Below are 1,118,084 nucleotides of genomic sequence, written 5' to 3'. Positions count from 1 at the left end.
TTAAATATTTTCAAATAGACATTGGACTATACTTACCTGTTCCATTTGCTCTTGATTTATCTATAATTACAAATTTATATTTAAATTATAAGACTTTAAACATAAACTTATAAATGAAATATTTAAAAAATGAAATTTTAAGATAAATGTACATTCACAAGAGGTTGTAAGGGATAATGCAGAAAGATCCTGTATATCCTTCATTCACTTTAATGGCAATACCTTGTAAAACTGTATTATAATGTTGCAACCAAGAGATTGAGATTGTTACAATCACTGATCTTATTCAGATTTTATAAATTCTTTCATGAACTCATTGTGTGTATATGTGTATAGTTGACCATTGAACAGCATAGGGGTTAGAGGAAGCAACCCTCTGCTTCATCAAAAATCAAAGTATAACTTATAGTTGGCCCTCAGAATCCTTAGTTCCTCATTCACAGTTCAACCAACCTCAGATGGTATGGTACTGTAGTGCTTACTATTACAAAAAATTCAAGAATAAACGGACTTGGGCTGTTTAAACCCACATTGTTCAAGGGTCACGTATATATAGTTCTGTGCACTCACATGACGTGTGTAGATGCATGTGGAGACAACCACAGTGAAGGCACAGATTGGCTCCATCATCCCTCATGCTGCCCTTTTATGGAAACAGCTGCCTCTTTTCCTTCTTCCTTAACCCCTGAAAACCACTAATCTGTCCTCCCTGTTACCAGTTTGTCATTTCCAGAATGTTGTATCAGTGGAATCATACAATAAGTTACCTTCTGGAATTGACTTTTTCTCATTAAGCATATTTCTTTTGATACAAGTTGTTGGATGTATTAATAACCTGTTCCCTTTTTTGGTTGATAAATATTCTAAGGTATATATATATATAACATAGTTTAACTATTCACTCTTTAATAGACATTTAGGTTGGTTCTAGTTTGGGGCTATTATGAATAAAGCTGCTATAATTATCTCTGTAAGGTTCTGATGTGAACATAAGTTCCTCTCTAACTTGTACCATAATTTCACCTATTAATGAGACATTGCCAATAGTAAATAATATTTCTATATTCTCCTCTCAAACGTCCTCTTTAAAATCTCCAAGTCCCTCTAGCTCTTGGCTCATTTCTCTGTTCCTCTATCATATGGGAAATTACCTGGAGGCAATGGTAGCTTCCAAGGACACCACTAGGCAAGATCTCCCAGAGGTCATAGAAGTGAAATGCTCAAAGGCCAACTTAAAATGCTTTAAGCATTTGGTTTATTAAATTAATATAAAATACACTGTGAGAACCAAAAGAAAGCTTTGGGATAAGCTAAAAAATTCAGGATAAAATACAAACAGGGTAGAAGACACATACCCTCTGACTCTTGGGTTACACGATGGTCCTATCTCCCTTGTCTCTCTTTTGCCTATCTCATTAAAATACAACCCACTGAAAGGGGGAGGGTGGAGTTCAGTGGCAGAACCCTGCTCAGCATGCACAAAGTCCTGGGTTTAATCCCCAGCACTGCCATCAGAAATCAATAAGCCTAATTACCTCCTCCTCCCCCCCAAAAAAAGACAAAAAAGGAATTTTTAAAATGTGCAAAATCTATAAGACAGCTCAAAAAAAGTTAAAATACAACAATCTGGAAGCTACCCTTAATCTCTCTCACCACCCACATCCAAGCTTGTAGTATCTACAATCAGAATGAATCCTGACTGTGAACACTCCTCATCTCTCCTTCTGCCACTCCATTTGATGCCTCAATGCCACAGCCAACTTTCTCTTTCAAGGCTTGTGTGGTGTTAGCTTGAAATATTTCATAGGAATTGGTTTCTCCATAAATCTTGCAGAGCTATCTTTGAACAATGAAACTTCTTAAAATCTTCTGTTAGCTTCCAGGCATAGGTGAAGCCTTCACAGTCTGGACCCTTCTTGCCTGTTGGACTTTTTTAAGTGTCTTTTCTGACCATTCCTCAAAGGGTTCCACTGTATCCCAGGGACAGTTCCCTCACTCTCCCAGTCCTCCGACTGGAAAGCTCTTCTACTTGTTAGTCCCAAGGGTTCTCACCTCGCTTACGTGTGAGCGTAAGTCTCGCTTCCACAAAGACTGTTTTCCTGGCCCCCTTGTTGAAAAGAGCCAGATTTCTCCTCAACACATATCATTCCCTATCCTCTTTTCTACCATGTTTTCTTTATAAAACTCAGAATTTCCTAAACTTTCAGAAATATGAACATACACACGTTTATATACACACATTATATACACCTATTTTATATACACGTTGTACATATACGTGTTAATGTGTGTTATGTATCTACATACATCTTTTTTTCCTCTCTGAAAACTGATTTTATTCTTTCCTTTAACAATTCAATTCTTAAACAGGAGCAGCTAGATTAGTGACTGACATAAAACGGACATTGACTAACTATGGGTAAAATGTATGAACGAGTGTGAACAGCAAAGCTAGGATAACCTTGGCCTTTCATAGTTCAGTCTTCTCTTGCCTTTTTTTTTTAGATTAGCCCATAAATTGTGTCCTTTGTAAAGTATAACTTGTACCAAAGTGCACACAGAGCTCTTGATGTTCCTGAAGTTTTTCAAATACTGTGAAAGCTCAGGTAAAAGACACCAAAGCAATGAGGAGCACATTTATGCCGTGGAATCTGATACCTGTCACAGGGCTTCCAAATCTCTCCTCCATGCCTGTTAATTCTATTGAATTGTATTGCAGATACTACGATGTTTTTTGGTTCATTATCTTAATCTCCAAAATAATCCTTTGCAATAAGAAATATGTTTTTTTATATCCTTTCTTATAAACAGATTTGGGGAGATTAAGTGAGCTACTCAACAATGTATAATTAGTCAGGGAACTAGGAGTTGAATTCCAAATTCTGTAGTCATTCAAATGTACTACATCATCGTGTCAAAATATGCTAACATGTAGGAAATAAAATTTTTGGTGTTTCAACTCATTAACACTATAAAATTTTTAAAAATAATAGCAGAATTTCCTCCTTGTTTACAGATTAATAATATTCCATTATGTGGAATACACACACACACCACATCTTTGTCCATATACCCATTGATAATCACATAGTTTGATTCCATATCCTGGCTATTGTGCATAATGTTGCAGTGAACATGGGATTGCAGATACCTTTTCAATATCCCATTTTCATTTACTTTGTATACAAAGAAGTGGGCTTGCTGGATCGTATGGTAGTTCTGTTTTAATTATTAAGGAATTTCCATACTGTTTTCCATAGTTGCTGTACTGATTTACATTCCCACCAACAATGCCCAGGGATTCCTTTTTCTCCATGTCCTTACTAACACTTGTCTCTTTTTGATTTTTGCTATTTTAATAGGTGATATCTCATTGTGCTTTTTTTTTTTTTTTTTTTATGATTAATGAGGTTGAATACTTTTTCTTTTTTTTTTTTTTGAATACTTTTTCATATGCTGTTGGCCATTTATATGTCTTTCTTGGAAAGATGTCTATTCAGTTCCTCTGCCAATTCTTTAATTGGATTTTTTATTATTGAGTTGTTTGAATTAAAAAATATTTTGAATATTAGTCCTCTATTAGATATGTTTTGCAGATATTTTCTCCCATCTTGGAGGTTGGCTTTTCACTTTGTTGTTTGTTTCCTTTGTGGAGTAAAAGACTTTTAGTTTGACGTAGGTCCACTGGTTGATTTTTGCTTTTGTTGCCTGTACTTTTGGTGTCATATCCAGAAAAATTGTTGCCAAGATCAGTGTCAGGTAGTGTTGTCCTCTGTTTTCTTCTGGGAGTTTTATGGTTTTAATTACAGTGTTTAAGTCTTTAATCCACATTGAGTTAATTTTTGTGTGTTGTGTGATAGGGGTCTGATTTCATTTTTCTGCATGTAGCCATTCAGTTTTCTGAGCACCATTTACCGAAGAGACTGTCCTTTCTTCATTGAGTATTTTGCCTCCCTGTTCAAATATTAGTTGGACACATATGCCAGTTTATTTTTATTATCTTCTGTGTGCCTGTGCCTCTTTTTATGCCAGTGCCATCCTATTTTTTTATTGAGTTATAGTCATTTTACAATGTTGTGTCAAATTCCAGTGTAGCACACAATTATTCAGTTATATATGAACATACATATATTCATTGTCACCTTCTCTCTGTGAGCTATGGCAAGATCTTGTATCTATTTCCCTGTGCTGGCCATTCTGTTTTGATTACTATAACTTTGTAGTTTAATTTCAAATGATACCTCCAGCCTTGTTCTTTTCTCTCAGGATGACTTTGATTGTTCATGGTCTTTGCATTTCAATGCCAATTTTAGGATTTTTTTTCTTTTTCTGTAAATGGAATTTTGATAGGAATTGTATTGAATTTATAGATCACTTTGATTAGTACAGACATTTTAACAATATTAATGCTTCTGACTCATGAACATGGAAAACTTTCAATTTGTTTGTGGCCTCTTCAATTTTTTTTTTATCAGAGTCTTCTACTTTTCAGCATACAGATCTTTCATCTCCTTGGTTAGATTTATTCCTAAGAATTTAATTCTTTTCACTGCCATTGTGAATGAGATTGTTTCAAATTTTTTCCAGATATTTCATTGTTATTGTACAGAAACACAACTAATATGAATGTTGACTTTGTATCCAGCAACTTTACTAAACTTGTTGATTAATTCTAACAGTAATTGTGGTGCAGTCTCTTAAGAGTTATTATGTATTAAGATCATATAGTCTGAAAAATGGCGATTTTACTTGTTCCATCCATTGGGGATAGCTTTTCTTTTTTCTTCCTTCCCTCCCTCCCTGCCTGCTTCCTCCCTCCCTTCCTTTCTTCCTTCCTATCTATGCACTTTTCATACACAGCTGCTATTATGTTGATGTTCATTCCTTTTATACCTAATTTTTTGAGAATTTTCATCATGAAAAGGTGTTGAATTTTGTCATAAGTTTTTTCTGGTTTTGAGTTTATCATGTGAGTTCATTTTTCATTATGTTAATGTGGCATATCTCATTTATTGATTTACATATGTTAAAGCAGTCTTACCTACTGGGAATAAATCCAGTTTGGCCATGATTATGATTCTTTTAGTATGCTGTTAAATTTGATTTGCTAATATTTTCTTGAGAATTTTTACATCTCAATTCATAAGGAATATTGACCTAATGTTTCATCATCCTGTCTAGTCATGTAGGGTACAAGTGTATAGGCCTGTGGTGACATCGGGTCCAGGGAAGCATTACGTCTTCTGGCTCAGGTCACTGGGCTCCATGGCACTGACAACTGTGTGGGTCTTGGAGAGCGTCTGGGCATCCATACTGACTGCAAAGGCTGTTGGTTTCCACAGCGGCACTTCCAGGTCCAGTGGCTAGGGACCAGGGCACAGAACGGTGGTGGCCGGAGCCACCGCTGTGCACGTGCCCTGCTGCAGAAGCCAGCTGCAGGTCCCTGTGTAGTAGCAGGGGCTGGTTACAGACATACACACACGTAGTGGCAGGGGCAGGGCAGGCAGCAAGGGCTGGAGCAAACTGCAGGCACGCTGGCAGTGAACACAAATATCTGCGGGGCTAAAGCTGGTAAAATGTGCAGGATCCAGAGACACTGTGCTGGCCTTTGGTTTATTCGGTGGTGAAAGCTGCTGTGTTTGTCTGCAGAACAGGTCACTGTGAACTGTAGCTGCTCCTGCCATGGGGCCACCATGGGTAGCCCCTGCTTCTCTTCCTTTTTTCTAGCCCCCTCAGCTTTGCCTCTCCGGGTGAAGTGAAACTGAAGCAGGACTTTCTTACGATGCCCCAGATGGCGGAGAAGGCTGCTTGCTCACCTCGCTCTTCCTTTCCTAGTGAGGGGCGCTCTTCCTCGCTGGGGCGTTCCCTCCGCACAGCAGTGCCGGCTTGGGGGTTGGAGCGAGGCAGGCACAATGAAGCTGTCTTGCGTGTTATGCAGTTATTCTCAGGTTTTTTAGTTCCACTGTGTTGCCGAAATTTCTCAAGTATTCCAGAGCTCTCCCAGAGCTATTTTTGTTTGTGGATAGCTGCCTAATTGTTGCTCTCTTGGGAGGACAGACAGGGTGTTGTACACTGCCATTTGAGTGATGTCACTCTCCTATCATTATCTACTTTTATTTTTTCATTCCAGCTCCTGTACTATTTCCAGGGAGAGTTTTAATAAATTAAACAGTTAAAACTGATGTCTCTTTATCTGTAATACTTGCCAATTTCTTTCTTATTCTATTCCTCCTCCCTCCCTTCCTTCTTTCTTCCTTTATTCCAATGCAGTGAGAGCAGTGATCTCTTCTGTATTCTTCAGTGCTCCATTCTAGACACTTAGTACATAACTAGATTCTTAACAATATTTGTTGACATAATAGGTAAATATTATTCATTTTCTGTATATCCCACAAGTACATATCTTTCAAGTCTCTAATGATGCTCATAAATTCTTAACTCTCTGAGGATGATTTGACTTCAGTATTGTAAATTCATTGCCCTATGTCATCTTCCAGGAATGTTATGGTTCAAGATTTAATGTTTAGGTCTGTGATGTGCCCTTAACGTTTATATGGAGTGACTGGTTGAGGTTCTTTTTCCTTCTCATTTAAATTTCATTATTTTGTAATACGAAAATACTTTACCCACTGAATTAACTTGCCACCTTAGTTGAAAATTACACATGCACGTGTGAATCAATATGTGACCACTCATCTGTTGAATTATTCAGTTTTTAGACCCATATGGCACTGTCTTGATGACTGTAGCTTTACAGTATGTCTCGAAATCAGGCAGTTCAAGTTCTCTAACATTGCTCCTGTTTATCAAGACGACTTAGGCAACTTTAATTTTTGTATGCCTCTAATACAAAATCAGCGTGTTGATTTCCATACTATAGTCTGCTGTGATTTTGAGCAAAACTACATTGAATCTAGTATAGGTCAATCTGGGGAGAATGGATATCTTAATATTAGTCTTCCAACACATTAACATGTCTTATCTTTTTCTTAAGCCTTCTTTAAGGTCTCATATCAAGGTTTGTATTTTGGTATTTTGCAATAATTTTTGTTAGATTTATTCTTAGATATTTGATGTTATTTGATAATTTTATACGTGATATTGCTCTATTTCATTTCTACTTGTCTCATCTAATATATAGAAAAACAATTGAGTTTTTGCATATTGACCTTATTATTTCTAGCATATGTTTTGTAGTTTGAATAGCCTTTTCTTTTACACAATGTCATTTGCACATAGGCATAGTTTGACTTTTCCTTTTAATCTCTATGCCTTTCAGTTAATTATCTTGTAGTCCAGTGTTAAATAGGGGTAAGTAACTGATATCCTTGGCTTGATTTTGATCTTTGGGAAAGTGTTCAGTGTTTCACCAGTAAGTATATATTACTTGTTGCTGTTTTGTTACTGATATTTACCAGACTGGGGAGATTCTCTTATATCTTAGTTTTCTGAGAATATTTTCTTTAAAACCATCAATGCGCATTGAATTTGTCAAATGCTTTTTATGTATCTGTTGAGGTGAGCATATGGTTTTTATCCCTTTACTCTGTTAATGCCATGAATTCCTTTGCTTGCTTTTCAAATGCTAAACTAACCTTGTATTCTGGAGAGGAGATCCAACTGGTCATGATGTAACATAATTTTATATTGTTTGGTTAAATTTATTAATATTTTATTAATTTTTTTTATGATTATACTCTCAAGGAATATTAGCCTCTAATTTTTGCTTTTAGTACATTCATAATGTTTTGGTGAGAGGCTTATACTTGCCTCGCAGAATAGATTGAAGAGTGTTCTCTATTTCCTGAAAATATTTGACTGGTATTATTTTTTATTTAATGTTTGAATTAAACTTCTTCAAAGTTAATACCTAATACCATCTAATATATCTTTTTATCCTTCTACCAGCTCAAACGGAATCTTTACTCTGGGCCCTTGTGAAAAATGTCTGTTGTTGACTTGTACCATTCCATTTACTTTAACTTAGTTTGTAAATAACCATATGGGGTATATCTTTACCTCAGTTTTGGTTTTAATGAACCCAAGTAATCTTAGTAGCCCCTTCCACCGTAGGATCCAAGTTTATGTCTTATATATTCCCTTTCCTCTCCCTCTTTGATCTAGCACCTGGTACATGATCCAGACATAGTGAATGGGATTCATATGTCCTGTACTTTACTTCTTGAGGGGGTGAAACAAAGGTCAGACTCAGATTGTGATTTTGTCTGTGGTTTTACCTGAGTGGATAGTCTACATGTGCCTTTAAAAGTACTGAGAGTACATAGTGTCTACACTGGTTCCAGAGATGACCAGTGATGGACATGGTGTCGTCAGGGGCAGCACCTTGAGATTGCTCCTGGGCAGCAGACTGATGGAGACTAGCACTTTTTGGATCCTGACACAGGTTGATTTTGTAGATTTTCTCTGAATTCTGTAATCTACCAGAGTCCTTTACAACTGATTTCTCTTGGGCCTATTCAGAATCAATGTCTGCTCTTTGCAACCTCAGTCCTCTGGTGATATTCTTACAGGGCCATGGAGAATGATCTCTTTTATATAGCAACATCATGTGTTTATTACAGTTTCCAAAGAAAACTGAGTAACCAGTTTGCTCCAATTGTGCATGGGTATTAAGCATTTGTTTGTGTTCTAATGTTATTCTTCAAGTCTAATGCAGTTTGTTTTTGCCTGAAATAAGAGTTATGCTTATGAATGATATTAGCTAAGGGAGAGCTGCCATGTTGTTCTTTGTTTTAAAAACTCTAAATGCATAACTTTTACCCAATTTTCTTTTGTAAATGGAATTATAGTGGAATTAATTCTCATAGATTTCGAGGATGTTTGTAGTGAGGTGATTTTCCACTGAAAGAAAATGATAAATGGTGTTGCATCCAACTCTTAGGACAGTGAATTCCTCAATGAAATTTTACATTGATAGAGCACCTCGGGGGGTCAACTTTCAAAGGTAAAATGTAGGGTCAGAAATTGATCCTTAGGGAAGCCAATCTTTAAAGTTTCATAAAGGTCAAAGCATTTCACCTCAAGGTTGTTTCTTAATGGCTGTTCTGGATGGATCATTGTATAGTCAATTTGATTGATTGTGCCATTTGAGACACCCGAAAAAAATCTGGCAAAAGCAGCCAATATGTTGGTTTTTTGTAGGTACAGCCTAGGGAAGCAAAATGTCCTTTTTCATGTAAAATTTTGTTTTGTAGTGGAAAATATTGGGGATCTGTAGTAATCATCTAAAAATATTGTAAATATTAATACAGTCAGCACATAAATAAGCGGGCATATATACCTACACAGGCACACAAAATTTGCTATTTTTCTTTCCAGTGCCTATTTTTGCATATCTACATTTTTGCCTTAATAATTTGATATTTATAATAATGACAGGTTAAGCATATTATTGTCTAACAGCCAGTGAAATATTAGGTTTAAGGCCATGATAACAATAGCCCAACATCAGAGTATGTTTCTCCTTTTGCCTCTCTGGTTTTAGGATGACATAAAATCAGCTGAATGAAAGCAAAGTTGAACTGCAGAAAACAATCCTATCTGAAAGCCAGTCAATGGTTGGCTTTCTTACTTCAACTTTTATCCCTAACTATTGAGAAATGTAAGTTGTATCCTTACTTATAGCTAACTACTTAGTAACTATGAAAACCTCAACATATTGTCTAGTCTCTCAGAAATTCAGACTCTTCAGTTTAGCTGGTCACTCCGTTTATAAGGCTGGGTTACTAACTACACCCACTAGGATGGCTGTGAAACTTAAATGGGATGATCTAAGTAAAGCAGTTAGCACAGTGCTGGTCATATATTTGTGCTGGAAGAATTTTGTAACAACGATGACTCTCTGCCGTCAGCAATCCTCTGAACACAGTGGGAAGCTTTGTAGATAAGCCAACACACAGTTGTATCAGACTCAGACCAGTCAGAGTGCTTCCCTAGGTGGAAGGGGAGAGTGTGTATTTCAGTAAGTCCAGGGAAGCCAAGTTTTTCTCCAGTGTTGGAGAAAACTGTTTTATTTCAGAAACACCAAATGAAGTGGTTGACTTACACTTAAGGGCCCTGCAGTATGAAAAAATAAGCCCCAGACATTAAAATCACATTCAGAGGAGCTGGCTGCCAACAGGAAAACTGACACAAAGACACTGAGACCTAATGGAAAGAAAAATGGATTCATATCTCTCATTTCAGACTCATTCCAGGCCATAACTGGGAAATAACAGGCAGAACTCCCCACTCTGTTATTTCACTCTCTCTCCTCTCCCCATCTTTCTCCCTGTCTTTTGTTTTTCTTTTTCATTTGGAGGAAGCAGAAGTGTGTAGAATCAAATGTCCTGCACTTCACACATGTTAAAAGCAGATTCTGTTGTCAAGAGGGAAACTTTTGCTATAAGACACAGAAAGCCCAAATGGAAATGACTTAAATGAAAAGTCTCAAAGATCGATGGATCAAAAATTAGGCAATTAAATGCTGGAACAAGTCATAAAGTTGCAGAGTTGTCCCTCCATATTTTCCTCTGCTGTCATCAGTGTATTTCCTCAGCTATACTTGGTGTATTGCATGAGAATATTCCTCATCATGAAATGGAACCTTAAATATCATATCCTTCTACACCAAAGTGCAGAGACAAGAATGGAAAAGCAGTTTTTTAGTGTGTTTATAGCATAAAGGAACCTATCTTGGAAGCCCTCTGGAAGGTCCCGTGGTTTTCTGTGATTCAGTCACTGGGAAAGGAACTGAAACACAGGCTTAGGCAAATCAGTATTTATCCAGGTCACATTGGAGAGATACAGAAAATTTTAGGATTTAGACAGCACAGAAGATTTCATAAACCCTTGAGGATAAGCATCCAATTATATCTACTATGGTTACATTCTCACATGTGGAAAGCTACTCTTTATCAATGAATATAAGGAACTTCCTCAATAATTCATCATTCATATTAAATTACAGTTTTCCATATGGATGGTACAAACCTTAGCAACTAGTAGTTGTCAAATGATTAACAAAAAGGCTGCATTTTTAAAGATATTTTCAATTTATCTACTAACGTGTTAGTGGTCAATTTCTAATACATATCTGCAAATACATAGTTTTTAAATTTACCATTACCCATTTTTGGAGCATTAAGAAACAGTTCTGTTTGAATCTTCCAAAAATGCAAAAATAGTCGTTACTCTGTCATTTCTGAATCACTTTCTAATAGCTGGTTGTTTAGGGAATGTGTTCTTTCAGAACAAATTTTCTGTTCTATTACCAATGTAAAAAAAAAAAAAAGGGCTTATTGTAGTATAGTTTCCTAAAATTGAAAAAAAAAAATAAAAAGCAATGGAATTTAGAAAGTCCTGGACATTAGAAAATAATTTGATGTAATTAAAAATATAGTTTATTCATTTAAAAACACAGTGTATTTTCATTAATATATAATGCGTATGTACACACACACAAAGGCATGGAATAGGTCACTTTAAATAAATTTAATCAGAAAGATTTAATAAAAATGGGTGCTTTAGAGTTGAATTCCTTGGTAACTGGGAAGGATTTCTAATAGGCATTGATAAAAGTCAGGACATTCAGAGTAGAAAGAACAGCATTAATAAAAGGGCATGGAGATGGGAAGGAACTTTTGGAGCAGGTTAGCTACAAAGACAAATTTGATTATATCAACAATGAAGTAAAATATTAGTAGTACGACTTTTTGGATAGATTATGGAGAGTCACGGATAGCAGGCTATGAATTCATTCTGTGGTGCACTTTATTCTGTAGGTAACAGAAGTAACTGGAAATGGTGCAGCAAAGACAAGGTGAGTTTAAAATGGTCTTAAGGAAATAGAAATCTTAAAGTAAGGTTATAATAAAGTGGGGAGGATCCATATGCAGTTAGGATCAGTGGTAGCATGTTATAAGCCATAAAGCATACTCTTAATTAGATAGACATTCAGATTTCAGCTCTGATATTACCAGTTTTAAAACTGTAGAAACTTAACCCTTCAGTGTCTGGCTTATTTCACTTAGCATAATGTTATCCAGGTCCATCCAGGTACAGATTACAAGATTTCCCTCTTTTTATGGCTGAACATTATTCCATTTTATGTATATACCACATTTTCTTTATCCATGCCTTGGATATTTCCACAGCAGTTACACCAATGGTGTCACTTACATGAGGAATCTAAAACAGTCAAACTCATGGAAACAAAGTAGATTTGTGGTTTTCAGGAATTGGGGAGGAGGATATGGGAAAGTATTAGTCAAAATGTGTAAAGTTTCAATTATATCAGAAGAATAAATGCTAGAGGTCTACTGTATGGCATAGTGCCTTAGAGTTAACAATACTGTATTGTACAATTAAAATTTTGCTAAGATGGTAAGTCTTATGTTGTATTCTTTTTTTTTTTCTTTCCAAAGTTTATTTGATCACTTGGGTACATGATAGGATGTTGGGTCCACAGACCACAAATTTTTTTTTTTTTCCTATAAGAAGATTCCTAACATTAAATGCTGGATTCCAGAATCAAATTTGTCCAAAGTCTTTATGCCTTCCCCCAAACATTCTTCCTTTTTACATATGGTCCCCTGGTTATTACAAGTTATGTGATAATAGCTATTGGCATGCTTGGATTCAAGATACAGAAAAGTAGGAGTAACCCTAAAACTTTCCACCCACAAAAGAACATTCTAGCCCTCCAGCAAAATATCCTCTATTATGAATGGGTTGAGGGGAAGGGATTTTTCTTTCCTTTTTTTTTTTTAATATTTTGACTGCACATACACATTATATTGCATGTAAATACATATATACAGTATACTACACTTATTTTACATTACTTATATGTACTAATTATTGTTTCTAAGAACAGATTAGATCTTTAGCTTTTTAAACTTACATAGTTATCAAAGGAATAAAGCCAACTACAAAATAAGAATCAACAGAATGTGGTAATCCAACCCATAAAGACAGTCAAATGTGCTTACATATTTTCAAGAAATTAAAATATTAATTAGTTCATTTGTGTCTTTAAGTTATTGTTTTTTAGATTCCTCATATAAATGATATCATATGGCATTTTTCTTTCTCTTTCCAGCCCACTTCATTTAGAATAAGAATGTTCAGGTCCATCCATATTGCTGCAAATGACATTATTTTATTCTTTTTTACGGCTGAGTAGTGCTCCATTGTATATATGTACCACATCTTCTTTATCCCGTCATCTGTTGATGGACATTTGGGTTGTTTCCATGTCCTGGCTACATAAATAGTGCTGTTATGAACAGAGATGGTCGATAAGTTTATGACATAAACTGTGGTGTTGGTTTCACAGGTTCATATTTAGCTCCAAACTCATCAAGTTGTGTACATTAAATATGTACTGCTTTCTGTATGTCAATCACACCTTAATAAAGTAGTTTAAAAACCACACCAATTATTTAACTTTTCTCTGTGTTTATGTGTATTTTTTCCACCTCAGTCAAAAACAATTAGCTAATCCTGTTGAGTCTGCTGCACACATAATTTTTAAATCTATTGGACGTCATAGCTCTATGCCTGCTGATTTCATTCAGCAATTCATTGCAGTCTAGTCTCTTGCTTCCTTTACAGCCATAATGTTCCAGCATTGATCTAGCCCCATACATACTGCCTTTAATTGTGGCTACTTAAATTTGTCTTTTAAAATTTGACAAGCCCTTACTTTTGAATGCCTTTCTTTCTTATCACCTAGCTGACATTTTCTTTGTCTTTCAAATTATCAAACCAAAGTGGTGTTTCCTCTGGGACCCTCTTCCACCTCTCTCTCTCCACCTGATGAGAAAATGAGATGTTTTGTCCTTTTGCTGCTTATGGCCACATGTGTACTCCTGTACGGAAGTGCTTCTCATGCTGTGTATAACCCTTTACATCAGTGTCTCTTAAACTCTTAAATAGAACTTTACATTTATGTTGTTTGGCACACAGTAGACTTTGAGTACATGTTGATTGGATAAAGAAATATTGATTGATCCCATCACAGAGTTGGGATTATATAATATGGCTCCAACATGAAATAATTTAAAATCATCTTGACATTTGTTTCATCAACAGAGTTGGATTTGAGTCTTATATGAGTGCAACGATCAACCTAGCTTTGCAATTTTGATAATTGATTTTTATGAAATATTTGAATACATCAGAAAGCATAGCCAAAGTACTTAAAGGGCTAATAGCTAGATTATTATGAGGAAAGAGAAAATGAGTTTGTATGGATCAGTTTAGAGATGAGAATGGTGTTAACCCTCTGCAGCTATCTCTAAAGGTGATGATTAGTTTTTTTCCTTCTTGAGGAGACAGGATAGGAAAAACCTTAAATTATAGTAAGAGTTTGGGTAGGCATTCAGAAGTGACCATTATCTATGTATGGTTAAAAGGATAATAAGAATGTTTCATCTATGCCTGACTTTAAAGATGAAAAACCTAAAATTAAGGTAGTTGTCTGGATGGCTTTGAAACCATTCCTGACTCTAAAAATAAACATAATACAGAAGATAAGAATTAAAGGATATGTTAATATATACATTTTTTTCTTGTAGTCAATTATAAAGAGATTATTTTGTACATATGACCCAGATCAATAAACAATGGGCATATTATGCCCAAATTAAAGGTACTATTCTCAGTTTAATTACTTACATATATAATAGATGGCTGTTAATTCTAAAAGCTGTTACTACAGATGAGTTTGTAAAAATCAGTACTTTTAGAAACCAGAATGTAAACCCAATTGTCATATAGTACTTTTGAACTTAATTTCTTTATTGTTTGCACAAGTGTACATGCATTGAAAAATAATTGAATGCTGAGAAGACAGCAATGAAATTGTTTTCTTCCCACTGCTGTTCAGTTCTGGTCCCCTATAGTATACCTGTAGAATCAAGTACAATCTCCTTATGGGAGCATACAAGGGTTTTTATATTCTTGTGTCTACTAACTTTCCCAGCTCATCCTCTTTTAATCTGTAATCTGTTTTCTCTTTAAGTGTATATACACACATACAAACATGCAGACAGACACACACACATTTAAACAGACATTTCCTGCACCTTGCTTTTTGACTTGATAAAATACTTGATATAATTGTACATATAGATATTATGTAGTCTTTTTTTAAAAGAAAATGAGTTATAAGCATAGATACACAGAACAATGGAACCAAATAGAGAGCCCAGATAAACTCTTGTATATATGGTCAACTAATATTTAACAAGGGAAGCAAGAATATTCAGTGGGGAAAGGATGGTCTCTTTAAGAAATTATGGGATAACTAAATGACCACACGCAGAAAAATGAAATTAGTTTCCTATCTTACAGTACTCATTAAAATTAGCTCAAAGTGGATTAAAACTTAATTTAAACATTGGAACTGAACCCATAAGACTCCCCAAAAAAAAATGTAGAAAAACACCTTTGACATTAGTCTTGGCAACAATATTTTTGGATATGACACCAAAAGCACATGCATCAAAAGCAAATATGAACCGTTGGGACTAAATCAAACTAAAAAGCTTACACAGAGGAAAAAACAACAATTAAACTGAAAAGGCAATCTATTGATTTTTAATCAATCTGTTTAAAAATGGACAGAGGAACTGAACAGACATTTTTCCAAAGAACACATACAAATGGCTAATAGTTAAATGAGAAGGATGCTCAGCATCACTAATCATCAAGAAAATGCAAATCAAAATCACAGTATCACCTCACACCTGTTAGAATGACTCTGATAAATAAGACGAGAGAAGACCAATGTTGGTTAGGATGTGGAGAACAGGGAACGTTTGTGCACTGCTGGTGGAAATATAAACTGGTACAGCCACTGTGGAAAACAGATGGAGGTTCCTCAAAAAATTTAAAAATAGAACTACCATATAATCTATCAATCCCACTTCTGGGGACACATCCAAATGACATGAAAAGAGGATCTCAAAAAGATACCTGCACTTTTAAGTTCATTGCAGCATTATTCACAGTAGTTAAGATATGACAAACTCTCAACAGTTGAATTGGTAAAGATGTGATATATAGAATGGAATATTATTCTATATTGAGAAAGAAGGAAATACTGCCATTTGGGAAAACATGGATGGATCTTGAGGGCATTATGCTAAACAAGGTGAGTCAGATAGAGGAAGACTAACATTGTATGGTATCAATTATATGTAGAATCTAAGAAAGCCAAAAGTTGTAGCAATAGAGAATAGGATGGTGATTATGAAGGGGCTGGATGGTGGGACAGTAAGAGAGATGTTGGTTAAAGGATACAAACTAGAAGATGAATAAGTTCTGGAGACCTAATACATGGCATTGTGATTACAACCAATGATATGGTATTACATACTTTGAAGTTGCTAATAGACTAGATTTTTAAAATATATGTTTTTTTTTAATTGAAGTATAGTCAGTTTGCAGTGTTGTGTCAGTTTCTGGTGTACAGCATAATGCTTCAGCCATACATGAACATACATAAATTCATTTCCATATTCTTTTTCACTGTAAGTTACTACAAGATATTGAATACAGTTCCCTGTGCCGTACAGTATGAACTTGTTGTTTATCTATTTTATATATATTAGTACCTGCAAATCTCAAAGTCCCAATTTATCCCTTCCCACTCCCTTTCCCCCTGGTAATCAAAAGTTTGTTTTCTATGTCTATGACTGTTTTTTTCTGTTTCAATAATGTTCATTTGTCTCTTTGTTAGATGCCACATATAAGTGATATGATACAGTATTTTTCTTTCTCTTTTTGGCTTACTTACCTTAGAATGACAATCTCCAGATCCAACTGCATTGCTGCAAATGACATTATTCTATTCTTTTTTTATGGCTGAGAAGTAATCCATTGTATAAATACACCACAGCTTCTTTATCCAGTCTTCTGTCAATGGACATTTAGGTTGCTTCCATGTCTTGGCTATTGTAAATAGGGCCACTATGAACATTGGGGTGCATGTATCTTTTTGAATTAAGTTTCCCTTTGGATATATGCCCAAGAGTGGGATTGCTGGATCATATGACAAGTCTATTTTTAGTCTTTTGAGGAATATCCATACTGTTTTCCATAATGGCTGCACCAAATTATATTCCCACCAACAGTGTAGGAGGGTTCCCTTTTCTCCACACCTTCTCCAGCATTTATTGTTTGTGAACTTTTGAGTGATGACCATTCAGACTGGTGAGAGGTGATACTTCATTGTAGTTTTGATTTGCATTTCTCTGATTATTAGCGATATTGAGCATTTTTTCACATGCCTATTGGCTATTAGTATGTCTTCATTGGAGAATTGCTTGTTTAGGACTTCTGCCCATTTTTGAATTGGGTTGTTTGTTTTTTTTATTATTAAGTTGTATGAGCTGTTTATATATTCTGGAAATTAAGCCCTTTTCAGTCTCATCTTTTGCAAATATTTTCTCCCATTCCATAAGTTGTCTTTTTGCTTATGGTTTCCTTTGCTGTGCAAAAGCTTACAAGTTTAGTTAGGCCCCATTTGTTTATTTTTGCTTTTATTTCTATTGTCTGGGTAGACTGCCCTAGGAGAACATTGCTGAGATTTATGTTGGATAATGTTTTGCCTATATTTTCTTCTAAGAGTTTTATAGTGTCTTGTCTTATGCTTAATTCTCTGAGGCATTTTGAGTTTATTTTTGTGTATGGGGTGAGGGAGTATTCTAACTTCAGTGATTTACATGCAGCTGTCCAGTTATCCCAACACCATTTGCTGAAGAGACTGTCTTTGCTCCATTGTATGTACTCGTCTCCTTTGTCAAAGATTAATTGACCAAAAGTTTGTGGATTTATTTGTGCTCTCTTTTATGTTCCATTGATCATATGTCTGTTTTTGTACCAGTATCATGCAGTTTTGATTACAGTAGCTCTGTAGTATTGTCTGAAATCTGGGAGGGTTATTCCTCCAGCTTAATTCTTTTTCTTCAGTATTGCTTTGGCAATTCTGGTTCTTTTTTGATTCCATATAAATTTTAGGATTATTTTTTCTAGTTCTGTGAAAAATGTCCTGGGTAATTTGATAGTGTTTGTATAAAATTTGTACATTGCTTTGGGTAGTATGGCCATTAAAACAATATTATTTCTTGCAATCCAAGAACATGGGGTATCTTCCCATTTATTTATGTCATCTTTAATTTCCTTAGTCAATGTTTTGTAGTTCTCTGCATATAATTCTTTCACTTCCTTCATCAGATTTATTCCTAAATATTTTCATCAGTTAGATGCAATTTTAAATGGGATTGTTTCTTTAGTTTCCTTTTGTTATATTTCATTGTTAGTATAAAAAATTCAATTGATTTCTTTGTGTTAATCTTTTATCCTGCTACCTTACTGAATTCTTGTATCAGTTCTAGTAGTTTTTGTGTGGAGAATTTAGGGCTTTCTATTGTAAAATAGAGTAACATGGACTCATTTTTTTTTAACATTTGTGATTGATTCACAATCATTTTACAATGTTGTGTCAAATTCCAGTGTAGACCACAGTTTTTTAGTTATACGTGAACATATATATATTCATTGTCACATTTTTTCCTCTGTGAGCTACCATAAGATCTTGTGTATATTTCCCTTTGCTATACAGTATAATCTTTTTTATCTATTCTACAATTTTGAAATCCCATCTATCCCTTCCCACCCTCTGCCCCCTTGGCAACAAGTTTGTATTCTATATCTATGAGTCTATTTCTGTTCTGTATTTATACTTTTTTTTTTTTTTTTTTTTAGATTCCACATGTGAGTGATCTCATATGGTATTTTTCTTTCTCTTTCTGGCTTACTTCACTTAGAATGACATTCTCCAGGAGCATCCATGTGGCTGCAAATGGCGTTATGTTGTCAGTTTTTATGGCTGAGTAGTATTCAATTGTATAAATATACTACATCTTCTTTATCCAGTAATCTGTTTATGGACATAAAATGCTCAGTATCACTAATCATCAGAGAAATGCAAATCAAAACTACAATGAGGTATCATTGCACACCAGTCAGAATGGCCATCATTCAAAAATCCACAAGTGACAAATGCTGGAGAGGCTGTGGAGAAAAGGGAACCCTCCTACACTGCTGGTGGGAATGCAGATTGGTGCAGCCACTGTGGAAAACAGTATGGAGATTCCTCAAAAGACTAGGAATAGACTTACCATATGACCCAGGAATCCCACTCCTGGGCATCTATCCAGAAGGAACCCTACTTCAGGATGACACCTGTGTTCATAGCAGCACTATTTACAATAGCCAAGACATGGAAACATGGAGTCATTTTTAAATTTTATTTTTCTTATGTTTTTATGAAGATACAATTGACGTAACATTGTCTAAGTTTAAGGTGTACAATGTGTTGATTTAACATTTGAATTAATATTTATTACAGGATGATACTACTGTAGCATCAGCTAACACCTCCATCACATCATGTAATTATAATTTCTTTTTTTGTGGTGGCAACATTTAATATCTAGATTAGATTAGATTAGATTAAATGTTGCCACCACAAAAAGGAAATGATAATTATATATGATGGAGGTGTTAGCTGATTCTATATTAGTATCATCTTGTAATACATAAATGTGTTAAATCAACACATTGTACACCTTAAACTTAGACAATGTTATCTCAATTGTATCTTCATAAAAATAAAAACATAGGAAAAATAAAATTCCAGAAATGACTCCATGTAATTCTACTTTACAATTGTTCAATAATTTATATAACTGGTCATCTCTTACAGCCTAAGATTTTCCCAGACAGAGATGTAAAAAAAATGGAGCTTCTCCATTTATATTAGCATAATCTGGTGAACAAGAGGCCATATGAATACAGGCCACTTACTTAGGACACATAACCAATTCTGAATATTTATTGTTCAGTAAGGGACACAAGGAAAGCATACAGAAGCTCTCCACCAGTGATTATGGTTTGGGCACATACCAGATTACCCTTAAGTAATGGATATGTCTGAGTAGAGTTCAGCCTAAATTCTCCCCTATGCTATGAAATATTCAGAATCTTCCCTCTGTGGGATTCTTGAAAGAGGCTTGCAAAGTGAAGGTATAACAGGATGCTGGAAGGATGCTGAGCATACTCAGGGCTTGTATAGAGAGAAGCAGTAGTGGAAGTCTGAAGTTTCCTGGAAGGAGGGAGAAAGTGACAGAGGTTAGTTTCCTGTCTGTCCCTTGCCCCCCAATCCATGTCAGTATCAGAGAGAGCCGGAAGAAAAGCACTTTCATAAATGACATTGCCTTTCAGGGGTCAATGGAAAGCTGTCCTTGAGGGTCCATAATGTGGTCCATGGTTGCTGTCTAGGGCATTACGGGAGGTTCTCCAATGTCAGGAACAACCATTCTCTGTCTAGGCTCTAAAATCTCTATTCTTTTAACTTTGCAAGCTCTGTATTTTGCTTTACTTGTTTTGTAAATGCCACTGTAAATGTGTTTGATGAAATGTAACTATTGGCTGCAAGTGTAAAAGTAGCCATCAGTAGTGGCATTGTATGTGGCCAGGACATAAAGCAAGCAGGGAGGAGACATCTGAAGAGAGGCCAGAGTGAGTGCTGTTTTTCCATGGCTCTGGTTCACAACAGACTGACAGGTTTTCTAGAGCTTCCTTCTCTTCCTTCCTAGATTTGTTTCCCCAAACCAGTCTTTTACACTCAGTCATATGGCCCCATCCATTATTTAGTTCACTTCTACTGCTGTGGGAAGGATATATTTAGCAGGAAAGGCAGTGAAGGTGAAGAGACCCATTGTTTACAAATACCAACCATCTTTGACCTCAGAAGTAGGGAAATGTGAATAGATTCTGAAAACCTAGAAATCCATAGACAGCACCTGGGTAACATACACAAGTGTCACAAAAAGAGGCTGCTTATTTGAATTCCCATGTCTGTATGGTGAGGGTTAGGAGCCAGTTTTGTATACAGATAATCAGGACACTGCAAAGCACCTCCATCTGCTGATGGTGGAGGATGTTTATCCTTGATGCCCGTGTCCCAGGCGTCACATACATGGTGTTCCCGCAGACCTCACCGAAGAACAGAGGACAGATTTTGAGTGTAAGAAAGGCCCATTTTCTGAGTTGAAAACATTTTTGAATCTACTGTGGTTCCTCACAGAATGTTTAGAATTTGTTCTTTAGGGAAAGAAATGAAGAGCAATGTGTATGGGATGGAGAGAGACTCATGACAGGTAATTTGCAAGTCACAGAACAAGCCCAGTGAGTGTAAATGAAGGTGAGGCAGAGTTTTAGCTGTTTAGGCCAACTTTTTAGGCTTTGAAGATTGAATAATGCCATGACAATCAAGGCAGTGTGCATGCCTATAGAGAGAGAAACTGGTAAGTCCTGTAGCTTAAGGGATGATCCAAGAAGAAATTAAGAGAATAATATGTTGAGTGATGATGCATGTAAAAATCTGCATTCTAGTGTCTGAGGGTGGAGCTACATAAGAGGATTTAGTTAAAGGGATGGTCTGTTCGGTCAGCAGTTTTGACAGGGTACTGGGTTTTCTGGAGATGGGCAGAAAGCATATCATCAAAATGAGCATGATCTAGGGTAGGAGCTCTGAGTCAGTACCAGAGACAGAAAACTGTTCCATTTCCCAGAGCAGACTCTAATATGTAGGGCTACAGTCCTCTGATCCGAGATGAAAGGAAGCAGAGAGTGAGATGGGCAGTGACACCTGGCTCAGAATATGGGTCCTGGCTGAGGCCCATAAGGATGAGGCATGTTCCCATACAAATGTCACAAACACGGGCACTGGAAAGATAAAATGGACTTTTCCAAGTCTCTGAAGTCTTTGAATTGAGTAATTTGAAGATTATGGAGACTTGACATTTAGAAATAGATAATGAAAACAAATTAGAAGAAAACTAGGGGGAGAAGGAGCCAGTGAGACAGGAAGGTGCTGCAGTGGGACCTTTTCAGGCTGGAAGCAGAGAGATCTTTGGGGGACTTGGCCAAGGGGGGTGGGCTGTGAAGAAACTGACTTCAGCCCTTCTTTCATAGATGCTTCTGTTGGTTTGAAGCAGAGACAGGAATTCCCGAAACAAGTTACAGCTTAGACAGCGCCCAGTGGGGTGTCATGTGGAAACGCTGACTAGAATACATGGAACTGTAAATGGAGGCCTTTGGTTCACGCGCTTGACTGCTCTTCTTCTGAGGTTCAGGATGTTCACTTTTTCTCTCTTCCCTCCCTCCCTCACCCTGTCCCCTCTATGCCCTATTTCTGATTTTCTTGCCTTAATATGTGTAACATTTTTCTCTGTTGAGTACAAATGAAGTAGGAAATTCCCAAGGTTGGTCACAGTTGGGTTAGATCCTATTGGTGAGGAAGCAAAACCCCGTGGGACTGGAAATTAGGGTGTGGAGTGTGGCTGTGGACACAGCTCCTCTGGTGCCTGGGCTTTGGTGCCTCACACAACCTATCCTCCAGCACCAGTATGTTCTACCCATAGGGTGTTTGACGGGTCTCTTCTTCTGCTGTATGCTGGGTGCCCTTTTTTGTGGGGGAGTTGATGTGTATCTTTTATGTGAAGTTCCAGGGAGCTGAGGATACTGAATTGAAATGGATGCCTAAAGTTGAATTCTAAGATCTGATGGAAGGAAAACAAAGCTGTGAGTTTTTATGAATTTGAGAAAAATCAGAGATTTGAGAAATGTTTGACACAGTCAGCAGAGACAATAGTTTCAAAAGAACTCCCAAGCTCAGAAGGAATACTTTTGAGAAATCCTAGTTCAAGGGCTGTCTGAGGCTGGCATGCCGTCGAAGACAATGAGTCCCAGGAACCTGTGGGAGAACTCTGTGGGAGGTAATGAATCCAATCCATAAAAAGCTCTCATGGTCCAGTTTGAGTCAAGGGTTAGCTTGCCTGGACGACACTGATAGGAAGAAGAGTTTTGAAATGACTGAAGAAGCACCTGTCAAGGAAAATAAAGCTATCAGAAAATAGATCAGAGGATAAACGTGGGATCTGCAACATGGACAGTTCTGAGGGAATCCCTTTCCAAATTCTCCACTTTCATTACACTGTTTTTTAATAAAACTCCCTTAGAACTTGCTTGCATTCACACCAGCCCTTTTTGTACCTTTAACCATAAAGGCGCCACCCCCACCCCACCTCACTTATCTCAGAGCTTACACTGTTGCACTGCCTGGGGGGTAGAATCCTCTTAGTGACGAGGGGATAACGTGTAAGCAATGATTTGGGGGAAGCCTCCTTTGATGACTTTTCAAGCCTCTCTAAACTATGCAGCTTACTGATTGTGCCTGTTTATATGTTTTTTTTTTTTTCCTCTAAGGGTGAAGCTTGTATCTTATTGCAATACTGATATTGAATTCTGAACAACAGCAGTGGTAGGGATACTGATTCTTGCCCATTTAACCCAGTTATTCCTGATGGGGAGGGCAGTCCTTGCTCCCCTGGGAACGTTTGTCAGTATCTGGAGATATTTTTCTTGTCATAAATGTGGACATGAACGCTACTGGCATCTAGGAGGGGAGGTCAGGGATGCTGCTAAGCCTCTTACTAGTGTATGGGCCCCACTTCCACCCCACAAGGCCCACAAATGTCAACTGTGTAGAATGTGAAAGTCATTGTTTAAATGTGAGTAGAATACATTTTGTTATACCATATTTTTCAAAGTCAAATGGATAAAATCCTCAGATAAGTAAAGTTATTGTTATTCCAGTAATAGTTGTCTCTCATTATATGTTATAAAAATTTAACATATTCCATCGTGTACTTCAAAAACAAATTTACTTAAACTTATAAAAAGCATAGGTATCGAGTTAAAGGTCTGAGGCAAAAGAATCTCGTCCTCTCTGCCTGGAATCTGCTTTTCCATAGGTACCCTCATGACTCACTCTCATTTCTCCATCAGTAATTTCTTAAAATGTTTGCTTTTTAATAATAAGGTCTTCCCCAGCCACACTATTTAAAATTACAATGTATTCCTGCACCCATGCACTTCTGTCCCCCTTGTCTGTTTTATTTTTCCCTATCACTTATCACTGTCTACTAGGATGGATATTTTACTTTATTATCTTATTATCCCAAGTCTCCTCTTACTCCTTGAAACATCAGCCCCTATGAGGATGGTGATATGCTTCTCTTTTGTTCAAGGCTGCCTTCTCCACAACTAAAGATAAACTGGGAGTTTGAGATTTGCAGATACTGACTGGTATATATAAAACAGATAAACAAGTTTATACTGTATAGCACATGGAAATATATTTAATATCTTGAAGTAGCTCATGGTGAAAAAGAATATGAAAATGAATATATGTATATTCATGTATGACTGAAGAATTGTGCTGTACACCAAAAATTGACACATTATAAACTGACTATACCTCAATAAAAAAAAAGAATACTTGGCACAAAGTAAATACTTAACATTTGTAGAATAAATGAAAAATTACATTGTGGTGAGGAGAAAGCACCAAAAGTCTTCTGGAGAGCCACTGGAGAGTAGTAGGCACAATGACTAGGTTAGAGACATGGGAAGGATACAGGGAGAGTCCGTGGACTTTTTATTCAGGATAGCCAGGGAACATGGCTGAGCTTGGTAACCGGGAGATGCCACTGAGAATCCTAGATTATCCAGAGAAATTTGAACTGCCTAGGCTGAGCAGGGAGTAACTAACAATCTAGCACATATGAACCTGCCTAACAGAAAAGGCAAACTCCAAAATGAAGAGACATATTGATGATAATGTGAGGGAGAGCTTTGGTGAGAATCACTGAGGTTTTTGTATTAGCCAGTAGGTCACCTGGCTTGAATTGACACTTGAAATGAAAATATATACAAACTTATGCATTTATCATGCACTGCTTGGTATAGTATGAAGGAAACACCCAGTCTCCAGTTGAAACATCTGTGATTGACAGCCCAGAATGTATACTAACAAGCTTATTGATAACCAGGCTGCTTCAGCAAAAGAGCCAGCTCTGTGGCCAGTATTCCAGGACTGATTGACAAGGGGAGCAGTTGCAGGACACACCAGGGGATGAGGACAGGCCATTAGTAATGAAGTAAGAGCTTTTCAAAATTGGAAGTATTTACCAGTGTGTGATGGCCCATTTGGAGTAATTTGTGCAACCTGCTTTCTAGGGGGGAAAACCTATTTGCATACAGCTTCCTGCTGTGAAATTTTTACATGGCCAAGCTGGTAAAGAGAAACTACTTTGTTGTGGAGCCATTGATGTGACTGGAGAGGATGCTCAGGTCACTCTTTCTGGGAGACTCATTGTTTGATTGATTGGTGGAGCCATTCATTCAAGCAACAGACATTAATTGGCAACCTGCTCTGGGCCTATCAGGAGTGTGTCATGCTTAAGATCCTCAATTTTAAAGTCTGACAAAGCTGGCTTCAAATCATGACTCTTACACTTAGTTCATCTTCAGAAAACTCGGACCAGTTAACTCCTGCATCTCAGTTTCAACATCCATAAAAAGGAGTGAATCATAGCTGTCACATATCATGTTGAGGGGCTTAGGGGACACATTGTATATCAGCTGAGAAAGGTTTCTGGCACAAAGTGAGCTCAGAATATGTAGCAGTATTTTCTGTCACCACTAACAGAGTAGGGATGTTCGGGGGAGACCAGAGGAGTACTCTTGGAGTAGCCATAGTTGGGGCTCAAAAATATCTCCAAAGACTATTGCATCCAGTGAGAGTTAAGCCTAAATCTTCAAGTTGAATGTGAACTATTAAACCATGCAAGGTGAAAAGAACACATATTCAATATAAAGGGTTATGTGAATATGTCATGTAGAAGTTAAATCAACATGGAGAAGAAAAAGTGGGTGTTTTGGAAGTCTGTGCAGTTAAGGGAAATCTTGGCTGGATAAGCTGTGTGGTCACATTGGATAGCACGAACTGAAACCTTTCTCTTGAAAGTCACCGCAGGGAAGGGCGAGGAAGGGATCATTCATGCATGGAGTCACGTATTATCTGGTCACCACAGCAAGACTCTGAATCAGCAAAAAGCGTGTTTCTCTTGTGCCAGGTGGCCATTCCTGCTCTGGGCTGTGCATTCTCTGTGGCTGTCTGCCTGTCTGTCTCTAGCTCTCACTCTCTGTCTCCCTCTTTATTTTTTTATTACTACTGATTTGGTGGCCAATTCTACAGACAGGTGAATTTTTGGAATATTAATTGAGTCAAGGATAAATATTTGAAAAAAAAAAAGGATAACTTATGGGTGGAATTCAAGGTATTAGAGATTAGGCTGATTCCCACACCTAAAAACAAAACAAAAAGGCAAACCCCATGAAGTCAGAGTCCTGCAATCTTGCCAAAATGCCTTTAATTGGCATTTAGATTTCTAACATAGCTCTACTTAATTCCCTTTAGGGCCATACTAGAGGAGAGCTTACCCATCACAGCTTGGTTTGAATGTGGTTAGCTGTCCAGTCCTCAATTATGGAGGCCCACTGGCCACAGTATTGAAAGAAAAGATTATGTATCGCTAGGGGCCACGTTTGCTGCACATTTTTTAAACAACTTAGATGAAAACAACAAAGAACAAGGCAGAGGTCAATAGTAATAATATCTGCTCTTCAACACTGGAAGTCTGTTACAAGGCATGTGTCATCTAGGGTGACTGCGAATAGGGACGTCACAGGTCAAGGTCACAAACCTCACTGTTGTGAATATTCTTAATGTATCTCATAAGAGTAAAAGATTTGGGGTAACAGAAATTACTGTGGCAAAATTTTTAAAATGTCAAAAATAACACTGTTGACTCTAAGGCTATGAAATTATTCTCCAGTCTCATTCTACCTCTGTTTATTTCTATTAAACTATTTCTTGTGTGCTTATTCTCTGGAAGTTGCTTTTGGTGTGTTTGGAGTGTTTTTTAAATCTAATTGTCTAGAGCTACTCCGTGGAATATCTCAGTTGGTGTGAGAGAATGTAGCCAAGAACGGATAGTCATGTTTTCAGACTGTCCATCTTTGAATACATGAATATGGATAGAGACGCTCTTAGAAATCTGCTACCCCTAGTCCTGACATGTCTCTAGGTACTCCCCATTGCCCCTGTTTTTTCTTCTCTTTCTGCTCATGACCACTGGTTCTTTTTCTCTTTATTTTGCTGCCCATGTGTTTGGTGTAACATGTGGGATTGTCCAAGAAGGCTCACGTCTGAAATAGGAATGCAGGGAGTTCGAAGCAGCTAGGGAGCTCACAGGTGTCATCCCCAATCTGTCTGAGTGCTTAGTAATAAGTGAACAATAGTTCCTCTTCAACAGGACTCTGGAGGAACACTGATGATCAGGAAATCTCCAAACTCAAACCATGACGAGTTTGTACTTAGCAATCTAGTTATAAGAAGGACTATTGATATCTTGGAGAAGTGCATAGTGTGAGTAGAGGTGTCTCTGCCAACAAGTGCTAAACATGATGAAATGCATTCCAGGCCACAGGACTGGGACAAGGGGCATAGGGAGTGAGTTAAAGGCACTCTTTAAATTTGGAGGTAGTCAACATCCCAGTTGAAATTATTTAAAAAAAAATACTCTTCTAATAAAAAAACCCAAGGAATGGTCTTAGGTTATTAAATGAAATGTTCAGAGCACAAAAAATGCAAATCAAGAGAAAAAGCCTATGGTTTGTAAATACCCATCGAGTGCCTGTGTCATTTAGTGGTTGTTTAGTGGTGAAAGGCTCTTAACATGACCGTTATTAAGATTTAACTTGAGGCTGTCTATCTCTCTGTGACTTTTCTACCTCATTCTTCTCATTGTTTGCGTTTTCCATTCAGCCATGCATATCAGACACATGCTCATCCCACCGTTAGCGTATGTAAGCTGAGCCTGAGCATGGATGCCACCAGTAAGAATTGACCTGAGAGAATATTCATGGAGTAAGGGTGAGGGCAGCAAGATGGTGTCTGTGAAAGATTTAGAAAAGTCAACCATGACCTTAGGGACTGGATTGCTGTCTTCAGTGGACAGGGGACTCCATGAATACCCTTACTGCACAAATACTCTCACACCAGGAAATTATTTTACCATCAGATAGCCTTATTCAGACTAATATCTTTGTCCTGTGTATGGAATACTTGAACCATAGAAGAGAGGCTATTCTCTGAATAACTGCAATCCAGAAAGAAAATCCAAAAAAAGAAATCTATCAAGATTTAATTGAGTGTCTATTAAATTCTAGAATTTCTAAGTTCATATGAATAGAGGTTGAGGACCTTATTAATTCAAGGAAACCCAGGGAATTGGAGATATGCTCAAGACCGATTAGAATATATCAAATAATGTTTTACATTAATGATGATAAAAATGTGAAGTTTTTTGTAGAGCTTGAAACATTGTCATCAAATCTGTTTATTATAATTCTATATTCGTTCCATGGCAGGTATTTTTGAGCATCAGAAAGCTCTGATGCTAAAATCAATGAGGAAGCTAAAATTGATGGAATGACTATGAAACAGTGAGAAATGCTTAAAATAAATTTTGAAAGGATGTGGACAGAGAACTTCTGTTTTAGTTTAGTGTGTTATAAAAATTCACAATATTCTCATTCCCTTGGTAAAAGCAAGAAAAAAAACTGGAAAAAAATGATGATTTTTCTATAGGGCTAATGAAGAACAGTGATGCCAAGGAAGCCTTGATGAACTGAATTCTGGAGAAAAGCAGAACCCTTCATAGGGCAGCAGAGTTGCAGTGCAGTTTCTAGAAATGAGCAGAGGGAGACATGGGCTTGCCACAGAAGGACAGAACTGAGAGGGACAAGACAGTATAAGCTGAGTATTGAATGACTTGTGATTTAGATGCATAATTTTGAAATTCTGAAGATCCCCAAATGTAAAAGTAACTCACGGGGCTTAATAATTCTCAGGGCACGTTCACTTCTGACTTTTGTACAGAGAGCAGCAGTGAAGAGACTGGAGAATGGAAAGAAATAATGTGATCTTGAGATTTCTCATGGTACTTAGATTACAGGGCTGTGCCTGAGTTAAATCTAAGCATGATCTCAAATTATACAAATTGTCAGCCCCATCCCCTCCAAGTTCAAATAATGACAAGATCAATGAAAAGCACAGTCACAGGAGATTTTGGCTTGAGCTAATAACAGGTGAATTCAGCCTAATTTAAAACTGGTCCAAATGTCACTCAACTTGATGGAAGGAACAACCTCAGTGGGACATGGGTTGTCTTGTAATAAATGGCATAACAAAATGTTATACTTCTATCTCTAGAATTTTACAATAATATCTACACTAATCTAAACAGTGTAGATAAACAGAAAAGTATGACCCCCCAGATCAACAGAAAATCCAGTTATTAGAAGGCTCCCCAGGTATAATCAATTATTGGATCCAACATACAAGGGCCTTTAAAACAAACATTTTAACTATGTTAAAAAGTTACAGGGAAATATTAAGTAAAAATGAGGAATATCATGCAAGTATAAAAGAAGGAACAGATATAACTACAATTATATTTGGAGATTTTAACATTCCTACCCAGTAATTGAAAGAATAGCAAAAATAGTAGTAAGAGCATGAAAGGTTTGAGTAACACTGTCAACCAACATGATCTGTTAGACATTGTGGGGCTCTAAACCCAACAAAGTTAGAATCATACTATTTTCAAATGCAAATGGAATATTAAGATAGACACTATGCTGAGCCATAAAATGGCAAAGGACTGAAATCACGGAGTATGCTTTATGACCACAATGAAATGAATTTAAAAATTAGTAACATTCAGATATTCTGAAAAATCCCCAAATGTTTGGAAAGGAGACAACATATCCGAAATAACCACTATGTCAATGAAGTGACAAGGAGGTTTAGAGTGTGTTTCAAATTAATGATGATTTTTAAAAACATGACATTTGTGGGATACTGCTAAGCAAGAGAAATGCATGGCTTAAAATCTGTATATTGGAAAAGAAGACAGCTTTCAAATTCGATGCTATGTTTCCATCCAAAGAAGCTAGAAAATAAAGAGCAAAATGTTGTGATGCTAGCAAATAGTTGAAGAAGATGACACTATACTTATTTAAGTGTGCATAGGCTGAGCAGAGAGGGCTTGAGTTGACACTCAACCAACATAATCTCCCTCCCTCCCTCTCCCTCTCTCCCCCTCTTTCTCCCTCCACTATCCCTACCCCCACCACCCTGCCCTGCTTCCCCAACATAGCACACATAGCCACACATATTTTCTCTCTGGAGAAGCCTCGTGGGTAAGGCAGCTAGGAGTCATAAACCCTCACGCCAACCTGAGTGTGCTTTAGCATCATGATGTTCAGAGACCTGCCTTCTTCATGGAATTTAGTCAGCTGCAGTGACTCTATTCTATATGAGGCCCAGAAATATTAGATCTGGTAACCTGGCATGAAATGCCAGAAAAGAGGAAGTGGCTTTTCAAAATGATACAAAATCCTTATGAACTATTAATGGGGTATATTCCAGTAGCAATAATCAGTGGAGTCTATTCTGCAAAGCAAGAGATCCCTGGACGAGGCTATGTTGGCAACAGCTCCTGAGAACAGCAGCGCTAACTTGTTTACTTGTCTCTGTTAATCTCTCCATTGTTTTCTAATTATGTTGATTTTGAAAATAGTGTGTTTGAGTATCCTGGCTTCCTACTTAGATTTTCCATTGTCTAAGAGTCACCAGGAATTATTCTGAAAGAATGCTCTGTGGGTTAGGAGTGTGGGAAGGAAGCTTAGTAACTGCTTTTCAGCCTCAGCGGGGAGTATCCTCTAGAGACCTGTGTGCAAGAATTTTTCTCTTATGTACAGATAATCTCTCCACTGTCCTCTGTAGATGTTTTGTTCTATTGTTTTCTACATATGAGTATTGGACCCCTCTTCTGGTCTTAAGCTCTGCATTGTGAATTTGAGCATTAAGAGGTATTTTATTAATAAGCCTTATTCCGGAGCAAAAAAGATGTTTAAGTTTTGTTGGAGAGAACAATACATTTCTGAGATTTCAAACTTCAGTCTTTCTAAGCAAATATTAATAGCAATTTTGAACTCTGTACATTTGAGGGATATCGTGGAAAGAAGACAAATACTTGTTAAGTATGGAAACTGGGAAACCCATCTACAGCTCATCATACAGATACGCAGACTCATTTGTTAAAGAGACAGAGGAATGCAGCCTAGCCTCCTGCTAGAGCTGTATGTCTTGGCCCTGGCAGAAAACTTTAACTTATAATACAGGCCAGAGAAAGTGGAGCACAGAAAGGAGAGTTGATGTGTGACTATTTTTTCCATCCCACTCTATTGTGTCATATTATTTTGAATGATGGGCACAAACTTTTCCATTGTGTTATAAAATATTAATAGACTTATAGTCATGGATTTTCATTATAGGCATCTTCTAAGAGAAAACATACCTAGTAAGAAATGGCAAGATGTTGCAGAAAGATCTGAGATGCATAGAAGCCTTATTGGGGGGTGGGTAGGAGGTGTCCACAGGAATATATTTTCTGGTGGTAAACAGAAGGTGCTTGTCTCGATGCAACTGAGCCATGTTTTACACCCCGACATGTTTCTTCCTGAAAGGAACAGGGAAGAATATATTTCAGAAATTAGATCACTGTTCTGCTGTTTTTCTTTTTCTGTTTAGGACAAGAACTGCTTTCAGTATTAATCATTTGTGTATTCTTTATATTTTTCGCTCTTGCTCTTACATTTTTCCATATTTGTGATAACTGTCCTTGTTCAATTTATGGTAGTTGCATGATAACTCCAAATGACTGTATAATTATGATTAAAGTGTGTTTGGTAGAGTTATTATTGGGATTAATCAGGAATTTCAGGATTTGACATAGGGAGAGAACAGAAAGAAAGGGACTGGGAAACAGGCAGATTCCAATCCGTCTGTGGGTTGGGCAACCAGAGATGACCCTGTACTGGAAGGGAGGTCTCCTCTGTCCTCTGACCTGCTCTTATTTCCACATTGATGGAAATAGATGGCCCTGTCCGTTGCCTGTACCAATCCTTGGTGCTGTGTGCTGTGGCCATTAGTGATTTTGAGTTTTGAAGATGGGGACATCCATTTAGGGGACAAGATTTCAAGTGAAATCCTCAAGATGTGGACATGATAAATGTGCATAGGCACTTTACTACACTTTAGAATTTCTTAGCTCACAGAAGAACAAAAGTAGCCTAATATGAGTTAGACCAGATACTTGGGGAATATGTTTAAGGTTAGGTGAACTTTTTGACATCTTCTAAAGAAAGGAAAGACAAATTTAGGGAAATGGCTTTTAGGAGTAAGTTTATGAATTAAAAAAATAAATGGAGAATTAAGAAAAAACGTAGGAAACTCTGAAAAGTTATAGCTTTGTAACTTTTTTTAACCTGGGTTTTGGTTTTGCAATCTCTGAAATGTAATGACCTATCTCCTTCATTAAGTTACTTTGCAGGTTGAAAGAGATGGTGCTTGTAAACTACTTAGAGTACCTGTGACTCAGCATGGGCTCAATAGATGTAGCTGTAGTCATTTTTTATTCTACTCCATAAAGAGAGCAGAGATCCTGGGGAGATGCAGAGGAGTTCCTCATGAGTGAGTGAAATATGAAACTCATAAACTTTTTCCAAGAATAAGATCCTTTCCATTGAAAATTAAGTTCCCCTGTCAGAAGTGAAATATGAAGAAAATTACGCTGTGCCATATTTAGTACACATGATTCCTAAAATGATGTGCTAGAAAAAAATACAATAAATACTGTGTTGACATTGAGCCAATTAGGCAAGTAGAAACCGGTCATTATATTTCAAGTCCGTGTGAAAGGGCAGTACTTTCTCATAGTAAGTGGATTGTAGTTTATTCTGGGAATATTGAGCTGGTAATCTTCCCCTTCGCTCCCAGCGTGCACAGAAATGTGGCTATTGAGAGAAAGAGAGAGGGATGAAACTTAAGTTAAGTTGCAGGTGTACTGTCACCAATATGAGGCTCCTGGGCCAAATGCACCGTGATGGATATCACGGCACCACTGTCTCTGGAGCATCAAAAGGGAGAGTGGGTCTCTTCCTAGATCAGACTGGTTATTTACTGCTCCAGCTCTGCAGTTTTTTTCATCGTTGTAACTGAATGTCTCTACATGTCCTTTATCTTTCTCTTAGCTCTTTCTCTTTCTCCCCCTCCTACTTTCTTTTTCTCTGATTAATCTTTTTCTGTGTGTTTTTAAAAATAAGTTTATGTTTTTCATTCATCCCCAGCTTGTATTCTTTTAATGATGAAAATTAAGTGATGGCAGGTGGTATATGAAGGAGAATTTAATAAAGTCTCCAGAATGCCTGTGGAGAGAAATAGACATATTGGTGACTAAGGAATACTACAGCATTAAAGTCAACTTCTGGTCCTTTACGTGGAATGTGCCAGAAAGGAAAAAGGCTGATCTAGAATGAGCTGTGTCACAGGGGCAAATAGGTGGGGTCCTTTACATGGAATTTGCCAGAAAGGAAAAAGGCTGATCTAGAATGAGCTGTGTCACAGGGGCAAATAGGTGGGGCCACCAGTGTGGTCTTGCAGGACATGTCAGAGAATCAGTAAAAAGAATAAACCTGTGGTATGAATATTTTCATGCATCAACCATGAATGAGACTCCAAATGCCACCTGTCAAGATTGCATTAGAAAGAAAGAAAATTATCAGTCAGGGACTAAATCTGGTAACTGAAAATTATCCTAAGGTTTTTATTGAGATAGAATTTTGGACTAAGGAAGTAACATTTCTATTTTCAAATGTTCATAAAACCACGAGTATCACTATTGAATCTGCAGCTCTGAAATCTTTTCCTCTTTTATTTAGAGTTTTCTACTTGTGAAAATTACTCTCTATGGGGCTTAATATCTAAGTTGGGCTTATATGGGGTGCTTGTGAGTTCAATGGGAAGAAAATATCTTGAAATGGGAAGGATGACAAAAATGGAATGACCAATGAGTGGCAAGAATGGTGCTCTTTAACTGTATTGGAAAGTCTGTCTCTCCATTTCCCCTTTAAGGCTTCCAGCTGTCCTGTAATATTTTATATACAGGTTAGGAATCCAGGTTTGGAAGAGTAAAAGTAAATTTGTAGGTTCTTGGATTCTACTATTTCTGAATAATCATACAAAGGCAAAATAATGACTCATTTGAGAAAGACCAGCAATATGGAGGATATATTTGAGGCCACATGGAATATAAAGGGAATCAGGAATCCCTGGAGCCCTGTGTAGTGGGTCTTGATAAACAGTGAGGCAAAGCAAGGCCTTTTGCTTCATCTGTTGTGTGTACATTTGGCCCTTGAAGCAAACATCCCAGACACAGCAGACACAGAGATCTTTCAGAAAATGTTGATGATTGAGAAATGGTGCTTAGGAAAAGGAGAGGGAAGCATCCTTTAATACTAGAATCACGCAACTTGGAAGATATCTTCTCCACCAAGAAAATAGTCCCAAAGCAGTACTTGGGGAACCCAGAATAACTCAGAATACAAAACCACTAGTTAAGCTACTGGAACTGATGTTTTAAGATATCTTATGAGTTTCAAAAGGCACAGATGTCTGAATTTGGTGACCTTTCTGCTGTCAAACTTTGATGAAATACAAGGCAAACAAGATGGTTAGAAGATGATGAACTAATAATCACTCAAATCTCATTAAAAAAAACTATTAGAGGAGTATGTTCATGCAGGTAAATATCTAAGTTTTCTCCATCCACTTACTAGGTTCAACTAGACAGGTGGCAGGTCCAGAAAACACATGATTAAAGATGACTCCAGTGAACTGCACATAGGTGAATTAAAAGCCAGAGATAACAAGGCTAAGTGTCCACAGCATCACAAGGAAGTGCAGTATCTGAAAGGGTTGAATCTGGGTTTTATTGGAGAGAAAATTATTATCACAGAATATTCCATGAAACTTCCCTATGACCTGGAATTGATTCGGGGAACCTTAAACTGATGACAAAAACATTTCAAACTTTTCAACCTCCTTATATCCTAAAGGAAGTACAGAATAATTGGGGTCCAACATCTTCCTAAGACTTCGTCAGTCATGGTTCAATGAGTTCTACTACTCAAGCTGTCCACCCCTTTCCTCTGTTCCATTTATGTAACACCACTACAGGAAGGGTAGATATTTCAAAGAACTCTGAAGTCCTATGCAAAAGCCTAGAAGAGAATGACACAGCTTATGCAGCCCTTTCCTGCCGAGTAACAGGTGCGTGTCCCTAAGCCACAATCTGAGTGAATGTGGTTCAAAGAGAATAATTTGTGAGACGAGGGATGTCTGGAGAGAAGAAGATTCTGGGATTTCATTTCCCTTTTGGAAGTGTTCTTATGAAATGATTTGCTGATACGATATTGGTGCCTTTTTGAGTAGATCAGTAAGGTAATTGGAAAAGGAGGACAGTGTGGAGAAAGGGCTGGGGGAGGAAAGAGAGCAGCCAGGTAGCAGTCAGCCTCCCACCCTCATGGTGTAGCAGGGATGTGTGGGGGTTTGTGGGTCTCTCAGACACTTGGAAGGAGGTGGGCTTGAACTGCCCTGTAGGGACCCCACTCAAGAAGGTTGCTTTCTGTGTGAATAGTTCTGCTAACAGAGGCTCAAGCTGTGCAAAGAGTGGAAAGTAATTAAATTGAGACTAGATCTCCCTTCCCACCACAGGTAGGAGTGTGGGGTGTCTCTGATGAAGTCCTTCAAGGAGCCCACCAGTACCTAATCCACATTTGTAACACAGAGAACATTGAGCTATAGTCAATATTTAGTCAAAGAAAGGGCAACACTAAAAAGGGGCTCCAAAAGCATCCTAAGAATAGAGGTCCAACCCCTCACTCTTCCAGTTTCTCTGGCAGACATCTGGGGGAAGGGAAGAGAGAAACATTAAATACCATATACATTGGGAGTTAGAGATTTGCAGATACTAACTACTGTATATAAAATAGATAAACAACATGTTTATACTGTATAGCACAGGGAACTCTATTCAATATCTTGTAGTAACCTATACTGAAAAAGAATATGACAATGAATATATGTATGTATATTTATGACAACTATTACGCTGTACACAAGAAATTGACACAACATTGTAAACTGACTATGCTTCAAAAAAAAAAAAAAAGAATAGATTTCAGAGCACAGGACCTGGGATTCTGGATCCAATATGTTCCCTGCAGTTGAAAGTCTACAAGAAATACTCTGAGGCCAATTTTGTAGTTCAGAGGAAGTAAAGGAGTTTGTCAGAACATGGGTGAAGGAAGTGTCGGGAAAAAAACTGCAGCTTGAGCCACACAAGTTCTGTCTGGCCAATAAAGTAATTATATCATCCAGAGGTTGTTGAGTATCTTGGGAGAACAGCAGAGGCAAATAAATCCAAATCTTGGGCATGACTGAGGCAGTTTTGTACTGGTCAGGTAGCCCAGGGGCAGTCGTGACCTAGACATAGGGAGAACGGAGAACACTGGAGCCTTTCACATGACCGGAATGCTAGAACCATCAATTTTAAAATGTTCTCAAAGAAATAATTTTGTTGCTGTTATGTAGTTATTGTTTATTTATGTATTTACCTTGCTTCATGTATTATTTTATCCTGTTTTATCTTATTTTTTCCTGAGGGTTACTGATTCTGTTAAAGAGACATTATGAACCAAATACAGTTGGGATAAAAACTTACAAAACTGCTCCTTAAAAAAACAAACTTTTATTGTGGACATGATCGTGGTTTTCAAAAGCAGGTAGAATAGGACGATAGACCTGGTATATCAATCACTATCTTCCACAATTTTCAACATACTTTTTTTTTATCAACATCCTTTCTCCATTTCACTCTCTGTAAATTATTTCGAAGCACAACTGAGACATCCTGTAATTTCACTGTAGCAAAGCCTGCCAGGTGCTCTTGTAAAATGGGAGGCAGCCTTCTCTAAAGTGGTAGGTGGGCTTCTTTAAGTCTCTACATGAAAGTCTAGGATTTACAGTCTGTTTCATGCTCACTCAAAATGCTTAGGAAGGTGGTACAAATGGTTGGCCCTGCTGAAGTTTGATATGGTTTTGAATAATTAACTGATTCCAAGGACATTTATTAATTGGATACTTTACGGGAAGGAATTTTAAATACTGATTAATAAAAGTTTAAACATGACATGGATTTAGTCCAAATCCCATCTCTAGTATTTTCTACCTAAACATACAAAGCAGTTATCCACTCACCTTTTGAGTCTTCATCTGTACAATAAAACAAATATTATTTGCCTGTTAAGTTGGTTGTCAGCATTGAATAAGTTGTGTTAATGACGTATTTTGAGAAACAAGTGTCACTACACATGGTAGCTGATGACATTGGTTGTACTGCAATGCAGTGGATTAACGATGTGAGATGCTGGGGAGAGAATAGAGGAACTCCTCATGAGAAATTGATCAGGTTGAAATGAGATTTTCCTAGAATAATGGAGTGATGCCAGAGTTATATTCCCTGGCAGTTTAGGTGGCAATAAAGTCTCTGCAGTGCTCAGAAGCTTCTGAGTTTCCCTTCCCAAATTTCTTTCTCCAAATAATATTTTCTGCTTACTGGAGCTGATCCCCATCGGTGATCCAGTCTATGATATTTACGATGTCAGCAGGTTATCTCAAGTTTCATAGAGAACATATAAAGGAATGTTCAGCTATCAAATCCAAGCTGAAATTGATAAGCTGATTCAAAAATTCATATGGAAATACACAGAATGTGGAATAGCCAAACCATCTTGAAAAAGAATAAAGTTGGAGGATTTATACCCCAGACATACTTATGGACAAATGAAATAGAATTTAGTGTCCAGAAATAACCTTTACATTTCAGATCAATGTATTATGAAAAAGAGTACCAAGATAATTTGATCGAGAAGTAGTCTTTTCCACAAATGGTGCTGTCACAAATAGATATCCATATATAAAAGAATCAATTTGGAACTTTAACTCACACCATACACAAAAGTTACCTCAAAATAGATCGAATACCTAAATATGAGTTGAAAATATTAAACTCAACACAGGAATATATTGGATACCTTGTAATAATCTAAAAAGAGTATGAAAAAGAATCAAAGTAACTGAATCACTATGCTGTACACCAGAAATTAACACAGCATTGTAAATGGACTATACTTCAATAAAAAATATTAAACATTTAAAAGAGAATATAGAAGTGAATCTTCACCACCTTGGGTGAGGCAGTGATTCCTTAGACATGATACTGAAGCACAAACAACCAAAGAAAAATAGATAAATTGACATTATCAAAATTTAAAGATTTAAACATAAGACAAGATATAATAAACCACCTAGAAGAAAATATAGGCTAAACATTATCTCACATACATCTCAAAAATGTTCTCCTAGTGCAGTCTACCCAAGTAATAGAAATAAAAGCAAGAATAAACAAATGGGACCTAATGAAACTTATAAGCTTTTACACAGCAAAAGAAACCATAAGCAAAACAAAAAGACAACTTATGGAATGGGAGAAAATTTTTGCAAAAGATGAAATTGACAAAAGCTTGATCTCCAGAATACATAAGCAGCTCATACAACTTAATAAGGAAAAAACAAACAACCCAATCCAAAAATGGGCAGAAGACCTAAACTAGCATTTCTCCAAGGAAGAAATACAAATGATCAATAGGCACTTGAAAAAATGTTCAATATCACTAATTATCAGAGAAGTGCAAATCAAAACTACAATGAGGTATCACCTCACACCAGTCAGAATGGCCATCATTCAAAAATCCACAAGTGACAAATGCTGGAGGGGCTGTGGAGAAAAGGGAACCCTTCTACACTGCTGGTGGGAATGCAGTTTAGTGCAGCCACTGTGGAAAATAGTATGGAAATTCCTCAAAAGACTAGGAATAGACATACCATATGACCCAGGAATCCTGCTCTTGGGCTTACATCCAGAAGGAACCCTACTTCAAAAAGACACCTGCACTCCATTGTTCATAGAATCACTATTTACAATAGCCAAGGCATGGAAACAGCCTAAATGTCCATCAACAGATGACTGGATAAAGAAGAAGTGGTATATTTATACAATATAATACTATTCAGCCATGAAAATGACAACATAACACCATTTTCAGCAACATGGGTGTCCCTCGAGAATGTCATTCTAAGTGAAGTAAGCCAGAAAGAGAAAAAATATCACGTGAGAATGCACATATGTGGGATCTAACAACAACAAATACAAAAGAACATAAATACAAAACAGAAACAGACTCATAGACATAGAATACAAACTTGTGGTTCCCAAGGGAGAGAGGGGTGGGAAGGCACAGACTGGGAGTTAGAAATTTGTAGATACTGACAGGCATATGTAGAAAAGATAAACAAGACTATACTGTATAGCACAGGGAAATATATACAAGATCTTGTGGTAGCTCACAGCAAAAAAATGTGACAATGAATATATGTATGTTCATGTCTAACTGAAATATTGTGCTCTGCACTGGAAATTGACACAACATTGTAAAATGACTATAACTCAATAAAAAAAATATTAAAAAAATTTAAAGCTTTGTACCCTCAGAGGACGATACCATCAAGAAAGTGGAAAGACAATTAATGAAATGAAAGAAAATATTTGTAAATCATATATCTGGTGATGGATTTGTATCATAAGAAAAGAACCCTTATAACCCCGTAATAAGATAACTCAACTAAAAATAGGCAAATGACCTCAATAGATATTTCTCTAGAGAAGAAATACAAATGCTCAGTAAGCACAGAACGAACATAGTCAGCACCATTTATCATTAGAAATAAAAATCCAAAGCACAACGGAGTGCCGCTTTACATCAGTAAAAGGCTGAAGTGGGAAAGACAGTGAGTGTTGGCGAGGGTGTGGAGAACCTGGAACTTTCCTGCGTTGCTAATGTGAATGCAAAACGGTGTAGTGGCCTTGGAAACCAGTTTGGCTGTTCCTCAAAATGTTAATTATAATATTACTGGATGACCTAGCAATTCTCCTTCTGGGTATAGTCACAAGAAAACTGAAAATTTATGTGCACATAAAAGCTTGATATATGGATGTTCATTGCATCCTTATTTATAAGGGGAAACAACCCAAATGCCCACTAACTGAAGGATGGATTTAAAAATGTAGAAATCCCTACAATGAAACATTTTCTCAGCCATCCATAAAAAGGAAAGAAGTACAGTGCATGCAACAACATGGATGAATGACGAAAATATTATGTTAAGTGAACAAATCTAGTCATGAAAGACCTCAATTGTGTGATTACCGTAATATGAAAGCTCCAGATTAGGCCATCATTAGAGACAGAGAGTAGACTGGTGTTTGCCTAGGGCTTAGGGTGGTGTGAGGTGTTTGGGAGCAACTGCTAATGGGTGTAGCGTTTCTTTTCGGGGGTGGTGAGAATGTTGTAAAATTAGATTGCAATGATGTACAGATCTGGGAATGTGCTAAACATCATTGAATTGTTAGTTTAAATGAGTAAATTTTTTTGGCCTGTGAATTTTCTCTCAGTAAACCTGTTTTGAGAAGCATAATGTTTAAAGTATGTCAGAGAAATCTGAACGAGGACATGATATCTTGGTATTTCTAAGTGATACGAAATACGAGAAAACCAGAGATCTAAAGGATTTGAGGATACATAGTAGACTGATTGATGTTATTATTTGAGATTCCTTTAATAAGACTGTCTTATTAGAATGTGAGTAGTTCCTGCTCATGGCAACTGGTTAGATTCCAGAGGTCAAAAAACACAAGTTAGCTGGATCTCTGGAGAGATCTGTGAGCAGAGAAAGCTATGTCAGCCTGGGCAGTGAGAAGTACCATGTTGTCTGGAAATCAATATGATGAGGAAAAAGATGTAAAATTCTTCAGAAAGCCTCTAGGCCAGGGATCATAGACCTTTTATTTAAAGGGCCAGATAGTAAGTATTTCAGGTTTGCAGACCATGTGGTCACTGTCACAACCATTCAACTCTCCTTTTATTTTGAAAGCAGCTGCAGACAGTACATATGTGAATGGGAGTGATCATGTTCAGATTTTTCTTTTTTGGTGAAACAAGGTGATGGCTGGATTTGGCCTATAGACCACAGAGCTTGCCACCCTGCTCTAGAGGAAAGATGGTGGACAGAGGAGATGTGGAGTGGACAACTGTCCAGATCCATTTCTCAGATCTTCTATTTGAGGGTGAAGAGAAAGATGGAAAGTTGGATAGGACTGCTAATGTAACAACACATTTGACTCCTTATGAAGTTACTGTGTTCCCCGGGGGCCTTGGAGTTTCTGGACCAGTCCAGTGTGTGAGAAGAGGGCTGAGGAAGCAGCTCAGCCTGTTACTTTAAGTGCCTTCTGAGGAGAGATGCAATAGTTGCATAAAAGCTAGCTTTGTTTTTTATTATTTTAATTATAATGCTTTAGTAGAAAGATAATAAGGGGTCCTAATCAGTTAGAACATTTCCTCAAGATGGACTATTTCTTACCTGACAACAGATGCCCCAGTATAATGAACAACTTTATGGAAAGTTAAGCCTAAATTTGCATGGGGATTATGAAATATTAAAAAAAAAAACTTATTCTAAAAAAAAAAAAACCATGAAAACTTATCCTATGAGATCTTTGCTTGTTTTCTGGGAACAAATGCAAGTAATCAAATAATAGTAAGACACTAAGGAGACATTGAGACTATTCAGACATTGTCAACCAGATAAAAATTGTATGGGAAAATTTATAGCAAGATTAACAGCAACAGAGCTTAGATTTCTTCTCAAGAGTGTTTCTCTGTAGGCACGGGGGCAGGAAGAACATTTAGGAACCAAGGGTTCTAGGGGGCTGTTATTGGAGCTACACTACTGCTGATTCATCCTAATGACTCCAGAGAATTAATTCTACTTTGTCATCTCTCCCTCCCTCCCCCTTACATTTTTCTCCTGTTTATTAATGAATTACTGATATTAGAGTGGAGGTTTCATTTATAAAGTTTCACGTTCCAGGTAACTTGTGTCATATGGGGTCTTTATCAGTGCTCAGTCGTGAAAGCCAGAACATGAGCAGAGTGAGGGCAGGATGAAGAAGTTGCCTGGGACCATGCTTGGGATTCTTGGTGGCCTTGGTGAGAGAACTCTGTGTGTGTTGGTGGGAGGCCCCCAAGTTTCCCATCCCAGACCCGCTTTTAACATCACCATTTTTCCTTTCAGATAATTCTATCCCATTATAAACTGAATCTAACATTTTTATCCTGTGAGCAACAAGAGGTAAAAAGCTGAGGTTACCCATTGAAAGTGGGTAACTAGCTTTGGAATCAAGCTGTTGAGAATGAAAATTGTGAATTTGTCCTTAATTACACAACATATTATTTTAAAGTGTAAGTAACAACCATAGACTTTATGTGAGAGACAGGGATTTGGAAAAGGGCTGAGGTTGATCCTTAGAATTCCTAATATATACAAATATTAACTGAATGGGGAGTACCATGGCTTTGGTTAAAAGACAGAAAGCAAAATGAAAAAGTCACTAGGCCTAATCAGTGACATCCTTTCTTTGTTCAGTTAGTGTGTCTGTCAGTATGTTTAGTACTTTCCTAACATGTACCCAAGACCTATCTGATGTCTGAAGAGGAGGAGAGGAGACTTGGTGTCCAACAGAGTCTAGGCTGGGTTCATCACATGATTCATGAGTCAGAACCATACGTTCTTCTCTTTAGATGACCTCTTCCAAAAGATCACCAAAAGTGAAGTATATCTGGGGATCATCTTTTTAAATTTGAAATTTTTTTTAAGTTTAGTGTATATGTGTATATAAGATAGTACTTAGTGAATACTTAAAAATGTATAAATTGTTCATCCACACCTGTGTGTGAGCTGTATTCACAGCAACAGAGCTCAGTTAAATGCAGCTGTATTTTTTTAAATTGAAGTATAGTCAGTTTACAATGTTGTGTCAGTTTCTGGTGTACAGCACAGCGCTTCAGTCATACGTGAATATACATATATTCATTTTCATATTCTTTTTCACCATAAGTTCTTACAAGGTATTGAATATAGTTCCCTGGGCTATACAGGAGAAAGCTGTTATTATTTTATATGTATTAGTATCTGCAAATCTCGAACTCCCAGTTTATCCCTTCCCACCCCATTTCTCCCTCTGGTAACCATAAGTTTGTTTTCTATGTCTGTGAGTCTGTTTCTCTTTTGTAAATAAGTTCATTTGTCTTCTTTTTTAGATTACACATATAGGTGATATCATATGGTATTTTTCTTTCTATTTTTGGCTTACTTCACTTAGATAATGCTAATTTGATTTACAAAATGGTACTACAACTTGAGAAGTGTGACGCTGTTCACTTCAGAATAATAATTTTTATTTCTCTTAATTCTCAAAATGATTTTTAAAGCCTAGTGGATGCTAGCACTCATTCCAGGTGTTAATTTAATATCCCTAAGAGAATTAAAAGGCTCTGTTCATATTTACTTTTGATGGGCTTGTTCATATAAGAAATTTTCAGCATTCTACAAAAATAAAATTGCTAGAATTAGTTAAGTGAATTTAGCCAAGTTAAAGGATTCCTCATCAATACACACAAAAAAACAAAACAAAATAGACAAATAAAAAGTTATATATCCCTTTAACCTACAGAATTTGTTTTATCATTTCTTTTAGTGCAGATTGACAAGATGAATTATTTTACTTTTCTCCTATCTAAAAAGTATTCATTTTACCTTTACCATTTAATACTTTCTTTTTTCTGCTCTTACAATATAGCATAATTTGTATAAACAAAATTCACCCTATTCATTACGTAGTTCTGTATTTTTGACAAATGCTTACAGTTCTATAACCACCACCACCACATTCAAGATACAGAACCATTTCATCACCCTGCAAAATTACCCTGTGCCCAATTGTGGTCACCTGTCCTGCCCCCCACAGTCACTGGTAACCACTTTTTCTGTTCTATTGCTTTGCCTTTTTAAGAATGTCGAATACATTGAATCATGCAGTATGTGGCTTTTTAAGTCTGGCTTGTGTCACTTAGCATAATGCATTTCAGATTTATTAACATTGTTACCATATCAATTCTTGGTTCCTCTTTAATGCAGAGGAATATGCCATTATACGCCTGTACTGCAGTTTATCCATTACCCAGTTGAGGGACATACTGGTTGTTCCCAGTTTTTATGGGTCTTCATCTGTACCTCTGGGGAAATAGAGGTAATTTTATTTTATTTCATTTTACTTTATATATTCCCCCCAGGACCTTAAGCCTTTTATTTTCTGGAGAGATGGAGAGACAGATTCAGGTGAGGTGTTGTGTCTTTCCAGCTGTAGTTGCTGTTCCTGGCCCAGAATCCTGCCCCACGAGGGGGGCTTTCTCGGATCTCTCATCCTGGCTCTGATCTTCCTTTTGAGTGTTGGGTGAGGTCTGTGAAGAAGATTCTGCAAATGACTGAGAATATCCCTTGTGTCTGTGGGTCCTAGGGGTTCTCTTTCCTTATTAGCTCATACTCAGCCTTTAGCAATTTAGTAAACATTTACTTGAATTCTTAGAAGTTTGTATGCACTCTGTCATCTGCCCCAGAGACACAACCACGTAGGTCTCACCTCTCCTTGGCTGTACTTGTCTCCCTTAGATTTTGGGGTAGTTGGCTGTACTGCAACCGCAACTCTGATGGGCTCAAGAAAAGCTGTGACTTTGCAGATAATGCATTAAGTTTCTGTGTTGTTGCTGTTAGATACGTGGGAGTAATGCTCTTTCCAGCTTTCTAACATCCTAAACAGAAGACAGAAAGGACCTCACCTTTATTTTTAAAGGATGCTTTGACCAAGTGTACCTTGTCTTTCAACACTTCAAAATATGCCATTCAGTTGACTCTGACTCCCATTCTTTTTCAAAGAAAGTAAGATGTACTTATTATTAGTATTTACCTGTATGTTATGTTTCTTGTTTCACTAGTTGCCTCCAGGATTCTTGTTTAATTTTTGATTTTTAGCACATTGACTAACATGTACCTATGTTTTGTTTTACTTTGTTTTATTCTGCTTGGGGTTTTTCTTTTTATTTGTTTTGTGTGGGGTTCTCTGTGAACTTCTAGGATATGTGGATTTGTGTTGGTCAGTCATTTTTAAGAAAAATTATTGCCATTACCAATTTAAGCATACTTCTTATCCATTCTTTTTCCTCTTCATCAGAAATTCAGCTTGCAGGCATATTGTTTCATATTGTCCCATAGATGTCAGATATTTACTCAGTTTTTTCACTATTTCCAATATTATTTGGTGAATTTCTATTGGAGTGCCTTCTGTTTATCTGATCCTTTCCCTGGCTGAGTTTGTTTTGATGTCTTTTAAAAGCCTTATCTCATTTTTTTTTCCTATTATTTCTTTTAGGCTCTTTTTATAGTTCATTTCTCTGTTGAGATTGTCCATCTGTTCATCATGTTACCTATATTTAATATTATAACCATACAACATCCCTATCTGATCATTTTAAAGTCCTCATCTGATAATTCCAGTATCTCTGCCACATCTGAATTTTTTCTGATGACTTGTTTATCTTTTGGTAATGTATGATGTTTACCTGATGGTTTCTGCACTTTATAATTTTTATTGAAAGTCAGAAATTTTTCACAAAACACCAGAGACTAGAGTAAATAGTATTTATGCCCAGAAATGTGAGATTTGATAAATGGTGCAAACTCTCATTGTATCTGGGCTCCCTGGGATTCTAAATTGGCCTAGTAGCCCATTTGGAGTTGAAGAATTCATTTTAATTTCAGCTGTTTTCTTCTTATCTACTTTTGTGGCGATGACCTAGTTTACCTACTGTTTTGCAGTAAGTGAAATAATTTATATTCCTGTCTCTCTTTGGAGAGAATTTGAACCCTTTGGATTTCAGTTTGCCAGGTACTTTGCAATGTCAATTCTTTGATAACCTAAAAAAATTACGATTTTGTATACTCCAGGACTTGATCTCATCATTATGGTGGAACTGATATGTTTCTGAAATTTTCTACATCTTAAGCAGAAGTGGAAGTCTAATTAATTGTGTTTTTAAATAATAATAACTGATCATTGGAAAATGAAAATTAATAAACAGTCATCAATAGTAGTCTCACAATATGATCTGTGGGGGATAGATTTAACAAAATATATACTAGCTTTACAATGAAAACAAAATATTGCTGAGAGAAATTAAAGAATACACAAACAGATTGCTAGATATACCATCTTTCTTTTTTGAAAGCTCAATATTTGTAGAATTTCCACTCTGCAAAGTGATCCAAATGCAATCCCAAACCAAATTCTAAAGTTTTTTTTTAATTGAAGTATAGTCAGTTACAATGTGTCAACTTCTGGTGTACAGCTAATGTCGCAGTCCTGCATATATATAATACATATATTCATTTTCATATTCTTTTCCATTAAAGGTTATTACAAGATATTAAATACAGTTTTCTGTGCTATACAGAAGAAATTTGTTTTTTTTATCTATTTTTATATATAGTGGTTAACCTTTGCAAATCTCAAACTCCCAGATTTATCCCTTCCCACCCCCTTTCCCCCAGTAACCACAAAATTGTTTACTATGTCTGCTAGTCTGTTTCAAAGATGTGGTAAGAATTGAAAATCTGATTCTAAAATTTATGCAGAAATGCAAAATCTGGAAATCACTAAGGCATTCTAAAAGAACAAAAGTTGAGGGATTTATATTACTTGATTTCAAGACTTATTTTAAAGCTCTAGTAATCAAGTGAATGTGGTGTTGGTGAAAGGGTAATCAAATAGAATAATGCATCAGAATAGAGTCTGCAAAAAGACTAGCTTTATTTATCAAGTCTCAAATTGAAGTCACTTTCTCACTAAAATCTTCTGTCTCCTGAGATAACAGATTCCTCTACTAAACCCTCTCACTATCCTGTGTCTTTTCATCTACTTCATAGTATTCATAGTATTCATTCATTCAGCAATATTAAATAATCATTTCTATAATTATTTATTTATTGTTAGTGTTCCCCATGAGACTATGTATTTATAGCAAGAAGTATTCTCCTTTGTTCATGGGTATGTTAAGACTTAATACAGTGATTGGCATATATTAGTTGTATAATAAATCCAAATGAATAAGATTTCAGAGTTCCATGAAGGGTAATAATTTGAGATTATACTGGTATACAGCCGATGGTATTTGTAGACGTTCTCTAAAGGCATGTACAGGAGACCACTGTTTTGCTGACTGGTTTTCTTTGTTGCTTCTTTTTATAGTCACATCTGGTCTTTAGTTGTTTTCTCTAGATTGCTGTATCAGTTGGTATCCTTAATTTCAAGCAATCAGAAAAAACGTGCTTCTTTGTTAGTGATAATGTTCAGTAAATTGTCTTTTAAGAGTGAACTCTTTAGAATGAAGCATTGGATTTCTTAATGTTTCATGAGATTGCAGTCCACCTGGTTGTTTTTGTTTTTTGTTTTTTTTTACTTTTTATTATGAGATTATTTGAGAATTATAAAGTTGCCCACAATAGTACAATAAATTCTCTTAAACTTTTACCCAAATTCCCTAAACGTTAATATATTTTACATACAATTTTTATTCTTCCCTTCCTTTCTTTGTTTCTCTCTGGAAACATATTTAAACACACACACACACACATACTGAAACCATAGGAGTACATATTGTCTATATATTTTTCTTTCAAAAGTTTGAAGTAAATTTGCAGATATACAAATTTGACATAAATTTATGTTTACTTATATATAGCAGAAAAAAAAAGTAAATTAGAAGTAAATTTACCCCTACATACTTCAGAGTATATTGCCTAAAAATAAGGATATTTACTTACATAAACAAAGTAAGATTATCAAAATTGGGGAATTAATGCTAATGATTATTATTAAAACTTCAGAATTTATGCAAATTTTTCCTATTGTCTCATTAATTGTTTATTTTCACACACATAAAAAATTCTTTTCCGGGATCCAATCCAGGGTTACATGATGAACTTAGTTCTTTAAATTCTTTGTTTTCTATGATACTAACATTTTTGAAGAGTTCTGGCTATTCATTTTCTAAACTATTCCTTAATCTGTGTTTGCCCAATTTTTATCATGATTAGAATCTAGGTGTGCATTTTAGTAGAAATCATTATAGGAGGCACTTGATGTCAACTTTTCCCATTAATTGTGATCATATTTTGATCACTACATTGTAATGTTGTTGGCCAGGTTTCTCTACTGTATTTCCCATGGTAATCCTTAAGTGTCTGATGGAGATATTTTATAAACATTTTGCTTCTCATCATATTTTTGCCTACTAATTTTAGTTTATAGTTATTCTTCCCTGAAATAATAAGATGGGTGCCAAATGGTGGTATTCTAATTCCATCATTTCCCTTTTTGCTTTACTTTGGAATCTGTGGTAAGAAAGAAGTTTCCCTTCTCAACCACTTATATCTGTTTGGACTCATGAATTCTTGTTTTGTTCTAAGACCTATAATATATTCTTCTCATTATGTCTTTTGTTACCCAAATGCCTCATTGGTTTTGAAAGCTGTGTCTCCCCATCTTCAGTAGACATATGTCTGATCAAGACATCTAGAGTATTTAGCCTTCAGACTTCTTAGCATGAGGTCATCAATCTAGAAGACTAGCATAATGTTCCTTGGATAGTAAGACAGTCAGGGCCCCTTAGTCTACAGTATGGCACAAAGATAGAGAACCGACATAGCCTAGAAGCAAGATGGTAAATATCTTTTCACATCATCTGCTCAATTAAATGAAACAGCCTCTGGTGTTTTCTGTTGGAATAGGTGAAAAACATTCCCCAGATCAATAGCTACATACGATGTTTTCAGTCTCCAATAAGATGGTGGGTAGAATGGGAAATGGTAGATAACATTACAGCACTTTTCCATGTACATTTCAAGTCTTTGGTCATGGCATTAATTTCTTAAATTCTCTCCTAGTTATGGGTTAGCTTTTGATGTACTAGGGAAGGGTTAGGGAAGAGGAGAGCCAAAGATTTCTACATGGCCTTTCCTACCATAGTAAACCACTGTTCCAAGTATTAGAAGCCAATGTGATGATGTTCTCAGCTGCTAATGATTGCTATTATAGTATATACTGCAAATATCAATAAATGGTTGATATTTTGGATGTTCCACTACAGGCATGGTGAAGTAGATTCATGTCAAGTTTCTGTTGATCACCTGATCTACTTAAATTTTATTACACACCAGTGAATAATAGGGAATGTAGGTGCCCAGGTCATAATGTTTACTTTGGCAAGCATCTGATAATCTAATGTGTAAGTACCTTAAAAGATGGCTGCAAATATCTTTGGTAAAGACTAGGATAAAAATACACATAATATGGATGATATGTGTTTTTCCTTAAGTATATCAAACTTCTGCTTTGTTCAAGGGGGCTATAGATTTATATACATGTGTATGTATATATAATCACTATAGAATTGACTCAGGTCTGGGAATTGGAATACAGAACATCAATGAGATACATACATAGTTAGTCTTGGGTGTCCCTTGAACAAATAATACTCAGTAAAGAGGTTATTTCTCAAGACTCATATCACGCTGTGCAATGTGCTTGTCCCTGCACCCTGTTGTGTCAGCCAAGCCGGCCTTGCTCTTATTTCTGTAACTTAAGGAGCATTACTTGTTTAGGTCCACCTATTATACGCCCACCCTGACTTCACTTGCAGTGTCTCCTGACAACAGCATGACTTGCCCTAAAGTGAACGGCCTCAGAGGAACTTTCCAGAAATACTAATGTACCTCTCCCCTCTGTGTTTCAAAGACTTGTTGAAGGACAGATAATCTCAGCTGTCTTGTGGTTTGTAGTCAGAGACATGCCTGAATTTCCATCTCTTGAAATATTTAAAGCATTTGTATGAAAATTTTGACATCTTAGTTTCAAAAAGAAGACCCACCAGCCATTATAGTTTTTTTTTTTTTAAAAAATAACTATGTGATTAAAACTGACCTTAGCTGCTTGAGGTAGCACATTATATCCAGAATATGTGAATGAACATTGATATGTTGATGATTGACATATTCAGCCTGACCTAATATTAGGTTTTTGTTTTTAAAAAAATCACTCTCAAATCCACAGCCACATACCTTCCACGGGTTTATGCTTGTTATGTTGATATGATTTTCAAAGTTGTGTTTTTTTAAAAAAAAATTTAAGCCTCTCTTCCCAGGCTTTACTTTATAATTTATCTGTGGCACAAGGTAGAATATTCATTTATTATGATTCTGTTATTGGGCAGTTGAGTATGAATGAATTGGCTTTATCTTAAAAGGTAAGTACTTCACTTGAGTGTGCTGTGAACATTAAAGAGAAGGAAAAAAGAAACAGCAAATAGATGAAGAAGAGGCCACTTCAGTTGGCAGGGGAAGCTCAGGGAGGGCTGAGATTTGAAGGGAACTGTGAGTTTTGAAATTCCCCATATACCTGTGTTTCACTCTGCAGAGCCCTTACTCATACAATCCACCTGCTGACTTTCACATAAGGGACCTGGAGAGTCAATGAATTAAATTGTCACTGCAGTTTGGCAACCTATAAAATAAACTTTTGTGTTAATTATCAGCTGCCCTATCACTGATGTTGCTGAAAATAACAGATTTTTTTTTAAAGGAATGTAGTGTCCCTTGTTTCAAGAAATGAAATAAAAACAATTTTAAGGATTTGACTGTATCATTCTTTTCCTTTAAATTATCTACTGCCCTTAGAAAAAGTTCCCCTGTGCTGCATTTCTTGAATTACTTTTGCCCATCATGTGATTGGAAGAGCAAGGATCTCCCAAACTTGCTTACAATCAGCTCTGTAATCATGGTTATCATAGGGAACAATTTAATTTGTTAATACATAACTATTGTGGGCCAACCAGATGTCCATCCATTAATGATAATGGGATTTTCATTGCAGTTAGCAGTAGAAGCAGATAATCAAACACATATTTTAATTCATTTTAATCCAACTCTCCTGTCTACAATATTCCAAAGGCTGAAACAGACAGGTTCATATTGGAAATCAGGAGAAATCATCTCAGTTGCAAGCAGTAGAGAAAACTGGGAGGCTATCTGGACAATAAGGCTTGAAAAGTGAACATAAACCAATAGTAGATCAAGAAGATGTGTCCAGAGTACCATCAACAGTACTGTAACACACACCACTAAAATTAGGAAGGATATAGATGGTTCATACAACACAGCTAACAAGTGTGATGTAAGTAGCAAATATAGAACCTCATAACCAACAGGGAGAAAATATCCATTCATCACAAAAATGTGCAATGTTTGCAGAGCTGTGGCTGCCTCTCTTAATTCTTAGAGTCATTTCCAGGTACTCCTTTCCTTGTAAATACCAAATGGAATAACAGATGTCAAAAAATTCCTAGTACTCCATGGGTATACATTACATTAGACTAATAGTTATGTAAGTATCAATAGTATATAGATAGATATAATTGTACTTTATATGTAATCAGTGTATATTGTGGTAGTTACCATATTTCTTGGAAAAAATGAGGGCATGACCGTCGTCCCAATGATTAGTAAGTTTCAATGATCAGTCTCTGAGATAAATCATGACAGAAACAAGTCACTTTAACTGTCTCTCTGGAACTAAGATTCAACTACAGTAAAAATTTGCTAACATAATTTTGCAGAATCTATACAGATCAGTAATTATTGGTAATCTTACCCCTACCCCAAATAATTATTATAAAATTGAGTCATAAGAATATTATAAATAATTTCTAGTTTGGAACAAGTCCTCTATTTGTCATCCATTTACTATATAAAATATTTTGATATTGTGCCACAATCATAATTACACTCTATGGTGTTTTTTGGTATCACAGGATACCAGTTTAAATGTTATGAGGAAGGCCTTTATTCTTCATTTTTGAAATTTCCTCTTTTAGTTTCAAGCATGGCCAAACTTCTCTGCAGTATCTTATGCAGTGAGTAATTACATCCTACTTAATTTTTTGAACATGAGCTAATATTTAATGAGTATCCAGTGGCCACATGACAGTGCAATAAACATTCTTTTGTTTAAATGTCTATTTATTCACTGCAGTGTCTTTTTAAGATGCTGAGAATCTTAAAAGTTTCACAATATGAAAAAGCATAATAGTCCCCTTATGAAGAATTATCACTCTTGAAAATATCCCAAAAACCAAAGAGAAAGAAACATCATGTCTCTGAATATTAATAACTTCCAGAGTTGTAAGTTCTTACAGAAGAACTATTTTTTTCAGATATTGAACAGCATTCCGAATAGTTGCAGCATATCAATAAGAAAAAAAAAATGAGTAATGTAAAGATAAACTCTGTATCTAATATTGACAAAATTAATTAAGTACTAAAAGGAATTGAATGTCATTTACTATGAATCTAGGAGTGAAGCTTTCTGGGGTAATTGGTATCAGTGATATAAATAAATGTGTACAATAACCAAGCAGAAATACAAGTCTTATCCTAAAACATGTATCTGAAATCTAAAAATATTTCTGACAATATAAAGCAGAGAAACCTGAGTTAGAATGAGGGCTCCGAGTTCCTTCCTTATTGGTGGACAGGTAGGGGTGGGTGAGTATTGAGGCCAGGGGCTATTAGTAAATCTAGGAACCCTCTTGATACAGTCTGAAAGGTAGGGGCTATGGTATTATATGAAAGATTGATATTGAGACTGGATAATAAAATATAATGCCTTGGCTTTGTTTACCTAAAATTATCAGAAACTTCTACCAGGCAGTTATGGACTAGAAGATTACCAGGTGTCCCTGATAGCAGGGAGGTCTGCAGACTATCACCCACTCCACAGCTAAGGAGGACTGAGCCTAGGGGTGATCACTGGGAACATCTGGGGTATAGCTGGATCAGGCAAAGAATTCACAACTTTTTGTGGTTCACTTGATCTGCTCCAATTCTGTTGACATATCAAGGTGGTGAAGAGACCTATACAGAATGGATTTATTTGTTAGGCATCCTGACTGCTTCTGTTTGGTAAAAGAGATGTAAAAGCTTTTTTAGCATTGGTTGGGGAAAAACCATGTGAAAACTGCATGTTCCAACAGTTACTGGGCTATCTGGAAGGCAAGAAGAGAAATTTGCCAAAACAAAACCAAAAAGCCCATGATATGAAAGCTGTTAGTCTTTGCTGTCATCCTGATTTCCACTGTGAGAAATAGTGGAAAGTACCTTTTTAATGAGAGGAGTCGTAGACCTGGAATGGAGTCATCTATAGTAGCTTTGATCAGATAACAGGTTGTAAAGAGTACATGGTATTTTGAAACACTAGGCAAAGAGTGTGTTATTTAATCTGCATGCTAAAAACGATTTGAGTCAGGTCTGTAAAGAGTAGTTATTAGACATCAGATAACAAAAACAAGGGTGCATTCTGCACCTTTCATTTAAAAAAATGCAGCGATGTTCTTGAGTGAATTAGATGTATGCCCTTTTACCTGAAACCAGATTTTCAGTACTCTCCAGTATGACATATGGCTTTATTGTCATAAACCTAAATGTGGGTCTACAAGGGTTCAATGTATGCATTTGCCAGAGCTTTATCTGTGATAAAAAATAGTTATGATCAATAAGTGCTGTTTGTCAGGCATTTTTCTCAGCAATTTATATAATTTACCTTAGTTTAGTCTTTTCAATAACCCTAAGAATGAAAAGCAGTCATTATCTCCATCATTATAGATGAAGAATTTGCAACTCAGGGTGATTATCTTATCCAAATAATCAGAGATGGAGCTAGGGCTGGTACCCAGGCCTGGCTCACTACAGGTCCTTGCTCTTCGTTAATCTGTACTGCTACCAAGGCAAGTTGTATTTGACTCTGTTGATGGGCAGAAAGATGTTCTATAGAGGAAGGTGCATTTATTTACTTATATATATGTTGGTTATAATTTTTCATCATGTGATAAGTACTTTTAGGATTTAGTCTCTTGGCAACATACAAATACAAAATGAGCTCAGTGTTAACTATAGTCATCATGTTGTACATTGTATCCCTAGTATTTATTTATCTTATAATTAGAAGTTTTTACCTTTTGACTACCTTCATCCAATTCCCTCACACTCTATCCCCTGCCTTTGGTAACCACAAATAGGATCTTTTGTTCTATGAGTTTGTTTCTTTTTTTAGATTTTCCATATGTGACAACATGTAGTATTTGTCTTTCTCTGACTTATTTAACTTAGCATAATGCCCTCAAAGTTCATCCATGTTATAGCAAAGGGGAGTATTTCCTTCTTTATGGCTGAATAGTATCCTCTGAAGGCTAATAATATAGAATATCTTTTCAGGTGCCTTTTTGCCATCTACATACATTCTTCAGTGGACTTTCTCTTCATGTCTCTGTCCATTTTCTAATTGGATTGTTTTTAATTGTTGAGCTTTGAAAGCCCTTTATACATTCTAGATACAAGGATCTGACATATTGACTTTGTGTCCTGCTAACTTGTTGAACTTGTTTATTCTAATAGTTGTGTGTGCACATTTCTTAGGATTTTCTATGTGCAAGATAATGTAATTTACCATTAGAGAAAATTATACCCCTTTATTTCCAATCTAGATGCCTTTTAATTTTCTTGCCAACTGCTTTGACTAGAACCTCCAGTAAAATGTTGTGTAGAACCAGCAGTAGCAGACATCCTTGTCTTGCTCTTACTTTAAGGTTAAATATATAGTCTTTTACAGCTAAGTGAGTTTTCATAGATGCCCTTTATAAGGTTGAAGAGATTCTCTTTTATTCTCATTTTTTGATATTTTTTTTGTTTTAAATCATAAAGTAGTCTTGAATTATCTAAAACATCTTTTCTTTATCTATTGACATGATTATGGTTTTTTATCCTTTAATCTACTGCTGTTATGCATTACATTTACTGACTTCTGGCTGTTAAACCAACTTTGTATTCCTTGGATAAGTCCTACTTTATCGTGTTACATACTTCTTTTTATATAATTATATTTCTGCATTTGTATTGTGGGTATTTTGTTACTGGAACTGTTCTTACGAAAGTATTTAGTGACCTTCTGAGAATCAAACTGCTAAGTCCTGTAGCATTTCTTTATTGACATAGCATCTGCAATAATTTTACATCCTTCCATAATATTTTTCTTTTATCACATGAGAAACCATCAGTCTTTCAGGTCCTCCCCCTGGCTTTACCATAACCTGATGTCTCTCTTCATATCTATTATAGCTAGCACGTATTTTTATGTCTCCTTGTGATCACATTATTCTCAAAATTAGGGATTTGCTTTTCCTCACTTTTGATAGTGCCTGTTTCTTTGAATACTTTCAAATTCTTCCTTTTCTTCCTCCTCCTCCTCCTCTTTTTTCTCTTTCCTACTCTCTCCACTTCTCTCCCTTTCCTTTTCTCCTCTTCCTTCTCCTCCTTGTCTTCCTCCTCCTTCTGTCCTTTTCCCTTTTTCTGACTAAATGAATAAATAAATATAGAAAACTTAATGCACAGGAAAGTGTTTCCTACTTTACCCTAACTGTAAGCTATTAAATCAGATGTGTGTTGGAAAAAGAATAGAAAAGGTGAGAAAAAAGGATAAAGTTGTAGTGAGTTCAGACATTGAAATGTCAGAGTAGAATTAGAGAGGACAAAAGAAGAGTCAGAACAAGTTCCTTGTATAAATTAAACTAAACATTTGTAGCTTGCTATGTCAGTGTTTCCCAGAGTATTCTTTATGTGTTTTGCATTAAACCAAGTATATAGTCATTTATGTTTAGAAATTTATGGTAAAACAAAACTAAGTGACTCCTTAGAGATTCTGGAAGAATGAGCTATATTGCTAATATGAAGCGATCATAGTAGCTAGCATTTCTCAATCATATGTAACCAGGAATCAATTGAAAAACCCTACAGCAGTCACCCAAGGACTGAGGCATGCTGTTGTTGGGGAAAATCCAGTTTCCTTCTCATTCAGAGGTGATGTGTTGGTGGATGGGTATGACTCAATATTCTAGATTTTAAAATATTATCATTCAGGTCTATTTATTAAGTTTTTGCTCACATGTTATAAAATTAGACCATTAGTAGTTTAGGTAAATATAAACATGTGATGTTTATAGAAAATGTCTTATCTGAAACCAATTCCTCAGCTTGTTTAAGCTTGTTTCTTGGCTTCTGATTTCTTGGTACAAAAGAATAGTGTGAACTAGTATTTTAAAGTATCAGCATAACAACAAAAAATTCAAAAAAGGAAATGCAATTCCAGACTGAACTCTTAAAAACAAACTATATATTTATTCATGTTGTTACCATATAGCAAATTCAGTAAAATAGGGAATTATGTAGTGATAAAAAAAAACTAGATGCTTAAAATCCTACAATAAAAGTAATATTTTTAAAGAAAATTTTATGTTTATGTTTTGATACTACAAAAGAGACAGTTATTTCAGTATTAAATCTGACTTATCTGAAAAATGTACTTCTAGCAAAGAATAAAAAATAGAACTAAAAATTACCTTTATATTTTCAGGGAAACATGTTAACTCTAAGTCTAAGACTTAACAAATAGCTTGTAAAAGCAACATAAGTTTCATAATGAATCAAAGGAAGAGTCAATAACATAAAGTATGAGTTATTTGAAAAGATAAATAGTAATTTTCCTTTGTCCACACTAGTTAAGGAAGGTGCTTTTTTCATAAGTTAACCAATTTGATCAACTGAAAGTTCTCTGGGAAATTTCCTCAATAATCCCCCTTTTAACACTAAAACTGTTAATTTTAACACTTTACTGTATCTTGAACCCTCCTTTTGATTTTACTTCTACTGTCAGTCACATAATTTAGGCCCTATTCCCTGACAAGTCAACCACTTGTGTGACTTTTAATTTGTCCAACTGCTTTAAATTTCCTCTGATGACTGCTGAAATGTGTTTCTGAGACTCTTGATCATGTCCCTTTCTTCTTGAAATTCATTGAGCTTCATTACTCATAGTATAAAGTAAAATCCCATTATCATAGCAAGAATGAGCCATCATGATCTATTCCTTGTCCTTTACTTCTTTCAAATTTGGAAATTAGTTTATGCCAAAAGTTGTACTCAAAAGTACCCAATGGTTTTGAACCTGATGTATTCCCAAAATATCTTCTTCTTCTCTTTATATTTGGCTATTTGTAAATCATTTTTAAGCTTTAAAAATCAGTTATAATGATTGCTTCATTCATAGTGTAAAAATCTCTACTTGGATTTAGTGAGTCCTTTCTGTGTGCTGTGTAACTAAATTTATACACCAGTAGGTACCTGTCTCTTTGTATGTCATTCTTTTCCAACCAACTTTAGCATAGGACAATTTCACTGATCTTCACAACTTCATTGTTAGCAAATGCCTAAAATGTATCTATTAGATATTCAGTAATTTAGTAGCATATGGTAGCTTTTTGCTAAGTCATTTTCTACTTCTTCCTGGGCCAGGTAAATTTTCCCAGTTTTTTCAGATTTTCTTGCAGTTAGGTAGGGTCATATAACCATATTTTACTCAATGGAAAGTGAAATGAAGTTGTCTGCTTTCAGGCCTTCACACTCTTTTTTTACTTCCAACAATCTTAGAGACTGGCAAAGCCATAAAATGTAGGGATGCTGAGTCCATGGGTATTTCCGAGGAAGAGAGTCACCTACCGGTCATGAATACTCTGAATTTTTCTGAGCAAGAAATAAATTTCCAAAGCTCAGGACTTAAGAAAATAGTTTATCTGTTCCTTTAGCTATCTTATATTAAATAATACATTTTTTAATATATTTGAACATGTTTTAGCATATTTTGAATATGTTTAACTGAATTTTGTTTATCCATTAAAATTAGTATACAATACAATATTAAATATAAAAGTAAAATTTATTAATAATAGAGTGTTCTGTGCCAAATATTTTATGTTAATTGTCTCTAATTTGTTATTCTGGTTTTATAAATGTAAAACTGAGATTTAGAAGGATGAACAATTATACCAGGATATAGAGCCAGTGGTGTGGTCTCAACTCAAACAATCAACTGAAGACTTATATTCATCCTTCTGCACTGCAGCATCCTAAAATAATTCTAGACTGCTGTGATGATTCAGAAGGATCTTTGAGAGCAAGTGTACTGATGTGAACATTGGTCATCACTCTGGGTGTGAGTCAGCATATGTCTATCTTTAGATTAGTGTGCAAATTTTCTAAGAAATCAATAATATGGCCTTAACATTATCTTATGGATCTACACCTGAATCAATTGTATCTGTCAATCTTTTAAAGGGTTTGAGTTTTCTGATTATATGAATTTTGAATGATGGAGTTTTTACTCACATTGCTCATTATATACAAATTCAAGTATGGGAGGAAGGATAATAAATACTATATCTTATTCAAATTTGCAGCAAACAGATTTTGGCTAGGTTCTCATATAAGACAGAAATCACTTAACCATCATTAAAGCATTTGGTTTCTACTTTGTTGATTAGTAATGACAATTATAGCTGCATTGTTTTAATTAGCTGTTAACTATCACAAACTTGGTTCAGATATGACAGAAGTCATTTAACCATCATTAAAGCATTCAATTGCCACTCTGTTGACTAGTGATGACAACTATAGCTGCCTTGTTTTAATTAGCTAAAAACTTATGACAAACTTAAATAAGTAGGGTTTCCATAATGGAATAATCCAACACACAATACAAATGGAATATTTATTTGGTGTGGGGTGAAATAATAAAATTTTAAAACTTTATTATTAGTAATGATGTTATAAATCATAGAATGCATTTTTATAAATTAAACATAATCTTGATTTATTAAAATAAATTATGAAAAACATCAAATATTCCACTTTTTTTTCATTTTTGGATATGGCCCTGAAACTGTAGGGTATCTCTGCTGCACTGTTCAATTTGAAATGTCCCCACATGTGCATTAATTAGTATCACATCATCTTTTACCTTTCACCTAAAGGCAGACTATTGCTTTTACATAATTTTCTTAGCATTCATAACAGTGATTCTGAGAACATCTTCCATTTCTACTCTTACCTTTTAAAGCTCTTGCCCAATTACTCACTTACCTAAATACATTATAGTATTTCCAGATCCTTGTCAGCTGGGAGGGAAGGGGCATCATGGGGTTCCAGGCTCTCACACCACCCCTTTCACACCTTTCAGTTACTTTTTAATTTTCTAAATAGTTGCCTATCTTGTTTCACAAAATGAGATGAGTTTTAACAGATTTGAAGATATCCTAAAGCAAAGGTGAAAGTCATTAATATGAAGAAAAAAACTCTGATAAGGAGAAAACTCCAGCTGAGACGGTAATTTGGATGGTCGAGACTCTAACTGAGCCCATAGTTTTCCCTTAGACAAAGCAATGAGGTGAATATAATTATTGAGAAAATATTTTTGAAGCATGTGGTTAAAAAATAATTTTCTCATGTGATATTGTTCACAAAGATAGTGATAGGAGAATGTCAGTCATAGATTGGAAGCAAATATTTTGAAAAAGTATACTGATTATTTTTATATAATTCTTTCTTGTAGATTCTGTACTTGATAACCCAGAAGACACCATCATTGTGCAATTAAACAAACAAAAAATAATTTACACATAGTTAAGCATGTAGATCCAGAACCATTTTTTTTAAAAAAGAATTTAAAGTGTCCACATTATAGTATTATAGTTCTCTGTTAAAATACCTGTTTTTCACAATACTAAAAGACAGCCTATATTTTAAACTTTTTTAATATCCAGTTACAGAAACAAGGGCAATATCAGATACATAATAAGTATTAAATTTTAATATTTTCTGGTTGAGTAAATGAGTGAAACATTTGCTCATCACTGGTCAGTACACATAATAACTAATGTTATTACTTACTTTAAGGAAAACAGGTCATTTTTGATTTGCACAACACACACACATATACTGAGCTTTACTTTTACTCTTTTCAACAATTGATGCAGTTGGTTAACTTATATGACATTTTCCTCTTCTCCACTTGTTAATTTGGGTTTTTGGAGAAGCAGTGCCTATTTATATGCATTTGATACATTGTGTCCTGGAGTAACAGTCTGTCCCCATCTACTGCTATCTTTCTTAAGCTATTCATTTCTCATTGTTATCTTTTGTTTGATCAACTTTATTCTGCAGGTTTTCTCATTTAAATTCTCAGACTTGGGACACTGAAATGTTAACATCTCAACCTTGACTAAAATTTTCCTTTGTTCAACTCCAATGGAGTTGTGCTTTGGTGAGGCAAGGTTAAATCTGGGTTGGCTACAACTTTGCTCTTCTACACTTTTCACAGTTAAAAAGCACCGTAGGTTGTACTTTTATACCACACAGAGTTAATGACAGAATATGGTGTGTAGTGCTATAAAAATTCCAATGCATAATTGGCGTCCTGAACACAGTTTATAACACTTCTAGCCAGAAAGTTGTGTGGAATTCAACATTTTACTGTACCTATTGAAATTCTAGGAGATGTGAAAGAATAATGGAATGAAATAAGAACTTTGTTCCTAACTACTTCAGTAAGTTAATTATGAAATGAATTATTGAGTTAATGTGCACTTTACTTACATGCAGAACAATTTTCATTTAGTATTTCTCAGTGATTCAAAAAACTTGAAAAGGGCAGATTTCAATGTTAGCATTTTTACTAATATGTTCTATTTTTCAAGCACTGGTTTTATCTAATTGTAGATAGTGAGGCTTTTCATCTAAAATAGTTCTTAAATCAAAATCTCAGGTGTGAATTCCCATTATTAAGCTATCTCCCTCTGCTCCACAGATCTCTATTGCATTCACAAACTTCATCATGGTAATACATTCATTTGTTCATTTTTCACTAGATCTTTAAATTAAGTAATAAAATACTAGAGTATTGAGAGCTTTCCTTCATGATGTTTATATGCTAAAGCTGTGTGACCTTTTCAGTATTCTTCAGTTCATTTTGCTGGCAATTCTTTGTTATACACAGAATGGTTTTGAAAGAAACTTGTAGCTTCAGGTTTTGAGTTATACACACATGGTTTTATTGAGGCAGGAGAGAAATTTAAAGAGTAAGTCTAGTTCCTAAATGATAAAGATAAAAAATTGTTCAAGATAAGAAGTAGTATGTTGTTTAGTCTCCATGCAGTCATTTTTTTTTTCTCATTTGTTTTTCTGTGGTTGGTTTCTACTTCATGCCATTGTGGTCAGGAAAGATGCTTGAAGTAATTTCTATCCTCTTAAATTTGTTGAGGCTTCTTCTGTGCCTGAATACATGGTCTATCCTAGAGAATGTTCCATGAGCACTTGAAAAGAATGCATATTCTGTTTGGGGGATGTAATGTCCTAAAAATATCAGTCAAGTCCAACTGTTCTTATAGTGTCATTTAGTATCTCCATTGCCTTAATGATTTTCTGTCTGGAAGACCTGTCCAGTGATCTTAGTGGGGTGTTAAAGTCTCACGATTATTGTATTCCCATCAATTTCTCCCTTTATGTCTGTTAGTATTTGTTTTATATATTTAGATGCACCTGTATTGGGTACATATGTGTTAAAGAGTGTAATATCCTCATCTTGTATTGCTCCTTTGATCGTTATATAGTGTCCTTCTTTATCTTTCTTTATGGCCTTTGTCTTAAATTCAATCTTGTCTGAGTATTGCTACTCCTGCTTTCTTGTCATTTCTATTTGCATGGAATATGTTTATCTATCCTCTCACTTTCAGTCTGTGTGTGTCCTTCACCTATTGTCATTCTAAGTGAAGTAAGCCAGAAAGAGAAAGAAAAATACCATATGATATCATTTATATGTGGAATCTAAAAAAAAAGACCAAGGAACTTATTTACAAAACAGAAACAGACTTGCAAACATTACCAGGGGTGGAAGGGCATGGGAGGGGATAAATCAGAAATTTGAGATTTACAGGTACTAACTAGTGTATATAAAATAGAAAAACAGTAAGTTTCTGCTGTATAGTGCAGGGAACTATATTCAGTATCTTGTAACCTGTGATGAAAAAGAATAAGAAAACAAATAAATGTATGTATATGTATGACTAAAACATTATGCTGCACACCAGAAATTGACACAATATTGTAAACTGACTATGCTTCAATAAAAAAAGAAAAGAAGTAAAAAGAAAAAGAATAGACTATAAAAATAAGCTAAAACTTACAAGTAGTATCACGGATCTTCATTTTAGTCCTTGAGCCTTTGTTATTTTATTCATTCCCTCAACCATAGAAAGCTTTCTGAGGCAAACTCAAGATAAAGATTTCTGGGACTTAAACATAAATTCCACTCACTCCAGATTTCCAGAAATCAATAACCTGATAGGTGGATAAAATATACAGAGATGTTTGCAATATTAGATAATGATAGCAATTAAACACTACAGATTTTAGAAAATGAAAAAAATCCTTTGGGTAAACAAACAAAAAAGCCTTCTAGAGAAGATGGTGTATGAGTTAGGCCTGTAAAAATTAGGAGAATGTCAATAAATGTGGGTAGAAGAAGGCATTCTAGGCAGAGGCTAGCTAGAGGTTAAATATAGTTGGAGAGTCACAGTGTTTGGTTTTGCTTTAATTTGCTTTTTTTCTATAGAATATTTTTAAACACAAGGAACATTATGGTTACCTAAATTAAGCTTTATGGCAGATAAAGAACACTGTGCCTAAATCTCTGAGTTCCTTTTCACATTTTCAAGTGCACCTAGAAAATTTCCAAACATGAACAATATGCTGGGGCATAAAGTAAATCTGAAGATGTTTCAGAGGTTGGAATCATATGAGTATGTTCTCCAACTACAGTGTAAAAATAAGCTGGAGGCTAAATTCCAGGAAGATAAGTAGAAAATGCCTGTATGTTTAAATGTTAGAAAGCATAATTTTAAGTAACTTATGGGTCAATAGGAGTTCACATTGTAAATTTTAGAGTATTTGGGACTGAATTATTACTAAATTGTGACATATCACAGCTTGTAAAGTAAAGCTAACTTTCTGCTTGGGAGAAATGATACACATATATGTGTTTAAAGAATGACCTGAAAGTTAATAATGTAGACACCCAGCCCAAAAAGTTATTTAAAAAGGAAAAAATAGAACTCAAAAAAGTGAATGAAATCATGAAGACTTAACTGTAAAAGTTAATAAAATAGAGAACATACACAACATAGAGGATTACTGAGGTAGAAGCTTTGCCTTGAAAAGGCTAATAAAATTGATAAGCCTCTGTGCAAACTTTTAAGAAGGAAAAAAAGACTATCACTGCAGAACTTGAAGGCAAGAAAAATCAGAAGTAAATATAAAAAGTACCAGTAAGTTAAACATTTGGAAGAAACAGACAAATCTGGCTGTATTTTTAAATATCAACAGCAAACTGTTACAATTTATTTAAAAAAATACAATTTAAAAAAGCTTTAAAACATTAAAAAAAAAAAGGAATAGATGTAAAAAAACAATGTTCCAGAAGTCTGTGCCATATAAGACACAATTGGAGGAAGTTAGAGATGACTTAAATAAACTGAAGGGATAAGCCACATTCATGTAAGATGCAGTACTGTGATAAGGTCAGTTTGCCCATATTGCTTTAGAGATTCAAAGTAATTTCAATAAAAATAATAACAGGATTTTTTTAGTGGAATTTAAAAAGCAAAACCCACATTTTACATGTAAATCTAGAGGAACAAAAATATCCCAGACACTATTAAAAAAGAACAAGATGGAAATATCTACACTATCAAATAGAATTGTGTATTTAAAGATACAGTAATTAAGAAAATATGATATTGGTGTAATGATAGACAAAGAGAACAACAACAACAAAAAGGAATAGAATGCCCAGAACACCGGTCAAATATATACAAGCATTTGATTTATGACAAAGGTGATACTTCAGAAATTAGGACAATAATATTTTCAGTGGATACTGGGTTAATTGGATGTCCATATAGTAATAGTAGAAATTTGACTCCTACATTACAATATATACAAAAATTATCAAAAGAAGATTCCTAAACGTGTACACAAGGCAGAAAAATGTCTACATGTACATCAAGAGGCATGTATGAGGATGTTTAGAATAGCATTATTCCCAATAGACCAAACTTGAAATAACCCTCAAATCCTTCAACTATTGATGAGATAAATCACAGACTATAAATTATATGAATTTTAAGTTGTGTTGTATATCTTGCCCATTTTGATAATTAATTTGGCTTTACACTTATATATTGTACATACATGTTTTGCCTCACAATTTAAAGTGAAGGAAAACCCCTTAGAGTTAATGTTACATGCAAATACCAGTGTATTTAGAGCTGATATTCTATATTGAAAATTTGCAGATAAAGCTATATAGAACTTTGAAGTAAGTACACAATGGTAAATAGATTGTTTTAAAAATAAAATCAACTAAGGGAAAAAACAGAATAAATTACTAAAATAATAAATGAGAACCCATCATTACTGATTATTTAAACATTAAATAACAATAAATAACATTATAAAATCTCTGCCCATGAATTTGATAACTTAGATGAAATAGACCAATTTCTTGAAAGACACATCTGCCCAATCTCACACATGAAAAAACAGTCTGAATAGGTCATTATCTATTACAGAAATTAATTGAAAAATTTTTAACGTTTAAAATTGAAGTATAGTTGATTTACAATATTGTATTAGTTTCAGGCATACAGCATAGTGATTCAATAACTAATAACCTTCTGAAGCAGAAAGCACCAGGCCAAGATGGTTTCACTCATGAACCATTTAAGGAATATATGACACCAATTCACTATAAACTCTTCCAGAAAATAAAAGCAGAGAGAATATTTTCTAATTCATTCTGTGAGGCCAGTGTTATGCTAATACAAAATCTGAACAAAGACATTACAAGAAGGGAAACTATAGTCTAATATTCATCATAATAGATGAAAATCCTCAACAGAATATTTATAAAATCAAATCCAGTAATGTATAAAAGCATTTATATAATCACCGTCAGTAGGATATAAATTCCCAGTCTGGTTCAACATTCAAAAATCAATTGATGTAGTTGGGAGGGTATAACTCAACTGATAGAGTGCATATTTAGCATGCACAAAGTCCTGACTTCAATCCCCAGTACCTCCTCTAAAGAAAATAAATAAATATGTAAACCTAATTGCCTCCCCCCCCAAAAGAATCAGTTGATGTCATCCTTTTCATCAGTAGGCTGAAGAAGTCAAATGATACCAATAGACACATAAAGAGCATTTGACAAAATCTAATACCCATTTACAGTAAAACTTCCTGCAAACGAAGAATACAGGGGAACTTTCTCAACTTGATTAAGACTGTCTTTGAAAAACCTGTAGAGAATACTGAATGGTGAGAAATGAAATGCTTTCTTCCTAGATTGGAAACAAGGAAAAAAATGTACCCTCTCACCACTCCTTTTCAACAACAGCATACTGGAAATCCTAGTTAATATAATGACTAAAATAGGAAATAAAGGTATACCATGGGAAAGGGAAAAAAAAGAAACTGTTTGTTAGCAGGTGACATGATTTTCCCAAAGAATCTAGAACAACAAAAAGTCTTCTGAAACTAATAAGTGATCAGAGTAAATTTACAGGATACAGGGTGATTTTAAAGTCAATTGATTTCCTCTGTACCAGCAATAAACAATTAGGACTGTAAATTAAAAGCACAGCATCATTTACATTAGCACCCAAGAGAACAAAAGAAATACTTAACTATAAATCTAACAAAATATGTATAAGATCTATATGAGAAATACTACACAGCTGTGGTGAGGGGAGAGCTAAATAAATTGGGGAAATATTCCATGTTCACAATCAGAAGATTCACTGTTGTTAAGATGCCAGTTCTTCCCAACTTGATTTATAGATTCAGTGCAGTTTGAACTAAATTTGGGGGGATATGGAAACACTAATTCTGAAGTTCACATGGAAAGGCAAAAGACCCACAATAGCTAACACAATACTTAAGGGAAAAAAGAAGACTGATAACTACCTGATTTCAAGACATACTGTAAGGGTGGGAGGGTATAGCTCAAGTGGTAGAGTGCATGCTTAGCAAACAGGAGGTCCTGGGTTCAGTCCCCAGTCCCTCCTCTAAAAATAAATAAATAAACCTAATCCCTACCCCCCAAAAAAAAACTAAAAAAGGAAAAAAAACTTTCCAGAAAGACATACTATAAAACTACATTTATCAAGACAATGTGGTATTTGTGAAAGAACAGACAAATAAATGGAACAGCACAGAGAGTCCAGAAACAGACCAACACAGATAGTCAACTACTTCCTGACAAAGGAGCAAAGGCGGCAGGGAAAAAGATGAGTCTTTCCAACAGGTGGTGTTGAAACAATTGGACCTCCACATGTGTGGAGGTGAATCTAGATACATGACAAGTTTTTAAAAAATTAACTCAAAATCATTGATAGACCTAAATGTCAAGTGTAAAACTGTCAAACTAAACTTCTAGATTACTTAGGACAAAATCTCAGTGATCTTGGATTTAGTAATGAGTTTTTATATATAATTTCAGAAACATCATCCATGAAAGAAGAAGAAAAATAAGTGGAACATCACTAAAATTAAAAACTGGCATCTTCAAAAGACACTGGTAAGAGAATGAAAAGACAAGCCACCGACTGGGATAAAATGTTTGCAAAGCAAATATCTGACACAGGCTTTATGAACTCTACACTAAGAAAACAAAACAACCCAAATATTATGGTTTGTTGCAAAGCAAATGACAAACAATGCAGTGTTTGACTCAGAAATTCCACTTTTTTACCATATAAAAATCATAGACATTCTTAAAGAAAATGTTACAAAATTTATAACAGCATTTTTGTTGTCATGGAATCCTGAAATCAACATAAATATGTACCAATGAAAAATAAAGGATGCCGTATCTGTACTTTGAAATGTTCTTGCTAAAATGCAGGAACAGGAGCTTCAGCAGTAACATGAATAAATTCTAAAGGCAAAATCTTCACAATAACAAAAAACCGTTTCAGAATGAACCTACTGTATGAGACATATCAAGTGTGTAAACAGGAAGAATAATTTTATAGATGTGTATTTATTTAAATATTTACACATATAATAGAAGGACAAAAACCTGCATTGACAATTGAATAGCAAATTTGGAGAGTGGGTACCTCTGTGGAAGAGACTGGGACCTCAGAGATATTCACAAGTGATCTCAGCAGTAAATAAATTTTACTTCTCAAAACAAATGAAACAAGAATTGCAAAATAGGAGGCTAGAATGGAGTTGAGGGAGGCATACAACATTTTTTAAGTTAATTCACAGTTATTTTTTTCAATAGTGTGATTATATGTAGCAGTGAAAAAAATAGGGAAGTTCTCAGTGTATGGACATGGGAAAAATTTTAATGACTACCCATCAGCCAAAAAAACAAAAAAGCCAATTGTAGAGTGATACTTAATTTGTGATACCATCTTTACAGAAGAAAACTCACATGTTATTTATATATTTATACTATATATGCTTATAAACATACCAGATGCATAATAGTGTTCCAGTAGTGTTTATCCTAGGGGAGGGAATAGGGTTGTGTCAAGAAATCCTTTGTTTCATCTGAACTTTTTATTGTTTTTCTTTTTTCCCATGGAGTGTATAACATGGGTAAATAAAAATAAATGATGTTTTATTTAAATAGGAGATACATTTGATTTTGTGAGAAAAAAAATGAAGCAGAGAGTGATCTTAGCTAAGTAGCAACAAAACTAGACTTATGGGTCCCTGTTAAGATCTCCGGGCCTCAAATTTCATTTTATTTTATAAATAAGATGATAAGTAAGCAATAAAGACCTTTGAAGATCTCAAAAATTCCTTCAAAGCAAACTGCTTCAGAAATGACTACTTGCCCAAATCCAGAAGGCCCTTCTCTGATACGTTACTAAAAACCTGTAGCCCACAAAGCGGTTCATTTCCAGGCACTGCTGTCCTCCTTTCTAGCCATTTCTGTTCGGTCTTCTGTGTAGCTGAGGGCTCTTTCCTTGGCCTTCTGTCCCTATTCTATTCATTTTCCTGGATCTCCTTAGAGAATCTGCTCCCACGCATAAGTTGATAACACATTAACCTCTTTCTTCAAATATGTGGTGAGTACCAACTCATTGATATAACTACCTAGAAAAAGTTTCCATTTAGAGGGTGTTCAGGTAGCTCCTTTTCCTTTAAATATCTCTATCCAAGTGATACCTCTATACCCGGTGTTACCTAATATTACGACCACCCACTTAGTTTCCTAAGCGAGTGGTAATGTTCCTCGATGCTGGTCTCCATTCTTTGATATTGAGTTACTCACCCAGGCCTGTTGCTTATGCTTTCTTGCGAATGTGCCCACATTTCCCCCTTATGTCAGATTCTCATTATTTCTAACTTTGATGTCGCTACACTTTCCTCACTGCGTTTCATAGGCCAAGCCTTGTTCATTCTCCATATCACTGAAAGAGCTTCCTACAACACAAACCTGATCATGCTATTTATTACCCTTTAATTTTTAAGTATCTCCTATAGCATTCAGAATTTTTAAAAGATAGTACCTCGGCATTAAAAATCTATCTCTGACCTGTCCCTCCAGCCTCATATTCGACCATTTCAGTGCTTTCTTCCTCCCGATGATATTTCCTGACATGAAATAACACAAAACACTTTTAAAAATTAAAAATGATATCTCTAAAGAGGTATAGTTTACATAGCATAAGATTCAACCAGTGTATCTGTCCAATTTGATAATTTTAGTAAAATTGTACCATCATCACCACAATCCAGCTTTTGAGTATGTCCATCACTTTGAAAAAAATTCTCTTGAGCACATTTGTAATTAGCTCCTAATTCTCCCCTAGCCTCAGGCTGTTCTGATCTGCTTTCCAGTCTTTGTAAATAATATAATATAAACAATCTGCCTTTTCTCATGTTCTATATAATTGGAATCATACAATATAAAATATTTTGCATCTAGCATATTTTTGATGCTCATACATATTTAGCATATATTACTCAGTGCTTCATCCTTTTTATTGCTGAAGAGTATCCTGTCGTATATCATACAACAGTTGGTTTTTGCATTCATCAACTGATAGACATTTGGATTTTTTCCAAATTTGGGCTATCATGAATGATGCTGCTGAGAATATTTACATACAAGTCTTGTGTGGACAGATGTTTTCACTTCTCTTGGATAGAATCCTAGGAGTGGAATTGCTGGATCATATGGTAGCTTTATGTTTAACTTTTTGAGTAACAGACAAAACGTTTTCCAAAATAACTAAACAGTCTTATTTTCCTCCCTGCAATGTAAAAAGTCTCCGATTTCTTCACATTCTTGCCAGTACTTGGTATGGATGGTCTTTTGATTACAAACATTCTATTATCACATTGTGGTTTAATTTGTATTTCCCTACTGAAAAATAATATAGAGCACTTTTCTTCATATGCTTATCAGCTATTTATATGTGTTCTTTGGTGAAATGCCTATTCATGTCTTTTGTCCATTTTCTTTTTTGAGTTGTTTGTCTTATTCTTTAAATATTTTGATATATTATTTGCAAACGTGATCATCTAGCCTGTGGACTGTAGTTTTAGGTTAAATGGTGTATTTTGAAATAAAAGGTTTATAATTCTAGGAAAGTCCAAATTTCCATTTTTAAAATGAGTAATGCTTTAGTAGTTCTGTAAGAGAATTCTTTGCCTAACTCAAGGTAATGAAGACTTTCACTTTTAGTTGTTGTTCAGAAGTTTTATAGTTTTAGTTCTTACATTTATGTTTATGACCTATTTTGGGTACATTTTGTGTGTGGTATGAATAAAGAGCCTGTTATTCTTGTTTTAATTTGGCTGTTCGGTTGTCTTGGAACTATTTAGCGAAAGGACTATCCTTTACCTATGAAATACCTTGGTATTTTTGTTGAAAACCAAATGACCAAAAATGTAAGGTTTAATTTCTGAACTATCAGGTTTTTTTTTCCATTGATCTTTATGCCTGTCCTTATGCTATTCCATAATGTCTTGACTACTGTAATTTTAAAGTGAGTTTTGAAATCAGATATTTTTAAGTCCTCCAACTTTGTTCTTTTTTTTAAAGTTGGAGAAACTTTAATGGTCATACTTTGCCAGGGGATGAGGAGGGATGTTCAACAATATAAGCACCAGAGCTAATAGTGTGGCATAAAATCTAGCAATTGTGAGACATTTACCCCAGAGAAGTGAAACCTTAGTATCATCCAGAAACTTAAACACATATTCAGAGCCGTTTTATTTGTAATAGCATTAAACTGGTAGTTATTCATCTGTCCTTCAGTGGCGAAAAAAACTGTGGTGTATCCACAAACACTACTCAACAATACAAGAGTATGAACTGTTGATAACATGCAACGACTTGGATGAACATTGAAGAAATTGAGTGAAAAATGTTAGTCTCAAAGGTATATATACTGTATTTGTCAAATAGTGTAAGTGTATAAATGGATACTGATGAGTAATTGCCAAGTGATGGGGACAGGGGGGTTGTGTGGTTGTAAAAGAGTATCGTGAATTGTGGTGGTGGTACAGTTACGTATCTTATTAGTGGTTGTAATTATGCAAAATCCAATGTGATAAAATTGCATAGAGCTACACACACACAGAAAGATGAGTACATATAATAATTTCAAGAGATAAAGTTGAAAAAATGTGAAATGAACAAAGTTCAGGGTTTCCTGAGAATGTGCTTCAATTCTGAAAAATAATATTAAAGAAAAATAATAAATATGGCTTATTAAAAACTTTTAAAAAGTCACATAAGAACATTGTAGAGAATTAAGAAAACAAACAAACTCCCCAAAGATACAAAAAGTATGATAAATTCTCACATAGGGTTAGCTGCTCTTAATATCTAGTACACATTTTTCTTTCTTTTCGTGAATGTAATAAATACTGTTTTGTAATATGCTTTTAAAAATATTACATTGTGAGCATTTTACCATATCATTAAATAGACTTCCACAATGTCCTTTAAAATGTTTATGTAAAAGGAAAATATGTGGAAACTTCATAACTTCTAAATAAATTATTGTTGGATATTTAATTAGGTTTCTATTTTTAATATGACAAGCAGAGGTGTAATAAGCATTCAGAATTTTCTTTACATAAACCCATATTATTTACTAGGATACACTTCAAGACATAGAAATTCTGGGTAAAAACTTGGGCATATTTCTAATGTTTTTTGGAAGTACCTTGCAAAATTGCTCTCAAGTCTTTGTACCAATTTATAGTCCCACCAGGAATATATAAATTGTCGCACATACATACTCAGATATTCAAAAACACTGGACATTATGAGTGTTAAGATGTATATTTTTTGATAAAAGTTATATTCTATATATACACAATGATACATAGATATTTATTTCATTAACTTAATAGGCAAAATGAATCTCACTACTGTCTTACTTTGAATTATCATTTTTTCATGTGCTTATTGGCCATTTGCATTTTCCTTTGCTGATTTGCCCATTAGTTCAATTACTTATTTTCTTTTAGAAGATTTAAAATTGTCTCTAAACAACTGTAATCAGTTTACAATGATACCCTATTTTCAGATTTAAAAGAGATCTACATCATTTTTAACTGATACAGGTGTAGGACATATGCTTTTTCAAAGTGTGGAATTCTATGAAATTCCTCTCTTACAATTATCTTTGGCAAATGTTCAACAAACCAAACACTGTGTACTGTATTTTACCAATTTGGAACATGCTAAGGGAAACCAATATCATTCTCTTCCTATTAGAACCAAAAAAAAAAAAAAATACTGTGATTTTTCTGTAATATCTTCAGTAGTCAATATGTAGAAATGATTTTAATATTTATTTATAAAGTAGTTATTTTATTGTGTTTATGGTCAGTAGATGTGATATTAACCCTATTCCCCAAGTTCTCTCCCAGGCATAAAATAGTACCTCAAGTTATGCCACAAAGAAATGAAAAAAAAGCAAATCGTTTTTGGCTTGTATGGCTACTTTTCAGAGTGTGAGCAGTTAGTATATACACAAATTAGAATTTTTTTCTACTTTTGCAATTTACAGACTCCTTCCAAAACTCTTTTAACATCTCAGTAATATGGCTAAACTCTCTGTGAAATGTGTGTTGTAGAGATACTGAATGATCTGAAGCTTAATTAATGTTTTAAATGTCCTTTGAAATCTTGAATTAAAAGGAATTTAATATTGCAAAATCCAAGAAATGGTAATTGGATTATTTTATTTCTAATTTATTGAGCATTTTGGGTATAGAAACCAAAAATAAATAGATAAAGGCCAAAAGTCAATTTTTGGAAGCTTGGTTACATTTTTCATCCACATGTAATTGGAAACAAATATATTAAACTTCAAAAAAAGGAGACAAAGGCAAGGTCATGTCTTAGAACATGGTTTGTATCACCAATTGGTTTCTAACTTGAAAATGTCATGTTTTATCAACAATTTTGAGAATTCAGCTAATGTACCTCATTTGCTCTAAAGCTCTTTTATTGTTATCCTGTGGGTTTTCCTTATGGTCATTATGCAAGAAGTCACCTTAAGATAATGACTCTTACAGGCTTTGACTTTAGTTTCTTGGGATAAATTTATCAGAATGTATCTGCTTGTGTGTGTGTGTGAGAAAGGAGCAGAGAGGTGCTATGGAGAAAGGGTGTGGTCTTTCTTTATTGAAGTGTCAGAAGAATTTATTAGAGACTTACATGAGGCATCCCCACCACCATTGTAATTTTTGAACTATATTTTCAATGTATACTTTTTTCTTTGACTTGGCCCTCTTTTCAGCCCCTCCAAATGTTTTGTTGCCTTCCAAGTTACGATACAATTCTTTTGGTTTCTGTACATCTAAGTTGGCCTAATAGGAATAATTTAATATTTTATTAGCTAAGAGACCTATTCTAAAACTAAGGTGCATTCTCCAATCAGAAAAGCTTGAATCCTTTTGATACGTGATCTAACTTTTACTTAATCCTGTTTCCACTTTGACATACTGCAGGTTGATAGGAATCATAGATGTTTTCTATACATTAAAACATTTAAATCCATGAGATCTTCCTATATAAAGACTATGTCAGAAATGCACATCTTACTACATTATTCTCTTGTGATGGTCTTCCATGGCTTAGTTCTGTGACACATGAAGTTGATCACATGGCTGTACAGTTCTCTATGATCAGATCACAGTGCCTGCCTCTTTCAGTCTCTTTTTTCCCCAACCTTCTCAGTTCTACCTTTGCTAGAGACCCCCCACCTCACTACCAATTCTTAGGAAACCCTGGTTTCTTTTTACTCCAGGGCTTTGCACAGTTTCCTGTGAAACAAGACTGTCTCCAATTCCAATTTTGTCTTTCAAAGGCTAATGCTATCCAGCTTGTAGACTGCCTTCCTGGAATGCCATCTTCTAAACCTGGTTTAGTGCATTGCAGCATTATAATAATTTAATAAATGTATACACTTAACAAATTAAGTTATGATTTTATAACTTAGTGCCATATGAGACATGGAACCAACCAGTTTGGCTCATCATTTCAACCCCCATTGTCCTGCCCGGTGCCTGGCATGCAGGAGACCCCCGATAAGTATCTATTGATCCAATTGATGATATATGTTTCAGATATAAGTGCATGTTAGACATACAGCAGGAGAAAAGTTTAGAGGTAGTCTACTGTCATTTACAACCTATTATCTAACTTCTGCTTGCCTATCTGTACAGATAGGGCCCTCCTGCATCATCAGCAGTTCATTTTACTTTCACACAACACAGACTGTTAAAATGCCAAGTATTTTTCAATCAAAAATTTTCTCTCTATCATTACTTTTCTAAACATAGGTCATATTAGATGATTAGCACTTGATTATGTTTCATTGCTTATGGTCATATATAACCAAGGTGGTACGAATGAATATAATAAGGATCAATGGATGAGATACTGAGGCTATCATCAGTTTGAAATATAACTTGTTCTACCCTGATTAGAGGGAGCTTTTAAACCATGGCCTCCATGACTTTCTTCCATAGCATCCATTATATACAATAATGATAGTGGCTAATACTTACTGAGAATCTCTTCTTTGTTCTAAGTGTTGTAAGTATAGTAACTAATTTACAAAAATAACTCTGCAAGGTAATTTAGTACTATCTTAACTATACGTCAATATATACACAAAATTATTTACTTTTTAGTAGGTTTGTGAGAGTAGTAATTAATAATGCTGTCACCTATTAGTAATTTAATAAGAATTAGATTAAGTACCAAAGATAGTTGAGTATTTTGCCAAGTACAGAATAATCTCAGGGAAGATGGGAATTCCTGGCCAACACAGGACTGGGAGCAGTGCTGCTGGGAGCAGGGGATTGAATTATGTCTCAGATACAGAAGGGCTTCCACATGGAGGATGAGGGAACCAGAAATGAGAGATTGATAACACAGGAAAACAAACATCCCTTTTTCATGAGTCTAGAACCATTTCAACTGCCCTCACAATTTAGTTTTAATTACAAGTTAATTTCAAGCCCGAATGTGTCAAGATGTGACCTTCAACAGATCCAGAGTCAGCATCCCCCTTGATTTCAGAGATGATTCTCACTCGCTAGGAAGGTTTTCATAGAGCAAATATTTTGGTTTCTCACTTGTCAAAAGAGAACTATGTTTTCTATTTACTGTGTAACTTATGTAAGTAAGTGTCAGCATTAAAAACTAACTGGAAATTTCATTGTCTTCTCCAGAATTCACACCGTTTTCAAAAACAGAGTTCAATTTAAGGTGCAAATTATAATGTGTATTTTGAACTATAACCAAATCATAATGTATTGAGGTTTTAAATAATGAAATAAATGACTGTTACTTGTTCACATGATAACATTGAAAATAAATTTAATCCTTATTTCTCTGGAAAGGAGATAAAAAGTGTTCTTCAATGTAATATTGATGTTTAAATTCTCCTCCCTAAATATTAGGGGACCCTTATAGAGAATTGTGCACCATTATAAACAATGTAATGCTGGCAAACTCCCAGTATGCATGTTGCTTTCTTTGGCAGGTACTGAATGTTTTGAGGAATAGAGTTTGTGTATTATTTTTGTCATGCTGAGCCATTCTGTTCTTTTCCTCAGCAAAACTAAGTTCAACAAACATAGCAACTGAGAACTTCTGAGAGATTTTTTTTGTAAGTAATATCAATTGCAAACCTTTCCAGATGATCATATATTTATTTTTGCACCCCAAATATATGTCTTAAAAAGCAAGTAAAATATTTCCATATTCTATGATATATAGTATAAGTAAAACATACTTGCTCTTTTTATTCCTGCATTTATGGAATAGTTTATGCCAAGTCTTATGCTGGGGTTCCCAACCTGCAGGCCACAGATGGGTTCCAAAGGGCTCATGACTGCTTAAATTACATGACAGTTTTTGTGTGAATCTACTTATAAATATAATTTCTATTATTTTCCTGTTTCCTGGGAAAGGATTCCTAGAGTTTGTCAGCTTAGCAGAGGGCATTTTATAGCAAACAAGAAATTAAGAATCAGTGCTTCTCAAGAGGTTTTAAGGGCAATGAAATAGTTCTGTATGATACAACAGTGGTGACTACATGTCATTATGCATTTGTCAAAACCCATAGAATATGCGACATCAAGACTGAACCCTAATGTAAACTATGGACACTGGTTGATAACAATGTTCCATGTTGGTTCATCAGTTGTACCAATTACGCCACACTGATGGGGGATGTTGAGGGTAGGGGAGTATATATGTGTGAGTGGGGAGGACTATGTGTGAACTCTCTGTATTTTCTGCTCAGTTCTGCTGTGAACCTGAAACTTCTCTAAAAAAAAGTCTGTTAATAAAAAAAAGAAAAAATCAATGCTTCTGTCTGCAATCAGCATTATCTTTCAGACGGCTAATAATAAGAGTTGACATTTATTGGGCACTTAATTTGTACTAAATACTGGTTTAAGTTCTCTATGTATGATAACAGATTTAATAGTCTCAACAGTCTTAGAAAATAGGCTCTAATTTTATTTCCACTTTATGGATGAGAGAATTGAGTCACAGAGGCTTAGTAATGTGCCAGGTACCATGCAGCCAGTAAATGACAGAGCAAGGATTTGAACCTGGGCCACCAGTTTCCAGAGTCTGTGCTATAATATTATATTATTATATTAATATAATATAATATTAAATGAATTTCATTAAAAATGTACATGGTTAAGTTCTGGCATCAGACATTTATTTAATTATTTTACACATGTTATTTTATGTGATCACCACAGTAACATTATGGATTCAATATAGTTTATTGTTTATGTTTTATAATCGAGAAGACTAAAGTATGAATTTTTTAATATATGAATGAAATAATGTCTATGCCATGGACTTCTAGAGATTGTCCAGTGAATGAAAATTTCCCATTTTTTTCTCTTCCTGAAGGCATTATATGTAAAAGAGATATAAAGATTTGAAAAAAGAAAACATATTCTCTGACTACAGTGTTTCTGTACCACACAGGAAAGCTTAGGAAAGCAATGAAGTTGAAGTAGAGATAGAACTCCAACATTAGCATTCCTATTCAGGAAATATTTTCATTCAAAAGATCAGTATGGACAGCCAGAAAGGGATATTTTGGATTCATTTGATGCCTACTTTCATTTAGGTCCATAACCAGCTGTGATTTTTCTCCAGGTAAGAAACAGGTCAGTTCCATTTCACTTGCTCTTCTGCTGGGTACCTATGTTATGGATACCAAGATTATTTCAAAGTTTTTTTATCCTTAGAGCTATCTCCTTGAATTTATTGACTTCATTTCATCTTGCATGAAAACGATTTAGCTTGGTAGCATCCACTTAAAGCCAACTTTCTTTTGAAGTACCATGGAATTCCTGAACTGTTGAGATGTTTGCCAGCCTCACAAGTCTTAAAGAAATTCTGCGGTTGACAGTCTTGCCTGTGCTCATCATTTGCTCTCCTGTACTTTCCAGCTCTTTGCCTTAGCTGAATCCTGACCTTCTCCCAGAGGCCACCTCTGCCCCCTGGGCTGGCGGAAGCTGTCTGCTCCAGGCTTTCAGATGCTGTTTCTGAGAGAGCTTCACTGCCATCCTCCAGTTACCCACCAGCGTCCCCATCTCCCATCTGCCCATTCTCTCCAAAACTCTCTTTCCAGCTCTATACACTTTCTCCCCTTACATGTCTGTATTTTACTTTGTTTTCTTCAGCCTGTCACCATTTTTACTTTCTGGTTTTATAATCTCTTCTGGCAACCTATCTAAACATGGATTACAGTTGCATTGCTCACAATATTCAGTACACATCAGTCACCTCCCAGCATCTCTCTAAAACCTGGGAATGGACTATGAAAGGCATTGTAATGTTGTAGAAGGAACACAGGTGTTAGAAATGGACCAGGCTGTGGCATTTCCTAGCTGGGCAGCTTTATTCAGTTGGTGCATTGAAGTCTATTATTATGTCTGCTATTAGAAATAATAAGTGTTTCTCAAAAAGTTAGTTTGAAATTGTACATGTGATTTTGTTAACTATAGCTAGCTAGGCAAATTATAAAACTGACTAAAAGAGGGCTGTTCTCAGATCAATGATGATAATGGTAAAGGCAAATATTATGAATAATCCAGTTCTCCAGAGGTGAGGTCTATTAAAACAATTTAAAAATTGCAGTATTATGAAAGTGCCAATTCTTAGTTCTTAGTTTATTCAATACATTTTGTTCTCTATCTTCTATGTGCGAGACTCCATGTTTGTAACTATATTGGATTCAAAATTTTGTAAGAATAATCTCTATCAGCATTTTGTTTTAAATCCTTAAAATATTTATAATTATCTCTACCGACATATCTATAAATGCTATTTTTATGAAGATGACTCAAATTATACTTTCTAAAAATTTAAATGAAAATCAGCAATTCCAGTCCATTTCTCACACCCATCTTGCCTCAGTTCAGCAGTAGGATTCATTCATTCATGATACAGTGTGCTAAAGGAAGTCAGTAAATAGGCTAAGATCAAGAAATTTCTAAACTAGTAGAGGAAATAGATATTCTTTCATGATCATATCTAAGATAGAATGTCCTCCCCTGTCTTCTCTTTCCTCTAATTTTGATTCAGTTTCTTTATTGTACTTATTTATTCCCTATCAAATGTGTGTATTTCCTACCTGTCACATTACAATGTGAGCCCCTTGAGAACAGGATATCGTGTCTCTTGTTCATTACTGCATCCCCAGAATTTACACTTAGTAACCAGGACTTAGAAGCCACCCCTTGCAGAGTTAAGGCACACTGATGAATCTGTGTGATTATCTGATCTTTCTGTCTCACTCTCTGTCTCTCTGTGCTTCAAACTCCATGAGGACAAGGGTCATGTGTATTCGGCTCATCATTGCCCCAGGGTGACCTCCAAAATACTTGGTATATTGTGTATGACCAATAAATAGGACAAACCATTATCAAATAAAGAGGAAATCAGATACTGTCTTTTCATTTCTTTTGAAAAATCTATGATATAAATTTACTTTTCCAGAGTAACTTATATTAGCCTAGTTAAAACCTTATGGCTTTAATCCTTTATTGGGTGGTGTGCTCTTAATGTGCATATGTCTTACTTTTCCATCTAGATTACACTGCTATTATATTCTTTATTAGAGCCAAAAGATTATTGCTTATAAAGTGCTACATAAATAAACCTTTAGACCAGGCACACATTTTATTTCCTCTCTATTTGGCCGTGTCCTCTGTGGGTCATTGTCCTGTTTTATCTTGCTTAGGACTTTGTATAGCTTTCTTCATACTATACTGTTACTTGTTTATTTTGGAATGTAAGTGGATATATTTATTTCTAACTTTCCTTTTTCTCAAAATGTCTTTACTCTGGCTTACAAGAAATAAGACAACATTTTAAAAAATTAAGAATGAAGACACAAAGTGAAAACAAATGGATACAAGAATAGAATCAGTACACAAATTCCCGTTATGAAATACCAAGTATATCCTGTGAGAGTGAGCAGTGAATTTGCCTCCTAGTGGGAGTTACTACAAACAGAGCAAAATGGTCTTTCATGTTACTTACTAATTCATGTGATAGAAATTAACAGTTTATTTCTAAGGAGTCACACTATGGCTCATAATAAGACTAGGAAGAGTTTTTCCCTGTTGTCCTCAGGAAGAATATCCAACTTTAATCAATGAACAACATCCCCAACAATAGCCATCCTATTGGCAATATTCCTTATCTTATTCCTCACACCCCACAGCACAGTTACATGACTGCGGTTCCATCAGGGACCAATGCTTGGTGGTCCAGCCTATGTCTTTCGGCTGACTGGGTTTAATCTGAGAAATTTAGACTGTGTTCCTTTAGGAAACCCTGTGCTTTTGATGAACAGTTAAGTAATAGTTTCCAGAATTACTTCCTTGCCTCTGCTTGGAGTGTTGTTACATTCATATAATCAGACAAACTTTTGTAATTTGGGGGAAACCAGGTCTCTGGGGCAGACCTGGTTTCCCTGGACATTCAGTCTGTACTTTGAAATGTACTGTGCATTTTCATCTCTGAAGGCATCCTTCCAGGAAACCCCAGGACACAGCCAGAAACAAACAAACAAACAAAAGAAAAAAACAAACAACCCCCCCAAACTTAAAACTAAAAAGAGACCAGTAATCCAGGATTTACAAAGATGGGTGAAATTTGATCAAATATCCTAGTAGAGGTTGTGTGAGTGAATCTGAATGTGGCCTCGGCCAATGTCTCATGGAGTTCTTATTACTGAGCAAACAAAGTATTAATTTCTGCTCCTTGAAGAAAATTTATGGCTGAGGCAGGAGTCTGCGGAGCAACTAGGTAGGAGACAAAGCACAGGAATGAGGGATTTAGCCCCAGGCACATGAGCAGTCATATCCTTCTGAGAGAGTGCAGTTTGTCTTTATTGCCTTTGATCACTCCCTCTATTTAAAGATAATATTACTCCCATTTTGGTGATCCCCTGTAAGGAATGGAATATCAAGTATGTATAAGTAAATATTTCAAGAAAGTGACAAGAGTAATTAAAATTTAAAAAAAAAGATTGAAAAAAAAATAGAAGCATCCTCAAACCTAGAAACCTGTGTTAAGTTAGTGAATCGTAAATGCTAATATCTTGCTGGAAAATTCCCCAGTTCTTCATCATTCCAGCGCTGCAGTGGGAATCAAAGCCCGTAACCATACACAGAACTCAGATCCTAGTGGCCGTGGAACTCCCTTGACTTGATGCTACACTGGGTGGTGTGTTGGTTCTCCCTTAAAGAATCCCCTGAAAACCGGGGAGGAGCAGGGAGAAAGTTGTCCTTCCAGACTCGCTTCGCAGAGCAGCCACACTGGCGCCTTCAGAAGACAGCAGCTGTGGTGTGTTCGAAGCTCACGTGGCATTCATCTGAGGTCTGCTCTCACAGATATTCTGGAATAAGTAGGATTGCTCCTGCCAGCCACCCTGACCCCCTTCCCTGTCTTCCTGCCCAGCTGGAATACCCACCTTTCCTCTCCAGACACCCACCCACCAGCACACACCCAATTGCACACCCACTTTCAAGACCATAAGAATTCCCAAAGGCAGTGGAGCTAGATTACACTTTCCGTTAACCTGAAAAGGTGGGGCATTCAGACATGTGGGTCTAACCTATACCCTAATCGTAAATCTAGACATTTGTTATTAAAGTTACACTGGAAAATGTAAATTCACAGAGAACAAGTGTGTCAGGGCCATCCTCCAGAGATGGAAAAGGAGAGATGGAAAATAAACCTTTTCATGGTTTTAATTCATTTTATTCCTCTGGTTCACCAAATGTAATCATATTGGTGGAAAAGTGTCAGTGCAGGTCAACAACTCATATTTCCCAACTTTTACATGTGTGTCTAGACAAACAGCATTGTGCTAACTGGGAACCATATTTTTGTTATTTCTTTAATGCGCCTTTGTGCCATAATACTCAACATACTGCTTCATACCTCAGAGTGAAGTAAGGGTTTACAGAAACTAAAAACAGTTTTCCATCTTTGAAAATAAATGTCTAGATACTTGCTAAAAATTTATAGAATTCATTGGCACTCAATAAATATGAATGTCATTTATTTTATATGATGTTATTAATAATGATAATAAAAACCTACATTTTGCAGAATGCTCTGTAATCTAAAATGTGCTTTCATATTTCTTCAGTTCCTTATTTGTACATCAGTTTTTTTTTATTCCTGAGGAGAGGAAAGCATCTATTTTTAATTATACCCTTTGATGAAATAATGTACAAACATTTCTACTTTCAGTTACACAAGGATAGAAGGACTCATTTCTGTTTTCACAGGAGTCCCACTACATTTTCAGTTCTTTGCACATCAGGCTAAACGGCAACTGGCCCTTTATTTAGAGAATCTTCATTCTCAGCTGTTGGCACTGCCATCCTTTCAGCTGCTCTTAGCCTCTAGAGCCCGCACATGATAAATAATACAATCTGCTGGAAGCCTCTAACGGCTTTAAATGTTGCTGCTAATGCGCCTGTGGCATTTTAGAACAGACTTTTAAAACTTCCCTAAAATCTAGAAATTACAAAACATTTGTGGGTTTAAAAGGGCATAAATTAATGAATGGCTTGATTTTTCTTTTAGATGAGACATTTCCAGCTCAGTCACTGAGTACTTATTGCTGTCTGAGATCCAAACGGCCGTGGCAGTTAATCACCTATTATAAAGGACCAAACTCTTTACCATATCTGCATTAAGACTGATCTACTGAATTGAACTATTAGTTTGGGAGCCAATATATTCGAGCTGAAAACCCCAAATGGGTCAGCTCTTTTTGCATTCTGGAAAGAGACAAGCCTTTTGTTGTGTATTCACATCTACAAGGGCTGCCTCCTCAGTCTTTCAAGTTCTGTTCCCCATGGCAGGTTCCTGATAGGTAGGAGGGAAGACGTTAAGGCTTCCATAGCATTTCATAAGTGAGGCACAGATAGGAGAGAAGATAATGAAAACAAGGTGTGCCCTATATTTTCATCTCAGATTATTCTCCGAGAAAGTCCTAATGGGCAAGGAGGGAAGTTTACTATGACTGGGGATGAATACTGTTTTAAGAATGCTTTCAAGCCTCCAGAAATAAAGCCAGTTTCTCCCTAAGAGCCAAAGAAAGAGCTTTTTTGCAAAGGGGATTGTTGTATTTGCTCTTCTTGTGCTTATAATGCAAATCTTTCCATTTCTGAGGTTTTACTCATGGATATAAAGCAAGAAGCTAGACTTTTGTTCAAAATGTTAAAATCATTTTCCCTATAGAATGTAATAATAATACTAAACAGCTCAGTTTAACAGTTTAAGAATGGCATTGTTGATCAACAATCTACATTTCCATCCCAAATGGAAAGGAATAGCTCTTCCAAATTGTGGATGAACTTGGTCATTCATAATTTAAAGTTCTATTAACTCTGATTGCTTTGCTGTGATTTGAGAGAAGGCTAAAATGGGGCAGATGGCATCATTATATCAAAATAGTTTGTTAAACATAATGAACTCACTTAAAAGAACAGTTGAACTTATAAAGGGAAGAACAGCTCGAATAAGTGTCATGAAGTTTCAAAGTTACAAGCACGGCGGCTGTAAGTAAATGCCTTTTTCTTTGTCTTCTGTGACACCCTCCTGGCCTGACCTTCCTTGCACCCCTCTCTTTTGGTATTTTGGCCTCAGTATTTAACATTTATTAAGGACCTGAAATCACTACTCTATCTTGGAAAGCATAGCCCTTCTCACAGATTTGATAATGCATTCATTGATCCAGGAATCTTTACTATTAATCATGCTTTTTCTACCAAGTTCCATCCAATTTATTCAACGAACTTGTTCATTATTTCCTTTTTGCTTCCCTGCTATATATCATGAATCAAAATACACCTAGAAATGAAGTTTTATTGAAATCTAATTTATCTAATGACATTTATGTGCAAGTGATTATAATAGATCTAGTCATTCATATTTTCCCCTTAGGCACATATGCTACTTAATGCGTATGTTAACTCTTCAATTCAGTTAGCACTTTTGAATGTGTTCTGAATGTGATTCTGTGTGTCAAGAAACTCAGTGACAAATTCTATGAATCAGCAATGACTAAACATTTTAATACAGGTGCTATAAAATAACACGCTTCTGACTAAATTGTCACAAAATTTATTTGAATTACATATATGGATGTTCAAGTGGCTAGAGGACTTTTCTAAGAGACGAAAAAGTAAAAGCATAATAAAGAGAAAACGGCTACTTCAGAACGAACATGTGAGGCATAAACAGAAAGAAAATTTGGGTTGTCCTAGGTAGAAACACCAGTGTCAGGCCGAGAATTAAAAGACTGAGCTTTGTATCAACTGTAAGGTAGGAGAAGGAACATAAAATTCTGAAATTTAGCCAAAATATTAAAAGGGGTAAATAGTGCCCTCCAGCCCCTTTTGGAGAGCAAACTAAATTATCTCTGTAGGAACAATCCACAATTTCGACTCTCAAGATTTCAACATATTAGGATCAACAGAATAGCACAATGAATGAGCAACACAAGACTAAAAATGAGTAGGGATATTTTAAACATAATAATACGGAACTTTTCAAAACACAAGTTTGGAAATGAGAATCGAAATTAAATAGGAAATGTGTATGCTTCTGGTTCAAAGTAGAAAGTTGTACAAGAATGTTGCTCTTATCCTAACAACAAAAGCAAGCCAGATCAACCACATACTCAACTTGTTATTATCTTCTCCCCATCATAGAGGATATAAGTAAATATAAGTTGAACTAAATGAACTCCAGAGCATGAAGAATGAAAGGATCCCTGGATGTTCTCGTCTGTGACTGAAACAGAGAAGATAGGATATTTGCAATAAATCAGGATAAGGAAAATCAGCCTAATTTTCAAAAAAGCTTTTATTTTTCATGTGTTAGCTGACATGACAGATTAGGGTCAGAGGATCCCCTGACACAGAGCAAAACTGCGCTACTTTAAAGCTATTTCCCACCAGCCTCTACAGAGTGCTGGGGGTTGTACCATAAAATCAGAAACAGGGAAGAAAAAGTGAGAGAAACTCTCCAGGGATTCCAGGCTCTCTAATGAGGCAGTGACAGGAATAGGAGTGTACCTATTTCTGGAGATAAATATAACTCAATTCAGACTCTATTGGGCTTTTATAGAAATGCATGGCACAAAATAAAAACCCATGAAAAATCAAGAACTTGTGAAGCCTCTGAGAAAGTAAGTAGTCAGTAGAAGTAAACACAAAGCAATTCTAGATGTCAGCGTTATCAGTCATAGACTTAAAAACACCCAGGGTGAAATGTTAAGAAATCTAGTGCACTGCATCAGCAATGTGGATTAAAGAGAGTGTATTCAAGTAGACATATAGATGAAGACAAATATCCTAAAGAAATTGCTCAATATTATAATACAATAGTGAAAATAATGGGCTTAATAGAAGGCTAAATGCAGGTCAATAGAAAATGATAAAATTGAAGTACAAGGAGAGAAATTGGTTTTAAAAATAACAAAGCATCAGAAGTCTTTTGGAGAATACAAAGTGACTTAATACACTTATCATTAAACTCCAAGGAGAATAGAGAAAGAAAATGGGGTATATAAAATATTTGATAATACGGTGGCAGAGAGGTTTCCAGTGGATGAATGGCATCAACCAACAGATCACTAGGCACAAAGTATTTTACATTTTAAAAAATCTAGTTATAATCAAATAGATAGAAATGGGCAGAACTTAAAAGCATCCAGAGGGAAAAAAAGACACCTTACACACAGGGGAACTTATATGACTATTAATATTTTTCTAGAAACAAAAACAGATGGGAGAAAAAAATCTGGAAGAAAAAGCAGGCTGTTCTGGTTCTCAGTCCTTTAAGTGGCAGATCTCTGTAATTTGCAGCTTGTATAATCACATGAGTCAATTCCTTCTTCAATAGATAGGTAGAGAGATATCCTGGCTAGCAGAGATTTTGGTATTGAGAGTGTTTGTAGAGGAACAGAATAATGATGAGCTTTCTGAATTGGTTCTGGATTTTCTGGAATTGAATCTCTAATTTGATTAAAGATGATAATGACTCTATTTCCAGCAGAGGCAAGAACAGTGATAGTTCATGGTGTGATCTGGCAATAGGGATACATAAAATATCACAATTGTATATTCCTCATCAACCAATTCAGAGAAGTATGGAGCTGGGTGACTGTGTATATGTCTTTCATACATTTTTGGAAAACTAACAAATATAATGAGATTGGCTCATTGCTCCTAATGTCTCTGGACATGGTGGTACAAAGATGTGCTCAGTGATTCAAATTCCCAGCTCAGGAATGACATGAATAACCTCAGAGTTTTCCACTGTATCCTGAAGGGGGCCCTGTATCTCCGGTAGCCCCAGGGCTGACAGTGCTGAATACTATATGCAGAATCTTATTCCGTGGCTAGCTGAATTACAATGCAAGTTGAAACTCTAATCCTCCCATGGCGTCTACTGTTAAAGTGAGGGCGTCTATTGGGAAAGAATGGGATCTTGTAAGTGAAATAATTTCACGTGGGAAAATGCTGGTGAGGCTGGAGATATTGAGCCGCCAACGTCTGATGAGTCAGCTTTGCCGGTGGAAGAGGTCTTCCCACCCCAAGCACCTCATTCCCAGGGGCCGTGGCTTCCCCGCTTCCATCCTCTCCACCTCCATCTAAGCAGTTTAACTCTCGTTGCCTGAGAACACTGTAATGGCCTCCCCCAAGACAGTTGCCATGAACACAATGCTGATTCTCCTCAGGACCCACACATACCACCGTTCTTTGCTTCTAGAATTATAACCGGGTTCAAGTCACAGCAGGTCCCTAAAGGTGAGGTACAAAGTGTGATCCATGAGGAATCCTGTTACATTCCAAAAAGAACTACTTGAATTTTCTAATTTATCCAAACAGAAATGTAGGGGAATATGTGTGAAGATAGCTCTTAAGAGCATGGGTTAATGATGGAAGGAACATAAAGCTGGATTAGGTCAATTTTGTTGATATGGGCTCAGTTAGCAGAAATGCTGGATTCACTGTCATAGCTTGGGGACTTCGGAAAGGCTTTAACAGTTTGATTAGTTGGTTAACTGAAACACGGAGCAAAAGGTGGCCCACAGTGTGGTAACTGGAAATACTGGATCTGCCTTGGTTAGATGTAGAAACAATGGTTTGAGTGCTTTGGAGGCTGGAAAGTCACAGTGGGTTTTCCATATTGAAAGGGTCCAGAAGACATCCTTTTAACCACTACTGTGAAAAATAAATTTGTGAATGGAGCTCTAGCATCCTTGAAGAACTCTGTGATTGTTCTTTTCTGTAGGCTAGACCTTATAGTGGGAACCACAGTCACTGAACTGGAAAATCTAAATACAATGAGAGTAATTTGAGCTCAGGGTGGCAGGGGCCAAGTGGCTATACTCAACTGCCAAGAGCAAGGTGGGTATGGTTTCCACAACAGACAACAGAGTCAAGGCAACAATTGGAACAGTCTAACTCACGCAGACCTATGATGTTGGCTAGTTGATTATGGTGTTCCTAGAAGTGAAATAAATTGAAATTGTCAAAGTCTGGACCACTGTGACAGGATACCTTAGACCAGGTGACTTAAATAACAAACTTTATTTCTCACATTTCTGAAAGCTGGGAAGTCCAAGATTAAGAGGCCTGCAGATTCCATGTCTGCTGAGATCCCCCTTCCAGTGAGGCATAAAATGTCTAATATTCTTACAGGAAAAATAAAATAAGTTATTATTTCAGTTATTTAAATTTTGCTAGAAAATTATGAGGAAATACTAAAGAGAAACTTTACAAATAAGTGATTGATCTTTGCCACCAAATTGTTATGCATAGAATACAAGTCCTTTGTAAAAAGAGCTAAAAGTGAAAAGATTCAAAATGAAAAAGTAGATACTTTCTATAGCTTTCCATGAACTAGGTAATGTAATAGACACTGTGAACCATCCTTATGAGGAAATTTTTCATCAAAGGACTTCCAACACAGAAGGAATTGTTGTCACTTTACAGTCTAAAGAATTAAATTAGCTTTTACACTTTCGCTTCTGTTCAATAGAATTTGAGCTAGATATGAGAGGGTTAGTTTTATCTTGACAAATGTTGCTACAGCCATATTAGGTCAAAAAATAGAAACAATTATTAGACTGTTAATAAAAGGGACTTACATGTTTTTCTTATTTATTCCGCTGTTTCATACATAATGAAAATACTCCTGCTTGGTTTCTGAAGCAGGCTACTAAAATTGTCATGGATACTGTTGTGAAAACTGTTCAGTCTGTATGACACATGCTATGAATCATTAACTCTTTATGGAGTTTGCAGAAGAAATAGAAGACAATGAGTTGAATTATCTTGTGTTTGTGCCAATTTACTCTGGTTCAACCGGGAAGAGTATTTCTTTTTTTTTTTTTTAAAGATTTATTGTACTGTTAATTCCAATTGCAGATTTTCTTGAAACAGAGGAATGTCTGCCAAAAATTTAATAATCAAAGACAAAAAAATGGCAGTGTGATTTATGTTTTCTCACAGAATATCACACTGCATATAAATAAGATCAATTTGAAGCTCAAGGAAAGAAAGAAGCTTATTTGTTATCTAAATAGACAGATATGGAATGTATGTTGGTATTTAAACTTTTCAAAATGAGAATGAATCATAATTTTCTAATATGAATCAACATACTGATGATTTTAGTTGCAATTTACAGTGTTAACCACACATGTGCATATGGTGCAAAATCTACAAAATGAAGAAATTTTGGTCATGATAGATTCAGACTTTTTTAATATATGCCAATACTTCTTTAAATATGATAGCAATACCGAGTTGACATGAAAATTAATGAATTTATTTAGCTTGTACAGTCATATTTTCAAGCTCCTGTGCTCTTCTACAAAGTCAAGTCAATTCTTATAAAATTAGATAAACTAGTTTTACGTATATGGATGTGGGTATTAAAGGAAAATACTTTTTGTATTCAGTTCAGTTATTCAAGAATCTTTACATGTATTTAGAAAAGCTTGGTTCTGTTCAGCTACATTTCAACTGAAAATGTTATGAAATAGAAATACAAACCGTGCATTTGCAATTACATTTCAGCGTTCAAATAGAGATGTGCCATAGGGGTAAAATTGACACCACATTTCAATGACTTAGAATGAAAATTATGAAAATCTTATTAATGATTTTATATGGATTGAAGTGATTTAAAAGTGTTTAAATGATTTGAAAAGATATCTTGACTGAGTTACATAAAATATATTATTAAAATTAATTTCACATCTTTCTTTTTATTATTTTTAGTGTAAATATCAGAGTATTAAAAATTGTCTATCAGGATCCATTTTATTTCCATTGGACAGAACTTCATTACAGCAACACTAAAAAAAAAAAAATCAGTGTTTGACTGAATAAGGTAATAGTGGACATAAAATTCAGCCATTACAATAGTCAAATAATACAAAATAAATAGGAAAAGAAAGAAAAAGAGACTAATAGAGACTAACAGACTATCAACTAAAGTCTTTCAATAAGGAAATTTCAAAAGCTTGACATTTGGTGGACTTCTGTTTCTGGCACACATGAAAAAGTAACAGGGACTAAATTTATCCTTCCAAGTCAAGAAAAAGACAAGGAGTGGGGGAGAAATAAACAGGACAAAATATATACAACTACAGTTCAGAAAACATTGTACATCAAACAGTGGAGGACAATGATCTCTGAGAAAAGGGAAACAAATCATTTGAGCCTACTGTTATCCCACTGAGTGCCTACTGAGAGGTGCCATGGTCTGGTACAAGGATGCGGGACCCAGGAAATGAAGTAGATTGAGGGTAAAGGTATTAGAGTCAAGAGATCCTAAAGCAGGTAGAGTTGAGCTCTACATTCTTAAGTAAATTTTAAAAAGAATAGTTTCAATAAAAGTAATAATGTAGTGTGTGATTACTAACATATGTAAACCTAAAATCATTGACCATACAGGACAAAGTTCAAGAGGAAAGAAACCTAAGTGTGATGATTTAAAGTGCTTATGGTCTATGTGGAGTGGCTTGAATGTGACTGTGATAAGCTAGTTATATTATAAATGAAATGAAATCTTCAAGTAAACACACAAAGAGAGGAGATAATTATTGGTTGTATTTCTTTAATAGATACAGCCCTATTCAGATCATTTATTTCTTCTCCTGTGTGTTTTGGCAGCTTGTGTCTTCTAAGGAATTGGTCCATTTATCTAGGCAGTCAATTCCTCCAGTACCTAATTGCCACAAGACATGCAAGACATTGTTTATTAGGGGAGCTCATTAGAGATTAATTGACCACGGTTTTTTACTGGGGGCTAGTCATGTAGGCAACTTCTGCTTAACATGTACCAAACTCCAGACTGCCAGAAGGAGTGCAAGTATTCCGCATAAGCTATAACATTTGTGTAAATCATGTAGGCATGTTAAGACACCCTTATCATTTCGGGAATTCTGAGAATCATCCAGAAATCCCTTCCCAGACACCAGTCAAGGGTCCATCTTGCATGCATGCCTTTCTAATGATAGCAGCCTCCGGCCGGCTGTGTTAATATTTTTCTGTACAGTATCCATTTTGAGTTCATTTTGGGGCATGGTGTGAGGTAGGGGTCTAAATTAATCTTGTTGCATATGGATATCCAACTGTTTCAGAAACATTTGTTGAAGATACACTCCTTCCCTATAAATTGCCTTGGCACCTTTGGCAAAATAAATTGACCATAGATTTGTTTATTTCCGGAATCCAATTCTGTAGCATTAATATGCATTTATACTAGTGCCAGCATTATACTTGATTATTGCAATGTATACATTTTTGAAATTGGATAGTATAATTTTCCAGATTTATTCTTTATCTAGATTGTGTTTGCTATTTGGGATCCTTTGGAATTTTGTATGAATTTCAGAGCAGCTTTGGGATTTTGGTAGGAATTGTGCTGAATCAATAGATAAATTTGTGGAGTCGTTATCTCACCTCGAATATTGCATCCTCCAATCCATGAACATATTTCTTTGTTTATTTAGCATTTCATAATTTCAGCAATGCTTTATAGACATTTATGTTTAACTCTTAAACTTCTTTGTTAAGTTTATTCCTAGTTGCTTCTTTCTTTTAATACTATTGTTATGGAAATCATTTCAGTTGTGTTTTGTTCATTGTTCGTATATAGAACCACATTTTAAAAATTGATATTGTGCTCTGAGACACTGTGGCCTTGTAAATTCTGTAAACATTTTTATATACAAAATCATACTGTCAATAAAAGTTTACTTCTTCTTTTATAAACACAATGCATTTTAATTCATTTTCTTACTTTATTAAATTGCCAGGACCTCCAGGATAAAGTTGAAGAGCATTGGTGAGAGTGGACATCCTTGATTTGTTCCTGATCTTGAGATAGGAGGACCATTCTGTCTTTCAACATTAAAAATGGTGGTGGTCATAGGTTTTTTGTTATTGTTGCAGAAGTTTCTTTCATTTCTAGTTTATCAGTAGTCTTTGTCATGAATAAGTGTTGTTATTTGTCAAATGCTTTCATAGAGTCTTTTGAGATGATCATGTGGTTTTTGTCTTTTATTCTCTTGTATTGCACTAATTGATTTTCAGCTATTCCCAACTTATTTTTGGGTAAAGAACAAAATTCTCTAGCTGGCCTTCAGTGCTCTGCCTGATCTGGTCTCCACAGGCTTGTCCTGTCATAAGTTCTTCCTCTCGCCTCATTATTCTCTCTTCTTTAGCCATGTTGGCCCTCCTTCCATAGCCCAAGATTGCCTTTAACTCACCTCTGTAGGGTCATTTTTATATGTTTTTCCTTCTGGCCAGGAGATACCTGCTGTTGCGCCACCACATCTTTTAGTGAACTTACGTTCATCCTGCAGATTTTTTCTTAGTCATTTCTCATTGAGGGAAGTAGTTTCTCTCTTCAAAGCTCCCAATGTTTCATGTCGCTTTATCGTAGGCTTTGCCTCAACACATACATTTGTAATCATACAATCTGGAATAGTTAATTGAAGCAAAGTTTTGGTCTGTTATCATGTTGTATTTTATCCCACAATATCTAGCAAGGGACCTAGAACATATCGGATGTGTAATAAACATTGTTGGATGTAAAAGTCGTGCATGAGAATGAGAAAGGGCCTTTTAGGAGTGTTTTTGAGGAATCTTTTAAGCTACATGTAGCTGATATGATGGCGTATTCTGACCTGCAAATGGTTCGCTGTGACTGAGCCAGTAAGTTCATGCTGGGCAGTGAGCAGAAATGAATCTATAGACAAGCCTGTCATGATGAGCTCACTATGTCATAGTAAATAATTATATTTTATCCTGGTTATTTCAGTAATTCAAGCTTGAATATTTGAGTTATTACTATCCTTTCTCCCTCACATCTCACACAATTATTTAGCAGTATCTCAAACTTATTCTTTCCTTTACAGTGCCATTTCTATCACTGTTGTTTATATTTGCCTTTTTATAAGTCTTCTGCTGTCACTTCAAAATTCATTAAAAAAAATTTTTTAATACATTTGTACACCAATCCCTGTGACATTTGTAAAAACAGAGAGAGAGAAAGGGTAAAACACTCTGTGTTAAATAAGAATTTAGCCTGGCTGGATTTAAGGATAAGTGGGATGCAGTGGGATGTGGGAGGTTTTACAGAGACACAGGTCCCCAAACTTGACCTTGTCCTGCTAAGTTTTTTCTTTTTTTTCTTTTTTTTTTGATAGAGGTACTGGGGATTGAACCCAGAACCCTGTGCATGGTATACGCACTCTCTACCACTGAGCTATACCTACCCCTGCTAGGTTCTTAGGCATCATACACACAACGGGGAAAAATTTGACAAATTTTAGGCAAGAGAGTTGCAGTAGAGATATTTAACTTTTAGGAAAAGGTATATTACTCTGAAGTATTTATTTAAAATAATACAAATTATAGGCAGAGAAGGGAGAAGGGAACATACTGCATTCTGAGTTTCTGGTTAGTTACGTAAATATCTATAGTTTGGCTGACAGCAAATGAAGGCAAGGAGGTCTGAAGAAAGCCAGTGTAATTATCATCCTTACTGTTGGGTGTGTTAGAAGGAATAGCTGAATGGGTCATTTTTACTTTCCATCTTTCTGCATATGGGACGTATTCTGTGGTGATTACCACCGATAATTTTCTTTCTCAATTTTTTCCTACCAGTTTATGTGCTGTTGTCTTTAAAATAACAGAAGTACCTAATTATAGGCAAACACTGAGTATTCTGATAAAAAATAACAAAGTACAACTTTTAATTTTCTATGCACCATGCTAAATATTTATCTCTATCATTCTCAAGGAAACGAGTAAAGTAGGTACTATTATTACTGACCCATTTTATAGATGAGGAAAGGAATTTAAGTGGTGATATTACTTCCCCAATGTCAACCATTTAGTGTGTAGAGCCATGACCCTGAGCTCGGGTCTGTGTGACTATGCTGTGAACCACTGCATTTTACAGCTCTGTCCTGGCACCTAAAGAAGGTTAAATCATCTTGGAGTACACAGTTTATTTCTTCTTCAGAATACTTAATCTTGAAAAACATATAAACTAATTTAATATATTTTGGTGGTTTGAAAACTAGTTATCCTTTAACTTCACCTAGTAATAAAAATGACATCTAATGTGGAATTTAATTCAGTGGATCTAATGTTTAAGCATTTATAAAGTGTTTTAAACATTTTACAAAGCCAAATGTATCAGAGCGCACTAGGAAACAGAGCCCTCGTGGCAGTGAAGAATGCATGCTAATCATCCTTTGCTGTCTTTCTCACAGATGGTATCACATTATGAGTCAAATTAATCTCATGGTTGTGTTTTTATTTTTAATTATGTACCCAAACTATATCTTAAGCAGTGCAGTTACTTCCTTTTTGTTATGCTTTGTTATTTTTCCTTCTCATTCATAATACCTGGAATACATAGATGATCATGTTTAATATAAAAATTCCAAGTTTAGCACCATAAAATCAAAATATTCATGAAACACATCAGCAGGAATATACTTCAGAAGCATTGCTACAGTTTAGGTTTCAGAAAAAGGATTTTAGATGATGTCTCTGAGCACAGAGTGATTTGAGTAAAAAGGCAATGAACATAGTTACTGATTTCTGAAAAGTGAATGTAAGTAGATGCTGATACATTTACTAATACCAATGATTCATTCTAGGGAGGAAAAGAAAGTGGAGAGTTAACAGATTTATAATTTTTCCATCCGTGAAATGAGGTCATTCTAATTCAATATATAATATGAGACATCTGCTAGCTTTTATATAATTATGAAATAGTACATTTTGTATTCCCAGAAGAATAGCTTTGTGTTCCCGAAATAGTAAGTTCATAAGACTATTGAGATACTGGTCTATAGCCCTTTTAGTGTGTTTCATACAATCCCTCTGTCTTCACTCGCCAACATCTAAGAGGCATTAACTTCATGACAATTTTTTTCAATGATCAGCTGATTAATTACTTTTAATATATTTAATTGTCTCCATTCAAAAACAAACAGAGAAACCCTAAGAATGGTCAAATTTGTTTACCACAGTTGCAGTTGTAATCTCACCTATCTTAATGGAAGTTCCCAGTTGAGTTGTGCATTACAGCTATCTCCATATTTTGCTCTAAACTCAGCATATCGTTTAAGTCAGATTTCCAATCCCTGCTCTCTTTCAAAAGTAGATCAACAGTGACTCCGTATTGCTAAATCCAGAAGGCATGATGCACTTCTTAGGCCGTATCTGAGATCTAATCAGCGGTCAATACTTTTGACTATTCTCTTTCATCGAATTACTGTCTCTCCTTGAAGTCAAGCTTAAATTAAGCTCCTCATTTTCCTTTGCAGTAGGTATGTCTGCACAAATAATTCTGTCGTGTATTCTCTAATACTTGAATGATGAAGTTCTTAGGGCTCTGTAATTCCTCAATGATCTCATTCACTCTTATGTCTTCATTTACCATTTGTAATTCCCTAAACCACATTTCTTGTCCAGATCTGCCACCTCAGCTGCAAATCTTCATGTCCAAATAGTTACTTGTCATGTGTACTTTGTTTTATAAAAGTCTCAGTCTTAAAATTTCAAATATAACATTTTATTGAGCTCTAAGAGTTTTTAATATATTTTAGAGATTAGGCTTTTTTGAGATACATGATTTGAAAATATGTTCTCCCATTCTATGGGTAGTTTTTATTTTTTTACCCTTTTTATAGTGTCCTTTGAGATACAAAATTTTAATTTTGATGAAGTCCATTTTGTTTTATATTTGTTGCTCTTGCATTTGCTGTCATTTCTAGTAAACCACTATCAAATGAAAGACTATAAAAAATGTCCATATGTTTTCACCGAAGAGTTTCATAAGTTTAGTTCTTATATTTAGATATTTGATTTATTTTGAGTTCATTTTTGTAAATAGTGTGAGCTGAGGGTCCAAATTTATCCTTTTGCATGTGGATATCTATTTGTCCAAACATTATTTGTTGAAGATGACATTCTTTCCCTATTGAACAGCCTTGGTACCTTTGTTGAAAATCAGTAGACCATAGATGTATAGTTTATTTCTGGAATCTCAATTTCATTCCGCTAGTCTCTTTGTTCATACTTAGGACAGCACCACACAGTTTTGATCATGATAACTTTCTAGTAAGTTTTAAAACAGTTAAATACCAAAATAGGTCATTGGGGTTTTGATAAGAGTTGCATTGAATCTTTACAGTGCTTTGGGGGAGTATTGAAGTCTTAACAATTTTAAGCCATCCAATGCATGAACACGTGATGTCTTACCATTTACTTAGACCTTCTTTAATTTCTTTCTGCAATGGTTTGTAGTTTTCAGCATAAAAGTCCTACACTTTCTTAGCTGAACATATTTCTAAGTGCTTTTATTTTTGATGCTACTGTAAATGGAATTATTTCTTAATTTCCTTAGTCAATTTTTATTTTATGAAGCCTTAAATTTTTAGAGCAGTTTTAGGTCCACAAAAAAATTGAGGAAAAGGTACAGAGATTTCCTATAAATGTCCTTGCCACACAAATGTGTAGCCTCTACCATTATCAGCTTCCCCCAACAGAATGAGTAATTTGTTAATTACTCATTATTTTATGGCTCAGAATGTGGTACTATTTTATGGCTCAGAATGTGGCCTATATTGGTGAATGTTCCAAATGAGTTTGAGGAGAATGTATATTCTGCTATTGTCGAAGAAGCAGTCCATAGGTGTCAATTAAATCTAGCAGATTGATGATGTTATTGAGTTCTACTGTGTTCTTACTGATTTTCCATCTGTTGGATCTGTCCACTTAATATCCTCTTCAAATTGTTTACTGTTAATGTAGAGAAACATAACTGCTTTTTGTGTATTTTTACTATATCTTGCAAATTTGAAGAAATCTTTATTAGGTCTATTCTTTTTATGTGTGTGCATTCTTTAGGATTTTCTACACTTGATCTTAGCCAAAAGGCCAAGAAATATTTATATAAGATCTATATAAGATTGTACTACCTAACATCTAAGAATAGACAAAGTTTTACTTTTTCCCTACCAATTTGTATTAACTTTTATATCTTATTTTGTGTAATTCCTCTGGCTGAGACTTCAAATGTGTAATAGCAGTGGCAAAAGGCGTCATGTCTTACTAGTTATTTTAGGCTGAAAGCCTCCAGTCTTTAACCATTGAGTATGATGTTAGCTGTGCATTTTTTTAAGCCCTTAATCAAGATGACATGATTCCCTTGTATTTCTAAAATATTTATTTTTAAATCAGGAAACAGTTTTAAATTTTGTCAGATAATTTCTGTACCACTTGAAATAATCAGCTATTACTAGCTGATTAATAATTAATATTAATAATTAGCTATTTTTCTATACATGTGGTATGTGCCCTTGATTTTCATATGTTGAACCATTCTTGCATTTTTGTATAAATTTCATTTCATTATGATTTATAAATATTGTTATATGTTGCTAGATTTGTTTTAGTAGTATTTTGTTGAGAATTTTTGCATCTATACACATAAGGTAGTGGATCTATAGTTTTCCTGTGATATCATTGTCTGGCTATGGTATCAGGGTATTTCTAGCATTATAGAATGAGTTAGAAAGGGTGCCATTTTCTACTTTTAAAAAAGGGTTTGGGAAAAACTGGTTTAATTTTCTTTAAATGTTTTATAGAATTTACCAGTTAAGCCATTTGGTCCTGGAATTTTCTTGTTGGAAGTGTTTTTATTATGGATCTATTCTCTTTACTTGTTTTAAGTCTCTTCATATATTTTAATTTCTTTTTGATTCAAAGCTTAGGTACTTTGTATGTTTCTCAGAATTTGTTCATTTCTCTAGGTTATCAATTTTGTTGATGTATAATTGTTCAAAATATTCCCTTAATTCTTTTTTGTGTGCATATTTGGTAGCAATATACATATATTTATTTATAATTTTAGTAATTTGAGTCTTCTCTCCTTTTTTCTTAGTCAATGTAGATGAAGAATTGTCCGTACATTCACCTCTTTCAAAGAATCAACTTTTGGTTTTATTGGCATTCTCTATTGTATTTATATTCTCTGTTACATTTGGTTCCACTCTAATCTTGATAATTTACAGTGGATTCTTCAACACTAGTTTGAACTGCATCGGCCCACTGATATGTGGGTTTCTTTCTCTAAATACATACTGCAGTATTACATGATGCATGGTTGGTTAAATCTGCAGATGTGAAGGGCTGACTGTACAGTTATATGCAGAATTTGGACTGCACCGAGTGAGTGCCCTAACTCTCATGTTGTTTGGGAGTCAAATGTTCTTTCTTCCTCTAGCTTTGGGTATAGTTTGCTCTTCATTTTCTAGCTCGTTAATATGCAATGTATGTTATTGATTTGACTTCTTTTTTTAATGTAGGCATATGTAACTATAAATTTCCCTCTGAGAATGGTTTTCATGCTAACCTGTACATTTTGGCATATTATTTATTACTGTTCATTCATTTCAAAATATTTTCTAATATCTCTTGTAATTTCTTCTGTGACCCATTTATTATTTAAGAGTGTTGCTTAATTTCTGCATTTTGGAAATTTCCAGTGTTTCTAGTTTCATTTCACTCTAGTCAGAAAAGATACTTTGTATGATTTTTATCTATTTAATTTTATTGAGACTTACATGTCTTAACATATGGTCCATCCTGGGGAAAGCTCCACATGCACTTGATGAGAACATGTATTCTTCTGTGTTTGGGTGGAGTGTTCTGTATCTGTTAGTTCTAATTGGCTTATAGTGTTGTGCAAATCTTCATTTCCTTATTATTCTTCCCTCTAGTTGTTCTGTCAGTTATTGAAAATGGGCTATTGAAGTCTCCAACCATTATTGTTGAACTGTCTGTTTCTTCCTTCAATTCTATCCACTTTTGCTTAGGCAAAATGGATTGTGTGTTAGGCTGGTATACATTCATAGTTGTTATATATTTGGAATGGATTGACTTTTTTGCAATTACAATGTGCTTCTTTGACTTTGAGCAATAATCAACCTAAATTCTCATAGACTTGATATTAATATAGTCATCTAAGCTTTCTTTTGGTTACTATTTTCATGGAATACCTTTTTCATCCTTCACTGCCAGAGTTTTTGTGTCTCTGAGTAAAACATGAGTCTCTTGACAAACATGTGTATATGGATCCTATAATTTTTCTATTCTGCCAAGCTGTGTATTTTAATGAGAGATTTTAGTACATTTATATTTAAAGTAATTACAAATAAGAAATAATTTACTTCTGCCATTTTACTATTTGTTTTTGTATGTTGCATATCTTTTTAGTTCCTCAATTCTTTCACTACTGACTCTGTGTTCAATTGATTTTTGATAGTGTACACTTTTAATTCCCTTATCATTTTCTTTTCTGTACATTTAAAATTTATTTTCTTCTTGATTATCTTGCAGGCTACAATTCACCTCATAAATTTACAATAATGTATTTTGTATTGATACCAACCTCACTTCAAAAACAGAGAAAAAATCTACTCCTTTACATCTTTATTCCTCTTTGTCCCTTTGAAAAGACCGTATTTTCTTGTTTCTTGAATAGTTCATAATTTTTTGTTGAAATTGGATATTTTTGATAGTATGATGTGGTATCTATGGAAATCAGACTCTCCCTACACCCAGGTGCTATTATTTGTCCTGAGTTGTTTTTGTTTTCTAAACTACTTTTGTAACAACCATATTACTTGTTGTGTGATTGCAGAAGTTATGGTCAACTTAGCTAGTGGTCACAGTTTTAGTGCATGTTTAACAGATTTTCTTAAGCTTCTGGACCCAAGAAACAAAAATGTGTCTTTGCTAACTGGCTCTATTTGGGGACACTGCTCCAATGCTAAGCCAGGTCATTTGTAACTCTGCCTCAGCCTTTTTACTTCCTGCTTGTGCTAAAACTAAATTTCAGTTGAAACATTACAATCTTTCACGTCTTTGTCGAACATACATTCTACTCTTTGAATGTGTGTGGCTCCCCAAATTTCCTGGTATATCCAGGAACTTTGCAGAGCTCTTATTCTGCAAAGTATTTTACTCCTCAGTATTTCCCCCAAAGCTTTCAGCCTTCCTATTATTTGTTCCAACTTTTATCTCTTTCCCCAGGTGGCAGAGGCTTGCCTTTGAATTGTTTTGAAGAACTTCCTCCCTAAAGTTACTTTTCCACCCTAAAAGAGTTCCCTTTTAGGCAAAACAAAGTCAAGCTCCTTGTCGTCAATCTTTCAGGGAGTCCCCAGGCAGATCAGAGCAGACAAACACAATTACTGTGGCATAAGGTCTACTTTGCTTCCCCCAGAACCAAGAACCCACACCAGAGATTCAGACCACTGTCTTCAGGACTGCCATGTACCTGGGAGGGGTGTGTGATAAGGGTAAACTGAAACTACACAAAGCTCTGCAACTGAGTTTCAGCGGTTTCTCGTCAGGGCCACCCACTTTAAACTAGAGGACTCTTACCTCTTCCCAGGAGACAGCCATGTTCCCTTTATAGGTCATCTCGTATGCATATTTGGCTCCGGTCAATGCATTCTCCACCAGGAGAGTCTAAAGACTAAAACCTACAAACTTGATTCTTTAATTGTTATGCTTAGAACACGTTAGAGTTTCACACAGGCCCTTATACTAAAGACCAAATTCAGCCCAATAGATTACAAGACCCTTCATGGTTGAGTTCCTGTCTGCTGCAACTTGTTAAATCTCTTTCTTTAGGTCTCTATATTCCATGTGCAATTGCCTCATTTTACTTTCTTACATCAGGCTTTCTTACTCCTCCCTACTTCTCTCTTTAGTGGTTTCTTCTTACTTTTTCTTTCCCTTGCCTCTTTTACCTCAGAGTCCTCAGGTTTGTTAAATCTCTCTGCTTCTCATTACTACACTATTCACCTAGTTACTTTCTTAGCTTCCCATCCACTCAAGGTTTACTTTAGTAACAATGACTGTTATACTCCTTATCCCTTATATGCAAAGCATTGTCATTGGATTGGCAGCAGCTGCATTACTGATAAGCTTGATAGAAATGCAAATTCTTAGACAGTAACCTAGATGTGCTGAATCACAAGGTCTGGGAGTGTGGGGGATGGGGCTGAAGCATGTAAATCTGTGCTTTAATAAGCTCTCTGGGTGGCTAGTAGATATGATCAAATTTCAGAATCACTTCTCTAGTGCAGTTTTATAACTTTCATAGCTTGCTGTATTTTCTCTTTTGAAACATTTATTTATTTTTTTCTTCAAGTTCTGTGTACCCCATTTTTTGAAAGTTCAGTAAGAGTATGACTATAAACGTTTGTAATCAGCATAAATAAGAACTGAAATATATTTGAAAGGATAAATTAATAAAATGAATAATTGATTTTAAAACCTTGTGTTACAAAGAATGGATTACCTACTGATGATTTCTGAGGTTTCTTCCCAGAATCTGGAATCCAGATTCTTATTTCTCACATTGTTGTGCAAAATTGCATGGGGAGTCTTGTTAAAATACAGATTCTAATGGGAGAGATTTAATTGTGATACCTGAGATTCTGCATTTTAACAAGGTCCCTTAGTGAGGATAATATATTCCTTGCATTTTTTGGTATATCCTGTCTTTGACTTGAAGCACCAAATACATTTTCATTCTTACTGACTGGTGTTTTAAGAAAACTACCATGCTTCTTCCTGTGATTGAGGTGAAGATTTTTTTAGAAGTTTATGTCTAAGTGACATATTCACCAAGTATATTATATACTCCAGGGATCTTTGGTTTTCTGTGCATGAAAAAATAGATTTAACCACTGTTTCCTAATAGTCTTACATGCACTGAGCTTTTCCCCTCTGTTCTTTTTTAGTGCAATAAAAACTACCTATTGAAACAACCTGTTGACAGTAAACAACAGTTTAAGAAGAACTGATTTGCCAAGAGTGGTACTTGTCAAAGTAGCAAAGTTGATACTTGTCAGTCAAAACACTGAAAAAATCCTCTTAGGAAAGAAATCCAGATTCACTTTATTTGATCAGTTTCTGAAGGGCAAGTACATCTTGAGAAGAGTCTGGGTAGTCAAGCGAGGAGAGCTTTAAGTCAGAATTGACGGGAATGGGTCACCGAAGTCCAATGGGAAAGCTACAAAAGTTATCTTAAAAAATATACATTTAAATAATAAAAAGGTAAAAACTGCTTTAGGAAAGAATTAGATAATAGAAAGGCAAAGAGAAAGGGCCAGAAAGTGTCAAGTTTAATCATTTTGTTAGTTGTGGGTCATTGAGAAAATTCTTAAACCACTCTAGGCTTCATCATTAAATGGGATTGATAATTCCTACTCATTTCACAGGATTGTTTTATGAATCAAACCAGTTAATATATAATAGAACCCTTTGTAATACTCCACACAAATGTAAATGATTATCATTCATTCACATACCAATTCCTAAACATGTGGCTCCTAATATGTGCTAGGTGCAGCACCATTATCCTGGTCATCACCATTATGTGGGATCTTTGCCAACTGACATGTCAAAACAATCTCTTTGGAAAGTAAGTACTTGACTATCTATGATTACTAGGCCTGTGCTAACACTCCAGCATGACTTCAAAGAAGGACCAAAACAGAGGAAACACCTTAAAAATTGAGTAAATTAGGAAATGTGAGCCAGAGCATACCTGAATTTCATACTGCTTTTCTGACGTTGGACTTGGGGGAAGCTTTATTAGGATTTCATGGGTTATTTTAGAAATAGACTTAGACTCTGGGTAGCCTGTATAACTTAATGTAGTGATATTTTATATTTGTATACAGAAAGGATATGTGATCCCTCCCCCTTTCCCTTAAATTATATGTGAGAAGTCTAGCCTTGCCACCAGATGGTTTTGCAAAATAAATTAGTATGTCAAGGCCCCATTTTGTGCCCATGCTAGGAAAATCCTGATAAGAATGGTTTAGTCTAGAAACAGACTCATTTGTATCACAAAGTGATCATCTCCAGTGCCCCCCAACCAAAAAAAAAAAAAAAGAGTGAGTAAAAGTAAGTGATAGAAAGTGAGCTCTTGGAAAAGATTGATACTTGTGAGAATGGGACATTGTCAGCATCACTAGCGCCAGTGTCACTGAACTCAAAATTGAATACTAGAGCAAGAAGTTGTTAATGAAAGGACAAATAGAAGCTAGATAAATGCTTCTCTACAACAATCCTCAGACACTGAGTGCAAGGCACATTGGGAATATTACTGGGGTTATTGGAAAAGGCACTGGCAAGTATGGTATCGAGATGAGCAATGATGGATGCAGTGATTACAGTGGTAGTTGGCAATGTTAGGTATACCAGCTGTGCCCCCCTGATTGTGTTCAGTGTTAGGCACTGGGACCAGAGATTAACACTCTCTGGTCATTGCTTCTGGGGTGTTAGTGGTGCTCTCAGTAGGTGGCAACTTTGGCCACACGGTTCACTATTTTGGATGTAGTGTTGATTAGAGACACCTCTGAAATAGCAGAGAAGAAAAATAGACACCATCTGATATCCAAGACAATTAGTTAGTCCTTGGACATCTCATGAAGCATCTGTCTGTGATTTCTAGAACAATTTAGGAAAAACATGTAGCAGAACAGACTCTGGTTAGAAATGTTGGGAGAGTGTCAGTGAAATGGTATTTTATTTTTCAACTATCATGATCTGAGATTCAGTGGTCACATGTATTTTGTTATGATTTGGGTAAGCAAAAACATAATGAAAAGAGTATTTCATTTTACCAAAAACAATACACATTTAACACTTACTGCAATAATATTTATCCATTCTGATAACAAGATTGAGAGCTATCATACATTGAGCATCTGGTATATTCTAGCTAATGCACTTACATCTAATCTTTATTACCAAAGGGCTTCATTCTTTGGTTACTTCAACTCTATGGCATCAGTAATCTCTCTGCTTCATTCACACCACTCCAAATCACAAGCCATTATATCTTTCATTTAAACAAGGATGTTTTCCTCCTTCTAACTAATGAAGCTGTTCAGGTTAAGACCATTGATAACTTCATTCTGTCAGATCAATAAGAGACATGTTGTGTTATCTGAGTGATATTCATCAACACTGGACATAATTGACTATTCTCTAAACTCTCCTCCTACTACTTCTTTCTGTTAGATTTCCTTCTTATTTTTCTGAACACTTGTACTAAATCTTCACTATAACTCCTCCATATCTCACTAACGTCTATATGGTGTAGTAGTGTAGTTTTGGGTTTAGGTCTCCTTCCTTCTTTTTCTGTATTTTATTCCTAGGCAAACTCCCTCCTATACTTTGATGATGTCAAATAACATTAGTATGGATCTTTGTGTTTTATATATATATGGCGGAGATCTCTCTTACCAGCTTTGTTTGTGCATTCAAGAAACTACTTGACATCTTCACTTAAATATCTTACAAACATATAAACCTGAACTTTTAATTTTATTTCCGCCCATTTTTTTCTTCTAATCTTCCACATTGACTGAATGGTGCTACCATCTTATCATATCCTTTATGTCTTCTTTCCTTTTCAACCCACCCTGTTAGTCAACCCATAAACTTTGGATTTTTAATCCTCACTCTGCCATTATCTTTCTGCAGGCATACGTTTTTAGCATCTTGAATTGAAAATAATAATATTGCTCTTACATATTCCATTCATTCAGTCAAAACATATGGACTAATTATTTAAAATAAATATAACACTAATCAAGGACCTAGTTGAGATGACCAAGCAAGTAGAAGTTGTTACCTTCATAAAGTTTGTAAGTTCCTAATCATGAGAGTTTGACACGAGAAGATTGTATTATGGGTGTTTTAAGTACAAAAAACATACAATAGGAAGAAAGTGAATGGCTTTACATCGAGAAGTGACATGATCAGAATTAGATCTTATGTTTATTGCTCTGGCTGCTTTGCAGAGAGTTAGTTTAAAAATGTAGTGACTGGATGGATGTGGAGGGAGAAGCCTGAAAAAGATTCATAGACAAGTTGTCAGGCTATTATAGGAAATAGCTGTTGGTAATTTTACCTAGAGTAGTCATAGTAGGAATGGAAATAAGTGGATGGACTTGATATACATTTTGCTAATAAAAATATATATAAATATATATGTATTACTGATTGAGGATAATATTGCATTTCAAAATGGCGCTGTATAGTATCTGCTGAAATAGTTTAATCATTTCTGTCTTTGGCATTGAGATGCATTTCTGTAGGACCTGGAAATAACAGGCATTTAACAAATGTTGAATAGATTGATGGATAGATGAATGGATGGATGAATGAATAAATGGATAAATGGATAGATGAGTACATGCATGCATGACTCAGTGAGTTAGACTAATTAAACTAGTGAGAACCTGTACAGTGTTGACATTAAATAATCTGTTGCTTTTTAGCATGAATAGCACTAGATATACATGTACATTTATTTGCTATATGTGTTGTCAGATACTCCTTTTCAAACTTTTGTGAGGGAATTTTAAAGCGGATTTCTCTGTTCTCACATAAAGGCCCCTGGGAAGCCTTGTACATTTGGAAAGAAGCAGTCACCTGCAAAAAAGTATCCATGTTTACCCACTAAATAAATGCAGCTTAATTCTCTTTAGAGAAATAGGCAAGCTATTCAGTTCCTTCAGACTGATTTTCACCTTTATATGCATTATACTTATGGCCACCCCTTTTCTCAAAAACCAACATGAAGAACCTTATAAAGTCATTTGTACCTAAAATAAACTAGGAAGCTATTATTACTGTTCCTCCCCTTTTCCCCTAGAGACAATGTGCTTTCTTCACTATGACTTTTGCTTTAATATTTGTGAAAATTAAGAGGGTGATGCATTTTAAATTGACAGCTTTGATTTGCATAAAATACAAGTTCTCCCAAGCTCTTGAAAGCACTTCAGAGAGTACTTAAAGGCTCAGTGTATCTCCCTGCTCATTATACATGCAGTGCTCAACTGCATCTGCTGATATATATTTTATTAACAGTGTTTCCCCATCTCCTTGCCAAAGTCTGTTAAATTACTCATGGCTTCCTTTTACCTCTACTATGACTCCATTGCTTCCACGTCAATCTTTTTCCTCCCTATTTCTGTTTGGATGGAACACTATTGTGTGTGCAGGGAGGGGTGGAGACAGGAGAGAAAAAGGGGAAGAGTTTTGAGTCAATATATTGGACCTGCTCCAAGATGGGACTTGGTGTGCTTTTTGGAATGAGGGGAGAGAGGAAGTGAGAGAAAGAGAGCTAGGGGTGTGTGTGTGTGTGTGTGTGTGTGTGTGTGTGTGTGTGTGTATGTGTGTGAGAGAGAGAGAGAATAGGCAAATATAAGGAAAGACAATATACCACTTGCCGAGTTCTAAGTGGCCTGGATATGTAGACAGTGTTTTGAGCTCAAATACTATCAACTGAGGTCCTATATTTTGGGGAAACACCCTTATTTTCAATGAATACAGCTTAATCCAGCTTGTTTTCTTCTCTATCATGTTGCTTTTTTATTGATTTACTTATTCCTTGCTTCCTTCCTTCCATTTTCTGTTTTTCTGTCTTTCCTTTCCTTCCTCTCTTCTTTGCTCCCTTCCATCCTTCTTTATTTATTAACTCACTTTTCCCCCCACTGTTCTTAATGTAAGCAGTGCATCCTTGGTTTTACATTTGAGAAAAATCAAAAAGAAATGCTGATATTTTATTACACATTATATGCTTGTATTTTATTGGACTCAAATGTTACCTCATCAGAACAGGGTTTAGCATAGCTCTCAGAAATTGTGATGTGGCGAGTGTGTTTGCCAGTCCAATGCTGATTCTCATTAATGCTTACCCAGACTATTTTGAAGATACGTAACTGGAATTCCAAACTCCAATCTTTCCTTGTCATATTGTTTTTGAATTCACCTGACATTTATTTAAATGTCATACATACACACTACACATATACATATGCACACATACATACATACATATTTAGTTAAAAGATAAACTGAGGCACATTAAAACTTTCAAGAGAACATTAAAAATGTTCCACCAATAAGAGCTAGGGGAGAAGGTTTTTTATAGAGAAGACTTGGAAGTAAAGCAAGGATGTTATTTTATCGGCTATCGCTTAAGCACTTGCCTTATTTGAGAAAGCTTAGTTGGCTGTTTGTGATCGGCTGTTCTTAAGTCTCATTTTCTTGGATTGGAGACATTAATTCTGGCTTAGGTTTTGGTTTGATTACTAGGCTACCAAGGTCGGAGAGCCACCTTTAACATGTATAAGGACAGGATTCTGGTGCTTTTTGATTAAAACTTTGATGGTCCCATGATACTTGTATACTGAGTGAATTACTGCAGATTTCATTAGAATGCAGATTCCCAAAACCTATCTATGAAATTCGATTTATTTGTTCTTGAATGGCCCCAGGAATCTGCATTTAAAAAATTACTCTGATGTTGAAGTCTAATCACATTAAACATCTCAACATTCCCATAGATAGTACTTATTTCCCACGGTCTCTGTAGGTCCTTCATCTAGAATGCTGTGAATCACTCTTGCACAAAATCACATGTCAAAAGACTCCTCCGTGTCACTGACCAGAATTAAATAACCCTGTCTCATCAGTGCTACGCTGCATCTAACCCTGCCCCCAACAGTCTTCTGTGATATTGTGTTAAGTGAGTTCAGAGGTCTTGTTTCACAGGGAGAGTGTGAGTTTGGTCTTGTGAGCTCTTATTACTGTTTATATGTATATGTTGGTGCAGTGACTGCCACTTAATTGTGACACAGAAAACAATTTATTTTAGGAATTATCATATACTTTCGTTTTGTTTCAGAATATTAGGTATGTAGATATGCATGAAAACATGAATTAATTTGGCTACATGTAATTTCCTCAGTTTTATTTTCAATTATAAAATTAATATGGTATAAAATAAAATATAAATAAGCACAAATGAATAAGTACTAATGTCACCCAAAAGCCTACAGCTCAGAGAAAATACATTTGCTGACATTTCTTGTAGAATTTTCATTTTCTTATGTACAAAATATACTTTTTTTCTCACTAAAAACAGTATGATTGTATTGTAAAATTTGTTTTTATTTAGTTTTTAATTAATCAACTCACTTCTTAGAGCAGCATTAAGTTTGCACAAAGTACGGGTCCTCATCCCTGCCCCTCAGCCCACTCCCATGTTTCATCCACCGTGTCTTTGTCTATTATTAACATCTTTCACTGGTTTAGTACATTTATTAAAATTAATAAACCAATATTGATAGATTATTATTAACTGAAGTCCACAGTTTTTATCAGGGGTCATTCTTGGTGTATTACATTTCTTTGGGTTTGACAAATATATAGTGTAATGTATCCACAATTATATTATCAGACAGAATAATTTCACTGCTTTAAAATTCTGTGCTCCAACCCCTGGCCACTGCTGATCTTTTTCCTGTCTCTCTAGTCCTGCCTTTTTCAGCTGTCATATAATTGGAATCATATGGTATGCAGCCTTTTCAGACTTGCTTCTTTCACTTATTAATATACATGTAAGATTCCTCCATTGTCTTCTGTGACTTGCTAGCTCATTTCTTTTTATTGCTGAATATTATTACACTCTCTGGATGAGCCACAGTTTGTATGTCCGTTAACTTATTGCGGGACATCTTTGGTTGCTTCGAAGTTTTGGTAATTATAAATAAAGCTCCTCCAAATATCCACATGCAGGATTTTACACGTTCATAGTTTTCAACTTCTTTTGGCAAATGCCTATGAGCATGATTGCTGCTGGGTCAAATCGTGGTGTCTTCCAAAGTGGATGTACTATTTTGTATTCCTGTCAACATGAATAAGACTCAGTCTTACTCCTCATCTCATTTGGTTTTGGTGTTGTCAGTATTTTAGATTTTAGCCAGTCTAACAGATGCGTAGTAGTATCTCGATTTAATTTGAAATCCTTTAATGACGTCTGATTTCAAGCACCTTTGCATATACTTAATCATCATCTGTACATCTCCTTTGGTGAGATGTCACTTCAGATCTTTTGTCTTGCTTTTCTTTTCACTTATTTTGAAATTCCCAAATCATAAGTTTTTAATCACTACATAGTATGAATGTGAATTCCTTTTTTTTTTTTTTTTACAAATATCTATTTTTGACTGTATATAAAAAAGTAATGTAACTTAGGAAAATTCTTTGTTGATGTGGTCCCTTTTCTCCCCCAATATTCTCTTATCAATATTTCATAGTTAAACTAAAGTGATCCCATAAGTTAGGCTAAGTATTGTTATAAATTAGGAATAAATGACTGAAATTATTGAGTCTTATTCAGTAAAAAACATAGACAGGCATTGACAAGACTTATCTTCTAATGTAGAACCATAGAAGATGTCACTCAAGTTGGTTCCTATAATGTGAGTTGTATAGAAAAGAGCTATTAAATAGAAAAGTCTAAGTGTGAAATTCTGATAGCTATATATATATATATATGAAATCTCCCTTCAAAAAAATATATACCATTATTTGATATAGGCATCATTATAGATAATTGATTTTAAATCTGCATTATTAAGAGCAAATTATAGTTTTATTACTGTGACAAAACAATAATTTTTATCAACACGATCAGATTGATTTAAAAACAGTTGTCATTTTTGCCTCAGGACTTTTAAAATTTCAAGCCAAGAGACAGTGTAATCAGAAGAGAATAATATATATAGTGATAGAATTTCTCTGTGAGTGAGAAAGAATCCTAGTGAGAAAAAATTACTAGGGAGGATTTTGATAAACACATAAAGGCTCATATTTTAAAATGTTAACATTTACTCCACACTGCAGTTCCCACTGATTCCTTGTTCATGAATGGTCTGAACACTCCATTTCCATATTCAGGATTACAGTGTCCACACCATGAGCCACATGAAGGGAAACAAAACTACTAATGTAATTTACATAGAAATATGCTTTATCTCCTTCCTTAGTCCCCATGTGAATATGCTTCAGTAATATATAGCCTATAGATTCTGAGAAATTCAAGAGAAAATATTCTGTGACATGGTTACAGAGCTATATTTAAAACAACAAAGGATAAAGAAACTTCAGAAAGCAGAAAGCTTCAAAAGAGGTGTGTTTTTGTATTGTTACACAGATGCCCTAATTCAGTAAAATACAGTGAATATAGCCACTTATTCATAGACACGCCTGCTGTATATTTTCTTATGTGTTGTGTGCTTTCAGGATGTTTTTTCTATTTTTTTAACAATGTATATTATAGGCACTTAAAAAAATCCTTGTGACTTGTTTAAAACTACAGTCATTTGCTAGACTACCCTAGGAATGCAGTGAATAATTAGAATAGGAGGCATTGGATTTGGTAATACATTCTCCCCTGTGCTAGGTGCCATGGAAAATTAAAAATAAACATGCCCTGGTCCCTTTATAAGCAACACGCAATCTAGTGATTAGGTGCTGCAGTAGATAATCAATCACTGTTATGGATCATCATATATTAAAATACTCACTTGAAATTCTAATAGTCATCTCAAAATTGATATTTTCAAATCTGCACTCCTCCTATTGACATTACCCTGCTAACCTCAACATGCTCCATCCACCACCTTCTCCATCTCAGTTAAAGACAATTCCATCCTTCTGGTTGTCAGGCTGCATCACCTGGACTTGACCTTCATTCTTCTCTCTCTCACACTCATCACCCATGCCTTCAGGAAATTATGGTTACTTTATTTTAAAAATATGTTGCCAACCTGAATTTTCACTATTTACTGCTGCCAGATCAGAGCTACCATCAACTTTCTTCTAAACTATTGCAAAAACCTCATAGGTAGTTTTCTTGTTCTTAACCTTCGCCCTCTATTTACTTTGAAATTCTATTCTCTGCTATCGTTACATAGGAGCAGCTAGAGAAAATATTTTAAGACATAATTTAGACCATGCCACTCAAATCTGATCAAAACACCATATTCAGTGGCTCTCCATTTCATTCACAGTAAAGCCAGAATCCTTACATCATCAAGAAGGAATTGCATGGCCTTCTCTCATTACCTCTAGGCATCATCTTCCACCCTTTACCATGTTCACTTAACTCTGATGGTGGAGGATTCTCTAACACTCCAAGTACACTCTTGCCCCAGTGACGTTGCTTCAGGCTTGTGTCTGTAGTCCCTTTTCCCCAGATATGTTCTTGGCTGAATCTCTATCTTCAAGCTTTGCTCAGTTCTCACCTTCTCAGATAGATTTTCCTTAACTCCTCTAATTAATTGTGTAACCCATGCCCTCTACCTCTGTTTCACCGCCTCATGGCTATCCTTTCTGATCCCTTTTACTGTGATCTATTCTTTTTCTTTATGTTTGCTTTAGTCTTCTTAAAGACCAATCAATTTCTTCTTTAATTCATCTCTCTTGTACCATACGCTATCATAGGCAGCTAACAGTTGAAAATCTCTAAGTGAAATCTCATTAGCCAAAACAACAAGGTTCATTAATTACTCTGTTTATCTCCTAAATGGCTACAGTTTACAATTGGGAGTGAGACCTTCTGATCACCCACCGTTCTGCCTGGTTAAGGGAAGAGCAAATCAAGCAAAGCATCGTGGTCTCACTGAAGTGAAGAGAGAGAGAATGGCTGAAGAGGCTGGGATTTGTGGAGCAGAAAGGAGGGAGCTGCAGAAAGGGAGAGTTGTAAAAAATGCTAAAAATAATCACAAGGAGATATAAGAGCCCAAAATACGGTAAACCTTGGCTTTTCCTTGACCAAAAAAATTCCTACCTTCTTCTAACTCTGAAAGAACGATCTCCATTCAGAATCATCACAGTTACTTTGTATTGTAGCTACCTGCTGATGCTTTGTGTTTACCTTCTCTGTATTCCATCAAGTTTTTGAAGGCAGTGGTCATGCAGAGTTTTGTATTTCCAGCAGCAACCAATCAGTATTTGTTGAAAAAAAAAAAAGGTAAAGAAAAGTGTCTAGCTTTTGGATATAGAAGTTGCTCAAGTTGTGTTTAAAAGGAAATGGTATCAGTTAGACTTGGATATTATGAATATACATCCATTCTTTTAAGCTAACTATGCTATAACTTCCAGTAAGATAATTGATTTACATGTGTGTCTCTTTAAAAATTCTTAACATATAATATACATTTAAATCTAATTAGTTGCCATTTTCAACAGTGAAAAAGCTGATACTAGAAACTTTATACCTAATTTTAAAATAAAACTGCCTTTGAGAAATGTGTTTTTTAAAGGAAAAAAAAATCTAGTTTCTGGTTCTAAACCTCATAAGGGTCTAAGAGTATGGATTTTATCCAATTCTAAATATATGATACAGAAAAAAATTGCTAACAAAGTGAGCTTTTAAATAAAACCTATCCAAAGTAGCTAATTTCTAGCAGCTTTTCCTTTACCATGTAACTATAAAATATAGTGATTACATAGGCAGGCTATAACCCTCATCCATTACCTTCCCTTAGTATTCACTAGAAATGGAAAATGATGACTCCAACAGGCCTATAAAATATGATACAAAGAAACCTTAGTGAGTTTTAAGATGTAAAACCCCACATTATATTCTAAAATGGTACATAATATTTCTGACTATTTTACTTTATAAAAATCTAAAATTAAAAAATAGGAATAGTATTTCCCCTGAGGTGAACATTATAGCCTACGGGCTACTTGAAAATCTCCTTTAAATGGATTGGGGATATTGCCGGTATTTAGGTATGATGCTCCATCCAGATTCAAGGTTGCAGTATATTCTCAGTCTAATCCACACTGAGTAATTTTTATACTAAAGCTTTTACTAAAAAACAAAAAAAGCAGTGTTGCTATATTTTTAGCTGAAGACTGGATTGATGTAATTTTAATTATTTACAGATTGTTGGGCTGAATTGTTAAAACAAAATTATATGTAACAGAATTTTCCTGATAAACTTCTAATTCTCAATTTGAAATTAATAACGCTTATTTTCAGAGTGAAGATTTTGCATGTGATGTTATTAATTAGATAAAATTCTACATTTATCATTGAACAAAGTGGGGGAAAGTTTTTAATCACTTTTATTCCTTAAAATAATTCATTCAAATGAAAACAAGACGTACTATTTTCTTTTTAGGTATTTGATTAGTTCAATTTTGGAGCTAAAATATCATTCATTTTACCTGAATCCATTTGTCTCCTTTACTACAACTTGTTTTTATCAATGTGAACATTAAAAAAGAGGTTGTGCTAGGCTGAATAATAACTCCCCAAGGGATGTTCATGTCCTAATTTCTGTAACCCATGAATATTTAACTTATATGGTAAAAGATGCAATTGAATGAAGGATCTTGAGATGGGAAGATTACTTTAATTTATCCAGATGGACCCTAATTGCAATCACAAGTATCTTTATAAGAGGGGACACAGTGATTTGACACAGACAGAAGTCATCGTGACCAAGGAGAGCTGGAAGAGGTGAGGAAGGCATTCTCCCCTAGAGCTTCCAGAGGGAGTATGAGTTGGTCAAATCTTGACTTTGGTCCAGTGAAATTGAATTTAGACATCTGGCCTCCATAACATGAGAGAATAAATTTATGTTTGTGGTAATTTATTACAAAAGCTTCCATAAAATGATACAACATTATTGATAATTATTCAGTCTTTAACAGCAGGAAAAAATAAGATTTGTTTAGAATAAGATGGTGGAATGAATCTGTAATTTTTTGCGTGTTTAGGAAAATAATAAATATTTGGAGTAAATTTTTTTTTTTTTTGTCCCCTGTTGTGGAACCTGTATTCTGTTTTTAGAAAAAAATGTAGTAATAGGCATTGATTAGGTTCAGAATTCCCGGGGTGTTTCATTTCCCCTTTTTGAAAACTCAACTGCTTTATTTCTCCTGAGGAGAACAATGAATCTGGGCTCTGTTAGCCTCCATTCTCCTATATTCTCTTTCCACAGTCTTTTACAGTTTTTTTTCCTTTTTTTTTTTTTCCAAATTTTCATTGAGATGCGAAGCTTGTGGAAGGATAAGCAAAAGAGAAGTAAAATTGATTCCATTCCAACAAGCAGCTTATGTTCTGGTTAAAAATACCTAAGAGCACAAGAAGAGCTGCTAGGAAAAGAACTTCCCTGAAAGAAAATGGGGCTTATGGAGAAGTGTTTTGGACAGGTCTGTATTTTCTCAGACTTGGCAAAATAGATGTAAACTTGCGAAAATAAGAAAAGCATATTCCTGAACTCTCTCCTGCTCTCCTATGCTATATGTCAATTCCCATCCTCCAAAATCTAGTAATTAGATTTTTCTTAGGCCCTTTCAAGTTGCAAGGAAAGAGAAATCAGTCAGGAAACCAAAGATGAAAGGGACTTAATAAGTACGTATAAGAAGAAAGGAAATCCAGAAAGCTCTCTAAGTAGCGGAACCAAGTCTGTACTTCAGTAATTTCCCTTTCCACTTAGAGCAGCCAGAATTCAAGACCACTCCTAGGAGCTGTAATTAATGTTGGTATGCTTTTGATGGGGAGAATAAAATGTAACCAAAGTCTATTGGACTTAAAACAGGTTTGGGTATAAAGGAAAAATTTCTGGAAATGTTTGATAATCCGTCTTCTTGGAGTGTATCTGGTATTTATGGTAAATGGTGCTCCAAACATTTCTGTTTTCTTACTTGCTTGACTCAGTTACTACCACTGGTTGGCCGGTGTTTCTGCCACTCAATCAATGATAGAACTTGATAGACTTTTTCAGTAAAAACCAGTTTGGATTTTTAGACTCTGTTGGTTTTTTGGGCATCTCTCTTCTGGTCTTGTACATTTTGACTTAGCTTCTGCTCTACTGTAACCATTTTCACTCAAGCTTGAGTCTTATGCACTAAATAGTTGGCAAGTTCCAATCTGTATTGTACTTGAACCCAGGTACAGGAAATAAAAGGGGGCATTGTCTGTATAGATACAACGACAATAGAATTAACTAGTAGTCAATTTGCCTTTTTTTAAATGACCATACACCAATAATTCTAAACAGTATTAGTGATACAACATTCCTTCTTGATGGAGCACATGGCTGCCACTGCTGCCTTGATGCGTCATCTACCGATAGTCTCCGTCTTTTCCAAGCATTGTTACGAATGATATCCTAGGAGAGCTTTTTACCTATTAACCTTATTTTTTATTGAGAAATTATTTACATGTGATAAAATGCACACTTAAGCATTCAACTTGACGTGTTCTAACAATTGATCCCTTGCGACCACCATGCTAATAAACACATAGAATATATTTGTTACCCAGAAATATCACACTAGTTCACTTCCAGTTAATTCAAAGCCATCCCCAAACCCCACCAAGAAAAACAATCCTTTCTGTTTTTATCACTCTCAATTATTTTCATATTCTCAAATGCCTTTTAAATGGAATGTGTCGAGCTACATTTGCTCATTGATCTGTTTCTGTTTTTAGGCCAGTACCTTACTGTTTTGGTAACTGTAGATTTGTAGTATAGTATGAAGTCATGGAGTGTGACACCTCCAGCTTTTTTTTTTTTTTTTTTCCTTCAGATGGCTTTAGCTATTCAATATTTTTTGTGTGTGGGTTCATATAAAATTTAGGATTATTTGTTCTAGTTTTGTGAAAAATGTCATGAATATTCTTATAATGAGGATTGAATTAAATCTATACATTGCTTTGGGTAGTAGGGTCATTTAAAAATATTAATTCTACCAATCCATGAACACAGGGTATCTTTCCATTTGTTTGTATCTTCTTCAATTTCCTTTATCAGTGTTTTATAGATTTCTGAGGACAGGTGTCTCACCCCCTTGGTTAAGTTTGTTCCTAGGTATTTTATTCTTTTAGATGCAACTTTAAACAGGATTGTTCTCTTGCTTTCTGTTTCTGATAGTTCATTATTAGTGTGTAGAAAAGCAACAGAATTCTACATATTAATATTCTATCCTGCAACTTTACTGAATTAATTTATTAATTGTAATAGTTTTGATTGAAACTTTAGGGTTTTTTTTTTTAATATATAGTTAGCATCTCATCCATAAACAGTGACAGCTTTACCTCTTCACTTCAAACTTGGTTGCCTTTTATTTGTTTTCCTTGTCTGCCTTTTGTTTTCCTTGTCTGATAGCTGTGACTGGAACTTCCACTACTATATTAAATAGCAGAGATAAGAGTGGGCATCCTTGTCTTGTTCCTGATTTTAGAGAAAAAATGGTTAGCTTTTCACTGTTAAGTATGATAGCTGTTGGTTTATCATAAATGCCCTTAATTATGTTAAGCTATATTCCCTCTATACACACTTTGATGAGAATTTTTATTGTGAATAAACATGGAATTGTGTCAAATGCTCTTATTGCATCTATTGAGATGATTGTATGGTTTTTGTCTTTCTTTTCATTAAGTGATTGTATCTCATTGACTGATTTGCATATGTTGAATCATCTTTGTGACCCTAGAATAAATCAAACGTGATCATAGTGTATGATCCTTTTTATACATTATTGGATTCAGTTCACCAATATTTTGTTGAGGATTTTTGCATCTTTATTCATCAAGGATATTGGCCTGTATTTTCTTTCTTTTGTAGCACCTTTGTCTGGTTTTGGTGTCAGGGTAATGATGACTTTGTAGAAAGAATTTGGGAGTATTCTGTCCTCTTCAGCTTTTTAGAATAGATTAAGAAAGATAGATATAAGTTATTTTATGTTTCAGAGAATTTCTCTGTGACGCCTTCTGATCCTGGATTTTTGTTTGCTGGGAATTTTTTAAAAATTGTTTTAGTACAGATTCAGTGTCACTACTAGGGATAAGTCTATTCCAATTATGTATCCTTCCTGATTCTATCCTTCTTCCTGAGTCAGTCACGGAAGATTGTAGGTTTCTGTTTTACTATATGTGTTGCCAAAGCGAGCACAAGACTGTAGGTTTCTAGGAATTTATCCATTTATTCTAGGTGGTCAAATATGTTAGTGTACCTGTTTATAGTATTCTTTTATGGTTTTTTATATGTCTGTGTTATTGGTTGTAATTTCTCTTCTTTTCTTATTTTATTTGGGTCCTCTCTCTTTTTTCATGATGTGCCTAGCTAAAGGCTTGTCAATTTGGTTAATCCTTTTAAAAAACCAGCTCTTGGTTTTACAGATCTTTTCTATTTTTTCTTTTTTTTTTGCCTGCATTTTATTTATTTCTTCTCTGATCTTTATTATTTCCTTTCTTCTGCTGACTTTGGGCTTTGTTTATTCCTTTCCTTAATCCTTTAGGTAATAGATTGTTTGAGCTTTCTCTGATTTTCTGACTTAGTTCTGTATTACTATAAACTTCTCTCATAGAACTCCTTTTGCTATATCTTACAGATTTTAAAGAGCTGTGTTTTAATTTTCATTTGTCTCAAGGTATTTTCTGGTTTCCTTTTTGATTTCTCCATTGACCCTTTGTTTTTTCAGTAGCATGTGGTTTTTTCCCCCATTTTTCTAAATGTAATTGATTTCTAGTTTCATAACGTTGTGATCAGATAAAAATGCTTGATATAATTTTTATCCTCTTAAATTTGTTGAGACTTGTTGTATGGCCTAGCATGTGATCTGTCCTGGAGAATTTTTCATGTACACTTGAAAAGAATGTACATGCTGCTGCTTTAGAGTGGAATGTCCTGTAGGTATCTATTAAGGAGAACTGGTCTAATGTGTGATTTAAGATTACTGTAAAGAGTAAAGATATTCATTTTCTTTCTGGATGATGTGCCCATTGATGTAAGTGGGGTGTTAAAATCCCCTTCTATCATTTTATATTGTTGTCAATTTCTCCCTTTATGTCTGTTAATGTTTGCTTTATATATTTAACTAAATATATAAAACTCATGTATGAGGTGCAAATATATTAACTAATGTTGTATCCTATTCTTGTACTGATCACTTTATCATTATATAATGCCTGTCTTTGTCTTTTGTTATAGAACTTTATTTTAAAGCCTATTTTGTCTGATATGATTATCACTACCCTCACTTTTTTGTTGTTTCTATTTGCATGAAATATCTTTTTTCCATCTCCTCACTTTCAGTCTGTGTGTGTGTCTATAGTTCTGAGGTAAGTCTCTTGTAAACAGCCCATAGATGGGTATTTTTTTTAATCCAATCAGCCACCCTATGTCTTTTGACTGGAAGACTTAGTCAATTAACATTTAAAGTAATTATAAATTGGTATGTGCTTACTGGCAATTTTGTTACTTCTGTTTTGTTTTATTTTATTTTTGTTTTTATAGTTCTTTGTTCTTTTCTCCTTTTAGTTTCTTCTCTTACGGTTTTATGATTTCCTTTAGTGGTATCTTGTGTTTCTGTCCCTAGCTTTTGTGTAGATTTTTCATTTGTAGTTAGCATGATGTTCATAATTTGACTTATAACTATATCTACTTGTTTTAAACTGGTAGTCATTTAGGCTCAAACACCTTCTAAAAGATCTATATTTTCTTAATCTATGTTATGTATTTATAGTGTCTTATTTTACATCTTTGTCTATCCCTTAACTGTTTATTGTAGTTATAGTAGATTTTACAATTTTTGTCTCTCAGGCATAATAGTAGCTTATTTAAGTAGCTGATCCACAGCTTTTACTATATATTTGCCTTTAGTAGTGGGGCTTTTCCTTTCCAATAGCTTCTTTCTTCTTGTTATAGGTATTTGTTTTCCACTTAGCCAAGACCTTTCAATTTTTCTTTTAGGGTCAGATTAGAAATGATGAACTCTTTTTTTTTTTTTTTTTTTTTTTTGCTTGTCTGAGAAGTTCTTTTTCTCTGCTTCAATTCTGAATGATAATCCTCCTGAGTTTGTAGGTTGTTCCCTTTTAGGACTTTTAAATAGCATGCCACTTTCTTATGGCCTGCAAAGTTTTGGCAGAAAAATGAGCTCATAACTCTGAGGAGGTTGCCTTGTATATGATTCTTTGTTTTTGTCTTGCTGCATTTAGAATTCTTTCTAATTTTGCCATTTTTGATTATGATATGTCTTGGTGTGGGTCTCTTTGATTGGCTTCTCTAGAAATCTTTTGTGCTTTCTGTACCTGGATATCTGTTCCCTTCTTCAGGTTCAAGAGTTTTTCAGCTATAATTTTATCAAATATATGTTCAACCCTTTTCTCTCCCTCTTCTCCTTCTGCAACCCCTATAATGTGAATGTTAGTACACTTGGTATTATCTTAGAGCCTCTTAAACTGTTCTCATTTTTTAAAATTTGTTTTCCTTTTTGCTTTTCTGATTGGGTGGTTTCCATTTTACTTTCTGATCACTTATGGATTCTTCTGTATCACCTAGTCTGTTATTAATTTTTTCTAGTGTGTTTTTCATTTCAGTTATTGCAATCACCAGTTCTGCTTGGTTCTTCTTAGATTTTTTAGTTTCTTGCTAAAAATTTCACTCTGTTCATTATTCTTTTCCCTAGTTAAGTTAGCATTCTTATTATTCTTATTACTAAGCTTTGAACTTCTTTAGCTGGTAAATTGTCTCTGTTTCATTAGAATTTTTTCAGAGTTTTTTTCTTTTTCTTTCATTTGAAAAAAAGCCTCTGTCTTCTCATTTTGCTTAACTTTCTCTCTCTCTATGAAATTAGTTGAAACAGTTATGTATCCTAGTTTTGAAGAGTTATCTTTGTGTGGAAACATCCCTATACAGTGTGCATGTGCCCAGTGGCCTTGGTGAGAAAGCTGGATCTGACACGAGCATGAGTCACATCTTTTCTCAGGGTGTGCTGGCAGCTGTCAACTTGGTTGGAGTTGGGGCTGGTGATGGATTGGCTAGAGGCTGAGTCAGGTGTGAGCCAGTGCCTTTTCCCTGCTCGGTGGCCGATACCACCCTATCAGAGGTGGGAGTGTGTCCCAAGTTGCTGGAGCAGAAGCCCTGAAGTTTGGGTCTGAGCTGGTTCAGTTCCCTCTAAGTGTGTGTTCAGCCCAGATGGGAATAGTGCTGGAGCAAGAGGAGCTGAAGCAGGCCTCCTGTGTGGGCTGGGGTGCTGGCTGGGGTGGTCCTGGGACAGCAGTCAGAGTTCTGGACTGCTTCTGCTCTGCCACCTCTGTGAGCACCAGTGATGGCTGCTCTTGCTCTCTTCAGATGCTTTGCCACATCTGATCCTGCTCTGATCCCCAACTGTGCACTCTCCTTGGTCATGGCATTCTTTGACCTAGAATAGAGCTGCCCTGCTGAGCAAGACAGGTAAGAGTGGGTGCTTGGCTCAGGCTGCTGTGTTCATGGGAAACTGGCCAGAATCCCAGGCAGTGTCAATCTTCTTTCTCCACCTTTTTTCAGGAGTAAGCAAGCATGTGTGCACTCCTCATGAGTGAAGTCTAGGTGTCTTACAGCCCCACTGTCAGTCCCACTGATTTTCAAGCCAGCTAAGAGGACCCATCCTCCTGGTGTCGAACCACAGTGCTGGGGTGCCCAATATGTGATTCAAGCTGCTCACTCCCCAGGGAGAGTCACCAAACCCATGTAATCCCTCTCCTCTTCTGTGTCCCCTCCTAGAGGCACAGGTCCTGACCTGACTTCTCTTCCCTTCCTACTTGATCTTGTTTGTATATTTATTACAGCCTTGGCTGTAGACGAGTCTTTCTGACAGGGTCCAGTTTGTTTCTAGTGAGGAATGCTCCACACATGGATGTGTTTTTAATGTGTTCACAGGTAGAGGTGAGCTCTATATCCTCCTACTCTGCCATCTTGATCTCTCCTCACTATTCAGACAGTTTAGTCCACCATCATTTTCATTGAACTAGTCCTTTTAGAGCTTATAGGCTGACAATATTACATATTTCAAACAATGCTTGCTCTTTCCCTTATGTTTCACTTTTTGTAAATTTTTCCTGCATGATTTAGGATTTTAGAATAAAAAATGAAAATTTGAGCTCTTCATTGACAAATACATTTATATATATGCAACATTAATAGGATCAGTCAACAAGTATACTGTATAATTCATTATACTAGTGCCTCAGGTTTTAATTTTTAATTTTATTTCTTTCCCATAGCACTTGTACAGAATGTATAAGCTAAATAAAAAATATAAATAAAAACTCACACAAATCTGAGATATATTTGCTGCATGTGCATTGCCTCTCTTATAAAATGAAATGATTACTTGCAAGATCATCAGTGTCATAATCTACCTTTGTTAGTTCATGTATACTTAGTTTTTTTTATGTTTGCTTTTGTTTTAATTCTGTTCCTTAATCAGATTGATAAAAAATTTTCATCAATATCATTTATAAAACATTTCTATTCCAAGCCTAAGTATCAGAATTTTAAAAGAACATTACAGGATGGTATTTATTAAAATACAGTTTGATTTTTTTCTATGCATTTTGGATACATGTAAGCATATCACAAAAGGCTGAAATGTAGTTTTCAAACTCCTTAGAAAGCTTTGTCAGTAAAGAAAAATTTTAAAAAATCATACTTTAAAAAATTAATATCTTTAGCAAATTGTTGAATGTTGTTTAACTTGTTTTTCCCATCACTATATTTTTAAATGTTTTTCCTCTGCAGGATGTTATTAGTGTTCTCCCAAAGGAAAAGGAAAACTGTGTGTCAAATTATTTTTTTATTACGAGGATTATTAGTCAGGATTTCCAGAGAAATGAAACCAATAGGATCTCTGTCTCTCTTTGTCTCTCACTCTAGAGAGAAAGATTTATTATATGGAATTGGTGATTAGGGAGGTTTATAAGTCCCCAGAGCTGCAGTTGGCAGGCTGCAGACCCAGGAGAGTCATAGTGTTGCTCCATTTGGAAGCCTGGTGGCCTCAAGACCCAGGAGGACCTGATGTTTCAGGGCAAATCTGAAGGCAGGAAACACTGGCGCCTTTACTCAAGGCAGTCGGGCAGGAGGAGTTTCTTCACACTTACTGGCGGGTCAGCTTTGTTGTTTCTCGCAGGCCTTCCACCAGCTGCATGGGAGCCACTCACTGTTCTGAGGGAAATCAGCTTTACTCGGTCTACCTATTCAGATGTTAATGTCATCATGTCATCCAGAACACTGGTACATACACATCCAGATTAACCTTTGACCCAAGTCCTGGGCACCCTGTCAGCTGAAACATGGAATCATTCATCACATTAGACAATGGTTGAGTTACCAGTTTGAAGATTTCCCCACTGTAGAACAACTCAGTCTTCAGTATGTTAATATACATTGCTAGTTTGCATAGCATGGATAATTCCAAAATATTTTTGGTCTTTTTTTTTTTAAGGAACAACACAATAATGTTTCCAGTAAGTGTGCTGCAAAGAGCAGTTTGGAATATACAGTCAACCTTTGAACAATGCTAGTGGTTTGAGACACTGAGCTTCTGCTCAAACAAAACTCTGCATATATGTGTACAACTTTCCTGTTGGTCCTCGGTATCTGTGGTTCTACATCTATGGATTTAACCAGCCACAGGCCTTGTAATACTATAGATCACATTTACTGAAAAAAATTTAAGTATAAGTGGACCCCCTCAGTTCAAACCCATGTTGTTCAAGGTTCAACTGTACTTACTTAACTCTCAGAATAATGATCAGACAATGACAACAAAATACTGTTAGTCACAAGTTATCTAGTTGTTCCCATTGTTGAAATTCTAGAGATTTTACATCTGGAATTATAGTAAATCACTCACTTTAATCTCTTTCTCCAACTGTTCTTTGTCATGTTCAGCCAAATATATTAATAAATCTTTCCAAAATTCAGGGTTATTTATTGATCTTGCAACCAATATGGAAGTGGAGATGACAGTAAACTGATTTCCACTCAAATAATGAGTCCTACATTTACAGGCTCTTTTTAGATGGCCTTTTTTACATAGTGAATGCTTTTGTATTTTAGTGTTTTCTGTTAAACCCAATTATCTGAAATTTTGATATTCTGTTTAAATTCCATGGGCCCCATAGGTGTGCCATGAATGACTCTGCATTAGAAAGAGCCAAATGGAAATTTGGCATTATCTGGTAGTAATTTGGTAATATTATAGGTAAATTTTCTATGAACAAATGCTTTCTTTTTTTTTTTTTTCTTCTGATTTCATCAGTGGGGCATATTGAAATTGAAATATTATAGTTTAATATAATTCAACTATTTGTTCTCTGAGAATTCTTTTTCCCCCCTGTGGGTTCTTTAATAGGTAGTTGTTACATAAGTATAACCATTAATTTTTTACTAATGTATTCATTGAGATAACCACAACTGATTTGTTGTTTTGGTAGTCTGGTTATGTAAGCGTATGCTATTGACAGTCTTAGGCAACTGTTCAGTAATCTAATTAGGTCATATATTTAAAACCCTAAATTGAATATATTTTTGACACTGCAAAATAAATCACAAGCTTTCTTTGGAAGATTTAATGTAATTACCAAGCGTATCTGTGGTGATGATCAATATACTAAATTGACATAAATAAAACAAATAAATCCTTATATTTAATAATTTGAATTGCCAAGCAAGTAATCATTTCCATGTTGATTAAATTATTGAATATCACTTTTCTCTCATGACAGTAGCTCGTCCTCAGAAGAATATTGTCAGAATTTGCCATCTGTGTCTCTATGTCTTAACTCCAAATCTCCTTATATAATTTAATTGTTTCTAAAAGTGGTCTGGAACTCAAATCTATGTTTCTGATTTTCTTGTCATTACTCTTCTAGACACACGCCTTAGCATATTAAAATAGACTTTTTGGTGTTTCCTTCAGAGCTGTTATGTTCATTTCGCTTGGTGATCACCTTGATGGGTCGAGCTCTGATGAGGAGGAGGTTGAATGAGATAACTTATAAGTTACCTTACTAAAACGTGGGGGGAGATGAACAAAAGAAGTACACAAAGCACATTAGACAGATGGGGAAGGACCATCAAAGAAGTCAAGAGAGGGAGATAAGTTTAGGTGGTCACCAGTGTCAACTTTTGCAGAGTGTGTCATGATTGTGGTTACCATGTTCAGTGTTAATCCCCCAGGATAATTTCTGAAAGATACACTTTTCACAACTCTTTTGCTTCCACTTCTGTCACGGTGGCCTCTTTCATATTACTGGGATTACAGGCATATTTTGGAGATGCTGCAAGTTCAGTTCAGGACCACTGCAATACAGTGAATATCACACTAAATGGAGTCACATGGAATTTTTGGCTTCCTAGTACATGTAAAAGTTACGTGCACATTATGCTGTAGTCTACTAAGTGTGCTGTAGCATTATGTCTAAAGGGTAATGTGCATATCTTAATTAAAAAGTGCTTTATTACTAAAAAAAAAAATCTAAGCAAAATCTGAGCCTTTGGTAAGTTGTAACATCTTTGCAACAGTAACAGGAAAAAATCACTGATTACAGAGCAGCATAAGAAGTATAATAATATTGGAGAAGTTTGAAATGCCACAAAAATTAGCAAAATGTGACACAGAGAGATGAAGTGAGCAAATGCTGTTGGAAAAATGGTGCCATTAGACTTGCTTCATGTAGGGTTGCAAGAAACCTTCGATTTGTACAAAATGCAGTATCTGCAAAGCACAGTAAATGAGGTATGCCTGCATACATACCAGATGAAACTCCAGTAGCTTGTCACAGATCCTGTAGCTAGCAGTATGGTGGCAGAATCCAATGCTTTGGCCTTCAAATTAAGAGAGCTTTCTATCTAGAACCCCAAAGCATCATTCTCATTTACTCTTTTCTTCTGTGTTTTCCCAGTTTTGCCTTAGGAGGTCTTCACAGTAAGTGTAGTGTTTCTTGATGGTGGACAGAGTAAGATGCTTTTTCTAAGCAAATAATTGGGCAAGTGAAAATACTGGCAGCTGCAACATTTTATTACTGTAAGAACCAGGCTTTTGGGTGTGTTGAGGTAACAGTATCTTGGAACAATGTGTGCTTTCGTGTAGTCAGGCTTATTATATAAATAGTAGCTCCCCCTTATCTGCAGGGGGCATGCTCAGGATCCCCGTGAATGCTTGAAAGTGTAGATGGTATCGATCCGTACGTGTACTAGGTTTTCTCCTATACATACATACCTGTGATGAAGTTTAATTTATAAATCAGACAGTAAGAGAGTATCTAAATTGCCAACACCACTACCCTTGCACTTTGGGGCCATCGTTAAGTAAAATGAAGGTCCTTTGAACACAAGGATTCTAATACCTTGACAGTCGATCTGATGACAGAGAGGGCTACGCTAAGTGAGTAACGAGTAGGATATGCTGAGCAAAGGGACGGTTCGCGTTCCGAAAGGGACAGAGCAGGACCGCGTGAAATTTCACCATGCTACTCAGAATGGCGCCCAATGTAAAACTTAGGCATTGTTGAATTCTAGAATTTTCCACTTACTGTTTTTGGACTGTGGTTGGCCACAGGTAATTGAAACCACAGAAAGTGAAACCACGGATAAGGGGGGACTGCTATAGTTAAAAATCACAGAGTCCGAAAAGGAAGGAAGATTCCATTTCCTTGACCATTCTTTTGTTCCCTCAAGGAAGGCCCTCAGTGCAAAAGGCATTTATATCTTATTATTGTGCTAATAAAGGAAATGCCAGAGCATGTATTCTATCTGCTGTTCAAACTGAGAGCTATAAAGCATTTATCTCAGGCTCAGCATTAGAGAGAGATTTGTTCCATCAATTTTATTAGACATCAGCAGAAAGAAGACAACTGGGGAAGCCCTTGAGTAGAAACCATAAATGCTGTGTATTTGCTAAGAGGGAACCATTCACTTCTCTTACAATCCTGGGGATCGTAGGCCTCAAACAAAGCAAAAGTTCTTAGGAAGAACTGTCCTTTAAAAATACTTTTCATGGCTTTAAAAATATTATTCTTGTTTAACTTGTTCTCTATAATTCTTACAATTGGTGAAGACAATATGTGACATGGTATTTTTCTCTCATCAAAACATAATGTACAACAATACCTCAAGCAACTTTGATAGCAATAACTAAATGTCTTTCTTTTTCTCTGTCTATCTATCTATCTGTCTTTCTAGCTATCACTCATTTTGTGCCATACACAGCTCTATGAATGTGTGCTATTATTAGCTCCATTAAGTGATGAAGAAAGGGAAGCGTTGAGAGGTTAAATAACTTGTATAGAGTCACACAGATAAATTCACTATGGCAGGCTAATCAATTATATATGAGCTTGTTAAATTTTCCTTCCTTTTATCTAAACTCCCCGAAAGATAATCATGTATATAATTTATCTTCTGAGACAAGATATATATTTAATTTTTGATATGAAACAATCAATTACACCTTCTTAATGGCAACTCCTTTACAATCTATGGGAAGCTTTTAATGCTTCTAAAATAAATTTTAATTCAAATCTCTATTAAAATGTATCATTACAAATAAAAGCTAATAAAAAGGCTATACTATGTTTTGTTCTATTCTGTCATTAAATTTAATAGAAAAATTTGAAACATAAATGTTTCTTATTATAGAACTATTTAAGTGAATTATGATACATCTGTATGTAGAATATTACATAGCTATGAATGCAGTCATCTTCAAGAAATGCTCATATCATAAAGCAAATAACATGATACAAAACTGAGTGAAATTCTGATCTATAGTGATTATAATATGAGTAAAATCAGTTTTACCTGCAACATGATCTTCATTATAAAGGTATAGATATGTATATACATGCAGAAAAAAAAACAATGGAAAGAAATACTCCCAAGAGGCTGTGAGTGGTTATCTCTGGAGGGTGGGCCCTTGAGAAATTTCTGTGTATGTTGTGTCTTTATACTCTTCTTTATTTTTCTAATTTCATGCTGTGTACATAAACAACAAAACTTACCAAAGACACTTTTATTCCTTGCCTCAAATATTCTTAGTAGGTTATTATTTCTGAATCAGTTAAGGTAGTAGACGCAGTAAAGCTTAATGAAAAGTGTACTGATCTTATACTCAGGAGACACACTGCCTGATTCCTAGCCCTCATCTAAAAATAGATCATAGAAATAATATTTAGGATTATTTCTAGATTTAATATTTAGATAAAATTAATGTGTTATCATCAACTAAATAAGTACAATTAGGATCTAAGAAATTATGGAAAATTCATGCAAATGTTATAAATTTTTATCTGATATAGAATATTTAAAATAAAAGAAATATGTGAACATTATATGGTATTTGATTGATTATAAAATTTATATACAATAAAAATATTCTTTCACTTTGGAAAAAATAGGGAAGTCATGCAACAGCACACTACTATAGGGAATTTAAGGTATGTTAGGCATGCCCTAGGGAACAACCGGGAATTTTCGCTCCTTCACTCTTGTCTATTACACTGCCTGAAACTGACTTTCTCTAGAATGAGAGCTAGCGGGGAGAATGATGCTTCTAAAGGCAGTCACCACACAGAGTTATGCAGGTAGTATGAAAATACATTTCAAATATGAATACATTCCAAAATGCAGACAAGTACTGGTGACTCTTATATTTTAGAAAGATTTTCTGCATTTATTTTTAAAGTGTTTTTTTTTTTTTTTTGTGTAACTTAGTTAACAAATGCATGTTCTTCTCCAGATAGTCATATTAAAGTGAACATTCATTTCCTGGAACATTCAAGCTAGATGAGATTTTCCCACCCTCACATAAAGTGCTTGACTTTAAAAATAACCTAGGTAGAAAACATTTTAATACTCATTTATCCTTTTTTTTTTTTTTTTTTGCTAGCTTTCCTAGTAAAATGGGTCAGACATACAGAATGAAGAGATCTGAATAGGTTGAAAATGTCTAAGCACAAATACCATAGCAAAAGGACCCACAAGGTATTTTAAGTTAATTTTAAATGTAGGTAAAATACACCTTGTGTTGTGAAGATTTCAAAAGTGGCTTGATTTATTCATCTCCTCTGACTTTTAAAATTGTACAGCAGTTACTACTCACTAACTAAAACCATAAGTATCATCACTAGATTATGGTATATTATACTGTTAATGTGATGTTAAATTTGATATCTAATAGTTTGTTGAGATTTTTCCATCCATGTTTATCAGGCATCACGGATACTGATCGGTAGTTCTCTTGCAGGTTCCTTATTTGGCTTTGGTATTAGGGTAATGCTGGCCTCATACAAAGAGCTTTGCCATATTCCCACCTCCCAATTTTTTAAGGGCTAGCATTAATTCCTCTTAAAGTTTCTTAGAATTCACCAGTGAAACCATCCGGTCCTGAGCTTTTCTGGTTGGGAGGTTTTTGATGACAGTTTCAATCTCTTTATTCACTATTGATCTATTCAGATTTTCTGGTTTTTTTTTCATGGTTCAGTCTTAATAAGTTCTATGTTTCTAGGGATTTGTCAATTTTTCTAAGTTATCCAATTTAGTGGCATAGAGTAGTTCATTGTAGCCTGTATATTTCTGTGGTATCAGTTATAATGTTTTCTCTTTTATTTCTGATTTCAAGTTTTTGCATCTTTTCCTTTTTTCTTAGTTTAGCTAAAGGGTTGTTAATTTAATCTTTTCAAAATTCTGAGTTTTATTGACTATTTCCATTTTTTTGGTCTCTATTTCTGTTCTAATTTTTTTTATTTCCTTCCTTCTACTAGCTATGGGTTTAGTTTGTTCATTTTTTCCTAGGTCTTTGAGGTATAAAGTTAGGTTGTTTTTTAGATCTTTCTTTTTTTCCTCATGTAATTATCACTACAAACTTTTCCCTTAGAACTATTTTTGCATCACTCCATCGATTTGGATACATTGTGCTTCCATTTTTATTACGTATCTTTATCTCACTTTTGATTCACTGCTTATTCAAGAGCATGTTGGTTGATTTTCACATATTTGTGAGTTTTCCAGCTTTCTTTCTGTAAATGATTTCTAGTTTCATACCATCGCGATTGGAGATTATATGTTTTATGATTTTGTGAAGCCCTGTTTTGTGACCTGTCATATGATCTATCCTGGAGAATATTTTGTGTGCACTTGAAAGAATGTGTATTCTGTTGCTGTCGAATGGAATGCTCTGTTTTTGTGTTAGGTCCGTTTGATCTAAAGTGTGTTGATTTCTTGTTTGGATGATCTCTTCACTGTTGGAAGTAGGGTATTGAAGTTTCCTACTACTGTTTTATTGTCTGCTTCTCCCTTTAGATGTTAGTATTTGCCTAACATACTTAGGTGCTCCAATATTGGGTGCATATATGTTTATGAGTATTGTTCTTCTTGATAGATTGACCTTCACATCATTTTATAATAGCTTTCTTTGTCTCCTGTTACATTTTTTAGGTTTACAGTCCAATTTTTTCTTGATAGAAATTTGGTTCCTACTTTCACGGTGTATCTTTGTTCCATCTCTTCACTTTGCACCAACATGTATCCTTAAAGCTTAAGTGAATCTGTTGTAGACAGTATATAGTTGGTTCATTTTTTTTTAACGTATCTAACCACTGTATATCTTTTGATTAGATAATTCAATCTGCATACCCTTGGAGTAATTACTAGTTGGTAAGGACTTATGACTGCCATATTATGACCTGTGTCCTGGCTTTAGAGTTCCTTTGTTCCTTCCTTTTTCTCTTGATGCCTTCCTTTGTGGATTGATTTTTTTTGTTATGATTTGCTTTGATTGCCTCCTCTTCATCTTTTGTGAATCTCCTCTTTTACTTCCTCCCTTTTATATTTTTGGTGTCACAATTCACATCTTTTAATATTGTGTAGCCCTTAACAAATTACTGTAGCTATAGCTATATGTTATACATTTCTGTAACATTTGTACTGAGGTAGTTAACACAAGCCTGCATCACAGTATTAGTGTATTGTGAATCTGACTGTATGCTTACCTTTACCAGTGTATGGGGTCTTTTCATATGTTTTCATGTACTTATTATCTTCTGCGGTCATTTCCCCTTGACACACTCCTTTCAGAATTTCTTATAAGGTACATTTAGTGGTGGTGAACTCCCTTGGCTGTTGTTTGTTAGGCAATAATGGATAGCTTTGCTGGGTATTCTTGAGTTTCGTAGGGGGATAGAGGCTGGGTTCTCCTATGTCCCTGTTTTGATGGAGATGGCAGGCTGTTAATGGTCAAGAATTCATCACTGAGTAAATGAATATAAATATTTAAACATATTTATATTTGCAGAGATATTTTCCTTTATTGTAGCCTCAAATTGTAATTATTGAAAATGTGAAATAATGTGATTGGACAAATCTGTAACATCATGAATTCTGTTTTGGGCTGCTTAGCCTTGATCCAAACCAAGTTCCAACAAAGTCTTTTGTGATAGTCTTGTATTTATAATATAATATACTCTCATTCTTGGTCTCTGAGGTCAGAATCATGGAAAATAAGGGGAAATATAGTGAAGAATAAAATAAAGCACTATTGAAAACTATAGGAAATGATGAAAAACCTTAAAACCTCAAAAAATCTAGATATATTTTTTCTCAATGTAAAGAATATTATGTGAATCCAACTAGATAGATTTTCTGTCCAATGCAATGTCATAATTACACAATATAGCTTTCAAAATTATAGTAACAAATGCGTAGTCTTTTAAGGTGAAAATTAGGAAGAATGTCTGGTAATATGCAGGATAACCACAAATGGGAGTGGTGAGTCAGACTTTCATTTAGTTTGCATCTTTATGAAGAAAGAAAAAATAATATTGAAGCAGTTATCTAGATAATTTATTAAAAATAAAAAAGACAAATCTTCCAATTATAGAAATGTAGGGTTGGCTGCTTTTTTAAAGAACTAGGTTTATTTCTGATGAGTAGTCTGGGTAACTTTGGATGTGTTCCATCTTCTAAGCACTCTTAATTATGTATTATAGACACAGACTTAAATGGTTCATACTAGGACTGACTTTAGGTTTCAGTGTAGTCAAAGAATAATGAAGTGTATCAATGAGGACTTTAACTGCATCCTACTGTACTTATGTCTGCAAACAGGCAAGAATCATTATGAAATGGCCGTAACATGCAGGAGGCTGAGCAACATGCTTTATTCTGCTGAAGCAAAAATACCTTGATTGGCTAAATGCTTAATCCTGAACTTTGTTGTCTATTGTAGTTATCTTGATGGGAATGACTTGAATTTGATCTCCTCATGGAGATCAAAGGAATTCAAGTCACAAATTATACAAAGGTATAGGCAGAGGAGAGGTGAAGAGACCAGAGGAATATGGAAATGTAAAACTGACAATTCACCAAGGCTAGGCTGGTTCTTTGCAATAGATTGTGGAAAGTCAGTGGTTGGTACACTGAAATACTCAAAAGTGTAAAGTACTATGTTCTTCTTAAATATTTATATGACTGAGAAAATTATTTAAATGCTCTTTTCTTTAGGTTTCGTATACTTGAGACGTGGATATTGATCATTCTCTAACTTGATTGTCAGATAAAGTTGATAAAAATGAAAATAAGAGTGTACCTAGTTCTTGGTACAGATTAGGCACTTACTAAACATTTGTTGGTTTTTACTCTTATAAGGGTGTGTGATGATGTTGTGGAATAATGTGTTACATTTCAGTGCTATAGCTCATTTGAAGGAATTTTGGCTTTTCATGCCTAATTTTAGGAAAAGCTGTGTAATATCTACTTTAAGAGTTGAAAACAAAAAAGGGGAAAAAACCTGATTATGTTTACCCCTACCACTTTACCAGGTGTGGAGAAGGGTTTAAGTATCTGGACAAATGTTACTGAACTAGTGATTGTTAGAAGTATAATTTAAACCCCGCCTTCTGATTGCAAGTTCATATTCTTTGCACTGGACAATGCCATCATGTTCATTGGTGAATCCACTGCCTCACGTAAGATATGTGGGTGGCCCCTTCTTCCTAACTCCTCCATGTGTCAGTCATGCTTGTTGCTACTGTGTGAGAAAAGGCAGAATCAACACATTAGTCGTGCCAACCGTTCTGCTGACAAATTTTCACCCAAGGGAAAGGAATGTAACAGAATTTGTAGATTTTCACATTAAGAAAGTCATTACTACATGAGAAGGAAAATGTTATGCCATCTCCCAAAAAGGACTCGCTTAAAGAGAAAACAAACAAATAAATACCTGTCAAATATGTAGGTCAAGCCTTGCCTTAGGTAGTGACCTCACTATTTATTTATACCTCTGTGGTCTCTCCAACAGGAAATGATTTTTACCTGTATTTTAAGTAAAAAGACGTCAGGCATATTTGCCATTTGGTTCCTTTCATGACCGGTCCCAGTCAGCTCAGATATCATGGTTGCTATCACACATCACATTCTGATACCTCCATACAAGGTGGATACTGTTTCTTTTTCTTTATTTCTCTAAACTTGGTAACCAAAGGGAGCTGTAGGTTTGATCTCTGAAGTGAGTCGTAATCGTAGACATTCTATTTGATATCTGAAATACATGGTTCATCCGTGTATCAGATAGAACCATGTTTCCTAAGTGGCAGTTTAGTATTTAAATATAGACTTTACCCAAGAGTATGAGGAGCAGTCACTGAAAACCCACTACCCTATGAGACAATACATAACTCCCCGACACCACTTTGCTATTTCTGTTGTCAGAATGTTCTGTACAGAGTTGGAAACGAGGAGCTAGTGAGATTCCCAGTGTGGTCACATGTGTCCCGCCCAGGAAGCACATAACGTGGCATAAATGAGGGTTGCAAGGTGCCTTGAAATGATTTTAAGGCCACTCAATTGCAAAAGGCATCCACTGATGACTATAGTTCCAGCTCAGACACCATCTAGTAATTTATAAGAGGCATGAAAACAGGCATGGCTGCTGGGCTGGTAGATATTAGACCAAGGATGGGGCAAAAAAGAATCCACTAAAGAAGTAACAAAGTAAGGACAGGAAGGAGAGGAGAGAAGAGAGAAAGAGAGAGAGAAAGGAAAGAAAGAAAGAAACAAAGAAAGAAAAAAAGAGAAAGAAAAAGAAAGAAAGAAAGAGAGAAAGAAAGAGAAAGAAACAGAAAGAAAGAAAGAAAGAAAGAAAGAAAGAAAAAGAAAGAAAGAAAGAAAGAAAGAAAAAGAAAGAAAGAAAGAAAGAAAGAAAGAAAGAAAGAAAGAAAGAGAAAGAAAAAGAAAGAAAGAAAGAAAGAGAAAGAAAAAGAAAGAAAGAAAGAAAGAAAGAAAGAAAAAGAAAGAAAGAAAGAAAGAAAGAAAGAAAGAGAAAGAAAAAGAAAGAAAGAAAGAAAGAAAGAAAGAAAGAAAGAGAAAGAAAAAGAAAGAAAGAAAGAAAGAAAGAAAGAAAGAGAAAGAAAAAGAAAGAAAGAAAGAAAGAAAGAGAAAGAAAAAGAAAGAAAGAAAGAAAGAAAGAAAAAGAAAGAAAGAAAGAAAGAAAAAGAAACAAAGAAAGAAAGAAAGAAAGAGAAAGAAAAAGAAAGAAAGAAAGAAAGAAAGAAAGAAAGAAAGAGAAAGAAAAAGAAAGAAAGAAAGAAAGAAAGAAAGAAAGAAAGAAAAAGAAAGAAAGAAAGAAAGAAAGAAAGAAAGAGAAAGAAAAAGAAAGAAAGAAAGAAAGAAAGAAAGAGAAAGAAAGAAAGAAAGAAAGAAAGAAACAGAAAGAAAGAAAGAAAAGACAGAAAGAAAGAAAGAAAGAAAGAAAGAAAGAGAAAGAAAAAGAAAGAAAGAAAGAAAGAAAGAAAGAGAAAGAAAAAGAAAGAAAGAAAGAAAAAGAAAGAAAGAAAGAAAGAAAGAAAGAAAGAAAGAAAGAGAAAGAAAAAGAAAGAAAGAAAGAAAGAAAGAAAGAAAGAAAGAGAAAGAAAAAGAAAGAAAGAAAGAAAGAAAGAAAGAAAGAGAAAGAAAAAGAAAGAAAGAAAGAAAGAAAGAAAGAGAAAGAAAAAGAAAGAAAGAAAGAAAGAAAGAAAAAGAAAGAAAGAAAGAAAGAAAGAAAGAAAGAAAAAGAAAGAAAGAAAGAAAGAAAGAAAGAAAGAAAGAAAGAGAAAGAAAAAGAAAGAAAGAAAGAAAGAAAGAAAGAAAGAAAGAAACAGAAAGAAAGAAAGAAAAGACAGAAAGAAAGAAAGAAAGAAAGAAAGAAAGAAAGAAAGAAAGAAAGAAAGAAAGAAAGAAAAGACAGAAATAAAGAAAGAACCCTACTCTCTCCTACTCTCTCCTACTCTCTCCTACTCTCTCCTACTCTCTCCTACTCTCTCCTACTCTCTCCTACTCTCTCCTACTCTCTCCTACTCTCTCCTACTCTCTCCTACTCTCTCCTACTCTCTCCTACTCTCTCCTACTCTCTCCTACTCTCTCCTACTCTCTCCTACTCTCTCCTACTCTCTCCTACTCTCTCCTACTCTCTCCTACTCTCTCCTACTCTCTCCTACTCTCTCCTACTCTCTCCTACTCTCTCCTACTCTCTCCTACTCTCTCCTACTCTCTCCTACTCTCTCCTACTCTCTCCTACTCTCTCCTACTCTCTCCTACTCTCTCCTACTCTCTCCTACTCTCTCCTACTCTCTCCTACTCTCTCCTACTCTCTCCTACTCTCTCCTACTCTCTCCTACTCTCTCCTACTCTCTCCTACTCTCTCCTACTCTCTCCTACTCTCTCCTACTCTCTCCTACTCTCTCCTACTCTCTCCTACTCTCTCCTACTCTCTCCTACTCTCTCCTACTCTCTCCTACTCTCTCCTACTCTCTCCTACTCTCTCCTACTCTCTCCTACTCTCTCCTACTCTCTCCTACTCTCTCCTACTCTCTCCTACTCTCTCCTACTCTCTCCTACTCTCTCCTACTCTCTCCTACTCTCTCCTACTCTCTCCTACTCTCTCCTACTCTCTCCTACTCTCTCCTACTCTCTCCTACTCTCTCCTACTCTCTCCTACTCTCTCCTACTCTCTCCTACTCTCTCCTACTCTCTCCTACTCTCTCCTACTCTCTCCTACTCTCTCCTACTCTCTCCTACTCTCTCCTACTCTCTCCTACTCTCTCCTACTCTCTCCTACTCTCTCCTACTCTCTCCTACTCTCTCCTACTCTCTCCTACTCTCTCCTACTCTCTCCCTGCCTGGAATCGAACCTACAACCTCCTGCCTGCTAGCTCTATGCTCTACCACTACCCTACAGCCTCTCTCTAGCTACCTGACTTACCTCCATACTCACCTTTATCTCTTCAATGCAGCCAGTATGCTGGGTTCCAGGTTCCTCCAAAAAAAAAAAAATCAAATTTAGTGCTAATATCCTTAGATGCCTGCATACATTTCTGTGTCGTTTGCTACCTATGCTACTGAAATTTCCCAAACTGTCTGATTTAGGACTATCATTTCCTCAACAGGTTTCTTTGAACTGGATACACTCATCCTTTGGATTTGTTCCATTTATCAGAAATGGTAGGCCACAGAGTCAACAGACCCTTGTTATCATCAGCACATGGAAGCAGAGGTATGACTGATGCTGACTTGACTTCTTCCTTCTTGACTATTAAGGGTTGTCCCTAGCATAAGTTTAATTATTTCAAGTCTGGCACAAAACCTCTTCACATGCCCCCTGTACTTCCCTTCTCCATCTAAATGCTCACCAGTTGCTTTTTAGATTCTGTCTTTGCATCCATGTCTTGTTTACTCGAGCATATATTGTGATTGGCAAAAACAGACATAGAAGACAATGGACTAATTGCCACAAGGCCCTGAGGAAACAACTTACACTGCAAATTTTTGGGTCCTGCTAAACTATCTAACAATGACTGCAAGAACAAGCCCCAAATCCACAAATAAGATGTATTAGAAAAAAAAGAAAAAAAACCCCACTAGCTAAGATACCTTGAACCGTATCATAGCTATATATGTGATATATATAGGATATATATATATATGATATATATATTCTATATATACTTAGGAAAATAAATTCCTTTATTCATTTATTTAATTTTCTATATTTTCATTAAATATACTCAGTTTACAAACTTGTGACAATTTCTGGTCAGCAACACACAGCTTCAGGCATCTCAAAGCATACATATTCATTTTCATAATTTTTTCATCATAATTTAATTCTAGCTATTGGATATAGACTTACCTGTGGTATACAGTATAAACTTGCTTTTTATCTCCTTTACAATGACATGAGTTGGTATCTATCCACATATCTCAAACTGCCAATCTATCCCTTCCTAACCCCTGCCCACCCTACCCTGGGTCGAGTAACCATAAGTTTGTTTCCTGTGTCTATGTGTCTCTTTCTGGTTTGGAAACAACTTGGTGTCTTGTTTTTCTTTTTTTGTTCCACATATAAGTGATTTCATATGGTATTTTCCTTCCCGTTCTGGCTTATTTGCCTTAAATTACATTCTCCAGGTCCATCCATGTCGCTGCAAGCAAATGGCATTATTTCATTATTTTTTATGGCTGCATTGTATTCTGTTCTCTAAATGTACCATAGCTTCTTTAAACAGTCCTCTGTCAATTCGTGGGTGAAGTTATTTCCATGTCTTGTCTCCTGGAAACAGTGCCACTGTGAACACTTGGGTGCATGTGTCTTTTTTAATTAAAGTTCCATCTGGATACATGACCAGGAGTGGGACTGCTGGATCACAGTATGAGTAAGTCCACGATTAGACTTCTGAGGAACTGTCCTGCTGTTTTCCATAACGGGTGCACCTAAATACATTCCAACCAAGAGTGCAGGAGGGTTCCCTTTCCTTCACACCCTCTCCAGCACTGATCCTTTGTGGACGTCTGATTGACGGCCATTCTGAGGAGCATGAGGTGACATCTCATTGTACTTCTTATTTTCATTTGTCTGACAATTAGTTATATTGAGCAGTTCTTCATGGCCGTATCGGCCATGTGTATGTCATCGTTGGAGAATAGCTTGCTTAGGTCTACTGCCCATTTCTGCATTGCGTTGTTTGCCTTTATCTTCTTTGGAAAATTAATTTTAGAATAAAGGCAAAATACAGACATTTTCAAAGAAACACACAGAATTTGCCACCTGTAGACTGAATAAAGACTGTACTCCACTCACAAAGTCATGAAACATTCTTCTCGACATAAAACAATCTCAGATTTACTAATAATCTCTAAACATAAAAAGAAGGCAACTTGGTCTGCTCTTCTGTGCCCCAACAGTAGACAGGAATTTCCCTGCACAGACTTCAGGCAAGAAATAAGAGGAATCCACTTTCCATCTGAGACATGAAAATGGTGTCTATTGACAGAATTCAAAGTATGTTTGCTTGTATGTGAAACTATTACTAATCAAATAATATTATTTGCTCTGCTCTGCAAATGCTGCAAAGTTATGGTACAGAAGAATCTTTCATGAAAATTCATTTTGTTTTCACACATATATATATAATCAAATCTCTGTCAATGAATTAATGAAAGCCATTGCAGTTCCACTAACATCAACATTACTCCCCAGGAACATATGACAGCAAGATGCAATAATTTTTATGGAGGTAAAGCTTATTGTATGACTCAACTGAATAGAAAATAAATTCCTTTTTAAATGCTATGTCAATACTGTGTCAGAAGTGGAATGATTTAATAAACAAGTGCACGTAGTGCCCAAGCCCCAACAAGTTCCCACTCCTCCCCACAAAAACTGGAGAGACACTTTGGAAAGATTATAATCATGAGCCATTTTATTTGATGCAGATGATGACTTGGTGTGGTTACAATAGTGCCATATTTAGAAATTCACTTTTCCATAATTTTCCAACAAAACCGTAGATAACATTACAAATGAATGCTGAATAGTTGCACAATAAATACACAAACATCAATTGCATTTTTAACACTGCAGATGAACATCAACAACAATCAACAGTGACAGAAAGAAGAAAGCGAGAAAGAGACAGAAGGAAAGAAATAAACAAGAAATACAGAAGGAAAAAAAAGCCATCCTATGTACAATTACAGGCAAAGTAAAAAATTAGGAAGGAATCTGTATACACAGGAGAGTGGAACACATGCACACTGAAATCTTGCACATCTAGATAATCCATTGAAAAGGACAAAAACATAGATGCAAATTTCATGTCCTCATGGCATCAAAGAATGACAATGGTTAAAACATTCATTCTGCCCAAACACTGTAACTTAGTCCCTACCTGAACTGCAATACATTAATCACAGGTAAAGAGCCAGTTGACCTAGGTTTTGTGTGGAACGAAACCACAGTGTATCTAGATGGCTCAACTCAGTCAAAGATGGGGGAATCAGGCCTTCCCTGTCCTTGGAATAATTTCGTATGGTTTCTCTGTATCTTCCCTGTCCAGCTGTCCATTCACACTTAAGCCTATTTGGAATTAAAAGAGTTGATAATACCTGTCTCAAAAATTAATCTCAAAAAATATAAACAATATAAATTCCATTTTCCTGATTCCAAATCAGAAACATCTGAATGGTCACCTGGGCAAAGAAGATACATTGATTCCATACAAACTTATGCCAAGGAAGTGTAGGGCCATGAAAACAATGGTCTAGAACAACTCCTGAAATCCTGTGCAACTCTGATCTAGTTCACTATGTAAAAAAAACACCCTAAAAATCAACAGAAAACATCATACTCAGTGTAAAACACTTTCAGCTTTCCTTATGGTTCCTACATAGAAAAAGAAGGCGGCAGTGGCTTTCCCGACTGCGTTTCTCAGTGCACTGGACGTCTTCATCAGGCTGGAAAAGCCAAGTCCATTTGAAATTTCCCTAGTTACCCACGAGGATGTCTCTTCAGGGAGAGCTCCACTCTGAGGCGGCATTTCAGGGAATGGAACCCAAATTGTCTAGGACAGAGAGAATACAGAGGAAAATTCTAGATGAAAGTGGAAGGGAAAAGAAAGCCAGTCAATCTCCAAAATCAAGGTAGATGCCATATTTTTCCACAAAGCACAAAAACAACAGAAAGGGGAGCTTTCTAAAGTTACACAGGCTACTATAAAATGTACTTTCTTGTAAAAGTAAATTCCATTCATGTAAAAATGGGCAACACAGAAACTATTAAGGCAAGATACCCATATAAGTTAGAAGAAAATTTTTAAAAAATGGACTAAAAAGCAGAGTTTTCTTTCAGAAACAGTATGCATGCCAGAAAACAAGAAGGTACATTTCAAAGTAAGCTCAGTATATTAGATACTTCTGCAAGGCACGAAATAGCATCGTAAATAAAAATGCAAAAATGGGATGACAGAAGTTAAGAATTATACATTTTTTAAAAAGTCTTAATATTTTAGAAGTTGTACAGCAACAAATAAATATGCAAATAATACCATAATAGCAGCTGATGATACAAACTGAGGAAATTTTATACATTAAAAAAGACAGAAAACATTGGGGAAAGTAGCAGTTATTGAGGACATCTGATCCAGGAGATGGAATACATTAATAATAATGTGAACACCGTAATTCAAAGAACTACAGTAAGAAATTTCCCAATGTCCTTTTAAAAACAGAAAACAAAATACCTAACACTTTTAATCCAGAATGACAACACGTTCTAGTAAAATGGTTGAACTTAAGAAAAAAGTTTAGCCATTCATGCCAAAGAGTATGAGATTTATGTAAGAAAGCAAATAGATTATCAGGAGCTGCTTAACTGCTACACCTTCAGCTACAGTAAAATGAGGTAACATTTCAGGTACCCAAGGATAGAAAGGTAACATTTCAGGTACCCAAGGATAGAAAATGTGAGCCAAGGATTTCCTGCTCAGCAAAATTGAGCTTTATTTCTACAGACTATCAATTGTTATTAATTTATCAATATTAATAAGATTGTTCCCATGAGACTTTACTCAGTTTTCTCCCGGTGAAAACGGTTCAGGCAATCAAAGACTAGAAATATAGTGACTTAATGACTGCTGATAGCAGTCATACACATACTTACCTATGAAACTAAATTGAGATCTAAAACTTATAGCATGTAACGGCTGTGTTATCTGCCATTGTAGACTAGTGTAAACATGAAAGTTTGGAGAGGGTGTGGAGAAATTGTATGCAAAAAAAAAATAATAATTAAACTCTTTTCAGTCACCAGAATTGATTTGGACACTATTCCCATTGTGTTATTCTGGTTCTGTTCGTGTGTGCTATGCTATATAGCAAACTGAGTAACCATGGACTAGTGTAATCGTACCACCTTCTGTGTTCTTTAGAACCAAGATCTTCATGAGGAAGGAAGAAGGTATCTACAGAGACAATGCAAATATAATATAGACTAGATTAAATGAAAGCCCCGTAGAACTACTTACACATTAGAACCAGGAGTATTAGCAGCTTTAACAAGGAAGGACAGACCTCAGTCCATCTTAGATCTGCGCCTGCAGCTCTAACACTGTGCTGTTTCCTATTCTCAGTCAAGCTGGTTCTGCATGTTTTGTAAACGAATGTTGCCCACAGCCTGAAATGCACAAGTTAGCCCATTCTCAAGGCTCTGACCTTTACAGTTGTAACCACTTTCCCATTCATGTAAAGATAAACGTTGCAGAACAGAGAGTAACATTTGTCTTGTCAGGGGTTTACAGGAACATCGTGCTCTGACCTAAGCGAACAGTTGCGAGAACAAAGGATTCTGACACCAAGAAGTTTGCAACAACCAACCGCACCCTGTCCCCTTCTTACTATAAAAGAACCTGAATTCTCACTTGAGGAAGATGGTGATTAGTTCCCCATCTTCTCAGTCTTCTGGCTCTCCGAATATCCATGCTTTTCCTCATGCCAGTACCTCGTTTCTTGATTTATCATCCTGTTGTATGGCAAGCACGATGAATTTGGACTCCATAACATGGTTTGAGTAGGCGCTCATGAAGTTTCCTGTTCCTTTCACCTACATGTTTACACCTTTTTATGGTCCGCTTCTCCCTGTCTTTTCCTCTCCTCCACATATAGGCGATACATATCACATTTTCTGATGACTGTGTATACATATATATTCTCTATAGATATATATTCTATAAACTATCTTTAAACATAGTAGCAATGAGCATCCATATTGTTTTCTTCAATTACCATTCCTCTTTGAAGGAATCCAGGGCTCATACAGAATGGGCTGATTCCTTGTGTAAGATGAGCCCAGATCAACTTGTCATACCAAGTTGTAAGTTACCTATCAACATATATTAACACCATGTCCAAAGAACCAAAAGGACACAGGAAGCGATTTGGGAAACCTACCACTGTCCAAAGAGGGGACATGTTACACTTCATGAATGATAAGAATGGCCATGGATGGCACCCCATAAAGTGTTTACATCTCTTTGTAACTGTACTTAAAAATCATAATTGGTCATCTTTTGAGGATGGCAGAAATTAATTTTTACATACAGCAGGTACACAGGATGTAAAAATCAAACATTTTTATGTGGCTTTTTTACATCTGGTGGATACTCAAATTATAATTGAGGAAGAATATCACTGTATTCAAAGCATTATAGTGAATCATTACAAAATAACAGGATGAAACTAGAGCCATCTTGAAAACTCCCTGAGTTAGTGGGTCTAGGCATTGAGCCCCTATGTATTTTAACATCAAAAGAGACTGAAAACCTAAACATATGCCTCCTCCTAAGGCAGGAACACACGTGAATCTATACCATTGCCAAAGGGACTGTGCCTGTTTCCGATCGTGCCTTGGCATCCAGAGGCCAATTTGCAGTAAGTACACAGGAGGGACTAAATTGCTGCCATGCACCATGACTATACAATGAGCAAAATCCAGACTCTGAGAAATTCTAGAATAAATGGCCTAATATCTTAAACAGATAAACATCATAAGGAAAATGAAGGACTGGAATGGAAATTTTAGATTAAGATTTCATCCATATACCTGTTACAGACAGGTACACAAACATACACAGGTACCTATGTATCCTTACTTCAGCATCTGCCTACAGTATCATATTCAAAATATACATAATAAAATATAAATAAAATATAAATAAAATATAAATAAAAATTCTGAATCCCATCCTTCAACAGTTAACTGTAAGATGCATTTAAAAAAATTCACTTATTAAAATAAACTTTAACACTGTGGCATGACATCACTAAAATGGTAGCAAGCCATTCCCAACTGCTCTCCCCCTCACAAGAAGGCCTACTAACAACTATTCATCTGCAAGACACCATTGTGAAAATCTAAAAACACAGGGGTGAAGGGAAACACCTCCTGCATCAAGGAATCTGCCCGATGTAGATCCATCACCCCATATAGTTACAAAAAAGGGCTTTTTTTTTTTTCTGTGAAGAGAACTTTTAGGTGTCTGCAAGTCCCCAGAGTGCTAACCACTCTGGCCATGTAGGGAAGCTCATCTGTATCCCTGCCCACTCCTGAGTGCGGCCTTCAGCCACCCAATCAATGAACCTAACCAGAGCATGTTGGCAGGTGCGCAGACCAGCCTATAGCCCCACTTACAGTGGCATTTGACCAGACGACACATCAAAACCAGGGGTCCCCTTCTGGCCAGAGGATTCAGTGCACAGTCTTGTGTGAATCAGGACCCTAAGCCATGAGCCGTGCTGGCCACCCTGGGGAACATTCTGTAGCCCTGCTAGGACAGGGAAGCTAATTCATAGCTTCCTCTTCTGGTGAGGACAGTACCCAGTCTTGACCATTTAGGAAAGCTGACCAGAGAATCCAGGCAACTGTGGAGCCTAGCCTGCAGCCTTGCTTGGGCAATGAACTAGTCCAGGAGAGAAATGAATGGTATATTCAAATTACTGAAAGAAACAAAAATGTCAACCAGAAATACTATACCCAGCCAAGCTGTTCTTCAGAAATGAAGGAAAGATAAGACTTTCCCGAACAAACAAAAGCTGAGTGAGGCTATCAACACTAGATCTGTCTTGCAGAAAATGCTAAAGGGAGTTATTCAAGTGGAGCTAAGAGGAGGTCAGTTAACATTATAAAAACCTATGTAGATAGAATAAAACTCACTGGTAATGAAATAAATTAAGGTTTCTAATACAGTAATGGTGATGCATAATACACATAACTCTGGGTTAAGAGTTGAAAAAAACAAGCATATTGCAATAATTATAACTGCAATAATGTATTATTGTATACATAATGTAAAAATATGTAAACTATAATAATAATGTGAAATACCCTGATACAAATGCCAAATAAGACATCACAAGAAAAGAAAACTAAGGCCAATATTCTTAATAAAGATAGATGCAAACTTTTCTACAGAATATTAGCATACTGAATTCAGCAGCACATGAAAGGAATCATACACAGGAAAGGAATCATTCAAGTGGGATTCAACCTTGGGATGCAAGGATGATTCAACAGAAGCAAGTCAATGAATGTGATACAACATACTGACAGAAAGAAATATAACATTCATATGTTCATCTCAATGTATACAAAATATTTCATAAAATTCAATACCCATTCATAATAAAAACTCTCAACCAATTAGATACAGAAGAAAGGTACCTCAACATAAAAATGGCCATAAAATTCAAGCCCACAGCTAACATCCTACTCAGTGGGAAAAGTTTGAAATTCTTTAAGATCAAGAACAAGATAAATGTGTCTACTCTTTTTTTTTTTTTTTTTTAGTCAGTTATAGTCAGATTACAATGTTGTGTCAATTTCTGGTGTTAAAAGTGTCTACTCTTACCACTCTGATTCAATTCAGTATGGAAGTCATAGAAAAATCAGGCAAGAAAAAGGAAATAGAAGACTTTAGAATTTGAGACAAGGAAGTAAAAATGTCTCTATCTGCAGATGACATGATTTTATATATGGACACTTCTAAAGGCTCCACCACAAATTAAAAAAAGAAACTGCTGGAACTACTAAACAAATTTAGTACAGTTGCAGCACATAAAAGCAACATACAAAAATCAATAGCATTTCTATACACAAACACAAATTATCTCTACAAGAAGTAAAGAAAAGTACCTCATTTACAACAGCATCAAGAGAATAGTTAGAAGTAAATTCAACCAAGGAAATGAAAGACCTCTACACTGAAAACTATGACGTTGATAAAAGACACTGAAGAACACAAAAATGGAAAGATATCGTGTAGTCATAGATTGGGAGAGTTAATATTGTTAAAGGGCCTGTATCACCTAAAGCCAACCATAAATTTGCTATAATCTGTATCAAAATTCCAGTGGCATTTTTTTTACACAAGTAGAAATAAAACAATCCTAAAAGTCACATGAAATCATAAAACACTACAAATAGCCAAAGTAACCCTGAAAAAGAAGAATCAAGCAGTATTAGACTTCCTGATTTCAAATTATATTACAATGTTGTAACAATCTAAACAATATAGTGTTGCATAAAAATAAAGACACCTACCTCAATGAAGCAGAATCAAGAGCCCAGAAATAAACCCATGCACTTACAGTCAACTAACATTTGACAAGGGAGCCAAGAATACCAATGAGAAGTGACAATGTCCTCTATAAATTGTGCTGGTAAACCTGGATATTCACTTGTAAAAAATGAAACTAGATTGCTATCTTTCCTCACTCATAAAAATTAACTCAAAATGGATTAAAGATTTAAATGTAAGACCGAACCATAAGACTCCTAGAAGAAAATATAGAGGAAAAGTTCCTTGACAGATTTCTTGGCAACAATTTTTTAATATAACTCCTAAAACCCAAGCAGCAAAATCTAAAATCAACAAATGGGGATATATCAAACTAAAATGATTCTGCCCAGCAAAAGAAAAGAAACAACACAATGGAAAAGGAGCTTATGAAATCAGAGAAAATATGTACAAATCATACCTGGTAGTGGATTGATATCCAGACTATATTATAAGACTCATAAAAATGAATGGCAAAAAAATAATAATCAAAAAATGAGCAAAGGACCTAAATAGATATTTTTCCAAAGAAGACATAAAAATGGCCAACAGGAACATGAAAAAGGTACTCAACATCACTGATCATTAATAACATACAAATGAAAAACATAATGAGACATTAGTTCATGCCTGTTAGAATGGCTGTCAGTAAGACACAAGAGATTACAAATGCTGGTGAGGATGTAGACAAAAGGGAATTCTTGGGCACTGTTGGTGAGAAAGTTAGTTGGTACAACCATTATGGAAAACAGTATGGAGGTTCCTCAAGAAATTAAAAATGGAACTACCATATGATCCAGCAATTCCACTTCTGGATATATGGTCAAAGAAATTGAAATCAGTATGTCATAGAGACATCTGCATTTCCATGCTCATTGCAGCATTGATCACAATAGCCAAGACATGGAAGCACCCTAAGTGTCTACGGACAGATGGAAGGAGAAGAAAATTGTATATATAGAAAATTGTGTGTGTGTGTGTGTGTGTGTGTGTGTCTATCTATATATACACAAAATTGATTACCATTAAGCCATAAAAAAACAGGGAAATCATGTTACTTGTGACAACATGGGTGGACCTTCAGGGCATTATGTAAGGAAGGCAAATACGGTATGATCTCACTTAGATGTGGAATCTAAAGAAATCTAACTCATAGAAAAAAAGTTCAGATTTCATTTCCTGAGTTGATCAATGGATGAGGAGTCAGGGAATTGGGTGAAGGTGGTCAAAGGCACAAACTTCCTGTTATAAGGGAACTAAGTACTAGGGGATGTAATGTATGACATGATGATGGTTAACACTGCTCTGTGCTACATTCAAAAGTGGGTAAGAAAGTAGATCCTAAAAGTTCTCTTCAGAGGAAAAAAGGCCCTTTTTTGTAACTATATGAGGTGATGGATGTCAACTACACTTATTGTGGTAATCCTTTCACAATACATATGTGACGCCACTATGCTCTATACCACAAACTTACACAGTTTTGAATGTCCATTATATCTCAATAAAACTGGAGGAAATAAAAAAGAATTCTACTCATAGAATGAGGTACTTAGTCATCATTAGGTGGCCATGCGGTTTTCTCACCTTTTTCCTTTATACTGTTGAGTGCCCGTAAAATATTACGATATTCCATGTTGATAATCATAAAAACTTGGGTTTTTTAACCAAACACTAAAATCTGTTGTATCTCAAATACATCTAAGGCAAAGACTGCAAAGTATCTTCACTCTGTGTTTCTATCCAAGTTGGAAATGCTGAAGCATAGCTGTTATTACAATATTTTGTCATTTTAGTTTTTGTTCCAAAGCCATGTCAGATGGAGAAATAGTTTTCTCATTTTCACCCATTTCAAGCAGTAAGAACTCTAGAAGCTTCTTTATTAGACAAGGCCATGAGGCTACACTGTATTACTTGTGTAGCACGGTGACCGTGTAGCATATTTTAGGGTAATTTATTAGCTTGTACTTCAGACAAGCCCCCCAATTCTACAACCATAAGCCAAATGGATCCGAATTCAGCTACTTTGCTGTGAGGGAGACAGTCAGCCTCCTCTATGTCCTCTTACGTTCATTTTTAACCTTTCAATTCAATTTAATGTATTGTTCTTGTGTTTTCTACATGTCATTGTACTAGGCACAAAAATAAGTAGTGTGAATAGAAAACTCTGGTTCCTAACCTCAAAAATATTTTAAAACTACCCAGAAAAAAAAGACCACTGCACAAGTACTTAAAGTATGGTAAATGTTATAAGAAAAGGAAACCTCGTGCTTTTATGATGATTACTCTTTGGTCTTATTCCAGTCCTGGATACTAAATTCATCACTTGGAAATAATAGTATACTGAACCACTATGGCAGTTAATTCAAAGAAAACCCGGTTATCACCTACATGATCTCTTGTGAAATTCTGCTTGAGAAAAGTAGAAAAAAGGAACACTACAACCCTTTAATTTTTTTGATTAATATGTCGCTTTTGATGGTTCCTTTTCTAATCTTTGTTGAAAATGGAACTCAAGGACACAAAGAGGTATAGTCAGTTAATTATAAAAGGTTAATCTATAACCTGGCAATCTTTAATAAAAAGTAGATCCTACATTCTTTTTCCTCATTGTATTCCTTAGATTGACTTCCCAGATAAGCTATTGGGCGGGAGGGACTCCAGCCTCCAGTTTTTAATTGTATATTAGTACATTAATTTCTAGAAATACATATTTTTGAATTCTTGATATTACTAAAGCTGGTACTGGTGAGGCAAAGTTCATAATGATGTAGGAATTCATGTCTGAATATTTATCTATTCTATTTAATTCTGCTGTATTATTTCATTATATTGTACAATTTTCCTAACAACCCCAAGTTTTGATATTTTCCCTGTTTCTCATTACAAAACTCATCCTGTATTATTTAGGTTAAAATAGAATAAATAAAATAAAATAATGAAATGAAATGAAATGAAATACCAGAGAAAGTTAATAAAAACTTTTCTGGCATAGGAAGTTTTTTTTTTGTTTTTGTTTTTGTTTTTTTTTACACAAGTGATAGAACTCTTGTATTTAATCCCAGGTCTGTTTGATGTCAAATGTTCTTGGTAAGCTACATGGCACCAGCAGCTTTCTGGTTTCATGAAATAAAGATACATGCTTTGAAATTTGAACAGTCTATACTACTGCCAATCAGTCTTTCCTGGTGAAGTCCTATAATCATTTGCAACTGTATGGTTGCTTGGATGTACATATTTGTTATAATTTTATATCAGCTCCTTTACATTTCTCCTTCACACATAGGTAAAAGTGAAGGGGTGTCCCTTGTGGCTGACTGACTTGTCTGAGGACAGAATCCATCTGATGTATTCAGAACTAACAAGAAAAAAACAATTTAGTAAGACAAGTGTAAATTGGAAAGCGCACCCTTTCTTTCTTGCTTTTGAGGATGAAGTGATCTTTGGAAACTCTGTTAAATCTGTCATCTTCCAGGCAGGAATCTGAGAGGAGTAGATATTTGGGGGGATATTATTCCTTTACAGGTAGATCAGGTATATCTAGACATGATTCACTCATTCATTCATGTTGTCAATGTGAAGTCGTTGACCCCTTTTACCAAGTCCTCCTAATTGTTACATGTAATCATTCTGATCACTCAGCTCTAAATGTTTACAAATTAGGCAAATAACCTGATGACATATTCTCATATTTTTACCTAAACTTCTCTATGAAACTTAGTAATATTCCAACAACTTCAGTGATCCTTAATGTCTGTATTCTGTCTCTCTGAAAGAACCGTATACTAGCATAACGTCCTGAAAACTAAGATTCCCATGTCACAGTTCAATTCATAGGCTTCATCCCCCTAAATTCTTAGTGACCGCTTTATAACATGCTGGGGAGGGGTCTACAGATGCTTTTATGCCTCTTGTTTCAGTAGTTCCTTCATTCTGTCTTCCGGGTTCCCACGTTTTAATGCCTACACTAATAGCAGCTTTGACATAGTAAAGGCACAATTCAATAAACGAAAGCTAAATGAATGCGCAGCCTAGGACCGTTACCTTCTGGGTGTGGGTAACGGTCCTGGGCAGTCCTCGGAAACCAGGATCGAATATTCTCATATTGGCAACGATTTTAGAATGCCTAAGCATTCAGAGAAACAGCTTCATGGAGATTTTCGAATCTGAAGTGTACCGAAAAGAAAATGTATCACCTTTCTCTCCAGGTGGCCATTGCTCCAGCAGGAATTAGAAGAGGCCTTTCAGGGAAGTAGGAACTGATAGATTAGGTTCATCTGAAATAATTTGTGGCTGTGAAAGATGCTGCTTTAATAATCAGGATGTTAGCCCCAGTGTTCTGGAGACATTCCAGCTGTCATTATCTCTGCCCACCTACTTTCCTCCCTGAAGTTTCAATGGAATTGTTTTTCTTCCCAGAAACTTAAAAAGCTAATAAGGCCATGTCGAGTTAAAGTAACACTACAATATTTTACTCTTAAATATTGGAATTTTAAGAATAAAATGACTATACATTTTCTTATGAAAGATTTAATTACATGCTTCAAATATTTACTCATATAAAGATAGTTACAGAGTCCAATCAACAGCATACTTGTGGGAAGTGAAAATTTTCAGAATTATTCTCTTTACAATATAATTTTGGGAAAAAAATCAGAAGACAACACAATTACACCTTTATTTGCTTCAGATAGCAAGGCTTTATTCTAAGTGTGAATATGTTTTGCGGGCGACTCATAAGTCTGAGGTCTCTGGATGATTTAGGTTTACCTGTGTCTTTAAAAGTCTCCTTGATGCTAGTCACAAAGTTGTAACAGCATAAGCGTGAAAAACATATTTTAAGAATTGCTGCAATATGGGCAATCCATTTTGTGCTTCAATATGTAAAGAATTCTAAAATTTTGAAGAAAGCTATGTTATTGCCCTGGCTTATTCGTCTGAGGAATTGAGAACTTTTTAAAATAGCCTAATTAATTATAAAGACAGTTAAAAAAAAAGTTGCTCAGAAATATAAATTTTTTTTTTTTTACATTTTGAGCTATTATCCACTTACAAGTTGGAAAGCCATTGTTCAGCAATTAAATCTATCATATATATTATTTTTATTAACTTCTTATGTGACATCAATGAAAACATAGAATTTTATCACAATGTTTTGCAAACAGTGAACTCTTCCTCATGTTAATAGAAACATGACCATCTAGAGACGGAAGCATTGCTATTCTGTTACCATTTTAGTCTTACTGAGCTTCCTACTCAGAACAATATACTTCTTGCTACCAAATTTCTCAGGAATGTGACAAATGCCCCCTAGATATCATAAATTAGAGAATAAATTGGGAAGTGCTGTAACAGGACTCCTGAAGGTCATTTGAAGGGCTTTAGGAGGAACGCTCATAGATAACAGGAGAGTAGCTTTGGACCAGAGACAATGTCTATCACTACTGAGTTAATGATTAAGGATGCTTGGAGGTTGAAGTGAATGTCATTAACCTTCTCCTGCCAATGTTAGTAGCATAGTCAGATAGTATAAAGTGGATGCTTACTTTTTAAAGTATCATTTTCATAGGACACTTGAAATATTCTTTAAAGAAGCAACGGCCTTCTATGAAGATTAATAAATACAAATGAATGAAAAATGGAGTCTACAGTTCGTTAACAAACCACTGGTGAATGAGAATGAGGTCTTAATCTCAGAGCAAGTGTACTTTAATCAGTCCTTTCTGTGGTTGATTGCTTGCATCCTAGGTTGGGAATTTTGTTTCTAATTCAGAAAAGTCTCAATAGCAATATCTCTATTATTCTCTGGCATGTAGAACTTGAAACAGGAATTACAGGTACTTCAGGGGTAAGTGCTATTCTCACTCATCTTGATAACAGCCACTCTTCCATTTGCACAGCCATTCCTGAATTATTTCTGAGCCAGAGTTTCTGTGTCTTCAGTATATCTATTTGTTAACATGCTGACTGACCCTACACATCCATTGCTTTCAAATATCCAACAGATACTACAGTTTAACAGCTGGGGGGGTCCTCATATGTACCTTCATATCTAAAGCTGTCATTTTTAGATAGGGAAATTAAGATATCCTTACTAAAATCATTTGGGAACATTCACAGACTTGGACAGAGTCTAGCAAGGGACATTGAGAAAAATCTATCAGAATTTTAAGGTAAAATTAAGTTCATTAAGATGATGTGGATGATAAAGAAATATGCACATTATCAAAGAAGATAAAGCACACTGGCTTTCCATTATATAGTAACAGCAAAGATATGGATATATTTACACTGCATAAAGTAAACTATACCAGTAGTGATAGCTTGTTTATTTCCTTAGAAATGAAGATTGATCTGTCTACCTACCTACCTGTGAGTTTGTTTACTGACGATGATAGCCCAGCAAACAGAGTCTCAGTAGCTCTGAGAGGACCGCTCCCAGGAGTCCAGCCAATATTACTAAGTGAAGTTTGAAGACAGAGATGAGTATAATGTAGAACATACTGGCCAGGGCCCACCTGCTATGAATCTTAACTTCGCCTATTATAAATGGTAGTGTTTTAATCTTCTACAAACTCTTGCCTTCTGTGAGCCCCAGGAGACAGTTGAACTAGATCATTCTTCCAAGGTCTGAGATGTTACAACTCTCTAGAAGGGAAAATCTTCATTTTAGATTAGATTAATTAAAGTACATGTACATTTTAGATACAAGGAGCCAATTTAATGTTTACTGTATCAACTTACCAGCTGTAACTAATTTGAAATATTTTAATCAAGTCAAAGAAAAGGCATAAGTTAGATGATCCCCTATGTTTACATTTTATTTTTTACTTAGAATGTTCCTAGGTAATTAGATGAATATTATGCATAGTTCATCTTCACTCATTATTAATTTAAAAATTAATCATATTTTTTTTACATTTTTGTTATTTTACAATGTGTCAAATTCTACTGTAGAGAACAATTTTTCACTCATACGTGAACATGTATATGTTCATTGTCACATTTTTTTTCGCTATGAGCTACCACAAGATCTTGTTTATATTTCCCTGTGCTATACAATATAGTCTTGTTTATCTATTCTGCATTTTAAAATCCCTGTCTGTCCCTTCCCACCCCCTGCCCCCTTGGCAACCACAAGTTTGTATTCTATGTCTATGAGTTTGTTTCTGTTTTGTATTTATGTTTGTTTGTTTAGATTTAGATAAGTGATCTCATATGGTATTTTTCTTTCTCTTTCTGGCTTACTTCACTTAGAATGACATTCTCCAGGGACATCCATGTTGCTGCAAATGGCGTTATGTTGTTGGTTTTTGTGGCTGAATAGTGTTCCATTGTATAAATATACCACAGCTTCTTTGGTCAGTCATCTGTTGATGGACATCTAGTCTGCTTCCATGTCTTGTCTATTGTAAATAGTGCTGCTATGAATATTGGGGTGCAGGTGTCATTTTGAAGTAGGGTTCCTTCTGGATAGATGCCCAGAAGCACGATTCCTGGGTCACATGGTAAGTCTATTCCTAGTCTTTTGAGGACTATCCATGCTGTTTTCCACAGTGGCTTTCCTTGCTTCCCTCTCCCACTCTTAATGATTTAGATGTCTTCTTTTACAAATTTGTGTTTATTCTTTTTGTAATTCATGGCAGTTATCTCCTCTCCAGTTATGAGTTTCTCATTTTTGTAGCATCCTGCTTCTTTTCTATTTAGAGTAGACCTGTGAATATTTCTTTTAGCATGGATTAGTGTTGCTAAACTCTTTTAGATTTTGCTTGTCTATCAAGTTCTTTATCTCTCCCTCTATTCTAAAGGATAACCTTGCTGGATAGCGTATCCTTGGCTGCATCCTTTTTTCATTCAGGACTTTGCATATATCTTGCCCACTCCCTTCTGGCCTGTAGTGTTCGTGTAGAGAAATCAGCTGAGAGCCTTATGGGGGTTCTCTTGTAACTCACTCTTTGCTTTTCTCTTGCTGCCTTTAGAATCATTTCTTTATCCTTGACTCTGGCCATCTTGACTATGATATGTCTTAGTGTGGGTCTGTCTGGATTTTTCCTGTTTGGGACCCTCTGAGCCTCCTTACTTGGATATCTGATTCCTTTAGGTTTGGGAATTTTTCAGTCATGATTTCTTCAAATACATTTTCAATCCCCTTTGTTTTTTCTTCCCCTTCTGGAACCCATAATATGCGTAGATTGGCATGCTTTATATTATCCCATAGGTCCCTAATATTGTTTTTGTTGTTTTTTATTTGTTTTTCTCTCAGCTCTTCTGATTGGGTGCTTTCTGTTGCCCTGTCTTCTAGGTCACTAATTCGTTCCTCTGCATTATCTAGCCTGCTTTGTACAGTATTTAGGTCAGCTCTCATCTCAGCAAATGAGTTTACTAATTCTACTTGGTTCTTCTTTAGACCTTCTATTTCATTTTTGACATATTTTATATCTCTAAACACTATTTCTTTTAGTTCCTTCAGTACTTTCACTCCTTCTTTGAAATCTTGATCTAGTAGGCCATCAGTGTGTATTATTTCCTTGATTGTGCTTTCAGGGGATTTCTCTTGATCTTTTAATTGGGAGTGGTTCCTCTGCTTCTTCATATTGCTCATATCTCTTTGGCACAGTGGCTTAAGGAGTATCAGTTATCTAGTTCTCCTGGAGATGGTGTGCTCTTAATGATTTTATCGAGAGGTCTTTGTGTCTTCACCCTGTTTTGTGAACTCAGCTTGTTGTTTCCAGAGGCCCTCTGTTGTTGCCCTCATCTGTGCTGCTCCCAGTGGCTGTCGGCTAGCGGAATGCGCCCCCTCCCAACACTGGGTCAGGTGCTGAGCTTTTACTCAGTGGGCAGGCGGATCACTCCCCTTCCAGATGCTGCACTCAGCTGCTGCTGTAGGGCGAGGGAGGTGGGTGGATCGTGCCCCCTCCCAGCGCTGTGGTCAGGTGCTGCATTCCTGCCAGGAAGAGTAGTAGCCGCCCGCCCTCTCCCAGCACCGGTCGCTCCGCTGCTCTGTGCAGCTGCCCACTCCACCTCGGGTCAGCGCTCTGAAGGTGGGCTTGGGGAAGACCGCAGAATGGCTGCCCCTGCTCCATGCCAAATCTCAGCTCCTTATTTGTCTTGGTGGCACGAGTAATCTGAGGTGCCAGGGCAGAAAGATCCTATCTGCTTCGGGCTGTAGACAAGTCTCAGTCCTGCCTATGAGGTTGTGGAGCCCCGGGGTGTGGAGTCAGGTCTCGGCCCCTCCCCAACCCGGGCGCTGCGCACAGGAGGAGATGGTGGCTGTGGCTGCGCCCCGCCTCTCTTCTCGCGAGGAGAAGCGTCAGTAATGGCAGTGCAGGTCTGAGGAGACAAAGGCTACGGCGCCCCTCCCCCCAGGGCACACCAGCTGTGTTGCTTTGCTTTTTTCACAATTTATAGGGGACTGAGGTTGTTCTGCTCTGTCCACCTTCCCAGCCATGGCGCGCAACCACCTGCAGTCCCCTGGGGCTGCCTCAGTGCAGCCGCCCCAGTTCTCCGCCCGACTCAGGAGGCCTGTCCCAGCCCCAGCTGCTGGCTTGCGTCTCAGGCTGGGTGTCACGGGGACTCTTTGTGCCCATTTAACTCAGTTCTGTCGGTCAAGGGGTGCTCAGGGCAGATCTAAACCTCGGAGGCTCCCCTTCTGTCCCACTGGCCTCTCCGTTGGAGGGGGGGACCCAGCAAATGAGCACCAGTCCTCCTTTGCCACTCCCTCCCTGTGGGATTGGTCCCGCACTGTTTTGCTTTTTCTTCTTTCTTTTTTCCTTTTCTCCTACCAGATTTTTGGCACCTTTGTCTTTTGAAGGCGGCGATGTTCTGTCAGAGTTCAGCAGGTGCTCTGGGTGGCTGAGTGGGTCCATAGATGTGAGTTTTGGTGCCTATGTGGGAGACGGTGAGCTACAAGCGTCCTTCTACTCCACCATCTTGCTTCTCTTTCCCAGTCATATACTTAGAGATGTAAAGAACCTAGAATAGCCAAAACATTTTGTCAAAGATGAACAAAACTACCTGATTTCAATAATTATTATAATGGTGCAGTAATCAAGGCTGTGTATAATTGACATGCAGACCAAAAACAATAGATCAGCGTAATGAAAAAGAACATGGGCAACTCATTTTTAACAAAAAGGGGAAAATAGCACTTCAGTAGGTGGAACAATTGATAACCTTATGCAAAACAAACAAAATAAACCCCTTAGATTCATACAATGTACAACAATTAACTCAAATGTAACACTTACAGTGATAAAATTCAATTAAAATTCATAGGAAAAATGCATATGACCTTGTGTTTATACAAGCACATTTTAAGATTTGATACCAAAAACAAAGCCCATAAAAGAACAAACCAATATATTGGACTTCATTAAAATTAAAAGCTTCTTTCCTTTGAAAGTCAATGTAAAAAGAATCAATAAACCAGTTACAGACTGGAAGAAAATATATATAAACCATATTTCTGATAAAGGACTTGTACCTAGAACTCTCAAAATTACCCAGTTTAAAACAAATGGGCAAAATTTATGAAAAAATCCTTTACCAAAGATGATGAGTCATTAAACATATGAAAAGATACTCAACATGAATAATCATTAGAAAATGAAAAGTGTAACCACAATGAGATTCCATTTCACATATATTAGAATGGCAAGAATTAAAGAGATTGACTATTAAAATTTTGGCAAGGATAAGGTGGAACTGTACTTCTCATACACTGATGGCAAGAATGTAAAATTATACAGTCACTTTGGGAAAGATGTGGCCGTTTCTTTTAAAGTTAACTGGACACCTTCTGCATGATCTAGACTTCCCACTCCTAAGACTTACTCAAGATAAATGGGAGCACACACATGCATATATTAAGACCTGTACGTAAGTGCTCATAACAACTTTCATTGTAATGGCTGGATGTTGGATGCAACCCAAATATTAATCAATGAATAAACTTGTAAACAAATATGTTATATCTATAAAGTTGAATACTATTTAACAACAACAATGAAGAAACTATTGGTAATTATCCCTACATCGGTGAATTTTAAAATAATTATGGTTAAGTGGATTAAGTGTACAATTTATGATTTCATTTATATAAAGTAGTAGAGTTAGAAAATGCAAATGAATCTATGGAAAGATTGTAGACAACTCATCTATGGTTTCTCTGGGGATGGGGAAGGAAGTTAATTGGTCATAAAGGGGAGGGAGAGAGAGAGATTACAAAGGAACATGTACACATTTTTAATAATGATAAATACGTTTATAAAGATTTTGGCAAAAGCATCTTGGGCACATGCATGTATCAAAACCTATAAAATTATATGCATTAAATGTGTGCAACCTATGTCAAAACTATTTAAAAATGATACTTAAGAAAGATTATTCAGACCTAATCTTGGCATGCAAGGTCCTAGTAATGTAATTAGTGTTAAATATACATTGGTGAAAAACTAGAGAACATGATAGTTTTCTATCAGAATAAACACACACACACACACACACACACACACGGAAGTAAATAATCCAAAGGAATTGAAAATTTTTGGATCAATCTTTAAAAGGACTATGTAAATGTAGGGCAAAATGAAAACAGAATGGGAAAGACAGAAAGAAGTAGAAATAAACATTTTAATTAGCACTATGTTTTGTTGTGAATTTAAAAGAAGCAAAGCAATTTCATTAACCTCTTATTTGTTTTATTGTAATTTGGTTGGTTAATATTATAACTATAGCCCACACAAGGTCAAATATTGCTCCTGGTTCCTAGAGTTTGAGCAGTTTTAATTGCACACTGGAAAACCAGTATGTTTATGGTTTGCAGTGTGTATAGTGTTTCAACAAAGGAAAAGGAAATATCTTGAGTGTCATAAAATGAAAAACATAAGTACAAAAAATTAATTGTGAGTTTTCATCATAAGGCTGAATGACTTTCAAAAGCACAGGGGCTCTGTGCTTATCTGGACACTGACATTGCGATGTTTTAGATACATCACAGCATCGCTCTGACTTAACAACTTGGTTTCTTTAAAAAAGATATTGTATTATGAAAAACAATATTGAGAAAGAAAGAAAGACATGTCTGGAGACCAGTTTATAAACCTCCGTTTCCTTCTGCCAATAAATATTTTATTCTAGTTGTAGCAATGAAGTGTTGAAGGTGAAAATTGTTTATAGGTTACTTCTTATTATATTGTATTATGTTATATCATATCCAGTTATAGCTTCTCCACCTAGAATATTCTTTCCGAAGCTTCCATTTCTGGGCTTTGTTCCCCTAGCCCGCTTTGCCTGTTTAAGTCCTATTCGTCAGTACCCAGCGTAAGTATCAGCTCTTCTATAAACAGTCCCAAACTCTTTGTGTTTGTGACATATGTTATCTCAAGTTTACCGCTTCGATGGCACTCAGTCCACTACGTTATCTGTTATCTCTTCTGTCTCCTCCGCTGGGCCAACCTGGCCCATGAACCCTTTACTTGTATTCATGTACATGCAAAGAAACCATTCAAAACCCAACACGTATTTGACATAAGTGATTGAAAGGATTGGGTGCAATGCAATGCATGAATTGTCATGAGAAGATACACTACAAAGATGAAATTTAAATAAATATATAGCTTCTCAAATAACTAGAAAAGTCAACCAGTTACATTGAAGGATTATGGAAATTAAGGAGCTCTTTTGTTCAAATCAACAACACAACTAAATACAGCCAGAGGAATTAGCAAGCAGACACAGCAGAACTACGGAAGAAATGTGTCACAGTTGCCCTGGGCAACTCCTACAAGCCATTGGCTGGAATCTGCTCTATCGTGTCCTAAAGGATAAGTCACTGGCCAGTCCTCTCCCATCCATACCAAAACAGTAGTATCTGTGGTTTGTTCGTAGGTTCAATATAGTTAGAAAGACCAGCTCTCCAAGCAAAATGTAGAATCAGTGTATGTACTTCCCTAGAAAGTATGGTAGGGCTACCAAGATACCCAAGACAGTATTTGGGGTCACTTTAGTCTTTCCCACATGGTGTATACAGTTCACAGACTGAGGAAAACCTTACCCTTTTATCACAGTGAGGGCTTTTCCATTCACACCTGCATTTCCTGCTACAGAACAGTGATCTCTATAAGGAAACTCATTAGTTTTGAATATTGATCATTTACTACCACTCATTATTACTGATCCCTATGCTTTATATGAATGGACAATGAATTCTCAGTAGACATGTGAGGACAATGAAGACAGGGAAACTAGAGAAAACAGTCAAATAAACAAAGAAACCAACTTCCAAGAAAATAGAAAATGGAAAAAACGTATCTAGCTTATATTGTCAAAAATTCAAGAAAAGTTCACATTCATAAAACAAAAATAGGCTAATCTGAATAAAAGAACATTCGTTCTTCCTTTCCGTCTGTGTTATCTTCAGTAGATCTCGTGACTTCTTCTATGCCTGTAACAGTGCATTTAGTAAGTTTTTCTCCCCATCTGTGCTCTTTTGTTGCAAGGTAGTTAAAAGCTTCAAGAAATATCACACTAACTTCTTCCATTGATAAAAACTGGTGAGACCTAAGCATTTATTATTCAACAAAGTAATCCATTCATCAAATATTGATGAAGCAGCAATGTGTGTCAAATACTTTTACAGGTTCTAAGAATGCATCCATGGGAGAAAAAAAGAGATAACCGACTCCCTTCATGGAACTTACATTTTAGGGAGATGAAACTGAAATGATCAGATGTGGTAAGTTTGAAGAAGAAAAACAAGGTAGGTAATGAGAAGAGAGAATGATACTTTATTTTGATTGTCTTCTTGGGGAAGACTCTTCTGATAAAACTGTATTTAGCATTGACATGAAAACAGAGTTTGTGAACCCTGAGTAAAGAAATTTGCAGGCAGAAGTAACAGCAAATGTAAATCCTGTGCCAAGTATTATATTCTTGTCGTGTTCATAGGATAATGAGCCTCAGTGGCAGCGGGGAGGGAAGTAAAAGCTGAGTCAGCGAGGCCCCCAATGAACGGGTGTGAAGACCTCCCAGCTGCTGGCTTCGCGCGCCCATGGCAGTGGGACAGGGGCGGGGGGGTGGACAACAGTCAGAAGGTCATCGCAATAACCCTACTGAACCAGGATGCTCAGGTTCTGGATGTATTCTGAAAGGGGAGCTGACAGAATTGGATGTAAAATGTGAAAGAAAGCAGGTAAGATTAAATGTTATTCTCCTTCTTTGGGGTACACATCTGCATACTGCACCGCTGGAACCGCCCTGGAAGGAGGAGGAAAGAGGTAGGGGCAAGGAAAGAACAATTAGGATAGCTAACATTAATTGAACATGTACTTTGTGCTGGCAAACTTCTCAGTGCTTTCCATGAATAATATCATTAGATATTCACGATAATTCTCTGAGATAGGTGCTGTTAATAACCACAGTTTCAGAAAAGGAAACTTACCCTTAATGATGCTATATTCCAAACCCTAAGTTAGTACACCTAGTAATTAGAGAAGATGATGATATCAAGCCATCTGACTTCAAGTCCAAAATAGTATCTGTAGGCCACCCGCTTTGGCATGAAGGACTTCCTGTCAAGGACTTTGCAGAGGTGCTCCTGTTTAATCATCACTATCAAGTAACTGTGTGAAAATCTTTACTTAACAAGGATGTTAAACTTACTAAAAATCACAGATGCTTCAAACATTAATGATTACATTTCTAGTTTTAAGTAATATGTATACGATATTAATTGAGCTATTACCAAACATAGAGGGAGATTTTATAATCAAATATTTCCAGATTTGCTGAATTAATTAGTTATATTGATTGCAGAAGTTTTTAGAATCTTTGAAAATTATTATTACTCAGAAGGAGTTTTAGCATGCAACACGTTTCAGGCTTTTATTTGACCAGGCTCTTATTTTTGGAGTTCCTGGTTTAAAGTATTTTCTGCCATACGTTTTGTTGCATGTACCATGAGAATGATGACTGTTCCTAGCAACCAGATGAACCACATTCCTTGGGAATTTTGTTACCTCTTGGAAGAGAATTCATGGAGTTGTGAACGGCTTCACAAGGATCCTTCAGAATAACTTCAGCCACATTATTTTCCTTAGAAAAATTAGAAAAGTGGAGTGTTTGGAGTAGTAGATGAATAGTGAAGAGGGGAAAAAAACTTGCTATAATTCCACCAGCTGTGGCCAGGACAGGGCACGATCAAATGCGCCACATTCCCATCCTGTATGTGGTCAAATCTGGATATGTCCACACTCATATCTTGTTATTCAGCAAATGGGTCACTCACTACAAATATTTATCTTCATTACTTGCATGGACTCAGATACTCCTAAAGAGTTATCTCAAGCCCTGAAAGACTCACCTTTGATAAAAACTGGGCCACTGATATCCTTAACCAACAGTGGTTTTGATTGTCTATGCCACAACATACAAAAAAAGTTATAATTATTTTTTGGTTGGTGTCTGTGTTTCTGAGAAAGGACGAATTCCACAGACTGACACGTCAGAGCTAGGAATGTTCAGCTGCTAAAACTGATGCCGATTTATGTCTAAGACTGCCTGCTGGTAAAAACTGCCACACGCTGCATCAGGCTTGGCTGTTTAATTGCCATATGACATCGGACAGGTGACTAATAATCACAGTGCTGACCTTCTAGGGCTGTTATGCAGATGCTTGATGATGATGATGATGAAGAAGAAGAGAAGGGAGAGGAAGGGGAGGAAGGAGAGGAAGAAGAAGAACTACTACTACTTAGAATGGACCATGATATATTGCAAGAGGTAGGATTGCAAACTCATAGTGAGTGAACATGCCACAGTAATAATAGAGACAAAGTATGCATATTTAAAGTTGCTGTATTCGGATATACTTTTTTTTAAATCTATAAACCTCTAAAAGGTGGAGCAAACATTAACATGGCATCAATCCCTCACAACTGAGATAAATATAATCTATTAAGTAACTTTTCTAGTAACAGTTTACAGGGGGCAAAACACAAGTGGATGCTCTGAGAGAAATGGGTAACTCTGAGTGACGGTTCTGCTTGGAACTTGCCCCTACAAAGTCATTAATTACTGAGCTTTTTAAATGGTCATTCCAGAACTGATAAAACTCTCTACATTTGGAATATTTATGTAATTATTGATCTGAATTATATATCCATTGATGTGCTAGCCCTTTCTAAGTGTGCATATTAATTTAGAAAAAAATACATTGTACATTTCTGCTTAAAATAGAACACGGTGTTAGAACACAGAAGTAACACAGTTGAGCCTTAGTTAACGTGCTGCTTACACCTGGAGTCTAACGGAGAGGAAGACACGTGAAAGGTGAGTGGTATTAGCCTTGTTTTGAATCTTATGGCTTGAGATTTAATTATGACACTAGCAGTGCCCCTGCACTGGGTTATATAAAGTCACTTCCCAAGGACCCATATCTGCAACCTCTTTCAGGTGTGAGCTAGAAATGCCATCAGCAGTTCTGTGACACACAGATGTCCTGATGCCCGGCAGCAAGAGGAATGCTGACTCTGCCTCTTACACACCTTTCATTCCTTCTGTTATGAAGCAAGGGAATGAAACTGCTGTGTTTTGAAACATAAAATTAAGAAACTACTGGTACAAATAAATTGGTTTTAATTCATACATGTCTTTTAATTCTTTCTAAGCCTGAGAAGATAATTTAAGCCCTCAAAATAAATATATGCTAACAGAATAGCTCAGCAACTGAACTCAGATGACCTTCTACTTCAGAAATATGTATCCCTTGGGTTTTTTTAATACACCATATCCCAAAATGCTTTCAGAAATTTCTCAAACTTGGTAAATATAATTCTCTCCATATAGATAGACAGACAGACATGTCAATGGACTGTCTGATTGACTTCTGTTTAATGGTGATGGTTTCTACTTTTCCCCCATGTTTTTTAGGAATCATAAACTGAACACAACCAAGATCTATCTAATTCTTTCTTTCACAGAAGCTTCTGGATGTATTTTTACCTAAACCTCCAAGCATTACTTTTTAATATGGAATCCTAGGAGCCTTACAGCAGTATTTTTCAAACTGTGACTTGACCTACTTACGGATTATGATGGAATAGTGGGTCATGAGAGCAAGTTAGGGGTGAGGCAACAATTTTTTAAATAAAATAGGATAGGATAGAACAAAACAGTAAAAATCAGAGTGCAGAACTAAAAGTAGATATATAGTGTAAGATGTTGTCTCATGAACGTTTTATTCCCTTTGGCACACAAGAGTGTGCATGTCCAAAGTTGTTAAACCGTATTTATACTATGGACGGGTATGTAAAATTTTGATAGCTGCAGTATGATAATTTATGTTTCTACTTCCCTTGTTTCACGTGCCCTAAAAATGGTCTTCCAAATTCTCTCTATGCACATTTTCTTGGGAAACGTATTTTGGCGTTCATCTGTTTATGAAAATATGTTTTTCAAAATGCTCCAGAGACAAACGTATCCTAGAAAAAAATTTAATTATTATAGACATAGCTTTAGAACAGGTACACTTTGAAATTTGAAATTAACAAATAAGATTATATATCTCTCTATTCCACAAATAGATATACCAAAAATAATTGCTTCTGTGTTCCCAACTTAAATTTAAGTTCTAATCAGGTTACATACAAAATTTATTTATGTTCCTAAAAATGAAAGTATATTTACACTTATAAAGGTGTGAATAAAGCTTATTCTACATTTCAGTTTGCCTAAAAGAGTTTACATCTTCATAAAACAACAGCATGTCATGAATTCAATTTATCTAAATACTATATTTCTAGGCTTGTGATAATAGACATACAATATACTAAGTACATAATGAGGATGGTGGCCTGTGGAAAGTTGCAGGTGAGGGGAAGAGATGAAAGGTTATTTTATTAAAGATCTAAAAATCAGCTAAAAGAAGAAGCAAATGCATTCTGAACAATAATTTACACCACCTACCATGCTAGAGGTTTTATATCAGTATGTTCAGCACATAGGCAACACTCTGATGTGGATAATATTATTTAAAATTTGCAAATGAGGAAACCAAGGATCAATGTAGTGAAGGTTTTTGTTTTTGTTTTTGTTTGCCGTAGGTCACAAAGCCAGTAAGTGGTGGGTCTTGAAGTTTATCACAGCTCTGACTCCAAGTCCACCCGTGTCACACTGCACAGAATACTGAAGGAGGGAGCAGGAATTCTCAATTCTAGTTCTCATCTGCAGGTAACTTAGGTAAAAGAGAAGCCAGTATTTTACACCTTCACACTATCCAATTCTATAGACTAAACTGGAAGTTAAATTATTGTGGAAAACAACCAGCCGTGCAAAAGGGATATTACATTCTTTAGTTCCACCCAATTTATTCTAGTACACTGGGGCCTCAAATGAGAAAGGAATGATTTAGCAGCAGGAGGAACTGAATGGAGTTGGAAAAGGTATATATAAACAAACAGGCAAATGTTCAGTTTTTATGCCAGTTTTGGGTGATGGCAGAATGTGTGCCTTGGGCAGACACCATCAACAGAGAAACAGATAACACACATATTTTAGCAAAGATCAGATCTAAGTTAAGAAATCAGAATCTGCAGGAGTAGCGGATGCTGTGATGTGCTTTCCAGATGCCCCTTCAAGACTGAAGAGCTGCTTCCCCATCTGCTGTGGCTGTTGCTGGCTGATGGCTCTCAACTGCCAGCCCTCCCTGGAAGCTGTCCTGGGTTGGAGGGACTGCCTTACATCTCTCTCTGTGGGCAGCCTATGTTCGTTGGCTGGTAGCTTCCATAGCATAAAGACCTGGTTCTCTCACTGTAACACGGACTAATCTAAGGGGTCCATCTGGCCTCAGAAATTCCTTCCTTAATGTCTGGTCACCTGAGGTGTTCTTTGAGACAACCTTGCATCCAGAGCTTTCCCTCTGCCCAACCCTGCTGCTTTGTCCTTCCTCTTCTACAGTGATGATGATCTCCAAAGTCCTCTCTTACCAAGTCCCTAAAATATATGCTCCACCTCACACTCTGTTTTCTGGGGAACCCAAGCTTCAAGGAGGCCTACAATAATCTGAGTCCACATCGACTGTCAGACACCAAGGGCTCCTTGAGCAAGCAACACTGATCAAATGATGAGGCAAATGGTCACACTCATTCAAAAGGTTAAAAACACACAGATGTGGGACAGAAAGTACTCAAAGAAGGGAAAAGGAAAGGGGATACACTGGACAGTGGCTGAGTCTGTTTGGATGAGGCCAAGTAGGAAGAAAAATGGCTCCCAAAGTTGTCCGCATCATAATCTCCACAGCCAATGAGTACGTTATCTTACATGACAAAAGGGACTTTGCCAGTGTGATTAATGTTAAGGATCTTGAAATGGGGAGACCGTGCTGGATACCCAGGGAGCCCAGTCTAATCATAGACATCCTTAAATGCAGAAAGCCTTTCCTAACTGTCATCAGAAAAGGAGTTGTGAGAATGGTGAAAGTGATGCAGTATCACTGGATTGAACGTAAAGGAACAGGGGCAAAAGCCAAGAAATATGGTTACCATTAAAAGCTGGGAAAGGCAAGGAAACATTCTGCCCTAGAGACTCCACACAAAATGACGACAACAAAACACACACAAAAAAACCCCCAAAATATAAAGACAGACTATTGGTATCTTAATTTTAGCCCAATAAGGCTTTTTTTTTCTTCAATTCAAACTTACAGATCTATAAGATAATATATTTGCATTGTTTAAAATACTTCTTTGGACTATTTCTTACAGCACCAATAGTAAACTAATCTATATTTGGTATCAGGGGTGACGTGCTGCTATAACAAATATCTAAAAATGTATAAATGGCTTTGGAATTGGGCAACAGGCAGAGACAGGAAGAATTTTGTAGATCATGCTAAAAAAAAAAAGAAACAACTAGATGTCTTTGGGGAAATTGTTAGTCGAAATATTGATGGGAACTATTCTTCATAAGGACTCAGAAAGAAGTGTGGAGCAGGACTGAGAAAACATAAATCATCTCACAGAATCCAATATCACTGTGAACAGACTGTTAGGAAAATATGGACTTTAAAAGAACAGCTGGTAAAAGCTGAGAAGGAAATGAAGAACACGTTATTGGAAATGAGAGGAAATAACATCGTTGCTGCATAGCGGTGGAATGCGCAGCAGAACCGTGTCCTTCAGTTACGTGGACAGCAGAACTGGTGAAGGACAAAGCTGTACATTTCCTGGGGAGACGTCTAAGCAGAGTGTTGAAGGTGCAGCCTGGTTTCTTCTTGCTGCTTATAGTAAAATGTTAGAGGAAGGAGATTAACAATGGAAGAACTGTTAAAACAACACAAAAGTGAGTTAAAAAAAAAAAAAAAGCAAAAAACACCCCAGTACTGCATGATTTTGCAAGTTGTCAGCCTATTCAGATTGTGGGGGAAAAAAATCACTATAATGGAGAGGTTCACCACCTGGAAATCATGATCTAGAGGAAAAGTCAAGTATGAGGCTACACTCCTTTTTGCTAATACCTCAGAAGAATCAAAAGATCATAATGTTCCTTTGCACATATGGCTCTTGGAGGAGATTAAATTCTAACAGGTCACTTTAATCTAACTGGCATCTTGGGAAACCATACGGCATGAGCTCTCAGCCATCCCAACAAAAACCAAACACAGAAACTGGGTACTCTAGGAAAGATCTTGTCCAATGGAGGGGACACCATGACATACACGGGAGAGCCCCAAGAGTCTCCAGAATTCCAGACAACAGAAACACTGCTAGCTGGGAATGAAAGGGGTAGGGAGAGTAAAAAATTAACGAAGGCTGGTGGAACCACCCATTTCTACAGGCAGGAAACAGGCCGCTACAACTATCTAGCTGCAAAGCATGCACCACCATTTATTAAAAATGGAGGCTGCTGACCAGGGCGGAGCTACGAGCCCAGATAACTGAGCCCCTTAGGGTTACTCCCAGCGCTTAAAACAGAACTTCCCTGCCTAGACTTTGAATTTGCCTGGGACCCGTAACTTGTCCTCCTTCCATCTTTGACTACCTTGAGCCCGAATTCTGGGAACTGTTATCCTGTGCCTGTCTCACCATAGTGCTTTAGGAACAGGTAACTTGTTTCTCAAGTTCCATGTGTCCATAGATGGAGAGGATGCCCAGCAGGGATTGTTACCAGGGAAGCTCCCATGTCTCATTTAGATGATTTAGACGATGAGATTTTAGGCTTTTGGGCTAATGAGATTTAGATGAGACAAAGTCTTGAGACTTTTTATACTGTTGTGATGGGTTGAATATACTTTTTATATGGGAATATAAACATGTAATGTAAACAGAATAATGACCCCCTACATAAGTCCACATTCTTATCACTGGAATGTGTTATCATGTTATCTCACATGGATAAATGGATTCTGCAGATATAATTAAGGTTAAGGATCTTGAGATGGGAGAGTATCCTAGATTAGATTATCTAAAGAGGTCCAATCTAATCATATCAGTCCATAAAAGAAACTTTGCTGGCTGAGGTCAGGCTCAGAGAGAGAGTCGATGTCAAAAGAATGGTAGAGAGATGCAAGGCCAGGAAGGAAATGGGCACAGAGCCAGGGAATGTATGTGGCCACTGGAAGCTAAGAAAGAGAAGAAAATGGATTCTTTGCTAGTGCCTCTAGGAAGAAACACAGCCTTCCTCCCACACTGATTTTTTTTTAAATTTTTTATTTTTTTTTAAATTTTGTCTCCCACACTGATTTTAGCCCACTGACACCCATGTAGAATTTCTCACCTACAGAACTGTAGGATAATAAATTCGCATTTTTTAAACCATGAATTTTGTATAATTTTTATAGCAACGAGAAAGATAATACAACATTTATAACTATCACCCAGTATAGTATTTGGGACAACAATGAGAGGAATTAAAGGCTTAAGTATGGCAATTGAAATGTGCTAATGAAGATTTAGGAGTCAATATGGTGTCTCCTTTGAAATATCTTCTCTATAATAGTTGTTGGAATCCAAAAAAAATCAAGATTTATGAAATTGTAAATTAATGTTTATATATATATAATCCTAAATTGAAACCTGACATATATATGTTACAAATGTTCCTTTTCACTTTTGATCTAAATTATTCCCATGAAATTTGGGGTGCTTCTTTGTACGACAAGGAATTTTTATTCACTTTCATTATTTTATATTTTTCTTTTTATATGGAGCATGGATGGCTTTAGCTTTTACTTTTCATAATAACAGGTACTTTATTGACTGTAATTATATTTTTTTTCTTTTCACTGAATTCAAAAGAAACCACTTCTTTAATCTCATCTGATTTGACTGAAAAACACTTACACTGTGAAAATGCTGACAGATCTGTTCTCCAGAAAGAACAATGTCACATTTTAGGGGGTGTTGGGGAGAATGCTTATGGAGGGTAGGGTTTCACTGTTGCAAACTTAATTGTTCTGAAGTAACTAAACAGGCAGAATTAACAAGTAAATTTGAAACAGTTACAGAATTTATACATAATCCAGATTGCTGGCAATGTTTCATACAGACATCGAGTTTATAAGACAGTTTTAACGCATCATGTAAATAGAAATGCAGAATAAGCAGTGTGCTTTTATCTTTAGAAAAGTAAGTAAACATATGCTGTTTGAAGGATAATTTTCTAATCTTTAAGGTGAAATGAAATTTCCTGTAATCCCTTCCATGATTTATTGCTGTCTCATGAGCCAGACTCAACTCTAATTTTTTCCTGTAATATTTCAGGTCAACCTTTTTCTTTCTTTTGCTTTTCCAGTTGTTCACCATATGATCTTCTGCAATTTTTTCAAATACAGACAATATGTATGGATTCACTTATCTGAGCACACATGTGTGCCTGTGTATATACAATTTCTGATTGTTGGTTTGGCTAGATATAGAATTCTCAGAATGAATTAATTTTCTCAGAATTTTAATGGAAATTTAACATTATTTTGTATCGTCTTATATTACTGATAGAAGTTATGCCAATGGCTTGCATTCATTTGTAGGTAACCAATTTCATCTTCCTGAAGGTAATATCATCATCAATGGAGTTGTGAAATATATAGGTACCTATTATTTAACATTCCTTCTGTTTATAATGAAGCAAACTCGTTTTCATTTTGAAAGCCTAAAATTACTAAGATGTTTTAGATCAGAAAAATTCTCCTCTAGCATAATGTTTTAAAATTTTTTAAAATTTCTTTTATATATTTTTATTGATTTATTTTTACTGGTGGGGGACGTAGTTAGATTTGTTTATTCATTTTTAGAGGAGGTTCTGGGATTGAACCCAGGACCTTTTGTAAACTAAATTGTGCTCTACCACTTGAGTTATACCCGCCCCTCATCACATTAATAAATGCTTCATTCTCTCCTTTCAGCCCTCCCAGTATGTGGATTAATACTCCACGTCTCTTAATGTTTTCCTATTTTCCATTGTCTTCTTATCTTGGATTCAGGATTTCCTCCTCCCCCCCAAAAAAATCTGTGATTACTAAATAGGTAGATACCTGCATCCATCCTATTGTTTACCTATCCTAATAAAGTTGTATTTTGTAATTTTATTTTACATTCTCAATACATTTTTGTTGTGCTTCTTTACTACTTATTTCCTAGAGATAATGACTATTCACATCTTTCTAAGAATATGACTAGAGTTTTTTTTAAATTTTTATTTTATGTCCCCTGGGTCTGTTTCTCTATTTGCATATTTAGCTCTTTTATCCAAATAGTTTTTTTTTTTTCTTTCCCTAAATTGCAGGTGGTTGGGATGGCTTGTCGTGTTTTTAAGTGGGAAATCAGGCTGCTTAATAGATACCTGGTAGGTGTTTTCTCTGCGGGTATGTAGGCCTGTTTCCCCAATATTTCCCTCCCCTGGAGGAGCATAAACAGCAGACTTTATTAAACTGGTTTGTGTTAAGTTTGCCATACATGCCGACTGACAGGTTTTGCTCTAGCATGTTATGTAGCAGAAAAACTAGGCACCCACCAATCTCCAAAATAAGAAGGTAAAATCATTTCATGTGTAGAACCATTTTGTTCTCTTTTTCATTATTTAGAAAGCCCAGCTATGCTTACTTTTCCCTCAAATCCTAATACCTACACATGGGCCCTTCTTCTGGTCAGAACTGAGGCTCGCTTTAGAAAGACAATGTTCATGGGATAGTAAATTAGATGGAGCTTTTAGGAAAAAGGGTATTTTTTACTTAGAACTTGGTATGTCTGAAAATTTCTTTTCTTCTTGCTGACATGTGCTCCACCTTGTGTTGTATGTGTGGGGGCTCTGATTCTTTTACTCTGCTTTCTATCTAATCTCATTTGCCTTCTATATCCCAGGAATTCTTTAATTTTTTGGCTCACTAGTGGCACCTCTTCATATTATGGAGATGTGTTCTATCATAGGAGTGGAAATTCAGGATGCCATTCATCAGTTAATCTGCACAGCAACTCTATAAGGAAATTTTAAAAAATCAGCCAAGAAACTAAATGTCTCTATGTCATAGTTTCTGAGTGACAGAGCTATAATTTAACCTTCAGATTCTCTATCTTCATATCCAGATCTCTCATTCTTAACCAGAGATAATCTTGAATTCCCTTCCATTTCAATCAATTCCATTGAATTCAGCAAAATGTACTCTGAATGTCTATAATGTGAGAGTACTATTAAAGCAATGAAAATACAGAAATGGCTAAGACAAAGATCCTATTTTCAACGGATTCACACTTTTGTATGCAGAATTTAGTAAAGAAGGAAAATCAGTGAAAGCAAAGACTAAATTTACTTGCCATTCCGTTTTGCCTAAGATTGTACTGGTATAGGTAAACTGACAAACATGTAAATTAGCAGAAGAACCGAATAGCCATTTTTCCAAAGAGGAAAGGCAGATGGCCAACAGACACACGAAAAGATGCTCAACATTGCTAATGATCATGGAAATGCAAATCCAAACCACAATGAGATACCAGTTCACACTGTCTGAATGTCTATCATCAGAAAGAACACAAATAACAAATGTTGGTGAGGACATGAAGAAAAGGGAACCCTTGTACACCGTTGGTGGGAATGTAGTGTGGTGCAGCCACTGTGGAAAACAGTATGGAGATTTCTCAAAACACTAAAAATAGACTTACCATATGATCCAGCAATCCCACTCCTGGATATATATCTGAAAAAAACACAAATTCAAAAAGATACATGCACCCCAATGTTCACAGCCATGTTATTTACAATTGCCAAGGTATGAAAGCAACCTAAGTGTCCATCAACAGATAAATGGTTAAAGAAGGTGTGATACACACACAGTGGAATACTACTCAGCCATAAAAAGAATGAAATTTTGCCATCTGCAAAATTAGAGGTTTAGAGGGCCTTATGCTAAATGAAACAAGTCAGAGAAAGACAAATACTGTATGATATCACTTACATGTGGAATCGAAAAAGTTTTAATTTTATTTTGGTGAGTAAAACAAAACAAAACAAAACAAAAAACTGATTCACAGATATAGAAAACAAATTAGTGGTTACCAGTGTGGAGAGGGAATGGGGAAGGGGCAACATAGGAGTAAGAGGATAAAAAAATAGGGATTATTATGGGATTATATGAAATCATGTGTGTGAAACTCTTGAAAATTGTAAAGCACTGTAGAATTTAAACACTCTTTCATTCAATTTTTAAAAACTGTAAAAAATAATAAAAAAACAAAACCCTTAACTTCTAGCAATTAAAGTTGAAAAACATTCATTATGAATACTCTATATATAAGAGAAAATAATGAACATGTTTCTTTTCATGTCTTGATATAATCTATAAAATACTGCATATTTCAATAATATACAAATGATAGAAATAAACCTATTCATATATACACTATAAGGATTAATGTTTTTAAACTATGTCTTACTTGTCAGAGTTAATTTGCAACAAGGAGGCAAGTGGAATAACAAGTAGCATTATTCATAAATAAAATACATAAAAGTATATTCAGGAAAACCATGCTGTTACTTAACTGTCTAATTTACACTCTGCCTATTCAGTTTGAGTAAATAGTATTTTAAATTTTCCATGAAATGTGAGATCTTAGCACTTGTCTGTCTTTAGTTTCAGAGAAACTGAAATCAAAGGAAGACTTGTCCTTGGACACATATACACATACAGGCACAACCAAGCCTGCTTCTTAAGTCACTTCTCTGAGTCCCTTGTGTGAATGGAATGGGAAGATGGGAGATCTTCGAGTCACTTAATTTTCCACATTTTCCTTGAGGGAAACTTTTCCTTTAGTTTTATGGAAATATGATATGTCAGTCTATTATATGATTCCTTTGAAAAACAACTTAGGCTCAGAAGGGCTAGACAATACTGAAACAAATGGAACCTGAAGAGATATTTTCTTACATGTCATCAAATCTGTTTCATTAAAGGCACAAACTAGGGGATACCTAATAAAGTCAATGAGGTTTCTTTGGTTGTTGACATCTTTCATATTGAAAGGAATACTGCCAACGTTTTCCCCTATCATTGGAATTTATGCAGGAAGTAGACTCATATCATCATACGGTACAGTGGAATCTTATTTTTCACTCTTTCTACTCTAGTTCCAAAGTAAATTAGGTGACTGAGAACAATGACACACCATTATTAACTGAAGGTAAGTAGAATTTTCCATGGAATCCAGTACTGATTAAGGGAAAAGACAATATTAAGAGATATATTTTCACATCCTCCAGGTTATATTGAGGATCTGAGGAAGGAAAAAACTTGTTTCTTGTGCCATGTATGTGCTCTTTACTTGCTACAGATTCCAATTACACTTCAGTAGAAAACCAGCAGTAAGCAAACACCACAGACATTATTGTTCTAGACAAGGCCCACCAGAGGTTACTGAGTAGCAGGTGAAACTTTCAGAAGAAACAAGATATTATCATACTTTCAAAATATCTACCCCAAGATATTTATTAACTATAAATGGAAAGATAGTAACACAGCAAACACTATTTAACCAAGTAATCACAGTTAGCATCAGCGGTAAAATATATTGACATTGTTTTTGATACCAAGTGTTGAAGAAGGACATATTCTTAACCTTAGACCAATCATGAGGAAACATCAGAAAAATTCAAATTGAAGGACATTCTGGAATATAATTAATCAATTATACTATTCAGAAGTGTCAAGATCATAAAAAAAAAAAAATAAGGAAAGACTAAAGAACTGTTGCAAATTGAAAGAGACTTAGGGAAAAAAAAGTGCAATGTCAGATCCAGAACTGGATCCTGAAACAAAAAGAGGACATTAGTGGAAAAACTGGTGAAATCTGAATATGGTCTGCAGTTTAATAAATAATATTATAACAATGTTGGTTTGCTAGTATTGACAATTTTACCATGCTATGTCAGATACTTACCTTTGCAGAAGCTGATGGGATAGCTACAGGAATCTCTGCCGCTTGTAAGTCTAACATTTCAAAATCAAAAAAAATTTTTAATCATTTGAGAAGAAAAGGCAGAGTCTGAGGGAATACACCTTCTCCATCGAACTTTTAAAATTTCACTGACAGAAAAAGACTAGATTTGGAGGCTGCTCTTTAATTCTATCAGGAAATACACATGTTTCCATGAGAAAGAAAATGAGGCCTACAAGGAGAGTGGGTGAGGAAAAAAATGGGAAGGTTTGAGGGTTTTTCATTCAAGGGTATGTCTACTTATCATTCTTCCTCAGAAATGGAAGGTGGGGTTCCTAGCAGCAGTAGTCATACAGAACATGAGGCGTTTAGACTTGCTCACTGCCAAAAAGGGGGGACTCTGTCTCTTCCTAAATGAAGAATGCTGTTTCTATGTAAATCAATCAGGAATTGTCAGAAATACGGTCCAAAAATTATGAGATCAAGCTGAACGCAAAAACCAGGAATTAGCAAACTCCTGGGCACAATGGAATAACCTCTGGAGTTGGGCCTTCTGGCTCCTCCCCCTAGCAGGCCCCCTCCTTGTGATCCTTCAAGCACTGCTGTTTGGTCCCTGCATCCTTAATCTCATTACCCATTTCATTAGCTCACGAATAGAGTCACTGAGACTACAGCTAGTAATTACTCAGTACAGGCCCCTGGACCAGGAAGAAACAATGATGAATAAGGGACACCACTCTAAGGTTGATGCTCCCTACAGATGTTAAAGAGAGCATTAAAAGAGGAGAATGAGGTGGGAAGCCCCATAAAAAGAGCAGCAGGACCCCCTAGGCAGGGTTGCTGCTCTCCTCCCAGCAACGACTGGTTCCCTGGCCCAGAGGCTCTATCTCACTTTTTGCCTCTATAGTGGCTAACTTACATCTAGACTTCTATTGGTTCCCTGAGCTCACTTCTGATTGGTTATTTCCTTCACTCCTGATTGGTTATTACTCTCGCTTCTGATTGGTTATTTTTCTCACTTCTGATTGGTCCATTTGTAGTACTTCATTTGCATGGAGCTCACTCCTGATTGGTCTATTTCTACAAAGCTTGTTCCTGGTTGGTCAACTTCTGTTGTACTTTATTTGCATATGATGTTGCAAAGTGTAAGACTGGCAGCCTATAAAATGCTTGTGTAAACCTACAGATGGGGTCCAGAGCTTGAAGTGTTAACTCCTCTGGCCCACTGGCGTAATAAACCTGAGTTCTCCAACTCTCTAAGTGCTACTTGGTCTCTCGCCCGGATCCAGGTTGCTGTCACAACTGAGTTGTAACACGTTTTTCCACAACAATTACACGGATTCAGCATGGGTTCAAACACAGAGAGAGCATACGTTAAAGACCGTAAGTTTCAGAGGCAGACCAATCATCTGTCAAGTCCTGAATATTCTACCTGGTAACTGTGTGACCAGTTTAACCATAAGTTACGACTACCACCATGGCCAGTACTACTACTACCACAACTACCATGGCTACTATGACTACTGTCACCACTACCAGTACTAATATTACCACTACCACTACTACTATTACTACCATTACTACCACTGCTATCACTACTACCATCACTACTATCACTACCAGTACTACTACCATCACTACTACATTACTTCCACTACCACTATCACTACCATTACTACCTCTACCACTACTACTACCACTACTACCATTACTACCACTACCACCACCACCACCATTATCACTACTACCGCTAATTCTCCTCCTCCTTTTTTAGTGGCAATAATACTTACCTTGTAGATTTCTCAAGATATTACTGAAGTCATGTAAACACTACAAATAAGAGCTATTAATCTCATGTCTCTTTAAAGCCATAGATTTCTTATCATTGTATCATTACATAAAGTTTAAAAGAAGAGAAAAATCACATCCATTTTAATGTACCAAAACGTATGTGTTATCATTTTAAGTTTTATGGTTATATATTTTAACATGGTTGTGATCTTAGTGTATCATTTTTATTTTCCATTTTCGCACATTACTGTTTATGGCTTTTTCATGTTGGTACAATATACTTAAAATGATAATTACCTCTCCTCATTGGAGCATTTTAGTTTATTCCCTTTTTTTTTAACTATTGTAAGCCATGTGTGTTGCATTGTTTGCATTGCTTTTTTCCTTAACTTAGATTATTCCTTTTATAAAGAATTCTGTATCAATGTCTGTAGTTTTTTTTTGTAAACTCAATAGTTAAAAATTGACCCTCTTTCTAGATTTTTATTATTTTTACCTGCTACTTTTTAGATATCTGAATACATGTATCTTAAAGCACTTGATTTTCTTGATGTTATTATCAGAAGTACTCTCTCGTCAGTGCCAGACAAAGCAAGGTTATTGGCATGATCCTTCCTTCCAGTACAGGATTACAACCCTGGTGCAGACCATGTACAACCACCACTGTTTAGTTATATGAAGCATGACAAGTGCTATGTAAATGTTACTTCTCATTATTAGTTATTCATTCTGGCATGATACTATAGGGAAAAAGTAACTTTGCCAGAGATTTTACTATCATTCTATTAGCCTCCTTTAGTGTAGGTTGCCACTGGTGATGGTGCGTAAGAATACAGAGCAGATGAGATCTTTTACGTTATGTGGAAAAGCCTATCACAGTGTCCCTCATTTTCCAGGGTTAGCACAGTGCAAATTTTCTATGAGTTCTTTGGAATTTGACCAGCGACTGCTTTGCCCGGGCCATTCATCTTGATCTTGAGGCTGTGCAGATTTCTGGCTTTTGAGTATCCACACAGACCTCTCACTATACTCTAAACTGCAATTTTATGTTCCCTGAACTTTGCTTACTTTTGTGATCTCAGGTTCATTGTGACCCCATTAGTGTCCTTCCTTTGTAGCCTGCTCTCATGTCTTATTTTCTTGTTCAGCTATTATAACATGTTGCCATCCTTGATCCAGGAGGGAAAATTTAGTCTACGGGTATAAGAATTAGATATGTTGCTTGTATTGGAGAATAACATAGTTATCAATTTCTTAGAAAGAGAAAAGAAGAAAGGTTAAGAAAATAGAGGAGATGCTATGGGCTTTCTCTGCAATTTCCCCAAGCTGGGAAGGAAGAGTGAAGCACAACCTCTAAGTTAGAACACATGCTGCTAGTTTTGAAACAGAAAAAAACAAACTAATTCCACAGTGTTATTGTGATCATGTCAAAATATACATGACATGAAAGTTGCAATTTAAAATATTTAAGGGTACACTTCAGTGGCACTAAATACATTCATTATCATGCAAATGTTGTCACCATCTATCTCCAGGACTGTTGATTTTCCCAAATTGTAACTCTATCCATTAAACAATACCTCCCAGCCTTCCCTGCTCCCAGCCTCTGGCACCCATCATTATATTTTCTATTAATTTGATTAATCTAGGTGCCTAGAATAATACAATATTTTTCTTTTGATTATTGGCTTATCTCCCTTAGCATGTTTTCAAAATTCATTCATGGTACAGCATGTGTCAGAACTACCTTCCTTTTTAAAGCTAAATATTTAATTGAATGTATACCACATTTTGTTTATCTGTTCACCCATATAGGGACACTTGAGTTGCTTCTACCTTTTAGCTAATGTGAATAATGCTGCTATGAACATGTGTGTACAGATATCGCAGACCCTGCTTTTATTTCTTTTGGATATATAATTTTGCCAATATCTAACACTCGTTATTTTCTGCGTGTTTCTTGCCAATATCCCACAATTGTTATTTTCTGTTCATTTGTTTTAACACTAGCCATCCTTGTAGGTGTGAGACAGTATCTCACTGTGGTTTTGATTTGCATGCCCCTAATTATTAGTGATGCTGAGTAACTTTTCATGTGGTTATCAGCCACTTGCATATCTTCTTTGGAAAAGTATCTGCTCAATCAAGATACTTTGCCCATTCTAATTAGGATTTCCCCCCTTTACAATAGTTTTAATAATGGAGGATTTAAACTTTGAATTAAAATATGAAGCTGGAGAAGGGACAGAAGAGATGTGAGAAAGGACTCTGGCCTCAATCCAATACACTTGGCTATTCCTAGATATTTTACATGTGTTAATGGAAATGATCATGTAAACACTGTTACTCCTTAAAGAGTCCTGTATCATAGTTGAAATAGTGGGTTACAAAGACCCCACAGGTGATAGGGAAATGGCAACATCTGGAAGCCCCCCACCCACATCGGAGCAGATGGCTCTTCCCCAAGGGATATAATAGTAACTACTTCCCTTAAAGAAGCCATCTGTCTGAATCATTATTTTCACCAATTAATGAAGAAGGCATTTGAAAGGCTGAGAAACTGGTTAATTCTAAAAACAGGAAGGAGGAAAGAACTATGATTTGCCCAATTATAAACTGACACCATTTCTAGACATCTCTGTTGAATACGAAATAGTATCTACTTCTGTTGCCCTTTCTGCATCATTCAGTGGAACTAGCTGAATTGGTAAAAAGCAAATCAATAGATGAAAGTAGTCTGTGATGACAAATTTGACTTGCTTGACAGCAGTGTATATTATTATTGATCACCAAGATCAAATCAGGCAGAACAAGCAAGTCACAAAGTCTTATGATACAATAAAGCTCCAACTCATAGTATTAATCTGATGGTGAATTCAGCAGGGCAGGTAATAGTATTTTATCTTGATGTTGTTCAACTATTATAATATTGGTTAAACCCTTACCTACCACTCACTGACTATTTCTTCACTCCTTAAACCCCAGCCATATAGAAAAATTAACAGTTCCCTTATCCACTAACAAGCCCATATAGCTGCTAATGTCAGCCCCAGATGATAACAAATTGGCAAACCTTTCTTATTCTGATTCCAGCTCAAGCATCTTCTATGTGAAGAACTGTTCTATCATGTAAGAAAGCTGATAATGCCACCTTAGCCTCCTCATGGTTTGTAATATGAATTGATACTGCAGCATTTTCTCACTCAGCTAATTCACTGTAAAATGCTGACTTCCATAGTAGACTGTTATCATGTGAGGAAATATAATGCATCCCCCTCACCTATGTAGCACTAGTCCCCAGAAATAAAACTTAAAAAAAAGAAACTGGTAATTAAAGAAAAAAAAAAGGTTTGGAAATGCTATTGACAAGATGAGAACTTGCTTTAAAAAATCATAACATGATAATTTTATGAAGGCTTTCATTCCTTTTTGCTTACAATAAAAAGCTATACATAAAACTGTTATTCTCAACTTTTAAGCACACAGCAAAAATAAACTTCAGTTAAAAAAACAACTATCTGGAAACAGAGATGCTGAGATTACAAATCTGATTTTTTGGGTTTAGGGTTGGTGTTTATTAAATAGGGCTTGCCAAAATCAGTCACTGAACTTTGAACCTGGAAATTTATGGGTTCTTAAATAATGGTTCCTTATCCATGCCTATAGCTTTGTGTTTGACAGCAGGGCAAAAATGCTTCCTGGTGTTCAAAGGGGCTAATCTAATGTCTTACCTAGTTTCATTAATTATTCTCAATCAAACAAAATATTAAAAAAAACAACCTTATAATCACTTCTGCTGGCCTGTTTGTAGTGCAGCTGCTACAGGCTCATGATATTTCTGTCTCTGCCCTACTCAGATTTCCTCGAGCCAGACACACTGGGTGGACCGACACTCTAGAAGCAAAGCTTGCACACCATGCTGAAAGTAACAATGCTACATGGCAAACTCACACCTGACTTTACCAAACAAAGAAACCAGCTCTTGATGAGGTGATCTGTCAGTAAGCACAAGCGTGGAGAGATTTATAACAGACGGCTCATTCCAATGGGGATGTGATTTTATTAGTTTCCTCTCTCTTGTTCTCTCAGCCTGTCTCTCTCTCTCCCTTACCTCTTAAATATAATTACAAATATAAATATTGTATTTTGATGCCCACCTTTGCCAAAACAGTGCAAAGTGACTCACTTTTCATTGTATTTTTTCTTAAACATTGACTCATCAGGCTTTTTATAGCTCCTCAACCTGTTTTTTTTTTTTTCCTCCTAAGTAACTTTCTGATTAGTGAGCCTTTTGCTCATGGCAGCACTTAATGATGTCGCTTAAGGGAGAAGTGCTTGGGATGAATTTATGTCTGCTTGCTTTATCCAAGAAGAAAAGTACTTTGCATCCTTTTCCTTGCCTGGTCCCCTTAGAGCTGCATTCTAGCCCAGCTGATGGATCGCTTCCTGTCTACAAAGACTAACCACAGTGTCTTTCAGTCTGGGAGTGTGCACGTTAACGCACGCTGTCTCATTGTCCTGTCCTCTTAATTTAAATGCTTGTCTCCTTGCTTCTCAGTCTAATAGCTCATTCCTTCTCCCCTATTACCCAGTACTGTTTCTCCAGCCTATCACTTGCAATTTCCAGGATGACATATTTTAATTCAGATCATAGCTCATTTAGTCCTTTCTCCTGATATGCTAATAGCACCTCAAGCTAATCATTAATTTCTACCCTGTGGTTTCAATAATTCTTTCCATGCTAAATCTTGCAAAGGAATATTGTTTTAGGCTTAGCACCTTAACTTAGTCTAAGGCAAAAATGTGCCAGAAGATGCCAAGTCACTGCAAACCCCCACCCGTGCCCCACCAATGGGGGCATCATTGCTCACCTAAAGGCTTGCTTTCTCAACAAGTGAAGACTAAAAGGCACAGAAATGACTGTACACCTGCTGCTTTATGTGGGTTTAATTAATGTCTTTTGGAAACAAAAAGGAAGTGTTTTGCAAAATTACTGTTTATGTGTCCCTGCAAGTAAATATATTAATAGGAAAAAGAGATCAAAAGAGAGAAAAAAAAATTTAATGTTAGTGCTTGAAAGATCTTCAGAGATCAAGTTCAAGCTCTTCCTTTTTACTAATGAAACAACTGAGGTCCATGGAGTTTCAAAGATTTGCTGTGGGTCACACATCCTGTTACATGAGGTTGTTAAAGGGGCAAAGCAAGCCCATGGGTCATAAAAGCAGGCAGGCAAGTTCTAAAAGGGGAGAACTTGGGCTGGCTCATTTGGAGAGCTTCTGTGCATGTGTGTGTGTGTGTGTGTGTGTGTGTGTGTGTTATTTATTTAAATATCATATGTTTATACACACTGATAACATTCCTCTGTCTCCATAGACAGACATACGTATATACACACACTCTCTTTTCTCTTGGAGTTCCTTTTTCCTCTAATTATTTTTTACTCTCTTTCATGTTGTTGGATACTCTCAAATCTGCCCTCCTTCACTACAACACTCATACACACACACACACACACATATCTGATATTTTATGTTATCATTCATGTTTAAGTTCGGGACAATCAAATACTGATAGATGCTCTATGTTGGGTGGAGGAAGAAAACTGTCAACTACTGATTTTCCTAATAGAAATACCAGATGGACAGGCTGGGCAACCATATATTTAGCAGTCAGACTCCAAAGTATCAGTATCTAAAAATCTGTTCTGTTGGTTTATTCAGTGTCTCTGTAGGAGGATTTGCTCAGCTCATACCTGGAGTGTGTAGATCTGGCTATCAGCATTCTAAGAAGTTTAATTATCTATCAGAGGACAGGAAGTCCCACCACTCCATGTGCTGGTTTTCCCTTAACACTTCTGGTTTTTGGAAGGCAGCTCTCTGTCAGTCTACAGTGACCCATGTCCCTGAGTCTGATGCTTCTCTAGTACCATTTTGCAGTGTTGGGGACAAGCAGTCACTAGGATGCATGGAATAATAAAGTTACATGGGGCAGGTACCTGTTCCATATTGTGCTTTTTAAAGATTTCCCTGATCTTAGCCCCACATGTAATACACAGGCCTCACTCCCACTCGTCATCTCACCCAATAACATCAGTGCCTCTGATTCTCAGGTCTACTCAGGGCTCTGCAGGATGAATCACTGGGCTTTCCATTGGCAATGTCTTCTGCCAGGAACTGACAACAACCTTCTGAATCTGCTAATGCTTCATCCACATCCCTTCATTAAAAATTTGTTAACATCTTTTACTCACTGTAGTCCCCACTCCTGTTCTCTTTGTAATCATAGTGTACAACTAATGTCTTTTGTTTTTTCTTAAAGTTTCAGAAGGCAGCAGAGAATGAGTCTGGATTTAGCTGTTGCCCCTTGGATAGTGTGACGAGAGGAGGATTTGTTATTTATCATTCATTATTATGCTTCTCACAAAATCACTGAAGAGGCCAGATAAGCATCTCTTGAAAAATTCCCTGAACAACACAGCTGAACTAGACCACTAAGGCAGCCACTGACTCTGTGATGTTTGGGATGCTACAGAATTAAGAAACGACCATCATTATTGCTGACTCCAGAGCCATGCTATGTCTGCCATGAACTGGGCCAAAAGATCTTTGCCCCATGTCTCTCCATAGCCAGGAAACTAAGCTCCTGACTTTGGATTTCTGATGCAGCTCACACTCATACACACACACACACACACCCCAAATATCATTATAATCATGCTTGCCAGAGGAATTACATATCTGCTTGATATTTTCTTTGCCTTTACTATCAAATGTTGCTGCCTTGGCTTGGTTTAATGTAGATAACTTGCAGAATCTGAACTGTAATGAGTCTTGGAAATACGGGTTTTAGGTTTCCATGCACTAACATGCAGTAAGGAACATTAAAAGGGAATTGGGCTGGAGTTGAGTGAGCTTTTATAAAATATCTTTCATGTTTGTGTTTAACTGAAATTCCCTTAAGATCCCTTTTCTATGGATTCATATGTGTATATTCATATGTGTAATTCTCCTCAACTGGGGGTAATTTTGCCCCTTGGGGACATTTGGACACACATCATCTTTGACTGTCTCTCTGGGGGTTCAGAACTGATACCTAGGCAGCAGAGGCAAAGCATGCTGTTAAATATCTTACAATGCACAGTACAGCCTCCAACAACAGATATCAATAGTGATGGAATTAAGAAATCCTAGTATATGTGAATACATGAAAGATGAGTAGTTCATAACTATAATTATCTCTGGGGATGAGAGAAAAGGACTTGATTTAAGAATGATGATTAATGACAGTGGCATTTCTTTACACAAACAATGAAATATCAGGAAAGAAAAGCAAAGAAAAACATACCTTTTAAAATTGCATCCAAAAAAATAAAATACTTAGCAATAAATCTAACCAAGGAAGTGAAAGACTTATATGCAGAGAACTACAAAGCACTGACTAAGGAAATTAAAGATGACATAAAGAAATGGAAAGATAACCCATGTTCTTGGATTGGAAGAATTAATATTATTAAAATGACCATACTACCCAAAGCAATCTACAGAATTAACGTGATCTCTATCAAATTAACCAGGATGTTTTTCACAGAATTAGAACAAATAATCCTAAATTTTATATGGATTCACAGAAGACCGAGAATTGCCAAAGCATTACTGAAGAAAAAGAATGAAGCTGGAGGAATAACCCTCCAGACTTCAGACAATACTACAGAGCTACAGTAATCAAAACAGCTTGCTATTGGTACAAAAACAGACATGTGGATCCATGGAGCAGAATAGAGTCCAGAAATAAACCCACAGACTTTTGGTTAGTTAATCTTTGACAAAGGAGTCAAGAACATAAAATGGAGTAAAGACCAAGTCTCTTTAGCAAATGGCATTGGGAAAACTGGACAGCAGCATGTAAATCAGTGAAGTTAGAATGCTCACACTATGCATAAAAAAATATTCAAAATGGCTGAAAGACTGAAACATAATACAAGACACTATAAACCTCTTAGAAGAAAACAGGCAAAACATTACCCAACATAAATCTCAGCAATATTGTCTTAGGGCTATCTACCCAGGCAATAGAAATAAAAGCAAAAATAAACAAGTAGATAAACAAGATTATACTGTATAACACAGGGAAATATATATATATATTTCTATATAGCTCACAGTGAAAAAAATGTGACAATGAATATATGTATGTTCATTATAACTGAAAAATTGTGCTCTACACTGGAATTTGACACAACTTTGTAAAATAACTCAATAAAAATGCAAAAAAATTAAAAATATACATAAGACCTAATTAAACTTATAAGCTTTTGCACAGGAAAGGAAACCATAAACAAAACAAAAAGACAACCTGCAGAATGGGAGAAAATATTTGCAAAACATGAGACTGACAAGGGCTTAATCTCCAGAATATATAAACAGCTCATATAACTTAAAAAGAAAAAAACAACGAACCCAATCCAACAATGGGCAGAATACCTAAACCAACAATTCTCCGATGAAGACATACTAATGGCCAATAGGCACATGTAAATATGTTCATTATCACTAACTATCAGAGAAATGAAAATCAAAACTACAATGAGGTATCACCTCACACCACTCAGAATGGCCATCATTCAAAAGTCCACAAAGAATAAATGTTGGAGAGTCTATGGAGAAAAGAGGATCCTCCTACACTGTTGGTGGGAATGTAGCTTGGTGCAACCATTATGGAAAACAGTATGGAGATTCCTCAAAAAACTAAAAATAGACTTACCATATGATCCAGCAATCCCACTCCTGGGCATATATCTGGAGGGAATCTTAATTCAAAAAGATACATGTACTCCAATGTTCATAGCAGCACTATAATACAATAGCCAAGACATGGAAACAACCTAAATGTCCATCAACAAATGACTGGATAAAGAAGTTGTGGTATATTTATACAATGGAATACTACTCAGCCATAAAAAAGAACAGAATAATGCCATTTGCAGCAATGTGGTTGGACCTGGAGATTGTCATTCTAAGGTAAGTAAGCCAGAAAGAGAAAGAAAAATACCATATGATATCAGTTCTATGGGGAATCAAAAAGAAAAAAAAAGGAAAGAAAAACTTATCTACAAAATAGAGTCACAGACATAGAAAACAAATTTATGGTTACCAGGGAGTGGGAAGGGATAAACTGGGAGATTGCGATTTGCATATACTAACTACTACATATAAAATTGACAACAAGTTCATACTGTATAGCACAGGAAACTATATTCAATATCTTTTAGTAACTTATGGTTAAAAAGAATATGAAAATGAATGTATGTATGTTCATGTATGACTGAAGCATTAAGCTGTACACCAGAAATTGACACACTGTAAACTGACTATACTTCAATAAAAATATATATACAACAAATGATTAAAGGGACTTTAGCCATTATTTAATTTTACTTTTTTAACAAAGAGTCTGTGTGTATTGGTGTCATTAAAAATTAGCACAAATAATAAAGTATAATGAACAGCAACCAAAATGTGGAGTAGGGATATTCAGAACAGAGTATCTGCCTTATCTCTAAAGGCCCTTTGTTTTCATATATATTCCCAGTGATATAACAGTCCACACTATCATTTTAGCAATAAATCTAAGTGTCTTCCTTAACTCCTTTCTTCTTCATCCTCCACATCTAATCTAGGATTAATTCAAACCCATTCTAATAGTGAGTAAACTCTCTGAACCATCATTCCCTCTTCATCTCCACTGATCATTTTAATTTATGCTTTTTTAGGTTTTCCCTATGGCAACAGACTCATTACTAGTTCCCTGCTATCTGCCTTCAAAACTCTCTTTCCAAGTAATTTTCCACATCACTGACAATTTCATTCATATGTGCCATTATTCACAGTTTCCCCTAACAAAGACCTCAGTTGTTTTCTTCTTGGATGAAGGATGATGAAGACAGTCTCAGTATCATTCTCAGTCCCCAGGACTGAGGCAAGTACCACTGGTATCACTGATTAATCTCAGTAGTCTTTTGGGCTGATACTAACTCTTACTTCAGACTCCCTCCTAACATGATCCATGCAGCCACCACAAGTAGTCTGGAGTCTGTACGAAGATGACACCGAGCATGCTTTCTTTCAACACTGAACTGCTACATATCTAACAGCTGTTTTTCTCTGTCAGTGGGTATTTCCATATTGAGGAATAAAAGTGATGAGGGGTTACTGATGACTTAAAGAATGGAGCAAGAGATTCAGGAATATCCTGTAACTGAGTGTTCTTTTCAGATACTTTACTCTGATTTTGAAGATCTAACAACCTTAGTCACAATACTTGACCAGTAACTGACCATGTTCTAGAACTGACCCTATAGTCTATTATATTAGTTTCCCAAAATAGAGTTTGGTGGAAGCTGACATCCAATTGTACCAGATTTGAAACTACAACTCTTACTAAAGCTTATGCTTTCACCTACTTGTAAACAGACGTCATCTCAATGGGAAAGAGAAAAATAAAGAGAAACAGTCCCAGGAAATAGCAGTCCAGAGAACAATTAGGGAGCAGTCAAAAAGAATCGGAAAAGGGGGGTAAAAACAAGAACCTATGATTCTGAACAAGTTTAAATAAAGCAGTGTCAAGGCAATAAGAATGAGATCACTTCAGAATAAGCAAAATTACCATAGAAAATAGATGGTGGTTCACCGTGACATAGACAAACTGGGGATTTATCTTGAGTGTGGAAATGTCACCAAAAAGATGTCAAATAAAATGGGCAGGAGTAAAGAATACAAAGATATGAAAGAAAAGAATTATAAGTTTGAGTCAATTCTTAATAGGAACCTAATTCCTAAACTCATGAAAAAAGGAAAAAATGAGTGAGAAATATGAAGAGTTGAGTAGACCTCAGAGGGGATGAGTATGAAGAATCCGATATCAGACAGAATGAAAAGAGAAGATGTGACATGTCAAGAAAATTATTTAACATCTTCCTCAGGAGAAGGATGATTTTTAAAAGAGGAATTTTTTCAGCAGCACATTTTAAACTGATTTCACGTGCCTTCTATAGAGGCTGAGGGAATCATTACTGATTTCAATAATCATTTTAGAAAAAAAAATTCTTCATACTTTATTTTTTATAATTTCACCTCTTCATAGGACCAAACAAGGAGTCAAGTGTAAATATAACTTTTGAACCTAAATGAAATGTCATGCATCGATGTCACCACCAGATGTGGACGGAGCACCCAACACGGCAGCAGTACCTTCTGGATGAACCCCACGCTCACCTTTCCCAATAGTCACGGCTCCAGCCTCACAGGGTCCTTGAGGTACCCTGTGTTTGCACTTCATTCAGTTGGCACAGTTTTATTTCTTTCAATGCCTCATTACAGAAACAGACAGAATAATAGCTGGGATGAAAAGCTGGATGGTTTGAACTTTTCATCTTAGAAATAAAAACTGAGGTGCTTTTATGGAGCACATATAACTTTAAAGGTTTGGTGTTTTCCATACAATCACATAATGATGACATTGTCGGAGGAAATCAGAGTAAGCACAAAACCAATAGGGTTAGCAAGGTTGGAGCCTACCAATATTGAGATTGATTTTCTACACAGAATGATTAAACTACCACTGCTCCCTTACGTACTAAATCTTTAAAATCCAACTCACCACTTCACTTTTCCCAAAAGTTGAAAACCAAAAGAAAAAAGAGAAAAACTTATATGAAGAAAAGTCATTACTTCCCCAAAGTACAATAGCATATTGACTTTGAAAACAGTAACTTCTGAGAGATGGGAGCCCAAAAGCTAGGGTTCAATTAACTCAATGAAGGCTCCATGTTCCTTCCCATCAAGTCAGAGGCAATTACGTCTATACGCAAGTACAGACGTATGAATCAGTCTTTCCGTTCCAACTCTTCCCACTGTGTGTATGTATGTTTCTATTTTTATTTGTTTATGGAACATTCCAGGAAGAGATACCAGATAAAAACAAGAGGGATTACTCAGCATTTCTGAATTCTGTCATAAGATAGTCTAAAACTTACACATGTGCTACAATTATAGGCAGTTCTTGACATAAGTCATCAAATAAAAAGGAATAGAAAATGGTGACATAGAAGTCTCCCAAGCTCCCCTGCTCCCATGGGCACAATGAATCTATGGCTGCACATGGAACAATTCCCTCTGAAAAAGAACTCAGAAAGTAGCTCAGTGATGCCTGCACAACGGAACGATAAGAAAATCGCCACATCGTAAAGTGTAGTAGAGGGTGAGACACAATCTTGTCGTCACTACACCCCCGGCATGGTAACACACCATCAGGAGGGAACTCACAACTCCAGATTCTCCCTGAGGAGCAGAAGGTTTGGACTCCACATCTGACAACCCAACTTTTAAGACTTTCACCTGACAGATGGGTCCCCAAAACATCTAGCTCTGAAGGCCAGTGGGAATTGCCTCCATGAGACTCACAAGGGTATAGCAGACTGAGAAAGTCTCAAGGGGCATGTGAGGACTCACTGGGGCTATCCCCACAAGCCCAGTACAGAGGCAGCAGACAAACCTGCCCAGTAGTTCCATGAAAGAGACCTATTTGCTTAACTTAAAAACTGTACACAGAGGGTCAGACTTCCAATTTAACACACAATTAGGATCCAACTGCATTCTCTCCAAAAACCAGGCAGGCCAGTGGGTGCTGCCTTTGTGCTCTTTCTCTGCCCTGCACCCGGTCACTGGTACAAGATGCTTGTATACGCATCCCATACCAAGGACACATCCCTTGACAGCCTGGCTCCATTGCTAGAAGGGCTTGTGTTCACAGGATTAAGAGGACAGAGGCAACAAAACAGTTCTTCTCCCCTCCTCCTATTATTTTTTATTTTTTTGTTAATGGAGGTACTGGGGATTGAACCCAAGGCCTCTTGCATGCTAAGCATGTGCTCTGCCACTGAGCTAATCCCTCACCCAGAAATAGTTCTTAACTGGCTAAGTACAGAGGGATCAGACAGAAACACCCAGAAAGAGGTATATTTACACACTTTAAACCTGCTACCTGAGGGTCCAGCTTCCAATCAGCCTCCATCTAGGGGCTGACAGAGATCCTGCTGTTTGGCACACTGAGTGGTCTTGGCACATCCTCAACTACTGGGTACCACTAAGGACAGAGAAGGCTGCTTGGACATTCACAAAAGTTTGAGAGACGAGCAAGAGCTAGGGCAGGGCTGGATGGTAAGTTTCATCTCCTATCCAAGACCACTCCCTTCAAGCCTAGAAGTGGTGTTTTATCTATAGAAAACAAACACAGCAAGGATCAAAGGAAATGAAGGAAGAGAGGAATATGTTTCCAACTAAAAAATAAAATAAAATCACAGAAAAAGACCTTAAGGAAATGGGGATAAGTGATTTACCTGAAAAAATGTTCAAAATATGGTCATAAAAATGCCCACAAATTCTTACTTTCTCCTGAGAACAATGTACAAACAAAGTAAGAATTTCAACAAAGGGACAGAAAATATAAGAAAGTACCAAACAAAAATCAAAAAGATCAAAAATGGAGTAACAAAACTGAAAAATTCAATAAGAGTTCAACAGAAGATGAGGTGAAGTAGAAGAAAGGATCCAAAGTTCAAAGATAGGACAGTGGAATTCATACAGAAGAGCAAAAAGAAAAAAAAAAAAGATTAAAAGAAGGTAAAGACAGCTTAAGGGACTTATGGGACATAAACATATGGAAGATATTCCCATTGTGGGAATTCTGGAAGACGAAGAGTGGGAGAAAGAGGTAGAGAACTTATTAAAAGAAATAATGTCTGAAAACTTTCTGAACCTGGGAAAAGAAACAGAATTCCAAAACCAGGAAGCCCCTAGATTCCAAAGAAGGTAAAACCAATGAGACTCAGAGTAAAACACATGATCATTAAAGTGTCAAAAGTTAAAGACAAGGAGAGAATCTTAAAAGCAGAAAGACAAAAACTAACTGTTATATACATGTAAACCCCCAGACGGCTACCTGCAGGTTTTTCTAGCAGGCCAGAAAGAAGTGGCATAGTATATTCAAAGTCCTGGGGTGAGGGTGGGAAGGAAGGAAGGAAGGGAGGAAGGAAGAAGGGAACCAACCCCAAACCCTGCCAGCTAAGAGTACTTTACCCAGCAAAGCTGCCCTTCAGCACTGAAGGAGAGATCAGAGTTTTCCAGACAAGTAAAAGCTCAAGTAATTCATCATTAGATCAGCCATACAAAAAAATGTTAAAGGGACTTCTTTTCATTGAAAAGAAAGGGTGCTAATTAGTAATAGCAAAACAGTATAAGTATCAGTAGAAAATGTAAATATACAGTTGACCTATGAACATGGGTTTGAACTCTGTACACTGACTTATACATTCATTTTAAAAAACATATGTGCTACAGTACTGCATGATCTGTGGTTGGCCGAATCCATGTACACCAAACTGCAGAGATGGAGGTCTAGCTATAAAATTTTATACAGATTTTAGACTGTGAGGAGGGTAAAGCCCCCAGCCCTTGTGTTGTTCAAAAGTCAAGTGTACTGTTAAACTCAGAATGATCTACTATTATAATGGTGATGGATGACTCATTTATAAATCTAGTATAAAAGTTAAAAGACAAAAGTAGTAAAATGACTATAATACAAAAACTTTTTAATGAATACACAAAATAAAAAGATGTAAATTGTGACATCTAAAACATAAAACATGAAGAGGGACTAAAATTATAGAGCTTTAGAATGCATACACACTTAAGTTTTTAACAGCTTAAAACAGACTGTTACAGCTCTGTTTTATGCAAGCCTCATGAAATCACAAAGCAAAAACATATTTTAGATATATTAAAGATAAAGAGAAAGGAATCTAAAGATATTACGTTAAAAGTTACCAAATCACAGTGAAAGAGAACAGGAATAAGAAGGAAACAAAAGAATTAGAAAAATAGCCAGAAAACAATGTTTTTAAAATGGCAGAAAGTCCCTACCTACCAATGATTACTTCAAATTTAAATGAACTAAGTTCTCCAATCAAAAGATAGAGAGTGGCTCAATAAATTTTTTAAACATTCAAGATCTAAGTATATGCTGCCTACAAGAGACTCACTTCAGCTCTAAGGATGCACACAGACTGACAGGGAGGGGGTAGAAACAGACATTGCATGTAAATAGAAGCCAAAATGAATCCGGGTAGCTATGCAGGAAAAAAGTAGGGTTTAAGCCCAAGACTGTAACAAGAAACAAAATTATGTCTGTAAATAAGGATAAAGGAGTCTATACAAGAAGAGACTGTACACTGCACACGTTTATGCACCCAACAAAGGATCACCTAAATTTATAAAGTTGATATTAACAGACCAAAGGGGAAAAATAGATGTCAATGTGATAACGGTGGGGGAATCCAATACCATAATTTCATCAATAGATAGATCATCCAGACAGAAATCAATAAGGAAACATTGTCTTAAATTACATGTTAGAACAGATGAAATTAACAGTTATTTATAGAAAATTCCATCCTAAAACAGCAGACTACACATTCTTCTCAAGCATACATAACATTCCCTAGGATAGATCATATGTTAAGCCACAAAGGAAGTCTTAATAAACTTAAACTGAAATCATATCAATCCTCTTTCCCAACCACAATGGTGAGAAACTAGAAACCAAGTACAAGAAGAAAAGTGGAAAATTCACAAATACATAAAAATTATACAACATGCTACTGAACGACCAATGTGCCAAATGAGAACTCAAAAGAGTAATAAAAAATTATCAAGAGACAAATGAAAATGGAAACACATAATATCAAAACTTATGGGATGCAGCCAAAGTAGTTCTAAGAAGGAAGTCCACAGCCATAAAAGCCAACATTAAGAAAAAGAAATATCTCAGGCAACCTAAATTTAAACCTTAAAGAACTGAAAAAAAAAATTAAGCTCAAAACCAGTAGATGGAAAGAAATAAATATCAGAGAAGAAATAAGTAAAATAGGGATAGAAATATGGTCAAACAAACAAACAAACCACCACCACCAATGAAAGTAAGAGCTGGTGTTTTGACAAGATAAACAAAATAAACAAAACTTTAGATCATCAAGAAAAGAGAGAGAAATCAAATAAATAAGATTAGAAATGAAAGAAAAGATATTAAAGCCAATACCCCAGATATGCAAGGCATCATAAAATACTATAAAAAATATAAACCATATTGGACAATTAGAAGAAGTGGATCATTTGCCAGAAAAAAACAACTTATCAAAACTGAATCATAAAGAAATACAAAACTATCTGAAAAGATCTATGACTAGTAAGGAGACTGAAAGTCCAGGACCAGATGGCTTTACTGGTGAATTCTGCCAAACATTTAAAGAAGAACTAATACCAATTCTTCTCAAATTCCTCCAACAAATAAAAGGAGAGGTAACACTTCAGGACACATTTTAGAAGGTCACAAATATCTGATACCAAAACCAGACAAGTGTGCCACAAGAAAGGGAATTACACACCAGTATCCCTGAAGAACACAGATGCAAAGATCTTTCACAAAATATTAGCAAGTTGAATTCAAAACTGCACTTAAAAAATCATACACCATAATGAAGTGGGATTTATTTCAGGGATGCAAAGTGGTTCAACATTCTCAAATCAATCAGGGAGATACAGGCACTCATTTTTTTGGTTTGTTTTTGGATTTGACCGAAATCAAAGACAATAAAAACAAAAATAAACAAGTGGAACTATATCAAATAAAAAGTTTCTGTCCGGTGAAGCAAACCTCAAGAAAATGAAAATGAAACCTAAAGAATGGGAGACAACAGTTACAAATCATTTATCTGATTTGGTCATGAAAAGGTGCTAAACATCACTAATGATCAGGGAAACAAATCAAAACCACAATGAGATATAACCTCACACCTGTTAGAATGGCTATTATTCAGAAGACAAGAAATAACATGTATTGGGCAGGAGATGAAGGAAAGAGAACCCTCACGCACTGTTGGTGGGAATGCAAATTAGTTGTGCCTACTATGGAAAGCAGTATGGAGGGCCCTCAAAAAATTAAAAGTATAACTATCATATGATCCAGCAATTCCATTTCCAGGTATTTATCTGAAGGAAACAAAATCACTATGTTGAAGCAGTGTCTTGCATCCCTTTGTTCACTGTGGCATTATTTAGAAAAGTCAAGACATAGAAATCTAAGTGTCCATCAGCAGAGAATGAAGAAAAGTGTCATATATATACAATGGGATATTAATCAGCTATAAAAAGAAGAAAATTCTGTCATTTGCAAGGACATGGGTCAGTCTTGAGGATATCATGCTTTATGAAATAAGGCAGAGAAACACAAATACTGTATGATCTAACTCATATATCAACTCTTTTAAAAATGCCAAAATCATAGATGCAGATAACACACTGTGGTTGCCAGAACAGAGGCCAGGAATGGAGGAAGGTGGCCAAAAGTTATAAACTTCCTCATAAGATAAATAAGTCCTAGGGATGTAATGGACAGCACAGTGGTTATAGTTAATAACATATTGCAAATATGAAAGTCCCTCAGAGAGTAGATCTAAACGTTCTCATCACAAGAAAAAAGAATTATAACTGTGTGGTAATGGATGTTAACTTATTCTGGTAATCATTTTGCAGTGTTTACACATATCAAGTCATTATGACACATCTAAAACTAATAAAATTTTATGTTGATGTTTCCTTAATATTAAAATATTGTCAATATATTTTTATGACATAAATAAATTTTAAAAAGAAACAGATTGCATTTCAAATACCTCTTATATACATGTAGATACTATCTGACTAAAATTAGTAACGGGACTCCAATATAATTCCATATATTTTATATCTCTATAAGCTCTATAGGAGAAATTTTGCATATTGGAATGAGAAAAAAAATAAATAATAAGTAGTCTAAGAGGGAAATAATTATTTTCAACGACTAAAAGGGTCTGATTAAGGATCACAAATGTTGGTACTTAAAGCACGAAATAACTGGGCTTCCAGAACTCTCTCCTCAATAATTAATTCTATTTGATATTAACGGCCAACATGGCCAAACTTGTTCTTATAACTGAAAAGGGTAACATGGAGTCTCACCTCTTACTTATCTTCTAAACACTGAAATGTGTTTCAGTTGCTGTTGTACTGATCTTATTAATCAGAGAGATTTCTTAGAGTAGAAACAAAAGCCTCTAACATCTTTCTGACACATGTCTGCTCAAACCAGAACCTTTGTTTATTTATCCCTTTTATTTGCTTTTCACATATGTATCGCTGCTCTACAGAGAGTAGTATCGGAAGCAAAGATTAACTACTTTTTTATTATTTCAGCGTGGTTAAGATTCCCATCTTGGGAAAAGACCCAGGAAGGCGAAACTACATCACACTCCACTCTGCTACAAGTTTTTTTAGCACTCAAGGGACTTTTTTCCTCTTACGGTTTTAGAAATAAGATGTGAAGTTTTTATTTTTCTGATTACAGTGAGAACATATGAATCTTTTAGAAAACGTAACGAGTAAAGGACAAAATTTAAATAACTCTTTTTCCCACCTTTAAGGGGTCCTCACTATTGTTTTCACTGTAAACTGCATGCTGATAAAGTCAAGGAAGTAACAAGGACAGATGAATACACGGCACAGATGAGGTGATACGATAGAGTGGTGGGCGATCATTTTGTTTCACATTCAGTTAGTGTTGTCAGAGTGCACTTCAAAAAACAATTTCTCCATCTACAGGCGGTTCAGTTATCACTCGGTGTTCCTATAAATTAACCAACTTGCTTAGAGTAAACCGCTGACATGCCGTTTGTCATTCTTCCAGATGCAGCAGTTGCCACTTTCACCACGAAGCCGTATTAATAATCATGTCGCTTCCTTGCGGTTATGATTGGTGATTCAGTCATTCAGTTATTTTCAAATATTATGTTATTGTGTTTTTAAAAAATATTTACTTTATTGGTTGCAAATGTGCTTCATGCTTCTTTAGTCTTAAAATCGTATCAATTACCCACTGCAGCATATAACTCGTATTTTTGAAGCTGGAGAGAAATTCGACTCACAACAATTATGTCTTTGCTATAGTAGGCACCTTCATGTATTCCTTTGTTTTTGTTGGTTTTATGTTACTTTAAAAAATTTGTCTATTTTCACTTTGCTCTTGGTTTTAAGACCATAGCTAGACAAATTTCATAGTATCTAAGAAATGTTCTGAGTCATTCAAAATTAGTTAAAATTGAAGTTATTAGCCACGTAATCCTAGAAAGTTAAGAAACTTAGAAATATGAAAATGAATATTCCAAGAAAACTGATTCTAAAATTTATTATTTATGCAAAAGGTGAAAAAGATTAATGGAGTGATACTTCATTGGTACAATTGAAATAGCAACTATATTACCCTAAACATTTGCTTGGGGTTTTTGATACTAATTATGAAGCAATATTCTGTTTTCACCATGTCCCAGGGGTTCAAATTTTTCTTGATGCAAAGGACATGAGATTTGATATTTGGAAGCCAGACTATTAAATTTCTATCAGTGATGAAATGCTGGTACCCATTTATTCTCTTTGGGAAAATCTCTGCTAATTTTAATAGGTTTATCATTGTTAATATCAAAATTATCAGATAATTTTAAGTTTTTTCACTGTCAATATTCTATACATACTGCATATTTTATTTTGGAAACAGATTTTTTTCTAAATTCTTGTAATATTTCCATATAATTGCATTCAATTATAATTTTGATTAACAGTTACTATTATTTCACAATACCATAATAAATAATAGAGAAATAATGTGCTGTTCCTTGTGTTTAAAATGACTGCTGTCTGAAATGAATCCTTCCAACATCTATGTGAGAGTAAATAATACTCATTTGATATTTTTTGGAAAAATTATATATATATACCCCAGCGAGTTTAAATGTTTGATGAATGCAATTGGTCAACCTTTCAATTGTATTTATCAATTAGACTATTAAAAATAATCAAACATCCGGGGAATCAGGGAAGTTAAGTAAATATCTGGTTAACAAATCTGTAAGTATATTAGAGCCCCAGTTCCAAAATAGATCATTGAAACATTAGCACTTTCAAAGCCAGTTTAGAACTTTAGAGCACTTAATTATTTTTAATATAGTCAGTTTTAAAAACTTTGACATGGCTTTGACTTAAGACAAGTGAGTCAAAATGTCCCTTGAAACATTATTTACTGAATAGATTAGTGATAAGAGAACAGTGAGAACAATGGCCAAGCTCATCTCTGCGGTAACATGCATGCTTTCCATATCTTTTTTAAAACCTTATTTCATATGAGAGTAAAAACATCTTCATGAATAACAAGAATCAAAGAAAATAAAATGACAGACACATATTCATTTTTCCCTTTTAAATAAATATTTAAAATTTTAGTCTTCTTAAATCTAGGCACCACAAGGATGAATTTGAATTTGTGCTCGCCATAATACTATTTGAGAATTAGGTATAAGTATTATGGTTGTCTTTGCTAAAATGTGACCTAGCCTTGTTTCTACCACTGATCTCAAACTATTTATCCATGCATGAATAAGGATTCTTTTATAAGGTATTGTTATGATGTTTCACTTTTGACAATTTCAATATGCAAATTAATCAAGACATCGTGCAAGTTATGGAGTAGGTGCAAGGTAAGAACCTTCCTTGCAAATGAGAATTCTAAAAAGACAGCTAATATTCAGACTATATAACTTCTTTCCTTTCCTGTGAAAAGCAGTAAGATCTTGGCTTGGCCTCATTTTCCACCGAGAGTACTATGGAAATGAAGTTCTTTACTAACATATATTTTATTTGTTCTACTTCCCTTCACTCTCTTATTTAAGTCATATCACCTCAGCTCAATGTTTAATCCTGAGCAGTCTGATTAAATTAAAAGGCCTTAAAATATGACATGAATTCTTGCCCCCCACCCCTGCTCCCCCACCACACACACACAAAAAAAGGAGCACAGCTTCTTTCAGCTCTCCTCATTTTTCTAGGGGTAAAGTGCTTAGTAAATGGAATTTCATTTTGCATCCGCAATGGTATGAATTTTAGAGTTAGAAAATCCAGGGCTCCCATTTCTGACTACTATTTACTTGTTTGATGACCTTAGAGTATCTGCTTGATCTCTTAAAGCCTCAGTTTTCTCATCTATAAAATTTAATTTTATCGGATTGTTGTAAATATAAATTAGAGAATATATGTAACAGGACAAGGGAAGATACAGACTGGCTAGCTGCAAATTAATGCATTTCTTTTACTTAGGTGTGGACATGTAATTAAGATTTTGAAGGAATTGGATGTGCTTGGGAAATGTACACTCTCCTAAATTCATCTCATTAAACAAAATTTCTGGCATAATTCTCTACTTTTTCCTCTCCTTTCAACTGGTGCAGTGAAACCTTGTTGAAAGTGGCAAATCTCTTGTCAGGTTAGGTGCCTGAATGATTGCCTTCATCAGAGTCAAAAATGGAACCTTTACTGGGGGAGAAATAAACTTCAATTTCTTTGTAAAGCACTGCTTTCAAAGTTTATCTGTTACATTATTAGCTTTAGCTTAACTGATAAGGATCTGATTAATAAATGTTACTGATTGTTCCAGTTGGAAAGGAAGAGAAAAAACTTAGTTTAGCCATATGGACAGCTTATACAAAGGCATAGACTAGGCATTCACTGTAAAGAGGAACGTATTCACTGTGTTGCTTCTTTCTGCACAAATATCAGCAAAACATAATTCAGAAGAAAATATTACCCGCTGATTTACATTATACATGCCAAAGCTCAGTGCCCTGGAGCATTACATTTATGTGACACTTCCCCCCTGATTATAGGATCAAAGTCTCGCTGCTAAAATTTTAACTTCAGAAGACCTTTGGGTAACCAAAGGCATGGGAGTGTCAGGAGCAGTGAATATTTAGCCACTGAGCAGATACATGAAAGAGAGAGATGACTGAAACACAGAAGTTTTCATTTGATTGATATTTTATGTTTTTAAATAGCCCATATTGTCAGAAATTTATTGATTTAACTCCCCCAATTAAATGCAATTATGATACATGTTAAAAGAATCATAGTTACCAAACTAAGTATCAAATAATCATAAAGAAATATGTGTATATTTATATGTACTATTGTGATGTAATACACAAAACATAAAACTTACTTTCTGAACCATTTTTAAGTGTAGAGTTCAGTGGTATTGAGGATGTTTGCATTGTTGTGCAACTATTAACCAGGATCACCACCATCCTTCTTCAGAACTATATTCATCTTGCAAAACAGTAACTCTGAACCAATAAATAAATTTCCATGACTCCCTTCTCCCAGCCCTGGCAAACACCATTCTATTTTCTTTCTTTTATTTTTAAAAATCTCTTCTTTTCTTGTGTGCTCAAGCCTCTGGTAACCACTATTCTGCTCTGTTACTATGAGTTTGGCTTTACTGTACTTAATTTTTTAATATTCCACACATCTGTATGATTATGCAATCTTCGTCTTTCTGTGTCTGGCTTATTTCACTTAGCATAACGTCCTCCAGTTCATCCATGTTGTCGGAAATGGCAGGATTTGCATCTTTTTAAAGGTTGAATAATATTCCATTATATATATATACATATATATATATATACACACACACACATACATATATACATATACCATTTTGTTTATCCATTCATTCATCAAGGGACATTAGGATGTTACTATACCTTGGCTACTGTGAATAAGGCTGCAAAGAACGTGGAGGTACAGATGTATCTTCAAGTCAGCATTTTCACTTCCTTTGGATAAACACCAAAAAATGAACCTGCTGGATCTTATGGTAATTCTATTTTTAGTTTCTTGAGAAACCTCCATACTCTTTTCCATAATGGTTGTACCAACTTACATTCCTGTTAATAGTACATCAGGATTCCACTTGATCCATACACTTATCAACATTTATTATCTCTTGCCTGTTGATAATAGCCATCTTAACACGTATGAGGAGATTCCCCATTTTGCTTTTGATTTACATTTCCCTGATGATTAATGATGTTGAACATCTCTTCATAAAACTGTTGGAAATTTTGTGAAGGTTTTGAAAAAAAAATCACTGTTCAAAAAGAGCCTATTTGTTTTCTGTGGTCCTTAGGGATTCACAAATGCCAACCTCCAATGGGTCTTCAGGATGAGGCATTCAGGAGCCAGTCCCTTGTGTGGCAGTCTTCCAAGTCAGGGGCTAGATGTGTCAGAGATGCTGAGGGTTAGAGATTTCCTCCTAATTGTCAGGCACAGCCCTATGCATGGGGTTTAGAGCCTGAGTGTGTCTAAGCCTTTCCTACCCATTTTGATGTGAGAATTTTCTCAGTTTCCCTCTGTTTAGGATTCACAAAACTAGTTTCTGGCTTTCTCACAGAGGTACTGATCTATGAGTAGCTGTATATTTGGTGTGTCCATGGAGCAGGGAAAGTCAGTAGCTTCTCATTCTACCATCTTACTGATGTTTCTAGTATGGGTTTTTATAAAAATATTTTTCTCTTAATTAGGAGGGAAAATGATGATTCAGTAACACCAACATGTACCCATCTCTCAGTGGCTCAAGCCACTGAGTAGTGATATTCTGGGGGTTCAATCTCCTGACCTAGAATCTCATGGAAGAGAGAGATTCAGCTGGTTGGATCATGTCAGGGTATTAACATTTGTATGCTTCACAAATTACTTAAAATAATGACCCTTCACCTTTCTTTCCCATTTGAGTTATAGGGAGAATTTTTATACATCCCAATGTTCAGGCAATGACTCAAAACTATAAAGCAGAATATTCAGAGGTATTATCAAGATATTAGCAATGCTTTAAGATTTTCACATAATTCTAACTTGTCCCCAAGGTGAGAAGTGCTACTTTAAAAAGACAGGAAGGTTTTTTTTTTTTTTTTAATGGGACTGATGTTCATCAGAGCTGGAAAGTAAAAATAAAATGATGGACTACCACTTCCAGGAAGATGACATAGACATTTTTTCCTATTATGGACATAATATATAAGACAAACATAAGATGTCTCTGAAAGCTGGAGAAAAGAAGATTGGCTTGGGTCAACAGGTTCCAGGAAATAAAATAATAATGAGTTCCTTAGGTTCTGTTTTTGCCACATATAACTTAGACTTGGACCTGAGGAAGCTGACAACTTGGAAGTGCCAACAAATAAATGAGTAACTGAGAAATAAACCAACCCACCATTACAGCCAGAGACTCTATAACACTTCTCTCTCAGCAACTGACAGACCAAGTAGACAGAGAATCAGTACAAATACGAAAGAACTCAACAGAACCCACTTATCAACCAATGGAACTGAGTTAACATTTTTACATTATCCCATCCAAAGACAGCAAAATACATACTCTTTTCAAGTGTTTATAGAACAAATACCAAGAGAAATCATATCATAGATCATAAAACAAATCTAAACAAATTAAAATAGCTGAAATCATATGCAATGTTTTCTCCACAGTTTAATCAAACTAGAAATCAGTAACAGAAAGATAAAAGGAGAAACTTCCAAATGCTTGGAAACTGTATATAACACTTCTAAATAATCCATGAGTCAAAGAAAATCAAGGAAAAAATTTAAATATAATGAAATAAGTGGCAGTTAATATGCAATATATCAAAATTTGTGTGACTTAGCTAAAGCAATACTGTGAGGGAAATTTATAGCAATAAATAGATGTACACCTTAGAAAAGAGAAAAAGTGTTAAGTCTATAGCTTCCACATTGAGAATTTAGGAAATGAAGAGCAAAAGGACCTCCACACAGTAGAGGAAAGGAAATAATGGAGGTAAGAGCAGAAGTCAGCAACATTGAAAACAAAAAAGCAACAGAGAAAACAATTGCGACAACAACAACAACAACAAAACGCTCTTTGAAAAAGATCAATACAATTGACAAAGCTCTGGCAAGACTAACAAAAAGAGAAAAAAAGTGACACAAATCATCAATGTTAGGAATGAAACATGAGCTATTACCCTGCATTTTGTAGACATCTTAAAAGTAAAAAGAAAGTATTATGAACAACTCTAAATGCGTCAATTTGAAAATTTACATGAAAAAGACCTATTCCTCAAGAAACACCAACTACCACAACTCATGGAGTACAAAATGGATAATTTGAATTGTTTTATAACTTATAACAATTAAGGGCATTGAATTCATGCTTTTAAAATGCCCAGTGAAGAAATCTGAAGGTCCACATGGTTTTGCTGTAGAATTCTGCCAAACATACAGAAGAATTAACACCAGTTCTACACAATCTCTTCTGAAAAATGAGATACAGGAACAACTCCCAATTTATTGTCCAAAATTAATTATTTCCCCATACAAACTCTCTAGCACTTGCAAAAAAATAAAATTATAGACCAATGCCCCTAATGAGTATAGAAGCAACATTTCTTAATAAAATATTATCAAATAGAATTCAGCAATACATAAAAATAATTAGACACTATGGCCAAGTGGGGATGAATTCCAGGGAAGTAAGTTTCATTTGATATTTTAAAATCAAAAAATGGAATCCAATATATATATCTTTAGCATGCTGAAGAGCAAAACTCACATGATTGCATAAAACAATGCAGAAAAAGCATGTGATAAAATTCAATACCAACTCATGATAAAAAAACTCTTGGTAGTATCACCATATTCCTATTTCTCCCTTCTCAAGTCCATTTACATTTAAATTAATTTTTGATAGGTAAGGACTTACTATTGCCATTATGTTCATTGTTATGTGTTTGTTTTGTAGTTCTCTAACTGCTGTTTGTTGTTTGATTTATTTTGTAGGTATGAGTTTTGATTTCTCGCTTTTTTTGTGTGTGTTTACTTTATTTGTTTTTGTAGTTATCAGGGATTTACACTGAACACTTCATAGTTATTGCAACCTCTTTTAAACTGATAACTTTGGTAATACAGGGCAGACTCTATACTTTGCACCTCCCTGTACATATTTTATGTAACTGATGACAGATTTTACTTCTATATTGTGTTTCCATCAACAAATTCTGTGGTTATAGTTATTCTTACTGCTTCTGTCTTTTAACTTATATGCTAGTGTTAAAAGTGATTTTATGCCACTATTATGAATGATAATATTCTGTCTTTATACTGTATTTACATTAGCAGTGGATTTATACTTTTCATAAGCTTCCGTGCTTCTGTATACTGTCTTTTTTTTCAACTTGAAGAGCTCCTTTTAGCACTTCTTATAAGGCAGGTTTATTGGCCAGGAAATCCCTCAATTTTTTGTCTGGTTAAGTCTTTATCTCTCATTTGTGAAATACCCTGGAGTCTTTGTCCATGAATGACTGCCAAGCCATTGCTTTTGTAGGGGTTTAAGGCCTGGAGACATCTTATTCCACCAACTTGCAGACATCCCTCAGGTTCTGTTAAATGCAAATTTCTAGCTGTTTATTACAGATATTAAAAATACCAAGTGATTTTTCAGCATGTGTAAACTATATTATTAGTTATAAAGTGCTTTTCTTGATCCTGTTTTTCTACATAGATGAATTATATGATTTGCAAATGTTGCCAGCTCTGCTCTTCCTTTGATTGGCTAACAAGTGATGTGCTTGTGTTTTGTTGATCCTGTTTTCCACAGAACTTACGTTTTTGCTTCCAAAAGTTAGTTATTTTAACACTTTCAGCATTTTTTCTCATCTGCTCATATCTTTCTTTCCACTTATTTGTTAATTTTTATATTTTTCTGAAATGAATGCTTAGTTTGTATCTTTTAAATTCTAACTATAAGTATTTAAATGTGTGTGCATATTTTTCTGATTATGGTTAGACCGCACTTTTCCAAGTGACTTACTCTTATCATCACAACTTGATGATAATTTTAACTAGAATGTTGGCCAAAGATAAAATCTATCACTGGTTGTAATAGTAGATTAAATTGAGATCATCCACAGATGGAGATAGCTTGTGGATAATCCACATTTTTGTTTAGAATGGTTGTAAACTCTGAGAGAACTTGCTTCAAAATTCTAGAGCTTTGCAGGTATGGTTGAGTGAATAAGAGTTAGAATGTGCCTGACAGATAAGCCAGACATTGTATTTGGCCTGTGATGTTCCCAAAATCTTGTGAAATAAAGTATCATTATTATCTGTTTGCCAGTGAGTAATGATGAGGGATTTGCTTGCAGACAAAATAAGCAGAGGATACAATATTCAAATTAAGATTATGCTTTTTGCACTTGAACTTGGTATCATCCGTCCATCCCTTGTAAAGGATTACTCCTATGAAGAATTTCCTTTATGGGAATACTTGTTTTGCACATTTCTCTCTCAAACATGGAAAGCATGTATATAGGTTAAGGATTTTATCCACGTCATGGCTAAGTGTTGAGAATTTACTATAGGCTAGACTTATGATTTCTGGAGGCCAGAAACTGAATAAAACTAACACTTAACTGCTTTTTATGAACTGGATCATCTACTGGAGAAAACTGGAGAGAGATAATATTAAAGTGTGATGAATGTTACCGAAGAAAATATTATGGTGTGATATAGCTTTATCTGTTGTATTTCCTTCTTCTCATGTATACTAGAAATTGTAAAAGTTTGATGTGTCCATATATTAAACATGGCTCAAATGTCTTATAAATCTTCATGTGCAATTAGGGCTGTTTTATAGTTCAAACTGCATCATGGCAAGAGACATGGTTGTTTGGCTGACCATTTGTTAATGATGCTGAGTCAGGTCATTGTATTGTAATTATGACATTCTAATCCCTTCATTAGTTTTATTTTGTAATTTATGACTGAAAAGAATTTCTACAATTTATATAGCATTATTTTGGTATCATGTGAACGTCTCTTTCCTTTAACCATCTGTCTAATGCTCTTAACACCACCTGGTAACCTTTGCCTGAATAAGTCCAACCAACTGGTGGCAAAAAAAAGGAATGTTCTATTTGAATTGATTATTTTAGAGTAAACTTGGATCACTTTCTTCTGTCAGAAAAAGCTCGGTATGTCTTTGTCTTTCAAATTTCAAAAAGTAATGGGTTCAATTGAGCCCCACCCCAGTGCTTACAAAGAATTTTCTTCTGGCTTTCTTTCTTAGATAAATATACTTCATACTCCTTTATTTTCATTGATTACATGGGTTTAAATTACTGAAATTATTATTTCTTTTCCACTGTTGATATTGTCATAATTTCAGTTAGTAGGCATGAATTCAAGCTGATAGCTGTGACTTTTTTTCATGATCCTATTACTTTTTAGTGCTTCCCTCTTTCTGCTATTCAGGCTTGTATCAGGATCTGGAATCAAATCAGGCATTTCTAAGAAATCCAGCTTCCATTTAGAGGATAACTCTCATAAAGACTTAAGTATGGTATCGCTAGCAGTGTTTACTGTCACTGAGCAGACATTCCTGTAAGAGTATATATGTTTAGTACACAGAGTTCAATATTTCATAATGTTTTCAGTTTAATTTTAACATTATGGTATATTCACTTAATCTACTTGATTTTATAATTGCATCTCTTTTACATTGAATCTACTTATTCATAACATAATTAAGATAATTGCTTTATTCTCCCTCATAAAAACAGTTTTAAAATAAAAATGCTGACATCATTACAAAGAACAAAAGTACCAAGTTAAGTTTAAAATTTCTCTATGTTCTTTTATGTTCTAGAATCTTTTCCACTCATTCAAATTCCAAGGGCAGTGTGGTAGAAGTAGTCAAATCTGGGTGTAGGCAATAAAGGGATGCTCTTTTGAGGATTTTAAATCAACAACAACATTTACTTTACTAACACTTAGTCTACCTTTTATTATCATGAGGTGCCAGCAATTTCAGTATTGCTAGCAAGAATTTAATTATCCTATATCTTTTCTTTTTCTAACTTTCTAAACAATTACCGTATTGTTTTCACTGCACACAGATAAATATGCTTCACAGCAGCTAATATATTACTCATCTTTAGTAAAAGTTTTATACTTGGAAGTTACTCTGTTATACAGCTAGCCTGGAAATGTGCAGGCTCAGCTACATGCGATCCTTTCGAGAGTAACCCTGTAATATTTCAAAATCATTCCACTGTCCTCTGATTCAGTCTGTGTCTCTAATCTCGGTGGTACCACATACCCTTTTCTGTAAACAACAAACCGAGGTGAGCAATGAGTGCAGCGATCGTGAAGCCAAAGATGCACAACATGAGATACTCCAGTTCTGTTCTGCAGTGTGAGCGTGTTGTGGACGACTGGTGTCAAAGGAAAAAGACTTCCCCATAAAAGCTCATGTGTTGCTCACTGTCAAGCTGTGAATGCAGTAAAGAGAAATCTGGGGAAGTTCATCTCAACCTCTGAAGTCCTGCGTTACCCAGAAGAATATATGGATACGAAAGAATCTGCTCCAATTTTTCTATTTGCTATATGTCATTTTGCTTTTCTGAGTTACTATTTTCTCCTGGGATAGAGTTTTATAACATTTGCAAGGAGTCAAATGAGTCTTTTAAAGTAAAATGTCAAGTTTTAAAGTTGCTCCTTGAAGACTGAAAAGCAGAAATTGTGTAGAAGACCATTAATTTTTCAATAACAATAACCACATCACAGAGAAAGTGACATTTACATATACAAAGTAAGAGTCAAATTTCCAATGATACCAGAGAATCTAGGAAAGAAGCTTGTCGTAAACTTCCAGAACTAGATATTCATTTTAAAGCAACAAATCAAGTGATCTCAACAATTACTATCATTTAGTCATTCCCTCTGGCCTTTTTTTTCCCAGAAAAAGAACAGTTTCAAAAAAAATTTTTTTAATCTTTGAGATATTACAATAGAAAATGTTGGACTATGAGGATATATAAAAACCAAGAGAATCAATCCAGAAGAAGCAAAGACAGCAACTGAGACCAAGACATGACTATTGCTAGCAATTTCTAGAATTTATTATTAAATAGAAATTTAAATGATTTCTACCAAACTCATTTATATATTATTTCCTATTTACTCACATATCTGTTCCTTTACATCAAAAATTCAATAGTAAAAATTATTTCAAATTGTTCTTTGATAAACTATGAGTGAAGATGGAATAACATGTAAACTATATTTTCTAATAAACATGAATATGTGAAGATCATTGAAAAATTTACAGAAGTTAAGTCCTGAAAACAGGAATTATGTCACGATACTGTGACAGATCAAAATATATGTTTTTTACTTTTTAATCAAGATAAATTCATTACTGTATTTTAGAACTAATTCATTACTTTTAATATTTTATATTTTTATTTTTTACTAGCATGATCATGTGAACTTCAAAAAATTCTGCTTGAATTTCTTTTCTGAGCATTATTTTTATTACTATTTACTGAAAATACCTTTGTCACATAAACAAAGAGTATGTTAAAAAATGGACATTCTGGGTGTCTGAGTTCTTCTCTGAATTCCTTTGTGTTAGTTTCCTGTTATTCTTTCACAGTTTCAATGCATACATATTTAAATTAAACTTGGTATGTTATTTTTCTCTGCTTTGGTTTGGCTCTTTTCTGGTGGTTTTTTTTTCTACTTGCTGAAACTCTCCAAATTTATTTTTAATCTTTAAAAAATATCCTTCTGTGATAATGGATGTGTTTTAAATCTGTATTCATATTTAAATAATTCAATTGACATGTTTGGGACTTTCCCAGACCCTCTGGAGGAGAAGGGGAGAAGTTTAAACAGATCAAGAACTTCTTCTGTTGCTCACATGACATGCAGTTTCTTTAACACAATGTTCTCACATGTTTTTCTGCACCTTATCACACTTCTTCCCTTTAGCCATTTTCAGGAACTCCTTTGCTACTTGCTGGCCTCAGAGATGATTACATCAGCTTCTCCTGGGGATGGGTTGGGGGGCTCCTAACCTGAGGGGGTTGGAGTCCTAGCCATGCTGGGCTCTCTAGGAATACTTGAGCCCTGCCAGGCCCCTCGTGGTACCTGCCACACCACCACAGCTACTGGCAGATTTCTCAGAGGTTTGGAGGGCCCTCTCTTCCTGGTCACTTACATCTTAACTGGGAATTTTCTGGAAATCCCTGCCTCCATCTTACTCATGGAATAAATCACTGGGGACTTGTTTTTGTTCCCACGGTTTAGGTGAGGGAGTAGACAGTCAGCTCAAGGATGCTGCCTTGTCCCTGTGAAAAGTGGATACTTTAAGAATATCGTCACACACGAAAATTATAGTCCAAAGAATGGCTCAAAAGAATAACTATTAGAATCGTGATGAAAGAGAGATGACTGAAGTACAAAGCAGTAAAAGTTAACTTCTTTTGAATTAGGAAGAAAACAGTTAATGTCTAAGATTTCAAAATATTTAGCAACATGGAAGGAAGCATCATAGGACCTGAAAGTCCAAATTGATCAAAGTTAGTTGCTCAAAGGAAGAAGGTATGGTGGTGGAGAAATGGTGGTATGGGGGATTTGAAATGTCCTTCATACGCTCTTCTTCACTATGTATGTTAGAAGATGTGCTCTTGTTGCTATATTCTCTGTCTGTCTCTCTTTTTCTCTCTCTCTTTATTTCAGGTCATCTATGTTCCAAGCAGTTTGGAGCATTCAGGTCCTGAAGTAAGAAAATGGAGAGACTGGTCTCACATGTAACTAATTAGGAGACTTTATGGCTGTCATGGCACTCTGCTGAACACCTTGTGAGTCAAGGCCATAGATGATTATTCATCTGAATTTCAATAGCAGATTTTTACTTCAAAGATACTATGAATTACTTTAAAAAGATCTTAAACACCTTTTCTTGTGATTTCTAATAATTCAGGGACTGCTGGGGATTTTCAGTTCAGATAATCTTGTGATCATTTCTGAGAATTTTCTCTAAACACATTTAGTTACCATGTGTATACCCAAATCAATGTATATTGTATCTGTGGGTATGTGATTTAAACACTTAATTATTGACTAAACTCATTGATCTCCTTAGTGGTCAATCACTTTAAAGGTAGATTCATATATTTCGATGTAGCTGTGTCATTACAGGCAAACTTAACTTTTCTCAGATGATGTTTGGACCGTGGCCATTTAGGGTTTACTGTGAGTGAGTGAACCAGAGCACTCATTTTTAGAGAACTACTCTGGACCGGTTTTCCTCACTTGTAGTAAAAGACTTGGTAAGTTCTATAAAATGTCAATTACTAGCATTTGCAAACATTCAAAATCTGTGATAGCCTGTCTGTTAGGTTTGAAGATTAAGTCCAGTTCAAGACATATGTTAGCATTTATAAGACATATAATCAAGTCATTTATATGGACTGTTAAAATATTGGATAACTGAAGAGACTTTTGTCTTTCTTACAATAGGAAAAGTAAGATGGTGCTGATTATCAGAATAAAGCTCTACTTTAGTCGGAGGCTGGTTGTGAAGGTCATACTGGGATTTCTCTCTTTGCAAGAATATAGGGGCACTATGGTTTATTGCACTTAAAGTCATACTTATAATTTAATAAACAAATACAGATTTTTCATCAAATCTGTAAGTCACTGAGAGATATTTCCAGTTCAGTGTTTGGCATCATCAATTCCCATTTTCACTTTTTCCCACTGTCAACTTTACTTTAGTCTTAGAGGGACATGCAACTGACATGTCTTCATCCATCCTCCAGTTTCCCCCATGACTGTCCTCTTAGAATTGTTCCTAGCCTGTCACATAGAGCCACTGACTTCTTAAATTCTACTAAAGATGCCAAATGCTTCTATGTGCTCTTCCTCTAGTTCCTGCAAAGGATGATTTTTGGTGACACTCTTTCCTACATTTTCAGGATTTTTTCTTTTCTCTCTTTTTTTTTTTTTTTTGTAGTACTTTCAAATATACCAACTCAACCATGTGCTCTAAAGACTTGGTGTTTTCCAAGAGATCAATAAATAAATGTCTTTGATTTTTGTTTTTACAATTTACGTGAGTGATAGCTGGGTTTAAATATCTCATCTGTAAGTCAGAAGCATTAATAAACACGGTTTCCAATGAAAAATATTTTATTCCTCAAATCTGTCCCCTTTCTGTATTCTCAAATTCATTCATATAAGTTCTTTAACACATTGCATCTGGCCATCATCAGAAGCCTGCCTAGACCATGACCTTGCCTTCCCACAACAAGTCTTGTCTCATTGAGCCTATTCTTCATTATAGTACCTATGATCAACCCCACCCATGTCCCCAGATTCAGGTTACACACTGTTATTTTGTGTCCAATTTATCTTTCAATCCTTCAAATAGGCCATGCGTTCTCTAGGCCGAGCGTTTTACCTCGCATGCAATCTTTTTTGCCCTCCTTCCCTCACTTATCACGAGCACACTGCCTGTGCAATTCACATCCACCTCTAGTAAATCATTTTAGCAGAGTTATTTATGTGATTTTCTTGCATTATTATAATAGGTTAGAATAGAAACATAAGTACATTGATAAATAAATATATCACTGCCCTTGTAATTAAATCTCTACTTGTTTAAAATCGGCTTTCCCCATTTAATTTTATATGAGTAATTATGCATAACTTATCCATAGTAATTCAAGGAAATAACCAATATTACAGATAAATGTACTTCAATGTAAGCTCCTTAAAAATAGATACTTTTTCTCATATTCATCTCTGCACCCATATCTAGATGTAATTTAGTATCTAATAACAAAAACATATTCTTTCAATAAGAAAATGTCTTCTTACAAATCTCCTACTAAAATCTAACTCTTTGCAATCAAAATAGCTCAAATATGTCTGCTATCATTTTAAGAAATTTTCCTGACTCAGATCTTAGACCTACTTTCAAATTGAAATATTTTTGAAGTATGCATTTAATTTGAGTATCTGTCCATTATCTGGTGATTAAAATATATTAGTAACAATTATCTCACCAGTCTAGGTTTCATAAAGGCATGGAAATCTATCTTGTAAAAGCTGCTTTTCCTAGTATTTATGAATGTAGCTCTCCATGCAGTTCATCTACTCATCTGTAGTAAAATAATGATTAGTATCTGCAGTGCTAACTCAAGACTCTACAAGATTCTGAGGTAACTTCTGAGAATCAAAGACAGGCTTAAATTGTGTTTATCAGAGTTCTAGTGGCCATAATAATAATAGCTCCTATGTGTGGTTCACAAGTCAGGTTCATACCATTTTATCTCACCTTTAACACAACCCTTATGTACAGACATTAGCATCCCCCTTTTACATACTAAGACATCCCCAGTATCACACAGGGGGGAAGTGACAAGACTCAAAATCAAACCCAGGTTGGTCTGATTTACAAAGTCTGTGCTCTTAAGAACTACTTGCAAGTCTCTGGCATCAGAGTCATGTGAGCTGAAGTAGCTGCATTGATTCTCTCTGGGAATCTATGCCTTATTCGGTCCAAGAAGATCTGGGTTTCAGCTTTTCAGGACTAGGAAAAATGTGGATCAAGTCAGCTCCCTCAGGGATGATTTGATAAAATAAAACTCACAAGAAACTTGGTTATAGAACAGAATGACTATTTATGATTTCATCCTGAGAAATATTACTGTCAAGCTGGTTTCAATACTCTGTTTGTTTGTGTATATTTTTTATGACAAATTCTATGGTAGGCTATAAAGTCTGAATCCTTTGAGAACTGTTTGTTAACTTAAGTGACTAGAAGACACTGGTAAACAGATAGTTGCACCGCAAATGCTTTTTTGAGATGGTGTTGATAACTGATATTTCCTAAGAAGTATTTCTTATTTTTATGTGATTCTTAGCTAATTGTTGAGAACACTGCCTTTCTATTACTCCTTCCCTTCAAACTGAAAAACAGATTTTTTCTCTGAAATGAAATACTTGTCATTCTGTCTTACAGGTTTAAAAATAAAATTCCCTTAGTTCCTTGAAAGCAGCTCCACCCTGCAGGGCCAAATAACCGTTAACCAACTCAGAGGACTGACGTATGATTCAGAATACTATGTGCATTTTAAAATGCAAATACATCTATAGGAATAGCATGCATTTAGTATGCACAAACTAGTACATTCCTCTCCTATACACAGGATAACAAACACAAATCAGAACCATAAAGCTGTTGGATGAGCATATAATAAGGATAAAAGGTTTTATGCGGTGTATTAAACGTTTAGTGGCACCAGAATAAGGGTAGCCTCTTTTGACCTAAACATTTGGAATGACCTTAACAATGGGGCTACATTTTAAAATACTCTGAACAAGCAGGAGTGGACACTGTGATCATTTCCTTTATTTAACTTCCTTTTCTTTTCTCCTAGGTAGAGTACACATCCTACTTTAGATTTTTTTTTTTTTTTTGGTATTTTTAAAAGATTGTTTATATTAGTTTCCAGTTAAAATCAGAACATTGTATCTGGTCATTTAAAATGTTCCAAACTCTTTTTCTGACTCACTTGGTGATGATTTAAAGTTTAACTCTCAGAATGTCATTTATTTATTTCATTTCTAAGGTCTTTCTGAGCAATTTATGCCATCTCCATGCACTGATACATGCACTGTTGCGTAGCATTCAGGTTCACACACACACACTACCTCACACTGCCTGGTTTCTAAACCTTATGACATCATTTATTAAGTAAACTTGGGATGTGGATCTTTCTGCGCTTATGTTTTCTTATCTGTAAAATGGGGGCAATATATTATAGCAGCTAGAAACAGAAGATTCAGCTAAAGTGACATTAGCAAAGGGGCTATTTGCAGAGGTATATTTAGGGTTAAAAGAAAAACACAAAAATGAGATTGTGAGGCACAAAATAACAACCACAAAGCAAAGCTGTTACCATCACTATGACTGAAGGGACAAGGGAGACAAATGATATAGTTAGAGACCAGTGAAAATGGAATGATAAATTTGGGTCATGAAGCAGAAGCTGATTTTAAGGAATGATGCATCTAAGAGATAACAATGGCTAAGCAGGAATGGACTTGGAAAAAAAAAATGTATCCTGACTGCTACCTTTTTCCCCTGAACCAAGCTCTTGCTATTGCTTCCCTTTGGCTTCCAGAACACAAAGAGAGGTCAAGAATGGATCAGAGGAAGGAAGAATAGAGAAGAGCCAACATATCCTGTATTCAGAGCAACTTAAGAGATTAATATGAGGAACAAATGGGTTAATGTCTATGAAATAGTTCATAAACTCTTATAGCTGGGGAGAGGAAGCAATCAGAACGTCTGGGCGAGGATGGCATAACAGAACTTGTAACATATGCAAGAAATTGGGGAAGAGGAATTTCTGATCCTTGGCAGCCCCTCAACTATTGGGGCTCTGTTCCATCATGGCGCATGCCTCCAGCATCAATCCCTCTACATCTTGCATGTTGCCTCCTACTATGATAGACTTTTTAGAAGGAATGCTGTGAATTTATGAAAACCATCATATTTCCATGGCAGTAACACCATGATTTTTGTATTAGTAGAGGACAAATTGGCTGCCTGTGAACAAGACAGTAAGATCTAAAAGAGCGAAGTGAGCCTTCCGAGTCTGGATGGCTCCGTCCCTCACATCATTTAGGCTTTGGGTTCCTTGCATCTGACTTCTCTGTCAACCCCTGAGGAATCATACTTGTCTGCGTGACTGAAGCTGTATCCTGGGCATCTCTATGTATCAGCTTCTGGGAGTGGGATGAGCCAGAAAAGGGTGTTCACTGTTTAAAGTGCTGACAGAGAAATGGTACTTAGTGCTTCTGTTCATATTCCACCTCCCAAACCTTTATCACTTAACCTTTTTGCCACACCTGATGACAAAGGAGGCTAGGAACATACTTGGGCATGTACCTAACTATTTTTTAAGGAAGAATAAGTGAACAAATGATGATGTTTGACAGCCATATGCCAGATACTACTTTTCTTCCTTGATACTCTGACAAAATAATGAATGCTGTCTGAGATACGCATTTACACACTTCAGTTTACTTAAAGAATGCATTTCACAAATGTCTTAGATATGCGTTATTTGGCTCTGGGCAATTAAACTAAGTGGGCAATATGGGAGGGGTATGTTGAAGGCATATAGGAGAGTGTATTGAATGTACGTATAAGGATTGCACAGAACACTTCCCCCAAACAGTAATCCCTCCCTTTCCCCCTCTCTTCCTCTTGATGGCAGTTTTAATTTTTTTCTTTTGTTATTTTTGTATGTCATTTCATTCTTTTCCTCTCAAGATTACTTTATGTGGTCCACTTGAATGTACGGATTCCTGATTGGCTCACTTGGAACTATCTTCTACCTCAGTCCTTCCTCATTGCTTGTGTCAGAGCCTAGTGCCATGTGGTCCACTACCTATTCATTAGTGATCATGGGACAAAATCATATGAGAAGATGATATACTAGAGTTGGCCAATAACACGTTTCATATGATAAATTATTATTTTAGGCCTAACTGGAGTCATGTCTGTAAGGGTTAACTATTTAGAAGAAAAAGGCATGGCTATATCTTGTAAGAGTTAAATGAAGGGGCTCAAATAAGTGCTATTAATTTAGAAAACAGATACACCACTATGGGTTTCCATGGACTTCGATGGCTTTGTGCAGGAGTATATACTGAGGTACACTTTTGCCAACAGGTTGAGATTGAAATAGGTAAAGAAAGGAGGAGAAGTTACTCAAAGGGTAGTGAACGGGACATGTGTAGACACGTAGATGAAAGAATTCTTATGCAAAGAAAAACCAGATCCTGTTACAGCAGAGCAGTTCACATAAGTAAACAGAAAATGAATGACAGAAACACTGAATTAAATACTTAATTCAATTTCACATTAAATGCCTTTTGCCTTATGATATTCTGATGCTTTCATAGATGTTTTAAAATATCACCTTATTTAATTCTCTAAACAGCCCTTGTCATCGGTTTCAAATTGCTCGTCTGTTTTGGATGGTGAAAGAGCAGTTCAGAGAGGTTAACGTAACTACCCAGCGTCCAGCAGCTAGTGAGTGACAAAGCCAGAATTTGAATCCCATATATTTTGACTTATTTCAGTGGATGCTAGCATTTACTTAACATCAGTAACTCTGTTATTCTTGGTTGTTTGTTTTCTATTATTTTTTCTGACTTGGATTTCTTCAACCACACATGTCTAAACATTCTAGGAAAACTAAATGGAACTTAGAGGAATGTATTACATTCCAAGAGGCTTCTTCATGGTACTGCTTGGTTGTGTGGGCTACAGCAAGACCTTTCATTACAGGTCCTTGCCTAAATAGTCAAAGAAGAAATCATCATTATGTTCAATACTACATGCATATTTATGGAAATGGTTGATCTACAAATGAAGCTTTCCATTTTTAACTGTGTATTGTTTTGAATTTTCTATACTATTGCTGAGCTTCTTTTGGTAAGAAAAATTTTAGATAAGGATGAATCTCCCCTTTTTAAGACTCCACACTCTGACGTAGGGGTAATCAATAATGATAATAATAATAATAAATATAACAAAAACAATAAAAACACCTTAAAAACCTATAAAATTTAAATTTTCATCAGAACTTAGAAAAAATGGAAAGCATTATGTAAACAGACTCAGAATTTTAAAAACATTACATTTATTTAATGCATCTGCTCTTCTATTTGGGTTATTTTTCATATTGGTAAGACACTGGTATCTGAAAGTTAAAATGTTTTTTTAAAAAATTAAAGAGAAAATCCATATTTATAAGAGCATTAAAATGAACTGTGCCCTGTACCTTGCTTTTAATGGTTTATTAATAAACACTTCAAAGAGAAGATACAACAAAGCATGAATTGCTCTTCTTCCGTGTTTATTATTTTTATTCTTTAACATATATTAGGCATACCTATGAGTGCAGAGTGCTATACAGAATGAATAAAAGCTAGTGTGATGATTAGGCTATATTCTGGTGAGGAATTCACAGTAGGTACTCAATAATTTAGTATGACTTAGCCTCTACTTTTTATGCTAAAGGTTAAAGAGAAGTCAGTAATATTTGAGCTGGAATTTGGAAGGAAACTCTAGGTTGGTTCATTGTGGAAAAAATCCTGTATTATGATTCACAGATAATATGATATAAATCTTCCTCATTGTTAAAGCATTGAAAAAATGTGTAACAGACTTTAAATTCACATCTCCAAGTCACTTCATAAAAGTTTGATTCTGGTTCCTTTCCTCATATAAGCAAGAACCAGCTAGCTGACATGAAACATAGAGAGAGCTTCTTCTGTGGGTCAAAATGGAAGACCACATTCTTTTACAACATTGAATTGCACATGGCCTAGGAGGTGGTAGAATCATGACTGGTCTTGTAATCAACCACTTGCCAACTCTGGACTATTTTTTTGACCCTCTTATTTGACCATGAAATCAGCTTTCCATTTGCTTTAAAGAGTGATATAATAACTAATTCTTAGAGTACAAGAATTAAATGAGATTATGAGTGGGGTAGGGTCTCCTACAGTACACATTTAATAAATATTTGCTCAGTATTAAAAAAACATTTTATAATGAAGAATTTAGTTTTCAGAGAAAGAAAATTCTCAGATGACTGACTTTATGAGAACTTCCTCACTTCTGATGAAAAGAAACCATTTTTATTCTCACTTTACTATTTCTCCACATATTTTATATAGTATATGCTTCAGTTTTTAAGAAGTTGCCAAGTGCCTTTCCTAAGTGGTCCTGATGTTACACAATTCCACTAGCAATTCATGAGAGATCCAGTTGCTACACATCCTTATACTTGGTATGGTTCAGTATTTTAAATGTATGTGAAGTGACACCTTGTGGCTTAAATTTGACCACCCTAATGATTAATGATGTTATGCAACTTTTCATATGCTTATTGGCCATTTAAATAACTTAATTAGTATATTTTTGTTCTAAGTATTTGTCTTATTTTAATGGATTATTTGTCATTTATTATGGAGTTAGAAGAGTTATTATTAATACATGATACAAATTCTTTGTAGATTGCATTTTCTTAATTGTTTCTTTTGAGATTATAATTTAAAAGACATATAATGGCCAACAGGTATATTAAAAGGTTCTCACCATTACTAACCATCAGGGAAATGCAAACCAAAACCACAATGGACTATCACCTCCCATCTAATGGCTATTATCAAAAAGATAACAGAAAGTTGGTAAGGATGGTAAGGATGTGGAGAAAGGGAATTCTTTTTTTTTCTTTTTTTAAAATTTTTTATTGATTTATAATCATTTTACAATGTTGTGCCAAATTCCAGTGTAGAGCACGATTTTTCAGCTATACATGAACATAAATATATATTCATTGTCACATTTATTTTCCACTATGAGCTACCACAAGATCTTATATATATTTCCCTGTGGTATACAGTATAATCTTGTTTATCTATTGTGCATTTTAAAATCCCAGTCTGTCCCTTCCCACCCCCCACCCCCTTGGCAACCACAAGTTTGTATTCTATGTCTATGAGTCTGTTTCTGTTTTGTATTCATGTTTTTTTTTTTTTTTTTTTTAGATTCCTCATATGAGCGATCTCATATGGTATTTTTCTTTCTCTTTCTGGCTTACTTCACTTAGAATGACATTCTCTAGGAGCATCCATGTTGCTGCAAATGGCATTATGTTGCTGGTTTTTATGGCTGAGTAGTATTCCATTGTGTAAATATACCACTTCTTCTTTATCCAGTCATCCGTTGATGGACATTTAGGCTGTCTCCATGCCTTGGCTATTGTAAATAGTGCTGCTATGAACATTGCGGTGCAGGTGTCATCCTGAAGTAGGGTTCCTTCTGGATATATGCCCAGGAGTGGGATTCCTAGGTCATACAGTAAGTCTATACATAGTCTTTTGAGGAATCTCCATACTGTTTCCTATGGTGGCTGCACCAAAGTGCATTCCCCCCAGCAGTGTGGGAGGGTTTCCCTTTCTCCACAGCCTCTCCAGCATTTGTCATTTGTGGATTTTTGAATGATGTCCATTCTGACTGATGTGAAATGATATCTCATTGTAGTTTTGATTTGCACTTCTCTGATAATTAGTGATACTGAGCATTTTTTCATGTGCCTATTGATCATTTGTATGTCTTCCTTGGAGAATTGCTTGTTTAGGTCTTTTGCCCATTTTTGAATTGGGTTCTTTGTTTGTTTCTTATGAAAAGGGAATTCTTGTACACTGCCAATGGGAATGTAAATTGGTGCAAACACTAAGGAAAAAATCACATGGAGGATCTTTACAAAATAGATTAAAAATAGAACTACCATATGTTACAACAATTCTACTTCTGAGATTTTATCCAAAGGAAACAGAAACTCTAACTCAAAGAGACATCTGCACCCCAGTGTTCACTGCAGCATTATTTGCAATAGCCAACACATGAAAACAATCTGTGTCCATGGATAAATGAATGGACAAAAAAAATATAGTGTGTATATATATGTATATATTTATTTACATCTGTATATATATAATATATATATGTGTGTGTGTATATATACACATACATACACAAACACAATGAAATATTATTTATTTCATTCTATATTCATTTAATTTTATTCAAAGAAGAAAATTCTGCCATTTGCAACAACATAGATGGATGGGGAATGCATTATGCTAAATGAGATAAGACAACAAGAGAAATACAAATACTGTATAATCTCACTTATAAGTGAAATCTAAAACACACACACAATTAACTTACAGATACAGAGAATAGACAGAAGGGGGAAAACTGAATGAAGGTCACAAGGCACAAATTTCCAGTTATAAACTTAAATCCTGGAGATATAATGTACTGAATGGTGCCTGTAGTTAATAATAACATTATGTACATTTGAATGTTGCTAAGAGTAGATCTTAAAAGTTCTACCACCAGGACAAAAATTTGTAACTATGCGTGGTGATGGGTTTTAACTAGACTTACTGTGGTGATCATTTCTCAGTAAATGCATATATCAATTCATTATGTTGTACATCTAAAACTAGTAATGTATGTCAAGATATTTTAATTAAAAAAAGATTTCAATTTATCATCATATCATTGTTGTATGTTTCCTATCTAGTCACAAATAACTTTCCTATGTTTTATTTCAGAAGTTTTATAGATCTTACATTTAAAATTATGATTAATGTCTAAAATAAGTTAGTATTCATGTACCTTGTGAGATATGGTTTGTGGTACATTTGTTCACTATAAATTATCCAGCTATTCCAATATAATTTGTTAAAAAAAGTTTTTGCCTACTGAATTTCTTAGAAACAGATTCAAACAATAAAAATTAATTGACTATGCAAGTGTAGACCTATACTGGACTGGTTCCATTGATTTCTGTTTTTTTAAAATGAAGTGTAATAACAATGTGTAAGCTTAAGGTGTACAGCATGCTGATTTATACATTTACATACTGCAATACGATTACCACTATACTTTAAGCTAACACCTCTGTCACATAATCATCATTTCTTTTTTGTGGTAGGAAAAATTAAGACATAGTTTCTTAGCAACTTTGAAGTTTGTAATACAGGATCCAAATCAGAAAGAAGTAAAACTGCCATTATTTGCAAATGATATGATGTTATATATAGAAAATCCTGAAGACTCAACAACAACAACAAAAAAAACCTGCTGGAATTAATCAATGAATTCAATAACATTGCAGGATATAAAATCAACATCAGAAATCAGTGGCATTTCTATACACTAAAATGAAACACTGGAAGAAAATAGAACTATCACATTCACAATAACATCAAAACACAAAATACTTAGGAATAAATTTAACCAAGGAAGTAAAAGATGCATACAATGAAAACTACAAGACTATAATGAAATAAATTGAAGAAGACACCAACAAATGGAAAGTTAATCCTGTTCAAGGTTCTGAAGAATTAGTATTGTTAAAATGTCCAAACTACCCAAAGCCATCTATAGATTTAATACAATCTCTATAAAAATTCCAACAGCATTTCTCACAGAAATAGAAAAACAATCTAACACTTGTATAGGACCACAAAAGACTCTGAAGAGCCAAAGCAATCCAGAGGAAGATGAACAAAGCCAGAGAGATCACACTTCCTAATTTCGAACTACAGCTGACCTTTGAACAACATGGGGGTTAGTGACAACAACTCCACCAGGTAGTCAAAAAACCACATACAACTATATAATTCGCCCTCTGTACCCATGGCTCTACATCTGCAGGGTCAAACAACTGTGGATCATGTAATACTGTAATATATATTTATTGGAAAAAATCCACATATATGTGGGCCTACACAGTTCAAACTCATGTTGTTCAATAGTCAACAGTATACTACAAAGCCATAGTAATTAAAACAGTATGTTATTGGTAAAAACAGATAAATTTACCAATGGAACAAAATAGAAAGCTTTGAAAATGGACATATAATATACCAAAATTTATGGGATTCAGCAAAGGTAGTTTGTCATACATTGATAAATGCCTAAAGGAAAAATAGAAAGATCTAAGCAACCTAATTTCACACTTCAAGGAACTATAAAAAGAATAACAGATTAAGCCCAAAATGAGGAGAAGAAAGGAAATAAAAAGAGGAGAAATAGAGACTAAAAAGACAATAGAAAAAATCAGTGAGAGGTATTTTTTTTAAGAAGATAAACAAAAAACCCTTAGATGAACAAAATATAACTTTAAAAAAAAAGTTCTCAAAATTATAATTGACAGAGAAGACATTACAACTGATACCACACCAAAATAAAGGATCTTAAGATACTACATTAAAAAAATTATACACCAACAAATTGTACAATCTGGTAGAAATGGATAAATTTCTAGAAACTCACAATCTACAAAGAATAAATCATGAAACAGAAAATGTGAACATACATACTAATAGTAGGGATACTGAATAAGTAATCAACCCCCCACCAAAGAAAAGTCTACAGATGGCTTCAATGATGAATTCTAGAAAAAATTTAAAGAACAATTAATCCTAATAATTCACAAAGCTCTTCCAAAATTAGTTAAGAATAATTCCAAATTCATTGTACAAGGCCAACATACCTGATTCCAAAATCAGACAATGTCACTGCATGAAAATTACAGCCCAACATATTTGATGAATACAGATGCAAAAGTCCTCAAAGTATTAGCAAACAAATTGAACAATATATTCAAAGAAACATATACCATGATTAAGTACAATTAATACCAGTGACAAAGGGATGTATCAACATTCTGAAGTCAGTCAATGTGATACACCACATCAACAAAATGAAAGAAAAAGCAGTATGATTATCTCGATGCAGAACAAGCACTTGACAAAATTCAATATCCATTCTTGATAATAACTCCTAAAATATTAGGTATAGAAGGAACATAATAAACACCAGATATAACAAGCCCACAGCTTACATTATACTGAAAGGTGATAAGCTGAAAACATTTCATCTAAAATCAGGAACAGGACAAGGATGCCTATTCTCACCAATTTTATTCAACATAATACTGGAAGTGCTAGCTGACAGTTATGCAAGAAAAAAGGCATGCAAATCATAAAGGAAGATGCAAAGCTCTATTTGCAAATGGCATGATAATATATATAGAAAACCCTAAAGACTCCACTCAAAACTGTTAGAACTAATAAATAAAATCAGCAATGTTGCAAGACACAAAAATCAATCTACAAAAATCAGTTGCATTTTTATACACTAACAAGGAACTATCACAAAATTAAATAATACTCCCATATGTAGTTGCATCAAAAAAGTAAAATATTAGGAATGAATTTAGTGAAGGAGGAAGGAAAGATCTGTACACAAAAAAACCCTAAGGCATTTGATTAAATAAATTATGGAAGATACAAATAAATAGATATATAAGCCATGCTCATGAAATCAAAGAATTAATATTGTTGTTAAAATGTCCATATTACCAGAAGCTATCTATCTACAGATACAATGCTATCCCTATCAAATTTCAATGGCATTTTTTAACAGAAATAGAAAAACAATTCTAAGTTTTGTATGGCACCAAAATGTTGCCAAATAATCCTGAGGAAGAATAACAAAGCCGGAGTCATCACACTTCCTGATTTCCAATTATATAACAAAGCTATAGTAATTAAAACAGGATGGTACTAGCACAAAAGACACACAATGATCATTGGAGCAGAACAGACTGTCCAGAAATAAATCTATGCATATCTGGTCAATTAATTTTTAACCAAAGAGTCAAGAAAATACAACAGAGAAAGGATAGTCTCTTCATAAATGTTGATGCAAAAGTCACATGCAAGAGAATGAAATTGGTCTACTATCTAACACCACTGACAAAAATAACATGAAATATATTGAAGACTCAAATGGAAGATGTAAAAGTGTAAAATTCTTAGAAGAAAATATAGGGAAGAAGCTCCTTAACATCAGTGTTTGAAGTGAGTTTTTTCATAAGACACCAAAAGCACAAGCAAGAAAAGCAAAGATCTACAAGTGACATTAGATCAAATTTAAAAGCTTTCATTAAATGAAACAAACAAATAGGCAACCTACAGAATGGAAGGAAAATATTTGCCAACTTTATACTGTTTAAAAGATTCATATCCCAATTAAAACTATAACTCAACAAAAATAATCTAATTTTATGGCAGAGAACCTGAATATACATTTTTACAAAGAAGACATACAAATGACCAAGAAGTATATGAAAAGATGCCCAATATCACTAATCATCAGAGAAATGCAAATCAAAATTTCAATGAGATATCACTACATACCCAGTAGAATACCCATCATCAAGAAGACAAGAGATAACAAGTGTTGGCAAAGATGTGGAAAAAAGGAAACCTCTGTGCACTGCTGGTGGAAATGTAAACTGGTTCAGCCCCTATATAATGAGATTCTTCAAAAAGTTACTATCATATGATACAGAAATCACATTTCTGGATATATATCCAAAGGAAATAAAAACAGGGTATTAGAAAGATATCTGCCTTTCTTCCTTCCCAATTATTCTCATATTCTCTATGACTTTTACTTCCCACTGTCACCACCATACCTTACTGTTTCACATCCTGTTTACTGTGCTTGTCTTTCTGTCTGCAGTCTATCTTTCTTCTAAACCCCACACTGTAACCCAGCTTTGCTGGGTTGGGTTTTGTGATAAACTATAGGTACTACCTGACTAGTAGACAGTATTTTTAAAAGAGATCCCTATGTGATTTTTTTTCTGTTGTAATTAAAACCTTACATTTGTACAATCAACTTAAAAGTGTAAATATTGTGTATGATAAAATGTATGTCAATCTTCACGCAAACTTCAAAAAAGATATCTCCACTCCCATGTTTACTGTGGCACTATTTACAATAGCCAAGGTATGTGTATAACCTAAATGAGAATGAATACAAGGATAAAGATGACATGGTATATATTTTATACACACACATACACACATGCACACACACACAGGAATGTTATGCAGCCAACAGAAAAAGGAAATCTTACCATCTGCAACAGCACGGATGGAGCCCGAGGGTATTATGCTAAGTGAAATAAGTCAGACAGTGAAAGGTAAATACTATATGATATGACTTATACATGGAATCTGAAAAAAATAATGTAATACATATAAACTGTAGAAAAGTTGTTGTCAGGGGTTGGAGGTGGGGAAAATAGGGAGAGTCACCTAAAGGGCACAAACTTTCAGATATAAGATGAATTAAGAACTGAGGATCTAATGTATAACATGGTGACTATGGTTGATAACACTGTATTTTATAATTAAAATTTGCTAGAAGAGTAGAGCTTACATGTTCTCACTCCCCCAAATTTTATATATACACAAACACAAAATATATATATACACACACACACGTATGTATATATGAGATGGTTGGATTAACTAGATAGAAAAAGCCTTCCATAATGTATATCAAAATATTGATGTATATTTTAATATTCTACAGTTTCTCAATTATATGTCAATAAAGCTTAAAAAACAACAAAAATCAAACAAAAAAACTCAATGAAATGAAAACGACTTAGAATTTCAATTTCTTTTAGCAAAGTTTTATCATTTTCAGAGTTCAGGTGTTTACATTAGAAAATAAAATGATTTAAAAACAAATTTATCATTTTTAAATAGAATTGTATCCTTAATTTCAGTTTGGGATTGTCACTGCTCATATATAGAAACAATTTTGTATATTGATCTTAAATCCTGTGACCTTGTTCTCCTGTTTATTTATTCTAATACTTGTTTGTTTAGGTATGTGTATGTGTGTATTCATTAGAATTTTCTCTATATAATATTTTGTTATCTGTTCATTCTGACAAGTTTACTTCTTTCTATACAATTTGATAAACTAATTTTTCTTGCTTAATTGGTTGGGCTAGTTAGTTTTGATAATATGAAACATCTTGGGATTTGGCCATTTCATCTAAGTTACTTAAATTTTTGGCAAAATATTTTGCTTATTGTTTTCTTATCATATGTGTATTACTTATAATACTTAGAACTGAGTGGTCAGTCTCATTGATTTTTTCTACCATTTTTCTATTTTCTGTTACAGAAATTCCCACTCAAATCTTTATCATTCCCTTCTTTCTGCTCCCTTCAATTTGATGGCCCCTATTCTTCTAGATCCTAAAGGTAAATTCTTATATTTGAGATTTTACTTCTTTTCTCACAAAAGCTTTCCAACCTATAAATTCCCTCTAAGCATCAGTTAAGCTGCATCACATAAAATCTGTTACAGTTTTATTTTCTTCCAAATCTTATTTTTTAATTTCCCTTGTACATTTTTGACTCATGGCTTTGGACTTGTTTAAATTTCTAAACAATAAATTTTGTTTATAATATTTTTGTTTTCAAGCATTTGTGCATTTCTAAAGTGTTGTTCTGTTGATTTCTACTAACTCCTTTTCTGTCAAAGAACAGGTATTCTATGTTTTTACTACTATTAAATTTATGAATATTTGCTTTATGGCCTAGCATGTGGTACATTTGTAGAATATTCCATAATAACAGAATAGAATTATGTACTTACTGGCCTCTGGAACCAAAAGAGTCTCAAGATCGCTCACTAGGACCATTTTACTCTGTAAACTCAGACTACTGTGAGGATTATCAAGACTATTAAAAATTACTTCATGGTAGCTCATCATTTAGAGTTTACTGATATAATATTTATGAGTCAAAACAAAACTATTAAAGCATTACTGTTTTTATATTAGCACCATGGCACCTGTTTGAAGGCACCTGTTAGAAGGATTTCCTTGTTGAAAGGATATTAGATTTTCTTATAAATTGAATTAAATAATATCTAATTATATCATATACATGCTAAGTAAATTTTATGTATTCAATGGGCTAAAATAATTTTCCAGGGAATAAAATTTTATCACTAAATGTCTGTGAATTAAATTGACATACTGTCTATAAATATGGCCCTTACTTAATATACAGACAAAAATATGGTCTGATAAATAAAAAACAAAACATTTTCATAACCTAGAAAAAGCAAAATAATTTCAGGCAATATTGTGTACAGATTAAGTATTTGGCTTTGTAGTACTGCCTGTGTTTAAAATAAATCTTCACCTCTAACAAGATAGTTGATGGTAATTTAGATAAGTAACTTATTAGCATTTATATTCTCCTCAATCAAATGGGAATTATAATAGAATTTACCACATAAGACTTCAATGAAGGTGAATACAGATGTTCTAAACAGTGTAAATTCTCCCCAGATTAAATGGTTCCATTATTATTGTGATATTATACTATTTCAGTATTATTATTGTGATGTTATTGTACCATTTCTGACACTAGCAATAAAGGAATTCATAAATGATATTTTCAGACCCAAAATCATAAGATTAAAAATTATGTAAGAGAAGTAACCATCTTCGAAGAGAATTTCAGTCACTTCTTTTACAATGAATTATAGAATACATCACAGCTAATCCCAGTGGGAATGTGTCTTCTTCATTATGTTGTCACTGTGACAGATTTAAAGAGTGCTATTCACTGGCCATCAATATAGATAAAAAAATAACTCTAGTTGTAGAATCTCCATAATAAATGAGTAATCTTCTCTCTCAATATCTTCAACTTTGAAACATATTTATATCTTTCAAGTTTATTGTGATCAGGCAGTTAAAATGTTGGAAAACTAGCATTTGAAAAACCAACAATGGGATTGAGATACAACATTGATGTTGATCCTGTTATTTTATTACTGATTTGACTCTAACACATTGATTTTACTTTATATACTTCTTAACAAATAAACAAATGAAGCAAATTCTTATAGAAGTCATTGAGGCTTGAATATTTAGAGTAGAAATATTACTTTGAAAGTGATATTTTCATTGCTTTTTTTGTCTTTAGCAATTTGGGTTGTGCCAAGGATATGAGAAAATGCCTTACAACAGAAGGAATACACACATAGCTTCAAAATGTCAAAGCACTTCAAGTACTTCTTAAGTATTTGAAGGTATGCTAATTGCAGGAAATACATTAATGAAAAACAATGGGGAAGATTGACAGGTATTTACAGCACAGTGTGATGGACTCAGAATGTGGTAGGCTCAACAATGCCCCCCTCACAAGATACCTATGTCCTAATCATCAGAACCAGTGAATATTACATTATTTGGCAGAATATATTTTGAAGATGTGACTAAGGATCTTGAAATGGGGAGACTTTCCTGTATTAGCCATGTGAGTTCAAAAAAATCACAAGGGTTCTTTTAGGGAGGAGAAAAATTTTCTTCTACCCCTCTAAGTTCTTCTTGCTAGGTCTAAATTAAACTGAAAAGAATTAAATTGATGTAAAACAGTTTAACAGGGAAAAATCAAGCAATTTAATAATAAAACTATATGAGATAAACCCAGAAAAACTGAGTAACTTGTCAAAATGACTGAAACCCTCACCTTAAATATCATCGTTAGCTAAAGATAAAAGAGGATGTTGGAGGCTTGAGACTTTGAAGGGGAGGAAGGCAATTAATGTGGAGGTGGAAAAGCAAATGTTTGGCAAACAAAGGTTTGCTGGGCCTTGTAGAGATAATGGGACACAGAATGGACTCCCTTGTTCTGTCGAGTTTCTCCCCAGGTTCTGCCAAGTCTGCCCCAACTTCTTTGTAGGTATCTTGGGTGGTAGCTTTATCCAGGAACAGGCCCTCTATCTAAAATCTTTTAGGCAGCAGGGGGAAATGTTGCAGGCTTTTTCTGAGTATTTTAGGCCTTTATTATTTTCTGCTCAAAATAATCTGCATGCAGAAGAGACATTCTGAGGTGGCAAATTTTGTACCTCTACAGTCCTAAAAACAGGCAGGTAGAAGGAGAGCTGGTACAGAAGACAGTACAACTATTGAAGCAAGAAGCTATACTGCTGGCTTTCAACATTGGAGAGAGGGGACATGAGTTAAGGAACGTAAGGTATATGAAGCTGTGTTTTTTATACAATGGAATACTACTCAGCCATTAAAAATAATAAAATGATGCAATTTGCAGCAACATGGATAAATCTGGAAGTTGTTACTGTAAGTGAAATAAGCCAGAAAGAGAAAGAAAAATACTGTATGATATCACTTATATGTGGAAACTAAAAAAAGAAAAAAGAAAGACATTAAAGAACTCATCCACAAAACAGACTCACAGACATAGTAAACAGTGTAATGGTTACCAGGGGGAAATGGGGAGGGAAGAAGTAAGTTCAGGAGTTTGAGATTTGCAAATATTAACTACTGTATATAAAATAGATTAAAAAATGTCTTCTGTAAGGCACAGGGAATTATATTCAGTATCTTGTAATAAAAATAATATAAAATAAAATAATATTTTTTAATGAAAATTCTTTTTTGAATTAAATGATTGTTTTAACTTAATATTTGCTGTATATAGAAATTAAAGAATCTAGTTGCATCTTTATATACTTTCTGTAAGTATTAGCTTTTGCAGGTAATACATTCAATAATTTCTTTCAATGCTGATTACAGATGAAGCTGCAGTGGGTACAGTGTGCCCACAAAAACTTAATCAGTTGATCTAAGAAAGATGTGGAGATTTTCATTCAAGCCAAATTTGAGTATTCTAACCCAGAAAGATCATCTCAGAAAGCTCTGAGAACTGCTGCCTGTTAGAAGTCAAGGCTCAGTTATGTATGTTTTTGAGACAGAAGACTATACATTAAAAGATGTATTATTAGCAGTTTAAACAAACCAGATTTAAATAACATAATGGCCTTTTACAAGATCAAGAAGGAATGTTATCTTTTAAGGATTTGCCTTGTTGATGCTAGCAGGATGTTGCTCTTAATGGTTGAGCAGGTTTTCTGCCGACTGGGGAGATATGGTTGATGCATAATGCAGTTACACGATGCACAGTATTTGGGTATTTAAAATTTTATCAGTAATGAATAGATGATTTAGTGGCCAAAGGTACACATGAATGAGTGGGGAGACACAGGCCACAAAAGAAAAATAGATACAATGGACTATATCAAACTTGAAAACTCCTGTATAACAAAGGACATAAGTAACAGAGTGAAAAGGCAAAATACAGAATGAGAGAAAATATTTGCAGTTCACATGTCTGATAAGGGACTAATATCCAGAATATAGAATTGCGACAACTCAACTATAACCAAACAGCCTGATAAAAAATTAGGCAAAGAGCTTGAATAGACATTTCTCCAAAAACATATACAAATGGCCAACAAGCACATAAAATGCTCAACATCAATTGTCAGGAAAATGCAAGCCACAACTGCAGTCAGATTCCACCAGTAGAAAATATGAAGTATTGGTGAGGATATGGAGAAATTAGAACTCCTATGCACTGTTGATGGCGATGTAAAATAATATGGCTGCTCTGGAAAGCAGTATGGTGGTTACTCAAAAAATTAGTGATAGCATTCCCATATGATTAAGCAATTCCACATCTGGGTACATATGAGACAGGAGGGAAGGGGGCAGGGCAGAACCATTAAAAAAACAACACAACAAGTGGTACCAAGATGGCAGGAGATTCAACTTGCAGTAGACCTTGAGGCCCAAGATGGCAGAAGACTTAACTTCCAGTAGACCTTAACTTCCAGTAGACCTTGCACTTCATTATATACTCACTGTAATACATTAGCATGGTAAATGGCACCCCCACAAGTGCCATGACAATTATGAGGCTCTGATCATAAAAGTCAAACAGTGGGCAGTGGCCCAAATCCTGGGACTCCTTGCTCCCTCCCCAAAGTAATTGGAATAATCCCCCCACTTGTCTGCATATGCAATTACTAAACCCATAAAAACTAACCACCCTGCATCTCATGGTTGCTCTCTGCTGCCTTCTGAGACAGCCAGCACTCTGGCTCTGGAGTGTGTATCTACTTTTACCTTAACCACCCCCGTGCCTCTTGGCCTCTCTGTCCCTCTGAGACAGTCTCGCCTGGCACCTGGGATGTGGCCATCCCCACAAGCCCCATTTCCCTGCATCAACTATATACCTAAACAAATTGAAAGCTGAGTCTTGAAGAGCCACCTACACCTACGATCACAGCAGCATTATTCACGAGCGCCCAAAGGTGGCAGCAAACCAAGTATTCACTTACAATGCTAGTGTTTCGCCCAGGGAGTTTCAAGACTCAGTTTCCTATTAACATATCCCAAAATGTGTCATAATTTTGGGCAAGTCTATTTTTGCTTTATTAGAATTAGAATATATAAGAACATGGGAGGGTGTAACAACTGAGCCTGGGTCATCGCTATGAAAATGTGAGCATTAAGATATTTTAAGTGCTCTTATCTCTGATTTTTATGTTCTTTGATATTTTGCACATTGCATCAAACACTTTTCTTCCAGGAATTTAGAGTCCTTGTTTCATTTTTTTCTTACTTCTACTTTTCCCTTTTCCTTGTATATATTATCAAATATAGTAGCATCTCTTAACAGTCATGTATGTATAAAGTCAGTGTACTGATCGTTCCAGTGGCTTTTAACCACTAACTGTAATATAAATATCCATCTTCATAAAAATATCTACAGTCATGCATGTGCACATAACAGATTTTTTTTGTACCAGCACTATTACGGGCTAAACTCTTTCCCTCACCTCTTAAATGTGTATGTTTAAGTTCCAACCCCCTGTACCTCACTATGATTATATTTGGTGATGATCTTTACATGAGATCATTAGGGTGGGCCCAAATCTACTATCACTGGTGACCTGTATCAGCTAAAAACTGGCTCTTGCCATCTGCCTCTATAAGGATTAAGTCACTTGCCACTGTGGTCACTGACATTCAACACATCCTGAAGGGAGTTCAGGGTGAAGATCTCGAATGAGGCACCCTGTGCTCTGGGAAAACTCACAGAATTGGCCCTCAGGTATTTTCAGGAGAAAATTTTATGAGCCCCAATTCTTGCATCTCCTCATATACAGAAAAACACTAAAATCACTAATGGAGGCTTCTGCTCCTCCTGAGTAGCAGCAACCTTCTCGTGACTAGCAGCAAACCTCTGCCAAAATGTGTGCTTGACTGTCCCTCTCCCACTTCATTAAAACCATACGTAATACTGACCTTCCCTCCTGCCTCTTGGGTGAGATGCTGTCTCCTGGAGTACAGTCCTCACCTTGCCCCACCTTAACTCACAACTCTCACATTGTGAAATTTTCTTTTTTCAACTGACACTTGTAAGAAGACAATGGGAAGAACAAGGATAAGGCAGCCAACTAAAAGCTGAGGACAAAAGTCTTGCACGGCAGACTAGCAAACAAAAACACCCATTTCAATATTCCTAAAAACACATCACTGCCTAATATGTCCATAAGTAAAGCCGAAACTCTCCAGGGAGGCAAACATTGCAGTCTCCTCTTCTTGTGCTTGTAAAACCCCATGGAATAAAATTCAACAAATATATATTTATTTAGTGCCTACTGTGTATAACATTTTGAGCCATATCATGGAAGATAAAGTCCCTCCTCTTAAGAAACAAACCCAAAGGGGAAAAACAAACTCACAAATCATTCATATATTCTTAAATATGTGCAATTTCAGAACTATGTTGATAGCAACAAATTTACTGCAAGGTAGATCAAAGCTACCTTACAAATGCAGTTATTGTAAAAGAATTGGGGGAAAGATTATGCCCAACTGGATATATTGGGATATGCTTTCTAGAAGGAATGTCTAAATTTAAACTTAGAAACAATTTTCCACTTCCCAAGATGAGTGGAAGGGTGGGATAGATGAGTGGCATGTGATAAACTGTAGATATTAGATTAAGCAGAGCATGTTGAAGAAACAAAATAAGGATAGTCATAAGGGGAACACTGGAGAAAAAGGAATAAAAAGTAAAATCAACTTAGGCTAATTAAAATTAAACCTATTAGGGATAAGTCAAAGTATAAAACAGTGAATAACACACTAGAGAGATGAAATACTATGTGATACTAAGTACTAAACAGTATTTTTAATCAACAATGTTTTTTAATCTCATATAGGTTGTTTATAAAAGCAGGTGTCTACCTTTCATATATAAAATAAAATCCATGTTAAAAAACATCTACTTGCTTTACAATGGTGCATTGAAACTGTGCCCCCTGGGGTTAAAGGAAGTGGTAACTAACACAAACTCTTGAGCTTGTCTTACAGAATGTCAGGTAAGAAAGGAGCTTTTTGAAATCTCTGCTTGTTACATGACAAATTTGACTGAAACTTGTTGGAATCAATCTATCTGATTTGAGTCTGCATGGAATAAATTTGCTTGTCCAATGGGTGACCCTTTGATATCACAGTCTGAATTTGCACACCTTGTTACATATGGACCCCTGCTCCCAATTTGCATAGGACCCTTGAAGAGACATGAAGACGAAAGGCACCTGAGCAGGGAACTCTCAAAACTTACACATTTCTGATCATTCCTGAGCACCGCCCCCTGCCATTCCCTTGCTTAACTCCTTGCTTCCACGATTAATATCCTACTCAACAGCAGATAGTAGCTTTGCCTCCTGTTCCTTGTCTTGTCTGCCCTTCAGTAAAGCCTTTTTCCTCCGCAAAAGACTGTTGCCTCAGAATCTGGTCTTGGGAAGTTGGCAATGAATTTCTCCCACAGAGAAATTTTTTTTTTAATTTTTAATTTTTAAATTTTAATTTAATTTTTCCTTAAGTACATTGTCCTTTTTTTTAACATTTTTTATTGATTTATAACCATTTTACAATGTTGTGTCAAATTCCAGTGTTCAGCACAATTTTTCAGTTATTCATGGACATATACACACTCACTGTCACATTTTTTTCTCTGTGACTTATCATAATATTTTGTGTATATTTCCCTGTGATATACAGTGTAATCTTGTTTATCTATTCTATAATTTTGAAATCCCAGTCTATCCCTTCCCACCCTCCACCCCCCTTGTAACCAGAAGTCTGTATTATCTGTCTGTGAGTCTATTTCTGTCCTGTATTTATGCTTTGTTTTTGTTTGTTTGTTTTGTTTTTGTTTTTTAGATTCCACATATGAGCAATCTCATATGGTATTTTTCTTTCTCTTTCTGGCTTACTTCACTTAGAATGACATTCTCCAGGAGCATCCATGTTGCTGCAAATGGCATTATGTTGTCAGTTTTTATGGCTGAGTAGTATTCCATTGTATAAATATACCACTTCTTCTTTATCCAGTCACCTGTTGATGGACATTTAGGCTGTTTCCATGTTTTGGCTATTGTAAATAGTGCTGCTATGAATATTGGGGTGCATGTGTCATCCTGAAGTAGGGTTCCTTCTGGATACAAGCCCAGGAGTGGTATTCCTGGGTCATATGGTAAGTCTATTCCTAGTCTTTTGAGGAAACTCCACTCTGTTTTCCATAGTGGCTGCACCAAACTGCATTCCCACCAGCAGTGTAGGAGGGTTCCCCTTTCTCCACAGCCTCTCCAGCATTTGTCATTTGTGGACTTTTGAATGACGGCCATTCTGACTGGTGTGAGGTGATACCTCATTGTAGTTTTGATTTGCATTTCTCTGATAATTAGTGATATTGAGCATTTTTTCATGTGCTTTTTGATCATTTGTATGTCTTCCTTGGAGAATTGCTTCTTTAGGTCTTCTGCCCATTTTTGGATTGGGTTGTTTATTTTTTTCTTATTGAGTCATAAGAGCTGCTTATATATTCTGGAGATCAAGCCTTTGTCGGTTTCACTTGCAAAAATTTTCTCCCATTCTGTAGGTTTTCTTCTTGTTTTACTTCTGGTTTCCTTTGCTGTGCAGAAGCTTGTAAGTTTCATTAGGTCCCATTTGTTTATTCTTGCTTTTATTTCTTCTAGGAGAAACTCACAGAGAAATTTTGATTCTGCTATCACAAAAAAAGTGTTTGGGGGTAAAATTAGCTTATGTAAGTAATGGTAATATTGCTTGTAGAAAAGTTTTGTCTTTATGATCTTTTTGTATATTCTCTCATTGTAGCTTCAGTAACTTTATACAGTCTGAATTGTATTCATTCCAAAATTTACATAATAGGGATAAACCTAATTTGAGTAGAGGCTTTCATTTTTTTGTTGTGTAAATTTCCTTAGTATCTCCAGGGTTTGTGATGGAAAAAAAACACATTCAGTTAAGGCAAGGCATGACCAAGGATAGTTTAGTCAACATATGCTTGGCTAAGTGATGTTAATTAGAATCTATTTATTCAGACTTGGTAATTACTAAATCTTCAAATGCTTAGATTGGACTTCTCATAACCAAACCTTAAAAAAAATAATGTGGCAATACAACAATATCATGAGAGGAAAAGACAGGCTAAATAATTCTGGAATGGAGGAAGAATAAAGGACATTATTGGAACAATTGACTAAATTGGAACATGAATGATAGTTGAGAGAATCTTATCAATGTTAACTTGTTGAATTCAGTAGTTGTAGTGAGGCTGCAGATGAGAATATCCTGATTCCTGGGATTGCCATTCTCATGCATTGTGTGTGAAAAAGAGGTAACACGTACAATGTACACTCAAACACGAGGTGGTGGGGATTGGAGGGCGGGGAACGGGGAGAGAATCAAGCAAAATATTAAAAGCTGATAAACCTGGATAAAGGGTATCTGGGAGTTATTATTCTGACAAAATTTCTCTAAGTTTAGAATTCTTTCAAAAATAAAAGCATAATCATGATACGGCATTATCCACAATTTGATGAAGAAAAAATGCTGCTTTTACTTCTCCCACTTTTGTGACTCTGTTCCTTTTTATCCAAAGTTGCATGATGTTTTGACGATTTTAAACCTATCGACTGACAGTTTTAAGTACAAAAGCAAGTAAAAGAAAAAGAAAATCTCCATGCTTCTCAATTATTGTATGAAAAAGCAAAGCGTTTGCAATTTCTCTATTTTGGTGGCTCAGTCCAATGCCTTTTCTCAAACATATTGATTAAACTTGTTTTCAACCAAAGACTCAGATTAAGTCTTTATTGGAGGAAGTATAAAATACTTGCTGTTTCGGAAAATCTATTTGGAATTGTATAACGTGATTTTTTAAAAAGCAAAAAAAAAAAAAAAAACAACACAACAAAACAAAGACAATTACTCTGGACTCTTACAATATTTACTTCGTGTTTGTTATTTTAAAACATTTTGCATTTGGAAGTCTTGGAAAATGAGACCAATTTTGAGTTGTCTTGCATTTAGTATTCAAACTGAAAACTGGCTGTCATTATAAAATATATTTTGCCCTGAAGATTATGATTCTGTTAGTGGGTACATTGGAGCTGGAGCTCAGAGGAAGGGGGAAAAAAGTAGTTTACGTGAATTCTGATGTTTTCAGCCTATCTGTAATACAGACCTCTTCCACATCTTTAAAATATAGACTGGACTCATTCTTGACCTAGTGAACCTGATACATTAAATTTCTTTTTCATTATGGAATAATTTCTCAAAAAATTGAGGGTAAATGGAATGACTTATTTCCTACTTTATTTTAAAAAATGGTACAAAGTTGAAGTGGTTTATAATTGGAAAGAGGAAAACCTCCATCAATTTGATTAGAGTCATTTCCATACTCTCTCATTTTCTTTTAATACAAGTATTTGTCATAGTAAGTGCTTAATAGAAATGTAAATGTCAATAAGGAAATAAAACCACAGACAAAAAGATAATGGAGAAATGTGTCTCCAGGCTGGAAAATGATCCCTGGGTCAAAAAATGTGCAATGTTTCCCCTCCAATAATAATATGAAGTTTCAAGCCTTTTCATGAACAGATGCAGATACTCATGTAAGCATGCTTGGCCTGTGTTTTTAGAGTGCTATGATCTCAGAAATGAGGTTCAAAAATTTATACCTAGATCAATTTACAACACGATAGTACACCAGCTGTACACCAGCTTCCCAGTGAAGTGACAATATTTTTTAAGGAAAGTGACTCAAAGTCTCTAGAAATGATTCTAAAGAAAAGAGAAAAATGAAGAAACATCTATTCAAGAAAGTTTATAAAAATTCAGCAAAAAATTGAAGAATCTATAGTATTTAAACCAAGACTGCTCCCTCCTGCCACCTCCCAGCTCAGCAAGATGAAATGAAAGCTCCAGACTCCAGACCAGTATATCCAGGAACACAGGGCTTCCTCCCCTGCCAGCTCCCAATGAAGCACTTTATTCCTGGGAAGACTCAGACATCAAAATTTCTCATTCTGCGCTGTTACCTATTGGTGAGGTCAGTTCTGGTTTCGTATAGTTGAAAGATGGGGCTCTCTCCTTCTGTCAAGCTTCCACTTACAAAATAGAAACTCTACCTTACTCATAGCACCATGAGAAAGCTGGAACCCTAAGTAGCTTTGCCCTGGATTATAAGGCTGGTTCCATAGCAAAAACCAAAAAACCCCCTCCAAAATTAACAAACAAAAACATACAAAAGCACCAAGAAGACCTTAAGCTATTGTCCAGACTCCTCTCCCCACTGAAAGATTAAAATTTAAAGAGGCATTATTACTCAGAGAAAAGTGCACCATTGTTTCCAGATCCCTGGCTTTGGCTCTGAGATTTCACCTGGGGTGAGAAACAGGATATAAAACAGATACTAATCTCTTCCCCAAAGCAACCAACTTAATAGCCAACAGGACCTGGAGAAGTTCAAGAATAAGGATACGCAGAAAACACTGGAGGTTGAGGTGAAAGGCAACTGGGAGGAGATTCTTAGGCTTGCTGAGGATACTGGATAAACTCTGGGCTGAGTAATTTCCAAGAAAGAACTGCCAGAAGGCACTTGGGAAGAGCCTTCATGGGGTCAGATGAAACACCTAACACCTTGTGGAAGAATGACTTAATGAACTTGAAGATAGATCCATAGGTGTTATGCAATTTGAAGAACAGAGAGAAAGCATAATGAAGAAAAATCAACACAGATTTAGAGAAATATAGGGCACTATTAAATGCACCAACATATACACAGTAGGAGTACCAGAGGACAGTAGAGAAAGATGGGAGCACAAAAAATATTTGAATAAATAAAGCTGGAAACTTTTCAAAATACATTGAACAATCTACACATCCAAAAAGCTTAATGAACTCTAAGTAGGAAAAATGCAGAGATCCACAGACATCTCATAATAAATACACTGAAAGTCAAAGACAAGGAGAAATTCTTGAAAGCAGCTAGTGATGAAAGGCTTATCACTAACAAGGGGAACTGTAAATAAAAATAACAGCTGATTTCTCAGAAACAATGTAGATCAGAGGGCGTAGGATAACCTATTCAAAAAGGTCAAAGAAAAAACTGTCAGCTAGCAAAAACATCTTTTCAAAGGTGAAGGCCAAATTAACATATATCCAAGTAAACAAAAACAGAGAATTGGCTAGTATATCTAATTTACAAGCAATATTAAAAAAAGTCCTTCAGGCTAAGAGCAAGTAACTCAAGACATTAATTTGAATCCACACAAATATATGAAGAGCACTAGTGAAATTAATTACATAATTATAAAATACAGCATAAATGCAAACTCTTTACCTAAGTTAAAAATCAACTGTGTAAAAATATGTATATCATGTATCATTGGATCTGTAACATACAGAACTGTAATGTATTTTAATATATTTACCAATGACACCACAAAGGATGTAGATGGGAGCAAAGTTAAAGAAATGACTACAAATGGTATGGTAATAATTATAAGAATGTATTGTTGGGCTTGTAATATTAACAGACATAATATATATAACAAAACACCATAAAAGAAGGATAAAGTAACAGAATTACATTTTTTATTGCACTGAAATTAAGCTAATATAAATCTGATACCAAAGATAGATATGAATTAAAATATATATGGTAAGCCCTAAATCAGCCACTAAAAATGACTAAAAATGGTGAAAAAATTATTATTATTAAGGTAAAATATTTTATGGAAAAATATTCACAGTGTAAATAAAGCAGTAAGAGAAGGATAGAGGAACAAAACAAAAATGTGACACATAGAAAATAAAAAGTAAAATAGAATACATAAAATTAGTGGTATCAATGTTACTAACTATAAATGGATGAAAATCTAGTCAAAAGACAGGGATCACAAGATCAGATAAAATTAAAAAATCCTACTGTATGCTTTCTATTGAAAATAAAAGAATGGATAAAGATATATTGTAAAAATAGCAATCACAAGAAATGTGAAGTGGCTACACAAATGTGATGCAAACAGATGTTAAAACAAAGTATGATACTAGAGATTAAAAGAGGCATTTTATAATGATAAAAGGGTAAATAGAGGAAATCCACCAAAAAAAGGTAATAATTGTCTCTGTCTCTCTCTATATATACATATACATATATATGACTACCCTATAATACAATACAGCATCAATTTTCATGAATAAAATTGATAGAAATCAAGGGAGAAATTGAAAACTCAAAAATAATAGTTGCACACTTCAGTGTTCTACATTCAAAGATGAATAGAACAACTAGGCAAAAATATCAACATATGAAATATACGATTTAAGCAACACTATAAACCAAACAGACCTGACAGGCATCTAACTACAGAACAGTCTAGTGAACAACTACAAAATGTATATTCTTCTCAAGTGCACAGAGAGCATTCTCCAGGATTGACCACATCTTTGGTCATAAAACAAATGTCAATAACATTAAAAACAAAGTATGATCTCAGATCACAATGGCATGAAATTAGGAGTCAGTAAGACAATTATGGTCAATTAATCTATGACAAAGGAGGCAAGAATGTACAAAGAGGAAAAGACAGTAATGTGATGCTGGAAAAATAAAGAATTAAATTAAAAAAATTAAATTAGAATATTTTCTCACACTGTTTACAAAAATAAACTTAAAATGGATGAGAGACCTAAATATAAGACTGGAAAACTTAAATCTCCAAGAAAAACTTAAAATATTCTTTGACATAAGTTGTAGCAATAACTTTTGGGGTGTGTTCTAAGGCGAAACAAACAAAAGCAAAAATAAACAAATGGGATATAATTAAAAGCTCTTCCTAGCAAAGGAAACCATCCTCAAAAAGAAGACAACCTACTGTATAGGAGAAAATGTTTACAAACAATATGACCTATACGAGGGTAATATACAAATATATAAACAGCTCATACAACTCAGTATCAAAAAATAAACAACCCATGGGACCCATGTCTCTCATACTTAACCTTGTACTTAACCACCATGAAAAGATGATTTGAAGGCATTTTTTAACTGTATATGTGGCTATAATCAATATCAAATCTCATAAGAATATTTTGTTTTGGAAAATTAGGCATATAACTGTAGTATACTCAAAATTTTTACATTTCAGAAAAATAACAAAATTTAAGGGTCTAAAATTTTTAACATTGAAAGTACAAGTCGAGGGGTACATTACACCTATCTACAAGTATAAAAAATAGACATACACATAAAAAAATAAGCAACCCAATTAAACATGGAAACAAATATTTCAATAAACATTAGGTTGCAGGTATCTTTGAGTTAGTATTGATTTGCTTCCCCCTAATGAACACTGGTTTGATCACCATTTCACGTAGCTGCTCGTCATTTGTATATCTCCTCTGCTCATTTCTTAATCAAATTCTTTTTATGTTATTGAGTTTAAAAAATTTAATTAATAATCTAATCTTCCAGTTAAGGACATTGGGAAAATAAGAAACCTAAATGTAAAGCATAAGGAAGGAAATAATGAAGATGGGCAAAAGTATTAAGAAGAGAATAGAAGAACAATAAAGAAAAATCAGAGACCAAAATCTTATTTTTTGAAAAGATTAAAAAAATTGAAAACCTTTCATGTAGATTGATCAAGAAGAAAAGAGAAGACTCAAACGACTATAATTAGTAATGAGAGAACATTACCTCCGAACATATAGAAATAAAAGATTAGGAGGAGATATTATAAACAATTGTATACCAATAAATCAGGTAATTTACATGGAGTGGATCATGTTTTTAACAAAGACACCAACCACCAGAAATTTTTCCAAAAGCCATAAACTAAAAAAGCATATAACAAGTGAAGATATTTAATTATTATTATTATTATTATTATTACTACTACTACTAATAAAACTACCCACAAAGAAAAGCCCAAATGCAGAAGGCTTCACTGCTGTAATCTACCAAACATGAAAGAATAATTTATACCAATTATTAACAAATTCTTCCAAAAAATAGAAGAGGAGGCAACAATTCCCAACTCAATCTTTAGGTGTTACCCTGATACCAAAACCATAAAAAGGTATCACGAGAAATGAAAACTACAAACCATTATCTTATGAATATGGTCACAAATCCTTAACAAAGTACTAGCAAAGTGAATCTAGCAACTTATAAAAAATAATTATACAAATATTATTTATTCTTGGAATACAGGTTGGTTTAACATCTGAAAAATTAATGTAACATAGCACGTCAATAGAACAAATTATATGATCCTCTCAATAGACACAGCAGGGAAAAACCTCAAAGAAAATGACTAATGAAAGATTTCTGATATGTCAGTTTCCTGTTGCTGCTATAATAAATTAAAATAAACTTGGTGACTTGCAACACATTATCTAAGAGCTCTGGAGAACATGAATCCAACATGACTAAAGGGCTAAAATGGAGGTGTCAACAGGCTCCTTCAAGATGCTCTAAAGAAGAATTTGTTTCCTTGTCTTTTTCATATTCTAGAGACTTCCCATATTCCCTGTGATCCCACTTCAATGTGACCTCTCTATTCACATCATGTTCTCTTCCCTGCCTCCATTACCATGCTGCCATATCTCTTCCTCCTTTAGTTTCTTCTGGTATTACATTCTCAAGAACATTGTCTGCGGATATCCTGGGATTCAGTTCACTTAATAAGAGACTCTCTACAGACCTTTTATGGGTAATCCAATCCCTAACCCTGGGCTTTGCTGAGATGCTGGAGGGGACCCAACAGTTATGCTCAGTCTCTTCAAAAAGCTCCTGTGGCCCTGATTATTTGATTCTTCCAAAGCACTAATAAAAACTACACCTGTGGCTTTCTTTTAAGACGGTATTTTCTGTCAGCAAATCTCCTAATTACATTATCTTTTGCAACCTACATAGACTGAAAGCTTCCCTAATTATCAAGGTCTGATTCCTTTCGGCTTAACATTCCTTCCCTTGATTTTTTTCTTTCCTCTTGCATTTTACTGTAAGAAGCAAGACCACTCCAGGCCACACTTTGAACACTTTACTCAGAAATCTCCTGAGCTAAATAACCAAGTTTATTGCTTTCAAGTTTTGATCCCCTCACAACTACAAGACACAATTCAACTAAGCCATCTATCACTATACAGCAAGGATACCCTTTCCTCCAGCTTCAGTAACATGTTCCTCATTTCCTTCTGAATCCAGCAGAATCTTTATCATTTGTATTTAACAGTTTGCTTAAGGCAACCTAGGCTTTTTCTACTACACTTCTCAAAAATCCTTCAGCCTCTGCCAATTGCTCCATTGCAAAACCACTTACACATTTTCAGGCATTTGTTATAGCAGCATTAATCTCCAGGTACTGAAATCTGATCAGTCAGGACTCAACTAGAGAAACAGAACCAACGGTGATACATGTTAAAATATTTCCCATAAATATTGGCACACACAACTGTGGGGATGCCGTGGCAAGGCTGAAATTCATAGGTCAGGCTGCCATCAAAGGCAGGATGGACTCCCAGGGACGATCGAGGCTACTGCCTTAGGCTGTTTGGGCTGCTACAACAAAATGCCTCAGAATGGGTAGCTGATAAACAACAAAAATTTATTTCTCACTGTTCTGGAGGCTGAGATCAGGATACACATGGTCAGGTAAAAGTCATCTTCTGGGATGCAGACTTCTTTTTTTACACTCACATGGTGGAAGCAGGCCAGGGAGGTTTACCACGCTTCTCTCACAGGCACAGTAATCCCACTGGTCAGGGTACCACCCTCATGATGTAATCATCTCCTAAAGGCCCCCCACCTCCTAATACCACCCTTGCCTTGGGGGCTAACACTCCTTCAATATATGCATTTAAGGGAAATACATTCAGACCATGACATGCAGCCCCCAGTTACTCAATCGAATTTTTTTCTAGCTATTGCTATAGAGGTATTTTATAGATGAAATTCAAGTCCATAATCAGCTGACTTAAATAAGGAAGATTATCCTAGTTAATCTTGATGGTCATCCCATCAGCTGGAAGGCCTTAAAAGCAGAGCTGATGCTTCCCCCCAAAGAATAAATTCCATCTGTGGAATACAGTTTCAGCCCACATTCGAAAGATCTAGCCTGCCAGTCCTGGGATCTGCCCCTATGGATTTCAGGCTTACCTAGCCAGCCCTCACAAATTCTCAAGCCAATTTCTTGCAATAACTTATGTTACCTTCTATTGGCCACCTCTCTGAACTCTGATACACCTACATCTTGATTATACAAGTTTGTTTTCATAAACTAGCATAAAATCAGTTTAAAGAGGTGTCATATGTTCCCAATAACCAGCATCTTACCTGAATTTGACTTAGAGCACTTCAGTTTTGAAGACATAAAATAGCCTACTTGTAATAATTGCCAAGTCAGAGTTAATATTAAATACAAAGTGATATAACCAGCTTCAAGTAGTTTTGTTTTATCATGAAAAGCAGTCGTTAAAAAAACCTATGAATGTTGGTGAATGTTGGCAAAGTGTCTGTATTTGTATCTTACATGGATTTATTTTATCTAAACTGATGTAACTAGTCACACAAAAAAATCAAAGCAACTCTTCAAAATAAGTAATCTAGAGGCCCCTTAAAAATGATCTTCTAAAGATCACCTTGGATTGATTATTTTCAAGTGAGGAATCATTTAGATCCAATTTGGGTTCATGGGTCATTTCAAAGAAAATGAAATGACCTATTCCAACTATTAACATTTTCCACTGCATGAAGCAGTAAAGACGTCTTGATGGACTGTGACTAAAAGCAGCAAAAAACATTTTATTTTTTCTTATAGAAAAAATTTTATTCTATTTTTGTAATGAATCAAATTGAGACAACATTATGTCTCCAAATATAAACATTTAAACTGTGATCCTATTCTTTAGCTTCTATTCTTTTCATAAACATTTAAATAATATATTGTTGAAACAATATAGAAAAACAGGAGTAATGTCTAGCCAGTTTAGTCAAAAAATGTAAGCTATTATGGATGGAGGTTATTTGCTGGAGAATTCTGATGCCAAGACAGTTTTATAGAGCAAAGGCATACAAGGTGTTATTCTCTAACATCACTATGTAATTTTAGCTAGAAAAATCTCCAGAAGTCTTCTCCTTCAGTTATGACATAGTAACTGGTACCAGGTTTGTTTTTCCAAAAAACCAAACAAACAACTATAATGCTAGACAACATATTTGAGGCAACTGCCTTTAGGCAATGAACAGCAGGCAGCAGAGGACTATGGTTCTTGCAAAAGGAAGAACACAAGAGGTGAGCCTCACATGCATCCTGTTAACCTCCTGCATGAGCTGCTTTTCTGAGATGAGTTAAGGAGTAAACTGACTGAGCTAAGTAGGCAGAAATTAGAGCCCCATCCTACTAATATGATAGGATTCCAGGGAAAGGTAAAACAGTGCGTGGTAGCAGCAGACAGGATTTGCATGGAAATTTACCACAATTACCTCAGTGAAGGCTGTGTTTCTCTAATGCCAGCAAAGACTCCAGGAGACCCACAGAAACTTACTGATGATGCCAGAGGTTATGCATCACTGAGGAACGGAATTGGAATTCTGGCCCTGTAGAAGTGGAATCCTCGCTGATCACCCAGGACATTCAGATTAAGCCCTCAAATCAAGGCATGCCTAATCGTGCGGAGTACACCCTAGAGTGAGGATCACTTCCTAGGACTAAGACTCAAATCACTGCACACTTGCTCTAACAAAGAATCAGATCCATCTGAGAGGAGCAAAAGGATCTCCTGGCAATTTAATGACCAGCGAGAATACATCTTGACACACCTCAAAGCAAGAAGACTTAATCCAGGCACCTTGAAATGGATACCGTATAGCAGCAGTTTATAGAAAAGATGAAGAGTTTCCTCAGATCTGTAAATTAGGAGGCACTGAATTTGAATCACCTGATAAATGTCTTCAGAAATGTAGGAGAAAAGTTGATCATAATTAGTAAGCATAGTGGAATTCAAATGGAGAAATTAAAATGAAACAAAACAAAAATCTAGAACTGAACTGAAAATTTCATTTACTAGACCTAACAGCAATGAAGATGGCAAAAGAAACTTTTAGTGAACTTGAAGACATACCAGTATAAAGTCCTCCAGTCTGAAGAACAGAGAGTAAGAAGGTTAAAAAAATACAAAGAGACTCAGTGACTTGTGGTATAGTCAAAACAATTATATGAATAATTTGACTTCAAGTGGAAATGATAAAGAGGGAAAAATTACTGAGACTACATTTCAGCAATGCATTTAAAAGGTTGTTTTCATTTACCTAACATCTGGGTGTTTTGCACTAGAAAGACTATTCAAAATGTCTAGCCTACTATACTGCCCCACGTTGAAGTTCAATACATTAATTTTTGAATTGATGTGAATTCCTTTCAATATTTTCTATATCTGCCCACTTCTACCCTCCAGAAAATGATAGACAGTATAGAGACATGAAAGAATTAGTGAACTTTCCTAACACACCAACAGGAGCTAAAATGGATGCTTGATGAGTCAGATCTCTTTGGACAGAGAGTGAGTGATGCTCTCATCTCAGTATTTTTTGCTAATGGCATAATAAGGCCATCAGCTGTGCAGTGTTCCACACTGTGCATGTCTCATGTACAATAATAATACTTATGACTCATGGTTAAGGGAAACCTACTTGAACTGCTTTCCCAGTAAGAATCAAAATAAATTTGGTGATATGTCAAACAAATTTTTGTAAAGGTTGTAAATACTGTTTACATCACCTTCTGTCTTTATCATGTAATGTAGGCAGGAATGCAGTGTGTTTCCAGATGTTTCCCCGTTTTTTAAAATGCCATATTATTATTAAAAATATACCATACGTGACTCCATTCATTTCTGCCTATCAAACTATCACTTGCAAACAGTAAGCAAAATCATGAGGCTTGAAGCCTATTTTGGGTCTAGTCATTTTCAACACAATTATTTTTTTCTTTCTGCCCACAGTGCCTAAGACAGTGAGTCTCAGATTGTAGTCCTAACATGTGTTCTTGGTGGCATCCTAGGAGGACTGGATACCAAAACAATAAACGTGTACACTGTCCCATTCTCCTTGAGAAGATAAAATAACTGAAACAGTTCATCTTGTTCATCTTAATGATATCTAATATGGCATGACGATGCAAAATTCATTTGCATTTTCTAAAATAAAACATAGTGTTCAAAGTTCTTTATTGAAGCAGAAGCTTTAAACTACACCTTTACATGGTCCGAGTAGGCACTTCCTTTGCTTACAGAGGTACATCAATAGAAAGATTTTAAAAGTCCTGGGTTAAGGGACAACATTTCGTTTTGTTATTGAAACGTTCTTTTTAAAAAGAGTATTCAGGTGGCTTATTATAAAAATACTGTGCAAATGACTATAAACAGAGAACTACAAACTTTTAAGGGATGATTTCAGTAAAGCGAACAGAAGTATCAGGGAAAGAACAATGGATTTCCTTCTAGACCTGATCATCTGCAATAGAAGTGGTTTCCTTTAGGGTATGTGTACAGTTCAGGTCTTAGAAATGCCCAGCAGACACCATCACCCAGAAGCAAGATAGGTAGTTTTTTGCATCAACATAATTTTTCTATTTAGGTAGCTTCATTTGGGGACTTGAAAGTGGTCATCACCTTTACATCAAAGTGAAAATATTTACATTAAGAGCAAATAAGTGTCCTGTGGTTATTTGTAGATACCTGCTATCCCCTTACAAGAAAACTCAGCTGAGCAAGAAAAGAAAGAAGAGTTGATATATATCATGTTTCCTAAAGGACTGTTGGTTGCTCTTTAATTCAGCCCTGAGAATAGATTTCTAGCTGATAATCAATTCTTTGTGTTTTCTCTGAGTTAATGCAGTCTCAAGAAGAGGCCCACAGATGCTGCCCTAAATATATCGGTAGCAAGAAAAAGTAAAAGCAGCAAATAGAATTTATCATAAAAGGTCAGAGATGATATCCATCAACTTGTCTAGTGCCAGAAAGTTAAAGTAGATTTTTATTTTAATAATAATATTATGTAAAAGCCATTCCATATTTTAAAAGTTAAGTCATAGTAAATGCAACATTCTGTGTTGTAGGAAAAAGCCACGTGCTATTTTAAAAGGTCCTTCAGTTTTACAAGTCATGATTTGATAAGTTATTCTGACTTCGTGAATTTCTCTAGTAACCAGTCTTCAAGCTAATCAATTACAGCAGTAGTTTCATCATAGACATTCACTTTTGCTAATATCTGATTGATTGTTCTCAGTGGAATTAAAACTGAAACTTGTTCAACCATACACTTATATGGAAATATAGAAAAACAGATCCTCCTCTTGAATACATGCACCTGCCACTGGTATCAGTGAGAAATATACACACTATGAAAAGTAAGTATAGAAGAAATGTTACCTTTAGTTTGAGATACTCTATACTCAAATTTAAATTTTAAATTGGTCCATGCTTTTCCTGACTTGCTCAAATGTAACAAAACCCCATAATATTTGGCTTGTTCCTGTTCCATAATAATTTCTTGCTCTAAACCATTTCCAAAACTCTTCTTAGTTTCACTTTGGGGCCAAGAAAATGAAGGAGGCTCTACAAGGGGTTATCTCAGCCATTGCTAATCTCCTCCTCTGATTTCCGGACTTTACTCATGGGTAACCATTCCTTCCTTCTCGGTAAATTTTCTGCTTTAGCCTAGGATTGTCACAAATAGCAGTAATCAAAAAGGATTCATGTACTTATCGGTATCAGAAAAGGGATTAATAGAAGCACAACTGGCCTGTGACCAATCCAATTTCAATGGAATTGAGCAATATAAAGGTGCAGTTGATTTTTGTGCACGTGTCCATGATGGTGGGGGGAAAGGCAAAAGCAATAGGAATTTCTAATTTTTTTTAACTCATGAAGTGCAATTAATCATTACATCTACATGAATATTTTCTCTCCAACTGAAGCTAGAGTCAGTGTCAGCACAGGGCACAGTATAAGCTGACAACTTCCAGCATATGGAATAAATCCCATCTTTCCCAAACCAAAATCTAAGTCATCAGCTCTACAGTCACAAACCTTAGAATCAGCCAACTCCAACACATCTGTCCCTTTATTATCCTTGTGTAATAAATATAAGTCAAAGTCTTGACTGTTATTTATGCATGCAACTGGAATGCTTTTTAAAATTATTTGTAACATATTTACTTTACTCATTATTTTTGGTTAAGTGAATATCACAACTTGCTTACATATAAAAAAGGATCATTCTCTGCACAGAATAGAATGCTTTACAAATGTGGCTCATGATTATTATAAATAATAAGCACAGATCAAATTGTTCTGTATAGTCCGGAGCAACTGATCAAAACTGCTCAGTAAAACTCATATATAAGGCAAACACACAATCAGAAACTGACTGCAACATCATTTCTCAATTTTCTTCATTTGGTGAGCAAGCTTTTAGCCTGTCAGGTAGAGGCCCATGAGTTTTCCAGGAGCTCTCACATCATGCTAGTCATTTCTGTATCTTGGGTACACCTTCGTGTTGTGCATATGTATAATTCATAAATTTTAAAATGCACATTTTAAATAATTTAACATCTCTAAAATGAGAATGTGCCTTAACAATCATTGGCATGTCATAATTTATTATTATGTTTTTTAACTTCATAGTGGAACACACATATTGGTGTCCCTTATCATCAATGATGCTTTTGATTCAGTTGACTATATGGTATTGACTAAAAGTGTTTTGAACTTGAAAAGCAGCATATATGTTGGAAAAATAAGATGTTCTAGGATCCAGGTTAAAGATATATTGCAATTCTTGGACTGATGCAATGGAGTTAGTAAAGAGGCTGGATTTGAGGCCAACAGTAGGTGATTTTAACAAATGGAATAAGCTACTAGAAAATGAGATTGGATAGAGACAAAGACAAAGTAAACATTTTGCCTTTGGATAAAAGGAGTGGGATATCTTCCTTACATACAGAATAGAGGTTGGAGAAGTGAAGACAAAATTTGGGGGGAGGGGCAGGGTGATTAGGAAACAGAAATCATTATTAGTTATTTTAGTGAAGTAATAAACAAGGTGATAACCTGAGGACCAGGCCAGCTCTCCACATGAAGCTGGGAAAGGCTGGTTATTAATTTGATTCTTCTGGTATAGCAAGATTCCTAATAATGTTTGATAGGGCTCTGGTCAGAATTCCCTTCAGAAGGGGTGCAGTCCTTTTGGGGAAGGAGTTGAGAAGGAGGCCTCTGGGGGACCCTCCATTTGCAACCTGCACAATTCATACCCCACTCAATAAAATAAAAGCCCCGAGACTGAGAGTAACAATGAAAAATTTAAAAATTGACCTCATATTTTTTTAGACAAATTGACATGTACAAATTAATCTAATTCAATTATGTCTGTACCCAAACAAAAACTTTATTACCAACTGCCACTAACAAGAGAAAATGAGAAGGAAAGACTTAGCTTTTATATGAAAAGAAGTTAAGGAAAATTAGGAAGGAAGAAAGACCTAATATCACTTAAACAAGCTTAAACCATCCCAAGGGGAAGTCTAGCTGTGGACTTAGACTGGGTAAGACAAATAAAAAAAAATTTACAAAGGTAGAATTTAAATTTCTCTCTATAAATATAAATCCAAATTATTATATGTCAGAATTCTTATATATTGCAATCTATCACTTCTCATGGTCAGGTTAACAAAGTATTTAGTTTTGTGTTCACACAGCAACATTTCACCTATTAATTTGTTTAGCATCACTTCTTAAAAGGAAACCCAGCATCATAAACTGGAAAAAGCCTGACAATGGCATTCTTGATCTCGGAAAGATTCTTGGAAAAAGACAACTTGCTACTTTTCATCATTTTCTGTGTTTTGCCACAGCCTAGGAGGGTTGGATCCACTTTTGGGGAGAAGTGGAAGCAACAGCCTACATTAAACAACTGCACTATCTATGAAAACAATTCAGTTTATATTCTGGGGGGTCTCAGGTCCATCATAAGATAATGAGAGAAATCCATCCAAAAACACATATGACATTCTCTGAGACTTACGGTAATTCTTCCTTTTTATTTATTTTTTTAATTTAATCACGTTTAGGATCCCATGAAGGATTGAGTTGTGCTTTTGCACTCTGTATCCACTGGTACCTTTGGGAACTGCATGTTTTGTTTGTCCTTTATTCTGCCTTTAGAAGCAGCCAAAGTGAAGAAGTAGAAGACATGATTGACCCTGGGCAGGGAATTGGAAAACCAGTTGTGAGAATGAGGGAGCCCATCCCTGGAGCTAGCAAATGCACCACTGATGTGACTTGTTAGAAATTAAGTGAGAAACACCATGGTCTCCTTTTGAGAACATAAGGTAGGCAGGGAGGGAAAAGAGGTTGGGACCCAAGAAAGCAGTTATGTATAGGCTGAGAAGAGATTACTGGCCATTGGTTGGTTGTGGAAAAATCACGTAGGGGGAAAAAAAGGTAAAAAAGAATTTCAGTAGGGTGGCCTGAAGAGGCACTAAGGTTCTTGCCCCAAATCAAGCAAGGCTGATAAAGTAGCTTTCCCCTCTAGCACAGTTTAAAGAGAAGCATGGACATCACATATTGTATCCACCTATCCCCCTGAGTGGTCCTGACAGAATTCACATCGGAGCCATAGGTTTTCCATTCCAATCCCGATCCCCCAGAAGTCACTGATTTTTTTTCAGAATAGCAACAATAATTTCAGACCTCACAGCAACCCATTCATTATATGGAAATTCCGTTAACAATTTGAGCTGCCCTTTTAAGACAAATTGAAGCAAAAATTTTGTCACTGTGTTGGCTATTCTTTAAATGAGTATTTCGCTTGTTTGTTTTCACTAATTCACCAGTAAACTTACTTGAAATGATCAAGCCAGCTCTATAATTATGCAAAGCTAATGGGTTTCTTGGACTAAATCATTAGATGATTATATTAGTTAATGTTCTTTTGGTTGCAAGTGATGAAAGCTGATTCTCTTAGCTTGAACAAAAGAGGAGGCTTAATGGCAAGACATTGAAATAGTTTATGTCATCAAAGGAACATTTGGGCCAACAAGACTTAAAAAGGGATTGAAACAGGACAGATTTAAATAATCATGGTTCTCACCTCTAGGTAAACATTTTTTTTTTCCTTTTTTTTTCCACAAAGAGCCAGATAGAAAACAATTCAGCTTTCTGGGCTACTCAGCCCCTGTTACACGACTCAGAACTACCACTGCAGTGTGAAAGCAGCTGTATGCAGTGCAGAGATGAATGAGCATGGTGTGCTCAAATAAAACTTTATTTATATACTCTGGAATGTGAATGCCATAGAATTTTCACATGCCAGGAAATAGCATTCTTCTTTTGACTTTTCCCCACAACGGTTTAAAAACACATGCAAAAACCATCCTTGCCTGCTGATCACACAAAAACCAGCAGCAGGCTGGGTTGACCTGTGATCCTTACTCCGTCCACTTTTGCTCTAGAAGGCTGCCTAGAATGCTCCAGGACTTTTGGTCTCTCTTTGTTCAAAGTTTAAAATGCTGGGGAAGATAATCCTGTTGCCCTCAATCACATGTTCTCCGCCACACGGGAAGGCCCACACAAGGCAGACATGGGCTCTGGAAACCTGCCCTGGGGAGTGAGTCATTATTGACAATATTTGGAATTACATTTGAACCACCTAAAATAAGACATGTCATTTTGTTCCCTGCCTACAGACTTCAAGTTTAACATAACTATAGGTAAATGGCCTTAATTTTTATAGCCTATTGTAGGAGGCAAAATTCTAAAATGACCTCTAAGATTTCCATCTCCTGATACACACATACATATATCATTCATCCCTTTAAGTGTGAGCTCAACCTGTGAATAAAAAGAATTATCACTTGCATGATTACGTTACATGGATAAATAAATTCTTTAGATGTAGTTAAGATCCCTAACTAGGTGACTCTAATTTAATAAAAGTGATATTATCCTAGGCAGGCCTGACCTAGTCAGGAGTGCCCTTAAACAGGGAGAGATTTCAGAGAAGTGCTCTTATGCTGGCCTTGAAGCAATGAATGGAGAAAGTAATTATGAGATATCTATCTATCTATATATATCTTCCTTGTTGTATAGAGCAGCTAACTACATTCTTTCACCAGGAAAAAGATCTAGAAACAGCCATTTCTGATTTTATTATACAATTGTCCTCTATTAGTTTTCCTCAGTATTTTGAAATCACTATATATACATACACACACACACACACACACAAACACACACACAATGGAATATCATCCAGCCATAAAAAAGAGGGAAATCCTGCCATTTGTGAAAACATGGATAAAATGGGAAGATATTATGCTAATTGAAATAAGCCAAAAAGGTAAAGATAAATACTGTTTGATCCTACTCATATGTGGAGTTTGAAAAAAAATAAAAAGGTCAAACTCATTGAAATAGAGAGTAGAATAGTGGTTACTGGAATCTAGGGGTTGTGGGGGTGGAAAGGGAAGATACTGGTCAAGGGTACAACCAGTCAGTTATAAAATAAATATGTTCTAGGGATCTAATGTATAGCATGGAGACCACAGTTAATAATACTGTATTATACACTTGAAATTTGCTAAGAGAGTACATCTTCAGTCTTCTCATCACTCAAACACACACACACACACACACACACACACAAGTAACTATGTGAGGTGACAGATGTGTTAACTTGATTGTGGTAATTGTTTCACAACATACATGTATATTAAATCAACATAGTGTACACTTTAAATACATACAATTTATTTCCAATTTCACCTCAGTAAAGCTGGGGGGAAAAGATGGGAGATGAAGCAAATCTCCATTTTTTAAGAGGCTTATGAATGGGACCAGGTTGAAGAAAACAGATGGAGAAAAATTGTGCCCAAGGAGCTAGCACACTGAAAGATTACACCCAGGAGCTACAACTCCTTCTGATTTAGATTTAGATGGTGATGAGATTGGACTTTCATGACATTTAGCTTAGATTTTGGACTTTGAGTTGAAATTATGAGAATTAGATTTAGATGACAAGATTTTGGATTTTAAGCCAATGGCATGATAGAATGAGAGTCAGGAATTTTGATAGACAGTGGATATATTTTGCATTTGGGAAGTAAGTGAATCCTTGAGGGCCAGGGGAGCAGACTGTGGTAGACAAAATTCTACATAGCTCTCAAGATTCCTGTCACCTGAGATAGATAGACAGATGGACAGATAGACAGATAGATAGATACACACTATATATATAGTTTTACCCCCTTCCTGAGTGTAGACAGAATCTGTGGACCTGCTGAACTACTGCTCTCATGATTAGGTTACTTGGCAAAGTAAAGGGATTTTCACATGGAATTAAGGTCTGTAATTAGTTGACTTTGAAGGAGGTGGTCCTTGTGGAGTTGACCTAATCAGATGAGTTTTTAAAAGAAGAACTCTTTTACTGGTCTAAAAGAAAGGAAATAACAATGTCGTGAACTGCCTATGGAGAGGACTGTGTGGCTGGGTTCTGAGGGATGGATGGCTCTATGAGCTGGACTGGTACCTAGCTGACAGCTTCAAAGAAAAAGGGAACATCAGACCTAAAGGTGCAAGGAACTGAATTCTACCAATAACCACGTGAGTTTGGAAGGGAAGCCTAACCTCCAAAAAGGAATGGAACCTGAGCTACCACCTTGACTTCAGCCTAGTGAAATCTGAGCAAAAGCTTTAGCTCACCAGGACCTGAACTTCTGACCTGCTGCAACTGTGAGATAATAAATGGAAGTTGTATGAAACACTTACAGATGTGATAATTTGTTACATGGCAATAGAAAACTAATACAACTGTGTTATAACTATGGGTCTCAGTTCCCAGATGCCAGCCTAGTGGGATTGTTGACGGTATTTTATAACCTGTATCTAATTGTAAGTCTTACAAAGACAATTGAGTGCATATTTGCATAATTCCCTCACTAGTAAATTAAGTACATTGTTTCTCTTATTCTTTCCTTTATAGGAAAGTGCAAGTCTTTCCATATTCATTGTCTATTCATTGTTTCTAACCTGGCATTGAAATTAGTATTATTTTTCATTGTTTGTTGGTCTCCTTTTCTTCAGTTTGATAAATGTTTATGCTTGCTTAACTGTTAATCCGAAAACACATTATTAGAACTTTCATTTGTATATGAGACTATTTTATGTCCCTGTTGTACAGAGCGACTAAAACCTTCCCTCGGCAGGAAAAAAGACCCAGAAACACAGCCAATTCTGATATCATTATACACTGTCCTCTATTAGTTTTCTTCAGCGTCTTGAAATCACTAACTGTGCCTGAGTTCATTTCACCAATTATTGCTTCAGCCAAGAGGTGGGAGCTAATATCCCTCAAGTTCCTATTCTTTTTAGGAATCATTTTTATACCAAACATCTCAAAATTCAAATGTATAAAAGAACACGTATTATACAATGAATCACAAAAAATGAATATGTAAAGAAGAATTAACTATACTGTAGTTATAAACCACCTCTTCTGAAAATTTAAGTAAAGCTATTCCTAAAAATATCCATAGAACAATTTAAGTATATAAAGGGCATTTTAAAAAGAATTGTACATGATTTTCAAGAGAACATGTAATTTGAATTTCCTTAAACATTAATAATGGATACTGAAGTAGTTATGGTAAGAAAAAAAAAAAGTAATGACTGAAAGTGTTTAAGATTGAAAATATCTCCATAAAAGTAGAGGGGACAGAGCTGGGAATGGTAATCAACAAGGTTGGTAAAACCTGCAGTTTTGTAGGGTTTGGGATGTTTGTTTTTAAAGTGGCATGGATAGTGAGCAGAAGGCGAAGAGCTCCAAGCACTATCTGACACATATATGTAAGACTGTGATGAAGCACTAAGGAGATGTTACTAAGGGGCATAATTCTTCCACGTCAAAGGAGGATGGTGGTGAGCGCCGCCAGTACTGGCAGCCTCGCTTCCAAAGCCAGTCACATGAGAGCTGCCTCATCCTCCCCTCCATGTACTAAGCTTTTGTGTCCAATTACACTAACTTTAACTTTCATCCTGCGTTTTAAGTCCCATTTTCAAACACAGGATCTAGTCTCCTACTCCCAACCCAAGCAGCATGGCACTGAGTAAAGTGATGGAAGGCACCAAGATAACACTGGATGTGAATTTCTGTCTCATCCTTTGGATGCTGAAGGCAGCCTGACTGGGTCTCAAGTCTAAATCTGAGCTGTTCCCCCAGCAGCCTGCTTTCCTGCCCACTTCTTATTCTTTGCTCTTGGCTTCCATGATGCTGATGTCTCTCTGTATTACTCATCCCACACACATCTTCCTTCATGTTCTCTATGTACCACTCACACAAGCCACTGCGTACAGAATATTTGGATGAAATACATGGGGAATTTGGAGAAATTTTAAATAGTGAAAAAAATATCAGAACCAAATTCTAAGCTTCTTCCCGGCCTTAGGTCAATTTTCCTTGCAAGATTTCTCCCTTATGATTTTCCTCTTCTAGGTAAGATTTCACATCCTTTTTTTTTTTTTTTTTTAATGCTAAACAAATAACTTTTTCAGCCTCTCTTCCACATCCTAGTCTCAATCCACTTAATTGATTTCATAATATACTAATGAGTTTTGGCGTTCAGTGTGTAAAACAACTTTCAGATCATGCTCCCCCAAGCCTTCACATCTCACAACAAAAAATATCAATCATTTTCTTCCAAAATATCAAAGTCATCTATCTCTGACATGAGCCCAGTTGCTGTATCTAGAATATGGAAACAGTAGATATTATACTATTGAAATAGTATTTTTTCCCTTTCTCTTTGATTACTACTATCATCACCGTGGGACCCGCTGTCTCTGTTATTGCTCGTGTTGCTACTGTATCATGAGTACCCCCCCAGCTCCTATCATTACAACTGATATTTAGCAGGTATCATTAGACCTGATTCTACATCAAAACTTACAGCTTTTATTGTTTTGTTGTTCTTAGAAATCTATCATCCTCAACTGTGGTAGGCACCCTCAAAAATGGCCCCTTGTGTCTCCTGCTTTCTGGTATGTATGACCTTGCATAGTCCCTCCCCTTCTGTGTGAGTTTAGAAGAGAGTGTGACTCACTTTCTAAACATTAGAATAGGGCAAGAGAGAATGGATGTCACTTCCAAGATTAGGTTACAAAAGACTCTGGCTTCCGTCTCACTGGTCCTCTCCTGCTCTCTTACTTGTTGACTTTGATGGAATGCAGTCAACATGTTATAACTTGACCTGTGGAGACAGACCCAGGTGGGAAGGGACTCAGGCAAGCCTCCAGCCATCAGCCACAAGGGCCTGAGGCTCTCAGACCAACAGCATGCAAAGAGTGGATTCCTGCCACTGACCCTGTGATTGAGCTTGGATGTGAATCCTCCCCCAGCTGAACCTTGGGAAGATTATAACCTTTGCTTACACCTCTTACAACCATGGGAGAAATTCTGTCTCAGAGGATCCAGCTACACACTGTGTACATTTTGGAAGCTCTGTTGTTTCATCTACTATGATTTGGGATATTTTGCTATGTAGCAATATATAACCAACAAAGCACTTTCCATAAATGAGTTGTTTTTTTTTTTTTGGTCTCTTTTACAGCTCTGTAACTCCCTATATTATCCCATCAATAGTACTATTCAGATACTATAGTAATTGCTTATTTATTTCTCTGCCTAACCTACAAGACACTAAGCAAAACAGGAACTGCCCCTTGCTCTTCCCTGCCTCTCCTGGGCTCAGCACTCTTCTCTATTCTCTCCCTCTCCCCTGAGAACCTTACCAAGTACGACTTCATCCATTCACAGGCACCAGTGAATATTATAAAAAGGATGAAGTCCTCCAACGTGTATCAGCTATAACAACAGTGGTTTATTGACTCAGAAATGGGACAATGTGAAAAGAAAGACTATCCTGTTATCAATTTTAAAGACTCAGGAGAAAGACAAAAATAGTTAAAGAGAATGTTTTAACATGTGAGAGATGGAGAAACATTGAGTAGACAGATGTGATAAAATAAAAGAGGGAGTGTATAGTTTATGAAACCATAAAAGGGAAAAAGCAAATTGGATTCGATGAGTGTCACTGATAGTCATACCTCTTAGGTGTTTTTTAAGACCGTTATGTTGGTTGAAGCTCCCAGATTGAGTTATGTACTTGCTAAATATTTGGCCTGTGACATTCCCGATGTGCTGGTCAGGTTATGGCTGTTTTCTTCAAAGCCCTGTCCTTTCAGTCATTCTCACATTAAATTTTAGGAGTGGTTTACAATGACACAGAAAGAAAAAAGGACTTTTAAATGATACTGTTTTCCCAGATTGGCACTGCATCTGCTTCTAGTGGTACCCTGGTCAGTGGAGGATTTGAAAGTCTGGCAGCTTCTTCTTCTAATGAAAACTCCTAGGAATACAGACCATTGACTCTGCTCAAAGCAGCAGCTTCCAGCTGCTTCTTTGGTAACTTCCATTTCTTCCTCAATTCCTGATACTTTCACATCAGTTTCTTCTATCCTAGCACATCTCATTGTTTCTTTTTAAGCACCATTCAACAGTTGCCCCTATGGGTTAGATCTAAGATTAGCAAACTTCTCTGCTACATATTCTGATATTGTAGGATCTGTATCTCTGGCAAGTATCTAAGGTGATTCTTACCGGCAAGGAAGTTTTGAAATCACAGGACAACTCAAAACTAGGCCCAAGCTGAAACTATCTAGAAATAACAATGGTGCTGTATCATCATCTCAAGTAACATCCAAGCCGTTTGAACTTTGAAGCTCTTTAATTCCACACAACAAAGAAATATAGCTTTCCCTTAAAAAAAAAAAAAGTCATTTTAAGTCTTAACTAAACTAAATTAACATAACTTAAAGGTGAAAATTGAGACAAAATCCATCAAAAAAAGGAAAATTAGAAGTACTAAGAATCTCATGCCATGGTATATGATCCAAAATACGTGTCAGCATGGTAACTGTATCTTGGTTTCTTAAATTTAAGGCAAAAAAACCTCCCCCCAAAACCAAAAAAAAAAAAAACCACATCATATACAGTTCATAGAAGGAGGGGGAAACTAAGGTCCTATGGAGCTGATCTTTATTTCACCCTGGGCACTGCAAGGAATTAAATTCATAATTTTTTTTTTATATTGAGAATATTAAATGGCATATGTAGTGTTTATAAATATAAAACAGGGTCGTCCTGATGGTTTTGACATTTACCCAGGAAAAAAATCTCACGGGGAGGATGAACAGTGGCTGGGAGGGAGGGGATGGTAAAGAGACAGTTAACTACTGAAGAGCGGGATCTGTTTTAAAGATGCTTACAAGCGTGTGTAGCTCAGCAAGTAGACATGCTTATTACCTGCTAATGAGCTTGTCAATAATGGAAGTTGATACGAGCAGAAGATCAAAGGCTTCCCTTTGTGTCTGACCCTGAATCCTAAAAAGCAACTTTGACCACACATTTTGCCAATTGACATATAATTATGATCATTATACCATTAGGTATGTCACTGTCCCTATTTAAAATTTAGGGAAGATGGATGAATTTTTGTGTGTTATTCTCTGAGCATATCAATAAAATGCCCACTGACTTCTCAGATGTAGCTGTGCCCTTTAGTGTCATCACAAAGAGGCTTCATTTCAGAACCAAATGAAGATTCAGTGGTGATTCTCTACCCACGGTTTATGAAACCTAAATCCTGCAGTCACAGAGGTACAGTATTCCCATAGAGTACTTTGTGTAAAATGGATTGCAATCTGCGCTGGTCTTACATCTCCTTGACAGTCAATTTTGTGCCTTATTCGCAAATGTAGCGCTTCGTGTGAAGCAGTCCGCCACCGAGGTTACAAATCCTAATGAAGTGCTTTACCTCCTGCCAGATTTCAGTGGGGAAGGTTTTCAAATGCGTTTCCATTTATATATGTCTGCTTTTTTACTCTCAGTGCACAATGAAATCCTACTGAATGATGTGCTTAATTTTCTATTTCCTTTCCTTGAAAGTGCATGTGGAAAGACAGAAAGTAGATTGGTGCTATAAATGCAAAGAGAACAATTAAGTCACAAAAAATTGGGTAGGCTTTGCCTAATGTGGATGTATTGTTATAAATAAGACACGTTTAGAAGTCTGTTGACTTTGGGATTTTCTTCTCCATGCCTGTGGTTTCAGTTTTCTATCGATGGTGAGAAGGCAAGGATTCTAGTCTCTCTCTCTTTTTTTTTTTTTTTTTTGCTAGACCCCAAAACAATACATACAAGCTTGTAGTTTCAGAGATTTAGAGATCTGTCTGCATTTTTCATCTTTCTGGATCAGTGCCATTAACAGCAGGCAAGTTCAGGCACCAGAGGAAATCTGTTAAATACGATAAATTATTTTAATAGATAAATTATGCCAAATAAATAAATAAAAGTTAGAAAAATAACAGAAAAAAATCAAATAAACCCGCTTGTTTTGCTTTCAGACTACTCAGCACGGTTTGTTATAACTGTAAATTTAAATCTAATCACATTGGGAGGTGAGCTTTGGTGAACAGACAACAAAGGCTCTGACAATTATATACTTGACTCCTGTCTTTCAGTCTTTTCAAAGTAAAACAAGATATCGTGATTGATCATGCACACAGTGATGATTTAAACTACTAACTGAGTCACTAGATTTGTAATTGTTTTATCACCCAATGATAGGAAAGTTTAACACTATGCTATTAACCACAGGTTTTAGCATTTATTCATATATATAATTTCTCTAGCTCTCTCAAATCTGTACCTGAGATCTGTTACTAAGATTTTTGCAACTAAGGCAGGAAGGAATAAAAAAATCTGTGCTATACAAATCGGAAAAAACCTATAGACTGGGAGCTTCTCAAGCACTATTAGGCTTATTGGACTGCCTTTGTAGCAATGATGAATGAGTGAAAAAATTATTTTTAATAAAGCACTGGGTCAGCAACTCATGGTAATCCCCTACCAACTTCCCCTTAAAATATTTGTGCAGGCACAAAAAATGTGAGAACACAAAGCAAACATTTTTTAAAAAATTAGATAAGTAGGCCATTTATTTCCATAACCTGTGAGAAATTTTATCAGCTACAGAAAATGCAGCTGAACACACATGGGCTTCCTATCACAGGATGGGTGTAGAAAAGGGGAAGGGGGAGATATAATGTGCACAAGGATAATGTGCTGTGGATTCTCAATCATTTACTCTGGGTTATTTCATCATTAGACATCATCAGCACAGTGTTGACTCCCCTGAGATTTCAAGGGCCTATAAAATCACCATAAAATAGCTGAAAACAGAAGAGAGTGTCAATTACAAAATAGCAAAATAAAGACAGTAAAAGTGCAAAAGTTCAAAAAATACACAACTAAAATATTCGTGTAATATTGCACCAAAAAACTAATTGCCATTTAACGGAACTTGTAATTTGTACCCGTACAACAAGTGCACGAGTTATGTACGTGCATGGTCAGCAGGAAGAGCCCCATAGAGGCCGAAGGAGCCCCGGGAACGTCCTCCCATTGAAGAAACCATCTCAGCACCTGACTCTGCCATTCCCAGTTCCTCACATTCAATCCTACTGAACTCCTATCCTGCAGACTCAGTATCACTGATTCCCAGGCCAAACAGGATTCACAAAAGCAAAAAATGAAGGCAACGTCAGCCTCCTCAAAAGTTGAGAGGAACATTAAACTATGCTGACTTGGGGTGGGAGTGGTGTAATGGTGCAGGGATCTGCTGGGTTTTACTCTGGTCCCCAGATTCAAAATTCCTTTTTTTATTCCTTACCCTTGGCTGCATCCTTACACCTAGTACTTAGCATTGGATTTCAACCATCAGTCCCAAGTGAATTTCTCTTTTACTGATGAGTCCTCAATCATGCAGATTCTCTGGAAAGTGTGGTGCTAATATACTGTGAACTTTGAGCCCCAAGTTCCACAGTGTCCAAATCTGTAGTCAGGACTAAACCTCTCTGGCGATCCCTTTCTGAGCTACTATTTGAGAGGTTTACCCACTGCCACAATATCCTTCCTGTCACCTGACCTATTTTACCTCCTAAAGTTTCAGAATATTGCTCCTGAATCTCAGTTACACCTGGGCTCCAGGGATCACTCTAAATTTCAGCTGTTGCTTTTTGGATGTTGGGCAATCTCCACTCATCTCACCCACAATGGGAGGGATGTTGCCCGTGTCCAGCTGAATCTCGGGTCAGTCAGGTTTAAATGCATTCCTTGGATAACAGCAGGTCTCCAGCTTGTCCTATTGCTGGACATAACTTACCACAAATAAAAAGCCGAATCCCCTGACACTTCCCAAGATTATATGAACTGATATAATGTTCATGTTCTCTTCTATGTTTCATGCATGCTTTCTGCCTATTTTCTTCCCCCTCACATTTGGGAGCACATTAATCATTCTGCTCTTTGAAATGAAAGACATTCTTTGACTTTTAATTAATTTCTTGAGAACAAATTTGGAACACTTGTATATAAGTTTTCTTTTTTTAAAAAAAATGGGTAGTATGGCATTGTATAAAGTAATTTTTTAAAGTCCATTACAGTTGATCAGGCTTGGAATTCTAGAATGACTTCCTGGATCAATGCATAGCAATTTAAAAGAAGAAGGAGAAAGAGAAGGAGATGCAGGAAGAGGAGAGAAGAAAGAAGAGGAAGAAAAAGGTTTTAAAACCCCTGAAGCTCTGAGTTACCCCAGTTGCAGAGAGGAGAATGAATACTGCGGTAAAGATATTTCAAAAAAAAAAACAACTTATTAGCTCACAGCAGGTGGGAAGCACAGGCCTTGGAGAGGGAAGATACATCTTATATACCTTCTGAACAGCATTCCCTGCCCTTTTTCATTCCTTACATGTGGTCACTAGGTAACACACCCCTTTTACCACAGCGATCAGCTGAAGGCAGCTGACAGGGCTGTGCTTATAAATAGCAAATGTTCGAAGAGTCTCAGAAAAACTGGGTCCTTCATCATTCAGCTATCCATTTTGGCTTAGGATACAAGTCAAAGAGAATAGGTAATTAAATACTGGCTAGAGTGTCCACGCACTGCAGACTGTGGCTAGTTTGGGGTGCAGATGAAAGCACAGGTATAAGAACATTGACCCGAGGGCCTATTTTCCACCTCCTTGTGTTCTTTTTAGGGTGTCTTTAAAGTACAAAATGTTATCAGTGGATATTGATATGAGGTATGCTGGCCTCTGGTATTTTCCATCTAAGCAGAGGATGTCACTGAGATGTTCACTGTTGCAACAAGTATGTCCTACTAAAATGCATCTAGACTATCTTACACATCTTTTCATGTTCCCAGAGAACTGGGTCATTCTTACGAGGTTTTTAATCATGTATGTGTGTGTCTGTGTTATATAAACTCCAAGGCCACTGCAAAAATCTGTAAGTACACCTACATATTTTTTCCAAGGCAGTATTATTTTTAAAAATTAAAAAAAAAAACTTTCCTTATAAATACACTTACAGTAGGAAGATTTCCTTTGCGCAGTTCTGAGACCAAAAATTCACACGAGTTCAGAAGAAAGAGAAGCAGCTGATCAGAAGAGAAATAAATAAATAAACAATTAAACAAATAAATACAACCACAGTTGTGTTTTCTCTGTGCATTAACATCATGTGGTAACTTAAGCATTACATACAAGAAGAGCAGTGTTTATTAATTGTAATAAACATTGGCAGTTTCTTTCTTTACAGGGACAAGGCCTTATTGCAAATATTTTCTTTGCTGATACCATAGAAAATAAAGATTGCAGGAACAAAAAAGAAAAAGAAAAAGGGAAATATTTCATGTGCATTAGAAGTTTAGGAGATGCTTCATATTTATCTTTAAGAGGGTTTTTGTAAAGCAACATTTGAAGCACATTTTCAAATATATTTTTGAGTAATTGTGTACCACTTTAAGGTTTTGCTATAATTTTAAAACAGCTTCTAAAAGTTTGTAAGTCTAAGAACAATTTAAAACAGCACCTATTATTAGCCACAATTTAGAAACAAAGCATTTAATTAGATTTTTATGCCAAGGAGTAGAATTGTGAGCAAAGTCAGTTATTCTAACCTTTCTTCATTTTAAAAATAATCAACTGCCTTTCCTTCTAGTTTATCTTTCTTCTTTTCTTAACACTTTAAATTCATTTATAATCATTTTACAATGTTGTCTCAAATTACAGTGTAAGTTTATCTTTCTTTTTAACTTCTTTTCCATTTTTTTATTACACAAGATTGGCAGAAAATGTAGTGAAGGAAGAGACAAACACCCTTTGAAACAAAATTGGCCATAACAACTACCAAACAAACTTTCCATAACTGGCTAAAGTTGATAATTAAGCAAAACCTCTCAACTCAAAAGGAATTTAGAAGGCATATACATTATGAGAGGAGACAGATTTCATTATTTTGGATGTTAAAATTCTTGAATAGGAAGATTATTTTTTCATTCTCTTTTTGAAGTTTGCGCATGAGAGCTACTGCTGATACCCAGGTCATATCCCCAATGATTTTTCCCTGGACTAATATGGGACTTAGTGACACCCACAGTACTTACTAACTGACAGGACTGATGCTGTATTCTCTAATGAACTGAATAAATAAATGATATTTTAGGTATGCAGCAAGCAAATGTTGGGGAAGAGGGGAATTATACTATGAAGAGAGAAAAGCAGAGTAATTGACTTGACAATGAATACTGGGAAAGAAGTTAGAGACAGTAATGACAGAGAAAAAATATAGAAACAGGACAAACAATATTAAGGGAGTGAGCCATGGCCAGGATAAAAAGAATGCAAAGGATCTTGGGTTTGTTTTTTTTATATATATATTCAATAGCTCACAGAAGGGAGGTGGTGTTCTCATTGCTCAAATCCTCTGTAAGACAGTACAGTCAGCCTTTGAACAATAGGAGGATAGGGGCACTGACACATCGCACAGTCAAAAATTTACATATAATTTATATTCAGCCCTCCATGTACGGCGGCTCCATATCCTGATATTCAACCAACCACAGACTCATCCAAACACGAATCATGCAATACTGCAGTATTTACTACTGAAAAAAACCCATGTGTAAGTGGTCCTGCACAGTGGGCCAAGGGTCAATTGTAATTCCTATTTTGAGAAACTCTCTGCTGTAATATACTCTTGGCCTATGAAAATTCCAAAGAATTTGTGGGTATGTGTATGTATGTGTGTGCTTAGGTGTGTGTATGAAAATAAAGTTTAATTTTGCTTATCTAAGTATAGCAACAACATCATTATATGGTAACTGTTTCAGAACTCCTGCTAATTTTAATTTTGCATCACCAAAAAATCCAATTTGATCCCTTAGAGGAAACTTCCAAGGAGTCAGTTTGAAGTTAAAAGCAAGTATGTTAAGAACCCAGCTATATTTGTGTACAAATGTATGTCAAATATTTAGAAGAGAATGTGGAAGATAGCAGCAAAAAAACAAACAAACAAAAAAAAAAACCCAAGAAATTCTAGTTCTGTATTATGTTTACAAAGAAGGCAGACAACTCCATACATTTCTATACAACCCGTAGGTCTATCATTATTTTAAAATTGATTTAAAAAGGCAGGGTAGATTCATATCTTCTTCATGCCCAATGTGACTTGACAGAAGAGAACTCGCCAACAATGTATGCCAAGTTCATGGTGCTTATGACAGATATTGATACAAGAACAGTTCAAGTCATCACGTCTGCCGTGTAGACCAGAAGGCTCCAACTTTTGCTGAGAAACCACAGTCAAGCTACTCAGGAGAACTTCTGCTGATTTGAAAAAGGATGCAGCTCAAAGAGAAAAACTATGCCCGCGAGTCTGAAAAGTTTTGGAAAACTCATTAAGGGCTTTGCATCAAGGTGAGGAATGTGAACTTAATACTAGGAAATTCTCCCTCCATTCAATGAAATGATGATAATTCAAGTAAAAAATATTCAGATAAAGTGTGATACTATAAAGTAAAACACAGCCCCAACAAAAATAAAGTTTCCCATGGACTATAAATGCACAGAAGTAAACTAAAGATGGAGCGGCGGGGCACTTGGGTAGCAGTGGTTGAAAAACTTAAGAGTGGAAGACGTGTGACTCCAGACTGCTTGACCCAAGGAGGCTGAAAATAAGTGCAGAATGTGCTGCCCAGGGCTGGAGCTGATAGCAATCAGTGTTCTTGTGGTTGCAGGAGAAGTCGCTGCAGAAGGAGCTTGAGTCAAGTCAGCCTCTGGTCTCTGGTCCAATAACTAGACCTAGAGTAGCAACAATAAGACTGTGAGCCAGACTATGAGCCACTGAGAGGACACCTGACTTTGGACTAGGAGCCCGCTGAGAATGCTCACAAAATCTACAGAGAGGAGAAGATTCAGTAAAAAGATGGAGGGGAACAGTGCACAAGAAAATCTTCCCAAAGAATTAGACCTCACCAAATGAATCTCCAAACCTCCTGAGAAAACTAGGAAGGGCACCAACATTTTAGAGCCATTGGGATACATCAGACTCACAGAATAACCTCAACATGATTTTAAAATGAATTAGCTCTGAAAACTATAAAACAAGAGAATAATGGTCCTGAGAACAGAAGACATTAACAGCAGATACATATAAATTAGAAATGCAAAGACATAGGCTTACAATGATTAGACAGAGACTATACATTGTTTACTAGTACATCAGGCTTTACATTTTAATGACCGTATAGTTACCTATATTGGCTGATTCCATTTTACTTGCTGCACATCAGTAGGTCAGGATAATCATTCCACACACTACACTTAGGTGGTTCTATAACTGGTTAATGGTTAAAACCCAGAGAATTTTCAGTGTAAAATGATGGCCTGAAGAATTTAATAAGAGTTATTTCAAAAGAAAAAGCCTCAAGCCTATTGTAAAAATTTCTCAGTGGATCTAGATAAAAATACAATTTGTGCTATCTGCAAATTAATCCAACACTGAAGGATATAACATAGATCACCACATTGTTAATATGGCAGGTACTGGCCACGTATGGCTATTTAAACTTAAATTTAAAATTAATAAAATTTAACACAATTAAAATTCAGTTCCTCAGTTGCACCAGCTGTATTTCTAATGCTCAGTAGCTACACGTGGTTAGTGGTTACCGTTTTAGGTAGCAAAGACCTAGAACATTTCCATCATTGCAAAACTTTCTACTAGACAGGACAGTTATAGAAGATTCATAGTAAACTCAGTCACATCTAGAAGCTCATAAAAGAACCAATAGAACAAAAAACTTGCTGACTTGGTCAATAAAATACATCTGACTTTGGGTGTTGCATAGTACAGTTTTGAATATATTTAGTTTGAGTACGTTTGGTACATAACCATGTGGAGATGTTTAGTAAATGAGTGAAAAAAAAATGTGGCACTCAAATGTCTGATGTCAAAGACAGAAATAAATAGTTGGTGGTTTTTAACTTCCAGGTTTCAGCTGAAATTGTGAAAAGGTTTGACTTAGGACTGGAGCATAGAAGAAAAAGCATAGCTCTTGGGTAACCTTTGATGGACTCTGTGTCAGTCACTAATGTTTGTTGCTAATAGAAAGCACTGTAGCTAGCTTAAGCAGAAAAGAAATTAAAGGCAAGAGGTAGCTCAAAGAAAATGAAGATTTTTAGAGACTCAAGCTGAGAGACTATGCAGCCGAAAGGTTCCTGACTACGTCATGGGAATGAACCAGAAAAAACCCGATACTGCAACTGGCATTACTGGCACCTGCCATGGATGAGGAGACCCTCGTCTTGTGCTTGGGAGCTAGATGCTCCCATCTGTATCCTCATCCTTCCTAGTTAAAGTCTCACACTGACGCACTTGATTGGCAGAGTCCAATTTCCAAGCTTACCCATTTTTAGCTTCAAGGAAAGCCAAGACTAAGTTTTCTGCCTCTTTGCTTAGGGATACATAACTCATACTGTAAGAAATGTACCAAAACATGGAATGTATTTTTTTTAAACAGCCAGAAAATTCAACTAAAGTTCATGATACTATGGAGACATATGTGCATATCCTTGGTAAAGGAAAAATAAACACTTGATACATCAAAAAACTGTAAGAATCCCATGTGAAAGCCCAGGGACAATGGGTTTTCAGAAATGAAGGGTGAACCACAGTGTCAAATTCAGTAGGACAATTGAAGAAACAACTATTTTAAATTTAATTCTGTAAAGTTGATGTTAAGGGATGCACTTCATGGGAGAAAATGACAATACTAAAAGAGAAATAACAAAATGGCTGCACTTAGGCTAACTAATTCCTGGCCTTATACTTGCCATTTGCTTTTACAACGGTCAGCACATCTGACTGACAAGACACTGCCCCCAGCCCCAGGCCCACTGTTACAATTAGGGTTAGAGTCAGAGCTAGTAATGTCTCTGTCCGTTTCACCTTACTCTGGCAATTGACATTTACAATCATGTTTGGATTCTGAGTCATTCCCCTAGGAATGGAGTCACCGGACGACAACCTCAGGAGAATGACCAGACCCACCGAAGTCCCTCCTGGCACCTAACGAGTCTGATCAGATAAAGAAGGTCACGGGCTGATGACCCTCCAGACCACTGGATGGTCCCATGATGCCGGACAGACCTGCCAAGATTCAGGAGGAAGCTTCACCAGAGACTCTTGTTGATCGATATCCCCTTTTACTCTCCAGTTTGTTCACTATATAATCACAAAGCCCCAACCCTAAGACGGGTTCCCAGTTGTGAAGGCACTAGTCTGCCAGCAGTCCCCTTTGCCTGGCAAAAGAATAAAGCTGCCTCTCTTCTTCTAACCTCCAAACCCAGTCTCTGGATTCTTTGGCTCATCAGGGATGGGGGCTGATCTTCCAGCAACAATACCATATAAAAATTAATTCTGGCAAGAGACCCATTGCACTTGCTTGTTGGGTTACCGCATTAGCCAGCCACCTAATTTGTGGTGGTGGCACGTTACATGAGTTGTCTAGTTGCATCTTCACTTCAAGTTACACAAAGTCCCTTTGCTTGGAGAAAGCAAACTGAAGCTCAGAGCCATTAAATCATTTGCCCAAGGTAACAGAGCTGGCAGGTACTAAAACACAGACTCCAATGCTCAGTATCACTCCACTTTGTTGTGCTGCCTACTATTATTAGACTTTGACCGCAGCAGGCTCTATGACAGACATAAAAACATCTGTTAGAGCAAAAAGGGAAAAATACGGACTGGATGGTGAAATAAATGGATTGACAGTTAGATGAACAATCAATTCTCAGAGAGGATTAATCAAGTGATATCAATTAATAAGAGATGGCTCAAGATAAACTCTTTGGCCCTCTGCATACATTGCTGTGTTTTTCCAATAACAGAACTGAAAATGTGGGAGATGGCATGCTTAATATTGCTATTGGTGTTTTTATTTTTATTTCTCATACACGTCTAATTAGCCATTCTCCTTTATTTTACTTTGTTTCTGCTGTGTTGACTTAAACCATGACTTTGGTTTAATTTCTAGTTTAGTCATTCAAGTATAAGTTCATTGACAGTCTGTTGATTCAGTCAATGAATAATTATTCACCAAGGAGCCACCATGTGTCAGGCCTTTTGCTCGGTTCTGGAACAGACTTAATGAGCAAGCTAGTTATGGATTCTGGCCTCATGAAGCTTGGGTTTCTAAACTAATGTTTTCTCATCTGTAAGGTGGAACTTGTAGTCCACACCTAAAATTGTGCTGTCAATGAGTGAGCAGATGCATCTGAAAAGATCAGCACAGTGGTGATTGCCTTTTTTAATTCATTAACTCACTTACAAATTTATTTACCCCTTTACAACCATCACTTCTGTGCACTTATATTTTATCTGGGTCATTTTACCTGAATAAGCAGCTCTAAGTACAAGGAATTCTGTTCTTGAATCCCGGATTGTCCTAACTCTTGTGACTGTCCCTGACAACCTGCTGGTCCAGCACGCTGGTTACGGTGTTCCTGGGTTGTCCCAGCAACTACGTCTACCTTATCCGATGCAGTTGCCCTTTATCCCTTGATGAACTTTTTTGAAGGACTAGTATGTCTTCCTCTGACCTAATAAATTCTTCTGATTCCTTTCATCTTCTGCCTCCCCAAATGCTCCATTTTTTTCCTGCTGGATCCGCTCCAGAGGTTCACAAATTTTAGGGTACACCATATATACCTAGGGAACTAGCTCAATTGCATTTTTTAACCACCACCTTCAATTGCTAGATTCTGATTGTTGGACCACATTCTTACTAAAGAACAAGACTTAACCTGAGATATTCAAGACTTAGATGATCTATAGCTTAAGAGGAAGTGCATACAGTAAGTTTTGTTGAATGTCTACCATGTGTAAGAGACATTTTAGTTGATATATTATATGTTTTAGTTTATTTAATGCACAGGAAAACTCTGAGTTTGAATATTATTATTGCAATTATGTAGATATGGTTATTATGGGAGGAAATGTGCCCCCTAAAACACCTATGTTGAGGCTCTAGCCCACAATACTTCTGAATTTAAGTATACTTAAAGATGGGGCCTTTAAAGAAGTGATTAACTTAAAATGAGGCTATTAGGAGGAGCCCTAATCCAATCTGACTGTTGTCTTTATAATCAGAGGAAACTTGAACATCAGGATGCACATGAAGAGAGAAGAATACAGAATAAGAAGACGGCTATCTGCAAGCCGAGAGAGGCCTCAGAAGAAACCAAACCTGGTAACACCTTAATCTTGGACCTCCAGTCCCTACAGTGGAAAAAAGGATTGTTCAAGCCAGATTGCTTACAAAGTCCTAACAAACCAATACCTATGGTAAATAAAGCTCAGAGGGCATGTAGTTTGCCCAAGGTCTACCAATGCAAAAAGAAGTGAGAATATGAACCAAACATAGATAGGTTAATCTAAGTAAATTTTTTTTGCATTACGCCATGTTGGCTCCCATAGCAGCAGCAGTAATATCATCATGTTATTATAAGTAAGACTCTGCTAACAGTGAGATTTTTAAAATATTCTCAAGGGAGATCATGACATTTCAAATACAGAGTTGTGCATGTGCATTTTGAGTAAGGATGAAAGGACTGACGAAGCAGCCCACCATTCAGAGTTCATTCCTATATTGCTCGTGTATGGTTAAACGTTCCCCTCTAACGTCTGTTGTCATACAGATTTCGGCCTTACGTTTTCCAGCCTATGGGGTTACTTGTTGGTGAATAAAGCAAGATGCTGATTTTCAACTTTTATTATTTCTTGTCTTTATTTCATTAGAATGCAGAGGGCAGAACCAGCACCTTCACTTTGATCTGTGCTGTAACTTTCAACTGCCAGTTTTCAATCACTATGAGCAATCAGTCCAGAGTCTAAGTTGAAAACTGATTACCAACAGGCAATTTTGTATTATCGTTCATCTAACCTTTATTATGTAAGAAAAACTCTACTCTGATTTCACATTTTTTTCCTAATGTGTTTTGTTCTTGTAGCAAAGTCCTTGAGCCTTGTCTATTTTTGTGGGGGTCAGCATTTTCAGAGACATGATTCACAGAGGATAGAATTACTTCCAAGAAGTGTGAATTTCTGAGTCCACAGTCTCATAATGCAAAGGTGAAGAAAAGGAAGCAGGGCAAATCTCTTGTATCTGTCATGAATTGCAAAAGGCAAATTAAAAATAACTCAGAATTTCACCCAGTTATTACATAAGCTTACATTTTGCTATTCAAATATGCAATCAAAACAATGAAGGTGAAACCTTCTATTAAAAACTAATACATCCTTCAGAGGGAGACACTGAACTTCACCCAGCTGCAAAAATAAAATGTTCTAATGAAGCTAAAGTTGTGAGATTAATTGCTCCCATATATTCCTTTTTAATGAATAGTAACAATTGACTTGACAGGCTAATTATTATAACATCCTGGGTCCACAGTATGTAATAAGAGTTATAATGTACCAGTCAATCAAAATCTTTCACTTCTCTTATTGTGCCTGAGATCCTCAACTTTCTTTGTTGTCATATTAACTAGGTGACATATGGAAATTACTAGAGGTGTTATCCTCAAGAGAGAACAGAAGCCTAAGATATTCTGCTCATATTTTAATTTCAGTTGACGTGAAATGGCTTTGGGTACATTGAGCATAAATTCTTTCCAATTTTATAAGAATTATTATATTACCATAGGGCATGCTGAAATGGAAATTTTGGTAAGATGTGCTAAAGCTTAGTGTATCCTATTGGTAGACAATATAGGTTCTTAGACAATGGAGAGAAATTAAATAAATTATCATACCAACCCCTAATGAAAGGTATGTTGGAAGATACCACCTGTAGAAGTTTTTGCTCATGTTGTTAGACACTTTTAATATATATTTTTAGTAGCTCCACACATATTTTTCTGGAAAATTTAATTTTTTAAGATCTTATATTTAAAATTTACTACTTGAATGCATGTGATTCTTCCTTCTACTGGAATTCAACCTTTCTGATGCACTTGCCCAATCATGTTTATATGGTACCTCACATTTATACTGAGAGCTCCTGCATCAAAACAGAGAAAACTACAATGAAAAGGAGGAATGTAAAGCAGTTGGGCCAGGAGTCAAGCACACAAGAGAATGGAGATTGAAAATCCTGTTGAGCAATGCAGTGTGAATGAGAATTCAAGGAAGATTCTCAAGATGTCATTTAGATACTGCTATATTATAAAACAGCTGATGTACTTATAAGAGATGTCTCTGCATCATACCTAATGCAAAGAAGTAGAATTTTGTGTATCATCTTATCTAAGATGCCATCAATTGTAAGAGTCATCATCACCAAACTGACTGACTCAACACATTCTTACCACTTGGAAATTTCATTTTATAATTATTAGAAAAACTTTTTATACATAGTCTAATAAAGGTATTTATCAAATATACATCTTGGTGAGGTATATGTAAGAATAAAAGAAAAAATAATTGATCAGATGATTCCTAAAACTTATTCCCAATCCAAGTTTTCTGAACTATTCCATGACTTGATGTAAAAAAGTCTATATTTTCATCATAGTATTGTCTCCTTGGACACCAAGAGAATTGGTAATGCAGCTTTTTCAAAGAAGGCTGACTCTTGTCTTTGTTATTTTCTCCTAAGTTGCTAGAAATTATTTATATGTTGATGCTGCTTTGTTTTCTTCACTAAGAGATGCCAATAGGTTATCAAAGAGAAAGCAAAACTCCCATAGCTTCCACAACTTTTTTTTTTCTTTTTGGACTGAAACATGGAGTGGTTGCATTTGTCTGATTGGATGATGAGGAACAGTATCCAGGCTTATGCACGCACAGAGCACAACTGCATCCCAGTGTCACCAGACCAACAGTGACTACAGTATGCCAAATAGTGAGATGCAGCTTGATTTTAGACATTAAAACTTGAAAAACAATGTCACTTACAGTTAAAGAATGTAACAGGCTCTAACAGGGCCATTCCATTCCTCTAAACACTTCTAAGACATACCCTTATTCTGGAACCAACTAAATAATGGAATTCCTGGTAATCATTCAATATTTCTTGCTCAAAATAAAGAAATGAGAAAAGATGTTCTTTGTCGTGGGGCACCACATAAGATGCCATTAACTGTAGTTCACAATGTTCCACTCAGTCTCCTACATGAAAATGATTCAATTAGTCTTCCTCAAAATAGGGTTCTTTTCACTAGAAATTCAGATCTGATACATTGAAACTGATCAAATAATACACCTGAAATCAATCAAATTGTATTATTGGATGGTTGTACATGCATATCTACTAAATAAGTAAAGCACACTCTTCCAATAAGAACACGGATAAAAGGACTGATTTGATTCTGATTACATACCCTGAATCTTTTCTCACCAGGCTTCTGTTAAAAATACATTAGCTATGAATAAACAAATAAAAATCTTAGGCCTAATGTTGGACCTCAGTGTTTTCAAATTTTGCCTAACTGGTTTTCTTTTATGTTTTTCAGGAGATAACAGACACACGCTGCAATGTACAGTCCTTTTGCAAGGTCTGCTATCTGCGACATTAAATACAAAACACATTGCTCAGCTCCAATTCTTGATTCCGTGGTTTCTTCTGATCTCGGGGCACCATTAACTCTATTTTCCACTTCTCTCTCTTATCATGTTTCATTTCTTCCTCTTGGTTTAATTTTTTCTCTAAAAGCTACATCTGTCTGCACCAGTCTATCTTCTTTGGCCACTTCTTCCTCCATAACTGGTCTCAGTCTCCTCAATCCTCCAAGCCAATGATTTCCAGTTTTTGGAAAGTACTTTTCTATCAGTAAAATAACTGCATATATGAGTATCATCTGTGCATGTGTATATGTGTGTAACACTCCACTAATTTTTGCTAATTCTTTTTTAGCCCAACTTCTCATATCGGATTGGATCATAATTGACAAACATTTTAGTTCATTATACTCATGATAGCATAGTTGGAGACATAAGTAAACCTGTCAGTTCCACTCTTGTATTATTATTTGTTTATATCTGTATTAGTTTAGTTTTCTATCTATTCTATAGGTCTTTCAATGAATAATTTAAAACCATTTTTGTGAGGGTAAATATAGTTGAAATTAAGTAACATTAACTGTAAGTCTTCTTAACGTAGGATATATAAATTGCAGTGTCCTGATAAACTGAAAGAACTAAAGACTATGAGCCTCTGAGCCCTGAGTTGTTGATTTCTCTTTCTTTACTCAGACTGCCTCCCATGTGTTGACATATTTGACACAGGGCCACCTGACAAAGCCACAGAGTCAACTGTTCCATTAATTATAAATGGAACTTAACTTCTTTAATACTTATAGATATAGTATACAGAAATTACCACTGTATATTCTTTCTTCATTTCAATGGATGACCTCCCAAAGCCCCTAGAATGTACTGATTCCTAATGCTGGAGACCACTGCTCTGAAATGGCCCTCTTGACCTCCTTGTCACAAGGTCATGACTCCAATGTCTGCATCTTTCTTCTATTCTTCTGATTGTGCTAACCCTTCTGCCTTCACAAACTTAACTGGTTGGAAAAAAATCTAGCTTCCTGCAAACAGCAAATCAAAGAACAATAAAAGAAATTTTGTCTCCATGTAGCATTCTCATCTCTGATTTTGAAAATGCTCCCCCTACGGTATACAGCAAGAGAAAAATGAACATACATCAAAATACGCCAACTTGCTTTGAAATCTAGCAATAGGAGATGAAAAGTAATTCATCTTTAGCTCTTTCTTATCTACTATGAATAAATTACATAGGCAAATTTATCTTTTTTCTCCATTTTTCTTTCTTGCTAGGAGATGAAAAATATTGATGAATAGAGGTTAAATCATTCTTTTCCCTCCTTTTCTGCCTTCTTTGGTTGCTATGCAATTTTTATAAACTTCTGTACAACTACATATTTATAAAATAATTCTGGCTTCCCATTTTGATGAGAAATAGGTCAATTCTCAATATTTGGCTAAATACACAGTTATTGACAATTTCCTCTGTGTGACACATATGTTAAGAACTAGAAATTTAAAAATGTATATATATATATATATGCTCATAAAGTCCTTGGGGACTCTAAGTCCAGTGAGCAAGACAAATGTGCACATATACAATTCTAATAAAATCTTACATGCATATTCTGCATATAAGAATACAAGCAAGGGAATAATGAATTCTGCTTAGAAAAAAGAGAAGGCAGTTTGGCCTTAAATGATGAATGGCCATTTGGAACTTTATTGGAAGAAGGAAAGCTACAGAAAAAAATACATAAATTATAAAAATGCTTAAAAAAATGCTTGGTTCCATGTTATGTTTAATTAGTCAGAAAGGAAAAGAAAACGACTACACTCATAGCTCAGTTTAGTTAGAATTGCTTTGTCCAAAAGGAAAAAATCTCAAATTCATCCAAATTGAGATGCTTTATAAACTTTATTTCATGAATAAGTCATTTATTTTTATAATCTGGGAAGTTGTAATGCATGTATAAGCTAGAGCTATTTTTCTTTTCAACAACAGAAAAATATTTCTGGCTAAATTCAACATAAATTTATTTGAAGGCAGATAAGTAGCTGAGCAAATTATAATTAAAATCTTAGAAGAGGCAGAAAACTGAGGAGACTGATGATTTTTGTAAAAGTATTCACAACTACTTTCTTCATTCTGTCTCCTTAGCTAGTCTTTGGAATGGCTTTCAAATATTTTATAGCATTGTATATTTCTCATAAAGATAAACTTTTGCAAGAGAAAGAGTCTAATTTGATTAACTTGAGTCATGGGGCTTGGAAGAGTGATGAGGAGCCCCACATAGAATGGGGAGGGCAGTTTACTAAGAGGCATTGTGATGGAAGGGGCATGGGATAAAATGTGTGCTTTCAAAAAGAACACTTACTCATCCATTGCATTCCTTGGTTTCTCATTAGAAACACATCATTTTATTTCATACTAAAAGTTCAATATATTCACACAGTATTCTTTACTATCATATATATCAGACATATAATAAATGCATAATATATATTTACTATATAACATCTGTCTCCTCAAAAGAGAGGCAATTCTAACCCATTAACTGCAGCAGCTTCATGATCTCGGAATGACTTGTATTTTCTCTTCATCCTGGCTTTTTTCTTTCTAGGTATCTTATAATGTATGCCAAGTATGATCATAATCACTGCACCCTTTAAATAGTATGAATAAAGAAGAGGAAAATATGATTTTTTTAGTGTAACCTAATAAGCAAACTTCGTAATATTTGCTTCTGTAATTGTCTAAATCTGTAACTTACATTTATGGTGTTTCTGCTCCTATTTTCCCCTTTTTTCACTTAACCAACTTAGCTAATTGGAATACTTGGTCAAAATCTTAATTTTAACAAATCTGATTTTCTGGTGATCCTTCCTAGGGAACACTTTAATAGTCTTCTTTTAAAATTTACAATTGCCATATTCATTTAAATAATGCCCCCCAACAAAGATCTTACATTCTTCACTTCCTTTGTCTAACAGAAAACCTACTTGCCAATGATCTGAATTATTCTTTGCCTATAGAGACAGTGGCATAAAATGCCTGAAAGTTAGTAAGACCTTATCAACTTCCAAAGCTAAGTAACCATTTTTGTATGCCCTGATAGAAGATGAACCTAGAATGGCAAAAATGAGATTTATTTTCGAGATGATCAAATAATATACTTTATTGAGTCACCACTCCCATATTTGCTTCTTGATTCCTGGGCTTAGGTATTGTAGCTCTAAGAGAAACAGCACTATATAGACAAATGGTTTACAGAATATAGCACATCCTCCGTGACAGCACTCTTATGCAAATGGTATTGGCAGTGTCTTGTCACATGGTCATTTACTACATTTTTATCAGAGCCTGGTAGTATGCCAAGAGTTGCTTTTCTGAAGTTGACTTACCAAAAGGATCATGATTTTTCTCCCTCACCTCAGGATCCTACTCTCCAATTATGAGCATAATGCTTGTCAAAGGCTCCATCCATCTGTAATAGGCACCTTGGGAAGTACTGCATCTTCAAATTAGTTGAAAGACCCACCAGCAATATAGGCTGGTATTGCTCTGTCTTGCTCTGGGATTCACACAAATTTCACATTTCACCTGAAAATTGGGCCACAGAAAGACACCTAAATGTTTCCAAAGTTCTTTGTAGGGTAGCCATCCAAATGTTCTTTGCCCTTCCTAATGGTAGCAGGACGAAAATGAGCCGTATTTAATTTACTTTAGAGGTAATATCCTGATAGGCCTCCAGGCTATACAAATCCGAGAAGCTTTCCTGAAGTATAGATAAAATCTATTTTGTTGTACTAACATTCTATGATACGATTGTTTAAACATCTATAAACAGCACAAACTTACTCTCCAGACATTAACATCAAAATATTCTCCTTGTCATACAACAGTCACTGTGACAGTGAGTTAACTATTAGCATGAGTTAAATTGTGACACAAAGCAAGAATACAAGAGTGTGGTAGGCTGAGTAATGGCCCCTAGTATGTCCACATCCCAGTCCCCAGCACCTGGGAATGTATTTCTGTACATGGCCAAAAGTCTTTGCAGGTGTGATTAAATCAATGAATTTTAGATGGGAAATTATCCAGTTGGGCCCAATGGAATCACAAGGGTCCCTATAAGAAAGACACAGGAAAGTCAAGCTCAGACAGGGAAGTATGATGAGAGAAACAGAGGTGGAGCAAATTCGTGGCATTAGCCAAGGAACTCAAGCCATCTCTGGAAGGTGCAAAGGCAAGGAAACAGATTCTCCCCAGAAAGGAACACAGTCCTGCTTACACATTGTAGACTTCAGATAACATATTTTTGTTGCTTTCAGGCACTAAAGGACTAAAAGAAAATATATTTTTGATGTTTTAAGCCACTAACTTTGCAGCAATCCATTACAGCAGTAGAGAACTAATAGAAATAGTAAAAAGGTACTATTGATTTTACCGGGAAAAAAAAAAAAGAAAACTACTTCAATAGCTGATAACAAGAGCCAAGAGCTGCATTACTTTATCCCAGTAAGGCTTCAACATTAAGGACAGCATACACCGTTGGAGGTTTTTTTTTTGTTTTTTGTTTTTTTAATTAAGCTTCAATAATCTCATAAATTTCTGAGAATTATCAGGAAATTTCACAGGTCAAATGAAAGATTTGAAGGAGAATGGCATGGAAATTCCCACCCCTGGTTTTTAACTGTTTCTAATTTTTAGGTCTTTGATGGTGACTAGTTATCTTTGGGTTTCTCAAGGATATCATTACTTTTGGAGGAAGAAGAGCCTCCAACAGCTTTCTCTTGACCATTCGTTCAGCAATGACCCTTACAATATAGTCAGTGGAGGATGCTTTCATTTTCCAAGAATATCTATTCAGATTCTTACTCTCAGTATATGTGAAAATAAAAACAAAATAACAGGATGGGTTTGAGGTCAAAATCAGGCCTCTTCTATCCCATGAACCCTACGAGCCCCCTCTCTTTCCAGCAGGTTACAGTAGTAATCAACATTTTATACCCAATGCTTTCCAAAATTTTCACCTCTTTCTTATCATCCAGTATAAAGTTGTTGTGAATAATAATCCAGATCTCTTTGTAGAGAGCTATGAAAGATAGTATCTATCTGTGGATGTACAACATGTATACAGTTTCCTCTTTGAGACCCCACAGCAACTGGGTTCATTCCTAGGAGCCCCCTGGCTTCCTGTCGGATGTACACACAGACCATGACTTGCCACGTGATCTAGTTACCTTTCAGTCCACTGTGCTCAGTGTGATAATCATGAGTGAATGGATGCACATAAAATGTCCAGTCCTGCTTTCCAATATCTCAAAGTCTGTGACAGTATTTCTTCTAGATATGGACAGGGCTTTTAGTCTTTCAATGTCATCGAGCAAATTGGATTCAGGTTTGCTCTGACTAAACCAGGCAGCAGCTGTCTACTTAGGCTAGCTCAGTAACGTAGGATCTCTGTTGAGAGTAACTATTCTGATGAGTCCAGCCTGATCCAAACTTATGTTCCCCAGCCCCCTCCTTGGCTAAGTGTTCTCAAAATCCAATATTACAAAGTTTTTAGGCTTTGACTATGCATATTAGCAAATTCCTGTAAATCCTCCTGGGACTAACTTTTAGCTTCACTATTCTAATTTAGTGTTTCAATCTCTGTATATATTCATGTTATGGCCAGTAGTCTCTCAACAATACAGGGACTGTTTTCTCTTGCATGAGAAACATGGATTCTTTCCATAAAAGGATGTTTTACAAGGATTTGAGGGATCTAGGTTCTCCAGCTAGTCTTATTCTCCCATATACTACCCTCTAATTGTTCCCGATTATTGGGGATATATTAGTTCTAGAGCAGTGCTTGAACTTACAAAGGAAAACAGAAAAGGTTGTGAATTCAACAGATTTATAATAGAGCAAATTACAGAATTAATGTCTAAGATTATTTTGGTGATCTCAGCTCTGTGGCAGAAGAGAGAAGTGATTTTTTTCAGTGCAGTCACAAAAAGGCCCCGAATTCAGCCCATGCCTTGGAGCAAGAATCTGAAGATTTGAGCTTGTCATTCTTTTGCTTTTAAAATAGCAAATATTGTCAGAAACAACTATCCTTCCCTGTGCTTGCAGAATTATTTGACCTTTCTGGGCTGTACTGTGACAGTAGTTAGTCACCCAAAGCCTTGTGCTTGTTGAACACATGGTTCCAGGTGATCAAAGGGAGACACTTAATTAGCTGCCACACCGCTGATTACCTTGGGGTAGTTATTTTCCAGTTCTGGAATGTTAATGGGAACCGCAATGCCATTTCCGGCATTTCAATGTCATAACCCATTATAAACACCCCACATTGTATATACATGTCAGTGCGTATAACATGGGGGAGTAGACTGTGCTGCCCCCAAATATGCAACTTTCGCAGGTGAGTTATTATGAGCTGAAGATAATCAAAGTGCAATGAACTCAAGAAGGCTGTCTACCTTCCTCTTAACTGCCTAAAGAATTTCGACAGAGGGCCTGGACCAGGAACAGAGCTAATACCAAAGATAATTTTTTCTGTCAGAAAGACTTATCTGCATGGCATGACAAATATTTGTTTATCAAACATCTGTTCTTCTCTTTCTCCTGTAAGTTATCTTCTTCCCTGGTGAAGCCCCAAATCCCTACCCGCTTCTGCTCAGCTCAGGATGGACTGTCAGCCTCACCTGCCTGAAAGTCTTTGGGTCTCGTGTCTTTGGGGCTCTCAAATGTACAAAATTTGTTTTTCTCCCTTTAATCTATCTTATGTCAATGTAATTATAGGACCAGCCAAAGAACCTAGAAAAGAAGAAGGGAAAAGTTTTCCACCTCTATAAATGCAATAATTAAGAGGGTGAGTTAGCAAGTCAGACTCAATGGAATCAAACTGTGTTCCCACTACTTGCTAGCTCGGGAGAATTTCTCTCTAAACTTCAGTCCCTTCATCTCTAAAGTGTTAATTATGATACTGCACATGGTAGTTACAAGGATTAAATAAGCTAATGCAGCACATAGGATCTACTCCAAATTATGTTTAAAACTTGATTAAAATTAATAAAAAATTATACATTAATTTGTGTTTATATGTGAATATATATATAAATATATATGTGCATATGTATATATAAAACTAGGTGTGTGTTTTAGACCATCATTCTAACACATGTTACCCTCTAGTCCAGATCTATTTAACCCATGAAACAGCATGAGAGGACTTGTTAATATGAGAAAAATCAAATCTCTTTTTAAGTTTCTTATGACTTCACAAGTAACTAGGGGTGAAAAGGAGCAGCTAATACGCTCAGCAATTCTCAGTGGTGCAGGGGATTTTTGAGTAATTTTTTTTCTTTCTTCTTAAGTAGCTTCTCTCTCATTACACTGTGAACAGATGCATACATGGGTACTGACTCAGATCTTTAAAGCATAAGCAGAATTTACTGTCTACCATCCAGCGTTTTTTTTGTAATGCAGATTAACAATGGGTCTCATTTCTTTTTTCCCAAGGAAAAGAACCAGAGGACCAATAGGAGTTAAGGAAATACTTTGCTTTTAAAAGTCAGCACAATAGAGATGAAGTGCATAAAGAAAAGGTATTCAGATTAAAACAACAAAACTTTTCATGTACCCATGACAAGGCTGTTTCCACATGCATGTTGAATTTTCTGACAAAATAATTTTTAAAAGGCTATCTTTCTGAAAAAAGAATGAAATAGTAAAAACCTGAGTTTGAAAATAGATGAGGTCTAATTCACCAAAAGGACTAAGATGATTACATTTGGATTCCAACCTCAAACTCCTAAGTACAAGATTAGCTACAACAAGAAGATGCATGATAGGTTCTCTGAGTAATTCATTTACCACTTGAGTCATATTGGGTGCTTTTCAGTAGCTAGTAATCGAAAATCACACTAAAATTGAATCAAACCATAAGGACTTTTATGACTCAGAACACTGGCAGGCAGGTGGTCCAAAGTTTTGTTCAATGGCTTGAGAAGACCAGGATGGGCCCAATATTCTCTGATCCTTTTGCTAAATCACATTCAGTCTGATGGCAGTATCTCTGTAAATATCCTATTATGTCACCAGGGTGATGGAACAAATCAGGAACAAAGAGGAAGTTGGAGACAGTAGCCGAAGATCTGTCTTCCCCAACCCCAAGTGATTTATTTCTCTTTATATTTCATTGGCCACAACTAGGCCATGTACCTGCTCTTAGGTGAGAAGAGATAGGGAAAGCTGGCATTTTTCCCCCCTATACTGGTTATAAACTAGGAGGTGTCTTTTCGATTACATGAGATAACTGGAGTAACAACAGTTAGTTGAAGACAAAATATATTGATATATCACATGCTTCATTGGCAAGAAAGACAGACTCTTAATTGTTTCAAGTTTGCTACATCATTTACTGGGTTCTCCTCAGAGTCTTATGATCCTGTCAAGCTGTAGTATATTTAAATCTCAAAAAAAATTTTGATACAGCCAAGGAAATTTAAAAGCATTTCAGTGCCCACCTGGTCTCCCATTCACATAATCTGCTCATCTGCTTTGTCATCATGTTTTCATTTCAGCATATTTCATCCAATGATAGCAAGATTCCAAATAAGGAGTCTCTTCAAGAGTAAGCAAAAGAAAAAACAAACTCTGTCTTCCTGCCTCTAAAGGTAAAGTCTGATTAAAAGAGAACATTTTTTTCTTCTGCTTTCACGTCTCGTTTTTCCAGTCCGTTACTAAGTAATATAAGGCATATAAATGGTGCACGTGCAGATACAGGGAACCAAGTGAAATGATCCTTTCTATCCCACTGCCCTGTCAAATCCTTAAGCCAGAAGAACAAAAAACACCCCAGGATTGAAGTCTTTGTTATCTGCCTCCCACCCTCCTGCCCTCCACTTTCTTTCCTTTTCCAATTTTCCCATAAATCAGGAAGCTTGATGATACAAACAAATGATCAAGTTGAAAGGGACATTGCTATGGGATTATGGGTGGAAATGTTATTTTATTTTTTAGCAGAAACCTTTGTAATATAACTTTGAATTAAAGCCTAAGTTCCTTCCATTTGAATTTTAAAATGCTTTTTTATGACTTGAAAGAAAAGTAATATGATACAGAGATTCTTTCAATTACACTATTAAGAACATATTTTCTCAACTATCATATATTACGTATGTCGCTACTTGGCAGCTAGTTAAAGTTTCCAACAAGAATATGTGAAATTCTTAATAGAAAGTCTAGCATCACAGGGATCATTTAACAACATGGGTAAATTCCAAAGAAAATAAATATTTCATATTTGAACAAAACTTTTGTAGCTTAGAATGGTTTCCTGATTTATGTAGGTGCCTCCTTTCTGCCCCATCTTCTTTAAATAAAGATTGAGGCCACTGGTCCACCCACTGAAATCTATCTTTTTGCAGACAGCCTTGCTTCTGGATTTCAGGTACATGGAGTTCTCCCATCTTGTTAAATCCTACCCCAAGGGGGAAACATTTGAAGTGCCCCAAAATGTATTATTAATTTCTCTTTCAATGATATAGTTGAGGAAAATATAAAGTGCCACATGTTCTTCTAGAATCTAGGCCTAATACAGTATTTTCTTTTATTCTCCCTAAGATTTCTAGGTTTATAACTACTGAGGTGGGTGTAGCAAAAACAAAAAAAAAAGGTGTTAGCATCTGCATTTCAACAGTGGGCAAGTGTCACATTTATCCTGAGCACTGTAAGTCTTTTCCTACCTCTAGCTTCAGGGCCCATCCTCACTGCTTTGATACTTCCACAAATGCAGCATTGACAGGGGCCAGACCACACATCTCAGGTGTAAAATACTGTGAGATGTAACCATTATCTCCAACTTAGAAAACAGTACAAACTCCAAGCTTGTTAGGGTTTTTAAAACCTGAAGGGATGGGTTTACAAGAGGTCACAGAAATCCCACTTGTGACTGTCCTTGCTAAACTTCTACACCAGAATCAGATTCTAGATGGGGCAAATTCCAGACCAAGACCAGGCAGGACTTTGGGGAGTTCCCTTCTGATGGGGATTAACAATGCACTTCTTTGGTTTAACTACTGTAACCTGTATATTTCTGCACCTCTGCATGCATATGGTCCCAGTGGATACTCAAACATGGAGTCATGTTTCTGGAAGGAAAAATGAATGAATGGATGAAAGAATGAAGATTAAAAGCTAACTCACCCTTTCTGTCCTAAGCACTATACCGTGACTCCAGGAAATCTCCTTCTAAGGCTTACGTGTCTGTCTGTTTTTGTTCAGGTAGTCTCAAAGGTGTCTTAAAGTGAGTATATCCCAAAGTAACCTTTTATTCTTTTTAAAAATCTGTTTTCATTCTTTGGTTCCTGTCTTGGTACATCATGACAACATCTATGCAATCATTCAAAACAGAAATTCCGATGACTTTACTTTTTCAATTCATTCAGTAACTAAGTGCCTAGATTGTGGCTTTGTCAGCATGTTCGTATTTATACCCTCTCCCCAGCCTATCTGTTCCCGCTGTAGTTAGGGACACATCGCATTTGACCTGGTCAAGTTAAATAGTATCTTAAAAAGTTGGTTGCTCTCCAGCCTCATAGCTCCCCCAAACTTCCCTTTAACGTCTAAACAGAAGGAAATAAAATGTGATTCTTATCCCATCTCTCCCTGACTTAAACCTCTTTAGATCACACTGCAAAGGAAATAAAACCTAAACTTGCTGGTATCATGAATAGTTACCTGTTTTTCAAAAATGTTGTCAAATCCTAACTTTATTATGAATACATTTTCTATCACCTCTGATTCACAAATAAGTCTGACACTATTTTTCTCAGAGTAAAACTCTTCCAACCCAATAACTGACTAACAAATAAATAAGTGTAAAGATACAGCCGATATTAAACTGAAATCTACTTCCTTACAACTTAGTTTCATTAATCTTAGACATTACCTTGTGACCTTCAAAGTCTAATCTAATTATTTATTTTAATTTGTTTTATTTAATATTTGGTCCATGACAACTATCCAAATAATTTAAAGATATCCCTCTGTAGATCTGTCAACATTAGCTGAGAATCACCTCTTTTCTATGCTGATCTTCCCAATTCTTTATTCTCTTCTTGAATTATATCTTTTATCTTCTCAATTTTATTAATTACAGTACTATTCAAACACATGGAAAAGAAAAGAGAATAACGGATTGACGCCCAAGCAGCTAGCTTCAAGAATTAATAAAGCATGAAATAAGTTGTTTCATCAATATCATGGCCACCAACTCCAAACAACTTTGATTTTTTTATGAAGCAAATTCCAGACATAATATCATTGTATCAGTCAATATTTTGGCATGTATTTCCAAAAAGTAAATTTCTGAACAGTTTCATGACCAACTCATCATTCTGGTCAATGTCCTCTGAATGTGTTTTTGTCTCCTTGTCTCCCTCTGTGTGTGATAGCCTGAGTTACCAGAACGAGATGATCAGCAGAAAATGAGTATCACCAGAAACTCTGCAAACACACTTCTAAATAATTACATTTTTATTTGCTGCATAAGAAATAAACTATCTGTTCCTTTAGTAGCTATTTTTATTTTTGTCTTTAATTTTATTTTTATTGAGTTATAGTAGCTATTTTTCAATGCTCATTTATTTTAATTTACCAAATGTGATACTTTCCTCAAGTTCTACAATATTCTCTCAGCCTGCGCATGTAAATTTGTATAAACACTCTTAGAAGCCTCAAGGAGCACAGTTCAGCTTTCATTATCTTGGGGGAATTTCTAAGAAAATCACCTAAAAGTGTAAATGCCTCTGGCATCTTAAACAGCTTAGAAAGTACTCTAAAGAGAAGGTAAAAGAGGATGACTCTGAGGAAGGAGGAGAGACTAAGTGGGGAGAAGCAGTAGAAAGGGGACAATTAGTACCCTCAAGAATCTTAAACACTTAAGAGATATTGAAACCACTGACACAAATTATGATTTGACTTTAAAGCTGATACAATTTCAGTGGTACAGGGTCGAATAATCCATTCTAAAAGCACTCCTCTATCCAAAGGGACAACATGAGCACTAAGTTCCTAGGGTCGGGGTTATCAGTGTCCTGCCTCTTAGCTCCAGGCTCACCTTCCATATATGCTCTGCCTTAATGGACTGCAGTCCTTTAAGAGTCTCTGTTTCACAGTGAGCATGGTGGTCAGCTTTCTCAAGATGGCACACTGCAGGGACATGGCAGGAGGAAGGGCTCCTGCTGGACACTGGGTCTGTGGGGTGGTGTGAGGCATCTAGTGGAACACTGACCCCTGTTTCATGCCCAGACCTCTGCCTGGCCTCACAGTCACCTTCCCATAGCTCTCTTGACTTTGAGACCAGCATCCTAAAGTCCTTTCTCTGCCGGCCCACGTGGATGGTTCCTTCTGAGCCTTCACTCTCTGAACACCCAAGCCACCAGTTCTTGTATCCTATGTGACTTTCAGATGGCTGCTTTCTGCTTACTTGTGACAGCAAGCCAGCTCTAACTGGGGCAAACCAGCAAATGTCCGTGCTATCCAAGGGGGTGAGCTATACCTTCTGCAGGGAGACCGGAACCCTCGTCTTGAGACGGGATCCTTTGGAGTTTGTCCTTCCTTTCTCTGGTACTCTCCCTAAGTACTAGGCTAACACATAGACTACCTTTGTGTCTTACAGTCACTCCTTTATCAGAGTTCAGTTGTCCTTTATGTGAAATTTCTCCAGGTTAAAAACAAAAAGCAAAGTCACTTGTCAGAAATTAAATCCTATATATGTGGAGTATCTCAATTCTGGCAACAATTCTATAAACTGGAAAATTTATCCCAATCTAACATACAATTAAACTGAGTCTCATGAAATAAAACAGGTGTCCACAGTTATTTATTCAACTTGTTGATGAACCCAGTTTTCAATCTAGGTCATCATTACTCTAAAGCCATGCTTTATCTCTCTGGCTGAGCCATGGAGGACTCCTTTGGTCAAGGTGAACGTATGTGATGAACAACAAACATAGTATTTAATATACTCCCTTTTATCTGTTCCCATCACACTATCTCTAGAGAAATTACATATGCAAATTCCCTCCCAGGTAGTCAATCTAACTCTCTTTCTCAGAGTTGCGGTGATGCAATGTCAAATCTGTAATATTAATCATTTGACAATTCTCTGATAACATACAATGTCTTCACTCCACTAAAATGAATGACCTGCCATATAACAAATCATTTAGTACTCAAATTTTCTGTCAGTAGGACCAAATATTCATAGCAGCCACACTTGTATTTTTAGTCTTGCTCTTGTAAAGTGAAGATGAGACAGGTCTTTTAATGTTTTTAAATATGAGTGTTATTCAGTATATAGAAATAAATGCTTTAAAAATCACAGAAATTCCTAAACTATTATCAGTTAATATAATTACTTGAGCACCCAGGTTGCTAATGCAATTATAGACCAGTACCTACCCCATGTGGGAAAGGAAAATGAAAAACTGTAGAGGCCAAGGGATAAATTTTAAAAGCTATGAATAATAATTTGAATGGAATAGTGCAATCTATTGAGTGGGTTAATTTAGCAGCAAAATCACCAGTAAGAAAGAAAAATCACTGAAAATATACCTAATAGATTTGCTCAAGATTAGCTCACTTGAGAGGAAAATAGGTGTTTTTACAAAAGGACATCTTAGGCAGTATCATTAACAGATAGATAAGAGAGGGGAATAAAAAGGACATGCACAGCTTGTCATACACTGAATCATAGACTTAAACTCCCGGGAAAATTGCATTTTTTAGATTAAGGCTCTGTTATATTTGTATGTATCAATAGAATATCTCAAATATCTTTCTTCAGGCAAGTATACACAGTTAATCAGTTTTCCCAGTTACAGGTTGATTACTGAAAAATGTTATGAGATTTAGAAAATAACATTATCTCATGATCGCAGCCATAATATCTGGTATACAGCTTATGTCTATTAGAAGGGAAAAAAAAAGCCAAAATGTCCTATAAAGATATATTAACTAGAAATATTTAATTCAAATAATTTATTTTTCTAAGTGAAATATACTATAGAGGTAAGAATCAGTAAAACAAATCTTAATTTTTTTTCTTCACACTAATTCAGAATCATTGTGTAGGGTTACTTAGGGTAACTTAATTTCTCTGGGCCTGAAATCCTTTATCTTTAAAATAAGAGGTAAGTGTTTATATGGGATGCATTTTCAAAAAACTCTATTGGTATATGTTTTATGTCAGGCAACCACATACTGTGTTCTGTGTTAATGCGTTAAACAAAACCACCACCAAAAAAAAAAAAAAAAAAAAAAAAAAAAAAAAAAAACACCTGTTTCTGCCATAAATTTCTGCCTTAAATCTGTCTTAAACAGAGTTTTTGATTGTTTAAGTTACTTGATAGATCAGTAAGAAAGTTCTATACTAACACTGCTCATATCAAAACAAAAAAGAAAACTGTCTTTTCTATAGATGTTCCTCAAATACTGTGACCCAATAACAGAAAATAATGCCACCCTAGAGCAGTTTTAAGGACTTAAACTATGCGTCCCAATATAAGCTCATTATATTCATGATGATAAAATATATTTAACATTGTGCACGTATTTAGAGAGACTATAAAATGTCTAAAATTATTTCTCTAAGATTCTAAAATGTTATAATTATGCCTTGAAAGGAAAAAAACACTAGCATTATCATATAGGCTTAAAAATGATAAAAGATATATGAGACTCTACCCTGAGAACTTAGGGCAGACATACAGAAAAACATCACAGGTTTAACTTATTTACGTGTTAGTATAATGAAGATTGATGACGACTCATTCTCACTGTCCTTGAAACACTTCAGCATTATGGTAAACCCTGAAAAAATTCCAATTTGTTTCTCATATTTTCTTGCTCTATGCATTTTTGCCTTTCTCTTCAATGCCCACATTTAAAATGAGCCCTTTATTGAAAGCTAAAATCTTCCTCATTGAATGATTTATGACTATGGGGTAAGTTTTCATAGATCCTCATTTTCCTCTTTTAGCAGCTGAAATTAGATTGAACATGATTTACTTAGATGAATTTGCTGACTTTGCTTCATTCTGCACTGTAAATCTTGGGGCAGCCAGATAAATTCAAAATGAACTACTGGGGACATTCAAAGGTCCAATAAATTAGAACATAAAAAAATTTAACCTAAGATAGCATCCCTACCTAAAGGAGAGGGACAGCCTATGCCTCCATTCAGTCTTCCCGTTGGGACACCCACATGGCATAGGTTATCTCCACTTACCACCTCGGAGAGAGCGGCTGCCTACCGGCGTTCCTTTGGCAGGTGTCAAGATATTGACTCCAAATGCCAGGTTTTTTTTTTTTCTCTCCCTGATTTGGAACCTTCTTTTTAAATAATATTCCAAAACTAATTTGCTAGAGATTTTATGAAGAGTAACAAATATAGAAGTATTCACTTACTATGACTTTAAATAGATTAGCATATAAGCCAATACATAATTAACATAAACACAAATATCCTGGAACTCTATGTTTGAATTTGTAGAACTGTGTGTTATCAGCAAGTATCTTATTTTTTGAGCACCCAAATTATTCAGCCACATGAAAACATAGAATTTCTGTGCCATGGTTGGTTGCTTGTTATCAAAGAGAGGGTAAAAATATAAAATAGAAAATACAACCCATGCAGAACCAGGCTGCATGGAAACGACAGCTTGCAAATGTGTGACACATCTGCTGCCACTTCTTCCTTCCTGTATCTGCTGTAAACGTTACTAACAAATCATCCTTTATCTCTGAGCCTAAAGCTTAGAAGAATTTTAAGGCAGTAAACCATATGGCTGCTACCAGTCAGGTGTAACATATGATATGAAACCTATTTTCTCTTACCCATCCAAAGAAATCACCTAAGATGAAACATAGGAAATAAGACAAAGTACAGTGCAATGAAGATTGCTGGGATCACGCGGGAAGAGCAGGTTCAGCTACCCAGTGCTACGCAGACTGATAACATACATTGTAAGTAGGTAAGGTAGAAGCAGAAAAGAGCTTTCTGGCCCTGGCATCAGTATCAATGATTCTTATCTCACCCAAAGGCTTAGTCCAAGAGTATTTCTAAACTTAGTTTGCCATTAAGAGGGGATTTCCTACTACACTTGGTTCCAATTAATTCTGAAATGATGAATAGATGAATGTCATGGGAAACTTAAGATGAGACTCAAGTTTGGCAAAAACTGAGAAGAAAGATGAAATTTAACCAGTAGGGCCAAGGAAAATGACACAACTTGGTTTGACAAATCAGCTTGGAGAATGACATGATTTATGGTAACAAAGGTTTCTTCATTTACAGATGATGATATCTATCCCTGAAAAACACCTTCATGCTTAGTTATTAGGAGAAATTCCTATTCGAACATCAGACTCTAGCTCAACTGCTAAGCCTTATCCAATCTTTCACGTGATATCAGGTAGGCATTCCCTTCCACTAGAACACACTGCATTGCATTATTTCCCGGTTTGTTTATACAAACAACATAGCCATTTGATGTTAAACACATTGAAACAATAGGTTGTATGATTTTTAAAAATATTTCCCTTGTGTAACATGAGAGCTGTTAAAGAAAATATATTTGGTATATGTTTGTATGTGTATATAAATGAATGAGTAGTAAAATACACTAAGTAGGTGACACTTCTTCAAGATTACAGGCACACCACAGAGATATGGTGCATTCAGTTCCAGATCACAATGAGAAAGTGAATATTGCAAAGTCACAAAATTTTTGCTTTCCCAGTGCATATATAAAGTATGTTTATACCATACTGTAGTCTGCTAAGTGTGCAATAGCATTATGTCTAAAAATCAATGTACATACCTTAATTAAAAGTACTGTATTGCTAACCTATGCTAAGCACCATCTGATCCTTCAGCGAGTAGAGGGTCTTGCCTTAATGTTGATGGCTTCTGACTGACCAGGGTGGTGGTTACTGACAGCTGTGGTGACCGGCCATTTCTTAAAATAGACAACAATGAAGTTTGCTTCACTGACTTGACTCTTCCTTCCATGAGGATTTCAATGTAGCCTGCAATGCAGTTTGCTAGCATTTTTCCCACAACAGAAATTATTTTAAACTTGGAGTCAGTCCTCTCAAACTCTGCTACTGCTCTATCAACCAAGCTTCTGTGATGTTCTAAATCCTTTCTTGTTGTTTCAACAATTTGCACAACATCTTCACCAGGAGTAGTTTCCAACTCAAGAAATCACCTTCCTGGCTCATCCATAAGAAGCAACTCCTCCTTTGTTAAAAGTTTTATCATGAGACTGCAGCAATTCAGTCCCATTTCAGACTCTACTTCTAATTCTAGTTCTCTGGCTATTTCATCCACATCTGCAGTGACTTCCTCCACTGAAGTCTTAGATCCCTCAAGGTCATCCAGTTGGGCTAGCATCGACTTCTTCTTAACTCTTGTTAACATTGATAATTTGACCTCGTCCATGACTCACAGATGTTCTTAATGACATCTAAAATGGTGAATTCTTTCTAGAGACTTTTCAACTGCCTCAGTCCAGGTCCATCAGAGGAATCACTATTTATGGCAGTTACAGCATTACAAAATGTGTTTCTTAGATAATAAAACTAGAAAGTCAAAAATCACTCTTTAATCCACAGGCTGCAGAATGGACTTTGTGTTAGCAGATATGAGAACATGCATCTCACTGTCCATCTCCATCAGAGCCCCTGGGTGACCAAGTGCACTGTCAATGAGCAGTAATACTTCGAAAGGAATTACTTTTTTCCCCCTGAGCAATTGCTCTCAACAGTGGACTTAAAATATCCAAAAAATCATGTTGTAAACAGATGTACTGTCTTCCAAGCTTTATTGTTCCATTTGTAGAGCACAGGCAGAGTAGAATTAGCATAATCCTTAAGAGCCCTGGTGTTTTCAGGATGGTAAATGAGCACTGGCTTCAACTTCAAGTCACTGCATTAGCCCCTAAAAGGAGAGTCAGCCTGTCCCTTTGAACATTAAAGCCAGTGGTTGGCTTCTCCTCTTTAGCTCTGAGAGTCCAAGATCACATCTTCTTCCAATCTATTTTGCCTACAGTGAAAATCTGCTGTTAAGCGGAGCCACCTTCATTAATGATCTGAGCCAGATCTTCTGGATACCTTGCTGCAGCTTCTACATCAGAATTGCTGTTTCATCTTGCCTTTTTATGTCATGGAGATGGTTTCCTTCCTTAAACCTCATGAACCTAACCTCTGTTAGCTTCAAACCTTTCTTCCACATCTTCCTTACCTCTCTGAGCCTTCAGAGAATTGAAGGGAGTGAGGGTCTGGCTCTAGATTAGGCTTTGGTTTAAGAGAACATTGTAGCTATTTTGAACTTCTATCCAGACCACTAAAATTTTCTCCATATCAGCAATAAGACTGTTTCACTTTCTTATCATTCCTGTGTTCATCAGAGTGGCACTTTTAATTTCTTTCAAGAACTTTTCTTTTGCATTCACAATTTGGCTATTTGGGGCAAGAGGCTTAGCTTTCATCCTATGCTGGTTTTTGACATGCCTTTCTCAGTAATCTTAATCTTTTCTTGCTTTTGATTTGAAGTGAGAGATACGTGACTCTTTCTTTCACTTGAATACTTAGTAGCCATTGTGGAGTTGTCAATAGGTCTAATGTCACTACTGTTTTGTTCCAGGGGATAGGGAGACCCAAAGAGAGGGGGAGAAACAAGGGAACTACCATCGGTGGATCAGTCAGTACACACACAAAATTTATCAATTATGTTCATTATCTTATAGGGTGCAGTTAGTGGTGCCCTAAAACAGCTACAATAGTAACATCAAAAGTCACTGATCAACATCATTCAAAAGCCCACAAATGACAAATTCTGGAGAGGCTGTGGAGAAAGGGGAAACCTCCTACACTGCTGGTGGGAATGCAGTTTGGTGTAGCCACCGTGGAAAACAGTATGGAGATTCCTCAAAAGACTAGGAAAAGACATTGCATGACCCAGGAATCCCACTCCTGGACATCTATCCAGAAGGAACCCTACTTCAGGATGACACCTGCACCCCAATGTTCATAGCAGCACTATTTACAATAGCCAAGACATGGAAACAGCCTAAATGTCCATCAACAGGTGACTGGATAAAGAATAGGTGGTATATTTATACAATGGAATACTATTCAGCCATAAAAACCAAGAATATAATGCCATTTGTAGCAACATGGTTGTTCCTGGACAATGCCATTCTAAGCGAAGTAAGCCAGAAAGAGAAAGAAAAATACCATATGAGATTGTTCATATGTGGAATATTAAAAAAAAAAATGTAAATACAAAACAGAAACAGACTCATAGACATAGAATACAAACTTGTGGTTGTCAAGGGCAGGGTGTGGGAAGGGACAGACTGGGAGTTCAAAATTTATAGATACTGACAGGCATATGTAGAAAAGGTAAACAAGATTATACTGTAAAGCACAGGGAAATATATACAAGAACTTGTGGTAGCTCACAGCGAAAAAAATGTGACAATGAATATACGTATGTTCATGTATAAGTGAAAAATTGTGCTGTACACTGGAATTTGACACAAGATTCTAAAATGACAATAACTCAATAAAAAAAAGTTTAAAAAAACCTCAGTGATCACTATAACAAATATAATATTGAGAAAGTTTAAAATATTTTGAGAATGACTAAAACATAATAAAGTGAGCTAATACTGTTGGGAAAACTTGCTCAATGCAGGATAGCAACAAACTTTCAATCTGTAACAAAACACAGTACCTGCTAACTGCAATCAAATGGGTTATGCCTGTACTTCTATAAGCTGATTATGAGTTTATGAGTTATATTAAGTTATTGATTTTATGTAACTTTTAGAAAATCTATTTGTAATGACAAACTACTGCCTGTGAGCCAAATCTGCTCTGCTGCCTATTTTGGTAAATAAAGTTTTATTGGAACACAGCCATTCCCGTTCACGTACAAATTGTTTACTGCTGCTTTCATGCTACAACAGCAGAGCTGAGTATTTGCAACAGAGAACACATGGCTCCTAGAGCTGAAAATATTTCCTATTTGACCCCATAGAGGAAAAAAAAAAAATCCACTGACCCTCTTCCAAGAAGTCGTGTCATAGAGGCATAATACATTTGGAAATGAGTGGAATAGGACATTTGTCAAGACAACAAGTTTGCAGAGCAAGTCACAGCTCTTGGCTCACCTAAGGTTCCATTTTGATTTGGGATGCCTTGTGGGATGTTTTACAGTGTTCCTGGCCTTTCTCCCAAGCCATAGATTTATGATCCACTGCCTAAAAATTACATAACTTGAAGTTATATAAAGGCCCCTATATTTCTGGGTTCTATATCTTTCCGTGAGCTGTGCTATCAGCATCATCATTAGTAAAGCAGTTCTCTTTGGATCTCACTTTTTCATCAGCAAAGTGAGAAGGTTAGATGGCAATGTCCTGTGCTCTCTTCCAGAAAGGCTGACTTCACGGGCATGTGACCTGTGTAGTCACACAGTTTCATGCAAACATTCCCCTGTACAATTCACTAACATGGTCTCCCAGGCTGGAGCAATTCTGCTCTATACCCAGGATCCCTGAAGCATCACAGCATTGGAAAGTCTCTGAAGCAAGTGCTTCTTGGGGATTGTCTTTCCCCCACTGCACTTCCTCCTCCTGTCAACGCTTCCCTTCCAGGTCATCCATGGCCTAGGTTCCCAAAGGTCTGATATTTTCTGACATTCCACCAGCCATGGGCAAGAGGTGGCTTAGTGTTCTTTCTATCCCAGGAATACTGGTATTCAAAACAATCTTGGAAATTAAAAAAAAAATTAAAAGCCAAAGAGACAGGACATTATCTAGAGACCTAGTTCTCTCATTCTACAGATGAAGAAACCCAGAGCCAACAAAGTTCTGGGATTTTCCCAAGATAAAAGCAAAGTCCAGAACAGAACACATGATCCAACTGTCTCCCATCTGCTTATTTTAGCATTTCAAGGGAGGGGCAAGGCATTTCCAGATTTTCTTACAAAGTACTGCAAACAGTGAAGGTACATCCTCTGTTATTTCAAAAATTTAAGAGAGTGCCAGGCTTTTCAAAGTTTTTCAACAAAACCCTCTAAGTTGCAGCCTGATGTACAATTTGCACTTCAGTCCCACTGCAAATGCTTCAGTTTAAATCACCACCACCATCATCACCATCATCACGATGATAAGTCATAGTAATGAACTACGTTGTAGTTTGTAACTGCTATGTTTCAAGCACAGTGTTAATCCCTTTACATGTATTACCCATTCGCTCCTGTACTAGAGAAGCTCTGAGACTTTGCATAAGTGACTTAACCTCACATTGCCTCATGTGCAAATTAGTAAGCCCAGGTGGTACATAAAGTGAAAACAAATGTTATATACAAAGCATGGTGGAAAGTTCAAGATATACCACATTATTATATTGTTATATATTTATATAAATACATTTATTTGTAAAATATAATGTAACCTAATTATTTATATAATTAGATTTTATATATTTTATACAATTATATATTTAATTTTATATATTAAACTTCATAAAAATATATGTAACATTATTAACCTGCTTTGAACAAAATATGTTTACAACTAACTGGGTATGAAAATCATTAAAGATTCTATTCCCTTGAGTTGCTTCTACACTAGTTTTGTGAAAGGGACTGTAAAAATAATTAAAGAAATACACAGAATGTATAAGCAGGTGATATAGGTAATCATTTCTCAGTGGAGAGAAAGGATGTTGTGGTCAAATATGTGAGAAGGGCTTAATAGCCCTGGGGAAACACATCTGAAATGTGCAGAAGAAATTTCCTAGACCTCCATACGTCATGTTTCTCTCCTTTCATGTGGGGAAGCCCTGCATTAGCTTGTGATCTAGGGGAGATGTTCTTTAAAAGAGACACCTCTTCTGTGATGCAGCCAAGGCTTATAAACTTCTTATCTGGGAGGTTTCTGCAACCTTTCCAAGCAACATACTACCCAACACAGCCCTAGCTTTTGTTTGGCAGTTGTTGGAGATATTTTGAAGACAAAGGCCAGTTTGCCTAGCTGAGTGTTCCATTTGCCTTGTGACACAGGTTTTCAAGTCCAGCACAAAGAAATAACAACATAGCAAACCTTCCATTTTACAAAGTCAATCTCACCACCACAATAAACTTGAAGCTCATAAGCAGTTATGGTAATCAGCAACCCATTTCAATGCGCTACCAAATATATGTAACCTACTGACCTAGAGGATATCTGCAAGTTTCCTGTTTCCCTAAGTGTATGGATATTCATATCATCACTGAGCTGATGATCTTTGTTCATGTATTTGGTGGTGCACTTTCCTCTCCAAATCCTGGGAGTTCTCTCTACTCTTCTCTTTCAGTTCAAATATCTGCTATATTCTCCCTCAATCATACAGTCTCACATTTTATTTTACTTGAAATTTTAAACATTTTTTGGAATTTTGTTTAGGCTATGTCCTACGATGAGAAGACGTGGGGAGCCCCACCATGCCCTGGAGCAGAAACACAGCTAATCAGCTGCCTACATATACCAAGAGGGAGAAATACTTGTCGAGGGAATCTGCTCCAATTTCTTTCCTAGTGCAAAGATGACTTAATAAATTGACTACGCTTTTTGCCACATGAATGTAACTTGAACAGATAATTGATAAGCAGATATATGAAAGAAGTTTGTCTTTCTTCATTGTCCTAAATGGGGAAGGGGGATTGGGTACAGAATTAATTTCATTTTTTTATGCCAGTTGCATTATTATTTCCATAAAGCAGCTTTAGAATAAGCTCATCAAGTTAATAAGCTCTAACTTGGACCATATGAACAACTGTAAAGTTACTAAAAGGAAAATTATGCCTCATGTGCTCTAATGGGATTTTCGTGTTTTCTGAATTAACTGATATCTCAGATACTGTATTTTTCAGTTCTAGAATTTCTATTTTTAATAATTTTTTGTTGCTCTGATGAGATTTCCTATATTTTCATGTTACAAGCATATTTCCCTTTACAACACTGAGCATAGTTATAGCAGCTGCTTGAAAATCCTTGTCAACTTATTCTAACGTCTAGGTGACTGAAAAGTTGGTCTCTACTGTCTTTTCTCTTGAGAATGGGCCACGGTCCCAGATTTTTTCCCCTATATTTTGAGTAGTTTTGAATAGTAGCTTGGATATTAGAAATGATACACTGGAGACAATTTAGACTATATCACAGTCTTTCCAAGAATATTCATTTTTAAAGCAGGCTGATTTCAGACTACAAAGCTCTTCTCCTCTGTGATGGGTGGCAGCTCCAGTTTCAACTGAGTTCTGTTTTTCTGGGCTGTGATGTTAATTTCACTTACACGTGGTCCAGCGATAAGTCGGACATCCAGGCAGCGACTGTGAACAGGACGTGTTGCTCTCGCTCTCTGGCATTCATGTTTCTGAGATTTCCCCTTAATTTTCTTATCGCTGTAGTTGCTCTAAAACTCCCTCCCCTGGTTCTTCATGCCAGTGTGACTATGGACTGGCCACCAGAGTGCCCCGAATGGTGCAGACTTGGGCCTGATTCCAGGTAACAGGCATAAAACAATGAAAAATAAGTTTTCCCAGTACCCAGTGCCATTCTCTTCTTTCAGAAATTAACTCCCTTCTAGTTTTTTCTTTTTTCTCTTTTGACTCTCTTGATGCTTTCAAGGAGGTCCCCCGTCACCAAATTTTCAGTTGCTATCTTTGGAAAGGTTGTTCTGATAGGAGCCACTCAGTGAAACCAGAAGCAAAATTTTCAGATAATATTTGAAATTCAAATGAAGGTTTGTTATCTACAATTAATATCTATAATTGAATTAAAAGCTTATTTTTAATTATATGGAATATATTAGTCTTCATATTCCAATCCTCCCACACTCTACTGATAGATTTTAAGAGATTATTTTTCAAAAAAAATATTCTTTATAAACTAATTTCTAGAACATTAATTAAAAGATAATGTTCAGAGTTGTAATTTAAGTGATTTTTGATCTGCTTCATTTGTAATCTACTCTGTATAAAATATTTAAAAGGCTTCAAAGTATTCTTTCAATTGAATAGGAGTGGGATTTGAATTCTTCTGAGGCACCTCTTGATATGGCCCATTCTTACAAGGGATTACATTTTAAAATTACTTAAAAATAATAGTGAATAAAGCTACATATACTAGAAGAAAGAAAAGAGGAAAAGAAGCACATTTTAAAAGAAATTTTTATTGATTAGCAAATGTTATGTAAGTTACACATATGAGTCTACCACCATCCCTCACAAAATAAATTCTGATTATTTTATATTAGGTTATTTCTGGTTTTCATGGTGAGGGAAACTTGATATAACAATAAAAGTTTTGGGGGGGTGGGACATAGCTCAGTGGCAGAGCATGTGCTGAGCATTCATGAGGTCCTGGATTCATTCCCCAGTGCCTCCAGTAAAAAAAAATAAAAAAATAAACAGTAAGTTAAAACAATTCAAAAAGAATGAATGTTTTATGTTTCATTATTGGATACAAATGATCAGAACAGAAGAAGGATTTAATTCTAAACTTAAATTCTGAAGAACATAGCTCCTCTGCTTCTCCTCCAGATTAATAAAGCCTTTGCATAAACCAAGCATATTCTGGTGAGTCAATATGACAAATAAATTGAATTCATGCCCAAACTAATAAATTGCACACATTTGCCAACAGTGCATGTACTGTTTCATTCCCCTTGATACACAATCACTATAAATACAGGCTATTTGCAATACAAAGCATAAGTTACTAAGAAAACCATTACTTATTCACGCTGATATCATTTATATGAAAAATATCCTGTACAGTTTGAACAGATCAATTTATTCTTATATACAGAACAGCTAGTCATAAATCCTATCTGTTTTTCTGTTTTTGCTTTCATGTTGAATATTATATTTCCTGTACTCCCTAATTTAAATCGTTTCATTCACAAAAATCATTTTGTGGCATATATCATTATCTTATTTACTATTCTGGGGATATGAAATAAAACATTATTATCTCCTTGAAGCAGCAAACATCACATAAAACCAATGTGAAAAACAATCACCAACAATACTTAAATTCTTTTTCATTTCTGAGATCTTCTATGTCAAATTTACAAAAAATTATGTTGTATATAGTTTCTGTGTATGTGTATTTTTTAATATGTTTAGGTTTCAAGTCAAATAGGAGAAAGCCGTGGTTAGTCTGCTTAAAGTAAGCAAATTTTATTCCTAAAATATTTTTGTTTCCATGTTTCTTAAAGAATCTATATTTACCTTAACACAGAATTGTTGACCAATGTAAACTATTATAGTGACAAATATTTTGATTTTGTGTTAGCAAGTCAAAGAGATGTTGAAAACTAGAGGACCATACCTAGCCATTCATTTATTCACTGCAAATATAGTTTTTATGACAAACTGTATATAAAATAACTACATAGATAACTCAGAAGTTTAAATAAATACTTGAGAATTTTGTGGTAATTACTGACAAGTTAGAAATATTAGCTAAGAAGTCAAAGAATATTCCTTTTATGTTTTGAAAGGCTTATGTAGTAACTTATTGCATATATTTCCATTTTACACTCTAATCAGCTTTATGCTGTGGGGTTTAACAAGGTTCTCAGGACTGCATTTTCAAACAAAGCTACAATTAACCCTCACTTATTTTTACATTTTTGGAAAAAAAATATATATATATATTATTGTTGTTTGTAAAAGAAGAGTCAATATGAAAATACTTTCTACTCACACAATTAAGAACAATTCTGGACAAAGTAGTTTAATCATTAAGTGCTATAGTTGCCATTTTCCCATTTTATCTTGGCTAAAATAACCTGTGTTTATTGTATTTGTTTAAGGTGAGGACAGGTAAATTTCTAGCATCCTCCTCCTGAACTCCAGGAAAGGGCATGTGTCCCAGATTTGATAATTAAAACATAATAGGAAGTCTAACAATGAGACATTTCTTTACTTTAAAACAGGAATTCTTAAAACACATAGTAAGAATTTCTTCTTTGAAGTGAGAGAAACTCACATAGAGAAGAGATCTGTCTGGATTCTGCTTTATTGAAATAAGCCATTGGTAGATAGTTTACTACATTCTATTGAAAAGTGTCCCTAACTAATATATAAAACATACATGTGAAACAATGCTTTTTGGATATCTCAGAATTTTCATAACAATCATAATAAAACCAAAATACAGTTGGGAGATGGTGAATCCTGTGATTGCCAGAGCTTACTGGTTGAAGACAGTTTTCAGACCACAGCAGAAGGAGGGGAAATCCAATGAGAAACCAAGGATCTCACTGAGTTGAAAATGAAAAGTTAGAATTTCTGGGGGTCAAAATGGCTAGAATTTTGGGGGTGGAATATTAGACTATGATGGGTCCTTAGCCTTGTAAGTTGCATCTGGCCTCCCTTTTAATTTTCACTCACTGGGAATGGCACTCAAGATCGGCATTATAGAGTTCAAGGGCCATGTGCATTCAGTCAAGAAGATATCAATGGATGCTATGAAAGGATGGCTACAGAATGTCTTTTCCTATTTTGGGGAATCAGTATAAATAGCATTTTGTCAGACATTATGGAGAGTGAACCTTTACAGCACCCCCTATCACTCCTTTAAAGACTAAAATTGAATTTCCAGCCAGCCTGCTTTGACAGAAGCGAAGAGATTTATTGAATTCCAAAACAATAGTATAAAGAAATGTAAATTTCTCAAAAATGTTTCTTTTCAAGAAAGACATCACAGTTCTTAATTTGGGCAATTGTGAATTGCACACAATAATTGTTAATTGTGACAGCAATGAATAGGGAAATAAAGGAAATGTGGGAGGTGGAAAGAGAGAAAAATGAATAGAGGTCTGGAGGAAATACCTGATGAAGGAAATTAAGGAGGAGCAAGCAGGTAGATTAAAGCAGCTGGACTAGGAAGTTAAGACTGCAAAAAAGCAGAGAACAAACTTGAAAATTAGGTAAAGCTTAGGTCATGAAGATTAAGAAATGTGCTCTGTCATGAGTGAACAGTTGGGAGCCACTGAAGCTTTTACATATAGAGAGTAAATAGCATCATGAAAATAAAATTTTATTTTAAAGATTCATCTCTGTGGGAATATGGTGAAAATTATCTTGGGGAGAAATTAGAGATGAGGAGTTAGGACACACTATCTGTGGTTATCAGAGCCCAAGTTGGCATAAATATATGAAAGAAAGAACTGAGAAATATTTAGGACACATTGTGACAAAATAATTGACAGAATTTAGTGAATTTATTGACTTAAGCAATGAGAAGGGGTAGACAGTAACATGGTCAGATGTTCTGAGCCCAGAATATTAAGAAATTGTTAGGAGTCACTAACAAAAGTAAATTAATTGCCAGAAATTAAGTTAATATGGAAGCTGTAACTAAAAGATAGGTTTTGATCACATCAATATTTCTTAAATAAACGAAAATAAGTCATACTTAGGAAAATGTGTGTAAGTGAGCCTATTACAAAGAGACAGACATTTCATGATACTGGGAGGATAAATATTTAAAATCTCACATAGAATTATATATAATATGTGTGTGTGTATGTATATGTATATATGTGTGTGTGTATATATATAACTGAGCAAGCAATTTGTTGTTGTTGTTACATTAGGGCTAGAAAGGACCTGGACATGTATATTTTGATAGAAGAAAAACCTAGAGGAGTTTAATGCATAGCAATGATTCAAGATCTGTTTCCTAAATTCTCTTAATATTCTAAAAAAGATAAATCAGAGGAAAATATAAATAGTAATATTGCCACTTGCCTAGAATTTTCTTTAAATATATATATTTTTGATAATAAAGATGAACATCAACTTCTATGCAGAATCATAAGATCACTTGTGAATTCTCAAACTGATCCTGACACCGAGTGAAAGACAGTCCATTAGTTGCTTCACAAGCCAGCTCCAGACTGTATGTAACACGTTTTATTGTGACTTCATCTACTGATTTTATTTTTGAAACAGTGACCCTCTGCAGATAGATTCACTTTGAGACTGGAGAACAGATTATGTGAGGCAATTATTTATAATGATTAATAATACACTATTATTTTAGAGTATCCTAATTCCATATGATTGATAACATATGATTCAGTTGGATCCAGCTCTTAGAAAACTGCTGAGATACAATTAACTGTGAAAAATAAAACTGGAGATCGGCATATGTGAATTACAAGAAGGAAAAAACAAAAGGGCCTATGATGTTACAAAATACTGGTGAGAATTTCAGTTTTCTCAGATCAAAAGAAGTTGCTTTCAAATTAACAATGACAGAAGGTGGGACAAATGGCTGAGAATAAACATGATCACTTCCAAGTACTAAGAGTTACAGGGACTACAGAGCAACAGTGAAAGAGAAGGACACAATTTAGCATTTGGTAAAAACAAAAAGCCAAAAAGTTTGACTTTACCAAAAGCAACTGAAATAAGGAGAAGTAAAGCAAGAGTTTCTAATGCTTTCATTTAACTATCAATTGCATATCCTTATATTAGAAAAAAAAAAAAAAAAAAAAGGCCAAACAACTGGTCTGTTATAAAAGTATTTCCAAAGAGATAAATAGATATTCCTTTATCGCATAACTTGGAAATTTTTTGTATTTACAATTTTTGTGATTTTCTTTTTTTAAAAAGAAAAAAATTTAATTTTTTAAAAAATCCACCTTTATTCAACATTTCCCAAAAGCTCTCTTGTGAAAGCATGGATGATGCTCAGATATATACAATACCTGCTCAAGGACTCACACACACTTGGGAAAAATCATATAAGCCAACAGGCAGAAAACACATCATGGTAAACCCTAGATATAGGCACCTACAATGAACAGATCTAGAGTGAGGAATATGGTATTTTTTCACTGTTAATTAGCAACACTGTTCACACTGGAGACACTCAAGGCATAACAGGCAGTCAGTGACTATTAGGTGAAATAATTAAAGAGGGAAAAGAGTGAAGTGGGATTAATAGGGAAGCTATGTTGCTTTAATGCAGATTTTTTTAAAAGCATCAGAAATAATGGATTAACAAATAATTATACATAGAGAATAGGTTATTTGCTCACACTTGATTTGTACTGTATCTTCAGACCTACCCAGTGCAATAAAGCATGATAAAAGAATAAATAGTAAAATATTAGAAACGAAGAAACAAATGCCTTATTTGAAGATGAAATGGCTGCTTATGTAGAAAATCTTAAGTATCTATATAAAAACCCTACTACAGATATTGAGTTTCTCAAAGTGGTAAAATAAAAGTTCATTATACTGAAATCAAGTGTAAATTGGAAAATGACATTTAAAGAATACCTTTCACAATAGCTTTATAAAATATTTAAGGGTAAACTCAAAGAAAAATGTGCGAGAATTCTGTTCCAAAAACTTCAAAGGATTAGAGGGAAACATTTGTAAAGATACCAAGATATGTGCAGATATATACTACTGTCATGGATATGAAGTCCCAACATTAAGATGTTAATTGTCCCCTTTATTGATTTATTCATTAAAGGCAAAGCCAATTAAAATCCCAGAAAACAAGATAATTTTACAATGCATACAGAAAGGCAAGGGACTTAGAATAACCAACACAGTATTTTAAAAACAATGTATTAAGAGGACTTAAAGTATCTGATTTCAAAACTATTAGGCAACAAAAATTAAGGCAATATGGTAGTGATACAGAGATAGACATCCAGAACAGAATAGAAAGTTCGCAAGTAGATCTAACATACATGGTTAATAAATTTTCTAACAAGGCCACCAAGATCACTTAAGGAAAGAATTATCTTTCAAGCAACTGAAAAGAAACAATTAGATAATTGAGTGAAAAAAAAAGCTGTATCCCAACCTGCATCTCCTGCAACACAAAAATATTTTGCTTAGATGAATCACTGACCTACATGTGAAAACTCAAGTAATAACAGCTTCAGGAAACATGTGAGACTTGCGTCACACTTCAAAAAATTCTTAAGACTTCTGTTTATTACAAATAAAAGTGATTTATAAAAATCTTAGAAAAGGCTTTATTGTTGCTACATTTTATACAGTTTCGTGCACCAACAGATGGATGTAATCCAGGACAATCTTTGAAATACACACAACCTCATGGAAGACAGAGGAAACATTACTAAATGATCTACTCAACTATCAGTGGACTTTCATGTTTTAGATTGGCTTAGATATTTATTACAGGGATGTTGTAAAATATCTGAGCTGGGAAATGTAGTATTTATAAAATGACTACAATAAGTGGACAATGGAGACAGTAGTTAAGAATGTAGTTGGCATCCTCTTCATGAAGATGCTGGGGCTGAGGGATACTTCTGGCATACACTTAAAGCAAGTGAGTTAATCCTATATATCACAAGGGTCCAACGTCTTATAAGAAGTGAGCAGGATCACCAGAGGGGACCCTGAGGGCGAACAAACATAGCAATAGCAGATTTCTCTCCCTTTTAATAATAACCCTACAATCTCTTATGAGTTCATACTGTTACATTGAACAAATCTCTTTTGAGATAAAAAAATCAGCTAATACTATTTTCATTATTTATTAAGCCATTTCATTTTATTTCAAATTGCAGGATGGAAGTGAAAATATGCACCCATAGAACAATGATAATATGAACAAGAAAAGGTAGGAAGGGAAGAAGAACAACACTGCATGAAGACAATTCTTTTCCTTATGGGCAGTGTCACAGCGCCTCATTTAAAAAAATTACTCAGGTGTGATTCTGTATATATATGGAAGCAGTTCATTCTGAATCATTTAGGGTCTAGGAATAGCAAAACAGATTTGACATGTTTGAATAATATATTGTAGCAGAAATGAAGGGGTTTCAATCCTGCCCCACTGTCTGCCAGAACCTCCTATCAGAGAAGGAGTGTTTAAGAAGCCTCACAATTGAATCAGTAAGTGCTCTGTCTTCATTAGAAATACCACGCAAAATTGATGACAAGATTTCTGACTAAGATCTATTTTGGGCTAGGTGTTGTCATAACACCCTGTGACCTCACATGTGATGCTTCCTTGATCTGTATTACAGACATCTGAAGTTAGAGATGAAACCTTAACGACTGTGCTATACACACGGGGTGTCTCTTTATCCAAAGGCAGTGCACTTAGCTACCGGTAACTCCAAGAAAAATATGGATTTCTCTTTGAAAAGCAACTCTGAAAAACATAACCTCAATGGGTATAGCTCATTATTTACCTACAACTTATTTTATTTAGCCCTTTCCTTCCCACATTCCTGATTCTGATCAGAAATATATTAATTATAGTCAAAAGAATACTGACAATTGAAAAAGTGAAGACCTAGTCTTAAATTTTTCCCCCCATTTTACCACCCATAATAGGATGTGAAATTCATATTTATTATCTCATTTTAATTGGAGAATGGATTTTATTTGAATGCTTTTGTCTTTCATTACTTCAGTAAGAAAAAATATGTGATTCACAAAATTCACAGAAAAAGTATTAGTATTGCTACATTTTATGCAACTTGGTACAGAGACAGATATATGCCATCCAGGACAATCCTTGAATTTATACAATCTCATGCAAGACCGATGAAACATTACTAATTGACCTACTCAATTGTCAAAGTACTTTTATGTTTTAGATTGACTCAGATACTCAAAATGACCTAAAACTAGGTTAATATGCAATCATTCAATAAAAATTGACTCATCTGTTTTTAGATTTATTTTCTTTAAGCACTTTTATGTTCATCTCCTCATATACAATCAGGATGCTAACAAAAGTGAGTGAAAAATACTTTAAAATTACAGATAATCTTTATAATATTATGGCCACAAATGGAAAATAGAATCCTTCTTTCTTTTAGAATCTGGACATTATGGAACTTAACAATAATGATCCTTATTTTACTTGTCTTTGCTTTTTTTTTTTTTTAATCACTGATACTCTCATCTTCTTTGGGTCTATTATAATCAAAAAAGTATTCCTGGTTTTCCCCCTGACTTGGACTTTGGTTCAGTTTCTTTCAAGATCTTCAGCGTCCTGACATTTGAGTGTTTCCCAGAGATTTAATCTCTTTTTCTTCTTATGTTTGTATACTTTTTACTACTTATGCTCCCTGGCCAACTTCATCCCATCCATTATTTAACTTCCTTTATACTCCTTTGAGTTCTAAATCTATATTGCAACATCCTATTAGCCTTTCCAAAACAATGTTTCATCAGTGTTCTCTCCTGGCTGGTTAACACCGCCAACCATACAGTTTCTCAATCCATAAACATGGACCTATTTGTTGTTTCTTTTCACTAAATTTCTACATCTAGCAAGTTGGTAATTAACTAGGAAGACATAGTCATTTAATATTGCCAGAGAATTATTTTTTAATATCACAATTCATCAGAATCCCAATTCATAAAAATATGTTAAAATCTATTTCACTTTAGCTATTTTAAATAATGTTTATTTGAAGACTAATCTATTATTTTGTTATAGAAAGATGAAGATAAGACAACCAACATATATGGAACTACGGTAATTTATAGCATATGGATTGAATTAAATTTAAGAAAGTACTTGGAAATAGCAATGGGAAGAAATGTCTAAATAACCTTCTCATCACACATGGAAAGCCCATTTTTTGTTGATACTCCACTTAATGGGAATTCTTTGTTACCAAAGAGCATTGAACTCAATTGTTTTTCCTTCCTTCATGACTTTGTAGCTTACATGTCTACTGATAGAATGATGGCTTAAACATGTGAGCAGCTAAGACATAATTATTTCTAAGTAATAATAAATACACCTTGTGCAGGTGTTCCCTGGGGCCATTTATAGAACTTCTGGTTAAGTCTCTTTCCCCATTTTCCACCCTGGATATATTCAGATGTATTCTCCCAGCAAAACAGAAAGCCCTTTGCAATAGAGAAGACTCTGTCTACTCCTACCTTCCAGTACTACCAGGATATTTTCTCAACTGCCTTAGTGAGAACGTTCTTACAAATGCATAATAGGAAGTAAGTTAGTATGCCATAAAAGCAGAATGGCTATAAAATGTTTTTAAGAAGGGTTAAAAAGACACCAATCAGGTGTTCACAATGGCCTATTTCTTATCTTCTGTTCTGTCTTCACTAAACCTAAGTCAGGCCTTTTCACTGGACAACAGTTCAGTGAAGCCTGCTTTCCCTGCAAGCCCTGGGCAAGCACTGAAAACAGAATATGCCCCCTTATCAACTTAAACTGGGTGACTAACCAGAGGGAGACACTTTCCCTCTCAGGTCCTGCTGATCATTTTCCCTTGCTTATACAACTCTCCTTAAAGTTTCTGCTGAAGTACTGCCTACCTCTTCATACCTATTCAAAAAAAAAGCCTTTCTGGTTTGATTTTGAGACACTTGCATATTTCTGATAGAGCATTCTCCCTATTGTAATAGTCTTACACTTAAGCAAATTCTCTCCTCATCTAAGTCCAGATTTGTTTTTATTTAACAACATGAAATTTTAAAAATGGAGTGGAAAATGTATAAAGTATATGTAAAATCTGAACAATTTTATAACACCAGATTGTAACTCTTGTTACATATAATACAAGTTTAGATAATTCAGCATAATCCTCCTGCTGAAAACATTGACAAAAGCTTGAAAAAATTTAAATCCTTAAAATACCTCAAATTTTCAATGAGGAATGAGGTAGTGAATATTATTTCAAGAACAGAAAGATACCCCATTTTCATATTCAGAAGACTTAATGTAAAGTTGTCAATTTCCCCCCTCAATTAAGATCTCAAAATGCTGTATGTGAAAATATACATATGCTAATTCTAAAATTTATATTGAAATGTAAGATGTCAAAAGAGCCAAAGACAATGTACAAAATGTAAAAAAAAATAAAATAAAATAAAAAAGACATAATACATTGGCCAAATTGTCAATAAATTAATCAGTGGAACAGAAAATAGTTTCCAGAAACAAATCCACTTTGTCATCCATGCATGATACTTGACCTATCATAATGCTTGATACTGCATAAACATGAAGAGCAGAGTCTTTTCATGATTGAACTGGTAACTTTTTTTCCACATCCAAAATATCTTGACCATGTCTATAACGGATAAATTATTTCTATACAAATTGCTATTCTAATATAAAAGGTAAAACAAAAAGTTTCTAGATAAAAATATAAGAGATTAACTTTATGAAGTATAGGAACATTTATCTTTAAAAAATCCACAAAAAGCACAAAATAAAAAATAAATAAATTTGACTATATTGAAATTAGAACTTCTGTTCAACTAAAGATAGTGGTAAATTCATCTTCAGTATTGGCAAATACATTTGGAACACATAAAACTTACAAAGAATTTATGGCCAGCATATACAAATCATATAATATATAATCCATAGATAAAGCTTATGAATCAATTTTTAAAAAGATATGAACCCTGGAAGAATTATGGCCAAAGACTTGAGCAATGTTCTACAGAAGATGAAAGAAAATAACCAAAGAGACATTAAATATATGTAAAGGTATACAATTTCATTAGTAAAAGGAAAGCAAGAGGGAGATCAAGATGACAGAGTAAGAGGATGTAGAGTTCACCTCCCCAACAAACATATCAAAAATACATTTACATGTCGAACAATTCTCACAGAAAACTAACTGGAAACTAGCAGAACTCCTATACAATCAAAGCTGTAGGATAGATTTCCATCTAACTGGGTAGAATGGGAAAAAAAGCAAAAGAAAAAGCCCATCAGGTTTTCATTCAGGATCTGTGCCACTGTGAGGGGTCTAAGAAAGAATACTGCATGAGCAGACACTCACCCTGGGGAATGAATAGGTCAAGCCACAGACTGGGTGTCCCAGTCCTGGGGTCCTACTCAGAGGAGACAAGCCCCCTAGGTTGCTGGGAGAATCACTGGGACAGATAGAAGTGCTGAAGAAGCCTAGGCTCCACCCACAAGAAGTACGTGGGTGCTGGTGAGCCAACAGACAGGATGGAGAAGATTTTGCATGAGAGGCAGCTGCCTCACCACATTCCTTAATTCAAGCTGGGGAAACACCTTGGCCCCACTCATTCCATGTCAGAGTTTGGTGTAAAATCTAGGGCAGCTGGATCCTGGAAAAAGACTCACTCTAGGAAAGCAGGGGTGGCTAAGGGGCCTGAGGTATGGCTTTGGTGGGGTCACAGTGGCCATTGCTGGCAATAACTCAAAAAACACCACAAAGGCAGCAACGACCTCTGATGGTAACACAGCCAATGGAGCTCCCATGACCAACAAGCCATGAACCATACTCCCAGCAGAGTGAACACTCTGACTCTGCCCACTCCGTGCCACAACCTTGCACTGGATATGGGATGACCACAGCAGGGGAAAGGATGTGAACTTGGGCTGTGTCTGAGTGGAGCTACAGCTGCCTTCACAGGCGGGGCTCTAGACTTCTGTGAGCACACAAGTCTCACTTACTTCAGCACTGCCTTCCTTTGGGTCAAAGTGTGAGGAGAAGAAAAAACACACACTTAAAGAAAATAGAGTCTACTCAAGTCCAACATAGAGGAATTACACTCCAGTAACTGGGGGGTAGACCCTCACTGACAGGGAAGCAACAGTCATGGAGCAGATGGGAAGCTGTGTCTCATGCAGACTTCTGCAGTTCCAGCATCAACCACACTCCCCATCATTGTGACATACTAAGTCACAAAGCAAGCCTCAACAAATCTAAGAGGATGGAAACTATTTGAGGCATCTTTTCTGACCATCATGGTATGAAACTAGAAATCAACCACAGAAATGAAAAATGGGAAAAAATAAACACTTGGAGACTAAACACGCTACTAAAAAAAACAATGGGTCAATGATGAAATCAAAAAAGAAATTAGAAAATATCTCAAGACAAACTGAAAATAAAAACAGCGACTTAAAAAATCTATGGGAAGCAGCAAAAGCAGTTCTAAGCAGCAAGTTTAGAGAAGTCTTCCTCAAGAAATAAGAAAAATCTCAAGTAAACAACCTAAGCAAACAGCTGAAAGAATTAGAAAAAGAAGAACAAACAAAACCTAAAGTCAGCAGAAGGAGATAATGAAGAACAGGGAGAATATAGATAAAACAGAGATTAAAAAAATAGAAAAGCTCTATGAAACCAATAGCTGGTGTTTTTGGAAAGTTTAAACAAAACTGATAAACATTTAGCCAGGCTCACCAAGAATAAAAGAGAGAGGATGCAAATAAAATAAAAAATGAAAGAGGAGAAATAACAACCAATATGAAAGAGATATAAAAAATCTTAAGATAATACTATTAACAGTTTTATGCCAAAAAATTGGAGAATGTAGAAGAAATGGACATATTTCTAGAAAAATACAGTCTGCCAGGACTGAGTCAAGAAGAAACAAACAAACTGAACAGGTGAACCATCATAAATGAAATAGTACCTGTAACAGAAAAACCCTCTGCAGACAGAAGGCCAGAGCTGGACAGCTTCAATGGGGCATTCTACCAAATGTATAAAAAACTACATCAATTTTTCTCAAACTATTCCAAGAAATTGAAGAGGAGGGAACACTCCCAAATTCATTTTATAAGGCCACCATTATCCCAATTGGAAAATCAAACAAAGACAGCACAAAAGAAGAGAGAAAATACAGACTAGTATCTGATGACTATAGATACAAACATCCTCAACAAAACATTAGCAAACTGAATCCAACAATACATAAAAAGGATCATACACCATGATCAAGTTGGATTTATTCCAGGGTCCCAAGAAGGGTTCAACATATACAAATCAATGCGATACACCACATTAATAAAAAGAAAGACAAAAACCACATGATCACATGATCATGTCAGTAGAAGCTAAAAAAGTATTTGACAAAATTTAACATTTATTCATGACAAAAACATTTCATCAAAGTGGGTATAGAGAGAACATAGCTCAACATGTAGAGGTCACTTAACACAAACCCACAACCCATGTAACACTCAGCAATGAGAAGCTGCAAGCCTTCCTGCTGAACTCAGCAACAAGACAAGGATGACGGCCTGCAACGCTTCTATGTAACATAGTATCGGACGTCCCAGCCACAGGAATTCGACAAGAAAAAGAAATAAAGAGTATCCAAATTCAAAGGGAAGGTATAAAACTGTCAATATTTGTAGATAACATGATTCTTTATATAGAGAACCCCAAAGCATCTACCCCCAAACTAGTAGAATAAAAGAATTCAGCAGGATACAATATAATATATATATATCTGTTATGTTTATATACACTAAGAGTGAAATATCAGAAACAGAAAGAAAAAAATCACATTTAAATTTAGATCAAAAAACTTACATACCTAGGAATAAACTCAACAAAGGGGGTGAAAGAACTATATGCTGAAAACCATAAAATATTGATGAAGGAAACTGAAGATGATTAAAAGCAATGGAAAGATAATCCATGCTCTTGAATTAAAAGAATTAATGTTATTAAAATGGACATACTACCCAAAGGAATCTACAGATTTAATGCAATCCCTATAAAAAATACCTAGGACATTTTTCACAAAACTATAGGGAATTATGCTAAAATTTATATGGAACCACCAAAGACCCTGCATTGTCAAAGCAATTTTGTAAAAACAAAAAAAGAACAAAGCTGGGGTTATAACCCTCCCAGACTTCAGACTATACTACAAAACCACGGCAATTGAAACAGCATAGTATTGGCAAAGAAACAGACACACAGATCAATGGAACAGAATAGGGAGCCCAGAAATCAACCCATGCATCTACAATTAATCTACAACAAAAAGACACAAGAATATACAAGGATGAAAATACAGTTAACAAGTGGTGCTGGGAAAACTGGACAGTCACATGTCAAACAATGAAACTTGAAACTTCCCTCACACCATAAATATAAATAAATTAAAAGTGGTTTAAAGACCTAAATGTAAGGTATAAAATCATAACTCCTACAAGAGGACTTAAGCAAAGCACTCTTTCACATAAATTGTAGCAATCATATTTTCTTGGATCAGTCCCCCAGACTAAAAAAAAAATAAAAATAAGCAAACCTAATTAAACTTAAAAGCTTTTTGCACAGCAAAGGAAACCATCTATAAAACAAATAAAACATACAGAATGGGAGAATATATTTGCAAATGATGTAATCAACACAGGATTAATATCCAAAATATACAAACAGCTCATATAACTAAATACCATAAAAACAAACAATCCAATCAAAAAATTGGCAGAAGACTTGAATATACAGTTTTCCAAAAAGATATAGAGATGGCTAAAACCTATATGAAAAGATGTTTAGCACCGCTAATAATTAGAGAAATACAAATTAAAACCACAGTGAAGTGTCACCTCACACCTCTTCAAATGGCTATCATCAAAAAGTCTATAATTAAAAAATATTGCAGAGGATGTGGAGAAAAGGTAACCCTTTGTAAAATGTTGGTAGGAATGTTAATTGGTGCAGCCACTATAGAAAACACTATGGGGGTGCCTTAAAAAAACTAAAAATAGAACAACCGTATGATCCAGCAATCTCATTCCTGGGTATGTATCTGGAAAAATAAAAAACACTAATCTGAAAAGATATACGCACCCCAATGTTCATTGCAGCACTATTTACAATAGCTAAGACATGGAAGCAACCTAAATGTCCATCAAGGGGCAAATGGATAAAGAAGATACACACACACACACACACACACACACACATATGATGAAATGTTACTCAGCCATAAAAAAGAATGAAATACTGCCATTTGCAGCAACATAGATGGACCTAGAGAATATTATGCTTAGTGAAATAAGTCAGAGAAAGACAAATACTATATATCACTTATATGCAGAGTCTAAAAAAAAAAATACAAATTAACCTATATACAAGACAGAAGCAGACTCACAAACAGAAAACACACTTGTGGTTACCAACGGTGAAAGGGAAGGAAGAAGGGACAAACTGGTGTGTGGGATTAACAAACTAGTATATATAAAATAGATAAGCAACAAGGATTTGCTGTATAGCACAGGGAACCATGCACACTATCTTGTGTTAACCTATAATGGAATGTAAACTGCAAAAATACTGAATCACTATGCTATACACCTGAAACTAACACAACACTGTAAATCAACTCTACTTCAATAAAGAAACAAATTAAGGAAAAAAAGAAAGAGAACATAATGTAATCAACCAGCATAAAAAAGAGGTAAAATTCTGAGGATTGAGAACAAATAAATAAACACTGAAGAGAGCACAAGGGAGGTAAAGAAAAGATAGGAGATCAAGAGAGAAAAGACTCAGCTTCCCTAAGCCTGGTGTAAAATGTCACTGGCATAAATAGAGGGAGGGAAATTTCTGATGAGAACCAGAAGTTTTAGTTAACAAGGTCAGTATGACCCACAGTGAGATGTATGCAAGAGTTAAAAAGCAAATACAGTCTCCAGCTGTGTGAACAGAAGTAAAATTATGTGCAATAAATAAGGCAAGAACAATAACAACAAAATAAAACCACAATTGATATCTCTAGGAATAAAGAGGTGCAATTTTAAGAAAATTAAAGAAAAGAAAAGAACAAGTTTTGGTATATGAAGGGATAGGGACTCATAAAAACCTCATGACAGGGTGCTTTGGTTAATTAATTTCAATAACAATTTGATATTATTTACAAAATAAATGTTAAATAATGAAAAAAATTAGTCCTTGTTCTGAGTTCCTGGCATAGCTTCTAAAATCCTGGAAAATTTCCAAATGATAGGAGTGACTCTATTATTCATGAACTCCCTTGGACCATATCTGAGCTTATGATAATCAGACAATTCAGGATGGGGCTAGTGACCAGAAAAACCAACTATATATTTAGAGGGTTGAGGCTTTGAGCCAGACCAACCTTCAGCAAGAGGAGGAGGGGAGGAGAATGAGTTCAGTCATGTGGCCAATGATTTAATCAATGATGTCCATGTAAAGCCCAAGACAAAATCTCTGAACACTGAGGTTTAGTGGAACTTCCTATTTGGTGAACCCATCTGTGTGCTGGGAGGGTGATGCAATCTGATTCTATGGGGAGAAGGCACAGCAGCTCTGTATTTGAGAAACCCCATGTCTTGTCCTATATATCTTTTCATTTGATTCTGATTTGTATCCATTACTACAAGCTGCAACTCTAAGTATACCACTTCCCTGAGTTCTGTGTGTTGTTTAGCAAATTTTCAAACCTCAGTGAGGTTATGGAAACTCTTCTGGAATTGTAGCCAGTTGGTCAGGAATGTGGGAAGCCTTGGGAACCCTGAACATGTGGCTGACACTCTAATTGAGTTCCACGCCCTTAGCAAATAAGGTTTGCACTAACTTCAGTTGTTAGAATCAAAACTGTATTGCCATACAGTAAGCATATACCATGATCTAGCAGTTATATGCTTAGGTATATTCCCTAGAGAAATGCATCTGTGTATGGATCAGAAGACATGTATTCTTAGAAGCATTATTCGTGAAGTAAAAATCTGTGTAAACCCCACTGCTTATTGGCATGACAAACTGTAAAATGCTTTATATTCATTAAAGGAATACAGGCAATGAAAATTAATGAATTACAATTACATGCAAAAATGTGGTTGAGTCTTGAAAACATAATTTTGAATGACAGAAGCCTATAACAAAGTAATACACACAATATTGCAATTCTCTTTATGTCTAATACAAATACAGTCTGCTGAAAAGTAATAAACAGAAATCTCAAAAAACAGAGTCAGGAGACCAAAAAGGGGAGCGCTCACACCTCATGACCACAGCAGAGCACAACAGAAAGAAGAAAGGCTCCTCTTCCTTCCTCACAGGACTCAGCAAATGAAAAGCCATGGGCTCATTATCATAGCCCTCCCAACTTCCTTTTCTCCTCTATAAAAGCGTTCTCCTTCCCTTGCTATGTGGGGACTTGCACATGCCTCGTCATGGATGTAGACCCTAAATCCTAACTCTTTGCTGATACCAAATGTGAGCTGGCCTTGAGATGAGTTAAGGCCGTGGACCCAAGGCCATGATCAGAGCATGTTTGTAGTATTCAGTAAATGATGACTGTATGCATGCATCAATTATATAAGATTCAGAACAAAGAACATAGAAGGACACATTTGCTAGAGACATCCTGTAAGCCTACGAACAAAGGAATTCACATTGCACACGTGCTGGCAGAGAACAGAAACGAGCAGGACAGGCACATCACAGGTGCGCGCACCGCCCTGTGGCAATGGAATAAAATGCTGTTAACCCCGTGGTGTTTCCTGCTGCAGTCTGTCCAGCGGTATGCCAACTCCTTGTGTATTTTTTCATTTGGGCCTCTCACCTTCTAGAACCCCATGTCTGCCCCCCTCAGCTGACACCAAATAAACCCATCTTTACTAGAGAAATACCTGGCAGTCTATTGGTTTTAGGACAATGCTTTGGTGGCCCATATGGGGACCATAAATGACCTTGAAATGTTCCAGGGCTGGTGAACAAATAGGTGCAGTATCCGCAAAATAAACCCTCCGCTTTTCCCATGGACGCTGGAGTTTGAAGGTATGTGTTTCTCCTGGATCTGAACACGTCCCTCTTTGCAGCCGAACATCTCTAGGCTTTACTCAGAATCTACCCTAAAGTTCCTTTCTGGTTAAAGCCTTGTTCTGTGTGCAAGTACTCCTTAGGCACTCTGGTCTGATTTCAAGATTAGACTGTTTCAACTGCAAATGGCTGAGAAGCTGCTGGCCCATTCCTTCAGGAACAGGGACTACTTCACTGAAACTGCCAGTTTTTCAGTCATTGGCTCATTCCTTTGAAGTAGGGGCTGTTCTATTGAATTTGGCTGAAAAGCCTTTGGCTTAATTTCTCCAGGATCGAGCTATTTCCATAGCATTAGCTGTTACTAGCTTGCAAGCAGTTTGAACTGAGCTGTTTGCACTCTTTTTTACTCTGTAGTGATAAACATCTAAGAAATGGGATCCCAGTTATTGCACTATTTTGACGGTGCCCCACCTACAGGTACTTTAGCTGATTTTATGTTCCTTCCTCATGTGCACTTTTAACCAAATGGACTGATGTGACCAAAGGCAATTTAGAATATCAATGGCTATTATGGGGAAATTTTTAAATCCCTGAAATTAGTTTCTTTAAAATTGAATTGGACTACAATAACTCAAAAACTTACAGAACAGTGTGCAATGCTTATTTTGACTGATATTTTGAGGTTTCCCAGTATTATCAGGAGTCTAAATTGCCTCAATGCAAAATAATCATTTAAGATTAACTGAGGGAAACAAATGGTTAAAGAAAGATAAAATGGCTTCTGAAGCCTTAGACTTTCTTCCTTGGCTTATCTCAGGCTCTGGCTCTGGCTCCACCCTGTCTCTCTTCCTCATAGCCAGACTCCTCCTCCAGCACCATTGTCCCCCTTCCCTTCTAGGCTGCCTCTGCCTTCTCTATGCCCTCAATCACCCCAAACTATTTCTGTTACCAAACTTCCCTTTGTCTCTGGAAGTCTCACCACTCTCTTCTCTTCTCAACTTACCAGAGCCTATCTCTTTACAAGTAAGTCCTCTGACAATGCAAAGGTTAAACCTTTAATTTCTTACATTCTCTGAACTAAAGCTGAATTGTAAGCCATAGTCAAAGATTTTCCCAGAGCAGCTGAAGATCCTCACAGACTTAAAGCGGAATTTAATAAAACCATTCAAACTTATCAACCTGGTTTCTCTGACTTTTATCAGGTAGTTCACACACCTGCTGGTGAAGGTCACGCTCATCATCAGACAAAAACCACGAACTGGGAAAATCCTGAACTTTCACTAGAATTACAACCAGGAGATCAACCTGGTAACTTATCATAAAATCAGGATTGGAAAATCACTAGGCAACTTCATCAAGCAATTCCCAGGGATCATCCAAAACCTGTTGATTGGAACAAAATTTAGGTTTCCACACAAAGCCAAATGAGCCTGCTCATGACAGTTACAAATGATTTCAGATAATTTTTAAAGGAAATTTTGGTTTTCCTCCAGATGTTGATTTCACCTGGGTAGCTTTTAACTCTACATTTATTAATGGGCTAACCTGGGACCTTCCCCTTCTAGTAAAATGGACAAGGATGGCATGAGAAATTATGTCCATTCCAGATTTAGTTCACCTGGCAAACCAGACCTGTCACACTACAGATGAGTACTTCCAAGAAGACCACCACGATTTTTAATCTTCAACTCCAGCAAATGAAGGCCCCTAAACAAAAACAGAACCCTCCTGGTTTCTGCTATTATTGCAAACATTCAGAATGCTGAAAAAGAGATTACTCAGAGGTATTTTTGTTACCTATGAGAATACATAATTGCTGGAGAAATGTCTAGTAGTCTATTTGTTTTAGGTCAATAAGCCAAAAGTAAACCATATTGTTTATCAAAATATCTATAGATTATTAAAATATATATATATATACACACACACACACACATATATATATATATATAAAGAAGTGGTTACTTAATGACAGAATAGTGATTACCTTTAAAGAGGAGTGTTATTACTAGGCTGGGGCAATTGTACAAAATAAGATACTGACAAATGTTTCACTTATTGTCCCAGGTGGCAGTTACCTGAGTCCTTGTTTTGTGGAACAATTTTGCTGTTTGTTTTATGAACATTCCTATGTGTAGGTTATATTTAACTATACAAAAAAACTCAGAAGAATTTCATAGGAATGAAAACTTGTGACCAAGCTTTACCAGATTCCTTTGACTTGCTTTGATCAATAATGACAATGAATGTATCATGTTTATCACATAAATGTTTGCTTCTAAAATTGGTAAGTCTGATTATTATCTAAGGGAGATTTTGTGTCACAATATTCTTTTCATGAAATATTCAATAATGGCATCAGAAATTCACTAGCAAAGTTCAGTGAGGCTTTAGCCAAGCCTCATACAAAATGTAAATGAAACATTAGAGACAAGTCCAAACAAATGAGATTTTAGAAATGCAAAATTTTCTCTTGTCATAAGACTATGACCTAGTCACTTAAGCCAGGGTCTGGGAAATTAACTAGTGTTATAGAAATCAAACTTGAAACTGCCCAATTAATGCATAATGTAAAAATCTATGATATTTGAAATTAGAGCAAATCAAAGCTTTGCCAAGTAAAATGGAATATTTTTTAATAATCCAAATATCACTTTTGACTCAGATATATATTACTGTTCATTCCTCGATATTTATTCAAATTTTTGAATGATATACTTAAAGCAGTCCAGTCCATAAGTTTTGAGGTTCACTTGATTTCATTCATCCCAACCTCCCCAACATTTACTTTAAAAATATACCGCTTTTTTGTAATATGGTAATAATATATCATGACAAAGCTTTTGTAATTGTTTTCATTTATTTTATAATCCTATTCTTCAAATTGTAAAATAAATGCATCAAAAAAATTTTTTTGTATTTCTAAAAACAGCAGGAAGTCATAGTCTATAGCAGCTATTCAAAAGGCTGTTTGCACACAGTAATTATTTCAAAATGAGAGTTCTAATTTAGTAGACTTGGAGTATGGTCCAAGTACTTGTGATTTTAGAAAGCTCTAACAAAAAATTCAATGTACAATACATTTTGAGAAGAGATTCTATGAAAATGCTTATTTATTACCAGAGTTCCTTCTTTTCAGAAGTGTTTGTAACTATTTCTAGGATGAAACAGTTCAATTCTTATGATGTATGATTTCCTCCTAATTCTTAATTTTTAGGGTTACTGTAACTTCTTACAGAATATAGAAATTAGGATGTATATTTTTCTGTTTTATTCAAGGGTAATGATTGATAGAAAGTATTTCTCTCCTTTCCACATACTCTTTATCTGTCTAGGACAAACTGAAAATTATGGCTGGCTGTCCTAAAAGAGTTCTACAATTTTATTAAAATATGAACTACCATTTGAATATATGCATCCCCAATTGATTTTCAAGTCTTGATCCTCTGAACAATTTGAATCAGTTACCCTTCCCATCATACACAAAGAGGATAAAATGTTATATTTATGAATGTGAGTTTCAGTATCATTGTGTAGGTAAAAACAGGTGGGATTCTCTACAAAGGCTTTAAGGAATGAGGGATTTGGGACATAACATACCTGGAAAAAAAGCTAACTCTATTCCTTTACTTTTCCATTCACAATGGAGTTAGAATAGCAGTGCCTTTCATAGTCATATACTGACAGCCTTAGCAATGTTGAAACAAACTTACAAGTACACTTGACCTCTCCCAAGTCACATTTTTCTCATCCTTAAATAGGAATAAGTGTGCCTTTTACTTTTAAAGCGCTGATCATGGGAAGAATCTGTTGTCTAAGAGCAAAGGGAAGGCATCAAGAGTAGACAGAAGAAATAGATTTGGTTAAATTAGCAAATTCATGAAAGACTGGATGATGTCAAGATCTGGGGAAAGAAAGCCTAATTTTGAGAAGATAGTATTTTCTTTTAAAAGACCAAAACCCCAGGAAGCACCATAAATGGTCCTCATTCCCTTAACCCAAGTAATAAGGAAAGCCAAGATCATAGCAGAAATCTAACTGGGTAGATTCTAAGACCACTGTCAAAGCTGCTCTGCAAATTCTTAACTTCAGGTGCCCATGGTACTTCGTCTTACAGTAAGAACATTATATTTAGAGAAAAATATTTAAATAGAATAAATGGTTTTTTGGGGAGTAACAAATGTCTGCCTAGTTCCATCCTGGGGTGCCATTCAGGGAAGATTTTGGCTAATGTCTAGGCAACAAAGAATACTGAATATATTGTAGTATCTGATACTCACTTAACACTTACTCTATGTTAGGTGCAGTTCTAAGTACTTTCCATGTGTGGACTCACGTAATTCTCATAGAAATTCTATGAGATTAGAGTAAGTGTAATCATAATCTCCTTTTTGCATTTGAGGAATCTGAGACCCAGAGAGCTTAAGTAAATTGTTCAAGGTCACACAGTAATATTTATAATTATAGAAGATAAAAGAAAACTTTTTCATTGTAAAATTTTCTATAATGTCTTAGCCATCTTCTTTTGCTTCCCATAGGAAAAAAAATTACAATCACTAAAGATTATCTCTGTATGAAATTGGAGCTCTCTTTTACAGAAAATATATTTTTGATTATTGAATTTCTGATAGTTACAGTGTGAAGATAAATTCTTCATGCACTGAGAAAATAGATTTTTTAATCCACTTTAATACAAATGACATAAATTGGTGGAAAAATTTTATTTTTTAAAACCAAAAGTCAACATCATTTTGCCATCTAAATAAACTAAACATTGCAGCTGATTTTTTTCCTCCAAATAGAAGACACTCTGACCTTGTTGACACTAAGTGCTTTGAAGTATCTGACTTTTTTTCCATTTCCCTTCCCTTTCTTTTTCTTCTTAACTTCATAGACTAACCTGTGGTAGAAATCATGGTAAAAATGTTGATATTGCTCTCAGAAAAGACCATAGAAGTGAATAGACATGCTTTTTCTTTTACCAATTAGCTGAGGTTTTTAAGATTTTCAAATAGTTAAAATGTGTAAAAGGGGAACTTAATTGCAGAACTTTGTATTTATAGTTTTTATGTATCAGCATATAATAGAACATCACTACACAGACACAGACACCCTGCAGATGGGGCTCCATCTGTTCAGCCTGATTCTGCTACATGCTTATGAATGAAGCCCAGTCATCGACACTGTAAACTGCTGCTGCCTTAAACACTCACTGCGTTTCTATACCATTAACTCTGAATGTTTTCCTGGCTTGACTATTGTTTTCTTTCTCTTGCAAAAGAGTTGTTTTGCTGGAAGATTTGTCTCCACATACAATGTGTCACTGCAGGCAAGTACTGCCAGTTATATCTTTTGTATGAATTCTAAATGTAAATTTATTCATTACAATGCCTCCTGTTTGGGCTAAAATTTCAAAACAAAATAATATGGTTTAAATCAACACAATGAGTACCTAAATGCTGTCTTAATAATTCTTTTGTTACTTTAATTGAAAGTATTTTTTCTACTAGAGTCTTTTAGTACTGACTTAAGTCAAGAAGGCATTGCGTTGAAAGTGCAATGGCCAAAGAGTAGCTTACATTTCCGGTACACTCAGCACAAACGTATGTAAGCACATTGAGTTGCCCTCAACTGTCCTGAGAAGGAGAATCTTAAGTCAGGATGAATGAGCACCCCGCCTCTGTCTGCGATCTTTTTCATCTTCTTTTCTGAGTGAGTGACAACAACAAACATAAAACCAAACAGAAACAACAAGGAGATGAAATTAAGTCTATGCTATGTTCACCTTTAGTGGAAGCCTTAGAGTTTTGGGGAGCGGACTTGGGACTTCACAAATGAAGGCTTCTAATCGCACACGCCCCTCATCAGTAGTAAATCTATGGCAATACAGTATTTTTTGGTGAAATAAAATATGTTCTGTTGGAGGAGAGTATACAAGTAGGCAACTGCTTGACACAGATTAAATAGTGTTAAACGTTTCCAGATCAGAGCTGTCTTGCTTTGTGATTAATAGCGCTACACATTCGCTTCTGCCCATCCGACAGTAGCCTGTTCTAACGTACTCTTTACCTGAACAGACGAGAATTGTTCATTTCTTTAAAAGTTTATCTCCTTCTTTCTGCCTCATTCTCTTTTAACCTCGACTGTTCCCCCTGGGAATTTATACCGAGATTCCTTTGTGGCCCCTTGTTCTGCCAAAGAAAAAACAGTTTTGTTTTTTTTTAATATTCCTAACTGTGGAAAGACTATCACCTCCCATCACACACACACACACACACACACACACACACACACACACACACACACGCTCCTTTTTGAATTTTTGAGCTACCACCTGGCAGGAATTTAAGTGTGATTAAATTCCCTTCCTTTTTCTCCAGCCAAGTATACTTAGAAATGAGAGCTTAACGACCTCAGTCCGGGAGGATGTAATTCTTGGATAAGGAGGCGATCACCAAGAAGCTGAAAAGAAGCAGCTTTACGAGCGGCGATCTTCACACCTCAGAACTTCCGGGTGATCCCGGTCACTGTCCCAGGCAGGTAAAGATCTACAGGAGCCACTCCACAATTAGCGCCAAACAGAACAGGGTGATGGAAACAGAATAAAGTCTGAGACCACAGAATCCTGTCGAGAATCTGGATTTGCCAAATATTTGTTCTGTTTTCTAAGCTTTCTTCTAACACATGTAGATCCCATTTTGGCACCTGTGAAAGTGACTTTCCCTGGTATCTGCCCTCCCATTCACCCTCACACCTTTATTTTCAGTTCCAGAGCTCTTATTCTCATGTAGTTAGGATAATTTTAGTACATGAACAAACTCATGAGATTTCAAGCAAAGACAAAATTATCATCTTACCCCATTTAGTCAATTTTTACAGTGTTTTCTCTTCCTTTGTCCTTTTTCTTCTATGCTTGGCTCCCACATTCAGGGTTCCAGTTTTTTGTTTTGGGTTTTTTTTGGGGGGGCAGCATAATAATTAAACACTACACAGTTTCTTAAAAACCTAAATGAACAAATTTGTAATGTATTAATTTCTGGTAGATGATGGTACTATCTCTAAATCCGCTATTAAGTTGTGTTGATATAGCTATTCTTTTATCAATAAGATGATACTTTTGGAAGCACATCACAGATTAATGAGGAATAACAAATACAATTTAATATCAAACATATCATCCCACTTATCACTGAAATATTTATTACTTTATAATAATATAAATATATTTTATCATGATATATAATTGCACCAAAAAAGGAAATCACTGGTAAAAATTAAGGAGACTCAAAGAGCTTAATGTACAAACATAACCTGCCTATAAAGATCTTTGACAGACCAAACTGATACCTGCAAATAAGGATGTTTTTAATTCTGCTTTGAATGTAGTAAGTTGCAAAAGAATTTTTCTTACACCCTAGTAAGAAGAACCAGGCAGATAACCCCTAAAATTATAGACTTATTTAAATCTATAAGAGCTCTGAAAATCTAAGCAAACTGAAATGAATTAAAAATCCAGGCATGACCCTCTTGTAGTAGAAAAGAGACCCATGGTTGCTTTTTTTCTTGGCAGAAGAGTGGAAAGGAGGAAGCTGACACCCTTAGGAACTGGGAGAAAGCAGCTGAATGTTTTCACAATTGTATAAAGTTAAGAGTAGACTAGGATGAGTGTGTAGATTCTAGAGGAATCTGAAGCTGAAAAGGGTTTGCATTCACCCATCATCACTTTCCCTCAGGCCTTCATAAAGTGCTCACTTAGAAAATAAGGGTTCAGCAGGTTGAACAAGAAAGACCCATTTGAGCACTTCAGGTCCTCGAATAGTAGGGAAGGTTCACCTAGGCCAGGAGGGAAGGCTATCATTTATATAATTCATATAAATCTATCTATTCATCCATCAATCAGTTTATCTATCTATCCATCTATCTACCCATGTATGTATTAGTGTGTGCTTGTGTGTGTGTGTGTGTGTGTGTGTGTGTGTGTGTGTGTGTGTGTGTGTGTATGGAGAAAATGAGAAAGTAAAACTGTTTCTAATCAAAGGCAATCTGATTGTCTAGCATAAAATCCTAAGGGATCTACAAAAAGTATCTGAATTCTTGTAGTATTAATTAGTATTAGTAGTATTCTGGTAGTAAACTAACAAGGAATTAAGCAAAGTGGCAAGATAAAAAATCAACACCTAAAGTCAAGTGTACTTCTATATACTGGTCACAAGCAAATGGAGAATGAAAAAATTAAAAAGCTAGTTACAGGTAGCATGTATAAATTATATATTTCATTTATTTCTATTCATTTGAAGGCCAGGGTAAGAGGAAATTCAGCAGGAGATGACCTTTTGATTCCAGCTACCATGTAGACACAAACACAAACACGCACACACACACACTTATGCATATTAATATATATATATATAGATACAAACTTTAACACATAAATAAGTAAATTAGACACAAAAATGTGCAAATTCTGGCCTTCAAAGGTTGAATTTCTGTATTAATTTCATGCAATCTCAATCAAAACATAAACAGCCATTCCTGAAGGAAATAAAAAATGACTGTAAAATATATTTGGATATGCAAATGCTTGCAAATACACAAAGCAATTTTTAATAAGATGACTGCAGTTTTAAAGTAGAAAGAATTTTTCACAATATATTCTTGCTACACTAATTCACTGATGTATTTCACAATAAAGCTTAGCACTCAAACCAGCATGGGATAGCATCTACTGTAACTCCCTTTTATTAAAACTTTGAAAAATCTCAATGCACATTAACACTGCATAGAGGAATAAAGCAATAAAGGAGTTATAGTTTTTAGTCAGTGTTTCCCAAACTTATTTGACTACAGAACCTCTTTCCACTTGATTCCTATTAACACCTTTTCAATGTAGATGTTAATGGAATATTCTGTGAGGAACCCTGCTATATACCTCCAAGACTAGGAAACAACAGAATTAGTAGGGGAACTGAATGTTAAAATAGTTTATAATGCTTAAATAAACACCAAAGACTATAACATGGTTTTCTCCAATGCTATAATCACAATATTTTGACTTTTGTGTCTAATCAGCATTTTATTAAATTTGATGAAGTCAGGATTGGCCAAATATCCACTTTTGACTTAATGATGACACAGCTAGACCAAAAATATTGCTGAGTCACGATTCTTGACCCTCCAGGATTATCTTCATAAAAGAATTGGTTCTGAAATTTCTGCATCCCAGGAGAGAAATACCATTAAAAAACTATGGTCAGTATGTTTCTTGCTGTCCACTGAGTGAGCTTAATTAACAGAACTCTTTATGTTCCATACAAAGGCCACTGGTGATAGTTAATTTAACGTGCTAACATGGCTACACAACGGTCTCAGACACATGGTCAAACATGTGTGGATGCTGCTGTGGACGTGTGTTTTAGATGAGATTAGCATTTAAATCAGCAGATTATGAGTAAATCAGGTCAACCTCCCATCATGTGGGTGGACCTTAAGAACCTTAAGAAAAAGACTGACCTCCCTGAGGAAGGAAGAATTCAGCCAGCAGATGGCCTCTGGACTGAAACTGCAGCTTCTTCCTGGGTCTCCAGCCTGTCAGCCTACCCTGCAGATTTTGGACCCACTAGACCTTATAATCACATGAGCCAACTCCTTAATATTTCCATAATATTTATTTTTATATTTATCTCACACACTTCTGTTTCTCTAGAGAACCCTGGCTGCCACACAGGATTCCTTCTATTTCACACATCTATCCTTCCCCTTAAGTCCCTAAGATGTAAAACTCCTTTCAGTGTATTATGTAAAGAAATGCTATTCATCCTTCCACTGAAGTCACTTTGTGCATCTGTCTGAAACCCAAGATCATACACTTCTTGGCACCAATGTAGAAACAGGATTGGATAATGATGTATTAAATACTCTTCTAAATGTGACCACTCATAAAAGCTGATCTTTCTGATACTAAACAATGAATATTTCAGAAAGCGATTGTATTTTGAAACGCATGTGGTTTGCACAACAACTTCTCTCTCACCATGAAAGAGAAAGCAGGAGCACTTCTTAAAGGGCTCTTCTGAGATAAAGTGGCCCTGCAGCCTTTGAGTAAATGTCTTTGAAGAATGAGTTACTGGACATCGTGTTGTATGCATGTGTCTATGCACCTGGTCGTTACTTTTTGACTCATTACAGTTGATCAGGAACCCAAACCTGGGTACCCATTCACTTGGCTAACCATTCTAACTCACAAGAGAAGGTTTTGAAGAGGAAAGGATGAACACAACCAGCTGGTATGTAAGTTCTAAACTCTCTGAACTTCCAATGCAACATTTTTCTCCCCTCCTCTACGACCCAAGGAAAGGGTGAACTGTTTTTAGCAAAATTTAAAAATTTGTCTGGTAACATTTTTTTTTTTTGACCAAAATAATGATTCTTGCTTGATATACCCATAAGAGGAAGACCCCTCATTTTTTCCATCCCCAGAGTCAGCTTTATTTTCCTGTCTAATAATTCAGAAAGAATACTACCTTACTACTTAAAAATAAAAATAGAAAGGTAAAATGCCTAAAGATGAGAGAATTCATAAATTTTTAAAGTAATTCACACTTACTGGGGAGCTCCAAACTTCAATTTCAGTAGAGACGTAGCAACAGTAAGAAATGGTACTTTACTGGCCCTACTCACAAAGTGATAAGAACATATTCATTCTCACATTATTTTTCATTAAAGGCTATACTAAGGTATTGAATATAGCTCCCTGTGCTATATAGAAAAAACTTGATTTTTAATCTATTTTTATATATAGTGTCTAACATTTGCAAATCTAAAACACCCAAATTTATCCCTTCCCACTCTCTTTGTAACTGACTGTACTTCAGTTAAAAAAAAAAAAAAGAGTATTTTCTCTGAAATCCTTCTTGATTCTTTTAGAAAGTCATAGAAAGGGGAGTCCTCCCACCTCAATCTCTCTGCTAGATTTCTATACAATAATCCTTACAAATCCCTGCAAAGTGCCCTTCTGTGCTATTTTTTCTATTCCCAGAATGGAAGACTCTCTCAAATTGGTGCTTTAACATTTCTCATTAGTGCAAAACAGGCTGCATGGTTCAAGATCTAAAATCATCTCCAGTGCCTTATACTGACCATATGAATATAGTCTGCTTCTTCCTGCACATGCAACCCACATATAATCCTATATCCTCATCTAATTCTTGGTTTCCATGTCCTCCCACTGGCATATCAGAGTACAAGGATATCCTCCCTCCATTTTTGAAATTATTTCTATTTAATTGGGCTCTGAAAATCAGGAGAAAAGTGAGAATATTTAAATCACATACCACGATGCACTCAAACTAATCCCCTCATATTTTCTGACACTTTGACTCTCTTTTACTTTAAGAAGAGCTCTTTCTCCTGAAGAAACTCAAAGCAGCAAAAAACAAAAAATGTCCAAAGATGAATCATCCTATACACTGAGTTAGTCCTGGCAAGCCCTTGCTGGGTCAGTATTTATAATGAGTACACAGCTCTGCAGAATCAAGTGCTCAACTGTTTTCTACTTCCCCACTGCCTAAATAAAATGAGTGGGCCAGGACTGGTCTACCTGAAGCCAATGGCCGAATTTTCGGAAATATATTATAAGAGACAGTATTCTTTCCAATATGAGAAGAATACATCTTGGAGGGAGAAGGAAAGGAAGAAGTTTACTTCACTATAAGAAACGCCTGTTAAATATTAGAGTATGTTTTAACACAGACACTGTGTGATATCACCCTTATCAATTCTGTTTCTGGATGGATACAGGGTTTTAGAAATTTGAGATGTTGAAACTACTCCAAGGGCAGAAATTGCAGGTAGCCCTACTTTGTGTGTCAATGAAATAGTTATAATTACATCTTGGTCCATTTCCAAGTCAGAAAACCAGAGTAAGTTACTTTTTATGAGCATCTTTTATGGGCTAGGCTTAGAGTATGCACATTATTAAATATTCTGAAGATATAAGAGTTCATACTATTTATTCTGTGCCAAATGCCAAGTCCTGAGTTAGGTAGTGTTATTATTTCCAGTTTTTGGGTGAGGAAACTGAAGTACAGAAAGTGAAGTGGTTTACTAGCTCATGTCCGGGCTGGTAGCAAAGGCCAAAGTTAAAATAATATTCTTGGTAGCAATGCTTTTGAAAATATTTTAAAGCAAAAACATCATGTGCTCAATAAATACTGAACTAAACTGAGTTAATTGCACTATGTTCACAATTTTAAAATGGGGTTTTGACCAAGTTACATATATTTTAGTTTGAAACAAAGAGAAAAATGAATTGGCAATGTAAAGTGCCTTATCCAGCAGTCTTTCAAAGTCAAATCTCTGAAGGTCACAATTAAAAAGCCTTTCTGAGAATTCAGTGATGAAAAACAAAACACACATACCCTATTATTAAGGCTACACATGCAATTATTTAAAAATACATTAAAGAACTATGAAGTTTTTTTATTTGATATTTTTAAGAAAATAACTTCCCACATGCCCAGTAATTTATCATAATTCATTTTTATGTGATATTTTATCAACTACTTAAAATATGAAAGCATATAATTTCCTTCATCCAAAATCTAACATTTAAGTAATCCATGACATCTGGTTCTAATGCTGAGGCTGACGACATGATACATGCCCAGGTGGGTACAAATAGAATCTTTTTTCATATACTAATTTTTCAATTTGTATTTACTTTTTATTTTCTTCTTTTTTTCTATTGAGGGGTATTTTCAATTTTTAATTAATTCACATGAACTCTTTATGGATGAAGGTAATTAAAACTTGGTATTTTGTGCTGCAAATATTTTTCTCAACCTCTTTTCTTGGTTTTCTGCCTTTGTGTTAGCCACAGAAATGACTGGGTGTATGTAGTCAAATCTATCAGCTTTTTCATTTATGAACTCTGACTTGAATTTATATATCTAGGCCTGTCTTCCCAAGTTTGTGTATCTAAAGGACCTCCACACTACCACTGAGGCGTAAGCCAACGTGGTCTCAGTGTGCACAAACACCAAATGTGAACATGTGGAACAGTTACTGTCCTCAAGGTGAATCTGATGAGAACTGGGGAGCTGATTGATAAATCCCCTTTCCTTTCCTCCTCCTGGACTTCCTGTCTCTGGTGCTTTACTTTATATGACCTGCTGGAAATCCTGTGCAACTGAGCTATTTTTTGTGCTCCATCCAGTAAGCAGCCACCTCAGCTGTGCGCCTGATACTTGCTCTTGTTCCTTCCTGTCTTTCTCTTCCCCTCATATTTGCTTCTCAATCATCATACTCCCTAAAAACATGTTCACAGGCAAAAGTCTGCTGCAGGCTCTGATTTTTGAGTATCCCACACTAAGACATATGTGTAATAAAGAACTAGTTAATATGCCAAAAGAAAAAGAGGAACTATTGATTTCCTAAAAACCACTGCCTGGATTGTTTCCCTGTCTCAGTAAATGGAAACTCCGTTTTAAGGGCTTCAAGCTCACCAATTTTAAGTAATCCTTTTCCTCTCTCCTCTTCTCATATTCTACATCTAATCCATTAGCAAATCCTGCTGTCTGTACCTTCAAAACACATCTAGAAAATGATCCCCTCTGTGCTACACCACAGGTGCTCCTGCCCGAGCTGCCGTTACCATTCACCGGGATTTTTCAGTATCCTTCCTTCAACGTGGTACCCAGGTGTCTAGACTTGACACCTATGATCTATGTTTCATGTAGCAGAAGAAAGATTCTTTTTCAAATGTGCATCATGTCATGTCACTACTCTTCACATAACCCTTCAAAGATTTTACAGTTGCTTAGAGCGAAGGGAAGAATTTACAATGGCCCATAATGCCCTCCTTGTTTTAAGCCCTTGTTTTTTCTCTACCTTAATTTTCCCGCTACACATCTAATCTCTCCTCGTGACAGACCTCCTTGCTGGATATCACACATGCCGCACATCCTCCTCCATTATGACTCTTTCCATTTGCTATATTTTATTAGCTTTTCCAAAGGATTTAAATAGATAATCTAGTAAATCTGGAACACAGTTCCTGATAAGATCATAATAATTATCACTTGTTATGACATTTTAAAATAGAAGCTGCAATTATTCTCAGTGCCTCAGTCTTGTCAGTAAATATGTGCAATGACTGTAACACCAATGTTAAATGTGAGAATATTTCTGAGTTTACGCGAGGAATATGAGTGGTTAGCATGAGACAGTGGTCCATAACCTGGAGAGCACTATACAAATGCTGGCAGTTATTAAATATTTAATGTATTCACTGTACTAACCATCACTTTTTTAAAAATCCTTTTCATCATGTGTTTGGATGACTGAGTGTGTCATGGTTATAGATTTTACGATATATTATTCTAACATGTCACCGCACTCTTCCCTTCTCCTCCCCCTCCATTCCTTTTCCATTATCTAGTTGATGTACATAATCAATTATTAATTGATCAATAAATGATGTACGTACATCAATACACGTATCTGGTCCTATCTGATTCCTCCTTCCTTCTAGCAGTTATTCTATTGATTTTTTGAATCCCTATCACCATTCTTTTCCAGGTTCACTTTTCTCTTTCCTAGATTTTCTTCCATTTTCTATTTTTTCTAACATGATTTTGAGAGTTTCTCAGCCAGTGTTTGATGTCAGGGCTTGGAGTTGTCTGTTGCCATGGATACTGCTTCAGCTACTTGCCCACAGGAGGGAGCCCTCTACCTGTGAAAAGGTAGGCTGGCAGCAGCAATTTTGTTGTTCTACAAGAGGATGGTGGAGGAGTCAATTACCAATAGAGGCATAAGATGGCTTATTTTCTCATTGTGTGCAACTCTTACTGGTGCAAGTATGGCGTTTGGTTTATTCTCTGGACAGAAATAAGAGGCACACTAGACAGTTACACAAATAGTAAGAAAGGCATCTAATGTCTCACTGAACAAATATATCTTCTCATTTTCTCTTACCAGCCTGATCTCTTTGCACTGAAATTTCCATATGAAATACCAAGCAAGAGTCCCATGCAGCTAGACATCAGCCAGGACTGTCCTCACAGGAGAGGAACAAATCCAAATGACTGCTTCTGAAAGGAAGTGAGGTTTCAATGGGGCAAAGTGATGGAGTTCCTCAGATAACTGGGGCATCCTGTGAGACTTGCTGAGAAGTATACGAGTCCTCAAAACTAAGGACGTTTCAAAACCATCTCTCCACATTCACAATGTTCTTTTGGGACGATTATGCCAAGCTAAAAATAATTTCATTCAAGGCTCAAGAGTGTTTTGTAACCAAGGAGGCCTGAAAATATCCCTTTATAGCTCCAGCACTATGAGTCCCACAGAGCCACCATCCTTGCTCTGAGACCTGGAGGTTCCAGCAGAAAGAAGAGATGCACTGGCCTCCTTGGGCAGGAATTTGTGCTCACTCATCCATCCCTAGTGACTATGACTGGGCTGATTGTGGGCCTGGGACCTAGAATTTTTTTCCCTGGCTACCCACCTTCAACTACCAATAATTATAATTTATGCTAAAGATGATGTTTTAGGTCAAATAGGAAGAACAGAGCACTGAGCAGTCAAAGCTGGTGGGCCAAGGAGCATGGGTCTTCTAAGAAACATGAAGCCTAATGTTCTATATTTCTTAAGGGAAAAAAAATTATCTGTCCAAATTAATTGGGGATAAACTGGCATGAAAATAGGATAGCAACTGAAATTACAACTTACATTAAGTTTTTTAGCTAATTTATCATTTATCAAATGCTTTTATCATAAAGAATATTCATTAAAATCAAAAGATTATTCTCACATAAATAAAATCTAAGCTTCATTATTGGAAAAGAAACCATAGGTTTTCAGAGGACAGAGATTTCAGATGACACATGTCTTTAGCAGTCCTATACTGAGTGCCAAATTTAACTATAGAACATTACACCAAGTGTAAGAAAAAGGGACCCTAATGTTTAATTTTAAATATAAATATAAATATAAATATAAATATAAATATAAATGAAGCAAACAAAGTAACTTTATTTTCATTCATTCTTTTCCCCTTCAGTAGGGTACTCAGCCTTCACATGTCATGTCTAGGGTCCAACTTCAAAATACTTCAGTTTTGTCAATGCTGATGCTGGAAATCTTTTGAGTATCTCAAAGTAATTTAAGAGCCAGAAACTAATGATAGAGGCTGAATTCCTCAAAGAAGATTTTAAAGAGAAGAGACTCACAAAAAGAAAAAAAAAAAAAAAAAGATAAATAGAAAGGAAGGAAGGAAGGAAGGTCATTTATTTTCTATTATACTAGCAGGGCTAAGGGAAGAATTTCTTCATAAAAGCAGAATCATTGCAGCTTTTACCACTACTTCCCAGATTTAAAGCCTTTATTGCTTCTAAAACTCAATAAAGGAGTCACAGGTTGATGATTTTTACATCTCTTTTGGTGCTGTCAGTCAGAGAAAAGCAGAAATTTTTTAAATAACCATAATTACAGCATGAAGTTAAATAACAACATTAATTTTGTACAAAGTAATCCAACAAAAGAATTATGTAGCTAAGGTCTGCATGGAGTTATCAACAAAAGGTCCCATTTATAGCTAAGTTGTTTTGTGGGGGAAGGATGAGGTATGAGGGCTTCATTAAAACCTCCTAACAATAAAAACAAAAGAAAATCAAACCGCAGATAGATGGCTCCTAAAACACTTCATTCCAAATGCTATGCATAAGCCATCAAAGTAGGAAAACAAAAATACCCTCAAATCACATTATCTGAAGGGAAACAGCCACTGTGTAACTCACCTACATTTCTGCCTAAAAGAGCAAATATCACACCAGTGCAGTGACAACACACACAAACATTTGGAGATTAAATGAGGAAAACTGTGTCCAATTTTTGCTCAAGTGTTACAGTTTTATGTGAGCCAATGACCGACCAGTCCACTGCGAAGAGGTGACTGAACTGCCTGCACCAGCACAGAATATCTGTGAACCCAGCCTTGTTTTGGGGTGAAAAAAAAGTGTATGTGTAACATATAAATATATACATGCATACATATATCTGCCTTTTGTTTAATCTGTAACTCTTCAATCTTATTTTTATTAGAATCTACTTACATGACTTAGATTTGCTAGGTAATTCTGTGACTTTAAACTTCTTAAAACTGCTTTAGATCTATTTGTTTAACATTAGAGTAAAAGGTAAATGTTATAAAATTTTTGCTTGATAGTTTATCCAAAATGTCAAAACTATTTTTAAGCCTGAAACAAATTAAACAGTCATTTCCAAAGTCTGGGCTCCAGACGCAGAGTTATGGACTCGGTCTTTCTGTCCTTTCCCACAGGAATCATCAGTTACACATGTGGCTTCTGAAAAGCAAGGTGGGAATCTAAATTACAGCAGGTTTTCTCATTGACCTCTTACTCTGCTCGCCAGCTTTGGAAAGATAATTACTCATTTACATAAAAATCCTTTTGCTAGGTTATTTGAAAACTGAGATGTTTACTTCTCTTAGCAGGGGAAATGATTCAGACTTGTTAGCATAATACATAAAAATGCTAAATGAAAAAAGTCCTGGCGGTCTCTCTGCACTCTTCCCAACCCATCTGGGATAATCCAAAAGGCCTGTTTAATTGAAAGGGGCATGATATGAAATATAATGACATTTCACTGTAGGACGGTCCAAAGTTTCCATTTATTAAAAAAAAAGGATCTGGGATCTTTATCAGAGGCATGACTGACACCCACCTGCTTATGGGAGGTTTATGGTGGAAATAATTTTCCGTAAGTACATGGTTGCTGCCCCTCCACATGCTTACCCTCTTTCCACTTTAGTAGTATTTCAAGGGCATGTGCATGGCACAGGGTTGGGGGTGGGGGTCCATGCTCTGAACCTTGGTATTTGTTCTTACTCATCAACCCTTCACTTGCATACTCCTCCTTTCTCACCACCTTTGCTTTGGGATATGGGAAGTCTCTGAAGTTCTCTTTGTCCCTGATCGTTCTCACACAAGTCTTGGAGTCAAGTCCTCTTTGCTGCTTGTGCCACCCCATCCCACGCTGGGGGCTGACTGCTGACACTAAAATCTGTAAGTTATCCCAACTCCATCTCCTGGCCACGCTGTGAAGTTGTGCGCTATGAACGCTAACTGCCATTTTCAAGTACAACTCAGATTCAGCAGGTTTCTAATTGTGGCCCGTTTAATCTTTGTCTGCTGGAAGATACGTCATTTATTCTGAGAGCTCTTTTAGACCTAATGAACCCTCCTTCATCAATCTACTGAACCCCGTGTGTATTTCAAGCACAGCTGCTCTTCTCACGTTAGTCTATGGATTTGTTTGCATTTGTGTTTCTCGCTGCTCTAGACTGTAAGCTCTTTGAGAACTTATGTGTATTTGCTTTTATATGCCCACTAGCTAGACCTGTACTAGGCATATAATAGACTCTTAATAAATATGTATTGAATAAACAAATCCTCACAACAAGCCAGTAGTGTAAATATCTTCAGCACAATTTAAATTAAGAAACTCACATATGGAAGATGTTAAGTAACTTTTTCCAGTTCTCCATATAGATAAAAATGGACATTTAAACTTCAGGTAAGTCTGACCCTAATACTTGCACTTTTTTGCATCCTGTTATACACCTTGTGTGACCTCAGACTGTGTTTTCACTATGTACAGAATTGAGTTTTTAACGTCAGTGTTTTCATTATTGCTCATTTTAATTTTTATTCCACGTGAAAATTCAAAATAAAAAAACATGATCTTTTAATTAAATAAGAGAAATTTATCCAAATGAGAATAATTTGCTTTGAATTCTCTGAATGAGCAGGATTATTATTTGGATGAGACCAAATTAGACAAATGATAGCAAATACTGAGAATGATAAATTGCAAGTGAGGTGTGCAACACTGTACTTAAAATCAAGAGTTCGTGAACCTGATCACACTACTATTGAAAAGAGATCAAAAGGAATGTTGCAATTAGCAGTGGCCAGGAGTATTTTTCCCAGGAGAAATATTCCTAAGGCAGTTACTGTGACTCTGAATCTGTTGTGTTGTTTTGTGTTGATCGCTGCTCCTTCTCCCCACCCTTCGAAATATGGCTACAGGGAAATGTTGTTACAACTTATTCGGCTTAGCTGTGCTTCATTAAAGGCTAATCGGCCCATGGAATCTATTTTATATGTTTCTGTACCATTTGCTGAATTGGATCTTCTCAAAATAACATTTTAAATATCTGTATCAATAATAACGACAAGTAAACTTCTGAACTTAATAAAAATGTTCAGTGTTCATGTCCCCAAGCATTCATGAAAATCAGCGGAAACAACTTCCCAGGGAACACCATATCAAAAGGAATTTTGTCCGTGTTTTGTGGATCATGGGAAGGGGGGCAAGCTAGTTGGAAAGAAAATAAACAGGATGCTGATCCACGACATATATTTTTGGAAGTGCTCTCCAGTTGAAGCCTTCCTCTTTATATGTGCAGAAAGCCTCCTTCACTGAAGACATTCTCCCATAACTCTGCCTTATATGGACCCAGCATTGTAAAGAACATTGTTATCCTAGAAACAATACCCACAAATGCTTAGTGGTAAAGATGCTGAGAGCAGATGAATTTTTGACTCCAATTACAGAAAGCTGTATTGAAATAAGGATTTAGCACCATGATATAATCACTGAGCTCTAGTCAAACAAACCTCTCTCTTTCTCCTTCCCTCCCCTTTTCCTCACTTGGCCTTCTCTCTGCCTCCCCAGAGATATTAAGCAGCTACTCTATACAGGTAAAATTCACAAAATGAACACACAACCTTTATATGTGTTGTTAAAATCACTAAGCCAAGAAGGAAAAAAAAAATGCAGGCCCTTCAATGTGTATATGGAAATAAAATAGGTGGAGGAAGAAAGTGAAAAGCAACTGGGAGAGACAAGAAATGCAATTATATTAAAAAGAAAACAAAATTGGGGCAGATATAGGTTAAAAATGCTAGTTTCCTTTAATGTTGATTATACTGGAAATCCATCCCTTCTAAACACTGCTTTCCTAATATTCAGCAAATTTCTGATGCTGTACAATTTTCACACTGAAAATGCTTTTCAGATTCATTAAAACTATTTTATCTCCATGTTCTAATATTGTGATAGACTTTCACCTTAAAATAAATATATATCTGTTTAGCTATCTCCTAATTTTCAATTGTTGAGGAATACATTCTGCTTTTTACTTAAAAAGAAAAAAAAGACCTATGGACTCAAATAAGAGAATTTTGAATTTCCTTTCATTGTGCTCTAGAGTGATGTTTCCTTGCATGAAAAATTTAGAGTCCATCAATAGATTCTTTATTATTTTCCTGCTTTCTCAACTGTTTTGCAGGCATGGAGTCATCAGCTTTCCCTACTTGCAAAAAAATGATATTTGTAATTTATGATCTATTTATGGTCACCTTTCAGTTTTTTAAATAACATTAGAAAAAACACATTTAAATCTACATTTGAATCTAAATCAGATGTCATCGCAAAGGAAACTATATGTGGAATTGATTATACATATGAAGCTATTTTAGCAGAAACCAACCAGATCTGTACTGTGCTGTGGTACTGTGAATGCAGCTGTCCAACTCTGTGTTAGCATGCATGGTCTGTCTGAGTGCAAATACAAGTATAAGTGAAGAGCTTGAGATCAGCTCAAAAAATAAAGTGAAATTAAAGGAGTGATTTGCAGAAGAAGTATTTGAACATAATGTTTTAGGACCAATCTCATTTTTAATAAGGTGAAGAAAATTTAAAAAAAAAAAACTAGAGAAAGAAAATGTTTTTGCCATGTGATCTCAACACCCAATTCCCTCCATATAAACAAGCTGTGGCAAGGGTGATTGGCCCTAGTATTCTCAGCATGATGCACTTGAGATAAAAACTGTCCTGTAACTGGAGGCTGGTTGCAATACAGAGTCCCCCAACTCTCAGATATACTCATCTGGAATTTAGCCTCCTCTGGAGAGATGAGAAGTACGGGCAGACTGCCCCTCCTGGGGAGATACTGTAGCCCTTGACTATGAGGAGAGGGAGCTCTGTGTTCTTGGCTGCTCCTGTCTGGATTGGATTTTCTGTCACACTGTGTGCAAGGTGGGGAAAGTTGGGGGGAGAGAGAGAGAAATTTGCAATTCAAATGCTACTGTCTCTTGCAATTCATACTGAGGTGTAGTAGAATTTCCTGAGTAAATGCTTCTTCATTTGCTGTATGTCCTGGGGACAATTTCCAAATAATTTTTTACTTTTTAAAATACTTCTCACTCATTATACTTGATTTGCTGGAGAGTGGGCCACAGAGATCTTCATGCCCAATTCCAGAAGTGGAACTCTACAGCTCATGTAATTTAAGTGTTCAAAATAAAAGGTAGCCTGCAAATTATTTAATCACTGTATGTCACTGATAGTAGATCAGCTGCCCTAGGAATTTAACAATTGACAAAATTTTAAACCAGTGAAGAAGCAAAAACTATAATCTGGTTCTCAATTCTTTGAAGTTATACAAAACAGAAAATCATGCCCCTTAAAAACTGTAAGTTTGTAAGGAAGATTTTTGTATTGTTAACTGAAATAAACAGTCTTTATTTAGAGAATGACAGAGGGAGAGTCCAATATAGACTAAATATTTAGTCTAAAGATTAACAGGGACATAATCTGATTATTGAGTATACTAATCCCCTACGTGATATTCGCTCTCGCTCACATTACTATTTTATAATTGCTGTTAATGTTTTTTTTAGTAAGAGAATAATTCTAATTTTGTTTTTTCCAAAGAGAGTTGTTTCTGAAATACAGCAATTTATGAAATGGATTGTTACAAAGAAACACTATGCAACTTGTTTTCAATCATCTCCAAAAAGTCTTCAAATAGAACGAACAAAAATTTCTGAAAGACAATAAATCTTTCATCAAGAGAAAGATAACACTAACAGCAGTAAAAGTCATTACAGTTGTAAACTCCTGGCTGTGTAAATGGACTAGGCACATGGTAGATAAATAGAGACGTTGATGTAACTCTATGTACAGATTAGTGATTCTCAACTTAGGGTGACTTTATCTCCTGGGAGATGTTTTTCAGTTAGGTAGAGTTCAGGAAGGCTACTATATATTCTGCAAATCACAGAGCATCCCCTCACAACACAAAACAATTGTGACATGGTTGAGAAATCTTGCTATTGATAATTATAAGTACAAAGCAGAGGTCCCATTATAACACTGCTATACATTTATTCAACTCACATTTATTTCATATGTAGATGGATCAAGCACTGTCCTAGGCTTTTGGAAATTCAGTGGTGAATAAGAATCTGTCATGAAAATTCTCATTAAATTCACAATTTCGTAGAGAAAACCCTGTAGAAAAGCACCTGTGGGGAATCTGAGTAAGAATCGGAGAGAGCAGAACAAAGACTTTAAAGCTCTTCAGTGACTTCTACTGGAACTTCGATTCAGTTTTATGATCACCTCAGGTCAAGAACTATGGGCTTAAATTTCAATCTTCCATGTCACAAGATATTAAAGAAGAGAAAGCAGTCTCGTTTTGAGCCAAAGTTTTGTTCACTGAACAATGCAAAATTTTTAATCTAGATAGACGATCAGAAGATCAAGCACAGAGAACTTAGTTTCTACATTTAACAAGTAATTTTATTTTCACAATGAATAGAGAAGCATCTTAAGGAGATTTAATGGAGGAAGGGGAATCACATACAGATTTTGGTTCAACAATGTGTTAGAAGTGAAGTATGATTCTGACAGAGCAAAGGGTTTTCAATTTCTCTTAGACCTCTGACCTCATCCTTAGGGATGTATTTAGAAACAGGGATGAAATAAGAGTTAGTAAGAACAATACAAGCTATTTCTCTGTAATGCCTGGGGACTACTTGGTGGCAGTGGCAGTAGTCTCAGAAATGGGTCTAAGACATTCAGTAGCAGTACAGGTAAGAGCAGCGATTGTACTCAGGTGTAAGTTGTGACAACAGCATGGTTTTAAATTTTTGCCTCTACAACTGATAAAGATACACCTCTGGCAGGTTAGAGAAGGAGATAAGAAAGCCATCGGATGATCTGCAGTAGATGAGGAATTCTGTAATGACTCCAGGATTCAGAGGAGAAATGGAATTTCTACGGAAGAGCTAAGGTAAACAACCAAAATACTCTTTTCCAACTATTATTGTAGTCTTGTTTTACTTCCTGACTCAAGCAGTGTGAGAAACATTTAAAAAAGTTTTTTTCCTCCTCCAGTGTATCCCCTTTCAAAAGAACAAACACCCATTTAAAAAAAAAACAAAAAACTGAGCTTATGACATGAGTGCGTTTTGGCACAATTAAATCAGTAATAAAAATTTTCTCCTACAAAGAAAAGGGAAGTCCATTGACTCCTATATTATATCCATTATAACACCAAGAGTGAAAATAGGATAAAAGTAAAAGAATAGCATTTGCCTGCCTGGAGATCATACTCTGTAGATGAGCAAAGATATTACTGTTCCTTTCTTAGAGTTTTTTGCTTTTCAGTCTTGCCAACGTAGGATTGATATTTTCATTAAAAATTACAAGCTTCCTCCCAAATGCACATCAAAAGCAACATTCAGTATCGTTATCATGGATTCTATCGCTATGGGCAGCCATTCTGTATTCCCTAAACATGCAAGGAACCTGAATCTAGGGTCAGTAGATAAAAGAAAGTATGACAGACCATGTTGTTTTAGATTTTATATTTTCCCTAACAATCTAATAAAATAGAAGATGAATAGGAGAAATTACTAAATGGGTAGCAGAAAAAGAAAATGGTAGCGGTAAATCTCTATCACTTTATCAACTGATTTAAACGAAGGGCTTTTAAGAGACTATCTAAAATTTAGATGTGAAATTACAATAATGTGCAAAATGGGGAGGAGAGAGGGAACATACTTGTTGATTTTTATAAAAAATGAAATTTCAACTGGGGAAGTCCAAATTCATTATATCCTTGGAGAATTGTGTTTTCTTAATATAAATGTGAGGGAAGGAAGCAAAGAAACACTCTTCAAATCTTATGTTTTGCTGATGTGATGGAGGAATAAAACTGAACACATTTTTGTTCTGATCCCAACTAGCTATTATTCCAATAATTGTTTAATGTGACATTAAAAATACATCATTAAAGTAAAGAAAACACTTCCGCACTGTGAGTAGAAAGCACTTACACTGAACACTTAATACTGAAAAAATTACCACTAAGAATAAAATTTACTTCTGGCTGCCTAACTGGAAATATAAAAAGAGAAAGAAAGTCTACTAAAATTTCATTCATGAATGAAAAGTTGCTTATTAGTTTATGAAGATAGTTCTTCAAATTTTTATTCACACTCAATTCTTAGCTAATTTATCTGGGAGAAGTTTTTATAAGGACTATTGGATAATATGAAGGATAATCTTTCATAACCATTTTAAAAAAGACGAAGACTTATTTATTTTCTAATTTTTTGTATGAATCACAAAGATAAAGTTAGTCATGTCAACTCATGGTTTATGGAAGCTATTTCTAAGTTGTACAAAAATGTATCTGAGGCAAGAACTTTCTGGTTTTCCATTCCCAAGGTAAATGGAGAATGAATTCAGGATAAATAATGGATCTGACATAAAATTCAGTTACGTAGGACTGCGAATGATTAACATGTCTTTCAGCACTAATATTCCTTACATCAATTGCCTTAGTCAAATTTTTTAGGGTTAAGTTATGACAAAATTTTGAAACTGACATGTTTGCTAATGACCTGAAGTAGAGATTCCTTATTAATTGGTTGGAAACAAAGTCACATGGTGCAGGTGATACCACCAATTTTTTTTTTTTTTTTGAAGAATCTAAATGTTTGGCTCCTAATTTGCAGGGAGTGCCAAGCCTTTTCTAACAGCTGTAATTCTGTTTCAGTACGCATGCAAGTTGAGCTCACGAAATTGTGAATTACATAGCAGAGATGAGATGAACTTATTTGCAAAGATTTTGAGACATAGCCTCTGGACTGATTCTTAAAACTGCCACTGAATGATTAGTTTTTATTGTATTGAACAACTAGAGTGAGTATCTTAGCTTGGAATCCCTTAAAATGGACCCAGAAACAAGTACTCAGGTACAGTTTTAAGAAAACATGACATGAGAAAGAAGGAAGGAGTAAAAGCTCATACAAGGGTGCATTATCAAGTTCATTGCTGTAGGCTTTAACTCTAAATTCCCTCTGGACATTTGAAGAGTCAGAACACCTCTCAGAATGTTCCATTTAAAATTAGAGATGCTGAAATTCTTATGCAAAGCCCCTGTTACCCATTGTTTGAGGACTGCCTCCCAGGGGCATCTTCACCTCTGTATTTCTAGGCAACTCGTATGGCCAAATCCAGCCAGTTTTTGCAAGGGTAGCCTGCTGGAAGATGCAGGGTGCTTAAATTTGCACAACAGCAGTTCAAGATGAGCAGATTAAAAACAGAGATGGGTAGAGTAATGTGATGCAGGCAAGAGAGGCATGTTCACAGTGAGTTTTGGAGATAACATATATAAGCTAGCTTTTTTTTTTCCAATCATCCCAACTGGATGCTAATCAGTACCTGCTGAACAGGAAGGCTTGTGGGTATTTGTCTGCTTTGATACTATTCCTTTTAATAGTTGCAAATGTTTTTGAAGGTCCTGAAATGTGATACTAAGATGAAGTCACCAGTGTGAACAAAAAACATTGCCAGTCATATCAGTAAACAAAGAATGCTGTGGCCATCAAATCATCAGCTGCTACTTCCACGCCCTCCCCCCGCCCTCCCAGTGAGCAGAGGGAATTGAGGATGCAGAAAGGCGGGCCGTCCAGCCTCTGCTGCCACCCACAACGGTGCCCCCCCAGAGGGAACTCAGGATGGGAAAGAGCAGGAAGCTGGCTCTAGATGGCTAAGGTGCACATGAAAGGGATGCTTTCAGTGAGCCCAGAGCTTTGCACCTTCCTGTACGTAGAAAAGCACTAAATTCCTTAACTTGAGATACCTGGTTTATGTTAATTAACAGTTATCTTTCGATGTTCCAACTACCTGGTCTTTGTTGCAAAAACTCGTATATCTTGGTTTCTCCCTTGCCACTTTGGAGCAGTCCCTCAGAAAGCTCTGAGAAGCCGTCAGCCCAGGCATAAATCCTCAGAAATGTTGACTAAAGAAAACATAACTTACATATGTGTATATTATAGACATGTATATGTGTGCATATATACACAATGACATAACTATTCTCTTAGAAGTATTTATATGTCATCCTGTTACCTAAATATGGGTTTGCAATACAAAGTTACCAAATTAATCCCTGTCCTAGATTTAGCAATGGGTCACAACATCATGCAAACAGCTCCTCTGGGACTTTGTCACCTAAAGCATGCAAAATATATTAAATTGATTAGATGAAAAGAAAAGTTGCCATGGCCACTCACGTGGGTAGCAGGTCAGGAAAACTGGATTCGGAGAACAGAGACCAAGCAGTAGAAGGTAATCTATTACGTGGGTTCCACTGACAGCTAAGTGTCTGCGGGTGTGCTTCTCAGCCCTTGGACTCTTCTGCTGGAAATGGACTCCCTCAAACCTGTTTTGTTCTCTGTAGAGCAGGCACTACTGGTCTCTTTCCACATTGCAACTTTTCAATGTATCTTGGGTCTGGGCTGAGCAGTCACGTGAAATTCATGAACTCAACCTTTATGGAATCATCTAATGCTGCAATTGGAAGGAATTTTAGAGGTCAGCAAATCTAGTCCTTGTAAGATGTGATGCATCATTTACTATTTATTGACTGTTTGCCTGCAAGCAAATACCCTAAGGATGTTCTCTCTGGCCGTCTTTCTGGGATCCAAGAAACAGTTTCCAATCTGAGGGCCATAATAAGACTATGTGAAAAGAAAACTTGATGGCCATATTGCTGATGTTTAAATCCTGGCTCTGAATTGATGTCTCTGTGATTTTGGACTAGTTAATTGAGTCATGGAGATGCAGATAGAGATTAAAGGTTTTTTACAGTGTTTCTTGGCACTCTGTAATGCTCAATGAATTTAAATTACTATTTTCATCAAACTCTGCCCAACTTAATACTTCCTCTTTCTCACAGCTGTCTCTCCTAGCAAGCACTCAGTATTCTTTTATATCATCTCACCCAGGAAAAAAGAGGATATTAATAAATGCTTGTTCTCCTTTGCCTACTGTTTAGGAAAAATATAAAAGGTATCTTATCAGTTAAAGCTGGCTTGCTGGAAGTCGTATATGACCATAGAACAACTTTATCTGTGAACCCCAGAGATCAGTATGTTGTAACACAGCACACCTCAGAGGCACTCCACGTTATCATTATCGAAAACTTTAAATAATTTTATCATCACTTCCAATTTTTATATGTTCTACAACACTGCAAATTTGTGTAAATGGTGAAATTCTAACATAGAATCAATGAACCTGACATTATACAATTGCACACCACTTTAAATGGAGCTGTTTTAGTTAAAATAGGAAGCCAGCAGGAGCAGGTACCATCTATATTTCATTCATTGCTATGTAAAGCGTAGAGTATTTGTGCACGGTAGGTTCTAAATAAATATAGTTGATTGAGTGATCTATTTAGTTATTAAGAGATAAAACATAACATTTGTAATAATTAAACATTAATAGAATCAGTAAATGTACATTTTACTAAAGCAAGAGAACTGACACAAGCAGGATAAATTGCTACTGCCACCAGAATGCAGATACTATGAAAGCCGATGCATTCCTAAAAATAACCATATTAAAGTTTTAGTGGGAAAATCATGCTTAATACTCGCTACACATGGTGTTTGCTAAATAATGTGCATGTTTTAATTTCTAACTAGTTTATGTCTTCTTAGTGAGTACCCACATGCTGTGTATTTTCTAAGCTATACATTTTTAACAATGGCTATATGAACATCAACATATCTTCAGCTAACAGCAAATGGAATATTTTTTCAATATTCTCATCTTAATGACAGCTTCCAGTATACATACTTATTTGATCATGTGAATTTTGTCCTTTCTTTGGTGGATATGATGTATCACATTGATTGATTTGCATATGTTGAAACATCCTTGTGTCCCTGGGATGAATCCAACTTCATCATCGTGTATGATCTTTTACACGTGTTGTTGGATTTTGTTTACTAATATTTTGTTGAGAAGTTTTGCATCTATGTTCATCACGATATTGGCCTGTAATTTTCTTTTTTGGCAGTATCTTTGGATTTGGTGTCAAGTAATGGTGGATTCAGAGAATGAGTTTGGGAGAGTTCCCTCTTCTTCAGTCTTTTGGTAGAGTTTGAGAAAGATCGGTATGAGTTCTTTCTATTTGAAACTTAACCAAGAGACAGATTCTATTTGTCTATCATACAAAGTTGAGTAAATTATTTTAACTTTTTTGAACAGCTCAATTTTCTCCTCAATGTCTTAAACTCAAAACTGGCCTGGTTAGAAGTTTTTACAGTGAGTTACTTATAGAGACATAGCAACTTTTATTCTCTATAAATGATTAACTGACAGATTTCTTTATCCATGCTTCTTTTAAAATTTTACTCTTTTATTATACTTACATAGTTCAGTGTGCTAAAGTATCCTTGCATAATTCAAGAACTTACCATAATATGAGAGACCATAAATCAGGATTACACACCTTTATGCTGTTTATAAATATAAAATTCTTGGTTGTTTTCACATTAATATATTTAGACATTCACTATTCTATTTGATTGTGATAAACATTATACAGTGAAAGAGATATAGATACATATTTAATCTGTACAAATATATACATGCAAAACCCACAGATGCGATTTCTTTCTTAGAACCAAAGAAGACAACATTTACGAAAACCTTGAATTCTGTTTCTTTTAAATAAAATAGACCTGAATTGTTATTGCTTTCTCTGAGTCTACATTTTCCTAGATGCATTTTACTCCTCTGGTTCATTCTGACCTAATAACTACTTTACGAGCCCCCAGTAATTCTGCCACTTCACATGGTCTGTATCCACAGGGTCATAATTCTTCTATCACATTCTTACTCTGTCCTCTTCTATCTTAATTTCTCTTCATATTTCTTTGAGTTTTAATTGGAATACTCAATCTCATTACTTGGAGGTATAAGAAAAATATCATATTTGTATATTCTCTAATTTATACTGTGAGTTTTTCAAGAACAGCCTCTTTCATAGACTTCTTTGTACTCAGCCTTGTCATCATATCAAAGCCCAGGAACTGTAATGTAGGTGGTGCAGAAATTCTATGTGAGAGACGATGGCATCCTGTATACAATTCTACTGGGATTATTCTGACCTTTCAAAACTATGTTTCTATTCTTTGTTTTTGAAGGATGAAAATAATACATATTATAATCATTGTAATTTTTAACATAAAACCTATATAAAGGAGAAAGTAAAATTCATCAATAGTCCCCTTCAAGCTCCTCACTTCCCAAGACAGTTAAGTTTAATAGTTTGAAATAAAATTCTTCCAGATATTTTTTTCCCACCTAAAATAATTTTATACAGAAATTTGTTTTACACAGTGTGTGAGCCTGGGTTGGGGTGAAGGATCCTTGGGTGATCAGTTTAGCTGTCTGCTCTTTCCTGCAGTAAGAACTATGCTCTTGGCTACTGTGTCCTCCCTGCCTCCCTGAGCCCAAGCCGGGATGCCAGATACAAAGGGCTGGCACGGAGAAAGGCTTAGATGCTATCCTAAGCTGAACACAGGTGAGGAGTGTTGCATAATCAAAGCCTAAGTAAATATAGGTAATAAGACACTTGCATTGACTAAATCTTGCAAGAAAAAGTATTTACATTTCTCTTTGGTATTTTAGTTTCTCAGAAAGGAAATGCACAATGATTAGTTTTGCTAGAGCAGGCAGATAGCTAGATATGAGTAGAGAATGGGGGACACAGACCAAATGGCAGGAATTGGGCAGAAAGGAGGGGCACAGGCCAAATGCAGGAAACCACACATCATGTGAGCAGCAGGGGTCCTTGGGCAGAGAAAGAAAAGCAGGAACCTTGGGGCTGGTAAGGGATCATGCCTTTTGGGATGACAAGTGGCCTGGAGAAGAACAAAGGTGAGAAAAGGCAAGAATTTCTAGTGTCCTAATGTAACCTTTTGTTCATTATGCCCTCATTTCAATAAAATTAGCCTTGCAGATCAGAAGTACCCATCATGCACTGTTGCCATGACACTTTCAATCCAGACTAAATAAGGACAAAAATCCCTCCTCCCTATGGGAAGGTGGAGTTGGGATGATAATCAGGGAATACTACCCTCAAACCCGTTCCTCCCCTATGAATATTCCGCCCATTCATTTTTACACCCTATGTAACTAACTTGCTAAAGAAACTCGGGGCAGCCGCTCACCTGAGCCTGCCCGCTCTCCCCTGAGAGTGTACTATCCATCCTTTAATAAATCCTCACTTTACCTTTTTTAACCTCTAAGTCTTGTCTCTGAATTCTTTCTGGGATGGGATAAGAACCTGGAACACCAGTTGCATCTATTGGCAACATCTTAAAATAAGAGTTTCCTATCCTGAGAGAATATCAAATTGTCCTTATATGTAGACCATTAAGAGTATTTTATTTGTCACATACATATATTTTTTTCATGATTTTTCCCTATCAAGACCTCTTCAACAAAGTCTTGATTTTAATATAATAATAGTACATACACTGAATACCATGTAGATTTTTAAATATACTGCTCTAGTTTCAAAATCAATTACTGGTTTTATTAAAGTAATTTCAGTTAATTATACGGCAACTGTGCTGATCATTTAAAGTCTTTATAGCTCAAATATTAGCAATCATTAACTTCTTTACACAGACTAGCTGTCCAATTTTATATAATTTACATGCATATTTGACTCTCTAACATCTTTGCAATATTGAAGTTGATTTTTAATATAAAATGGAAAAAGTCATTAAATTTTTAAAAGCCTATAACATTTTCAAGAAATGCTTAAACCATTACTTAAAGAGAAGAAAGCTATTTACTCTATACCTCTAATTTCCATAGTAAATAATTTTAAATGTGAAATTTATTATCTGAATACAAGATGTTCCCTGAATATGTGCTGAAATACAACATGTATTTTGTACTTTGGTTTCCCTGATATTAAATATTTGTGTTTTAACTGTGCTGCTTTGTTGAATACTATTTATATCCTAGTGCATGGCAGATATTAGAAAGAAGTCTTTGAAATGACTTTAGGAATAACCTTTAGAACAATGCACAAAAGAGAAAAATATTTAAATAAATTTTGGAATGAAAAATCCTCATTTTTCTAGTATAATTTTACTTGAATATATTCACAATGACAATTGTGTCTGCTAAAAACATTTTGTAATTTATAAAGAGAAAGTAATATACTTTTACCAAAAAGCACATTAAATGTCTCCTTAAAAAAATTTCATTAAAAACTCATATATTAAAACTCTTTACTCAAGATACATTCCTATACTAATAATTAAAAAGATTTGATCATGCAACATCTAAAATCTAATATTTCCTGGTTATTCTCAAAACCTATTTGCGGAAGTTCTAGGGTCTAAGAATTCAGTATTAACATTTTCCTCTGCAGCCCTCGCATTTTCCAGCCTTTCTCTTTATCCCTACCTAGACATATCTAATAAGACAAAGTTAACTTCCTGCACCATCTACCCAAACAGATTGGTTTCATTCAGGAAGTCCCATTAACGTATAGAGCAGGAAACCCACATAGTATAACTCATGAAATACTGAGCTTCACTGAATTCCTACAAAGGTCTTCTTTGGAAACACGTATCAAGAATCGTAGTTACTCATATTATTTCAAGAAAATAAAACAAAAAGTAAAATATTTGTCAAACTGCTTGATGTGTACTACCTTGTCTTTACCATGAGGGTTAAAGCCACAATACAGATTAAGAATTAACTCAGTTTTAAAGAAAAACAAAACAAAACAAACAAAAAAATTTCTGAATCCAACAAGTGTAAAATGACTTAGTGAAAACCACATGATACTTTAAAGCAGAGAATGAAATCAAATCCTAGTTCTGCTTTATCCTAAAGCTTACATTCTTTTTGAGATGCTATAGTACTTTCCAAAAATAGGCTAAAAATCATTTAGCCTAAAGACGATTCATCACATACATTTTACAGATGACCACATTTATGATGTTTGTTGACTTCTTTTTAACCCTTAGTCTTTTTTCCCTTTGGTCCCACTCTGGACAAGCTGATGCAAGAGCCAGCACACACCTTCTCCTTTGGAGCAGGTGGGAAATTTAAATCTCACACACCTCCTGACTGGGTGTCAGAACATTCCCCTGGTTACACCTTTTACTAGCTATAAACCCATCCCCTCTGCTTTGCCCAAGCCACCTCTTACCTGTTTGCACAAACTGATTTCCCCAGGTGTCCCTGGTATGAGGACCTTCTGTCAGATTCTCTTGGTGGGTGATGTGTCATCAGCTTCAACATCTGAATGCAGATTGGGGTTGGGGGGAGGTCCATGCTGCAAAATAACAAAATATTTATAACTCTATAAAGGAGTTTACAGGTCAGTTCTCAACCAAAGTAACAATATTACTCACAGATTCTAAGGAAAATATCCAATACATAACTGGTTTGTTACAGATAGCTGAGATATATCAATATAAACCAAAGGTAAAAGTTTAGAAACTAATCATTTGATCCTTGACCCATTTTCCTATTTTATAACCTCACTGGACACTTCTGTGAATGAGATAATTGGTAGTAATCAAATACTATTCATTTTAAAATACTCTTTGTATCTAATATGTAACAAGCATCTAATAAATGCTATTTGAATAATAAATTAACAGACACTATTGATTATTCTGCTTACATTTATTCTTAATAAAATTGATATACATTGTAGAGGCCTATTTATGTAAGAATCATCAAATCAGACTGACCATGTTCATACTGTTTCAGATTTTCATGATATAAAAAATAACACTTTCTAAAAAGAGTAGAATAAATGCTGTATATATTCACAGTCTAAAAAATCTGCATCCATGTGGAATTACCATTTAAAATAAGGGCAAAATTTAACAAAGAATGTCAGAGTTTATGTCAATAGAACTTTGATAATGATTTTTATGCTCCAAAATTAACATGGACCCACCAGTTAAAATAATTAGATACCTTAATTAGTTATACTATTAATGAATTCTGATCCTCTACTAAGAAATTGATTGAGAGTAACAGCATTTTCTTTAAATTCTAACTCTAAAACAAACAAACAAATGCACAAACTGGAAGAATTAATCATTTTCTGTCAATGTTTTCTAATTTTCCATTGATGAAAATGAAATAAAGGAATGTGTTATAACACAGCTTATATACAGATCTCTTTGGAGTTTCATGCATTGGCACAGACTTTCTGTCTTCAGGGAACATTGCATTTTTTAAAACTATCTCTGAACAACCTAAATGTCCTTGACAGATGACTGGATAAAGAAGTTGTGGTATATTTATACAATGGAATACTACTCAGCCATAAAAAATGATAAAATAATGCCATTTGCAGCAACATGGATGGACCTGGAGATTGTCATTCTAAGACAAACAAGCCAGAAAGAGAAAGAAAAATACCATATGATATCACTTACACTTGGGATCTTTAAAGAAAAAAAAAAAAAGACAAACTTATTCACAAAACAGAAACAGACTCACAGACATAGAAAACAAACTTATGGTTACCAGTGGGGTAATGGGGTGGGAAGGGAAAAATTGGGAGTTCGAGATTTGCAGGTACTAATACACATAAAATAGATAAACAACAAGTTCCTACTGTATAGCACAGGGAAAGATATTCAATATATTATAGTAACTTATGTTGAAAAATATGAAGATGAAAATATATATGTTCATGTATGACTGAAGCATTATGCTGTACACTGGAAATTGACACAACACTGTAAACTGACTATACTACAATAAAAAAAATTAAAAAAATAAAACTCTCTCTGCTGCAAATATTAATCGGTATAATGCCCCTGTTAAATCACTCTGCAGTAAGATTAAACTTACACATGTTTTCAAGTTAATCCACTGTTACTGAGATAACCAAAACTCTTTAAAAATCATAATTTTCTGTTCTTTTCATATCTCCTGTTCAAGACACATATTGTCTGCCCAAAGAAATGGAGAGGATGGAAATCCCTTGTGATCTATTTAATATATAGCTCTTAGGAAGCTAATATAGAAATTAAAGTTCTCATGCAAAAAATATATTAGAAATATGTGGAGAAACAAAAAATAAAGTGTTACTTCTTAACATATTTATGTGATCCCAAAAACAGTATGAAAGAGACTTTCTAGTTTGAAGGTGTATTTGCTAATATGGAAGGAGTGAAACTCACAAAAGTCCATTAAGTCATACCCTTTTGTCTGAATGTTGCAACATGTAAACAACTCAAGATAAAATGAATTTGAAATTAATAGAGAGGGAAAACAGAATTATGGAAAAAAAGAGAGAATGGGTTTTTTATTTGTTTAAGGTGTGGCAATCATTGGCTTCTGACATTTGCATGGTGCTGGTCCTAGAATATTTAACATTATGCTACTTGATTCAAGATTCTTTGTTATCAGGTTCTCTTGCCAGCACTGAAGTTCTGGAAGTACAAACATAATATCTTTTTAACCAAGATTCATGGGCCCAGGAGTCAATACTTTTTAGCAAGAGACATGAACTTAAGTGTCAGTTCCTCAGATTTTTAGTGCAGAGTTTGTGTTAACAGGATCTGATGAGGCTCTTTCCAGTAAGATAAAAAAAGGAGTCTTAAATCAGTTACTTCCAATTTTTAGCTAAAGGTCACACAAGGAGTCCATACTTTATCCTTGAGAAAAACTTTTTGTACTTGTTAGTAATAAATCTGGCTTCAGTGACTTAAGACTTTATAATAATACATTAGATGATTGTGAAAGCTTTGAAGTGTCTTTGTTCTCTCAGTTTTCATTGCTGATGATGGATGATAAGGACAAAGATGTTTGTAGATGGTGAGCAGCATCGGATAAAGCATTGACACTGATAGTTATTTATGTTATTCTGAAAGCAAACATAAGGGTTCCAGATTAGAATCAGACTATTATTAATTACAGCAATGACCACATCAGTTTTCCATACCCCACTCTCAGAAAGATGCAATGAGAGGCCGATGGTTAGCCACCCATACAAAAAAGTGGTTTTCTTATACTACAGGAGAGGAATCTGAAATTCTGAGTTTACAAAGTGACTGATATACAGTTACACTCCTCTCCCACTTGAGAGACAGAGAAACTGTACCTCCTTAATGAAAACAAATCTCCGAGGCAAGAAGAAGAAGGTCCCTAGTTTACAACCATTTTGAATGTGAATGTAAAGGAACAGCCCAGGGATCCAGCCCCTGTGAAATGCAAACCCACACCTCTGTGCAAAGTGCACTGAAAATGTGAAAGAGCAAATGCTTCCAGAGGACAAAAGGACACAGTGTCTATTTTTAGCATGTCAATTTCCATTGTTCAGGAGGCCAGAACCCTGCAGGAACACTGAAAAATCCAAGGAGGACTACTTTCCCAGTGTCTTGCAAAGCTTTTTATAAAATGTAAAATCATACAGTGAATGCCTTTGTTAGCAGATAGAGAGATTCCCAAATTAGAGAGCCCACCAAAAGTGTGGGTCCTTGCCCACCAGTTGAGGAGGAATTCTCAGCAGAAGCAGAAAGACAAAGTGAAAGACACCTTTATTGCTCAAAAGAGAAAAGGGAAAGAAAGTGTTTGAGTGGGGGAAAAGAGAAGAGAAGTGCTCCAGTGGGGAACTGTTAGCCCAGGTAGCTAACAGGATGAGAGAGCTACATCTCCAGGGAGGGGCACCGGGGCTTTTCCTGGAGACTTCTCCCCTCATGTCCTCCTTCCAGGTGTGTTGGAGTCAATCACTTTTTCCAGTCCTTATGCAGGATATTCTGGCTGTTGTCATGGCAACTGTCAACTGTCCTGGTGCTGGTGGGTGTGTCATTTAGTATGCTAATGAATTATAATGAGGCTCAAGGTCTACTGGAAGTCAAATCCTCTGCCATATTGGGCCTAGTTGGTTCTCACCAGTTTCTGTTTTTTTCTTTTTTGCAGCTTTCTCCTGTGACTTAGATAGGAGTAATTTGTTTCTATTCAAGGGAGGGACAGGGGTATGATCCTGGAGGCAACAGCCTTGAATTTCTAACAGAGAAATTCAAGAGATTACTGAAGGGGAGGCTAAGGAAGAGATCTGGTCATCACACAGTTTACCTTTTTCCCTCTGGTAGCAAGTATAGTGTCTGTAAAACATCTCAGGAATGTGCATCTGATAATGAATCTGTGACTTTATTGTCCTAATCATCAACTGCTTGAGCCTGCTCTTTTATGACTCAGAGAGGCCTGGGAAATTTCATCTTTTCTAAAAACAAGAGGCAGAGGTTTGGGGGGGAGGGGGTGTGTGCCCTGCAGGGTCCTGCTAGGTCTCCCCATTGGTATTGGATATTTAAATTAGATAACCCAAATTGGACACACAGTATTAAAATTGTGAGTTTGTGTTTTTTTAAGTTATGTTTAGATAGTCATCTTTTTGTTGAGCAAAGCTGCTAGCCATCCAGAAAACGGACAAACAATAATAAGAATGTGTACCTGTTCATTTAAATGGCACAACTATACAAATTCCATTTGCTGGTGTTCAAACACCTATGTCCCATTTTCATAGATATTTGCCAGAATTATGAGGTCAGCAGACAGGACATGTACTAGAGACAGTTTCAGGAATTTTGGCCAAAATTGTCCAACAAATACTGATTTAAGATTGCAGCCAAATTTCTGTTATGGGGAAAACTGAACAGTTTGGGCCAATTAATTATGTTGGCTGATTTGATCACACTGGAAGCAGGTATAAGAGAGTTTATTTAACACTGCTATGGCCCAGTTTTGAGGTCCTGGCTCAGTTTCCCTTTCTGAACAGCTAATTAAGTTCACATTCCCCAATGATTCACCTTACTGGGTCTCATACTTCAGGCCACAGTATACCTTCCTTGGATTAGATACCATAAAATGAATGATAGTCAATTTGCCCGAGAGCCATCCAAATTATTTAATGAGCCAATCCCCAGGGAACTCATGAAATCTAGCTAATGTCACCCTACTTGGCCAATATAAGCTGTCCCCTGAATTCCAACTTGCTGTTATCTTATCCCCAGGTTGACCTTTGTAAGGCCCTCAGTGAAGGCCTTCTCTCACTCAGCCTTTCATCTCTCTTGAGTGTCAGTATGTTGTGCCCACCATCAAAAGAATCTTCAAATTTTACGAAACTGAAGGTAGAATCCTCATTTTAGGAATGACATTCAATTAATTTATAAGAATGTAAATGATTATTCCTGAATGAAAAAATACACAAAGAAAATTGTAAAAAATCTCCAAGGCTTTTGATTAATAATATAAATCAATCAAATGATATGGCATATATTATAAATTGATATATCGTGAATTATACTGGACTGACAGGTGTCCTAAAATCTGTAAACAAGTATTAATTGGCAAATAGTACCTAGTCTTTGGGTTTCAGCATAAATCCTAACATGAGAAGGCTACTTATGCATATAAATTATGACAATGGAACTTTATAGGTTTGGAAAACAAATAATTCTCACAATTATGAGTTGATTAAATTTTGGAGAATTTCATACAAGCTTCATTCCTCATATGAATAATTTTTAATCTTTCTTTTTATAAGGAGATAGAATACAATTTGTGTTAACTGGGTCATTCCAGCAAAGTTCACATTCATATAATTATTATTATAGATAATGTTATGTTATGTTAACTTTCATCTTAACCCACTCATTTATGTTAACTTTCATCTTAACCCAAGTAACTAACTTTTGCTTCCTACAAACACATACACAGTGAAAACTAATCACAGATCCATAAACTCTTCATCTTTATGAGCAGATATTTTTATATAACCTTCAGAAATTCTACTGTCAAAAAAAAAAGGCACCAAAACATAACAGTATACAGAAGCATTTTCACATTCTATATGGAAAAAAAAAAAGGTAAATTAAAATTATGTTTAATGATCAAAGCTTCTATTTTTGCTTGCTTTGAAATTACCCAGGAAACCAAAGATTATTTATTAACACATTTTAATATTAGCCTAAGGTCTAAAATTTACTTTGGAACTTGGAAATTGTAATTAAAGTCAATATATTAATCCCTCATTATTCCTAGAATTATTAGAATTTATGGGTTTTAACGTTTTGAGATAACCTAATAATTACAAACTAACTTAAGTGCCATTTATATATTTGAAATCTGAAACTTTTGTGGGAACAGTGATAGCTTCTTTGACTCATAAACCAATGTTTATTTCTAAAAGTTTAAATCATGAGATGCTTAGAAATAATCTTGCATAGAGTATTTTCTTGGCATTAATTTACAAAGTAATACTTGGAAGAAGACATATGCATTAGTTAACTTGTGTTATTCACACACTTAATAGGACTACTACGTGTTCTTATTTTAATACAATTTATAAGCTTATGTTTTTATAAAACTGAATTTTAAAGACTTCTTAAATCATATTTATGCTTTCTTCTTCATTTCGTGGAACTAAAGCTCATCTTTTCCCTTTTATGTTGAGCAAGGCCATTACTCAACTACTTTCCCAAGTTGCAGGTTTTATTTTTCTTTTTTGTATATATAAGCTCATATATCTTAAGCAAAATAAATTCAGTTTAGTAATTTTTCTTTAGTTTCTTTTTATAGATGGCAATTGCTGTGTATTAGACTAGATATTTTTATAGTGAACATATAATAATAATTTTCTTCATCAACTCATTTCCAAAAGTTCCCAATAGAGGGGATAAAGCAAAAGAGAAAAAAATAAAATAAAAAGGAGAATTTGAAGAAGCCAGTTTAATCGATGTGGGAAATTATTATTGTCAAAAGCTATGTATCGGCCTTCTGCATGAAGGAAAGAAATATTAGATGCAGAAAAGTCTTCTGAGACACACGTACACGAGCTTTTATAAATCATTTAAATAAAGTGAACTTTCATAAATGTTCTATCTTTCGGATGAAGAATCTAGACTCTCTCTTCCTTTTTGTGCTAAATTGTCTCCAAAGTGAAAAATTTTATTTATGTCAAAAGTTCCTCAAAGTGATCATTGTAATTCCAGATTGTCCTTTATGAAATCCTTTCAAAAATTAATTTTTTTGTGCTTTGGCACCCATACAAATGGGCAGATGGAAACTGGCTTCATGGCAAACTTATCAAATGATGGTTGCCCTTTGCTTTTTTATTGGTGAAAAACAAACATCACTCATTAAGAGTCCTCCCAAAATCAAAGCCAACGCTGAACTCTTATGTACCTCATAGAAAGTCTTAGAAATTTTAAAACTGAAATATAGAAATTGTATAGAATTACTCTCTAATTATACCACATTAAAAACTATAAAGAAATTGCAAAGGTAGAAATGAAAAAATCTAACAATGTGGCAGTTTACTCAATTAACTAAGCAATACCTTGATAAAAGAAGTAATCAAAATTCAATTGCCAAATAATAAAATCTATGAGATATGACAAGTGTACAGAGAGGAAATTAACCACCTTAAAACTCACCATTACTCACAAAAGCAAAGAATGAAAATAATAAAGGCGATATTCAATTTGATGACATACAGAACAAAAAAAAATTTAAAAAGCTACAAAGATTAGAATTCATTAGAAATAGAAATTTTTCAATGAAAAATAAAAGTACACGAGAACTCTGATACATCTACGGAGAGATTCTTGAAAAAGTATAACCTAACAGTGGTATAAAAACAGAAATTTGAAAAAGATTCTGTCAACGTGAAAACTGCACTGGCTATAGTTGAACCATCTAGAGTGACCTAATCCAAGGCTGTTCAAATGAGGAAGAGAATGGGTTCCAGACTCAGTTCTGCTGTTAAGAGATGAAGTGGAGAGGATTTTAGGCTGCCTCTGTGTGTCAGCTGCATCTTAGCAGGAAAAGTAAATATTCCCTGATCTTTGTGATTGGAGGCAGTTTTGTAACTTGGAATCAGGCCCTTACTCTTCCACAGGGACTGTGAGACAGGCTGCTTTCATCCTTGTTGATGATGTTTCACTGGGATGGGTCCTGGCCCTTGAGAATCACAATCCTGGGTTTTAAAACTGGCAACAGACTTTTAAATGAATTATAGCTCAAGGAGCAGGGTATGAACTTGCAGTTACAAACTTCCTAATGTAAGTGGTCTAAGAAAAGGGAGGTCAGGTGGCTAGAGTAAGAAGGATCCTATCTAAGTCTAGTTAAACTAAGCAGAATATTAAGGGTCAGTTGGTCAGTACTCCAGGACCCCATGTTTCCACAAGTCATTATTTTTGAAATTGAACGTAACACAACACATACTAATAATGTTATCACATGATAACTAAATTGTTCCATAGCACAGAAAAAGGAAGAACACGTCCAACTTTTTAACTGCAGCATAACCCTCATACCTAAACATTACAAAGTAAGTACCAAATGAAAATTACCAGCCAGTCTGGTTTCTGAGTATTTACACACAAATACACACACACACACACACACACACAAAAACTAAATTTAACATGAATGGATTCATTCCAGCTGACATTTAAAAAAAAAATATTGAAAGAGCTGGGCTGTGTATCGGCAGGGGTTGTACCAGGAAAGAGAGGATACACTTAAAATGGATTAATTGAAAACAGTTAAGTGAAGGCACTGTTTACAAAGGTTTGAGCAGAGTTAAGAGATTAATACAGATAGTGCAACTCCTAGGGAATGAACAACAGTGGCAAAGGGGTAGGCGATCTCACAGAGATACAAGGAAATATATTACATGTAATCTCGAAGGGACAAGGGAGGTGGGATCCCGATTTAACGGAGTCTGGTAAAAACTAGGGCCATGGACCACTAGATAAACCTTAGGACCAGAAAGAAATGCACGCTTCGCCAGGTCTGCAGCCACGTTTAAAAGGAGATGCGGGAATTACCGTCTCCAGTTCTCCTCACCTCCCGCTCGAAGTCCTTCTGAGTGTGCGTCCCACTGGTCAAACACAACAGGAAGCCAGAGGGCAAAGGAGCCTTCCAGAGTAGACAGCAGGGCAGAGAGGGCTGGTGTACTGAGATCGGGGAGGGGGAGAGCAAAGATTGTATCCCAATTTCAAATGAGCTCCAAGATCAGGAGACGTGCTACATGTTATTGAACCTAAGACTAAACTGTTTGGAAGATGCCATTAAGTGGCACTAACAAGTAAGAAATGCTGGCAACTGAATTAGAATACTTCCTAATCTGACTTTTTAAAAATTGTACTGATTTAAAATATTTTAGATTAGATAAAAATGTTATATCACTCTTGGCAACAAAAACATGCAAAGCTAGCCGAGATATTCTGAAACTGCCACTTATTCACTCTGATTATTTGAAATCACTTGACTCAGCTTCCCTATGCCCTGCCACCTGTACCGTCAAGAACATTAATGAGGTGACCTTTCTTAAAAGAATGCCTGACCACCATCCTCAGGAGGCTCCTCCAAGCCACAGACACTCATTTTACAAATTTTGATGCTGGTACTTGAACCATTGTACCAAAAGGTACCAATGGAAAGTTTCCAGACACCTTTCCAGATTCATTTTCTTTCTTCAAATGACCCATGGGTAGAGTTTGAGAGAAAAGAAATAAAAATCTTCTCTCCTTGTGAAATTAGTATTATTTTGAATCACTGTCACATACAAATGAACCTGTATTATACTACACCAAGACATCATGTTAAATAAGGTGGGCCACATTAAGAGGATTATATAGGATTCCAAGGGAAAAAAAAGTATTTAAAAATGTACTAAGGATATAATAGAAATTACAAAAAAATTGAGACATCTGTTACTTCAATAAGTAAACTTGAAGAAAAGCACTATGTATATTTTTAAATCCACATTTTTTTTCCTGTATGTAATGAGGTTTATTATGTATGTTTTATGGAGAAGAAATTATGATGCCTGACTACCGAGTCCAGGAAACCTGCAGAGGTCACCAAAAAGACAATCATGCTGCACATTTCTACAGCTCTGAGAGTGAAGAGAGTGAGGGCAGAGCAGCTGTGGGATTCCCTGCCAAGAGGCAAAAATCAGGCAGAACCCCAGCATGTCACTCTGACACGGTTTTTCTCTCGCTTACTTTTTTTTTTCTCCCAGGCTGGAAAACTGCTAGGAAGTCAGAGGGAATGCTCAGAGTGTTAATTAGGGGCAGGAAAATGCTCTTCAATGGCTTCTCTTTGGTAGTTTCTAAATATGAAATTAAAAGCCTCCCCCCCTAGAGGAAGGAGTTGCTGCACAAAAACAGCCTGCCAAAGGGCTCTGGATCCCAGACACGGTGAATCTAGGATCAAATGTTCACTTTGTGGGCTTTTCCTTACAGCAGAGCGCTCCGGCTGAGTTAAATGTTTGTCTGCCTCCTACTGGAGTCTGGGGAGAATAATGAGACAATGTATGTATGTGCCTAAATTAATTTTATAGCAGCCTTTCTCCCATTGATTGATTAGTTAAAGTCAACAAGGAAATAGGAAATACTCAAGTGAATTGAGGTGCTGTTTACTTCCATTTCTTGCTCTGCACTATACTGGCATCTAAAATATGTCATGTTAATGTTAGGCAATGCTTCAAGATTGAGTTTTATCAAGGAAGACTGTTTCTGTGGGAGGCAGGTCTTACCTGAGTGTCAAAGAAGAATAGAGATTCATGTTTGTTTGTTTTTTAATTAACTCATCCTTAGAATTCTTAGCTACTTCAGTTTAAAACCCACTTACAATATATGTGCATAGATAAATAGATGCAGATATACAACTTTGTATTTAATGCATCTCATGCAACAAGCTTTTGCTAAGGGGACAAGCAGGATAAACTGCAGTCTCATCCACTATGGTAAATAGTAGACATTGTGACAAAAAGCAGGACCCTGCAGGGCCCTCCCAAGTACCAAAGTTCCTATGCGCCCTCCATTTCTTTTTTCTAATAAAAGGCTTTAGTCTTCTAGAACTTTCCTGAATTCCAAAGAGCAGACTTGGGCAGTTACTAATTAGGGAAATGAGGGACTGCAGAAACAAAGGAAAAGCAAACAAGAAAAAAAAAATAACAAGAATTCAGCAATAAAACAGAGTCCTAGTTCCTCCTCAAGGGATGCACAGAACAGTCTGACAGGTGTCTTTGAGTTGTTTTTCAGGAATTCAGATCCTCCCCCTACAAAGACACTGCCACCCCCAACATACACACACACACACAGTGGAGAATGGTGATTATGTGCTGAGCACAAACACTAGACCCTAGGCTGGTTGGAAGCAGAAGATTAATGATTGAGAGTCCTGAAACATCACTGTCTTCCCTCACCGTCAACTAATCAGAAGAAAGCCATGCACCCTGCAGCCCCTAACCCCCAAATGCTACCTTTAAAAGCACCTCTCTGAAAGCCATCTGGGAGTTTGGGTCTCTTGAGCATGAGCTGCCCATACTCCTTTCTGGGCACCCTGCAAATAAAAGCTGTACTTTTCCTTCACCACAACCTGATGTCAGTAAACTGGATTTGCAATGCTGTAGGTGAGCAGATCCAAGTTTGGTTCAGTAACAGTAGTGACTAGGAAAGCAGCTCCTCCCTGTGTGGCTAGACTTTAGCAGCACTGAACACAACAGAACACCGAGAATGGGAAAGGTAGCCTAAACATTATGCTTTCCTAGGCTCCCTTCCACGTTTGGCCTGCTTCTGCTCACACGGAAGTACTTCCAGACATTTTTTTTTTTATATTTATACTTTCTAATTGTTTTTGCCAAGAGGATTAGCTCAGCACTGGTTAACTCAAAATTATCAGAAATGGAAATTTTGTATTTTTAATCTCCCCAGGTGTTTCTAATGTATACTGAGAACTTTGATCTAGCCAAAGATGACCTATTAGCTTCTAATTATACTCTGTTAATTTGATTATGAGTTGAGTTTTCATTGATAGCTACCATTAGCATAATAAATGATAGTAAAATACCTCTCTAGCATTTGTCCAAATTTTCTATCCAACTGGTAATGTCTATTAAACAAGAGACTTTTCTTGGTATGTGACTTCTTGGTATGTTACTTTTGGCCTGTAAACAACTGCAACTCTCAACATTCTGTGGCTGCTTGTGAAATCTGGGCCAGTTTTACTCACAGGAGCTTATTCACCTTCGTGTCTTTCATAAGGAAGTGGCATAATGCAGTATGTCAGTGCATCACCTCGGGAAGGCAGAAATCACTTCTGAGATCTTAACCTGCAATCTTTGTTCACAAAAGCAGGTATTAATTCCCAGTTCATTACACAACTGGATGAACCAGCAGGCATTACATGTCCCTCAACATTTAAATAAAATGCTGTTCATCTCTGATTGGATTACACATTATAATTTCCCTAACAATTCTTCTATTTCATGATTGTTTCATGGACCTATGAAAATTAGAGACTATATGACCTGACTTTTCTTATTCTTTCAATCAATAATTCATCCTCAATATTTTTACATACCAGGTATAAAATATATTCACATTTTATGGCAAGACAGGAAAAATTCAAACATAAAAAATGTTATCTGCACCTTGGACTCCTCCCTCCCCTCTGCTGTGCACTGTGTACCTACATGACGCACTGAACAACTTCCTCGTGGGCAAAATACCTGCTCAAACATAAAGAGGAGCATTTTCCCATCACCAGTAAGACAACTACTTAAGAGATAAGATTCCTTCTTAATCTTGTAAGGGACCCCAGTGATCCATGACCCACTGCTTTGTGCCAGATTGTGTAAACTGTCAATAACACATCATTTAATGTATAGCCCTCTGTCTCAACAACCTATGTAACTATGCTTTGACTTCTAACTGGCAGAACAGATCTTGGAGTTTTCTGATATGCTGTTTCTGGGTAACAATAGTCCATTTGGCCCAAATAAAATTTTCCATTTCTTTCTTACTTTGATTGATTAATTTTTTGTCAACATAGGCCAGGAATTTTAAAAAGGGGGCTTCAGAATGTTCTTGTCTGCATGTGTCTGTCTGTCTTTCTTTCCTTTTCTTTTTTTTTCTTTCTTAACTGGGACTCTGATGCTCCAATTGGAGCAGTACTTCTTGCTTGGATTGCAACCTTCTGAAATTTTTCTTTACTAAGTTAGAAGACAACAGCATTGGTGGTTAATTGGTTCTTTGCTCCTGAAATAGGAATAATTGAAGTACAGTGATTCATATGCAACCAATGCATACCATCAATGCTTAAGCAATTACTTTTACATTTTAAAAACCCTGTAACAAAGACAATACTGCAAAGAGCAGAGTTCTCCATCCTTAGCAGAAAGGAAACTTCAAATAAACCCTCTTTCAAGCATATCAAAGAGCCTTTAATGGGAAAATTACATTGTAATCTCTAAAAGGACCAGTTTAGCTGCAAAATGAGTTTCTAATTAGTGGGCCCTATTATTTTGCTATTTGATAACAATTTAGCTTCTTAGTGAAGCATATTAACTCTAAAACTTTTGAGGAAAATTTATAAACCTTGCTGCCAAGAGCACCACAATTGATGGGCATTAAATATTTAGAATCTATTAAACTAAATGTGTTCCTAAGTGTCTTAAGGGTGAATGATGAGTTACAGCCTACAGGACAAGGGGCTTCATTGCCTTCTTATTCTTAAGGCTCAAGCAATTCAGTTCAGAAGGGGTCATCTGTTTGTGCTTGTAAGGCAGTGAAATTTTGAGTCAAGTTCTATATATCTATGTCCTCTCCTATCTAGTCCTTGAAAATAACATAAATAGAAATAACACTGTAATCAAGTAGCAGGTTTTGCTGGTCATTTGGCCCTAAAGAGTTTATTTTAGACACTTTGTTAGGGTCTGAATATAACACTGTAAATGAGATAAGAAACCCAAGATCAAATCCTTGTCTCTGATCAAAATAACACTGTTTGGGTCAATCATGATATAAAAACATAGTGATATTTCACATTTCTATTAGTGAAAGAAAATACATTTTGTTTAGTCTCTTTTTTATCACATTAAATGTTTGCAAGATTAATGTTTTTCAAAAAAATGGACTTTCTTTTTGCTTATTTTCCTCAGACTTCACATGATAAGTAACAAAAATGAAATGGTAAATTATAATTACATCTTATGAAGAAGCTGTTTGAAAAGTACATTAGCAAAGCATCTGTTGTTTGGACCAGGTATGGCGATGGTGATTAGGTAACTGGAAACTAAACTTTACTAATATTCACAGAAAAGACTGAGAGAAGGTAATGAATAAACTGTAATGTGTTTCTGAGGATGTGAATTGGGTTATATTTATCTGACTGAGGGGGAAAAAAAAAGAATAGAATGTCTTGCAAGCTACCAGTGAGACAGGAAGGGGGCAGGGCACAGCCATTCAAGGAATGTACAGCCATTAACATCAAAATGGTGAAGATTCAACCCTCAGGAGGCCTTGAGGCTCAAGATGGTGGGAGATTTGACTTCTAGCAGATCTTCAGCTTCATTATATGCTCATTGTAATATATTAACATGGTGAATAACATGCCCACAGGCCCATGGCAGTCCCAAGGCTAGCCACAAATGGTCAAAGAATGGGAAATGGCCAATTTCCTGGGAATTGCAGCCCCTTCCCCAGGCTACTTAGACCAGTCCTTCCAATTATTAGCATATGAAGCTACCAAAGCCCATAAAAAAATGGCAACATGGAGCCTTGTAGCTGCTGCCTCTCTCTCTCCATTCAGAGACAGCCCGCACTCTGTCTATGGAGTGTGTACCTGCTTTTAATCTGAGCACCCAACCCCCACAACTCGTGGCCTTTCTCTTGCCTTTCAATGTATCCCTCTGAATAAATCTACCTTTACTCAACTTGAATTCTCTCCTGTGCGAAGCCAAGGACCCACACTTGGTGGGGCACGTCCCAGGGGCTCAACCGAAACCTGGGACACAGCCCTTCTCATGCCCCACATCTGTTTTTCCTGCATCACTAGGACCAAGTTCTAAATATGTTTTATCTCTGCAGACAAAAAATTGTTACCTGCCTTTCCAGTAAACAAAGAATGTTGCCCTCCATCAAGCCATCAGCCACTACAGCTTCCATCTCTGGTACACCCTGAGGGAAACTGGGGATGGAGGAGAACAGGCTAGGTCTTACTTTTCTTACCTATGTGAACGAAAATATTGCGATGTGAATGAAGATACTGCAACCATATCAGTAAACAAAGAATGCTGAAATCAAGTCATCAGCGGCTGCTGCCACCCCCCAGTGAGGACAGGCCTGCATCCACTCACAATGGTGCACTCTGAGCAGACTCAGAATAAGAAAGGGCAGGATACTGGCCCTAGTCAGGTGCTTGTCAAAGGAATGAGTTCAGTGAGCCCAAATGTTTGCTTCCTCTCATACATAGAAAATCACTTAATTCTTTAACTTGAGATGTCTGGTTGTCTTTAGATAACAAACAATATTTTATTGTTCCAACTACCTGGTCTTTGTTGTAAAGCTCCTATATATCCTGGATCCTCCCCCACCTCTTTGGAGCAGTTCCTCAGAGCAATCTGAGAGGCTGTCACCCCGGCTCAAGTCCTCCCGCCAAATAAAATGTAACTCTTAACTTTTAGGCTGTGCGTTTATTTCAGTCGACACCTATTACAAAAATTAAAAACCAAATTCTGTCTACAAAGCAGCGTATGATGTATCTTACGAATAATCTTACCCATAAGACTCATGTAATGTGAGAATTTCAAGTAGAAATTCATGAAAAATTGTAGAACACATGTTCTTTTTTGGCATTACTTGTTTTCAGTTTTTAATTATTTTATAGTCTTTCTTAGCTTAAATGGTAGATTTGGGGAGAGTTTTGTATTGTTATTTCCAAATTGCAAAAATTTCAATTTTGTTGCTGTTGAAAATATTTGTTCTCATTTTTCTAAGAAACTTATGTAACACTGTTTTAAAAATGCAACACATTTTTCAGTCTGAAACGAAATAAAATGCATTGGTTAGTATAACTTACTCTGTTCTCATTTTTTTTTCCTACTTCTCTTTCATATATTTATTAGTGAATTTAATAATCTGAGTATAGATTTTTATAAACCAACTACATTTTCAAGGTTCCAAACATGAAAATTAAGAATTTTGGCCTTTGCCTTTGGTGAACAATAGCCTAAGAATGTTGATTAAAATAGATACAAATTCTGCTCTATCATGAATTCTATCATGAGAACATCCACTTAAAGTACATGTTATTAATAGTAGCCAAGCTCCATCATGTGCCAGATCATGTGATAAGCGCTTTTGTACAAATTATGTAGCCATCATAACAAAGCCAGGAGTCTCAGCTTCCTCATTTGTAAAATGGGGGTTAAATACTCCTCACGTTCCTTATCATTAAAATATATCACAACTTACTGGCAAAGAGTTACTGCTAGCTACTTATCTTGGTACAGACAAGCATTATTCATCTTCTAATAAATTCACATATTAAAAGTAATTAACCAAAAAAGTTCTAGCTGAATTCTAACTTTTAATTAATTATTCAGTGCTGCTGAAGGTAAAGTCAGATTTAGGTCTTATATTAAAATGATGAGATTAAACAGAAAATATTCAACAGAAACCTTACCACTGCCATAAAATGTTCACCTGAAAGAATCTGAGAATGTAAGAATTGTGTTGATGGTGTTACAAAACAAACACAAGCTGGAGGCAGAAAACCTGAATTCAAATTTATACCTTTTAATAGTTCTATAATGTAGGGCAAGTAACTTAGTTTCTCTGAGCTTCATTCATTTGTTAATGCTCAAAAAATCAAGCATGGAGACAGCCGACTAATTGGCTCCACTTTCTTCATCTTTACAATACAGGTAACGACCATCACAGAAGTTGTTATAGACTCCAAAGATGTCTAAGTTAGTAGGTTACATTGCAGACCATTCAGCCCTACAAAGCTGTAATAAATTATTATTCAGATAAGTGACCAGCTCTACCCAAATAAGAATAGGATGGTTTTGATTTATCCATTTTACCACCAAAGAGCTAAATGTCTTAGAAGATTTGAGGATTTGTTTTGGTTATAATAGTTTTCTCAAGTCTCATCAGCTCTATCATTCTATGAAATTTATCATTGCATTGATTCACTCATTCATTTAATTTCCACATGTATTCATTCGTATGTTCTTTCTTCTTGAAGGAGAATTGATTTACAGTATTATATTAATTCCAGGTAGATAGTATATTGATTCAGTATTTATACAGATTATACTTCAATAAAAGTTATTATAAGAAAATGGCTATACATAGTAACGTGTTATACAGTACATCCTTGTTGCTTATTCATTTTATCCATAGTAGTGTGTCTCTCTTAGTCCCATACCACTAATTAGCCCTCTTCCCTTCCCTCTCCTCTTTGGTAACCATAACTTTGTTTTCTGTATCTGTGAGTCTGTTCCTGTTTTGCATATACATTTCTTCATTTTTTTTTTTTTTTTTTTTAGATTCCACATGTAAGTGGTATTATGCAGTATTTGTCTTTCTCTGACTTATTCACTAAGCATAATATCCTCTAGGCCCATCCACATTGCTGCAAATGGCAGAATTTCATTCTTTTTAATGACTAATAAATATTTCATTGTATATATACACATCTATATCTTACATTTCTTTATCTGTTCACCTGTTAATGAGCATTTGTGTTGCTTCCACAACTTGGCTATTGATAACAGGGCTGCTAAGAACACTGGGTGCATGTATCTTTTTCAATTAGTGTTTTCATTTTTTTCCAGATATATACCCAAGAGTGGACTTGCTGGATCATATGGTACTTCTATTTTTAGTTTTTTGAGGCAGCTCCATATTGTTTTCATAGTGGCAATTGACATTCCCCCCACCAGTGTGCAGGGTTCCCTGTTCTCCACTAACATGTTATTTGTAGATTTTTGATGATAGCCGTGCTGACAGGTGTGAAGTGATATCTACTTGTTTTGATTTGCATTTCTCTAACAATGAGCAGTGTTGCCCATCTTCCCATATATCTTTCAGCCATCTTTATGTCTTCTTTGGGAAAGTGCCTATTCAGGTCTTCTGCTCACTTTTTGATAGGGTTGATTGCTTTTCAACATTTAGTATGAGCTGTGGATATATTTTAGATATTAATCCCGTATAGATCATATTGTTTGCAAATATTTTCTCCCATTCAGTAGGTTGTCTTTCAGTTTTGTTGACAGTTTTGGTTTCCACAGGTGTGCAAAAGATTTAAAATTTATTTAAGTTCCTGTTGTTTATTTTTACTTTTATTTCTCTTGCCTTAGGAGACAGATCTGAAAAAAAATATTGCTACAATTTCTGTCAGTGTTCTGCCTATGTTTTCTACTAGGAGTTCTATGGTTTCCAGCCTTATATTTAGGTCTTTAATCCATTTTGAGTTTACTTTTTGTATACGATGTGAGGTAATATTCTAGTTTTATTATTTGACACATAGCTGTCCAGTTTTCCCAGAACCACTTACTGAAGAGACTGTCTTCTCTCCATTGTATATTCTTGTCTCCTTTATCACAGCTTAATTGAATATAGTTGCATGGGTTTATTTCTGCGATCTTTTGTGTTTCCAGATACATTTTAGGATTATTAGTTATAGTTCCGTGAAAAATGTCCTCGGTATATTTATAGGGATTGCATTAAATTGCTTTGGGCAGTATGGTCATTTTAACAACATTAATTCTTCTAATTCAAGGGCATAGGATATGTTACCATTTCTTCATATCACCATCAATTATCTTCAGTGCTTTAATTTTCAGTTGTCAGAGGGTAAGTCTTTCACTTTCTTGGTTAAATTTACTCATAAGTATTTTATTCTATTGGATGCAATTTTAAACAGGATTGCTTTTTTTCTCTTTCTGGTCTTAAACTATTAGTGTATAGAAATGAAACAGATTTCTGTATATTGACTTTTTACCCTGCAACTTTGCTGAATTCATTTATTAGATCTAATGGTTTTTTGGTGGAGGCTTTAGAGTTTTCTGTACAAAGTGTCATGTCATCTGCAAATACTTTTTCCTCTTCCCTTCCAGTTTGGTTGCTTTTGTTTCTTTTCATTGATGGCTGTGGCCAGGACTTTCAGCTCTGTGTTCAAGTCAAGTGGTGAGAGGAGGCATCCTTGTGCTCATGCCTTTACAGGGAAGGCTTTCAGGTTTTCACTGTTGAGTGTGATGTTAGCTTCGAGTTTGTCAGAAATGGCCTTTATTATGTTTAGATGTGTTCCCTCTGTACCCAAATTGTGACTTTTTTTTTTTTTTTTTTTTTTTTACCATGAATGGATGTTGAATTCAGTCAAATGTTTTTTTTGTGTGTGTGTCTGTGCTCTGGTGGAGATGTTCTGGTGATGTTTACCCTTTCTTCCGTTAATGTGGTATATCACGTGGATTGATTTACATAAGTTGAACATCCTTGTGAGCCTGGAATAAACCCAACTGGGTCATGGTTTCTGACACTTTTTACATATTGTTGGATTTGGCTTGCTATTCGGTGGAGCATATTTTCATCTATATTCATCAAAAATCCTGGCCTAGAATTTTCTTTCTTGGTAGTGCCTTGATTTTGGTACAAGGGTGACAGTGGCCACATAGAATAAATTTGGGGGTTTTCCATCCTCTTAAATTTCTGCAACAGTTTGAGCAGTACAGCTATTAGTTCCCTACATGTTTAGTAGAATTCCCCTGGGATGCTGTCTGGTCTTGGTATTTGGTTGCTGGGAGTTATTTTTTGTTTGTTTCTTTGTTTTTACAAATTCAGTTTCACCACTAGTGATTGGTCTGTTCAACTGATATTTTTCTTCTTGACTCAGTTTTGGCAGGTTTTATATTTCTAGAGATTTGTCTACTTATTCTAGGTTGTGCAATTTCTTAGCATTCAACTGTTCATAATCTCATAATTTTTTATACCTCTGTGACATTGACTGTTATTTCTCCTCTTTCATTTCTAATTTTATTTGATTCCTGTCCTTTTCTTCTTGGTAAATCTGGCTAATAGTGTTTTTTTTTTAATCAATTTTGTTTATTTTTTCCCCCAAACCAGCTCTTGGTTTCACTGTTCTTTTCTATTTTTATCTCTCTTCTCTTTATTTCTCCTCTGATCTTTATTAGTTCCTTCCTTCTGCTGACTTCAAGCTTTGCATGTTTTCTTTTTCTAACTCTTTTTGTTGGTAGGTTAGGTTACTTGAGATTTTTCTTTCCCATGAGTGGGATGCCCAATCTGTGGCTCAGCTTACGCCTTTCTCCAGGACAGGCGTCTGCCAAAGCAATCTCCCTTTCCCTCTGAGCCCCCTCCCAGGGACACAGGTCCTAACTGGATTGTTTTTCTACCTTCCCTATCTGATTACATGTGTGTATTTCTTACAGTCTTGGTTGTACATGAGTTCTTCTGTCAGTTTTCAGTTAGTGTCAGTAAGAAGTATTTCAAATGTAGATGTATTTTGGATGGGTTCATGGTAGGGGAAGTGAGCTTCACATCCTCTTACTCTACCATCTTGATCTCCTCCTCCATTGGTAAATTCTTAAGAGAGAACAAAATCTGTGGCTTTGTTTCAGCTAATAAATGTTCTTAACATCTGGAAGACACTTTTGTATGAATTTTACACCTATGAGGTAAAAAACTGTGCTAGATTAAAGGTTATCTCTTTCCTGTGGATTGTTATAAGCTCAATTATGAGAAAAAGATACTTTGAGGATAGTATTTGCTTTGTTTTAACCCCTTTCTGCATCATATGCTGCAACATCATATTGTCATTATAAGATCACCAGACAGGTGTGGGGTCGGTGTAGGCAAAGACAAGGAAGATGGAGCCTGAGGATAGAAAGGCCATGCAGGATGGTCCTCCTCTCTCACCTCAAGTTCACTACCCACATTAACCTACATTGAGGGAAACTAATTCAGACTTAGGGGATGTTAAATTTAAGAATAAACATCCTACCACTGGTATATTGTCAGGCTCAACAGGGCTTGAAATTTACTGGGTGATTAGAATTAATGAGGAATAAAATATAGCCATCACAAGATTAATAGGCTGACTACAAGGTTTTAGAGGCACACATATATGTGTCTGTGACTTAAGGGGACATCAAAAATAATATATATATTTTTTATATAAACTAAAAGCAGCCTCTGCTGCAACCTAGCTTTTCAAAAAAAAGGTTTATTCTTAATTATTTTCATTGAGGTGAAATTTACATAACATAAAATTAAGCCATTTAAGTTGTGCAATTCACTGGTACATTCATAATACTGTCACAACCCCTTCTGTCTAATTCCAAAACATTTTCAGCACCTGAAAAGAAATCCCTGTACCCATTAGACAGTCACCTGCCATTTCACTCTTCTACCAAACCCTGGCAGCAATCAGTCAGCTTCCCACCTTTATATGTTACCTGCTCTGGATATTTAGTATCAACAGAATCCGTTCTTAACTGTAGGTCTTTATGTGCCCAGACACTTGCACATCTCAGAGCACAGTGATGCTCTCTCGTGCCTCACAGCATACTGTTGCTAATGTCACTGCAGCAGGTCTAGTGAGAACTTGACTCACACTTTCACAGTTACTTTAGTTTTTATTGCCTTCATGTTTCAGTTAGTAATCTTTAATGATCCTCTTCACAGTAAAGGCAAATCTCATCTGTGATGGATCCAGGTGAGTGCCAAGTAAACTATCCTTATAAAAACACAGGAGTGATGTCTTAGGCTTCATCAAAATCATGTTCCACTCTTCTGAAATAATACTTTCTTACTATTTCATCAGGAATGTGTGTGTGTGTGTGTGTGTGTGTGTGTGTGTGTGTGTTGAGGTGATACTACTTTCTAAGAGATATAGTAAATGTTGCCACAAAATGTGCAATAAGATAGTTATCCCTTCTCTAGATCAGTGGACTTCAAAGATATGCTCTCTTGGTTCTAAGGACTACTAGAGATAGTGCAATATTGGCTTGAATTATGTTGTATTTCCAAATTACCTAAAGGATTTTATAGCCATCTCTGCTTTTTTTCCCCCTAGTCCTGTCTTTTAGGTGTCTGGCTGGATACCTTGTCCAGAGGAATCCTAATAATGGTGACCCTAATATGGTCTTTTCAGGTGCTCACCTGAACCCTAAGATGAGTTTGTGGGCTTTCTTTTCTGTGGATCTACAGACAGAAATTACATTTTTTATTTTGACTTATAAAGAAATAGAAGAGTGAAATGTGGCTTCTAGATCTTTAGTTCCAAGTTATAAATCTCTGCTTTTGAGGTATGAAATGTTTGCACAGTTATGCATGTGGCCCTTTTATCCATGCTTCTTGCTTACTTTGTGTACCATTCTTCAGAGAAAACCAGAGGTGATTAACTGGACAGGAAGCTGGCGTTTGTTTCCCACTGAATGAATAAATGAAATAAGGAATAAATACATAAGCATCAATCCCTAGCTTTTATCATCTAAGCAGTTGTCTGCTTACTGGTCTGCCTCTCCTGCCTACACTGAGGACTCTAAGGTCAGGTAAAGTGAATTCTGATATATTCAATTCCACACTGAGTATAGCAACAGGTACACAGTAGAGATACAATAATCTCCTGATACACAGTAAATTTAAGGTAATATTTTAAAACACGTATTGTGGTACAACTTCATATGCAACACTTTTTGTTCCAGGTAAGAAAGCAGTATGTATATATGTGTATATATATGTATATGTATATGTATATTTATATGTATATGTATATGTATATGTATATGTATACGTATACGTATATGCATGTATGTATTTATGTATCGGGGTGTGTGTGTGTGTGTGTGTGTGTGTGTATGTGTATATAGCAAAATATTTGATTTTCAACTGGTTTTACATTTCAGATCAAGAACCAGTGACAGCAGTGATGTAGGCAAAAATGGTAGAGGAGGGGTCTCTAATGGCTTGCCCTGCCCCAGAAACACTGAAAAACCTGACAACAAAGATCAGAATCAACCTCATAAGAACAAATAAATACAAAGACATTCTGTCATTCTGTGTTTACTAATTGGAAGACTAAATATTTTTAAGATGGCAATACTACCCAAATTGATCTATGAATTCAGAGCAATTTGTACCAAATCCCAGTGGTGTTTTTTTTTTCCCAGAAATAGAAAAGCCAATTCTGAAATTCATATGGAATATAAGGAATCCTGAATCCAGAATAATCCTAAAAATGAAGGACAAATTAGAAGGATGCACATTTCTCAAATGTGATCTCAAAACTTAACTACAAAGCGACAGTAATAAAAATGCAATATTAGCCTAAGATAGACATACAGATCAAAGAGAATCGACCATCCAGGAACACATACTCATATTTAAGGTCAGTTTATTTTTGACAAAGAAGACAAGAAATTTCAATAGGGAAAGAAAAAGTTTTTCAACAAGTGGTGCTGGATCAACTTAGCACGTGCACCCACATGAACACGCACACACACATGCCTTGTTTACAAGTTGACCCCTAACATATCACACAACGTAGATAAATTCAACATAGATCAAAGACCTAAATGTAAGAGCAAAAGCTATAAAACTTTTTGAACAAAGTATGAGTAAAAGTACATGGTTTTGAATTTGGTAATTGTTTCTTAATTATGATATGAAAAACACAAGCAACAAAGACAACTACAAATGTTAGACTTTCTCCAAACTAAAAACTTTTGTCATTCAAAGTTTGGGCATCAAATACTATCAACAGAGTGAAAAGAAAACCCACAGGATGGAAGAAACTATTTTCAAATCATGCATCTTATAAGTATCTAATATCCATGAAATATAAAGAACACTTACAACTTCACAATGAAAAGACAAGCAATTCAGTTAAAAAACTGGCACAGGATCTGAACAGACATATCTCAAAATAGATAGAAAAATGTCTGATAAGCACGTGAAATGATGATCAAAGTCATTAGTCATTAGGCAAACGTAAATCCAAACCACAAAGAGCTATCACTGCACATCCGCCAGGAGGGCATAACCAAAAAACAGATTACAAACAACTGTTGATGAGAATGTGGAGAAATTGGAACCCTCATAAAATTAAAATGGGACCATCACTTTGGCAAACAGTTTGGCAATTGCCAGTAAGTCAAATATCAAATTACCATTTTACCTAGCAGTATATACTCCAAAGGACTGAAAATGGATACTCAAACAAATACTTGTACATGAATGTTCATAGCAGCATGGTTTACAATAATCAAAGGGTGAAATGCACAGAGAAACAAAATATGCTATAGCTATGTAACAGAATATTATTCAGTCATAAAAAGGAAAGAAGTACTGATATATGCTACAACGTTTACGAACTTTGAAAACATTATATTAAATTAAAGAAGCCAGACACAAAAGGCCACATATTGTTTAATTCCATTTATACGAACTATCTAGAACAGACAAATGCAGAAAGACAGAACAGATCTTTGGCTGCCAGGGGCCAAGGGGAGAGTGCTGCTTGGTGGATACTAGGTTTCCTTGAGGGTGAAAGAAAAAGCTCTGGAACTAGTTAGTGGTGATAATTACTCAACCTTGTGACTGCTCTTAAGGCCACTGAACTGCACACTCAACATGAATAAATAGTAGGTTTCAGGTCACCTATTTTTAAAATAATCAAAATAATGTAAAAATAAAATAAAAACCTATTTTTCTCATTTATATCTAAAAACTATATAAGAAAGAGTCCTGTAATTAATATCTGCCATTAACTGAAATCTAAATCATGATCTCTATCTAAAAGTAAAACAAACAATTTCTGAGACTCACACTGTGACCTATTTCAGGAACCATTGGAGAATGGGACAAATTTGAATGGTGACTCTGAATTTTTCAAATGATGTCCAATGTAGCTGCATACCACTCCTAAGACAGACGGAGTGGATATTGACTTATTTTTTTCCAAAACCACTTGTAAAAAAAAGTATATTTTTAGTAAATAAAGTAACATCTGTGATTTATGAAATAAAAAAGATAATAATTTAGTCAGGATTTATGGTCTTATTATCTCAGTTCAGTAAAAAATATTTATATTTTTTAAAATGTTGAGAATATCCATAGTTGATATCCTTGGGAAAGATTCTGAAATTATTACAACAAAAATTGCATTGTTTGATTCCCAATATCACCGAGCACCTACTCCTTGGTGCAGTGCCCGTAATCTTATGCTGCCTCATTATAAACTGGGCTCCTAAGGTCAAAAATGTGTTTATCTTAGTTTAAGTCTTTAAATTTTATACATTATGTTCCAGACTTCCTAGAAAAGTGAAATACATAAAGTGACAGAACATTTGGACTAGAAAAATCCTTAGTGATTCATGGAGGTTACTAATCATTTTAGAAAACTGATTCCCAGAGATTTTTTTGTTTTAATTTTTTGCACTTTTTAATACACTTTTATTTTATTTTAAGCATTTTATTTTTATGCACTTTTATTTTAAGTGCAATAAAATGATGTGGGAGATTTTAAGAAAGGACATTATATCTCTGATTAAAATTTTAAAAGATTAATACATAGATGGCTGTTCTATTGAATACAGAGCACCATTGAACAGGATTACAGCAGTGGAGGTACATGGGGGAAAATTATCCAGTTCTGGGTACATTTTGGAGCTAGCACAAAGAAGACCTTATTGAAAGACTGGATATAGATTTTGAAAGAGATGAGTAAATTCTGAGTCTTTGATTTGTAGACTAAAAGTCTATGTGGGTATTGACAAAGATTTGGAGTGGGAAATCAATTCCTGTGTTTTGGCCATGTGAAATTGAAGTTATCAATCATGCATCTCAGGGAGATGTGGAGTAATCAGCTAGACACATAATCCTCACACTCAGGAGTGGTGACTGAGAGGAGGCATACATTTGGATGCTATAAATTGGTTTCTGTAAACTTTGCAATTAAGTTATATCACTTCAGGGAAAAGGTGAATGGACAATATCAACAGGGACTGCTCTCTAGGATATTCCAACATTTAGAAGTACGCAACAAAACAGAACCCAAGAAAGGAAACTGTAAATTCCCATTAGGACAGTGAAAGCCTCCTTCAGAGACACTTTCAGAGATCTCTGAGAAAGGCTTCAGTCAAGAAGGGAGCAGAAAACTATGTCAAGGGCTGCTCAGAAATCACAGAGGATGAAGACAGAGAATGGACCACTGGGTTTGCCAAGAAGTGGATTACAAGGGCATTAAGAGTCGGGTGGCTGGATTAAAAGCCCAAATGTGACACATGAAGTAAGTGGATCAAATGAGGAAGTAGAATTTTTTTTGAAATGTTTGGTTGTGCATGGGACAGGAAAATGGAGTACTTACTGGTGTAAGAAATATATGAACAAAGGCATATGAAGCATGCAATTTATTGGCATGGACAGTTCCTCACAAAATTCTGCAAAGTATACTATCTTTTTTTTTGCACAGTTTACAAATGAAGAAGCTGGCTCAGTGACTTTGCTGAATCCCTACTAACTGTTAGAGGGACTCTACTTCTGAAACCTGAATTTCCAAGTATCATTTCTCCAAAAGTCACTATTTTTGGTGTATAATCTAAGGAAATCAAGCTGGTAAAATATATTTTTAGGAGGTGCTTTTGTCAACCTAAGTGCCCATCACCATGTGAATTGACAAAAAAGATATTTATACACACACACACACACACACACACATATATATATATATAGTAGAATATTACTTAGACATAAAAAGAGTGAAATACATGGATGGACCTAGAGATTATCATACTGAGTGAAATAAGTCTGACAGAGAAAAACAAGTATTTTATGATATCACTTACATGTGGCATCTAAAAGATAACTGGAATTAATTTATTTATAATACAGAAATAGACTCACAGTCATAGAAAACAAAGGTTACCAAAGGGGAAATCAGGGATAAATTAGGAGTATGGGATTAACAGATACACATTACTACATATAAAATAGATAACAAAGATTTACTGTATAGCACAGGGAAATATATTCGCTATCTTGTAATAACCTATAATGGAAACGAATCTGAAAAAATAAGTAACTGAATCACTTTGCTGTACACCTGAAACTATAAATCAACTATACTTCAGTTAAAAAGGTGCTTTTGTTCTATGAATTTTGAGAGCCCAAATTCTGTACTGTGTGCATGTTCCTCACAAAAGACTTGAACAGCCTTTGAATGTATGTTTTCTTCACCTGTCAATGGAGGACTAAAGCATAATTGCTTAGCACAAGCGTACTTAAGTGTGTGCCGAGTCGTTGAGATGACTGACGGCAGGTATACAGCCATTCATATGAGAGATGACCAGATGCCCATCAGAATTTTGTGAGTTCCTACCACAGAGGAGAGATATCCTCAGCAGTGACATGCTGGTCTCTGTTGCACCTCTTTCTGCATCCAGGTAATATCACACAAATAGCCCTTACTAGTGCATTGCGAACAGATGAGATGTGTATCAGTTCCAGATCACAGTGATTAAGGAGTGGATAACGTTCACCATGGTTTCCCATTTCCAATGTACCTGGTACATGCAGAGAAATCTGATGCCCTAGAAATAGGCATTCCGTGTTAATGGGAGAAAGTCCAGATCCCTGAATGTCCCTGTAGAAAGCCACTTACAGATAAGGATCACCAGTATTCAACTTCATATAAACAGAAAGTGAACATCTACTATATTAAAATGCTGAAATTTAGAGATTCAGGTATTAAACAAATTAGTTACCTTGATTAATACACTCAGCTTATGCTGAATTCCTGTAACTAATTCTTTAGAAACTGAGAATCATAAATAGTTTGGGGATATTTGGACACCACAGTGGTGGTACTGTGTTCAACAGCAAAAGATGTCCTGTTGCTGAGAAGATGGAAGCTTTTATATACTCTGTATGTGATTTTGCGACATTCTGGGTGTCATGGAGCCAAACTATTGGATTACAGTGAAGAAACCGATGAAGTAAAACCTACTCTAGCTAGTAACCGCACTGTTACCAGTAGGTGCCAGGAAATTTTTCTTACTGACTTTGAAAAAGCAAGTTAAATGAAGAAAATGCTATAGAAATAGAAATTGATAAAATTAAATTTGTTTTTAAAAAATCTCTTTACTCTGTGACGTCATTTCTTTTGTGCACATTAATCTTGATCAATTGGAAAGAATGGTACACAGTGTCATTTTTAAAATGTTAAAATACAGAGGTGGTAGATTTTTTACAAGGATTAACAGATGTACCAACATTATTAGAAACACATGTGTGTAGAAAGATGACTATATGTATGTATGTAACCATTACATTAAATATATATACATATATATTCTATTTCTATTTTTATCAAGGAATTCTCTATTGATGATTTCATCTTAGACCTTCATGTTGAAGTGAAGAAAATTCAGTTTTGGCGGTTAAAGATGAAGAAAATAAGATAACATTGGTTAACTTAGTCTAACAGATGCAGAGAAGTTTTCAAAGCAGAAAGACAAGGGCAGGACATAGGCTTAAGAAGGTAATTCTGTGAACATCAGAACAGTTCTCCTGTTTCAGATGCAGATTCTTTGTGAGAAAAACAAAGTAGTAGAGGAAGATACTCCTCTCCTCTACTAATCGTTCCGTGTTTTCACATAAAAGCAGTACTTTCATTTCTAGATTTTGAATACCTCTTAGACGTAAGGGCATTCGTTCAAAGTGACACCATATATTGTAGGTGTTAGCGTGTACATTTTTCAATCTTGCTGTAAAATTTAGGGAGTCAATTATTGAAAAGTACTCGTTTAAACACCATGCGGTTCATTAATTTTACTTAGGGAGTCCTAAACAGAGAAACATGTAGTAAGTCCCACAACTAAGTACAAAATAAAAGCACCATTTAGGGGCCATTTTTAGATAAAAACATTACTTATAGAGGCAGCCATGGACTAGGCAGGGGAGTATTTTTCCAAATACTATGATTTGAATGATGACAAAAGAAATCCACCAGCAATCCTATCTCAATATATTCCTTCCTGTTTCCAATGCCTTGGAGGACAGTCATCTTTCTGCCTTCAAGAGAGATTGGTTCTCTCTTGAAATCTGAGGATGCTCAAGTCCCTTATATGAAATGATGCAGTATTTTCACACAACCAACACGCATTCTCCCATATGCTTTAAATCACCTCCATATTCCCAGTAATACCTGATCCAGGTAGCTCTCGAACAACACAGTTTTGAACTGCGTGGGTGCACTTATAGGAGGCATGTTGTCCCTAAATACATACTACGGTACAACACGACTGGCAGTTGGATGAATATCCGGATGTGGAACTATGGGTACGGAGGGCTGACTGCAAAGTTTTACTTGGCTTTTCAACATCATGGGGTCAGTGCCCCTGACTACCTTTTAGTGCAAGTGTCAAATGTACAAAGTAAGTGCGATGTAAATAGTTACCAGCATATGGCCAATTCAAGTTTTACTTTTTGAACTTTCTGGAATTTTAAAAAAAAAATTCAATTAGTGGTTGGTTGAATCTGTGGATGAAGAACCCGTGGATATGGAGGACCAACAGAGGTACAATATTTCTCTTAAATTAAGCACACATAGTTCTTTGTTCTTGCGTTCAACAATACTGGGACCATAAGCACTTCCCTGAACCTGTCTTAAACAACACAGGATCCAGATATATATTCCTCTCCCTATATGAAATAGTGAGATAAGCCCAAATGCCTCAGCTGCTTTCTCTGAGAAGTATCTGCTCCCAGAAGATAAGACTATGGGAGTCAGCTCAGAGCTGCTCTATGCCCAAGCAGCTTTCATGTCAAGAGTCATTTCAGAACATGCTCATCTTCCTTTGCAAAACCAGTTATTATGTCATACAGTCTGTCCAGACAGAGCTAGTTTTCTGTTGAGTAGAACCCATTTTAAAGTTATCTAACCCAGTTCTTAAAATCTCAAGAATATCCTACACTTAATTTCCAGTTTTGAGACACTAAGTATGGCAATGTGAATTGGCCTTCTTTTGGAAATCAAAATCTAGATTTTTTTTTTCCTGGTGGCCTTTTTTGGAGTTTGCAGTAGTCACTTGTGTTAGAAAATGAGTCTTTTTCTCATCCCAAGGATGGCTCTGAGAATTATACCCCATCCAGGAAATGGGCCATGAAGCCATGTTTTTATTATTTTTGCTTTTGTTCTTGTTTTTTATTAACCGTATTCTGGCGTTAGATCTGATTGGACCAAAATGAACACTAAGCAAAAAAAATCTTCTCTATTAGTTGGTCTTAAGTCTATAGGCACTTAAACTTCTGGCTGTATAAAGCTACCATGTCCCCCTTCCACCTTGTTCCCAAAGAAGCACAAAATGTGGGGTCTGAAGAAAGAAAGCAGTGGAGCAGGTACATTTTAAGAAACAACACTGGTTACTGATGGCTTCCCAAGTTGTGGCTCCCTGTGCGAATTGTCCCTTAGTATGTGACTTGAGTCTTCTGTCTTAAGCACTTGGAACAGCTCACAGCTCCTTGTAATCGATGGGATGCTCATGGAGGCAGCTCTTTAAAAGTTTTGTCATAAAGTTGAGTTTTCTTTGCCAAAACTAATCACTACCACAATAAACGCAAACACATTTCTGGTAAGAACCAGGGTACTGGTGAGGATATTTAGCACTGCACACCAGCTACACTTCAAAAACAGGGAAGAAGCACAACCAAAGAGCAATTTCCTTTACCCTGTAATTTCCACATAGTTCATGCTTGGCACAGCACTTCACAGATAGGAAGGATTTAATGAATTAAGAATTTGATTGTCACCAGATACTACTGATTTCAGAATTTTCTCTCTTATCCCAACAGAATAATATAACTCTCTATAATTTGGAGAACCATTTGGATGAATTAATAGTAAATTTTTAAAATCTCAAATTTCTAGATGGAGAAATAAAGGATTGATAGGAAAGTTACATGTAGCGATGGTAAAGTAACAAAATACTGTATGATCAAAACTGACAAAATCATTTTAATGTTGTCTGACATGTTAATTGCATTAGTAAGTGATATAACAGGATTTTTTTATTGTTAGAAAATACTATGAAAGCACAGTGCTGAGTTATTTCAAGGATAAGTATCCTTGAAATGAATAAAACAAAACATAAAACTACAGTAATATATAAAATATATTAAACTTCAGTAAAGTGTCCATGAAGAGAACATTATATTGACTATCAATTAACTGCAAATATTTGGCCAATTACCTACTAAACACTAATCCTCATTTACTCTCTCTGACAGGTAAATTGGCAGGATTTGGCTAAAATGATTCCGGGATCTGTCAGTCTACAATGATTAGTAATTCCAAAGCAAATTTAATTTCATCCTTTGTGGTGTATAAACCATTTTCTCATCAGTTCCTTATTACTCTTATACAAATTTTCAGTAGATAAATTAAAACATTCATTTCAGTACTGAAAATACACTGAATCTGAGAAACTATCATTGCTTAAGATCAAGAACCTCCCAGTTGTTGGGATAGAGTTCTAATCCAAAACTTTTAAATTCAGAATTTTTATTAAATGACATCAGTTTTTCTGAACACTTAAGATTCCTACAGTGAAAGGAATATATCTTTTACAAGCCCACTAGATTCCTGAAAGCAACTGATAAAGCATCATTACTGTAGTAAGATTTCAATGCTGAGAATGTTTGCAAAGATAATTCCTTTGAAGTTCATTTAATTCAAAGCTGTTTTCAAGCTTCAAGTTAGTATTCACTAAATGAGTACAGGTGACGTGAAGAAAAAAGAAAAAGAAATCTGATTCAATAATCTGAAATATTTTTTCTTTTGCCCAGCCATCAGAACAAATTTTACTGAATCACTAATTCAACAGAGCAAGTAACTTATAAATTTAAAGCCAGAAGAGCATGTAATGGGAAGGCATCACTTGTGTAATTAGCTTCTCTAGGCTTGCCTGCTTTCATTGCTGAATGAGGCTAATATGAAGAACTAATTATACAAATTTTACCATGTGCCTTGCACTGTCCTCAACTGAAAAGGATTAACTTACTGTAAGACAACAATTCTAAAAATTCTCATTTTACAAATGAATGAGCTAAGACAAAGACACATTAAGTAATTTGGTCCAGGTTCCACAGCGGGGAAATGTCAGAGCCGTGATTCAAAATCAGATAGTCTAACTCCAAATTCCACATTTTAACCATTACTCTCAGTATTCCATATACTCTGAGGATTTGCTGAAAGAATTCATGGAAAGAATTTACAGAGCCAGCCATAGAATAATCTCCAATTAATATTCATTCTTGTTAATATTATCAACCTATAACATTTACACACTATAAAGAAATACAATAATATGCTAGTAAAAATAATAAGTTATTAATATGATAACTAGTATCCTACAAGAAAAGGACATAAATTAGGATATATTGTATACTACTCTGGTTTAAATTTAAATAAGCATAAAATCGAAGGGGTTCAGGGCAGTTTGCCCAAAATATGTCAACTGACATGCAGATTACTTTAAGCTGAAGATAATTAAGGTCTAAAAGGCTAAAGAGTCCCCCTTAACTGTCTAAAATAATTTAGATAGGGAGCCTACAGGAGGAAGAGAGCTATAATCAACTATAACTTTTCTAGCATAGGACTTCTCCACGTGGCACTGAAAACACTTGTCTATCAGGCAGTATCCTCCTGTGAACTGTCTCCCTCTCCTTTTAAGCCCCAGATACTTACCCCTGCCCCTTAGCTCAGAATGGCATATAAACCCCAGCTGCCTGCCTGTCAGGGGGCCTCTCATGTCTTTGGGGATCCTATACACACATAATTAAATTTGTTTTTCTCCCATTAATCTGTCTTCCATTAATCCATTAATTTAATTATTAAGTTCACCAAAAAATCTAGAAGAGAAGGTCAAAGTTTTTCTCACCTATGAAACAAACAAGCAAGCATCTACCCTCATCACAAAAGCCATTCATGTGAAAACAAAAATTTAGAGTTAAAAATAGAGACTGAAGAGAAGTCTGTATACACCTACATCGTCCCCTGATATTTAAAATATGAATACTTCCTAATGAAAAACAACGTTTCTGTCAAGATTTCTTTAAATTTCTGGTGGGGTATTTGTTTATTTCTTGTTGTGACTCACTGCTTTCTCTGAAAACTTGATCCTGCTCTTATCTCAGCTTCTATGTGACTAGCAGACTTTTTCTTTTATTCTCTCAAAATATTAGTATGTACAGCCAGGTGAAGCAAGATTGGAAATAATGCAATAAGTCAATATAAAATAAAACTGAATATTAGACACTCTTGTCTTCCAAAGCCTGTTAGCCCAATCAATAGCCTGAGATTTTCTCAGAGTTCTAATCTCCTGCCCTATTATTGTTCCTTTGAGTCCATCCAAACTCAGCTCATCTTGCCTTACATTTTCCCCCATCTTTATGCACATACGTTTAGTTACTTATCCTCTCCAGCTGAAGATTTACTTTGGTCTACAAAGGGCATCTTCTGTGGATCCCCCTTGGGTGCCCCATACAGCATCCTAACGGTAATTTCAGAGATTTTCTTTTTCTCTTCTATCGAAGGGGTGCCATCCAGTGACCTAATTCCTCCTTGATATCAATAATAATATGCCTTATTAATGGCACATCCATTGTGAGTCAGTTTTGATCTTTCTTATCTCAATGTGAATCTGGCCATAGAATTTGTGGGGACTAGTGCAAAATAAAAATGTTCAAAAAGTGGGGGAGAAAGCCAGACACAAAAGTCCACATATTATATGATTCCATTCATATGAAATAAACAGAAGAGGCAAAACCATGCGACAGAAGGCAGATTAGTGGTTGCCCAGGGGCGGGGGGAGGAGGCAATGGGGAGTAACTGCTTGAGTTAGTGGACCTTCTGATTCCCAGATGTCCTCTGGAGACAAACTGTGAAGGAAGCTCCTTGTCATTTAAGGTTAAATTCCCAAGGAACAAATGCATCTGTTAAAGAGAAGCTGTTGATTCATTCACTCATTCATTCATTCACTCTGTATTTTTTAGTTGCATATGTTTTTCTTTTCTCCTTATGGCCTAATACGATAGTTTCATATACCTTGTATACTTATTTTCTATGTTGTTTTGATTAATCCTTAATTGTGCTTATCATCCCATGGTGATATATTTCAATAAACTCCTGTCTCTTTGTCTCTATTTAAAAAAAAAAAATTCCTTCTAGTTTTATTGAGATATGATTGGCATATAGCACTGTATTTTTTGGGGGGGAGGTAATTAGGTTGGTTTGTTTGGTTATTTAATATAGTTACTGGGGATTAAACACAGCACCTTGCATTTGCTAGGCAGGCACCCTGCCACTGAGCTATACCCTCCACGCTCTTTGCCTCTACTAAATTCAATGTAAAATCCGTCCTGTTTTTGTTAGGCAGTTAGATAGAAATGAGCACTGGGCAAGGGGAGAGGGCAACGCAGAGTAACAGTACACCTGTGCTCATGATTAGGGGCTCCAAAAATGTTTGCTTTCTTTAAATGAAAGCTAGCAAAGAAGCAGGCTAGAATTGCACACTGCAGCTGCACAGCAGAGAGAAGGACCCGCTTAACTTGATCTAATGCTTATTGTAATGTAATTAACATTGCAGTGCAAGACCCCTCTCATAGGTTTCTCTGTGTGCATCATGCGTAGGAACATGTGTAAAAGGGATGGGAGCGCCTGAGCACAAGGAATCTGAGATGTCAATCAGTCAATCATAAAAACACCCCCTAAGCCAGGATATGAAAAAACTGAAAAAATAAAGGAGTGGCGCCATGTTTTCCTCTCTTGTGTTGGCCTCCCCCTAATTCTCAGGGCTGTATTATATAAAATCTTCTGTTTATATCACGCTCTCTCTGTCTCATTAAAAATTCATTTTCCTCAGGGGACGAAGAAACAAAGTGACTTTTTCCCACTTCTCCCAGTAACATTTCTAAAGGAATTAGTTAACTATATAGTAAATATTAAATATATATATATTTAAATATTAAATATATAATATATATATATATATCAATCCTGCCTTTTCACTGGTGTGTTTAAAACACTATGTAAAGTACCCAGTTGAATCTGATTTTACGTACCAGGCAATAAGGGTTTAAATCAAATTTTTCAGAAATGATATATATATATATTTTATATATATATTATTTCTGTCACTTTCCTTCTCAGAATTTGATTTAGACTCTTACTGCCTAGTGTATAAATTCAGATTCAACTATGATACTTTACCTAGCATTTTTTAAACACATTAGTGAAAAGGCAGCATTGATCAAAGGGAGATTCAAGGATATTCAGTCTCTACAGAGTCTCATAGACTACAGGAAGACATGCAGTTGAAGCATAGTCAGGATTTCAGTTAAAAAGTCAGGAGAAGTGATTATAAAGAATTTGTGGAAAAATAAATGGGACAAAAAAAAAGGAACAAGAAGAGACAAATTATCTTCATTCTTGATCACCGTAAACATGAGGATCACCAAGGATGGGAAGTTTTAACTAAGAAGGCATAAGTAATCAATGAAGACTGCAGGCATGTACTCCTCCCTCCTCCAGTTGAGCTGGCTACAGCCCTCCTGCTCTACAGGATCATCTCCTTAGGGTGTGGGGGAAAAAATCATAAAGAAATTACGTAAACCATAAAAAGTATCAAAGCTAAATATGATCCATCATCCACTACTTGGAGAAAGATCTGCACAGAACTTTGAAAGAAAACTATGTCTCAAATAAGTGCTATAAAAAAATAATGTTAGTTTTGTAGGAAGAGGTTAATTTGAATCATCCACCTCACAATATTTTGAAGCTCCCATAGGTAATGGCTTCTCCTACTGCATTTATTTAAGTCCATGCAGGGAATAGGTTGTGTAGATGCATATATTATGATGAACCACCTGTTCCATTTAGCAACATTGCTGCCTGGAGGAAACCTCAGGGAATCCAAGGACTAATGCTGAGCAGCTTATTCTGCAGGATGCCTTTGTCATTTGTGATTAGATTGGAGTAGCTGGACTCTAACAGCTTCTTCCTTAAACACAAACTTCCAAAAATGTTGAAACTTCTTGGTGCATGATAGGGACAGAACAGGAGGTGAAAACAAACCAGACTTCTAACATTTTTAAGAGAGTTTCCTCCAATAGGAAAGCTCTTTTCAATCATTTTTCTCCTAGGTTTTATTATCTGGGAAGGTCCACTGCATCCTTTAAGATCAATATAAGGTCATATCCACTGTGAAGTCTTATTGAAACCTCCTGTCAGAAGTAATTACCTCCTTTACTACTGTATAATATTCTATATGCACTGATGAAATGAAAATATCTGTAAGGCATGACAAGAAAAATGTAACAGAAAATTTTCTCTGCTGTTTGAGCCACCGCTCCCTCCCCTTTAGTGTGCATTGTGCATCTGCATTATACATTAACTAGAGTTACTCGAGCCAACCTGAGGATTATGACCACAAAGACAGTCTTTCAGAAAGCTCTGAGGAGTATTCAGCCTAATAAAGGTCAAAGCACAGTCGTATTGAGCTTTTGAGACAAATGATTATATATCCAAATAACATACTGACAATTTACATACTTCAACGAGGTGAGTAATGGGTCATTGTGACCCCTTACAGGATTAAGAAAGGAATGTTCCTTCCTAATGAATCATCTTCCTGAAGCCAGGTGAATTTTTTTTTTTTTTTTGGTAAGTAGGAATTCCTGTGTCTACAATAGTCAAGATACAGAAGGAAACTAAGTGTCCATCAACAGATTAAAGGATAAAGAATATGTGGTATATAGCTATAGATAGACAGACAGACAGACACATACATATACATACAATGAAATACTACTCAGTCATAAAAAGAATGAAATAATGCCATTTGCAGCAACATGGATGGACCCAGAGATTATCATACTAAGTGAAGTAATTCAAAGACAATATTATATGATATCATTTATATGTGGCATCTAAAAAAATGATACAAATGAACTTATTTATAAAACATAACAGACTCACAGATACAGAAAACAAACATGGTTACCAAAGGGGAAAGGGTTGGGAGAGGGATAAATTAGGAGTTTGGGATTAACACACACAAACTACTACATATGAAACAGATAAACAACAAGTTCCTACTGTATAGCACAGGGAACTATATTCAATACTTTGTAATAATCTATAATGAAAAAATATGAAAAATACATACACACACACACAAAGACATATAAGCCTAATCACTGTGGTGTACACCAGAAACTAACACAACATTGTGAATCAACTATACTTCAATTAAAAAAAAACAGAAATGAGTATGGGACATAGTCAAGGAAGGAAATTACACAAAATGGGAAGATAACTCATATATTTGCACACATACAAAATAGTAATCTGTCACAAACTGGTATCACTTAAGCTGTGAGAAATCAATAAAATACAAGCTTCAGCATTTTGACAGAAGTTTCATTCAGCCAGTATTTGTTGACCTCTGGTAGCCATTCGGGAAATGGGGATTCAATAGAGAACAATTAATTCTGTAGAAGCTAAGCATCCAGAGGAGAAAATACACATTAATTTGCATGGACAACCATGCAAATCTATCCAGAACTGTAAACTCTGAGAAGTATTGGAAGAGAGATACATGGTATCACAGGAGAAAAGGGAACAACACCGTTGTTGCCTATTCAAAAGCCATGGTCCCTCCTCCCTCTTTAGCATAACCACAATTTTACATCGTTAAAGTTTTTGCTACAGCCCTCTTCTTTTCTGCTGGGATGTTCAAGACTAAGGGTGTGAAGCTTGGTGCTTCAGCACATACTTTACCAAGGTGACCAAGCTGAGGAACTGGAGATGCAACGAAGAAGCTCTATTTCTTGACATTGTTGAGCCAATGGGTTTACCTCCTAGGTGAAACTGATCCCATTAATACAACTATTTGGGTAATTACTCTGTTACTGAAGCTAAACACATTCTACTGAGAGTTAAGGAAACATTATTCCAACCAATGTTTCAGGACAGGTATCACAAAGTTTGATTTCCTTTCTCTGAGATGTTCTTCCACTTTGTAATATTAGTTATGATGTACTGAATACTTACACTTATCCATAATCACAAATATTATTTTTAATCCTTATAAAATTGGAAAAGAAAGATATTACCCTTTTTCCCAGATAGGAAAACTGAAATACAGACAAATTAAGTAAGGTTTTTTTTCAGATTATACAGCTAGTGAAAGGAGGAGCCAGACTTCTAATCCATGTCTCCCTGACTGCAAAGCTGAGGATCTTCCCAGTATATCATGGCAAGTATCTCATCACTCTGACATTTAAATGATTCCAATATTAACTTATTAGGAAAACAGACTCAATTAATTTTAGCCATAGAATTAATGAGTAGAGAGCCTCAGATCATATGCTGTTGAGGTATAGAGATACTCACTATTGCCATGTTGGCTTACAATTGGTACAGCTTTCAAGTAAATTTTAGGATAAATCCAGATATAACTGATCAGTAGATCTTATGAAATCAGGAATAGTGTAATAATAATTTCAAATATACTCTGTAACTTAAGAATTTTTTTTGGTCATAAGTAGATTAGAATTCACTATAAATTCATTTCTCTTCTATGAGGTCATAGGAGGTGTAATAAAATAAAATGCACACATTTAGATCTTAAAAGTTCTCATCACAAGAAAAAAAATTTTAAAATGAAGTCATTTATGCATACATGTGTATGTGTATATATATAAACACACACATAAAATCATCAGAAGTAGCTGTTAATTACCTCCTTATGATTGTTCTCATTTTATATCACGTTGTCTAATTTGAAATGGATATTTCATTCAAAGTGTTAGGGTGTCTACTAACACTTTTGTGTTAGTATTTGAGAATTAAGCTTTTGAGAATTAAGGTTGACAGTATTGCTGTCTCTTGTATGTCAGAGGAGAATTTACTTTTTATTATTTCTATCATCACCCAAAGAAATTTAGGCTATTGCATTCTAAAAGTTTTAAAAACAATCTTTAATGACAATCTGATTTCTCTGCCTCATTAATACACCTGTTAAAGTCAATAAATCCTTTTAGAACTGTTTAGGAGAAAGTGAACTCAAGGGAACAATGTTTCCCAGGGAAATGATAATGGGATACACAGCCTTTCATTTCTGGGTCACTGGTTTGAAAGCAGCTCTGGTTGTAAGTGATGGGAAGTCATTAATGTTCAATGGCCTATGTGAAATTAGCTGGTGGTTTCAGTCCAGTTCCTAGTGAATAGGTGTCCACATTCCAACTAGCGTTGACATGCATGTTGACAGTTTTATCATGAGGACCAGGGGCTACAGACATCAAAAGCCTGATTTTTGGCACACATGAGAAATTATAGTCAGCACGGCTGGGGAAAGGTATGTTTCTAAGAACGTAGCCATGGAAAGAAAGAGTTTGAAGATTGTTTCTCCATGGGGACCCCTTTCTTTGGTACTAAGAATGTTCAAATGACAGAGATATATTTATAACACTGATCTAGTGTAACTCTAGCATTTTTCCATGTTCTCAGGATTTTTTTTTAAATCCCAAATTATTGGAAACATTTATCAGCAAAACCAGTATTTATTTGGAATCTAACCAAAAATGAGCTCTTAATTTTCTTAGACCAATGAAGTAATCATCTCTTGACAAGATCCAGGAAATCAGTATTACTTGTTTTTTGTTTTTTTCTTTTTTGAGATGATGCTGATGGCACTCAACCAACTTTGGAAGCGAAACAGAATGTACCTTACAGAGGACCAGCAGAATTCTTGGACTCAAATAGTACTAAAATAGATTATTTTAATACTGATCTTTCTTCATTTCTTGGCAGGTATACTATCAGAGCTGAAAAGCCAATTATATCAGAATCTCAGGTATTCCAACACACACATGGGCACCAACAAAAGAGAATGCTTACCAGATGTTTCATATGGTAAAAGTTGCACAGCGATGTCCACAAAAGATAATTATCTAAATGGGGCTATCAGCCTCCTGTTCTCTGACTCTGTCTCCGCCTCTGTCCCTCTCACACACACATACACACGCCAATTCAAAAACAAGCCATCAGCAACCATTTATTATCTATTATTTTACTGTTTTCCAGGAATTTTAAGCTTCTTCAAATAGCTCATTTAATACTGACAAAGTATGTGGGGGTTGTCATTATTATTTCAATTTCATAAATGAGGAAAAAGTCTTAGGGAAATAAAAGATTCCATGCATGTTTCATTGGCTAAATAATAGGGTGAAGGTTCCCATTCCATGTTATCTTGACTTCTAAATCTGTGTTTATTCCACTATGCTAATATAGGAACCTTATGTCAAAACACAATGTAGAAGTCCATAAGCAAGACATGTCTACTGTTTTTCATTTCTTATATGCAAATAAGAGAGTGGAACTAGGTGCATTCCAAATCCCTGTTAATTCAACTGTCATAAGATTCTGAAAATGTTTTCATTGGATGATGCAGACAATAATTGGAATCATTAAATAACATGTTCTATCTATGGTACCTCTTAATATTACCACGTATGAAGTTCAAAAATCATTCTTGGTTGGGATTTGTTGCTACTGTTTCCCACTAAAAGGCTCTGGGCTAGTAATCCCAAGATTCAATGCACTTGTTTCCCTTCATGTAACAATGAAGAAAGACTCCATTGTCAAGTTTACATTTAGGGGTGGTATCATGAATGTGGTAGAAATGGAGCTGGGTCTCAAAGCACAGCAGAAGCCACCTAAGACACACAAAATAGCTTTGAGTGCTCCTGGACTGGTCACTCTGGTTTCAGATGTACTGACATTCCTGGTGAAAAATGTCTTTGCTTTCTTTATTAAATTGTACAGGGTACAAACCAATGCTAGGAAATGGAAGAAATGAACTGTTAAAATTGGCTACATAGAATGAGTAGACATTTTTCACATGGCCAATCTGATTAGTCAAATTAAAGCCTGTTTACAACCCAAGACCTGTGACCCAACTTTCTACTAAATGTGTGGAAAATTAAAACACTATTAATTTTCTCCACTTCAGTTTATTCATCTGTAAGTAGATAGCAAAACAATATTGAATTTAGCTGAAAACTTTTAAATTCTTCTGCTAAAATTGCCTAGAGTCCATTGAACATTTCTTAAAAATTATATAACTGATAGAAAATTTTTATCCACTGTGGATGGGTTTGGTTTGTGCAAACAGTAAGACCCAGTTTAGCACCAAGTATGATAAATTAAGTAAAATATTCAAGGTGGAAAATACTGTTCATTTTTGTATGTTTTACAGGTTACTTTTACACAAAGTCTTATTATACAGTCTAGAAAGCAAATATAGCAAACCCAAAATTAGACATAATAAGATCCATGTTAATCATATGCAACAAATCAGAAGGACTGCTTTAGAAAAGTCAGTGATTGAGTAACCTAAATTAGTACAACACAGGAGTGGGGAAAATAAATCCACTAGACTGGACCATCAAACCATGATTCCTTTCCTTGCTCAGAGCCCTAAGCAAGATGATACCATCTTTAAATTTCTAATTAACATCTTTAATTTTTGTAACAGCAATCCTCAGGCTTATTCTGAGGTTAAAGTTAAATATTGCATGTGAAATTTTTATCATATGCAAATGCTATATGAAAATTAATATGTAGTTATTATCTCATTGTTATTTTTGGTGCTGTATCAGGTAGCATGCTTTATTCAACCAGTACCAGGTAACCCATTTTAAAAAGGCTTAAATAGTAAATAAATTTCTTGTCTCATGTAACATTAAACCCAAGGTGTTCTAGCTTTGAGAATGATTAATTGAGTGATTCAGTGAGGTTGTCAGCAACCCACCCTACTGCTTTTTTCAACTTATCATCCTTATAGTGGCCTTACTGCTCTTTGCAATCTGGCTAAAACATTTCCAAGCATCAAGTCCAACATAGCAATGGTCAGAGAGATCGAAAGTATATTTCTTCTGTGGAAGAATAAGGCTCTATTTTTCAGACTTTCTCTACTCTAAGGTAAATCTCCATTAAGTCTTATTAGACATAGCTGGGTTACGTGGCAAGACTAAACTAGAAACTGACAGAAGAAATAGAATTATTATGGGACCTTAGACTAATCAGAATTTTCTCAAAGCTGGGAAAGGGTCAAATTCTCAGAGAGGTGACTATCTAAACTAAATCATGGCTCTTTTTTAAAGGTAGTCTACAAAACCTGTCACATATATCTATGGGTTCAGGGGTTTGTGGTTGTTACTGGAGTGTTCTGGTTCCTTACCCTTAATTCCCAGCATTGGTGACCCAGTAATTGTGCAAATTTATAAATCTAGTAGTCATAAAAATGTTCCTACAGCTTTGTAGAGGCAAGTGTCCCCTACCTTCCTATCCCAACACCACCAAAGAGCTGACTTCAAACTCACACATTTTTACATAATCTGAGTCTACTATCTATATTGGATTGACCAAGCCAATTCTTTCTCATGAATTTTCAGAATAAATGTTAAGCATACACTATGTTAACTTTTAACAAAGTTGAGTAACTACCACATGATCAATACCATGTGATCATGATACAGAACATTTTTATCTAAATTATCCTCGTGTTGCTTTTTAGTCACTCCCCTCTCTCGCCCCAAAGCTTTGACAATCACTGATCTGCTTTCTGCCATTTTATTTATGTCTTCTTTAGAATTACAGTTTTCTTTTGTATCTGACTTCTTTTATATTCCATAATATTTATGTAATTCATCCATAAACCATTTGCCCATTTTATTGGGCTGTTTTATTATTGAGTTGTAACTGTTCTTTAAATATACAGGAAGCAAGTCTTTTATTACATTAATATACTTTGAACATTTCTTATAGTCTGTGGTTACCAGTGTCTTTTAGAGAATAAAAACTGTCATTTTTTTTTTCTTTTATGGATCATGGTGTTTTTTGTATCCCATCTGAAGAAACTTTCCTAACAAGTGGCACAAATATTTTTTCCTATGACATATACAATCAGTTTTATAGTTTTAGCTCTTACATTTAGGACTATGATGCATTTCTAGTTACTACTGGTTTATGGGGCAAAAGTTTCATTTTTTATGTATCAATGTTCAACTTTTCCAGCACCATATCTGAAAATAGTAACATTTATTGAATTTCCTTCACATCTTTGTTAAAAAATTGACTGAATCAACATGTGGGGGGCTATTTCTAGACCCTGTTTTTTCCATCCTTTTACCCACACCACAGTGTCTTGATTAAAGTAGATTTATTTAAATCTTGAAGCTGAATAGATATCTTCAAGTTTGTCTGCTTTTCAGAATTGTCTAGGCTTTTTTCATTTCTATATAAATTTCAGAATTGTCTTGTTAATTTTAACAAAAATGCCAGCTAGGATTTGGTGAGGGTTGTATTGAGTCCATACATTAACTTGTGGAGGATTGACATCTGAACAACATTAAGTCTTCTGGTTCATAAAAATATCTCTTTAAGTGTTTTAAATGTGTCTCAGCATTGTATTACAGTTTTCAGTGTACAGATCTTGCACATACGCTGTTAAATATTTTCCTAAATATTTCATATATTTGATGATATTATATATATGGTACTGGTTTTTTAAATTTCAATCCCCAATTTTTCTTTAAAAGGACAATTAAATTCTTAATTTGCCTGTATCTTGAAACCTTGCTAAACCAATTTATTGCTTGGAGTAGCTTTTTAAATTCCTTAGGATTATGTATATAGGAAAAACTGCTATCTTGCAAATAAACACTTCTTTATTTCCAATATCTATGCCTTTTAAATTATGTCTTTGCCTGACTGAGGTCTAGGATGTCTGGTACAATGCTGAAAGAAAGTGTTGATAGTGGAAATCCTTGCTTTTTTGAGATTGTGCTTAAAATGTTCAGTATCCCACCATTATCCCACCATAATTTTAGTAGTAAGTATTTTGCAGCTGTCCTTTATCTGGTTAGGCTATCTCTTTTAATCCTAGTTTGCTGCAAGTGTTCAATGAAGTAAGGAGACTGAATTTTGTCAAGACTTTTTCTTTATATATTGAGATAATAATACAATGATTTTGTTTTTATAGAATGAAGAATACAGTTAATAACATTAATTTTTATAGGTTAACCTTACATCTCTGAGATAAATCCAACTATTTCATAGAGTAGTAGGCTTTTTCTATATTGTTGGATTCAATTTGCTAAAATTTTGTTTAAGATATTTTGCCTGAGTTCCTAAGGAATATTGATCTGTATGGTTTCTTTTCCTATTTCCTTTTTTCCCCCAAGTATTTGCTGTTCATAAAAATTCTATGTAAGTTTTAAATTAACAACTGAGCTTCAAAACAATTGATGCAAAAACTGATATGTAAAGAAGAAATGGGAAAATCAGCACTTACAGAGTTATATTTTAAAAAGCCTATTTCAGTAACAGAGAATGGAAATAAGAGTATAGAAGACTTGAAATTATTAATAATCTTGACCTGATATTTTACAACACTTTACAAACAATAACAGGATATATATTATTTTCAAATGCTCACAGAACTGTGGAAAAAGAGACCATATTCTGGGCCATGGTATCAGTTTCAATAAATTTAAAAGATTGAAATAACACTTATAATTTGACTATATGAAATTAAATTGGAAATATCTGTAACAGAAAGATATCTGAAAATCCCTGTATATTTGGAAATTAAACAGCATACTGTGAAGAAGATATTAATCAAAGAAGAAATCATGAAGAGAAATCACAAGTTATATGAGAAATTATATCTAACTAAACAGAATGAAAATACAGCATATCAATATTTATGGCATGGGGCTTAAATAGTTATTAGAAGGAAATTATCCTATTAAACACTTAGAAGGTAAGTCTCAAATGAATAAGTTTCTGCCTAAACAAACAAAAAGATAAACAAAACAAAAACTAAATTAAATCCACATCTAGTAGAAAGATAGATATAAGACAAGATTAAAAATAAATGAAATTGAAAACAGAACCACAATAAAGAAAATGAAGGAAATGAAAAACTAGTATTTTGAAAAGGTCAAGAAAGTAAGATAGAAGACACAAATTACAAGTATTCACAAAAAATGATGGGACATTGCAACAGTTTCCCTAGGTGTTAAAAGTATATCAAGAGAGTACGAGGATGTACTTCATGCCAGTATGTTTTACAGCTTACATGAAATGGACAAATTCCCTGAAAGACAGCAGCTGCCAAACTCATTCAAGGAGATAATTCACCTGAATAGCCCCACATTTAAGTTATTCATTTTAAGATTTCCTGTGAATTTCCCTGTTGCACATATTTCATAATAAATATTAGTTGTCATCACTTATTAACTTTTCATTCAATTATTCCATAAATATTTACGTAGTATACTTGAATTCAGAGACAACTCACAGACAACTAGGCTCTACCTAACCAGTCAATATTTTTTTTAAGGCTATCATGATTTTATCAAATATCTTCCCTACCATTGTCGGCTCAAAGAAAGTAACTGTAATTCTTATTCATTTAATATGCTTCAGATCATATTAACCTCAATCATTTGCAATATTACAGCTCCATTTTATACCATATCCTTATCTCCTCATAATTCTAAATATGGTCTTGCCTTTTTTTTTTTCAGTGACATGATTTTTTGTCTCATTTAATGTACTATATACCATTGGGCAAAATAATGCACTTCTCTGAAAATTACATATCTATACATGTCACTTGGCATCACTTTTACTTCCCAGAATTCCTTCTTTTTCACTATTATTTAAAAATTACATGAATAAATTCTTTGTACTGTTAGAGAATGAATCTGGAATGTAAACTTGACAAAAGTGTGGGAACTTGTTCAAAATATTGCTATATTTCTATCAGCATATTAGATGGCGTAATGCAATAACAAATCTGGAAAAGACGTGTTTAAACTTTGCTAAGCCATGTTTTTGAAAGGAAACAAATCTGCCTTTAAATTTGATTGAGAATGCCTAACTACTCAAATTCTTCAACTACCTTTGTTTACATATAATTTGGTTTCACTGCTTTGTGACTGTACATTTACATTTAAATAGATTCATCTTCAAATGATGTGCAGCATACAATAAAAACGTGGGATTGTGAGGGCATTTTTTTTAGAAATTTTTACTGACCTGACAGTCCAAAAAGCTATAGAGCTCTCTGTGACATTTTAAAAGTTGCACAAATGAATTTTATCACATCTGTAACTCACAATGATATTACAATTTGGAATGATTTTTCAATGTGTCTTGAACATGACTCTTTCCTTCATTCTGCACCTCATTCTAATGCAGATTGTTGAAACTGAGTGTCTCAGCCATTTCCTTTAAGTTCAAATCTGGGTCAAGGACTATACAATTTAAGATAATTCAAAGGACATTATATACTTTTCCCGAGTTTTCCTTCTGAGTAGCAGTGTCCACTTGACTTCTAATATTGGCAAGCAAAATTATTTCACACTAAATATGATGGAGATGTTAAAAGTACACCCAATAAAGTCCTAATAATATTGCAGAAGTGAAGCACAGATAACAATATAATCCTAGAATACACACTTGTAGTTAGCTTAACAGAGCTACTATACAATACATTATATGAAGTCTCCTAGAATGTTCTTGGTGTTGAGATGGTCAGTACTGTTTCATTTTTCCCTCTGGTTCTCATCTTAATTGCCACCCCTGTAACATCACTTTGTTTAATGCTTTGCTTAATGTTTCTTTGTTTCTAGTTTTGTTACTTTTTTTTTATCACTTGAAACCCTCACCAGAGTAGAAACTACATGAATATAATTATTATATTCAATGTAGTTGAGTTTATTCATTTGGAAACTGCCTTTTTCTAAAAGGTCTGTCTTTTGATGGAAACTGATTTCTACTACACCGAAAGGCAGGCAATAGGACACAGACATCATTTAATCAGCAGAATCCCACCCTCATGGCCAGAGCAATTCATTCACTTGAACTAAATGAATTCAAACTTGAGTGAAGCCCAAGAAATAATCACCGTAAAGAGTTTCCCCTTTCCTTTGGAAATACATAAATATGAACTGTTTGATAATCACCTTTAGACAAAAAGGAGACACCCTAACTGACAAAAGAGCCAATATCCAGAAAACTGATAAAGGAAATGAACAAAGGCAACACACAACCCACACATACCAAAGGAATGCTATATCGAACAGTACCTCAAGATGGGCTCTGGAAATGTGTATCAACATGTTGTAAGAAACTTGTTCTCTGCTTAAGCAACATGTGGCTGGTGTTGCCCTCTGCATGATGATAATTTCATAATTCACATGTGTTCTCAAATGAGACTATACAGCACTATACTGGTATATGTATTTCACAGCCAGATCTCCAAAATTACGTCTTGATTTGTAATGTTTGCTGATACCCTCATGCGGCCACTGAACCTGAAGCTAGAAATAGAGTCAACAAAATCAGCTGTCACAAAGCAGTGTGAGCAACTCCGGCCCTACCCTGAGGCTAAGCTGTAGCTGGTCATGAACAATCTCCTTAATTTTCACAATTTAGTGGGGGATTCTTGTCTGGATTGTGACAAAATTTGAAAAAAAAAATAATTGAAATATAGTTTTAAAGGCTCTGTCTGCTGTGCTTCATTGTTATTTGAATTGTGGGAATAAAGAGAAGTTTACCTACGCAGGATGTCGTGGATGATGGGTGGAGCACAGATTAGAAGAGAAGAGGGAGAGGCAGATACATAATGAAGTGAATTAAACTTATGTTTCTGGATTCTTGTTCCCATAGGACTCTTTCTAGACGCGGACTATGGCACACTTGTACATGTGATCATGCGCTTATAAAAAATTGTCAATACCAAAATATTTAACCAGTGTCATTTAAAAACACTGTCTTTTCCAACTCCAATTTTCCTATACTTTCTGTGGTGTAGGCTGAATGGCCAGAGATGTTTAGAGGTCCAGCTGGTGTCCAAGTAGATCGGGGGCAATGGACACTTAAATAAGGACATAGCAGGGTGATGGGAGCGGCTATGTGAGGATCAGAGACACATAAATGTTTCCTGAAACCATGGAAGAGCCTGACACTCCCCAAAATATGTGTAAGTTAAAAGAAAAGTGGCTAAAATTTAAATAGTGGAAATAGCATCACTGAAGGAGTATGGAGAAGCAAACCAGGGAAGAAAGAGACAGGAAGGGAAACAGAACTGTGCAGTGGTGTGGAGGTTCCTGGAGTCCAGTTTCACAAGGGCACTTGATGGATGATTCCACAAGAGATGAGAACTGAAATTAGGCAATCCAATCTAGTCAATGAGAAATTAATATATATAACCAATTCAATAGAGTTCTAGGGAAAGAAGCCAGATGACCATGAGACAAGGAAGTAATGTAAGTGCTATTATGAAGACAAGTGGGCAACCTTTTCAACGTACTTAGTTGAAATATAGAAATACAAGAGCACCAGAGTGATCTCCAAGGTTTAATCCTGGATTTGAATATTCTACACACATACACAACTCAAGAATTAATCTATACCTTGTATAACATGTGTATATAAAATTAATATAATGTAAATAGTTACTTTGCCTCTAGGTAAAAATCAAAGCAATACTAATTTGAACATTGCCTTAAAAACTTAAAGGAATAAATGTTTCAAGATAAATTATATAAGCACTAATGTAATGTGTGAGGTTTTGTTTACTCTGTTTAGCTTTTTACAAAATGTGATTTTTATGTAGTACATTTATATGCTTGAAGGAGATGAAAAATAAATGTAGGGGAATAATTTTAATTGCCACTATTTTCAAGCCTATTGAAATCTGTGTGGGACATATAGTTTTAGAAAACTCTCTTCAGAGCTAAATTGACCTAAAGTCCCCTGAAGTACTTGGCCTAGGAACAATTTTTATTCTAAAACTTAACATACAAAAAAGAATTACTTGATGCTAATTTATTAGTACCTATTTCTCCATCATGGTCTAAGAAATCTAATCCCCATTCAAGGTTTTTTTTTTTTTTTTTTTTTATTCCTTATTTCTCTACATCTGAAAAAAAAATTAGATACATTTGGGGCATATTTACAAAAAACAGAATAAAAAGACTGTTTTGAAGTTGTGAGCATTTTTCTTCATCAAGGATGTGACAAGAAGCAGTTTTATTCGGCCTCATCTCCCGCTGATACAGTGCCAGCACATTTGGAAATGGTGCATTTATTATTTCCATTATAGCCACTGTCAGTTTGGGAAATATTAATTTTGTCTAAATACACAGCTTGCAGATTTTGAATCATCGTTCATGGAAATTTCAAAGCACACAGTATCAGGCTTAATGTGAGGTTGCATTTTACCTGAAAATGGAGCACTCTTGCAACTGAATTCTCTTGGTTCAGAACTTTTTTATGTTTAGTTTTTTAAAAATGCTTTTCAGTCTCAGTCCCTTTCTTAAGTAGAGACATTTTCATCACTTAGTTCTTTAAATTTGTTAACTATTATGTATTTCATAATAAATTTAATTTGCATGTTAGGGATTCTTTGCCTAGATTATGAAAAGTATCCAAAATATAAATATAAGTTATATTATTTGAACCTCAAATAGAAAGCTGAATTTGAACTCAATGTACTAGGCAAATCCCATAAACGCCTTCCCTCCACATATCATTTCCAACTAAATCTAACAGCTTGAACCTCATGCATCTTAGCCTTTATACAAACTGTCATTTAGCATCCAAACAGAAAATTTCTGGTATTAGTAGGGTCACACCAGACTAACAAAAGGGTATAATTTACTCTCATTTCTTTCCCACTAGGCGAATTTTGTTGTGGACAGTATAATACATTTCAGAAAACTCTCAAGCAAAGGCAAAATATTACAGATGATTTATTTCCTTGTCCACCTCCAGCATCCCCATCTGACTTTGTTACCTCCTACCTAAATGTCTGCACATTCTCCTCAGTCCTCACTGAAAGAGTGTGAGGAAGACGATCAGTTCACAACTGAAATTTAGAAAACTTCTCGTTACTTACCTAGACTCTCTACAAGTTCAAAAATATTTATCTAACTCAGTGTTGGCTATATTTGTCTCCTTGATTTTTCAACAGTATCCAGCTTCCACTGGGATGCAAACTGACCTACCTACTGTGTACAACATGTGTTGACAACTTGCTAGTCCCAAAGATGAATGTTTTCAAAATGAAAATGTCCAATACTATATCCCTCTCCTCCCTGAAATATATACTGCATGTACTTTATGTGGAATATTATATTAAATGAGTGACGTCTGTCCTTGGCAGCCTCTCCTTCCTCCAATTTCATGACTTCTCATCCTTTTTGACAACTCCACAGTACCCACCCATTCCCTGCTCCCTAAATTCTGTCAGGTTTACATTTAATCTATTAGCAGAACATAGTTAATCCCTCTCAATGTCATTTGTGAAGTGAAGAATACTTGCATACTCTATTGAATCAAGAACTAAATGGAACTACCTAACTGGGATTTCAGAAAATGTGAACTGGAGTAGGGAAGCTATTTGGAGACCTTCTATTAGATAAAACGTCCATCTCCTTTTTATGACTAAATCCTCCACTATGAAAAGTACAGATATAATCTACATCACGAGACTGTATAATGTAATAACCTGAACTCACTCACTATAGAAAAGCTAGGTTCAATTCCCAATTAATCCATTTAACTGGGTAGCCTTAAGTATGTCATATTCTTCTCTAGACCTTAGTTTTCTTCTTTGTAAAATCAGTGGAAGATACAATGAGATACAGGAGACTATATGCTTAGAATTGTGATGCAAGAATAAATGACCAAACTGGAGGGAACTCTAATTTGAAAATGTACATGCACCTCAATGTTCATAGCAGCACTATCTACAATAGTCAAGACCTGAAAGCAACCAAATGTCCACTGACAGATGACTGGATAATGAAGTTGTGGTATATTTATACAATGGAATACTACTTAGCCACAAAAAAGAATAAAATAATGCCATTTTCAGCAACATGGATGGACCTGGATATTGTCATTCTAAGTGATGTAAGCCAGAAAGAGAAAAATACCATATGATATCACTCATATGTAGAATCTAAAAAAAAAAAAAAAAAAAGAAAAAAGAAAAAAAGAGGACACTAATGAACTTATCTACAAAAGAAACAGATATAGTAAACAATCTTATGGTTATCCGGGGAATGGGGGTGGGGAGGGATAAATCTGGGAGTTTGAAATTTGTAAATGTTAGCCACTATATATAAAAATAGATAAAAACCAAATTTCTTCTGTATAGCACAGGGTACTATACTCAGTATCTTGGAATAACCCTTAATGAAAAAGAGTATGGAAACAAATATATGTGTATATATGCATGACTGGGACATTATGCTGTACACCAGAAATTGACAGATTGTAACTGACTACACTTTAATTAAAAAGCAAAAAGAATAAATAATCAGTAGATAATCACTACTTCAAAGATAATAATAGAAATAATGATGTGACGATTATGATGATAATTATCATACAATTTTTCTTTTGATCACTTCCTATTACCCTATGTAGCAACTATGCCTTCACACATAGGTAAAGCAGATGTTTCATTAATCAATTCAATACTTTTTTTAATATTTGTTATTGAACATTGAGTAGTACTAGGTATTTGTCAGGCTCAAAACTGCAAATCACTGAAAACCTGTATATAACAATTCCCTTTGTCTTCATTCCCACAAACCTAAATTTTGAAATAGACTAGTATTAAGATATGGGGTATATTATACACTGCTATACAACCTTATGGTTGGAATATCTTAGAACTACTTCAATCACTGTTCTACCTAAAACAAGAATCTTCCCTAGAAAATTACCACCACAGACATATCCAGGCTTTCCTCCAAGAAAAGTATAGAAGTTCTCTACCTCAAAAACCAGTCCACAGTTTTATTGCTCTGATTATAGAAATATACTTCCTCTTACTAGGTGTAGAATCTGCTTCCTTGACCTAGCAGTGTGAGGTGTTAGTCCTGCTCGCTAGCGTTCCCTAGTACAAGTGTAAGCTGTCCTCCACGCGACAGCCCTGCACACACTGGAAGTCAGCTCGCACTGCCCCTCTCTGCTCTTCATCTGTGTATTCCTGGGGTTCAACTGTATTTCTGTCAAGTCCAACTTCCTTTGTGGTTGAGTCATTAAAAATGTTGAAAAAAATCAATGGTAACCTCCCAGTGCTTTCGTTATCAGTTGCTATGCTACTAACAGTTCAACCTCCATCCTACAACACTGACTTCATTAAGTTTATGAATTCTGTGAGTGGGAAATTCAGATCGGCCATAATTGAGGTGGTTCCTCTCTGCTCCATGATGTGTGAAGCCTCAACTGGGAGAACAAAACTTAGCAAATTCAACTCATTTCTTAGATACAGATTTCATTTTCCATGTTATCACAAGTGATGGTACCTCCAAACTTTGTGCTACTACATAAGGTAACCAGGATAAATTATGAAAGGTGAAGATAAGACTGAGGGAAACAACTATTATCTTGATTTGTGTCATAGGGAACATTCAGTCTGTGAATGAAAAATACTGCAAGCCACATCAATAAACAAAGAATGCTGAAGCCACCAAGTCATCAGCCGCTGCCACCACTCCCCACAGTCAACTCACGGTGCAGACAAGCCCGTAACCCGGCCTGTGCAGCACCCACATTTGTGTACTCTGAGGGGACTCAGAATAAGAAAGGACAGGATATACTGGCTTTACATAGCCAGGTGCTTGTCAAAGGAATTATTTCAGTGAGCCCGGACTTCTGCACACCTTCCTATACATAGAAAAGCACTAAATTCTTTAACTTGAGATGTCTGGTTTTCTTTAACGGTAATCTTTAATGTGCCAACTACCTGGCTTTCTTGTAAAATTTCTATATATCCTGGCTCCTCCCCTACCTCTTCAGAGCAGTCCCTCAGAGCAATCTGGAAGGCTGTCTCAAAGGGGTTCAAGTCTTCTGAAATGTCCGCTGAATAAAATGTAACTCTCCACATCAAGGCTGTGCATTTTATTTCAGTCTACAAGTCTCATGGTGCAAAGCATACTTTCATATAACCAGCCCCAACATATGTTCACTTCCCTAACGTGGCCAGAACACCCATTTGACCAAGACATCTGTGGGATCCAAAGAGCCCTAAGTTGTTCAGAACACCATGTGACCAGAACCCAGTCACGTAACCACTCATCTTCCAGTTCATCTACCATAACACTCCTGTTAAAACATTTCTTAAAATGGCTGTAGCTCTAATCCATCTACTGTCATCCACCACAGTGCTCATTTCTTACCAGCACAGCTACTATTCAAAAGGTCTTCATTACATCAGTGCCTTTACACTCCCTTAGTCTTCATGATTTCCCCCCTCCTGTTACACTAGCCTGAGAATACCTTGATTATGGTGAAAAAACAACTATCTTCCAACTCTGTGTCAGCCGCTGACTGGTTTAATATTGCTGCAGAAAAACAGATCATTTGTGAAATAAAATTGTGTATCCTGGGTAGATTTAATTTGGACTTGATTAAAAATCATGGCTGTAACTTAAAGCCAAAGATGTCAATCTTTGGTTAATGAAAAAAACCTAGAGGGAAACTTTAAGTAAATAAAGTGGTGGTGTAAGTGCTTTGATAACGTTGACCTCTAGGCTGGCTATTAGCCTTTGTTTAGAAAGATAAGGAAGGAAATGAGTGCATGTACACCTGTCTATTACCACACATTTTTAGTTAAACTTCACATGTTCTGCAACTTGTCGCAATGAAGTTCAGGTTCTGCCTGAGTCTGAATATCAAAGGAGGCAAAGAACTTTCTTCCTACAAATTTAAACATTTTAAAACATTGTTAGAACTGTTGACTTCTGATCTATGTTTAGAACAGGAATACCTGTCCCAGTGTTTCAAAAAAACGTGTTCCAAGTTTTAAGCTATATTTGGCACAGGGGGCTGGCTTTCCTGATAATAGTAATTGTCCATTAAGTATGACTTGGCTGACCTTTGCTAGAGTTCGTATTTCTAAACATGTTGGGATCATATGTAAAGACAATCTTCCTTGACAAAAAAAAAAGACAGCTTGCATTTAAAATAATAAATCTCACAGTTGTCTTAATCTACTTCTCGGCAGAATTCAAAGCCTAACAGATCCCCCCCATTGAAATGATATTTCAGCTCTGATATGACTACATTTTACTATTTGTCAGTTTTTTTTTAATGGCTTACGTCATTATATCCTATCAACATATTTCACCCCAGGCCATCAACATAGTTTCTGTATCTTGAGAAGATTAAAATTTACACACCTACTATTAAATGAACTAGGGTGTGGTTTGTTAAAGGATCCAGACTTAGTGAGTTCACACAAAAAGCAGTTTCACCCGCTGTCATCTTACACCTTCAAACTGCTATGTTGTTCTTCCCCATCCTTGTATAAAACATTGAGTAAATCCCAAGGCTTTTATAATCACATTGTAGTATTTACAAATCCTGTATGGTCTAATGACAAAACTTTATTCTCTCATTTGAATCAAAGCTATTCCCCTTCTAGGCAGCTTTGACCTGAACTAGCAAATAAGCCTTCATGTAATTCAAGTTCTGCTTCTCTCTCCTGCTGGCTTTACCTCTTTCTTCTATAAGCTACTTGATGTTTGAATCTATTCCCAGACTTAGAGGAAGGGTAACAGGTTCTAGAAAATACACATGTTCTGCGGCCAGGATAACTGCAGTTTAACATCTGGACAACGTGTGTGTCGAATGCCGAAATCATAGTAGTTGTGTTTACCAAAGGGTAGTTTCAGGTTTCTTTCCACATAACCATCATTAGAGACCACTTTTCTGGTATTTCCCTGATGAAGATGAGGTTTCTTTCAATTAGGCTTTTAAGACTTGCTCTGTCAGCATCTAACTTCCAGCTGTCTCTCCACACAGCCCTCTCTCTTGGCCCACGCTCCCTTCCACAAGGCCCAATTCTGGCCCATAGCAAACTGCTTTATGGCATTTAAGGTCTGTCCACTGTCCAAGCAGTTTGCTTCCCTCTGCTGCCACAGGCCATTCAAACCCGTAGAGCCAGGTGGCACTTTCTGGAGTCATGAAACCCCCACTCTTGGGTTCTCTGTGTGCCTGGAGACACTGACATCTTAACCCCGACTCCCCAAGGCAGCACCACTCCACTTACCTGCATTTCTGCAGAATTAAAAAAAAAAATCTCTTGATGTGTGTTTACCCTAACAAAACCCATTACCCCAGGAGATAACCAGTCTCAATACCCCAGGCAGACAGGCCTCACATCCTGCCTTTATCAATGTCATAAATCCTATAGTTCAGAGAAGTCCCTGCCTTCTTACAACCAATCACATCCCTGTTCAAGAACTGATCACGCAGCCTCCTCCTCCTCATGTGCACAGCTCCTCCCCCCAAAAAAGACCCCGCTCTTGGCCTCTGCACCCTCTTGCCTGTGTGGCCAGCTGTTGCCTACAGCAGTGTCCCTGTTAAACTTCCCTCAACTCTCCTAGGTCTCTGGAAATTTTTCTACCAACCCACATTACCAGCCTGCTGCTTTTGTGCCCACAACAAAACTTAGTCTTTTTTTTTGGCTTGAAATCAGAAAATGCTTCTCATATCCTTAAAAATAAAAACAAACAAAAGTGAAAAAAGCCCTAACATCTTAAAGTGGGTCTCTGATCATCCCTTCACATGTCTTGCTGGCAGGAAGGAGAATGAGCAATTATCTCCCCAAATAAATTCCCAATCTGTAGTTCTTTTTACTATCACTCTCTTCTTCCTTCATTTAGGTAAGAGTTGGACAAATAACTAGTTTTGCAGAACCTTACCATGTTCTGTTTATGATCTAGCACCTAGCTGGTCTTCTTGCTCACTGCCAGCCCCAAGGCACAGGAACTCCAACACAATAGGAAAAGTTACACTTGACCTTGTGTTACCAAGAGACAATTCTTAAAGAGGCACTGAAACTTAATTCTAATTCTACACGTCTAAAGAGGTTATGGAAAAACTAAAGAAAAGTAAGATCAATGTCCAATTTTCATTACTTCAATGATAATTTTTATCTATTTTATCTTTGGTGAAGTACTTTTTTTTTTTTTAGCAATCATGTCTAAATTATTTCTTAAGTTACTTAGAGCATGTATTACTGAGAAAGGAAACTAGACATTTATATTTAAATATCTGGTGATATGTTTGTACCAGTTTAAAATTATTAAAGTAGGTTCATTTAAACATATTAAAATAAGGTGAATTAAAAGTTCAAGTTTATATTCCTGAACTGTTTAAGAGGCTTGCTAATTAGAGAAGTCACCCGCACAGTGTGAACATCATACTGGACTCTGTCTTTCCTAAGAATACTCAGTAACTCCCCTTTGCTTATGACATTAAACGAAAACTCCCTTACTCAATGTTGCAGGTGCTCTTTTTCTATATGCTTCCTGTTTTCTTCACCAAACTTACCTCTCACTATTCCCCCACTCAGTTCTTCCACTCAGCTATGCACTCTTCTTGACATAGAAACTTATCACAAAGGTCCCCCAGATAGCTTCTTCCCTGAGTCCCTCCAGCTAATTTTACTCATTTATTTCCACTCAAGATCAATGCCAATAATTGCACCAACTTATTTAGAATTTGCTTAGGCTAATTTCAAATATGTATCTGCAGGTTTACGTCAGCTAGATTTTTAAATTACTTAACCTTAAATTTTTTTTTGTTTTTTTCAATCTTCAATGCCAAGAGTAGGACTCTGTATACACAGAGCAGTCTGGCTACACATTACATTGGTGACAATTTATTACACAACTGAATAAAAAACACTACCATATCATGGAGCTCTTAAATCTCACCAATGGCAAACAGCGATGTGACTTGTTAATATAAGTTATGCAGTAACACACCATACCTTGATTTATTTTTCTCCATTTATACATACATATATTTAATTTCTGATATGTCTATAAAGATCAACTGCTTTTTCTATTGTCCTGGAAGGGCACCTGTTTATATTTTACTTATAACTCATGCATATTTATGAATAAGTAAATATGTACATTATATATGCATATATATGAATGAATGAAGGAATGAATGAACACATATATTCATTAATTTAAATATGCTGAGTGAGTGTGATATATGTATATATGAGATCTATATGTGTGCATGGATGTATGAGTGCATATAGAGTGTGGTAGGTTGTAAAATCAGACACAATGCTTCGCCTTCTTTCAAGTAGACCCTTTTGCCACTCACTTGGATCAGGGCTATTAAGATTCACTTAGGCCAACAGCGAAAGTAACAAGCACGATGCAAGCAGAATCTTGAAGCACTTTCACGCTAAGATTCCTTCTTGTACTGGGAATCTTTCTACCATCCTATGAAGAAGCCTGAGCTAGCCTGCTGGAGGATAAGAACACATGGAACGGAAACAAGCCTCACCACCTCGGGCCCCAGGGACCAACCAGACTCAGTGTAACTGAGGACATCCTCGACAACCGAGCCCCTGCCGCTCACCAGCTGACTGTGCTGATCAGCCAGGCCAGCTCAGAACAGAAGGGCTTCCCAGTGAACCAATAAACTGGTGACTATTTTTATATTAAGTATATTAATGGCTACTTATCAGGTCCTATTCTACATGCTTTAAATATACAGCATTAGCTACTGAAACAGAGAAAAGTCTCATGATCGCTAGACAGTCACCAGTAGAGAAATGACTCAAACCCCAGCAATCTGTTCTCCTCATACTGATACCTAACTTTCTCTTCCCTGCATGATGGACTGAGCTGGGAATTATTTATCAAGGAGCAAATAGCAGGTGAGCTCAAGCAATAATTACTTGATACATGACATTGACAGTTAAGAGCAATGGAGTCTGATACACATTTCAGTCTCCCATCACTTTGATCTCTGAAAATTTGAATAAAGCTAGCCAGAAGTTAGATATTTACCCAAAGTTAGACATTCTTCTGACTCATTTCCAGTTTTTGAGGCAGAAGGCAGTGGCTAAATCATCCCCTACATCTACAGTGAGTAAAACCATGGATGCTCCCATTTTACAGATAAGGAAATCAAGACTTAGAGGGGATGAACAATTTGCTACACATCACCTGTTCATAGGTAAATTTCTTTTTTCTTCCTCCAATTGCTTTATTCCTTCTCTTACATCATATGTCTATCATCTGAGTATATGAACCAATTCAAGCACTCCTGTAATGTTGGATCACCCAGCAAGACCCTAACTCCCCACCCCTTCTCTTTATTATTTCTTGAGTTTGGAGGCATGGATATCTGATTCATGTTTTCATGATTATCTGTAACCTCAGGAAAAAATACAAGGTATGGCATTCTTGTAGAATATTGTTAAGCACATTTATGTGGATTTAAATTTCTCTTCATTCTTCACAGATTAAGCTGCTTGCCTCCAAGGAATATTACTTCTAATTATACTAACAAGAGTGATCAAATTAAATTCTGAGATATTAGCACTGTAAATTGACTTTTCTTGTTGGCAATCACAGAAAACCATATAACTTATTTGGTACTAATTCTCTGGGGTTCCTTGAAAATGACCTCTAGTTCTTGGTATAAATTAATTTTGTAAAATGCTTTCCCACTTGGAGAACAGTGTTGAGACCTCTAGGTCAAGGAAAAAAGAACATTAAACTTTTGACATTTCAAATTTTGTTTTCTTTCTGTAGTTATTTCAACTTATATAATAAATGGACTTTCTGTGAATAAAATATACATGGTATTTTGTTTTAATATCATTTACTTTAAAAATGGCTTAAGTAGGGAACATAAAAGAAATATATGAAGGATGAATTAAAATGGGTTTCAAGTGATGAAGCAGAGTGGTACTTTATAATGAAGTAGAAATAGCTGCAGTTTTATGTGTATGAGTCTACAGTTTAACCAATAGAGATGTACTGAGAACACACCTCTTAAAAACATATAGGAAACTTATCATATGATCCAGCAATCCCACTCCTGGTCATATATGCAGAGTGAATTCTAATTCAAAAAGATACATGTTCATACACCACTGTTTACTATAGCCAAGACATGGAAGCAACCTATAGGTCCACAGACAGATGCCTGGATAAGGAAGATGTGTTATACTTATACAATGGAATACTACTCAGTCATAAAAAATAATAAAAGTGCCATTTTTAGCAATACAGATGGACTTGGAGATTGTCATTCTAAGTGAAGTAAGTCAGAAAGAGAAAGAAAAAATACCATATATCACCCATATGTGGAATCTTAAAAAAAAAAAGAAAAGAAAAAGGAAAAAGGAGGACATTAATGAACTTACCTACAAATGAAACAGACTTGCAGACATAGTAAACAATCTTATAGTTACCAGGGAAAGGGGATGGAAAGGGATAAATTTGGGAGTTTGAGATTTGCAAATGTTAGCCACTATATATAAAAATAGATAAAAACCCTAAACAACAACAAAAAACAAATGAAAATATATACAGAAACAGTCATATTGTAAGGTCGTACTTGAAAAGTGACACATGAGGTATAAAACAAGTGAAACAGGAAAGACATGAACTAACTGAAAATGGGAAGACAGAGATAAGAAATATATATATTTATATATATATATATATTTATATATATATATATATATTTTTTTTTTTTTTTTGGTGAAGGATGAGAGAACGTAAGAATTCATTGAAGGAGAATTTAAGTTAGCTGAAGAATGGATTGGATGGCATGGAAAGAAAACTTAATTTAGGTAAAGTGGAGAGCATCATTGGAGCACACATGCAACAAAGTTTTTGGTAGAATGAGACAGTGTTTGTGGGGGTGATACCTGGATTGTGATTTCTAAACAAACATTTCCTTCAAATATCTGCCATATCTGGCAAATGGAATTGCCATCAGAGCGTGTGTGTGTGTGTGTGTGTGTGTCTACTTCACAAAGAAATCATAACTGACCTCTTAAACTTTCTTCAGCCATAAAAAAAATATCTGAAGACAGGAAACATCACCACTCTCTCCTGATTATGAAATTTGGAACCGTGTTAGAGTTAAACCTCTTTTAGGCTGAATGTGAGCATTTACACACCTGACACTTAGCAGAAAACTTTTTCTGTCTATTTATATACTTTGAGTAAAGTCTAAGAAAAACTGAAGTTAACCCTTAAACTAATTTTAAAGATGAATTCTAAGGAAACACCAAGATTAGAACAGAAACATAGGGTCAGTGAGGCTATGTTTAAATCATCTTATAGGAAATATCATATAATCATTTAGTCAAAAGGCTAATGTGATAATTGCCAGCAACTTTACCCATTCATTAAAGCGTCATTTCTAATGACAAACTTGTAAACACCTCATTTGCCAAAGTTACAAATACATTCTTAATTTTGCAATTTTATGACTCCAATAATGAATATCTTCACTTTGTTTTCCTCACGTTGTCTCAGTAATGGAGGCTTTTTAATGTGTTCTACTTTATCATTGTTGTGATAGCAGGTTTTTGAATAGTGGTACAGGAAAACATCTTTTCCACCTCTCTTTTCAATTTTAATGATGCTGTGACATAATAGGAATACTTACAGGACAAAATAGTCTACAATTTTTATTGCATTCATACTGTATATGACAATTGTAGTTGCAAATGAGTGCATGAGAGGCACGCTAACATCACCTTAGTAACTAGGGAACCTCGATACCCCGCCTGCACGGCAGTAGTAACAGTGCTTGATGCCTCTCCTGAGCATTTACTATGTACAAAGCCAAGCTAAGCACACTAGCTATATAATCTCAATAAATGCTCAGATTCCTGGCATTATTTCTATTTTATAAACATGGAAATTGGTGATTAGATGCATTATGTTAATTCCCCAAGATCCCACAATTAGTAAGCGGCAAACTGCTGAGAATGCGTCCTGCCTGGATCTATATTCCTAGGTGTGGGCTCGGAGTTGGATCCTGTTTATATAATTTCTGAGTAACCAGAACTCTATGGGGAGCCAAGCTCTATAATCCTCAGCTCTGATTAGTATAGAAAATTACTCATTATTGCCACTCTTACACATTTTAATTCCTCCCTTGCACTTTTAAAAATTATTCTCCACTGATGGATAAAGTACATGTAGTGAAGTGTACAGATACTGCCTGCAAGTCTAAAACACACACACAAAATATACCCACACTTCTGTCAAGACAGAGTATTTCCATCAACCAAGAAATATTCCTTATGACACGCCCCAGACCGTTCCTTCCTATCCTCCATTGCCAAGTCTGTGAGTCAACCACTGTTATTTTATCTTTCCCTGTAGATAATTTTTCCTGTTCAGGAGCCTGATTTAAATGACATAAAAAATGTGTACTATTTTTGTCTAGTTTCTCTTGCTTAAAACTATGTTTTAGAGGATCATCCATGTTGTTTGTACCTATAGGATGTTTTTTATTACTGAATAATAGTCTACTGTATGAATAAATTACAGTATTTTAATCCATATTGTGGTTGACAGACCTTTCAGTTGTTTCCAGTACGTGGTTATTATGAATAAAGCATCTATGAGTGTTTATGTATGTCTTTTTATAGACATACGTGTTCATATCTCTTGGGCAATATTAAAAAATAAAATGGCTGGTTCACAGGATAGGTGTATTCTGAATTCCTACTGAAATTGTCAAACAAATTCCTGATACAGTATTTAGATTTCTGTGTCTTTGTCAATACTTGGTATCATCACTCTTTTTGATTTTAACCACTCTATTAGGTGTGTATTAGTATCTCATTATAATTTTAGTTTTAATTTCCTTGATGAGTGATGATAATAAGTATTCATGAAATTATTAGCCATTTGTGTATTCTCCTGTGTGAAATGTCTATTCAATTGTTTTGCCCACCTTTGTGTAATTTGTCTCATTAATATTCCTTTTTAAGAGTTGTGTATATAATACACATAGAACTAGTCACATATATTATGAGTATTTTCTCCCATTCATTGCTTGTGTATTCATTTCACTAAAGAGGTATTCTTCAACAGATTCCTAGAGCTTTTTGAATCAGAAAAATTGCTCAGAAAGAGTTTCCATATAGCCACATTCCCACACACACATTTTCCCTACTATTAATGTTACATGGATTATAATTGATGAACTGATTCTGATGCATTATTATTAACTGAAGTCTAGTTCCCATCAGGGTTCACTCCTCATATGGTATAGTTCAATGGTTTTCAACAGTGTAATGCCATATCCCACCACTACATTATAATATAGAACCGTTTCACAATCCTAACATGCCCTGAGCTCAACCTGTTCAGCTCCCCAAAACAAAATCATGGCAACCACTGGTATTTTTGAATGTTTCTATAGCTTTACCTTTAGAAAAGTTTGTTCCTCTCCAAAAAGTGAACCATCAGGATTTTGTGTGGAATTGAGTGTGACCTAGATAAAGTTGGGAAGAACTGACATCTTAACAATATTGAACCCTTATGTCCATAACCATGGATTCCTTTCCATTTATTTCGATTTTCTTTGATTTCTTTCATCAGAGTTTTATAGCTTTCCTCATATAGATCCTGTCCATATTTTGTTGTCTTCACATCTAAGAATTTATTTTTTTCTTGGTGATAGTGTAAATGGTGGTATGTCTTGAGCCCTCTATTGAAGGTCAAAGTGATCACAGCAAACTAATTCTTTATAAAGCTGAAATGTTTAAAATAACAATTTATATATAGAAGACATTTCTAAATATTGTATTAGAAAAGAGTTAAAATTCTAAAATCTACAAAAATGTAGTGTAAATAGCATCATGGCTGAAAAGACAGTAACTTGAATTTACTATTATTAAAAAAAAGAATTTCAATATATTCAAGCCATGAAAAGACTGCACTATTTTGAACCCAACATAAACTAGAAGGTTATTTAAGTGCTCTTCTTTATAGCTTCTGTTCTTGAATTTTACTAGTCAAATCTTCATAAAAATTACCCTAACAGAAATAAGGCAATGTTGATATAACAGCAAGCTATATGAATAATCACAAATGGAAGATGAGTAAGATGCTAAGTTTCAAGGATGTTAAAGGGTACTGCAATATAAATATCAAAAAATGCTTGCTTCAATAATTGAGTTTCCTGAGGCTACTTTTGAAAAGCTGCAGTCCTGTCTTTTTATTGTTTCAAGGACAAAACCAAGATGGCACTGATAATTCAATGTGGAAAATAGCAGAGATGAGAGCCACATAGACTGTTCATTCAAGATTTTCACTAAATCATATAATGATAAAGCTGCACTTTCCTCTCATTTTACTTTTATTTCAAATGTGTTTATTTCACTTTAATTTAAACTTTATCATTTTCTCCTTGGCATTTTGCCTTCAGTGTACATTTGTCTTTATATTTAGTCACAAGCACAGCTCTACGTTGTTGAGCTTACACAAAAGACACACAGCCCTTACTCAAAAGTGGTCCAAAAACCTGCAGAGGGAGAAACACTTTCAAATGCATTCTATGAAGCCATCATCACCCTAATAGTAGAACCAGACAAAGGTATCACACAAAAAGACAGCTGCAGGCCAACAGCACTACCTAACATAGATGCAAAAATCCTCAACAAAATACCAGCAAAAATGACTCCAGAAGTACATTAAAAGGATCATACACCATGATCAAGTGGGATTTACCCCAGGAATGTCAGGATATTTCACTATCCGTAAATCAATGAATGTGATACACCACGTTAACACAATGAAGAACAAAAAACACATGATCATCCCAAAAGATGCAGAAAAAGCTTCTGATAAAATTCAACATCCATTTATGATAAAAATTCTCCAGAAAGTGGGCATAGAAGGAACATACCTCAACATAATAAAGTCCATAAAAGCAAACTGACAGCTAACATTGTACTTGACAGTGACAAGCAGAAACCATTTCCTCTCAGATTAGGAACAAGAAAGGGATGCACACTCTCACTTTCATTCAACATAGCTCTGGAAGTCCTGTTCACAGCCATCAGGGAAGAAAAAAAGTAAAAGGGATCCAAACTGGAAAGAAGTAAAATTGTCACTGTAGACAACATGATACTGCACACAGAAAATCCTAAAGACAGTACCAGGAAACTGCTAGAGCTCATCAATGAACATGATATAAAACAATGCTAAGAATAAAATAAGAATCAAGTCCAGTCAACACCTTGATTCCAGCCTACTGAGGTCTTGAGCAGAAGCTGAGTCACTCTCCGCCTGAACTTGTGATAACACAGAATTGTAAGAAGATAATGAAAAAGAATATGAAAGGAATATGTGTATGTAAATTATGACTGAAATATTATGCTGTACACTAGAAATTGACACAACACTATAAACTGACTATACTTCACACACACACACACAAAAGAAAAACAACACTTGTTAAATCCAAGATGGAAAAAAATGGGTATTTTTTAAAGGTAATGTGTTTGTTGACAGTATACTATAAAAGCAATAGAAAATGAATACATCTGGTAAAATCATTCTATTACATAAGGAAAATTAATGGACTTAGAAAATTTACCATCAGCTTACAATGTAACTGTCAGTTGGTTAGTATCACCAAAATCAAAAATTATTTAGGCTAAAATTATTTGCATCATAGTATTTATATCCTTGTAAAACTATATTTATTAGAACATACCTAGATTATATTCATAAAGCGAATTTTGGCCATGTTTACAGATAATTCCTCAACCCCTTTCCAAGAAGACTTATGGTGGATCTCTAGGTACTTAATCCTTCACTTTGAGGAAAAAAAAAATTCACTAAAGGGAAGAGCAGAATCAATACAACCTCAGATATTCCATAATTATTTCCTCTGCTATCTTATTCATCAAAAAGCAATGCTTCAGTATATTTCATTGGAAGTAAAAGTTTGTAATCATTTATCCTGATAGTCTTAGGTTATTTACTAACAACCAGAAGAAAATGTAAATATTTATTTTGGTCATTTACAGAAAATAATTTGATAAGGGACAATTTTTAAAAAATTTGCTATCACTTCATCTCAAAGTGATGAAAGCATTTCATCATTAAGAGTATTTATGGAAAAATCTTTCTCAGGAATCAGCAGAAAGGAGACCTGTATTTACCTCACCTGAATACTTTTTTCTTAAACCTGGAGACTCTGTAAATAAAGTAACAGATAACATGTTTTATCTTAGTGATGCTCACAATTTTGTACCCACTTCTATCACATGACTAGGATAAGGCATGTATTTTTATGTAGAAAAAAAAAACTTATCCTGAATCTTTTGCTAGTTGATTTGTTATATAGTCTTACATTTTCTTTAATCTGATTTTATTATTCATTATTTATTTCTGGTTGACATTTGGGAAAGCTGCTCAAATAAACTGTCCTCTATCCCCCAAGTTTAACTCTGAATTTCACAGTTTACTAGATTAAGGGAACGGCATTTAAAAAATTCCCATGGACAGGGTCTGGCCAAATACATTTTATCATAAAACTTATAAAATTTATTATCCTATTTCAGTGATCTCTTACAAAAACAGGTTTAACATTGCAGGAGATTCTTCAAGTCTATTTGATCAGCTTGATATGAAATCTCCTGCAGTTTAACTTTCCCTTAGGGCTTAATACTTTGATTTCTGGTACCTTACCTCTTTAGTCATAGCTTTAAAATGCAGCCAAAATGTATATTTAAGTAATTCTCCTGGGGCCCATCACAAGGCCGTGATAAACAGTGTTCAAGAGTACATTAAATTCCAAGCCTTATTAAATGGACAATTCAGCATCATGATGACATTACAAAATAATAGCACTCAGTTAATGCATTTATACAAAAAATATACATAGTCTAGTGCAGCTATTGGTATGGGGAAGTTTATTCAAAGATAACCCAGTATAAATTGTAAGGAGATAAAATACTCATTTCCCCCAAACTTAGGGGAGTCATTGACCAAAATTATCTTAAAGGAAAAAGCCAATACTGAAATTCTATTACTCTGTTTAATCTAAGTGGCTCTGCTTTAATCAATGTTCATCAATATGGATCTGATAAATACTGCAAGGAAAAAATATAATACATAAAAAAAATTTCAAAATCTAACAAAAACAGTAAAAAAAAGAAAAAACTATTTTGATAGACCTAAGGCTTTGCTCCTTGCTTTCAATTATTAAATAGATGCAGTGTGTCCAGAATAAAAAATAAATAATCTGAGAAGTTTTTACTTAAAAAAAATGGTAATGTGAAAAACTGTTGTAGCAGTGGGAGAAGTCAAAGAGAGACACTTTGAAACATCAGCACAGATGTGAATTTATGAAAAATAAAAGCAGCAGCTAAGTCTATAGGTAAAATAGCAAAGCTGAGTTGCATCTGGCAATTAAGCTGAATACCTTGGGAAAATCAAACTCAACACTACATAAAAATATTTTCATTGATAGAGGCATTATATTTCTAGTATCTTCTCTGCAAGCTGTATAGTTCATAATTGTGCCTTCATGGTTGTGGTCAATATGATCTGCTTGAAGGACTGGTAGGTCCAACAGTCTGTGGGGCAGGGCCACAGGTTTGTAAAAATCAATGCCACTGGCATTCAGGTCAAGTTGGAGCATGGAATTCATGCTTTGATCACCCCCTCTGTTCTAAACATGTACTAATTCATGATAAAATATTAAAGAATAAAACTTAACAGGCACTTCCAGACTCAGATACCAAATTAAAAAAAAAAATCTCTCTGTGCCAGAAATAGAGTAAAAACATGCAAAAACGAGCCAGGGAGCAGCTGCAGGCTTACTGAGCTCGAAATGCAAAGAAGGTATGCAGGCAGGAGTTCAGCTTCTCCAGGGTAAATGGTACTACAGGCGCTTCATGTAAAGTGGTGACTCTGAATTATATTGACTACACAAAACCAGACAATGAAATGTGGTCCCCTATACCAAAAACTTTAGTAAACGGAGACAAAAAAAAAAGTCTAGTAAGTCGAAACTCAGCAAAAAGTGTATCTTACGAATGAAGAATTAAGAATCCGATGAACAAAAATCAATCAGATACCATCAACTGATGCACAATAAAGAAAATCTAAGAATGTACTTCAGTCAAAAAGAAAAACTCTCCAATGGAAAATTACAGAGGGGATGAAGGAATTTGTGGGGTATGTGTGTGTGTGTATTTCTTTAAAAATTAACTGTATACATATAATGTTTTGTGGTCTCAAATATACAGACAGATATAGTCACATGTATTTATCTGTATACCAATATATTACTAGTATCATACAATTTGAGAAGTTGAAAATGAAATCAATGTGTTCTAGGTTCTTTTATTGTTTTCTGATATTTACTAATTTTAGCTAACTTAAAGATGCATGTTGTAATTGGGAAGGTAAGTATTGCAAAAATAGTAATAATTGGATATGTTGAGTTGGTCAAGACAAATATGGGTTGATGAAAAATAGACTATAACTAAAGAAGAGACATGAGGAAAAATATAAAACAGAAACAATATGTATAAAGCACAAAATAACATGTTAAACTTGAACTCAGTATTTTTTTTAATGGAGGTACTGGGGATTAGAACCCAGGACCTTGTGCACGATAAGCACATACTCTTCCGTTGAGCTACACGCACTCCCATCTCAAATATGTTAGTATTAAAGCGACTGTAAGTAGCTTAAATGCTTTCTACTATTTTTTGTATGAGATAAAATTTATTATTTAAGTACACATAAAGAATGAAAATTAAGAAATGGTAGACATCCTTTATGTGTACTTAAATATTAAAATTTTTAAGTATTATATAATGCAATTTATCTAAATTTTAATAACCAGAAAACAACATCCATTTAATATTTAGAGGCACATAAATAGGTGGTAAATATACATGGAAAAAACTGCTACTAATGGAAAAGAAACATGAATCCAGGGAAGGCTTACATGTTCTGTTTTTTTATGCATTCTTTACCCTCTCATTTAAATAAGTTTTAAAAATTGTGGCTTAATGTTAAAAAATGTTAATAACATTTTATTTAAGACTATTATAAATAAAGACAGATATAGATAAGTAAATATAAAGAATGACATAATTTATAGGAGAATTCATATTATTTACATTTATAAGGTTGTTCCATACTATATCAATTTGGGACATCCATTCAGCATAGTTCTTACATTTGCTGATGAGATGAAACTGTTTACATGAAAAAGGTAGTTAAAACGTGTTAATTAATGTTAGCTATATTAAATGTTCCTTAAATTTCTAAGAACACTTAACTTTCATTCTTCACTAAACTAACTGACTTAATGACTCTTCCTCCAATTATCCACCAAGAATCTATGTCTGTCTCTCACAAACTTTGATATTGTATCATTTTAATTGAAATCAATTGGCCATTTTGGTACTAAACATGGAAGCCCACTGTATGATTACTTTGAAGATGACATTTATGAAGTCAAAATTTCTAATTGTTTATTAATAAATAATTAATTGCTTTTGCTTACTATGTACTAGAATCATTGCCAGTAGGTGGGAAGAAAGAAATAAGCCATGTCAGTGCTCTTCTCTGTACACGGAACTAGTGACTTGTCAGAAATAAAGAGCCTATTGTCAAATCTAATGAAAGTATAATATTTCATATCCTGCTGAGTCTTCACTGAGTTTTGGCACTGAGGACGGTAGCTATAAAGAAGTCGAGTAAAACTATTATTTAACACACTATTAAATATAAGTGAAATAAAGATTTCTTGTTCCAATTAAAGTATGATGCACATACTGGCTAAATAATGTCAACTGATGTTCATCAAATTAGTCACAAGAGAATGATTGTGTGTTCATGGGGCAACTGACTTCACCTTTGTGTTCAGAAGTGTTTCATTATCTCTATGGGAAGGACAATGCTAATTATACAAGTGGGGACCTTGGGATGAGTTGAATTAACCTGCAATACAAATAAGTTAGAATACAAATCTAGTGACTATTAGCATGATAACACTGAGTATCTAGGAAAAGGGGGCAAAATGATGTCATTGTCTTTCTGCAGGTGTTCCTGTGTGGTGGGGAAGCCCCAGCAGCAGACAGTAGGAAGCAGAGCTTGGTCCTGGCCCCCATCCCTTCATGAGTTGTATCTTATTGACCTGTGTGATGGACCTTCAACTCCACCTCTCGTGAAAATCATTTGTGTCTGGGTAAATCTCCAGGTAATTTACCTGATGAGTAAGAATATAAAGAAAAGTCTGTAGCAAAGATTACATTAATTTAAAATTATTGATATATATTCAATACTACATAACTTACAGAAAAAACTTATTTCCTTCTAAATATATAGAAATGAATGAAAGAATGCTAATTGCTTTCCAGGAAAAAAGTATTTTAAGTTTTGATGGCACCCAAGGATTATTTTGAAGAGCCCTAAGTATAATTTTTGGGTTATGATGCTGTGTTCTATAATCTTTTTGATTTTATATTTGATCCTTTTTTTTTAATTTTTGTTGAAAAGTAGAACCAAAGTTGAAGATCTTATCAAAGAGAAACTTAAAAAAAAGTTTACAAGAACATGTTAAACATAATAACAAATATCCAAATAATTATTTGGAAATAGTCAAATTATTGGGGTTGATGAAGGAAAATAATATTAATAGCAGTGGTGAAACCAATAAACTTCATTATAGATTCATTTGTATTTCTTAATATTTATATACGTTTATGTTGATATAACTTTTAAGACTATAGTAAGTCAGAAATTTACACTGCCTCTGAGAAAGGTGGCAGAGGTTCATTAGTTTTAAGGTTTTTATGACTTTTAAAAGGAAAGTAATTTCATTTTATCTAAACAAATATAAAAATGTAATACCTGGCTGATAAAAATGTCACAGTTCTCAAGCAAGTAATTTGGTTCATTTTCTTTTTATTGCTCTTATTTTGAATAGTTTCTGTGAATAAAAAAATATATTTTTTCCCATCAATGTGAATGGGGACCATCATTTAAGAAGGCTTAACTCTGTAGAGTTTATATTCCTTTCATATAAGATATCCTCTTACAGAGTTTTTAGGAACAAATATTTCCTTGATAAGAAGTAGATTTCTTCCATGACAAATTACCTTTGTAGAGTGTTAGATAGGCCACCTTTTCCTCATGGCTGATTTCAATCAAGAGAGGTTTTTTCTATGAACCCCCAGGGCTTTTTCCAACATGCTCTGCTCCTGAGAAGGAGCTTATCTCAGAGAAATCCTTAATCACCTTAGCATGGACTGGTGTCTCTCCTGCTCCTCCAGGGGGCGCTCTGCTTTACCAGTGGAGTGTGGGAAGGTGCTGCCTTGGTCCTGCACTGCCCAGGCTGGGCATTTCAGTTAACCTCATGTTGGGCTTCACTTAGCGGGTACAGTGAATATTACGATACACTGCATCTTCCAACCTTGCCTTTTTCTCTGGTAAAGGTAATAAGCTAACCATCATCATCTATTCCTTGTTTTGTATCTCAGTGTATTCAGAATTATGCTGGAGAAAAAAAACACTATTCACTTTAAAGGTCATTTTAAAGAGTCCAACATGAATGACAGTTAAAAACATGGAAAGCAAAGCTGTGGAGGTTTGTGTTTGAATCTCATCTTCATGTCTTACGTGTTGTGTTATCTTGGGCAAGGCACTTTCTCTGAACTTCAATTTTCTTATCTTTAAATGAGACAAAGATATATTGATTATTATAAGGATTTAGTGAACTATGATTTTGTATGTATACTCACTTTCTAAGTACAATTGTATGAAATATAACTATATGTAACCATATATAATAATCCTTATAACAATAGTGTATAAATAAAGTGATCTATTTTTACATAGACAAATATTTAACAGAAAGTATATGGGAGGTAGTTAAGGTTACTGTATTTATACGATACCCACAGAAGCCATAAAAACTTAGTACAATACTTTATGCATAAAAGAGTTCCATAGAATACTGAGTATTCATCACTGGAAAAAATAGTGAGGAAAAATAGGTTTCTGGATAGAAGAGAAAAAGAAGTTCCTTAAAACTGCAAGCCTTACTTTTTGTGAAACATATTCCTTGAGTATTCCAATTGTCAGTAAAGAACAAAACAAGCAAGCAAGCAGGGAAGGTGGGGCATAATTCTCTTTTCACTCGGAATACCACTTTCTCTTAGTGTTCCTTACAGCTGCCATTGCATGTTTTTCTTTTTTCCTTTTTTAGGAGGCAATGCTTCATATTGCAGCCTCTTGTCTATTTGGGTCCATTGCTATAGATTAATTTTCCATTCACTGTAGTATAATCATGAGCTATACATACCAGGATAATTGGTATAATAATAATCTACACATAATCTTTTATTTATCCAAAATGAGATGGAACTTCTATCTACAGGCAATCTTGAAAAATTAGCATCTTTTTTTTTCCAGGGAATTAAAGGATTAGTGGAGACATATCCTGTCTCAATTTCAGAAGTAGGTAAAAAACCAGGTTAAAGATACAGTTGCAATTGCAGCAGGAGAAACCAAGATGGAACCCAAGACAGTTTAGAAACATCAAGTCTATTTAAAGGTATGAATTCTGTCATATTGCCCGGGTAACAGATGACATAAATAAAATAATGGCCAGCATTTCATGAATTGCAGAACAGTTGAATACCATGTGAATGTGAACATGTCCTAGTCAGTGAGTAGCAAATTAGTATGTGCTGGCTGTCACCTATGTCTTTTTTGATTCACTGATGCAATACACTTCCTGAAGGCTGTTCATCTTAGACAGAAAGAGATGCAATGATCGGTCATTACCACATTCAACACTCTCCCTATTCTCTATCCAATCACTACATTTATTTTTTCTCTGTGCTTAGCTTGTACCATAGCACAGTCCAGTGGTAGGGCTTTAACAAGCAAAAAACAAGTTTTTGGTAAGAGACGTGACAAAGATACAATGTAACATACGTGAAAAAATATGTTATAAAATATAGCCTACCAAACATGTAGGTTTTTCAGTTAATTATACATACTACCACATGCAATAAGGAACTCTCTGATCATCAGAATGAATAGAACAAAACATAATTAAATACACAAGCTCAAAATGTCAAAGAAGTAAAATATAAAAATCATAAAAACATAATCCAGAAGGCACCCTACTTCAAGATGACACCTGCACCCCAATGTTCATAGCAGCACTATTTACAATAGCCAAGACATGTAAACAGCCTAAATGTCCATCAACAGATTACTGGATAAAGAAGTTGTGGTATATTTATACAATGGAATACTGCTCAGCCATAAAAACTGACAACATAATGCCATTTGCAGCAACATGGAAGCTCCTGGAGAGTGTCATTCTAAGTGAAGTAAGCCAGAGAGAAAGAAAAATACCATATGAGATTGCTCATATATGGAATCTAAACAAACAAACAAAGCATAAATACAAAACAGAAATAGACTCATGGACGTAGAACACAAATTTGTGGTTGCCAAGTGGGTGGAGGAAAGGAAGGGATAGAATGGGATTTCAAAATTGTAGAATAGATAAACAAGATTATACTGTATAGCACAGGGAAATATACACAAGATCTTATGGTAGCTCACAGAGAAAAAAATTTGACAATGAATATATATATGTTCATGTATAACTGAAAAATTGTGCTCTACACTGGAATTTGACACACTGTAAAATGATTACAAATCAATAAAAAATATTTAAAAATATCATAAAAACATAATAATCAAGTTGTGCTTCCCAAGACTGGGTAGTCGATTAAATCACAAGGAAAACTCACACCTGGAATGGTTTTCAAATATGACAAAGCTATGTCTCAAGTACACTTTATGAATATGGTACATCAGTTTTAAAATATAAATTCTTGAAGGTAAAAAGAAAAACTTAAAATATCTTATTTGAAGTTTGGCTATGCAATATGTATATTTTATGAAGCCTCCAAGATGGCTTAATTCTTTCTTGAATCATGAAAGGTATAAATTATATATATATGTTTGTATGTGTGTGGACACACATATCTCTATTCAGATGCAGTAAGGAAGTGTATAAATGCATGTGTGTATGCGTATATGCATAGATCAAGATAGAGAAATGCTCTATTTATCTCACATCTGATAAGGACGTGATATAAAAAAATAAGGATGTATATATATTACACACACACATACACACAGAAAGAGAAAAAAATGTGATTACAAGAAATTACCCTGAGAACATTCTTCTGCTGTAGTCATTTTTGTCATTTTACAGTAGTTAATTTATTTCAAATTATATCTGTTTTTCATAAATACAAGACAGAGATCTAAGTCCAACATACCCTTTCTTATTAGGGTAAACAACAGCTAATTGTGATAGGATGTTAATTCAGTTTGACAGAAGGCATGTAATGAAATAAAACTTTCAGATCCTATTAGCGTAGGGGTACTATGCTTCATGGTCATTTTCAACAGCATTGCAGTTGGTGGTTAATGACACGCACGTCCTGGAGAGAGAGCGTATTTTGTTTGATCAGGTAGGTTAAGAGCTGACAGAACAGTGCAGTTGTGAGGCTCTTGATTGCCACGCACACTCTTGTTACTTGCCAGTTATTTAAGGAGAACCTCACTGATTCCTTTTAAGAGACTAACTGGAAATGAATGAGCTCTCAAAGTTTATCAATGTAAGCAGCAGCATAGAGCATCCTAGCCCATGCACGCTTCACAGTGCCCATGGGTGGTAGCATGGGGGCGGAATTCACCTGAGTCATGTCATCATCACAGCCAGACACGTCACGTTGTGATGATGTCTAATGTTAAGAGTAGGAAAAGGTTGTTTAGATTTGAATCTGCACAATATCTGCAGGTCAGTCTTTAAAAAATAGTATCACAGAAATATTTTATTGCTATGAGATGCTGTTTGTAATATTGGTGGGTAAAGCATGAACCCATTTAAAAAAAAAAGCATGAACCCATTTTTTTGCTGAAAAAATGACACACACACACACACACACACACACACACACACACACACACATACACATGCAGGTGTGGAAAGCTGAAGATATACACCTCAATATTAATAGTGTTATTTCTGAATAGTAAAATGTTCGGTGATTTATTTATGAAATTTATTTTCATCTTTTGGCTCAACTATACTTTCTACTTTAGTATAATGAGCAAGAAACAACTGCGTAATTATTAAAAAGATGCCCTTTATACACTGGAATCTCTAGTATAACAAAATATGTCTTTATAGTACAATGGTTTTCATCTACATCTCTTTTCACTTTACAGAACTCTTTCATAAACATTGTTGTAGTTGATCAACACAGCAACACAGGAATAAGTCAAGTTCTTGTGCCCCATTTTATAGACGAGAAAAGAGAGGCTCAGGGAGTTCTCATGCCTACCCAAGGTCACCCAATTTATGGATGGGGGAGCTAAGGGTAAGCCAGGATCTCTGACACCTGGTTTAGAATTTGCCACAGCTTCACACTCCCTCCGGGGACAACTGTCACCAGCCCAGGCCTTGAGCTTCTGGACTCCAGCTGCTAGCTCTCAGCCACATTCCCATTGGAAAAAAAAAAACCACAAAAAAACAGCTTTCTAACTTCTCCAAAATAGTCAGGGGCCCTAAGAGCACACCTCTAACCATTTCACTGCCCTGCTTAGAGCCTTCAGGCTCCTCATGGCTGAAGGCCAAGGACTCTCAACTTTGGGCATCCTGCACTGGGAAGCTCTCTGTGGTGAGGGGCTGTCTCTTGCAGTGTAGACCTACTGGCAGCACCTCTGGCCTTTCAGCAGGTACCAGGAGCACACTGCCCCTCCTCATCCTCCCACATCCAGTTTCCTCAACTAAAAATGCCTGTAGACATTCTATTCCCTTTGGGAACAAATGAAACCCCCAGGACCCTTACTGTGGCCTCTGATTTCTTCTGCTGCATCTCCTTTCCCCGAGTCCTGTCTCACATGTTGACCTCAGCAATGGTATCCTCCTTCACCTGTACCTTCTTCTGAGAAAATATGTGTGTACATATATACACATGTATATCTGAATTAATTTGCTGCATACCTGAAACTAATATGACATTGTAAATCAACTGTACTTCAGTAAGTTCCTCTCCCCTCCCCAAATCTGACCTCTAACATCTGTAGAAGCCTACTGAGCAGTCATGAAAAATGGACTATTGGACTGCACATCTCCCCTGAGTGCTTCCAAAAAGGAGCTGAGGGGACAGCCCTTCTTGGAGGCTGCTTTCCCTTGACACGCACCTTCTAGTACCTCTGAAGCGTTCTGCCATTTTCTGCCTGTTCTCTCCCTGGATTACTGTTTGGTCCATTCAGGGCTTTCCCCCAGGTGCCTGGGTCCTTCCCATCCCTGGGCAGGGCCGGCTGACTCAGGCCATTCTTCCTGATTCACTATCCTGGCTCACGCCAGATTTTGCACCCGACCCTCAGAAACTGCTCACTGTCTCATCGTCAGCTCCGGGTTCCCTCTCTCGTCAAGTGACGGCTTATCTTCCTGCCCTTCACTTTCCTGCATCTCCCTGCTGCACCAGTGGACAGACTATTGTTTCTCAGGTTACACTCACTCTCCTATGCTCTGCAAGGACTCTGTCAACCACGTGTCAGCACTGCTAGCCGGATCCCTGTTCGCTTCTGCCACTGGAGGCATGGGAAGGAGACAGAAAGTCAGAGGAGGGAGAAAGGTTTTAGATCTTTTTGTTGTGCTTCCAGCTTCAGGCTTGTTTTCGGTTCCTGTCAGCATCACCATGGCAGTGCATTTGCTCTGGGCGGCAGCAATTCTCTTGACAATAGCAATTGATCTCAGTGTCTAGGTTTTTCAACACTCCCAGAACCACCCTCATCGTGACCCCTTAGAAATATCAAAACCATCCCCTGGCAGCCTCCAAGGTCTGAGTCCCTGCTCCACACAGTCCTTCCTCTGAGGTCCTGGGATGTCTTTATCATGTGTGCAGAACCCCGCCTGCCAAGTCAGAGTTTCAGCTCCGTAAAGCCCTTTCCCCAACTGGGCTTTTAAACTTTTATCTTAATTTCAACATCTTCCCTGTTAGTTCAGCCTAAGGGGTGTTAATTATACTCACTACCACCATAATGCTTTAATGTTGCTCTGTTTGCCCTAAAAGTTCTCTCACAATGTTAACAGCTGTTCTTACTAAAATACCTTGTTAAAATAACTGGAGTTGTACCTGTCTCCTGCCTGGACCCCTGATTAGCAGACCCCTCCTGTAAGACCTGTCTCCTTCCTCACATCCATGCTTAACTAGGACATGTATCAATGTAAAGGATTTATTTTGTGTATGTTTTATTCCAAAGGAGGCTGAGATTCTCCAAGGCAGGATACTTTTATTTCTTCACTCTAGGAACTGAGCACCATATTTATTTGTTCAATGAACTGAAGAATGAATGACAACACTGAATTTTCCCAGCTCATTATTTCTGGCAAGTGGTGATGGAACATTCTGGAAGTGTGGCTTTGTAAACTACGTGTCAGAGCAGAACAGGAAGTTGTCTAGCTGCAGGCTGTGAGGAACACCAGCTTCCTGATCAATGACTCACCATGTACCCAGGTTTTTATCACTGTCTAGGAAAGGACAGAATGATCATTTTCTCTTCTGAGAGTCTGTGCTACGTGCTTTTCTCTGAGGAAGAGAGCTTGCATTATTGTCTCTCAGAAATCTCTATATATTAAATTTCTAAACTCTCTCCTCTGACTTAAAAATAAGTTGAAAAGTGCTACAATGCTATCCCAATGCTAGAAATTATACAGAATTGATATTCTTTAGTAAGTATGGATTGTGTAACAAAATGAATGTTGCTATGTGTCATTGTAATTAATATTTGCTATACTTGACACACGGTCAACTCTCAGAGGGTTTTCTCAGATAACATGAAAACCGAGGGCACACTCTCTTCATTCAACAATGAATTGATTCAGCTTTCTCCCCTCTCAAGGGATAACGGCTTATGTAGCTCATCCTCTGTTTTTTTTAATGGTCCAACACTACCTCTGTAGGAGGAAGGTCCAGATTAATGTTCTGGCCCTAAGAGTTCAGATGTCTTTTCCCTGGAAGCAACTGACTACAGTTAAATACAACCTGTTCTCTCCTCTCCACTGCTGAGACCGCCTTCAGACAACTAGGCATCATGCAGTGAGACTGAGCTTATCTGGGAGTCCACAGGATCATGACTTAATTCAAGAATAAGGCATAAAACACACATTGAGATTCTAGAGAGGTGGAGAGTATAAAAAGGAAAGACACTACAGAACTTTTACAAATCAATTGTACTTTTTTTTTTTCAAATCAGTATAAGGCAGCGTGGTGGCTGGCAAAATGGCATTCTTCCCCAGGGGTTGCTAAGTGGAGCACACCGAGCGCAAACTTTCTAGCCAACAGTTAGTCTGCCATGCGATGCCTTCAGCAGAAAATGGAATTACCAAGAGCCACCCTGATCCAAAAGCCTTATATGCTGTTAATGAGTTGTCTATATCTTTTCTTTCTTATCACCTTTACAAATTTAAGAGGCACCTAGGTTCAATTATATGAAATAGGAAGGAAGCATTGCCTTTACTTAGAGTAGGGAAGAAAAGTCAGTTGATTGTGGATATGTTGCTGAAGTGTTCTAACAGCTGTTGAAACTCTTCTTATTTTTTCTTATCCATTCAGTTCACAAGAAAATACCTCAGAAATTTAAAAGTAAGATGCATTTCTGAAAGCTAAGAGTTAAGTGTCTGAGGTACCATTATGTGCCAATCACATCTAAAGCGCATCTTTCTACTTTGCAAGCAAGGATAGCCCAAATCACAGGTGGAAAAGGGAGAAATATGTCCCTTTTCTTCCTTTTATGTTTTCTTTATTTTACAGATTAGTGTCGTAATGCTGCCCGAAGAAAAATGAGCTGGGAGGGGGAAAGTGAATTCATTCACACTACAATATCAATAGGTAATAATGCATGGTTATATCATGATCTTCCATTTTTCTATGTTTTGTGTGCACTGTTCCACTGTTTATGAATGTATTCACCCTTGTCTTATGAACTCGGAAAAAATAAATGCATCCTTCATGTCTCAGCTCCAGGGTCAAACTTCTTTGTGGCCCATGTCCCTGATTCAAGCACAGAGAGGTGCTTCTAACTATGTTTGGCACTTTGAATATACAGTGCTTTTGACATTAATGTAGCAGCATAAAATTATATCATAAGAATTAGCCTTGAACTTAGTCTTTAAAAATGTAATTGTTAATAACTGTGTGACAGATACCATAAGTTACTTAACTCTTCCTATAGTATTAGTTAAAAAAAAAATACATGATGTTAAAGCCTGTGCATTTTCAAATATATATATACATATTTGAATTATATATGTATATATATATAAATGTTTGTTAGTTAAAAAATATAAAGACATTGAATAGTATTTACACGACCAAAATTTTAGCTGCCAGTTCCACAGATCCTCCAGCCTTCTGGAGTTCCCTCACCCATACTATTTAAAAATGGCTTAAACCAAGATGCCAGGTATTGTTAACACTCAGACTTCCTCCCACTCACTGGAAATTCTTGGGGCTTATACACTTCCCCTACTCACCTCAGCTACGTACTTATTTTTTCTTGAGTGATTTCTCTCTCATCTTTTTCTCTCTATCCTGGGCTTTTTAGGTATGGAGCAAGAGCCCCTTTTCTGTAATTTTTTTCTAAGAAAAAGACCACATGTACCAATTTTGTATGTAGTCACATTTTTTTGTGAAGGCACTGATACATGATTGTAGAATAACATATGCCAATTTTATAATATGTAGAATAACATACAGAACAATCTAAAATATAATTTGGATATTAGACACATGTTGAGATGACCAAGGCCATATCTTGCTCTCAGAAATTCCCAGTGGTCATTTTTCCTTTGAGGGTCAGTACCCACCACTTTCCTTAGGCCATTTTCTCTAAAACCTATGTCTATTCCTGCCACTTTATCTGGATTATTGGGTCAGTGTTTCTGGTTGGGTCAGTTTTTCTCCATGAACTTTTAATCGGCAAAAAGATTTTTTTATTCTGTTGAGAAATTTACATTTTCTTCACTTCTTATATTTTCCATGCTCTAAATGTCATGACAACAGTGACACAAAACTTCTGTAAAAATCACCTCTTTTTAAAGAAAATTCTGTCAGCTCTTACATTAAGATTTTTTTTTCCAACACACACATAAGCATATGGCCATCAACCAATCAGAAAAGATACTGGCAATAAACAACCAAAATGCCTGGAAGGGAAGGTGCTGCCTGAATCTCAGGTCTCAGCTCTGTGTTCTATGATCGTCTAAGTGATTTCAAGCACCGTCTCCATTAATCCTCTGAACACTTCATGGGTAGGTTTCATTGTATCATCATTTTAGAGATGATAAAATTAAAGCAGGGAAAGCATGTAATCAAGTCCAAGTCATATGTAATTCAATGCCAATTAAACCCCGGCAGCTAGACTTCAAGCATTTCCTCCAAACCTTATAAATGTGCTAACATTCACATCTGTGATGTTTGGTTTAAAACTCAAAATTTCCTAGGAGGTGTGTAGTATTATTCTCCCTTTTTTGGGGGGTGAAGAGATAAAAATCAGAAAATTTATGTAAGTTAGGTAATTTTGTTTAGTGAGATACGGAGGGTATGATTCATGATTCAGTTCCAGGGGACTGACCTATGCAAAGGTGAAATTGTCTAGAAAACTGAATGGAACAGTATGTGCTTAGAGAAAAATCCATAGACACTTCTGGACTTTGTACTTTTTTTATGTTCCCTGACAGGGCATGATGCATAGTCTGGCTTATTCATGTCGTAACTATAAAAAAAATGAAAAAAATAAGGAAGCATCATTCACATTATATATGACAGTGTTCAGTTAAAATTAAATTATACTTAGATAACATTTGAGAACGCATATATGAAGGTCCTGATTTTTTTTAAAAAGTGGCCAAAGAGTTTTTTTTTTTTTTTTTACAAGGTAGACAGTTTTAAAATAAGGCATGAATTACAGAACTATCACTTTTTAAATATGAATCTTCATAAACATTTATCTATTTAGGGCCATGATATGTGATATGTGACATGTTCCATGTCAGACTGAGGAATTAGGTTAAGATGAAAATTAAAATCAGTTCTAATTTTTTACAGCTGCCTTTTGGTCAGCTTTAAGCTGTAGCATGTAGATTTTAGCCCAAATAATTTGGTCCATATTTCAGAAAGAAAGTTTTTTTTGCTCATGTCTTAAATTAAAATGTCAAATATATTATCAAAAATATTTAAACAGTCACAATAGTATTGTCTTTGCAAGTTTCTTTTAATTCTACATAATTACACTCATTTCAATAATCTTTGATCTTTTCACTGTGCCATCAGCTATGGACTAAAAAGGTCCTGAAAATCCTGACTCAGTTCAGTTAAATATTCTGAAGGAGTCTGTTTCTGACACTGAGATTGGCTTTCACTGGGAATGATCCACTCATGAATTCTATTTCTTGCATTAACAATGGTCAGGAGGAAGTAAAATCCTTCACTGAAATTACTGTTCTTTTACTTCTTCTTTCCTCTATCCTGTAGCTTTTAGAAGAGAGCTTCCGACTAGCCAGGGGAAAAAGAGAAGCCCCTTTTTGATAAGACTGGGTGGCTCTAAATAATTTATTGCAGCAGTCAGTGTCAGGATGGAGGAAAAGGGAATCCTCTTTTTGATATATGACATGTAACTATTTCACAAGGATTAAGTAAAGATTATCCTTAGGCAATAACCCATTATGGACAGTGAATAGACACTGACAAAACTCTAGGCTCTTTCATTTACACAGCGAAGTATGTGTTAACTGCCCAAAATGACAAGGATAGCCTAATCTAGGAATACAACTTTTTAAATACTGACTTATTGAAAATTAGTAAATTACACAATACCATGAGTCTGCTTCTGTCTCTAATGAAACACGTAGACAGAAGCATTCTTCTGAAACCTACTAACATCAGTAACATTTCATTTGCACACAACTCAGCTTGGAGAGATTTGGCTTCTGTTTTTAAAACTGGCAGCTCTTGTGAGCTTGTTAAACAGGGTAATTTTTACAAAAACATTAGTTAATTAATATCTGAAGAACACCCACGCATGCTTATTTCTACTGATTCTCCTTTTATAAGGGAGTGAATAATCCTTGGAGCTATTTTGTGGCCGTCTGGGAAACACTAAACATGGTTTTCACATAAAAGCCAACTCAACAGTTTTATTATTGAATGTGGAGCCTAAATGTAATAAGGGTAGTAAGTTGTGAAAGGATACTGTTCATTACATAAATATGTACCTATGAAATTAGATTTGGTTATTTTTAAATTTTCTTCCTAATTATAATCTCTATAGAAATTGTATAGGTAACTGAAGACTTCAGGCAACTAAAATGACTCACTTATTGTCTCTACGCAGTTTTAGCCTAAAGTTCTAAAATCATTTGGGACTTATAATTACAGGGCATTATAATCACAGTAAAACTTACCTGTGAGATGCCATAAACATTTTGAGATAGTTTATATAGAATAACTTCGTCTACATGCAGCATTGCCTCAGATTTACAAGTGGTAAATCTTTTACAAAGTCACATTAATTAAAATATGTTTGCATTTTCATGATCTTATATAAAACTGAATGTTACACTTCCATTATATTTCACACTATGAAAAGATCAGAGAGAAAATATGTAGCTATTTTTAAGCTATCAAGCAATTTTAATGTGTTCAAAACTTACCTTTACCAGGACTACTACATAAACACTAGATTCTTAATTCTCTGTATTTATATGCCCAATATTCAACATGTTTCAGAAATTTCTCTGACAATTTTATTATGGTTGGACTAATAGTCATTTGCATTAGTTTGTTTTTTTCATCTAACAATTGGGTATTGTTATCTAAATTCATGGTTTTGAACTCAAGCATTGCAGTTTAAATTCTCCCCCCGTTAGAATTCTCCAGAACTTCAGAACTTTCATCTGAGATTTAAATAAGTGCTTAACAGTATCTATTATCCTATTACAAAAAGAACCTCCTCACATTTGGAATATTTCATCAATTAATTAATCCTTCCTTGAAACAAGACACCATGTTTCCTTAGAAGATACTCCACACTTACATGATGAAAGAATCTTATCCAACTTGCAGAAAAATCCGTGAAGTTTGAGGTTGCCTTTCTCTGTATGACACAAGCCATTCCCTTGGTGGGGAGATTAGAGATCTTAGCGCAGGTGCAGAATTGTAATGTAGTGAACACTAACAAAGAATGTGTGGTCAGATAGTGGGCTGAACTAGAGGATTAACTCAACTTTTAGTGCCTTGTTAACTGACACACGAAGCTTCACTTCAAATCTTGACTGAGCTCATTTGTATATGAGGCTTTCCCACTACTTACAAGAGAGAAAGATAAAAAGCCATGACCTCAGATTTAAGTAATGTGAGGTGATGAGATGCCAGGCAAGCCAGACACAGATAGGCATGTCCCTTCCAGCACCTAAAGCCCAATATTTTCATCACACGTTCAAGCTCATTCCCACAGACATCACAGAAGCCAGCTAATGTGGAGAAAACAGAATTCTTTGATCTCGACAACATGCACAACTATCTTCCACTTAAATACCTGCCCATTTTCCCTCTTTGATGGTAAAACTGTCCGTATGACTCAGCTAGTCCCAAAGCAGAAGCAAACACAGGTAAATCTCCAACAGTGTCTCCAATACACCATCCTTAATACTTACAGTCACCATTATAAAAAGATAATTGTAATTGGCTATTTTGCTTCAGGAAGGAATAAAGGCTTTCTTGTTTAAAATTATGCACTCTCAGGGATTCTGCAGCTCCAGTTCTTTATCTTAAGTGGTGGGTTAAAAGCAAATGTGTATTTTAACAACTGCACGGTAGACATACACAGACAAAACAATCTGCAGAATCTTTCTGCAGCCAAATGAAAATACGGTCTGTTTTGTAGGATGTGATATGCAACAACGTTTTGGTCTGGAGTCTTAGTAACGTTCACAAATAAACCACAATGCAGAAAGTCACGAGTTCATAAAAATTAACTTCCCAGAAAAAAGAGGGAAGATTGTTCTTAACTCAAATTGACATAGACGGTCAATAATTCTGATTAAGTTTGGGACAGTTTTGAATTAAAAACACAGAAGCTCCTATCTCTGACAACAGATAGCTTCTCAGCCTATCAAAGAATATGAAACTTTTAGGATGACTCTGTAATCCATTCTACCCACCTTAGAAAGCAAAGCCATTAGAAACGTAAACCTTTGCTGTGCCTTAATAGTCTTATGCATCATTTCACATAACTGGCTGGACCAAGCTGAGCATTAATGCCCTACGTTTAATATTTCATTAACCAAATCCTCACGAGGACCATTATTGTGTAATAGCCACTGATTTAATAGAAGAGTTACACAATCACACAGACTTGTAATTCCAAGTTTACATTCTTTAAAGAATTCTTCTTATACTTTTTTTTTTAATCCACAACCTCAAAATGCAAGCATTTTTTCTCCACAAACTCCAGCTGGATAAAAATTTTCAGTGTTTTAATAAATTCCATCATGAATGCATTTTCCTTTCTTTTTGTTGGAATAGAACTTGCAGGACAAGAAAAATCTTGATTTCTTCTGATATATTAGGAAACATTTTGAGTACAAGTCAAATTTCAAGTGTGTTTATGTTCAATTTTGTCCCAAGAAACCCAAAAGGGACACAGTGTCCTGTGCTTAACTGACCCAAGCTGGGTGGGAATACACAAACTCTACTCATTTAGGATATCTGTCCACTTTTAAAATTAACTTTACCTGTTATGTGTGACACCTATGCACATTTGATGTTACACACCTCCATCCAATTTCAGATAGCCCTCTCTCCACCCATTCACAGTAATTCACAATCTCTTAGAGAAAAAATACGCATCACTCCTTTAGATTTGTAAATTACCATCACAGTTGATTTTACTATTAACAAAGAGAAATCGCTTTTCCCTAGAACTCAGAAACAGGGGTACATATGTTGTGCCAGTTCCAGCAAGGATTAGCCTTTTTAAAAACACAACTACCACTAAGTAACCCTTTTTCATTAAGTTCCAAGAGACCGACTTGTGCCTCACTGTTTGGGCGTCCCTGAATTTGGCGACCACGTCCAAAGAGGTACGTCAAATGACTAAGCTACCCTGACTCCTAACAACATTACAATGCTTTTATTAATAGGACAGAATCACCATTATCAATGCTTTCAAAGAGACCTTTTGAAAAATCCAGGTTTTGGATGAAAGCCAAGGGACTATGATTTTGAAATGTATATGTACATTTTAAAGACCATTATTATTATTATTATTTTTGAAAATGAGTCTGAGTCTTTTCTACCTTGACAGGGCAAAGGAACCTCTCGAGATTAATCCTGAAGATCACAGATCAAGGTTTAGTGTTCAGCCTGAGCAGCACTTTATCTAAAGTTCATGTAACTTGATCTCTGGTTTTTCAGATGAGAAATTTTTGGCTTAAGTAGAGAAGAGGAATAAAAATATTTTTATTTCTGACTATTGGAAAATCCCAGTTTTCAGTGTGTGAAATGGGGAAGTTCAGCGAAACTTCTCTAACACATGCCGTGATTTTTACTGTGTCAATCTCACTTAATCCTCACAGCCACCATTATGCGTGATGCATTACAGCTTTCTTTTACATGAAGAAACTGAGGCTTTGAGGGTTTTTTAACTCACCTTTTTAGTACTTGTGCCAAAGCTAAGGCCTATGTTACCTACTGCTGACCAGTATACCTCCCTCAGAACTTTCTAGCACTATGAAAGATGGGAAAAATACTTTGTCATTAACTTATAAGTTGTAGAAATCTGAAAGTTTCTAGGAATATCATCAGCCAAAGAAGTAGGATGAAGACCTTCTTTTAGGCTTGGAGAGGTGATTTAACTATTTAGTAATAAGTACAGAACTTGGGTATTAATTAAAGAAAGGCAGTGGCTTTAGCAAAATATTAGCCAATCTGATAACTTATATCACTGTTTCATATTTAATTCGATTTTAATTTTTATCTCTTCACTGTGTATGAATGTAATTATGCTTAATATGAAGGTAGTTGAAAGGCGGCAAGAATTAAGTCTCTGAATTAAACAAGTGTATGAATCAATAGCTTTACACTTAATAGCAACAGTCTGAAATTACTTCAGTGACTAATTTACTATGTTTATATAATACAGTCAAAATTTAAAAATACAGAGAAAAGTTTAAAATATTGTGAATAACTGTCCTAAAAAAGGATCAGATTGGACTCAAAACCCCTCTCATTTTCCAAGTCCAATTTCCACATTAATTATGTAATATTTTTCAAGTCACTTAACCACTATAACACTTTCTTTTTTATTATAAGGACAGCATCTGCCTGTTGCAGTATTTTGAAAGAAGAAAATGTACTTTAAAGGCTTCTATTAAGCCCTATATAATGGAAAGTGTTACTGCTACTTTAAATAAAACACCAGACATTGTGTTGGTACACACAGATTTCCTCATGTAAACATAAGAAGTATGAAATTATTATTTGTGGAAATCCAAACATACAGTTGTTTACTCATGGATTTTAATAGCTATATTTAAAACATTAAATGATAATTGTTAGTTGTTAATGAACATGAGAATTTTCAAACAATATTCACTACTATCAGTACACATTAATAAATGTGTTGGTTACAGTGGATTATATTTTGAACACTGGCAGTCTCTGCTTGATTATTTTGAGAGGTTTACCATCTTACACAAATATGAATGGCATTTAACAGTGTTTTTCTCTAAATATTTAGAGGAAATATTATTTCTTTGTTTTTCAACTATTTTTTTTTTTCGCTTTGCCTCTCCTAGCATCTAAGGTGCAATGTGCCGAGGATAGGGATTTGGCTGTGGACCTTGAAGGGAAAGGAAAGATGGTTACTTAAGTATTCTCCTAGCCTTGACTAAAAGGCCAACTTTAAATCATCTAATATTCATTTAGGATGGCTGAGCCAAGAGAGAAACCCAGCTATTTCCTGCTCCAAAGCTGTTCTACACCATTGGGTTTCATAACTTCCTAAAAGGATTCACTGGTAGATTGTCCAAGAAATTTAACTTCACTAACTATAAAGTATTAATATTTTGATATAGTACACTATCCTAATAATTTATTGATTCAGTTCAGCGAGGAAAAAATAAGGCAACAATAAGTAATATACATAAAATACAGTAAAAATTGAAAATTTGATTACAGTGTGCAAAATGAAAAATAGTCTTCTTTATGAATCTTTGCTTCATGCTAGTCTTCTCAGTTCTTATGTTAAAAATTAAGCCTACAAGGTTTTCTTCTTTAAAAATAATTTCTTTTCTTAAAGCTGGCACAGATGACAGATTATTCAAGTAATCCATTTGCACCCATGTCTAAATTTCTGGAAAAGTTAAAAAAAAATTTTCAGAATCGTTTTTAGCTAAGCAGACACTGCAAAGCATAACAGAAAAATTTACTTTTAAACTATCAGGAGATCAATCTACAAGGGTTATTCTCTTGATAAGAGCCTCTGTGAATTAAACTAAAGAGTTATTTAAAATCTTAACCATGAAAATTGTTTTCAAAGATATAGAGTCTATTAACTTTTTAAAGTTGTTCTAACATAATAAAAAAGCAACAATATGCTTCAGTTAGAATGTGTACATGGTTTATCAAAAACAAATTCCATTAAATTGATTTTAAAATTGGTTACTGCATGTGTGACCTATACATACTCATTATTTATAAATGTGTATACTTATACAGATTTATTTATTCAGAAATGGAATTTTTGAAAATAAACAGTATTATCATATCCATTTGTTAAATACAAATGCGAGGAATGCAAAGAATGGTGCAGTTCATTGGGTCATAGTTTCTCAGTAGCAATGCAAGTGAAATATACGTGATCCTTGCTCTTCGGCTGAACACACCTGTGCTCTTTAAATGTTGCTCATTCTGACAGTCCCTTATCCTCACTGAGAAGCACAAGATAAACCCTGGAGTTCTTGATCCTAGCTTCTCCCAAAACCTGGGCAGCACCGATATATTAAGTACCCTTGAAGGCCAGTCTAGAACAGCAAAGAGGCCTTTGGGGGATTCAAAGGTCACAGAAGATCAGAAATGCACCTTCTGTCTTTTCCTCTCACTGCTCTGCTCAATCCGACAGGTAACATTCCCACACAAAGATGCACAAAATTAGGATTTAACACAGAGATTCTGGATGTAAGACAGGCTCTCTTCACACCACCATGACTATTTGACTATACTGGATCCTACAAGTCTTCCACAGTGAAGCCATAAACGGCAGGATTTGCAAGGAAGTGAAACAGGCCTTCTTATCACTGTATCATAATATTTTATTTCTCCATCCCCTTATATATAAACCATGTCTTATTTTGTGTTTGGTATTTTCTTAGTTTTTTTTTTTTCATATTTGTTTCACACTTCTTTAAGATTTTTTAGCCTTTTATATCATTGTCCAGAACACATGTATGTTGTATAGGATTTTCTGAGGCATTAGCATATAACGACTAATCTGTATTTGCATTCTCAGTGCACACAGATATCTGCAAGACTTTACTGTTCTAACTTAAATGGAAAATACCAATGTAGGCCACAACTATTAAATTGATCCTGAGGCAAAGCAGGCAAAATTCAGCTATATAAATTTATATATCACAAACATTTAGTTAGCCTCTGATATTTTAACTCTACTGGGCCACTACCTAACAGGTGTTTCTTTTCCAACATTTTCCTTAATCATGAATGAAAATAAATTACCTTTCTAATTTTCATAAGCACACATCTGTTATTCTCATACACTCGTATATGTACAAATACAAATATATACAAGTCTCTATACATAATTGTACCATGTGGGTTACATTAAAAAAGGAAGGGGAAAAAAGCTTTGCACTGAGAAAAAAATCAAATAATCAAATAATATCCAGCACAGTGGGCCTCCATATCCATGGGCTCCACACCCACAGGTTCTGCATTCACAGATTCAACCAACCAGATCAAAAATATGCAGGAAAAAATTCCAGAAAGTTCCAAAATGCAAAACTTGAATTTCCTATAAGCTGGCATCTATTTACATAGCATTATTTTGTTGACATTATAGTATTATAATATTACATATTATAAGTAATCTAGAGATGATTTAAAGTACATGGGAGACAATGTTCACAGCAACATTATTTACAATAACCAAGACATGGAAACAACGTATGTTCATCAACAGATGACTGGATAAAGAAGCTGTGGTATATTTATACAATGGAATACTACTCAGCCAAAAAAAAGAATAAAACAATGCAATTTGTAGCAACATAGATGGTCCCAAAGAGTGTCATACAAAGTAAAGTAAGCCAGAAAGAGAAAGAAGAATACCATGTTATCAGTTATATGTGGAGTCTAAAAGAAAAAAAAAAGACACAAATAAACTTATTTAAAAAGCAAAGGCAGATTCACAGACATAGAAAATAAATGTATGGTTACCAGTGGAGAAAGGGGGTGGAGAGGGAAACATTGGGAATTCAGGATTTGCAGATACTGACTACTATATACAAAACAGATAAACAAGGTCCTACTGTATAATACTGGTAACTACATTCAATATCTTGCAGTAACATACGATGAAAAAGAATATAAAAAGGAATGTGTATATATATATATATGTTTTTATAGCTCAAACATTGTGCTACGCACAAAAAATTAACAGAACATTGTCAATTTCCTATACTTCAATAGGGAGGAAGGGAGGCAAGGAAGGAGGCTTGAAGGGAGGAAGGAAACAGGGAAGGAAACAGGGGAGAATCTACTGGAGCTCAGTCCAGATGGCAGAGTAGGAAGACTGAGATTGATAAGCAATCTGCCTGAGAAAGAGTTCAGCATGGTGATGGTAAAGATGATCAAAGAACTCAGGAGAGGAATGGATGCACAGAAAGAGAAGTTGGATGATTTTAACAGAGTTAGAAAATATAAAGAACCACCAGAGATGAAGAATGAAATAATTGAAATGAAAAATACACTAGAAGGAACCAATAGTAGACTAAATGATACAGAAGAATGAACAGATCAGTGAGCTGGAAGACAAAGCAGTGGAAGGCACAAATAGATGGAAGGATATATGATCTTGTATTAGAGGAATCAATATTGTTAAAATGGCCATAGTACCAAGGCAATTTACAGAGTCTAAGCAATCCCTATTAAAATACCAGCAGCATTTCTCACATAACTCTAACAAATGATTTTTAAAAGTTTTATATAAACAAAAAAGATCCCAAATAGCCAAAACAATCTTGAGAAAGAAGAACAGAACTGTAAGACTCATGCTTCCTGACTTCAGAAGATATGACAAAGCTATAGCAGTCAAAACAACATGGTACAAACAAACAAACAAACAAACAGATCAATGGAGCAGAAGAGAGAGCCCAGAAATAAACCTACACTCTTAAGGTCAATTAGTCTATGATAAAGGAGGCAGAATACATAATGGAGAAAAGAAAGTCTCTTGAACAAGTGGTGCTGGGAAAACCGGATGCCTACATGTGAAAGAATGAAATTAGAACATTCACCAACATCATATACAAAAATCAACTAAAAATGGAATAAGGACCTAAATTTAAGAACAGAAACCATAAAACTCCTCAAGAAAAACAGGCAGAACAACCTTTGACTTAAATTGTAGCAGTATTTTTAAAAATCTGTTTCCTAAAGCAAATGAAATAAAAGCAAAAATCAACAAATCAGACATAATTAAACTTAAAACCACCTGCAGGATAAAAGTAACCATCAACAAGATGAAAAGACAACCTACAGAATGGAAGAAAATACTTGCAAATTATATGACCAATAAGGGGTTAAAATCCAAAATACATAAAAAACACATAAAACAACCTCAAAAGCAAACAAACTGATTAAAAAATGGGCAGAACCCCTGAAAAGACATTTTTCCGAAGAAGTCATACAGATGGCCAACAGGCACATGAAGAGATGTTCAACACTGCTAATCATCAGGGAAATGTAAATCAAGACCACAATGAGACACTATCTCACACCTGTCAGGATGGCCATCGTCAAGAAGAACAGAAATAACAAATGTTGGTGAATGTGTGAAGAAAAAGGAACTCTCATACATTGTTGGTGATAATGAAAGTGGGTGCAGCCGCTATGGAAAACAGTATGGAGTTTTCTCAAAGAATTAAACATAGAGCTACCACATGGCAGCAATTCCACTCCTGGGTATATATCCAGAAGTAATGAAGTCACTAATTCAGAAAGCTACGTGCACTCCAATGTTCACAGCTGCATTATTTACAGTTGCCAAGATATGGAAGCAAACTAAGTTTCCATCAACAGATGAAATGATAGAGAAAATATGGTGTGTATTTATATACACACATACACACACACAATGGAATACTACTCAGTCATAAAGAATAAAACTCTGACATTTGCTACAACATGGATGGACATGGAGTATATTATAGTAAGTGAAATAAGTCAGACAGAGAAACAAATACTGCATGGTATCACTTAGATTTGGAATGTCAAAAATAAAATAAACTAGTGAATATAACAAAAAAGAAACAGATTCACAGATAATAGAGAACAAATGTGGTTACAGGGGAGATGGAATTGGGGAGCAATATGGGGTAATGGATTAAGAGTTGAATACAAATTACTGTGTATAAAATTAGCTACGAAGATATTGTTCAAGGGAATACAGTCACTATTCTATAATAATTATAAATGGAGCATAACTGTCAAAGATTTTGAATCACTGTTTGTAAACCTATAACTTGAACAATATTTTACACCACCTGTACCTCAACTTAAAAAATAACATATTAGCTACACTGGATATAAGAAGACAAGTCAAGTATAGTTCCTTCTTCTGAGAATCACACAAAATACTTTTGTAGGTTGCAGATACCAGAATAAGAGAAATGTCCAAAAGTGAGTATTTCAGTTGCCACATTGGGTATCAAGGGGGCTTAAAGAAAGCTGCCAATGAAGAGAAGTTTTATAGAAAAGATGACAGTTGAACTATGACTGTGTCCTGTAGATAAGAAAGGCTGGAATAACATCATAGCTAGAAAATTAATACACACGGGGCATTTACTGTTATGTTAAAACTTCTGTTTTAATCTCCATGTAAGTGACACTACATTGCGATCATGTTCCAAAGATATTTTATATGCTTTGTTCAAAAAATATACAGACTAAAGGATTGATACCAAAGTGGTCTCTCATAGACAAAACTCTCATAGTGACTCCAAGGACTTCTGAATTCCACTAATTATCTATGAAAAATTGAAATTGTGGATCTGATAGCCTATTTTCACATCCCCAGGATTTTAACAGAAGGCTAAACAAAATGTGTTAGTATTTCCATAAATTGCAGAATATATTTTGTGAAGACCAATAGTCAGCTTTGAGGCTATGCCTTCATCTTCCAGATGCTTCTAGTGAGTAAACTGCAATGATGATTTAATCATAAATGCAAATTCTAGAGCTAGCCTGCTACTCGCAAACCTGCTAATAGGTAGTTTTTAAGTTGGTCTCCTTTCTTTAAATTACTTTTCTTTCCCATAGACTAGTTCACTAATGTAATCAAAATTACATTTTATATAATAATCTTAGGAAGGACAATTAAGGGAATGGAAATGAAAAAAAAAATCCAAAAATAAGACTTCTCAAGAGAATGATTTCGGTGATCTATTTAACAGAATCAAAGTGTTTTCCCCTCTTACTGAAATTACTTTTTTTCTTTTTTGGCCTCCCATAAATGCTTTTAAGACTCTCTTTGGAAAACCAGTCATTTTCAAAGTACCCTTAAGAGCACATAATCCATATGTAATTTGAAAAAAATGGCACTTTTCTGAAATAGCAATTTTCTAGATAACTAGTTTATACAATACGGAAATGCCTCAGACTTGCTTCGAAAAGGGGAGTGTATGACAGATGGACACCTCGTGCCATACTTTGGATGGAGTATATTACTTACAAATACAGAAATACACAGATTAATGTGTAGCAGATGGTAATCTATACCTTTTTTCAGGGAAAATATGCAGCTCAGGAAACAACTGGGGATTTTGGGGAAGCAGAGGGTAGTGTTATAAACCCATAATTCTTGGAGCCTTGTAAGAATAAAATAAGAGCCATTTGGGAGTAATGTAGGTACCTGGTAATTTTAAAGGTTACTTTCTACTTTGAGGGGAGCCACAGAACAGAAAGATAGAAGGCAGGTTGATTCTGACTTACCTTGGCAAATCATATCTCTCCTATTTGCAATGCAATTCTGAGGTTTTCTTATGTTATATGAATTAGGGAAGGAAAGAAAAATAGAGCAAGTAAGAAAATGAATGAACTCTTCAACAAAGGGGATTAAAAATCTACTTCTCTAAAATAAAGTTACGGTAATCTCTTCCATCTTTCAAAAAAGAAATAAAAAAATTCTGTTATCAAATGCACCATTGCAGGATGATCTTATTAAATGGTCTATAATTACCCTTTACCAAGCCGTGACCAATCAGACCTTCAGTCATCCTTAGATTATCTAGCCTAAAAGACGATGAGATGTTTCTACAATGGAAATCTTCCTATAAGGGGAATAAATCTTTGGTTACATTATCACCTTTATACATATATAGATGGTTAAACATTCTTTTTGAACCAGTTCCCTGGGAACCAAACAGTCAAAGAGAAGAGCTAAGTAACAGATCTCTTACATAAAGGCAGATTGTGGTGTTTGCCAAACCTTGAAAATATATCACTGTCATTCATAGTCACAGTTAAAACTGATAGAAGCACTGAACATAAACTCTTTCCTCTGGGTTATATATTGCAAAATACTTTGGAATGGAAAAATGGTCATTATTAGGGGTTGAGGATTACTAGACACACATTATTATACATAAAGTAAACAACAAGGACCTACTGTATAGCACAGTGAAGTGTATTCAATTTCTTGTAACATAAAATGGAAAAGAATTTGAAAAAAAATTATGCTTCATTATTCACCAAAAAAGAAAGAAAGATAGTCATTATTCTTGGAAAAGGATCTTGAAATACTAGTTCAGTTATAATATTCTCATGCAAACCTGAGGCTCACGCTTGTGTTGGAAAACTCAACAAAAAGAATTTAGTTTCTAAGTGGGTCGCACATTAAAACAGATGAAATGTGTGTGTGTGTGTGTGTGTGTGTGTATAATAAGTTATCCTAAGCATTAAGAAGATAAGGATATCAGAATAACGTACTATTTGTTTTTAATTTTTAATTTTTTTTTTTGGCAGGGAAGGTAATTGGGTTTACTTATTTATTTTTAGAAGAGGTACTGGGGATTGAACTCAGGACCTTACGTTTGCTAAGAATAATGCACTCTACCACTTGAGCTATACCTTCCCTCTGATGTATCATTCTTGACTCCAAATAAAGGTACTTTTAAAACATGAACATCTTGTACATATCAGAGCTGTGAAGAGCATAATTCAAGGAGACTTCTGTTTATGTAATTTATACTAAAATAATTTAAATAACACATTTGCTCTAGGCAAATAATATTTTAATAAGACAACTATCTAAATAATAATAATGTCTTAGCTAACTAAAATATAAAAAGTGATGTCATTTGATCAAAATAATCTTGTGCTATATGACTTTGGGGCTAGAGCTGAAAGCGATAAGAAGCATTAAACATGGCAGGTTATGTAGGTACAATAGAATTTTCACTACAAAGAATTATCAAACTATTACATTTTTAAGGTGAAGGATACATGAAGACTATTAGTTCCTTCTAATTTTCTTGCAAATAGCAACAGCATGCACTTAACTTAGCAGTAGCTTACAATGTTTCCCTCAGCTGAACCTAGTATTTGAGGACATTAAATATTTGGTACTGTTGTGAGTATGGTACAAACATTTTCCCTCTGAATTCTAATCAGTATTCTATGAGGCGGGCATCATGGGTAGAATGGAATTATTTTTTCCACACTGATTAGTTTGCAATTAGGTGAAAATTCCATGAAGTCAAATTTCTCTACAAAATGCATTAGAGGTGCCGTGTCAGAGATTAATACAAAATTTCTCCACAAATCCTTACAGCTGGGTTTTGCTCTGGTAGTAGGCAGACTGTCATCTCTGGAGTGTCAGCGAAAGTATCTTACTTATTTGATGTGAATAACAGATTGTAAACACTACTTTGTATGGATAACATCTTATATTAACTATATATTCTACTGTTGTGATTGAGCAGTTATTAAAACTCTTTGTAAAGAATGATAAGTCACACCTATAGAGTCACTTTCTTGAAAACAAATTCAAAACCTGAGAAAAGAAGCATGATGTTCACTGTTTATCATAACTCAAGATTTTACTAAGTGAGAAAGTTTGCTATTTATAATAGTACTTATAATTTCAATGTGCTTATTTCTTTCTTGTGCACAATTGAGTTGTATAGTAAGCAGCATAGTATTTTTCTTTTTTTTTTTTGAGGTAGAAAGAACTGAATTCTAATTTGATTTCATTTGGCTTCAGCATTTTTTTTTTAACATTTTAGTTTTAGTATGTGGCAAATGTGGATAATAATTTTAAACTCCTAAGGTTTTTGGTATATAGGATTGAGGTGATAACCTATATGGAGCACCTTAGGGTGCCTTTAGTAAATAATAGATGCTCCCAAATTATTAATTTCACTCATATTATTTCTAAATTCTTCTAGAAAAAATTATTGAAATAGATTGGGAAATGATGCTATAATGTGAATTTGCACTATTTCCATCATCCCTTGAGACACGACTTTGATCAACTTCTATAAGCTCTCCATGCTGCAACTCCATTATGCATACAGGGGTATTTTGTTCTCTCATCTCTATCTTATTTATTCCTGCCGTAGATAGCGATGTCTGCTACTTAGGACATGGAAAGACTTGGAGATCTGAGGTGGAAAAAAAAGAAATTAAAAAAATCTAAGCGATTTTTATTCAGCTCTTTTACCTCTTACAGCAGGGGCTGCAATTCCAAAACACACAGGTATGTTCTGCAAAGCATCCAATGCAGATTTCCTTAGGATGAGACGATATCTATTTTTACATCACTGTTTCTCCCATCCTAACAAAAAGGTTGATTTATGTAATTCACTTAGTGAGTATTGGTGAGATGAACAAATAGATATTTTCAATACACAGAGGATGTTTTCATAACTCCATCACTGATAGTCTGCTTTTCACACATACCACACATGCTCATTGCATTTCTTTCTATCACCTATTGATTATTTCTTAAACAAAACCTTGTGTTGTCTACTTATCAGAAAAATTAGATTGATTAGAGTGTAGGTTGGCAAACTATGGTCCAGGGACCATGCTGCCTGTTTTTGTAAATAAAGTTTTATTGGGACATAGTTATACCTGTTTGTTTACTCATTGTCTAGATGTGCTTTCTGGGTACCACGGAGAGTTCAGTAGTTGCTATAGAAACAATATGGCCTGAAGAAGCTAAATATTTACTTTCTGGCTCTTTACAGAAAAAGTGTGCTGACCCTTAGAGGATAAAATAGAGAATTTAGCAGCAGTGATTAGGAATCTCTGCACTATTTAGAAAACTTCCTGGGGGAAAATTCATGTGTATCATACTCAGCTTGGTATAGAAAATACAAATTTAAAGTGATGCAACAGATTTTGTAAAAAGTATTGAGGAAGTTATGCATCTAACTGAGTGCTGTCTCTTGTGGCATGCCTATTTATATCTTCTCAGTGGTGAGAAGACATTTGCCCTTTAATGGTGGATTTAAATTTTGGAAACAGCTCAAGTCTTTTTCAGAGGTAAAGTGTCTGCATAATGAGTCTGACAATCAGCAATATAGTTGTGGTTTAAAAATTTGAAGCAATGATAGTTATTTCCTTATGTGGCCTGTAATCTGACTCTGAAGACAACTACAAAAGGAGTGTTAAAAAGGTTTTACACAAAAGAAGCATCAAGGGATTGAATTTCTGTTTCTAAGATTAAAAAATCTCTAAGTTGCAACATCCAAGAATTTAGTCACATCTAGAATGAACAAGGCATGTAAACATGGAGTTCATGCTGTCATCTGCAATATTCTATCACTTTGTATATTAACTTTCATCTTGGTTCTATTTTTTACTGATGAATATTTGAATCAAATAGAAAAAAAACATAGCAATAAAAAAAGATACACTTTGAATGGTTAAATCAATTAACTGATATTCAGTTTTGTTCAAAGTAACAGAGTATCAGATAACATTCTTTATGTTCAGCAAAACCGACAATAGATGCTCATTCTGTTCAGGCAGTGTGACATTACACATTTTAACTGCACTGCTTGTGAAAACATGTGTCAGCCTGAACATAATTTCTTCAGAATGTGAGGATATTAAATGTTGTGGTACAGATGCTCACAAAATATGTACCCATTTTTGCCATGTGGGAGAGACAAATGAAAGTCTTCAAGGATCAACAAGAGAAAAACAAACCACATGCAGATGAAACTAAGTGGCACCCTGGGATAATATCCTCTTTGAAGTGTCAGGAATGATAAGAGAGCTTTAAAAATGATCTATGGATATACAATGGCACAAACAACAGAAAACCTCCTATTCTTATTTTGAAATAAATGGATAGACAATCTATGTTTATGCTTAAAAAATATTGCGTGGTGATGCAAGAGATAATATGATAAATGTCTATGTCTCTTGTTTTTCAAGCAGAATGTAGAAACAAAACACCCAAATATTCCAGTATATTTTTTCCAATATAAGTAACTGTAAGATATCCAAAGAGAGAACTCAACACCCAGTCCTCTGCAAATGACTGTGCAATACTTCAGAGTAGCTAACTTTTAGTTTTTAATCAGTATCTTTCTTCCCCTTAATTGATGTCCTTTCCTATATTTAATATCTTAATAATTGGCACTACCATGAACTAAGTTGGCCCGTTAAAGCCTTCAGAATCGTCCCTTCTCACTTTGGACAACTGGTCAACAAATCCTATCAGTGGTACCCGCTAACTGCACCCCCTGGCCTTCCCCTCAGCTCCATTCCTACTGCTTCTGTTTCAGTGAAGGAGATCAGTGCAGCTAACACAATCTACTTATCATGAATACAAATCCCTGCATAAGTTTCCTCTTTCACTGGACTCAGTTCTACACAATTACATGAATAATAATCCTCTTTTTTAAGGCACACTCTTATTGTTTTTTACATATGAAAAATACTGCTATAAAAATATCTGTATTTGTCTACCAGGGCATATGTACAAGAATTTTTGTATTTTTAGTGGAGTGTATGTAACTAAAATTAGAATTACTGGGTTACAGTGTCTGAGTATGTTAAATTACAAAGTAATTTCCATCTTCTGTAATGGCTGCACAATTTACATCCCTACCAGCAATCTATAAACAAATACTCTTGATTCACATTTCCTGCCATACTTGATATTGTCAAACTCTTGAATCTTTGCCCAACTAAATGGATGAAAAATACTATTTTTACTATAATCTTTATTATTTTACTAATCATGAATGAGATGGAACATCTCATATTATTAGCTCCAGCTCTGCCCCATCCCCACCCTTGATGTAACCATAAAATGCGCTCATGCAAACTCACACACCCTTCACTTATACAGTTTTTACTCATCTTGTGTCACAGTATAAAAAAATCACCATTTTTGGAAGGTTTTGTTCCTCCCATTCCTTCTGTATCATGTTTAGTTACATATCTGTGCACTTTCTACAGCGTATTCTATTTCCTCCATCATAGCACTGAACTATTGCATATCGCAGACTTTTTCCAAGTTTGAATTTCCAAACAGGATCTCATGAAAGCAGTGACTGTTTATCTCATATATTAGTGTATCCTCAATGTGTAATGGGTTGAATACTAAAGTTTCTTAAAATAAATCCTGCTACTGGGCATATATCCAGAGGGAACCTTAATTCAAAAAGACACCTGCACCCCAATGTTCATAGCAGCAGTATTAACAATAGCGAAGACATGGAAACAATCTAAATGTCCATCAACAGATGACTGGATAAAGAAGTTGTGGTATATTTATACAATGGAATACTACTTAGCCATAAACAATTAATACAATAATGCTATTTGCAGTGACATGGATGAACCTGGAGTATGTCATTCTAAGTGAAGTAAGTCACAAAAAGGGAAAAATAAATACCATATATCAGTTATATGTGGAATCTAAAAAAAAAAAAAGACATATGCAGCCCAGCTAGCTCAGTTGGTAGAGCATGAGACTCTTTAAAAAAGGACAAATGAACTTATTTAACAAAACAGAAACAGACTCACAGACAGAAAACAAACTTATAGTTACTGGGGGAAGGGAGTGGGAAAGGATAAATTGGGAGTTCTAGCTTTATAGATACTAACTAATATACATAAAGTGGATAAACAAGAAGTTTGTATTATATAGCCAAGGGAACTATATTCAATATCTTATAGTAACCTATGGTGAAAAAGAATATGAAAACAAATATATGTACGCTCCTATATGACTGAAGCACTGTGCTGTACACCAGAGATTGACACAACATTGTAAACTGACTATACTTCAATAAAAAAAATAAAGTGTAGGGAAATTAGGGAAAAAATAAATTAGCGCTGGTTCTAGTAGTTTGAAGTGCTTTTCCACATATGATATCAATTACTTCGGGGATTAATATTCCTTATTTTTTCTTAGCTTTCATTAAATTAAATTATGCATATGTGTGTCTATGAGAGAGAAATTCAAATAATATAGATTTATACATTTAAGTACATACTTTATGACATACATTCGAATTCAATTGTATGTATGAGACATTATCAGCATGATTACCGGGACACAAAACATTCTGTCAACCCCAAATACTCTTAATGATTTCTAATAGCTTCAAAATGGGTGTCCCAGAAAAATTCCCAAGCTAGTCTACCCACTGACTTATTTGACACTACCGCCCCATTTATCCTCTTTCGATCCAGCTCCCGATTATTTCTTCAATTATTCCACAAATACTTATGAGCCCTTGAATACTCCGATTATCTTTCTAGCCTGAAGATTCAGCTGTGATCAATCCAGTCCTCAAAGAACTTCTACCTAAGTAAAAGAAAACTCTACAATAAAAGCCAACAAATGAACACAGATTTTAATTTCAGAGAGAGATAAGAGCTGTGAAGAAATTTAATTGGAATACTCTGCCAGACTAACTGGGCAAGGGTTGCAAGTTCCAAAAGAGCAAACAATAAAGTCCTCTCTGATGAAGGCATATTTGAGCTCAGATCTTAATGATGAAAATTGGGCTGGTGTTTATTTCTTTTAGGTCCTTGATAGTATTGCTGAGGACGCCGCCTCCAGACACTTTCAAATGCCACCACACTGTCCAACTTGACACCGTGCTGCTGGATTCTGTGCACAGGAGAGAAAAGCCTTGTCCCCTTCCCCTGCTGCATGTACCCGCCAAACGCAGCAAGGCTTCACAAAAGATGCCATTTACTTCACCTGTTCTCCTCTGCTTACCGTCTCTTGCAGCCACTTTCCAAAAATTTAACAACAAACATACATTCTCTCCACAAGAAAAGTGTCTATGTAATTCAGATTCCCCATTTACAAACCTGGGAAACTAACAATTCCAAGGATGACCACCCCCTACCCCCACTCCGCACCGCTTCTCTGCCAAATAGCCTTCAATGTAAAGTTCTGCCACAGTGAAGAAAGTACAGACTCTGAAATTAGGAAAATCTGGATACAAAACCTTTTCTCGTTTCCTTCATTTCTGTGACGTTTAAAATTAGAGATGCAATTTAATAGTACACTATGGTTTGAATCACCCATTAAACATCATTGAAATATACTAAGTGTAACAAACTCCAGCCTTCAAAAGCCATCTGCAAGCGAGCTGTAAAGGAAGGGAGCCGACGCCCCGCAACAAGCCATAAGAGATTCTGTTGATACAGGCTTCAGGAAACTCAAACAAGTCCACGAAATCACGGTGCACTCCCTGATGTTTGAGAACTCCTGTTCTCTGGGACAGCGAAAACAAGGGTGGCACTCCAGCTGATTCAAGACATAAATGAATACTGTACGGTTTTTAGGGCTGGGGTTAAAAATTACTACAAACCCAGGGAAAAAGTACAGAAAACGTACCTTCTCACCGTTCTGGAGTTTTGAAATCCAAACTCCCGGCGTGGTTCCTTTTGAGGGCTCTGAGGGAGAACCTGCTGCAAGCCTCTCTCCGAGCTTCTGGAGGAAGCCAGCAAGCCGTGGCGTTTGTTGGCTTCTGAGCACAGCACTTCAATCTCTGCCTCTTGCCTTCACCTGGCATTCTCCCCAGGTCCCTCCCGTGCCTCTTACAAGAATCAGGTGTACTGGTTTAAGGGCTCATCCTACTCCAATATTACCTCATTTTAACTAATTACATCCATAACTGCCCTACTTCTAATTGAAGTCACATTCTCAGGTCCTGGGAATTAAACATATTTGGGGGTGCGGGAAACACAATTCAACCCATAACAAATAACAACTACATGTTCAGCCAAGTGCTATTTCATGAGTTCACATGAATCAGAATCTTCTGAGTAAGATATCAATGCAGACACCCAGCCACATCCCAGGACGCCTCACTCAGGATTTTCAAGGCAGCTGAACTCACATTCAGGATTTTTAAGCGACTTGCACGAAGTTGTTTTAAAATCACTTCTGTAAACAGATGACTAATGTTTCCATGGTAATGGTTTGTGCTATTTGTAATAGAGTAGGACACCTTTTTGACACTGAAATTTGTGGTGTAACAGGCTACAGAATTTTATGTTATCCACGCAATACTAAGTATTGCTGGTACGAGGTTGCTACAATACAAAAGGAAATGAATCGTTTGAAATTGATTCCATCTGAAAATGAAGCCTCTTAATGGATTTGTTTCTATCATATTTTTCCACATAATTCTTTATTCCTGTTTTGTGTTAATCTTTTTATTCTCTTTTCTTTATATGTTTACATTTCGTTTCTGCTTTCTTTGTAGTAGCAAGAATGCTTTTATAAGTGTATTTCTAGTTTAAGGCATTTATAGTGATACTTATGTACTTGACTTTGTGCTAAAAGCTGAGGAAATAATGTCCTCTAAGACTCAGTCTCAGTTCAGGAGACATTCTTTGTTTTTTTTAACAAAAGAGAGACAGACAGATCTTTAAAAAAAAAAAAAAAAGCTACTGTGAAATGTGAAAAGAAATATTTCTCAAACTTTAATGTGCATAAGCATCAACTTGGGATCTTGCTAATAATCAATTCTGATTCAGTAACTTTGGGGTGGGGACTGAGATTCTCATTTCTAACAAGCCCTCAGGTTATGATGCTTCTACTTTGTGATCTGTGCTCTGAGTAGGAAGTTGATAAGAAATAAGATGGACAGACACACAAAATGCTAATGGAACACAACTGGGGATACTGGTATTATCTGATAGAAGCCCCAGACATCAGCCGTAGAAGTAGCCCCACACTGAGCCACTTTGGGTCCCTGACTTTAGATGATGTTGGTACACTGATGACTTTTAAATGTTTTCAAAATTTTCTGACAATATAAGCATTCCCTTCATCATAAATTCTGCTTGCCATGGAGCTTAAATTAAGGTAAACCAAAGGTAATAAAGGCTGCTTTAGAAGCAACGCCTCTCTGTGTCTGCACTCTCTCTCACTCTCTAACTGCTGAATTGGGAAAAAAAAAAAGAAGACAGAGAATAAAACTGAGCTTCTGGATTCAATAAGACTCCCCATGCATCCTATTCACCTTTTTATATTAGAGGAGGAGATGTTTATATCCTACTGGCTTACACAGTGAAATTACTTACAGCTAACATTACTTGTTGGTTTTATGATAATTTTAATGAAATGTTCTCCAGTCCCTCCAAATATAAAGGACGTTTAAAGTGTACGCTAATGCTCGACAATTCAGAGGCTATAACCAACAGGGGAGAAGTGATGTGGCAATAACCCAGCTGAATTGCGGGAATGCGCCTGTTCTCTTCCAACAGCCTTATTCACTTCTTTTATTGCTCTGGATAAACTATCTTATATAGCAGTGAATAAGTAACAATGGGTCATATCCCAGCTGTGAGCGGTTTGGTGGTTAGTAAAATAGGGAGAAACCAGAGATTTCTAATCTCAAATAATACTGCGTATGACAGCTGAAACTTCAGTAATTTGTGGTGACTAATTCTATACCAGAACAGGAAATGACAGCTACTTGCCTCAATTCTTTACATATCACTGGATATGTGTTTAAAACTTGAGACTTAGGAATTTAACAAATGAGGGAATTCATCCTATTTGCCCCACTTAGGATGCTGCGCAAGTTGTTTAACTTCCCCACACCTTGGTTATTCCCATGTGTAAAATAGGAAATCAAATGAGATTTCTTTTGTGGAAATCACATAGAACATAGTGGTAGATAAAATCTGGTTACAGCCTATTCCAAAAGTACTAGTTCCTTCTCCTCCTCCCCTGGTCTGGGCTTTGGGAAGCCCCAGGATTCAGCTGCAGGGTTTTCCTCTTTCTTATCTTCACTTCCTTCCTAGAAAAGCTCATTTCCAACCTAGACATGTCTCTTCCTTGAACTCTGGCTTTGCTGATAAAACAGTGGCAGCTCCTCTGAGATGTCTGATGAGCATTTCTGACATCACATATTCAAAACTGAGATCCAATTTACCTGCTCCCCAAACCATCTGCTGTTTCCCCAAGTTACTGTACATCAGCAAATAAGCCAAACCATATTCTCTTCAACTCATGTGCAATCCATTAACAAATGCTGCCACTTCAACTTTCAAAACATCCTTGAACCTCACACATGTGCACGGCCTTTACTGTTTTCATCATGGTTCAAACAGCCGCTATCTTTCACCTGAATCAGGGCAGTGTTTCCTAATTCAACTTCTTATTTTTATCCTTGTCCAGCTAAAGTCTATTCTCTCTTTAGCACAAGAGTAATTATCTTAAAATGTAATTCAGATGATCCCCCTTAGTGGCTTCAATTATATTAAAAAAATTTTAAGTGAAATATAGTCAGTTTACAGTGTGTTAATTTCTGGTGAGCAGCATAGTGTTTCAGTTATACATACATGCATATGTTCCTTTTCATATTCTTTTTCATCATAGGCTATTACGAGATACTGAATATAGTTCCCTGTGCTACAGAGTAGGGCCTCTTTGTTTATGTATTTTATACATAGTAGTTAGTATCCACAAACCCCAAGCTCCCAATTTATCCCTTCCCACCTCCTTCCCCCCGGTTTACATAAATTTGTTTTCTCTGTTTGTGAGTCTGTTTCAGTTTTGTAAATAAGTTAATTTGCCTTGCTTTTAAATTCCATATATAAGTAATATCATATGGTACATGTTTTTTTTTTTTTTCTGGCTTACTTCTCTTAGAATGACAATCCCCAAGTCCACCCATGCTGTAGCAAGTGGCATTATTTCATTCTTTTCTTATAGGTGAGCACTATTCCATGATGAACACACACACACACACACACATACACACACCACATCTTTATCCACTCATCTGTTGATGGGCATTTAGTTTGCTTCCATATCTTGGCTATTGCAAATAGTGCTGCTAATGAACACTGGGGTGCATGTATCTTTTCAAGTTAGAGTTCCTTCTAGATACACACCCAGGAGTGGGATTGCTGGATCATAGGGTAAGTCTATTGTCAGTTTTTTAAGGAATCTCCATACTGTTTTCCATAATGGCTGCATCAAACTACATTCCCACCAAGGGTGCAGGAGGGTTCACTTTTCTCCACAGCCTCTCCTCCAGCATTTATCATTTGTGGACTTTTAAATGATGGCCATTCTGACTGGTGTGAGGTGATAACCTCATTGTAGTTTTGATTTGCATTTTTCTGATAATTACCGATGTTGAGCATTTTTTCATGTGCCTTTTGACCATTTGTATGTCTTCATCAGATAATTGCTTGTTTAGATCTTCTGTCCTTTTTTGAGGGGCTATTTTATCTTTTAAAGCATAATCCAAGTACACACCATGACTTCTCTTGCCCTGCTATTCATGTGACCTCATTTGCTGCTTCTTATTCTTTCCTTATTCAGTTCCATCCAAATAGTTCAAACTTCACAAGATCCCATCTCAGGGCTTTTGGGATTTCTGAGCTTTTTCATGAATTTGGGGCATCACTGTTATGGCTGGCAGGGCTGGGACATCTGGGATAGCTGACACCTCTCTCCTTTTGTATCCTTTTATCCTTAAGGGGGCTAGCTTGGCACTTTCCACAGGGTGGCAGAAAGTTATCCAGCAGCAAGGGGTACAAGTCTTAATATATCATATACAAGCTTCTGGTTCTAATATGTTTGTTAATGTATCATTGACCAAAGTAAACTCCGTAGTCAAGCCTATTAATGATGTGGAAGGGCATTATAAAAGGGCATGGATTCATGCATGCAAAATTTAATGTTAGCATTACTGTAACTATTTTATTAGTTTCCTATTGTGTAATAACTTAAAACAAACTTAGTGGATTTAAAACAACACAAAAATTATACATCTCTAGACATCCAAAATGAGTTTTAGAGGGCTCCAATCAACGGGTCAGAGGCCTGCATTCCTTCTGGAGGAAGAATCCATTCCCAGGGAAGACTGTGTCTTTGCCTCTTGCAGCTTCTAGGGGCTGCCTGCAGTCACTGGCTTACAACTCCTTCCATCACTCCAGCCTCTAACTCCTAGCATCACATCTTGCCTTCTGACTTTCACCCTCCTTCTGCTCTTATGAGCATCCTTTTAATCACATTGTGTCCATCCAGATAATTCAGAACATTCTCCTCACCATAAGATCTTTAATTTAATCACATATGCAAACCATATAAAGTAACATGCTCACAAATTCCAGACATTAAAGAATGGATATTTTTGGCGTCCACTATTTGACGTAACACACTTTTCATGTAATGTATTCCCCAGGCTTAGAAAGAAATTCTGGCATAGAACGAGTCCTTAGATGTTTTTTAAGTGAATGAAGAAGGTTTCAGACTTAACTTATTTGAAGACCCTTTTTATTTTAAATGATACCATAAAGAAACATTTTTTCTTTTTTCTTATTTTAGTGAAAAAGATTTTTAGATTTTTTTTTTGAGGAGGGCCTGTATTGCTATGAACTTCTGTCTAAAAATTGCTTTTGCTACACCCCATAAATTTGGTATGGTTGTGTTTTGTCATTTGTCTCAAGGAATTTTTAAAAATTCCTTAAATAGACATTGCATATGCAAGATAATTCTTCAAATATACTAATCAAATATTATGTATAAAAGCAAGTCATTTTAAGTATTAAAGACCAAAAGAAAAAAGACAATATCCACATTTTAATTCACTAATTTAATTGTGTTTGCAGGCATATGTATTGTGTGCAGGCATATGTGTGTATTATGGAACACAGGAGAAATTGGGTGGCTGATAAATCAAATGATGTAAGAAAAGTTTTGAGGTTTATGAAAGGATAACATAAAAATATTTTAAAACATTATGTATTACAAAAATGCAATGTGTTAGTCTAAGTATTTGGCTTGTATTAACTCATTTGATTTTTGCAACAATGTAATGAGGTAGATACTATTCATATCAATCACTTACTAACGAACATAATGAAAAATAAACTTCTTAATAACTTTCCCAATGTGTCATAGCTTCTAACTAAAGGTGGCATGAATGAAACCCAGGCAGCTGGTTTCAGATTCAGCTACCTCAATCATTAAAGAATAGTACCTTAATGAAGATGGAAGGTTTTCTGGAAAATACAGGAAAGGAATAAAAGCACATTTCATTGGGATTATTAAAAAGGCTTCTTTGGGTTGGTGTCACTTACATTCAGACACATTTTCCAGGGAAGAAGTATTCCAAACAGAGAGAACAGCTTGGGAGGCTCCACAGAGGCAGGGAGATGTGGCTGCTCCATGAGAAATGCTGTACATTCTTGTTTGCCTGAGCACCTGGGTTATGTCTCCCTGTATGAGATATTAGGCTAAGAAGGTAATTGAGGGCATGTTATGGGAGGGGAGACACTGCCTTAAATTTGGTAAGCAATCGGAAGCCCACCTAGAGGAGCGATCTGACTAGACTGACTTCTCACAGTTTGCTCTCATGGTGATATACAGGACAGCCTAGAGTACTTCAGAGTCTGCAGAGAGAAAAGTGAAGCATTTTGCACAACTCCACATAAGTCACCATTTGTATGAATTAATGAGAAGAAGCAGAGAAGAAAAGGAATAGATGAAAGAAACCTGAACAATTTGGATGCAATATGATCTGTTAGATTTCAGTTTTCTATCAGGAGTGAAGGAAAATCTAAAGATGCCTGATTTTTTTTTAAGGTTGCATCATTTGGAGAAGTGGTTTTTAAATTTGTTCAATCATTTGAAAATATTTATTAAGCACCTACTGTGTATCACACTGTTCCAGCTATTAAAGATCTATTGATGAAAATACAAAAGTCTTGAAGTGACCAAGGGGATACATTTAAATAAATAATTTTGGTGTTATTAAAATATAATTATGGTTATATTCTTAATATAAGAGTTAAGAAAAATAGCTAGCTTTTCAAGAAACATGAGTTATCATTTAATGTTCAGAACCAATAAAACAAGATGTTAAGGATAACCAGAAAAAAAAGAAAAAAAGAAAAGGAAAAAAACACCTGGAAATATGTATCCATAAGAGAGAAAAGAGATGATTTTAATGCTGTAACTCTCAAAGGCTGATCTATCACTAAGCCTATCTCTACTCTTATCTCTTCTGTCGTTTGGCTATTTGCTTCAGAACATTCTCCATTTTCACTCGATCTAGTTCAAATGGGAGTTCTGCCTCTCAATTTGAAGGTTAACACGCTTCTACATTTTCATATCAGAATTTTGAGAATAACTTCCATTTTGAAATTTTTCTTAAAAGGTAAAGGAAGCTAGGAAAGAAGGACAACTAGTGGAAATTAAACGCTTGAAAGAAAACCTGTGAACATGCGGAGATGTTCACATGTATCTGAAAAGTATGGAAGAATGGCAGCCTCCCATGGATGGTCCATTCTCTTATATTTCAAACAAAGTCCATCTTTGCTTTGTTGTGTTTTATTTAGGTATTTCCTTCCTTTTGCATTGAAGTGCTTATCTTTTCAATATGCCTATGGTAACTGTCACATTACTTCATGTCATTACATTATAACATTACATTACAATCTTGATATATATCTAAGACAACTGTTTAGAGGAAGCCCTTCTTACAGCTTTTGGAAACTCACTTGGTTACTTCCAGATACCATCTTGCACTAACGTATATATAGTCAAATACTTAATTTACCAATTAGTTTTGAAATTATGGTGTTCTGCAATGGTGATCGTACTCTTTAAAAAATAGTTAATTGTCAACAAGTTGTCTTTCACTAGTGTTCTAAAACGTAACAATATAATAATTTTCTTTTCAAATTAGCAATTTTTGTTCATAAAGAAAAAAGCCATAATATTTTAATGAGATACTCTATACATTTGAAGGAAATTATACACATTGGAAATGTAATTATATTGTTAGGCAATTGGCCCAAATTTCTAGAAAGCATTTTGTGAATATTCCCTAAGAATTGGAAAGATTTAAGAAGTTTTGACCCCAAAAAATCTCTTATAGATTCTGTATAGGAACATAATTCAAAATAGTGGAACAAGGCAGAAAAATGGTTAATGTATAAAAAATGCATTGTAAAAGGGTTCATGTAAAAATTTTTGAATATTCTATATAAGGGAATTGGCTTAAAACATGCTATGCTTCATAAAACAAATATTATTTAACAGTCAAATGATATTTAGAAGTTTTTATAGTGCAAATATGTAAAATTCCAAATACAAAAATTTTCATTAAAATAAGCAATTATAATACTGTTATGTTAAAACATACATTAATAAGATAATTAAAAGAAGCAGGCTGAAGTGTACTTTGACTTTTCTTCCTAAAATTAAGTATTTCTTAGGCATATTGAAGTCAACATATAAAGTAATCAATTGGCCTTATATCTGCCAGATTCTTGCAGTGGTTCAGAGAGCAATATTGGATGAAATTGGAGAATCACTTGGGAAACAACCACAACAAAAATCTATCAGTTAATACAGTTATTTCCCCAGTTGATGATACAGAAGTGAAATGAACTTTCCAGCCTCACCATAGTTGAATAAACTGAACACCACAGAAATTCAGGAATGGAAAGAGCCCTGGAGATGGCACTCATTCTGTCTCCTGCATCTATAAACTGCCCCCAGGAAAATAAGAATGTATTCCATTTTTTATTATAATTCTCTAAAAAAGCACTGCAGTAACTTCCTACTTTAAACAAGCTTATTCAATATTTCAAAGTTCTCTTAAGGAAAAATTCTTTCTTAAAAACCCAAAGCAAACCTATAAATAACTTTCTTGTTAGAGATTTAATTTTCCTAATCATCATTTTGCATTTTTACATTCTTATTGATTACTATTTAGTCATTGTCTAGTTTTCTACTTTAGTTAAGACAGTTTTACATCCTTCAGCTTTCCCCAATATATGTTCATTTTCAGTCCATTAATTACCACTGAGCTCTTTTCTGAATACTTTCCAGTTTCCCTGCATGCCAATTAATTTGTGTAGCAGAGAAATAGTCAGATCCTAATGTCTTACTTTATAAATTCTAGTAAATCATTTTAATGTTTACTGTACTGATCAAACTAAAATATTTTAATTTAAAATAATTAAAAATTCAAACTGTAACTATGGCTAATATTTTATAATTTAAAAGTTTACTGTTAAGGACAATAATACTAGCATTCAGTGAATACCATGATATCTGTCACCCAAATTTTGGTTATTATTTCAGAGTAAGGCATAATTTTGATTTCATTCCTTCATCTTTTACTTGGATTGCTAAAATAGCATGCCAACCTTCTAGAGGAACACTTACTTGTATGTTCTTACTCATGATCAAATTTACAAAAGTACATTCTTTAAAATAAACATGTAATTTTATCATACTCTTTTGAAACATTTATAATCATGGCTGTCTTTTAGATGATTTCTGTGTGTTTGATATGAACACTGAATGTGAGACCTACTCTATTAAATATTTATATACACAGAACAGTATTAACCACAGGCACAATACTGTACAGAAGATCTCTAGAGCTTACTCATTTGCATAACAAATCATATACCTGTTGAACTCCAAGCTCTCCATTTCCCTTTCCCTGTGGCCACTAGCAACTGCCACTCTACTGTCTTTCTATGAGTTTGCTTATTTTAGGTATCTTTTTAAATGGGATCATGCACATTTGTCTTTCTGTGGTTTATTTTACTTAGCATAACATTGGCCAGGTTCATCTAGTTTGTCAGATATGGCAGGGTTTCATCCTTTGCTAAGGCTGAATAATATTCCATTATATGTAGATACATGTTCTTTATCCATTTGCCCATCTAGGGATGTTTAGGAATCACTGATCTTCTATGAATGTTTATTCATTAAAACTGAGATTTTGGCATTATAAAGATATTTTCCTTGAGAAAACTAGTTGAGATTATGTAAGAGTAAAAACTGATATATAATTAGCCTACTGAAGTTTAGATAAGAATACACCTGTTACTCAGTTGGAAATCAACTTGCAAAGAAAAATTATCTGGACACAGACCTTACCACCTTCACAGAAATAAATATAAATGGATCACAGATATAACTGAAAAATTAAAAGCATAAACTTTTTATAAGGTTATATAGAAGAAAACCTAGACAACCTTGGGTGTGGCAACGTTTTTAGATACAGCATTAAAAGCATAATCCACATATTGGCACAAAAACAGAAATGGATCAATGGAACTGATTAGAGCCCAGAAATAGACTCATACACCTACGGTCAATTAATCTTTGGCAAAGGAGGCTAGAATATACAATGGAGAAAAGACAGTCTTTTCGGCAAGTGGTGCTGGGAAAGCACGGATAGCCGCATATAAATCAAGATAGCCGCATATAAATCAATAAAGTAAGAGCACTGCCCCACACCATACACAAAAATAAAATCACTTAAAGACTTAAATATATGACATGACACCATAAAACTAGAAGAAAACACAGGCAAGTATCCTTTGATATAAATTATAGCAATGTTTTCTTAGGGCATTCTCCCAAGGGAATAGAAATAAAAGCAAAAATAAACAAATGGAACCTAATCGAACTTAAAAGCTTTTGTACAGTAAAGGGAAACATAAACAAAACAAAAAAGGAAACTTGCAGAATGGAATAAAATGTTTGCATATGATTAAAATGTTTGCACAAATATTAATTTCCAAAATATACAAGCAGTTCATACAGCTCAATATCAAAAAAAAGAAAAAAAAAAAAAAGAAACCACCCAATAAAAAAAAAAAATGAGCAGAAGACCAAAGTAGACATTTCTCCAAAGAGGACATCCAGAAGGCCAATTTGCACATGAAAAGATGCTCAACATCACTAATTATTAGAGAAATATAAATCAAAACTACAATAAGGTATCACCTCACACTGGTCAGAATGGCCATCATCAAAATGTCTACAAACAATAAATGCTGGAGAGGACGTGAAGAAAAAGGAACCCTCCTACACTGCTGGTGGGAATGTACATTGGTGCAGACACTATGGAGAACATAGTTCCTTAAAAAACTGAAATAAGTTACCATATGAACCAGTAATTTCACTCCTGGGCATATATCTGGAGAAAACTTTAATTAGAAAAATACATGCACTCAAATGCTCACAGCAGCACTATTTACAATAGCCAAGACATGGAAGCAACCTAAGTGTCCATCAACAGAGGAATGAATAAAGGACATGTGGTATACATATGGGATGCAATACTACTCAGTCATAAAAATAATGAAATAATGCCATTTGTAGCAACATGGTTGGACCTAGAGATTATCATACTAAGTGAAGTAAGTCAGCAGAGAGAGACAAATATCATATGATATCAATTGTATGTGGATTCTAAAAGAAATGCTACAAATTAACCTATTTACAAAACAGAAACAGACAGACACAGAAAACAAACTTATGATTACTAAGGGGGGGAAGGGAGAGATAATCAGGAGTTGGGGATTAGCAGATACAAATTACTATATATAAAACAGATAAACAACAAGGTCCTACTGTAGAGCACAGGGAATGACATTTCATATCTTGTAATAAATTATCATGGAAGAGAATCGGAAAAAACATATATAGATATATGTGTGTGTGTATATATATATGTATAAATGTATGTATATAACTGAATCACTTTGCTGTACACCAGAAACTAATGGAAAAATGTACATCAACTATACTTCAATAAAAAAGCACAGTCCACAAGAGAAATAATTGATAAGCTGAATGTTAAAATTAAAAACTCTGCCCTATGTAAAACAGCAGAGAGTAAATAAGCCATAGACTGGGATAAAATAATTGCAAAAGAAACATATAATAAAGGACAGTTATCCAAAATACAGAACTCTTAAAACTCAACAACAAGGAAACAATGGGTCAAAGACCTTAAGAGACACCTCACTAAAGAAGATCAACCGATGGCAAGTAAGCATATGAAACGATGACCCACATCATATATCATTAGGGAAGTGCAAAGTGAAACATCAGTGAGGTGCAATTACCCACCTATTAGAATGGCCAACATCCAGAACAGTGACACCGCCAATTGCTGCAAGCACTCATTTCTATGGAAATTCAAAGTGATGCAGTCATTTGAGGGGCAGTTTGGTGGTTTCTTGCAAATCTGCATCTTCATACCACAGGATCCAGCAATCAGACACTGTAGTATTTACCCAAGTAGTTGAAAACGTGCATCCACACAAAAACCTATGCATGGATGTTTACAGTGGCTCTTTTATAATTACCAACATTTGGAAACAACCAAGATGTCCTCCAGTAGGTGAATGGAAAATAAACTGTGGTCCATTCAGACAATGAAAAAGTATTCAGGGCTAAAAATAATTGAGCTATCAAGTCATGAAAAGACATGGAGGAAAATTAAAAGCATATTACTAAGTGAAAGGAGGCTGTTTGAAAATGCTACACACTGTGACACCAATTATATATCATTCTAGAAAAGGAAAAATGATAGAAATAGTAAAAAGGTCTGTGGTTTCCAGGCAGAGGGATGGGGTAAAAGATGAATAGAGCACATAAGTTTTAGAGTGATAAAAATATTTGGTATGATACCAACTGATGTCATCATACATCTGTTAAAACTCATAAAATGTACAACCTCAAGAGTGAACCATAATGTACATGATGGACTTTGGGTGATTAAGATGTGTCCATGAAGGGTTATCAGTTGCAACAAATGTTCCACTCTGGTAGGGAATCTTGATAACTGAGGAAGTTCTGAATGTGTGGGGGCTGGGGTTATATGGGAAACCTCTATATCCCCTCAAATTTTCTGTGAATTTTAAACAGCTCCAAAAAAAATTAATAAAGTCAATAAAAATGTTTTAAAATAAATATAACATCTGACTTGGAAATATGTTTCCTTCAGAAGGGAGATGAATTGTTTTTATTTTAGTTCAACCCAGTTAAAACTGAGAATTTCTATAGGTTCACTGTGAATTTCCACATCTAAGAAGGAACTGATAATGGTTTGCTTTATCCCTCTGGTTCCGTTTCCACTGCTGCTTCCCTTGCAAAGAATTTATTTGTTCACACTTTGCAACTAAATTATTCTAGCTGCCTGCCTCTTTTTCTTTCAACTGGTTCTGAACATTACTTGTTTTATAACACCTCTTTAATTTCATCACTTCTGCTTTCAAAACCTACCTGCCTGCAGCAGGGAGACTTTTAGTTCCCTGTCACGATAAAACTTCCGTAACTCTCCTAGTTGTAGACCAACTTTGGCAAAACCGTCAGTCACATTGTTCTGCTTTTGACCTTTACCTATTTATACCTCCATACATCTGCCCTTGTCAATCCCTATTTTGCTTTTATAGCCACCTTATCCCAAGTTCCACCTTCAAATTCTGCATGTTTTTTATAGGCTGGCTCATATTTAAACACCGGCATCTTCTCTCTCTCTCTTTTTTTCCCCTTAGAATTATTTGAATTTATATCATTTCTTCTTGTGCCATAAATTCCTTCAGGATAGAGAATGTGTTTTGAGTTCCTTAAAGACTGCTTACAGGTTGAAACTAAGGATTCCACATCTACAATGGTGGCTTGAATGTAATTACTATATACTTACTCAAGGAACATTTCTAAAATTATGATTTATCAAATATTGTTGCTTAGTAACAATTCAATTCATATTTATGGGAGTCTTATTTAGACCCGAGACCCAAACAAGGCAGAAAAACAACAGAAGTGATTTTAAGAGGCCATATGCTTTCAAAGAGTTCATTCTGACAGGAGAGTCAAATCAAAATTAAACTAACAATTCCAATAAAATAAGATGCCGATTGGTATTGATAAATTGTGTGTGCACAGACAAAAAGGGCTTTTACTAAGTCTTGGGATCACAGGTGTTGATACCTGCCTTGAGTCAAAAGTTGAAGATAATCAGGAAAATATAACATATAAAACATTCCAAGGAAGGAAGGAAGTAAAGAGACTGGCGATTACATGGTTACCAATGAAGCACATCGATGTGCACAGAGCTAGAAATGAGACATCTGGAGAATGAGTAGTAGGATCAGAATTATAGAATCTAGTCCAAAATTTCTGGATTTGAAAGGCAGAGTCCTGGGTATTGGCCCCCTGAGCCAAGGTTAGTGCAGAGGTAGGTCCTTGTGCCGAATGTTAGAAGTCATGATTTTTCCTCTATCTCTTGCATGTTTCCTCAATCACATTTCCCATTGACTGGAAGAAATATGATCATATTACTTTGTTAATATCAAAGCTTCAAGTCGATATCTTTTTCAAGTGCTCAAACACAGTCATAGTATTCTTACATAAACTTAGTATTTATTCATCAATAAAGCAAGCTGGGAAAGTACAAGAGTCTTAGAACTGGAAATTTCAAGAAGAATTAAGAATATGTATGATAGGATAAGGTGTGGCTTGACTAAGAACAAGTCAGATATTAGGTGAAGGACCATATTTCATGGAAGGACACTTTTCTCCCTTACAATTTTATAGAATTTTCCCATAAAAACTATATGTAAAAATTATGCCAGAACAATGATAAGAACTGCATAAAAATTAGTCGTGGAAATTGGTACAGTGAAGGCTAAAGCCCCCAGGATTAAGAAGACATGATTTTTTTCAGCTTGATTCAGTTTAATTAATAAAACGGTAAGATATTATAGGCATACAACATGATAATTTGATATACACATATTCTGTGAAAAGGTTCCACCCAGTTAATTAAGTGACACATTAATCACATCACATATCTACCTTTTTTCCCCCTTTAGTGAAAACACAGAAGTTCTACTTTCTTAGCAAATTTCAACTGTTAAGAACTATAGTCTTCAGGTTATATGTTGGATCCTAAAACCTTACTCATCTTCTAACTGACAGTTTGTACCCTTTTACCACTCTGTCGCTACTTCCCCAATTCCCAGTCCCTGGAAACAGCTTTTCCACTCTTTGTTTCCACGAGTCTGACTTGTAAAAAATGATTCCACATATAAGCGATAACATGAAGTGTTTGTCTTTGACTGGCTTATTTTATTTGGCATAATGTCCTCCAGGTTCAACTGTGTTGTCTCAAGTGGTAGGATTTCCCTCTTTCTCAAGGCTGAATAGTAGTCCATTGTGTGTGTGTGTGTTTGTGTGTGTGTGTCTGTGTGTGTGTGTGTGTGTGTATCTCATTTTGTTTATCCATTCATCCACTGACAGATACTTAGGTTGTTTCCATATCTCAGCCGTAGTGAATAATGCGGCAGTTAATATGGGAAAACATATATCTCTTCAAGGGAATGACTTTGTTTCCTTTGGATGTGTACCCAGAAGAGGGATTGTTGGATCATACGGTTGTTTTATTATTATTTATTATTATTATTATTATTATTATTATTATTATTATTATTATTATTATTATTATTATTATTATTATTATTATTTTATTTCTTGAGGGACCTCCACACTGTTTTCCATACTGGCCCTCATGGGCCACGGCAAAAGCTGGGGTGCCAGACAGATGAAAAGCTCTCTCCAGGGAGATACTGGTGACTTGCTAGAATGGATCCGAAGGAGAAGGCAGCGGGAGTACCCACCAGCTTTCTTGGTCTCTGGGAAGTATCACAGGCAGCTCCTAGCTATGTGCTAAAATTAGAAGCTGGACCTTCCGGCAGCAGCTTTGAGCATACGCAGCTAGGACACTTGCAAGGAGAGAATGGGAGATGGGCATTTTTGCCTGTTCCCTCTGCGGTGAGCTCTTGTGGGGAACAGCCATGGTGCGTGCTCTTGGGCCATCAGGAATTACTTGTTTCTACAGCTGGAGGCTTTCAGAGCTGTATCTTTTGGCGGGTCATCACTTGGGTGGGAGTCTTAATAGCTGGAGCACCAGATTGGAGTCTAAACCCCTTGCTCTTCAGGGAAAAAGTGGGAAACTGGGGGTTCTCTTTTTATTGTAGGGCACTGCTGTGGGGTGGGGTTTAAGGTGAGAGTATCTCAGCCTTTCCTACCTTTTTAATATGTGTTTTTTTTTTTTTTTAATTTACCCAGTATGCAGCAGTTGGCCATCTAGTCTCTGGATTTCCCTGAGGGAATTGCTCCAAGTGCAGCTGTACTTGTGGTGCTCTCCTGGGAGGAGCGACATTCCAGAGCCTCATCTGTTGCCATTTCGGTTGATTCTCCCACCCCTACTCAGTCTTCAACCTAAACAGGTATGATTTTAAATTTCAATTGTTTCATAGACTCTAAGGTTAGTAGTCAAACTTTCTAACGTTTAGTTTCTTTATCTGCAATCATAGGAAAAAATGTCCTCATCAAAAAAACTCATGGGATTATCTGGAGACTAAAGGAGACAGTGTAAAGGACAAGAGACGTTTCTGACACTTACGTGTTAAATAGATGTTGATTATAATGATGATTTTAATGTACTCTTTATTTGCAAATGCAGATATTCTGAGTTACACCTTAGAATATTCTCTTTCAAATTTTAACAGAAAATACTTATTTTTTTCCTTAACTTTTTTCTGATACTTTCTTCTTCTTCCTCTTCTTCCTCCTCCGACTCCTCCTTCTCCTCCTTTTTCTACTTCTTCTTATTACTATTGTTTAGGGGGAGGTAATTAGGTTTATTTATTGACTTATTTTAATACAGGTACTGAGGTTTGAGCCCAGGACCTTGTGCTTGCTAGGCACCCACTCTACCACTGAGCTATACCCTCCCCCTTTCTCATTATTTTTACATAATATCTCTTATATCTTTTTCAATTCCCTCTACTTATATTTCATCACTGTCAAATTTCTCAAGTTGACATTTCTACAGCTGTAGTAAATATTTGCTCTTAAACTCTTCCTCTAACAAAAATTAGTTCTATTTATAAGGAATACAAGAAAAAGGAGAAACTGGTCATACTATATATTACATTCATTTCTTTTCTAGGTTGACTTGAGATAACTAAATGTGATCCTTCAGATGTCTCACCTTCTTAAGCCTTGAAAAATATCACTTAAAATTAGTTGAAAATACTACTATAGTATTTTTGTTTTAAAAAACATAAAATTAGGCAAGCCAAAAAAAAAAAAAAACGTTTGTGTTCTATATTTTCTTGTAATTTTATTTTAATCTTGTATGATCACTGTGATTATGTTTATTTGGCCACTGCTTTCCAGCCTACACAATGTTAAGAAGGGGAACAAAGGAAGTCTGCCATCATTCCCGTTCACTTGAGAATAATTAGAGGTGACTAACTGGCAGCCCTGAGCATACAGTCTCAGGTCTCAATCTAAGAGATAAAAACGTTTCCTTATATTTCATATTTTGTAACCAATGAAAGGTCTTCCTCGATTTTTTCTTCTATTTTGGTAATGCCAATTCTCTACTAATCATATTTTTGCATGCCTTCCTCTCCCTAACCCTAACCCTAGCTCTTCTGATTTTCTAGGACCTGAGATCTATAAATGTTTTAATTGTATTTTGAGACTTTACTATCTGTATTTTTTGTTATTAATTTGTTGTTAATTGGATAAAAAAAAGGAAGATTGGATTAAGGCAACTGAAATAATTGAAGAATTTTAGGTAAACAGCCTATTTTATTCACCTAAATATATTCTCTGTGATAAATATACTAGGCAATCTGTCCACAGAACTACATGATTTCAACACAGTTTGGTGAAAAGTCTTTATAATTCTTTGTATCCATGAATATTCATTCAGAAAATCAATTTCTAGCAGCCAAAAAATAACATGTTGCAGCCAATCAACCTATCCCAGCAGAAACCCAGATGAAGAAACACACTACATGGCAAATGGCACCACAACTGATGAATAATGATGACAAATTAAAAGGCTTAATGAGAACTGAGTATTGAATCCCCTCAAACCCCTAAAACCACAATCATAAGCTAAGAAATTAATTAGAATGCATTGGTTATTATATGATGGAAACTACATGTGGCGAGTTGAAATTTACACTATGTGTCTTTCCTACAGAGCTCAGGAAGTGTCAATGAGTGACCACAGAATGATGGACAATGAAATATGCTAACATCACAGAAAAGCAGAAGAGGGCAATCAAATCTCTGACGTTCATTCTGAGACTTAAGTAGGTATATATCCTACATGAAGCAAGTATATAATACTATAATTTACACACATATTTCACATAATAAAGTTGATGAGGGACTATATAATAGAGAAGAAGGAAGGTAGGAAAAGAAAGACAGGAAGTTGAAAACATTTCACATTCAAGTAAACACTGTCTGTAAGAAATAGATTTGAAATAATCAATGAAAACTCTTTACTTTATAAATAATATTTTCTATTTCTCAAACTAAAGTGTCCCAATAAGTAGAGGTACCCACTGCTGCAATCTTGTATTCATCTACAATGCCCCAGTGCTAACCTTATTCTCACTAAAGCAAGACAGGGTTCTTAGGAGCTGTGTGTGTCTTGAGCCAGGGGAAATAGAGAGGACAAGAAAACTGAGTTGTTGCCAGACAGTTAAGAACATTTTCATGGGTGAAAAGGAGTCAGCATAAAGGAGCTTCCCTAAACAAGCTAAGAATTAAATAAGAAAATAATAGTTCTTTGAGAAACCATGAATCTATGATGATAGTCAAAAATACATGAAAGAGTAGGCATATAAAAATGCCTTTCAAGTGTTTACAGACATTGCTGAATATGAGCATATCCAAGATATGTGCTTATGTCATTGTAGTCAGCAAGTTAACTCATCATACTTACTCGACAGTAAGTGATTAGGTCTCACATCTAGATGGGGTAGCAGAAGTCTAGGTAGGTGAAATCAGTCAACAAAAATATTGAGGATATGTAAAGATTTACACTGAATTTGTTAAACCCATGGAAATACGTTTCTCCAATTACTGGTTCCACATTAGAAAACTGACATCTTTAAGGTTTAAATTTTACTTGATGAACTTTTTTCCACTTGTATAATTCTGAATTAGACTAGATAAATGTTGGTTCAAGTACACACTCTATAGACACACACAGTGAACTTCTATCTCTCACATACACACATACACACACACACACACACACATTTAGCAAGAGACAAGGGGAAAATTTAAGATACAATAAGGAAATATGAGATTATACAGTCTGAAAGAAAACTCACTCCTTGGAAAGTTGCACTATGTGAGAAAGAATAAAATCAAGTCTAGGTGAATCTTCTCGGAAGCTACACTGAAATCCAGAAGATAACCCAAGGCTGTTAGCTGCAGCACACGACCAAAGCTGTCACAGCAAGTACGAGATGGCCACTAGGTTTCCTTTCATTAAGGTAATGCATTTGTGACCCTGGGAAGAAGACATGAGTGTATTACTGGAAATTTTATTTACTTTATGCTAGTAAAATAAGTACAGTAATGGATTTTTGGAGTCATTTCACTGTGTACATATACTTGTTTAAATTTTACTTGAATGGTTAAATTAATCTGTTATGAAATTTATAATACTGGCTTACTACACTTAGGTGATTTACACTTAAAAGCATTGCCTAAGTTCCCAGGAATATTTTGCTCATAAAATTCATATATTTGCCTTTTTAGATGTTCAAAGTGATTAAGATAATCAGATAAATTTTTGACTGTAGCTTAATGTCTAAGGGAATCTATTTAATTAAGTATGTAAATAGAGGTAAATGTTTAAACAGATTTTTAACCTTGCAAATGTATGAGTTAGCTGAATATAAACTGAAACCAAGTAAATGACTAATTTTATTTATAGATAATTATCAAATTTAAAAAATCTTAGAGTTTCAAAAACTAATTTAAAAATTTTAACTACAATAATTGGCATATTAATTAAAACAAAAGTAATAGAAACTATTCCTTACTGTGGAAAAACGCCCTCCTTAGACATTAAAAAAAAAAAATAGCGCTAACAGACTTAAGTTACATATCTATTTGCTATAATATTTATTTTAGAATTTAAATTATATATTTTATTTATTTTATTTTGATAAGAGTAGCATTATGGAGGTACAAAAATTTTTTTTAAAACCTCAGGTTTCTAATTGTGAAATTTTTTCAACCAAAATCTTCATATTCATAATCTATGACTAAGAACATACTTAGGTAGGCATGAGATAAAGATGACCAATCTTCCCTCTGAACCAAGTGAAGTGAGAAGTGAAACAGGAAGGACAGATAAACTAAATTAAATATAATTAGTTGTATTTATGCTATGCTTAAAGTTATATATTTATTTAAATAGATGAAGTAAAATCGAGTATTTCATGGCTACTTCAAGAAAGAAAAAATAAATTACAGAGCATATTAAAATGAGGTATCACTTCACATCAGTCAGAATGGCTATCATCGAAAAGTTCACAAATGATAAATGCTGGAAAGGGTGTGGAGGAAAGGGAACCTTCCTACACTGCTGGTGGGAATGTAGTTTGGTGCAGCCATTATGGAAAACAGTGTGGAGATTCCTCAAAAAAACTAAAAATAGACTTACTATATGATCTAGCAATCCCACTCCTGGGTGTATACCCAGAGGAAACTCTAATTTGAAAAGATACATGCGCCCCAGTGTTCACAGCAGCACTATTTATGATAGCCAAGACATGGAAATGACTTAAATATCCATCAACAGGTGACTGGATAAACAAGTTATGTTATATTTATACAATGGAATACTACTCAGCCATAAAGAAGAATAATTTGTAGCAATATGGATGGACCAGGAGATTGTCATTTTAAGTGAAGCCAGAAAAAGGAAGAAAAATACAATATGATACCACTCATATATGGAATCCGAAAAAAAAAGAAAAAGTACACTAATGAACTCATTTACAAAACAGAAGCTGACTCACAGACATAGTAAACAATTTTATGGTTATCCTGGGAAAGAGGGTGGGAAGGGATAAATTTGGGAGTTTGAGATTTGCAAATGAAAACCACTATATATAAACATAGATACAAAACAAATTTCTTCTATATAGCACAGGGAACTGTGTTCAATATCTCGTAAGAACCTTTAATGAAAAATAATATGAAAACAAATATGTATACATATGCATGACAGGGACATTATGCTCTACACCAGAAATTCACACATTGTAACTGACTATTAATTTAAAAAAAGAGCATATTATCTCATTTTACATACTTTAGATATCTTAAGCATCACAGCTTTTATGTTCTAGTGATTTCAAGATTAATAAAACCATTTCTACACCATCCTAAGAGGACTATACTGTCCTTCTGTCCTCTCTACCTCCCTCCCTCTATCCTTTTCTTTCTCTTTCCTTCTTTCCCTCTTTGCTTTTCTCATTTCCTTCACTCCCATCTTTCCTTCTTTCCAATGACTATCACACTGTCTAAATATCCAAGATTTGGGGGGTTAAGATTTATATTGGAAGTGTCAGGCATAAAAAGGATATTATTTCTCTAAACACTGGTTCCACACTGGGAAGAATCACATCTTTTAAATTTGGAATGCTTTAACTGAGGGAAACATTTTTCCTTGTATAACTTAGAAAGAAAAAGTCAGCTAAAAATTGGTTGAATAAATTATTTTATTGAACTCCCTGAACATACACACACACCCAAAATTAGAAGGAAAAATACATAATTTTTACTGATACTAGACAAATGCAAAAATCTATGAAGTACAGTTGCCAAATACTGTAAAGCCTAAACAGAAAGGAGTGAGGTAAACTGACCGAACCACTTCAGATTCTAAGTAATGTTGGGGTTTTCTACACATCAACTGATTTATTTCAAAAAGCAAATCCAATGGTACTCTGACTGTTGCCATGATGCCTGAATCATGCCATGATGCCATGATGCCAGACCACTGGAAAGTCAGGACACAGCATTTCAGACACTTAATTCACCAGTTTGGAATGACATTATATGCTGTCTGACATGAGGCCTCCTAACTAAAAGAGAGTTTCAAGAAGACCCTTTATAATGGAAAATCAAAAAAGTTAAGCATATCAATATATCATTATATATTCTTTGAATATCTTCCCTGCACCTGCCCAGGGTACAGCAAACTGATATAAGAAGGATGTTTTTAATATAATATCATATATATGAATATAATATATTTAATATATCAGTGTATTGTATTCAGAGAAGGATGTGGCAGAATCTACAGACTGACCCCCTTGAGTCCACCTTCCCTTTCCTCTCAAACTGTGTATTAATAGATTATAAGGGAACCTACATGAACTAATCCATAAAAACTTAAAAAACTAAAATTTTAACAATGGGGGAGAATCAAGGTATTGTTTCTTTTTTTAACGTTTTTTATTGATTTATAATCATTTTACAATATTGTGTCAAATTCCAGTGTTCAGCACAATTTTTCAGTTATTCATGGACATATACACACTCATTGTCACATTTTTTTCTCTGTGAGTTATCATAACATTTTGTGTATATTTCCCTGTGCTATACAGTGTAGTCTATTCTACAATTTTGAAATCCCAGTCTATCATTTCTTAAGTTCAAACCCACATTTTTTTCATTGTGCTCTGTAAGTAGAGAAGACAACTCTGCAAAAACACGCTTCATGGCCAGCTAACGTTTTATAGCCTCTACCAGTAGGGGGCAGGAGAGGAATAGTGACGTTGGGGGTAGGGGGCGTGGGACAGACTTTTCCTGTTTGCTGCCTGTTATGTTTTAGCTCCCAGTTTCTCCTTATGATTCCTGTTCCATCAGAGTCACCGCAGCAAAGCTTCCTGGTGTCCAATGTGAACATTTGTCCACTTGCAATTTTTCCAGGATTCACAGAACTGGACCAACACACACTGCCAGGCCCCTGGGAGCCTCCTCCAATCTCAAAGACATCAGTACGAAGGGGGCAGCTTCTCCTTCTCATAGGACCAAGTTCCAGTTTTCTGGTTCCCCTTCTAAAAACATTCTAAATTTTAATAATTCCCATCTCTTCTGTTTGTCCCTGCAGTCCTAAGGGAATAGCTAATTTCTGCACTTGTTACTGTTGTAATGCCTTAGTGTATAATTTTTACCTTTAAAGATCTTTAACAGCCCATTAACAATTTTTTATAGTTAATTATCTCTGTATTATAATAACTGATATCATTATGTCTCTTGACCAGACTTTGGCTAATATACAACCTAATTAAAAGTTTGTTCCCTCAAATTCTCATACTCCCTTTATCTGCCCTAATACATTTTTCTTCAAAACACTAGATGACAGTGTATTTTCTCCTTCATACTTTTTCTTATGTCTCCTACTACCAGCTTACAAGCTTCATAGAGACAGAAATTTTTTCATGCTATGTTCACTACTCTATCCATAGTGATCATCACATTAACAAATAGTAAATAATAAGCATGTGTCGTGTAAATAAATAAAAGCATATACTGTAAAATTTAATCAATACAGAAAACTATGGAGAAATAAGTAGAAAAGAGTTGTCTTAAATCTCTCACTGGGAAAATTTTCATAACTAACCTTTAGAAAGTATCTTTTTTAGATACCTATGTATAAAAACAATTGTTAAAAAATCCATTTAGATAGAAAGCAGTTAGGAAAATGAAACAAAACTCTTAAGATTAACTTTATAAAATATTAAATTAATTTTAATGTAACTGAAGAAACACAAACTAAAGTAAAGAGGATGGGATTACTGAATATGAGATAAATGTCTGCCATGTGGAACACAATTTCTTAAGAGAGTTTGAAAACTGGCAAGCAGATTGCCTGAAAAATTTCTTCTACTGACCTTTTTATGTGTATAGTGTTATAAATTTTTAAAATGTCTATAATAAGCATATGGACTCCAGCCCCTCAAAGCTCTACCTGCTCCCAATTGCCTTAAATCCAATTATTTCATTCCTTTTATTATGTGCTTGGCATCTGGAAGCATTTGCTTTTGTGACCCCCGCTTAAAGGTCTCTATAAAATTAATGAAAAATAGTTTTGGGGACACTTGAAGTAGCTGAGTCATTATTATTTGATAAATGTCTCAGGAACAAAATTGAAACTGTATTGCTGTTTTAAAAAATTAAACCTGTAAGACTTGTCTCTAATACTATCAGTACAAAATACAGCTGGTTTGCTGCATGACCCAGAAAAGGGATTTATTTCCTCAAATTTCTTAAGCAGAGGCATGCCTTTATTTGGGGCTACAATAAAAGAAAAATTTATCTTTTAAAAGTATATTTCAAGTTACTTCCCATGAGTCCACAGTATAATGATTTACACAAACCTGTTACTTATGATTGAATTTTAATTATGTGTCAGTCTCTGTACTAGGAACAGAAAATGCAAAATAGGATATAAATATGTCTTGGTCCTCAAAGAACTTACTGAAATGTATGCTTTGAGATCTTTTATATTTACAAAGCAATCTAAAATAGACACATAATCAGAGACTCCCTTGAAAAGACCATGTAATAATTCTTCCCTTTAATATAGAGTGGACAGAATAAACAATCTAGGATTATCTTTTTCCCCCAAAAAATCTACAGCTACGTCTGTCTGGCAACTAGCTTGTTTGCCATCTATATGTCTATCTATCAATCTATCCATTCAATCCATCCATCTATCCATCTAAAGAGAAAAAGAGAAAAGGTAAATGGTGAAATTGAGACCACTTGATTAGGAAGAACTTTATTTGTCAAGCCACTAATTATATTGAAATATGTTCAAATTGGATATCAAGGGATCTTCAATTTGTAAGCCAAGAAAAACTGAAAGAAAAAAAAAGGAGGGTGAGGAATTGCTCAGACTTCCTTTTATCCCCTCTCCCAGTCACTAGGGCATGCTTGGAGAGGACTGGTATTAAGTTGGAAGCTGTCTACTTTTTGTGTTCTCCATGGATGAAGGCATCTTTTAAAAACCATCTCAGAGATCAGAAGAGGGCACAGTATAATGCTGGTAATGCCTGCCTCTGTAGCAGAGATAAAGGAATAGGGAAGTGTGACCTATTTGAATGGGGTCTCTTGATTTCATTTGTTTTTATTGTCATTTACTCATTCATTCATTCAATCATTCATTCATTTATATTGGCATATAGTCAGTTACAATGTGTCAGTTTTTGGTGTACAGCACAATGTCCCAGTCGTATATATATACACATACATATACTCATTTTCATATTCTTTTTCATTGAAGGTTCTTGCAAGATGAATATAGTTCCCTGTGCTATACAAAAGAAATTCGGTTTTCATCTATTTTTGTATGAAAACATTTATTAACCAAGTATGGTAACTCTATGATTATTATTCCTGAATTAGAAGGGCCTCTGACATCAAGACACTGGTACATGTTATTTTTATTTAAAAGCAATCTGAAAATTTATAGGCAAGAATATGGAATCAAGTTAAGTACTAAATATTTGCAGATAGTTAAGAAAGAAAAAAGAACTAATATTTATAGAGGAACTATTCAATGGTCAGTGCTAAACTAGGTTCTTTGCATGTTTTGCTTTGACTGATTCCAATAACCCTGCAAGGCATGTTATTTTCACTACAAATTTACAGCTGAAGAAACAAAAATGTGAAGGATTTAACTAATTTTCCCAAGTACTCATGTAATAGAGCTGGGACTAAACCAAGGTCAGACTAGAAATCCAGTCCATGAACTTCCCATTCTTGTTTGCCCAGTCATAAAATTAGGAAAAACATCTCTTGAGTTTTTCCAGTTCTGTAACACTGATTCCTATTTAAATAATATCTCAGATAAGTATTAGGAAGATTCCTTATATCCTTTCCCATTCTTAGCAAGTTGATTTATTCATATTTTCAAATATAGACTTAGAAGAGTAGATCATGGATTGTACTAGAAAGGACACGTGTTTCTTACACATTCCCCTTTGGGTTCCTGGCCCTGTTCTACACTGTACTGAGCAAAGGACTGGGGCAGTAGACAGAGCTTTAACTCAGTTTGTCTCTATCATCTCATTTAGCTGAAGGACTCTATGCTACTAACAGTCTAAACATTCACATAAATGCATGGAGGGCTAGGCAACAAAGGAAGTCCTCAACAGCTAGAGACCTAACACCATCATTTCTTCTTCATCTCCTTCTTCTATCTATTTCACCCATGTATGTGTGTGTCTGATTTTCCCACATACAAAATAAGCTGGAGGACTCTTATGAAAGCTATGTCTTGTGTCTTCCCTGCACTTCTTTACTGCTTTGCATTTCCTCTTAATCAAAAGTTATTCTTGGTGTCAGACACACCTTGTGTAGAGTTCATACCATTACATCATCATCATTCATATTTGGTATTGGTCTCCAGAGTTTGTGGCACCAGAAAATCTTAAGGCGTGCACACACACACACACACACACACACACACACACACATACACACACATAGAGGTTTAGCCTGAGGGGATTTTTGTTTATCAGGTTTCTGGTGTACAATTAAAATGAAAATAACATGCTAAAACAAGTGCACATTGCTGATTTCAATCTGCCTCAACAGCAACCATCTGTTAAGGTAAAACACACACTGCTGCTCACAGCAGTACAAGTCCTTACCTAATGTCTGTTACAACAGAAGGGAAACCTAAATTCAGAAAGTAATTTTGAGTGGGAAATGGTGAAACGTCCTTCAAACGGGTCAACCATGATTTCTATAGTCTCCCAGCCTGAGAAGAAACGTATAACAGGTGATGGTACTATTTAAGACACGACACTGAGAAAAGTTCTTACTGATTTAGAATTCAAGTGGCCATGATTTCCCTAGAAGACTGAGAAAAAATTCCTAGGTAATCATATGTTCTTTATGTGTCTCCTAGTATGTTTCCCTTCTTGCATTGCTCTATGAGGATATAATGGATGAGAAATTTGAAGTTATTTTAAAGGTCCCTAATAGCCCTTGGAAAAACATATTTATCACTATTTTGTCCATCTCACTTTTTGGATATTTCTGGCAGTCCCATACCTCTATTAATACTTTACTTCCTTGTGTTTTGCAACACTGGAAAGTTCTAGGTCTCTTCTGACCACTTGTAAATTCCTTTTTGTGGGAATGCTTTTTTGCTTCTTGTTAAATAAATATAGGCATTATCTATTGCTTCTTTTTTTTAATTGCATGTTCACTTTAAATACTACCTTAAAGATATTTTGATCCCTAGACTTACCTGTAAGACTACAGAACTCAAATTTCTGGTATTAACCCTGGCTTACATTCTGCATTTCAGCATCTCCAAGTAACAGATATTTCTACCTTATGACAGAATTGATATTCTACTGAAACCTGAATTTAACAATTCATATCACATTTTTCTTTATAAAGTTACATGTATAATAATTCCAAAGATGGACTGAGCTCCAGAATCATTTAAATTGGTTATGCAGTGAAGTCTACACCTTCACTCAGCATACCTTGGCAATGGCCTTGTCTTTAGGATGGTAGAGAGAGCGCTTCAGTAGTTCTGGGCAACACACCCAGACATGGAGTTGTTCAAAGTAATGGGATGAAATAGCTCCTCCTATCATTTTTTATTAGAAGGAAGTAATACTCAAAAACAGCTCGACTCCACCCCATCAGTAGATTTCCCTTTCCTTGAATCTGGCCATAACTGAGACTAACTCTCTTTTCCAATCCATTTATTAACAAGGGAGATTGAAGACAATAGACTAATCATCCTGTACTGAATGGATGAGAGGGAGGCATAAAAACAGCCACCACATTATCTCCTGTCCAGCCCCACCTGCCAAAATCCTACCAGTCCTTCAAAATGCACGTCTTCTATTGAACTTTTTTATGTCAAGCACTGATAAAACCCCCATTATGATTTTTTCCAGGCTACCTATATAACTTTTACCATGTACTGATTTATAGACTAATATTTCTATATGTCTCAGCTAACTTAAATATTCCCTTTGCCCTATTAATCTGTAGAAGCCAGCTTTAAATTGAGATTTAGACATGAGGTCCGCTGGCCCCACAGTCCCGCAGCCCTCACTCCAGGCTGAGGTCTAGTGTACACTCGAGCATCTCCATTCAAGTCCCAGTGGGGACTCTCATTCAGTCTTTGGAGCTGCCACTATCTGAACCTCTGCCTAAGCTATGCTCTTGCTGTTAACAGTGTCTGACTGACCGACTCATCACAGGTGAGTCACAGTGGATTCTCCTGCACAGAGAAATTGACAGCCTTACCTTAACAACAAATCTCAAATGATACTAAATAAATCACTTTGACATAAAGAAATTAAATCGATAAAATACCAATATCTAGAATTCATGGGAAATATACAGGGAAAGAATCAATGTACAATAAGTGTTTAAAGATAAATGCTATATGATATTTTAAAACCACAAAACATCAACAAATATTTACCTGTTTCATAAATTATTTAGCCCATTTTGGCATAGATGTAAGATAGAATATATGTATATTATGTGGGATCAGTTATAATTCTTGGGATATTTCTAGCCTTTAGATCCAGATAACTCATATTTTTACTAGAATGAATTAATATTTATTTTCAGTTTTTAATATTTAACTAAAAAATTCTAGGTTGTCTAGGTGAGAGCTCATTTAATTTGTATAAGAAAAAACCACTTGGAAGTAAAGCTCTGTAAACCTATGTGATTGTACATACAAAGTTGTCTGATTTTATGATGGGATAGAAAGCAGTCCTTTCACATGCCCATCACATGGAGTTCACATTATTTTAACTTCCTTCTGAAAACCTCTGAGAAACATACTCATTTGCCATCTGCAGATGAAAATTAAGTATCTGTCAGAATGTCAGCTAAATAGACATTCATGCAAAGAAAAGACGATCTATGTTTCAGTAAATTTTTCTGTTCTTTTCCTGATAATGCAAGTGTCTCTGGGAAATTTTATCTGTTCAGAATTAAAGACATCTTTTTAGCCTTCAATCTTGGATGAGAAAAATGAGAAGACAATGAGCAATCCATCTAGGTTTGTGGTTTCACAGCTATCACTGGGCACAATACAAACACAAGTGATCCTCTGACTTCTTACAGCTTTTCCTGACATGAAATATGTTGCTTTATAGATGGAAGAAAATTAAATTCGATTTACCTCTTGGAAGCCATAGTTTTACTATTTAGGCTCCATTATCATCTTTTTGTCACCACTGAAATTTCTCTGGCAACTTGGAAGTTTGACTACATGAGACAAGGAGATGGGATTTGAGCATGGGACATTTGAGCAAAATAAACAGTTAAAAATCACGTGCTTCTCTTTAAGAAACAGGAAGCATAAAGAAGTCATTTGGGAGAAAATATGAATGGCCCACCTATGAAGGCAGAGAATAAAAAAATAAATTGTTCAGATAAATGATCTGAAGCTTGATGAAATGGCTTATGCTCAATATCACAGAACTGAATTGATTTTTCTTAGATAAAGGGGGAGCCTGGCAAGACACTATGAGCAAGGGAGGGTGCCCTTAATAATCCATACATGGGAAAACTATAGAATTAAGACTTATACAACGATTCTAGGAACTAACCAAACCACAACAATGAATGAAGCAAACCAAAACAAAAAGACAAACAAACCACAAACATAAACAAACATTTAACAGAAGATTTAAGTACTGTAAGTAATACTACAATAAACATGGGAGTTCAGACATCTTTTTGATACTGTGATTGTGCCTTTCTTGACATATAAGTAGAAGTGAGACTGCTGCATCAGTCAGGATATGGAAACACCTAAGTGTCCAACAGATAAATCGGTAAAGAGGAGGTGGGATATGCATACGATGGAGTATTATTCAGCCATTGAGAAGGAAGGAAATTCTGCCATTGGTGACTACACAGATGGACCTTGAGGTCATCAAGCTAAGTGAAACTCATATAGAAAAGAACAAATAACTCATAAATGAGCTGAACTTACGGTGTTTGGAGTGGTGATTGCTAGGAGCTTGGAGGTTAAGGCACTGGGGAGACGTTGGTCAGGAGGAACAAACTTCCAGTTAGAAGGTGAGACAGTTCTGGAGACCTCATTCATGGCACTGTGGCCATAATTAAAGAATGGTACTGTATACTTGGAAACTACTAAGAGAGTAGCTCTTAAATGTTCTTCACACAAAAAAAGAAATGTTAATTATGTTATGTGATGGGCGTGTTAGGTAATGCAACAGTAGTAATCATACTGCACTACATGTGTATTGAATTAACATGGTTTGTAATTTAAACTTACATGCTGCTATATGTCAATCATATCTCAATAAAATGGGGGGCAAGCTGTGAGAAGCTTCTTTGTGAGCTATACAGGCTTACAGTCCATGAGGTGAGTTAGTAGCTTTAGCCTGGGGAAGACAGTAGCCAAAGGGAAGCAGTGAGCCTTTGAAAAACACTTTTTAGATCTTATTATTGCCTTCTATTCAGGGCCCTGAGACAATCATCACCTTTCTCACAGTAGTTGACCACCAGGACCACCTTTGTATGCAGTGCTGATATCAGCATACAAAGGATGAGCATAAGACAGGCTAAGGTAAAGTATTAAAAATAAGGACTGAAAACAAAGGTACATTGGGACATTCAATACGTCACTGTTTCCCATTACAGAGTGATGGCATCCTTTCTGTAATGTTATAAATTAGCAACGGATATATGTATATGTATATATGTATACATATATACATATAAAATATGTAGAACTAGATAGGTGTGTATATAAATACATATTTATATATTCACACTGACAAGCATAAATCATGGCAATATTGAAAAAATATACTAAGATAGATACTCATATTAGTAATCAAAATAAACCTTAGCATTAGCAAAATATAACTAGCATGTTTTTATCAAGACAGAAAGGAAGACAAATAACTAAGTCAACCTTAAAAATAGAATATAAAATGAAAGTAGGTAGTAGGATAGCAGTTGGCTTGCTCACGGGTATCAAGATACGATGTAAAGCCGTAGGAACAGAAATAATGCTGAAATGGGACAAGCACAGTAAAACAGACATATGGAACAGGGTAAAACTTTAGAAGCAGATTTACATGTGCATGAAAATTTAATAAAAATGAACTTGACATTATAAATTAACAGGAAAATGATGGGTTCTTTAGTAGATAATAATGGGATATTGAATCATTATAGGAAAATAGTATGAAACAGGATCTCATATGCAAACGTGGACTATAATAACATGAACTGTAAGTGAAAAGTAAAATTAAAAAGTTTAATAGTAAGCAATATAGGAACTTATAGCAATAACCAAGAATAAGAAATAACTTTGGCCACATCTATAGTGAGGAACACCATGGGTAAAATTAAGGAGATTACAGAAATGGAGAAAGTATTTACAGGGTATAAAGCCACCAAGGGACCCATTACTATCTACAGTGTGCAAGCAACTTACACAAATCACCAATAAGATAGCAGCCTCAAAAGAGAGATGAATAATTAGCTTATGAAGAAGGAATCCCAAAAACTTAAAAAAGAGATGATCAAAATTCTTTATTAATGAGAGAAATGGAAACTGAAAGAAAAATTAACTGTCAGGCAACACCCTCTAGATCATTACAACTTAGAAGATACACAGCAGCAACCACTGATGGTGATGGATAGACACCCACACACCCTGTGGGTGGCAGCTACTCTGGAAAAGAAGCCAACACCACTTAGTTAATCAACTGAAGTATATTAATGTGCTACAAACCAACAATCCCACACTTGGGTACACAGCACAAATAAGTTTTTCATTGTTCCAGAAGCAAGAATGCATAAACCCATTCATGGTACAGTATTTTTCATGGCAGCAGGAAGAAGGAGGCAAACAGTCAGCCATTACTGGGGGTGCATAGAGTCATATCTTGGAGAACAATGAGGCAGCTAAGTGCAACAGATACATGCAATATTGTCAAACAACCCATAGATTACAAGACAGAATATAAAACAGGCCAAAAAGTAAGGCAAAATCAAGAGTATGATTATAGCAAAAAAATTCATGGTGTGAAATCCTTTTTACTGACTATTGGTGGAAGACATATTAATTAGCCTACTAGCATAAAAAAGAAAAAAGCTTTCAACTTCCAATTCTGCATCCATACACTAAAAGTAAAAGCAATCACTCCTGAGAACTGAGATTTATTCTGGAAATAAGGCAGAGAGCTATTTCATACACTTATCCTCATAGAGAAAATATTGTAATGTGGTAAACAGCATTGTGTACATATAGCGATGAGTTTCAGAGGGCCATAATTTATAAGAAACTCACGTCTCAGGCAATAAGCTGACACCAAAAAACAATTCACAGTAGAACAGATCAACTTACTAAAAGGACAATAATAGATTCAAACCAAGAGTTGCTATAAGTTTATTACAGGTAAATTTTCAGCACTCAGAGGAATGGTTAGAACAGTCTTAGAAAATCTCTACAAATGTGTACATATATATGTGTATATACACCCCCCACATATATATATGTATATATCTTCCCTAGATATTTAATAGATATTAAATTCCAGTGAGATCAAAAGTTGGAAAGGAATTAACTCAAAAGTGACCCTCATGACCACCACCTCCACTGCTGCCTAGGAACCTGCCTCTGCTGCCGTCCCTTCTTCCTCCTCCTCCTCTGCCTCCATCTAACCCAGGCATGCTGACCCTGAGAGGAAGCCCTATTCAGTCTCCTTTGTGCACCAGGGGTACAGCCATGGCAGACAATGTCAGGGGTGATGGGTGTGCCAAGGCCAGAGGGAGCAGGGGCTCCATGAATCTGGCCTCACTGCCTTCCGGCAGCCCACAGCTCATTGCTTTCATCCAGAGCATCTCAAGAACTGAGGCTTGTTTGACAGCTTCCCCTGCGACCACCTGGCCAATGTGGACACCAAACCAGCTTACCAAAACTTGAGGTAGAAAGTGGATAAATTTGTGTCAACACATCTGGACAAGCAGGAAGGGAATCCCATGATGAACAAAAGCCAAACTGTGAAATGCTGTGAGGCAGAGTGTGGTTCAGTCAGGGATGTTGGAAACTGAAGTGGACAGAATTATTTTTCAGGTGGATCCCAAAGTAAACCACATCTTCAGGTCACAGATAGAATGAGCAATCCATGAGTTCCTGGTGGCCCAGAAAAACGAAGCTGTGCCAGCGCCCCATCAGAGCCCAAAAGCCAGGACCCTTCTGCTCCATCCAATAATGCTTCCTAAGACTGTGCCTGACATTTTGTAAGCTCACTGAACTAACGCTGGTTACATAAGAACACAGTTTCAGAATGAAGACGGGCCAAGGTCATCACTGATTTCAAGACTCAACCTTGATTCTGTGTGTGTGTGTGGGGGGTGTCCAGATAGAACAGGGAGCAATTGTGGCAGTAGGAAAGTTGACCATGTGCCATGCACCCCCAATGTGCTGCAAACTGGCTAGCCTGCCCAAGGGGATGACACCTGGTAGACACTACAGATACATTAAGAAACACTACATCAACTTGGGGGTGTCCTAAAACCTTTATACTTGAACATGGAGACTGCATATGGATTTTAGGGTTTGTGCTTGGGGATGAGCAAAAGCCACAATGAAAAAATAGAATCAGTACCAAAGATGCAATGTCAAAGAATGACAATAAAGTTTGGCCAGAAGTAAATATTTGGCAATGGTTATTTAATATTATTTATCAGAGTTGCAAACTAGAGGGTACATGCCATTAGCATCAAGTAGCTTTAAGGTGCTTGTGACTCTCCTATACAGGACTATTGTAGCTTCAGTTTCCTTTACCCTGTAAAGGGTGTCAAAACATGGGAGCCTGGAATACATGAAGAAATGTAAGTTTAGGTAAAGGGAAAAAAAATTGCATGTTCTCTGTCCAGGGTTTCTTCCTATCTTGCAAGGGCTAATGAATCCTTGGTGCGTTTGTTGCATTCTCACATTTGTGTTTTTTGAGAAAGTGAATAATCAGTAAGTGGCTTACTTTTTGTAATAAAGTCATTTGAGATTCTTAAAAAAAAAGTAGCCCTCATAATTTAATACCAGCCAACAAAGGGGTAGACTTGATATGATCGTTTGGATCCTGAAAGGCCAGAAATGTTTCATCCCCAGTGGAGCATATCACTGTTCACTAATGACTCTCCAAAAGATCACCAGAAAAACATGCTGAAATATCAAAGACAGTGCCATTTTTGCTACCACTGTCAGAAATAACACATCTTGATAGAGTTTTCATAGTGTCTAAGAAGGGGGAACACAGGAGAGGTTGTTTATAGGATTTTTAGGAGCTGAGCTGATTCAGTTTAAGACGGGTGCTGTAGGAAGGAGATTAGGTTGAGATTGTGCAGAATTGATCACATAACGCCTTGTACCGAAGGGAACAAAAAGGTGAGGGTCTAGTAGTGAGTTTTGATGAGTAATAAGTTCATTTTCAAAAAAATAGCTAGTATAGTTAATTCATAGTCTAATCTTTGGGAATAAGTATGTCCTGGAAAAAGACCTAATATGCTTTCTCAGGGTTACTGAGCACAGAAACAGAAATGTACGTCCAGTCCTGAGACAGTCTAAAATAAGGACAAGTAATTATATTGGTTTTTGTTCCAATCACTTTGCTCCAAAATTTGTCATTGGAGTACAAAGGGAAAACATCCAGAATCATTTCAGGAAGTAAATTTGTTTTATATTTTAATGCATTAAAAGGTGATTATGAAAGCATAGACAATGAAGTACCACTACATACCTATTAGAATGACTAAATTAAAAAAACTGATAATAAGCCATTCCCAGAGTGGATATAGAACACAAAGAACTCTCATTTATGCTGCTGGCATGCACGATGGTATAGTTCTTCGGAAGATGGTTTGGAAGCTTCTTACAAAACTGAACATGGTTTTACCATGTTTCTTAATAGTCTTACCATGTAACCCAACAATTACACGCCTATGTAGGTGTGCAACTGATTTAAAAATGTATGTATGTGCTGAAACCTGCATGTGATATTAATAGAAGCTTGATTCATCATCACCAAAAACTAGAAATAACCAAGATATCCTTCAACAGATGAATACATAAGCAAACTAGTGTGCCTACTTACAATGGAATATTGTTCTGCAATCAAAGAAAAATAGACTTCCAGTTTCCGGTTCTGTATGTAGGGAGCTTCGAATTTGCCACTATGTACTTTAAGCAAGTATAAAGCTGATAAAACTGAAAAATCAACACCTCTTTTTGGATCCCAAAAGAGCAAGGGCACAGGGCACACCACTGCCCCCAAGATAGGACAGACACACAGGCAAATGCAAGGAGGCACTGTTTACCCCAGAAAGAGACTCAGAAGCAGAAACTGCCACAGAATCCAGCGCTGGAGTCAGGAAATCTGAACCATGGTTGATGAATTTCTGGGAGCTCAATGTGAAAACCTCTGAGAGTTAAGAACTGCAGGGGGACCCAGCCACAGGTGGCCTCCCGTAATTTTGTGAGATTTATCTCCAGGAACTCTACCAAGTTCTCACAATAAATATTAGAGAAGTCTCTTGTGCTTCCAGCAGGGAAAAGGGAAAATGAACCATGTTGAAATACGAAGCCTACTCTGTTCTTAACAAGTCAGCCAAAGCCTGACCTGCTGAGGTATTATCAGAATCTAACTGATCTGGGAGAAGGCAAACAGAACCCCCAGCCCACTCTAGCCATCCCATCCCATCTAAGCGAGGAGAAAATTGCTGATAAACTCTTGTGAAGTTCAGAGTCCAGAAACATAAGCTCACTGCAAGACTGAGACCTAATCATAGGATTATATAGCACTTCCTGTGCCCACATTCCTGACCATTATGTTAATAAAGTCCTATTCACAGCTTTTCCTTTTACCCTGTACATCATGCCCATTACCAACAACAACAACACAATCCCAAGGCATGCAGAAAGGCAAAAGCATAACATGAAGGGAACAAGCAAGCATCAGAACCAGATATGCTAGAAATGCTGGAATCATCAGACTGGGAATTTAAAATAACTATGATTAATATTCTAAGAACTGCAATGGATAAAGTCAACAGCATTCAAGAACAGAGAATTACTGTAAGCAAAGAGATATAAATGCTAAGAAAGAAACACTCAAGATAAAAATCACTGAAATGTAAATGAATAGTGCCTTTGGTAAGCTTATTAGTAGACTGGACATGGCTGAGGAAAGGACCCCGTAGGTAGAGAATATATTAATATACATCTCCAAATCTGAAAAACAAAGAGTACAAAGACTGAAAAAACAACAACACAGAACAGAACAGTAACCAAGGACTGTGGGGCAACTACGAGAGATACAATATACATGTAATGGAAATATCAGGAGAAGAAAACAGAAAGAAACAGAAGAAATATTCGAAGCAATAATGATTGAGAATTTCCCCAATTAATATCAGATCAGGAAGCACAGGGAACACCAAGTAGGAAAAATATCAAAAAAAAAAAAAAATATTCCTAGGAGTACCATTTTCAAATAATAGAAAAATCACTCATAGGAAAGTACCTTGAAAGAAGCCAGAGGGGAAAACACATCTTACCTGCAGAAAAACAATGATAAGAAATACACCTGACTTCTCATAGGAAAGTGTGCAAGTAAGAAAAGAGTGAATTAACATTTTTAAAGAGTTGAGAGAAAAAAATAAAAAACAGAATTCTTTAGCCTGGAAAATTATCCTTCAAAAGTGAAGGAGAAGTAAAGGAAAATAAGAAACAAGAGAATTTACTGCCAGTAGACGTACATAAAGAAAGGAAGAGCACTGAAGAAGAAATAAGTGAATATTAAACAAAAACTTTCATTTTTCTCATTCATAATTGATCTAATAGACAACAGTTTATTCAATCTATTAATACCAATGATTTATCTGAATGTGTATGCCTATATAATATATATATAACATATATACATAAAATATATGTGTATATAGGTGTAAACACATACATACATATGTCTATGTATGGATATTTTAAGTAAAACAAATGCCAGTGATAATACAAAAGGTGGGAGGGAGGAATTGGGATTATTTTGTTCTTTAAAGGTTCTCAGCTACCTGTGAAATGGTACACTGTTATCTGAAAGTGGACCTGGATTAACTAAATGTATATTGAAAAGTCTAGGACAACTACTAAGAAAAGTTCTTTTTTCTTTTTTTTTTTTTTCTGTTGGGAGGAAATTAGGTTTATTTATTTACTTCTTTTCCTTTTTTTAACATTTTTTATTGAGTTATATTCATTTTATAATGTTGTGTCAATTTCCAGTGTAGAGCACAATTTTCCAGTTATACATGAACATACATATATTCATTGTCACATTTTTTTCACTGTGAGCTACCACAAGATCTTGTATATATTTCCCTGTGCTATACAGTATAATCTTGTTTATCTATTCTACCTATGCCTGTCAGTACTTACGAATGTCTAACTTCCAGTCTGTCCCTTCCTGTCCCACCATCTTTGGCAAACACAAGTTTATATCCTATGTCTATGAGTCTGTTTCTGTTTTCTATTTATGTTCTTCTTTTTAGATTCCACATATGAGCAATCTTATGTGGTATTTTTCTTTCTCTTTCTGGCTTACTTCACTTAGAATGACATTCTACAGGGACATTCATGTTGCTGAAAATGGTGTTATGTTGTCACTTTTTATGGCTGAATAGTATTCTGTTGTATAAATATACCATCTTTTCTCTATCCAGTCATCTGTTGATGGACATTTAGGCTGTTTCCATGACTTGGCTATTGTAAATAGTGCTGCTATGAACATTGGGGTGCAGGTGTCATTTTTAAGTAGGGTTCCTTCTGGATATATGCCCAGGAGTGGGATTCCTGGGTCATACGGTAAGTCTATTCCTAGTCTTTTGAGGAATTTCCATACTGTTTTCCACAGTGGCTGCACCAAACTGCATTCCCACCAGCAGTATAGGAGGGTTCCCCTTTCTCCAGTCTCTCCAGCATTTGTCATTTGTGGACTTTTGAATGATGGCCACTCCGACTGGTGTGAGGGGATACCTCATTGTAGTTTTGATTTGCATTTCTCTGATGATTAGTGATATTGAGCATTTTTTCATGTGCCTATTGGCCATTTGTATTTCTTCCTTGGAGAATTGCTTGTTTAGGTCTTCTGCCCATTTTTGGATTGGGTTGTTTGTCTATTTCTTATTAAGTCATGTGAGATGATTATTTATTTTGGAGATAAAGCCTTTGCCGGTTCATCTGCAAAAATTTTCTCCCATTCTGTAGGTTGTTGTTTTGTTTTGCATATGGTTTCCTTTGCTATGCAGAAGCTTGTAAGTTTAATTATGTCCCATTTGTTTATTCTTGCTTTTATTTCTATTGCTTGGGTAGACTGTTCTAGGAGAACATTTTTGAGATGTATTTGAGATAATGTTTTGCTTTTATTTTCTTCTAGGAGGTTTATTGTATCTTGTCTTATGTTTACTTATTTTCTTAATAGAGGTATTAGGGGTTGAACCCAGGACCTTGAGAATGCTAGGCATGCACTCCACCACTGAGCTATATCCTACCCCCTAGTTTTTTTTTCCCTAAAGTAAGAGAACTAATATACTTTAAAAAAGAGAGAAAATAGAATCACATAAAATGTTCAATTAAAACCACAAAAAGCAAAGCATGGAAGACAAACATAGGAACAAAGGAGACAGGCAAAAGATAGAAAACAGTAAAAAAAATTACAGCTATTAAACCAACAATATCAATAATTTTTGAATATAAGTAGTTTAAAATTACCAATTAAAAGAGAATATTGGATTCAATAAAGAAAAAGAAAGACCCAACACTATGTTGTTTACAAAAACCCACTTTAAATATGAAGCCACACATAGATTAAAAGTAAATGGATCAAGAAAAATATATGGTGATAATATCATTCAAAAGAAAGTGGAAAGAGCTATGTTCATTTTACTCAGAGCCAACTTTAAAGCAAGAAAAGTTAACAGTGTTAAATAAGAGCATTACAATCTGATAAAGGGGCCAATTTTCAAGACAAAATAACAATTTTAATGTGAATGTATTTAATAACAGAGTATAAAACTATGTGATGCAAAAACTAATAGAATTGCAAAGAGCAATAGATTAACCCACTGTCAATAGTGCATCACCTTTCTATCAGAAAAGGTCAGACCCAACAGGCAGAAAATCAGTAAGGACACAGTGGAACTTAACACCATCAGTCAACTGTTTATAATTAATACCTATAGACTACTTCACCCAACAAAGCAGAAGCCATGTATTTCTCAAGCTCACGTGGCGCATTCACCAAGACAGACCAGAGTCTGGGTCATAACACACAAGTTAACACATTTAAAATTAGAGAAATCATGCAAAACCTGTGCTTATACCACAATGGAATGAAACAGAAATCAGTCACAGAAAGATGACTGGAAAATACCTCCAAAATGTGGAGATTAAATAACACACTTGTAAATAACAGATGGGCCAAAGTAGAAATCCCAAGATAAATTTAAAAATATTTTGAACGAAATAGAAATGGAAATACAACTTATGAAAATGTATGGGATTCAGAGAAAACTGTTTAGAAAGAAATTTATAGCACTGAATGCACAGATTAGAAAAAATACAATGTCAAGAGAATAAGAGGATAAGCCAAAGACTAGGAAGAATATTTTCAAGACCCATTTGATAAAAGACAGTTATCAAGATATACAAAGAACTGTTAAACTCAGCAAGGAAATGAACTGATTAAAAAATATGCCATGGATCCTAATATATACTTCATCAAAGACTTCCAGGTGGCAAATAAACATACAAAAAGAAAATCCATATTATCTGTCAAGGAAATGAATATTAAAACATCAATGAGATATTGCTACATACATACTGCACTGGCCAAAACCTAGAACACTACTAACGCCAAGTGCCATCATGGATGTGGAGCAAGAGGAACTCTCATTCATTGCTGGTGGGAATGAAAAACATACAGTCACTTTGGGAGGCAGCTGGAAGTTTCTTAAAAACTCAACATCTCTTATCATACAATGTAGGAATCACACTCTGGAATTTACCCAAAGGAACTGAAAGTTATGCCCACATGAAACCTGCACAAAGATGTTGATAGCAGCTTTATTCATAATTATCAAAACTTGGAAGCATCCAAGCTGTCCTCCAGTAGGAGACTGGATACATAAACTATAGTATATCCAGACAATGGTATATTACTCAGTGTTGAAAAGAAATGAGCTATCAATCCATAGAAAGGCACGGAGGAACTTTAAATGCATATTCCTAAGCGAAAGAAGCCAATATGAAAAGGGTACATACTATGTGACTCCAACTATATAACATCCTAGAAAAACCAAAACTAAGAAAATAAAAAAAAAAAACCCAAAAACAGTGGTTGCCAGAGGTTGGGGATGTGGGAGGGGTGAACAGGTGGAGCACAGAGGATTTTTATGGCAGTGAAAAAACTGTATGACATTGTAAAGATGGATATATGTCACAACAGGTTTGTCTAAACCTATAGAATACACCACAAGAACAGAAAAGGAACCTCAATGTATGCAAATTAAACCTGGAAAAACCCTAAAATGGAATGTATAATGTGACAGGACAATCTGTATTATGAATCCATGACAGAACGTCACTGTAGAAAGCAGGGGAAAAGGTACCGACATAAGTAACTTTTTAAATGAGTGGAATGTATAAAACTAAAAGAAATATAACAGTACATAAGCATTATACTCTGGTATGCTTTTTTCCCACCTGTGGATACAGAATAAAAATTCAAATACACTCTGGAATTGAAAAATCAAAGAACCAAAGAAATGAATGATCAAAGCTAAATGTCTTACCAGTGGCATGGAAGATTACAGAAGAACAAGGAGAAGATAGAATGATTCATGTGGTAATCGATCAGAGTTGAAGAAATCAGTGTGAGCTCATGTTTAGCTTAAAATTAACACACAGAAATAAATATAAATGTAAGTATATATACAGGTTAGTATACTCAAATATATTTCCACGCTCTGTCATTGAGAAGACCTGGAGGCAAAATCATCCCAGGAGAAGTTAGCACATCCAGCACTGAGATCTCGGTTTCTAGTATCATAATCCTACAAAATAAACCATTAATTCATGGAGCAATGGCCAGTTCTAATGGGGGACAGGAATTATACAAATAGGCCTGAAACATTTTGAACTGCCAGAAAATAAGGAAATTCTTAAAACAAAAACAAAAACAAAAAAATTTTCCAATAATGAACAACCTCAGCCTTCTACAGAATTAAAAAAAAATACAAAAAATCATACGGAACTACAAAAAACCATAAACAGCTAAAACAAACTTTAAGAAGAGGATAAAAGCGGGAAGTATCTTACTGTCTAAATTCAAAATATGTTACAAAGCTACAGTAATTAAAACAAATGATACTGACATAAAGTCAGACAGATCGACCAATAGACAGCCACCCGGAAATAAATCTACACATTTCTGGATAACTGATCTTTGATGAGGCTGTCAGTAACAAACAATGCAGAGAGAATAGTCTCCTCAACAAATGATGCTGAAGAAAATGGACATCCAAATACAAAAGAATCTCACTTCTGGTTACTGATGCAAAAGGCTTGAAATCAGAATCTTGAAGAGATATCAGTACTCCAAAGTTCACTGCAACACTTTTCACGATAACCAAGATATGAAAACAATCTAAGTCTTTATTGGCAGACAAATATTAAAGAAAATATTTTATAGACATGCAACTGAATATTATTCAACCTCAAAAAAGAAGGAATCCTGCAATATGCAACAACATGGATGGATCTTGAATATATTATGCTCAGTGAAATAAGCCAGTCAAGGTAGGAAAAACAATGCATGATTCTACTTACATGAGGTATTTGAAATAGCCGAACTCATAAAATCAGAAGTGGTGGTGTTTGCCAGGGGCTGAGGCTGGAGGAAACGGTGAGTTACTAACTAATGGGCATGAAGTCTTAATTATGCAAAGTGAATACATTCTACATATCTACTGTGCAGCATTGTCCCTATTGTTAATAATACCATATTATATATTTAAAAATTTGTTATCATGTTGTCTTCTTATTAGAATGAATTTTTACAAAAACTAACTAGGGTTTCTAATACATAGATCAAAGTAGGTTGCCTTATTTGAAACATGATTTAGGGAGCTTTAAGCACAGGATAACATGATGTTGCTACATATAAAGTAAGTCATTATCAATAAAATATTAAATTAATAAAGATTAAAAATCAACAATGAAAAAATGTCCCCAATGATTGAGGTATAGCAAAGGAACTTTGGAGCAAATTGAAAGAACACTCAATGGCCCAAACTAAAACAACTATAGTGATAAAATATAGCTTTATCTAACTAGAACTCAAAGTATGAAGTAAATTTTCATTATTTCTACTTTGGTAATAAATGATTGCATAAACAGATGAATAATAGAGAAAAGATAAATCCTCTGTTTGGAAACAGACAATTTCTAAATAATAATCATCAGAAAAGCATTAAATATGTCCCTGTGAAAGGACATTCTGCAAAATATCTGACCAGTGCTCTACTCAAAACCGTCAAGGTCACCAAAAACAAGTCAAGTTCAAGAATCTGTCAAAGCCTAGAGTAGCCTAAGGAGACAAGACTACTTAAATGTGACTGTCTCATGGTTTCATATACCTACAGACAAAAATTCAGATTGTTAGAGGTCCCTGAAGCTCCTGTTAGCTTTGCTGCTACCATGACTTGAAACCATTTCACCAGGCAAATCATTATTTGCTTAGATAGAAATTCCTAGTTAAACAGCTTCCTACCTTTAATGCTCTTTTAATTCACTTCTTAAAAGGGTCATTGCTCATGATGTCACTATGAAACTAAAATGAAGAGGCCATCCTAAAAACAGAAACTAACTCACACAGTGTATGGTTAACTGTAAGCATGCTCTACATTTGTAAAAGTCCACTGATCACCGTAACTCACTAACATTTATTATCTCCTGGAAGACATGTGCCAGGAGAGTTAGGTAGAGTGCCTGAATAGCATTTAAAATATTCCAGACATGTTTTCCTGATCCATTTAAAACTTGTCTGTGTCATGTTGTGACAAAGTTAATAGCTGAACTCGTTTCACATGTACCTTTTAGTGCAGACTAACTGATGGTCTGAGAATTGTCTGTTCACACTGCTGCCTTCTCGCAAATAGCTTGTGGGGAGTCTTAAGAATAGAAAATGCCATATTGCAACAGAAACTACAAAATGATATCCTCTTCGTTTTGCCATTTGTCCACAGGTAAGGACATACATGCATTGCTGACACGATATAGCAAATACAAAGAAATGGTGAAGAGAGTTAAAACTGAACACATGACCAAGGATTCTGTGCCACTACTTTATTGGAAAAACAGGATAATCCACATCTATCTGATTGGAGATGTAGGTCATTCCGTTTTTCCTATAAATAATTGGCAATTGGCATGGAAATTCTCAGTCATGTATGTTTTCTCTTCATTTTAATCTTTTAAAATTTTTCTGAACTCAAACATTATCTTAATTTTAAGTTTTACTATCTAATAAAAATACGATTCTAGCAGCATAAGAAAAAGTATTTCAATATCTGGTAGACAATCTCACAGAAAAAATTTTTTTAGAAAAACAAAAAGAACATTTCTTGGAATAAATGATGCTGTGATGATGGCATGAATTATGAGTTGCTAGAGAAATACATATACAGATATGTGTGTATATGTATTTACTTAAATTAATAAGAATTTAGGGTTACATGGGGATAAAAAATGAAGGAGAAGAAAAAGCAAGGCCATCAAATTTCATTTCTCAAGGGAGAAAGAAGAGAGGGAGGGTAGCTGAAGAACACAGCTGAATTCCCAAAGAAAATCTAAAAGCATGAGTATCTAATAATATTAATAGGTTTCTTGTAAGGTTTTAATATAACCAACAATTCCTCTTATAAGCTTTGCTTTAAGTAAAAGCTTTAAGCAAATTCTGTTACTCAAACAAAATCCTTGTGTGTGTGTTTTGAAAGTTTTCTCTTTTTTTGCTTGTATTATAAATTAAGACTGTGGGTTGTTTTCCATGTTTTTATTTATCTCAGAGGAAAAGGAATCTCCTCAAAAACAGAACAGGAAAATGCATCCAGAACAGGCAGGCAGAAGCCAATGAAGAAACTTGGGGCAGAAATGAATGGGTCCATCTGCCCATCTGCCATTGGGTTTTCACTCAACCTTACCCATGTATTAAGTGTCAAAGAGATGGAAACACTGGGTTTACAAAGCACTTGTTACATCTGTTTAGATACTGCCCATCATGATACATCTTAATCCTGTATATATCATAACATGATGTATTTAACACTATCACTTATCAAGAAAACTGCTTTTCTTTAAGTCTCCATAGGTATTCACCTTTGCTCTTCTAAGAAACATTCCAAACTTGAAGACTTCAAACTATCCTTAAAGAGCTTGCTTAAAAATGTGTCTTGTGATGACGTTAATCCTTTATCTTCAAGTTCTATTTCCAAGCATATTGTTGATTCCCGATGTTGGAAGCCTTGTCTTGTGAATCTACTTAGAACTGATTTTTTTTTAAGTACACCTACCTTTTACTGTAAACTGTGTGCTTAAGCCTCTAGATGAATTTCTAGTGCAGTGAAAAATTACCATATTTACATAGGTAGAAGAGCATAAAATTACTGTGTCCAGGGGTACGTAATGACTACGTATTATTTTTAATACGATAAATATTATAATAACTTTGAAAACTCAAGTAATACAAACTTTGAAGAAACAGATTTTAAAAAGTTTTGGAACAACATAATGATGAAGCATTTGTTTTTCTGGCTAATTTTTACACCGAACAAAATTGCAGACAGCATTCTATGGCATAAGAAAAAGTCACTATTTTACTATATTCTGAGACAGAAATCTACAATAGAAAAATGTTCTTCCTTCGAGAAACCCGGTGAGTGGGGAGACTGTGAACTAGATGACCTTCAGCATTTCTTGAACTGAACACCCTGTACTGACTAGTCTCAGTTATGGATGTTAATTCCAGAATAGAACTAACAAGCTCAGATAAAAGGGAGCATTTGTATATGTGGCTCCCCCTCCCACTCATGACAAAGGATCACTGGAAGGCAGGATGAAATTAACATCATCATTTGTCAACATAACAGATTTGACCTCAGTTAAAACAAAATATTCTTTACAGTCTGAACAAAGTAGAAGTCCTTTGTAAATAGGACTATTGCTGGGAAAACCGAGTAATATGTGTTTTCTGATATTTTCTTCATAAAACCTAAAGTTTAGATTTTTAAAGGCATGATCTAGCATCCCATGATAATCTGAAAGGACAATATTAAATCAGAGACCCCACATATCAATGTGTGAAGGTAGAACCTATAGGCTAGTTATCCAGAACAAAAATTCTTTACATGGCTAGTCCCTCCTTCTACCTAGATGAATAGGTTGAATTTTCTAATTCATTGGAGAACATGAGATTTAAAAAAAATTGACACTAATTCAATATATGCGAAAATCTCACTCTGGGTCAGACTTAGCCTGAGATGCGATTTGTTGCATGATGTGGAAATACAAATTGATTCAACCATTCAACCACTCAAATAAAACATACACCTACACAAGGTGTAGCAACTGCCCTCCTAAACATATACCCAAGAGGAATGAATGACAATGTCCACCAACAGACATGTATGAGAGGGTTCCTAAGAGTTTCATTGAGAATTGCCAAAACAAAAAAATTTAAAATTCTGTCAATATGAAAATAGAAAAAAAAAAAAACCTGATGTATATCTGTACAATGAAATATTACTCAACTATAAAAAAGGAAAACCATGGTTTTATACAACACAGATGATCTTATACGTGTAATGATAAATGAAGGAATGCAAATATAATTCCATCTATATGAGGTTCAAAAAAGGGCAAAAAGTAATGGATACTCATAGGAGATAAAGTAGTGAGTACTTCTGGGTGGAGGGAAAAGGCACATCAAAGTCCTTGCAGTTGTCGGGATCATTTTATGTCTTGATCTAGGAGGTGTTCACACACACACACAAACATAAGCTCACCCACAAACTTGAAAGTTAAAGCCCACATTAGCGTCCTGTTTTATAAGTGAGGAAACTGAGGCTTTAAGAGCTTATGTAAACACTGTGGACTGTCAGCAAGCACATGGCAGAACAGAATCAATCAACGTATAATATTAAGAAATGTTTGAACATGTCATTTTAAAAATCAGAGTTTTTAATGATTCAATACAAGTTATTTTTCATGCTCTATCTCAGGCATAAAACTAAATCTGAATTTTATCTAAAGTTGTGATACAGTAACAGTGTCAGCTTGCATTGCCAGCTTGTTAAAGACATAAGCAATTTCAAGAAATTTGCCAAATTAAATTATATTGGAGAGATATTTAACAAGTGGAGTTTCTTTAACAGATATATTTGTATCAGCTCAGGACCATTTGCTGTCAAAAGTAAAATTCTATATTCTCTAGGTGTAGCATTTCAAATAACTGAATCCTGAATATATAAAGATTATATCTCTGACTATTTGAATTTATTTATACAACACCTTTACACATTTTTTTTCTTACTTTACATTAATACTGTCAGGAACACATTCTACTTTAATTTGTCAATCTGTAGGGTAGTGTATTTTTTTTAATGGACTAAACACATCTCTTTTGTTTCCTGTTTATGTAGCAAGTGTTTTATTAAGAAAACAATTTTATGTTCCATATTTACAACTGCCTTGTGAAAAATATGAAGTAGAGAACCTCAAGATTCACATAGTTGAACAGAAAAGATACGTTATCTTGATATTTGAACCAACTCACCATTGGATGGATAATATGTCAGCTCAGGCTCTAACTTCAGGAACCTCATTAAACATGGTTGTCTTTGTCTGCTCAGGCTGCCCTATCAAAGGAGCTTTGACTCAGCAGCTTCAATAGCATAAATGCATTTTTCTCACAGTTCAATTAGCCAGAAGCCCAGGATCAAGATGCCACCATGTTTGGCTTCTGGTGAGGGTTTTCTTCCTGGGTTTGTAGATTGCTGCCTTTTCACAGTGTCCTCATGTTATGAGGAAAGAGAAAAAGATGGCAAATGCTCTGATATCTGATATCTTTAAAAGGGCACTAATTCCACCATGAGGATGCCATCCTATCATCTCACCTAAACCTAATTATCTTCAAAGACCCCTTTTGCAAGTGTCATCATATTGAAAATTAGGGCTTCAATGTATGAATTTGGGCAGGAGGGGGACACACAGTTCACTCCCTAGAGATGGTTAGTACAGAATTTGTGGCCCAGGGCTTGATAGACTTCTGCAGCTCTTCCATTATACCTCATGTAGTCACTTTCTTTAAGTAATACTTTGAGTGCTTTTTTCATTATCAGCCTTCAGATATTTGCTATACCTCTAAAATATGCCAAAGTTCTACAGAAAACAATTTGATACTCACTACATAAATTATAAGGAATTTTTAATTCATATTCTCATTTTAATTGGAATGATTGTACCAGCATATACAAAATATTAATAAATTGCAATGTGTTGATCAATAAATCAAATACTCCATACACACCAATATGGTCACTACTATGCATGTAATTATGAACAAGATACTCAACAGTGTTTATGTTTTAAACTGAACTCAATTCTCCATTATTATAAATGCTTGGACTTCCTGAAAACAGGCTAATAAATTTCTAAATGTATCCAAGAAAGATAAAAGTATAGAATGCAAAGGGAAAGGAAATTCCTTAAACATGCTTTTATTTTAACTTGCTGATCTAGAGTTCAGTTTTGTAATTTGATGTTAATCACACAGTAAAATTTTCTGAGTTTATTGAACATGGGAAGCTCTTTTTATATTTTGTTCAAAGTTAGCACAAAGACATACACGTGTACTTACACTGAAGATTTTGGGAAAACACTATTTGGCAACTAAAACCATTAATGTGATAATCAGATGAGTTAAAAATGGGTTCAAGGAACCCTGCTTCAAGATGACACCTGCACCCCAATGTTCATAGCAGCATTATTTACAATAGCCAAGACATGGAAACAGCCTAAATGTCCATCAATGGATGACTGGATAAAGAAGATATGGTATATTTATACAATGGAATACTACTCAGCCATAAAAACCGAAAAAATAATGCCATTTGCAGCAACATGGATGCTCCTGGAGAATGTCATTCTAAGTTACAGAAGTAAGCCAGAAAGAGAAAGAAAAATACCATATGAGATCGCTCATATGTGGAATCTAAAAAAACAAAAAAATAACCAAAGCATAAATACAAAACAGAAATAGACTCACAGACATAGAATACAAACTTGTGGTTGCCAAGGGGGCAGGAGATGGGAAGAGATAGACTGGGATTTCAAAATTGTAGAATAGATAAACAAGATTATACTATACAGCACAGGGAAATATACACAAGATCTTATGGTAGCTCACAGAGAAAAAAAGTGACAATGAATATATATACATTCATGTATAACTGGAAAATTGTGCTCTACACTGGACTTTGACACAACATTGTAAAATGATTATAAATCAATAATAAATTAAAAAAAATGGGTTAAGGAACTGGTATACAGTGATGTTGCTAAAGTTCACTTGATTTCTACAAAAATCAGCAATGAAAGAGAGAAGTATCTCCCCAAGATAGTATAATCCAAAGTGTGGAGTCAAAATGGCAGAATAAGAACATTCTATATATCAGCATGGCCTTTAGCTAACCTTTAGATATCTATATTTTTAAGTATATTTTTTCTGCTCTTTTCAAGTTAAGCATTATTAAACACTGCAGCATAGACAAAAAAGTATGTTTTTCATTCATGAGACTTCCATAACTTCTTTGAAAATAAGACTTTAAAGAAAAATATTTGCCAAGTGGAAGTGTTAAATAAATTTCTGGATTGTTTTATATTTAAATATTATTTAAGTACATAGCAATTCTCAAAGCAATTAAAAGTGAATGTTATGCAACTAGAAATATAATTTTTATCTCATATTCCTTTGTAACATCTTTGAGGCAATTTCTACACTCTCCCAAATTCACTATGGGCTTTTTAACCTTTGCTCTTTTGCACATGTTGTTGTTTCTTTCTGGAACACTCCTCTGCTCTTGTCTGCCCAATAATGATTTGAATTTCATTAAGAGTGAAGTCTCTATTTGATTAACTTTGGATCTGTGTCAGGTACTGTTTAGAGGCATGAAAGGTGGGCACCCTTGCCTCAATGGAGAAAAACTCTGAAGCAGTCTGTGTTAAACTTCACCTGAGAACACAATTTTGTCCTAGTCTTTTCCTTTTGCTATTCTGCTGTAATTCCTCAACAGATCAACAGCACCTAAATTTTTATCTCAGGTTCTTTTTTCTCATTAGTAGACTTTATTCTTTTAGAGCAGTTTCAGGTTCACAGTAGAATTGAGCAGAAAATACAGAGAGTTCCCACATAGCCCTCCCTACCCCCACATATATACTCCCCTATCCGCAACATCCCTCATCAGTGTGCCATATTTGGTACAACTGATGAACCAACACAGACACATTATTGTCAATTTTTATTTACTAGGGAGCCTGACCTGTTATAGGTTTAACCTATTCTGAACAAGAATTAAATGCCCTTTCTGTTTTCTAGCTCTTTACTTCCTATCCTCAACCTCAGATGCCAGGTTCTTACTATTTACAAGCATTCTGAGATACAAATTAAGCTCCTTCTTTGTTTTCCCCTCTGCCAGATACAGATTTTGTTTATGAATCCTCTTAGTCCATCTGCTTTGTAGTTTCCATAATGCCACTGTCATCAATTTTCTTGTTCTCAAAGTCTTAGCGGTGTAATGCATTAAAAAAAAAATGCCACCCCATTATCATGTTGGAGTTTCAGGATGCAAAAAAAGTGAATGTGTGTTCCATTTTGCATTTTTATCTTGTTTCTTCTTTTTAAACATAAGAACACTGTATTTAATTTTGCTATGTATCCATAATGTGGATGCATACATTTGAGGTTAATTAGGGAATGCAAAGTTTCCACAGGAAATTCAGTTTTATCTTAAGTCTAAGTTTCCATTAATTATTATAGGATTGGAAATAACTTTATATGCCCTGAAATTTAAGTAATAATTAAACTCACTGTAGAATTTGGGTTGATAGTTTCCTGAGAAGTTTCCTGCAGCCAAGTTGTCATTGCTTGCAGGCTGGCTGTGTGGTTTTGCTGGGGGAACAGAAGTGGGTATGTATCACAAGTACAGTGGAAGATTTTTATCTTTTTAGTTAATTATGGCAGATAGGATGGTCCCCAAAATTGCTAACACAAATTCTACCAGTTATTCAATCAAATACAAACCTAGGTATTGATGTAAAGGCATTTTTACAGATGTAATTAAGGCTGCAATTCAGTTGACCTTAAAATAGGAAAATTATCTAGGTGTGCCTTACTCAATGCCACAAACCACTGAAATGTGCCTTTGTTGACTTGAAGATAGAGAGAACATACAGCAAAGAATTCAGGTAGTCTTTGGAGTCTACGAGCAGCGCTTGGCTGACAGTCAGCCAGGAAACAGATCTTGGTCCTACAGCCCCAAAGAGCACAAATCTGTCAATAAAGAGCTTGGAAACAAACTTTTCCACAGAGCCTCCAGATAAGAATTCCACCCAGCTACCATCTTGACTTTGGACCTGTGGTCCCCTGACAGGAGAACTCAGCCACTTCAAGTGGACTTATGACTTAGAGAAATGCAAGCCAACAAATGTGTGCTGTTTCAAGCTGCTAATTTTATGGTAATTTGTTACAAAACAATACAAAACAAACACACTGATATCATGTACTTTTACTGTTCTGTTTCTATTGTGACTTCATTATATTTATCCTTATTCCTTCATGTGGACTTTTTGATGGCCCATGTCTTTCTGTAGTGAGTGACAGGTAGTAGCTAGAATTTTCTAAAACAAGGAAATAAAACATCATAACAAACACACAACTCATTCAATAATGATTTGCCCTTAAGGAAAGGAAAATAAGTGGGCAAACTTCAAAGATTCTAAAATATGATTAAAAAAACATTATCAGTGATAAAAAATAATATCATCAAGAAAGCAAAAATAAGTTACAAATATAACTGTCAGATATGAACAAAGAACAAATGAAGGAGGAAAATGAACTAAATAGACATATCTAACATTAAATATATAAAAGAGAATTCATAGAGGACAAATGCTAGATTAAACTCAAATGACAAGACACTACTATAAAATGCATCTGGTTTCTAGCACAATATAAAGATATAGATATATAAATAAATCAAAAGTAATTTATATCTAAAAAGGATTCCTAAGATTAGAAAACAGAGGAACAAGCAGATGACCACCATATTGGGCTGTCTTCTCCTGAGATCTTCACATGCTCTTCCTTCTGTGAGCTTCTGTGGCATCATCCAAACAGAAACGTGCAGTTATATCTTGGTCCCACTCTGCTAGCTAACCCATTCTCTTCTTGTATTTCTGAACTGTGTCTTCTGGAAATCCAAGTTCACTGTCTAGGGATGTGCCCACCTCTTCTGACCCACCAGATGATGCATGATGCTCCTTCCTGACAGAACAGGAACCAGGCTTTCCCATGGGGCTATTATTTCCCTGTGGCCCACAAGGATCAGTGATACCTTCCATCCCACCTCCTTTCTCAGAAATCAGATTTTGTACTGGGTGTGTGACTCTCAAGGTTTCTGTTTCTACATCACCACTTCCAGGTGGTCAAGTTCTGGAAACCCAGCATTTGCCTTTTTCGATTATTTTTGTAACTGGCCTCCTGATTCCTCATGGGTATCCTTATCTCTACCTTTTCTCCCTTCTATCCAGGCACATGCTCAATCTCTTCCTTATTAAAGTAATGATTATAATGATAATAACACAGTTGACCCTTGAACAACATCAGGGGTTAATCCACATATAACTTATAGTCCACCCTCCAAATCTGAGGTGTGATCTCTTTATCCACAGATTCAACTAACCACAGCCCTTGTAGTACTGTAGCATTTACTACTGAAAATAATATCCATGTGTAAGTGAACCCACCATTTCAAACTCAGTGTTCAAGGGGCAACTTTAATAATGATTCTTATTGGATTCAACAACTCCTTTTAACTACCATCCTCTTTCTTCTTTCCCATCAATGACCCTATTTGCCTTTTTCTTGCCCCAGGCTAATTTGGGGGCCACTCCTTGGCTGCTTTATAATCCAGTGCAAATTTTAATCTTTTACTTCCCTGAACTGCCAACATCACCTTAAATGGTAGCGGATCTGCAATACTCTTCTGCAGCAGGAACACACGTAATTCCTCAACATCACTGATCCTGTTGGCAAGTGTGAGCTGCTCTGTCTTATAAATACCACTCTCATAGAAGCTGAAATTTTTATTTCCCTAATGTGTTCTGGTGCCGATTAAATGGCTAGCACTTTTCTTGGACCATTTTAAATGTCAATTTTTAATTTTGTCAAGACACAATGTTGGAAGCCTTCACTAGGAAGTCTATACATAAATCCATGCCCCAAATTACCATCTTACAAAGTTTAAAAAAAAATCTACATTGAGACAGAGTTTTAAATTTTATATCATGATAACCCAAGTATTTGTGTATTCATTTATAATTCACCATTTCCTTTGATATACAGCATAACATTGTATCCTATCAACAGACCTGTGAAGGTACTAAGTTAGATGTTATTTCCAATTGATTGGTGAGGATACTGAACCTTAGAGAGGTTCATGATTTGTATAAGGTATTACCTAAAATATAAATATGGGAGCTTGGATTCTAGAATAATATACATTTTCCTAAACTGCAGAGCTATAATTTAATTAAAGAGAATTTTATATAACTATTGATAAGATATCTAATCAGCAATCTCATAAGTTCATAAATACTGTATGTGAGAGGAGAGACTATGCTTGGAGAGCAAGTTGTCAACATACCACATTCACTGCATGCAATTATCAATGTGCAAGGAATCAACAGTTTTACTGAACATGAAATAAAAGGATCATAGCATATGGACTTATGAATCTGCTTAATATTAGATATCCACAAAAAGCCAAGAAAAGTTCACCACTGTTTTCAGATTCAGATTCCACAAATACATATTTAGTGCTTTCTGTAAACTAGTTTACTCAAATATTCAGTGTCACATTCAGTCTCTAAGTCAAAATGATGCATTAGATGTTGCTATCTCAATTTTACAGATGAAGGAACTAAAACTTGATAAAAGTAAAAAAAAAAAATCTCGATTGCAAATATGAAAATCAAATGTACATATTCCGACTATTCTTTTATATACCATAAAATGTCATACAAATCCAAGCTAATTCCTGAGTTCTGTGAGGCCATGGACCAAAAGCATTTTAATTCAATAAGTAGTTTTTTTCCACTTTTTCCCTGTGGCAGGACTACTGAATCTGATGTTCCATTGTGCTATATTAAAACAACCTAAACTTTTCTATGATACTTTTAAAGAGGACTCAGTTTCATTTACTTTGGAAAGAATTTAGCTTTCTTCTTTTTTGATGAAGTTAAAATTAGTAGAAATGAAATCTGCTATATCATCAATGTACAATATATTGGATTTAAGATAACAGAGATCCTTTTTCTTTAATAGAAGAATCAATCTTATTCCTCTTCCCTGTTAAAGAGCTGCCTGTGATAGTCTTTGGACAGTGCCAGACTTAAGAATGTCAGTTTTCTTACCAGACTTTTTCAAACCAGGGTCTTAAACTGCTGAGAAGCAATTTTGGTAAATATGGAATTGTAATGCTGCATTCCTTGTTGGTTCAACACAGGGAAGTCACAGATTGAAACAATCAATAGAAAGCAGCAACTCAGTCAACAGTTAATACTCACCCTCTTATAAGCCCCAGTAAAAGCTAACAGCAAAGAAATTCATGACAACTGAAAGATCAAAAAATAAAATGGCAATCTTCTGCTCTTAGAGTATTTAAAGGCATAATGGTCTGGGTAAATCTCTCCAGACTCCACATAATTCTGGATTATTGCTCTCAAGTTTAGGGGACTATGTTCCATTTTATCCACTGAACTGACATCTACTTATACTGACAGACAACTTCTAATCTTGACTCCACTGCATACTGTCTTCTAGTACTTTTCAAAACAGTCTAAAAATATCCAAGTATCAATTGCTAAGATAAAACCTGATGGGTGAGCTCGAGTCTAGGAACCAGACTTAGTGCTCACATTCAGGAAGAAAATAACCATCTTTACTGCCATGGATAAAAGACATTGTGTTCATTATTACATTCCACGTATTATATAACCATAGTATTATTTTTGCAAACATTATTGCAATGATAATGAAATACAATCTTTTTTGTTATTTTCTTTTTAAAATTTTTCATTGGAGATTCAGTGGTTGTAATCTCTCTGTGAAGATACACTATATTGGTCATTGAAGAAGTATTATTTTTAGCCTGTTACATTAAGGGCTTTGGGAATGGAAGAAGAAAGACAATAAACAGATTATTTGGCATTAACTTGTAGCAGGTAATGTTCTTGACACTTTAATTATGCCACCTAAGTAATCCTCACAGCTTCCATAAATGCTAAGGGTTAATATTATTCCCAGTTTACAGATGAGGAAATAAAGTCTGGATGACTAAGCACACTGATCAGTTTATCCAAGGACAAGTCATACTTGTAGTTCCTTTGGACTTTTGTTTGTTCATCTGGGTAAATTTAACTAGATTGCTGCTAAAGATTTCTTTATTTTAAATCACTCTCTTGTGTGAAGAGAAAAGATACACTTGTAAGGATCTAGAGAAATCATTGAATATATCAAGGTATGTTTTGTGTCATTGGTTACATGAGCTTAACAATAATCTTATCTACCTGAAGGCTCATTAAGGAAAAATCTAATCCAATGACTTGTGGTCTCCTCTGACTAGAATAAAAGTTAAAGGAAGTAGGAGATTATATCTTCTGGTTTTAAAGTTGCATATTATTTTTAAATTTCACCATATAAAATTACATTATATAATTTACTATAACAATGAAATTACTGTATTACACTAAACATGAGTTCATACTATATCTACATCTTCCAATGTGATTTGGTTTATTCTAGGCTTTCCATCTTGTTTACCACTTACTTCCTGATCCAATGGTGAGAAACCTGGCTTCTGCCATCTGTGAGCAATTTTTGTAATAGTTCCATCCCACTATACATATACAATAATTTCAGAATTTTTAGCTCATACCTTCATGAGAAAAAGCATTACAAAGTACAGGAAAGGGCACTGGTACAGCTTATTTAGATTTACAGTTTTCATTTATTTCAAAGATACTTAGGTTAACACTCCCCACCCCCACAATCCCTTCAGTGAGGTTCTGTGAAATAACAGATATAAGTATTGGTCTGTGCCCCCAGTTCTTGGCACAGAGCTTCTACATCCATTGGGATTTCCTGGGTGTGTCTTCTGATCTAATGAGGTGAGCTTTCTATATGGGTGAGCACTCCAATATAGCCTCATGATGGGGGCTGGTCACCAGAAAGACCAGCCATTCTTAGTAGTGTGGGACTTTCTACCCATCCCACCACCTCTGGAAAGGGGAGAGAGACGGAAGACTGAGTTGATGATCAATTACACCTACATGATGATGTTCCCATAAAATTGCAGAAGTGCAGACTTCAGAAGGCTTCTGGGCTGCTGAACACATGGAGGTACTGAAACGGTGTTATATCTGGCAAAGGCAGGGAGGTTCTGCACCCCTTCCTTCACACCTGACATCCTCACACCTATGCACCTCTTCCATCTGTGTGTCCATTTCATACCTTCAAATATACCCTTTCATAATAAACTGGTAAACTTAAGTGTTTCCCTGAGTTCTAGGAGCCTATCTGGCAAATAAGAAACCAAGGAAGGGGCCATGAGAACCCCATGTATAGCTGGTCAGCCAGCAATTTAGGAGGCAACTGGATTTATGATTGACCTCTGAGTTGTGTGTGTGTATGGGAGGTGGGCATTCTCGTGATACTGAGCACTTAACCTGCAGCAGCTGATATTATTTCCAGGTAGATATTGTCAGAATTGAGTTGAGAGAAGGATACCTTGCTGGTCTTGCACAAAACTGTTTGGAAAATACCCACACATTTTGGCATCTGAAGTATTATGAATGTGTGAATAAAGGAGAAACACACAGGAGTGAAATTTTTTTCTAATCTTAAAATCTATTGCTAGATCTCCAATTCTCTGTTCCTTGCAGTGTTTCTCAGTGTGCCTCTGCTTACCACAGAGGCTTGGACTGCTAGGATTTGGTGTTATTTTATTTACTTTCAAGTATTTTTTATATTTGAGCCTCATATGACATTAAGTTATACTGAGTTAATTCAAATTTACTTGTTTGATTGTTCTGTAGTTTTTGAAGGAAATAACAAGAGCTACCAGGAAGACTTGAATATTATTTTTTTTTAAATTATGTTAATTAAATCTTTCTTTATATATGTTCTGACCATATATCTTTATCCTCTTACTATATATGTCTATCTTTTCTCTTTGCACACTTTGATGGGGATTGTTTTATCCTTTTGCTCCTATGTCTAGTTCCCAAATCAGGCTTCCTCTTCACTAAGTATCTGGAATGCTTTTATTGCCTCCGGGAGAATCTTGAGTTCAGTAGTATTTTTCTCTTCATACAAATTATCTTGATATTTGCCATCATGTCTCTACTTCTGTAAGTCTAATGTACTCTTGATTAAATTGAACATTTGAATCTGTAATTCTAAATAGAAGTTTTTTTCTTTCTTTCTTTTTTTTCACAATGCATATGTTTCTGAAAAGGTAATGATTTCCCCTTATTCTTTGGTGGTGGTGTTTCTATTTACCTGTAATGTTTGAGAGCTTTCCTGATTTTTAACTCTTTCTTCATTTCAGAGAAAGTTCCTCCATGCTGATGTTCTGTTTCTTATACCTGATGACTCTGGGGCAAAGCACTGCTGTGCTCTTCCTGTATATTCTAATTTCTGCAATGGAAGGAAACCTGGGAGTCACTTACACAAAGGAAATTTTTCCCTAAATTTTGTTCCAGTGCTCAATGGTGATGGCCCATTCTCTTACTCAGATTACAATTATGGAATGAGGAAGAGAGTCATTTAGCAGCATTATTCAAGTGGATGCCCCTAGTGTTTGGTTGGGTTCAGAGGGTTTTATGTCCTAATATCCTTGATGCCACAGAATTAGCCATCACTTCTCATGTTCAAAGACAATTCTAAGAGTAATTCAACTCTGAAAGGACCCAGAACCATCAGGACCAAGAACTTCCATTTCCTTTTCTTCCTTGTAACAAAAAGTTGCCATCCAAAAGGAAGTAAGATCTTTTGAAACTATTATCAGTACACAGAACAATGAGAAAAACTCTCCAGAAGCAACTTTAAAAGAACAAGGAAGTTCTGCATCAAGGTAATTTTTTTCATGACTCTATTGTGAAATAATAGGCAACTTCTATGCTAAAGATGAAAAAATATATACAAATTTGATTTATGGGTGGTACCATTTTAACAATCAGGGTTCAAAATTATGTAATCAGAGTGCCACACCTTCAAACAAAACTTTATTTTATGGTTTTGAATAATTTCAGAATAACAATTATCTCCATCCATAAAAAATGAAAAAGAAATTTTAAAAATACAGAAAACGTCAACATGTTTTGGAGACAACTTCTGAGGGTTCTGAGATCCTCCCCCTAAAATTATGGTATGAAGAAAATTGTTCTGTAAATGTATTTACAAATGTTTGCTTACTAAATGAGCATGGCTTATGGCAGCGACATTAAAATAAAATGAATCACTTTTATGTAATTTTCTATTTCTTTTCTATAGCATTTAAAATGTAAAGTATAAAATAGTGTAAAGACTTTTAAATACAGCTATGCATGTCCATGGAAGGCTTTCAAAGGTGTGTGTTAATACAAGGTTGACAACCCCTTTACCATCTATGGGCTTCAGTTCTCTTAGAGAAGCAGATGTATCCTGAAGAGAACAGTTGAAAATGTCACAACTTCAACCAGAAAAACAAAAAGATATCATATGTAAGAATCCCATTATCTTCTCTGCATCCCAGCAGCTGGCAAAGGCAGATGGTTTCCTTTTCTTTTTCTTTCTTTCTTTTGTTTTTTTGATTGAAAAGAACAATACAAAGGCTGAAGCTCAATTGAAAACCTGTGCTTTCTTTTATTTGTTTAACTGCAGGCAGAGGTAAGGAATTAAAATCTTAAATTTACAACAAAAATCAAAATACCAGATGGTTTTAAAATTGGATATTTTTTTTTCTCCCAGAGCAAACCAGACTTTCTAAAAGATGAAGATATGGGCTAAAAATATGTGTGCATGTAATATCCAATCTTTGTACTAAGCAGAAAAAAAAAAGAAATTTATTATTGAGAGTTCTGGAGATTGTGGCCAAATTAAATCTCACAGCAACTTATATTAGTACGAGACATTGTGTATTGATTTATACCCAGCTATTTTTGAGTATTTTATACAACGTAGTAAATCATACTTTTTGAAATGAAATATATATTTAAATTAATCTTGAAGAGTTTTATGTTCCATTTGAGGCAAAGTCAGTAATAAAGTTATAAATTTTAGTTGAGGTATTTTCACAAATAACACAAGATTAAAAATATTCTATCAAATTAAATTAATCATCATCTCTGCTATAGGCAAGGTTAAATAAGAACATAATTACAAGTATGTTTTGTTGAGGTTATCAAGTTTTTCTTTTGGGATGTTTGTCCCAAAGATGGCTAGATCCTGGAGCCTGTTAATGTTACCTTGTATGGGAAAAGGAAGTTTGCAGATGTGATTAATTTAAGGAATTTGTTATGGGAAGATTATCCTGGATTATCTGGGTGGGTTCTAAAAACATTCACAAAATTTATACAGAGAAGAAATATCTAAGTTTTATGTATTGAAATAAAATTTCATTTTACTTGCCATACTAAATGTAGTTAAATAAAAATGAGTCCATGTATATTTTTTCAGTCTTTGACGGAATATTCTTTTACTGTTACCAGAAAAGGATGGTATAAACACAAAGCAGCAATATTAATTAGTCATTTTTAAAGAATTGTTTCATAATGAAACCTTGTGATTAACAAAAAAATATTATATATCTAATTGGAATTTTAAATGATAAAGCTCTATGCTATATTATAAAACTTCAAATAATTTATGTTGCATAAAACTTTTATGCTTTTGTGAAGTGCACTAGATAACCATTTTGCATGTATAAAACCCTGAAAGTTTCTTAAACTGAATGAATTCATGCTTCTACACAAGTTCATTTTTCCGAGTTACTGAATAACAATGCTAAACTATGTATATATTACAAGGAATGTAGGAACAAACACTTTTGATTGATTATATTATTGCATAGAATCATCAGAGAATTGCGAAGTTTGCCCTATTATGTTGCTACCAGGAGGCATGCAGCGTAACTACTGTAAATGCCTAGCTCATTCAAGGTAGCCGCTCAGCCATTTGGAGAAACGTTCACTTGACAATAACTTTGAAACTTTATATATTGATCTGACTAATTTCAACCAGAGGCTTTTCTCAACATTCCTTGCAACCGACTGTTACCAAAGTTGGCATTTCCTGAACCCCTGCTGTAATTTCCAGAGAACTAGTTGGACCATCACTTTCATGTTGTCACCTAACATTTTTGCCTCATTGATAGAGACCGTGCTTTCATGAAGATGGTCATTGCAGATCAAGTTGGCAAAATGTCAGACTAACCGTTAGCAGGTGAATGGCTCCCAAAAAGACACTGCACATCCTTCAAGACATGGACTGAGTGATTGATTCATCTATTATTTCAACAAAGATTGAGTAAGTATGCATTTATTATACAACAATGAATAAATTATTATAACATCTGTCTATCTGGAGCTTAAGTTCTATTGAGTAGAGACACAACTAAATAGTACTAACAACATATAGGTATATTATATATTATACTAGAACATAAGCACTATAGAAAAACTACATTGGGGTAAGAATAGTAAAAAAATGTTGGGGGGAATTCTTTGAATTTCCTTATAAATGCTTATTCTCACTTAAGAAGTAACATTTGTGTAGAGAAGTAAGTTTTATTTTGAAAGGATTTCTCTAGCTGCTGTGTTGAGGATACACAAGGTTTTCTTAGAGAGAGTGGGAAGGGAGAGAGAGTTTGAAGTTTGTCATCTGTGAGTCTAGTTAGGAAAGCAGTGCTAAAACTATGTTGGAAATGTTTGCAGTTGGACCAGGCTTGTAGCAGTGAAGGTGATGAGTCAGGCTTTATTCAGATGGAGGAGAACCCAGGGAATTTTCTTACAGAAAAATGTGGAATATGAGAGAAAAATAAAGCATCAAGCATGATTAAAATATATTTGTTTTGAACAAGCAGAAGAATAAAATTACCATTAACTAAGAAAGGGAAAAAGTTTTCCCTTGGATCAAGTGTTTGAGGAAGGTCTAGATGTTAAGTTTGAGATATCTATTTGAATTCAAGTAAAGATGTGAGTGAGCATTTAGATATCCAAGTCTATTGTTTATCTAAAAGAGAAACCTGGGCTTAAAATATAATTTCTGTATTTTTAAGCTTATCTGAGGTATTTACAGTCAAGAGACTAGCAGAGATGATCAATGGAGTTGACTGAGTATACGCAGAGATCCAAAGATTGAGTTTTGGATTCTACAAGGTTAGGAGAATGGAGAAAAGAGAAGAGTAAGAAAAGGAAAGGAAAGGGGCCAGCTTGGTAGCAGTATAACCATAAGATTTTGGTATCTTGGACATCAAATAAAGAGAATACATTGAGGAAGAGGGACTAATCAGTTGTATGAAATGGTAAATGCAAAGTTAAAGATGATTGGTGGACCTGACAAAAGGAGTCACATGAATGAAGTCCATTTATCTCTTCCACAAGTTTTTTTCTCATACCTGTAATCACCTTTGTAGTCCCTTCTGAACCATTTGCCAACTGGTAAAAAAAAAAAAAAAAAAAAAAAAAAAAAAAAAAAAAAAAAAAAGATTACTGAGTAAATTAGCTAGTCTAAAACATATCCTTTTAGTATTTAATTTTTGATACAAAGTGATTAGGCAATTGACCAATTACTCATCTACTGAAAAAGCCATAATAAATGCTGATTCATGAGGCTTTCTGAAGATCATGTCTTAGACACCCTTTCAGTCTATACTCACTCTTTCATTACATCCTCCAATTGCCTGTCTTTAAATTACCTCACAGAAGATGGAAACTACTCAATTTACATTTTCAGCCCAGTTTTCTTCCCTAAATGCCAGAAATGCATATCCAAATACCCACATAATACTTTATCTGAGCTTTAAATACATATCCACTTATGACTATACCTACCCATGGTAATTCTTTATTTTAGAAATTTATGATGATAATTCAAACGATTTATTGAGAAAGTTCAAATAAACATGATAGAATAGTAGCTATATGTGCTTACTAAATAGTCAGCATGCACAATTTTACATATAAATCTACAGATAATAGGCGGTAAAAGCTTATTTTATAAGCTTCCAGTTCTTCTGTTCTAGAAATAGTACGGCCTCCAGCTAGGAGTGAATAAGGAATTGCATCCTTTCTGGTCAGATTAGGATTTGTCTTCCACTCATTTCCTCATCTGTACGATGTGAACTATGTTTCTTGTATGAAGGCTTTTATAACTAATTTGCAGAAACTCTTTTTCAATATGCACTTGTTCAAAATATACATAACATAAAATGTGGGTAGTATTTCTAAGCAGGCCTTATTTTTATACAAATTTCCTGCTTCTCACTGCCCGTGACAGTTTGGCTTGGTCAGTATTTAGCCTTAGATCTTTTCATAATTGTTGTTTTCTAATTTTTTTCCCTGTGTTTTGCTACCAACGTTCTTCCTCAGTGAGGTACGAGAGCATGGGGAATGGAGACAGAGGCTCATAATGTCAGCTAAAGCCTATAAGAGAAATTAAAATGGAATTCAAAGGAGTAAAAGATCCTCTTTTATGATTAAAAACAAAACAAATGGAAGAAGCAGAAAAATGTGGTTACTAGAAATTATTTTCTACATAATGTTAATAACCACCCTACTTAGTTGCAGTATTTTACAATCATGTCTACCACTGGATATAGTGTTAGGACCTCCCCAAATTCTACTAGTTAAAAATCAAAGCGCATCCTATCTTGTAACAAATGAGACAGGCTGAAATGAATCAAGATGGTCATAAGAGTGGAAACTGACTTAGGTTGGGCTGGGGAGGTATATGGGAAGTCTCTGTTATTTCCACTTAATTTTCTGTAAACCTAAAACTGCTCTAAAAGAGAAAGTCCATTAATTTAAATGCTAGAAAAGAATGCAAAGTATCTTCTGTACAAACAACCCACAAAATCAGTGTCTTTAAGATGTTCTAAAATGAGATAAATCCATTTAATTTAATATTAATGATCACTATACAACTAATGGCTATTTCATTAGCTTATATTGTTCTTAGATTTTAAAAGGTATTTCATAGCATTTTATTAAAAATCATCCAAAACTTTGATGTTGCCTCTTCTCATTTGAGAGTTCACAAATTAGAGAAAGCTGTTCTCCGCTACAACTTTCCTTATATAAGACAGTGGCACTCAGCACATCTAAAAGTGCACAATGTAACAGAATTACCTGAAATGCTGCTCAGTTACAGCACAAGTAGATTTACTAAGAATGTGAACTAAGGCATCTTTCCTTGATGGCAGGCCCAGAGGACTAGGTATGGGTACATCTCTTTCCCTGGAAACAGTCATCTCTAGCTGTTTGATTTTGTTTTTGCCTACTCTTCCTCATCTAATGGATGTCAAAATAGCACAAAGTTTTCTTAAAGTTGTTTTAGGGATGTTTGGTTGATTCTATAAATAGAAATGAAAGAAATGATGGTTACTAACCTAATTTATAAATCATGTGTACTCTATCCTCAACAATCTTCAGTAACTGCTTTCTAAAACTGTAATCTAAAATTACACTTGATGTGACAGCTGCCATTCTAATCAGTCCAAATATTGAAATTTCAGCCTCTCAGTTATAAGGAAACAGGCAAGTTCAGGTTAATCAACATATGTATTGAACAGAAATGGACACAACTGGAATTCCTACGTCAAAATATTTCATTTTTAATAAAGGCTTATCTGGCATAGCTTTGGTGGCACTAAAAAAAATCAATTATTCTTGTCACTCAAATAATCACATTTTATAATAAATCTTCACACTGAATGTTGATCTGAAGCAATTTCAATTGATAAGGTTTTCTATTTTCATTTTTCTTTCCCACTTTCCTAAAGAGATGTAACTGTCAACTCCCAGCAGTTCTCAACAGCTAGTGTTTCCATCTGTGGGCACTGAGAAGATCTGGCTTTCACTCTTTTTACCATGTGCACGTTCAAACTGGTTGAAAAGCTGTTGGACGTCATTGTTCTCACAGATATTAAAATGCTACTAGGTTGTATTTCCCCTTTTTTGTTTTTCTCAAATACAACAAATGTGGCACCCCCAGATGTCTAGATGCCTGTAAGAAATAATTTCTGGAAAGAATTTGCTGGCTTTAACACACTTCAGGACCAATGGAATTGAAAACAAGTAAAGGGGAAGAGATCAGGAAGAAAGTGGCAAAAGAAATGAGAATCAGTTAGCAGTACAGTATAACGCCTCATTCCATTTAATTACATTGATATTTATTGACCTCCAATTACACACACAGTGCCTGGCGCAGTGGGTGATCCAAAGATCAATCAGACATAACTGTATTGTCCAGAACTCAATCTACTGAGACAAGAAAGGCATGTAAAACAAGGCCAGTGTTAGTAAGTGATGTAATTGAGCTACAGACAAGAGCAACTTAAACAAAGGGATGTGAGATTTCATGTGATTGAATAATCTGGGAATCATTTACAGAGGATAGACCAAGAAAGATGGATGGAAATTGTAAAGGTAGGGAAGGCAGCTGAAGTAGCAGGGGCACTGTGAGCAAACTATGTAGACAAGAAAAGTCCATGTTTATTAAATTAATCTAAAAGAGTTCCTTATAGCTAAAGGTTATTACTAACACATTCCTTTCCACCATATAGGTCACCAAAAGCACCTATAGCCATACATCTTTGAGAACTGAATGAGTTTGCATTCAGACTTATAGTCACATTGTTATTAAATGATTAACCCATTCCTTGAACAAATGCATTGAGTTTTGATGCCTGCCCAGTAGTCCCCCAAACATAGTAAATGTTATAAATTTGAATAAAATTGAACTTAATGTGTTCCCTACACAGAAAATATGAAAGGGCAATAACACATATAACTTATAATGGATAAATACATTTACTAACAGTTGTTAAGTAAATATTTGAGATTTTACCTCAATTTCAAGATACTATGATAGCCTGCTACAATTTTATTGTTGTTGGCAGATGGCACAAAAATCCTGAGTCAGAGATAAAGGACAGTTTACCACTCATCATAGTAACAGTAGCTAGAATATCCACATTTTCTTTTTTTATTGAAGTATAGTTGACTTACAAAGTTATACTGGTTTCTGGTATACAGTAAAGTGATGCAAATATATGTGTATGTGTGTGTGTGTGTGTGTGTGTGTGTACGTGTGTAAATAAATAAATAAATAAATAAATAAATAAATAAATAAATAAATAAATAACTGGGCTCCCTTTTTTGTTCCATTGATCTACATGTCTGTTTTTGTGCCAATACCATGCTGTTTTGATTATTGTAGCTTTGTAGTATTATATGAAGTCAGACAGGGTTAAGCCTCCAGTTTTGCTCTTTTTCCTCAGGTCTACTTTGGCAATTCTGTTTTTTTTTTTTTTTTTTTTTTGTGCTTCCATATATACTTTAGGATTATTTATTTCAGTTCTGTGAAAAATGTACTGGGTAATTTGAAAGGGATTGAATTAAATCTGTAGATTGCCTTGGGCAGTATGGTCATTTGAGCAATGTTAATTCATTCATTCCAAGAGCAGAAGATATCTATTTCTCTGAATCATCTTTAATTTCCATTATCAGTGTTTTACAATTCTCAGCACATAGGTCCTTCACTGCCTTGGTCAGGTTTATTCCTAAGTATTTTATTTTTTTTTTTGATGAGTTTTTAAAGGAATTTTTTTTTTTTTTTGCTTTCCTTTTCTGATATCTCATTGTCAGTGTAAGGACATATAACAGATCCCTGTAGGTTAATTTTGTATTCTGCTACCTTTCTGTATTCATTTATCACTTCTAGTAGTTTTTGTGTGGAATCTCCAGGGTTTTCTATATATAGTATCATGTCATCTATAGATAGTGATGGTTTTACCACTTTCCTCCCAATTTGGATACATTTTATTCCTTTTTCTTCTCTGATTGCTGTGGTTGGGACTTCCACCACTTGAATAGAAGCAGTGAGAGTGGGCATCCTTGTCTTGTTCCAGGTTTTAGCAGGCAGGCTGTCAGCTTTTCATTGTTGAGTGTGATGTTGGCTGTGGGTTTTTCATAAATAAATTTATGTTGATGCGTTCCCTCTATACTCACTTTGGTAAGAATTTTTATGATGAATGGGTGTTAAATTTTATCAACATTCACTGCACCCATTGATTTGCAAGGGTTTTCTCCCACTCCTTAGGTTACTGTTTCATTTTGTTGATTGCTTCTTTGGCCGTACAGAAGATGTTTAGTTTGGACTCACATTTATTAGTTTTTGTTTTTATTGCCTGTGCTTGTGGTATCATATCCACAAACACTGACTGCCAAGACCAATGTTAAGGAACTTTTCCCTATGTTTTCTTCTAGGAGTTCTATGGTTTCAAGTCTTACTATTTAAGTATTTGATCCATTTCAAAAAACTTCTTTACTTTTTATACCAGTCCTATTAGGGATACACTATTAAGTTCCTTTAATATCTGAGAAAATAGAGCCTCAAAAAAGTTAAGTGACTAAGCCAAAGTCACATGACTGGTAAGTGGCAGGATATGAAAACCAGGCAGTACTCAAGCCCACTGTCAACTGCTGCAACACTGAGTAGCAGTGAGAAGAAAAGCCAAACCATAAAGAACGAAGATGGAGAAACCTATCAGGATATGTCTTCAAGTTTTAGTTACTACACAGTTATAAAAACAAAGCAAAATCGCATTTCCCACTTTTAAGAAAAGCAGCTTTGCTGTTTTGCTATTTTTACTATTTGTTGTAACTTAGATATTTTTACAATTTCAGTTGAAGATAATAAGACATTCAAGCAATAGTTTTAGAGGCACCAACATAGCATTCTACTAAGCTAGGGAAACTCCCAATGGGCTCAATTGTTCCTACGAATCATATGGATTTAGAATGTGAAAGAATGATTCAAAGAGGGAGCAAAAGACAGATACAACCCAGATAGCATGATAACCTGAATGTTCTGCTGCAGTCCTTAACCAGCTGTATTTCACAAACTGTTCCCTTTGCCTCTGCTTCCCTTTCTTTCCCATATTAATGCTGCTGCTTAAGCTCATTTTGATATGTGCTTATGTTTGATGGCTCCTTTGTAAGTTCTATTACAATGTCATTTATAGTTTTATTTGAAAAACATATCTATTTATGTGTTGGTTTCAGTAGAGTGAAATAGTCATGTTTTTCAACTTATATCCATTGCCTTTTAATGCTTCCCTTAGCAAATCTAATACATTCACTTTATATGGTGTTCCACAATTTTGCAGTTCAAACGCAAGGCCTTCTGTTACTTTCTTGAGAGTAAACACTCTCAAGACATTTAATATCTATGATTTAGACAGTGTTGTCATTATTATAGTGATACAATAGGAACCAATGAAAATATCAGAATACTTGAAAAGTAATTTTCTATACATAATATCACTGAAATGAGATCATGTGGAAATAGCCTAAAATATTAAACTAATCTCCAGTATGGCAAGGCTAATATTTTCTATCCCATATCTTGCTGGATGAAACGAGTCATTTATCATATACAATGGCTTTTGAAATACTTCAGAACCATAGAAAACTCTAATAATAGTGAGTTTACACAGCTATAAAGGGAAAATGGAAACAACTCTACACCTTAAAAATAATAGTTTATTACAAAAATGTATGACTCAATCTGGGAACTGGACCAGAAAATTTTAAAAATATATTATATATTTTAATTTTACATACAAAAATAGATATGTTTTTTAGTAAAATCAGATTGCTGAGTAAAAGCAATACAAATATATGGCCACTTTAACATGCCAGTTTCAGTCTCTTACCAAGAAGCAGGACTGGGGTTTGCACCCAGAAGGCATCCTTGAACCTATCTAAACAGGGCACTTTCTACTCTTTCCTCATATAATATATATTCCTTAAATTCCCCAATACTCACTCTATCTCTCTTTCCAGGGATTATACAAAGAAAGAGTTGATAACTTTTTTTTTAAACTCCCAACAAAGCAGTAGTCCCCTATGAGCCAAGTAGCTTCCCTGACTGTCAGACAAGCCACACTAACCATGATGCAAAGGATGAGTTCCATTTCAGTAAACGTGTGTACATGTGTTTTTTCCAAGAACCATCATATGAATTAGCACATGGTCTGTAATAACTCGAGCATAAGGCCAGTCTGTAGTAACTCTATAAAGCACAGCAGAGCCTATCAGAGAAGTCGGTCTATATGTGCTTAATCAAACTGATATGACAACAGCCTGATTAACAGGAGCAAGTGTGAGAAGGGCTTCACCACTTGGTTCATTTATTCCTTCTCCCACTTCACACGTGTTTATGGAGGGAATCTTACATTCTTTGCACTATGTTAGACACTAGGGGTACGATGAAAACAAAGACTGACATGTTCTCTGTCTCTTGGAGCTTATAAACTACAGGTAATTTCTGCATCTGATTATTACACTGCATCTTTGGGGAGGAATGTAAGGAAAAAAAGAAGAAGCAATAGATAAAAAGGTAGATAGATATTAAGACTCTTTCTTCAATCACCAAGAAGTCAATGTCTTAACTGCTTCCCATTGACTCCACCCTTTTACACGAAATGATCCTATTTATACCCAAGTCACTTTTTATACCCAAATAGTAGAATCACTATTTAAAAACTTATATAAGAAAACCATTTCTCTATAGAGAATGCCTAAATATTTCTTTAAAACTTTCAGGAGAATTCAGCAACTATCACTTGAGCACCTACTGTGTGCCAGGGATAGGAGAAAGATACAAGTGTCCTTTCCTGGTACTGCAGAATGTTCCTTTACTATGAACAGGAAACAGTGGAGAGCAGTGTGGAGGGGATTGGCAGAGGATGAAAAAAGACAGAGAGGAGGTGGGACCACAGTTGACTTTTCTCAGGCACTGCTACCTTTTCTCAGTATTTTGAGGGATGGTAAATATGTTTTTTAAACCACTAGTATGTTAAAAGGTTTAAGTTGGCCTGGATGGTAACAGTACAAAGACAATGAGTAATTTGTCAATATTTAAAAATCAGAGTATTTTATGTAACTACATATTTCTAGCTTATCTTGAAAATGTGAAGGTAGCTGGCATGACACCATGCAGCCAAGGCGTCCTCTCAGACCCTCACATGCCTCCCTCACCCTGCTTCACCCACTTAAGTCACCTACTTAGTCTCTATCAGCTATGGGTTCCCAAAATTGCCAGGTCAGAAAAACCATCGAAACTCTTGACTGAAAATATAGATCCCAGCTCACCCTCGAGAGATGCTCACTCAACAGATCTAGAATAAAAGCGGACTGTGAACTGTTACAGGCATCCTACATGACTCTTTGTAAACAAAGTAGTGGGGGAAATGCTGTTGTAGGTATTTCAGTTTTCAGCTCCAAAACGATTAAGAACATGCTCGTACGCTCACAGTAAGAGTCGGTGATCTCAACCCAGTATTGATTAGCGGGAGTTTCATAAGTGTGCAAGTAGAAATCAATAACCTCATACATTTTATTATGTGTGGAGATAGATAAAAAATATAAATATAAACAAGATTATACTGTATAGCACAGGGAAATATATACAAGATCTTGTGGTAGCTCACAGAGAAAAAAATGTGACAATGAATATATGTGTGTTCATGTATAACTGAAAAATTGTGCTCTACACTGGAACTTGATACATTGTAAAATGAGTATAACTCAATAAAAAATGTCTTAAAAATATAAATATAGATATATCCATGTGAAAAGTATTATTGATGTGCTTAATCTCAGTGCCCTAGATTGATGCAACATAGTGTTTAATGCATAATTACAGCATCTCCTGTGGGAATCAGTTGGAGTTTTTCTGAATTAGGTCAGTACCAACCATGGCTCCACAATGATACAAAACTGGCTGAGGTACTCACTACAAAACAAAAGAAGATTAAAAAAATACAGATAACCCTCATACGTGAACTTGGCCAAGAGTCACCAAGATGGGTATGGAGCCTTGGTTTCACATCAATATGGATATTAATCAGAGATTAATGGTTAATTAATGGCTAATAAATGGTTCACAAACTCCTCTCAGGCATAGGAGGAGACCCTAATTTGTGGGATTCTGTCAATTTCTATGATGTAACTAGCCCTGCCATGGCTAATTTCAAGCCAACAGGATGATGTCACTGAACAAGAAGCTGAGGATGAGAAGAGATGTGCTCAGTCACCTATGATAATGGCACAAGATGAATCTAGCACATCACATGATTTAATAATTACCTACAATTGAAGTGTTGAGGACAAAAAAAAAAGATCCTTGCTTTCAAGTCTTTTATCATGTGACTGCAATTTTGTCATATACACACAAAAATATGAAGAAATATAGCCTTCTTTGGTATCAAAGGAGGCAGTAATGATAAATACTATCATTCTCTGAACATTTACTCTCTCCTGACCATTATGTTAATAGTTAATTACATACAAAGATACTACATTTATAAACACATATACAATATCTAGTTAACTGAATCCTCACTATGTTCTGGACCGTATTCCTAGCACTTTACTCTATTATTTCAATGATGTCAGCCATATTTTTCTCTTTCAGAAAAGGGAAGCAAAGTCCAGAAAAAATATACAACTTTTATGATACCCTGCAACTGGTGAATATGAATATTGAATCTGAATCCAAGTAATCTGACTTCAGAGCTAACACCTCTAACCACTAATCCCATCACACAGACAATAAATGCTATCAGATGTCAGCACAAGGAATGAACACCCAGGCATAGTGGTTCAAGGTGGATTCATACTTGTGTGACCTGTGAACCCTTGCTCTCTTCAGATTTATAATCAGGAGTTAATATTGCCAGTATCACTGTAAAATCAGGATAAGTAATCATATTACAGAGTCTGTCGCCTGAAAATCGGTAAGAAATACATTAACACGACAAAACAGAGAGTAAACCAAATTTATATGGCAAATGTGATTTGATATTTTGCATAAATTCACAAAATACCGTCCCCTGAAAGCTTTATTATAATAAAGTTAATTTTTTCCAATTTAAAGTAGAAAATATTTCCACTGTTTTCAAACATGTAAGACAGCTGATCTCATTGCCAAATTATCGTTATTATCCTCAAAACTAAATATAACTTTCTCTATTTCGTCCAGTATTTAGTATTGCAAGGATGCCTAGGAGAGGCCTTCTTTTTCTCTCCCTACTGTTAACCCCTCTCGCTCAACTTCTCTCTCTTTTCCCCTCTCTGTCTGGTGGCAGGGAACTTTCTTATACTCTAACTTGAAAATATATCTCTAGAGTCTAGACTCTAACAAGATGTGGATCACTTCTGATTTTTTTTTCCTTGACTATATTCTGCATGTTAAATCTGCACACTAAATGGTTTCCCTTGGTTCATTTCTGGTGGTCTCAGTAACAGAATAGATCTAGAAGGAAAGGAAATAATAGGATGAGAAATGATGGGCAGCAGTTTGCTCCTCCACCAAATTAAGCAGCCCCATGGTAAGAGCACCTGCTACTCACTGCATTTCTGAAACAAAGAAAGAGGACTTTGGGGTGGGAGCCAAGCGACTTTCTTGTCCTTCTCTGTTGACTCTCCCACTCTGTTCTGGTAATGCCTGTACAACGGTTGCTCTTTGTAAAGACATTCTATCAGTTTTATAGCTAGAGAATATTTTATCCAGATTCTGGGATTTCTGTTAGCATTCCTCTATTTTTCTCTGATTTCACACTCTTACATATGGCTCTATAATTATTTTAGTGACAAGTTGAGAAAGTCTATGCCAATTGTTTTGAGACAAATATAATTAAAAAACCTGTCCTAGGAGCTCTTACCCATTTGGTTCTTTGGATTATTTCTAAGATACAAGTTCTATTGTGAGGTTGATGTCACTCTTCAAATGCTCCAGGATTGTTTATTTAGTGTGAACCAGGTCCAGATGTGCCTAAGAATATCTGCTCTCGTCCTCTGAGCAGCCAGAGCCCAGGGGTCCCGGTTAGTCCACCAAAAGGGATAAAAAGAAATGCAGAAACAATGAGTAACTACAAAGCCCATACCTAGTACTCTTCTAATGAGCACACCTAAACCATTTTATTTAATCTTCATAACAATCCTAACAGCAAGGAAGTATAATTATCTCTGTTTTAAAGAAGCAAATGCAGTGACTTTTGGACTTTATATAAACTGCCCAGTAACAAACTATGTGACACAAAGTCTAATTTTGAACTCAATTTTTGTCTAACGTCAAGAGCTCAACTCTAATTTACATATGTAAGTGATGACATTGTACTAATATTGAACACTGATACAACAAAAGACACACAGTGAGGAGAATGCTTTTAAATTATTGTGGCTAATCAGAAAATGCACAGTCTAGAAAGCTCCATAATAGTTAATTCTATCAATAACAAAATAGTAATTCTTTGGGGGAAATGTAAAGTGTTTTGAGAACACAGGGGAAGTTTTTAGTTTTTATCTAAGACTCATCTACACATTTTTTATTAGGCATATAATTCATAAAGTGTTGTCAGAGGAAAGGAATTTTAGAACTCAAATCTTACTAAAAACATCTAAATTCCCAAAATTTCAACTTCAGTTTGTACACAACTTTTTGCATATTATGATCAGAGAAATTATTCAGGGGAGATAGAAATATACCATGATAACACAGTTTTGGATTTTCTTTTCCTTTACAGATCAGACTTACAACAGCTCTCATTGCTCATGTTGGAAAAAATCTAATTTCACAGCCAGTTCCAAAATCCTGCTGTTTTGCTGTTTCAGCAGAGCTTACAGATATGGGAATGAGTAGAGTCAGCCCTTATTGTAGAGAGCTATGAAATTTGTGATTTCAATATCCTTCATACATAACTTTTATTGCTAATGTTATATTTCTTTAAATGAATGGGATTTCTATGGTACTGGGCCCCCTAAAGCTAGTAAGATGCTGTAATTGATCTACATATCTGCAAAGCCAAATGCCTCATAAGCAACTCAATTAAAATATCGAGAAGGTACGTATTCATATTGGTAGAATGAACATAAGGTGGAGGAGGTAGGTGTAAGCTAAAGTATACTAACATTTTATTTAAGAACACTGGAAATTGAAATTATAACCTTTTATATTTAAAAATTGGGAGTTTAAAACTTTCTCCTAAATTTCTTCATTCTGAACACAGCAAAATTTTGCAGTAATTGGAGCCATTTCCTTAAATTCACTAGGAACAACTGTCCTCTGATTTCTATAAAATATAAAAATTAAAAAATATAGATCCTAAACAGATGAGTTTGAAGAGTCAGATTTCATTTTTATCTGTTAGGGGGAGGGTATAACTCAGTGGTGAAGTGCATGCCTCACATGCATGAGGTCCTGGGTTCAATCCCCAGTACCTGCATTAAAAAATAAATTAATGAAGAAACCTAATTACCTCCACCCACCCCAAATTCTCATGTTTATCATTTTTGCCTACTGACTTCAAAATACTGTTAATTTACATTCCCAATGGACATGGCTTAAAGATTGGTGATGTCAGAAAAAAAAACAACACAATATAAGAGCAGATAATATCCGTAGGTTTATCAATCCTCAAACTAATAAATATTTAAATCATACAAGCATAAACTCTATTCTCTAAATATTTATCTCTAACAAAGCTGAGATAAAAAAGCTACTCTTTAAAATTTGAGACTTAAAAAGTATTTATATTGCTAAATATCTATAAAATCTGATTTTAAATATTTTTTGCTAGTACTAATCATATTCTCCATTCATTTATCAGTAAATACATAAATAAATGGTAAAGTCTTGTTACCATCATCTTTAAGCTTATCTTAGGAAAGAGGTGTCCCTAATGTGACTCAACTAAAATTATTTTCATCAAAACTCTAACAATTGTATTTACAGTAAATGTTTCTAGGATCTGTAGGCTATATACATAAAGTAGAACATGTGAAAGAAGAGCAAATTATATCTCATACTGATATTTCTACATATAGCCAAAGATAATTAAAACAGGGCAAACAACATCAATCAAATGTGGTCTGTGATCACTGAAGAGGAAGTGCCACCAATTTTCAACATTTGTGTTTGTTCCCACTACTTCCACCAGCATCTTCCGTACAAAGTTCAATATATGTTTGTTAAGTACTTACCGAACATTTACTTTCTTTTCAGAACTATGAACAAGTTATTCTATTATACACCCCACTTACACACACCACTACATTCCATTAGCTTATAGGCTTATGCTGTAAAGGTTTGCAATTCACCTGCTAAGTGCCACTGGAGCATCTATTCACTATCACTCAACAGTACTTTCAGTCAATTAATCCCCCGTTTTAGCATTTTGTATATTCACCAACCCAGAATAGGGCAGAGATCGCAAAACCACTACTGCACACTCATACAGGCTGGGATCTCTGAGAAAGATGAAAGCTACAGACTTTCTTCCTAGAAAAATGCAAGTTTAAATGTACCCATTATTTCATCCAAATTTATAAATGCATCTTGAGGCTAATGGACTTCACATTGGGGAAAAAAAAAAAAACAAAACCCTTATTGTGAGAGGAGTGATGAGGCAGGCTTACTGACCCTGGCTGGTTAACGAGGGAAGGGAAATGCCAGGCTGCTAAAAAACAGATTGTCTCTCTCATCCCTCAGCTGGCTCCTTGGTTCCAAGGACACAGACATACGAGACATTTTGCATCCCACAAGTGCAGCACTGATTCCCACGGACACGCCCCAATATCTTTTTCTTTGTTCCCTTTCTCCAGCCGAAGTTTCTGTTTCAGGGCTGAATTTCATGGGAGGAAAGAGCCAGTAACAGAAGACTGGCACCACTGGAATGAAGGTAAGGATGGCAGAGGCGTCCAATTAAGGGACACCCCAGCCTGACAGGGGCTGAAGCCATCCTGATCTGCTCCCTGGCTGAACACTTCCCTCTTGAGTGTTTTCTTTTTGCTTTTTTTAAAACTTCCTCTCTCTGAGCAGTAAAGCAGCTCCTTTTTTCACTTTGTCTCTCTGCCTCCACTGAGAATTCTTTCTCAGCTAGGGGGCAAGGACCCACACATTTAAGGAGAGGATCTTGCCCACACATTTGGAGGGCTTTCCAATTAGGGGTCGCTCTATCCACTAACAGTTACAGAAAACTTCAAACATGACAGAGTATCAGGCACCTGACTTGTCCTCCTAACATAAACAGTTAGTAATGTGACAAAATATGTAAGAACTGTTTTTCAGATATTTGACGACAGGCATGGCAGTATTATGATCTTTGAGAGAGAGGAAATAATAAAGATGAGACTACAATTCTCTGGTTTTCTGCCTAAAAAGGTAAGACCTGCCTTTTAAATTTCATATATTTATTTATTTTTTAATTTTAAAACCAATTTTGTTTTTTGGGGGGAGGTATTTAGGTTTATTTATTTATTTATTTAATGGAGATACTGGGGACTGAACCCAGGACCTCATGCATGCTAAGCACCCATTCGACTACTGAGCTATACCCTCCCCCACCAAAAAAAAAAGCTGCCTTGTTTGATTATGACACAGGTAGTAGACACCCAAGCAGAACAACACAGCAGCCTTGCTGAACTGAGGAGATAGATACTGAAGTTTGGAGAGATCAAACTAGATGGAATTTTAGGAGCAAAGTAATGGAAAAAAATCTATGTAACTAACACTCCAGAAATATGCACAGGGGTCCCTCATGTATTTGGATACATCTTAAGGGGCACACAGATAGGATTTAACTCCACTTGACCAGGCCAAAAAAAAAGTTTCTTGAGATTTGTATATCTAAATAATTTCTGAAACTCATGCAAACCAGACAGATGTTGGGTTCCAATCAGCAGAGTCGAGCGACCTTGTTGCACAGTTGAGGCATCCAACAGAGAATCAAGCAAAGTCAAGCCCTGGTTGTAGGGATAAAGGAGCTCTAAGAGTCAAACTACTATGAACCCATCCTTACAAAGTATAAAAAGCTTTTAAAGAATGCAGTATCTAAACTGCCGTTCAAGTATTGTGTAGAGGGAGAGAAAAACTTCCAGACCCACATCAACAGAGAATTTCAAATGTCCAAGGATACAATATGTTAAAAAAATTCCAAAAAATAATTGACATTTATTAAAATAGTAATCTGTATGTCCAAGAAGCTCAACAAAACTAAGCAGAATAAAGAAAACTGCACCAAGGCACAACCTAAATAGAAATTATTAAAAAAAAAATAAATACACAAATTCTGAAAACTAGCCAGGAAAAAAAAAGTCACATTGTGTATATAGGAATAAAGAATGTGTATATAGGAATAAGGAATGACAATCCATTTATCTTCAGAAACTATGCAAGGCATCTTAGAAATTTCAAAAGAAAAAGAAGTCTTTTTTTTTTTTTTAACATTAGAGCTTCACTACCACTAAAAATGCTAAAGGAAAGCATCCTGATGTCATGTGAGGTATCATAGTGGTAACAAGAGGAGATACCGGTGTCCATAATTAACACAGTTACTAACTCAAAAGACATTTTACTTATGGTTTTATAATTTGTTATATAAACTTTTCCAATATTTAAAAAAACATCTTGCAGTTTTTATCACTTCATAACTGATAATTTTTCCTGAAGAGATCTTTTCTTTCCCCGGTACACATTAGATGAACGATTGTATTAGAAAGGGTAGGCTAGGCTGTAATAACAATGACAGTTTGTTTTTTTGATTATTTAACTAAGTTAGGTGTTTCTCATTGGCAGGTGGCTCTTCTCTATATAGTAATGTATTTACCGAGGCTTCTTTCTTCATATGGCTTTACCATCCTTCACAGATTTATAATCATCTGATTCTGAGACTAGGAACTGTAGTCTCTGCCCACGGTCAGGAAGAAGATATATGGTTTTGTGATGAACAGCAGCCTTCACCACAATGGTAAAGGTAAACAGCTCACAGACTGCTAAGTGTAGTTTGGGAACATGACGTGGAACTTTTATACACACAAAATCCTAAACAATGTATGTTCAAACTTACATTAAGTTCTGGAATAATTATGAGTTCAGAGATGCCCTGGATAAAAGGAGCATCTATACATGATATTTTTCATTATTTGCTTCATATTGAGGAGTATGTTTTATAATTAAAAAGTGATGATATTCTGATTACAAAAGTAATATGCATTCATTTTAGAAACATGGGTATTACAGAAAGGAATTTTTTAAGTTAGCCTTCATTTTACGATATGATACAGTCATTGCTAATGCTCATACTATTACCTTCCCATTTTTATGCATATCATATACACTGTTTATGTTTTACAGTATAAGAATTGACATAGTAAAAGATATCAGGCTGAATCATAAGAAAATGTTGATATTCAGCAGTTTTGAATTATAAAAATGGTAACTGCCTATGACTTACAGTAACAAAGAGGAAAAAAATTATAAAATACATTTTATCAGTCAGAAAATTAAACTATTCATGGTTGACTCCATAATGTCATTCTAAAACATGTGGGGCAGAAATAATTAAATTGGCCTTCTAATTCATATTCTTTTATAACAAGGTTTCTGAGAACATTCTGTAAGTTTTCAATAACCATACTTGATGAAGGAACTAACTGGTGAATGTAATTCTATAAATCTCAATTAGTTCACATAAAGAAAAATAAATATTTATTGTTAAGATGCTTGGAACACAATAATTAGATGGGAAATAAGTTTTACATATATATAGATATATATAGATATAGATATATATATATATCAAAGCTATCTAAAACAAAAAATAGCATTTTAACTGAAACTTGGTGAATAAGCCTTTAAAAAAAAAAACCCTGCTGTTTTATGGGTAATGATATTTCAGTGTAATGAACATGTTCAAATGTCAAGTGTATGACAGATGAGCTAAGGTCTATGACATTAAAATTGTAGTTTCACCCAAAAGTTAATGATCTTTAAACTTAACAAAGGTAGGTATTTCATTAAGCACCTAATGTTTCCCTAATTTCATGAGATATGGTAGAACCATGAGATAAGTTATATTCTATTCTGAGCAAAACATGAAGCAATTTATTAACTTAAGCAACTCTAATGTAGTAATTCACTTTAAGTTACAGAACTGGAAGACTGGATTCACTGAATTAATTCTATTTCACTTGACAAGACTGATGATGCTTCAACCAGAAATACACTTTATTAAATTTTAGTTAGCCTCCTAAGTTTCTGTTTGTTTAGATTATTGAAGTGAAATTTTTACATCTTAACGTGGTTGTTTCTGCAAAGTCTTTATTCAATCATTTCCTGTTCTGAAAAATTACTTTTAAGATGACAGCAATGAAATATAACACACACATCTGTCAAAATATGAAGTTGTGTCTTTCTTTCATAAGAGTTTGTGTATTTCAGCCCATAAAGAAAAATACATTAGAGTGCATGCCTATATGACGACTTGATAAATGAGGAAAACACTATCCATTTGCTAACTATGAAAACAATTTTGAAATATATTTTTGAGGTTTTAGAGCCCTAATAAAGTTCAATCTTTCATTTAACAGATGAAAATACTATGTATCATAGACTTTCAGTGACCTGATCTGTTTCTTTGTTACTGGTTTTCCTCATCATTTCCTGGCTTCGGACCTCAAGGATTTTGCTGACAGGTTTCTTTGTGATTTCAGCTCTCGGATGGGTACAGGTTTTAAAATTACTATTTTGTGGCTTATCCAGTTTGTGCTTGTTGTTAGTTTAGGAGTGAAGGTCCCTTGTGTCTTTCTACAACCTATTCAGACGTGGAAACCACAGTCAGATTGTAATTTTGTTTTCTTCAAAATGGTTGATCTGATACCAATCATCTTACCATAATCAGAAATAAAAGTCCTTGTTTAGGACCTAGATCATAACATAGAGAACTCTATTCAATTTGTTATAATAACATATAATGGAAAATAATCTGAAAAGAAAAAAAATCTATATATGTATGTATATGTATAACTGAATCACTTTGCTGTACACCTGAAACTAACATTGTAAATCAACTACACTTCAATAAAAAAATTAAAAACAAACAAACAAGTATATATTCTAGGAATGTAGTATAATTTTTTAAATGTTTTTTTGAGTAATAGTCATTTTACAATGTTGTGTCAAATTCCAGCGTACAGCACAATTTTTCAGTTATACATGAACATATATACATTCATTGTCACATTTTGTACTATAATTAATTTAGCAAAAAATTAGAATAAAAATGTTTTTTCATCATCATCTAAAAAAAGTCCTGTTTAATTTTAATAGAAAATATACAACTACTCAGTGAGAAAGTATAAACACTAAAATGAGGCATCAATTACAAGTGTTATTTCTTTAAATTCTGGAATTTCATGTCGTTATTGAGCTATCTGAAGCAACCTTCATTCTTTATCAATGTAAAGATTAAAAAAAAAAATCCCTCTACACAAGTATATCTTTACCTTTGAAGTTTCATAACTAAATGACAACTTGTTATTCATCATTAATTATTATTCATTATCAATTTCTTCTGCACAATGGTGCTTTAAAATCTGCAGGATTTGTTATTCTCTTATTAATTAATTAAATGGATTTTTTCTTCCAATATAAATTTTGGTTATATTCTCAATACTATATATTAATTTACCTCTTTATGAACACCATTTATAGCTACTGGATAATCTTCATCCTTCATAGAGTCTTGCCTGATTATTTTAACTGTCCTTTTACTTGGATTCCACTGTATCTTAAAATATGCTTGCATGTACAATTTAGTTTTCAGTCTTCCATTTGATTCCATGCTATTCCAGAAGGATGTTTTAGTTGTGTAATGATATTTTTTTTGCCTATGTCAATTATCTGAGCTCTCATAATCTTGATTTAACATCTTTGTTACTTTGATAAATTATTATCTACAATTCCTTCCTCTTTCCCAAGCCCTTTGTCTTATATGACTTTGTTGTGTATCTCACAGACATACACCTCTGAACATCTTAATATTTTTGATCATATGACTTGATTCTTCAAATGGTATGTTACTAGGTGTGATGCCAGGAAAGGGTTAGAGATCTGCTTGCACACTTGAGCTTGCTCTCTTTTATTCCTGTCACTGCCATGAAACAAGCAGACCCTGGCTCACCTGCTAGGTCAGGGAGTAGAAAAGACGTTGGGAGCGGATCTGAACTTAACTTAGAATGATCTAACCAATGACAATTTGTATCAGCAAAGACACTGCACATGATCTACAAACAGATAAGAAATATAAGATTACTGTTTTTAGCCACTGAATATATGCCCTAGTGTGTATGTATGGTTGGTAGTAAACACTGATTGATACACTCTGATTATACACACATGCTCAATGAATTCATGTTCTTATTATTTTCAACTTCAGCCTTGGGGTAGCCCTATGTAAATTTCCTATTGTGATAATTTAATTCAACAGTTGATTCTCACTGTTTGTACTTCGGTTTCCCTCTCTTATTTTTCTTTCCTTTTTTACACAGAATATATCTTTCAGTGTTGTTGCATTTCTTCTTTATTTTCTTCTGCCTCCATTTTGCTCAAGAAGGGAATTCTGTCAAGTATTGCCTCATTTTGGGTGACTTTCTTTGACTTTGGGTGACTTTCCCACTACTGTGAGAGCTGTTTATCTTCATAGAACTGCAGCTTAAATGCTGAAGAGTATATACCGTATTTATTGCTAGGTCGCCTGAAGGGAACGCAAACTCAGGTAAAGCAATGATCAATCTTGGTTGGTAGACTTGCTATGTATTCTTTAAGGTCATATTTTATTCAATGGGGGTCTAGGGTTTACTCACCCTAACAGAAGTACGTTTTATTCTTCTAGGGAAGCCCATACACTTTGGAGACCGGGAACATGTCAGCTTCAGCAACTGTTTCCTGAACTTTAAATACCTTTTGTACATCAGCAGTCATTCTCACTCAAACTCAAAACAAGAACATGAAATTAGTAACTGGAGTTTTGAGTCTCTGACTTTGTTTATCATTGAAGGAGGAGGGAGATTTCAATGTCCTTTTTTTCTCTAAATTCCTACTTCCTTTTAAGACATTCTCCCATTTTCTCTCCTTGGGTCATGTTGCCTAGGTTTTCTTTATTGCTATAATAGTGTGAATTTCTTGTCAGTTTTCCTTGCACTTTTAATTGGTCCAAATGGCATTAACATGAATAGATTCTAAACTAGATGAGAGACAGCTACTCTTTGGATTTTTATTATTTTCATACTGTTCTACTTTCTTATCTCTCATTCTGTTTCTCTACAAATAGAAATATATTCCCATTAATTTTCAGGATTTTGCCACTTAAGGAATATATCCATTTTGGGGGACACATGGAGGATGGTGGGGACAGGATTAGAAGCTGACTCAAGCAGCAGATTTCCTTTCCTTCTAGTTTTAGAAAATTATTATTTAAGATTGTGCCTCTTTGTCATCTTTGGTTGTTGAAGATTTCGCTGGGCTTTTAATTATTTGTTTGCATTTAATTGCATTACTGTAAAACAATACTGTTGTTATTTGACTATTTTACCTGGAAATTGTGCATATTACTTTGGGCTTTCAATTACTTTTGTGATTAAAACTGAAATTAATACTTTCAATCATATATTTATTCCTATTTTCCTTAAAAATGATTTATATGTTTACTTAGCAACATTTTGAATTATAGCTCTATGATTAAATTTGGAATATGAGTCTTTCAACTACTGAGTTACTTGACAGCCATTAATGCATTTCTCAGTTTTCATTAGTCTTTTATCCCACACGATGTTTCTTTCTGTGTTTCCTTTTACTTACTATGTTAATGGGTATTCCTATCTTAGTAAGGATGCTTTGCTAAAGTCATCGTTAGTGACGACTTCATACGTGCTTCAATTTCTTTCCTGTGGTTGCAGGTCAAATTAGGACCACACATATTTGTGTTTCATTTTCTATAACTCTTTAGTTATGTGTCTTTTACAATGTAAACTATATGTCATTCTCTCTCTTTATGATTGTTTCTTTAATTTGTAATAGCATGCATTCTCTGCTGAGTTCTAGTTAAAACAGGTGTTTCATTTTTGAGACTGACGGTCTCAAATCTCCAGAACAGTGCATTAGAAACCTTCAGAAGCATAGTTAATTGAATAATTGAACCAGCTCTACTAATTGCTAAACCCCAGTATTTGCATCAGTTGAAAATTCTCACAAGTGCACATTGAGAGGTAATGCAGGCTCTACATAGATACAAAAGGAATCCCCAGTCCCAGATGTACTGTTGATTCCCTACAGCAAGAACATGATTGAATTTGAAAATAATCATCTTAAATTAATTGATTCATTAATAAACAAATACTGTTCTCTTCCCAACAAAGTTTAAACATGAATGATGTACTGGGAATCACCAACAGACCAGAATATAATTCTTTAATCACAAACACTTTGGGCTTTTCTTACCTATTAAAATAGTCAATGGATTTTATACCAGATGTGAAGGTTATGTGCCAAAATGTAGATATTCACAAAATGAAACATCTAAAATAATTATAAAGAGAAAATAATGCCAAGTGGGGGTAAATGATATAAAAAAATTAACACTGGCAACTCAATATTCTGTCCTAGAAAGATTTGATTTATATTATGAAGGGAGAAATAAGAAATGTGATGCATTTGTAATATTTGTATTTAAGATCAATAACCTTTTTAACGTTTGTATTAATTTAAAACCATAACCCAGTTGATCAATAAAAAATGACTTATGACAGGAGATGTGTAAAAAGAGAATATATTTATAATGTTTCTAGGGTTCCATGGATAGAGTAAAGCTTCAGATTTTCCAAAGACAACATGATGAATTGCTCCAGATATTTAATGAGATCACACTAATACTGTTCTGTCTCCAGAAATGTACAGGCTAATGTAATGGTGAGGAAAATAAAATAATATTTTGTTTAAAAATTGCATACAATTGAGTTGATGAACTATTTGCTCAGTTCCAAACCACCTTCTTATACTTTGGTCATTGTGGCTGGACTAGGAAAACATTTCTGCTTGGTTAACTGGCATCCTGTTAGGTAAGTTATTAAATACAGCACTCCTATTATAATGTAATAATAAACAGCTTAAAAATAGACTATTTCATGTTTTACCAGGAAGACTACTGTGGTCCCTCTGTGGGTCAGGCTCTTGTCTAACTTGGGGACAACAGAAGAAAGAGGATGTGACATGTAAACTGTGTAAGAAGCTTAAAAACACATTATGGGCTCAAAGGAAGTAAGGGAATGAAACTGTTTTGTGATGTTATCTTCATCTCATTCCTCCCATTCCCCTTTGACATCACCCATCCTCACAAGGAGGTCCTGGCTCTTATATGTCTAGGGCTGATTAAGAAGCATGGACAGCATCTTGAGCAATCATTAGAATTCTTTTTTTTTCCTTCTGCAGGAAGGTTAGGATTTTATTGCAGGGTATCAAGCAAGGGAATGGGGAATGAGTCTCTGATCCACTCCACCAGGTATTTATTGAGAAGCCTTTTTATATCAGATGCCATGTGAGGTTGCCCTGTCAAAATAAATTAGACATAACTCTATCTGGTAACTCACAATTTAGATGAAGTCATCTCTGTTAGCAGACAAATACAATACAGTCATGTTTTTGCTATGTTAAAGACATTTAATGATGAAAGAGTAAAGAAAGTTCAGAACTTGAGGTAAAATTCTTCCAAACTGTTACCAAAAAAGCTATCTGATGAACATTAATTGAGTAATTTAAGATGATTAAGTATTTAAAGTGGTTTAGATGAATAGAGGATCTATGTTAAATCTTCCTAGGCTAGAATTCTGCTTTGCCATTCTGCAAGATACTGAACACACCACTTATCATCTTTAAGCATATTTCTCTGGCTGTGAATTCAAAGTGATAATGCAACCAAATATTTAGTACTTTTATAAAACATCAACTCCTTGCCACAATTTGAAACTGAAAGCTGATAGCACAGCTTTTTACCTCCCCAATAATATGCCTCATTAGAGTTCAACAAGTCACCTATAATCATTACTATAGTATTTCTTGACATTTTTAAAGCTGTAATTCTGCAATTTGCTTTCTTCCACTAAAATCTCCCTCTGTACTAGAAACCCCATAATGGCAAACAGAATAGTCTGTTTATATCAGTAACACAAAGATCCAACACTGTGACTGGAATTTAGTATTATCAAAGAGCTAACCTTTTGCATTATTAAATTACTGCATTTGCCATATTCTGGGCTTTCCATGGTTAAAACTGGGTGGGAGGACAGATATTCTATTTTTTGGGAGTGAGAGCAAAAAATGAGGAATGTCTCTTACCCTCATTCTTTAATAAAATATCTGTGAAAATTATCATGGAATAAAAATAACATATCTAAAAGACTTTCTTGCAAAAGAAGAGATTTGCACTCCCACTTTGGAGTATGATGAAACTGGGTCTCTCTCCTGTTTCTGGATCAGAATAAATTTTGATTTTTTAAAAAAAACTTCTACTGAAGAAAACAAACAGTGATATAGCAAGAGAATGAGATTAATCAACTTTTCACTCTTCCTTATTCCATCTCACTCTTTCTTTTGGTTGAGGTGGGAACCTCTGAACATTTTGGATTTGGCACAGTTTACTCAATGATGAGGGCACAGAAAACATCTTAGCTGTTATTTGGAACAAGGTGACATCAGACATTATTGTAAGGGACCAGGGCTGGAGGCTATCTCAGGGGCTGATTGCTAACATGTTTTATTCTCCCCTCAGGTTGGAAATTAAAGGCATACACACACACACACACACACACACACACACACACACATTTATTTATATTTTTCAGGTGTTTATCTGCAGATTTTTCCTTAATTTACCATCAAAAAGAAAGTTAGTAAAATTTTCTAGGAGAAACTTGGAACAAAGAGCTTTTTTTGACCTGACAATAGTTACACAAAAATACTCTTCATTTCAGACTGAGATATTGACCATTCATACTACCCACAGGAAAGAGGGAAACCTTTTAGCTAGAGCTCAGAGACCACACCACACTTGAACTAAAAAGAAGAGCGACAATCAAGTGGTCTTATTTGGTTCCCAGGAGAGATAACAACAGAATGTGGTGGTACTCCAAAGAGCAGATGCCATACAGACTCATTTCCAAACACACGTAACTCATTCCATCACACCCTGAACAATCTAAAATAGAAAAACAAATGTAACTTTCAATTACCCAACCTCTGCTGCAAAGAGCAAGTATTTTTCTTTCTCTTATTCAAAAAGTATTTACTTACCAGTTACTGTTGCCAGACACCACAATAGTTTTGGGGGAAGAAATAAACAACAAGAAAATCATGGCCCTGAAATCATGAAGTTAATAGAATATTTTAGAGTTAACAGACGAAGCAGTAATTACATTACGGTGCACTGCATGCTGAGGTGGAGGGTCAACAGAGAACTAGGCTAATGCATGGCGGGTAGAGCCTGTAAAAGGAAGGGACATGGCTTTTTCAACAAGAGTAACTTACAAGTAATGGGACAGACTTGAAAGAAAGTGGGATGCATTTAGAGATCTAAAGAACATTTAGTATGATTCCATTTGTAAAGGAGATAGTTATGAGAGGTAAACTGAAAAGATACGTATACAGAAAACCTTACAAACGATCATCAGAATTTGTGCTTTTTACCTTAGCACAGTGGGGAGTCATTTCAATAGTTTCCTGGAGCAGAGTGACATGGTTACATTTGCATTTACAAAGATGATTCTGATCTCAGTGTGAAGTGTGCATTAGAGGGAAGAAAAACCAGAGATAGTGGGATTATTTAGAATGTTGTTGAATTAATGCAGGGGCCTAAATGAGTATCCTATGTTTTCAGAAAAAATATATGGGAGATGAGAAAGCGGGGCCTTGTGACTTGCTGGTATGAGTGGTGAGGGAAAAACCTGGTGTGAATGGAAGTGACAGAAAGAAGGTACTTAATGATAGGAGCACCTTTGCAAAGGGAAACTTCATTTTTGTAATCATGATTCACAGTTTGTATAACCCACACCTGCACCTGGCAGTGAGCTGCTACATTTGTGTGTCTGAACATCTAGCTGATACTTACAGTCTGATCTGAAGTCATCAGAGTACAGATAATTACTGCAGCCACCATGACAAGGAATGATTGCACCCAGATCACGTAAGATGCAACTAAACCTTGCAAAGAACACTAAAGATACTTAACACAGATGTTTGGGAAATGGAGTCTGTAAAAGTTCACTGAAAGAGAAGAAACCAAAACCACAAACTGACAGCCAGAATTACAGAATCAGTTCTGCCTGTGAAAAGGACATTTTTGATGAAAAAATGGTAAGTGGTATTTGAAGCTAGACAGATCAGATCAGAGAAATAGTGAGAAAAGTTTCTTGGATGTACTAGTCAAGAGGGCACTGACGGTCTTAGAGCAATTTGAGTTAAGTACCACCGATCCAGTTCTAACAGCTGCAGAGGAAAGTGAGAGGTGAAGACTTAGCGACAGCAAATACCGTCAGTATGAAAGCATGCTGGCTGTGAGGAAGAGGCGCTAGCCAGTGCAGCAGCTGTGAACAGGAGGGTGTTTAAAGAAGTCCTTCAAGGTTGAGAGAGGGCTGAGTATGTTTAAATGACCACATGAGAGATTTATTTTAGAGAGAGAAAGATGAGTACTACACAGGAGGGAGGCTGAGGCTCCAGAGAAGAATCTAGCCTAGAGGTTGAGTGGACAACACACGTGGACGAAGCTGCTTTGAGCAGGTGTGAGAACCTCCACTCCACCATAAACGAGGGGAGAGAGAAAATAGTAAGTAGAAGTGCAGACACTGTTACAGATGGAGGACAGAGCTGAGGAGGTTCCCGTCCAGCGATCTTGTTATAGTGTAAAGTTGGAGGAGAGATAGTCTCATGAAAGTTGTGTTTGTATCTAGGTCTTAACCTGAATGTTCCTTCTGAAATATAAACACAACTTATTAGACACTCTAGGTTACAGCTCTTTCTGTTTCTCCATTACTTTCTATCTCTCAATCTATTTTTTGGTTTAAGTCCATTTTTAAACTTAGAAGTCTAATGCATCATAATCGTTAATTTAAAACAGATGCAACTTCACAACTATGGTGGTAACATACACCGTGTACAACCCTGATTAGCTGCTTATTTCCACGTGAGGGACTCCATCTTACAGGAGTTAATACGAATTATCTACTGAGGTTTTAAAGCACACTCAATGTTAAATAAAACAGAAAAAAGGCAGAGTTTTCCCTCAGGTTTCATTACATAAAATATTATTGAAAAACACCACAAAAATAAGGGCAAACACTGCAAGAATCATGCCATTTCTCATATTGATTGCAATAGGGACAATGGAAAAGTCAAACTGCTGGGAAGAGCTAAGCTCTCTCACTGTAGCCAAGATGTGTGAGACAGAATTCAAAGAAAACTATTTCTTCTGTTGTGCATATTTACCAATGACTACGGATATCAAGATATATGTTCCTGAAATTGAGAGGGAAAGAAAAGGACTCTCAAAAGTAAAAGATCAAGATTGACATATGAAAAGTGCAAAATTAATTTATTTCAACTCATCATTAGAGGAAAAAATTTTTTCCATTCATTCAATACCTTAGAAGTGAGAAAGACTATACAGTGTGCACTCAGGAAAAAAAAATGGAATAGAAAAATAGGATAAAAAAGATACCCTTTTTTCCCTTTAATGTCAAAGGGTCTGAAAGCTAGGACATTATTGTTTCAAAATATGCTTCTTAGCAGTGTTTTACTAGGAAATATCATAGTTGGTCACAGTTAAAGTCCTAGATTAGTGAGAATCCCATATCGGCTGGGTGACAAATCCTCTCGGTAGTGAAATTCTCACTTGATATTTCTGTTCAAATAATACTGAGCATTGACTCTAGATGTATGTGTTCCAGACAATATGTTTCTGAAGACAGAAAATGAAACAAGTAGATGAGCAGAGAGAAGAAGTCTCAACTTCAGCAGCGCTGTTAATTTGTATCTGTTTTACACAATGAGATGGTCTGGTGCACTTCAGCTGTAATACACAAGTACGTTTCCTCCAGTGCTTTAATCCGGGTCCTATACACATGGTTTCAGTTAAGTCAGAAGTGACGATCACAATGTAAATGCCAATGTGGATGGAGTTAGGAAGAAAGAACAGGTTAACTTGAAAGACAATAGGGAAGAAATATCAAGACTTTTATATGCCTGTCCCGGCTCCAGCCTGCTCACCCCCACTGCCTGAGCAGAGGTCAGCCTCTCCCATCCGGAGGTTACCCCTCCCCCAGCTGCTCCAAAATTTTCCTTGAAATAGTTCCATTTCAGATGGTTTGGAGAGAAAGAAAGACATTCTCCTAACTTACAGCAAATGGATAGACAAGAGAAATTCAGTTCTTTGTCTTTCCATTATATTGATAACTTATGATACTAAAGGTTCCTTCTCCTTCCTCTGGTTGTATAGACAAGGGTCTTGTTGGGCTGGGAGACAGAGGACACTGTTGGAGCAATGGCTTGTGTTACACAGCCATTCGAAATGCTTCCTCAGCAATCCCCCAAAAGCTGATTCTTTACAGCTTTCTCTCACCTCAGTTCTTTAATCTACACAGAAGGACTCAGAGCTCAACCTCTCCCACAAATATATCAAAAATGCATCTACATGTAGAACAATTGTCACAGAACACCTACTGAACTCTGGCAGAAGATCTTATACAAGTGAACCTACAAGAGGAATCTCCATGTAACCAGGTAGGAAAAGAAAGAAAAGAAAGAAAACAAAAGAAAGAAAAGAAAGGAAGAAGGAAGGAAGGAAGGAAGGAAGGAAGGAAGGAAGGAAGGAAGGAAGGAAGAAAAAGAAAGAGAAAGGAAGAGAAAGAAAGAACTGTATGGGTTCTTGAGTTCTCAATATATTATATTTTATATAAGAAGCAGGCATTCGCAGAAATCAAATGCTACTAATTTCATGTTAAAGATGAGAAGCACTTTAATTCCTATTAAACATTCAAATTCCTGTAGTATGTAATTATAGATTCTTGGGAGAAAACAGTTTGTCATTAATATTCTAGGAAATATTTCACTTTATCAATCATAGTATTGAGAAATCATTTCATAGTTTAGTACACTTGCAACTCAATTACAAAAAAAAAAATTAGCAATCAAATAACATGCACCAGGTTTTGGTTAAGCAATTTTTTCTTCCTTTCTGTCTCCATTCTCTGTCTATATTATATATGTGCATATTCATAACCTTAACTAAATTCAAAACACTGTTTTGTATTTAGGGTGGCATTTTCTTCTTAATTTGTAAAGCGGACTACAAATAATGGACACTGTATTATTTTTAAAACATGGTAAGATGAAAACCAGCTTTCATTCTTCCAAAAGATAATAATTTTAAACATTTACTAGAAAGCTATTTACTTACTGTAAATTACATTCTTAATTTTTGACAGAAAAATGGATGAGCATATGAAACAAATATATTCTATTAAGGAAAAATGTTAAAAAAAATAAATACAAGGACGATGTTTACATTCCTAAATTAGTCATAGGAAACTGGAACTAATTTATAATACCATATGCACTCAAACACATAAATATATACTTGTAATTTTTGAAAATAATGTTTTACATTTAATCTTAACATGAAAACAAGTTGCCAAGAGACAGATTCCCACTGCTATTCTCAGTTTTGTGGATTTGCTCACTTTCAGAAGGGCTCTCTCAGCAGTTGTAACATACTCCTTTTGAGGAATGCTCTGGACAGGTTGCCTCGGGAAGTACTTAAGTTTTATTGAATAATACGTCAGTGCCAGATGTCTCTTATAAGAAACTTGATTTCTCTAGGAAAGGTGTTCATTGGTGTGGCTTTTAGATAAATCAGTTTAGAGAATGGTCAGGAGGCATTTCAGCTCTTTTCCATTGTTTTGCTAAAAGCAGTAAGAGCACTGTCACAATGACACTGGGGACTCTCAATGAATCAGACAGTTGTGAAGGTTTCTGAAAATATGCCTAAACCCCTTAAGTTAAACACTGAAAACCTATGAAATATTCAGAAAAATGTAAAATAATAAACTAAATTCTAAAATGAATTCATCTAAAAGGGGAGCAACAAGAATAAATATGTAGGCTTTGCATATTTAAAAAGTGCTTAAAGAATTCAGAAAACATATTTGCGAAACATCTAACCTCAACTACATCCTCCCCAGCAGCATCAGAAACAAATATTCAACCACTTCTGCCTGGGAGCAGAGTAAGAGGACAGGAGATTTTATGTACAATTAATAGAACACCCAGAACGATCTCAGATGAAACTATGGGGAAAAAAATTCAATGAAATTAGATGAGTATCAGTATAAAAAGTTTAGCAAAACTAACCATAAGGCAATAATGAATTATTAATAATGCACAAAATATAGATATCACTGATATGTAAATATCTGGCTTACAGTTTTATCAAAGGTAAAAATTAGAAGAAAGGGAAAAACTGCAATAATACAAAAGATTATGACTTAGGAAAATTAATCTATAGATAATAGAAAGATTTAATTAACAGACGATCAATCAAGAAATTAAGAGTGGATACTAAATAGAGAACTCCTTTTATGCATAAGAATAAAATGTAGATGTCAAAATAAAAAACTAAATATGCTCAAGTTTTAAATATACTAGAAATAATATGTAATTTATCACACTAGGAAACTAGAATATATTTTCTCTCTCTCTTTTTTTTTGGAAATGCCTAAGAGAAAAAAGAGATCATGCTTACAAGGGAATTTCTCAGGGAATTAAAGCAGCCATTTTCCCTCATTTCTTTTTTTTTATTTAATTCACAAAAATACTAATTTAGGAAACATATAATAAGGTATAAAAGACAAAATGCCCTCGAAAATTAAGGAAATGATTTCATTCAGGTATGAACATCCAGTTTTAAGATAAGTTCTGGAGGTATTCAGCATGGTAAACTATAGTAATCAGTATTATCACCTGTAAAGTAACTAAGAGAATGGATTAAAACGTTCTCATCATACCAAAAAAATGTAGTTATGTGAGGTGATGAATGGATTAACTAACCTTTACATTACTGTTATAATTGTTTCACAATATATATGCATATCAAATCATCACTCTATATCTCTCAACTAAATAAGAAAACAAACAACTTGAATAAAAATATGCCAAATACCTTACCAGACACCTTACTAAGAAGATAAATGCAAGTTGGCAAATATGTATATTAAAGAATATGCCTAAGCATATATTATCAGGAAATGCAAATTAAATCAATGAAATATGACACATATCTATTAAAACAGCAAAAATCTGGAACACTGACATACCAAATTCTGGGGAGGATTTGGAGCAACATGAACTCTTATAAGTTGCCGATGGGAATTCAAAATGGTACAGCCTCTCTGAAAGAGTCTGACAGGTTCTTAAAAACTGAACATACTCTTAAGTCTGTCTCTTCAGCAAATGGTGCTGGGAAAACTGGTTAGCACCATGTAAATCTCTGAAGTTAGAACACTCCCTTACACCATACACAAAAATAAACTCAAAATGGCTTAATGACTTAAATATAAGAGAAAATATAATAAACCTCCTAGAAGAAAACATAGGCAAAACATTTTCTGACAAAAATCTTAACAATGTTCTCTTAGGGCAATCTACTCAGGCAATAGAAATAGAAGCAAAAATAAACAAATGGGACCTAATTAAACTTATAAGCTTTTGCACAGCAAAAGAAACCGTAAGGAAAACAAAATGACAACCTACGGAGTGGGAGAATATATTTGCAACTGACATGACTGACAAGGGCTTAATTTCTAGAATATATAAACAGCTCATATAACGTAATAACAAAAAACAAATAACCCAATCAAAAAATGGGCAAAAGATCTAAACAAGCAATTCTCTAATGAAGACATACAAATGGTCAATAGGCACATGAAAAAAAGCAAAATATCGCTAATTATCAGAGAAATGCAAATCAAAACTGCAATGAGGTATCACCTCACACCATGCAGAATGCCAATCATTCAAAAATCCACAAATAATAATTGCTGGAGAAGATGTGGACAAAAGGGAATCCTCCTACACTGCTGGTAGGAATATAGTTTGGTGCAGCCACTATGGAAAACAGTATGGAGATTCCTCAAAAATCTAAAAATAGAGTTACAATTTGATCCAGCAATCCCACTCCTGTGCATATATTCAGAGGGAACTCTAATTCAAAAAGTTATATGCACCCCAATGTTCATAGAAACACTATATAACAATAGCCAAGACATGGAAGCAAACTTAATATCCATCAGCTGATGACTGGATAAAGAATTTGTGGTATACACACACATGCACATGCACACACACACACACACACAAATGCAATAATACTCTGCCATAAAAAGAATAAAATAAAGCCATTTGCAGCAACATGGATGGACCCAGAGATCATCATTCTAAGTGAAATAAGCCGGAAAGAAAGAAAAATACCATATGATATCACTCATATGTTGAATCTAAAAAAAAAAAAAAAAAAAAGACACTAATGAACTCATCTACAAAACAGAAAAACAGAAAGAGACTCACAGCCATAGTAAATAATCTTATGGTTAACGTGGAAATGGGGTGGGAAGGGATAAATTTGGGAGTTTGAGATTTGCAAATATTAGCCACTATATATAAAAATAGATTTTTAAAAAGTTTCTTCTGTATAGCACAGGGAACTATGTTCAATATCTTGTTATAACCTTTAATGAAAAAGAATATAAAAATGAATATATGTATGCATATGCATGACTGGGACATTGTGCTAGAAATTGACACATGATAACTGACTGTACTTCAATAAAAAATTAAAAGTAAAAAAAAGAAAACAAAAAAAAAACCCTGAACATACTCTTAACAAGCAATCCAGCAATTGTACACCTATTTATCCAAAGGAATCAAAAACTTACACACAAAAAACCTACACATGGGTCTTTACAGTTACTTTATTTATAACTGTCAAAACATGAAAGCAACCAAGATGTCCTTCAGTAGATCAATGAATAAATAAACTGGTACATCCAGAGAATGAAATATTATTCATCTCTAAAAATACAAAGAACCATCAACCCATGAAAAGAACAGGGACATCTTCAATGAATAATACCAAGTGAAGAAGCCAATCTGAAAAGGCTGCCACCGTGTGATTCCAGGTAGGAGAGGTATGCATTCTGGGAAAGGTCATGTCACTATGGTGACAGTGAAAAGATCAGTGGTCATCAGTGGCTAGAGGGACAAGAGGAGGGTGAACAGGCAGAGCACACAAGCTTTCTAGAGCAGTGAGACTACTAGAAGTAGTCACAGAGTGCAAATAGTCCCTGTAAGATATCAGAATGATGGATACATGTCACTATACATTTTCCCAAACTTAGACAATGTACAACGTCAATAATGAACGCTAATGTAAGCTGTATGCTTTGGGTGACTAGGATTTGACAATGTTGGTCCATCGACTGTAGCAAATGTACCACTCTGGTGGGGGATGTTAACAGTGGGGAAGAAAGTGGAAGAACGGAACGGGAAATCCCAGGACCTTCACCTCTATTTTGCTGTGAATCTAAAACTGCTTTAAAAAAATCAAGTCAACAAAATCCCCCACAAAACCCAAATTAGATACACACGTTATTAGATACAAAGGTAATTAGTCCTATTATCAGTTTGTATCAATCACAGAAAGTAAAAAATATAATATTTACTTAAATTATGCCATTTATGAGAAACTTAACAGTTTGTGAAGTTGGATAAATTAAGGTAATGGAGAATACTCTTCTTAATAACATTGCTCTCCATGTATATCATCTTTGTAGCCTTACCAGTGATTTCAAAAAGAATGAGAACTCCCATTACTTGATATTAATTCTTTGCCAGGCACACAGGTATATTTTACATATGTCCTTAAATTGTTACAGCAAGTGACAAAATACATATCATTTTTCCATTTTTTATAGTAACTTCAGTAAGCCTCCAAGCTAGCTAGAGGCAGAAACAGAGAACCTGGTGTAACCAACTCCATATCCCAAACTACTCATCATCACTCTCTTGTTCCGTAGCATCAGAAGGTTTTATTTCTGAATTAAACACAGTAACATACCAATTAGTGCACAAAGGAATTTGAAAATGGTCTACTACGTAAGAGCCAGCTCCTCAGTAATCAGAGAATACAGTACAATCCAAATCCTTAAATCCAAATGACCAAAAGCGTCATTGAAAGGAAAATGTATTGACATCTATGTTCTATTAATAAGAAAGGAAAAGATACTTTTGTACAAAAAGTACATCTAAACGTATATAAAAATAAAAGATAAAAACTTAAAAATGGTAAATTATAAAAAATATTACTGGAAAATGAAAAAAGTGATCATTACAACTGACTAAAATATCTGGTAAATTCTCCCATATATCTTAAAGAAAAACACAAGAAATAATAATTTAGCAGGAGAATTGATAAAGTAAACATGATACTGGCAATATATGAAAGAATATCATATTCCATTATTTGGAAATATATTTGTTCTTAAAGAAAAAATAAAAGTGATTAATCTAGAGCTGTTGAACAGGAGAGGGGTTCATTTCAACACACAAGAACATAAAATATCATTTTAAAAACCATCTGTTCTGTCATTTCACAAAATTTCTGTTATATAAGATTAGTATTTAAATATTGAATAATATTTAGAGATTTATCTTTTTAGACAATTTCCACATATATACCCTGGAAAAATTGATCAGGAGTAAATATCAATTTAAATCCAGCTATTAAACAGTTCTCAAATAGATGGTGTGCATTAACTTAAAAGATACTAACAAATTAAAATTGATTAATTCTCTGTTCTTTTAGGAAGGAAGTCAGAAATTTTCAAAATTTGGAACTACATCTTGCTTTTGTGTCGATGTGTTAGATGTGGGCACTAAAGGAAAAGTCTATCTTTCTGATGTCTACCACACAATAAGCCATTGATACAACTTTCATAGGAATGGTTAAGTGACAGTAGTACAGGGGTTGGTATGTTCTGAGTGGGTAAAATCCTTCATAGATGTTGGTGAAGCATCAGTTGTGTTAGTTCCCCGGTTTAATGTCAGAAGAATGCCTACTAACAAAGAGAAAACAAGAAATCAAGTGCAAATTAATTTAATCTGATCTTTAAACAAAGTGGAGGACCTTAGAGGTCAGCAGTGTAAAGCAAATTATGTCAATAATAAAGCATGAAGTTGAATAGATGGACACCTTGTCCTTATCCTTTTGAAGTTTGTCTCAGAACAGTACCCTTTTATGCTGGGGAAGGTGATAATTGCATCTAATAATTGTTAGAGACTAGCTTTCTGCACTAATAGGTATGAAAAGGAAAGATCAGGTTTTGAAGAACCAGGGGTTCTTCAGTTCAAAACAAATGCCTCACACTTAGCTGGATGAACTCCAAAGATTAACAACTATGCTATAAATCACAGAATCAAAGAATTATGGGATGGGTAGAGAGCATGCAGTAATCAAGACTAAGCTGGTTGTTTTTTATGTTCTTTATGTTTTTTAATAAGGATATAGGATGTGGCTTAATTTTGCTTTTGTCACAGATCCATTAGTTACCAGCAATTTAAATAAATATGTATCAGAAAACAGTAATGAGAAACTACACTGAGAAGGTTCTTGCTTAGTCCAAGTGAAATTAATCTTCATTCCCAAATCTGATCCCATTGGAAATATATATTCAAACAACATTAATCAATGTGGGTGACTTTAATTAAGTTATTATTCCTTAAGGATCAAAATTTATCACTCTTCTTTTGAAGTAAATAAAGCAATGTGCTAAGAAATGTTGGGAGTTCAAACATTAGTAAGATACAATAGACAATGACTGGACTCTGAGTTGGAAGATAATGTCCTAGTCTTGGGATGTGTGACTATAGCAAAATAGCTTCCATGCTGCTTTGAGAGACTGCACATCACCTATTTCAATATTCCCTGCTGCTTTCATTTGTTTCAATATTAAGAAGAGTAAGATTTTGTGACAGTGAATATTCATGTACAATTCTATTTGTGATTGGTATCCAGATTCCTGAATTTCTGGCCAGCTAGTTTTGCAGCTAGAGTAAGCTTGGTGATTCCAATAGCCTCAAAATAGTAAGACTTCTTATTTTATATAGTAACATTTTAATTTTACATCTTACTGTTTTGGTTATTTACTGCTGCAAACCACCACCAAAGCTGTGTATTGAAACAACAAATCTTTTATTATCCTTATGGTTTTGTATATCGACTGGTCTTAGCTAAGTTGGCTATTTTGTTTGAGGTCTCTTAACTGGTTGTAGTCAGATGGCTTCTGGGGCTCAAGTCACCTGGAAGCTGGTAAAGGAAGCTTCAGTGTCCATGCCTCAGTCTCTCTTGGTCTCCCTCCAAGTAGGTGAAGGGCCTCTATCTCTGAATGATGTTATACGTGGTGTCTGCCTATGATCATCCCCATCACACAGTAAGACTCCATACATGGCCAATCAGGTATCTCCAAAGAGAGATTGCCAGTAAGCAGAAACTGACAACTCTCTAAAGTCTAGTTTGCAATGCTTTATGGCATCTAATTGCTAGCAACCCAACTACTTTAGTAAACTCAGGAAGGAAAGATATTTTCAACCCTGCTTCCTTTTCATCTTGGTCACCAGCTAGACCGTTTCTCCCAGCTTCTTTGCTTCTGTATTGATCTATGTGACAAAATGTTGCCATGCAGTAAGAATAGAAATGAAGTATCATTTCCAGGGTAAAATGATCAAAGACAGACATCTTTTCCATTGTCTCATGGCTTATTTACTGACTGTATAATTCTAGGTTAACCTTGAAATTGCAGGTCGAAGTTTGAGAGAACATGGGGCCCTGAATTAATGTTTGCAGGAGATGCCCTTAACACCTACAACATATATGCTGTCCCATTTTGGATGGTCAGTAAAAGGACTAAAGAATGATGCTTTGTTGGGTTTTGCCACTGCAATTTGAGTGTTTGTTGCAGCAGCTAACATTGTATACCTTAAATAATATAGAAATTGGTAAAGTAATTGGAATTCTGGTGTAACAAAAAATCAAGTGTAGGGATTTGGGACTATTGGGGAGCAAGAAACTTGAGTTTAGAGGCTATAATGTTGATGATACATGTCTTTGAGTTGCAAATATTTGGAAAAATCATTGCCTGTGACAACTTAGGAAGTAAGCCTCAAGACTGTAGATTTGGCATCTTCTGGCAAAGTAGTCAGGATGAAGTTTTAATGTGCATGGGCGATTTTTAGCCTTTTGACAGGGTTGTAAAATAAACAGATGAGCTCAGGAGAAGAATGACTAGTTTCAAAGCCACTATGAAAATACATTCATAGAGTCTAGGAATTTGAAGACTTAAGGGTTAGAAAACCCTGAAAAGTAAGAAGTAAAAGATTGAAAACATTGTTTATTAAGAGAAATTTGCAGAGGTGGGAACAGGAGGTGGTGAATTATTGCCATTACACTTTGTGGAAGGGGTAGCATGATGTTAATACTGAGCAGAACTAAATGTCAGATGCTGTGAGTTGAGCCCTTAACCCTGGGCTGTGGGATTAACAAGATAAATGATTTGGGAAACATCATTCCTTTCCCCAGTGTGATTGCAAGCTGGCTTCCAAGACTACTTCTATGGTTCTGCTGTAAGGTGGTCCCAGTCTTGTCCTACACCCTTGCATCTCCTCTTTAGCATTAATGTTTGGTGGAACATCAGTCTCTCTCCTAGCTTGGGCTGGGGTCAAAACTTTCCAATACTAGCCCTATGACTTGTCAAACTAGTGATGATCATCTCTGATTCGCCAGTTCAGCATTCACCAAAGATTATTCTTTCAAGCACTCATCTCTAGCCCACTTCCATGAAGCCAAGGTTTAGTTCTCAAATGATCTTGTTCTTCAAATACTCTCCTTCCCATTTGGAGGCTAGTGTTCAGGGCATCAATTTTGGACATGTTAATGCTTTTTTTTTTCATTTTTCATTTTTCTCATCAAAGGAAAGCAAACTATAATGTTAACAAAATCCATACAGTATCATTAAGAGGAAATTTGAGTTTATAGTGATGGCTTCTAGTCATTGGGTGATATGGAATTCATTTTTATTGACAAATTAGTGAAATATATAGTATTCCAAGGAGTATGAAAGGCCTGGTTCAAATTCTGACTGGAAATGATAAATGCTGGAGAGGGTGTGGACAAAAGGGAACTCTCCTACACTGTTGGTGGGAATGCAATTTAATGCAGCCACCATGGAAAACAGTATGGAGATTTCTCAGAAAACTAAAAATAAACCTACCATATGATCCAGCAATCCCACTTCTGGGCATATATCCAGAGGGAACTCTAATTCGAAAAGACACATGTACCCCAATGTTCACAGCAGTACTATTTATAGTAGTCAAGACATGGAAACAGCCTAATATCCACTGGCAGTTGATAGGATAAAGATACAATGGAATAGTACTCTGCCATAAGAAAGAATAAAATAATGCCATTTGCAGCAACATGCAAGGACCTGGGTTCACCATTCTAAGTGAAGTAAGTCAGAAAGAGAAGAAAAAAATACCATATGGTATCAACTCACATGTGGAATCTAAAAAAAAGGAAACAAAAAACAAAACAAAACAAAACAAAACAGCACAGATGAAATTATTTACAAAACAGAAACAGACTCAAAGACACAGAAAACAAACATGATTATGGAGGATGGGAAAGAAGAGGGAAGGAGTAAATTGGGAGTTAAGATTTGCAGATACCACTATATATGAAATAGATAAACAACAAGTTTCTTCTGTATAGCACAGGGAACTGTATTCAATACCTTGTAGTAACCTATAATGAAGAAAAATATGAAAAGGAACATATGTATGTATATGTATGACTGAAACATCATGCTGTGCACCAGAAATTAACACAACATTGTAAACTGACTATACTTCAATAAAAAAGTAAGTTTAAACAATTCTGATTGGCATTTGATTTAACTTTTCAATCTCTGAAAACCACATTTGGATATGTCATGTTATTTTAGATTTATGCTTTTAATTTAATGAAAGTCATTCAATTCTCAAACTATAAAGTTAGTATTTCTATAAGCCTTGCTTATATAAATTGAAATTTGAAGATGAAAATTTCTTTACTCCCCAAATAAACATTTGTTAGTTTTCTCCCTTTTAATCTTTTTCAGCATGGCTATGAAGGAGAATTAATAAAATGGCTACACTTAGGCTTACAGATTGCTTATTCTTATGCTTGCCCTTAGAACGGTCAACAAACCTGACCAACTGGTTACGACTCACAGCTCCCGGCCCATCGTTAAAACTAAAGCTATTGATTTTACTGTTTCTGCTTTATTCCAGTAGTCAAAAGCAACAATCATGCTCGGTCTCTGAGTCGTTCTCTGCGGAGAAGGTCACGGGACTGTAACCTTACAAAATAGCCTAAATTACCAAGATGACCACACCTTGGGCACTTAAAAGATAAAGAGATCGAAAGAGGGACATCCACTAGCCTCTATAGACTTCGTCACCTGGAGACACCATGACGCCATGCTGAGTCTTCTGATGAGAAAATACTTCTATTGATTGTTATCCATGCTTTATTGTTTGAGCTCTGGCTATATAACCACCCCACCCCATCCCCAAGATGAGTCCAAAGTTTTGAAGGCACTAGACTTCTGCGAGACCCCTTTGCCCGGCAAAGCAATAAAGCCACCTCTTTTCTTCTAAGCTCCAAGACCTTGTCTCTGGGTTATTTGGCTCATCAGGGATGGGGGCTGATCTTCTGGCAACAGCTATCATATTGGTTGCTAGTTTTTCATTTCACCCCATGCTTCACCAACACCAACATTGTGCACTCTTACACTCCTCTTTGTTCCAAATTTGAACCAAGTCATCATGTATATCTTAGTTTGATGTCTTCCTCCCCAACTTCAGCCACACACCATGCCCTTCTTCCAGCAAAAGCTAAATGCAGAGGACAGGACCCAGTCCTGTGTGAAGAGATTTAGAAGACTTCGAAGTCATTGTGAATGCTTGGAAGTGGGATAAAATTAAGACCCATTGAAACAGAATAAATTCTACCTTTCAGTATTTTTTCTCAGCCAAAACCCTTGCTTTCAACTTTTTCAAATACTGATTCTTTAAAATTCACACTACCTTTTGCCAACCCACACCACACGCAGTCACATTTTTGACCTTCTGGTTTTAGAAAACAATTCTGCTCTAGCCTCTTACTTTCCTTATCATGTGTACATACTGGATTCAAGGTATTCTGGTTAAGATTATACACTAGTTTTCCACAAAATTTCAATCTAGTTTACATTTCACTCACTTTATTAGAAACAGAAACCATCTGATTAACAACAACATCGCTTTTAAAAAATTCACATAGTAACTAGTGCATACTTTTTTAACCACTGGCTTTCAAAATGACTAAAGCTATCAGCTGTTCAAAAAATTTCCAGCTGTTTTCTACTTTAACAGTTTTCCTGGTAACATATTTTATACTGTACCAGTTTAGAATTACAACAGTAGACTATAACCTTTTAATCAATCAACTGACATTAACTAAATACCTCTTCTGGTCCATTCTGAAGTTAACAATACTTAATGTTAATCTACTTGTATACGTTCCTCATTTAAAAAGACAATGTTGGCTTGCTTTGTTCCCTTAATTCCTACAACATGTCTTTGGAAAATGTCGTAAAAACTGTGTCCTTACAGATGCAAACATGAAATCTCAATTGGATATACTACACTGTTTTATAAACTCCAGTAAGATTTAACACTTGAGACGTAAAGCATTTCTCTTCACCTTTCATTACATCTTCTGTTTCATGAATAATAATGGAAAACATAGTCAAAAGAATATTTCATTCATTCTTCTCTTTAAAATCCAGTTGACAATGTGACTATTAAGAATATAGATAAATCTAAGGCAGTAGAACTTTGTAAGTGGTTTATCATCGCTAAGCTCAACTTCAACCTGCCCAGCCTCCAATATTTATAGCTAATGGTCATTTTTTTGTTTGATATGAATCTGCCATGACAGCTAAGTCAACTAGGAATGTGCATATTTCCCAAGGGCAGCTCAACCAAATCTCATGGGAATCAATTTGGGCTGGTGAGTAAATAGCTGAAGTGGAAGAGCCAGGATCCTTAATGAGCCAGGCAGGAGTGTTTGCAGTTTTTTTTTAATTAAAATGCCTAAGTAGAGCATTGAATAATGCCATTATCACTTATTCAAAATAACGCATAATTTAAAACTATTTGCATCATGAAGAAAATTAAAACTTTAGAAAATGTTGGAATGTTTAATTCACTAAGTAGAGTTCAAATACTTTTGGATTCTTTTAAATTTGATACTAAATATTTATACTACACACTTATAAAATACCTGTGCAGTAACAGAGACATAAACTATCACATATAAGTTGGTACTGTGTGTGTATATATATATGTATCATTAGTAGTTTGAAAAGAAAAGCTGTGTATGAAATGTATCTATTATAACACTATATTTTTTAAACATTTTTATTGAGTTATAGTCATTTTACAATGTTGTGTCAAATTCCAGTGTAAACTGCAATTTTTCAGTTATACATGAACAGACATATAACACTATAGACCTACACTTTAAAGTCTTTTCAACCAATGGTTTCTAACTAGCACACCAGTTTTGCCTGTTCTGGAAAGATAATTGTCTTTCCATCTACAATAGTGCTTCTTATTTTATTTAAGCGATCCAGTTCCCCATTTTTTTCTTTTCTTTCAGGTTTCATTTTTAATAGGTAGATAGTGTATGTAGTATAACAATCTTTTCCTTAGTCAAAGCAAGAAGATTATGAGATAAATATATAGCATACAGTCTTACAGTCTTTCTCTTCTCATGTCCTAAATCATATATACTATGTCATGATGCTGATAGTTAGCTGGAAAATTTGAAAGCAAGAAGACCAAACAGTTGAGAATTGTTGAAGTATGTCTGTAAGCCAGAATTCTAGCAGATGTGAGAATTTTTGTACTGGAGGAAACAAGTGTGTTGAGATATGACTGAAATGTCAGGTTGACAATACAGAGATAAGATGATCGGTATTGTTAGAGGTGTAATAGGTTGAATGAAACAAAATGTTCTTGGTGTTCTGCATTGTATTTTCATTTTTTCCAAAATGCATCATGCATATGAAAAAGGCTTTGTTGTTTTGACTGCACAGTGACAAACCATAATTTATGTAAGCAACCCTCTACTGATGGACATTTAGATGTGGCTCATCTAAATTCACATATTACAATGAACTACTGTGTGTGTGTGTGTGTGTGTGTGTGTGTGTGTGAGTGAGATAGACATGTGTCTATGTCAGCATCTATGCCTAAGCCTGAATCTCTATCAATGTCTGTACTTATGTGCACATCACTGCAGGACAGTGTACATGATCCACATTCTATTTGTTCAAATGTTCTTTTTGCACTTTACTTTCCGTATTGAAATTCAGGGCTTCGTAAGTCTAGTTCTTTCTCTAAGTGATCCTTTTCCAATACTTAGTCTTAAAATTGCAAGGCCTTCTACTATATGGTTGAGAAGTATTAGCAAGAGAAGAAGTTGAAAAAATTCTCTATTTCATGATAGTGCTGAAAAGTAGGTACTGTTCTTCAGAATAAAATTGTTCTTAGAAAAAAAAAACTGATGAACAGGGAGTATTATAAGACATTAGCCTGAAGAAATGATTATGTTCTATCAAAATAAACTTTAATCTCCAAAAGTCTGTAATTCCCACTAATGTGTTGCCATGGTAGTAATATTTAAATTGGCATCTCTGTTTACTGAACTTATCCTTAGTTGCAAATTTTCTTTGTTAAGCCAGAAGAAGATTATGGATATTTCTCTCTTTTTCACATGCATGACATCTGCTAAGAATGAGCTCTGGAAACTAGTAATGGACACCTAGAAGACATGCAGCTTAGTAAGAAAAGAAAATGCACTTACAATCAGATAGACTGAAAAAATATCCATAGAACAGCTTAAACCTCCTATACTCCTACTAATAGCACAAGAAAGGGCACCACTTCCACACTGATGACAACTTCAGATATTATCAATATTTTCACAGAGAAAGGTGAAAATTAATAATTCATTGTAATAGTTTTGCTCTGCTTTTTAGCTGACTAGCAGGTGTGGAACACTGACATTTGTTTTTCTATATGTACCTACTGATATCTTTATATATAACTGTTTTGTTATGTTAAATTTATATCAATTTTCTGTTTTTAAATTTATATTGCATTGAGTAATTTAATAAGATTTATATATGTTGCAAATGTAATTATATATTATAAAAGTTATTATTAAAGCTGATGACTACGTAAATGTGTAAAATATATCAACACTTTTTTCTCTTTACCTTTTGACTCCCTTCATCCATTTCTCTTATATTTCTGTTAAATTTCACTTAACACTTAAAACTATACAAAGTTTGTCTCCATAAATATAATTATCTAGATCTAAACTAAGGTACTAGTTCGAAGTATAAAAAAATGCAGAATTTTCATTGAAACATAATAAAGTAGTAATATGTAACAGTGTAGGAATTATTGACTATATACAGACCATTCATTTCAAAATGAAAGTTTTGCAGAAACTAATATACATGAAATAGATAAACAAGTTTATACTGTCTAGCACAGGGAACTATACTCAGTAACTAGTAGTAACCAATGGTGAAAAAGAATATGAAAACAAATATATGTATATTCCCATATGACTAAAGTACTGTACACCAGAAATTGACACAACATTGTAAATTGACTATACTTCAATAAAAATATGTTAAAAAATGAAAGTTTTACTTGATAATTCAGTAATTTCACAAGTACTGCCTTATATGGTTGCCTAATGAAATAAAGCCTTTCATTAATATCTAAGGAGGTATTTGAACTTGAACAACTCTTCTTGGCAATATATAATAAGAGATTGGGAAATAGTCAGTATCACCTTATAGAACAGTCATCATACAGTTGACCCTTCAACAATGCAGGGGTTAGATGCTCCAACCCTAAGCAGAGCAGAAAAATCTGTGTATAAATTATACTGTACCCTCCACATTCAAGGTTACTTTGTATGCAGTTATACATCCAAGGATTCAACCAACTGCAGATTGTGTGGTGCTATATTATTTACTATTGAAAAACAAACAAACCAACCATGTGTAAGTCGACCCATGCAGTTAAAACCCATATGGTTAAAGGGTCGAGTTTAAGTACATACTTATGTATTTCTGTAATTACGCATGCAGCTTATATACTAGATACATGCAGCTTCACTCAATTAAGAATTAACCTGTTATTTTTCATTACCCAGAATGTATCCAAATAACTAATCTTACAATAACAGGAGAGAATAAGGAATACTCTCCATGGGGAAATGAAGGAAGGGTTCTGTGGAAAGCTTGCATATATTCCTTTTTTTGTAGAAGGTTTTAAAAATTGATATTTTATCAGTAATAAAGATGTGATCAGAAGTAAATCAGTAAAACGTGATAGACATCAGGAGAGGAGAAATTATAAGCAACAAAATGTATTTGATAATTCAGTGGGAGAGATATGGAGAAATCTGTACTGAATTTAGGAATTTTTAGGCTGTTCATGAATTTCAAAAAGGGTGACATCTCTATTCTGACAAGCTAGATATTAGACTGAAAGAGATTAAGGACAAATTTAAAAGCTGGACACATATATGTATGAAAATTTTTGTTGAAGCATAACTTACATACAGAACACTACAAACGTTATAAGCGTGCAGCTTAGTAAGTTATCCGAAAGTGAACACATACATAAATCAATTACCCAGTTAAAGAATTATAATGTCACCAGTAAAAAGAGAGAGCTCCTCTTGTATCCACTCCTTATCATTACCAGTCATTTTTTTTTTCCCTCAAGCTTTAACCACTCTCTGGACCTTCACTGCCAGGATTTGTTTTGCCCATTTTTGAACTTCATATAAATTAAAAAGAAGCAAGTATACTATTTGACGTTTAGCTTCTATTGCTCAATATTACATTTGTGAGATTCATCGATATTTTTTGCAGGTAGCATAGATAATTTTCACTTCTGTAGAGTTTTCCACTATACAAATGTTTCATAATTTATTTCTCAGTTTGTTATTGATGGACATTTAAGCTGTTGAACAGTATATACCTACTCTACTTCCCCTCAGGCCACCTAAATTTGCCTGTGTCTGTCAAGAGTCTCTGGTTTGCATAAGGCTCCTTAGCTTGAGCACCAAAATCTGTATTACTTCTTTACCAGAGGGCTTTCTGTGCCACTGAGGGGCCCTGCACAGCTATGTGCAGACACAACCCCAGAAGGATGGCAATTTACACTGCTGGGGCAACTTTCAGCCCCTGGGGAATAGAAGCTATCAGGTAAATGCCCCAGTTTTCTTGTCTTCCTGAAGGACAATTCTGAGCTGTGACACATATACTCAGAGGTTGTAAATTTTATTCGTTTTGCTTTCTTCCTTCTCTCATTTTCACCTTTGTGTGTCATCAGTAATCTACCTCATGCAAGTCCCTGTCTGTGTGTCTGGTTTGGAAGGAATCAAGACTGGAGCAGCCAGCTCTGGAAATTGGCTTTGAAAAAGGACCTGGATATTTGATTCTGGAGTTGTGATCATTAAGTGGTAACAAAAGCCACCCTGCTGGTTGAAGTCAGGGTGACAACAACACCTGGCATCCTGTCACAAGACTATCATTAAGACATTCACCTTGGGGCGCAGTGATGAATGCCAAGTGGAACAGCAAATACTTGTGATGTAGAAGTTCTGGTATTTACAGATTTAAGGCTAAAAGCAATTCTCAGGATTATGGATTTGGCTGGGGTTTCTTAATTTCTCTAGAAGATTTGAAGGAAAAGAATGAAACACATTTACTTTTTCCTCTTACATTATTGTCTGTATTTCCATATTTTTTCTCTATTTGCTTGAACATTAATATTTTCCTCCAACATATTTTTCAGAAGGGTAATTGTCTCTTTAGCTATGCCAAAAAAGCTATTAAACACATTTTACATAAAGTTACTTTTTAGGTCTCAAGTTTCCATTTGATTTATCTTTATAGTTTCCATTTTACTCCTGAAATCCTCCATCAATTTTATTTCCTTGATCACATTATTTTAAAGCATGCATCCCTGAACTCCACTAGCTTTATTTCCTTTGAGACTTTAATTACTACAATTTTCTTGATTTCTATTTAAGTTCTTTTGCGGGTCTCATAATTCTTTCACTGGTTGTTGAATATAGCATATGAAGAATTTTATACATCATTTAAGTTCATGGAAGGATATTCTTTTATGTTTATGAAAAAGATAAATAGTTATGAAATTAGACTAGGTGAAAATCACCTTAAATCAATCAAGGATTGAAATGATTCTAAGCTGGTTTTCAGTTATTGTGAGAAATGGTCTATTTCACAGTTACTTGTACAACATTCCTCTTCCAGGCCCTTGCTAAAAATGTAGCATAATTTACCAGCTACTTGACAGGTTATGTACTTCAGCATTTGTTTCCTCACCTGTACGGAAGTGCAGAATCACTTGCTCAAGGTCTCATAACAGGACTGTTCAAGTGGACATTGTTTTATAGGGAAGATGTGGTGTCAAATGCTAAAGTCACCTATGTTACCTTCAGGCACCTCCCTATCCCTTAAAATTTGGTCTGTTAGCTTTCTACTATCATGAAACTTTTTTTTTCTTAACCATATGTCCATCTTTTCTATTTATACTTGTAAAAGAATTAATTTGATACAACCTAGCTCACCATGGCCAGGAAGAGAGGTCCTCAATTTTTTTTTCTCTGTATATATCTGAAATACCCATTTTTTAATATTTCAGATCTTCTATTCAGATGTATCTCACATTAAAGATGTTCACATGTAACATACTCATGTATAAATAATACTTCCCCTGCTTTTATTGCAGGTATGACAGACTGGTAGTTTTTCTTTCTCATCTTCATAAACTATCTTTTAAGTTAGGCTCTTAATACCAGTTGCCATATTGGATAAAATATGAATTTTGCTGTTGTTTTGTTTTGGTTCTGATGCTCTTCAACTAATGCTAAAATTGGATCTATCTCAATTTAGCTAAATGTTTTTCATGATAATAAAAAGGATTTGTGTTCAGTTTATTCATCTTTTTTCATATCCCTGATTTGCAGAGCAGTAGAACAACCTGTTAGTTATTTTACCAAATCACAAAATAGTTTAGATGGCTGTAGATTTGCTAATAACCCCTTAACTTGATATCTAGTAAATATAATATCAGTCTCATTTGACTCACTTGCAAATTTTTTTTCTTATGTGAAATATCCCATTCTTAGAAATCTAATGCATTCTAGAAAGTACGATGGAAGGGTTATTTTTATGTTTCCAGATAGGTAAGATTATCCCACGTTAAGATTCCAGCCAGTATCTGATATAATCACATAAAAATTTACTACCTCCTGGGTTTTATTATTGAATAATTTGATGCATCTCTTAAATATTTTATAGACTATAAATTTGTGAAGTTAGAACTGATAATTGCACTGTTCTAAGGACACCCAGCTTCTGTTGCCTGCCAACAAAGTAATGTATAGGATGACATACTGAAGCAATATTAACATAGGCTATAAATATCCCACAGATGATATGGTATTAAATTAAATATATCCAAGAATAACACAACAATGTTAATTTTATAACTGTATTTCTAAGATATTTTTGAAATAAAGTTTATTTTTATACCAATTTCATACATTTCTCATGTTAATTTACTATATTTAAATATCTATCTCTTTCTGAATTAAGACAAACTATTTTACACATTTTTCATGTAATTTGAGGTTAGATATAGAATGTTTCCTTTAAAAGACCTACTTTAAAGGTAACTATTACTTACTAATTATTTCATCATAGCAACTCCTTGTCTTCAAGAATGAAAACAAGGCAATTTGCTTTGATATATTTTTAAACAAACTTTTTTCAAGTATAACTTACATATAATAAAGTGTACCCATTTTACATACTCAAGGCACTAAGTTATAACAAATATATTCATCTGTTTACTACAACTCCAAACTCTCTATAGACTATCTCCTTAGCCCCTTTGTAATCAATCAACTCTAGCCTACCACTTATCTGGTTTATGCTATGATAAATTATTGTCTCCTCTAGAAATTCAAAAAAATTTTATCATGTAATATGCACTCTTTTGTGGCTGCCTTCTTTTCTCAGATTAATGTTTCTGAGGTTAAAAGTCTGTTTTAAATGAATAAATATGTTTAATACTATACTAAAATATTTTAATAAATACCATAGTTATTAATATATTTCTATACTCAAAATATGACTGGTGACTATTGAGAAACCAGTTTTCCCAAGAATGAAAGCATTGATTCAGTGTGCTCTCTACTGTTGCTGAAGACATAATGTAATCAGTGGGCAGTGGTTCCAGTGAAAAATGATGTTGTCTCAACACACAAGAGTAATACCTGTTACTTGGAATTACCCAACATTTAGTGAGGTTTACCTACTACTGTGAAACTCCCAATTACTATACATATAAAGTCAAAGATGTCTGGTCAGAGTAATCGATTGGTATCACTCTCCCAGAGAAGAACTTTAAATCTAGTGAGTAAGAGAAAACAGAAACATGAAATGAACAGTACTACAGAAAGCAACAAGCATATAAAGAATAAAGACAGAAACTAGGGTATTTTAAAAAAGTCCCTCCTCTCTGATGTAGAAAATTGGACCTTGCCATACTGGAAGGGTTTCATCAAATAAAGACTAAAACTGAAGAAGTATTTTCAGACAGAAAACAGTATGAACCAATGTAGAGAGATGGTCAAAATGTTCAAGATGTTAACACATCACTCACTGTTTGGGGAAGGTGAAAGAAAATAATTTAAAATTTGGCTGGAAATCCAAGCAGATCAAAAGCAGACCATGGAAATTGCCAGATGCACAGTGACAATGAATTTTTAAGCATTAGGGAGATAGTGAAGATTTGGAGATACTGGATGGGATGTGTTCTGTTATCTAATAATACTGGTCAATTTCCACAACACAGTGCTATGCAGAATTGGGGACAGTTGAAATCCTGGTTTGTGTCTGACTTGAGTGGAAAACCTCTAGTGGCTCCTAGTTAAGAAACATGCTGGCCCATAAGCTGCTATGAGTGTATGCCTGCATGTAAGTATTATGCATATGTTAAAGAAATTCTATCAATTTCTTATTTCTTCAAAGTTTCTTCCAACATTTCTGGACATTGGACGTTAAACACCTGAAAGGTAACTGAAGATATTTTTGATATTTTTCCTTATCTTTAATAGTGGGATGGATTATAAGAATACTTTCTTATATTGAGGCACACTTGCTTTCCTGGAATTAATCTCACTTAGTCATGGTATGCAAACTTTTTAGTATCTTCTTGGTCTGTTTTTAAATATTTTCATGAGATTTTGCATCAATATTCATGTGAGTTTGGGCTTGTATTTTCCTTTTATGGCATAATCTTTTCATATTTTAGGATCAATATGCACTAACTTCATAAAACAAATGTGAAAATTTTCATTCCATTTCTATGCTCTGAAATAGTTTATGTAGCTTTATGATGATTTTATCTTTAAAAATTCTCCTGCAAAATTATCTGAGCATGGTGCTTTCTCTTGAGTACAATTAAAAAAAAAACCCCTGATTTCTACAACAGTATTATTTTTATTTAGATTTTGTAAATCTACTTAGTAGTGTCTCTTTTTAGCATGGGATTTGGCCATGTTAGATTTCTCTGTCTCTACAGAGGTAAAGCTTGGAGAGTTTAATCTTTTTTTTTTTTTTTTTAAATGTGCTTTCTGGCTAGAATTGTGCAGAGTAAACTTCTGTTATAAATTCCTCTGTTTGTGAGTCATCCTTGTCATTTTCAATAATTATTTTTAAATTTTCTTTAATTTTTTTTATTATAGTATAATCAGTTTACAATGTTGTGTCAATTTCTGGTGTACACCATAATGTTTCATACATGAATATATATATTCATTTTCATATTCTTTTTCACCATGAGCTATTTAATATTTATTTTAATATATTTATTAAAAGGGTAAAATTATCAAACATATGTTTGAATCTATTGAAATAATCATGTGATCCATTTTATTTAGCTTTTTTATATTATACATTATAGTTATAGATTTATTAATGTTGACCTAAAATGATTTATACTCTGAACTGATATTCCTGATATGTTATACTTGGTCAGGGTATAAGAACCATGCTTTAAGAGTTTTTTTTTTTTAAATAACTGTGAGTAAATCTACAGGTGCGTGACCTAGGTGGTGAAAGATGTGGAAATGATATCATATGAGAACTAGATTATTCAGCCTACAGAAGAGTACACTAAATTATCCCTCTTAGAAGGGAAAATGGTGGCTGAGTTTTTTTTTTTTTTTGAAGTACAGTCAGTTGACAATGTTCAGTCAATTTCTGGTTTATAGCATAGTGCTTCAGTCATACCTGAACACACATACTGTTAAGATGGAGAAGGAAATAACATATATCCATTTTCATATTTTTTATTATAGGTTACTACAAAATATTGAATATAGTTCCCTGTGCTATATAGAGTAAATTAGTTGTTTATCTATTGTATATATAGTAGTTAGTATCTGCAAATATCAAACTCCCTCAATTACTGTTTTTGTAGTTTCTTTTTATTTTTGTCCAAATGTATAAATTATATTGATATGTTATTTTCTGAATGAAGTAAACTATAGGCATATGCCCATTTACTACCTGATCATCGAGTATATATTTCCAATTAAAAATGAGTATTTTCTTTTATATAACCACAAAGTTCCATAAGAAACAATTAACACTGTAACAATACTGTTGCTAACATATAATTCATATTTGGATACTGACAACAGTCACTATGTGGTCTTAGTACATAAAAATTAAAGTATATATATGATTTGCTATTTTTCCCAAAGTACAAAAACAAATTTAAAAAAAATAAATAGTATTTGTTCATTTGTGCCGGAAACACAGAAACAGTGAATAAAAACATAATGAAGTTGGTACATGTAAGAAGTGAAAAGACATGGCATTGAAAGGATGGGTGGGCTGGGGGGAGGAATGGGATGGAAGGATTATGCCTGGAATGTAACTTTTTGTATACTTCTGACTTTTAGAATCATGGTAATCTCCTATTTAACCAAAAGAGAAGAACAATTAATAAGGACAGTATGGATCCAACAAAATTGAATACAAATGAATAAAACAAATGCAACTAACTGTAGAAAGGGAGAAATTATCTAGGTAAATTTTAAACATATCGTTTCAACTATATATTCAGTCCTATGGAACAGTTCAGAAATACTCTGTATTCCAGAACTAAGTATATTTTGGATAATGAGAGCAAGGATTCTCACCTTTGGAGAAGGGAATTATATACATGGAAAGGCAGAAGGTTAGAATAAGCCTTATCATGTTCAATTGGAATTGGAAGTATAATTGTGAACTTATTTGTTTAATATAAATAGATATATAGGCAGAAATTTATATAGATGTGTTTATGTATACACATAAAATCACATATCCATGTCTAAGTATGTATCAGTGTATTTATAGATAACATAATACATATATAATACACATATATATTTGATCATGAATATATATATATATATATATATATATATATATATGTAAATATGAGGATAAAGAGCATCTGGCAATTCTGTTTTAAAATTTCCAAACCTGAAAATATTTTAAAATATCCTATTCCACTGACATTATTTTAGAATATTCCCTTCCTGAAGCAGATTCTCAAGCTAAATGGAAACATAAAGTCCCTTTTCTTCCTTCAAAATATTTTGCCTCTTTAGGTATTTTTGGCCATGAACCATTTCTTATGTTTTGTCATATTTTTGTTACTTTTCCTTACAACTAGACACATTTGATGAGTTCAAGCAAAATGAGTGATTGAGGCTAGAAAAATCACCACTGCTGTCACAATCATTTACATCTATTCATCAACTGAATTACTATTCACGTCTTCAGCCAGTTTTTGCTATAAAATTTACTCATTAAAGTTGATCCATGTCATATTGTGACCATTAAAGTGAAGTATACTTGATGTCATTCAGTGAAGATAATGACTTTAGAGTCCTAATATCTTTCCTTGTCAGTTCCCACAAAAGTGACAAGACTAAAGATGCATCATGAATACCGCATCTTTCTTCCTGATTCAGTGCCCTACACTTAATAAGTATTTACAATCTCAGCCGTTTGTCACTAAAAATTACAGGATTTATCCAACAGTTCATTTATTCAAAATGTCAATAATTACTTAATTTTGTACACAGAATTGGGCAATATATTCCTCTGCATTTATAGATATTTATTACAGATACAGGGACATAAAAGTAATGGTGTGTTGGAGCTGGCTCATACTGGCTTTTTAGAGCTGACTAGGTATGTCTCTTCCCAACTCGACAGTCAGTGCCATCATACTGACAGCTTAAAATCACCATAGTAATCATATTTACAATGTAGGAACTGGCAGATGGTATCAATCAGAACCCCTTCCCTTCTCCCCCTCCCAGGGAACTGTTTACTATATAATAATTAGCACTTCACTGCTCTAAATTCTCCTGGGAATAAGGGGCATTCCATGTTTATAAATTCCAAATGGAAACTTGCCATTCAACAAGGTCTCCACTTCCCTTATCAGCTTCAGTTACACTGTTCCTACTGCCTTGCTCAGGAAAGTAGGCTCCAGCAGCAGGGCTTTTGCATTTATTGGTTCCTCGGTCTGGAACAGTACTTGCCCAGGTGGCCACATAATGTGCTCCTTCAGTCCCTTCAATTATGCCTACAAAACAATCAGTGAAGCTTCTCCTGATCACATTATGTGAGATAATTTTCCCGTGTACGCGCCTCCAGTAATCCCCTTCCCAACAGCATACAGGTTCATTTCACCCAATAGCACGTATTACAATCTGAAGGTCTCCTTATTGACTTGCCATTTGATTACTGCCTATTTACCACCAACACAATGGACATAATGCAATTTTCATGACAACAGACGTCTTGCCAATTTTTGTTCAAATGTCTATATCCAAAGCCTAAAAGGTGGCTCATAATTGACCCTCAAAATATATGCTGAATGAATGAAAACAATGAAAGTAAAATTGTGAATAGTATTTTAAAATGTAAGTTGTTTATTTTTTATAAAAGTGCCTTAGAAGTATTTATATTTTTTAAGAATTGGTGCTTTAATTCTATATGTGTGTGTGTGTATATATACATATATATATGTTTTGTTTCTTATCTGTTCCTTATTTATCTCTAAATCTTATCATATATACATAGGCATATATCTTTTATTTATGTTTCTTTATTAAGGCTTTTATTCATATTACTAGTTGTAAATATTATATAAACTATGTTTAAGTTATACAATCAAACTTTCATTGATTATATACCTTAAACACAGTTTCTCTGTGCTTGGAACTTGTTATTTTTACTTGCATTTTTACTCAAAGCAAGGTTGATGGAACTCAAATTGTATAAATGCATCATTTCATAATTCATACACATTAAATGCAAAGACTCTTTATAGTTTAGAAAGTGATTTCCTAATTATTGTCTCACCTGATCCCTACAATGGGACTTACTGTCCCACACTGGTGATGACAGCAAGAAGCATGTTGGCATATGAATCTGTTCTTCTTAAACTGTGATGTCTAATTGATTTTTGTATTCCCAGAAAATAGCATCATAGCATCATAGCTGTTAATAAGTGAAAGTCACTGTCAATGAATGAATATATGGATAAGTAACTGGCTGAGTGCATGAATTCTCAGAACACTTGTATTAGAATAACTAAGAAAGTAACTTTTTTAAGGTACAATGTCAGAACATAAGTCAAAGAGTTCTGACCTCAAGTCCATAGTTATTTCTTCAAAGATAAATAGAAAACACTGATTTTTTAACTGAAAAAATTATTGACTATTTTTTAAAGCAGTTTTAGATTTACAGAAAAATTGAGAAGAAAGTACAGGTTTCTCATATACCTCTTAGCCCCAGGCATGTATATCCTTCCACATTATCAATATTTCTCTCTAAAATGGTGTATTTGTTACAATTATGTAATCAAAAAGAAATCAGAAAATAATCTGAGATATATGACAATGAAAACACAGCTACAGAAAATCCATGAGATGTGGCAAGAGCAGTTTTAAGACGGAAGCTCATACAATACAGGCCTGCCTCAAAAAACAAGAAAAATCTCAAACAACCTTACCTACTGCATGAAAGAATTAGAAAAAGAAGAACAAACAAAACTGAAGGCTAGCAGAGGGAAGGAAATAATAATGATAAGGTAAGAAATAGAGATTAAAAAACAACAGAAAAAAATCAATAAATTCAAGAGCTTTTTTTTTTTTTTTAAAGGGATAAAATCTACATACCTCTGGCCAGGCTCACCAAAAAGAATAGAGAGGGGATTCGAATAAACAAGAAATTAAAGAGAAGTAACAAGTGATACTGCAGAAATGCAAAATATCATAAGAAAATGCTATCAACAGTTATATGGCAACAAATTGCAAAAACTAGAAGAAATGGCCAAAGTTTTAGATATAGCCTGCAAAGACTGAGTCCAGAAGAAAGAGCATTTGAACTGACTGATCACTAGAAATGAAATAGAATCTGTAATAAAAACAAAAACAACAACAAAACAAACTCCTTGCAAGCAGTAGTCAAGGTCTGGACGGCTTCCCCAGGGAATTCCAACAAACATACAGAGAACAACTTATAACAGTCCTTCCCAAAATCTTCCAAAAGACTGAAGGAGAGAAAAAATTCCCACAGACATTCTATGAAGCCAGCATAATTGTGAAAACAAAACCAGTCACTACAGAAAAAAAAAAAATTCAAGTTGATAGTGAATATAGATGCAAAAATCTTCCACAAAACATTAGAAAGCCAAATCCAGTAACCCATAAAAAGAATTATATATCATGATCAAGTTGGTTTTAAGAATGGTTCAATATATGCAAACCAATCAGTGTGATACACTACATCAACAAAAGCCATGTGATCATCTCAATAGCCACAGAAAAAAACATTTGATAGAATTCAACATCCATCCACAATAAAAACTCTCACAAAAGTGGGTATAGAGGGAACATAAGCCATTTATGACAAACACAGAGTCAACAGAATATTTAATGGTGAAAGGCTGAAAGCCTCACCCAACTGAAGTCTGGAACAGGAGAAGGACACCCACTCTCATGACTTCAACATAGTATTAGAAGTTCTAGCTACAGCAGTCAGAAAATAAAGAAATAATATGTATCCAGATTGGATGGGAGTAAGTAAATTTGTTATTATATACAGATGACATGATACTCCATAGAGAAAATTACAAAGACTCCACACAAAAACTATTAAAACTAATAAATGAATTAACATAAATCAGTGGCATTTCTTTACACTAACAATACAGTATCAGAAAGGGAAAGCAAAAAGAAATAATTCTATTTAAAATCATGTCAAAAATAAAATATCTTGGAATAAATCTAAACAAGGAGGTGAAATCCCTGCACACTAAGAATATGAAACATTGGTAAAGACATTATACATGTTGCAAAGAACTGCAAAGATACCCTGCACTCTTAAATTAGAAGAATCAATATTGTTGAAATGGCCATGCCCAAAGTCATTTATAGATTTAATGTGATCCCAATCAAATTACCCATGACATTTTCCACAGAACTAAAACAAATAGTCCTAAAATTTATATGGAACCACAGAAGACCCAGAATTGCCAAATCAATTTCAAGGAAAAGGAACAAAGCAGGAGGCATAACCCTCCCAGACTTCTGACAATACTACAGAGCTACCATAATCAAAATAGCATGGTATTGGCATAAAAATAGATGTATAGATCAAAGAAACAGAATACAGAGGCCAGAAATAAACCCATACACTTACAGTCAATTAATCTTTGTCCAAGGAGGCAAGAATATACAATGGAGAAAAGACACTCTTTTCAGCAAGTAGTGTTGACAAAGTTGGGCAGCTTTATGTAAATCAATAAAGTTAGAACACTCTCTTATACCATCAGCAAAAATAAACTCAAAACAGTTTAAAACATGACACTGTAAAACTCCTAGAAGAGAACATAGGCAAAATACTCTCTAACAAAAATTTTAGCAATATTTTCTTAATTCAGTCTCCTAAGACAGAAGAAATAAAAGCAAAAATAAACAAATGACACCTAATTAAACTTAAAAGCTTTTGCAAAGCAAAGGAAACCATAAATAAAATGAAAAGATAGTCTAAAGACTGGGTGAAAATATTTGCGAATGATGCAACTGACAAGGGCTTAGTTTCCGAAATATAAATACAGATTTTATAACTCAGTATCAAACAAACACCCCAAACAAAAAAATGGACAGAAGACCCAAATAGACATTTCTCCAAAGAAGACATTCAGTGGCCAAAAGGCACATGAAAAGATGCTCAACATCACTAATTATTAGACAAATGCAAACCCAAATTATAGTAAGGTATCACCTCACACTAGTCATCCAAAATTCTACAAATAATAAATTCTGGAGAGAATGTAGAGAAAAGGAAAACCTTTTACACTGTTGGTGGGAATGTAAACTGGTGCAGCCAATGTGGAGAAAAAGATGGATGTTCCTTAAAAAACTAAAAATTGAATTACCACATGATCCAGTAACCCACTCCAGAGCCTATATCCAGAAAATACAAAAACTCTAATTTGAAAATGCATGCACCCCAATGTTCATAGCAGCACTATTTACAACAGCCAATACATGGAAGCAACCTAAGTGCTCATCAACAGATGAATGGATAAAGATGAGGTTTATACATATATACATGTGCATTATATGTATAATGTAAATTGTATGTATATAATGGAATATTACTCTGCCACAAAAAGAATGAAATATTGCTATTTGCAGCAACATGGATGAACCCAGAGATTACCATATTAAGTAAGTCAGAGAAAGACAAATATCATGTGGTATCACTTATATGCGGAATCTAAAAAATAATACAAATGAACTTATTTTAAAACAGAAACTCACAGACATAAAAAAGAAACTTACAGTTACCAAAGGGGAAAGCAGCGGGGACAGATAAATTAGGTATATGTGATTATTTGATATATAGTGGTGTGTGCCTGTTAAACAAGGATTTACTCAGGTTCTTCATCTGTAAAGTCACTATTTTATACAGCCCTCTTTCTTAATACAGTTTTGACAAATAAATCACCATAATATCTATTTGAGTGTGCATCACACTCTTATTAAGAACTTACTCAATTTGAGTTCAGATCACATCTTCTTTAATACACTTTCTTTGATTACCCTCAGGATTCAAATTTCCAGTTGATTTTATTTAAGTTCTAGTTAAACATATAGAATTACAGCAGGCAACATAGTTCAATGTTATTTGTTTATGAGCCCTGAGTAACCCTTCAAAACTGCTGGAGACACATACACAGCCACAGGAGACATATCTTTCTATTTAATAATTTAGACTAAAATAAATGAAACATTTTGGAGGAAATACTGAAGACACAAATATCTGTATGGATTTTATCGGCAAAGGCTTTACTAATTTACTGTGAGAAAAGCAATACTTTATCGGACATGATCTCTTTCCCTGTGCTGGTTTCCTCTTCCTTACCAAAGGTACGCAAAGAGTATGCCAGTTTAATGCTCTGAAAAAGGCCGTCAGTTCTTCCTGAGATCAGCTCGTGCATCCTAATGCGGCATCAGGTTTCCTGTAGACAGCCACATTTCAGGCCCTTTGACAAAACCCACATAAAAAAAGATATGATGTTCAAGAAGAGGAGGTGGCTTGAATAATTTAACAGCTACATATAGGCCTATGAAATATTAAAGGAACAACAGTGTACAATGGGGGATTTAATAGAGATTCTAGCTGTCATCAGCCTCCTTCTCGCTTGGTTGGCTATCTGGCTTTAGCAATAGTTAATGTGTTACAATAGTGAGACAGTAATTACAATGGAGTTAATAACTACCTTAATTAAAGCTAAGCCAGCTTACTAATAGTCACATTAAAAGTTTTTTTTTTATCTCAAATAATTTAAGCTTTCTTTGGAATACTGAGTTGACACGAAAAACCATTTTGAAGAACATTCTATCCCTGTTATTTTAAAATAAATTTGCTATAAACAGGAACTGTTCAGCTTGCTATGTATTTCCTTTCAAAAAACTATGGCTTTAATAACCCCATTATAAGGTGAAGGCAGGAAAGCAGAGTCTCTGAGGTTGTGAAGAATCAATGCACGTCATTTCATATGGTACCTCCACATACTCAAATCCCACTTTATAATCATGAGCATCTCCATCAGAGGCTCAGAGTGTCTGCTGATTCCCAATAAAAGGCAGGTGGCCCAAACAGGGACTCTCATTTTTCTTAATTGCAGATCTTTGACTTAGATGTCTACAATATGCTTTAAAAGTTTCTAATGCTTCTAGGATATATTTGTTTTTAATTTTCCTCTCTTCTTTTGACATAACAATGTGCTTACAAAAACCCATAATTAGATCAAGGTGTATCTTACCAATTTAAGTGAAGTGAGTGTTTGAAATACCTTACTTAAAAGAAAGTACCATGCTATTTTGCTATTACTTCTAAGAGGCCTCTGTTTTCCATTTCCCAATATGGTGCACCGAGTTTTTGCTTTGAAGAGACACCTAAGGATGCGGGAAATGGAGGTGAAGAGGCTTGTATCCCAAAGGGATCCTTTCTTTTGACAGTGATGATTCTGATCTCACTGTTTAATGGATAATTTACATGAATTTTGCAATAATGTTGAGTTCTCACTGAATACTCAAGGTGTGTTTTATGTTCTTTCAGCATTTATGGAAATCCACAGTGTGTCCGAGACTCTGTATGACTCATTTTGTAAAGGCAATGGATCTATAAAGTGATTGACACCTATTCTCTGCACATTTGTAGTCTCGTAATAGTCATAAAGTGAATAGCTAACTGGTGAGGTAACTGTGTTATCAATATAGTCCCTTCACAATGTTTTACAGTTTTGAATTGCTTCTGCATACATACTTTGAATGGAAGTCTACTTGGCATAATCTTATAGGGAAGACTTGGAAAGCGGGGGGGTGCTGTCCAAGCAGAAGCAAGTCAGCAAGTCAGACCCGGTCAGTCACTGGGAATTCAGAGACAGAACACACGGGAGATGCCTCTGGGAGCAGAGCCACAGAGCTGGAAGAGCAAATTATCTTTGAAATTATCAGTAATTCTGCTTTCTTGTGAACACTGCCCAGCTTTCCCAGTTTAATTACTCAGAGTCTTATCTCTTTAGTTAAATGGGTCAACTGGGGACCCAATATTTGTCCTATTATGGAATAGCAAGGAAATAACCATCACTCATTACTAGATGTCAGTGAAATAACCAATAGCAGCACTTCCTCACTGACTCCTGTCAGTAGAGTATGCCCACAAGGTCAAAAACACCAGCATGTCAGAAGCAGCATGTGAAGTGAAATCTAGGACCACTCTCACTGCCATCCGTGGTGTCCTAGTCTTCCTGGTCTTAGACAGCCCCCACATAGCTCCAGGGCATGCTGTCTCCTTTGTTAAATTATGCTCTTATCCCTCATTCCCTAATAGCATACAGATTTCTTTAAAGTATCTCCCAGATTACAGGGACTGCCTGCATTCTGTTATATTGTTTAGTTGCCTGCATTCTTCTTTTATTTCTATCCTTTCTGTTCCTGGGTTATACATTCTTTGAGGTCAGGGGTCCCGCCTTCATCACTGGTATGCTATTACTTTTAATTCTGATGCCATGTAATAGCATTTAGCCAAATTCACTAAATCCATACCATCTGTTCCATTCAAGTTTATTTTTTAAAGTTTAATTTTGTTAACAGTTGAAAGCTGTTATCAGTCTACTACACAAAGACAACTACATCAACAGTGGACATCAAATATAAATAAAAATGATATAATAAATGCCTACAGAACTTCAAAGCAGATTTATGTTACTAAAAGCAGAAAAAAATTTCCCCCCAAAATGACTAGAAAATTACTGTGGCTTTAATAACTTAAGTTTAGAAGTATTCTCCTATATTCTTAATTTCAACAAAATGTTCTAAGAAAGACTACATCAAAGTTTTTCTTATATGTTTGGAGTTTTAGCACAGAAAAACACATGATGAATACATTTTAGCATCAAAAGTTAATCAAGTTAATGCAAACAGCTAACATATTTTACAGGGGGCTTTTAATCAATTAACAGGCAAACAGGTCTGCGTCTGTGTGTGTCTACAAGAAGCCACTGATTTTACTGCTGGCTTTCTCTTAAATGATAGCTAAAATAAGCTATCATTCTAGAAATGAAGAAGAATTTTAAATGATCAACACACGTTTGAATATCTACTGAGTTACTTACTGTTGAGAATATCAAAGAGTAAGACACGTGGTACCTAATCTCAAGCACTAGGATTGTTGCATTAAAAGATAAAAGACACCAGGAAATATTTTCCACCCATATTAAGTGTTCTTTACATCTCATCTTCAGCTTTCCTCTTTCTTTAATTGAAACCATCTTAAACCCTTTTATAAATAAAGCAGTATTCTACAGATTATGTATGTTACAGATTTAGGGGACAGTAGATCTGGACTCTAATCTCAGCTCTATTAATGCATTTTGACTGTTTCCAAAAGTTTGTGCTGAGAATCACGTAAGACAATACATGTGAAAATGCTCTGCAAATTATAACAGCCTGTTTTCATCAGAATAATGTAGATGACTCACAGTGTGTTTACTTCCTAAACCTCTATTTTTAACTGATCAACTTTAGAGAATATTTATAGATTTTCTTTTCTGCAAATGAGGAAATCAATATTTTTAAGTTAAGCTCAGCCGTGCTATTTAAAACCTTTACAACTGTCATGGCCCAGGCACTGAGCAGTGAGGATGAAGGATGTGTTCTGCAACCATGCAGCAGGCTGTCGTTCCAATTCAGATCATGGATGTACGTGGGGAAGTGGGAGCTGCCAGGGTAGCTGGGCTGGCAAGGGCCATAAGATTAGTAAGTCACATTAACATCAATGAACAACTAACACAACCACACTGCCGCAAATGAATTGTATAATTCTAATTAAGCCTTCTCAATCTAAAACCTAATTTGATACTTTCTGTAATTATTTTGATAGTCCTAGTGATTACAGCTTCACCTTTAAACAATGTACCTAAAGTTCTATTACTTAATTTATGAATTTTAATTTAACTGACTGACCCTCTAGAAACAGGTGATGAGAAAATTCAGGTCTTGTATGTTACTCCAGCAATGTCCTGCCACATGTAATTACATTCTTACGTTAGTTTTAATTATGCTGTTGAATTAAAGCCACAATTCAAGTTGTCTAGTCTATTTGTGCTTCTTCCACATTTAAAACAACAAGGAGAACAGCGTGGCTCAGGATGTGGAAAAGAATTTTCCAGAAATTCTTTTTTATTTGCATTTTTCAAGCAGCTTAAACTAAATATAATTTCATGGGCTATAGTGGCAGGTCTCTGAATTTCCCTTTATCCACCATGAACTTTTATCACACTCCACATCTATTTTAGCAACTCATTCTGCAAAACTCCCTGATCCTCTCCTCTTTTGTCCACAATTACTTTGGGCTTTTTTTGTTGTTGTTGTTTTCCTTTCTAAAACACAATTTCTCTCCAAGGCCACATATATGTGCCTGTTTTTTACTTCTCCATAAATTTCCACATCTCCTGGGTTTTTGTTTGTCTTTTTTCTTTTTTCCTCTTTTACTTTTGAAATTCATTATTGCTAACCATGAAGATCAGCTAGACATGGCCTCATGGAAGACAAGGCAACAAACTCAATCTTTAGTAAGAGAAAGGAGAAAATTTTAAATAGCCATACAATACTAATAGTTATCCAATCACCAATCCATTATTTCTACTATAATACATATTAATAATTTTACTTATATTTTGTTCAGTGATGAAATACATAGAGTTAACTTTTGATCTATATTTTAACAATGATACCTTTTTTCCAGGAAAAACTTCTTTCATAACTTAGTGGACTGAAGTTCACCTTCAAGAGCATTTTTACCGAGACGTGTACCTGTAATCAAGTCCTCCTGACTGTGCAGATTAGGAAATATAATTTGTGTGGTCTGATTGACAGATTGGCAGCTCAGCCAGCTAAAAAGCCTGAATCAAAATTTATTTTCTCTCATTTGTCTTCTTTGATAACTTTCTGGAACTTGCTTATAAGCAATAACTTTTCTATGTGTGGGGGGGGGAACCCAAGAGGTGGGGCTTGAGAAAAACCGAAAATCTATCCTTCCTGAAATTATGTTATTTCTTCCCTGACTCTGATGACTCTTTTAGTAATACACTAACTTCCAAACTCATAAACTAAGTATGTGAAAGGTTTGTAACATTCATGCTTTTCCACAAAATTTCATTAATGCTATATACTTTAAATCTGTAGATTCAGATCTTTTATTCAAGAGAAAATTTTTTTTTTCTGTTTTACTTTGATCTTTGACTTCAATTCTTTCTATTCTCTGGGTATACCAATTACATATACATGGATTCTTACCTACCTTCTTTATTTTTTGTAATCCTAAAACCTTTTCCTTTTCATTTAATTGGACTTTATTTTCCTGGAGCCTGCACTGTGTGATTTTTATGTCTCATGACTCCCTTTTCTCCATTTTGAGGCCTTAGTATTGTGTTTATTTTTGTATTTATCCTCCTTCACATTTTCTTCAGCTGTACAGTTTAGTTTTTCTCTCTGCTTTCTGTCTTAACCTCTCTTGTTGGATTCTTCCCCCCTCACCCCTTTTTAGGTATGTTTTTAAGAGGCTTTATTTCAGTTTCCTTTTTCATGGCAAAATATTTGTCTGAAAATAGCATCCCACCTCAAATTTTTCTTTGTGTCTCATGTTTCTTCCCTTAAGAGCATGTTATAAATAGGAGCATTATTTTTAAATGAGAGCATCACTTGGGGGAGAACTGTATGTTGAATCAGAGTGTGGTGGAAAGGAGAGAGAAGTTAACAATTTAGATTTCAATAAGACATCTAAGACACTTTCTTACAAACTGTTCACTCGTGTGTGTCAAGAATCCTTCACATAGTGATTCAGCACTTGTTTTGTATCCTATGACAAAGATCCAGGTGTACTAGTTATTGCTACATTTTCTCCCTTGCCTTTCCAAACCTGACTATGTACACAAAAGAAAGCATACAAACTGCCCTCCACTAGCTCTGCTGTCTTCCCCCATCTGTTTTCAGTAAGGAATCTTGTCTGTTTTGGCAGCCTACTCTGACATGCGGGCAGAGATATCCAGACACTGGGTCATCAAGGTGACTCTCCAAAGATGATTTCTTTTACTTTTTAAGAGAAATCTTCATGCTTCCAATGATCTACAAAGGCATCCACCTTCCCTTAACAAAGTTTAATTTTTCTTGATTTCAACAGCCCTTCTTTTTGTATTGCTTTTTAACATCTGAATGTTTTCTGATTTTTTCCAAAGGTGCATTTATTTTTTCCCTTTTATCCAAATGTTATCAGGGAGAATGAAGCAAGAATACCTTCACTCTGACTTCTTTAAAAGGAAGTCCATGCTAGGTTGTACAAATGTCAATTAGTATCCTAAGCAGAGTATTTAGAGTTTGGTAGTAAACTGGTGATTATTTTAAGATAAAAGATATCTCTTCAGATTTAGGGAAAAAAATAAGCAGAGAGGCATGAAATGATACAGTCATTGACAGAATAGAACTTAGATAAACAGAGGGAATCACATGGAATATTCTGGTCCTGGGAGTTAGTGAGTCAGGAAAAAAAAACAAAGAAAAGGCTTAGCAAATTCTTAAAAGTTATACCCTAAGAAAACTGATGTGGTTTTAAATGTGCAGACTGGCTAATAAGGTATACAGTCTGAAGTCACTCTGACATTTTAACGTAATTTTGGCATAAGTGAACTTAAATATAATATGTTGCATTTCAATAGTATTTACTTTATATATATTACATAAACATCTTTTCTTTAGAACAGAAATTAAACTTGAATACTACTACGTTATCCTCTATCAATATATATCATCAATTTCCAATTAATAGATCAATGCATTATTTATCAGTTATGGTCAAATATTAACGTATTATATTCATCAGTGTAAAAGGTTTGCTAAAGTCAGGGCTGTCCAAATATGGACTGAACTCTACACTTGTAAGCGGTTTTGTACCCAGACATTATGACAATGACAAGGAATCTAGATGGGACTTGCCATGAAGTAGGTAATAAATGTTTCAATCAAGGGATAATATGAATTACATTTATAATCATATTAAATATAATCTCTCACTGGGGGAACTGAGGTTCATGGAAGTTAAATGATTTGTTTAAATTTAAGATTGGGATAATGAGCCAAATCAAGCTTTAGGACGATGGCACAAATGAAACTTAAAGTCAGAGTGTCTTGAGATGGACATTTCTGAAATTACACTAAAAATAAATTTAAAAACAGAGAAACACTAGCTGCACAGAAGTTACAGGATAACGTGCTAAGCATGTCCCTTTGTTCAAAGTGTTGCTTTAAAAAAGGAAGAATAAAGCAAAACAATTATGATACTTTTAGTGGGAAAACAAAAATTTGGGAAAAGCAAGAATATAGTATGGAATTGGAGAGGTTCCAAAGGACATCACTCCTTTTTGATAAATTTTGACATTTTTAGACCATTCCACAGACATTCCTTTTATATACTTCAGAACTCTTGGTTATAGTCAATTGCTATGCAGGCTCAATTATCGCCAGTTACATTTTCATCTGTTTCTTTCACTGATCCTTGGAAAGTCTAGCTGTCAAACTGACCCGTTCTGACTGTTCTTGGCCACCAGGAACTGCCTAGTCAAAAGTATTCAACGTCTCTTCCATTTTAAATACCATTTCAAATATGAGTTTCAACCTAAAACATTCATCTTAAAAAAAAATCCCTGCCACTCATACTCAAGTCAACAGTAATTTTCCTGGAACATATATTTTCAGTATAAAATTTTTTAGTGCATGCCAATATCTCTTCATACCCTTTTATTCAGTCCTTTTAAATCCAGTCCCTCTTTGTTTCAGGCACCCTGCAGGTGACATGTCAGAGTTCTGTGCCTGTACTGTGAGCCAGGAAATACATTCTAAGCTTTGCAAATGGTTTGTGGGTTACAGGGTAGAATGTTGCATATTATCACATGAAGGGTTCAGAGAGGATCAGTTATGCACAACTAAGGACAAACAAGTGTAACTGCTTTCTCAAACCGTGGCCTTTTTTCCTTTGGCCTTTTGAAAGTCATGTAGTATTTTAAAACCCGTATTTTGCTCGAAGAAAAATTTAAGTCACATAACTAGGTCATAACATTCGAATGATCAAGCTTTTTTTTTTTTTTTCTTGTGTGATTTATAACAATGCATAAATTCATAGTGTCTGATTTATCAGATACAATGCAGGATTGTATGCCAATAGTACAATTTATTCCTTGAATCTTTAATGGAGGAAGAGAAATTGATTTTTGAGAGATCAAGCTGCCAATAATATCTTCATGACATCCCTATAAGGCATGACTCATTTTTCCATTTTTAAGCTGCCAGCCTAATTACATTCTTTTTACCTTCATAAATAGAAGCCCAAGGGTGATGTTTCCAGTTCATTCTACTTCTAAGATACTATTTTACTATTTTCATTACCACCACTGTTGTCATTCTAACCATCACAATACCTTACATAAATTATAGCTCTTCAGTTTGCAAAGTATCACAACAAGGCTTTTTTCCTCCACATTTTTAATAAACCTATGGTTGCTGTAAAATATGAGTTACAGGTGTACAACATAGTGATTCATGATTTCTAAAAGTTCACAATTATAAAATATTGGCTACATTCCCTGTGTTGTACAATATAACTTCATATTTTATTTTATACATAACAGTTGGTACCTCTTAATCCCCTACATCTATCTTGTTCCTCCCTTCTTCCCTCTCCCCACTGATAACCACTAGTTTGTTTTCTGTATTTTTGAGCTTCTTTTTGTTATATTCCCTAATTTTATTTTTTAGATTTCACATAAGTGATATCATATAGTATTTGTCTTTCTCTGAATTAATTTCACTTAATGTCTAAGTCCATCCATATTGTTGCAAATGGCAAAAATTATTCATGTTTTTGGCCATTAAACATCTACTTTATCAATTCACCTGTTGATGGACACTTAGGTTGCTTCCATGTCTTGACTACTGTAAACAGTAGTGCTGTGAACATTGGGGTGCATTAACTTTTTAATTTTTTTTGTTTTGTTTTATTCAGATATATATCCAAAAGCAGAACTGCTGGGTCATATGGTAGGTTTGCTTTTAGTTTTTTAAGAAACCTCTATACTGTTTTCCATAGTGCCTACACCCATTTACATTCTCATCAACAGTGTACAAGGGTTCCCTTTTCCCCACATCCTCACCAACATTTGTTTTTTGTGTTCTTTTTGATGATAGCCATTTTGACAGGTATGAAGTGGTTTCTCACAGTATTTTGATTTTCATTTCCCTAATGATTAATGCTTCTGAGCATCTTTTCATGTGCCTGTTGGACATGCAAATCTCTTCTTTGGAAAAAATGTCTATTCAGGTTTTCTGCCCATATTTTAATCAGATTATTTGCTTTTTTGATGTTGAGTTGTATGAGCTGTTTATACATTTTGGATATTATCCCCTTATAGGTCATATCATTTAAAAATATTTTCTCCCATTCAGTAGGTTTTCATTTTATCCATTGTTTCCTTTGTTGTGCAAAGTTTATAAGTTTAATTAGGTCCCATTTATTTATTTTGGTTTTTATTTCCTCCACTTTAGGAAACAGGTAAAAAAAAATTGCTATGATTTATATAAAAAAGTGTTCTGACTATGTATCCTCTAGGAGTTTTAGCATTTCCTCTGGTGAGAGGCCATTACATCCTTTTAAGTGGCTTTCATTAACCATCTGATCAGGAAGCAGCACAGTCTTTTGAGCTCCTGTGGCCAGTCATTCTCATATGACCACTGTCATATACTAGGCTGAGCAGTGCTGTAGTTGTAGGTGAAAATTATCACTTTTAAGTGATTACATGAGCAGTTAGACAATGAAGCTAATATAGGGAGCAAATGCCGTGAGTGGTAACTCCATCACCAAAGGATCCTTGGAACATAAGTACCTGCCAAAATGGATTACTATGCACATGTAAGTAAGTAGCCGAGCAACTTTCTTTTGATACATCTATTGAAGGATAAATCACATGTCATATTGTACACTCTTTTAAACTGTAAGACTCAGTGGTTTCTATTCTGTTTTCTGTTATATGACCAAAAGGAACAAAATTCTGCCACTACCCTGAATGAGCAAGGAAATGGATACACTCTAAAGCAGCTAATCATTGATTTTAGACAGTGAGGACAACTGAAACATGGAGCTGTAAGACAATATATCAGTGTTGCTTATGACACACATTTGTGGCAACTGGTTACCGAAGCACTCCTTTCTGGCCAGCAAAGTTTTCATGAAAAAATCTGCTGACAGTTTTACGAGGGTTCCCCTGGATGTAACAAGTTGCATAACTCACCCCAATTAGCATTTTATCTGCAGATGGCTAACTCTAACCAAGAAATTCAAAATGAAATCAAGTGCCCAAAGGATTTCAAACGTTGAGAGATTAGGACTGTGCCATCTTGTACCTAAATGTTATAGGCAGCTAGACCGCGGGAATGAAACACATATAAAAGGAAGGCTCTGGATGAGTAAAATATCTGATTGTGATTCAGGAAACACTTCTCTGTGACTTTTGAGTCCTCTGTGATATGTGTAAGCCACGTGTGGTTAACAGAGATTCCACTTCGATGCCTGGTAATGCTGCCTCGAGTATGCGGCAGCACTGTTATATTCAGTTGTTCATCTATTTAAATCCATCAATTTGAATATTCATTAAAACATGTCAACAAGATAAAATGCAAATAAATAAGAAGACAATCTGCAAGGGTGTTAATAAATGTATGACACTGGCAAAATAATGATGTAAAATTTACTAAATCAAGCTTAGATCCAATTAAAATCTATCTAAGAGTTTCAGTGGTATTTCTCAAGGTATTTCTATGTTCAGGAGTATGAGAACATATTTGTGTAAGTCTCCATTTCCTTCTTAGATTCTTTCTTAATATCTACAGTACATGATGCCTTTAGGAAGAATTTTTTATCATTATGGGCTGTCATTATGCAGAAAACACTCAGGTTTATGTCTCTCTATTTGATAATTTAGCTTTGGCAGCAGATGATCTGATTCAGAGTCTGTCTACAGTGAGTAATTGAATGTCAGAAATGTTTTAAATTAAATTCTGACAAAGATGAAATGCTTTGTGGAGGAATCTTAATGTTTGTTAAATTCTTTGTCCTTTTTTTTTATGGCTTCTTACTGGTTGCAATCTTGTATCTCCTTTTCCCAAGAAAAGCCCGTGTGCTGGTTAAGATTCTGTAGAGGGAGACACCACATTAAATCTGTTCTGTGTCTCTTCAACATCTTAAGTATATGGTAATTGTACAATAAAAAAGAACAGCAATGAAAGAGTTTTGACAAGATGGCACAGTTAGTTAGTATCAATGTATATTTCATTTCCTGTTAATGGATATAGATATAAGAAACAGGACTTGTTAATGATCTCAAATGGATAAATATAAAGAAGATTTTGGAGGAAATAAATTTCAGGAATTGATGTTCTTCTTGAAACTATACATGAGAAATGCCCAGAAATTCATGGTTTGAATATAAATGTCCCAAGTTACATGATCCACTATATTATTTTCCTGAAGATACTAATTATGCATCAATAAATAAGTATTTTTTTATTTTGCTAAATCAATATTTTGGAATATCTATCCCAAAACAAGATAGGAAAGTAGACTAAGACAAGTATAGGAAGATTTCCATGGTTTTAAAATACATACTTACAATTTTTCATTTTGTTCTTTTAAAGGTTGAGTGATATTTAATGTGACATTTTGGCTTTTTGACAAATTCTTGGCCAAAGATAATAGATTGAACTGAATCTGTACCTCGGATTATAGAACACAGAACAATTAAGAACTGACTAGAGGAGGAATGCCCAGATAAATGTTGGCCCAGAATTCATGTGTCTTTCATTTGCATTACAATGTATCAACTGATATGTTACTTCAGTCTACTCTAGGCATGGTACAATCTCAACATTCTTCAAGTTATCAGTAACCTTCTCTCTGAGAGAGAGGAACTCAGCAAATCTGTAAGATAGGTCATTTCAAGCAGAGATGAACTGGTAGGCACTTGCCACAGGTGGTTATAATCCCTTTTGCCCTCTCTTGATAGGAAACAGATTAGCTAGCTTTTAACTTTCTTTCCAGACTCTGTTTTCTAACTGTGAAGAAAACACAATAGACACCTGAATTGTTAACCTGCCCTACAAACAATCCTAGAATTGCTACTTAAGCATTAACTGTATGAAATAAGTATAAAAATAAGGGTTTTATTAAAATAGAGAACATGTATGAATTTGTTTCTCATTTCACTAGGATGTTGATTTCCAAGTAAGTTGCCATTTCAATGGATCCCATCGCCTATCCACTCTTTGGGGAAGGGACTGTTTCCACCTACTTCAGTCAATTATTTAAGAAGCCTCCTTAAATTAGTGATTAAGTTCAACACAAAAATTTTGAAGATTTATAGGTCTATGAAATTTTCAGGACTAGACTGACTTATAAAAAGCATCTTTTAACCTTAAATTCCACTTACACTTTCCTGTATATGTTCTGTTATTTAAGGAGAGTTTCTTAATACATGGAGGTATTCTTGCCTGTCATCTTAGCCAGTATTGACTTTTTTTTTTGCATAATCACACAGATATATGACTATCCAGTAAGAATCCTAGATATGTTGAGTTCTACTGACATCTACTTTCCTGAAGTTCTATGCTATAGAGTGTGGTTAAATCAATTTCTAGGGGAAAAGGGAACTAGTATGAGTTACTGGTTCCTGTCAATAGCACACATACGAACACTCCCTTACACCACACACAAAAATAAACTCAAAATGGGTCAAAGACTTAAACATAAGACAAGAACAATAAACCCCCTAGAAGAAAATATAGGCAAAACATTATCTGACATTCATCTCAAAAATGTTCTCCTAGAACAGTCTACTCAAGCAATAGAAATAAAAGCAAGACTAAACAAATGGGACCTGATGAAACTTACAAGCTTCTGCACAGCAAAGGAAATCATAAGTAAAACAAAAAGACAGCCTACAGAATGGGAGAAAATTTTTGCAAATGAAACCAACAAAGGCTTGATCTCCAGAATATATAAGCACTTCATATGACTTAATAAGAAAAAAACAAGCAACCCAATCCAAAAATGGGCAAAAGACCTAAACAAGCAATTCTCCAAGCAAGACATACAAATGATCAATAGGCGCATGAAAAAATGCTCAGTATCACTAATTATCAGAGAAATGCAAATCAAAACTACAATGAGGTGTATAACTGAAAAATTGTGCTCTACACTGGAATTTGACACAACATTGTAAAATGATTATAAATCAATTAAAAAATGTTAAAAATAAATAAATAAAATAATTATAAAAAAACCCCCAAAACTACAATGAGGTATCACTTCATACCAGTCAGAATGGCCATCATTCAAAAATTCACAAATGACAAATGCTAGAGATGCTGTGAAGAAAGGGGAACCCTCCTACACTGCTGGTGAGAATGCAGTTTGGTGCAGCCACTGTGGAAAACAGTATGGAGATTCCTCAAAAGACTAGGAATAGACTTACCCTATGACCCAGGAATCCCACTCGTGGGCAAATATCCAGAAGGAACCCTACTTCAAAATGTCACCTGCACCCCAATGTTCACAGCAGCACTATTTACAATAGCCAAGACATGGAAACAGCCTAAACATCCATCAACAGATGACTGGATAAAGAAGTGGTATGTTTATACAGTGGAATACTATTCAGCCATAAAAACCAACAACATAACACCATTTGCAGCAACATGGATGCTCCTGGAGAATGCCATTCTAAGTGAACTAAGACAGAGAGAGAAAGAAAAATACCATATGAGATCGCTCACTTGTAGACTCTAAATCAAACAAACAACAAAATGTAAATACAAAACAGAAACAGACTCATAGACATAGAATACAAATTTGTGGCTGGCAAAGGGGGCGAAAGGTGGGAAGGGATAGACAGGGATTTCAAAATGTAGAATAGATAAACAAGATTATACTGTATAGCACAGGGAAATATATACAAGTTCTTATAGTAGCTCACAAACAAAAAAATATGACAAAACATATATGTTCATGTATAACTGAAAACTTGTGCTCTACACTGGAATTTGACACAACATAGTAAAATTATTATAAATCAAAAAAAGTTAAAAAAAAAAAAACTAGCACATATATGGCCCATGTGTTAGCTGCTGATAACTGTGACTGACCAGATGAAACTGCTTTTTCAATCCTGAGGTCAGTGGTCACTCAAACAACCATGAATTAAAGGCAAGTGTCATCCCAGAGTATAAGCTTTAGCTTGCCTATCTGTAAACTCGACAGGTTCCTGCACTGTTTCACAAATCTTGTTTAATGTTACCTTTCTGAGATTAATGTAATGCTCTGATTTGCAAGTGTTATTCTAATCCCTAGTATAGGACACTTTTTTAAGTACAAGTTAAAATTAAATTTTATTACAGATCCTAATAATAACTCAGAGAAAGCCACTGAAGTATGCAGGTGAACACCTGCAGATATTTACAGTAAGCATATAAAGTAATTTTCTCTGAAATTCTATAGCATGTATCAAACACTCCAACCCAAAACCCAAAACTCCATCTAGTAGTATAATTCAGATTTTGGTTATGAAGTTTGATTCAAATTGTTTAACATCATTTAATGATAACATTTTTTGAAGCCCCTTCAACAGAACATCGCTCTTTAATCCTACACCCTGAAATACTGGCACTTCTTGCAAAGAGTGCAGAATTTTAAAAACCACAAATGTGAGTGGTCTTTAAAAGATATAGTTTAAAAACACTATTAGTGTGAACAGACTGAAGGATAAGAAAGGTTTATAGAAAACTACATCCCACAAAGTGTAAAAACTAACATGAGAAAGCTTCACCACCAAGAGATTCCATTGTCCTAGTTTTTCTCTCAAGTCAGAGAGAAGGCAGTCAGAAAACTGCCCATCATTGGCCCAGGTTAAGATTAGTTTTAAACCTAAGTATTTTCATTCAGAGACACAACTTTCATTCAGCGCCCCAATTCAAGAGTGTGGTTAATTCAAATCTATCCAAGTGTGGGGTTTTAAAAGGTGATAGTATTGGAAATGCACATACTTTCAGGTACTTCTGGCATAAGAATACCATACACGTGGCAATATGCTAGTTCACCTTTAAGCTTGAACACTGGACACTTTTCACAGCAGCCGATTTTTACTTTTTAACATCATACTAAGGAGTAAAGAACAGGCTTAAAGTTGTCCTGAGCTATTTGAATTGCTTACGTTAATTCTGACAGGATGCGTAATACCATTATACTGTTTTACAATCAGATAATAAATGAAAAGTGATCCTTGAAATTGATTTTCTAGAACATGTTCTCTGTATGTGCTGTCAATCCTTATTAAGTGAGCAATTTTTATAATACACTGGCGACATAACAAAAATAATACTGCACACCTGCTGAGGAAAACTTCCTTTCATCTTGAGAAAAATACAAATACATATAAATCCAAGATGCAAGGTAAGAAATTACAGCAAAAGTGAAGAGACAAGAATAGTGTGGATGGGAAAACTACAATTTAATAATAGTATGCTCTAATACCTTACACACCACATTGCAAACATGAAGACAAGAACTAAAATGTCTTCATTTCAATATGAGATGACGAAGTTACAGACAACAACCAGCCTTAGAGAAAACAGCAACTTTAATCTTTAAGCGGAAGTCATAATAGCTCTTGGAAATTCCTTTGATTTTTTTTTAAATGTTCAGTGAAAAATTGACTACTAACAGAGACACCCTGGGCTAAAAGCATGCTAAACTGTTAATTTCCACACATTAGGGGGAAAAATTAAGGATTTCTTTTTCTTTTTAAATTTTCCTGACAAATATTTTGGTTCTCAATAATTATTGGTATTTTATTACCCAACATATTATTCTGTCAATTTATTTTATGAATTGCTCATTTACTTTGCATATTTGTAGACTGTTTTCGCATCCAGGTGTTGGTATTTCCTTTCCTTTTGGACATATTTTACAGCTGGTCTGCAGTATTTTGTTATAGCAGCCTAGGCTGATGAATATAGTATGCATTTTTAATAAAAAAAATTACAGTAATAGAAAGCACTATTTATACTCCTGAATTTACTGCAAGGAATATTTTTCTGGGCCTCATAAAAATTATTTCTTAACTAACAATTCTAGATCTGAAGATATTCTATAGTTTGAAAGAGTCTATGGGAACAAATTTTAATTGCCAACTTGTATAGCAACCAATTTAAGAAAAAATGTAAATATATACATATATATATGTATAAATGTTGATCAAGGTTTCAATTCTTTGTCTCCACTTGGATGCCAAGTAGGATAAAAAAATACATGTATGTGTGTTCAAGTGTGTGTGAAGGTTTAAGAGCATGCGTGGAAGGATGTGTGTGTGTGTATGTGTGTGTGTGCATATGTATATTCACTATAAATTTTAGTTCCATACAACTCATCAGTTCTTATAGACTTTAATTTGCTTGGTTATTAATACATTTATTCCAATGCTGTTTTTTACAGGGTTTTGTTTTTGTTTTGGTTTTTTTTTTTTTTTTCTTTGCTACTTTTCTTGTGAAACACTCCTGGTGATTTTAAATGCTGTTATAATCTCTGCTTCATACAACTATTGCAAAACTGAATATATCAAATGAGAAAAGGAAAAAATAGGTCAATATATCTATGTAAGTGGTCAAATAAAATAACTGAGATTATGCTTACTTCTTCATCAATCAAAACCTATCAATTATGTACCTAGCATTGTTCTTACTACTCTAAAAGATAATACAATTATAAAGCATAACTGATACAGCCAAAGGTCTTACAATTTAACTGAAAACAAACAAGGATACATAGTAGTTCAATTATGAACTGCAGTCTAACAAAAATTTTAACAGTAACTCAGGGAACAGGGAGTTACCAGACTCCTGGACTACAATCATTGGTAAATGGTTATACGAGAGTTTTGAAACTTTGATATTTGGGGAGAAGAAACGCTAATATATTTACACTTTGTAACCTCCAATACCCTTTAGAGAAGGTGTGATAATTACACGTTTAACAAGCACACACCAACACAAGGAGCAGAGGAAGAATCCTGCCATGTTAGGCTTGCTTTCTTTAGCTCCTTCATCAATTACAGTGTTTTTAATAACAAATTTCAAAATGCTTTGTTTAATCTCAAGTATTGCATTCATTTGAACATGTCCTGAGCCAAAACCAATATAAAATATTAATTTATTCTAACAATGGATAGATGTTGAGTTATTTATTGCTCATGTTTCTATTTTTATAGAATACTTTTTCCATAGTTTGTACATTAGGTGTTATGGAACCACTGAGTCAAACTTTTTTTACATAGGATTTTGCCATTTCATTATCTAAGAACAAGAAAATTGCATTTAATGTATCAATGAAATATATTAAATCATATTAGAAATTATTAATAAGTGATCAAATAACAGCCACTGTTTAGTGACCATAACAAAATGGTCACTATATCTCTCATTCATTTTATAACTTGGTCATTTTGCTAGGCATTACAATACTATATCCTATTTTTTCCTTACACAAGCTTCAAATTTGAAACTATTATACCCAATGGAAAATAGGGAAACAGTTTCAAAGTATGTAAACAATTTGACCTATTAATATGGAAGCATGGTTTATATTCCATGCTCCAACTCCGCAGCCTGCAATGCAGCAGAGCAAAAGTAACACAATCAGGTTAAAGTTTCATGTTTAAAAAAAAAAAACTCTTAAATGTTAGCATTCCCAGGGTAATGTCCTAGATCCATCTCTTTTTTGCTGTCTTTTGGGAAAAGTATACAAACATATTCTTCACCACTTCAATTACCTTATATGTATTCAACCCTGAATCTTCATCTGTTATTCAGAACCATAAAGCCAACTGATTTTTCAACTGGGAATAATCTATTAATTGATATTTCCATCATTGAACTTCTGTTCTCCTAAACCTACTCATTCAGCATTAATACACCATTCAACAATTCTACTGCCCACCCATTTACCCAAGGAGGAAATCATGATATCAACATTGACTTCTCTGTCTATCACCATTTAGTTAATTATAACTCCCACTTATTGCATTAATCTTTCTCATCCTATTTATGACAAGAGCAACTATCCTAGTTTTGGTCATTAACACTTGTGGACTGAATGATAACAGCTCAATGTTAAGTCTGCCTACTATGAAGCCACAATGGATTCAGAATGACCTTCCTCAAACAAAAATCAGATCAAGTTATCTCCTGTTTTAAATTCTTTCAAAAGCTCTCCTTGTCTTTAATAAATGTTTGGTTCCTTACAAGATTTGCAATATTCTTTGTAATCTAGTTTCTGCTTTTAATTTACTTCTTGTCCTGACTTAAATTACATGCTCCAACTGTCTTTCACTACTTTTACAACTGGAATATGGCATGTTCTTTCTCTGTATTCTTTGACAAATGACAACTTCCCTACCAGTGCAAGACCTTCTTGTCCCTTATTTATTGTATTGCTTTTCTATTTCTACTGCAAAAAAAAAAATTGTCTATAACCTAGTGGTTTAAATGATACAAAATTTTTGATTTATGGCTCTGCATGGCAGAAGTCTGAAAAGGGTCTAGTAGGGTTACACTCATGCTGTCGGCAGGGCTACACTGCTGTTGAAGGCTGCGGGACAGAATCCATTTCCCTGCCTCCTTGGAGCTTCCTGGGACTGCCTGCAGTCCTGAGCTTGTCACACTATCATCAACGCAGAAATGGCTGCTCCAGCCTTTTTCACATCACTTCATTCCGACACTGAATCACCTGCTTCCCTCTTTTACTTCTTAGAGCCTTTGTAATGAGCTAGGCCCACCCAATAGTCCAGGCTAATCTTTCACTTTCAAATTGCTTAATCATATCTGAAAACTCCCTTTTCCATGTAAGATGACATGAACATAGAGTCCCAGGATTAGGGTGAGACATCTTTAGGGACCCATTATCTTGCCTACCACACTTATTCTTAAGTTTTCAGATTCAAGGTAAATTCTTACCCAAAGCTCCTTATCACGGTTACATGCTGCTCCTATGCATTAGCATTCATTCTTAGTTGTGCTTATTATGCAAGAGTGAACAAGACAATCACTGACCTCACACAGTTTATAATCTAGTAAATGATAAAGAAAATTAAACACGTGTGGACATGAGGGCAGGAAACTGGCTCACAACTGTATTCCTGGTGACCATTACAATTATGCCATCTAGTCAATATTTAAATACTTTGCGTGAATGAGCAAAGAAATAAGTAGAAAATATATTTAATGCATTTCACAAAGCATCTTCTAATCATTAAATTCATATTTCTCTGTAAAGATATTTTTAACCAGTATCTCATCCAGCTTTAAAGTCTTATTTTGTCCACTCTGGTTTCATTCTTTTTCTCAAGAAAAGGTATACATTACCCAAAATACTGATGACTTTGTCTGTCTGCCTCATACAAAATATTTAATCAGGCAAAAATAATCATCTCGCATAATTTTTCTATACATTTGTATAATCTTTCTACAGAATTGCAGTGAATATTCTAAAAATGGAATTAAGAAAAACATCCCTTTCACAGTAACATAAAAAAAAAAAAAACCCACTAGGTACACATTTAACAAAGGAAGCAAAAACTTTTATAATTTGAAAAAGTCCAAAATATTGACAGAATTTAAGCCACATATAAATAACTGGGAAACCAATCTGCACTTATGATTGAAACACTTAACCTTGTTAAAATGGCAATTCTTCCCAAACTTAGCTACAGGTTTAACACATTCCTCATTACAATGTCTGCTGACTTTATCATAGAAGTGGATGAGCTGATTCTAAAATTCATGTCAAATTATAAGGGACCCAGAATATCCAAAACAATCTTGAAAAACAAAACACAGTGTATGACTTCACACTTCCTCATTTCAAAGCTTACTACAAAGCAATGGTAATCAAAAAAGTGTGCTGTCATAGAAACATAGATAAAAATCAGTGAAATAGAACTGAAAATCCAAAACACTAACAAACATATGGCCAAATAATTTTCTACAACATGCCAAGACCATCCAAAGAGAAAAGAAGATTCTTTTCAACAACTGATGTTGGGACAGATTAATAGCTGCTTGCAAAAAATCAAATCGTTCCCTTACCTTACACCTGGGGTAAAAATTAAGTCAAAATTGACCACAGACTTAAACATAGAAGCTAAAGCTATAAAACCCTTAAAAGAAAACATAATGGCAAATCTATTTTACCTTAGATTTGGCAAAGGATTCTTAGAAATGACACAAAAACATGGACAGTAACAACAAAAAATTGGATCAATATTAAAAAGTAACTGCTTCAAAGATACAATCAAGAAAGTGAAAAGTAAAAACAGAATAGGAAACGTATTTGCAAGTCATACATCTGATAAGGGACTTGTATTTAGAATATATAAAGAACTTTTACAAATCAATAATAAAAACACAAACAACCCAATTGAAAGAAGAGCAAAAGATATGAGTAGATATTTCTTCCATGAAGAATACAAATGGCCAGTAAGCACATGAAAAGATGTTTGACATCCTCAGTCATCATGGAAGTACAAACCCAGAACACAATGAGATACTACTTTCTACCCATTAGGATGGTTAGAGTCTTATAGGAAAATAACAATAAGCGCTTGTGAGAAAACAGAGAAACTGGAATATTGATTTGCTGCTGGTGGGAATGTACAATATTCCAGCCACTTTGAAAAACTCTCTAGTAGTTTTTTTAATGATTAAAGGTGGAGTTTCCATATGACCCACTAATTCTACTTCTATGTATATACCCAAGAGAAATGAATACTTTTGTCCACACAAAAACTTGTACATGAATATTTATAATAGTATTCTACATATAACCAAAAAGGTGGAAACAGTTCATATACCCATCAATGGCAGAATGAATCAACAACTTATGGCATGCCCATGCAACAGAATATTCAGACATTAAAGCAGTGAAGTACTGATACATTCAATATGTATCTTGAGAACATGTGGTAAGTTAAAGTAGTTAAGTCAAAAAATACCACCTTTTATATGATTGCATTCACATAAAATGACTAAAACAGAAAAATGTATAGATAGTGAAAGACAGGTAATTGTTTAGGGATGGGTGTAGAAGTTGAAGGGATGAAAGGCTAGTCACAAGGTACGGCATTTCTTTTTGAGGAGATGAAAATGTTTTCTAATTGACTGTATATAGGTAGTTGCACATACCTATGAATATACTAAAAAAAATTGAATTGCAAGCTTCAAATGTGTGAATTGTATGGTATGTGGATTATATCTCAAAAAAAAGATTTAAAAGTCAAGTAATACATAATTCACTGAAAAAAATATTTAACATTGTATTTCTCAAATGCTAACTAAAGAAGAAAAAATCATGCCAGCACCACTATTAAAGGTAAATACATTCTAAAATACTTAGAGGTGTTTCTTAACTTGCTCAATGCCTGTGACATCAGTAGCATGTTAAAATCAAAAACAAATGGAGACCAGTCTTAAAAAAAAAATTCCTGGAGCAGATAAAACCACTTTAGTCATAGAAGCAAAGCTTAATTTAGCTTCTTTTGCAAGATTAACTTGACCTGGGTCACTTTCTGTTTGTGCATTTAGAAATCATAAGCAAAACTTAAAACTGTTTTCTAGAAGTGATATAACTACTAACCAATTTCGTATCATTTAAGAAAGTCCTAATATTATAACCAATCACTGTGAAAGAACAGTCATGCCTCCTCATAAGCTGCTTTATAATCATATACCTCTGAGCCTCACTGCATGTTGTTTCGAGCACGCCTGGTTCACAAACCATGTTTTTGCACAATAGACCTTATTAATTCCTACTTCTTGGTGATTCACTGGTTTTACTCCTGTTATTTCTGAACTTTCAAAAGTTCAAATACAGCATTCCTCAGTGACAGTCAAAGCTCCTGAAAGCGTTCATGCAGATACTCTAACATCAACTCCCTTTCCTTTTTCACCAAATGACGTGCACCTGCACCAGGCTGAGACAGGTGAGCAGATTCCAATTTGCAGCTTTTATCTTTGTTCCTCTAATACTTTCTTTTATTCCTTTTTGACTTAACATTATCACCTTGCTATAGAAATGTTATTCCAGTTTCTACACAAATATCATATATAGCTGGAGAGAGGAAACATAATGCAAACTTTATTTCAAATGAACCGAATAAAGTTCTGCCCCAATTAGAGGAAAGAAAAAAACATGGAACTTACCTGTCCCAGGATGGTTTCTTTGAGCAGTAGACTCTGAAGCAGAAAGCAGAGAGGAGGAAGTTTGTTAAGAAGGTCTCCTGGGGTCAGTGGCTGTGGATGAGGAAGAAGAGGGGCGAATCAGTCAGAGGAAGAAGTCAAGCTTCAAGGCAATTTCAGCAGAACCACTCTGCCATCTCTGCAGGCAGTACTGAGAGGAGATGACCCAGCAGAGCTGCGCCAAGATGGGATGAGAAAGCAGGGTATTTCCACTCATGCGCTGAGCAATCACTGGGTGAAGACCAATCAGGGATGGGGTCATCACCTTTGTGATCATAAGGGAGGACAGCTGAGTGCTGGATGCAGGCAGTAGCTGCATCAGCTGGGCTAACAACATATTTATTTCTGAAGAGGGATTAATGGATTGCACCTCAAGACCAAGACACTGCTAAAAGATATGTTACCTTAAATACATATGGTATTGCCTTAAATAAATAAACCTTAAGGTATATGGTAATTCATACCTAATAAGCTGATTCTAAATGAAATATAACAAGGATATAATAACTTCAGGTGTTTCTTGTGAAAATATATGTTAAACTTATTGTCCATTTGAAGGTAAAGTTATTTTTTCTCTGGCTGCTTTCCAGATGTTATCTTCTGATTTTTTTAGTAATTTAAAATGATTTTCCTAGGCATGGTTTTCTTGGTATTCATCCTATTTGGGGTTGTAGGTACTAGTGAATCCTGGATAACTTTCTTCCCTTTGCCCTGACTCACTCCACTCTGTCTTCTCTCCCAATACTTCAGTTAGGATAACTGACACTTTCATTTGGGTCTCAAATGTTTCTTATGCTCTTTTTTTCAATCCATTCATTTTCCCTTCAGATTGTACTGACCTTTTATTATAATTTACTGATTCTTTTTGCTCATTCACTCTGCTGTTAAAACCATTTACTGAGTTAGTAATTACTCTATTTTATTTTCTTATTTTTCAATTATCCAAATTATTATTTCCTCTGCTTGAATTCTTCTACAAAAGTTTCATCTTGTTAGGTATAATTAGTAACAGTTGTCTTAACGTTTTAACCCCAAAGTCTTAATCATATGTGGATGGTATGTTGAATTTTTGTGTTGGTTTTAAATAATTTAGTACTGTATTTAGATGTGTCTGGTAGTTTTAGATGTAATAGTAGTCACTGTATAAGAAAAAAAAATTAGACATGTAGCTTTTATCTTCCTCTAGAAAGGACTTCATTTTCATCTGACAATTGTAATATGTGTACTCGAGTCTGGGATTCAGACTTTATAGGTCTGAATGTTTTGTTCTTTTTTTTTTGTTTTTGAATTACATAGCTTTTTAGGGAACTCAACAACAAACCTGGAATATTTACTAGTTACCCATCTAGGCATGCCCTGTACTCTATCTTTTAAAACTCAAATACTGTAAGACAAAAAAGACTCTGCTTAGTTTTCAGGACTCTTAGCTTCATGTTTATGTTTGCCTTCCTGTCTCTTGGTCCCTGCAAATAAAAAGAGAAAATAAAAGAAAAGAAAAAGAAAATGCCTTGAGAGATAAGAGGTATAGAATATTGAGCTACCTTCTTGTTCTCTTTTCTCTTCTTCCGAACCTGGACCCCTCAGCTTTAGCTTTTCTCTGAAACCCTGAACTTCACAGTTGTGTTCTAGCCCTATGATACCACTAAAGCCCTAGGCTTCTCCTTTCTTCTTGGCCTGTCTGGTCTCTGTTGCTTAAAGATAAGCAAATTTGCCGAGGCGAGGATGATAGTCAATGTTTGGTGCAACTTAATGAAACTCCCATTCAAGGAAATCAATGTTCACTTTTGAGCTTCCCATGAGACTAGAATGAGGCTTTGTGATCTATCCTGGCTTTGAAGTAGGAATGAGGAAAGCAAAAAGGCAGGGAATACTGAAAAAATGGAAGTCATAGCAACAGGCAGGCTACAGGACAACATTATGCCCATCCAGTTTGGTTGGCAGTGCTGTCACAATTCGAACAGAGATGAAATGTCTAGTGTCCCTAATGTGGAGGCAGCTGAATCCAGTGCTCAGAGATCTGAGCAGTGATGTCCTTGTGAGGGTAAATCCATGGCATGTTCTGCTCACGGTTCTGATTTTGAGTTGCCTTTAAACTACTCTCAACATTTTCAGCAATTTAGTGAGATATCCAGTAAACTCTCAATAAATTATTTTCTGCTGTTTGTGCAGAATGAATTATATTGCATTCAACCAATTTATACTTTTTTCCTTTTTTTTTTTTTTTTTTTGGTGGGAGTAGGTAATTAGATTTGTTTATTTATTTATCCTTGGAGGAGGTTTTGGGGATTGAACCCAGGACCTCATGCATGCCAAGCAGGTGCTCTACCACTTGAGCCACTTGAGCTATACCCACCCCCTCATACTCTTACCAACAATGTACGATGGTTTCCTCCCAGCACACTTCTCAGTCTTCTAGGTTGCTGCCCAGTGGATAGGTGGAAAACTACAATTCATTATTATTTTAATTTTTGTTTAATTAAATTGTGAGTAAACTCAATTGTATCTTTATAGTTATTTTTTAAACCAGACATGATTTATCGATTGCTTGCTATGTTCAACTGGTTTGTAAGAATTTTACATTAATCTTCCCATTTAACATGCATCATCTTTATTGTATAATTGAGGAAACAAACGTTTAGAAATACAAAGTGACTTGTTCAATACATTACAGCAAATGAGTGTGAAGCTAAGATTTTAAGCCAAGTAGCCTGACTGCAGAGCTCATATGATTAAGTACCTTGCTTCAGTGGTTCCCTTTAAGATAAATATGTATTTGCTCACTTTATTGATTTATAATTATCATATTTTTAAAATAAGAAAACAAGTCTAATCTTATCTTATAATTATAATGGAGACAATAAAATAATTATTATAGAACCTTTTATATATGAAAGGTGCATAATATCATGTAATAAAAAAAGTTAAAATTTATTAGAAAACTAGAAGAACATATATAGATAGGTTTGGTGTAATATTTGAGGTGTCCCAAACTGGTAAAACCTGTAAAATAAATACATAACTCCAGAAAACCTATCTTTTCTAAGCAAATTTTTCTTCATATATATATATAGAAAACATATATGTGTGCATATATATATAGAGAGAGACACATATATATTTGTATGTATGTGTGTGTGTGTGTGTGTGTGCATTCTGGCAGACCTTTTGATTTACCAAAATAATAAAGAGTCCTATATCATACAAATAGCAAGGAATGGTTTCAAAAACACTAACACAAAACAAAACAAAACAAACATAGCCTAAAAGTTATTTCTTGTGAACTGGTCTTGAAGGGAATTATCTACTTTGCTAGACAAACAAATTGTAATAGGAATGTCTTAGTCAATAAATCAAGACTCTGGAATCCTCTGTGAAGGAATCAAAAGTGACATCAGTAACATTTGGTTAACTAGACCCACATGATGAAATTCAATATCATTAATTTCTCTAAAGATATCTCCACTCCCTAATGAATTACTAATGAATGCTATGCACGTTTACATTTTTATCTATGCCCTAAAGCCATTTTGAGGTTATGGTGAGGCAATGTAATTCTTAATTTATTTCCCCAACATAGTTGGGCCATTGTTAAAACTGCTATAATATCCAGAATAAAATCTCAGTTTTATTATCCTTTCCATGTTATTGTTCTTTCTTTGAACATTTCTGACACTCACAACAAAAGCTTTATATTATGACAAGCACCAAAGCTATACCATGTTTTCAAATTGATTATTTTTAGAAAAATGTGATCATTCTTATTGGCATGACCTCTTTTTTCCTTGGACTGCTCCATTCATAGCCCCCATATCTGAGAAAGAAAAATAATCTGCTGACCAGCACCATACTAACTCCTTTTCTCAATTCATACATTAAATGTACTTCTCTTTTGTCTAGAATTCTACTAGCTTTTTAGTCTTGGGTTTTAATAAAAAGAGAAAGTGTGAGGAAACATGACTTGGGTACACTGCTGAATGGAGAGGGAAATACATGTTTTCTATTTCTCTTGAGAATAATAAGTTCTTGTCTTCCTAGGAAAAGACTGATCACTTTTGGCCATCTGAGTCAGTTTTAAGGCCATCATATTTGATCAATGACAACTTCCTTCAGCAGAATACTTCATAGAACCAGTCAAGCAGCAACAGCCTTTTCCCACTCTAGACTTGTAAACGTCAGCCAATCAGAAAGATCACTTAATAACACGCTTGCACGGCTGAAGTTCAACCAATCCCTAAACATTACCACTTCTCAAAGTCAGCCAATCCTTCAGAGTCCCACTTCTTTAAACTCTGTATAAGATTAGCTCTTTGCTTTTCCTCTCTTCTTAGGAAAAGACTGATTGCTAACACAATACAGCTTTTCTTTCAGGCAATAAATGATGATTGCTTCTCTCTATACCCTTCAATGAAAATATAAGTAAATACCCTCTACTTTTAATGTCATGAAAAGGTTATAAGTTCTTTGAAGAAATCCACTCCTATGTCTTTATTTCTTTCTACTTCATTGAGCCTAATTTACTGTTCACTGAGGACTCTCAGTAAATTAAATTACTGAAAAATATCTGAGTCACAAGCTATTTTAGGTGTTAAAAATCCAGTGGTGTCCAAACCTTAGAATTTAGCAGTAGAAGCCTCCTTAAAACAAAATTTCACACTGAATCTAACTCGTAACCAAAAAAGAAGCAGAACATCTCTGGGTGAAGTTATGGAAGAGGAAGCCAGCCCTCTCCTATTTGTGCTACTGTTCACTTCACTGCTCTTGGGGCTCTAAGGTGCTTCTAAGTCATCAGTAAGACTTTGCTAGATAGCATTTAAACCACTGATGTGTTTCTATTCTCCCATTAAAGATGAGGAAAGTGAGGCCCCAAGGACTTCCTCAGAACCAGATTACTCACAAACAAAAAACTTTTTCTCTTATGATTTCCTTGTGAGGCAATTTTTTGCCGATGGTCTTCTTCTAAAATATATTACTGTTTTCACAGAGAAAAAATGTGACAATGAATATATATATGCTCATGTGTAACTGAAAAATTGTGCTCTACACTGGAATTTGACACAACATTGTAAAATTATTTTAACTCAATAAAAAAAGTTAAAAATGCATGTAAAAATAAATTACTGTTTTCATTCACATGGATTCATTAATGTATATGAAGTTAGTTATATTTTGCATTAATGTTATCATTAAGCACTACAGTACAAAGTTACAGTAATCAAAAAAATATGGTACTGGCATAAAAATAGACATATACATCAATGGAATAGAATAAAGGATAGAGAAATACACCCATGCATACATGGTCAACTAACATATAACAAGAGAGCCAAGAACACACTATGAAGAAATGATAGTTTCTTTCATAAATAGGGGTGAGAAAATTGGATATTCACATGAAAAAGAATGAAACTAGACCTCTACCTTATAGCACTCACAAAAATTACCCGTAAATGGGTTACAGATTTAAATATAAGACCTGAAACCATAAAACTCCTAGAAGAAAAGTTGCTTAATGGTGACCTTGGTAATGACTTTTAGGTTATGGTACCTAAAGCATAAGCAACAAAATAAAAAATAAATAAGCGGCACTACAGCAAACAAATAAGCTTCGGCACAGCAAAAGAAACAATCAACAAAATGAAAAAGCAGCCTATGGAATTGGAGAAAACCCTTGCAAGCCACATATCTGATAGGTAGTTAATATCCAAAATAAACAACTCATACAACTCAACAGCAAAGAAACACAACTAATACAATTAAAAATGTGCAAGAGATCAGAAAAGGTATTTTTCCAAAGAAGACATACAAATGGCCAACAGGTACATGAAAAGGTGCTCAACATCACTAATCACTGGGGAAATGTGAATCAAAATCACAATGAAATATTGTATCACACCTGTCAGAATGGCTATCATCAAAAAGATCATAAGTAACAACTGTCAGCAAAGATGCTGAGTAAAGGGAACCCTTGTTCACTATTGGTGAGAATGTTAACTTTTACAGCCACTATGGAAAACAGTATGGAGTTTCCTCCAAAAATTAAAAATAAAACTACCATATGATCCAGCAATTTCACTTCTGGGCAGCTATCTGAAATAAATAACATCTCTATCTCAAAGAGATATCTGCACCCCCATGTTCACTGCAGCATCATTTACAATAGCCAAGACATAAAGACAACCTAAGTGTCCACTGATGGATGAACATATATATTATTACACACATATATAATGCACATTTTCCAGCCATTTTTTCAGGAAATCCTGCCACCTGTGACACCATGAATACACCTTGGGAGTATTATGCTAAGTCAGAGAAAAATAAATATTGTTATGACCTCACATATACATGGAATATTAAAAAATGAACTCAAAGTAACAGGGAACAGATTGGTGGTTTCCAGAGGCAGGGGGTGTGGGCTGAGGCAAATGAGTGGAGGTGGTTAAAAAGTATAAACTTCCAGTTACAAGATAAATTCTGGGGATGTAATGTACATCATGGTGACTATAGTTAACAATCTGTATTATATATTTGCAAGTTGGTAAGAGAATGAATCTTAAATGTTCTTATCACAAGAAAAAAATTTCTAACAATGTGAGGTGACAGATGTTAATCTTAATCTTACTGTGGTCATCATTTCACCCACATATATACATATATCATTATGCTGTACACTTTAAACTTATACAATGTTACATGTCAATTATGTATCAGTAAAACTGGAAAAAATGTAGTAATATTCTAGAATATTTACTGAGTTCATCTATTTACTCACATATTTTAATAAACATCTTGTAAATTTTAAAGTCTTCATTCATATTATCTAAGATTAAAGTTTATAATAATTATATATAACATTTTTCTGCTGTGTCTTACTCTATTGGGAAAAAATCACAGTGTTAATAACAATGGAAGTTTAATCAATTTCATTTATGGTATGAGAAGTGTTATCATAGACTATGTTATATATATTATCATTATTTTGTAAAAAGAATGTTTATTTTTCTCAGAAAGTTTCATTAAGTGATTAAATAAATGAATAAATTCTGATTATTTTATTCAGCAAAAATGTATTGACTACCTCTCGCACACTGGGAAATGTTTATAAGCATATGAAACAGTATTAGTGAACCCAAGTTTTCTGCCTTCATGAAACGTAGATTCTGATGGGGCTCAGAAGAAAAAATGAATAAAATACACAGCATATTATGAAAGGATGTGTTATAGAAACAAGGAAAAACAAAGCAGCATTTTGGAAGTGAAAGCACTGTTTGTAAAGATACAGATTATAATTTAAAATAGAGTGGTGAAAGCAGAGTACAATGAGAAAGTGAAATTTTAGCAAAGTCTTGAGAGGAAGAAATTAAAAGATGGAAGAACTTTCGTAGGCAGAAAACTTGGCCAGTGCAAAGGCCGTAAGGTAGAGTGTGCACGTATTGTTCAGAGAACAGTCAGGAAGCCAGTGTGGCTGGGTAGAGCACATAAAAGGGAGAAATGTAAGGTGTGAATTCATAAAGGTGGGAAGAGGCCAGACCATATACAGCCAGTCCTATATGCAGGCCTGCAACCTGAGTAAAAAGGGGAACTATTGCAGGAAGCAAGGATCTGACCTAGAGTGAGCTGATATGCTGAGAACCATTAGCAAGGTACTAAACTAGCCAAGAAGTAAGAGATAACAGTAGCTTGGACCAAGACAGCAAATAGGGCTTGCTTAGGAGTTGGGTGAAGGGGTCGGGGAGACAGAGAGATGTTAAGGGTTTGACGAAGTTGCCAACAACTAAGGAAGGAATTCTTAGGTGGAGCAGCTTTATGGGGACAATATTTGGGGTTCATCTAGACGTGCTACATTAGAGACACTAAACAGACAAACAAGGGGAGACTATGGTTCAACAAAGCTGGCTTGATTTTGGGCTGGAGATAATATAAAAACCTATGAACAATCAATATATAGATGGAACTTTTAATGATCATAACTAAATAAGAGAAAAGGAATATTTACTGAGCCCTGGGGCACTCCAACTTTATGGGGTCTGGGAAATCTAGAACATGCAAAGGAGACTGAGAAGGAGCTACCAACTAGGTCAGAAGAAAATCAGAAGAGTGGGTCCCAGAGGCCACGAGAAGCACCCTCCCCTCCCATAGAAGAAGGGGTGATGAGTGTATCAAATACGGCTAAGATGTCATTTAAGATTATATTGTGGAACTACCCATTAGGTCTAATAACTTGAAGGTCATCGGTAATTTTAACAAAACAGATCTGATGGCTTTGTTACAGAGAGTGGGCGTATAAATGGCCCTTTCAGGGAGTTAAAGGTGATATGAATGAAAAGTATTAATTTGTCAGGCAAGTTTGAGCAATACTGTTAATATTTAACATGTCTATTTTGAATAAGCTTAAACAGACCTTCTAATGAACGAGTGTTGTGCATTTCCCTGGAGTTTACAGTACGCAGTTCTGGCCAAATGTCCTTAATGACAGAGACCTTTTCACGTCACAAAACATTTGTAGAATTAAAGTCCTACACACTTCGAACCTATAATCTTATAGTCACTCATGCCTCTGGATTTGAAGAAAATGGTATTAAAAGAAGGACGGGTAGAGTAAACCAGCTTAAATACTCAGTGGTTTCCAATTATGTTTAATTGGCTACATACTTATATGCTCTTAAATTGGCTTCCCAAGTCATATTTAGCTCATACCAGTTTAATTCCCCTAAACCAATTATACTTATGTCCTTAAATTCCTGAATTTAAATAATACCTCTAGGTATTATTAAGTAAGAGTATTGAAAGCAAAACAGAACCAAGGAGATTGAAAGCAATCTCGCTTTCTCAATTGGGAAGACAACAAATCAAATACATGACAGAATGACATTCTAATGATCTCTCCCTGTGACTCCAGAAATCCTTCACAAAATCCCTTAAGATCTGATACTATCAAGGTCATGGACTTTTTTTTTTTCTTCCCTAAATGAAATACATTCAATGTATGACTTCTCATAAAATGTACTAGATTTACAACAGCAATTCTATTATTCCAGGCAGGAATTTGCAATTATGTTTCTAATAGCAACAGCAGCCACTTTCTGATGTTGGCACTGATCTTTGTGCAGTTTGTGTACACGAGGGAGCATTCACTGAGGGTCCTCCTGAGTGTACAGCAGCGCCAGAGTACTTTCCAACCACTTGTCCTCATAGAGAATAATCAAACTGTGCTTCAGCGAACTTCTGCAGCAAGGCAGCAACCTGTGCTTCCACATCACAGTTGTTACAAATGGAAATAAAGGACATGGGTAGGATTTGGCAAGTAGATAAATGTCCCTGATTTCAGGTATATTTTGAGGACCTGGAGGATATTACGCAAATTGAAGAAAATGCAAATTGAAGAAATACAGTCAGAAAATTACTGTATAGCTTGTAATGCCCTAATATCTCCAATAGAGCCCATTTTTTACCAATTTAGGATGACTGAAGGGAAAGCCAGACTCTATTAATAAAAAAATCCAAATTTATTTATTCATGCCTACATATATGTCAGTTCTTTCTACACTTATAAGTCCTTTGGAGGCATATTAAAAAATATATTACCCATATTAAAAAAAATTAACCTATGTAATAATAATAATAGTCTTTTAATGCAGGCATTATTCTCATTTACCATGTAAGGGGATTGAAGAAAAGAGAATATTTAAATTGTGTAATGATCAATGTTGCATCACTGTTTCAGCAGACATTGGTTGCCTATCCTGTAAGTTCCTGTTGCCAAAGTTCTTGCTTAAAATATACAACTCTAACTTTGTCCAGTTATTGGAAGATAAATCTTTCGTGGATCCCTCCAGAGACTAAGGGTTTAAATGTTCATTACTCTAGAACAATCTTGATAATTCTGTTCCTCTGATCAGGCAGCACTGAGACGACATAAGCTAAACTAATGAGATAGAAGGGAGACTCTCGGGAATGTTTATCCTGCCCTTATAAACAACAAAGTTAAAGACAACCTTCCAGGCTTTGTACGTGTTTACATTAGGACATGATGCTGGGAGTAACTGTACCCAAGTAGCAAATAAAAGACAGGTCAAGAGAATTACACAGAAATTGATAAAATCCTTGTATTACTGAGTTACCGTATCAACTTTCCTTGTAACAGCTTACCTCCAGATTTCTTTTTAAATAGGCATTCTTAATATGTCACCAGGATTACTTTTACCTGCCAATGGAAACATCTGATGTAGCTAGTAAATGTTGGATGATCATTTAGTAATTTAAAATTAGTAATTTAAATAAAAATAGTAATTTAAAACTATGACTTGTGATTCAAATTAGTGAGCTCTTGCCATTGCAAAATCTGAAATTATTTAAAAATTTAATATTTATGTCTAATGAAATGAAATGTTCATTGAAAGTAGTCTTTCTGATTTTCAGTTCATATAGTGCTATTATAGAAATTAGGTGCTTAGAAAGAGGGTTCCTATCAACAATTCCAGCCAACTCTATTTAACTTTAAAAATCGATGTCCAAAGGTAATCATTTAAAAATCCACCTCTTCTGTTCCCTGTGTCATTAAATTAGCTAAACTTCTGGTTTATACCCTAATGCATGAAAAATAACAATGGTTTATCAAGGAGAAAATTATTTTCTCTTTTATCTTTATCACTATTAAATGCTAAATGGTATAAATAATACATTATAACATTTTGATGAGAATTAAATAACATTACATGTAGAAAATTACTGGTACATTTTAGCTGCCAAAATCACTACTTTTGTTTGTTTGTTTGTTTTTTTACATATACTTTTCTATGTATATGCTTGTTCTGCAAAAGTATAATCCAAGAAATGCACTTGCAAAATCAGTACTATGATTAAATATATTTGCACTACATGATGTATCATAGGTCTTTTCTTTAGAATTAAATCATATCAACCTATTAAAGCTCTGAGAAGTCCTGGAGTAAATGAATCTGCATTTGTTATCTATTGCTGCATAGCAAATGCCCTCAAAATGTAGCATCAAAAAAACAGTAAACATGTAAGTTCTCCCACAGGTTCTCTGGATCAGGAAGCTGGGAGCAGTGTAACTGGCTGGTTCTGGCTCAGAGTGTTGTGAGGTTGTAGGCAGCATGTTGACTGAAGGCTTGACTGAAGCTGGAGGATCCGATTCAAGGTGGCTTGCTCACTTCCCCAACAAATCAGTGCAGATTACAGACAGCAGAACTCAGTGACCAGTCATATGGACCTCTCCACAGAGATGCTTAAGTGTCCTCATGACATGGTAGTTGGAATCCCCCAAAGCATGCAGTCTGAGAGAGGGAAGCAAGAAGGAAGCCACGATGCCTTTTACAACCTAGTCTAGGAATTTGCACATTCTTTCTATATCCTCTTCATTAGAAGCCAGTCACTAAGTCCAGCCCATACTGATGGGCTTTAAGCCCTACCCCTTAAAGGGAAGGACAGCAAAGGATCATGAACATGCTGTTAAACCATCAAAGGTTATCTCTATAACTTTATTTAATGTAGAGTTTCTAAAAGTCATTTGACCTGGTAACTCTAAAGTAACATGATTCTAAGAATTCCCTTTAAGTCCTCTTGACATAATAGAATTCTATGTGATTTCATTTGAATAAATACATGAGGAAAGTTTGTCATGAGAAAATAGTTAGAATGTTTCTAAAATATTTAAGCAGCTTGATACTTTATTTTTTAAAAAACTTCCTTGAATTATATTTGTTTTTCAATTGTTTCTAATCATTTATAACCACTGAAGATGATGTGAATTGGCAGTCATGATTCCTGAATTATACAAATGGACATAAACAGAGAGATTTGGGAGAGACATGTTCTAAGTGCAACTTGGCATATGCTGTTCATCTTTTAAAGTGTGAAATGGTGTTATTAAGGACCCTAACTAGGGCCACTATTCTGAAATCTAATGCTGTTGTGAGGAAGAGTGAAATTATTTGTTTTTAAGCAAAAAGGTTCTGTTTTCTCATCTACTGTTTGATTGGTAAAATGGGTATTTAGCAATAAAATACCCTCCCTACTACAAGACCAAGTGACACCCAGAGGAATGGATCCCAAAGAATCCCTTAATCCTGACTGCAGTCTGGGATTTACAAGCAGTGCTATAGAGTCTGCTTGAAGACATCAGATGTCTAGTCTCGCTCCTTATGGTAGGCAAGTACATGGGAACTTAAACAAATGTCCCAGTCATGAAATTCCGAGTTTTGGGCACCTCATATATCTCTTTCTAAAATGTTAAGTATCAACAAAGTCATAGAGTCACTTGACATCCTTTAGGAGATACTTAATATCTGCTAACATCACTAAAATGGAAGATAATAACCAGACAAACAACAAGACATCATACACAAACGTAAGCACACTCAAACACAGGATGCACTCATAGGAACACACAGAAAATGATACATAGATCTCTGCATTCTCTATTTGCAGAGGAAACAGGGCATAAGAAAGCCAACTGTTAACATTTAGCTGTTCTTCAATTGCAGCTGCTTTCTTTGTCTATTGTTTTGTTCCTTACACAGGTTTCAGCTGTTCTGTGCCCCATGTAGCCCCATCACCAACAACTGTATCTCTGGGAAATGACAATTTTCCACAAGAGCAATTTTTATACCTAAAAGACAATGAAAATATGAGAAGAATGGTTATTGCTGTTAAAGTATGTCCTCAGGATTACAAACTACATTATGCAGCCATGAACTTCTGTATTAATGTCATTTAACCTTTGGCAATATTAGTCTAGAGAGGATCTTGTGAAGGATGGTACATTAACTTTTAGAACTGATGGGCTATGATATTCCTGCTGTGATGCTGAATGGCAGAGGCTGAACTTCACAGCCTTCTAAAGGCATCAGATACTTTCCTTCTACAGGGCAAAGCTTACATACATGAGGGCAGAGCTGTGAATTCAGATACATCAACATGTCCTTAGAAGGGGAAGACATAATGGGGCCATTTTAGAAAGGATTTTATAAAATATAAAATTTCCTGGTTACTCATCATGCTATTTTTAACTCTTTCATCAGTCAATTTATTCCATAAAGTGATACAGGGAGACTGCAGCGTGTTTCTTAAAATAAATATGATTGCCCCTAACTTCTAGACATTTACAAACTATTTAGGGGAAAAAAAACCTAAACAAATAGTTGAAACATAATGAGATAAAAGCTTTAGTGGCAGCTTGTACAAATTGCTGAGATAATAGAAAAAGTAATTATCTGGCTGAATCAAGGGGTGAAGACAAGCACTGCCCCCCAGGGAGATTCGGGGCCAAGCTGACGGGTGGGGAAAAGAACCAGGCAATGAACTTGGACCTAGAGTCAGATCAAAATGAAATCCTTGCTCATGTATTTTTCTGAATTTTTACCTGCTATTTAACCACGTGGAATTTCAGTCATCTCATACTTAGAACACATATTCCAGTTCTTCATTTTCATGTCCCAATAGCAACTGCAATGAATACGGCCAAAATTTAACCTACCATATTTCCTGCCAAAATGTGCACCTCCTTGATGCTTTCCAAACCTGATGAAATGTACCTCTGTTCACCCGTTTCATTAGCCCCCACTTAGACAGACTCATTTAGTGGAAACAGGATGAGCTCTGAAATCTGAGAAATCCTGCATCAAACTCAGGTTCTAGCAGTTTCCAATTCTGTGTTCACGTACAGTTATTAACTGTACTTAGCCTCTATGCTCTCAAGCATAACATGGTGATAAAACTTGCCTGAGAAAATAATCAAGAGACCTGGCTGCTGGGCATGAAAACAAGCTGCCACACAGTCATTTCTGAAGAAGAAAATGATAGAAATTATTATACTGAAAAATACCTATTTTTCCTAGTTTCTTACAAACTCCAGCAATTCAGTCAAACTCCAAGTACTGTAAAGTATGCCTCCTAAATATCTCTCTGCAAATCCCCTTCTTGCCCCCATAGACCGTGACTTGGTGCAGACTCTCAGCCTTTCACACCTGAGATAGAGCAGATTTCCAACCAGGCAGCTTGATCAGCATTGACCTGCCCTGCAACTCATTCCCCACAAAGTGATTCACATGATTTTTCTGAGACATCAGTCTGATTATATAAGTCTTGCACAGAAATTGCATCTAACAGCCAGTTGTTTTCATGATGAAGTCGATACTTACTAACATAGCAAATACAACCATTCCTACTTTGACGCTCCCTGGATTTTCCTTTCGTCTCTTAAAGATTTAATTTTTCATTATTACGGCTTACAGTTTGCTATATACTTATATTATCAACCTTATTTATTATACTTCAAGCTTTATGTAGCTTTACTGGGGCATAATTGATATCCAAAATATTGTACATGTTTAATGTATACAATTTGACGTATTCAGACATATGCATATTATAATGCTATCACTATGTACAAATAAACATAGCCATCACCTGCCAAACTTCCTGGCATCAGTTTGACCCCCTCAACTTCTTCAAACCATCTTCTGCCAGAGACACACCTCACTGCACCAGCCATAATAATAAATACCTACCACTTACTGATTGCCTCCTCTTTGTCAGAGAGTGTACTAAGGATTTTACCAACATATCACCCTCAAAAGGAGTTTATCACTTAGTGAATACAGTACCTTAATTTCACAGACAAAGCCAAAGTGTATCAGTTTAGTACGTGACCAGAGTCTACACAACAAGGAACTGGAGGACGCAGAACTGGACCGTGGGTAATTGACCTCTGGGGCCCTTAGCTGTACATCACTGTAAATACATGGATGTGTGGTTCTTTGAATGTACTTTTCTTTTTCACATCCATATGATTTTTCAAATGCCCTTCCTGACAAGTCTTTACTGTAGTTCTACTTATGCAAAACTTCACAACTGAGCTCAAACACTTTGTCCTCTGAAAAGCGATGCTTCACTGCCTGAATGCTGTCACATGGAGGTCTATGCAGGTCTCAAGGGCGCGCTCCGCCATCAGTCTCTGACTGTCCTGAGGGTAGGAGTGCCAACCTTTCATCTCTCTATTAATGGTAAATGTTCTCTAAATGCTTGCTGAGTTAATTTAGGAAATGACTATAAAATCTTAAAGAATCACGTCAATTTATTTATACCACATCCTTCCTATGTGTTCTCCAAATCCCATTTGGTTCTTTTCCCATACACCTAGGTAATTCTTATAAAGCATAAGTCAAACATATATTACCATAGCTTAGAAATACACAATGCAAAGGCTTACTTACTGCTACATTTATAACAAGATGTGAACTACATACTTGGTCTTTAAAGAATGGAAGCATGCAGGCTCTGCCACTGCCTGACGTCCTCAATCTCCACACCTCCCACCGTCCTCTGGACCCCTCACTTCTCTCTCTGCTCTTCAAATATGCCAACTTCATTCTGTCTCGGGGCCTTTCTAATATCTATTTTTCTACTAGAACATTCTTCACCAACACCTTTGAAAAATTCTCCTTCATTATGTGGGTTTCAGGTCAAAAATCACCTTCTTGTGGAAGCCTTCTTTGACCTTCTTGTGACAATAGCCTTGTATTCATCACATTTACCAAAATCTTTATCCCATCACCCAGGTTTAATTTCACCATAGCGTTTGCCAGTATCACTATCACTGTCTGAAACCATCTTACTTGTAAGTGAACAGCTGTTCTTGGTGCTCCCCCCAAAATATACATTCAATAAACATAGTGAATTTATTTTCACAATTTTGTCAGGCATACAATCATGATAAAGCCAATTAATATTTTCAAATGAATGATGGAAAACATATAGTTATGCATGTAGAAAGTAATAAAGGGGGATATCTATGGATAATATTAGCAGGAATAATAAAGCACAACTGCAAAACAAGTTGCAATGTGAAGTATGACAATTATTCACAAAGAGTGATTGGAATAGTACAAGCAAGGGTAACAGAGATGGAACATATTAAAGATTTTTAAAGGTATAACAGCTAGAAGTTATTCATCTATTGATATGGAGAAGCGGGTATCAGTACCAGTGATTCATTTTCCTTTGGTGACTAAATTGTTAACACTGTGTTACAGAATTCCAATTGCTATATTAATATCTTACACATTATAGTGATCACTGGGTTTAAGAAATTAGTTTTATTTTTCAAACTTTCAGCTTTTTAAACTAATTGACCATATATGTGTCTTTTGTTCATAGAACAACTATTATTACCCGTCTATAATTGTATTTGACAGAAACACTTGGGAAACTTTAGGCAATCAAATAAATCATCAAAATTATTAGAGGATTTACTAGTGGATTCTAGTTAGAAGTGTATTTGTAGCTTTTTGAACTTAATACCTCTTCCTGTGTCCTCATTTCATTACCTCCTACAGCTGTGCTTTCCTTTGTGTTCTCAATATTATCACCTAAGCCTAGATGTTTTTTGTCATAAATACAGAATTGTAATGGGATTGTAGAGTCACAGGTTCCTGTATTACTTCCCTCTCTGTTTTACACGTAACTGAAGAGTTACGTGAATGCAATTTTTGTAGAAATCTCTTGCTTAAACCTCAACATATGCCTATTAATAAGGTGAAACCAGATCAATGTTTCCATTCAACCCCGTCTCCCCATTCTCATCTACACGGACATTTAGGAACACACAGCTGTCTGTTCCGATGCTGTGAAGATGTCACTGTCAGTCAGTTCTTTGTGCCTTGACCCATGCCTTCTCCTGTCTTGCAATAGACTTCTTCTCTATTTCATATCTCCAAGTCCTACTTGGAGAGCTTTTCTCAGATCTCATTGTGACTCATGATCATGCTTTCCTTCTGTGAATTCATAATTTTCCTCCACCAATTGTGTGGCATTTAATGTGACTGTTTAAATCAATGTGACTGTTTCCTTACAGTGCTCCTTGAATTTTAACACACCTATTTTTTTTTTTTTTTACTAAACCTACTGCCTGGAATTTATCAATACACAGTTTGCTGATTTGTATTCATTCATTAAACAAACATTATTGAGGACATAATATAATTCTGCCAAAATGTCCCTTGAAAATTCAAAAATCAAACAACCTCTTTCCTACTTTGAGTGCTCATCGTCTAAGAGTGGAGAAAAGAAAAAGCAGATAATCATACTGCATTACAGTTCCCTGTCATAGAGCCATGTATATATGAAATAATTTATGACTTTACACAGAGAGTAACACAAATTTACTAGAGTCCTTATTTCCAGGCACCGTTTAAGTCATTCATAGATAAATAAAGTAATAGATTCAATGAATAAGCATAGTGCCAGGAACATAATAAACACTCCAAGAGGTCTGTTTATACAACTTGCATTTTAATGACCATTAATGCTATTTCAGTTATTCCATTCAACACACCTATAAGATAAAGGTATCTTTTATCTTTTGAGAAAAGGAAACTGGGCACATGTATAATTTGGTAAATATTTAACACTGTGATCATTTAGCTAGTACTTAACAGATGTAGAATTTAAACTCATCTTCATTCTACAATCTGTATTTTCCTTCCAGTCAGTAACCTTGACAAACGAAGTTTTTCTTTGCCATTCTTAAAGTAAGAATGGATTTGAGTAAGGGCCATCTCACGTTTATACAAAGGAAACTTCTTATAAATTTCTTGGGCTGTCATTTCATTTTTCAACCAAGAGGCAGAGAATAAAAATATTAGTATTAGAGTATGACTGTTTTTTCCCCCTTAGAGTTTAACCTGAGTATGGGGTTCAATTATACAGAGGTCTATTTAGTTTGCTCTGAGAATACTACGTGTTATTTGGGGAAATTTAACAGAGAGGTAAAAAGCAAGACGGATCTGAACAATGAGCATCGTCCACTTAAGGCATTTTAACTCAAAACCTTTCATTTGAAGCTAGTACCTTAGCTTTTCAAATGCTGAGATCATCGGTTAATTTTCCTCACATTTTGGTGACTGTGTGCATCTCCATGACAATTTGGGAGATTCCTCGTGCAATGGGGCCTTCTTTTCAACAGAATATCTGGAGTCTCTCTGAATGAGACTCAAAATGGTAAAAAGCTTTTGCCCTGCACATCCTGTCCAATTCATTATAATCCCTCATCAACCTTCAAATAAGCTAAATGTATTTGTTAGTGTCACTCAATGGTGAGCCAATAATAGATCGTGTGTCTTTTTAACGATTAATATTATCACATATAAGACATACAATCATTAACAACATCCATCAGTGAGGTGCCTCAGGCCACGCCCCAAGTAAAGCACTTTAGAAACAGTCTCAATGATAACTAACTCTGTGAGGGAGACATCATTATTTTCCACCCTTTAGCACATACAGAAACTGAGCCAGTTTAACTTAGTTTAAGATATCTACCCTAATAGTTGGTGGAGCCTAGTTATGGGCCACATTTTTTGGCACAAGAACTTCAACTCTTAATCAGCTTTATATACTATCCATAGATACAGCTGGTCCACAATGTAGGTAGACAGAGCAGGAAAACAGGATGCTAAAGGAGAAAATCAGTATCTTTTAAAAATGTGGTCTCAGCGAGTGTTTTAGTTCTTTCATGTTACAATATTTATCTAAGTTGTTGAACTGAAGTAACCTGGGTAAGCTCTGTTGCTTTCATACATCCCTTTCCTCTGAGCCCTGATCTACCAGGTGAGTCTGCCAGAGAGCTTTTCCCTCCTTGTCTGAGATTTGGGATTTCTGAATCTCTGGTGCAGAGTCAGCTCCATTATTAGAAATATGGGAACCTCAAGATTTGTCTTTTATCAAATGGGATCAAGGGTATTGAGAAGCAATCATGTTATTATTCCTACCTTATGAGCTTCAAGTCATAGTATCCAGCAGGGAAAAAGTACATTCATTCTATATCAGGATCTTTCAGGCTATATGACACACAAATCCATAACAAACTAAGGAAATAGAGTTTTGAGGGTTTGGGGGTTTTCTCCTATCCATCATTAGCCAACTGAAACCTTTGTCTTGGAGAAAAGCACCAATGTACACTTTTCCCTCCTGATGACTACTCAAAATACAGGTGTGTGCCCAGGCCTTCCTCATGGTCAGTCTCACTCTGAATGGCTCTAAAGCAAAGCTGGTTACATGCACACTTCAAGAACTGTGGTATTAGCACAATTGGAGGTTTAACATGAACAAAGAACCTTGCTAATTTTCATGTAGAAATATGAATACTTAATTTTTCTCAACTACTCAGTCTGGAAAAAAGCTGATTTCTATCAGTCCTTTCCCCAACAAATATATTAAGCAACAGAGCAGTCTACTCCCAGAACTCTTATCTTAATGGAAACTTTAGAAAGCACTATACTTAAATTGTGAAGGAAAAGCTGGGCTGGGCTAACAGGGTAACTCACAAATCTAAGTGTAACAAGTGTCAGATTACTGATCTGAGTTCTGCTGGGCTAACTCATAAATCTAAGTTAATTAGTGTCGGTTTGCTGATTCCCTGTTCATGTTTTTTTATTGCTAGCCAGCTGGATATTCAGAGACATATCTGGCCTTGAAATGTTGCTTTGCTGCCTCCCTGCCTCTACTTTTGTATTAATGATGCTGCTAAAGCTGTTCCATGCCTATTGGCTGAATACCCCAAGCTTGTAATTAACCCTATAAAACCTCATACACACATCTTGGAGATGCTCAGATCTTCGGAGCAGAAGCCCTCTGAGCCCACCAGCGTAATAAATCTGAGCACTCCAACCCTCTGAGTGGTGCTTGTTTCTTGGCTGGCCTGTCATTTCTGTAACAAAATGAAGAGTAAGTCTGGAAAACTCAGTTTCCTGAATAAGTATAATCACATATATTTTCAGATTTTCATGTTTATTTATTGATTTCATATACTCTATCCCATTTACTTGTCACAAGAGCTTGTGAGTCAGACAAGGCTTGGAGCAGAATCATCTTATGGTTATTACAAATGCTCAAAGAAGCTAACAGACCTCCCTACCACACAATAATGAATACTAGATACAAATCCAATTTTCCTACCTCCTCATGCTTCTGGTGCATTTGTTCATCTATTATCCAACTTTACCTCTTAAAGAGTAAATTCCTTATATACTGAATTTGCAATACTCATCTAAATTGGGGTATCAAAATGTATGTTTTCAGCCTAAACCATCTCATATCTTTTTGCATATGGTCTATACAGTTCAGGATCAGAAGAGTATTTTTCCAGTTCCTTTCAAATTTGAAAATAATGTCCATTTCATATCAGACTGAGAGATATCATTGGCTAATTTGTTCTATAATACAGCCCAAAGTTATGCTTTATGTTCCATAACATGGCCAAAAGTTAAGCTTCTAGAACTTGGTAGTTTCTTAGTAAGTGTCTTAATTACCATATACTAAGAAAGGAGAGTAACACTATTTTTTAAAAATATGCTATAAACTGATTAGATATAAAGTTTAAAAGTTTATTTAAGAATTTTTATTATGAAGGCACTACAAGATATGCATAGATGACCCAGTAGCAGCAATTTTTTATGTTGGTTAAAACTATGTTGTAACAGAATAACTATCAAAACATAAGTATAACCAAAAATGTTCACACATACACATTTATAAAAATATAATTTAAAAAATAACAGTTGGCTTCTACTTTTGGGTAAATGGAGTAGTTGTGGTAGAAAAGAGCTACTATTAAGAACACTTCAGTTTGTATTTAAAATATTTTAAATTTTTTCAAAAACTGATGGGCCAACAAAGACAAAAGGACTATAACTATATAGAGATAACACTTCAGAGAGGTGATTTATGATTAACAGGTCCTTCTTCTCCCGGGCCATGTGCAGATGAAGGGAAAAGACAAGAAGCTGAAATGTTCTGCAAAGAAAGAGGGTGACTGTAATTGGATGGGAAACCAGCTGTGACTCTGATGACTTCACAGAGAAGAGATAACACTGGAGATTTCAGCAACAAACTTCATCTTAATTCTCCTCAGGAAAGATCAATTCTATAGCAGTGCAGGGTGAGAGGGAAAAAAAAACACAACAACAATGACAAAAAAACCTCTGAAAAGTACAGTGGTATTATCTGAAATTTTACTGGGCTCTGGAAACAAAGTTTAGAGTTCAGGATCCATCAATAGGAGAGGACAGCATGCATAAAATAGTCTCTTGCCTAAAAAAGTCTCCAGAAGATTATGCCCTCCAGAAAGACTGAATCAGAATAATATTAAAATCTAAGAGAGAATACTCCTTCCAGCCCAGCTGGAGTAATAAGAACCTGATTCCCTCTTCTCAAAAACAACTAACACAAGTTGACAAAATACATGAAACAAACATGTTTGGATATCAGCCAACCAGGTCAACACTCCTGACAGATGGGAAGCAAATGAGGTGAGCCTACAGTCATCACCACTCACTGAGCAGAGACTTTCTAGGAACATACACGGGAATGGGAAAGCCAGGTGGAATCTGGCTGAGTTGCTAAGACTTGAGTTACGATTTCAGAGAGCCCAAGGAGCTAAAATTGTCCAGGCAGGCTACTAGAGAGGATAGAACTGTGGAGGAAAAGAGAGGGTAGGGAGAGAAGCCCCAGATATCTGCAGAGGGTGCCCTCGAGTCATCAGTAGAGTAGTAAGTGGTACTTGTGTGAGGCAACTACCCAACATCATCAGAAAGGAAGACAGGGACCTACCCCTGGGGCTCTACAGGTTTAAGAATAATTTGTGCTCCTCCCACCAAGAGTCAAAAACCTTGGAATTCATGGAACATTGGGAAGAGTACTCAGAGAGAAATTGCTTCAGGAGTGAAACAAAATGAGACTTGACTCAGGGATGTTCTGGAAATTCTAACAGAATTTCTCAGGGTGTCCTTTCTAGTATGTTTCCTGTTGGGGTAAACTCCCAGGGCAATTCTCCTGTGAGAGATGGCAGGATCAAGGAGGGAGCAGCCATTCTGTCACAGACACATGTTTTGCTGTCGATCTGCTGACTCACTTCCTTGACCCAGAGCAGCTCTGGGCCTGTGGTTGCCCACTCTTCTCTCTGGACCTTCATTCAGTTTCTCTGACTCCTGGGCCAGGGGTGTTGAGTTGCATGGAGGGCCCTGACCTATGCAGGATATCTTTCTTAACTAAGAGGCAAGAAAAAAGGACAAGAATTTTAATTAGTCCTTGTGAGGTTCCAGTTCATGGGGTTTCAGGCTGCTCCTAAGCCCCTCATCAGACTGCCTACCTGTGGACGTTGATCTCCCATGTTAGATACATAAATGGCCTTGTACAAACCCCTTAACCAGCCCCCATGATTGAATAAGCCAGTTCCTTCATTTCCTATGTCTAGATCTGTCTTTCAACTTACCTGTTCTCCTACTTTTCAAGCTGTCACCAAGATGTTTAACTGCACCAGAGAACAAACCTCAAGTATATTTACAGGAATATAAAAATATCTAGCACCCAGCAAGATCAAATTCACAATTTTGTCACTCAATGAAAAGAAAAAATTACCAGATGTATGATGCAGAACAAATCAATCAACAGAAACAGAGCAAGAAAAAAGAGATGACAGAATTTTCTGATAAAGATATTAAAATAATTATTATTATTGTGCATCTTACAGAGGAAGGGTAGGGAAAATATTGAGAATATTAAGCAGGAACAGGAAAGATATTTGTAAAAGACCCAAATCAATCATTTAGAGATGGAAAAAATATGTCTAAAATGAAAAATACACTGGATGGGATTAACAGATGATTGCATACTGTAGGAGAAAAGATTAGTAAGCCTGGAAAAAATCAATAGGAACTACACACAATGAAACACACTCTAGCATTTATGAGACAGAAATGAAAACCTGTGCACAAGAGAAAGGCTGTACACAAATGTTCATATGTTGTAATAGCCTCAAACCAGAAATAACCCTGAAATCCTCCAGTGGGTGAAAGGTTACAAACTGTGCTACATCCTTACCAGGTAACACCACTCAGCAATAAAAATAAAGAAATGATTGACAGATACAACTTAGATGAACATCAAAGGAATTATTTTGAGTTAAAGGCTAACCTCAAAATGTACCTGGGTCATGTATTAAAAAGTAAGCTATTTATCTGAGAATTCACCATTTAAAGTCCATTCTTCTACAGCCTTAAGGATGAATTCTTCTCAGAACTACCTTAATCATCTCCACGCCCTTCTTTAAGGTGCTCATAGGATGTCAACCAATTGGCATCTGCTCTTGAAAATCCAACATTGGTTAAATGCACGCATGTGCCAACCGAGAAATCAACTTAATTCATCTTGGGAGGCTCGGTGTAAGAACCCTAGTTTAAATACAATTCTTCCCCAAATCTGATAACGGCTTCTCCCTGAGGGTTCTTCAAATATTTCCCTGTTGTGGAATTGTCACTTTCTTATGAAAATATAAGTGTCACTGAGAGAATAGGCAAAGATTTCAAGTGAATTATATCAGACAGTAAAATTTTGAAATTCAGGAAAAACTGAGGTTTATAAACAAACTTCAGGTGCAATAGTTAGGAGAAAAGGAAGTCAACGCTTTTCTCCCACATAATTTTTTCCCAGCTTTTCATCATTAGAGCCTTTTGAGCTACCTTCAGTGTACCACTAAAAGAAGTTGTATACTTGTGAATTCTTCCAAGCTAGTGGGAAAAGGTAGAGAAGAAAAGGCCTAGACCTGTTTGAATATAGCCATTACTATAGAGTGGAGTGGATATAGTCTATGGTCTTGGGACTCCCAAGACCCGTGCTTGAGTTTCACCTCTGACACCTTATTCCTGTATAACCTTCAGCAAGTCCTTTACATCTCCCAACTTGCACAGTCTCATTGTCAAGTTTAGCTAAAACGACATTCTGAAGACTTCTGAGCGAGTTCCCTAGTACATAGCAAGTATTCACTACCATTATTTTATTTGATTTAGGGTAAGGAAGACCTGAATTTAAAGCTTCATATTAGCTAAATAAGAGTTGAAATAAACTCTGCAAACTGTGGTTTCATCTGTAAAGTGGAAAAAGTAATAGTCCCTAACTCTACAGAATTCCTGTTAGAATTGAATGATATAGTGATGGAAAGTACTTCGCACATTAGAATAGAGTTTGTGCACCATGGGCTCCATGAATCTTAATTGTCAGTGTAACCTCACACATCATTACAGTGTGGAAAGCATCTAACAGTTCAGTTATCATTTTATAAGAAAAATTAAGTAGACACTAGTTATCCAAACTGGGACTTTTCAAAGGACTGAGTTGCAATTCACTAATACTAGACTACATTTTTGATTCATAATCTCCCCCTTTATGATCAAGATGGTTGAATTTTAAAAGTTTTTAAGAGAAGAAGCATAAAACATACCAGTGAGATAAATCTCTTAATGTACATTATGATAGATATGGGCACTGAAAGCAAAGCTGAGGATGTTTATATTTACTTCGCAGACTAAAGGAAAACTTGAGGGACATTTTCAAACAGTTCAGACTTATCAGGGAGAATTTTTAAATATACTGAAAGTAAAATAACTTTGAGGAAGTGAAGCCATTGAGGAGACTAATATAAGTCTAGACGAGCACCTTATATTCTCCAGTAGTGGAGCTGGAGAGATACAGGTGCTTATCAGTAATGTTGATACAGGATCAGAACCACTAGGATTCAATATAAAAATGAAGGGTGATTCAAAAGGGAGAAATAAATCTGAATAAATACACAAATTCTTGCTTTTTGGAGAGTGGAGAAGGCTGGGAAAATAAAGTAGTATTATATGAAATGAGTAACAAGAAAAAAAGTATTTAGAAAGGAAAATAAGGTTTCAGTCAAAGTCTTCAAGTCTTTTTGGGTCAAACTGCAGGATGTGGAATTTACGATCAGTATCAGGACTTGAAACAAAACTTTGGATACAGTCTGTATAAAAGATATGCACTCTTTTAACCGCTGGTTGGAAATGTTTTAGATGATGATAAAGCAGTTTAAATAAGAGCCAAGGGTTTTAAAAATCCTGCCTCAATCTACATTCCTCCTGAATCCTTAGGAATCACCTAGTGCAAAGTAACCAATATCAAACAATACAACAGATAACACTGTTACAGAAATTCTGCCTCATTTAAATGTCATTAAAATCAATACACCACTGGAGAATGTGGCTTAAATAAATGTAAAATTAATTCATCGGGCTTGTCTTAAAAGATGAATTTGATGAATATATGATATTAGCATAGAAGTAACTTTCCATGTAATCTACATTGTAGTATACCTAACCATTTCTCGTATGGTGTACGTATTATATTAACATTCACACCTGGCCTGTTCGTGTTTTCCTGAGAGAATCCATGCAGTATAAACACACACAGCAGACACAGTGAAGTAAGACATGGGATAATTAACAGCTCTAAGTACGTGGGAAACAAAATACTACGTGCAGGGTAAAAGAAAACAAAAGCTACACCCCATGTTGTTTGGTATTTTAAGTTAATCTTTATGCTGAATCACCCTGTAGCAAAGTTATTTTCTTCAAGACCAGGCTTGACTCCGATGAAACTCATGAGTACACAATTAGAACTGCTAAAACAACAAGGTCCCTGCTAACCAAAGTGAAAAATAAGTATTTGTAAATGTCCTTTTATGCACGGAAAACTCTTCAGGAACTTGAAATCTTAGTGTAGAGGAAAATGGATTTGATATCAATTCCCAAGATGCTCCCCTTGCGAAAACAAAGACTTGAAGTATCCACAATCAAAAGAAATACAAGTATTATTACACTGATTGATTTGCATATGCTGAGCCACCTTTGTGTCCATGGGATGAACCCCACTTGATCATGATGTATCATCTTTTTTATGTGCTGTTGGATTCTATTTGCTAATATTTTGGTAAGGATTTTTGCATCTATGTTCATCAGTGATATCGGTCTGTAATTCTCTTTTTTGGTGGTGTCTTTGCCTGGTTTTGCTATCAGGGTGATGGTGGCTTCATAGAATGAGTTTGGGAGTATTCCCTCCTTTCAATCTTCTGGAAGAGTTTGAGAAGGACTGGTATGAGTTCTTCTTTGTAAGCTTGGTGTTAGAAACTGTCCTCCAAAGGAAACAAAATGGCATGGACACCAAGTCTCTTACATCTTTTAGGATGATATTTAAACCAGGAACTCACCTGAAGTATTGGAAATTAATAAACATTTTAAAATCTGAGAGGAAGAATTTGAGAGAGAACCATATAGACAAAAGCCACCAGGTGACACACGTATTAGCATATTTAGAAAACTGATGGTAGACTGCAGATAGTACAGTGTGTTAGAGCTGAGTAAGAGTGAAAAAAAATGGTAAAAAAAAAAGAAAGACCTAGGAGAAGGCAGGTTAAAAAATTATTCAAGATCATGGTAATAATTTGAACTTTGTATTAAGCACAACAAGGATTCATTAGATGATTGTAAACAAGGGCATGTCATGTTATCATACACATTTTAAAAACACAAATCCAGGATTTCTTCATCTACCTATTCTGTAAAAATCTAGAACGTGCACTGCTCCTGAAATAACAACAACAAAAAAGATGAACTACAACTCCACAGGTTTTTTTTGAGACCATCAGAGAGCTGAAGTTATTGGGCTAAAAAATTAGTTTGAATTCTTTGAAGGATATGATGGCTAATTTTATTTGTCCACTTGACCAGGCCACTGAGTTCCCAGTTAGGTATTTGACTAAACATTATTTCTGGGTGTGCCTGGAGGTTTCTGATTACAACTGGCATTTGAGTTTGCAGACTTAATAAAGAAGATTGCCTGTTGTGGGTGGACACCATCCAGTCTGTTGAGGACTGAACTGAATAAAAAGGCAGAGGAAAGAAGAATTCACTCTGTCTCACTGGATGAGCTGGGCATTGGTCTTCTCCTGCATTTGGACTGAGATTTATACATTAAGCTCCCCAGGTTCTTGGGCCTTTAGGCTTGAACTTGAAGTTCATGACTAGCTTTCTTGGGCCTCGAGCTTTTAGATGTCACATTGTACAACTTCTCAAAGTCTACAATACATGAGCCAATTCCTTACATATACTCCTTATATAATATAGACAGATGATGGACATAGGTAGACAGATCTGGACTCACTAAGCAGAGATTCTGCATTTAATGTTGTAACTCTGGGAGTTAGGGCTCTAACAATGTGTTTGGTTGGTTAAAACATAGACCAAAAGTGACTGAAAAATGTCAGACCTGTTTTGGTTCAATGTATAGGAAGGGATATAAAGGCTTAAGGAGACTGGAATGTTAGAGGGTATTTGTCATTTAAGACTTGTTCACTCTCACTAGGAGGATCAGAAGACATATCTCATCAATACCAAAACAAATATACTTGTGAGGGGAGCCACATAATCTGTGAAGAGTTCTATAATTGCTTTTCTCTGTAGGCCAGACCTTAGAATGGGAATAGCAGCCAGTGCACTGAGAAACCCAAATGCAACAGGAGTAATTGGATTCTGGGGTGACAGGGGCCAAGTGGCAGGACCCAGTCACCAAAGGCAAGGTGGGTGTGTTTACCATAATGGACTACAGAGCCAAAGTAGCAATTAGCATCATCTGACTCACATAGACCTATGGTGGTGGCTAATTGATCATGCTGTTCCTACAACTGAAACAGAGGAAGCATATTCAGTTCTTACTTGATACATATAAGCATAAAGGTCCTATGGACAGTGAGCAAAAGTCTAACTTGAATCATAACAAACAAGAGAGGGACAGCAACCTAATCACCTGTTAGATCTGAGCCAGTGTACAGACCCAGAGCTCCTTGAGGAACAATTCTTGGCTGCTACTGGCCTCAGTAGAGACTGACACTTAACCATGGATCACCTACTTACCAGGCAATCTGAGCTTCCCATCATAAACTGGCCATTATTCACCCTAACAAGCCATAAAGTTAGGTGTGCACAGCAGCATTTCATCAGCAAATGGAAGCAGTATATACATGGTTTAAAGATGGTTCTGTATGATAATCAGCCACCACTTGAAAGGGGACAGCTGCAACACCCCCGTCACCTTCCAGGACATCCCTGAAGAACAGTGGTAGAAGAAATCCTTCCAGTAAAGAGAGCGTCCATCAGTACACCTGGTTGTTCATTTTGCTTGGAAGAAGAAATGACCAGACATGCAATTAATATGCCAATTAATGGGCTGTGGCCAAAGATTTGGCTGGATGGTTAGAGACTTGGAAGGAACATGATTGGAATTCAGCAGTATGGAAATTTAGGGAAGAAGTATATGGATTTTAATAATCAAGTAGACAAGATGACCCATTCTGTGGATCTCAGTCAGCCTCTTTACCCAGTCACCTCTGCATGCCTAATGTGCTCATGAATAAAAAAAATCATGATGGCAGGTATGGATGCAATCAATGGATGGACTCAGCAACATGGGATTCCAGTCACCAAGATCTACATAGCTAAGACCACTGCTTGTTGTCCCAACTGCCAGCAGCAGAATCCTACCATGAGTCCCCAATATGGCACCATTCCCCAGGGTAATCAGCCCACTACCTGGTGGCAGATTGATAATACTGGACACTTCCATCACAGTAGGGCAATATTGTGCTTTGTTCTTACCAGAATATGTACTTACTCTGGACACAGATTTGCCTTCCCTGAACAGACCACATCTGTCAAAACTACTGAACTTACAAAATAACTTATCCAGCATTATGTTACTCCACACAGCACTGGTTCTGATCAAGGAACTCACTTCACAGCAAATGCAGTGTGACAATGGGCCTGTGCTCATGGAGGACTTTGTGTATTCCATGCACTGCCAACACGAAAATTCCCTCCATCTTATCAGTACATTTCATCACATATCCACCTACATTCTATAATGATCAGCTCTAACAATTAAAACATCTCACTGCATGACTTCCATGCTCAATCATTCTATGTTACTTTGGAGAGAGGGATCAATTTCCTGTGGTGGAGAAGTTTGCATATTCATATTAATTGTGCATCTGTCATCATTATGCTAACTTATCATTAGGTATAATTGCTGAGTCCTGCTGTAAATAGACAGATTTTAAAAAGATATGTATTCAAATAACTCTGGGTAAAATTTAAGTCCTATATCTATGGTGTCCCCAAGGTACTAACTTTTATAATGAAGAGATGTATAGGTTAGTGGTAGATGGCTGGAAAATGATATACTAACACTAATTAACATTATCAAAAGATACGTTAAAAAAACTAGAAAGAAAAATATCCTTCTGGCTAAAATAAGATGGGCAATATTTAATGTATACCAGCTATTAACTGCATTTGTGATAAAGTGAAATATTCACAGCAAAATTGAACATACCATGAAAAACTACCCATAGCAATATAATTTTAAAATGTTTTGTATTAAACTAAAAATACATATGCAAGATATTTATAAGAAAAGGAACAAAAATTTCTGCAGGACATGAAAGAATATAAAGAAACAAACATTATCTGGTTGAGACAATATGATTTTAAAGACATTAGTTTTTTCCTCAATGTATACATTTAAAGCAATTTCGGTCACTATTAATATAAATAAACTCATACACAATTTGGTACAGCAATTACATTACCATTACATGTATGTACTTGTGTGTGTGTGTAAGCTTATACATTTATCACAGTGGCTTATAGCAATGGTGAAATACATTAAATTACTTCTTTTGCATTGAATAACTTACAGCTATTTAAAATAATTGAATAAACATAGAATGCATGAAATCACATATATTTACTACACATACATAAATAAGGAGGCATAGTAAAAAATCATCAATTATATAAACCAAAATGGTGGGTGTTAGGATGTCTTTGAAGGGGGAGGTAAAACTGCACAGAGCTGAGCGAGGAGAAATTTAACTTTTTAATTTACACAGCTGAACTCATTTAAGCAAGCATGCATCACCCTTGAAATTATAAACAAAATTTCTGAAAAAAAGACAGATACTGTCAACTTCTCTCGTGTAGCTATTGGTGGAGTCCTTTTTTTAGTTTATTCTAAACTAATACTGTGGATCAGAAGTCGTGACAGCTTGAAACTTAGAATAACGTTTTTATGACAACAGTATAAAGAATTGCATTTCTTTCTTTGAGCTATAGAACTTATTTGAGGAAGGTTATGGAATATGAAAAAAAAGAAAAAAAAAAAAACCTAGGGTAGTACACATCATTTTTTCACTTTGTCTCTTTAAAATTAATGCTTACTCAGCCAAAGGTGGGAGCCTGTATCTTGACATACGTCAATCCTAAAAATCACTACGTCGTGCGCCAAAATTGAAAATCTGGGAGAACATTCAAAAGAACGTTGTTGATCAGTTAGCATCTTTTTGTGCCCCTCACATACAATAGATGGATTTCACAATAGGATCATAGTGAGAGCTTTTTTTAGGGAGGAGCTTCTGCTTTTTTCCCTAAAGGCCTCATTTCTTCAACCTACTGCAGCGCTTAATGTGTCTTGCAAAATTTCAATCTGTCTGTGTATTTATGCAAAAAGCATTCTAAATGCAAATTGAGACTGGGACAGGGAGAAAATAGAAATAATAATAATAAAGCTCCAGTGAAAGTAAGGAAGAAAGTTATTTATAAATAAAAAGTAAGTAATTAAAATAATGTCAAACAGACCCAATTGTGTAGTTTACAATACAGTCCTGACTCAGCATTATTCAAAGAGTGAATACGGAAAACGGTCGAATAAAATCATACCTTTCAGTAGATAGCTTCACTCTCAGATATGCAAGTATAATGCCCTTCATTTACACTTTGAGGCAAACCAATAATGCTTCCCTAGAAAGTATGTTTTCTTCGAGACACAGTGTTGTCCTCCTAAGGGTTATTACAGGGAATTAAAACAGTATCTTGCTGCCAGTGTGATGACTTCAGGAGCAAGCTAGTGTGACAGACTATTTTCTGGGCTCTGGGAAGACAGAGGGAATTAGGCAACTGGCTTAGATTAATGATTTCAAATTCTTCTTTATTTTCCAATACATGTGTTTAATGTTATAAATTCCTACCTCAGAACTGTTTTCACTGCATCTCACAAATTTTAAGTTCTATTTCCATTTAGTTCGAAATGTTTTTTTAACTTCACTTGAGACTACATTGACTTATGTGTCTTTTATAAGTGTGCTGTATAATTTCCAAAAGTTTTGGGTTTTTCCAGTGATAGTTCTGTTATTGATTCTTAGGTTAATCCCATTGTTGTCTGAACATATGCTCTCTGATTTCCATCATTTTAAATTTATTAAGGTGTATTTTATGACCCAATATATGGTCTATCTTGATGAATGAATGTTCCAAATAGAGCTTGAGAAGAATGTGTATTCTTCTCTATAACATAGCATTTTATAAATGTCAAATAGATCTCATTGATTGATACTGCTGTTTAGGTCAACTATACACTGACTGATTTTTTCTGCCTGCTTGACCTACCAGTTACAGATGTCAGGGATGGATCTGCACTCTTCAACTACAATTGCAGATTTGTCTATTTCTTTACAACAGTTTTTGCTTCAGCTTTTTACATGCTCTATTTTTAAGCATATATGTATTTAAGATTGTGATGTCTTTGTGGAGCATTGACCCCTTTATCACAATGTCACTCTCTTATTTATCTCTGATCATTTTCCCTGTTACTGAAGACTGAATTGTCTGAAATTATGATAGCTCTTTTAGTTTTGTTTAGAAAGTTTTAGCATGGTGTAACTCCCCCCACTTTTATTTGTGATTTCTCAGAATCTTTGTATTTATAATGAGTTTCTGGTTAGATAATATCTAATTGGATCTGGCTGCTTTTTCAAACAGATTCATTCTCATAATGTCCATCTTTTAATTGGCATATTTAGACACTTTACATTAAAATTAATAATACAGTTGTATTAACAACGATCATATTTGTAAATATTTTTTACTCATTCTGAGAGTTTTGCTGCCTTCTCATTTTAATGGAGCAGCTTATGAATCCCTTTGATCTCTTCTCTAAGTGGAACAATTATAATTAGAGACCCCAGGAGTTTCTCACTCAATGGTCCACGTTCAGCTTAAACCTATTATTTAAGTTTTCCAACCACTTTATTTTTCCAGCAGTTTCTGCTCTGGGTAAGCAGGTCTCAGCTCTGACTCTCTGGATTTACTTGTTTCTCCACATTTTGTAGCACATATTTTGCCCTGCAAATTCAGTTCCTTGATGGGCCCCCAAAAGTCTCCTTTTTATTGCTGTAAGGATGGGAATGAGAACTTTCAAATTCTACACTTTGGAACTGAGGCTGAAACTCTCACTAATTTACTTTTGATCATTAAGAAAGGCCTCATTAAGCAGGTGCCATTTTATTTGAGACCTTTAGTGACAAGGCACTTCTAACCTTGTAACGATCCAGGAAACAGTACTCAATGCAAACAAACATCATACCAAGGCCTCTGAGAAGGAAAGGTTTAGCAAGGTCAAGTCCATGGTGGCTGGGACTAAATGCTGAGTAGTGGAATGTTAGACAAAAAAAGGAAATAATTCAGAAGTGGACAAGAAGAGATATTACACTGAGTCACGATAAGAAATAAGATTATCTTCTAAATGTGTTGGTAAGTTACTGGATGTTTTATACAGGGCAGTGACAGAATCTCCTTCACCTTTATAAAAAATGGTTCTATTTTGTGGGGTAATAATTGTTCTGGGGTAAGGGTAGGTGGAGGAAGACTGGGAGTCTCACTGCAATAACTTAAGGTGAAAATGAACTACAGTCTTAACAGTGAAAAAGAAAAGGAGTCAGACTGAGATTTTGGGTGGGGGGAGAGTAATTAGGTTTACTTATTTTTTTTAATTTTTATTTTTAATGGAGGTACTGGGGATTGAACCCAGAACCTCATGCATGCTAAGCACACACTCTAAGCACTGAGCTATACCCTCCCCTCTCAGGCTGGGAATTTTTTTTAGAGAGAGAACCAGATATTTCTCTGACAGAATTCATTGGGAAGAGTAGGTATAGGGTGAAGTTAACTTGTGAACATTATTTCAGGAAAAGACCTGAGAGCACTCCTAGAATAATTAATTCATTACCATGTTAATTAAACAAACAAAGAAATAAATGGTGCAGAGTGATTATAAAAATTGCCCAAAGATACAAAGCTAGCATGATCAATGCTCAGAATTAGATGATCTTCATAACAGTTAGGCCCTTTAATCATCATGACCATTTGCTTCACTCTCTTACTTCTGAGAATTTTCATTTATGCAAAAAACATATTTCTACTTCAGACTTATCTATATATGGCATTGCCTTTCCTCATCACTTTTTAAAAGGAGCTGCAAGCCAGACTAGTTTCTTTAAAAGTGTGCAAGTGTTAGATAATTCTTTCATAACTCACACATAAGAACACTTTTGCTAAAATTAAACTGAGAATAAGTTATCAACCGGAAAACTTCTTTAATGTGGAATTATAATAATGGCTCAACAAGAAAGAGAAAGTCTATATTACAGCACCAGGGAACTCTCTTAAAAATATATCGTAGTGATGCTGGGCAATTAGTTTATAAAGGAAGGTCATATTCATAGTCTAATGTAAATTCAAATGCACCTAGGTGTCTTAACTGAATCAATTAAATGTGCATGCAAAAGTTAAGGTTTAAGATATGTAACTGCAATTTGGAATGCTTTCTAAAAATATCTGTCTTTAACTTGTGCTAAATTCTGATGCCCATTTTGTGGTTTGCCCCCTTATTATTTTATATAATAAAGTCCTAGCATAATTTTGCCAATGGAAATGCCTCTCAAAATAATCTTAATTTTATAAACAGAAATAATTATTCTGTAGGATTGGTGACAAATTATTAATTGGTTTTTAAGTTACCTAATAATCTGAACTTCCTTATCTTTGAACATAATTCAAATCTTTGAAAACAGTAAGCATTCATATTCTAGCTATAAAAAAAATTACCTATGTATTGTGCGCTATTGACCACTCCCAAGAATTTTGTGTGAATTGTTTAATTGTGTGAGTGGCTTTTTTTATCCTAACAGTATACATGAAGAAATTGAGATATCAGCTGATTATATATTTCTAACTTAAGGTCATGCTGCCAGTAACGATAGGACTCAAGATTGAAACAAAGATAATCTGACTCCAGAATCTGTGCTCTCAATTAACGGCCACACTGCCTTTCTTATTACACGATACTATCTTCTTGTTCTATAATGAATGTCCCCACTTCTTTACAAAGCTATTTTTAAAATGTACTAATTTTAAGAACCAGTATTAAATGATATCAGAACAAGAGACTATATATATATGTATACATACATATATATACATATATATATATATACATACATATATATACATATATATATATATACATTTTACTTATCATTCACCTATTTCTTTATTCACCTTTATTCAAACAAAATTTCTGGAGCAACTCTCAGGCATTATAACAAGATATGAGAAGACTAAGATTAAGGGCAAACTCACTGTCCTCAAATATTTTCAAGTCCATGGGAAGCCTACAGAAATCTGCATGAACTCTGCATGATTTGAAAATGATCAAGGAGACAGGAAGTTACATAGGCAGAAAAAAAAAAAACAGTACTGAGATTTAAAATGACAGACACGTTATGTAACAAAAGTAAATTTCTCTCTAATATGATTGAAAAAGCAATAAGGAAAATTTTAGTGTGATTTCCTCATTCTCATGGGAAGGACATTTCAGTCTATTGTGGTCCTTGGACAAGCAGCATCAGTATCACCTGGAAAATTGTTAGAAATGTGCCATCCAAAAGTCCCACCCCAGATCTACAGAATCAGAACTCCCATTTAAAAAAGAGTCTAGGGCAAGTTGTATGTACACTGAAGTCTGAGAAGCAGTATTATAAAACATGTACCTTGAATGTCTGTTTCCATAGCCCCCACTTGAACATACTGTTTATTAAACTTCCCTTGTGTGTTCACTCCTGTCACCACTCTCTCTTTGGGGACCCACAGTGAGCACTGTTTGCAGGTCCCACTCATACTCAGGGAACAGCTTTTACTGCTTGAGTGTAGAATACTAGAGCAAAGATGATTTTTGCCAAGCATCTTGTCTGCTTTTACTTGACATTAGTGGTTAGAGTTTCCTAGGATGCACAATGAGAAATAAAAAAGAGATGTCCATTTCTAAATCAGAAGGCATCTGGATTATTCAGAAAGCCAGCAGAAGAACGATATTAACATTAACAACAGGGTTAGGATTTTATACCCAATGATAAGTTAGCATAATGATGACAGATACACAATTAATGTGCAGACTCCAGCACCCGAGGAAATTCATCCTTACTGTAAAATAATACGGAATGATTAAGCACATGTAACATCACACAAGAGCCATTTTAATTGCTAGCTCTGATCATTATAGAATGTAGGTTTGATAAAAGATTATAAAATGCTGTTTGATAAAAGATACTAAGATAGAGGAGATTTTAATGTGGGCAGTGCTTAGATTACACACATTTTTATGGATGTTTATGGCTAATAGTAAGAACTGTCCTTGGGTTGACTAGTTGCAAACAGCCATGCTATCTGTGTGGTCAAAGTCAATAAAATAGATTTTCCAAATGAGCCCAGACTTTGCCACTACTGAATTCCTCTAAAGACTTTACACTAGGACGAAAGCTTGGAAGGCACAAATAGTCAAACCTATTTAGGATATTTACCAAGAAATTAAGCTCTAAAGATGACAAATATACTAAAATCACATCTATGACTCCTGGTCCCCAGATATGCTCCCCTAGACATTTCCGTAAGAGACTCTATTCTTTAGCTACACAAAATTTCCAGAAATATACTGTAGATATATTAGAGTTGAAATGTCAGAAGCTAAGAAAGAAAATAAATGAAATGAAGTCATGTAAACAGAATTTATTAGAGAATATTCACATTGTTCAGAGCAGCCCCTGACACAAAGTGGAGTAAACAAGAATCTACTTTATTCTGTGAAATTTGAGAGTCAAATAATTAAATAAAGTCTCATGCCCTACAAAGATGAATAAAATTATTTCTGCTAAAGAGTTAATAACTTAAACTTCAAACATGTAAAAAAGCATATCTTCCAGAATGTTTCCATGTGGATACCAAATTATTAATTGCGCAGAATAAATCACTTTTTTTATACTATATTAGCAAGCAATTTATCTTAACTATGGAAGTTGCCAGCATATTAGAAAGCCAAAGGTTGTGTTGTCAGACATAAAATTTAATTGCTCATTCTGCCATTTTTCAGGGTGTGAGATCTTAATTTATCTTGTTTCTTCACTTATAATCTGAGGTAATAATATCTACTTCATAGAGTAGGTATTCAAAATATAATCCAACTCAAAAGGGTTAAGAGACCTAAGAGACCATGCATGTGATGTCCTTTCTTAGTTGCTAATTCTCATCTGGTAATAAAATCATCCATGTTCTGAGCTCTCATTTGAATTTTCTCCTCTGATTACAATGAAATCTATCAGGTTCTCTTCCTGCTCCACCTTGGCGTGCATTTCAGGGTCCTTACTTCTTTGTTTTGTCCCTTCCCAAATGACAACTGCTTTTCTTCATCACATGAGTGGCCATTGGAAATAATGCTCACCAGAACAACATCTAATCTGAGTATTACTTTCAAAGAATTCAAGACACAACTATCTGTCACTGAGAAAGTGCATTACTGTGAGGATTCTTCCTATTATAAGAGTCATGTCAGATGGAGTTATTGATTTATTGTCAACAGAAACAAACTCATGTTGATAGCACCTGGAAACCAATTTCATCATCCTTAAACACAATTTTTCAAAAAGAAATGTGCAATTGATATAGAGCTTACAAATCGCAGAGTGCAATATACCCCTGCTAATTTGACAGTACACTTTGTCCTAAATGCTTTCATAGTAATTAATACCATGATCCCTGCTGTGGTAGTTTCTTTATTGAAAAACATTTTTTTTTGTAATGTTCTATGCCATGGAGAAACTATAGTGACAAAAAGAACCCATGGTTTAGCTCTAACGTGAGTGTGTATACGCACATATGAATACATACATACATATTCATATCTACACATGCAGATATGCATTATACAGACACATATGCATATTATATATGTAAAAATCCATTCATATATTACTCCTCTAATTAAACTATATTCCATAAAATTAGAAACATAAAAGTAGAGGAAAAAAGAAATTTAAGCACCAAAGTAAGAGCTTAACTGCTTTTCTCTTCCTAAGTATGAAGAATAAGATCCTCTAATTTTCAGAATTGGCTCAGAGTGACTGTCTGTGAATTGGCAAGAAAGTTGTCTAAGAGAATAATTTCACTGGTGCTGGGGACTGAAGTATATAAAGCACATTATCAATCCTTTACCACTTTTTTTTAAAGAAAATTTTGATGTAGGCTCAGTATACTTATTTTTCTTATTTCACTGGTAAATATTTATGGTGGGAAATAAATCACACATTCTCTATTCAAGTCACAATAACTGGAATTATCTTATAATATGTGGTTGTTTATATTCTGAACTATTGGAAAGGATTTCCCCTTTTGCTTGAAATTCAAATAAATATCAATTCATTTGGATAATAAACAAACTTAAATATTTAGCAGAACTGTTCACATTTCTAGGCAGACTACCTGCCAAGTATTACCTGACTGTCAGGTATGTTGAGATAAGGACATACAGACACCTGTAATAGAGATGGCTGTTGAGTTCCATAGACTGTCACATATTTTCATAATATAGAAGTTGCAGAGGATATTTTGATAGGGATGATTTGGGGGGAAAACATTATGAAAAAAGAGTATCATTTTTGACGTGTTCTTAATTCAGGTAAAATATTGGTAGATAAAGCCAGAAGTGTAATAGGGAAGAAAATTTGTATTTTATTACTAGTTAATCATTAAAGGGATGTTGTCTATAAGTTTAAATTATACATAGTGATCTATCTCTTGGAACCCTGCCTCGCAGGTAATGAGTGTTAAGCTAAAACACTTTAGTTTAGCTCACAGAAAACATCCTGACTACCCCACCTGTGAGAGGCTGCAGAAAGACATCAACACATTCCCTCTGGAGTCTGGCTGGAACCACTTCTTAGGATTAAAAAGGCCTGAATTCTAACCTGTGGAAGATGGCTCTTTCGGACACTAGTCCACCATTTTCTTAGCCTGCTGGCTTTATGAAAAGACTCTCTATGCCTTCCCTCAATAACTGGTCTCTCGATGGCGGGTCTGTCTTGCAGTGAGCAGCACAAGCCTGGACCTGGTAACAGAAGTAGACGTTTCATTTTAGTAGATGAAAAAGCCTAGATGATGATATGATGTTGGCCACTGTGCGTATGTATACTCAGCCTAAAATTCTGTAAGCACGTGTACCCTTAGTGTTCTATAAAGGCAAAGATCACAGAATAAAATAATCATAGGATCAGATAACCAGGAGAACCACTGGAAGACAGCAACAGTGTGGCCTGCTTAACACAGTCTAGCAGAAAGTACAAAACAGAGAACTTCGACTAAAGGAGAATTAGGGATATCTATGAATAGCTACTAATAATAGTCTTGTCACATTCCTCAAGAGAGGGTGACACTGGGCCTCATGTCTTCCAGTGAATCTGTCTTCCCAATGGTCTCTTCTTTCAGAATCACATGTACTTATATTTTAAAGCTATAGACAGTGGAAGAGAAAATGGCACATCTCCCAAATTTTAAAAGATTGCATTATAGAATAAGTAAAGATGAATGAACACAGAAATCTCATGGCCTGGACTGAGAACAAGAATAAAAAAAGCCCAACCGATGCCCTGCCCCAAAAAGTACAATCAGGGAGGGAGGGCTCTGCCTGCTGGAGTGTGTGCATGTAATTCTGTACATACATGTAGGCTTCCCTACATGCACAGGCTGTGTGTGCACAGGCTGATTTAAGAGGAAAAGGGGTAAGGAGAAACAAACATGCTTCAGCATCTTGGGCCATGATTGCTTGAACATAGATATATTCACATCACTTGATGCTTTTAGTGTGAAAGCAAAAAATAAAAAGTGTAATAATTACTAATAGAATTAAAGGAGCATTAATTAGAGCAGCACTGAAGAAATTTACTGTGTAAACCTAAGGGACTTTAGAACAGCTCACTAGGCATTCATATAAATTTTATCTGTTTCTAATGCAGTACTAGTTAAATTATGATGGGCTGTCTTCAAGACACTAAAACCAAGAGTTAATTCTATAGACTTACTATAGGCCAAGAATAATTCTAAGATTTTGTTTGTATCAGTAAATTGAATACCTTACCACAATCTTACAAAATACAGACTCATTGAATGGTTCAGGTATCTAAGGCAATCAGAGATCCCTATCTAGCCTAACATTGAGCAACTAGGTCATGGTTGGAGCAGCACTCCCAGCACAGGCAGGGAGCTGAAGGCAGAAGCGGTGTGGATTCACGTTCCTTAATTGCCATGCTTCACTCTGCTGGGGCGGTTCTGTTTGTTTCCTCACGAGCCCCACTGTGGAGAAAGACTGGATCAGCACAGTTTGTGGACAGGGTTCTCTAAGTGATCAAGAGTAAGTTTAACAAAAGGTAAAATAATCACAAGATAAAACTTAGCTTAGATCATCACACACACACACACACACACACACACACACACACACACATCCTGTTAGGTGAGGTAAAATTCAATTAACTTAAAATTCACCATTTTAATCATTTGAAAGTTCTACAATCCAGTAGATTTTTGTACATCACAATGCGGTGCAATTATCACCACTCTCTAGTTCTAGAGTATTTCATCACATTAAAAGTAACCCAGACCCATTAAGAAGTCACTCCTTGTTCTCTCCTCTCTCCATCCCATGGGAAGCACTAATCTGCTTTCTACCTCTACGTATTTGTCTATTCTTGATATTTCATATAATTTGGATCAGACAATAAGTGCTCTTTTGTGTCTGGCTCCTTTCACTTAGCACAATGTCTTTAAGGTTCATGCATGTTTAAACATGTACCAGTACTTCATTCTTTTTAACCACTGAATAATATTCCACTATACCAATATTACCACTTTTGTTTATCAGTTCCTCAGCTGATGGGCATTTACCTTGTTCTCCTGTTAGCTACTGTGAATAGAGCTGCCACGAATATCTGTGTTCAAGGTTTTGTTTTAACATGTTTTAAATTTTTTGGAGGTATATACCTAGGAGTTCAAATGCAGGAAAATGTGATAATTCTACGTTTATCTCTTTGAGAAGTTGACACTTTCCTACATCAACTGCACCATTTTATATGCCTCCCAACAAAATATAAGGGTTATAATTTTTGCACATACTCATCAATGCCTGTTATTTTTACTGTTTTTGATTACAGCCATCCTAGTGGGTATAAAGTATTATCTCATTGTGGTGTTGATTTGCAATTCACTCATGACTAATGGCATTGAGAATTTTTTCATATGCTTGCTGGTCATATATATTTCCCCCCTTTTGAGAAACATCTATGTAAGCCCCTCGCCCACTTAATTCTTTAGTTTTGTTGTTGTTTTCAAGTTGTAACAGTTCTTTATATAGTCTAGACTTTTATACATTTCACAAATATTCTCTCTTATTCTGAGGTCGCATTTTTACTTTTTAACAATGTCCTTTGAAACACAAAGGTTTTAAAATTTGATGAAGTCCAATTTGTCTATTTTTTTCTTTTGTTCTGTGCACTTTGGGGGTCTAACAATGATCCACTATCAAATTCAAGGTCATGACAATTTACTGATTTTTTAAAAAAGCATTTTAGTGTTTTAGCTTTAATACTTAGATCTTTGACATATTTTGGATTAATTTTCATATTTGGTGTGAGATAGCAATTCAACTTCATTCTCTTACACGTGGATATCCAGTCTCCCCAGTACCACTTATTGAAGGGACTATTTTCCCCCAATTTCTGAACTGTCAATTACAGTTCTTTGGTCTGTATGTCTATTCTTGTGCCAGTAATGTATTATTTTGATTCCTATATGTTTGTCATGATTTTCAAATCAAGAAGTGTGAGTCCTCCAATTTTGTTTGTTGTTCAAGATTGTTTTAGCTATCCAGTGTCCCTTGTAATTTCATATGAATTTTAGGATCAATTGTTCTACTTCTGCAAAGCTCACTAATTCTTCTTGGACTTTTCATAAAGCCAAAAGAATTAAAAACAAGGCAAAAACCAAAACCAAACCAAAAAACCCAGAACTGCTGAGGAAAAATGATTTTAAACTAAAAATCATTATTGAAATCTCTATTTTGGACGGTTTAAGTGTCAACCACACCATTAATATTTGAAACTACCTTCAAATCATGTCTCAGTGCACATAATCCTCTGTAAATTGTATTATTTATCAAAGTAGGTAAAGCCCCTTCTCTTAAAGACTGCTGAAGTTTAAGGAAGCTGAAGGTATTTTAAAATAGCTAACACTTTCATAATTTAGAAATAAGTTTCAAAAAATTTTTAAAAAGAACTAAGTTTCTTCAGCTTTGTGCTTGTTAGTCACAGTGAATATTGCTAGAATGATCACACTGTCACAGCATGTCCTCTGGGTTTATCTAGCACTAATTACCCAAGTGACCTTCTAACTCACAAAGTCAAAATGTCACATTAACACTGGTATTTCCTTTGATGTACTTGCCAGACTTAGAAGTGCACAGTGCTGTAAATTGTGCACAAATGTGCTGCATAAATGCCCCTTTCCAGTGGCAGAGTGGGGACAATTTTATGACACATTTTACAGTTAACTAGGAAGAGCATGAACACAAATCTTCAAAATATAAGACAAAGCCTATAAAAGGAAGTCAGAGCAACTCATTTTAAAACATCACCCCTTCCATGAGCACAGCCTTTTGGAGTTTATACCAGAAATAACATCAAATAGTAAGAGCACTCTGGCTAAGAAAGCTGTTTAAACTTCTAAATATGTAGAACTTAAAGAACTAACTGTAGGAAAAAGGCACTGATTTCTGTATAGAGACACTATATCTTGCTAGGGAACTCCTTTTTCTTGGCAATCAAGACTCTAAGCCTGTTGACCTTTTTAGTGCCAACAGACAGCTGCCAAGGGACATTTTCCTGAAAGAACAAAGGATGTATTCTTCACCTGGAATGAGTTTGCTATTTCACTTGAATTATAAGGTGATGACTAAATATATCTCCCCTATTACAAGTCAGAAGAGCTGAAGAATTCACAGGAAATTTCATTTTAAAACCTTTGTGGAGGGTGGGGATCATGAGGTAGGTGAGGAATTTTAGTCATCATGACATTCAAAATGAGATAAGATCTCCCAGTGGAATTCTAAGACGTGATGGCTCTAATTTTAATGCAAGTCATTTTAAAGTTAAAGTCTTCATTAGAACCTCAGAATTTCAAAATTTGAACTTTGTGCTTCTTACCACTCTATTAAACCAGAGAAGTGCCTGCAGAGAGATTTTTTTAATGCAAATCTTTAAAGCTGTAAACTGGAACTACAAAAGTTACCCTTACACATGTGCATTTACATTACACAGATAGATTCCAAATATTAAGGTAGGGTTTTTCTCTCTCCTTTTACTAAAATGGAACCAACTCTAATTACCACCAGCTATTAGCAACTCACTCCATTACAATCCATAAAAGAAAACTGTGGAGAGGTGGAAGATTCAAAGAGGGTCAAGGTGGGAGGATTCACGTTGAACATATTTTCTTGGTGGAATCTACAGGGCTAACATTTTGTATTCAGAGGAGAGATCAGAGTAAAGTGAAATAGTGTGGGGAACAGAGTGTCTTGTCTCTTGGAGTCTGGGGACATAAATGGAGCTGGAGACACATCTGAGCATGAAGACTAGTATTTGCCTAAAGATTTATGAAAATGGAAGACTAACAAGCACAGCACCTGCCAGTAAAGCAGAAATCAAGCACCCCTCAGATAGCTTTGGTCTAGGGCTATTACAACCTGCCCCATTTTAGGCTCTAACACTATTTGAGAGGATACAGATTTCCTTAGGAGTTCTTGTGATTCCATGGGTAGTATCTTGGAAGAGAGAGAGAGAAGATGTAAGGCTGATATTACACACAGTAGGATACCATTGATTCATCTTTTTAAAACTTCAAACAATAACAATGCATGTGCATCCATGTTTTTGTAATAGAAGTATGAAATCGCTAACTCTGTACCTAACTCATCACAGCGATTGCCTCTAGGGAGGTAAAAGGAATGAAGATATCTCTATCTTTATCTGTGAAGATAAAGGTAATATAAAGGACTTAACATTTATCACCAGTGTTTTATTTTTTGATAATTAATAACTGGATCAATTGTAATACATTGATAGCATTTATTTGGGGTGGATGCAGAATTGTTTGTAACTTTACAATCAAGAATACATACTTATTTCTTTAAATATAACAGATAAGATGCACTTTCAGTTCTGAGACAAGATGGTGTAGACTCACTTCCCCTTGTTCTTCCACTGTTAATACAAGTTAATACTCTGGGAACAATTCAGAAATCATAGGACGTGGAAAGGTGGAAATAATGTGAAAGGTGGAAGGAAGACATCGGACTATCCAGGAAATTTTAGGACTTGAAGAATGACACTATGATGAGTTCTGTGGGGTTTTTGTTTGTGTGTTTGCTTTTTTGTTTTTTATCTCATATATAACTCAACCTGAGTGCCAGAGATGTGCAACTATATAGAGTCAATAGACATAGGCCAAAAAAAAAAAAAAAATAGGTGACAGACATGTGGAAAAGAAAGGGATAGAAGAAAGGAACAAGGAAGATGAAAGAAGAAAGAAAGGAAGGGAGGAACAGAGGAAATGAAGAATAAAGGAATGAAGGAACATAGAAACAAAGGATCAGAGGTAGTAAGAGGGAAAGCCTGTTCTCTCTGGCCAAAAGAACACAAAAGAGGAATTGAAGAATGTCTAATGGGAAGACCTATATCTAGTGCCAGCAGTGTCCTGATACTGTCTGAAGAGCAAGGTCCAATCCATGCCCCAAGATGTGCTTGCAACAGCAGCAAGAATGGAACTGGGCTGTTAACCAACCCATATCTTATATTCATAGGCAGAAGATAAGTTCTTCTTACAGCACTAGAGATGGCAAGTATCTTCTGGCCTTCCACCCAGTGGCAGAAGGCAACTCAAACCAGTGTCTTCGAATCCTCTACACAAGAGTAATGGCCACCCAGACACAGTAATTCCAGCCCTCTATTCAGGAGAAAATAATGATGCAGGCCAAGTACTACCTGTTCAATGGCAGAAGGTAACTCTTCCCAGCATCTCCTTTATCCCATCCAGTAACAGAGTTTCACCCAACCCTTGTTTTTTTTTTCCCTCTACCCAGTATCAGTCCTACTGGTAAAGACAGAACGGGGAGACCACTGGTACTGGGTGCCCAGAGCAAAGCTAAGGGGAGACACTCTCTGTCACATAGTTCTTGCACCTATAGCCCCTCCCCCACTCAACCTCAGGACACCGTGGATCAGGAAAGTGCCTTCTTTCTCACAAGGTGCACCAGCAGAAATCTTACATGAGCTCAAGTGAAACAGTGCTAAGAGTCTTACAGGGATTCAGTAAACTAAACTGTCACTGGAACTACAACCCCCAAACTAGGTTAAAACTGACATGTTAACCTTAAAGAAGCCAATTGCCTACTAACATAAAAGATTTAAATAGAACCAAGAATCTTTTAACATAATAGACAAAATATCTAGGATACCTGAAAATCAATCATAATATCAAGAATCAGGAAAATCACCACATGAATAAGAAAATACAATCAACTAATGCTAGAACTAAGATGACCCTGATATTGGAATTTTCTAGGACTTTAAAGGGAGTATTACAAGATTGTTTCAGCAATCAATTGTAAATTCTTCCAAAACAAATAAAAATAAATAGACTCAACAAAAAAAAAATGTTTAAATACTGAATCAAATGGGTATTATAGAATCAAAAAAGGACAGAATAATACAACCATCAAAATAAAAATAGTTAGATAGGTTCAGTTGTAGAGTGGAGATGATAGAAAATTCAGTGAACTTTATGACAGATAATCACAAAATTAACATCAATTACTTAATTTGAACAACAGAAAGATAAAGACTGAAAAAATCAACAGGACCTCAGGGTCTTGCAGAATGTAATGACTAACGTTTATGCTTGGGGTCCCAGAAGGAAAGAATGTGAGACTAAGAAAATATTTGAAGAAATAATTTCTGAAAACTTCAAATTTGATGAACACGAAAAGCCATAAATTTAGGAAGTTGAGAGAATCTCAAATATGATAAAGCCAAAGATAATTCACGCCAATACACATCATAATTAAATTTCTGGCTAAAGTCAGAGAAAATAATGTTAAAAGCTGTCAGAAAGAAAGAACGTATTACCTACAGGAACACATCAATTTGGATAACAGATTTCTAATCTCAAACCATGGTGGCTTGTAGGAGGTGGGACAATAGTTTCAACAGCCAAACAAAAAAGGACAGCCATCTAGAAATTATGTATTTGGTGAAAATGTCCTTTAGGAATAAAAGACAAATTCAATCTCAGAAGAACAAAAACTAAAATAATGTGTCACTAGCAGACCTACCTTTAAAGAATGGCTAAAAGTAACTGCCCAGTCAGAAAGGTAATGATAAGAGAAGGCGGCTTGGGATGAAAGCAAAGAAATAAGAACAAAAGAAAAGGTAAATACAATGGTGAACATAATATTCTCTTCATGAGCTTTTCAAATCATACTTGATGGTTGAAGCAAATTATAATGATATATACTGTGATGTTCAATGGATTCAGAGGATATACTGAGACAACTGTACTTAAGAAACAGGGATAAAGAAAGAAAAATTAGAAATTAAGAGGATAAAGTGGAAATAAGATTCTTAAACTTACTAACAGTTGGCAAATGTCAAGAAAAGTAGGCTGGGATGTTAGGTATGTGTATTATATCCCTAGAGCCACCACCATGAAAGCAAGAAAAGGGAAAGAAAAGAATGAAAAATAAGAAACAGGCAAAACAGAAAATATAATATGGGACATAAGCCTATCAATAATTACTTAAATGTGAATGTTTTAAATACACCAACTAAAAAACAGAGATTGGAAGAGTGTATTAAATAATATACTCACAATAATTGACAGAACTACTAGGCACATAAAAAAATTAGCAATTATGTAGAACCACATCATCAAGCAACTGACTTTAAATAACATTTCTGTAATATTCTGGCTAACAATTATACATACTTTTTTTTTTAAGGAGCTATGGGTCACTCACCAAAATAGACCATATTCTGGTTCATAAATCTTGACAAATTTTTAAAAATCAAAATCTTAAGTCATGTAATTCAACCAAAGTGAAATCAATCAGAGAGACAACAGGAAATTTTTCAAACACTTGCAAATTAAGCAACACACCTCTAAACAATCAATGGATAAAAAAAAAAAGAATTTTTGAAGGTAATTTTAAAAATCCACAGAATTGAATGTAAATGAAGACATAACATATCACATTTGTCGCATGCAGCTGAAGTGGTCATGATAGAGAAATATACAGCATTAAATACTTAGATCATAAATGAGGAAATATCTCAAATCAACAATGTATGTTTTTAAAACCTTAAAAAAAAATAAACCCAACACAATCAGAAGGAAGAAAGAGATGAGGTATATAATCTGTATCCATGACATGCAATATTTCATATAGACACATATTTTATGTAATATTAAGAATTAGAAAAATAAACAAAAGTTTTACATCTTTTTCCAGAGACAGAATCAAATATGCAGCTTATGGTTATTTGCTAAACTGTTTATTCATTTCATTTCAGTTGACTCTATGACAAATCACTCTTTTGAATGTTTCAAAAGTATTGCTATGGTCTGATCTTTGAACTCAAATTATGTTTTGAAATGATAGAACAAATATAACTCCTTCTAGAACAATTTAGAATTCTCCCTACTAAAATAATTTGGAAAGAAAAGTAAGTCTTTCTGAAAATTTTGTATTATACAGTTTAGCAAAAACCTTTTAAGTGCACTGTATCTACAGCTGGAGAGACATCAAATAAGAGCTTTGAGCAGAAAGCCAGTCTCTGCCATTGTAGTCAGATGTCCAATCTCCTCATCTAGGGATGTAAGATGATTTAAGTTTTCCTTTGCTTCATCACCTAATCTTTATTAGTCACTCCTTCCCTTGAATGTTTTCTCAACTAGATCTATTCATTGAAGCTTCCTCTTTATCTCAATTCATTCCTCCATCAAGATCGCCATCTTTAGCTTTATTGCTTTATGTTTGGATGGGAAAAACAAAAATACTAATTATTCTCTCTCATTTCTGTCTACACTCTACACCCTACAATACTTTTACAAGCAGCACACTAATCTTAAAATGCTCCTACTCTCCTGTCAGTCCCCTCAACTGTATATACAATGCCCCTTTTCTCCTTGATAACAGTACTACATGGACACATTTCCACCCCATTGCATTCCATTGTTTAGTATTATCTTCAACACACAAAATGCACTTCTATTCCTTGCTTCTGCTCCTCCTCTCAGGGCCACCTCAAGTATCATTCCTCATCCATAATGCCTTCCTACTGCAAATGAGAACCAACATTCCCATTACATTTTCTATTGTCTCTTTAGGCCACAGGGTTACGCCTCATATATGAGCTTTGGTGGCCATAAAGCTTTCACTCTAGGTGTTTCTGCTTCATATATCATGCTCTTCATTCTATTTTCCTAGCTAGCGAGACATAATAATACAGACAATACATAATTCCACTCTCTTAAAAATATAATTTACTATATTTACATATCCTTTTGTTTATGTTCCTGTTTCAGTTAAAAATCTATCTTATTTTGAAAGGCTGATGCTTCCATTAAAAATCTCTCCTTCTGTATGTGATGGGATTCACAGGAACTCAGACTCTCCTACCCTCAACTATTTGTCTTTTAACTCCTAACAGATGCATTAGACATCCAGATTTAATGTATTTTTAAATCACAAAGCCAAGTCACATTATATTACATAAATATGAAAAAAATTGAAAATGATAGCCTATTTTACTTCTTCTAATTCGATAGTTTGCTAGTACATAAAGTACAAAATACTTAACCAATCATTTCAGCTATAAAATGCTCTACAGAATCTCAGGCTTATCTCTAAGCAGTAATTTATTTAATTTATATACATCATAGTTTATTTAGAAGTGGCTTCTTAAATCAGAATAGTACTTTTTTCCCTCCAAATCTAGTGAAGTGATAATTTAATCACTGGTTGCTCAAAAATGTTTTAACACCAGATTCGTAATGTATTTTAATATTGGTTTTAGTTAAACTAATGTTTCCACATATATTTTATCTTCATTTTATATAAATGCCACTTTGTAATCTAGAATGGTTGCTATTTCTCTTATGTCTAAAAATACTTTTACTAAAGTCAGAATACATATTTTGCTTATTTCACCTTATATGATGCAAAATAAAAAGACACATAAGAGTTTCATACAACTTAATATTTTATATATGCAATCATATATGTTATGCATATTCCTTTCAGCACACCATTTCCAAGCTCATTCTTTTTTATGGGTTTTTATTACAACATTAAAAAAATTGCTTAGATCAAAGACAACATTAAAGCTATGAACCATTTTTATGTTCATGCAAAATTAATGAGCATTTCTTAGTTACAGAGTTTGCCACTTGATTCGAATCTGGCAATTCTATGATCTGACCAAACCAGAAGTAAAATAAAATAGTAGATGTTGCCAGCTAAACTTAAAGTCTCACTGGGGATTGTATAGAAAAAAAGCCGTACTGAGATGACTTTCATGAAACTTTGTATGTTATTTCACATTTAACTGAAAGGCTAGGTTTTCCCACTGATGTGGATTTCCATGTCTTTACACAATGACTGTAAAGAGCTCTAAACCATACTGGATTGTTTTATGCACCAATACTCCCTCCATCTATGTGCATATGTGATTATATCATGTTATAAAATTAAAGAAAATTGTACAGAATTGTGCGTCAGTGCTATCTCTTCTTCTGTGGCTGAAAACAAGAATTCTATTTTTTGAAAGTTCAAATATCACTGTGGGTGTGACTAAAATAAGGTTTACAAACTCAGTTTAAGAAAAACACTTGTTTTGTATGTGTATATATACATATAAATTTTACTTAAAAAATCCATTCCATTACCTTGGTGTCCTATTCTGTAAAACTAGGTGTTTAAGCTCATTTTTAAAGTTCTTTATGATTCTATGATTTTATGATTGTCTCATTAACTTACAGGGGAAAAATACATTGGCTGTTTTCCAAAACTCAGCAAATGGACTGCTTGAAGAGCACTGAGATGCATGTGCTGATGGCTCATGGGCATACTGCAGAAATGGAGGTCCATACACATGGAGATATATTTATTCACAATAAAGCCACACTGTGATGGATTTATTTGAGTCATCCTGAAATCCAGCCCCCACCTTCACTTCATATTTACAGTCTTCTTAAATTCTAGAAATGATGTAACAACACATCCTTGTAGACTTGAAAGTGCCTCTTTTAATAATATCAACTCAACTGGGAGTAATGGTGTATAGCTTAAATCAATGGTGGAATTCAGAATAGATTAAAAGTCAGATTCATGTAAGAAGTTGCTTGATATCCTTGTCATGAATACGCTCCTACTGCTGGCTGTGCTCTTGCATCTACAGAACAAAATGGTGCTTGTAATGCTGCTAGGTGGGGAATGCTATGCAGAAATAGGAGGAAAAGAAAAAATAATCTCTCATGATGTTAATAAGAAGTCAGATCTTAACTGTTAAAAGCATTACCAAGACTGAACACTTCCAATTGCTTCAAAATGAGTAAGAATTTGTAAGTGACAAGCTTGTGGAAATGATTTTCAATTTGTTTCACATAATGTAGATATAGAAGTTACAGTTAAAATACATGCATCAGAAGATAAGTGATCACAAACTGGGAGTAAGTAAAGTGTAAAATAGAAAAATAAGACACAAACAGCATGCTTTCTGACTTGGATAGCTAAAATATTTTCATAAACAGTATAAAGTGTATACCAACTTTGATGAGTTCACAAAACAGTAAAATTATGAGTTAATATGTTTTCTTGCTAGTAAATCATATATCAGAAAGAAATACAATACATTACATAACAGAAAGAAACCAAGTCCTAACTCTTCCATTGCCTTTACTTCTTACGTTGTGCCTATAAAGAATATTTTTCAGGATAATATATGTAAAGTGCTTATCATAAGCTTCATCAGCAAAATATTCAATAAAAGAATAATCCCTTTGGTTTTATATAACATTATAGAATAACAATATTTTCATTAGCAAGGTAGAATATATAAATAAATATTCAAACCGGGATACACTTTCCTTGAAAATACTAATTCTAATTCTACTTTTTTTAATTATAGAAAGTACATAGATTAAAGGAGAATATTATTAGTAAGCACTATTAATCAACAAACTAAACACAATATAATGGGTAAGGACATATCTGTTTTCTAGGACAAAAGGATTTGTGTTCTTCATTGATATCAGATAAAGAGCAACCCCTAAGTTGAAAAAGCCTAGTACCTTGGTTTCCACAATTATTGTTTGAGATCTTAAAAATGTTCAGTTCTTAGAAATCTTATAAATAATTTGAGTACCATAAACAATTTAGGAGAAAATTACAGGATAAATTCCTCACTCTAACATACACATCTGAGTTTCCAAACACATCTAAGTGAGATAAAGGAAGAAATAAAGAAAAATGTCTTTTGCATTGTGTCTCACTATGAAGAATTTCCATTAACGTTACTTTTTGTTGTAAATATATGAGTCAGTTCAACCAAAGTTTCTAGATCATAATTTAGTCTAACTACAAGAGAAATAAGTAAAATGCAACCATTTGAAATGGACAAGCCTCATTTTCCACCTATTTTCTATACTCAGCACATATAAAGGTTTCCTATAAATATAAAAAATAGATAAATATGATCTTGCAAATTTCAGCGTAAGTTCATGAATCTTACATTAGTTGCATAGCTTTCAAACAACTGTCTATTTAGTAGAATAGGCACCGAAATTCAAAAGTACTGCTACAACCAAGAAATTGATTATAAAACCTACCTCACAGAATCTCCATCACTAGGTTTGTTCAGAAAGTAAGATCATAGTTAACTATTTATTCATTTACTAGTAAAAGCTGATTCTTTTAAACATCCAGATGGTATACTTAGCTTAGAATCAACATTTGCTCTCTTTGCTTCACCCAGATTGAAAGCATTTGGAAATTCAAATTAATCTAAAAGCAGGAATATATCATTCATATTGTATTTATATACTGTCTGTAATCAGTGGCCCAAATTGGGGGGAAAAAAAGACAAATTGGAATCAAAACATACTTTAGAGATCTAGATGAAGCTGAACAAAGATCAGGAATAATGAAAAAAATGTACTGAAGATACAGAATCTACTATGGTTGCATATAAACATCTTTGAGCAAATGAAAAAGTAACCTGCCCAGTTTAATTTCAGAAAAGTCCTATCATCCAGCTTTCCGTGGTCCCTCCAACCTTATCAGGGACAGTTTTGCAAATATGTACCTAGTCAGTGGCACAAGCCTGCACTCACAAGGTCCCATATTTGACTCAATGCTCAACTTTCACCACCTTTAAATTCCTAACCATCTAGTCTCTGAACTATGCTTCGTAAATGAAGTCTGCTGGGACACTGAAGCAAAAGCATGAGCAGAGGAGATGCCTGCAGAATGGGTGTCAGCTACAGAAAAGTGACTGGTGGGTCCTTTTCCTTTGCATCCTTTCTTACTCACCAGCATACTGAATATAGAGCGATGGCAGCATGCACCAGAGTCCAGAAGTAAAGTAGAAACAGTTGAGTAAGCTTTGTGGAACATTTCTATGGTTCCAACGAGGAAAAAAAAAAAGTACATGTGCATGTATGAACAACAAACAGAAATCCTGTAATTTGGCTATTCCACACTAAAGTGAAATGCTCTTATATTTGCATTTAAAACTAGAATTGCACAATACAAAGATGAACAGTAAAATCACACTAATCATTTAAAATGCTATTTCTTATGACTTAGAATGGCTTTAAATAACAAGTAAAAAGCATCATGACAGTTCCAAAGAGAGAGGCCATGGAAGAAAGGAAAAAAAGCTTTATTTTTAGTACCACTAACAATATATTTTTTTTTTTGGATTTTAAAATAAAAGGGGCTCCATACTTTTATTTTGGACTGAGTTCTACAAATTGCATAGCCAGCCCTGAAATTTATCTACGACTTGTGCTCAGAGTTTAACTAAGCCATCCATGGTACTGCTGCCTTGGCATTCATTTTGTTTGGCCCAGTGGCCCACAAGAACCTGACACTGACACTAGTCCCCTTATGCAAGCATATTCTCTAGATAACAGCCCGTAGTCACAAGCAAATGGAAGTTCCTGATGTGACTCCCCCAACAGCCCTTGTTATCAACAGTCCCCCTAATTCCCAGTGCCTTCCCCTTGTGTGCCACTTTGAAAAGACCCCTGCGGAACTTAACAAAACCCTACTGTTTTGGGTCTGAATTGACCAATCCAGTCTTAGCCCAGGAACCCCGATGTACTCCAGCCATGGACACAAACAAAGGCCTGTGCCCCAGGTCCTGTCTCTGTCTCTCTCTCTTCCCGCTTTGTCTTAACTGCTCCATGTGGTGCCCTGAGACAGGTTCTGTACTTCCTCCAGGACCTGAGTGTAATCAACTTCTCTATTTCAGTTTCTCTTATGTCCAGTCATTGAATCCTGGCTCACCATCAGGCAGTGTGTGCTCCTTAACAAATGTGAACAAAGTCATAACAACTTGCTCTATGTTTATAACCCACCTCTGTTTATTCATTCATTCTATTTCCAGGGTAAAGCATGTCACTGTTCTTCCAGTATTTCTACCCTAGTGATGCTTAAGGACAATTTTAAGTTTTTTTTGACATTTCTGGACATGTTTTACATTACTTCTTCTCTTCTGACTTTTTTTTCATGGTTCCTGTTCTATTGCCTGACACTTAAATGAATGTTTCTTTCATCATTCTGGCCTTGGGCTTTCTCTTATTTTCTAATAATTTCACAAATTTATTTTCCACTTCCATGACCTCAACTAACACTTGTTCCTTCAGGTATGTTAAACATCTCCATCCCTCAAACCCATTCTCTGTGTATCATACTTACACACCCTAGGAACTATCGAGCATCTTTGTCTGCTCCACAGTGCCTTCAAACTCAACATGCATTCCTCACACATGCTCTATTGATTCTATTATTTCCTAACGACAAGCTGAAATCACTAGCCCTTACTGATGGCATCAGATTCCTTTTTTTTTTGTATTTCTTTAAATACCCTCTTCCTTGATTTCCCTGTCTGTTTTTTCCTTTCTCACCATTAATATTTTATAGTGCCATCAGCGTTATTGTTCTAAATGCAGATTCAAAGATTTAACTCCTTAGTCCCCACGGCTCCAAGTTGCTTGCAGAATGACGTCCAAATGTATTAGCACATCACACATGGTCTCTCATTATCTTGCCCTCCCCTATGTATTCAAACTCATTGTACAGTTTGCCTCTTTCCTAAAATCTTCTGTGTTCAGGCAATAACCAGGTGAGTTCGCCATAGTTTGTCATGCAGCTTTGCTTCACATGACTTCCCCCACCTTCTATCCTCTGCCTTTAACATCCTGGCATTCTTGATTTTCCCTTAAGAAACTGGCTGTAGAATGTGAGCAGAAGCTACATAAAATAGTAGTTAAGAGAACCGGCACTAAATTAAGATTACCCAGGTCATCCTGCATTTATTATTTATAAGACATTGGGTAAGCCATTTAACCTCTCTGTCACACTGGGAAGAAACAAGCTGACAGCTGACCTGGGACCCCCGCTTTTACAGTGGAGCTGCAGGAGGAAATGTTTGCGCTCCACCAGACTTTCTCGGAAACTTACTTCCTCAAAAACATGCCAATGGGATTCACTCTCTGAAAGATATGAGCAGTCTTTAGGGAAAAATGGAATAGACTATGCTGGTTTATCGTGAGTGACTTTTGACAACGAACTTGGAATTTATGGATTTACGTGGCATAGCTGAACGGAGAATGGAAATTATTCATAAAAAAACTTTCCCACCTCCATGGCAACTAATATGTAACTAAGAAGCTGCTCCAGTTATAAAACAAAACAAACAAAACTTGCTTTAAGAAAATTGTTCTGCAAGCACAGTAAAATGTTCTTTCCACAGTTAGACCTAAACTAAAAGCCCCAGTGCAGGATAAAGGGGCAATTAGGGAGCTGTGTCTTCAGATTTGGCATCTCCAGAAAGGGATGCTTCCTGCTGTCTGTTTCCTGCTTGTAGCCTTTGAATCATTAGTGAAGTTTATTTGGGGGTTAGGTATAAGGTCCAATGATGTGGAATTGACAGTCAAACACTTTGAAGTAAATGCAGATTGGTGACAACATTGTCTTATTTTCTTTAAGGCCCATGAGTCATAACAGATAATGCATTCGCAGGCAAGAGAAGGGAAGATAAGGAGAAAGACGAGAATTTGTCCCCAGGATGTTTTACCACTGGGATTTGAAAGAAGTCAATTTAGTCCCTAGAGAACTGGCTAAATAGATAGAAAATACTAAGCAAACAGAAAAGGAGCAAAAATATCCTGTCCCGGCTATTACGAGCAGAGCTATTAACATCATCTAAAGGAGTAAAGGAGGACTTTGAAAGACTGAAGAAAAATTGATTTCTGTTTGTTTTTCTGGCTACTAGAAACCCTTTTCATGTGTCCTTGGTCCCTTAGAAGACTATATATTATGAACTAAACTAACCTGTTACGACCACGGTCTCTGTACTACCTATTTATAGCTATTCAAGGGGCTGGGGACAAATGCAAGGTAATCAAGGGATCAAGACACGATCTAAAGAGTTGGGCAACTTGACAGGGAAATGTTGGTAGAGGGCAGATTAATCCCAGCTAGCATTGTTTTAATAAACAACCAGGGCCTTATTCTAGAGTCCTCTGGATGAAAGGTACTACTTTGTTTGATGACCAGTCTCCAAGTAGGTCCAAACTTCCCTGTGCAGACTCTTCTGCAGGTTAGGACTCCTAACGTGTTGTGATTAGTATAGGTGAGGATTTGCCAGGCTGTTTTCTTACAGTCCTGTTTCCTGTTTCAGAATTTGTTTCTTTACATATTTGGGCTGTTAGCTGCATTCAGTCCCTTGACACTTTAGGACTAAGATGTCCACTTCCTTACTGGCTGTCACCTGAGGGCCATTCTCAGTTTATAGACCCACTCACATCCCTTGACTTGGGCTCCTGTCCTCCATCTTCAACAAAAGCAACCCTCAGAGTGAGGGTTGAGTTCTCTGGTCACATGTCTCTGACCTACACTTCTACCTTTTCTCCCATTTTTAAGGACTCATATGATTAGACTGGGCTCACCTGGGTAATTCAGGATAACCTTCCAATTTCAAGATTAGCTTACTAGCAACTTAAATTTCATCCACAATGTGAATTCACCTTTTAAAAAAATGTAATATACTCTATTTGCAGGCTTCACAGAACAGGAGATGTGCATCTTTGGTAGGGCTGTTATCCTGCCAACCACAGTAGCTGACATGGGTAGAGCTAAGACTTGGTCATTTAATCTGCTGGAGGAAGGACTGGAGTAGCTGATCTCTGTGTTCTAAAGAAACAGTGGACCACCTCGTTAATAAATCGAATAAGGATACACTGCTCACTCAATAGCCCAAGCTATTTTTGGTGTCTGACTGATGCCATTTCCTGTGGAAGAGCAGAATAATATAAATATTTTACAAATAAATTTGTAAGTAAATAGAGTCATATTTCTATCTTCTATATGTGCTCTCTTCTCTATTTATGTTGGGATTTCTTTAAAAATTACTGCTTTCCTATTGTGTATCAATAAGCAATAAAAAGATGAGTTTCCAAGAAGATTAAAGAACAAAGGGCCTGTAAATCATTTTGTGTAGTTTTGTTATTTTCTTAGAATGTGAGTATTGAAAGATGTTATCTAAGTAAATTAAGCTGAAAATGGTCAGAATGTAATCCATTAGTATATCAAAGATACTCTAGGTGGACATTTTTATATTTTTTACATTGATACTTCTCTGGGGGGACCTATATTTATTCAGAAAAAGTAAGGAATATAATTTACTGATGACTGCTTTATGTATTCCAAACAGCTATGCCTGGCATTTTATATTTCTTACTCTAATTTATGTGATGTGCATTATTTTCTCGATTTACAGATGAAGAATCTGATACTCTCTACGGCTACCTGACTTGATCTAGGACACTTGGCTTCTAAACAGGTTCTAACCTTCCAATCAGGTTGAGACGTCAGGTCTGATTACAAAGTCCCTGCTTATTCTGCTTTATTGCATGGTGTCCATTTTCTCTAAAGAATCTGTTGTTACTGAAATATTTCTGTATGTGAAATAAAGCACTTGATCATGCTTGTCTTTTAGAGTACTGACTGAGCCTTGTGTGATTACGTTGGTTGCAGATACTTGAGACAACAGAGAGAAGGGATGACCAGTTGATAATCTGCCCCTGATACCTTAACTTTTAACTCTCAATTTTCGTACAAGTTTTAAAAAATAGCCTTAGTTTTAAAACGTCACCTGAAAAAGATATACATAAATGCATGTTTGCATTGCAAATGTAAATATTGATGGATCTTCCCTACATACAGCCCAGGTTGTAGGAGGCAGGGCCCTCCCACTGTGGCATGCTTGACACAAGACTGAAAAACAGCCAAGGACAGCAAACCTCCCCCAAACACCGTATTACAAATGTAGAGGTCAGCCTGTGAGGGAGCTAAGCAGCACCAAGGTTCTACAGGAATCAGCAAACTTATCAAGGGCTTTCAGTACCAGGAACTGAACAGGAAGTCTACATACTGAGAGCCAAGATTTACATATGGGGGATCCAGGAATCCACCTTGCAACTCAGGAATATGGATATCATTCTAAAGCTTTGCTGCCTCTCAGTAGACTGGTTTAACCCACCTCAATTAGCTTTCTGTAAGCCATTCCAAGAAAGAAAATGAGCCTCCTGGACCATTCAGATTTATAACACTTCAAAAAGTATAGCTTGTTATAAATACATATATATAATACATATTATATGTAGAACAGAAATATGAATATTTGAATTAATGCCTCATAGTACCAAATAATTCTTAATTATGTAAAGTACTTCTTTTTATATTATAATAATCTTTAGTAAGTAATACATTAGAATGGAAATGCCAGATGGAAAAGAACTGGACAAGAAAAGCAAAGGGATGTGTGTGTGTGTGTATGTGTGTGTGTTAGTATTTTAAACACACGGTATGTTTGCACACAGAAAGTGTTAGCTCCCTTGAGTATGGCAAATTCAGAAGCAATCCAGATTTCCATTTTTTTAATTGCTGTTTGTAGTTTTACTTACTTCTTTTCAAATTTATACCTCTTACTCAGTACTGAGAGCTTCTGATTTACATTTTACTCTCCCAAAATCATTATTATCACCAATATTAGTCTATTAATTTACTTCATTTAAAAAAAATACTGTGTATAAGGCCACAAGTAACAAAATACTAAAAGTTTAATTAAACAGTCTTCCCCAAATCAATCTACAGATTTAATGCAATCTTAGTCGAAGTATCAGTGGGTATCTTGTAGAAACTGTGAAGCTGATTCTAAAATTCATATGGAAACAAAATGGTACAAAAACAGCTAAAGCAATATTGAAAATGTAGAATCCAAAAAATTTAGGTTACCATATGTCAAGATTTTTCATAAAATTACCATAATTAAGGCAATGTGATATTTTTGTAAAACTAAACAACAGACCAAACGAAGAACATAGAAAATTCACTGCATTCAAGACAAAAATAATGGCACTGCAGTACCAGTGATAAACTTATTTTCTAAATGGAAAACATAAATTTTGACCTCTATTTTATTCCATGCACCATGATTCCATATTCATAACATAATCAGTAAAGTTTCTAAAAGAAAACTTTAGAAGACCAGCATCATGCTCTTAATTTTCTCATACAGGTTAAATAAGGCAGTACCATTGTGGAAGGAAAATAAAAATGGAGTTGGTATGGCTAAGAGAAGTCTCCAGAATGGAGCTGGGAGGCCACTGAGGAAGTTTGACACATGCACTCATGCATCTCAGCCTGGATGGAACTGTAACTTTTGGCCCTTTATTTTCCTAACAAAGACATTCAAACATCTGCCAGAAACTCAAAGATACTTATCAGATTCTTACCCGAAAACAGTTCATGACAGTCTATTGGACCATTAATCAAAAACAACTCATGACAGCTTATCCCTTAAGAACAAATATTTACTTTTTGTCAGTCTATGACCTTGTGGCTTTTCCATTTATAAGCTCCTGACTCTTTCTCTTCCAGTTTTACCTTAAACTGTGTCTCCAAATGGTAATTCTGAAGACCTCCAAATAAAGCTCTTTGCAGCCTCATTAATGATTATTGTTTGATACCATAACGGGAAAAATAAGACTCTGCTCAAACTCAGAATTTTTCATCAGAAGATGCCATGAAGACACAGAAAACAAGCCTCAATATGATCAATATATTTGCAATAGAATATCCTACAGAGGCTATTAGTGAAATATTAACAACTCTCACTGATAAGAGAAATAGGGAAATAATTACTCTTTAATTCATAATGGATGATTCCCTCAACCTACCACCCACTGACCTGACCTAATAAGGAAAGTAGGGTTGAGCCTGCCTAAAAAGGAGATCAGACAAGGTATTCACTGAAAATAAACAGATTTATAGCAGAAGACATGGGTAGACAGGTAAATACAGAGAAAAGTAGACAAGTATTTTGCTAATAATTAACTATTAATAAAGATGATAATTACTAGTAAATAAAATTATTGATAGTTCTAAGGCCATTACTTCTTTTTATTCATGTGCATTGATGATGTGTATCTTCTAAAAAACCAAAGCTTGAATCGAGTTTTTGTCACACAATAGTACTTTATTGTCTGATTTTCAGGTCTCACTTTGTACCTGTGTTATCACATTAGGGGTACTTGATTTTTGATTCAAGAATATAGATTATTAATTAGTAAAAACACATGGCATGACTTTTTTCTTAACATACATTTTTTAAAATGTCAATATATGAACTATTGAAACATTCTTCCCAGTGATTTCCATGTTTACTGAAACATAAAAAATTTAATAAGGACATTCATCCCGTGGATATAAGGGATTAAGTATTACATGAAAATCAGTATCTGTGTACATCCCCTGGTACTCTTCATTTTGTAACATTCCCTGCTTTCTGCTTCTTTAGGATTTTACTATCTGATTATTTGATTCTTTCCATCCCACTCCATTGGTATATAGTAGTGGATGGCAGCCCACACAACTGTCAGCTGAAAATCTTACTACACTTTTGTGCTTATGCTCCTAAGATGAATTGTTGTCATATTATCCCAAGGTCCCTCAGATAATCATGTTTATCTAGAAACTATTGTGTGTGCTGAGCCCTGCACTAGGTTCTATTAAAATTTACATTTAACTGAAACTAACATAGAAGGTGACTTATGTTAGTTCACAAATAACACAGAAACATCGTTCATCAGTTGTCTTCTCCCTATTTCATGGTAAGAGCCTTTCCGGCTGATGTCACAGATTCCATCCATTTTGAATTCCATCATTTTGGTTTGTTTTTCTTTTCTTTTCTTATTTCAGGGAAGAATAATTTAATCTTTCCATATAGAACTCCATCTTAATATATGTTTTTGTCCTTTTTCAGCTAGAGCTATGTGGCTTTAGACTCAGAAAAACTCATTATCCTTTTCATTCAATTTTCATTTAATTTTCAAAAACTCTTTAGGATGTGATATTTTAAAAATTGGGACATAATTGACATACACCATTATATTAGTTTTAGGTGTACAACATAATGATTTGATATTTATATATACTGCAAAATGATCACAATAATTCCAGTTAATATCCATCAGCACATGTACTACTAACAATTTTTTTCTCATGATGAGAACTTTAAAGACCTATTTTTTCAGTAACTTTCAAATATACAACAGAGTATTATTAACTATAATTGCCAAGCTGTAAATTACATACATGGAACTTAGTTACTTTATAACTGGAAGTTTGTAAGTTTTGACTGTCTTCACCCATTGTGCCTACCCGCTACCCCTATCTCTAGGAACCACCAAGCTGTTCAGCTTATCTATGGGTTTGCTTTTTTTTTTAAGATTTTTTTTTAAGATTCCACACATAAAGAAAATTATACGATAATTTCCTGTCTCTGATTTATTTTACTAAGAGTAATGCCCTCAAATTCTATTCATGTCACAAATGGCAAGATTTCCTTCTTTTTATGGCTGAATTACACACACACACACACACACACACACACACACACGTATACATATATTTCACAGTTACTATACCCATTCCTCCACTGCTGAACATTTAGGTTGCTTTCACTTGTCGGTTACTGTAAATAAAGCTGCAATAAACATGGGCATGCAGCTATCTTTAACATACAAGACATAATCTTGGGTTTGTCCCCAGCTATTTCTTTTGTTTTTTAGGTAATCTTATATTTACAGAATAACTACTAATAATTAAAAGATTAAAGGAATAAAATACAATGCTTTTTAAATTCATAAAGAGTATCTTACATGTTTTGCTTCATTTAATTATCTAGCAGGGTTACTCAACTGGGAACACCCACTGTAAAATGCTTTTCATTCTTCCTTAGTAGTTAATATCAAAATAATGTGTATGGGAAAATATTCCTTTATTTTCTTCCCTCTGTGGACCAACTAATCTATCTGACCCTAAATTTTACAGTTCCGTTTTGTGTAGCTGAAAAAAAAAATAAGGGGCTTTCAAATACCATCAATATTAAATATCAAAATATAAATTGGTAAAGACAAAGGAGATTTTGCACATTATGATTTTTTATAATATGCAAGTATATGGCATTTATTTAAAATTAAAGCTCAAAACTCATGTAAGTTAATAATCTACAACATACTTTAATACATAATATCCCTTATAATATAATTTCATTTTAAAAGTTAGCCTAATGATTATATCTTTAAAAATAATAAAGGTTTTCATTGTTCCCTTTTGCTGCTAACCTATCTCTTTTGCTCTGGCATCCGTTGCATAAACCTAGACTATTATGGCATTCAGTTCCTTAAATTACAAACATTTATTTACCTGTCATTCTGGACCTCTCCTCTCTGAGCCTCTTGAGGGCAGGAAATGAATGTTAGTCGTGTTTTCATAATTCACACACCCTTGTATATAATTAGCCTCCTGCTAAGTTTTGATTAATGAATAAATTAATGCATGAATGGGAACCAATTTCTGTCCTCTGCCTATGGGGTTTGTGTTACGTGTTTTATGCATTTTAAATTGAAGCAGAATTGTCATAGGGGAATTAAGGAATTATCTTCTTGGAGTAGAATCTACACAAAAGTGTAATAGATATAATTTTACATTTACCAAATGTACAGCACTTGATGAATGCTAAATTGATTCTGTATCCCTTAATTCTACCAAGTGTATTCTTGTCCAACTTTTCTATTTCTAAAATTATATTTCTTTTTAAATAGACAAAATGAGTTCAAGCTGTTGGCACTTAAGATAGTGGTTATGGTGGGGTGGAGGTGGGGAGAAGCAGGGGGTGGGATATAAATGCATGTTCTAGAATGCTGCTGGTACTGGGTTATATGCATATATTTACTTTGCAAAAGTCATCATTGTCCTGGGTAACTTACAGACTTATTTGGGGACACTGTAAGCACACTTTAATAAAAATGTAACAAAAAGAGTCCCTTTATTCCATTAAAAAATACAACAAATTATTAGATGTTGACTTTTTTTGAAACTGTTCCCATTAACTCTGCTTAGATACAGAAAGAGAACAAATGTTCTTATGCAGGAAATAAGTATTAGTAAATTAGCTCATTAAGAGTAATTACAATTCTGATTTTTACCATAATAATTTAATCCTTCAAACTAATGGCTACTGAGATTATGGCAGGTAGCTTTTCTTTTCTCAAATCGCTCACTTATAGTTTTTCATAATTTTTTTTTTTTTTGGTTTGAATATTTACCCTTTCACCAAAGATCAACTCTCCTGACAAAGTTTAAAGTGCACAATGCATGACCGTTGGCTACAGGTTTAATGCTGCACAGCAGAGCCCTAGGGCTTATTCATCTTAAGCAAAATGTTGCAGCTGCTATGAAAACAGTACTGAGGTTCCTAAAATAATTAAAAAATAGGACTATCATATGATCCAGCATTCTCACTTATGGTTATTTATCCCAAAGAATTGAGACAGGGGTCTCAAAGAGATGTCAGCATTGCCATGTTCATTATAGCACTATTCACAATAGCCAAGGATGTGGAAGCAGCCTAAATGTCCATCAACAGATGAATGGATAAAGAAAATGTTACACACACACACACACACACACACACACACACACACACACACACACAATGCAGTACCTCTCAGACTTAAAAAAAGAAGGAAGGAATTCTACAATATGACACAATGTGAATGACATCTGAGAAACCAGGCTAAATGAAACATGCCAGTGACAGAAAGACACATCCTGCATGGCTCCATTTTCACGAGGTATCTAAAACAGTCAAAATCATACATCCTAGAGAGGAATGGTGGTTGTCAGAGCCCAGGGAAAGGGTAAAATGAGGAGTTACTTAAAAAACATAGGGTTTTTAAAGTATCATTGTATTTTATTGTTTTTATCTTCTTTAAATTAGTACTAGAATGCATCAGTTTGCACCTAGTTACTTTCTTTTTAGAAATAATCTAATTTCAGTTTTCATTGTCTGTTTCATTGTCTTATCAGCAAATGAAAAAATAAAACAAAATTCTAGTTGCAGTCCTGTGCTTCTGTTATTTCAATGACAAACGCATCAGCGTTACTAATTTTAACACGTTCACTTTGGCACCAAACAAGGATAATACAAACCCAGAGACTCTCTCTTGTGAAATGAATGTTATTAACAAAGGGTTCTTTGCATAACCACTAACATATAATTGAGAGTATAATTTTACCTATGAAAATTGCTTTCTCTTACTTGTCATAATTTTACACATTTGCAGGATAATTACATCATTTCTTTCCAATGAAAAGGAAATTGTAAAAATGCAGGAATGGGTTCACTTTGCAAGTTATAATCACTTATAACAATTTAGACCAAATTATATGGATAAATTTATGCAAGAAAAGTTCTGTTATATGTGAATAAAGTGTTTCTTTTGACAGTTCCGGGTGCAGAGACAGTCCATAAATAGAATTTCAAACACAGATGCACACACACACATTTATGAACACATACATGTAAACATAGACGCATAAATTGTTTAGTGATAGGGAATATACCTAATATTTTATATTGATATCCTTACATTTCTTAAATGATTTATTACATTGTATGTTGGTTTACCCTACCTGCCCAAATGACCTTTGATAACTGAAATTTTGATGACATTTCCTTACAGATTTAGCTGCTACCATCCCCTTCCTCAGAATAAATCATCTATTTTTCTATTTGTTACTGCATCTCACATACCCTCTATAATTGTGCATTAATATAATAATGTCCTATCAAGTGGAATTCATGTGCTGATCTATCAGATTCTCCTTGATGTAACTAGCTCTGCTAGGAGGTTGTACATCTCATTCATGTTTAAGTACCTAGCTCTGAGGACCCAGCCTGGTGTATAGTTCAATAAATATTTACTCACAATACACGTTCACTCTAAGTAAAACAGGGTGTAATGTTTATAAAATAGTAACTTTCCAAAGTTGATTCTATTAAAAGTCATATGATAGCACTTCAGTTTTTATTTTATTGGCATCATGATCCACATACACATTAAATTAGTATCAATCTTATGCAATCAGAAATAACCTAAGGATATAAGTACACATGACATAGAGCCTAAGTGTGGCATACAATTTAATCAGATATAGGAAATGAGGGCCACTGCTCTATTTTCTATCATCATATCAGCACTGGGAATGGTTAAAATAGCACAGAAGAATGCCCTCATTAAAAATTAATTTGTAAGGTAAGACTCTAAGTGCTTATCATGGAAGCAAAATATTTTTATTAAAAAAAAATAACTCAGAGATACACTAACTCATTTTTTCTACTCTTTAAAACAAAATGAATATATATTCATTGGTAAAAGGCACAAGATAGAGAAAAAAGTAAAGAATCAATTTTAAAAAATTACTCCTACAACATAGAGATATTCATTCTAATACTTAAAAAACAATGCATTTCATTTCAAATGTTTACTTGTGCATAGTTGTGGGGGGGTGTGTATTTGTGTGTGTTTATTCACAAAAAAAAGTGTTGGTAAACTGTGCATCACCTGGAATATAAGGTTTCTGTAGCCTGCTCAAAATTATGCCTCCTTATCAAGTCCCTATTTAAAAGTTTACATAAAAATATAAATATAAAATTAATTTTTAAAAACTAAAGTATTTTAAAATTCTGTCATTAGTATTTTAATATCTGCATTATGATCTATTATGTGCCTGAATCACAGTTTAATTAACTGACCTCTTTAATCAGATATGCACTTTAAAATTATTTCTGTATTTAGAAATTATCTGCCTATCAATGACCTTTGCATTAATCTGTGCTGAGATTTCTGAGATAATCCTTTATGTGACTCTGATTTAAGGCTGGTATCTACCTTTGCGATTAACAGATTCAACGTTTTCATTATAGAGGTCAAGTAAATTCCTTGACTAAACATGTGTTTTTATGATGTTTTAAAATTTACATAATTAAATCTGAGTCCAAATATTAATAAAAGTGTTTTGCTGATGCTCCATATATTATTAATTAGGGATTAAAGGAAGTATGTAGTATGTTTTGCAGAGTCATACTTTGATACTCAGGACTGGATGCATATGGGAATCAGTATCAAGTTTTTTTTTTTATTATTTTTTTGTTTCTTTGTTGGGGGATAGGTAATTAGGTTTATTTCTTTCTTATTTTTAGAGGAGGCACTGGGGATTGAACCCAGGACCTCAGGCATGCTAAGCATGCAGTCAACAACTTAAGCTATCCCCTGCCCATTATAATAAAATCTATTCATTTTTATTTCCTTAAAGCTTAATGTAAATATCATGAATGATTCTAAAAGCACAACATACAATAAGAAGCACCAAAAACCACATTAAACATATAAGACTAGGACATACTATAGCACTATGAGATACATATAATGTTAGTGGATTGGTTTGTTTGACTTTTTTAAAATTTCTGTTCTACTGCCTCTTTTTGGAGTTTAGAAACTATTTCCAATAGAAGGAAACTGTAATACTGTAAGTCTTCAGCTGATATCTCCCCAGTACGTAAAGACATGAAAAGTATCCTCTTTTTGTGATTTCTTCTTAGAGAGATTAAGTTGGCTCAAATTTTGTTAAATCCAAACCTGGCAGATGATAAAACCAGTAAGCAAAATTCTATGTCTGTGCTAATTGAAAAACATCTTATAACACAGATAACCTATTACTGCATTTCCACAAGTACTTTTCATAGAAGAATATGGAACAAAATTTATCTCAGAGGTTTGTCTCCTCTACGGCAAGTTCAGTACATCTATTCCTTTATACACGTGGAAAATGTGAATAAGAGAGTCCTGAGTAACTAAGCGCATCATGTGAAAATGTAATCGTACTAAAAATGCACTTTTCTTCCCACTTTAAAATTACTTCTGATGTTAAATTATTGGGAAGCAAGGAAAATAACACAGCTTCATGTGCACAGCTCCTTGACACCATGGCAAATAAGCATTAAAATTAAATCTGAGCTGAACAAGGACAGGTGACTGGAGTGGAGGGAGCATTTTGATGCAAATGGAAAGAGAAAGTCCTCTTGATAATGAAAGCAGCAATGAACTCGGGCTAAGCATGACTGTCTGTGAGAACGCTGTACCCACATACATAGTGCACAGCTCCTTATCTCCTCCCAGGCTCTCTCCAGACTCATTAGAAAGGTAATTGCAACTGTCTGTTCCAATACTGGAGAACAGCAATTGCCTTTTTCCCCCTTTCCCTCCTATTTCATTCACAGGTAATCTCTCCACTACTCCCATTTATGATAAGGGAAGGGCATACCTTGAATCCCTCAGAACCACTGGGCTATTCACTGCTAGAATGAAATGCATCTATTGTATTTAAAGTAGATTTAATTTTTAAGGCACTGTAATTCTTGGTGCGAGTTAGGGTATATTAATGTTAAAACTCTGTTAAAAGAGAATTACTCTTCTATCTGAGAAGCCAAATCAATGCAAGTCATTTTTAAATAGTTTTGGCATTCACCTACTTAATCTTTTAACATGCTCCACTGCAAAAATATATTTCTACCTTAGAGATAGAAGTGGGTTCCTCACAGAGATTAGGGCTGTATCTTAACTGCCACCATCATGAAATAGTAGTTTTATTATTAATCTTCTAATGTAATTGTCATCACTACCCTGCTGAATTATTTTTCAAGGGGCTAAAATACATAATCTATTAAGTATATTAAGCTAATATGTAATCTAACATAAAGGCATGTTCCTTAACACAAATGATACACGCTATGGTAGGATTGGCTAGCTCTGACACTTTCTGTGTGACAGTCCATCACTTTTAAAGTGGAAATAAAATACCATGAGTACAGCATTATTTTAAGTTAAAAGCTTTTTCTTAAGTCAAATAATGAATTCCTATTAAATTATACGTGTATTTTTATATCTTTACAACCTTTCAGCCCTTTCTCAAACTCCTCTTTCACAGATCAATTATTTGTTGTTTGTTCCCCCCTCAGAGGACCATGTGTACTTATGTTCTACATAACAGTTTAAAATATGTGTTGAAGACTTCCTCAAATGTCACTATACACAGTCAAAATGATTTTTGTCCTTACATGTCTTTCTATAGCTTCTGGCAAAGCATAGAGAGGGGAAAAAAATGCTTATTTTTCCTATTAGATTATAATATCAGATGGAATTCTTTTTAATTATTTTATCTCCCAAAACAACTAAATATGGAGTATGTATCACTGTATCATATGACATAAAATCAAAATTGACATGAATTGAAATTCTGACATGGCTGTAAGTTCCTCAGGGCTTTAGTCATTTACTGCTTTAATATTAAGATAATGGTGTTACCCTTTGATGATTTATTTATATTTTCATGTAGAAGTCAAAAGTACTTTGCAAATTTCAAGAGCATTATTACTTACCTTCAATTAATTTATGCAGATTTTGCTTTTCTGTTTCTTATTGACCCACAATTATTTCAGAGGTTAAACCAATTTGCAAAGCACTTCTTGCAGTAATTTTGAAACACCAAATGCTATTGTTTTGCATTCTGTAAATGTACAACTGCTTCCAAAATATTCCTGACCCTAATTAGGTCATCGTTTATCAGGCTTCAGCAGGAGATAGTAATACGCTTGCAGATTCTTGTTATATTTTAGATATTAACGGTATCTTGAAATACTTGGAGTATTTAGTAAGTCAGTTTGAGCCCTAATTGTTCATTAGAAGATAATTTGCTTATGAAAAGTGATCAACGGCATAGAGCTTATTTGTATACAGTACTATGAAAAGCTCTGAAAACTTTACTGTGCTGTAAATACTGTGAAATATAATCAATAGATTTCAATACTCTGTGGAACTATAAAGCAATATTTAACAGTGCCATGCCTATTAATTTGACTTTTCATTTGATGGATTTGTTTGGTTTTTGTTTAAGTAAATTTTACCCTTTTGTAGGTGAGAAATGTGTTATTCAAAACCCAACATCCCTTTGTAGTGATAATTCTTAGAAAAAAAAATACAGTTGTAACATGCTTACATGTGTTTGTTTCACCTGGCTTTCCCCATTTAAGTTCCCCACCTGTGAAAAATAGACTATTCTACATATTTGTAGCAATAAAATATCAAAGAAATTTCTTCCGGTATTTATAGCCTATTTTAAAGAGGCCACCCCTATGAAATTTCCAGTTAGGCACACAAAATGGAAATTCACTTTGATGTACACTTCAGTAAATTATAAGGGTTTGTATTTTATAAAAATTCATAACTACATAAGTAATTTTGACATAATTCATTGGCTAATTCCTTCTGTATTTTTAGTCCATAGGATTATCAGTAATTGGCAGTTTACTGAATCCCTCAAAAATCACATTTCTTATTTAATGAAACATAGAAGATAATGCATGGTATGTATTTTGGCAGGATATTATACTTCTCCAAATTATTAACTATCTACAGTATTGTCAGTTTCATATTAGAAATACCCAAAGCTATGTAAGTTACAACTCATAGGAGTCATGTCTCCTTTAACCTGAACCTGCATTCAGAAGGATGGAGGATAGTCACCATTTTTAACAATGGACATACACACAGGAATTCAGTAAGAAAATCTATGATAATAATTAATGCCTTGAAAACTCACCTCCTACAGTACTTTGTTACCACCTCTCCCAAAGCTTATCTTCTTCTGGTTGAATACAATCTGCTCTTTTAGACATCTTGTTGTGGGCTGATACCTGCCTCAGTTGGGGTCTGAGTGTTATACCAACTATAGCAGCACCGTCCGACACAACAGATTCCACGTCTGTGATGATGGAAACGTTCTACACACGCTCTTTCTGTTGTGAGAGTTACTAGTCCTATGCGATTGGTGAACAATTCAGATGTGGCACATGTGACTGGGGAACTTGCTTTTTCTTTAATTTTACTTAATTGAATAACTACATTTAAATGAGCTACAGGTGGCCTAAAATCAAGCACAGTATTCCAGGTGTGATGGGAACAGCCCTTATTCCAGACGAACACTTACATGACTGTGTTACAAGTTAGTTCTCTGTGAGTAGACACTGAGAAGCTTGGCATGCACAGTGCTCACTGGGGATTAACGCCTTGGAAGGAGAGGAGGGAAGTGGGGTTGGGTGGAAAGAGTAGCCAACATGGGATGCAGGCCTGACAAGCCCTAAGCCAAACCCCTGAGGAATTCTAGGAAGGCCACCTCCATTTCCCTTGATCACATTTATTTTTTCATGCTTTCAGAGCACAGGGCCTAGAGCCTTGCTTCCTGGGGGAAACTTAGAAGAGGTTGGTCAGAAAAGCCACAGCTCCCATTGTTGAAACTAGTCTTCAGGGTCAACTTCCTTTTATTATTCTATTATCCATTCTAGATTCTTCTTGTCAGGAGCTAATACTTTTGCTGGTATTTGTAGCCCCAAAAGTGGCACAGCTTAGACTCTCCAGAATGAGGAGCCTGCGCTTCTGGTCATCGTGCCTTTTAAAGGCCAGGGATGCTGCACTTGTCTCTTCACACTGAAAATGAGGCAGTGAAATACTAAGCAGGTCACCTGGATGCCACACATCCTCCCCCTGCTCCCACTGTGTAATAGCAGCCCCACCGCATCCTGACCATCTGGGTCAGTGCTGCCGGCGGGGATACTGAATTCTCTGCTTCCCTGCGGTACCCTGGATGCAAGGAGGCTGAAGGACTCAGGAAGCAGCCGTATTTAATAGTTCAATGGGACTCTTTTTGTTTCCCTGGAGAAAGTGTGCCTGCTATGGTGGACCAGAAAATCCAGCCCTTCAGAAGCCAGATTCATGGGCATGGGAAACACAAAATACCTGAGCAGGTCACTGGGAATGATGGGAAAGCAAGTGGTGACTTCTTCCACTGCTCCTTCCCTTTGGCTCCCGAGGTCACACATCTTTCTATTGAGGGCCCGGGATTCAACACTCACATCGAATCCCAGAGGATGGTGTGCCATCCTTGTAGCATGCCACTTCTGGGCTAGAATTTCATCGGTACTTTCACAGGCCATTCCAGGTACAGGCCATCAGGCTGGTGGTTTGGGTGGTGTGATGTGTGAAATGAGCGACCGAATCCATTCATCCACCAATTTTAGGATTTATTCATCTCTATTAGCTGATCCAAATGAATCCACCATGTGGTTAGTGGAGTGAATTAAGGTTCAAAGTGTATGTATAACACAGGAACTTGGATTACTTGCTCACAGAGCTTACGTGAAGGAAAACCGCAGTCAGACTTATGCTCAATCTTGGATGTACCACTTCTAACTTAAAGTGAATTGTGGGGGGCGAGTATAGCTCAGTGGTAGAGCACACGCTTAGCACGCATAAGGTCCTGGGTTCAATCCCCAGTACCACCGTTAAAAAGTTAACAGTCCAATGAATTGCCCCTGACTCCACCTTAACACTGATTTGATATTTCTGACAGAACTGGCTCATTTAGGCAGACTTGGCTGCATGGTTATTTGGTGCCCTAGGGTTTCTATTAGGGCTCAGTAGCAAACCATGGATACTTTTTAAAATGAATATCTTTTGGCTACCAAAAGCATAGTTTTGTAATGGAATCTCAGGGGACGGTACTGTGGTTCTGTGGCTGTGACTTGCCACAAGGGTCACTTTTTATCTAGCCACGGATAGCTCGTTGCACGGGCCAAGCAGCAGTGGCATCTACAGCGTCACCCTGGATGTGCTGTAGAGCTCTTCATGCTGTGAGCCCCACTCGGGTGGTTCTCTTTCATGATGCCCAGTATGAGTTAAAGTAGACTTCAGTGTGCGGGATGTGTTGCCTCCACAATCCGAAAAGCCTTACTTGGTATTTTGCTTCTCCCTGCATGACAGGAAATTCAAGTTGCAATAAATTAACTTACACTTCAGAAGGGATGTCCTAGCATATCTCTGAGCATAGGACCCTTAAAAATTTTACTCTTGTGCAGCTTACTGAATCTTTGTTGAGTTTTATCTTCCGTTTCTGAAATATATATGTCTTACCCAGTCCTCCAGAGTACTAGCCACTTCTTGTTCGTCTAACCTAATAAGCACTACATTGCCAAGGCAGTTGGTCAAAATCAAGTTCCATGCAGTGATCAGACAGTCCAGTTCCCTTACAGCATCATAGCTGGATGCCTAATACACCTCTGGGGCCAAACTGCAAAGGCCTATTTTGTCCACTCAATGTGATTGCCAAGTTCCTCATCCTTTTTCTGATCTGAATGGAAAAGAATGCATTTGCCAAATTAATGGCCACAAATCATGTCTCCTGAGGCATTTTAAGTCTATTCTAATGAAGATATGCATCTACCAGAGTGACTTGCACTGCAGGGGAGGTGTGTGTGAGGGGGTTATCTGGCTGAGTTTGGAGTAACTGCTGTCATAGTCCAGCATTCATCTGATTTTGAAGGGACCAAAGCAGTTAATAAAATGAAGCCATGATGAGGGCAACCACCAAGCATCACTGAGATCTCTAAAAGTGAGTCTCACACCCACCCCTGAAGTGATAATACTACTTTTCATTCACTGTAGTGACCAGAGAGGGCAGTTTCAGGGGCTTTCACATGTTCTCTCCTCTATAATAAGCCTTTCCCTGCAGGCCAAGGACCCAGCGGATGGGCTGACAACAACTGAGCACAGACATCACAATTATACTTTCAGAAATGGGTAAATAATCACTCAGAGGAACTCAACACCCAACAGACCACTGTAAATCACACTTTGTCTAGGACTCCACATATTACCTGGCTCTAATTTACACCAACTTTGATAGGGGCAATGAATACAGGTGTCAACTCAGATCCCATGTTTCACAATGTCAACAAGTTTGAGAACTTTGTATCACCCATGTACAAGTACACAGCTTCAGATCTCTTGGAGATGGACTGAGGTATAATTACAGTGTCTACTTGCTGTGATGTCATAAAGTCCTTCCACCTAGGACTCAGCTTCCTCTGGATCAAAGAGGTTCTAGGATTGAAGACAAGTTCAGGACTAGATCCTAGGCTACGGATCACCATTTCTTATTGGTGTGACTTCTCTAAGCCTCCTGGTTATACATTCTTGATTTATTCTGATGAAAAAGTTGAGTTGTTCCCTTTGGAGATGACTGCATTTTTGGTTCTAGGGATTTGCAGAATTTGTTTAACCATGTCCTTAACAATCTGCAGTTCTTGATCCCTTGTCTGTCACTCTGTAACATTTATGAAAATTGCATCCATGTGACTTCTTGGGTTAATAGCAAGGCCTCTATGATTTTAAGGTTTTATGTTTTATTATTGCCATTGCTCTCAGTGAGCCTTATTTTGTAATGGCCTCATCTACCCAAAGTCTTGCCACAGAGAAGAAAGCCACCATTAAATTTTATACCAACACCCACTTTGTCTCCTTTGTGAATGAAGAATCCTCTATGCAATCTAGTGTGTCTTCTAGCCTTACGCAGTTGGTTTGCTCCAGAATGGCCACTTCTCCAACATTTTTCACTCCTTCCTCTACCATCTGCCACAGTAAACTTGGTCTTTCAACCTGACTCAGAATGTGCCCTCACTTTTTCCATCTTCCAGGAGCTACCCAATTAGCAAGTTCGTATCATAAGTACTGCTAGACTGTTAAATCCTGTATTCAGAGAATTATCTCCCCAAGCTGTTTGGGCTCCTTTGATTAAGCAACTTCAGAATCCTGTCCTGCATGTACCTCGCTGTTCTTTAAAGTACATGCTGCCAACATACGGCAGCTTCTCTGGAGTAGAGTTCCCTTCCTCTGTTAACAGTTCCACCATATCCACAGCTAGGTTATGCTAGAACTTGACCCTGGTAATAGCCCAGTGAACAGAATGGGAGGCGGGAACAAACACTGTGAGAAACATCTGCTTTCTTGCAGGGAAGAATAATTTTAAAGAAATTTTAAATAAAAATACATTCTTCATCTTACTCTTTTCAACACTGGAACAACTAATTCAGCAGAAAATTCATTCTAAAAATATTTGTGAGTCACAAATGAAAAATAAAAAGATGAACTGTAAAACAGAACTGGGTTTCTAAAACAGAAAAAAATTCTCAAGTTTAGCAAAATGAAATAAGCTCCTGCACAGCAAAGGAAACTACTAACAGAGTGAAAAGACAACATAGGGAAAAAATATTTATTTGTAAACCATGTATCTGATAACAGGTTTGTCTCTGAAATACAAAAGGTATGTTTATTTAGTAAATACAAAACTAACAAATGCAAAAAACTCAATAGCACAATTAAAAATGGGCCAAAGGACATATCTTCAAAGAAGACATACACATGGCTGAGACATATGAAAAAAATGGTTGATGGCACTAATTATCAGAGGAATGTGAATCAAAGCCACAATAAGATATCATCTCCTATCTACCAATATGGCTATTTTTAAAATATCAAAAGATAACAAGCGTTGGCAAGAATATCGAGAAACTGGAACCGTTACATACTATTGATGGGAATACAAAATGGTGCATCCTCCATGGAAAATAGTATGGGAGGTCCTCAAAAAATTAAAGACAGAACTACCACATGATCCAGCAATCCCACTTCTGCGTATTAACCTAAAAGAATTTAAATCATGATCTTGAAGAGTTATCAGCATGCCAATGTTCTCTGCAGCACTATTCACAATAGTCAAGATGTGGAAGCAACCTAAAAGTCCACTGACAGATGAATGAATAAAGAAAATGTGGTATATGCACATAATGAAATATTATTCAGCTTTAAAAAAAAAAAGGACATTCTGTAATACATCACAGCATGCATGAATCATGAGGACATTACGCCAGTGAAGTAAGCTAGTGACAGAAAGACAAAGACAGTCACAGAAAGACAAATACTACATGATTCCACTTATATAAAGGATCTGAAACAGTCAAGTTCATAGACTCAAAGAGTGGAATGATGGCTGCAAGGGGCTGAAGAGGTTATGCAACGATAAGTTACTAATCACTGGGAACAAAGTTTCAGTTGTGCAAGATGAATAACTCCACAGATATGCTGTAGTACATTGTTCCTATAAGTCAAAAATAATATATTTTACATTAAAAATTTTAAGCAGATAGATCCCATGTTGTGTTCTTTCAAAAATAAAATAATTTAAAAAGTTAATAGGAATAAATATTAAATACAAAACCTGAATACAAAAAACAGTAAATGCACATGTGATTTATGGAGATACATGAATATGAAACAGAATCAGAATCATTCTGTTGTTCCCCTATAGTGATCTATCATCTGTTATGTAGGAAAACTTCTTCTTCCCTCTTCAGTGAATAGGAAAGTACGTACCTTTTAGTGAAAATTTTAAAAGAATTCTTCCTTTTAAATTCTGAATCTCACCCAGTATGTTGGGGTATTGCCTAATATTCCCAAGGGCCAGAGATGCTAGCAGCACATTGTCAGTTAACTGTAGCTTCCTGTTCTTGTACAAACTGGAACATCCTCAGATTTACTGACTTACAAGAGAGGACTAAAGCTATAATACTTTAGAGCTTATTTATAAAAAACAACTATCATCTTAGTTTGCTCAGGCTGCTATAAGAAAGTATCATAGACTGAATAACTGAAGCAAGAGGACTTTGCTTTTCATAGCTCTGGAGCTTGGGAAATACAAGGTTAAGGCTTCAGCAGTTGAGGTTCCTTGTGAGGACCCTCATTCTGGCTTGTAGGTGGATACCTTCTCAGTGTGTCCTCACACGGCAGAAAGAGAGATCTCTGGTCTGTCTTCCTCTTCTAATAGAAAACTAATTCCATCATGAAGGCCCCAGCAGTATGACCTCATCTAAACCTAATTATCTCTCAAAAGTCCCACTTCTGATACTATCACTATGGGATTAAGGGTTTCAACATGTGAATTTGGGGGGAACAAACATTCAGTGCATGATAATTATTACTTAAAAAAATTTAATGGTGAAGTGTGACATCAGCATCATGACTGAATAGGATGTACCTTGTTCACGTCCCTCACCTCATCTACAAAAACTTGGCATCCATCCATTGTCAAAACCTGTGTGAGAGCTGTGGGATCCAGCACCAATATGCCAAGGTACCTGGGAGGAGTCCTGCCCATCTGTGTAATGGGTAATAGGCACATAAACTTCAGTCCTGGTAGTGGACTCTGCAGGCACCAGGAATTGACTCCAGTTCCTCTCAGCTTTAGTCTGAGAGTCCCTGGCAAAAACTGTCTTAGACAATCACCCATAAATGAGAGAGCCTTTATACAAGTCCCAATTTCTAGCAAAGAATTTCCAACATAGCAAAAAAAAAAAAAAGTTTATTAGAGAAGGTAAGAGAGATGTGATTTTATCTGCATCACCCTTAACCCACAATGCCAAAGCTTGGGGCCTAGAGAGATTTCCTTGGCCTGTGATTTCTCCTTTGAAGAAAAGTGAGAATGTGAGTGATCACCAGACTTTCCCATCTGTGTGGAATGCTGCCAAATAGGCTCATGTCTTTCTCATACCATCCAAAATACTGAAACATTACCTACACAAGGGGAGCAGAAAGAGGCTGGGAGAGTGACAGAGAAAAGTCTCAGAAGGCATTAAAAGGATGCACTGCAGATTCTATCAAGAAGTCCCTGGGTGCTTTCCAAGCAGCAGCAGTGAAAGTGGGTTTTGAGAAAGCTGACACACTTAAGGTCTCTGGCACAAGCGGGAATAAGAGTGTGGAGCAGACGCACCATAGGTGACAGCCTCAGGATCTACAGCAGGGCTGATGGAAGGCGTCTTCTCTCCCCAGGGCAGTTACTGCACTCTGGAGGAGGTGGCTGCTACTTTCAATGCACAGAGCGCAATGCAAACCTTAAAGTAACATGGAAAATCAAGGTCACATGACACCCTCAAAGTAATAATTTCTGGCAACCAAATCCAAAGACATGAAGATCTGTAATTTACCTGATAAGGAATTCACAAAAGTTGTTTTAAGGAAACTCAATGAGCTACAAGACAAAAAAATTCAACAAGAAAACCTATTCAGTGAAATCAGAAAAACAATATACAACAAATTGAGAAGTTAACAATGATACAGAAATAATAGTTAAAAACCCAGAAATTCTAGAGCTTAACAACACAATGAATGAAATGAAAAATGCAATTAAGCAACAGAATCAATGAAAAAGAAGAAAGAATGTATGACTTAGAAGACAGTCACCTTGAAATTATCCAAAGAACAAAGAAAACAGAATAAAAGAGAATAAAGAGAGTCTATGTGATCTATGGAATACCATCCCCCAAACCAACAAAACACTTTTGAATGACTGGAGTTTCAGGAGGAGAATACAAGGAGAAGGTGGCAGAAAGTTTATTTAAAGAAATAATGGCTGATAGATAAGCAACAAGTTTATACTGTACAGCAGAGGGAGCTATATTCAGTATCTGGTAATCAATAACTTATAATAAAAAAGAGTATGAAAAAGAATATATGTATGTGTCTGACTGAAACATTAAGCTGTATACCAGAAGTTGACACAATGTTGTAAACTGAATATACTTCAATGAAAAATGGGAAAAAACAAATAATGGCTGAGAATTTCTCAAATATGGGAGATATTTGAATATCTAAGATCAAGAAGCTCATAGGTCTTATTTAAATAGATGTTCTCCAAGTCACATTATAATAAAACTGTTTAAAACAAACACAAATCTTAGAAGCAGTAAAAGAAAGAAGTTTAGAACTTACAAAGGAACCATCATAGGCTATCAATAGATTTCTCAATACAAACCAGGCAGGCCGGAAGAGAGTAGGTCATTATATTCAAGGTACTTAAAGAGGAAAACTTCCAATAAAGAATACTACAACATGCAAAGGTATCCTTCAGAAATGAAGTTGAGATAGGCTTCCGCTAACAATTGCTGATGGACTTCATCACTACTAGACCCAATTTACAATAATGAGAGAACACTAATTAGTAACATGAAATATGAAAATATATACCATGCTGGTAAAGGTAAGCATGTAGTCAAATTAAGAATACACTAATACTGTGATATAGTGTGCTGTGTTGATGACTTAACTCTAGTATAAGCTCTAGTGTTCAGGATAAGGGACAGGCATATTGAAAATAACTATAGCTAACAATAATTTATTAATGAACACACAATAAAAAATAGGTAATTTGTGACATCAAAAACATAAAAGAGGGAGCAAAGGGGTAGAATTTTTGCATGCGGTCAAAGTTAAGTTTTTATCAACATAAAATAGACTGTTATATCCATAGAATATTTTATGTAAGAGCCACAATAACCACAAAGCAAAAACTTATACTAGATTCACAAAAGATAAAGAGAAAGGAATCAAAGCATACCACTGTGAAAAACTATTAATTCACACAGAAAGGCAGCAAAAAGGAAGACATAAACAAGGGAAATTGAAAATAGCCAGAAAACAATTAATTATATAGGCATTAGTAAACCCATATCTATCAAAGGTTACTCTAAATGGAAACAGATTTGATTCTCCAATCAAAAGGCACAGAGTGGATAGATGGATTACAACAAAACAAGACACAACTATATGCTGCCTAAAAAGAAACTCACATCAGATTTAAGGACACATAATAGGCTCAAAGTGGAAACAGATACTCTATGCAAGTGGAAACCAAGACAGAACAGTAGTAGATAAACCTATATCAAACAAAAGTCTTTAAGTCAAAAATGATAACAAGAGACCAAGAAGATTATTTTATAAGGACAAAGTAGCCAATTCACCAAGAAGATATATTAATCATAAATATATATCTATATAACTTGTAGTACTCAAATACACTAAGAAAATACTAACAGATCTGAAAGGAGAAATAAACAACAATACAATAATAGTAGGGGACTGCAATAGTGCATGATTAAGTGATAGATCATCTAGACAGATAATCAGTAAAGAAATGTTGAACTTGAACTGCATTTTAGACCATAATAGATCTACCACGTGTAAACAGAACAGTCTATCCAATAGCAACAGGACATTCTTCTTAAATATACACGATCTTCTCTAAGATAGATCATTAATAAAAAAAATAGCAAATTCAAGAAAATTGAAATAATACCAAATATCTCTTCTAATCACAATGGTGTGAAACTAAATATTAATAACAAGAGAAAAGCTGAAAAATCCCAAACATGTGAAAATTAAAGAAAGCACTCCTCTCAATCAATATGTCAAAAAAGAAATCAAAAAATATGTTGAAACAAATGAAAACGTTAACACAACATAACAAATCCTGTGGGATAAAGTAAGATCAGTTTTAAGTGGAAAAATTATAGCACTAACTGACTACATTAAGAAACAAAAAAGATCTCAAACTACCTAGCATTGCACCTCAATGAACCAGAAAAAGAATAAACTAACCCCAAATCTAGCAAAAAGAAGGAAATGACAAAAAAAGTAAGAGCAGAAGTAAATGCAGTAGAGATCAAATAAATGTATGTAAAAGATCAATAAAACTAAAGGTTGCTTTTGAAAAACAAAATTGATAAACTTTTAGCTAGACTAAGAAAAAATAGAAAATTCAAATAAAATGAGAAATGAAGAGGAAACATTACAACTGATACCACAAAATACAATCAAAGAGATTATTATGAATAATTATAGTCCAACAAATTAGATAACCTAGAATAAATGGTTACATAGCTGGAAACATACAATCTACAAAAACTGAATGAGGAAGAAATAAAAAATCTGAACAGACCAACAATGACTAAGGTGACTGAATCAGTCATCCAAAATCTCCCAACAAAGAAAAGCCAAGGACCAGATCATTTCCCTGGTGAATACAACCAAACACTTAAGGAATTAATATCAACCGTTCTCAAAGTCTTTCAGAGAAATGATGAGAAATGAAAATCCCTAAACCAGTTTTACAATACCAGTATTATCCTGGTACGAAAGCCAGATAAGGACTCTATGAGAAAAGAAACTACAGGCCAGTATTACAGATGAATATAGATGCAAAAGTCATCAAAATTATTGGCAAAACAAAGTTAACAACACATTAAAAAGATCATACATCAAGATGAAGTGGAATTTACCCCTGGGATACAAGGATGGCTCAACATAAGCAAACTGATAAATGTGATACACCATAATAAGAGAATGAAAGATAAAAATTGTATGTCATCCTCTTAATTAAGAAAACACACGAGAAAATTCAGCATCTTTTCATGACTAAAAACTCTCAACAAATTGAATATAGAAGAAATGTACCTCAATATAATAAAGGCCATATATGACAAGCCCATAGCTAACATCATATGTGAGGGTGAAAAGTTGAAAGTTTTCCCTAAGATCAGGAATAAGGCAAGGAAGCTGATTATTACCACTAGTATTCAACACAGTACTGCAAGTCCTAGTCAGAGAAATCAGACAAGGAAAAGAAAATGAAAGCCACCCAAATCAGAAGAAAATAAGTAAAACTCTTTTTGTTTGCAGATGATATGGTCATATATATATATACACATATAATCCTAGAGATCCACCAAAAAACTGTTGCAACTAACCAATGAATTCAGTATAGTTGCAGCATATAAAATGAACACATGGAGAGCAGTAACAGTTCACTGTACAACAAATAAGTATTTGAAAAAGAAAGAAAAAAATCCCATTCACAATAGCATAAAAAATAAAATACTGATAAATTTGACTAAGGGGGTGAAAACTTTAAGACAGATGGAAGAAATTGAAGAAGACACAAATAAATGGAAAGATAGTTCCAACACATAGATTAGAATAATTAACATTATTAAAATGTTCAAATTACCCAAAGCCATCTACAGATTCAAAGTGACTCCTATCAAATTTCCTATGGCATTGTTCATAGGAATTGAAAACAAAATCTAAAATGTGTATGGAAAAATAAAACAACACCCTGGATAGCCAAAGTAATCCTGAGAAAGAAGAATAAAGCTGTAGGCAGCTTACTTCCTGATTTCAAATCATTTGGCAAAGCTACAGTAATGAAAGCTGTATGGCACTGGCATAGAAGTACACACACTGACCAACGGAGCAGGAAAGAGCCCAGAATGAAACTCCTGCATACATAGTCAACAAGCAATAGAAAAGGGAGTCAAGCATTCTCGATGGGGAAATGATAATATCTTCAATAACCAGTGTTAGGAAAACTGGATAATGATAGCAGTAAAATGAAATTAGACTCCATGTCATGTCACTCACAAAAATTAATTTGAAATGGATTAAAGACTTCAACACAAGAACTGAAACTGTAAAACCCCCATTAAAAAACACGGCAAAAGCTCCTTGACATTGATATTAGCAGCAGTTTTTTGGATAAAACAACAAAAGTACAAGCATTGAAAGCAATCCACAAAATGAAAAGGCAACCTACAGAAAAGAAGATAATATCGGCAAATCACCTATCTGACAAAGGGTTAATATCCAAAATACATAAGGAACTCATACAAATCAATAGCAAATAAACAATCATTTTTAAAAATGGGTAGAGAAACTGAATAGACATTTTCCTAAAGGTATACAAATGGCTGATATTCACGTAAAGAGATACTCAACATCACTAATCATCAGGGAAATGCCAATAAAAAACACAATGAGATACTACCTTACCCCAGTTAAAATGCCTATCAAAAAAAAAAAAATAGACAAGTGTTGGTAATAATGTGGTGATAAGGAAGCCCTTGTGCACTGTTGGTGGGAATGTGAAATTGTTTCAACTCCTATGGAAAAGAGTATTGAGAGATACTCAAAAACATAAAAAATAAATTAAAAAAATAGAACTACAATATAATTCAGCAGTCCTTCTTCTCGGTATTTATCAAAAGGAAATAAAATCACTGTCTCAAAGAGACACTGCATTCCCATGTTCACTGCAACATTATTTATAACAGCCAAGATATGGAAATAATTTATATGTTCATCTACAAATGAGTGAGTAAAATGATGTCAGATATATATATATATATATACACACACACACACACACAATGGAGTATTAGCCATGAAAATAAGGAAATCTCACCATTTGTGACAATATGCACATTATACTGTAAGTCAGACAGAGAAGGACAAATACTGTATGTTCTTCAACATAGAACTTTAAAAAAAAAAACCAAACTCGATAGAATCAGAAAGTAGAATGGAGGTCACCACGGTTTGGGAGGTAAGAGAAATGAGATGTTCATCAAGTGGTACAAACTGCAAGTTATAAGACAAATAAGTCTGGGGATCTAACATGCATATTAGTGATTATAATTTACAATACTATATTATATATTTGAGAGTTTCTAAAAGAGACCTTAAATGTTATCACCAAGAAAAAAGAAATGGTTAACTATACGAGGTGATGGGAAAGTTAGCTAATGCTACTCTGGTAATCATTTCACAATATCAAATCAACATGTTTTACATAACAAACTTACAAATATTATATGTGATTATATCTCAACAAACCTGGAAAAGTATTAGCGCTACATTGCTATTTTAATGATACCAATAACAGCTGATGATTAGAGAAAATTTCGTCACAGCACCATCCCTCCAAATATGATACACTGAGATTTGACAGTATTTATAATATAAAATTTGCATATTACCATACTGAGGTCACTAGAATATTTGGAGTACACACCCTGCATCTAATGCTTTATTGCCTTTACTCTATTTTTTGTTTAGATTCTACTCATCCATTCCAGTTTGCCACAGTCCTATTATCCTATATTTAATTTGAATCCTGGGAAAAATGAAAGATAGCATATGAAGTGATCATATATACAGAGCACAGGAAATTTTGCACCAAACTCACCATGTCTACTTCTAATTATCTAAAGTGAATATTCATGTCAGGTTTTTAAAAAATAGTACCAAAATATTAGAATCAAAAGATGCCCTAGGCTGTGGTTCAAACAGGAGAATAAAAATAGTAATTGGTCCAGACATCTGCTAAAAGATTTGTTATTTTCTTCTGCTGGAACATAAACAAACCACCCAAAAATAACTGCACAGCCAAGCTGTACTTTTTAGTCTTTTTTTTTTTGTTCAGCAAAGCTTTGAAGAGCTGATTTAATACTTACATTGTACCTATCACTATGTGAAGACAGTGTACTGAGAATCTCCATTACTAGCTGATTATTTAAATACAAAACTGAAAAAGCTAAGTATTTCATATATGCATTATAAAAATGACTGTTCAAGAATCAAAGCTTCTAATATTGCTTATTATTTTAATGCTGTAATATTATTACAGAAAATAATGAAAAATACAAAGTTATTTATAACTGCTGTATTGGAAGATGTATCTGTTTTGGTGTAGGGTTTGTTTTCCTTGTGTTGTTCATTTAAAATGACACACACTGTGTCTGCTACATTACACTTGAGAACTCCAAAGTTAGTTTTAATGTAAGTCTGTTGTGCACATCCACTACCCCTGACCTTTTGACACTCCTATGCGGTGTATTGATTCATATGTCCTTGCTTTGCTGCTCAAAAAATTACTTTTATGCATTATAGTTCTACATCGTGGCTCTCAAGTGGCCTTGGACAAGCATAGGTGAATCACTGCAGTGGCACCGTTTCTACAGACAGGGTGAGAGATCCTGTCAAAACAACTAGCTGCCTATGTTCTGAAACAGAGAAGGAAACATGATGAGGAAGTCTGAGCAGCAGCTGCCAGGTTAACCCAGGTTAGCTTTCCTGTAGGAGAGGTAGTGATGAGGCAATTATACAGCTTTCCTTTTTGCCAGACTAGCTCTACGTTCACATTACAGACCTACCACTTACTTGCTATATCCTCCTACAACGTAACATCCTTGAGTCTCAGTTTCTCAACACTATACCATTCCTTTCGTGTCATTTCGTCTGACCAAAAATTAGTAAATAAGTAAATTTTTAAAGGAAATGAAATTTAAGGGGAAAAAAACCCAACAAATACCTTATTTTTCCGTGCTCATACTAGGGCAGTTTTGTACTGATGGATGCAATCCCACAACAGAACAGAAGAGTGGAAGCTAAATATTCATGATCGTTAACCTACCTGCCCATAAATTCTCCCACATTTGTGTGGTCCCTGAATTACAAAATGCAGTGGCCGTTACGCTTAGCCATTCTCTCCAAATCTCCGTGTCTCATCCGGATCCCCATCTCTGTGTCTCTCTTACTGGCACTGCATTACTTAACAATGTATTATATACAGATGTCTGGAGTTGTGAGATACAAACTCCCTCAACCACCAAATATATTTGTACTTACATCTGCAAACTATCCCATTTATTTAAACACAGAAGTGTTTATTAATCAGTTAACTTTAATTTTTGACATAAATTTGGCTTTTTGCTATCTTTATTGTATTTCTACTCTCTATTTTATTACTTCTTTTGTTTTGATCTTTATTATTTCCTTTCTTCTATTTAGTTTGGTTGCATTTTGCCTTTATTTTTCTAGTTTCTTAAAATGGACTTTAGATTATTGATATATTTATTTTCTTTAATATAGCCTGTTACACATAAATTTCCTTACTAGTGCTGTTAGGTGCATTCAATACGGTTTGATATGTTTTGGGTTATTTTTTTCATTCACCTCAAAGTATTTTCTAATTTTTTTGTGATTTTTTTTGACCCATGTTTTTATGATTGTTGTATTTAATGTCCACATAATTGTGTATTTCTCAAATTTCCTTCTGTTATTTTCTTACTTCCTTATACTGCAATATGAGCACATACCCTGAATGATTTCCATCTTTTTATATTTGTGACATGTTTTAGGACTTAACATATAGTCTATCCTGAAGGAAGTCCCATGCATGCACATTTGACAAGAATGTGTACCCTGCTGACATTGTGCGGAATGTTCTATATACATATATTAGGTATAACTATATTATAGTGGTGTGTTGTTCAAGTCTTCTAGTTTGCCATTAATCTGCCTATTTATTCTATTTGTTATCAAACGTGGAGTACTGAATTCTCTTAAATTTTCTATTTATTTCTCCAGTTCTGTAATTCTGCTTCACATATTGTGGTACTATGATTTATATAGTTTGTAAATGTTATATATTCTTGACTGACACTTTTATCATTTAAAAATGTCCTCCAAGCATGCAGTATCAAATTTGCCTTAAAATCTCTTTTGACTAAATACTAGTATTATTACTCCAGCTCTTTTCTAAAATGTTTGCATGTTTTGTATTTTCCTACCTTTTTACCTTCAATCAAATTTAGCATTTTTTAGCTTTATTTCTTCAAAAATTCTTTCTGCCCCTTTCTCCCTCTCTTCTCCTTCTGAGGCTCCATTGTGCATATGTATGTATATTCACTATGGTCCCACAGGTGTCTGAAGCGCTGTCCATTTTTTTCCATCATTTATCTTTCAGGTCCTGAGACTGGGTATTATCAACTGACCCATCTTCAAGGTCAGCTAGTCTTCCTTCCATTGGCTAGAATTTGCTGTTGAGTCCCCAGTGAATTTTTGATGTTAGATTTTTACCTTCCAACTCCATAATTTCTACTTGGCTCTACTTTATAATTTCTGTATATCTATTGATAACTTTAATTATTGAGATATTATCCATATATTTTCCCATTCTTCTGAAGTTGTTTCCTTTAGTTGAGTGTATTTAAAATAGCTGAATTAAATTTTTGTTTATTAAGTCCAATATCTGGCCTGCCTCCAGGACAGTTCGGATTGACTTGTTTATTCCTGTTATATATGTCACAGTTTGTTTCTTTACATGTAATGTATGTTTTTCTTTTGTTGAAATATTAAAATTTTAAATAACATGTGACAGCTCTGAAACTAAGACTCTCCCCTCTACCTAGGGTTTGCTGTCACTGTTGTTTACTTATTTGGATGCTTTTCTGAATTGATTCTGTAAAGTCCATATTCTTTGTCAGCTGTAGCTACTGAAGTTTTAGCTGAGTTAGCTTAGTGGTCAGCTAATGACTGGACTCAGATTACCTAAATGGGTCAAACAAATCAGCCTTCTCTCATTTTCCAGGGGACTTTGTGAGTTTTAGGACATACCTTCAGTGCTCAGACAGGCAGTTTATGGCTCTGGCTAGATTTTACTTTCTGCTTGCACAGAGACTCAAGGTCAGCCAGAAAAGAGAGCTAAGGGTCTACTCAGTTCTTTGCTCAGCATACACGTATCTCTGGAAATGCACACTTCTACACATGCACGTGGTCTTCTAAATTCCTAGGAGTATGTTGAAACTTTTCAAAGTCTCCTTTGGATGTAGTCTTCCATAGTTTTTGTTTGTGTGTGTGTGTGTGTGTGTGTGTGTGTGTGTTTGTGTGTGCATTTGTATGTTTCTCCTAAGAAACCAGCAGCCTTATATTTTCCTCAACTGTTATCACTTGTCAACCAGTTACTGATGATTGTTTTTGAAAAATACACCCAGAGAAAAGGCTAAATTTGTTAGCTCTGGAACGTCTCTAAGTAAGGTCATATAAGGAAAGGCCTGGTGATAGGGTTTTCCAGGAAACTGTTACACAGGCCCAATAATGACCAGGTTCTGTATACTGGGCTCTGGAGGAGCTCCAGTTCTGTTTGTTCCCCACAGTGGTTTCTAAACTGCAGGTTTTCATAACGATTTCAGGCTGTTGGTTTTCAAATCTATCCCAGAGCTGAGGAGACAGGGATTAAAATGGAAGAGTTACAATGTCACTATCACAAAAGTTACAAAGTTACCAAGCTAACTATTCCTACCTAAATTTAACCTTTTTTTTTTTTTTTGAATAAATGTACCCAGGATTGTTGCACATTTTGGTTAACTTTCCAAGTTTTGAAAAAGTTGATTATGACAATTTTTACCAGTATTTTTATTGCTTTTTGTTTATTAAGAAGTTTTAGTGGTCCTTACTCCATCATTCCCAGTAATTTCCTTCTTCTTTATCTTTAAATATCCGTATTTTCAGTTTTTTCTTTCTTCTTCAGAATATCAGTTTTGTATTAATTTTATATTTGTAGTTTTCTACATTTATTTTCTACCTCACAATTATTGTAAAGAATGCTCCTCCCACATTTAAAGTCTTAAAATTTCCTGTCTTTTCCGTAATACTCCTGACTATATTTACAGTCATATTTGCTTTATTGCTTCTAATTTACCATTTAACTCTTCTTAACATTTAAATTTTCTATACATTTATATTTTCACCTCTACTTCTTCTTTTTTCTCAGAATCTCATTTTGAGGTCATGTTACCCTTCTTTGAAAAAAAAAATTAAGCCTAGAATTTCTTCAAAATTTTAGAGACGCTGTCTCTGAACTCTGCTCCTACTTCACTGAAAATCATAATGTGAAAAATGATTTTCATCTTCCATTTGCAATTGTTTGTTCTTGCCTTTTTTTTCCCTTTAACATCATTGTATACATTTCATGAAAGTTCTTTTGTCATTATTAATCATTTTTTGAAAGAGAGCAATTTTCCTCAAATGTATTACGATGAAGAGAGGGAGGATAAATCACAGTTTCAATTCACATTTGTTGTACCCCAAAACTTCTCACCAGATATTATTTCCTTTAGCCCTAGGAGCACATCTTTACTCAATTTTTAGTATTCAAATATTCACTGTGTCTCTGGCAAAGCTTCTCATACCCACAAACACTTGATTTTGTCATATGGTCATTGCTGCCCTCTCTCTCCTTTCTTCACTTTGAGAAAGTCTGGAAGTCAGAGTCAGAGACCATTAAACGTGGTATTATCTCCCCTTCCCTATCATGTGTTCACATAGAAATAAGTCTCTGCATTGGGTCTAGTCCATGCTCCTTGATGTGTTTTAATCAATAATTTTTGGATATATATATATATATATATTTCTTTTTATTGACATTTATTGTATAATGATTGACTTTACTGTTTGATATCTGAGGAGTTATGTGTCCCATCTCAGTATCTCCTTTATTTTAATACATCTACTCCAGTACATGGCACATACAAATTACATTATGATTTTGGATGACAGCTCCTTTCCTGTTTATGAAAAGATAAAAATTATTCCACTCCATCCTTCCTTCCATTTTTATTTCTTCCTTTATTTATTGCTATAAAAAGTTTCAAAAAAAGGCTTATAGAAATAATATCAGTGCAAATTTATTTTTTAACAAGAAACCAAAATTTCATAACAACAAAAAATTTTAAAGAAAAGAAAAATACAACTTTCTGTGCACCAGTTTTCTTTATCAAACCCGTTTGTTCAATCTTCCCTTAAAATCAATTAGACATTACCTACTGCTACTTCCATTATTTCTCATCCTTCACTCCTCAACACACCTCAAACTCAACACCATCCCACTGAAATAGATGTGCTTAAATCTGACTGCTTTCTACATAGTTACAGCCTATATATATATATAAAACTTTTCTCTTGAGATTTTATATCATTAATGTTTGTTCTCTTTCTCTTTAAAATATTTTAAAATATTCAATTTTAAAATAAGCTGTGGAAGAATTTTATAAAAGTTTCTTGTACTGTGTTAATCCAATTTAAAATTTTCTTGAAATCAAAAGTATGCTTGTGAAATGTTTAAAAATGAAAGAAAATAAGCTAATGGTAAGGCAGTTTATATTTCTCACTATCATCACGCTGCTTATGAACATCCTAAATTTGAATCTCCAAGGAAATGTTGTTTGTGATCAAGCTAGAAAAATACAGAGATTTATGTTCACGTTAAAACTCCATATTATCAACAAAAGATCTTATACAATATTCAGAAAACCAAACTGCAAAAACGTTCACTGTAATAAATAATTATAAAAATTGTCTATAAGTGTAAAAATAATGAAGAATGCTTTATACATTCTACATTAATAAATTTAATTTTTTCAAGTCATACGATACTCTTTTTTATTCAATAATACAATATTGAGTTAAAATAACAGGGAATTGACAATCCACATATAGTTTTGTAACTGGTATGATTTTGCTTCAAGGATCAATCTATTTTTCTAAAAATGATAAACTACTTTTTTATAAAATGTAACAAATGTCAAAGATGAATGATTTTATTTACTTAATGTAGTTATTGAAAAATATATGTCTGAAACGAGTATCTGAATCTATTTTATCAAATGTAAATTTTATAAAATATAAATAGTATTTCTGTTCAATGTTTCGTGTTCAAATTAGGATGGGATATAAGTATAGAGCACACATTAATTAGAAAGATTTAGTATAGAATATAATTGTAAAATCACTCATTAATAGCTTTTTTATTGATTAAAAGTGAAAATATTTTAATATATTGGGCTAAATAAAATCTATTACTAAAATTAATTGAGCCTCTATTTTTAACATTTCTAATGTAGCTACTAAAACTTTTAAAATTATAAGCATAGGTTATATTTGTATTGGGCAGCACTGATCTAGGCAATGGTGGCCTACAACAAAATGTCTTATCTCTATGTTGAGAAGATAAAAAAACTATTGTGAATGGAAGGTTAAGATGTCTTCATCAATGTCCCTCTGCATTTTTGTTCACTTTGTCTCTAAAGATACATACTTAATTTTAAATTCAAACAGCATGTCTTAAGTCTCTGCAGTTATCAAGGCACTGTGCTATTAAATTTAAACACACACACACACAGAACGAAAAATCACAATTCCTGACTTAATGAAGAAAGCGTGATGCCTAATAGCTCTGCTTTGTTTTTAAAGCTTAGATTTTTAATAGGTTGCTCTATCCTCTCAAGAACACTTTAGGAACATGGTCACAAAATAAACAGCCTAATTAAGCCCTCATTTTACGTATGCTTTACTAATGTGGTACTATTTCATAAAAACAGATGCCTTGCTGAGGAAACAAAACACATTTGAGGACAGACCTTCTAACTTAAAGGTGTAAAACTATGGTGACAATACTGTACTCACAAAAACAAAATTGCACTTTCAAATACATGAGGGGCCATAAAATGAGGATTTCACAGAGTGCAGATCAAGGAGGAGAGCAGTGTGATTTCGCACTCTCGTTGTTTGCTTCCAAAAATGTCTGTTAATGCGTCAAAATGTCATTAGACATCAATTTCACAGGGATGCATTCTTGCAGAAGATTTCAAGGTCAGGGATGTCTCCCCTGCTTTCCAGATGTTTTATATATTCAGGAAAAAAAGTGGTATCTAGAGAAAGACTGTATACAGCCAAAGAAGAATTTAAAACACTGAAAGTAAAAATTTAGTAATAAAATAGTCCTCTAATACTCTGTAGACTGAGCATTATTCCACTTTATTTCATAACCTTCCCCTTAGTTTTCTTTTTACTTAAATGGCTTCTGAATGTTTTTCTAGATCACTTGGCTTAGTTTTGCCTTCTGTTGAATGTTTCATCAATAACATCATACTGTATTAATTTTTACTTTTGACTACTTTTCTCAAATTTCTGTGAGAGTCATCCAAGGTTATTGCATGTTGCTGTTATTTTGTTCATTCTAATTACTCATAGTGTTCTATTGTACACTTATACCACAATTTATTAATTTTATCATTGTTGAACATCTAGGTGCACTGAAAAATTTTCATTGGTATTCCTTGCCACTTCAGTTTAAGTACAGTGTTTTCATGGTTTTATTCTAATTTCTTTTTGTTTTTTCAGAATTTCCAGCTATCTTTAATAATGTCAATTTCTCAGGCCCATAACTTTTCCAAAAATTAGTAATAATTTCAAATGTGGTTGTTATAAAAAGTGAGATATTTGGTTCAAAACAGAATACGCATAGTAGATCACAGCCAGTAACTCATTTCTTATCACTAGACTAAACTTACAATAATGGTGAAGCTCTAGATTTACAAATTAAATAAGAGAAAATCCTAGATGAAATTGAAATTATTTTTGAGAGACAGAAAAGAATACCAATATTCTATTTTTTTAATATCCTAGTTTTGATTCATGAATCTGAGGCAATCTAAAAATAAGAAGAAAATTAACATTCCTTGAACACATTTCCTCTTACTTGGGGAACAAGTGACTGTACCCATGAGATACTAGAGTGTCCAGTACTTGCATACACAAAGCTGATCTGTGACATGGCTGAAGTAATACTAATTTCTCTTTGTTTTATGCACATAAATATTCACATCATCTAGCATTTTATTCTGTATTAATTTCCAAAGAAATCAGCAACTTGCTTAGAATTCATTCTCTCCAAAGATATTTATTATATAAAGCTTTTATATGAGATATTTCATGTCATTTGAGACTGGCTATTTCCTCAAAAATGCATAACCTATTATGGAAATGAAAATATCATTAGGAAGCAACCAAATACAATACCAGAAAGTAGAGATATTAATCTATGGAAATACCAATTCAGAATGAGGAAGTCCATAAATCCAAATCCCAGTGAAATAGATATAACCTGTGAACATTATTTGAAAAAAAATTAAAAGGATCTGGAAAGCATCCTAAAGGCATAGAGTAAATGAATACACATTTATTCAAGACAGCCTAGGAAGTCTCGGTGAGAGTAGTGAGCATCGGTGGCACTTGAGCTATGAGCTGGTCCCACTCCCCTTCCCCCACCAACCAGTGGAACAGAAGCTCCATTCAAAGCACATGTTGGCAAGAAGATGTGCTTAGAGTCTCCTCAGGTCCAGTCAAGGATTATGGTATCTTTTTGGGAGAAACAAACTACTACCATATCTCATTATTCTTCATCTTGAGTTGCAGAAGCTATATTCCAGGTAATTATAACTGAGATGCTAGAACTCCCACCTTCTACCTGCCACTCATTCATAGTTTGAAGCTTTACCTCAGGCACAGCAAGACGTCTGGGGCCTTGATTGATGAGCTCTATTCACTCATAGGGCAGAGATCTCACACTTGGAGAAAACAGTCTAAGAAGACCAGAGGCTACTATCCCCACTAGCACCCTGCTCATCAAGTAGAGGTGTCCATCTGACAGAAGTAAGCCTCCAATGCCATACTCAACTTCAGAGCAGGGACTCAAGCATTTGGCTCAGACACAAAGGGAACAAAGCAAAAAAACACAGCAAAACAGAACCTGCACCAAAACCAAAACAGAGAGATCCAGTGCTGTCCACAAAGGAAATGACTTTATGGATAAAAGAGTGAGAGGAATTTGAAACCTAAGAGTGCTCTCCAAAATAATGGAGATGTTGGTAACAAGTAATCAAGAGGATGCTGTTAGTCAAACAAGAGCAAAGGGCTAAATTAAGGCAGTTTACCAGAGAATAACCAGACAAAAACATTCAGGAGAAAATAATTCAAGAAAGGTACTCAGGAATGGTAATACACACACAGACAGACAGACAGACACACACACACACACACACACACACACACACACAAAATTATTCAGCCATAAAAAAGAAAGAAATCCTGTCTTCTGCGGCAACATGGGTGGGCACTGAGGGCACTAAGCTAAGTGAAATTAATCAGACAAAGAAAGACAAATACTATTGTTATCATTTCTTCTGGAATCTGAAAAATCTGAACTCACAGAAACAGAGTAGAATGGTTGTTCCTAGATGCTGGGGGTAGGAGAAATGGGGAGATGTTGGTTGAAAGATACAAATGTATTCTTCCAACTGTAAGATGAATACATTCTGGATATCGAATGCACAGCATTATGACTATAATAAATAGTACAGTATTATATATCTAAACATTGTTAAGAGAGTAGATTTTAAATGTTTTACCACAAAAAAGGCAATTATGTGAGGTGAAGGATGTTAACCAATCTTATTAAGGTAATCATTTCACAGTACTATAAATATGTATATAAGATTATTATGTTTATACCTCTTAAGCTTACATAAGTTATATGTCAATAATATCTCAATAAAATTTGGAGAAAAAGAGAAAGAAGAGCCATTCTGAAAATTATAACAAACCACAAAGGATGGACTCAAAAACTAGCCCCTGCAAAGATTTTGGATTTAATTGGACAAGATTACTAAAGAAAAACACAGTGATGAGCTGAAAGTCAGTGGAGACAAACAGCTTAGTACAATGTCAACAGCAGCAAAGTGTTTAATAGAGATTGAGGAAAAAAAGACAGTAATGTGAGCCCTGATAAGGTCAATGCAATCCTTGGGTGACTGTGTGCAAGCCATGGCTATATCCTCTGAAGAGAGACAACAAAGGCTTCAAAATGCAGAGGAAACAGAACTCACTTAAAAATGTCCAGCCAAGTCACTAAAGTAACCAACCAACCAAACAAACAATAAAAACACTGGGGTGTGTGTTTCAGTATCCAAAATTGCTACAATATATTATCTTAAATGTTTAATTTACAGCAAAAAAAAAAAAAAAACAGAATGTGCAAAGGAACAGGAAATTATAATCCATATACAGGAGAAAAAAAACAGGAGTAGAAGCTGCCTATGAAAAGGCCCTGATGTTATAATTAATAGACAAATACTTTAAATAATCAATTATAAATATGTTCAAAGAACTACAGACAACCATGCTTAAGTAAATAAAGTATGATGACCATCTCATAAAATAGAGAATATCAATAAAAAGTCAAATATCATTTAAAAATGAAAATTAAACTAGAAAAATATACTAAATGAGATGAAAAGTCTACTAGAGGAGATCAACAGTAGATTTACCCTGCCTCTCCCCCCCAAGAAATCAACAAACTTGAAGACAGATGAATGGACACATTCCAAAGAACACAGACACACACAAAAAAAGAAAAAATGAACAGTGCCCCAGAAAAATGTGACATCATTAAATACACCAAAGTATGCGTAATGGAAATACCAAAATGAGAGGAGAGAAAGGAGCAGAAAAAATGCTTGTAGAAAAAATGAATGAAAACTTCAAAAATTTGATGAAAAATGTTAATCTATGTATCAAAGATATTCAACTAACCACAAGTAGAACAAAAGTAAAGAGATCCATATCTAGCTACACTATAGTAAAAATGCTGAAAATCAAAGCAAAAGTGAAAATCATGAAAGCAGCAAGAGGAAAACAGTTCTCCTTGCACAAGAAAACCTCAGTAAGAGTAACAGCTGACTTCCCCTCAGAAACAATGCAAGTGAGAAGAGAATGAGGCAACATATTAAAAATTCTATTTTTTAAGCTTGTTATTTATAAAACATAATCAGTTAAACTACCTTTCAAAAATGAGGATGAAGTAAAAACAATCCCACATAAACAAAAACTGATACAATTTGTTGCCAGCACACCCACCTGTTAAAAATATTAAAAGATATTCTTTAGGGTAAAAACACATGACCTTAGGCAATAATTTGCAACAATAGTTAAAAAAAGATAACCAGAAACAGTAATTATGTCATTATAAAAGGAAATAGAAATGCATACTTTTTCTTATTTCCTCTCTGGAGTGATTTAAAAAGTAACTGTATAAAATAAAATAAATAGAAAGGGATAATTGTATTGTTGAACCTATAACATATACAAAAATGTAATATATTTGATGAAAAAATATATCACAAATAATACAGTGGAGGCAAAGTCATCTTGGAGTAAGAAGATGACACAAGATGGCATGAATCAACAAGAATAAAGAAAATTATGTATTTAGCAAATAAAGTTATGCACTGGCTCTCCTTGATTTTCTCAACTTTTTAAAAAGATAATATTATATAAAGTGATATTATGAAAACGTATATTTGCATTTGTAGCAGATATAGGTATAATAATATAATAGAATAAAAAGGATGAAGAGGTAAAAGAGTTGTGTAAGAATAACTTTTCTACACCACACTGGAATTAAGTTAGTATAAATTTGACATACACTAAACAATAAGATATATATGGTAAGCCATAGAGGAACCACAAAGAAAAAAGCTTAAAAAATATAGTGAAAAAATCCTTCACAAAGTTAAATGCTACATTAGAAAACATTCATATAATGGAAAAGAAATGAGTAAAGAAAGATCAGAGATGGGATAAACATGAGACATGTGGAAAGCAAAATTAACATGGCAGCCATAAATCTAACATCAATAGGATTATTAAATGCGAATGGTTTGAACAATGCAAACAAAATGTAGAATTTGTCAGAGAGGATTAAAGACAAGACTTATCTCCATGTGTCTTATTGGAGACACACTTTAAATGCAATGTTACAAATTGGTTGAAAGTAAAAGAATGGGAAAGGAGATAGCATACAAACAGCAAACATATGAAAGCTCAAGGGGATATACTCGTATCGGATAAAACAGACTTTAAAACTAAAAATGCTATTACAGGTTAGAGAGTGTTTTCAAATGATAAAACAGTCAATCTCCAAGAAAGATACAACTCAATAAACACATGGTTTCCCAACAACAGAGCCTCAGAAGGCACAAAGCAAAAACTGACAGCACTCAAGGGAGAAATAATTCAATTCAATCATAAAGTCAGAGACTTCAACACTCCTCTTTAAATAATGGATAGAACCATCAGTCAAAGGATCAAATAGAAAACAGAAGACTTTAAAAACATCACAGAACAGCCAGAACTAACAAGCATCCACAGAGCCTCTACCTCACAACAGCAGACTACATATCCCCCTCACAGGGAACATTCTATATAACAGACCATCTAGTAGGCCACAGGACAATCTTCAGTTAATGTGAAAGTTATATGATCCTGCAAGTTTGTCTTCTGAACATTATTAAGTGAAATCAGAAATCAATGAAGAAATTTTGGAATACACAAAGAGGTGGGAATGAAACAACACACACTTCTAAATAAACAACGGGTTAAAACAAAATCACAAAGGAAATGAAAAATACATTCAGGAGAACAAAAATGAAAACATAGTAGATACAATCTTACTGGGTGCAAGTAAGGCAGTAATTTGTAGCTCAAAATGTTTATATTAAGAAAAAAGAAACATCTCAAGGAATTCAGAAGTTGGTAACGGCAGACATTATTTTCGACCTTAGAGAAACAAAAATGATTACATACTACTACTTTGAATAACTGTAGGCCAAAAAATTACATAGCTTTGATGAAATAGATAAGTTCCTAGAAAAATACACTCTACCAAAATTGATTCAAGAAGAAATAGAAAATCTGAATAGACTTATAACAAACATAGAGATTGAATTAGTAGTAAAAATATTTCCCACAGAAAAGCCCAGGTCCAGATGGCTTCAATGGTAAATTCTATCAAGCATTTAAAGGAAAACAAACAAACAAAACAGTAGTTCTTCACACACTCTTACCAAAAAAAAAATAAATAAATAAATAAAGGAAGAGGAAATATCATTTTCCAACTCATTCTGTGAGGCTAGTATTACTCTGGTACTAAAACCAGAAAAACACATCACAAGAAAACTACAGACTAAATTCTGTTATTAATACAGACACAAAAAAACCTCAATAAAATGTCACCAAACCAAATCCAATGACATATAAAACAGGATATGGATATATATACACACACACATACATACAAGAAAGTGGCACTTATCAGAGAAGTGAAATGTTGACTCCATATCAAATATCAACTAATCTAACATGCTATATAACTAGGATAAAAGTCACATGATCATCTCAGTAAATCATGGCTCTCTTTCTCGTGCTTCAAGAGAGCACTAGAGATACATCACACCAAGTCCCAGATTGCAGGAGGGAGAAATCAGAACACGGCACTTCTTTTAAGGCTGCACCTTGAAATCCACATACTCATCTTCTGCTTATCCAATTTGTGAAACTAACTGTAGGACATGGAAATACTGTAATGAGTTTGAAGAACTGAGTCTTTAACTGGGCAGCAAATTGGGAAGGCCATCAGCAGTCCAAGCGCCAGCTAATAACTGAAGTTCCTTTAGAAGAGAACATGGTAACTAACAGAGTGAATGGACTGACAAGAGAAAAGACACCACAGGGAAAAAGGAAACTGCTATTAAAGATATGAGCAGGTTTGCAAGAAAGGAAATCTCAGAGACATCATCAGGAAGCTACAGTCAGACTAATAAGACTACTGAGGTTGAACACCTATAACCAGTCAAAGTTCTAAAATCAAAATAGAATTAGAAATTGACTCAGAAATTTTTAATTAAAGCTATATGAATTTCAATTACCTGACTCTGTATAATGGCTTCCTCAGTTCATTCTATCCCAGAAAAATGATCTAAATATTAAGCAAATGTGATTATAAATATGTAGGCATTTACAGCCCTACTCTGAAGAAGTGTTTCACATTAAGAATGGGAAAAACAATGTGATCTGTCTACCTACATACTTACCTAATCATATGAAACTAAGGACATTTGATGTTTGGGATACAGTGAACTGGAGTCAGATCATATCAGGCCTATTTAGAATATCAGAGAATAAATCATCCAAAAGTTGCTAACTGTAAGGTGCTATATTCTTTCTTTCCTAGACTTAACATTCCACAAGCTGAAAAGTACCTGTTCTAGCTGGCACTAACCAGAGACTCCAGAGGCCACACACACAGAGGAATGAAGCCTTAACATTTATTTGAGTGCAAATGATCAAATAGCTTGCATGTATTAATCAGTTGAACCTTTCTCTACCAGGTTGGAACGACTATTATCTCCATTACATTGTTGAGGCAATTGAAGAACAAAGAAATTAAGTGAATTCCCTAAAGTCACACAGCACCAGGCTGCAAATGATGGAGACAGGACCCAACCTGGTTTGGCCTCAGAGCCTCCTCTCCCAAGTATTTACTACACGGCCTACCCTGGTAATCTTCACATCCAGGAAAATCAGGGCTTTTTGTTGTTGTTGTTGTTATGGAAATCAAGGAAAAGAATCATTTGAGGAAAGGAGTAGTCAAGAGTTTATAATGTTAGAGAAAGATCAAGATTGAAATATTTCTATTGTAAGTGGCAACAAGGGAGTCACCGGTGACATAACAAAGCTGGGTGATTTCAAGTCACATCCAAGTAGCACATTAATTACATGAAGGAAGACATTCTGATTTCAATACATAATCCTGAAAGTGAGAAGAGATACAGGGACAAAGAGACAGAGACAGAGAAAGACAGAGAAAATACAGAGAAAGCTTAAGGGCATGAGTAGGGTATTAACATAGGATTAAATAAGATTTTTTTTAACATGGGTGAAATGTCATTTGAAAATGCTGATGGTATGGAACTTTCAGTGGGTGAGAGAAGGCTGCAGTTACTGGAAAGAAACGTGGGGTGGACAATGTTACAAGCAACTTCCAATCTAATCATTGTCATGCTTAATCTGCCTACTTAAATCCTTTACTGCTCAGTCAAGGGGGATAATATCTGCTTATTTATTTATTAAATAATATTAACAGATTCACATATATACCTCCCAAGACCAAACACATTTAATATATAGCACTTATTTTTCTTCTAAATCTGGATATTTCTCTCTTGGCAACCTTTGTCATTGTAGTCTGGAAAGCAGTAAATTTAGGACTTCCTCCACCTTTCTCCCGTGTTGGGTCTAGTTTTACATGGAACTTATAGCTATGCACTTTCTTATCTTTCTCCTCACTTTGCTTAATCAAATCTCACATCAGCTACTAAGAAACAGTCGAGTGGAGGTACTTTTTGAGCTCAGGTGTTGGAAACTATCCCTATTTTACCTTGAAATGTCATAAAATTGGGGGCTTGGAATAGGATTTCTAGAGTAAAATTCATTTTCCCTTAGAATTTAAAAGGCACAATCCACAAACATTGTTATTTAGAGGACAGATGTGAATGTTAATTCTCTTCCACTGTATACAATTTATTTTAACTCTATGCAAAATTTTAGAATATTTTTCCTGTATTCCTAACATTCATGAAAAATCTCATTACTATGTTACTCTTTTACTGAGACAGAAATCAAAACTTCTTAAGAACTTCTCATATTCTAGATAATGTTTCCTATTATTCATTTCTTTCTTTCCTACTATCTGATTTTTTCTTTCTTGTTGAAATTATGATTAACACAGAATTTATTCTCAAATTATTTGAACCCTTTCATCTAATTGTTGATCTTCTGGTTTTGGGTGTTGCTTTCAGGAAGATTTCTTTCATTTTATTTTTCAGCACTGCAATTATTTTTATATGTAATTTGGCTAATATATTTTTACTTTCCAAAAGGTCTGTCTTCCCTCTTATCATTTCTTTTCATTTTAATGGATAGTCTAGCAGCTATGATGTCTTTGGAGATGCTGATTTTATTTGATTTATTAAGTATTGATACAAGGATTCATCTGCACATAGTTTAATAAGAAAACTGATTCTGAATGATGTGTTATGTAACAACAAGCAATCTCTAGACTGAATTATTCTACTATCAACTGAATGAGAGCTACATTTCCCAGAACTCCCTTCCCTGTCCTATCCCAAGTAACTATAACTGGTCAAAATAACTAGTTTCAGATTGGGAAGGCAGACAAAAAGCAAGAGATAGTACTCTCTGAATGCTGATCTTGTTATATCTGTTAACAGATGCAGAAACGCCTAACGGATGAAAGCTCATCTTTGATCTCCACCACTGTGTGCACAGATCTTCTGTCAGACAGCTGAGCCTCCTGCAAAAGTGTCCTCCTGCTTGTCACAAGACACTTAGCTGCGCATCTCAGAGGCAACAACTTCCTCTGGACTGCTCTTCCATCTCCCCCCGGCCGGTTTTACTTTTGTGATTAAAGTGACTTCAAATGATGCAGTAAAGCAATTGGACTTAGTGGGTATCAATGAGACTTTCTACTGAAAAACAGCAGAAAACATGTTCTTTTCAAGTCCACATGGAATGTTCTCCAGGAAGGGATCATATGTAAGATCACAAAAAACGTCTCAACATATTTAAGAGAACAGAAATCATAGCAAGCAGTTTTTTCAACCAGAACAGTATGAAACAATGAATCAATTACAGAAAGATGTGAAAAGCATGAACACATGGAGACTACACAATATGCTACTTTTATCAGAATATTGTTAGTTTCAATTTTTTTCTAGTAAAGTGTTTCATAAAGTTAAAAATTTCTATGTAAAAGTCTCCACATATAACATAAATACCTAACACTAAAGCATGCTATATCAATTTGCAAATAGAGAAACATGTTCTCTTTGTTCTCCTTTCATATTAGAAACATTAAAACAACTGCCAACATCATATGTTTCAAGTGTATTAGAAAAGGCTAGGACATGGAACAAGTGAAGCCAAAAATAGAGGAGAGTAAATAGATGAGGAGTTTTCTCTCAGTCATCTACTGGCTCCTGCTACTGACTGGCTCTTCTCCACGTGGTGAGTCATGGAACTTTATGCTGAGAACCCCATGCTTTATCTATTCAAGCCACCAGCAAGAAAAATGAGACAATGGAGGACACAGGCTTATATATAAAAAAAAAAGTCCTGTCTCAGTGTGATAAACCCTCCACATATCTATGGCACCTTCTGCATCTACAAAGAAGGGAGACCAGAGAAATATCTAACTATCCACACAACCCTAGTCATCTAGGACCTAAAAACTGCCTTAAATCAGAGCAGACTCCCCAGTCCACACACATATCCATCAGAAAATGTTAAACACTGATTTGCTCAAAATGTTGGACCATAAACTCTGATCAACTGTTTCAATATCTACTATTTTTGACCCAAGGTCCATACACAATGAAAATTAAGAAACTTGCAAGTAAGCAGGAAAATGAGATGAACAGCTAAGGGAAAAATCAATATATGGATTCGTTGACAATTTGTATACTAAACATTTGAGTTGTATTTTACCCTAGTTTTTAGATATTACAAATAAAGCTTCTGTGACCACTCTTGGGATTGTAGCATAAGTGTACTGTTATGGACTGAGTGTTTGTGTCCCCAAAAAAATTCCTATGTTGAAACATGAACCCCAATCATGATGTTGTTTGGAGGTGGGCCTTTGGGAGGTGGTTTGGTTTCCATGAGGTCATGAGCCTGGGGTCCGTTATGGGATTAATGCCCTTAAAAGAAGAGGAGGGGACAGGTGCCCTCTCTTTAATGTATGAAACACGGTGAGAGGACAGCTGTCTGCAACCAGGAAGAGGGTCCTCACCAGACCCCAGTCACACTGCCCATCTTGATCTCAGATTTCCCAGCCTCCAGAACTGTGAGAACTTGATATTTATTTTTGAACCTACCCAGTTGATGGTATTTTTGTTACAGCACACTGACCTGTCTAAAGCAACTATATTTTGAGGTAGTAAAAATGTTTCATACTTTGATTACAGACTTGGTTACTCAGATGTATACTTTCATCAAAACTCACTAACCTACACACTTTCAATATTTAATTTTATTTTATACATTACACCTTTAAGTAGTTGATCCAAAAATTTAATTTTTAAGCATCAAGAATAAAATATTTACAGCTTTTTAAAAAAGTTAAAGACTTTCATTCAAACAGGAAAAGGCCAATAATAAAATAGAAACTTGGACAAAGAAAGGAAATAGAAACACATTTAAACCTATGAAAATGTTTAATGTAACTCACAGGAGAGATCTTTTTTCATTTATCAGTTTAGCAAAGAGTGATCCATAACATCAAGGAGGGGAGGCTGCAAAGCTCAGTCTTGCATTTATAGTGCAAATAAAATGGTTCCAACCTATACATAGAGGAAGTTGGCAATATTAATCAAGATGTACAATGTGTGTAGCCATTGTTTTCCAGTAAAATAACTGGTGACATTCATGTCCTCATGTATCTTACTTAAAAATGGAGAAGTAGGGGACAAAGAGAACATTTTATATACATATTATATATATATTCTTTATATAACTCTACCACATATAGTTACATGAAGAGTTTAAAAGATAAGAGAATTGAAAAGTCTAGGAAGTGCTGCTTGAGATAAAATGATGAGAGAAAAGTCCTTTTTGAGGAGACTTTCAAGCAGTGATACAAACGAAGTCAGGAATGAGTTAGTTTCTAGTTTGATGGGAACAGAATGTTACAGGGATAGGAGCTTAACTCATTCAATAATGAATAGGGAGTACAGTGTTTTGGATACCATAAAGCAAGAAATAATTATGGAAGATGAAATGAGACACATTACCCATGGATTGGGTCATGTTGGGACTCATAGGTCTTGATAAGGATATTATTTCTAGCATGACAAAAACATTTTGGTCGACTCTGCATCAGACTGATTTTAAGTGGATCTCTACAGCCTGTAGAGAATAGATCAAAGAAAGCTAAAAGTGGAGGCAAGAAGATCAATTAAAAGGTTATTGATTCATTCTAGGAAAGCAAACATGTTGGTTTAGGATGGGATGGTACTGAAAGAAGATGTAAGACGTGGTTGGTTTCAGATATGTTGTAAATGTACTGCAGACCTGATATGATGACAGATTGGATATAGTTTATGAGAGAGAGTAAGAAAGGAGTTTAAAATAGCATCATGCAATTTTTTCTAGAAAAACTTGTGGCTCCACTTACTAAGAGGGCTTTGTAGGGAGAAACAAGAGTTGAATTTTATGCATGGTAACTTTTGACTGCTTATTATAGATCCAAGTCATGATGTGCAATAAATGGCTTGATATATGAATGATTAGCTCAGGGGAGAAATATTTAAAGTGGTGGAGCTATGAGGGATCACCCAGTGAAGATCTGGACTTAAGAGGAGAAAATACTTCATTTGCAGAAGTCTGGGGCACTGCACCATTTTGAAGGAAAGAACAAAAACAGAATCCAGCAAAAGAGACTGAGGATGAATGGTCAAAAGTTGAGGAAAAAACATGAGCATATGACATCCTGGTAACTGAGGTAAGAAACATTTTTTTTTAATTGTCTCTTTGTTTTAACACAGGGAGTGATCAGTTGTCTCCAGACACTGCTAAGGAGTGGAGCAACATCAGACCTTGCCATCTGTGGGTTACCACTGACTTGCTATGAGCTGTTCAGAACAGTGGTAGAGACAAACTCTTGACTAGAGTGGGCTGGGGAGAAAATGGAAGGTAGAATGAGCAAATACAGATGTCTTCCAGTGAGCTTGGCTTTCAAATATACCAAATAAGACTCAAGAAATCGGGCAGAAGCCAAAGAGTGGTTTGATATAAATGAATGCTCTTTTAAATCTGTATTCTGATTAGAATGATCCAGCAGAGGTGAAACTGGCGTGCAAAAGAGCGAGGCCTGCTCCTGTGACTGAGGGCCTGACTGGGCACAAGGGGGCGCCATTCACGGGGCGGGGGGTGTCTTCTGTCTCACTGAGCCTGGGCTGCCAGGACACACCACCACAGGCCGTGCAGCTGCAAAAATGGACACTCACATTCTCAAATCTCCGGTCACTGCAAGCCTGAGATCAGGATGCCGCAAGGTTGGTTTCTGGGGAGATTTCTAGCTTGCAGATACCCACCGCCTTCCTGTGCCCTTATATGACAGAGAGAGTGAAAAAGCGAGGTTTAGAGAGGGAAGAAGGGTGAGAGAGGGAGGGAAGAAGGATAGCTGGTCTCTGGTGTCTCCTCTAAGAGCACTAATTCCACCATAAGAGCCCCACTCTCATGATCTCATCTCAACTAAACTGCCTCCCCAAAGCCCCATCTCTAAATACTGCAACACTGAGGGTTAGGATTTCCATGTATGATTGTGGGGGGAACAGAATTCAGCCCATACTATATTGATAAAAGCACAGGCAGAAGGTTTGGGGACATATGTCCTTAAGTTGACAGATTCAGTAAAGTGGATTATTTTTATGAATATGATTACACATTTTTATTTTGATATATACTAAAGCCATTTTTATTTTCTTCCCTTTGCCCAAGTTCAAGAACTTCGTTCCTCATTCGGGCAATGAGGTAGTCCGTGAAGAGTGAAGTGCCTGGTAAATATTAAGCTATGTGTTTTTTTCAATGTAGGTTATCCCTCTCTGTCAACAAAATTTAAAAAGCAGTAATTATATAAGCACTAGGTTTAAGACAAGGAAAATAAAAAAAAAATAAATTATTTATTTTTGAACCCTACAATAAACTTCCTGAAAATTGCTGGAACAAGATCTTAAAAGCTACATTTCAACTGTTAGAACCATTTGCTTAAGAAATGTAGGGAAAACTGTGAACACTAAAAGGGGTATATAAAGAGATGGAAAAAAAAACTGAAAAAAAGACCCTTCAACATTCACAAGAGGATAATTTACAGGTTTCTGAACCACTAGATGTTGCCCAGAAATGAGGGTTATAAGCAGCTAATGCCACAGGGCAGAGGAAGACCTGCCCATGCATTTCAGGATGACTTAGATCTGAGCAGGTCTAGCAAGGGAAGAACAGAGCCGCAGACGGGCACGCAGATCAGCCCTCACACCACGCTGCGCTGCAGGCCTTCTGGCAACTCACATGTCACCCTGAAAGATGCGAATGCTAATTCCTTTACCAGGGACCCAAGAGAGAGTGAGTATAAGCGAGATGTGCCTGAGTTTACCATGAATTACCAAAATTATTCCACCAGCCAAGTTAGTTTCATTTATAGGAAATCAGGATTATATATGCTCACACGTGAAATTTATGTGTTTTTTTAAATAATTTCTCAGCTACTGTAAAGACAACAATAATGTTTGAAGAATTGGATAGTTTCTTATAAACTTCCATTTTACTCAAGGTTGGAACTCCTGTACCTGATACACAAAATCTCCTGAACACACTTCTCATTTTGACTCACTCCTTTGTGGACAAAGGCTTCTGCCTTCATTCTCAACATCTAATTGCTTTTCATTACTGACCTGTCCATGGGCTAAAGCCCTTTTATCTCTGTGTCAGCCAGTTGGTTAGGATTCCTTCCCAGTTCCCCTCGAACTGCTGCATCAGTGACACACATTCAGCTGGAAGCAACAGCAGCCAACTGAAAAGAGCTATTATCGGTACGGATGATATTTACTAAGGGGTCTGAAGGTTGAGAGTTAATCACTTATTAATATTACCAAGAAACTAAGCATTTTCCAGATTCCATCTGGACCATAATAGCTGTTGATTTTTTTAATTAATAAGATTTTCAACTCAGGATCACAAGATAGCTGTTTTAATTCTGACAATTGATCAGTTACAAGGTGGAAAGAAAGGAAAAGGAATGGGGCCAGTAAAGAATTCTCTAGCATCTGTCTCTGTTAGAATTTGCCAAAGGCTATCCCTGAACTTTCCCACTGGATTTCCCTGTATGTTTCATTGGCCATAGGTAGGTTAAATAATGATCCCCAACCTTCAGGAGTGTTAAGAAAAAAAGCTATCTTTCCCAGAGATTGCTACATTAGTTTTGAACAAAATTAGAATTCCATATGCTTGGACAGCAAGGAAGAATGTATTCATCCTGTTTGTGATGAACTCTAAAGATTATGTTTCTTGTTTTCCCAACAGAAAGTTATATCCATTTTCTTCATTCTAAAAGACTGCAATTTGAATTAGTATTCCAAAGGAACTCGTACAATATCTTCTGTGTTTATGCATGCTGAGAAATGCTTCTTTTCTTTTCAGAATTCAACATGCTAGCCTAAGGAAAATGATGACGTGAAGCAAATTGGAATAGGACTGTCTCCTTCCCAAACTGCCACCATTTCATTCAGAAGTAAATCCCTCCAGATCACACCACTTACCAAGACAATCCCTCCAGTTTCCAGATGTACATTAAAACTTTAATGTTCACATGCTTATGAAAATACATGACTCAGATGATTGCCGACAATTTCAATGAATTCTTTTATCTGAAAAAACTGACAATACCAAAAAAAAAAAAAACCACCTAATTTTCCTTTCCACTGAGAAATGCCTCTTAAATTCTGGAAACCATAATTTTCCATTTTGGCTTACAACATAAAGATAAGAGTTATTTTTGCTCCACTGTCTTGAATAAACAGTGTACTAACATCATCTAACACAATGTATGCAGGATGTGCTGTCAACTTAAATGTGTGAAAAAATTAGATTGTGCATGTTCATTAAATGCCATATTGTAAAATAAGAAGATGGTACCATTTATGTGTGTACTGAGACTATAGATAACATGCCACCTTAAGTTTTTTTAAAATCAATGACCTTTTACCAAGTTTTGCTGAAAAAGCAAGAAAGACAATCAGCTAGTGAGTGATTCAAAGACAATATTGTACTGCTTCATAATTCTTTCCTAAAATCAGCCCATATCCAGGTATTTGGGGGAAAGAGATGAAGAAAGTTAGATTATACCATAGAGAATTTACGTAGTCAGTGAACAGCTTATCAGTGTACAAATTTTAAAGAGAACAATTTCAAATGAATCATTGCATTCTTAGAGAAGATACTTCAGATTTCAAATCATTATAATGATTGGTGTGTTGTAAAGCTAAAATGACAAAATCTAGAATTCAGCGTTAGTTAATGTCTGAACCCTCAAAGCTTTTCGTGTTTTCTTAATATCTCCAATTTCCATCCTCTGGTGAAATTATGTCAGTCACAGCACTTTATTCATGAGCGTATATTTTTCGTACCTACATGTTTAGGTTTGGCCCCAAATCCTTAAATAATTTCCTTAGTTCACATCACTATTTCGCAGGAACTTCTAAAAAGCTCATGAAATATTATTAGCTTCCACATCCCACTTTCATTACAAATAGTCTTACCCTTTTTCTACCTTCTTTAGTTCTTATTTGCCATCTTTTAGTCTGTCCACACTTTCCAGCAATCCTGAGATTGTCTTGCCCCCAAGACTAGGCAAGCACTAAGGTGCAGAACACTGCCTGTGCCCCTTAGCAGTTCATCTCAGGAATGAGCCAACCACCAAAAGCAACGCCATCTGTTAAAGCCCCAGGCTAACACCACCACCTATTCCTTTCTCCCACACAGCTCCTGCCAGCTCTGTCCTCCCATCTCTATAAAAAAGCCTTCTCCCGTTTTATTCTGAGACAATGTTAGATCCTGAAATTGGTGTATTCTGCCCACTACAATACTCTCTTTGAATAGTTCTTTAAGTCTGGTTTATTTTTAAATGATGCTAATGAGCTTGGAAGAGGACCTGCACCTGCGATGTTGGCTGCGGTGTTTTAAGAAACTGGTCCCTTAACTATCCTGTGCTTAAGATTCATGACACACAGAAATATGATACAATAAATGTGTGTTGATTTAAGCCACTAAGCTTGGAGTAATTTGTCACCCAGCAATGAAAAACCAATAAATGTAGAACTGCACAACATGAACCTGAATCCCAGTATAGATTACAACTTAAGGTTGCTTTCTTTTTAATAGAAAAACTTTCTTAAGCACTTAATACATTCCATGTTATTGATTTTTTTTTTTTTTTGGATCTTACTTGGTGTTAACTAGGAAAAAACACTTTATTCTCAAGATGTACTATCCTTAACATAATGGTCTATAATCATTTAAATAGAATTTTACATTAAAAACCTTAAAAATTTAACTATAACATTCCTCAAAGGAATTTATCATCTGCCAGATGGCAGCTATCGTCTATAACCCATCATCTAATATGAAAACAGACATATACTAATAAAGCACAACAGACAGAGAGAGAGAAAAGGGAGGGAAAGAAAGTGAGCTGATTTTGAAAATATGCAGAATAAGAACATTGGTGTTTGGCTGTGGACCAGACTTAAACCTATCCCAGCATCAAAGTGTTTGGTATGAAATCTTCCCAGACTTGAGTCACTGAGGTGTCTTTCATTCCAATAGTAAGTTCAATACATATATATATACACACACACATATATATACACACACACACATATACACACACACACATATATATATACACACACATATATAAACAGTATTTGAGGCTCAAGCTACATATTTTTCCATCTACAACAATCACAAAATTGGAGGTGCCTTAGTCTCTACCTAGCACCAGTCTTTTTTTGTTCCTCTAATATCACTCATGCGCTTTCAGACATTGAACAGAAAAGCTAAGTGATGCTTAATTACTTCTGCCTAAAACAATACACCTTTTCTTCTTTTCCTGCATGAGAAAGACTAACCGAACTGCCACTCAGCATTATCTTTTTGGATATGTGATGTCTTCAGACTTTTTCACACTGGAATCCACATTACCATCACAAGCCATGAAAAGCAACCGATTTTAATTTAACACAGGAATTGCCGTTTGTTGTACTCTACAATATAGCAGTGTTTTCAGAAACCCATGATTTTGCCCAAGGTGTACAAGGTATTTTTAAAACATAAAATGTACAAACATACACATGTATAAAAAATATATATGTATACATATAAACTTTTATCTATATATAAACTTTAAACATTTGATGTAGAAAAATACTCAGTCATATGAACCAATAATAATAAAAAAAAAAAAAAAATAGAAGGTTGGCGTCCTCAGTCTGATCACGTAAGGAACTTCTGTTTCATTACGGGGAGTCTTACCTGAGCTCGTGACCCAGCATCCAGGCCTCAGGGCTCCCAGTTCCTCATTCCGCTCTTACAATTCAGGTCAAGGGTATTTCTTCCCAAACATGGCAAGGATAAACAAAACAAAATAAAACAAAACACTTATTTTTAATTGGATTCTTGGAACCAAATAGCTTGTCTGTGGTCTCTTTGAACCGGACTAGCCAAAGCGGGACGCCAAGCCCAGCGGCCTCCTGAGGCGCTCGGAGCGGAGCTAACAGCCTGGAGGCGGGGCGGCGCAGGGAGAGCTGGGAAACGCCTCGGGCAGTTAGGGGAGGGGCGGGGTAGGGGCGGGGTGGGGGCGGGGCCAGGCCCTGCCCAGGTGCAGCTACTCTGCAAGGAGCGAGCTCATTTAAGGCAACAGCTAAGATGACTCTTCCGAGAACAACCTGCTACAAGAGGCAGAGAACCTGGAGGAGGAGTTGGAGATGGAGGAGAAGTCCACTGTACGACCTCCAGGATTCTAGCAAGAGCTCCAGCTTGTTACCCTGTGTAAGAATGTTCTCCTTAGCAGATGTGCACAATTGATCAGGACCAATTACTGGAATTCGAGTATTTGGCCAAGCAGGAGGAGCTTCGGAGACAAGATAAATACCCTGCCAACGTTGTTGAACAATTAGATGCCGTAACTAAGGGAAATAGAAAAAAATCAAAGATTTGCTGTTAATGAGTCTAGGTGTGTATCTGAAGGTTCTAAGACTGCCTGAAACAACTGATGCCCCCAAAGCCACACTGACAATGTTCAGAACTAGCAATTGAAAACTTTTGGCAAAGGGAGAAGGAACCACGGGAAATATGACTGGTGGAAATCAATGTGCAACTTCTGGCACCTGACAAAGTATCATGACATAAGGGGAAACAAAAAATGAAAACCACCACCACATACCACAGAGTAAAAGAACTATCCTCCTGACACGGTACTCCTTGTAGAAGATGAAAGGACATCTGTGGAAGTGAAGTCCCTGAAAATTGGGTAACTTTTATATGTTTTCAAATGTGAGGTCACAAAATCTAGGGCTTAGTATTTGCAGCTTAGAATTGGGCAGATGTGCTAGAATTCCCCTTAGCAAAATCTTAGTATGTCTTGTTCTTCCTGAAATGTACAATCTACTACTTCTGTTATGGTCAATACCTGTAACATCTTTACAAGTACTCTGTTTTTTTCTAAGATGGTTAAGAAATAAAAATAAGAAGATATTTGTATGATTTTATGCCAGAAATAACTCTCAAAATTATGTTTGCTTTTTAGAATCCTATGTCACATACAAATTTTAGAGGCATTTTTTTTTTATTTAGGAAAAAAAATGTTTTCAAAGAATATTTGATGTTCAGATTTTTAAAAAGTCCCAAAGTGCTATCTAAATAAGATAATTATATTTTATGTCAACAAAATAAATGTAAAAATAATTCAAAGCTATATAAATAAAATTTACTGTAATAAGTGATTATTCCAGAGACATGTTAAATATTTTCAATAGGAATTTTCAATTAATATTCATTTCTACAGTAAATTATAATGAACAATGCAAAGCTATGAACCACTGTAAATAAAGTTAGATTTGTTTTTAATCTTAAAGAAATGTATTATTTTTTAGTGTTTAACTATGATTTGTATTCCTTAGAAATTATATTTTTATTATTTTAATGTACTCTGTTAGCCATATAACTTTTTTCAAACTGGCAATATACATCATTTTAGGTCTATTAAATGTCTTAATTTTTCAGAGATCAGGAAAGCCTACATTTTTGAAAACTTTTGGATTACCATTTGTATTCCACCAGAAGTTTTCAATATAATTTTTGCTTGAATAAAATACCCTTTCTAATAGTAATTATAATTGCATTAGTAAAAAATAATTAACATTTGTTGGTCCCCTGCTATGGGCCCAGCCATGAATTAGATGCTTATAGGAGCAGTGACTTTTAATCACCACAACTCTGTAAGGCAGCTAATTTATAGTTACTATTTTATTAATTGAAAATTCTGGTTGATAAAGGTAATAGAAGTCCAAGGTTTTGAAGCTGGTAAGTGGAAGACCCAGATCTGGTTGGAACCAACAACTGTGTTCTTCATCGTTAAACAATACCATCTCAAACTATAAATCTGCCTGTCTGGAGGAACATAGAGAGAAAGTGATGTATTGACTAAAAATGTAGCCAATTAAAATGTAATCAAAAGAGTTAGGCGTGATTTGTATAAGGCACCATAGCTTGACTGGTAAAGCTCAGTCAGAGTGGAGGGTTGCCCTATGGTGGCCACGGGTATGACTACCATCAGCTCACTGTCATCACTGGATTCTGCTGTTGCTCACCCCTGGAACTTGCTGTTACTGAAAAAATAGCTCTCACAACTTTTTTTAAGTCATCATTTTTGTAGGAAAGAAGGTTATTTTTTCTCTTTCTGAAAACCCATCGTGTGGTTATAAACACTGAAGAACTGATATGTTTTATCCTATGCCTATGTACATTCTATGTGTCGAGGGTATATGTGTCATGTGAATGAAATGAATTATAAAAAGAGCACTGCACCATATACTATTACAGTAAACCCCAAGGCTGATATAAATTTTTCAAGGGAATCTTTTCAAAAAGGAAAGCAGAATATCCTGATTCTATGTCTTATTACTATTAAAATACTATTAAAATGGAACATAAAATTCCAGATTTATGAGGAAGCCAAAAGGGATAAGGAAAATGCAAGTTTTCCTTATTTATTTTGTACACAGTATATTTTTCTTCTTTGAAGTGTTGGTTATGCTTTATTTGTTGCAATTCCAACGCAATAATGATTTTGATCCAGGTCACATGAAGCATGATTCTAGAAAATGCCGGAAGGTAATAGATGACAAAACAACTTATTTTACTCTTTTGTTAAATTACAAAAAATTTACACCCAAATTCACTACATTATGAGGTTTTTTGTAGTTGTTAAAAATTGTAGTATAATCAGTTTACAATGTTGTGTCAATTTCTGGTGTACTGCATAATGTTTCAGTCATACATATACATACATATATATTTGTTTTCATATTCTTTTTCATTATATGTTACTACAAGATATTGAATATAGTTCCCTGTGCTATACAGAAGAAGCTGGCTGTTTGTTATGAGTTTTTGAAGTCAGTATAGATGTACCGCATGTGTATTATCTATTATAATTTAAAATGAAAGAGCCCACAGTCACAATCTGGGCTCCAGCCTGCTTTCTTTTCATCACATTGACTGTCTTTGATTTGAAGCGAACATAAAGCCTCACACATTTTATGGTCAATAAAGCTTCCAAAACACACATTTTTAAACTTCTAATGTAAATATATTAATAGCATCAATGTGATTCCTCATCTCCTCTCCCCAGAACTCCTTTCTTGAATTTCCATTGGGAAGCCCTGAAATGACCTTAAAGTAGGCATTCTACAAGTAATTTTTAATTTCCCCTCTGACTAACTCCAAACTTTGATTCTCATAGTTCTGTTAATTGAACCACCATTCTCCAATTCACCCAGGCTAAAAACCTGTTATTGGCATTGATTAATCCATAGCTTTTTCTCCCAATAGCTAACTAGCCAATACATCTAGCTGACTGAGTTTTCCTTCAAAATATGACTTGGAGTCATGTCATTCTTTCTATTTCCTCTGCAACAATCAACATTCATACCTTGTTTTGCACTTCAAACTCACTATTCTTTAAAAAAAATGCACACACATTTACCTATCTTTCTGTATGTCTGTCTATCTATAAAATAACTAGAATTGACAGATAATTTTATTATGGTCTTAAGTACCATTTAAGAGTTGTAACTGTGGAAAATTACTCAAATCCAATAAACACATTTTTCTCAGCTAGTAAATGGCAATAATTACTAACCAAAAAAATCTAATGTAAACATTAAATACAATAGTTTCATAAACACATTAGTCTTACGGAAATATAACCATAAGGGAAACTATTATTTCTTTATTGTTTTATTTGAATTTAGTCTGCCCTTTCTTCAGTCAGTCAACCATTCACTTAGTCATTCACTTATTTATTTGTTCAACAAATAATCACTTGTTTGGGAAGCACTGAGCTAGGTCTTGGAGGTATAGATTTATTTCACATGAATTTAGATTTATGCCAATAAATCTCTTATTCCTCACAACAGCGAAAGACATTTAAATTCCAGAGCCCACAACCATATAATTATTTCTCTCTCTCTCTGATTTGGTGCCTGGCCTTAAGGAATGTACATCACACTAGGGTAGCAACTGTATCTGTTAGCACCATGATGTTTAACATGCTTTTACAGAAGTATTCAGAATATTTTTCAGTACACACAAGATATCTAAGTCAATAAACATTATAGACTTTAAAGAGATGAAAGTGTAGCTGATACTTAATAGACAAGTATAAATTGACTAAACAAGAAGACAGATAGAAGTACATATAAGGATGCAGATATAGCAAACGGTAAGGCCTAACCAAGCCCTTAGTTTTAGAATGAGGTTATAACTATTCAGGGAGACTTTCACTGTTTAGAGATTTTTGGAGTCTAATTCTAAGGATGGTGAATATCATTTTTGGTATGTGTGCAGGGGAAAGAGTGATTTATTTCTAACTTTGAGATGTATTCATGCCAAATATGCTCCACAAGCATTTTTTTGGAAAGCAGTTTGCCATAGTTTGTACTCCTGGGAAACGGTCTCTGAGACAGTGATTTGCCTAAAGGAAATTTACTTAGAATGCTCTGGGCAATAGGACCTATGAGGGAGTAAAACAGACGACTGGTTGTTGAGTGTGGGCTGTTTCTGGGGAGAGGATTTATTTTAAGTGAGGCTGTGCAGGGCAATTTTAGCATAAGGACCCAGTTGTGAAACATAAAACGTAACTTTTGGACAGCTGGGAGAAACGCTTCTGTCCTTAGGTGGGATCTGTGTGGAAAAATATGGAACAGGGAAGAACAAATCTGATTCCATATTGGGTCTGTTTCTTTTATTTTAATCTTTAAATTCTGTTGTTTCTGCTACAGGTTAGGAATGTTGCCCATTGTCTGAAATATACAGGATAGCCCATTCTCAAGGTTCTCACCTTAAAGATACAGCACTTTTCTATTCATACAGAGATAAAAAGTTGCAGATCAGAGAATAATATTTGTCTTATTGGAGGTTTATAGGAACATCATGATCTGACCCGCATGGACAGCGGAAAGAACAAAGGATTCTGACACCAAGAAGTTTGCAACAAACAGCCACACTGTCTCCCCTTTTGATATGAAGGAAGCCCAAATTCTAACTTGGGTAAGATGCTTCTTTGGGACACTAGCCCACCATCTTCTCAGGCTACTGACTTTCCAGATAAAGTCACTATTTATTACCCCAACTACTCATCTCTCAATTTATTGGCCAGTCCTGCCCAAGCAGTATGAGCTTGGACTCAGTAACAAATACAGCTTGAACAGTATTCTACCAATGGCTGATTTAGGGTCCACTTGCTGCATATAATAAAGTCATCCATCTGGGAACAACTCTTCCAGGATCCACATTGCTCTCTTTTTCTGGGTAAACTTAGAAAAGAAAGAATTGTGGATAAATCAGGGTCCCTACCCCTGTATCTGGTCTTGGTGTCTCAGTTGATACCAGACTCTCTCCCTCCATTATTCTAGATTGTCATCATTATAAATTCCTTTCACTCTGTGTCAGTACCTACGCTAGACCATGGAAGACTGGATGGCTTTACTTTTGCCATGATTCAGATGCAGACAAAGATCCTCGGAAATGTCACCTTGCCCTTCTATGTTTGTAACTGCTGCACTTGTCCATCTAGTGTACAATTGGATAGGTAGGTAACAAAACCCACCATCATGGATCACCTTGGCACCAAACATATTATTCCTAGCTTGCACCGTGTGACAGCATCTCTGCCATTCCCTAATGATCAGTCACTGTAGTGGACATAAGTTGGTTATTGCAGAAGAGGCTCAGAGGAGTTTTCATAAGCTACAGTGAGAAGCCACAGTAGATAACCTTTGTCAACTGGCATTTTTGGTGTATTTTTGTGACTTTTCTTTCATTTTTCTCATAATTTGTCTCTCTAGGAACCAAAGCATAGTGTTAAATATATCTCCAAACTTCGAACAACACAATCTTAAGAGAACAAGTTTATGAAACAATCATGAAGGCAGCTTACATAAGGAGATTTAGTAACAAGTTGCACATTGGTTGGGATTTCATGAAGATGCATTTCCCAGTACTCTATAATCAGCAGTCATTTACTTTAGGCCAAATTCTGGGGCTTCTGTTTCTGTTATGCCTAAAAGTCTACTATTATACTTATTTTGAAGACTGGTTTTCCTTAGGCCTGTGGGATTTTTTTTAAGTCCTGAAGAAAATCATTGGCACATTTTTAAAACTACATTATTATGACTATTATTGTTTTGTGTTTCAGAGTATTTTAAGGCTTGCAAAGCATGCTTGTATTAAATATTTGGACCTGATGATGATTTCAAAAATGTATTATAAGTAAAGAATATGACCTTCATGTACAGGCAAAGCAACTGATGGTTCAGATAGGTCAGGAGAAAAGCCAGGTTTTGAATTTATGTTTTCATATTTTCTACTTTTTCATAAATACACAAAATGGAAGAATGCTTGGAAAAAGAAGCAGTTTTCTGTAAGTCAAAATCAAGACGAGTTATCATCCAGGCAGCCAAGAACAACTTTGAAATGTACACAGTCTCTTGCCTACCTCTCCCTCAGTTAGAGATAAAATAGGAAGTCCCTGCGGACAGCAAGTTTAGACTCTTAACAGTCAACAATCATTCAGGTCCACAGGGAGACATAGTTATCATCTAATTACAGCTCTCTAAGTCACCAATAAATGGTGCCTTCGTAAAACAGACTTTAGAAATGTAAAAGGCTTGCCTATTATGATTCAATAAAGCAAATTTTTCAGCAAGGACATTTCATATACTTGCATCTTTACATTGTATTTTTTAAATAAAAATTATATTCTCAAGTTTATTTTTAGAAACAATATATTGCAAGTCTAGAAGATTTTCATCTGAGGCCTGGAATACACAAAAGATACCATGGCCTCACGTTAGATTCAGTTTCATTAGTCAACAGCAGGAGAACTTTTCACAAATACGCGTTAAACAAAAGACAGGAGAATCATAAGAGTGGATTGATTCAATTGTCATGTTTGGAATATGACCTACTGAAACCAGAAAAATATAACCTTTTAAACAAGACATTGCTTTTTAAAGTGGACAGTGTCTAGTCCTGTTAATCCCATATAAAATTTGGTTTAGGATATAAGGAGGGAAGAGCATCCTCACTTATAGTTAAAAATAACATTTTTATCCATCACATGCACACGCTATTTTTATTTTTTATATAATTTATACAAATATTACTCAAAAGGGATTGTTATAAAAAACAGGAAACTTAAATCATATTATTTATTATTTAGTCCAGGCCCTGGTGATTAGAGTTATGTTAATGGTCAAATTACTTCACTTTCCTAAATCTTAGATCCCTACCCACTGTCAACAGGGATAATTACACTACTGTACTTTACTTACAGATTAATTTTGTCTGTATGAGAAAAAGGATTTTAAAATATGTTTTCAAAGTAATTAACAATGTGAAAATGAGATTTTTTTCCATTTTCAACATAAATAGCCCTAATGTGGTTGTTTAACTAGATATGATCCTTTGATTCACAATTCATGCTATACCTGAGGAATACTGGATCTTTTCATTAAAAAATAATCCTTAATCATTTGAACATGTTTTCTTTATCTATCACATAACCTTTGATTTCAATTAAAAAATACCAATTATGATATTTTTGTTTCATGGAAACATTACTTTGCCCCTCCTTCAAGTTGTGTTATGTTAGTTGCATTTATATTAAGCCATGATGCAGAATTACTGAAAATCAATAACATTGACTTTAATCCTATTATCTATTTTCTCTTTTTTTGTTTTTTGATTAGTAAGCTACAATGGGCTAAAAATTACCAAGCTAAAATAAAAGCACCTCTAATAAGACCACAGAATGTACTACAGATCTAATTCTTCTTGAATGTAAGGGGTATAAAGCTCAGAAAAAAAAAATAACATAACTATGATGATGTGGCACTAGGGTTACATGGGTTTTATTACAGGAGCTTGCAACCACCCAGCTAAGTGAGTTCTGACAAGTCATATTACCTCTCTAGATCTTTTTTCCCCCATGTGATCAACTCTCTGCCTTCCTGTCTTGAAAACTTACAGTGAAGATATTCTTGTTCATCTTATTCTTTTATTCGATAGCTTTTCCATCCGGATAAAAGATATTGTTCCCCAAAATAACTACATCATATGGTTGCTACACTTTTGATGACATAAGTTTTAGAAAAATAATCTAAATGGAAAAATAATGTATCATTAAGAACTATAAAGGAAAACTAACTTGTACTTCATCACTTTAATTATTGGCTGAATGTGTAGTCATGAAATATTGGAAAATGGGTAGTGTTTCATGAAATACTGGAAATTCATATTAAGAATAATCTTTTCTTTAACATAAATGGTTTCCGGTGTGGTAAATACAATTAAGTGCCAAATATCAAACCAAAAAATATAATGTGAAGAAGTATCTAAAAAACAAGTCCAGCAGTTCTATTTTTTAAAGTTTTAAAATATATTTCTTATTTGATAAACTGCTGAAGTGAATATACATAGAGATATACTTGACAAGAAAAGTAATGATGTGTCTACCAAAAGAAAAAGACACAAAGCTTTCTGAAATGAGAGCACTACAAGAAAAGGAGAAAAACAGGACAACAGTATTCTTTTGAAAACTGAAAAGTGGAATGGATCTATTTAACTGATCTGTTTTAACTGATTTAAACACCCAGTTTAGCAAAAAAAAAAAAAAAAAAAAAGGCAGCATAGGAGGAATAGAGAATAAATCAAATAAATCCTATTTCCAGAAATTATTTTCCCGAAACCTCAGTAATTCCAGAAATGAAAAAAGAATAAAGAAAATTTTCAATGAAATTATTCAAGACAACTTTCCAATATTAAAAGTAAAAAGGTACCAGAAAGAAAGGACCCACCTCATGCCCTGTGCCTAGAACACTGATTAAATAGACCCTCTTGTCAATCCAGAACACTAGAGGGGAAAAAAAAAAAAAAGAAAGAAAGAGAAGATTAGAGAATTTGTAGATCTTCCTCAGGGAAAATAGATGTAAAGAGATAAACCACAAAGTAAAAAGAAAAAAGAATATAAAAAGTAAAATGGCAGACTTAAGTAGTAATATATCAATAATTAAATTAAATATAAATGATAAAAAAATTCACAAATTAAAAGACAGATATTGGGAAAAAAAAGAGTGTATGTATATGGAGTTGTAAATTATTTTAACTTTGGAATTGTTAGTAATAACACTGGAAGCAAGGAATCATTGGAACAATGGCTTGAAAGTTCTGCAGAAGCATATTTTATAACCTAGAATTTTATACCAAACATCCAAACAAGTTTCAGGATAAGTTAAAGACATCATCAAATATTCAAGTTCTGAAAAACTGCCCACATATAGCCTCTCTTAAGAAGTAACTGGAAATTAGTCTCCATCAAAACAAGAAAGCAAACCAAGATTGACAAGTATGAGACACAGAAACCCAAATCCAACACAGGAGAGAAGCTGTATATATGACCCCAAGATTACGGTAAATGCATATCCTATACATCAGATAACGGAGTAACAATACAAATTTGGAGCATACTGAAATGCACAAGGTAGAGGGAAAAACAGATAAAATGTCATCAGGCAAGCCTTTGACTTGGTAGAACTAAAGAACTAATTTCAGAGTCTAAATGCTGTTCTATTTATGGTTCATGACTTTTTTTTCCATGACCAGCAATAAACATGGATAAGTCTAAAAAAATAATGCCTAGAATTACAAACCAAAAATACTGTTACTCTGTATGTAAATTTTTACATATTGCTCCTTCAAGAAGTATGTAAATTACAATACAAGCCCTATAGTTGTAACATCCAGAGAAGAATAACAATGGATTTTTTTCCTAAAAGACAATAAACTTTTAACTTGTTTATGCAGATATTTAGACTCCATCTACTACTTTCATGAATAATAAAAAATATGCCTAGAAATTCATTTAGTTTGGATATTTAAAGAGTAAATTAGTGAGATATGGTCACTGAAAATCCCTTAAGACATAATGATATAATCCAAATATTAAAGGAGATTTAATATAATCTATAACACTAAGAAGCATTTTAAACACTGGCAGCCACATGTGTAGTTGTGTGCTACAACACGTAGTTCTTAAAAAGTGTATTAATAGTTTCTTTAAAAGCTCTTTTTAAATTAACAAGAAATTAATATTTTTAGCAGCAAATTTTTGTTTTGAAGTACTTACTTTCCTCCTTTTAGTCTTCAAGTGTAGATTACCTTTATAATTTCATTACAGACATGATGACAAAAATCTGAATTATTATGACCTAGTATCCAGAAGTAAAGCTGATTAATTACATTAAACTGAGTTACACAAAAAGTTAGAGGCAACTACATTTTCTTTCACATTTGTTGTTGTTATTGTTTGTGTAGGTCTTTAAATTTAGCTATAAATCTAAGCAGTTAGGGAAATACATATGATTTTGACTTCCTCATTATTGCTTGTACATGGAAAAATAAAATAATATTTATAAGGAATTTATTTTATAAATAGAACTCAAAATTATTTCCTTGCCATATGAAAAATTAAGTGTGTAGCAGAAATGAGTATGATGTGAAGAATCAAGTTTCATTTCTTGGAGTCTACCCTTTTCAACTAGATTGGTATTTTTTACAGTTTTCTGAAATAGAATGACATGAAAAAGTTTAGGTCTGTGGGGAAATTCTATGAGTTCTGCTCTGAACAGTTCAATTTAAGGAGTCTGTGGATCATAACTACATCTATTTAGCAACTAGATTCTAGGTTAGTGCTCATGAGAGAGATATAAATTAGGAAGCAGATAGAAATCATAAACAGCTAAGGCCATTAAATAACCCAAAGGAAGTATATGGATTAATATGAAACTTGGACTGAGATAGAATCCATAGACATACCAATATTTAAGTTGTGGTTGACAAAATACACATTAGCATCCAGGTAAGACCACCACCCATGGTAAAACAGCATTATAGAAGCCACTGGCAGAATGTGTACTGAGGGTGAATGACCAACAATGTCAAGCATGAAGAGAAAACTTTGATACGTTGATGACATTAATATAGAGGAAGAATGGGCATGGAAAATACATTTTAGTCCATATTGATAAATACATAGAGGCAGTGAATGTAGGTAACTATTTTAATAAGCATGCCAGGAAACCACCAGTGACAGATTTAGTCCAAATCTACGGTTCCAGAAATGAAGGATGCTCCAAAATCCTCAGCAGTGAGGCTGGGCTTCCCATAGATGTGCTAGAGTCCCAAAGGTGATTTGAGGGAATAGACAGTGGAGTTATAAAGAGTCAGGAACCAATTCTATGTTCCAGACTCCAGAATATTTCTGAAACTCCATAGTATTTATATGGTACATACTTAGTTTCAGGCACTTTTCTAAGTGCTAAACACTAAGATGTAGATTTGCCACAATCAATGTATGAAGTAAGCGGTAGTTTAATCATCACCCTACATCCTACATTTGAAGAAAATGAGGTGTAGGAATGTTAATAACTTGCTCTAGGCCTCAAAAGAAGTGAGTACTGGAACCAGGACTTGATACTAGCCCCTTTGATCCAGAAATTAGGGCCCTATCCATTATGTTCACACCCCTTTTTTGCTTCTGTATAACAAACCATACTTCCTGGTTGACTAAAAGAATGCAAACACGGTGGACAGGCTTTGGAGAAGAAAAAGTTAACTGGAGGAGTTAGTATCAATCGTCCTGGATGGACCTTCCTTTTTCCTGCCTTTCCCTCTCTCAAATATCAGTAATAGTCAAACATCATCATGCCAGTTACAGAGTCATCTTCACCATTCCTAAACGACAAAAGCTTCTGCTTAATTTGTAAATACTATAATTACTAAAGGACAGTTTACTACGTATCCTCCAGTTCAAATGACAGAAATTGCTTTTTAAAATCACTGATCATATGAAGGAAAATGCTTCCAAACAACAGAACAGCTTTGATTTATGAGAAGAGGGAAAAAAAATTGAGCTTATTTATAAAGAATAAATATTACCAACAGTAGAATTATATAACTTTCTAAAGCATATGTTCAGTTTAATTCCAAAACAAATAATTTGTTTAAGATAAACAATTAATAGGCTATAATTTAAAAAATCTGTGACGTTGACAGTAGAACACAATGGTTCATTAGATTCACTTGGCATTATAAAATTAACAACAGAGTAACCAGGGCATTATAATTTGTCAAATAAATAGGATAGATAAATGACAGATGGGTAGATAGAAATATACATAGATAGATAGCGATAAGTAGATAAAGACATAGAAACAAAAGCAACAGTATTCACTATTGCCATATCTCAGTATTCATTTACTAGGCTTCCTTAGCAAAGTACTGCAAATTAAGTAGCTTAGACAATGAAAACATTATGTCAGATGTAACTTTCCGAGCCTGGAAATCAGAGATCCAAGTGTGAATATGCATCTGTTTTAAAAAGGGGTTAATAATAAAAAATGAAATTCTGCATAATGGTTACTGTTGAGAAGAGAGAAGATGATGGAGTAAAAATAAAGGCATGCATAAGTTTAGTTTTTAGATAATATGGCCATTTAAAATACCATCCTTCAGAAGCAATGTACTTTAAAAATTATGCTCAGGAGCCTCATTCTATGGGTTCAAGCCCTGGTGCTTATGCTAATTAGCTAGACATCCTCCTGCAGTTCATTCATCTCGCTAAAGTGGATTCCTTTCTAAAAATGTAAGTATAGGAGTATCTTCCTTCTGTATTATTTTAAAGACTTAATGATACAGTATTTGTGAAACACTTAGAATTGTGCCTCATACATCATAAACATTGAAGGAATACATCTCAAATAGAATTGCATTATTATTTAAATAAAATAAGATAAATGATATGAAAATGTCATTCACCAAGAATTCTAATTAATTCAATTATTTGTGACTGAGTTCCACAGGATGAGAAGGAATGTGGGGGGTGGGGGGAGAATAGCAAGAAAGTCTTTTACATTTATATAGTCCATGTACTTTTAGATAGAAATGTATAATTTAGGATTTTTGGGGGGGTAGTGGTCTGTAAAACTGTCATTTTTTCCCCTACAATTTCTTTTAACTAGAAGGGTGCAAGTTGTTCACAGCCGGGAAGGTGCCTCATTTTTTCTGTTGACCCTCCCTCAGGTAGTGCTCTGAAATCTCTTCAGCGTGAGGAAAATTTAACCATTACCAAGCTCTTATTAAGCCTCAAATGCCAATGCTTGTTTTAATCAGCTACTCAGGAGAAAATCAGGAACAGAGCCCTGGACAGTTAATGGTGAGGGACTAAATAGATCACTCTGTACCCATCCCCAAGAGCACATTAGAATGGATAGGGTGGGGATACAGATAATTTCATGCACCTTAGACATTCTACCATGTTCCTAGCAAACAGCATTTCCACACCCCACTCTCACCTTTCTAAAGAGAATTCTATATGGGTATGTGGGGGGGGGGCAGGGTAGTGTTCCTGCCAATAGTCAGCCTTCCCCTTTCTTTCTTATTCCTGTTCCTTGATCATGATTTGTCTACATGTATAATGTGGGTTTTGGTCCAAGGGCACTTACCCATCTAATTCTAAGCTCATTTATAGGGTTGGAATTTGCAGAGTTGGCACAGAAAATGGGCATAGATAGGAAGGAAATGAGGATATGATGGGAAAAAATGGTCTAAATGGTCAAGCAGATAGTTTTAACGATAGCAAGGCATATTTGAGCCCTAGTGAAAATTTGTTGTTGGGAGTCTGAAATCTCTATAAAATCAAAGAGCACTGAGAATGGAAAGAGAAAAAGGATGACAAGACATATTGCTATAATCAAACATTGGGATATTGAATTTTAATGCAAATTATTCATTCATTATTTATTTATTAACCATTGTTTAATTATTATCTACCAATATGTGTCAAAACTTGTTCTGGACAAAGTCTTGAACATAAAAATACAAAAAATCTCGATTTCCTGAAATTTATAATCTGTTAAAGGGAGACAGAAATAAATAAAACAACACATTTAGACTTTGTTGAATACAAAACTTGGAGGGTTTTATATAAGGCAATGAACGAAGCAAATATCTTGAGAAAGATCATTCCAGAGACAGTGAGCAGCAGGTGCAAAGGCTGAGGTCAGATGGTGTTCCTGGCAAGTGTGAGATACAGCAAACTGGCCTCTGTATCAGCTGCAAATAAAAACATGTGTTTAACAGCTCTCTCTGGGACAAAGCTCACTACTTGTTTGGGAAAGAGAATAGCAAACAGAAACCATAATTTTAAAATATGTAGAAAGTTTTTTTTTTTCTAAAAACGAAAACAACTTCAGATTATTTGTTTGATATTCTTCTTCAATAACAGAAACCTGGTTATGAACCTTTGGTCAAATCACAGGCTGAAGGTGCAGCAGTCTCCCTGGGTCTAGTGACAGCAAGCAGAGGAGCCCAAGGAAGCAGAGATGGGAAATAACACAGGGTTTAAAAAACTTCCTTTTTCCTATTTTAATCTTGACTTGAACTGATGTGCAATCTTAAGTGCTTCTGTGAACCCGGAAGCACCCTTCCCCTCTGCCCGCTCCTGGTCACTGACTTTTACACAGACTGAGACTCTCACCTCCTTGGGGTGTCTTATTACAGATTCAAAGCAGGTGCACATATAGGTGTACTTGTTCTAGAGGGTAACATTATTTCTTTGCATACCTCCTCATCTTGCATCAGTGTGACCATTTAAACTAAAACATCCTTGGCACTCAGACCTTACCTCCATAAGCTATTATTCTGCATGTTGGGGGGAGTGACAATGAAAACCAATTAGAAATATTCATTAGGTCTGCCTTTTCTTTCCTCACACATTGGTTCCAAGGGCACACATTTCTTACATCCAAGATTCTACAGAAACTTTATTCTTATGTTCTAGCAAACAGAAGATGCAAAGCAAAATTTTCTTACCTGTTCATAACCTGCATACCTGAAAATACCATATCTCTTTTCACTCCTACTAGGGGAGATATTACAAAGCCAGGTATAAAGGAGACAGGCAGAAGATACTCACTCAGGCAGGTCAGGCAGAAGATGATCCTAACCATTTCACATTGAATATGTACCTAATATTTTATCATCTTTTCTCTTAAGGGTTAATGGTTTAATGAAAAGGATGTGCAGAGATAGGATAACTTTAAGATTAATAGATGCATCTTCACCTCTAATAGAAAATACCCTTTATCTTTCAAACCAATATAATTGCAGGAGATCAATACAGCAGGCGTGCACCACACACACACACACACAAACCCACACACACACGTCTTTGAAAAGAAAGTCCTGAAGAAAAGTTGGTACAAGGGTATAGCACTCCATTAAGAATTGCATTTCAACAGTGTGCAAGCAAAATGTAACTGTTGAGGATATGCAAAACAGACAAAGTAATTTTGTGAAAGAGTTAATAGTTAAATAATTAAACTTTACTTGATAATAAATGACATGTGCATCTTTATAAACTTCAGTTTATCTAATGCATCTCAAGTTAATAGCCAATATTAGAGAATAATTATTATATTTGACTCCAGTTGCTTGATTTGCCTGTGGAATTTTGAGGATTTGACAATTCATAATTGAAAATTCAAGATTGAAATTGCAGCAATAATAAAAAATGTTAAATACTTATATGAGTATGCAGAGTTAGATAATATTGGAGTGTCCTATTAGGTTTGAACACTTAAAAAATGAAGAAAAGTAAAAATGAGCTTACCAAAATTATGTACGTGTCACATATATTAACATTTAATAAGTGAAATTTTTTAGCAAAAATACAAAAATAAAATAAAATGGAAAGCCCTTGAGCATAGATTTATAGATTTATATTCAACCTACTAGAAAAGGCATGTTAACTAATCACCCTCAATGCAGTAATGAAAGTACAATCTTAAAATTATAAGCAAATGCACAAGTGTATAGTGGAGGAACATCACTCTTAGAGTTCTTACTGCTCTTTCCTTAAGTTGTAGGTGTGATTCAATTATTTGTCTTTGTATAATCTTTTAAACATGACTTCCAGTACCTCCGTATACTGTATCACAAAATTATTTGGGACAGAGCTTTTTTTCCCAAGTACACATTTATCATTGTGTAGCATTTGGGGATCATTAAAAAAGTAACCAAATAAAGGTCCCACATTTCAACTTTATTGTAGAAAAATCTTAATTTCTAATTCTCTTAGATTTTCTGGGATTGCTGTATGTTATCAGGGTTAGCAAACAGCCTAATGATACTTACTGCGTTATTAGTTTCTACCTGCCACTTGTTTATGTATGTTTTATACACACATAAAACATATGTTCATTATATATATGTGTGTGTGTGTGTGTATATGTATGTATATATGTTTTGCCAAATAAGGATTGGTTACGGGAGCACAGAATTACATATGATTTTTTAGATATGATAACATTATTGGACAGTATAATAAAATATCTATACATAAAATTTATCAAAATTTAAATACTGCATATCAAATAAGCTTTGCCTGATTTACAAAAAATATAAAGGTGAATTATGTTCAGTCATACTACTAATCTCAGATATGAAGTAAGGATTAAGAAACAAAAAGTTCATGACTTAGAAAAAATTTACATTTTAAAGGAGAAAATATTTCTGAAGGAAAGTTCCACATTTAGTAATTTTTATATAAAGCGATAATTTACCACCCAAAAAGACTCTATACTTTCTTTTTCTGTTTTCCCTGCAAAGCACCCCGCTTTCTGATAACTTATGGTTGTCTGGAAAAAGCCGACTCCACTCCTTTCTTTCAGCTTCCTAAACGTTCTACATTAGAGTCAGAATATTCAAGATGGGCTTTCAGAAAATACCGTGTATTCCTATTAGGGATCTTCTTTTCAAATATAAAATACTTAAGATTTTATGTGGTAGCCAACAGGTGATAAGTCAATTCTTGAGAGCTTTCTCCTATAGATTGTTACCCTGACTGTAGTCTCTCAAATCAATTAGTTTTGTTCCTGGATTCCCATTTCGCAATTTTCAGACACAAAAATAGAACCTTAGAGAATTTTAACTATTAATAAAGGTTTTCTTTTTAGTACCTTGACACCAATGAACTGAGCAAACTACAAAGCATAATGAATATTTAAGCTCCTGGAACTTCCAATGGTTTAAAAATAGCAGTGAATATAATGACAAACCCTGACCTAAAATATGTTTAACTGTTTCTCTGGAATACTATAATTGTTTCAATTGGAGAACTAGGTTCACAATTTTAACTCATCCTTTACCTGAATGTAAATCCTACTGTTTATTAATAACAATATTTTTATTGACTAATTTGCCATTTCTATAAAGATCATATTTCAGAAAAGGAGAGCAGTTACACCGAACAATTACTATGGACAGAAAGATCAATGTCATTTCTGAAAATGTACCATCTGCATGGCAGAAACCTTTAGAAATCCCTATAAGATATTGTGAAATTAATGCCAAGTTAAAGACAGAATTAAAAAAGACAGAACTATAGACACAGAGTTTTCAATATTTGCATGGAAAATATGTAAATAAAATATTAGTACACAGATCAGCCCCACAGCACAACCATGGTGTGTCCCTCAGATGCACTCTCCATTCTTCAGCACTCTTTTTGCCCCAGAAGTTTTCTATTTGGTTTATATCACAGGAGATGATCTCCAGATTTCTTATTATTTTTACCTTCTTGGCAGCAAAATAGCCCTAACGTTACCAAATAGCATTGCTCTGTTCAGAGTGGCTGATTATTTGCCCCCTTTAAGCCCAGATGAGGCAACAGATCAACTAGTACCAATTTATCATTCCCCTACACTTACACCTTCCTACATAGCTTTCAAAAATGACCCTTCCTTGAGTTATCCCATATTGAATTTTCTGTCTTATGTTGGGACAGACGCTTACACTCTAGACTTGATAAGACTGAGACTCCCAACCCAAAGACCTCGTTTTGCAGGTGAAGACACTAAATCTCAGCAATGTTAAAATCACTTAGGGAATGGTCACAATGTTAATTACTGACAAATGATAAACTTTTAGCTAATGTTTGCTAATATCTAGCATTATTTATTTTTCTTAATTTAAAATAAACTTTATTAAAGTTAATTAACTCACATCTAAGAAAAGATACCATAAGAGCACAGGAAAGCCATCTTCTGAAAATATTCATAATACAAATATCCTTCAAGGGGCTCATCCAGACTATATCAAGAAGTACAAATCAACAAAAAGAAAGAGATAATCCAACAGGAAAAAAAATGAAATACTTGAACAGATGCTTCATAAAAGATTTCCAAATGTCCAATAAACATATGAAACATTGTCAATTTCATTCATCTTTAGAGACGTGCAAATTAAAACCACAACCTGATACTAGTGCATGCTCTTGAGAGTAATAAAAAGATAGAAAATCATAAATGAGGCAACCGTAACTTTTATGTGCTGCTTGAGGGAGTATAAATTAGTATAAGCACTAACTAAAAGTATTTGGCAATAGTTTTTAGCATTATTTCTTAATCTTCACTATCCGTCATAATAGCTTAGTGGCTGTTGAAGCACATGGATTCCCCATGTCCACCCTACAGATCTGCCTGCAGGACAACCACATTAAATTATATTAAACCAGAAGATCAAGGTAACACTTGGTATGTTTATACCAAAACTTGGGAGACATAGTATTTAGGGCATTTACAGAATTATATGTAGGTTTAAAAAGCCTGAAAATTAATAATCTAAGCATGTAATTTATATTAGAAGGCAGACAGTAGAAGAGAATAGAAGGAAGGATTTCATGATAAGAAAACAAAATAATGAACTGAATGACTAAGGAACAAGATAACTCAAACTTTTAAAAATGTAGCTCTTTTCCTGAAAAATCGACTACAAAATTACTAAACCACCAAGATTACCAAAATACTGACTTTATAGAAATAATGGTTTTGCTAAATATAAGGCAAAGTAATGGATATATTACTGTAAAATTCTTGAAATTTTTCTGAATTGAAAGTACAAGTGTAAAATTATAATAATTTGTATAATTGAGAAACATAGTTCTTCTATAATTAAGACAGATGAGAAGAGAATGATGGTATAATCATTGGGTATATTTATACTTCAGAAATACAGTAGTCAACGATCTACTAGAGAAAGAGACCATGACACATAATTACAGATACAGGGGAAGAAGAAGAAAGGTGTAGAATTATGGACGGAAAGTAGACCAGAATATCAAGAAAGCTGTATTTTCAACATGGGCACAGAGTACAGAGTGAGTAAGAAAGAGAACAGAGTTTCTCAGAATAGAGCTTCAAGAAATCTTTTTTAAAATTAGAAATGAGTAAACATTCCCTTGGAAAATGCAAATAATTTGATTTTCCACATGGTCCTTTTTACAAACCCATTTTACTACTTAATCATGTGTAATTTTCCATAAGCAATGTTAATATTGCCCAAACTGTGCATTTACTTTATTGTCTGAGGAAAGAGGAAAGAGGAAAGAAATACAGCTTTTGTTTAATTGTAATAGCAGAGAGCTCACACCAAAATAACTGATCTTAAGGATTAATTGATTTTTATAGAAATGTTCATTTTTTCTAGTAAATACTGCATAAAGTGTTAACATTAAAAAAGAACTCTTTGCTTTGATTTTTTTTATCATGAATTTCTTTACTTTTTGTGTGCTCAGATCTTAGAAGTGGTAAAAAAGAAGCCCTGAAGTGAAATATTTAGGTCATTCTTTGATATTTTCTTCCCTAAAACCACTCCTCCTGCTTAGGATGTTCACGTATTATTTTTCAACCAGCTCCTGCAATGACTCATTATGGAATCCCACAGCCACAGAAATGTCTTTCTGTGTCCCACAGCAATAATTAAATTCTAAAACTGATTCCTCTCTCCTTTCTTCTTGGGTAGAAATATTGTATTTGTAAAAATGCAGTTGTCAACATTCATATTCAACTTGAATTGATATGTTGCTGAACCTTCAAATGGAAAAAAAGGAAAGTTAAAGTATAAACTTGAAGGAGTATGATTTCTTTTGAAATACACATATAGATTTTTTCTGAGAAATTCGAATTCCATTAATAAGCATTTCCTGTAATAGGCCTGCTGTTTAAAGTGGCTGATGCCATTTTTTGTTTGATTAATTTGAAGGCAAGATTAAAAAAGCAAAATTGGTTGTCAAACCATTGTACTAGATTTAAATTCTTCATCTGACCACACTTTCATACTCATTGTTTAAAATATCAAAATATTGTGCTCATACTGCGAACCCAAACAGCTGAGTATATACAATGGTGTACTCTATTCATTACCTAAACATCTCGGAAACTTAGTGGAGTTTATTATTATCCTAGTTTTACAAGTGAATGAACTTTTAGAGTTATTAGAGTTCAAGTGTATGAGATTAATTGTCAGAGACACATAACTAGTCAACAGTCAAAAGACAATTTGAAATCAGGTCTCCAGGACATCAGAATTCAGTTCCTTCTGGCATACCTTGCTGCACTACCAACTCTTTCCTGCATTTATTGTTCAAAGGCATGTACCTGATTAGACAACAGGCTCACAGTTCTTAACTACTTTTTTTCTCCGAAATCAATAAAGCCAGTAGGGAGGAAAGAAAAGTCTCATTTTGAGTAACACTGTAGTTTGCAAAGTTCTTTCACAATCACTGTTATCAATTAACTCTGTGAGTTTTGGTTTTCTAGCCCATTTTACAGATGAGATTGCTTGGCTAGAGCTTTCAGCTGAATTACATCAAGTTTCACAGCTTGTAATTTCTATATAACATACACTTGGAGACACAGTGTCCCCCTCTCCTTCTCCCAAAATATAAATACAGTAAGACAAAGAAAAGAAGTCCTCTTTCCTCAATTCAATCTCTGCCACATCCTCCAACAGAAAAAAAAAATATCTGAAATGCCCAAAGAATTATAAATGTATAGAGAAAAAATATCTTGCATTCATTTAGGAAACTGAGTGTCACAAATTTTGAGGAATGTCTACATTTAATAGCATCAAATTAAAGGAGATCATTGTTAAGTCATTCTCATGTGAGAAGGAATTCTAGTGACTTGTCATGGCTGTTCAGCACATTTTCTCTACTGCTGAACAGCCATGACAAGTCACTAGAATTCCTTCTCAGTTTGTAGAGAACTCAGTTTGTAGAGAACCCATAACCTTCCAGTTTGTAGAGAGTAGAACCTTAGGCAAGTTTTACTTGTAAGACTTATACATACTATTATTGAACTGGCTTTGACACTACAAAATGGAAACAATGACACTGAATTTTTCAAACTAAAATGTTTACTACTGAGTTTCATTAACATATGATCTCTCAGGCCAAGATAGATTGATGAAGATCCCCGTCATTCTTGGAAGAGCTTTTATTAATGTGTGCTTCTGCGTTATCTTTCCTTTAGAAAAGCTCCCTCTGTCCTTTTATAGACAAGGGTACAGTAGATAGAATGACTTGAGTCTGTGATTATTGAGACAGTTCAGAGGAAAAAGAAGCAGAGGAAAAAATAAGGAACCACTTAGCGCTTTCCCCTCCACCTGCCACCCACCTCCATATCCCAACCTGTCTGTCTCAAGTAATTTCCTAAGTGCGTAAGTGAATGCAAACTACCTAGAGGGTTCTGGTGCCTAACCCCAAAAGTTTTCTATAGTATAAGATTATTAATATGTATTCATCACTCCTCAAACTGCAGCTGAGAGCTGAGAATCACTCCATGGCCATGCTCTGACCTGCTTCTTGTCCAGGATCAGATATTACCTTGTATCCGCAATTCTCAGTACAGTATCTTACACCAAGTACTCACGCAAGGTGCACTTACTGAATTAATTCTGAACGTTACATCTTTCTCTGTAAGTTGACTTAAAATGTTTGCAGACAAAAAGTTTAAAATGTTTGAGAGAACACACTGAAATTTTTAAGAATCACTTCTCTACAAAACACACACACAAAACTTTGTAATATTCTAAAATCATTGCTGTCTCTTCTATGAAACATTTTCACTCAAGTCCAGATGTAGGGGTTTAAATGCTTGAACTTAATAAAATTAAGTGTTTCACTTACTTATTTATATTCTGAATGGCCTTTGCCATTTCCATACTAATGAAGCAGACAGACTCCATTGTTTTTTCCCTGTTACACCTTCAAAGGTGGACATACCGCTTTTTATTGCTTCCAGGGAATTATCTGGTTAAAGAAATCTGAATAAAGCACTAAAGGAGTAACACAACTTTGATGTTAAAAGATATATGGGAAAGCGTGCATACATAGGCCTATCATTTTTGTATTTTTACTAAGAATCAAGACAGTTTGTATTTAGTGGGCTTCTACAGAATATGTGTTCTTCCCCAAAGCTAAGGTGTGTAAGGTAGAGAGACACAGATCTGGAGGGTGATGACTGCATTTCATAACTACAGTGACCTCAGTCCTCAAATAAAGTAGAAATTTGCCATTGGTGACCTAAATAGTCTCCAAATTCTCTCCAGGCAAGCAGGGAGACCCATTACTTCCTATTATGACTAGTCATCTTTCAGTGAGTTTGAACATTACCTCAGCCATTTGCAGCCTCCTTCGATCGCTAAGACAGATTATGGCCGACATCCTCAGCAGTCAAAACATCTTGCAAATGACTTCTCCGCCTGGAGAGCCCAACCAGAATGATGCTCACTTCACTGCCTGTCTAGCTCATCTCCCATATAGCCATCGAAGCATTCACAAAAACACTTTTATGAAATTCGTTCCAACATGTGTTCAATTAGATGAAATCTTCTTAAATATTGCACTAGATGTGAAGTGGGAAAATGCTAAATTGGCCCTGTATTTGCTAAGTGTATTCTCTAAAGTAAATGAAGCCATACGATATCATTGAATTCAAGCAATAAAGTAAATAGAAGAGAAAGCTTGGTTATTTTTTATACATTATGCTTTTTTATACAAATATACTAGACTCTATTAAGTACACTGACTGAAAAATGGTAGCTCTGGATGAAATGTAATACTTTATTTTCAATGTATTAGTTTCATGGGAGAGTAGAAACATTATGATACCCCTTCTACTGTAAAGAATGATGTGGGGGAGAGGATTAAGATTCAACATAGCGACATTATTTATTCTCCTTATTTGATAAATGGGAAATGAAACAGTTTCTCCTTGTTTTGTCACATAGAGAATATATGTAATATCAATGCTTTATTCCTTGGAAAATCGAGTGGAAATTTCAAACAACATATTATACAGATTTTATGACTACTGCGTACTGCCAACCAAAGACTTTTGCTTTTTCTTAATATTAGATATTATTTAATGACAAGTGTCCCTTAAAGGCTACTTGATGTAAGTAGTAAAAAGAACAAGCTGGAATTTCTGAAATAGTAAAAAGAAGGTGACACAACCCCTGTGCCTGGTAAATTCACAGTGTTTGTATTGGAGAGGGCCAAATTGCCCCTGATTTATTTATTTATTGTTTTGTTCACTACACTGAATCTTGCAGCTCTTCTAATCTTACTGTGCATATGGATGCATGTAAATGATACACAGAGCTAGATGTAGCCAGCTCTGTGCTTTTTAATGAGACACATTTCAATATTATTGTCCCTTGCCACCCCAATATCAGATATTTACCTACATCTTCATTCACTTCTGAGGATATTAATTGCTAATCTATGAGCCAAAATTGAAGCTATAGCTGGATATTTGTGGGGGTTTTTTAAGAATGATGTGTAAATTTCATTATGCTTTTTCTAAGGAGAATATTAGAGCTTTCAAGAGATTCTTTAGAGGTCTGTGGTTCTAACACAAAGGGCTGCTCTTCTAAGTATTTTGTGATTGATATTTGAATTTTGAATCATTTGGAGTGTATTGTACATACTTTAATGTCAGATATTATTTATTCCATATATTTAAAAACTCCTTAATTTATTATCTTTTTTCCTTTGTGCTTTTATTAATTTGCTTTATCTTTATTCCAACTTCATGTAAACTAATTTTGAAAGTTTATAAAAGATAAAACTGAATATAATGAATTCAAAGCAGTGACAAAATAAGAGTTTTAATAAGAGAAATAATAAATGTCTTATTACCTTATTAAAGTGGTCTTAAATTCAGGTTTCTACTAAACCAAAGTGAATAGGCAGGATCAATTACAAAAGTCAAGGTAAAATCATACTGAGTTAGGTTTGGGAATGATTTCTGTGATTTTTTTCCCTTAGCACAAAACAAATTATTATACATTTCATATTTGTAATTAAATTATAAGGATGCTAACCCCTAGTTCACCCTTGTTCTATGTAACTTATTCCACTCCTGTCTGCATGGTAAGAAAGTCTTCTGGGCAGAACAGTAAACCAAACCTTTTTTCAGAAAGACAAGGAGGGAGAGAGGAGGTTACTACTCTGCATGTATAAAGGGTGAGAGATTGTAGACATGAGGGAGGAGAAAGCATCTGAGAGAAGTCTGGGGAGACAAACATGTTACAAGTGCAGCTCCAGTTCTAAGGAATGAAACAGAGAACAATACAAAAGATACTTTTAAATTTTTCCCTCTGTACTTCGCAAAGCATTTGCCACCTTAGGAAGAAAGCTGTCTTCATGAGAACACTTAGGGCGTTTGGAACGAGAATCTGGCATGAAGTGTGTTAAATTCATTAAACAAGGAGGCCATTAGACTGAGATGGGTCTAATGCCCTGGCAGCCTAGGCAAGCAAACCAACATCTAAGCGTGTAAATGCTTCAAGGGAACCAAATCAAAACCTAACGTCAACCAACAGCAGACAAGTAGGCTTGGAACTTTGCCAATCAATACATTCCTTTGCTTCAGTCTTTTCTCTGTAAAAGTGTCTCCTGGACTCCTAAACATACCGACCTTCTAACCACTTCCTACTGGCAGTGCCCTCTTTCAATCAATTTCTTCTCATTTTTTAAAATTTTTAATATGTCTCAGTTTATGTTTAACTGGTGGTTGGCACATCAAATTGCCTTAGGTCAAGATTTGGGTTTGCAGGAAAACCATACTTGGGTTAAATGAAAACTGCTATTAATCTAAGATGTTTTGTGAGCCTGTCCAGCTTTCTTTACCATTAACTCCTTGATCCTACTTTGAAGGCAAAAGTCAGTGCTTCCTCCATTTAAATATATGCCCCTCGGAAATTTTTTTATAATATGGGCAAGAAATGAGCAGCAGAAGATGTCAGGGATCAGCAAATAACATGCCAGATAACAAACCCTGGATATTCTAAAACTGCTGGCATAACGACCTTGCATACTTCACCTGTTACGTATTAGCATATGCTTGTTAACTCTTTGTATGTGCTAGCACGTATTCAATGTAGATGGTTTTAATCTTTTAAAATTTATTTTTTATTTCTTTTTAATTTTTTTAATGGAGTGACTGGGGATTGAACCCAGGACCTTGTGCGTGCTAAGCATGCCTTCTACCACAGAGGTATTCCCCTGACCCGCGATGGATTTAATCTTTTTAAGTCATACTTTTTTTAATTACAGAAAATAATGAATAAACTAAAGAAGCATTTTAAACATTTTCTTGTATTTCATTATTTTTCCATGCATCTAGTTTGTAGTATTTCTAGGTACAAGTTTGTATCCTTAAAATGTAACATATGCAACTTCTCAAGTTATTACAAAACTTAATCATATAATAAGACATATTGTGTATTGTTTTATACTATTATAGAATGACAGGCTAAGCTGGTTTTTTGGTTGATTGGATCTTAGCTTGATATAAAAACAACCAATTTTACTACTTATTTTACTGAATGTGCAATTGCTTAAGTATCTTTTCATTCATAGTTCAGCTAACATATGTTTTGGATAAATCAAAAATATTAACATTAACAGGAGTGTGATTTTTACACTTGATCTTAGCCAAAAGTCCAAGAAATGATAGGAGTCAGATTTTTAATAATAGTAGTAAGCTCCCTGAAATAAACAGTTTGAATAGTTAATAATTTATTCTATTGGCAAAGTAGAAATTTAAATATTGTTCTTCTCATGTAATATTTTGTATATCAACAGCATATGCTTTATGAGTATCTTATAGAAACCCTGTCAGTAAATATGAATAAAGATGTTTATTTTTATAACTATGATTCTGCAAAAACATCCATTATTCATAAAGTGGTTAATTTTAATTTAGAACATTTTCTCCCCTCTTTTAATTTATAAACATATTTAAAGGAACAGAAACAAATGAAATGACAAAATCTTATGTGATATTGATACAGGAGAAAAGTATGTGGGGCGAGAGGATGGCTGTGTCCCAGGTCTCAGCTGAACCCCTGGGACATACCCCGCCAAGTGTGGGTCCTTGGCTTCACGCAGGAAGGAATTCAAGAGTGAGCCATAGTGAGTAAAAGTAGATTTATTCAGAGAGATACAGACGACATAGACAGAGCGCAGGCTGTTTCAGAAGGCAAGAGAAAGGCCATGAGATGTGGGGGTAAGGTGCTCAGTTTAAAGTGAATGTAGATGCACACTCCGTGGACAGAGTGCGGGCCGTCTCGCTAAGAAGGAAAAGCAGCCATGAGAGGCGGGGGCGGTTAGTGTTCATGGACCGTGTAACTTCATAGGCTAAACACTGGGAGGATTACTCCAAGTACTTTGGGGGAGAGGCAGGGATTCCCAGTAACTGGGCCACCACCAACTTTTTGACCTCTTATTGTTAGTCTCAGAACTGTCCTGGTGCCTGTGGGAGAGCCATTTACCATGTTAATATATTACAATGAGCAAATAAGGAAGCTCAGGGTCTACTGGAAATCATATCTCCCACCACCTTGGGCCTCAAGGCCTGTTGGGAGTTGAATTTTCCACCACCTGTGTTAACTGCTGTGGCACTTTTTGAATGGCTGTTCCCTGTCCCCTTCTTTCCTGTCTCAATATATCTTTTGCCCGATGTAAAAATCTGAACATTTCTGCTCTTTGTTTTTCCTTATTTATTGACTGAAGATAAAGACTTTCTGCTATATATTGCTGGCTCATTGTCCCCTGAATGGCTTTTCCAACATTTATTTTTCTGTCCTAAAATTATGTAGAAAATTGAATTGAGAAAGAAATTAGAACAATTCACATAACTCCTATATTTTAGAGCACAAAATTCAACACTTTTTTACTTAATGGCCACAGCAGTTGTGGAGTAGAATAATTAGTATTTTGTAAATATTGATATAACACAGAGAAACAGATTGTGAAATAAGCCTCACAAGAATCAGATATAAAACTAAGATCAAGCTTTGTTAAAACAGTTAAAGACAAGTATTTTATAGGTGCATACAAAACACAACATAGTCTAGGATCCCCAATATGTCTCCCTATAGCTTCCTTGCAGATTACAGTGTACTCTGGCTCAGACTAAAATATGAAATTTCTAGCTGACATAGTGTAAGCAGTTTTTTGGCAGGAAAGATCTCTCTGCAGGAGGCTACTTCTTCTTGCCAGTAACCTTAAACCAGTCACCCTCATGCCTTTCTTTTGATACCTTGTCTAACATGTTGGTTCTTTCCTAGATCAAAGAAGAAGAAATGGAGAATAAGTAATTAATAGATGACCACATCTCTTCCCTAGCTTCCCCCTTGTTAACCTCAGGAACTGTTTGAGTAGGACAGCATTTAAGGAAAAACTCACAAGGAATTGACAAGCTTGCCTTCAGTAGGGGATGGTGATCACCCTGACCCCTCCCACTCACCATCTAAATGATTAACTGAAATTACTCCCCATTTTCCTTTTAAACTTTTGGGGCTGAGCAAAATCTTAGAGATGGTTTTTGGGAGACACTGAGTCCACCATCTCCCCAGATTGCTGGCATTCTAAGTAAAAGCAACTTTCCTTTCGATCAACATTGCCTCTTCCCTTATTGATTTATAGAAAGGGGAGCAGTGGGCCTATGTTCAGTAAAAATATGTTGTTATAGCTTATCAAAAGAGTATTATTTCATATGGAGTTCTGTAACTTACTTAACATTTTGCAGGGAGTCATGGGCCACGAAGCCATAGATTCAGGTTTATTTACTCCAAGCAATCTAGGCAAACTAGGTAACTGCTGCTAAGGCATTCCATAGATGAGAAGAGTTTGCCAGGGACCTGTCATCAGCATATTTATAGAACACTGGACAGGATCCTTTCCCTGTCCTTCCTAGAAAGAGTCTCTCAAAGAAGAGAATGGATTGAAGGTCTTCGGCTAACCTTTTCCTTCACAAAGACCTATCACTTGCCAGGCACTTACTGAATAATACTTCCAGAGTAACTCTCAAAACATCCTGTTAACATTTGTCCTAGCTTTAATTATCTTAATCATTTTTTAAACTAGCAAATTGAGGCTCAGGGATTTTTAGAGATTCATTCAAGTACAGAATTGGGATTGAGATACAGAACTCAGATACACATGGCTGAGTAAATTTTCAAAGACTTAAAATCATCTTAGACAAAATTAAGTTCAGACAAAATACGTATCCTAGAGTACTGAATAATGTTCATCCCTTGGCTCCTGAACACCTGACACATCCTCCTGAGGTGGACTCAGCCAGGAGAGAAAAAACAGACATGGGAAATGATGAAAATGAGGAAGTCAAGGAATGTGCAGAAATTCCTATTTCAGTAAGTGAGTAATTACATATACTGCAGAATTAGAAATAATTTATTATTAGGTTTTACTAATTAGCTTAAGCTTCCTGATCCTTTGAAAACATAGCATTACTAAATGTATTGAAAATTTTATTTTATTTAATATGGAATGGTACTTTGATTGACATCTCTTGAAATACACCTTTTCTAGTTAATACTTTTATTGTATCTTTATTATGTCTCTTTATATTATCTTTTTTAAATAATTTAAATTTCAGTTAAATATATTTATCCCACAGTCTTATAGTAGATAGTCTCAAATGAATTCAATATGACAGTGTTATATACTAGTTCTTAAATCTCAGTTTATTTATAAGATTATAATTTATCCTTACTGATTTGAAGAGATAATAATAGGAAATCAATGGGAAAATATTTCTTATACCTTCTGCAAATAAACTCACAATATTTTCTCAAGGTCATGTGTATCCATTATTCCCTGTGCCAATTAGTAATCTCCCCAATACACTAAACATTAAGCAACAATTCTGGTGCCATATGCAATGCTTGCACTCTGTGGGTCCAGAACAGCATGAGATTTGTTTTATTTTTTTTCTGAACGCCTTTAAAATCATAAAGAAATAATAACCAACAGAATTATGAAGAAATAATATTAAGGCACATTCTGATCTTCATGAAAAAAAATTGGATTTGGTTAGTTTGTTTCCTGAAAATTCTATTTCATCATTTCACGGTAGAGAATATTCTCATTTATACTTATTCTTTTCCTGTCCCTTGGAGAGAATCTTATATTCTATGTGAAAGGACAAAAGACTTGACCATATGAATTGCCTTAGGTATGAAATATGAAGGGAGAGGCTATATCTCATCTCTGGGTCTAACTCTCAACAGCTTATGTTTTCTCCCTTCAGTTTAGGCCCCAGGTTGAAGATACGGAGCAGAGTCATGGCCAAATCTTAATAGAAATGTAGCTTAATGAAATCTTTCTTATTTTAAGTCACTGAGATTTTGAAGTTGCTTTATATATTACAACAAAATCTAAGCTACTGTAAACTACAGTCATTCTTTATATTCTGTCCTCTCAACTTTTCCCTCATTGATCCTACATTCTCCTATTAATCATTTAAGTGATTTTTCTATGAATACTAACTTGACAAGTGCCTCAATGAAGGCATGTAATGAGAAGCCTCCCTTGTTAAGGCTGTTGGAACTCTGCAAGTGGTGATGGCACCGGAAGTCTTCACCGAACTGCAGAAATCTCTACCAAATTGAGATAACCACCCTCATATCATAAGTGTTGGTCATTAACTGATGATTTCAAGTTTGCTACCTAAATCTGATTCTCACATCCCTGATAATGTATCTGTTCTATATTTGGAAATTTGTCAAGTGTCTACCAAGTGAAAGGTGCTGAAATACTGTGCATTACATACATTATTTCATTTAATCCTTATATGACACTGGGAAGTGGGTGTATACATCTATTAAACACATTTTACAGTCAGGGCACTGCCTCTGTTAGTTCCTGTCATATCCTCAATCGGAATATTCTACATTCCTCTGCCATAATAGTCATCACAACTATACTCCATCATTTAAATCATATTTTTTTTTCCTTCCAGACTATGAGCTTCAGTTAGATAGACCTTGACAATGCTAAGTGTTGTTACTATTTGCTGCATTAATCTATGTTTAGAAATGCAACAAATTAACCAAATATGCTCAGATGTTGTAAGAAGTATGCAATAGGTCTGAACGTAGGTCTGGCTGACTCAGTCCTCCTTGAGTATTGCTCTGCCCTTGACGCCGTCTTTGCTTGAGGATTATATATTGGCACACCATCCGTGCTCTCAGGCTTTTGCTGTGTAACGTCTATCTGAGCTGAAATCTCAGAGAGATCGCACCTGCTGAATGACGCAGGACAGTGAAGCTCTCTAACGATCTTTTCATGCCTCCATTATTTTAAATGGGCTTGTTCCCTTACAGCTTTCATGCTGAAAAACAGTTTGTAAATATATTCACATTAATTTGTCAGTAAGTTAAGGCAACACAGTTACTATCAAAAACTATGTATTTCTTCATAGAAAAATACTTCAACTGAAGTAAATTGATATTGAAGGAAAATTTCAGACGTACATGAACTACTTGGTTTCTGAAAACAGGGTACATAACAGGAAAATTATATATTTTGCTTTGTTTTGTCTTGTTTGCATAATGTCCATTCCATTATCATGTCTAATATGATGGAAGACTACACCTTAAAGGGATGAACTCAGGGTATCAATTTTTTGTGTGAAACCTCTGATTTTTAAAATGTGTCACAAAACCTTCTTTTTATAAGCACAATTTACAAGTTTTTACATGAATAAATAGCTTTTTTTTTCCATTTGTGCTTGCAAATTATGACCTAGCATTTCAAGGTTTTTACTACCTTGGGTTCTATCACCAGGAAAGACTTTTCATGAGGTCTACACATACTTAGCTTCATTCCAAATCTCTGTCCCAATTGTATTACATGTCCTGACACAGAGAAGTGAAGATAGTCTATGCTGCAGTATCCCGAACAAAGAGTATGGCATACAAATGCTTCATAAATATTTCTTGAAATAATGATAAAATGGGTGTCTGCTTAAGAAAGTTATTGTAGATATTAAACAGGCTGCACAAAGATGGGAGGAAAAGTCTTCAAAACACTGGCATTAACACATGTTGAAAAATACAAGTGAAGAGACCTATTCAAAATTCAAGGAGCACCGATCTCTACTGCATGTTTGAAACTTGGAGTGGAGGCAGAAAGATAAGGCTGAAGAGACAGCATCAAAATGCTCCTTTATGTGAATATCAGGGGTGGGGTCTGAAGGCAAGAAGCAGGCGGAGGAGGTATACAGGTGTAGCCAGCAATGAAAAAAGCCAAGAGGGAAATATACAGCAAAACAGAGAAAAGTGCAAGATGCAGGAGAGGACACTGAAAGCTCCAAATATTCCAAAGCAGAACCAGAACGAGCCTGGGAGTGAAGGCAAGACTTCAGAGCAGAAACGAAGATGGTGTAAGGATAGGAACAGTCCAGGAAAGACTGAGGAATGCTGCGTGCACATGACAGAGCTAGCATGCAGATTTCCCAACACACCCCTGGGGTCATGAAGCCAATAAAGAGCATCCATCAAGTGTTAGATCGTGAACTATCTTGTGGCCAAGCTATGGAATTTGCACTTTATTTGGAAGGCTATGGGGAGCTCTGGAAGGATTTTTAGCTAGGGAGTGACATGATTAGCTCTGTGCTATGTAAAGGTCACTCTGGCAGCTGTGCAGAGCGTGTAATTGAGAATGGTAATAAACCTGGAGAACAGAATTTAGGCTTTCCTGGAGTAATTAAATGAAACCTTCTTTAATGAACACGAACACTATTACCCAACATCCAGATCAATACATAAAACTTAATCAATGAAAGCACAAGAATTTCTGCTATAGAAATCAAATCAACAGGCCTGTTAATGTCAGCAATTTTATCGTGTATTTAAAACCAGTAATGCATAAAATAAACTTATCCTCTCTCTGTCTTCCCCTAACTCCAGCTCTGATATATATGTTGCTTCAGATTGGATACAGAATTAACATTATGAAAGACAATTTAAGTACATGTAAGGAGTTTATTCCACAGATGTTCAAGCCACTTATATTACACATACATCTTCATACTACACATTAATTATTCAGGACTTCAGAGTGGCAAGGACTCCAGAACCTCCGTGGCCTGACCGTTCCTTCTCAAATCTTAATGAGGCCTTTATTCTATTAACAGAAACACGACATTCATTCTCTTTTACCCATTGTTTCAGTACTCGTGCTAGGTTCAAAAAACACTACTTTTTGAAAGGAATCTGCTGTTGCTTTCTTGAAAGAAGATAAATACTTAATTGCCTTCCAAGTAATACCTGCATTTCCACAGTCCTTTAGTTGTCTGTCTGTTCAAATACGTCAGCAACAGTTCTGTCACTATGCATACTGTTAACAGAGGGAAGACTAAATCGGGTGGTGAAAGTGTTTATTTCTGGTTTCTGTGGCTGACAATGACGTTTCCTTAAGAAATTTTGCAGAAGAGAAGCAAGAGTCCATAATGATCTCAACAAATCTTAACTAGAAGTTGATTATATTCACCTCTCCTTTAAACATTTAAGGAAATGTGACACTGTGACATGTTCTACATGGACAAGAAACTGGTATAATCCAGTATTCTTGGACTGTCCTATGTGGAAACAGGAATGTTGATCCTACTGCCCAAAGTTAATATTTTACTCTTTTGTTTATGATTTTTCTTAAATTATTTTTTGTTCATAAACAAAACAGGAACAACTTTAGCCTCACTCAAGAAAATGGCTCAGTTTTTCTTAGGCTTGACTGATCTGCTAACAAAATAAATCGAGGCTGAAAGCACAGGAAGTGAATCTAGAATTACAGGTGGAGATGGATCATTATATGTGAATGCAGTGATTTTCCCTCATTTTTATTTAATTCAAACATTAGCAACCTTTATGCATGCTGTGAAAAGGAGGGTGGGCGTCACGTTCAGAGCAAAGAATTAGAACTGCAACCACACCGTTCCTGTGGAATCAATATGAGGGCTCGTTACGTGTGTTATTTAAGATATAGTTGGGTCCTTGGCCGAATGTGGTGTGAACTACGGCCACAGCTTGCTAATCCATGTGCCTCTGGCAGAAAAAGTGATAATTGTCCACTTTGAAAAATTTCTTAAAAAGTTCACATTTACGCAACTCAATTCACTTTTCAGTGGAAATCTGGAGTAAATTGAATCTATCTCATCTTAAAATCCAATTTGAGTAGTCGTGCTTCCTTTGCCTCAAAAGAGCTTTCAATATATTGTTCCATCCAGTGGTAAAAGTGATGGCAGGATAATAAAACAATTGAAACTTAATGAAAAATGATAAGCAACTTCTCTGTGCAACATAATATTTTGTTTCCAACGTGTCCTTTCAATTTAATGGTTAAAAATGGACGAAGAAAGAATTTAATAAACACTTAAAAGTAAAGATGTGTCATTTTAGGCAAGTAAGCTGAGTTAGATTAATAATAAATTTAAAAAAATAATCATCCATTTTGCTTTTGGATATGGAATTCCAAATAAGGTCATGCTATTTTATTTTATTATTATTTTATTTCTGAATGCAAAATTTCAAATTGTGAAATCACTTGTATGAAAAATTGTGGAAGCCCATTAGTTTCCTTTAGTCTCTCTCCTCACCTTATTTTTGTCTTCTAAACCTTATCTCTTTGTATGTTAAACACAGTGGACACTGTTGTGCATTGAATCTGCAGAAGCAGGGACTGATTTACCACTTATGCAAACATATGTGCCTGATGCAGCCTGTAGTAGAGAAGGATAAACACATTTCCATTTCTGCCACTCAGCATATTTCCCTTAGGGACAAGTGGAAAGCTATGCTTGTCTTCGATAGACCTGGATTCTACTTCAGATGCATAACAATAAGAAATGCTCTGTTGAGATCTGTTTATTTCACTACTGTGCCAAATTCTAAAAGGGAAGCGGCACTTTATATCTTGATATTCATTCCTTAAAGACATTATGGGAATTTATTTTTCAGGGGCAAACATCCTAGCTATGGGAAATCATTATGTCTAGATACCAATGCTGTTGAAATGACATTTATCTAGTAGATTACAACCCCAAACTCAGGCTTCCTATTTCCTCTTTAGAATTTTTTGCAGATATATGTATATGTGCACATAAGATTATTTTTATTACAGGTTATTACAAGATATTGAACATAGTTTCCTATGCTTACATCTATTCTTCTCAAATTCTTCCAAAAGACTGAAGAGGATGGAACACTCCCAAATTCATTCTGTGAAGCCACCATTACCCTGATGTCAAAACCAGAGAAAGACACTACAAAAAAAAATTAAGGCCAATATCTTTGATAAATATAGATGAAAAAAATCCTCAACAAAATATTAGCAGATTGAAGCCAATAATACGTAAAAAGGATCACATACCATGAATAAGTCGGATTTCATTCTAGAGTTGCAAGGATGGTTCAACATACGCAAATTAATCAATGTGATACATCACATCAGCAAAGGAAAGAGAAAAACCACAAAACCATCTTATCAATAGACACAGAAAAAGAATGTGATAATATTCAACTTCCATTTATGAAAAAAAAAAAAAACCTCTCACCAAAGTGGGAACATATCTTAACATAATAAAAGCCATTTACAATAATCCCACAGCCAACATAATACTCAATGATGAAAAGCTGAAAGGCTCCCTGCTAAATTCAGGACAGAGGCAAGGATTCCCACCCTTACCACTTTCCTTCAACATAGTACTGGAGGTCCTAGGCAAGACCATAGTAGGAAAAAAAGCAAACCAACTAAACCAGGCACAAACAAAAAATAAATAAAAGTTATCGAAGTTGGAAGAGAAGTGGTAAAACTGTCACTGTTTGCAGATCATGTGATATTTTATATAGATAACTCTTTGTTTCTTTTATTCACAATAACTATAGGGTCTAGGAGAGTAGAATGAGTCTTTGAGGAGTGTTTAGGGGGCTTCTATGGTAGATACAAGGCAGAAAAAGCTAAAGACTGAAATAACAGATGTGCATAAAAGGCTCAGTTCTAAATTTTGCTAAGTCTACTAAGTTAGAGCTCGTGTGTGTTCATTCATTCTGCCAATCTCTGTCTTTTTATTGATGCATTATACGATTTGCATTTAAGGCAATTATTAATATGTTAGGGCTTAAGTTCACCCTTTCATTATTTTTCTTCTGTCTCATTTCTTGGTTATCTTTTCCCTGTTCTTTAACTTTAGCACTCTCCTCTGCCATGTATGTGATCATGATTTATTTATAGAATTTTTGAGTGTATCTCTGTGTATGGTTTTGTATACTTTCCCAGGGTACCTCATCATATATACTATATGCAGTCTACTGATGTCAACAATTTACCATTTCAAGGGAAGTGTGCAAATGACACTTCCATTTAGGTCCCCGTATCTTCCCCACTTTTAAATACTGTTGTTTTGAGTATCAAATGATATTTCTGCTATTGTTTTAATCATGAAATAAAATCTATTAAAATTTATGAGGAAAAAGAATCATCGACTGTATATGCAAATATCTCTCTTCCAATGTTTATTCTTTCTGCCCGATGCTACAAGATCCTTTCTCTCATCCTTTCCTGTTTGCTTGAAGAACTCTCTTCAGCCAATGTTTAAGGATAGTTCTGCTAGTGATAGATCTTTTTACTTTCCTTTGGCTAAGAATGTCTTTACTTCTTCATTTTTCAAACATGGCTTTAGTTGATACAGGCTCCACTTTCTTGTAGAGCTTGAAGAACACTGTCTAACATCCTTTTGGACTCCATGGTTTCAGATGAGAAATCCACAGTGATCTGAACTGGTGTCAGCCTATAAGTGACACATTGTTTCTCTTTATCTGCTTTCAAGAATTTGTCCTTGTCTTTAGTATTCAGAATTGTAATTATGATGTGTCTTGTCATGGATTTCTTTGGGTTTATCCTCTTTAGGATTCATTCAGCAGCTTAAATCTGTAGACTTTTGTCTTTTGCCAAATCTGAGAAGTTTTAAGCCATTATTTCTTCCAATATTCTTTTAGCCTCATTCTCTTTCTTCTCTCCTCTGGGACTTTAATAATATAAATGTCAGATCTTTTGTTGATCTACAGGTCCCTGAAGCTCTATTTTTTGTTTGTTTGTTTTTTAAATTTGTGTTAGTGTATTTTTTTAGTTCCATAATTTCCATGTGCTTCTTTTGTGTATTTCTTTGTCCAGATGTTCTATTTTTTTTTCATGTGTTTCAAGACAATTTGTAATCAAAGGCTCAAAAATTTCTATGAGGGCTTCTTTAAAATTCTTGTCAGATAATTCCATTATATGATTCATCTCAGCACTTGCATGAGTGTCTTAGTTCATGCCAGTTGTGATGTTCTTGGTTCTTGGCAAAATGAGTGATTATCTATGCATACTGGACTTTTTTTTTCCCCTACTATGTTAGAGAAGACTCTAGTTCCTGTTTAAATCTTTCACTTTGAGGAAGGCCACCCTTCTTAAGTTTATCAGACAGGCATACTTGTGTGTGTGGTGCTTCCACTGAGAGATTAATTTTCAGTCTTTGAGGTATTATTTTGGTGTCCCTGGTACCTGAATCTGCTGGGGCTCCCACTGATCTCTGCGGGTGCTGCCTACAGGGGTAGACGGGGTTCCCACAGGCTGGGCCACCAGGTGTTTCTTGGTAGCATTAGGTAATCTTATGATAACCTCAGGGACTAAGAGACAGCCCAGGCTTGGATGCTCGTTTTGGTGAGTCCATCTTGCTGGTTCTTCTTACTCCTGCTGTCTCCATGTATGAGAGACAAGCCTCAGGCTAATAGCGACAAAGAGGTTATCCAGGCCAACCCAACTGCCACTGTGGCTGAGTACTTCTTGCTTTCTCCATCTGCCAGCCTCCTTGTCTCGCAGTAGAAAAGGGAATCCTCCAGCCTGGTGAGGAAAGGAGAGCTTCCTTCATTATTTCTTTCAGGCAGGTCTCCCTATTGATTCGCTTTTCAGGTGGTGTCAGCTCGCCTAAATAAATATAGGCAGAGAGACTCCTGTTCCTAAAAGGGGAAAAATAAGCCAATCTGAGTTGACCTTTGTTCCTATATTGGCAAACAGGAAACACCAGATCAGTGTATCTGTCTTCTTTTGGGTAGGGGTTTATAAGGCACCCTGCTGCTCTGTTACTTCTCCAGTCCTGGTGTCCAAAATCAGTTTTCATAATTCTTACCACTTTTCTTCTTTGGTTCACTCTTGCATTATTTCTAGAATTTATATTGTGCTTCTCAGGGAGGAGTGAGAGGAGTAGGAGAAGCAGCTGGAACACAATCATGTACAGACTGATGTTTAATGAGAGAGAATATATATTATCTATGTGTGTACATATATATTAGAATAACAAAGAAAGGTTTAGGACTAGAAGATACTCTTTCCCATTACACTGAAAACACTAAATATATGATTAGGCAGTTTCCTTCTGGAGGCCTCTTATGTAAAATAAAAGATAGCTCTCAGTTTTATACAGCAGATTTTGCTGAACAAAAAAAAAAATGCTCTATAAAGAACTTCCACATGTCATCTTCATAGAAGCCCAGAGAGATTGATGCATGAATCCAAGTGCCCGCCATTTAAAGAAACGCAGAAAACTTTTCTTTCAAAGTTAAGGCACTATTTTAAATTCTTTCTGATGCAATTTTCCATAGTCTAAACCTTCAAATGTTCCCAGGTCTCTCTCCGCAGCTTGCCCAAAGACATGCTTAGTTATTGCCATTGTCTGATAATAGTACGTCCATCTGTCTTTCCTCATCTCAGTGGCAAGGGAAAACTAAACTGCAATGGAATACATAGCAATATAAATTTGTCCATTGAGATAAAGGGTCCCTGCTAACTGGGAGGGAAAAAAAAAACAAAAAAAAAAACCAGGAAGCCACCTTGTGGCCCTAGGGAAGTCTGAGAAAAGAAAGGCGTATGTGAGCCAAATGAATGGAGACAGAGGATTAGAGGACATCTGTGTCTGTGTCAGGAAGAGATATTGCTGTGCCAAAGCCTGATTCTGCTTAAAATGTTTGTTATTTGCATATCATGCTAATTAACACTTCAAGTGAAAAAGCACAGTTGCTAATACTAAACCAAGATTAGGCTCCTGTGATATTTGGTAATGGGTCAGAAAATGTAGAGGGTGAATGGGACTCATATCTTGAGATCTGATATTTAGCTTCTTGCATTCAGCTCCTTCCGCCACCAACTGGCATGCAGCAGTTAGCTCATTCTATATCCCAAACAGATGAGGGAATAAAATTCAACCAGGCTTCACTGAATCACCAACCTGCCTGTGACAAGGAGATCAAGAGACAGGTGAGGTTTCTTGAACACCATCTCTAGGTAACCTTGGTAAATGAGAGGGTAAAGGAAGAGGATATAATCCACCTGGGTAGTGACATAAATATTCATCTGCCTGAGGTGGTTAATAGAATGCCTCCGTCAATGCGATGGTCAAGGTAACCTTGGACTTTATTCCAGTTCAGCAGTTTCTGGCTCTTCAGCAAAACAGAAGATGAGGCAGGGCTCACACTTAAGAATGCTGAGCCAACCATTCTGTGGTGCTCATCCCGAAATCTCACTGGAGAACCACCACCTGTCCATGTCAGACAGGCACCAGAAGCTTGTTACAGGTCTGCTTCCCTTGTTTAGCATCTGCATTCGATGTTTTCCTCAAAGTCATGGCAGGATGCTGTCTGTGATAAAGTGTGATATGTGCACAATGACCTTCTAACAACAACTGGTCTGGATTACTCTTTGTAAAATTGTCCCCGGTGCCGGTGGCAACATTCATGTCACTCTTGCAATATTTCTTGATATTCCTGTGATGGGAAGTGACTTCCCTGGAGCCAATATTTCTGTGACATTCCCAAGTTCTTCTGGGTCCCTCAGGGATATGAGCCATAAAGCTGAGATGCCAGGGCACAAGGGCTGCAGCCCGCTGGCCAGCAGCCAGAGGCTGTGCATGCTGCCAGCGAGCATCCTCAAGGCCAGCTGGCAGGTAGAGATGGGACAGATGCACTTTATAAATGGACATCTGTGGAAAGGCTGCACTCTGGGCCTCCCAGGCTGGCATGGAACCAAAGCTACCATCCTTCTTCCTCCGTGATGGGAAGCACAGCCTAACCAAAGATGCGTTAGCCGCTTGGCAGAGGAAAGGCAGAATAAAGCAAAGGCGGAGATCTTAAATGGACTGAAGTTGCCATCTCTTAATCCTATGAGTTGAACAGGAAAATAATCCTATTAGAATCTTGATTTTTTTCCCCCTTTCCTTCATCTCAGCAGGATTAAAGCAATGGTGAACTACAGGAAAAAAGAAATCACTTTTGTTGTTTTGTGTGGCTCCCCAAAGAGCAAATATCGTTTGCTTATATTTACATACACTGCATGTGTGTACATATAGGCATATGTGTTTGTGTATATAAATAAAGATATGCATAGGGACATATATATGGACATATTAATACACATATGCACACAAATACATATATACATGTACATGTATGTGTATGTGTATATAGAGAGAATATACATTCATACAATTTCATACAGAAAATCTCAGTGTTTAAGCTCTTAAGTTTTAACCATGTCCAGGCAATAACCGGTGAAGAGCTTTGTGGGATGGAAGTCTCAGAAGTCTTTCTCCAGGACAGATCGACTGTGGTCCTATGAGGGACTGATCTTAGCAGAGCAAATTGTCCAGAAAGCAAGGCCCCAAAGAAAAGCCCTAGTCCAGTGTTTCCACAGACTCTGACTCTATCAATACACTTAGGTCTACACACACACACACACACACACACACACACACAAACACACACACACACACACACACACACACACACAGCATTTTGTGATGAACAAAGTATGCAATGCAATGGATGAAACAGACATTCTGATCCCCCCTACAGCTTTTCACAAGGGTTTCTAAAATCATGTGTGTGTGTGTGTGTGTGTGTGTGTGTGTGTTAAAATAAAACTCCTTGATGAGGCTATAGAAGGCCATATTCCAACTCATTTATCTGGTCAGGAATATGTCACAGCGCAGCGTACAGGAACGGCTGTCCTGATCAATAGAGGATGGAGTGATTCTTTTTATGGCATGAAGTTTAAGAATTAAATGTGTCTGTTGACTGAGTCCTGTAAGAACGTGTGCCTGAGTGCAGATAACAGGAGGATGGAGCAGTGAGCAAAGAGCAGAAGTTACTCAACTATTCACAGAACCATGTGACACTGGGACATAAGGGAGGCTATAAACACTGCTAGGTTTTTACTGCTTCACTATGGAACACAGGTCCACTTCAGGACAATGAAGACTCCAGAGAACATTATCTCCTTAGCACCTAGAAAACTCCTGCACAGCAGTGGAATGCCTAGTGAAAGCTGGCAGCCTACAACAGACTGGTGTCTGTGCCCACCGAACACTTGGATACCCAGGACGGTGCAGTGGGACCCACACACAGGTGTTCCTGGTAGACCTCTTGGTCCTCAGCAGGAGTCTTGGTGCATTACAGGAAGACAGCAATGGCAGCTGAACTTTGTGATGGTGCCTTGGAACGCAGGGTACCTAGTCTGGTAAACCAGTGCCCTGCAAGGCAATTAGAAGTCTTCCCCTTAACCTCTGTAAAGGTGAACCTTCCTGGCTGAGGTGAATGATACTTAGTGGATGTCATGTTATCTACCTGCAGGGTGAAGGACCATAGGAGGTAGTCCTGCCTATCAAAAAACAGCCCATCCAGGAGCAGCAGAAATTGTCCACAGTAGATGTTGCAAGCTGCAGCCAGCAGAACTGGTCTCATCTAAGTACATAAAGAGTTTTGTTTGTGGTAGGATAGAAGTTGCCTCCTGTGTGCCCTTTGAACTATTTTTGGCTGCCAGTGGGATGGAGTCTAACTCGGCAAATAGCTCTATAATTTTATGCATCAAACTCTAAGAACTAATTTTTCTCCAGTGGAATTTTATTTCTTACCATGTAACCTTAATAACACAACTTAATATGGAAATTTTTAGTATGACAAAAAGGTTCTAAACTGTATCTGGGATATTATTACAGAAAATGGATTAATATAGAGGTCTGAAAAGTGAAAAGTCATTGTAGACAAATGTAGATTGATATAATTCTGTCTGAAAGATGATCATTTATTATACATATAAAGAGGAATATTCCTTCAGAGAAATAATATTGGACCATAGCATAGCATATGAAAACTTTCTTAGTTTAAAAAATGTGTGCAGATTTTCTAGAGCTTCACTGTTTGGCTACACTGGAATATATTTGGAACAAGAAAGTAGGCTTGTGTTCATGCATTGAAAAAAGATGTTAGACGTTAATTTAGAGCTTACTATATCTGAAGCTATCTGCTTATCCCTGAGGAGAAAAAGTCAAACAGTGCATAGTTTATGCATGGCAGGACCTCAGAGAATAGCAGAGCAGTCAAACGGGGAGAGGGGGCCTAAACAAGCCAGTGTGATGTGTTCTGATAGGTTCCATGGTAGATGTATGTACAGATCACTCTCAGAACACAGGGAAAGAAAATGCTCATCTTGCCAAGGGTACTAGGAAAGATTTCAGAGAAAGGTGACATTAACGCCGAGTCCTGAAGGGTAATTAGTATCTTGCCAGCAGAGAATGTGACTGTAAAGCAGGCCAAGCAGTGGGAACGCTGCATAATGGGCATAATTTGTCAAAGGGCACAAGACACTCAGGGAATCCTAAAGAGACAAATATGGCCGGAACGCAGGCTATGTCCAAAGGGGACCGAGGGAGGGGGAGTGGACGTTCACTACAGTAAATGAGAAGTAGGGTAAAGGTAAAGTTATATTTATATGTAAGCATGTAAACTGATGAAAGGATTCCTGTAAGACGCCAGGTCAGAAATGATCAAGGGGTGAAGCATGATAGTGGAGATGTGTGAAGGACCCACTGTCTATGCAGATAGTATGGCGGATTGATGGCTGAGGGACAGTGAAGAGGGAATTATGATGACAGCCAAGGTTTAGCTGGACCCCTAGAATAACTCCCTTAACGATTATAAGTTGTAAGGAAGAACACTCTTGAAAGAGAAATGTTTAAGTTCAGTTTTGGACATGATAAGTTTGATATTTCCTGATTCACTGCCCTTGGCTGCGCTGTCAATGAGGAACGGGTTCCTATGAAGAGTTACAATACGATCCAGCAAACCTACTCCTGCGCGTCTATCAGGAGCAAACTAATTCCAAAAGGTACACACACCTGAATGTTAATGGCTTTGGTTTGCTTCCTATAAATACATTCTTATCCCCTAAGGGGTGCATTATAGTCATTGTGGACACATTACTGAGTATGCGGATTTCTCTGTTTTCTGTCTTACAAAAAACTGGTCTGTGGGCCCTTCCTTACTGACTTTGTGTAGCTGAGAGCCTTTGTGTCCTGGTGCAGTGGTCTGAAGAAATCCTGCCCCTAGAAAGCCCAGTTGCTGTGTAAGAGCGGCTTGAGCTCTTTTTGTAAAATAACCTAAACCTGTTATTTCCATGCTATCTAATAAATCACAGATTCAGAACCATTAAAGAAAACAGCCAAGACATGGAACCAAACTAAATGTCCCTTGACAAATGAATGGATAAAAAAGATTTGGTACATGTACACAATGGAATACCACTCAATCACAAAAAAGAATGAAATAACACCATTTGCAACAACATGGATGGACCTGGAGGTCATCATTTTAAGTGAAGTAAGACAAACAGAGAAAGACACATATCATACAATATCATTTACATGTGGAACTTAAAAAATGATACAAATAAACATACTTACAAAATGGAAGCAGACTCACAGACATAGAAGACAAACTTATGGTTACCAACAGGGAAGGGTGGGGAAGGGATAAATTAGGAGTTTGAGATGAGCAGATACACACTACTATACATAAAGCAATAAACAATAAGGACCTACTGTATAGCACAGGGAACTATATTCAATATCTTTTAATAACCTATATTGGAAAATAATATAATATATATAATCACTTTGCAGTATACCTGAAACTAACAGCACTGTGAATCAATTATACTTCAATAAAATAATGTGTTCAAATTGGAAACTGAAATGTGTAATTCAGGAGGATCATGACCACCTCACAAGTAGATTCTGAAATTATTCAAACGCGTAGATATTCACAGTCACTGAAGACAGGGAGAGATGGGATTTTCTTGGGGGGAACTGCGAAGTGCAGATGAGTGTTGTTGCAGCAAATCTGATTCCTCCTCCTGCTTGTTAAAGCTGCCTCCTTCCGAGTTTTATTTGGACAACCCTGTGCTCCTCTGCGTCTCCTTGTGTTTGCCTGTGCAGTGATGGGTTTAGAAATTAGCATGTGATAAATTTCCAACCAATGACAACGAAGAATCTGTGCATGTCTGGGCAAGACAGGAAGGATCAGTGCTGGTTATGGGAAAGTGTTTCTTTACTAAAAGAGACAGAAAGGAAGAGATGAAAGCTAACTGAGACATGTTCAATTCTTCCCAAGAAACAAGTTGCATGAGTTTATTTCAAGAAAATGATCTAATTAGTAGCTTCACCATTTTTTAAAAGTTAAATGATTATGTGTGTATGTGCTGAGTATTTATGTAAGGGGGCAGAGAGGAGTGTCCAGTAACTCATACATGTCCTCAGAAAGTAATGCTGAGAGGAAGCAAGGTTGGACTTTTATAGGATGAGGAGAAGGGAGGGGTACCTGTTCCGGTTTTACAGCTCAGTTGGCAGTTCTCATTTTTCACTGCTGGAAAAGTTGTGGTTGAAATGTTTGGACGTTTGGCCTATATTCCAGTTTTTTATGCCTCCTGCTTGGTGTCTCTGACACCTGATGCCATCCTGATAAGTGACAGAATAGTCCCTTCAGGAACTTGAAAAAAATTATTGATTTAATTTTGGCAAGATTTGTGGTTTATCAAAGTTCGGATGCAGTGAGGGGGAGTTTCAAAAGTAAAACAAGTGGAGAAGAGAATTTTTAATAAAAGGAAACATAGCAAATGTTGAAGGCCATGGAATCTGGAGACCCTTTATCATGTCTGTTTTTATACTTTCCAGTTTGATACCAAATCTCTTCTATGAAACTTCTCTGCTAAACTGCTCTGACATTAGTCCTTGGCTCCTAGAATCTGCAACGTGAATAGAGAAGCAGCAAATAACTGCCTGAGAGAGAAGGCTCAGGCTTTATGGAGGGGAGGACACAGGATTTACAGCATAGAGTGAAGCAGCAGTTCATCAGTTAGATTAAGTGGAAGCACAGACCATCAACCAGCATGGTGCCTTGGAGAAGAAGTCCTGAAATCACAAGCAAAAAGGACATCGAGTTGAACAACAGAATATGAGGTCAGAAGTATTACTGGGAATCACTGAAATAAAATGTGACAGAAATGAAGACCAGAGGCATGCTTGGGAATTAATCATTTTCTGATCACAGTCAGGATTAATATGTGACTTAAAATCCATTGCCCTAGGCAGGTAGTGGAGTCAATCAAAGAATGAGAAGAGATCGATTCTTAGGGATAATTTGAAAACCAGGGGCAAAGCTGAGCTAGAGATATTGGAGAGAAGAGAAATAGCACATGGCTGAAAGCTTCAGTGGGAAGTTTACTCACAGAGACCCTTCTGAAGCATGCAAAGCAGCTTAATGTTGTGAGAAAGCACATGGGTTCTTGTGCTGTGAATAGATTCTGGAGCCAGAGTGGCCAGGTTCCAATATTAGCACTGGCATTTACTAGCTAGGTAAAATTAGGACAGTTAGTTAAGTGTAGGAATATTACATGCATATTTCATAAACATGTTATGAAGGTTCACTGATGTAATATACTAAAAATTCTTAAAATACTGTATTAAAATGTTAATACTGGCAAATAATACTTGTCTCTCATTAATTTATCAAGGTGATTATATTTACCTGAGATCAGTGATTCTCAAAGTGTAATTCCCAGACCAGGAGTATCAGCGCCTCCTGAGAACTGCTGGAAATGAGATAGAATAGCTGGGCCCTATTCAGAGCTATGGAATCAGACCCTGCAGGGTGAATGAGGGCAGCAGTTTGAGTTTTAACATTCTCTCTTGGTGACTCAGTAAACTGACGCTTTGAGGCCCACTGCCTTAGAGCACCTTAAGGTTATAACAGGGCTTATGTCTAGGGAAAAGTATTATTTTTTAAGCAGCTTTTAAGCAGGAGTGTGACAAGACAAATGATGTGGTATCATTGCTACAATACTGGCCGTATGAAAATACATACAAAGGTGTATGTCTTTCACTAAGTGTCTAGTGATTTGTGGTTTTCAATTAAGCAATGCCTGCTACAGGTAACTTCTTTTTAAAACACAAATGTTCCAGGAGAAAATAACGTTGTTAGGCAAACTGTAAGTCAAATCCAACTTAACAAGAATATTATTACAGAACAATTTCTCATAATAACTTAAAGATTTACACAGGGGGAGTATTGTTACTGCCCCTAATTTTACAATGAGAAAACTAGAGAAAAATTTAAAATGATTTGACTAGAATTATTTCCATGTCATCAGACTCTAAATCTCGTTTATTTTATTATCATTTATTCAATAAAATAATACAGCACTTATAAGATATAGCTACGATTTGTTCTTAATAATTATTAATACATTTTCCACTACCCCTCTACATTCTCACTTGGGTATTACTTGGGTAACTGGTTTTCCCTCCTTACAAGAGAACAATGGGTTCTGGGGGTGGAATATAAGAAATCTGGGTTCAATGAATTAAACACATTAATTATCTACTTTGTACAAGACAAAGAGTATAGAAAGAATACTGGACTTAGTGTTTCCCTCAAAGAACTTACATGTTAATTCAGGATGTTACAGTATAACGGTAAATAAGGCAGGGAACTGAGAAGAAAGTGTTACTGGAGGTGACGGCTACTACTCACTGTATTATATTGATGTTTCCACAGACAATGCATAATATCTACCACTTACTGTTACGGTTCTTGGCATTAAACTGACCACTGGACCTGGGATATTTGGTTGGCATACCAAGAACTTGTGACTATAGATAAACTATCTCCTTATTCCCCTCTGAGTTCTTTATAATCCAAAGTTTATTGGAACTGTAATTTCTTTTAAATCATTTTAGTTCAAATTATAACATTATTTTTTAATAAGAAGAAAAAGTCATTTCCCTGACCCGGGAAAGGGCAGAGCTATCAATGGCTACATTCTAATCTCAGAGTCCCTGAGGCAGACATAGATCCATGGTTCCAGGAAAAAGTTTACTTGCATAATCAAGTATGAATGTTCTTATTTGTCCTTAAGAAAAAAAATAGTCTTCAAAGAAGAATTTTGTTGTGTTTTGCTAATTAGTGTTTAGCATACTAGGTGTCACGATGCTGGGAGTTTAAACCATGTGAGAATTTTTATTTTATAAGGATACACTCCCAATATGATAAATCTTGACTATCCAAGATTTACCAGTGTATCAAGACTAGAAACACCTTCCCCCCCAAAACAAAGAATTAACTAAACTGTGAGTGTAACAGCAAGAAAATGCAAGGGGAATAGATTGGGATAGAAAATAATTAGTACTTTTTATAAATAACGTGACCATATAATTTATTAGACAATGCAAATCCTGTTTGACAATGAAAGAAAGTACTTACCTATAAGATCACAAGAAAACAGGCACAACTCAAGAGTCTCTTGTGCAAACACTAAGTATGAAGGGTTCTCTTACTCCTCACTGTTTCTAGACAGTGCATTTCAGTGGTACTCAAAGAGGGGAGGGGTAGGTTATGTTTTAATCAAAGACAGGAACTCCAGGAAACTTTAAAATTAAAACAATATAAATTGTTGGTATGAAAGTACTTCCAGTTATTTTATGTTATGAATTATTGGCAATAGGAGTTAAACAGATTCAGAGTAGAAGGAAGGGTCTAGCAATCTAACAGTGTATATTTCATAATATTTCACTTGGTAATTTCCAATAATACTGCAGGTAAAATGTAACTGCAACAAGAGAGTTTTTATTTGTTGTGCTTGAATATTTAACCCTTTTTATGTATGCCAGATGCAATTTCAAAAAATGACTTGAAGCCACTGACAATAACCTCATATATAAACAGAAAAATAGAAAATGTAAGCATCTAGATGTAAAGGTAGAAAAGGAGCCTGAATTGGGGCCGGAGGAGGGGCGGTCACACAGATAGAGAAGATAAGCTGGTGGAAATTTTCTATTTGAATCTCAAATTTGCTTTGAGCAAGACATGGTTGGTTTTGTTGTGCAGAAATTAAGCCAAAAAGTTAAATGAATACACACACACACACACACACACACACACACACATACATTGTGTACCTATAATGTATATCTTGTGTTTAAATAGACATTTATTCTTCAGGGCTACACAATGGGTACACACACATACACACACAAATACACACACACACATACAGTTATTCACATCCATGCACACTGTTTACCAGAAACAAAACTTTACATAGATGGATTTCTAATTTCTTAAACAGATTTTTTTAACTGAGACTTTCCATTTAGAGGCACCGAAAGATGTAGTAAACCATGTTCTCTGTCTCTGTCTTTGATTTGTTTTTTCTAAAGCTATTTCATATACTAGTGATCATACATATGTGCATTCATTCATTCACTTACTCAGGTATCAGGCGTTCGTTAACAGTCCATAAATTCGAGGCAATGTGCTAAGCACTTAAATGTAGTAGTAAGCAAATTAGACATGTTTTTATATTTATGGTGTTAGTCTTATTTGGGAAAACTAATTATGCCATCACAGAGATAAAATATAATTAAAATTAAAACATAACTATATCCATATGGATCAAAATCTACCTATCTCTATATATTGATGTCTGTCTCTCTTTTTCTATCTGTTTGACTCTCTCTTTTTATATATAGATACAGATAGCTACAGATAAAGATACAGATCTGTCTGTCTGTATCTATATATATAGAAATATTAGCATGTTGCCACAGACCTGTGGTACTTTGTACATATATTTATATATAGTAATATAGGTATATATTTACATATATCTATATCTATCATCTTGTTAAATAGATGCTGTATTTTTCAAGGGATGGGGCTCTTCTCTATAAATTATACTTTAAATTAGCAAAAAGATATTCAGATATATATGATGTCTTCTCATTATAGATTAAGAGCAATATAAAAACTGATGTTGAAATCACTGCTAAAATGGAAAACAATGATCAACTGCTCATGAGTTTACTGTAACCCATGTTATGCTTTCACTTTTCTTTGTCACTCACCCTTGGTGAATGTAACAAGATGCACATTCTGAACGCAAAGTCTCAATTCTCCCAGGAGTTCTAAATATTGTTCACCAGTAACTGTTGGATAAAGAAGTTGTGGTGTATGTATATATTTATACACACACATACACATAAAGGATACTACTCAGCCACCAAAAAAAGACTAAAATGATGCCATTTGCAGCAACATAGATGGACTTGGAGGTTGTCATACTGAGTGAAGTAAGCCAGAAAGAGAAAGAAAAAAATACCACGTGGTATTACTTATATGTGGAATCTTAAAAAAATGACACAAATGAACTTACTTATAAAACAGAGACAGACTCACATACACAGAAAACAAATTTATGGTTATCAGTGGGGAAGTGGGGGTGTGGGTTAAATTGGGAGTTTGGGATTTGCAGATACTAACTACTACATACAAAATAGATAAATGACAAAGTCCTATTGTATAGCACAGGGAATTATATTCAATACTTTGTAGTAGCCTATAATGAAAAAGAATATGAAAATGAATATATATATATATATATATACACATATATATGTACAACTGAATCATTATGCTGTACACCAGAAATTAAGATACCATTGTAAACTAAATACAGCTCAATAAGAAATACATAAAAATAAATAAATTCTGGGAAGAACTGACAATTGTGAATAGAAGGAACTGAGTTCTATAAAATATTGTGTTTAACACTATTTACTTGTTACAGTGAATTGATAAATATAATTGGATTGTTATTCACCTTTAAAGGACAGTGGACAATTTAATAAATGGACATAGTACAAATAAGAAGTATCTATTAGATGCCTAATCATACTCACTAGGAAGATGAAACCAATGATTATCAGTCAAGTTGAATGAATGAAAAACAACCTTTAACAATTCACTACAGGAAACATGCAGCTTACGTACAGAATCCATGTGGAAAAAATGAAAGTCTAAACCACAAGCATTTCATTCAAGTGTCAGACAGTAATACACAGCTCACCCTTAAGTCTGCCAACATGCAATGTAAAGATAAAACCCAATAAGCAACCAGACATGGAAATGAATACAAAGCAGGGGAACATGAAAGAAGGAGGGTGCGAGGGCTAAAACACTGACTTAAAAAAGTGGCTTTTTCTCCCTCGGTGGACTCATCTCATCTTCCATTTCTCTGGCAACTGTCGCTCCAAATTATTCTAAACCCTACATAGTTTCAAATCATATATGGTTTTCATTTCTTGATTTTTCCCATACACATATATATCATATTTATTATAAATACATGAATTCTGTCATTTATATAATTACACTTTACATTCTTCCTTTTTCCCTTAAAAATGTTGCTTATAATTCATTCATTTTTCCCCAGCTGTTTCTGTGTTAGTCTCTATTTTTTACATTTCTGAATAAGCAAAATGATGGTTTTCTCTCGCTTTGCAACTTGATATTTTGGCTGTTGCTGTCAGTGTTGCATCTCCAGACTACGACAACCAAGATATTTACTAATTCTGAAAGCCAATCACATTAATATTCTTTATCTCATTGCTCAGTGCCTCCTAAGGACAAACATGCCATAAAACAGTACCTATAAATCAAATTTAAGTGTACTGCAGAGGTAATGGGGACTGTAAAAATGTCACGCTTTGGCAGCAGTTGAGTGGAGTATGGCCCATTATCATATTAAAGTGATAAAAATCTATGTGATAAAACACATAAAGATTGTAACATTTCTGCTTCTGGGTAACCCAGCAGATTTGAGCTCAAAGTTATAGCATTGGGTTGAGTCACAATAATTTAAAATATAAACTGAACTTTCAGAGAAATTGGGAAATTTAAAACTACTTATTTTCTTCTCTATGGGATTTAAATTTATGAAAGCCAAGTGACCTATAATACAAATGTGTAATATATTTAGGAGGATAGGTTTGTAATAATAAAAAAACTTCCACAATCTGTAAATTGCTGTATAAAGTAAGAAGGATGGGAGGAAATATTTGGAAGTACTGTTGAAAGAGTTACCTACAGAACAAAGTTTCATGCAGAATCAGCTACTTTTATATTAAAAAAAAAAAAAAAACAGAGTTGCCCATGCAGCACATTGACATATGGCTCAGTCAACATATAATATTACCTTCTGGTTGAGTTGGAGGCAGATAAAGAATTGAGACCTATTAATTACAACCAGCTAGATTTTTTTTTTCAGAACTTGAAAAAAATCACACATTACTACAGACCAGCAGTGAATACTAACAAATTTTCTCCCATTGGTATACAAGAATTTTATAAGGCCTCCCAAAACAAACAAACAAATGAAAACCAGAAACCAAAACTATACTTTTCCAGCCTCAAGTAATTTCATCCAATAATGGGATATTGCATCATTCATCGTTGTTCAATTAGTTGGATCCTTTGGTCAACGAAATTACAGCAATTACATTGCTGACCTCACAAGCTTTAAGTAAAAACCCAGACTGTTGAAAGCATCTAACTGCATATCATACAGGCACCCCATTATGAAATCAACATGAAAGTAGAGTATGTGTATACAGAAAGAGGGAAAACAGTAGTTTTCTTTCCCAAATATTTGGTTAGTTACAAATGACAGCCAATTGCTAAACAGGCAAAATAAGGATGCACATCATCAATAAATGGAGATTTGATAGCGTGTTCTAACTAAATGTAAAAACTCCATTTGGGCAGAAAAGGTTCACATAGGACCTTATCCAAATACTGCCTTTCAGATGAAGAGTTGAATTACATGATGCATCAACTGCACACACAAGTAATGAAATATGGAGAAACTCCTGCTTGCTTTGTATATAGGAGTGTACATGAATAAAATATCCTTTTTATAACAATTACTGGAGTTGTAACATATTACTTCTTTGGTTGAATACTTCAGAAATGACCTTGTTTTCAAATCATTCTGAACTGGACTAAATGAAGCATTAAATGAAGGACAAGTTATTTAATTTATGAACCAAATTTACTCAGAATGGACAAATACCAATGTATGACTGTTGATGAGCAGTTACAAGATAGCTTTTATTAATTTAAGCTTCTCCACATCGGGTCGCAGTTCTCTATGGTTTCCTTGCATTGATGTACATCTTGCAAGCAGAGGCACTGACCACTTTCCTTCCACACTATCTTTTCAAGAACTACTCTGCTATAAAAAAAGAACAAAATAATGCCATTTGCAGCAACATGGGTGGAGCTAGACATCATCATTCTAAGTAAAGTAAGCCAGAAAGAGAAAGATGAATACTATATGATATCACTCATATGTGGAATCTAAAAAAAAAGGGCACTATGAACTCATCTACAAAACAGAAACAGACTCGCAGACATAGTGAATAATCTTATGGATACCGGGAAAAGAGGGTGTGAAGGGATAAATTTGAGAGTATGAGATTTACAAGTATTAAACACTATATATAAAAATAGATTTAAAAAAGTTACTTTTGTATAGCACAGGGAACTATGTTCAGTATCTTGTAATAAACTTTAATGAAAAAGAATATGAAAATGAATATATGTATGTACATGCATGACTGGGACATTGTGCTGTACACCAGAAATTGACACATTGTAACTGCCTGCACTTCAATAAATAATAAAAAATAAAAAAATATTAAAAAATTATATATTTTTTGAAACGATTGAATAGTGAAAACCTGAGTGATAGAAATAGTGTTATTTTCCAGACCAAAGGGCAGATCTGAGTTTTCTCTTGTATTTCCCTCCAGGGGAAAGATCAGGCAGATTTATCAAAGCCTGTTATCAAAGTCCATAAGCTGCACTAGGTTCTTCAGTTGTGACACAAATCCACTGTGTGCACAGTTCCCACATATGTCCACTTGAGTCTGCTATGGGACTAAGGACACATGGAGAGCCACGTGAATGCAAGGTGAATGCTGTTTGCTGTGTAGTGAGCAGTAATTTTCTTTATCTCTCATCTGGGAATCTCATGTCTCTTGTCAGCAATTCATGAAATAAGTGAACATGTTATCTTACAAGTAAAGTAAAAACTCAGACCCTTTGCAGTTCTTGAAAATACTCAAATATAAATCCCTGAAATACTCAGTGGTTCTCAGGTGATGGTAAATTAGACAACTGGGTAAAAACAAAAACAAAAAGGAAAAACACCCAATATGACAACAGATTTGGAAAAAAAACAAACCAAAACAAAAATACATATGTGATTATAATGTGTACAAATCCTGCTACAGTTTACAATCTAGATATGAAGTTTTAAAATTTAGTAAAAAAAAAAAAAAAAACCAACAAACAAATGGACTTGTCATAGTAAAATTTTTTAAAAAGTGCTTTAGCAGAATGACAAACTGAGATTTGCATAATTACCTGAATTACTACATCAGAGCCAGAATTCAATAGAGCAAGTCTTCTGGAGCACTGGCCTATTTTGGAATGCATAGAAAATTTCTTTTGTTTTAGCATTTTTTTTCCCTGTGTGGAAAAACAGAAACTGCATACGCTAAGGCACAAACTGTTACTAATTAATTGGAAGAAATTTCCCCAGTGCGTGTGCTTGGAAATAAATGATAGCTTATTTTTCTCTTCATTTGAATGCCTCTACCTATATTTTAGTGATCACCAAGAGGCACTGTTGCAAAGATTTGTGGCTCAATGTGGCTCTGCCATCTTCTGACTTTGACAGGGTGTTGAAGATATTTGATCTCTTGTTATAAACTGAAATTGTCCCTCTTCCCCTGCCCCCAACCAACTTGGAAATTCAGATGTTCAATTCCTAACCTTCACTACCTTAGAATGTGTCTGTGTTTGGAGATAGGTCTTTAAAAAGGTAAAATGAAGTTCTTAGAGTAGACCCTTATTCAATATGAGTGGAGTCCTTATAAGAAGAAATTGGTATGTACAAATCTTGGACTCCCGATTTATCCCTCCCCACCCATTTTCTCCTCAGGGTAACCATATTTGTTTTGTATGTCTGTGATAGTCTGTTTCTGTTTTGTAAGTTCATTTGTGTCTTTTTTTTTTTTTTTAGATTTCACATATAAGTAATATTATATGGTATTTTTCTTCCTCTTTTTGACTTCACTTAGTATGACCATCCTCGGGCCCATCTTTGTTGCTGCAAATGGCATCATTTTATTCTTTTTTATGACTGAGTAGTATTCCATTGTGTGTGTTTGTATACCACAACTACTATATATAAAATAGATAAACAACAAGGTCCTACTTTATAGTACAGGGAATGATATTCAACACCTTGTAGTGAGCTTTAATGAAAAAGAATATGAAAGGAATATATACATTAATGTATAAATTAATTACTATGCTGTACACTAGAAACTAGCACAATACTGTAAATCAACTATACTTCAACTTAGAAAATATATTAGGACACAGATATGCTCAATGGGGAAAGACCATGGGGAGACACAAAGAAGACAGCCACTGATAAACCAAAGACAGAAGATTCAAGAAAGCAACCCTGCTTACACTTTGATCTCAGATTTATAGGCTAGAATTGTTTGAAAATAATCTTCTTTAAATCCTTCAGGCTGTGGTTCTTTATTACGGTTAACTTCACTATGCATATTGAAATTTATTGGAAGAATGCTGGTATTTTGAAAAAAGAAACAGTGCTATTTAGCTCAAACTAATATTCATTTTAAGACCATGGGACTCCATTGTTCTAAATGCAAGAAACAGGTTAGGTCATGATTGTATACAAAACTATTTTTTATCCATGCTATAATTATTCATGCATTTGAATTTTCAGTGAAAGGGTTTTTTTCCAAAAAGAACCAAAAACAAAGCTGTAAATAAAAACAGAATTGACTTATTGGCAAGAACTACTAACTAAAGAACTCAGTTTTGAATGTACTTATATAATTACAAAGGTAGAGACAGAACTACCTTGTAGAAGAGTGTACTCTGATTCCGGACATGATTAGGACAATATTGGCCACATCTTTCTGTGATAATCAATGCTGACCAACATGGAAGTTTACTTATCCCTCTTACTTCTGTTTCAATATTCTCCTGAACATTATTTTAATCTAGTCTTACTCATACACATTAACTAATATTTACACATACTCAAATACAAAACACATGCCCACATCTTAGTGTATAACCAGTAATGAGATTACATCTTTTCTTTAGGCCAACAAATTTAATCGAAACTGCTTATTCACTATATTTTTATGTACTGCTTTTGTGTTCAGCTTCCAATAACCATTGTGAATACAAAGTAATTATGCCTCATCGCTGCTCAGATTTATTCAGAAAATGCATTTTACACGGAAGGCTTTGTACTCGTAAACTATGTTTGAAAATAGAGTTTGGCTCATGATATGGCTGGAATAGAGGGACAGATTAACTGCCCTATGAAATTGAGACTCTATAAAATAAAAATTCTTTCAAATTTTTCAAATATTGAATTAAACAAAAAACTAAAAAATAATGATTGCTTTCTTTGTCAATATCCCTTCAATTTATACCAGATAAAAAGAAATGACAAATTATACAATTAATTAATGGATTAAACAAATACTTATTTGTGCTCTAAGTAAGTCCCAATTTCTATGCTAGGTAAAATATGAAGTAATAGTTTTCATGTTGTTTAAGTTTATACTACAGATGATGATGGAAAAGTAGAGGGTTAAGTGCAGCACAGTAAAATAAATACTAATGGAAACAACTTTTATGGGGTTGACTGCTATATTAGAAAGTATTTATAGGGACCAGAATCACAGGTGTGGGATGACACTTATAGCCATAAATACATTTTAAGTGAATTATTTTGAAATATTTATTGGAAATACTGACTTTTTTCCCCTCAAACTTTCATCACCTTGAAGTCTTTAGTACCTGACAAGTCTAATAAAATGTAAATACTAGAATTAAAAGGCAAGAATCCAGCCTCCATGCCTAGTCCTGCCAGTATCCATTATGTTGCTCTCATGAAGAAGGTTTCTTCATTTAAACAAAAATGGGGTCACTGAACCTGACCAGTGCCTGAGGAGCTTTAGGATTGCCCAGGGATGCCCAAGTCCCCAGGGGAAAACTAATTTCTACCCTTACTTTAATAAGAGCAAACCTGCTTTCATCAATTTTCTGTAATTATCGGAACATGTTTCCCTTGGAAAACCAGTTCCATTGGTTAAATTAATTTGAAAAGCAGTAAATGATGATATCCAAACACAATGCGATTCAAATAAATTGCAAAACGAGTTTCTATGACAATCAGGCCAACAAACATCAGAGTAGGTCAATTTAATTTTGGAATAAAACTTAAAATCAGGAAAATAATGTCCCTAATCAAATCAAGTTCATTTTATACGAGTTAATTATAGTATCTATTTATTTGGGTATCCAAAACAGGACATCTCATTGAGCAAGTAAATGAACTAGTGGATTCCATATATATTCATTTTTAGATCAGATTTAGATTTATTCTGCCTTTGGTATAACTGTAAGGACAAGGATTTTTTTTTCTAAGTCTTTAGTGAAAAAATATATATCAAGTGTCATTCAACATTTAGAAACTTAGGGATGCAGTTGTTTATTTTTCCACTTTGGAGGGGTTGTTCTGTTATGCCTCTAACCACCTGCCCCATAAAGATTTTTGCTGATGTGGCAAGTCCCTGAAACTTTGTAGGGTTCATACACTCATCTGGCATCACGGCATCCAGCGCACTAAGGCACCTCTTGCTTAATCCCAGCCAATAAGCGTGATGTGATTGGTTTGTTATTTAATGTTATGTTCTAATGTTTCTCAGGATATGTAAGTGGTTTAGATCATTTGTGAGTATATTATGCATGACAGAGGGTAAGAGATTTAGCATAACCCTCGTTTCAAAACTGTGGGTCAATATCTTTGTCCATTCAACACAATGGAAACTGTGTCTGATTCTCTCTCCTAATTAGAAAGCAGTACATTTATCATATCAATGGCACATATCATATACCAGAGGTGCTAATAATCTGTGTGAGCAACAGTACTGTACCAAGTAGGGTAGCTGTGATTTGGATGGCCAGTTGGTTGAGAAGCCATCCTCCTGGATCCTTCTGGTTTCTACAGAAGCCAGACTCATTCAATAAATGCAAATATGATAAGGACAACCATCTTGACACCATTCAGATCTTTAAAGGTGGTACCTAATGCCCACCATCTTCATTTCCTTCCACTCTGGGATGCAATGTTGTTTTTATTTACTATCTTGGCTGGTGAGAGGAATAGATTCAAAGGCGTCTGCTTGGCCTTCCTCACTAGGACAGCTCTTAGACAACATGCCAAGGACCCAACATGAGGATTATATATTTGGGGCCCAGGGAACTTCCAAGTGGGTAGGTCATCGAACCAGTGGACTTTATCTGGGGCTCCATTTATTACTTGGCCCCTAGATATTCCTCCTCTAAGAGGCAGATGCTTCAGGTCTCTGCTTGTCAATAACAACTCAGACCCCTTGTGCAACAGCCTCATAACATCCTGGTGTTTCCCTGTCCCCACAATAAATTCAGCCAAATAAATGACTGTAGCTTTCTTTGGGGCAGGGCCAGTGTAGTATTTATAAGATACACTTGCTGCAGTGCGGTGATGCTGTTCCACTTGGTAGCTGGCTAACTTCATAGTCAATGAACTCCAAATCTGCATATTGGCCCAAGCTAAGGGAGTGAAAACAGGATTGGGACTTATTATTAGGGCCACTGCTCTAAAGTGTTTGCTCCTAGATTTGTGCTTCCTTCTCCTTGCAGATGTTAAGCAGCATCTTCATTTGCTTCATGTGTTTTGCCCTGGACACAGAATACCATGTTCTCTCAACCATCTCCAGAACTCTCGGCAGGGGCAGCCCCATGGCAGCCCCTGTGACCTTGTGTTTGTGATGATAAATGTGGGACCACGGCTCCTGGCAGTTAAGCCTCTGTTACTTTGGGGATCTGTCACCCCCATTGCTATTACCAGGCCCAGCCTTCTGACTCCCTCTCCTACCCACAGCCCTACTCTGAAGAGCAGAACCAGCACCAGGCTTGGTGAGGCCGCCATCCCCCTCATCAGTGTGTTCTCAGACAGGGTCAGGGTAAGAGAACTGGCTGAACCAGCCCTGCAAATTTCCTGCAAATGTAAAACTTTTCTAAAATAAAATATGTATTAAATATTAAAAATCTATAGGTCAGAGTTATAGAGGAGGCTCCCAGAAGTATCTATATTTAAAATGTATACATTTATATAATCCTGGACAAGATTTGAAATGAGGTGGAACATTTCTAAAGGGCAACTATGTAAACGTATGTTATTTAAATTAAGCATTTGTAATACTTTTGTAAGTAGGAAGACAGGGAATTTCCATTTCAGAGGACTTGTGCGAATCGAGAAACTCATGATCGAAATTCTCTCCCGTTGAATTGGTATCGATATTTCTTTTCCCTTTTTTAAAAAAATATTATCCTCTATTAGAAAACAAATGCTGTTAATTCATTATTGAAACTTGAAATTTTAAAGACACGGAAGTCAGGGAATTCAAAGTTAAATCGTCTTATCACCAAATTAAATGTTGCTGAATTTCCAGTTACTTCATTTTAAGGATATTAGGGCTGGCTATAGCCTTGAAATTGCTTGGAATAATCAATCCTTTGCTGAATCACTTGTTAAGATGCAAGAAAATGAGCTTTTTTCCATCCATATTATGTGCATAATTGGTGGCATGTTTACTAGTTCTGAATATATGATGCTCTGAGGAAAGTGTTCTATGTTGAGGATGCCAGTAGAGTGAAGAATTTAATACTGCACTGTTTTGGTGAAAATTTTGAAAAATCAGTATTGCCTAAGAATATGATTTGCAAGACCTTTCTATACTTAGTGACCTTGTAAATTGGTAAGATGATTTGAAAAATTAATATTGTTTCAGTTCAATGTCTTATAAAGTAATTCATTAAAACAGTGATTAAAATAAGAGGATTTACTTTGGTGATTTTATTAAGCTTAAACTTTGCTCTGTAGCCTTTTTTATTTTAAAAATTATATGAAAATAAGTTTAGATCACGTCTGTTATGCACATATACTCAACTTATTGCATATATATTCACACATTACTTAATCAAAAAAAGCCTTTCACTGAGTGCTTCCTGTAGACTGCTCATTAAACGCATTTCTGGGCATAAATAAACAACATATCTCATTAACCCTGAATAACTCTTAGGGTAGTAGAGAGAAATACAGACAAGCACCTCAGGTCACTAGTTTTCATGCTTAGCTAAAATTACATCTTGCAGGATTAAATAATCTATTCTAAGAAATCCAGGAAAACTGTAGTGGAAGGGTAGAGTAAATGTAACGGAGAATAGACAGAGCAGAGAGAGGAGGCAAGAAGTGACATTTGACGCATCTGATTTGCGTGACCCAGAAGTCTGGACTTCCCATCTACAGGAAATGGAAGACTGTTGAAATATGTGTACAGTGGAACAACAGTATAAACGTTAAGAAGTTAACTCGAGTAGTTGTACAGATAGTAAATTATTAAATCAAACATTAAAGGCAAAACAAATAATGTTGCTGTTCATTGCAATAAACCATGTGAGCAATACAGAAATCTTAAATATGTACAATATTTTTAGAAATAGGGAAAAAAAAGAGTAGAGAGAAAAGAATGTCTTGAGATACATTAGGGAAGTTATCTGGAGAAGGTATCATTGTGGAAAGAACACAGTGCCTCTTTGGACACAGAGCCATCCGCAATGGTCAGAGACAGCTGGTAAGTCAACTGCATTGAGCCATTTTCCCTAGTTTACTTATGTGTGTGTCTTTCTTAAAGTCATTTGGCAGCAATATGTATGGTGGTTCTCAACTTTGATTATATGATTCGTTTAAATGCAGCTAATCAAAGTGTAATTTGGCTTTTTTTTCCTGATAAGTGGTATATAAATTTTTAAATATTTGAATTAATTTTGCTATGAAAAATGACAATTCCATTTATCAAGGTATACCAGACTATAGAATTAATAATAATAATAATCAGTAATAATTTGCTGAAAAAAAGAACATATTTTTCAATTTTTAAAATTAAGTTTATCACATGTGCTTTCTTAATGAATAACAAATGGACAAATTCAGCTAATGTCCTAATTAGAGGAAACTGTCAACAATAATTTACTACATAAAAATGCGTAACTGCCTATCAAGTAAAACATAAGCACGTTTTGCTAACTCAATAGTGGAACACATATTTATACAGGCAAGTTGAAAAGAAAATTAATGTTTATTTCTATAGGATATATGGAAAATGCAAGAGTGTTAGCCAATCATCATCACGTGCAATCATATGCCTAATTTTGAACAGGTTTTCATGTGTTCCTTAATTAATATACTGACAGGCTGAAAAATACCATTTTGGTCTGGGTGTGTCTGCTAGGTGAACCAGTTGTTTGCATTGGGCTGATTGATAAATGTACATAGATTGTAATCTTGTATGAAAGTGTAATGTGGTGAAACATTTCTGGGTAAAATTTCAGGAGGCATGAATTTGAAACTTGGTTTTTAATTACTATCTGTGTGACCTGAGTAAATCACTTAATTTTTCTGAAAATAAAGTTGAAAATCTCTTAAGGAATTTGATAATGGAGACCAGGAAAATCCATCATGTTACCGAACATCACTGAATACATATACTGAATCAAATAACACAGCACGATTATATGTGCTTCGTTAACAAATAATTTCTAAGTGATTACTTTGTACAAAGCAATATTGAAGTTTTTGATGATTCAGCAAGAAAATAAGACAAAGTCCCTGTTTATAGGGCCCACATATTCTAATGGGGAGCTTAACTGGACTTTGTTTTAAAGTACCTTTTTAAAACTTCCTTACCCATTTTATTATCTACAGCTCATTAAGCATGTGCACAATTGTCCTACGTAATAAATGTTCTTGGATTTTGTAGTTCTTAGTTCCAGCATATTTTAAGTGTTAATTAGTAATCAAAAGTTTTTCAGCTCTGAAAACAATTCCCAAATTGTTCAGTTTACCGGTCCCCAGGCACCCTTTGAGGAGCTACGTGATGTTTCTCCCGAGGCATTATGCCTTTGTATTCAGTAGGCTTCTCAAGGGGAACCTATGTATACGTCTGAACATTTTTTTTCTGTATGCCCCTCTCTTCTTTCAGTGTTCTTTCCTGAAAATCCAGCTAGCTCAGGCTTTCCAAACTGCAAACTCTGTTTCCTCAACTCAGTGAAATTGCCTTGTTCTGCTCAGTTTCTCCCTCCTTGAGCTGAATTCTGAAAACCGCCTCCAGGCAGAAGTTAGGGGATCTTTGGCTTTCCATCTGCCCAGTGTTTGAAAATACATGTTTCCGCCAATTTTCTAGTTGTTTAGAGAAGGAGGTCAAGCTTAATACTAGTTAATTCATCCTTGTCAGACACTGCTCTTTACCTCTTCTTTTCAAGATTATCTATTTGATTATTTTTGTATAATTAAATTCTCTTTTGAACTGATCAGTGTATTCATTTTTTGTCCATTTTTACATATTTTGATGAACATATTGATTATAATTATTTTAAAATCCTTGTCTGCTACATATAACCTGAGTCACCTGTGGGTCTGCTTCGGCTATTTGCATTTTACCTGACTTATCAGCAATAGGTTCTTGCCTCTTTATGTCGAGACACGCTAGGCTGTATGTTGGACTCTGTATAGACGATCCCTGATCAACCAGCAAGGGGGCTTGGAGAGAGTGAGGAGTCTCAAAACAGTCAAGTATTGAGATGTGCTCTTTGTTGGCACTTTTGGGAAAACTAATGAACTTATGCTTCACCCCTTTTTTAGTGTGTGATTTTCCTAGGTCCTAATTAAAAATTTACAGATTTCTCTCTCCTCAGCCCTAAAAATGTGAGAAATACCATTTTGCCATTCAATTGTTCAGTCCAACTCTCCAGACTCCTGACCACTCAGTTTGAAAATCTGACAGATTTCTGGAGTGAAAAACCACCTATGTGCTTGAAGCAGGTCTCCTCCCCTGGGTGGCTGTTGGCTTATCTAAGCTTCAGGATTCATTCTGCCTTTTCTATACATTTGACCTAGCTTTCCCGACTCCCATGAAAGTTCTCACTCAGCCAGTGGCCAGTGAGGAAGTCAGTTATTCCTTAATTGCCATATTTTTACAATTTATATTCTGGTCCCTTGAAAGCAACAGAAGATTTGCTAGTTTCTCTTAACCCCACCAGGGTTCTTCCTAAATCAAGATGAAATCCAGATGATGCCTGAAATTAGCAAATGTCTAAGGGGGGCTGGGGTGGGGAATACATGGAAATTGTAGATCATTTTAGAAGAGATTTTCTTCTCTGATATTTAAAAATAATTTATTTCTTGCTGTCATAGCTCCCCAAGGACTATATGATTTTTGTAAATTTAGCTCACTTTTTCAGTTGTTCCAGTTGGAATGCTACAATATACTGTATCCTACTTGGAAGTAGAATTCTACATTGTACTTTTAATTACAATAATTATATTTTTCATTCCAAGAATCTCTAATCAGTTCTTACTTTCAAATCTTCTTGGTCATTCTTTATGGACTCTTGAATCTGCTTATATTTTTAAGTTTCTCTTTTATTTCTTGAACGTAAAACACTTTTTTTTCTTATTTAGTGTCTGGGAAATCTGTCCTTGTGAAGTCTTTTTTAAATCTCTTCCTGATATCTCTTGTTAATGTTTGTCCTATGATTCTCTTTTTAATTTTTGGGGGGAGATCATTAGGTCTATTTATTTCTTTATTATTATTTTTTAATGGAGATACTGGTGAATATTGGTGATTGAACCCAGGACCTTGTGCATGCCAAGCACGCACTCTACCATTTTAGCTATACCCTCCCCTCAGTCCTGTGAATCTTGAATTGCTGGTGGTGTTGTTTTACCTGTGAACTTTTACTGTCTTTAAAACTTTATTCATAGAAATTCTTTTAGTTCTGGGTGGAAGTTGAACTTCACAGAGAACTTAAGATTGGTTTCTAATATTCTTCTGGAAGCACTACCAAACTCAGACACCTTAAACTGTATATTTTATTGCTTGAGTTTTTCCAGATCATGTAGCATGAAATTGCACAAAAATCCCGCATGTGAGCCATCCTATGGCCAGAATGGCCAGGAGTAATTTCTCCCCCAGTTTCCTCAGTTCCATGGCAGAGACATAGTTTCTTGCTCTTTCTTTCCATGATTTAGGTCAATTTCTCCTTTCCCTTGCCTGTGAAAAGGTATTCCATTGAAGGTGTGAGCTTTGTGTGTATTCAACCTTTTATTTGGAGAAAATCTTATAAATATCCTGTTCTCAGTTCTGTGAACAACCAGGAAAGCAAAAGCCCAAGATCTCAAAATTTCTTAGAAGGCTTGCTTACCCCCAGGGGGTTCTGTAACTTTGTACTGGGGGTCCTATAGGCACTTTAATTTGATACCACCTTCATCACGAGTTACAATACATACACAAACAGTATTCTACATGCATACATATGTGCATGTGCTATATATATTTATATATCTATAAATATAAATAGCATACACATACATAAACATATAATGTAGTATATAAAATCCAGTATTTTGCTTACACTTATTGTGATAGTTTTCAGGTTATCTAACTAGACATATTACATCAATTCATTTTAATTTTCATCATTTATCTGGTAGATACCATTATTATAAACTATACAAATTAGAGATTGAGGAAACTGTAGACTTTTTTGTAGTTATAGTTGTATATTTGACAGATGCAGTTTTATTTCATAGTTTATACTCTTAACCACTAGACTACACTAGCCTGAATAAGTAAACTCCATGAATAAAAATTCTAAGTGCTAGGATAAAGGAGTAAACAGTTTTTTTTATCGTGTGTTATGTGAGAATAGTTTAATTCAATTTAACATCTGCCTTTTAGCAGTAAATGTATAAAGCTAAAGGTCCTTGTTTAAAACATGAGAAAGTGGAGTTTACTTGCACTTTAAATAATCTGCCTAAAGAAAAGAAAATATGCTTTATAAACTGTTAGGACTGTGGCTTTTGGCAAGATGTTACGGTTGAACTCGTAACAAAAAGCCTGCTGGAAGCTGGGCATTTGAAATAGGTTTTCCAAAAGTGTAAAGTAAATGTTATTGCATTGCGATTTGAGAGTAAAACAGAATAATATAAAAATATTATCATTCCTCATACTGATCAAAATTGAGACAAAAAATAAATCCATATATATTTTTTATTACAGTGCGTTTTAATGATGTACTTTTTTCTAAAGTATAAAATTCTATCTGGTATGCTACAGATTCAAATAACGTTCAAAGAAAGCTTAGATATTTTACACAAAAAGAATACAGCATGAGGTCCTAAATCCAGTCCAGTTTTTAACACTTTTCCAGAGTATTGTTTTCTTTATTATTAATGTAATTCATTGTATACTAGGTATCCTTCATAAAATCTGAATTTAAATGTATGTGAGGAGTCACGCTACAGTTGAAACATTAAAAATGACCAAATTGCAGGTATTATGTAGTTATTCTATTGGTTAAAGTATTATTTCCTAAAAGGTTAAATTATGACTTTAATGAAAATAAGCACATATCAAAAATATTAAACTCACTAAGTGATGAGTGTTCCAGGAACATGTTAAAAAACATCCCAGTGAACATTTAAGAAGCTGTTTATAGCCAATGTTAATACAAGATTTTGGGGTTAGTTACAAATGTGGTTAGTGTTCAACAGTACCAGAAGCTGTCATCTTTGGAAGTTATCTATTCTATTGGATAGAAATAATTTCTTCTCTACCAGACAAAAATCTTCATCTTTTTCACTGTTTCTACACATACAAATGCCCCTCAATAGTAAGATAAGTCCAGCTCGCACTGAAAAAACATCCTAGTAACATCTTTCGCTTATATTTATACGTTTTTTACTTTATAAATTATATCTTTATTGTGTTTTATGTACTTTTTCATTTATATGCACTAAAATGTATATTAAGTGTATATCTTGAGGACATTTTATAGCTTTATTTATATATAATTAACATATAACACTAACACACTGCAATATATAAAGTGTACAGGATAAAAATTGAAATATATGCATAAACCCATTAAATAATCACTCCGTGAATGAGATGATGAGCATATCCATCACACCAATGTCTTCTTAGTTCCCCTTTTCAATCCTCTCACATTCAATTGCATATGGATATCTAATTGTTTCAGCATCATTTGTTCAAAATATCCTTGTGCCATGAATTGCCTTAGAACCTTTGCTGAAAATCAGTGTCCTTGTATTTATTTCTGGTTTCTCCACTCTGCTTCTTTCCTCAGTTTCCTGTCTATACACTAGTACTGCACTATCTTGATGGCTGGAACTCCATAATAAGTCTTGAAACCAGGTAGTGTTAGTTCTTTAAATATGATCTCTTTCAAAGTGATTTCATATTCTAGGTCCTTTGGATACTCATGTGAATTTTTGAATCACCTTGTCAATTTCTTAAAAAAATAGAAACCCTACCAAAAAGCAGCTAGGATTTTGATTAGGATTGTTGTAAATTGATTTGGGAAGAGGATATATCTTAATATTGAGTTTTATGACCTGTGAACTCCATGTACATAAGTCATTTTTGTTTCTCTCAGCAATATTTTGTGGTTTTTACTCTATGGATGTTTTTCCTCTCTTTCAGATTTATCTCTAAGCACTACACATTTTGATACTATTGTAAATGTTATTGTTTTAATTTTTTTTCGCTTTTTCTGCATTGCCAGTTTTATGTGATAATTTAAGTGGATGATGTAATTAAGCCTCAAAAATAAGTTTATGCATATTTTTCTTCTCTGTTTAGTAGACTGACTCTGCTTTCACATGTTAAGTTACAGTTGTGCTCAGTACCACTCAGCTTGCTCTCAAGGACAATATGCCCAAGTCAGTCATGTTTCAGTTTATTTCATAGCATTACAAAATGTTCAAGCTGCAGAAAACTGGAATAATAATAGACTGTAAATACCAGCTCATAGGCAGATAGATGACTGCATATGGACATTATCTCTATGTTGCTCTAACTGCTTTTTAATTCTATCTGAATATTATTCTTTCTTGCCTCCCTTTGAAATTCTCTTATACTGATTACTGACTTTTGTTTCAATCCTCCTTTTTTCCTCTATAATCTACTTTCTAATATTTTACTAACACTGTGCTCTTTTTATTTTAATGTACTTTTAAACATTGTATAATTCACTTTGTATTTAAAAGGCACACATGTCACCACAAGAAATGAAAGCTGTGACCTAAATCATGGAAAGAGAGAGTGAGAAACTCTGTGTCCACCATGCAACTGAGGAAACTGGGGAATAGATTCCTTCTGACCATTCTAACCATAGCGTGGCCCACATGTGGGGTTTTTGTGCAACAGATCTTTATGTACTCATGTTCCTTGTCAAAGGGTAGCAGTGACTCAAATGTCTACTGCCAGATAAATAAAGAAAATGTGGTCTATACATCCAATGGAATATTATCCAGTCTTAAAAAGAAAGAAAATTGTGTCACCTGCTAAAGCCTGAATGGAACTTGAAGACATCATGCTAAGTGAAATAAGCCAGTCATGGGACAAATATGACATGATAGTAACTGACATGAGTTACTCAGTGTAGTCAAATTCATAGAGACAGAAAGCAAAATGGTGGTTACCAGAAGGTGGGGGCAAGGGAAAATTTGGAGTTAGTGTTTAATATGCAACTGAGTTTTATTTGGAGAATAAAGAATGTTTTGAAGATGGATGGTGGTGATGGTTGTACAATAATGTGAATATACTTAATGCCGCAGAACTATACACTAAAAAATGGTTAAAAAAGTAAATTTTGTATTACATACATTTTACCAGAATTTAAAATATGCAAATCCAGCATAGAAATAGAATATATTTTATACAGTTCGTTGATAGTATTTTACATGCTTGCATATACTTGGAATTTCAAGAGCACTGATTTCAGGTAAGGTCGTCCCAGGCTTCCGAGTGCAGAGTGAAAGCAAGCTGCAAACGGTTCCTATTTTCAAGCGGATTTGATAGAAAAAATGATAAAACTAGCCAATTTAGATAATCATGATTCCAGTATTCTTATTTCTACTAATGGAAACATGCAAAAGCACCATTTAGAACATCAACCCTACAGTCCACACAAGCATTAAAGAAATGAAAACAAAAATAAATAGGATGTAATTCAAATAATGCTTCCTTGTCCGATAGTAGGTTTTTTTTTTTTAACCTCATAGTAAGTACTTCAAAGAAATCATCTAACCTCTGTTTATATTTGCATTTAGTGAGATGCTACGGGAACTTGATTTAAGGACAGAATTTTGCAAGATCAAGAGGCTTATTGCAGGGCCATTTCTTTCCAAGTTCTTTGTAAACTACCCAGGAGGCAGCTGGTTCTCCATAAATCATATGATTTACCTTCAGAAGATAACACACACACAGACAACATGTGTTCGGTATGGAATGTTAGCTACAGTATTAGCTAAATAAGATAAACATGGAATAAAGCTTCGCTCTTAAACACTAACAGGAAGATCTTGATATTTGTTTTCCTCAAGTGAAATTTTCTGACAAAGAATTCCCTTTTGAGGGGAGATATCTGGGGAAAATAGGAAAACACTGAAGGGCCCGAGGCATTTTTCACAAAGCTAGCACATTCACAGTGTCTCTTCAGATGGCTGTGGGTGTGGCCCCAGGGCTCCCGTGGGTCCAGGTGGCTGAGCTTCCTGACTGCACAGCAGAGGTTCTCAGTGGAACCCTTTCTCCTTCAAGTGCCCGCATGTAAGTATAACTTGTAATTAGCTATTTTAAACCCAGACTGCAATAATACAATATTTTGTCCTAAGAAAGGCAGTCTCTCTGGTTATTTGGTTTAATTCTCAGGACTGATACATTTTCTGAGCTCCAAAAATATTCCATACTTATAGGATTCTGAGGAATGTATAATCATAAAAAAAGAGAGAGAAAGGGAAAGAGAGGAAGAGTGTGGAGGGAGAGAGGGAGAAGAAAATATATGGCCCCTTTTGTTATAACTAACAGAATTATGTTTGTTAATCTAACATTGGAGCTACTGCATAACACTTAAATCTTCAACACTAACTTAGATTCATGGAAAAGAAATTCAATTTGCTAAAGTGTTTGGGTTGATGTGAAATCTCAATATATCATTTTAATTAAAGCATATAAGGTGAAGCACATAATACAGAAAACTTTATCCCACATTAAGCACAAGCTCAGAGTTGCACTCAAGTTGAGCCCAGCACCTCAGAGGCCTTCTAACACCTTTGATGGCTTGTTAAGTATGTGTGGCAAGAAATTGTTTTCCTATCATCATATGTCCAGCGTGGTGAGGCTTTCAGAATTCCAATTGTCCCCATGCTACTTGGACAAATGACTTTGCATCTCTAAGACTCAATAATCATCTGTGTAAAATAGGAATAATAATAGTACCTGGTTATTAAGTTCTTACAGTGTGATGTGTATCACATGACTCAGTGACTGGCATACAGTCATTTCTTGTGAATATTTACCACTGTCAGTGCAAGCAGGAAAATTGGCTTATTATATTGATGACAGGTTATTCTCCTCAAGCTAGGTTGGAAGTGAACACAGAAGCTATGTAAAACATTTAAGCATCTCTAGAAGAGTGTATTTCTTTCTTTTTCTTTTTTTATTGAAGTATAGCCAGTTTACAAAGCTGTGTCAGTTTCCAGTGTACAGCGTAATGTTTCAGTCACACATATACATATACATATTCCTTCTCATTTTCTTTTTCATTATAGGTTGTTCCAAGATACTGAGTATAGCTCCCCGTGCTACACAGTAAAAACTTGTTCTTTATTTTATATATAGTAGTTAGTACCTGCAAATCTCAAACTCCCAGTAAATCCCTTCCCAGCCTCTTTCCCCCAAGAAGAACATGCTTCCAAGACAGGGTACTATTCTCAGATGGACATATTTTATACTCAGATTGAAAAAAATTATACATGAGTGTTTTAATATCAGAATTCATAAATGACTTGGAGCAAAAAGGACAGGAAAATGATAGATGATCTTGCCATAGCAAAAGACAAATTTATTAGAAAATTTTCAGCTCAACTGGGATCTTAAAGGGTTGGAAAGAATCCAAAGGCAGGATTGACCCTGATGAGTTTGTGAGGAAAATACAGTCCACCATTGTTCAAAAGAGACCAGCCAGTCAAAGTCATTTTTAAGGACATGTTTTTGAAGGAAGAGAATGTGAAATAAGGTAGATCAGGGATGTAATTATTATAATAAACTGGGCATGAGGTAATAAGCTTTGAAAATGATGTGCTGTTGAATGGGGACAACAGTTTGAAGAACCATTTTTGTTAAGTCTAGACAGGATTTTACATTTTGTATCAGCACCATGTGGCGCTAAGAAGGTTAATATCTTTAATACACCTGCATTTTTATTCTTAATCAAAACACTTTGTTCACATATGACTATGTACACTTGATTTAAGTGCCAAAATGCTAAGCTGAATAAGAAAAATAACTTAATGTCATAGTTGCAAGAGGCTTAAATTGAAAATAATGATCCAATTCAACTCATCATTATTGAAATAAGGAAAATGAAGAAGCAAATTATGCAATCACATGAACATTGGCTCCTGTCTCAGGAATCGGAAATTGTAAGTTGCTGAGGGAGGGACAGAAAAGTATCTGGTACCATGAACTCAGGCAAAAGCCCATTGTTTCACAGGAGTAGAAACATGTCAGCATTTACAGAAACCCAAGTCCAAGCAGACTGCTGCTACTGGGAGGAGGTGAGGAAGAAAAATACATCTGTGTCATCAGAGGGATGGGATATTTGGGGGCCAGTGATCCTGAACTAATGAATGAAGAGATGACTACTGCTGTGGAGAGTGGGGAAATCTCCAACCAGAGGTCTCAGGCAAAGGTATACGGCTCCTAATAAAAAAGGCAAAATCATCTGCCCCACGTGAGGGACAGGACACCAGCCATGCTCCAGAGCACAGACCTGTTACCACTGAGGAGGGGGCAGGGGCAAGAAATTATTTCTTGCATAACCTAATGTAAATAAAATGTAGAGTCTGGCTCCCATGGGAGTGAGACTTAGAAAGGTCTGAGGATACCCTGCATCTGAGTTTGACTCTGAGGCTGGCTCACAAGTGCCAGGAGTAATCCTTCTGTATCCAGCGTGAATTTTATGTCTAGTTCACAAGCAATGGTGTTCCATGGCTACAGGAGTAGCAAGAATGGACCTGGAGATCGTCATTCTTAGTGAAGTAAGCCAGAAAGAGAAAAAAAAAAAAATACCATATGTTATCACTTGCATTTGGAATCTTAAAAAAAAAAAGGGAAAAAAGACACTAATGAACTTATTTACAAAACAGAAACAGGCTCACAGACATGGTTACCTGTGGCGGAAGGAGGTAGGAAGGGATAAATTGGGAGTTGGAGATTTGCAGATACTACTTACTACATACAAACTAGAAAAACAAGTTTCTTCTGTAGAGCACAGGGAACTGTATTTAATATCTCCAAGTAACCTATAATGAAAAAGAATATGAACAGTAATGTATGTATGTATATGCACGACTGAAACATGATGCTGTACACCAGAAACTGACACAACATCATAAACTGACGATTCTTCAGTAAAAACAAACAAACCAAAAAGAATGTGATGGGATGATTACATGATGTCACTCAACACTTGCAGCATGACAACGATAACAACAACATAACAATAATAATGATGAAAGTGAGAACTGGGCATAAATAATTATCAATTATCTCTACTATTTTTTTTTTAAAGCTGACGCTCTGCATTCCTTTAGAAATTATAAGACTCCTATATAGACAAGTGAAAATAAAACAAAATTGTCCAGAGATAAAGAAATCAACAGAATTAGACTCAGGGATAACCCAGATGTTAAAAATCTCATGACACTACTTTAAAATAATAATGATTAAAATCTTAAAGGATCTAGTAAAAAATTAGGCACCATGCATGGAACAACAGGGAATTTCTGCAGAGATGACAACAAAAACTAGATCTAAAGCAAACACTAGAAATAAATAGAAGTGTGACAGCAAAGACAGAGCAACTAGTCAGAGCTGAGGGAAAAATCAGTAATTTTGTAATAGGTCAACACATTTTACTGAAACTAAGCATAAAGGGAATAAAAGTAAAATAACACAAAGCAAACAAAAAAGCAAGCCCAGAGATTTTAAGAAGTGGTGATAATATAAAAAAGAATAAAATAGATTTTGTTCAAATCCAGAAGGAGAAAACAGAGAATAGAATAGAAAAAAAAATATTTGAAAAGATGACTGAGAATTTTGAACATTATTGAAAGAAAATAAACTATGTGTCCAGTAAACTCAGAGAGCCACAAGAAGGATTACTATGATAATTAAACATACCAAGTATAATGATAGTTAAGTTGCTGAAAACCAAAGATTAAAAAAAGTATCTTGAATTCAGCCACAGGAGAAAAGCAACATTATCTAGAGGGAAGCGAAAACAAAGGTCACAATGGCCTGTCTGTCAGCAAATGTACAAGTCAGAGCCAGTGATATAAAGTCTTAAAAGGACTGAAAGAAACAAGTCACCCCGGAATTCTATACCCACTGAATACAGAGCTCAAAAATAACCATACAATGAAGACATTTCAGAGAAATAAATACTGAAAGAGTTCACTGTGAACAGGTTTGCACTAAAATAAGTGTTAAAGGAATTCTTACAGCAAAAGGAATAGAGAAACAAATGGAAATTCACACTACATGAGGAAATAAATGAGTGCAAGAAAGATGAAAATAAGGATTAAAAAATACATACCTTTTCATTATTCTAAAGATAAGTGACTGCCTCAGTAAAAATGGTGACTCTATACTGGGGAGATTATAATACTTGACAGTATAATGTGTGATAAAAATAGTAAAGAATATGAGAGAGAAGAAATAGAAAGTATACCTGAAAGGCTTTTATGCTATATATGAGTTGCAATATGAATTTTAGGTCACTGCAGTAAGTTAAAATATATATTGAAATCCCTGGAGAAACACACAAATAAATTTAAATGGTTTACATAATTTTTTTCTATAAAACATTGAGTTTTTATTTTTTAAAGTAGTTGTTTGCTTTTATATATACCATATGTTGATTTCTTAAATATGAATACTTTGAGAATTCATGGCAATGACAAATTAATTTCTTTCAACATAAATAATGTTTTAACAATAAATATTCAAATAATTATTTTAAAATCCCATCCCAACATCAGGACTATACATTAGAAGTAATCATTTAAATTTAGTATGGATTGTATTAAAGTTTTCTGTTATTTCCTTAGGTCATTTTAGTTAACATCAGTCTTGTACATTATGTAGACCTGAGGGCACAAAATGTCACATACAAGAGTGTCCACTAAAAAGGGCACTCCCAGAAGAGCTCTCAAACTCAATCATTCTTGAGACTATGTGCCATTAAACACTGTTACAATCTTCAAAAGTGACTCTATTTTTTTCCTCTAAAGAATTCCATAGATTTAGAAAAAGACTTTGTATCTTTCTCTCTCTTTCCTTCAGAGTATTCATGAATATTTGTAACAAAGACAATAGATTTAGTAGATGCAAAAATCTGAAGTAATTTTCTGAGTTTCTGTGTGTGTGTCTTCCTGTTTGATTTTTCACCAGTGTATTTTAATTTTAGTTCATATCACACCCAGTTTCTTCACTCCTTAGCTTCCTGGTCAATAGCTTAACTGTAATTTTTATCACACTGAATCCCTCAGCATGATCCATTCTTTCATCCTTTAAAGATTCCTCCTGAATTCTGATCCTTTCAAAAGCAAGGTGTGATCAAGATGTTGTATTACTGTGGGTTCTCCAGAGTAAGAGAACCAGCAGGATATCCACACATAAAGACATACATGAGGAGATTTATTATAGAAATTGGTTCCTGTGACTATGGGAGCCAGGGAGTCCCGTGTTCTGCTGTCTGTAAGCTGGAGAACCAGGAAAACTGGTGATTTAATGCCGTCTGAGTTGAAGGTTGAGAGTCAGGGGAGCTGATGGTGAAAGTTCCAATCTGAGTCCAAAAGCCCTAAGAACTAAGAATACAGATATCTGAGAGCAAGAGAAGAACTCAAGCAGAGAACAACTGCCCTCTTCTGCCTTTTTGTTCTATTCAGATTATCAAGGGATTTGATGGTGCCCACCCTCATTAATGTGGGTAATCTTCTTTACTCAGGCTGATTCAAACCCTTCTAGGAAAACCTACACAGAGATAACCAGAAATAATGCTTACTAGTTACCTGAGCATTCCTTAGCCTAGTCAGGTTTAGATATGAAACTGATCATCAGAGATGTGTACACGAATATAAAAATAAAGTTCTGGCTAGAACTTTATATTAGTTCACTCTATAAATTGTATTTTGATCATAGGTCTTACTTTTAAAGATTATGGGAATTCATTGATGTCAGACTTCTGCTTCTAATGAGGATGGAATAACAGAGACCAGATTTATCATCACACCTGAAACAACTAAAATGACCAGCAGAATATATGAAACAATGGTTTGTAAAGCAATGAACATCAAGCAACAAAGCCCAGTGACCCCAGAGACATGAGCAATGAACAAGTTGAGCTGAACAACTTCCCTGGCTTACTGCCTGGAGAGTTTTCATGCTGTGGTGAAGTGTTTTTGGGGCACAGGGATTGATGGAGCCTGATGTTCTCCCTGAGTTAAAGAAAAGTAACTGATAATCTGGTGAGACATTTGAGTAGAGATCAAATTGCAGAGTAATGGAGAATAGAGAGGTGCACAGAGTAATAACTTGAAAAATCTGTGGCAGAAACCCCTCAAGTATTCAACAGAATGGTGATCAACACATACATGTGTGGTACCCAGCAGTGACTGGGAAACCAAATACCCACCAAGGATTAGAGGCCATAGTCCACAAGATTCATAATCCACAAGACTCAGAATGGTCTTGTTTTAATAATGGGAAATTATTAGCTCTAGAAAAAGCACAACCTTTTTCATAACTAACACATTTTAAAAACAAGACCTGAAAAGATTAAACTTTTTCTAAGTAACTTAACTGCCTTATAGAATAGAGCTCAAGAATATGTATGGGTATAAAAAAATCTCTAACACTCAAAATGGTAAAATTTAAAGTGTCTGAAATCCAATAAAACATTACCAGATTTGCAATAAATAAAAAGTGTAGCTCATAACAAGGAGAAAAATCAATCCATCAAAATCAACTCAGCTGTAGCACAGGTTTTAGAAATATCAAACCAGGACTGTGATGTCATTAGAACAAATCTACAATTTTATTCCATTTTTTCAAAAAACTAGAAGGAAGAAAGATCAAACACATTAAGTAGAGGAAATATATATATATATATATATATCATTCATATATATGGCATAAACCAAAGTTCTACAGATGAAAACTGCAATGTCTATGATGAAAAATACAATGATAGGAAATAGTAGATTAGACACTGCAGAGGAAAATGTTAGGGATCTTGAGTGCCTAGCAAGAAAAATTATCAAAAATAAAAGAAATACAAAAAATAAGGTTCTTCCCTCATGGTAATAAAAAGAAGAAAGGTTCAGTTAACTGTAGTCAAACTTTAAGCTGCAAAATATACAAGTGACTGGAGTCTCTGAGAAAGTATATATGAGGGAGAGAAAAAAACTGTAACCATAAGACACATGAATGATACTACACCAAGAGACATCAAAATCAAATTGCTCGAAACCCATGATGAAGAGACAATCTGAAAGTCAGCCAGAGAAAAATGCACAGTATGTACAGAAGAACAAAGATAAAGATGAGAGTAGGTTTCTTAGAAACAATAAAAGTGTAAAGAAAATGTGGCAACGTCTTTAAAGTGGTTCAAGAAGAACACTGTCAATTTAGTATTTTATACATAAAAAAATTTATTTTTTGAATAAAGCCCAAATGAAGACCATTTCCGGTGTAGAAAAATTGAAAGAATTCATTACCACTTCAAGAAATATTGAAAAAGTCCTTATATCGTAGAAAAATGATACCAGATGAATGTACGGCTATGAATAAGAAAACAAATAGCACGAGACAGTACCTATATAGGTAAATATGTAATTGCATTTTTTATTATTTAAATGTATTTAAACTATAATTATTTCAAGAAGAATAAAAACTATATATGTAGAAGTGACATGTATGGTGACAACAACACAAAAATATGAGGAGAAAAAAAAACATATACCGTTATCATGTTTTTATATGTTGAATGGTTTACTATCACTTAAGGCGGCACTAAGTTAAAGTTTATACTGTAAACCCTAAAGCGACTATCAAAATTTTAATAAAAGCTTATTAGCTAATAAGCCAACAAAGCTGGTAAAATCGAGTCACAAAAATACTCAACAAAAAAAAAATCAGAACTAAAGGAAAAAAGGGACAAAGAACTTACAGGAAAGATAGCAAGTAAAGGGTAAACTGATAGAATTAAACCTAACCATATCAAAAGCTACATTAAAAGTAAATGATTTAAGTGTCCCAATTAAAAGGCAGAGATTGTCAGATTAGATTTAAAATTGAGAATTGACTATATACTGACTAGAAGAGAGCCACTTTAAGTAGAAAAACAAAATTAGGTCACATGTAAAATATGGGAAAGATGCCATGTCAACAGTAGTCACAAGAGTGCTAAGCAGCTGTATTAATATCAAAGTAAATTTCAGATCAAAGAATATTACCAGGGATGAGAGTCATCTCATAATGCTTAGGGCGTCCATTCAGCAAATAGACAAACTGACCCAAAGCATTTTATGTGTCCAATAACAAATCTTCAAAATTTATGTAGCAAGATGGTAGCCTTTTCAACAAATGCTACTGGAACAATCGAATGTTGCAAAAATAAATAAATAAGTAAATAAACTTCAATCCAGACATCACATCATACACACAAAATGACTCAAAGTAGATAACACACCTAAATATAAAATCTAAAACATAAAATGTTTGTAAGGAACATAGGATACAATTTTGTGAACTTGGATTTAAGGCAAAGATTTCTTAGATTTGACATCAAAACACAATTGATAAACTGAAGCTCATCAAAGTTAACAGCTTCTGTTCTTTGAAAGAAAATGTAGGAGAATTAAAAAGTCAAGCCACAGACTGGATAAACATTTGTAAATCAGGCACATGACAAAATACTTGTATATCAAGGGTATATAAAGAACTCTCAAATATAATAACAGTTTAATAAAATAGGCAAAGACATATGGATGACAAGTAAGTACAGGGCAAGATGCTTAATATTATTAGTCATTAGAGGGATACAAATTAAAACCACAATGAAATATCAGTATACCTACTCCAAAAAACAAAACAAACAAAAAATTGACCATATCAAATGTCAGTGAGCCTGTAGAACAACAGGGAATTCGACGCTGCTGCTGTGAATGTAAAATGTGCAAAGACTTTGGAAAAGAGTTAGTTTAATTATTTTTCATTAAGCATGTCCCTACCATATATGAATCCATTCCACTTCCAGGGGAAATGAAGGCATATAAGCAAATGTCCATTCAAAGGCTTACACGTGAATGTGCACAGCAGTTTTATTTGTAACAGCCAAAAACTGGAATCAATCCACATGTCCGTCGACAGGTGAAAGCGCTGTTTGTGAACACGCCGTGGTGTGTGCGTGTGATGGACAAGCGCCCGGCACTAAGGACAGAGCTAGTGATACATGAAGCAATGTAGCTGACTATCAAAATAATTATGCCGAATGATCAAAACCAGTAAAAAAAAAAAAAAAAAAGAGCATGCACATGCCATGATTCCATTTATATGGAAATGCAGACCCTTATACAGTGACTAAAGGTGGATCAGTAGTCGTCTGAGGATGGGGTGGGGATGGGCGCAAGGAAGGGACAGAAAGAGAATGAGACAACAAATGATAGTCAAAGACATGCTCATGAAGTTGGTATACCTGCTTTCTGAATCAAATAATTATACACTGTGCTAATAGTAATTATATAGAATATTGTCATATTTGCAAGTAGCCATAATTAACCTTGATACTACACTAGCAGGACATCTTAAGTCAATTATGACTTTGTGAAAGAGAGAGGCATCGTGAAATTAGAAAATTGGAGTAATAAGACATAATGGCACTTATTTCTTTTCATTACCTTTAACTATTGTGAAATCTATTCTGCATAATTAGCTCTGTTTGGAAATCAAATTTTTAAAACGCTACTTAACATTGAGTAAATGCACTAACAGAAACCATTTTACATAAGAACTAACGGCTATTGTTGCTATTGTCTCTAAGTATTGAGACAGGATTTCTCTAAAATTAGCTGTGATAGAGAATTGAATTGTTTTCAGCTACATTTTTAAATAAAATCTATTACTTATTTAAAAGTAACCTTTAAAATATCACCAACCTATTTTAAAGTCTACCTGCCAAATAAATTGAGATAAACTATTTACTCTTTAAAAGAGATTATTTAATTAATCATAGTGCCTAATTTCCTCTTCAAGAAATTAACACTCTCAAGCTGCACTGAGTAGAGTTAACCACTGAGAAACATCACCAGTCCTTTGAAGAAGCCTTAACAAGCCATATACATTGAAGTCCAATTTGTATCCCTGGCTTTAAAAGCTGGGTAATTGATTCTCCATGTTGTCAGTAAGCCTCTTCACAACAACTGAGTGAATCTGATGTGTGCGTTTTACAGTAACATTTCCTACATGACCCTGAGTTTAATCAGGTTGACCTCAGTGTCAGTAGACAGTGCCAAAGTTATGCCTTTAAGCTTTGGACCTAGTCTCAGTCTTCCAAAAACCTATGTCATTTTAAGACGTTCAGAAAATAACTCCTGTTTTGTTTCTGCGTCATCTTTTTCATGCCCCTCTCCACTGCTGTCACTATTGAACTCAGCATTTTGCCTGGTTCCTCCCACTACCTTTAAAAATTGAAAACAATAATGGCTGAGGTGGGCAAGCCAGGGAAAGTGTGCTTTGACGGAGTTATGGCTGTGGTCAACATCAGTCACCACTGAGTGTAGCTTTCTGTACTCTGATAAAATTCTGACAAAGTATGGTAATATGAACTTGTTCTTCCTGGGACTGAAATACTTTACTGTAACTTAAGAGGTTAGCACTTAAAAAACTTGATGTTAAATATGTTAAAACAATATGGATAAAAATGTAAAATAACTGTTATCAGATAATCAGAAAACACAGCCAAAAAGACATATATGTATCATCACAACTCTCTTTCAATACAAGTAATATTCATTTAATATAAAATCTATAAGTAAATCACAATTATGCATATTAAGCTTGAATTTATATATATGTGTGTGTGTGTATATGTATATATATGTATAAATAAAAGAGATGCTACTTTGGAAAAAAGCACTTACATTCTGGTTAATTCTGTAGATTAAGGAGGATGAGTGAAGTTAGTGTCAGGGAGAAAGAAAATTTCTTCTACCTTTCCAGGCTCTTCTGGCTGGTCTAAGTATTAAAATGATATGAGACAGAAAGAGGAGAAAAAAGCAAACGAAATGGTAACAGTGTGTGCATATGTGAGAGACCCAGGAGAACTGAGAAATGTGCCCAAATGGCTGAAACTCTCATCGTAAATACCATCTTCAGCTAAAGACAAAAGACGATGGATGTTGGGGATAGCGGTTTGCATCTTCAGAGGGGAGGAAGGCAACTGGCAAGGAGGTGGAAGAGCAAGTGTTTGGTAAACAAAGGTGTGCTGGGCCCTGCAGACAGTGGGGCGCAGAGTGGACTCTGATCTCTACACCGCTCCCCCAGCACATGTAGCTCGTATTTTTTGCAAGTCTCTCTGGTGATAGCTCTGTTCCAGGAACAGGCCCTCTAGCTGAACTTTTTTTTAGGCAATTAGGGGAAAAGTAGAAGTTTCTTCAGAATCTTTTGGACATTCATTGCTTTCAGCTCAAAATAATCTGCACACCCAAGACACATTCTGAGGGAAGGATGTTTTGCTCCCCTACCCTAGTCTACATCTGTATCTCCTGTACATCAGAGAGGAGGAAGGTGTTTCATTATGTTTAGATCAAACTGAAAGGTTCCATGAATAGGTATACAGTGGACTTGACAACTCTCAGTTGGGATTTATCATTAAAATCAGACTTGGGAGGACGTATTTGACTACATTACACCTTCCAGTCACTGAACATTTGGGCATTTGTGAGTTCAACCCAAAGAACCACCTAGGAGAATGTACTTAGTTTTTATAGGAAGGAAAGGTTTTTCTTTCCTAGGTCCTACTGTTTGAGCTGACAAGCTGCTTTCCCTTTAATGAGTGTAAGGGTTTTGTTCTTTATGTGACAACATTCTCCAGGCATTGGCAATTCAGAAATGCAACATTTTGACCTTAAAAATAGTTCAACAAGGAAGTCAGGAGTAGAGACAGCATTAGAGGCAACTTGAAGCTTCTCAGGAAAACTCTTGGCTGCTTTTTGGGGAGAAGCCCTGGCTGCTGGAATATTAGCAAGTATGCCGAGTTATCCCTCTACATCCTCAGTTTAGTGTCCCTGAGAAGATCTAGCAGAACTGTGGAAATAAGTCCTATTTTTTTTTTTGGCAGCTCTTGAAATAAATATTCAACATCCACTGACTCTTAAAATGCCTGTATGACAATGACATTTATTCAAGACCATACTGACCTCTGTACTTAGTCCTCACCACTTATTTCAGAGCAAATCCAGTTGAAAGTGGGAAGACAGGTTGCCCTCACATTGTGAGATGGCATCTGAGAACAGGGAAATGGAAGAAGTCTCAAGTCTGAACATCCTGGGAGGTGTAATGGACCATGGCAGTCTTTCTCCAACTTCCAAACCAAGTCCCTTGTCATTTTCACATTATCCAAAGGCTTTTTCCCTTCAAAACCCCAGGAGTCTCTCCATGGTAGCACATCACTAATCACACAGAAAGCATGGGCGAATATGCAGAATCAACTCAGATATTAAGTCAGAAGTAAATTCTCACCGAGACGCTTATGAAAGGAAAGCAGTTTGTGGAGAATGTCAAAAACACTACAATTGGGAGCAAATGGGACTTACTCTATTTGAATGTTTTGAATATTTTCTTTCTTTTATGCTGCCCTAGCTGTAGTAAGAAAATACAGTTTCCAATATAGATCTATTGAGTTTATATGTGTTGAATAACAAAAGAAAAGGATGAGAAAATATCACTATTGTGTGAAGACAAACAAAAAGTCAAACCTTAGCTAGAAAGAAGAAATACGTTTATCGGGGGTGGGAGGGACTGTACAAATTTAATGTTGACAAATAGTCTAACAAAATTCCTCCAATCTCTAAACTTTTTATAAAAATATAGGTTCAAAGTCTCATTTAATAAATAAGCATATTAGGGGAAAAGGAAAAAATACTTTAAAAAAGAGAATTTGAATAAGATGGAATTTTAATTTAAACCAGCTGTATATATTTATCCCCATTCCTTAAGAAAATAGATTTCAGCTACAATATGATTTACCCTGAATTAAAAACATAGCCCTCTATATATCTAGAGGAAATTCTAATTCAAAAAGATACATGCACCCCAATGTTCACAGCAGCACTATTTATAACAGCCAAGACATGAAAGCAACCTAGTGTCCACTGAGAGATAACTGGATAAAGAAAATGTAACGTATACCTACGATGGAATACTACTCAGCCATAAAAAAGATTGAAATAATGCCATTTGCAGCAACATGGGATGGACCTGGAGATTGTCATTCTAAGGGAAGTAAGACGGAAAGAGAAAAAAAAAATACCATATGCTACCACTTATGTGTGGAATCTTAAAAGAAAAAAAAAAAGGACACCAATGAACTTATTTATAAAACAGAGATAGACACGCAGTCATGGAAAACAAACTATGGTTACCAGATGGGTAAGAGGATAGAGAAGGATAAATTGGGAGTTTGGCATTTGCAGATACTAACTACTATATATAAAATAGAAAACAATAAGGCCCTAATATATAGCACAGGAGACTACATTCAACACCCTGGAATAAACTATAAAGGAAAAGAATATGAAATACATATAACTGAATAACTATGCTGCACATTAGAAATTAACAGAGTATTGTAAATGAACTATATTTCAATAAAAAAGAATATAGCCCTCTACACAAATATTGAATCATCATATTGTACACCTAAAACTAATATGATGTCATATGTCAATTATATCTCAATCAAAAAAAATTAAATTTATCCTTAAAATAAGGGTTGTCTAAAATAGCTTACTAGTTTTTTTTTATAGAAGAGTAGTAACCAGATAATGGCCTTAAAAACAATAATAAATTCTAAATTGATAAAAAGTACGTAACACAGGATATTATTTGACGTGGCAAGAGTGTAATGTGATGGCAATATGAAATAATAAACAATATATACATTTTTTTCTCTCATTACACTCCTTTAATCTGGTGATTTTTTTTCTCTCTGGGCCACTTGGAATGAAGCTTTTGTCCCAAAAGTCAGTAGTCAGAGGAGAATCAGAATAAAAAATAACCATCAAATACCAGACTTTAAAAAATAATTCCCTCAACATAAGGTAAATATGTTAAAGAGAAAATTGTTAAGTAATTTGTCCTGATTGCCTTCCTTCCAGCTAAGGAAGAGCACATATATTTCTTTGGGCCATTGGGAAGATAAAAAACAAAAGCAGAGAACCAGCAGATTTCATGGTATCAGAATTTTTGAGGAGAGGGTTGAATTTTCTCTCCCCCTGGGAATTAGCTTCTGTGGGAATAGTGGTAAGACTCTCAAAAAAGTGGCATCCACAAGTAGACCTACATCTCACCCCACATGGATACACGGGAGATAGAGTCTTACTGGAATTGTTGGAGCCACTGTGGTTTCAGTTCGCAGAACAAAGAATGATAAAATGATAGTGTCAGAGGCAAAGAGGGCCAAAGACAACACCATCATTTTTCCTACAGCCCCAGATTCGCCAAAGGGTTAGAACTAACATTATATATTCCCAGGGTATAAATTTATAAAATGAAAAATTGAGAATTAGAAAATATCCTCATAGGAATGGATAAAGAAGATGTGGTATATACATATATATTATATTACATGTGTATAGACACAGATACAGTGGAATACTATTCAGCTGTGAAAAAGAATGCTATTATGCCACATGCAGCAACATGGATGGACTTGGAGGGCATTATGCTAAGTGAAGTAAGTCAGAGAAAGACAAACACTGTATGATACCACTTATATGTGGAAACTCAAAAATACAACAAACTAGTGATTATAACAACAATAACATAGCAAACTCAGTGATGTGGAGAACAAACTAGTGGCTGCCAGTAGGGAGAAGGGAGATGGGAGGGCAATACAGGGGTAGGGGATTGAGAGGTATAAACTATTAGGTATAAAATAAGCTACAAGGATATAATGTACAACACGGGGGATACAGCAAATATTTTCTAATAACTATAAAAAGAATATAATCTTTAAAAACTGTGAATTACTTGCTATTGCATATCTGTAACTTATACATCAACTCTACTTCTATAAAAATAAAAAAATATCATAATGAAAGCACATACAAGGGGGTATGACAGTCTATAAATTAAAAGACCAGTTAGAAGTGCAAAGACCAGCCTGGAGGGATGGTCAGATATGAGGATGAGCTCCTCCTGTCCTTTGCCTATAATACCATAATGCTACCCCAGCAGCTGGAATTTAGAGACCTCCTAAAGATGAAAAAAGAGGGAATATAAATTCTAAACAGACTAAGTTTAATGAGTAAGAAAATTTTAAACTAAGAAAACCCTGATGTTATTGAATATATTATATGTCAAAGTACAGTGTTCTATTTTTGGACAAAATATAGGCATTTATCTTTAAAAAAGATAAAAACTCTTTTTCTATATCACTGAATTTATGACATGAGAAGTCTATCAGCACAATGTAATGATAACCAACACAATGAATAATGTAAGTAATATTCACCAAATGTGCCAAATTTTAAAGTAGCAATTCGTATGCTCTTCAACATAAACCATAAGTACTATGACTGCATCCAATGTTATAGATAAGGAAATATTCTCAGAAAGATGAAGTGTGTAATTATCACAGGCTACTAAGGAGTCAGGAAAACAAGATTTTGAGTTCAGGTGGTCTGACTTGAGACCCTGGGTTCCTAAGCACCATGTGTTACACTATTATAGACAGCTTGATGTATTATGAGCTAAAAATTAAGATTAAAATAACAAATGTAATTGGCACACAGATGCAAAATATGTAGTGTTACTACATTACATACAGGCATTTATAATAAACCGCAATATTTTTAAACATCAAACCTTAGAAATAGGGGACAAGGTGCCCTCTCCTGAATTCACAGGGTCCTTGTCCATTCTCAGTTTTTGTTTACGTGGTTTCATGACAGCAGGACCTTGAAATTACCTGGGGATGGGATGAGTGCCTGGGATGAGAAACCCATGGATGAATTCTAACTTTTTAAATTTTTTTCCATTTTAGATCAAAGACTGGTAAACAGTAATTTTATTTACTAAAGTAAAAAACCATGAAAAAAAAAAAGTTAGCTTTGCGTAGAAGATGTAGCTTCCCATTTTAGGAAATTAGCATTTGAGGTACCATTGATTCAGGAAGGGAAGGCACAAAGCTGAGAATGGGTAAGGCTGTTCAGAGAAAAATACAGAGTGTGTAAAGCTGAGGGGGTTAGGACAAAGTCCTCAGGAACACAGATACCAAAGGAGAGGGCCCATGAGGATAAGCTGGCAAAAATGGGAAAGACAAGGGAGGAAGCTAGGAGAGAATGGAGACACAGAAGGCAAGAGATGAGAGAATTTCAAGGACAGAGAGCTCTGTCTCACCTGCAAGTCCTGAGACTCTGATCACAAGAAGTACAGAGTGTTGTCATTACTGACATGTAGATCAATGGTGATTTTGTGTGGCTAACTTCAGTTGATTTATGAGTACAAAAGAGAGATCTGAACATATGGACTGTTGAGTAGGAAATGAAGAAATATAGAAATTCAGATAAGCTCTATTATATTAAAAAGTACCACATTAATGGTTTTGTGTAGTTTCCTGATTCTGATATTTTGAATTCTGAACATCAGATCACAAATTCATTTCCCAATGTTCCATGTGATCTCTGTTCTTCCTACTGTTGGAAAGAGGGGGAAGGTACTGTATTTATAAAATTGTGCCCAAATATCCCTTAGGCTTCATTATGAAAATGGCAAACATGGGATCTGACACAGGACGCTTACTTGGTGAGTCTTAGAATCAATATCTGGCTCACGGTGTCAATGTTAGTAAATTAATATAATTAACAAAGAAAAATATTTCTGACTTTTTAAATTAAAACTGTCATCTCTCAGAAAGTTTCCTAGCCTGAATGGCATACTATAGTTTGATTAGTATACAGAAGTAATATTAAATAGATTTTTAACAACTGCTTTTCTTCTTCTAAGTTTTATGCCCTTCAATCATAAATATCTTGAATTGCTTATGAAGACTTCCAGAGGTTCATAAAATTTGGGGGTAGAATTAAAACAGAAATAAATTCTGGAAACACAACAGTTCTTGGCATATGAAGAGTTTTAGCCTAGGAAAAAATAAATATAATGCAAAATAAAATTCACTAGGCATCTTCTCTGATCTTAATTTCCATTTTCCAATTGTCTTACTTTTATAATTCATTGAGAAACCCATCATGTTCACACCTGCACATCACAGTGTTCCTTCTTTCCACCTGTTCTTCGAAAGCCATTAGATGTGTAAGATGCCCATATTTACCAAAATAATTTTTTAATCTTACAGCTTCTTTAGTATTAACTTGCTCATAAATATTTAATTTTAACTCAAATGTCATCTCTTTCTCGAAGTAATATTACCTCTAGAAATAGCAGTGAATTCATTTCAAACAGAATGACATTTTACAAAAGAGATCTCTGGTTTCTATTTAATCTTTCTAGGTTTTTGTTTCTGGCATTTTAGGATTTTGTGAACTTAAAACCCTTTTCTTCCACCCCCCATCAGAGTGTGAGAACAGACGTTGAGGGGGATGAAGGCCACACCTGCCCTGGAAGGCTAATTCTCCAGCAGAATACTCCTTCGGGTGTTTGCAAACTTCACAGCACAGCCCAGCTGAGCCTCACAGTTTCACCTTGTTGAACTCTTTCAATGTTTATTTCCACATGTTCTCATTTTCTCTCTTCTAAACCCTGTCATAGCTTAAGAGTATCTTGGCCAACATGAGCCCGATTGTGAACATTTTTTTCCCTCTCTGCTCTGTATGCCTCCCCTCTTACTATTTCTAGCACTTTGCTTTTTCTTGGGAAAAATGTCTTCCCTTTTCCCATTGATTCTGCCTTTTCCACTAAGCACAGGTCCCCCTCTCCCTACCCCACTCCACCAGAGAATCAGCGAATCTTGACTCCAGCCATGCTCTTTATATTACCTGCTACGTCTCATATAACGACTGGTCCTGGGGGAGCCACGTGACTCAGGACCTGACACAAACTTCTGATTTTTCACTGGAATTAGTATATATTTCTTGAAAGAGAAGCTCTTCTCTCCCCACACCCCCAGCTGTAAATGCTGGCTGGCGTTGTATCAAGTTGGACATTTGCTTACAATGTTACCTGAATTTGGGGGGGGGAAATGCTCAAGTAGGAACAAGAGAGAATAAAACAGTCAAAAATAAAGCAGTCCAGAAACATCAAATGAAAGAGAAAGAGCCTCAGTGAAATCATTTGAGCTCCTTACTATTGAGACTTTAATCAAAATCAGTTTGGCGTACAGAGAACCCTCTCCCTGACCTTACTCCTTCCGCAGATTTGAGGTGTCTGTAACATGTAAATGGAAGATTCTTAACCAAATGAGAATGCCGAACTCTCGTATCTCTCATTATTTAACTTTGTGCCTCTCACTATTAGAATAATACCCATTTGCTATATTTTACCTACACCCCCTTTCTCACTTTGTCTCCTTTTCTATTATTTTGAAGTTACATTCAGGCATTTACATCTTTGTATATAGGAGCAGCTACAGACTCATTTTTGATTCTAGAAGAAGTTATCTGAGTATTTTTTGGTCTCATTATTTCAATTATAAATTATCCCAAGAATTGTTAATTTTTGTCGTCAGAATTTTAATTTTTCTAATGAAAGACTTCTACAGTCAACCTGACTTTTCTTTGATTCTGGGTTTCAATTTACATTTTAAACACAACTTTTAAAATAATACGTATTGAAAACCTGCACCATACACCCAGGCTCAAACTGCTCTTGATATAAAAACATTGTCTTTATTATCTTTAGTTTTTACAGATTTTTAGTTGTGAAGTATATTTTGTCAATGTCCTGTATACACACCAGAGCTTAATTCCCAGGGCAAAGATTCATCTCTTAATGATTATGTCGTTGGGCTTTCAATCTAGTTACAACCATTTTAAGTGATCATCATCCCTGCAGAGAACTAATGAAATATAAAGTAAATATCTCATTTTGATTGATATCTATAATTCAGAAGACAAATTATAATCAATGTATAAAAATAAGTTACTTCCTTAACATATCGTAGAAAACAATGAATATATAATTTGAAAAACATTTATTTTTATGAAGGTCTTCTATAAAATGTACACTCTAACTAAAAGAAATGGACTTAGAATAAAAATTCATATTTGGAGGCGGAAAGAGAATGCAAAATTATAAGGAAATTTTACCAGTTAAAATCTTTCATTGCTTTAAAGAAGGTAAAAACAACCTAATCTATATGACCTTGAATGAAACAATATTTCTTGGCTCTTTGAACTTGACAAATTCAAGGTTGTGCTGGCATTAGGTTTCCATGACTCATGACCCAAATAATTGCATCAGAGCCCTGTGTGTGTTTGTGTGTGTGTGTGTGTGTGTGCGCGTGCGTGCGTCCCTTTGTTCCATTTCTGGTCTCTCACTAAAGCTGCACCAGTTTAGGTTCAGGTGTTTTGTCTGTGTTAAAATATCAGCAGTTTCTCTATCCCTCCATTTCTTCAATGGGAAAAAGCTAAACGAATTGGTCTTTACACTGAATTTGGAGAAAAGTCTCATTTCTTCTTCTTGGCTGCCTATCTATGAAGCAATCACCATGGTCTGGAGAAATCAAGACTACTTAGGCTTGTTTCCAGCGCTCTAATTTTACAAACTGCAGTAGACATCTAATTTTACAGAAAAAGGATGTTCTGAGAAGAGGACTTAGGTTGATTTTCCAGATGGATAGCGCATCCCAATGACCCAAAGGAAAGTGAATGTATGGGAAAGGCCCAAACTACATACTGGCCACTACCAAAAAGAATGAGAAGCTTCTGGCTCAAACAGGCATTTCTGTTGTCTCTTCCTAAGTTAACACATGGCTTACATAAAAACCGCATGTACGTTTTACTGATATGCAGTTTGAGGTAGAAAATACTACTTTTTTACTAACTCATTGTCAATCCCTAAGACTATGACATAGTTACACAAACTTCCCAAATCTACCTGACAGTTACTAAGAGCATTTACGTATGTGGCGTCATTGCACAGAAATGTGCCTTTGCCTGAAAAATTCTTAGCGGTGCCCTTGAGCCTGACACTGTAATACTAGATCAAATATAATACAGAGGGCCGTGCATTTCAAGAAAGCACTTCTTTTAAAGAAAATGGCTTTGCTTATCTTAAAAGTTGCTCAAAATATCTGACATATACATCTACACAACACACTCTTTATAAGCAAACTTATACATAGTACCCTCAAAAACATCCCAATATTTACGTGTTTCAGAATATTGACTAGACTATTTTTTTGTTTGTTTTTTTTTAAAGCCACCACCCCTGAGATGTGGCTCCTGTTTTTATTATTTTTTATTTATTATTTTTTTTATGGGGGAGGTAATTTGGTTTACTTACTTATTTTCAGAGGAGGTGCTGGGGATTGAACCCAGGACCTTGTGCATGCTAAGCATGCGCTCTACCACTTGAGCATACCCTCCCCCTGTTTAAACTAGACCTCTGAAATAAGACACTCAGACATTTCAGTTTCAGAAGGAAAATAAACAGTGTAGCAGGCAACTCATTTTCCCAAATAGAAGCATGCAAAGTCTTTATCCAGTCATAATAAAATCACTCTGCCTTGTTAATATTCCACAGGTTTTATAAGGTCAGCAAAGAGAGATCATTGCACAAGAAAACCTGACAGCCAAAAGTATGACCTTACTTAAATGAACATAATACCTATAACACGTACATTTCTCATGAAATACAACACACCTTTTACTCAGAAATTTCTTTAAATCAAGATATAATGCATAATGTTTAACATGTTTATAATTAGATATCAAATCCATCCACTGCAACACATCTATCACTATTTTTCAATTTGTAAACCTGGATTTTTATCACTACTCTTTCTTCTTCTTAGTCTAGTTTCTCACCAAAATAAAATAACCTAACAATGCAAATTAGATGAGATATTTTAGTACCCTTTAAACAACAAGGACCTACTGGAGAGCACAGGGAACTATATTCAATTTCTTGTAATGACATATAATGGAAAAGAACTTGAAAAGAAAATATTATGTATATGTGTAACTGAATCACTTTGCTGTGTGCCTGAAACTAACATTGTAAATCAACTACACTTCAATGAAAAATAAAATTAAACAACAGACAATTATGATATCATAATAAAAACATTATGAACTATTTGCAAAAAACCATGATTCAAGTTAAAAAGAATATATAATTTTGATTCATACATTACATATACTCATTTGTATATCTATTATACTCCCCAAAACATGAATATTCAGGGGGTATATTATATTTAATCACACAGGAATAAAGGGATCAGAGACTTTTATATATTCACATATGACTTAAATGATATGAAAATAACTTTATTTGGGTAGCATTATTGTACAAATGCTGTGTGAATGGTGACAGAAATGAATCTCATTACCTATATTCAAATTAATTGTATGTTAACAGATATTCATATATATGTATAAATACATCACAAATAATTCAGGAAAGAAGGCAGAAACCATGCTAAGTATTTCATTATTGGGGCATTTTATACAAACGACAGGTTTTCTGTGCTAGAAGGAATTAAAAGGGAACCCAGAGGTTGGCAACATCAGGAAGCTCCTATCATCTTTGAAGATGCTGGAGGAACAGCAGAAACTGCTAGAACACAAAGCAGAGCCACACGATGAAGACTGAGGCCACGGCCTGATATGTCCCAGTGACTGGAGACAGGTAATAGAGGAACTTGGCTTTTTCCTCCCCTCTGGCCCTTTAATCTTCCACAAATGCCTACTATTGGCCAGACGTATCCAGCCACCAGGGATCACTGGGGACTGGAGGGGAATGTTATGTGTGACAGAAAGCAGAGCAGGGGAAGTTCAGGTGTATAGCCAACAAGCATGATACATGTCTGTTTTAGGGGAGGAAAAGAATGATTGGCCATTTCCAGATATCAAAAAAATGTCTGTGAATTGACTGAAACAATGAAAGAAGTCCATTCTGATGTGTTTTAAGGTCCAAGTGATTCCTACTCTTTCATGTAGTAATTTACCACCCAGCTAATTCTGTTGGGAGGCAGCAACCTGTGGGTGTGGAAAGCACTAAACTGTTGTATCACATTTTTTTACTGGAAGCTTATTCTCAAACTATTCCTATTTTGAAAACAGAATTCACTTATGACCTGATTCTGTTCAATTAAGACACTTTAACTTTTTCTTAAAGATGTATGAACAATGTCTCCTATCCATTTTTATATATTACAATGCAACACATACATTATTCAATTGCAATGAAAGGGCATGTAGAGAAGGCAAGGATTATACTGTGTCTACTTCATTAACACATTTTGACAAATTTTAAAAAATAAATTAATATATGACAATGTGATAACTGTAAGTACAAAGATGGCAGAACAAATGCACAATACATATTTTGAAGTAAATGATTTGATTTGATTACAAGCTCTAGAGTGATTAAGTCAGGCAAAACAGAACAAGAATCCTTAACTGGGAAAGTACGTGTTACTGGCACAGGATTTTTTTTTCCTTCCCTCTTTCTCTCTTTTTTTTTTTTTTCCATCCATAAAGTGTAGAAAAGTGATACTGAAAATCTTCAAGATAATTCATTTAAATTGAATCTTGGCAAGCTAAAAATGAATTTTTCACATACTATCTGGATGAAGCAACCTAAAGAGAGAAATATGAGAACTTAAATGCAATACAATTTTCTGGCTCATCACAAAAGACTTTCCAGCAGCCAGAATAAGGAATCGTGAAATACTTATCAAGTCAAAAAGGAATACATTAAGATTTAAATATTTAACATTATTTTTCTAAATAACGTATGCAGATAAAATTCAACTTAAACCAATTGCATTTCTGTGATATTGTATATTCTTTCATTGACTATATTATAAATTCATAAAGCACTTTTAAAACTTTCTTTGTCAGATTGGTTTTTATTATACTCTGAAGCTCTTTAATGAAGTTCATTGTCCAGAGTGATATTCACGTATAATGGAAGGACTTCCCAATCATGTCATTTGAAGAGCTAAACCCACACACAAAGGCAGCTTCTTCTGTAGATGATGGCACAGGGCACAGTATTTAAGCTAATGAGAGTATTATTATCACTTTAACATGAAAACTGCTAGCAAATTCCTTTTCAGGAACATCTGATGAATTTTCTCATATTTAGTCAATGTGCATGAAGGTAGAGGAGTCTATCAAAAAATCCTGTCACTTAGTAGGAAGAATGAAATAAACACCTTTGTAAACAGGGAACCAGATATGTACTACATACCCTCAAGAAGTTTCTGGCTCAACACTGTATTTTTAACTAAGGGTCCAATTACAGATCAATAAAACTGAGATGTAGATTAATTCTTTAAGGCTTTACTTGGTGATAAAACTCTTTGTCAGGACAGAAACAGCCTACATATCTATTTTGACCAATCAGGAAGCTACTAGTTACATGTGGTTATTAAGATTTGAAATGTGGTTGGTGAAACTCAGCAGGTGAAATTTTTATTTAACATTAAATCATTTAAATTTAAACTGAAGTAGCCACATGTGGCTGGTGGCTACTATGCTGAAAAGTTCTAAGAAATAACATGATATCAAGAGATGTATGAGTTATCCAAAGTGTATATCCTTTTCTAGAGATAGACCCACTGGAAATGTAGGACCAGCAAATATATAATCACTCTTACTGACACAGTTATGACAGATAATGCTAAAGCATCATGGCATTTTGTCTTGGTTTCCATTGCCTCCAAAATCTTTTTTTTTCTAATACAGTGCTCAAAAGAATTGTGAAGAATTCATTGGTGCTGACACACAACATACATTTTTAAATTTTTGTTATAATGCTTTCTAAAATGGAATGTATATCACAGTAGAAGTAAGATAGTGATACTGATGCTTTGAAACATTGAGAGACGGCTTGACCTGGCACGTCTCTGACTCAAAAAAAAGGGAACCTGTTTTTAGGTTGGAGAAAGTAAACACACAGGTAAGATAATCAGAAAAAGTAATAGCAAGTGAGTATGTGAAAAAATAATAGACGTTATTGTGGGTTATTAATATTATATGTTGGTTTTCTTAGAAGGGAAAAGATGTGAAAATGATTTCTAGAAGGCTTGTAAGGAAATAAAATTATTTGAAAGGAAGAAAACTATCATTAACTTCATACAATATAATTCCCAGCATGTATATTTAAGATACTGTAAAAATAATTATCAAGAAGATACAGTATTCTTACCCCAGGATCTATCAAAATATAGAATCAGACTTATCTTACTTCCATAAACAACTAGAAAACTGGACAAAATATGTGAAAAAATCAAACCCATCTGTTTTTAGATATTGGAGAGCAGGCAGTGCAGGACTGAGAGATGAGAAAGAAACAAGGGTGGGTTCTCTGTTTGGAGGAACTTTCAGGATCAAGGTGCAAGGTGGGGCCCTCACCCACACAGACCACAACATTCCTATTGTAAAGAGACAGAAACCAGAGTTTAGTAAGGAGATCATGTGTACATTTGTATTATATGTGTATTACAAAACTAGGCAAAGAATACCTAACAGGTAATGAAATATCATGGAGATGTTTAAACTAATACTTAACAGTTCACTCAAGGATAAGAGCAGACCAAGTTCTGACCATCCAGACTGGACAGAACTTGAGAATACCTGGGAATTAAATAGAAACCACAGAAAAGTCACATCTTAAGTGATGGGCAAAATGAACCTTAAAATAAAGGATGTTCTATACTCAATCCATAAAAAAACAACAACAACAACAACAACAACAACAACAACAAAAAAAACCACTTTAAGCAGCCCAGAAAAAGAGGGAGGAGTTACTGGGACACACTAAGCATTGACCAGAAACTACAAGTATCACACACTTTAACAAAAAGCTATGAAAAGTGGGATTTCAAAATTCAAAAAAGAAAATTATCATTTACAATAGCACTCCTAAAATGAAATGTTTTGTATAAATGAAAAAATATGCAGGAATTATAAGTTGAAAAATAAAAACAATAATAAAAGAAGTCAAAGAAGATATAAATACATGTAAAGGTAAACCATGTTCATGGATTAAATATTAAGATGTGAATATTCTGCTCTTTGATTTACAGATTTAACATAAATGGAATCAATATAACAGCAAATGTTTTTTTCTGTAATTGATCTGATTTTAAAACTTACATGAAGAAGCAAAGAAACATAGAATAGCCAAGACAATTCTGAGGAAGAAAATACAGTGTCTGAGGGCTCACACTACTCAATTTCAAGACTTGCCTATAAAACTACAGTAATCAAGGAAGTATGGTATTCACAAAAGTGGAGACAATTACATCAATGGAGCAGAATGGAGAGACAAGAAATAAGCCCACACAAAAATGTCAGTTGACTTTCCATAACATTGCAAAGACAATGCACTGAAGAAATAGTTGTCTTCTCAACAGACAGCGCTGGAATAATTGGATTTCTACAGGCCAAAATAATGACCCACAACATATACCTCACACTTTACACAGAAGCAAACTCAAAATGAATCAGAAACCTGCATGTAAAATACAAAATTATAAAACATTTTGAAGAACACTTGAAAGAAAATATATGTGACCTTAGGTTTTGTGAAGATGAATTGGGCATCTTTAAAATTTTAAATAAAATAAAAGATAAGCCAGAAGCTGGTAAAAAAATGTATTTGTAAATCACATATCTGACAATTGATTTGTATCTAGAATATTTTTAAAAAGTGGAACAATGAGTATAAGCTAATAAAAATGGGACAAACGATCTGAAGAGACACTTCACCAAAGAATATATATAGATGCAAATAAACATATTAAAAGTTGCACAAAACGCTGTCTTTAGAGAAATCCAATTAAAACAAGACATAACTACGTATTAATCAGAATACATAATATTAAAATTACTAGCAATGTCATATTTTAGCAAAAATGCAGATCAATGAACTGTCAATTATCACTGGTGTGAATAAAAAAAACGTAGCTTTTTTGGAAAACAGTTTTTTCATAAAGTTAACCATGCACTGCTTTATGATTCGGCAATCCAACTCCTAGATAGTTACCCAAGGTAACAAAAAATATATATTCACACAAATCTGCATATGAATATTTATAGAGCTTAATATATAATTGCCCCTAATCTATAAACAGCCCAAATCTGCTTTACTTGGAGAATGGATAACCATATCATGGTATATCCATAAAATGGAACAGCATATGTTATTACGCATAGGAATGTACTACTGACACGTTCCGGATGAATCCCAGAAGCACTGTGCTATGTGAATAGAACTCCACTCAAAAGGCTGTATACTGTAGAATTGAATATATCTGACTTTCTGGAAAAAGGAGACAATAGGGATGGAAAGGAGATGAGTTATAAAGTGCTGGGAGAGGCAGATGGAATTAACTTCCAGGGACTTGAAGGAGCGTGTTGGCATGATGGATAAAATCTATACTATGGTGGTGATTATATGACTGTATATATTTGTCAAAACTCAGTGAATGTTACATATGGTGATTATACTTCCAGAAGCCTGACTAAAAGTGGAGTAAAAATAAATAAAATGAAATCACCATGTATTGCCAAGGTGTTGAACTGAATCACTAATACACAGCTAGTGGGAATGTAAAACAGTGTACCTGCTTGGTTCTGTTATTTGATAGCACCTATGAACATTGAGCACAAACGTCCCTATGAACCGGTAATTTCTGGGTAGGTATATAATCAACAGAAATGCCTACATGTGTGCAAAAAAAAATGCACCAGTGAACCCATAGTAGTGCTATTCCCAACAGCCTTAAATTGGAAGCTACTGGAATATTGATGAGAAAGAGAAAGGAGTTTCTGGGTCTTTGGTACTGTTTCTTGATCTGGGTGCTGCTTCATGGATGTATCTGCTTTGAAAAATTCATCAAATTGAATTACAAGGCAATTCATGAAGTCAACTACCTTGTAAGTTCCTTAGAGATGCTAATATTTTCATCTAAGTCTTCCTAAGACCTCACGCAGTCCTTGGTACATAATGGATGAAAAATATATTTCTGAAGGGTGAATTCACAACTGGATAAAAGAGGAAAGGAAGGAAGGGAAGAAAGTGAGGGAAGGGAAAGAAGGTAAGGAAGGGAGGAAGGGGGGAAAGAGGGAAGGAGGGAAGGACGGGACAGAAGGGAAGGAGGAAGGGAGGAAAGGAAGCAGGAAGGAGGGAAAAAAGGAAGGAATGATATTCAGACAAAACAATCCATTAGAGCATTTAAAAATTATTTTAAAAGAATATTCAAAAGTATATATTTAATTTAATAAGAACTGTTTTCTGGCCTAGAGTATGTTCAGAATTAGCTCTAGAGAATAACTCTGCTTTTCTCAAGTTGAACTGAATCACATTATTATAAATATTAGTCATTTTAATACACTAATTTACATTCCAATAAATGTATAGGTTGCTGAAAACCTGAAGTCGTTGGTAACGGGTTTTGTATATATCTGTATTTCTTCAGACCTTTAGTGATTTATCTTATTGCTTGTCTTTTGCTAGTACTTCATTCAAAAATGATACCAGGTACTAAAATTTAATCCACTATATCATTTTCTATATATAAAAATCATTTACTTCTGCATGGCTAATAATTTTTGAATAACAACTGTGCTTTTTCCCCCCAGATGAATGCAGTGAATTTTTCTTTCTGTAGGCAGTCCCAGTAAATAACACTGCCATGGTGAAATTAGCTTTCATGGAAATTAAGATGGCTGATTGAATTTGAAGCTGCCTAGCAATAATTCTGTTTCACTTAGAAAGGTAGGAACGGAAGTGAGGGTTGTTGTGTAATATTTTAAAATGCAGACGATAGCACTATATTTTTATGAGCATCACTGTCCAAGAGTAAGAGGAGTACCACTTATTTCTGCCATATTATTTGCATGTTCCCCTTAAATGATACTATACAGCACATCTCTACAGTTCTTTGCATCCTCCTGTGTTAAAATAATCATGACATTTAAAATAAATGTTAAAATAATAGGTTCAAAAAACTTCTGTAGAGCCTATAAACCGAGAATAGCAGTGCTCTAATCCCAAATCACTCAATTGCCTCTAACATCGTTTTAGTCTTCTCAAGAATCTGTTTTTTTCTATTTAGTCATTGTACACTATTCCATAGATAACAAGTCATTTTATTTTATCCATTCTGCAGAAAAGGAAAAAAGAATAAAAAAGACAAAATTTTAGTTAATTAATGGCTAATAAATTTAATGGATTAACCTTTTTTATTAATTACTAATCACTTCTAACATGGTTATTTCCCATCAAAATAAGTGACATATTATGAGAGCTAAAAGTAATGAGTTAGCCAGACTTATATTTTACAGTCTTACTATTAGCCCACACTGTCATTTTATTTGGAAGTAATTATTTGTTGTGTTGATATTATTAACCATGATGCAATGTCATCAGATTTCTGTAAAATTGACTTATATTTCTTCCTGTGATTTTTAAGACGGGATGTTCAGGAACCATTGATCTTTTCAGTTTTTTGACTTTCTAAAAGTAATGTTATACTTAATATTTAAGTTTCAAATCCTGAAGTATTTATATTTTCAAATTAATTTTATATCATGAATGAGCATATGAAATGGATAAACTATTTATCAGAATACTTAACATGACATTTATATTTAATAACCAAGAATTACTGCATACAATGACTGCAAATAACTTCTAACTACTCAGGTTCTTGTCATAATCAACTTCTCTGATTTCCCCTTTGATATTTCAAAAGGAATGATAAACTCACATGACATCTATGAGAGTCACGGAGGAGTAACTCTATATGCTCATGGAAAAAATTGGAAATATTTTACACTCCAGGGAAAGGGAAATATGCATAAGAAATTTTTTGTATGGACAGTATGAACACTGATATACTAAGCTAATTCATAATTCTCATATTGTGCTAATTATATAATTAGTGTACTGATTATATAATTAAGTTCATTATTCTAATTACATAATTGCATAATACCTTTGAAATACATAAAAAAGATTATTCTCAAGGCACTCATATTTTTTAGCTACTAGAATATCAGTTGAGCCCTAAATTATACAAAAGATATTTCATTTATAACTCTGAAAATATGTGTTTAGATTTTGGGTAGAGCTGTCCCTTGGTATCCATGGGGGTTGGGTTCTAGGACCCCAGGGGAGGCCAAAGTCCAAGGATGTGCAAGTCTTTTATGTAAAATGGGGCAGTGTTTGTGGATAACCTACACATGTCTTCTCATATACTTTAAACCATCTCTAGATTATTCAGAATACCTAATACAATATAAATGTTATGTAAATAGTTGCCTTCACACAACAAATTCAAGTTCTGCCTTTTGAAACTTTCTGCAAATTGTTTTTTCTTCAAAGATTTTTGTCTTGTGATTGGTTGACTCCATGACTGCAGGACCCTCTGATAGGAAGGACTGATTATACATACATGTAATGATGGCCCATGACTATCCATGCATTCCTTCAAATTTCCTAACTCGCTTGCAGTTAAGTAGAGCCGTATGATTATTTCTAGTCAATGGTCAGTGAACCAAAGTGGAATTTGGCACCTTTGAGGCAATATATTTAAGACCATTTGGCTTTCTCTTCCCCTGATCTGGTGACCTGCAACTACATGTTTTATGAGGTTCAGCTACAGCCAGTGTACGTCAGAGATGGGGGAGCAGTCCCAGTCTTAGGACATGCTGACCTGTATAAGAAATAAGCAAACACTGTGATGCTCTGAGGGATGAAACTACCAAGGATTTATGTATATTATTGTTCCAGTATAACCTAACCTGAATAGTAACAACCAAAACTGAAAATCAGGGACCTCCCCTACACACACACACCCTGACCTCTTCCAATCTAGTTCGTCTGATATTCTGTCAGTAATCTTTTGCAACATTCACATGGATCTAGGAAAAATGGAATCCAATGGTTAGTGTTGTGTGCTCTTCCACTGGCTTTTTCTCACCCTAAATTATGTTAGGTTGCTAAATAATTGGGGTGCGGGACTGGGGATCCCATACTATTATGTGTACTATTTATTCTTCCATAATTTGAATAAATGAAAGACTTGAATTTCTACGAGGCTAACTTTAAAATTAGTAATTATTTAGAATTTGTAAATTAGTATTATTTACAGTCTATGGAAAGTGATTGGCATTCAGCACTGGAGAGTTGAAGACAAAGCATTTAATTGCTTGAACAACAGAGAAGAGAAAGTTAAGGACTCAACGTTTTCCCACTTTACCTCTCGGCCTTGCATTTCTGTGTTAACTTGCTTTTTCTCCAGCTACTAGTAGACTCCCTCCATTGAAAGGAGAGAGGTAGGTAGGGCCACAGTACCTACTGGCTTCTTTTAAATTGTGGTTAAAGGTAAATGGAGTTGTGTAGTTGAAGCTGCTCTGAAACACACAGGTGTGACTGCTCTTAGAAAATGGTACACAACAACATCACATATTTTTCTACAGAAATGTGTCTAAATGAGTCAAGTAATTAATGTATCTAATGTGTTTCACCTTCCCAACACTTTTCTCTAATATACTAAAACCAAAATGTCTGAGATACAGTACGGAAACATTTGATATCAATGCAAATATAAAGTCCAAATCTTTTTTATTGATACACAAGCATGCTGCTTAGAAAAGGAACACAAGAAAGCTATTCTGATACTTAGGATTGTGTTAACAATATTCCCATACACTTATTGAACTATTTTTCAAAAGGGCCACTTTAAAATAGAGGTAATTCTGTTGTTAGTATATTTAATTTTTTATTTGTATGTTCTTTTATCTTTTGTTTTCTATTTCTTGACTTATACAACTTGTTTTAAATCTCAAGGCCAGGATGATCACAAAAAACACACTTGCAAAAAATTCTAAATCTTGGATTTATATATCATAATGAAAATAAATACATACACAAATCATAAGGTATGAGGTGTATGTTGTGGTTGATAATTTTGCATATGGAATCTAGTTATTCCAAAAAACATTATTGAAAAGACAGTCCTTTCTTGATCTTAACCTTTGTCAAAAATTAGTTGACAATATTTGTGTTGATCTACTTTTGAGCTTTCCATTCTGTTCCATTAATTTTTCATCCTTTTGCCAAAATGATAATCTTGATTAATATAACATTCAGATAACACTGAAATCAATTTCTATGAATCTCCAACTTTATTCTTTATATTCAGGACTTCTTGCTTCTTCTAGTTGGTATTTTGCTTTTCCATATAATTTTGAATTAGTTTGTCAATATCTATAAAAATAACTTACAGTTTTTGATTGGGAATGCCTGAATCAATAGCTCAAATATGAGAGAGAATTAATACATTTGCAATATTGAGTTCTATATTTAATAAGGAAACATGACATTTAAAATTATGTAAGTACTTGTCTTATATTTTCATTTTTTATCACTGGCCTAGTGCCTTAATAGCCAGGATTGGTCTTTAGCTAAAGGCTAGTTTTTGAGATTTCTATATAAAATAGAAAAGCTTAGTACATAGTGTGTCAGTAGAATATTTTAGCCTTTCCTACATGCCTATGCTGAGTATGAACATTTTTAATTTTTTTCCTCTCCAACATTTATTAATATCTATTTCAAAAGAAAATTGATGATGAATACATACTATTTCCAAAATGTCTGTCAAAATTTATCATCGACCACTGGGTAGTGTATCCCATCATGATGAAAAGCCTAAATCACAATCTGATCACCAACTGTTAGTACTTATTTAAAAAGCAGTTAGTCAATTTTAATATTGACCAGGGGTCCACAACTGACCAAAGTTAAGTCAGGTTTCCCTCACAGCCACAGGTCTCTGAACTTCAGGTCACCCCTCAAACCCCCAAGCCTGAGCAAACACTGACCTAAGCAACATGTCCTCTCATGAGCTTATCCCTGAATCAGCTGACCATGGTGACACACATTTCCTGTCAACCATGCTGATTATTCATTTGGCTGACTCACTCTCATTTGGTCAACTTCCCCTTCCTTATTTTTTTTCTTTAAAAAATAAGAATTTTTCAGTTTGATTCTGAGACACTTACAGTTCCTGAGATAGCAGCACTCATCCTGTTCACTAGTTTTGTGTATGAATTCTCATCTTATCTGGGTTTGTTTATGTTTGAAAAAATAGCTGTACCGATGACAAACATATATACATCCAATGATGTATTACTATATCACTCTCTCAGACAGGACTTATCCCAAAAATGACAGTTTTAATCTGATTATACCCTTTCTGTATTTCATGATTTAACATAAACATACTAAGAAGTTCTGCCCGTCTTTAATCTGGTTTCATTAAAAACAGGACTTCACAAAAAATTCAATGACATCTAATTTTATATTGTCATACTTAGAAACTCACAAAGAGAATCAGTTAATTTCATTATTTTTTTAAATTCAAAACATGGATGTAAGTAGAGGGTTTGGAGGGTTTTCTTTTTCCTTTCAAAGACAAGTCTGACATTACTTTAATGGCTAATTCAAATTCAGTTAAGTGCTTAATTTCAACAGAAAGTAATTTGTTTTGCAGTTGCAATACACACACAGCATTTGGTAGAGATCAATGTTGTGGTAAATAAAGATCATAATTAAGAAACATAAATGAATCAAAACAAGAAGAAATATTCTACCACATGAAACAGAAAGTGTAGTTGTCAAAATTCATAATCACAGACTTTAAAGCAAGGTTAGCTGACTTTCTGTAGAGCGTTGAAGGCCTTTCCTGTCTGTAACAACTAATCAGCTACGCTGTTGTAGAGTGATATGGCCATACATAGCACATAAAAAAAATGAAGATGGGTATCTTTCAAAAAATGGATTAATGTGCAATGAAATTAGAACTTTATATACAGGCATAACTTGGAGATACTGCAGGTTTGGTTCTACACCACTGCAGGCAAATACAGCAATAAAGTGAGTTACAATTTTTTTAATCTAGTGCATAAAAATGTTTATTTACAATGTAGACTATTAAGTGCATAATAGCATTATGTCTAAAAATGAACAAAACTTAATATACTTTATTGCTAAAAAAATGCTATCCATCATCTGAGTCATCATAAAATCATAATCTTTTTGCAGGTGGAGCTTCTTGCCCCGGTTATGGCTGCTAACTGATCAGGATGGTGCCTGCTGAAAGTTGAGGTGGCTATGGAAGTTTCTTAAAATACGACAACAATGAAGTTTGTCACATCAGCTAGCTGTTCCTTCCTCAACGTCTCTGTAGCCTGCAATGCTGTTTGATAGCATTTTAACCACAGTAGAACTATTTTCAAAACTGGAGTCAATCTTCTCAAACCCTGCTGCTGCTTCATCAACTAAGTTCATGCAATATTCTAAACCCTTTGTTGGCATTTCAACAGTCTTCACAGCATCTTCACCAGGAACAGATTCCATCTCAAGAAACTACCTTCTCTGCTCACACATAAGATGCAACTTCTTATTCCCTAAGTTTTTATTGTGACATTGCTACAATTCAGCCACATCTTCAGACCCCACTTCTAATTCTAGTTCTCTTGCTACTTCTTCCACCTTAGGGTCACTCCCTCCACTGAAGCCTTGAACCCCTCAAAGTCACCCATGATGGTTGGAATAAACTTCATCCAAATTCCTGTTAATGTTGATATTTTGATCTGTTTCCATGAGTCATGAAAGTTCTTAATAGCATTTGGATGGTAAACCCTTTCCAGAATGTTTTCAATTGACTTTGCTCAGACCCATCAAGGAATCACTATCAATGGCAGCTGTAGCCTTATGAAATGTGTATCTTAAATAATAAGACTTGAAAGACAACATGACTCCTTGGTCCATGGGCTGAAGAAGGGATGCCGTGTTAGCAGGCATGAAAACAACATTAATTTCTATGTGCATCTCCATCAGAGCTCTTAGGCGACCAGGTACATTGTCAATGAGCAGTAAGCTTTTGAAAAGAATCTTTGTTTCTGAACAGTAGGTCTCAATAGTGGGCTTAAAATATTCAGTAAACCATGCTGTAAATAGATATGCTGTCATCTAGGTTTTGTTGTTCCATTTATAGAGCACAAGCAGAGTAGATTTAGCATAATTCTGAAGGGTCCTAGGTTTTTAGAATGGTAAATGAGCACTGGTTTCAACTGAAAGTCACCAGATGCAGTTTCTACTAACAAGAAAGTCAGTCTATCAATTTGAAGCTTTGAAGCTAGACACTGAATTCTCTTTAGCCATGAAAGTCTTAGATGGCATCTCCTTCCAATATAAGGCTATTTCGAGCACATTGAAAAATCTGTTTAGTGTAGCCACATTCATTAATGATCTCAGCTAGATTTTCTGGGTAATTTGTTGCAGCTTCTACATCAGCATTTCTGGTTCACCTTGCACCCTGCTGTTCTGGAGACAGCTTCTTCCCTTAAACCTCATGAACCAACCTCTGCTAGCTTCAAACTTTTCTTCTGCAGCTTCCTCACCTCTCTCGGCCCTCATAGAACTGAAGAGAGTTAAGGGCCTTGCTCTGGATTAGGCGTGGTCTCCAGGAATGTTGTGGCTGGTTTGATCCTCTATCCAGACCACTCAACTCTCTCCATATCACCAATAAGACTGTTTTGCTTTCTTATCATTCCTGTGTTCACTGGAGGAGTGATATATTGCATTTTTGCTCAAGAATTTTTCCTTGTATTCATGCCTTGGCTAACTGTTTGGCACAAGAGGCCTAGCTTTCTGCCTATCTCTGCCTGTCCCTCACTAGGCTTAATCATTTCCAGCTTTTGATTTAAAGTAAGAGATGTGCAACCCTCCCTTTCACTTGAACACTCAGAGGCAATTTTAGGGTTATTAACTGGCCTAATTTTAATACTGGTGTGTCTCAAGGAATAGGGAGCCCCAAGGAGAGGGAGAGGGATGGAGGAACAAGATCTGCACAGGTGAAGTAGTCAGAACGCACACAGCATGTAAGAAGCTCACCATCTTTTGTGAGCGTGTGTCGTGGCGCCCCAGCACAGTTACAGTAGTAACACCAAAGACCACAGATCACCGGAGTAAACACAATGATAATGAAATGTTTGAAATATTGAAAGAATTACCCACGTATGACATTGAGGCCTAAAGTGAGCAAATGCTATTGAAAAAAATGGCGCTGATAAGACTTACATGAAGTAAGGTTGCCAAGAACATTCAATTTCTGTAAAACACAGTGTCTACAAAGTGCAGTAAAGCCAAGTGCAATAAAATGAGGCATATCTGTACAAAATTCCTATGATAGAGCTGATAATAAATATATGTGATGAGTTTTGACTTACAAATGTGTGTCATCAGGAACACTCTGACCTTTCTTATACATTCAGACCCCATGCAATCTTCACCTCTTCCATGATGACATCTTTGATCAGGATGACAAGCTCCTTCTCAGTACTGCTCTGTCCAGAATGTGGACTACACACTTTGTTTATGTGAATGCCAGTATCTTCCACTAGATTCTTGAGAATAAAGGATATATTTTATTCATACTTTATTTCTAGCTTCTAAAATACCATATGGAATATTTCTTAGCTTATGTTCATTGAATTGAACTTGAGTCATAGTTCTAGAAATGTAATGATTAAGGCTTGTATTTTTATTGTAAATTTAATTTCTATTTAAGTTTCAAGTTTGGGGTTACACATCTTTGATTTCAATGCAATACCAAGTATGCAATATTGAAGATATATTGCATTTTTTTTTTGCATTTTCCTACGTAGAAAAATTAAAAACTGGGTTTGTCAGAAATGGGTGTATACCTTGAAACAGGCTGCACAACTCCCTTCAGCCTCAGGCAATAGAGAATATCAGGTGATTTCTCTCTCTCTTTTTCTTTAAGCTGATCATTTTAAGAAATGGAGAAGCCCCTGCTGTCAACATAGTTTATTACATTTATTTAATGAAACTCCCCCCACTTGCAAAATATATTTGAGTCAACTTATTAGGATCCTATTTTAACACTAAGCATTGTGTCTGTATTGGCAATATGCGTGCTGAAGTAGATACAAGTAAAATGAAGTGTTCATAACATCTTGCTTCTTTGCTTTCTGCTAGTGCTTTCTTCTGTGATTTCATATTTTCTTCTGTGGCTCATAGGTGTACACAGAATTTGAGGAGTTATTCTTGATATTGTGTGAAATTAATCTTTCATCCATAACTGTAGTTTTCATGTTTGACTTATACTTAATGGAGAAGTTCAGCTGTTAATCATCATTTGGTGACATGGAGTCATAATATTTTGGCACATATATACTGTTACAGGAGACAGGAAGTTTTAAAATAAATCAACAAATTAAATTAACCATCTAGTAAATATAAATATGAAAACTTTAATTAGGTCATAGATTGAGGAGCACAAAAAATTATACACATAAAAATACACATCATAAGTATATTATTTCCCTATCTATACAGTTTTCTGCCAAGTAATATTTCTAATATATGTCAATTTTAATGGAAAAAATGTAAAAGAGAGTAATACCAATGGGGAAATCTATTTATGCTCATTTAAAAAGCATTGATTTAGTAGCATTTAATGAAATATACTGGCACTTAATTGCACAAAAGTAATAATTACACATGATAACAGCATTCATTGAACTTATGTGCAAGAAACTATTATGTTACATTATAATACATTTCATTCAGTATTTTACCTCAGTCACAACAATGTGTAAATAGATAATATTTTTCTTCTCATTTTGTACATGAGAATTTGAGGCAAAAAAAGTAGATCTCAAAACTACATATATTTTAATTTTGGACACTAGAGCTTGATTCTAGATTTTGTATCAAATGCATGTGCAACTTTATTGCTTCAAGATTGGAAACTGAAATTGTAATTGGATATATTGAGATTAATTGGCTGTATAGTGAAGGAGACTATATTCTCTTTATTTATTCTACATGTTACAAGCTAAATTCGCTTTTTCTTTAAAGCATTGTGTTTTTTTCCCCTCTTCACTTTTAATTATGCACCTGGTTTCATGTTCTGTTACAGTTTCTTCAGTTTTTTCCTGCTTGTAAATAGCAGGACTTTTGCATCTTATCAGATTTCTATACCTTATCAGGGAAAGCGGACTTCAAATGAAAATATACAAGATTTAGTTCCAAGTTACTTGTCCTCCCTGTCTAAAACACTGTCATTCCTTCAAATCTTCTAACAAAACAGTTCCTACTAAACCTCTTGGACTAGATACTTTGGAAAGAAATCAGATGTTCCATCACTGTGTCAGGTCCATTGGGAAAAGCCTTTCTTTGACATAATTAGTTCTGTTCTGCCTTGTGTATACATGACCCTAAGGATATAATGAATAAAATTAACAATTGCCTATCTAGATTCTGATTTCACTCCTCAAAGTTATACTTGAAATAAGTGGATGCCATTTTATAAAGAACATATTTCCTCTATTACATGTGATTGAAAAAAAGTAAGTCAATTTAACCATTATCAGTGCAATGGGCAATCATGCAATTAGAATGTGTTTCAATTTTATTTCAAAGCTAATCCACAGCATATTTTTAAGTGAGAAAGAAAGTCTTGAGAACACTATTTTGGGAGGCAATAAGCATAGCAGAACTTAATATACATGTAAATTATGGGTTTTATAAATCAGTAACTACTTAATTTTTACAGAACTGTAGTTCTGTCTATGTAAATACTTAGGGGGATATCCTAATGCTGTGCTCCCATCAGGGATTAGCTCAATGCATAGATGTGTGCATTGACTATAATACCACCATTTCCAAGAGCATTTCATATACTGCTGAATCTATTACCAGCCCTCAAGGAGCATCTCTTGTTTAATAGGAGTCAAGTGTTTATAGTTTCTTGAATTAAACGTTTTTTTTCAGTTAGTGGAATAGTCCTTCTTAATTTCTACTGTCTTTGTCTCTTCTTCATTTCAAGTAAGATCAACAAAAACAGTTCTATAAATTTCCTGATTCTGCAGTGAGCTAAGAAGTATATCCTGAAAATTCAAGTATCATGTGAGCCCTTTTATGCAGAAAAGTGGAAAAGGATGATAGCAAACACTTTTCTGTCATTAGCATTAGTACTTTGTGATTTATTTTTTATAATTTGTGCCTTATTTTAAAAGTTGTCATAAATGTTTTGAAAAGGAGTTTGCTACTTTGTGAAAGGTCTGTCTCTATCTTATTTTATCTTTACATAATTTTAGGCCTTTTTATTAATTTTCAGGTTAAATTGCAAGAGTTAATTTGCAAGTTAAATTGCAGATTCAATAAGGAATCCTTAAAATGGTATTTTTGTTTGTTCTTGTTGTTTTTGAATCACAGTAAATTAGTAAAGAGAAAGATTTCTCACAGAAAGATAGTGCAGGAGGAGGTGACAAACTCTTTTAGTGCTTAATTTTTTCTTTGATAAGAAAATGCTGGGCTAATGTTTTCAAGGGTAGAGTGATTTTACGACCTTCTCCTAACTCTTCAGAAATGAACTAGCTGATTCAAATTTAATTCAAAATAGGTCTTATTTCAACCTATGTGCTTCACAGGGCTGAAAAGATTAATATAAATTTGGAGGAGATGTACAGTCTTGATACAGGATATTTAGGAATAATAACGGCACTGCATTCTTATAGAAAATTCAATAGTTTCCCTAAAGTTGATTTATCTTCTAGAAGGAAATATGTTTTTTTAAATAAAATAAATTGTGTTATATTAATCACCCACATCATCACCAGCAACAACAACTAAAAACCCAAGAGGTTTTGTGCCTAGATACAATTTACATATATATTAGCAAATCCAATTGACATTCCCCATGTGCTCCAAGATCTGACATGTAAAACTCATGAATTAAATAAGACATCCTCTTTTATCCCATTAACAGAACTTTGCTGGGACTATTCAATATTACAAATCAGGCTTCTGACAGTAACAGTTAGATTCTTATTACCTTCCAGCTAGTTCCTCATGGGAAAAAAGATGTTCCATTCATAAGTCAGTACAAAGAATGAACAACCAAAGAATGGCTACTATTAATGAATTGAGGTAAAAGTCAAGGCTCAAAATGCCTTAAGTGGAAATTTATAGCACACCAGACATTGCGGTAAGAATCCTGTGTGCATTCCCTCAGTTATTCCATCCTATTTAACTGCAAGGAACATACTACTGTTGTGCCTCTTTTAAGGCTGGACATACTTAGATTTAGGATGCTTTGTCTGCATGGTGTGTAAAAGGAACAGACAAGATTCAAGCTCTTTAATACGAGAAGCACCTACTTTTCACACCCAACATTTAATTAACCAGAGAGTGAACTGCAATATATTTCTGTGAGGGATGTTTTGAAACTGTAATTCTCCAAATAAGAATATATTTTATGTGATGCTTTTTCAACACATCCAGGATAGTGAGGTAAAAAAATAAAAGAATCCTCAGCTGACAAAACGAATCTATTGCTAGTACAGAAGCAAACACAAAGATGGATTCAAAATTAGTGACTGCTGTACCACTATGCCTACGGGTTAAATAGTGCAGATGATTATACCTCCCTTATAAAAACAAACAAATGACAACAACAACAACAAAAGAACTCTGAATTTTTACATTAACCTGTTATTCATTTCTCCCTGCCTTATATTTTAGCTAATAAGAAAAAAAATATATATATATATAAGTAAACATATTTTAAACTGACAACTGAGAATTATATTGTATAATCCAGTAAATTCACTAATAGTCACCTTCAAATAGTCTTTTGTTTCAGTGTTTCATGTTTCTGATTTAGATTGCAAATTAGTATATAAGAATGTAACAACAAGAAGTCAGGGACTTTGTCTCGCTCACACTGTATCTCCAGAGCCTCCTTAGGTGGTTTCCACCTAGTCATACCCAATAACATTTGCCGAATAAAGAATTCCAGTGATAGTCGACTTCTAATATACTTATCCAGAATTCAACACACAGGTCAGTTATACCTTATTTTCGTATTTCAGACATATTTTAATGTTGAAAAAGGAAACATTTTATTTTAAATAAGTAAAAGAAATTCAAAGGATTATCTTGAAGTAATTAAATTTCCTAATTATTTTATTTACTTGATTTAGTAGAATTTCAAAGTAAAAAGAAGACATCCACTTTCAAGTTGAAGTTCACTGAAGCAGGCACTGAAAGTTTATTTATATGCACTTTAAGCCGTAAAAGATTTTAATTTTATTAATAATCTTGATTTTATGTATTTTTTGAATAAAGACTATCTTTTAGAACAGTAACAGATCTCGGGAAAAATTTCAAAGGGAATACAGAAAGTTCTTTTATACATCACAGTCAAGTTCCCCTGTCATAAACATCTTATATTAGTATGATACATTAGCTACAATTTATGTTATAATATTAATTCATTATTATTAACTGAAGTGCACGCCTCATTTATTTTAGTTTTTGCCTATTTTCTTTTTTCTGTTACAGGACTTTTTTTTAGCAATTGCCTTTTAAATGCATTGTTAATGCACTTTTATTTTGGAATAAATTTAGGTTTACAGAATACTTGCATTAACCTCTAGTGTTAAGCATTTTACATTATTATGGTAACAGTCAAAACTAAGAAATAGTGCATTATTATTAAACTCCAGACTTTACTCAGATTTTACCAGGTTTTACACTAATGTCTTTTTTCATCTTAAAGGATCTCATAGAAGAGACCATTTTGCAGTTAGTTTTCATGTCTCCTCTAGTCTTCCCCAGTTTATGAAAATTTCTGTCCTTCTTTGTTTTCCATAACTTTAACAGTTTTGATTAATACTGGTTAGGTATTTAAACCATGTCCCTAAACTTGAGTTTCTTACATTTTCAAAACCCCTCATGTTTAGAGGAAGGTGGTAGGTGTTTGGAAAAAAAATCACATAAATGAAGTTTCTTCCTCTTCCTATCATATCAGGGGGAGCAAACTAACAACATGATTTGTCACTAGTTATGTTACCCTTAATCATATAGTTAAGTTAGTGTCTTCCAGGTTTTCCACTATAAAATTACTAGTTTTTCCTTCCTGTATTCTGTTATTTGTAGGTGAATCTCTAAGTCCAACACACCCTAAAGGGTAGAGGGGAGATGAAGCTCTAATTCCAAGAGACAGGATTATCTAGATGCATGTATTATTTTATACTTCGGCTTATAATTCAAACACTGAATTATCTTGTTACTCAAACATTTCCAGCTTTGACTATTTTTACTGCCATCTCCAGTTTGGTCCCAGAAAGCAAAGGAGTGCTCTGAGAAAAAACTGTGGAAGGCAATACCTGCTACTAGAGCTAAGTACAAGTTCCAGGCTTGAAAGGACACTCAGAAAAGCCACTCAAAAACCTGGCACTGCCTGAAGCAAAGGGCCCAGAGTAAGGGCCCCTGATGTCTATACTGATAGTTATGAAACTAAGTTTAGATTTAAACAATATGTACGCATATGAACAAAATTAACCTTCTGAGGCTCTGTTCACTTACCTGCGTAAAGGAGAAGACTATCTAAATCATATAGTACTAAGACACACTCACTGAGAATATTAATTCAATTGATATGAAAATGTTACTAGCATAAAACAAAATGCTATAGATGTAAGATATTAGTGTAAGCCTTGTGGTGAAAACAAAGGATAAGCTCATAATAGGTAAACAAAAAAATTATGATGATGAAGTTAAAGCCTAACTCTATAAAAATCATCAGATCACAAAAAAGACAGCAAGATAAAAAGCAAGTAACAAAGGATCTACTAAATAGAACACAAGTAACAAAATGTTAATACAAAGTACTCACAAATCAATAATTAAACCTAAATTGACTGAGTTCTCTAATTAAAAGACAGAATGGCTGAATGGATTGAAAAAAACAATATTCAACAATATCCTGCCAACAAGAGACTCACTTTAGCTTTAATGACCCACATATACTGAGAGTGAAAGGATGGAAAAGGGTATTTCAAGCAAAAGAAAATCAAAACAAAGCAGGGGTAGTTATGCTTACATCTGACAAAAAGGACGTTAAGCTCAACACGGTCAAAAAACAAAGGTCATTATATATTGAGAAAGAGGTAAGTCCAGTAAGAAGACACAGCAATTAAAAGTATTTATGGACCCTACACTGGAGCACCTAAGTATATAAAGCAACTAGTAACAGGACTAAAATGAAAAACAGCAATACAATAATAGTTAGGGATGTTAATATCCCACTGTCAACAATAAGCAGGTCATCCAAAGAATAAGGGAACAGTGGATTTGAATGACACTGTAGATCAAATTGACCTAACAGACAAATGCTGAACATTCTATCCGACAATAGCAGAATACATATTATTTTCAAACACAGACAAAACATTTTCCAGGACAGATCATATGCTAAGCCATTAAGACAAGTACTATCAAATTTAAGAAGACTGAAATCATACCAAGCATCTTTTTGAGTTACGATAAGAAACCAGTAGTCAATAATAGGTGGAAATCTGGAAAATTCACAGATACATGGAAATTAAACAACATACACCTGAACAATCAATATAGCAAAAAATAAATTAAAAAAATAATATTGAGACAGACAAAAGTGAAAACAGAGCACACCAAAACTTACAGGAAGCTGAGATAGCAATTCTAAACAAAAAGTTTATAACCATGAATGCATATATCAAAGAAAAAAATCCCTAACATTCTTTCTATCACCGCATGGAACTAGAAAAAAACAAACTAAGCCCAAACATAAAAGAAAGGAAATAATAAAGATGAGAGGAGAAATATTATAAAATAAATAACAGGAAAACAACAGAAAAGGTTAACAAAATTAAGACATGGTTCTTTGGAAAGATAAACAAAACTGACAGACTTTTAGCTAGACTTACCAGACAAGCAAAGCGAGAGGATCCAAATTTAAAAAAAAAAATTAGAAATGGAAGAGGAGGTATTATAAAGGACATTACAGAAATAAATACAAAGCATCAGAGAGACAAATATGAACAACTACATGCCAACCATTGGACAATTCAGAAAAATGGATAAATTCTTAGAAACATAAAACCTCCAAGACTGAATAATGAATAGAAAATCTGAACAGATCAATAGTAAGGATCAAGGAGACTGAATCAGTAATCAAAGGCCTCCTTGCCAAATAAGATGGTTTCACTGGTGAATTTAATTAAACAATTCTACAAGCTTCACATCAATGTTTCTCAAACTCTTCCAGAAAAAAAAAAAAAATGAAGGGGAGGGAATACTCCCAAACTCATTTTATGAAGTCAGACACTACCAAAAAGAAGAAAGAAACAAGATGCAAAAATTCTCAACAAAATACTAGCAAACTGAATTCAATGGCACATTAAAAAGGATCTTACATTATGATCAAGTTGGACTTGTCCCTGGGATGCAAGAATGGCTTGACATAAGCCACCTGATAAATTTAATATGTCACATTAATAGAATAAGAGATAAAATTTATATGACCCTTTGGATAGACACAGAAAAAGCATCTGAAAAAAACTGACATCCTTTGATAATAAAATACTTCAACAAATTGGGTATAGAAGGAATGCACCTCAATATAACACAGGTCATATATGACAAGCCCATAAATAACATCCTACTCAGTGGTGAAAGGTTGAAAGTTTTTGCCTTAAAATGAGGAACAAGACAAAGGTGTTCACTCCCACCACTCTTTTTCAATGTATTGCTGGAAGCCTAGCCAGAACAATTAAGCAAGAAAAATATATAAAAGGCACCAGAATCAGAAAACAAGGAAATAAATTTTTTCCCTATTTGCAACTGACATAATTGTATACATAAAATACCCTAAAGATTATACCAAAAGCCTATGATATGTAATAAAAAAAATTGGTACAGTTGCAGAATGCACAATCAACAAAAATCAGTAGCATTTTTATCCACTAACAGCAAAGTATCTGAAAAATAATTTAAAACAAAAACTAATCCATTTAGAACAGCATCAAAAACAATAACTTACTTAGGAATAAATTTAATCAATGAGGTAAGAGATCTCTCTACTGAAAACTATAAGACATCAATGGAAGAACTTGAAGAAGACAAACATATCTGATGTTTATAGATTAGAAGAATTAATATTGTTAAAATGTTCTTCATACTACCCAAAACCTTCTATAGATTCAATGTACTCCCTATTAAGATATCCAAAGACATTATTTAATTGAAAAACAATTCTAGAATTCATTTGAAATAAAAAAAAAGACCCTTAGTAACCAAAGCAATTCTAAGAAAGAAAAGCAAAGTAGGAGGCTCATATTTTCCAACTTCAAACTATATTACAAAGCAATAGTAATCAAAACAATATGGCACTGGCATAAAAAGAGACATGTAGACTAATGAAACAGAATCAAGAGTCCAAAAACAAACTCATGCGTATACAGTCAAGCAGTATTTGATAAGGGCGATAAGAATACTCAATGTAGGAAAAAAAGACTGTCTTTTAAATAAACAGTGCTGAAAAATGGAAAGTCATATGTAAAAGAATAAAACTAAACCCCCATCTTACACCACTCACAAAATATATGACATAAATATGTATATAAACATACATAGACATTTACGTGTTATCCTATAGCTCTGTGTTTATTCTGCTTTCATCCCTGAAAACCACACTGTTGGAAAAACTAGCAATCTGCCATTTTAACAACTGGAGATTAACCTTTTATTGGAGGGAAATATATTTATAAACAACACCAACATATTGAAGATTTATCATATTTCTTTGGCTGACTTGAAATATATATTTATCTCTCACTTCTCACATCGTGCTGGCATAGAAAGTAAAGATACTTTTGTTTACAGCATTTAAAGCAATGGTAAAACTTAAAAAGAGTCCTTCAGAAAATGAGAAAGTTTATGAATGAATTATACAAGTGGGGGCCAATTCAAATAAGAAAATCAACAAAATAAAGGAACCATAATCCAATAGATGGAAAAATAAGATCTATGAACTATATTCCTTTAGAATTTATCCAGAAGATTCAAGGAGCTGAGACCTGGAGAGAGTGAAGTATGGCCAGTCTGTCATTAAAGACATTAGTTATAGGAGAGACCAGTTAGATCAGTGCCATCTTCTTAGATTATTGTCTACTTGAAGACAGTTAAAGGTTTCCTTCTTTGAAAAAGGTGTCCAATAATATGGAATTCCATGACAGCAGGTGCCATAGATGACTTATCCTCATAATAACAGCTCATAATACAACACACATCTAGTGTATTTCGTTCCGTCAACCCAGCTAAGCTGGAACTAACCGACCAGGATGCCCCTTCTTATGTGCTGACAGCCTACAGGATTCATTCTGAAGATTTGGAAGAATGAGTGAGTGTAGCTGCAGCCACCTTTTTACAGAGGGAAGGAAAATGCAGAGTAAAAGGCACTATCACAGGCCATTGTGAACATATAGGCCCCCTCTGCTTGTTGGCACAGGAAAGCATCTGGGTCCACAGTTCCTCGAACTCCTACAATGTCTTCAGCGTAAGCTTCTCTGACTTCTGGTCCAAGTGTCAGCAACGTATCACCCTCTCCTGCAGAACACCATAGGCAACAAAGTGGGAGGCCTCGGAGAGGGGACATTACATCAAAGTTTCCAGTGTGTCCTTATGCTTTCCAGAGCGGTTTTGCAGTTTCCAGTTTGTGCTTGCTTCTCCTGTTTGCATCTAAATTCTGTTCTTGGTACCTTGGGACCATAGCCTGATGTAGCCTTTCTAACCAGATTCCACTACTGGGTAAAGTTAAACCCCCATAATAAATCTCTGATTATTTATAGGTCTTTAGTGTTCTGGTTTAACCATCACACATAACCTAACACTATTTTAAACTTCCAATGACTATTAATTACAGTAATGGATACTTCCTTTTGAGGATCTTTGTAACTTTAGTGTCTACAAAGAGCACTACCACATAATATGACATCACAAATTATTTTTTGAATAAATGTAAAATAACAAATGAATGATTTATTCAACCAATCAGTGAGAGCCCCAACAGAAAATACATTAGAGTGGGAATCAAGGGACCCCTGGGAAGATTGTCATAATTTATTTCTTCCTTAAATCTCTAAAGGTATTTCTGAGCATATAATCCAAGCACATGAAACATTGGTATGTAAGTGATGACTGCCTGAGGAATGAAATCATTATTCACTTTGATATCTATCTAGTTTGCTCATGTGTTTATGAAGGAATTTGTAAAAGAATATACTTGAGGCTAAATATTATATCATGTGTTATTAAATACATTATGTGATGGACACAGCTGGAGGCTCTCAAAGAAATATTGATCTTTCTAAATAACTGTCAATATACTAATTACTGTAAAAGCACAGAGAGCTGTGTCAAAATCCTGGGGTAATTTTTATCAATACAAGAAAGATGTTATACTTAAATGAGTCATATTTAAGACACTTGGAGCAAAGGTCCAGATCAGAATGATGCTGGCCATCATATTTCTTTCAAGATACATTTAAATGCACCAAGACATAATGTTAGACAACAGTAATAAATGTTGTCCGGCCTCATACTAATAAACACGTCAGACTGTGGGAAGTTCTAAAATCCTCATCATGAAAAGAAGTACTTTAAATATTGTGCTAAGAAGAAATCTGGATAATATTCTTATACTTGGTAAAATACTGTGTTACTAATGCAATTCTGGTCTTGAAAATGTCACGAAAACAATCCATCATAGATGGAAATAAGCTTGTTACAATATGTATCCCCAAAGACAATTCTCTCCATTTCCAGTGAGGTTCAAATGACCTTTTATTTGTTCATTAATATAGGAAGAGAATGGACAAACACCAATATATGAATATTAATCCCAAATGAGAGAATGAAATTATCCATCTAAATTATTCTAGATGAGCAAGCTATACATTCACACAGTGGAATAGTATTAACAATACAAATGAGATGAACTGTTGTCACTCACGACAACATGAATGAATGCCACAGACATAAACACTGGAAATCTGTCACAAAAGAGTCTATGTGTGCTTTAAGTAATTAAGTTTCAAATCAGGCAAATAGATATATGCTATCAGAAATCCAGATAGAGGGTACCCTTTCTTGCAGGTTAATGATTAGAAGGAGGCAAAAACGGGCTTCTGGGTTAGTTGCAATATTCTTCTCCTTTCTGTATGTGTTCATTGTGTGAAAATCCATTAGGACTTAGAATTATTTTCTTTGCATTTTATATGCATGTTTTACTCCATTATTATATTAAAAATACATGCAAACTGGAAAAATTAACAATCTTGAACCTAGAATATAGCAAAAATAATTCTCAAGACATAATGTGAATGTATAAATATATATATATTTCACTAAACAAATCAAATTTTCAATCAAGAGAGATTGTCTTGCATCCTTCCTAAAACTATAAACGTACTGAAATGATGAATACTTTTTGTTTCCATCAGTTTTCCCTGATTTAATCACTCTTAGATGATTAAGCAGCCAAATAACCACATTTTCCAGGTGTATGAATTACAGACACATAATTTCAAAAGCATTAAAATGCCATTTATTCATTTAATCTTTCATTTCAATGCTTCCTGATCATTTATGAATAAGGGTGAGAGTTCAAATTCATTCCCCACTCCCAGCTTAAAATCCTCCTGGGGTTACTAATGCCATTACAAAAATGAATAATAGCAATAACAAAACAATTTTAAAATAAACTCTTAAATAGGACCTTTCCCTAAGTCACGTTTCTCACCATTTTCATATCTGTGTATGTCTGTATGTCACCATCACAGAATTCCTCAAAACCACCTCATAATCTCGGAAGTTTTGCTTTTCTGCTTTTCTTCACATTGTTTCTTTATGTTTTCTATTTTATAGGAACATGGCCAATCCTTCTATACTTTTGACTATTTATAACTCAAGTAAAGCATTAACTTTTCAGTAAATTTTCACCTCCCCATCCTTGCACTGTATGCTCTTTCCACATGGTCTCAATGTTTCGGAAAGTAAACCCACCTTATGTGTTGTGAAATTTTCCCACCAAATACCAACTCTGAACTTGATCTCATCCTGTTCCATCTTCACAGAGATGACCCTGAGACTAGATGAGCAACTATGAAACCCTGTGTAAACAATACAATTAGGGGCAAAAAATGGACTTTTACTTGAAATGATTGAATAGAGATATTCTTAAGGTCCTTGCACGGTTCCCTCTCCAGCAATGCCCAGTGTGATTTCGTCCTTAAACTGTCTCTGTTGCACCTAAAAAAATTATATTTTCCCCCCTTTGGAACACTAACGCTGTAAGATTGCAAAGCAACTTTCAAATTGATTTCCAAAGAAAAGTTTAGCTTGACTACATCTCTGAGGTTACATGGAATAGATGAACTGATTTTAGAATAAATGAAATTATAATGCATAGATGAAGGAAGGAAGGTAAGAAGGAAGGAAGGAAGGAAAGAAAGAAAAAAAGAAAGAAAAGAGGGAGGAAAGGAGGCAAACAAAGAATAAGGGAAAAAAGAGCAAATATGGTAATTCAAGATGGAAAAGACCCCATGGTACTTTTTGTCTCCTTATCTCTACATCCAGAATATATTTTCCTAAGTAGAAATAATACAATTTAAAACACGAATGATATTTGAGGAAGCTTGAGCACCTACAAAATGTAAACCGAAAAGACCCTAATCTTGAGAAAAACAAAAATGCTGCAGACTTTATTTTACGGGACTATTAACAGATACCTTGGTCAACTGAAGGCAATCTCCTTCTGACTCTTTTCTCCCAAAGGAATCAGGGCCTCTTTTGTGGCTTTCTGTACTATAACACCCTGGCATTCATTACAGCTTAAGTAAATGCAGGGTTTTTTTTTTTTTTTTCTGATGAAGCAGAAATATGTGTAAATATAAGAAAGTAGGCTGTGTGAAAAGGTTCAATGTGGGCTGATGTAAACTCATTTACTATTGGAGCCTGGAATTTGAGGATCGTTTTAAGCAGCCCTTCTGGAGTAAGCAATTTTAAACTTGTAATGTAGCACCTGGAGGATTCTATGAAGTTAATCTTCTGAAAAATGATTTGAACATAAATTGAGGACAACCGTAAATTTTTAAAGTAGCTTGTAAATAACACATTTAGAATATTTTAAATATTTTGCAGCAATACTGAAGGACATGAAATACTATATTATTGTATTTTTCCCCCTTTGGTGTAACACTGCTGGCCAAACTGGTACTTAGAGTAATTGGGAGGCTTTGGCTCCTTATTCCAAAGGGCAAATATGAAATTATAACTAACACTGTCTTTTAATTGGCTTTCTGGGTCAAGGAGATAATGTTACTTTAGGTACCTTAGATCAAATAAAGTACACATGCATCTGAAGAGAATTCTGAAATGGAGTTCTCTAGTAAGGTGTGTTCCAGACAAGAGCTTGCTTTCAGTGGCAATTCTCTGTTTCTAAAATTTGTTGGTATTTGTTATCACCATTCTGTTTCTATTACACAGAGATTATCTGCTGGCAATCCTATACTCTGACCAAATGAAAACATATATCTTATTAAAATATGATAAATATACATTCAGCATTAGATCATTTTAGTCAATGAGGAGTTAAGTTTCAAATCTATAACCTCAGTAGATCAGTAATAAAAAATGGCCTAGAATTTAAATACCATGTAAGAACTGAGGCATAATTATGAAACAGATTTCTAATATTATCTCAGGAATTACAAGCATGTTAAATGAGTCATTAAAGTAGACACAGCAAAATAGAGATATAAATATTGAAGCAATAATTTCTTCTGCAGACTTGTCAAATGAGCATCTCTACCGAACAGATTTCTATCACTACTGCACAGAAATGTTCTCTCATTTTCTCCAGGGCTGTGGTTCCTACCTAATACTTGTTTTCCGACAGAAGCCTATCATTAGCACTTAACTACAATCAGAGGAGAAATACTGAATCGCAAAATTGTAGTCTATGGGAAGTTTCCCAAAGCAAATGAATAGATAATTTATATTTAAGCTGATGTTTGACTTTCAACACGTATATTTCTAATAGACATAACAAGAATATATTATGTTTCATGGTTAGAGTCTACTTGTACATATACACAAAAAATACAGTATTTTGATTTTATGATAAATTGTCTGTTGATTTCATATGTTTATTAATTTTCACTCAGAAGTTAGTAAGTTGTATATTTATATTTGGGTGGGTAGATATGTATTTTACATCTATCCCCATGAGCTCCTCCCAATTTCAAAAAAATAAGTCTTTTGGGACACAATCTGAAGATCACTTAAAAAAAAAAAGAAACGCAATTTCTTGAATAGTTTTTGCAACTAGCAGTTATTAACGTTGTACTTTGACACACGTTCTTTTTTACTATTGCAATAAAAATACAATCTTTCTAGTGTGTATAAAAGAATACACTAAAAGACAGGGATCTATAACTTGTAATTCAAGTTGACTTCATACATAAGATAGCATTCATGAGATTAGTTTCACTCCTTAGATGGTCCTCAGCTCTGGGCTTCAGGGCATGTAATAATGATAAAACGGTAACAAATATTAACATAGTCTAATGCACTTACAAAGCAATTTCCTAAGCATTATATGCAATAATTCTGTGAAATTTAACAAAAATTTCTGAATTTCACAGCTCAGAAACTGAGGCTGAGAGAGACTGAGACTCGCCCGAGATCACACAGCTAATAATTGGCAGAGTCAACATTTTATTCCAGTACTCATGACATTAGGACCACACACTATACACTACAGAAAGTCTTCTCCAACTTAAACATGATAAAACATATGATACATATTTTAAATTACACCAAATATATATATATGGAACAATATATTAATATAAAGGGGTTTTCAGATGTAGTGTTTGGAGAAATGGGAAGTCAAAATGATTTGCTCAGATTCGTCGTAAAGTTGTACTGGAGTGTTGGCTGTAAGACCCTCATTCCATTTTCCTGTTTATTAGGCTGTGCTCTCTCCTAAATATATAGAGAATGAGGCACATTATCATAAATATTACTAGATAAAGAAAAGGGTTGTTAAATTGCTTCTCAAATAGACTCATTAGTGATACTACCTAATTCCACAGCTATGTCTTCCCTTTCATAGTTCAAATTAAATTGAATAAGAATATTTGAATGCCAGCGAAGTAGACATTACTTTAATTGAAAGCCTGAGGGATTCAAAAATAAATTAAAAGGAGAAGGAAGAGAAGGAGGATGAGAACTACTGTGTCAGCCTTGGAGGAGTTCGCATTTTGCTTGTGTGAGAGGAAAGATGTGGGTGGTTATGAGTTGACTCTGGTGTGAGACCGTATGTGCTGCTTCCTAGCTGTGTGAACTTTGGCCTCGTAATTTCTCTTTGACTTTACTCCATCAGCTATAAAATTGGCATGGTAATAGACAGAGCGCATTGCGTCAAAAGGATATTCTAGGTGAAGAATTTAGAGCAAGACCTGGTACTTATTAAGCATTCTCTAATTATCAGCAACTGACTACTGCATATATGTTTTGCTTTGTACGTTACTAGGAGATAAAAGTATGAAATATTTAAACTTTATTATTTTATCTGGCTAATGTTATCATACTGTTATAAACAAATTTTATGTCACAAAAGCATTGCCATAAATTTGAAATATATGAAATATGTTGTCCAGAATAGCAGTAACTCCTGGCTAGAAGTCACCATATTCTATTGCCACAGCATCACTAACCTAGATAAGGTTTAGTGGTTGTTTTTAATAAGCACTAAAATACTATTTTGGATTTATTAATTACTTTGTTGATGGATGAAGCACTGGGAAATGTATTTACCATCATAATTCAACTCTTTTTCATTTTCTTTTATAGCAAGGTAGCTTCCAAAAAGGAACACCTTTCATTAGCTCAGAATTCTGAACAGGAATAAATGCCGTGTTGAATTTGATGTCTGAAATATAATGTGATACACATGTGTGTAAATGTAACATATCAAAAATAACTTTAAAATTAACGGTAGGCAAATTGAGTGCCTGCCATGCAACAAGTGCTCTACACATATTAAGTTGATAAAGCTCTACAAAGGGTACATTATTATCTATACTCTTTTTATGAGCGGAGACAAATGAGTTTCCAGTAATATGAAGGCACTTCCCTCAAGCAAGAGCAAGAAAACCAAGGATCTGGGATTTGAAATGTGCCACCTTCGCCTCTTCTTTGAAAGATAACATTGAACAGCATTTGTTGGGACAAAATTGGGTAAGAATTTGAGGCAACTCCATTAAGTTACAAGCAAAATTGGAGGAAAATGCAATCACTCAGCAAGAATTTGGGGGGCCTACAAAGCCATAATATGCAAGACCTTAGAATGTCTTTTTTTTGCTCTTCATGATAAATTTAGAATTCCATCTTAAAATATTTTAAAAACTTATTGTTTATCTGTTATATTTTTGGAGTAGGACTCTTTGGTTTTTATATCTATTTATTAAATTTAATAATCTTTTATAACTGCAGCTGTTTTTGAACTAGATTTCAGGTTGTGCTCTCAATATGCTAATAATAATCTTTAAAATTTTGAAATCTTAAATATTTGTAAAAATGTATTAGAATTTTAAATCCACATTATAAAATATGCATAGATACATATTATTTGATAAAACATTGTCTAAAATATGTATTAGTATATTCTACACAATAGAAAGGTATATTATATATATATGTATACATTTTTCTGATTTCTTTTTGTTTCAAGGATTAGGTAGCATGTTGACAATCACCTTAAAGATACACAAAAGTGATTATTTTGGGAGGGCTTATTTTCATGGTTGATAATTTCAGTAGTATCTTATTCATAAATGAGTTCCTTCACAATTTATAAAGTGAATTTGGCACTTAAAATTGAACACATGTTTATTACAATTATTTTTGCCAATAGCGCTACAAAAAACATCTTTCTTTCTTTCCCAACCACACAAATAAAATGAATCCTTCCCCCATACTACTCTGGTCTGTCACTACACTCAGATGCTGTATTATTTTGTACACTTGTTTCCTTATTTGTATTATACATTTGTACATAGTATTTTTGTTGTTAGGAACTGAGTGTAAAATTTAACATGTAAATTTCTAAATTGTTCTTTTCATGTTTGATTACCAATTTTTAAAAAATTCTGTCTTAAATTATCAGTATTATTAAAGGAGGCTTCTTCTACATAAACGTATTTCTATACATACATACATCTTCTATATATATTTATATATGTCTATGCACATGTATACGCAAGTGCGTATACACTCCAGGGAATCATACACATATATTTATTTGTATCAATTTATGGCTCTTTTTCTTCTGCTTAGATTTTTACCAATTAAATAATTTGCTTGTTGATTTCTTTCCCCTGGGAATAAACAAATTATCACCAACTTTTTGAAAACCAGTAGAAATAACAGGTAAAGTTTAGTCAGAGTCTGCAAAACAATACACTGATAATTTATATACTTAGTCAACTGAGCTAATTCATAGAATAATTATAAAATAACAAAATAGTAATAAATAATAAAAATAAATAATATAAATATAAATAAATGATAATAAAATAATTCATAAAATAATAATAAAATAATGGTCAAGTCAATTAACACAGTTAAACAAAGAACCAAGTTGACATCATCAAACAATGCTGAACAGTTATTTCATCACTAGCTGGTATAAGACAGAATATATCACAACAGAGATCTGCACACTTAATGACCATCTTCAAGGGAAATGTTGAGGAATTTGAGTTTACACTGATATTTTATCCTTCCCTCACTTGCATTCCAACCTCAACAATTCTCCACTATCCAATGAGCCATGGCCCGTCCAACAAGGTCTGCATTTCAGGGAGTTCAATCTTCGTTGGGTGACTGATCTCAGGCCTAGAAATAGTGGCACATCTTTCCTACCTGTCATTCCTGTACAGAATTATCAGGACTACTTATTTACCACTACTTCATTAGTCTTTCTGACATAGTTAAAAATTCTTTGTATTAAATTATTCTGTTTAATTTACTGTGTGGTTTCTGTCTCCTAGCTGGACTCTGAATTATACAATTTACATTTTCTTCAATGATTATGTAAATGGTGAAAATGTACCCCATCTCTTTGGGTGTAGTTTTAAGTCTACATTAACAGAGAAGTAAAACAGAAGCAGGTAGGTCCAGGACATAATCTATGACAATCAACAATTAAAGATGGCTTGGTTCAGTTTGGCAGTAGTCTGCTGTATTTTGCATATAATTTGAAGGTAACAAAAAACAAGGTTCACTGAGGGATCAATATGAGATATGTTAAAAAGGAGATTTTGGGGGGAGGGTCAGTGGTAGAGTGCATGCTTAGCATGCATGAGGTACTGGGTTCCATCCTCAGTACCTACATTTAAAATAAACAAATAAACCTAATTACCTGCCCCCTAAAATAAATAAATAAATAATTTTTTTAAAAGGGAGATGTCAAGGTTGACTCGAGGTTTTTGGCTTGAACAACTAGAAAACTTATGTAACTTCATAATGATGGAGCATGTAAGAGAGGCGGGTCTGGAGGAAAACATCTAGAGTTTATTTCTTAACTAGTTAAAAGTTCACCTTTCTGTTAATTATGCAAGGAAAATGTTGACTGGACAGTTGGAATCAGGGGTCTAGATAGATTTAAGTGGATAAATAAGTTCGAGATTCATCATCGTAATCACAGCTGTAAATAAGGAACAGCTCCAAAGACAGAATCTGGGACATTCCAGAAGTGAAAAGTAAGCAAGATACAGCGTTAGTTAAAAATTGAACAAAATCTCGACCTAGAAACATAGGTTTAGCATGTATGTCAAGGGAGAAAAGAGTGGTTGGCCCTGAAAATGCTATTTATACGTCAAATGATATGAGGGTTAAGAAAAACTCACTGAATTTCTCAATCTGAAGTCATTTTTAAGTTGGCAGGAGCACTCTGAGTAGAACAGTAAAGGCAAAAGTCTAAAATGAGTGTCAGAGATAGCAGAAAGAGAGGTATTTGACAGTGTGTAACAAATATAACCTCTTTTAAGGAGTTTTGCTGAGAAGATAAAAGTGGTGGTGGCTTTATCGAGATGAGGGATCAAGATAGGGTTTTCCTTTTTTTTTTTAATGAGATGGAATTATATACTATGAAGAATATTTTATTGGAGAAGGAAAAATCAGTGGTATATGAAATACACTGAGGAGAAATGCTATAGCAATATTTTTGAGTTGTCAGGGAACATGAACTCTATTGAATAAGATTAGGGACTGTCCCTAGCTAGAGGCTCTGAGTATTCACCCATAACAGCCAAAGAGAAGGCAGTAGGTAAGACACAGGTGAAGGCAGTAGGTGGATGTAGTAGAGGAAACCTGGTCAAGTTCCCTTCTGATTATGTTTTCTTTACCGCTGAAAGAGCAAATAACGCCATCTTCTGAGAAGGAGGAGAGTGGAGTGGATCATTTATATGGTGATCCCTGAATACATAGGAGCTGATTTCTAGAGAAAATTAAATAAAAATGATGTATGTGAAATCTCATTTTTTCATTTGCTGATCTAGTTGAGGCTTTCAATTGCATACTACTTTGATCAATTTATTGAAACATAGCCTACAAAACAAACACATCGGAAATAGTCTTTTTAGTTATGCACGTTGAATAGGCAATTCTTTCTTTTCCGCTCACAGAAAATAACCAACTATTACTCATGAGAGTCAGGTAATGTCTCTTCAGTGCAGCTATAAATATGTAACACTGTTTGACAGAATGTTATTATTTCATCATATAAGAGCAGTCAACTTCAATAAATGGCTTTTTGTAATCTCATAAATTTATTATTTAAATAAACATAGAATGTATAGGAAACAAGGACATGCTATAAAGAGAAATATGCCAAAATAAGACAATATTGCAAATATTAGGATTTATAGACCATTCTTAACCTGGTATTTGAATTTTGGATATTTTCTGTTTCTTTATTCTATGTTCATAATATGTAGTTTATCATTTTTAACTAAGAGAATGAAATCAAATGATTTTCTCCACTGTTTTACTACATGTTTTAGGTAATATTTCATAAATATGTATTCATCCATAGGTAAAACATATCCCAGTTGAAACCAGTGACCTTAATAATTTGTTAAGAAACCAATGTCCTTAATAATTTGTTAATTTGCTATGAATTATATAATTTTCTTTTTTTTAAATTGAAGTACAGTCAATTGCAACATGACAATCTCTGGTGTACAGCACAATGTCCCAGTCTTTCATATTTTTCTAACAGTAAGTCATTATTTTTTAATTTATTTTTCTGTGTGGAAATATTCTATTTAGTCACTTCTATTAGAAAATGTAAGAAATATAAGATTCTTATACACAAGTATGCTTACTGTTAACACTTTTAATAAATTGGAAAGGATTTTTAATAATATGTTTATTTAATTTTTAGTGTTATGTTTAACCTGTATAGTGAAAGAATACCAGGATCAGTCAAATTTAACATAAGAGCAATTTTATTAAGCAAACTGTGTTTAAAGTAGTTTACTTGATGTAGGAAGTTCTTAAATGATGTAAAAGGAGGCACACAATTCATTGGCGATAGTCACAATTGCATACAAGGAGTAAAAAATAGAAAAGAGAATTAACTTTTGTATAGGGAAGGCTGTTAGGCCTTAAAATTAATGGAAAATTATAAATAAATAGATATAATGACCTAAACACTTAAAATGATATGTTAATAATTTTAAGTCAGGCAAAATTATTTTAAGCAAAAAAATTCAACAAAATTTGAAAAATTTTACCAATGAAGGATGAAAAATGTGTTAATATCTTTGATATTTAGTTAACAAAATTCAGTGAAATAGCTGTAAAAATTTCATAGAAAATAGATAAATAACAAGGCCCTACTGTTATAGCACAGGGAACTATATTCAATATCTCGCAATGGCTTATAATAAAAAAGAATATAAAAAGGAATATATTTATATATAGATGAATCACCAGGCATCACACCAGAAATTAACACAACATTGAAAATCAGCTGTACTTCAATTTAAAAAAAGCTATCTAGTCGTTAGCTAAATGAAACAATGTTATTTGTACATACACCAACATAAAACTAGATAAAATATCTTTGCACCTTTATCTTTTATAAATCTTCAAATCCAAATAAATTTACACATTATATTTAAAGTAAAATCCAACTTATTCAAACTGTCCACATCAATTTAGTGTGATAGATCATGTGTTTTTAATAAATGAAACAAGTGTTCTTACTAACAGCTCAAAAAAAATTCCCAATAGAAATATTATAAAGGGTTAACAAGTAAGATTAGTTAGGATCCAAGTGTTAACTGGAGGCTTCTCTGGGACTCATAAGATAAACAGTTGATAAATATTGTTCTTAAGTATATAAGAGAGCTGAGAGAAGTAGTACTCTCTTTGAAAGGTAGCTTTTAATTTTAGTGAAGCAACTGTGAAGCCAAAAATATTGAACACATGAGTGCTTTGTAGTCAATAAAATGTAATTATAAACAAATTAAATATTTCATTATGTTTGCCCAATGACAGCAAATCCTAAGTTCATATAACTGGTTGGGTTTAGGTAATGGTGGGGGCTACTTATAATGTCAAGTTTTCATATATGAGGCTATGATGGAAGGAGAAGACAGGAGGCTGAAGAAATGATCACTCAGAGAGATGACTGTGCATCAGAGTATGCATAAATGATGGTGGTTATATTAGTCAGGGTTCTCCAGAGAACAGAACCAATTGGAGATAGATATATAGATATAGATATAGATATAGATATAGATATAGATATAGATATAGATATATATCCATACATACATATAGAAACACCGAGAGAGACTTATCACAAGGGATCTGCTCACACAGTTATGGAGAATAAGTTCAGTGATCTGCTGTCTGCAAAGCAGAGCCCAGGAAGCTGTTGGTGTAGTTTCAGTCTAATTCTGAAGAGCTGAGAACCAGGGAAACCAACAGTGTAAACCCCAATCCAAGTCCAAAGGCCTGAACACCAGGAGCGCTGATGTCTGGGGGCAGGAGGAGATGGATGGTCCTGCTCAACCAGTGAGAGTGAATTCACTCTTCCCCCACCTATTGTATTCAGGCTCTCAGTGAATTGAATGATACTCGCCAACATACATGAGGATGATCTTTTTCACTCAGTCTACAGATTCAGATCCTAATCTCTTCCGGAAACACCCTCACAGATACACAGAAATAATGTCCTAACAGCTATTGGGGCATGCCTCAGCCCAGCCAAGTTGACATTTAAAATTACCTATCGCAGTGATATAATAAATATGGTGTTAGGTGAATTCTGAGATTACTAAATTGTCATCGTTTGGAAATTAGTCTCAAGGTCACAAATTTAACTTGAGTGAAATTGTACCATTTGTGGCATCTTGCTGATCCAAGGTGCTTGAAGTTCACTACCTGCCTCCTCTCCCATTACACATGGAGGGAGTTGGTACAGAAGTTGAGAGTGACAGCTCACTTTCTATGTCTTCATACTTGAAACACATGTATGAATCACTTTATGTTCCTACCCTCTAAGTTATTATTTGAATATTGAATACTCCACTATTCATAGTTGTAATAATTTTATGGTTGGCTAATTCACAAATATTTTCACCTCAATACAATCAAGTACAGTGTATTAGTCTTTTACTACTCTGTAATATTTTGTAGTATTATAATGTAAAATTATTTGTGTTCAGTTTCAAGAATCCTGAACTATTTAGAATTATGATCTCCAGACAGGTCTTAGGTAAGAGGTTAAGCTTGGGATATATTCTTCATTTTCTTTTTCTGAAAGCTATGTTTAAATTTTAACAGGGCAGAGAGAAACTTGCCTCCAATAACCTTAAAAAGTAATTTCACAATATGATGCTTTGGTATTTTCAGAATTGATTTAGATTCAATAATTCAGTTACTAAGACCTTTAGTCTTGAATCAGTCCCCAGTAGTGCTGTTTTTGACCATCATAGATTCCAGGTAGTCTATTTGCCTGCCAAGTTTAATGTTTCATCATAAATCTCTATCTGGTTAATTCACAAAGCTGACCTTGTCCTTTCTCAAAATGTAATCGGCTATCCTTACCTCTTATATTTTGCCTCAGACTTCAGCACATTAATTTCCATCTTTTAAAATGCCCTTACTCATCTAGAAAAACAAAGATTTCAGGCTAGTGTTATAGTTTATATTCTTACTGCAATTTATTATAGTTCCAAGCAATTCCTTGAATCATTCAGGCTAAGGAGAATTACTGTCAGACTGACAGCAGGATTTGTAATGCCAATAGAGGTAAACTATCAGAAATATGCCATTAGGTTTGCCTTCAATCCCTTTTAAATAAAGTACAGAGGAAAAGAGAAATTTTAACACAAAGAAATAGCAAAGTATATCTAAATGGTTTGTAATAGTTTTTGTTAACCAATGATTCCTAAAATCCAACTGTCATCTTCTCAGTGATTATAAGAACCTAATGCTCAAGAAATCTATTTGCTATAAATGCCACAGGGAAATAGTTACATGAACGGACAGGAACATAAAACAGCTGACAGCTATTTTGTGATTGAGTTGACTGTTATGTCAATCAAAATATTCTGCATCCAAGTAGGAAAACTAGTCTTAAGTGCCGGTAGCTTTTTCAGGGTTGATTTATCTTGAACCTGCTTTCCTTAGCCAGGAAACCCCCAAAATAAACATCAATTCTTTTACTTCAAGTAATATATCCAGGAGTCCCTATTTGATTGCCAATGCTATAATCGGTCATCACAACTTTAGTTTAACTCTAATCAACTGGACATTCATCAAGACAGAAATGAGAAATGGCCTAGTTGAATTTTGTGCAGATTTCATAGGGAGAAGGGAGAACTTTAGCACATGGATGGGTGTTCCCTTGGTGAGCATATACATATTTGAGACAAGATTCTGATAAATACAGAGATAGAGAAGGACACTAAATATCCGGATGGGACCTTTAGTAGGATGCTGTTCATTTTAACCCCAGCATTACTCCCTTTGTGTTCTAATGTTCAGACTTGGTCTTTGAAGTCCTTTGGACATGAAGACCATTCTTGACTCTACTACACTGAATGCTTCCCAGTTATTTCAGCTTCAAGCCAATCTTGGTTGCTTTGAGTAAACCCACTGAATTAACTCATGCCCCAGTGTCAATGCAGGTCCAGCAGTGACAATGACAGTGACCAGCCTGGTCAGGTGCACCAGGAACAAGATATTTCTGATCTATAAAATCATGGTAAATAATAGCCTACTATTATAGGCATGGTTTTGCTTTTAATTTACATGAATTAAATATAATATATAAACATTATATATTAAATACATTAATTTATACATATTATATGTAATACAAATTAGTTACTATATAAATAAATAACCTGCAGGTAATACTTGGTTAAATAAAGCATGCTGTATATCCACGTATAAATGAATGATGCAGACTTAAAAATAATAAGTGCATAAAATTTTTTTGTATTTGAAAATTGTTTATGAAATCATGTTAAACAAAACAACCCTGGTTATAAAACTATACATATGTAGAATTTCATTTGAATTGCGTATCTCCAACAATGCCTAATATGTGGTAGCTACTCAACATATATTTCTTGAATTACTAAACATTTTAAACAAAGATTAATAAAAGAAAACCTCCCATTAATTTATCTAGCTTCATGGGTTCATAAAATAAGGAAAGATAAAACAACAGAGTAACAGTAAATTTTCTCTGGGTAGTGAGGCTACAGATGAATCTACAGGTTTATTGTCCCTAGAATTTTTTTATGTTATCCTAATTGTTTACAAGCTTCATTAATTACACATATTCTCTATCTCTCTCTCACACACACACATATACAAAATGCTGTCAAACTGAGGAGTATGAGTATACCTCAAGCAGAGACGTATGCCATAGAAGTGAGATATAAATGAAGCTTTCTAGGGAAAACCTTAAAAGCAGAGGAGTCCATAAAGCACTACAGTACCCAAGTTCTTAATGCCTCACAGTTTAGACGTAGACAGCGTACTCACACAGTGGTCAAATTTGTGATTGAAAGGTAACCCACACAGATTACACTCTGCACATAATGTTGCCTAAGAAACTGCTAATCATGAAACAATACAGTTTTGTTTAGCTCATGAAGCTGTAGGGAGACAATTTCCCTAGGTTTGGTTGGGTAAATTTTGTGGCCATATTTGGAATCATTCACATCCTAGTGCTTGCTTGGCTGTCATCTGGGGAAAGAGAGCTAATTGGGCCATGCTCTTCTCTTCTTCTATTGAGGTAGTTTGGACATGACATCATCTTCTATTAGAGATGGAAAATATCAAGAACAGCAAGTGGACATGTGAAAAATCTTCTAGTAGCTTCTTACAGTATCATATGTACAATCATCCCTTAGAGCAGAGCCCCATGATTGCATACAATGTTAGAGAAACAGGACTCTCTAAGCTCATCTAGCAAAAGGCATCTATATAGGGAGGAGTGAAACATTGGGGTCATTAACATCATTCTACCACAGAATATCTATACAGCAATGGAAGCTTCTTAATCTGGAAACAGGGCTTGTTAAAATAAATCAGACTTCAGAACCCAGTGATAGTTATCAAGTTTACTTCTCATGAGCTAACTCAGATTTGCTGAGCTGGATCTGCTAAGTTACTAAAAGTAAATATAGTAAATAATATCTTATTATTAATTTAAAAGTAACAATAAGGCTACTAGTCTTATGAATTTGTGTCTCCTCTGTCCACTTTTGGTCCATGAGCACTCATTAAGTATCTCTACTGGCTCTGATTAGTGACAGGTCATTGACTTTTCCAGTGATCTCTGGGGATAAAATATGCAAAAATCCCACGAAGTTGTGTCATATGGGAAATAAAGACTGTAACACCATGCGAAGACACTTGTCAACATGGATTAGGAGCTATTTGTCAATACTTTTAATGAAATAACAAAAAAAATGTATTCAAACCCTTTCCCCCTACAGATGTCTTCTAGGGTTATATGTATGTGTGAATTTTGAACCAATCAAGGTCTTCTACTTTACATCCTGTGTTGAGATGAATCATAGTACAGTTCATTTTTCCAGAACAATCAGATCCACAAGATTACTAGGATTTCCACTTTGCTATCATAAGCAACCTCTGAAGACCAAGAAGTATGGCCATGAAACTACTCAAGGCAAGGTCGATGTTCAGTTTCATGCATAAATACTATCTTTGATCTACATAATATGGACCGCCAATCCATTCACTGAAGATACATAAAGTATCCATGAATCTACTGAAGTCAAAAAAGCAAAACAATGAACTGGACATTCATGCTAAGGTTTTAAAATAAAGGAGTTTCTTCTTCCCCTTGGAAAAAAAGATAAACATGTGATGTTCTTCTTCCAGTTTTCTTTATATCCCTCCAAATACCCGTGCCTAAGATCTCACCCAACATAGAGGAAGGTATGACTGTGCTGACAAACCAGCAAGGCAGTGATTCCTTGAATTTTTGAAACTGGTATTTTCCTTACACTTATTTTTCTTAAATATTCACATCTTATCAAAATTTTTTCAAGCTATATCATGATTTTCTTCCCAGTGCTCTTTGGGACCCATTTCCTAAGATATTTATGTTTATCTACCATCATGGTGCTGCTCCAATGCTAGAAGAAACTCTAAATATAACTTTGTTTAAAATTGTCTTTCTTTTAAAATCAGTTCCACCAAGACTGTTAAGTTAAACTATGTATGGTTTGTCTTAGAAATACAATAAATGGTCATGTATTTGGATGGGGTGGCCCCATGTTCCACTGGGCCAGGATCCTGGGTGTGAGGATTGCTCAGAGATATCTGTTAACTACTAACATAATATCAGCAATGGTGTTTATCTACCACCAAAGATCTAAAACAAACAGAGTAACTTGAAAAAGAGGTGAATTTACTGCACAGAAAATTTCCAAACTGATAGGCTCCTGGTAAGCAGAGAAATGAAAGCTAGAGTTCAAACCCTGAAGGAAAAGGCAAGCAAGCAAACAGACAATCAAACAGGCAAACACTATAAGACTTTCTATGCTCTATGGTCAAAAGGTGAAGGACGATAGAATTAAAGAGGCAAGAGAAGCTAATCAAGATGGGACATGCTGTGGCTGCTTGAAACCTAAAGTGGCAAAGCAGATGGACTCAATAAACACACACACACACACACAGACACACACACACACACACACACACACAAATTAGATTTGGCTGCTCCAAAGAACTAGAACACAGATTTAGACAAGCTAAAATGCACTAATTTAAATGTGTAATTGATATCTTAATTGAGGAGAGGAAAAACAATTATATAAAAAGCTCAGTTAAAACAAAAGAAGGCAGCAAAAGAGAGAAAGACAAAAAAAAAAAAAAATGAAGAAGAAGAAGAAATTAAAAAGGCAATAGATTAACCCCAGGTAAAACAACTGCATGCATGGTAGGGTGTTTAAGATACTTTAGGCAAAGATGGATGAGCCTGAAGCATAGTTCTCTGGCTTCTCCTATCCAAAATGGCCAAGGCAATGTAGTATACACTATCCAGTGCAAACTGAAATGTTCTAAGTAGAGATATTTGAGTTTAAATCTATAAACCAGTAGTTCTGAATGTATGCCCACGAACCTGACACGTAGGATGTTAACATCACGTAAGTGACTCAAGTCATCTTTAGTCCCTTTTATATTGTTAGAACTTTTCTGGGGGAGCGGAGAGTGTAAATTGCTTAACCAGTATAGTTCAAAGTGAATTATAGTGGGAAGGCTAAGAGTAAAGCTGAAAATTTCTTAACTTTCCTTATTTAACACTTTGTATGAAAATAAGGTGTCTGATCACTAAGAAAACTTAAATTATATTGTATCCCTTTATTGGTATGTTACTGTGATCTTAAAATTGTGATTTTTTTGCAAGCTAACTTGAGTTTAATTAGATTCAGAGAATATTATTTCAGTAATAATTTTCTATTTTGAAAAGGTTACCTTTAATTGGAAACAGGAAAATAACTAATTGATATAATATACTGATCACTTAAAGATTATAAATGATAACATCTCATGCTATGAACATGATTTTGTTAAAAACAAAAAAGTGACCTTGTAAATTTCAGAGCCATTTCGAGTAAAAGGGTTTTGACAACATACCTACAAAATGGTTATTATAGATTCTTCTTAAGCAATAGATTCATGATATAGAAGGGGCACAATTCTGTACACAGGACAGAATGGGGGTGAGGGGTATAGCTCAGTGGTAGAGTGCATGCTTGGTGTGCATGAAGTTCTGGGTTCAACCCGCATTGCCTGTGTTAAGGGAAAAAAAGTAAAACTTTTGTTCTTCAAAGGCATCATTAAGCAAATGACAATGCAAGCTGCATGTTGGTCCAATGTCTGATCATGCACTTTTAAATATATATATATATACATAAAGATAGAAATAACTCAAATAAATCAATATAAGAAAGATACAACTCAACTGAAAACAAACTATTTTGAATATATATTTACAATAGAATGAATAGCCAGTAAATGCATGTAAAGATGTTAAACATCATTAGTCATTGGGGAAATTCAAATTCAAGTCAGAAAACGGAAATTTTGCTTCTCAGCCACAACGGCTGAAACTTTAAAGGTAAAATTTAAAGTTTTATCAACGTTGCAAAAAAATTGTAGCCCTTATTTTCACATTTAAAGTGGAAATATAAAATGATATAACCCCTTTGGGAATCACGTACACAGGAGTTCTCTGATAAAGTTAAACAAAGTCCTGCCCAATAATCTAGCAATTCCGTCACAGGTATTCACCTAAAAGAAAACACATGTTTACAAAAAGGCACGCCCAAGAATGTACATGCAGCTTGTGTTAGTTTTCTATCAGTGTGTAACAAATGACCCAAAGCTGAGCAGATTTAAATATCTTCCAATTATTCTCTCATAGTTCTAAAGATCAGGGGATGGGTAGGCATGACTGGGCTCTCTCTATGGCTTACAAGGCTGAAATCAAGGTCTTGGCCAGGTTACTTTATGGAGTATCTGGGAATGACTACACCGTCAGATTCATTCAGGTTGTTGACAGATCGCAGTCTTATGCAGCTACAGGACAGAGACTCCCCCCCCAATCCCCACCTCACCCTACCTCCCCACCAAATTTCCTTGCAGGATGTCATCCAAGGGATTTGTTCAGCTCCTGGTGTCTACTCTTTGGTCTTTGCATGTGATTCTTTCCACTTCAAGCCTCAACAGGGCATCAGTTTTTCTTGGAAAGTCTCTGACTTGTCTTCTGCAAACAGATGGCAAAATCTCTGCTTGAAAAGTATCATGTGATTACATTAGGCCCAAGCAGATAATCTCTGATCAAGTTAATTCAAGGTCCACAGGTGAGTCACCTTGATGACATCTGCAAATTCCTCTCATCGTGTAATCTTACATAATCTTGGCCATGTTATGTCATCATTTTCATAATCCCTGGGATTAGAGTGATGGAAGACATCTTAGAATTCTGCCTACTACACAGCGCTTTTTTTTTATTTTATATTTTTATTTAAAAAAATTTTAAACACATCCACATCCCATGGGCCACCACAGAGCCACTCTTCCTCCTCACCCTCTGAGGCTCCACCGCCGCTCACCTTTGACAGTAGGCGCCCCACCACACCTACTGCCAAGCCCCCTTCCCCATCCACAGCCCAATTTAAAGGCAGCTATCTACAACCCCTTCTCAAGCTTTGCTGTTCAGGGGCTCAAGAACGGTGAGAACCTAGTCGCAAGCAAAGAGACCACAGGTCTCAAATCCAGGGAATAAAGCAGCGGAGGCAGAAGCGGGAGAGATGAGGACGCATAGCTGCTAGGCTCACGGAAGCGCAGCAGCAGCCAAGCAGAGCGGCATCTTGCGGTCAACACAGTTTAATTTTTAATCACCCCAAACTAGAAACAAAACAAATGGCCTGAAGCCACTGTTTAGAATTTTGTTATGGTAGCATACCAGTTTTAAGCACCAAATTCTGTTTCAGCTATTCACTGTTTCCTAACAAAAAAGCCAGCGTTCGGTGGCTTAAAGCAACAGCAAACACTGATTTTGGCCATAAATGTGTTATCAGGAATATGGATAGGACACCACGGGGGCACTTAGGTAAGTTTTTAAAGTTGCGAGTAATACTCCGAGAGTTAAAAGGCCTGTACACTGGAAATGCAAGATGCTCAGAAATTGGAACAGAATCACTTCTGCCATATTTTATTGAGGTCCAGAGGTCCAGAATCCAGAGAGGCAGACATAAATCCCAACCATTAATGAGAGGATTGTCAAAAAATTTTCAGTTTTCTTTTTTTTTTCAGATTGAAATATTTGATGTATCAGTCTCTTTAAGAAACAAAAATTAAAGAACAGAAACTTCAATTTGGGCAGGTGGTTAGAATCAAATATAAGGGCGTCAAATTAGCCAGTGACATAACCCACAGGGACACACTTGGAATGAAGGACACAGCTACAAAAACTGCTGCAGGCGCACCTGCCTGAGGGTAGCCGTGTACCGTTAAGCCTCTGCCTGTCGAGTAGCACGTGCTTTTAGCTCTGCTGCTGCCCGTTGGCAACCATGTACTTGGAGTTACGCTGCTCTGTGCTGTATTTGCTCACCCTACCAACCTTCTTGGTTTTGGTTTTGGTTTTTTTTTGTTTTTTACATTTTAACCATTTCTAATTATAGTTAATTTATAATGTTGTGTTCATTTGAGATATACAGCAAAGTGTCTCAGTTATACACGTATACATTATTTTTCAGATTACTTTCCATTATAGGATATTATAAGCTATTGAAGAGAGTTACCTGTTCTATACTGTAGGTCCTTGTTGTGTACCTATTTTATATATAGTAGTGTGCACACGTGAATCCCAAACGCATACTTATCCCTCCCCTTCCACTTTGGTAACCATGTTTCTTTTCTGTGAGTCTGTTTCTATTTCATAAATAAATTTATTTGTATCTTTTTTTTAAGATTCCACATATAAATGATACATGATGTTTGTCTTTCCCTGTCTGATTTACTTCATTTAATATGATAATCTCTAGGCCCATCTATGTTGCTGAGTAAAATGCCATCACTTTATTCTTTTTATGGCTGAGTAAAATTCCATTTTTTATCAATATATATATATATCAACATCTTCTTTATTCATCCACCTGCTGATGGGCATTTGGTTGCGTCCATGTCTTGGCTATCATAGACAGTGCTGCTATGAACCCTGGGGTGCATACATCTTTTTGAATTCAAGTTTTCTTCAGTTATATGCCCAGGAGTGGGATTGCAGGATCATACGGTAACTCTATTTTTAGTTTTTTTAAGCTAACTCCATACTGTCTTCCACAGTGGCTGCCCCCAACTAAATTCCCACCAATGGTGTAAGAGGGTTTCTTTTTCTCCACACACACTCTCCATCATTTATTATCTGTAGGCATTTTAATAATGGCCATTCTGACCTGTGTGAAGTGATCCCCCACTATAGTTTTGATTTGCATTTCTCTAGTAATTAGCAATATTGAGCATCTTTTTATGTGCCTGTTGGCATCTGGATGTCTTATTTGGAGAAATGTCTATTTAGGTCTTCTGCCCATTTTTTGATTGAGTTGTCTGTTTTTTGATATTAAGCTCTGTGTGCTGTTTACATATTATGGAAATTAATTCCTTGTCGGTAGCATCATTTGCAAATATTTTCTTCCAGTTTGTTGGTTGTCTTTTTGTTTTGCTCATGATTTCCTCTGTTACGCAAAAGCTTTTAAGTTTACCTAGGTCTCGCTTGTTTGTTTCTGGTACTCCGGGATATGAATCCAAAACAAAAGTATTGTGATTTATGTAGCAGAGTGTCATGCTGTTTTCCTGTAGGAGTTTTGTAGTATCTGTTCTTATATTTAGGTCTTTTAATCTATTTTGAACTAACTTATTTTTATAGATCCAGTGACCCGAGAGTCAGCAAAATTGGCTGGATTTCAGGCAGTCACCTTAGCTCTAGAAGATTCCCTGGTTAACAATGGGCCACATTTGCACATTTTTGCAGACTCTGGCCTTTGCCAATGGTCTGCTATCTGGGTCAGCCAATGAAAATGATTTCTTATCCAAGTTGCTCTTTTAGGGTAAAGAACTATGGCAATTTCTTGTCCTACAAATAACCAAATATCTATATATGTATCAAGGTCATATATGTCTATCAAGGTCAAACACATTCTAAAGCAGTAACAATACAAAGTATCAACAAGACACTCCTTAACCCCTTCATTGTTCAACACATCAGAGATAGTGACCAAGGCACATATTTCACATCACAAAATGCAGAATGCTTAGCCCTTGCACCAGGCACTCAAAAGGACCTTAACTTCCACCACTGGTCTCAGGCTGAGAGCCACATAATACATGCAAACAAGTTCAAGTTTAACCATCAAGCACAAGAGAGTCTTGCTCAGTGTTTAGTGTTTGACAACTGACACATTTGAAATCCACCCATCCTTCCTTTGCCACACACCTGGGGAAACAGATGAGAAATTCCAAATGTGCACTCCCTTGAACTAAAAGAAGATTTCAAACCAGACAAACCTGACGTGTGCATGGGAACCTTGACCTTGGCCCCACCTTCCATGTCACATATGTACACAGACACAAACACACACACACGCAAGCCACCTGCCCCTTCTTTGCACTAGTTTGGGTGCCTTCCCTACTCGGTGAAGAAACCTCAATACATGAGTAAGTAAGCTCTATCACATCCTATCATCCCATGTGGAATCTAAAAGAATGATGCAAGTTAACTTATTTATAAAACAAAACCAGACTCACAAACATAGAAAACACACTCATGGCTGTCAAAGGGGAAAGGTTGGGGGGAGGGATTAATTAGGAGTTAGGGGTTAACTAATACACACTGCTATGTATAAAACAGATAAACCACAAAGACCTACTGGGCAGCAAATGGAACAATATTCAATATCTTATAATAACCTACCTAGCAATAATAACTAATAAACTAGTAAAAAAGAATCTGGAAAATAATACACTTACACACACATACACACACACACACACACACACACATATATATATAAAACTGAGTCACTTTGTTGTACACTTGAAACAAACATAACATTGTAAATCCAAAAAAAAGAAAAAAAGGAAAAAAGAAAAAGAAATTTCTCCATAACCTCTTAGTGCATCTGTTCCATCACTTATCTCAACCTCCAAGCTGTTTTGGGTAAAGACGAGGCCAGTACCACCCTCTGCATGGCAGCCACAAAGCAGAGGCCTTAAACATAATAAATAGGTAGCTGTCACTCAGGTGGTTAGTGTACAGCTGCCAGAAAATATTTCACTGTAATTCTTCCATTGTTTTTAATCTGTGTATTGCTGTTAAGACTATGGGGCTATTAATAGGGCATGTTTATTTTTCATATTTCATTGAAGTCAGTTCCACAAAGTGGTATTTTTAGTCAAGTACTGGTATAAAGTTAATAACTGATTAAATGAATATGTATTTAATAGGTACAGTGTTACATAATGAATATTTTAAAATGTCAGTCTCTACACTGCTCTTGATAAATGCATTACCTGGAAAGTTGTGACTGAAAATACATTTTTTACAAATCTAGTAATAATTTGCTAAGCACTGAAGAGGAGTTAATTACATGAGTACATTATAGAACAGGCCTGAGCATTGCCAAATTTAAAATAACATTAATGATAAACAGGTAAGTGCATAAATTATAGGTTGGAGATTGGAAAAATAGAGGCAGAAATCTCTGTTATAAGAGTGTTATAGTTGTTTCAGACAAGAGAACCTTAACTGAGAAAGGAACAATGAAGATAAAAAAGAAAGAATAATAGGAAGGGTTTTGCAAATGAGTGAACGAGGTAAACATCATTAGTCAGCACTGAAGTGGTGCACGGTGCTATCAGCATGTCCACAAGTGATCCTATTTAATTATTAAATCATCATCACTTGTCCAGGTCTACAATCACTCATGTAAACAAGGAAAAGCGAGGGCAAAACTATTTTACAGATTCCATGTGTCAATTGCCATGTCAAGCAATTTGAAGGTGTATATTAATCCTTGTACTAATTTTTGTCATTAGTGACCTTTTACTCCACTTTCTAGATGAAAAACCAAATTTTCAAAGCCTATGTTCTATAGGTGACGTGAGAGTATGGATCAAACTTGTAGTGGAAGACATGACACTCAGTATTCATCAGAATAAAGGCCCAGAAAGGAAACTGGAAAATGTGCCTCCTGAGACTATGAAAAGTAAATAAGAAAGCATAAATCATACTGCTCTCTACTGCCACAACTCAGCCAGATGGCAAGAAATATGATCTGACAGACACACAAATAGATAGCAGCCTTTTCTATTTGTCATCATTCAAATGCCTTGTCTTATAAATTAAAAAGCACATAGAACAGCATGCATATTAGAATCTTCGAAATACTACACATAAACCCTATATATTATATCCTTGCCTTAATCATTTCAGAAGTCCCATACTCATACTTGTGCAAGTACACACTCTTCATCCTGTGCTTGCAATGAGTTGGTTGTTCAATTATTTTCATAAATTAAAAACCATATCATTATAAATTAAAATGCATGTAAATACTTATCAATATGCCTAGTATACTAAAGAAAAAAGTAATTTTGTTTTATTTTTCTCTACAAATAGATTCCTGTCTCTATGAGTGCAAAAGCCTGTACTTCTTTTACTCATGATTACAAACCCGGTACTATGTTTGCCAAATGAGCACCAACAGATAAATAGAGGAATTAATTAAATATATATTCATATTTAGCAGTTTTTAAAAACTGGCTTATTTTAGTGTAACTGTCTTGCCCCTCCCCACAACTTCTCCTCACTGGTAACCACTAGTGTTTTCCCTATATATGTGAATCAGTTTCCTTTTTTTATATTAATCTATTTGTTTTATTTTTTAGATTCCACATGTAAGTGGTAACAGTATTTGTCTCTCTCTGAGATGTCACTGAGCATAATACCATGCAGGTCTATGTATGGTGTTGCAAATGGCAACATTTCATTCATTTTATAGCTGAGTAACATTCCATGGTATATATGTGTATCTGTGTACACACCCCCCCCACACCTTCTTTATCCAGTCATCTGTTGATGGACACTTAGGTTGCCTCCTTATCTTGGCTACTGCAAATAATGGTGTTATGAATAATGGGGTGCATGTATCTTTTTAAATTCTTGTGTTTGTTTTCTTCAGATATATGCCCAGGAATAGACCTGCCGGATCATATGGCAGCTCTACTTTTAGTTTTTTTGGGGAGCAGCCATGCTGGTTTCCACGGCGGCTGCACCAAGTTACGTTCCCACCAAGAGTGTAAAGGGTTCGCTTTTCTGCACGTCCTTTGCCGACACTTGTCACTTGCAGCCTCTTTTGATAACAGCCATTCTGGCAGGTGTGAGGTAATATCTCACTGTGGCTTTGTCAATCTGCCCCGTCATGATGGAACCCATACCACTATCAGATACTGCCCGCTGGAGACAGGGCGGAGAAATGGGCCATGATTCCAACAAACACGGCCCCGCTGCCCATTCCTTTACGTGCTGTTTATGACTGAGTTTGTGCTGTAATAGCAGAGGTGAGGATTTGCATAGAGACCACATTCCCTTCACAAACTAGATTATTTACTATGTGGCCCTTGATAGAAAGTTTGCCAATCCTTATTGCAGACCATGACAATAAGCTCTCCCATCTTAACTCATCCTTAGTATTGACTGACATATACAGAAACTCAGAACTAGTGTATCTGGGGCCCTGGCAAACAGACCTTAAAGAACAGGTACCACACTGATTCTGGTGTTCCTTTTCCCTGTCCCCCTCCACCACAACAGTGAAGGACCTCTGAGTTCAGTGTGCAGTGCTTGAAGGGTATGAATCTACATACTCTATAAAATGTAGAAAGAGCAGTGGAATTTCCCTCTAATAGGGCTATTCTGACATACTCATATGACTCTGAGGGGTTCAGCTTTGTCTAGTCCACAACTGAAAAGTGAAAAAGAAAAAAACACATAAAGATCTCTTTAAAATATGCAAAGGTTTCAGAAAGTAAGAAACAAAATAAAAATTATTTTCAAAAGCATTACTATATCTTTAAGTATTTATCAACAGAAGCCCCCTTATCAATAATTAGGTGAAAAAAACACTGAAACACAAAATTCACCTCTAAAGTGGATATAGTTTCTTTCTAAGACCTTAGAAGCACATGACTTAGAGGATTCCAACATCCCCGTAACCATTCAACACAAATAATCTTCCGAGCACACGTCATCTGTTTGTATTTGTATAATTTATGACACATGGGAATCTTATTTTACTCTTCATCTTCTGATCTGTGGAAATGTTTCTCAGGTACATTTAGCTGTACTGTGGTAAAGTATTGAAATAGTGAGCCACAATTTGAACAACCTATCTTAGTCCAAACAGTCTAAATTCTGCCTTTGTAGCTCATTTATTTGTGAAAGGGATGTAAAAATTCTCACTGCCTCATATTAATTATGCATCGACAGTATGTCATGTTTTACTGCCCAACTCCCACATCAATGCAAATTTTTGTAATGTACTCACATTTTAAAATTAAAGGATTATGTCCAAAATGCTGTGTGTGTGTGTGTTGGTATTTGTAATCTTCATTTAAGACTTCTATTTCTAATCATCTTTTTTCCCCTAATTAAATTGAAATGTTTTTAATAGGATCATTAAAAAGAAGGAAATTGGGTGCAAAATGAGAAATAGTATTTTTAGGAAAGCTGACCTTTTCCCCAAAACAGAAAGTAAGCAAAATGGATATTATTTTGTTAACACTTCTCAAAATGATAGAGTTAACCTTTTATGGAAGATGGCAAAAATCTGAGCAGTTTGCATTTTCTCACAACGTAGCTGCAAAGGTTCTAATGTCACAGAACTGAGAGAGAGCAGCGTTCTTTCCAAATTCTGAATATGATGTGTTTCCTACCTTCCAGGGATTAGGTGTGATAGGGACAAATCAACTTATTAAAGGCTCTTTTCCATTATTCTTTTTTCTGCACTCAAACTATAGTTCCACCCTTCTTCCCCTGAATTTTCTTTCGTACCTGATGTTAAATCTTCGAACCAAAGATGCCAGTTTATTTCAAAATGTCTAAATTAAAATAAGGAGAGAATATGTAAATTACTTTGCAAAAGTAGGATATTGATCAGATATTTTTAACTACATATGTATGTACATTCACATGTATAAACACATGTTATTATTTATTTCTATGATCCTTATTAAAATATGAATTTCTGGAAGAGTCTAAGATTCTAATCAAGTCATGATGAGAGAAGACCAGGAAATAATTTAGATTCAGATAAAAGTAGGGACAAAGGGAACACAGTAAAAAGGGAAGGAAAACTTTAGTTTTTTTGGCACAGGCTGAAATTTTCAAGCATCACACACTGAGAGATAAATGTAATGAATTATATAACTCTCAATTTTCAGTGGAAAGAAAAAAAAATTTGTTCACCAGAAGATATTAACTTTTTTTTTCCCTGACACTATCTTCAGGAAGATTTATCTCCAGTCTCTCTGCTCTCTATAAACTGCTGTGCAAAAATAATGAAAGCCTCTCTAAAGAACTCTTGTACCACACTTAGAGACAGGCTTCTCTGAGGGCTCTTTCTTATATCAGCACTTGGGCAGAATTGAAGGGACAGAGCCCAAGCAGGATTCTCTGCTACGTTAGGAGAAGACAGGAAAGATGATCTAGATTTTAATATTCAGGTGTCTTGCATGTGAATGTGAATGATGTTCTAAAGTTCCCTTTATGTGTTAAATGTTGGGTCTAAATCTCATCACTAGCCCAGATGTGCCAAATATTTTGGAAACTTCAGATGAGACAATTTGGGGGTAAAACATATCTATTTACTCAGTTTAGCCTATCTGTAGACAGGGATGTCATATACACACTCCCAAGACTCTTTTTCACGTCTGTCTTTGCTGTGTAGGGCGTGTCATCCCCCTTACTGTGGAACACAGCATCCCACTGCGCATGTCTACATATTTCTGAACAGGTCTGCACTGTGATGGGTACGACAAAACGTTTATTAATCAAATCTCATTCTCGCATTGTTGAATAAACATACTGCAATGTGAATTTTTAAATGTATCAATTTGAATGTTTAAGTGCATGACTTCTATGAAGTAGAATTTAGATATTCAAAATGATGGTAAATGAACAAAAGCTTTAGCAGTGGCTCAGGGGCTTCCTTGAGAAATAGTATTGAAGGTATTATTAAAGACGTGTGTGTTCCTGATGTCAGGGAAGACTGTGTTATTTTCAACTATAAGTTTTACCAAATTGTTCAGGAGAAATGAAATGGGAGTAATATAAATTCAGAGAAACGTTAAATATTTTCCTAAAGAAAAACATTATTTTAGCCCCATTTGAAATGATTTTTTTTCTGCTGATTACCATCAATGTTCATTTCATTTTCTGGTTTTATTACAATAAAGGTTCTCACTGTGCATTAGAAGCTGCATTCAGTCACAGAGAAATCCCCATTATCAAGAAGAATAAGTGAGGATCAATTTTACAATTTTTGAATAATTTCCCAATTAGATAAGATAAAATGTAAGAATGGTAAAATCATTAATACAATTTCATTTTATGGAGGTTGTGTGGGTTAGAAATTTCAGATTTGCTGACTCTAGAAATCTGGTGGGTTTTCTTTCTTTCTTTTTTTTTTTTTTAATTGAGTTATAGTCAGTTTACAATGCTGTGTCCTGGTGAGTTTTTTAAGGGTGGGGAGAAGTAGGAGTGAATATCCTTCAGACTGATGCTGGCGTGCTTTGCAGTTACTGAGGAATAATACGTGATGGAGACAGGGTATCATTTTCCTATGTTCTGTGACCTATATCTGAGGACAGTCATACTGAGGATTTCTTTTTTTAACTGTAAAGCATTACAAGCCGACATGGGAAGTAAGAAGTTAAAGAGCTCTAAAGGAATTTTTTTTTTTAAATATTCAATACAACTAATTCTTCATCATCAGAAATGCTGTCTATGTACAGTTAAGGAAATGCCCATTTATATAAAAAATGATAACCAGAAATTGGGTAGGAAAGTGGTCTTCTGACATCAATGGATGTGTCGGCACACGTGAGTGGGAGACCAGAGAGAGAGACACAATGGGACACAGAGAGAAGCACAGAAAATTTGCCAGATTCTCACATATTACAGTAACATACACACGATTCACAAAGTCCAAGCTGTTGTTCATTATGACATCTTCAATGCTGTTTAGGTATTTTCAAGGAGTTTCTCCATCTACTTCTAATATAAAATATTACACTTAAGTCAACTTTTATGTGTTTTGGTAAAGTGTTCTATTATGTCATTCTTAACTAGTTAAAACAAAATGGGAAAAATGACCACTGTTAGAAAATTGAAAATGAAGAGAAACCTAAGTATGCTATCATTCAAGGCATCCTTTACTCTGTTATCTGTTCATATTAACCCCAACAGTTATGACACTATTAAGCCTAGCTGGGGGACAGAGATACTTTAGTGAGATAATTAACTTTCTTAGCAAAGAACTGTAACAATACAGCAACTATACACAGACCGCTGTTTCTTATTCTTTTAGACATTTGCAAAATTTGCCTACATAGGTAGAGTTGTATCAACAGTTAGCCATGGATGGTTCAATTTTGAAACTCAGATAATTATCCTTTAGTGACATTTCAGGCAATCATCTTCTGATCATAATTTCTCTGATATCTGTAAGAGTACAAAGGTAATGCCCCCCATCTCTGGTTACAAAGGTAGGGCTCTATTTCTAAGAAAACAGAGCCTGATCAGTGATGGATGGCTATGCTTTGGATAAAAACAGATCTATAATTTCACTTTCCTAAGACCTGAGCAGAGATTCAGTTTGTCACTGACAAGCTTTTCTCATTCAGTCAGCAAGACTTCATTCAGTTTGTGGCTACACCCTCCTCAAGAGCCTTGGCATTTTCTGTAAGCAGCCAACTGAGAAGAAAAAGTGTGAAAGTCCAAATACGTGAGGCTTCCTTGAGACAACCCCTCGGGCACACAGCTCTTCTACTCTCGTTCCATTATTTAAAATTCCAGCAGATGGCCATACCTAAGAGCAAAAGAGCCAGGGAAATGTCTAGCTGTGTGCCCCCCCAAAAATGGGAGAACAGTTTTAGTGGACAGCCAGCGGTATCTCCTACAGGTTCTGAATTCAATCCTATAAGTGCACAAAACAAAGGATTCACATTGTTATGAATCTCAGTAATTATGAGTGCCTCATACTTTAACTTCACTTAATGTAAACAAAGCACCCTTTTTGCATCTTCTTAATCATAACTCACCCAATCCCTGCAAAACACAGGTAAGGCAGATAACATTATGTCCATTGTTTAAGTGAACTAGGAATAGAAATCAAATTTTGTCTCTTTAGACATACAAACCGCATTTTGAGGGGGGATGTAGTTGATTCCTAGAGACATTGCTCTAGAAAATCTAGAATAATTGGGCTTTTCCTAGTTTTGATAAAACACTGATAGCAAGTGACAAGAGAATGTTGCTTCCAACCTAACTGTAAGATCAAAATAGATAATGTACAAAATGGTATCTCTGAGCCCATGCGAGAACTGAAATCCAAAGAATGACAAGAGTTTCCTTAGAGACTATACACAGTTCAAAGTACAAAGAATAATAAAGAACTTTTATAGCTTTTCTGGAACAAAATTATATAAAAATAAGAACATAAAGCACAGAAAGGTGCTACGTACATTGCCACAAAATCTGTAAGTTAGAGACACATCATCGTGAAGTTCTTAAATATTTTGTGAATTAAAACAGTAGCTTTGGATGTAGACTGTGCTGACTTAATGTTTCATTTTGTAATACCCAAAAACCCCAATAAGAAATAAGACAAGGAAGAAGAGTTAGAAATTTAGTAGAGAAAATTAAAGGAGATACTACAAGTGACTCACCAAAAGATAAGATGGGAAATTAGGGATAGAAGAAACAAGAAAACATGGAAAGTATAGAAAGCAAACACCAAGGCTTAAAATCCAAATTAATAATTATATGAATCAAAGACCCCAATTAAAAGGTAGAGCATCATAATACATGTAAATATATAGTTCATCTTTTTCAGACACAAATTTAAACATAAAGACATAAATTGAAAGTAAAAAATGGAAAAAAATTACCATACAAACACTGAGCAGCAGAAAGCTAGTGTGACTCACTAATGTTATACCAAAAAAAAAAAAGATCAAGAATAAGGGTGTTACCAGAGATCAAAGGGTCATTTTCTAACAAAAGAATGGCCAGTTAATCAAGAAAATATGATTCTAAATGCATATGTTCCCTCTAACCAAGTTCCCAAATTTAGGAGAAAGTATCTGACAAAACTAAAGGGAACTGGAAATAAATGTCCCAATCGTAATTTAAGACATTAACCTACACCTTTCAATAATAAAAAGAACAGTAGAAAAAAAATCCATCAGTGTGTGGAAGATTTAAACTACAGTAGTCCAAACTTAACCTCATTGTCATCATGAAAAGGCAAACAAAGCCACAACATGATATTCTAGATATGCACTAAAATAGAGAAATGAAAATAATTGACAACAGCCACTTACCCTCTTCCAGCACGTGGAGCAACCAGACCCTCTCATACAAGGCTGGTGGGAACACAGAATGCTACACGTATATTGGAACTAGTTCCTTTTTTTTTTTTTTTTAATATCTAAACAACTCTACTCTTAGATATTTATCCAAGAGTTTTGAAAAGAGTGTCTTCAAAAAGATCTTTGTTTCATTACAGATTTATTCATAAGAGCCAAAGGGTGGAAACAATAGAGATCACTACCATAAAGAAAATGGCTAAACAAATTATGGTGTATTAACACAGGGGGTACTACCCAAAACTAGGAAGAATGGACTCCTGATACAGATAACAATATCAATAATCTCACAAATGCTTTAACGACTAGATGAGGCTGGGAGTAAAAAAAGAATATATACTCTGATTCCATCTACATGAAATTATAGAAGAGGCAAAACTCAAATATTGTAATTGGAATTAGTCCTAGGATTTCGTCTTAGTACGGCTCTTGTTTGGCTTGAGTGGTAAGGGGTCCATGGAAACTCTAAGGTTGTGGAGATGTTCTGCATCATGATAGTCAGTCACCAAATTCAATTAATTGATACCGTTAATATTTGAGCAGTTCAAAGTATACAAAGTATGCCACGATGAAAACATAGTAGTTTCAAGATGTATGTGCAATGTACCATTTTTTAAAAAAGTATTAATTAACATGGTGGAAGGAAAGCTGGCAGGAATGGTGGGAACCTGACTTTACAATGAAAGTCCAACGAGCGCTGTCACGAGTGTGATGAAGAATGTGATACAACCTTAAATGTACAAGAGTGAAAAAGAAATAGTCATGTCCTTCAACAGCAGGCAGTCTGAACCACTCCATATGTACACAGAATTCTGCTGTAATTACCATCAATGGATTGTCATTTACCAGAGGACAGGGCTATTTATTTTAAGTGCTGAAGACAAAAGCATGTGCTAATATGTGCTAATAGAGCAGAAGTGACTTTGTGAATGTCAGACTTTCCAGATCAGAGATTTTGGTATACATTTAATTTATTATTCCATATCCCTCAGCTTTAATCTTTTAACAAGTAGGAAAATATTCTAAAGTAAGAAGCAAAAAACAAAAACAAAAACAAAAACAGAAGAGTAATACAAATCTTAAAAGTTACCACAGACCAAATTTACACAGAAAGATAAAAACCAAAAATAATAACTTTTGTATTATTCACCTAAAATAGTTTATTTTTCTGTAGAATTTTCAAATTGATCTAATCAGATGACAATCTTCCTATAATGACGGAAAAATGAATAATCAGTATTTCTACACACTACTTTCTGCTGAGGTAACCAAACTATTAAAAGAGCAGCAACATCTATCTCATATCTAGTACTAAGCCCTAAGTCTAACATAACTATTGCAGGTGAATGGTTGTGCACTGTAAAACTGAGAAATTAATGCTGATGGTGATGAAGACAAGGATAATGAAGAATAATATATTTAAAATATCCTCTTAGTGATCATGTATTATGTGCCATGCTTTCCACAGGTCTCAAAATTTACTATATCGCATAATCAAACTGTTAGTATAACCTTTTAATGGAAGTATTATTGCCTCCTTTGAAAATAGAGAAAAGTGATGCTCCAATATGTAAGCGGTTAATACTTTAAGCATTAACCAGATAGTAAGTTAAAAAAATCCAAGATAAATTTTAGATTCAAGTCTACTTGTACCTAATCACAAGATTCTATAAATGTATCAAACCATGAAGACACGAAACCAACGTTCAATAGTAATCCTGGTGCTCTTGAAGAGTACAATTAACAATCTTGCTTACACTTTGTATCCCTAATGTAAAGCCTGTCCATGAGAAAACAGAAAGCCACATATAAATAGTTCTTAAATCAATCTGTACAAACAGAAGAAAAACAAAGATTTAAAAAAAAGAGACACATTTTTGGCTTCAAACAGGAAATAACATTTTTACAAAATCAGGGGGGGAAGGAGCTTCTTTGGTTTTATTTTATTTTTTTTCTTTAATCTTTTGATCTGAAGATCAGACCCTTGGAAGTTGCCTGTTAAGACTTCAAAGGACAAAACCTGAAGTAGACACTAGAGACAGCACCTATTTCTTCTTTGAGATTAAAGGGTTGTTCACTGTCTTACCTGGTCTTGAGACCCAGGAAGAGAGTACAGCAAATCCAAAAGGTTTGAGGCTGAAGCATAGTGGAAGCCTGTCTTCATCAACTTCTTTTAGCCCATCGATCTACAAAAGGAACAGAAGAAAATTATACTTCAATGAAAGCTTAGAGTACCTCATTATTGTGGTAAGAATAGTTAAAATATTTTTGATTTGTACATTTTTTTTTCAACCTAACTGATTCTTATCTATTTTACTATTAATATAAAATTAGTTTTCTGATGTGAAAGAATGCCAGGCCAGCTTTGGAAATGACATATTTTATAAGACAGAAGGTTAGTTTATAACAGAACTTAGGGGACAATTATTAAATTTATTCATAGAATTTCTTACTCTTTAAAAAATGTTTAGGATTAAATCTTAGCATATTTAAATCCTGCAAATTATTTTGAGGCAAGATACATATTGGAAAGTAGAAATTTCCAAATAATTCTAGGATGGTCAAACTCAGATTGTTTTTCAATGCATGACATTATAAAAATCCTTTCTCAGAAAAAATGAAGAGAACCAAAATAAAGAAAATAAAAATTTTGAGAAGAGGGAATGTCTCTCTCTCTCTAGTGATCATATAAGACACAGCAACATGTATAGTATATGCACCCTGAAAATCTTATTATTCATTAAGGACTCTTTATCTCATGATTAAACTGCCAAAATTCGTTGTGATGAATATTGGTTTTGGAAGAGCTCATTGCAGACTTTCCCAGAGAGAAAATGAGCAATAAATGCTTTTTATACCTCTCTGTTGATGTAGCCAAGCCAGGCTGACAAACCAGTTAGACCAGGTTAAAGTCATCATCCAAACTGACCCTGGGTGTCCACAGAAACGTTTTGGATTTTACCCAACACATTATCCGTTATGAGTTAGTTGGTTGGTTAGTTCACAGAACTATTCTTGAGCAAATCAAAGCCAGATATCCAGGTGCTCTTGGGAGCAAGTATAAAGCTGTTTCAATCTAGATGAAATACAATCCTAATCTATACAGCAATAATGACCTAATATTTGATGTTAAGATGCTAGAAATTGAAACGGAAATTAAACCCAAAATAAGCATGAGAAAGGACATTATATTAAATGAAAAAAAGATCTATGAAAAAAATCAAATAATAATAATAAACAAATTTAAAGTTGATTTCTAAAGACTAACAAAATCAATCTCCAGCAAGAATGAACAGAAGGGGAAAAAAAAAAAAAACAGGAAGAAAATATATTACTCAGGAAAAAAAAAGAGGTAAGATACATACTACTAAATTTCAACACTACAAAAGAGCCACTGAGGTCAAAAGAGTGTAGTATTCATGTCAGGGTAGATAAATATATCAATAAGACATTACAGATTTCAGAATTAGACCTACATATGTGCGATCAAATAATTTTTGACAAAGAAATTCATCAACGATTGGAAAATATTTTCAGGAACTGATGATTCTACCTCCAGTAAATTGCTAATTCAGAGTTGGTCCAATCCAGAAAGTGTCTGATTTCATAGTTCTCTAAGTTTTTTCACTCTACCATTATACTTCTGGAATCCAAGTCCTGTGTGTGTTTGCATGTGCATGTGTGTGTGTGCTTCTCATTTTTCTCACAACATATATTTTCTCATCTCTTTCATATTTTGTATGAATGTATGTACATATGCATATATGTCTGCCATTGGGAAATGTGACATTTTTGTCTTTTCTAGAAGTTTTTTTTTTTTAATTGATCAGGATTCTGAGAGAACAGTCCATGCATCTTGAGAACAAAACTCTTCTCAGACCCTTTGACCTCAGTCACATCAGACACTCTTCTCTCTTACTATATTCAACTTGAATTCCTTCTCCTATAGTCAATATTTGTAACTGAGATATATTTATATTCCCTGGGGAATGCCATCTTAAGTGAGATCATATGTAGTTTGGCTATTAGAGTTTCAGTATGCTTTGGATTCAAATCTATGTGCATTATAGTTCATTTTTATACTCCCTATATTCTTATTAACATTTAATTGTCATCTATAGACTCAGCCACTGATTTTCTTCAAAGAACTCATTAACACCTGTTCTTCAAAACAGGTGTTATCAGTGGTACATGTGTTCAAAAAAGGCTCAGTGTTTTACATGTATCTATTTTTTCCCTATTTAACTGAAGTAAAAACATAAGATTTTAAAGGCCAAACAAAGTTACATAGTTACATCTTTTAATAATGAGAAGACTGGATTTTCTTAAGTGATCAAAGACCTGTTAGAGACAAGTTGAAATATGCTAAATTATTTTGCTAAGGCCGAAAATCTTTTCTTTCCAGGTAGTTTGCCCCAAAAAGGTAAAATAAACCTTTCACAGTCTCTCAAGAACAGACCAATACTCCAGGAATATTTTGGCCTTTTAACACAGCAAAAACCAAATCCTATTTTTACATCAGTGTACTTTCGATATTTGCACTCATTTTTTAAAAAACTGAAATACACCCATTATAATCTTAGCCAGCTTGACCACAAATAAAATTCCTTCTTCAAGATTTCTTTTCCACAAAAATTGTGTAACTTTTTAATATACATTTAGGTTTTGTCCTGTGTTTATTTTCTTTCTCATAAGTGATCATTCCCCTTTTCATACAAAGTTGTTTCCTTTAACTCTTATTATTTCTAAGTAGTTTTAATTGCACAGTTTGATTAGAATTCTTAACCTACAGAATCCTTAGCACTTAATGAAAACTAAGCAGTTATATGGACTGCCTGTTACACTAGCATTTTGTGAATCAGCCAATTTCTAAGTACAACTTATTATTTCTAGAAGCATTTTATTCCTCAGAGTTAATTGTTCAATGTGGTGCAAAACATGTTTAGTAAACCCAAATGTCTTTAATCCCTCTATAAAAGGAAGCCAAAACTGGACACACCTATGTTTAGTAATTAACATTTCAGTATTTTCTCTTATTTGGAAATGATCTAGCTACTTGATGAAGGTGAAACATTTAATTTCTCTCAGTCTAAGTTTAAGGTTGCAAGTTACCAAATAGATTTTGCAAACTATGTTTAAGTAAACATAGCTTACTTAAAGCATCATTGTTGGAAAATTTATTTATTAATTTTTATTTTATATCTTATTTAATTCACTTGAATGATTATGTTTAGATTACTTATGAAAATTTCCAGAGACATTAAACAGTAATAATTTTAATTAATCTTTCTTGCTGACAAGTTCTGTAATAGGAATAACATGCCCTTGTTTGACTTTTAGCCAACCTAGGTAGAATAAAATTTCATGTCTGTGTTATATTTAATATTGATAACTCTAAAGGCATGCTTGTTTTGATGACACCAACAAACTAACCAGAATTTTTTTTTCCTGAAAATTATCCTAAATCATGTGAATCTAAAAAACATTTGGATTCATTTCTCTATTTCTGAGAGGGACAAAGAGTAAACATCTCTGGCAATACCGAGCAACCACCAAAGATGCTGCACTCTCACCATCCAGAGCAGCTTTCAAGAGAGTCAAAAGCAGGAAGGACTCAATTTCCCTGAGAGCTGGTAGCAGTGGGTAGAACCCTGTCTGCTAATGGAGTGCAACCCACATTTCTGTCTGGTCGTATTTTGGGGCCCTCAACCTGTCGGTTGAGCTGCCCGCATACACAAGAGCCTGCGTGACACAGGCAAGGAGAAGGCCAAGCTCAGTTCTCAGGACACAAAGTAAGACCAACAGAAGGTAATAGGTGTTCCTGGGAGGGAAAGGATGGACAACCAACAGGTACTCCAAAACCGAATTCTCACACACACACACACACACACAGACACAAAAGAGGGGAGTAGTAGGAGTCATGTAATTCTTACAGTCCTTTGTCTTAGGTATCTCTTGTGTCTAATTTTTCACTAGTTTTTTGCCATGAATTTTTCATTGAAGCTATTTTAGAATCTTGAAGCCATTTAGAGCCTTCTGCAGGCCGGTTAGAATAGGTATCCCACTTCTGTCTGATATGGAAACCCTTGCTTTCAAGGGCACATCTTAAGTGAACAATCTTGTATAACTGAAACGTTCTCCATAATGGCTGTTGTGATTCTAGGTTGCCTTAGTAAGCTTTTGTCACTTTTGTGGCTACCTACAGCTGCCAGGACCACAGTTCTTTTAGACATAAAATAAGCAGGAAGAGGGGGGTGCAGTTAATTCTTTGAAACTTGAGAATCCCAATTCTTTAGCTAAGTGTTGGTTCTCTTGAGGCCAAATGAATCCTCAGGAGGAATGCATTACTGAGTCAGGGGTTTTGTGGCATTTCACAGTGCACCTCATTGCACAGAAATTTTCTTGAGGTTATCTGGTGACCTAGTGTCAATCCAGTCTGTTCGGGGACCAAGTTTTCCTAGCTCAGCAGTTTTAGTTAGGTGGTGAGCACGCTAATAGCTCTTAAACGCTGGAGGCATGCCCACCGATTTTGTGGCCCTGGGCTTCTGAGATCCCCATCAGCAGTAGATTTATATTCCTTTCATGGGATTTCTTTATAGTGGCAAACTTCATGGCTTTTAAAAGTCCATCTTCTGCCTACTTAGATTTTGATATATCATTAGTCAAAAAAAAAGTCTGAATTTCTTGTCTTTATTTCCCCAAGTGCCCTAGGAGTTTATGCTGTGGACTTACCTTGAGGCTTTGTAAGCCATCTAACTGCTGCTGTCTTTTCTTTAGATTGAGGGATAGCCGTTATTTTACCTTTGAAATAGTCTTCCCCAATTCGACCAGACATCCCTGCTGCCTGTGTACGGTTCCTGAGACCTATCAGAATCTCCCAAAGGGATTTTATCTTGAAGATAAATTCAGCCACAAAACCAAGCGCTGTGGCCCCATAAGTCTCACTGTGAAAAATCTGGAGTCTCTCACAGCCCAATTTTCTACCTGGAAGAATCACGACAAGCAAACTGGGAGAATTCGTATCACAAAACAAGCCCAGTGGCATCTGAGGGACGCTTACCCAAGATCCCAGATAGCAGCTCAAGAAGCAGCGGAACAAAAGGAGCCTGTGGATCCCTCCACCCGTGGGGAGGAATCCTCCCCGGAAGCTCTGGAAGCTGTCTTTGTGTCCCATCTTGCTGTCAGAAATGTAGTTATGAGCTTGAGGTCCTTCAGTCAAGGGAAAACAGTCCACGGATTGGGACCACAAGCAGTATAGCAAGCACTCTTCCCAAGCCGTCTGGGGCAAGGGCGAGTTTTACAGAGCGGCAGAAGAGGCAATGCAGAAGCAGGCATGACTGCACGGAGATCGGGATCTATTTACGACACTAGCCGGTCCTAGTTTCTACAGGAAGATAAGCTAAACCTGAGTTGGAGGACCGTAATTGGTGTGTGTTGTTTCCTTGGCAGGTGTTTCTCATAAGTGCAGGCTGACTTGGGTTTAAATTGGTGCTGAGGGCTGGGCCACTGGGGCAGGCTCCATTTTGTGGATCCTAATATACAAATTAACTTCATCAGTGAGCAATCCCACTCATAGGAATGTACCCCAAGTTCATGGTTAGTAATGCTCATAGCAGTTTTTTTTGACGCAAACCAGTGTAACCGAGTAGGACCCTGTGGGGTCTTCCCAGAACAGACCCCTCCCCTATACCCTCTGCTGTAGCTCCTCCCTGAAGGATAATAGAATCCCCTGCATAGTTCCTGAGTTTCAGGTTTAAAAACCACCACCAAGTGCAAGAAATTAACTACTTGATGATCATGAGCACGTGGCCCCCAGACCTTCTGGCGCCTAAGGATTGCTCCCCATCAGCCAATCAGAGAATTGCGTGTGAGCTGATCACACACCCTGGGAGTCCCCTCCCTCACCTGGCCTTCACAAATGCGCAGCTGAAACCCTCCAGGGAATTTGGGATTTTTTCAGGCATGAGCCACATGTTCTTGCTCGGCCCTGCAATAAACCTTTCTCTCCGGACTCTGATGTTTGGTTTTGTTTGGCTGTGCGTCAAGGCACATGAACTTGCGTAACTACTTTGGTAACACTGGAAACAATCCAGTGTCCAGGAACAGTTAAACAAATCAGTGAATTGTGGTAAATCTATCCATCTGGACACTATGGAGCAATGGAAATAGAGAAACAAATGCTTCACACAGTAATATGTGAATCTCACAAACCTTACTCCGAACAACAGAAGAGAGACATAAATGAGCATATAATATATATTTCAATTTTATGCATATTATAAGTAGGTAAAATTAATCTATTGTGACAGACTTTGAGTAATGGTTAATTTTGAGGGGTTGGTGCCTGAGAGAGGGCAAGAGCCAGCCCTATGGATAATGAAATATATGTGATGTGGTTAGCTGTTTTGGGTGAAAATATATGGACTCAAGCTCTGTGCAGGTGTTTCATAAATTTATTAGACTTCAGTGAAAGATGTGCTTAATAAATAAGTAAAAAAATTCAGAAGCAAGAAAATTGTAGTTTGAAGTAGGGTAGCAATATAGTGAGAAGTGGTTGAATCTATTTTGAAGGTAGAGGCAACTCTGTATTTCTGAAAATCGAACCACGTGTACTATGAGAGAAATAAATTATAGATGTCTTCTGAGAAACCGGAAAGTTAAACTTATCGTTGAAAAGAAGCAGCAAGATTTTGGAGGTAAGATCGTGTGCTTGGTGTGTGACATGCTAAGTTACACGTGCTTTTAAACAGTCAAGTATAGATCAAGTAGGACGCTTCATATACCCATCCGCAGCTCAGAAGAGAAATCTTGGCAAAATTAAGGATACATGAAAGTTGAAAGAAAAAAATCTAAAAGGATACCCACCACAAATATTAAATCCCCCCAAATTAGCATACTGATAGTAATATTATATGATTATACCTCATTGTTAAGAGAAATTTTAAAGACAGAAAAAAATCACGCTTATAAAATGGAAAGTTCAAACTGACAGAACTGTATACAAAACTCCTCAGGAAAAAAAAAAGGTTAGGCAGACAAAAAGCCAAACAAACAACATTTTGGGTGTAAGAATATTTGCAAAGCACAAATAACACATCTGGTCTAAATGGCATGTATAGGACAGCAACTCTGACACATACAGATGCCCTTTTCAAGCATGTGTGAATCATTTTTTTAAATTGAACACATAAAGCAAGTCTCAAAAAATATGAAATAACTGTACTTAAAAGGTTTCCTAAAGACAGCAATCTTTATTAAATATACAGTGAGCTTAGATATTGGTGTGAACTGAGAGAGTCTGTTTTTATGTTCAACATCCTATAGCCATGGGAAATATATATATTATAGCATACTTTAAAAAGTATCTTTAGGTGATACATTTTATGATAATCATAGTTATAGATCAATAAAATATTTATTTAAAATTCATTTGGAACAAAATCTAAATAACTAATGGATCAAAATATATATAAAGGAAATTATAATGTACTTAACTGAGCAACAATAAATGCCTATAAATTATGTTATATAGATTTATGTAAATTATACACTATAAATTCCAAATTTCTATCATCTAGACTTATTATACAAATTCTATCAATTATACATTTTACATTTCTATCATCTAAGTTGGTTCCTTAAGGCATCATTTCTCAAATTTTGTTCAGAACTCCTTTTACCATCTTAGACATTATTGAAAAGCCTAAGATACTCTGTGCACTTGGTATGCTATTTCAATATTTTCAGTCTTCAAAGTTAAAGCTGAGAAATTTTTAAAACACAAGATGACAGAAGCACAAATGTATGAACATATTAAATAGCAGTAAATGAATGTGAGGTTTTAAATACCAAAGCTGACTCCTGCGAAGACTCCCGACCTCAGTTTGTGATCACAAACTGATGGCGTCCCTTTATGGTGTGGTCAAAGCTTCCCCCCTTCTCTCATCATAGTGCCAAGAACACAGCTTCAGGGCTGCGAGACATTGCTGATGCCAGCCGCTTCCACATTGAAGTGCGGCCGGGCCACGAGCCACAGCCTGATCCACCTTACACAAGCTTGCCTACAAGCCCAGGGAAAGATTCCTTCCAAGATGCTTCCTTTACAGCTCCTTACACGGGGTTTTTTCTTCTAGAACACGGGGCCTTTGTAAAATAAGCAAGTCAAAAAGAGAAGGTGTTTTCTTCTATCATTTATCTACTTGATTCCCACAGGCAGTGAAGTGAAGTTTTTTCTTTTTTTTTTTTTAATGTAGGCAAGTGAGAAAGAGAAAAATCTCTTTAATAACTCTGTGGCTCTCTTCCTATTACAAGTGTTCTAAATTCTGGCTGCATATTATACTTGGGACCTGATTCTTTAGAATAGATGTTCTCAGAGGGAAACAAATGAGAAGTCATCAGCTTTGAAGCCACTTCTTTATTTGTGGATTCCAGGACGGAACAGAACTGTGACGCCCCTCCAGTACCTATTTCCTTCTTAAGACAAGGTGAAGCTAAACTGCTTGATTTGCTGCCTTAAACGTGCTTAGAGTGACTGTCTTTTATCTGGATCAATTATATCTACCCTTACTCTTCTTCCAGATATTTTCCTTTGTACTGGCTTACTAACCCTGGTCATTTCTAGAAGGGTCATTTAAGACTGGCTTTTTTGGCTCTAGTTGCAAGTTTGCTTTCTAAGCCAGGAGAGCACTGACTCCAACCTTGTTAGTTATGTTCAGCAAATGGAGAAATCTCAGTAACAATGAACTCAGCTGTTTCAGGGCTCAAAAAACTTTAAATTTTGAAAGGTGATCAAGACTTTACAAAATTCTCTGATTATGGGGGACCTCACTAATGAAGTATATCAGGATGTTTTCTCACACTCGTTTCAACACAGATGTAGCTTTTACAGTGTGGCAGATAGATCTTAGGGTGGCTCTCGTGTTCCCCATCTCCTGGTGTTCACGTACTGTGTAATCCAGTTCTTTTGAGTAGAGATGGGACTGGTGAGTGGTTTCCAACCAGTGGAAAGGTGATGGGATATCCTAACTTATGCATATGTGATTACCTAAGAGTGTAGCATTCATCTTGCTAGAATCTCTCTCACCATTGTTAGTTTTGAAGATTACAAGCTGCCATGTGTCCTACAGCTGCAAGGAAAGTGATTCTCCAACAACCTAAGAGTGGTTAAAAGCAGATCCTTCTCCAGTCAAGCCCCTGATGGGAGCTCAATCTTGGGTAACACATTGTTAATAGCTTTGTGAGATCCTATGCAGAGGATCCAGCTAAGTCCTGGCCCGATTTCCGACCCACGGTAACTATAAGAAAATGTATGTATATTGTTTTAAGCCATTAAATTTGTTGTCATTTGTTTCGCCTCAAAAAAAAAAAAAAAAAGACAAAAACCCTAATATACATAGAAGCTTCACTTTCAATCAAAAGAGAGATATTTTTCTGTTTGATTTTCCCTGAAGTAAACACTTTCACTGACTCAATTCTAATAGTCTATCCTATGGTTACATTGAAGACTATATGAATTCTTTGGTTACATTAGTGGAGACCTTCCTTTTATCCCTGCAGGAGCGTAGGAGTTACTAAAAAGGGAGACGTTACACTTAAATCATTGTTTAATTTAATCCTAGATGATTGGTTGATAACCGCAAAGATTCGCTCCCATTCTCCTGTATTTGGGATGTATCAAATTACAACCTACACCACATTTAAATTTATTTATTCTACTTCTAGTATATAATTAAACATATATTGTACATAGCAAAATTCAAAATAAGAGTATCCTGATACTTTGTGACCTGATGCAGAATATTTAGAAATATTACTGACTTAATATTAAATCATAAAGAATAGATAATATTGATACCTCAGTATTACCTCTAACATAAGGAAATTAATGGAGCTGACTTTTCATATAATTGCATAAATAAAATTCAGAAAATATCAATCCTAATTATGAATTTGATAGGCTATGTAATAAATGAAACACTATCTTGCTAAACACTATTTTCTACATGTAATTTTTGGAGAAAAAATGTATTTTACATAAACACAACTATCAGATGACCTAAGTTCAGCATGTATTTTTATAACACCCATAAATGAACAGAATAAAAATTACCCAATTAGTTGCTGAAGGTAGGGACCATGCTGACCAAACTGAGAAATATATGTAAAGGTTAAAAATTTGCAGAATTGTGCAATCAGATTTTACACTTAAATTTCAAGAAGCCATATGTCAGTGAGGATTTCAAGACTAAAGACAGGTAGGTGTGAGAAGCTCAGACAGACAGACAGAAGTGACAACATAAAGCACCCATCAGACAGTGCTCAACCAAGTAATTTTCACTGACTCAGTGTAGCACAGGAACCCTTTGAGGGAGCAGGTAAGCAATGCTTTTCAATCCCGAGGGAAGGGTTGAAGACAATATTCTGAAGAAAAGCACTGAAGGGTGAAGAGTGAAATTACAAGGCTCCTCCATGTAATTAAAGGTCTAGGCTGTGAGACATGCCTGTTTCATTATCCCAGTTAGTCCTAAAAACAAAAGACCTGTGTGGTAATAATAGTAACAAATAACACAGCGCTTGAATACCTACAGAATAAAATTTGGTGCTTGTTCACAGCGGAGCCTCTGTCAGAGAGTGGGATTTCCTATTGATTTTTTAATTTAATTTGTCTGTATTTTTCTCATTAAATCATTTAAAAAATGCAAGTCCAGCTAGAAGACATAAATTCTTTCTGGGGCAGAATTTATTTTTATAAAAATAAAAAAATATATCAAACATAAACAAGATGTAAACAGGAAACTACTAGGTTTTGGTTTTCACAAAGTATACATGTAATATAAAACTGCAGTAACTGATAGAGCTTTACTTGAACAGCTCAGGTGAATTACATAATGACAATATATTATCAGATTTGGAAAGATATGTTTTAATCATATTGATGATAATCTTCCCCATAATATGAACTGGTACTTAAAAATATATACTTTACTCATTCTTAATAAGATTTACTTACCATTTACTCTTTTATTTTTAAACATTTTATTACTTAGGTATATTTTACGTATAGTGAAATGTACTTAACTTAGATGCTCAGTTCAGTATGACTTGAAAAATTTAAACACTATAGTTATCATGTCCAAAACAGGCTACAGAGCAAGATAATCACCATAGAAAGTCCCTTTCTGACAATTTCCAGTCACTTCTACCCACTCAACCAAAGACCACCGCTTTCCGATTTGTGTCATCTCAGCATAGGCTGGTATTAAAACACATGGAATCGTACAGTATGTACTCTTTTGTGTTTAAGTTTCTTTGATCCACATATCAACTTTTTTTTGGATTTGAGTCTTTTTTTTTTTTTAAATTTAAGTATATTCAGTTTACAATGATGTGTCGGCTTCCAGTGTACACCATAATGTGTCAGTCACACATGCAAATATGTATATTCATTTTCATATTCTTTTTTGTTATAGGTTACTACAAGATATTGAATACAGTTCCTTGTGCTACACAGTAGAGAATTGTTCTTTATTTTATATATGGTAGTTAGTATCTGAAAATCTCAAACTCCCAAGTATCCCTTCTCACCCCCTTCCCTACCTCAGTAACCATAAGTTTGTTTTCTATGTCTGTGAGTCTGTTTATGTTTTGTAAATAAGTTCATTTGTGTCTTTTTTTTTTTTTTAGATTCCACATATTGATTTTTAAATCGATTGGAGTTGCTTTTGATCCAGGGTTCTCCATTTTATCGATACATTGCATTCAAACATAGTTTATCTACATTTGTTCTTCTAAATTTGAGAACATTCTTGAACAAGACAAGTGTGTGTATGCATATGTTTTCATTTATCTTGAATAAATGTCAGGTATTTAATCGCTGAGGAACAGGATGGTGTATATTAACTTTCTAAGAAACTGTTTTCCAAAATAGTTGTATCATTTTTCTATCCACCATCAATGAATGAAAGTTTTGTGTATTCCCCATATTAGAAAACATTTGACATTATCAGTGTTTTCCCATTTTAGTCTTTCTAGTATATATGTGGAAAAGTATTTTATTTTTGTTTCAATTGCATTTCCCTAATGATAAATTTCATCAATATTTTCATGTGCTTCTCTTTTTACTATTCATACAGCTTTTTAAATCTGCATTCCAATCTTTTCTCCTTTTTTCTTTACTGAATTGACCTGCACTTTGATCAAATATCAATAAACAACATATATTTGAATCTATTTCTGGGCAACCTATTCTGATCCACTGATCTGTTTTCTATGCTTACAACCTTATCACACTCTCTTAATTATTACATCTTTCAATAATTTTCAAAATCATATAGTATAAGTATTCTGATTTTGTTCTATATTTTTCTTCAAGAATGCTTTTCTTATTCAGTCCTTTGCATTTTTATATAAAATCATTTTTGAACTTCTTACAGAGAAGGAACTCTAGAGGAAAATTCTCATTTTTGAGTGTATATGCTTTTACTTTGTTTTCATATTTGAATGGTGTCTTATTTGGATATAGAACTCTAGGGTTTTCTTTCTCAATATTTTGAAGATGTTGACAACCATGGGTCAAATACCTTCAAGAATGCATGTGTAGTCAATGTTTACTACAAAGAATTCTGCACACCATGAAGATGCGGGGGTCTCCCTGTAAGAAGTAGAAGAGAGAGCAACATCTGTTGTGGCTTTCCAAATCTTAACCAGAAGAGAAACTAGATATGATTATTGTCACTATATTTGATGAGATTTAAATTGTTGTGTATTTTATCAATAACTCAAGAGAAAAACTCAAAAGTTTCCACTATTACAGATGTTTTCATCAGTGAATTACTAACATTTGTAGAGGATGCATTTATTTTTCATCTCAACAGGAAGTACGACTTGATATTTTAATAAAAAGGAGATTTATAAAAACTGGAATTATTCAAAGCCTTATTCACAGGAACGGAGGGTATGGTCACTCTCTGCTACTTGGAGAAAAATCAAGGTTGAATGCCTTGAAGCAACAGAAGAAACTGTCATATTCATAAAGAACGTCAGTGAACTCTAATAAAAGGCTTTTATTTCTAATATTCTCAGAATTTTGTGTAATGATGATCCTCACTCTAAGAAGCTGCTCTTAAACACCTGTCTCAGGAAACTATTTTAACCACATAGATTTTTGTTTTTGTTTTTGTTTTTTTTTTGAAAAAATGCTTTAGCTTATTCTGGAGGGACAGATGAAACAATTAGATTTGAGAAGTGAATCTCTCTTTTTTACCTAATTATTTGAATGACACCTTACTAAATTATTCACTTAATTAATTACTTAATTATTCACTCTATTAATCACCTAATTAATCCAATCAATCATGTATTGTAGCCCTCTGTTATAAAGCATTCCTGGATCTTTTATCTTCTTGTTTCAACAACCTGTCTTGAAGTTCTTGGATGAATGATAACGAAATGCAGAATTTGCTTTTTAACCACTGTTCCATTATATACAGCCCCTAAGAGACATATTCTTTCCAATGAAATCATTACTGATAACATGAGTACAGAATTCCATCTGAGCAACAAAGATGGACATTAGCAAAATGACAGCCATCTAAGGGCAGCAGCCTCCTAAACCTTCCTAAGTTGGGGTCCAATTCCTATGCCAAGAAGTGTAAAATCATTTCTCTTACATTGCTACACTTCTCACTGCTTACAGATCCAAAGCACACACATGCATAGCACAACATAGAAAAATAAACCAACCAAACAATCACAAAGCCTTTTCAACACCAGATCGTCAAAAGGCTAAATCTGGGGAAAATTTGTGAAATGCTAAATTTAAATTATTAAAATACAATCTCTCTACCAGTATGCGCTCCACATCTGCCCTTCACAGACTCTCTGTTCAGATTATGTTATTGAGAAAATGTGAGAAGTATGTTTAAGCTGTGACTATCACTTCTATTAATGACTGTTTTTCTTTGTCTGACTCCAGCTCTTGAAAACTTGCGAAGGACACAGGCTTATGATAGCCCATTCTATTCCCGGCACAGGGGGAGTAAGAGGAATATTTGTAATTTCTCTTCAGTTTTCTCATGTGTTACATAATCTCAACAATTTAGGTAAACAGAGACTTGCTTTATTCCATTTAAAGAACTAGCCATATATTTCCTATACATCATTTATGACCTTTAATACATTTTTACATTTTTTACTGCCCGTTATATTGTTCTGTGAAATTTATCATGCTTACACTGAAAATAATTTCTCATGGTCTATTATCTTCATCCCTTTATTAAAGTTATTTCTTCTATTCAATGATATAGAAATAAATGCCCTATGCAAACATGTGATTATTATTAAGAAAAGCTGTTTTTCACCTGATTTTTGTAGTACTAGAACTATTTCATTGACAAATCCAGATTTTCTAAAATCTGTACTTATTTTTCAATGCATTTGAAGGCTCAGAAAATTCATTTTCTCCCCTCCCAATCTACACATGGTTGTAAAATAAGGGAGTTATATCACGGTGAACCTCCTCTGTCCCCTATACCAAGACCTATGCTAGTTGTAAAATTCGCACATAATACTTGAATGCAGACCACCCCCATATTCATTTTACCCCTTCTAGCCTCGGCTACTACGTGGTTCTAGTTGGTTATAATCATAGGGAAGGTTATAAAAGTTAATGTCACAACCCATATACCTTGGAGCTCCAGTTGATGGTGATACCGTGTAACTCATTTATCATCCATTCAAGATTTTCCTCACACTCAATGATTGCTTCTGCCCCCTAGGTTATTTCTGTGGTGACATAACCGAGATCCCCCTTCCCAAGTAGTCTAAACCCCTTTTTGCCTGGATCTTATCAAGCCATGGTGCACAACTGACAGTTAAAATATGGGGAATGGGAGGACAAAAAGATGTTCCATTGGATCCATTGCCACTGAAAACATTCTTTCCTCACTTCATTATGGAGAAGAAGTCCTGCCTCCCAAGATGGCCAGGGTCAGGTAGCCCTGAAGGTGTAGCCACTGCTTTCTGTGTTTGCTAGTCTGCTAGCATTAGGAGCCCAAAATGACCTTCAGGAAATTCTAATTGAAAGTTACAGTGGGTCCCTTACTGTGTCCTCAGGTAAAAGCATCTCTCTTCCCAAAGACCTCCAGACATAGAGGGACTACAGGCACACGGATGGGAGTTACCACACTCCCAGGATGCCATTTGGATTGCTTCCTTATGTTTTCCCTGGAGAGCCCTGATGCAGACAGATGTCACCAACTTGACTAAAGGTTTTGAAACATTTGGGAAGATATAAAGCTAATGGGTTTGAATTGAGAGACAAAACAGAATGAGAAATCCTCAAAACAACAGGGCATTGTGGAATGAGCTGCTGAAACAATTGGCAACAGATTGCCACACTGAGCCCCGAGAGAATCGTGGTACGCTGTCAGCATGGGGACAGGAAATGGAGAGGAAGAGCAGCCTGAGCAGCTGACTGCTACATGGGAATGGGATTCCCTCTCGCTAACCATCAAGTGAATATTCAAGTGAAATGTTATCTGTCTGGGAAGAAATCAACTTGTTGGAAATTGTCAAGGTTGTTTTTATACGAGTGTTATCACGTCTTATTGATGTATTTGTGTTAAACTTGAACAGGCAAAATAACACTGGATGGAATTCTAAATGTATTTAAAATTAATATTCACTCTTAAAATCACATATGAGATAATGACTGCGCTTTTGGTAAAATATATTTTTTCATATGGAGAAAACTGAACCTAAGTAGTAGAAATACACAGGGAAATTCTGATGAGCTTGGACCTGAGATTGGTTAAGTTCTTTTTTATTGGAAGATTGAAGGGAGATTATAAGTAAAAAAATAGAATATTACTTTATAGAATAAATTTTAGGCAAAAGTTCTATAAGTTATAGCTTAACTTAAAATCCTACGTGATCTTAGAAGTCATACAAGCTCCCTTGAGTTTCTTTGTTACTCTGGAAACTGAATCAGTAGTTTCTCCCATATGCCTGAAATAGTTTTTTTAACAAAAGGAAAGGGACAAGATATACTTTTCTATAGATCTACATTAGATAAATATTTGAGCCTCTGAAGTCAGAATTTAGTTTTACAACTAAAACACTTCAGTTCTTATTATACTTTACTCTGTAACTGAACTTTTACTACAGGTATCATAGTACTATTCAGACATCTTTTTTTTTTTTACATTATTTTTCATTTACATACTTATTTTATTTACATTATTATTTTTATTGATTTTATATTTATTTTTTACATTATTATTTTTATTTATTTTATATTCATTTTTTATTTTTAATTACATTATTTTTACATTATTTTTTAATTTACATTATTATTTTATTTCTAATAATGTATTTGTTTTTCAGGCGGGGAAAGCAGTGCAGTTACCAGGAATATCTGGAGTATGCTCTGTGTTTATAAGCACTTGGAAAGCTTCCTTACCGTGCATGTGGGTGTGCTCCTCCACGTGTGCTTGACTAAGTACCGTTTTAAAGCATGGTTTTCCTAGAAGGCCTACACTTCTCTAGTGTTTCCAACCCACGCCCACCTTGGCTGCTGCCAAGTGGCCCCTTTTGAAATATTAAAAGTAATCATCTGAAAATTAAAAAAAAAAGTCAGATATGGAACCATTTCCTGGACTTCCTAATGAAGGAGATAAGAAATTTTATCTGACAATTTTCTGAGGAAAATTAGATGATAAAAAGCATAGAAAGAACCAGAGAGTATTTGAACTATGGGTATCACTTTGCAAAGGCTAGTTTATTTCTCTTTTCTTGTTATACCTTGATATGGGAGAAATAAGTAACTCAAAGAGTGAACAAAAGGTATTATTTAATTTCTGAAGGAAAGACACCGATGGGCACTGTACCACTTATTTGAAAGACATTCATAAAAGTGACTTGACACAAAACTGAAATTCACAATCAACAGAGGGTGCTAAAAATAAACTTTATCTAACTCATAGTGATGACCAGATCCACTCCTATCTTCATTGTCACGATGAACACAAGGGGTTGAATGTCTCCATATTATCTTTAAATGAAAGGTACAGGTACTGAGATTTACAGATCCACTCAATTCATAGTCATATACACATATATGTGTATAGATGCCTTTGAATTCTGATAGTACTGCTTTTGATAAATTAAATATGGTAACAATGAAGAATGTAGATGCTTGAGAAATTTTATGACAAGAGCCATCTCAAAATGGATTTTAATAGTCAGACTATTATAACTTCTTGACAAGATATTTAACATAAAACTGTTGATAACATTTTTATTATTCTTAGTTTTATATTTTATTACTAATACTATTATTATTATAAAGTGGCAGTGATATAGGAAACATTTGTCAAACATTATTTGCCATCAAATATACTTTGTGGTGAAAACTACATGAGTAAATTATGAAAATTATCCGAATAAATGTATAAGTTAATTAATTCAGTGCCTGAAAGGTGAAAGTACTTAAATTATAGATTCAAATGACATGTATTACTAAATAATTACCAAATAATATAATCATATATGATGTAAATACTACCATATTATTAGTATTGCTTAAAAGTACATGAATTTATCAGTTTGTTTACCATTATCAGCATTAACACCATTGATTTAAAGCAATTATTAAATTATTAAGCATATATCTATATTAAAAAAATGCCACAGTTTAAAATATAGGTTAGCAAATGATACCCTATTTGTGGTATTTAAGAGGCAGGAAAAGATTCTTGGAGGAAAAAGTCAACGGCTGTCCAATGCATAAAAATATCAAGAAATTAAAAATTCACTAACAGATAAATTTGAAAAGAGTGTACAGGTCACATGAAGAAAGAAGGGAACAGAGAAATAAGTCAGCAGGCTTATCTTCCATTCTTGGAATTGCGGTTGTGAAGTGAGCCCCAAATATGTTTCAGGTGATATGCGGACATAATGGGTGAATCATGGAAAAGTTTATAAAGAGAGTAAAGAAAACAGCAAGAAAAGAGGGAGAGAAAATTTGTCAAGTGATGGCGCATTTTTATCCCATCCAGACTCAGTATCTCAAGTTGTGCTCCAGCCACAGCCTGCTCTATAATCTTTGTTTAATCTCTCTCTGATAATAAAATCTGACCAAGTTTCCACTCACCCATCTCTGCTTCTATCTTACCTATTTAATAAGTGATGATTCCATTTCTAATTTCAGCAGTTTTAAAGTTTAGGACTTAGGGAGAGGATGCAAAACATTATGACCAGAAAAACTCACTTTAGTTAAAGACTGTAGACATGTACAGAGTAGTGGTAAAGTTATACATACATATATATGTGTTCCTTTTAATAGTCTTTCTCATTACATGTTATTACAAGGTATTGAATATAGTTCTCTGTGCTATACAGTAGGAATAAAAAATTGTAGGGGTGGAAAGAGGACTCTGAATCCAGAAAATGTATTGGCAGAATTAAGTCAGAAAAGCTGGAACACCACTTACCCCATTCCTGCAAGGTCTTGATACTCATAAAATTAGTTTAGATGGTTAAGTGTGGTGAAAATATTTATCATTGGTATAGTGGACATTTTGGGCCTGTCACAGAGGCATTCATTCTTCTCCTAGTGAGACAGGAAGGGGGCAGGGCACAGCCATTCAAGGAATGCTACAGCCATTAACATCAAAATGGTGAAAGATTCAACCCCCAGGAGGCCTTGAGGCTCAGGATGTGGGAGACTTGACTTCTAGCAGATCTTGTGCTTCATTATACGCCCATTGTAATACAAGCCTGGTGAATAACACGCCCACAGGCCCATGGCAGTCCCAAGGCTAGCAGCAGAAAGTCAGAGTGGGAAATGGCCAACTTCCTGGGAATCCCAGCCCCTTCCCCAGGCTACTTAGACTGGTCCTTCCACTTATTAGCATATGAAGCCACCGAGCCCATAAAAACTGGCAACAGGGTGCCTCAGGCTGCCTCTCCCAGTCTCTCTCTCCCTTCTGAGACCTCCCTGCACTCTGTCTATGGAGTGTGTACCTACTTTTAATCTGGGCACCCAACCCCCACACCTCGTGGCCTTTCTCTTCCCTTTCACTGTATCTCACTGAATAAATCTACCCTCACTCAACTGTGGCTTGCTCTTGAATTCTTTCCTGTGCAGAGCCAAGGACCCACACTTGGCAGGGCACGTCCCAGGGGCTCAACTGAAGCCTGGGACATGGCCCTTCTCACGGCCCACATCTGTTTTTCCTGCATCACTAGTAATCTAAATTTTTTTTTCTGGTACTACCAGACCTTCATTCCTTTAGTACTTACAAAGTATTCCATATACTCAATGCTATAAGCTTAGTACTACATATTAATGCTGAACATCTATTAACCAAATACAGCTGAAATTAAAATCCAATCACATTTGTGACTCAAGAAATTTGACTGAGGTTGACTCTACCCTATTAACTGCAAAAGTGGGGAAGTAAACCTTTCTTGGCTGATCACAGACTTTCAGAGATGTTATGAGCCTCTGCTCTCTTTTGTTGGTTAAAGAATAATTGCCTGAACCAAGTCAGATGAAAGAGACTTAATAAAAGAATTTGGTTGGAATCATTGAGACAGAAAATCTTTATTTCCTTTGGAACAGTGAGCTATAAAAGTAATATGTGTTTCATGTACCTGAAGGCTACTGAGTAGGGAGGCTTACGTGACAATGAATCCACTCAGAGGCATCAGGAAGCAAGAGATGGAGAGACATTCAATTGATAGTGTTATTGGTGCTCCAGCTTTCACCCAAATGAAAATGTCAAAATGTTATGGAAACGACAGGCCAGTCAAGAAACAAGCACCACTCGGAGGGTTGGAGTGCTCAGATGTATTACGCTGGCAGGCTCAGAGGGGCTTCTGCTCCGAAGCTCTGAGCACCTCCAAGATGTGAGCATGAGGTTTTATAGGGTAAAGTACAAGCTTGGGGTATTTGGCCAATAGGCATGGAACAGCTTTAGCAGCATTATTGTCACAAAAGTGGAGCAGGGAGGCAGCAAACCAATATTCCAAAGCCAGATATGTATCTTTGAAAACCCAGCTGGCTAGCAAAAACACATAAACAGCAAACCAACACTAATTAACCTAGATTAACAAGTTAGTCTAGCAGAACTCAGATCAGTATTCCAATAGTTAGATATGTGAGTTATCTTGTTAGACCAGCCCAGCCTCTCCTTCACATTCCTAGACTTGTGAGTTATCTTGTTAGACCAGCCCGGTTTTTCCTTCACAAAACTGAACATGAAATTTTAAGTTTTCAAAGGCTATACTCTCCTATTATTGCTTAAGCCAGTCTGAGTTGATTTTCCATTACAAGGAAGCAAAGAATCATGAATAATGAGATGATGACATAATGCTTGATGAAACAAAGTTATTAACACTATTTTATTATGGAAATAATGAAATAATGTTAAGCAAGTCTCCGTTACAGTGATAGTAACTCTATTAATTTACTAGGTAATAAATCATCTTTTAAAATATTTATATATAGCACCAGGAAATAAAATGTTGGCATTTAGAAGAAGGCAATTCTACATTGCACAGCGATCACCAAAAAATTAAAACAAAACAAAACATAATTATCAGTAATTGATTTAAGGAAACACTTATTTGTTCAACAATTTTCTCTTTGAAAAATTCTAAACATTTCAGTACTTTTTTGCATTGCTGTCTATCAAAAATCAAATTTTACAAGCATTATTTTAGGTTCCAATAACAAGGACATTTCATTTTCTTACTGATATACCTACTGATATAAAACTAATATTATCTTGTGTTTTGAAAATTCAAATTAGAAACACTGAAAAAAGAGGATGTACCCACATATATTTATTCTGCTTCATTTGTAAACTTGCAGACAATCAATTAAAAGTGCAAAGTAGGGTCTAAAACTATATAACTCAACTAAGGAAAAATGTAGTTTAATGCTATGGTAAATTTAATAGCTATTGATTTTATAAATCCTAACTTTTAAAACTTGTATTAACATGTTTCAGATGAATGTCACTGTATTCTGAACATATACTTGGAATGCAATTAAACTGTAACTCAGAAAACCAAAGTATTTGTGTTTTAAACTCTGAATCAGTTGCTCTATGTACTTGGTTCCTATCCACCAATCTGCAAAAAGATCATGGAATAGTCTGTAAGAATAAAATGGTTTTCAGTATCTAAACATAATTTAGTTATCTTCTAAAAATACTTAACATAATTTTCTTTTGGCAAATGCAAGACCGTATTTACCCCTGCATAATCTGAATAACATTTTGTAATCCAGGCTGCCCTCATATTAATTTATACCAAACTGAGATTAATCATTTTCCAATGAACATTTTCCTATCATTACTTAAAATAAACTAAAATTTAGTTGTTTCTAATTTTCTTTTATGATTCGTATGAAATAAATATTATTCGGTTATTTTAATACAGCTTAGCAGAATTAGAGCTCTGAGCCTTTGTGTCTGTGAGTTTCTTAACGCAGGGTTCTGATATATTTCTTTGTGTCTCTTCATTCTCAAGCAGAGTGCCTGACAAGTATAAGGATTCAATACATATATTGAATGAGTGAATACCTACTAAATAATACACTTTTATGGTCCTTTATTATATATTATTTCTGTGTGTTTGTTAGACATTATTGAGGACCATATAACGAAAATGTCATTGGCTAGACAAGTTGGTTTTTCATGACTAACAGATCAATATTCCTCTGTGTGTGTGGTGTTATTTACATTTATTTTATTGAAAGCTAGTTTCCATTTATATGAAAGTACAGACATCTAGAGGGGGAGGAGCTTCCAAATCATAACAATGATGAAAGCTATATCATTTCACTGAGAAAGAGATAGATGAGAATAAAGGTTGAATAAAGTCTACATGCTAACAAAAGCAGAGTGAAACAGAAGCCATGAAAAGAAGTCCTGAGCTATTTTTTTAAGAGGTAGAATAAAATAACTGAGAGACTATGTTTTCCTTTAGCTCAAGAGCCTAATGTATGTTTAAGCAATGCCATTTTACTAAGGTACAGCTAAAATCTGTAGTCATATTAAAAATTTCTAACTTTATTTGATCATTTCAGGTATTGGAATGAAAAGGCTACTTGAATACAAGACTGGACTGGCACTCAGGACAACCAGCTACAATCCTGGCTTTGTGCATAACTGTACATGCAAACTTGGGAACACTAACACTCAGAAAGACTCACTGTCCTCTGCTGAAAACAAAGAATAACAAGGGGAACAACAGAACATCGATAATATTATCTGCTTTTCCAAAATTCAGTGTAGAGCTGTAACAGCCTAATTGCCAAAGCTGCATTGGAAAGTATTCTATTGGACATTATTTATTTATTACATCATTTAATAGGAATGAATACTGTGTGAGATAACAAAAAATACTTTATAGAAATGAGTTTATATTTTATAACACCTGTTACCTACCATAAATTCATTACAAAGAATTATTAATATAAGTTCAGAGTCACCAAATACCTTTTATTGAATCAGAAGGAGAGCCAAAATTATATCCATAGTGTATTTCACATCATCAGTTGTAACTTTTGCCCCCATGCTGATTTATTCATTAAGTGTAGTTATATTTATCAGTCTTCCAAGAGAGATGGTGACGTCCATGAAAAAGATACCATATCTAAGATACTAATCGAGTCCTAAAGTACATAATAGTAACCAAGGGATATAGAGTACTTAATACTTGATATAAATGCCCAATTGGATTTTTAATTGGTTTTCTTTGATTTTTAATTTCTGATTGGCTCTTGTACAGTATGCTTATGAGAGTAAGTTTTTTCTTCACATGGTCATTAAAACCATGTATTATATCATGTCTTTTTTATTGTTGATTAAAAATTTTAATTCCTATTTTGAATTTCTAATTTGAACACTTTCATAAGTTGCTTGCATATATCCTTTGCTCATGTATCAGGATGTTTATCTTAATTGATATTTTTAATGATTTTAATCAATTCTTGTCCACTGTAGATGCTGTCAAATAATTTATCTCATATATGTAATCTAACTTTCTTCTTTGCTTCTAATTTTGTTGTAGTACTAGCTGTAAAGATGACTTTAACTCTTATGATATCAAAGTTAGCATGTTTCCTTTGGTTTTGAAGGCAATGTTTATCAGACAAAAAAGTTCTTATATGTAACTGATCGGTTGCTCGAACTTATTGCTGAATCACAACCATGCTTATTAAGTTAAAATAATATTATATTTTACATTTTGATAAGGCTTTTTTTTATTACATTTTTTAATGTTTCTCACTATTTTCACTTCTAAAAATTCTTCCAGATTATATTACAATCATTTAGAAAGTTTGAAACTGGATTTGGATTTTTGCAATTTTGTGGATACATTTGAGTGAAATTTACATTTAGTAATTTTCCATATAAGAACATAATATATTTCCATTTGTTGGGGTCTTCTTTTCAGTCTATAGCTAAAGTTTCATTATTAATCATCCAATGTTTTCAACATATTAAACTTTTTTGTTTTAATTTTGTATTGTATTGAATGAGATTTTGCCATAAAAATTCTCTATCTAAATGCTTATGAATTATAAAGATGTTGGGTTGTTAACTAAAAATTCTCTTATTCTATTATTTCTAGGTTTTTCTAAAACATAATTTTTAAATTTATAAGTATTCATAATTTGACTTATTATTATTTACATATTTTCTAAATTTATTTTATTTGATAGGTCTTTTTAAGTGACATTAAATGATAACTCCAACAGCAGATTTGAGGCATATTTTTGGGTAATTTGTTTAAAATAAGGTTCTGTTTCTAAAGGACTAATGATTTCAAGGGAGAAGGTGTCTCTACTTCATGACTGAGACCATTTCAATGTATCATTTTGCACATCTCTCAAAAACCAAATAAAACACACACAAAACCTGTCCCTTTAACAAAAAAGTAAGGCTAAGATGGCAGGTCTGAATAATGCTCTGGCTCACTTTAGGCATTCAGTACCGAGTCAGGTGTCCAGAGAACCAGATCCTGTGGTCAATAAAAGAATATTTGAGCAGCTATTTGAGGTTTGCCTTCTTATAAACAGAACATAAAAGTTCAAACAGAATGGGAAATTGTAAAGGGCTCAGAGGCCTGAGACAGAGGGAGAGGTACTCTGAAGTGAAACCTGTGCTTTGTAACAAGTCACTATGATCCCTGTCTCTCTTGTTTTGTTTTATTTTCTTTCTGTGATAACATTTTTCAGGAAAATTCAGTCTACAAAATCTTCAAAGATGAAGCAACTGAAAGTTACTTACAACTTTATTTGGAATTAAAGAAGAGGTCTACATCTGGGCGGGGGAAAGTTGGAATCTAACTGGGGCCGAGGGGATCCGAATGTAAAAACCTTCAGCTTTCAACATTTGTCGAGCATCAAATTAACCTGTAGATTTACATAAACATAGACTCCTCAACGGTTCTATCAAGTACCTAATTTCTGGTTGTTTCCTCTGAATACATATTATTAGTAGCTTCCCCAGGGATTGTTTTGTACCCAGAAGGGTTGAGAAATGAATGTCATGGGAAAATAGAATCACAAGTGAAGTGGGCGATGCTTATCCCAGCCTCCATTATTTAATAAGGAGATGCTTCCAGGCCAAGACCTTCGAGGACCTGGATGTTATTCTGTTATCTTAAGTGTTCGTGCTTTCCTTTGCTGCTCCCTTCAAGCCTGCCCTTTTGACCCCAAAATAGGCTTATTGGAGACTGTGGGACCACAGGATCTGCAATTCTTGAAGAAATTTCATTCTGACAACAGTGAATGTCTTACCAACTACCACTCTAAACCAAGGGCACCGAGCGGGAACAGATAAGCAGAATGTAGACTTAAATTTGTGCAGGGAAGTTTAGAAGTTGGAGGAAATAGGCTCCTTTGGAAACTAAACATAGACTGTGGAGAACCTTGATTCTAAACATATTCCATCAGGACACATGTAGCAGCAAGATATCCAGATCGATTTCCCAGGAAGTCTCCCCACCTGTCTGCAGGGAGTGCTGGAGAGAGAAGGGTATAATTTTGTCTCCTTTCCTGAGCCATGTCTGGACTTCGTGTAAGTTAGTAGATTCCATATTTGATAGTGGATTGCTGTGGCCTTTCAGAAGTCAGCCTCTACTTACTTCGCTTGAAAACACAGAAGTGCATCTTTTATAATAACACATCATGTTTTCATTTTTTTCTATATTAAGAAATCCTTATTTTGTTACTTAGAAATAATGGTAGAGAAACTGAATCTACAACTATATGGATGTTATACTGTGGAATTAAAGGAACCTCAGCTAAACTGGAGTTGGGCAGGCCTGTAGGAGGGGACCTCATGCCCAGTCATGGATCCTCCACTATTCCAAACAGGAAGAGACATTACCTATATCTCTGATGGAAATGTACCTCTACTTTACTGGCCAGCAGGCCAGCAGGAAGAAGAAAACTTCTCTCTGCCCAGTGACAGCCCAGCCAATCAGAGACCCCAGCCAATCAGAGGCTACAGCAGCTCAACCAATGAGAAGCTTCCATACTTTAGATTCTGGCAGTTTCCTCCTGGGAACTTGTTGGTTATCATAGCCCCTCCCAACTCAAAATTCCCCTCCTTCCTTCTTCTCTGGATTTGCCTTTGTTCCTCAATAGCATGCATTTCTCAAATTGCAGTTCCTCTACTAGGACCAAATAAACTCTTGCTGATAAAGTAATTGGCTATTATTATAATGTCCTATACAAAGGAATTAAAAACTGATTCCTATATTTGAAGAGACTAGAGGTATAATGCTAGTGGTGGTAGACCTTGACATCATCATAAACTGGAATCAAATCCTATACCTGACAAATCTGTCAAACACCTCACACCATCACCACCACCACCACCATCGTCATCATCATCATCTTATTATTATTATTATTACTATCCATAACTATCTAAGTAGGGTGAAGACATGTAACAATCATCTGTCCTTTGGGGTGAAATCAATCACATGTTTTCTAGCATGTTTGGAAAATCTTCTGATAATTTTTGAGCAATCTGTTGTTAGACTAGTGAGATCTAACAGCCTGATATATCCATTTCCTCTTGTTAACCTCGCAGAACCACATATATCCAAGGCAGAAGGTTTTACAAAAGAAAATAAATATTCTTATATGAAAGGATATTGTCTAAGAACACCCTTTGGGATCCAATTGCTTTTTAAGATTACTGAGTTGATAAATGTTAGTCCATGAAATCATGACACAGAAGAGAATACTAGGAAAACAATGGGGTTTTACTGGCCCATTTCCCACTGACCGTCTTATCCGCTGCCTAATTGTATGTGAGTTCAGAGCTCATATTACTAATGGCTTATCAAGGGCAAAAAAACCCTAAAGGGCTTTAGCTATGGCATTGCTTTCAATCTCATTGACTGTCATCAGCACCAGAAAGCTAAGAATTTGTTAGGGCTCTAAATCAATTCCCTAAAAATAAGTTCCCTGAAAACCAAGGTTGAGAAAGTCAATTTGCCAAACATCATTTGCTGAAGCAGCAGTTTACTCAAAACAGACAAATAGTTCCTTAAACTTAGGCCCTTATGGGCAGGGGCAATGGCATTGAGAACCCCCAACGCAGGGGTTAGGACAATGGTGAGGGTTAAAGACACAGGCCTGAGCATGGGCAATGCAAAGAAGATGGAGGACGAGCTCCCTAACAGAGACCCCAAAGGTCTTCAGAGCAAGGGAAGCCTAGCAGACTAACACAGTAGCAAATTCAGAGCATCAATCAGTAGGGATGCCAACTCACCCAACCCTATGAAGAGGTGATTATGAGGAAAGCAAAGTCTGAAAAGGCAGTTGCTAGAAGGCAATGCCACAAAGAAAACAGAACAAGTTCCCTTTTCCCTCCAGGCTACACACATCAGGAGGCAGAGATTAAGCAGATCTACTCATATGTGTATTTCTTACACATGGGCCCATGTGTAATATTTATTAGACACTCAACCAACATTAGGAAAGTGGAGAATGAATGGACAAATCAATACACAAGTAATGGATAAGTTATTTTAAATGATAGTGGGTACATGGATGGATAGATAACTTAGCCAGTAGGCTTCAAGAAAAAACCTTTGTAATGTGACAACTTGGGGATTCTTGAGTGGAATAAGAAGAGCTTTCATTTGTCTTCAACTGAATTTTTTCTAAAGTTAAGGCCTGCAGGATGTTTGTCTCGGTGTAATAAATGCTTTCCATTTGATCTTTCCTACACAGTTTTCCTTGTTATAATATTGGTAGCTGATGATTGGGTCCAAGGCTCAGGATTTCTGTCTAGTTTTTAAATTCTGAAGAATTAAGAAGGAATATATTTAATGTGGATGTATGTTTCTTTGTGGAGGACTGTTCAAAGAATCTAGTTTATCTGCGTGATATAAAGAGTTATCTGAAACAAAGGGAAAACTCAGTTCTTCTTCATTTTCATATTGGCAGACTGTGGCTACCTGGAGAAATTACTAACTTTTGAAAATCAAAATTTTGTTATTTTTTTGAAACATCAAAAAGCATAGTTGTGTGTTTTTGAGATAACTGATTTGAAGGGCTGGCATGCTTCCCTCTATACATTTTCTCTATTCATAAAGCAGATGCTGGTTCTGAGTAAGACAGGTGGACAAATGGATACCCCCTTTCTATCAGCTCCAGCAGCCCAGGCTAGGATTTATCACAAACTGGAGGAGAATAAACAAGACTTCTATTTACTCACTAAGAGGTGCCTGCTCGTAGGCTGTACAGAATAACGTGATATCATTGTTTTTCACCAAGTGCATCATGTCTTTTAAAACTCATCAAAGTTGTATAGAGTAAGATTGGACCCCTTTCCTGTGATATTATATGGTGTAGGATGTTAATTATTTTATGAATATTATTTTTAAAGTAGAAAATGAAAGAGAAGACTCCAGACCAAGATGGCACCACAAAATACACAGCTACACACTGAACAATATCCTCTGAGAGAAATCCAGGAATTAGCCAAGTGACTCATACACACCGAGTGACTGAGAAAAGACACACATTGAACTAGTTAATAAAGGCTGAGATACTCTTGCCATAAACCCCTTGGCCCAAAAGCATATAATTGGGAGAGAACACTCAACTTCCAGCTTCTCCCTGAACAGCAAAAGGTTGGACCACGCACTGAGTGTCCTGATTTTAATGCCACCACCTGAGGGATGGGCCCTAAATCAGCTAGCTGATTGTCACTGAGGCTTGTATTCACAAGTACCATAGGACTACAGCAAACAAAGAAGCAGTGTTTTAACGGGCATAAGTGCACCACCTATGGCTATACACCTGGGTAAATGCAGAGGGAGCAAAGAGGCCCATCTCTCTGATTCTTCCTGAAAGGGGACTGAAGGCATAATAGTCCCACTGCTCTCTGAGGTCCCACTTCTAATCATCCTACATCGGTTGAATATGATCACCATCTTTGGGACACTGATGAGTCATGGCACACCCTTAACTACTGGGAGCCACTAAGGACAAAGACAGAGGCTTGTACAATCACAACGATGTGAGAGGCGACCAAGGAGCTCAGGCCAGGCTGACTGACAAGGTCTACTTACTACAGGAGGCCAATTTGTCAAGAGTGGAAGAGGGAGGCTGATTTATCTAATAAGCAAAAACCAACACAGTGAACCAAGGAAAACGAAGAAAGAGGGGATTACGTTCCACACAAGAGAATAAGAAATTTACTGGTTTTGAGCTATATTTTAAAGTGATAGTGATCAAAACAGTAAGGCAGTGGCATAGAAATAGACCCAAATATCAATGGAACAAAATAGAGCCCAGAAATAAATTGATGCATGCATTGTCAAATAGTTTACAATGACATAGTCAAAAGTATGCAACAGGAACAGGATAGTTTTGTCAATAAATTGTGTTGGGAAGACTGGATATCCACATGCAGAAAAATGAAACTGGATTCCTGTATCTTATGCCAGATACAGAAATCAACTCAAAATGGAGTAAAGACTTAAGTGTAAGGCCTGAACCCACAGAACTCATAAAAGAACACACAGCAGTCAATTCTTGGTCTTGACAATCATTTTTTGGATTTGACTTAAAAGCAAAGGCAACAAAAGCAAAATAAGCAAATAGGACTCCATAAAACTACAAAGCTTCTGCACAGCAAAGGAATCCATAAACAAAGTGAAAAGATAACCCATGGAATGAGGGAAAACATTTGCAAATCTTATATCTGATAAAGAGTTTATATAAAAATATAAAAGGAATTCATATAACTCAAAGCAAAAACAAAGAACTAAATTTAAATATAGGCAGAAGACCCAGACAGACATTTTTTTCAAAGAAAACACACAAATGGTTAACAGGTAACTGAAAACATGTTCCATGTTACATTAAGGAAATGCAATTCAAAACCTCACAACTATCAGAATATCACCTCACACATGTTAGGATGTCTGTTATCAAAAAGACAATAGATAGCAACCTCAGAAAAAGATGTGGGGGGAAGGCAGCCCTTGTGCACTGTTGATGGTAAAATGAAATGGTACAATCTTTATGGAAAATAATATGGATGTTCCTCAAAAATTTGAAAATAGAACTACCATATGATCTAGCAATCCTACTTCTGGATATATATCCAAAGAAGACAAAATCATTATCTTAAAGAGATATCTGTGCTCATACATCCATTGTAGCATTATTCACAATAACCAAGGGATGGAAACAGCATAAATATCCACTTACAGAAATGTATGAAGAAAATGCAGTATGTATACACATTGGAATATTACTCAACCTTAAAAAATGGAACTCCTGTCATTCGCAAGAACATGGATGAAACTGGAGTACATTATATGGAGTGAAAAGAAGCCAAAAAGAGAGATAAATACTGTATGGTATCACTTATATGTAAAATCATAATAACAAAACAACTTACAGAAACAGAAGAGAGTTGAATGGTGGTTGCCAAAGTCCAGGAGTTAGAAATAGGGAGATATTGGTAAAAGTGTACAAACTTTCACTTATAAGATGAATAATGTTTGAGGATCTAGTGTATCACATGGTGATGACAGTTGATAATATTATATTGTATAACTGAAATTTTCTAGGAGAGTATAACTTAACTTTTCACAAAAATTTTTAAAAAGGTAAGTATGAAAGGTGATGAATGTATTACTGATTTGAAAATATTTTCAGAATGGGTACCAAATCACCTCCCTTGTACAGCTCAAATAGATTAAAATTTATTTGCCAATTATACCTCAGTAAGACTGAAAAAAAGGGGGGGGGGAATTGAAAGATACAGAAAGACGCCTATGCTAAGAATGCTATCTTTGTCCAAATCTTTTATCAACTTGGCTCTCTACCATCAGATTAGAGAGTAAACAGATATTTCTTAAGACTGACACAAAGAAATTTTGCACAATACAATACATATTTTGCTATATTGAATATATTGTAAGTATATTCTGATAAAAGTAAATGCTAAAAACAAATATTATCTTTCATGCAGAAAAATGAAATATTTAGAGTTGCATTAAGCTGCAAATGACAGAAAATCTGACAAAAATTGATTACATAGATACGTTTTTATCTTTGTCATACAATAAAAATGCTGAAGGCAGGAATCCTAAGGATGATGTACTGGCTGAAGGAAGTCATAAAAATAAGACTTCTTCTACCTTTCTGCTCCATCATCATCAGCATGTGATGTCTGCGCCATGTGCATTTATTTTTATATGTATTTTTCTCAGATTCCGGGGAGCAAGAAAAGGAACACGTGAAAATCTTCATTTATTTAGCCTCAGTGATGTCTTATGGACAACCCAGCTGCAGGGAGACTGAAATTTGAACGTTCCCTTTCCAGCTTCTGGTAAATGAGGCTGTTACAAAGACTGCTGTAAGAATCTACTTTCAAATATCTGTCACCAAAGGGTGACCTGAATATACCAAAACCAAATAAATACACTGCAAGTTGAACCTGTCCCTCTGACTGAATTGCTGCCCTCAGATGAGGTCCTTCCTTTGTTTATAGTAGCTGATATTTCTAACACAGTGAATGGAATTTGTAATAGTGTTACTTTTGTTTTCATTTGATTTAGAGAAAGCAACGTAAGTGGTAACTATTTTTATTTCAGAAAGGTACGCACAGTCCATTTCTCACAATTATAAGAGTTATATTTTTCTTTGTCAAGTATAATATAATTTGCTTTTAAAACAAGGGCTGTACTTATTACAGGGATAAGTTATTTGTTTTTCATTCACGTGTTCACAATTTATTTATTAAACACTTATATGAAATGACAGATGCTTTTCGAGGTGTTGGAAATAAAACAGTGAAGAAAGACTAATGCATTCACTTCTTAAAGAGGGTTACATTTATGTAACTGCTTATTATTAAGCTTTCCAGAATATATGTAACTGGAATATAAATAACCATTGTAACTTTAAAGCTAGAATATTGTAATTTAATAGACAAAGTTCTTATATGTTCTATAATTACCTATACTGTAAACAGCCAAATAAAATCTAAGACAAATATATCAGTGTTATAAACTTCAAAAGGATTTGTAGACATAAGATTTTATAGATAATTTTGAAGAAATTTTAGCAAGAGTCCCAATAGCGGTTGATAATATGAAACAGCAACATAAAACTTCCATGATAAACACAGCAATGGACGTCATGGTTGTTGGGTGTAGGATGAAATGTATTTGGTAAATGAACAAATTTAAGATAATTTTGACATGAAAAATATATTTTGTTTTTCTTTCTTTAGAGCCGTTTCATGAAACCCTAGCTTTATTGTGTACCAATTGATTAAGAGAATAAATAAGATTTCTATATACCATTATAACCTTATTGTTTCATAATTTAAAAACAAGCAATCAGAACTTTACTGGGACAGTGGCCGTACTTAGAAACATTATACTGTTTAAGTTGATGGTTAATTTAAACCCTGTCTCTCTTTCCAAACCAAAAGTCTTATGCCTTTTTTAAGAAGTCAAATGGAAATTTTAATCACTATTACAGTGATACTTTTTTGGATAATTCATCCTTGGAATTTAGATCTCATTCATACATCCTTTGCTGAAGATTGTTAGAAGCCTAGAAACAGATATAGAAAAAAAAAAAATCTGTCTATTAGAGAATGACGAAAACAGAAAATCCTGGCCAGATATCCAAGAGGCACCTGAGAATTCTATTGGGAATATTCCATAGCCAACAGCCCAATGTAAGCTAAGAAACCACGCCACGTGCGAGACTTGTATGCTGATGCTGTAGGTATAATTGAGTTGGGTTTTCTGTCCAATAGTTCAGCCTACTGGAAATACTCAGGTGGCAGGCAGAAAAACGAGTCTAATGTTCTACAGACAGATCTAGTCTGAAATGCAGGCTGTAAGTCATTAGCATAGTGGTTGAGGCTGTCAGTGGGGATGTATTCACACAGATAATAAGAAAGAAGTTGATGAACTCAGAGGACACTCATACCGTTTGGATGAGAGAATTGGACCAATTAAATCATTAGTGTTTCTTTTTTTTTTTCCCCCAGTGGATAGATTTCCTTCAATAGCACTGTCCCATAAGAGCTTGTTAGGGTTAAAAAGAGAGGATCAGTGGTCAGGGTCATCACATTGCACAACTTCTGGGGAATCTATTCACATGGAACTCCAATTTTTTTTTCTTTTAATTTGAGTGCTAGCACATGAGATCTGTGCTACACCAGATCAAACCACACAATGTACTTTTTTGTCATTAAAATCCTACAGTTCAGACAAAGCTGAAGCTACGTCTATGATGATATGAGATGCTACCTCATACATGCTGTCCCGTCCTTTTGTTTCCAGGAATGTTTAAACAACATTCAAAGTTCAATAGATTCCTCAGAATCTGTATTTCCATGTTTCAGTGAGGGCTCTGAGTTGAGAGCATCTTCCATTTTTTACATCTTAACAAACAGAGCTAGCTGTAACACAAATAGCACATTCAACTAACCAATGCCACCAAATGCTCGTATTATGATCATTTTTACTTCTAACTGGTTTCAGCTCCTTAAGAGTGTAGACTCAGTAATAAAAGTTTCCTTAATTTTCCTAGGATGGCCTACATTTTAGTTATTTATATTTTTACTTCATTTGAATTATCTGTATTCAGGAAAACATGCACACTAATTGCCACAAAATAAAAATCTCTACACGGGTGACTGAAAACAACAAGAATTAACTCCATATGTTCTCAGATTGCACTGTGAGTCCACAGGGACTCTCCTCTCTCCAGTCTTTCAGGATGCAGGCTCCTTTCATCTTTTCATGTCATCATCTGAGCTTGAGGATTCCTCATTTACTGCAGCAAGAGAATAGAATGGAGGAGGATGCTTAACTGTTTTTAAGCATCTCAAACCAGAAGAGATGCTTATGATTTCTGCCTTCCATCTATGGACAAAACTAGTCACATGTTCTCACTCTAAATGGGAGGGGGGCTGGGGCATATCACGGAAAATATGGGATATCTGCTGAGCCTAAGTGGCTGCCATGTCACACTACAGACTAGAGCTGACCCTTCTGGATCTCCATTTCCCATCAAGCAATCCTTTTATCTGACAGTGTTTTCTTAACAGGCACAAGACTCTCAACCAGACTTAATTCATCTTCCTTTTGAAATCCTGCTAGCAGAGGCATACACTAAAAAGATTCTCCAACAACTGTTGTCTCAAAAGCAATTTACCGTAATTTCATCAGTTATTCATCTCAGGTTTTATTTATGCATGTGCTGTGTCATTATCTCAGTCCATTATAACACTAGCTTTCAAATTTAATAGACCATCGAATAAATGACAAAGGTACTAATTATAGAGGCTTATTGCAGCCACATTGTTCACCTTGAGAATAATATTATTTGGATGCTTTTATCTTTTGAAATGAGCTTGCTATAAAATAATAAAGCAAATGTGTCAAGAAAATCATAAAATTGCTTTTAATGTTTAAAAATAACTTCCCTGTGTGATGCTTATAATAGATGATTAGAAATATTGGGGATATATTTTTAACCTAATTTGGGTGGGTGGGTACTCTTTTGTCACAGTGATTGAGATTTGAAAATTTATGAAGAATAAATACAACCATGTTGGTCAAAGTGATGCTTCATACCAATAATACAGATCTCAAAAAAGTTTCACTAGTTAACAAAGTACCAAGTCCAATTTAGAAATCTGCTGATGTTAATAGAAAATTTATTAAGATTTATGAGATTCAGAAAACAAGCAGCAGCTGTTTGATGACTTTTGCTAAATTTATACTCTTAGAGTGAAAAATGTGACCATTCAGTCTTTGTTAATTTTGGAAATTTTACCACAAACCATGACTAGTTAATTAAAGTACATTACAAATGCCTTTTCAACCTTAACTACAAGCAGACAGTGACAGAGCCATCACTGTTTACGTGTGTCACATCCTTCTACAGATGGTAAATTAATAGGTGTGGGAAGGCTTTTAAAAAATTTCAACCATGAGAAAGGGAAGATATTTATAAAATGGGATTTGTCAGAAAAGTATTTTGTTCTTTCTTCATTCAAAATACAAGCATGGATACCAAATGAGGCAAAGACACTACCAAAAAAGAGAACTATAGACCAGTATCACTGATGAACATAGATGCAAAAATCCTCACCAAAATATTAGCAAATAGAACCCAACAGCACATAAAAAAGATTATACATACATCATGATCAAGTGCGGTTCATCCCAGGGACACAAGGGTGGTTCAATATACGCAAATCAATCAATGTAATACATCACATCAACAAGAGAAAGGACAAAAACCACATGATCATCTCAATTGATGCAGAAAAAGCATTTGATAAAATTCAACAGCCATTTATGATAAAAACTCTCACCAAAGTGGGTATAGAGGGAACATACCTCAACATAATAAAAGCTATATATGACAAACCTACAGCCAGGATGGTACTCAATGGTGAAAAACTCAAAAGCATCCCATTAAAATCTGGGACAGGACAAGGCTGCCCACTATCACCACTCCTATTCAACATAGCCTTGGAAGTCCTAGCCACAGCAGTCAGGCAAGATAGAGAAATAAAAGGGATCCAAATTGGAGAAGAAGAGGTAAAAGTCTCACTATATGCAGATGACATGATAGAAAACCCTTAAAGGTCCACACAAAAACTACTAGAACTAATCAAAGAATTCAGCAAGGTAGCAGGTTACAAAATTAATGTACAAAAATCAGTTGCATTACTTTACCTTAATGATGAGTCAACAGGAAAAGAAAGTAAACAAACAATCCCTTTTAAAACAGGACCCAAAGTAATAAAATATCTGGGAATAAATCTAACCAAGGAGGTGAAAGACTTACACATGGAAAACTATAAAACACTGATGAAGGAAATTAAAGAAGACTTAAAATAATGGAAAGATATCCCATGCTCTTGGATTGGAAGAATCAATATTGTCAAAATGGTCACACTGTCCAAGGCAATCTACAGATTTAATACAATCCATATCAAATTACCCAGGACATATTTCACAGAACTAGAACAAATCATAATAAAATTTATATAGAACTACAAAAGACCTAGAATTGCCAAAGCATTACTGAAGAAAAACAAAGAGGCTGGAGGAATAACTCTCCCAGACTTCAGACAATACTATAGAGCTACAGTCATCAAGACAGCATGGTATTGGTACAAAAACAGACATATGGACCAATGGAACAGACTAGGGAGCCCAGAAATGAACCCACAAACTTTTGGTCAACGAAACTTTGACAAAGGATGCAAGAATATACAATGGAATAAAGACAGTCTCTTTAGCAAATTATGTTGGCAAAATTTTACAGCAGTATGTAAATCCATGAAGCTGAACACTCCTTTACACCACACACAAAAATAAACTCAAAATGGATCAAAGACTTAAACATAAGACAAGATACAATAAACCTCCTAGAAGAAAAAATAGACAAAACTTTATCTCACATACATCTCAAAAATGTTCTTCTAGAACTCAAGCAATAGAAACAAAAGCAAGAATAAACAAATGGGACCTAATGAAACTTACAAGCTTCTGCACAGCAAAGGAAACCATAAGCAAAACAAAACGACAACCTAGGGAATGGGAAAAATTTTTTGCAAAAGATGAAACTGACAAAGGTTTATCTCCAGATTATGTAAGCAGCTCATATGACTTAATAAGAAAAAAACAAACAACTCAATCCAAAAATGGGCAAAAGACCTTAACAAGCAATTCTCCAAGGAATAAATACAAATGACCAATAGGCACATGAAAAAATGCTCAATATTACTAATTATCAGAGAAATGCAAATCAAAACTACAATGAGGTATCATCTCACACCAGTCAGAATGACCATCATTCAAAAACGCACAAATGACAAATGCTGGAAAGGCTGTGGAGAAAAGGGAACCCTCCTTCACTGATGGTGGGAATGAAGTTTGGTGCAGCCACTGTGGAAAACAATATAGAGATTCTTCAAAAGATTAGGAATAGACTTACCATATGACCCAGGAATCCTGCTCCTGGGCATATATCCAGAAGGAACCCTACTTCAGGATGACACCTGCACCCCAATATTCATAGCAGCACCATTTACAATAGCCAAGACACGGAAACAGCCTAAATGCTCATCAACAGATGACTGGATAAAGAAAAAGTGGTATATTTATACAATGGAATATTATTCAGCCATAGAAACCGAAAACATAATGTCATTTGCAGCAACATGGATGTTCCTGGAGAATGTCATTCTAAGTGAAGTAAGCCAGAAAGAGAAAGAAAAATACCACATGAGATCACTTATATGTGGAATCTTAAAAAAAAAAAAAAGAACATAAATACAAAACAGAAACAGACTCATAGACAGAATACAAACTTGTGGTTGCCAAGGGAGTAGAGGGTGGAAAGGGACAGACTGCCAATTCAAAATTTATAGATACTGACAGGTATATGCAGAATAGATAAACAAGATTATACTGTATAGCACAGGGAAATGCATACAAGATCTTGTGGTAGCTCACAGCAAAAAAAAATGTGACAATGAAATATGTATGTTCATGTATAACTGAAAAACTGTGCTCTACACTGGAATTTGACACAACATTGTAAAATGACTATAACTCAATAGAAAAATGTAAAAAAAAAGAAAAGTCAGTGGTTGAGCATTAAAACAGGAGTCAAACTATGACAACATCGCAAATCTAAGAAAGCACAACTATGAGTATGCTATTACCACTCCCTACATTCAGCATTATTTTTCTGTTAGCATTGTAGTTATATTTCCTGTGCACTGTCTGGTGTCTCCTATTTGCCAGACATATGCTAAACACTTAAACACATGTTATCTTTTAGATGTCACAATCCTAACAGAAGGCTAATACCATCATTCCTATATGTGAGAGAGACGAGAATAAGAAAGTTTATTTGCAGACCATAATTTTTACTCAAGAGTCTTAAGGCCAAACAATTACTAATAATCGTACATTTTACTTTGTAAAATTCCCCTCTTTCTCGACTGAGATACATAGTGATTTTAGAACACTGTTACTTCAAGCACTGAATATCTTTCTACTTTGATATTTTATAGGGGGGGAATCTCATGAATTCTTATTCATTAAAAATTTCTCATAATTTACAACTGTGTTCATGTAGGAATTTTTAGTAGACATGTAGGAAAATTTGCTGAGAAAAAGTATATTCCCTCTCTATAAAACATACACATATATACACACATATATATGCATATATACAGTGTTTAATATGTTAATTAAATTTATTTTATTTATTCAGATATCCCAAATAAAAGATGAGTATTAGGGTCTCACTAATTCATTTACCATCCATATCATAATTTTTGTCTTCACCGTTATTGACTAGGAGTTCCCTCAGGAGGCATGGGTCAATGAGGTTTTGCTGGACTAAATAAGAATGATTCCACATTTGAATTTTCTTTTTTAGTACATTTTATTCCCTATTTATGGTTAGAAACTATATCTTATTGCACAAACAAACTAACTTATTTCTCACGATAAAATTCAGGCTGTTTATCTGCATAATATCCAAATGAGAATGGTTAGAACCTGGGATATTTCTCATCATCTTTTTTTTTTTTTTTTTTGCGTTAGTAAATGTGAATATGCTAATGAAGACATAACAGCATTTATTTGCCACTGAGTTTTGCACTCACTTTTTCTGGGTGCTCAGGATTCAGAAGCTAATGAATATTAATTTAAAATAAATATGCTGTAAGAAAGCTATGAACTGCTTTTTATTATGTAATGTGCTGAGGTCTTTGCCGTGGATCAGAGGCCTGGTCCATTATTCTATCTATACATAGATCACGGTAATGGCCCAGGAAGTCATAGAAAAATAAAAATTTGCAGAGCTTGCTTTATATTAGTCTTACCTCTATTGCAGAAAACAGTAAACTAGAGGTGTAGTGATTTTAAGTGAAAAGAATGAATTCAGGCCCTTGAATTGGCTTTATAGAGTGTTACCCATGGAGAGTGAGTTTCTTAAGAATTAAAAACTATAAATGGGCCAAGCTGGATACAGTGACATTATCATGCTTTTAAAACTGATAATAATTGTTCTCATCTCTCCAACATTTCAAACTGCAAGACAGAGTTTAAGCCAATAAGCTGCACAGACTCTTGGCATTAAGACAGGTTTCAGATTGTTTATGTAGTTTAATACTTGATTTAATGATAAACTAGTTTTTATTAAAACTATATCTTGCTAAGTACATATTAAATATTGCATTAAGTTCCAATATATAATGAAAAACTAGCTCATAATAACTGACTTTACAGACAAGCAATATAAGATTACCAGAAACCTGCAGGTGTAGAGAAAAGGAGATAAAAATTACTCTGTGGATTAATCGTAAATTCAAGAATGAAATCCATAATCACTAATATATGGAAGCAAAACTTTTTTTCTCCTTTCCACTTCATTTTATACAGTTAATTGTGTGTATTGTTCATAGATAATTACATGGATTGAAAAAAATTCAGATTATCTTTATTGAAACTATTAACCCTAACTCAGATTCACCATTATTTGGAATTAATATCATCTCTGATATATTATTTTTGCTGCTAAGTACTTTGGCTTATTTATCAGTAAGAAATCTATTATTTAGAACACATGATTTATCTTACTTGTGCATAATATTCATGTTACTTTCCTAAGTATTATTGATGTTACATAATTTGTCACTAAGAGTTTGGGTTAAGCAAAAATTTTAGTTCGCTATATATCATAAAATCAGGAAGAAAATGTGTTACATTCATATTACTTTTTACACAGTGGAGAAAGTTTAAATCAGTAAATCATACCCACCTGTAAAACTACCACAAGTCTCAGCAAAACAGGATTTCTCTTAATGCTGTGGCTATTTATCTTAGACAGTTTTCTTAGCAATGTTTCTATTAATCACCATCTTTTATTTAACATTTATTCTTCCCCAGAGAACAGGCAAACAGATGTTGGCACAGCTGGGTGGGACGTTAATTTTTGTCTCTCTAGAACGGGTTTTCTGGTACATTGAGGGCAGAGCCCTTTCCATCCTTTTGTGACTAAAGAAGTCACTTGGCTGTGTCATCCTTAAGTCATTAGCTCAAAGGCTAACTGATTTTCAGATCATTCAATAATTGTTTTTTTTTAATCCAAAGTTGCTCATTATTCACATTTGGCCAAATGCTGGGATATTTTGTTTTGATTCTTGATAAAGTGTATTATTGCAATAATGTTTTCAGATTATTGAGGCTTTCAAATGACCATCACTACACATAGGTGATTTCTAAACAAAATATGCTGTGGAATGTACAGCCATTTATATATAAACTTGACTGTGTAGAGTATAAATGATGCCTGTATGATCAAAATATAGGAACAATATAAAGAATAGAACATACATCAATTCCTTATTCATGATTATTAGGGAAGAGTGAATTGCACACATTTTTAGGGAAAAATGTTTTAAAAAATGGTCTAACTTTACTTTGAAAGTCTGTTTTGTCAAGTGGTTGAATTATTTTATACTTTCACCAGCAGTGTATGTAGTAACCTACTTTCTCTTCATCAATAGTTGGTAAAGATAGATTTATTTATTTTTTTCAATTTGGCTAGTATGTATACTGTTTTATCCAGTGGTCTACTCATTTAGGTATGCAGTGGTAACTCACTGTGGCCCTGATTTTTTTTGGCCAGGGTTTATTACCTAGATTTCTTTCCCAGCAGGTAATTAGAACTGGTTTAAGTGAAAAATACTTTATTTTCAATATAATGAAACATTACCTTAGTAACCTGGTAATTAACTTCCCTTCTCCCATGCTATGAATTACGCTTGTAAATATCTGTTACTGTGTGAGGCCTTTTGAATATTCTTCTTCCTGTCTTCTGATAATGAAATTCCTTTCTTCCTTTAAAACACAGGTGAATTCTCACATTCTTCATGAGGTCTCTCCTGATTACACCTGGTTATTATAATTGCTTTTCAGCATTAGATTTCTCTCTCTCTCTTTTTTTTAGTATCTATAAAATGTATATGTACCATTTTTCCACACTTGAGACATTGAAATATAATTATTGTTGAAAAATGCTTTTCCCTTGGCACATGATTTCTGTATCCTTTTTATGTCACCACAACAGATTAAGCTAGACAACTGACAGCAAATTATGAAATTTAGTACTTATTTCCTAGAAAATACAAAATTATAAAGTTTTGAGAACAGTTAGCATTGCTTTTCATAAGACTAAACACATTCAACCTGAATAACTTTGTCATTTTTCCTCGCTATGAATTGCAAAAATACAGAAATATATAAAATTTTAAAAATCAATGAAATCATCTGGAATCCTAGAAGCCAGATGTAAACAAATTTTATATGGTTGTATTTTTCAGACGCTGTACATAGATTTCATGTAACATGTTAACCACTTTTAGGTTTTCTGCTAATTATCATAATAACTTTACTTTTTATATCTGTTACCCTTGTCCTCAATTTATAAAAGTTAGATGCATTCTGTCAACCCTGGATTATAAAAGACCTGGCAGTGAGTTTACATTGCCTGCTCCACCCTTTCCCATTTTATGTTATTTTATATTTTTAGTTCTAATCGTTTCCTTTAAATATACATTTAAATATTTCCATATTGAATTACTATCTTTAAACAAATATACTGACTTCACATGAGTGCAAAGGAAGAAGAAAGGATCACCTCTATGTAAAACAGTATCTCCCTACCTACCATGCAGGTTTCAGACACATACATCAGTTTTTAGACAGATATATTTTTATGTAACTATATATATATCTATATAGTGATATATCAGTTTTAGACAGATATTTTATATATCTATATACCTATATATCATAAATATGTTATATATTTTTATAGAGATATATATGAATATAATATATTAACTATATTTTAGACAGATATATCAGTAAGTACATTTAGTGTGCTTATATAAATGTTGATTAAATAAAAGCAATATAAATAGCATCCCCAATGTTATGATCATTTAAATACATCTTTCTACTGAACCGGGTAATGTCATTACATAACATTACATTAATAAAAAGTGGTACAGAATTTCACGTAACTCTGTCTGTGAAATGTGAAAGAAGCTGTGCAAGCGTGATGAAGAAACGTGGTGACGCTTTTCTCAACCTGCAGTAGCTCAAAATCGTGTCCTGACTTTGTTCCATATCTTCAGCATTTTCTCTGCGGGCTGTTTGTCTTCCTCAGAGATTGTTTTTAAGGCTTTCCATTTTTCACTGACAAAATTTACATGTATTTTATTATAATACTCATGTTTTTCAGTCTTTGTCATCAAATCTGTTGAGCGTATCCTCTTCTTCATGCTCATTTGGGCCAGTTAATGTGAAGGTCCATTGACTCCCTCTCATCATTGATTTTCTTTATACTGCCTTCTACTTGGGACTCGCTAATTTCTGAACCACAATTAGTGATAATTCTTGTATTCTAGTTTCCTTTTGGTAATGTATACATTTGCTAATATTCATTTCAGAAGTGATCTGTGAGGGAAAAACTTATCTAGGCCTAAGAAACTTAAAAATGTCTTTATCCTGCATTCATATGTGATTCACAGCTGGCTAAGTATAGAAATCTAGATTCAAAAGCATTTTGACCCAGAACTTTGAGACCAGAGATTATCTCTCTCTTAAAAACCTGCATTGTTGAGAAGAAATAAGGGCCAAAAATTAATCTTATTTTGCATATAAAACTTTTCACTTCAAGAACTTTTTTAGACCTTTCTGTTTATCCTTAGATTAATTTCACTAGGAACCACAAATCTCTTTTCTTTTTTCTTTAATTCATTCTCCTAACGACTTTTTTTAAATCTAAAGATGCAAGTTACTCTTTATCCACTAGCGGGCTTGACAGTTTTTTTTATAACACACCTACTATAATGCTAAAGAATGTTCTAGATTTGGGGATAGTCACTCGTGAATAAAGCAAACTGCTATTGTTACAGCTACAGAGGTCACAATATATGGAGAGAAAGGCAAGACATAATAAACATAAACAAATCCATTATTTAATATATTAACAGGATAATGAAATAATAAAGGAGGTTAAGCAGAGTAATGGCGTTTGAGGAGCCTAGAGAAAGATAGAGATCTCTCTGTAATCCAGTGAGTAGACCTCATTCAGAAGATAACATCTGTGCAGCCTGAATGCAGTCAGGGAGTTAGACCTGTGGGCATCTATGGAAAAAGCATTATGAGCCAACAGAAGTGCTAATGCAAATAACAAGAGTAGAAGCATCTCTAGCATGTTTGAAGGTGATGGAAGGCTGGTGGCTGGGAGGCTGAAGCAAGGAGGACAGTAGGAGGAGAGGAGGTCAGAAAGGTGGGGCCATGAGCATCACTTAGGGCCTCTGAGGTCACTCAGAGAATGTCGCTTCTAGTTTGAGAGGAACAGGGACTCATGGGCCATGGACAAAATGCACCATGATCTGTTTCTTAAAGTATCACACGGGAGCTGTGATGAGCTGACTGTAGGGTTCAACAGGAAAGCAGGGACACCAGCTAAGGGCAATCAACCAGACAAGAGAAGTGACTGAGATCAGGGCTGCTGCATCGGATGTGGTGGGAAGTGACTGGTTCCTGCAAGTCTTTATCTTGTTCTGAAGCCAAGATTTCCTAAGGGATGAACAGACTGAGTAAAACAGCCCTCATCTGCTCTGAAGCCTTCTTATGTGTACAGTTGGACTCGATGTTTTGGCTTAAATGTTAAAATAGTATCATACACTCCCTCTCTTTCCAAGACTCCTATTGCCTCCTCCACAGAAGACATCTTTTTTCCCTGGTTTTCCTTCTTTTTCTCTTCATTATTGCCACATAGCTCTAAGTTACAGTTACTTTAATGCTACTCTGGGAAGACAAACACATGTTCTAAGCTCTGGCATGATAGAAACTAATTCCAGCAATGATTTTTAAGATGATTTTTTAGAAGTTGATAACCAAATTGAGAGGGAGGTATGGACTTTCCCATTCATGCAAAGCCTTTCCCATTATCCACATTACTCACTGGAATGGTACATTGCTTACCAAGGATAAGCCCCTATGATACATCATAATCACCTGAAGTACATATAGGTTACCGTAGGGTTCACTCTTGGTGTTGTACATTCTGTGGGTTTGGACAAATGTGTAACAACATGCATGTACCAATATAATATCACACAGAGTACTTTCATTGCCCTAAAATTCCTTTTAATTCTGCCTATTCATTTCAACTCCCCACCAGGGGAAAAGTCTTTAAATCTTTTGTTGCATACTGCCAAACTTTCTAAAACACTAACAATTTATCCTCCCTCCAAAATAGAGGGTGACCTTGCATTTCATTGTCTATACTTCACTCTAGTTATAAATACACCATAGTAAGTATTTTTTAAATTATCAGGAGAGTATAGATGATTATTAAACTGACCCTAATGGTCTTTATTTGTGTAGCACTGAGACGTATGAAACAGAGACATAGTAGAAACGCTTCTCATTTCACTTTTGTTACTTCAAAAGACTTGCGGAGAATAGATGTTAATGCAAGCCAAGGGTTTATTCACAATTGACACAAATGGTTCTATTTAAGTAGGTAAAATTCACAAAGTTAACCACTTTTAGATAAGAAAAAACAATGAATTAAATATTATTTCATAATTTTACATTTTAAAGAATAAAAGAATATAAGCTGAAATATGTGGATTATGATGAATTTAATTGTTTGCAAAATGAAATTTTTTCATAATTTTAATTCAGTCATAAAAATTATCTTTTAAAATTGTCATTTTGTTCTCTGTTATACTTCAAATGACTGAGATCTTCAGCACTATTTCAGTGTAAGCGCTCATAACACAGCTACATTGTATGGAGTAATTTTTAGACAGCTTTTATGAGAGAAAATTTAATTAAATTTTCATAACTGAATCCATATCAAGCTTTTGATGATGTAGCACTTAGAACACAATATGTGTTTTATTAAACAAAAATTAACAATCCATTTTGTACACTTAGTCATTAAAAAAAAGCATTATCTCAAATTATTGAGGCAAAACAGTAGGAAGGCAGGCAAAGCTAGAAAGATTTAAAAGATGGTAATAAGTCCAGTTATATTAATTATTCTGGCATTTCACATTTTCTACAATGACTTGGTCAGTCCTTCTTTTATTTATGAATTCAATGATCTCCTGCAGCCTACTGTGCTTGGTTAAAAAGTGATACTACAAGACAGCTCATGGGCTCCTTCTCAAGATTCTCACAGCCTAGTTAGTATAAAACAAAAGACTAACAGACATTCTGTGGGCACAGGTGCCACTAGAGTGATGCAGAAGGGCAAGGAGCACATGAAGACTGAGGATCTCTGACGTGGACTGAGAGGCAGAGGGTGGGTTTCATCAAAGAGCTCTTCTTCCCTGAAGGGCACTGAAGACTGCAGAGCACACTGGGTGGACAGTGAGCCTTCTGGCCAAAGGGTCCCGCTTTGGCAAGAAGGCAGAATTCACACCCTGCAAGTTCTGCACGTCCACCATTCACCATTACGGTTCTCCCACCTCTCACTCCTCAAACGCATTGCCTCATCCTTTGTACCTTGTGTATTTTGAGCAGTCATCTCAGGCTCTTTCTCCAACCAGTCTTTCTGTCTTCCAAGCCATTCTCCACGTAGCTGAAAGAACTCTATTTTTCTAAGTAACAGATATAAAATGAACTATAGAAATATTCCACTTAAAAATGTCCCTGACTTCCCACCCCCCATCCAGATGCCACCTGGAATGTGCATGTCACTTTGAACTCAGTCTATAGTCCTGTTTCCCTAGTGCCCACCCCTCCTCATCCCGTGGGATTCACTGTTGGTTGTTGACAGCCTTCCATCCCCAGCCCAGGCCACACCCATGAGTCTGCACACGCTTGTCTCCTGAGCACAGAGTTCCTCCTCTCACTCGCCCTTTACAACTTCATCTTCTTCCTGGAAATCCATACTTGCTCTTTAAGATTCACTTGAAAAATCATTCCTTTAGTGAAACATTCACCATCGTCTCTGATGTTAAGAATGAATTAACCACACTCTTTTCCCAGTCTATGAAGCATTTCATTTACATTCTTAGTTTTTGATGCTTCAATTGTCAATTCATTTCTCATATATGTAGGACCTCTGCCTTTTGAATTATGCAAACCAAATATGACATTCCCTACCTCATAAAGATCACATGTTAGGAAGAAAGACTGACAGACATGTCAAACACTAACTAAAACACATGGTGATAAAGCACATCATGAGAATACAGATGGATTGGTCTGGACACAGACGGAAGAGCACTGAACTTGAACTTGGGTGGGAGGTGTAGGAAGGGTTGGTCAGAGGTAGCTATGAAAGGGAAGTGATATTAGAGCTGGCCTTGGGTGGTGGTAAGGGCAGAGCCTGGACACACACCCTCAGATGGCAATGCTCGCCAAGGCTGGGGAGCGGCTGTCCAGATGCAATGGGGCACGTGCTCCACCAGCTTCATTTTGTTAACTGACATCTCCTTTCTGGTTCTTTTAAAAAAGAAGACTGGTGCAATCAAGTGTCTTTAGAAATAATGCTTGAAGGCAGTGGGGAGATCTTATTGCAATACTTGAAGAAATTCTGCTTACTAGGATAGGAGTTTACTGTAGGAGTTCAGAAGTTCAGCAAGGAGAGTAAGATCCTGACCTAGAGCTGTGACAGCTGGAACGAGGCAGAAGGGATTGAGCTAGAGAGTTACTTTGAAGGTAACATGTACCAAACTTCCTGACCAGCAGTAGAGAAGGGATAAGGCAGTGCAAGGAGCCTGGGTTTCTGTCCCAAGCACTTGGCCTACAGCAATACAATTAAGCTAAACAAATGGACAATCCCATTGAAGAGAGGGCATTTGAGCAGAGGAAGCAACTCACACTCGGACATCTTGTCCTTTTCATTGTTACAGGTATCACTTTACAAAAAGCTAATACATTATTTTTGATAGCTAGCCATACAAAGATCTAATTATCTTCTCTATCAGCATTTAGGTAATTTGCAGCTTTTGTTCCCTATTACAAAGTAAAATAGATTTGTATGAACAGGGCAAGAATAACTTATCGTATAAATGATTTGAAATAAACTTCTAAAGCAAAAGGACTGTGCATTTTTTTGATATAAAAAGAGCAGGTTTTTCAGGGAATAAATCTGGAGCAGCAGAAAAATAAGAGCTCAGAGGGAAATCTGTCATTTTCCCATTTTACAGGCAGCATCCATGAGTGATGGTAGATTGTCGGGCTCCTGATAATAAGTGTGGTTAAAAGAAGATGGTAGTCAGGACAGTTTGACTTTAGGGTACTGGGTGAGACCTTCTGGCTGCTGTTTTCATACAAGAACATGATGGAGATTAGCATGTGGCCAAACTGATCTAGTCACTAAATTATATTTCATTATAGGAATATAATGAAATATATATATGCAAATGGAAATCTCAATTTTATGAAGTGGCTAATGAATATTTTTTAATAAGTGCCCTATTTTTAAATCTCTAGTTTGCACAGATTAACTGACAGGTCTCATATCCTTGCAGTAGGGTAGAAACACTGAATTTAGAACAACATAACATCACTTGCATACTAGAATTGTCTCTAGTTTATATAATTTTAAGCAACCCCTTAAGTTCTCTAAAAGTCCAGTTTTCTCATTTTATGCATTCAACTGAGTACAATTCCACTGTACAGTAAGCAGATATAGTAACAGTATTACATATAGCAGGATTCAGTAAACACATTCTATAAAGGGCCAGAGAGGAAATCTTTCAGGGTTTGCAAGACACTCAGCCTCTGCTGCAACTACTCCCCTCTGCCACCGCAGCGTGAGAGCAGCCAGAGGCAATTCAGAAATAACCAGGATGGTTGTGTTCCCATCAAAAGTAATCAGAACGGTGCTAGCCTCGATTTGGTCTCAGGCTGAGCAGCTTGCTAAGCACAGGAACAGAGGAAGAAAGGAGAGTCTTATAATACGATCTGTTATGAGTTCTCCAACCCTGAGACATTATGATCCCAAATCATGTATCTTTCAGCAATACCATTTTTATTTAGGTTACTTATAAATATCTTCCAAAGTCGTGAATATGGATAACAACAGATGGCACAAAAAGTAAAACTATTCCTCGATTTCCACTAGAAATACTCTGAAACTCCTCGATCATCACATGATTGTGTACCTCTCAAATGCAACTGAAACCAGAAGAGCAGGAAACTTTATCGTCGGCCTCCTTCACAGAGGGTTTTAAAAGCTTGGCTGCTCCCTTCATTACATCCCAAGGCCTTAGGTTGTCTTACTGTGAAATGCAGAAATGAGCCAACAGAGGCCAGCTGGAGCAGAACTGTTTGGTTGGAAGTGGGTGTAACTGTCCTAAGCATGGCCCTTCCTCTAGTTTTGACTTATGGTTCCATTTGAGTTTCAGTGAAGACGTGGATCTGCAAAGATGCAAGGTTTATAAACATGAACCTCAAAGGACGAGAAACATGAAATGATTTAATAATGTGAATGTACAGACTCATGGCTTTTCTTTTACTAGTAATAGTTTTGTTATGTTATTTTCCTGCCCAGAAAAACTACATTTTTTGTTTTACCTTATATGAGATGAAATATTGTGCTGCAAAATTAAACATTATGATTTATGGGACTTATTAAGTGTAAAAAAAGAGTGTAGTTTTTCACCGCCAGAGGCATGTTGGAATTATTTGAGCAGAATACAGCTGGTTATGTGATAAACCTGTAACTGTGAGTTGATGGAAAATAATTGATACTTTCCTCTTCTAATATCTTGAGTTTTTTTTTTTTTATATTATTGTTGTTGCTGATTTTAATTATAAGCTGGAGCCATTAAAGCTAACCACTCATCTTTTTGGAGTCTATGCAAAAAGTTTGTGAAAATACAACATGGCTGGCACTTCTTTGAATCTACAGATAATTAAATTAACCAAGCAAAATTGATACAGATAATAAAATTATGCAATGTGGCATTAGCAATGAACTTATTATTTTATCCTCCCATGCTTTCAGAGTCACATTATTTTCATGATAGGAACTACAATTAGAATTTCTATGGCGGTAAAGTGTGACTTTCTGCTCTCAGCTGAGATCTCCCTTCTCCAGCACACAGTGCTACATGGCTTTTGTCTGTTTTAGTTGTGTCCTTCTGGGGCTGAGGACGAAGATATAGCCATTACCTAAGGGATGTCATCGTCTGGTGTGAACAAAAGATACTGCAAACCACATCAGTAAACAAAGAATGCTGAAACCATCAAGTCATCAGTGGGTGCCGCCAGCCCCCAGTGAAGACAAGCCTGCAGCCTGGCCTCTGCAGCCACTCACAATGGTGCACCCTGAGGGGACTCAGAATAAGAAAGGACCGGATACTGGCTCTAGATAGCTAGGTGCTTGTCAAAGGAATCAATTCAATGAGCCCAAATGTTTGCTCCCTCCCATACATAGAAAAGCACTAAATCCTTGAACTTGAGATGCCTGGTTTTCTTGAGATAAGAAGCACTCTTTCATTGTTCCAACTACCTGGTCTTTGTTGTAAAACCCCTATATATCCTAGATCTTCCCCTACCTCTTGGGAGCGGTCCCTCAGAGCCATCTGAGAAGCTGTCATCCCAGCTTGAGGCCTCCCATCAAATAAAACATAACTCTCAACTTTTTAGGCTGCACATTTATTTCAGTTGACACTGGTAATGTTAGAGGCATACACACACAAAACAAAACCATTTGAGTCTCCTTATGGCCTTAATTCATAACTGCTTCATTGTCATTTCCATAGACCTATCTTTGTCCAAAGCACATAACATAGCTAAACCCACAATCTAGGGATGGGAGAGAATGCTCTCTGCACCATGAAGCAAAAAACAATGGCGTAAATATTGGTAAAGATGAACGATTATGAACAATTTTCAATCCACCGTATTTACTTGCTATGCAGACAATATGATTTACATTTTAGCACTTTTTCAGAATTAAGAAGAGTGACAATATTAAATTTAAAACTTTAATTGCAATTTATTAAGTCCATTGAATAAATTAAATCTAGCTTATAAAACTAGTTTTAAACTCTTTATAATAGGTATTTAATCTGCTTAGTTATCAGTGGTTTATGAAAGAGACGGATACAGCATAAACAATAACTATACAACAGAGTAGCACCAGGACACAGCTCACACCAGCGAGGACTTCAAGCTGACAGAGAAGCACAGATGCGCTGTTCCTGAGACAGGAAGGGGGCAGGGCACAGCCATTCAAGGAATGCTACAGCCATTAACATCAAAATGGTGAAAGATTCAACCCCCAGGAGGCCTTGAGGCTCAGTATGGTGGGAGATTTGACTTCTAGCAGATCTTGCGCTTCATTACATGCCCATTGTAATATATGAACATGGTGAATAACACGCCCACAGGCCCATGAAGGTCCCAAGGCTAGCCACAGAAGGTCAGAGTGGAAAATGGCCAACTTCCTGGGAATCCCAGCCCCTTCCCCAGGCTACTTAGACTGGTCCTTCCACTTATTAGCATATGAAGCCACCAAGCCTATAAAAACTGGCAATAGAGCGCCTTGCAGCCATCTCTCCCCATCTCTCCATTTATGCAGTGTGTACCTACTTTTAATCTGAGCACCCAATCCCCACAACTTGTGGCCTTTATCTTCCCTTTCAATGTATCTCTCTAAATAAATCTACCTTTACTCAACTGTGGCTCATTCTTAAATTCTTTCCTGCATGAAGCCAAGGACCAACACTTGGCGGGGCACGTCCCAGGGGCTCAACCGAAGCCTGGGACACAGCCCTTCTCATGCCCCACATCTGTTTTCCTGCATCATTCTGAACGACAGTATAAAGAGCAAAACAATGTGATAAGTCCTAAAATTGGCAAAGTGTTATGAAGGTTTTGAGGAGTTGGTAATTCAGCTTTGAGACTGTTAAGGGAAAGTTTTAGGAAAAGTAAAAGTTTTCAGTCTCTCTGAAATACGGATCACATAAAAAGGATAGACCACCAAGAAGCTTATTAGAGGGTTGGGCATAGCTCAGTGGTAGAGTGCATGCTTCACATGCACAAGTTTCTGGGTTCAAACCCCAGCACCTCCACTAGAAAAAAAAAACTTGCTAACTTTAAGATAGTAGGTACCTCTGGAGAGAAATGATGGAGAAAAGGGTTGCATTTGTTTTAAATGAATCCCTACTTTTTATTGTTTAAAAAATTAGATGTGAAGTAAACATACAAATATAAACATTTGCGAAATTGTGTCACTGAGTGCATACATTTTTTAAAAAATATTTCCTGTCCTTTTTTTATGTTTGAAATACTCTAGAATTTTCAAAATGTGTAAAATCAAAGAAACTGTTGAGTATAACAAGGGAAATTTGCTTAAATTCCAAAAACCAGCAACATTTGAATCGCATCAATCTGCATCACTTACAAAGAAACAATATACATAAACTGAAGTAAAATTGAACTCTAACCCATTATTCCACAATTTACATTACTGTAGCCTGAATTTATAACATTTGAATGTGAATATGGTTACAAACAGTAAGTGCCACACACCTCCCTAGGCCACAGCGACCTGTGGGTGCAAAGAAGCTCATGCAACTGTCGGTGCTCAAAGTTATCAGTAACTCCTATCGATTTGTGCAAGACCTCGGTTCTAACCTACAGCTACTACCTCTACCCCCGTAGCTATTTCTTCTGCGAGGCTCTATGGAGATGCCACAGAAGCTCCCAGTGTGCTCTGTCCTCTTACCATCTCCGATCTTTCTTTGTTATCAGACACCTCCAAGGCAATCAGGGGAAATGTTTCCTTAAGTGAGCCAAGAATTCAGAACCCCTCAAAATGCTGAGCTGTCACTGAATTCCCTTCATTCTTCTCTTGGACTCTCAGGCAGATTCTGTTGCTACCTGAAATCTTAAAGTGCTTTTTATAAAAATAGCTCTCTTAGCTTTTACTTCAAGTCCTCCCTACAAAAAGTCAGACCTATTTTGAGGAGTTGCTTAGAGAGAGATACCACCATGTCCTCACTGGTTGTCCCCTTAATAAATACTTGATGTAAGCCAGAGAGAGAAAGAAAAAAACTGTATGATATCACTTACATGTGGAGTTAAAAAAAAAGACAAATGAACTTATTTACAAAGCAAAAACAGACTCACAGACATAAAAAACAAACTTGTGGTTACCATTGGAGAAAGGTGGGTGTGGTAGGATAAATTGGGAGTTTGGGATTTGCAGACACTAACTACTATATATAAAATAAGTAAACAATAAATTTATACTGTATAGCATGGGGAACTACATTCAGTATCTTGTAGTAACCCATAATATAAAGGAATATATAAACGAATATATGTTTGTATATGTATGGCTGAAACATTCTGCTGTACACCAGAAATTGACACAACAGTGTAAACTGACTTTACTTCAGTTAAAAAAAAAAGCGTGCATTGTGTCAGCTCCAGCAAGGGGATGACTAAGGGGAGGAGGGAGTGTGCAGTACCAGTTCATCAGATACCCATTATCTACCTCCTGGGTCACCACTCAATTTCTAATATTACTAACTGTGGCTTTATGTCTATCCGCATTTTATAATCCAGGTAGCTTTTCCTGAAGAGAGCATGCAAGTTTTGGGCAGTGTCTTGAAATATATAAGCACCGACAAGGCACCAACTCTTTGGTATGTTCAGGATATATGTTAATCAGTATAATGTGGCTTTACTTTAAATTTTTTGCCAATACTGATGTTAACGTGGTGGTTGCAAGCAGCTTTAAAATTCTGGGCGGCTCAACACAGTAGTACCTAAACTCAGCATATGCTACAAAGTGAAGAGCAGGGCTGGAAGGTATACCAGTAGTAGGTTCTTCTTCACAGAATTAATGAAGGAGAATGAAGAACCCCAATGCAAAAACTAAAAGACACATTAGGAGATAACCTTTCTGAAATTGTATCCTTGCTGTTTAAGCATAGGAAGAACTAAATAAAGCTCTGAGTTTTTCACTGAGGCTCTAAATTGAAATTATGGTATATCCTCAGAGACATTATGAATATTTCTGACAAAGATAAGCTGTGAATCGAATTGAGGCTTCTGTTGAAAAGGAATAAAACCACTCTACTGGTGAGGCATTTATCACTGCAGGAAAAAAAAAAAAAGGTTCAGTAATTTTATTCCCCATTCTGAGATTATCACTCACAGCTATGGTCTCCGTTACTGCAATAACAAAGTGAGAAATAATATTTCCCCCAGGAAAATGTGGGATGTTTTAATGTTTTATGGCAGAAAGACATTTTTGCAGACATTGCAGAAAGCAAATGTCTGCTTTAAATTAGGCTATCATTCAAAGAGAATGATGAAATGCAGCTGCAAAAGTCAGCCAAATAAGTAAGCTTATACCTTCTAGTTTATTCCTATAATATTTCTGATATTTCCTATTGTTCATCTTGTGGCTACAGGACGCGGTAGCCACAAATACTACGATTTGTTTATATCGCATGTGTCCTTGGTTAGAGACAAATTAAGCATCCCTAAGTGATGAGGTGTAAGGCTCAATGGGAGAGCAAGCTGATAATACTTGGTAAACTCACGACTTGCATTTCACTGTTTTTCATGCATTAGCCCATTCGCTAATTCACAAATATGTATCAAGCACTTCCTGTTTGCCAAGAGATACAGAATAGGCATAATACATTTTGCTGAATAATAAGGCAACTTCTACATCAACGAGCCTCAGATTAATGAGCAAGACTGGTAAAAGCAAGTTAAAACAAATAGTATATAATAAAAATCTGTTATAAAATGTCAAAGGAAAAAAACAGTGAATTTTTTCAGAGAAGATGTATATATATTTAAAATTCTAGTTTTCTACATTATCTGTCCCCATCTCTAATGTAAGTAAAACTTCACTATATTTGAATCAGCTATACATTCATATATTTATTACTTTAAAGTATTTTATTATGCTTTATATAATTAATTTAGAAAAGTAAGTAATGTGTAGGAATATTTCAAAGACATAATAAAATTAACACTCATATACCCAGCTTAGGAAATAGCATAATGCCAGTACATGTGATGATCTCTTTGTGTACTGCCCCCAAACCTAGCCCACCTTCCCAAAGGTAACAATTGTCATAAATATTTTTCTAATTCTATTGAATCTCTTCATAATTTTACTGCCTACATAGTTAACATCACTACTGTTAAAATTATAAAAATGGAATCATAGCATATATTTATATATATGTGTGTATATAAATATATAATATATATACTAATATATATATAATATATATATATTCTTCAGTGCCTTGCTTGTTTTGCTTAATATTTTTGCAATTTCTCCATTTCTACCTATGTAGCTGAAGTTCATACGTTTTCGTGCTTTCCTGTGCAACAAAACTGTGATTTCCCACTGTGCTTTTGACAGATAATGAATTGTTTCCCAATTTTTTTTGGGGGGGCAGCAAAAAGGGCAATATTTCAGTGAAGATTTCTCTTTATGTCTCCAGGGACAGGTGTACAATAATGTGCCAGGATACATTTAAAAGTGTTATTACTGAACCACATGTTCAACATTACTATGTAATGAAAAACAGTTTTAAATTATAAAACAAAGACATTTAATGAATAATATTAACAATATAAAGCTAAAAATCAGATAAGCTTTTGAAAAAGATGCAGAAAAAATTACTTGGTGAAATTCAATACCTATTCATTACAAACAAACAAAAGTACCATACTAAAAAAAAAGAAATGATATTATCTGATTAAAGAGATCTTAAAAACTGATGCAGAGTTACTTAAAGACCCAATGTTAAAAGCCTTCTTTATGAGATTAACAATGAGACAGTAATAGCCACTACTGGTACTTCTAGTCAACATTTTACTGGAAGTCCTGATGAGAGAAAAACAATGAAATATATGGAAACTGGAAAAGAGAAAACAAGCTAATATTTTGTCTTAAATTGTTCTGGACTTTCTACATACATAACCCTATTATTTAAAAATCCTGGTACATTTGTTTTTCCTTTTCAAACTTTATACCCTTTATATTCTTCTAGTGACAATTCTGCATAGATATACTAGATCATGGGTATCTTTTAAAGAGTTTTATCTATAGGGAAAGAAAAGGCTTTATTATTTAAACAGGAAGTGTGATATATGTGTGGATTCATTATAAATGGTCTCCTTTTTTTAGTTTAAAGTCATTACTTTTTCTTTTTTTTAATTGTTAAAATTTTGTGTAAAAGATATCTGCCCTACAAATATTTGATTGAATTTGCCTATGAAGCTGCTAAACCTAGTATATCTGTTATAGAAAGACTCTTAATCACTCATAATGTTTCTTTAATGGCTATAAAGCTTGTCATGTTTTCACTATCTCCTTGAGTCAATTTCAGAAACTTGTATTTTTCAAAGTACTTCTGTTTTTGAAAATTTCAAATTTATTGCCCTAAATTTCTTCATAATATTCTTTTTTAAAATTAGCTATGTATTTCTTTCTTTCTTTCTTTATTATTGTTTATCTTTGCTTTCCCTTTTAATTTCCATGAGTCTCAAGAAATGCACATTCACATTACTGTGCATTTCAGAGAACCAACTTTTGGCTTTGTTCACTTCCTTTGCTTCCCACTTCATTAATCACAGGCTCCATTTTTGATATTTTCTTCTTTTGAGTGTCTTTGACTTTATTTGACTCACTTTTAATTAATATCTTATTTTAGACCCAGCTGAATATTTTATAATATTTCTTGTTTCTCAAAAAACAAAGCTACATCTTTCCTTCTAAATACTATACTTCTCCAACATTTTGATACATACTTTAATTGTCACTAATTTTAATACTTAATTCCCATTATGCTTTTTCATTTGAGGTTAGAGTTGCATTTTTAAGCTTCAAATATGTATTTTGAGTTTTTTTCAAAAATCAATCTCTTATTTAATTGTCTTTGTTCAGAAAATGTTGTCTGCATGAACACAAATGTTTAAATGTGTTAAAGTTAACATATTTCAGTACAACCTCAAGGTCTCCAGAGTCTGACCTTGCTTTGAAGACATCTAACCCCTGGCTTTCCTACTTTACTTCATTTAAGTCCTGTTTAGAGTCCTCATTCCAGTGCTAGCTTAGTAGTTTATTTGAAATTTGTGAATTACTTTTACTCATGCTTTTATCTATTTTTTTTAACCAGGAGGGTCTTTATTTTAGTAGTATTTATTTGGCATGCTGGCATAACTTCAAGTCATCTATTTACTTTTTATGCAAAACAGAAATCTTCTGGGTCACTCTGTGTTTAAATTCTCCCATCCACCTATTTCCTGTTCATTTATTTATCCAGCCAAGATTTTTTGAGCACTCCTATTTCTCAGACAGTTTTTTGTGTGCTGATGGTAGAACTGTGAGCAGTGAAAGCTTGTATCTGTGAAACAGAGAAATTAAAACTACATTCAATAGAATAATAGTTATTGATAAGTCCTGGGAAGAAAGACAAAGCCACGTTATGAATGATGAGTTGGTGCAGACGGGACGCTCTTCAGAGTGAGGCTTACGAAAGACTTCTCCAAAGGTGACATCTAAGCTGAGATCAGAAAGCTTAGCCTGAATGAGCCATATGTCTATTTGTACGAAGAGTAATTCAGCTTGGAAAGGAAAATTTTAAAGATTTGAAGATAATGAGGCTGGAAAATGCAGGACATGTTCAACGGCAAGGAAGTATTTGCTACACTTGATAGGACTTTTGGAGAACAGAGATAGGGCAGAAGCAGGAACTTGATATCTATGTTTGAATATCCATATCTTGTCGACAAATATTAAAAGCAATTTTTATGGCTGTTGATGGCTAGCATTTGATATTTCATAGAAAAAAGGAAATTCATTCTGTTTTATTTCTATTACTATGTGTATTAAACCATTGCCTGTTGGACTGATTATTTAAGCTTATTTGCTAAATCTTTAAAATCCAAACATCTTGCCAGAGTCCACTAATTTCTATTAATATTACCAAGAAGGAGAAGTAGTTTTGGCCTATAGCTTCAGATTATTTTAGAATAGACATATTTTTGTTTTATTTTTCTCTCTTCTTTATTTTATCTATTTGCATATTTATTGGGCTAGCTTATATGTAGTTGGGATCTTTTCTTACTCATCCTTAGTTTTGATTAGTTTCCCTTTTTTTAATCTGTCTCTTTTCTTCCTGCAGTCATTCTAAGGGAATAAATAAAGTTTACCTTCTGCAATTTCTATTCTCCAGTTTTCATGTAAGATTTTATGGCCTCCAATGAGAATTATAAACATTATTGCATTTTTACTTCCCTGCATTGTGTTCTTAATTAAGCAAGTTCTTTCTCTTTTTGTAACCTGCTTCTCTGATCTATGTCTTCACATTTCTATTTGCTCTCTTCCTGTGTTATACTGTTTTATTTTTACAGAAGCAATCTCACCTTGCACAAGTTGAGAATTCAAAGCAGATCTTTTCTAAAACTTCTCATTTTCCATCTTAGTTCTTCTGCAGAGGTATTGTTTTAATTTTTCCTGGTTCTGGTGGTTTTCCCCACTCCACCATTAGCGGTGCTGCAGTGTCTTTTTTATTGACTTCATTTTGTCTCATGGCTGCTTATTCATTTTTAAATGAAGAAATAGTTTTCAAGTCATCTTCCAAAGATCAGAGTTGTGATTCTATTTGTTTGTCCTTGAATGATCCTTTCCCCCTTTTTATTTTCAACAGTTTTCTGGAATAAAGATTCGGTGATGCATCACATAGGAAAAGGGTAACGTGAGTGATGAGAGAAATGAAAAATAAAATAGAGGAAGATTTCAGAAACTAGAGACTCACTGGACTGATTATCTAAAACAATGCATAGTAGCATATACTGCATTTTCTAAGGATATTAAAGTAAAACTTGAATTTATTTCTCTTTTTCAAGACATTAAAGTAACTATCAAATTGAAGATTGATATGAAATGTGACACTACTGAAAACATTACTATAAAAGTATCAGGCTAATTAACTGAGCTACTTTTTAAAATGATGTGTAAATACAGTCAATTTTATTTAATTTTGAAGACCTATATTCCTTAGTGTTACTTTTGTATCTTGCATTTAATGAAAAGTGAAGATGGAAGGTTAATGTATAGAAGCAACCTCCCCCACACATCCTTCATTTCACGTGGAATAAACTCATTATGTCTGGACTGTCCAGCTTTATTGATATATATCCTATTAATTTATCTTCAGAACATACTCTCCTCCAGTAATGTGAAAGTAAACTTTCTGATTCATTCTTTGTGGACATAGCTTTCTGAAAGTACCTTTTTCTCTAAGTCTCCTATTTCCATGACTATGGTATGGCTGGGCATTCTGCAGGGGCATTTGAGAACAAGCTTTTACTTTTAGCAATGGACTAAAGAACTGAATTTCTCTTTCGAATGACCAAATTTTAAATCTAATTTTATGGCCAGGTTATAAAGTGTACAGATGGAATTGTGAAGGGTAATCTTAAAATAAACATATAAAACTGATGATTTCTGGCCATTAAATTGCTCTCATTCTTAGTTAAACTGCTAATAAAAATCTCACTGTAATTTTTTGCCATCTCACATGGAAGAGAAGAGTGTTTAACCTTGGCATTCTGGCCTAATTCCCACTATTTAACTAGATTATTTTCAGTTCTACTTACTACTTTTTTCAATCTACTGTGATTTCTTTGAAAAAAAAGATAAAACTCCAAGAATTGCTATGACCATCTCAGATCATCCTTCCCCAGATGGAAACCTCACCAACGGCTTAGTGATATTCTTTGTAACAAGTGAATAGTTAAATAGTGAAACACTAGATTGAGTATTTTAAATCCAGCTACCATAATGGATTGACCGAGGGTTTATAGTGGTGCAAACCCAGTAGAAGTTTAATCTTCATATCTAACAGCCCACAGCAGGTGTTCCTGTCAGAGGGGAGGTTCCACTCCATGTGGTCATTCAGGAACCAGGCTGGCCAGGGCACCATTCAGCATGTGACTTCCAGGGTTGCTGTGGCCTGGCTCACCCCAGTCAGCCAAAGGGAAACACGGCAGAAAGAGTGAGGGTGAATAACCACCAATTTCTACTGAGTGCCAGGTACTCTGTTAAAAGCAGAGATTTGAAAGCATGAAGCTCCCTCTTCCCTACATGGAAGGGAGATTGAAAATTAGAATTTTGTTCCAAATACTGGAATGAGTTTAGGGTAAAGTTCTGCGGACACATGGTACAACACGTACTAACCATATCTGAATAAAACAGGAAACGCTTATTTAATTTTTACAGCTGTTTATCAGACGGAATACTGGGCAGAAAGGAGTCCAGGAAGCAGAAAGGGCATGTTGAAAAGGACAGAGGTGTGTGCACCGTGTCCTGCATCACATGTCCTTAAGCTCTTCGCACAGCCCAGCTCCCTCCCGCTGCTTTACAAACCCCACTTGCCCTCTGCCTGCCCTCTGTGTCCCGTAATCTGACACCGCCTTCTGTACTGCGTGTGCCAGCACAGGCTTGCTCCCTAACCTTGACTGTGTAATGACGCCAATCCAATGCTTATCATTCATTTTAGGTGCCAGTGATCAGACACAGGTCTCTTCGTTTCAGTGTGAGTAAAAGAGGGACTAGATGGTGAACCCAAGAAGCATGGGTAGCATCCTGATCATCAAAGTTTCCAGTAACTTAAGTGAAAAATATATATAAATCAAGGGAAGAGTGAGGACATTTTTAGACACACAGGCAGACTAACAAGCTACAGTGAACACATGGCAAATGACCCCTTACTGCTTTTGTATTCTAGATTTACCTATCCTCTCAGTACAGCCTGACATATTAGCAGAAAGGGGGTATTTTTCATCTGCCTCTGCTTATATGTATTTTTCTTTAAATAATTATGAGAAAAGAAAAACCACGACATTTCATGTGGAACTGCTGTTTGTCCTAAGTGCATCTACGTGATCTGTCAATCATCTTCAAATAAAGAACTTCCTGCTGCTACTCATTTTGGATAACGCTAAATAAGGAGAGTTGACTTTTTACTATTCACTGAAGGAGCATCTTAATCAAAAGCCAGCCTGCAACTTAGAGTGCTCACCAGTGCAGCAGAAAATGTGACAAGCGTGCGTAGATTAATGCGTGTTTTCTCTGATGATGCTAAGTTAGCATATTTGGTGTGTTCTCCAGACTGGCAGCCTGATGGCACCTTGTTGTAAGGTAGAGTCACTGTGCTGGAGGATAAATGCCCTTTATTGTAGTTTTCCTTAAGGATACTCACAAGCCATCTCAATCAGTTTCTACTGCCTCGCAAAAGCATCCTCCCAAACCTAACTGCTGAAGCAACATGTATTTATTTTCTCATAGTTTCAGATTCTCAGGAATCTGAGCACAGCCCAGCTGAGTCCTGTACAAAGCTGCAATCAAGGTGTTGGCCAGGGTGTAGTCTCTCCTGAGACTCAACTCAGGACAGATCTCCTTCCAAGTTCACTCAGGTTGTTGGCAAAATCTATTATCTTGTGAATACTGAAGACCTTCCTTTTCTTTCCTTTTTTTTTTTTTTTTGGTTGACTCTCGACTGGAGAATGATTTCAGCTACTAGAGACCACCTACAGTTCCTTTCCATGTTGGATTCCCCAACATGGCCACTTGCTTCCTCAAAGAAACCAAAGGAGAATAAGAGACTCCAACGAGATGAATGCTACTGTCTTATGTAACTTAACTCCATAACCATGTGGGCATAACCAGGTAGATCCTGTCACCTCCAATGTACTCTACTAGTTAGATGTAAGTCATCAAACTCTCACATCCTTAAAGGGAGGAGAGGACCCAAGAGTGTGAGCATCAGGAGATGGAGCAATGGCAGTCATCTGTAGAGTCAGCCAGCCAGCCACACCAGCTGGGCAACCTTCCAATCACATCAGTCATGAAAATACGTCTGGTTATCCCAGTGGACACAATCACAAACTGAAGTCTAACATAATACATGTGGCTTAGACATTATATTTACTCTGTCATAATCTAAGCAGAACTGAGAAAATGATAATACCCAACATTCCATATAATGAACTAAGTTAAATTTATTCACACAGAGGTGGAGGACAAGTCTTAAATGACAATTACCCTGAAAACACTCATCAACCTATCTATTGAAGTGGAAAACTTAAATGAAGACCAATGCCTCTATTATACAGCAGAAATCATCTAGATTAAATGCACGATCTCACATAATAATCAATAGGAAAAAGACATTTTAAAAATACCACTTATTACTGTAATAAAAGATTATAAAGCTTTGCATTTACTACATTTTTAAATCTATGACCCTATGCCAATTTATTAGTAAAATTTAGTGAATGAATTGTGGGAGGAGGGGTAATTAGGTTTATTTATTTACTTATTTTTTGGATGGATGAATCCAGGACCTCATGCATGCACTCTACCACTGGGCTGTACCCTCCCCTACTGAATGAATTATTAAGTAAAATCTGTCTTCAGTCCTTACTCAAAACTGTCAACTCAAGGATCCTGACTGACACAGTTTTGTGGTGTATTTTTGAGATAAGATTTTTGTTGAATATATAAATTGATGAGTTGAACTTTTGGATATTAAAATATAACAATAAAAATACCTGTAACTTTATTCTCCTTTCTATATATACATCAAATCTAGTCCTTTATCCAAATCTCCCCTGCTACCAATTTCTCTGCTCCAGCACCATATCCTGTTTGTACCACAAGAAATGTCTCCTACTGTGTATCATGTCTTGACTTCTTAATTCCTTCTTTATAGAGAAGTGAATAAAAATATAGTCAATGTTCATAGCAGCACTATTTACAATAGCCAAGACATGGAAACCACCTAAATGTCCACTGACAGATGACTGAATAAAGAATCTGTGGTATATTTATATGATGGAATACTACTCAGCCATAAAAAATAATAAAATAATGCCATTTGCAGCAACATGTTTGGACTTTGAGATTGTCATTCTAAGTGAACTAAGCCAGAAAGAGAAAGAATACCATACAATATCATTCATATGTGGAATCTAAGAAAAAAGACAAGTAAATTTATTTACAAAACAGAAACAGACTCACATAGAAAACAAACTTATGGTTACTAGGGTGGGAATGGAGTGGGAAGGGATAAATTGAGAGTTCAAGTTTTATAGATACTAACTACTATATATAAAAGATATAAACAACAAGTTTATACTGTATAGTACAGGCAACTATATTCAATATCTTGTAGCAACTTATGATGAAAAAGAATATGAAATTGAATATGTGTGTGTTCATGTATGACTGAAGCATTATACTGTATGCCAGAAATTGATACATTGTAAACTGACTATATTTCAATAAAAAACATATAAAATACATATACATATATAATATATATATTCAATTAATTCAAATTGCTTTTGGACTCCTGTTTTAAAAACCCTTTAGAGGTTCCTTTTGGAGTGAAATCCCAGTTCATTAACTTTGTCTCTGTGGTCCTGTGTGATCTGCCACTTTGTAAGGACTCCCCCACATCAGGACTTATTTTCTAAGCTACTGTTGTATGATTTTCTTCTAATTCTGAGAGAGCCAAGCTCCTTACCACCTGATTGGGCCCATGTATAATATCTCATTGATCACAATATCCCTACTGTCCTTTACCTGGACAATTACATCTCACTCCCCAGGTTTCAGAATATGTGTTACTTCATATGATTAGTATTGCAATGATAAACGGGTGTCAAGGGAGGTAGATTTATCAAGTGAACTTTGATAAAATGTGCACTGTGAAAAGCACATTCCAAAAATGGACAGCAGACCATCTTGGGGGCATAAGTTAAGTATAGTAAATGTGCTTTAGTTAAATGCAGATGTGATATGATTCTACCATGAACAAATCATAAATCTGTATTATTCAAACATTGGATAACTAAGAAGAAATGTATCATCTAGAAATGATCACTCATTCTAATACATTATTTACTATTCCTATTTTCTGTGCATGTTTATATTTTTATATAGAATCAGTCCATAATATGTAAACTATTTCCAAAATTACTTTTGCAAAGTCACTATCAAATATTAAGTATCAAAATAGATTTTCATATATCAAAATGCATAACAAAAAATAATTTCTTTCTTTTTGTTGTTGAAAAATACTCCCTTGAACAGTAATTTATTTAACCCATCTTTTTTTGGTTGAATGTTCATTTTTTTTCTCTAAAATTTTATTTTAAACATAACTGTATTGAACATTCTTACAGGTAAATCATTTTGTATATACTTTATTTCCCTAAAGATCACTATCTAAAGATTACATGGGTCAAAAAGCATAGGTATTTTTAAGCTACCCATCACAATGATACTAATTTATGCCCTAATTAATAGATTGTAGTATAATTTTCAATCATTTAAATTATCAAAGGCTCATGATGCTGAGTTATTTGTAGAAGGTTAATCAAATGTCAAGAAACACTAATTCCACTATATATAGTATCATTTTAAAGAAAATTAATTTTTAAATACCTTGATATTTTACATCCCTTCTCAGTACAAAATTAAATGCATAGCACTACAATTATTTATGTATTTCAAACAGTTATGTAGACTCTGCGTTTCATCAGGTATGTGCTAACTGGGGAAAGACAACCAGCTCACTACCTAACCCCAGTGCTGAATTAACTTGATCAATTTGCCAAAGTCTCAGGCCCATTAGACTCAGAATTTTGATTGTGACAGGACACGAAGAGTCCATTCATGTCTGTGGGATGGATTCCAATTATTTTTGTGTAGGCAACCAATGGGTGAAGTGAGCACTCTAATAAACATGGTAGAAATGGGCACTCACTCAAGCATCACTTTTGGATTCATTCCTAATCATAGACCTGTTGAGAATGTCAGTTTTAATAAAATAAAAAGAGTACTTCTGGAGCAGGGAATTACGTGTGTTATGCTGCTATTTAATGAAAACTGGGTTGCTAGGGGAGGACAGATCACAGTGAGTAAATGCTTAGAACATGGTTTTCCTTTAGCCTCAGAAGGTCCCAGGGATAAAAGAGATCAGTTAAAAAGGTCAAGAGTTTCATCTCTCTAAATAATTTCCTTTTTGCTTCCTGATACATGTTTCAAAAATTTTATGTTTCATGCCAAGGTTTATCATATAGAACTGGCACATTTTAAAGGTTTATGTTTTAAACCAGTTTATATGCAAACACTTTAATTTCATACTGGAGGTCTTAATCATACAGAGCATTTCTAGTCTAATATGCACTGTTGGTCTGCGTTAAGGGAATGAAGCTTCATTTACATCCTCACCTGAGTGAAGTAGGATCCATGGAAGAAATATTGTGGGAACAAGCTTCCACAGCCATCCACATGATATTTGGACACTGTTTTGGATTATCTGCATTGATATTACACTTCATTTACATAGACAATCAAGAGTTGGCAGTACTGATTGCTATCCATGCCAAGAAAGCGGGAAGAGAGGTAGCCTAAATTTGCATGAATAAAAATGGATTGATGACTAACCATTGGGCACTGGAGTAAATGTGAAACTCATCTCAAAGCAAACACATCAGTGAATGTTTGATTGATGAAAAGCTCTGTGTAAATGAAAGCTGCATTTTATTATCGTTTCATTTGAAAAATAAAGCCACTGACCTTAGAAATCAGTGGTTTATGTCTAGATTTTCACAAGTAAGAGAAACAAGTACTTGTGAAATAATACACCATCTACTACAGCAAGTTTGGGGTGAAGAATATTGGAATTATCTGATCTCCAATTCTGACAGATGTGTGTGATTTTGTAGCAAAATCCATTTCCTTATCACTCTATAAAGGTTAACATAATAAAAATGGGAAAGATATCATTTATTCTAATTTAAAGGACCAGGTTTAATATATTCCATTCTATTCTATGGTACTTATTGGCATCTCTGAAAAATACTTTTGGGAACAAAGTATGCCATAGCCTGAACGTAAGAAAAATATAACAAAACCCAGTATTTCTAAAGTCAAATTAGAAGATAGTTTAGATTAAATTTTCAAAGCAGACCCATTCAATTTTAGACAATAAACATTTAATCCATCAAGGGCTTGGGGATACAAACCTGTGGTAGATGAGTTACACGTGATACAGTTTCATCTACCAGCAAGGGGAGCTTACTTACGAAGGCAGAGCACACCAGGGAAGAGAGACTCACACTGAGATATGCGGCAAGAGAGAGTTAGGTCCACAGAGTAAAGGCAAGTGCGACCCTTTTGGCACTCTTCTCCTTTCTTTCTCAGCTTTCATAAATCCTCTTTACTTCATGGGATCCCCCCTTGATGGGAAATTCAGAGGTAATCTCTTCCTCCTTTCTTAGTACTCCTCTGGAACCATGATTATACTTCAATTGTAGAAACTACAACATCACATCTCAGAGTAATTATATTTGTGAATATTCTCCACACAATCTTTATGCCCATTGATGTGCAGTCTGGAAACAAATCTAGGGGTTCCTTTCATCCCAGTTCCATGGATGGTATTGACTTTTAGATAGTAAATGAATACTACTTACATAAGATTTTTCCTTTGTGGTAGAAACAATAACTTGATGGGAAAAAAAATACTTGAAATGCTTCATTGAGGACCAGAAAGGGATGTTATACTTTCCATTTTTTTTGTTCTCATGTTTCACAAACCCTGAGGGAGGAACTAACAAAGGATCATATGCACTTTCTTGGTTTTCCATGTATTATTAGTTAGCTGATGGATGTAAAAAAAAATACTTTTTTTTTTTTTATAATAGTTTCTTTTAGGGCACATCTGTTTCAGCATTTTGTTGTTGCTCACTGCTGCATGAGACACTGCCTGAGTGAAAGAAGGAATGAATGAACAAATGATTCTTTACTCTGTAAGTCTGTGTTTTGTATCATACTACCAAAAACCATGAAACAACGTGATTGTCAAGGATTGGATCACAACCATATAGAAAAGAGAAGAGATACCAAGAAAACAAAGCAACGGACAGCCATTATGTCTCCAAGTTTTGTTCCTGTTTTTCTCTATTAGAAATTCTGAACACTTACAGTCATGTGGTCATAGGTATTAAACAATTCACGAAAGTAAATATTAGCAGTAGCGTACTAGACAACTAGCAATAAAGGACATCTTGATATCACTTAATAATTTTCAGTGATTTAATTGGTCTTATGTACTTGAGGATGCAGGAGAGCACTGAACACAGAAGGTGTTGCAAACTTACTGTCTAAAAGTAAAAAAAAAATGAAAGAAAGAAAGAAAGAAAGAAAGAAAGAAAGAAAGAAAGAAAGAAAGAAAGAAAGAAAGAAAGAAAGAAAGAAAAGAAAAAGAAAAAGAAAGGAAAGAAAAAGAAAAAGAAAAAGAAAAAGAAAGAAAAAAAGAAAGAAAGGAAGAAAGAAAGAAAGAAAGAAAGAAAGAAAGAAAGAAAGAAAGAAAGAAAGAAAGGAAAGAAAAAGAAAAAGAAAAAGAAAGAAAGGAAAGAAAAAGAAAAAGAAAGAAAGGAAAGAAAAAGAAAAAGAAAGAAAGAAAGAAAGAAAAAGTCAAAAGTAATTCCTTATTATTTATGTCATCTTGTATAAATTACTTAAACCCCCACAGCTTAATTCATAAATTGGGCATAGTGATGACTACAAATCTATAGATTTGTCATTAAGATGGCTGGATAGTGTTGTCACATTTCCATGCACTTGATTGGTCAAGCCTTGGGTACTCCTTGAAAGTCCAAATTTGTCTTTCAGCTAACAAAAGCAAGGTCATTTCACGTTAGCATTTTCTACATCTATGAGTCACATATAAAATCATTCACATATTCTTGAGTAGGTACAAACTGTGATTGTGTTCCTTTTCTATAAATAGTCACAAAATATTTCAGTCTGAATTGGTCTGGTGACGTCTGAGAATTCTTTTTCCTTTTAAAAGGGGTAAAGAAGTATTCTGAAGTGATTACCTCCAGTCCAGAGATGAAACGGGACAGACGTGGCCTGAAGATTCTGGAAGCACTACAAAAAGACTGAACTTCCCCAAGGCCATCTTGGTTAGGGTTCATCTTCTAGAGTTGCCCTGTAACCAGCAAGGTTTATGGTGAAACAGAACAATATTTGAGTTGCTTACACATCTACACTTGACATATGGTGAAAAGACAACAATATTGGAAGATATAAGGCTGGCTATAATACTAATTACCTCTACATCTCTGAAAAAGTAATTTAATTTCCCCGATACTCAATTTCCTAACCTCTAATGAGATGTGGTTGTAAAAGATTGTTTGTAAAAAACTCTTCAAATCTTCAATTCCATAAATTAATTTGTCAAGCCCCTGGCATATCAGAATAATGCAGACAGTGTTATTATGCTAAACATAATTTTATATCAGAGATTTGTTTAACCCAAACAAGCAATCATGCTCTAAATTCAGTGACTTCAAAAATTGATACACACGTTCAGCCAAGATGCTCAGAGGTAAGCTGTACATTTCGTCATTGTTTGAAATGGACACAGTGTTGTCAGTACTGAATATGTTCAGAATTATATGAATGAATTATTCAAATATGCAACTATTCACATGTTTCATTAATTCTTGAAAGAAAAACTGGGGAATTTTAAGTCAACAAGCTTTTGTAACATGAGAAGAAAAGACCTTTTCTCTGAATTAGGTTTCAGTGTTTGTCTGCTTGTTTGCTTTTTCCCACTGAATACTAAATCAGAAAAACCTTTCTAGGAAGAATGAATAGTCCAGAGTTTATTTTATATGATTTGGATTGCTCTGGCATTTTTAAGGCATGCATAATATAATTTTCCAATGGCAATACAAGACTTGGGTTGAAATCTGAACTCTGCCTTTAGATTGCAGGCTCTCTTTCCTACTAATCACATTTACTTATGAAGGCAGAGTACACCAGGGAAGTGAGACTCACACTGAGATATGCGGCAAGAGAGAGTTAGGTCCACAGAATAAAGGCAAGTGCGACCCTTTTGGCACTCTTCTCCTTTCTTTCTCAGCTTTCATAAATCTTCTTTACTTCATGGGATCCCCCCTTGATGGGAAATTCAGAGGTAATCTCTTCCTCCTTTCTTAGTACTCCTCTGGAACCATGATTATACTTCAATTGTAGAAACTACAACATCACATCTCAGAGTAATTATATTTGTGAATTTTCTCCACACAAGAGCATCAATGCCTTGAAGATAGAAAATGGACCTCATTGGTCTCTGTATCTCCCAGCACGCTTCCTTAAAACAAGAATACAGTGAATATTTGTTGAATTATATGAATGTGGAATCTTAAGGCTTAATTCTCTCTACTGACCTTCAACTCTTTTTTCAGAATATCTGACTCCATTTACAATGGAGGAAGTTTAACTGTTTGATGAGTGAGACAGATTCTGTATTTGTCAGCTTTGCTTCATAATAAATAACCCCCAAAACTCAGCTAGATACAAGCGGGATTATTTTTTGCTTAATTTGGATGATGATTTGTAGTTCGACTATAACTGCTACCCTGGCAGTTCTTCTATGTGTTTTTTCTTTCTAGAAGGAGAGCAGCCCTTATGGGAGACACCAATTACCACGACAAAAGGGAAGAAAGCAGGGCTGAGCTCAGTAACAAAGAGCTCCTGAAAGTTTCTACCTAAATGTGTCATATGTCACTTTTGCTCATGTTACAGAAGCAAAGGAAGTCATGTGGCCAAGCCCAAGCTTATGTAGGCAGAAAAGTCAGACGGCAATGAGTGGTAACATATAATTCTCTTACTGAGAAGGAGGAAGTCAGCAATTGTGAATGACACAATAGAACACGTCATTCTTGGTGGTAAATTTTCAATTTCATTCTTTCCATATGCAAAATATAAACCCTCTCCCCACACAAAGAATGAACCATCAAGTTTTCATGAGATGAGAGCTTCAGGTTCAAAATCAAGAATTATGATCTCTATATACAAGTTCCAAGTATGGCTTACTAAATATGGAGAAATATGACTAAAGAGATAAGTTATTTTTCCATACCCACCCAATACACATCAGTACAGCAAGGACAGGACAATTACAATAAACACCTGCATTCAAGAAGGGAAAACAAAGGTGGCAGACAGTTGTCACATTCATAGTGATTCTAAAATACTTTACTGTTAGCTATCATCTTTTAGGGGGAGGCTTTTTGTAGATATGACATCAGATTAAGAATGTTCTCATCTGTGCTGAACTTGCTGAGTCTTAATTTTTATCATTCATGTGCTGACTTTTATCAAATCCTTTTCTGCATTCATTGAGAACACTTTTGTTATATTGTAAATTACATTGAATAATTCATTGATTTTCAAATACAGTATATTTTATAACTGCATAATAGCCTCACATATCATATTAGTTATGCATGATGAGTTATATTTTCTAATATGTCACTGGATTTGAATGGCTAATCACTTATTTGGAACTTTTGACTCCAATTCATGGGATTGCCTATTCAGTAATTGTCTTATAATTTTTTATTTTTTGTAGTTTTTTTGTGAAGTCTTCCTATCAAGACAATACCAGTCTCATAAAATGAGTTGACAAGTGTTCCTCTCTGTTTGCTCCTTCTGAATTTGTGTAAGGTTAGCAATATTTCTGCCTTAGTAATTTGTACAAATTCACTTGTAAAGTACCTAAGATTGGCATTCTTTCTGTTGGAAAGTTTTATTTAGGATTCAGCTTACCCATAGGTATAAGAATATTTAGATTTTTCTATTTCCCCTGACTAATTTTGGTAAATTGTGTTTTTTTATGGATTTTATTCATTGTATGCAAATTGCTAATTATGGCATAAGCTTATTCATTACATTCTTTATTTCCTTTTATTTTAATTTTATTCAGTTATATTAATGGTTAATTTCCATAAAATGAATTTCATGTAGTTGAAATGTACAGTGCAATGCATTTTTGACCAACAGTAATTCATATGAGAAATAGCTTAGAAACATTAAAAATCCACTGATGTGTCTTTTTGAATATATACAGTCACATAGCCACAACCACAATCAAGACAGAGTATATTCCCATTGCCCCAAATAGTGCCCTCATGCCTTTCTGCAGTTAATCCCCTTGCCCCAACTCCTTGCTTCATTAAACCACTTATCTGCTTTCTTTCACTATAGTTTTGTCTTTTCTAGAATTTCAAAAAAAAAAAATAGAATCATGTCCATTAGACCTTTGAACAACCTGGATTGGAACTGCAAAGGTCCATTTACACGCAGATTCTTTTCCAATAAGTATGTACTACAGTGCTACACAATCCATGGTTGGTTGAATCATGGATGTGGAACCATGAATACAGAGGGCAAATGTAATGTTGTACACAGATTTTTGACTACCTGGAGCGTCAATGTCTCTAACCCCCTGTGTTGATCAAAGGCCAGATGTGGTATGTGATCTTTTGTGTCTTGCTTCTGTCACTTTCAAAATATTTTTGACACTTCCAGTGATGACGCACATATTAGGAAGTTGTTTTGTGTGACAAGTGTGTGTCTTTCTCTGTCTGACTTATTCCACTAAACACAATACCCTCCAGGTCCATCTATGTTGTTGCAAATGGCAAAATTGCATGCTGTTTTTATGGCTGAGTAACTTTCCATTGTAAAGATACACCACATCTTAATTCATTCCTCTGTTGATGGGCACTTAGGTTGCTCCCATATCTCAGCTATTGTATCTTTTGAATGAATGTTTTTGTTTTCTTTGGATATATATGCAGGAGTGGAAATTGCTGGGTCATAGTTCAGTCCTATTTTCACTTTTTTGAGGAAACTCCATACTGCTTTCCACAGTAACTACACCAATTTACAATCCCACCAACAGTGTACTAGGGTGCCTTTTTCTCCACATCCTTACCAGTATTTGTTTTTTATAGACTTTTTGATGATGGTCATTTTGACAGATGTTATATCTCATCATGGTTCTGATTTGCATTTCTCTGATGATTAGCAATGTTGAGTATTTTTTCATTTGCCAGTTGGCCATCTGTATATCTTTTGAAAAAATCTCTATTTTTAACCTCTGCCCATTTTTAATCTGTTTCTTTGTTTTTTGGCATTAAGTTGTATGAGCTGCTTATATATATTGAATATTAATCCCTTATTATTCATATAATTTGTAAATACTTTTTCCCATTCAGTAGGCTGTCTTTCCATTTTATCAAGGGTTTCCATTGTTGTGTAATAGCTTTTAAATTTAAGGTTAAGGAATAAAAGTAAAAATAAACAAATGGGACCTAAAAATCTTACCCTCTTGAAGTTCTTACAGATCTCAGTTACTCTTCTCAAAATATTCTTGTATTTCATCTTTCACCCCTCTTTTTTTTTCAGGAATTTCATATCTAATCTCTCAAAAAATTATTTTAGCTCTAGTGTTAAAGTATACAGAATTCAAGGACCTGTCAACAACTCTAACACTACAGAGATGATCTAATCATCATTTTGACATTATTATAATCTTCTAGCTGTACTATTATAATCTTCTAACTCATTTCCCTAATTCTGTCCTTTATTAGGTCATTTTTACCATAGCAGCAAAATTATCCTTTTAAACAATGAGCCATAGTATGCCACTGTTTTTCACAAGATCCATGCAATCTAGTCCCCCACTACCTCTTTGAATTCAACCTATTTACTCCCTCTCTTTCTCAGTTACATTTGTAGTGACTTCTATGGCAGTCCCCCAATATATTGCAACATAATTGTTTTTGAACTGACTCTTCCCTGTAGTTGGGATTTCTACCATAGTCGTTCATTGCTCACTCACTCATGTTGTTCACTTAAATTCTACCACAAATTTTTCAGTAAGCTCTTCTTAACCTATTTAAAAATTAATTTCCCTCTGCAAATACTCACTCTTCACTCCCCTGATTTATTTTTCTTCTTACAGCATTTATCATTTCTTAGCACAGTTCATGTACACAACGTGTGCACACACACACGTACACACATACACACACACACGTTTGCATTCACACCCTAAAATACTATCTCTATTGTAGCAGGATACGCATGATTATCCACTGGTTCATTGCTTGGTTCCACATGCCTGGCAAAATAGCAGGCTCTCAATACATGCCTTGAATAACTAAATGCATTAATGAATCTAAATTATACTATCACAGTTACTGTTGTCACTAATATAATAAGATCTTGGTTTATCTCCAGCTTCATTTCCAATGAAGTGGACATTTTAAATACAGAAACATAAAATGTATCTCTGATTTTCTGTGAACCATTAAGTCTTTCAAATAATGCAGAGAGTGAAATTTTTTCATCAAACCCACTGAGGCAATTTATTGTTCTAAAATCATGGAGGATAAGAGTTTAAGAAAATCAGAATGCTGAAAGCATTCCACCAAAATAAACCTAGGTCAAAAAATGTACCAATATGTCATCACATCTACTGTGAAATCTAACACACCTCAGAGTTGAAATAGGAAGTCTCCAAACATCCTTGTAACGGTTGTTTGACCAACTCAAGCTACGCATATCTGAACGGACTCAGCTGCTTCCACACATTTTAACAGCCATGACCAATAATATCAAAGTTATTATCGAGTGAAATTGTAAGAGTCTTACTTTATCCTAGCCAAGTAGCTAAACTATAAGTAAAATGAGTTTTCTGATAATAATCAGCTAAGAAAATATAATTTTCCACACAGAAAATATTAGAAAAAAGTCCTACTGAACAGCAGGAAGAATTTGCAATCTGAATTAGGAAGGCATGAGGTGATATGATCATAATGGGAGACAGTTGCATATCCTTGTTTATTTCATGTGTGTTTGATTAAAATTTAATATTAATAAACATGTACTATGAACATTTATTACTCTCCTTGTTCTTAAACTGAGTTCAGGTCATGTAAAAGAGTTCATGGACCTGAGTAAAAATAACTGTATGTTAAAATTATAAGAAAGAAAAAAATCAAGAATAAGATTTTTTTAACATATAAAACCTACCTGACATGTAAGCTAAGTACATAGATGGAAAAGAAGAGAATGCTTGTTGCAAATCTAATGTTTAGATCATGTTTAACTTATGAAAAATGAGCAGTTCAGTAGCTCAATACTTTTGTGAAATTAGTTACAGAAATGCAGTAGGTGAATCACACACACATATGACTGACACGGATTTAACATGAATCCAAAGCCTCATCATCTTCTTAACCAGAATGTACTTGGAAAAATCACTCTTCTAACCTATGGATATGTTGCAGAGTGTTACAGCTCAGTATTACAGATCAGTTGTGACAGAAACCTGAATCCGGGCGAGAGACCAAGCAGCACTCGGAGTTGGAGAACTCAGGTTTATTATGCCAGCAGGCCCAGAGGAGTTAACACTTCAAGCTCTGGATCCCATCTGCAGGTTTACACAGGCCTTTTATAGGCTGCCAGTTTTTCACTTTGCAACATCATATGCAAATAAAGTATAATAGAAGTTGACCAACCAGGAACAAGCTTTGTAGAAATAGACCAATCAGGAGTGAGAGAACTAACCAATCAGGAGTGAGCTCCATGCAAATGAAGTACTACAAATGGACCAACCAGAAGTTAGGGAAGTGAACCAATCAGAAGTGAGAGTAATAGCCAATCAGGAGTGAAGGAAATAACCAATCAGAAATGAGCTCAGGGAACCAATAAAATTTTAGGTGTAAGTTAGCTGCTTTAGAGGCAAAAAGTGAGATAGAGCCTCTGGGTCAGGGAACTGGATGGTGCTGGGAGGAGAGCAGCGGCACTGCCTAGGGGTCCTGTTGGTATTTTTATGGGGCTTCCCGCCTCATAATAAGACACGGAGAAGAAAGTACATGTATAACTGTTGGCAAAATCAGGACAAAATGCATAATATGTGCTCAATGTGCTTTTCTAGTTGAGAGACAGAAAATCATTAAACACGCTGTAAAATTTCTCAAGTTAGCTAATCAGTCTCAAAAAGTTTATTCTATTCATTTTCCTACACACAAATTCATACACGTGAAATATAGCCTATATGGTTGAACAAGATCACATGAAAAATAAGATAACATACAAAAACAACTAAATAATTTTCATGTAACAAAGTTTTATCAAATACTTTCTACTTCTTAATAACCTAAACACACACACACACACACACACACACACACACACTAAACAACGTATTTTAAACAACTGGAATATTTGTACCCAAACGAAGAAACAAAAATATGGGAAATTGTGGTGTGACAAATTTCCAACTTCTTCCTGTATACCACAAAGCAGTTTTTTATAAGCAAAGTAAGACAATCAAATCCTGAGATTTCTCACTGATACACCAAAATTAGGAGCCAGATTGCTCACCATCTGGTGAAGAGAAAACAACAACAAAGCCTAAGCTAAAGCAAGAGAGCTGGTAAAGTTTTTCCAATGTTTTTAGTTTCCTGGAATTGCTGATTTGGCAATATTGCCCAGGAACACATTAGAAGAGGCTCAAATTTCAATATCGGACATGGAGAAAAAAACTAGAGATATCATAATAAACTCACACAATACAAACAAATATATGAAGACACTTCAGGAAAAAAATAAAATATATGAAGGGCAAAGACCATAAAAATAATTCCCAAAGTAGAATGCCCAATAAATGAAACTAAATTCAAAGAGTGTTGATTTAAAGAAGAGAAATTTCATTGAAATGAATGAAAAAGTGTACCTTCATAATGAAAAATCAAGCATTAAAACAGGAAATTTGAACTCAGGAGGAAAGATACAAAGACAGAGATGGGGGCTGACTTAAAATTTATCCAATTTTATGTCTCTCTCCAAAAAAAAGAATACAAAATTATGAAGAAAATTAGGTCTCAGAGTAAATATTTAGATTAAAAAAAATTAGAAATTGAAATTCAGCTGCATTCACTAGTAGCACAAAATACAAAAAGAAAAATTTTATTTTCATTACTTCCTTACTACAGCAGAGAATACTGTTTTCGCCTACACTTACTGATAGCATTTTTATTGCCTTTGATAGATAGGTTAACTATATTGCCATTCTTTCTTCCTTCTCAAAAAGATGGAATGGTAATTATTTCCTTTAGTATAGTTTACTCTGTAATATTGATAATTTAGAATAATTTATTTCATATTTTCAACATGTCATCAGTAATATCCTGCATATTTTAGGACTTTTGGCAACTTCAGGAAAACCTCTTGTAAAATTTGTAGCTCCTCCCCGTAACATTTGAGTTTTACATCGTGTAGCTTCTGCTGCATACTTTTCAAGCTGCCTTTTCCTACCTACAGAATTCGGTTGCGGGGTGCCATACAGTAAACTCCTGTTGTACTGTGATCACCGCATCTGTATTTTGATGACTTGATGTCTGGTCAGCAGCACGGGAGGTGGGATTATTCTAGAAACTGATTTTGACACTGTTGTGCTGCCAACAACATACAAAATTTGACGTTAAATCACATAAATATATCACTGCAACTAAGTAAACTCAATTTTTATTTTATCCAGTTCCCCAAGTACCTAAAGCCACATCAGCCTTTCTTCAGACCCCACAGGGGGCGTCTGAGTGGAGCAAGGTGCGAGTCTTAACTGACTGAAGAGAAAATCTCTTTCTTCTGATTTTTTTCCCACTAACATAGGACCAGGAAAAACATTGCTAATGAGTGAACTTGAAGTTTAATTTTTAATTGTTTCATAATATATGTGCTCCTGATGAAGACACATTCAAAAAAAGAAAAGATTTTTCAGTCATCCAGCTTGTCAAACAACTTACCCATGAGGCTGGCCTCAGACTCAGGCATTATTCAAAGACCCAGTACAACTAAGCCATGTCAGTAAGTTCTGCAGCGTCAAAGTGTGACCTATAGATATTGTCAGCAAGCCTGGAGAAGGTTGTCATAATGGGGAGAGTGTTTCAAATATATACTATGCTGAGTATACTCAGGGATGGTTCTTGTCTAATGTACTCAGTGATGAAATTAAGCCTGTAAGTCTATTTTTTTAAAGGAAAGGAATAAAGAAGTGTTGGCTAAATATCAAATAATAAAAAAAAAATTAACAGTTAGAGAGATTATGGCTGCAGATGAAATTAAATATTACAAACTACAGTAAACAGAAGGTGGAGAAAAAATATGGGAAATAAGAAAGAATAATAATTTAATTTTTCATTTTGGGAGCCAAGGGGTATTATGTAATATTGAAATGGGCTCTTAAAAATAACTTCCAAATAAACTTCTGACTTCAACCATCTTAAAGAAATGATTGAAAAAGCTGTTGGATCCCCAATGTCACTCAGGACAAGTGCAACATGGCATATTCAAATAATCTAATACTGGGAAGCCCCTAAAAATATGAGGTAGATCTGTATAGAGTAGAATGGAAAAATGTGTCCAGTATTATTTAATAAAATAATAAAATATGTAGATACAGAATCACACATAACTATATATGCATCTGTATATATGCACCCACACATATATAATAAAATTTATTTTTAAATAAAACAAATGTCTTATTATTTGTGTGTGCATTTAAATATTTGTTTGAATAGGCAGAGAAGCCATTGGAATGATATGCCAACTCTTAATTCTTAATACTTCTGATGACTGAGTGAGAGATAGGGATGGTGAGCAAAACTGGATGGGAAAATGCAGTATTTTTATTTCTAATTCAAATAGCTATATATTGCTTTAATTGGAGAAAATAAAAGAGACATTTCTTTTAAAATTCATTTTTGATAATAGTGAATTAGATTTGGTACCAGTCTTCAATGAACTCATAATAATAAAGCAGATATCCATGTAAACACAGAGTTTTATCAAAATTTTTAATTCTACCAGTATTTTTTTAACACTTATGACCCACTGGGTTCCACGTACTCTGTTATAGGTACAGTGGTGAGGACACCAATGATCCACATTATAATCAATTCAACAGAGATGTGCTCAAAGAAGTTTCCCATGAGGGGAACAGAAACCAGAGAAAGTTCCCAGAGAACTGTAAGGCAAGAGGTGTCTCAAAGAGTGTTCGTTATGTACATGAAGGGGAAGGGCTTTTCTGGAAAAGTGGCGGGCCATGAAAAGGCAATAAAACATTTAGGGGTATATTTGGGGAATATGAAATAATTGAGCCGGGCCTGTGTATACGTTAGGTAGGCGGACGGCAGGAACTAGACATTGATGAGCAGCTGGGGCAAATTTTGTTCCTTTTTTTGTTCCAGAAGAATGAAGAATGAGGTCTTAAAAATATTGTTGCAATAATGAAATGGGGAATGAAATAGGAGTAGGATAGAGGACAGAAGACAGATGATTCTAATTTAGAGGAAGAAGTCAGGACAAAATACCATGGACAAGGACATTTGCGATGGCATCATAAGGTAAGACAGTGACAGTGGGATAAAAGGAAGGGGGAGGTTCCATAGATGTTACCAAGCAAATCACTAGCACTAGTCTTACAAGTAGGGAATGGGTGTGAGGGATACATATGATTTGTTCATTGGTAAAAATAATTAGTCAACACGGTAACTCTTATTTCTAAATTAAAATGAGTTTTGCTCAATTACTTACTTAGCATTCCTTACAGAAAGCCAGTTTATTAACTATTATACATAAAGTAGATAAACAACAAGTTCATCCTGTATAGCACAGCGAACTATATTCAATATCTTGTAGTAACCTATGATGAAAAAGAATATGAAAAGGAATACATGTATGTATGTGTATGACTGAAACACTATGCTGTACACCAGAAACTGACACAACATTGTAAACTGAATAACTTCAATAAAAAAAAACTAAAAAAAGGAATTACTAAGGATTTAAATTAGCCCTATTAACTATGAAATGGACTGATAAATCCACAACTCTCTTTTAGGTTGGGCACAGAGTTACCATTGTTTGTGTCACCCATTCACCAAAATATACAGAAATAAAAATAATGTATGCATAAATTTGAGCATCCAGAGTTTTGGCCTCTAAAAATGCTGAAACTCATATCTTGCTCACAGAGACTTCATAAAACATGTAAAGGAAGGTAATTGTAGTCATCCTGAAAAACAAAGTTCCTGCTTCAGAACTAGTTTCTTTTAAACAAAATTTTTCAACCAACTGCAAAATTCGAGTGAGAGATGGCAATCAATTCAGTAGAGTGCATATCATTCTACATTTTATGTGTTTATGATCAGTATAATGTGTGTTTATAATCATGCATATCCTCAGATTCAAAAATATTGCTATGTTTTAAGACAAAAAGTGTTAGTCTTACTAATTTAATCTATCCCACTATGATTTGGTAGAGATTTGTGTTTGCTCTAAAGTGTAACCTTCAGAGTTTTAGAAGGAAAGAAAAGTACAGTCTGCACTGATGTTCATGTACACTTTTTTGTTTTTTGTGTTTTTTGTAATATGTCAGGGTTTGGGACATATAAGTCAGTATGTTCAGAGTTCGAATTGTTCATTGGAGAATTCCTTTCTTGGGAAATGAATTAAGTGAACATAACTCTGAAAGTTTAAATGAAAACAAATTATCTATCTATATCTATAAAAAAATCTGAGAAATTAAACAAAGGTAATTTGATCTTTAACTTAATTAATTTAAGCCTCAATACACAATCCATTTGGTACATTTTATTTATGCATGTGTACAATTTCTGCATGCTTCTGTGCTTTTGTTTCAAGTTAACAATTCTTTCCTTGACTGTCAGTGTTAAAAAAAAAAAAAGAAATAAGATGCATGGGAATAACAGTTGCTAGCAAGACATGGCTGGGTAGAAATTATGTCCCTTTAATTATATCATGACAAGCTTGGCTTCAATATTATTTATCTAGTATTTTTACAATTAAAAAATATATACTTCTTAAAAAAACTATGATGAAAGAAAAAAACTACATGTCACTGTTTGCCATTCAACATTAAACAATTAAATCATCTTCATTTATTAAATGGTAAAATCTGAAGGTGATTCCACTAACAATATGAACCTGCCCTATTTATTAAGTACATGTGGCAGAAACTATTGGCTAATAAATGTATTATCCATGGCAAGTCAAAATCCATCTGACATGGTCTTGACTAAACCAGTATGTCTCAATTTACCACCTATATTTAGTGATGATTATTTTTATTACAAGATATTTTCCACTTCTGAAAAGAGTTCATCACAAAACAACTCCACATGTCAAGCAAAATTTGCTAAACTTAAAATAAAGATTTACTTTGCAATATTTTATGTATAATATCTTTAGAAACATGGTTTCACAAAATTGTAAAGTATTTGTACTAAAACAACAAGAAAGGATAAAAGAAAATAAACAAATCACTAGCATTCTTTAAGGAATAAACACTAGGTTAAGAAAAAAAGTAACTACATAAATAGCTAATGTGTTTTTTTAATTTTAGTTCTTAACAGCATCAACAGGTAGCATTAATTCAGTATAGGAATTTAAAAGAAACTTATTTTAGAAGATTCAAACTAGGAAAAGGAAATGAGCTCCAATTGCTTGAGTTACTGAAATCATTTTTATCAGTCTATCTCCCTCAAGAAGGTTAATTTAATTTGAATAGATTTGAGTATTGACTGAGACATGGATCTCTAGGTATTTAACAGATAAATGAAACATATTAAAATGAAACTTATCTGAGGTGGTAACATTAAATGTGGATATTTACATGCAAGACTTTTTGTCTTAGGACAGCAGATTATTTAGAATAAAGTAGTATTGAATACGTTAATTTTCACTGGGTATATTAAGAATATAGCAATTGCTGACATTAAAAAAAACAAGCAATTGTTAGATAGTGGTCATTGCTATCTAATCTGAATGTAGGTCTTTTCTACGTGACATAAAAGTGGGAATTATGTCTCCATGTGATTGAAATGGCATTTTCAAATTCTATTCTGGGGAAGGAAAAGGCGACCATTAATAATCTGGACTCTGGACTCAAAGACCCTGCATGTATTTATACCCATGGAATAATGCTGGGTAAATTGCACACTGCCTCTAAGCATCAACTATTTCAATAATAAAATGGTGGTGGGGTGGTTAATTTTAATGAAAATGACCAACTCAAAGTGGAGTAAAGTCTTAATACTTCCAAAACACTTAGCACTGCGACTGACTTAAAGTAAATACTTCAGTAATAAAAAATAAGATAGCTCTTGGTTTTGCTGATGGTTTTATTCTTTATGTAGCTCCTCATTAAGCCAAAATATGCCAAAATTTTCCATTAGCTGCGTTACTACTTGAAGTCTTTCTTGTATCTGTTCAAATGAATAAAAGCTAGTAAGAAATCTGTAAGGGTAAACAGATTATCCCTTAATAACTCATATTAAAGCGGCACAACCATGCTTCTCCAACAGCTTTGCAAATTAAAACGATTTGCCTGCTCTCTTTAATCGTGGAGTCATTCACTCATGCATTCATTCAACAAGTAGTCTGTGGCCTCTTCTGTGGCCGAGCTCACAGTATGATTCTGCACTAGCAGCCCCTCGATGATTGTGTTTCATTTGTCTCTGAATTCAAGGTGCCAACAAACTGCTGGACTCTGAATGCATGGGGTGGAGAGAAATGGTAAAAGTTGGGAGGTGCTCAAATGATGAAAGGGCTTACGTTTTAGCTAGCATGGAGATGCTCTTGGACAGCTTGGGATTACAGATGGAAAGATCTGGGAACCGAAGCCTGGTGACTTCTAGACAGGTAAGTAAAGCTGTAAGGCTGCAAGCGGCTCAAAGTAAAGGTGGATGTGAGACTTAGATGTAACAAACAATGTGAAGCAATCTTCTTGGAAACTGGGAGAGTCACTTCTGTTTGCCCATTTGATTTCATGTACGTTTGTGGCCCTGACTCTATTGTTGGAGTGGCAGAATTCGCCAAATTAGTGCTCAGTTTCATGGTTGAAGACGTGGTTTTCTAAGGGATACATGTTGCTAAATTAGGAAAATGTAAGGTTAGAAGGAAGAGAGCTAAGGGTTTTTTTTAAAAGAGTGCTTATTCTAATGATGGAGTACTGACTACCTACTGGATGAACAGGACAAAGATGGCAAGGGGAAATTTACTTATGGATAGAAAGTGGGTTGACAGGGTCAATGCCAAATAAATGATCCTAAGGGTTCACTGTACTATTTAATGCTGGAATTTATAAAGTTAGAACTATTGGATTTTCTACTCATCCAGAAAAAAAAAAAAAAAAAGCAAAATAGTATACACATCAATTCATACTAGATTTGACAGTTAAAATGGGGAAGGTATGAGTGATTTGATGAGATCAATGGATTAAGTTATAGATTTGAGTATCTTTTGGTGTGTCATCAGAAATTAGCTGTTATATAATGACCCCCCCCAACCATGAGGAAATATAAAGAATAATCTAACCAAGTCTATAAGTCTGGTACTGTCCCTACTTAATGTATGATAGTTATGCACATCAATTTGGAGCTGTCACTGATGATACTGTCCCACCCCATCAAAATTCACTATATAGAAGCCAATGAAACCCTTGGCTACCTCCCATCAAAATGATCTCTCTATTTGAAACAGTTACAGGATAAAAATAAGAATAGATTTAGAAAATCAACACATATCCTTATGTGAGAGTGATTACTATTCATGCTTAAAGTACTTTAAAAAAGTATCTAGTTATCAAGTATTAGAGAAAATAAACAGGGGTGGATACGAGCCTTATCAGGAAATCCCTGCTTTCAAGGCAAAAATATCTAAAACTGTTAAGGAAAAAATACTAACATAATGAAAGAATAAACAAGCAGATGAGGGATGCTGAAGATGTATAGGTGATCCTTACAGTGAATGGAAGTGAAAGAGGTTATAATTTCTACTAAACTGAACATGGGAAAAGTAACCGATGTTCAGTTTTACTAACACATTATAAGAAGGACCTTGGCACACCATGGCAAAATGTCAGTCTGCATTACAGCAATGATTCCGTGCTGCAATATAAATTTATGTTTTCTTCAGATGTGAATTTTTTTGGCAGAGAATTGAAGAAGGGGAGAAAAAGAAAGGCCCCTGAGGCAAGGGAATAAGTGAAAGCTTTTGCTTGAATGTTAATTTGAACTGCAATGAGAAGGTTATTGTCAAGGACACGAACTTTGTTTTTATATTTAGAAGAGTTATATTATGTTGTATGTTTTTCTGAAAAAGGCTGAATGGGCACTTCCAGCCTTTCTCTGAGCCTGCTCGAATAAAAGGAGGCACTTTGGCTAGACAAGATTGGAGAAGATGAGAGAATTCCTGGAGACCGCACTTCCATTGCACAGCCTAGCGTCTTATCCATGCTGCCAAATGATGGAAGCTTTCCCCAGGATAAAAAAGTAATTAATTTGAAAGAAACAGCTCAAAAGTCTAGAATCAATTCCTCTCCAGTGAGATATTACCTGTGTTTTCTTTTGCACTGAGAAAAAAGACAATGAAAAATGATTGGGACAACTCCCTGCATTCTTAGAGAAGCAGGCAACAAATGGGAAAATGTAAAGCCCACTTACCTCAAGCAAATCCCCCTATGAACGTACCCACATCTATTAGAGTGACCCCACCCTCCCACCGAAGCCCGTAGACCAGCCTGCATATGTGGGTGACAGGTGAGAACTGAGGGCTTTCTCTTTAAGAAAGAGGTAAAAGGTTGACAGTTTTATTCTCTCAAGAAAGTACTGAAGACAGGATCTAGCTACTTAGAGTTGTGACCAACTTCCTCATCCTTGTCCCCAGGGTAATGCACTAATCACTTCATCTCTTGAAAGAACAACTTGAGAGGTGAATTCTTCCTTGGTGAGGTGCTGTACTTAAGCTCCATCAATCATGCATGCCTTTAACTGGCTTGTTTCCCTGCCAGTCCTAGCCACATGAACCTCTTAATGTTTCTGGTGGGACAATGGCAGTGTTTTGTGCAGAATCTAGTGTTCTCAATACACCTGGCAATGGTCAAAATAAACAGACTTGGCTCTGTGTCTAAAAACTCTTCCCAGTTTGGTTTTTAAATTTTTCAATTTTTATCACTAGATAAAATTCAGCTTATGTTACAACTTGGGCATTGATTTGCCTAGATCATTATTTATCCATACATTTTTATAAAGCTTGAGATTTTTAGGTGGTAATAGGATTTGTTTTTTAAGAGCAGGGAGCATCAGTCTGGCTTTGGTAAGAAAATAGCTTTTCTTAGCATATTTACATATTTGCCAAGTTTTCCACTTAATTCAGCTTTTCTCTATTTATGTGACTTTTTTTTTTATAAGAATAATATTCACCTTGCATGACTTGATTTTTTTTTATCTGAGTTGTGAATTTACAGCCATGCAATTTAATACTTTGGATTTTTAACAAGGAAATTTCAAAATGAAGCCTAATCCTTACTCTGCTAGAACTCTTAGCTCAATTATTTTTCATGGAAGTTACTGATGCTGTAATTAAGAAGAGAGAGCTTATATTTGGCATAAACAACATATTCTTATTCTATTTCAGAACAATAAGGCATTAAAACTACTCTTTGACAAAGGAATTGAAAATATTACACATTAATCATAGGTTGGCTGGAAAGGAACTGTCAACACTCCTTCCTTGTACCGAGTCAGCTTTCACAGTAACTCAGTATGAGAGAGCTTCCACCGGAACTGAAAACACCTAGAAAAGCAAAATCTGTGGGAGGAATCCACTTCAAGAAGAGGGGGTGGGACTACCTGGATGCTTTTAGCAGAGGGTAGAGAAAAAAGACAATTTCAAGTGAGCCTTATGTTTCCGAATGGAAGGAAGCAATACTGATGGCAAGAAAGAAATCTGTGAATCTGTTTCTGTTTTGTTGATAAGTTCATTTGTGTCCTTTTTTTTAGATTCCGCATATAAGCGATATCATATTTTTTTTTTCTCTTTCTGACTTACTAATGAACTTATCTACAAAACAGAAACAGACTCACAGACATAGAGAACAAACTTACGGTTTCCAGTGGGTAGCGGGGGTGGAAAGGGACAAAATGGGAATTTGAATTTTGCACATCCTGGGGAGTGATAGAAATGTTATCTTGACTGTGGTGGTGGATTCATTGATGTAGACATTGATCAAAATTCATCAGATTGTGTATCTGAAATATGTGCAGTTTACTCTACAGGAATCGTACCACAGTAAGGGTGTTTTTTTTTTTTGTTTTGTTTTTTTGTTTTGTTTTTTTGTTTTTTTTTTGTTTTTTAAAAAGAAAGAATACTTTGAGAGGCCAGGGAGGTCAATCTTAAGGTATCAAAATTAGGTAAAATTTTTAGATACTTCCTTTGAGAGTTTCTCTTAACTTTTCAGGTTCTAACTCAGTTTGGGATTTTTTTTCCCTACATGCCATTTTAGCATTTCCAATGAAGATTTGGGGATGAGGGGTCTAAAAAAGGAACTTCATTAACTGCCACTCCATAGTAACTCATTTTCTCCTGGTGGCGGGAGTTAGAATGAAAAGGGGTTAATTTTGAGTCTGCTGGCCAAATTACTTCCTCTTATTTGTGCTCTGCAGGGGGGCTGGTTTAGGTAGTGGTAATAACAGTAATGTAAGACTAAAGATGGAATCTTTTATGTGCGCTTCCTTGCTTTTTCTGTGGCATTGCCATAATAATCATAAATCTCAAACACAATATACCACATGCAGTGAAATGACTGTTGATATAAAAAGGATTTAATCATATACGATGAATTCTTCATTCATTTTCTTTATCAGACTGGGAGATTCTTGAAGGCTGAGTTAATACCTGACTTCAAATTCCCACCATTAAGTTTATTTGGTACACAGAAAATCCTTAATAAATATTTAATGCATAACGGGAGAATAAATGGGTGAGGAAATGAATCTCAGACTGCAGTATTTCAACTGAAGATATGTGAATATGTATTCAAAAATATTTTATTACTTCCAATTAATTTTAAAAATCTACTTTGTTTATATTAATATGCTAGGCGACCACTAATCAAATCAATATACTGATCATTCCCATATCGTTAGTACCTTTCTCATGTCTTTGCACAGCACCACCTCCTGACAGAGGTAACCCTATTCATGCTCATTTTAATATAAACTAACTTGCTCAGTTCTCAAGCTGTGTGGTAACAAAGCCACACCGTTTGCATTCTTTGTTTCTACCTTATTCCACCCAATGTGTTTTGAGACATACCTGCACTGTCACCCGTAACAGAAGCTTGTTTATTGTTACTGCTATGCACTGCGGTATTACATTGATACATCACAACTTGTTTATTCCCCCACCGAAAAAAATGTGGAATTTTTATTGGTTTGGATATGAAGAATAAAACTGTTACAAACATTCTTATACAAAATATTTTATGGACTTCAGCACACTTCTTAGATACACACTTAGGAGGGAACCGTGGGGTTGGAGTAAGTACATGTTAACATATGTGAGAAACTGAAAAACAGTTTTTCAGAGTGGTTTCATCATTTATACTCAAACCAGAAATGTTTAAAAGCTACTGATACTGAATATTTCATCCAACACTTGGTATTTTCCGTCCATGATTTTTTAACTTTTAATACTTTGAATACATGATCCTATTGCCTTATAGCTACATTTTTTTCTGTGATAAATCAGTTCTTAATCTTACTGGGGTTCCTTGTAAGGGAAATGTTGGTTTTCTCCTGCCAATTTGAAGATTTTCTTTATCTTTGCTTTCAACATTTTGGCTAAGATGTATCTGGGTATGGAACTCACTCTGGAATGCCGTGATAAACTCTGTTTATCCAACTTGTTAAGTCCCACCAGATACTCTTGGCCATAACCCATTCAAACTAGAGTACCCACAAGACCAAACTGGGAGGTGAGGAAGAGAGTGGGTGAGAGCTGAAATGCCAGACTCTCTCTGTTCTCAACAGGACTTAGTAAATTTTGTTGAACAAATGCTTCTCCATTTTCTATATGCATTTAGGAAAACTTTTAGGAACATAACATGATATTTTTATAATTTCGTCTAGTTAAATGATTGGATGGTTGGGAAAAAAGTCTATCAATCTCCTTACTCTTTCATTTCAGAAGCTCTGTTCCCTCTAGGCTATACTAGGGAAGTTAACGTTGAAGCACCATTACTAGACCTTAACAGAATCAATACAGACTTACGTTGGAAATTTTAAGTGACATATTTAAATCCTGATATGATTTTTATGATGAGTAGAAATGAATAAATCAGTGGGATTTTCATAATTTTTAAACCTGAAGGACAGACATTGCCCCATTTGCTTTTGAAATTTCAGTAGCTAGCATCTAACAAATATTCAATATATTAGATACACATTTACTGCATCACTGAGTGAATGAGGTGACCATAATTATTTTCTAATCTTCATTTTAATAGATTAAAAATTGCATGTGAAAAGTAAGCATGTATGTTTCACACACTTGCTATATTCTAAGGTCTTAGCTCAGTCCTTAGCATGTACAATCATTCTGTATCTGGCTGGTTCTAGGACCAGTAGGGATAACAAAATCTGTGAATGTTCCAGTCCTTTGTATTTACTGGCATAGTACAGTCACCCTTCTGTATCTGCAGCTTCCACATCCAGGAGTTCAACCAACTTTGGATTGTGGTAGACTGAATGGGCAGATACAGAACGTGTGGATGCAGAAGACTGACTGCAGAAGAAACACAAGGCCCCTCTGTTTATGGTATTTCTGAAAGGCGAGTGGCAGACACTCCGTGTGCAGTGTTATTAAGCAGGCTTGTTCAGCCAGGACAGCCTTCCTGGATTAAACTTTCTATGTTGGGCAGCACAGCTGATCTAAAGCCAGATATTAATTTTAGAGAAGCAATGCAGAAGTTATTGTTAATAATGTTTGAAAACCATTTCTTTTTAGGTGGATACTGCCGGACAGACTGTCAGATTGAATCAGTGCAACTTCTTGTTCTCTGAGCCAGTTGGGAAAAAAAAGATGAAAAGAAAGCAGCTCTCATTCGAGGACCAGGACTGGGTCGAGTGCCTGTTCTTCCTGGCACTTGTGGAGATCATTTTTGAAGAGGCATCTAAGAAAATATCATAACTATAAAAAAATTCTATTCTGTGTGGCAAGAAGGGTAAAATGAGATTTTCCTTCTTTAGTTCCAGCTGAGGCACCAGTAGACTAACAATAAAATAATATTTTAGTAGACTAACAAGTATGCCCCAGTTCAAAAGTAAACTGCTAGACCACCCACAGAGGACTCCAACAGAAAGTGGTGTAAACCTGATCTTACAACATTTAACCAGCAGCCAGTTTAAGAGTAGGGTATTAGATTGTAGTTTTTTTTTCTTTCCTAGTCATAATGAAGGCAAGACAAACCTCAATCCCCTTGTTGCTAAGTAAAGCCACGTGACTAATTCCAACCAATCTGCTGTGAGAGAAATTGGCAGGAAGCACTTCTAGCCTGAAGCATGAGAAAGTGATGAGCTCTCCATGTACTTCTCCCAGCACATGAGGATGCTGCAAGTTCCAGATGGTGCTGCTGCATCATGGGGGAGTCTCAGTTACACTGGGTCCCTGAGTGTCTCTGTGGGACAGAACACCTCCACATCAACCCAAGTGACCTAACAGTGTAAATTAAAAAATAAAGTGCAATGATATTAAATTGCAGATCATTACCACAGCATAAACAAGTTCATTGTGATCAACACTGGTATCAAAAAGATGAGATTTGAGTGACTGAGAAAATAAATCCCTTTTAGGAAATTTGTTGATCTGCCCACAGGAGACAGGATGATAATCACCCTGATTTCAGTTGAGGCAGGAGGGCTTCATGTGTACCAAAATGAAAGCCTGGCCTGTGTCACCTAGATCCTGTTAGGACACAGAGATACCTAATAAAAGGCAAGAAACCAGCTGAAGTAGTGTCTGTGGCTTTAAAGGAGCAGGGCTGCAACTGATATCCAGAATGACCAAGGAGGTATATTTATAAATTTGTTCTCCCACAAAATTAACACAAATATAAACAAAATACCTGAAAGTAATCTTTTCAGAACTCTGGAAAGGAACCAATGTCACAGAATGAACTAAAAAATATTTATGCAAGGCAAAATGCTTAATTTTGGTAAGGCAGTGGGGTATGTGACATTATAACTTCACCCCCTCTGCCACTCAGTGGTGTGGTAGCTGAGGAAAGCCATCAGTCTTTTAGCCAAAGAAGATGGGAGTAACTTCTGGAGTTCTATTAATAGCACCATTCCTAGAAATATTTTGTCAGCATTTTTTGTCCAAGCTTTCAGATTCCTAGAAAACCTCTATTTTCAGAGTGTAGTATCCATTTCTTTGGATGCAGACCTCAGATCAGCAAGGTAGGGTGAGCCAACTTCTCAGACATTACTAAAACAAAATAAAATTGCTGGGATCATCTCAGCTGTCAACAGTTGTGAATTCAGTGGGGGTACTTTTGCTGGGAATTTAAAAGGAAAAGTACTGGAGAACAAGATAAGAGAAATTGGAAAAGTCCAACATATACCTGGGGGTCTAAAACTTCAGTATATGCACAAGGCTTCAGTGTATGCCCAGGAAAAATACAAAAAAGGGGAAGGCTGACCTTGAGACATTGCACGGGAGACAGTGAAAGTTAAGGCTGACTTGTAATCTCTTTGAAGTTAGAAGGTGTTCTTTTCATGCAAATCTCTTTGCAAAGGGTAGAAAAATCATAGGCAAGGTAATTAAAGAAATCGTCTGACTAACCATTGGCTGAACACTAAACTATACTGACTTATGTGCCCCACAGGAAGCCAGGCTTAAAAATAAAAACAAGAACTTAACAACAGCAGTAGCAGCAGCAGAACAACTAGCTAATAAAGAACTCAGTGGCCACATTACAGGAAATATAGAATCTATAGAATCAATTCAGGAGAGTTGATAACCAAATAATCAGGAACAATGGAGAGGAAAAAAATAGATTAAAATAATACAGTGACAACAAACGTTAGAGGTTGGGTGGAGACTTGAGGAATCTGACACCAGAGTTGTTAGAATACATTAGCTAAAACATCCAGTGTTGAACAAAAAAGATTATGAGACATTAATAGAAACTGGAAAGTATGCCACATATATAGGATGGAAAAAAACAACATATCCTTGAGGAGGCTCATATTTTTAACTTAGTAGACACAAACTTTAAATAAGTTTATATACATGCCCAAAGAACTAAAAAAAAAAAAAAAAAAGATGTCTCAAGAAGATATGCCAACAGTGTCTCACAAAACAAACAATCCCATTATAGAGACAGAAAATGTAAAAATTAACCACACAAAATCCTGCAGTGGGAAAAGCAGTAACCCAATGAAGAAGAAACCAGAAGAAGTCAGCAAACATGAAGACAGTTCAATAGCTATGACCCAATCAGAAGCATGAAACACTAATGCAGAAGAATGCATAGAGCCTCTTAGACGTGTGTGCATCACAATGGGTATCAACGTGAGCATAGCCAGAGCCCAGAGAAGAGAGGCACAGGAGACATCTGAAGGTACAACAGCCAAAAACTTCCCAAATTTGATGGAAAATGTCAGTTGACACATTTAAAAAGTTCAACAAACGTCAAAAGGGTTAAATTCAGTTACACCTCTACACGCATCATAGTCAAATTGACAAAAATCAAAGACAAAGAGAAAAATGTACAAGCAGCAAGAAAATAGCAATGCACCGTGTGTAACTCATCCTCAGTCGGAATATTATGAACCTTGGAGGTGAGAAGACAGTGAGATGTATCTTTATAACACTGAACGAAAAGACTGTCAATCAAGAATTCTACATCCAGCTAATCTCTTTTTCAGGAATGGATAAATTAAGACACTGGTAGATAAAAATCAAGAGGATTTGTCACTAGTGGAACTACCCTAAAAGAAGACTAAAGAAGTACTTCGGGCTGAAATGACAGGCCACTGGACAGTCATCTGAATCCACACAGTGAAAATAATTTGATGAAATCCAATATCTTTCTTGATTAAAAATACTCACTGAACCAAGACTCTAAGGGAATGCTTTCAACTGGATAACATGCATCTATGAAAAACCTTCAGTTAACATTATGCTTAATGGAGAAAGACAATGGTTTTCCTCTACTGTCAGGAATGAAACAAGAATGCCCATTCTTGCCCTTACTATTGAATATTCTATTGGAAGATCTAGCCAGGACAGGTAGGCAATAAAAATAAAAATTATTTATATGGAAAAGTAAGAATTATAACAATCTCTATTTGAAAATGAAGTGATTATATATATATATATATATATATATGCACACACACACAAAATCATAAGGACTCTACTAAAAACAAACCATTAAAGCTAGCAAATGAGTTTGGCAACATGGTAATATATAAGATAACTATACAAAATCATCATATTTCTTCACACTAGTAACAAACAATTCAAAAATGAACTAATAAGACCACCCATTTGTACAGCAGCAAAAGGAATACCTGGGAATAAATGTAACAAAAAAGTGCAAGATTTTTATATTGAAAACTACAAGATATTTCTGAAACAAACTAAATAAGATCTACGTAAACAGTGAGACACCCTGTATTTGTGGACTAGGAAAATGGCTTTCCACCTTATTCAGAATAAAATCAGAGGTGTATTTACACAGCCTCCAAGGCCCTATATAACCTGTACCTACTGAGCTACCTTCCTGATTTCATTTCTTGATATCCTTTTCCTCACTCACTCAACCCCATCTGCACTGGCTTTATCACTAAGCCTCCAAAGTACTAGCGCATTCTAACCTCAGTTCTTTTCCCAGTGTCTGGAATACTACCCTCCCCCAGCCATCCATCTATAGTTCACACCACTGGATAAATACATCAAAATTTACCTCCTTGTTCCAGTGCTCAAAGTATGGTCTGTGAAATATTTATATCAAAAAGAGTTTGCAGTCATTTTCAAATACATAAATGATATTGTCCCATCAAGACCTATGGAATTAGGTCTCTAGGATTGTAATCCTGGAAACTGTACCTTAAAATATCCTCTGAGTTAAATTTGACACATCACTAAATTTGAGGACCACTGATAAAGAGTTGGAGCCATAGTCAAGTCAATACAACAAATACAAAAAATAGTCTTACTTCACAGGGGAGATAAATTTCAAAAGGTTCTGAATCATACATGTGTCCATTTTTACATTCACACTTATGCATTTTGGCAGTAAAGGAGATGAGCATTACAGAAGAAAATGGTAATGTATGAAGCTGATTAATTGGGCTACAGTTCTTGGCTCTAAGGATAATGATTTCATATATTCCTTCAATTCCCAGTTTCTCATGAGATAATACTGACTGCCTAAATTTTCAAAAACAAAGATATACAACAAGAGATTGGAATAATTGTATCTCTAGTATAATTAAGAGAGAGAAAACACTAAACTTCAATCTACACATAACTGGAGAATCTCAGTGTATACACAAGTGAAGGAAACACCTGAAATTTGCACAACTGGGTTCAGAGCTCACAGCAAACAAGTAGTCCGAGAGACTCTGCAGAGAATAGGATAGGGCAGTGGAATCCTAGCCAAAGAAAAACGCAGATGTAACAGTCACCTTCAGAAAGAGAGAGTCTCAACCTGTGTATCAAATATCGAGAATGAGTCTGAGATCCAACAGATCAGATCAGTGTCAGCCAAGCAACCTCAGAGGAAAGGACTTCAAAGTGAGTGCGGCCAGAGGATGTAATCTTGGAAGGTGATGTTTTATGAGAGGAAAATAACTTGGAAGAGGAGCGATCTCGTGGAGGACCACTGGCAAAATGAAGGAAGAAAGCAAGTGATAGATACTGAAAGTCCCACAGAAACAGAATGTCACAAAATTTGAAGATCTCTCCATATGAAAACAAAATAAAACAGCATCATCTATTAATGTGATGCTTCACTGGATGAGAAACAATGATCTGGAACTTCAGCAACACAGCAACACAAGGCAAAATCTGCTTTGACAAAGTTTGATTTGGACGTTTTCCTTAGAAAAACATCTAAACTGTCAAAGACTCAGTGGAACCAAAGGAGATGAAACCCACACGTGTAGTAAAAAACTGTCAGCTCACAACTTTAACCTTTGTACAAAGAAGCAGGCAGTGTTAGGAAGGTTCCTGGTTATTCCTTCATTGTTCATTGTGTAACTCATATTCAGGAGTAACACTGGTTTCCGGAAAGTTCTCTCAAAGAGAGCACAAAACACATATTACCTAATTCATAATAGAAGTTACATAATTTATCAGGGGTTAGGGATGTCAGAAAAATAAAGAAATTAATCCAAATTTGCAAAAACTTGGTTCAGCTGACCATCTTTGGTGTTGACCTCAATGGGCCTCAAAGCATGACCCTGAAGTCTTAAGCCTAACAGTCAATAAGGCTCAAAATCTTGTGACAGAAAACATTTTCACTCTTTTTAGATATATCAGAAGTCTTGGTTTTTTAACCCTGATGTAAGAAAAAATTTCAACAGGAACTTCCATGTCTCTAATATTGTGAAGGGTTTTCTCAGGTGAGTAGCCATTTGTGATACTTCCCTGCTCGATAAAACATCCTTTTTTGATTGATGGTGCCCTTGTGACACTGGGTAGAGGAGTGGGCTAACTCTGATTGATGAAAGAGAATGGGATCCAGATGAATGAGTATGGTTACTGATTCCAGTTATATGGTTTTGTTTTTCTCTCCTGATAAAATTCCTTTGGACAAATATCCCAGGAAAAGGTATTAAATATTTGTGGCCATTCTCATCTAAAAATACTGGGATCTTTTCAAATTAAAACAAATTTCTATAACAAAAATGTGGAATCTATCTTCACTGTTAGCTGGTTTTAGAGAAAAAAAAGAAATCTATGTCTTGTCTTCAATGTGTCCTGGTAAGTATTACTTGCATGTAATAATAAAATCAAATATATGTCTCCAAAGTAAGATTCACAAGGAACTTCTAGTTTTTTTTACCCCACCTTGGGTTTCAAACTTAGCAAATTTATTGATTCCTAGGAAACCAATAAATGTTAACAATAGGAACACCTTGATATGCTTGGAAAATAGACTCACAATAAATTAATTCTTAGGTAATGTTAAGTTAGTAAAATGTCATACTCCAAACAAATATATATGTGTATGTATGTGTATTTAGCAATGTTTTTTAATCCATTATTTTACAAGTTTATATAATCACAGACCTGATTCCCTGGCATTTTACCATACCAATTGTACACACGTACATATATACAGCACCCTGCAGACTAGTGATGATATGATATGATATGATATGATATGATATGATATGATATGATATGAGAACAGTTATATCCTAGAGCTAGTGTTAATCAGAAACTGTGTTGTGTGATGATGCCCTTACTGAAGGTGACAGGATACTGGAAGGAGTTATATGGAGAATCAATGTCAACTGGGGTAAAATCTGTACTCTAATTATGTATATGATTCTTGAGAAGCATAAGGAAACATTTGGATCAATTCATTCAGATGGTTAAGCAGAGTCACTCATCTTAGAATAAAGGTTCATAACAGAGATCCAAGTAACATTTGAAAGCTTGCCTAAAATCCTTTCATTTGTAACATATATAAAAACTCTAGTAAGGCACCAAATAGGCATTCAGTGCCTTAATTAAATATTCATTAATTCATTTAGCAAACATTAATTGACTACTTTTGTGTGTCAGGTAAACTGTAGGAAGGTCACCATGCAGACACTCTGCTTGACCTCAAGGATCTCACTCTTAGTGACAGTTTCCTGCTTTCAGGAGGGATCCAGATCAGAGATTTTGAGCTCCAGTTGGAATGAATTTTTTAATGAATAATTTTAATGTAACAGTTTATTGACAATAATAGGCAGAAGGTTAGTTTCAGAAATAATGCTATATTACAACTGAGGTATGAAAATTAATGATTAGCTAATTCCCTATAATCACTACTATGAGTTCCCTGGACGGATTAACATCTAAGAATATATAGGAAGGGTCTTAGTGACAATGGGACATTGCGTTGAAACACAAACTCACTTTCTTTTAGCAACTTTAAAATACTTAGGATAAGAAACAAGATTTTCAGCTATGTACATAGATGAGGGTTTTTTTGGGGGGATATTAACTGAATTAAAATTCAGCAGTAAAGGTTTATTTCTAGTTATATATTTATGAATTATAAAAGTTATTATTTATTGAGCTCTTTATTACCTCATATATATTAACATTCTTAATTCTGACAGTAATAATGAGAAGTTGATGTTAATAATTTTGCCATTTAATATGTGAAGAAATTAAAGGAAGCAAGTTATCTAGTTTGTCTTGGGCCTCAAGAATCTAGTAAGTAAAAGAATCAAAACTCCAATATTGGCAGTCGGAGTCCAATGAGGTGTCTTAATATTGTCACTGTTGTGTATAGATGGGTAAGTTTGTAGGTGTATTTAGACAGTGTTATGTATATTTAGGTGTTATTTAACCATCTAGATATATGCTTTTGGTTTTTGTTTTTGCTCTTGGTGAAAATGTAATAATAATGTTGATAGCAGATCATAAGAGTTTGCAGGTACAGTTTAAGAAATCTTCTTTGTATGGTGACAAATGGTAACCAGACTTATTGTGGCAATCATCTTGTAATGTATTAAAATATCAAATCCCTATGTTGTACACCAGGAGCTACCAGTGTTGTAGCTCAAATACACCTCAAATCAAGCAAGCCAAAAGACTCACATCCAGTGAGATCACCAGATTTGAGATTACCAGAGGTGAGGGGTGCAGGGAGGGGGGAAGGTGGAGTCAAAGGGGATACAGACTTCCAGCTAGAAGATAAATAAGCACTGGGGATGTAATGTACCACATGATGAGCAATGTTACTGCGGTGTGGCTAGGAGTAGTGGCTAAGGGAGTAAATCCCACGAGTTCTCAGCCCAAAGACTTATGTTTCCTTTTCTTTTGTATTTATATGAGATGATGATATTTACCAAACTTATTGTGGTAATCATTTCATGACGTAAGTCAATATGTTGTGCACCTTAAACTTCTATAGTGCTGTTGGTCAATTATATCTCAATAAAACTGGAAGAAAAACATAAAGTTAAGGCATTTCTGAATACATTTAGAAATAAAAACAGTAAGAAATCTACTAAAAAGATGATAATAGAAGTTTGAATACAGATCATGAAATACCTTTACTTCTTGCCATGAAATAAACAAAACAGCGTCGTTATGCATGTGCATGATTCATCACATTCACTGAAAGTCCTACATCTTTATGTTTTGACATTATATGTGTATTTTTTCAGAAGAAAGAAAACAATGATATTCATGTTTACTTAGTGACTTAAGGTTCATTTTTTTAACTTTTTCTTTGGGATTGTGATTTATTTTTAAAAATTATACTAAGCTGAATTTCTTCCAAATGCTAAGCCTTACCAATGTTGTCTATCTAAACCTCACAAGACTTTAACTAGACAATGAGACCTTCACAAGATGGCAAAATGAGAAGACAGCACATTGTTTAAATATATTGAATATGAAAACAATCTAAAGATTGACCATGCTAATGAAGACAAATAGTGTACACATCTGGTATTTTTCAATACTGAGATCAATACATTTCTCTAATGAAAGTGATTCTTATTAAAATCTGTACTTATTCTTTTAAATTTCACCTATGTTTATAAAAAATCAATTACATTTAGCTTCCATGATTTAATTTTTTGTTATCTTTACCTTATTGTAAGTCTAAAACTCTCAAGATAGGAAAGTAATTTCATTCCATGCAATCCCTTTAAGATTTGAAGATTTTTACTATAACCTTTAAAACATTGTTATGATTTATACATTATTGCTTCTTTCCAAAGGTTAAAAAAAGGTACAACCATACATGGTACCAAGAGCACAGCCCACGTTTCCTGTTAGCCCTAACTTCCAAGTGGATTGGTCTCACACATTTCAATGGAATTTATATTTTTCTGGAAGTTTTTATTAAAACAAGAAGTTTATAAGCTCAATGGTTCTGTTTTATCTTACTGATTAGCATTTTAAAAATATAATGGTAACAAGGAACAGAAATATCTACTAATAAACAATTTCTTCTGTTCAATTTTACTGTAAATCAGCACACAGACTAGCATTTCAATGCTAATTATGATCTGCTTTGATTTTTTTATATGTTGTTTTCTCAGGAAATTCAAAATTCTGTGACAAGGACAGCAACATTCATTCATTTTTTAAAGACTTCACTTCCAAATCTTGTTGTGTTGTAGTTTAAAAACTACACCAACTCTTCCAAGTTATATACATAGTAATTTGGCATATTACACAGCCACTTTTAAATCATTGTATAATTGGCCTTTGTGATAATAGTGTCATAATTTTAAATATTTTATCATTGGTTTTGAAATATAGTTTTTTTAAAATATGATATTAGTTTTACGTATACAACAAAGTTGTTATAATATCTAAAAAGTGTATATTTTTATATGTTTCAATAATTTGTGTGACTATTGACCTGTCTAATCCATGAAGCTCTGTATGCTCTTAATTTTTAATGGCGAACATTTCTGCTTCCAGCAGCCCACCTTTCCAACCCTGGAGCAGCTTACGACATCAGGCCTTACACCACTCACCAATGGATTTTCTGGGTCCACAAGAGGTTAGAGCCAAGTCTTTACTATACAAACTTATTTATTTTCAAAAGTAAAACTGATGCAGAATACAGAGAAGAAGGGAGCTAGGCATGCAACGCAGAAGTGTTTGAAACCTCTTTTGGAGGAAAAACAAAAAAAGCAAAAATGGTTAAGAACAAAGAAAACTAAGAGAAAACTATGACCTCTTACTGTACCAGGATCTTTTATTTTTCAGCCTTGAAACCAGGACATGTTGTTTATTTTGCCTGCCACATTATCCTCACATAGGGCCATCAGCTTCGCTCCTGGTAGTTCATTAATTCTCATCTTGGATGCCATTTTCTCTAAAAAGCTTCCCTTTACTTCCAACGTTAAGCTGTTTTTCATTCCATGTACTTGAATTTCACACTTCCATACGAGGTTATCTATCATATATCATATTTATTTGTTTTTGCCTGAATGACCACTCTCTAGACTTTGCATAAAATGAAATCAGACATTCATTTTTTTTTCTGCTCTGTATGAGTTTATGCTCCAGAAATTGTATAATGGATGGATGGACAGATGGATGGATGGATCGATGGATGGACGGACGGATGGATGGATACTTACATAAATAAGTGGATTGGTGCCTGCATACCTTCCTACCTCCTTTTACCTTCTAAAGAATCATTATCTTAGCAAGAAACAGACTCTCCCTAGAAAAACTCACATCTGTCACCATTATCTCTTTTCGTTATCTAATGTTCAGCTCTCCATTCCCATCGTAAGCAGACACACAATGGGACAGGGGTACTTCGGATATGCTTACATCTTCCATAAAATTAATGTGAGTAAAAGGGTTCTGGATGCTTTTTTTCAAATTTCTCCATGCAACAGAGACCAAAAAGCTATAGTCCTTTGGGAGAATAAACTATAATACATGAGAAGTGCTTTACATCTAGCTTCCTTCAGTTAACTTTTGTTGATAAATGAATGATGTTGATTTATATATGACAACGAAATCACAATATTGATAATAATAAAAATAGGAATAGTAGCCTTTACAATGTATACATTGTATACAATGAAATGAACTGTATAAAATGTTTTACATACGTTTTAACTGGTACTAACATCTCTGAGAGAGAGTTGTTTATTATCATTGTAGATCTAATAATTCATTCTTGCTCTCATTCTTAAGACAGTATATTTCAGTTAATCTATACATAACTATAAAAGAAAAAGAAGGCACAAAGCTTCATATATATTATATATGTGTGTGTGTGTGTGTAGTGTGTGTGTGTGTTCCATTGCACAATTATGTGGATATAACTTGAAGGATTCTGTGTGCACATTTTTCAGATTTCAAGTGTAAGACTTGAAATTCAAGTTTAAGTCATTTTCTGGGTGTTTTTTCCCCAGTATTCCTTACGATATCTGCTTTTGTCTTAAGACCTCTAACTGGGGGCACAGTAAGTTTGTAAGTCTGAGTCCAAAGTTCTTTTAGATTTCTATGAAGGAACATATGCCTTTAAAAATGGATCTCAGGAGAAGAATCAAGAATTCTGCAACAAGGGAATTAAAGGACTGAGGGACTTCCTTAGTCTCCAGAGATTCTGATCATTCTTATTAAGTCTTAGAGAGAAATACATTAGTACATGCAAAGTGAGATAAATGTGAACAAGTGTATTTCCAAGTAGAGCAGCACACGGCCTCAGAAGCACAGCAACACAGCCACAGCCAGTGAGGCTCCTCTGGCACGCGTTCCTTTAGACTTAACAGGTGGGACCTTGTGCGTGAACATGCACATGGTGTCAGTGAAGAGCAAGAATGAGGTGAATTACAAGGATCAAGAGAGAGACCTGACTACTTTTCTCGTTACCACTTTGCTGTTCTCAGCTAGTTTTAAAATAAGTGTATCTCTCTTTTCAACTTTTCTATATACCACAATAGCTCTCCTTTAGGAAAACTGAAAAATAACTCTGATTAGGATAATGATGAAAAGCATAATTTTGTTTCTCAGCATACAAACTTATAATAAAGAAGTGATCTTTAAAAATTGCTTACAGTTGGAAAACCATATGTGGCTGAGATCTCCAGGGAAGAAAAACAAGGATATTCTATTAAATTTTCTAAATAGGAGTCTCTCCAGTTGTAGTGGTTATTTTTCTGTCTGCAAATGGTATTACTTAAAACATTTTGATTAAATTGACTGATGATTTGACTGAATCGGTAAGCCATTTTTATCTAAATTGTTCAAAGGTTGTTACATTTTGACAGAGCTTTGGTAAATTCTCTCATAAAGAAGCAATGCCAGTATCTGTGCATGTGTGTGTGTGTGTGTGTGTGTAACACATATTTGTTTGCATATACATAAACAAAACACCTTAGCAATTTTATCCCTGTTTCCCGTAATGCAAACCCAATATGAATGACAATAACAGGCTGACAGCAGGTCAAACTGGACTGAATACTACAAGACATTTACTAAACTTATTTTCCTGAAAGTTGATAGTATTCAGAATCAGGATATTAATCTAAGAATACTTTTTGCCCAGGTCCTTTTGTTTTGATGTATCAATTTCCCTCTGGTTACCATACTCCAACCTCAAGGAAACATTAAGAAAACCTTACCACCATTACTGAATGTATGATGGAGGTGACTTGGTTATATCAATCTTCTAATAATGGTGAAGGAAAGCGTTCTCAGCGTGCTCTCTGCTTCCATTTGCCTCCTTTATTTGATATTTTTGTAATTACTGTTTCTTTTATTTATTGAATGGACTTCTCTAGAAACTGCTAATTAAGATGAGGTTATCTGTACTCACTTTTCAACTCACTGCAGCTGGATTTCCTCCTAAAGCAGCCCCTTCAAATCACCCTCATTAAGGTCCCCAGTGAAGATTGGAGGAGGGAGAATGAGACCAAGTCACGGATGCTCAGGGGGCTCCTCTTGCATTAAGGTGATGACTTCCTCAGAGGTCCCTCTGAGTTACAGGACTTGGTGTTAATAACGGCCCCGTCTGCACTGTGTGTAAACCGGGGAGGCTGCACTGCACCTTCTGTTTTCCTGCACATCGCCACACCTTTTAAAATTACTGCTTTACTAAAGTATCTTCAAATTATCAAGTTTCCATCTATCTCTTAACAACTTCAGGATCCTGACTGACCATCCATTTCTTCCTGAAACTCTATTTCCTCCTGTATTTCCTATCTGGTCTGGTAGCCCTATTCTTGCTTTTGTTTCCAGAATCCTTCATGAAACCCATCCTTTCCCATCCCCTGACCCTTGCATTTTTGTGTTTTCTAGATGTCCCTCTTTATATTTCCTCCTGTCCCTCTATTCATACACTACCCCATTGCTTAAATTATCATCCATATTTAAATAAATGACTTACATTTATCTTTAGCCTGGGTGTCACACTTGAACTTCTCACCTAAGATGTATATTAAATGACTCCTTCTGTGTGTTCCCAAACTGACCATGCTACCTTCCACTTCTCACATTCATTGATTTCTGTGTCTTTGAATGATATCCCATCTATCACGTTGTTCTTGCTTAGAAACTGAGCTCCCATTGGCTGCTTCCTCTGTCTAATCGCCTCCATCCAGTCATAAAATTCTATCAGTTATTTCTCTTTATGCTTCTTCAATAGCGTCCCATCATTGTAGCATCATTATTACTTACTTAGCTCAAGCACAAGTAATTCTTAGACTGAATTACTCCAGTATGTTTTTTACTGAAACCTAACATGGTGCCCCGGGCTCTCACTCAGGCCGGGACCTGAGCCCTTATCTCCCAACACTGGTCTGCATCTCACAGACTCTCACTCAAGTGTTTGGCTGCAGTCCACCATCCTCTTTAGAAAGCTGCTAACTGCCTTCTCAACCTAGGTTACTTGCTTAAAGATGTCTCAGTAGCACACTGTTCATACGTCTACTGAAGTGTTAATCACAGTAGTGAATACCCGTTCAGCAGCCTTTGAAGTCAAGGATAGTGACACATGCATCTTTAATTTCTAATGTAGCCCCTGCAACAGGATAAGCATGCATTCTGTGGAATTCCTATGAAAAGTATTTTAAAAGATGTGAACCCTGCTGTCACATTGTAGTAAGTGTGCAGATACACCGTGACTGCTGTCGGATTTGCTAGCCTCACTGAAGTTAGCAGATTGCCCTCCCTGCAAATGCTATAATGTCCTAGGATATGGCATTCCATATCATATGGGCTGGTTTTAAAACACGGAATTCGAAACAGAATGGGAAAATATTAAATCATTTTGAGGTTAGGCAAGTAAAAAATTTAGATATTTAATACAGTTTTACTCTAAAAGACAGTCCCTTTAATTTTTAATGGACACCTCAATCTGAAGAGTTGATGTTGAAATAACAAGAGTAGAAATTGCTCCAGGATAGACAGAGAGTTTGGGGTTAGGCTAATATGGTACTTGATTCTATTTCTCTTCAAAGCTTGCACTAATGAGGAATATCTGCATCCTTTGAAAAGATAGTCTAAGCAAACAGGGGCTAAGATCAATCCTGCTTTCAGCCTGCAATAAAACTGTCATAGAGATTTACCAAATAAAATAAAATAATTATTGGCAAAGAGGAGCGGGGTCAGCAGCTCAGTCAGACTCATGATATGGAAGGGTCTTGCCAGCCTGAAGAAAGAGGCAACTTAATGATAAGAATAAAAAGTGGCACTTATTACTGGGTGTTGATTTTTTTGTGTGTTTTCTTTTCAAGCTGTAAATTGCAGAATTCAGACTTTTAAGTCTTTGCAGATGAAACAAGGAACATAAATACTTCTCCTTGGAGAGAAATCAATAGTTAACAGTTCTCTTTTTTTTTAAGTCAATATTTTATATTCTCACAAAAAGGAGAGCCATGGCAATATTTTAACATCAGTGCTGTGCTCAGTCCTTACTTAGCCACTTGCTTCTAAGTGTCCTCTGATGATTGTAAAAATGTCTGTGATGGTTTCCAAACAAAGCTCCATGGTAAAAAAATAACAGGCCATTAACAGTAATTTAATGAGAATATTTCTGCTTCCTAAACTTGGAATTTAATGATCACTTAATTATACATGCCTCATCTATCTAAAATAGGAAATGCCACTAAATTTGTGATGGGAAAGCCCTTTTTTCCCAGTAGCCTTTCTCCTAATTGCAGTGACAGTTAAAAATTCCAATGTAAGTGTCCACATTTTTCAACTAATGCAATCATTACATAAAAATAATATAAAACCAAGCTATCTCAGAGACTTGATTTTAATTACCCCATGGACATTATGATGTAAGTATACCCTATATGATTTCATATTGTCTATATTTAAATCACTAGAAAATCTGAACTAAACTGTAGTATTCCCTCCTCTCCACTATCTTCCAGCTAACTTATCTACCATGTATTTAATCTGTCTACTGTCTAGTTCTCTTGTCTACTATCAACCTTTTCTACCTATCATCTGTAAGTCAATCTACTATCAATTATCCATGTAACCTTTCATTAGTTTTTACATATATATCATCTATCTACAGGCTAGACTCTATTTTTCAATCTATCTGCTATTTATATATCTAAATGTCCATCCATCTCTGCCCTTGATTTATCTGTAATTTTTATCTCTGCTGCTTTTATACTGTGACAATACTTCATTTGTTAATGATTTATTATGACACATAAGACTGACACACTTTAAAGGGCCATTTCTTTAGCCTAAAAGAAAAGACTAAAAGAAGATAGGATTTAAATCCATTAAACTATAAACATGTGTTTAAGCAAAATCCTGAAACAACACAAGGCAGGAAAAAAACCTGTTACTTGAAAAAAATAAAAAGTTAAATAACCACAGATTAAAAATAACTATGATTTTTGGAACAACAAACATATGTCAGATATTACATCCGATTAATTATCCAAATCTCACAATAACCACTTGAGGTAAGAAGGATTATCTTCATTTTATAGATAAAGAGACTAAACTTTCCAGCTGCTTATAGTAAGTGGCAAATCTGATATTGAAATGGACAATTTGTGTAAATAACAAGTGGACTTTCATTAAAGGTTCACTACAATGAACACCCTGTAAATCTAGTATAGGATAAAACTAAGGAATGATTTATAAGACCTTGGAAAAACTCCTATATTTGAGACCAGAACGGCTCACTGATATAAAATGCAACATTTGGTCATGTGTGCCACATTCCTGAAGTCACTGGCAGAGGGGAAAGGCATGATCCTTTACAACACGCCCCCTTGATATTTGCATCAGAGACAGATGAAGTGGGCCATCGGTTTGACTGAGTGTGAACAAACAGTAGGCTGCCGTGTGGGGTAACTTGCGAAACATAGGCAAGGAAATACACGTGCAAAGTACAGACCTCTTAGAAATTGCCTATAAGAATGATAAGGGAAGGATCACTTACTGTGTTTTCTGGCCCATGTTAGAATAACTGGCATGTACTACGCTATAATTCCATTTAGCATATTGGCATATACCATTCTAAAATTTACACTTTTTTATCATAAAATCCTCAGAAATGCTGTGGAGAAAAATACTCTTCTTTTCACCTTTGTTTTTTTTTTTAAAGATAAAGGAACTGAATCCCAAGGACACTGAAACACTTAACATGTCTATACAGGCAGTGAACGGCAAGGAGGAGCTCAGCAATGGGTCATCTGGTTATAAATTCCCCAGCTGTATTAGATCACAAAAGAAGTGAGTTCGTGAGGGAGAAAAACATGCTCAACTCATCAAGAATTCAGCAATCGTTCACAGTGTAAAGGTTCTTGAGTAACCACAGTAGCACCATCTGCCTCAGTGAACCTCCGCGTTCTCCTCCATACACAGAAGCCAACCTCAGGCCGCCACCAACTGGACGACCTAACAGATGAACAGAGAAAAGCAAGCGGCAGCAGTGGTTTTGTGGGAAAACTTTGCCAGAACACTGCTTCCTAATGACTTTGAAACATCAAACTTAGGGAAGGCTGGGGCTTCTATTACGAGTGTGGCTCACTCAGAAATCAGCAGAGAAAGGCTGGAGACAGCTCTGGACATTGCAGCAGGAGAGGACAGGACGGGAAGAGGTGTGTGCGATCAGGGCTGCGATCCTTCCAGGAGGCTCTGAGTGGTGACCCAGTCCCTGGCTCTTCTAGCTTCTGGCGGCTCCCCATACGCCCAAGAACTCCTTGGCTGATGGTAACACCACTTGTCTCTGCCTTCTCCTTCACATCCCTTCTTCTCTGTGTGTTTGTGTGTCTCTGGTCTATATGTCCCTTACAGGGACATTTGTGTTGGATTTACAGGATGATCAATTCTCAAAATCCTTAATTACATCTTCCAAGACCCTTTTTACTTTTCTCATATAGGGTGATAGTCACAGGTTTGAGGGATTATGATATGAATACCTAGTTTTGAGGTGACCATTCACCCTAGAACACTGGGGAAGTATTATTTACATCCACATCTACTGCTGCTTTCCGCAGGTGAAGCCAGAGTACTAACTGGGGCTCACCCTTGTGGGAACACCCACCAAAGATGGGCAAGTCACCAATTTCTACTTCTTTCTTTCCCATATACACCTGCTCCTGTGTCTACACACTTATAATTTCTCCATGATGCCCTCAGTTGTTTGTTCTATTTTTTGTTTTAATATTTTGTCCAAAGTGTACAAATGTTATCACTGGTAGGTTTTATCTGACAGGGGCTGTTCCTCTGTTACTGAAAGACAAAACTCAAATCCATTTAACCTGATTGTCTTGACACTCACATAGTTGTCTCTCCAACAACACCATCAACAGCCCCCGGAAGATTGCCGCAAAGGTAGATTCTCAGTCTCCACTCTGGGCTGACTGAAACAAAACCTGAACTGTGACCCGGTCATAACTTGAGCCTTGGCCTGTCAAAGTCTGATTGCTGTTAATCACGAGGATGTGCTTCCTCCCTGCTGGCTTCTCACACACATTCTTTATGACAGTCATTATGATTCTTAATATACCTTGAGATAAAAAGGGCAAAATCCTTATGTCTGCATGTCCCAGGTGGGGTAAGGAAAAATGGGAAAATTGGAGACAAATTTACCTCTTTACAGATTATGTGACATGTGTTGTCACAGAGTGGTTTTAACTAATTACATGTGTCCCTCGATTTTACTGACTTCCAATATTATTTAAATATTCTCATTATATAAATTGGAAATATTTTAAGATTTTCATTCTATACATACAGTAGAAAAATGAAATTTACTATTGTTACAAAGATTTCTAGAACATTCAACTTAGAAACAACTGAAATGACTTCACTACACACTTTATAAAGTAATACAGAACTTTTAAAAATACAACTGTGATTTTCTTTCTGCTTATCCTGAAAATTTACACACACACACCCACACACATTATTTGAGGCAATATACAAAGTGATACAACATCAAGGTACGCTAAGTGACCCCCAACTTACAGCAGCCCACTTGTCTTTACTATAGTGTTTTCATTCAAAAATTGATAGCCAACTTCCACCTGCTATTTAATCAAAGTGTCAGTGTGTGTATTTTCCTTCAATCTTATTCCAGATCACAGATTTGATGAAATTATTTTTCATGTGGCTCATTTCAAAACCATTTGTATTTCTGATTCATTCTTAGCTAAATTTCTCTACAGTTAATATTACCATAATCAGTGATTATATATATATATATATATATATACACACACACACATATATAATTTAGTAATACCTGTAATGTATATAATTTAACAAAATTGTGTAATTATATAATATATATAATTGAGCAATTTAGCAAAATCATAGGGCCCTCAGAAAATAAAACAAATTTTATTGATGCACTGAGGGGTCAATGGTTGGTTATCCAAGTTTTTAATTCCTTTGCAGACCTAGTACAGGCACTGACAAAAGTAAAACTAGAATAATAGTTGATTTAGGAATCAGCATTTGTGTATTCTCTCAATAAAATATCCTGAATATACCAATATCTACTTATATATACCTTCTTCAAACATCACATTTGATTTGAAATATTATTTCAGTGAATCCTATATATCTCTGTCTCTATCATTCTCATTACTTTGGCGAGGAGTCATTCCTCATGTTTTAAAAAATGTTTTTTAAAGACATTTCTTAATCATTATTTTTTAAAAGGGTGATTATCTTTATGAAAGGCAGGCAAATGTCAATTTAATTTATAAGATGTGTAAGAAGGTAATTAGGACAGAGGTTAATTGAAATTTATGGAAATGCATTGACATAATTAAACTCTCAGAGAAGTGAGGGAAAATTCTAGAAAACACAATCATCAATTCTCTTCTTATCTATGTTTACACTATAGACAGATGTCTATTCACACACACACACACACACACACACACACTATTTTCACTTCTGAATGTATGAAAGCTAGTTTTATTTGTATTTGCTGTTTTTATTTTTCATAACGATAAAGTTTTATTTTTATGTAGGTAATAGAAGTGTTCTTTTAAATGACTGTTGTATAGTTTTTCTCTTATGATTACTTTATTCTCTAAGTATCTGCTTCAAAATTGTTCTATCGTCTTTAAGCTTCCCCCATGAACACTGTTCTGTTTCAAACTCTGACCAGGCACTTACACATGCACAGAGCCTATGTGTGCTCTAAATCTCATTTTTTGCTTACTTTCTCAAGATTTTACTCCTTTGGGTATTTAGGGAAAATGGTAAGATTTTGGTATTTTCTTAAAGACAACAGCTGAGAGTAGGAGAAGGGGGAAGCATGGGAAGTATAGAGGAAATGAGATTAGCCAGATGTTGAAAACTTTGAACCAGGTTAAAGAGACAGGGGAATTTATTGTACCATTCTCTGTACTTTTTTACATGTAAAATGTTTCATAATAAAAAAAATTTTAATACATATTATTTTGATAGTCCCTGCTCTCCCCTACATCCTAAAGCAGTCTTCTCCCTTTAAACAGTTCCCTTAGCATAAAATGTAATCTATTGTTAGCAATCATTAAAAAATGAGCACCCCAATACTTGTTCCACGTGTTCTGTTCTTTTTTGTCTACGATGGTGAGCTATTCTTGAGCCCATACCTCCTACACCTATAATTCAGATGCTTTATTTCCTCATTTTACCTCATTTAAATGTCTCCCACACTCTGAATTAATTGTTCTAGTTCTGTGAAAAAAAATGCATTGGCAATTTGGTAACGATTGCACTGAATCTGTAGATTGCCTTGGGTCGTATGGACATTTTAACAATATTCATTCTTCCAATCCATGATCATGATATATCTTTCCATTTGTTTGTGCCATCTTCAATTTCCTTCATCAGCTTCTTATAGTTTTCTAAGTACAGGTCTCTTGCCTCCTCAGCTAGAGTTATTCCAAAAACAGACACACAGATCAATGGAACAGAACAGAGAACCTAGAAATAAGCCCACACTTTCAAGGTCAACTAACCTACAAGAAAGGAGGCAAGAATATACAATGGGGGGAAAAAAAGCCTCTTAAATTGATGGTGTTGGGAAAACTAGGCAGCTACATGCAAAGGAATCAAACACGGCTACTTTCTCACACCATAGGCAGAAGTAAATTCAAAATAGATTGAAGACTTAACTCTAAGATCCAAAACCATAAAGCTTCTGGAAGAAAAGAGGCAGTACTCTCTGCCATCGTTCTTAGGCCCCTTCTTGTTTGAGATCTTCCCTTGGCAAGAGAAACAAAAGCAAAAATAAACAAATGAAACTACATCAAACAAACACGGTTTTGCACAGCAACTATCAACAAGATGAAAAGGCCGCCTACTGAATGAGAGAAGATATTTGCAAACAATATTTCCAACAAGGGGTAAATATACAAAATACATATAACATATGCAACTCAACATCAAAAAAACCCAAACACCCCAATTAAAAAATGGGCAGAGGATCTGAACAGACTTTTTTCTAAACTACACCTACAGAAGACCAACAAGCACATGAAAAGATGTTCAACGTATCAGGGAAATTCAAATCAAACTCACAATGAGATATCACCTCACACCTGTCAGAATGGCTATCATCTAAAAGACAACAGATAACAAATGGGGTGAGGATGTGAAGGAAAGGGAACCCTCATGCACTGCTGGTGTGAATGTAATTTGGTGCAGCCACTGTGAAAAACAGTATGAAAGTTCCTCAAAAAGTTAAAAATAGAGCTACCACATGATCCAGCAATGCCACTCATGGGCATTTATCTGAAGAAAATAAAAATATTAATTGGAAAAGATATATCCACCCTGTGTTCACTGCCTGATTGCTTACAATAGCCACCACATAGATACACAGCACCTGTACTGATGACTTCAGCTGGGAAGGGTTTGATGAGGCAGGAAAGACAACAAAGTTGGATGGCTGCCAAGCATCCTATTTTTCTGAAATCACCTCCGTGAGCAAAAAATTCCTGCTTAATGAGCCACATGCTCCTTAAACTCAACCTGGCCATACTTCATCAGAATCTCTGGGGAGCCAAGTAAGTTTATTGTTTTAACTTCATAGAAGTATTTCCAGCATGGACAATTATCTGAGGAGTGAATGGAGTTGATTGAAAAACACAGTGTGCCCCTCCCTCCCCACTAAGCAACTTGAAAGGAGACCTTGAGACGCTCGACAGCAATTCCAGGTCCATTGGACCCTAAGCCTTAGTTGTGAGTTTGGAAAGAGGAGTTAAGTACTTCAGACTGAGTCCTCGTGCTGTACTCTAATCCTGCCTTGGTGACACAGGACTTCCAAGTTCCCTTAAAAATCTCATCCGTTTATCATTTGCAGTCTTTAAATCTGACACATTTGAGATCAGGAACAGACTTTCAAGATTCTTTGGCTCCAGGTCCCATCAAAGGTGCTCAGGCTGGGAATCCACTTAGAGGCAGGGCTTCACCATTGCCATGGATGGAACCCACTCATAACCAGGACTGAGCAGCAACGATCAGTCTTCTGAAGAACCGAAAGTGCAGATGTCTTATGATGACAGATGGGGACTTTATTCACTATGATTTTTATTGGACTTAAACTGTGCTCATTTCCATGACCAAGGGGACAGAATAAACTTCTCTTCTATTCTGTGTTGCACTTTGTCACTTGAGTATCAAACTTATAATCCCTGGGCCACTTAAATCTGTGATTTAAAAAGAACTCTCCTGGGAGCTAATAAAATGTTTTCACAGGAGATTCAGAGTGCAGAAGGAAAGGGAGGGATTGCCATCACAAGGTCCCAGCTGTCATATGCCCACTATTCCATTCTTGCTCTCCCAGCTCTCCCTTCCTCATCCCTAACCTTCAGCTCACAGCCCCAGCTCCTTCCACATCCCTCTTCCTAACTCAGATCCACCCAGAGCAGATGTACATGAATGGTCTGCTGTTCAGGGAGACCCCATCTCCTTCATAGGAGTAATGGTCACCTCCCAAGAGGAGCCTTGCTCTCTCAGTTGCCTATGGTGCGTAACAAATGACCACAAATTTGGTGTTTAAAACAACACGCAAGTTGGTGGTTCAAATGAATACAAAGCTAACTAGGCCTAAACCAAAGTGTCGGCAGGGCCAAGCTCCCTCTGAAGCTCTGGAGTAGAATCTAAGCTTTGCCTTCTCCAGCTTTGGGAGCTGTATTCCTTGCATTCTGTGGTCCCCAGCTCCAGGCTCAGAGCCAGAAGCTGCATGGTCACAACACTGTCTCCTCTGCTGTGTAGTCAGATCTGCATCTGTCTCCTTTATAAGGACACTGTGACCCCATTAGGGGCCCCTACCTAAACTAGGATAATCGCCCCACTGCAAAATCTGTATCTTACTGGTATCTGCCAAGTTGCTTTGGTCACATAGGGTGACATTCACAAGTTCCAAGGATAAACATCTGGATAACTTTGGGAACCATTACTCAGCCCACTCCACCTGCTTATCTTTTACTCTTATGGTCGCTGCCAAGCACCGAATCACAAAATACAAAACACTTGTCAGTGGCTTCATGCAAACCTCCAGAGGGAATGAAATGAAAACTTAAGGAGGTAAAAATTCAAAGCAGAAACTAACCAAGTGGAAGTACCACATACTTTCAGAAATACATTCATTAAAGCTTTGGCTGCAGAAGGATGATGGGTGGCATTTTTTTGATAAGGGGAAAACAATACTTCAAAAATGAAGAACCATTTTAATTGCAAAAAATGAAATGTTAAATAATAGTATGAAAGAACAAATAGAAATGTAAAAGATATTTCTAGTTTGCAGGGGGGGAAGAATGTGTGTCATAAATAGATAATGAACAACAGTTTGACTCATTATATACAAAGCCAAACTGGCCATGGTTCCTGAAATAACAACTGAGAAAACCAGAGGTTCCTATGCAGAGCTGTATTATGTAAAAGCTGAGGAAGGGATTCGGTGCAAACAACAGATGAAGATATGTTAGCATAATGCTTTTATTTTATTTCTTTAATGTCTTTATCTGGAGACTTGCTCAGAAATAAAACGATATAAGCAGATTACATAAACTTAAATAGACTCCAGACTTCCACATAGCACTGAACCGAATCTTCCAGTTTTTCTCCTCAATAGGAAAATATTTTCTCTAGAATTCTTGACAGTCCTTTTATAAGCATTTGCTAATACGTATGGAAGGTTGACAGAAATTGAGGTTAGCCCAGCAAATGTAATTTTAAACCTTTTCTATTTGATAAGAAATATTTTATTGTACAACAATTTGTACCTGCACATCGACATGTGTGAACTGACATAACACAGTGCCACAAACCAGGTGATTTAAGCATCAGAAATTACTATCTCACAGCTCTGAGAACTAGAACTCTGAAACTGAGGTTGACTCCTTCAAAGGAATCTTTTCCATGAGTCTCCCCTCACTTCTGATGGCCTCAGGTGTTCATCAGCTTGTAGATGGCGTTCTGTATCACTGCATCACGCTTCCTCTATGGATGTCTGTCTCTGAGCCCAAATGACCCCTTAATATCCATTTTTATGAGGTCCCTTAATGACCTTATCTGAACTTGATCATCTGCAAAGATCTTATCTCTGATAAAGTCACATTCACAGGAGTAAAGGTTAGGACTCCCACATCTTTAAGGGGGACACAATTACAATTTGTTTATTCTTTTGTGTTGGACTTTGGCCATCTCTCCCAATCAGATAAACTAGGGGAGCCAACATTTTGATAAAAATTGTAAAGGAAAATATTGAAGTAGAGAAAATGTGGGTTTCCAACACCCACCCCCTGGGATAGTTCTAAGATTAGTCTGTTTTAAGCAGTGAGATACCACAGTCTAGCTTATTAAGAATATGATTTAAAGCAATTTTCTCATGGCGGGTTGGAGTTTTCTAAACTAGACTGAAGTGAGATGAATTTCAAGTGCTCACAAGAAACAAAACCACAAGCTAAGCTCTAAGTGGGCTTGTCTTTGCCTGTAGACTCATGGGCACATTGTTTAATTAAGCCTCACATTTTCCCTTTCATTATTTCATAAGTCTGAGAAAAGAAGAATGTTAAAGCCAGCTTCTAAGACTTTTTTTATTAAAATCTTTCTCTAACATGGTTTCTTCTTTTTTAATGAATGGTATACATTTTCCTTTCAATACATCAAAAAAATTTCTTATGATGACTCATTTTTCTCTGTGGGTGTGCTCCTTAATTCTTCTTGCTGCATAAATCTGTCCAAACTCACCTCATATTTGGCTTCCCAAATCAGTTACCTTGCCTAACTAAGCTCAATTGAGAACCCCTAATGTCTGGTCCCGGGTAGTTCTCTGTCCATTTTGACAGGTTCAATACTTTGTACTTTTTTACATTCTTAGAGAATTTTTTTTGTTATATCTTTTCTGTAAAATTACATCTTTTCTGAAGCTGTAAGTTTATACTATGCAAGTCATTAACTTGCATCAAATTTTAGATGCCAAAATTTGCAATTATTTCCTCGAGTCTTTCTTATATCCTTTTCAGATCCAAAGTTCTGTAGTGCAGTTTACCATTTGGCAATCAGTTAATACTTTTTAATATTTAACTGGCGCTTACTAGGTGCACACCGTTAGCTATGCATTGTGCCAGGTGGTGCCATTCCTTGCTCCCAAACAGCTAATTAAGGCACGATTGAGAGGAGCTCAAATGCCAGCATTGCTGCTCCAAAGCCAATCACGGTTAACAGCTAGGGTGCAGTCTGCTTATGTAAGTGATCACTTCTACTTACAAGTGAACGCTCACAATCCACTGCTCTGCTATAAATCAGACAGGAAGTCACATTCGGCAGTAAAGTAGATCAATGGATTTTTCAGAGCTCCCTTGCAAGTGGTGGCAACTTTAGAAATGAAGATATCAATTCGAGGACTATAAATTATTGAAAATAGACCACCCTCCTCAACAAAGCAGCAGCAACACAAATCGGTGTCACTGATCCATGTCCTTCATCCGCTCAGAGGAAATGCCTCACAGTCACACCGGGGCTGAGCAAGTCATAGCACAGAATTGCTTACAATTAACCATGTCATGTTTCTTGGCTTTTTCTAAGCAAAAGGTCATAATTTCCTCCTCCCTTACAAAATGAGCCTCACAGGCCTCAATGAAAATAAACTTCTAGGAACCCATCACCAAGAAAGCACAGTCAATAGAAGGTAATTGATAGCGTAGAATTTACAGAGCATGAATCCTTGGTGCACAAAGGTTTTGGTTACTCACAGTGAGGATGTGGGCGTCAGAGCAAAGTTAGGGAGTCAGAGTACCCAAGCAAAGCTCATTCTGGGCAAGGAGGCTTCAGTGCAGTGTGCAATGTGTCCGCGTATCTGAAATTAAAGATCAAATTCTTAACTTTTCTTCTTTTAACCCAGGAATTACCTGTAACTTAGACTGTCTATTCCAACTGAGTGCTTACCAAGGACAACAGCCACTGCTTTGTTAGCACTTGCTATATTTTGCATATAAAACAGGTTGTTATAACATGATAATTGACATCGGCTACTGTATTAGTCCGAGCTCTCCACAGAAGCTGACCCAGTAGGATGTACGTGTGCCTACACATAGAGACTTATTTTAAGCAATTGGCTCACTGGCAAGACTGAAATGTGCAGGGCAGGCCTAGAAGCTGGAGACCCAGGAAAAAACTGACCTGAGTTGCAGCTCTGATCTGAAGGCAGTCTGGAGGCAGAAGTTATTTGAGGGGGGTGGGTGGGGAGGTCCCTCAGGTTTTTTTTTCTTAAAGCCTTCAAGTCTTTTTGGAGGAGGGGAGGTAATTAGATTTACTTATTTATTATCTTTTTAAATGGAGGTGCTGGGGATTGAACCCAGGACCTCGTGCATGCTAGTCACGGGCTCTGCCACTGAGCTATGCCCTCCCCCAAAGCCTTCCACTCTTTAGATGAAGTCCACGCACATTTTGGAGGCAACAACTAGACAGGTGTTTGACCAAGCCTCTGGGCACTATGGCCCAGCTAAGGTGATACACAGAGCTAACCGTCACAGCACTCATTCTGTTGCCCTCAGTGCCCCGCTAAGTTACCGTTTCTGTTTTACCTATGCTTCTTTTCCGGAACAGTATTACTATACCTGGCAAATGAAAAGCACACAGGACAATGGATAACTGTATGGTTGATGCACATTATTTGCAGATTCCATATTTGAGAATTCTCTTACATGCTACAGTTCTTTTGTAAATCCACACACATAGAGCTTTCTTAGTCATTCACAGACATGCATAGAGTGGCAGAAAATTTGAGTTGTGCATTCATGCATGTTTCTGTGTAAGATCTAATAATGCAGTGCTCTTCCTTCTTGTTTCCAGCCTTAGCCTATAAATACGTGTCCTGTTCATGGTCTGTTTAGTGCCATTTAAGAAATGTGCTTTTATTTGTGATCTTTCTGTTTCAAATGATCCCAAAGTGTACTCCTAAAACGTTCTCAAGTGCAAGAAGGCTGTGTATGCTTTATGGAGAAAATACACGTGTAAGAGTTGCTGGCTGTGAGGTCAATGTTAATGAGGTCAACAAAGTATTAAAAACAAGTGTCTTGAAACAGAAACATATGTTAAACATACGTATTGACCAGCTGATAACCGTGGTGTGACCAGAAGCTTTTAGGAACCTAAACTGGTAACTCACCACGGTGCAACGTGTCAGTATCCACCCATTCAGTGTTCACAGTGACTTTCTAGAACATCACCACAATGAGTAATGAGAACAGACTTTAAGGATTTCTTACCTAATTGCACTAATACTTGTTAATTTAAATGGATCAATTTTATGTCCTTAATATGTACTATTGTTAGTTTTAAGAAGAGTTTGCTTTAAATACAGATTGTATGTATTCTGAAGAGACAGACTGCATGGATAGGCAGATGGATAAATACACGGATGGATGGAGAGATGGATGGATGGATAGAGTGACTGAGAAATACATACACACAGGCACAAATACATAAGCCAGTCTGTATATACATTTATTTTCTGTCAGTTCCACTGAACAGGCTTAGAAACAGTGATGCCCAGGGACATGGAGCACACCTAGTGCTCAGATTTAATTCCCAAATAATGTTTACTATTAAAAGAAACAGGCCTCCATGGACAAATGACTGATTGTGGGGCTGGTGAAGTGGAAGGATAAAAAGGACACGTAATACAGAGAGCCAGAAATTTAAAATGTGCTCAAATACTAATAGAGAGATGTCAAAAAATCATAGGAGCCAGCTTGAAGTTACTCTCATTAGACAGATCAGTGACAATCTGACCATCCCAACAAATCAACGGAGAGTTCATGAGCTGAACTTTGTCAGTGAATAAATACATAGGGAAGAATGGAAGCCTATGGCTCACAGAAGGGTGCCAACTGGTCAACATATAATAAATGATGAAGTTACAAAACACAATAATAACTTAGACCATAAAAATCAACAAATGTAAATTGAGCGAGTAAAAGGTGGATGAAGAAAAAGATACTAGTTTGTATTCAAAGTGTATCCTCACACAGTGCTTATTAATTTAAAAAGTGAAAATAAGAACTTTTCCATGGAGAAATCTAATATCAAATCCCCAACCAGGCGGCAAAGTGAACGTCACAAGTGATAAGGGCAATCACGTGCCTCCCGATATGATGCGCTGAGCAGAACACAGCACTGTTTCTATGACACTCCACCAAGAACAGGTGAGCAGAGTCTAAACATGGGGAGATCTGAGGCAACTCCAAAGTTAGGCTCACACTACAAACATACACCGTTTGCCAGAAAGATAAAGATTATGAAATATCAAGAAAGACCACGGAACTATTCCAGATAAAGAGATGTTATTTTTTCTTCAAGTTCATAACATATAACATGGCCAGTCAAATTTTCTACCTGTAATCTGCTCTAACGTCCGTGACTGTTCCCTACTGTTGTAACTCTAAGTTAAAAGAGAATATGCATAATACTAGAATTTTGTCTGAATCCTCGATTTGAAAAAAAAAGATATTGGTATATATCCCAACATTACAGGCAAAATATTTTCACAGATGATACGAAAGGCAGTCATGGCAGTGTTATCTTACCTCCATTCTGGGACTATCTAAGAAGTCATCTGCATATTTTAAATACACAGTAATTTTGTAGCTCCAATTTTCAGCTAGAATACTGATGGAGCAGGGTGTCTACTCCAACCACTCCCAGGCAAATTGAGTAACATCATGGAACCAACAGAAGAGTCTGGCTTATCTTTTGAAATTTAGAAGATAGAGAGATTGGTCCTGGGAATAACATCTAAGAGCTACAGGCTATAGTTAGAGTGACCTGTGCTAGGTCTCCACTGGAAGAGATCAGGCATCTTCCCCTGTTATACAATCAACCAGCCAAGAGCCATCGTAAAACATCCCACATAAAGTGTTTCATGCTGGGAGGAACTAAGGAACATGCTGTCTACTAAGCAATGATCCAGACATAAAAACACCATTCAAAACAGTACATACACATGTGCAAACACACACACACACACATACACACACTTAACATGCCTTCACAAATCACCAAAGTGCATTCCCAAAGGTGAGGCCATGATAATACACACAAAAATAAGACTGTTAATAATACAGAAAGCTAATGGAAAAATTAACGTGTCTAAAATTATTTCAACCATAGGTGAGAAATAGAATTTTGGTAAAGTTTGAATTTATAGTTACAGGAAAATAAAGTTCTGTTTCATATATATATATATATTTTTTTTAATTACTTAAAATTCAAAAAACAAAAACAGTCCATTCATTTCTCTTGCTCCCAATCCCCACCTCCGGCAACCATCAATCTGTTCTCTGTACCTATAAGCTTGTGTTTTTTAAAAAAAGTCTTTATTTATTATATTCTTTATATCATATTGATATAATGATAAATCAATATTAATTAATATTGAATATCAACACAGTACTATTGATATGATAATATAAAATTTTCATATATTATATATACTTAGAAGATTACATATGCTAAAGTCAGGTCATTCAATAAGCCAATATATCCTAATTGTCCGAAAACGTCTTGTCTCACCTTCAGAACCCTCCATAAAGCCGCCCCACTTTATTTCTCATTAACTTCCAAACCATGTCATTCCCTTTGATGAAATAGATCTCCGTGTTACTCTAATCCTATACAGATCAACATGTTCTCATTATTTATTTTTGCTTTTGAGATTTACTTTTTATTTTTCACCCTGCCTAATGCTTTCTCACTTTCAAGAGTCAGTAAAAGCCCCATCGCCTCCCTGAGACTCCTTAGATTCCTGTATTTTGGTCCTTGAAGAATACTTCTGTAGGTCTGATCACAGATCTACCTTCTCGTCTTCTAGATTTTGCAGGCCAGCTCTGCTCATTCCATTAGAGAGTAAGTTCCTCGGGTGGAAACTTCAAGTTCTCCAGCCCTGAATGAAATGGTCCTCTGTGCACAAGGGGAATTCAATTTTTATTCAATGACTGTTACTCTGATCCACAATTCAAAATAAGTGTAAAGAATATGCAAGAAGAAACACTCTGATGACTTTTGAAAGCATTTCAATGGCTCTACTTTGAGATTTTCATAATCTCTATGTCTGTAGAGAATTTATTTTTAAACTGTGATGATGAAAAGTTCAATACATTAGTGGCCTGAAATTTTAAGCTATATATTTTTAGCAAAACAAATTATCCGGAGGAGTTCTAAATCCTCCAAAGCACACTGGCAGTACAAAGAGTGCTTGGACATATTAATGCATTATTACTACATTCCCAGAACTTATACATTTTATGAATATTTCTATAAGCCTTGTATACCCTTAGGAAGTACACAGGTAGTAAGAGAAAGTAAATGAGAATTATGGCACTATTGACCTCAAAATAAATGTTTTATAGATGACATATGGTTAAGCATGTATACTTTTCTAGATACAGCAAAACTAGAAACTCACTTTAAAATTCTTATAAAAATCTTTGCACCAGACTGCTAATGCCACCTGCAGAAATCTGTTAAAGTGTGAGCCTCCAACATGCTATTTGGAATATAAATGCATAATTGATTGGCAACGACTTAGTAAATCTATAAATATGTGATTTATCCAACCATTCATTCACCTATCCATCAATCCATCTATTTAACCATTCATTTATTCCTAGAAATATAAGTGCATAAGTTAGCCTCAATCTCTTAGGGTACTAGTTCGATGTACAGTTAAGTCAATAATTTGTGCATTTCCTTCTTTAAACAGGATACAGAAATATTCAGTTCTTGTGACATGAATACCTTTTCTTGTATTATCTATGTGCATTTGTCCTTCATGCATGAATATTCAGTTTCATTAAATGCAAAAAAAAAGAGAGAGTACTATTCATATGAATAGCCAGCATCAATGGAAGTATGTTGAGCAAAAAGATGTGTGGATTAATAAATATTCTACTGTAATAAAATTATAATAATATTTGTATTAGTAAGCAAAGACAAACATCCTTCATCAGGAAATGGGGTGAGAAAATCAGGAAAGCTAGGTCTAGAGTTCCCATTTTTTGAGTTGACTATTCAGTGAACATGCACGACTAGTTTGATGATCTGAGACATCCTATGCTCAGAGATTCTACACAAAACTCACAAGGGTTCACAAGGCTCTCAGGAGACAGAGAAGCACTAGGAGAACATCATGAGAAGATGAAGGCAGAGACTGGAGGTACACTGCTACAAACCAAGGAAAGCTTTGGAGCACCAGAAGCTGAAAGAGGCAAGAAAGCATCCTTCTGTAAAGACTTCAGAGAGAGGGCCACCTGGCTGACACCTTAATTTTGGACTTCTAGCCCCCAGAATTGCTAAAGAAAAATTTCTGTTGTCTTAAGTCACCCAGTTTGAGCCACTTCATTTCAGCATCCCTAAGGAGCACATTTTTTCACATCAAATGTCCAAAATCTTAGAAACTGGCAATGAGTGAGATTTAGAGGCTTCAGTTATCAGTTATAGCTGGCTCTGTGGTCAGTCAATTCTGTGGTACCATTTAAATGAATTTCTTCAACACAACTTACAAGGAAGACATCTGACAAGAGCAATTTCCTTTCCACACACAACAGTACAAAAGTACATTTCCTCAGCCACCTGGTAACAGGAGCATTAAAAAAACAGTAACTGACTAAACTTCAGATCTCTATATAAATGCTCTTCAATGTTGATTACAAAATCGATCTAATCCTTGCCTCTAAAATAAGAATGTGGGATTCTAGTTGAGTACCACCATGGAATACATAGTTTATTTCCCTTTCTCTTCCAAAATGCCACTAAACTTAACAAATAAGATGATGATGAGAAAAGTTATGCCTTGCTCTGTAGGCAGCTCTGAGGACTGATTCACAGGAATTTCATCCCACAATATACAAAGAAGTCATCTGACAAGAGCAATCTCAGTGCACAGTTGTGTATACCCTCTGCCACCTGGTGACTGTAGCAGGCAAACATACTCAAGGAAATAACTGTAAATATGACTGATAAGAACATTTTAAAAACACATCTCATTAGGGGACTCTAGATTTTTGCATATAGAATCTCCCACCAAGGATACTTACTAAGTTTTCATGACTGACTTCTCCCTTAAATTATTAAAAATAATTCTAAATAAATAAGTATGACATTTTCTAAGTTGCTCTACATTCCAGTGAGCTGTGTTGAGGTCTGCAATGGTAGGCTAAGCATAGAGGGCTTTAAGTCCAAATTCTGCACACTTAAATTCTATGACATTTATTTTGCAATATGGAAAAAGAACGCACTGGCTACTTTGGTTTGTCCCAGTGGTAGGTACGATATTTTCTAATCTAGAATATGTTTTATTTCCTTGAAAGGGCTGTACAGTTGACTCGAACAATATAGGTCTGAACTGTGTGGGTCCACTTACATGCTGATGTTTTTCAATAACTATGTACTACTCAACTATACATTCTGCTCTTGGTTGAATCTATGGAAGTGGAACCACAGATATGAAGGTCCCACAAAAGTAAAACTAGGAGTTTCAACTGCACAGGGATCTGTGCCCCTAATTCTAATATTTATTAACTTTTTAAATTTCTGTATTGAATTGCAGGTGATTTACAATGTCAATTGCAGGTGCACAGCAAAGTGATTCAGTTCTACATATACATACATATTTTCAGATTCTTTTCCATTATAGCTTACTACAAGGAACGGAACATGGTTCCCTGTGCTATACTCAACCATATATATTATTTCCCCCTATTCTTTTTTCGGTCTTGTTTCTACATCCCACTTCTGGTGTGTTTGATTTTATGCAAAATTACACTGTAGTCTTAGAACATCACAATAGCCATGTCTATGCATACCTGTAAATTATGTTTAAATATTATATACAAAACACACAGGATACTTTATATCAAGCAGATATAAATGGTATAATTGGCATCCAGGTGTGGGTGGAAAACAGAAAATTTATGAAAAGTAACTTTCTTTTGTTAAAGGAATTTACTACAGGCAACTTGTTTACCTATAAATGTCTGTACTCCTTAATCCTTGAGAATGGAAGAGTAGATAGCCATTATTATATAAGAAATTCCCAAATTTCTCTTTTCAAGTATGAAAAGAGTTTTTGAGAATAAATGAATATGGTTTTGTCTTTTTTCTTGCTAGTATTTTTTTTTTAACCAGGAATAAGTTTCTGAGTGTACCTGTAAAGGACAAAAACTATCGTTGTCTCAACACAGCTATATACAATTACAAAAACTGGAAACATTCACGTAGGAAAGATAAAATTAAAAATAACTAAATATCTTACATCAGTAATTAAATGGAACAAACACTGGAAACAGGGAAACATCTGACTTCTTCCCCAAGAAAGGAGATGTTGTGCACTCAACCATTTCAGTTATAGAAATGAGACTGTTGCTAAGCAGCAAGTCTTCTATAATCTTGTAAGGCTTTGGTATCTGAGGAAAATCGAGGCAAAGAAAAAGTCTGGAAAGCTAATGATGAAGAAATGGCTTCAGTGCAAATTGATCAATAGTGCACTTGACCAGAAAATCAACTATTAATTAGACGAAAGGAAGAGAAGCTCCTTAGAGCTACTTGAGAACAAATGTATTATCACCAAGTGTGTTTCATTGTCTGTACCCTAATCCCCTGTTATCATTTTGTCTTTCTGCCCCCGCAGCAATACTTTCTTCCGTGGAAGCTCAAAAATATGCAGCATCATTTCTACTCAGCGGGTTTAACAATAACCCCAGACAATGTTTTGATCACTTCATTTTCTGTATCATTTAAGAATTCAATATGCTGTAATTGGCCTACTTTCATGCTATGGTTATATGAATCACAATAATGTTTGATTTGAACCAAACTCCACTGCCTGCAAAACTGTAGCCACGGCAGTGATGTTACAGTAGCTCAAAACTTGCAGACATGTTTTCTAGAATAAGAAGTTCAGAACCTGGGGGTCAAGATAGGAATAGGAGTCAAGAGAAGAGTTACAGGCACATTCTGTGGTGTTCTCTTAATTCTGTCTGTGAAAAAAGAGCTCAGGACAAATCAGGGTTGCCAAATCTTCATGTGGTTGGCAAGCAGATCCTCCAGACAAGTTCAAGCATCAGGTCGTGCTAACATTTCTTCGCGTCCTAAGTGGGTGAGGTGAGCTGGACCACATGTCACTCATCAGCACTCTTTTTAACTAGAGTAGAAGCAAGCACAGGTCTCAAGCAGACAGGAAGTCTTTATGGAACATTCAAGTACTCTCCAGGGAGTTTCAGAAATCCTAGTGGGAAAAGAACCTGATCAATTACTATATTTCCCTATGGCACCTAAGAAGGAAACTTCGATTAAGTTATTTGACTATTACATAAAATCAGGACTTCTGCAGGCTGCAGAATTAGAAATAAACAAACTAAATAAAACTACCCTAGAAGCTGGATGGTAACACGATTCGGAGGATCAGATACAGGAGACAATTGAATGAGAAGCTAAGAAAACACAAAACCAAAATGAAGCCCCAGAGAAAAAACTGATGAGGCCTTTCTGTCTAATCTCATTAACGTTTGCCTCAAAGTCTGAGAAGCAGAGCATGCCGTCTCAGAATGTGTGCCAAAGCAGACCATTTCCCGGAATTTAGGTCACATCTGATTTCTCACATAACTACACAACTGCAGTGTTGGGGTTACATTTAACACTATGAGCTGTGTTGATTTATTTCATTTAAATATAATGTTCATGTTATGAATGTAACATAGAGGCATGCTCACTGCCAGACGGAGACCTACTTTACTGAAGAGCATTTTACTGAGGCTCCTGTTTATCATTTCCTACTACCTGACATACAACATCATTGTTATAATGCAGGGCTAGTTATTTATTCATTTCTGTTTCTAACTCTCTATAAGACTTATCTGAGAACTCATTTCACGAGAAGCTAATGGATTTCAAAATATTGTTACTTTCACGTTCCACTGTCTCTAGCCCGTGGCTGAAAACAGCAGGCTGGCAGCGAAGAAACCCGCAATCAGTTTTAGCTGTTGCCTTCACAGAGGCCCAAGTAAAGCCCACTCTCATTAAAGAAGATGCCCCACCACCCCGCCCAACGCGGTTGACCACACACACTCCCGTTCCAAAGGTGTTCCATGACAACTGTGTAAGTAATGTCAGAAACGTACATGCTATAAAATGAATACGATGTTTTTCACAACCCAGAAGAAAACAGAACAAAACAGGCCTGAGTTCCATTTCAAGCTCTGCCAATGGCTATTTTTACCTTCCGCAAGTCACTTTGGGGAACGTGGTCCCTCTCTCTGTAAAGTGGAGAGGGTGGATGAAATAACTGCAAAGGTCCCTTTCAAAACCAAATATTCCAAGACCTTTTTGTAATCTAAAAGAATAAAACATGGCCTTCCCCTACATTAACGTATGCCCTTCCTAATTCAATTAAAACACTATTTATGATCTGGAGAGGAAAAGAGAAAAATGTAACACTGCATTTCAGTATATCAGGAGAGAGAAAAAAATGACCTCATAATTTTATAAGTGTAATTTAATTTGCATAGTCTTTCAATTTAAGAATTGTATTTTGGAATAAATATTCACTCCTAAAATATTTAAAAATCTGTGTAATTGAAAGTATAGATATCAAAAGACTTTTGATATATAAGGCTTGTCAACAGTATTCAAAGGCAGGCATTTTTAAAGAAACATAAGGGTAAGCAATTTTTCTTACCTAATCAAAGTTTTTTATAAACATGCTTATTATTTCTCTATTAATATTTTATTTTTAATTATTTGACAGTTATTTTGGGAGCTATTGAGGGTAAATCAATTTAGAGGTGAAGAAATTACATACATATGTGCAAGTTCATTCTTAGAAAGAAATTTTATCTTGAAATCTACCACAAAAACTTTCATAGTCTGAGATCATAAATATTATCAAAATATTTAGACAGGCTACTGTTATTATAATAATTATCAACAGTGATTGTATACCTCTACACTGTAAGTAAAAATTCCCAGACTAAACACAGGGTTACATTTGTCTAAATTGAATTATCATCTTTTGTTTCCACAGAAACTATATCCTAGATAGAGAAGATAACTGTTTATCTTTACTAATAAAATCATGCAAATATTCCAGCTTGGTTTGTAGCTTCTTTTTTATTGTTATAGAAGCAGTATTTAGTTTTGTAAATATAGAGGTGCACAGTGACTAGATGAAAAACTAAATTATTCCAAATTATCATAAGTAATTCTGAGAAACACCCCTTGTGTCCCTGAGTCCTCATTCACACTCACTATTACTTGTAATAATTTATCATTACTGGGTATTCCATAGCAATTTTACTCTTACAAGCAGTAAGAATTATTTTATTTCAACCACATAATTATGCAAATATTTTTTAAACTTAGACTGCACTAAATTTATATTTTTATATTCACTTATTATCCCATCAGATCTATATTACAGGTGTTGTAAATACCATCCCTTGGCTGAGGATGCTGAAGTGTAGGAAGGTTACACAACTTGTCCAAGCTCATGCCATGGCTTATGGGAATTCGACATCAGCCAACTGGCAATTGATTTTTGTGCTACCACCAAGGTACCCACCCTCCCTAGTGTATAAGAAAACAAACTTGTTTTCTCATTCAAATGTAACTTGCTTTGAATCCAATGGTTTTTTGGGTTCATGTGCCTCCTTCGGTGCAACTGTCTATGTATATATATACCTGTATATATACACATACATACAAATCCATGTATTATATATACACACAATTATATATATACACACAAATATATATGTATGTATATATATGAAAAAAATATATTCAGTTCAGAGGAACAGGGCGGGGCCCTCTGCTGCATGGGTCCACAGGGGTCAACACTCATGCTAACACAGACACAGATGGAATGGTAGGTGCCTCAAAGCCCTGCTTTCCCTTTTCTTGTGCTTGCTTGTTTTTGGAAGGCACCCAAGAGCCATAATTCTTAGTGTTTATTCCCACCTCTCCCTCCCATCTTCAGAAATCTTTTAGAGGAAAGCCACTGTGTGTGTGCTGTGTGCGAATCCCTTCAGAAAAGAATACATCTTTCTCTACAGAAATACTGAGCTTCCCTTCACCACTCTGGCTTCACTCCAAGCCTTGGGCTCCAGCCCAGCTGGGAAAACACATCATTGTGGGCATTTCTTCTTCATCCCCACCAATGAAGGAGGGTTTTTATATTCAAAAAGAAAAAGCCAACTTTAATCACTAATTCAATACATTATCCTACCACAATTCTTAGAAAAGAGAAAATTCCTCATGTCTAGGAAGCTTTTCCTTAATTAATACAGCTAACAAGCTCACAGAGCTCTTTATTCGTTTCAGAAAAGTAAACAAATGGACAAACTAAGCCATTGCTACTAACCCCAATTCTGATTGATTTAAGTTTTTATGAGGCAAAGAATTGTGTATCAAAGAGTCAAGGAAACAAGTTTGCAATTCATTTTTCCTTTCTAAGTGCTTTGATTAAAATTTGTCCTTAGTTTTCCTAATTTGAAAATGTAAAAGAAACAGATAATAGTGGTATATTGAGTACTTCCGAACTTTAAAATACTGCAGTAAGCCTACAAAAGCCATATTATCTCCTTAGTTCCACACACTCTTTATTAGATACATATATATATGTATATACATATATATTCTTTCTATTTTCCATTTTTCAGATGAAAACAAGAGATATTAAGAGATCTACACACTTAACTATTACAAATCCACATATATGATAAATCAAAGAGCTGAGATTCAAATCCAGATTTACTGGAATCCAAAGTCCAGGATCTTAATCCATGGGCCACTCACCTTCCAGAGTCAATATGAAGACAAAGGGAGGCCTCAAACACTGCTGCACTTGATGAGGCAAAGCTTTTTATAATTGGCAGTAGTAGCAGTATCACTGTTAGTTGGCTCACCGAGTATATTATAACTACAATAACTGCAAGATCTATGACTTTTGTTAGTTCTTGTTTGTCAATTCTCCTAACTTAATGCACGCCCATGTAGTCACATCCACTCACTGAATTATTATAAGATATTATATTATATTTGACTATATAATATTGTGTTTTATGGGATTGTCATTTAAAGAAGGTAAAAGTATGAAATAATAAAGCCTTTATCTGACACACACTTAGATTAATACTTAAATCAGTTAAATCAATTGAAGGCAACAGATATAATTGAACTGGCTACCAAACATATGCTTTCTAGTTTGTATATTTTTGTCATTATTGGAAAAATTTTTATGTATAGAAGCACAAGTTAGATTTATTAGCAAGAGCATCAAGATTTATGACATTATGTTTTGGTCTGAAACGTTCTACTTCTCTGTAACATAAAATTATTAAATTTGAATTGTGAATTATTTATAACTTTTTTTTCTAGAAACATAATTTATTTTAAAATTAAACAATTACACATCCTTTAAGAGTCTGAACTTCCTGCTGGTAGAGGTTTCTAATACTCCCTAATTTTCCTTTTTTTCTTCTCCTGCCCTTCTTACAATGCCCATCCCACCAAGAAACCTGTTTCTCTCCAATATTCAGAATTACTTTCCAGTTCTCTTAATCACATCATCATCCATATCAATGTTTTCCTGGTTCCTGGAGTAAATTTCAGGTGCTAATTCCTCATTGTATAATAGTAGTTTCTAGGTTTTTTTAAGTAAGATGATTAATACAAACAATTCGACTTTATTTTATTCAATGTCCCTAAATTACATAATACTGTCTGTATCGTTAGCCTCATTCAGACTATTCTATCAAGCATGAAGGTTATTGTAAATACAGAGGATATAAAATTGTGTTCTGTCAATACAAAGCAAAACTTCATGACATATATACTATGATTTTTAAAGTGAGTTTATGAGATGCAAATGTTAAGCACTAAAGCAAAATAATGATGATTTGTAGTTATTTGCATTTTTGATAGAAACTACAAGCATCGTGCCCTTTCTCAAAGACTATTTTTTTAACCTGGACGAACAGGTTAAAAGCCATACTGGACTTAACATTTTACCCTTTTAACAGAATTTCTGACTTGACTTAGATTGGTGAGAAAGACAATGATCACAAATTCTTTGATGATGTATTGCTGTAATACATCATCAGAGTTCTTCTTATGTGATAACCCACAGTATTAGTATAATTCATTATCAATAGTGCTAGTATTCGTGTGATACCCCAGCAGCCGTCCCCACGCACTGCCACTTCCAACAGTGTCTAAGGAATCCCATTGTGCTACCATCCACCAGGAAGGAAGGAACACTCCCTAAACAGGAGCATCGTGGATTCATTTCATTTTAACATTGTCTTTTGAAAGCCACTTTTTCCATGTCTCTAGATGCACATGGGTGCTCTGGAACCAGGCTGAAGGTAGACACATACACAAGCTTGTTTTTTTTTAATATTTTATTTACTATTGAATTATTTTATTTTGGGGGTGGGGAAGTAATTAGGTTTATTTATTTTTAGAGGGGGACCTGAGGATTGAACCCAGGACCTCATGCATGTTAAGCATGTGCTGTACCACTGAGCTATACCCTCCCCTGTATGAGCTTGTTTTTTTAATCACTTACTCTCCAGCATATAACTCTCTGCTTTTTCATCCCAGCTAAGGAACAACATCTTAGAAATATTAAAATGAACTTGGTACTGAATATTAGGAATATTGATTTTAGGTGTCTAACACATAAAATATATTGGTTAATAAATTTTTATTTTGGAATGTGTTATGAATCGTTAAGGGTTAAGTGTTAGGACCTCTGCAATTCACTTTAAAATAGTTTAGCAATACAGTTAGACAGATGATTCAATAGATCAAAAGATTTACTAAATATAGCAAAATACTAGCAATTGAATCTAGATTCCAGGTAAATAGATGCTATTATTATCTTGTTTGTTTCTACTTATCTTTACATGTAAAAAATGTCCCCAAAAGTTGCACTAAAAGATAGACTTAAGAAACATAAGAAAAGATCATATGAAGGCCTTATTTGTATCCTGGTCCTAAAAAAACCTGTATGGCTATTATGTAAATAATTAGTAAAATTTTTTAAAATATGAAATATTAACTGAAATTAAGGAATCACTAATTTGTTTAGCTATGATAGTTGCAATGTACCAGGGATGCCCTTAATTTTAGAAATACATTTGGGGATGAGATGATCTGATTTTACAATTTATTTTGGATACAAGTGGAGCAGAAAAACGTGATTATTTTCATTATTACAATAATCTTCAATATTTTTATCAGTAACAAATATTGATTCTTGTTAAATGCATATATGGGGGTTCTTTGTTATTTTCCATTGCTTTCTGAATATTAAAAGCTTATATTCTAATACTAAAAGAGAGCCTAGAAGGACTTTCTTCCAGCAAAATATCAAAGATTATGAACAAGGATTTCCATCATTTATTGCTTATACACATATTTTCAGGCATTTAACTGGTTTCTTCATATTCATTTAATTATGCATAAAAATAACATGAGAAGATATCATCACTCATGTCTTCAGATAAGAACACTGGAGCTCAGAGAGGTTAAGTCATGAGTTAAATTTTGCACAGCTAGAAGGCAGGCGGCATCTCGAGTGATCAACTGCATCTCTGCTTCATGCCACCTCCCCAGAATTCACAGCGCTGTAGTGGCCCTTCTCTGGGACATTATTAACCTTAGTACAGAGGAAAAATGAGCATGACAAGCTGAGGTAACTCAGAAAGCTTCTGCTCAGAAAAGACATGACGCCCACTACTCATGCTCACGAATTTACTGGCCAAATTAAGTCATGTGAGCCATAGTGTCATCAAAGAGGAGACAACAATATAATCCTCTTGCTGAAAATGACATGACAGGTAGGATGAGGAATACCTGGTATAAAAGCACTGCCACATCACAACCGTATCACCTAAGTTGTTGAGCACAACCATCACAAACATTATTGCCAACGTGTAAAAAACCCATACAGGATCATCAGGGTAATGTGAAATATTGTGCAAGTGACACCTGCTGGGCTAGTCAGTCCACAGAAGCAGAAACTATTATTTTATAATGTACCACATCAACTTCTGTAATGTGAGTCACATTCCAAAATTTGAAATTTAGGAGAAAAAATGATAATCGGTTTCATAAAGTTTCATATCTTTTAAACCTTTTCCTTGATCCCTTGAATCCACCCTACTCTGTGTGAAATATTATTTAAAGTTTCATTACACTGAGATATGCACTTTCGCTGATATATATAATGAAATCCATTCCAAATAAACACTATGATGATGTATGATCATTATTCTGAATAAATCTTTTAGATTGCAGTGTGAAAGAACTCCAGAAAGTCAGTGGGAGGTTCAGATTTTTAAAAACTTTTTTATATATTTCTCTAGTTACTGGGAAAATGAATATTTTTATGTAGCTCATAATGAATTTAAAAGATTTAAATCACTTGCAGATTGAAAACAAATTTAGTAAATGATTATAGATGAAAGAACTGTAATTTATTTGAGATTCTTTTGAAGAATTGGCATTGTCTTCAAATAATTCACTCTTTTTCCACAAATGTGTTGGAAACACAACAAACGTATGGAAGCATCCATTTACTGAGCCCATACCATGTGTTAAGCAGGGTTTAGATTCTGGGAATAAAATAATAAAGGAGACACAGGCCTGTCCTCAGTCAGATAACATAAGGAAAAATACAAGTTTACAGTCAGGTTTAATAGCATGTGGTAAATACCATGATACAGGCACTCTGGACATGTATATAAGCAGAAAGTAAAACAATATTGAGTCATTTGCAAAGGCCCTCAGACAAGGTGATGTCTAACATGAAACTTGAAAAGTAAACAGGAATTATGTCTATAAAAATTATGAGCAGAACTGAGCCACGCTGTGTAAAGTCAAAAGGAACAGTTTTGCAAAGGTGTCAAGTTAAACAGTGTAGGGTAATTTCTGAGAACCTCAGTAACCCTCTATGACTAGATAGTTGATTGAGACACTAGGCTGGATGAAAAAAAAGGGGGAGATGGAGTAAAATAGCTAATGGTTTTGAAAATCACAACTGGACCAAAATGGAGCCATCAACAGCTTTGAAGCAAGGGTGGGAAATTACCACATTTGAAAAAATATTGAAATGCTTTCTCTCTTTATTCATTTTGCCTAGAAAATCTCTGATGTGATAAGGTAGTGAGGACTTAAAAGAAAAAGGCATTTCTGACTGCGCTGAAGATCACAAAAAATGCTTCTAGAGTTAATCATTAAAATAGTTTTTTGTAACCCCTTCTTGATTCTTATGAAACCAGGCCCTTCAGGGTTAACAGAAACCGGTGGTGAACAGAGATTCTTGAGCTTGCCTTACAGCTTGCTAAAATCCCCTTCTGTGTGTAGCCAGCTTCCACTGAGCAAGCTCACCTTAATTATTTTGTTGCAATTTGCGTATCCTCCAAGCCTCATGGAGCCTAAATAGTAAGATACTTGCTTGAGTTGTTTTCCAAGAACTTGGAGTTTGCTGTGTCTAGCTCTAACTGAAGCTGGCTAAGACTGGTTGGGACCAGGGACCCTAAAACTGGGCCTTTTAACATGTTCATTGAATGACCATTTGACAGAGAGTCTGAAACTCCACCCTCAGCTCATGGTAAGCACCTCCATTTTTAAACATACATCCCATGAGGAAGCATGTAACTCAGATACAGCTGTGCAGAACCCCAGCTACCTTTCATTTCCCACCACAAACACCTTTCCCCACCCCTGAGACCACCCTGGTTCTTCATCCCATAAATATCTCAAGCCACGTGCCTTCAGGAAGGCAGACTTGAAACTTGTTCTCATATCACCTCTCTTGGCTGCCTTGTGAATAAATCCTTTCTCTGCCGCAAACCCCAGCATCTCAGCATGCCACCTGAGGCCTATCTGGCAAATGAAAAAAAGTCTGATTTGGTAACACTTGATGACTACTTATAAAGACTAGCTGCTTTTTAAAATTTGTTTCACTTTTTATAGGAATGTATACTTTAAGACACAATGGAACATGATATCGATTTATTGCTCAGGGTTCTCATTCACAATCTTAGTTTGAGAAAGTTTTCAAATGATTTGGATGCATTATAATTATACCCTTCTATACATATTTCCATACCTTTATATTATTTTATCCTTACATATTAATTTTTTTGTTTTCTTCAGTTTTAAAGTTAGATGATATGAAAATTTCACATTGTGGTGAGAAAACAAAGATTAAAAAGAAAATGTAATCATAATAATGTTCCATTAAATGTACTTAGTACCAGTGGGAAATAATAAAATTCTCACTAAACTGCTTTCCCAATAATGTAAAAACAATCAAGATGCTCTACACATAGAAAAGCAGGGGTTTTTTTTTCCCAAATATGTGTCACGAACTTTACAATTTCTCTAAATAAACTGCTTGAAATCCCATTAGGTACTCTCCATTTCTGCTATTAAGTAAAGGCTCCTGGGTAATTCAAACTGCATCCTTAAAAAAAATGAATTTGAAAGAAGATACAAATCAAAACACCATGCAATAAACTACTACACAGCCATAAAAAAGAATGAAATAACGCCATCTGTAGCAACATGGATGGACCTAGAGATGATCATAGTAAGTGAAGTCAGAAAAAAAAGACACATATCATAAAATATCACTTATATGTGGAATCTAAACAAAAATGACACAAATGAACTGAGTCACAAAACAGAAATCGACTCCCAGACATCAAAAACAAAATTATGCTTACCAAAGAGGAAAGGGGTAGGAGGGAGTGATAAATTAGGAGTTTGGGATTAACAGATGCACACTACTATATATAAAATAGATAAACAACGAGGATCAACTGTATAGCACAGGGAACTGTATTCAATATCTTATAATAATGTATAATGGAAAAGAAACTGAAAAAGAATATATATATGTATAACTGAAATCACATGGCTGTAACACCTGAAACTAACAGAAGATAATAAATTAACTGTACTTAAATAAAAAATAAAATAAAATGAATTTTAAAATCTACCATGGTAGGAATGCAACTATTTTTGAATTAAAAATGTTTGAAAAGTTGGCTTTTATCAGCAACTGGAAATAATTCTATATTTCAAGGCTGCATTAGAACTTTAATAGCATAGAAATTTTCTTAGAATAAAGATAAGGAACACTCTCACTTTCTGTCTCTTTCACTGTCTGTCTCCTGCTGTCACAGGAGGTCATGAGCTTGACTTACTGGTCATTTTAAGGTCTTTTCATCTTTAACTGCTGTGATTTCTGAATTTCAGAAATATATACTGCCATAAAGCATGAAGGCTTTGCTAATTCCCAGCTCAAAAGGATGGCCCTTGAGGAAAAATAGCTTGGGCAGGAAAAAATTATTTATTAGATGTTCATAAATTTTATGTCTAATGGTAGAGTCTCAACTCAATTTCTTAAGTATATCAAGTATTAAGCTTTATATAATGATGAAAATGCTAACTGTATAAAATGAAACAGCCATTGCATTTGAAAAATAGGGATGTTTTATAATAGTTGTTAGATAGAGTACAATTTTTGTAAAAGAACATTTAGAAAAAACTCTTCCATAAGATAATGTTTACCTGGACACAGACCAGCCTACTTCAAGATTCCTTCCCCACGAGGAGTGTCATTACAATAAAAGTAGATGTCATTCAGAAGACAGTTTCCCAAAGAGAGAAGCGTCCTGGTATTTTACTTTGTACAGGATATCTGATAACTTTAATTGTCCATCACATATTTTGACTTCAGATGACAGACAATGATATTTCAATGAGAAATAGCCCTCCCTGAATCAAACAGCACTTCTGAATTCTACACATTCAACTTTGGAAATCTTTTCATGATAATCAGAGCATTGTATCTCCTTGGCCATAGTAGTTGCTCAAAGAGGTACATATGTCCTAACTGAAGCCTATAAACCTCAACGATGGGAGTTTTATGAAATGATGTTGATGAGACTATCTCTAAAGACTATTTATTATTCATGATAAAGGTGGTGGAAGCTTGACTGCACTGGCGCTACCACGTGTGGCTTGAGACAACTGCAAGGAAGTGAACACAACCTGGTAGATAAACATCCTTTGTGTCTATTGATCCATCTGGGAAATTCTACCTATCCTATTGCCACAGATGCCCAAGGCCAACTTCACTCATGTGCAGAAGTATCATAATGTATCAGGATAAATTTTAGTCAGGCCTAAGTGTAGGCTGGCTGGGGTGATAGCCATTCTGGGAAATTAATGTTGGACTCCTGCATGCAGGGAATACTCACCATGTGCTGATCTTATTCCCTGCACTTGTCCTTGGACATTCTGAGAACTCTCTTTCAGGAAGACTCCAACGTCAACTTCTGAGGTCTGCAATCCCTTTAGCCAGCTCATTTTCAGAGCTGGGTTAAAACCATTCCTAAAAGTATTATGATAACAAGCACACATAACTAAAGGCCAACGGGTTCTCCAGAACAGATGACAGAGACCAGCAGGGACGAACAATTCCAATAGAATAATAAGGAGAGCTTTATATACAAACACTCAAGCTATGCACAGCATTACAAGTTTTACATAGTTTTCTTTTTGGGGACTTCAAAGGACAGGGTTTCCTGGCCTTTGTTATAGAGATATAGTAACTGTATACTTTATTACATCCTTTACCTATGTTTAGGTAACTCATTTTAATTTTTCTGCTGCATGTTGGCCACATTCTGTCAATCATATCACCTTGGAAAGGATCCAGAAACAAGTTAACCAGATTTTTTTTTTAACAGAAAACTTCACAGTTGAAACTTATTCAGGAATAATTTTATATTTGCTCATAAAGTTCCACTAATTTTAAAATACATCTGTTGTTGTTTCCTGTCTTGTCTTCAGTATCAGTTATTTAATTGGGCTCTGAGAAATTTGTAGTAAAAGAGAAAACTGTTTAAGTATATTTAAAGTTAAAAAATTGAGTATGTTATGCCAGGACACCTTTTTTCTATTATTTTCAGAAAGGGCTTTGTTTTACCTACAAATTGGGAATTAACTCACCCAAGGATCCAATCAATATCATTGTAACTGTCATTTCATGTGTTCTTTCCATGACTGATTTTTCCCAAGTGAAACGTACCAGACTGTTTACTCCGTTTTACCAATTATACAGCACATCTTCCTCCAGTCCTCACTTTTAGGATTATAGACATAAAAAAAAGTGTGGATCACCCTAAATTTACACTGGGTCATATAAATGTCAGATAACATTTTTAATCCTATATTTGTTCCTTCAAAACAAAACAAAGTAAAACAAACTGATTTCATGCACCCCAGGGGACACACACAAAAATGTTACAAGTGAACGGGAAGAAAAATATCAGAACTTATATATCTGTATATTTTTTATCTTACTTTCATCTCTATTTTGTTCATTCTCTAATGTTCTTAAATAGATCAGCATAGCAGCATGTATATAAAAATTCATATATATATATGTATATATTGTGAGGATGTATGTGCCTATATTTTCACTTATAGGGTTGATGATATAAAGATTGAAGGGTAATTCCATAGGAAATCAAAATTCTTTCCCTTTAAACAGAACTTCCTTTTTCATTTGATTATCCATTCATTCAATAAATACTGAATACCTAATATGTACCCACCATATAAATTGAGGTATTGTAGATTCATCAGTTAAGATAAAAGAGATCAATACAAAATTAAAACATCAAAAATTTTTAGCTCCATGGAGCTTAAAGTCTGGGGCTTTACCTGGCAGACTTGAAATGACATTGGAAATATCTCCTGACTTGCTTTATTCCTCACTGAAATATTAGCTTCTATAGGGCAGGGACTGAAAATGTCTTATGATAACTCCGTGCCCAGTGCAGTATTTCCCATTTGATAAATATTTAATACAGTCTTGGTTAATGACATTGAACTAAATGTTCTGCTTCTCTGCCGTTGCAAATCCTGGAACTATTATTCCATTCATCTTCTTGAGTATTTACATGATTTGGGCAAGGTCTTTTGCTGTCAATGACCATGTTTGACACATTTTCTTTATGACGGATCCTTCAGCTCTTAATTTCTTTAATTTCATCGAACTCTACTACAGGCTTTTTTTACTCCCTTCAGACACTCTCTTTCCCCACTTAGGGAAATGTATGGTTTTGCATGAGCAATAATCACTATCTGGACCATAATTTCCACTCTCATCTTCTTACCTATTTCAAGACTTAAGAAGGGACTATTGGAAGGGGTAAGTTGGGAATTCAAGATTTGCAGATACGAATACATATAAAATAGATAAACAACAAGTTCATACTGTACAGCACAGGGAACTATATTCAATACCTTGTAATAACTTATGGTGAAAAAGAATATGAAAACAAATATATGTATGTTCATGTATGACTGAATGACTGAAGCACTGTGCTGTACACCAGAAACTGACACAACATTGTAAACTGATTATGCTTCAATAAAAAAAATACAAAAAAAAAAAAAAAAGACACTGTTGCTTACTTTTCATTGAATATACCAGAGACTCGGTTTTGGTTATGATCAACTCAAAATTACTCTGAATGATGGAAATTCCAACATACACTTCTCCTCCAGTTACTTATGTGGATTTAATTTCTGCAATTTCATACTTACTTATTAAACAGGCTAAAGTTAGTGAATTGCTGCAAAGTTCTTAAGAGTAACTTGTTCCCAATTACTACTAAGGAACTGAGCAAAAAAAAAAAAAAAAAAAAGAGAGAAGAAACTGCCTTTTATTTAGCACTCTAGTAACGTTTCAGATCTCTCATATATTTTTTCCTCATTTTAACCTCACTGATCTACAAATAAGATTTGTGATTTCCATGTCTTAGATGAAGAAACTGGCCTCAATTCTCTCAGTTCTGTAATGACTCTGAAGACCTCATCACCCCATCTGTAACTCTATCCCGCGACATCCTACCAGTCAAATATTGCAGTTAAGACTGAATTTGATGCAACTCTCCATGCATTTCAGCCACTTTATTTCACTTTAAAGCACTCTCTCAATTCGTTTGGAATTGCTCAACACAACAGATTTCCTCCCATCTCCTTAATTGAAAGATTGGATCTGAATAATTGCTTATTTTCTGTGTCCTGTGGGAACACTTGGTGCTCACTGGTGATTGCTGGACTGTGGTTATATTAAATTTATGTCTTATGAATTTAACAACAGTCGGCTATGTCTGTAACCTTGCTAGTAACAATGGGAACTGATCAGCATGGCTGCCTAATTTTTAGGAGCCTGAATCAAAATTTGGCCAATCTGAATTTCCATTCCCATCAATTCTGCCTCCTTTCCTTATGAGTTATACATCATCGGTCACAGACCTCACTCTGTGACGGTAGGAAGAGGTGTCAGGCAGTGCTGTGACTGAGGACATCTGACTAGACTCACAAGTAATACACGACCTACTGGAATTATTTCATTTCTACAAAGTGTAGGTTTCATTTTTCTTCTTTGATATATGCATACAAATGTACCACAGGTAAATAACTAATTTGCTTACGTGTTTTCAGCAGGGGAAAGGAAAAGCAGACCAGTAACAAAATGCAAGCAATCTAGGAAGCAATGCGTGATCAGGAAGAGTAAATATGGATTCAGAGATTGCTATATTGTTAATAAACATGTGTGCTTAGCATATAAATATTTTAGCTATACACAAAGGAGACGGTAAAACTACATATTAATTTCTTAAAGTTGCTTTTTTCTATGGAACTGAGAGATATTTGATTATGTACGCATGATGTTTAAATCACACATTAAGTGTAAATAAGAATAGAATGTAAAATAAAATGGTATCTGGGCTGACCATGTGGCACATGAGCTTTGGAGGATGGAATAATTCAACAAGCAGAGCTATTTATAAATAGAAAGTTATTTATGGTGCAGAAAAAAACATCGATGGCCTACATACATAGCAAAAGTATTTTTCTTAACATTCTCTTATTAACTTATCATTTGCTATACATGAAGATAAAATCATTTCAAACTTTGATCACTGTATTTGTCTTACATGCACCACCTCTGCGGACCCTCCTTTACTTCCCACAAAGTTACAATCACTATTCCTTTCTTGAACCAAATGCTCCAACAGCAGCCGTCTGAGCAAATGAGCTCCCAACACTTGTTAGCCTGTGTTTGACTGTCTCCTTTCCCAAACTGGACCGAGAACTTTCTAAGGGAAAGAAACACCAGGACGAAACACCAAGAAAACACCAGGACAGAGTATTGTACCCAGCACAAAATTTCACTTAAAGTGAGATGAATAAATACACATCAGTACACGTGACAACTACAGCACATTCTTGGTAACAGAAAATCAAAGGGGTCTGGGAACATTCTCTGGTAATTTATGACCTGCTGTACTCAGGTCTCTAGCTAATAAACTCAAGGTCTCATAACTTTCTCATAATTGGTCTGTCCCTTTTTCCACCTCCCAGCCGCAACTGTCACCATTCCATCAACCGGAAAACAAAGAACACAGCTTTGTAACTTGATCCCAGACCCCTGGATACACGTTAAGCCAAAGAAGTATTGTGAGAGTCATCCTTGTGCGGAGCCAACCTATTAACCCATCTAAATACTGTACACATTCCTCTGTGAAGTATTGTTTTACTCATTTTGCATGGCGTTAAAATCTCAGCACCTTTCTAGAGGCAAAAGTGAAAAAGGTTTTTCAAAAACAAAGCACCTGCATGAAGTCATGGTTAAAAGACTTTGTTCTCTCTCTGTTCCCAACTGCTTCCAGCTCAGACCCTTGTCCGACAGCAGATCACGGCGTGTCTAACACTAGGGAGTGCTTGGCTTTTCCTTCATCTAAATGCTTTCAACAATGTCAGCATACCAGCCGGGTTTTCCTGCTAACCTGCATGAAGCCATTTCACTGATTCCATAATAAACCGTGTCAGATTCATTTTCACACCCCACACACTCTGAGAGCTTAATGCCATTCAGGGCAACTGTTTCAGCGTGTTTTCTTTCTTTTTCTACCTCTTCTTGTTTTTGGAAATGTTTCCAAAAATATCCTACAATCAAGATGATAGCTGTGCAAAAAGCCTTATATGGTCTTCTGATTTATCCCTCAGCACTGTGGTTTCCTCTTCCAAGAGCAACTCTCACCAAGCCTTTCTTTACTTGTTTATCATCCTTATGAGACTCTAAGCTGTTCCAATCAAAAAGCAACACTTGCCATTTCTGTAATCCTAAAGCCAAAAATTATTTTTTAACATACACTGGGCTTATTCATTAAGAATATCTATGCAGTATTCTTCATTAAACTGAAAACTTTCAATAGCTTAATTATTGGACTCTTTTGTGTGGGGGTGAGACAATTAAGCTGACTGATTGATTTAAATGGAGGTAGTGGGGAAAGAACCTAGGACCTTGTGCATGCTAAGCACACACTCTACCACTGAGCTATCCCCTCTCCACTGACTTTTTTTTTTTTAATATAAGAAGATGCATAGAGGCAAGTGTACATTGAAGTCCATTCATTTGCTCAGAAATACTAGGACTAGTATACCTGTGATGAAATTTCCTTTCCTTCATTATTGCAACACAGTCTCTCTGGCAGCAGTGTATTTGTATTCAAAGCCAAACAAACTTGGAGATCTGGGGACAAACATTTCCTTTTTATCAGGAAAAGCAAACACCTTCCAGAAGCTCCTGAAAACTGTCACTTACGTTGAATGAGACAAAACTGCTTCACAGAAACCCAGAGGTTTAAGAGAGGAAACCAAGCATATAATCCTTCTGGGATTAAGAAAGCAAGCATACGATCTTTCCATCTTCTGCATGGAAGTGAGAAGGAAGAAGACATCTGAAACCCTTGGTAGCTAAGTGAGTCAGCCACAGCATTTCACCAGATGCTCAAAACCACATTTAATAAAGTACATAAATAGATGATGATGAATAAATTTCAGGTTTATAATATATAATAAATTAGTAAAAGCCAACTGATAATTATGTTCTACTCTTTGATATAAAATTGTGCCCAAATTAAATAAATGTTAGCTAAGTGTCTCTGTTGTAGACATTCACTCAAATCTGACAATCATTGTAGAACTTAAAATTTAATTTTCAGACTTGTAGAGACCATGGTCTTTATAGATATAGATATAGATATAGATATAGATATAGATATAGATATAGTATTAGTCAGATTGGACTGTCATTAAAAAAAAACACAGACTAGGTGACTTAAATGACAGAAATGTATTTTCTCACAGTTCTGAAGCCTGCAAGATCAAGGTCAGGGAGCCAACATGGCTGAGTCCTAGGGAGAGCTCTTCTCCTGGCTTACCAATGGCCACCTTCTCCCCATGTCTTCATATGCTGGAGAAAGACAGAAAGACACAGATACACACCTCCTTCCTCTACCCCCAACAGAGAGAGAGAGAGAGAGAGAGAGAGAGACAGAAGATTAAAAAAGGGAAATAAGGATTTCTTTCCTTTCTTATAAGGTCACAGCCCTGTCAGATTCAAGTCTCACTCTTATGGATTCATTTACCCTTCAATACCTCCTAAAGATCCCCATTTCCAGATAGAGGTCACATTGGCAGTCAGGGCTTCAACAAATTAACTTGAAAGGAAGACAGTCCAGTCCATGGCATCTATATAGCCAGCTAGCTATTTTCTATGATTTGTAAAACACACACACACAAACAAAAATATAATTTTTTCAGCCAGTCCCTGAATTTATACTTTTGGATATCTGGCATTCTGGCATTAACTTGTCCTGTATCACTTTTATATTCAAATGCATTTCACTTAGAATGGTGAGGTCAAAGCTATTGTGCAGTTTCTCAGTAGTTTTATTGAACAACACACACACTCACTTGAGAAGCCATCATCACAATCAAGATAAATAATACATCCACCACCTTTAACGTCTTTCTCATGACTCTTTTTGTGCAGTCACTTCTGTCTTTCCTCATGCCCCCATTCCAAGGCAACTGCTGATTTGCTTTCTGTCAACATAGTTCATTTTGTGAAATTTTATACAAATACAGTTTGAGGGGTCTAACCTCTTATAATTAATAAAGTTACTCTGAGCTTCATCTACTTTTTTAGCACATATCCATAGTTTATTTCTTTTTTACTCTCCAGTAGTACTTCAATTATGGCCATACCACAATTAATTTATCAACAGGGCTATTGACAAACATCTGTTGTATCCAGTTTTTAGCAAAAACAGATGCTATGAATTTTGCATACAAATATTTATGTAAATGATGCCTTCATTTCCTTTGGGTAAACAGGAGTTGATTCGTTGGTTAGTATGGAAGGGGTATATATAACTTCTATAGAAATAATCAAACTCTTTTCCAAGATCCTGTACCATGTACATTTCCACCAGCATGCTATGTTCTGATTACTCCACACCCTCCTGAACTCCATACAGTTAATCTTTTTCAATTTCAGACAATCCGTTAGATGCGTTGTGATATATTATTGTAGTTTTAATTTGCATTTCCCTAAGGACTAATACTCCTCCATATATTACTATGTGCTATTTATTATCCATATATCTTGTTTTATAATGTGTATGTTTAAATCTTTCCTTGTATTTTTCAAGTACTTTCTTACTAAGTTTGAGAATTCTGTATGCATCCCAAATATAAGTCCTTTTTGTCAGGCATGTGACTTACAAGTGATCTTTTCCAGTCTCTGGCTTGTCATTTCATTTTTCTAATAGTGCCTTTTGAAGAGCAGGCATTATTAATTTGGATGAATGCAATTTATCCATCTTTGAGAGATCATGGTATGGTATGGTATCAAAGGAATCTGTGTCTTACTAATACCACAAAAATATTTCCCTACATAATCTAGAAGTTTTATAGTTTTAGGTTTTCAATTAGGCCAATATTAAGTTTTGCATGTGGTACTGGTGTAGATCAAAGCTGGTGCACATATGTATGTATGCATGTATCTGTCTGTCTATCCATGTATGTCAAATTGATCCAGCACCATTGTGAAAAAGTGTCCCTTTTGTCAATTATTAGAGTAACACTGACTTCATAGAAGGCATTGGCAAGTGCTTCCTTCTCTTCATTTTTCTGGAAGACTTTATATAGAATTGATATATATTCTTTAAAGTGTCACAGGTGTCACCAGTGAAGTCCCCTGGACTATCTCTTCCACTACAAATATAGAGAGGCTTATTCAGCTGATATATTCTTGAGTAGGCCTGGATTTGTCATTTTTGAAGAATTTGTTTACTTTATACAGGCTGTCAAATTTGTTGGCAAAAAGTTATTGACAATATTCCATTCATATATTCTTAGTAGATGGTGCAGAATTTTCACTTCCTTCATTCCTTACATTAGTAATATGTGTCCCCTCTCTTATTTTTCCTGGCTAGTCTGGTTATAAGTTTATCAGCTTAAATTCTTGCCTGTAAGGACACACTTTTGGTTTCACTGACTTACTTACTTTCCTGTTTTCTATTTCCATACTAACCTCTATTATTTACTTTCTGCTGCTTACTTAGGACTTAATTAAATCCTTTTTTAACTTCTTTTAAATGGAAGGAAATTAGTCTGTGATCTTTGTGTTTTATAATAAAGGCTTCTAATGCTATAAATTTTCTTCAATATAATGCTTTACCTACAGCCCACAAATTTTGGGTGTGTAGTATATGCATTTTCACTGAGTTAGACATATTTTTCTAATCATTGTTTTGATAGATTTGCTGACCTATCAGTTTGAAAGCCTATCATTTAGTTTCTATTTCATCATTTTTCAAATTTGTTTCTGTTATTCATTTCTAGCTTTGACTTTTGCGGTCTTGAAACGCTTTTTGTGATTTGATCCCATGGAACTTTATTTAAATTTGCTTAATAGTCCGTCTTGGTAAATTTAGTTTTGTGAACTTGAAAATAATACGGTTCAGGCGGAATGCTCTCTACATGCCAGTAAAGTAAAACTTCCGCTGGAAGACAGCAAAGCATGTATAACCGCCACGTTCTCATGGTGAAGCGGCTCATTTCTCACCATTGAATGAACGTCTTTACACCGGGTAGCGTTTCTGTGATGAAACCCGCTTTGCCTGGTGTCGGTGTAGCCGCCCCAGGAGGGTTAGCATAGCTTGTCTTTTTCTATTCTTTTACTTTTAGCCCACTTGTGTCTTCTGTTTAAAATTGTTTTCTTTTTGGCAGCGTAGTTTTCCTTGGTTTTTATCCATCGGACAACCTCTGCCTTTTAACTGAGATCTTTAAATTATGCACCTTGAGTATAAATACTGATATGAGTGTATTCTTACATATACCATCTTGCTGTTGCTTTTATGTCTGCCTTCTTTGTTTGTTCCACTCAAAACTTCTTCCCTTCCTCCCTCTTTCTATGGAGAGAGCAAAGGATATGGGTGTACTCCTTTTGGGATAACCGTCCTCTGCTTTCCAGTTTGATAGCCATCTGACACACGTGGCCATGGAGGACTTGAAGTGTGAACAGTTCAAAGTGAAATATACTCCAAACATCAAAGACTTAAAAAAAAATAGTTTACTATATTGTAAATGTATTACAGAGTGAAATGATAATTTTTGATATAAAGGATTAAATGAAATACATTAAAAATTTTTTTGCTTGTTTAGTTTTAGTTGTTTAATGTGGCTTCTAGAAAATATAAATTACATACATCACTCACAATGTATGACTTCTAATAGATAGCAGTGTCTTAGATCATGAATCAGCAAACTATTTTTTTATAAAGGGCCAGAAAGCAAACATGTAGCTTTGCAGGACTACATTCTCTGTCCCAGCTACACAACTATGCAATCCTGCCACAGGGTCGTGAAAGCAGCCTTAGACAGCACATGATAAACAGTGGTGGCTGGGCTCCAGAGCAACTTTACACGCAAAATGTGGCACAGAGTAGATCTGGCTTGTGGGCCTTGATTTGGTGATCTTTTGTAGATAATCATTCTGCGAATTGAGGCTATGTATAATTCATGATCAAGGAACAGAAATTTTTTTAAAAAGCCTTATTTCCTGATGATATTGGGGAGACCAAAGCAGCCCTTAACCAACAATATTTTAGGTATGACAAAAATAACCTGCCTCATTTATGCCCCAGTTTTTTAACACATGTATCTAAATCGAGTTATATTCATACTCCTGAATCCATTATATGCTTTTGCAAGTTTAAATGCACAGCTACTCCATCCAAAATTGGCCGCTTTCATACGCACTGTCACTGTCATACAGCTAATTTTTATCTCACCTGTCTTATTATCTTTCTACATTATCAACTAATATCTAGTAGGTTTGCTTTGTATTCAGCTAGTTTTTAATAAGTGCTGGTGGGGTAAAAACAGAACAGTAACATGTGCAAAAGAGTGTCCATCACTGAAGTTTCTCTATCTAAGGAATCAATCTCAGTGAGCAAAAATCAAGAAAGCTCAATTAGTAAAATAATCCTGCCAAACATACCAAAAGTCCATTATTCAAAAACCTATTAAAGTAATTTTTTTCACAGCTACAGCTCTTATGAAAAATTCCCCTCATTATATATGATAGCTCAAAGGCATTTGTCAGTTAATTCTGATAAGGATAGAAAACATTGCAACTGTTTCTATTTTTTAACCCTGGCTACCTATACAAATTGTATGGCTTTTTGTTAAATTTGAAAAACATCCCCGTCCCCCCATCAGATGACTTCGCAGTTTGAACCAGCTCATCTGCCTCAAATAAAGCTAGGTTCAAGATTTTCTAGATAATACAGTAGAAAATTAAGTAGGACTTAAATGATATGTAAGTTACCACAGTTTTGTGTGGAGTTGCTAATAACACTCTTGCAGAATTTCAGGAAAACTCTAGAATAAAAAGATTTACCTCTTTTCATAAACAAACAAACAAACAAACAAATCTGGGTGCCCTATTTCGCTGTGTAAAATTCAACCACCTGTCATGTGGAGCTAATAGGTAGCCAGGACAGTAATCTTGGGAATAACGTTGACCAGGAGAGAGGCAAGCAGGTGAACAGCGATGCACTCCACTCACTGCCCCACGGTTTGCTCATTCTTCAGTCCTCATGACACCCTTGCATTCCACAAATTTTCATTCCACTGTGTTCTTTGTATACAGAGAAGCAGGCATATCAACAATGTTGAGAAACGCATCCAATGTTGCTGGACTAGGACAGAGGTTTAAATTCAAGTCTGGGTGATGTGAAAACTGATGCCTGGACAGCATAGTCCAAGACAGCAGATGACTGAGATGTCTTCCTGTGAATTATATTCTCCTCTAGAAAAAGGAATCACTTTCAGACAACAGTGAGCAAAGAATGAACTGTCCACTTGTCACTACTTAGGTGACAGCAGCATCAGTGAACTTACACATGAAAACACACCCAGTGGATTTTCTAAGTTGCTAGAAATCACAAGAGCAAAGATGAATGTAATGTATACAATACTCAACTCATGTTTTCTTCTCATGGCGTTTTGGATTATACTTTCAAACATCACCAGTGAACAACTGGTTTGAATTGGCTTTATAACCCTAAGAACAAAACTCAGATTACCTCTTTATTAAAACCTCCATTTCCAATGGCTCCAGGCTTCTCTCCTGGTTGATTATCCCATAATGCATAATTTTCTGAAATAACCACCTTCACATATTTTCAAAAATATAACAGTGCTTTCAATTGCTCAACAGTCAATAATAATGAATTGATAACTCAAAATAAATACTGTTAAATACTGAGAAAAATTTGTAGCTATCATTACCATCAGTTGAGATACTAAAAAGGCCCTGCTGTTCTTTTAATTTACACACACACACACACACACACACACACACACACACATTCATGGTAACCAGTTCAAGAAGGGTTCTGGAAACATGTGTAGTCTTTTTAGTTGTTGTTAACAACAATAAATCCTTTGACTCTTAGGTCCTAATGCTGCAATGAACACTGGGGTACATATATCTTTTCAAATTAGGGTGTTTGTTTTCTTCAAGTAAAGACCTAGACGTGGAATTTCTAGACAGTATGGTAGTTCTGTTTTAATTTTTTGAAGAACCCTCATTCTGTTTTCCATAGTAGTTGTACCAGCTGACACTCCCAGCAGCAGTGCATGAGGATTCCCTTTTCTCTGCGTCAGCACCAGAACTTGTCACTTCCTGTCTTTTGGGTAATAGCTGTTCTGATTGGTGCTCGGGGATATCTCATCATAGTTTTGATTTGCATTTCCCTGATGATGAGTGATGTTGAGCACCTGTTCAAGCACCTGTTAATCATTTGTGTATCTTCTTTGGAAAAATGTCTGTTCAGGTTCCCTGCTCAATTTTCAGTGAGTTGTTTGGTTGTTTGTGACATTGAACTGTATGAGTTCTTCATTTATTTTTGATATCAGCCCATTATCAGAAAAAAGCCAACCTCAGAGATACTGAGGGTCTGGTTCCAGACCACTGTGATGAAGCAAATACAGCAATAAACTGAGTCACATGAATTATTTGGTTTCCCAGTTATGTTTACACATACTGTAGTCTATTAAGTGTATAGTTTCATGCCTAAGAAAATAATGTACATACCTTAATTAAAAATATTGCATTGCTAAAAGAAACTAACCATCACATGAACTTGCAGTGAATCATAGCAGTAACATCAAAGATCACTGATTACAGGCCACCAAAACAAATATAAGAATGGAGAAGTTTGAAATATTGTGAAAATTACCAAAGCATAACAGAGACATGAGGTTAGCAAATGCTTTTGGAAAAATGTGGCCTGTAGATTTGCTCCACACAAGGTTGCCCCAAAACTTCAATTTTTAAAAACAACACAGCATCTGTGACATACAACAAATTGAGGTATACTGGTGTATCCTTTGCAAATATCTTCTCCCAGTAGGTTGTCTTTTTTGTTGACAGTTTCCTTTTCTGTTCAAAATCTTTTTAGTTTGATGTATTTTCATTTGTTTATCTTTGCTAGATGTGCCCAGCATTCATTGTATCATTATTTATATTAACAGAGATACGGAAGGAACCTAAGGGTCCATCAGTAGATAAATGAGTAAAGAAGAAGTGTGTACACACACACACACACACACACACACACACACTCCATGGAATATTACTCAGCCATATAAAAGAATGAAATCTTGCCATTTGTGATAACATGGATGGACCTAGAGGATATTATGTTAGGTGAGATAAGGTAGAAAGTTAAAGACAGATACCATATTATTTCTCTTAAATGTGTAATCTAAAAAAAACAAAACAAATGAAGAAACATAACAAAAGAGACACAGATCCATTGATACAAACAACAAGCTGGTGGTTGGTAGAAGGAGGGGGCTGGAGAGATGGGGAAAATAGGTAAAGGGATTAAGAGGTGCAAACGTCCATTTATGAAATAAGGAAGTCATAGGGTGTAATGTACAGCATAGGGAATATCATCAATAATACTATAATAACTTAGTATAGTGACATATGGTGACTACATTTATTGTTGTGATTATTTTATAGTGTATAAAAATGTTGAATAACTATTCTGTACACCCAAAACTAATAGAATACTGTAAGTTAATTATTCTTCAATTAAAAAAAAAAAGAATCTTAATTCTGAATCCAGCTCTCTCCCAGGACTCCCCCTTTATAACATTCTGGGTTCACTCATCTTCAATGAAACATCCTTAAGCACCAACCAGAGTGTCCACCCGCCTTTGTCCACAGCAAATATTTGCATTTATTTTGACAAGTTTTAATCCTAACTAGGTAAGTATTTAAGAGACTATCCATTGGGGGAGTTCCAAGCTTCACCATACAAATTAATGAATTTAAATATATATGTAGGGAAAACGTGCTGTCATGTGGGACATATTAGTGCTAATAAAATTCCTGATTGAAATTAATTGGGAGAAGAATGGTACCTAACTTAACACACCAACAAAATTAAAGTCTCATCCCTCTCAGGCAAAACACCCTATTTGGTGCAGACACACTTTGAAAGCACTTGCATTCCAACCCCACCCCCCGCCCCCCGGCCAATACTATGTGTGAACTAGTTTTTTTTTTTTTTCTCTTTTGAATAGGAATAATGCTTTCTGGAAGGGGAAAAGAAAGGCAGGGGGAAAAAAAAAGAAAGGCAGGAAGACAAAACTGTTTAAATACTGTGTCTTCTTTAAGTTATTATGAAACACATTGAAACAGTAATGGATTAGGGGCCAAATTCTGAGGACTGTGGAATGCTTAGGGATCTCTGAATATCCATTGGAGTGAAAGACCTATTAGTATGTTGGGATTTTACCAAAGGTCAGGGACATTCTACTGGGGTGCAGTTTATCTAAGAAGGTTAATGCAATAATTAACAGACTGAGGAAGATGTGAGTCCCCTGGAACTGCAGCAAAGGCAATATAATTCTGGATTTATGGCTTTTAAAGATTCACCAGGTGGGAATCCCTCTCACAAGAGTTTGGCAGTTTTATTCCTTCTTACTGTGGGTTTTATGGTTTGCCTGAAAATGAAAAAAAAACACACTTTTTAGTTTCTGTTAGATTAGGGAAAGCAGAACAACCTCTAAAATCTACCAGCAAGTGCCAAGTTTGGTGAAGAGGCCTCTCACGCTGAGACAGGAGGGACGGGGGCAGGGTACAGCCATTAAAGGAAGGACACAGCAATTAGCACCAAGGTGGCGGAAAAGTCGACTCTCAGTAGGCCTTGCAACCCAGGGTGGCAGGAGATATGACTTCCAGTTGACCTTGAGCTTCATTATATGCTCAATGTAATATATTAGCACGCTAAGTAACACGCCCACAGGCACCATGGCAGCTCCATGGCTGACCATAAAAGGTCAAAAAGTGGGTGATGGTCCAGTTCCTGGGAATCCTAGCCCCTTCTCCAAAGTAGCTGGGAATTCTCCCACTTGTTAGCATATGAAGCTACTGAGCTCATAAAAACTAAAAACCCCCATGTCTCATGGCCGATCTTCTTTCTAAGTGATACAGACCACACTCTGTGTATGGAGTGTGTATCTACTTGTACTTTAAACTAAACACCACCCCACAGCTCATGGCCTCTCTGGCCTTCTGAGAAGGCCTGCCCTCTATCTATGGAGTGTGCTTCTCTGAATAAATCTACTTTTACTCTACTATGGCTCACTCCTGAATGCTTTCCCGTGTGAAGCCAATGACAGTCAGTTGGCGGGGCACATCCCAGGGACTCACCTGGGACCTGGGACATGGCCATCCTCTCATGCCCCGTTTTCACACATCAGTGTGTCAATGGCATATGTCATTATTGGAAGAATGGAAAGCTTCTCATGCTGTAAATATTGATTATTCATACAGCCTGTTCATCATGCTGCTGACTGACACTCCCAGTGCCAGGACAAGCTGAGGTTTTAAAAAAGACACTTGCTGGATTTGAAGCACAGGTACTGGTCTCAGCCAAATAGAAGAATAAAACAATGGGAAGGAAACTTCCAAAGCAAGAGAAAAGTCAGAGGAAAACAGTAAATATTTTGGTTCCCTGGGGAACTGAATGGGCATGCATGGAGGGCTTGAGAATGCTTGGCCTTCTATAAGCCCTGCATGATTTTGCTATTTCAAAACATCATTTCAGTATTTAATGAGTGGCCTCGTGAAAAACAAATATTCAGTCGGGTAAGGAAAAGGACTGGGGCTCTGCAGGAGTCGTTTTGTTTCATTTTGTTTGACAGGAAGTTCTATTTCTACACTTGAAACTTGGGCAGATTAGGCTGGTCTTTCGCATCCATATAATTCATCTATAATTTCAGGACTCCACACACATAAAATTAATTTCTAAATAGCACTAACCCATTTCTGCAGGCCGGGATCAGTAGTTTAATTTATAAAAATTGTATGGTCAGTTATGGGAATTCAGATGGGGGATTATTTTTCTTCTATATTATCTCCAAATCACAGGTATAGTTTACAAATCTGGACTGGCTACTTAAGATCACTTAGTCAAGTTATTTAAACCATCTGTAGCTGTGTTCCACTCTTCAACAGAATATTTATTTCAGGGGGTTATCACGGGATTAAATGATACACACATGGCACTCACAATGCGCCAGGCACTGCTTATGTGTTATTTCACTAAATCCTCATAGAAACTCAGTGAGGTAGGTCTTATAATTACCCTCAAGAACAGATCAAAAAAAAAAAAATTGAGGCACAGAAAGTTAAATAACTTCCCCAAGTTCCCATAGTATGTGATAAAGACTGAATTTGTGAACACAGGCAGCCTAGCTCCAAACCATGTATAAGCTTTGGGGAAGCAACGTTTCAATACAGTTTTTGGTTTTAGCTCCAACATTTATGTAAAGAGCTTAGAAGTCATTACTCCTGTTCCTAAACAGTAAGAAAAGGAGGGGAAAAAAAGTCACTGAAAACCTATGACTTTTCTTGGACTTTTCCTGGACTGAGGTCACAGGTCAAATCGCTGCCCTTAAATCTGGAGAGAGGAGCAAATCTAGAGTCACAGCTGAGATCTGTTCATGGGGGGAGAAGACCCACCCATGAGGTGATAGGAATGTTTATATGGAAATTTTCTTGATGCATTGCTGGAGGCTGCTGTGCACTGACTTCAGAGTGAGGAATTCCTGGGGCCTGAGGAGGTCCTCCAAATTTTCCAGGCTTTTATATCCAGGGACTCCACCAGGTTTTAAAGATAAACAACCAAGAACAATTCACTAAAGACACTGGCAGGGGCGGAGGAAACGTAACCATTAAAACATGCCCAGAGTGTTCTCTATTACAAAGGCCTGCTCTACAGGGCAAAAACCTTTACCACATCCTTTTCTCACCAGTAGGAAAGGCATTTCTCCAACTTCAGCCCCTACCCCCATCAGCCTTCCTGTTTCACCTAAGGAGAACTAAGAAGCCCATGTGAAGTTCACAGCCTAAGTACACAGGCTGCCCCTAAACACTGAGATGCACCCGTAGGATTACAGGATCGGTCCCATCCTTCACACCTTACCCCTCCACCAGCAGGGCTCCGGTGGCTGACAGCCAGACACACTGCAAGATGCAGAGTCTATCTGAGGAGCAAATGATATGGAAGCCACAGACTACAGGGGACACAAAAGTAAGGACACTTGTATTTGAAGCCTCGGCCACCTACAGCTACAGTAATCAGTAAACACCGTCCAAGGCCCAGTGAGAGCAATATAAAATCTCACAATAAAAGCCTATTTACCTCCTTGGCTATTACCCAGTTTCCAATAATAAATTACAAGTCATGTCAAAAAGCAAGGGGGGAAAAAAAGCCTAAAAATACAAAGCAAGAACCAGACCCAGATTCAGATAATCCAAAGATTTTGAAATTATCAAATAAGGAATTAAAAAAAAAACTATGATTAATATGTTAAGGGTTTTAAACAAAAAAAGAGTAGACATCAGGCAAGAACAGATGGCTGCTATAAGCAGAGAGATGAAAAGAATAAAAAGAAATGCTAGAAAAAAACTGCAATAGAAATAAAAAAAATGTTTGATGGGTTCAGTAGTGTTTACAGAATACAGCTGTAAAAGCTAGGAAATATGTCAATAGGAAATTTGTGATCCAAAATGCAAAGAGGAAAAGAAGGAAAATAATGAAAGAACAGAACATACAAGAACTGTAAGTTAGTTTCAAAAAGTGAACTATACATATTGGAGGGATACTAAATGAAGAAAGAGGGGAGGAACGGATGAAGTATTTACAGTAAAGACAGAGAAATTTCCAAAATTAATAACAGACATGAAATGACCTGTCCAGAAAGCTTAGAGATCATGAAGCTGGATTAATACCAAACAAAAAATACACCCAGGTTTATCATATTCAATTTCAGAAAAACCTAGAAATCTTGAAAGTGGGCAGAGGAAAAAAGGACAAAACACACAATGATTACAGAGGAACAGAGGTAAGACGCATGCTGGACTTCTCTTTAGGACATACATGTGCAGTCAAGAAGAGAGGCAAGTGAATATTTAAAGTGTTGAAAGACAAAATGCAGTACAGTGGATATTTATTAGCTAAGTATTCATTATGCAGAGTTATGGGACAAAAATAATTTAACATGAATGCATTTTCATAATCTGAGCATTCTTTGTATTTGTCCCTGTCATGGATTGAAATGTGGTCTCTCAAAATCCATAGGCTGACACCCTAACCCCTCAATGGACTGGATTTAAAGATAGAACCTTTCAAGATGTAATTAAGTCATAAATGTGGGGCCCTAATACCTTAGGAGTAGTCTCCTTGAAAGAAGAGGATACAGCAAAGATCTCTCGCCTTCTCTCTAAGCAATCACTGAGAAAAGACATGGAAGGAAACAGTCCATCTACAAGCCAGGAAAAGAGGTCTCACTGGAAGTCAACTCTGCTGGCAACATGACCTTGGACTTCCAGCCACCAAAACTGAGACAAAAAAATTTTCTGTTGGTTAAGCTACCCAGACTGGTATTTTTTCACAGTGATCAAAGCTGACTAATACAGCCTTCCCCAAATTAGTCACCCCCATTTTTACAATAATGTCTAACCCTGTCTGTTTGGCCAGTCTAATTTTTCTATAAATTAAATATTACAAAATATATTGGAAATGGAACACAAATTGATTATCAAGTGAAGGGGCAAATTCTATCTAACATACAGGATTTCGGGAAGCTGATAAAAGTGTTAGAGAATTTCTGGAATGTCATGCAAAATCATCATCCTACAGAGTATGGGAGTGTGGAAGAAAGAGACTGCCAGCCCTGTCAGTCAGGAAAGGATGCTGTGGCCAGCAATTCATCAGGCACTGCTGCCACCACAGGCTGTGCACCCTGAGGGGACCCAGGATGGACAAGGACAGGACACTGTCCCTAGGTAGCTAAGGTGCATGTCAAAGGAATGATTTCCATGAGACCAGACTCTTGTATCTTCCAATACCTAGAAAAGTGCTAAATAAATTAACTTGAGGTGTCTAGTTTTTAATTCATAATAATCTTCTGATGTTCCTACTACCTGGTTTTTGTGCAAAAATTCTTACATATCCAGGCTCCTCTCTCACCTCTTCAGAGCAGTCCCTCAGAGCTATCTGAGAGGCTGTCCTCCTGGCTTACATCCTCAATTTTCTCTGCTGAATAAAACATAAGTTTAACTTCTAGGTTGTGTATTTTAATTTAGTCGACAAGAGCTAGACCTCTAAAAACTGATAATAAAAATAGATTTTTCTCAAGAGAATATTTTCATTATTAAGGGATTATTACAAGATAATCAAAAATGCACTAATGCCCTAATATTTCTATTAAATCATTTCCTTTGTATCAGCTAAAATGATCACAGGTTATTTTCACGATAAAATTGTCCAAAAACTTTCAAGAAAAATAGGAAAGTTCTTAATTTTACCAAGACGTTTGTATATTTTAATCAACTGTTAATCTCAGGTTTGTAATTAAAATACATACTGTGATATTTTAATAAAATGTTTCTCCATGATTTAAAAAATTAACCTGGAAATATTTGATTAATTCTTTGTTGAGGACGAGGACCAATAAGAATCTTGTTGAGATTTTATCTTGAACCTTGTTTCTAATTAGCATAAGAATTTCTGAACTTGAAGTAGAAAACTAGAAGGTGATAGTTCTTATGGCGTTATATGTCAGTAGGTTTTGTGGGGATAATATTTAAATATATATATAGTTGAATACAAGCTTTAATTAGTCCATTAAGTAAACATTAAACCAGAAGCAGACATACCACGTACATAATGAACCTTAAAATTCAGAGTCATTTGTTCACACATTCTTTTCCAAAGGTGAGATGCTAGCAATTGTTTCAATGCTTATAATGATGTTATATTTATACAATTAAAAGATTTTAACCACAGTTAGTTAAAACTGATAATCCCTTTAAATAACAGCTTCACCTCTCGCACCCTCTCCTTGTGTCAGGGAGCACTGAGGCAGCCATGGGCGGTTTTGCTGTCTGGTGGCAGAAGTTAAGTTTGAGATACAGAAACTTTGTATTTAGTCGATGTATGGTTAAGACATTTTGAATATACCATAGAGGAACGGTAGGTACTCCTGGGGGTCACTGTGCTGAGTCCCCCATCATCACGTCACAAGGGATTAGGGCCACAGATCATGATGTATATAAATGTGTCCCAAGATACTCCAGAAAAGAATTATGTGATATAAAAGGTACAAAGCTCAAAACATTTTGTTGTTGGGATATTCCTGTAGTCAGAAGAAGTATAAAACTGCAAGAAGAGCATTCAGATCTCACCAGCACCTAGTCACAGTAGAATTTCTCTCTGGCAGGTATATACTTAATGAATGTACAGGACCACAGAAACATCATGCATTTAAAAAATGAGCATTATATAAAATAGTATTCGTTAAAATTCCTGTGTTTCTAGGTCACAGACCTACAGCAATACTGCAGAAAGTACAACAGAAATACCTCATAGACAAAATTAACTCAATGGAGGCTTCCCAAGTTTGAAAATAACCTTTAAAATCCACACGACGCAGTCAATACTTATTTGTGAAACTGAAAATACCTTTTCTAAATTGCCATTATTAATTTAAAAATAATCAACCATGCCAAGGGAAATACTGAATTGCATTTCTATTTTAACTAAAGAAAGTAATCATTCCAAAGTGTTATAAAGAAGTGATCGGAGAACATGTGGCCAAAGCCAAAGAAAAAAGTACAATAAAGAATGTGTCTGGAAGTTAAACAATAAAAACAGTTGCATTTTGTTAGGTATATGGGCTTTGCCAGCTTCTTCAAATTTATATTATATTGTGATTTTTTGGTAAATTCTACATAAATATTAGCAATCATTCCTATTTTGCACTCTTTTCCTTAAGGAGCACCCCCAAAGTGTTGCTTTAGGTCCCATAAAACCTGGATCTACTCCTGTCCATGGAGCAGATATAATTTTATCATTAGTGAGATTGAACCTTAGAAAAAGTAAGCAGCCTACCCAAATTTACCAGGAAATAAATGTTGTGCCTGGAGTTTTATACCAACACTGCCATTTTAAAGCCCGTACTAATTCGACCACTCTTCTAAACTCTTCTCAGATAAGGTGGGAGATGCAGTATCTCTCTAATGGAAAGACAGAGACACAGGCAGGGTCTGTCTCCTTCAGCCCTCAGCCAGCCACCTACCACCGCTACACGTTCCTAATGCATGTACATTCAAGGACCCCGTAAGCAAAAAAAAAAAAAAAAAGCTCTCTATTTGGGATTTTATTGTTTTGAATGAAATGTCACAGGATTTGCCGAAGTCCTTCTATACCATGGATATCAAGTCTTGAAAAGCATGTAAGCTCTAAGGTTTCTATTTCTTCCTAAATGAATCTACAACGTTAAGGATAAATGCAACTTTAATTGAAGCACTGAAATATGTTTTATGTTTTATAATGTAGGAAGTATTTTGAACTCAATGACTATTTACCACACCACAGCTTGTGGTGTATTCTGCTCACACTTTTTAAGGTAAGTTGTGCCATGATCCACTATGATCCTAATTGCTTTATTAAGCAGTCAGTGCTATCCCAGCATTGCATCTTAATTATATAAACAAAAAGATAGACTTATTCTGCATAGGTAAACTAATGAGTTGTCAAAGGGAATACAGATTGTATTGGGCACATAAAGTCTTTCTACTGTTCTCTCTAAAATTGCTAGGAACATTATTGAAATAAAATTAATACTTGAACTGAAGCTTTCAGTTAAAAAACATGAATGTAGACTAAAGTTTCTTTGTATTTAAACATAATCAAGAGTGCAATTATATTTCATTGATGCTGTCTGAAACAGTAAATTTCCCACTGCATCTAACCTGCAAACTTAAATAGTTCTGAGGCAGAGGGCAGAATAGAAGATTTGAAACTGGAAATTGTGGGTTTGTATGTAAATCCTTCACAGATTTATCTTACTATTACTAGCACTTAACCTTTCTAAACCTTACATTCACCAATTATGAAATGGGCATAAAAAGCCCACATCAATGTTGACACCTTAGGCATTACCGGAAACTTGAAATATGATGTAAGTAACAGCATAATGTAAATGCTTATCTAGGTCATCTTTGACGTGTTTTATACAGAAACACACACTATCTTCTCTGTTTGTAGGGTTAATATCAAAGCAAATACCAGAAAGAGAACCAAATCCTTAATGCATTTTGTCGGGTTCATACAGGGAGAAGATAAATCTGCAAACAAAAGACCAATAATAATACTTCTTCAGAAAACATGACGTTTTCTCATTTGCCAAGGAATCATTATAGTCCCACCATCTTTATGCACATAGTTTTATTTTAGTCAGAAATTAAACTTTCATTGTTTTATTGTTTTAAATGAACATCACTCTGCCTTTTTCCTCAAGCCTTTCCTGTCCTAAAAATTTGGCAGAGAAGTAAGAAACATATTTTCTTCTCCTTTTCATTGTTGTGAAAATATATGTTCTAAAATCAGGGAAAATAAGCAGTTTATACTTTAAGGGAGAAACCAGCTGGCCTTTGCTAAACCAAGAAGTCTCCCAAAACCACTCCAAGATCACACAGACTTCCTCACACATATTTCAAGGAATATTACTCTTGAATACTCAGCGAGTCCAACACAAAACTTCATTTCTCCATGGCCCAGCTTCTTCTGGGAGGATGTAGTCCCTATTTTGATGAATTAACCTTAATGAAGAGAACAGCAATCAACTGAACCCACTCAGAACTGACACAGATGTTAGACTAGTAGACAAGGATATTACAACAATTATTGTAGCTGTATTACACATGTTGAGGAAAAAAATCCTTACACCAGAAACTAACACAACTTGTGAATCAACTATACTTCAATTAAAAAAGAAAACTTAATTAGGGCTACTGAAAAAAAAAAAGGCTCAAATTAAATTTCTTGAGACAAAAACTACAATGTCCAGGATGAAGAATACCTTGGGTAGCATTAATGGCATATTAGACATTGCAGAAAAAAAGATGACTCATGCTGAAAATATGGCAATACAAAGGATGTAAAAGGTCACACAAAGAAAAATATATATGTAGTGAACTGTGAGACAACATTAGGTGACCTAACGTAGGGGTAACTTTGGTCCTTAAAGGGAAGAAAAGAGAGCGGCTTGACCAACGACAGTGACAAGAATCATGAAAGAAAGGAGGGAAGCTGTTAGAGAAGACAAAACTGAACTTGGAAACTGACAAGTCATGAGAAAGAGGGAAGAAAGATGTGGAAGGAAGCAGTGATGTTTGTTGACCTCACCAGATCATAATTCCAAGTGGGCTCCAGCGTTGAGTTGAAGGTTATAATGGAGAAAGCATCCAATAATGTAAACTATGAAAAGGATTGGAGGACTGATAGAAGTTCAAAGAGATCTTGTCTGGCTCTTTCTATAATCAGAGTTTGATTCCTTTAGCTTCCCAATACCTCATGAAGATTTCTGTGCAAATTAGACTTTTGAGCTTTGTGATAAAATAACCCAGATGGAATATGACACAATTTGAGAAAAATTATCCCCAGGAATATTCAGACTGTGATCCCATATTATTAGCTAAACTTCTGACTGACACTCATCCACCTCCCCCCAGTTATATGAAATCTGATATTACCAATCACTGTCAGAAAAATTTATCACTTAAATGTTTTGGGTTTTTTTTTTCCAAACAGTATACCTAAATCATCTGTTATGATTAGAGAGCCTTTCCATTTCTAAATGTTTATGTTTCTTGGAAAAATAAAGAGATCTTCACAGTTAGCCTAAATCTGTTAAAAAATATATATCTTACTTTTTTTTCAGTATCCTATATATAGTGGGCTTCTTGACTAAATCGTAATGCCTACAATTTACTGAGCAATTTGTGACAGCTACACAAATAAGTGTTTAGCATGCAATTATGATAATCTAAGCAAAAACAGTGGCAGAAAAGTTCTTTATAATACAGATAAGAAAATTGAAAAGCTACTCTTTTCCTAAGTATATAGAACTTGCAATATTACATTGTTTACTATATAAAATAGTGTTGCTTTAACGTTTTTATTTATATGAAAACTCAATTTTCATAATATGAATATATTTGTTATGTATAAATTAATAACTTATTTATATTAAGATTTTGATGAATTGTTACAATGATCTTGGAAAAAATGTTCAATTGCTAACCATAACTTCTTGACACAGCGATAATCAATTTTAGCCATTTAAAACATATTCCTCCAGGGTTCTCTCTCTCTGTCAAACACACACACATATTTAAAAATACATCATGGCCATCTTTTCTAGGTCAAAACTTATAAATGGTAAAATCATTTTAATGATTATGTACTATTTTTTACGTTACCATAATAGTGATGGAGATTTGAATTATGGTTTTCATTTCACTATTATAATTTGCTCTGAGATGAACATTCTAACATGGCTATTTTTGCATATGTTCTGCTATCATTTATGCACATAACTATTGTCTACGTTTTGGTCCATGTCCTTGTGCAGTGACCACCTAATTTCAGTAGTCTAGCTGGATTTCCACTCCTGCCAACAGAGAGCACCAAGGACGACCCTCAACAATGTGCAGGTGGATTTAAAGGGGCAAGTCTAGGAAACTGTCCAAATAACCCTACGAACAGGCGATGATGACGTTGACTAAAACAGTGACCGCTAAATGAGACAGGAGAGAAAAGACAGAGAAGCATCGCAGACATGGGAAAGGTTCTCTAGCTTAAGGTTTCCTTGAGAACAAGGACTTTGGTTCTCTCTTCTCCATTCCCAGGGCTTATTGTAGTGACCGGCACATACCAAGAAATCAAAACATAAAAAAGCAAATAGGATAAAAAATTTTAAAAAGAGTATTTAAAGCACTGGAGGTCTAAATTGTGTGCATACTGAGTGAGAGCAAAAAAAAATGAGGTCTGTTTTTATTTGAGTTTGTTGTGAAAATGGGAGGATCAATGCTCACACTGCTTTTCCCTTTTGAATGCCATTTTTTTTCATCGTAACATGTATGCATGGAAACGCCTTCTAAGAATCTTCCTCTGGTCTTCAAATCATTACCTTAGGGAATGTAAATTCCTTCTCTCTCAAATGATCTTAAACATTTGCTGCTAATGTCTTCTCTGTGCTACAGAGCCAGCTTTTATCTCCTCTTCTTGACGGTGATGTAACTGCCAAGTCCCTCACTGCTTCGCACTTACATCTCCCCTGCTGCTTAGTGTAATACTTTGTACATCATAAATATAATAAAAGGACAGTTTGTGTAACTGCATCCTATATATTACAAAAGTTATTACTGATGTTGGTTATCTTGCACTAAATGAGCTGGTTTATTTACCCACTTTTTTCATTTTGTGTGTCAGGGAACTGTGTCTCCCACACACTCACCTGCTGTTTGATTTACGGCACACTGAGTCCCATGAAGAATTTCCACAATCTGTGCTCAGGCACCCCTGTAATCGACTCTCCAATCAATCTTAGTTAGAAGCTAGAGGAGTAATAATAAAGTGTGCAAGAGCCAAGACAGGGAATAAAAATGTATAAAAGAAAGACATTCTGTGTACTTTCAACATGTTTCTTATGCTAAACATTCATTTCCGAATGCAGTTTCTAAGTGTCTCCCTGAAGACTGCATATTTCACTGTGGAGTAATGTGTATCAATTACTTTCCCTTAAATGAAAAATTGGAAGGTGCTATACTGACTTTACAGACTAGGGTAGATCTCATACAAATAATTGATATCGCTTTTGATTACTGCAAATTCTTTCTTGATAATTAAACCCTTGGTAATTATTTTTGATTCTGATGAAGTACAATGTTAAAAAATGTCCATCTTATCAATGAAGAACTCTCACCAAGGGGCAAAAATCATGATTTTTGGATATAAGTGTGGGCTCTGTAATCAGAATAAATTTTTTAGACTCTTGGCTCTAGGTAGGCTCATGGGCAATTTACAACCTCATTGGCTGTCATTTTTCATAAATCTGATAATAGGGACAGTAATATCAACCAAGAGTGTGGCTGTGGAGATAAAAAAAGAAATAAAATAGGTGATGTTTTCACACTACCTGGCACATAGAAAGTAATGAATAAATATTTTTTTTTATTTATCAGTGGGTATTGAGTTAAGCATTCTTGCCACAGTCTCTAAAGCATTTCAAGTAGTACAGATACACATCTTTTCTGTGCCCTCTCACTGCTTGACATACTGGAGTATTTATCAATGCTGGAGCTACTGCACCTCACATGTGACCTTTATTAAATGGATCACATCACTTATCCATAGTTCTTGCTTGAGAATGCCCTAACAGCATGGCAGGAAGTAATTAATTAATAGGCCAGTGCAGATTCTTCTCATGAAAAGAAATGCCTGTGTTCAGAAAAATGTCCAATGAATATGGATGTGTATAGAAATAACATCCTCTGGGCTTGGCTTGAAGGGGCTGGAAAGAAAAATACGTCTGAAGGGAGAGAAGAATAACAAGAGAGAAAATCAAGTCTGCTGAAGTTTTCTGCAGAAATACATAGCTGAGGACTTTTTAAGAAAGGAGAATACTTTATATTTGCTTTATTGCTAAGCTATGGCATATGTTTTCTCTTAGCCTAAAATGATACTAGAAAAACATGCCAAGTATTTTTAAGTCTTAGAAGCAGGGATGCACTTCACATTTGGCTAAATGTACGGCAGAGAGAAAGCTACAGGCATTATTTGAAGTGCAACTATTATTAAAATAGGAACAAGAAAGTGATAAAAGGCAACCTGGGAAATGAGAATTTAAGCCACTAGTAGACATCTCACACTGGGTATTAGATTTTTCACAGGACAAAAGTGGGCATTCAAGCCAACTGTATTTAAATTAAATAATTCAATGTCAAGGTGACATCAGATCCTGTGTCTTCTTAGTACCATATTAATTACAGGATATTATACTCTTCAAAAACATGTTTTTAACTTAATCACATGTGCCACTGATTTAATGTTTATTATCAGTCTTTCTGTAGACAGGTAATACAGTTGTAGTAAATATCTTGCCTATCCTTCTGAGCAGGCTTAGAGAATCTTGCACATCTCTTGTATTTTCTGTTTCTTAGAGAATCTTGCTCATCTCTGTTTCCCCTTTCTGGATAGGCACGTCACATCTTTTCAGTAATAACTGTATTTTGACAACAGTTTTAAAGGTTTCTTCCACAAAGGCAACACAACGTGTAGAGTACTGGAACTGGGTGATACCATGTACATGTTTCCTAGGAGTTAATCTTTCCCCAGTTCAATTATATGCTTATACTATGAACAGTTATATTTCGACAATCAACTTGTGCCCTCAGCACACGGCTTTGATAGAACTGGATACCGTCAGGAGCAGAACTGAGCCAGCAGGTGTTGGAGCAGCGGTCAATTAAAACAACAAGCCAAAATGAGAGCAAAGCCAAGACGTTCACCGCCTCCTGCCAGAGGGTAAGAGGCTAACACTTGAGAGAGGAATAGCTCCTCCCCTGATCTACATTTTCCCATGGAACAGCATCAGGGGCAGCAGGGACATCAGGACAAAATCAAATCAGTAATGCCTTCTTTGAAATTGTTGAAATATACACAACCACTTCTTGAACAATTTCCTCTGAGAACTCACTGTTTGGCAAAGCCATTTATTACACAATTATATTGAATCTACAGATTGTACTTGAGACTCAACTCTGTCTCCTGAAAGTTTTGTTCTTTTTTTTTTTTGTCTTCAGTCCTCTTCACTGAGATAAAATCAAGTCATAATTAATTTTTTTCCCTTTGGTGCCTGTTTAATAGTCTCAAAGGAGCCAGGTTTAATGGGTTTTTGTCAATTCACCTGGGATCGTGATTATAGCAGCCTACCGTGTCAGTGAAGAAACTGTTAAAGTTTTGGTTGTATCTCTCTTCTCCCCCAGACATATTTTATAAATTCACACTATAATTTAATGAGTGTAATCTTTCTAGAAGAGTAAAGAACCAAAATAACACCATCTGTGTGTGTCTTAGGAAAAAAGTAGCCTGCTCTCGTAAGGCTGGTGGTAGACTGTATGACATCACACTGAAGTCTCCTTAGATGAATGCGTGAATAGCCGCATTGGTAGAAAAACAGTGATAATAGACATTCTGTGTAGATGTGTATAAAGAACATTTTAAAAGTATTAAGCATAGGAGATCCCTAGGTTGGTTGATAAAATGCTAATTGTGGGTCTTTGAAAGACAGGAAGCTAACGTGTTCATGATTTCATCATTCTGGAATACCAGACACCCTGAGAATGCCAATGTATGAGAAATAAAGCAGCTCAACATTATTTGGGGGCCTAAGGATATTTTAGCTAAGTTTATTAGAGTGTTAATTTTTTAAAGAAAACCTGAGAACCTGCCATCCACCATCAGAGGAGGAAAAAAACTGCCTCTAGAGTCTATGTTAAGATCAATGATTTAAAATGACACCCTACACTGGTAAGAAGCCATGGCAGCAACATATTAGCTAGACCTAAGCCTTCTCTCCATTGTGTGTGGCATCTGCGTCGATGCTCTCCCTGAAATGTATGAGCCGGAAGGGTTCCTGGAGAAGTCAGAGGATGGTAGAAATCACACAGTGAGATAATGAACGCTCTCTTCCCTTTTTTTAAGTTATTACTTTGAAATACTGTAGATGTCAAGAAGTAGAGAACACTATACATCAAGTCCTGTGTACCTTCCACCCAAAATTCTTGTGGTGACATCTCGTCCAGCTGCAGTACAGTACCAATGCCAATACCAGCACATGGGCCTCTGTATAATGCTGTTGAGTAGACTACAGTCCTTATTCAGATTTTAAAACTATTTTACATGCATTACTCTGCTTGTGTGCTCACGTGTTCATAGTGCTTACCAATTCCATCATATATATGAGCTCTTCCAACAACCACAAGGAAACTCCCTCACGCCAGACCTTTACATTTACAAGTCTATGCCTAGTCCCTGTTTCCAGACAAAGGACTCCACCACTATAGTTTCCAGAGTGTTTTATTATGTTACACAAATGAACACATATGGTATCTAACCTTTAGAGATTAAGTTTTCCACCAATAATGATGTCCTGGGAATTCATCTAAATTACCACATGTATCCTGTTTGTTTCTGTCATTGAGGAGGGTTCCATGGCATGGATGTAGCACAGTTATTTAAACATTTACACACTGAAGGACACTCAAATGCTTCCAGTTTGGAACTACTATAAAAATCTGGTATGAAGATGCATGTAGCGGCTTTAATGTAAATGTATGTTTTCACTTCTCTTGGCTAAGTTCCCAGGAATATGACTGCTGAGTTATGCGTAATTTTATTAGAAACTGCCAAATTATTTTTCAGAGTGCCTGTACCATTTTAAATTATTACCAGAAATGTTTGGATAAATAACATCTTCATACTGTAGAGCACAGGGAACTATATTCAGTATCTTGTAGTAACTTATGGTGAAAAAGAATATGAAAACGAATATATGTATGTTCCTATATGACTGAAGTATTGTGCTGTACACCAGAAATTGACATAACATTGTAAACTGACTATATTTCAATAAAAATATATAAAGAAATGTATGAAAGATCCAGTTTATCCATTTTCTCATCAGCATTTGGTTTTGTCATATTTTTTTAAAAAATTAAATACTTGAATAAAGATGTGGGGATATCTCATAGGGGTTTGAACTGGCAGATCACTAATGGGAGATGATACCAAGCATATTTTCATGTGTTTATCTGCCATTCACATCTCCTTTTTGGTGAGATGTCTATACATGTCTTTAGCTGCTTTTCTAACTGGATTTTTTTTAAACTTAGGTTTTGAGAGTTCTTTACATATTCTAGATAAAAGAGCTTTCCCAGATATGTGATTTGTCAATGTTTCATCCCAGTTTGCTGTCCTGTTTTCTCATCTTCTCTAAAGGATCTTCCACACAGGTGCTCCTTTTAATAGAGCAGATTTTTATTCTGTTAATGAATAGGGAAAAATGTTTCAAAGCAAAATGAACTACATTTGCACCCTGAGTTTGTGGAGCTGTTTACATAAGTAACCAAATCACTATTTATTTTATTACAGCAATGGAAAAAACATTCCACTTTTCAAATAATTGATTTATACAGACCTTTTAGAAAACAACCCACTCGTAAGCAGGAGGATTCTACTCAAAATAAACTAAACTGGAACAAAACTGCAGTATCTTTCTTTTCCTGAACACAAATATTTTGACTTTCACTCTTTAAGTCAATTCAAATTAAAAGAAATTAATGCCCCAAATACCCTTTCATATATTTTGTCTCCAAGTCAATATTTTGACATTTGTATGGGATGTTCAAATAGATGTATCCAAGATTTTTTATTGAAGTTAAGACTTAATAATAATGTGCAAATCTTTGTAAACAATACTTTTTAATTTTTCTACATTTAACTTTGTTTTAATAAAATTGAGTTTCTTATGTGACAATAAAGAAAACATGATATATTTACTTACAATAATGTACAAATTAAGATACTAGCCCTAACATTACTATCAATTATCCTTTCCTTATGATAAGAAAATATTAAATTTTCCAATTTCTGGTGTATATTTGATTGTAAATACACTTTAATTTTAAGATAGCCGATGTTCTCATATTGCTTTTCCCTTTTGCAATATTATGTCATCTTAGATAAAACAATAAGGATTTATTTCTACGATACATGACAATTTGTGGTGTTATGCATACTTTGATAAATTTTTGCTGCCTAAAATGAAAATAATGAAGCTGAATTTGTAGAAATCCTTCTTGGTTAAATCCAATTAATGACTATTGTCATTTCTCAACCAGTCGTAAAACTATTTCCTACATATTTATCACTTTTTTTAATTTAATACTTTGAAAGATGAAGAATGAGTTATAATTAGGAGGGAACATATAGTGAGACAGCTGTTTTGTTGGTGATGTGATTGAAACCATGAAGAATGTATACTTTTACGCCTTAAATTAGGTGCCCACTTCTTCTCTGTCTAGTATTACGCTAGCTATTTTGAATGCTTAAGGCTGACGTCTGAACTCTGACATCAGGAATATTACTTCTTTTAGGGAGATAATATGCTCATGAACCAATTTAACACTGACTATATCAGTTTGCAATAAAATGTTAAAGCCAATGGTCAGCTAAAAGTGTTGCAGTGTTTTTTTGAAAATACAGGGGGAAAATATACTAATGAAAAGTAAAATTTAAACTGGATCCTATAAAATTAGAAGCATTTGGCACAGCAGATCACAGCAGAAGGATTACAAAAAATACCTAAAGAGAAGCAAGTGAGATAGTTGAAGAGGAAAGGAAAGCCAGGATGTGTCCTTTTCCTACAAAAATTAATCTTATGATGATATTAAATATCATGAGTCTTTCTATTTATTTTTCCTTTGGGTGTCAGTTTACTTGTAATTTTTAAAGAGACACACGCATACATACACATGATCAGATAGAACATCTACAGTGACTATAAGCTTATCTAGTCAAACGTTTTTAAAAATCTAAATAGCAAGAGCCAAAAGTGAGACTTTCTGTTAATCTAAAAATAAAGATTGAAATAGTGGAATTTTATATACAATGAGTATTTTAATTCTACATTGGTAGCTGAGTTTGTTAGGAGAAAATGATGCGTGGAAAACAAAACCCCAAAAAAGCAACAAAAAGAGTTGCTGCCCTTAACGTACACACATCCAAGTTCATCATCCAAGTAGAAAATATTCAAAGTACATAAACATATGCTTCACAAAAGGAGCCATTAAAATGACTGAAGTAATGTTAAAAAATGGTTCAAAATCTTTAGTATTTAAATAAAGACAAATTAAAATGATGACGTATAATTTTTCAGCTATCAGATTAGTAAAATTTAAAATAAACCACTGAAATCTAGTGTTGGAGATATTCTGAAGAAAAAATATTTTATGATTTGTTCTTTGGAGTATTAAGGGCAATATGTATTAAATAATTCAATGCATTCAGTATTGAAATGTGAAATATACTTTGATTTAGCAATAAGAGTTTGAAGAAGCAATATTAAGAAAATAATTACACAACTGAACAGATATACTTGTAAAACGACTTCATTTCTTTATTGTTTATACTAAGCCAAATTAGAATATAAAAAAAGTCAATCAGTGAGAGCAAGATAAAACAGTGCACACATAGAATGTAACCTACAGTGAAAAAAAATATGAAAATGAATATATGTGTGTTCATGTATGAATGAAGCATTATGCTGTACACCAGAAATTGACACAACACTGTAAACTGACTATACTTCAATAAAAAAATATATATACAAAAAAATGCAATTCTTTACTACGAAGACACTTAAATTGAGTAAGGAAATTCTCTTTTTCTCTCCCTGTGACATGTTTTTGTGTATAAAAATTTAAAAAAAAGCAACATATCGTGTTCCCATATATGTGACATTACACTCACTTCATACTGCGATGTCTCCAGAGCAGTGCAGATGGAAATAATTGGAAGGATTATCACCAAAAAACTCACTTCAGCATTTATAGATAATGCTAATTTGAATAGTTTGTCATAGAGCAGCTGTTTGTTTTACAATAAATATTATCCTCATTCTCAGAAGAAAATGGCATTTATATTTTCTTTTTTTAAAAAGGAGAGAGCTCTCCTTGAACATAGCAGCAGCTTCAGTAACTTTCTCCAGTAAGCTGAGCTAGACCTGCACGACATTCCGAAAGCACGTCTGTGGTACCCACAGTTGCCACTGACACTGGTACCATCGATTCCTGTGTGGGTATCTTCCAGCATGGGAAGTGGAGATAGTTGCCAACACTAGGGGGATCCCCTGAAACTGTCACCTTAATTTATATTGCACAATTGAGCTGTGGAGTGTTTCAAAGAATCAGACTGTATTAGTTGGAATGCAGATTTTGAAAATGCTGCTGTCCGGTCTGATAAGAACCACTGGCCCCTCTTGGTGGTAAGTGATGCAGGAAAGCCTATGGTCCAGATGGAATACAAGGGAGGGCCCACAGGCTTCTGACCAGAGAAGCTACCATCTACGATTCTAGCAAAGACGGAGAAATCAAGAAGCCTACCATGGGAGGACAGTCTACAAATACCATTGTCACAGCATTAGTTTATTAATGGCTGTAAACATCAGGTTTCCAAAGATATTGAACCTACTACTCAGCTCAATACTCTCGGAAGTATCAGAGTCATTGACAGCTGCTCTGTGGGAACAAGATCTTGGTGGTGAAATAAATATGTTGAGTCTTTTCTTAGAATGTATACTTTAAATGTGTAAATCCTCACTACTGACAATGGAATCTTTTGGGTCAAAGCTATAGCTGAAGACTGATGCTTAACTGAAGAAGACTTTGACAAACAGAAAGTCTGATTACAGATCTCAAGTGCAGGCTTCAGAAGGCTGCTATGTGTTAGAACAAGAGAGCCAACTATAGCCTCTGTGCTGCTTGTAAACATGCTCAACACACTTTAAAAAACTATCAGGTCAAACGACATTGATTCTCTCCCAGAAAAGGGCTGACTTCCACGCGTTCATTAGTTGTGCCAATTGGAAAAAGGAACGCTGACCTGTTTTGTGACATTCTATCTAGACTCTGCGGAGAAAGCCAGTCACTGTGCCGGGTTAGACAAGTCACAGATGCTTGCCCTCACCTGATGGGTGATCATCCACACATCTCTAGTACTCAGAAACTTCTGCAAGACTTCTTCAGAGGAAGACAACTGACAGGAACATCAGCCCCTATGGAGCTGTTGCTCATGACACACCTGCCCAGGCAGTGATCTTATCTAGGGACAAATGTGACCGTGTTGATGATTTGCTGCTCTTGGAATTCATTCATTTTTCCATTGGTATTGAGACTCCTGGTGGGATCACAATCACCATGATCAGCCATGGTATCAGCGTGCTCACAAAGCAGACACAGACCTTCACAACTTGCTCAGACAACCAGCTCAGCGCACTTATTCTGGATTATAAAGTGGATGTGCCCTGACACCCTGCTTGGCAAGTTCCAATTCACAAGCACACTCTTGTTCTCTGTGGCATATCTCAGATCACAGCATGGGGACCACAGCACAGGAAAAGCGAACTAGGCTGCCACCAACAATGACAAGGGTCCTTTGAGCAAGGAAGACATCAAGGGTACAATTCAGGAGGCTAAGAAACACGAAGCAGAGAGACAATGTGTCCTCTAAATATTCTCTTAAATCCTACATCTTCAACGTGAAAGCTGTGGCTGAATGTAAAGAATATCAAAGGCAATGTCAATGATGAGGACACACAGAAGGTTTTTGACAAATGTAATGAAGTCATCCACTGGCTCAGTAAGAATCAGATTACAGGGAAGGAGACACTTGCATATCAGCAGAAAAATTTGGAGAAAGTCCGCAAACCCATCATTACCAAGCACTAACAGAGTACAGAAGTGTACCAGGGAACACACCTCGGCTCTTCCTTGGGGCAGAGATCTCTCACCTGGGGTTGCTTGTTCTGGATTCATCATCTAAGAGACCGCTCAAGCCAACAAGAGCACTGAAGCTTAGCATCATTCCACAATTAAGGAAAACGAGGAAGCCACATTTGTAGCAAACTCAGGGACTGTTAAAAATGTAAACCTGATCTATTACATTTTTTAGCACTCTCAATACCTGGTTGAGCACACAGGGAAATGAAGTAACAGTGTGGTTTAGCAGTACCGTATAGCAAGCTAGAAGAAGATTCAATGTCCTAAATGAAAACTGTAGTTAAAACTTGCACAGAAAGTTACAGTAAGGAATACAAAAGAAAAACCATCACATACAATTCACATGCAACTCCTCTATTTCACATCGTAAATCATGACTGCTGTATTTCAAAATGCTCCCTTTCCAAACTGACAGGGAGTCATTTCATATGATGTTGGCTGTTCCCTTTATTTTTAAAGATAAAAATAAAGAATATACAAAAGAAGATGATAAAACAAAAATAAAAAACAAAGACGGGGGTAAATAGATAATTATAATCACTATCATATTTATTTTTCCTGTTAGTAATTTCCTCGTCAAAAAAAGGAGCAAATTGATACCAAAGACAAATTTTAGCATTTATCATCTTTTTAAGTGGCACTGGCTTCCCAGATTTCCTCCTTTCCTGAGCCTAATACATTTGACTGATGAATTAAACACAAAATACCATCAATTTAAAAAAAAAAACAGAGAAGATACTGTCATACGTTCATCTTGTTTATGGATTCATTACTTCTGGGCGTATAAGGAAATCAAGAACTGCGAAGATATGGAAATGGAATGCACTGGATACAAACAATCTATCAGGAAAGTGACTTTTAAAATTTATTTATTTTTATTCTGAGCTGTGAAATTACCCTGCTTTGCTGCCCTTGACAGCAGATCAATAAATAACAGCTTAACGACATTAGGGCTTTGCTCTCTGTGGCTGAACTGCAGCCGGACTGTTTCTCATCTGCTTTGGGTACTCCTATCAGTTTCATCCACTGTAAGGAGAACAAATGGGAGCCATGTATGCATGTATGTATTCACACACAACTCAAGCACATGCCAATAAGCATATTTTAATTGGACAGAAACTGCACCACTAAAAAAGTAAGTTTATCACCATTGAATACACAGACATCGACTTAGCACAAAGCATCAAGAATAGAAGTCATTTTTTACTGTCTCTCAAAAATTTTTTTCTACATCCTAACCTAGGTGCTATTTTTCTTGCAAAACTCAGGCTGCACTTGGACTGCTAACTATAGTCCAGGAAGAACACGAAAATGGGGGGGAAATTTCATGATAAATATGTAAGACATACAGAAATGTAAGGCGTACTGAGATCTATAATCTGAAGATACAGAGGATTAAAAGAGCTGACCCTTGACTCTTTAGTAAGATCCATTCCAGAGGAACAAGAAATCATGACAGTATCAATAATAATCATTAAATTTTCTTAATGGTTGAAACTGACAAGCAATGTGCTCGCCATCTCCATTTCACTTCACACACACACACACACCCATGGGCCAGTATTCCTGTGTCTGCAATGTATTGTACTATAGAAATCATAATGCCCATACTTAAGTGACTCTCCACCACTTTCTCACCAATCCCGAACTCTGAGCTTTGGGAACTTTTTTGTGAGGGAGGAGGTTGTCTCCTTGCTTCCCCACTCAGCCATCAATGCTCAGGTTTTGTTGTCTGCCTTGGGTATTGTCAGGAATCAGGGAAACATTCTCCAGAGCTCCAGCCACCCCAAAGATGATATTCTTCCATTCTTGCCAGGAATACTCACCTTTCTCTCTCCTCTACAGGTTTTCCCTGTAATGTTGCCCCATCAACATTTTGTTTGTTGTTTTTTTTCATAGTAGGTGCTCATATCTTACGAGAATCAAAAGACATCAGCAATCAGCAATTCAAGGAACAAGGAGAGGTTTGACTTCCATTTAAAAACAAACAAAAAGAACCCCCAAAACAAAACAAAAACAAAGTAATGAAAATAACCCCCTTAAACAATGCAAATGTTCACACACGGTCACTCCTTGTTGATCACACACAACAATTCAAGCTGGTCTGACAGCAGAGTCAGAGTTCCCAACCAGAACAAACTGGAGATGATAGAACATTTGCTTAAAAACACAGACTCAGAAGTCAGACCTCTAGCTTCAGTTCCCAGCTTCACCATGTGCAAGCTCTGTGACCTTGCAAAGGTTGCCATGTCTCAGTTGTCCTGTAAAAGTTGATAATTATTTGCTGAGAGAATTGGTCTTCTTGGTTTCCTGTGATAATTAAATGAAATGACACCTATGAAGAGCTTACAGCAGTGCTCGGAGCCATGAAAAGACATACAAATGCTTAAATGACTTGTCCAAAGTGTATTTACTCTCCAGGACTTGGAAATAATGCAATTCTGAAGTCCGGGTTCAAAAATTACATAGTTCTATATTCAGTTATACATAGATAGTTATGTTAGTTATGGGGGTCACTCTCACTTACATACTCTAGAAATTGGGAGACGTGTGAGTTCCTGTTAATCTCTCAGGGTGTTATGGTTTCTACTTGCAGGATAACCACCATTAACTAGTTTAAGAAGGAAAGAGATCTATCAGAAGATACTGAAAGCCTGAAAGCCAGACTCCTGTTGGATTCCCCGACGTTGCCTGCGTATTGATCACTCTGAATTGACGTCTCCTATAAATCCGGCTGATTGGCAGACAAGCCATATTCCTGCCACCTGGTCTCACTGAAGAATAGAGAGCAAGTCATACCCCTGCCTGGAGAGACAAGATTCTTCATAGGTGTAATTCCTCATGCCTAGGAAGGGCTTGGAAAATGTCCAGAGGCCAAGATGCATGATAAATTTCCAGAACATTTATAAGCCTTCAAATCTGGTTGCTATTCGACTCCAGGGCAATTTCTGATATTAGTCCCCACCTGTGGTTTGGGATATCTAACTGCCACTGCCTCTCACAGAACAGATTGCTGAATACATGGGTCATCCAATAAATGTTTTTATGAAGCCATTTGTGCCAACACATGTTTACAAGCTATTTCACAACAAACTGATTTTTTTTTTAAGCTGAGGGATACTATCCTGGAAATAATATAACTACATGTACTTCTGTTTACATCATAAACTCCCCCACTGCTCTCCCTCACTAAAGTCAGGTACCTACGTTACCCTCCTCACCGAAAATGAACACAGTGATTTTGCCTGAGTAACACTAGCTTCTGAATTCCTGTTGTCATAGGTCATGCTCAGAAAACTGAGAGAGTGGCCAAGCATCTTTTTTCTTTCTTTCATTAAAAGTGATCACCCATATGTCTCCCTTGCTCACAGCAGTATACGCCTCTTTTCCTTACCCTGGAACAATTACTAGCAAGTGTGGAAAAGCAACCACAAAACTGGCCATAGTGGCTTTTCTTGACAAAGGCTGGGATTGGTGAAGACATGTTTTTAAAGGGTAAGGATCTAGAAAGGAAATCTCTCTTTCCTTTCCTTTCCTTTCCTTTCCTTTCCTTTCCTCTCCTTTCCTCTCCTTTCCTCTCCTTTCCTTTCCTTTCCTTTCCTTTCCTTTCCTTTCCTTTCCTTTCCTTTCCTTTCCTTTCCTTTCCTTTCCTTTCCTTTTCTCTTCTCTTCTCTTCTCTTCTCTTCTTTCTTTTCTTCCTTTCTTTTCTTTTCTTCCTTTCTTCCTTCCTTCTTTCCTTCCCTTCTTCCTTCCTTCCTTTTTTGTCTCCTTTCTTACTGCATGGAGTAATCACTGTATAGACATGATCTAGCCATAAAAAAATAAAATAATGCCATGTGCAGCAATATGAATCGACCTGGAGATTATCATGCTAAGAGAAGTGTCAGACAGAGAAAAACAAATATATGATTTTACTTATATGTGGAAGCTAAAAAAAAAAATTATACAAATCAACTTATTTACAAAACAGAAACAGACTCACAGACATAGAAAACAACCTTCTGGTTACCAAAGGGGAACAGCAGTGGAAAGATAAATTAGGAGTCTGGGATTAACATCTACAAATTATTATATATAAGAGAGATGAACAACAAGTCCTGCTGTATAGCAGAGGGAACTATATTCAGTATCCTGTGATAACCTGTAACAGAAAAGAACCTGAACAAGAATGTAAATATGTATATAACTGAATCGCTTTGCCATATACCTGAAACTAACACAAAACTGTAAACAGACTATACTTCAGTTAAAAAAATAAAATGAAAAAACAGAACAAACAAACCAAAATAAATTGTAGGGCAAAAAAAGCTTAAGAAAATCCCAAAAGGGTACATGGAGACTTATTGTGAAGCTCTTAAAGCTTTCTACTACAGGGGTTTTTTAGTTATTTAGCAAGATTTTTGGAATGTACACAAAATATTTGCAAGTTATTGAAGTGAATATACAAATACAGAAGCCTCGGTTCTTAAATTTTGGCCTTTATTGAATTCACGATTAGTGGTGGATGGAGCACGTTGAGAAACTGACATCTATGTAATGAATAACGCCATGCCAGCAGTCGGTTCATAAGGGGGAAGAAATCAGTTCTGAATGTGGTCATGGAGGTGAACCAAAGCTCCTGGGATAAATGAGTATTTGCCAGGCAGAAAAATGGGGGAAGATGAAGCAGTTCTGAGAAAACATTTCAGAAACTATAATGGATGAGATTGTTAAAATACAAATAGGATCTTCACTATGAGTATAGCAGGATGGGTTCTAAGGACTAAGCTAAGGGATTGGGGAGGGATTAGGAAGTGTTGCTTGAGAGGTTGGCCGAGGCTGGTTGGGAAAGTGCTTTGATTTCTACATCTTAAGCACGTGCTAATGAGAAGAATGACTGGATGCTTAGACACATGCTGTGTTTACCCTGACTGCATTTTCATGTTTTTAAAGATCAAGCCTAATGCTTGTAATAACATCAACACTGATCAATCTCTATTACAATGGAATAAACCAGTTCATATATGTCATCTACCCTTCTTAAATGATATCCTATAAATATTTAACATTTATTTTAAGCATCACTTTGATTTTCTTTTTCAGTTTCACATTTCACTGTTTATAGCTTCAGCATTCTAAGTGTGTGTGTGTGAGAGAGAGAGAGAGATGTGTAATGGTTCAGGGTAAAAATATTGGAGGACTTGTTTTTTAAAATCAGAAGCTTTGGTCCCTGTTCATTTTACTTTATATCAAAGACAGAGGCCAATACTATTCATTATGATGGCAGTGGTGTTTTTACACTAACCAATGAGAAAAATATGCCAAGTGACTTGCAGATGTCCTCGGAGTGTTTCTGTGACCAGATCTCACGTGTCCTACTACTCACTCTATTCCTCACCAGTCTTTTTACTGCTTTGCACAAGAGGTCATACCTGTTTCCTTCAGAAATAAAGACCATACAAAGGGTCAAGCAGTGAATTCAAAATACCCTGGACTGTAAAAATGAAAATATCAAAATATTTTGCTACAAAGTGATGCTATCATAGTTGCTTAAAACGGAAAATGTCTTTTAAAATTTTAAGAAAGGTATTTGATAGCATCGTGGGCAAAAGCATGTCACACAGAGAGACTAAAAACAGGAACTAATAAGACAGTGATGACAGCTAAAACTAGTGATACCGAATTGTCCTTAAGGAGTACAGTCAGATGTCTGAGGGAGACAGAATGTGGGGGAAAAAAAGCAAAACAAAGTCCAGCAGTATACTATTAGAGGATGGTGATATACAACAGGAATCATTGTTTTTCAAGTGACTCAAAACTATAAAAGCAAAATTCCAATTAAATATAACGACAATGGAAAATAAAACTAGTTTTATCTAGATAGCAATTAAAGGTGTATGTTTTATATTGTCCCCAAGATTCTTAATTATGGCCATGTGAGACAGGAGGGAAGAGAGCAGGGCACAGCCTTTGAAAGGATGACACAGCAATTGAAGATTCCACCCCCATTAGACCTTAAGTCCCAAGGTGGTGGAAGATTGAGCCTCCCTGTACGCTCACTGTAATGTATCAGCATGCTAATTGAAACTCACAGGTGCTATGACAGTTCCAAGGTTGATCATAAATGGCCAAGAAGTGGGTGATGGCCCAATTCCTGGGAATCTTTGCCTCTACCCCAAAATAGCTGGAATTATTCTTTTACTTGTTAGCATATGAATTTACTGAGCCCATAAAACTACCCACCCCTGCACCTTGTAGTCACTCCCTCTTGCCTTCTGAGACGGTCCACACTCTGTCTATGGAATGTGCATCTCTCTGAATAAATCTGCTTTTACTCAACTATGGCATGCTCTTGAACTCTTTCCTGGGCTAAACCATGGACCCTCACTTGGCAGGGCACATCCCGTGGACTCACCGGAGACCTGGGCCATGGCCATCCTCTCGTCCTGCATTTTCCTGTGTCATGTGAACTGGTATTTCCATGATTACTATGGCTTCTGACTTTATGACTCTGATTCCTTGTAACTTCCCATCCCAGCTAAGCCTCATGTACTTATGATTTCTCTCTGTGTTTAAAGCTCGGTCATTTGTCCATTTCACATACACGTATTTATACACACATAGCCTGAGACGGGGAGGGGTTCTACATCAGTGATTTAAGGAACTCTGTTAAGCATCCCTTCTTACAAGTCCTTCGGTTACATCACTGACCCTAGAAATTCCTAACGCCGTCTTTCCAGTAGGTGTCAGCTTCTCCTCAAGTCCTATTCATTTGTAATGGAAATGGCGTTACCATCCCGTTGCATCTCCCTCTACCCATGACTAAAGCAGTGCTCTATCTTATGATGCCAACCATGAACTTTCTCTAAACATGACAGCTCTCTTCCCAAGAAGCATTTTTTTTTAACTTTGGCTGTTTAGATATATTTCCAAACTCTACACTGCTAAGCTCTGTGTTATGCCCATGTCTGCATGCTATATTTCTGCCTTAGAATTTAATTGGGAGTCTAACCTCTCTGTGGGTAAAGCCAGCAATATCTCCCCACACCCAGGTATTGTTGTCATCATTTCACTTCATTTCAACCTGTTTTACCAAACACCTGAAGGAGTTTATTGGTGATGGTTTAAAAATTGTTGCTATTCCTGCCGCTAATGAACGCCATTCTAAGGAGGGAGTGTGAACCTGCTCTTTGCATGCTGCAGTCCTTTATTATTTAAAACCTTATCTGTAAGTAAGTTTTTATTTATTATTCACTTGAGTGAGGACTCTGGGCAGTGGCAGTTGCTCTTTCAGACCCTATAAAGAGGAATCCTCGCAAATCTTCCCCACTAACAGAATAGAGTTGGAATTCTCAGTTCACGTGTCCTCAGAAACAAACTTGAAATAGAAAAGGTGATTTAAATCTGGCAATGCTAATGCTTAGGTCAGGACTCTGAGCTGTTTATTTGAGCTGCAATCCCAAAATGGCCCTAGGTGACCATGACTGTGAACATATTCAAGATAAATGACCAAGTTTTCAAACGGCTGTATCCATAAGGGCCTGGGAAACAGAAACTAATCATTGCCCTCTTCACAAAGAAATTAGTTGATTCGTTAAGTCAGGAAACACTGCAAAGCCTTGGGAACTAGAACCTCGGGATCTATCAAATGGTACATTGCTGAATAAATCACTTATCTGATCTACAGATCAAAAATCTAGGGCTGGTTTTATTTGACCTTCTCATTTCTCATGGGTGAGTAGTGTGAGTAAATGAGATAGGGCAAAAGATTGGTTTTGAATTTATTGAAATAAACATCCTATATCTATTCTAGGAACTATTTCAAGAGATGGATTTCAGAACCTAGACTCCTCCGTTGCCTGCTGTGTGACACGCCGCAGTGTAATGTCTTGGAGTCTTCCCTTTGCCCTGGGGCAGCACTGCCCAATATTTTTTCAGGCTGTGACACAGTTACATGCTTCTCAGGGCACACTGTAAAAACAAACAGAACTTCTCAGTTGGAGTTGCCGTAACATTAAGGGAAATTGAATTTATAGACCCTCTGCCATGCAAGAGGTGTCATGGAAAGCTTTTTACACCTATAATTACATTTAGCACTTTCCAAATTCTGTGCAATGGTTATTCCTTCAGAGCAAATCAGGGGATGGACTATTTGAATAGTCAGCCTGAGTTTTCTGCTTTACCAGTTGTACTATGCTCAGAAAAATCCCTTAAATTTTCTGATCAGCTGTGAGGCTGAGGTTTTGCCATCTGTCACATGGACGGCTACGCACTTCCTCCCCTCACCGCTCAATTGTTAATTTGCATTCTTTGTCAAAGAGGCCAGTCTTCCTAAATTGTTATTGGGTCTCTAACTGAGAATTGGTTAAAGAACTGGCTTGAACTTCCAAGCAGGATCCATTTCTCAGGAATGTATTCTATCTTCAGTTCAATTCCATGTAGGCAAATTTGCAGGATAAAAATTATATCATACAAGTGTGACCTCGTGAACAGTCATTATCACAAATAACAGGAAAAGCGTTAGCGAGAAAAGAAAGCAAAATAAAATGTGGGTGAAAGAGGAAGACTGTATATACACATGAAGGACAAAGATTACTGCTCAGCAATTCTGACCATGATTTTAAGATCAAGGTCATCAGCCAGTCTGGCCCTGCTACACACAGGATCGTGGGCACGGAGTTGAACAAGCTTATGTGCTGCTCATCTTTCTGCCACGCAGACAAATCCAATGTGACCAGCCAATGAATTAGTTAAGACTTTTGAAAGCTGGAATAGTCACAGTTCTATAAAGCTTGGTTTAATATAATTTGAGTTTACCATTTCTTCTTCAAACTCTGCACGTTAACATGGGGTATCAAGAAAGCTTCAAGTCATAAATGAAAGTATCTCCTATTTCTGACAAAGCTGATGAGGTTCTGGTCAGATAGGTGCTCTACTGTCCTTTGATGAAACGAGATACAGTGTATAAAACAGCCTGAGCATACGTACTCTCCTTCTTACTGCCGAGCCGCTGCTTCTGGAAACCCGACGGCGCAGCACGGCCAGGCGTTCGATACGTGACTCGTGCTCAACGCGCTGTCCTAGCAAAGCAGAAGCTGCGTGAGGTAGAATAATGGTTTTCCAATCTGGGACTTAGTGAGCCAGGTTATGCCGAATGCTTGCAGTCATTATTAAGTATATTAAGTATATCCTTCTAGAACCTCAGCGAAGCAGGCATTACTATTCCCTCTTGATGGATAAGAAAACTAGATGGCTGAGCTTGACGTCTGTTACAACGATACATCTTATGGAGTCAGTAGCAGAACTGCTGTTTGAAAGGCTTTGGATCTCGTTCTGAACCACTATAATACGCAAAAGCATTTGGAGAGCCAAGGTATACTCACAAACAAGCTACTGTTCCTAAAAAATATTTCCAAAAGCATTTTTAGTCTTGTTATGTTTTCTTTGACTTATTACAGTCACTGTTCTCTATTTTATAAAATTTGGTGTGAATAACATGATTTTTTACATAAGCACAAAGATTTTCACTAATGCTGACTGTCCATATATTCCATTACACTGGACCTATTATGTTGTATGACAGTTCTAAAATATGACAAAATATTTATGCCAGAATTAGAGAAAAAGAAAAGTCATGATGTGTATTCTAAAATATGGACTACATTTAAAATTCTAATTAGATTTTCATCGAATTGAAGTCAATATAATGCCATTTCTCTTAATTAGATATTAATTTTAGCTAATACAGAATCCAAATATTTTCATAGACCCATACATAATTAGAGTTAAAACTGACATTACAAATCTAAAGTTAATTGAGTCACAGTATTTAATGCTTAGAAAATGATTATTTTTTCAAATTCATTGGTTTTCTTGTTCTAACAAAATTATCTGGTATATGAGACTATACTAAATACCACTAACCATCAAGGAAATGCAAATCAAAACCACAATGCAATATCACCTCACAATTTTTCAGATGGCTGTTATCAGAAAATAGCAAAAAATAACAAAAGTTGGAAGGATCTGGTGAAATCGGAACCCTGGCATACTGTGGGTGGAAGTGAAAAATGGCCCAGATGCTTTCGAAAACAGTATGGAGATTCCTTGAAAACTTAAAAATAGGATTACCACATGATCCAGTAATTAATCCGGCTTCTGGGTATTTATCCAAAATAACTGAAATCAAGATTGGAAAGAGATACTCAAGGACTCAAACACTGTTCAGTGAGCTCTCCCATGTTCACTGCAGTACAAGAGCCCAGATGATAAAACAACCTCAATGTTCACTGACAAGTGAGTGGATCAAGAAAACACCACATATACTTGCAATGAAATACTGCATGGCCTGAAGGAGTGAACCCTGCACTATGCAACAACGTGGTGATGTTATACTGGGTGAAACAAGTCAGTCACAAGGGGACAGATACTGCATGATTCCACTTAAATGAGGCAAATCAAATAGTCAAATTCATAGAAGAAGAAAGTTGCCAGAGGCTGCCAGGAGGGGCAAATGGGGGAGTTGCTGTTCAGTGGGTACAGAGTTTTAGTTATTCCAAAGGAGTAAGTTCTAGAGATCTCCTGTACAACGTAGTGCCTGCAGTTAACAAGGTGGTGTTGTGCACTGCGAAAGAGCTCACACGAAGTGTCCTTAGACACATGGAAAACAGAACCTCTGGGAGGTCTTGAATATGCCTAATACTCTGATTATGGTAATGGTACCACAGGAACTTGCATACGTCTAAATACATCAAATTGCACACATTAAATATGTGCATTATTTGTCCGTAAAACCTCAGTAAAGCTGCTTCAAGTAAATCATAAACAAATAAATAAGAAGAACCCTTCCCCATCCTGCATAATAAGAGCCCAGGAAAAAAAAAGTTGAGACATACTGTGAAACAATGATGGAGGGTTTTACAGTGAGGAAAGATTATGCATTTACCTTTTAGGTCATGTTAAGGATTTTAATCTTTTTTGGAAGGGCATTTAGAAGCAACTGGAGAGTCTTAAGAGGGAGAAGAAAAGGAGTGACATCAAATTTTGCTGTTTGAACAAATGATCACTGTGACTGCATTAAGGAGAACAGATTGAATAGTTGCAAAAATTGACCTGGAGAAACTTGTTCAGGGCTGATATAAGCAAAGAGAGGTGAGGGATGATTGGGCCCTGGAATAATAAGTAAAATGCAGAGAAGGAAATTAAATCACGATATAGTGGTAGAATGACTAAGAGTACTGGGGGATGAATTAGACGTGGGAAATGAGACATCCAAACAGATACTAAGTTTCTGACTTGCACACAAGATGGATGGTGTTGCCATTCATCTAGAAAACTGTTACAGAAGGTGTCGTGGGAGCGATGGTGCTTGTGTTTGCTTACACTGTGTCTAAAGGCAGGCTGAAGCTTCCAAGAATAGAGTTTGTATGGATATAAGGGTCTAGACCTCAGAGGAGATTCAGGATTAAATGTAGAACTGTGAGTCATTGAATTTTAAGGATTAATTAAAGAGTGAAAGATATAATTTTGGAGACAGAGATTGTGTATTGAGCAGAGAACCTAGGGCCAAATCTTAAAGAATCCCAACTTGTAAGATATAAACAGGTGAGAATGGGTCCATAGGACAGAAGGAGAACTAATAGCTAGAAAAGAGTGAGGGTGCCAAGAGGGTGCGGTGTGACTGAAGATAAGTGAGTGCATTAACCTGAGAAGGAGGAGAAAATCAATGGATGCTGCTCAGGAGTCATGAAAGGAGAAAAATGAATTTTTTGAAAAATTTGCATTGATGGTTATAGTGAGATCATAAATCATCAGTCAAACTGAAGTGAATTGATCCATGAGTAAGAAATGATGAGCTCAAGACTGAACAAAGGCGACTTGTTTTGTTTTGTTTTGTTTTGTTATTTGAAGGTTTTTGTCTTCCAGTTTTACTGAGACATAACTGACACGCAGCACTGGATCAGTTTAAGTTGTACAGCATCCCGATTTGACTTACATACATCGTGAAGTGATGACCACAGTAAGTTTAGTGAACATCTCATAGATAGAAAATTAAATAGAAAAAAAAATGTTCCCTGTGATGAGAACCCTTAAGAGTTACTCTCTTAACTTTCATATACAACACAGAGCACTGTTATATTTACCATGTTGTACATTACTTCCCTGGTCCTTATCTGTCTTATAACTTGAAGTTTGTACCTTCATTCAATTCCCCTTTCTCTCATCCCACCCCCTCCTCTGGTAACCACAAACTGATCTCTTTTTCTCTGAGTTTGTTTTTGATGTATAACTGACCTTCAACACTATGCTAGTTCCTGTTACACAACACAGTGATTTAATGTCTTTTTACATTTCAAAATGATCACCATCATAGTCTGGCTACCATCTGTCACCATACAAAGATATTGCATAACTCTTATTGGAAGTTTTCTTCAGAGAAAATAAGAAAGAGATGCGGAGGTTTATAGCTCAGTGGTACAGGGTGTGCTTAGCATGCAGGAGGTCCTGGGTTCAATCCCAGTGCCTCTGTTAACAAATAAATAAGCAAACCTAATATACCCCATCCACCCCCACAAAAGAATTCTAAAAAAAATAAAAAATGAAGAGTCCGGGATTGGCAGTTTAGGGTGGGTGCTTGTGTGTTTTCTTAGAAAGGGATGTGAAAACACTCACGAGCAATGTGCAAGATTCAGTTGAGAGGCAGGAGTTAATAAACACAGAAACAGAAAAGAAGAATACTTTTCTAAGGTGGTGGGAGGGAGGGATCAAAACATAGGTGGCAGGATTGACTATAGATGAGAAGAGGGGCTTCCCTTTTATGACGAGGTAAGAGTGAAGAAAGCGACAACCAGAAGTAGGTGGGTAACTGCAAATATCCAACTCCCAGCTTAGCCCTCCCCATGCCCTTCCTTCCTCCCCTTCACCTCGTAATCTTATGTTTGTTTTCTAGGTCTGTGAGTCTGTTTCTGTTTTGTTTATACTGCATAGCACAAGGAACTATATTCAATATCTTGTGATAACCTATAATGAAAAAGAGTATGAAAAGGAATATTTGTATGTATATGTATGACTGAACTATTATGAATGCCTGATACTTTGTAACTCATTTCTTTTTCCCCTGCAGACAAGCACCTCTCCTTTCTAGGTAACTTTCTGTAAGTGTTGAGGGGAGTAGGATGCTGCAGCCAAGGTACTCAGGTTCTTAATAACAGCCTTTTTTTTTAATCTCATAGTGTCCTTCTTCTTACAATAAACAGGTATTTAAAAAGAGGTGAGAGTTTGTGTGAAGCTGCGTTAGGATATATTCAAATATGGATTTACACTGTACCAGTGACCAGGGCTCACTACAACGCCCAGAGCTGCTAAGACTATGGACCCTGCCAGCATCACTGAGTACCATGATGCTTTCCCTCTGCATCCACCTTCCAGCACTCCATCCCCGAGATAAAACATATATCTCCAAATGTCAGGTGTGTTAGGTTATATCTGAATGGGATTCACGTTCTTTACCACTGGATTCCTGGATCCCATTTAAATCGTTGACATTGTGGCAAGAAAGTGTTTAAACATTCTTGAACATTCTCTGAGCATAAAAGAGGTTTTTTTTTTTTTTGCAGTAGACAGTCTTATTTATATCATCTTATAAAATAAGACCATTGTTTCTAACCTAGAGTAATGTTTTAAACAATTTTAGCAATTTTTTTTACTACTTTTATTAAATAGGATATCATTAAAACATTAGTAGACAGATGTTGAATGCTCTGATTAATTTGATCAAATTTTTAATTTTACATAAATTTTTTTTTCTTGGGTTTTTTGGATTTTGTTGTTGTTGTCATGCGTGTATGTTTTTGTTGTTGTTGGTGGTGGTGGTGGTTTTCCATTTGTTTGTTTGTTTTTGGTAAGCTGACCCTCCGGTGGCCCTGAACAGCTGAGTTAGCTTTAAGTGCTTTCACAAGGCTTTTTGTACTTTCCTTATTTTATAACAAATGCCTCACCTCACCTCCTTATTTCCCCCTTTTCTAAAATTGCTAAAGTTACCATTTTCCTTTCACATCTGTGCCACAACTTTGATTTAGCATCAGCATGAACACGTGGATGAGCTAGAACAGACAGAGGGCGAACGCTCCACACCAGCAGACAGAGACGAAGTCGCATCCCCACGCGCAGCGTTTGTTATCAGCTCCATCTGAGCAGAACAGAAGGAACATTAACTCCAGCCTCTGCGCCTCACTGATCCTGGGCTGAAGCTTTCACACGCGGTGTCGCTTTTGAACTCCATTAGTCTTTTAAGCTCAGGCTGGGAGAAGATTCATTCTCATGCAAGGCCCGGAACTGGTTGCCAATAAAATCCTACCCTGACAAATAAATGGGCTGTAATATAACCTGCTCCAGGGCAGTGAAATCTCAAGCACTCAAATATGACCTGCCGCAAACACAATATGCAGCAATTCCTGCAGAATGTTACTCTGGCCCTTGGCTTCTCCCAGATTCCTCCATTCATAAAACTGAAACCTTGGCTCACCTGCCGCAGAATTGCAGTGTTCTTTTGTTATTATTTCTAAGACAAGTTCACATAGGATTGCTGTTATATTCATCACAAGGTTTCTGTTGGAGCTGCATAAGCGAAGTTTGAGGATTTTTTTGGTATTATTTAGTGTGATAGAGGCTGCCTCTTGTATAACATATGCTCTCCTTAACAAGCCGAAACAGGGAAATTGTGTTTCTTTCATTTGTCTTTGCCATCTAAAGCAAAATAATATCACCACCACTGAAGCAGACAGGAGTATCTATTTATCCAAAGTTTGTGACTATCATTTACCAAAATATGAAATACATAAAAAGGGAGTGTCAGGCAGGTGTAGAAATGATGGGTATGCTAAGGGGGGCAGGTTAAGAAGATTTATAACAAATATCCTATAGAATTTTCTTCCTTGCTTTCCTCTCAAGGATGCTGAAAGGATCAAATATGATAATCTGAGTGAAGTTGTGTTACACATTATAAAGCAATAGACAGAGGCAAGGGATTATTTTTACCAAATAGAATAAGGCCAGTTTTTAATAAATATTATCACTCACTAAGTTCCGTCTCAGCTATGGATCTGACACCATGGAATACAATAGTATTACAAAAGGGAAGAAGAGTCTGAACACAAAATTTATTACTTAGGGAAATTAAATAGTTTCCCACAGGTATAAAGGATAATGTTTATCTTTCTCTCTGGTAAACCTTTCTGAATATCTCAATTGCTGCTCATCTCTAGGAAGCATTTTTTTCTTATTTGTATCCCACTAAGGAATTCCCAGATACTATCTTACCACAATTTCACTGTTTGCCTGAGTTCTGAACATGAATTCTGTTTAGAATTGTATAATTCAATGTTTTCTTCACAGACAGGTTCAAATGAAACAGGCCCAGTCAATGGGTCCATCATCAACAAACTAGAAACTCACGAAGCACAGACTCATGAGGGAAGAGTAGAGAGAGAAATGGAAAAGAAGAGGATGTGGAGAAATAAGAGGGTCCAGCCAGGTAGGCTTTCTGAGGGTGGGGCATGTAGTCATGGAGGAGGAGGCAGGGGTGGGTTGTGGGAAGAACAGTGATGAAGGCATGATGACAGATGATGGCAGACAATATGCATAAAGCAACTGATGTGAGGTTTGTGTGAGATCATCTGGTCGCCCGTGTCATAGCTGGATAAGGACATGAGTCCCAAAGGAGATTGGTGAGAGGAAGGATGAAGTAGAAATTACCCAGAGGCCTCAAGATCTTGGAACCTTTTGAAGTGAAACAAAACAAAACAACACACACACACACACAATTTTCTTTTTAGTTTAGCTGAAAACAATGTGTGAATTCTTGCACAGATCACTTAACATCCCCATGTCTTTGTGTTCTCAGTTGTATCAGGAAGATGATGATGATGGTAATAATAATAATAATGACAATAAGGATTACTGTGAGGTCCTCAGTTAGTAGCTATTACTACTTAGCAATCATTGAATGAGAAGTGAAACAGTGATGCAATATTTGAGGAAAGTAAAGAAGATTATTTAGAAAATACATATTTCTTTCATTTGTTTCCAGTTACAGTTTCCCAGTTGTAACTGAATCATACAGGAAGCACAGGTCATGAGACTCATTTTACTGGGAAGTTCTTCAAGGATACAAACATTGTATATTAGAGAGAAAATGGTCTTGGTCATTCTAGAAATGTCTTCAAATCTATTCTCTCTCATTTATTTGTGTGGTTTTGAATAAAGTATTTAACTTACTTGAACATCATACAACAATTATATTAATGATACTTTCTTGAAAGAGATGTGAGGAAAAATGAGCTAAGGGTTTAAATAACCATATTCATTAAAAGAACATCATATATTTTACTTTCCTCCCCTCTCTTTCCCTTAGAGAAGCCATAGGAGAAAATGTTACATCACAGACTTCATTTCTATTAGTACCTGAAAGAACAGAAGTCCTGGAAGGAGGGTAAACAGTGGTTGGTATACAATGTAACACATATTCTCTCTTTTTCTTTTTCTCACACACACACTTTTTAAAAATGAAGGTTAATAAGCAAAAGGAGAATGGAAAAGTCAGCTTACAGGCAAATATATCAACCAAATGATCTTTCAAGAAACTGCCTGGTTTCTTAGAAGACAAACTATGGTTACCAAAGTGGAAAGGGGTGGAGCGGAGGGATAATGTAGGAGTTTGGGATTAACAGATCACACACTACTATCGATAAACAACGAGGACCTACTGTGTAGCACAGGGAACTCAGTGTCTTGTAATAACGTATAATGGAAAAGAATCTGAAAGGAAAGTATGTATGTATGTATATGCATAACTAAATTGCTTTGCTGTACACCTGAAACTAACATTGTAAAGCAACTACACTTCAGTAAACATACAATTCTTAAAGTAAGACATTTTCTAAAAACTATAAAAATAATCCACCTAAGGACAGAAAACAACAAAAAACAAACTGTCCAGTTTTGTTTTGCATTTTCCTGATATACAGTGGCATATTATTCAACCATAAAAAAGGACATCCTGCCATTTTCAACAACATTGGTGAATCTGCAGGGCATTATGTGAAATGAAACAAGTCAAAGAAACACAAGTACTTAATGATCTGCTATGTGGAATTTAAAGATATCAAACTCACAGACAAGGAAAGTAAATGATGGCTTTTGGGAGCTAGGGGGCTGGGGGGCATGGGGAGATGTTGGTTAAAAGGTACAAACCTTGAGTTATAAGATGAGTAAGTTCTGGGACTCTCATGTGGAGCCAGTTCCCCAACTGCAACTGAATCATATATGAATCATAAGTCACAGGAGTCATTCTACCAGGAAGTTTGTCAAGGATAAAAACTTCATACATTAGAAAGAAATCAACTTAGTCTTTCCAGAAATGTCTTCAACTCTAGGATCTCTTGTTTATTGAGTGACTTTGTACAAAGTAGTTCTTATTGGTACAAAAGGTGTATGGTTGTATTTTAACTAAAGTACAGCATGATGATCATAGTGAACAATTCTGCATTGACAAAAAAATTTAAAAAAAAAAGAAGATGCCGTCTGTCCCATAATTCTACAAATGTGGACATTTAACTTGATGCCAATGAATATTAAATGTAGACTGGAATTCTTCTGGAAGAATTTAGTAGCCCTCAGCAGAGAAAATGGTCCTGCTTTATTCAAGCAGAAGAGAAAAGCATCTATTTCAGATCTTCATTAGCCTGAAAATTTTGGCTCCTTTTATGTTGGGCAACATTTCCAGACATTACTTCCCTGAACCCTGCTTTTAGCACAGGTTTCTGGAAGAGAGATGCTCAGCAACAGAGAAAACGTTCTTTTCTGTGAGATCGTTAGTTCACGTCCATCTCTGGCAATATTCAGATACTGTTTCTAAGAAAAGCAAGTAGTCTTTAATTCTCTGCATAGGGCAGAGAAAATTATTCCTGAAGTGTCACTGGATTATGACTTGGAACACTGAAATGCTCATCATTTTTGGTAACAACACTCTATAATTTAAATTAAATTTTTACAGAAAAATTTCAAATTAACTGGGGTGAAAATGCAAGGATCATTACACAATGGGCATGCCTGAATGTTACAACCAAGAGGTGCTGACAGCTATTACAGAGACTTCAAAATGAAGCTCTTGTGGCTTTAAGACTTGCTCCCCTGTTAGGGCTTGGAGTTAGATTCAGCACTATGCACAACTGAGCCTTGACTTACTTTTCAGTTACTGATTTATTATTTATTAGTTACTTTGTGTTATTTATCATGCAGTTACTTTAATCAAAATCCTTAGTCACTCAGTTCATTAGACTGTTGGTTCTTTAAGAAACACACTCTGCCTTACATGGCATTCAGTTCTCCCTCTGTGTTTAGTGAATGAGTGAATCAACCAACATATAGGAAGTGAGTATTATACAAACCGTAGAACAAGAAATTCATCTCTAAGCATGCCAGTAAATTATGAACTAGCTGCGGAGACTAGGCACGTGTATATGATGCAAAGAAACAAGGAAATGATCAAATCTGAAAACAGACATCATATGTCACTCTAGTTGCAAAAGACGGTGTATCAGTCACAATTAGGGGATTTTTTTGCCTGTAAAACTCTGAATTAGACACTAGATTTTGCTTTGGGATTACACACACACACACATGATAGTTGAAAGACACATTTTATTATGTTGAGCAAATATAAAACAGGTATAAATAGAAACAGATCCTGACCCATGCATTCACCAATTTTCTCTTTTGACAGGATTATGACAGATATGTAAGCTCCCTGGGATCGAATATTAAAAAAAAAATGATTTAGAGCAATGATTTTTAACTGCTCTAAATTCACCCATCCTTTGCTATTTCTCTTCACTGGGTTCCATATCATGAAAGATTATGCCACTAATCAGCATTGGTTGAACAGTAAGTAATTTATTTCCCTATTTATTTAAATGTAAAACACACACGTTTGCCTGGCAGAACACATGCCATGAGCTACCTATGATCTAGGCTAACACAGCAAGTGGAAATAATTTCTGCTAACATATTGTGGACACTTTAGCCAGTCATAGCAGGTTTTCCAGTGCTAAGTGCACTCTGTTCCACAGGCTCTTTGTGAGAGCAGATTACTGCTCGTGACCTCCCCACTCCACTCCATTAGTAGCCTCGAGTAGCCTGAGAATGCACTCGCTCACATTGCGAAGCTCTGACTTGCAGGTTGTAGACAGAACAAGGGCTAATCTGTAAGGAGGGAGAATCCAGGGCTGGCCTTTAAAAGGGGGATTGTAACACTGGCACTTCTAAGCCCTATAATTTCACTGGCATGGGATTCTGAAGAAGTGGAATACATGTACAACGTATCTTCAAGATGACATCTTATGAAATGTACGTGATTAGTGAATACAGTTAGAAGTTACATGTGAAAGTTAAGAGAGGAAATCCTAAGAGTTCTCATCACAAGGGAAAATTTTTTTCTTCTTTCATTTTGTATCAATATCTATATGAGATGAAAGTTTATTAAGCTTATTGTAATCATTTCATAATGGATATAAGAAAAATCATTATGTGGCATGTGTTAAACTTATATAGTGCTGTATGTCAATCTTATCTCAATGAAACTAGGGAAAAAAAGATGGCACCCTCTTAATTTGGTTAAATTTTGGAAACCAATGCCATATGTGTTACTCTACCAAATCAAACGTGGAGTTCCTCAACACCCATCATTTCAGTCATCCACAGTAAGTAAGACAATAACCATTTATTTTGGGTGAAAAACAAGGTTATCTTGCCTGTGTTAAAACCATTGTAATGTAGACATTAATATAAAACTAAGTGGTATTTGCACTCTGATACAGGCTTTAAGAAATCATAGCCAAGCATGCAGTTAACTACTGAATGGTAAGCTATGTCCATCCCATTTTTCATAGTCAAATGCCTATACTGAAGCCGGAGTGCTATTTTAGTTTTTTAAGGCACATTACCAAACTAAGTATATAAGAGTAAAAATAGAGCACCACACCTCAACACTATCTTAATGTCTCGTTGTGAGCACATTGGTATAAATATGAGACTTAGGAAGCCAGAAGCATGTTTCAGATGTGTTGCTATTTACACTTACTCAGTCTATTTCAAGTAAATAGTAGAACACATTGCATGTGATAAAGGGGTTGATGCCCATAAAGGGAAATTCTACCTCAGCCCACAGTCTCCTTGTGCCAATGTCACCGCAATGTGAGTTTCCATGGAATAGCCTTGCTCAACACTGAATCAAGGGTCAAAGATGATTTTTTCTAAAGAAAGCACAATGCAGGGGATATCATTTACGGCTTGTCCAGCATAGGTTTGTTTAATGACCATGTAGGCTGGATGGGGTCATAAAAAGAATAGGACCAGAAGTCTAGAATTTCATTAGTAGAAGATTCTGAGTATTGTGGAGAGCACAATGTCAACCCACCGCTACTGCCCCAATGCCCTTGAACAAAGCACTTAAATGCTCGCTGCCTCCGTTCATGATGAGGAGCTGGGTGAGCTGGCCTTTTAATACCCTTCCACATGTAATGTTCCAGGCTGCCTTTCCTTTTACCACAGTACAACCACTCTGGCTCCCCCTTCTCTTTTTTGCCCTCAGGAAGTAGCAGAACGTAAGTTAGAGAAAGAGATGGTCCACCTTCATGGAAGAAAGCAAACTTCATACTAGCATATTTCCTCCTAGAAAGAATCAGGTAACACCCCAACTTAAAAAAAAAAAAAATCTGTGACTGAAGTATCTTCCAGTTTAAATAAATGCCTGTTTTGGCAAGGATGAGAGTAAACCCTATGCCTTCTGTTCAACAGTTTTTTTGTAAATGCCTTGAATCACACCCTAGCCAATGATTAAAGGGCATTTACAGAATCTCTCTGAGGAAGGTAACAACTCACGTTAGTTCATCCAGTGTCTCCACGAGTCACAGGAGGCAAAAGGGAAGCAAACTGGGAAGACACCGTCGCCTCTGGGTCCTGACTCTGACTCTTAGATGAAAGTTGTATTTTCTTTCCCTCCACAGTTGACATACTGGATAAAAGAAATCCTCCTCGACAGAACAGTCTCTCTCCAGCTCACTTCAGCTACGTAAATACAGAGACGCTGGCCAAGTGAGGTCAGAAACAAAGCCTGAATTGAAAAACTTTCAGCTTTTCAAGCACCTGCTACAACTAGCTCCCTGGCTGCGGGCTCTGCCAGGTTCCTTTCGAAGACTCCCGACTCCCTAACATGCCGCATGCAGGACCCAAGCTGGGAAATGCTACTGCAACGACCTTGGTCAGAGGTATTTCAGGAATGTTTTCAGGAGATGTTGTAAAGATATTAAAGTCACATTTCTCACTGTCACTGTTGTGATGTTTGCACTTGGTCCCCTCAAGCCCCAGAAAAAAATGTAAATAAAAAAAAGCCTTTTGCCTAACCTGGAGCTGGCGATCAGTATGGAGGAGTAATGAACTAGGGACCTGCTCCAGGACAAGCATATTTACTGGAGCTCTGGCAGCATAAGACTTTGTGTTGCTCTTGAAGGCAAACAAAGCTAGTTAGAGCCTTGCACTGTTTGTCTCTTTTTATGACACAAGAACAAATGATTTGATCAAAATGATAACTTTTGACCATGTGGTAGAAATGCAATATTTATTTATGTATTAAAGTATAGTTAATTTACAACATTGTGTTCATTTCAGGTGCACAGAAAACTGATTCAGTTTACATACATATATATACACATACACACACACACACATATATATAAAATCTACTCTTTTTACAGGTTCTTTTCCATTATAGGTTATTGCAAGATACTGAATAAAGTTTCCTGTGCTACACAGCAGACACTTATTGGTTCTCTATTTTACATCTGTTAATCCCAAACTCCTAATTTTATCCCTCCCCTTCTCCTTTCCCTCTCTGGTAATCATAAGTTTTTTTTTTTTTCTATGTCTGTGAATCTGTTTCTGTTTTGTAAATAATATCTCTTAAAACAATTATTTCATTTGGAAAAACAAGTAAAACCACAACCACAACCAAAACCACAAACTCTTGTGCTTCTGTGTTTTAATAAAACTCTGACTGGTACCCATGAGCCAGATGTGTTTTAATAATGAAAGGACAATAACAACTCTGTTTGCTAAGCTTCACAAATGCAAAGCCAGGGCATCGCTGGTAGGCCATAGGAATTTAATGGACATGGCCGTCTTCCCAATTAAGCTTCTATGAATATAATTTATTTAATATTCATCTTAAAACAGCCCTTTAAGTAACTAAGAGATGTGCACTTCACCAACAGTATCCTAGAAGCAGGTTTTATTTTTCTAGATAGCCCATCCCAGTAAGTCTCCAGCTGATGTTCAGTTCACTTTTAAAATTCTCATGACCTTTAAAACAGCTTACTACTATAAAAGAAAGAGAGGGAAGGTGACACTGTAAAAGAGTTGATGGCAGCAGAAGGAAAAGACACATTCGTAGAAATCAGAAAGGAAAAGAACCCTTCACTGAAACAGTTCAAATCAGAGAAGAGCTCAGTGTTCCCCAGGGCTTCCGTGAGAACTTAACAAAATAATTGGCCTGGGCAAGCCAGTCACAGAGACACAGACGGAAATCAAGCCCTTGACTAATTTAATTTCAAAATTGACCTTTTCACCTGCAGGCAGAGGAACGACTTCTTTCCTTGGAATAGTAGAAAGCCTGAGGCTAGCAGGCAAATGCTGGCCCAGAACCCCCTACTGCCCCCGCCAGCCCCATTCTGTTGCCTTTCCACGTGTGACTCCCTGTCATTTTCACTGCACACAGAGTCACACCTGGGGTCATTCAAATGTCTACTGCTACTTAATGGAAATCCTCACTGCCCATAAAGGGGCTTAGTGCCAAACCCAGGACACAAGCTCTGAACTTATATTTTGATTTTAGTTTTAATTTCCTTTAACGGAAAAATTAAAACTTTAAATGAATAAAGGCATCACCCAAAGACCCAACAAAAACTACTGTGAATGTTTCATCATAATTCTTAAGAAGTAATTTTTATTTTTATGTTTAGAGTCTCTGATACACATACTTTGGCTTAGATTTTTCTATGTTTGCCGTAGTCATCTCAGACTTATTTCTTATGATTTCTATGTGACATTAATAGTAATATTTTATGATTAGGGAGAGCTCTAGTTATCATGTTAAGAATATTATACTACCTTATGCAACCACTTCAAAACTGTTGACTGTTTAGGTTGTTTTTAGTTTTTCTCTATTGTAAGTAATATTGAATGAATTTTTTTTTGTATTGTACCAATATTAATTTTCAAATACAGGATATACAAGCTTCTCTCACCAGGTCTGGCATGTCCCAGTTTAAAAAAATATTTACAATAAGAAAATTACCTCTCATTTTAAAATTTGCATTTCTCCAAGTAGTCATTAAATTCACCATTATGTCTCATGGTTATTTGCCATTTACATTCCACTTTTTTTTTTTTTTTTTGGAGCTGGAGAAAGGACTAAGTTTTATTTATTTATTGGATGGAGGGGCTGGGGATTGAACCCAGGACCTTGTGCAAGCTAGGCATGAGCTCTACCACTGGGCTGTACCCTTACCCAGCTACATTCCACTTTTTATTAACTTTTTATTGCTTGCACTTTATTAAAATTAAGGTGACAATTGTTTTCTGTTTTTAAAGCTATCAGTCTTTATGGTAAATATGTCCTCCGTGTCCAGTTTGAGTTTTTATTTTGTTCAACAACAGTTCCTGTCACCTCTTTTCTTTTACTAGTTTTCCCAGATCAGAAAAAAAAAAAAAAGAGATGAAAATAGAAAAAGATTTCCATTCTTGGGTCCATAAAACAATGATATTTTCACAAATCTTATCATGTTGTTATTCGTACACTGGTAAGCTGATTCTGATGTTGTTTGGACCTATTCAGATAGAAAGATGCTTGTGGCCATTTCAGCAACAAGGCTACTACTCAGATCTTGCAGAAGAAAAAGTCTCACACCTCCAAGGCAAACACAGGCTGCCATTGTTCCAGCCATAACTCTATGATCCCCTTCCAGTTAGCCTTCAAATGCCTAACTCCACACCAGCTAGCATGGTGATTACAGTGTTCCAGCTCTTTCATAATAAGATGCACCTATATGTAGCTATTACAACACTGAAAAATCAAGTCTATAATTATTTACTTATACGTATTTCTTCCCAAAAAACCATGAACTGTAGAGGAACATGTGCTTTTCTGTTCTCTAACATTATGCCTAATAGATAGGTGTCCAATTAATATTAAATGAATAGCATAATTACCTAATTAGTTAAATGACAAGAAGCAATGAGAGAGTGAAATGTAGAAAGACAGGTGGAGACAGGAAATGCAGAATCATTCATTTTCCATCATACTATGGAAAGGTGAGCAAATCATGACACTTACGGGCACCAAACAAAGAGGAATTGTACTATGTCACTCAATCACCTCTTCATACAGGAAGACTGATGGGTTTCAAATAGCCTGTGCATTTGCCCAAGCCTCAAGTGTCCTGTGTGAGTTATCATCACAAGAGTTGTGCTGTGAGCCAGCTTCATCATAGCTGTGTGTTGGCCTTGCCGTCTTTGGGGCCGTCCTCCCTTTCAAATTTGCTTTTTCATATTTCTAATATGATGATTATGACAAAAGAGAGCCACGCCCTTGAATGGAGTACAGTCCCATTTCCTATGCAAGACCCATAGAGATGCCTCCTACACCAAGGAGACACTCACTCCCTCTCCCACCACCGGGGGGACTACTGTAAGATCAGCTTCTCCTTTGAAGAGGATCAGGGCAACAGCATCATATGGATGCTTTTACAAGAAAACACAGGAAATAGGAATTCAAGTAATTTTATTAAATGAATAAAGGAGATAAACTAAAAAATACATATTGTAACAATTAGGCAAATAAAAGGAAAAAATGCTCTTCATGGAAAAAGAATATTAAGCCCAAACAAGATTAAAAGCCAGGATTTCAATGAAGGAGAGTTTCCTGAAAGAGTGGATACATCAATTACGTCATAAGATGATTTTTGATACTCACATAGTAACGTTAAAGTCAACAATCTGCAGAAGTCATGCCCTATTTGTGAAGATCGTGTTATTACTCAATTAACCATGATCTAGGACGACTAGTTAGAAATGTTTGACTTGGCAAGACAGAGCTTGTTATCAGGTTATGCATTTTCAATCATTCCATCTTTTATTGAACATGTGGTTATTAATTATAAAATAACAGGAACTCAAAACATATAATTCAACTGATGAGCAAAACTGTAAGGGGAGTTACTGCAGATGGACACTCCTGGTTTATCACCTCCCTATTCATTTTCAGAAGGAAGAAGAAAGGTTTCATAAGGCATTTACCCATCATTGTATTCAAACTTGGTCTCGTCGTTCCAGTTTTCAAACAGCAATGGCAAAGAGAGAACATGATTTACCTCATTTTCTCCTGGATTCCATACAAAATCAACAAAGAGAATCAGTGACTGAGAGACAGCAACCTCTACAAAACTGATATTTCCATGAGACTTGGTTTAATAAATGAGGACTGAAAGTTGAATAAAAACAAAGAAGCTGATGATTGCAGATCTCATCAAGTCAGGGTTCCCACACGAGCAGTACACTCTGCTGGACAAACCAACAATTCCTCGTTTTTAACCACTGGGACCCCAGGCCAGGGCTTGTAGCTAAGACTTCCACAGACTCCATTCAGCATGTAAGATGGAGCAGGACTGAACCAGAAAGAACCCAGAAGAATCAATTTTTGCAAAAAGCAAACTACCTGTATGTAAGTGCAGAGAGAACACACTGCATTTTTACCAACTCTGCCCTTTTTACTTTACTGAGGGAGATAAAAAGATTAAAAAGACACAATAAACAGATCATTAGATGAAATTCTGCTACCATGGGACCTCCCTCAAATAGCTGGTCCAGAAAAATCCTGCTACTTCTCAAGAGGAGTAATTTTACAAAATGGAACCAGAAATAGACCAATGATACAAAGATGCTACCTTGAATAAAAGAAGTAAGAAGAAGGGAAAGAGAAAAGGAGAAGAAAAGAAATTGAAAATTATGTGCGTGTGTGTGTACATGTGTGGATAGACATAGATATAAGTAGATACATGCAGATTGATATATGCATCTATATGTACACACACACCCATATTTAAGCAGGGCATCGGCATCAGTCTCTCAGACTACATCTATCCTACCGGAGGGCTTTTTTCACAGCCCCCAGTCAGGGCACTTGGAGCAAGGTAACTCAGTGGTATGGTGGCTGGTGGCAGGGGACAGCCAGCTTCTGCACTGCATTCCTGCCCTTTCTCTTTAGGCCCCTCTTTCCAGTCTTAGAAGGGGATTTAACCTCTTTCCTAGGGTCAAAATAGTGTCAGCCTTCCTATTGCAGGGTCTGTTGAAAACTTCTGTGTTCCAGTCATACAGGCTTGGTGCTCTCAGAATGTACTGTTTGCACTTTCAAAAATTGTTCTTTGCAGATTAAAATGCTTGTCTAACACATGCACTTTGAAAACCCTATTTTTAACCCCAAAATGCATGTCTACCTTCCTTTAGGTTTTAAATAGGGACCATCAAGGCAACTAGGAATGAACGAGTGTAAGTTACTAGGAACACAAATGCTTCAACTTCACATATGCAAAAATAGTATCCTTGGTATATTGATATCATGATTAAAGCTTTATCTGCAGTGGAAAATTTGAATAAATATATATATGTGTGTGTGTGTGTATATATATCTTCTAATAAATGTGTTACTCTGTGGCATTAATGCACTGAGAAATAATTGTAAAGAATTTACCATCTCTAATTTATATATTAATTCCAAACTACTTATTGCATTTTTACTATGTTCCAGGTACTGTGCTAGGTACTAGAAACAAAGGAAGAATAAGACACAACTACCTTCTTCCTGGAGCTTAGGGCTGCTCTCATCCTCCTTCATCTTTAGATATTTATCTTCATTCTGTCCTTTCGTTCTGGTGAGAGGCATCGCATCACTAAGCAACATGTTTGGGAAAACACGTTTATTCCACAAACTGGATCTCTTTAAATTCAGTAAACAAGACTTTGAAAATACCAACTTGTGGACATGATACTAATGTACACAGATGCATGGTCAAACTGGAACGTGTATTCATATCCCATCAATGAGAAGTGCTCCCTCCCTCAGCTTTCAGGGTGTTGCTCCACATTCTCTTGGCATTTCACCTGCTGATTCTAACCACCCTCTAACATTAAAACCATCCTATTTATTTTTTATGGTACATACGCTATTGACGGCCATGATGAAGCGATGCAAAGTCAAAAACATTTCGCTTGCCTTTGTCCCCACTGTTTTGGGGCAAAACATTCCTGACTGGTGATTCATTCATGTAAAAGCTTTTCTGATTCATGTTCTCTGAGTGACTGCTGAATGTAAGTTTATATAATTTTTGGATTGCATAATTGGATACAACTTATGTTTTCTCCTGTTGTAAATATCAAGTTGCCTATTTTCCTACAGGTGTTTACTAAGACCACATTAATAATAACAAGAAGGAGAAGGAGGAGGAGGAAGAGAACAGGATAATCTCATTTAAACATCACAATACTCCTATGTGCTAAATAATGTTATTACCCTCATTTAAAAAGGGGGAAAAATGGATGGGCAAGGGTTTGCTTGTACTTTGATCATGTTCATAAATCAGTTAGTGGTGGATTCTCAATTTCAACCCAGGAATCTGGCTTCAGATACCCAGTGCCAGGCTTCAGTATCACTCAAGTCTCCCTGTATCCTCTACTAGTATTCAATCCCCTGGGTCCTTCAGACACGATATGGCCTCTCTCAGGAAAAAAAAAATGTGACCATGGAAACAGGGGGTTTGGAGGTATGGAGAAACCACTCCTACAGCCTAAGTCAGGACAAGGCATGTTCACTGGGAAGTGAGAAGAAGAGATCTAACTTTTGAGAGGACAAATCTCCTTAGCAACTAGGACAGGAATCCAACTAAATGAATCATAGAGTCACTCTGTCACCGGATTAGACAAAGTTTCCAAAAATCACTACATAAAGAAAAAAGAGAGAATACTTTTCATCCAATCTTACCAACAAAATCTGCACATTCTCTCCTTTCTCAGCATGACCTAAGATGACTGGGCCACAAAGGCACAGTAGACCCTTCATGTCCGTGGGCTTCACATCCACGGGTTCAGCAAATTGGGGATCAGAATTATTGAGGACATAAAATATTTCAGAAAGTTCCAGAAAGTAAATCTTGAATTTTCAACACCCAGCAACTATGTACATAGTATTTACTTTGCCTCGGGTATTATAAGCAATCTGGAGATGATTTAAAGTATGCAAGAAGATGCCCATCGATTATATGCAAACATTACAGCATTTTATATAAGGGACTTGAGCACCCTTGGATTTTGGTATCTTTGGGGGTCCTGGAATGAACCCCCCAGCACACTGAGGATGACTGTATTCTTGACATTGAGGATGCCATGATCCACTATTTAAACAAATATATCCAATGCATGTTCTATGTAACTTTCCAGAATGAAATTATCTTTAGATGCCTGCAAAAGAGAGGTCAAGCTATAAACATTTTCTAAAGTCTTCACCCTCTTAACACAGTGCCCAGTACTTAATATGTGCTAAATAGATATGTAATTTGATGCAGTATTTGTTTATCATTTAAATATTTCTTTTCCAGGATTTAATTATAATTAAGTATTGTAATAAATACAAGAAATGCAAATAGGGTTCAGCACTTGGACAGCTTGAACACATCTAATTCATACAGAAGGCCGAAGCCTTTATGGCTGGTTTCTGCCTTAGCTGGTGTTATGAAGCCCTAATGAGGGTGATGGAAAAAAGTGTGTGATAGTGTGACAGTATGTGTATCAAAGTATCTCTGTGTTACTAATAGTGTTCTCTTCATCCCAATGCCAACAGCTTTAGACCAGATGGAAGGATGTTCATAGGAAAGAAACAGATGGAAATTGGAATACCATTTGATGAGTTTAGTAAAATCAGCATTATTGAGATACATATATATGCTTAATATTTTGAAGTGAACAACTCCCAGTTCATTGACAGAAGTGATCTAGAGATTACATTTATAAAGATAGGTAATCATCTGTGTGTACAAGTGGTCTAAACACGCAGACCAAGCAAAGTATCAAGAAAAACAGCAAAAATGCCAAAACAGCATTTACTTACTACAGACATTTCAATCAGTCTGCAAACGGCCCCGTCAGCCTGTTAATTGCCCAAGGCCTTTAACAGCCAGCAGTGGGCAGTATTGGAAAAAGCAGAAGTTGCTCCCCTGCTAACATACCATGTGAGCTCAACGGTTCTTCCAAATCTACTTTTCCTCCATAGTCAGGGAAGACGCCTCATTCTGTGATGACTTACAGATCCCCTCAGGCACGTGAGCAGCACCGCATTCAGATACCCACAAGTCTGTCATCAATGAAAAGTTTGATAAAATAATGACTATCTGCCCCATATTTATGTAAGCCCTGCACGCTGCATTTGACAGTTACGGAGACCTGATGACACTCCAGACACACAGATTATCCCACGTAGTCCTGACAGCCACTCTCTAAACCAATCATGATTATGAGCTTAATATTTTAGTCACAGAACCCAAGGTTTGGAGCTTTTTAATTTAACTCCCCAGCTCCGCCTCTAGCATCTAGACTAAGCCATTATCCTCATCTCCTGCCGCATCAATTACCCCCACCCCATTCTCTTGATTCACCTTCTTCTAGCATTTAGCACCTAACATCCTATTTTATATACACTCATGATTTATTTATTGTCTCTCTTCCCTTTCATCACACCAATGCCAAATTTATGCCTTCTAGGTAGAAGAATGGGATTTGATTGTAGGAAAAAAGTCTCTTGAAAAAGTAATTTTTTTTCCTGACAGAAAGATGATGATTTCAAATTCCGCAGTTAGAGGCTTTCAGCTCTGTGGTCACACTGGATTGAAGTTACTCCATAACTTGAGAATTTTACACTGGAGTTTAAACTAATTACTTACTTGACCAATGTATAAACATAAACTTATTGAGCATAGCTTTATTTAAGGTAGTGTGTTAGGGGTATGGGAAATCAAGTTTAAAGTATGATGATATTTCTGCCTTTAAGGAGTTTATAAGCTATAGAAAAGTAGGCTACAACACTGGATTCTTATTCAAAAGATATCTGTTTACTCTGTTGCCTACAGATGTTTAATGAGTGTCTACTATGTGCCAGACATAGTTCTATTGCTAAACACAGAGACTCAATAAAAGAGATGCCCTTCTCTGAATTCATTGAGCTTGTGTTCCAGTGGAGGGAGACCAACAGTGACAGCTAATACAGGCTGCCAGATGGAGACATACATTATTGGAACAATAAAGCAGGGAAGGGATGGAACGGGGGCCATCTTGGTATCTTGGCCATTTTAGATAAAATGGCCAAGGAAAACCTCACTGATAAGGTAATATTTGAGCACACACCTGAGAAGATAAGAGAATGGATCATAGAAAAAAATAGCTTTTCATCATGAGGAAATAGAAATGGAGTTATAACCCAAAATAGACGATCTTCACATGGGAGAAAACAATAGGTAATAATAGAATATTCAAAACCAGGGTAGTAAATAAAATTGTTGCCAATTAAACAGTCATCTGTTCCTCTGGCCGCTGCTGTCCGGCTACTTCAAACGGGATGAAGGCAAAATAATCATAAATACATTGCTCCCTAAGCTGTAAACTCACAGATCTCTGAGTCAACTAACTCCCTGAAAGGAGTCGGGGACAGAAGAAAGTTACATCTAAACACACAGTGTTGCCATCCACTGGATCACACTGCCCTTCGGCTTTTTCCACAAAACAAGTTTAGCTCCAGCATAATGTTGTGCATCACAGAAATCCTATCCAGAAATTCTGTCTTTAGGCATTTAATGGCATTAAGATCTTTCAAATTGAAAGTTAATCTTTACCCTATGCTAAAAACAAAGAAAAGATTAAATAGCCACATATTCTGAACTTTTTCCAGGATTCCCCTGATGATTTTTCTTCTATTAAAATTAATACATTTTAGGATTCATACATAGGCAGAAAACATCCTATAGGAACTACACCAAACACAAGAATTGAAAAAGCAAATACCCAACGCAGTGCATGACCTATGGTGGGACTCATTCATTTTTGTTGAATGAAGGAAAGAATGAGTGAATGAATGATGACTGGAGATACAATATTTAGATATTGGGAGATTTAGTGACAATTATAAATCACAATTAATGTGCAATCCACTTGTTTACAGCTAATATATTTCTTAATGACCTTCCACCTCTGTAATGTATCTATGTATTAATACACTGTCACAGGACACAGCACGCTTCTAATTTGTAGATTTTTTTCATGCTAACCTTGTAATCAACACCTTATTGACATACTAGGAACTGTTTAAAAAAAAAAAATGAATGAGACCAGAAGTGCAGAGCCAAGGTGAAATCTGGCTGGAGAGAAAAAAAATATTTCTGGGATAAAAAGGAAAGATAACCTATATTACATGAAAGTAAATTCAAAGGTAAATTATTAATTTTTTTCACTGCAGAAGATGGTGAAATGACTGATTTGTTCCCACAATATTCTATTCTTTAAAAAAAAAAACCAACTATATGTCAATAAGGACTTTATCCTCAAAGGAAGGGAAGCCACAATCAATTCTTCTCTGCTAAGATTTTATGGTCAAGTCTTCTGACATATGATTTTTTTAATTTAATAGTGTTCTGTAGCAGGTGGAATTTAGGCACTCCTCAGAACTAGCTCATTGGTTATACCAAAAAAGACACTGATAATTAAATTTACGGTATTGAACTTTCATAGTCATTTTAGCTCTGATGTCTTTGATGGCCCCACCTCTGATTTGTCTCTCACCAAAACTAAAAATATAGCATTGTACACTCTTAATCATAAGGATAGTGGGAAGAAGCTGCAGTTTCACTTCAGCTTAAAAAAAAAAAATAGCTCAATTTAGAGCAGAGGCTTTATTCCTGGTGATTTATGTGTACCTTTCTACCAGAAAGGGCAGAGAATGGTCACTGTTACTAACATAAATAAAAAAGTCATAAAACTAAACTACCATTTCAAAACATCTCTCCATGAGCATGACTATTAAATTTTGATTTAAATACCAGTAAAAGTACAGCAGTAAACTCAATGGCTCAGCAAACTTAAAACAGAATACTTCTTGTATCTTTCCTAGTGTTCAACTTCCTAAGTACATTGTCCTGTGAAACAGCCTAGAATTACCAATGCAAGGTCCACCTCCTTTTCCTTGTATTTCTCCATGTGTTCTAATTAAGATGTTCCATATTTAATTTAGTGGATTTTTGTGTTACTTGGATTAAACCTAAACAGGAGATAAGTCATCTTCCCTCACATCCACTCCTGAAAGTTGTTTATTTTAAAAATACACAGAAATAATGTAAACAGTACAAAGTATATACACAGAAAAATAATTCCTCCATCTATTCCAGAACGAACTCCCACTTTACAGATATTACCAGTATGACTGAAATATCATTCAAATTTCCACACATTGTTCCACAGTGTGCACATCTGTCTATGATACACACACAGAAGTGTGTGCACATGCACATGTGCAGTGCGTTTATTCATATATTTTTCCACAAATGAGAGAACTTCTCACACATTATCATTTAATTGGCTTTTTGCCCACTCAAGCTTAACTCACATTTCTTTTTCAAATGGTACTTTCAGTTTTGCCTCATCCTTTTCGATACCTGAAGGCTATTCCATTTTAGGGTTTCTCTAGTAATTTATGTAGCTTTGTTCTAATGACTAATGCTGATGGACATTCCAGTTGTTTTAAGGTAGACTCCAATTACAAGGCCGAAATAATATCTTGTGCATACATTTTTGCCTTTATATGCTAGTGTATCAGGATACATTTATAGAAGTAGAACTGATGTGATAATTGATTGCTCTTGTTTTGTTTTGTAGAGCATGTTGTAGCGAACAATGAAAGCAACTCATGAGTTGCGAGATGAGATTCTCATAGCTTAAAATAAATGTTCAATAGAATTGTACCAACACCTTTATAACGTCTGCGGCATATCCAGCCTTACCTCCTAGTTAGCTGTCTATTACAATGAAAAGTTTGGCTATTTGATCTCTGAATTTTATTTGATTTGGAAAAACCCTTTGATTAAATAATTTGATTAAATAATGTACTCAGTGTTAAGAATATGATCCTACTAAACTGCATTTAATTTTGATTTCATCTCTTAAGAAATCAAAATGTGACATAGATGGTACCTCCCATGCAGCCCTGATTACAGTTTCCAAGAGGGCAAGTGTAGTGGTAATTGTCTCATTATTTCTACAGCATGTCGCACGGTGATTTGTAGACTCATTAATTCCTCCCTGAGTTGAAAACAGTATATTACCTTCTCAAAGAGACCTTAATGTAAGAAATGGAAAAATAGCATGTTATATAACTGTAAGGAATATTCACTATATATCTTTTTTTTTTAATTCCTGTGCTTTGCACAATATCTAACTAGTACAGAATAGTCAGCCTGAAAAAGTATGGATTTATGGTTTCCTCTTTCAAGACTCAGAAAAAATAGTATTAAATTTAATTATCAATAGGGCATCTTTCTTCATCATAACTTTACATATTTATCATCTTTGCAAGCTTGGGGGCACAATTAGAACTTAGGTATGCATCGATGGTAAAGAGGAAAGCAGGTAAAGGGTTTATGAGAAATTAAAGGGCATAAATCATATTAATTTCACAATAATTGTTCCACATGTCATTCTAAAATGTTGTATCTGCAATATCTGTTTAAGCAAAAAGAAAGATAAGTGTTTCAATGGCATGTAAAAAACTGGGTGAGTGAAACACCATTTTTAATGCATGTGAAAATTTTACAAGTATGACATTAATTTTATTATTTAAAAGATGAAGATTGGGTGATAGACTCAGTAGTCTTGAAGGTATTGTATCTCATATACCAATAGAGATGATGAGAGTCACGGCTACACATTAAAGAAAAAAAGGGAAAAATCTTTGAGTAGAGCAAATAAAAGCTAACTACAAAAAAGATGTTTGAGAAGATTTCTGCTGTCATCTGGTGTGACTGATGACAGTGGAATAGCTGATTTCAGAGTAACTCTTTGGTAAAATTCAACCAGAAAAAACTTTGAAAAAAAGATTAAAATAAGAAAAAAATTTAAGACAACTATTTGAAGATGCTGGGAGGCACCAAGACAGGAGTTGGAGGACCAAGATCCCAGAAACAAGGGAGGCCCCGAGAAGAGAATCCAGCACTTGGTATAGCTTTCACTCTTGAGAAATTGAGAAACTTAGACGTTGCAAAAAAAGTAGAAGCTTGAAAATTAAGGACGTAACCAGAACTTTCGATGGCCTCACAGACCTGGGAGAGTATTTTGATTTCAGGGTCCTCTGAGGAAGAGGGCTGCTGGTAAAGACCTCAGGAGTTCAGCTTAAACCTCTAGGGGGCTAAAACGCAAGGTGTTAGAGAAACTAAAACTGGAGCAACCCCCGGAACAAATGCTACAAAAACACTGTCGACGTCTAAATGTACACCAAGTGAAAGTATTATCTGAAAATATTATTTTAAATTGGGCACCAAGCAATGATATTTTTAGACAAACGACGACTGAGAGAATTCATTATCCATAGGACAAAACCAAAGAAAATGCTACAGTGATTTTTAGTCAGAAGGAAAATAATTCAAGATGGATGCATGCTGATATATGATGAATGATAAGCAAAACAAAGATTAAATATCTGAAGAAATCAAAATGAATACACACTAATTCACACAGTAATAATAATAACAGCATGTGGATTTGAAATATAAATACAGTTAAAATATGTGGCAGTAGTAAGTTAAAGGCAAGAGGCATTAAATAAATTTGAAATATTAAGAAATGTATAAAAATAATAATCCATAATAGACTTTAGTTGATGAGGCATGTTGTAATTTCTATGATGTTGGTATAAAATTGTAAAAAAATGAATACGAGGAAGTTAATAGAGGAGAAAAATAATCAAAATAACTTAAAGAAGTAAAAATAATATAGTACACATTGAGCAAATGTAAAACAAAGAGCAAATAGGTAGATTTAAACTTAAGTATGTTAGTAATTACATTAAGTATAAGTGGCTTAAAAATATTGCTTAAATTTATATGTAAAATAATCTAATTGTCAGAGTCCTTGCAATCTACTCTTGCAAATATAAGGAAAAGGGGCAATTAAATATCAGTGAAAACTAGAATGAAGAGCAAGGAGGGGGACATAAACAGTGCAGAAAAGGAAAAGCAAAGCAAAAGAAGACCAAGTAAGAGAAAATGAGCATTGGAAAATGGGGAGAGGGCAAGATAGGTGGGAAAAGAAGAGACCACATGTGAAACGAAGAGCTAAGCCATCTACGGTAAAATTTACCTTCATTTCATAATCAGAAAAGGAAATAAAATATTCCAACCTTCCTATTAGCATTTTTAGATATTCTTTGCAAACATCTAGTAATATTGGCTTCAAAGTTTTCATTTATCTTGTATTTTAAAGCTAATCGAAAAAACTCTCCAAGGGAGATGAAAAAGATACTCCTTTATCCCAGAAAACATTTTTTTAATATATGATGCATAACATTCTGTAACATTCAAGGTATTATAGTAAAAGTCTATAGCATGGCCTGACATTTTGATAGATAGCTCAAATTATCTGCTATAAAAGAGCAAAGCATCTCTCTCCTCTTGATGGGTTTACTCTAAGGTTTCACTTTTTTAGCTTCATCAGTCATGTGGTTCATGAAGAAATATGATACCCAGATTTAGAATAAAGGACAGATGTCTTCTCATGCACTATACAGTACGGACTTACTCAAAAGACCTTGCAAAGATCAACTTGGGATTCCACTTCTTTAAATTAATGCCCTAAATAGGCTGGGCACAGTGAACTTGGAGTGGGAAGAAGAATAAAATCTGAAGAGGCCAATGAGTTAGTTAATTTAACTGCTATAGCAAGGATGGTCTTAGAGCCCAAATACCTAAAGTCACAGCATTTCTAGAACTAGGAAAGCCTTATTATTCATCTATGGTAACTTGTTAATTCATTTGTCAGAGAGAATTTATTTCATGTTTACTTTTTATCAGGTACTTTTTTAGGTGTTGGAAATTGCAAATGTAAATTTCCCCACTGATCCTCAGATACCTGTATGAAATAAAAGTGCAAGTAAAACATCACAGACATGCATACACAGTACAGTGGAATCACAAAGAAGTTGCTGATTGAATTTAAAGGGATGAAATGGGTCAGAAAACATCTTATGGAAAAGTCAGCTTGAATGGAATTCTGTGACTTAGCAGATGCTGTCCAGTTGGGCAAAAAGAAAAGGGAATTCAGTTAAGAGCAGATGCCACGAGGTATGGAAGGAGTGTGGGAAAGGAGTAATGTTGGAGAGGTGGCGAGACGTACAGGATCCTTGGCATGTTACTCTAGGCAATTTATACATCTCATCATCCCATAGAAAATGCAGAGCTTCTGAATTACTAATGTGGGGTGGGTGTGCATGACTAAAAGTGGATTTTATCTAGATGACTATGGAAAAAAGATCAGGGGTAAATTTGAAGAGTGTGAGATTCCAGGGAAGGAGACCCATTAGGCAATTAAAGATTATCACAATAATCCAAAACTACACTTGTTGGGGATAAAGCATTTTGGGAATGAGAGAAGCTGGAGATGGAGAAGACACATACTAGAGACTATACAAAGAAATCTTACACATAGTGAGGATGTGATTTTTTTTTAAATATTATCAAGTGATGTAAATTTTTACCAAATCACTAATTTCCAGGTTTGCATAACTTTAAGTGGGAAGTCGGTTATTTTCAAAATTAATTGCCTACTTCTTTATAAATACTGTAAGTATATATATATATACGATATAAATACTGTTAGATGCAGAGATATCTGGATTAATGAGTAAATTTGTGCTTTAAATGTAATCTGTCATTAAGCAAATAATTTCCATCATGGGATATCAACTGTGTTAGTGGAAAAAAAAATTTTTGAAATCCCAGTCTGTCCCTTCCCAACCCCCCCACCCCCTTGCCCTGGCACTCTCTTTTATCTGTTCAATATGTTATGTCAAAATTAGCAACTCCTCGTGACATACTTTATATCAACAGAAGTGGGTATGCAGGTATGCAGGTATGCAAAGGACAGGCAGTTGCTTAAAGAAGGGAGAGTGTATTATTTTACTTTCATTTCTGCATATATGCCTTCTTCATCTTAAAGGAGAAGAAAAACTATTGAAGTGATCAAATTCCACATGGGAGCACTATTAAAAACGGTGAGAGAGAAGATCATTTTTTTATCAAATTAACTCTGGCTAAATATTTAATAATATATACTTATGAAAATTGCCCAAATTCACTTTTTGAATGGATAGATTTTATTTATGAAACTAAATGAATGAAACTCAAACTGCATTTTAGCTTAAAATGCTTTGAGTAAGGCTAGGGCAATTTACATATTAAAAGTGTACGAAGGAAAAGAACGTTAATAAGCAGGGTTTGAATACATGCAAAAATTCCTTGTCTTATAATGAAATCAGTGTCTTAAAAATAGCAATGTTAATATCCTCTTGATCATCTCTCAGGGAATGCTAAACACATTAATAGTGAAAGAAAGTTTCAGAGCTGAGTTTCCAAGTGTCTTTCAATATAAATTGTATCATTTGTCCAATCTTTTTCACAATTATTACTTAAAACACATGCTTCTGTGATTGAAACATATGTAAATACATGGGCTTCTCTGTATTTTGAAAGGTTTAATAATTTTAGGTTAGAGGTCTTGTCTATATATTTTTTCACTGCAAAAATCTTACTCCAGAGTATTGGCTCAGTAAGTTTGCTGGATGACTGAACCAGAAAACAAATTTCACTAACTCAAGGATACGTGGAATGACAGTGCGATAAACTAAGATAGTACAATGATTTTCTTTTACCAATGATCATCAATTGTGATATAAGATAATACAATGGAAATTAAATGTAAGAGAAACATACACGGCCAAGTGAACTGGGAAATAGTATAATGCGCGGGTACCATTACAAGGCACCATGTATACGTTGAGAAAAAATTGAGAGCAAACTCAGCACACTGAGTGTTTTGCCACAAGACTAGAGACTTGACACTTCTCTAAAGTAATCACATGCTACCAGCAACTGCACACACTTTTCTTCGAATTAAATAGTTGCCATCTGCTAAGGTACAACTCACTCTTATGGTCTGGTCTTGCAGCCTAGAGTATTGTAAGGCATTTTGAGTCATTTTCAGAATTCTCAAAGTACTTCCTTCAGGTGAGAAGCAAATATTGAAACCTTATTTCACATCTGGAGATTGAAGAATAAAATCGCGAAAGGAATTATTTATTTAAAGTTAAAGAGCAATGGCAAAGTGCAGCGAGATACTGATTTTTGAGTTTTGTTGTAGTAAGCAACGAAATGCGTACTTTTGGAGATGAGTTTAATGACTGATTCTGAAAAATGTTCCAATGCAAGAAAACCTCACATGAACGTTGTCATTAATATGACATTGATGACTGCAGTGCATTTGGATGTTTAGCAACTTACCTATTTGGGTGATCATTTACCTTTAAATTATTACAGTAACCTAGAAAAAAAAATGGACATTGGGGTGGGGGGAGTCCCAAGCTTTAAAATCTATCATTACTCTTCATTTGTCAAATGACTCCCCCTTTCTGATCCTATTTGGATAAAATGCTAGTAGAAGGCAGATGTTTAGAAATTATCAGTCTTCTAAATAGAAGCTTCAGTGTTAGCCAATGATCTCCACATGTTTCAAGGATCCCAGACTGTGTTGGGTATGAATATGCAAACGATAGAGGGTTCTGTGTTAAACGCATCCACACGGTGGGAGGGGCTGAGTCTGTGATTGAGACAATAGCTAAAAGCAGTGGTCCTTAACTATGAGTAAATTCTACCTTGTGACACTTGACAATGTCTGGACAAGGACATTCAAGACAATGCCAAGACAGGGGGCAGGGCATGCAACCAGCATCTACATGAAGTGAGTCGAGGCCAGGGAAGCTGCTGAGCACCCTACAGTGCACAGGAACACACCCACAACAAAGCCTTACCCAGCCCAAAGCGCCGACAATGCCGAGGCTGAATATACCCGGTCACAGCTCAGGGCTCTAAGAATTAGTCCGTGGCTAATACAGAACATGTGAATGAGAAGGAGCAACAGAGCCCTCAATACATCCAGTATTTCTTGAGGGCCAGTCCAGGAATAAGAGCAAAATAAAAACTGTGCCAAACTGTTGTTGAAGTAATTGTTCATTATTGTACAATATGCCTTTCATAAGACTAGTATGATAACGTTTTTCTCATAATTATTAATGGGAAATATTTTTCCCTCTCTTAAATAACTTATTTTTTGAGAATCATTTTTTCCCCTTAATTTTGCCTTGACAAAAATATGAAGGATTTATATTATCACATGATACTGTCTAATGACTGCTTTAAATTAGTTCGCTGGTGTCTGGGTTGCCTAGATCATCTCTACATATCCTCTTTTCACATCAGCAGTCTTACCCCATTTCCTGCCTTTTATGTTATTTTGTACATAACTAGAGGAATCAATTGTACCCTCTCCTAGAATAAAGAATTCAAAGAGTTCTTAGAATTTTGTCCTCTTAATTAAATTCTAAGTTAAGAAAGTTACCCTTGAATATAAACTTGGAATTGTTATGAAATCATTAAGGTCTGAAGAAATGTAATAAAAGTATTATTCATCATAAAATATTGTTAATTTTCCAGCTTGTCAAAGTTCTAATTGTTTAATGTTACTAACAGAAAAAAAAGAACAAAAAAAGATGAGAAGGGAGAAATACTGATTAGAAAACTTATACTGAACATGTGAAGACTGAAGAGAGATTGAGAAAAGTGTATTTCAAAATTATAATTGTTACATAGATGAAGCCAAAGAAGCATGCCCTCCCTTTTGACATTAAGAGGCTTTCTGAGGCAGAACAGATGGATTTGGGAGAAGGGACACTGGAGATTACCTGACTTAGTAGGAGGCAAAGAGGTGACTCTTGCACAGTGTGTCTTATTAGCCCCAAGAGAGACAAAGACACACTAGGAGAACACACCTGGTTAGAGTTGTTGACAGTATATTAACACTTGTCATCACTCCCCACGCTTAAGAGAAAATAGAGAATTCTACAGCATGGAATCATACCTGCAAGCATGCCAGTCTGCAGCTGTGGGCTTTGTTGCTATTGCTCAGGTCTATGGCTTGATCCTAACTGTAGCCTGACCAGACAGGCATTTTCAAATGATCGCTCTTTTTCTCTAGCTAATCCTACAATATCTCAAATTCCACTTACAGCATATAACCAGGAACACATTTGAACAGAAAACATGCAGATTTTTCAAACTTATTTTAGCACTCTTTTCAACTATCCTAAAGGCAAATTTAAGAAATCAAAGGCAAACAAACAGAAAATTCACAAAGAGAGAATCCATGTGAAGATAACAAGAGTGGCATTTCTTTGGTATGATTTGAGTGTGAAAAATCAATGTAAGAGTGGCTGAGTAGAGTCTCTCAAACCACGAGCCATTGTCAAGTTGGCCAGTTTAATAAATAAAACTTTTTAAGATAACCCCTTAAAAAGGCTTGAACAAACTCACTAGACTGTGACCTTATTAATTACATGCCTATGTAATTTACATGTAGTGTGAAATCATACTCTTACTATATCAGCATAGTCTTTTAATGGCTGTTTTTTGTAGTTTTATATTGCTTATTATTTGAATTCTTTATATTCCAGTTCATTGTTTCCATTCTTAGTTGTACTCATTACAATCACTTCTTCCTTCAACCTGAATTATTTTCTAGTTCTTGTTAATTCAGATTTATTCTTTGAATTTAAATGCTTAATAGTTAGATACATTTGTGGACACTTTAAAAAAAAACTTTAATTTTTCTGGTTTTCTCTCTTTCCAACAGTTCTTAACTCAATGCCAAAGCAGTGCTACACTCATCTTCTTGATTTTCCCTGTGGGACACAGTTCTCTGTGAAGAGATATTTTAAATATAAAGTTGTAAAGAGATATTTGTCTTTAGCATTGACTCATTCAGAAAGATGCTGTATCAAATTTTTTTTTTCCCTACCATCAGATGATAATCACCGGCTAAGTTTAAATTATCTGTGTCCACAGAAATACACAAATTGTTTGATGTGAACTTGCCTTTTTAAGGTAAGTAACTCAGGAGTTAGATTTTCAAGTAACTTCCAGGTAGACCAAAAATTAGGTGAGACTTTCTGTCATGGCTACGATTTCTCAGGTTAGATAAGATTGATAAAATGAAGCGCTAAGGAGATGAATTCTACACACTGACCTCCCAAGATCTTAAAAGAAACATTATTTCTGCCAAAAAAAACAAAAGTCAAGGGCCAAGGTATGGGCATCTAGAAGAAAAATGAAATAGCACTAATGGAAACAAGACTTTTATTTTTCTATAAGCTAAGACTTCATGTGTCCAGTAGATGTCAGAGCAACTGAGAAAAGGGGATAATGGCAAAAAAAATTTCCAGAGATTGTAACATCTTTAGGTTCTACAAACACCAAAATGTAACAGAAGCAACAATGTTAGAAGATACAGATACAACATTCAAATGCCATATTTAACCATCATATGCCACCTGTTTGCCTATTATAATGCACATATACTTCATGAATCAGCTTACTGAGAGAAATGATAATGACTTCTCTTCTCCCGAATGAAGTGCTATGCATTCCAAAGAAAACTTAAGTATTTAATAGATGATTCTATTATTAAAATGAGGAAACAAGGTCTTCTATTGTGACCTGGAGAAGAATGCGGTCTCAGCCCTCTCCCCTTTTCTCTCTACTCCACTTTCCACATTGATGAGGGAACTCCTTGAAGCTTCCTGACAAATCGAAACTTCTTGATCACGTTGGGCTCTTATTCAAGACACATCCAAACTCAGCATCCTTTACCGCACCAATGCCTTAATGTCTGGAATTCAATATGTTTCCTTAACCCACAGGTGTGTGTGTGTATGTGTGTGTGGTGGGGGAGGCAGGACTGTTTATCAGTGCGAAACAGGAATACAGTAATACAGAAAATAAATCCCTACCGCAAAGCCTCCAGGATCAATGGCACAGACCATCATGGCTTTGGAAAGTCTCCTCTCTCACCTGGATTGCCAGGAACAAAGAAACTCAACATCTTCAGGAGCAAGAACATGAGATTTTACAATATGCTTTATCTTCTTTTGAATAGAATTCTCAATTATAGTATGTCATTGTATTGATTCATTTTTGAACCTGTTTTTAATAACCCACTGCATATGACAGTATGGCCCATCACAGCCACCAGCTCTGTAGGCACTGTGAGCCTAGAAACTGGAAGGTAACTGCCTAACTCCTCATAATAAGAGAATCATTTTAAGCAGTGAATTGGGTTTTATGACAAAAGAGAATTTTCAGCTTAAAGTCTCTTATATGAAATCTTCCGTTAATTAAATTTCTTAATGTAACTCTCTGCTCCAGTGATGGCTAGATAAGATATTCATGAAAAACAATCTAAACCCTTGAGTAAAGTAATATGTTCAACTCAAAAATGATTAGAGAAAATTATTCACAACTATTACAAGATTAAAAATTTTCACATTTCATTTTAAATATATTTGTATATATTACATATACATGTATAGCTACATACATTCTATATATGTACATGCACACATATACATATGTATAATCTAAATCTGTCTCTGTATATGTAGTCATTTTTTTTTTACTATTATTTGATTAAAAAATTGAAAGGATCAATTATAAGCTATTCTTACGTGTTGTTTGCAGATTTATACTACTACCTATTTTAAAGGTTAAATATGAATCCTCTCAAAAAATTCCATTGAATCCTTTAAATCCCTGGAATATTTTCAATGACCTTTTTTGAAGAGCTGTTTAAGATACTTCTGCCAGAATTAAACATGAATTATAAGAAACAAAACCGTCAGGTCAAAACTAAGTAAGACACTTCAACTACTGCTGGAGGTCTTCAATTCCCAAGCCAAAAAAATATTCTGAATTTTCACATTTTAGATGTATCTACAGTTTTTTTGAAAATGTCAGTGGGCTTATTTGAGATTCTCTTTAAAATTAAAGTAACGGCCACCAGCTACAGTGGAACAGTAAATGCTACAGTAAATTCAACAGCAGAATGAATGTGCTTGTTGCTGAACGATGTATTTCAATGGATAAGTAAAAATAAAAGTCAGCCTAACGCTGAAGGCTAACACTTCAAGAGCACTGACTTCCCGAGCTCACAGTTAATTGTCATGTTTATTTAGAGATGAATAAATATACCAACACATACTCAATATTGTTAACACTTGACTGACATACTTGTATTTTATTGAAATGGGAAAACAGGATCATAATCAATAATGCTAACAGCTATCTTTGTACTGGGAGACAAAGGAGCCAAATAGAAATTTCATACTTTTCATAAACATGCAGTTTACTGAGTAAAAGGGGAAAAAACATTACACAGTGGATAATTACAAAATGTATTTGGAGAAGGAAGGTTTCTAAAAAAGGACACTAAGTTAATGAGATGATATCCCTTAATCTTTAAACTCATCATGGGAAGGAATTTTGAGTCCCTCCCACAGAAAATCCTTTCATATTATGGTCAAAATACATAAAATTGTACTGGATAATTTTATAAATTATCTAGAAGGTACCGAAGGTCAAAATGCATAAAATTGTTTTAACTTTGCTTAGTATAATGGAGACTTGGTTTCTTTGGATATAAACATAAGGAATCACATTATGAGCTCTGGTCAAGTTAATATAATAAAATCAAATAATAAACAATGTTCATAAGGTAAAAAGTTTATGAAAATCACCATATCAAAAATTTCACTCCAGGAACATGCACACAGACAGACACAACCCCACCTTGCACGGCTAGGGATTCATAATTTCCATAATCTATGAGTGAGGTCACTTCGGTTTAAGAGAAGCAAAAGGAAGATAAGAAGCAATCCCATCATTTCCAGTGATCTTTTGGACAAAGTCAAAGCTGACTGACTGAACTTTTGTCTTTTTCAATCTGTGCTGCTCTGCAGGGTCAGGACTTTATACATCTTGAGACAAATATTTCTCTTTGTCATCGTGTCATCTTGGTTTGTTTGGTTTTGCTGAAGTGAGGCAAAGACTCCTTTTATCATGAAGGTCTGTTTGATCTGAGGGGAGTGCACTTAGCAGGAGGTTAATTCTTCAGAGAGGACTTCCTTCTCGTCAAGCAACGAAAATGTAAGCTTCAGAAATCCTCTGTAACCCTTTCAACTCTACGTTTTGCTGTGTTTCCTGATAAAGAATACCATAAATTCAATTAACTAATCATTCCTCAGTTCTCTCTTATTTGTTACTGTATTTTTACTGATATAATGACTTCGATGAGTCTTAATACCCTAGGGTATAAAATATATACTAGACTTATTTTGTCCGGCCACTGTCTCCAACTGTGTTCTGACAAACCTCCTTTCCCATCTCTTAACAACAGCTTGAGTAGGTCTTGTAACTGGTTGGTCAAGTCTAATGATTAAAATTTAGCCAACTTTTAACCATCAACCTCAAGACAAATTCAAATGTATCTTTCCCCTCAGTGCAGGCTTAACATATGAACTGAGGATTTGGGAGTAGGTCCTGGGGTATGTCCTTATCTTTACATATATTCCCTAACATCTTCTAGGCTCTAGAGTGATTCCACTACTGAGCGGAGAGGGAGAGGAGGAAAGGGTTAATGTCTCTCAACAAACTGAGTGAAGAAGTAATACATTTGTTTCCTGTTTGTTTTGTGTTTTGGTCAGTATTTCTCCAACACACTGTTCCTCGCCATGGGGGCCACAGTCAGGGAAGACATAGTGCAGGTGTTCAAGTACTGTCTTTGGTGATATATATATATAATTATATGTATATATATGGCTTCTTCAGGGTACCATGAAAGACCTTTTCATTGCACAATTCTCTGCTATGAGAAGGATGTCTTAAAATCAACCTCTTACACCTCCCTTCATCAGTCATGATGGACAGTCCATTGTGCCACATTTATGGTTGAAATCCTCTACAAAGTGACTACAGCCTAGTTAATTTTCATGGTGATCACTCAAGCTACAGGAATTTCACAAATTCTTGACAAGGCAAATCATGAAACTTCAGGCTGTTGCTCCTTCTCTCAGCCCACTTCTTTCCAATTCACCTGTACTTGTTCAGGTAACAAACAAAAACTATGAGTGTTATATATTGTCTTATTTGATGCTCGATCCAGTTAAGAAATGCCAACACTCTCCTTTTCCAGACACTCCATCCAGCATTGTGAGTACTCCTCCTCCCTTGGCTTGCAGGATAGGAAACCATCCTTTGTTTCCCTAGAGAACACTCCACTACAAAGATGATCACTTAATTATCTCTCAATCCACCTTTGTCTGCAATGAACACAGAAAGGAGATTTGCAGGGTAGTTCAGTTGAAGCAGACATGGCATAGCAAATGTCACTTGTGAAATCCTGGGAGCTGACTGTTTTTTTGTTTTTTGTTTGTTTGTTTTTTAAATATGAGGATCATTTCCCCTCTTTGGGGCTTAGCCACAATTCCAGGACATTAGGAAAAAAATTCACTCAACCTATAATGCAATGATCTTTATTTTTCAAATCCTATTCAAATAATCATTGAGTTTCATATGGATAGATATTCCTCAAGCATATTATTCCTCAAAACCATTGATTTAAAATGTATTCCTACCACTGATATTAGAATCCCCATCTAGTAGATTCCCCAACTGTCACAATGACTAGAATGCTTCTTGGCGTATGAGTTTAAGTTGAATCATTGTCAGCGTAAGGGTCAATATTCAACCTAAAATAATGTTTTCCTCCTCATAAAAAACCATTTGATATGATTCAAACTATTACTTAGGAGAAATAAAAGGGCCCAAATAAGGACAAACAGAAAAGTGATAAAGTAGGTGAACTATATGAGCAGGTGAAATTATGTGTGGCTGCCATACTGTGCCTTTTATTTTTCGTATGAAGCCCTTTGCTTACTTTTTCCCTGATTTTAAGAAAAATACTCTTTATTTCTATTACAAGCAAAACCACAAACAAAGCCACACTTGACTACTGTGTCAATGCCTTTGGTACATGAAGAGGAGAATGTGAAAATATTAAGAAGGAATATCAGAGAGGGCTCAAGATGCGGGAGGGAAAATAGATCTGTTATTTCCTTTTGCTTTCATGGGGCTCACCTCTTGTCCATATGTATGTCCCATCTTTGCTCCTACAATCTTTTCTTACATCCCTACCCAGCTAAGCAGATGCCTACAGCCAGATATGCAGAACCGTCATTCCCACAATACCTTTGACTACCTAAGAATTTTGAACGCTTCTATTTTTACATCTCAGAACATGTAAGACCTATTTTATCTGACCCAGAATAACTCTGACCTTTGGATTAACTCTAAATTAAATCTTAACTGTTCTCAGATTTATGCTTTTATTAGATTATCTCTTTTGTTTTTCTCAAAGCCCCTTCTATTTCTAATAAAGGGAGCTTTCATTTCCAAATTCCTTTTTGAAGACGTGAAAGATGTCTTTTCCCAAGAGTTATCTGTGTCCCAGCAGAGCACTGCCAAATGCTTTCAGGTGGCATACAGGTGGATAAATAATGAATTTAATTACTGTCTTTATCTTTGCTATTTAGTACTGCCTACGTATCATTCAAGGCTCTTAGGTGGATGTGAAAAAAAAATGTACTGTGGTTGATTGATGTAAGAAAATATTTTACCAAAAATAACTGGGAAAATTAATGGATTATTAGAATTTTGGGGAAATCACATCAGAAAAAAAAAAAAAAAAGAAGTATGAGGCATACAGGTAAGCTAGCCAGCCAGAATCACCAACAGAGCCACATCAGAGAACAAGTACCACGAGGATTCTGTTTCAGCTGCTGTATCTGTTGAACCAGCTCCCCCAGAGGACACCACTGCCACCTGGACTCAAACCCCAGCTCCTCGTGTGTGCGGCGTCGCATGCTGCTCCTAGAGACCGGCGGCCGCTCTCGCCACTGCCTCGCACACGGTGAGGTCTCCCGGAAGGAATCAGCGCCAGATTAGAAGCCCAGTTCCGGTGCTTCAACCAGCAAGATGCTTGAGGGCTGGGAAAGCGCTTCCGATTCCTGTGGCACAAGGTATATCCTGTCTACCACCAAGACCCACAGTGAGAGGAAGTCCCTCAAAACAAGAAGGGGTTATACATGGCGGACAGACAAAAGCTATAAAATGAAAAAAAAAAAAAAAGGACTTATTTTTCACTAGGGCACCAAGATAAACTGTCCTTTATCGATCAGTTTATCTAGATTTAAATGACTTAATTTACAAAATATAAATAACAATTATGCTGGCACACCCGTGTGGCAGTATTTGTGAGGTGGTACTGAAATGCTTGGATCTTGAGTGAAAATGATGGATTACTCTGGCACCCGATGCTTTCAAGTCTACCGCTTGGTTTATCAGGAGCACAGGGGTTTCGGTCCTGTGCTTGTAGCGACTGCATCCTGGTTAACTCTCTTTTTTCCCCTCTGTAGGTTTATCTAACCTGGGTTAAGATGCTAATTTGAAGAATTCTGAGTTCTACATCCTTAAACCTCAAAGCATCACACGGACAGTATAATGATGATTTTAAAGCCAGGTAGGTCCTTGCAGAAACATATGAAAGTAATGACTGAGATAAAAGGTATGCTGTGACTTTAAAATATACGTAATGTTGAACATTCAAACTGCTGTACTACACTCAGTTCTAGTTCATAAATACTCGGTGAGTCAAAATGATCTTAGGCATGTCAAACACATAACAACTGAACAGAAAAGCTACGCAGTCTGCCTTGTTTCATTGAGGAATGTGGGAGACCATTCGTATCGAGGGTGACAAGAATAGTGGATAGTAAAAATAGAAGTATACATGTATCTATAACCACAAATAGCGTTTTTTCATGTTACCAGTTACAGAGGATTTGGGAAACACACAAAAGAATCAAACAGATGGAGGCTGATTATCAGCTTTCTTCCTGAAAAGGTGTTTGACTGCGTGACCACAGCTAGATTTCAGTTTATTATATCCTGCCTCCTAACATCCCAAGTGCCAGCTGGGGCTAGAGTCTTCCAGCTGACCCTAACCCAGTCAGCGGCCAGAATCGCTCCATCACCCTGTACTTTCCCTAGTAGTGAATCAGCTATAGTTTGGTACCTTAAGCTGCGTATGGAAACCCATCCCACGCCAACTGTGTGTATTGTGGAAGCCCGAGGAAGACATAGGAGAGTGTCTGTATCCTGCAGGTAGCCTATCCTACAAACAGAAGTAAAGAATTTCTATTTTATATTCATAGGCCTTGTTGCCAATATTATTGATCAGATCAGTGTGAATGCAGCTAATGATGTGAAATAAAGAAAAGGATCAGTAATATAACTCTAATATTTTCCCTACAAAGCAGATAACTCTACCCAGAATTAGGAAGACAAGAGAACGGCATTCTTAACACTGCTCAGCTTTGGTCTTCTCAACCCATCAGGCTTAGCAGTTCAGGCTGCTGTGGACCTTGAAGTTACCCCCTTGGAAGAAGAGAGCAGAAATATTTAATGCAAGTGTGCTCTCATTTTCATGAGACTACTCCCAAAGCCAACCACAGTTCCTTCACGCATCTTCCAGAAACCACTGTTGAGCAGGACAGTTCTTGCTCTAGAAAGGTCTGATCTATTGTATCAATTAAATTAACTTTAAGGCCAAGCTTCCCTGTGGCCTGGAGCTTCAATTCCTCTTCTATTACTCATTTCAGATAATGTCCAGCCAAATTGTCCAATACAGCTCCCCAGCCATTACATAATGGCAAAAATCAGCAATGTAAGCCTGATAGAATGTAGTCAATAGAACCCTCCTTTTTAAAATCAAATATCTAGGGAGACAACGAAGTCCAATAATAATTAGCCTTTTCTTGTAAAATAAAACTACAACAAATAAATGTGTTTCTTTTCAACCCATTTTCCTAATTCTAATCAATCTTGGCCATTAGCTCTCAGTCAGATACTTGAATGGAATCAAGGTTAATCATCAGCTTTGCTGATCATTTTTGGTTTGAGATTTTGAGAGTTAACTCAGAATCTTTAACATGTTCATAGTTTCAAGAGGCCAAAAAGGTGATCATGCATATAGGATTATTAGAGCTCACAAAATTATAAGTTTACAAGAAAACCCCCAGGGCCTACATACAACACTTACCCTAGGAAAAAGCAGTGCTTCCATTTCATAGTATATAGTGTAATCCAGAATCACATTGCTTACTCTTGTTGAAAAATGAAAGAAAAAGTAAGAGGGTCAGAAGTTTCTAAGGGATAAAGAGGAGCAAAGAAAACTTGGGAGAGAAAAAAATATTTCCTTGCAATTAGCCTCACCAGGATTTTAGTCTAGTTCATTCATCAAAATCCAATGAACCTAACACAATTGTGAGACGTCCTCCCCTGTCAAGTGGTTGGTTATGGTGCCAAGATTAACATATCTGAGAGAAAATCTGCCTGTGCTTTCTGCCTTCTTTCATAGAAAGTAACATCCAACACATTTCTCTCTTCTCAGAAAATTCTAGAAAATTGCAATTTTCAACTGCTTATAGGTAGAATCTTCCTCGTGCCACCTATTTAAAATCTCTTCCTTCATCTTCCTCGTTTGAACCCTTTTGTGGACATTCCAATTCTGCATGAAAAGAGGGCTTTCCCTGACGCCATCTCCTCTCTCTAATGAGCAGAATTTGGGGAGGCGTGCTTTTGACTTTGAGTTTTGTTATCATCTGCCACTTGTCTTGAAATATTTTAAAACTCAGAAAGACTTTGGTGTGGTTTTCTCATTGTGCTGACATTTCCTTCTGGTAGAGAATTACCCGTCATAGAATCCTCAACTGAAGCTTCTTTATTAAACATTTTGAAGATGGCTTCCCTGGGGTTCTAGTGAGGACAGACACCTCTGCTATGTGCCTCACCCCCACACTCCAGAAAAAAGCAAGTTTCCTTAAAATGTTCAGTTTTCCAGAATTGGGTAGCTCTGGCTAACTTCAATGACAGCAGAAACATTTTTACTGCCCAAAATGCACTGTCCTCCCATTTTCCATTTTTCTACTGTTTTACCCACACCTCTGTCTAGAAAACTCAGTTGTGTTTCTAAATTTTATAAACTCCTTAATTCAGTCTCTTTTCTTTTCTACTAAGTGTAGGGCTGCTTCTGTTGACTGGAGCTAAGTACTCATTTGTTTCCCCTTTCCTTGTCCTTTTATTCATCATCCAGATATTTTTTACCCTAGCGTACTTTTCTAGAAGTCAGAGGATGTAGAGTTTACCATTATCCATTTTTCAAATGCACTCAACTCCCCTGATCTGTGTAGCTCCACCGAGGAAACACAGCAGACCCGAGGTCACACACAGGCCTGGAATTAATGTGTCAGTAGCGTCTCCGGGGCTCCTGCAGTTCACCTCATTTTGGCAGTGACTCCTCCCCTCAGTGCTCCAGCTCCTTTCTGCTCCTGGCCATGGTCTCTCTGTGCCAGCATCACCTCCTGTAGTAACTGTGTTACCTGGAAACTCAGACAATAACCCTCTTATACACTTCCTCAGTTCTCTCTAAATTTTGTCTCTGCACTTCACATAGCTTTCAAAACTTTAGCGAGAGCACTTCCCAACTGCTCATGGTAGTGATTCCCTATCTGTAGCTTAAAAAAAAAAATTGGCCATTATGTTGTTTCTCTTTCTGAGTTTTCTGTGGATCCTTTCAATTCAAAACCATGCTCAGAACTTCTGTATGAAAAACCCATCACATGCTAGCTGGATATGAGTGGATGATCAATGATTTAAGACAAACAACTTTCTCCCTTTCTCCCTTAAAATAAGATATCCTTATTCTCTTGATCTCAGATAGAGTTTGAAATAATATAAGAGGAAGAAAATTAGAAGCTGTTAGCCTGATACCATCTGCAAATGCTACCACTAGAAATTTACAGCTACATTATCACACACTGTTCATCTGTATCTCACGTACAAGTTGCTGGCCTACATTCCAAGTGGAAAAGCACAACTTAGCACAGAAATTAGGGATTAACAGACAGCTTTTGTAGACTGTTTAACCCTGTGCTACTTGTAGGTAGGCGAATGCCAACAACCAAGGTGGCTGTTAGGTACCAAGGCCCCGGGATATCGTACCAACCAAAAAAATAACCACATGATGATGGGGAACAGCCACAGACAAAGTGGTTTTATCTTGTCAAGTAAAAGCTTGAGCTCACAGATGTTTCCTTCATTAATGGCTACATTTTGATCTATATACATATCACTCCATTTGCTCTGCTTGCTAAATATACATCCCACTCTATTTCTTATCGCTTTACAGACAAAGCATCATTTGTGGTGAATAACTGATCGTGTTTTCAACCACTGATACAGCTTGTGCTAATGGAGGAACATGCACACAGGTATCGACACAGAATCGTAAAAGATCAATAAACATATTAGCTTTAGTATTTTACAAACTGAATTAAAAAAATTAAATCAATGTTTACAGTTGGGTTTCTTAATGTTGCCTCCATTCTTCATGGCAGAGTGTTTCAATACATCACCTGAAGGAGGTAATTACCCAGCCATCTAAATTGCTGAGCGCTTAATGGAAAAGGTTTATGGTTAAGCCAGCCAAGCTCCAGTAATCAAGAACAAAGACCTCAGTCCCAATGAGAGGTAGCATGGAGACTCAGGGGAAGGGGGACGATTTCTTCCCTCTTGTGTGTGTTCAGCCTGCACGGATGGAAAATGGAGCTTAGGGCAGGAAGACAGAAACCATTTGTACCATCGCCATAGACAAAGCTTTTCTTTGGAAAAAAGAAAGAGGAATGGGTGAGGGTGTGGGTCACAAGTGTTCATTCATGGATGACGTGGGAACAGCTGTGTGTTTGTATATTTACTCTCTCCTAGGACATGACAGGAAGACAGGCCTTCAACCCCCTCTGCTACTCTGTGTTGGCTGCTTAAAAGAAAACTCAGGAGTGTGGCATCACCAAAAATGGTGCAGTAGGGCACCCCAAGGCCTGTCCCTCTGTGAAAGGAACTGGTGGCAAAAACCAAGAGTTAGCTTTTACTCTGCAATCGGCCAAGAACGGAAGCTCACCAGGGAAAGACTAGGTGAAAACAGAAGCTGCTGCTATGTGATGCTGCCGTCCCCAGCTCTCCTCTTGGCCACAGCCAACAGCATGGCATCCCACACTACTCCTGGTGCCTCTGGTGCCCGTGGCTGGTGCCGCAGCTAGCAACCCAGACTCTATTCCTAAGGACATGTGCTTGTTCATGTTGACCTGTCTAGTGGCCACGCAAGGGACAGGAGCCAGGGCTGGCCTCTGTTCAGCCCATCTCACAGTGTTCTCAGAGCTGTGTGGCTTTCTGGAGGTTATTTCCCAAAATCACTGGAGGCACAAGAACTGGCCACAGCAGACAAGGGCGAAAGCAAGATGAGCGCTAGACAGAATATAAAGAGAATTCTGAAGCAAGTTCAGTAAAGGGATAAAACTGGGCAAAAAAAGAGCCTTAGTGGACGTACTTTGTGATCAGAATCTATAGATTAGTGTACCCTACTTAGTTGTAATTTCAAATGGGACAGCCGCCCAGTAAGGCTTTATCTGAATGACTAATGCACGGTTCCATGCAAGGCTGGCTGGGTAGATGGGTGGAACAAAAATGGTCAATATTCATTATTGCTTATAATTAGACTTTTATTTATCTTTTGTCCATATTTCTGTTTTTAATACATAGCTCCATAACAGAAACATAAGACCGTCTTCTACTACCTTTAGGATAGCCAAGCAGTCAATATGTTGTGTTTTATACATATCACTATGTAATACTTGTATAGAGATAGAAAACTTATTTAAATTATGATTTTGTACTGGTTTTCTTTTTCTAAGTAATAGTTTTAAGTCATGAAAACATACAGTGGAATATTTATCATTATAAGATATGGGCTAGTAATCATAAATATGTCTTTATTAAATCTTCACAATCATCTATGATGTATGTATTCCTGGCTACAGATGAGGAAGCTAAAGTTCAGAATGTACAAGAAGAAATCAAAAACAAAACAACCAGGATCATAAAGTAACTCTACCTCAATTTAAAAGTAGCTTTATCAGAATTTAAAACCAGGTCTATCTTTTTTTTTTTTTTTTTTGGGTCAGGATATTTTTATACACTATCTCCATACAGAAAATAATAATTAAGAAGCTGATGAGCAAATATAGTACCAGCATTAATTGATGTTGCTTGAAGTTTATATCAAATGCTTTTTTTATTGTATTATGTTTTCATGCCAGTTTCACTCATGTCCACAATTCATAAATTAAATAAAATTAGAGAAACACTTGGGACAAAAATACTACTACATCTAGGAAGTTTAAATCTCTCTGTAACAAAGTAAAGTGCTTGAAAGTGAAAAATAAAGATGAAACTCAATGCTATAGATATTCAAACGCATAAATGTTAAATGATCAAAGTCCAGAAAATATAAACTGAGAGGCCAAGATGACACTCAAATTCAGAACTAACACTTCCAAGCCAGAGTTTTATCTTTTAATGATAGATCCTAAGTCTGCTCCAAGTGCCAAGTAAGGTGATTTTTTTTTACCATATATTAATGGCAATTAATTTAAAGTGAATTCAGTGTTGCTCTTAAATATAAAGAAAAATTAACCAAAAGAGGAAGAGTGTTAAAAGATGATGTCCTATAATTTTTAAATAGAGTAAATTATATTTTCCAGTGGAAAGCAGGGCATTTCTTTTCACTTGGATTGTATCACTATCTGCTTGAGAGTGCAGATTTGGTTTTGCAACTACGCCAGCTTACTTCACATGTCATTGTTTACTCCCAAACAGCGAGCATGGGCTTGCACCCGAAGTACGGGATACAACCAAGGGGGGAAGGGCAGGCTAATGACATCCACCATGAACGAGTTGGGTCCTACGCATGTTGTCTGATTTTATCCTCACTCTAACCCTATGAGGTAGATATTTTAAATTATATTTAACTGAGAAATATTTATAACTGAGAAATAGAGAAGTTATATATCTGGTGGTTTACATCACATTTTTAGTAGATGATGCACTACACACACACACACACACACACACACACACATGAAATGTACTGTAAAGCATCACAAGTTCTCTTTCCATCACCAGTCTCTGCCTAACCTATAGTCCCTAACGCCGTCAGGGCCAGAAGAATTTGGGGGCTATGTTGCCTGATGGAGCTGTCGACATTGCATGTCAAGAGTTAGCAAGATGAAGGTAAGAATGTGAATTACACCGATCCCCATGCCCTGGGAAGAAACCATAGTAAACACTTCCACTGGCTTCTGTATTCATTTTGACAAGCAATCTTTGCAATAACAAAAACAAAATGACCATAACTCAATTAAAAAATGTTCAAAAATAAACAATTTTAATAAATAATATTTGTTAAAAATAACCATTTCAAAATAATCTGTACGATAATATTGGAAAATACATGTTGTCAGGGGCTCATCTGTAAAATTTTTGTGAATGATTTTAAGGAAAGCTAGAAGGCGTCCTTATCTCTGTCCCTGAACAATTTCACGAGGAAGATAAAATCTCTCAAGTCGCTGCTACCTGGATTACTACTTGTCCTCATTATGTTACTCCAAGGCTCTACAGAGATTTGAGCAGAAAAATCTATTGTATGGTAAAATGTTTTATCTTATGAATCATAAATCATCACATTGAACTCAATCTGCATGTTTCCATGTCTGACACTGACACCACTTTCTAGATTTTAAGTTCCTTAAAAGCAGGAGACCTTTCTTTTTCTTTGTTTCACAGCGTGTAATCCCGTTCTTGTTACGCAGAACTTACTCAAGTAAGAGTTTATTGACCTAAACTACACAGAGCTCCTTAGCGAGAAAATAACTTTGCCATAGAAATAATGAACCAATTTTCTTTTAAACCACTTTGGTGCTTTAATATTCCCTCAGGAGGCTGATTTACAGATGAGGAATAATTCTGAATACACAGAGGACTAACACTGACACACACCCTGTGATGGAGGTCAACCCTTTGACTTTCCCCAAATAGAACTCAATTTCTTTCTTGCCAAGGGGAGCTAGTCCGCTTATCATTAGAACCATGGGAAATCCAGGAGGTGGTAATAATTTTACAAAGTGGCAAGTTTAAATTTAAGCATACATGGAAAGTAGCAGGGTCTTACTTGAGATGCTTATTTTGAATCACTAAGACAATTTTACTGTGACCAGTAGATTCAGAGACACAAACAGAGCCTCTGCTTTCAGAGATTAGAAGTATTTTCTTTCAGCAAGGGCATTACCACATAGACATGTTGCCTTGTTAGAATGAATGTATTAGTATTTTAAAATAAGTTAATCAAATTAGGCAAGTAGGTAAGGTTTAGCAAGTTAATAAATGATTTATTAGATATAAGTATCCACAGCCAATCTAAATTCTAACATATTTTAAAAGGTGAATGATTTAAGTAGTATCACAAATTATAATTGATAGTTTCCTATAAAGTAGGAAAAGAATGTCCATTTTGATGGAGAAAGGCATTCTCGGAAAGACCAACTCTATACTCAAATACTGTAATTCCATTCTTGAAGAAATAATTATTAGAGACTGATGTTTATCAGTAATGCTTCTTTGCATTTGGTGACTTGCTGTAGATTTTTAAAAAATGTGTACCTGGTTTCTAGAATGAAAAGAATTAATAAACTCTGCTCTATGTACAGAAACATAGAAAACCAAGAAAAGTTAGGAGTTTTCACTTGCTGTTTTCAAAGGCTTCCTTCTCAACACTTACTCAACTCACCTTGGATCAGATAATTGGGTGAATTTAGGATAAGGATTTATTTAGTCATCAAATGTTTATCAAGCACTTTTTATGTATGTAGCTCTGTCCCAGAAGCTGGGAAAAGAGACGTGAAAAAAATCAGGACCTACTATTATGGAATTTAAACTGCAAGTGGTGGGAGGAGGAAAGATAATTTAGAAATTAGATCAATGAATTGTTAATATAATTTCCTCTGGTGATACATTCTATGAGAAAATGAAGGCTAGTGGGACAGTGCAGAGTAACAAGTTTACACAAGGTGACTAGGAAACACCTATGTATGGAGGTGACATTTGAGGACACCAATGGCTACAGACCTGTGGGAACACTTGTGACAACAGAACCCACAACAGCAAAGACATTAAGACAAGAACTAGCTGGCAGGCTTCAGAATAGCAAGAAGGCCAATGTGGCTACAGCAGAATGAGCACAAAGGACGAGATTAGGGCATGACATCCGCACATAGCTAGGCATGGCTGTTCCCCCAGGTTGTGGTAAGGGTCTTCCAGCTTCAGCAAGGAAACAGGATCATCAGACTGACTTTGACATTCTCTGTCTAGATGGATGGGGTAAAAGGCAGAATGAACGTAGAAGTGGAGGCTGGGAAATCAACCAGGAAGACATTGCAGTATTACAGGAAATTGATGATGATGATGACGTGAAGTAGGCTTATAGCCACTGTCTTTGAGAAATTTCCTGTAGGTAGTGAAAGCATGACCTACTGATGAGGTAGATGTGAGTTGGGGAAAAATGAAAAAGACCGAGGATGATTCCATGAGATGTACAAGTACAGGCGCTTAAAAGGCACTCACATGGATTTGGAGCTCATTTGAGAAGAAAGCACCCCAGGTCTAAATTTTGCGATTTTTCAAAATCCCATCCTTGATGAAATCATCTAATGAATGATGTAGATAGAGAAGAGGGCAGAGGAATGTTCCCACCAATATCCCAAATGTTTTGGACAAGAAAGTCCAGAAAAAGAGATTAAGAAGGAGTGGCCTTGAGGTAAGATAAAAATATAAATAGTGTGGGAACCCGAAATCCAAAGGAAAAGAGTTAAGAGGGAGATTCTGCTAAAAAAAAAATATTTAAAAAAAAAAATGAGATTGACTTTTGAAGTTGTCAAGTGGGAGGTTTTTGATAACTTTGGTCATATTAGTTTCAGTGACAAAAATGATAGCTTATTAGATTGAGCCAGAGAGACTGAAATGTGGGAAGCAGACACATTTAGTGTAGACACTATTTGGGGGGAACTGTCACGTGAAGTTGGCAGAGAATTAAGCAGTAGCTAGAGGAGAACGTGAAGGCAAGACAATCCTTAGCTTTATTGTGGGAGACAATGCATTTTTATTGTGATGGTAATTAACCACAAGAGAGTAAATATTTCTGATACAGGTCAAAAAGAAGGTAATTGCAGAGGCAAAGTACACATAGTAAAAAGAGAGAGGCTCTGCACAGATGGGAGACTTGGGCTGGGAACTGTTACTTCACTGGAGAAAGATTTTCTACATCTGTTTACAACACCCTGAAGGAGGAGATAATGGTCAGGAAGTGAGATGTTTAAAAATCAAGGCTTCATATGTGGAGTTGGTGTTGGTGAGAAGTGGTTTAAAGCTATAAAAGCAGGGGATTAAATGGGAGGGAGGGTTCTTGGCTGTGAGGTGGTCAAGGTCAATAGACGAGGCATGCATAGTATATGGTGTTATGAGAGCCACCAGCAGGGGTATCAGGAAGAGGAAGACAGTACTTAAAGAGTTAAAGTATTCAAGTGAGAGGGCATGTAACTGTGAGGTCAGTAACTATTGCAACAAAGATGGGCAGCAAATACAGATATCTAATGTATCCATTAAAAATAGGGTTTCTGAAAGAGAAACCATGAACTACGACTTAGAAGCCAACACAAGGAGCAAAGCAGACATCTTCAAGCTCCATCGCATGAAGGCCGTGAGGGCAGAAACTCACACGCTTTGAGAAGACTGCAAGGAAATTCTCATTGGGAAAAAAACTTTTCAAATCCTCTTTTCTGAAAAAGAAAAAGCTAAATAAAGTTCATATAAGAATGACTTCATCTTGAACTCTTATATTCACAAGTGTCATAATGATATGCATGTAAAAACGTTTGCTAAATGAATGAGTCAATTTCCTGGCCCTCAGCCGTGTGACAATGGCTGATCTGCTTCTTTTGAACATATTTGAAAGATGATGAATGGGTGACACCAATCTACAAAACGCTGCAAGCTTTATTTCTCATTTTCATAAGGTTTCCTACTAGCCCCTCATCGGTAGTATATGTAGGAAATACACTAGTTATGCTATTAATATCATGTTGACTTGTTGGAAGAATGGAAAGGCATTCTAAATTTCTAAGCCAAGATGAATGTTTCAATATGATGAATGTGGAACTCAAGATGACAAACTTGATCTCCTCTCTGAAAATGCAAAAGCTGATAAGAAAAGGAAAATCCATATAAGTTAAATCAATAACCAGTCTCAAATCTGTGGGCCTTAAGACAACTATAAATGCAGCCCCCAAAGGCCCTGATCTAACCATAAATCAAAAACAAGAAATATATATACATAATATATATTATTATATTATATATATGTATTGTGTGTGTGTTTCTTTTAGTCTCTCCACCAATCTTTTGATTTTGGTCAATCATCCTGGCTGCCTCTCCTTAGACTGAGAGTAAGGCTTGATCTTCTGAAGTATTAGATGTGTAGCTCAAGAAAAAATATGAATTACACCCTGGAGCTTGAAGATCAGCTTATATACAGCCAATGAAGTTGAAAGAATTCAACATTAGTTCTAATTAGGCCCCCACAGGCTGTTGAATTCTGATTTCTGAACAACACCCAAAAAAATGTTGAGTATGTTCTAGCTCCTAGAATTAAGATAAAATAAAAAATGGCAATATGAGACTTATTTTACTCAAAATTCTCTCTGCTGAGTAGGGAATATAATAAATAGATAAATACAAATGGGTTTCAGGGAGTAAATTCTGCTTGACTCACTATTTCACTTTCTATTTTCTGTACAATGTATTGATAAAAAGAACTACTAAATGGTTCACGATTCTGATATTTTTCTTACGTTAAAATTTTAACATTAGATTGCAAATGAAGCAATGGGGAAAGGAGAGCTCCAAGTACCGGGGGTCAAGTTGGTCCCTCCAGAGCTGTTTAATTTCATGTGAGGAGATACATGACTTCGCAACTGGGTTTCCTATTAAATATTTGACTTTATTCAGAGTAATACAATGCAAGGAGGTTTGTTCCATGAATGTCAATGTTCAGCTGGAATCTACGGTGTTTTACAAACCCATGTAATATAAAAAACTGAAGTAATCTGAATTGAAGTCAAAGAACATGTGATGACTCAAAACATGAAAGAAAAGTAACGTCAGTCCACTATTAGAGTTCAGATTTGGCCAGATTCATCACAAGAGAGTAGAATACTTTTTCAGCCTAAAATATGTCAAAGGAAGCGCTCCAGTAGGCAACGTTTTCAACAACAAAGGAATTACTTTAATTTTGATTACCGTAACTTCTTTATCTGATATTTGAAGAACTTACAAATGCTTTCCTCTCCCAAACCTAAAATAATATTCTCCTTAGACAAAATATTTAGAATTTGGTAGGTCTTATCTAATGTACATATTCATGCTTTTTATGGGAATTAGTGTTTGCTTCCAAAGTCTTAGTTTCTAGTGGTCTTGAATATTATAAACTGCTTCTTTTTATTGACATGGTTAACAAAAATTTAAAAAAAACACAGGCCAAGGTGTAAAGTCAAATAACTCACTCCCACCTCTAGCCCCATCTAACCTATTCCCATATCCTGTCCATGGGGAACTAGTGTATGCATTTCGGAAGATTCCACAATTTATATATGCAAACACATATAGAAACAAATATAATTTCCATGGTACAAACCCTCCCCCCATGGCTCAGATCAAGCTACCAGCCTAGCATCATAAATGGAATTGAGAAGAGACAAGCAGTTGTAGACCATAATACAGAGTATTTCCACTTCACAGAAACAAGAGAATCAACATAAATAATTTAAGAGCATAGATTATAGTAAGATGTAGGGGAGGTATTGGGAAATTGTGAATTTTGAGTGCTTGCTTTTGTTTTAAATATAATTTAAGTCTAAGTTTATGTTATTTATTTTTTTAAAAATGAGTTGGTTTATCAGCTGCCTCACAAAATTCCTGCAAATGCAAGACTTTGGCTTTTGTGAGCTGGTATTCCTGACTCCACTGGTCATAGCCTTACTCCTTAGGGTGAGGTAAAGAGGTTATTGTCATAACCTACGACCATTTCAGTTTGATAGATATTGACAAACTGTCTCAAAAAATTTATTCAGGTAAAATTTCCCTCAGTGGAATCTGTTTATCACTGCCATCTATAAATTTAATAAACGGTAAGTACTCAAATTTCTTGGTCTTACATGAATGATAACTCATTGTTGTAATTTTCTGTTGTGTTATTAATTGATACTAATTGTGAATGTTCGTTAGTCATTGAAGCTTCTTTGAGATATCAGGTTAGAATCTTTTAAATGTTTTTCTTAGGAACTGCTTTATTTTTACATGAAATGCATGTCATAAATATGTTCTGTTTTTTTAATTAATCTGTGGTGAAGCATTTGGTAGTATGATAAAGTTAACATTTATCTTTAAGGCTTCTTGGTTTCATGCCAAGTAGAGAGACAGCCTTACCTGTCCACTAGATTCTAGTCATTCTCTGCTGTATAATTTCATATTATCTTATTTTCAGTAATCTACCATATTGAAATCAATATGTGTATACTATGAAAATGGATATAATTTTATTTCCTTCTAAAGTGATTGTTTTAGTATTTTTGTTCTTATTTTCTACTTCTTGACTATAACTCAATATTACTTTCTGTTAAGAAAGTGGGTATTTTCTAGAGTAATTTTGAACGTATTTATTTTGACCACAGTTAATGGTGTTCATGTCATACTGTAGAAAACACTAGATTATTCAATACATTGTGTTAAGGCTTTGACAGTTTACCCTAGAAAGTACAAAAAATGTAGGGATATTTACACTGACTTTTTTTTCTGAGGGTGAGGAAATTAGTGATGAATAAAAGCTAAGACTTGCTTGGTCACGACAAGGGACAATTAAATACTAGAATCACCCACCAGGTGTTTGTGCATTTCATGGGGGTAACTAGGGGGGTGCCTGATACACAAGTAAGTGGGTAAATATAACAAAAGATAGTTTAAGCAAACATGATTGTGGAAACTTTCACCCAATTCAAACTGGTAATACAAAACTTATTTTGCACTGAAGGGTTTATTGTACTGATCATAATATTTTGATTTTCTAATGAAACATCTTCTTGATGATAAGATGATGAAAAGTTCTTCTAGAGAACTGAGGTACCCCTACTGTGGACAGAGGGTTTGAGATGACCCCACTCACATGCACAGGTCTGGATGGTGGCTGTTAACTAGTGTCTTTCTCTGCAGCTAGTGTCTCCCTGTTGCAGTCACACCATGGGTCTTTACACGGTTACAGGAACAGTTCAGGTGGAGAAATCCCAAAGCTCAGGAACTTATTAAATTTTTCTTGTGTCATCTTTTCTGATGGCTCATTGGCCAAAGCAAAGATGCAGAGCGAAGAGCAGAGCTGTGTAATGGGAACCTTCCTAGGAGCCTGGATACTGGATCCTGTGAGTCATTGGGGCCATTAAAGGAACCATCGACGGCACTGGTCTTCATAGGTCATGTCATGACAACAGTGAATACAGAGGAAGTAAAAATGATTTAGCTATTCTTCTGAGTGATTTTTTTTCCATTTTTGAAACTAATTTCATTACTAGTTATTAGTAAATGTTGTTGATTCATTGTATAAACACAGTCTTTTATGGAAGAGATAGTTTAAGTGTATCTTTTGCCTGATTTGAGGTAACTTCTGTTATCTAAGGCTGTAAGGAAGGCTGGGACTAAGCTCAAATATTTTACACCAAGTGGGTTTCCATGGATATTTATTACATTACCCATTTGAAGATCTCAGTGGTTATTAAGGCTCAAACCATTCTAACAGCAAACAGTAGGTCAAAAAATCATTACCTGCAAAATTAATTCAAGTCTTTCAATCTAAAAGTGAATAGATAACAAATTTCACAGATTTTGTGATTTAAAAAAAATAGCTCAAATACTTCTGCAGTGTTGCAGAGATACTGCTAGGAATAATTGATAAAGACAAAAAGAACTAAAACAAGCATGCAGTTTTTCATCTGTTCAGCCGCATTTGGAATCATGAGAATGAACCTCACCCCTGCTGACTATGTAGTTAAGACACCCGCTCTACTACTCAACAGAAGTTAATGATATGTGATGTGTAATGGTCCAGAGTCACAGGGCTAAGATCAAGGTGGTCAGAACTGGTGCCTTCTGGAGGTTCCAGGGGAAAAACTGTTTCTTTCTTCTTCCAGCTTCTAGTGACTGCCAGCTTCCTTTGGCTTGATCCACATCACTCCTGTCTTTGGTCCACACTGTCTTCTCTTCTAAAATCCAATCTTCCTCTGCCTCCCTCTTATGAGGACATTTGTGATTACAATCAGGAGCCACCCAGAGAGCCAGTATAATCCCCCTGCCTCAAGATGAACTTCATTACATTTGACAAGTTTCTTTTGTCACATGCACAGGGTGTGGACATTAGAATCTGGAGATATTTGGGAACCTTATTTAGACTACTGTCACTCCAGAGTCATATCAAAACACAGTCATAATAATACAAACACTGTCCAGATCACAGATCCAACCAAACATCCCCCTAAGCTGAGTAATATGACTGCTGCTTCTCACCAATGGTATCTTTAGCCTCACTCACATTTTTCTACCCTCCTTCTAGATAAGGTTTATGGAGTTACCCAGTCACAGAGTTAACTGTACTTCCCAACAGAATCCATCCGGAGCAACACTCACTTCCTTAAACTCTCTCCAAATCACCTAACAAAAGCCCAGATCCTGGAGTAAGACTTTTCTATCACTCTCCTTCCAACATATCCCTGGTTCCTATGCTAGGGACTGTCCTTCACTTCAGCGAGCAATGATTAAGCAAATGTTATTTAACTATTGTTGTCTTCCTGGTGGTCCCTCGCTGCAGGGTTTTGACAAATCAAAAGCCACAACATATCAGAATATATTTGAAATCCATATAATTGGAAAATAGTAGAATTAGAATACTGGATATATATTTTTTTAGTGCTACAATAGTAAGAAAATGAAAAACAACCTAATATCAACATTGACAAAGAACCTACACTTCCCACAAGAAAAAAAAAAAAGCTGTAATGGTGAAAATAATATAAAGAGATATTTGACTTCATTAGCAACTAAGAAAATATAAATTAAGACCATCAAAACAAGTTGTAGATTACCCCCCACTAGACTAGTGAAATTAATGAAATATGACAGCATCAAAATTTGAAATTTATATAAATTAAAAGAAACTCGTATATTGTTAGGGGGAATGTAAATTGGTTAATCATATCACATCACAATAGAAACAGATGAAAATTATCTTGTAAAACTGAACAGCAATGTTCATGACAAAATGTTTTAAAAAGAATAAAACCTTGAATGCCTTTAGAGTAGAAAAAAGAGTTTTTTTAATTTTCAGTCTTTCCATCTCATGCCATACTACTGTAGTGAAAATGAATTGACAATAGCCACAATGTGGATGAGTATGAATAAAGGAAATGCAATGATCAGAAAACTAGGTCGAATAATCCCGTTTTTATAAAGCTCAAAACAGCATAATTAACAATACAGTGTTTTGAATGCCTAATAAGTGGGTTAAATATAGACAAAAGGTTTGGAAAACTACAGAGTATATGATTACTTTTTTCTAAACTCCCAACAGCAAAATTGGCATGTGTTATTTTAAATTATTCTTACATGTGATAAAGTACACATACAAAAAAAACAAAAGGAAATTATAAGAAAAAGAAAGGACATGATAAATAAAACTCACAGTGAGGAGGAACACATGAATATTTTCAGTGGGTTTCATTATATTCTGTTCTACAGTGGGAGTGGGGTTTGCTTACCTAATTATGTTTCACTGTATACATGCACATATATATGTACGTATATGCATATATGACAAATGCTCAATCATATGGGTTATTATACAATCTTAAAAAATTACTCTAATTTGGAGCCAGACTCCTCCTTGGCTAATATTCTCAGTCATGTCAGTGTTGAGAAGCCTTTCTGTAACTCCCAATTCTATCCTCTTCAAAATTTCAAACCACTGACATCAGTTCAGTAATGCCTTGTCCTGATCCGGGCGTTTCTACTGGCAGACGTCTCCCTGAATTTCCCCTTCAGGCTGATTCCCTGGTGCTAGTGCCATATCATTTGTCTAGCTGCTCTCATATTTGCTTTAAACCTCCTCTCCTCCTTGACCTACTTGACTGAGGAATTATGACCTCAAACACAAGCGATGTGATTAAGATAATTTGCCAGATATTCTAACCCACGGGCTTGTGAATTATTTTACTCTCATGGGAGATGTCCTAGTTCCTGGCTCACATTTTCCTTTAGATGTTCTTTCTGTTCTTTCTTTCCCACATTACCAAGGGTCTGTGTTTTAGAATGAGTACTTTGATACTTAAAAAAAAAAGCCTCCTGGCCTTACATAGTTTAATTTTGATGCTCTCATTCTGAATTACAGTCTTTTGTACTGACTGGTACCTTCTACTTGGATACCATCTCTTTGCTAACACGTGTACCCTTAAGGCATGGCCCTTGGGTTATCAATAAACAATTAACGTTGACACATCTTATCAGCATGGAATAACAATACGGTTTATTCTGCCAAAATCATTTTAGTTTTGACATTAACATCTGTCTAAGTTAAGAAAATGACTGACCTGATTTTAAAGCTACTAAGATTTAAATGAAGTCACTATATAAGACCAGGATAATTCTGAACATAAATGAAGATGTTAAATGTTTCTGAAATATATTGAATTCTGAAATATATTTCCACACAAGTTCTATTAGGCAGTTAGATAAGTGGGGACACCAGGTGGGCAGGTGGAGGAGAGGGAGGGTGTTCGGGAAGGTGGTGTTATGCCCACCTCCAGCATAAAGGGGCTTTGCTTCTTCTAAATGAGTGCCAGAAAAAAAGAAAAAAGAAAAAAAAAAAAAAAACCTGGTTAAAACCTGACATCCACGACTGCATGGTAGCAGAAGGGACTTAACCAGACATGGCCACTGCTCACTGTATTATAATTAATATTGCGGTTTAGCTCCCTGCTTCCCCATGGGTTTTTCTGTGGACGCCATGGGTAAGGACATGCGCAGAAGGGGCCAAACACGACTAAGCATTCCAGGGACAAGAGCTGTGAATCAATCAAAACACCACCTTTAAGCGATCAGCCCACCTCCCATTCCTGGCGGTGTACTTTTCCTTTCCTTTTGAGCAAATCTTTTTAAATCTTTCATTACACAACGCCGTCTCCTGACTGCAAACTTGTCTTTTGGGTATGACAAGAACTGGGGTCTTTACCTTTTGGAGGAACAGCTTTATTTGAAAATATGAAACATACATTGTCCAAGGGTAAGAGTAAATTAAAAAAAAAAAACCAAATAGCAGACTTCATTTACATTACCCTTCCAGCACATAACAGCTGATGTATGTGTATTAGAATAATGACTTTCAAACTTTCATAATAAAAAGACCTAGTAACCTTATCGTTATTTGTTTGACAATTGAATCATTTTAGTGAGAAGAAAATGAACAGACTTAATAAGCTTAATGGGATGCTATATTAATCCTCAGTAATTATAACACCCAATTCAGAAGCTTCAGTTTCCAAAGGTCTAGGTAGACGCACAAAGGGAAAAACGAGCATAGAAAAACCTAAGAGCAAAGAAACTGAGGAGGAAATGGCCAAAAATACACACATAATTCAATTTTTGCAGTTTTACCTTTCCCCAAACTGCTTTAGAGATGACCGTATTTTGTTCTGACACGGCGCTATTTCAAAATGAAGAGATAAGCAAAAAAAAAAAAAAAAAAAAAAGATAAAAATGCACCAAGTGTTTAAAAAAAATTTATACAGAAAACTCACCTACGATTCTAGGAATTTTCAGGTTAAGCAACAGAAATCAGGACCCCAAACACAGGAATCCAGTCTAAAAACAAGAAGCCGTGTGCCCCGACGTTCCTTCAGCACCCACCAAAACCACCCTATGTCATCAGCCGCAGGTGCTCTCCCTTCCGGACGACTTGAGCTGTTTCATGGTTCTACTTTGTATTTTAATTTATCGACTATCTATTCTTTCTTAGATAATTAAATGATATTTCTGAGAAATGGTATTCCCTTTTTCTCCTATAATTGGTTATGAATAAAACATGTGACTGAAATAAGGACAAAACTTGAAATAACTCTGCAATTTAAAAGTAAATAACACCAAATGAAATTGTGCTCAGTTGGCATTTTGGGACACCCTTCTTTCCTCTCAACATTCTCCCTGGGTAGTTTTATTCATTCCACGTAGGCAATTACATCTGCATATGGATGAACCTCAAATCTTTATCATATCTCTCAGACCCATGTATGAGTGGCTACTGGAATTTTTCACTTGGGCTCCTAATAAGGATCATACTTTCAAATCTGTCCAAAATCAAGTTAGTCATTTTTCTCCACATACCTGATAATTTTTGATGATGCTCTCGGCGTTCGGAAAGGCCAGTCAGTATGGTGCTGAATCCGTTAACCAGGGCACAACTCTAACACCTCCCTGTCCGCACCTCCCAGCCTTTGCAGGAGACTATTCCATTCTGGATATTGAAACGCACCGTCCAGTTTGCTCTCTAGGACTGAAGGATCTAGCATCTAATAGAGCAGCCAGCTGACAGTCACTGGCTGGCAATGCTGTTCCGGGATCGCTCCAGGCTGAAGCGGTCTCCCAAGCTCACCCCTTGCCGGAGCAGCCGGCGTCCAGCGGCTACTCCACGCAGAGATACAAATTCCGGGCTCTCTCACTCCAGCTCAGGACAGCTTTGAATGCCCAACTCGGTTACAGCTAAATCATTTCTTGATGCTGCCCTGCAGTCTAACTTCACCCTGTGCTCAATCTGGAGTCTTTCTTTTACCCCACAGGTGTTGTTTATTCTCAGAGCACTCCCTAATCACGTTCCTGAATGTTCCTTGCCGTCTCAGAGTCAGCCTCCCGAAAGAGCCAATCCGCAACACCTTCCAATTCAAGGTCTCAACCAAGTTTCAGGTGTGAGCAAATAACTCCCAAACCGCCTTCATCACCCAAGTACATCGCAGTCATCTCTCAAATGGGTCTCTTCCTTGCCATCACTTCCCACCTGCCTCCAATCAGTGATCCTTTCTTCAGACAAAAAAGACCTTCAAAATGCTGGCTCTATTAAATATGCTTTTAGCTTCTCATTGCATTTTTTTATTCTTGCCCATTTTATTTATTTGATTTTTTAAATTGAAGTATAGTTGGTTTACAATGTGTTAATTTCAGCATAAAGATTGAGTTATATATATATATATTCCTTTTCATATTCTTTTTCATTATAGGCTATTACAAGGTATTGAATATAGTTCCCTGTGCTATACAGTGGAAACTTGCTATTTATCTGTTTTTTATATAGTAGTATGTATTTGGAAATCCCAAACTCCCAATTTATCCCACCACACCCACCTTTCTCCACTGGTAACCACAAGTTTGTTTTCTATGTCTACCAGTCTGTTTCTGTTTTGTAAATAAGTTCATTTGCCTCATTATTTTATATTCCACATATAAGTAATATCATATGGTATTTTTCTTTCTCTTTCTGGCTTACTTCACTAAAAATGATTTTCTCCTGGTCCACCCATATTGCTGAAAATGACATTATTTTACTCTTTTTTATGGCTGAGTAAAATCCCATTGTGTGGGATAAATTCTTTATCCAACCATCTGTCAATAGACATTTAGGTTGTTTCCATGTCCTGGCTATTGTAAATAGTGCTGCTATGAACATTGGGGTGCAGGTGTCTTTTCAAGTTAGAATCTTCTCTGGATATACGCCCAGGAGTGGAATTGCTGGATCTATCGCAGATAACATAAATACTACATATAGAAAAGCCTAAAAACTCGACTCCACACAAAAACTACTACAGCTGATCAATGAATTGCCATCATTAAAAAGTTACAAAGAATAAATGCTAGAGAGGGTGTGGAGAAAAGGGAGCTCTCCTGCACTGCTGGTGGGAGTGCAGTTTGGTGCAGCCACTGTGGAAAACAGTATGGAGATTCCACTGCATTGAACATAATGTCCAGTCTCTCTCAGGTGGCTTTTCATGATCTAGTCCCCATTACCTTTCAAGGCTATTCTGAGTCTTCTCCTTGTCCCATACACCCTCATCCCCTCCTTGCATCTCCTTCTTTGTTACAGACATTATAAACATTTTTTTTCTCTTTTACAAAGCAATATAAGATAGAAACATAGTACACTGTAGTGCAATGTTTAAGAACCTTGACTCACGAGGCTGTCAGATCTGGGGTTCACACCTAACTTAAGCTGTGTGACTTCCAGCAAGTTATTGACCTCCCTATATTGCACTATCTGCATTTCTAAAATGACTGCATGATAAAAATTTCTTCAAAGAGTTGTTGATGATTAGATCTAACTAGAAAGATTAATCAGAAAGCACAAAGATTAGACCCAATGCCATTTAAGTGCTCAGCAAATGGCTCTGTATAAATTCCATAAAAATCTGTGTTCCCTTCATCATCGCCATCTCCTGACAGTGACTTGCCAACTCAGAGAGACTCACACCCTTTGAGTGCTCAGGCTCCAGCATCTGGTAAACCTCAGGTTATGTGCTGATTCTCTCGGAACACTTTCATGGCCCACTTAGGTTAATTGTAGGTAATAAGTCATCACATTTCACATTATTGTTTCCTTATGTTAATACTTAAAGTTGCTCATTAAATAATCTCAATTAGATAATAATCCATGTTTGTTTTTGCTTTGTATGTAAGGTCTAGCATAATATCAGCTAGATAGACACTGGACAAATATTTCTTTTAGTGACTCCCTGAGACAATGTGTTATTCCAGACACATTTTCTTTTCAAAGGCCTTTCTGAATTAGATTCCAATAACATCTTGAATATTTTGCAATGAATATCATCTAATGATGTAATTCCCTAGCACAAAATAATAGAAAAACAATAATATTCAAAATACATAACAAATGGCATTTGTTATAAAATCACAAGGCTAATTTTTAAATTGAAAATAAAATGCAGATTAAAGAATCACAGGAACAAAGAACACCTATCTATTGCACAAGATAAGCAGATAAGTGCTTGTAATCCAGACCACTAAGAGAGTGGTTCTCAGCTCAGGGGAGTGGGGGTTGCCCAGCCAGAGGACACTTACAAAGTCCGGAGGCAACTTTGATTGTCATAACTTGGGGGAGGGAGAAGGTGCTAATGGCATCTAGAGAGTAGAGACCAGGACAGCCCCTTATCTGGTCCAAAACACCAGTAGCACGAAGGCTGAGTAATTGCACTGGGGTAGAGACAACAGCATTCTAAGACAGGGTAAAAATTCAGAATGCCCAGAGTATGTTGTAAAGGGACAGAGCTTTTAATGAGATATTTTTAAGAACAGAAATAGTGACTCTCCTTCAGAGTGGCTGAAGTAAAGACCTTGTACCTTGATTAAGGACATCGCTTATTGACATTGGAAAAGGCCTCCCGACATCAAATTTTAAAATTAAATGTGAAAGTTAATGTGTTTGCATATATTTCAAAGAAAAAGAAAAGAAAGAGATTGAATAAAATGTTTAAGTTATAATAGCTAATAAGGCAAACGAGTAAATGTGGTCATATTACATAGTAACACATTACTGCTTTCACAAGATGCCCCCCTACGAACCATGAATTATCCAGGCTTATACTTGAAGATTAAATCAAATTGTTGCCCCCCCTCCATTTCAGAGAAGGTCCTGCAAAGTGATACAATTGCCGGACACTTTTCCAAGTGGAGTGATTACAAAGGAAATTTTAAAATGTAAAGAGTTGAGCTAGTTTTAGCTTTTAGAAAGCTCGTTAATAAAAATGGCTGTAGCCAGATTGAACAAATGCCTGTGGAGGTGGCCAGCTGACACGAAGTCCTGTCTGAGGTAGCAGAAGCCCGGTTTCTGGGGTGAACACTTCCCCACTCATCCCAATGAATAATTCACACAGAGCTCTGTTCTGATCCTTGACAGCTAACATGGCTTAGTGACGTCCAAATGCAGAGTTAATGAAAAGACTGAGACCTGTACAAACTGAGATAAGCCAGACTTTCACTATTGAAACTAAATGGACATTTGAGGCAATTATGAGAAATAATTATATATAGATATACAAAAAAATATATATATATAAATATATTCATATATACTGTTTATTTGGTACCAAATTATTACATACAATTTTTTCAGTTTCAAGTTACATAAGGTCTTTGAATATTTGTTCTCTCAAGTATGAAATATGGATATTAATATGTTTTATGACCACTGGTACTGTTTTCATTTAACATGTGCAAAAACTCATTGCTTCCTAATGCTGCAGATGTCCAATCAAAGTTGAAACTTAGTTATAGGACCTAGTGGAACATTCTCAAATGCATAAAATTAAGGCTGCCACTTAAGTTAGCCTGTTTTATGTAACCAGGATGCTTTTATGAATTATAAACAATTCTCCCCAGTCAATCGGGAAAAAAATCTAAGTACTTAGTTTAGAGAACAGGAAATGGATCATTTTAAGTGAGACACATGGAGGATTGTTGCCACATCCTTTAGCAGAACTATCCTATTTTGTGCACTTTTTTTTTTACACTCCTGAAACATCTGAGGGCTTTTGTATGTTGTCTCAGTCCATGTGAGATGCTAAAACAACATATAACAGGTGGGGTGGTTTATAAACAAGCAGAAATTTATTTCTCATAGTTCTGGATTCGGGAAGTCCAAGATCAGGTTACCAGCAGGCTCCATATCTGATGAGGGCTAGCTTTCTGGTTCACAGATGGTGTCTTCTCACTGTGGCCTTACAGGAGGAGATGGGGCCAGAGATCTCTTGGGATCTTCTTTTTAAGGACACTGATCCCATGACTGATGACCCCACCCTCACAGTTCACGACAGTTCCACCTCCTAACACCGTCATCTTTGCCGTCAGGATTTCAGCACATGATTTTGGGGCAGGGGACACAAGCATTCACACCATAGCACATGTGCATAATCTAAATAGAATCCATAATACAAGAATAACAATAACAGGGTCATTGTATTCATTGTACTTTAGAGAGATTCGCCTGAGAAAGGGAACTGACTGTGAGAAAGCAGTCAGAATCAATATATTGCAGAAACGACAACCCAGGAAATTTCGATAGTCTGATGACGCCTAGTCAAGGAGACCAGAGACTCTTCAGTGTGGCTGTTGTCTGTTCTCCTCACCCTAATTTCCTGTTTCAGTTGACCTCTGCTTTTCAGGTTGTCACACAGCCCTGCACTCCCTAGGGACCACCACCACTGCTGCTGGAAACCTCTGTGCCTCTCCCTGGATCTGGCAGCCCTTGGAGAATTGCCTGAAATGAGGAGACACATTAATGTACTTAGCAAACATATTTGCATCCTTCAAGAACTGCCAGACTCAGTGAAAGACACGGTACTTTTACTGTGTCTGCTCAGTTCAGCTCATCCATTTGTCTCACTGTTTATTCTCGGTAATGTTACTTCCTCAAGCAACACCATCCCCCCAAGTTCCCTCTAGCAAACATCTTTTCTGCTGCCCTGCTGCTTGTCCTTGGCCTCTGTCTATGACCTCCTGCCAACCCTGCTGTCCTGTGGCTCTGCTGTGTGCGACAGCGAGGTGGTTGAATAGCTTTGTCTCCCCATCCCACTGTTGTAAGTTTGTTTTACTTCCCATGAGGGAGAAACATAGCAGAACTTCCCTGTAACCAACATTAGTGAGACTATATTTCCTCAATTAACAAAGAAATCCTTCTAAACCTTGAGTTGCTTCTCAAGGCATAGAGATGGGTTCATTGGAAGGTAAGCAAGAGGCAGATCAGTGTTGGATGTTTAGAAGTGACCCAGTTCACGTAGTAACACGCAGCAGGCATTTGAAGGCAAAGCGTGGCTCTGTTGCCTGCCCATCGGGGACTGTTGGTCAGGCAGGGCCTTTCACTGAATTGTTCTTCCCTATGTCTTCAGAAATGAAATCTATGAACCTTCTCATTTTAGGAAAATGCCCTACTTGTCTTTTCAAACTTCGCAGAAGCTGGTACAAGACAGATAATAGAATGTTACCTTGAGTCTGAAATTTTCAATCTTCAAATCCCCAAACCACACTAAACTTACCTTCTGGGCTGGATCATGTGATTGAATCCTGTTTTCCTATCAGCTCCCAGAAAAAGGAGGAACCAGAAAAAAATCCTGCCTAGGTATTTTAATATTCATAATTCTGTCTCTCTACTAATATATTGACAGTGGGAGGAATGAAACAGACATCTAGGCTTTGGAGATTTCACAGCTCACCTTTTAGGGTTCCCAGGAATTAGGCAGGTTCCCAAAGTTAGATGTGTTTTATATTTTCAATTGCCTGAGTAAAAGTTCTTAGTTCTGTTTTAGAAGCACAGTTTAATTATTGGATCAGACTTATCAATTAACTCTTCCTTTGGGAAGCATTTTCTGCCAGTTTTTTCAGGGCATTTTTATTTCCAAGTTCGGTGTCAATCTCTGAGATCTACTGAAGCTGGAATCTTTTTTGACATTATGCCCATTAGACTAAAGATGACTATTTGCTCTAGTTCTGTTTTTGCTTCCCTACCTATATGATAGAAAAGAAATAAAAATGAAAGCCATGAGTGAATTTGATTCAGAGCTTTTCAAATTGACTAGAAGATGGAATTCATAAGGGCGGCTTACCTCCTTAGCAAACCAACTTAGATCACAGAAGACCTGAAATGTCAGTTCAACTGGGATATGTGACAGAGAACTATAATTGTGGGGAGATTAGCTATATCTTCAGATAGAAGAACTAAGCTGCAAGATATTATATTACTGTTCTAATTAAAATTGATAGCAACCTAGGGAAACTTATACATTTTAAAACTGACCTTAATTGGGTTATTTCAACCCAGGAAGTCAATGTTTGTTAAACTATTTTAAAAAAAGATATCATATAATAATACAGGTCAAGTTCCTTCATAAAATGTCTTTACAATGAAAAGTTCACTGCAATGTGTATAATTTGAAATGAATGAACTATGATGCTTTGTGGTCTTAAAATAATAAAATCAAGAAACTGTTAATTGAGTATAACAAATACTCTTCTTTTTTAACAGACTGCTAAAAATTCTCATCATATCTCATTTTCATCCTCTCTGTTATTAACATTTGTTCAAATGTTAAAGCATGGTGTGGGAAACAGACCTTAAGTGGAACACCATAACCTTTCTGAAAAATTACACTAATCACATTCTCTTATTGTTCAAGTAAGTAAATCATCTTTTCCGACAGCAGTATAATGACATTATCACCTCTTTAATATCCCAGAAACAAAACCCACAGCTGAAACACGTCCTTCCAACAAAAGTATATCAGTCTGATCCCCAACATGTCTATTCCAGCGCCTCTCTAATACTCTATAAACACGCTTTCAAAAGATTAAATAGGAATTGGAGATATTAAGTATACTAAAAGTTGTCACTTTAAATCAAACTAAGAATTTTTATTTGAAGTCTGTATGTAACTTTGAAATGGCATATATTTTATGTGCTTGCGTGCATTTGAAATTTTTGATGGAGAGAATTCTTAGCTTTAATCAAATTATCAAAGCAGTCTAGTAACACAAAATGCTTAAGAATAATTTTCTCAGTCATTTCAGGATCGAGGCATGGCAATGCTCACTTTGATCAAACATCAGCTGCGGTGTTGAAACTTATAATAAAAATCATGACATAAGACGATTCAAGGAGCATCAGGTTTGCTCCACTCAGCATTGATGATACCTGCACAGTGATGATCTCAGGACTCCTGGGTGCAGTTTCTGGCATCCCAGCCCCTCCGCACTCAGGACAATGGTCATGGGAGATGAGACTGAGTGAGCAAGGACCGCCTCAGCTCAGAAGAGCCCGGAGCTCAGGGGTTCGCAAGAAGACATGACTAGCACCCATTCTCTGCTGCCATGTCACAACCATCCTGGCTACTCTACACTGGATAAATGATCCCCACAATGAGGCAAGGCTGCCTGGCTCAGTACATGGTCCTCAGCCAGATTCTTATTTATCTTGAAGTCCATGTACTGTCGTAAACTTTGTGAGATATAACTGCGAGGAGAATTCACCTAATTACTGACCCACTGGTCAGGAGAGGAGATGGAAACAGATTTTGAAAGGTTTATTTATGTTGCAAAGCCAATATGATATTGCCTAAGAGAGATACTACATAAAAAAGATACCAGAGAGAATTCAAATAGATACTTGTTTTGAATTTCTTGCCATTCCTTTTAAACAATTAAATTTTATTTTCTACAATTTTAGGTTAATAGGAAGACGGTGAAAGTAGTGAAGGGAGCTCCCATATACCCAACATTCAGTTTCCCCCATTATTATCACTTTCTATTAGTAGCCTAGCTTTGTTAGAGTAAATCAGCCGATATTGATACATCATTATACTATTCTTCATATTGTCTTAGTTTTTGCCTGATGTCTTTTTTATCTTCCAGGATTCCAAATAAAGTTCCGCATTCTATCTAGTTGTCATGTCTCTTTTAGGCTACTTCTTACTGTTTGTTCCTCTTGCTTTCCTTGTTTTTGATGACCTGGATGGTTTTGAGGGGTACTTGTGGGATATTTTGAAGAATGTCTTCCTTTTGGGATTTTTACAGTGTTTTCCTCACTATTAGAAGAGGGTTCTAAGATTTGGGAAGGAAGACCACAGAGGAAAATTACCATTCTCATCACATCATATCAAGACAAATAAAAATATGACTTATCACTGTTGATATTAACCTTGACCACCTGACTGGGGCAGAGTCTGTCAGAATTCGTCATTGTAAAGTAACGATACCCCCATCCCCTTTTCTACACTGCATTCTTTGGAAGTCACTAGGTACAATCCACACTTAAGGATTGGTGAGGGGGGTGATACTGCACCTCATCATGGGCGGAGTGTCTCCATAAATCATTTAAAGTTTTTCTGCATGGAAATTTTGCCTCTCCTCAGCATTTGCTTATTTATTCATTCATATATTTTTATCAGCACAGACTCACTGATATTCATCTTATACTTTTGACTACAGTCTGGCACCACTTTATTTTGTGGTTCTTGTTGCTCAAATTGTTGCTGCTCAGCCATTGGGCACGCTTTCAGTTGGCTCCTGGGCCCACTGGCACATCCTCACCGCTGCATCTTCGCCTAGTTCTGAGTGCATTCTTGCATCCTAGGCTGTACAGTCATACACACTCACTCGCATATGTCCTGTCTCAGTCTTAGAATCAGCCATTTACCCAAGGAAACCCAATCCGTGTCACTGGAAAATGATATCAGAAACCAAGATCCGGGTGCTAAGTGTGCTCATAGCGACTGTGGTGTCCTTGTTAGGTCTTTCCAGCTGACAGGACAAAGAAATAGACGCATGTGTACTAACCTGTGTACATCTATAAATATACCCATCAGTATTATCTTAATCTAAACTTGAGTTTATATAAAAAAACCAAAAAGACAGCCTATGGAATAGGAAAACTGGAGAGCTGCGTGTAAATCAATGAAGTTAGAACACTTCCTCATATCATACACAAAAATAAACTCAATATGGTAAAGACATTAAACATAAGAGAAGACACTATAAACCTCTAGAAGAAAACAGAGACAAAATATTTTCTGACATAAATCTGTAATGTTCTCCTAGGGCAGTCTATGCAGACAATAAAAATAAAAGCAAAAATAAATAAATGGGGCCTAATTAAACTTACAAGTAATCATGAGCAAAACAAAAAGACAACCTATGGAATGGAAGAAAATACTTGCAAATAATGTGACTGACAAGGGCTTAATTTCCAAAAATACATAAACAGCTCATACAACTTAACAACAACAGCAAAACAACAATCCAATCCAAACATGGGCAGAAGACCTAAACAAGCAATTCTCCAGTGAAGACATACAAATGGCCAATAGGCACATGACAAGATACTCAGTACCACTAATTATCAGAGAAATGCAAGTCAAAACTACAGTGAGGTATCACCTCACACCAGTTAGAAAGGCCATCATTTGAAAGTCCACAAACAATAAATCCTGGAGAGGATGTGGAGAAAAGGGAACCCTCCTACACTGCTGGTGGGAATGTACTTTGGTATAGCCGTTAACGGAAAACAGTATGGATATTACTTAAAAGAATAAAAATAGACTTACCATATGATCCAGCAATCCCACTCCTGGGCATATATCCAGAGGGAACTTTAATTCAAAAAGATACATGTACCTCAGTATTCATAGCAGCATTATTTATAATATCCAAGACATAGAAACCACCTAAACACCCATCAACAGACAACTGGATAAAGAAGTTGTGGTATATTTACACAATGGAATACTACTCAGCCTTAAAAAATAATTAAAATAATGCCATTTGTAGCAACATGGATGGACCTGGAGATTATAATACTGAGTGAAGTAAGCCAGAAGGAAAAAGAAAAATACCATATGATATCACTTATATGTGGAATCTAAAAATATGAGACAAATGAATTTACTTACAAAACAAACAGACTCACAGACACAGAAAACAGAATTCTGGTTAGCAGTGGGGAAAAGGGATATGGAGGGATAAATTGAGAGTTTGTGATTTGCAAATATTAATTTTCATTTCCAAAAATTTAAGGTCAACACCTTTCCCTCCAGTCTGTTTCATATACTTGTAATACTGTTAGATTGTTTTGCCATGGCATGTGCTAAATTCTGTAGTTCCCAAGAGCTTTTAAATTATTTTATAAATTTCACATACGATAAGATTTACTCCTTGTGATATAAAGTTCAATAGGTTCGAACAAATGACTAGTGCCTTGTACCTAAAATTATGCTATCATACAGAATAGTTTCATCACCCTAAAAATTTCCCATTGGTTTGCCTAGTCAACCCTTGATTTGCCCACCTGAACCCTTGGCAACCACTGGTACTTTTACTGCCTCCTTAATTTTATCTTTCCAGAATGTCATACATTGGTAAAATGCACTCTTCAGACTGCCCTATTTCACTTAGCATTATGCATTTACGATTCATCTATGCATTTTCATCATTCAATAACTATTTTATTTTTGACTGATGTTCAATTTTATTGACTTACCAAAATTTGTTTATTCCTTCACCTATTGAAACTTATTTGGTTGCTTCTTGTTTTTGAGTGATTATGAATAAAGCTATTAAAAACATTCATGGGTTTATTTTTGTGTAAATATAGTTTGCAAATGAATTGCATATATATTCAGAAACACGGTTGTCTTATTGTACTGAAAGACCACATTTAACTTTATAAGAAACTGCCATGCCGTCTTCCAAAGTGGCTGTACCACTGTGCATTCCCACCAGCTTTGAATGAGCGTTCCTGTTGCTCCACATTCTCACAAAAAAATTTACATTGTTACACTTTTTAAAATTTTAGCCTATCTAACATTTATAGTGGTATCTCTTTGTTTTAATTTTCTAATCTCTAATGAACAAAAATGCTTAATATATTTTCATACACTTATTTGTCATCTATGCATCTTCTTTGGTGACATGCCTGTTCAGATATTTTGCTATTTTTCTGATTGGGTTGCTTGTTTTCTTAATGCTTAGATTTTAAGATGTCTTTGAATATTTTGGATTTTGCCAAACTTTTTGTACAATCTTAACTCTGAATCCTATGGGAAGCATTTTCTTACAAATTTTAATTTCCAGCAAAATTAAGTTACTGAGAATTCCATTACACAGAAAGACTGTATGTAGTGTTTTCTCTTATCAGAAATGTCACAAGAAGAAAAATTAATAAACTTCTGAAACAGAATGATTTTAACTTAAAAGCATGTTATATGCACTACAGAAGCTGGTGAAACAAAGGAGCACCTTAATTTAATGACCCACATAGTTCCCACCAAGTGAATGGAAATGTAACTGATATTAGTGAAATTCAGTTCACACCATCTCTTCTTCTCCCTATATTTCCCCCTCAAAATTCCCTTCTCTTTCCACAGAATTAAGAAAAATTTCTGATAACTGCAATTGCAATATTTTAAAAACTCTTCCATATTCCCTCTTGTTGTGTTTTATGCCTGATTTCCTACTCTCTGTTTCATTATTGCAGATTTTTCCACATACATATCAGTGGAAATAACAGAGTCTTAAATTCCAAAGAGCTCTTCTGATTACCATAAATCCTCAGAAGCTTCCTTGGTTTGATTTTATGATTAAGTATTCAAGTCAGAAGTAACAATAAAAATCAACTGCTGCTTGGAATAGAGGTCAAGCAAGCAAGACACTGAAAAATGTAAAATATTTGTAATGGGTTTAATATTATTTTTTGAGACACGTAAAAGGAACTGCATTTATTATATGATTGGATTTCAAACTAGTAGTTATTTCTACAAAATAGTTTGAACTATCAAAGACCTTTGTGATGGACGTAGAAATGATTGAAAATGTATACTTGGATCTAAGCCCAAATGAAAATAAAATCCACCAGTTATTATGCAAAGTTTTGCTTAGTAAGTTAAAGATCCTCATACCAAAAAACTAAGAGTATTAGCTTATTAAGAGGCATTGTATATAGTCCACAAATGTGTCAGTTTATTATCAAGTTAGAAATAACCATAATATTAATTAAGTAGATTTATGATGATACTGAAATAAATCATAATTTAATACTTGTGTTGAGGCTTATGTACAAAGTGAACTATGACTTTAAAAATAAATTTCAAAAATTGCTATAATGCTAAAAATTCAAAAATTGCTAAAACTGACATCACTGAATCAGTAAGTAGTTGCATAAAGCTTATTATTCTCACAATGACAACCAAAGAACAAGTAAACATGTTTTACAAAAACATTTCATTGACTCAGAGATTTACACAGCATTAAAAATTCCTGCCATTGAGTATTGATTTAACTATGTTAAAAATAGAAAGTACTACTTTTAAGGAAGGTAAAATGATTGAATATCTTTTGTTATATTAGGTGTTGAAAATTAATTAAGAATACTTCTAATAGCATGATACTACTGAGTCTTTTTAAAATGTAAAGTAGACTTCTGCTTCTAAGAACACAGAATAGATACACTTTTTCCTATTCCTCCTAATAAATACAACTAAAAACCCTAGATAGTAAAAAGAAGGCATTCATAGGTAGACTCAAGCTTGGAGAGAAAAAGGCAGGCTGGCTAGGGACCTTGGAACCCAAGAAACAACCCAGCACTGAGTTTTCTAGGTGTTCTTTTTTGCCTCATATATCTCAGACATGGTGCAGAAAAACAGTAACCTGGAAACAACAAATGGCACAGTCAAAAGAACCTTAACAAAATTTTCTCCTTCTAGCAAAAGGACTAGGAAAAAGACTGTGTAGCTTTAGGAGAGAAAAGTTTTAGACAATAACTGCTTGATTCTCACCAAGCTAAAGAAAAAACTGTGGTTCCAACCCACCGTGGTCAGCAAAGACTTAGTGAGACTTCCATGATTGGCAGGTTGTCTCTGGACATCGCAACCTCAACCTTCTCTACCAAGATGGTCCGAGAAGGCCAAGGAGGGAGTCAGACCTGAGGGTTGATCAGTTAGTAACAAGTCCTGTTCCATCTGTGGTGTCAATGGAGACAGCATGGGGAACCCGAACTTCCAGCCCCAGCTGGCAGTAAGGAGGCCACAGATTATGCATATTGATGTAAAATATAAAATGATAAAAATTTTACAAAAAGGGCCATCAGAGAAATTCATTGGGACCTCAGAGTAGGCAAAGGTTTTCTAGACTTAGCACCAAAAGCATGATCGATAAAATAAGGAAGTATAAACTGTATTTCATGAAAATTAAAAACTTCTGCTCTGAGAGGTGCTCTGTTGAGGAGAAAAGACAAGCTAAACACTGGGAGAAAAATATTTGTAAACTACATGTCTGAACAAAACTAACAAAAAACAATCCAATTAGAAAAATGGCAAAAGATATTTCACAGAAGTCAGGCAGGTGTCAAATATCCAATAGAGGACATGTCCAAAAGTATTTGTTGTTAAGGATATGTGAATTAAAATTAAAATAAAATATCAGTACACATCTACCAGAATGTATAAAATTACAAAAACAGGGACAAAACTAAATGCTGGCAATGATACGGAGAAACTAGATCACTCATGCCTTCTGGGTGGAAATGTTAAATGGTGCAGTCACTCTGAATAAGAGCACAGAACCAAGGAAGTGAAAGACTTATATGTGGAGAACTACAAAACACTGACTAAGGAAATTAAAGATGATTTAAAGAAATGGAAAGATATCCCATGCTCTTGGATTAGAAGAGTTAATATTATTAAAATAGCCATACTACCCAAAGCAATCTACAGATTTAATGCAATCCCTATCAAATTATCCAGGACATTTTTCACAGAACTAGAACCAATAATCCTAAGATTTATATGGAATCACAAAAGACCAAGAATTGCCAAAGCAAAAACAGACATATGGACCAATGGAACAGAAGAGAGAGTCCAGAAATAAACCCACAAACTTTTGGCCAATTAATCTTTGACAAAGGAGGCAAGAACTTATGATGGAATAAAGACAGTCTCCTCAGCAAACGGTGTTGGGAAAACTGGACAGCTGCATGTAAATCAATGAAGTTAGAATACTCCCTCACACTATACACAAAAATAAACTCAAAATTGCTTAAAGACTTAAACATAAAACAAGACACTATAAGCCTCTTAGAAGAAAACATAGGAAAAACATTATCCAACATAAATCTCAGCAATGTTCTCTTAGGGCAATCTATATAAGCAATAAAAATAAAAGCAAAAATAAACAAATGGGACCTAATTAAACTTATAATCTTTTGCACAGCAAAGAAAACCATAAGCAAAACAAAAAGACAACCTACAGAATGGAAAAAAAAAATATTTGCAAAAGATGAGACTGACAAGGGCTTAATTTCCAGAATATATAAACAGCTCATACAACTTAACAACAACAACAGCAAAAAAACCAAACAACCCAATCCAAACATGGGCAGAAGACATAAACAAGCAATTCTCCAATGAAGACATATAAATGGCCAATAGGTACATGAAAAAATGCTTAATATCACTAATTATCAGGGAAATGTAAATCAAAACTATAACAAGGTATCACCTCACACCAGTCAGAATGGCCATCATTAAAAAGTCCAGAAACAATAAATTTTGGAGAGGGTGTGGAGAAAAGGAAACCCTCCTACACTGTTGATGGGAATGTAGTTTGGTATAGCCGTTACAGAAAACAGTATGGATAGTCCTCAAAAGACTAAAAGCAGACTTACCAAATGATCCAGCAATCCCGCTCCTGGGCATATATCCAGAGGGAACTCTAATTTAAAAAGTCACATGCACCCAATGTTTATAGCAGCACTATTTACAATAGCCAAGACATGGAAACAACCTAAATATCCACTGACAGATGATTGGATAAAGAAGTTGTGGTATATATACACGATGGAATACTATTCAGCCATGAAAATAATAAAATAATGCCAATGACCACTGTAGATCCCCAGGGAATAATGATTAATGGAAAAAGTGAATCTCAAAAGATTACATACAGTAGGATTCAATTTAAATAGCTATTTTGAGAAGACAAAATTACAGAGTGAAAAATAAATTGGTGATTGACAGGGTTTAAGAATTTAGAAGGGGAGTTCTAGTTCCAGATAGCAACCTAGGAGGATCCCAAACTCACCTCCTCCTGCAGTCACACTGAATCTGCAGCTACATATGGAACACCTTCCTCTGAAAACCTGACTGAGTGCCTCCAATGTATCAGGTGAAGGAGAGAAGCCCACATCAAAGCAGGTAGGAGAGCTGGGACACAATCTGGTCATTAACTGCACTCCTTGTGTAGAGACCCACAATCGGGAGGAAACTCAAAACCCAGAGCTCTCCCCCAAGAGTGAAGGGTTTGATTCCCACATTGGGCACCCCAACTTTTAAGATCTGAATCATGATCCCTGGAGATGAACCCTGAAAACATTTAGGTTTGAAAACCAACATGGCTGACACCCATGAGACACATAAGATTATATGCAACTAAGAAAGAGCTCTTAAAGGGCTCAAGCAGGGACTCGCCCATCCCAGGGCTCAGCACAGAGGCAGCAGATAGAGAGGTGACCATTCTTTATTTGAAGGGAGTTCATTTGCTGGTCTCGAAGTTTTGGACCCAGGGGCAGGCATCAGGTTTGGCTTGCATTTAGAAGCCACTGTCTCCATGCTTTCCCTCTGCCTTGTTCCAGCCTGTGGGTACCATCTATAAATTTTTTTTTAACTCTAGGCGTTTGGGGTTTTGTTTTGTTTTTCTCTTTCTTCTGGTAGGCACCATCTCTGTATCTTCCCTCTGGCTCACTCACAAGAGCACCTGCATCCTTGGAGGGGCGCTGTTACACACACCTGTTGCCCCTGTTTTTTATGTCTGATGCCCTGTGTTTGAGGTTGCCATCCAGAAGTCACTCCTTGACTACCTGGCTCTGGAGGCTTGAATGTTGTCCTGTAATTTTTAACTATTTAGCAATAGGTTAAATTAATTAAACTTGATTGTGTAGCTGGGAACAGATTATGCAGAGTTATTTACTTTTAAGCATCTATTTCTATGAATAGCGTTTCTCAACTATAAAATGCTAGGCAGACATGAACACATGGTTTTAATTCCATTTTCATCCTTTAATCAGCTGATGAAAAGCCTCCATATGGAACAGAAAAGAAATAGACATGACACAAAAGTTAATTTCAAAAATGGTTGCATTTTTATTATACCTATGGCTTCATTTAGAAATATGGAACTCACACATGAGACTTTATGAATACATTATCGACTTAATTTTTTTCTTTTAATAAACACAGAGCTGTTCATGAAAAGAAAATACATTCATTATTTTATAGAAGCCAGAAGGAAGTGACTATTACAAAGGAGTAGAGAAAGCTATCTTTCATCAGCCCCATAAAACAGGGGCCCTTCATCTTCATCTCTTGTGATAGGTTTCCCAGAATGATGAATCAATAGGAAAGTGTTCATTATTCTCCCAATTCATTTGAACCAAGCCTGTGAGTTGACTATGAAGTCAAGAAACAATTGAGTGAAATCAAATGGTCCTGTGAGCAGTAGTTTCAGTACTATTCAAAGCAGAACCTGTGGACCTATCGATCCTAAATTGAACAAACAAAAACAAGCCCCATGATAATCTCAGAAATGCACATATTAAAATTATGGTCCTTTTTAATTGTGATGTAAAATATCACAGATGGAATGGATTCAAAATTCTAATGAAGAGCCCATGTAAATACATCAAAAATTAATCTGTTAATTCTTTTGCCTATTATAAATTTCACGGGAATTTATAAAACTTGGAAGAGTGACAATGAGGAGCTGAATTTAAAAACGTCATTTGTAAGCATGTTGATAGATTGAAACATCATTTAAAGTGAGGAATCATATTTTTTTCTAAAAAAAATTTTACATCTGTGTATAATTTTTCTACTGTAGAAAAAATATCCTTCAAACAGGATGTTCTTTATTCTCTCCTTCATCTCCAATTGGCCTATTAATTACAACAGTCTACACTTTTGTATTTGGTTTCCCTAGAAATCCATGTATGAAGTCAATAGTTTCTAAGTCTGTCTGCCCATCAGTGTCCCAAACACCCAACTGTAATTTCTGAGTCAAAATCATAGAAATGGAACTTGGAAATCTGAATTCAAAATATATATATTATATATATATATGTATCCATCCATCCCCAGGTTACATAGCAAATGTGGAACTACAGAGCAAAGAGTAAATTTTCAAAAGGAGGCATTTCTGTTCATTGCTAGCCTGCCTGCGGAAAGAAGAAATGGGAGGGGAAGATGAGTATCACCAGGGCTCAGCTTCCCAGTCTCCATGGAAACTCATTTTTATATCCCTTTATGTGGTTTTATTAATTGTGTGGTAATGGAGGTTTTCTTTTTCCTGAGAACTACTCTCTTTCACTGTCTTTTCCTCAAGAATTTCTTTTAGGAAATAAAAAAGGATCATAGAAAAAAAGAGCCTGCGTACATGCGGTGAGAGCTCTGGGCACTTTGAGATGGGAGCGCTCATGAACATTCGATCCCAGCATATGGATTAGAATTTGCTAAATAGTGAATTTGTTTATTTTCCCTTACTTAAGTTGGCTGGGTATTTAGTCCTAACTGTCACTTAGTTTCATGTCCACTCCAAAGGCACCAGTACATATTAACAAGTTTTTATAGACATGCATACAGCTCTCCTTCTCTAAGGACCTGTCTCCTCCTGGGCACAGAGTTTGAGCAGTTTCAGATATTAACCATCAGTAGAAATGTCAGCTTTTGGTCTACCTTGTGTATCTCCAAAGAACCCATCCAATACCCACTTACCTCCTGACAGAGAGGCACTCGTGCACACCTCTGTAATCCTCAAACACAGAAGATCCATGCTCTCCTGCATGTCAGGCAACCTAGTCCACTCCATTTGATGGACCTCAAACCTAAAATGTCCAAATATTTTCTCAGGCTGGTGTCCTTTGCCAACCTCTCCCACCCCCAACTCAGAAAATTCTCCTCAATCTTTTTGAAACCCACGTTCACACACCCAGACACACAGTACTTATTATATCTTGTGAGGCTGATGAGTGTGGAGAATAAAAACAATTAGGTGGAAAAGGATATGTGCTCAGTTTTCCCTTGTAAATCCACAGCAGAGGGATCACACGTAGACATGGATATGTGTACAGAGCAATAGTTTCTCAATAGCGTATTCCTGTATTCCATTAAACAAATACATGCTAGTTGAATATCTTGGTACCGATCAAGGACAAGAAACCTAAGACCTAATTATCATAACCCACAGAAATGAGAGGATAACATGACAGAGCTGTAGCAAGCTATGAACCGGGCGGTTTACTGTTCTGTCAGCATCAACTCCTACCCTCACGCTCTCTCAAAGACAAATGGCACGTTTGTGTCCCCTCCCCCCTCCACCTTGGTGCCCGTTTCTGCTGCTTCTCTGTCAGCTATTAGCTTACTTCCTGCTGGGAGGAGAGGGACCACCGTTACTGTTGCAGAACATACATGTTTTGAATGGCCACACTTGAAGAACGTGTGCAGTATGGAAGGAAAACAAACCAGACAACTTTTTAGGCAATGCACTCGCCCCAGCCTCTCCTTACAGCAGTTTCCTCTTTGAGTGTGAGTGTGCTGTCCTGTGTATCTGCTCCATAACTAGCTTCATATCCCAACACAATATGTCCACCTTTCTTGCGCTCATGAAATTATAGACACCCATCAAACTTTGCCATGATGTGGTACGCGCACAGGCCACTGTTAAAGCAACAGCTATCAGGTGTCCAATGAGCACAAATACTGGTACTGACATTGATGGTGATCGAACAGATGAGACATGTCAGTTACATCAAGATTTACAAGTGATGGAAGACTCAACCCAAAATGACCTACATCAAATTGAACTTATTTATTCAAATGACTGAGATTTATTTGGGTATCTACCTTCATGTTTAGTTTATTCCAATTTATGTAGTTAGGAATTAGTTTTGCTCCATTTTTCACTCCTCATCACTGGCTTTATTCGAGGATTCAGTGGATCATTTTCTACAATGATAGGCATTGACCTTGGCCAAAAAGACAAGAAGCCTCTCTTTTAAAAGACCCAGCCAAGTGAGTCAGACAGAGAAAGACAAATATCACATGATATCACTTATATGTGGAATCTAAAGAAAAGTGATACAAATTCTACTTACAAACCAAAAACCGACTCATGGGCATAGAAAACAAACTATGGTTAGAAAGGGGAAAGGCAGGGAGAATGGGGATTAACATAAGCACACTACTGCATATAAAGTAGATAAACAAGAACCTACTGTATAGCACAGGGAACTCAATCCAATTTTTTATAATAACATACCATGGAAAAGAATGTTAAAAGAAACTATAATATGTATGTATATGTACAACTGAATCACTTTGCTGTATACCTGAAACTAACATTATAAATCAACTATACTTCAATAAAAAATAAAAATAAAAATAAAAGACCTAGCCAAAATCTAAGTAGGTCTTACTGGCATCAGGTAAGGTCAAATGTTCATTCCTGAATCCAATTTTTAGGGCCAGAGGAAATCACTTTTTTTTTTGTCTTATCAACTCCATGATCCTTGTCTATTTCTGGAGTTTGGAAGTAGAGTCAGCTCTACTTAAAACTCAAGAATTAAATTTGAAGGATGAATTGGTAGCCACAAAATAATCTGCATACTGTTTACCAGGGCAAGAGTGTTTGAGTGTTGAACAGCCATGTGAAGAGATCTAACTATTACATCTGCAGTGGCAAAAACTGGCATCCAGGCTACTACTACCCCACATCCATCCATGGCAGACATTTTTATTAATCTTGGACCCATCTCCTGCACTCACAATCTATTTCAACTTACTCTCCAGAAATAGCTTGCAGTTCATCAGAGAAAATTTATATTATACCCTTTGTTATGCCATACATGATAATATTCTTAATGACTGTGGATAAAGCCTGGAGGATGTGTTGATAACTCATTTTTAATCTTTCACCTTCAAATGTACCTAAAACCTTCTTGAGTCTACTTATATTTTTGACTTTTCCACCTCTCAGGATAATTAATTATCTTCATACCTCTATTTCTAGAGGCATAGCAAGCAGTCTGGTCTACTCTCTATTACACCTGCCTTAACATCTTCAATTTAAGATTGAATTTTCAGTTAAAGAATAGAAGCATTCAGATGTTAAAGACCCAAGTGTCAGAAAGACGTAGGCAAAAATTGGAAACAATTTTTTATCTCTGATGATATGTGACTAAACAAAGAAACAGAGCTGTACATATAAAGGAAGAAAAAATTATCTCATGTGATAGAAAAATATTTATGGATAATATTTGAATTGCTGCACAACTTGTAAAACTGCATAAAGACTTGTATTACCATGCACATCCATACAGTTTAACTTTCTGATTTTAACATGTTAAAATGTCATTCACTGCTAGTGAATGTAACAAAAAAGAAGCAGACTCAAGGACAGACAGAGCAAACTAGTGGTTACCAGAGGGCAGGTGGAAAAGCAATGTAGGAGTGGAGGAGTAGGAGGCGAAACTCCTGTGTGTGAGATAAGCTACAAGGATGTATTGTACAATCTGGGGAATACAGCCCATACCTTGTAATACCTGTACATGGAAAATAACCCTTAAAAATTGCATGAAAATAAAAGTATTTAGAATTTTTCAAAAGTTCACTAAAGACATTTTTAATAAGAAAGAATTAGACTTAGAAGAATATATTTGAAAATTGAAATGCTTCAGCTTCATTGCAACTTCAACACCTAAGAAGATAACAATGAAGAAGGAATGATGTTTCTCTCCTACCATTTAAATTATCATTATTTCACTAAACATCATATTTGCCCTAAATTGACAAAACTTGAGTTGTTAGAATACATTCCAAATAAAATGCATCAAAGAAATTCTGATATGAATAACAAAAAAAAATCATAGAATGACTCCCTTTACAAACTTCAGATTTTTTTTCAAATACAGACACACAGATATAAGAAATCCAGGTATTAAGATTCTCTCTTGGGTGCTCTGTGTGTGTGTATTTATATACACCCTCTGCATATATATGCACACATAAGATAGATAGATAGATTGATCGATCGATCAATAGATAGATGCACTGGATATACACACACATACAGAGCATGCAAGAGAGAAACCTAAGAGTTGGATTTTTTATTTCGTTCTGAAAACGACACATGAATATGGTAACAGTGTTGTAAAGGTGACAAGAATTGTTTCATGGCAACGTTTGGCATTGCAGTGCTACTAGGAACAGCTATAAATATAGTGTGAATCTCTAATAAAATGTTATGACAGTTAGTTTCTTTTCCATGTATCCTTAAACAGGAGCTTGTTAATATTATCTAATTAGTTGACTATGCTTAAGTATTTATAGGATCACGTACCTCCATAATATCACTTGTTTTTTAAAAGTACATCATTTCCAAGGTCATGACCCACTGCTATGACAGTTAGAATAGCTCGACATTCTGTGTTAGTAAATAAAGAAGACACTATTCTATTTCTGTGAGGCAACTGGCAATTATTCTTTTGAATCAATTTGGCAAAACTGGTAAATATCCAAATGACAAATATATGAAGGATCTGAATTCTATGTACAGAGGTCAGCTCTTTTCTGATGCCCTCAGACAGAATCAATAACTCTAACATCTGCATTCCTGTAACAGTTTATACAGGAATTAAATATGACACTAACTAGGTTGTTTAGCAAATATACACATTAGCATATGTTTTCACCCAATATTGGGAGTATTTTAGGGTTTAGAGACACTTTTTTCCTTTTCTGTATTCTCAGCACATTCAGCACATACTTGGTGTTCAGATGACATTTTTTAGATTTAATATGAAACAAAAAAGAAGGGTAGGTGTTTTGCATACATTTGATAATAAATAGGGTGATAAAAAATATTGCAAATTAAACTGACCATTTAAAGGCAGAGTTTATCCTCTAAATTCTAAATTTTAGTACATGACATCATGATGTTAGTTCTCCAGGCACAAAATCTTAGCGTTAGTTTTCCCTATGTCATCCTCTTCATCCATTCCCAACATGTCACTAAATTCCTTTGTACTTTGTTTTATGATATTTGTCCAATTTGGCTTTTCCAAGCTCCTGATTTTAGTTTTAGGCCCCCTGATTAAATATCAATGCTACCACATTAGCCAGGCTTCACCTAAATGTCACGTACAAATTTATGAACCCACAGCACTATTACTAAATACTTAATTGATCAACCATTTTGTATACATATATTTATTTATAAAATACAAGTGTGTGCTAATTAAGTAATAGTTAACACATTCCAAATAAAGGTAATTACTAACAGTATGAGAATAAAATGTAGATAAAGTAAATTCTGATCCTAATGAATTGAAATATGCACCTGTGGGAATGTAATGTAGTGTAAAAGACAACGGATCTAAATGATTGATTTCTTATTTTTAATTTCCCCTGGTCTCCTACACATCCAGCACTAGGTACCTTCTGAAAATACTACTTCCTGCAGGCTAGTGTCCTGAACAGAAATCTACAATGTTTAAGCTTAGAGTCCTCAAGTGGCCATTTAAGTATTTCTACACAGAGGTCCTTTTTTGCTAATCCAAGCTTATTCTTTGCTCCATACTCCTCAGCAACACACACACGTGCACACCAATTCTTCTGTGTTATTCAAATAATGCCTGTTTTTGCTATTATCTTTCTCGTGTAGTGTGCTCATTCTCTTCTCTCTCCTGTCACCTGCACCACTCCTCTTGCCTGCATCATGATGCTCACACCAGCGCTACCCCGAGCCTGCACCACGTACCCTTCTGATCCAATGTACCCATGCCCAAAGCCTAGTTTTAGAAGACCTGCTCAGTGAAGTTCTCCTCAAGTATGGTGACACAATTCAATCATGCCTTTAAAACAACAGTAGCTTAGGGATCTATTTCATCACAGAGAGATCCTTTTTTTAATTTTTTACTTATGTATAGTTGATTTACAATGTTGTGTTAGTTTCAGCTGTACAGCAAAATGATTCATTTATACAGACACACACACACACACACACACACACACATATATTCCTTTTCAGATTCTTTTCCATTATAGGTTATTAAAATATATTGAATATAGTTCCTCATGCCATACAGTAGGTCCTTATTGTTTACTTTATATATAGTAGTTTGTACCTGCAAATCCCAAACTCCTAATTAATCCCTCTCCTCCACCCTTTCCCCCTTCAATAACCACAATTTGTTTTCTATGTTTGTGCATCTATTTCTGGTTTTTAAATAAGTTTACTTGTATCTTTTTTTTCAGATTCCACATATAAATATCATATAATTGTCTTTCTCTGACAGAGCAATATAATCTTGATTCTTTTTCATGAATATATCTACCAGAGTCAAACACCCTTCTAGTATTACACACACACACACACACACACACACACACACACACACACACACACACACAATTTAACTTATAAGCATCAGAGAGTAGTGGTGTCAGAGCAGGTGTATATTCGTTATAATTAGATCCTAAACCAATAAAACTACACACAGTGGATTTTCCATAAATGCTATTATTACTGATAATAATTAACTTCATTATAACTCTAGTAGGATCTTAAACAAGCACTCACAAACTAATATAGGTATTCTCAGTAATATTTAAGGCCAGTGAAATTTCCCACTGTAGAACAAAGAAAAATAAACTGTGTATATGACCATTTGTATGCAGCCAAATTTTGGGAACATTTCAGTGCTTTATAGGGACCCCAGCCTTTCTGAAATACTCCTCAATACATTTTTTATCTGAAGGAATCCCACTATTTATTTTTGTGGTGATTTGTGGACACATAGACTTAACCAGAATCATCTTCTGAATACCAGTGACAATTATCAAAGGCCAAATCTCTCTGGTATTAAAACACAGTAATCCTATTCTGGAATTGAATGAATAATTTTATATCAAGTTGGAACAGATGGGTAAAAACAGAGCAAACAGAAGCCTCTGGCTAACAAGTACATGTAAAAAGATAAACTTTTCTGCATTTCTTCGATTTTTCTTTTTACTGAGACAATCATGCCCTTTGGCATGACATAATGGATTTTATTTTTAATAGGAGAGTTGTTGACAAATGTAATTATTAGAATGTCTGTTTTCAAAGATGTAAGAAGAAATAACTCTTTAGAAATTCCTAAAACATTTTTAAATAATTCTTTTGGAAAATCTCACCAATCTACCCAATTATGTGCCAACACATGAGAGCTTTTTCCTCCATTTGGCACTTTTGGAAGGTTTTCCAGAATCATTGCCTCTTAGCAACGCTCCTGCGCACACCTGGTCAAAATCGACATCATTCTGGTCGCTGCTCTGACGTCCGACTCCTTGAGTCACACCCCGATTTGGCCTCTTTGACTGAAACAAGCACTGGCTTCCAGCTGGAATCACAGATTTGGCCTTGTCACTGGATGTGTCATTTCTGGATTTCTTGTGTAAATCAAGCTTCTTGCAAAGAAGATGCTTGAGTCCTGGAGGATGAAGGGGACTATTATTTATTTAAAATTATGGGGGAAAAGAACCCTGTCATTTTGTGTATATTGATTCTTATGTGAATAATGCACTAAACATTCTGTGAAAATTTGCCTGGGTCATTTATTTTTCAAAAAAAATTCAGCAAGTAAGAATAGACAATATTACTGTAAAATTTTTTAAGTAAAAATGCATATACATATGATATTGCTACCATTAAATATGATTAATGTGGAAGGGAGAATGAAAGCAGTCATGGGAGTTGTTTAGAAAAACCAAGTAGATTCTGAAACCTTGGCTAACATTGAACTTGGAACTATTTTAAAAGAAAGGCAATTCTGGAAGGATTTTCATCAAACTTAGAACTTAATGCTTTGGACTGAATATATACTTTGGAATTAGATGGTTTGAGGTGAAACTCTCAGCTAAGTTATGTTTAAAGTTGGACAAAAAGTCCATTACTTACTAGGGTTTTTTTTTCTTCTTTCCTTCCTTCCTTCTTTTTTTCAACCCTCCTCTCTTTCTTTTATGCTACCCTGAGGTTGCAGCATTGAACTAATCATAATCTTTTCTGCATCAAATACGTGGCTCATGCAAAGACCTGTTTTCTTTTTCTTCTTGCCTGCCTACCTTCCTTCCTTCTTCCCTCCCCCTGTATTTCCTCTAATTATGTAATATTACACTCCTTAACCCTTCTTACCTTCATCTTCTTGATTGGTTAAAATCAAAATACTAGCATCTACCTTACTGAACTGCTATGAACAGGGCACTGGCTGAGTGAAAGTTTGCCCCCTGCCTTGTTGTGAGCTGGCTGGTGTGACAGGAACAAGGGTCAGAGCTGGGGGTTGGGTGCTGTGAAAGAGACTCCCGTCCCCCTCAGCCAGCTTTGCTGCGGGTCACTGGGTGCTCACTGAGCAAGCCCTAATAGCCTATTTAATTCTTGCCAACTCAGTTGCAAAACACTTACTTTGAAAAAGAGGAGACCTAAACAAAATCTGGACAAGGAATTTGTATTTTTTTGGCCAGCTAGACATCTGTTTCCTGTTAGGCAGTGACATCCATGATATAAAGCAGTTCCTTGATACAATTCTCTACACTATGATGAAATTCAGCCTATCATGGCATGTGTTCCTCTTATTACAACTGTATACACTATCTATGTGTATAAAGGGGAAATCATCATAAAGCTACAAAGATTATTGCACACTTTGCAATGGGGATTTATCATAGACAGAAGAACCTTTTGATTACTTCTTTGTTCTTGAAAAATAACTAAATACAGATTTTCTTCAGCTTATTTAATGTTTTGAGAAGACAAATATATTAACCTCAGAGTTTATGAGCGTGTAGGTCACAATTGAATGTGACTAGTCATTTCCATCCCGTGCCCTGGCCGCGGCTCTGCCTGCTGGTGTATGAGCATCATTACCAGGCTCTCAGAGTGCCAACAGTATGTCTCTTTCCTACTCACTGTGCCAGCAGCCGGATATGCAATCAGTGGAGCTGAGAACACAGACCCTCAGCCTTAAACCCCATGGAGATCTGCACAGGATAGGATACCCTTGCTGAGCAGAGATGCCTTTATGCCTCCTCCTATTTAACTGGTTATTTTTCACTTACTTGTATATGATTAACAATGAAATTGGAAATGTAAAACACATAGACAAGGTTTACTTGTTTATATATTCATTTAGTAATTCTTTATCAACATCTATTAATTAAGAGCTCATTTAAAAGACTTCTTGTTTAAATCTATTTGGAGTAAAATGACAAAGTGATGATACCACCTATTGCAATTTTATTTCTTTTTTGCCACCATCCTTAAAGTATCCCTTGTGTTTTCCTAATTTAATTTTAAAAATGGACTCTAAGTCTGTCTGAACAATTTTTGTCAGGAATTAATTCTGTCACTCCTTTTCCAAGCATAAACCTTACTTTCTGTACTTTTGAAAAAAAATCCCAGACAGTAGATATGATATAAATGCCCTGTATTTCCTTATTGCTATTCACTTATATTTTGCATTCCCATTTCTAATTTCTAAAAAAGACCATGTGTTTTGGAGTGTCTGTCTATTCAGCATTGTAAATGAAAGTTCTATCCAGTAAAGAAATAAATGAAGAAATAAAAAACTAAATGAGAAATTACAGGCATACCATTTGCAAAGGAAGATATGTCTATCTTTAAACACTTAAGACATGATCCTGCATTTAGAAAATCTGAAGAAGTTCACACACGTGAACACAGACGCACATGCACACACACGACTGCTAGAACAAACAAGCGAGAGTCTCAAGGTTGAAGGAAGAAATTCATGTACAAAAAATAAACTTTCATCCTAAATACAAGGAGTGAACATTTGAAAATTCAAAATCACATTTAAAATAATCAATTACTTAAGAAAAAATTTAACAAAAGGAGTACAAGCCTTCTATATTGAAAATTACAATATATGCTGAGAGAAACTGAAGATGATTTAGTTCATAGAAGCACTATATACAATAGCCAAGACATGGAAACAACCTAAATGTCCATTGACAGATGACTGGATAAAGAAGCTGTGATATATGTACACTATGGAATACTACTCAGCCATAAAAAGTGATAAAATAATGTCATCTGCAGCAACATGGATGGACCTGGAGTTCATCATTCTAAGTGAAGTAAGCCAGAAAGAGAAAGAAAAATATCATATGATATCACTTATACATGGAATATGAGACTGGACAAAACAGAAACAGACTCAGACATAGTGAACTTATCTATAGTTACCGGGGGAAAAGGGGGTGGGAAGGGATAAATCAGGAGTTCAAGAATTGATAATATTAACTACTATACATCAAATAGATTAAAAAAATTTTTTCTGTATAGCACAGAGAACTATACTCAATATCTTGTAGTAACCTATAATGAAAAAGAATATGAAAACAAATGTATGTATATATACGTATGACTAAAACATGCTGTACACCAGAAATTGACTCATTATAACTGACTATACTTCAATTAAAAATAAAAAGAAATTGAATTTAAATTAATGGAGGGATTTCTTTTTTCATGCTCTCAGAACTTTATTAGCTGGAGTTCTGGCAAAAGAGAAAACCCCTGAAACAGTCACCCACCAGGTTCAGGACGACCAGAATAGAGGAGCCTTTGCTTGGAGATGTGCTCTCCTTGAGATGAAAGCATATCTGTGATTTTTGAAAAGGGGGAGCTGACTGGCTGAATGTCTCTGAGCACAAATTCAGGGTATTTTAAAAATTGTCTGCCAGAAGAAAGGGTGGAAGACTCAGTGTTATTATGTCAACAACTCTCCTCCATTGGTCACTACGTTCAGCACAGTGTATCTCAAAACCACAGCAGGGCTTTTGTTGTCGTTGCTGTTACTGAGGTTGACAAGCTGGACCAAAGTTTACATGGTTTAAAACACCAACGTGATATTACTACTCGGCAGCTGATAATGACCAACATCTACAACATTAACAGTATCAAGTGCCGGTGAGGACATGGAGCAACAGGAACTCTCATTCATCGCTGGCGGAAATGCAAAATGATGACAGCTGCTTTGGTAGGCAGTTTGGTGGCTTCTTGCAAGACAAACCATACCCTCACCATACACTGGCACAGTCATGCTTCTTGGTGTTTACTCAAAGGAGTTGAAAATGTATGTCTACACAAATCCCTGTACACAGATGACTATAGTAGCTTTATTAATTACTGCCAAAATTTGGAAGCAACCAAGACGTTCTTTAGTTAGTTAATGCATAAACTGTGAGTACATCCAGACAACAGACCATTATTCAGCACTAAAAAGAAATGAGCTATCAGACCATGAAAAGACATGGTGGAACCTTAAACGTATATTACCAAGTGGAAGATGCTAGTCTGAAAAGACTACATAGCACATGATTCCAAACTGATGAGATTCTGGGAAAGGCAAAACTATGAAGACGATAAAAAGGTCAGAGGTTGCCAGGGGTTAACAGCACAGGGAGAGGTGAGTAGGCAGAGCACACAGGAATTCCATGGCAAGGAAACTACTCTGTATGATACAGTAACACAGATACATGTCATTATCCATTTTTCCAACCCCCCAGGATACATAACACCAAAAGTGAACCTCACTATATACTCTGGACTCCAGGTCAGAATGATGTGTCAGTGTAAGTTCATCAGTTATAACATATGTTCCTCTCTGGCGGGGGACATTGATAATGGACAGGACTATAAATGTATTGGGGCAGGACTTACATGGCGAACCTCTGTACTTTCTGGTCAGATTTATTGTGAACCTAAAACTGCTCTTAAAAAAAATCTAATAAAAACTTATATGAGAAGGCAAAGGACCTGGAATAACCAAAATACTTTTGGACCAAACAAACAAATACCACATGATTTCCAACTTACTGGCATAAAAATAATCATATAAATCAATGGAACAAAATTGAGAGTTCAGAAATAAGTCTTTATATTTAAAGTCAGCTGATTTTTAACAAAGGTGGCAATGCAAATCAGTGAGAAAGGAAGGTCTTTTCAGTAAATGGAACTGGGACAATTAAACATCTATATACAAAAAATGAACTCAGAGCATACGCAAAATATTAACTCATACTGGATCACACCACTTAATTGTAAGAGCTAAAACTATGATTTTTTAAGAAGAAAACAAAAGAGGAAATCTTTTGATGCTGGATAAGGCAGAGTCTTTAACATGATTCAAAAACATAAATCAAAAAGAAAAATAAATGACAGATCCATAAAAATTTGGACCTCGTTTTGAAAACACTTTAAATTCCCTTCAAAGGAAACACTGATAAAAATGAAAAGATAAATCAAATACCAGCAGAATATTCTCAACGAACATATTGGATAAAGAACTATACATAGATTATATAAAGAACAGTTATTACTCAATAATAAACTGACAATTCAATATAAAATAGGCAAGTACATGAAAAGATATTTCGTTGATATATTAATTGACAATAAAAACATGGACATATTCCCAACATCACTAATCATTAGAAAAAATAATAATTAAGCCACAATGAGATAACATGCCAAACCCAGTAGAATGGCTATAATCAAATGACAGGTGACACCAAGGGTCTACAAAAATGTGGTGAAACAGCAATCCTCTCACACTGCTTGGTAATGTAAATAGTACTTTCATTTGGGAAATAACTTGGGCAGTTTCTTTAAAAGCTAAACAGAAACTTACCCTAGGACATAGCAATTCCACTTAAGGAATCTACCTAAGAAAAACAGAAACCTATGTCCACACAAAGAAATTTTCATAGCAGCATTTTTTCAGTATAACTACAAGCTGAAAACAATCGAGTTGTTACTGGAGATGGGGGAAAATGTTTGTATACATAAGATGAAATGCTATTCAGTGCTATAAATGAATGAAATATTGTTACATGCTACTGAATGGGTATAAGTGAAGGATTCTACATCCAATGTACATGAAATGTCCAGTAATGGCAAATCTGTGAGAGAGATCAGATCTGTAATTGCCTGTGACTGGGGGTGGAGAAAGAAACTGTCTGTAAATGGGTACAAGGGAACTTTGGGGGGCAAAGGAAGTGTTCTAAAACTTGCTGTGGTGATGACTGCATAGCTCAGTACATTTACTAAAAATAACTAAATCATGCACTTCCAATGGGTGAATTTAGAGGCTTATAAATTATATCTCAAAAAATTTGCTAAAAATGACTGAAAGACTCAAACAAAAACAAATACAAATGAATAAAACAAATGGTACCATAAACATGAATTTTAAAAAATAGCATCATAGGAAAATATTTAAAACATGTGAGAAAACAATGGTATCCCTAAAATGTAAAGTCTACAAAACTTGTGATAGCCAAAATATAAATCATGTGCAGAGGTAATAGCAAAACAGAGTCATCCTTGAACTCCAAGGGGGTAGCAACCTTTCACACTGTTTTCTGCTTTCACCATCCCCTCCTCTCCGTTTCTCTGCCAGGAAACCCAATGGGACCTGAAGTTACCCAGCTACGTTTGTGAAATTCTCTTATGCATCAGACCTCATTCTAGATACTTTAGAGCAGAATATAAAGAGGCCATACCCTGAAATGTTTATATTCATGTTTCATTTATTGTGAACAGAGACAATAAATAGATGAATAAAGAAAACAATGTGAAGCATTAACTAATGCTGTGGACATGAAGTAGAACGATATTATGCAGAATCACTGGATGGAAGGTCATGAGAGACCTCGGTGGGGGTGCTGTTAGAAGTGAGGGACGGCTTTAAAAGAGGAGGGACAAGACTTCCAAACACAAGAAAAGCGAATGCACAGTTCCTTCAGAAAGGGCCGAGTTTGGTGTGTATCAAGTGTCTCAGGTTAGCGAGTAGGGGAGAGAATGAAAGGGAATGATTAGGGGCTGGCAAATCAAGGGCAGCACGTGCTTTGTAGATAATGAGACCGTGAAACAGCTTTTATTCTGTTCTCTCTTAGGAAGCTAAAGAAAATTATCAAAACATTGATGGACTTTTTCACTCCATAATTGCTTCCTTCCTTTCTTTATTAATGGAGATGCCATTATTTAAAGTAATATCAGGAAAAAATTTTTAAGGTTCTGTCTAGCTCCTTGTCATCAGTAAGTATTGAGTGGGAGAAATTTAGGGTTTTGGATGTTGGTTTTGTTGTGCAAGATATATAAATATAAATAAAATATAAATATGTAGGAAAATATATATTATATATATGTATTTAATATATATATTCATGATTTATATGCAAGATTAATACACACATGCACAAGATAGATAGATAGATAGATAGATAGATAGATAGATAGATAGATAGATAACCTCACACATACAGAGGATAGTCCTTTTTATAGAAGGAAATACAGCTTCTGGATCAGATCATATAAGACTCTTGACAAACCAATCTTCATTTACTTTTTAGCTCACAGTTCCCCTATCTGCTCCTGGCACTTCATATGAAAGTAATAATGGATTTAAATTAATTTCTATTATGCACACACTCCTCTATTAGGGACCTGTGTGGGCTTTTATCTTCCTATGCTGTGCTAAGCAGACTGGACCTCCCACCTCTGCTGCTTCCAGCACACTTAGCCATCCTCTACAATTCAACTCAGACATTGCCTCCTACAAGGTGCTTCCCTCCACATCCTCACCAAGGCAAACACTCCTCTCGGAGCTCCTGAGATGCCGTGCAGAGTTCTCCATCACTATACTTTCCACATCAAATGCTTCTGGTTATCATTGGTTATCATTCCGTCTTAAAAAGGGCAACTGGCTTGCATTTCCAGTCCCAGCCCTGATTCCTGGCACAAAGGAGCTGCCTCCTTAACGTTCGAAAGAAGAGCAAGTGAATGAATGAGAAAGTGAATAAATGATTCCAGAGTATGTTTAGATCAATAGGCAGTGAGAAATCACATTTCTGTACGGTGGGAGGAAAGTGATTTGCAGTCTCAAGTAGAAACCAAAATGTATACTCTTATTTGAGCTCAGTTCCCAAGACAGACATTTACATTTCCTGCTGTGAAGGTAAGAAATTTAGCAAACGGACCCTGATGGAGAATTTTGTGCTGTGACAACACACCCTAACTTATTTACAGTTTTTTTTCTTTCTCACTTATTTGCTAGATTTATTTCCTATGAGTGTACTGACAATAAACACAAATATCTTTGGAGACTCAAGAATTTGCAGGTTTTTTCTCTCCTGTTAAGTCCAGCAAAACGAACTAATACAAGTATCAGTCAAGAGGAAAAATGTATCTGTTATTACCAACTATTTTATTTAATATAGCCTCTTATACCCAAGACCACTAACACTCAATGATTAAGAGAAAAAAGAAGCAAAATGAAATAATAAAAGAAAAAACAAACCCTGATATAATATTTCCTAATTGGAATCTCAAGCTATTAAATCAGATTTTCTGGGAAATCTTTAATAATACAATTAAAAATATCAGTAAAATTGTAAATAATAGAAAGAATAGTAATATAATGATCTACATACTTTATTGTACAACTATTATAATTTTCACCCCAGCTATAGGGAAATCATTATTATACTGTTTTCTGAGGGGTATAAAGGCAACACCCCCTTTTTATTTAATCAATAAATGTTTCCATTATGTTTAATTGAAGCAGTTATTCATAGAATATTAACCATGGAATGCAATCATTAAACGTGTTTCTTAAAAATGAACATTTTCATCTTTTAGGCTTAATGCTGCATTCTGCATTAAATGCTAAAATTACAATCCCACTATTACTTAAAAAATAGATTATAAGTTTATACATACATGTAATTACATTATTTTTATACAGTTTGTGATTTTTCTCTTTATCTAATGAAGCCCTTTGATTTTTTTTCCATACTCATGACTTAATATGCCAAGTTAAATTCTTAATATGTTAAATGGAAATTAATATGTTAATGGAAACTAAATGAATTTAGAAAACCTGTACTTCTCACACAAAGCATCTATTTCAAAACTCTTTTCTGGTTATGGGCTAAGTTCTTTCCTTAGCCTGCAATGCCAGCCAAAAAATGTCCTGAAATATTTGAGATTCAAAACAGATCAAAACCAATTTTTTTGTATTTGGAATTAATTACATTTCCTATTATGATAAGACTTATAACTTCTTATTTTTTGAATATAAAAGGCTGAAAGAAATGTGATTTAATTAAGAAACAGAAACATATCTGTTTCATATCCCTAAAATCCACATTATTCTTAAATCAATGCCATTGATTAAATAATCAATATTGGTGGTTTTAGAGGGACATATTGCAAAAATCCAGAAAAAAATATGACTTGATAAAAGAAAGCAACTATTTGAACAGATATTTGGGATTCAGTCTTGACTAATTTATTCTTTTTTTCCCTCCACCTACCAGAAACACAAGGAGATTTTTCTGTAATATTCACTGTGAGAACAAAGTCCAGCTTGTGGAGGTAAAAACTCACAAAAATGAGGAGAACCACCCCCAAGACTAGGTTCCCTGGGGTTTTTAACTCTCAGAGACATTCATCGTGAGGCTCCGGCAATTTCTCAGTTACAGTCCAGACTTCCTCATCCCAGCACTGGTTCCTGTGGAGGGTTCTCCTCATGGGTCACCACCCCTGGAAGTTGGGGTGCTAAGTAGTTATTTGCCTGTAGTTCTCCCCAAGTTAGAGGCAGCCATTCGCCCTGTGACCTCACTTCTCTTATGAATCTAAGAAGCTGTCGATTGCTCAGTTCAGTTTGTCCCACTTTCTACTTTAATTAGGACAGTGGAACTTCCAAGGTTCTTTCAGGCCACACCAGAAAATGGAATTCCCTTTGTCCAGCTCTGAGTTTTAAAAATTTAATAAAAATGTTTCAGCTGGTTGCCCATTGTCACCTGTTTGCAAGAGTTTCTCCTGAGATGTTTTCAGTCTGCTCTTTTGTGTATTTAACATTCGCCTCTTGCCCTATTTCTCTCTCTTTCTTTCTCTCTCTAAATAGCTGAGAAAACTATGTATGTATTGCATAACTTTCAGTCAAGTAGTCAAGTGGAATGAAGATATGTTCCATTATGTTCGCAAAGAACGTACTTAGCACGTAACTTGTTTGAGATGCTATTGGAGAACATGGGCCATCAAAACGACAAAGTAAATCAGGAAAGAAGAGAAAGATTCCAGAAACAATAACCCAATACGTAATCCAGTCTGATTAAATGACCATATCGCCAAATGTCCAGCAACTATAGAGAGTCTGCAGTGCAAGGTGTAGCAAAAGGAAGCAGAAAACAAGGAATCAGCAGATTATCTAAGATATGTCTCCATGTGGAAAATTACACGAAGAAACATTTAACAAAGCTGTTAAAGAGTAGAAAACTGTAGGACTGAGAAAAAAATTATGGAGAAAAATGGGAACTAATGGCATCCATAAAACCGATAATCAAAAGCAAGCATAATCAAAAGAACCATTTTTCTTTTCAGTAGTGATCAAAATTTGTCAAATTATTATATCTACTTCCTCAATAGGCACAATATCATATTGGGAGGATAAAGGAGGAAAGAGAGAAGGGGGAAGCAATGTAAGAAAAATAGGTTTAAGGGATTTAATATTCTTAACAATTATAAATTAAAAATATAATGTCTAAAACTGACACCCAAAATTTCAGTGTATGCACATTAAAATATGGAGAAAACTATGAAAAATAATAACTAACATTGTTACGAGAGTTGCCTCTGTGGAGCAGGGTGGAGCTGATGGATAGGAGCTTGCTGATCTCGTTGAGCCTTGCAGCAGTAGTGGCGTATAATTTTTTTTAGGTATATAATTATACACTGATTAAAGTTATCATTAAAAATACCTCACAGATAGCCAGGTGAGGAATCTTACTGCAGCCTAAGTAAAACACGTCCTAGCAGAGACACTGGCATACTCTCCTGCTGCTTCTTGAGGCAAATATCTTCTCCATTCCATCACTTTTACCATTAACTAAATTTCTTTTTTTTTCTATTTTTAGAACATTTCTATTTTTTATTTGTCATTTTTATTGAGTTAAAATCATTTTACAATGTTGTGTCAATTTCTGGTATACAGCATAATTTTTCAGTCATACATGAATATACATATATTCGTTTTCCCATTTTTTCACCGTAAGCTACTACAAGATCTTGAATATATTTCCCTGTGCTATGCAGTATAAACTTGTTTATCTATTCTATATATACACCTGTCAGTGTCTACCAATCTCAAACTCCCAGTCTGTCCCTTACCACCCCTCTCCCCCGGCAACCACAGTTTGTATTCTATGTCTGTGAGTCTGTTTCTGTTTTATATTTAAGTCCATTTGGCTTTTTCCTTTTTAAACTAAATTTCTGAAACTAGATTTGCCTTAGACTTTTACCTGTGCTTCCTTGATTCTGGACTCTATGTGTATGTGTGTGTGTGTGTGCGTGTGTGTGTGTGTGTGCACACAAATAAAAAGGAAACATATTTTTATGTATTTTGCTAAGTGTTTTCACTCATAATTGAACAGTATGTAGATCGCTGCAAATAAATACAGATTCAATCTTTTTCTTTATAAAGAGTAACTAACATTGGATTGTCAATCTATCCTAATTCACTGTATATTGTTTCACCAAAAGATGTTTTTTCCCCATAAAACCTTGTTAGAGAGCTGAAGTTAACAACTTCATTCACCTTTTTTTGTAGGTATCACAAATATACATAAATATTAAAATTTCTAGAAATGAAATTCTTGGTCAAAGGACATGGGAATTTTAAAATTAGAACTATGTTTTATAAGGGCCTTTTATAAGTAATGGTTAAAAATCCATTCCCAATCAACAGTATAATAACATTACCTACCTATTTCTTCATACCCTCACTATTACTACAAAACACACCCATATGAGAGTTGGAAATAGCTTCTGATTTATTCTGTACTTACTTAATGGTGAATGAAGTTGAGATCCTTTTCATATGTTGATTGGCTATTTTTATTCCTATGAACTACTGACTCATTTCATTTAATAGGTTGTATGAGTTCCATTGATTTCAATGCCAGGCTCACTAGATATCAAAGTATCTTGTGTAATGTGGTTTCTTTCTTGGAGTTCTGTATGATTCTTTTTTGTCCATATTGATCTCTATGCTTATTTTTGCTCCACTTCCACACAGATTTAATCTGCCTTTTTTATTATATCATAACGTCGAGGGGGGCAAATTTCCTTTCATTTTTTTCTTTGCTGTCATTGCATGGAAGTCTTTCAGGAAATCATTAATATTGTGATTAACCTTATTATTTAAACTCAAGTTATGTGGCATCTTTGTATAAGCAGTGGTTTCCTTCTATACGTTTTTACCCATCCACATTAGTCCCATTATTATCTGCATGTCTCAGGAAGAGCAAAAACAAGCTGGGGAAAATCTAACAGTATCTGAATAACTAAACAAACAGAAATAGCTCATTATCAGTTAGCAAACTAGCAGATAGACAGGGCTCTGCTGTCTCATTTAAAGGAGACAAACCTGGGTTTGAATTCCAGTTGTACCATTCCGTAACTTAGCAACAAAGGGAACTGATACCATTTCTTAGGATTCAAGTTTCCTTACTTGTAAAGGGGAGATAAAATATTTTGCTTGAAAAACAGGATATGTGTTTAATGACAATGTCAAAAACAGATTAAGAGCTGGAATCTTGGAGACAGACATCCTTTGGTCAAATTCTGGTTCCAGATTTTATTACTCTGAGCTTGTACAAGTCATTAGGTGAACATCTTCTCTCTGATGACTTCTAACTCTGTGATCACCATACAGAAGTCTGCTCTAGTACCTAATTTCCTCATTTGTCAATTGGGGATAATAGTCACTGAGTGAGTTAATAACTAAAAAGTACTTAAAGCAGGGCATGACACTAAGTACACGATAAATGTTAATTCTCTTCCTGTTTGGCACTTTTCTGACATTTATGTGTGTTTCTCATTTTTTCTTTGTGTGTGTAATGAGTAAGAAAGAGAGAGAGAGAAAGGAAGGAAGGAATGAAGGGAGGGAAGGAAGGAAGGTAGGAAAGAAAGAAAGAAAGAAAGAAAGAAAGAAAGAAAGAAAGAAAGAAAGAAAGAAAGAGAGAGAGAGAAAGAGAAGAGAAGAGAAGAAAAGAGAAGAAAAGAGAAGAAAAGAAAAGAAAAGAAAAGATCAATCACTGACATCTGGCCAGATCTTCAGAGTTGGTATGCATAAACGGATAGAAAACAGTGACAATTTGGATTTGTTTCAAATTTGTTTTCATGCTGGCTTACTCAGGAAGGCGAATAATAAGAAGGGCAGTTACAAATAGCATGTAGGTAGCTGGGCCTGCCTACTGTTTCCTCCCTCATGTCTCATCAGGTTGTGTAAACGTGGTGCTGTCCACAGCTCAGCTGTAGCAGTCTCAGTCCATGAAGTCAGAAAATCTGTGGACCCACACCAGCTGATAGAAATTACTTACACAATAATTGGAAATAAAGCTTTTACCAGGTCATGGACACCAGACTTAATATTAGGGTTATAGGCCCTGAGTTTCTTGCCTTGCCTGCACAGGGTCACTCCTCAACTATATTCAGGCCGCAGTGACTACAAGTTTCTCTTTTAAGTCTGCCTGTCGGTTTTCTGTGGCCTGGCCTGACCACAGCTCACCACAGCCTCACGCTCAACTTTTCTACCCCTGTACACAGGGAGTCAGTGCGCTGCTTCACGGCAAGGATCCAGAGCAAATAATGAACAAAGCCTGTTCTGTAGGAGACTCTCATCCCTGCTTCTGGACATTAACAGAACAAAGAGAAAAACATGGCTAAATGTGCCTCCTATGGTTTTTGATGGTACAGACCTCCAAATCTGACCCATCAGAAACAAAACATCAGCTCCCTTCGGTCTGAATGTTTCAGGACACTCTGTGACAGGACAGGAGCTGGGTGGGCATTGATTCTGCCACAGGGCACACACCTGGCCACGGCCTGCTTGTTCTGAACTCACTTGAAGCTTGAATCATTCAGGAAATGGTTAACAGTCAGGGTAACTGAATAGTTGAACCAAGAACACGGTTAAGGCAAAACTATTCTTTTCTTACATTTGCTAATGATCTCTCTGTCAACAAAATTTTCACATTAAATCTGATAGTCATTTTATTTGAGATTTCAGAAGTTTCAAGGTTGAAAATCTGTTACACAGGAATATTACCAAGAGTATCATACCAAAGTCCAAAAGAGAAACTCTCATCAGATGGACCCACCCTGAGTTTGGAAGAAATGACCCTAAGTGCCATCACATGATTAGCTTCTGATCAGCTGAGTAGATGTACAGGAAAACATTAAGGGCTATTTAAAAAATAACAACCTATTATTTGAAGGAAAGCATTCCATAACGTGAATACAAAGTCTGAAATCTTAGCAAAGACAGTCTAAAAGTAGAATAGGAAAAATCAGAAATTTTTATAAGGGTATCCAAATGTCTTGCAGAAATCAAGGGCAAGGATGCAGACAGGTGGGCATGCAAACTGACTCCAAGTTGAGTCAGAACTTGCTTTCTATCACCTGCCTCCTTCCCTCTCTCTGTGTCGAATTATATTCTTCTCGCCTTCTTTATTTTTCGAGACCACATGTCAAGAGAGATGGTCACTGACCATTTTAAATTACAAAAACAGAAACCAAAAGAAAAAAAATAATTGGTTGAATCTGAATCAGGAATATGCCCCCTAAAATTCGATCAACTGTGTAAATGGACTGGAGAGTGTGATGTACCATTAAAAAAGAAGATAAAGAAGAGAAGTCAGGACAGGTAATGATTCCTGAGACAGAAAAAAACAGATACACCTCATTTTATTTTTATTGATTTCCTGGTAGTCATGACCTCTTCCCTGACTTGTCTCCATTCCAGCTATCCCACAGGCTATCCATGGCCCCCAACCCAAAACTGACTTGCGTATTTCAAAACAAAAAAAAAAATTACGACTGATTCTGTTCATTTTGTTTCTTCTTCAGAAGTCCCCCTTTATCCAGGCAGAGTCCTGGAAGATATTATTATAACATCAACATGGTTTTTTAAACAAATCATGGCAGACGCTCTCTAGAATTCATGGCTTGAGTCCATACTTACCATGCTCATCATCCAAACATACTGGAAAGGGAGTCAAAACAGAGCTTTCACCCTGTGCAAAGCCTTACGTACAGTCGCACAGTGACTTCTGGTGGCATTGACTGCAGTAAATAATTTTCATCATTGAAGATCCAGAATTGTCCTTTCTTTGGCAAAACCCCCTCACATATGTATGTATTTTCAAAACAGGAAGGTGACTGCATTCCCTGTTTGCAAACCTAAGTTATTCAGTATGACTGGGTTGTATAAGCAATGTTTAAGTGGAGGAACCAGAGAGGCATCAGGAGAGTTGGAAGGGAGTCTCTAAAGGACTGACGGATGGAGAATCAAAAGGTAATGCAATTGGGTATGTTGGTGTTTAGCGAGGCCAAATCTATGCTCCATTAATCATGTTTACACAAGTAAAAGTATTTATTTGAGAGCTCCCATTAAGAATCCATGGGGAATTAATAGAATGTCCCGCCCCTAGACATTTCAGGGCTATTAAATCAGATACACATGCCAAAAAGCCTCTTTGAAGTGATCCATGCTGTCCATCTCTGTGAATTCAGTAAGACTACTTACCAGGTTTGTGCTGGCTCATCACGTCCCCAGTACTTAGCCTGTACTCAGGGGAACAGGAGATATCTAATAAAATCTGTTGAATAAATAAATAAGCAAACAGAAGAAATGAGAGAGATGGTTAAAATAAATGTGGTGAGGGAAAGCAGTAACTTTGAAGAATCCACTCATTCTCTCTGGAGCTTTATTTATAATTATGGCTCCTGGACCAAGCCTGTTGAAAGGAAGTTTCCTGAGTGTGAAAGCAGAAGCAAGTATGATTTATTTGACAAAGCAAACGTATTTTTTTCTGTGCATTTCTGAGACACACAAGAATAACACACGGAACATTCTGGACTGGGATCTCAGCACCTATCTTATGGCTCCCCCTAGGGTATGAGCTGGAGATGTAAAACTGACAGGGGTTTTGAGTTCTGAAAAAAAAAAAAGTATGCTGAGGTGCAAAATCAAATGTATGAATGTAATAGCATAGTTGAGTCATACATGAGTTATTAAAAAAAGCCAGGGCTGCTATGATGATCAACGGTATACAGGGATCCTCTAAAGGCAATAGCACGCATAATAGTCAGAAATTCTCCACAAATGAAGAGTTTTAAATGTGACTCAGCTGGGAATATTACTTGCTGTCTTCAGACACCACAATCGTGGATGAGGGTGCGGATTCAGAGACAATAGAAGCGACTTTGTAACAATCATAAAAAGCAAAGGTGCGGTAAGAGGGTAGGAAATCAATTAAATGTCACTCATTCTTTTTATTTCTAACAAAAATTAGTATTTAACAAAAGTAAGTAACTGAGTTACTTCTAGTTTTTGAGGACCTACTTATGTGTTAGGTTGTTTGCTAAGTTAATTCATTTATGTTTTATCAGTTGATCTTCCCAACAATTCTTCCGGCCAACTACTGATATCTGGCAGCGTAATACAATGCTGTAACCCACGTATGTCTTTGCATTATCAAATAATGTTTGAGGGTTTTGAACCCAGATATCTTATCTCAGAGCCAGGGCTTTCTTACAAACGTGTGGTTGCGATCTATAATTGCATCCCTGACAGCTCAGTGACCTCTGTAAGAATAACCATCTTTTCACAAAGAGCTCCCTAATGGGTCTTTGGGCACTTTCTAAGCTCATTTAGTCAAAGATTTTGTATTTTGCCTTGTTTATTTTAAATACATTTAATTTACAGTTCAAAGATCTTATACACAAAGAGACAAGGAATGTAAACTAATTGCCAATTTAATTTGCATGGCCTCTAGGTACTCTTTTTTTTTTTTTTTTAATTTAGATATGGCAGCCACATAATATTTACAAATTGTTCTCACTAGGGTTACTTATTGTCACTTTAGCTTCCAGAGGGAGTTCATTTTAATTATAACTGATATGAAATACCATCTGGATTCTAAGGCAGAGAGTTTAATACTATATACAAACCCCATCTATAAGATTCAGAATGACTTATAGAGATAGTACACATCTGCTGGTTGAATTTTAAGCTGCCAAGTCCCCTCCTTCCTTGTCAAACTGTAGCTAATTGTCATTGGGACTTCTTTTGAAAACTGACTCTACTCAATCTCCAAATTCTAGCCCATGGGAATTGATTAAATTTGTTAGCAAATTCCTGGCCAAAGTGATTTCTTTTGGGCTGTTAATGTGACTTCCACCAGGGCAGTAAGAGTGAACATGAGGGCTTTGTGTAGGAGTTATAAAATCCACCTGAGGCATGAGTTATGTGAGCCGTCCATTGCTTGTGATCAAAAGCATCTGAAATGATTTCGAATTTGGTACAGGGAAATAAGGGCTGATAGGAACAGATTCTGAAAGTTGAACTAACTGAACTAACAAAACAGGACAAAGGGTGGTAAGGACTCCTCCTCTCCTCCCTCAACAATGGAAGCTGGCGATCGTTGTGAGTAAAAGCGCTGAGTGTGTGATCACTGCCCACTGGGACTCAGATTTTGTGTCTACTGACCCTGCAAAATTAAGAACTGAGGCAGGAAAATGCTGTCATGTCTGAATGTACTGGCTAATTCTGCAGCTTTAAGTAAGGTCCCAAAAGATACAAAGCCTTTTCTGAAGTCAGTTCATCTGAAAGCAGGGTTAAAAAAAAATAGAGCTTTGCTAAATGTAGCTCCTTTTGCCTGTGGGCTGAAATAAAAAAATGACCGAAATTCTGAACATCTGTAGCTTCGCTGAGCTGGAAAAGGCAAATCCTACACATCAAGCAAAAGTTAGGGCAAAGTGGTGTTAGGAAGCATTTGTTAGGTTGAAGATTCGGCAGACAAGTAAGATGAGAGCCTAGGGGAACCTAAGGAAAGCCTGATGCTACATCCTACCTACAAACCCACAGCCTTATGTAGAAGCTTTGACCTGATTATAAACAAAAAAAAAAAAAAAAAAGAGAGAGAGAGAGAGGAAAAGGAAGTAAGGAAGGAAGAAATAAGAAAAGAAAGGGAATTGTTTGAGGGGTGCATATAGAAGGCGGGGACAATCTCAGCTGTGTCTCCTCACCTTAGCAGTGACACTGAGGGAAGAGAGACTGCAAGTGGCAGGGCCCCCGTGCAGGCGTGAGCAGGGCTTGGAGACTAAGGCAGCTCTTTTACTTAACAAACTTCACAGGACTGAATGCAGGCTCCAGTGTTCCAGCTGAATGACCTCTTTCTGGCCCTGGCTTCTAGCACATCTGATTGTCTCAGGTCAAATAGCTGTGAAGCTTGTTCAGGTTTTAAGGGAGTGATTTGGAAAAGGGGACTCCAACTCTGGCCAGTAAGTACCTGAGATTATTCACCTCTCTGAAGGATGCTCACACTAGCATTCGCACTGGGAGGGTGAGAGTGGTCGGGGTGGGCTAGTCCCTGGAAGGTGTGGTCTCTATTCAGTGCACCTCCCAGATACAATCAGGGGGGTTGCTGTACATGGAGCCTTGCCTAGAACAAACTGAACCTGTGCAGCCAGGGAACTCCCTCCACTGCAGGCGAGAGAGATTCTGTTATTCCCAGTCAACAAGTCTCGAGGGGGTTCAAGGATGAGAAACTGCAGTGTTATTTCCATGCCCCCTTTCAGATGGCAGTTTTCATCACTGTTACCATTTTGCTGTCATTGGCTACCAAATGTGACCTAACTGTTCTATAAACGTACCTAAATATAGAGTTCTAAAGGCTACATAACTTAAAATCAGTTTTCTGTTCTTACATCATGGCATCTTTTATTCTCTCTGTGTGAAAGCCATTATCAAAGTAATATATAAGATTTCTTTATCTGTGCTTTATAAAATGTAAAAAGGTGAAAATCTACACTTCTTTATTTGTCATATATTTCTTCAGGGAAGTATTACCCAAGGTATATTCTGAGGAACACTAGATATATAATCCATTACTTAAAGATGGGAGTCCCTTCAAAGAAATTTGAGTAATTTTCCATAACTTCATTTTTTTTATGGAGGAACACCATACTAAATAACTTACATAACATTATTAGAAGTCTGAATTTTTTCAAAAATGTCACATTTCAAGAAGCTATAAAATCTTTACATTTTTATAATTTCTTCTTTGACCTTTGAATTAGTTAGAAATATATATTTTTAAATTTCCAGATTATGGACTATAGTTTCAGAGGTGTAGATGTAGCTATGAGGTGAAAACAGACATCATAATTCCATGAACTCATGAAAGATTACCATTCTTAAAAAAAATAGGCATTATAAGAATACATATATAATGTGCAGTGTCTAATTCAAAATAAAAGGTAATAATAAAACGTTTTAAAAATTAAAGTATTTCACAAAGCAGAATTATGGAAACTGCAAATTAAATATATAAACCAATGTTATTTAATATAAATTCATCAGTTACAACTAATTGCTAATATCAAGCAATGTGAGTTTCACTTAGACTTCTGAAATATACTTACATAAAATACTTTCTTTAGAGTAAAAGACTTCTTTTATCTCCAAATGTAAATACTGAGACATTTTTCACTGCTTAATATTTTATAGTAACTTATACATAAAAAGAAAGTTAATATATAAAATAATTAGGATCTTGGGGGAAGGCCCCTAGACAATGCTTGGCAATCAAATTATTCCTTTTCCATCTAAGCTACTGCAGCACAAAGAAAGGCATTTTCAAATAAGAATGTTGTAGCAGGTGTTTACTTTTGGAAAGTCTTACCTTTTATAATCCACAAATTCATGTGTTGGCATTAGTAAGTAGTAACAGAAAGATCTTTAACCATAGGAACCTAGATGGTTATCACTATAAATTCTGAACTGTAAACATACTTGGCTTCAATATCTGAGAGTGACCTTTTTAGAAACTCACATTTTGTTTGGCAAAATGATAAATGAACAAATTGATTATTGATTAATATAGAACCACAGTGGCTATGGGGGAAAATCTTCCATATCATGAACTTAAATGAGGTTTCAGTGCTAACCCAAGGCTCTCATAATTTATACCTGACTTTATATAAATATCAATCAATCAATATATATGTATAATATATAAAATGAGCATGAGCTAAGATCTTCATACAAGTTGTCATCTGAGCAGCTCTCATTGCTTTTCTATTTATATCTAATATTTGTATCTGAGATTAAACAGTATTAAGATAAAATGTGAGCGTAAATTATTTAACTTAGATTTAGCATGTATAACACTAAATGAGCATACAGACAGCTAGAAAAATAACAATGAATGTTCTGTACTGAAGAAATAAGAGATTTGTGGGACTATGTGAACTAAATGTGTATTATGTAAACAGAGATCCAATGCAAAGAATATGAAACTTGTCAGACACACATGGAGAGAAACAGGAAAATTCCAAGCTAGACAATCTCAGGATATATGTGAGAAAACTACTGACTCACTGATGAGTGCGAGAAGCAGTGCCAGCCTTGCACACGGCCAGGGGCTGATGGAATTCTGATTTGGAGAAACCAAGTACAGTAGACGTAACATTCTCCTCTGAAGCCAGCTTGCTGAGACCAATGTGGTTGACCCTACGTGCTCTCATGAGTGCTGTGAATCAATCGGATTCAGACCTGCTACCATATTTCCATTCCTTCCCCTTGTAAAACCTTACTGCCTCAGAATTATTTTTTAAGTGCTAAGATTAATTTAAGAGATGCTCATTTTATTCCGTTGGCTGTTCCTGGATCAAATGTCCCCCAATCCTAATAGTTCCTGGCAGTTAGAAGGGTCTTGCCTCTCTCTGTAAGGCTGAGAAATATGGAAAGTGAATTGGAAGAGTCATGATCTCTCTTTGTCACGATTTCACTCCAACTAATCAACCTTTGCATTAGTTGTCCAGACTATTCCTCATCTTAACTTACTTGTATTAAAATCTCAAACATCACCGAACCAAAATGTCAGCACAAGTGTTAAGATTTGTCACTCAGAACAAGCCCTGAGCCATTGACACAAATGCTTGTTATATTGTATAACATTTCTTATTACTTTAAATAAACAAGGCACATATATTGTGTGTTAGTCACTGCCAGTTAATCATAATACAGCCTTGGGTTAAAATAATACCTTCCAGTTTTACTGAGAAGAGGAGTCTAATTGAGCCCACCTCACAGACAATTTGAGTTAGAACACTGCACACCTCCTGTGCCCTACCTCCCATTTCTCACAGCCCACGTTCGACTGTAGCCGTCCCTGCAGCAACCAACTTCGTACAGCTGTAACACACCTGCGATTGTTTCAGCTGCTCCATGTAGCCCTGGTTTTCTGCTTCTGTGTTTTTTCTGATCCAGCACAGAAGCAGAAAGCCAGGGGCTTTTTGGGGGGGGTTTTGGGGAGCTTTTTTGTATTTTTTTAATTCCTTAGGGGATTTATTGATTTTCACACTTGGTTATGCTGAACTGCTCCAATCTCACAAACTCATCAAAAAGAGCATTCAGTGTATTAAAATGTCCACATCTCCCAGGTGAAAATGGGAGCGCACCCTGAACTTGCTCAGGCACAACGGAGTGGTACAAAGGAGAGGGCATCTCCTTGCATCAGCAACGGGAGGCAGGAGTTGCTGATGGGATGCTCCCCATTCCGGTCCTCACACAGATCGCTGGAAGCAGCCTCTCTGGAGGTCCTTAGAAGATCCAGGCCAGAAGGTGTACAGTTGCCCACAAAGGCAACCTTTGAAAATTCATTCTTCTACTGGCTTTTCCTCTTTTCTTTTTAATGATTCCCAGTCCTTCTCTTTCATTCCTTGAGATAACTTTCCAAAATAAGCTTACTTGCCTGTAAGTCTGTCTCATACTCAGCTTTCAAACGAGAAGCTGAGCTAAGACAGATAATATCCTGAGAGACGGGGTGGGGAAAATGGGTCAGCAGCTCCACCTACAAAGTGTTGGCTGGACAGGCTTCTTTTACTCCGAGCGTCCACCTGTTTCATACATAATGCAGGACGCTCCCACCAACGTGCCAGAATTAAAAAGTCCAGTTGTTGCTTCCGGCTTTTAGTCACCCTAAACCACCTGCTTAAGGGAAATGGGGGTGGGGGATGGGAGAGGTGGCTGCTCAGATAACTTACTGAGTCTTTGGATTCCTCACAGTCTTGTTAATGTATCCTTGATAGGACTTTGTCTTGCTCTTTGTATAACATTTTATGGAAAGACAAAAATAAAAGCACAAACAGTTATAAAGACATCTGTGGGGAGAGGGTGCTCCGTCTGTTCTGACTGAAAAAAAAATCAAGCAGACGTGTTGCTTCATAACTTCTTGCCTGAGGAAAACCATGTTTGCAGGAAAACAAGCCCATTTGTGTTCCCACTGACCTAAAATTTCATGTGAAAAATATTTGCTAGACAGAACATTTGACTGCAAGATATGGACATCAACCTGCTCTCCAGCTTGAAGATCGGAAATGGATATATACTAGCTTCACAATGAACAGTAATCATCTGGTGGTAATTCTGTATTGTTCATTTGTGCAGCTAGACTTCTCTAGCTGCTCCCACTGGAGGGTAACTCATGGTCTAGAAATAACTTACCTAGTCAAGAATTAGAAACCCAAAAAGGTTCATCAAAAATAAAACACGAGACTTACAGAAGTTGTCAATGATATGACAAGACTTATGGCCCTCACGGTACCATGACATCACCGGCCTCCTCTGGGACAAGGTTTCTTGGTCTTGGCCTCTAAGTGCTGCTGGGTCCCACCATCAACTGCAGTGTCACTCACCCTTCTGGTCTTTGGGCATGACGCCCTGACTCCCACTGTCCATTGCTCTCTGTTCTAAACATTCCAAACACTCAACCCTACCACAGACTTCATATGGTTTGTTGGAATGGGATGAGAATCTGAATTTCCACAACATTTGGCTATTTTTCCCATAGCACTCTGAGTGTGTCATTACTCCACCCACATTAACACCACACCTTTCTGTTAATAATCTACCTCCTATTTGCCCCCCTTTTTGAGGGAACACCAGCAAATTTCTAATATTCTGTCCAGGAAAATACACACAAGCATCCTTCATTTTGCATTCAAAGCATCCTTGTTTTTATCAGTAAAAAAAAGTGTCTTGGCTTTCAGAAAACTGCTTCTACTATGCACTAAAAGTCGTAATCGATTTTTCCTCTAGACCAAGACAAACTTTCCTGTGAGGCAATACCAGTCACAGCAAAGGTCTAATGTTGGCTATTTTTAGGGGAAAACAATGACAAAGTACAACCAATTCTGTAGACTCTTCTGATACAAGCACTAGGAATTATATTCCTGATGGGAACATGGCAGTCCACAAGACAAGCACATCTTCTCAAAGATCCATATTCTCAGATGGAAGGAAGCCCCTTGTGTTGTACGTGGAAAATTCATGGATGCCACCCATGTTGTCTAAGTGGTGAGATACTGACCATAAGACATATGAAGGAAGGTGAATTTGTGCTTAACAGGAGAATACCATTAAAGGTATACTTTGTTTCCATAAGTTTTTATACTTGACAGAAAAGCACTTGATTTAAAAATATGTTCATGCATGTATTTACACATACATATTTGTATCCCATAATTGTATAGTAGTAGAAAGAGTCAACGTGTTTGTTTTTGGATCCTGGTACCTGCCCTGATAATGTCTAAATACCATTTATTTCAAGGACAATAGGATAATGAATGATATAAAAAGCAATGACTTCAAATAGTGGGGTTTTTTTTCCCCTAAAAATATCAGCCAGTAGCGATGACCCTTGTTTGGTGATGTGATTCCAAGAAGTATGTTCATTTTTATTTCTACTGTTACTAAAAGCCTGGGCCACTTTAAGTGTTGAGAGATTTATCTCAACAAGTGTGTAGTCCCCAATTTCTCAGTGCATTATTACGTAATCATAGAAAATTGGACAGGTCATAAATGGGGCACATAAGTCATAGTACAATAGTCAATGGGATATTATGCAGCTGTTATAAGAATAAACCTGAATTATACCTTTAAGTCATTCAGGGCAAGATATTCAACAGCAAATGAAGAGAGAATTAGTAAGGTGACAGGAGACACATGGGACACACTGTAAATCTGATCACTACAAATCAGCGCAAAAAGTTTCATAAATCTAAACCCTTTTTTGAAATGTGAAAAACACCAAAATATCAATAGAACCCAGAAGCTGGTATCTTTAAGTTGTCCCCTTTTAGACCACGATCTACAGCCTTAGGTGTATAAATTATCATAATAACTATTATTATTCTTACTTTCAATTCTTCCCTTTGCTGCCTTCTTGAAAGAAACTGGAATCACGTACACCACCATTTTGTTTTGCTTATCAAGTTTTAAAATGAATTTATGGAAAAATTAAAATCACTTCCAGAATCAGGGTTCTTGGGAGCACTCAGCTCAAGCCACAGTCCCAACTGTCCAGGGTAATTTCCCATGTGACCCCCTGAGCGTCCTTATCTAAGGACAACTGTGGCCAACCCAGCCCACTTGCTGTTTTATTGAAACTTATCTGTTGCAAAGCCACTTTTTTTTTTTTTCTGATGAACAAAGTCTATCTAATTCTGGTCCTTTTGATTCGGGCAACTTAAAAACTGAGTACGATGTGATATAGAGAAAAACACTGCTGTAAGAAGGAAGTTGAGGTCTATGACCAAAAACCATTAAATTAAAGCCCCCCCCCAGGCTCACTGAGGATAAAGGCTACTTGGATGAGGACCTTATATGGCTACAGAGTCACTTACAGCAAAATGACGCTACTGGTTTTTCTCAAGGGACTGAGCGAGGAAAGCGAACATCAATGTGCACACACATACAATTGTATTTCTTTTTTCCCTGGTAAACCATGAGTTATACCCTTCTTGGGGCTTTTCTCAAGGGTATGAGTGATAACTGCACAGAGAGAACTCTTCTCTGACAATAAATATTCAAGAAGTACCTATAGGAAGGGCGTTCTGGAAGTGGTACATGATTTCATTACTGTAAGAGACGTCTCCTCTCCTTTTGGGATATGGGCATCCACGGGGGATCAAGTGAAATATTTTTAAAAATGTTTTCTTTAACATTTATATCTGTCAAGATAGATTTTTAAAACATTGTTTAACGGTGACTTTCTTATAAAAAGAGAGTCAAGTAAATATTGCTGGAAACAGGAGGCCTTGAGCTAGATTACCTAAGGTCAAGCTTTTTGAATTTCTTAGTTTGACTGAAAGTCTAAATCAAAAGCATCAGTCTCTTGGTGTGCCTGTGTCACACAATCAGAAGTTACTCTTTTTACAAATGGACCTAAATGAACTGTGAGGCTGGTTATCGCATGAGCTCTCTCATCCACACAGGCCTTCAGCAAATCTCAGCAGGTCCCACCGCTTTCTAGCTTGGGCCAGATGCCCTGCAGATTCGTTGGTAAACTACAAGAAATCTATCTTGCGTCCCCAGTAACACTGATAATGAATGAACTCTTTACCAAAATAGCTCCTTTCTTACTTCAGTTTCAGCAAAGGACATGCAGGGTATAGAGTGATAGTCAAAAGTAATATATCCACATATAGAAAATTCTTATGGATCATCTACTGAAGTAAGTTTTAGTTTAAGTGTAAAAAGTTCAAGAGCTGAATGCAAAAACAATCAAAACAATCGCACTTAAAATAATGCTTACCGTGAATTAAAATGTTACCATCAACAGGATGTCCTAGATGTGTGTACGCCTGCAGGCTGGTGTTGTCTTTCCTTAGAAGAGTTACACTCAGTCAAATTCCTCATTCTTTTGTTTTCTTTGCAATCTTCTGATATTAAAATTATCTCTTTTTGCAATTACATTTGCAAATCATCTTTAGTTCCTGGAAATGTAATAAAAATACATAGTAATTTTAGACCTAGAAATAATAAGAAGTAGTTCAGATTAAAGAACTCACAATCAGATATTGCACTGTTTCTTGTTTCTCTCCATTCAGCTTATTCAAATGATCTGCAAACTGATTTCACAGTACCTCGATAAAATGTTACGGCTGTTAATAGAGAATTTAAGTACCTGCAAATTTATTCATTTTCATACAAGAGACTGATACGAGTGCATTTTTGCAAAATATATGATGAAAATTATCCCATCTTTAACTTGTTGTATTTATCATTAAATAGTGGAATATAGCTTTGTTTTAGGTTTTTATTATTGTGGATTTCACAAACAAAATTAAAAGGGCATATTCTTTTTTATTTACTTTTTTTTTTAACATTTTTACTGAAGTATAGTCAGTTTACAATGTTGTGTTAATTCCTGGTATTCAGCATAGTGATTCAGGTATATATATATATTCCACTTCAGATCCTTTTTCACTATAGGCTATTACAAGGTAATGAATCTAGTTCCCTGTGCTATACAGTAGGACCTTGATGTTCATCTATTTTCTGCATAGCAGTTAGTATCTGGAAAAAGACACATTCCTGAAGTAAGTAGTAAGTAGCTAGAGCTTTCTAAGCACTGATTTGTGTTAAATGGCCAATTTTAATATGAAGAATGTTTAGGACATAGTATTATTTCCTAAAAGTAAAATAAAACCTGGTAAGAATTCTCAATAAACAACATCAAAATTCAGTTATCATTACTCGAATGTTTTTCACTTGTTGTTCATTTGCGTGTTTTTGCACTTTTACCCCATATTGAATATTATAATAGTTATCTTTATTTTATCTACTGTAATATCATAATGCTGAAATGGTAAATTAGTAAGATTAGTATCTCAGTTAATCAAATGACTTTCCTAATTCACAGGTCATGATCTTAAATCCATCATTTCATAATTACAGTCCATTATTATTTGGCTTTTGTGTTTTTGTCTTCACTGTAACTAAAATCAATAAATTCTAGATGGATGAAAGAATAAACCTGTCTTTGATTTAAAAAATTAAAGAATCTGAGGATAAATAAAATCCATCTGTACTAGTAGTTTGAGACTATGCTCAAATGTATCATTTTGGATTGCTGAAGGACAGGCAAATTTCAATTTTCTTATTTTTATGTATACCACTTTAGGATTAAGTAATTTATCTTGGTTTCTAAAAAGCAAAGCTAATGAATAAAAATTGTCTTGATTGATTGATTGATAGTCTTTAAAGTATTTAAGATTTGGCAATGGTTGTGTCATCAAAAACTAGTACAACCAAACATGGTCTACTTAATCTACATAAGAGGAACTTGCTAAAAATGTTAACTTGGGTTCAGTTACATTAAATATCTTTCCGTTATGTCAATTACCATGAGAGCTTCCCTAATTGGGATTATTATAAACTTGTGGAAGTATTAGATTGTAAATGCAAATAATACATACTGGAGTGAACTGTGTATGAGTTCTTGAAATGTCATAATGAGGTTAAGGATATAAATCCATCAAAAATAGATAATATACTATTTAAATAAACAGTGGTTCTGGCATTAATCTTAAACCTCTTCTCACAAGGAAGATTTC

The 1,118,084-nt window shown here is 35.5% G+C and overlaps 2 long non-coding RNA genes and 1 other non-coding gene across 4 annotated transcripts; 2 read left to right on the top strand and 1 right to left on the bottom strand.

The window, feature by feature from the left end:
- Window positions 1-147,372: 147,372 nt before the first annotated feature.
- Window positions 147,373-686,771, bottom strand: LOC141577571 (uncharacterized). Of its 2 annotated transcripts, XR_012506837.1 has the most exons (5): window positions 686,574-686,771; window positions 579,415-579,504; window positions 340,818-340,943; window positions 168,011-168,045; window positions 147,373-152,834 (listed from the first exon to the last, which is right to left on the bottom strand). It is a non-coding gene; the product is annotated as an uncharacterized LOC141577571 (long non-coding RNA). The 2 variants fall into 2 exon arrangements; XR_012506838.1 differs by lacking the exon at window positions 168,011-168,045.
- On the top strand, window positions 157,476-161,595 carry LOC141577406 (uncharacterized). The gene is made up of 3 exons (XR_012506275.1): window positions 157,476-158,642; window positions 159,099-159,191; window positions 160,964-161,595. It is a non-coding gene; the product is annotated as an uncharacterized LOC141577406 (long non-coding RNA).
- TRNAV-CAC (transfer RNA valine (anticodon CAC)) lies at window positions 512,923-512,994 on the top strand. Its single transcript has one exon. It is a non-coding gene; the product is annotated as a tRNA-Val (tRNA).
- Window positions 686,772-1,118,084: the final 431,313 nt, after the last annotated feature.

The sequence above is a fragment of the Camelus bactrianus genome, chromosome 4 (genome assembly GCF_048773025.1).
Source record: "Camelus bactrianus isolate YW-2024 breed Bactrian camel chromosome 4, ASM4877302v1, whole genome shotgun sequence".
Classification (NCBI taxonomy): Eukaryota; Metazoa; Chordata; class Mammalia; order Artiodactyla; family Camelidae; genus Camelus; species Camelus bactrianus.
This window is presented reverse-complemented; position numbering and strand designations above follow the sequence as displayed.